This window comes from Leucopleurus acutus (assembly GCF_964270905.1).
Source record: "Leucopleurus acutus genome assembly, chromosome: 1".
Lineage (NCBI taxonomy): Eukaryota > Metazoa > Chordata > Mammalia > Artiodactyla > Delphinidae > Leucopleurus > Leucopleurus acutus.
Window position 1 is genome coordinate 34,026,411 of NC_139142.1, and position 1,153,433 is coordinate 35,179,843.

At 38.2% G+C, this 1,153,433-nt stretch overlaps 9 protein-coding genes and 1 pseudogene across 19 annotated transcripts; 5 read left to right on the forward strand and 5 right to left on the reverse strand.

The window, feature by feature from the left end:
* Positions 1-12,838: 12,838 nt before the first annotated feature.
* Positions 12,839-24,599, forward strand: TMEM229B (transmembrane protein 229B; the record flags this gene model as incomplete). Of its 4 annotated transcripts, none has more annotated exons than XM_082838004.1 (2): positions 12,839-12,965; positions 24,082-24,599. In XM_082838004.1, the coding sequence occupies 2 exons, from the start codon at positions 12,839-12,841 to the stop codon at positions 24,597-24,599; spliced, it is 645 nt and encodes a 214-aa protein (XP_082694130.1). The 4 variants fall into 4 exon arrangements, with proteins under 4 accessions (XP_082694130.1, XP_082694132.1, XP_082694131.1 ...); XM_082838006.1 differs by having other exon boundaries at positions 12,839-12,895; positions 24,078-24,599; XM_082838005.1 differs by lacking the exon at positions 12,839-12,965 and adding an exon at positions 17,099-17,202 and having other exon boundaries at positions 24,078-24,599.
* A 48,839-nt stretch (positions 24,600-73,438) lies between these two features.
* PLEK2 (pleckstrin 2) lies at positions 73,439-96,800 on the forward strand. The gene is made up of 9 exons (XM_082854519.1): positions 73,439-73,537; positions 81,083-81,247; positions 90,349-90,530; positions 91,743-91,834; positions 92,150-92,337; positions 92,561-92,662; positions 94,398-94,481; positions 95,410-95,488; positions 96,233-96,800. The coding sequence occupies exons 1-9, from the start codon at positions 73,496-73,498 to the stop codon at positions 96,358-96,360; spliced, it is 1,062 nt and encodes a 353-aa protein (XP_082710645.1). The 5' UTR covers positions 73,439-73,495; the 3' UTR covers positions 96,361-96,800.
* Positions 96,801-97,308: 508 nt separating this feature from the next.
* EIF2S1 (eukaryotic translation initiation factor 2 subunit alpha) lies at positions 97,309-118,697 on the reverse strand. The gene is made up of 8 exons (XM_082841141.1): positions 118,565-118,697; positions 114,328-114,576; positions 109,267-109,346; positions 107,328-107,479; positions 103,196-103,302; positions 101,743-101,840; positions 100,863-101,006; positions 97,309-100,067 (listed from the first exon to the last, which is right to left on the reverse strand). The coding sequence occupies exons 2-8, from the start codon at positions 114,566-114,568 to the stop codon at positions 99,942-99,944; spliced, it is 948 nt and encodes a 315-aa protein (XP_082697267.1). The 5' UTR covers positions 114,569-114,576; positions 118,565-118,697; the 3' UTR covers positions 97,309-99,941.
* Positions 118,698-118,699: 2 nt separating this feature from the next.
* ATP6V1D (ATPase H+ transporting V1 subunit D) lies at positions 118,700-132,125 on the forward strand. Of its 2 annotated transcripts, none has more exons than XM_082841260.1 (9): positions 118,700-118,813; positions 123,710-123,827; positions 124,609-124,688; positions 126,281-126,348; positions 127,068-127,112; positions 128,209-128,312; positions 128,763-128,829; positions 130,031-130,109; positions 131,226-132,125. In XM_082841260.1, exons 1-9 carry the CDS (start codon positions 118,788-118,790, stop codon positions 131,365-131,367), a joined length of 729 nt encoding a protein of 242 aa, XP_082697386.1. In that variant the 5' UTR covers positions 118,700-118,787; the 3' UTR covers positions 131,368-132,125. The 2 variants fall into 2 exon arrangements, with proteins under 2 accessions (XP_082697386.1, XP_082697385.1); XM_082841259.1 differs by lacking the exon at positions 118,700-118,813 and adding an exon at positions 119,213-119,360.
* A 1,665-nt stretch (positions 132,126-133,790) lies between these two features.
* On the reverse strand, positions 133,791-237,371 carry PALS1 (protein associated with LIN7 1, MAGUK p55 family member). 2 transcript variants are annotated; one of them, XM_082854502.1, is made up of 15 exons: positions 237,270-237,371; positions 207,571-207,651; positions 200,484-200,771; positions 185,505-185,713; positions 170,602-170,679; positions 169,884-170,030; positions 168,529-168,690; positions 166,406-166,483; positions 156,674-156,857; positions 153,722-153,793; positions 153,293-153,364; positions 150,837-151,004; positions 149,586-149,788; positions 147,769-147,879; positions 133,791-136,853 (listed from the first exon to the last, which is right to left on the reverse strand). In XM_082854502.1, the coding sequence occupies exons 3-15, from the start codon at positions 200,746-200,748 to the stop codon at positions 136,677-136,679; spliced, it is 1,926 nt and encodes a 641-aa protein (XP_082710628.1). In that variant the 5' UTR covers positions 200,749-200,771; positions 207,571-207,651; positions 237,270-237,371; the 3' UTR covers positions 133,791-136,676. The 2 variants fall into 2 exon arrangements, with proteins under 2 accessions (XP_082710628.1, XP_082710627.1); XM_082854501.1 differs by having other exon boundaries at positions 200,484-201,005.
* Positions 237,372-267,256: 29,885 nt separating this feature from the next.
* On the reverse strand, positions 267,257-274,930 carry GARIN2 (golgi associated RAB2 interactor family member 2; the record flags this gene model as incomplete). Its single annotated transcript, XM_082849777.1, has 4 exons — positions 267,257-267,532; positions 270,348-270,864; positions 271,570-271,769; positions 274,772-274,930. 4 exons carry the CDS (start codon positions 274,928-274,930, stop codon positions 267,257-267,259), a joined length of 1,152 nt encoding a protein of 383 aa, XP_082705903.1.
* A 17,130-nt stretch (positions 274,931-292,060) lies between these two features.
* GPHN (gephyrin) lies at positions 292,061-910,513 on the reverse strand. Of its 5 annotated transcripts, XM_082854450.1 has the most exons (26): positions 910,101-910,513; positions 796,375-796,453; positions 694,659-694,716; positions 647,228-647,320; positions 607,734-607,828; positions 567,014-567,080; positions 560,876-561,148; positions 559,442-559,549; positions 524,759-524,893; positions 508,635-508,691; positions 506,381-506,452; positions 469,294-469,356; positions 467,514-467,556; positions 413,283-413,420; positions 395,159-395,251; positions 385,965-386,020; positions 379,485-379,604; positions 377,896-377,954; positions 376,675-376,828; positions 359,763-359,884; positions 321,573-321,660; positions 309,800-309,873; positions 305,580-305,644; positions 301,893-301,996; positions 294,160-294,256; positions 292,061-293,048 (listed from the first exon to the last, which is right to left on the reverse strand). In XM_082854450.1, the coding sequence occupies exons 1-26, from the start codon at positions 910,162-910,164 to the stop codon at positions 292,915-292,917; spliced, it is 2,511 nt and encodes an 836-aa protein (XP_082710576.1). In that variant the 5' UTR covers positions 910,165-910,513; the 3' UTR covers positions 292,061-292,914. The 5 variants fall into 5 exon arrangements, with proteins under 5 accessions (XP_082710576.1, XP_082710573.1, XP_082710572.1 ...); XM_082854447.1 differs by lacking the exons at positions 469,294-469,356; positions 506,381-506,452; positions 508,635-508,691 and adding an exon at positions 693,650-693,673 and having other exon boundaries at positions 559,442-559,546; XM_082854446.1 differs by lacking the exons at positions 469,294-469,356; positions 506,381-506,452; positions 508,635-508,691 and adding an exon at positions 693,650-693,673.
* Positions 334,642-334,974, forward strand: LOC309969597 (protein canopy homolog 1-like; the record flags this gene model as incomplete). Its single annotated transcript, XM_082851436.1, is given in 2 exon segments — positions 334,642-334,782; positions 334,786-334,974. Coding segments are annotated over 2 exon segments (276 nt in total). The 5' UTR covers positions 334,642-334,695.
* Positions 434,078-452,266, forward strand: LOC309960230 (mitochondrial assembly of ribosomal large subunit protein 1-like; annotated as a pseudogene). Its single transcript has 3 exons — positions 434,078-434,147; positions 450,057-450,361; positions 452,050-452,266. The product of its transcript is annotated as a mitochondrial assembly of ribosomal large subunit protein 1-like (transcript).
* Positions 910,514-920,681: 10,168 nt separating the features above from the next.
* CCDC196 (coiled-coil domain containing 196) lies at positions 920,682-933,276 on the reverse strand (the record flags this gene model as incomplete). The annotated part of the gene is made up of 11 exons (XM_082849786.1): positions 920,682-920,801; positions 922,554-922,615; positions 923,985-924,035; positions 927,381-927,522; positions 927,892-927,951; positions 928,475-928,558; positions 928,761-928,838; positions 930,482-930,532; positions 931,562-931,658; positions 932,970-933,122; positions 933,227-933,276. The coding sequence occupies 11 exons, from the start codon at positions 933,274-933,276 to the stop codon at positions 920,682-920,684; spliced, it is 948 nt and encodes a 315-aa protein (XP_082705912.1).
* Positions 933,277-1,153,433: the final 220,157 nt, after the last annotated feature.

The window sequence follows — 1,153,433 nt, forward strand, 5'->3', positions numbered from 1 at the left end:
CCTTCTTAAATGGTCCCCAGGGACCTCTTTCTGCTAAACCTCCTCGGTCCCTGTCTGGCTTGCCTCTGCCGTTGACTGTGACCCCTGACACTCTCCTGCCCCCACTTCCCTGGCGGGGCCCCTTCCTGGTGTCCTCCTCCCTCCCTGGCCTTTCCACAGGCCCCTTCACAGTACCTTCTCCTCTGCCGGCCCCAGATGTCACCCCTTGCACCTTCTCCCCAGAGGGTCCTCCCCTCTGCTGCTCCATCCAGCGGGGGTCCCAGACCTGCCTCCAGCCTAGAGTCCTGTGGGCATCTCACACGTAGAGCATCTGAAATGCAGTTCATTGTGGGTCACCTCCGATGCACATCTTTGCCGGCATCCTCTTCTCTCAGGGAATGAGCCCGCTATTGCCCAAGTCAGAAGTATGGATGCCATTCTCTCTCTGTCTCTCCCCCTCTCTCTCCCCCACCCCCTCTCTCTCTCTCCCTCTCCTCCCCCACCCACAATAAATCTCTCCTGTCAGTCCTGCTTTTCTTTTCTTTTCTTTTCTTTTCTTTTTTTTTTTTTTTTGCGGTACACGGGCCTCTCACTGTTGTGGCCTCTCCCGTTGAGGAGCACAGGCTCCGGACGCGCAGGCTCAGCGGCCATGAGCCCAGCCGCTCCGCGGCACGTGGGATCTTTCCGGACCGGGGCACGAACCCGCGTCCCCTGCATCGGCAGGCGGACTCTCAACCACTGCGCCACCAGGGAAGCCCAGTCCTGCTTTCTTAATAGCTCTGGAGTCTTCGCTAATTCGCGGTGGCTGCTTGACCCTTGTTGGCATTTAGGATTGCGACCTCTACTTACTGTTTGGCTGGATTAAGATCTTCAGAGGCTCTCAGCACTGACAGGCTTAGGGTCCCCTAGGTAATTAAAAATAAGTTAATATAATTCTAAATTATAATATAAAATCATGTACTTAGAAACAACATTTATTTGTGCGCTGAAGCCACAGTAGCTTCTTTCTGATTCTCACTCATTTTCTCTTCTTTAGAATAACTTCCTCTGGTGTCCCGTCGTGGCTGGTGCCCTCAGTGTGTGGCTAGTGGGCCAATCCAGGATCACTTAGAAAGTCAGCCACCTGTGGCCCGAGCTTGGCCCTTGGCCTCTTGGGTCTTTGCGTGTACCTGGTGGCATGACATAGATCCTGGGTAATTGTTTAAGGAGCGTGTGAAGGAATGCATGAATAATGAGATAAACTTGAAGTAGGTTCATTTAAGTAAAAGGCACTGTCAGAATGGAGGCTATTATTATTTGTAGGCTTCTGCTATTTGACGCTACAGTAGAATTTCCACTGTCGTGCTTCATCTTTCATACTCCAACCCACTTAGCATTGAGTAGTCTGTACATAAAAGATGCATATAAGGATTTCTGAATTAATAAATAAATGAAGTTGTGCAATGAGATGGTTTGCTCGATTCCCTTTCCTGCAGTGAGGCTGCTTAAAGAGACTCCATCAGCTGCCTCTTGTTTAAAGAGGTGCATTATTTAAAGTAGCTACCCCTCCTCATAGTACCTGGGGAGGGAGGCTGTGCTTGTGTGTGGGGAGGGGAGGGGAGGGCAGGGGGTTTACTTTGGAGTTAGGTGGTGGTGATGGTGGTGGGGTGTGGGAAACAGAGCATCTACCCTAGAAAGCCTGCATGAGATCTCAGAAGGGATGAACGTGGTCTAAAGGCCTAAAGTCAGACAGAATGAATAGGACTAACCACAAATTTGCGGGGGTGGGGGGGGGGGGGTGGAAATGAAATACCATGAAACACCTAGAAGGCTGTGGCTTAAAAAATATAACCTGACTCGTTAGTATGGGCTTGTGGACAAAACAGGTGTCAGAACACCTCCAGAAAATATTAACTACATATAAGAATAGATGCAAAAGGTTAACCAATTCTGTCCTGTGGTACTGATAGAGTGGCCTCTTGGAGGATTGCTGATCTTGGGTAGAGGAAGGAGTAAATAGGTGGGGAAGTAAGAAAAGGGGAGGGCCCCACTGGAGAGGAAATGTGTCTATGAGGGACATTTTGACAGGGCTGGAGTTTTGGGGCTGGTGTAGACATGTGAGGACAAATGTCCTTCCTGGATTCACCCTCCATGTCTGCTCCACCCCACCCCACCCTGTTTAATGGAAGGGACCCCTTGGTTGTTGTTTTTTTCTCCAAACTTTTGTTTTAAGTCCTTATTGAATTTGTTACAATATTACTTCTGTTTTATGTTTTGTTTTTTTGGCCACGAGGCATGTGAGATCTTAGCTCCCCAACCAGGGATCAAACCACACCCACTGCATTGGAAGACAAAAAGTCCCAACCACTGGACCGCCAGGGAAGTCCCTCTCCAAACTTTTTATTTGGAAGTAATTTCAAACTTACAGAAAAGTTGCCAGAATAGTACAGAACACGCATATACTTTTTATCCAGATCCAGTATTTTTTAACATTTTGCCTCATTTGCTTTATCATTTATGTTTTCTCTCTCTCTCTCTTTCTCCCTCTTTTTCCTGAACCTTTATTTTTTTTAAATTTATTTATTTTTGACTGCGTTGGGTGTTCGTTGCTGCGCATGGGCTTTCTCTAGTTGCGGTGAGTGGGGGCTACTCTTTGTTGTGGAACGCAGGCTTCTCATTGCGGTGGCTTCTCTTGTTGTGGAGCATGGGCTCGAGGCATGTGGGCTCAGCAGTTGTGGCACTCAGGCTCAGTAGTTGTGGCTCTCGGACTCTAGAGCGCAGGCTCAGTAGTTGTGGCTCTCGGGCTTAGCTGCTCCATGGCATGTGGGATCTTCCCGGACCAGGGCTCGAACCCATGTCCCCTGCATTGGCAGGTGGATTCTCAACCACTGCACCACCAGGGAGGTCCTTTCCTGAACCTTTTTAGAGTAAGTTGCCTGCATCATGGCCCTTTCTCTCTGGATATTTCAGTGTGGATTCCTAAGAATAAGGATATTGTTTCACAGAACCTTCAGTAAATCGAACTTTGATATGATACTTTTATCTAATCTGCTGGTTGTGTTACAGTTTTGTTGATTGACTTAATAACGTCCTTTACAGCATTTATTTCCTCTCCAGTCCAGGATCCAGCACTGCATTTAGTTGTTATGTCTCTTTAGTCTTTTCATCCAGAACAGTTCCTCAGCCTTTCTTTGTCTTTCATGACATTGACATTTTGAAGAATATAGCCGCCTCCTCCTCCCCCTTTAAAAAAAATAGAATGTTCTTCCTTTTGGATTTCTCTGCTGTTGCCTTGCCTCACATTTAGACTGAGTTATACCCTCCTGGCTAGCATACACATGAGTGATGTTGTATCTTTTTCATTGTATTACATCCAGAGGCACCGGATGTCCATTCGCCCCTTACGTGTGATGTTAAGTTGGATCACTTCGTCAAGGTGTCCGATCTCTTCACTGTGCATTTACTGATTTTTCCTCGCTACTAATAAGCAATCTGTGGGGAGACAACCTAAGACCATATAAATGTCTTACTCCTTATCTACATTTTGCCCCGAGATTTACCAGTCATCCACCCTGGGTTTGCAGGTATTTCTGGATCCCAGGCAAGGCATGGGAGGTCAAGCTATCTGCGACCAGGTGATCCACTTTCGAGGGCATCACCCACGTGGGAGGACCTTGCTGTGCTGTGCCCAGCCCTGCTGAGAAACCACATTTCCACAATAGTTTTCCTCTTTCTACTCCCACCAGGATCGGAAGCTAATTCATCGTTCATTCAACTGACACATCGTTCATTCAACTGACACATAAGAATGTTCTTACGCAAGCTTCTCAGCTTTATTTGGGCACATTGGGGTATGGAACGAAAGCTAGTTCCCTCTCGGTGTCTTTAAGGAGCCTACCATTGAGTTGGGGAGACAAGACTTGGTCACTGAAAGGTAAAGGACATGTAAGTTGTCAGTACTGTGACCCCACAGGACAGCTCAGTGAGAGTTGTCCTATGACCCTGGAGAATTAAGTGCCCTTAGGAGTTTGGGGGAGGAGGGATCAGAGTGGGTTAGGTACGATGAAGGGACATTTCATTAACAAGGGTAATCTTTGGGCCTTAGAGGACAGGCAAATCTGGGTATATAGCGATAGATGAGGGCATTCCAGGAGGGGAACAGTGTGCACAGAGACCCGGAGACAGGAGCATGGATGGAGAAATTGGGGGATGGCAAGTTATGTACCCGTCTGGATGGGGCCAAGGGTTGGTGTAGGGGGCAGGATCTACCCCCTCACTGAGCACCTACCTCGCACCAGGCATTTTAAAAAATAACTTTCCCGATTCTGAAAGTAACACATGTTTGATATAGGAAGTTTAGAAAAATAGTTTTTCTATATAAAGAAACATTTTAATGAAGTCGCTCTATTCCTTCATCCAGAGATAAGTGGTTAACCATGGTGTATTTCCGTCATTTCTGAGATCTTCATCATTCTTCTGGCAACAGCTTCGTTTGGGTTCATAGACTCAGTAGCCCCTCTTATCCCTCAGAGGATATTAATCATACTTTGGAAAACTTTTCGTTCTGGTGACTTTATTGATTTTGTTTTCCAGCTGGAACTTCTCTTCTCTAATTCGGTGCTTCTTTGGTTGCTTTGGTTTTTGTCAAATGTTTGGTAAGTCTTGGTTGTGTTTCTTCTCCCTTTGTATTTTCAGGTTTTTTAGTCGCCTCTGTGTGAAACCTGATTCCGCGCTCTAGAGCCAGCTGCCCCTGGTTGTGGACAGGAGGGTGGGATGTGCCTGCTGGGGATGCAGGAGCCGTCTATGTGTCCCCTTGCCTCCCTACCCTAACGTCCCGGCAGGAGCCTGGGTGGAGAGGTGGGGCAGGAGCCCGCTTGCCTGGCTCCTCCAAATCCTATGACCAACCACTCAGGGCCTCTCCTGGGCCCCTAATCTCTCCAAACTTGGACCCTGCAGAGCCACTCCTCTGACTGCGTGTAGAATCCTCAGCCGCACTGCTGGGGTTCAAATCCTAGCCCTGGCACTTACTAGCACTATGACCTTGGGAAAGCTGTGTAACTCTGGGTCTTATCTGTAAAGCAGGGAAAATAATAGTCTGTATTTCAAAGGATTTTTGTGAAGGTTAGATGAGATAATATGTGCTTAGAACACATATATGTGCTGTATGAGTGTCATTATTATTATTCCATGGTTTTATTTTGGGGGTTGTGGTTTCTGTATCTGTTTATTCTCATTTGCTTCCATCTTCAGGGAGCCCATATAATTCCCTCGCTTTCTGGTGCTGTAATGGATTTATTCTTCTTAGAAAATGTCTTTTCTGTCATTTTCTAGGACTTGGGGGATTTAGGCATTTGCCCCTGGCCTGCCATCTTGATATAGTCATACATTTCCTTCAAGTTCTTTTTCTGTGAGCCTGTATGAGTGTGTTATTGTTATCTGTAATACATACATGAAGGCGTCCGTTGCCATCTGTGTCCACTCACCCAGGAGCCTGGCCCAGGGCAGGACTCGCCACCTGGTCTAGGTTCCCGGATGCTGACGCTGTCCTGTGCAGGCCTGGGAGGTGATGAGTTCTCTTCTCGGCCTTCCTCAGGCTGGTCTGAGGCGTCCCAGTGAATGTAATGGGTCCTGTGCTTCCTTTGTCAAAAGGAATGTTAATTATTTTCAGCAGTCTAATTACATGCCTAATGAGAGCCTGACTGAGATAACATTCCCTTTAATTACTCTTGCCTAAGTGCTGTTTGGAGCCATATTTGAGAGTGTGGCAAGGCTCGGTACTTTCACAGTAGATGAAGCTGTCTGGCGAGAGGCTGAGTGAGGGGCCAGGGTTGCTGGGCTTAAGGCCCACGGTGGAGGGGCCTGCTGCAGTCAGTGCCCAGCCCGGTGTATGCTGGCCTTTCCTCTGGGCCATTACTTAAAGGAAAGCGACAGTCAGATTGGGTCATGTATGGAGCAAACAGCGCTCATCACGGCGCCCCCAGAACAACTCATTTCTCGGTCTTCCCCCCAACCCACCTGCCCTTCAAGCTCCTCTTGGCCAGGCCCCTCGCTCTTGGAGGACCTGCCCCCGTGCCTTTCCATCCATTCAACACTTGGATTTTGAGTCCCTACCGTATGTCAAATTTTATCCAGGACATGAGGATGCAAAGGTAAGGAACTCATGGTCCAGATGGCTTTCTAAAACAAAAAATTTGATCATGCCCTTCTCCTCTTTGGCCAGGAGAAATGCTACATGTCTGACCCCTGCCCCCTTCCAGGGTTTATCTTCTGTACTTCCTTTGGTGGCCTTCCTTTTGTTCTGATGTGGTGTCTTTCAATAACCGGGCCTTCATGGGCAGACCCTTGGAAGGCAGCTCTCCCAAGCCCCTGGGTGGGCTTGAGTAGGCTGGAAGGGACAGCTTACATGAGCTTGTCTGCCCTGAGAAAAAAGGGCAGCTCTAGGTGGCCCACTGCCATAGGTAAATTAAGTGCCCTAATTCCTGTCTGCACATCTGCACCTCCCATGAATGGTGTAGCAGGGGGAAAGTGCTGATGAAACCCTTGGCCCTCCCATTTTCTAGCTGTCGTTTAACCTCTGAGCTTCCCTTGCCTCCTGTCAATCAGAGTTAATGCCTGCTTCATGGGCGGGGACTCATGAGATGACCTGTGTGACACCTGCCTGGCACATAGAGGATACTCAATAAATGGTTTGGAGTTTTTTAAATAGTCCAAGCAGCACCCCCTACACTGAGTTATAGCCAGAGACTCAGGGGCTGGCCTCATTTTACCAATGGCCAGAGCCCTCTCCTGGCCTCTTGGATAAAAGTCACTCTTCAGACAGTAGACAGTGACTTTCTTGGAACAAGGTTTCATCCTCCCCCATCTCACAATGGCAGCCTTGGTTAACTAGGCTTGAGGGAGAGAATGAGGGCAGTGGTGTCTGTTCAGAAAAGAAAGAGGATTTCCAAGAGCAAGGAAGCTCAGCTCAGCTTTAGGTCTGCGTGTTTGGCAGCCTTCTCGTCACCCTTGGTAAGTTCTAGAGCAATGTCCAGTGGAACTTTCTGTGATGATGGAAATGTTCTACATCTGCACTGTCCAGTATGGTAGACACTTGCCACATGTAGCTATTGAGCACTTTAAATGTGGCTAGTGAGACTAAGGAACTGACTTTTTTTATCTTATTCATTTTTAAAGTTAGATTTTAAAGAGTCCCATGTAGCTAGTGGCTCTCAAACTGGGTAGTGCAGTTCTGCAGTTTTCAGAAAAATATCTCTCTGTGCACTTCTTGATCTTGGCTTGGGCCTCATCTCTTAGGCCTCATCTCTCATGTCCTGTTTTCAGAAGTCAAGGTGTGCTAGTTGCTGGCAAGGACCAGGTAAGTCAAGGGGAACTGAAAAGATCAGTGACCAGGAGGGTGATTTGGAGCCCCCAGAGCTATAGCCATCCTGCTGAGATTCACCCACCACGCCAGGCATCCGACTTTCTTATTTGAGATTCTGCCCCTTACTGTCTGCAAAGGGCAGAGCCACTGGTTTTCACAGCAGCAGAGATGGGTAGGTGGTGCTCAGATACGTGACTCTCGTGCCAGCTAGGTGTGTTCCAGATGAGGAGAAATCAGCTGTGCTAGTTAGAATCTTCTTGATTGTAAGTGACAGAAAATCCAACAAACTACCTGGAGTAAAAAGGAATATTTACCTTCTTGTTAAGGTGAAACACCCAGGCTAGAGAGGACCTGGTGAAGTTACTTAAATTCTTTTGATCAGAAACAGATGGAAATTCCAGGCCATGAGTCAAAGGATTTCACCTTCCCTTCATTTGTTAATAAAATTGCCAAGCAACAGCTGATGAGGAATTCACGGTTTCTAGCCCCTGCCTGCAAGAAGAGTCTTCAGTTGACTCGCTACATTTATTTGGCAGTTGGGCACTTCGCCCTGACCTAGTTGGCCCTGTGGGGATCACCAGATGACCCTTGCGATAAGGGGCAGGGAATGTCTGACCCCTAATTACACAAACTTTAGCTTCTCTGGCCTGGCTGTTTCTCAAACTTGTTTAGCTTGTTTCACTTACTGTTCCCCCTGCCTGGAATGCTTTTCCCAAAGCTCTTTGCAAAGCTTCTTTGTGTCTTTCTGATGTAGGCCCTGATGCTAGATCCTTAGAGAAGTTTAAGACTCGCCCTCCTGCATCTAATTTCTTTCTCTCCCCTTCCAGGCCTTTGCCCTCCTTCGTGGCCTGATACCAGACATTACAGTATGTGCTGGCTGGCTTACTTATGGTCTGTCTCCCCACAGAACTGTGAGCACCAAGGGGGCAGGAACCTTGTCTTGTTCACACGGGGTACAGTGCCTGGCCTTCACCAGGTAGTCAATCTTTGCTGGAATACAACCCCTCGTATAAACAAACCAGCCTCCACAGGACTTCTGGGACCGGGTCCCCTGGCTGTTTAGAAATCTCTGGGGGTGGCTTGGCTGTAGCAAGCTGTGAAAAGTAGGGCATTGGGAGTCGCGCTGTTGAGATGCTCCAGATTTGTCCTCCGAAAGACCAACTGGGCTTCTTTCTGCCTCCACCGGGGAGGCAGTGAAGGGGCAGGATCCCCATTGCTCCAAAGGCGTGGTGCGGTGGATTCAGCTGTGGGACATCCGAAGGATGTGGGCCGTCATAGGGAGAAAGCAGCTACATAAATTCCCGGTCACTTTGCGGGTGAGGCTGTGAGTCCGCTGCCTGTTCCTGTCCAGCTGACAGAAGGAGCCTTGCTGGTCTCACGTGATGAGGATTCCAGGGCCCCTCAGCTGCCGCCTGATGGGATCTGCACAGGGGATTATTGATGAAGGGGAGGTGAGGCAGCTCTTTACAGTAACACATGCCTTGCTCTGGGATGGCAGCCAGGCAGCTAATTAGAGAGCCCAGCAGCTGTCCAGCCTTTCAGGCAGTGAGCAGCAGCTACACAGTGCCAGGGGGTGGGATGGGAGGGAAAGGAAAGGAGCACAGGGCCAGAGGCCACCCTCTAAGGCGTAGGGGGTGGGTGGTCGGGGTTGGTTCCAGGGGGGGACATTGGGAGGGGTGTGTCAGGTGGAGTGGGCTGCGTGGGGAGGAGGAAGGAAGAAGAGGAGGTTGTCAGGACAGGGTAGCCTGCAGGTGAGACAGAAGACAGGGTGATGAGATGTCCAGCAGGCAGGGTAACCCAGATTCCAAGCCCAGAGTGAGGGGCATGGAATGGAAGGACATGGCCAAGTGGAGGGGAGGGGGGTCCATCCCCTATCTACACCCTTTCTTCCGCATGCCAGCCAGGCCCCAGGGCCTGGGTCTCCTTGCTCCCAAGGGGGAGCTGACCAGACACAGCCTTTCCCCTGGTGGTGGTGGTGGGGGGGATTGGCATTCCAATTGCATCTGTAGCTGAGCACGGTCACTCCTTGGTTTGGGAAGTTGCCAATCTGCTTGTGTTCAGGGCTGGTCTTACTACAGGACAAGTAAAAGCAGTTGTTCTGGGTCAAAAGGGAGGAACTGGGGAGGATTTGAAAAACCAGAGGGCTCCCCAATGGGTCTCTGGGGCATCTTCTCTTTACTCTATGGGCACCTGGGTGGGGTGATTTGGGGAAGAGGAGAATAAGAGAGAAAAAGGGATAGTGTTTGCCTGCCACTTCCTGGCTTCACTCTTAGGTTCCAGGCCATGGAGAAGGGTGGTGGATGGGGGTAGATTTGATTTTGAGGTTCCGGTCAGAGAAGCAGAGATTCAATCCTGCAAGCCCAGCTTACCTTAAATAGTTATAGGGGAGGAGAGAGAATGATGCAGAGGGAATTTCCTGCCAGCAGCTGCTGGTTAAACCTCTTTGGGAAATGAATCCTACATATATGGAAACTGGACGCTTCTTTGGAGAGTGCCAGCACATTGTAGAAATAACAGAATAGGCACTGTTATTCTCTGACCTGAGCCTGAGCTTGGCTCCTTGCCCATATGAAAGCCTGCGGTGTCTCCCGGGATGCCTTGGACGCTCTGTTCCTGCCCCATCCCTCCTCATGTGACATGTCTTCTGTACTGTCCAGACCCAAGGCACTCACCCCATCTATCCTCACCTCTCAGCCTGGGTGATGGCTCTTGGAGGTGGGAGAAAGGATAGCGAGGACCCTCCTTTCTTCCCTGGTCTCCAGAGACAGCCCTGCCCATTGTAAACCAACATTTATGGTGCTTTGTGGGAGAGAACCCTTCCCTGATGGTGGCCTAAAAATTAGAGAACACCAGACATCATTATGTTTGGTTAATAACACTGGATGTTGCAATCACCCAGTAATTTAGTTGGATCCTTCTCTACCTTGCTTGTCCCTCCATCCAACAGAAGTTTCATGGTCTCAAGGAATTCATCATGTGGAGGGGGAAACAGACACATAGTCATTTTAAGATGGGGCAATATGTTTCAATAGGAGGCTGTTCAGAGTCCTCTGGGAACATCAGTGATGGAATACCTGGGGGGCTGTGGGAGGATGGCATCACAAAGGAATGAAGAGGGGGCAGGGTCTCAAAGGAGGAGTGGGTATGGTGGGCTGCAGAGGAGGGCAGTTAGAGAGGGCTTGAAATTGCACGGTAGTCTCTGCCCCTTCAAGCTTCTGGGGCATCGGGACATGTTGAAGGAGAAGCTGGACGGACTTGGCTGTACGTTTACAAATAAGCTGCTTACAGGATGGACTAAGTAGATTACACCGAATGAAGGATGAATGCATGCAGATGTGTGCCTTGAGAATGAGATTGGGATGGAAAGCACTTTGAAGGTATGCTATACGGCAAGAGGGGCCACTCTGGAGCCCGAGGACCAGGGTTTGAATCAAATGTATGGATTTAGCCTAATCTCTTAATATCCTGAGGCTCAGTGTTTTCATCTTTAAAATGCAGCAGGGCTGGGGACAGGGTGGGGGTGGGGAGGTAGGATAATTCCTGCTTTCCCTGCAGGAGTCTGGGGAGAATTATGAGAGGTCATATACTTGAAAAAGTACAAGTACTACCACACGTTAGTTGTATAAGGGCTCTTCACACATTCCTCTACTCCAAAAACTTCTGGTTCAGGTCATGCTGTCCTCAAGGGAGCCTCATGCCCTCTACACTGTGGGACCCGGTCTAAGGGGCCAGAGGGTGTCAGAGGGGTCTGGGGACAGCTTGTGCACTTGGAGGCAGAGGTGGGACCCCATCACCTCCTCGTCCAGCTCTTCCCCTGGGGGAAGAGCCTGCAGACCGGGAAGCAGGAGGTGTCCAGCGTGAGGCTGGCCCCAGGAGGGAGCCTGTTCTGACTGCCACGCTTCATCTGCCAGGGCGGCAGCCTAACCAGCCTCGGGCCCCCAGGGCTAACCGTGGCGACCAGCAGGCTGTGCTGCCAGGATGTGGGCTTTGGTTTCTGTTTCTGTTTGGTTTTGACTAGTGCTGTTAATGCGGCCTGCTTAGGGCCCAAAGAAGGGGAAGTGCCCGTGGGGGGATCGAACTCCCCAGGCACAGGGTCACGGTGGTGCTGGAGATGGAGGGCGCGCTGGACATGCCCCCGATAGGTATGTTCCAGGGTGATCCCTGCCCATGGCCCGGCAGGCTGGGAGAAGGGAGGGGCGGGGACGGGTGGGGCAGGGTTGGGGGCTCCTGTTTGTGGAGGAGCTGGGGAGGGACAGAGGCCAGGAGAGCACAGCAGCCCGCAGCACTTCACCCACTCTGTCCTTCACTTCTCTCAGTGCAGAGGCCCAGAGGAGAGACCCGGGGGTGCATGCCCTCCCTGCCTGCAAGCACAGGTGCACACAGTGAATTTCAGGTCCCCAAGCCCTGCACTTTCACTTCTCTTGGCTCCCCTGCTGCCTCGCAAGTTGTCACCTTCGGGAGCAAAGGCCCCAGTCACCCCTGCTCAGAGAGCCTGGGGGGTTGGGGGAGGGAGGAGGGTGGCCATGGGCATCAGCGCAGGGTGGTGCCTCTGTGGCCCACCCTGCTTGGTCGTCCACTGGGGGATGGGGGCAATTCCCTCCGCCGGTCACACACTATTCTCAGCTTCTGAGCAGCCGGTCCATCCCTCTGTAGGGCTGGGCTGGATCTGATCTCTGTCCCTGGGCTCGTGCAGAAGGTACAGTTTATCCAAGGGATTTTCAGGGAAGCTTCAGCACCTTCATATTAAAGCAAAAAAAAATGTCGAAGTCTCTATCAGATGGTCAAGTCTTAGGGCTCTGTTAAACATATGTATGTGGCAAGGGGCATTATAAAGTCAGATTTATATCAGCTTATAGTCAATTACCGATGTTAATAGGAAGGGTCTCGACAATAATAATAAAATAATAAAATGAAATAAATGTGAGGGCAGTGGGATTGCGGGTAGAGGGTTTTAGCACACGTTTTGTTGGTGTGCTTGTTTTTGCACGTGTAGTTGTGCTTGGCTCCCCAAATGCTAAAACAAATGCTCTACGTCGTCTGTCTCCCGTGAGGTTCTTGACCGCCCTTGAGAACAGATGTACCCACTACAGGGGGAAGGTGAGAGTGTAATTTGAAGCTAAATTGAGAATGGAGCTGGATTCTAAAATTATATCCCTGCTCAGATTTACAAGTGTGCACACACTTCACTCATGGCACAAGAAGCACCGAGTCCTAGCCCCCGTGTGAACTGCCTGGGATCCATTCCAGGCTCTCATCTCCGGATTAACCAGACCTGGGCAAGCAGGATGGCAGAGAGGAGGTGGCAGGCTCCCGGAGACGCCCCATGGCCTGGGTGTGATGAGTGTCAGGCGCTGAGCCTGGAGCCCGGAGCTGTGGTGTTTGCCTCGAGGCCGCCTCTCTGGCTGGCCTGGTGGCTCGGAGCTGGGGATAGTTTAAGCTAATGCACTCCTCCTCTTTAATTCCAGGGACAAATGGAAGCCACCCATCCGCTAGCCGAGGATCAGCTGAGCCCTGGGGCTGATGCTTGCCCACACTGTTGAGAATGGCACCGAGGCCCAGCCAGGCACCGGGACAAAGGTTAACCCGGGACACTCCTGGACAGTGATCCTGATGTCTGTTCGGAGCCGCGCACTCAAGGGTGTGATAAGTGAGTATGTTACTGGCTCCCAGGGGATCCCTGGCCCTTCCTGCCTCAGCAGCATGGGCACAGGCCTGAAGGTTCCAGTTCTGAGCCTGCTTCCGGTCCAAGGGCCTGTCACAGGGCTATGGTCCTGGAATGGGAGGGGGTTTTCCAGCAGTTTCAGGCCGTGTCACATGCTAGAGCCATTGTATAGCCACATGGCCTCTAAGAACTGGGTCAGGCCCAGATGGGCTGACATGAGTGATGTGAGACACCCAGCACTTAGGAGATGGCATCTTCCCCAATTCTCTCTCTTATCTGTATGCTCATGGGTGCTTTGGGCCCTGGGCTTCACCTCTGTGCAGTGGGAACTGGATCTCACCTAGGCTTCCAGACTCTGCCCAGAAGCCATGAGTGGTTTGTGTGGCCTTGGGTAGAGCATCCAGGGCACTGGATGGTGAAGGCTTTGTGGTGCCTTAGCTGCCGTAAGCGTGGCCACCAGGGGGTCAAGAGGAGCAAGTTCTCTGCTGCTTCTGCCATGTTTCAGCCATATCCCCTCCTCAGTCCAGAGGAGCGGCACGTAGGGCGAGGGGCCCCCTGGCTGGGGAGTCTCACCTGTCCTCACATAGCCTTTCTTTCCAGCCTCGGCCTCTGGCTTTTCCTTGATGATGCTTTAAAAAAATGACAGTTGGCTGCTCTCCCAAGCCCCAGAGGCTGTCCGGCCTAAAGGCTGTTCTGTCTGAAGAGGACAGACAGTCCCACTGTGGGACCGGGGGCCGGTAGGCAGAGAGCTCCCCTGGAAACCAGGGCAGGGAGCGCTGGTGGGTTTGTACTCGGACAAGTTTAGGAGCTGTTGGGCTGGTCCATGGGAGCCCAGAGCCCTTAGCTTCTGCGTAGGAGTTTGCAGAGAGGGAAAGGGTAACCGGGTATTTCTCAGCTTTAGGTAGATCTTGACTCCACTGCTAGTTGAGAGTTTAAAACTCAAGGCTAGAATCTATTTTTCAGTCAACCGAGGCTTGCAAAATCAGTTTGTGATTGGAGGGTCTTTCAGGAAGTGTGTTACCGAGTTGATTTATAGCCGGGGTGGTGTGAGAGAGCCTGGACTGTGGGAGTGGGGTGGGGGGTAGAGAGATGGTCGTGGAGGCCACTGTGGGAACGCGGTGACTCAGACGGAGACCTATGCCCTGCATTACACAGAATTCCCCAGAACAACCTACATCGTCAGCCTTAAAACAGTTGTACCCTTTTGTTCAGTGATACCACTTGTAGAATTGTTCATTAAGAAATCTTTCTTTAGGAAATAGTTCCAGCAAAGAAAAGGGCTGAATTCTCTTGTTACAGGCATAAGAAAGATGTTCTTGTGGTGTCATTGTCAGAGTAGAAATGGGAAACAGTTGTTCTCCCTTTGTTGAACACCTAGGTTAAGTAAATTATAGATTTCCACTTGGTGGAATATTACACAGCCATTATAATAAGGAGAACATAGGATATATGACAACTTGGAAAAATTGATTATGATGTAATGAGTGAAAGTGTCAGGTTACAGGATAAGTACATTATGGTAACTTGTAAAATAAACACATGAGAAAAGATCGCAAAGGGGAAATGATAATGGCTGCTAGTTTGCTGGAATTATGAATGCCTTTTCTTTCTATGATGCATGGATTTGTTTCTTTTAAAACTAAATTAAATCTCAATGAGTACACCACATACCACTAAAAGTGATTTTCTCTAAGATGTGGGATGATGGGGGACTTGCTTTCTATATCATTCCTTTCTGCAGTGTTTAAATTTCAACTGTGAGCAAATGTCACTTTTGTAATCAGGAAAAAGAAAGACATTTTAAAATGCTAGATATAAAAAAATTTTAAAGGCTATATTTCCTAAGAAAGAGGAGAAGAGAAAGGCTGAGCTCTTTAGCTCTTTATACCTGCTCTCATCAGTGTTTAAGGGCCTGCGCCTGTTTGGGCCCATTCATTCATTCATTCATCAATCCATTCATTCACAGGTATCAGTGGGTCTCACTGCCAGGCACTGTTCTAAGCACTAGTTACCCAGCAGTGAACAAGGCAGAGCCCTGCCCTTGTGGAACTTTCACTCTAATTGGGGGAGACAGACAATGAACAAGTAGCGAAATATCGGAAAGTGAAAGCGCTAAGACTAAAATGGGATGATGTGGGTGACGGGGAGGCTGTTTTGGATCAGAGATTCCTCTGAGGGGTGTGGGTTGAGCTGAGATCTGAATGACAACAGAGAGGCAGCCGTGTAAAGTCTGGGAAGGGTCCTGCAGTCCCCACCCGCAGGCTGCCCTTTGCTGCCTGAGCCCCGGTAAGCCTCGGTGCCAGGCTGACTCCGTTCCCCAAGCCCACTTGCCCCCGCTGCACCTGCCAGCTGGGATTTGCTCAGCATCTGAGGCTGTCCGAAATCCTCCCCGGCCGGCTGCCCTGCACGGTTCTGCTACTCCGGCTGCTGTCGCTGCTGCAGGCACAGGGCTTCTCTGGGCAGCCTGCACGCTGGCCGCTGCTCTTGGCTGGCATTTCCGTGGCAGGGCTGGGGCGTCTGAGATTCCCGGCAGCTTTGGGGCAGGCTGGCCATCGGGGAGACTCTGGGTAACGTGTGTCCTGGTGAGAGGTCTTTGAATGGCACGTGCCTTAAGGTCCAAAGGGGTGGCTGCTGCCATGGTCCTGTGAGGGTCAGCCGTGACCCTGGAGGATCTTCGTGTGGACGCTGCCAGAACGTGGCTTCAGAACAGAACTTGGTCTCTCAGAATAGGCTGAGAGCCTTCAGGAGCTCTGACACCAGTTCTGGGCTTCGCTGATGACCTACCGAGAAGCTCACATCCTTCTTGCTTCCTGTTGTCTCTCCATGTACCATCTCAGCCTTCCACAAGCAGAAACTCAGAAAACGGTAGTGCCCTCAAAGGAGCCTGTAGTCAGCCTCAAGAACAGTGCGATGTGCTGACTGGGAGTGAAGGCTCTGGAGCTGGGTTCGAATCCCAGTTCTGCCTCGTGGAGCTGTAAGAACTTAGGCTAATTTTCTAGCCTTTCTCTGCCTCGAATTCCCCATCTGTGAAATGGGCTTCAAGATTATCTGCGTTAGTACATGGCAAGTACTGAGAAGAGTGCCTGATTATTACTGTGACTTGGGAAGTGGCAGGAGGACCAGCCCAGGGAGCTTTCCTGGGGGGACGCCCACAGCAAGAGAGGGTGGAACTCTATGGCATTTGGGCAAGCCAGTGACCACCGGTATCTTCCCCCACTTGCTTCCCTTCTGGCCCTGAAGCAAGCCCATGTTTTCTTCCCCCTCAACCTGATGACCACAGGGGAGGCTCAGGACTGTTTCAGAACTTGCATCTGGCACCCAGAGGTAAGGGTGACCGCCCACCCCTCATTAATTTCACTACCCCACCAGGAGACTGCACTCAGGGTTGCTCAAGCTGTGTCCCCAATGCCTTGTCCTCAGAGACCCCTGGAAGGCCTGTGCATCTCCCCAGAGCAGTGGTATTAATTAACTGTAATGGTTTTGTTGCCTGGGGATGGGGAGTGAAATTTGGGAAGTAAATGAGGTGAAAGAGGAAGGCTTGCCCAGCCTGTCTGCATGGAAGGGGGATCCTGATTTTCTAGCAAGACGCTCCTCTGGACAAAAATTCCCAGAGTTGTCGTGTTGTTCCAGGAAGTTAAGATGCTACAAGATGGGGGGTTTTGGCAAAACCAAGAGCAATCATCCCATCCGGTTTTGCCTCCAGCCTGTCTTGGACTTCGATGGCATTCTCTTCGCTCCTCTCAACTGCTCACTCTGCTCTCTGTCACCCTAAGGAGTAGCCCGGCGGGTTCCAAGAGCAGCAGGTGAGCTACTCCTAGGGAGCAGGGCTCTGAAAGCCAGCCCGCCCCCTCCCACACCTGTCTCCTTGGAGGGGCAGTGCCGTGTCCTGATGACTCGCCTTGGGCTCTGGCCCTCTGCTGGGACTCCGTGTGCCTGGCTCTGTCATCACACATGAGGGCTCTTGTACTTGAGTGTTGTTCCCTAAAACCCCGCTTGAGAAGCCATCCACTGCTCGGCAGATTCTTTTCTGTGCTTTCAGTCTTGCCCACGCTCTCGTCTCTACTCCACCCTGAGTTTTCATTCCTGGGCTGTCCCATCTTTGTGTCATGGTCCTCAGGATGGTTATGTCTGTCACCAGGAGAAAGAAGCAACATCCCGTGAACTGCTGGTTCCTCTTGATGCAGGTAGACCCGGGGCTCCGATCCCAGGGCTGAACAAGGAGGTACTGGAAGGGTCTGGGGCAACGGGCTCAGGTTGGGGGAGGCCAGGCAGGGATGGAGGCTGTTGGGCCTAGCAGAGGGAGGGGAGCCTGTCCTAGCTCAAAGTTCAGGCACAGCTCCGGTGACTATTAGAAGTGGGTTTGGGGAGTGGAGTTCTGAAAATCCACCCAGGCCAATGCCTGCCTTTAATTTTAGCATCTGTCCCATCACAGTGTGAGCTGCCATCCCACCTGACGACACTGTCTCACGTCCCCGCCCCTGTCCTCACCCCCGCCTCCTGGCTCCCGCCAGCTCTTCCCCATTCATCTTCCGTGGACCAGTCCAGGTCTCCTCAGACACGACCTGACCTCACCTAGGTATGCTTCCCCTCCACCTACCCGTGTCCTTCCAGGCACAGAGATTCTAAAACCAGAATCCAGGCCTCGGGCTCGCCCTGTTCTCTCTCCCCACACCCTCTCTTCTGTTCGGCACTTGCCCTCTCTCCCTTTGACAGCCACTCCTTTAATCTTGCTTCTGCTCCATAGGGTTTGGGCGTCCAACTCTTCCAAGTCACCTGCTCCGGGGGTGTGGGCGTGGCTGGAGCCTCTGATCTGTAACCGACTGGGAAACCATTCTTGGCCTCCCCCAAAAGATCAGACCAAGAGGCAAGGAGAGTAGGGTTTTAAAATCAGCATCAAGGAGGGGACTGACCGGAGTGATGACTCCACCAGTTACATGAGGCTGCTGACGTGCACATCTGAAGAAGTCCCTTCTCCGGATCCTGGGGGACAGAGGGGCCAGGGCTACGAGTGCCTGTCAGGTGGACAGACCTGCGTTCAGAGGACCCTGAGTCGGGCAGGAGGCAGAGGGGTCTCCAGGCCACCACTGTCCACCCACCTCGGACTGCGGACCCCTCCTCGCTGCTCTGTTTCCCTGGAGCCCAAGCTCTGTTCTGGGCAGAGCTTAGCAACCTGTTGGGAGTTCAGCATAAAACTAGAGCTTGAGAAACTGCCAGGAATGCTGGCCCTTTCACTCACGCATCTTTTAAGGCCAGGCCCTCAAAGGGCTGGTTCTGAGACCCCTCCCCTTTCATCACACCTCCTAGCCGCACGGAAGCTGGAAGCTCACTTCGATTCTCCTCAGCTGAGTGTTTGTTCCATGGGCTGTATGTGTGATTACTGTTTTCATGGGTAGCTTGGCTGCCGGGTTAGTGCTCTGGGTGGAGGTGAAGACCTGACTTGCTTGGCACAGAAGGCTGCCCGGCTGCTAGTGAGGACAGGGGCAGAAGGACCCTGCCACAGGTGGGAGGGCGACGCTGACCAGGAATCCTGGCTCTGTGCCAGGAATGAAAGCCATCTTTTTTTGAGCATTTGCTGTATCCCTAGTAGTGGATACCTCCTGGCTCATTCATCCTCACTGTAACCCTCAGAGGTGGTTACTCTTATTCTCTACTTATAAGGAATCTGAGACAGAGAGGTCAGGTAATGTGCCCTAGATCCCACAGGTGGGGGGTATTATTGTCCACAACACAAACCCAGGCAGTTAGGATCTGGAGCCCCTGCCCTTAACCCTACACACCATTCACACCTGTGAGTCATGGTTTGTTGTTGGGCATGGCTCAGGAGGGAAGAATGGGTGTTAATTTTACACAATTTCAGGTTTCCTTAAGTTCATTTGTCTGGCAAATTTACTGAGCATCTTCTATATACAAGGTGCTGAGATGATTGATGTATAGTCATTCAACAAATAGTTTTAAGGGACCTCCCTGGTGGTCCAGTGGGTGAGACCCCATGCTTCCACTGCAGGGGGTGCGGGTTTGATCCCTGGCTGGGGAACTAAGATCCCACATGCTGCGTGGCCAAAAAAAGAAAATAAAACAAACAAACAAACAAACAAAAACAAATGTTTTTAAGATACCATTATTTTTATAAGTTATACATACTAGTTAGAAAAAAATTTTAGAGTCTACAGAAAAGTATAAAGATGGAAATAAAAATCACTTATGATGTCACCATCTAGAGATGATTGTGGCTAAATTTTTTGTATATTTACATGTGTGTATGCCTTTGCAAACTCAAAATCACACTCAGCATTCCACTCTGAATCCTGCTTTTTTCTCTTAATGTTGTATTAAACATTCATCAGGTGGCTACTGGTGCTGGCCTCCAGAGGAATCATGGCAGAGCTGAACGCTAACTGTTATCACAGAAGTGAACGGGGTGCAGAGGTGGACAGGGCAGTGGACAGCTCCAGGGTTGCAGGTGTTTAGGAAAGTCTCCACAGAAGAGCTGGATCTTGAAGGATTATGGCTTCGCAGGCCATGGTTGGGGGAAGGGCACCCCAAGTAGCAAAAACAGCAATGGAGAGATCGGGAGGACAGGCTCCGAAGCAGAAGTGGATCACGATGGGCTTTGCCAGTCATGCCAAGGGGTTGAGCCTTACTCTGTAGATGTTAGAGATCCACTAATGGGCTTTAAGTGGGGAGAAACACTGGATGTGCATTTTAGAAAGACTGCTGTTTCTATACACGCTTTCACAGTAGTGATGAGTAAATTGAAAGGAGCAATGCAAGGCTGGGAGACTGGCTAAGTAAGAGACCATTGGAGTCATCCAGGTGAGAGATGATGGGGCTTGAACTAGAGCAGGAATGAGAAACAGGAATGACGAGGAGGAGATGGATTTCAAAGATGTTTAAGAGGTAGAAAGGATAGGCGTTAATGGCTGACTTGGTGGCTTTGCCATGTGACTTGCTTGGGCCAGCAAGATGTTAGTGGGTGTGACTTAACAACTTAACTAGTATTGAAAAGCACCGGTGCAGTGGGGTTGCTCGCTCTTGGGCCTCCGCCCTTGCCATGAGAAGACCTTGCCAGGGCTAGTCCACTAGGCCCAGAAGAAGGACGAGAGGCAAGTGGAGCAGAGCCATCCCAGCCAAGCATAGGACAGAGCCCCCAGATGACTCACAGCCTTGCGACCGAGGCCAGCCAAGATCTGCCAACCCATAGGCACGTGAGTTGTAATAATAAATGAGAGTTTATTTAAGCCATTGAGTTTGGGGATGATTTGTTATGTAGCAATTGCTGAGTGATAGGAATGTCTTCATTCTTTTTTTTTTAATGTATATATTTATTTATTGGCTGCGTCGGGTCTCAGTTGTGACACGCACAGCATCTTTCGTTGCAGTGCACGGGCTCTTCATTGCGCACATGGGCTTAGTTGCCCGACCAGGGATCGAACCAGTGTCCCCTGCACAGTTAGACTGACTCAACCACTGGACCACCAGGGAAGTCCCAAGAATGTCTTCACTCTTGAACTGAATGCTTACTGTGTGCGAGGCACTATTCTAGGCATCTGGGGATGCAGTGCTTAATCAAAGTCCTTACTTTCAGGGAGTTCAGATTAAAGGGGGGAAGTGGCAGAGGAAGCAAGAATGACCTCTCTCTGCTAACTGGGTGCATGGTGGTACCATTAATCAAGATGGGGGTCAGGGCTTCCCTGGTGGTGCAGTGGTTGAGAATCTGCCTGCTAATGCAGGGAACACGGGTTCGAGCCCTGGTCTGGGAGGATCCCACATGCTGCGGAGCAACTAGGCCCGTGAGCCACAACTACTGAGCCTGCGCGTCTGGAGCCTGTGCTCCACAACAAGAGAGGCCGCAATAGTGAGAGGCCCGCGCACCACGATGAAGAGTGGCCCCCAGTTGCCACAACTAGAGAAAGCCCTTGCACAGAAACGAAGACCCAACACAGCAAAAATAAATAAATAAATTAATAAACTCCTACCTCCAACATCTTCTTTAAAAAAGAAAACAAAACACAGCCCAGGCTTTACCTCCTTTGTGAAGGCAACATTAAAAAAAAAAAAAAAAAAAAGATGGGGGTCATACGATCCCTGAGGTGGACCTGGGTGACCTGGCCTGAGGCGGCAACTCCGGTGGGAGGCCCTCCGTACTCGCTTCGCAGCAAGGGAAGGTGACCACCCCTTCTGCTGGACAGAGGACAAGCGGTCCCCTCCCGGCCACAGGTGTGGGACAAGACACGCTGACAGTCGGGCACCAGTAGGGACGGGAAAGCTGCTGGGGCTGGAACTGCCTTCCCCCTTCCCCCTCCCGGGCCCTGAGGGGCTGCTGTTTGGTGCCATGGCCGGAGCAGCGAGGGGAGCTCGAGCCTGAGGCCAGAGGCCTGGGCTCCTATCACTGGCCGGTCCTCCCACACTCTCTGTGTTGAGTTGTGTGCTGGGTGCTCCTTTAATTGCATAATTTAAAAAGAAAAAAGAAGCTAAGAGTGGACCAAAACATTGCACAAAGTGTTCTAATTTCCAAAAGAAAAAGAAAACAAATGATGGGGGTCATAGGAGATATTGGGAGGGAAGATAATGAGTTTGATTTGGGAAAGGAATATGAGGTGCCTATGTGACACTTAGGTGGAGGTGTTCGGGAAGGAGTGGGGTAAATAGGTGTAGAACACAGGAAAGCTGTTTGGCTGGGGACTGAAAGTCATCAACAGTGAAACAAAATCATCTGTACTAAAGAGAGACAGAGTACATGCTGTGGATATTCAGGGGAGGAAGAAAGGATTTGTGGTTGGGAGGATGAAAAAGATTTTGTTCTGAAGGTGACCTGTAAGCTGGGTTTGTACTTGTGGAGGCAAGAGGAGAAAGGCACATAAAACACATTAGATGGGATGGTGGTAAGATGCGGAGAGCTGGACTGTGAGAATTAGGCTGAAAAGGTAGATTGGAGTGAGATCAGGGAGAGTCTTGAATGCCAGGCCAACGACACTGCAGCGTTTCATTAGCAAATGGGGAACCATTGAATGTTTTTGAGCAGGGGAGTGACATTAGGCACGCACGTCTAGGAGATGGCTGAAGTATGATGAGTTTTGAAGTCGAAATCAAAAGATACGGATTCTAGTCTCACGTCTTCCATTCAGTGGCCCTGGGATATGGGGCAAATGACTTCTCTCTGAGCTTCAACTACCTCTCTTAAAAAATGGAAGTCAAACTACCTGCCCTTCACACGAGTCTTAATTTAGTAAGAACCAATGACAAAATATGAATGAAAGTGATTGGAAGACCACCAAGCAATGTGCATGGGTAGGCATTATTGTGACTAGGTCTGCTTTAGCTGAAACGTAAGGCTGGGATTCCCAGACAGGTGGGCAGACTGCAAATGTCATCTTGTTAACCTCTGTCCCTTCTGCCACCTCGGAGAGAGGACTGCCAGAGCTGTCAGCCTGGAGTCCACTGGCAGCTGGGGTTCATGTTCTCCTGCTCTGCCTGCCCGTTCTTGATATAACCCTGAACTCTCCCGCCCCACCCTCCACATAAATGACGTGTCACTTAGAGAACACCTGCTCAGGGGAGGACTGTACCAAGGCCACAGAACAGAGGACGGGGAGACAGCTGCTGCCATCAAGGAGTACACAGGCTGGTTGGATAGGAACTAGGGGTGGCATTGAGTAAAGGGTCAAATGAGTGGTCCACACAGTCGCTGGTGGAGGGCCAGGCCAGTCTTCGGAGAAGCATGATGGGGCCTTGAAGGCCAGTGGGGTTTAAAAGAGAGAATCGGAAGGGAATGAGAAGTAAAGGGGAGGACTCTCTCCTCTGTCAGCCCACTGGTTTCCTCTCAGTATCGAAACTAAACACCAAAACCCCACTTAATGGAGCAGTTAAAAACAAATGCGACCACAATACGCAACCACTTCACACCCATTAGAATGGCCATCATCACGAAACCAGAAAATACGTGCTGGCAAGGATATGGAGAAATTGGAACCCTTGTGCATTGCTGGTGCGAATGTAATATGGTGCAGCTGCTGTAGAAAACAGCAAGGCCACTCCTCAGAGAATAAAAACAGAATTACCATATGATCCAGCAATTCCACTTCTGGGTAAATACCCAAAAGAACTGAAAGCAGGGACTCAAACAGATATTTGTACACCCATGTTCAGAGCAGCATTATTCACAATAGCCAAAAGGTGGAAACACCCATTAATGGATGAATTGACACACAAAATATATCTAGGTAGATCACAACAGAATATTATTTAGCCTTAAAAAGGGAAGAAAATTCTGACACATGCTACAACATGGATGAACCATGCAGACGTTAGGCTCAGGGACATAAGCCGGTCACAGCAGGACAAATACTGCATGACTCCACTTAAACGAGATACCTAGAGTTGTCAAATTCATAGAGACAAAGTAGAATAGTGGTTGCCGCGGGCTGGAGAGGGGATGGGGAGATAGACAGTGTTTCATGAGTTCGGAGTTTCAGTTTGGGATGATGAAGACATTTTGGAGATGGATGGTGGTGTTGGCTGCACAACAATGAGAATGTACTTGATATCACTTCAGTGTATACTTTGAAACAGTTAAAATGGTAACTTTTATGTTATGTATATGTTCACATACACACACATAAAAGACACATGTGACGGGCTGCTTAGAAAGAGCTCACTTGAAGTATGAGTGATGTGGAACTCACCTGAGTTTGAGAAGAAGTGGGGGAAGAGATGGGGACCCCAGTGGATGGGCCTAGTGAAAAATTAGCAAGTAGCCTGGAAATGGGGGTACTCTTCCGCTGACGCAATCATCCTAAGAAGTTATTATAGGGAGGGTAGTAGACACCCCTCTCCAAGGAGCACTTGAGTAGCGTTTCTCAGAGGAAGCCAGTGGGGCTCTTTGTTTTCCTCCTTTTATTTCTCATGCCTCCCTGGCTCAGGTAAGGAATATGAAATAAAGTAATGAACATGGAATAGGGTTAGGAGTATGATGAGTAACTAAAAGAGAAAGGTAGAGGCAGGTTTGAAATCCCCTCCGGCCTGGTCACTCCAGAGACTCGGGGCGGGCAAGTCTGTGGGCCTCCTCCCTCACTTGTGTCTCCTTTGCGTCCCTAACAGCCAGCCCCAGTCAGCGCCATGGCTTCCGCCGAGCCCCTGACGGCGCTGTCCCGCTGGTACCTGTACGCCATCCATGGCTACTTCTGCGAGGTGATGTTCACGGCGGCCTGGGAATTCGTGGTGAACTTTAACTGGAAGTTCCCGGGGGTCACGAGCGTGTGGGCGCTCTTCATCTACGGCACGTCCATCCTCATCGTGGAGCGCATGTACCTGCGCCTGCGCGGCCGCTGCCCGCTGCTGGTGCGCTGCCTCATCTACACGCTCTGGACCTACCTGTGGGAGTTCACCACCGGCTTCATCCTGCGCCAGTTCAACGCCTGCCCCTGGGACTACTCCCAGTTCGACTTTGACTTCATGGGCCTCATCACCCTGGAGTACGCCGTGCCCTGGTTCTGCGGGGCCCTCATCATGGAGCAGTTCATCATCCGCAACACCCTCCGCCTCCGCTTTGACAAGAACGCCGAGCCCGGGGAGCCCAGCGGCCCCCTGGCCCTGGCCAACGGCCACGTCAAGACTGACTGAGCTGGGGGAGGGGGGTGGGCTGGGAGGCTCTCATGGATCCTGTGGACAAGGGTACCAAGCTGGTAGGCTTGCCCCCTCTGTACAGCACAAGCCCTGCCCCGTAGGGCACACGGAACCCCCGTGCCCCACCCCCCGCCACCGTGGGCGGGCGTTGGGGGCGTGGTCAGGCGTTGGGGGCGGGGTGTGGAGGCGGCAGGGGCACTTCGGGTAGGGTCTGTGGAGCTCAGCCCAGCTCAGGGGCGGGAGGCCTGTGGCTACACAGGGACGGGACTACGTGGGTGACTTTGGAAGCAGCAGGCCCTGTCCTGACTAAGGGACACAGAGTGGAGCAGAAGGTGGGAGGCAAAGCCTGAGGAGGCTTTGGGCTGCTGCGGGGGCCACCTGCCTCCCTCTCACCTGGTTTAGTTGGGCTTCAGCTGGTTCCATTAGGCAATATTCAGGTGCTTGCTTGCAACCAATACCTCCCCCAGGGGCCTGCTGAGCTGCAGCCTAAGAAGAGACTGGGCAGCCAGGAGGCTGCTGGGCAGGAGTGCTGGTCTGCAAGGGCTGGGAGGTCTTCCCTTGGCTCCTTTCCCCTCCCCCAGGGTCCCACGCTGATCCCTTGGCCTTCGGGGGCTCCCCCCCTGGTGCTGGATTCCCACCAACCTTGGGCTTTTGGAGGTTTCAATCCCTGTGTGTTCGGCAGCATTTCCCCCTTTTCTCTTATTTTCAAAGCCTTTACCACTAGCAGCCCCTTTATCCATGTAAGCACCCCACCTGCCCCACCCACAACTCCCTAGGCAACACAGCAGCTGCCAGAGATAGAGCCCTGAGCAGACCCCTCCCACCCTCTTGCAGCCTTCCCTCCACTATTGTCGATGGCCCGATTCCTGAGAAGTCCCCCCTTATGCCTCCCCACCTGCCCTGGTCTGGGGGATTGTGGCAGGGCCCCTGGTGCTCACCTCCTTGCAGTGGCTAAAAACGAATGATGCCCCCAACGCAGAGTCAGGCCATCGTGGGCCCCATGGATCCACAGTGGGGACCTAGAGACAAATCAGTGTGAAGGGGGGAAGTTGGGCAGTAAAGGTACCTGACTGGTTTATTTTCAAACCAGCCGGGGCACTCTAGCTTTCTAGGTGGTGGAGGAGCCGGTATGCAGTGGTGGAGAGTCATGGAGACTGAGGGAGGGAGAAAGAGAGAGCCTTTCAGCTTTGGGAGGGTCTTCGAAGCATCCTTAGTGGGAATGGGTCAGTACTGGTTCTGCCATAGCCCCAGCCCTGCAGCAAAACCTCCTCAGGGCTACCCCGTCCGCAGCCCTCCCAGAAAGGCTGACCCACTGAGCTTGCTCCTTAAACAGTATTAACCCTGCTGTGCTCATGGGCATTGTCCTCTCGGTTGCCCCGCCTTCCTCAGTGACAGGTCCATTGCTGGCAGTAGACAGGTGAAATCCTAACTCCAGCCCACTTCCAGCTCTGCCCCCTCCCTGAGTGGAGGGGTGCATCAGAACACAGCCTTTCCCACGGTACATGGTCTCTTCTTGACCACACTATGACTCTTAGGTAGAAATCAGCCTTTCCCTTTTTATAGAACATTAAAAGTGATAATACCACCTGTGGAGAGAATCTCCTCTTCTTGCTGTACTGCTCCACCTAGACTGTGCAGACAGCACCAGCTAGGGCACAGGCCAGGGTGGGGATGCGGGGGGTGGGCAGGGGCGGTGTCCTGGATTGGGAGAAAGGCTGGGAGACTCTGCCTTTGGCAGGGTTGTGTTCTGCAGTGACCCTGTCCAGGACAGTTTGAAGGGCGATCCCCAGCCTCTATGACCTGGGCAGGCTCCTCCAGTCTAGGCACAACCTACATTCTGCAGGGGTTAACCCTACCTTTGGTTTTACTGTGGCCCCAGTTCCAGGGCTTTGGGGCTTCTAGGGGTTCAGCCTTCCAGTGGGGGGTCAATTGCTTTCCATCTACAGGTGGAGGGGATTCCAGAGGAAGAATAGTGTCTGGTTCCCGGTTCTGTCAGTAATTGTTTCCTCGGTCTTTTCCCCTTGATCCACATTATCTCGGTCTCCTGGACCCCACTACCCCTCTAAGCCCCTTAGACCACACTACTCACCTTTGCTCTCCCCTCCACGACAGAATCTGGTGGTCAGCTTGTTGATGTCTCCCAGCCCAAGGCCTCCATGATTCTCTGCCAGAGCAAGCCCTTGGGTGGCCCACTGGGTCTGGCCGCTCCAGAGGTTGCCCCGTCTGTTCCCTGGCACTATCTCTCTGGGCCCTATAAAAACTCCCAAGTGCGAGAGGTCCCCGAGTAAACCTGCCTGCCTGGCAACGTGCAGAGCACTGTACTTCTGCTTCATCCAGGTGCCCTGAGGCTCCTATTCTCCCTCGTAGGGGACAGAGCCCCTAGCAAAGGGAGGTGATGACCTGGAGCTTGACCACAGGATCTGTGTGTCTTCAGGGCCCCAATCCCATAGTGCCCAAGGACTCAAAGTTTGGAGTAATCCCAGCCCTGCAAAGCAGAGAATCTGCTCACTTTTTATGAACCTCTGGTGTCCTGGGCCTCTCTCCACAGGACATGGCAGCATCTCTGAGTCACAGATCGCCATGTGCTGCCCTGCATGGTTGAATCGCTTCTGACATCTGCTAGGCATCCTGTCCCTTGTGCCGTGTCCCCCCCCCCACCCCATGCCAGTGAGTCACAATGGTCTATGCTTATTCACAGCAATAATACCTAGGGAGTGCCCATGAAGTCCTTTTGTCCTGGTCCCTCGCTTTCTGCATGGGTCTCCTGGGGAGGCAGCCACTGAGCGGGTCAGTTAGGAGAACCTGTATTTATAGAGCTCTGGGCTATGCAGACACCACCACAGGGGATGCAGAAAATTGGGAGGCTCAGTCCTGGAGGGCTTACGGCTAAGGCAGGGAAAGCACCTTCCACTCTGAGGCCACCCCAGGCCTGGAGGAGCGGCAGGTCCCTGCTCTACAAAAGGGACTTTGAGGCGGGTGGGACTGTCTCCCAGCTATGACACCTCTTCGGAAGGATACATGCCTGGTTTGTGCACCCACTGCCTGCTCTGTCTCCATCGGTCTCTTTGTCTCTTTCTTTTCACATTCATGCACACAAAATATACCGGTGTTTGTGTTCCAGGACTGGCTCTGACCCATCTCTGTTTCTTCTGTTTTGGAGCCCCTTTCCTAGGAGCTGCTGGAGGCCAGGCCCTTCACACTCTGGCATCACACTGTCCTGAAGTGTGCTGGATGGGGCCATGCTGTGGGCTGGGCAGGTGGCATTCTCCACCAGTCCTTTCCACGATCTCTGTGCTGACCATCTCTGGTAACCTGAATTCTCCAGCCGACCCCCGACTCCCCATCATAATCTGGTCCAGTCCTAACTTTGGGACCAGGCTGCAGGGCAGATGGGGAGGCCCAGGCAGTATCCAGGTTGACTGTGGGTTACTGCATCTTCCCATGATATGGGCTTCTCTTGAAAATGCCAGCCATGACCTGCAATGTCTCATGGGGTGGGAGGGCCCATGGAAGGGGTCTGAGGGTACCCCAAAGAGCTGGAAGGCTAGAACCCCTTACTTGTCATTACCTTGAAAGTCATGCTTTTTAGAGTTCTGCTCTCCCCCTGGCAGTGCTGCTTTCCCCGAGAAGCACATTTGGAGGGAGTCATCCCTTCCTGCTCTGTGTACCTCTGTTCTGTCTAGCATCCCTTGTCCGCCTCTCCCCCCACCATGGTCCTGCCTACTTTCCTACTTCCAGGAAGAGGATGGAGGGTTCAGAATTTGCTCAGCCAGTTTAACCAAAACCAAAATGGCCTGGACCCCCTGGCATAGCCAGACTGTAGAATACCTGCTGGTTTTCCAGATGGAATAGGCATTGTGCTTTCTGAATCATTGAGAAAGCCCTCTGCCTCCCCCACTCACTCGATGGTGTTCATTTCAACTGAAAGCCCTGCCCCTTATGCAAATGAGCAAAGCCCCAACAGTCATTTACATGTTAGTATAAACAAATCTATAAGGCTAGTCCATTAGAGCAGGTGTTTATAAAAAGAAAGAGGCAAGCATAATGGAACAGGGTCTACCTGACGGAGCTTCAGACAAGAGGCGAGAGGTAGGACCCAGAACAAGGAGGCCGAGGGGACTTGAGACCCTTCTTCATTGGCCAGCTCCTTCTGTACTCTACTAAATGGGTACCTTTCTTTCTTGATACTTTCCTTCCTCACCTCCTCTGCCCCACCCTCACCCGATTCAAAGAGACCTTCTGACTCATCACACCACAGGTCAGAAGAACAACTGTGGTCCCTGCCGCTGCTAGTCCTGCGACTGCGGCCAGGCACTGCACTGATTGCTCGCCCTCATTCGCAACTTTTCTCCCATCCGTGGTGAGCACCGTTATTTCCCTATTTTACAGAGGAGGTCTGGTGGCAACCAGTCTACAATCCCGATTTACCATGTCACTCTTGTTAAAACGTAAGCCGAAGACCCTTTGGGGAGAACTTGTGATGAGTCACGTGTCCTTTTGTACTTTGATGAGACTCTGGATGTTGTTAGAGTCCAGTCCCTCCAAATGCTATTCACAACGTGAAATTAATGTTCAGGAGGGGGAGGTTTTTGGGAGGAGAGACGGGGTTATAAAAAAGGAAGTATGGGATGCCATCTTGGCCAAGACTTAAACCAATTGGCACAAGGATCCCTCCTCACGGAGGGAGGGTTGTGAAATTTTGGCCTCTGGCAACCCTGGGTTTGGAGGTGACATCTTCCCTACCTCCCACATGCAGCTTTATTTATTCCCCGGGCCTTTCACCTTTGATCCTATTTCCTTCTCTTGAGATTAAGCCTGGGCCCCTAGCTGTTGGTGCTCTCAGAGGGTTTGAAACTACCAGGTGAAATCGTTCTCCTTTTGAAAACTCAGATGGGCCTGAGAATTGATCTGGTTAGTTCTTCAACTACTTATTGGACACCTACAGTGAGCCAGGGACCAGGCTGGTTACTGGGGTGCTCACAGCTAGTCAGGAGAAAGGCGTGGACTGTTCTTTCATGAAGATAGTTATATCAGTACAGTACAATGTTGATCAGGCCTCCAAAAGAGAAGCCTCAGTCTAACAGAGGAACCTGACTCATCCACAGATATACGTAAGGCTTCCCCAGGGAAGAGACACGTAGTGCAAACCTGAAGGTCAAGTACTGATGCTTTCAGGGGTGGGCTGGCTTCTCACTGTCTGGAAATGTAGACATTGACTGTGCTCTGGGAGATACCTAGATGGGTAGAGTGCAGAACAAAGCCAGCATACAGTGGGTGCTTTAAGGAACTCTTGGTGAATGAAGTCTCACAGTATGTCAGCCCTAGTAAGCCCACCCTAAAAGCCAAGCTGAATGTTCCAGAGCACCACAGTCCCCTTTGGGAAACTGGAGTTAGGAATCCTGTTTGAACAGCAATCCTCCCTGCCATATCTGTGCCCACCACCATAGAACAACTCACCGCCCTCCCTGCTCTTCCCAAACCATTAGTCCCCACACAGCCCTGCCAGCATTCTAGCTTCACCCTCAGAGTCCTTGGACCTTGGCCAAAGACCCAGCTCCATTGATTTGTCCAATGCTTCATTCTGGTGATATGCTTTCTAGGTGTGGGCAAAGGTGTCCTTTCAACGCCAAGCGGTACAAAGAAGAAGGATCCACTGATAGTCTAGCCTGGCTTCTTGCCTCTGTTACAGTCACACCTTCTAAACAGAAAGGAAGTGTTCTGGTTCATAAGGGTCCACTGATGGATGGTGAAGGGTCCTGAGGCTGAATCTTCCTAGTTACAGCATGGGGACGTATTAGTTTCCTGCGGCCACTGTAACAAATTACCACAAGCTAGCTGGCTTAAGACAACAGAAATTTATTCTCTCACAGTGCTGGAAGTCATAAGTCTGAAATCAAGGTGACAGCAGGGCTTTCTTCTGGCGGTTCTAGGGGACAATCATTATTCGCTTCTTCCAGATTCTGGTGGCTGTTGGCATGTCTTGGCTTCCTAGGCCTGTGGTGGCATCACTCCAGTTTTTGCCTTGATGGTCACATGGCCTCTTCCCCTTCTGTCTGTGTCTTCTCTTTTGCCTCTTCTAAGGACATTTATCATTGGATTTAGGGCCCATCTAGATAATCCAGGCTGATCTCATCTCAAGATCCTTGACTTAATCACATCTACAAAGACCCTTTTTCCAAATAAGGTCACATTCACATGTTCCAGGGATTTGGATGTGGCTGTCTCTTTTGGGGAGCCACTCAGGTGTTAAGGAGGGAGATTTCTTCTGAAGCCCTGCATCCTATACCCATTTAGGGATTCCATTAAGAGCGAGAGCTAGAAGTACAGTGTGGGGTAACCTGGGAGAGAACTCAAGGGTTTAGGTCGGGGTTGGAGCTCTCCATCCCAAGACACGTCCTGTAGGTGCAATGGTTTCTCTGTTTAGATGCAGATCTGATTACTTCACTCCCTACTCCAGACTCTTTAGTGATTTCCCACTAACTTTAAGATCAAGTTCACCACCTCGGCAAGGCTTTACACGGCCCTTTGTGGTTTGGCTTCATTTTTCACCTCCCCCTCAGTCCTGCACAATCCAGGGAGAATGACTTGTGGTTTCCCTGGCAGCTCCCTGCTCACTGCCTCTGGGCCTTTCCTCTTCCTGAAACACTCTTACTCCTTCTCTTAGCCCAACTAGAGACGGATGAGCTCAATTATAGCCAGCATCGTTGGTCTCTGTTTACTTCGAGCTGTCTCTGGACCCAGCTCTCGATTTAGTTCAGGCAAACTCAGGATGGAAGCTGTCTCCCTGGAAACTCTCAGCGTGACAGCTTCCAGCAGCAGTAGCTAAGTTCTTCCAGTGCTGTCCATGCAGCAGACCTTCGTTCGTTCATTCATCCTACTAAGTACCAGGTCCTGTGCTGGGCCTGTGCACAGCAGTGAACAAGGCAGACTCATCTTTGCCCTCCCTGCCTGATGGCTTCACCTGAATTGTGGGGTGCAGAGAACGCTGATGGGCTGATTTAGGGAAAAGGAATTAACTAGCCTTAGGGGTCAGGAAATATGTCTGTGTCGGATAGCCAGGAGGGGGTGAAGGGCTGGACTCCAGGTAGAAAAGACAGCACACGCAGAGACTGGGAACTCAGAGCAAGAGCAGGGGCCCCTGTGGTTCTGCAGTAGCTCCCAGGGTGAAGGATGGAGTCCACAGGAAGGCAGGCTAGATCAGGAAATGTCTTGTAAACCAAGTCAGGGAGAGACAGATATAAACAAACAAGAAAACAACAGGCTGTAATACATTAACAGAGTGGTGTGCAAATGAATAGGGAGCACCTTTAGATCGGGTGGCCCTAAAAGGCCTTTGGGAAGAGATGATGTTTAGGTTGAATCCGGATAATGAGGAGGACCAGCCACGCGAAGACGGGGAAAGAGTCTTTCAAGCAGAAGAAACAGCTGGTGCAAAGGCCAAAAAGTGAGAATGAGTTTGGATAGCTTGAGGAACAGATGAAAGGCTGGTGCAGCTGGAGCTTGTTGAGAAAGGGGGTGAGGAGGACAGTGTGGAGGTGAGAGAGGCAGGCAAGCGTCACAGTGTGTGGGGCTCTGGAGGCCTGGGTCGGGGGGGAAGAGAAACGGAGGCGAGAGATCTCAAGGAAGGAGACTCGTGGGGCCTGGCCCAACCCCGGCCAGGGATCCCTTTCTGGGGGTGGGGCCTGGTAGGGGAGACTGCAGGTAGAGCCTGGGGTCCCGCATGCCCTAGCATCATCTGTCCTGCCCTCCTAGACGCGGGGTCATGGATTGGGGTCAGCATAACTGAGACGTGGGTGTGTTTGGTTTCTGCAAATCCTTCTCTCTACCTGTTATATAAGCACTCCTGCCCTGGGGTAGATTATTCCAGGCTGGGTCCTGCAGGGCTTAACAAACTAAACTTTTCTCTCTCTCTCTCTCTCTCTCTCTCTCTCTCTCTCTCTCTCTCTCTCTCTCTCTCTCTCATACACACACACACACACACACACACACACCCCACATACACAACACACACATTCTCCTCATTCTGAGCAGCCTCTGAGGACCCATCCTTTGACTCACTCACCCTGACTCAAGCCTTCTCTCAGGATGCACAGGCCAGGGGTGTCTAATCCACCACACATCCAACCCATCTCACCTCATCTCACCCCACCTCTTACGCTTCAGCCTTTGTGAGATGGGCCTGCAGAGCTGTCCTGAAGCTACCTGTGAGCCAACCCCCATCCCACCCACAGACCTTTGGAGTCTCAGGGCCCTGGCAGATTGGGGCAGCCCAGAGCAGGGCAAGGGTGGGGAACAGCATAAATACTGAATCAGACAGACTTCAGGCCTAACTCTGGCTCTGCCACTTACTCTCTGTATGACTTCTGATAAGACACTGAGCCCCTTTGAGATTTAGCTCAGTGGATTTAGTTCACACTTAGTTTAGTTTGATTCACTGGGAGCATATCCTAGCCTTCCTGGCAAAGCTGAGTGTAAAAGTAACCACGCTGAAGGTTTGGAGCAACCAGAGGGGGCATTACAGTCCAGTTCAGCACAGCAAACATCTTACAGTGGACTATTTGCCACCCCTATTATTAAAAGTCTGTGGGCGTTGCCCTCAGGGAGTTTTAACTGGCCAGCTCTGGCCCATCACCCGTTGTAGGGAGACCAGCCCTCCCAGCTTGCCTGGGACTCAGGGGTTTCCTGTGCCAAAACGGGAAAAGTCTTAGCAAACCAGAGCAAACTGGTGACCCTAGCTGGTGGGCGTTTACAGTATCCTTACCAAATACAATACAATGTATTTCCTGCTTTGCAGAATGACCCCTCTCCCCCTCGACATGATCTTGGCGGGTCCTCCTCTCCCAGGACAAGGAAGGACAAGGAAGGAAAATCAACTCTTTTTTCTTTCATTTGAGTATCAAAACGAAGCCGAAAGGGACTGTCCAATAAATCATTCCTGCCACGTGGATCCCCAGAGGACTTCGGGTTCCTGTTGTTTTCTCTGAGTGTTCTTTGGCCTTTCCTTAGACACCCTGAGGTGCCCCTCACAATTTTCCAATGAATTCCTTCTTAGTTTGTGTTAGTCAGTTGCTTCTGTTGCTTGTAACCTAACCGACCCTTCTCCCACTCTCCGCGCAACAGTGTTTTCACTTCTGTGTGTTGACAATCCAGATCTCTGCTACATATCTGACTTCTTTTAAGCATCCAGCCGTCACTTGTGATCGTATCTTTAGCCCTCGTGCTCCTCCTTCCTAATTCATGAGATGTTGCTCATGCCTTGAGCTAATACCCTCTACCCAGTCTGCACCCCACCTCTAGGAGACCTCACCCATTACAGTCTATGCTTGCCACACCTGCACCTGTGCGGAGCCTTAGGTTGACTGTTGAAAGCTGAGGAAGCTCCAACATGGGAATGCCCCAAACTAGGCCCTTCCTTTATAAACTGTAAAGCACCCAGAAGTGCGAATCATGACCTTTCAAAATTTGTGTATAGGGACTTCCCTGGTGGTCCAGTGGTTAAGACTCCGTGCTCCCAATGCAGGGGGCCTGGGTTTGATCCCTCGTCAGGGAACTAGATCCCGCATGCATGCCACAACTAAAAGATCTCTCATGGTGCAGCTAAGACCTGGCACAGCCAAATAAATAAGTAAAATTTTTTTTTTTTTTTGCCAATAACCACTTGTCATCACAGAAAACCAACAATTTTGGAACGTTTCTTATGGTAAAGGAAAATTGTGTGACATTTTAAGATTGGCAAGTTTTTTTTTTTTGTTTTTTTTTTTGCAGCACGCAGGCCTCTCACTGCTGTGGCCTCTCCTGCTGCGGAGTACAGGCTCCGGACGCGCAGGCCCAGCGGCCACGGCTCACAGGCCCAGCCGCTCTGCGGCATGTGGGATCTTCCCAGATCAGGGCACGAACACGCATCCCCTGCATCGGCAGGCGAACTCTCAGCCACTGCGCCACCAGGGAAGCCAGTAAATATTTTTTTAAAAAATGCATACACATGTAAATGTGTATGTGGTACTATTTAAAAAAAATTTGTGTATATTCCAGGATTCAGACCTGATCCAATTGGGAGTAATCTGATTTTTTTTGTGTGTGTGTGTGTGTGTGCTGCATTTGGTCTTCCTTGCTGTGTGCGGGCTTTCTATAGTTGTGGCAGGCGGGGGCTACTCTTCATTGCGGTGCGTGGGCTTCTCATTGCAGTGGCTTCTCTTGTTGCGGAGCACGGGCTCTAGGCACGTGGGCTTCAGTAGTTGCAGCATGAGGGCTCAGTAGTTGCAGCACACGGGCTCTAGAGCACTGGCCCAGTAGTTGTGGCGCACGAACTCTAGAGCACTGGCTCAGTAGTTGTAGCACATGGGCTCTAGAGCACTGGCTCAGTAGTTGTGGTGCACTGGCTTAGTTGCTCCGTGGCATGTGGGATCTTCCCGGACCAGGGATCGAACCCATGTACCCTTCATTGGCAGGCGGATCCTTAACCACTGTGTCACCAGGGAAGTTCCCAAGTAATCTGATTTAGGAGCTGTCCTTTTCTGCAGTAGGGTCTCCAGGAAAACTATAGAGCTCTGAACAAACATTAGCTCCATTTTCAGATGGGGAAACTGAAGCTCTCTAAATCCTTTAGAAGCAGGCAGTCTGCTAACCACCTCTGGGTGGACAGTGAAGGACAGCTAATGCCCACTGCCTACTGGCTTGCCCACGGGCTGCTCCCTGGGACAACCTGTCCTGCTGAACCAAAGCCAAGGGTCAAAGCAGGAGGCAGAACCTTGTCTAGACCTCTTCAACACCAAAGAACAAGTGTCTTCCTTGAATCACTTTAGAAATGAGAACAAAATGATGTTAGGTGTTATTTTGCTGACTTTCACTCTATCTGTTCCCCCAGGGCCTCAGGCCTGCTGACCAGCAGGACCAGGTGGCACCTTTTGCGGGAATATCTCATCATTTTGACCTGTGTGTAGGCCTTGAACATCCTAAGAAACGACTCACCTTCTCCTTCTGACTGACATATCCGTGCATTCCTTCTAGTTATCCATATATTTTCCTTTCTGTGAGTCTGCTAAAGGCACTCGGGACCCAATTCTAGCTTATATTTCACGTCCTTGAGATGCCAGCTAACCTTGTTGTACACGAGGAGGCAGGATGAGGGTAAGGGAGGGGGAAGTGAAGGCATAGAACCAGGAAATGGAAGGACCAGATTGTTCCACATTTATAACGCTATTTGTAACCAGCCCCTTTCTCAGTCTTTCCAGAATGTGGCCATCTACACTCTGTGTTCCCCTGGCAAATTCCTGATTGTTCAACAGAAGATGCAACATTCCAGGCTTTGGAGTCATTAGACTTGAGTTTGAATCCCAGGTCCCTGACTCACTTGGGCGTGTTATGGAAACTGTCTAAGCTTCAGTCTCCCATCTGGACACAGGGTTAATATTAGTCCACACCTCCCAGAGTTGAGGAGATCAGATGAGACAATGCTTGTCAAGTGCTTGGCATGCAATCAATATCAGGTATTAGGAGAAATATTCTCCTTTGTTAGTCTCATAAGTCAAAATGCAAGCAGATGTCACTCCAGCAAGCATCTCTGGACTCCTGCTGATGTGGTCATGGTGGCCAAAATCATGGGCTTTGAATGCTCCCAATCTGAACTGGGCCACTTATTATCAATAGGAAAGCAAATTAACCTCTGTACACACTAGTTTTCTCATTTGTAAAGTGAGAATGATCAAACCTACTCTATAGGATTATTGTGAAGGTTAAGTTAAATAAAATTATATGTCTAGATGCTTACTACAGGTCCATGATTCCTTACCCCAAACCCATGGGATTTTGCAAGACTTTCTGGATTTCAGAAAATAACATTTATATGATGTATATTTTGTGACTCCTGAACCAGGTATGAGTCAGCACCCCATAGTCAAACACATTATTATTTCTATAGGAAACCTATGAATATCATACTAAGTGGGGTAAATAAATTCTTACCTTGTGAGACAGGCAGGGCAAGTATTAACATTCTCACTTGACAGATTACAAACTAAGGTTCAGGTTAGTGGGCTGTGCAAGAGCACGTGGTCTATAATTGGCAGCACCAGGATCCCTGGGTCATCTGGTCACCTGGCCCAGGGACTCTTCCCATCACACCACACACTGTGAGAGACACCACCCTGCTACAATCATCCCCTTTGCTTAGTGAACTTAAAAAAAAAGCAGCTACTAAATAGTCAAGTTTTCTTCTCGTCTTTCTAAGTGGATGTGTGTATATTTCAACACTCTTCACATATTCCGCTTTTCCCATTTTGGTGCTTGGTACACATTTCTCTGTATGGTATTGTGTTGTAGTGTCATTGTTAAAAACGATACAGTCTTCCAGAATCTTAATATAACTCAGTTAGCTTAGCTATTCCCCTATAACAGGGTATTTGCATGTTTCCAGTTTTGCACTGTTCTAAAATAATGCTCAGTCACTCACTTTAAACTTTGCCTTGGGGATGAGCAAGCACGTTGATCTGAAAACACCTGTGCCTTGAGCCCCTGGCTGGCTGGTAGCCTTTGGGAGATTGTATTTCCAGGCACGTCCACCATATATTTGTTTTCCCCAATCAACTAATCAATTAGGGTTTATTGAACGCCTACATGGGGAACAGGGAGCTCTTTGGTGCTGGGAGGGGGCACAGAAGCATAAGCTGTGTCTCTGACCCTTAAGAGGCTGATGTGTAACCCAGGAGGCCTCTCAACTTCAAACCGAGATGGGTTTGAGTCCAGCCAGTGAGGCCTTCTAAGCAGGCCTGGTAAAGACGGGCACCAGGGTGTGATGTGAGTGATGAAAGCAAGAACTTTAAATAGGTCTCTGATGTATTCCCTTGCCTGTCAAGGGCTTTGGTTCCATTCAGGGGGAAGGTGCTAAAAATGAAACAGTGAATGAGGAAAACAAGGTCAGGTATTCCATGAAACCTTCCCTAATTTATCAGGTTTTACTTTCAGACTCTAATGGTCAGGACAAATCATTAAAAATCAATCGAAAGTACCACCTCCCTGAATCCCCTTGGTGGGGGGTCAGCAAAAGGATTAAGCAAGATCTGGTTGCTGGTTCTATCTAGCTTCTCCTTAAGCAAATTACTTAACCTCTCTCTGCCTCTGTTTGCCCATCCATCAAATGGGAATGACAATAATGTTCTCATGGGACTCAGGATTGTAACGAGGACAACTTGAGATCCTGACAAATGTGTCAAAAAGAACAAAATGTTGCCCAAATGACCTGGGGGAGGCTGGGGACCACATCTTGCTCACTGCTGCATCCCAAGCACCTATACAGTGTGAGTCTGGAACATAGTAGGAGCTCAATAAACATTTGTTGAGTGAATGAGGGAATTGGCAGGTGTAATCATGAGTCCATAAAGGGCAGAGAACCGCACGTCATTCCATCAACTCTGAGCCTGTGGAGGAGACTCACGCCACTCCACCTTCAACCCCACATCCATCCTCCCCAGAGCAGTTCCCATCCTGATTCTGTCACCCTGTATCCACTATAAGGAGTCCCTCATTCAGGGCAGCAAAGATTCAAAGCCTTAAGTTCACCTGTGGTTGGGGAGCAGAGGCCAGCACTGACCTCAGCCCATCTCCTCGGGTTTCAGGCTGTAGCACTCTGTCACAAGGGACTGGCCAGCTTCGCCCTCATTTCCCGCTCCTGTCTGCTGAGGCAAGGGAATGTCGGGCCACAGGAGTCAGCAGCCAACAGTGGCTCTCTGGCCAGCTGAGAAGGACACCACCAGAGAGCAGCCATGCCTGATGCACCACCAGCCAGGGCCTCAGGTGTTCCATCGTCTCCTAGCCCAGCCCGCCTGCTGCTCCTGGGACATTTGGTACCCACAACTCCTGGCTGGCCTGTGCTAAGGAGTTCAAAGAGGCTCGAGTCCGGACAACTGGTTGACCTTCCCAAGGTTTCCTGTATTTCTTGAGTCAATGTCATCTTTCTCATTGTGATATCCTCAAGGACAGGACAAGCTGTGAAGGTCTGCAGCTGTGGGGTTGTGACAACCGGTCACTTTCCGAAGTCTGGTTTCTTTGTGTGTTTGTCTCTTTCTTCTCTGTCTTCTCCATCCAAATGTAGGGTCCAGAGGGCAGGGCGCATGTTTAACCCTTTCACTGCTTTCTCGTCCCAGTGTGAGAACCGTGCCTGACCCAAAGCAGGTGCTGAATTAATATTTGTGAATGAATGAATGAACAAACAAATGAACTCTTTTGCAATGTTTGTTATATGTGATAAGTGATAACTAGTATAAATAAGTAATTACTATAAATTACTTTAGGGCTTCCCTGGTGGCGCAGTGGTTGAGAATCTGCCTGCCAATGCAAGGGACAGGGGTTCGAGCCCTGGTCCAGGAAGGTCCCACATGCCGCGGAGCAACTAAGCCTGTGAGCCACAACTACTGAGCCCACGTGCCACAACTACTGAAGCCTGCATGCAAAAAGAGAAGCCATGACAATGAGAAGCCTGCACACTGCAACGAAGAGTAGCCCCCACTCGCCACAACTAGAGAAAGCCCGCGCACAGCAACCAAGATCCAACACAGCCAAAAATAAAAAAAAAAAAAAAAAATAGGGCTTCCCTGGTGGCGCAGTGGTTGAGAGTCCGCCTGCCGATGCAAGGCACACGGGTTCATGCCCCGGTCCAAGAAGATCCCACATGCCGCGGAGCGGCTGGGCCCGTGAGCCATGGCCGTTGAGCCTGCACGTCCGGAGCCTGTGCTCCACAACCGGAGAGGCCACAACAGTGAGAGGCCCGCGTACCGCAAAAAATAAATAAATAAATAAATTAATTAATTAAATAAAAAATAAATTACTTTAAAGGAAGCAGTAACTTTCAGTCTCTCAAAATTAACATACACATTGTCCTGCCTTATTCATTTTAATTAATTCATTAATTCATTCAGTTATTCATTCAACCTTATATTGGCTTGGCCAAAAAGTTCGTTCGGGTGTTCATACCAGCTTACAAAAACCTGAACGAACTTTTTGGCCAACCCAATATTTGATCTGTAGGAGAGATTGGAATTATCCAGTCACACAATGTGTATTTTGGGGTACAAAATACGGGTACCAACTTCTACAAGCATCTATGATGGGCCAGGGGTGGGGGATTTAACCTAGTCGGGGAGGTCAGGGGAAGATTGCTGGAGGAAGTTGTATATAAGCCAAGAGCTAAAAGAAGAAAGTCATTGACTGGGAGTCAGAGTGGGGACAGAAGGATACTCCAGGAAGAGTGGAGGCCACGTGAAAGGGCTGGGGGTGGGTGGGAGCATGCAAGAAGGAGAAACTGAGGACAGCCAGGGAGTGAGGAGGTCAGGATGAAACTGGGTCACCCCCTTGGCGAGGCCTGAGCAGAGCAGATGGCCAGCAGCATCCAGATGTGCTCAATAGGGGCCCTGGGCCAGGGCAGGCGCCCTTTGTAGGAGACGTCACCTCCTCCAGGACACTGGTCCTGACCTGCCAGCCTAGGTTAGTCCCCTCCTTTGTGTTCCCAAGAGACCAGGGCTTCCTCTCATCATTTAACTTACAAAAGTCTACTTTAATGATGTGTTTTCTAATTTTTGGCCTCTCGATTTGTGAGGTCCTTGAGGGCAGAGACCTTGGCTATTCATCCTGTGCCACCAGTGCCTAGTACAGTGCCAGGGATGGGATAGATGACCCCTTAGCGTTTGATAAATGAATGGATGGAGGGCCCTCAGGTCATGGTGGTGCTGGACAGGTGTTTGGATTTCTATACACTCAGGAAGCCCCAGCTAAGCCCTGTGTTGCTAACAGAAGAGTGTGGATGGGGGTGTCTCTGCTGAGTGCTGGAGGGGAAGGGAGCCAGAAGGCTGGAAAAAAGAAAGGTCAGAAGATAACTGTGCAGTTAGTACCACATGAAGGAAAAAAGGATATACAGTGCCATCCTTAAAAGGAAGGAGGGACGACAGTGTCAAGGAGGATTTTCTTATGAGATGCGAAAAAGGAATTTCGCCAGGTAAAGTTGCATGGGTTTAAAAGGATGAGCAAGGACGTCCGCTGCGTATTTAGCAGACTCTCATGTATTACATGCCAAGCACTGTTCTAAGTTCTTTGCAGGTATTTAACATTTAAATCCTCATAACAATTGCATGAAGCATTTAACTGTGACCAGGTCTATTTTACAGATTCGGTACCTGAAGAGCAGAGATGTTAAATACATCTCTCAGGGCCAAGCAGCCAGGCTCTGAACGCAAGCACTTTGGCCCGGAAGCCAGGCTCTTATCCCCACCCCGTGCTGCCCTCAAGCCAACCCTTGCTCTTTGCTGGTATAACTGAGGAATTGGCTATTTAAAAAAAAATAAATTTATTTATTCTATTATTTTGTTTTATTTATTTATTGTTTCTGGCTGCATTGGGCCTTCCTTGCTGCGCGCGGGCTTTTCTCTGGTTGCGGGCGAGCGGGGGCTACTCTTCGTTGCAGTGTGCGGGCTTCTCATTGTGGTGGCTTCTCTTGTTGCGGAGCACGGGCTCTAGGCCCACGGGCTTCAGTAGTTGTGGCACGTGGGCTCAGTAGTTGTGGCTCGCGGGCTCAGTTGCTCTGCGGCATGCAGGATCTTCCCGGACCAGGGATCAAACCCACGTCCCCTGCACTGGCAGGCGGATTCTCAACAACTGCACCACCAGGGAAGTCCTGGAATCTTTTTAAAGATCCTCCTGAGAGGGAGGTATGAGTCTTCCCCATTTTGCAGATCAGAAAACTGAGGCTCAGAGAGGTTAATTTGCAGAAGACCAGTCAGCTGGTAAGTGGCAGAGCCAGGATCTATGATTACAGCCACTCTTGCTGTCTCCCATGTCCCCCTGATGCTCTCAACTGATCTCTTAACCTGGGTCGTAGGCCACTTCCTCTGCAGCATGGGAGCCCCAGCCAAGGCCTGGCAGATGCAGTGCCCCATGTACGTATCTGACTCAGCAGCACCTTCTCTACTCCGCAGTTTCCCATCCCAGCTCTGAGCCTCTAACCCACCACTACAGAGACAGGAATACCATCTCGACCTGGCACGAAATTAGGAGCAGCTAAATCCATAAGCAACTTTTGGGGGAAAAAGTAAAATCTATTTATACATCCCTGATGGGCAGGAAGGCAACAGCTCAATCTAGGAGAAGGTGGTTAAGGACTCAACTAGTCAGCATCCCGGGGACCTGCGTGGTCCCTGTGCAACATCCCACGCAGGGCTTGGAGCCTCTGGCAGATGCCCCATCTCACTTGGATGCCAGGATGTTTTCCCTGGTGCTGCCCCTCCCTGCTCTCCTGGTCCATCCATCAGGGGCTCCATTGGTGCAATGGCTGACAGGCTCATACACACCTGAAACCAGGGAAAGGGGCAACTGGACCCAACCCAGCCTCCTTGACATAGAGGCCCAGGGCCAAGTTGATAGCTCAGACCTGTCAGGGTCCTCTGACAGCTTCCCTCCAATACAGTCCTCCTGTGCTGAGCTAATTTTGTATTACTTTTGGTCACTTACAGCTAAAGGAGACCTATCTGTCTAATACATTCCTTGTCTTAACATTATAACACTATTAATGCAGACTAAATAATCACACACTAATTTTCTCTCTTTCTCTTTTTCATTTGAGCTGCTATAAATTCGAATCTCCCCCTCTAGACTTTCTTGTCTAGTTCAGGTGTCGGACAGATAGATAGCAAATGGTTTAGACTTTGTGGACCCTAAGATCCCGGAGCAACTCCTCAACTCTGCCATTGTAGTGTGAAAGCATGTGAAAAAATGAATGTGACTGTGTTCCAATATAACCTAATTTTACAAAAACTGCTGCAGGCTGGACTTCACACACAGGCTGTAGTTTGCCAACCCTTGATCTAGTTGGTCTTTTTGGATCCAAGCCTGGTCTTCTCATTTCTCCTTATTAAACATAATCTCATTAGCTTCAACCCATCTTTCAAGTCCAGGGGCATAGTTTTTTTTTTTTGCGGTATGCGGGCCTCTCACTGTTGTGGTGTCTCCCGTTGCGGAGCACAGGCTCCGGACGCGCAGGCTCAGTGGCCATGGCTCACGGGCCCAGCCGTTCCACGGCATGTGGGATCTTCCCGGACCGGGACACGAACCCGCATCCCCTGCATCGGCAGGCGGACTCTCAACCACTGCGCCACCAGGGAAGCCCCGGGGGCATAGTTTTGAATCGTTTCTACCTTCCAGCATAGCAGCTCTCCCTCCCTGCTCTATGTCACGTGCATATTGAATGAGCTTTCGGGGTCTTCATGGTTCATCAGAGCAGCAGGCCCTTGAAAATGCAGTAGGTGGTGCCGTGCTGCCCGTCCTGGGAAAGGACACACGAGGGAGAAGTCAGGACCGCCGAGGGTAGGGTGATTAACCGGACGGCCTTCTAATCACACAGCCTCTGCTGACCAGCACCCAGTCTCTCTCTGTTTCTCTGATTTTCTGGCTCAGGGACGGGCCAGGAGTCATCTGGAGGCTGTTTGTTCTCTGAAAAATTCCTTTACTCAACATTCATTGTTATTCAATGTGATAAACCCCCAGGCCCGCTCTTTTACTGTGTCCTCCAGCAATCTCTGGGGCACCCACCCTCCCTGGAATCCCACTCTTCAGGCTGGATAAACCTAGGCATTCATCAAGCCCAGTATCCCTCATTTTACGGATGAAAAATCTGAAGCCCGAGATGGGAGCAACTTGCCCAAGGCATGCAGGGCATCTGTGGAAGAGCCAGACTGGAACCCTAGGTCCCTCTGCTTCTTTCCATATCCTTCCAGAAGGAACTGCCTCAGGTGAGCTTCCAGGTCATGAAGGCCCAGCAGCCCTCCTCTTGTACCAGTCCAGTGACAGAGAGGACACGGACCCGGGAACTTGTGCATTCCAGTGCTTCTATCTGGGCCTCCCACTTTGCCATTAAATTGAACAGAATATCTAGTTTTTCCCTGAGAAGCCCTGTTTTTTGTGAACGTCTCTCACAAGCTTGGCTCTAAAGCCAAAAGGAATTTGCATTAGCCATAAGCAAACTGTGAACTGCATGAGCGGCTTTGCAAATTGTCTCCTTTAAACAAGATGGATGATGTTTCCTTGTGAATGACCATTTCTATATGCATGGGGTTTTTTTTCTGACGCCACATGGGTTTTTTTCCGTATATTCCACGTATTTCCAACACCAAATACATGTTGTTTTTCCATATCAATTCTCCAATTCCCTATCACCAACTAGGTTTCCAATAATTCAATTCAATTCTGATACTACCTACCTAGAGTTAGTATCAGATCCCACCAGTTAAAGAACTCAGTCCCACAAGATTTCCCCCGCTTTAGATGCTAGCTGCAAGTAGAATCCCTAGATGACCCTCACTTCTACCTGACCAACTACAAATCTGGGGGTTTCCACAAGTCCCCTCAAGTTCTATAATTCACTGGAATGACTCAGAACTCAGGAAAGGGCTCTACTTACAATGACCACTTTATTGTAAAAGATACAACTCAGGAAGAGCTGAATGGAGGAGATACACAGGGCAAAGTATGCAGGGGTGAAGCTTCCATGCCCTCTCAGAGCACACCACCCACCAAGCACCTCGATGTGTTCACCAGCCCGGATGTTCTCCAAATCTTGCTGTTCCAGAGTTTTTATAACTCAATCTCCAGCCCCCCTCCCCTCCTCAGAGGTTGGGAAGTGGGGCTGAAAATTCCCACCCTCTTACCACGTTTGGTCTTTCGGGTGACCAGCTCCCATCCTGAAGCTATCTCTAGGGGTCCCATCCTGAGTCACCTCATTAGCATAAACTCTGATGTGTTCAAAAGGGCCTGCTATGAATAGCAAAAGACACTCCTATCAGGAGTTTCCAAGGAAGCTCTGTGCCAGGAACCTAGGACAAAGACCAATTTTGTTGTTGTTGCTATACTACACTATACTATGGAGTTCCTAAATCAGCTAGGATGTTTATAGCTAGAGCCCTAAAAACACACTCTGGACATGCACTTTATCATGCTCATCATTAAGAGGCCACCCTCCTCCCATGAAAGAAAACGATGCTCCCTTTCTTTGTACCTGTTTCCCTATTTGGGGTAAGGGGATCGACTGGGGCCATGTCATTCTTATGCCCCCAGTTCTGAGTGGACAGGACTTCCTGCCATTCCCAGGACACTGGCCCTCCTCCCCTTTGCCTGTGCCATGTCGTCTGCTTGGAATGAACTTCTCTCCCTTCTTTTCCTGTCAGATTGCAGGTGATCAAAAATGTAGGGCACAGAATGCTTTGTGATGTTGGTAGGTCTTCTATGACAGGGTACTTTTAATGTACGTTTGTTTTTTTGGCTAGAAGAAATCATTTTACACTGTCACAGAACAGAGATGTAATTTGGGGCTCACAACTGACAGCACTCATTTCACGTCACTGCTGTTGGTTCTATCACATTTCCGATCATCACAAATTCTTCCCTGTGGGCAGATGCAAGGGCACACGCCCACACCCCCCTTTTCCCTGAGGCTACATTTGTGGTCAAAATCACAGCCATCCTCCCAAGCCCTGTTCAAGCACTCCCTCCCGTACGAAGCCTTCGTGGTTCATCCAGGCAGAATTAAAACAGGTCTTCCCATAGCACTTTGTACTCTGCTCCATTAGATTGTTAACAGGCTGTTTGCCTGCAAAGGCTGTGAGCATCAGGTCGTTGATCTCTGCCCTGAGCAGTATGTGACACATCATGAAGGCTCACTAAATACTGAGTCCGGGTCTATAGGAGAGAGAGGGTAACCTAATTAGACAAGATCCAGGACAGGACACAGAGGAAAACTGGTGGTGTGGGTAGGGAGGGCGCTCCCTGACAGCTGTCCTCTTCGGAAGGAGAAGCTATTGCTCTTGAATGTCTGGTTCTGGTTTACTCTGCCTTCTGCACTGCTAGATCCACCCCCACTAGACACACACGCTTCTATTAATAGATACAACTCAAGACAGCAGCTTCAGAAATAACCTCTTCTTCAAGGTCAGTGCGAGGCCATAGAAACACCATCCTGGTCAACCCGCTGAACCAATAGGTGGACACTGGTTCTCAGATAAAAAGACCCCCAACCCTCAAGGATGGGGCACTGTGGAGGGGGAGTGGGACCACCTTATGCATTTCATGGGCCTTAGGCACTTGTGCCCTCATAGCCCATTCCTCTAAAAACATATATTTTAGGTTATACTTTATGACTACATTGTCATAAAGACAAATATAATTCAGCCTTGACTCATTTTTTTATATATTCATTTTTATTATATTATATTTTATTATATTCATCTTCTACTTCTGATTTTTAAAAATTAAATTAAAACACTTTCATGGGCCCCTAAAAGTATCGTGGGCCTGTATTAGACTGGGCTCTCCAGAGAAAGAGAACCAGTAGGAGATATATAGATATAGATACATAGATATATAAATATAGAGAGATTTACTGTAAGGAATTGGCATATGTGGCGTCAGAGGCCAAGGAGTCCCACAGGCTGCAGTTGACAATCTGAAGACCCAGGAAAGCCAATGGTGTAAGTTCTTGTCTGAGTCTGAAGGCAGAAGATCAATGTCCCAGCTTGAAGACAGCCAGGCAAAAGCTTGAATGCTTCCTTGCTCTGTCTTTTTTTGTTCTATTTAGGCCTCTGACAGATTGGACGAGGCCTGCCCACACTGGGCAGGGCAACCTGCCCTACGGGTCCAGCAATTCAAATGTCACTCTCATGTGACACAAACACACCCAGGGTAATATTTAACCGGATTTCTAGGTATCTTATGGCCCAGTCAAGCTGACACAGAAAATTAACCAAGCCAGGACCTCAGGCGCCTCGTCTGCTGGGCCTCCTGGAGAAGTTCCCTGAGCGTCAGGGAGTAGGTTAGATGTGGCCCTTTTCTTGGAGTTCCACTTTGTCAATGGGACCCACAGAAGAGATGGCTCTCGCACACAGTGGTTACCTGGGCTCACTGCCAGGGGTCTTGGGCCTGTGGACTGGGACCCAGGCATTTTAATCTCTAGTTGGGAGGAATGGGAAAGAAAGAGGGTCAAGGCCTCGGATGACTGGTTTTCATGTTTCCTTCGTCACAAACCATCTCTATCCTTAGGACACTACAACAGTTAAGATCAATATTCTGCCATCATTCCCTGCCGTCTCTTCCATTGGCCCATTAGCTGGATGGCCTAGAGAAGGCCTAGAGAAGAGTACCCATTTGCTCAGGGTGTCAAGGCAGGTGGTGAAATAGAATCATGGCAACACCAGGGCAAACTGGGAGATCCATGGAGCGTGTCTCCCATGCCCCAGGCCTGACCAAGTAGCAGGGGCAAGGCGAGAGAGACAGAGAGTTCACAGCTAAGATTTTCAGGGCAAATCCTCCCCGCCTGCATATTCAAATCACAGACCGCAGTCTATGCACCTAAGGCCCATTTCATGTTGCTTTACATCCATATCAAGGAGGTTTGATCTTTGAGGAAATAAACACTGACCCAGCTTCAAACAAGTCAGACCTCCTGCTATTTATTTTTAGTTCTCTGGATGTGTGCAGATCATCACCAACGCAGTAAAGAAAATGCAGAAAAGAAAAATGCTTCCCATAATTACCCAGCTAATAAATCCTGGATGAAAGGCTCCTGGGGACAGTGTGTTCTGATGACCTTTGCTGGGGAGGTAGCTCTGTCCCTGAGGAAGAAATGAGATGTGTTGGATGTGGGCTGGATTAGACACTCCTGGCTGGTGCATCCTGAGAGAAGGCTTGAGTCAGGGTGAGTGAGTCAAAAGATGGGTCCTCAGCCGCTGCTCAGAATGAGGAGACTGTGTGTGTATGTACGGTGTGTGCGTGTGTTGGGGGGAAATGAATGTGTTGCGTGTGTGTTTGTGTATGGGGTGTCTGTGTGTGTGTTGGAAAGGGTCTGGTGGAGGATGAGGGAGAGACTGGGGAAGTCTAGTCATGGGTTTTGAACCAGAGATGGGGGTCTATTTCCAGGGGTTTCATGGGCACTCGAAGTTTTTTTCCTGCCAAGAATCTATTTCCACTTTTTTCTAGTTGAAATTCTTCTTGAATTTCCCTTTTGCTTAAGCCAGTGGGTTTTACTCACTGGCAAGTGAAAGATCCCTAAATGAGCAATGGAAGAGTCCAGTAAAAAGAGCACTGGACTGAAAGTCAGGAGACCCAGGTTCCAGCACTGGCCCTGTCACAAACCAGGCTGTGACCTTGGGTAAGTCACTCCTTCCCCTGCTCTCAGTTTCCCATTTGTCCAAAGACCAGTGGTTTTCAGATTTTGGGTTTCATGGACCAGTTTAAATCATCATAAGTAGCCACATCACCAGCAACGATCACCAACATTTTATGGAAGAAAGACTATTTTAACCCAAGGTACAAAGGACAAAGGACAAAATCTCAAAGTTGAAAAATGGGGTAAATTTAGATTTAAGAAAAATCCACTAGTTCATATTTTTTCCCAATATTGCCCTAGACAGGAGAAAAGAGCACCATAGATGTACTGCTCTGGTGCCTGGAGTTTCGTGACTATTAAACTTCACATACTCCCAGGTCCATCTTCAAGCTGTAATGTGGTAGGATGAATCTTTCAGTTCTGCACCTTTGTCCAGAATTATCAGTCTGTGAACGGTCAGTAGCCCAGCCCTTAGCTGCCCTTTCCTCCTTCTGCAGATGAGAGAATGGAAACATCTACGACGGTAAAGAGACATTTCCCCCAAACCATGCCGATGAAAACCTACTGCTCCTACTATTACTACTGCTCCTGCCCCTGCTACTGCTATCGCTACTGCTCTTACTACTGCTACGGCTACTACCATTACTGCTACTGCTGCTATTGCTACTATTTCTACTGCTGCTACTGCTATTACTACTGCTGTTACTACTGCTGCTATTACTACCATTACTGCTATGAATACCATTACTGCTACTGCAGCTACTAAAATACGAACAACAGCCTGTTCCTGACACTGTTATAAGCACTGTACATATTCAGAGTTTAAAAAGCGAACTCAAGTTTCACAACAACCCCATGAGGTAGAAATGATAATTATTTGCATTTTGCAGATAAGGACATTAAGGCACAGACAAAATAATGATGTCACAAAATAATATCCAGTTGACCTTGGACTCTCCTGACTCTGCAGAGGTCAGATTAAATGTATGTGTGTGTCTAAGCCTTGGGACATGTAGACCAAAGCTCATTGTCCCGGATCCTATAATTTCCCACCTGCCAGAGAGAAACTGGTACCTGTCCCTGTCCCTGTCCCTGTCTGGACGGTCTCCTTCAGTCAGGGTCCAACAACAACACAATCACTGCAGCTACCATTTACCTTGATGCTCTGGATGAGGTCCTTGGCCTCCATGATCTCGCTTTATCCTCACAAGACTCCCATAGGAAAGGGGTTTATTGTTTCTCTTTTGAAGGTGACATAACGGCAGCTTACAGAGGCGACCTGCCAAGGTCACACAGCTGGCTGGGATTCGAACTGAGGTCTTCCTGACTCTAAAGCCCCTATTCCTAACCCTGTAAAGAAAGGGGGAGACTATGTCCCATTTTGCAGTTAGAAATATAAACTGCTCAGAGAAGGGAAGTAATGGTCCCAGACCAGGTTGGAGCTGAAACCAGCATCAGGCCTAAATCTCCATGCTTCCTAGGTTCCTGTCCAAGCCCACGAGCACCCCACCTTCTAGACGCTGACCAGGAGAAGGCACTGGACAGGCATTTTTAGAAAAGGAAGGAGACTCGAGGGGAGATTAGGGACAGGACAAAATATCTTGGGGCCAGAGCGTGCTGTCCTTGGAGCTCTTGCCAACATGGCTCAACGTGGCCTTGGCGAGGTATTTGGGAGGGGGTTTCATAGCTGGGCTGGGAAAGAGGGTACCAGGCTGGGTGCAGAAGTTCCCAAATGGCAAACTGGTTCCCTGGTGTCATCTCTCAGCCCCGACTCTTGACCTGCTGGGCTCAACCTAGTTTTCTCAGCCTGGAAAATGGAGTTCACAGGGCTTACTCAAGAGGCTGGGAAGGAACATGAGATAATGACTTCCTCGATTTTGGAGTGAGGACAAGCCTGAAGACCTTGTTCTGCTCCCGTCCCCCACTCCCTGTCCCCCTCTGTCTCACCAGTCCTCCCCACCTTGGTAACCGGCACCATCCGTCATCAGGCTTCTCAAGCTGCAAGTCTGAGATTCAGCCTCGATTCCTCCCTGTCTCTCACTCCAGCCCATCAGCAAACCTCCAGGTCCAACCTCCCAAATATGTCTCCAGCTCCACCCCTTCCCCTCCACTCCACCACCGAGTCCAAGCAGCGTCCTCTCTCACCTGGACACTGCAGGGGTTCCTGAATGCTCTCCTCTCCCCACTCCTCCCCTAAAGCCTATTCCCAGACCTACAGCCACAGTGATGCATGAAAATTTAAACCATATCATGTCACTTGCTTAAAAGCCTTCGATGATCTCCCATTCTACACGGACACAAATCAAAATCCCTAGAATTGGTCTGACTGGTCTGGCCCCCGCCCATCCGACCGTTTTAGGCCACAGGTCTCACCCTCACTCAGTGAACCCCAACCCCGATGAACCTGCAGTTCCTAGAATCCATCTTCCTCCAAAGGGCTTTGGCACCTTCTGGTCCCTCAGCTGAATGCTGTTCCCGGTCAACAGCTTCCTATCACCCAGGCTCAGCTCAGAGAGGTCGTCCCTGACCATCTTTTCTGAAGCAGAATTCTACCTTATATCCTAGCACAGTACCCGTTTATTTCCTTCTGAGCACTCACTACAATATAAACATGTCATTTCATGGCTTTGCTTACTTGGTTATTTTTGGCCTCCTCCATCAGACTGTAATTTCCCTGAAGGCAGGGATCTGTCTGCTTACGGTCGTAGCTCCCTAGCACAGCACTGGCACTCACATACTTTTGGATGAAAGATTAAAAGTCCATTCCAAAAGTCACAGTAGGATCTCAGCCCAGTGTCTCTCCTGCCCCTCCTGCTTCTACTCCTCTGCTCTCTTCCTCAAGGGGGTGGCCCGCTGCACAGGAGGCTGGGAAAGTGAGGAATCTGCTCTCTGGGCTGGTTTCTGACCCCGTGGGAAAAACCTGCAAAAGGGCTGAAAGCGGCAGTGAGGTTATGGGGTGTTGATGGGGGCTGGAAGCAGAGTGATAACTCCCAGTCGCCCACTCTGGTGTCCTGAGGAGATTCTTTCCCCAGCCTGGTCTCCCTCGTGGAAAAGAAGCCCCCTCTGCTGGACCACACAAGGATGCGGAAGACGGGGTACCCCCTAGAGGGAGCAGCTGTGAGATAGCCAGGAGTGGGTGAGATCTGGTATTTCAGGGCCAGGAAACAGATGTGGTAGTTTGAAAGGAAGCATTTGTACTCTCCCTCAGGGCTGCAGAACATCAAGGTTCAAACCTTGGGTAGGTCGCTGGGCAAGGTCTGGCCCCCCCACTAACCCCCCACTGCTCCACGTAGAGAGCGGGTGGGCTCTCCCATCCCACACAGGCACCTGGAGTCCTGGGCATTTGCCCAACCTTCTTAAGGGAGGTTGGCCAACCTTGACAGGACAGTAGTTTCTTGTGACATCCCTAGATCCTGGCAAGAAGCCCCAAGGCTCTGGGCAAGAATGGATCTGTACGTTCCAGGAAAGACGCTTCTGTGGGAAGCAGAGCTATGGCGACATTTCTGTACCTCAGGGATCGGCTCGCAAGGAAGCAAGCCCTCTGGGAGCCACAGAAGCTCAGAACTGCGTTAGCAACACACACTATCAGACCTGTCTCCCCTTCTCATCCTGAAAAGGAAATATGCAGCAGTCTCCGGAAAGCTGCCTGCTAAGCTCTCCCTGCTCCCCAGTTTATTGCAAAAATGTGTGGGCAGTAAACTCTCCTAATGAGAGGACTACATCCCACACAGTGGCGCCAACGCTAGACACGGCCAAGGACGCGGTGGGGTGACACGTAAAGGGATGCGAGGGCTTGGATCGAATCCGAGGCAGAAAGGGCCTGTTACCGCCTAGAGACTGGGGGTCCAATGGAGGGAAAGGGGAGGGGGTGACATCCAGGCAGGTTTGGCTCGAGGCAGGGATCCTGGAGATTATTTGTAAGTGTTCTGTTAACTTTTCAAGTGCCCTTCCTGGGATTTTGACAAATCAGTGAAAACTTGTATGACCATGAGGAATTTTTTAAACAGTCTCTAGAGCAAAATACAACATAACAAGCACAAAGGACTTAAGTGATTCTACCCTGTTGTGGCCACTGCTCTGTGGGCATCTCACATGGGGCATGGGCTGCCCATGGGCTTTGGTGTTCTCTGCAGTCATCACTATTCCTTCTGTCCAGTTCTATGCAGGCACAGGGTCTGTCACCTGAAACGCTGTCTAGTCCTCTAAATGTTCCCATGGTCTGCGGTTTGCTTAGAGGTTAGTGGTTCTTAAACTTCAGTGTTGTTATGGGTCAGCTGACCTGCTTGATAAAATGAATATTCCCAGGCACCCTTCAGAGATTCTCATTGACTATGTCAGAAGTGTGGCCCCAGAATCTGCATTTCTACAAGCATCCCAGGTGATTCTGACGTAGGGGATCCTAAGACCCCAATTTAAGAAGTACTAAGAAATCACTGTGCAACTGATTGCTTTCCAATTTTTTTCTATTTAAATAATACTGCCATGAAGACGTTGTAGAGATGATTTTTTTTTCTTTTACCTTATTTTCTTTAGACATTTTCTTAAAATAAAGATTACGGAATCAAAGGATCGGAATTGTTTTGTAGCGTTTGCCAAAGTAGTCTCAAGGGAATTTGAATAATTGAGCATTAAGTTTTAGCATTTAAATTGATTTTTATAACAGTATAAAAGTGGTCCATATTGCAAGTTCAACATTTATAATAGGGCTGGTCATTTTTCTATATAAAGCTTTGTGTGTGAACTATCGGCTCATTTCCTCTGATTACTTCTCAAAAAAGGAGCAGGATCCTGGCCTTTTATAGTTGTATCAATTCCTTAGCTATTTTGGATAGAAAGCTTTATTTGCCACATATATTTCTCCCCCTTCTGTGGCTTTCATTTTTGGATTGGCTTTATTACATTCTGTGGCACAAAAGGCTTTTAACAACACATTTGGGTCCATCCATCCTGTCTCTGATATCTCTTTCAGCAGTAGTCACAATGTTTTCTCATCACAGTTGAAACGCATTTGCTTTTCCATTTCCTTCTCTGGCTTTTTATGACCCACTTGAAATGTATTGTAGTGCACGGTGGGAAAAAATACGAAGATAAGCTAATTCTGATCCATGCTGATGTCCCACGATTTTTTTGAACATTTATTAATTTATTTCCTTTTTTGGCCGTGCTGTGTGGCATGTGGGATCTTAGTTCCCCGACCAGGGATTGAAACTGTGCCCCCTGCAGTGGAAGCATGGAGTCTTAACCACTGGACCACCAGGGAAGTCCCCATGATGTACCACGATTTAGATGATATTTGTTAAATAGTGACTCTTTCTTATAGCCTTGTGTTGATGCTCATTCATCTTACATCAAGTCCTTAAATAACTTCAGTCTCTTTCTGTAGAGTCTATTCTATTCCCCTGGGCAGATTCTCTTGTCTTTACTCCAAGAAAATACAGTAATGGCTGTCTGGTTATTTTAAGTTCCCCCAAAACATTTTTTGACATTTTGCCCATTCATATTCCAGCTGAGTTTTAGAATTTATTTGTTAAATCTTGTGATCCATCTCATTGTGTTTTTAAGTTATATTCTTTTGTAATCTTAACTTTATTTAGACTTTATAATCAAGAGGAGAGTTCTTCATTCATTCATGTTTTCCTTTACTCTTCCCACTTTAAAATTTTCTTTGAAAAAATATCATTGAGGGGCTTCCCTGGTGGTGCAGTGGTTAAGAATCCACCTGCCAATGCAAGGGACACAAGTTCAAGCCCTGGCCCGGGAAGATCCCACATGCCACAGAGCAACTAAGCCCATGCGCCACAACTACTGAGCCTGCGCTCTAGAGCCCCCGAGTCACAGCTCCTGAGCCCGTGTGCCTAGAGCCTGTGCTCCACAACAAGAGAAGCCACCACAGCGAGAAGCTCATGCACCGCAACGAAGAGTAGCCCCCGCTCGCCACAACTAGAGAAAGCCCACGCGCAGCAACGAAGACCCAATGCAGCCAAAAATAAATTTTAAAAAATAAAAATTTATAAATATACATATATATATATCATTTTTTCCAAGTTAAATGAATTCCCAACTATTCTGAGGGGAGGGAGGATCATTTTTGTGACTAAGCCAGCTCTCCCTCTTCCTTTTGCCTTCCCTCTGCCCCACTCTTAATTTATCCTTATACTCACTAAAATATAAGTGTTTTGACCCAAAATCCATGCCAATAAAATGACACACTCCCCCACCCCCACCCCCACCCCAGGCCCAGCGTATGTTGCTTCTTGGCTGCAGCCAGCAGCAGTATGTGAGCTGCTCTGAGGTCACCTCCACCTGTCTTACTCCCTTTTCCTTCCCCTGCCTGTAAGATGGGCAGAATTGTCCTGGCACCACCTTCCTGGGTTAGGACATAGCTGGTTAGGAAGACTTAGAGTATTCCAGAAGTGTCATCCCTATTTATTGAACAAAACAGGAAGATACAGTGTAGTAAGTTGAATGAGTACCCCCTCAAGTCCATATAGAACCTCAGGATGCGACCTTATTTGGAAAACAGGGTCTTCGCAAATGTAATTAGTTAAAATGAGGTCATACCTGGATTAGAGTTGGCCCTAAATCCAATGACTGTTGTCTTTATAAAAGAGAAAACAGAGACACAGACACTCACACAGACAGACACACAGACGAAGAATGCCATTTGACAACAGAGGCAGAGATTGGGGTGATGATGCATCTATAGTCTAAGGAAGGCCAAGGATTGCTGGTCACCACCAAAAGCTGGCAGAAAGGCCTGGAGCAGATTCTCCCTCAAAGCCTCCAGAAGGAACCAACCCTGCCAATACCTTGATTTCAGACTTCTGACCCCCAGAACTGTGAGAGATAAATTTCTGCTGACTTAAGCCACCCATTTTGTGGTACTGTGTTACGGCAGCCCTGTGAAGCTAGTCTACACAGGATCCCTGGTCTCACCTGAAATCGTCCCCAGTGCTGACTTTTCATTGCAGGATTATCTAAAACACAGAGAAATCTCCTTGTGAGCCTGCCCCAAAGCAGAGAATGAACAGTCCACTCTGGAATGTAAATACTCAAGAAATGATGAGATTTTTCCTGTTTCCTGACCAACCACAAGTCTCTCTTTGTAGAAGGTGAACTATTTATGGCATATTCCAAGTTCTAAGAACCCAGGGCTCTTTTGCAAGGGAGGCAGTGTGATGTAATTCAAAAAGCTCGGAAACTGGGCTCAGACCACCAGGGCCTAAATCTCGACTCTCACTTACCAGAAGTGTCACTCTGAGCTGGTCACTTAATCTCTTTGAGCTGGACTCCCAATCTGTAAAAGGAGACAATAAAAATTTATACCTAACATATTTTAGGGAGTTATTGCTGGGATCTGATGAGACAGTTTATGGGAAATCATTGTTTAAATTGTAAAGCATCAGGCAGATGTTATCAATCACTCGTGTTTGCCTGTGGGGTGGGCAGGACAGAGAGGAGGGGCAGGAGGGACATTTACTTCTCACTGTATCCTTTTTTTGTTGCATGCATATAGTGAAAATAATATGTTAAAAATATTTTAATGTGTAATGAAGGGGAAAATGTAAATAGAATTGTGTGCCCATTTCCATCGTCGCCCAGCGAAGACATCTAGAATGTGGGCACCAATGGCCCTCAGGTAGGAACCTCCGTCTCTCCGGAGCTTCCGGTGCAGGAGCTCCTGGGACACGACCCAGCTCATATCTCCTGAACCATTTTTCCTTGCTTGTGTTAATCCACAGTTTGGAAAATAGAATTGGGTGTCCAGCCCTGCCATGGATTTCACATTGTCTGATTTACCTTTTTGAAATCTAGAGAGAATAGGGACCCCTCTTGCCAAGTGATTGGGGCAACTTATAGAATTGTGTGTAAAGACAAAGGCATATTTGGGAAGGCATTTTCCCAGAGCATTTTGAGGTCTTGTGTTCATCCCAAAGGCACGGCAAGAAGTAAATGCTTTATACCCAGACAAAACTATAATTCTAAAAATACATGCACCCCTACGTTCATAGCAGCACTATTCACAATAGCCAAGAAATGGAAACAACCTAAATGTCCATCGACAGATGACCGGATAAAGAAGATGTGGTATATACACGTACAATGGAGTATTACTCCGCCATTAAAAAGAATAAAATAATGCCATTTGCAGCAACATGGATGGACCTAGAGGTTATCACACTAAGTCAGAATGAGAAAGACAAATGCCACAGGATATCACTTATATGTGGAATCTAAAATATGACACAAATGAACATATCTATGAAACAAAAACAGACTCACAGACATAGAGAACAGACTTGTGGTTGCCAGTGGGGAAGTGGGAGGGGGAGGAAAGGACTGGGAGTTTGGGATTAGCAGATACAAGCTATTATATATAGGATGGATAAACAACAAGGTCCTACTGTATAACACAGGGAACTATATTCAATATCCTGTGATAAACGATAATGGAAAAGAATATGAAGAAGAATATATGTATAACTGAGTCACTTTGCTGTACAGCAGAAATTAACACAACATTGTAAACCAACTATACTTCAATAAAATTAAAAAAAAAAGAGGTGATTTAATCAGAGTCCCCGAGGGATCAGAATGGGAAGCAGAGCCTTGCCTCCACTTAATGAAGCTCTCTGCCCACCCCCCGCCAGGTGATGAGCAGGTCCTCCAAGGTCCTGAGGGCTCATCCGGGTCCTTCCCCCTGATTCTATGTCCCAGGCCTGTGCCTGACACTCGCACCAGCCCGCTCGCTGCCAAGACTCCACTCCTCCAGTTGTCACCACTGGCCTCTTCGAAAGCTCTATCCCCTCGACACCATCAGCACTAGCTGGTCAATGTGACACTCTACTTGGGTCAGCCTTCTGCCAATAAAGGCCCCCTCTTCATCCTGCTTTGGGGGTATAAGGCTTAGAGCAAAGTCCCTTGAGCCCCCAGTACGGAGGCTCCTTCGGCTCTGCCCTCTCCTTCGGAGCACTGACATTTCAGTCCGGCACCAGCTGCGGGGCCAGCGCAGCCTTTCTCCAGAACCAGAGGCATTTGGGCCTTGGTTTTGAGTTGGAGCCACCAGGTGAGGATCCTTCCCCACTTTAGCAGTGCCCTGATGTTATTCCCCACAACCTATCTTTCCCAAGCCCCAACTGTACATAAGTGAGCTCAGATTGTATACAGGATTCAGGTTCTGTCCCAGGAGGCCCTGGGTCCTTGCCATCCAGGGTGTGGGGTTGTCGAGCATAAGAGGGGGCTGGCATGTATGACCGTGGCCTGTCTCCATGGGCCTCAGCTCTAACCAAGACATAGCCAGGCTTGCCCTCCTCTTGTAAGAGTTTAACAAGGATGCTTGTGATTCCCTGATACACTATAATGGTTCAGAGCAACGACTTTGGAGTCAAAGACAAACCTGGGTTCAATCCCAGCTCCACAGTTCACAAGCCATGCAACCTTGAGCAAGTCACTTAATCTCCTGCAATCTCAGTTTCTTCATTTGTAAAATGAAGATCAAATAGAGCCAGGTTACAGGGATGTCAAAAGAAGGAAATGAGATAATGCATGTAAAGGGCTAACTGTTGGGTACCTGGCATGTAGTGAGCACTTAATAAATATTAATTTGTTGTTGTTATTAATGAAATGATTTAGTTTCTAGTGATAGCTTGAGCTTGGTGAACTTGAGCAAGTTATTTCACCTCTGTGGGCTCTTATTTTATATAAAATGAGAGGATGGGTCTTGAGCCTTGTATTCCTTCCTACTCCATGATCTTATGATTCCTTTGACCCTAATGGGGTAATTCCACCTGCCACGGGGACCAATGTTAGGATGATCAGATGAGAGAGGTTGCCAAAAGTCTACCAGGCTTCTTCAAACCAAAGCCTGTCTGTCTCCTGGCCTAGATCCCAGGGCGGCGGCAGGAAGGGCTGTGGGGAGTTTGCCTGTAGGAGTAGCCTGGTAGATAACCAATATTAAAGGAAGGAGTACCAGGCCCTGAAGTCTACCTGAAAAACAGAGTCTGAGGTCCAAAGGAACAGGCATCGCTGAGTAGGGTAAATGTCTGCCCCAGACTGAGTCCTAGTAAGAAAAGTTGTGAGGTGACTCCGGGCTGAAAACGCGGTTTCTTGAGCTCTCTAAAGAGGCATTGTGGGCATTGGTTAAAGACCCGGCTGAAGAGCCAGGCTGCTTGACACTTTCCTAATGACTTACACACACTTAGTCTTCACAACAGCCCAGAATCTTGGTTCTTCCACTTAGCAGCTCTGTGACCTTGGTCAAAGTACTTAACCTCCCTGGGCTTCACATTCCTCATTTGTGTAGCAGGGGTAGTAACAGGAGTTCCCCCCACTGAGTTGTTGTGAAGACTAAGTATATATGAGTCTTTAGGAAGGTGCCAGGCATACAAGTGTTATATAAGTGCTGGCTGCGAATATTTTTATGATATTGCTTTGGGCTTGGTATGCTGAGGACGCCTTTGCACGGGGGAAGGCAGGTGGTCCCTGTAATGTTGCAGTAGAAACAGTCAGGAGCTTCCCCCTGAAGGTCTGGGGCATAGGTGGAGCTCCTATAAGACACTCTCTGGAGAGTCTCAGAAATGTGTGCAAAAGGCTTTTTGGATGGTCCCATAACAGTGGCAGAGTATACCAGAAAAATATAGTGTCTCACAAATTACTATAACCCCCCATACAGGGGACTGAGGAAACTAAGTTTACCCCATCATTATTCGGGATCGAATCCCCTCAAGTTGGATACCCCTGGATGGGCTAAACAGTAAATTGTCATCTGCCATTCAGCGCAAATGAGTTTCTTAGATGAGCCAGTGTTTTAGCAGAACCCAAGGAAATGAGAACTAAAATTGGATGGGGCAGGCGGGTCCTAGCACGGGCTCTGTGTGGGACAGCAGGTGGGTGGGCCCTGGGTAGCAGACAAGAAGCTCTGAGTGTGTTTTGGGCATACGTGGGGATTGCAGAGAGCAAGGAGGCAAGCACCCGACAAAGGTGGCCTGCTTCAACCTCGGGTTGAAGCCCCTGGGTCCACCATTGACAGACTCTCCGTGGGCCACAGCCCACCAGGGCTGCCCCTCATGCCCTCCCCTGGCCGACCGAGGTGGTCCTTCCCCGCGGAAGCCATCTCGACCGTGTGGGACTTGGCTGCCCCCTAACGGCCACTAGGCAGAAGTTCTTCTCTTATACTTGGAGAAAACGCGAAGATTTTACAACAGCATTTGGATAGCGCTTTTCAGTTAAAAGGCACTGTCACAAATATGAGTGTAGCCTTTCTGCTGAGTACGCCCCCTAGCTCCCACAGTCTTCAGCCACTTGGAGCATATTTTCCCCCACCCGTCCCCAGCCACCTCCAACACTCCACCTTTCCGATTCCCTGGACTCATCTAGTTTTTCCTTATGGGTGGAGGAAAGGGTCCTGGAGCCTGGGGAGGACTGGGTGAGTTCTGACTCCTCCAGGGCCTTGGGTCCTTGCTCCAGCCAGAGGACTGGAGAGCACAGCTGGAAAATGGCAGCCCCTCCGCTCAGCTTGCCCACACTCTCCCTTCTTCACACAGTGGTCCTGACCCCCTGGACACACCTCAGGCCTAGAATTGCTCTGAGTTGTCTTTGCTTCTGAGTTGCAAACCCCAGGAGTCTGCAACTTTCAGCTCCTCTTTAAAGCGGACTCCATCCATGCTACCCCCCCCAAACCAGCACATATCCTGTCCTTTCTCTGCTGCCGTTTGAGGGGCTTACCGATTGTCCCCAGAGTGAAGGGGGTAGCAGATAATGAAACCTCCAACAGGGCAAATTACAGAGGTTCCCATACTTTCAAAGGTCTCACAGCCATGATCCCTCGTCTTTGGCTCCTAACTCTGCTGAGATCATTGAAAACCCCAAGGGTGAGGTTCAGATCCTCTTCCCTCCTCAGGAGCTCGGCCAAGATGCTCTCAGATCCAACAGTATTCTCCCTTGTGTGGAGTGCCCTAGAGGCCATTGCTGATTATCTTTCCGCAGGAAAAGGTAATCTGAGAGTCATACTGAATATTTTAAATGTTTGATGTGGTATGTGTTTTGGTTTTGGATGTGTTATTTTGAGAAACCACTTACCGATGTCTTGTTTGGGGCAGCATAAGCCAGCCATTAAAATGGTTTCATTCTGCGTATTAAACTTTGTTTCCCCAGGCAAGGCAAAGCAGTTGAGCCAGTTGGGATGACATCCTTCCCCTCAAAGTGAGACCTGGGAAGAATTAAGGCAATGAGAGGGGAGGATGCAATGGAGGGGAGCTGGGTCTGCTCTGATGGACAAGAGCTGGGCTAGGACCACGGGGGGACCGACTCCCAAGCACATGATGGGATCACAGCAGTGGGCATGGCTTTCCTGATCCAATGGCACCCTGAGAGCCAGCCTGACTCCGTGAGCTTTGCCCCCCATGGAAGCCTCAGCAGTCTGGGGCCCAAGAAATGGGGAGGATGTAGGATGCTGAGAATGGACGTGAGAGGGAAGATGGGGGTGGAGGGGGTTGGTTCTACTTCCTTCTCTCTTTACGACCCCTAATATTTCAGCTTCTCTCCCCTGCCTGGTGTTGAGCATTCAGTTTCATTGGACCATAATAGGTGAGAAGAAAGAGAGGGATTTAAAATCCTTGAATTCCTCCAACTATTGCAGGAGCCATCAGAAACACCCACCAAGGGCTCACTTGCACTTGGATGCTTCCGAGTAGGGTGACAGCCACACACTTGCCCTCTCTGGGGGGAAACAACACCCCCTGAGATGGAAGAAACACTTGGGACCTAAAGGTAGCTGCATCAGCACAAGCTCGTTATCCACACTCTTCCCTTTTTTGCAGCTCCCTCTGACTGTGCCAATATTGCCACAACTCTCTCCAGTCTTGTCTCAGACTTCCCGCTTCCTCTTTCCTGGGCTACCCCACTTTCCCCAGTCTGGCAATGGGCACAGCCCATCTGTCTGGCAATGGGCACAGCCTCTCCCCACTCTGTGGCCCTCCCCACCTCTCAGTCTTGGCCCCCTTAAGGGCTCCCCATTCTGTGAGCACCAAGGGTGCCCGGACTGTGCTAGGGGCTGGTAGAGGAAATTCCTATAGTACAATCTCTCTTACGAAGAAGCTGGTTGGGGAGGAGACTGGGGAGGGGTGGTCATAGGTCAGGAAAGAACTACAGGGACTTCCCTGGTGGCGCAGTGGTTAAGAATCCGCCTGCCAATGCAGGAGACACGGGGAGACCTGGTCCGGGAAGATCCCACGTGCTGCGGAGCAACTAAGCCCGTGTGCCACAACTACTGAGCCCGTGTGCCACAACTACTGAAGTCCGCGCGTGTAGAGTCCATGCTCTGCAACAAAGAGAAGCCACTGCAATGAGAAGCCCGCGCACCGCATCGTAGAGTAGCCTCCGCTCACCGCAACTAGAGAAAGCCCGCACGCAGCAATGAAGACCCAAGGCAGACAAAAATAAATAAAAATTTTAAAAATTAAAAAAAAGAAAGAACTATAAAGCCTTGTCGTAAGTACTATCCTAGAGGTTTATACAGATGGTCGCTTAATTTTTTAAATTCAGTCTTGGAAACAATATGCTCCCAATCCCTTTTTGTCTCTTTCCTTCCAGCTTGGGACACTTTTGAATGAATGTGATGTTTGTTGCTGCAAACACACTGAAGATGATAGGGCAGAAAAATGGGAAAAGCCTGGTTTTTGATGGCAGCATTAAGCCATTGAATCAAGTCTGAAACCATCTATCTCCAGACTTTTTGTTAAGTAAATAAAAACATCCCCCTAGGGTTTAAGCTACTGTTAGTTGACTTTTTGGTTACTTGTAGCCCAAAGCATTATAACCAATACACATTTTCTTCCCTGAATGAGAGAAGAAAATTAAGGGGGATTTGGGGATGGACAAATCACAGTTCTAGTGACCAGTCTGGGCAAACCCAAGTTCTTCGTGGAAAGGGGCAGAAAATCCTGTGGTAGATGGGCCAACGTCACCTTTGTTTAACTTTTTCAGCCAATATTTATAGAGTGGCACCTACGTCCCGGGCATCAGGGTTAAGTTGCTGAGGCTAGAATCAAGAGCAAAACCACACACGGTCCCAGTTCTCATGAGGTTTAGAATCCAATGAGGGAGTAAGACATTAACCAAATAGTAATCCTAACAAGTAAATAATTAGAAGCTGAGCTAAGCTTCTAACATGGAGGAAACGAACAGATGCTGTGAGAACCTACAATACAATACATACAACAAAGCCTGGAAGCTGGAAAGACCTCCCTGAGAAAGCAATCTATCTATCTATAAGCTAGGAGCTGAAGGAGGAAGGGGACGGGTGAACCAGGCCGAAGCTAGTGAGGGCTGGGGATACTGGGAGCAGTGCATGCAAAGGCCCTGGGGCAGGAGGGAACCAGGCTGGTTTAAGAGCTCTGAGAGAAGCAGACTAGAGTTTAAGTGGGTTGAAAAGTTTGCCTTCAGTGTCTCCCCAAATCTGGCCTACCAGTGTTCCCCATGATACCCCCTGCTTCTTTGCTCATCCCACACTGCCCTTCAGGAACCCTGTGTCCTCAAGGCTCTTTGACTAAAGTTTGCACATTCTGGAACTCCACCCAGACCTGCCTTTCCCTCTAACCCCACCCTTCAAATGACCCTCCTCCCTATCAAAACCCCCTTTGCCTCCCCAAAAACCAATCTATCAAAGAATTTCTCCTATATTTTCTTCTTAAAAAAGAGTGAGAGGGCTTCCCTGATGGCGCAGTGGTTGAGAATCTGCCTGCCAATGCAGGGGACACGGGTTCGAGCCCTGGTCTGGGAAGATCCCACATGCCGCGGAGCAACTGGGCCCGTGAGCCACAACTACTGAGCCTGCGCGTCTGGAGCCTGTGCTCCGCAACAAGAGAGGCCGCAATAGTGAGAGGCCCGCGCACCGCGATGAAGAGTGGCCCCTGCTTGCCACAACTAGAGAAAGCCCTTGCACAGAAACGAAGACCCAACACAGCCATAAAAAAAAATAAATAAATTTATATATAAAAAAAAAAAGAGTGAGAGAGCAAGTGAATGAGATATTGAGAGAGAAAACCAGCCTGTCACTGTTGGAATTCAGACAGCAAGCAAATTTTAGGCAGGAGGCAGGCCCTGGACCTGGCACCTCCCACACACCCTCCTCCATAAGCCACCAGTGGGCTCTGCATGGGAGATGCCTGGGGTGCAGTTCGGGCTCTCAGGGTGGGCCGGCTGCTCCCTTCCCTTCCTGGATACACCAGTAACTTCTCCTCCGCCACGGAACTCAGAGGTCTCTGCACCCAGGTTTCTCACTGCAACTGTGCCCGGGGCTTTGGGGGAGGGCTGGGCCACCCTCTGAAGAACTGACTTCAAAAGGCCTAAGGAGCGGCAGTGTGGCCCAGTGGGAGGCGGCTGGCTTTGGAACTAGACAGCTCTGGGGCGTGACCTGGGCCATCACTAAGCTTTCTGAGCCACACTTGCCTCATCTGCAAAAAGGGAGTAAGATTATCTTCTTTACAGAGTTTCTGTGAGGATTAGAAATAAAAATGTATAAAAGAAGGAGAGAGAGGAGATTTTTAAACCTAAGCTAGGGCTCAAGCACAAATCTAGTGTCCAGGAATTAGCATTCAGTCTCAATTTCAAATATTTTGCCCTACGTGTCCACTCCCGTGTATTGGGCCCTGGGTCCTGAGTTTTTCTTTGGAAAGCAAGATGACCCCTGTAAGTCAAGATCTGCATGGTCCAATTTGCTAGCCACTGGTTACGTGTGGCTACCTAATTCTAACTGAAATAAAATGCAAACTTCAGTTCCACACCCTAGCCACATTTTAAGCGCTCAATAGCCATTAGTGGTATTGGACAGGGCAGATATAAAACATTTCCATCAGAAAAGAAAGTTCTATTGGATAACGCTGGCTTGGAGAAAAGGACCATGTGTAAACAGGAGGTCTGCTTATTTTACTTGTCATCCCACTCCTGGACCAAGACACAGACTGGGACCAGCTGGTGGTTAGAGAAGTACTACATGCGTGCGATTGTGTCTTTGTGTGTGTGTGTGTGTGCACGCGCGCACATGCATGTGTGTATGGGTGGTGGACAGGCCAGGTGTCCAGCCCTCAGACTTTTAAGATGAGCTCAGTGACACCACTTGCAGGGCTTGAGCTGGTGGGTAAAGTCGCAGAATGAGAGCCCACCACAGAGGTCTCAAACCTGCCCCATCTGTGAGACAGCAAGGCTGGGGGCAGCGAGGAGGTCCCCACCCTGGAACCCAGTCCTGACTCGGACCCCAGGAGGAAGGACCTCTTGGTGTTAATTCTAAGGCAGAAGGGGAAGAAGGTGTGAGGCTACGATATGCAAATGTGCAGCCCTTGGGGCACAGGGACATGTAACTCGGATAGCTACCTTGATTCAGGGGCTACGACAAGGAGCCGGAGGGTAAAACAAATACACTTCCCAAGAGTCTGCTCCAAAAAGGACACATGAGGAGGGGACTGAGTCATCCCAGGTCCTAGGGCTGGGCTGACCCACCCCAGGTCTGCCCTCCCTGGTTGCCTCTGGGTCTCACACACAAGCACTGCATCCTCTCAAGTTGACCATGGTCTTCAGGGAAATATGGACTGTTCCCCACCAGGCCTACTTCCCAGAGACCCTGACATCATAGGTGACAGGCTTCCTACCCAAGTCCACTTCCAGGAGGCAGCAATGTACTGAGCAGGCCACAACCACAAGGAGAAGCACCTCAAGGCACCCCAGAGCATTTCACGCCTGCAGACCAGGCAGCTCCCTGGGATTGTGCTACAGAGTTACCTGTCCTCCAAAATGCCTCCATCCCCTGCATTCTGTTATTCATTCAGAAGTCACTGGAGGGAGACGCAAGAGGGAGGAGATATGGGGATATATGTATACGTATAGCTGATTCACCTTGTTATACAGCAGAAACCAACACACCATTGTAAAGCAATTATACTCCAATAAAGATGTTTAAAAAAAGAAGTCACTGGAGGGATTTCCCTGGCAGGCCGGTAGTTGGGACTCTGTGCTTCCACTGCATGGGGCACAGGTTCAATCCCTGGTCGGGGAACTAAGATCCCGTGTGCAGAGCAGCGCAGCTAAAAATAGATAAAATAAAATATTACACGTTTAAAAAAAGAAAGAAAGTGATAAAAAAAGAGAAGTCTTTGGAGCACCAGGCCTCTGTGCTGCTCCATTCCTTGGGAGACCACCTCCGTAGAATACAATACACTACCTCACTGCACCTCTGAGGTTACGAGCCCAGAGTTGGAGTCAGACCTGTATCACCTTGGCAAGTTACTTCCGTTTCTCTACCTGTACATGCAGAGAAAAACAGCAGCTACCCCACAGGTCCGTTGGGATTAATGGACCACTTAGCACGGTACCCTAAATATGTCAGCTATTATTATTACTAGTAAGCTGTGGTTACCCACAGCGCTGAGCCACAGCTCTGTCTGGGAGTAGCTGAAGGGGGCTTCAGTAGCTGGGGTGGGTCTGCGACAGGCAGGGTCATATGCTAGAGAGGGAAGTGGGGAGGACCATTCTGGGAGGAGGACAATTGCCTTGCCCAGTCCTTGGGGCTGCCTGCCTGACTGGGCTGACCCCTGAGCCTCCCCCACTTTTCCCTTCCTAAGCCAATCAAGAGACACCACGAGGGGTAAGAGGGAGAGAGGGAGGGAGGGAGGAGGTGGCCATGATCTGTGTCCTGGTTTGGGGTGGACACAAAGCTGAGGGCTGGATAGCTCACCACCGCATCTTCACATCTCTGGCCATAGCGTGTCCCCATCCCTGGAAAAGTGCCATGAGGGATCCAGGACTGTCCTCAATATAAGCTGCCTGGTGGTGGCCTCTAGAAAGAGAAGGCACAACTGCCCTCTTAGCACGGAGTACCCTGTCTTGTCATAGGAAGTGACGAGCAGGTCTGGTTGTCAGAATGACCTCAGAAACTCACTGTCGGTCTTTTTATCCTAATAATGACAACTAAAATTGTAACAGTGGCAGTAATGTTTAAAACCTGCAGTTTTTCTGGTATCAATTTCCTTATTGCTATGTTGATATCTCATTCATCCAGAATTCAGTATCTGGCAACCTCACTCATATGCAAAACAAAGTACAGAAACAGAAATCAGGTGAAGGAGGAAAAGCCTGGAGAAGCTGAAACAGATATCACATGATGACAGCACTAATGCTTCTGGACGCCATTTATCCCTTTTCTTAAGCACCATCTAATAACCCGGGTTAGTTGTCTGAGTCTAATCAGATTGTAGGCAATTTATAGAGTAGCCGCTGGAGATGGGCACCCTGACAGCAAGAGAAGTGGCAGCCGGTAATAAGGGAGGAGAGAGAGAAACTAGGAAAAGCAGACCACAAACCCATAAAGCACAGCAGTCTGGATCTGTTTCAGAGGGCGTGTTTGACAGCATCTCTGCAGTTCCTGCCTAATTCCATGCTCTTACCAACGGGCTCAGAAGATACATCTCTAGAAGTCCAACGGGTGAGTGATGCAATGGTTAGCACTGTGTTCATATAGGGCCAACACTCACCCATCCAGTCTCAAGCTGTCCCCAGCATTTCTGAGAGATGCAATGTTACCTACTTCTTGTTAGCACTCTTTTTTCCCCACTGAGGAGACAATCCAGAAGGAAGAGCCCTAGCCTGGTGTCTGGAGACCCGAGTCACCCGTCCACCCAACCGTTATTCTTTGAGCTCCTGCTATGGGGCTCCATTTCCTCCCCTGTAAAGTGAAGGTTGGTCTACGTAAGCTCTCAGACTGATAGTTCATGTTTTCAGGACGAGGCTGTTTGGGGCTGGGCAATAATGATCACTAACATTATCAAGGGTTGACCAGGCACAGGTGCTTTCTAAGTGCTTTACATAGCTAAGCTTTAATCCTCCAAACAACCCTATGAGGCTCAGGTTAAGTGGCAAAGGGCCCAGCAATTGTTTTAATACCTAGCTGTCAATGTCTTGAAATTCTTAATTTTTGAACCAGGAGCCCACCTTTTCATTTGGTATTGGGCCCTGCAAATTATGTTGCCGGTCTCCCCTCTAGAGTAGCTGAGTAACTGACAGTTGTGGTCCCTGACCGACGACAATAGCTAGCATCATCTGAGAGCTAGTCAGAAATGCAGAGTCCCAGGCCCGGCACAGCCCTCCGGAGTCAGATCTGCGCTTTTATCAAGATCAGATCCAGAGCCTGCAATCTCAATCGCTGTCGTCTGCTATTTCCTTCCATGTCCGCATTTACTGGAAACAGGAAAGACCTCAATTTCTGATCATCAAGTGAGGGGAGATTCACCTTGCTTCTGGGAAGTGGGCTTCTAAGGGCCCCAGATCCTAGAACAGCGTGGGCAGGCCCCCCGCACAGACTGTCAGCAGCGTCAGCTAATTCAGACGTTACACTGACGGACTGGGGTGGGACTAGGACGGCGGCGCCAAGGAGAGGAGGGCACAGAATTTAAGGAGGCACGCGCTCCCAGGTACTGATTCCGCAGTCGCACGGCTCTGATATGCGTGCCTCAGGTGAGAAAAGTGAAAAGTGAAAGTGAGGGGAAAGTGAGAAGTCTCGGTTAGCTGGCGCTTCCCCCACCGGTTCGGTGCCCGTCCGCGCTGTTCCGCAGGCGCGCGTGGGGCGCTTAGAAGAGCCAGGCTCCAGTCCTGGGGATTTCTGGTTAGAGCAGCTCGGTACAGGGTACGCCAAAAAAGAGCCTAATTGATCAGAATCAGAATTCAATCCTTTCACCATCTCTTATCATTTTTAACCCTAGGAAGCTGGCAGCAACCCTGTACCCCTCTGGTACCTTTAAGCTCACAGCTCTGCGTTGGAGATGGTTGGGGCTGCCTTCACCGGCATCAGAGAACCCCTCCCGGGGCGGAGCTGGGTGCGTGGGGCCGGCGGCTTTTGTGCCCGCATGAGTGCAGGCGGGAGGCCAGGCTGGAGGTGGCTCACCTGAATTCAGCTCGAGCCATTCACAGCACCCGGGAGAGGCCAGAGACTCCCTGGGGCAGCGTCTAGTTGGGGCTCTGCATCAGCAAGGGCGCTGACCTGCAGCTGGCACCCATGGCTGCTGGAGTGGAGAGGGTCCTGCTGATGGGAGGGCTGAGAAACTTAGTGATTTTCCAGGGCCGAGGTTCCCAGAGCCGACATAACTTCAGAGCTTTTCCTCACCTGCAGAGATTTCTAAAATTAGGATTCTCCAGTCCACACACATCAGAATCTCCTGGAGATGGCCCCTGCTACTTTTGTATGAAGTAGAAAAAAGGTGCCCACTCTGAGCAGATGTGCCCTGCTGGGATGTGGCTTGGCAAGTGGATGGAGCCTTCAGGTGAAGAAACGCCTTCCCCTTAGGAGTGCAGCCCCGGGGGCTCGGAGATCTTGGACTGAGGGACACACATTGCCCTCGGCCCCATTTGCCCGCTTTATGCAGAACAAAGCCTGCACTGCTGTGAGCCATGGACCTGGGTGGGGTTGGTGAAAGCCTTGCAGGTGTTTCTGATGACTGGCCAATGGAGTCTCTGAGGCCTGGAGAGTGGATGTGATACATCTTGGCCAAACATGGCGCCATGGCCACTCACTTCCTGTGGGGTTCCTCAGACATTCCCAGGCCAAGGTTCCGCCCCTTTCTTTATTACCCACACAGGATAAACAAAAAGAAAGCCTAACCTCCAGGAATAACGTTTAGGGAAGGGAGTGAAGGAGGGAAGAGGAAGGAAGGGGGAAGAGGAGGAGGGGAGGGCCCTTATCTACATTAAACAGGTCCAGCTCTGCCTGTGAGCACAGCTGAGTCATGCTAGGTGTCCTGCTCCACCCCCCACCACCTGGAAGTGAGACAGCTGCCAATGGGCATTTCTCCTTCAGGACTGGGTTCTGGGGGCTACACAGGCTTGCTGGTACTGGTGGCAGGGAGTCTGGGCTCTCCTCCACCAAAGGCTGGCTGAGCACCCTGGAGGGAGTGACACCCCTCTCAAGGTGTTCCAGCCTTTCCAGTGGAAAAGGGAGGTGAGTTCCAGGGTGTTAATGAGAGGGCACTCCACCCCTTCATGTCTGGGAGAGGTTCCGAGTCATGTAGTTCTTTTGGCATTGCCCTGTAGCATCCATCATGGTGAGAGTGGGCAGCTGGGATAGAGAGGTGGGTGTATCAGTTTTCACTAAGTTACACCATGGTAACAAGCAACCCCTCCCTTCAAACCTCAGTAATTACAACAACAAAGGCTTACTTCTCACTCAGTCTGGCTGCAGCTCCCTTCCCAAGTTGTCTTCATTAATGGGTCCAAGCTGTAGGAACAGCCCCTCTCTGGGTCATGCTGGGCTGTGGCACAGGGAAAGAGCAATGGTGGAACCAAGTGATGGTGCTTAAAGCGGCTGCTGGGATACGCAGCTGACGTTTCATTGGGCAAAGCAGGTCACGTGACCCATCCCAAGTCTCTTGCGTGTGACTTGGAGCAGGGACGCATGATTCTATCACAAGGATAGGGCAGTGAATAATCAGGAACAGTAATGCAATCTCCCACAGTGGGACCCTGACTTAGGCCAAGGGGATTCCTTCTAAGGAAGAGAGAACATCCTTTGGCCAAAGGAGACAGTATGAAGTGGTGAAAAGCAAAAGGCTTGGAATCAGACAGGTCTAGATTATAACCTGGACTCAGCCACACACTAGCTGTGTGATCTTGTCCAAGTTATTTACCTTCTCTGAATCTTCTTTTCCATCTACAGAATGGGTATAATACTTAGTTCACAGGGAAATTTTGAGGCTTAAATGAGATAGTAAACATTAAGTCTTTGGCACATAGTAGGAATACAGTAAATAAAAACTCCCTACTCTACTCCCTGCCCATCTTTTGTATCTTATCCATAGCTCTGGAGGTATTTATTACCAAGACTCCATCTACTAACCTCACAGGGTTGGGATCAAGTGGAACAGAGAGAATTTATTGTGTCCTTACTACGTACCAGGCACTGAACCACACAGTTTACCTTCATGATCTCACTTGTTTTGTCTAATAACCCTGTGAGGTAGGTACGATTATTACCCCATTTTATAGATGAGGAAAATAAGGATCAGAGAAGATACGTAACTTGCCAAAGGTCATGCAGTGACAGAAATAGGATTTAAAGCCATGCTTTAGATTCCAGGACCCATGCTCTAGAGCAATGATTTTTGAGAGTGATTTGTTTGGTAGATAAGAAAAGAAACTGAGAGTAAGTTTGGGAACTTATGGCAGGTGGACACTGCCATGACATTCAAGCTAAAGCGAAATAGCCTTATTTCGCTGAACAGAATACAGACTAGTTTAGGTGATGTAGAAGGCTCTGGTAAGTTGCATGTGGTGGAGGCCATTCTAGTCATGCAAGTAGGACCACACAATTGTCTATGACTCAGAGGAAATGAAAATCGCTGGTCGTCACCACAGACAGCGTGAGGGGCAATGATCTGGAACACTGCATTCACTATGTGCTGGTGGGCCTGCCGGGTCAGCTGCGGCAGACCAGGGAAATATTTGTGGTTAATCAAAATGATACCTTGTTTACACTGATGGGTGAGGCCTGGGGGCAGGGCTTGTGTATTTCCCATGGCAACTGGTTTGTGCCTTGTACACAGGATACACTCAATATGAGTCTCCTGCTCCAGCGAGTGAATGAATGAATTGATGGATGAATGAATGAATATGTTTCTCACTGTAAGAGGGCAATTTGATGGCCTTGGGCAAAGCCAAGGTTTGGGCAGAATTTCTCTTCCAACTTTTCCTGTTGCCTGCACTCTTAGCTCCTCCTAGAAATGTGGTACATTTCTAGAAGGCAGTTTGGCAACATGTGTCAAGAATTTTAAAAATTTATATGCTTTAACCTAAAATTAAGCCTTAGATATTTATCTGAAATAATCAGGGATGTAGCAAAATCTTTATGTCTAGAGATATTTATCATAGCATCATTTACACAGTGAAACAGGAAATTCAACCTAAATGGAAATGATCAAATAAATACATTATGAAATAGGCATGATGAAATATTATGCAGCCATTAAAGTTATGTTTTTGAATTGTTTTTAATGATTTGATGAGATGCTTATTAGCTATGACAAATGGAAAAGGAAGGGTTTAAATTTTTAAAATAAAATTTAATAAAAATATATGTGCATGTAAAAATACTCATCATCTGTCTAGGTGATGGGATTTGAGTGGTTTTATCCTTTTGGGTATTTTCTAAACTTTCTATAACGAGCACAGATTATTTTTATGATCAGAAAAAATATAGAAAACATTGTTTAAAGTCTTTTCTGGTTTTGCAGACAGTCACTCCCTCACTGCAGTCCTGCTCTGATGCAGGACACTGCTGGGGGAAGCGCCCCTGCATTTGCCAGGAGCAAGCCTTACGTGGTTAGCTTGTATTCTGGTCCTGGCTTTGCCACTAACTGGCTGTGGGACTGCGGACAAGTCATTTTATTTATCTGGGCTTTGGGGTCCTCATTTATAAAATGAGTTTACTGGATTAGATGATTTAAGAATTAAATTCTGATTCTGTGATTCTAACAAACTCACTGGGTCAAGGTATTCATTGTGAATAAGGCTTCATGATTTATCCTTTTCTAGTGTTAGTAAATGGGATTCTTAGCGATAGCTAAAGAAGTGACTCTCTAATGGTAGAATTTCACATCAGACTGTGAATCACCTACACCCAAATACTGACCTTATAGCTCTCTACAGCTTACACATTCTAGACATCAGCTGGCCCTTTTGAGAGAGTCAGAGTCCCTTCCACATCAGCCTCTGGCCCTGAAAGGGAGACGGGAGGCGTCTCTCTGGAAGAACAAGACAAGTTCCTTGGTCCCGAGTTTCCTTCCCTGCCCTGTTTCCTTCCTCCAGTCTCAAGCTCTTTCCCACTGTCTCTCTGCTTCCTCTATCTCCATCCTCTTCGCTGTGGTTGAGTCTGGTTTATGTTAGTGTAGTTCCCTGGTGGACTGGTGGCTCAGCCACCACAACCAGGGGAAGAGGGAGTGTGACTCATGCCCTGTGTCCGGTGAGTCAGACTCGGGGTGGGCTGGACCAGGGGCTTCCCTAGGACAGGAAGCAGGTTCTTAGTATGCAGAGGCCTTAGCTCCCTCCTAATACGGACGCTGCCAGGATAGAGGACCAATCTTTCTCCCTTTCCCATTTCTGTGAACTCATTCAGGAACCCCTCTTGCCAAAGAAAATGCCACCTCTTCTAAGCCTCAGAAGGTTGTGTCTGGGTAAGGCCAAAACTGCCTCTGTGCCAAATGACTGCCCCCCAGCATCCGAGAAGAAGAAGGAGAATAACAGACCATAGTTAGAGCCAAAGAGGATAAGAATTTCCCATTCCAGTCTCTCATGTCCTGGGTTTGAGCCTAGCAAGTTTTCACAGCTCCGATTATCCTTTCCTCCTCTTCCCAGCTCTTGACATGAGAAACAAGTGCATTCACACTGCCCTGGGGTTAAAATCCAAGTTTGTGTGACCTTGGGCAAGTTATTTAACTGCTTCAAGTTTCAGTTTCCTTGGCTGGAAAGAATGAGATAATAAACTCACCTCATGGCATGTTGTGCATTAAATAGAACCCAGCACCCAATACAGGCCTGGCTTTAGAAGGTGCTGAGTCGACGTTCAGTCTGCAATGGAGTGGAAGCCCCATTGCTTTTGGACTCCTCTGGGATCCAAAAGTCGCTTTTTGCAGAAGGCTGAAATGGGCCATTTCCAGGGCACGGGAGCCCGTTGTGCTTTGGGAGTGGGCTCCAGCCTGGGTCTGAAAGGCAGTCGGGGCACCATCTCCCAATCTAGAGCTTTCTCTTCCCTTTGAGGCATCTGGGGCCTTTCCCCTTCCTGGTGAACAGTCCTAACAGGGCCCTTCACACTGCAGGGCAAACAAGGAATAAACTGACCTTCTCCTAAGGACTACCAGACAGGATCAGTTTTACTGATGCTTCCTTTTGTTTCCGGCTCCAATATGGCTTGTTGTCCATCCATCCAGTCCTCACTTAAATTTGTGACATTCTGTTCATCATGGATTTTTTTTTGCATTAATTTTTACTAAAATTTGAAAAAATATTTAACATATTTTAAAACATTGCATTAAAATATTATTTATCTTGATTACTGAGCTCCTTGGCACTCCCTTAACTTTTGCCCCTAATGATGGAAACTTCAGCTCTAACTTTTTGAGGGGAGAGGTGTATTTTGGGGACAGACTGTGCCTGCTTCCTTAAACCTGTGACCTTGCTAATGGGAACTTTTCTCTGCCCCCACCAGAGGCCAGGATAAAGCTCCCAGCCTGGTTCCAACTCCTCCACTCTCCCACCCCCATTTCCATGGAGCTCAGGAATGACCCCAAATCTTTGAAATCCTTTCGGTTCAGCTTAATTCCGTTAAGTATTAGTCAACAGCAATATACTAAGTGCCAGGCAAGTACCTGGTTAAGGCTGGGAGTGGAGGAAGATGGGCAAAGACGGGAAGAGTCAGAGGCGCAGAGCGCGCTGGGGTAACCTGGATGGAGAGAGCCTGGGCGGGGGAGGCTCCGGGAGGCGACACGGGGGCGGCCCTCCCCTGAGGACTAACCACGAACCTTAGGACACCTTCGGCGGGGAGACCACGTCAGAAATCCCGTCCGGGACTGACTTCCTGCCCGGGAGGCCCCGCGGCCTCGGGCTCTGGGCGCGGGCCAGCGGGGCGGCGCCGGCGCCGGATCGGAGGCGCTTCCTGGGCGCAGCGCGCGCCGAGGTGCGCGCGGAGGAGCGGGAGCGCGGGACGGCGCACCGGGGAGGGCGCGCTGGCGGCGACATGGAGGACGGCGTGCTCAAGGAGGGCTTCCTCGTCAAGAGGGTGAGCGCAACGGAGCCTCTCCGGACACGGCCCGGGGCGGGCCCGCGGCGGGCGCCGGCTCACCTGAGCCGCGGTCGGCCGGCCTGGGGCCACGCTGGGCGGAGTCGCGTGTAGTAGAGAAAGCCGGGTGGACGGTGGTTGGGGGTGAGCTTTAGATAGAAAAGAGGGGCCAGGGCACAGGCGAGGAGGAGAATCCCGCTTGGCTAGGGCGTGTGGGGTGCAGGGGGCGGCTACTCGTAGTGGACAGCTTAATTAAAACAACTTACTAAAATACGAAGCGTATAGGATTTAAATATGATGTATTAAAACAACGAAAGTGTGTTCGGTAGTCCCCAGCGCCCGTCCAGTTAATGCATCATCTCCTATATTCTTCACAATAACCCGTGAGGGAGGAGGAAGCTTATGTTTCTTAAGCCCCTATTGTGCACCAGTCCTGGACGTTGTCTCCTTTAATCCTCCCAACAGTCCGACAGGTTGGTGGTACCACATTACCCACCCACCCCCGTTTCTTCAAGGGGAAAACAAAGCTCCAAGAGGTTAAGTAACTCAGGATCTGGACTAGTGGGTGATGGAACAGGATCAAACCCACTCAGGCTGACTCCAAACCGTTTTCTGCCCACTGCAGGGTGGGTATTATTATTCCTGTATTACAGATGAGGAAACAGGGGTAGAAAGATGAGAGCGCTTGCCCAGAGCCCCAGGGCTAATAACAGCCGGGACTGGAACCTCCATCCTCGTTTCTTCCACATCACCCCATGTGGCCTTTCCCACAGCAAGCAAGAGTCCAGACAAAAGCTCAACATATAGGGAGGGCTTCCCTGGTGGCGCAGTGGTTGAGAGTCCGCCTGCCGATGCAGGGGACACGGGTTCGTGCCCCGGTCGGGGAGGATCCCACATGCCACAGAGCGGCTGGGCCCGTGAGCCGTGGCCGCTGAGCCTGCGCGTCCGGAGCCTGTGCTCCGCAACGGGAGAGGCCACAACAGTGAGAAGTCCGCGTACCGCAAAAAAAAAAAAAAAGTAGAAAATGAATGAAAAAGCAGCTGCAAGAGGAAATTAGATTTTTAAAAGTTCTTTTAACATTGATGTTCACACGAAACATTTATGCTAACCCTAAGAGGAGAGCATAAAATCTGGGGATGAGCCTTTTGGCTCTTCTGAGTTTATAGCTTTGGGAGGGGGATGGATGAAGAGGGATGAAGGGACTTGGCCTACCCTGGCCACCAGATCAACCCTGAGGTCTCAAGTCACTTTCTGTTCAATAGGTAATGCAGCCATGTTATTTTACACACTGTTTGACATAGGAGGGCGGGTGTGTTGTTTGCTCAAAACTGTAAGCAGGAGGTGTAGGAGGCTGTGCCGGATCAAGGGTCAGAGTGGATACAAGCAGGTACAAAATTCCACGCCTGTTCCATGCCACTGCGATTAAAGTGATAGGTTGGTCCCTCACAGTTTGTGGAGGCAGCTGCACCTCAGAGAGACCACCTATGGGGAGCTTTTCCTGCAGCTTATAAGGTGAGAGGGAGAGGGGTTTGGGCAGGGGTTTTGATGGGCATTGTTGATTGCCGGGATAGCCGAGCCCTGGTAGGGGCCTGTTGAGGACAAGCCCTCGCAGAGGGGCCCTTTGGGGCGTCCCCTTGTTCCTGGGGGTTACCTTATATGATTCCCCACCAACATCACCACCACGTAGAGTCAGGGGAGGGCTGGAGGGAAGGAAGGATGTGAGTTCTCTTCCAGATGGGCCACCCAGTCCAGGGTGGCAGCTTAGGGAGTATAGGGTACAGGGAAGTGAGGACAGTCAACCAGGTCTGGCCCCAAGAGCCCACCGAGGGCCTTGGCTGAAATACCTAAAGCACATTCCAGCCAAACCCAAAGACAAGAGTTTGGAGCTGGAGCCTGACCCTGAGGCAAGCGGAAGCCACACCCTTTCCTACAAGGCCGGGATGGGGCCCCTGCCCCTGCTAACTGTCCCTGCCCACTGATCAGTCGGACTTTTCCTCTCCCCCATTTCCCCTCTCCTCCTGGATGGCAACAGCAGCCCCCGTAGCCACTGGAGAAGGTGCAAGGCTACGACGGGGGGATTCCACAGATTCAGGGGGGGTTTACGGTCCAGAAGTGGGGCAGGGCCCAAGCTGGAAACCCAGCGTACAGAACAGTCGTCACCAGTGAGGGCAAAGCAGGAGACGGGCAGGGACATGATGGATTTGGCTCTTAATCCAGCCCAGACAAGAAAGAAGCAAAGCTCCCGACAGAAATGCAGAATGCTCACTTGGCCTGGCTTTAGAAGGAGGGTGAGGGGGAAGGAAGGCGGATCTGCGTGGGTAGGACTGCTTGTGCTGAAGCACTGAATCAGGCATTGCTGCCTGGCTCGTACCTCAGAAACAACACTCAGAAAATGACATGGCAGTGTCGACACGCTTTGGCCTAGAAAGTTCATTTGTAGGACTCTATCCCCAGGAAATGCCATACAAGCTTTAGGAACAAAGTGTTATTTCTGTAGTGAAAAAACTGGAAACTACCTATATGTCCCCCCAAATAAACAAATGATTACAAGTGAATTTTAGTTATGCAGATGTTAAAAATGTTTATAATATTATAAGCCAAAGAGTAAAAATATAAATGGTATGAGTAAGGAAAAAATTTGCTTGGAAGAAAAAAGCAAGAAGGCTAGAAGTAGTTTCGAAAGCTAAAGGTCTCACATCGAGGTGTTCGCAGGGCCATACTCCCTCTGAAACCCGCAGGGGAGAATCCTTCTTTGTCGCTTTTGTTTCTTGTATTCGCAGGCTGTAAAGGAAACACGCAGGTTTTTCCTTCCTGTGTAGGAAAAACCTAGCTCTTCCCCACTGTGTGTTTCTCTATCCTGTGGGGTTCCTTTACTTTTACACAGAACACTTCACTTCTGACTCTTCTAGTCACCAAATGTGTGGAGGTTTTTCCCTACACCAAGCAATTCTCTGCAACACCCAGTGTGTGTCCTATAATTTAACTCAAGGCTGACGCTATCAACTCAGAGACGGCGTTAGATCCCACAGCATGAGAACTCAGTCCTACAAGACTGCTTCCCCAGCCCTCCCCCATGCCCCAACACACACACACACTTCAGACACCAGTCAAAAGCCCAGGTTGTCACCTGTACTCTGACCAACTGCCTATAGATCAGAGGTTCCAGGGAAACACTTAACTTATGTTTACCAGCTTATTAAAGAATGTGATAAAGGAAAGAAATGAGCATCCGGATGGAAGAGATGTGTAGGGCAAGGTTTGTGGGAAGGGGCCCAGAGCTTCTGTGCCCTCTCCGAGTGTACCATTCTCCCAGCACCCCCGTGTGTCCCCCAACCTGGAAACTCTCCAAATCCCATATTTCTGGGACCTTATGGAGGTGTCATCATGTAAGCATGATAGATTGTTAACTCCATTTCCAGCCCTTCTCTTTTCTCAAGAGAATGGGGGGGGGCTGAAAATTCCAAGCTTCTAATCATGGTGTGGTCTTTCCAGTGACCAGCCCTCACCCAGGAGCCCACCCGGAGTTGCCTCATGAGCACAAAAGATACTCCTGTCACCCAGGAAATTACAGGGGGTTCAGGAGCTCTGTACCAAGAACCGGGGGCAGAGAGCAATATATTGCATTTTCTGTTATCTCACACAGGCACTCCTTGCTGTTCCTTGAGTTGTAGATGCATAATCCTATCTCTGCCTCCATCATCACATGACTGTCTTCTCCCTGTGTGTCTTTCAGTGTCCAAATTTTCCTCTTCATATAAGGACACCAATCATATTAGTGTTATTAGGGCCACCCTAGTGTAGTATGACCTCATCTTAACCTGATTACATCTGCAAAGACCCTACTTCCAAATAAGATCACATTCACAGTTCCCTGGGGTTAAGACTTCAATGTATCTTTTGGGGGGACATAATTCAACCCACAACACATACCATCTCTGCTTCTTTGGGGTTGTAGGGTCTTGGGCAAGACCTTTCTGGGTCTCAGTTTCCTCATCATTAAAGTTAGGAAGTATAGTATAGGCTTTTTCAAAGGGTCCTCCAGCTGTAACATTCTGTGCTTTTTTTTTTTCAATTTTTATTTATTTATTTAATTTTTATTTTTGGCTGCGTTGGGTCTTTGTTGCTGTGCACAGGCTTTCTCTAGTTGCAGAGAGAAGCTAGTGGGGGCTACTCTTCATTGCGGTGTGTGGGCTTCTTATTGTGGTGGCTTCTCTTTGTTGCGGAGCTCTAGGCGTATGGGCTACAGTAGTTGTGGCACACGGGCTCAGTAGTTGTGGCACACGGGCTCAGTAGTTGTGGCTTGTGGGCTCTAGAGCACAGGCTCAGTAGTTGTGGCACATGGGCTTAGTTGCTCCGCGGCATGTGGGATCTTCCCGGACCAGGGCTTGAACCCGTGTCTCCTGCATTGGCAGGCGGATTCTTAACCATTGTGCCACCAGAGAAGTCCCATTCTGCGCTTCTTAAGCCCAGTCCTAGGGTCACATCCCAGCTTATGGAATCTCCTCCTTCCCCCTAAGGGGGCTCTAAGCCATTCATGGTCCAACTGGCCTCTGATCCCAGTCAGCCACTTACAGACAAGGAGCCTGGAGAGGGAGGCAGATTCCCAGGTGAAGGGAAGCCTGGGTTCTTTTTCAGCTTATACCACTGTACTTTCGGCCTCTGACACCATTTGCCTGCTGATTTTGGATGAGTCCCTTACGCCCTCTGATTATGGCGAAGCTTACCTGAGAAGCAGGGATAAGGGGGCTTTCCTTCTCATTTTGTGGGTTATTACAGTAACCTCCAGCCGAGCTGGCTGCTCCAGTCTGGCCGACCTTACTCAGCTGTTCTGCTCAGGTGTGGTCGGTTGATCCTTTTAACATGAGAACCTACGCTTGTCATCCTTCTGCTTAAGTCTTCAGGGACTCCCCTCCGGCCACAGTGAAGTCACCAGCTGCTCCGAGTTTTCCACCTACGTAGTAGATTCTATCTCATCAGCCTTTCTTCGATTGCTCTCCTTTGCTGTCAGTCTGGATTCTTAGCTGCTCATAACACGGTCCACTCTAGCAAGTTTCAACGGAAGGGATTTCATAGAGAATAATAAATATCAAGTAACTCAGGAATATTTGGGAGGGCCGGGTGCCACACAGCCAGAGATGAGGCAGCCAGACCAAAATATCCAACAGCACCACCAGACGTTTCTTGTGGAAACGTCACTGCCGCCACTGTTTGCCACTTGTCCCTGGTAACTCTGGGGATTGGGTGTCAGAAGAACCTGTCCTTCCACCACTGTCCTGCCACCTTGGTGGCTGCCAAACATGCATCAATGCCCCGTGCACAGGACTGGCAGCAACCTGGCCACCTCCCTGTTCCTTCCTGCCGTCGATTCTGGGAAATGTAGCATTTTGTCCAGGAATCGTAGCCCTATCTCTATTGGTTTGTTCTGCTCAACAGGTGTCGGTTACACTTTTCTCCCTAACATCTCCAGGCCCCTTTCTCCTTTCCGGTTGTTTTAGTTTATTAGGGCTGCTGTAACAAAATACCACAGACAGGACCACCTAAACAACACATTTATCGTCTTGCAGTTCTGGAGGTCAGAGTCTAAGGTCAAGTTGTTGGCAGGCTTGGTTTCCTCTGAGGCCTCTCTCCTCGGCTGGTACATGGCGCCTCTTGCTGTGTGCTCACATGGCCCTCCTCTGCGTGCACGCCTCCCTGACATCTGCGTGTCCAAATTTCCTCTCCTTGTGAAGACCCCAGTCAGGTTGGATTAAGGCCCAACTAATGGCCTTATTTAACCTAATCACCCCTTTAAAGGCCCTGTCTCCAAATACAGTCACATTCTAAGGTAGTAGGGGGTTAGGGCTTCAACATATGAATGGGGAGGGGGGGATAATTCAGCTCAGAACACCTATGTTTTAAGGTTTAAGACTATTTTGCCCCCTCCCCTTCTCCGCCTCACACCAGCCCCCATGCCGGAGCCACACCTGTGTGCCAGCAACTGCCTTTACTGCTAATGCTGTGCCAGGACCCCCTCAGCAGGGATTGCTGGGCGAGGGGACTTGAGTCTGGGCCACGTGGTCTGGTGTAGACCAGTGCTCACACAGTCGACTCCTTCGACAATTTGCGGTTCCCTAACACAGTCAGTACACGCACGCTGAGCGCGGAACAGAATTGCAGCACCACAGGTATGAGAACTGAAGGGGCCTTTGAAATTAATAAATGCTGGGTCAGGAAACCAGTGAATCGGGGACAGTCTCTGAATCAGATAAAGTGCATCTCTCTTGGTTAGAATCCAGCCCTAATTGGGCTCTGCTCTGGGAAACATGCCAAGAAAGTCACTTTCATGAGCGTGCACAAAATCATTTCATTCTGATTCTTCAGCAGACATTCTCCCATCCACTGTTCTGTTCTAGAAGCGGACTCTCTGCCTTCACCTGACTATCCTGTCCACTGGCTCCATGACCCACCTGAGAGCCCCCCAAACTCCCCTGCCTTTTAGGCCTGTCACAGCAGGCTAGGTAAAAATGTTAGGGTCCTTAACAATTTGTGGCTTCAACTTTACAAATTGCCCACATCCTTCAACGAACAATATTCTTTTTTCGGAATATATCCTAAGGAAAAAAAATTAAGAGATGCAGATCAAAATTTATGTGCAAGGATATTCATTGCAGAGTTGTTTATAATAGTGGAAAAAAAACAACCTCAGTTACAACAGGAGATGGACAAGAAAATGATGCATCCACCTACTGGTCATTAAAAGACATGTTTTAAAGAAATTTAATGGTGTGAGATGATGCTTGGCAAAGTCAGCAAAAGAAAAACTAGAAAATAAAACTCATATATGTAATATCCTGATTTTTAAAAAAACTAGAAAGTAAAAACGAAAAGGGAAAAAGACTGGAAGGAAATACAAAATGTTAACAATGGCTGTCTCCCAGTAGCAGGATCTTTTCTTCTGTTGACTTTGCAGTTTCTTTCGAGGCTTATTATAACCAGAAAAAAAGAACAGATGGGAACTAGAAAGTCAATGCCAAAGGTGTTTGTTACATACTCAAAAGAGATGACAAAGAGATCCAAAGCTCATGCTTTCTTCATGAAAATGAAAATAAAACATGTGATTCTGAACTGGATCCTTTGGCAATTAAGGACATTATTGGGGTAATTGGTGAAACTTGAATGGAGTTTGTGGAACAGATGAAAATAATATATTCATGTAAATTTCCTAATGTTGATTGTATTGGGGTTATGTTGGAAATACCCTTTTTAGTTTTTGGTAGGAGTTACACAATAAAATACTGAGAAGTGATTGGAGCTTCATCATGTTAAAAACTAACTCTTAATTGCTTTTGTAAAAAAATTTATAATTTTCTTCAGCTTTTCTCTGAATTGAAACTATTTCAAAGTAAAAAAATAAAATTAAGCTAAAAAAGAGAGATAATTCTGTCCCCTTATTGGAGAGTTGATCCCATGGCACAGTCTGGTCACCTGTGCCATGGGCCACCTCTCCCTGGACACCACGTCGTCCCCTCGGCCACCTCACCTCAGGGTTCTCCTGTCTGTCCTCAGGGTCACATTGTCCACAACTGGAAGGTGCGATGGTTCACCCTTCAGCAGAACACGTTGCTGTACTACAAGCTCGAGGGGGGTCGGAAAGTGATCCCCCCCAAGGGCCGCATCCTGCTGGATGGCTGCACCATCACCTGCCCCTGCCTGGAGTATGAAAACCGACCAGTAAGTGAAGGCCCCCGCTTCCCAGCTCCTCCCTCTCACTCCCTGGACCCTCCCGTCTCTGGCCTCTTTGGTGAAGGTGGTGTGGGTCATGGGAAGAGCTGAATTACTGAAAAACCTGGACTCAAATCCTGGCTGCATCACGTACCAGGCATGTGACCTTGGGCAAGTAATTGCATCTCTTCGAGCCTTAGTCCCTCATCTATAAAATGGGATAAAATAATGACACCTGACTCTCACGACTGTGATGAGAATCATGAAGGTAACGGTGGGTCAAAACACCTTGTAGGCTAGGAGACACTACACAAATGTGAATAATTACTGCTACTTGGGGTTTAATAGGATGACTTTCATCCCCCGAGGGGCACATGTTCCAAAAGTTCGGGGCAGCTTCAACTCTACCATCAGAAACGAATCTGAATTAATCATTTACTGAGGGCCCATTAAGTACCAAGAAATTTGCTGGGCTTGGAGGTGTCAAGGAAGAAAATGGTAAGATTGCTTCTTTCAGTTAATGATCTTATTATGAAAGCAAGTGATTAACAGAAAAACATTCAGAGTTCCAAATGTTGGTACAAACGTTATTAGCCGCAGAGAACACTGTATTGCTGAAGGGGAGGAAAATGCCATCATAGGCTGTCTGCTCAGGTACAGCTTTGAGGGGGATAGAGGTTTGGGCAAAGATCTGAAAGAGGAAAGAGGCAGAGGTTCCGGGCAGGTAGAAGGTCTTGGGTAAAAGTGGAGGGACAGGTAGGGATAAATTTAGAGATCAGGATGGGCATTGTGGCCAAAGGGTATGTTCAATGAAGGAGTGGTGGGAGATTGGCTGGGGCCAGGTACAGGTAATAGGGAGCCATTGAAGGTCTTGACTGAGAGAAGGGGCTAGTGAAAACTCTCTTAGGAAGACCAAAATGAACACCTAAGCTCAGTTCCTAATAAGATAACTAGTTCCATAAAGAAGGGGTCTTACCATTTTCTTCTTTCTTATCATGTTTTTCTTCTCTGACTCTTCTAGACAAATTGATGAATCTTCTAAGTATAAGAAAATATTAATGACAGTCAATTCTGGGTAATGGGTAATGGGTTTACTGGTGTTTGTTTTGTACTCCTTTATAGTTTAAAATTTTTAAAAAATTTTTCTCAAATAGGAAACAAAAGGAGCTGTTAAAATAATCAGGCATGAAATGAGGCAGAAAGAAGGGATGAACCTGAGGAAACATTATGAAGGAAACATTGACAGGACATCGTTGACTGGATGTTGAGGGCAAGGGAGAGAGAGGCATTGAATATCATTCCAGCCTAAGAGGCTGCAAAAGTGAAATGTCATTCTGTAATTTCCACTGCAAACCTGGAAATGCCACTGATTAAAAGAGACGGCGTAGCTCTCCGTGGGGGTGGGATGGGACTGCTGGGGAGTGCTGAGCCTGGTAAGAGACTTGGGTCTGCATCTTCTTCCTTGTAGCATCATCAGACCAGACACAATGTCTGGGCACATAGCAGATGCTTAGTAAATGTTTGTTGAATAAATGGTTAATAAAAAAGAAAGATTTACAGATAAGTGAGACAGTTCTAAGAAGACAACCTAGTTTTCTAGGTGCATTTAAGACTCTGGGTTTCAATAAATTAAACCTTGGAACTTGCAGGTTAACTTTTGCTTGGGGGTGGTAATTTTTAAAAATTGGAGTATAATTGCTTTACAATGTTGTGTTAGTTTCTGCTGTACGACGAAGTGAATCAGCTATATGTATACATGTATCCCCTCCCTCTTGGACCTCTCTCCCACCCACCCCCCCATCCCACCCATCTAGGTCGTCACAGAACACCAAGCTGAGCTTCCTGTGCTTTATAGCATGTTCCCACTAGCTATCTATTTTACACATGGTGGTGTATATATGTCAGTCCTAATCTCCCAGTTCATCCCACTCTCCCCTTCCCGCCCCGTGTCCACATGTCTGATCTCTATGTCTGTGTCTCTATTCTAGATTCCACGTATATGCATTAATATACAATATTTGTTTTTCTCTTTCTGACTTATTTCACTCTGTATGACAGACTCTAGGGCTATCCACATCTCTACAAATGACCCAATTTCGTTCTTTTTTATGGCTGAGTAATGTTCCATTGTATATATGCGCCCCATCTTCTTTATCCATTCATCTGTTGATGGACATTTAGGTTGCTTGCATGTCCTGGCTATTGTAAATAGTGCTGCAATACACATTGGGGTACATGTGTCTTTTTGAATTATGGTTTTCTCGGGGTATAAGCCCAGCAGTGGGATTGCTGAGTCATATGGTAGTTCTATTTTTAGTTTTTTAAGGAACCCCCATACTGTTCTCCATAGTGGCTGTATCAATTTACATTCCCACCAACAGTGCAAGAGGGTTCCCTTTTCTCCACACCCTCTCCACTATCTACTGTTTGTAGATTTTCTGATGATGGCCATTCTGACTGGTGTGAGGTGATACCTCATGCAGTTTTGATTTGCATTTCTCTAATAATTAGTGATGTTGAGCATTTTTCATGTGCCTCTTGGCCATCTGTATGTCTTCTTTGGAGAAATGTCTATTTAGGTCTTCTGCCCATTTTTGGATTGGGTTGTCTGTTTTTCTGATATTGAGCTGCGTGAGCTGTTTGTATATTTTGGAGATTAATCCTTTGTCAGTTGCTTCATTTGCAAATATTTTCTCCCATTCTGAGGGTTGTCTTTTCATCTTGTTTATGGTTTCCTTTGCTGTGCAAAAGCTTTTAAGTTTAATTAGGTCCCATTTGTTTATTTTTCTTTTAATTTTCATTACTCTAGTAACTGGGTCAAAAAAGATCTTGCTGTGATTTATGTCAAAGAGTGTTTTTCCTATGTTTTCCTCTAAGAGTTTTATAGTGCCCAGCCTTACATTTAGGTCTTTAATCCATTTTGAGTTTATTTTTGTGTATGGTGTTAGGTAGGGTTCTAATTTCATTCTTTTACATATAGCTTTCCAGTTTTCCCAGCAAAGAGACTGTCTTTTCTCTGTTATATATTCTTGCCTCCTTTTCATAGATTAGTTGACCTTAGGTGCGTGGGGTTATCTCTGGGCTTTCTATACTGTACCATTGATCTATATTTCTGTTTTTGTGCCAGTACCACACTGTCTTGATTACTGTAGCTTTGTAGTGTAGTCTGAAGTCGGGGAGCCTGATTCCTCCAGCTCCATTTTTCTTTCTCAAGATTGCTTTGGCTGTTCGAGGTCTTTTGTGTTTCCATGCAAACTGTAAAATTTTTTGTTCTAATTCTGTGAAAAATGTCACTGGTAATTTGATAGGGATTGCATTGAATCTGTAGATTGCTTTGGGTAGTATTGTCATTTTCACAATATTGATTCTTCTAATCCAAGAACACAGTATATCTCTGCATCTGTTTGTGTCATCTTTGATTTATTTCATCAGTGTTTTATAGTTTTCTGAGTACAGGTCTTTTGCGTTGTTAGGTAGGTTTATTCCTAGGTATTTTATTCTTTTTGTTGCGATGGTAAATGGGATTGTTTCCTTAATTTTTCTTTCTGATCTTTCATTGTTAGTGTTTAGGAATGCAAGAGATTTCTGTACATTAATTTTGTATCCTGCAACTCTACCAAATTCACTGCTTAGCTCTAGTGGTTTTCTGGTGGCATCTTTAGGATTTGCTATGTATAATATCATATTATCTGCAAACAGTGACGGTTTTACTTCTTCTATTCCAATTTGTATTCCTTCTATTTCTTTTTCTTCTCTGATTGCCATGGCTAGGACTTCCAAAACTATGTTGAATAAGAGTGGCAAGAGTGGACAGCCTTGTCTTGTTCCTGATCCTAGAGAAAATGCTTTCAGTTTTTCTCCATTGAGAATGATGTCTGCTGTGGGTTTGTCATATATAGCCTTTATTATGTTGAGGTAGGTTCCCTCTATGCCCACTTTCTGGAGAGTTTATCATAAATTGTTGTTGAATTTTGTCAAAAGCTTTTTCTGCATCTATTGAGATGATCCTATGGTTTTTATTCTTTAATTTGTTAATATGGTGTGTCACATTGACTGATTTGCATATATTGAAGAATCCTTGCATCCCTGGGATAAATCCCACTTGATCATGGTGTATGATCCTTTTAATGTGTTGTTGGTTTCTGTTTGCTAGAATTTTGTTGAGGATTTTTGCATCTATATTCATCGGTGATATTGGTCTGTAATTTTCTTTTTTGTGTGTGATATCTTTGTCTCGTTTTGGTATCAGGGTGATGGTGGCCTCGTAGAATGAGTTTGGGAGTGTTCCTCCCTCTGCAATTTTTTGGAAGAGTTTGAGAAGTATAGGTGTTAGCTCTTCTCTAAATGTTTGATAGAATTAGTCTGTGAAGCCATCTGGTCCTGGACTTTCATTTGCTGGGAGATTTTTAAATTACAGTTTCAATTTCATTACTTGTGATTGGTCTGTTTATATTTTCTAATTCTTCCTGGTTCAATCTTGGAAAGTTGTACCTTTCCAAGAATTTCTCCATGTCTTCCAGGTTGTCCATGTTATTGGCATATAGTTGCTTGTAGTAGTCTTTTATAATCCTTTGTATTTCTGTGGTGTCAGTTGTAATTTCTCCTTTTTCATTTCTAATTTTATTGATTTGAAACCTCTCCCTTTTTTTCCTTGGTGAGTCTGGCTAAAGGTTTATCAATTTTGTTTATCTTCTCAAAGAACCAACTTTTTTGATCTTTGCTATAGTTTTCTTCATTTCTATTTCATTTATTTCTGCTCTGATCTTTATGATTTCTTTCCTTCTACTAACTTTGGGTTTTTTTTGTTCTTCTCTCTCTGGTTGCTTTAGGTGTAAGGTTAGATTGTTTAGATTGTTACATTGTTAGATTGTTAAATTGTTAGATTGTTTATTTGAGATTTTTCTTATTTCCTGAGGTGAGATTGAATTGCTATAAACTTCCCTCTTAGAACTGCTTTTGCTGCATCCCGTAGGTTTTGCGTTGTTGTGCTTTCATTGTCATTTGTTTCTATGTATTTTTTAATTTCATCTTTGATTTCTTCAGTGATCTCTTGGTTATTTAGTAGTGTATTGTTTAGCCTCCATGTGTTTGTGTTTTTTACAGCTTTTTTCCTGTAACTGACTTCTAATTTCCTAGCGTTGTGGTCAGAAAAGATGCTTGATACGATTTCAGTTTTCTTAAATTTTCCGAGGCTTGATTTGTGACCCAGGATGTGATCTATCCTGGAGAATGTTCCATGTGTACTTGAGAAGAAAGTGTATTTTGCCGCTTTTGAGTGGAATGTCCTATAAATATCAATTAAATCTATCTGGTCTATTGTGTCATTTAAAGCTTGTGTTTCCTTATTATTTTCTGTTTGGATGATCTGTCCATTGGTGTAAGTGAAGTGTTAAAGTCCCCCACTATTATTGTGTTACTGTCGATTTCCCCTTTTATGGCTGTTAGCATTTGCCCTATGTTTTGAGGTGCTCCTATGTTGGGTGCATAAATATTTACAATTGTGATATCTTCTTCTTGGATTGATCCCTTGTTAATTATGTAGTGTCCTTCCTTATCTCTTGTAACAGTCTTTATTTTAAAGTCTATTTTATCTGATATGAGTATTGCTACTTCAGCTTTCTTTTCATTTCCATTTGCATGGTATATCTTTTTTCATCCCCTCACTTTCAGCCTGTATGTGTCCCTAGGTCTGAAGTGGGTCTCTTGTAGACAGCCTATGTACGGGTCTTGTTTTTGTATCTGTTCAGCCAGTCTGTGTCTTTTGGTTGGAGCATTTAATCCATTTACATTCAAGGTAATTATCCATACGTATGTTCCTATTACCATTTTCTTAATTGCTTTGGGTTTGTTTTTGTGGGTCTTTTTCTTCTCTTGTGTTTCCCTCCTAGAGAAGTTCCTTTGCTGTAAAGCTGGTTTGATGGTGCTGAATTCTCTTAGCTTTTGCTTGTCTGTAAAGCTTTTGATTTTTCTGTCCAATCTGAATAAGATCCTTGCTGGGTAGAGTAATCTTGGTTGTAGGTTTTTCCCTTTTATCACTTTAAATATATCCTGCCACTCCCTTCTGGCCTGCAGAGCTTCTGCTGAAAAATCAGATGACAACCTTATGGGGATTCCCTTGTATGTTATTTGTTGCTTTTCCCTTGCTGCTTTTAATATTTTTTCTTTGAATTTAATTTTTGTTAGTGTGAGTAATATGTGTCTTGGTGTGTTTCTCTCTGGGTTTACCCTGTATGGGACTCTCTGCACTTCCTGGACTGGGGTGGCTATTTCCTTTCCCATGTTAAGGAAGTTTTTGACTGTAATCTCTTCCAATATTGTCTCAGGCCCTTTCTCTTTCTCTTCTTCTGAGACCCTTATAATGTGAATGTTGGTGCGTTTAATGTTGTCCTAGGGTCTCCGAGACTGTCCTCACTTCTTTTCATTCGTTTTTCTGTGTTCTGCTCCTCAGCAGTTATTTCCACCATTTTATCTTCCAGGTCACTTATTCATACTTCTGCTTCAGTTATTCTGCTATTGATTCCTTCTAGTGTATTTTTCATTTCAGTTATTGTGTTGTTCATCACTGTTTGTTTGGTCTTTAGTTCTTCTACGTCCTTGTTAAACATTTCTTGTATTTTCTCAATCTGTGCCTCCATTCTATTTCTGTGATTCTGGATCATCTTTACTATCATTACTCTGAATTCTTTTTCAGGTAGGTTGCCTATTTCCTCTTCATTTATTTGGTCTTGTAGGTTTTTACCTTGCTTCTTCATCTGTAACATATTTTTGTGTTGTCTTATTTTTCTTTGATGGGTGGGGCTGTGTTCCTGTCTTACTGTTTGTTTGGCCTGAGGCGTCCATTACTGGAGTTTGCAGGCAGTTGGATAGCGCTAGGTCTTGGTGCCAAGATGAGGACCTCCAGGAGATCTCACAACGATTAATATTCCCTGGGGTCTGAGGTTCACTGTTAGTCCAGCGGTTTGGGCTTAGTGCTCCCACCACAGGAGCTCAGGTCTGAGCCCCGGCCTGGGAATCAAGCCGCGCAGCACAGCAAAAAAAAAAAAAAAAAAAAAAGCAAAACAGTAACAAAGAATAAAAAATAAAATAAAATTGGAAAAATTAAAAATATATTAGGAAAAATAAAAATATAAATGAAACAACCACAAGGCAAAACAGAACCACGACAGCAAAAAAAAAAAAAAAAAAAAAAAAAGCCGCCTGGAAAAGGCCTTGGTGGCGGGCGGAGCTTAGGTGCAGCACGGCTGGAGGGGATCCCGGAGGGCTGAGGTTTAGGCCCAGGGCCCCAGCAGGCTCTCTGGGGCTCAAGCAGGCAAGGGAGACGCTAGCCTCGTTCCCCTCCGATCCCCCAGTACTCCGAAGGTCTCTCCCCATCCCTGCTAATCCCTGCTCCATGGGCGGGCTCCTCCAATCATGGGAACCCCTCCCTTCCCCCAGCCGCCCCTCAGGGGTGCCAGTCCCATCCCGCCTCCGCTTTTCCTCCCCTCCCCCTTCGCCCCAACATCCTACCCGGTTGCTCGGGGATTCCTCCCGTCCCTTTAGGTTTCCGAGGTCCCTGACCAGTGCCTGGTAGGGGCCCTAGTTGTGAGGAGACGCGAACTCCACCTCTTCCTACTCCGCCATCTTGGCTCCTCCTCCGCTGTAGGTTAACTTGTTGACCTGATACCGCTTCATAGTCTTTAAGGAACAGTGGAGAGCAGAAGTGCTGGTAGAACAGGCTGGCGATAGGAAAACTTTGTTCTGTGTTTCAAAAAAGGAGACAAGTTGCTAGCTGGAGCTGTGAACTTCTTGCTAATTCTACGTAAAATTCTCAGAGAAAATTGGCATCTGCCAGTCCATGACTACTTGAGGGGGAAGAAGCCAACAGGAGTCAGTAGGTTCACTAAGAACAAGTTATAAAGTGTATCGTGTGTGTGTGTGTGTGTGTGTGTGTGTGTGTGTTTTAATTAGGGAAGCTATAAAAAAGTGTGTCTGGGTTTCATGTGGAACTTTATAGTCTCTCCTGAGATCTTTTCGTTAAAATGGCGAACTACAGACTGACAGGGTGCTGGTTGAACTCATCTTTCCACGATGTTGATGAGTGAATCCATGTTAACTTGGAGGAACATGGTACTCTTTGGGACCATGAGCCCGCCTTGTCTTATCCACCATTTTTGCTGTTTAGGTGAAGGACTTGATGAAGTTTGCAAGCAAAGCGAGGTAGGAGCTAATACATTGGAAAACAGAATCAGAATGAGACAGAATCCTTCTGTTTTCCAACAGAAGTGGTGAGCCCAGTCTACTCAGATGACATTTAGTAGGATCAACATGCAAAATCTCAACAATGTTTGAAAAAAAACCCTAAATGCCCATTTAAAAGATGGAGGAGATGTGGCCCACCTGAAAAAGACTCTCAGCTGACTGCACAGAGCATCAAGCCCTGAGGATGCCACTGCTAATGAGACCTCAGGCCCATGCTGTCTTGTACCCCCAGACCTTCCCTGGAGCAGTTTGTTCCATTCCAAGGGTCATATTTTATGAGAATGTTGAACCAACTGCAGAACATTTAGCAGGGCATAAACTGGTTGAGAAAGTTTAAACAGTATCATATGAGGAACGTGTGAAAGACTTGGGATGATTAGACCCAATTAGAGAGAGGATGAAAAGGAACAGAACTAACAGTTCCTTCAAGGTAGGCATTAATAGCCTCATATGACAGATGAAGGAACTGAGAGTCAGTGGGTCCTTTAATGTGCCCAAATGTCCATAGCTAAGTATCCACATCAGTGTGACCTGGAAGCCTGTGCATTTCCCACTTCAGCACAGGGGCTGTCATAGGAGGTGAGCTTAATCTATGTGGTTCTAGAAGGCAGAATCAGGAGCAGAGAGACCGAGTGCCCAGGAAGCAGACCCTATGCTAATGAGTCTGTCCAAAGGGGAAAGGTGATGAGCTCCCCGTCACTGGAGGTATACAAGCAAATCTTTAAAGACCACCAGCTGGGGTGTGGTTGAGCGCTCGGGCACTCGGCAGTCACTGGACCACGTGGCCTCCCAGATTCCCCTCGGTTCTGTCATTTTAGCTGCTCAGCCAGCATTCTCTTGCCTGCTTGGTCTGACTGGCTGTTTTCCCACAGCTCCTCATTAAGCTGAAGACTCAAACATCCACGGAGTACTTCCTGGAGGCCTGTTCTCGAGAGGAGAGGGACGCCTGGGCCTTTGAGATAACAGGAGCTATTCACGCGGGGCAGCCGGGGAAGGTCCAACAGCTTCACATATTGAAGAACTCCTTCAAGCTGCCCCCTCACATCAGCCTGCAGTGAGTGCCTGGGCCCTGCCCTTGCCCTATCTGGCCTGGCTGCAGACTCTTCTGTGTGTGTGCAGCGGGGATGCGGGGTTGGGGTGGGGTTTGGCGGGGGGAGCGGCCTGTGGCTGTTACCCAGGCCTGACTGGTACCACCATTGTGCTTCAGGGCCTTTCGCTGTCGCTGTCCTGCTTACATTGTTTTCTCTGCCTGGGAGTGGCCCTACCTACCTGCCCTGGGAACCTCTTGGGGCCTCTGCTGCTCCTGCCCCCCTCAGTGTCTTGACACCCTCTCTTCAGTTTCACCCAGGGTGCTCAGGGCTATGTGACAGCTCCCCAGGAATCCCTGCTCACCCAAGTCGTTAGTCTTGTTTGCAGCCTGGGGGCAAGAACGATGTGTTCCAGTAGCGGTTGCATTCTCACTCTGTGGGATTCTTCATCCATTCATCCATTCATTCATTTATTCATTCATTCAAGAAACAGTTACTGAGTGCCTACTGCATGCCATACATTGCTCTAGGTGCTCAGGAGATGCAAATGAGAATAAACAAAGTCTCATCTCAGGGGCTTTCCAGCCCAAGTACATAAACAGAGAATGAGAAAAGATCTTCCATTTGTGGCAGGAATCATCCCACAGAACAGAAGGAAAACAGTAGTGGAGGCGATACTATAAAGTAGGGACGGATGAAAGGAGTTCCCATCATGGAATCTCTTACATCAGCCCATCTGCAGGAAATACCCCCTAACCTTCCAGGTAGCAAAACTACCAAAAAGCTTCATACCAGGCTCTGGGATCTTGATTGTGCATCTAGGGCGCGGCTGAACCGTGGTGAGTGCAAGGAGGACCAGTGGCAGATGAGTGTGGGTTCAAGTGATGGGTGACTTTGAGAAGTAGCTGGAGGAGTTTGAACTTTATGCAGTAGATCATAGAGAATCATTACTGAACATTCTTTTGTTTCTAAATTAAAAGCCACAGCTCATTAGTTCTACTACAGAAGTAATACCTGTCTAGTCTAGAAATATTAGAACATTTAGATGACCAAGAAGAAAAAGAAATGTCCCCAAATCCTACCTCTCAAATCCTGATGCATAATGGAATACCCCTTTTTTTGCGATGTGTATCATCCCATGTGCCATGTGCTTTACATCCTTAGCAATGACTTTTGGACCCTCCCTCATACCTGTCAGTGTGACCAGGGTCCCTCTCCTTTGCCTTCCTTCTGTGTAGTCGCATCGTGGACAAGATGCACGACAGCAGCAGCGGAATCCGGCCAAGCCCCAACATGGAGCAGGGAAGCACCTACAAAAAGACCTTCATAGGTGAGCCTCCCCTCTCGGGGGCCGGACCAGGCACCGGAAACCTGGGGCTTGGTGATCCGGGACTCAGTGTGCTTGAGCGGCTTGTGTTGAGGCCAGAGCTGCCTGCCAGCCGAGGGGCTGGCCTGCGATGGCCACATGTGAGTGCGGCCACAGCTCTGAGCAGCAGGTGTGACCTTCGGTCTGCTCTAGGGCAGAGCCCCAAGGCTATGCAAGGCTGCCCAAGAGGTCCAGGTCAATGAGGTCACAGCCAAGCACCCCTGAGGAAGCTGGTCTGGAGCCTGTCGTCTTACGGGTGCTGCCCTTACCCTGATGCAGGCTCCTCCCTGGTGGACTGGCTCATCTCCAACAACTTCGCAGCCAGCCGTCTGGAGGCCGTGACCCTGGCCTCCATGCTCATGGAGGAGAACTTCCTGAGGCCGGTAGGCACCCGAAGCACGGGAGCCATTCGCTCTGGGGATCTGGCTGATCAGTTCCTGGATGACTCCATGGCCCTGTACACTTTTGTAAGTTAGGGAGTAGGTTCCTGTTGCCACTGGGGCAGAGAGAGGAAGAGGCAACAGAGTGGGGGGGCGGGCGGGGATCCACAGTCACGGGTGAGAGGGCAAGCTTCACCCCAGGTGGAGTGGGTTTTCTGTATGGAGGCTTTTCCTTTCCCCCGCAGTAGCCTCCACAGCCTAGAACTAGGACTTTTTGGTAACAGAGTCCTTGCTCTCTCCTTCCCACTAGGCTGAGAGCCCCAAGAGGAAGATAAGTTCCAAGGAAGAAATCAGTCTCAGCACCGTGGAGTTAAGTGGCACAGTGGTAAAGCAAGGCTATCTGGCCAAGCAGGTATGGCCGCCTTGGAGCGGGGAGCAGATGGGCAGTTCACAAGCTCGGGGGAGGCAGGAATCCCCGCAAAGGGCGGGAAGGGCTGAGACTGCCAGGGGCACTAATTATCAGCAGAATCTGCTAAAGTCAGGGTCCAGTGGCAGCCACCGGGAGCAAATCAAGGGGCATGCACATGTCCACTCGCGCATACACGAGCCCCAGACAAGGGGGCGTTCCGGGAAAAGTGCACACAAGTAGTTATCACAGCATTAGAAAACAATGCCTGTGTCACTGCCCAGTTCACTTATTTGTCTGGAAGGGCATTGCCTACTGGTTGGCATTTTGCCTTTGCTGGCTTTCTGCTCCCTGAGGCTTCCTGGGGTCTCTGCCTGCTTTTGTGGGACTCTGCCTGCCCCCTTGAGAAGTATTTTCTCCACCTACTTCAGTAGGTTGAAGGTGAAATTCTGCAGTGTAATCTCTGTGTTTAAAAACTGACCGTGGCCACTGCTCCTACCACGTTGGGAGAGCGGCCACGTTAAGCGGGGACAGCCGGGTCACAGTCACACCTGCGGCATGTCCACCTGTGCCTGCAAACCAAGCTGCCGCATCCTGGCATGTGAGGTGTAAGCCAGTCTCCTACACACCTCTTGTGTCTGTGCACTCCTGACACGCCACGTGAATGTGTGCATCTGTACAACACTGCTCAGCACCGTTCCCATCTTCTTGGAGCACTCGATGTCATTGTCACCTGCTTCTTGCGTATCAGGATCCCCTTCTGCTCTTAGATTGCTTACCGTCCACGTAACTGCCTGTTTATTCCAAGGGCTCTGCTTCTGCTGGGCCTGAAGGGAGTCTGGTGAGGGGAGGTAATGAGGTCCTGGGAGAGGAGGAGGGTGTGGGAGGGACTCGGGGTGCTCCAGACTAGAGGGTTAAGGAAGCTTTGTGACCTAGGGGTGAAGCCACAGTCACACGCACGGCAGTATCTTCCACGCTTAGATTTAAACATATAATTGATTGTTTCTTACTCTTTTTTTTTTTGCAGTAGAGTTGATTTACAAGGTCGTGTTAGTTTTTGGTGTCCAGCAAAGTGATTCAGTTATAAATATATATATACATATTCTTTTTCCTATTCTTTTCCATTATGGTTTATTACAGGATATTGAATATAGTTCCCTGTGCTATACAGTAGGACCTTGTTGTTTATCCGTTTTATATATAATAGTTTGTATCTGCTAATCCCCAACTCCTAATTTATCCCTCCCCCACCCCCTGTCCCCTTTGGTAACCATACGCCTTACTCTTTTTCTGATGCAGAATGCCGAAGTGGTTTTCACTGTATATAAGTGCACATATATTCCTGTAGGTGTAGGTTTGTTTTCAGACTAAGTTGACGCTTAAAATTTGGTGCCCTTGGGTTCAAGTTTGCCTGTGAGTTCTTGGTCCAGTTGAAACCTGTGACCTCCCTGTCCTCCGTGTGCCCTGAGTGGTGTCCAGGCAGTGCTCCCCCTTTCTTTCAGTGCTGACCCTCTTTGGCTGTGTCAGCTCGGCTAAAGGTGACTGCTGTTGGTGAAGTGTCACTGAGCCGTGAAGTCCATGACACGTCACTGCAATCCCCAGGTCTCCAGGCTCTTTTGAGAAAGTCGTTCATTGGAGCAGGCTGGCTGGGAGGTTCGAGGTTCCGCACTGGAGGCACAGAGGTGGGAGGAAGTGACTGAGAGCTGTCACCGATGAGCCTTGCACCCTCTCTTTGCCTCAGGGGCACAAGAGGAAAAACTGGAAGGTGCGGCGCTTTGTTCTGAGGAAGGACCCGGCTTTTCTGCATTACTACGACCCTTCCAAAGTGAGTGCCTTGTCATGCTCCCAGACACATCCCTCCAGAGCAGAGCAGGCAGCTGGCTTCCCCTCCGCCCTTCCTCCCAGCATCCCTACCATAACTCCCACCCACTGTGCCTTTCCTTCCACGGTGCAAGCTACCCCTCACAGTCTGATCACTCCTTTCTTTCATCACATTGTTGCCTGCTCAGTGGATCTACATTGTTTTGAGAGGCAAAGCGTCTTTCAGTTTCTCCAAAGCTGGCTGTGTGCCTAGGGAAGGTGAGGTGGGCTGATAAAGAGACTCCTAACTGGTGCTTTCTAGTCTCTTTTCACCCCTTTCCACCCAAAGAGTCCATGAATTCTGCCCCCTCAACCTCATGTCCCCACCAACGTTTTGAAAGGTTTCTTTTACCATTTAATATTTAAGCCATAATTCTGAGTTTCAGATAATAAGTATTCCTGCATGCTGGGTTTGATCTAATTCCAATCAGAAGAAAAGAAAAATGTCCTTCTGGTCAGCCTGTTCAGCCTTGTCTTGGTAGATGTATTCATTTGTTTTTTGAAATAAGAATGGACATTCCTCCCTTGCTGAGCTTCAGTCAGGAACCCCACCCTAAGCTGAGAAACTGAAGGAGCTTGAAACAGCCCCCCACCCCGGGACCCTGCTAGACCACAGGGAGGGCCGAGGGACAGGGAGGGCCGAGGGACAGGGAGGGCCGAGGGACAGGGAGGGGGTTGGCACTGCTGCAGCTGGCGGTGGAATGAAGAAGCCCGGACTTCCTCGCTGGTGCAGACGACTTGCCATGTGATGTCCAAGTTCAGCCTCAACTGCTGTTACAAATGACTCCACAGACTACTTTAGCAGGCTGACTGCGGGTGGTTATAGATGAGAGGGTGACTCTTCTTTTTTGTGCCTTCACACAGTTCCTAATCAGGTCTCCTTTCCTTTGCAGGAAGAGAACCGGCCAGTGGGTGGGTTTTCTCTTCGTGGTTCACTCGTATCTGCTCTGGAGGATAATGGCGTTCCCACTGGTAAGGGGCAACTTTCGCCCTGGCCTGATCTCGGGGGCCTCCCTCCTGTGCTCTCAGTTAACACTCTGCTGATGAAGGGCTAAGCTGTGAGGGCTGATGGGCTTTCTCAGCGAGACGATGAATGGTGTGAGCTTTGAAGCTGATTAGAGAAAGGGCAAGTGGGGTGTTCTTAGTGTGTTAACAACACAACTAAATGACCCTTGTCTTTCATATTCTTTCCCATCCTTTTCTGTACTGGCCCATAGGCTTCCACCTAAGAACAGTAGCTTACAATAGTGCTTAAGGATTGACAACACACTATTAGCACACTAATTTCACAATAGACAGTTGAGGTAGGAGGATAGTATTATTCTTCACTTATGGATGTAGAGATTGAGGTTCAAAGAAGTTAAACAATTCAAGTCAAATCCCACATCTGTGTCTGGTTTTAACATAAACATACTGGACTCTTTGATGTGAGTTAGACTGTAGACCTGTGGTTTGCATAGGGGGCAGGCCAAGAGGGCTTCCAAGAATGTCCAGACATAGCACTGGCAGGCCTTAAGGCACAGGTGAGGGAGAGGGGATGGACAGGAGGAATACAGGAAAGCACACATCTGGTGGGATTTCCTAACCATACACATTTGTACTAAGAAATACTTCATGGTATGTGTTTTTGTCTGTCTCAGTTGACTTTCAGCTACTCCCAGCTGAAAGCAGACATGGATGTTCACTCGCTGATTTTTTTTTTTTCTTCCTGCCTAGGGGTTAAAGGGAATGTCCAGGGAAATCTCTTCAAAGTGATTACTAAGGATGACACACACTATTATATCCAGGCCAGCAGCAAGGCTGAGCGTTCAGAGTGGATTGAAGCTATCAAAAAGCTAACGTGACAAGGACCTGAGGGAATGGGATCAGGATTCCTCCCTCTTAACAGATGACACAGGATTTCCTGGAAAACGGGAATGTGTTAAGACTTTTAGCTTTTTCTATTTTGTACTGCTTTGGAGTGAGATTGGTGAAGAGTTCCTTAGATTACAGTGGGCAGTGGTGCTATTTCCTTCCCCACCTTCAAAGTTAACATGGAAATGCTAGAATAGCCATTAGGCATCAGCATCTTGACTTTCGCTCATCATCACAACCAGCCATTCCTTGGGTACCAAAGTAGGTTTCCCTTGTCACACTAACTGGCCATGTTGTAATACTAAATAAAACACTATAGTCTCATGGTGGCGCTCTCTGAAATGCTGTCAGCAACTCATTCTTTGGAATGAATAAAAATTGTTATTTGTTCCTGGCTATTAGAATTCCTATACCAAGTTTTAGTTTTCAAAGGTTTTTCATGCTTAAGGCTATACGAATTATTAGGCAAGCTGATTATAAAAACATCTCAAGTGATCTGTCACTAAAACATGCCTCATCTTAAAGTGGGGATGGGGGGCAAAATTTTGAAAATATCGTTTTGCTTTGAAAAATAAGCTTTCGTAAGTATTATACGTTGCAGAAAAGAAATCATGGACTCAGACAGATTAGTCACACATATAAAAAAAGTAAAATTACAGTTTTTCTGTGGATAAAAATGTCATGTAGATAGACAGAGCAGGAGTTTGTTGAAGGACAGGAACAGGAGCTCTCTAAAGGACACAGAAAGATGTCAGTGGGAAAAGAATTAAATCAAGGCATGAAATTTTGGGTTTTAGAATGAAGATTAATGGAGACAAATAGGTACCAAGAAGCTTCACCAGTTAGGAGGTTAATCTGAAGTAGTGAAAAGTCTGCATCATACAGTATCTTTAAAAACATTTTTATTACTTTCAAGTTTAATACAGTAATCTGCCAAGTACAAGTGCTTCGGCTTCCTTTAATGAATAGATACGTAACTTACATTTAAGGGGAGTGGATACTTCCAAAGTGCTTAAGTAAAAATTCATTCTCTTCAATAGTTTGAACTGTCTCCTCTTAATCTTGTCTAGAATAACTGATCTGAGGTTTTACTTTAATTCCTTACATTCTAAGAGACTGCCTTTTAAAGCACCATTTTCCATTTGGCATTTCACCAAGGTCTATGTCCTTGGAATTAGTTTCTTTATTGCTTCTTGTTATCAACAGGTGTTTACCTGAATTAAACTGCATTTGGTTTGATGGCTTCTTGACTCTAAATTAGCACAATTACACCCCACTCTATATGGTATCAGTATCGTGTGTTGAAAAGTAGTTGACTATCACATTGAGGCAAACCAGGGGTCAACTCTCGCCAAGAGTTCTAGCACTTGAATTTTTAAAAATCCGGAACCATTTACACTGTTCTTGATGTAAAAGTAGCTAGGTCAAGTACGGCAGCTGAGTAGTAACTGTACTGCTTAGCACGTCTCTGTAGGTTTCCACTAAGTGTTTGAGCATTATCCATGTAAGTAATGGCTTGTCTTGTTTTACTAGAAAACATGAAAAATGGTCTGCGTTCATATTTTTCCAGGCCATTTAAGATTTTCAACTAATTATGCCTAATGGAGACTCAAACTATTTTCAGTTATGAGTCGATAACCACTTGACCTCAAAGGCAGCATGGGGGATAGATGAAATTGTCCATTTTTAATGAAGAGTCTTTGTGGGGAGAGATCCATTTGGATAAACTGGTCAATTGTCTTTGTCAATCTGTTCAAGTTATTTGGAGCTGGGTGTGATCTTGTTCTCATATTTGAAAGTGATACTTTTAGGTCACCAGGGTAAGTTTAGTTAGTTCTCTCCTTCATGATCAGTGAGGTATTGATCTTTTTTCTCATAAGGGTCATAAATTTGCAAAATTGTTGCGAAACTGAGCAAAAGACCTGCATGGGATAAAATCACTCACCACTGATGCCACTGGTATTTCTCGACAGTTATGGCTTTTGAAGTATTAAAAAAAAATTCAGTAAACAAAGTGAAAATTCAATTCCTCTGCTTACAGCAAACATTTAAGGAGCACCTGTTACAGTTTGATAACATTCTTGATGCTGTGAGCTTTATAGACTTTTTTTTGACTCCTCAGAAAGACTGAAGTGAAAATTATGTGCCAGATTCTCCTCTAAATATTCCCAGTATGCAAGCCAGCAATCATGGCTCCCTCGTGGAAACGGTTATATGAAATTAGACTTCTGGATTTAAAGAGCTAGTAGAGGCTGCTAAATTAAACAAAGGGACAAACCTTCAAAAATGGCTCAAATGGCTCACCGACACACTCTTCTATTTTCCATTCCCTTTAACACTGAGGTTAAGTCTAGTCCTGGACTGACTAAGGTGGGTTAGGTTTAATCTTCTAAGAAGTATTTCTTGGGAATGATTAGTAAAATTAATTTATCTAGTACCTCAAGTACCCTAAGAGATTAAATTTATGAAGCAGACCAAAGTTAACTTAAGACTTTCTACACCCTGGCTACTGTAACTGTAACTGCAAACCATACGTTATCTATGAAATTTATTTACCTTTGTATATATTATTTATTTACCTTTAGAACAATCAGCTCTTAAAGAAAAAAATGATGGAAACACAGAAAAACCATTGTAATTGTGTTCAAACAGATCCCCACTCTATTATGAAGAGAACTGAAGCTTCTACGTGGCACCTAGCAAATATTTTACTGGAAAAAAACCCCAAAAGTTGGGTAATGAGACTCAAATAACTTAATTTAAAAAGCAGCATCTTTTTCTTAAAAAAAACACCCCTAAAACCTTTACCACCCTGAATTACAAACTCAAGGCAAGCAGCTTAGTACACCAACAAGGACCAGTGTGATAAATTCTCCCTCATACCACATGCTGTCATCAGTCTCAAATAGGTAAAAGGCACACAACCAATGTAATTCTTTAGTTGCATTTTAAGGCTTTTTCCCCCTAGGAGTAAACTTTCACTAATTAAAATTATGTTCTCTAAACCCTCCCTTTGAAAGGATCTGCTATATTGATCCTTTAGGTCACCTGCCTTTATATTACTACATTTCAAATAAAATGAAGATAATAGAATTAGGGTCTCAGTAATCATAATGCTTTTAACTGGTGACAATAAGGAAGAAACCTATGGTTAAATATCCCAGAAATTTATTTAATGTTTGCTTGATACATTTTATATAGAAAGGTTAGGACTATTTGCTTTGGGTGCCCCTCGTAAGTCTCATGGAGGCACTGAACTACAAAGGGGTGCCAATCTGGAGACATCAGAAATGGAAATCACACGCCCCATTTTATGACTGTTCTTAAAGATTTGTCTCTAGTGAAATCAGGCCACTCCCTTAAAAAATGCTCAAGGTGTCAGAGCTACTGTGTGAAAACAGCTGACATTTAGGAGGGCATTTCACGTTTTGGTCTGTTGGAACATTTAAATACTTCGAAATAAAAAATATTCAGCTTTGAAGTTTTCAATACTGGAAAACTTTCAAGTCTAGGGTTAACAGCCAGGAAGGCTGCTTTGTGTTCCTTAAACTGGACTCTGTTGCCCACAAAGTTAATCTTCGGCTTTGGCTTCCATTTCTTCTGCATCGTCATCTCCATCCACTTCGGCATTTTCTCTCTCCAGCCTCTCCAGCTGCCTTGCAAGTTCAGTCTCATCTGTATCTGTGACCACTTTGGGCTGTGGAAGCAGAGGCACAATTTCAAAGTGAAGTAGTTAAACAGTACACAAATTCAATTTCAATAGTATTACTGCCTGGTATTTTAACTCTTAAAAAAACACTTTGCTAACAACTCTGCCCTATCTGTTCACTTTTGAGTGCTGAAATATCACCAATAAATTCCATGAGATAAATAATAAAAGACATTTATGAGAGTAAGACAATACAGGAAAAGAAAACATATATATTAAAACCTAATACATTTTCTGTAATTTCTAACAAGCTAGAACGGAAAATATATGAAAATAATTGCAGTGGCTGTATCTTTCAAATACACAAAAAGATGTCCTGTAAAAATGCATCTTCTGGCTTCAAAATAAATTACTTACTATTCTTTTCCACAGAAGAAATTATTTTGAAAATTATATATGAAAATTAGTTTTTGTTCTTGTTGAGATGAGGAAAGTATGAGACTATTCTTGTTTTTAATTCTGAAATCAAATTTTAAGCATTCTACATTAAATTCTGGCAATAACCAATCACTTATTTTCATTGTCTATATTTTTTTCCTTTTGGGGGATCAGTGACCACAGTCCTGAATAACCATCCCATGAGAGTTCTTATTTACTTATAAACACCCTTTTAGGAACTCTCTGAGTCAATGATTATTTTATGCTTAGGGGAGTTGTAATCTTAAACGCATCTCATGTTTTAAAATGACTCCGATTAGACATTTTAGAATGCAAATCACTTAGATCATTTAAATTTCTTAAGAACTTTAAGAACAAGGCAAAAAACCCCAGTATTGACCTCACCTCCATTTGAACATTGAAGACGCCCCTCTTTTCCTCAATCTTTTCTTTTATAACAGCCATAGCTTGGTTGAGGACAGAGAGGCCTTCTGTTCTCTCCAGGGTGGTTGTAGTCATTACATACCGAGGAGGAGCTATTAGATTAATCTAAGGAAGACAAAATTCAATTATGAATGTACCTATACAACACACAACAATGAGGATGTTCGAGAATCGTTTTGCTTATCTGCTGCTTTAACAACAAATCACCCCAAAACTTACTCCCAATTCTGCAGCACAGCAATTTGGAGTAGTTTGTTTAGGTAGCCAAAATTAACTGATACTATGATCTAATCCAGTAGTATAAACAGGCTACTGCAATACCAAATATGAAGGATTATGACTTCTGGGTCTTTGGTGGCTAAACTAACTATAGCTATCATTGGCACAATGGATAATTTGTCTCTAAAATTCCTGTTTGGTTCCAAACTAAACTGATAGAAGAAATTCTTCTATGAGATTCTGAATAACAACCATCCAGTTAATTTTATTGCTAATGAAAGATTCAAGGCAAACATCTTGAAAGCTCTGTGTGAATATGAGAGAATAAGTTGCTCTTTTCAAGATTCTATGAGCATTATGGGCACAGTGACTCTTTACTGTAAAGCAGGCTTAGCACAGCTGGCCCCTTGGCACTAAATACCAACAGGAATCTCCATCCACTGTGACAGTAGCAGTAGCTACAACAAAAAGCCTACACATAATTGTAAACATCTCCTAGAAATATCATATCAAGAACCACTTTTCATAACATTTGTTATGAGACATGATCATTAAAAAAATCTGGTTTGATTTGGTTTAGGTGATTTTGGTTTATCAGGGAGGGAAAAAACTGACTACTCACCTTGATGGGCATGGTTTCTGTAGAACAATTCAAACCTGCTCTCAGGGCTTCTTTTACAGCATCGATGCCTTCATAACCATAACAAGCCACTTCAATATCTAAAATTATAAAAATTCAAAAGCTTATACCAAAAAAATGCAAAAATTTTTTTTAGAGGTTTAAAAGAAATTAGAGACATGACAAATACACTAGTATTCAAATACGTATGAAAGCTTTCATCATCCTTTCAATTATCAATCAATCCCAGCCATTAATTTTCATAATTAAAAATATCTGAATATGTACTGAAATTGTATCTTCTCATTCACATCAAGCCCCTGAATGATGAAACTATAAAAAAACCAGAGAAATTTAACGAACACCTTGAATTCTGGCTATGTCTGGGTTAAAAGTCATGATTTCAACCCCTCTGTGCTTCAGTTCCTTATTTGTAAAATGGAGATGAGGAGTGTGATGAAGACTGAATGAAATAATAACCACAAATTGTTTAGAACAGTTTAAAAACTGCATACCCTCTGACCCAGCAATTCTACTTTTAAGAATCTGCCTTACCGAACACTTGTACAAATGGGTAAGTGTATATGTATAAGGGTGTTAATTTGCAGTGTTTTTTGTAATACAGTTGACCCTTGAACAATACAGACTTGAACTGAATGGTCTGCTTACAAGTAGAATTTTTCAACAGTAAACACTACAACACTACACGAACCATGGTAGTTGAATCTTGGACTCAAAACCACATATACGGAGGACTAAGTTATATGTGGATTTTAGACTGTACAGAGGGTGGGCAACCCTAACTCCCCCACGTCGCTCAAGGGTCAACTGCTATAAAAAGACTGGCACAACCTAAACACTCATCAAGAGGAGACTGGCTTATATCAAGGTTTATCATTCTATGGAATATTACTTAGCTATTCAAAATGAGAAAGATTCCCGTGTTCTACATGAAAGGGCAGCCATGATACACCAAGTGGAAAAAGCTAGTTGAAGAAAATTTTGCATAGTATTCATCCTTATAAAAACATAAAAATTTACATCTGAATATAAACAGCATACATTCCTATACACCATATGTGGATAGGAAAAATCTCTGCTGAAAGAATATATTGCAAACTAACATAACAATGGTTAATCCAGAGGCCTGGGAGGATGTTACTGGACTGCTGGAATTTTAAAGCATGCACTAAAACAAAATAATCGCCACCCCCCATGCCCCAGAAAGCGGGCTAACTTAAGGTTAGCTGAACTCATTTACTTGCGTCAATATATATGTATTTTATAATTCTGTAAAAGCAAAGATAACTTAATTTCTTTAACTTTTCGTGTTATGAAAAACGTTTAGAAAAAGGGAGATGTTGATGTAGCAACATATTCTTTGGTGAGGCTCATTATGTAACAGCTTTTTTGGTACATGCAAAATATTTTAAACATCATTTAAAAAATCATTTACCTGCTCGAATTTTGACAGCCTGTGGAGTCAAACGCCTATTAATATTGTTAATGAGTACTTCCCGTTCATCTTCATTCAAATCTAAGCCATCCAAAATAGATGGGTCTCTGATAATTAAAAAAAAAACAACACACACATACACAAAACAAAATGTCAAGGTTACTTTACTGATAATTAGGACACCAAACATAATACCACAGAATAATGGTTAAGAGCACAGCCTTCAGTGTCAGAATTAGAGTTCAAATCCTAGCTTCACAATTTAATCACTATGTGTTTTTGGGCCTTTCTAGACCTCAATTTCCAAATATGTACAATGTGAATGAAAACAGTGTATCTCACTGGATTGTAGTATTAAATGAGATAATGCAAGTAAAGCGTTTAGGCCTGTATGACAAACAGAAAACATCCAACTGATTATTATTAAAGGAAAAATTTTAGAGATCTGGCTAAAGCAAGCAATTTAAAATGTCGCCTATATAGGCATACTTTGAAGATACTGCGGGTTCACTTCCAGACTGCCACAATAAAGCATGTATAGCAATAAAGTGAGTCACACATCTGGTTTCTCAGTGCATACACAAGTTATGTTTACACTATACTGTAGTCTATTAAGTGTTCAATAGCATTATGTCTAAAAAAAGTATATAACTTAATTTAAAAATACTTTATTGCTAAAAAATGGTAACCATCATCTGAGTGTTCAGAGAGATGTGATCTTTTTGCAATAGTAACATCAAAGATCACAGATCACGGTAACAAAATAATGAAAAATTTTGAAATATTGCAAGAACTACCAAAGTGTAACAGAGACATGAAGCGAGCAAACGCTGTTGGAAAGCTGGCGCCAAAAGACCTGCTTGATGAAGCGTTGCCACAAACCTTCAATTTGTAAAAAAAAACACAGTATATGCGAAGTGCAATAAAATGAGTTATGCTTATACATCTCACATCCCACTATAATTAAGCATTTCCATGTAATTAGCAGTCCCTGATTCAAGGAGCTTAAAAAGAACAAAAACATGGAAAAAATTTTTAAAAAACAAACAGAAGTGCATCCCTGGGGGTGAGGAGAGGAAGATATTAATTAGTGGGGTCAGGAAGGGCTTCATGGGTGAAGTGGCATTTCATCTGACCCTTGTAAGTGCCACAAACAGGGACCACAGTCTTAGTCACTGGCATGTTTGCTGAACGAATGAACAAATGGAAAAAATGAAATGACGACTAAAAGAATGGTAGGATTTTAACGAGCTAAGGTAGAACTTAAAGTTTTAAGAAAGTTATAACTGAAAGACAAACCAACAGAAAATGAGGAAATGAGATAAAAAGATGTTTCACAGAAGAAATACAAATGGTCAATAAACATATGAAATGCTGTTAACTTTACCAACATCCAGCAAAATGCAAATCAAAACAAGACACTACTGTACGTCAATCAGTTTGGCAAAAAAAAAAAAAATCTGAGATATATACCAAATGTTGATGAAGAGGGAATATAAATTGTAGAACCAATTTGGAGAGTACTTTGGCAAAACTAAGTAAATTTAAAGGTGCATATAATCAACCCTATGACCCAACAATTCTATTCCTAGGTATCTTAGAAATTCCCAGACATTGTACAGAGAGACATGTACGACATTTGTCATAGCAGTTTTGAAAAGTAGGGGGATAAAAGGGCGGAGGGGATTATGTAAAAATCTCTTTATAGAGGAATGAAGCATATTCTCACAATGAAATACTACATAGAAATTAATATGCAGTAGGTATACATCTATCAATTTGGAGAAATTCTGGTCAATAATAGCATTATGAGTAAAAATGTACAGAAAAGCTTGTTACAATGATAAATTATTTTTTGTTTAAACAAATTATTTAAACATAAAAAAGATTCTATACATACTTTTCATAACCTACCCACACATGTATATGTATATAAATGATAATGATACATACTAATTTCAGAATAGTGGTTACCACTGATAAGTGACCGGAATTCTGGCTTGGGAGGAATAAAATATCGTTTCCAACAATCTCAGAAATTATATTTAATTATTTAATTAAGAGAAAAAAAATGAAGCACATGTGGCACAGAATTATCATGAGTTAAATCTGGACAGTTGCAACATGTCTGATGAAGCAAGGAAAGAATGTGAACGGTGATGAGTGAATGTTAATTCGTTAAGATGAATGTTAATTTGTTAAGAATGTAACCTGTTATTTGTTAAGAATGCAGAGTGGTAACGGAGACGGGGTGGAGGCAGAAGCTAGAGAGGTAAGCAGGGCTGATAATGACAGCAAACCAAGGTAAGACATGTACTGACTGAGGAGTCCAGGACTGAAGTCAGGGAGGACAGAAATACAAAGCAGTGCTTGATGGTTAATAGCATAAGCTCTGTAGCATAACTACAATGCCTGTGTTTGAGGCTCTACCATTTGGTAGCTGTGTGAACTTGGACAATTTAATCTCATCTCAATTTCCTCATCTAAAAGATAGGAATAATAATGACACTTATACCATAGGTTGTTGTGAGAATATATAAATGTTAGCTGTTATTATTATTCTCACCTTTCCCACAAGGTGATATTTAAAAAAAAAATAAGTCACATGAGGGGAGGGGGTAAACTAGAAGGTATTTGGAGCCTCTGATGAGTAGGCCTGATGGAGGTTCTAACAGTTCTAAGCCCCACTTGGCCATTCTGAGGGCTGAGGAGACCAATAACCCTTGGCAGCACAAGGGCTGGGAAAGTAACAATGCAGTGGTGAGGCTGCTTGTGAGGTATTAACATCTAGGAAGGATTGGGAGGTGCAGAAGTAGAGCAGTAAGTACAGAGAACTTAAGAAATCTGGCTGTTAAAAAGAGAGGACACAGTGCTTGTGACAGGAGAAAGTAGAGGGGAGGTTGAAAAGTTCATTTTTAGTATAAATGGGAGAAATCTGAGCATATTTTTATGCTGATGGAGCAAAACCAATAAAGAAAAAGGCTGAAGACCCAAGAGAGGGAATAGTAGATGGAAAGACATCCCTTAGGAATACCTGGGCACAGGTGGTAAGATTACTTTGAGAGCAGGAAGGATCCAAATTCCAGTATGACAGGAGCACAGGAGGTAGTGACAGGTGGGATGGAGATAAGTTGGCTGAGAAAGTGGAAGTAGAGGTGATCCTGTGCAATGGCTTCTACTTTCTTTTTTAGGTAGTGAGCGCACCAGGTGAGAGTGAGAGGAGAGGGACAGAGTGGGTATCTGAGGAAGAGTGTGGAGAAGTTCTAAAATAGCCAATCTAAGAATGAGAGGAAGTGACCAGGAGCAAAGAGAATGTGGGGCAGCAGTTAAGGCCCAGCTGAGGTTGGAGACCATGAATATGCAGTGGCACCAACCTGCAAGACTGTGGTTTTTCCTAGCAGCACCCAGCAGTCTACAAGTGCAGAGAAGGCAGGAACATCGCTCCAAGGCTGGATGTAACAGAAGGAAAAACAGGGCAAAACTCATGACACTGGCAAGAAAGTTGTTGAAATGATGGACCATGGTGTGTCTATGCTGAATAAGAAAGAGAAGGCAGGAAAGGGTGAAAAAGGGAGAAAAAGAAAAGGATTGGAATCAGAGCCTGATAATAAGAATTAAAACGACACAGAGTAGGACTAACTGTGGGAGCTGGAAGGACAGGAGGCTGTGGTGAAAGAACAGAATGTGTGAATTAAAGGTTTCGGAGACAGAGCAAATCCTGGTGACAGTAAGACCCAGGGTAAGGCTATATGGAAGACTAGCTAATGTGGCATGGGCTGAAGGTCTAAGGAACTGAGGTAAAGAAAACAAGTTTTAAACAAAACATCTATGTTGGCCCTGAAGTCACCTAGGACAATAACAAAACTAGGAGAGGAGAGTATGTAAGACAGTAGTGTGAGATGAAACCATATGGTTTACAAAACTACATAACTATGGTATACCAAATCATATAGGCTCGGCTTTATAGGACTGGCCCATATCATGGGCCTATTATACTAAAATATTTTAATCTAAATTTGGCAAGGACTTAATACATGAATGTTGTGCTATTAAATGTCAGGCTCTCAACTTGTGTGCTAGACCCAGCAGCTGTAGTATCAATGGAGAAGCAGAGCTAAGAAGGTGTTCTTACGAGACTGCGTGCTTAAATGCATCATAGGCACCGTATCCGGGTCTCTTGTACTTGTCATCAAAGACCCAAGCGGTCCTCTGGAACAGGCTTTCCAGCTGCTCGTCCTTGGTATATTCTAAGACCTCAGCAACATGACGAAGAATGCTGTAAACCTAGAAACAAAATGAAGAGCTCAACAATTCAAAGGTAAGAGATCTATATTAAAAAAAAAAAAGGTATTTTTACATTTTAGTAGATAGCATATAAAAACAAATGTTTGGTTAATTTGACTACACTAATTCCTTAACAACAAAAGATCGCCACACACAAATTCTTTCGCCATAGAGAAATATTCGCTTTTCCATAATAACGAACTCAAGTGGGTATAACAATTACAAGTAGTATAGCATTTACAACCTAAGACCCAGATCAAGTCAATTCTGGGACAAACAAACCTCTCTGAATATATTTCCTCAGCTGGAAAGGGAGATACTAGTATCTTTCCTTTTTACTGTAGTGAGGTCTTACGGATCAAAATGTAAGATAGTATTATTACTACTCCATGAGAGCATGGAACCTGGATGGAGATTTTATTATTTCTTTTGCTCTGTTATCATTTAACAGTTATCCTTCAATCCTACCCACCTCCTACCCACTGCTGCCAAACTCTTTTCCTAATCTAAACATAAAAGGGCTTAAAGAAGAAAAAGAGTATAAAGAGGACTTCATGTTAATTACACACAAAATCTGAGTGAGGAAAAGTACTAACATTGGCTATTTCATTCTATCGTCTTATTATCCTAATAAGATCTATTATGCTCATTTTACAATATCCTAGGGGAACAAAACAAAAAGGAAGTTTCCTTGAGCAGTGCTTCTCAGATCTGGACTTGGTGGGACTTGAAAGATTTGGGTAATGGTCTGATGGCTTTTAGATTTATACTCTCTTTTACTGGGGTTAAACAAGATTTAAAAAATCTTTTCTTCATGTAAACACTGTTTTCTTGGCATTTTATCTTGAGGACAGAAACACACATGGCAGAGGAACAAAAGACACAAGAGAAGGGTAGGGAAAACAGAACCAGTGGAAACTGCCAATAAGCACTGAGGATCTAGGGAATAAAGGAAAATCTAAATAGGACCAGAGAACAGAAAAATACAGAAAGATGAGAATGAAGAAACGACTGTCCTTGCTTTATTAGTGCTTACTGAGGAAATTACAGCAAAACTAATGAGAAAAGGAAAAAAACCAAGGCGGGTGAGGGGTGGTGTGGAGAACCACACTAAGTAACAGGCCCTGCCTTGCTTTCCTGGATTCAAAGACATTTTACAAACCTTTGCTCATTATTATTATTATTTTTTTTGTGTGGTACGCGGCCTCTCACTGTTGTGGCCTCTCCCGTTGCGGAGCACAGGCTCTGGACACGCAGGCTCAGTGGCCATGGCTCATGGGCCCAGCTGCTCCGCGGCATGTGGGATCTTCCCGGACCGGGGCACGAACCCGTGTCCCCTGCATCGGCAGGCAGACTCTCAACCACTGTGCCACCAGGGAAGCCCGACCTTTGCTCATTCTTAACAAACAATAGCTGGTTGTCTCTGTGATCCTTATCCCAGAAGAGAGCTGAAAATCAAAAACTACATGCTGCAACAAGCCCAATCAGCTGAAATCACCCATAGTTAATTTAACCTAAAATACCTTAAAAACACTAATGGTCCAGTACTGGTTTGAGAATATTACACATCAAGCAATGCTTTAAGGTAGTAACATCATGAGACAAGAACACTGAAGTCATACTCTTTTGAAATAAAGTCTTCAAATTGTTTTTCTATGTAACACAGAATGAGAAATGGTAATACTGTTACAGAAAATGTAGGTTTTGTTTCTGCCAGGAACACACCATGCAGATTATTTATTAAACACATCAAATAGTGGACTAATTTGATTAAAAAATCAACTTACAGTTTTGGATTTGGTAAATTTATCTTCACATTTGATTGCTTCCTCTGGAGAAACTCTTCTTTTTGACAAATCAATATATCCTATATGAGAAAAATTTGAAAAAATTATCTCTAAGTGCCAAAGAATCACTGTGACAATTTTCACCACCAGATTGTTGGGTTGGCATACCTACACTTATTCCCCACTAAAATCGTATCAACAAAATACTGCATAAAAAGTACAAGGTAAGAGATTTTTGTTTCAGAAATGAATTTTTATCATCGTGTAACTGCATATTCTATTACCTTAGTGGAGGGGATAATTTTCAATTATCCAAATGAGAGCTAAAGCCAAAAGACACTGTATTTGTCTATTTGGCATCCATTCATCACAGGGTCAACTGCATTAACTATATTTTCTGTATTCTTGATGCTCTGACATTTGTGGCCTGGCTGACTGGGGAAGAGACTTCCCTGCCTGGCACTAGACAATTCTTAGAGTTGGCAAAGGCCTCAGTGGGAGCAGCCTTTTACATGCAAATCAACCAATCTAGAGCCCATACCTCCAATCATCTCATCAAAGTTCCACACAGCAGGCCAATATTATCCCATGCCCTAAACCAGCATAGAGCCAGGTACCAGACAACTAGGGACAGCCCCAATGCACCAAGCCCTGCCCAAACTATTCAAATGAGCCAACCCTAAACTGTTTATGCCGACCTGCCTTGCCTTTGTCATGGAAACCTCAATAAAAGCTCTGGCCTAGGCTTTCCCCTTGCTCCTTCTATCTCCTGATCAAAACCGGTGCTTCCTCATGTGGCTTTGCATGGCATGCTGGGTTCCCATCTCTTGGGAAACTTTAATAATAAAAATGTTCTTTCAATGGCATTGGCCTCTCCATGTCACCAGTCACCTCCATAAATAAAAGGCCCATGGGTACACAATGAGACAAGTAGTTACATGTATTTTAAAGAATTATGAGGGAGCTCCCCAATGCTCACTGCAGCACTATTTACAATAGCCAGGATATGGAAGCAACCTAAATGTCCATCAACAGAGGAACAGATTAAGAAGATGTGGTACATACATACAATGGAATATTACTCAGCCATAAAAAAGAACAAAATAACGCCATTTGCAGCAATGTGGATGGATGGAGAGACTGTCATACTGAGTGACGTAAGACAGAGAAAGACAAATATCATGACATCACTTATATGTAGAATCTAAAAAAAGGGTACAAACTAACTTATCTACAAAACAGAAACAGAGTTACAGATGTAGAAACAAACTTATGTTTACCAGGGGATGGTGGGGGGAGGGATAAATTGGAAGATTGGGATTGACATACACACACTACTATATATATAGAATGGATCACTAGTAAGGACCTACTGTATAGCACAGGGAACTCTACTCAATACTCTGTAATGGCCTACATGGGAAAAGAATCTAAAAAAAGAGTGGATATATGTATATAACTGATTCACTTTGCTGTACACTGGAAACTAACACGACATTGTAAATCAACTACACCCCCATTTAAAAAAAAAAGAATAAAGAGGGAGAAAATGGTTTTTTACGTTTACCCACATATTTTCCATTTCAGCCATCACAGTTCTTCAGCCTGAACAACTTCCTTTACCATCTCTTATAATGTAGGTCTTACCTGGTAATAAATTCCCCTAGTTTCTATTTACCTGAAAATGTTTTCATTTGATTTTTGTTGTTGAATATTTTCTTCAAATACAGAATTCTGGTTTGACAGTGTTCTTTCAGTGTTTTACAGATATCATTCAATGCTCTGACCTTCATTATTTCCAATAAGAATGCCACAGTAATTTGTATTACTGTTCCCCTACAAATAACATCATTTTCCTCTGGCTACGTTGAAGATTTTCTCTGTTTTTCAATAGTTTGGTATGCCTAAATGTGGTCTTAGTATTTATCCTGCTTCAGGTTTGCTGAGCTTCTCTAATATATAAACATTTTTCTTCCCCAGCAAATATGGGAAACTTCTGGCCATGGTTTCTTCAAATATATTTTCTGTTCTTTCTTTTTCTCCCCTTCTTTTGGAATAGAGCTTTTGATAGTTGACAGGTTTTTTTTTTTTTCCTCAGTTCTTCAGATTGGTTCTTTTTAAATGAACTACCTTCAAATTTCAAGGAGCCTTCTGTTATCTTTTATCTGCTGTTAGCCCATCCAGTGAATTTTTTAGATATTATATTTTTCATTTCTATAATTTATATTTAGTTCTTTATGAGAGTTTCTAATTTCTCTACTGAGATTTCATTTTGTTCATTCACTATTAAGCATATTTTCCTAATATCTTTGAGCAGTTATAACATTTACTTTAAAATGCTTATCTGCTAATTCCAACATTAGGGTGATCTCCAGGTCAGTCTCCATTGATTACCTTTTTTGTATGGGTCATATTTTCCTGTTTCTTCAACTATTTAGCAATTTGAGTTGTATCCTTGACATTAGGAAATATATGTGGCACATTGTGAATTCCTTTAGGTTCCTCTTAGGGACACTGAATTTTTCTTTTTTTTTTTTTCTGGCTAATCCGCACGGCTTGCATTTCCCCAATCAGGGATTGAACCCACGCCCTCAGCAGTGAAAGTGAGGCATCCCAACCACTGGGCTGCCAGGGAATTCCCAAGGATACTGAATTTTTGTTTTAGCAGTTAGCTTGTTTGAATTCAAAACTATAAGCTCTGTCTCCCCAGATGGAAAGCAAACAAAATTTGTTTAGATTTTTACCCTATTGGGCTGCAGTCTACCCTGTGTATTACTAGTTTCATGGGCTGGCCAGAGATTTCAGCAGAATTTATATATAAACTTGGGGGCTCTCCCTCTGTGTCTCTCCTTTCTCTAATCCCTATCACTACTTTCCAACTGTTGTGGTTGTCCAGAACTCTCATCTCTGGCTCTCAAGCCATTAAGACTGTAGGTTTTCCCCTAGAATTTTCAATGCCCTGCTTGGAAGTTGTCTGTAACATGTATTCAGTCAAAAAACTGTAAAATTTATCCAGTGCAGTTCCTTTCTTCCAAGTGTCAACCTGCCTTCAGTTTCAGCCTGCTTTTGGTTGCTCCCACTCTCCTTGAGTAATTTTTACCACCTGTTCAGATACTTGTTTAGGGTTTATAGCAGTTATGATGAATGGTTTATCCAATAGGACTTAATCTTCTAGTAACAGAAAGGATCCCTTCTATAGATCTTCTGCACTTTGCTTTTTTTCTTATCTTACCCTGGAGATCTTTTCATATCAGAATATTCAGATCCCATTCTGTATAAAATTGCCTTGATTGGTTGTGTCATGATTTATATAACCACAATTTAGATTGTTGTTTCTTGTTTTTAATTAACACTGTAAAAACAATGCTATTATGAAAATAAATTTTTACATGTAAATACTGTACTTATACAAGTTTACCCTTTCACTTTTTCTGATGGCAGTTGAAAATGTATTTGATTCCTTTTTGTGTATGTATTTCATATAATAGGAAAGCAATATAAGATAAGACACCATTCGAGGTCCTACTGGAGCAACAACGAAACACAAGTTTAAGGAATAATCTCAGTCTTCAAGCAGTTTAAAAAATGGAAGCTGGGGAGGGTGGCACAAGTAAGTCATATCAAAGCATTTAGAATAATCAATGTGCTAAGTGGTAGCACCACCTAAGGGGTAATACAAGCTGCCTCGAAAGTTTATTGTCTAAGATTATAATCAGAAAAGAAGTCAGTTATGTATAAAATTATTCATTTGCAGAAGTATCAATTAACTAGGTGGCTGAGGAGATTCAGAAAGCCAAGCTCAGTCAGGGTGACTGATTGGTCTTTTAAGCATGATGGTAACCACTTGCCTGAAACTAAAATCTAACAAACTATAGTAAGATGACTAAAACAAATTATCTTAACTATATTAAGCCAGTTGAAGACAAAACCTACTCAATGGTATTATACAATATATTTAGAAAAATTGTGTTCACAAAGGTGAAGATTTACATGGGGTCCAAAGAAGGGGCACCCAAAGAGTAAATAAATGAATACCTATTCATCTCTGCCAGAAAGATCCCATAGGATCTGGGGGTCACAAACATTCTGATTATCAGAGACATACAATATTGGGTTTTGGGTGTGTGTCTGCAGTATACTGCTTTTTTAAAGACATAAAAAATATTCCTAAAATCCACTTACCTTTGCCCAATTTCCATCACTTATTCAATAACCTGATTACTAATCTAACTCTAAATCAATAAAAAGGCACCTGACAAATATGAATGAACTAGTACTCTGGTTTGCTTATTTGTCTCTCTGAGTTTGGTGAGTTTGGCAATGAGTCAATTATCAAGATCCCGATAACCTCTGGGAATAAAATTCAAGTTACTTGGCTCACAAAAACTAGTCCTGGGATGTACTAATTAAACCACTACTGGGCTTCCCTGGTGGCATGGTGATTAAGAATCTGCCTGCCAATGCAGGGGACACAGGTTCGAGCCATGGTCCGGGAAGATCCCACATGCCGCGGAGCAACTAAGCCCATGCGCCACAACTGAGCCTGCACTCTAGAGCCCACGAGCCACAACTACTGAAGCCTGCATGCCTAGAGCCCATGCTCTGCAACAAGAAAAGCCACCGCAATGAGAAGCCCCTGCACTGCAACGAAGAGTAGCCCCCGCTCGCCGCAACTAGAGAAAGCCCGTGCACAGCAACAAAGACCCAACTTAGCCAAAATAAGTAAATAAATAAATAAAATTAAAAAAAAAAACCACCAAAAAAACCCCAAAACACTACTAACTTAAAAGGTCTTGTTTAGATGGTTAACTAGCACCCTTCTCTAACAACTCTGTATGTAAAAGAGTTTAAAGACAAAAGGAGGTGTTTTTTTTTCTTTTTTTTTTACTTCAGTAGGCAATTTACAAAAAATATATTTTAAAATAAATCATTTTAAATCAAAAATTTCCAGATATAAATTATTTAATATATGAATACTTATATATTAAATATAAACTTATATTTAATAAGTAAATATAATTTTTTTAAATATAAATTATTTTAAATCTTTTTCTCATTTACCTTTTTCTTTGTCCACTCTGATAACAACCACACATTCATTCCTGCCAATTCGGATGAGTTTGTTTATAGAACGGATACGCCTTCTGGACAACTCACTCAGAAGAATCATGCCTTCGATGTTGTTGTATTCCAGCAAGCTGACATAAGCTCCCATTTCAGCAATGGACCTTACATTCACCATCACTACGTCATCCACCTCAGGAAATTTGTGCTGATAAAATCTACAACTTAGACCCGGCATTCTGCAATCTGAACAAAAGAATCAAGTAAGTGTTCAGTTAAGGTCAAAATGTTAAAATGTCAATTTTCCACATCTTGCCACTGGAAGAAGTTATTGGTTTTCTCTCCTCTTTAAACTTCTTAAATGGTACCAGAAAACAGAGGAATGTTCTGGAACCAAGCTTTAATTTTTATTTTGCTCCACATTTTTGTAAGGCTTGCGTGATTCTCTACCATCAGTTTCAGAGGAATCATAAAAAATAACGACCATTTACAAAGTCCTGACACTGAAGGATTAAAGGTATACCTTAAGAGTAAAATATTATTTTAATACTTTAAGAAATAACAAATGATAGGAAGCATCACTACTATTATAAACCTGTCAGAAAAACTAAAGCTATTCTTCCTCCAAGTCAGCTAAGACTGGATATGTTACCGCCTGCTACATGAAGGGAAGACTCTTCCAACAAATTAAATCCTAACCCTAACCATATATCAAATGATATACTCTATTATTTATTATACCCAAAATTATAGTATCACATGTCAAGACAAAAACAAAAAATTTATTAATCACAAAAGACAGTAATCTGAATTTTTCTCCTCTTAAAACAAACTTGAATTTAATTCACAACTACCATAATTTTTAGCTTCCACTTTTCCCATTACTCCCAAATATTCTTCTCTTTTGTTGAATAGTTATACCCAAGCTCGAGAACAGCTTTACAGATTCCCACTACTATAAAGTTCAAGTTTCTCTTAACCTCCACACATTAAATATATTTAAAACTACTCCCTTTGATCCACCCAACCTATTTTCAACACCACTCCTATTATGACCCACAGGCCTAAAATCATACCATATGTAGAAACACATTTTTAAAAGGAAGCTTTCAAATTAATCATAGTTGATAATTCTCATGTTTTTCTGCTAACCTTAACTAACTTACTATTGTCAAAGCTCAGAAGACAGGCAATAATAAGACCTAAGGTCCTATGAAAAATTTGTGAAACTTCACCTACTAACTTATTTTTTTTCATATTAATTGGGAAATAAGACTGTCATTACTTATCTTAAAGACAGAACACCTACACCCAGCTCATAGAACACCAGAGTTCTGCTTCAGAGCAGTTTGAGAACTTGCTACCTGCACCCACATGTTTCTTCCTAATGGCTTACCCACTGATTTATACATTTTTCCACTACCTACAGGGTCCTATATTATCTGGCCACTGCCTATCTCCCTGAGGTATCACTTTCCTCCTAGTCTTCCCCATTTTATAGATGAAAAACATGAAGCATGGGTTAAGCATCTTGTTTTGTCATATACTGCTAACAAGTGACAGTCAAAATCTGAACCTATGAAGTTTGAATCCATAGTTTGTGTCTTATACATCAGGCTATATTTTCTCTCAATATCACTGATAAATACATGACAATCAGTAAAACATCTTAAACAAAAAGCACTATCAATGTACATATTCAGTGCTGGAACATAAACTATAAATTAGTGCAAACTTTTAGTATTAACCTATCCCATATAACAAAAAATAAAGCTGCATATTAATAATAGTGGCAGAGATATATTTCTCTTTGAAGCCTGACAAAACAGGGATTTAGCAAATAAAGGGAAGCAGACATTCAATTACCCACCAAGAAACAGCTGAGCTGGTTGTTTCATTTTTAAACAGGGCTTTTTTTTTTTCTTGGACAACTGTTGTCAAATATCTGCATGTAAAGTACTAAAATTTGAGAGCTGAAAAAGTTTCAAACTGGATATAAAAATAAACGTTATGGAAATGTATGAAACAGTTTTAAGAGATTTAACAGGTGCTAACCACTTTTACTCACCAAGTTTCTTCAAATAGTAAAGCCAATAATTTTGGAGAAGCAAGACTTAATTCAATTGTAAAAGAACATAGGCAATCGTGTAAAAGAATCCTGAAGGGAGATATGGATGCTAATGCTTCAGGAGGTACAAGTCTCTTTGCAATAGACGGTGTAAATAAAGGAATACTGCTAATGGTATGTCATTCCCAGTAAAAGACAAGTAATGGAGTATAAAAAAATCTACTTTGCAAAAGAACCTGCATAATGGTTAACAGATTTTGAACCTATCTCCTTATTTATGGAAATATTATGCTAATAACACTAACTTTGAAAAAAATCAGTCAGGAAAATAGGAGTCACACATCAAGTATCTATCAGCCCTTTTACATAATTTTCAAAGCACTTCGACTTATTTTATTTTGCCCTCAATAGGGTCCTCAAGTCAGGCAAGTAGCATAGCCTGACTTTGGGAATAATTCTAGACATGGGTTCCAGACTTCGCTCTCCTACTTACTAGCTGTGGCTGCTTGGGAAATGCATTCCCATTAACTGTAGTTTCTAGTGTGTGCCATGTACTTCACCGGTTTGTGGCGGGTATCAAATGAAATAATATACATGTGATAAAATTTGGAAAGTGTAATGTGCTATACAAATATAAGCTATTAAAAGGCAAAGGAGGTATCATTTCCATTTTGTAACTTAATTCATTAAACAATTATTATTAAAATAAAGTATTAAATGACTTCCTCAAAGACAAATGCTTACTAAGTACAACAGGAGCTAAATCCAGGTCATCTGACATTGACTCCAGAGTTTAACCCACAAAGCCTCAATATGTCAGAGTACTACAATACAGTATGTGTTCTCCAGTAAAGAACACCCATCTTTCAAAATACATGAACTGAATTCCAAGATAATTTCAAATACCCTGCAATGTCAGTAATTTTGCCTGGTCAAACAGCAGGCAGGACTTCTTAAACCACTGCATGGTCAAGTCGCCATAATGGATACAGAAGTCCACATTCGTTTCCAAAGTAAAGTATGATGTGATAGAGGCAACTCCCGTGATCATTCTGATTCGGCCCTAACACTTAGTTACGTTCTGAATGCTCGTTTTTACTACATAAATGCTACACAAATAAAGCTTTTAAACTAGTTCACTGTCATTGAAATAGGAAGCACCCATCTCTAAAAACATTACTGTGCATCTTTTTGAGATGTTTTGAGAATCGCTAACTGTCATGTGGCATCCAATGAACTGAGAAGAGGCAGTAAAGCTCTACGTAAATAATTCCAAACTGTTGAAAGACACAGAGTTACAAGGTTTTTTCCCCTTGGATAACAGCTTAAATCGGTAGAAAAAACAAGACTTCTTTGCTACACCTTTTCCCCAAGAAACAATGTTTCTTGTTAATGAACGTTAAAGTAGCCTAAGTTTGGGGCGCTGACAAAAGGGACCTGAAATTCCCGTATCTTATGTGTTCTAGTTCTGCTTAACCGTAAGATCACAGCGCGTATTTCTACAAGTCTATTCTCATCGGTGCTGAAACACGGCAAACCGATACGAAGAGTAATAAACTCTTCAGTAGGATCTTTTAGTGCCATCTTAAGGAGCGACTCACTCTCCAGAAACGCACCACTCCAGCAACACAGGGCGAAAGCAGCTTCGATTTTTCTAATATCACTTATCAGATGAACAAACTTGGATCTTTTTTTTAACCCAACTCTTGTCAATATCGTGGCCCAATCAACGGGTTCCTTGAAGTGCCAGATCTGGTTACAATTGAGAGTATTTGCTGGGGCGGGAAAAAAAAAAAAAAAAAAAAAGGATGGAACTCTCAGGCCCGGAGAGGGCAAAGTGTTCGCGTCCCGGGGCGGGGGCGTCACGGCATTCTCCCAAGGCCGCCCCACCTCACGGCGTCCCCACTTGAAGCACACTGAAAGGGCTGTTCAGTCACTCGGCCCGCCTCCCTTCACGAGAGGCCTCCGTTCGCACCACGACACCTCTGCTACACGGGGAGACCGACACGGAGCCGGCGGGCGGTGGCAGCTGTGTGCAGACACTTCCCGCGCAGGGACGGGAGAAGGAGGGGGTGTTAGCCCGGGGCCTACCCTCTATCGATCACCCATGTCACTGGACACAACCAAAGTGAATTCCTGGAGAAACCGATCGGGGCGACTAGTCACCTGAGGTATGTGTGTGAATCCCGCACTGGTGTCCGGCGCCACGCTCTTCAATCGGAGAGACCAGACTTGATGCACCCGTAGCAGCCGCCGACTCTCCTCAGCGTGCGCTTCGCTCGACCCCACCGCGCATGCGGAACCACCTCGCAGCACGCAAGCGCCAACAGGATGGAGGCCCCTCTTCGTCACTGACCATGGAGTCCAGGTCCTCCGAGAACAAAGAAGAATGTGGACCTTAGGAGGACCTGAAAAGTACGTTTTCTCGCTGTCTTTAGCTTTCGCTAAGTAACCTTCAAGGCGCAGGTAAGAGGGAGGACTCTGATTCCTTGTCCCTGAACAATAAATCCTCTCTGAAAGCTTTAGTCAACCATGAGGTGGCGCTGTGACCAAAAATGAAAAGTGGAGGAAGAGAAGGAGTGTACTCTTCCCTGTTCTTTCGCCTCGCCCTGCGCAGCCGCCTGGGAGCTGCAGACTGGGGGCGGCTAGAAGACGAACCGGAAATGAGAGGCGGTTCCGGGGTGCGCGCGCCTCAACATCCGGGCATCGCCTTCTTCCTGTCGCCTTCCCCACACCCCTACCCCCAACCCCTACCGACAGGAAGCGGAAGTTAAGAAGGCGTATCCTGGCTGCCTCTTAGCAACGCCCGGGGGGGTCACGGGACACAACCAGCTGACTCAGGTAGAGCTAGACTCAGTGGGTGGGCTTGTTGCAGCCACGATTGCCCGGCCAGGGACCCGGGCCGAACAGACATCGTCAGAATGGCGGCCAAAGACCGAATTGAAATCTTTCCCTCGAGAATGTAAGTAAAAGAATGGAACGAACAGGTGTTCAGGAAGACCTGCCCGAACCGCTGTCCCTCCATACCCTGGACCAGCAGCCGGGCTCCTTGTTTCCTGGGCCGACCTGAGCTCTCTCCAGTCTCTTCTCGTGAGTCCAGGGCGAGGCCCCTTGAGGGGCCCCTTACACATTCCTCTGAGTGAACCAGACTGGACAGGGCAAGTCCAGCCCGTGAGAACAGGCGCCCGGCCTGCTGGCTTTTGTAGAGATCAGCTGACTTTAGTCATTAATCGAGCCATTCATTCCATATTCCCTTATTGATCCGGACACTAGATTTATATAACTATGAATCGTCGCCACTCTTGCCCTAACAGAGCTCACAGTTTAGTGGAGGGATAGACAAGCGGACGAAGTTTGATAAATGCTTGTGTTTTTTTTTTTTTTTTGCGGTACTAGGGACTCTCACTGTTGTGGCCTCTCCCGTTGCGGAGCACAGGCTCCGGACGTGCAGGCTCAGCGGCCATGGCTCACGGGCCCAGCCGCTCCGCGGCATGTGGGATCTTCCCGGACCGGGGCACGAACCCGCGTCCCCTGCATCGGCAGGCGGACTCTCAACCACTGCGCCACCAGGGAAGCCCTGATAAATTCTTTGAGAAGAGAAGTCTACTGCGGTGGGAAGCAGGCTTCTAAACCAATTTGGGGGTTGAATCGAATCGCCCTAAAGTGGGCGTCAGGTTCGATCTTGGATACCCATACTCATTTTCCAAGATCCCCTGAAATGTCACATGTGGTGGGAAGCTAGACCTGAATTTCCGAGGCACTCCTTTTGTCTGTCACTGTTGCATGTCATTCAGACTTCTGTTAATATCACCCATCACATTGTAAAGTGCATATTTGTTTATGTATATTTACCACTGAACTGTGAGCTCTCTCCAGGATGAGAAGTGTCTTGATTATTAATCCACAGAAGGTCCACAAAAAATGTTACTTAAATGAACGCATGCCGTGGAATCTGTTCAGTTGTGGCCTCCTTTTCTCTTTGGGCCTGAATTCTTTGTCAGGAGAAAAATTTTGAGTTTTCTCAAACGTGCCTAACAACGTGTGGAAGGTGAAGATTGTTCTTATTTGCCCTCTCCCCCTCCCCCTCTTCCTTTTCCTCTTTTTTTCACTGAGGAGCAGAAAATCAGTTTTGGCTTTGACACTTAGATCTTTTGATTGTGGTCCTATCTCTTTGGGGGTGTTCTGCTGTTTTTCTTTATTTTGACTTTTTCTCAGAGAATCTGAGGATGCTTTAAAATAAGAGTTATATTTTAACCCCCAAACCTAGATTTCTGTACCTACCTGGGTGGCTACAGCTTTTAATGAAATGAAGGGGTTTTTGTTTGGTTGGTTTCTACCTTTGCCTATTGACTTTCTAATAGCTGTTAGTCCTAGGTGGGAAGTAAGTCAGTTGTGGAGAAAGGCAGTGCCTGTGAAATAGATAAGGCTCAGGACTACCCTGGGGTAGTGAGGACTGTAGAACTCCCAGCACTTAAAGACTGACTCCATCCAAACCTCTGCCCTAAGAGACAAAGGCTATGTTCCTAGAATGACTCCAGCCCCTAGTAAAATGCCTGCTTGAGAAAACTCATCCAGCCAGAATTTACTCTTTGTTCTATGCAACACCTGAGACTATGCCCCTGACCTCCCTTCCTTAATTGCCTGCTAGCAGACACAGCTGGCCTGATGGCATTTCCAATGCCCAACCTTTTGGAATTTTTCTCTGACTCTCATCCACTCTCACTCTCCTTACTCATTTTAAAATGCCTAATCACCTGTGCACAATCAGAAAAGAGCTCAGCTCTTTCCCCTGCTGTCAGTGGTTACTGAATAATATCTGTTTTCACAGCTTTAATGTCTGGCTGTGTTTATCTTTGATAGTAGTCAGAATGTTGACATTTTGTTTTGTTTTGTTTTTAGTTTGAGACTAAGAGGTGAAAATACACTCTTTGGGCTTAGACAAGAATGATAGGTTTGTGAAGGTGAAAATTGCTATTTGAGAGCACTCAGCTTGCCGATTGAGAGGAAAATCAGGTGCAGGAAGTAACTGCTTCTCTAAATATTTTCCCCAAGGCTTATCAGCAGGTACTTTGTCATGTAGTCAGATGTTTTTGATTCAGCTGGAAGCAAAGTCATCATCCTAGCTGAAGGTCAAACATTTTTTGTAGGGCCAAGCAGCTCTGTAACTTGTAAAAGAACAAGTGTTTAAAGAGCGAGGCTAGGAAACACACTAGTGACTTCTGTTTCAGACACTACTACCTTACAGTGTTATCCTGTGAAATGGGGCTGTCACCCACTTAGGCACCAGAGAGAGCAAAACAAGTTTAGAGTGGAAGCAAAAGAGGCATGACGGATTTGGAGTCAACAGAAGTCAGTCACATCCAGGTTCTCCTACATACTGGCTATAAGCCTTTGGGCAAGTCACTCTTTGAGTCTCAAGAATCAAAATTTGTCTATTTCATGAGAAAAGAAATTAAATATAGGAGGAAATTAAAATTAGCGTGGTGAATTCAGTTTTATGAACCAGTTCACCTTTTTACTGTAAACTTGCTGCCATTTGCAGTACTAGGACTTGACTTAAATTTGGTTCAACTCTTTGAGCCCAAAGTCTGGTGGTTAGTGGCAACAACACGGTATGTTAAATGTACACATTGGGGTGCATAGCTCTTGCTCAGGCTGGAAGCTGAACCAGCTTCACTTGGTTAGACCTCCAGTGAAGCTAGTCAGTGCAAATTCAGCCACTGATAGCTAGTTTTTCAAAGACAGAACTGTTCACCTGAATTATGTCCCCTTAATCTATAGGTGAGGTAGTATGGCACATGGTTGGGGTACAGTGGACCTAGGTTTGAACCTTGGTTAAATCCCTGGAGTCAGAAATCTGTTTCAGGTCTTGCTCTGCATTTTCTTCACCAAGTGACTGTGGGAAAGTCGTTTCACTTTTCTGAGCTTCGTTTTCCTATCTTTCAAGATAATGTCTAAAGCCCCTTCCAGCTATAGAATTATTTGAGTAATCTTTGGCCTATGGTAGAAGATTCAGTATAATCTAAGAATTTAGTCAGAAGTTTAGCAAAAACTATTTTGCAGTTGGTAATAACACCAGTCATATGAAATTATGTCCCCTTAAATCACTTTAGGTATGTTATACAATTGATTATTGAATCTTATTATCCTTTCTCATTATTAAATTTTATCTGGCATATGGTAGCAAGAATGGAAATGTCAATTTCTGCTGTTGCTTTCTTGACTTTGGTTTTGGGGGTTCTGATGAGAAAAGATTGAAATAGGGAGGTAAGGAGATTTAAGTGGCTTGTCACTTCTCAGAAGTGTTTACTTATATGTGTCATTTGTTACCTGGAGTCATTTACAAATTAGTAAAGTGATTGGTAGTAGAGTCTTAATTGATGATATCAAAACACTTCAATGCCACACTTTTAATGGAAAAAGTGATAAATGATTGTGGTATGAAATACAGAAGGTAAAACAGAATATAGTAGTAAAAAGTAAATCCATCTTTTTCACTCAACCTCACTTTCCAAAGGAAACTGTTACCACTTTCTGTGAACCTCTCTAGAACTATTCTCTTTATATAAGCACATTCATCCCTTACTGTGCATAACTGAGACAATGTAATATGAGGAGCACATGCAGATCTACCTTCCTCTTTTTTTTTAATGGCTTCATATCATTCTGTTGTATGATGAACCGTGATTTGTGGAACATTTAACTTGTTCCCACCCTTTTGCTATTATAAATAAGGCTGGACTACTCGTTCTTGACCTTGTACATGTTTTTGTGTACATGTGGGAGTAAATCAGGGGGATAAATCCCTTAAAGTAGAATTGTTGGTCCTGAAGGTAAATGCATTTCAAATTTCGACATAATCATTGGACAGATTTTTTTTTCTTAGTGCATCCCTAATGGAAACATATACTGTTTAAACTCACAAATCAAGTAATTATTTAAACTATGCTGGTATCATAAAATAGTTCTAATAAATATTTATTAAATCACAATAAAATTTATTAAATTATTAACCAATTATTAAGTAATATTTATTATTATAATTTATTTAATTATTAATGTTATTTATTAACTTATTTATCAAATTATTAAGTCCTTATTTATTAAAGGATTGTTTCTGTTTTAAATAAAAAAGCCTTTTTATTTATGGAACACTGAGGGTGGAAATCTACAGTATTGAGAAACCAATTAAGCCTGTCAGTTACAAATGGTATATATTCTTGCTCTCATGACATCAAGGAATTCGCATAATTTTAACACCATATTGGGGAAGTATTTTTATTTTAAATGTCTTTAACTTTATTTACATAGGGCACAGACCATCATGAGGGCTCGGTTAAGAGGAGCACAGACAGGTCGAAACCTCCTAAAGAAAAAATCTGACGCCTTAACTCTTCGATTTCGACAGATCCTTAAGAAGATAATAGAGGTAGAGTGAAGTTTGCTTAGAATTGTATTTATTTTAGAAGTACCTATGGAAAATCCAGCACGACCGTTGGCATTTTAATTAAACATTTTTCTTTCAAAAGTAAAAATGCCCTTGTAAATGTAACAAGTTTCAGAAAGTACATTTAATAAGATTCAAACTCTTTACTCTTGCCCCCAAACCCCACTTGATCTGCTCTGGCCCCTGCCTGCCCCTCTGATCTCATTTGGAGCTTTTTTTCTAACATCCTCCTCTAGGACCTTTGCATTAGCTGTTTCTAATGCCCGAAATGCTCTTTCCCCAGAATTTATTATAACTGTCCTCTGGCCTGTCTGGTAACTTTCTACCCACCTGTCCCAGTTTTTCTTCTCTTTCAAAAAAAATTACTGTGTATTCTCAAACATTAAATATTCCAGATTTTAGAATCACTGTGCCATTAGGATTTTGAGAGCAGTATAGTGAATTTAAAAGATGAATTTGAGCAAAACAGCATGGACTCATTCAGGAATAAGGTCGGCCCTTCAGTAAAGATTCAGTTTTCTATTTCTTAGTGCCTTTGTTCCAGTATTTTAATTATAAAACTCATGGTTTTGCAACATTGTTAGTAACCATAACCAAAACTGTTCAAGCAAAATTGGATCTATTTATTTTATTGTTACCAAATCAATATTTACATGTACACCTGGTGTAAAATACTGATGGTTGTTAAAGGAACATGATTATGATATGGTTTTTCCCTGTAAAAAAACTTGGTTTTATTGGCTGTTGGTTTTTGCTTTTCCAGACTAAAATGTTGATGGGTGAAGTGATGAGAGAAGCTGCCTTTTCACTTGCTGAGGCTAAGTTCACAGCAGGGGACTTCAGGTAAGAACACTTAAGTGGGGTGTTTTGAAAAACAAAGTGCTATCATGTTCATAATTTCATGTAAAAAGCCTCTTTTAATTAAAAAAAATACATAAGCATTAAAGACAAATGATATAGTAATAATAAGAACACTTTTAACCCCATCACCTTAACACTTTTGTGTTTATTACCACCCACGTGTATCTGTTACATAGTTGCAGGCACAGAATACTTAATATTTTACAGTCCATTTTCATTTAGTATTGTATCATAAACATTTTTCCCTATTTTCACATAGCTGCATAATCTTTAGATGTATGATAATGTATTAACGTTTTCCTGTAATGGTGGGCCTTTGGGTTGATTTTCAGATATTTGGATTATTAGAAAAGGTGCCATGAACATCTTTATGTATATATTTTTAAATTTCTGTTGAATTATTTCCTTAGGAAAATTTTTGAGAATGGAATTGGTTGTTTAAAGGGCATGGACTTTATGGCATATGTCAATGTGTGCTTTACAAAGTGTACAAAATGGCTTAGTTATTGCTTTACATATGTTATGTTTGGTTATGTCATTTGATTCTCCAAATAAGCCTGTGAGGTGGACCAGGCGAGCATTGTTGTTCTCAGTTTAAGTTTAGTGCCTTCCTAAAGTCAAATGACTACTCAGGGGCAGAAGTGGAAGTTTTCAGGGTTTTTGATTTTAGTCTTCTTTACCAATAACACAATGCCTCCATTCTTAGTTTGTGTTATCTGGGAACATTACCTGTGGACAGTCTTACAGCTTGAGGGGCATAAGACCTTTTTTTTTTTTTTTTTTTTTTTTTTTGCGGTACGCGGGCCTCTCACTGTTGTGGCCTCTCCCATTGTGGAGTACAGGCTCCGGACAGTAGGCTCAGCAGCCATGGCTCACGGGCCCAGCTGTTCCGCGGTATGTGGGATCTTCCCGGACCGGGGCAGGCGGACTCTCAACCACTGCACCACCAGGGAAACCCGACCTTTTTTTTTTTTTTGGTCATAAGACGTTTTGAAGTAGTAGACTTTTAATTTTTGCCAGTGTTGGTAGGATAACAATTTGCATTGACTTTTCCATGAGAGGGCGGGAATAAATAGTGTGTATGTGGTATGTGAAGGTGTTTTAGGGTGGTTATGAGGAAGACACTTTATTTTGTGATAGTAACAGGTGGGGAGTCAGACAAAGCCAGATGGAAATTAGATAGATTCCAAGGTAAAGGAATTGAACTCCTGCTTAGGCACACCTACAGATTTGAACAGCAAACCCAGAAGGAAGGAACGTTTTCTCCAAATTACATTAGTGGAAAGAAAATCCCTAAAGTCACATCCATGCACCACATGTCTGATTGAAAACTTAAGCAGCCCATGTACATTAAAATCATTCTTTGTATTCTTATGGCTAATGTTTGAATATTGTTCATACTTTGCTCTCTGAGGCCCTCCTCTGGTAGCAGTGATTGTTCTTTTCTGAAAGAAGACAATCATCAAAGCATAATCATGACATCTTACTTTTGTTGAAGTCACCTGATGGGTCCCTGCTGGTTTATTTCTCACTCTAAAAACTCAACTAAATCAAGGCCTTTTCTTTTTCTGCAGCACCACAGTAATCCAAAATGTAAATAAAGCCCAAGTGAAGATTAGAGCAAAGAAAGATAATGTAGCAGGTAACTTTTCAACCCTTTGGAACTCTTGGCAGAGAAAAGATAACATTTTTAAATTAACCCGTTTATACAGCAAGATCTTGATGGCCCAATTAATCTTTTCTCCTTAGACAAAGTTGTTTGGCTTTACATGTTAAAACTTGTTTACTGGTGGTTGCCAGGGGATGGGGGTGGGGAAAGCTATTCAGTGGATGTGAAGTTACAGTTATACAAGATAAATACATTTTAGAGACCTGCTGTACAGTAGTATAGTTACAGTTAATAGGGTGTTGTGCACTGAAAAGCTTAAGAAAGTAGATCTCATGTTGAGTGTTCTTAACACATACACACAGGAAAAGGGACACAAATCTTTTGGAGGTGATGGATATGTTTATTACCTTAATTGTGATGATGGTATCATGGGTATATGCATATTTCTATACTCATCAAAATGTATACATTAAATATGTGCAATTATTTGTATATTATGTATACCTCAAAGATGAAAGAAAAAAAAAAAACAAACATTGTAACAGCCAGATCCCTTACTAAGGATAATTTGACTTTTGAATAGGAATGAACACTTAAGGAAGGTTCCTAAATTCATTCATTGAAACCAGTTACAGTTCCAGGCAATCTCTTGACTTTTGAGTATTTGCTGAAAAAGAAACACAGGAAACAGTGGTTAAGAAACAGTACTTCAAGGACATGTTTGTGAATCCATATGTTTCTGTGTTTAACAGGTGTTACTTTGCCAGTATTTGAACATTACCATGAAGGAACTGACAGTAAGTGTGAAACTTTTTATGTGTGTGTCTCTGGGTTCTTCCAGTTCCTCTTGAAATGAAACTTATTCTGGAAAATGATGATAAATAGACCTGCTTAGAGTTCAGTGGTTCCAGTGTTGGAAACCTTCTTTTTTTTTTTATTTTTTTTTTGGCCTCGCCGGGCAGCATGTGGGATCTTAGTTCCCCGACCAGGGATCAAACCCATGCCCCCTGCATTGGGAGTGTGGAGTCTTAATCACTGGACCGCCAGGGAAGTCCAGAAGCCTTCTTATCAGATATATTTGGGACAATAGTTTATCAGTTAATCAAAAAAGTGTTATTGCAGGGAGTCACAAAACATTATACATTGCTTAAAATATTTTATTTCAACCTAGAAATTTATAGAGTCATTTGCAATTTTAAAAATATAAGGCCATGGCCTTTCTTTGAGTATGAATCCACTGATTAGACTTCCATGTTGTCTGTCTGCATAAACCACACCCACAATGTATTGTTTATAATTTCCAGTTTGGGTCTTTTTAAAGTACAGTAAGATCTTAGGCACTGTGATACAATCTGAATGCTGAATCTTCCTAGACTTTTATAGCCAGCCTGCCCGATTTTTTTATAATTGTCTCACCTTTTCCTAATTTGACAGCATGTTTCAGGTAGTAATGCATCTTTGTTGAGTCTTTCCAAAGTAATCAACTTTCTTTCATAGAAACAACAATATTCTTTCTTTGGCCCTCATATTAAATTGGTTCACATCAAATATTTAGTACTGCTTGAATAAAGAAGTAGAATATTCTGGAGAGTCACCTGTTAACAGAGAGTGTCAACTGTACTGGGGCATCAGGCAGTATAATCTACAAAGGGAAGGGGTGCATTCGTTAATCCAGCAAGGTAACTTCTCCTATAGTTAGATTTAGAAAGTATCCTTGTGCAAAACTACTCAGCAACATGTCCTACAGTTTTGGGGGAGTGAAATGGGCACTTAATGTTTGGGTTAGTGAATTTGTTTTTCCATGTTTGGTATTATTCTGACTTATCTTCTTTTGGGAAGTTTATGGGGAAGATTACACCCTAAATACAAATGTTGTCTGACTGGTTCTTTCAGGTTATGAACTGACTGGTTTAGCCAGAGGAGGTGAACAGTTGGCTAAACTGAAGAGGAATTATGCCAAAGCAGTGGAACTACTGGTGGAACTAGCTTCGCTGCAGGTAAGTTTCTGAAATGGTGGCTTCTGGACCATTGTCCCTACTTTTTACTACTAACAAAATGTTTGTGCAATGGTATAGTTTCACTCTTGGCTAGGTGAGAACAGCAATAGTCAATATAGATTTAAATGCAAATATAATATGGTTTATGCATGAAAGCCTTTTTTCCCCCCCTGCTTTGTGGCCAGTTAATATATATCTAGGTCATTAGTGTATGATTCTCTTCTCATGCCATCTTTATAACTTCAGGTGAGTCTGAAGTAAACAAATTCTAATAGAATGGAAATCATGTTAGCTCTATGGAAATCTCATAAGAATTTTCTGTTCTTTAAGTATGTTGAAGTAGTCTTGGTTTCCAAATGTTTCTACAAGTGCTGAGTGAAGGCAAGTGGTGGACAGGGCATGAGTAGGAAGACTTTGTGCTTACATTATTAATTTATCCTCTTATTTTAGACTTCCTTTGTTACTTTGGATGAAGCTATTAAGATAACCAACAGGCGTGTAAATGCCATTGAACATGGTGAGTGTAAGCTGCTGTGAGGCTCTTTGTCCATCCTCTTGTCCGCACCTCCACATTTGTCACGGACCTACTAGGAATCAGGCACTGATCACCTGCTGAATAAGATGTTGCCCCTGCCCATAGTAGGAAGGACAGTGAGTCAGTAATACAGATAACTGTTAGTAAATCCTTTGATAGAAGTGTGTGTATGATTTAGCGGGTAGTTAGAGGAGAGTGGTGAGTTAAAAAGTACGGAATGTTTTACTCATTTCTGATTATTCATGAATAAAAGGTGAAACTATTTCTCAAGAGCCCTAATGTTTTTGTAAGTTCTTTCCAATGACTGAGTGATAAATGTTTTTGAACACATGAAGTATTAAACTTTAAAGCTCTCTTTCTTAGGCCTTATGTCCTGTTCTCTTGCTGTTCTTCTTGATTTCTAAAAATAAATTTTCCCATTGGATGCATTTATTTTCCATCTCTCATTTCATTATTTTAAAACTATGACTGCTGAATGTTGCCACAGTACTTTTTGCTTAAGAAACTCAGTTTTCATTAAAGCAACACTTATTCAATTTTAAAGTAAGAAAGGAGCAAAATTTGAGCAGCAAGGAAATTATTTTGCTTGGGCTCTATTAGTGTTAAAGAGGAAGTTATCTCATTGTTTAAAAACTTAAAACACATTTCCTGACTGCTTGCTTGTGCCAGCCTCTTGCATGGAATTGCAAGCAAAACAAAATGGATAAGGTAACAGTTTCAGTTCACAAGGAGTTCACATTCTAGAAGCAGAATAGGCAAATTCTGTGTAAAGTAGAACCTTATGATTGACACAAAATTCAACTTACTGTATTCTCTCTGCTCAATGCTCCAGTTTTTAACAATGGATTGCTGTTGTATTTAAAATAACATCTATTTGTAACATATGGTTCAATGTTACATATTCATATAAATTCAGTATATTCAGTGTTGTATATATATCACAGTCCAGTGTTACCTGTCCATAGAAAAGACAGTATGAGGGCATATTCCAAAATATTTATAATTAGTTAACTATAGAGTGGTTGGATTATACTTCATTTTATTTCCCTGTGTTTTTGTTTTTTGCATTAAATGTACATTTATTTTACAGTTAGAAAAAATAAGTTACTGTTATACAAATGAGCACTGGCAATTTGAAAAAAGATTTGAAGTTCTCACTATATATATATTTTTTAAACCCTAGTCATCATTCCCCGGATTGAACGTACCCTTGCTTATATCATCACAGAGCTGGATGAGAGAGAGAGAGAAGAGTTCTATAGGTTTGTTGGAATTTGCAGTTATTGATCATTTTTTGTTTTTCCATATTCCAAAAGCTCGATTTGCTGAGACATGTTGGCTTATGTTCTTTAGAATTAGCACAGCTTGGGACTTCCCTGGCAGTGGTTAAGACTCCACGCTTCCATTGCAGGGGCCATGGGTTTGATCCCTGGTCAGGGAACTAAGATCCCACATGCAGTGCAGCGCAGGCAAAAAAAAAAAAAAAGAATTAGTACAACTTGTATTTTATTCTGATAAGAAACAAGGAATAATATTGCCAAAGGCTGTGGAGATAGATCTGTGCCAAGTTTTGCACACACCTAAAATATGGCATCTCTGAAAACTCAGGCCCTTCAGAGAAACTATAAATAGCCTCGATAATTCTTTAAAATGAAACAATGATTTAGATGGGGTGTCTCCCACATAAAAAGAAACTGGAATTAATCAGTCAATCAACAAATATGTATTGCATGTTGGAAATGTTCCAGGAGAAGGTATAAAGTACTTGGGGACATTACATAATAATATAAATCATACCATTAGAAAGTCAGAGTACTTGGAGAGAAATGATACCTGTACAGGAATTAGCTCTGAACATTTAGAGCTAGTAGGGACAATAAATACTAAATAGGTGGTGTGCAGGGGTCAGTGTGTCAGTTTCAGAGAAGTGGGAGATAGGTGAAGGCAGGCGTATTCAGGAAAGACATAGCTGTCTTGGACCTTGAATAGCTTCTGAGTATGATTTATAATCGTAATTAGCAAAATTTAGTTTGTCCTTCAGTTGATGTGCAGGGTTGTGGTAATCCACATTGAATGATCCAAAATTTTAGTGTCTGAATGCTGAAAACCTGTTCCATTATCAGGGAATGGACATCAAAGTTTATTCACCCTGAGACAGGAGCTTTTGAAATCAGTTATTAGCTTAAAATGTGTGTGTATTCTACCTCAAATCTTTTTTTTTTAAATGGGTTATAAATATGTTACTGAAATTGAAATTAATAAAGGTAGAATTTTGTTCTACTTTGTAGGTGTTTATTATCCTTGTTACAAAACTAGAAGAAATCAATTCTACTTAGTACCAAAACAGCATTCAGAAAATTCCCTCCTTTATTTTATAGGTTAAAGAAAATACAGGAGAAGAAAAAGATTCTCAAGGAAAAGTCTGAGAAGGACTTGGAACAACGGAAGGCAGCTGGAGAGGTGATGGAACCTGCTAATCTTCTGGCTGAAGAGAAGGATGAGGATCTTCTCTTTGAATAATCTTTCCTGCTCTGATTCCTTCAGAAGGCCTAACATGGCATCATTTTAATTCACGGTGTGTAGGTTTGGTATGTGTGGCTATTTAATTTTTGGCCTAAGAATTTCATCAGTTGTAAAATTCCGTGTTGTCTGTTTATGGGATTACCTTTGCAGAATCATAATTCAACAACCATTTATCACCAATGAGATTTGGAGAACCTGCCCAGAAACTTATAGAATTTATTCTGCCAAGTGTCACCCTACTCCACTTACATGTCTGTTGCAAGTGACCTGCTTACCAACATATTAAGAAATTCCCCTTAGGAAACAGCAGTGGTATCAGGCCAACACACGTAGGCCAGCTACTGCTGGAACACCCTTTGTTCCTACCTACTTGCACACCGTTGTCTGAGATTGCTGCAGCCATCCTTGTGTTAGTTACTGTGGGACTTCTCTCGTCAAACATTATGAAAACCTTCACTTATTCTTCCTTGAATGACAGGTCTGTCTTGTCTGTCATGGGAACAGTTCTGCCAATTCAAATGTGACTATGGTAATATACAGTAAAATGATTTAAAAATGAGTTGTTCCTTTTTTAATGAATTTACTGCTAAGTTGTGTTCTTATGCTCAGATCACCACATGGGATTGGCATCCAAAAAGAGCTTTCTCTGCAGACATGTATGAAGTGGGTAGCTTCCCTTTTCCCCCCTTCATAAACTTACTGAGGTGAGTGAGTGATTGTTGAATTTTGGGATACTAATAAATATGATTGCCAATGAGTTAAGAGGGCTTATTATTACTGCTGTTTTTTCTAAGAAAAAATAATTAATTCCCATTTGAGAGTAATAAGGTAACTGTAGTATTTTATAATCAGTAACAACTTGAGGCATTTGAATGACCATATCGGGTGACTGAGGTTTTTAGTAGTTTGATCTGGTGTGAGCCATCCATGATTACTCAGGCTTTCCTGCACTCAGTTATAGGCATTGTTTGACATGATTGGCCATGGAACAGTTTTTAATTAGTGAAATTGTGACACTAGCCTTAACCGTATTGTGTTTAAATCAACTGATATCACAGCATAGACTAATTTTAAAGTAGGTAATTTTAAAGTAATTTTGCATACATTTAACAAAGACCTACTATAAAATAGCTTAGTGGTATTAGACAGTTGTGTTTTATCTATTATTATCTCATCACAACAACCATTAAGAGGTACATATTGTTTTAATCCTGCATTTCACAGAAGAAAATTTTGAGGCACAATGAGCTTGAAGTGGTGAATCCCAGATTTAAATTCAGGCAGTCTACCTAAAGAATTTTTACATCCTTAACTTCTATCCTTTTTGCCTCCCCTATGTTAAAAACTTTGGGTAAAGGTAAAGACATAAGGCCTGTCCTGGAGGAGCTGATTTTTAGGAAATCCTGTTGCTGCTCACAATAAAATCTCAGATTCAATGTAAATTCAGTAGTGATTGGAAAACCAACAACTGAGTTCGTAAGTCTTGAAAATAAATAGGTAACAATGAACTGCTTAATATTTAATCCTCCCAACACTCTAGTGAGTTATAAATACCATCATCTCCATTTTGCAGGTGGAAGGCAGGCCAAATGTATCTTGATTTCAGAGCCTTGGTTCTTAAGTGGTATGTATGTATGTACGGCTCTGTAGGAGGCAAAAATTAGCTGGAAAGTAGATGCAGAGAGCCAGGTTTCGTGGGTTTTCATTTAGATAAATTTATGTTCAACTTAAGGAACTAAGCCAGAGAAGTACCCTAGAGTTTTTCCTGTGGCACCATAAACCTCTGGTACTTACTGGCTTTGGCTACCCTCCCTACATAAGTGTAGAAGATTTTACCGTTTAGCATATTGTTAAAAAGAAAGAGACAAGAGTGGACAGAAAATTTGTTGTGTAGGGTTGGGGTGACTGGAGCTGTATGGGAAGGGAGTAGATCAGGAATAGGAATAGAAAGCTGGACTGGGGTAGCATGTGTGTGTATGTGTAACAAACACTTTCTGGTACATGATTGGCCTCCTTTGGGAGATACAGAGTAGGTATTATAGAAAAAGGGGAGGGATGAAGAATGGAGAATGAAAATATGTTATATATTTGTCAACAAGTCATCCTATCCTCAGTGTTCTCAAATTGGTGGTTGCATGTAGTGGAATTCGCCTGAGTATTACGTACCTTCTTCCCCAGAAAACTAGTTCCAGAGTTCACAGCTTTGAGTTGTCTATCTATCATCTTTAATACAGTTTAAACAAACAATTAAGGAAACACACCCTACATTTGTGCCAGTAGGGGGCACTCCCCCACTGTGAAGAATAAATTAAAACGTATTTGTGTTTCACCCAGAGGTTCCAACGGACTTGATTCTGGCAAAACTTGAAGACAAGGGTGGGTCATTTTAGATGTGTTGAAACCTTGAATGGCAGAGGATATAAACACAGCAAGAGAAAGTATTCAGTGACTTTTTAAATTTGAAATGTAATTTTACTTTTTATTTTTACATTACAATGTGCAGTGTTACATCTCAAAACAACAGAGTGCAGATACAGGCAGGATAAGAGTACAAAGGAGAATTAACAATAGATGTCAGAAAGGTTACCTTTATTAAGGCTAAATCCCTGGTTTAAATTTTCCACACACATTCACAGAATTACATTCAACTTATTCCTTAGGCCATGAGAAAAGGAAAAAAAAAAATCCAGACATTAGATTTTCATAGAAAGCAAATCTGGATTAATCTAAACACTATTCTCCTTTCTGTTTGTTCTGACTTAAGGAAATTTAGTAAAGGAAGATTATTTCCTTACTTGAACTAATGTACATTTCATTAGCGATTGGTATCATTCCTATAAGTGGTTAAGACCTCCCTCCACACTGGGGTCTCCAATCAGAACCACAGAGGGACAGGAAATGGAATTGGCCAGAGCGGTGTAGGGCACAACTAGGTGGAGAGCAAGGCTTTTTTCCATTTTCTTTCAAGGAAGTCAGCAACAACTCAGGTTTCACTTTGTAGGGACTATGTCGAATATCAGCACATCCATATCACCAGGATTGAGGAAAGTTGGGATATAAACATTTCTATCCCTCTACCACTGCTGATGAGGAAGGAGAAAAATATATAGGACTTAACTGATCCCCAAAATACCTCATCAGCTTAGATTTTCAAGAAGTATACTACGGCATAGCATGTGCCTCGGTAGGGGACTTGGACTTGCTTGTTAAAGCCATGCCTGAGTCTGCATAGCACATGGCCCTAGTGTTGGCCCTGTGGTCTACAGGTAACTCAGGGACTAGCGCGGCAGCCGCTTACTGACACCGCCTGAAATCTCATTCTAACTTGACTCAAACTGCAAACGTTTTAGATCGTAGGGTTGAAAATAGTTGTCAGTTATGATAAGCAGCTCACAAAACTCCACTGTCTACCACAGACTACCTTTCATTCCTAAAGAGAAAGTATACTGGAAAACTGAAAAGATTAAGTACTTACAGTGCCTTGTTTTCAGTGCTGAAAATCACTGTGACCTTTGCATTTTCCTGCCATAAACTGGAGTGTTTCAGACCTGAAGAGACAGTATGTATGGCATTCCTTACCTCAACCTAGGAATGTTACTTTCTTCCTAAGGAACATTATCTTGAAAGTATTTCCACACAAGATATATTCCACAGCCAACTTTGAGGCCATGTGAATTTCAACAGAAAAAGGCAGCATATAAACTGTCTAAAATTTGTTCAAATAATATTATGCAAAGGAGAAAAACTCAAGTATGTACATGACACTGAGACAAACTACTCATTAAAAACAGTTGCTTATGTTAAATTAAGTGACAATTCAGTATTATTCCAGTGTTTAGCTTTGGGAACAGGAATTGTAGCTAAAGTCACCATATAAATAAAATCAAGACATTCACATTTGAGGTTGTTTGTCACACATCACACCATCCCTTAAGCCTTGAAAATACTACAAATTAACTTTCCATGCCAATTACAGAAGTTGAATTTTAAAGCTACAAGCTATAGAGACAGTATGAAAGTTTCATTAGCTTAAATGTTTTATGATTTAGCTTGTTGCATTCTGATCATAAGAGGCAGACCTTATCAGGATAAAAACCTATTTCTATATGCTTAACTATTCCCCTGCAATGTTCTTTTCCTAAAATGTTCAAATGACTTTCAGGTCATCTTTTCCTTCTGATCTCAAAGTCAATTGTCATATCATTTCCCTCATATAATTTTATTCCAATGCTGAACAAGTGTAATCAATGACCATTTGTCAATCTATTAAATATTAGTATACAGTACAGCAACTATATTGATCACAAATTCCAGTTTATTACCTACATATATGGCACAGTCATCAAATTATACTGTGCTCATATATAAAAATGAAAAAACTGTCAAATGTGCTATGTCCTTTTATGCATGTAAAAAACTATTTGCATCATGAGGAAGAAACTTAACAGTCAACAGAGCTTATATCAATATCTGCCATTCGTAAAAATGTAACTTATACGTTCTATTGTACTATGCAGATCAGGAAAAGGGAGTAAAAGTTACCCAATCCGTTGCAACGATTAAAGAAAAAAATTCAGAAAATCATTATACCTTTAAAAAGATCAGCATATGTTGTACATGTTTTAGAGCAGAGTCTAAAACAGGTGTGACCGTTGCATAAACCTTTCACATGTGCAGTGAAGTCTGATCCACAAGTTTGGGCTAAAAAATTGGTGCTTCTAACGGAATGTTTTTATGAATTAAAAGACATACAAATGAATTCAAGCCTAACAGAGTAGCTCCAGACCAAAGTGGCACCATTTTTTTTTAAAGTAGTTCTGGTGACTAACCAAATACTGTTGTCTTGCCCAGTGCACAGAAGCAGTTTCCCTTCACCCACAAATTCCCATGAAGTCATTTAAGTTAACTGTTAAATAACATCAATATTTATTACTATGTGAGACATGGACCATTGTGTATACACACAAAAGTTTTTCATGGAAATATGACTAGGCAGAAAAGAGTTGGTTAGATGAAAACAGAATTAAAAGGTTTTTATGTGGATAAAATGGAACTGCTCTGTTGAAAACTTCCATTTAAAATCCCCAAATGAGGCAAGAACCTCTAAAGCCCATGTACAGAGAATAAAGAATGCTGTTAATGAATTGCCTAAGGGGATTTTCTTCTCACTAGTTCAAGATCTAAGAACAGGTCTACAATTTATACTGCCTGCCACCTTCTCAGAGACTTGCTCAGGTATCAGGGCTATCTTCCTATTGGCAGTTTGCCAGATCAAGTCCAATCATGCCACAGAATGGATGTTTCCTTCACCTCAGCCAAGTGGATGGCACCCACTGAGGTTCAGTATCAAGTTTGTTAATCAACCTAAGCAATTCCTGATAGGCTTTATCAAGATCCGAGTTCACAATTGCTGTGTCAAAGTAGTGGCCATTGTTCTGCTCCATCTCTCTAGTCTTCTCAATGATTTCTCTCAACTCTTCAGGCTGCAAAGAGAAGATAAAAATTATGAGGTAGGGGCTTCCCTGGTGGCGCAGTGGTTGAGAGTTCGCCTGCCAATGCAGGGGACAGGGGTTCGTGCCCCGGTCCGGGAAGATCCCATATGCCGCGGAGCGGCTGGGTCCGTGAGCCATGGCCGCTGAGCCTGCGCGTCCGGAGCCTGCGCGTCCGGAGCCTGTGCTCCGTCCGCAACGGGAGAGGCCACAACAGTGAGAGGCCCGCGTACCGCCAAAAAAAAAAAAATTAAGAGGTAGTCCATTCCTTACCAAAATATACAATGAGTCAGAGATGGCTGAAGAACAAGAAATGGCCTTAACACTGCTTTCCTTCTGTCTCTCAAAATACTCAGTCTCCAGTGTTCAACCCTACCCTGTCATGGCCACAGGGATTTCCTTTGCTCTGGTATCTTCAGCACTGACACTGCGAACCATTTGCAACTCAATATAACCTGTTTATACTGCTATTTAGGTTTTTATATATTTCTGTCTTACCCACAAGAAGAGGCTTCAAGAGCACAGAGTGTTACTTTGAATTCCCTACAGACGTTCGTTTTCAAACATTTCAGGGCACCATAACCTCTTCCTAAAAATAACATCTTCTGTAACAGTGAACCTTTCTGGCAGGACCTCAAGTGCCACCTGCTCTTGGCTCTTATAAAGAACCCCTGCCCTCTATATCTGTTGCAGAGTTAAAAAGAGTAAACATCATGAGAAAAGGATCAACAGAATGGGTACCTTTTTCTATGAAAACACTGCTGGAAATCCAAGATTTTAATTAATATATTTTTTGGGGGAAATAGCTTTTAAAATTGCTTCTCTGCTTTCAATACACAAAGGAGGTCTTCAAGATGCAAAAACAAGTATCCTAAGAAGAGTTTGGGAAGCCATATAGAGCAGGCTACTTTAAAATAATGCATAAAGGAAACAGCTGTTTCACAGATAAGCAGATGGCAAGGTTATATGCAAAACTTATCGAGAACCTTCTGATAATCAGGCACATGTATCCAAGAAAGTGAAACTGCCTCCAAATCACCCCTGTTGACGAAGAGAACTAATTAAATGTCCATATGTCTCAGACATAAAGGCCACACATCAATACTATATTGGACCCACAATACCAAACAATTTGTATTGTTCAACTGGTTGTACTTTTTTAACAGAAGGAAAACATTAAAAATATGACAGTGTATATATGTCCATGCCTCTCTCTCACTTTGTCCCAGCTTACCCTTCCCCCTCCCCATATCCTCAAGTCCATTCTCTAGTAGGTCTGTGTCTTTATTCCGTCTTACCCCTAGGTTCTTCATCACCCTTTTTTTCTTAGATTCCATATATATGTGTTAGCATACGGTATTTGTTTTTCTCTTTCTGACTTACTTCACTCTGTATGACAGACTCTAGGTCCATCCAACTCACTAGAGCCGCATAGCACAGGGAGATCAGCTCGGTGGTTTGTGACCACCTAGAGGGGTGGGATAGGGAGGGTGGGAGGGAGGGAGATGCAAGAGGGAAGAGATATGGGAACATATGTATATGTATAACTGATTCACTTTGTTATATAGCAGAAACACACCACTGTAAAGCAATTATACTGCAATAAAGATGTTAAAAAAAAAAAAAACCATAGTAGAAGAAAGTAGTTACAAATACCACCTATGACCATGTGACCAGTTAAAGAAATAAGGACTGTAGTTGTCATAAGTATTTCTTCATTATTTACTTCAGAATACATTTTTATTAAAATATCTTTGTTTTCTTCCCTCTCTTATTTCCTTATCATGTATGTAACATAAGATCATATATCATAGTGTTAAGTAGTATTAATTTTATATCACTGTCTTTAAGTTATGGGATATTAAAGATAAAAACAAACATAAGTCAAGGAAAAAAAATGACAGCTCTGGCTTGTCCTGAATTAGTTTCTTGTGTGGCCCTCTAATTTTCGTTCTGGAATGTTGTGCATCTGGCTCTGGTACACAGAATCCTTTGTTTCCCAGCAGGGACTCTACTACACCACTGTAACTGAACATACTGTGACATTCTGGTTAAAACTTATGTCTACTCAAAGCTGAAGATTATTGAAGGAACATTCTAGAATTCAAGGTAGACTCTAAACCTTGTGTTACTAGATTTGAAATATAAATGTTAAGCCCCACATCTTACATAGATTCACATGAATATCTAATCCACCTAGTTTTTCTTTATCAAATTTAAGTATTCATCTTTTGCCAAAATGACTTATTTACTTGGTAGTTTATGTTTTAATTTTTCAAATTACAATTCATGACGAAATTGAAACAAAATGTTTTTGCTCAAATATCTTTGGCCTGAAAAAATTATCTATAGGCAGAATTGACCATAATAGTTCATACTATTAGTTTACCACTCTCAAGCCCCCATTACAGCAGAACAGATTCACAGTACAATGAAATAACTGATTATTTAAATTTTGCATTTGGTGAGGAACACCATCACTTTCTCAGTTAGCACTATCTCACAGAGTTAAAATTGAGAATTTGTTTTTACTCAACACTTCTACTGTGTGATAAAACACTATTAAATACCAAAGAAGATAAAACATAAAAGGCAATCAGATACACCACCCTTTACCCAACAGCTGCAAAATATACATTCCTACTGGTGTGCAGGAACATGCACCAAGATAGAACAGATACTGGGTCATAAAATAAGACTCACCAAGATTTGAAAGACTGACATCTTACAGAGTATGTTCTCTTACCACAATGGAATTGTAGATCAATAAAATATTTTATAGATCTCCAACAGATGGGAATTAGATGCTTCTAAATAACCCATGGGTTAAAGAAAATGACAGAGGAAACTAGAAAATATTTCTAACAAAATGGTAATGAAAAATATAACCTTAATTTGTAGGATGCAACTAAAGAACTACTTAGAAGGAAATTTATAACTTTATATTAGAAAAGAAGAAAGGTTTAAAAATCATCTAATTTTCTTCAGAAACTAGAGCAAGTGCAAATTAAAGCCAAAGTAAGTATAAGAATAAAAATAAGTCAATTAAATGGAAAATAGTCAAACAATAAAGAAAATTAACAAAAATGTCTCCCAACTTAGTTCTTTTTCTAAAGTGTTTTGGTTATTCTTTAAAATTTCCATACAATTTTAAAATAATCTTTTCAATTTCCAGAGAAAAGCCCACTGGGATTTATTTTGCCCAGATAACAGGTTTCTTGAGATATAATTCATTTACAATTCACCCATTTAATGGTGAACTGGAAGCAATTCAATAGGGGATTCATACAATTTACCCACTTAAAATGTACAATTCAATAGTTTTTAGTATAGTCACAGAGGAGTTGTGCAATCAACACCACAATCAATTTCAAAACATTTTCATCACCCTCCATCCCCCCTCACCCCGCTCCCTCCAAAACCCCATAGTCATTGGCAGCCACTCCCCATTTTATCCCAACCCCCAGCCCTAGGAAACCACTAATCTACTTCAGGTCTGTATAGATTTGCTTATTCTGGACCTTCCAAATAATGGAATCATACAAAATATGGTCTTTTGTGACTGGGTTCTTTTACTTATGTTTTCAAGGTTCATCCATGTTGTACCATGTATCAGTACTTCATTCCTTTTAATGACCATTTTTCGAGAAAAGATAAAGCTACAGTAATCAAGACAATGTGATTCAGCATAAATACAGAATAGAGTCCAGAAATAATCCCTCCCCGCTACATATTTGGTCAAGTCATTTTTGACAAAGATGCCAATGTAATTCAATGGGAAAAAAAGGATAGCCTTTTTCAAGAAATGATACTAAAGCAATTGGATAGCCATGTGTGATTAAAAAAAAAACAAACCCTTACATCACACTAAAATAAAGATTAATTTGAGATAGATTATAGACCTTAAAGGGAAAGCTAATACAAGAAAGCTTTTAGAAGAAAATACAGAATAAATCTTTATAATCTTGGAGTAGGCAAGTTTTTTTAGACAATACACAAAAATCATTAACCATAAGAAAAATGAAAAAAATTATGCAGTTGACCCTTGAACAACACAGGTTTGAACTGTGTATACAGAGATGTTTTTCAATAAATAGAGTTCTACATGATCCATGGTTGGTTGAATCTGAAGACATGAAACTGTGGTATGGAAGGCCAAGTATGGGACTTAAGCATCCTCCATTTTAGTATCGCAGCAGGTGCTGAAACCAATCTCCCATGCATACCAAGGGACAGAGGTACTTCATTAAAAACAATTCTGATCTTCAAAAAATATGTTTTTAAATTACAAAGAGTTTGAAAAAATATTTATATCCAGAATATATAAAGTATTTTTACAATTCAACAAGAAAGCAACTCAATTAAAAAAAATAAAACTTGAGACATTTCACAAAAGAATTTGTCCAAATGACTACATGAAAAGATGCTATCATTAGTCATCAGGAAAATGCAAATGAAAACCACAACGGTAACACTTCACACCTATCAGAATGACTAAAAAGTTGTTACAAAACAACAGCAGCAAAAGTTGGTAAGGATGTAGAGCAAATGGAACCAAAGTGAGAGTGTAGAAAGGAAAACTGTTTATAAAATAGTTTTGTACTTTTTATACACTTAAAACATACACTTATCATTTTGATCCAGCAATTCAAGAAAAATGAAAACATATGTCCACCAAAAAACTATGAATGTTTAGAGCTGCTTTAGTCACCAGCTCAAAATTGGAAACAACCCTAATGTTTTTTAACTGGTGAATGGACAAATTGTGATATATTTAGATCATGGTACACAACTCAGCAATAAGATATGAACTACTGTTAGATGCAACATAGATGAATCTTAAAAACATTATACTTATCAAAAGCTAGATACAGGACTTCCTTGGTGGCGCAGTGGTTAAGAACCCACCTGCCAATGCAGGGGACACGGGTTCGAGCCCTGGTCCAGGAAGATCCCACATGCCACAGAGCAACTAAGCCCGTGTGCCACAACTGCTTAGCCTGCACTCTAGAGCAAGCGAGCCACAGCTACTGAGCCCACGTGCCACAGGTGCTGAAGCTCTAGCGCCTAGAGCCCATGCTCTGCAACAAGAGAAGCCACCGCAATGAGAAGCCCACACACCTCAACGAAGAGTGGCCCCCACTCACTGCAACTAGAGAAAGCCCGCGTGCAGCAATGAAGACCCAACACAGCCAAAAATGAATAATTAATAAATAAATTTATTTTAAAAAAAGCTAGATACAAATTTAAACTTACTTATAAATGGTTATAAACTTAAACTTATAAATGGTTTCCATTTATATGAACTTCCAGAACAGACAAATCTATAGCGACAGAAAGTAGGTAAGTGGTTACCTAGGAAAGAGTGGAGGGGTATTAACTTTAAAGGGGCATGAGAGAACTTTTCTAGAGTGATGCAAATGTTCTAAATGTTGATTGGCATGGTGGTTTCACAGGTACACATTTTGCCAAAACTCACTAAATTATACAATTAAAATGCATGCATGTAAAGTAATCTCAATAAAGTTAATTTTTTAAAATTAGAAAACTATAATTAGAAAATCAAGCACATTGTATACTGCTAAAACATTGTGGTAACTGATTAAGTTCCTGCTTTAAAAGCATGTATATAGTTGACCCTTGAACAACACAGGCTTGAAATGCACAGTTCACTTGTACACAGATTTTTTTCAATAGTTAATACTACAGTACTACACTGTCTGCAGTTGGTTGAATCTGAGGATGTGGAACTGCAGATATGGAGGGCCAACTATAAGTTACACACAGATTTTCAACTGTATGGAGGTTTTGGTGCCCAAACCCCACATTGTTCAAGGGTCAACTGTTAATAGGTATTCTTTCTAGGACTCACTCAATCTGAATTAAAAATAAAGTAGGTAAAAATATTTTAAATATTAAATATTACAATTAAATATTAAAATATCAAAAATAAAATAGGTAAAAAAATTCCATGAGAGCCCTGGCAGAGACCACCAACCAAAAGAAAGTTGCTTAACATGTTTTGGAACGGCATGTGGCCCTTGGCATGCTATCAAATTCTTGCTGGAGAAGAATAACCTAACAAAAAATAAGTGTGCATGTCAGAAAATAGAAAATTAGGTTGAACAAGTAAAATGGAGTCCATTTTGGTCCTTTATGTGCATTCCTCTCCTAGAACCACTACAGTATTTCTGGTCTACCAAAGTAGTTAACTGGGCACCAAGTTTCATAGACTGTCAATCTAGTTTTCCTTATTATATGTGATCCTCCTCAAGAACAGCCAGCGAACATGTCTCATATTTTTTTTTGAATTTTATTTTAGTTTTTTAATACAGCAGGTTCTTATTATCTATTTTATACATATTAGTGTCTATATGTCAATCCCAATCTCCCAGTTCATCCCACAACCACCACCTCCCCCACTTTATGTCTCAGATTTCTTTTGTATCATCTCAAGTGCTTAGGACAGCAGATACTCTGACCCTACTTATTTATGAACTTGCACTTGTGTTGCAAAAATGAAAAAGGAGTGAAACACTACTTTAACCAGCTGGCCTACTTAGCCTAAATAAAGCAACCAGAATTATGCTCAACACAAAGGATGGGAAAGTCCCTGATGTCGAAGACACTGAAAAATACCACCTTCACATACAGACTGAATAACAAATGTAAGTAGACCCAGAGAAGAAAAAGATACCTTGGGGAGGAAAAAAGAGGGCTGGTGGGTGTGGTGAATAGTCAAGAATCAAAGACTTTTGAGGAGATTTTAGGGAGGAATATTATTATGTGTTTTTATGGCTTTTAAGGAGATTTAAAGGCATAGCAAATGAAATGAGATCTAAGTGATTCCTTTGTAAAATAGAAATTTTTAGGAAATTGGCAAAAAACAAGGAAGAGTATTTGTTACTTTGATATAGCATGTCACTTGACAGTTTTCATTTCATACATTTAAATAAAATGTCAATGCTTTCTGATTAATATATCAATATATTATCATTTAATTTTTAGTACTGTTTGGTATAATATGGACTACCTCAACCACATCCAGCATCTAAAATAATTAGCTGCCTGGGGCCTAGAGTCCTGGGCGGCTGCTGAGAGGGCCTTCCTGGCCTGTTGGTGCCTGTGGGATGCTGCAGGCTTCTCCTGGGCGTCCAGTCCTGGTTGGCTGCGTGTAATGGCCTGCAGGGCTCTGAGTGGGCAGTGCCCTACACCAGCGATAGCCTTAAAGGGAGGAGAACTCGTCAGGGATGACACTGTGCGGGTTAATTTGGGAAGTGATGGTTAAAGTTTCTGGCTTTAGACTCCTTATTTATGTTGTTAATTTTGATGGGGGTAGAGATGGAAGCTGGTCCCGTTAACAACGAGTTCTCAGTCTGGAGAGGAAAACAAATCAAGGTGAACTAAAGAAAATGAGTCTTTCCCTAAAAGAAACAGAAGATGGGGAAGATGAGATGTCAGAAGATAATGACAATGGCAGCAGAGATGAGGCTGTCGTCCCTAAGAATGGTAGGAAGGTTGCTACTGCTCCCGGAAATAAAATCGAAAAAAAATGTTTCTGGCTCCCATGTTTGCTGAGAAATTAATATCACCACACAGGAGGGGAGCCACAGGGGCCAATTTGCCAAAAGACAGGAGGAGTGCCAAGCTCAAGGACCATGAGAAGAGACATGAGAACTCGGAGGAGGATGAAGAGCCTACGAAGAAAGCACCTGATAAACAGAGAAGGAAATGACCAAACAGAAGGCTTCCGCTGAAACCAAAAAACAGAAATTAGAAGGAGATTTGGTTAGTGAATTTTAAATCTGCTGATGACCAGGAAAAAGCCCTGGAACTCAGTGAAACAAAGGTCCTTGGATACGAAACTAAATTGAAGAAACCAAAGGGAAAGGAAACAAAGAAAGATCGAAATGCCAAAACACTTTTGATCAAGAACCTGCCTGACAAAGTCACTCAGCATGAATTAATAGAAGTGTTTTAGGATGCTTTTCAAATCAGATTGGTGAGCAAGGATAGGATGAGTGAAAGGATCGCCTATATTGACTTCAAGTCACAGGCCGATGCACAGCGAGCCTTGGAAGAGAAGCAAGGAACAGAGATCGGTGGGCTTGCTGTAGTTCTGGACCTTGTTGGAGAAAAAAGCCAAGGCCAAGATGAAAGAGATGGAAAAAAGAGCACTTGGAGAATGGGAAAACGAAAGAATAAGAAAGCCATGCATTTCAAGAAAAATGTGAGAGAGTGTATTTCTTTGTGGAGGTAAAGAATGTTCCTACATGTTTAATATGCAAACAAAGCCTGTCTGTGTCGAGAGAATGTAACCTAACACACCATTAGGAAAGCCACCATCATAGGAACCACGATGGATTTACAGAAAAGATGTGTGACAGAAAATTCAACAAACTGAAAAAAAGACTGAAATTTCAACATGATTTGCTTTTGAACGTGGATAAAATAAGTGATGCTGCCATGAAATGTAGTTATGTATTAAGTGAGAAAATTGCCTGGTCAGCAAAACCTCTTGCAGATGGCGAGTTTATCAAAGACTGTCTGTTGAGCGCAGCAGAAATCATGTGCCCTGAACAGACATGCATTTGCCAACATAAGACTAACTGGTAATGTTGTTGCCCAGCATGTTAACAATACGACTGAGAACTTGCAGGACAAGTTGCAAGAAAAAGCTGAATCATTTGTGGCTTTTTTCCATTTAGCTCAGGAAGGTGTGGATGGAAATAACACCCCCCCACGTAGCTGTATTTATTCATGGTGTCAATGAAACTTTTGATGTGATCAAAGAACTTCTGGACATGGTTCCCATAACAGGCACAACATCAGGAAATAGTTTTACGTGTTGAGAAAAGTCTTAAAAAAATTTAACGTGGACTGGTCAAAGTTGGTAAGTATTAGCACAGATGGTGACTCTGTGATGGTTAGTGTTAAAGAACTAGTTACAAAACTGAAATCTAAAGTGTCAGGGCTTTGCCAAGACAAGGAACTTAAGTCTCTGCACGGTCTCATTCTCCAGGAGACACTTTGTGCTAAAAGATTAAAAATGGATCACGTCATGGACATAGTTTATACCATAACCTGGATACACTCCCATGGCTCGGACCACAGAAATCGGTGCTGTGTTTAATCAGTTAGACACACAATATGGAAACATGTTCTGCTCTATGGAACTTAAGTGGCTGAATTGTGGTGTAGTCCTAAGGCAGCTTTTTGAACAGTTGGAGGAAACTGACTTTTTCACGTCTTCTAGAGGAAAATCTGAGCCTCAGCTTACGAGCAAAGATTGGCTCAGAGACTTAACCTTTTTGGTTGACATTATTATATCTAAACATGCTGGATATTTCTCTGCAAAGGCGTTCACAAGTGGTGACACAAATGTATGATTCAGTTGGCTCATTCCTAGTGAAATTTTGTCTTTGGTAGACTCATTTGGGAAGGAACAACCTGGCCCACTTTCCTACGATGAAATTAGTTTTTGAAAATGAAAATGACAGCCTGAACTACATTCCCCAAATTAAAGAGTTGAAGACTCAATTCCAAAAAACGTTCTCTGACTTTTCCAACTTTATGAGAATGAACTAATCTTGTTTAGTTCCCCTTTCTCAATTAGTATTAATAATGTGAATAAAGAGCTACAAATGGAAGTTACTGAATTGCAGGTCAACACTATACTGAAAGCCAAATATGATAACGTTGGAATCCCAGAATTCTACAGATATCTTGGGAGGTTACCCTAAATATAAAAACCATTATGCAAAGGTTCTGTCCATGTTTGGAAGTACTTATGTTTGTGAGCAGCTATTTTCTGCTATGAAACTAAAGAAAACTAAGTGTTACTCAAAGTTAAAGGATTCAAAGATGAATTCTCTGCTGCATGTTGCAACACAAGATTCACAACCTCATGCTGTTTGATATCTTGGGGCACAGGAAAGGAATGCCAGATTTTGAATTTCAAATCTGAGGAGTAATATATTATGGAACTTTGAATAATTATTTATATTTCCAAATTATATTTTTTCAATGCCAAATTTAAAGTACAATCTCTGGCATCATATGTTTGTACCTTATAACATATAAAATAAAATTTGACTATATTCTGGCAAAAAAAAAATAATAACTAAAAACATTTTTCCATTTCAGATCATACAAAAAGATCAAAGGCAGAAGACAAACAGAACATAAAACTTCAATGAGAAAAAAGAAGAGAAAAGCAAGAGGACTCAAGTTTGGCTCCTTGCATATGTGGAATATCTGCAGATAAAAGTGGGTAATCCCTAAGAATCTGCTGAGAATATTTGGTGTGGGGGGAGGGTGTTACCTAATCCTTGTTAGAAATAACATAGATCTGTGTGAAGAAGGGTAAGGAAGTTTTAAGAAATGCCAAAGGTGTATGTATTACTGTATGTATATATGGTAGGAATACATAAAAATGTATGTATTCCTACCATACATTTGGAGTGATAATAGAGAATGTATGCAGAACAACAAGAGAAGCCCCCTGCTTTGGAGAGCTGCTGAAGTCCAACCAGAGGCAACTGTGGCAGTTTTGGGAAAGTGATATGGCAGAAAGAATAATCCGTTTGAAAGCCTAAGCTGATGTAGTTTTTTTTTTTTTTTTTTTTTGCGGTACGCGGGCCTCTCACTGTTGTGGCCTCTCCCGTTGCGGAGCACAGGCTCCGGACGCGCAGGCTCAGCGGCCATGGCTCACGGGCCCAGCCGCTCTGCGGCATGTGGGATCTTCCCGGACCGGGGCACGAACCTGTGTCCCCTGCATCGGCAGGCGGACTCTCAACCACTGAGCCAGCAGGGAAGCCTGATGTAGTTTTTAAGCACTGTGACATATTAAGCCATGACTGTTTCATGTTACTTTCAATGGAATAGTATGACAGTATAATAACTTTACCTTTGGATTCTTGCCCTCTTTGGCCAATAATGCCCGAAGTCTTTCTTGTGAAGGAGGTGCAATGAAGATAATATATGGTTTCAAGTCTGAGTTCCGGAGAGTCTTCAATGACTGTAAAGAAAAGATAGATCTTAACCATTCAATATAAGAATATATTGTGTACCTATAACACACACAGAATATTGGCTTACTCTTTATATGTAATGAAATAAAATTAATGAAGAATTACAACTATGTGATGATAAAATACCCTGCTAATAAGATCACACACAGATTAAAATAACCATATTAAAAATCCATTTTGAAGGAATTACAAATGAGCAGTCACCTTACCATGTGCCAGGGTCTAAATGCAAAAAGAATCAGAGAAAAACTTCACATACACATACAAAAGAAAATTCTGGAAAAGCACATCCAAGAAGAAAAAGCATACTGTCTGAATTAAGAGACTGTGGTTTTCACCTTGCCTTTGCATGAATGTGTGTCCCTAAATTGAAGCACTCTACAAAAATGGGGATTATAGGGACATGTCCTTTTCTATCTTAAAAACAGTAATTAAGACAATATGCTTAACTACTCTAAGTTCTTTGGTAAATTTGTTAGCCAAAATAATATAAAGAATTCTGAAGGAATTTAGTAAAAACATCAATCCTTCTCTTAAGTCTGATATTTATAGTTGAAACAGCAGAGACTAATAAGCTCTTTTGTTCACTAAAAAATAAAGAAAACCTAATTACTATTTCAGGAAAGCCATTTTGGAATCAATTCTCTCTCTCTCTCTCTCTCTCTTCTTTTTTTAAATAAATTTATTTATCTTTGGCTGCGTTGGGTCTTTGTTGCTGTGCGCGGGCTTTCTCTAGTTGTGGTGAGCAGGGGGCACTACTCTTCGTTGTGGCGCGCGGGCTTCTCATTGCGGTGGCTTTTCTTGTTGCGGACCACGGGCTCTAGGCACATGGGCTTCAGTAGTTGTGGCACACGGGCTCAGCAGTTGTGGTTCATAGGCTCTAGAGCGCAGGCTCGGTAGTTGTGGTGCACGGGCTTAGTTGCTCCGCGGCATGTGGGATCTTCCCAAACCAGGGCTTGAACCCGTGTCCCCTGCACTGGCAGGCGGATTCTTAACCCCTGCGCCACCAGGGAAGTCCCTCAATTCTCTTTCATATACCATCTCTTTAATGACCACTACCTACCTCTCGTGAGTTGACATACACAGTAGGTTCCACGACATTAAGGAAAGTTTTATGCTAAAGCTGTACAATGTACAAAAAGAAAAAAAATTCACAAACACAATCTTAAAAATCCCAAATTTCTAAAATTATTTTATTTTTAATGGAAATCTAAAAAGCAACTTTTAGTAATTTTTGAAGGTTTTCTTTTGTATGACAGATAATAGAACAGTGGACATTTCGTTAGATACAACCCAGCACTCATAATGATACTTACTAATACTTGAACTACGTCATTTAAAACCATAAAAATGACCTCTAATTATTCTAATTTTTCTCATATAAGAATCAGGAAAGGGAAATTCTTTTATAACCTTTAAAATACTAAAGTACTATACCAGCACTACAGTTACTGTATTTTAAGTTTCAGAAAACATGTACATGTGTATATGTAAGTATGGAATATATGTATTTTCCCCTCAGAGGAAACTGAAAGAGATTTAGCAACCTAAATTCGTAGGGAATCAGTGTGAAAAAACTGTATGAGAACTTAATTAGGTTCTGTGGTTCTTGGACCAAAATACAGTTCCCACTAAAAATTACTCTGTGAAAAATGTCCTCAAGTTCAACACCCTAAACCAAAATAGTTTTTACCTGTGTACGAAGACTTAAAAGACATATTTTGCCCGAGTTGATCACTTGCCGTACAGAATCTATGCTGGTTCCATACAAATTTTTCTCAAATTCACCATGCTCAATGAACTTTCCAGCTGCTACGTCTGCCTCAAATGCCTGCCGTGAAACAAAGTGGTAATCTCTACCGGCTACTTCATGGTCTCGCCGACTCCGAGTTGTATCTAGGCAAACAAAATCAGGTAAAAATAATGGACGTGGATCAGAGTAAGGATGAGGGATAATTCTGTTAGTGAGAAAAAATGTTTATTTTGTAATACAAATTTAAAAATAATGAATTAAGGAAATGTTAGACCCCCATGTGTTTAATTTAACATTGACTGGTTTTATTTCTAGATTGAGAAATGAGCAAAACTGTGTTTTTACTATCTTAATAACCATTACCTTTAATATGTTTTATGCTTACACTCCAAATTACTTCATCTTGCATTTCATTTAAAATACTGTCACTCTGGGGACCTCCCTGGTGGCACAGTGGTTAAGAATCTGCTTGCCAATGCAGGGGACACGGATTTGAGCCCTGGTCTGGGAAGATCCCACATGCCGTGGAGCAACTAAACCCATGCGCCACAACCTACTGAGCCTGCACTCTAGAGCCCACAAGCCACAACTACTGAGCCCGCGTGCCACAACTACTGAAGCCCACGTGCCTAGAGCCCTTGCTCTGCAACAAGAGAAGCCACCGCAATGAGAAGTCCACGCACTGCAACAAAGAGTAGCCCCTACTTGCTGCAACTAGAGAAAGCCCACGCGCAGCAACGAAGACCCCATGCAGCCAAAAATAAATATAAATAAATAAATTTTAAAAGTAAAATAAAATACTATCACTCAGTTTTTCCATAAGATTAGGTACTATACAATCTTTAAACAGAACTTCTGTATTCAGAAATTAGGTCTAAATTAGGTCTAAATTTCTATCTTCTGCATCAGTTAAAAAAAACAGGAGCTGATTCCATACTGAGCACGGCATTGTAAGAGGCCCAAATTGAAATTCATTTAGAAAGTAATTAGTACCATACTCTTAGAGAAAATGTATATTTATCAAGAGTGACTATCTTTAATAGCAAATTCTCAAAAGATTTGGTTAAAACAAAGTTCCTCTTTCTTGGACAACACTCTTTTGATGAAATGGGTGAAAAACTTCCCTACACAGTTAGGTTCTAAGGTAGTAAGCTGAAAAGCACAGGAAAATGGGAATGCATCCAAACTTACGAGGAACTGCAGATGCAAAGCGGTCTTTCTCTTTGTTCATGAGCCTCTGACGCAATTCATTCTGGCCACAGTTCTGTGGACCAATCAAAATGATAGGTCTTTTCCTATTTGCTGGCTGATGATAAAGTGACATTTCCTCATAAGTTAAGATCTCTTCATTGTCATAATCTTTGAAAAAGAAAAAGTTAAGCCCTTCAGACAGAATTATTGCCATGTAATAAATATATACTCATAGATCTTTCAAAAAATTGAAAAAAAGCACAAGTTATTATCATTAAAAATGCTTAACTTTTGGGATCAAGACAGTAATATGGAAAATCATGAGTATTTTCCCATGTCATTATATCCTTGCCAGGATTATGAAAATAAATCAAATAATATATTAATCCTTCTAGAAATGTTTATTGCTTCTCATTTCATACTGTGTTTGAATGTTTAATACAATATAACTATACTGATTCATATCAAATAGCTAGTTTGCAGCCAATACTTTGACAGAGGGTGAGGCACCAAGGCATAAACTAATGAGAATAATATCTGTCATTTTTGTAAAATGGGGATACTAATACTTTAACTAGAGGGTTGGTTTAAGGAGAAGACAATGTATATGCTGCAAACAATACCTGGCATAGACAAACATTTACAAATAGTGCTGCAACTAGTGTTATCAGAGAAAGCTGGAATACTTTTCTGTGATCATATAACTTGAAAACACAGCACATCTATGCTATCCAACTTTCTACACTTATGTTTACTTTATCCTGGAATACTAATACTAACCTGAGATCATGATTCAAGAAGAGGTATAAATTATAACAGGTGGGGTAACATTCCTAAAGCCCATAATCCAGATGAAATCAGAGCTGTCAAGTGGTAAGAACAAAGGCAGACAACTAGTGACCTGCTATCTTCTCAATCATATTACTTCACCTAACTGGGTAAGAGCATCAGATGTGTAGTCAGACCGTCAGCTATAAGTTCCATGGGGGCAGGGGACCATCTTAATCTTGTCAGTGCTTAGCACAGAGCACAGAGCAGGAACTCAAACTCTAGTTGTTTAAACTCCAACTCAACCATGTATTAGCTGTAAGAACTTAAGCAGGCCACTTTCATATCTGAACTTGAATTCATTAATCTGTAATCTCAAGGAATTTATTTTGAGAACTAAATGGATGAAGGTTACTGCCCCTGGAACAGAAGTTATTATAAATGATAGTTATTAATAAAAATGTTAATTATGATAACAGCACTATGAGCAGAAATGTAATTCCTTCCCTTCTCAAAACGCTTTTCCCTCTGAAAAATCTAAGTTCCTTCTTCTAACATGTACAGACTGTGGAAGCATTTTGATTCACAGACGTAGATATATCATAATATAACAGCTATTAGAGCTGAACCAGTTAATTTTAGTGTATTTCAAAAGATAAAGAAACAGATATTAATCACTTATCCAAGTATAGAGGAAAAGATTAAAATTCCAATAAATCTTCTTAGCTACATAATCTATCAATTAGCATTAAGGATGTTTATTTTGGGAAAAAAGATTTATTATAGTAGATGGAATCTCAGGTTTAGTTTTATATCAAATTTTCCAATAATCTATAACATTTTATTTTCACTAGTTCAATTTATGCCACTTAAGAAATTTTCAAGGTATTGAGAGAATAAAAATAAGCCTTATAAATTGTGTAAGAAGTTAAAGACTCCCTTTGCTTTATTATTTGGCTTGTTTCTAATGTGAATTAAAGAAGGGGTAGCAAATTCTAAAGCCCATAAGGACCAACCAAGAAGGTAATGAAAGCACTAAATCAGGCTGGGTTTACAAAAAATTGGATGTGGCGGAGACTGCTGAACTAAGTAGGTACCCAGTATAAAGGCAAAAGCATATCACTCAGGTCCAGCAGACCAGTGTCACGGGGGAATATGAGCCCAGTGTTATTTGAGCTTTTGATTTTAAGAGAAGCTACAACTTAAAATTTTTTTAATCTTAACAATAAATTAAAATAGAACAGAAAACTCTCCTGTGTGCCTGACTCAGTCAGCAGGCTCTATGCAATGGCTTGCCTTGGTGACATGAGTTACTGTAGACAAAATGTTCATTTTTTACTTAAAATACAGCTATATTGTTAGAATTTGTTAGAAACATGTATAAATTTTGCAAATAAAGAGTTTAAGTAGGAAAAAATTTATGAGGAAACTATCAATATAACACTGTACATGCTAAATTGTACTCTAATTTTTATACCAGTTTTTCTCAGAATTTAAAACTGTGCATTCCTCATAGGATTCCAAAAGAAAATAATTTCTGCTAAATGGCTTTATTAAGCACACATGTTACATTAAGAGGCCAAGACCAGAAATAAAATTCCCTGAAAATATCAATTTAATTTCTTTCAAGTGTTAGATATGGACCTCTTTCGGATATAAATACAACTATATCTGAGAGTGGAACTTACCATCATTTTTATTGGCATTATATAAAACCTTTTTCCTCTTCTTTTTATTCTTCTTTGCACACCATAGTTTTCCTGTTGAGAATAAAAAACGTAAGTATAAATGTGGTATTTGTTTCCTTGAATAAAGCTACATATTTCAAATAGAAGAACTCAAATAGTTTTAAATTTAAATTTATAGACACATGTTACATTGTTCATAGAAGAACTATTTTTCAGAGAAGTAGTTATAATTTTCCATTAATCTCACATCACAGATAGATAATCTTTAATACTTAAATCCTCTCCTTCCTTTACAGTCCTAAGGTAATCAGTTTTGCTTCTCACATCACTCTTGCCATGAATACCTCTTTCTTGACAGTTATATGTAAATCTAAACCTGATTCCAGATGAAGACCCAAGAAACCTCAATGTCAAATATAAGTGTCCAACCTGATTTTTCTGGCTCCTTATCTTCTTCTATGGTTTGCTTCATGGCTTCCCTTTGCTGCTGAAAGCTTTTCCCTAATAAGCAGAAAGGAAAAAGAGTAAAATAGTTAAGTCAAAAGGATAGAAGTATTTTTTTTTAAATCAAGGGACACCACCAGAAGTAACTCTTCATTTATATTCCCTTCTAAATCCTCCTGCCACCACATCAGAGTATATCAACTATGATTATACGCTCCAAACAGTTGAAGTATTAAGTCTCCACCTTGCTCTCAATCAATCCTAGAACATGTATTACTGGACTATATATCATCTATTAAAAAAGATAAATAACAAACCAGTGCTAGAAAATTTAATAGTTCAATTTTTACAAAGTTTTCATTTAGCATCTACTATGTGGAAAGCACTGTGCTGGATGTTACAATGGTTCTGATCATTTGAATTATTGCAAATCAAGCAAATTAATTCTAGGAGTTAACTTTCCAAAATAATATGTAAACAGTCACCAGTTTTTGATTCCAAGACACCATTCAACATATTCCCTTGCATTTATCATTTTCAATCCCTCTTTTTCTTTGTATGTATGTATACGCTTTAAAGATTTTTCATTTCTACCTTAAGCTACCCATGATACAAATAAATGAAAAACCTATTACATTTTTCCTCTCAGGATTAAGATTTTAAATATAGGAGGCTTTCAAGGTTTCTGATTTTCATGTTCTTTTCAGACATCCACCTTAGAATCAAATGTATTTTTTTTCTGAAGGATAAAAGTGGCTTTAATTAGAAAATTCTGAATTAGAGTTCTACTTTTATATTTAATTTTTATATTTAATTCTTTCCATTTCAGGCCAGAGATTCTTAAAAATCAATAAGCAAATTCCATCTATGATGTTGGGATAATCTGTTGAACTTAGTGCATTTTATAAGAGCACAAGCAAAAACAGTATTGAGTTTGATATACATAAAAAACATTAAAAGAAATCAAGTTATCTCCAGAAGCTGTACAGATTGTGTTTCTAGATAAAACAAGTAGCTATGACTATAGGGAAATTTTTAAGAGCATTAAATTTTTTAAAAAAGTATTTGACTTCAACAGATTTAGAAAAAAAAGAACAAAATAATTTAAATAATTTACATATTAAAATGTTTAAAAACATTACAGTAATGTACTGCTATGGCACATTTTTATAGTACACACATACGTAGACTGTTTTTGAAATAGAAGCAGACATTAGTGGGAGATGGACATTATAACCTCTTAGAAATCCTCCTGACAGAAAACTGTCAAACTCAAAGTAACATGGGTCCATTTATTTGTCCTATAAAAAGACTTACAAATGGTATCATTAAAACTTCCTTGATTTATCTATCTATTTTCAGAAACTCAATGTAATCAATCAGTCAATAGATATTAGTTCTAAGTATTTATGGGCTAAAGCTGACATGGTGAAAGATATCAAACTGATATCTGGCACAAGCACTACGAACCAAAATGGCTGCCCAGTACCCCAGGATTCTAGAGCAATGTTCCTGTAACTGTTACTGTGAAGAATCAAGGGTACAGTATCATCCTCTGAACTTAATATAAGAAGCCCATTCCTCCTTCCTTGATATATGCATCAGTATACACAGAATCTCTAGCTTTGGGGTTTTAAAGCAGATGATTTGTGGCTGTGACTTTATTATACACATGATGTATTACTTGTAGTCACAGTCATTGTAAGCCAAATTCTATAGCCAGATCTGTTATGCTTAAAATCTTAAGGTTTAATAGGAGGTATAATCCCTAAAAAATGTTATAGGCAAAAGTCAAGGCTTGGAAGAGTTTTTTTTTAAAAAAAACAGCCTTAGAAGGTCTAATTCAGAAGCACCAGTTCTGGCAGAACTATTTTTAAAAACCACCTATTTATTAATTTAGCAGATACTGCCCTAAATTTGAAAGAATAAGTAAGATGTAGTCACTGGCCTAGAAGTTTACAAACTGAGAATATACAGTACAAAGTACTGTAACAGACAATTCCATGTAAGTATTATAAAGTAGGGCACACAAAAAAGGAAAAAAAAACATTGTTTTACATTAATGTATAATTAAAGTATTAACGGATATGCTTTAAAGTCAAATATGGAAGAGAAGCTTATCTCAGTGCCTTATACAGTGCTGATATAACAGTATTTTTTGAGTGAATAAGCCGATGAATTATCACTTTATTCCCATTTCACCATTCTGTAAGTATTCCTTTGCCTTCACTAATATCTTATTATACTTTCCTTGGTTCTGTTTCCCTCATTCCACCATACCCACATCCTGGGAACTGCAGGAACAATTTGTAGGAAAAATTACATCTATACACTTCATTCCATTAAGCATCATCTTCACTCTTCAGAAGAAATATGTTCCCTTAATAATCTTAATGTCCAATGTCAGCTAAAGTTTTATTTTAGTATAGTCTAAATTAGAGAGTCTTCTTCAATGAAAAGTTGGGGGCATCCTATTTCCACCCTAAGATATCTTAGGCGAGATAAATTCAGTAGTCTTACTCTCCTGAGTCCTTATAAAGTGATGCACCTTCACAAATTCCTATTTAGATATCAAGTTTGATGCTCCAGTTGATGATAATCTCCTGTTATAGTATAAGTTTTGTTGCCTTGATGCTTTTGTTGTTCAATACAAGTTTTGTTGCCTTGAAAACAGGGTAGTCTCAATGTACCTACAGTGAATGTAGTACAACATGGGATTGGCTGACGAGATTATATCGTAATTCCATTCTAAAGCCCAACAAATTGGTTAATTTATATTCAAGATACTTATGTTACAGATACAACATAAAAATCAACGACGTGAAAAAGTATTTACATCATTTTTTAAAAGGCATGAAAAAGTGAGTTTTTCTCTTTGAAGATTTGTATTTTAAATGTTTTTTTAAACTTTGTACTTTCTACTATACTGTCTCTTACCTGGAACAAGTCCAGCTAGAGGCTGATTATCTTCATCCCCTTCCCTGTAGGCCTGCCACCAATTTGGATCTTCTTGACTGATTACATGAAGTATATCCCCTTTTTGAAAAGACAGACCTAACTCTCGACATGGAACATAAGGGTCATCTGAGGGGTCATAGTCAAAATGAGCCTTTACATGGATCTAAAAGATAAAAAGGGTAAAAGTAAGAACAACGATAATGAAATGGCAACACAAAATCTTCAGCATAAATATAATTAAAATGTTACATTTTTCATTAGTGCAAAGATATTATGAATTGAAAGAAGGGAGGTTAGTTTAGTAACTGTATTTTGGGAGCAGAATTTTCCCAGACTCATCTGTTTTCTTCAGTTAAGACAGTCCTGTTGATTGCAAACATGTACAAGAATATGCAAAACACTGCACTGTTAGCTGCTAACAAGCTGAGGTGCTAAGGGGCCTCAAAGGTTTGATAGAAGCAGAAGGAATGTAATAGAGACTCCCTCCCCTTCCATTCCTGACCTGTGAAAACAATGACTCTGCAGTAAGGTATGTAATTTCTAAACCACTACTACCAGGAAAGGTAGACTGTAAACCTCACCACATCTGTCATCTAAGCAGGTGAGTGTCAGTTTCCCTGGTACCATCATCCAGGGAAACTGTTCTTGGCCACACTGTCAGTGCGACTGCGCCTTAATCTCCTTCAGAGTTTCTTCTAAAGAGATATGTTTAGGGTTCATAAATAAAGACACCCTAAACTGCTAAAATTATCTAAATCAAGTGTATAATCATTCCTATCGTGTTCTATACATAGGCTTTATTACTAGTGGTATAAGTTAAAATTTTTGTTAACTGTGTTTTTGCGTATCTAAAACCTGTTAACGCTCTTAGCACTAAAGGTAAGAATTCACATGAACCTTACTGAAAGCTAAGTTATTTCCGATGCTATTTTCTTCAATATATTCTATAAGATAAACAAAGTATTCTTACTTCTTAGGAGGTATAAAGGAATTAATATTCTCTTTAACTCCCCTATCTGTACTTTTTATCCAAGCTGGTCAAATGGCATGTGGCATTTTCCAAAATCTGTAAGAAGCCCATTTTCATCTAACAAAATCCTACACCTACTTTCAATGAGTTTTTCTGCCCCACATAGGTTATATTTCAGGTTTGGGCTCAGTGAGCCAGGCACCTGATTGACAGCCTAAGAACTTTATAATTCTGAGTTCTCTTCTATCCAACTGTTGTTTGACTTTCCTTAAGCCTTTTACCCTAACCATGACTGAGGCCACCAATCATAAAGATAATACTGGTCTGCTTCAAAAACGATTTTATGAGAAAACACTATCTTTTTTCAGCTCCTGAAACACTTAAAAAATTGACTATTCTCAATCAATAATGAGAATATATGAAAGCTGATAAAATACTTTTAAAGTGCTATATATATAATACATATCCCTCCATTATAATAACCAAGAATCCTCATGGAAGCAACAGCCTCTTTCAGAGATTTTGTTTGAAGGTATCTTTAGATAAAGAATACTGTATTTTTTAATTTCAGAAAAATATTTTACTGCTATAAATATGAAATGAGGAAATCTAAGTCTCAATATACAAACAGCAACACTGAAGTAAAGCAAGTGATTCAGTTAAAAATATAGAACTTAAATGCTAGTCTGCTTTTTGGGGGGTAGCTTTTCACTGATGTACTACATAAGTTCAAATAGTACACAAAATCCTAAATGGATAGCTCAATTAATTTTCATAAACAAAACAAACCTGTGTAACCAGCACCCAAATCAAGAACCAGAATATCACCAGCACCTCAGAAGCCCCGCCTCACGTTCCTTTCAGTCACTAGCCATGCTATGTCCTCCAAGGATAAACATCATCCTGATTTCTAGAATAGATTAGTTTTGTCCTCCAACGGTAAACATCACCCTGATTTCTACCATAGATTAATTTCCCTGTATTTTACTTCATATAAATGGAATCACATAGTGCACACTCTTGGCTTAAATATGTTTACGATACCTCACTCAATTTAACAGTGTTCTGCTGCATTACAACTGGAGTGTGCCCTAAACAGCCTTATTCTTGATATGAAAAACAGACTTTTTAATAAAATCTTGAAAACTTTGTCAGTTAAAACCAAAAATGAATTTTAGAGAGTTATACAGGGTAGTAGTGAGTCAAAACAGTTGAGAGACTGGGTAAAAAGACTATACATACAATTCTGTAACCCTGGCATGAGGTCTCTAATCTATAGGATGATTAAAAAAAAAAATCTCTGCTTGAGTACCATCCCTGTTAATCAATAATGCTTCTACATCTGTTTAAATTGTTGTTTTTTAGTCAAACAATCTTAGCAATCTGAACATGAAATTATAGGCATCATTTATGGTGGTGGAGAGACCATTTTATTAACAGGCTTTTCAAAGATGCATGAAATCAGACTACTTGTCAGCCTGATTGATAATTTTATCAAATCACTTTCTGAAATCAATACCCAGCATGTTGTTTTCAAACTGTTTTGCTCAGAACACCTGCTAGAATGTTTATTAAAATACTGACTTCTTATGCCACGTCTCAAATTTTCAGACTCTGTATTTTAATTATGTTCCTTGGATAATGTTACATACATGCTGTTTAAGATGTACCCTAAAATCTCAGGGAACTACTACCCTGAGGGAAACTAAATAGACCAGTGAGGACACTGTATCTAAGTCTATGACCTTTGCCAGAGGCCAAACAAAATCACCCAGAGATGGTTTTCTCCCTACTCTGCTTAGGTCTTACCTCTTCACTATTCAGATTTAGTTGGTTTGGAATGAGGCCCCTCTGTGCAGGCTGGGAAGAGGAGTAAAATTGAGAGCAAAGTTTATTTCATATCAGGGAAATTAACCATATGACAGGGTAAAAGTCTGAGTATTGACTTGACATGTACTATGTGACTTCTATCTATATATAGGCATACCTTGTTTTATTGTGTTTCACTTTACTGCATTTTGCAGATACAGTGTGACTCACTTTATTGCAGTGGTCTGGAACCGAACCTGCAATATCTCTGAAGTACGCCTGTATTCCACTGCAATTCTTATCAGCTCTAGAAGTTATCTTCAGCAATCTTTCCTCTTCAGCTCTGTTAGTGGCTTATTTATTTCCTTTCCCATACAAAAGAAAACAGAGTCCTTTTCAAATGAAGGAGAGATGCCGACCCCTATAGGAAAGCTCCAGGGTTTAACAATGCTGTAGTATCACTACAATTTATCTGACCAAAACAATGTCTGATTTCTAATCCAAACAAAATCATCTGTTTAAATTTTAAATTACAGGGCTGTTTAGACACAATTATCTTCCAGTCCAACATTTTTCTCCTTGCCCCTTTTTTTTAAGCACATTTGAAATCCTAATGATGGGAGCACAGTAAAGGAATAATAATTCATTAATTTATTTACATCTTTCCTAAGGGATTCAATGCTCAAAAATAATTTTTCCTTGTAATTTTTATTTCTGTATTTCTTATTATACTAGACTTATCTCTAACTTTTAAAATTACTTATAGAAGAGAAAATAGTGAAAGTGTGTCTTCTTTTGTCTTTGGCCTAAACTTTACCATAAGGCAGATTATAAAACTAAGGGCAGCATCAAGAAAAGCCTTTGAGTGTCAAGCAACAGTTTTCAAATTCCTTCTCCTCATCCTGAGATTCCTCCTCTCCAATGCCCATTCAAGAAGGAATATCTTTATTATTTGTTCTCTTCCATTTTTAACAGGAGAAATTTGGGATATCTGTGGGGCATCCAGTTAATGGTTAGTAGTAGTAGGCAGACAAAAATATGAACCTTAGGGTAACAGCAAACTTAATAGAGCAACTGCCCTAACCTGAAAGGGGATGTCCATCTAATACACTGTACACAGAAATTTTCAATATTTTTTCATCTTCTGATAAAATATTTATAAAATTTTTATTGCATTATAAAATTCCAGATCTTCTTCCAAATGAGAAAAAATTAAGATGAAAATTATATTATACATTTTATACCTCTAAGAGAAAAGTAAGTATACTGGATGGCAGTGGTTCTCAACCTTTCCTTTCAACCCAGTTATCTTCATAGGCTACGAACAATTCTTAACCTATCATTTCTTAAAATCTGTAGAATTTTTTGCAAACACATAAAGTACATATAAACAGACTGTTCCCCTGACCTGATTTCCCCACAATAAATACAACTATGACCCAGATCTCTCCTTAGAATTCCAAAATGATACATTCTATTCTATGCATTCGATATCTCTACCTGAATGCCTCTCAGGTATCTCAAATCTATAAAATAAACCTTTGGATTTTTCTCCCCAAACCAGTTTTTCCTCCACATTTCCTGTTAGTAAGCACCACCACTATCCACCCAGTTGTTCAAGCATCCTTGCTTCTTCCCTATCCTTTACTCTCCACATTCATTACAAGGTCCTGTCATTTCTACTTCAGAACATAGCCTGATTCATATTCTCCACTGCCACTGCTATCATCGAAATTTATAAGTCAACATCATACTTTATAATGGCTTCGGCAACAGTTTCCTGAATCTCCTTGCTTCCATTATTGGCTCTACTAATCCAATTTCCACCCAGCAGCCAGATGTGTTTTGTTTTTAAATACAAATCACACCATGTTACTGTATTTGAAATGCAAACTCCCTGCCACGGCCAAGAAGACTTACTTGACCTGGCCCTATCTACCTCTCAAGCCTCATCTCTTAGAATTCCCTCCTCACCGTTCTACTCCCCTACTTTGCTCCATTCCTACAGGCTTTCCAAACACAAAGTTCTTTAGAAATTATACCTGGAAGCCCTTCCGGTAATTAACAGGCCTGGCTTCATCTCATTCTACAGGTCTCAGCTTCATGTTGTCTCCTCCAGGAGGCCTTTCCTGCCAACCTTATATAATCAATCCCACCTCCTTTTATTCTCAGTGTTCAAATTCTATTGATTTCCATCTTATCACTTACTGCAAACTATAATTAATGTCATGTTCATTATTATAAAGCTAGCACTTATTAGCACAGTGTCCTAGTACACAAAAGCGATCAAGTACATAATCACTGTGAGGAAAAAAACTATTTGGGGCCCATAATATTTCAATTATTAATACCACTGGCCTAGTGGCTAATTCTATGGTTTGTATCCCTGAACTATGATTTTAGTATCCTCCTAAGTCTTTAAATTCCCCTAAAACTACATCTTTCTCCCATACTCCCAGCCCAGACCCCCAAAATCAAGAGACTTCAGTCATGCTCCCAGCATTTTAGAGTTATCAAGTCTCCTACAGACAGAAGAGATCCTACCTCAATTTCAAATACTAAAGTCTCATAATATGCTTTTATTATACTCAAAATCCAGACTCACTACCATATCATATAGCTACTAACAGGTTAATTCATCCATAGTTACAATTTTCTATCATGGTATTGTAATTATTTTCTGTGGACTGATAATGAACAGTAATACAGAAACCTTCTAACATTTAGTAGCTTTGTGGGACAGTACCTGTTATATTACACAGCAGTGAAGAGCAAAAGTTCTGGAATAGGCATGGGTTCTAGTCCTGGCTCAGTCACTCACCAATAGTGGGCTTGGGCAATTAACTTGACCTTTCTAATTCTAGTTGCAATGCTTGTTAAATGGGAGTAATAAAGATAGCTATACTTAAAAGGGATACTATAAGGACTAAATGAGATAACACATGTAAAACAATTAGTATTGTGCCTGGCACAAAGTAAGTAATCATAATAATAGCTAACACTTATTGGACAATCAATAATCTCTGAATTTTCTAGTGCATATTCCATCACTAATAACTAGTGTGATCCCCTACATTTCAATTTACTCCTGTTTATATTTGGGCATCAGACTAGACGAAAAAAGTGCCTTTGGCTCAAATATTCTATTTCCTCCCTTCAATATTATTTCAATTATATTGTGAAATAATCTAAAGTTGTACACAACTCTTCTTTTAGTCAACGCGGGGAGAAGGTAACTGCAGTTTAAACAATGTATATGTTTCCTCAGACAAATGTGCCAGTAACCTAGGAAGCTAAACTACAAAGGTGTCAAGACTTTTGTCCACTGCAACCAATGGAGCAGCCCCTGGCTGCTATGTGTGATACAAAAGAAACTTACCAAATAAGGGAGTACTTCTCCTGACACAGCTTAGTCTTGCCATTTGTAATGTTATAATTCAGCAAGTGATTATGATGGAGTTTCAGATAATACCTATTTTGTTATCTTAAATGCATATTTCTTTCTAGTATCACAAAACATACATCAGAATGATAACCTTTTGTTGCTCTTACTAGATCCCGACCTGTACCATAATTATGCTTAATACGTTGGTTCTAATTAAACTCTAATATGAAAAAAGATATATGCACCCCAGTGTTCATAGCAGCACTACTTACAATAGCCAAGAAATGGAAGTAACCTAAATGTCCATCAACAGATAAGTGGATAAAGATGTGGAACATATACAATGGAATACTACTCAGCCATAAAAAAGAATGAAATAACGCCATTTGCAGCAACATGAATGGACTTAGAGATTATCATACTGAGTGATGTCAGAAAGAGAAAGACAAGTGCCATATGGTGTCACTTACATGTGAAATCTAAAATATGATACAAATGAACTTATTTACAAAACAGAAACAGACCCACAGAGGTAGAAAACAAACTTACGGCTACCAAAACAGAAAGGGGGTGGGAGAGAGATAAATTAGGAGTTTGGGATTAGCAGATACAAACTACTATATATAAAATAGTTAAACAACAAGGTCCTACTGAATAGCACAGGGAACGATAATATCCTGTAATAAACCATAATGAAAAACAATATGAAAAAGAATAGATAGATATCTGAATCACTTTGCTGTACACCAGAAACTAACATAACATTGTAAATCAACCATACTTCAATTTTAAAAAATGGTTATTTCTTAAAATCACTAATCCCATATAAAATTATTCTGCATATGCCAAATAAAATTATGATATCCTATCACTGTTTTCCTTGCGGAAATCTTCCATGCGAGCATTAATAATAGTAGTTCATTTCAAACCTGTTTAAGTTTGATAAAAACTTTACAAGAGATATTGCAATTGAGAGTTCTTCTCAATGAAAGGAGGAAATGAAGGGAAAAAAAATATTGCACACTATTTCTATTTTGAAAACACCTCTACCCATCAAATGCTGTATTCTAAAAGGGATAAGCCTAGCATCTTTTCTTTTCCTTTCTCTCCCTTTCTTGTTAAAGTCATATAAGTAAGCAAATATTCCAACCTTCTTCTGTTGTGTCTCCTCACACTGCATAGCTACTTTTGAAGTTCAGGGCTTGTTCATGGGAGAGATATGTGGGAAAGAATAGTACACTGAGAATAAGGCTGTTGAAACTCAAAGACAAACTATTTCCTCATTCTCTTCCTACAAAGAACTTTAAACAGAAGGAAGGTTGCAAATGCAACACTGACTTCAATATGTTCCAATAAAGGGAAAAGATGGAACGATAGCCAAAATATAAAGCATAACTGTGATGAAATATTAAGAAAAAAATGAAACTGTGTTCCCTTTCAAATTGTTATGCTTGTACAAAAATTAAGAATAGTAACAGATGCAATACATCAGGCTACCATGTTAATCCAGCACACTGAAGTCTACGACTTTTTAACAGCTTTACTGAGATATAATTCATATGCTATACAAGTCACCCATGTGTACACCTGGGTGGTTTTTAGTAAATTTAGAGTCGTGAAACCACAAACAATTTTAGAACATTTTTATCAAAGCCCTACTGATTGGAAATCACTCTTATTCCCTCCTAAATCCCCACCCTTTCACCTAAATAACTACTAATTTACTTTCTGTCTCTATGGACTTACCCATTCTGGACATTTTATATAAATGAACCCAATACACAGCCTTTTGCGAATGGCTTCTTTCACTTAGCATAACTTTTTCAAGGTTCATCCACGTTGTAGCATATATCAGTACTTTATTCCTTTTAACTGCCAAATAATATCCCATTCTTATGGATATATCATATTTTGTTTTCCATTCATCAGCTGGCAAACATCCGAGTTGTTTCTACCTTCTGGCTACTATGAAAAATGCTGTTTTGAACATTCATGTACAAGTTTTTGAAAAGAGGTATGTCTTCAGTTCCCTTAGGGTCTATACCTAGGAGTGGAATTGCTGGATCATATGGTAATGAAGTCTGTTTTTTACTATAGCTAGAGTATTTAACAGTTGTGCATACTTTGTAAAAAGCACTTTTTCCCACTACGCTAAGCATATTTAAGTTAAATAAACCCACCTATACTGACAGAAAAAGACAAAGCTCAATATTATAAGTCATAAAAATTCTGAAAAAGAAGTATTTTCTATTTTTTTACTTTTCAGAGTTCACTAACTTTGAAATATTAATGTCATATTTATTTAAATAAAATCTACTGAATTTACCTGTTTTTACTTGAGTGCAAGAAATATTTAGAGTGACATTTCTGATGCTCAAATGATAAACATCACTGTGCATGCTTTTGTTTGAGGTTTTCAATTCCTTGGTATTAATGAGCTGAAAACTTATATCCACACAAAAACCTCCACAGGGGTGTTTGTTCATAGCTACCAAAACTTGGAGGCAACCAAAATGTCCTTCAGTAGGTGTGTGGGTAAACTGTTGTATATCCAGACAATGGAATATTATTCAGTGCTAAGAAGAAAGGAGCTATCAAGCTATGAAAAGACATGGAGGACTTAAATGCTTACCACTAGAGAAAAAAAGCCAATTTGAAAAGACTACATACTGTAAGATTCCAACTATATGACATTCTGGAAAAGGTAAACCATCGCAGTCAAGACAGTGTGGTTGCCATGGGTTGGGGGGAGGAAGTGATGAATAAGCAGAGCATAGAGGATTTTTAGGGCAGTGAAACTATTCTGTACGTTACGATGGTAGATACATGTAATTATACATTTGTCAAAACTCATAGGATGTACAACACCGAAATTGAATCCTAAAGTAAACTGTGTACTTTGGGTAATAATGAAACCATCAATTCACCAATGTAACAGATACACCACTCTGGTGTAGAATGTTGATAGCAGGGGAGGTTGCACATGTGTGAGAGCGGGAATTATGTGTGAACTCTACTTTCTGCTCAATTTTGCTGTGAACCTAAAACTACTCTTTTTTTTTTTTTCTGGCTGCATTGGGTCTTTGTTGCTGCATGCAGCCTTTCTCTAGTTGTGGCAAGTGGGGGCTACTCTTTGTCGTAGTGCACGGGTTTCTCATTATGGTGGCTTCTCTTCTTGCGGAGCACGGGCTCTAGGCGTGTGGGCTTCAGTAGTTGCAGCACACAGGCTCAGCAGCTGCAGCACATGGGCCCTAGAGCGTGTAAGCTTCAGTAGTTGTGGTGCGCAGGCTCAGTAGTTGTGGCTCGCGGGCTCTAGAGTTCAGGCTCAGTAGTTGTGGCACACGGGCTTAGTTGCTCCGTGGCATGTGGGATCTTCCCAGACCAGGGATTGAACCCGTGTCCCCTGCATTGGCAGGCAGATTCTTAACCACTGTACCACCAGGGAAGTCCCCTAAAAATCCTCTTAAAAAATAAAGTTTGTTAATTAAGAAAAAAGTAAACAGTAGCCATCAGAAAATAAATAATGAACATTAAAAAAATCACTTACTACTGTTTCCTTAGCAGGAGGAGGCTTGATCTGTTGACTGGGAATCAGAACAAATGTCAAAGTACCATGCATATCAGACTGTAACAGAAAAAGTACATTATTTTAAAAAGCTGTATTTATGAAAATCATTCCATGATCTTATGATCAATAGTCCCTAAACTGGACTATTCTGGAACTCCAAGGAGACTTAAAAAAAAAAATTGGAAAAGATGAATCCCATTTTATCAGGACGCACAAATTATGCCTTTCATGGACTCCATTATAGAGCTACCCAGGAATATGACATTCTGCAATTTTGGTCCTCTCGTCCACTGGGAAAAGCCACTTAGTCCATAAGTCTTGGGTTTTTATCTTCCATTAAGTTTAAGTTTGGAAGATTCCACAGTGAAGGACTGGAAGACACTGCAGCACTTCAGGGTCATCTACTCTGACATACATCGATTTTAATACAGTAGAATTTGAAATATTAATTTTACTAGGATTAGAAAAGCGATGCAAGTACACAAATATTCTTACTTCCCAGATGCTTTGTCTCTGTCATTCATTCTATTTTATAACTGTATAGAGTTTTACTGCTAGGTTCTCTATTATCTTCCAGCACAGTCAGCCCTCCGTATTCATGGGTTCCATATCTGTGAATTCAACCAACCGCGGATGGAAAAAAATTCCAGAAAGTTCCAAAATGCAACACTTGATTTTGCCACCTGCAAACAGGTATTTACTTAGCATTTACATTGTATTAGGTATTATAAATAATCTAGAGATTACTTAAAGTATACTGGAGGATGTACGTAGCTTATATGCAAAAACTATGCCATTTTATGTAAGGGACTTCAGCATCCATGGATTTTGGTATCCATGGGGCCCTGGAACCAATCCCCCATGGATACCAAGGGACAACTGTACACCACTGCCCTCCTTGCTCAGCTACCTCCAGCCTAGACAGTAATCACACTTATGGTCCTGAGATAGCAGGGAGCAGTACTCAATCTAGAGACAGCAGCCAGTAAAACAAGGGCTAAGAACAATGACCACTGGCACTTTGTGCTATCAAAGCAATGAACGGGACTGGGTGACAATAAGGATGTGAGAATGTTTTCTAGATTCTTCAGTAGACGTCAGCAGATAGGAGAGATTCTAATGTAACAACTGATATTAAGTAAGTAAGAATATAAATGATTGATGGGTATATATGAAGTGATGATAAATCACCCTCAAAAGTTGGCTCTAAATGGCCTCCTGATTATACCACCACTGTCTAACAGAACTTTCTATGATGACGGAATTCTGATCAGTGGACTGGAATTGCAGAATGCCATATTCCTATATCTACACCTTCATATGATAGCCATTAGTAACATACGCTTCTTGAGCATCTGAAATGCAGCTAGTAAGAATGAGGAACTGAATTTTAAATGTTCCTTAGATAGAAATAACTAGCACATGTAGCTAATGGTTATTATATTCAACAATGTAGATCTATACCACTGCTATTATCTAATATTGCTAAGGAAACAACAATCAATTGTAGGTAATAAAAAACCAAAATGAGGGCTTCCCTGGTGGCGCAGTGGTTGGGAGTCTGCCTGCTGATGCAGGGGACACGGGTTCGTGCCCCGGTCTGGGAAGATCCCACATGCCGCGGAGCGGCTGGGCCCGTGAGCCATGGCCTCTGAGCCTGCACGTCCGGAGCCTGTGCTCCACAACAGGAGAGGGCACAACAGTAAGAGGCCGGCGTACCGCAAAAAGAAAAAAAAAAAAGAACATAAAAATCATGAGGGTGTGAACTTTGTTTGGTTACTATTTCCCTAGCAGCTAGCACACAGTAGGCATTTAATACATGTATTTTTGAATGAGTTATTATTAGTGATTTCAGAGGTGAACAAAATATACCTGGTAGTAATAAAGAAAAAAAAATCAGCAGCACCTCCACCCCCATAAGAATAAAATTCTACTAATAAATATTGTGGAAACAATTATACCATGGGAAAATTATGCTAGAAATTGTATAGAGATCTTAACAGTTATTTTTAAAATGCTTTTTAAATATTTTATTCTGAAGTCCAATAACAAAGGAGGCTTTTGAGAGTCTATCAATTATTCTTCTACACGGGGCAACTTACCAACAAGTCAAAAACCTCATTGACATCTTTCCCCCGAATTTCAATGCCATTGATTTCCAGAACTTCATCCCCTTCGTGTAACAGACCACTTTTTTCTGCAGCACCTCCTTTTACTATCCGACTAATGATGACAGAATCCATTTCATTACGAACTGTAGCACCCTTAAAAAAATTCAATAGCCAATATTTAAATAAAAATGCAATTTTTTGGTTCAACATGTCCTCATTTTTTAATTTTTATTTTTGTATTCAACAATTCTAGCCTTCAGTTATCTTGAGAAAAAATGTATTTACGCAGCTAGAATAATCATGGCAATTAGGTTTGAAAGTTGATCACTTCCCCCACATTTTGTGCTTCAGAAGCATTCCATTCGTTAAAATTCTAAAATCAGACTTTTGAAGCATACAACAGCATAAAAATGCACTTGCTCAGGAACAATGTGAAAGCCTATAATCAAATTTGTTCTCTATATGCTGGATGCTATTCAAATGGTTATACTATATTTAGGTATAATTAGTGAACATGACTTGTAACTAAAAGTCTTTTTAAATTCAAAATATCATTAAGAGATGAATACTAATCTGGTTAATTATCAAAATGTTAAATATGAGAGCTGCATCCAATTCACATTAAAATGTATTAAACATTAATATTTATTACACAAATTGGAAGTACAACTGCAATATATACACTCAAAAACTGGAAATATGAAATACAGAATAAAGCTTGAAAGTAGATAGTTTGTAACACTTTTCTCCTGAACTTTTATTTTAAAATTTTGTCATAACATTCCCAATTTCTTTCTTTCTGGTGGGGAAAACCTAGTTACATAAAATGCCCTTTAATAAAATACAGTCCCTATTTCATATACTACACTGTGCAAGACAATTTGAGGACTTAGGATTCAAAAATATTTCTCTGAAAATAAAGAAAATTAAGTCAATGATAGAAGACTAATAGAAAAATGTTCTACATATAAAAACTACAAAATATTAACATTAAACAATGCATACTTCTAAGTATATGTGAAGTATGTAAGTAATTACATTGAATGAAAAGATCAGACTTTCTACTGTTTTTTTAAAAAGCTGGCAGACTAATGAAGCAGATTACTTGTCCCTTCTTTGTTCAACGATTACTTCACAAGCTATTATTTTCATCAAATTATGGGTGAGAAAAGATGAACAAATTATTTCTCAGATGAATAAGGAGTATGAGGAAGAACATAAAAGAATTCCAAAAAGTTAGCCTCCAAAGAGAAAAACTACCAGAAATGTAAAGGGTCTTCAACTATCTGCCATACAGAAGACCCCTGTGTAGAAAGGATCTTATATCAGAGATGTGGGACACTTACCAATGGAATATCTCGAGCCTTTTCTATACGAACTATTTTTACAGTTTCTCCTCCATATTGGCCAATGCTTTCATAAACTCTCTCATCTGTAATGGGCTCTAGCTGCATTTCCTGCTCAGCAACCTTATCATGGGCCAGTAAAAGTGCCTGTTTCAAAGAAACCCATAGCATTTAAAGTAACAGCATGATTTATTTCTGTAGAGAGATTTTAACCTAATCATGTACATAGTATCCTGATCATTAAACCTTTAAAAGAAGTGCTGTAATTAATTATATATTCAGATCTCTTCCCAAACTTTCCAACTGAAGTACAGATGCAACCCTGTAACTTTTATAGCTAATAATAACTAAAGATTTGTTAGGTATAATAGGGAATACTCTGGGATGAGTTATCAAAGTCTAAAATGCTTATTAAACTTCATAAAAAACAAAATTACCTCAAGGGTCCAACATCACAGATAATTAAAATTTATGGAAAAATATGACCAAAAAAGGGAGGAATTTATAAAGAATAAGAAGTTGTTTCAAAAATAATGTGGTTAACTTTAAGTACAAAAATATATAATCCAACAATAATTATTCTGCAGTGGAAGTTGTAAGCAATCAAAACCGGCTACGTTAATATTTGAGGTCTCTTTTAGCCCAGTCAGAGACTCTGATTCAAAGTGATTTTGGATGCTGGAAAAACCACACATGTGATGCTCTCTCCATTTTCTACCTGAATATGTGGAGCATTCAGCAAAGCAGTTAATTCTTGTCCTTCCTTCTGGTGGATTGGCTTCAAAACACTTTGTACCTAAGAAACAAAGAATATTCTTCCTAGGTTATAAAAATTATCACTAGCATTTATAAAGATTTTTTTTTTAAAAAAGGTACGATTTAAAATTGTAAAAACTGGAAAACGGGTTCAAGATGGTGGAGTAGAAGGATGTGTGCTCGCTCCCTCTTCCGAGAGCACCAGAATCACAGCTAACTGCTGAACGATCATTGACAGGAAGACACTGGAACTCACCAAAAAAGATACACCACATCCAAAGACAAAGGAGAAGCCACAATGAGACAGCAGGAGGGGCGCAATCACAATAAAATCAAATCCCATAATTGCTGGGTGGGTGACTCACAAACTGGAGAACACTTATACCACAGAAGTCCACCCACTGGAGTGAAGGTTCTGAGCCCCACGTCAGGCTTCCCAACCTTGGGGTACAGCAAAGGGAGGAGGAATTCCTAGAGAATCAGACTTTGAAGGCTAGCAGGATTTGATTGCAGGACTTCCACAGGACTGGGGGAAACAGACACTCCACTCTTGGAGGGCACACACGAAGTAGTGTGCCCATTGGGACCCAGGGGAAGGAGCAGTGACACCATAAGAGACTGAACCAGACCTACCTGCTAGTGTTGGAGGGTCTCCTGCAGAGGCAGGGGGTGGCTGTGGCTCACTGTGAGGACAAGGACACTGGCAGCAGAAGGTCTGGGAAGTACTCCTTGGCATGAGCCCTCCCAGAGTCTGCCATTAGCCACACCAAAAAGCCAGGTAGGCTCCAGTGCTGGGTCGCCTCAGGCCAAACAACCAACAGGGAGGGAACCCAGCCCCACCCATCAGCAGACACGCAGATTAAAATTTTACTGAGCTCTGCACACCAGAGCAACACCCAGCTCTACCCACCACTAGTCCCTCCCATCAGAAAACTTGCACAAGCCTCTTAGAGAGCCTCATCCAGCAGAGGGCAGACAGCAGAAGCAAGAAGAACTACAATCCTGCAGCCTGTGGAATAAAGACCACATTCACAGAAAGATAGAGAAGATGAAAAGGCAGAGGGCTATGTACCAGATGAAGGATCAAGAGAAAACCCCAGAAAAATAACTAAATGAAGTGGAGATAGGCAAACTTCTGGAAAAAGAATTCAGAATAATGATAGTGAAGATGATCCAGGACCTCAGAAAAAGAATGGAGGCAAAGATTAAGAAGATGCAAGAAATGTTTAACAAAGACCTAGAAGAATTAAAGAACAAACAAACAGAGATGAACAATACAATAAGTGAAATGAAAAATAAGCTAGAAGGAATCAATAGCAGAATAATGGAGGCAGAAAAACGGACAAATGACCTGGAAGACAGAATGGTGGAATTCGTTGCCACAGAACAGAATAAAGAAAAAAGACTGAAAAGAAATGAAGACAGCCTAAGAGACCTCTGGGACAACATTAAACACACTAACAGTCGCATTATAGGGGTCCCAGAAGGAGAAGAGAGAGAGAAAGGACCCGAAAACATATTGGAAGAGATTATAGTCGAAAACTTCCCTAACATGGGAAAGGAAATAGCCACTTTCCGGAAGTGTAGAGACTCCCAAGCAGGATAAACCCAAAGAGAAACATGCCGAGACACATTGTAATCAAATTGACAAAAATTGAAGACCAAGAAAAATTACTGAAAGCAGCAAGGGAAAAACCACAAGTAACATACAATGGAACTCCCATAAGGTTAACAGCTGATTTCTCAGCAGAAACTCTATAAGCCAGAACAGAGTGGGATGATATATTTAAAGTGATGAAAGGGAAGAACCTACAACGAAGATTACTCTACCCAGCAAGGATCTCATTCAGATTCAACGGAGAAATCAAAAGCTTTACAGACAAGCAAAAGCTAAGAGAATTCAGCACCACCAAACCAGCTCTACAACAAATGCTAAAGGAACTTCTCTAAGCAGGAAACACAAGAGAAGAAAAGGACCTACAGAAACAAACCCATATCAATTAAGAAAATGGTAACAGGAACATACATATTCATAATTACCTTAAACGTGAACAGATTAAATGCTCCAACCAAAAGACACAGGCTCGCTGAATGGATACAAAAACAAGACCCATCTATATGCTGTCTACAAGAGACCCACTTCAGACCTAGGGACACATACGGACTGAAAGTGAGGGGATGGAAAAAGATATTCCATGCAAATGGAAATCAAAAGAAAGCTGGAGTAGCAATACTCGTATCAGATAAAATAGACTTTAAAATAAAGAATGTTACAAGAGACAAGGAAGGACACTACATAATGATCAATGGATCAATCCAAGAAGAAGATATAACAATTATAAATATATATGCACCCAACATAGGGGCACATCAATACATAAGACAACTGCTGACAGCTATAAAAGAGGAAATCGACAATAACACAATAATAGTGGGGAACGTTAACACCTCACTTACACCAATGGATAGATCATCCAAATAGAAAATTAATAAGAAAACACAAGCTTTAAATGACACAACAGACCAGACAGATTTAACTGACATTTGTAGGACATTCCATCCAAAAACAGCAGATTACACTTTCTTCTCAAGTGCACACAGAACATTCTCCAGGATAGATAACATTTTGGGTCACAAATCAAGCCTCAGTAAATTTAAGAAAACTGAAATCATATCAAGCATCTTTTCTGACCACAATGCTATGAGATTGCAAATCAATTACAGGGAAAAAAAACACAAAAAAACACAAACACATGGAGGCTAAACAATATGTTAGTAAATAACCAAGAGATCACTGAAGAAATCAAAGAGGAAATCAAAAATACCTAGAGACAAATGACAAAGAAAACATGATGATCCAAAAGCTATGGGAGGCAGCAAAAGCAGTTCTAAGAGGGAAGTTTATAGCAATACAATCCTACCTCAAGAAGAAGAAAAATCTCAAATAAACAATCTAACCTTACACCTACAGGAACTAGAGAAAAAAGAACAAACAAAACCCAAAGTTAGTAGAAGGAAAGAAGTCATAAAGATCAGAGCAGAAGTAAATGAAATAGAAACAAAGAAAACAATGGCAAAGAACAATAAAACTAAAAGCTGGTTCTCTGAGAAGATAAACAAAATTGATAAACCATTAGCCAGACTCATCAAGAAAAAGAGGGAGAGGACTCAAATCGATAAAATTAGAAATGAAAAAGGAGAAGTTACAACAGACACCACAGAAATACAAAACATCATGAAAGACTACTACAAGTAACTCTATGCCAATAAAATGGACAACCTGGAAAAAATGGAAAAATTCATAGAAAGGTATAACCTTCCAAGACTGAACCAGGAAGCAACAGAAAATATGAACAGACCAATCACAAGTAATGAAATTGAAACCGTGATTACAAATCTTCCAACAAACAAAGGTCCAGGACCAGATGGCTTCGCAGGTGAATTCTATCAAACATTTAGAGAAGAGCTAACTCCCATCCTTCTCAAACTCTTCAAAAAAATGCAGAGGAAGGAACATTTCCAAACTCATTCTATAAGGCCACCATCACCCTGATACCAAAACCAGACAAAGATACTACAAAAAAAGAAAATCACAAACCAATATCACTGATGAATACAGAAGGAAAAATCCTCAACAAAATACTAGCAAACAGAATCCAACAACATATTAAAAGGATCATACACCACGATCAAGTGGGATTTATTGCAGGGATGCAAGGATTCTTCAATATACGCAAATCAATGTGATACACCATATTAACAAACTGAAGAAGAAAAACTATATGATCATCTCAATGGATGCAGAAAAAGCTTTTGACAAAATTCAACAACCATTTATGATACAAACTCTCCAGAAAGTGTCCATAGAGGGAACCTACCTCAACATAATAAAGGCCATATACAACAAACCCACAGCAAACATCATTCTCAATGGTGAAAAACTGAAAGCATTTCCTCTTAGATCAGGAACAAGACAAGGATGTCCACTCTCGCCACTATTATTCAACATAGTTTTGGAAGTCCCAGCCATGGCAATCAGAGAAGAAAAAGAAATAAAAGGAATACAAATTGGAAAAGAAGAAGTAAAACTGTCACTGTTTGCAGATGACATGATACTATACATAGAGAATCCTAAAGATGCCTCCAGAAAACTTCTTGAGCTAATCAATGAATTTGGTAAAGTTGCAGGATACAAAATTAATGCACAGAAATCTCTTGCATTCCTATACACGAATGATGAAAACTCTGAAAGAGAAATTAAGGAAACACTCCCATTTACCACTGCAACAAAAAGAATACAATACCTAGGAATAAACCTACCTAGGGAGACAAAAGACCTGTATGCAGAAAACTATAAGACACTGATGAAAGAAATTAAAGATGATACAAACAGATGGAGAGATATGCCATGTTCTTGGAAGAATCAATATTGTGAAAATGACTATACTACCCAAAGCAATCTATAGATTCAATGCAATCCCTATCAAATTACCAATGGCATTTTTTACAGAACTAGAACCAAAAATCCTAAAATTTGTATGGAGACACAAAAGACCCCGAATAGCCAAAGCTGTTTGAGGGAAAAAAACGGAGCTGGAGGAATCAGACTCCCTGACCTCAGACTATACTACAAAGCTACAGTAATCAAGACAATATGGTACTGGCACAAAAACAGCAATACAGATCAATGGAACAGGATAGGAAGCCCAGAGATAAGCTCACACACCTATGGCCAACTAATCTATGACAAAGGAGGCAAGGACATACAGTGGAGAAAAGACAGTCTCTTCAATAAGTAGTGCTGGGAAAACTGGACAGCTACATGTAAAATAATGAAATTAGAACGCTCTCTAACACCATATACAAAAATAAAGTCAAAATGGATTAGAGACCTAATTGTAAGACTGGACACTATAAAAACTCTTAGAGGAAAACAAAGGAAGAACACTCTTTGACATAAATCACAGCAAGATCTTTTTTGACCCACCTCCTAGAGTAATGGAAATAAAAACAAAAATAAACAAATGGGACCTAATGAAACTTAAAAGCTTTTGCACAGCAAAGGAAACTATAAACAAGACAGAAAGACAACCCTCAGAATGGGAGAAAATATTTGCAAACCAATCAACAGACAAAGGATTAATCTCCAAAATATATAAACAGCTCATGCACCTTGATATTAAAAAATCAAACAACCCAATCCAAAAATGGGCAGAAGACCTAAATAGACATTTCTCCAAAGAAGACATACAGATGGCCAAGAAGCACATGAAAAGTTGCTCAACATCACTAATTATTAGAGAAATGCAAATCAAAACTACAATGAGGTATCACCTCACACCAGTTAGAATGGGCATCATCAGAAAATCTACTAACAACAAATGCTGGAGAGGGTGTGGAGAAAAGGGAACCCTCCTGCACTGTTGGTGGGAATGTAAATTGATATAGCCACTATGGAGAACAGTATGGATGGAGGTTCCTTAAAAACCTAAAAATAGAACTACCATATGACCCAGCAATCCCACTACTGGACATATACCCTGAGAAAACCATAATTCAAAAAGACACGTGCACCCCAATGTTCATTGCAGCAGTATTTACAATAGCCAGGTCATGGAAGCAACCTAAATGCCCATCGACAGACGAATGGATAAAGAAGATGTGGTACATATACAGAATGGAATATTACTCAGCCATAAAAAGGAACAGAATTTGGTCATTTTTAGAGACATGGATGGATCTACAGACTGAAGTAAATCAGAAAGAGAAAAACAAATATTGTATATTAACGCATATATGTGGAACCTAGAAAAATGGTACAGATGAACTGGTTTGCAGGGCAGAAATTGAGACACAGATGTAGAGAACAAACATATGGACACCAAGGGGGGAAAGTGGTGGTGGGGTGTGTGTGTGATGAATTGGGAGATTGGGATTGACATACATACGCTAATATGTATAAAATGGATAGCTAATAAGAACCTGCTGCTTAAAAAAATAAATAAAATAAAAATTCAAAAAAAATTGTAAAAACTACTTGTAAGAAAGAAAAGCACTAAAGATAATTATAACTTTAAAAAAGTATTTTTTTCTCACAGAGTTTTCAATCTTGTTACCTGATTGACAATAGCATTTTTATTTATGCCTATGAATGAGGTATTTCCTTCTTGAAAATTTCTGCAAACATACTATGTAAAAGAGACTAATAATGATTATATAAGGGAAGAACTGTTCTAACAGTTATGTTGCTATTTTATAGTGTTTTAATCATATGTTTATATAACTAGATTTTAAATCAGAGATGACATTTTAAAGAGTTACAGACTAACATATAAATTTATATTGGACTAATGAAACAACCACCATACTACAGTGAATCACATTAAAAAATTTACCCAAGTCAAGCAATTCTTGCACTCCTAGGATAAACTCCACTTGATTATGAAGAATTTTTTTTAGTCTTTGTTTCCTCACCTGTAGATTGGTGCCTACAATGTAAGGTTCTTAAAAGATTGAGATAATCCACATAAACTGCTTAGCACACTACCTAGCACATAGTAAATTATTACCTTAATATATTTCTAGATGTGAGTTACTCACATTTTAAGATTTCTATATTAATGTTCATAAACTGGATTAGAGACTTGGTGAGCATAGTCATATACACTGGTTACAGAACTACTGTTTTTAGTATCTATACTATTCTAGCACAATGAGCTGGGAAATAGTCAACATTTATACAAGAAAACAGTTTATTTAACGTAAGACTCATATGTTCCTTAATGTTTTGATAGAGCTTGTAAAATTATCTGGGCCTGGTAGTTTATTTTAGGGGTGAATTTCCAACTTTCAATTTTATCTATAGTTACTACTTTTTTTGGTTACCTTTTCTTAAGTCACTTTTGGCAATTAATATTTTCTTACAAAAACCACCCACTTGACAGCACTTTCACATTTAGTGACATAAAGTTGCAATTATATTTTTTTACTCTCCTGTGTTTGCATCTATGCTTCTTTTTTCTTTCCTAATGTTATTAGTATTTTTTCTTCATCTAACTGGTCAAAGGTTTCTCTATTTTCTTGTACTTGTCAAAAAACCAGCTTTTGATGTTAAATCTATTGTTCTTTCCATTTAAATAATTTAATTCCTTTTTTCTGCTTTAGTTTATTTCCCTTTTCAATTTCTAATCACTTGAGCTGTATGTTCAGTCGAATTATTTTCCATCTTTTTTTCTACCATAAATATTTAAAGGTACAAATTTGCTCTGTGGACTAGTTTTCCTCAAAGATTATACTATATATGTTTTCATTATTAATACCTCTGATTTTCTTCCTTTCTGTGCTTCCTAACTCGAGTACCAAAAAGAGCACTTTGCAGCAATGCAGATTAACAAAGCCAAAATTATCATCATCAATGAAAACATATAGAAGTAAATTAATATATAGTATAATTTTTTAATAAAACTAACTCACGATTGGGATTTCCCTGGTGGCGCAGTGGTTAAGAATCTGCCTGCCGGTGTGGGGGACACAGGTTCAATCCCTGGCCTAGGAAGATCCCACATGCTGCGAAGCAACTAAGCCTGTGCACCACAACAACTGAGCCTGTACTCTGGAGTCCGCGAGCCAGAACTGCTGAGCCCGGTGCTAAAACTACTGAAACTCACGCGCCTAAAGCCCGTGCTCCACAACAAGAGAAGCCACCTCAGTGAGAAGCCCGTGCACTGCAACAAAGAGTAGCCCCCTCTTGCCGCATCTAGAGAAAGCCTGTGCACAGCAGCAAAGACCCAACGCAGCCAAAATTAAATTAATTAATTTTTTAAAAAGTAACTCATGATTAGAACAGGAATCTAGTAATTCTCTAATACCTCTTATGGTTATTTTAAATAATTTTTAAAGTAATTCCCCTATCAAACCTAAGAGATGATAATTTTGGGATTAACTAATTTGACCACAAGTAGATCACAGCAATGACAGCATCAAAATTAGCCTGTCCTCTGGTTTTGGTACCTAGAAAAACATGTTTCTAAATGTAAAGTTCTATATGTATAAACAGGGGGGCATAGCAATTATTATCTTTTGCAAGAATTCGATTAAAGTCTTACTAATGGTCGAGTGCAGTAATCCAAAACTGTGAATAATTAAATGCTGATTTTTAAAATAGGGTACTTTTCTTTTTTAAATATATCATATCCCAGTTAATTTAAAATGAAATTTATAGTCCCTAAGAAAGTAATCCTGAGAGAGAAAGGAGATTTTGGATTAGAAATGCACTTTGAACAAAATGTACAAAGTCAACTCAATGATTTTATGTATAGATACTTTTTTCCTATCTTTACCTTTTTATTTATTTATTTATTTTGGCTGCACTGCACAGCTTGCAGGATCTTAGTTCCCCGACCAGGGATTGAACTTGGGGCCATGGCAGTGAAAGTGCCAAGTCCTAACCACTGGACTGCAGGGGAATTCCCTCCTATTTTTACTTTTAAATAAGTTCCTAGCACCTCTGAGATAGTCCCTTCTAAAGAAATTTCAACTCCTGTTAAGTGTTTATTTCCTTCCCCTATTAATCCAGTTGTTGCCTATTTTAGTGTCAACATACAACATGAGCTACTTCTACAGAGGCCTAAGGAATTAAAAGGCTATTCTTACATCATACTGGCTCCTTTCCATTAGGCTATAAAAATGCTCTAATCTCTTATCTTTAAAAAAAAAAAGTTCTCTCTTGATCTTGTACTCTTCTCTAGCTAAAATACCTTCTCTATTTTCCTTCAGAGCATTTTAAACTAATTTTTTTTTAATTACAGAAATGGTATATGTTAAATGTGAAAAATCAGAAAACAGATAATCCAAAAGAAGGAAATAAAACTCACCATAATCCCCAAACCTAGGGATAATCATTTGGTATATATCCTCCTATATTCTTATACTTGTTTTTACCAAAATATTCACCAAGAGATATACATCTGACAGGAGGACTTGTAACTAGAGTACATTAAGAACTCTTACAACTCAATAAAATTTACAATATGATTTTTAAAATGGGAAAAAGATCAAAATATTTTCCAAAAGAAGATAGGGAAACAGCTTATGAAAAAATGCTCAACGTATGGAAATGCAAACTAAAACAAGATACTGTTACACATCTGCTAGAATAATAAAATGGAAATAACCTAAATATCCACCAATAGGAAAGTGGTTAAACAAATTGTAGGATATGCATACGATGGAATACTACTCAACAAGAAGTTCAAACTACTAAATACATGCAACACACTGATGAATTTGAAAAACATTATACTAAACAAAACAAGTCAGATATAAAAGACTACATATTATTTTATTCCATTTATATGAAATTTCCAGAAAAGACAAATCTGTAAAAACAGAAAACAGATCACTGGTTGCCTAGGGTCTGGGGAGCGGGAAGTGGTTACTGTCTACAAAAGAAATTAAGGGAGCTTTATGCATTCACAATGTTTCTATAACTTGATTGTGGTGGTAGATTACACAGGTGTATACATGTGCCAAAAATATTGAACTATATAATGAAGCATACCAATTTTAAGTGTATGTAAATTATATCTCAATAAAGTTGGTTATCAAAAACAATACACCCATAACCTCATAACCATGAGAAAATCTTTGTGTATATCCTTTACTTCTTACTTTTACCAGAATGAGATCATGCTAGTCATACGGTTTTATAACAATATAACTATTTCAATTTGATATTAATTATTTTTAAAATTAATTTATTTATTTGTTTATTTTTTACTGCGTTGGGTCTTCATTGCTGCACGCGGGCTTTCTCTAGTTGCAGTGAGCGGGGGCTACTCTTCGTTGCAGTGAGCAGGCTTCTCATTGCGGTGGCCTCTCTTGTTGCAAAGCACAGTCTCCAGGTGCGTGGGCTCCAGCAGTTGTGGCACACAGGCTCCAGAGCGCAGGCTCAGTAGTTGTGGCGCATGGGCTTAGCTGCTCCGTGGCATGTGCGATCTTCCCAGACCAGGGCTCAAACCCGTGTCTCCTGCATTGGCAGGCAGATTCTTAACCACTGCACCATAGGGAAGCCCTAATTTCCTACTGAAATATTTCTTCACTTCATGTTCAATGGCTGTTCAAAATCTTACATCTGGACAATTACACTAGCCTCCATACTCTAAGCCGGACTCCATTCTTGATCTCACACATCTCCCACAATGTTATCAGAATAATACTTTAAACTGGAAGCCTGTTTATATCAAACTCTTGTTTAAAATCCTTCGGTAGCTCTGCAATCACTTATAAATTTCTTGCTTTGAACTCTCCTTTAGTGGCTTTTGTGTATTAAATTTGAGAAACACATCAACATCTAAACAAGAAAATTACCTATATATCCACCACCCAGATATAGCCTTGTTAATAATTTATTATTTCTCTCAATATCTCTTTACCTGCATTTTCAAATAGGATATCTGTGTGTATACACATTTTATCTATACTTTAATAGGCCTCATGTTGACTACCAAAGGAATCAAGGTTTTAGTTTTTCAAAGTAACTAATTAAACTTATTCACATTTTCCCTGTTCCCCTACAACATTATATTTCATGACTTTTTCTTGTTTTACTGCACTAGCTAGTACCTCCAGAAAAATGTTGAATACTAGTGGTGAGAGTCTGTAGATTCCTTTTATTATTCCAGGCTTAAAAAGCAACATGCTGGGGACTTCCCTGGTGGCACAGTGGTTAAAAATCTGCCTGCCAATGCAGGGAACACGTGTTCGAGCCCTGGTCTGGGAAGATCCCACATGCCATGGAGCAACTAAGCCCGTGCACCACAACTACTGAGCCTGCGCTCTAGAGCCTGAGGCCACAACTACTGAGCCTGCGTGCCACAACTACTGAAGCCCACGCGCCTAGAGCCTGTGCTCCACAACAAGAGAAGCCACCGCAATGAGAAGCCCGCGCACCGCAATGAAGAGCAGCCCCTGCTCACTGCCACTAGAGAAAGCCCACGCGCAGCAACAAAGATCCAATGCAGACAAAAATTTAAAAAAAAAAGCAACATGTTGGGTGTTTCATCATTAGGTAAGATGCTCCCTATTAGTTTCTGATATTGTTCTTTATCAAGTTAACAAAATGTACCTGGTTTTCTAAGAATTCTCATTATCAAGGAAAAGGTATTAATTTTTTTTCAGATGTCTTTTCTGCATCAAGTTGATCATATGGTTTTCTCCTTTCATCTATTCATGTAATTTAATTATTTTAAAATGTTTACCAATGTGGATCCATCGTAAGAAAATTTAAACTTATTAATATGGCTTATCTGGCCTTCAGGATCTGGACTCTATCTTGAAAATCATATCCTACTCCTTACTCATTGTGCAATAAACATGCCATGCTTTCTCAGTCACTACTATCTTTGAACCCTTTGCCAGTGGAAAGGCTTTTCTTCTTTCTTGGGCTTTCAGGTAAATTCCCAACTGTCCTTCAAGACTTAGCATATTAAATTTTCTGTTTCTTCCTTCCTCCCAAATCTCCTCCTCTGCCATGTCTGCCTCTCCCCAACCCCTACTGAAGTAGGCACATCTCATTATGCTCTTGGTACCTTTTTCATACTGCCACCATAGTACTTCTCATTAGATTGTGATTGTTAACTCATTTTTCTTCCACAGTGAGAGTCTAACTCAATTTTCACTGGTTGATGTGCATCTGGGCTCCTTCCAGCTTCTAATGATTATCTGGCTGCTATGAACGTTTATGCTTAAGCCTTTGTGTGGATATGTTTTCATCTCTCTCAGGTACATACCCAGACATAAAAATGTTGGGTCACAGATATAGGTACTTTAGCTTTAGCAGACATTTCCAAACATTTTCCAAAGTGGCAGTACCAATTTATACTCCACCAGTAACATTATCAGAGTTTCAGTTCCTCCATAAGTTCATTAAGATTTAACACTGCCAGTCTTTCAAAAATTTTTTTAGTCATTTTGGTGTCTATGCGGTAGTCTCTCATTTTGTTTTAATTCGCATTTCTCTATTAGCTAACGATGCTGGACTTTTCATACTTACTGGCTGTTGGGGTTTCCTCTTTTTGTGAAGTGTCTGTTCAAGTCCTTTGCCCATTAAAAAAAAACTAAGTAGTCTCTTTCTTGTTAATTCGCGACAGTTCTTTTGGATGCAAGTTTTTGTTATATATATACTTATACACGTATATACCTCAATATCTCAAAATCAAATAATCAAATACCATTTTGTAGTTTGTTGGCTTGCATTTTTACTGGATAAGCAAAAGTTCATTTAACGAAACCCAGGTTCTCAACCTTTTCTTGATAAAAGCACTTTAAAAATAATCAAAAAACTTGTTTTACATTTATTAATGAGTATCCTGGATTGTCAAAGATATAATCTGGATCTCAGTATCTGAAGTTTTCAGAAGCTGTATTATCTATTATATGATATTTAATGTTTAACTGATATTTTAAGCTATAAAAACAAAGAACACTTCCTAATGTGTTAAGACATTCTTTCATCAAATTCTTGAGTTTTTTTTACTTACTTGGATTAAATTTCCATTTAAAAATGATATACTAACTGAAACATGAAGTAATTTCTTCCTTTAAATACTGTATATGAAAAAAGCTGGAATGATGAATGCTAAAAAGCAAAAAATTAGGCAATGAGCATATGAATAGCCTAGTTAGTCTCATCCCAGTCATAAAACCTCACCTGACCTCAAAATTCAGAAACATAAAACAGAAGGGTTGAATAAGGTGATTGTTAAGCTTTTCCAGCTGTAAAATAAAAGCAATGAGTCCATTTAACCTTCAGAATTTTGTTATCAGATTTAACACTCTTCTTTGATGAGTTCCAAGTACATCCTTTTCTCACATGTTATGCACTGTCAAGTCAGGGCTGCCACACAGTTGTGCATGCACGACTCCAGGGGAAGTCATTCACTTTGTAGCACAACCGTATGTTGTTGCCCCAACTAGGTTAGTCATTTTGCACTCATTTTAAGACCAGTCTCAGCCCAATGTCACTAATCACCTACTATCCCACCACCACCAAAGCAATACAATTCTCAAGTATTACTGAAGGCTGTGAAAGCAAACTTTGAGAAAATCTCCTTGATATAGAATCAATACTTTTACAATTGTGAACCATGTACATGTTAACTGTGCTAAATCTAATATTGAAAATGAGTTTTTAAAGTCGTTTTTAACCATTTCTTTCTCTCTCAAAGCATTACTCTTTAAGCCACTTCTAGTTCTTTGCCTCTGAACTCCTAAAACCCTTTAAAGCTACGTTGCCTCCTTTTTTTTTCCTTTCCTTCCAGCCTTTCTGTTGTGTCACTTTCTTCCAATGGAGCAATTTAAATCTCTCTTGCTTATATCATTCTCTTTTCTACCTACTGTTCTTAACAAAACAAAGCCCCAGTACCTAGCTGGACAAACCTTCCTCCTAAATGGGAAGAGAAGGATTACAATTATCTATTATGTATTTCTCCCAACCCTACACAATAAAAGTTATACTATATTTGTGAATAAATAAGATCAAAGTACTGTCAGCTATTTCAATCTCTATAAGGAATTTTCAGGAAACCCATTTAAACTATAAGTAAAACTACAGGGATAATTTATTAATGAAAAATTCTGCATATTTAATTTCAATAATAAAAAATGAGCACAAAGAATAGGTCTCAACTAGGTCTTTTAACTAGCAGATGGGAAATTTCCCCTCTAGGAACAGGTCCCTAGGTCACACTCCTATCCTGAGCAACATGAGACTTCTCTCTGCCACTCTTGCACATAGGACCTTCGCTCACTGTAAGCATCTAAATGAAGAAAATACATTCTGTGCTAATTCAAAAAGTGCCTCCTAACCTATTTTACGTGTCTGTAGCTCTGGAAGTCCTACCCTTCCCTCAGCCCATTTTCTGTTTTGTGTCTGGGTTCAGTGAGATAGATTTACCTGATGGGCTTCCAGAATTATTCATTTTAAAATAACTTAAAATCCTGTAACAATGACAGAATGTCCACCCCCCAAAAATAGGAGATGGCTTACTTACATCCTTTTAAAACCTTCAATTTAAAATATGTTTGCAGAGGGACTTCCCTGGTGGTCCAGTGGTTAAGACTCTGTGCTCCCAATGCAGGGGGCCCAGGTTCGATCCCCAGTCAGGGAACTAGATCCTGCATGCCGCAACTAAAGATCCCACACACCACAACTAAAGATGCCGCGTGCTGCAACTAAGACCCGGCGCAGCCAAATAAATACTTTTTAAAATAAATAAAATAAAATGTTTGCAAAACACATTAAACACTAAACATCAACAAGCAGCAGACACTAGAACTTAAATATCAGCATGTTAACATGAGAAACTCTCACTGTACATTAAAATTTAATTATTTTGGACCTTCTATACAGTATCTATAGAGGAAAAACTTCAAAATACCTACAAGTAACAAATCTTAGAAGTTACATATTTATGATACCTGATTATCGAATATAACTTAATCTCATCAGTATTAATTTATCTCAGTTTATAATGTATAATGCTTAAAATAAAACTATACTACATTAAAATTTTTCCCCTTTAGTAATTTAGACAAATATTTTTCTTACTATGCAAATATGTAGTTGTATATACAAACCTAATGCTATTCTCTTCATGAAACAGAGCCCTGACTGTGAACTAAGCATATATTTTTTTCAGGATAAAATACACGTAAGCAAATTTTTCCTAACACAATAAATTATTAACATGTGATCAGCAGTAATTCTAACAAACCTTATATTCATACCAGTATTTTCCAAGAACGCTGCCTTACTATCACTATCAATTACTTTGTATATGTCAATGAGACGTTCAGAATACATACCTCTTGTGCAAGGTCTTGCGCATTGGAGATAAGAGGAAATGGAGGACTGGCCTTGTTCATGTGTACTGTGACAGCGTTGTATATCTTAAATGCATTCTGGAAATCTTTATTTTGTACAAGTTGTAAAAGCAGTGAAATATCCTCCTGGCTCTGAGAATCTACCAAAGTATGTTGGATATGTTTAAGTGAAGAAAACAGGTCTTCCACTTCTAGTAGGAGAAGGAAAAGGTATCCAAAAATTAATTTTCTGTCTTAATTCCACACGTATTTTAAGATAAAATTTCTTGAACCAATAACAATTAAAGTTTTCAAGAAAAACAAAACTTGCAAATATTTTTGAGTGTCAAATCATTGTCATTTTACTGATTTTTAAATAAGACTTTAAAAATTATACAACAGAATAACTTTTTTTCAAGAGTGTTTTAATTATGGAACTAATATATATCACTATAAAAATAAATGAAGGATAGAATACATAAATGAATAAAAAATTTAAAACCACCAATAGTCCCATCACTTAGAAACAACTTAAAAAAAAAATCGTACTGCATTTCCTTTTTTCATTTAACAGGGCATTTTCATTGTTTTCCCACATCACCAAACAGTCTTTAAAAAACTTATAATGGCTACAAATAGAACTACCATATGACCCAGCAATCCCACTACTGGGCATATACCCTGAGAAAACCGAAATTCAAAAAGAGTCATGTACCAAAATGTTCATTGCAGCTCTATTTACAATAGCCCGGAGATGGAAACAACCTAAGTGCCCATCATCGGATGAATGGATAAAGAAGATGTGGCACATATATACAATGGAATATTACTCAGCCATAAAAAGAAACGAAATTGAGCTATTTGTAATGAGGTGGATAGACCTAGAGTCTGTCATACAGAGTGAAGTAAGTCAGAAAGAAAAAGACAAATACCGTATGCTAACACATATATATGGAATTTAAGAAAAAAAAAATGTCATGAAGAACCTAGGGGTAAGGCAGGAATAAACACGCAGACCTACTAGAGAACGGACGTGAGGATATGGGGAGGGGGAAGGGTGAGCTGTGACAGGGTGAGAGTGAGTCATGGACATATACACACTAACAAACGTAGTAAGGTAGATAGCTAGTTGGAAGCAGCCGCATGGCACAGGGATATTGGCTTGGTGCTTTGTGACAGCCTGGAGGGGTGGGATAGGGAGGGTGGGAGGGAGGGAGACGCAAGAGGGAAGAGATATGGGAACATATGTATATGTATAGCTGATTCACTTTGTTATAAAGCAGAAACTAACACACCATTGTAAAGCAATTATACCCCAATAAAGATGTTAAAAAAAAAAAAACTTATAATGGCTCCATGATGTTCTATTATATGTCTAAACTAAAACTTATAATAACCAATACACTAAGTTGAGCATTCAGGGTGCTTCCAATTTTTTGCTAGTATAAGTAATGAGCATTTCTGTACATAATGATCACTGCTATGTACAGTAAAAATGTCTGAGATTCTGGTGTTTCTCAAAATAATTCCAAGAAACAGAATTTTTAAATAAGATTCTGACATTTTAAAAGCCAAAGAGTTTTCTAGGGAGGTTTTACTAACTTATATCCCAGTACCAATATTTTTACCAATATTCAAAATTACCATTTTTAAAAACCTTCCACTTCTTTAACAGGGAGGTTGAAGTTTACTCAGGCACTTCTTTTGTGGTTCAAAGAACTCCTATGAACATGTGAGTCTCCTAAAATTTTACTGAAAATCTGGGGCATGTGTACATATGCACGTTCCCATTAGTGTGCACGTGCAGCACATACATTTTTCTGGAAGAGGGTTATCCCAAAATGGTTAAGAACTACAGTTTATCTCTTCTCTGACCCCCAAGAGGTAGATATGTGCACATGTATACACTTTGTCACATTTGCTCGAAATAGTTTTCTAATTTTTCCATCTGTCTGTTAATTGCATTTGTGGTACCTTTATTGTAGAAGTTTTCGGCTGTTCTGTGTTAAGAATGGTCCACCTTTCCCTGTGTGATTTCTTTCACTGTCTAAGCTTATAAACTCCTTCCCCTAGGTCATTAAATGTTTACCTACATTTAAATTTTCTAATGGCTTCTATTTTGTAGTTAACTTCGATCTATCTGGAATTTTGTTATAGATTTGAGGGGAAATTTTAACTTCATTTCTTTTCTTCCAAATGGTTAACCAATTATTCTAACACCATTTATTGAATAATCCCTCCTTTTCCACTGATTTATGATACCACCAAATTCTTACATATATCAGGGTCTGTTTCTAGTCCACTGGTCTATCAGAACCACAATCTTCTTACAATAGTATTATAGTCTTTGCTCATATTGATATGACAAATACTTGCTCATTACTTTTTCAAAAATGTCTTGACTTCAAATGAGCTACAGAATCATTTTTAAGATACCTCCTCACTCTCTATTTCCTATTCATCCAGAAAGAAAAACCTATTGAGATGCTGACTAAAATTAAAACTGTAAATGATTCTGGGAAAAACTTTCAGTAGATAGTATCTGTGTATATCTGTGTCTTATACAGTCACATTAAAAAAAAAAAGCAGAAAACCTCTTGGTTTAAGTCTTTCTGTTAGTTTTCTTCACACAGGACCTGTAGAAAAGTTACTGATTCTTATTTATCTTATATCCTACCAGTTAACAGTTGTTAAATGTTTTATAGGTTAGAATAGCTCTTCTGTTGATTCTGAAGTTCCCTATCTTTTCCCCCCCAAATCAAAACAGCTTTAGCTCTCCTTATAAAAATTATATATGCTCTTTAGTAATTTAAAATGTACCAAAAAACTGGAAAAAAAATTGAAAGTCAAAACTGTCATTTGAATGACCTAAGAAGTTGTGATCCAGAACTAAATAAAACTTGAGAAATAGCCAGAATTTAACCATAAGTTAATGTTATCTACAAGAGTAGACAGAATATAGATAGGGGAAATTTAAAGATGTTGGTCAAACAGTACAAACTGTCAGTTTTAAGGTGAATAAGTTCTGAGGATCTAATGGACAGCAATGGTGACTAGAGTCAATAATACTGTATTGTATACCTGAAATTTGCTGAGAGTACATCTTAAGCATTCTCACCACACACACAAAAGGTAACTATGTGAGGTGATGGATGTGTTAATCAACTTAATTGTGGTAAACATTTCACAATATCACATTGTACACTTTAGATATATAAAATTTTTTTGCCAACTATACTTCAATAAAGTTGGGGTGGGGGAAGAATATGGAGTGTCAGATTTCATCAAATTCGAAGAAGTTACCACAGAATTACCTAAGTGTATAAAGAATTCCCCGAGTATAAAGAATTCAATAGCCTTAAAGTATCTTTAGAGCAAAACAGGAAAACATTTAAATATCTTAAAAGGAAAAAGAATTACAAAACCAACAAAGTAGTTAAGGTAATTGACTACAATCTTAAGGAGACTATAGACTTTCTGAGTGGATAATGAGACTTCTGTTTAAAATTTCAGTAATCGTTTAAAGCGGCTCAGCCTGGTTGTCAGGGCAATGAGAAAACCAGGAGCTTCAGGATCTCACTGCTGAATAAAATCAATAAGCAACTTTAGACAGCCCAGAAGGTAACAAACTCCCTACTATGTCTCTTCAAGCCCAGGGGGATTTAAAATTTTAGAGACAAAGGAACTTCTACATAATCTCTATGTACCAAAGCCACCCACAGACACTAAAATACTGACATTTAAAAAAAAATTTTTTATCGTAGTCATACCTCTCAGATATAACTACTGGTATTATTTTGTCATACTATATATATATAGCCTTTCAGACTTGTAAAAAATGCTGATCCTAACCATAGAGGTCGCATTGTAAATGTTGTTTTGTAATTTGATATTTTCCAATGTCTTTAGAATTCATTCTTAGGATAAAATTACTTATCAAATAATAAAAACATTTAAAACTTTGATACATATTGCCAAACTGCCCTACAGATTTGTACTAACTCATACTCCTACCACTAAAGAACTTGAGTGCCTGTTTCTACAAACAGCCCAAATTTTTCACTTTTGGTGATCTGGTTAGGAAAACGTATTTCTTTGTCTAGTACTGACATTTAATGTATTTTCACAAGGTTAACATTTCTTCTTTCATCGATTTTCTCCTTATCTTTTGACCATTTTTCTACTAGATTATTTTCCTTAATGACTAGAATTACAGAGATTATATAAATATCCCTGCAGTCTTAAGCAGAATGTACTAAATTTTCTTGCTGTATCAGAACAATGGTTTTTAATCAAGGATATTTATGAGAATCACTAAGGAAATTTACAAAGATATTTATGTCCTGAGTTCTACTTCAAACACAATCAGAATCTCCTGTGTCTTCTTTAATTTTATATATATATATATATATATATATATATTTTTAAAGTTGACTATGTACCCTTCTGGTTAAGAACCAATGACTTACAGGCTTTATTAACAGCAGTTATTGTAATATTTTAAGACATGATATACTTGGGAATAACTAAAGCACTCACACCTATTTTCTTCTATACTAAATAACCTTGATTGCTGTATTGAATTTTTGTGTCTGCTTTATAGTTATTCTAGTTCCTCCTTTGCAACTATTCAGTATTTCCTTTTGTTGCCCTCTCTTACTTCCGTAGTAAACACAGCATAGAATTTTCATTTTTAGAATATTTTACGCACAAATAAAATACTGTAGTCATAAGCCAGCAAGGAAATAGGAAAAGTAAGGTAGGGTAATCTAAACTAGGGATGGCTTAATGAGAGATAAAACTGGAGATCAATGGCCTTATTTCACGATATCAGTTAACAGCTGAGATGCAGCACAGAGAGGCAACAGGAATTTTTTTTTTTTTTTTTTTTTTTTTTTTTTGCGGTACGTGGGCCTCTCACTGTCTTGGCCTCTCCCGCCGCAGAGCACAGGCTCCGGACGCGCAGGCTCAGCGGCCATGGCTCACGGGCCCAGCCGTTCCGCGGCATGTGGGATCCTCCCAGACCGGGGCACAAACCCGCGTCCCCCGCATCGGCAGGCGGACTCCCAACCACTGCGCCACCAGGGAAGCCCAGGCAACAGGAAATTTTGTGGTTAACCCAAAAGGGATGATTGCTTTAAAGTTCTAAGAGGGGTTTCCCAGGTGGCGCAGTGGTTAAGAATCGATCACCTGACAATGCTGGGGGCACAGGTTCGAGTCCTGGTCCGGGAAGATCCCACATGCCGCGGGGCAACTAAGCCCCTGAGCCACAACTACTGAGCCTGCGCTCTAGAGCCCACGAGCCACAACTACTGAGCCCGTGTGCCACAACTACTGAAGCCTGCGCACCTAGAGCCCGTGCTCCGCATCAAGAGAAGCCACCCAATGAGAAGCCTGCGCACCACAAGAAGAGTGGGCCTCGCTCGCCGCAACTAGAAAACGCCCACGTGCAGCAATGAAGACCCAACGCAGCCAAAAAAAAAAAAAGAAAAAAATTCTAAAAAATCAGTAGGCTTCTCGTGTTGATAGGAAGTTAGGTAAGGAATACAGGTTCCAGAGGAAGAGTAAATCTGGTCAATTTTTTCATATTGTGTTCATACTGAGGAATTCTAAAGACATTAAAGACCATCCGGGACAGTTTAAAATCCAGAAAAGAAAAAAAAATCTCAGGGTCAAACTGGAAATGTCTTTCTCTCAGGAGATCAGGGACCAAGATAAGATCTATAGGAAATAGGAAGGCTGAAGGCAGAAGAACAATACAACTGAGTCCCAAAGAGGCTGTTGACTTAGTACCTATCTACTTAAGTAAAGGCTATCAGGAGAACTTAAGGACCATGCCAAGTGCCAGAAATAACAACTTTAACTGGGCTTAAGGTTCAAATTTTGTAGGTTAGCATCAAGACCAATTTAAACTTGTTAATTATCATCCTTTACAAATTCACTAACCTCTATGAAGTCCTATTCACATTTCTGTTTAATTAGTAAAAAGTGTTTTCACTGAAATTATCTTTTTTTAGGAGTTGTCTCCAGACTTATTGCATTAATCAATGTTGCCAGACTAAATTGAGATCATTTGCACTTAAGCTCAGCTTTCACAATGAAATATCACCAACCCGTTATTTGTAGTTGAAAAACTACAAATATGTATTTGGCCTGAATTACACACTAGTCACTGTCAATACTGAATAGAAAGACATAGAACAATATCTGTATTACAGGCATATATACATATATATTATTTTATTTAATCCTCATAAAATCTGAGAAACTTTTCCCAATTTAAAAAAACCCACCAAAACCTGAGACATACATAGTTCAGAGCAAATCTCTACAGATGGAGAAAATGAAGTCATACAGAAAAATGGCACCTGGGTGAAGAATCTTTTTGAACTTCTAAGGCAGTGCTTTTTCTGCCATACCAAGGGCTTAAAAAAGGATAAATTTTTGTTTCTTTTTTAGATTTTAGGGCTTGATTGTGACATGTCATTTATCTGCTTTAGAAAAGCTGTCCTAAAGTGTCTTTCTGCCCAATATAGCAGCATGCAATGTACACTGACTAGTATTTAGAGGAGCTTACACATTCTATTTTACCATGTACCTGTACGAAGAATTTCCTCTAGTTAACTGTGTTTGTACATGTTCACACATATAATACACCCTCCAAATGCTACTTTTATAATACTGTTGCATTTTATTTCTGCTGTTTTAACCAAGTGTCTTATGCTTCAAATATTTTCTCAGAGTATTTTATTTCAACTCTAACATCACAATAGTATGCTAGGCAGTACACTGTAAAAGTTCAGCAAAAGAAACCAAAACTGCAGTTCTTGTGAATGTAGAGGCTATGTATCTTTTTGAGAAATATTGTAAAAACATCTTTGATAGTGTAGCACTAGCCTGGGTAACTAATTAGTTCAGCAAAATTGATAACTTATGATTTAAATGGGAAGTTTTCAGATAAATTCCATATCTGCTTTCATGGACAATTTAGCTGGGAAATTTTCCAGATAGCATTCTTAGGCAGGAAAGCTCCCCAAGTACTCTCATGCTTCAGGTTCAAATATGTTTCAATGACAAATGTTTAATGAACAAACAGAACAGATTAAGTTACTAGACAATCACAGTTTTTAAGACTTCATTAAATATAAATATATAGCTTGACAAGAAGATATGGATTAAACCATATGTAGCTGAAACAAATAAATATGTAAAAGGAAATATGAAACAGTAAATGATATAAACTTATTTATAAAGACATGAATTTCATCAGAGGGTTTATCAATTTAATGGAAATTAAAAATGATGCTGCCTCTGCCCAATAAAGTTTTAAGGTCACAGAGAAAGCAAAAAATATCTATCGCATTAGTCTTAAAATACTGATTATGATAAATTTTATTGGAAAATTCTGAATGGAATTCTGACAAAAGGTCTTTTCTTTGGCATTAAGTATGATGTCATAATGAAAAATAATTGTTGGCAATATCAACTCTGGGATTCTCATTCTGACACACGTTCATTTTAGTTTCATATAAAAATTCTTAATTTCAAAAGGTATTTTGTTGTAGGTTTAAAAAACTTTGTTTCTATATGGTATATCTTTAAAAGCATTTTACAAATACATATTATGCAAAACAGCAAATTTTCTACACATAAGAAATGTTCCATTGTATGATGTAGTAATTAGATTACATGCTACTTAAACGAAAACCACCTAAGTTCTTCGCAATTCCAGAGGAAATTTGAAAAATCTAATCAGATGCAGCTAAATCCATCCTGTCAAATATGTACCCTCTTTTATAATAATGATGAAGATAGACAACAAAGAGAGGACAGACTAGAGAGAGAACAGAGACTCCCCATATACAGATATCAGAGGCTCCCTTCCCCATTCCCATACACAGAGACACAACAGGCACAAGGAAAAAGAACCACATGGACAGAGAAGTAGAGAGATAAATAAAGAACACAGGGCTAGCAAGAAAGAATGACACAGGTGTAGAGCGGGGAGTGAACAAAGAAGGGGTTACGGAGGAAGAGCAGTACCCAGAACAAGGCAGGATGGAGGGAAGACAGAAATGAGGACAGACACTGTGCTGAGGGGAAGGCAAAGGCAGGCATGGCAAATCTGGCTTTGGTGATAAACTCCAGTCTGTAGCAACTTCCCTAGAAGCAAGTTCTTTATATCTAGTTCAAATGCCTTGTCCTGCAGTTTGATCTATTTCCTCTTATTTGATGTTCAGTAGACATTGTTTTAAGTTTCCATTTCCTCTAACGTTTCATACAACAGTTAAATCTTGATTATTTATGTTAAAAGAGAAGACATATTATCTAAAAGCAAGAAAAATCACTTACATTTGGCTTTGGGATACAATTAATCAGATAAATACAAACACACACATAAGCCCACAAATCCACCCCCCAACACTCTCCTCTCCTCTTGGCCCTCTCCTGGCTGCCTAAAATATAAAAGAATGAAGACTCTAAAATGGGCAACAGAAAGCAATCACCAAGAGTTGCTCTATCTGAAAATTCTATCTTCAAACACCCAAGACTCTGGAGAATTGTTTGGCAGTAAGGGTAAACAATAAAATTACTCAAGGAAGCTACGGAATCTCCGTTTCTGGAGATCTTTCAAAGCAATGGAGATAACCATCTACCTTGGATTAGCTTTGTTATTTTCACTTACTGCTATCATTTACCCCACATGAAAACAGTTTCTACATATCTATTCTAGCATTAATATTCTTCCGTTTCATTGTTTAATAATACCAATTCTCTTAACCTATCCTCAGAAATTTCTATATTTCAACCAACTTCATGACTTTTTCCTGAACACTTTTAAAGATTTCTTCTTTTCCCCTAAACTGTACAGTCAAATTGACTATTCAGATGAGGAACTTAATAGTATTGAGTATGAGGAGATTATACCAGTTTCCAGTACATCTATCCACTGACTCGAAATTCGAATGTTCATTTAGGAAATCTTTACTTAAGTAGGGATGGATTGTCTTTCCTTTTTCTTTTTTTCTTTTTAAATTTAAGGACATAAAATTCAGATCTCTGAGCTTTGGTTTTCAGTGGACTAGGTTAAACTGCATTTATTAAAAATAACGAGAAGCTCATGAAACACCCTGAACAGTAATTAATCATTAAAAAATTGCATTACAAATTAAAAAGAAATTCTAGACAAGCATACAAGCAAAGACAGTTGAGAGAGATGGCAGAGCAAAAACCTTAGCCCTAAATATAAGACAATGGAAAAATATCATTGAAATGACTACTATTCAATCAAGTACAGAAGCTTCATGATTTTTCTCTGGACAAAACTGAAATGAGTTTGGTGAGCAAGAAAAAGACCCAAATTTGAAGGCAGAATACCTGGGTCCTAGTTATGACTTGGATCACTTACTAGCTGCAATATATATCACTGGAAAATCCATCTCAAGTCTCTGGGCCTTTCTATAAAATGAGTGGGTTTGACTTGGATATTATTTCTCAAACTTTCGTTAGTGATCCATTAAAAATGTGTATTTTTAAATTTCTCAACCCAGTATATACATCCCTATTTGAGATAAAAATTTATAAATACTTACATGCAATATAATATACCTTAATATCTTCTATTTTTTTCTAGTTCTTAAAAAAATTACTGGTTGGGCTTCCCTGGTGGCGTAGTGATTGAGAGTCCGCCTGACGATGCAGGGGACACGGGTTCGTGCCCTGGTCCGGGAAGATCCCACATGCCGCAGAGCGGCTAGGCCCGTGAGCCATGGCCGCTGAGCCTGCGCGTCCGGAGCCTGTGCTCCGCAACGGGAGAGGCCACAACAGTGAGAGGCCCGCGTACCGCCAAAAAAAAAAAAAAAAAAAAATTACTGGTTGATAGGATGGCTAAAATTAAAAAGACATATTGATATAATAACAAATAGAAGCAAGAATGTAGAGAAACTGTAACCCTCTCATGCTGCTGATGAAAAGGTAAAATAGTGCAGGTACTGGGGAACATATGGCAGTTCCTCAATAAGTTAAAACACAATTACCATTTGATCCAGCAATTCCACTCGTAGGTATATACTCCAAAGAATTGAAAACAGATGTTTAAACAAAAATTATATGTGAATATTTGTAACAGCACTATTCACAATAGCTAAAAGGTAGAAACAACCCAAACATTCCACCAACAGATGAATGGATAAACAAAACATGGTATTTCCATACAGTGGAATATTATTCAGCTATAAAAAGGAATGAAGTAATGGTTCATACTACAACACAGATGAACCCTGAAGACATTATGCTATGTGAAAAGAAACCAGTTACAAAATGCCACATACTGTATGATTCAGTTAGATGAAATGTCCCAAATAAACAAATACACAGAAAGTAGATTAGGGTGGTCAGGAGTTAGGGGGAGGAGAGAATAGAGAGTGAACGCTTATGGGTCCAGAGTTTCTTTCTGAGGTAATGGAAACACTCTACACAATGGTGATGGCTGCACAATCTTGTGAATGTACTAAAAACTCATGAATTGTACACTTTAAAAGAGTGAATTTTATGGTATAGTAAAGCTGTTATTTTAAAAAAATGAAACAAAAAATTACTGGTTAAGATCCACAAACTAATTTCATGGACTAAAAGGTTAGATGATCTCTGGTAGCTTCTGGTCCTTACAAAAGTTAAATTTTAGTCAAACTTACAATGTGCAACATGTTTATATATGTGTTTTCACTTGATCCTCAAGAAAATACAGAAACTGAGGCTCAGGAAACTTAAGTAACTTGTCAAAGGTCAACAGCAAGTGAAGGTAAAAAGTATTTAAACTCTACATTTGACTCCAGGCATCCCTGTACCAATATGTAATGATATCATGCATTTCTGAACACAAACTGATTCAAGTCTTTGCAAAGGGAAAAAGTTAAAACCTATTAATACTTAAGAGGTGGAATGAAGTTTTGATACATTGTGTCAAAGACTAAATGGTATAGCAGTTAATTATTTTTCAGTAGCATTATGCATATTTAATAACCACACATTACATGACTATACACATATTCTAATGAATTTTTTAATCTTTATTTTAGGCTAGTTCTAATTTTAGCAATCTGAACAAATCAAAAAATCATCAAATGTCCCAACATTTTAAACATAATACCAATGGGTCTAATCATTTCATTTCCAGAAAAAAAAAATTTCTCAAAGAATGGCTAATAAAGTTTGGAAATATCTATAGCAGTTGAGCAAAAATTTAATAGCAAGAATAATTAACTTCTCAGAAATGTATGAACTCAAGGTTTATTTGCACTAGAATTTTGTTTGCTGCCTTTAAATAAACTTTATTTTAAAAGCCAATCTTAAAAAAAGTTTATCACAAGCCAGCAAAATTCCAGCATTTCCCACGGTCAATCAAAAGTCAAATAACATCAGAAACAAATGTGGAAGAAATATTTTATTTTATAACATCAAACACAAGAATACTCTTGACTTAAAAGTCTGAATATTCAGAGACACCTGGCAAAAAATATGTAGATACTAATAAAGACTGAAACATGGTATTATTAATATTACGAAAATATTTTATTCATCCTAGTTTTCTTCCCCTTGGTGTGTCTTTTTTATTTTTTCTTAACACTAGTAGCATCTGGTGTAAATCAGAAAGCCCCTAATCACAAATTTCAAGAATCTCCTTATTAGCCACAAAACAGATAGCTCACCATGGTTGTGTGATGGGTGGGTGTGTATGCCTTTCCTAAGGTCTCTTCAAAAGTGTGATAATCATACAGTGACATCCATGATAGATAGCAATGTTTCCTAGTTTATTCCCTTTAAATATTCTGTCTACTATATTTACTTGTCCACAATCCTGGCCCCAAATTACTTATCTTTGACCATAAAAATCAATCAAACAGTGAATTCTATAATCTAAAGACATCTGAAGATGATCCTACTCTACCTCATCCTACCTGCATTCTGCTCTTTTCTCAGAATTTTTCTCACAGGGTAGCTTGCTTTACTTATGAAAGAGAACAAGACAATGATATTGTATTTGTAGCAAAGCAAGTTTGAATAACTCGTGCCAATTTTACGGAAAGCCTCCCTAATATATCAAAATTCTTATAATTTATACTACTAATATTAATCATTCATTTGAAATTTCCACATCACTATTTTCTAATTTTCAATAAGATTCTAACTGCTTTTAAATAAGAAAATTCAGTTTATCCTTTCTGAATATTTTCTATTAATTCCATCCCTGCATTTTTATTATTATACAGTGCCGAATTTATAAATATGTTCATTAAAAACCACCACCCAGATAATTAAAGTATCTAACCTTTCCAATCACATTTTCAATTCTTTAAGGAGAATTTCCTCTACTCACAGATAAATGATGATGTATCATTTGGAAACTGAAGGCTCCCTCTCAAAGAAATAAATCAGTTGCCCCATCCTTCCCTCATTTAACACAAGGTTGCTGTTTCTGGCTGTGAAAAAGGCTGAGAAGTTGTCTCCTGGCATGTGTATATTAATCAAAACACTGGCAGGGAGACTCATACAACTTTAAGGGAGTACTGTTGTAGTCTGATGTGTTAGCAAATTATAAACAGGAAAAAAAATGTCTGATACAAAGCTAATATACTTCATTTTAAAATGAAAACTTAAAACTGAGTATATCCAAAAACTGAAGATTTGACTGACAATAACAACCTTATAACTTACTATAACTTTTCATGTTTCCTACACTTAACACATTTGTGTTGAGTGTATTAAAATTAAATCTATCACTTATTTCTCAAAATATGAAATATTCTCCTAACCAAGAAATGACTTACAGATACCTGGTACTACATTTCAAATTACTTTAAAATAAAATATAATAAGCAGGCTTACGTTCAAAGATTGCACAAAGATAACTTTTAAAACCACACTGGATTGCAAGTTGGAAGAAAATATATTTGTACTTTAATCTATAGTTGTAGAAAAATTAACCAAGCAGCATACAAAAAGAAATAGGAAAAAGCAAAAAATTTAAGAGAAATGGTCTTCAGTTTTCTGTGGTTAGGTAAAAAAATAAATAAAAATTCCCTAAGTGAATCTGGCTTAAGCTGTATTTGTTTCCTCATGGAGATTACACGAATATTGTCTATTAGATGGACTTTTATGCCTCATACAATTAAAGCAAATGGACAAATACATTAATCTTAAAGAAATTTAAACAGAAACCCAGAAGACTCAATCCAGGCTTGGGTTGGATATGTTACAATGTAAGCTTTCTCCAAGTCACAGAGAATATTTACAGAATATTTTAGTATAAAATAATGGAGTGGTAGGAGATGAAGGCCAATAAGAGGCAATTGGGAATGAAACAATTTTACTCTAACAAAACTCTTAGGGAAAAAGAGCATAAAATTCCTTCACATAAATGTATTGTAAAAAATATGTAATCTTTCTGTTTTCACTATAATGCCTTTCATCTGAAGGCATTTAGCAGACTTCACTATGACTGAACACACCTATGATTTCTTAAGTCACAGAGAAGTGTGCACACTGCTTTCTGTCAAGAAATGTGGATCCTTAGTAAATGTATAGCAAAGAAAAGAAGCAGATGTGATAAAGTAGAAACTGTTCTAGACTAGATTTAGTATGTATGGTGTATATACCATATACAGTATATACGGTACCTTTATATATACAGATTTAATATATATGGTATACTATATACAGAGAGAGAGTACATATGGTTCCTTTGAGTAAATCAGAAAAAGGTGTTCCACTCTTGGTAGCCAAAGCTCTGGTCTAGTGAGTGAAGAGCAGGCTGGATATCAGTCTCCACTCAAACCCTCTGTTCTTTTCAGTACATCAACCGCATATCCAGGTTAGGCAAATTCAAACTTGGCCCTACCACTTAGCATGGAGTCTTACACAAGTGATTTAACTGAGGTTCAATTTCTTTTTCTGTAATGGATATTACAGAGCCCTGTTAACAGGACTACTCTGGGTACTAAACAGAAAGCTGTTTGCTACAGCATCTAGTACAGGATTCAATAGACACTTAAATAAATGGCAAAACAACGACGAAAACCCTCTCCTTCCATAGAAAAGTGAAGTGTCTCTCTTTTCACATCTATAAATAATAAACCACTAAGAAATAAAATACTTCCTTTTAGTTAGCCTGGTTTTAAGGGAACACAAGTTAATGTATACCACTGACACTAGTTCAGGAATCTCTCCTGTGTGTGTGTAGGAAGAGAGGGCAGTTAAGTTCAATTATGAAATATTTTAAGTTTGGAAACACACATTTGACATCAATTTCTCTCACAGATTCATAATGCCTATTAGATTATAAAGGCTACAAGAAGTACTGTAATAAGAAGCTGTTTAACTTATTTAACCAAGTGTTCTCAAAATTTATTTGATCACAGAATTCTTTTTTATTTATATCTATTAATATCTCATGTCACTAGTTTTTTTGTTTTCTTCACAAAATGAAATTTGGGAATAGTTAGTATAGGATTATGCCATGGGAATAGCACCAGTTCTCATTAACAGCCATTAATTAAAGAAAATCAAATCAATGTTAAGCTACATATATTAATTTTATTACTATTTTACTAACCTTAAGGAAATCAGAAATTCAAAATCTGAAAACTACTTTTCAGTAATTTTGATATAAAAGTTTGAGTTTGAAATAAAATGTGAATTTCAAGGCTTTAAAAGTTAGGCCTCATACATAAATTTTTAATTCAAAGATTAGATATAAAAATTATGTTGTTGTGACTGAACACTTAGGATATGTGCCTTAGCTCTACATGGCTAACAGTAAACAATGGTCATATGGCCTTTCCAAGAAAGGAACTGATCTTGGTCTGAATTCAAATTGCTATTACTTACATTCTCTTATATCCCTCCTCCTTCCTATACACATTTATGTCACGGCAAGAGAAACAAAAGCAAAACATTTTCTATTATTCTACTGTTTTTACTTACCTAATATTTTCACAGCATAATGAGGACTTTCTAAGATAATTCCTTCCTCTGTATCAAATATAGGGTTATCTATTCCAGTTTTTGGAGGAATTTGGGCTAGTTTCTTAAGTCTCATGGAAGAATTAAGGTCAAGTTCTTGTTTTTTCCCTTCTTCCTCTCGCCTACGCCTCATGTCCTCCTGTTGTTGCCGAATACGTTCCAACTGTGCACTTCGACGTACTGGCATCATCCTGGTGCCCAAATCTCCAGGGCAGTCAACAGCCATCTCTCGGTGCTTCTGATGTTCCTCTGGTGATGCAAGATCAACATTTTTTACTTCGTTGTCTGATTCCTCAGTAACATGCCCATTCATATGGGATGTTGTCATGGTTATCTATAAAAACCCGTACCACTTTTTATAATTCAATTTTTCCTATAAAGCCAATCTCTTGATTCTGTAGTATAAAATCCATGTTACTTCAAAAAAAAAAAAACTTCTCACATCACATAATAATGCTATGAAAATGTATCCATGAAGGAAATCTAAGGGGAAAGATGGGGAAAAAAAGTATAAGAATTACAATATAAAAGTAGATTTTTTTACATAGTCCACTTCCAATCTCTATCTCTACACAATATAGAAAATATCTCATAAGTATATAATATTATCTTGCTATATAGGTTAAATATTTTCCTTTCATTTTATAGATCTGAGGAAAACATGGTGTTTCAAGAAAAAAAAGTACCCTCTCAAGTATACTGTTTAATTTTACAGCTAAGAAAAATGATGTATTAGAAAGTTTAGCACAGCAAGAAAATAAGAAGGTTCTGGGTACTAGTTTAGTAGAGAATGAGATATTTAAGGTGTAAAAGTATTTTAATCATCTTTACAGTTGTCTCAACACAATCCTTTATGCTCAATTAATATACATGAGATTGAAATCCCTTCCTAGTTAACTCCTAAAGAACCTGGCATACAGCAAGCCATGTTGCTGACTCGATATAAAGGCAGCACTATGGGAGACAATTCACTTTTCGGAGTTTATGAGATGAAGAAGATACCCAATGAAAAAGAAATTTTAATTAGCAGCTAAGGCATCTACAGGATAAAACTACCTTAAGTGAGAAAAAGACTATGTCAGTTATCAGTCTTTATAACTGGTGGCAGTAAAAAAAGAATTAGGGTTAATTCTTTCAGAGGATTCATTTAGAGAAAATGGTAGTATCTGTTACCACTCAAAAATGTTTTAAAGTCACACTATACAGCAAACAAGAACATATTGGACTTGGAGACCAGAAGACTGAATTTTAATTCTGGCTCTGCTACTTCCTCTAGCTTTATGATTTAAGACTAGTTTCTCTCTCTGAACCTTAGATTCCTTTGGAAAATTTATTCATAGAATTGTTCTGAGTTTTTTTTTTTTTAAGATTTTTTTGATGTGGACCATTTTTAAAGTCTTTTATTGAATTTGTTACAATATTGCTTGTTTTATGTTTTGTTTTTTTGGCCGCAAGCATGTGGGATCTTAGCTCCCCAACCAGGGATTGAACCCGCACCCCCTGCATTGGAAGGCGAAGTCTTAACGACCAGACCACCAGGGAAGTCCTCTGTTCTGAGTTTTAAATGAGATAAAGTTTTAGAACTAAAAACTATTTATACTTATATTAATTCTTAGTATTAATTTGATTCTCCTATTTTAAAAATCCTTCAACATATTTTAGACAAGAAAAATATTTTACTGGATGACAATGGCTTTTCATCAAGCCATTTCTTGGGCATAAATAGGCAGATTATTTATATATGTGCAAACCCACACATTAAATCTAATTAGTCTTCTTTTGCTCAAGACTTTAAAAATATTTACAATAATAAACCTACTACCTCCTTGAGCTGAGTAGCACTCCAGTTAATGGGTTGGTTAGAGAACATGCCAACTAAGCAAAAGCTGAGTTTTCAGATGATATTCCTAATGCCAGCCAGTCTTCTCTCAAGCAAACATCTTGTCACAGATTGCTTAACACAAACCCACCCAGACTACCAGGAAAACCACTAGACCAATAATCAGGAAAATAGATGCAAGCTACATGAGCCACTAGAATTACATTTTCACAAGAACTCTGGTAGATTTTTCTGTCTTCCGTCCAAATTATAGCTCTATTTTTTTATAATTATGCGATCTACATAGAAATACCTTATTTATCATTAAATTGCCTTCTTTTTCATTAAAACGAGCGCTATTAGAATTATGTTAGATAGGGACTTCCCTGGCGGCCCAGTGGTTAAGAATCCGCCTGCCAACACAGGGGACACGGGTTCGAGCCCTGGTCTGGGAAGATCCCACATGCCTGCGGAGCAACTAAGCCAGTGTGCCACAACTACTGAGTCTGCGCTCTAGAGCCCACGAGCCACAACTACTGAGCCTGCGTGCTGCACCTACTGAAGCTCGTGAGCCTAGAGCCCATGCTCCGCAACAAGAGAAGCCACTCAGTGAGAAGCCCGTGCACTGCAACAAAGAGTAGCCCCTGCTCGCTGCAACCAGAGAAAGCCTGTGTGCAGCAACGAAGACCCAATGCAGCCAAAAATAAAACAAATAAATAAATTTATATATTAAAAAAATTATGTTAGATAATTCTTGTTTTATAATATTGATTATATGCAAATGCAAATTTATCTTATTTAATATTTTCATTACAAGTAAGCAGAAATTTATGTAGGAGTTACTGTAGTGCTATGTTTAATTTTAAAAATTAGGAGTATATTTACTTCCAGAAAATTAAAACTCTCAACTTTCTCTACTTACAATATTTATGGGATATTAAAAATCAAACTTAATCATGAGTATTTTTTATTTATATATATGCTGGTCTACAAAAATTATGATTTGAAATTAAAACTTAGCTTAAAAATTATAAGATTGTGTCCATATTCACTGTACTAAATCATGGAGGTGGAAATTACAATCATGCAAGAGAAACTAGGCCAGGTGATCTCAGTCAGAGTTCTCATGCTTGGACTATAATCATGCTTGTCTATCTGGATCTAGTCTTTTACCCTCAGAAAAATGTCTGCAACCTGATATTAATTCACTTAAATCTCCATTTTGGTCACATCTCCCTTAGCGTGTTCACAGTCCACTGGCCGAGACAGCAAAGAAAATGAATGATTATTCTTCTCAGTTGATTTCTCCTCATTAGATTCTAAATTTGTTAAAAACGGGTCATTCATGTCTTATTTTTATACCTTCCCTGTACTTAACACAATACATGTCATATAGGAAATGCCCATTAAGTATTTGTTCAACTGAACTTAGAAATGTTATAAATTCAGATGATGGGCTCTAAAATTTAGTCTGTGATAGTCAAAGCAAACCCTCAAAACATAAGGACACATTTCTTCCAGCAGCATTTCAAAAAACAACTAAAAATTAGCCAGATAGAACAGTCTGTTCCAGGCAGAGGGAAACACAAGACCAAAAGGAAGGAAGAACGTGAGAATATGGCACTTGCATAAAGTAGAATGGAATGCAAAATGGCTGGATGGGACAATGGGAGCATGTCATACATGAATAATGATAAAACTAGAAAGGCAAGCAGGGGGCCAGTTGGAGAAGATGAAAACTTTGACCTTTATCCTGAAAGTAGTAAGAATCATCATAGGATTTAAAGCAGGGACTAACATGATCACACTCACTTTTAGAGAAATATCACTCTGGTAGAAGACTAGAGGATAGACTGAAGGGTGGCAATGAGACCAGTTTGAGGGCAACTGTAAGAAATGGGGTCCTGGGCTTCCCTGGTGGCGCAGTGGTTGAGAATCCGCCTGCCAATGCAGGGGACACAGGTTCGAACCCTGGTCCAGGAAGATCCCAACAGGCCGCAGAGCAACTAAGCACATGCACCACACAACTGAGCCTGCGCTCTAGAGCCCACGAGCCACAACTACTGAGCCCACGTGCCACAACTACTGAAGCCCATGTGCCTAGAGTCCGTGCTCCACAGCAGGAGAAGCCACCACAGTGAGAAGCCTGTGCACCACAAGGAAGAGTAGGCCCCGCTCGCCGCAACTAGAGAAAACCAGCACACAGCAACAAATATCCAATGCAGCCAAAAGAAAGAAAGAAAGAAAGGGAAAGAAAGAAAGAAATGGGGTCCTGAACTAATTTAAGATAGTGAGAATGAAGAAAAGTTATATTAAAGAAGCATGTAGGTTACAGAATTCCTAAAACTTGGTGTCTATATTTCATATAGCAGGGCAAAAAGGAGAGAAGGAAGTAGTAACACTAGAAGAAGTAGTAGTAGTAGTAGTAGTAACAACAACTACAACATTTACTGAGCACATAATTCTATGCCAGACACTACTGCAAGCACTTCACATAGTATTCACTCATTTAATCCTCACTAAAACTCTAAAAGTAGGTCCAGATATGCCTGTTTTATAAATGAGGAATGGGGATTGAAGTAGGCCTTGAAGACAGGATGAAGGAAAAAGAAAGAGGCCATATGAACTAAAGACAAAAAATTAAAGGTATGGGAAAAGTACAAACAAAGCTAGTTGAACTATAGCAGTCAGTTTGTATAAGAGAATACTGGCTAGAAAATTTGACTGGGTCCAACTTATGAAAGGTCTTAAATATTAAGTCCTTAATCTCAAGGCAGTAAGAAAGCCATCAAAGATTTAGAAAAAAGGGGTGATCTGAACATAAATTTAGTTGAGCACTTACCCCTGGCTAGGTACTGGGGCTACAGAGACAGGATCCCTGCCCATTAGTTTATCTACCAAAATGTCTCACAGAGATCTAGAAATTAATGTGTCCATAATTAAACTCATATTTCCCTTTAATCTCCTCTATTCTCTTTGATCCTTTTCCTCCATTCTCAATTCTAATCAATGCCACTATATCTACCCAGTTACCCAAGACCGCACAATGTTTAAGAGTACAGGCTCCGGAACCAGGCTGCCTAGGATCTAATCCTTGCCTATTTTCCTTTTAACTCTCAGCTCAAATACATCCTCCTCTGGATTTCCATAATTTCCCAAACTGGATATGTGCCTCCTCTGAAATCCCACAATCCCTATCACATCTCTGATCAAACTCGGCTACAGCTATTTGTATCTCTGTCTGTCTGCCGCAGACTAGAAATGCTTGGAGGTCAGGAACCATGCCGACCCATCTCTGGATCCGTGACACTGCCTAGTATAAGACCAAGCAAACTGGAGGCTTCAGAATATGAACCCAGGCAGTGTGACTTCATGGCCACTATCTTTGGGTCACAAGGTGGACAGCAATGTCATTAACTAAGATGGAGAATTCGAGAGAAGGGGAGATAAATTAAAGGGCATTACGGGTTTAGTTTTAGACACAATTTCAAGGTGATTATACGTCATACAGGTAAATGATCTAATCAGCAAGGATCTGTCTTATTGATCTCTATAGCCCTGATAACTAGTTAAGGGATAAACGCCTAATTAACCATATAAGCAAATTACTCCTGTGTTCAGAACATCTGATGGCTTTCATATTGCCTAGAGAACAGAGTCTAAACTCACAAGGTAAATCCAAACTTTCTAACTGTATCTTTTACTACTTTCCTGTACAAGCCTTCTAAGTTAGCTTCCTCATTTGTGCCTGCCTATCCCATATTTTTCTCTTCCTGCCCAAATGTCTTACGAACTAAGAAATAAGAACTGCTTCTCCTTTCATCTTCTGCTTTCAAGATCTACCACAAATCACTATTCCTTCAAGAAATATTTCCAGATCACCCCAGTTAAATAATGATCTCACCATACCAACACTCCTAAAGACTTCATAATGCTCACAAGTTAATTCATGAGGTCCATGACAGATTCTTCCAGAATCAAAGAAACATTATGCTGTGTCCCACAGTTTTAGCATTAAAGATCATTATAATTTTTAAACAGGCAAACCATGAATATTCTAGCTCATTTATGTAGTCATCACATAACAATAAACAATGAAAGAGAACCAGTCCAAAGGAATTATTCTGTCACTCTGAGGGGTGGGGGGGAGAAAAAAAACCCTACAGTCCTTTGTTTGACAATTTGGAGGCTGGTAAATAACTGAACTAGAGAATTACCTCCTTATATGTAAATGACTGACTTATGCAGTCAATGTAGTTACAAGCTGCTGGTCCTAAGAGTATTCCTCTCATCTCAATACTCTAATTATAAATAAATTGTTTTAAAAATGCCTCAGGGCTTCCCTGGCGGCGCAGTGGTTGAGAGTCTGCCTGCCAATGCAGGGGACACGGGTTCGTGCCCTGGCCCGGGAAGATCCCACATGCTGCGGAGCGGCTGGGCCCGTGAGCCATGGCCACTGAGCCTGCGCGTCTGGAGCCTGTGCTCCGCAACGGGAGAGGCCACAACAGGGAGAGGCCCGCGTACCGCAAAATAAATAAATAAATAAAAATGCCTCAAAGGCCCACATTTCAAATCCTAATCAAAGTCCCAGCTTATTATACCCACACCCCCATGGAAAAAAAAAAAAGAAAGAAAAATTTTAAAAACAAAGCAAAACTCTTTACACTCCACAAAAGAAGAATATGAATTTTCAGGCTCGTAGGCCAAAGCTATTTCAATGTTAACTTTGAACTAGTGGAGAGAAAGGGCTCTGCTTATGTGAATTGAATACAGAAGAAGGGGGTAAAAAGAAGCTAAATAAGCTTCAATAAGTACAAATGATTGAGACTGGGGGGCCTGAAATAGGGATATAGGGATATAGGCCCACTGAAAACTCCACACCAAGAAACAAAACCATTTGTGTGAGAGCTGGGAAACATGAACTGTTAGCAGGAAGACCAGTTTCTATATAATCAGTATCCTAGCTTTTAGGCAAAGGGATATGTAAAACATACTTCATATGAAAACACAGTCGGTCTACACTAGCATTTAGAACTCTAGATTTTTTTTTTCAATTCATCCTTCCTCCCCTTCTCCCAGGAGTAATGCCCTTTGACCAGCAGCTGGGAAGTCTCATTTTAAGTGATCAGCATTCCTCTGACATTCTAAGAAGTTGCACTATTTGTTTCCATAGAAACAGCTTTGTCAGCTAACACAAAATTCAGGCCAAGAATAGTGAAAAGAACTTACATTATGCAAATTGGAAAGTCCTTGTCTACTATCCTTAGTTCTTCTCTGATTTTTCACAGAACTCAGACTAACTTTCTTACTCTGTAAAACAGAAAAGAGACAATTAATCAAGTGTAAAAGTCTGTAGTGTCTTTTAGAGGGAGGGAATGGCAGAGAAAAGTTAATTCAATATGATATCCAATTCTGTTTTCAGATGACTAGGGTTTCTCAGTATAAAGCAATAAAAATGTACACACACTCATCTCTAATGAACATCAATTAAAATCAATATAAATTACCTGAAGTCAATGATAAGAAAGAGGTAAACATAACTGGTTTAAAAGCTTTAAAAAAAGCACAAGACCCTTTTGTAGATGATTTTTAATGACTTTTTTTTTATCTCTAGGTTAGGCTCAAACAAAAATGCAGTTTTTGGTTTTTTTTCTTTAACTACAACTTCTGGATCCATTTTAAACCTTATAAATAGTTTCATAAAGTCAAGAAAATGAGAAGTTTAGGATCCAAAAAGATTCAAAAAGGATCTGACAGACAAGAACCACAGTTAATTCAGAGGGGGGAATGTTGATGCTACATTGAAGACCAAGATAGAAGAGGATCCTGTCCTAATGGGAGATTACATTCTGATAGGGTAAAAGATAATAAAAAGCAAATACACAATAAGATGAATTCAGAGAAAGAATTATAAAGAAAGTAAAACAGGGTTATACAATAGACAGTGATGTTTGGAAGGGGCAACATTAGATAAGATGGTCAGGGAAGGCCTATTTTAGGAGATGATAATTAAGCTGAGACTTGAATGATAAAAAAAAAAAAAAAAAAGTCAGTTGTGGGAAGATCCAGAAATAAAGGGTTCCAGATTGAGGGAACAGAAAGTACATTTTTACTTTCTGGATGTCACCAGAATCTCAATTTCAATATATCCCAAACTGACCTGAACTTCTTCCCACTATTGTTAATTATAGCACTATCTAGATCTAAATCTTCCTCAAGCCTTATTATCCAATCAGTTGCAAAGATCTGTTGATACCACAAGGTTTTTAGGATCCACTGAAAAAGTGGCAGAATAGCCACCCCAGAATATGCCACTAAAAGATACTGTTAAGAAAATGAAAAGGCAAGCTATAAAAAGAGAAATATTTGCAAAATACTTATATTCACTATAAATACTCTTATAACTCAGAAAGTCAAATAATACAATTGTTAAAAAGAGGCAAGAAATTTGACCACCAAAGATGTACAAATGGCAAAAAATAAACATTTGGAAAGATATTCAACACCATTAATCATTAGGGAAAATGCTAATTAAAACCACAATGAGATACCGGCATAAGGATAGACAGAAATCTGTGGAATAGAATTAAGAGACCAGAAATAAACTCTAACATTTACAGGCAATTGATTATCAACAAGGGTGCCAAGACAATTAAATGGGAAAAAAACAGTCTCTTAAATGGTGCCAGGACAACTAGATATCCAGATATCCACATGCAAAAAAATTAGGTTGCACTCTTACCTCACACCATATACAAAAATTAACTCAAAATGAATCAAAAACACACATGTAAGAATTCTATAAAACTCTTAGAAGAAAACACAGGCATAAATAAATCTTCATGACCTTTGATTATGCAATGGTTTCTTAAGACAGGACATCAAAAGCACAAGCAACAAAAGGAAAATAGATAAATTAGACATGATCAAAACTTAAAACCTTGTGCTTCAAAGGACACCATCAAGAAAGTGAAGAGGCAATGCACACAATGGGAGAAAATGTTTGCAAATCATTTATCTGATGGGGGACTTATGTGTAGAATATGTAACAAACGCTTACAACTATAATAAAAAGACAAATAGTCTGATTTTAAAGTGGGAAGAGGACCTGAATAGACAGTTCTCCAAAGAAAATATACAAATGGCTTTATTAAATAGGTGCATAAAAAGATATTTAACATTATTAGCCATCAGAGAAAAGCAAATCAAAACCATGAGACACCACAACACCCACTAGGATGGCTAGAATCAAAAAGACAAGTGCTGATAAGGAGATGGAGAAACTGAAACTCTCATACACTTCTGTTGGGAATGTCAAATGGTGCAGCCACACTGTAAAATAGTCTGGCAATTCCTCAAAAGGCTAAACACAGAGTAATTCCACTCCTAGGTATACGACCAAGAGAAATGAAATATATGTCCAAACAAAAACCTTGTACAAAAATGTTTACAGCAGCGTTATTAATATAAAAAGTGGGGGGAAAAAATCCAAATGTCCATCAACCGATAACTAAAATGTTGTATATCCAAAATGAAATATTATTGGGCAATTAAAAGAAAGTACTGCTACATGCTACAACATTGATGAACTTTAAAAACAGAACTGAAAGAAGCCAGTCATAAAGGACCACATACTGTATAATTCCAGTTATGAAATATCCAGAATAGGCAAATCTAGAGAGACAGAAAGTAAATTAGTGATTGCCTTCGGCGGGTGGGGTGGGGGGATTATGGCTAAGGGGGATACACGTTTCTTTTGAGGGGTGATGAAAAGGCTAAAATTGATTGTGGTAATGGTCGCACAGTTCTGAATATACTAAAAGTTACTGAATTGTACACTTGAAATGGATGAATTGTACATGGTATGTGAATTATAACTCAATAAAGCTGTTTAAAAAAACACAATGAAATACCATTACAAACACAGTAAAATGGCTAAAATTTAAAAGACTGACAATACTAAGCTTTGGAGAGGATGTGGAGAAACTGAAACCCTAATACAGGTGAGAACATGAAACGGTAGTCAGTTTGACAGTTTCTTAAAAAGTTAAACATACACTTATGATATAACCCACTGATTCCATATGAGAAATACATATTTTTAGTTGTAAAAAAACACAAAGGTTTATACGGAATATTCATAGAAGCATTATTAATAACGATAACTTAAAATTGGACACTATCCAAATGTCCTTCAGCTGGTGAATGGATAAATTAAAAAAACAGAATACTATTCAGTAATAAAAAAGAATGAACTACTGATATATGCAACAACATGGATGGCCTCAAAAACATAATGCCAGACACAGGAGTACATACTGTATGATTTCCATTTGTAATGAAATTTCTAGGAAAGGCAAAATTAGTGCTGTTAGAGAAAGCGGTTTGGTGGTTTCCTGGAGCTGTGGATGGGAGCAGAAACTAGCTATAAAAGGAGACAAGGGAATTTTTTTATGGGATGGAAGTGTAATGAAACTAGATTTCAGTGATATCTACACGATATAAATTTAATGAAACTCAAACTGTACCTGTAAAACATGTGAATTTTATGGAATGTAAATTATACCTCGATAAAGTTGTTTTCAAAATTCATCAAATTGAACACTTAAAATTATTAAATTTTAATGTAAGTTACACCTATTGAGCTGATTTTAAATTACACATTTAAAATTGCATCTTATTACATGTCAATTATATCTCAACAAAACCAATTTTAAAAGAAGACCAAGTCATTTACTGACATCACATGAAAAAACCCTATTTACTCAATAAATGTTTAACTCAATGCAAAAATTTTAGTTTCCAACAATAAATGCCCCACACATCATCTTCACAGAGAAGAAATTTAGCTATATCTAAAACTAAGTAAATACAAGTCAAAACTCAAATAGAGTTGACCCTTGAACAACACGGGTATAGGGACGCCAACCCTCTGTGCAATGGAAAATGTATAACCTACAGGCAGTTCTCCGTATAGGTGATTCCTCCATATCCGCAATTCTGCATTCATGGATTCAACCAACCATGAATCCTGTAATACTATAGTATTTACTACTGAAAAAAATCCATCTGTATGTGGACCTGCACAGTTCAAACCCATGTTGTTCAAGCGTCAACTGTATTTGGGTTAGTCACGAAAAGTACTAGCTCAGAAATTACTAGTGACAACAATTTAAGCAAAAATATATAAATTCACCAAAGATTTAATTGAAAAACTAGTTTTTTCAATTATTCCTTATGGAGAACTGAACAGAGTATTTTTAAAATAAAAAATAATATATCTGAAGTAAACTGAATTCAACAGGTAAAACTGTAAATTTTTTTAAGGTGCAGAACAGATTTATACAACTGACAAACCAAGCCCCTTAACTTAAGAAAAAGACCAAATGCAAATGTCCTGGGTTTATTTTTTAATGGAACATTCTGACAAGTCCTATAATAATGGCATTTCTAAAATTCTACTTAGTTTATGGTTTAGGTTTCAGATAAACGTACCTTTATTTATCATCCAGATAACTGCATGCCAAAGAAGCCACTGCTATACTCACAGCTTTAAAACTATTTATATATTTAGAATGTAGTATGTCAGATAAATTTGTATAGAATGGAAGCAAAATTCCTTCATTTGAAAAAAATCCTCAAAGTAGAAATCAAATGAGTAAATATTTCAAAGGGAAGTAGGAGTAACATATAACTTAAAGCCACATAAGTCATCTGCTCTCACAGACAAAAAAAAAGAATGGTATGATTCCTGCTCAATGTAACTGGATATCAATAAGGCCATGTCAATAGCTTAGAAGACACATCTTTCTCAGATGAAAACTTTCAGAGACTTAGCAGCTTTGAACATAACTAGCAAAAATTGTATATAAAACATATCTGCAACAGAAAGATTTAATTTTCAAGTTCCTATTCTCACCCTGTAATTTTAGGCCATATGATTGCCTTAAGACAAAAATAAAAATAAGACAACATGGAAAAATTAGCTGGAAAAATAATGCTACATTTATCATTTGTTAAATATCTATATCCTAAAATATTCATTTACCAGTTTATCAAACATTTATTTATAAATATCACCTTGACTCTTCTTAAAACATTTTTGGATTACAGCGGCTCTCCATCAAGGGTGATTCTGCCTTCCGCCTGTCCCCACCAGGAGAATTTTGACAATGTCTAGACATATTTTTTATTGTCAGGACTGGGTTGAGGGGTGCCACTGGCATCTACTTAGCAGAGGCCAGAAATGTTGCTAAACATGCACAGGATAGCGTCCCCACCCCCAAAGAATTATCCAGTCCAAAATATGACAGTAATGCCAAAGTTGAGAGACCCTGACTTAAACCAAGCAATCACTAACCCAAAATTGAGGCATTCACTCATTCAATAATTTTCAATAAGCTTCTAACACTTCCAAGACAAAACTTTAAACAGTCAAGTTCCCTTGCTAATAACCACTTAGATTATTTTCACTGATCGTTAGATTATTTTCACTGATTGTGTTTCAACTCTTTTTCAAGTACAGTACTGTTGGTTTCCAAATAAACTGCGGCTGAGAGATGCTTAAATATCATCTAGTGTTTTTCAAAATGTTCAGGAAAGGATTTATTTCAAGAGTCATCTTGGCAGTGGATGGAAAGAGCAGAAGCTCATTTTTGTCATTCTTTTTAAGGTTCAAGGAATAAAAGTTCTGTTAACTTAAATGTTTAAATAATAAAACCTTTAATCTCATGAATTACTCTTACTTTACAAATCATAAAGTAAGGTCCAGAAAAATTTAAGTCACTTGACAAAGTGGCAGAGATCAATAAATCTAGAAATTCAACAAGGTAACGATCGCCAACAGAATAGCAACAGAGTAAATGGAATAAAAACTAGTGCCAAATAAATTGCCCTGTATTGCATACCAGAACCTGAGTGGGAAAGCAAATACAATTTCAATAACATATTCCAGCATATGATACATTCCCCCCCACCCCACACCGGCATCAAATGATTACCACCTGGCCAGAGACTAAACATGCATATAAAATGATATTTACATTAAGAGCGGCCCAAACAAGACTAAAAAAGTGTGTAGACAAAACATTTAATGGTCAAGCTAGTATTATTTACTGATTCTCTCTGTGTCCTGAACATTGGGCTACCAAACTTTACATAGTTAATCCTCAAACAGTTCTACAAGTTTAAGTACTACTGTTATCCCCAATGACAAAAGGGAAGACAAATTTAAAGAAGTATTATGCCCAAAGAGCACCTCAACATAAATATTCAACAGCTGTAACGTGCACTTTTATGTATATGGTTTCAAGTCCTTCGTATCATATAATCCTTACAACATCCTTATGTGGTATTTTACAGAGGCCAAAAGTAGAACGATTATTTAAATGGTTTTGAGTAGCAGTGATGGTGATAGCGGTTAGTATTAATAGAAGTAGAAGCAGTAGCACTTCTTGCCAGGCAAGGTGCCAAAAATTTCACATATATTATTCACATTCAATCCTTCCAACTCCTCAAAGTTATCCTCAAGTTTACAGATGTGGAAAACTAGTATGAAGAGGTTAAGTTGCTTCCCAAGGTCATAAATCTAAATGACAGAGCCAAGACTCATACCAAGTCTGTATGACTTCAGAATAGAAGCTCTTCACTCCTGCCATTACTTTTATCTAGGCTTATCCAATACAAAGAGGAAAGAAAGAAAACTTCTATTGATTATTCTCAGTTTGAACCTTCCTTCACTTTGTCCATAGAGAGTCTCTCTTTTAACCAATGAACTTCTATGAAAATCACACTTGCAGATACAGATACCTAATAGCCTCCTCTTGCTTTTTTATGCCTAAAACTTAGCTTTGGCCATAATTATTCCCAGGGACCAATGGGACTACTTAAAGAACAATCATTCACCATGTTCCTTTACAAATCTGGATAGTATCCTGTTATAGTAGTACCTTGCAATATTAAGAACTATTGGAGGGGACTTCCCTGGTGGCGCAGTGGCTAAGAATCTGCCTGCCAATGCAGGGGACACGGGTTCGATCCCTGGTCTGGGAAGATCCCACATGCCGCGGAGCAACTAAGCCCGTGTGCCACAACTACTGAGCCTGCACTCTGGAGCCCGCAAGCCACAACTACTGAAGCCCATGCGCCTAGAGCCCGTGCTCCGCAAGGAGAAGCCACAGCAACGAGAAGCCCGTGCAGCACAACGAAGAGTAGCTCCCACTCCCCGCAACTAGAGAGAGCCCATGCACAGCAAGGAAGACCCAACGCAGCCAAAAATAAATATAAATAAAATAAATAAGTTTTAAAAAAAAACTGTTGGAGGAACAAGAAATCATTTTGCTAACCAGATGATAATAAGCTCCCTATATATTATGTAATATTCTGCAGAGAAAAGTATTTTTTTTTTCAATTCAGTGGGAAAATTCTCCATTTGCTTATATCAAACACAAAATAGAAGATATGGTGGTCTTTGGAGATATTCAAGACCACACACTCATAGTAGGAATTGGTTAAAAGCCAAACAGTATCAAAGATATCAAATGGTTGGTTACTTGAACTGCCCCATTATCACCTTCAACAACTTGGTAATGAAAGATTAAATGCATCCAAAAGGTTAAGTAAAGCTTCTGAAAAAGGCACTAAGACAAAAGTTAATTTACAACATTTTCAAACTGACTAGAAACGGATTTTTAAACTTGTGGGATAAAATTACTTGCAATATGGCTTTTCAGTAATATTGCTACCGATCAACAATATATATGGCCTAGTTGGAGAACAAGAACAGTCTCTGATAAGGAACAGAGCCAGTGTAAGAGATAGAAGATAAAGCCAGAACTGACTCTAAATGCAAGCTAAATTGTTTGAATTTTCTCCTGCAAGCAATGGGAGACTATGGGTTTCTGAGTTTTAAAAGAATCAAAAAAAGGTTTTTTAGAAAGTTAAATCTTCTCTACACTGTAACCAGAGTTGACTAGGGGAAATGTAAGTAGAGAAGCCAATAGAGACAATGTTTTAATACTTATGCATGGGAGGATAAAGGAAATAGGAGAAGAAAGGAAAAGGGATAATTTCAAACAATGCTGATAACAAAGGATGATTTGACAGGCTTTGGAGACCAGGAACCAAATACAATTCTAAAATACTGAGCATGACAATTGAACCTGGCAGAAATTATGGGACCTTAAAATAGGAAAATTCAGAGAATAAAGTTTCTCTTCCTGGAAGTGAGAGAAAGAGGAGGGGGAGGATTAGAAACACGACAAATTCCATTTTAGAAGCATTGCATTTAAAGTGGGAATTCTGTCAGGCTGTTAACTGCTAGTCAGGGAACCAAAGGCTAGAAATGAAAATTTGTAAGTGATTTCATATTCACATCTTGCATTTGTAAAGCTTTTCAGTTTCCACAGTAATCCAAGCACATTATCTCATTTGATCTCCACAGGTGCCCTGAAAGGTAAGCAGGTCAGATATCCCCATTTTCCAGAAGATATGCAAGCACTGCAAGTTAAGTCAGAGCTAGAAGTACTAGAATAGGAACTAAAATCCAGATGAGTGAAACTTTATGTGGATCCACAGTGCTAAGTTAGCTATATTTCTGTAAGACAATACCATACTGACTACAGGCTTCCTTTCAAAAATCACATAATTACATCATTCTTTTACCTTTACAATATGATTATAGAAAATTCATCTTTTCTCCTCAACTGAGTGCTTCATAAAATGAAGTTTAATCTGGTAATTAATTTCACTGTTACATATGTTAAGAGACTACAAAGTTACTATAGTGCCAGATTGCAGCAGCATAACATCTATTGCTCAGTTTCTAAATACTCAGTCAAGCAGCAGAAGTAGTCAAGTGGAGAAACAGCAGAAAATGCAAGTGAATTTTCCAACCTATTTGAAAAGTGAAACTAAGCTACCAATATCCCAACTTCTCAGTAACATTTTAAAAATGTTATTCTCTACTCTGGATTGTTCCAATTTCAGTATGTCCTGCCATAGTGAGCCAAATGTCCTGTCTTGACAACTGTTTTGATAATAAAATATTAATGTATAGCTTGAAAAATGAATACCATAAAAATACAATAGACCAGATCCTGTTAGATAAATTAGCTGTCCCCATGGGGTCAAATTTAAGTACTGAAAATTATAATCTTAATACCCCTAAATATGTTAATAACTAATTATACCAACTCCCATCAATTCTCCTTCCATAATATCTCACATATACCTCCTTCAGGTTCTCTCTTCTCATACTACTACCTTAAATCATATACACATTATTTCTTTCATGGGTTTTTCTATGAACTTCTTGATAGTCACCCCCAACTCAATGTCTCTAGCTGACAATCATTTTTCATTTTACGGAGTACTGCCAGATTAACCTTCCTGAAGCACACATACAATCATGACAGTATCCCTTTTCAAAAGTTCCTGTTGCCTTTCCCCTATCTTAAGCTACTGTTTACCAAGGGTTTACTAGGTACCGTTCATCCACTGAGCTAAACACCTCGTATGAAATATCTCATTTAACCCTCACAACCATCTCCTTGCTCAATTTTGTAATTTAGCAAAGATAAGTAACTTGCCCATTGCCAAAAGCTCAATGGCATAGCTGAGCATCAAACTGAAGTCTGTTTGACTCTGGCACTTAACAACTACTCTGTAGAGCACATTTCAAACTTCTTAGCCTGGAATATGGCTCCCCTTGACTTAGTCCAGAATACTTTTCCCACTTTATTTCTCCCTCCTCTGTCTTCCATATCAAACTAAAGGTGACCCTTGAACAACACGGCTTTGAATTGCACAGATCCACTTATATGCAGATTGTTTTCAGTAGTAAATGCTACAGTATAACACGATCTGAGGTTGGTTGAATCCACAGATACGGAGGGCAGGCTATAAATTATACTCAGATTTTTGACTGGGCACAGGGGTTGCCCCTAAGCCCCGAGTTGTTCAAGGGTCAGCTGTACTTGCCATTTCCAGTACAAGTCCTGCAATTTCTTTCCTCTGCAACTTTGACTTATTCTTTCTCATACCTGGGGGAAAAGTCTTTTTCGTTCAATTCTTTATCTGTTAAAATTTTCCTCTTCCATTAAATGTCTTACGAAATCTTCCTTAATTCTGCCGGTTCCCATCCACAACCAACCCTACCCTTCCAGGGTACTTAATCTATGCCTCTACTGTAGCATTTATTTATACATTTCCCTCTCCCCATAAGTTATATTCCACTTTTTAGTTAAGTCACTAATATATCTCCATACTATCTGGTAGATGATTCAATTTACTTTTTTTTTTTTTTTCGCGGTACGCGGGCCTCTCACTGTTGTGGCCTCTCCCGCCACGGAGCACAGGCTCCGGACGCGCAGGCTCAGCGGCCATGGCTCACAGGCCTAGTCGCTCCGCGGCATGTGGGATCTTCCCGGACCGGGGCACGAACCTGTGTCTCCTGCATCGGCAGGCGGACTCTCAACCACTGCGCCACCAGGGAAGCCCTCAATTTACGTTTTAATGTACATACTCAAGCAAATCAGGTGCCCTATTGTTTTATTTTTTTTTAGTGACATCCTTTCTAGAGCCCTCCATTCTCCAGTTCTAAACTGGCTATTTTCTTTCTGCCCAGATCCACTCACCATCGTTCTCCATCAGCTCCACATCCAAAAAGGCTGACCTCTACAGACTGTATTACCCATGTTCTCTTGTCCTCTGGCTTCCCATGGGTTCAGCCAGGGGGGAAATACCCATTGGAAAGGAGGAGAGAGTGGTTAGGTTCTTCATCCCCCTCACTTCCTCCTGTAGTTTGGTAGGCGGTATGTTCTTCTAAGGCCACAGTTCTCATCCAGTGGCCCCTCTCTTACAGCAGTAGCTCTTGTAAATGCCAATAATTACTTCCACCTTTGCCCTTTTAGGCCCAGGCTTAGCTGGCTGCCTGCTATTGCTAACCCTGGGTGCTTCACCATCCTTGTTAGCTCCCTTAACCCAACCCACACCTTTGTGAACGGTCCATTAATTAAACTGTCTTCCATTACTCAGGCTGATTTTGCCATCTGTTTTCTGCATGGAATCTGACAAAAACACGCTCCAGTCTGAATTTATTCCCTAAGTCATCTTCATTTGTTCATCCTTACCCTGATAAATTCTCCTCACCTCTTTCCTCTTTATCTACTCCCTTCTTTTTGAGAGACCTTCAATAGCTTCCTCAGAAAGAGTACACGAGGTAAATTTGTTAAGACTATGATTTACGTGGTACTAGAGCAGATCACATCCTCTTTGAGTTATTCTTTTGCATCCCAGCCCCCTACCTTAATTCCTCACAGCTGCTCATGACTTCTGGCTCTGCCAAGGAAATATTTATAGTGAGAATGGCCCTTTTCTTCCAATTAAAGTAGGAAGAAAAAAAAAGTAGCATAAATACGTAAAAATATTCACTTTGGTATACGGTTTTTGTGTGTCTGTGTGAGTGACCAATCATGTCCAGTGTTGGAAACAATATAGGAAAACAGACATTATGTACTGTTGACTCTTACATATATCAGTACAATGTTATACAGGACAATTTTGCAACTATATACCAAAAATTTTAAATAAACCTTCACTATCAATTCCTTTTCTAGAAATTTATCCTATAAAGTATGTTTGGAAAAACTGGGATATGTTACTCTACTTTTTCAACTGTAAATTTTAAAAACTCTAAATACAGATCAAGTATTTCCAATGAAAGTTTATCATTCTAATTGAGATGTGCCATCAGTATAAAATACACACTATATTTTGAAGACTCAGTGTGGGGGAAAAAATAAATGTAAAACATCTCATTATTTTTTGTATTTAATACATGTAGAGATGGTAATTTTTTTAGACATTGTATTAAATAGAATATACTATTAAGGGAGTCCCCTGGTGGTCTAATGGTTAGGATTTCAGGCTTTCACTGCTATGGCCTGGGCTCAATCCCTGGTCAGGAAACTGAGATCCTGCAAGCCATGCAGCGCAGCTAAAAAAAAAAAAAAAAAAAAGAGAAGAAAAGGAATGTCACCTGTTTCTTTCAAAAATTTTTTAATGTGGTTACTAGAGCATGAAGCCCTATATCAACTAACATGGAACAAAGGCAAGTGAATAAATCAGGTTTCCAAATGATGTTTATATATCATCCTATTTTTATAAATGCACATAAAAATACGTTTATAAAATTACTAACAAAAAATCTGGAAGAATATATGCAATACTGTTTTCACTTACTATCTCTGAAAAGTAAGGATAACAGACCTCTCAGGTCTGTCTTCTGTACAATTTGAATATCTTACAAAATATTGACAAAAAAAGTATTACTTTCATAATTTGGGAAAACACACAGATAATACTTTTTTGAAAGAAAAAAACACAGAAATTTTTAAAATTACAACCACCTTCTTAAAGTACATAAAAATTAGCAGAAGCAACAAAGCCCTTTCAAGAGTTCTAGAACCGGGCTTCCCTGGTGGCGCAGTGGTTGAGAGTCCGCCTGCCGATGCAGGGGACGCGGGTTCGTGCCCCGGTCCGGGAAGATCCCACATGCCGCGGAGCGGCTGGGCCCGTGAGCCATGGCCGCTGAGCCCGCGCGTCCGGAGCCTGTGGTCCGCAACAGGAGAGGCCACAACAGTGAGAGGCCCGCGTACCGTAAAAAAAATAAAATAAAAAAAAAAAAATTGAGAATGAAGAAGACTGATGAGGATAAAACTGTCACCAAGTTTGGAATCCACTATTGCTGACTGATGTCTGCGTATGAGTAATGATCTGATTTTGACCAGACAGTCTTAGAAGGCAGGAAAACATAAAGGGGATATTATGCAACAAGAAATAAGAACAAAAGGTCAATCTTAAAGATTACTGTACAGAAATACTATAGTTATGAAGAGTTACTAAACTACACGTTCGTGCAACAATGTAAGTACCCATTTGGTACAAAAACATGGGATAGTCGTTGGCAAGAAAAAGACTGCTAAGGCAGAGTCTTTATCCTTAAGGAACTGAAATTCTAGTATGGAAAACAGGGAAGTATACAAGCAAACAAACAAAACCCCTATAGAACTGCAACGGTATTTGGTAAGTGCTATACTACAACTGCAGAAAATGCTATAGGAATTACCTATAGAGGAAGAGCATTCTAAGAAAACTTGTATAAATGGGAAAGAATATAAGACCCAAGACAAATATGAAAGGCTTCCATTACACAAAAGGAAAAAAAGTAAACAAAACACTAATGCAAGCACACAGACATGAGTAAAATTAAACAAATGCTTTCTAAACATAAAATTTTAAATCTCCCTAATGAAACTCAAACTCTACAAACTGTTACTTTTTAAGCCTATTTTAAACATGTGTAGTAAAAATGACCTAGTAAAAATTACCCTAGAATAATGCTTGAGAGTCAATAAGAGAAACTGATAAAGCTGAGTAGAACTTGATCTCACTACATACATAAGCTGTTTATAAAGAAAGCAACAAATTGTTTTCCCCCATTCACTTTCACTATTATTTCAGAGATGAAAAAAGCTCTACCTCAACACACAATTATAATTATTCATCACTGACTCAGTCTATGACAACCAATTCACACAATTCCTATAAAACTGCTTAATCAAATTATTGATAATCATACAATCTATTCAAAATATATTTATTAAAATATAATGCAGCTCATTGCTATTCCATGTAAACATCATAAACCAGTTTTGTATTCTTCCTATCTCTTATCTATGGATAAGCATTTATGAAGTGCTTAATATACACCAAGTAGTATGCTAATCATTCTTTTTTTTCTTAATTTTTATTTTATTTTTTTATACAGCAGGTTCTTATTAGTTACCCATCTTATACATATTAGTGTATATATGTCAATCCCAATCTCCCAATTCATCACACACACATCCCACCACCACTTTCCCCCCTTGGTGTCCGTATGTTTGTTCTCTACATCTCTGTCTCTATTTCTGCCCTGCAAAACACTTCATCTGTACCATTTTTCTAGGTTCCTTATATATGTGTTAATATACGATATTTTTCTCTTTCTGACTTACTTCACTCCGTATGACAGTCTCTAGATCCATCCACGTCTCTACAAATGACCCAATTCTGTTCAATTTTATGGCTGAGTAATATTCCATTGTATATATGTACCACATCTTCTTTATCCATTCATCTGTTGATGGGCATTTAGGTTGCTTCCATGACCTGGCTATTGTAAATACTGCTGCAATGAACATTGGGGTGCATGTGTCTTTTTTAATTATGGTTTTCTCAGGGTATATGTCCAGTAGTGGGATTGCTGGATCATATGGTAATTCTATTTTTAGGTTTTTAAGGAACCTCCATACTGTTCTCCATAGTGGCTGTATCAATTTACATTCCCACCAACAGTGCAAGAGGGTTCCCTTTTCTCCACACCCTCTCCAACATTTGTTGTTTGTAGATTTTCTGATGATGCCCATTCTAACCGGTGTGAGCTGATACCTCATTGTAGTTTTGATTTGCATTTCTCTAATAATTAGTGATGTTGAGCAGCTTTTCATGTGCTTCTTGGCCATCTGTATGTCTTCTTTGGAGAAATGTCTAGCTCTTCTGCCCATTTTGGGATTGGGTTGTTTTTTTAATATTGAGCTGCATGAGCTGTTTATATAGTTTGGAGATTAAACCTTTGTCTGTTGATTGGTTTGCAAATATTTTCTCCTATTCTGAGGGTTGTCTTTTCGTTTTGTTTACGGTTTCCTTTGCTGTGCAAAAGCTTTTAAGTTTCATTAGGTCCCATTTGTTTGTTTTTATTTCCATCACTCTAGGAAGTGGATCAAAAAAGATCTTGCTGTGATTTATGTCACAGTGTTCTTCCTATGTTTTCCTCTAAGAGTTTTACAGGGTCCAGTCTTACATTAACATTTCTAATCCATTTTGAGTTTATTTTTGTATATGGTGTTAGGGAGTATTCTAATTTCATTCTTTTACATATAGCTGTCCAGTTTTCCCAGCACCACTTATTGAAGACACTGTCTTTTCTCCGCTGAACATCCTTGCCTCCTTTGTCATAGATTAGTTGACCACAGGTGCATGGGTTTGTCTCTGGGCTTTCTATCCTGTTCCACTGATCTATATTTCTGGTTTTGTGCCAGTACCATACTGTCTTGATTACTGTAGCTTTGTAGTATAGTCTGAAGTCCGGGAGCCTGATTCCTCCAGCTCCATTTTCTTCCCTCAAGACTGCTTTGGCTATTCGGGGTCTTTTGTGTCTCCATACAAATTTTAAGATTTTTTGCTCTAGTTCTGTAAAAACATGCCATTGGGAATTTGATAGGGATTGCACTGAATCTGTAGATTGCTCTGGGTAGTGTAGTCATTTTCACAAAATTGACTCTTCCAATCAAAGAACATGGTTTCTCTCTCCATCTGTTTGTAACATCTTTAATTTCTTTCATCAGTGTCTTATAGTTTTCTGAGTACAGGTCTTTTCTCTTCCTAGGTAGGTTTATTCTTAGGTATTGTATTCTTTCTGTTGCAGTGGTAAATGGGAGTGTTTCCTTAATTTCTCTTTCAGATTTTTCATCATTCGTGTATAGGAATGCAAGAGATTTCTGTGCATTAATTTTGTATCCTGCAACTTTACCAAATTCATTGATTAGCTCTAGTAGTTTTCTAGGAAGCATCTTTAGGATTCTCTATGTATAGTATCATGTCATCTGCAAACAGTGACAGTTTTACTTCTTCTTTTCCAATTTGTATTCCTTTTATTTCATTTTCTTCTCTGATTGCCATGGCTAGGACTTCCAAAACTATGTTGAATAATAGTGGCGAGAGTAGACATCCTTGTCTTGTTCCTGATCTAAGAGGAAATGATTTCAGTTTTTCACCATTGAGAAAGATGTTTCCTGTGGGTTTGTCGTATATGGCCTTTATTCTGTTGAGGTAGGATCCCTCTATGCCAACTTTTTGGAGAGTTTGTATCATAAATGGGTGTTGAATTTTGTCAAAAGTTTTTTCTGCATCCATTGAGATGATCATATAGTTTTTTTTCTTCAATTTGTTAATATGGTGTATCATTGATTGATTTACATATACTGAAGAATCCTTGTGTCCCTGGGATAAATCCCACTTGATCGTGGTGTATGATCCTTTTAATATGTTGTTGGATTCTGTCTGCTAGTATTTCGTTAAGGATTTTTGCATCTGTATTCATCAGTGATATTGGTCTGTAATTTTCTTTTTTTGTAGTATCTTTGTCTGGTTTTGGTATCAGGGTGATGGTGGCCTCATAGAATGAGTTTGGGAGTGTTCCTTCCTCTGCAATTTTTTGGAACAGTTTGAGAAGGATGTGTGTTAGCTCTTCTCTAAATGTTTGATAGAATTCACCTGTGAAGACATCTGGTCCTGGACTTTTGTTTGTTGGGAAGGTTTTTAATCACAGTTTCAATTTCATTACTTGTGATTGGTCTGTTCATATTTTCTATTTCTTCCTGGTTCAGTCTTGGAAGTTTACACCTTTCTAAGAATTTGTCCATTTTTTCCAGATTGTCCATTTTATTGGCATAGAGTTGCTTGTAGTAGTTTCTTAGTATGCTTTGTATTACTGTGGTGTGTGCTGTAACTTCTCCTTCTTCATTTCTAATTTTATTGATTTGAGTCCTCTCCCTCTTTTTCTTGATGAGTCTGGCTAAATATTTATCAATTTTGTTTATCTTCTCAAAGAACCAGCTTTTAGTTTTACTGATCTTTGCTATTATTTGTTTCTATTTCATTTACTTCTGCTCTGATCTTTATGATTTCTTTCCTTCTACTAACTTTGGGTTTTGTTTGTTCTTCTTTTCCTAGTTCCTTTAGGTGTAAGGTTAGATTGTTTATTTGACATTTTTCTTGTTAACTTGAGGTAGGCTTGTATTGCTATAAACTTCCCTCTTAGGACTACTTTTGCTGCATCCCATAGGTTTTGGATTGTTGTGTTTTCATTGTGATTTGTCTCTAAGTATTTTTTTATTTCCTCTTTGATTTCTTCAGTGTTCTCTTATTTAGTAACGTATTGTTTAGCCTCCATGTGTTTGTATTTTCTTTACAGATTTTTTCCTGTAATTGATATCTAGTCTCATAGTGTTGTGGTTGGAAAAGATACTTGATACAATTTCAATTTTCTTAAATTTACCAAGGCTTGATTTGTGACCCAAGATATGATCTACCCTGGAAAATGTTCCATAAGCACTTGAGAAGAAAGTGTAATCTGCTGTTTTGGGATGGAATGTCCTATAAATATCAATGAAATCTATCTGGTCTATTGTATCATTTAAAACTTGTGTTTCCTTATTAATTTTCTGTTTCAATGATCTGTCCATTGGTGTAAGTGAGGTGTTAAACTCCCCCACTATTACTGTGTTACTGTCGATTTCCTCTTTTATAGCTGTTAGCAGTTGCCTTATGTAATGAGGTGCTCCTATGTTGAGTGCACATATATTTATAATTGTTATATCTTCTTCTTGGATTGATCCCTTGATCATTATGTAGTGTCCTTCCTTGTCTCCTGTAACATTCTTTATTTTAAAGTCTGTTTTAACTGATATGAGTATTGCTACTCCAGCTTTCTCTTGATTTCCATTTGCATGGAATATCATTTTCCATCCTCTCACTTTCAGTCTGTATGTGTCCGTAGGTCTGAAGTGGGTCTCTTGTAGACAGCATATAGATGGGTCTTATTTTTGTATCCATTCAACGAGCCTGTCTTTTGGTTGGAGCATTTAATCCATTCATGTTTAAACTAATTATCAATATGTATGTTTCTATTACCATTTTCTTAATTGTTATGGGTTTGTTTTTGTGGGTCTTTTTCTTCTCTTGTGTTTCCTGCTTACAGAAATTCCTTTAGCATTTGTTGTAGAGCTGGTTTGGTGGTGCTGAATTCTCTTAGCTTTTGCTTGTAAAACTTTTGATTTCTCCGTCAAATCTGAATGAGATCCTCGCCGGGTAGAGTAATCTTAGTTGTAGGTTCTTCCCTTTCATCACTTTAAATATATCGTGCCACTCCCTCCTGCTTGTAGTTTCTGGTTAGAAATCAGCTGTTAACCTTATGGGAGTTGCCTTGTATGTTATTTTTCATTTTGCCCTTGTTGATGTCAATAATTTTTCTTTGTCTTTAATTTTTGTCAATTTGATTACTATGTGTCTCGGCATGTTTCTCCTTGGGTTTATCCTCCCTGGACTCTCTGTGCTTCCTGGACTTGGGTGGCTATTTCCTTTCCCATGTTAGGGAAGTTTTTGACTATAATCTCTTCCAATATTTTCTTGGGTCCTTTCTCTCTCTCTTCTCCTTCTGGGACCTCTATAATGCGAATGTTGTTACGTTTAATGTTGCCCCAGAGGTCTCTTAGGCTGTCTTCATTTCTTTTCATTCGTTTTTCTTTATTCTGTTCTGTGGCAGTGAATTGCACCATTCTGTCTTCCAGGTCACTTATCCGTTCTTCTGCCTCCTTTATTCTGCTATTGATTCCTTCTAGTGTATCTTTCACTTCAGTTATTGTATTGTTCATCTCTGTTTGTCTGTTCTTTAATTATTCTAGGTGTTTGTTCTTTAATTATCCTAGGTCTTTGCTAAACATTTCTTGCATCTTCTTGATCTTTGCCTCCATTCTTTTTCCGAGGTCCTGGATCATCTTCACTATCATTATTCTGAATTCTTTTTCTGGAAGGTTGCCTATCTCCACTTCACTTAGTTTTCTGGGGTTTTATCTTGTTCCTTCATCTGGTACATAGCCTTCTGCTTTTCATCTTATCTATCTTTCTGTGAATGTGTTTTTTGTTCCACAGGCTGCAGGACTGTAGCTCTTCTTGCTTCTGCTGTCTGCCCTCTCGCTAATCATTGTTGATACATCATCTCAATTAATCCTCAAAATAAAGACTCTGAAGGGGATCAGAATATTCCACCCCAAAATGTGACACTGGCATAAGGATTATTGTGAGCTAAAGGCAATTAAGAAACAGACACAGGGAGCTTCCCTGGTGGTGCAGTGGTTGAGCATCCGCCTGCCGATGCAGGGGACATGGGTTCGTGCCCCGGTCTGGGAAGATCCCACATGCCGCGGAGCAGCTGGGCCCGTGAGCCGTGGCTGCTGAGCCTGCGCATCCGAAGCCTGTGCTCCGCAACGGGAGAGGCCGCAACAGTGAGAGGCCTGCGTACCATAAAAATAAATAAATAAATAAATAAAGAAACAGACACAGGAAAAAAAACTGTCCTCCCCTATCAGGCTTAAAAAGCACAGCATAAATTTCCCTTTTTAAAGCTAGCATGAATTTCCATTTGTAAAGGTACCATAAAGAGGACCTCAAAAAAAAAAAAAAAAAAAGAGGACCTCAACCCTGGGAGTTGACTCTTATCAAATCAGATGACACCAACTTAAATCTGCATAACAAACCTTACTAAAATAACCTTTATATTCCGTTAGTTCCCCCCACATAATTACCTTCCCACAATTTACAGCCCCTAAAAGCCTCTTTTCCTTTGTCTTGTCTGGATTCCACAATTTATCATTCAGTCTCTCTGCTTCTTTGGTCTTCAATTCTTTTCTTTGAAGGTCTCCATATGCATAAGTAATAAACCATTTCTCCTGTTAATCTGTCTTTTGTCAGTTTAATTTACAGGGCCCCAGACAATGAACCTAGGAGGAAAGAGAAAAAGGTTTTTCCTCCCCTAAAGCCTTCTGAATCAGGCACAAGTACAAGCCCCCCCAAGTACAACATTCCTTATTCTGCAGATAACTAATCAGATTTTCACAGGTAAACTTGCCCAGAGTCACACACAAGTCAAGAAGGGTCAAGAAGGCATTTCAGCACAACTCTGACTCCATAGTCTGAGTACTTCATCGGCGCAAGGTTTGTAACTATAATGTCTATCAGTAAGAGCCCACAAAAAAGCAAGACAAAGCCATGAACAAATTCATCTGTTCATATTTATATCTTTGTAAATAAAGTGAATCAAGAACCCTCCACCCATAATTAAACACACTTACAGCCAAAAGAGGATAAATGGAATTGTTTTGAATCTCAAATTCTCTCAGGTTACAGGAGGTAAGTAGATTAGAACAGTCTCTGGGATGAAACTCACAAGTAAGGCTAAGGTTTAACAAGTAAATGATTAAAAAGTGCAAACTGATAACATGCACCTACCTTGTGCCATATTAAGCAGTGAGATACTAAAATAAAAAGACATACCCCTACCCTTAAGGAGCTTACAATTTACAGGTTCAAAGTTCTTCACTTTAATTCAAGTACAATTTAAACACTAAATTCAAGATGGTTTTCCCAAAAAAAAAGATCTTAATCTTACCAAAAAGACAGTGTTAAACAAGGTAAGTCTTAAGGCAGGCTAAAATACAAAGTAGAAGAATCCAAGGGCTTTGGAGTCAAACTGAATTCAAATACCTGCTATCAGTTGCAACAGGACTTTGGATAAAATAATCTCTCTGAGCCTCTGTTCAGTCACAAAGTTGTTAATGTTTAAAACTATATACAGGGCTTCCCGGGTAGTACAGTGGTTAAGAATCCACCTGCCAATGCAGGGGACACGGATTCAAGCCCTGGTCCAGGAAGATCCCACATGCCGTGGAGCAACTAAGACCATGCACCACAACTACTGAAGCCCGCGCGCCTAGAGCCCTTGCTCCACAACAAGAGAAGCCACTGCCATGAGAAGCCCACACACCTCAACGAAGAGTAGCCCCTGCTCGCCGCAACTAGAGAAAGCCCGCGTGCAGCAATGAAGACCCAATGCAGCCAAAAATAAATAAATAAAATAAATTTATTTAAAAAACAACTATATACAAAGGATATAGCATACTGCATGACACATTAAGAGATGGGGCAAGGGATACAGTTCTGGGTAGGAGTTAGGGGAAAGCAAAAAGTACTGTAATTTAGCCAAATGCACTACTACTCTCACTATAAAATTTAAGTATAAAAGGGTAAGATGTAAAGTATAAAAGGATAAGACATAAAAGGAACACTATCCCTTTAGATGCCTACAAAGAACCATCAAATTTCCTTTCATAAACTCTTAGGTATCTACTGATTACTCTTAAGTGAATCATTATTTTGAAAAACACCTGCAGCTTATTTGTATAGTTCTCAGACAAATCACTTGGATCAGAGGTTTAACTCTGGGGTTCATGATCTAATTTCCATGAATTCCCTGATATGCAAAACAGTGTGTGTGTTTTGGGGGACAGGGCCAAACGACCATAAGACTCACAAAAGATTAACAGACAGTTAAGTTTACATGTCCAGTATTTATAAAGTAGAGTTTTCAATGTGAGGCAATTTGAAGAAACTCAATAGTTTACGCTAAAAGAGTATGGCATTATCTAGTAAGTTGACCATTCCCCTATGCTATCATCCAGCAATTTCACTCCTAATTATATACTTTGAACAGTGATGTCAATAGAACTTTCTGCAATAATGGAAATATTCTATATCTGCATTGTGCAATAATAACATAGCCACTGGCCATATATGGTTATGAAGTACTTGAAATGTGGCTAGTGTAACTGAAGAGCTGAATTTTTAATTTTAGTTAATTTAAATTTAAATAGTCATGATTGGGATTGACATATATACACTAATATGTAGAAAATAGATAACTAATAAGAACCTGCTGTATAAAAAAATAAATGAAATTCAAAGATAAATAAATAAATAGTCATGTGGCTAATGGCTACCATACTAGAGAGCACAGCCCTAGAGAAACACATGTACATATTAACCTTGATAGACTAAACGTGCAAGGACATTCATGGTAACATTACTCATAATAACCAAAAGCTAGAAACAACTCACCAACAGTAATACAGTTAAATAAACTGTGATATATTATTTTTTTAAATAAACTTATAATTCTGTAACATTGTAAGTACAATCCTACAATTTATTTGCATATTATTTGAGCAGTTCTCTGACTCTGCCCGTTTCAAACAACTATTAAATTCTCTTAATCCAACCTAATCTCTAAGGGACTGTCCATACTTATTTCAAAGCCAGACCTCTGAGGGCAGTGACTTTATCTAATACTTCTCTATATCCTGCCCAAAGTCTTCACATTGTAAGTATTCAGTATTTACCTATAATTTTCTGAATAAACTAGTTAGGAAATCTGAGGCAGACAAAAGTGTGCAAAAGTGAACGATGATTACTTGTAGAACACAGGAAAACCAACTCCTTATACATAAATATCATACAGATAATATAACCAATGTAAAGCAGAATTTTTAAAATCTGCTTAAAAACAGCAAACTTTTCTTTCATATTAAGTATAATACAATTATATTCTAAGCTCTAACTCTATTTAAATAATAATATAAAGTTTTCTTAGTAAAATTTTTTAAGACTTTGCAACAGCTTCTGTTTAAGCTTTAGGGGGAAAATGGAGAACGTGGGACAAGAAAACTAGATTTCTGGGAGTCCAGATGCAGGTGATAACAGAGCTAACAAACCAGGCAATGGTGCAATGAAAAGAGTACTAGAAAGATTATGCATCTGGTATGTGAGATCCAACCCTAGTCCTGCCACCAACTACTGGCGCAAAATTATTTCAACATCCACCTATGTGGCATCTCTGCCTCTGATCTGTGAAGGAGCACAAAATTTTTTTTTGGAGGGGAGTTAAAAATCTCGAATCCAGCTTTATCTTGACAGTAATTCAGAAAGAAAGAAAAACAACTTTCTGACGCTTCCCTTATGTCCCAAACATTACACAAAAATGAGTACCTAAATATGGGTACTTTTTAAGTACAACCAAATCCTAGCAGAGCACCTAGTTCAGTTCACTCACAGGAGGCAGTCAATTAACTTAAATGAATGCAGTCTTAAAGGCACTTCTGAAGCACACAAAATACAGAAAACCTACTTCTTAGGTCAAATCAAAGTAATGCAGTTTAAGTGACATTATCAAACATTTTTTGTGACAATGTAAAATCTTCAAAACATGAAATTATATTTCAACACAAATTCTCAATTTTTTTCATGTGAAGTTTCTGATACTATTGTGAAACCAAACAGTTATATGACCAAAAAGCATAATTCAAAAGACAATTTAGCTATAAACACAACTATAATTTCTAATATTTGCAATAACTAATTAGATATACTACACACTGTAAAATAATATAAAATGGTGGGGTGGTGGGAGCAAATATTTATTGAGTATCTACTATGTGTCAGAATATTTTGCTCAGTGCCTTCCATACCCTATTTTTAACCTTTTAAATCATCTTCCGAGGTGGCCACATGTTAAAGATAAGGAAAGTAAGGGCTTGGCTGGGAATTAGAGCATGGAATAACCTCCCAACTCAGCTGACCCTAAGGGTCTTTCTGCTACATTACTATAATTATTTTCATTTCTCCTGCTAACTTTTTGCCCAAAACCAAAGTAGGCAAACTAAGCCCACAGGCCAAATCAAGGCATACCCTGATTTTAATAAAGTTTTACTGGAACACAGTCACATTCGTTTGGCCATCTTTGCACTGTAACAGCAGAGTTGAGGACCTGCAACAGAAATTATATGATCTGCAAAGCTTAAAATATTCACTGTCTTGCCCTTTAAAGAAATCTGTCAACCCCTGCCTTAAAGGATCAATACTGCCAAGAACCTCAGAGGCCTCAAAACTTCGATGTTTAGGGTCTTTGAGACAACTAATAACTTAAGAAGGAACTTTAAAATTATGTGGGAGAAATTGCTTGAATTTTTATAGTGATTAAATCATATGATAAGCCCAAATTTATAAAAATGATAAAATTAAACAGCTTGACTATGAAGTTACTGAAAACTTCTTCTTTTTTTTTTTTTTTTTTAGCCGCGCTGCACAGCATGCGGGATTTCAGTTCCCCGATCAGGGATCGAACCTGTGCCCCCGGCAGTGGAAGTAGAGTCCTAACCACTGGACCACCAGGGAACTCCCCATGAAACCTTATTCTTAATAATTAAACTGTCTTCTGTAGTCTGAACTGATGGAGGAAAAATTTCACAATTCAACATACTAAAGAATATTTAATAAGCATGCATCTTTTTACTATGCACCCACATTTTTCATGAAAGAATATCTTCAGTACAGCAAAACAGAGCCTGGCTTTTTCTTATAAGTACTTTATTTTACATTTCACTTCACACTTTTTAATACGTTCACTTAATTCATCATACTTGGACCAAGCCAAACATTTATGTGATCACTCAAGGGTCTATGATTGATCTTCCGGTGTTGAGGAAGGAGCCTGTTTTTCTCCTGTGGTTGTTTTCATTCCAAGTAAAAAAAATCTCCTAATTAAATCATTTTATCTTCATTCAAAATATACTTACTATCCAAATACATTTAAACAACTTGCCTAAATTAAGCCAGCATGAGGAATGCTTGATTACAGTGTCACAAATAATATTTCCTTTCTCCATTTAGTAATTTTAAAGAAGAGTCCTCCAGTGGTACAGTGTATAAACTCCAGTATAGACAGATCAAGAAAACTTAAGTCCTACCAACATGTAAAATTTACACAACTGTTAATGAATACCTTGATTTATCTGACTTTATAAACACTTTGGTTCACAAAATCTTATGTTCAGTTTCCTTGTTTATTTTTAAGAAAAATGTTAATGTCAAAGAAAAATAATCCAAAATGATTTAGTTTGTAACAACGCTGGAGTTATTCCCAGAAACATGCAAGGCTGCATCAACATTTAAAAATTAATTAGTGTAATTCACCATATTAACAGATTAAAGAAAAAAAATTCAAATGGTCACCTCAATAGATGCAGAAAAGCATCTGACAAAATTCAACATCCATTCATGATTTAAAAAAAAAAAAACCCAAACCCTCAGCAACCTCAGAACAGAAGGAAACTTCCTTAACCTGATTTAGAGAATCTACAAAATGACCTATATCTAACATTATATTTTAAAGGCGAAAGACTGAATGCTTTAAGATTGTGAACAAGGCAAGGATGTTCCCTTTCAACACTCCTAATCAATATCTCACTGGAACTCCTAGACTGCAAAGTCAAGAAAAAGAAAAGACATACATATTAGAAAGAAACATTTCTCTATTCATAGATGACATGACTATCTCCAGAAACATTTCTCTATTCATAGATGACATGACTATATCCTTAGACAAATCCCAAGAAATATACAGGAAAAAGCTCCTAAAAGTTATAAATGAGTTTAGTAAAAATGCAGGATACAAAGTCAACATACAAAAATCAATTATACTAGCAATGATCAATTGGAAACCCAAGTTTTTAAAAATGATCATTTACAATAGGACTAAAAAACTGAAATGCTTAGGTATACATCTAATATTTGCAGGATCTACATGTTGAAAACTACAAAACATTCATGAAAGAAATCAAAGACTTAAACAAATGGAGAGAAATACCATGTTCATAGATTGGAAAACTCTACCTTGTTAAGATGTCAAGTATCAAGTTAATCTATAGATTTAATACAGTCTCAATCAAAATCCTAGCAGAATTTTTTTTGATATATCAACAAGCTGATTCTAAAATGTAAGCAAAAGAACTAAAAGAGCTAAAACAGTTTTGAAGGAAAAACAAGTTGGAGAACTCACATTACCTGATTTCAAGCCTTAATTTTAAAGCTATATTAATCAAGACACTATGATATTGGCAAAAAAAATAGATCAATGGAACACAGGAGTCTAGAAATAGACCCACACAAATGTAGTCAAATGGTTTTTGACCAAGAGACAAAGGCAATTCAATGGAGAATAGTCTTTTCAACAAATGGTCATGGAACAACTGAATAAACGAAACTCAACCTAAACCTTTCTTTATATAAAAATTAACTCAGGACTTCCCTGGTGGCACAGTGGTTAAGAATCCGCGTGCCAATGCAGGGGACATGGGTTTGAGGCCTGGTCCAGGAAGATCCCACATGCCACGGAGCAACAAAGCCTGTGGGCCACAACTACTGAGCCTACGCTCTAGAGTCCAAGAGCCACAAATACTGAGTCCGCGTGCCTAGAACCCGTGCTCCTCAACAAGAGAAGCCACCGCAATGAGAAGCCCACACACCACAACCAAGAGTAGCCCCTGCTCGCCGCAACTAGGGAAAGCCTGCGCACAACAACGAAGACCCAACGCAGCCAAAAATAAAAAGAAAATTCAATTTAAAAATGGGAAAAGATTTGGAATTTGGACACTTCACCAAAGAAGATATACAGATGGCAAATAAGCAAAAAAGAGATGATCATCATCATTATTCATGAGAAAAATGCAAATAAAAACCCCAATGAAATACTGCTATATACCTATTAGAGTGACTAAAATTAAAAAGGTTGATCATACCAAGTGTTGATGAGGATGTAAAGTAACTGGAACACTCATACACTGCCAGTGGGACTACAATTCAGCCTCTTTGGAAAACCAGTTTTACAGTGTATAGTTTCCTATGCTGCTTTAACAAATTACCACACATTTAGTGGCTTAAAACAACGTAAATTTATTATTCTCAGGTTCTGTAGGTTAAATATCTGACACAGGTCTCTCTGGGCTAAAATCAAGTTGCTGGCAGAGCTACAGTCTTTTCTGGGAGTTCTAAAGGTTAATCCATTTCCTGGCCTTTTCCTGCTTTAGAGACCACCACATTCCTTAGCTTGTGCCCCAAATTCTCCAACCTCAAAACTAAGAACTCTGCATTTCTGTCCCTGCTTTCATTGTTAACATCTTTCTGACTCTATCTTCTCTTTCCCCTTTAAGGACCTTCAGGATACACCAGCACAGCATCTGGATAATCCCAGGATAAACTCCCTATTTTAAAGTCAGTTGATTAATTCCATCTGCAACTTTCATTCACCTTTGCCATGTAACCTAATTTATTCACAGGTTCTAGGGATTAGAACATCTTTGTGGGCCATTATTCGGCCCACCACAGTTTTTTTTTTTTAAATAAACATACACTTCCCAGAAATTTCACTTGAAGGTGCTTATCCAAGAGAAATGAAGGCTTATGTTCACGTAAAAACCTGTTGGCAAAGATTTATAGCAGCTTTATTCATAGTCCAAACAAACAAACAAAAAACTCAAATGTCTTTCAACTGGTGGATGGATAAATAAATTGTGATACATCCATACAGTGGAATACTACATTCAGCAATACAACAGAAGGAACTGCTGATACACTCAACAACATGGACGGCCACTCTGATGTATTACGCTAAATGAAAGAAGCCAGACTCAAAAGGCTAAACACTGTATGATTCCATTACCTGATATTCTAGAAAAGACAAACTACAGGGAAAGACAACATCAGATGCCAGGGGTTAAGGGTGGGGGAAGAGCTGACTACAAAAGAGCAGCTCAAGGAAATTGCAGGTGCTGGAACCGTTGTGTATCTTGACTTTGGTAGTTGCACAGCTCTATGCATTTGTCAAGACAACTGTACAACAAAAAGTTAATTTCACTTCACGTAAATTAAAAATAAAGTTAAAACCTCTGTGAAAGAAGGAAAATAATTATATCATTTGTCACCCATCAGATTGGCACAACTTTAAAAATCTGACAATGCCAATCTGACAATTCCAAGTTTGGACAAGGATGACCCATATACTGTTGGCAGGTATGTAAATTGTTACAACTTTAGAGGATAATTTGGCTGCAGCTAGTAAAGTTGAAAATGCACATCAACCTATGGTCCAGCAATTCATTCTAGGGAAAACTTCACAAATGTGCTTAAGGGGATATGCACAGGGATGTTCATTAAACATTGTTTGAAATATTGAAAAACTGAAAACAACCCTTCAGTCAGGGAATGAATTAATTGTGGTTAGTGGTTATTTAAAAACGAAAAGGAAAGAAAATGCAAGATGGAAAAAAAAATCAAAGAAGGGTAACTTATTGGTTTGTTTATTTAACAATAGTATACAGTCAAAAGAACACTGTACTTGGAATCTGAAGGCAAGCATATTAGCACTTAGTTCCAACTCTGCCACTAACTAGTCTGTCTATAAACCTCACCTTCCTTTTCCTGGAAAATGAAGAGGTTAGACTATACAAAGACTAAGATTATTTCCAACTCAACAAGAACACTGATACAAAAAAATGGACCAACTTTCTTGGCATGTCTGTGATGAGCTTTTTAATCATATAATAATAATTTAGAAAGACCATACAAACTCCTAAACTCACCCTACTGACTTGGGTAACCCTAATATCCTTTCACATTTTAACATTCTAAACAAGTTAATATTAATGAGTCCACCTTGTCAAGTTCAGATCAGTCTGGCCAAAAGTCATTGAAGTACATGGTAAGATTTACTTGATTTTGTTTTAACAAAGATAAAATGACAAATTGCTTTCCGTATTTTTTGCCTGTTTCACCTAGAGTTCCTACATTATAATTTAATAGCTTTCACCTGCTACAATAGTATAAACAGCCTTTTAAAACCTATAGGGAAAAAAAAAAAAAAAACTTATAGGGACTTCCTAGTGGCACAGCGGGTTAAGAATCCGCCTGCCAATGCAGGGGACATGGGTTCCAGCCCTGGTCCGGGAAGATCCCACATGAGCAGAGAAACTAAGTAAGCCCGTGCGCCACAACTACTGAGCCTGCGCTCTAGAGCCCGCGTGCCACAACTACTGAGCCCGCAAGCCACAACCACTGAGCCCGCAAGCCACAACCACTGAAGCCTGCACGCCTAGAGCCCGTGCTCCTCAACTTGAGAAGCCACCGCAATGAGAAGTCCGCACACCGCAACGAAGAGTAGCCCCCGCTCGCTGCAACTAGAGAAAGCCTGCTCTCGGCAACGAAGACCCAACGCAGCAATTAAAAAAAAAAAAAAACTGTAATATGCCAAGTCCACAGGAATCTAGTAAAAACTCAGTAGTTCATAATCCAAAAAGCTTATTTAACAATTTCATTATCCCAGTACTAATACTTCAAAGACACCAATAACCAACATGCCATTTGTTCCTATTGCAGAATTTATTACGTTATTAATTTCCGGTATCATCCAAAGGCATAATTAGAATACTATCATTAACATATACACTTTAAAAAAACAGAAATATCAACTCCTTTCACCTTGTCATTAAAATCAAACTTTCAAAATTCTTGTGCTACAGGCTTTCCAAATCTAAATTCTCACAATCCTAAACGAGTATGGAGACAAAACACACACTATGTACTACTAGAAACCTTCTGGCTATCAGATTTTAATTTCAGCGCCAAATGCCAAGAAAAACCTTTCGACCGAAACCTAAATTCGAACACCTTACCGTATGTCAATCAACTAAACAGAGGTGAGTTATTATCATTAGGAAGTTACATAATTTGCACCAAAGATTGTTTAAAAGCAGCTTAAAACAATTTACAGGCTTCAAAGCTCACCTTGCAAACTTAGAGTAAATTATCAGAAACCATGAAGAAGATTAGGCTCTTCTTGAAAATGGTTACGAGGAAGCAAGTTGTTTATTTGTTTAAAGAATGCAGCGAGCAGCCGAATACCAGCAGCTGAGTCGGGCAGAGAAACGCCAACTACATTCCGTCTTCTAAAGAAAAGTGTTCTTCGCCCCGCCGATCTCCCGGACCCTGCCTGGAGGGAATCAGGAGAGTCGCGAACTCGGGAGCGCGGGCGCAGAGAGAAGGCGCCTCCCTGCACCTCGGGCCGGCCGGGCAGGAGCCCCCGCCGAGGTGAGTCGTTCACCAAGCCAGAGGGAGCGGGCACCGCCAGACAGCGTTCCTCCGAGGGACAAAGGTTGGGCTCACGCCCTCCGCTGCCGGCCCGGCGCCGGCTGCCTGCAGCAGCCCGGGGTCCCGCCCGGGCCCGGCGCGTGGGGGAGGGGGTGAGCCCGGCTGCCCCTCCCCCGGCCGCTCGCTGGGACCTGTTGATTAAGACCTCCACACCGAGCCGCTGCCGGTCCGCCTCTTACCTCCGCGCCACGGCGGCCGCCGCTTCTCCCGCCCTGGCCTCTCCCAAACACTGCAGAAACGACAGTTCCCCCGCGGCACTTAAAATACCGGATAAAGAATCCAGAAACTCGCGATTCCCCACCTCACAATCCTTAGTCCCCGCCCCACCGCCAGTCGCCGCCGTCGCCGCAGCCGCCGCCGTCGCCGCAGCCGCCCCCGCCGCCCCCAGCGACTCCACCTCGAGACCGCGCACGCGCTCCCGGCGCTGTTAGGCAGAGAGCCTGGCGCGGTTCGCCCAATCCCGAGCCGGCGCGGAGAAAGGGCCCGCTCATTGGTCCGCTCCGCAGCTCCGGGGGCCGGATCGCACACGCACTCGTGCGCCTCAAGTGGAAAAAGCGAAGTTCTTCGCGCTCAGTCGCTGGGGAACAGCTTTCGGCTTGAGTCTGCGGGCCAGGTTGTGCGAGGACGTGAGGTTTCTTTAAGACGCAATGGGCGGGTTAACGCTCTTGCAGACCTTTCTTCTCTCCCTGAATGTCTGTCAGCTCCTGAAGAAAATCTGATTCCTCTTGAGGCGACTCCTCGTGTCCTGTGAAACACATCACACAATATAACATTTGTGTAAAAAAGAACCACGACATACCTGAACACCTGGATGTGTGTAGTGTCCCACAAAAGAATTCTCTGCTACCACGGAAGACGCCACAAAGCTAGTACGTAGGACCGAGTTCTGAAAACCAGACAGGAAGGTGCCAAGGGCCACAGCTGTTTCACAAAACTCAAGTCCCTGGCTCAACCCACATCCAACGCAAGGAAATCCAGATAAACAGTCTTAAGGATTCCCTAGAAACAGCCATATCCAAAAAGGAAAAAAAAAAAAAAAAAAAGGTTTGCGTGTGTGTGAAGAGAGACCTAGTTCATTTTCTAAGTTCTTAAATGCATAAAATAAGTAATAATTCAAGAAATTTCCTTTGGTTCCTCAATGAATTTTTTTCCCCTTTAGCTCGGGGTTTCTCAACCTCAGCGCTATTGGCATTTGGACCAAATAATTCTTTCTTTGGGGACTGTCCTGTGCAATTTAGGATGTGTAGCAGCACCCCTGCTCTCTTACCCACTAGATACCAACAGCACCACTACCCCCATTTGTGACCCTCAAAAATGCCTCTAAACGTTGCCAAAGATCTTCTGGGGGACAAACTCACTTCCGTTTGAGAACCACTGATCTAGCTGTTCAAAGAAACGGCCTCCTTATAAAGTAGTCTCTCTACCCATCCCTTCCAATTGCCTGGCCTCAAGCAGTTTTGCAAAAGACCCCACCCAAATGAACCCTCCAGCTACCTAGCCTTGCTTCCCCAGCTGCTTGGACTCCTCTGTCACAGAGCCCCATCCTAATAAAATGCTGACAACTCTCTGAGATAGCAGCTACTGACCTCAAAATATGTGGAAATTCCTTTGTGAAATGCTATACAAATGTTAATTATTATTTTTACTTTCTAAAGGTATTTTCATCTTAAAAAAGGGTAGAACCTATGGCAAATAAAAAATTTATTCTCTGGTAAATAGAGCCATTCCCGGAATCCCAAAATCACTCAAATTACTGGTCTCGTGTGCAAAAAATGAAGGATAGCTGGAAGAATGGAAGGTATAGAAACTGGAGGCAAGGTGATTGGATTTGAGTTTCAGCTTTGAAATTAACTAGTTCTGTGATATGGGTGCGTGACAAGTTTCCTGGGCCTAAATTTTCTCATGTGTAAATTAACAAGTTAACTACTTTTTCTTTTTTCTAGTTTTAAGATTCTGGAAGCCTCTGCTTGTGTAATCTAACATGGATAGCATAGGGAGTTAAGAAAATATAATATTCATCCCAAAATAGAATGAAATGGGCAATCTGTGGTTTAAACCCTCCTGTCAGAAGGCACTTTACCCACTGAATCACCCTGGCAAATTTATAACTAAGTACTTTGGATGAATAATGAAAGTCAAACTGTAAAATCAAGTGAACGGTGCAGAGTAACCACAGTAAATACCCTTCCTCCTTCCTCATCTTGGCATCTGTTCAGTCTATCATCTGACAACAGCTTCTATTACATGTTGATGTAATAAAATGTTGTGCTGTTTATTTCATTAAAGGCTTGGGGGAAATATATTAATATTGCATTTCAGATATTTTCAGCAGGTCTGAAATCTCAGTTTTCAAGATTTATTAACGGTTATATGTGGAATTCTTAACTAAGGCTATTATATCCCTTTGGTCTTATCACCTCTGTGTACTAGTGAAATCTGAGTTTTCGTAACTGAATTAATAGCCTAATCACCTTATAATTGTATGAACCAGATGATCAGAAATAATGTAAATTAAAAGAAGAATACTCACTGATTCAGATATGAGAAGTTATGAAACAACAAATTAGTAGGTACATTAATTATTAAACAAATATCTAAAATTTTTATCAATGCAAAAAAAAAACCAGAAAGCAAACCAACAAACCATGAACTTTTCTAATTTAATTGGGTTTAGTTATTATTATTTTGATATTTTATAGTACTTCTTGACCTTTCATAAACCTACCTAAAAATATTATGTCCCTAAGCTAAGAACACTATGCAGTTGTTGCCATGTGGAATGGGAGGTCCCACTGTCTGCAGTTAGCATCAGTATCATTCAGTATAGGTCAGTATCATTCGACTCAATTGACTTTAATAAATATTCACTCATTAATTTAAAAAATGTATACTGAGTACTTCCTATGTGCTTAGAACTGGGCTATAGGGAATCAAAACATGTGAGAGCTCCTGTCCTGGACTATAAAAAGGTGAGGAAAGGGAAAAGTAAGGCAAGTTCATATAGGTAAGATACAAGGGAAAATATGGTAAATGAAAATAAGGTGCTCTATGGACTTAGAGAAAGGTAGTCTTATACTCAGAGAAACTTTACTAACTTCTAATGACAGGGGGGTAGAGAGAGGGACAGAGAGTAAACTACAATGAAAATACCCACAGTAACAGGAAAACCGAGATCTTACACATGGCTTTAGAAAGATAGATATACAATTTTTAATCGATTTGAATGACTGAGTACAGTCCACAGAGACAAACATGGGCTCATATGGGAACAGCAAGTAGTCTACAATAACTTCAGGGTAGGATATTCAATATATAGGATGTTAGTCATTTATCACACTTTTATTTGTACCCTTCTTAGCTGGTCCTTTGCTAGGCTGAAGATGTATATATAAATAAAACATGACCCAGGAAAATTTTTATTTTGGAGAGAGGTAGTAGGCAAATTTGGAGCTTGGAAATGTTTCTAATGAAGGGAAGTCCAAGACTGAATGCCAAGAGAAAGGAAATCAAATTTGTTCTCCTTGAAAAAGGGCTATAAAGTGACCCACATCTTTTCCTCACCAAGCTCCCAATCAAATCTCTATTTTGTTAGTGTGTTAATCTCACCTGTCACTTTGATTTAAATCCATATGTGAATACCTGTCTGAGACTGAGTCTGGAGTGGTACCTGTACTGAACTCCAAAGAGCTGAACTCTAATGCCTCTTCTAGCCTCTCTTGCACTCACTCTGATTGAGATTTAACTCCACCACTGAGTCAAAACAGCCTTTCTCAAGAGCAACTTTCCTAAATGCAAAGGTCAATGCTCAGTCCTCATCTTCCTTGACCTGCCAGCAGCGTTTGACACTGTTGAGCATTTTCTCCATTTTATCCTCTGAGCTCCCGAAGTACCACTCTAGCTTCTTGTCCTACCCACTGCATCTTCCTGTTCAGTCTCCTTTGCTGGTTCTTTTTTATATCCCCCTGAATGCTAAAAGTTGGGGTGTCCCAGGGCTCTCACATGGAATATTTTACTTCTCTGTCTGCCTGGGTTTGAACAAACAGCCCTAACACTTACTAGCTGTTTAATCAGAAGAAAGTTACTTAATTTCTCTAAGACTCAATTTCCTCATCTATAAATTGAGAATAATAAAATTAGCTACCTCCAGTGGTTATAGGGACTAAATGAAATGTATACGTAAAATGCTTAGAACAGTGCCCGACACTGTATGCATTAACTACTTGTCCTTATTCTTTTTTTTTTCATTCAGTCACCAAAATCATTTATTATAATGATATATTTAATCATTTGGCTTAGTTTTGTTAAATTTTTTCTTAATTTAATTTATTTTTTATACAACAAGTTCTTATTAGTTACCTATTTTATACGTATTAGTGTATATATGTCAATCCCAATCTCCCAATTCATCCCACAACCACCAGTATCCCTGTCACATTCCCCCCTTGGTGTCCATATGTTTGTTCTCTATATCTCTGTCTCTATTTCTGCCTTGCAAACTGGTTCATCTGTACCATTTATCTAGGTTCCACATATATGCGTTAATATACGATATTTGTTTTTCTCTTTCTGACTGACTTCACTCTTTAGGACAGTCTCTAGATCCATCCACGTCTCTAAAAATGACCAAATTTCATTCATTTTTATGGCTGAGTAATATTCCATTGTATATATATATATCACAACTGCTTTAACCATTCATCTGTCGATGGGCATTTAGGTTGCATCCATGACCTGGCTATTGTAAATAGTGCTGCAATGAACACTGGGGTGCATGTGTCTTTTTGAATTATGGTTTTCTCTGGATATATGCCCAGTAGTGGGATTTTTGGGTCATACATTAACTCTATTTTTAGTTTTTTAAGCAACCTCCATAGTGGCTGTATTAACTTACATTCCCACCAACAGTGCAAGAGTGTACCTTTTCTCCACACCCTCTCCAACATTTGTTGTTAGTAGATTTTCTGATGATGCCCATTCTAACTGGTGTGAGGTGATACCTCATTGTAGTTTTGATTTGCATTTCTCTAATAATTAGTGATGTTGAGCAGCTTTTCATGTACTTCTTGGCCATCTGTATGTCTTCTTTGGAGAAATGTCTATTTAGGTCTTCTGCCCATTTTTGGATTGGGTTGTTTGTTTTTTTAATACCGAGCTGCATGAGCTGTTTATATATTTTGGAGATTAATCCTTTGTCTGTTGATTGGTTTGCAAATATTTTCTCCCATTCTGAGGGTTGTCTTTTCGTCTTGTTTATGGTATCCTTTGCTGTGCAAAAGCTTTTAAGTTTCATTAGGTCCCATTTGTTTATTTTTGCTTTTATTCCCATTACTCTAGGAGGTGGGTCAAAAAAGATCTTGCTGTGATTTATGTCAAAGAGTGTTCTGCCTATGTTTTCCTCTAAGAGTTTTATACTGTCTGGTCTTACATTTAGGTCTCTAATCCATTTTGAGCTTATTTTTGTGTATGGTGTTAGGGAGTGTTCTAATTTCATTCTTTTACCTGTAGCTGTCCAGTTTTCCCAGCACCACTTATTGAAGACACTGTCTTTTCTCCATTGTATATCCTTGCCTCCTTTGTCATAGATTAGTTGACCATAGGTGTGTGAGTTTATCTCTGGGCTTTCTATCCTGTTCCATTGATCTATATTTCTGTTTTTGCACCAGTACCACATTGTCTTGATTACTGTAGCTTTGTAGTATAGTCTGAAGTCAGAGAGTCTGATTCCTCCAGCTCGATTTTTTTCCCTCAAGACTGCTTTGGCTATTTGGGGTCTTTTGTGTATCCATACAAATTTTAAGATTTTTTTGTTCTAATTTTGTAAAAAATGCCACTGATTATTTGATAGGGATTGCATTGAATCTGTAGATTGCTTTGGGTAGTATAGTCATTTTCACAATATTGATTCTTCCAATCCAAGAACATGGTATATCTCTCCATCTGTTTGTGTCATCTTTGATTTCTTTCATCAGTGTCTTATAGTTTTCTGAGTAGAGGTCTTTTACCTCCTTATGTAGGTTTATTCCTAGGTATTTTATTCTTTTTGTTGAAATGGTGAATGGGATTGTTTCCTTAATTTCTCTTTCTGAAGTTTCGTTGTTAGTGTATAGGAATGCAAGAGATTTCTGTGCATTAATTTTGTATCCTGCAACTTTACCAAATTCATTGATTAGCTCTAGTAGTTTTCTGGTGGCATCTTTAGGATTTGCTATGTATAGTATCACATCATCTGCAAAGACTGACAGTTTTACTTCTTCTTTTCCAATATGTATTCCTTTTATTTCCTTTTCTTCTCTGATTGCTGTGGCTAGGACTTCCAAAACTGTGTTGAATGATAGTGGCAATAGTGGACATCCTTGTTCCTGATCTTAGAGGAAATGTTTTCAGTTTTTCACCATTGAGAATGATGTTTGTTGTGGGTTTGTCATATATGGCCTTTATTATGTTGGGGTAGGTTCCCTCTATGCCCACTTTCTGGAGAGTTTCTATCATACATGGGTGCTGAATTTTGTCAAAAGTTTTTTCTGCATCTATTGAGATGATCATATGGTTTTTATTCTTCAATTCGTTGATGTGGTGTATCACATTGATTGATTTGCATATATTGAAGAATCCTTGCATCCCTGGGATAAATCCCACTTGATCGTGGTGTATGATCCTTTTAATGTGTTGTTGGATTCTGTTTGCTAGTATTTTGTTGAGGATTTTTGCATCTATATTCATCAGTGATATTGGTCTGTAATTTTCTTTTTTTGTAGTACCTTTATTTGGTTTTGGTATCAGGGTGATGGTGGCCTTGTAGAATGAGTTTGGAAGTATTCCTTCCTCTGCTGTATTTTGGAAGAGTTTGAAAAGGATGGGTGTTAGCTCTTCTCTAAATGTTTGATAGAATTCACCTGTGAAGCCATCTGGTCCTGGACTTTTGTTTGTTAGAAGATTTGTAATCACAGTTTCAATTTCATTACTTGTGATTGGTCTGTTCATATTTTCTAATTCTTCTTGGTTCAGTCTTGGAAGGTTATACCTTTCTATGAATTTGTCCATTTCTTTCAGGTTGTCCATTTTATTGGCATAGAGTTGCTTTCAGGTTGTCCATTTTATTGGCATAGAGTTGCTTTCTAAGAATTTGTCCATTTCTTTCAGGTTGTCCATTTTATTGGCATAGAGTAGTAGTCTCTTATGGTCCTTTGTATTACTGTGGTGTATGTTGTAACTTCTCCTTTTTCATTTCTAATTTTATTGATTTGAGTCCTCTCCCTCTTTTTCTTGATGAGTCTGGCCAAAGATTTATCAATTTTGTTTATCTTCTCAAAGAACCACTTTTAGTTTTATTGATCTTTGCTATTGTTTTGTTTCTATTTCATTTATTTCTGCTCTGATCTTTATGATTTCCTTCTACTAACTTAGGATTTTGTTTGTTCTTCTTTCTCTAGTTCCTGCAGGTGTAAGGTTAGATTGTTTTAGATTTTTCTTGTTTCTTGAGGTAGGATTCTATCGCTATAAACTTCCCTCTTAGTATTGCTTCTGCTGCATCCCATAGGTTTTGGATCATCGTGTTTTCATTGTCATTTGTCTCTAGGTATTTTTTTATTTCCTCTTTCATTTCTTCAGTGATCTCTTGGTTACTTAGTAACGTATTGTTTAGCCTCCATGTTTTTGTGTTTTTTACGGGTTTTTTTCCCTGTGATTGATTTCTAATCTCATAGTGTTGTAGTCAGAAAAGATGCTTGATGTGATTTCAATTTTCTTAAAGTTACCAAGGCTTGATTTGATCTATCTAGGAGAATATTCTGTGTGCACTTGAGAAGAAAGTGTAATCTGCTGTTTTTGGATGCAATGTCCTATAAATATCCATGAACTATATCTGGTCTATTGTGTCATTTAAAGCTTGTGTTTCTTTATTAATTTTCTGTCTGGATGATCTGTCCATTGGTGTAAGTAAAGTGTTAAAGTCCCCCACTATTATTGTGTTACTGTTGATTTCCTCTTTTATAGCTGTTAGCAGTTGCCTTATGTATTGAAGTGCTCCTATGTAGTGTGCATTTATATTTGTAATTGTTATATCTTCTTCTTGGATTGATCCCTTGATCATTATGTAGTGTCCTTCCTTGTCTCTTGTAACATTCTTTATTTCAAAGTCTATTTTATCGATATGAGTATTGCTACTCCTCTTTCCTTTGGTTTCCATTTGCATGGAATATCATTTTCCATCCTCTCACTTTCAGTCTGTATGTGTCCATAGGTCTGAAGTGGGTCTCTTGTAGACAGCATATACACGGCTCTTGTTTTTGTATCCATTTAGGGAGCCTGTGTCTTTTGGTTGGAGCATTTAATCCATTCACATTTAAGGTAATTATTGATATATATGTTTCTATTACCATTTTCTTAATTGTTATGGGTTTGTTTTTGTGGGTCTTTTTCTTCTCTTGTGTTTCCTGCTTAGAGAAGTTCCTTTAGCATTTGTTGTTGATCTGGTTTGGTGGTGCTGAATTCTCTTGGCTTTTGCTTGTCTGTAAAGCTTTTGATTTCTCCATTGAATCTGAATGAGATCCTTGCCGGGTATAGTAATCTTGGTTGTAGGTTCTTTCCTTTCATCACTTTAAATATATCGTGCCACTCCCTTTTGGCTTGTAGAGTTTCTGGTTAGAAATCAGCTGTTAACCTTATGGGAGTTCCCTTGTATGTTATTTTTCATTTTTCCCCTGTAGCTTTCAATAATTTTTCTTTGTTTTTAATTTTTGTCAGTTTAATTACTATGTGTCTTGGCATGTTTCTCCTTGGATTTATCCTGCCTGGGACTCTTTGTGCTTCCTGGACTTGGATGGCTATTTCTTTTCCCGTGCTAGGGAAATTTTCAACTATAACCTCTTCCAATATTTTCTCAGGTCCTTTCTCTCTCTCTTCTCACCCCACGCTGAGCCACAGTCACTCCCCACCTCTGCAGGAGACCCTCCAACACTAGCAGGTAGGTCTGGTTCAGTCTGCCATGGGGTCACTGTGCCTTCCCCTGGGTCCTCATGTGCACACTACTTTGTGTGTGCCCTCGAAGAGTGGAGTGTCTGTTTCCCCCATTCCTTTCAAAGTCCTGCAATCAAATTCCACTAGCCTTCTAAGTCTGATTCTCTAGGAATGCCTCCTCCCATTGTCGATCCCCAGGTTGGGAAGCCTGATGTGGGTTCAGAACCTTCACTCCCATGGGTGGACTTCTACGGTATAAGTGTTCTCCAGTTTGTGAGTCACCCACCCAGCAATTATAGGATTTGATTATATTGTGATTGCGCCCCTCCTACTGTCTCATTGTGGCTTCTCCTTTGCCTTTGGATGTGGGGTATCTTTTTTTGGTGAGTCCCAGTGCCTTCCTGTCAATGATTGTTCAGCAGTTATTTGTGATTCGGGTGCTCTCACAAGAGGGAGTGAGCACACATCCTTCTACTCCGCCATCTCTACTCTGCCAGATTTTCCTAAATCTCACAGTGAAGAAAGTCCAGCCCAGCCATGCTGTTGTCCAGACTGCCTTTGGACCCTGTCTGTAACATCAGCCCTTCCCTCAGTCTCCAGCCTGCCCACCTGCCCACCCACCCTGTGTCTCTGGACTCACCAGACCCCCAGGCTCATGAGCCAAGGTTTAAAATAAATCTCTCTCTCTCTCTCTCTCTCTCTCTCATACACACACACACACACACACACACACACCCTCCTGGTTCTGTTTCTCTGAAGCACCGTGTCTAACACAGGACTCTTAGAGGCACTAAGAGAGATCTACAAAGAAAAAAACTACTTGTCCTTATTCATATTATCATGTTCTTTATCACTCATTTCCTACATGATTTTGTCTAGTCTCAGTGGCTTTAAATTCCATCTTTACACCATAAACTCTAAGTTTATCTCTAGCCTGAACTTCTGCCCTAAACTCCAGAATCACCTATTCAACTGTTGGCTCAACATCTCCATTGGAATTTCTAATGAGCATTACAAATTTAACATGTCAAACTTTCATTTTCATCCAGTTTTCTTCATTTCAGTATATGGTAATGCCACTATTCCAGTTGTTCAGGCTTTCTTTACCATTGAACTTCTGATCCAACAGGAAGTCCTTTTATTTCTACCTTCCAAATGTTTCCAGACTCTAACCACTTTTTTTTTAAATTAATTAATTTATTTTGGCTGTGTTGGGCTTCGTTGCTGTGCACAGGCTTTCTCTAATTGCAGTGAGCGGGGGCTACTCTTCATTGCGGTGCATGGGCTTCTCATTGTGGTGGCTTCTCTTGTTGCAGAGCATGGGCTCTAGGCCCATGGGCTTCAGTAGTTGTGGCACGTGGGCTCAGTAGTTGTGGCTCGCAGGCTCTAAAGCGTAGGCTCTAGAGCGCAGACTCAGTAGTGTAGCACACGGGCTTTGTTGCTCCGAGGCATGTGGGATCTTCCCGGACCAGGGCTCGAACACATGTCCCCTGCATTGACAGGCGGATTCTTAACCACTGCACCACCAGGGAAGTCCCCAGACTCTAACCACTTCTCACCAACCCCACTGCTACCACTGTACTCCAAGACATCATCATCTTTTGCCTAGATTACTGAGATATGCTCTTCCCACCCGTATTTTCTCTTCTCGATACTACAGCCACAGTGAACCTGCTAAAATAAAAGTGAGATCAAGTCACTGCTCTGCTTAGTCGCCTATAGCCTGGCATGATCTCCCTGACCTCAACTCTTACTACACTTTTCCTTCTCGTTTCATACCAGCCACCCTGGCATCTTTGCTGCTCCTCACATATTCCAACAGCTTCTGCCTCAGAGCCTTTGCATTTGCTATTTCTTATGCCTGAAACATCCAAGCTCCATATGCTTACTCTCCCTCACTTCCTTTAGGTCTCATTTCAAACGTTATCTTATCAGTGAGACCTGTCTTATTATAGATAAAATCTAGAATATCTCTCATGCCCCAGCACTCCTTATCCCTTCTACCCAACTTTATTTTTCATTGTATTTATTCACCATGTGACATATTGCATATTTGTTATCTGTCTCCCCAAACTAGAATGTAATGGCAAGGACTTTGTCTATTTTACTCACCACTACTTATTTTTAGATTCCCCAGTATCTAAAATAGTTCCTAACCTAGTTAGGAGATAGTTCTAACTAGTACTCAATAAATATTTGATGAATGAACGAGTGAAATAGATCTGAGTATGTGGAATAAGGATGATGATGAAAGGGTCAAAGAAAAACTTCAGCTTTGTCAAATGTTTGGCCTATGACTAGCCTTGGAAATAAATTCTGCCTAAAGATTATTGTTTTTGCTCTTAGGTAGTACTCTGTGTTGAGGGAGGGAGACAGTATAACAAATAAAAAAAGGAAGAGAAAACTATTTGTTCTTCACGACCTCCTTCCTGTGCTTCATGGGTCATTCCATTTGCTATAAAATAAATCCTCATCTATCTGATAAAGTTGAGAATTAGAAAGCAAAAATCTCCTTCAAAAGTAGTAATAGATATAACGAATTCGTTGCACTTAACTTTTACTTCTGAACTTACACAAGTCTCTGACAAGCTTAGATATCTTGTTTCTAACATCCGACAGATTATAAGGGCTTATTACGTGTGTGACCTTTAATGGACGTGTCAGTTCAGAGCGTACATACCCCTGCCATGAGACAGGGTAGGGGAAGGGAGTTTCTGATGGAAATTACAGATCACATAGAGGAGATAGTTCTAACCAGGAATTTGCAAAAACTCAGTGGAAACATATATCTGGGACTTTACAAACTTCTTTCTCATGGACAGGTCCTAACTTTGATGTGTGATAGACTCCAGGAGAAACAGAATACACATTTGCCCTCAACTAAGTTTTAAAAAATGTGTTGGGTTGAATGAGAGATCTGGAGTACCACAGTGGACACTTTAGGGCCACTGAGAAAAAAAAAGGTATCTTTTTCCCCCTTTTTCCGGAGTATTTTTTAAAATAATTTTTCAAACCATATTTGAGAATATAAACTGTTTTAAATCAAGTAAGAGTAAATAGTGTGAAGCTGGTGCCAGGGCCTGACTAACCAAGTACTTAGACTGAAAGCTTTCAGGCCTCATAGCACCTGGATAACACTTGAATCAAATGCTAGAGGGTGGAGTAGCAAACAGGTGTACCCCAAGCCTTGTGATCGCGGTTCAGGGCACAGAAGAGCTGAGAACAGTTTGGCAACAAGAATAAAAATGCACTGACTTTTTTCTTTGAAGTCTAGAATAGGAAATGAATATACCTAGGATCATGGTTAAATGTATGAACTAACTGTTGGGTTTTTTTTTTCTAACTTAAAAAATATATAATTCGTAAACATCCATTACATCAACCACATGTTTAAAGGCTCTTAAAAGTATGCAGAAACTCTGAGAGTTTCCTGTTCCTTCTCATCTGGTAACCTAGAAGTCAAAGACATTATTCAAAATCACAGTTTAACAATTATTCCTTGAAAACTATCCTTTAGCAAATTATGTTTAGCAGTGGAAAGAGCAGACCCCTTGTAAAGCATTAGAAGATTAATAGTTACCTTTGCTTTATGCTATGTTATTTTTTCTCTTACATTTGAATTATTAGCTTTAATGAGAAAATTGAGCTCTTTCAAAGGATGTCCAAAACATGTTAACATATTTCACAAAACATCTAGAAGTTCTCATATAAAATATACCCAGAAAGACAAGCTCTTCTAATAGTAGAATTAAGGCTGAGATTTTGTGATGCAAAATTACATGCAAACATAATCTGTTTCTGAGGGTTAGGAGACCGGGAGCTTAGTTCAGCTGGGTGGCTCTGGCTCAAGGTCTCTCCTAAGGTTACAGTTAAGATGTCAGCTGGGTCTGCAGTCATCTGAAGGCATGACTAGGATGGGAGGAAGTGCTTCCAGGAATTTTCTCCACATAGCTGTTAGCTAGGGGCCTTAGTTTCTTGCCATGTGGACCTTTCCTTAGGATATGACAGCTGACTTCTCCCAGAATAAGCAATCCAAGGGAGAAACAACCAAGATGGAAACTGCAGGGCCTTTTTATGACCTAGCCTCCAAAACCACACTCCATCACTGCCACTTTATCCTCCTGAAGCAAGCCTCTAAATCCAGCCCACACCCAAGGTAAAGGCAACAGATTCCAACTCTTGAAGGGAGGAGTACCAAGCATCTGTGGACATATTTTTAAAACCACCAGGTAATCTAACATTTTATAAGTACTTTAGGCATCAATAAATTACAGGTGAACATGTTTAGGGCTGAGGAATATTTTATCTGTGAGCCTTGAGCTTTTTACTCTCCTCTGAGCAATGACCATGAGGATCAGGTAGATAAAATCAAATAATGTTCAAAGCATTATCACAGTCTATTGTCTGTGTTCACATTCCCTCTAACAATAGCTGTATTACTTGCCTCTCTCCCAAACCCACCCAGGACGTACTCCAGTTCTTGCAGAAGATCCTTATTTCCTTTCTTTTCTTTTCTTTTTTTTTTTTTTTTTTGCGGTATGCGGGCCTCTCACTGCTGTGGCCTCTCCCGTTGCAGAGCACAGGCTCCGGACGCGCAGGCTCAGCGGCCATGGCTCACGGGCCCAGCCGCTCCGTGGCACGTGGGATCCTCCCCGACCGGGGCATGAACCTGTGTCCCCTGCAGCGGCAGGCGGACTCTCAACCACTGTGCCACCAGGGAAGCCCCTTATTTCCTTTCTTGTGAGCATAGGAAATGTCATACTCCCACAGCAGGGCTGCTTTCCACACATAGCAGAACACTTCTGATATGGCACGTTGTCAAAAGGTGTGAACAGTTCAAATAAATTCATACTCTAAAATTCTATAAAGTGCCCTTGTTTTCACACAGACTTAGCTCTAGTGAACTTTGATAGATTCCTGTGGCATGAGTCTCCCTTTCAGAAGTCATGCTGCTTTTCCCCTAGTAAGAAGGCTTTATTTACGTGTTCAGTGAGCCACAGAGACGTTCTGCCCTGCAAAATCTAGATCTGCTTGATATATTTAAAGATACAAGGATCTCTCAAATAACAGACACGTTATGATGGTGAGGTTTTTATATCAGTTCCAAAACCAAAACACCTTATTTGATCCATAATATTGCACCTACAGAACTTCACCAATGCCTCAGAAAATGTGTTCCAAGTTAAAACTTATTACTGTGGGAATTGATTGCTTCCTGTAGTATTCACACTAGTTCTCTAGCCAGAAAATCTGGGACACCCCTACTTTGTCCTGGTCCCATGCAGTGGTGCCAGTAGCAGGGAAGGTAAGAGCTGTCTCTGTGGCTCGGAGTCCTGTAGCAGTAGCAGTGACAAAGGACAAAATGTGCACTTCTGATGGCTCAGCCTGTTTATATCTAAAGGCTCTTCTAACAAATACTATACATTCAAGAACTGACTTTATGTCTAAATCATGGAGATCATCTGCTTCCTAGAAAGATAACACTGCACTCACTTGCATCAGCCATGTAGTAATAATTAGCTTATTGGTCTTTAGTTGAATTTTCCTCAAATATTGACATTTACAGACCATTGACAGTTGATAGCCAGTTATGCTCAAGATTAATATCTGGTATTTATAGGTAACACTTATTTATCCATCCACAGGGAATATCACGCTCATTTTATTGAAAGATTTCCAAAGTATAGTTTAAAATATTTTTGTTTTAAAGTAGAATGAATCATGAACATATTTTTCCTTATAATAGGCATTGTCTTAAGAATTGTGTTCTAAGGCTATGCTGATCATATTGGATAGCACAGATATTGAGCTTCTCATAATCACAGAAATTCTACTGGACAGTGCTGTACTAGGGAATCAATGTGCTATCCCATGAACTATTTTTACAGCAGGACGATATGGAAAATAATATAAAGGAGTACTGGTACGAAATTCTAAAAGCTTAGGTAAATATTATAAACCTGTCTTATGTGTTATATAACAAAGAATAATGAATGTTGCAGAAAGTTGAAACAACCCATTTATGGAATATTTATGAACTTTCTTTGACCAAAAACCTATTTTTAAGAAAAAAATTCAGTACATTATTAAGAGCAAGCAAGTTTGTGTGTATGTATGTGTGTGTGTGTGTGTGTGTGTGTGTGTATGTTTAAACCTAATAAAAATTTGCAACTTCAGGCTGAACTACCTTGAGTTTCTTTTCTTCTATAAATATATGGTACTGGGCTTCCCTGGTGGCGCAGTGGTTGAGAGTCCATCTGCCGATGCAGGGGACACAGGTTCGTGCCCCAGTCCGGGAAGATCCCACATGCCGCGGAGCGGCTGTGCCCGTGAGCCATGGCCGCTGAGCCTGTGTGTCCGGAGCCTGTTGCTCCACAACGGGAGAGGCCACAACAGTGAGAGGCCAGCGTACTGCAAAAAAAAAAAAAAAAATATGGTACTGCCTTAAAAAAATCGTTTTATTGAGGTATAATTTATATTCAATAAAATGCACCCACTTTAAAGTGTTAAGTTAGATAAATGCATACACCAGTGTACTACCACTGTACTACCAATTGGTATACACCAATGTACTACCACTACCAGTCAAGATATAGAAATTTCCTTTACCTCAAAGAGTGTCCTTTATCACTTGCAGTCAATACCTTCCAGCCCACCCTGATCCCATGCAACCACTGATCTAATTTGTCTTTATAAACTGGTTTTACCTTCTCAATGTTCATATAAATGGAATCATATAGTGTGTATTCTTTTTGTATCTGACTTCATTGTTGTTGCATCTCGTTTTGTTGTTGTTATTTAGTATCACTGTATGAATACACAGTACCACAGTTTGTTGAACTGTTTCTCTGTTGGCGGGTATTTGGGTTGTTTTCAGATTTTGGTTATTATAAACAAAACTCCTATGGGAGTTTGTGTATAAGTCTTGTTTTGAACATATGTCTTGTGGTGAACATGTTTTTATTTTTCTTGAGTAAATATCTGGAGTAGGATTGTTTGCTTATATGATACGAATGTCTTGGAAAAGTGTAGAGAGTTTAAAACAACCTGTTTGAAAATGGCATTCATTGATTCCCTAAGTATTGCCTCTTAGGCCAGCTGCTCACTGAAACACAAAGACGGAAAGAACATGGTCCCACCTTCAAGGACCCCAGAGTGTCCAATATTAGAAACAACACAGTGGTGGGCTAATGTCCAAATGAGAAAAAGTAAAACCAAAGAGAATAACATATTTATCCAACAACCCCAAAGAAAAGAAGCTCTACAGATAAAAGTGAGTTTACGAATTGAAAATCTTATAGTTCGTATAGTTCTCTACTTATTTTATAATCAGTACTCACGGGCTTCCCTGGTGGTGCAGTGGTTGAGAGTCCGCCTGCCGATGCAGGGGACACGGGCTCGTGCCCTGGTCCGGGAAGATCCCACATACCGCGGAGCAGCTGGGCCCGTGAGCCATGGCCGCTGAGCCTGCGCGTCCGGAGCCTGCGCTCCGCAATGCGAGAGGCCACAACAGTGAGAGGCCCGCATACCGAAAAAAAAAATCGGTACGCACAATTACAATAATTAAGATTTAAGAAATTAGATTGACATGGATTAAATGCTTAATGATCAGTAGTAGCCTTTATTTCTGCCACATGGAAGACACTGCTTTGTTTTCCCTTCCTTCGATTGTTATTTCCTGAGCTGTGCTTGTTTTTTAGTTTAGTAGTTTGTATTTATCTGGCAAAGAAAAAAAGATGGAGTCAGTTCAATTAATTCAAAAGTCTGAAATACAGAATCTTTTAAAGTTATTACTGTTAAGTATAAAACTTAAAGTAACTAAACATGAGTAAAATAAGTGATTGAAATAAGTAAAATTACATTTATAATACAATACAGCATTTCTTCTTAATATAACAATAAATATCCTTTGGACAGGTAAGATCTCATTTTTTAAATCTAGAAGTTGATGCAATATTAAAGGAACTTCTTAATTTCTTAAAATTTTTGTTCTTAAAAGTTATTTCTACCATGTAATAATCTAATAAATCAAAAAGTCAAGATTAAAATTATGGGCTTTTATTCTTTAAGACTTATAGATATTGTCATTGAATTATTTGCAAGTTCTTGATCTATGCTAAACTGAGTCCTGAAATAAGTCATATATATGTGAGATTTACATACACATAATTTATGCTTATCGTAAATCAGGGGCCAAGTAACTTTCACATTATTTCAGTTGTAATAATACGAAGTCTTTATTAGTAGCAAACTTTTTTCACCATATAAAAAAATCATCTACCTTTTCCCATATATTAGCGATTCACAATTTAAATATTTGGGAACCACTTTTTGAATTTCTGAAGTCAAGATTTAAATACGTTATGTATATCATCATTTTTGCCCTTCTTTGCATTTGTAGATCTCTCTTAATGAGACCACAATATTTGAAATTTCATGTTATAGAATGTATCAATGAAAGGATGAAATCACTGTAGAATATTGGGTTAGCTCTTTAAAGGAACTTCTCTCTCTAAATGCTATAATATATTGAGAAATAGCTGGGCTTGGGACTCTCCCTAGGTGGGTATAGGAATCAGCATATCACCCTGAGTGCCATCCCTTCACTGTCCACCACCATAGAACACTGTTAAGAGCATACTTAATAGTGTATGCTCTTAATAACACTATTAAGAAGTGACAAAAGAACAGCACAGACTAAGGAGAGTATGTGAAGGCCAGGGGATTATGGTGTGTGAACATTTGTTATTTTTTGGCCACATTGTTTTTCTCTGGTGCATTATCTCTGGCCCATGGTGTGCATCTGGGTGGGGCCCTGTTAATAAACTCAGTGCTCAAATGCTAAACTGACTTTGGTGGCAGAGTGACAGAAAGGCGGAAAAGAGGGTAGGCACCTCAATTCCATCATCAGAGCCCTGATAAGATGGGCATGTGCTTCCTGCTGAAGCCACCCCTGTTTCACCAAACTTCCCTTCAATTGTGTGAATTCAGCCTTAAACGCATGTGTGTGCATATGCACACACACACACATGCAGTCTCTCTCTCTCTCTCACATACACACACACACAGCATTAGCTATATTGGGAGAGGCAACTGAGAGAAGTTTCATTCATAAGTAACTCACTGTAAAGCTAGTGTCTCAAAGAAATTTAGAATACTGTATGCCACCACATACAGCTGTGCAAGTTATTCATTGCACAGACTACAACGTGAATGGGACCCCCAACTCTGTGCAGTGTCCAATCTGCACAATTGTACATGGCAGCCCTGCAGGGACTCTGTGAATATTTGTATAATTTTGGTATGAAAGTAAGAGGCTTTGGCTGTGTTGGCTAATCTGAGAAAGCAGGTTGGGAAAGAGTATGATAAGGGAGCAAAGAGGAAGGTAGCAACGAGAAAGGAATCACTGTAAAAGCAGTAGCAAGTAATTCCCTGCCAGTGCCTCACCTGAAGCGCCTTCTTGCCCTGTGCTGATGTTACATTTTGACCCCTGGTGGATTCTAGAGCAGAAGCCACAACAATATCTCAATATTCCATTCCACCTCTATTGTTACTACAGTAGAAGTAATAAGATTCAATGTTAAAAGATTCAGTTTATTGACAGCTTTTTGTGAAAAAGTCATGTCTGTCATTTATATCTATAGACTTATAATTGTAAAAATTACCTTTAGGTTGTCTTACTTGTTTTTTTCCATTGGCCTTTTCTTGTTTTACTTTCCTTTCTTCACATGTATTCCCCTGAGAAAGGGAGGACAGATGAGGCACAAGACTGAGGAAATTAGAAGAGGATTTGACAGGAGAGGAGAGAGCCAGAAAATACTGGGACAAGGTGGAAGAGAGATCACTAGAGAGAGAGAGGAAGTGAGGAGAGAAAAAAGCCAAAAACAGGAGAGAAAAATGTCACAGAAGTAGAGAAAACTTAAATTTGAGTCTTAAATTCAAATGATGTTCCAACCTCCTCATCAAAAATGTCTTTATTCTTTCCGATGGAGCCCATTGTTAAATTTCACAGTTTCTCCCACTCTTTTTCTTTTTAGCCCTGGTTTCATAAACAGAGAATGAACCTGGCTGCTTAGGATTCCAAGGGTTTGATTTGCAGTAGTTAAGAGGAAAGTGGACAAGAAAGATGGGTGGGGGAGGGGAGGACTCCCAGTATTTCTTAAATGAGTTCCCTCTTTCTTTTTTGCCGGGGCGGGGGTGGTGGCGGTGGTGGTTCGCGGGCCTCTCACTGTTCTGGCCTCTCCCGTTGCGGAGCACAGGCTCCGGACGCGCAGGCTCAGCGGCCACGGCTCACGGGCCCAGCCGCTCCGCGGCATGTGGGATTGTCCTGGACCGGGTTTGGGGGCACAAACCCGTGTCCCCTGCACCGGCAGGCGGACTCTCAACCACTGCGCCACCAGGGAAGCCCTCTTTTTCTTATTTCTTGAATCTCTATCCTTTGTCTCATTTCTTTCCATCTTGGAAAAATAACACGGGATTATAGATAAACCTATTGTTTGGACTCACTGTAAAGAAATCAGCAAAGTTAAGGAGAATAAAGCTTAGAAAGGTAAGAAATTGAAAGTCAATAAAGGAGAAAGATGGACCCAGATCCAGAGAAGATGGGTTTAACCTGGGCCCTGCCTTGTAGCCTTTTCATAAAAACAGTACATTTGCAGTGCCACTTTACCCAAAACCTTACTCAAAAAGGAGAAGAAATGTCATTCTTTCAAACTGCTGAGAGGTTGGAGAGATGAATTGGAGACCATGGTCCCCAACTAGCCCTGCCCAGGAGTTGTGTGAATGTGAATCTGATGGGGTTAATAGAAACAGTGATTTGTTTTACTGCCATGGGAGCAGTTATTATTCTGGCTCCTGCCTAGAATAGAAATCAGATTTACAAACTCACTTTCCGTCTACATTCAGTCTAAATTCAATGGGACAAGGGATTAAAATTCTACTAATCTTTGCTTTTCTTGGGGTGAAGAGTGTTGAGTGTGAAAGGGGAAAAAAGAAGTGATTCAGAAGAGTGTGATAAGGGGGAAAGAAATGCTAATCAGAGGGAACATTGAAAAACTGTACAATCCTAAGTAAGGAAAAGTGAGAAGATATAGGAAAGGAAAGCGGGAAGAATGAGAAAGTACATGAAAGAAAACAAACAGGGAAAATAATTAATACTTCGTGAAAACTGCATGCCAAACATGTATATTGTACCATCTTCGTGATTTAACAAGCGCAAGAGGGGAATTTCGCTGCACGTTTGCCGTATCTTTCCTCAGCTCCTGATTTCCAGAGCCCCATTTCAAGCTGCCTGGTAAATTTACATAGATGCGCCACCAGGACCACAAACGGGAGCTAAGAAAATCACAGCAGCAGAAAGGGCCTTGAGACAGCCAGTCGCGCCCTCCTCGTTCCCCCACCCATATGCACACACATTTGATAGCTGAGGAAACTGAGGCCCAGAGAGATTAAATGATGCGTTCATGAAACAGAGGGAGTGCAGTTAGGACTCAAACCTAGGGCTTTTGATTCTCAGTTCAGTGTTTCATAGCTGATTTCTTCACCTTTTCCTTCCAGATTTTCTTCCTTTTCCCAGCTTGCTTCATGGACTCACTACCTCCTAGTCATGTGGCCTCCCAAACTCTGTCCTCCTCAGTCCTTTTTTTCTCGTGTCCACACAGGTAGTTTAGTCATTAAAGCTTGTTGACTGTGTGTTCATGTCCTTGTTCTCATCTCATTGCTTCTTGCCTGGCCAAGACTTTGGTAGCCTTCACCTAGACTATTATAATGACATTCTGCCTCTAGCCTCTTCCAGCTTCTCTTAGAGACTGCAGTCAGAGTATTCATCCTAAAATGTAATACTAATTTTGTCATTTCCTTGGCTTTCAGTGACTCCTCCTTACCTACCAAGTAGTACTTTCCAAACTCCTTAGTGTGGATTAAAACCTCCATGACCTGACTCCTGCCTTGCTTTCCAGCTGCCTCTCTCACTACTCCTAAATTCACCATGCCCAGCCCTGTCTCATTCCTTTGATTTTGCCCACACTGTTCCTTATATCCAGGATGCCCTTGTTTCCCCCTTCCTAACTCAAAGACTGCTTCCTTCGTAGAATCTTTCATGATTTTCTCTCTTGAGCTAAAACTAAGTTCTCCGCTTTTCTCATATAGGGCCTATAACATTCCTCTTTATGTTATTTGTGCACATGTCTTGAGGCCAGGTAATAGGTCCTGTTATTTATTTTTAATCTCTCCCAGAGCCTGTCACAGTGCCTCATATATAATAGATGGGCAATGAACGCTTGTTCAGTTGAACAAAATTGAGTTTGTGCCAGAAGACAGGTAAAAGAATCAGTCACATATAAGATGAAAATAAAAGTATCAATGTCCTACATTAATTTCAAATTTCCATGGCTAAAATAAGGAGTGCTTCAGAATGTACAAAGAATGTACTAATTATATGCTCCTGCACTAATTATGTATTAGTGGTAAGGCTCTTGCTAGATTTATCCTTGTCTTTAGAAAATAAGAGGAAAATGTTTGCCAGTGTAGGATATCTCTGGAATTTTTACAGATTTGATTTCTTTTTGAAATAAAATTTGGGATAGAAATTGATAGATGAAAATTCTATATATTGCGAATAAAATTTTGTATTTTTCTTATAAACTATGATAGCATTTTCCTACATTGTTTTCAGGTTTATTACACATTTATTTTATTTATTTATTTACTTTTGGCTGCGTTGGGTCTCGCAGGCTCTAGAGCACAGGCTCAGTAGTTGTGGCACACGGGCTTAGGTGCTCCACGGCATGTAGGATCTTCCCAGACCAGGGCTTGAACCTGTGTCCCCTGCCTTGGCAGGCGGATTCTTAACCACTGAGCCACTAGGGAAGCCCCTGTTTTCAGGTTTAATACTGTAGATTGGAATATAGGTAAAACCACATTACAGTGAAGTTCACCTGGTTTTTTGGACACTAAATTCCAGTGGGAAGGCCCAAAGACAAATCCCACTTGTATAAATAGCTTTCCTATAATCATTTGCTTTTTAAAAATTTTATTGAGCTAACATTTATTTATAACAATATATGAATTTCATGTGTACAACTTTATATTTCTATTTCTGTATATCTTACAATGTGCTCCCCACCAAAAATTTATTTTCCTTCTGTCACCATACACTTGATCCCCTTTACCCATTTAGCCCTCCCCACCAATCATTTGCTTTTTTTTTTTTTGTTTTGGTAGGACTCTTGCAAAAGTGACTAAAAATGTCTTCAAGTGTTTTTGGTATTTTTTTCCTCTCCATTTACATTTAGTTAAGTGTGCTTCTGTGTTCCTTCCATGATGTTCTTTTATGTGCATGACTGGAGCTGAGGCCCATTCTACCGCCCCCAGAAGTTAGACAGTAACTTAGAAGTGGGTCAGCAGCAAGTAAGGGGAGAAATCTCCACTGGTGCCTACAAGACAGCCTCTACTTCAAATACTTGTTACAGGTTAAAGATCCCGAGACATGGAAATATGTAAGGAAAATGGTAATTAAATGGTATCACCTGACAGCGAAGCAGAAGCCAAAGACGTAAGCAGGAAGAAAAGAGGGGCTAGGTGGTTTTAGATTTACCAAGAAATTGTGCTGTGGATCAATTCCCTTCCAAATCAGTAGGAATAAGAGGCCGTATCATGTTCAGGTTCTGCCCGCAGAGCTACCTCGGGAGTGGTTCACGCCCAGTGAGTTAGACATTCAGGGAACTAGGGAACTCTATCAGCACAGAAAAAAGCAAAGTGATGCCTACCACTTGAAAGATAGCATGAATATAGTCTTTGAGGCAGTTTCTGCAGGATAGGACTCTCACAATGCAGCAAAGGCAGGAAAGGGAATGCATCAAAACATCTAGCTGGATTCCTTTGTTCTTAACTACTCTGTTCTAGGACCCAGAGGTGACTGCTCAATACCAGGGATCACAAAGAAATGTAGTGGAATTTGTTTCATACCTGAAGTGTCTGAATCAGTTCTCCTGCTCCTGTAAAAATAAATAGCACATTTCAAAGTTTTGGCAGTATAACCACAAATACTTAGAAAAGAACTACTAGGTATGAGATAATCATTCTCTAAGTACTTTGTAGGTAGTAATGAAACATATTTAGCAAGCCAAGGGTATTATTCATTATAATACATCTTAGAGTAAAATTACCTAAATTTTCATAACATGTAAGCTATCCACATGTAAAAGCTGTAAAAGTGAGTTGTATGTAATTACATATAACCTATTTTTTTTTTTTTTTTTTTGTGGTACGCGGGCCTCTCACTGCTGTGGCCTCTCCCGTTGCGGAGCACAGGCTCCGGACGCGCAGGCCCAGCCGCTCCGCTGCACGCAGGATCCTCCTGGACCAGGGCACGAACCCGCGTCCCCCACATTGGCAGGCGGACTCTCAACCACTGCGCCACCAGGGAAGCCCTAACCTATTTTTATTGTAACTATCACCTGTCACTCAGTGAGGCTGTGACCATCCCTAACCTGCTACCTCTCGAGCCCCTGAAAATTCATTTGAGGTTGAGACTCCAAGAAGCTAACTGCTGCTGCTCTGGGGCTTCCGTAAACAGAGTCAGCTGTTTGATCACTATTTCTTTCTTTCTCTACAGTAGGGTCAGCAGATAGATCACACAGGAAGCTCTCATAGACACGTGGGGTACATTCTGGAATGGAGGGGTGACTGGGGTTACAGTGCCTACTCTGCTAGCTCTTCATCACAATCTCTATGGCCCTGATGGGAATCTTGTAGGTGAATAACATACCCAAGTATTTGTCCAAGTTAATACACTTCTTATGGTTTAGTGGATAAAATAGGAGACTAGCTGTCAGTTTTTCAGGCTATTTCACTTTTAGAGATGTCTTTGGATAAAGAAGTTTGTTTTCTGCATGCCTGATTTTTAAAATTAATATCAAAAAATACTTATTTTTGTAACCTCATTGACATGCTAAAATATAAACTTGTCAGCTAATTTTCACCAAATCTTTGTTCCTTGGCTACATTTCAGTAACTCTTTTGGAAGTATTGCTGTTTGAGTAAAAGGGTTTGGGAAGAATAATTATCCTTAGATAATATCTTCCCAGATAAATGTGCAAAGACATAATTCTGATCCATTTAAGAGGTCTGGCAAATCCATGCAGTTCAGGTTCTACAATGGATCTTAAGGTTAAATTAGTAATTTTCTGAGAAGTTTGCAAACAACTACTCATGTACCAAGTAGGTCTGGTGATTTAAATAAGGTTGAGTTTAATGATAAAAGTTTTCAAGAGACTGAGAAATATCAAGAAAGTGTACTTAAAAAAAAATAGGTGCAAATTAAAATAAAGCCTGCCATTATCCTCTTTAAAACAAAGGGAAGAGTCACAGTAGCACTATTGCCAAGGTATGCGAAGGAATATAAATGCTTTATAAAGTAAATCCTTCACTTCTAAAGCACCTAAAATGACATTATACAAGTCTCCAGCGTCTTTCACTCATCTAGATTTAAGTTGCTCAATTTACATTTTAAAGACCAATGAATCTGAGGGCAAAATATTCAATGACGTCATTGTTTAATTTTTTTTCCCATTGTTCCAAAGTATACGGTTAGAAAGTGTCACTGAAATCCATGGTCTTGGAGAAGAAAAATGAATATATACTAGAATTTATTTATCACTCTCATGGTGTCCTGACTTAATCCTGCAATTGTCCCAGGATTAAGCATCAGTGAATCCCATTCTGTTCTTTGATCTTATCACATCTTTCATTTATAATGAACATTCTCAAATTAGGCTCTAGCTAGTAATTAAGTTCCTGATGTAAATAGGCAATAAAATATAACGTATGCTTGATTAAATCGGACTTAAGAGGATTAGTTAGAACCAAAATTTGTTTTTTGCTTTGTTTTTATCTATTTCTTTCTTTCTCTACAGTAGGGTCAGCAGATAGATCACACAGGAAGCTGAGAGACTGAAGGGCAGGGCCTGGAAGAGTTTGGGATTTGCCAACCAAGATCCTTTTCAATCTTTAAAATTCTAAGATTTTTGCTATTTATATAGGCATTCATTTTCTCATCATTTCTAATAGTGATCATAATAGTGAGACTAACAAAATTTTGCACCTGCAGATCAGTTTTCAACCTAAAAACTTAAGTTCTCTCTACAATTTTTAATATTTAAAAAAACTGCTAAGAGCTTATCTAATGCTCAGAGGATTTTTAGGGTAGTGAGACTGTTCTTTATGTGGATACATTGTCAGTATGCATGTGTCAAAACCCACAAAACTGTGCAACACAGAGAGTGAACCTTAAACTAGGGACTATAGTTAATAATAATATATCAATATTGTTCATTAATTGTAACAAATGTACCACACCAATGCAGGTGTTAATAATAGGGGAAACTGGGGATGAGAGGAGGGTGAGGAGGTGGCTGTGGGGTGGGTATATGGGGCTGTATGTACTATCTCCTCAATTATTCTGTAAATCTAAAACTGTACTTAAAAAAAGTTTACTAATTATTTTTTTTTAAGTTTTTTTTTTTAAAGGCATTAAAAGTTAATCCAGTGCTTCGGGGCATCTATTATTTGCAAAAGGGCAAGGAAAGAAGTTGAAATGATTTAAACAGTTAACCTTGTTAGATTTTGAACTGTGTGTTTCTGAAGCCTTAGACAAGGACGGGACAGAGTTTGAGACATAATGAATGAAATAAAGCAGAAGGAAGATGTCAGAATGATCAGACCTGATTAATTATTATTTAGGACAAATTGCTAGATTGGATGGATTCAATTTTATCTCATTTGTTTTTTAGAAATCTTATGCTTTTCTATGAAAGTCATACTCATACACAGCAAAAGATATATTTTCTATTGAGTGGCACCTGCTTCTATACCTTTGCCTCTTACATTCTTTGTTTTTCTCTCACTACTTCTGACAGATGATTGATGACTTTTTTTTTTTTTTTGCGGTACGCGGGCCTCTCACTGTTGTGGCCCCTCCCGTTGCAGAGCACAGGCTCCAGACCAGGCTCAGCGGCCATGGCTCACGGGCCCAGCCGCTCCGTGGCATGTGGGATCTTTCCAGACCGGGGCACGAACCCGTGTCCCCTGCATCGGCAGGCAGACTCTCAACCACTGCGCCACCAGGGAAGCACCGATTGGTTACTTTTTAAATCTCCCTTCCTTCTTTCTCCTCTAACACATCAGACTTCCAGTAGTCCTCCTGGGCATTATTTAGTTCCACTGAAAGAACTCAGTGGTTACCATCAAGAAATAATAGATCAGTGTCCTGAGGGAAATTTCTCTATTTCAGCTACTTCTCCACCCTCAATCTGAAGCAGGAAAGTTTCTTCCATCTGGAAAATAAATAAAAGCATTCCAACTGAAAGCAGCAGAATACACATTCTTTTTAAGTGCATATGGAACATTCTCCAGGATAGATCACATGATGGGCCACAAAACAAGCCTCAGTGAACTTAAGAAAATTGAAATCATATCAAGCATCTTTTCCTACTACAATGCTATGAACTTAAGAAACCAACTACAAGAAAAAAACTGCAAAAGCCCACAAATACATGGAGGCTAAACAATATGCTACTAAACAACCAATGGATCACTGAAGAAATCTAACAGGAAATTGAAAAAAAATACCTAGAAAAAAATGAAAATGAAAATACGACAATCCAAAACCTACGGGACGCAGCAAATGCAGTTCTAAGAGGGAAGTTTATATAAATACAATCTTACTTCAGGAAACAAGAAAAATCTCAAACAACCTAACTTTACACCTAAAGCAACTAGAGAAAGAAAAAACACAATCCAAATTTAGTAGAAGGAAAGAAATCATGAAGATCAGAGCAGAAACAAACGAAATAGAGATGAAGAAATCAATAGAAAAGATCAATGAACTAAAATCTGGTTCTTTGAAAGGATAAACAAAATTGATAAACCTTTAGCCAGGCGCATCCAGAAAAAAAGGGAGAGGGCTCAAATCAATAAAATTAGAAATGAAAAAGAAGAAGTTACAGCTGACACCACAGAAATACAAAGGATCATAAGAGACTACTACAAGCAACTATATGCCCCAAAAATGGACAACCTAGAAGAAATGGACAAATTCTTAGAGAGGTACAATCTCCCAAGACTGAACCAGGAAGAAATAGAAAATATGAACAGACCAAACATAAGTACTGAAATTGAATCTGTGATTTAAAAACTCCCAACAAGCAAAAGTCCAGGACCAGATGGCTTCACAGCTGAATTCTATCAAACATTTAGAGAAGAGTTAACACCTATCCTCTGAAGCTATTCCAAAAAATTGCAGAGGAAGGAACACCTGCAAACTCAGTCTATGAGGCCACCATCACCCTGATACCAAAACCAGACAAAGATACCACAAAAATAGAAAATTACAGGCCAATATCACCGATGAACTTAAATGAAAATATCCTCAACAAAATTCCAGCTAATCAAATCCAGCAATACATTAAAAGGATCATACACCATGATCAAGTGGGATTTATCCCAGGGATGCAAGGATTTTTCAATATTTGCAAATCAATCAGTATGACATACCACATCAACAAATTGAAGAATAAAAACCATGATCATCTCAATAGATGCAGAAAAAGCTTTTGACAAAATTCAACACCCATTTATGATAAAAAACTCTCCAGAAAGTGGGCATAGAGGGAACCTACCTCAAGATAATAAAGCCCATGTATGACAAACCCACAGCTAATATCATGTCAATGGTGAAAAACTGAAAGCATTTCCTCTAAGATTAGGAATAAGACAAGAATGTCCACTCTCACCACTTTTATTCAACATAGTTTTGGAAGTCCTAGCTATGGCAATCAGAGAAGAAAAAGACATGAATTGATTTTTTTTTTAATTGGGGTATAGTTGATTTACAATGTTGTGTTAGTTTCTGCTGTACAGTGAAGTGAATCAGCTATATGTATACATATATCCCCTCTTTTTTGGATTTCCTTCCCATTTAGGTCCACCACAGAGCATTGAGTAGAGTTCCTGAGAACAACAGGTTCTCATTAGTTATCTATATGAATTGATTTTTAATATATTTTTAAATCCAAACTTCAAAGCTCTTGGTCGTATAGGAAAAATTTCTGAAGAAGCCTCCCTTGAATTTGACCTGATTGTTCTTCCTATGGCTATGAAGGGGAATCCCCATTTTGGCTCCGGGGCCTCAGGAGAAGCCCTCACAAGCCTTGCTCAGCCCTGCTTTGTACCTAGGACTGGCTTCTCATAAGGCAACAGTTCTCAAACCTGATTGTACATTTGAACCACTGGGAGGCCTATTACAACACAAAATGCTGAGACTATCCCAGAGTTTATGATTCAGCAGGGTGGGGGCGGGCCTGAGAATTTACATCATTAACTGGCCCCCAGGTGATGCTGCTGACCAGCCACACATTAAGAACCACTGGTAGGGCTTCCCTGGTGGCGCAGTGGTTGAGAGTCCGCCTGCCGATGCAGGGGACGCGGGTTCGTGCCCCGGGTCCGGGAAGATCCCGCATGCCGCGGAGCGGCTGGGCCCGTGAGCCATGGCCGCTGAGCCTGCGCGCCCGGAGCCTGTGCTCCGCAACGGGAGAGGCCACAACAGCGAGAGGCCCGTGTACCACCAAAAAAAAAAAAAAAAAAAAAAGAACCAATGTTATAGAAACCCTAGATAAGACACGATGCTTTGCTGAAGCATACAACCAAAAGTATTGAAATTATAATCAAGATCCAACACTTGAATGTATTGGCACTTGGATCTAGAGGCCCTAGAACTGCGAGAAATGTGACTGCCCAGGGGCAAAAGCAAATGTTACCCTGACTTCAAGGCTTAAGAATCCTCTAAGGATCATCCATATTCCTTTCCTTCCCTGGACCCCTTCTTAGCTGGGAAAGAAGGTTAAGAAGAAAGCCAGTTTTGAACACTTAACCCTCAGTCAATTAAGATATTTTGTTCTCTGTTTTTGTTTTTGTTTTGACAGAATAGCCAACTTTCTTTTATCTACGCTATTGGAAATGAAGTAATAGTGACAATAATGATCATTTGCTGACCACCTAACATGTCCCATTTATAATTGTTATGCAGTCAGTCAGCTTGGAACTCTATTCCCTCAGAGCTCCACCCTTCCTTCAGATCTCTGCCATTCCTCAGAGAAGCAGTTCCTGACCACTTACATAAAATATCCCTACTCCCTCCTCAAATCTTTCTGTTACTTTTTGTTTTCTCGCAGCACATTCCAGCGGCATAATATACTTTATTTGATTATTATCTATACCCTCCACTAGAATGAAACACTCCATGACTCGTTTTCACTGCTGTATTTCCAGTCTCTAGCACATAGAAGGTGCTCAGTAAATATTATTGAATGAGTGAGTCAAACTTTTAAAAAGTTTGTTTCCCTGTTTTCCCCTGTTCCTTTTTATATTTAAAAAGAGCTTGGACATAATTCATGACATTCCTCATTTTCATTCTTGCTAATGTAGCATTTAGATCTCTATATTTTTCTCTGGTTTCTTATTAGCTGTTATTCCAGAATGATCATATTAATTTTTATCTTTATAATACCACAGTGTCTCTCACATTCATCTTGCAATTGGGTATTACAATTATAAAAATAGTTTTTCAGATTATTAAGTTATTCATTGGAAATGTAGAAAAGGGAAAGGGGGGGCTTCCCTGGTGGCGCAGTGGTTGAGAGTCTGCCTGCCGATGCAGGGGACACGGGTTCGTGACCCAGTCCGGGAAGATCCCACATGCCGCGGAGCGGCTGGGCCCATGAGCCATGGCCGCTGAGCCTGCGCGCCCAGAGCCTGTGCTCCACAACGGGAGAGGTCACAACAGTGAGAGGCCCGTGTACCGCAAAAAAAAAAAAAGGGTAAGGGATATGTAGAGAAGAAAATACAGAGAAGTGTAAAGATAAAAATACCTGTAAATACTCTAGCCTCTAACTCCAAAATGTGGACATCGTGATTCTGTTGTTTTCTTCAGCACACACCACTGACACCAGGCAGATGGCCCAGAATGCCAACTGAATGGTGTGAGAAGTTGGTGTGAAAATAAAAATTAGACAAGGTTGAACCAAATGTGGATAATTGAGTTGATTATGTTATCATTCAATTACATTGTATGTATGTCTGAGGATCTTCAGCAAACAATGCCCTAGTTGCAGGGACTTGAAAGCATGCACTTATTTACATACTTCACATCTTAGCATCACTTGGCATTTCCCTGCCTCACATACCTGGATTCTTCAGCCTTGAGAGCCGTGCTTTTAGAGTCTGTTGGCCTTATTTCAGAGGGCCTATCGCTCATCTCTTTGGATTTATTTGTCTCACCTTCTTCTGGAGTCAAGGTAGTTTGAAAACATCTTTCACCTTCGAAAGTTAGCATTAGGTTTGAGATGGTGACATGTTTTGAGGATTCTCTAAACTCATTCTTAATTTTTGTATATTGTAGACAACCAGCCTTCAGAATATTTTCCATTTTTTCCTTTGAAAATAACAGGCGGCAGCAAATCAGGGAGCAGAAGAGCATCATACAGAAGCAGATTATTTAAGGAGCAGTAATTATTTCATCTATATTTACTGAGTGGCCTCAAGTGCACAGGCACAATGATGAGGGGGGTGAGGCTTGGTATTGCACAGCCATTGAGAAGAGCCCAGGTGGGCGCTGGAGGCTGGCAGCATGGGGACCTGACACAGCACATGCTAAAACTCATGTGGTCAGGTATACCAATGTCACCTCACACAAGAAAATTAGGACTCAATTGCAGGACTTCCTCTCCCTGAATTGGCAGGAAAGGAAGGTTTTCTAGAAATGCCTTGACACCTGCTCCCCAATCCAAGGTTGCTCTTGATTTAAGAGCATCTAATAGGTGACAGAAGTTGGAGGTTCCTAGTAATACTAAAGAGTTTGTTTTTCAAAAGACTTAGAATCTAAAACTTAGTACCCTAAAATATCTCCCGTTCTAATGTCCTGGTTTCTGTTAATACACCACTTCTGTCGCTCCCCGCCTTCCTTAGAATCTCTCTCAGGCCTCAGAGCAATAGGTCAGCCGGTCTTAAGGACTCTGTCTCTCTTGGACTTCTCTGGTGGTCCAGTGGTAAAGAATCTGCCTTCCAATGCAGGGGACGTGGGTTCGATCCCTGGTCAGGGAACTGAGATTCCCACGTGCCGCAGACTACAGAGACCATGAGCTCTGAAGCCCGCACACCACAACCAGAGAGAAGCCCATGCTCCGCAATGAAAGATCCCGCGTACTGCAACTAAGACCCTATGCAGCCAAAAATTAAAATAAATAAATAATAAATCTTTAAAAAAAGACTCCGTCTCTCTGATGTCCTTCACATCTGCACCTTCTTCCTCCCTTTGTCATTACATAGTCCATCACCTCTATGGCTGTTCCTTGAAAATAATGCAATAATCTTCTCTAAAGCTAAAACATTTTTTTCTGACAATGAAAGTAATGTATATTTATCATAGAATATTTAGAAAATCCTAAGAGATATAAAGTTAGATGGAGAAAATTATTGCTTGCTTGATGCCACAGGCCAGAAATAACTACCATGACACATTACATTGCGATCTTTCTGTCCATTTATTTATTTTGAATGTGTCTGCTTTGTGGTCATATCCCACATTTTTCACTTAATGATTTATTATAAAAATTTCCCCATGTTATTAAAAACTGTGTAAAGCTACTTGAATTTTTCTAATTAAAAATTATTTTTATTGTAGGAAACAGAAAATTCAGAAATATATAAAGAAGAAAACATCAATTGCTTATAAACTTGCAATCTAGAAATAAACTACTATTAAAAATATGACTTTTCCCCCTCCTATTGTCTGTGTGTTTACATGCATTTTTATGTAATAAGGATCATATTCTTTACTTCATTTTTCACTCAGGTTTACATCATAAACATTTTTCCAAGTAAAGAAAAATTCTCCAACAATTTTAACAGCTACAGAGTAGTCATTCGTTTAACAAATATTTCCTGAGTGACTATGATCTTGCCAGTCACTGTGGTTGCTCCTGAATGAGATAAACATGGTACCTGACCTTTGTGGATTTAAATTCATTTAGCCATTTCTCTGTGGTGGATGTTTAGTTTACTTCCGTATTTTCATTATTTCATTTTTATAAACATGGTATAGATGTGGTATGATTAACATCTTTATAGCTAAATCCTCATTCCTATTGATGATTAACTCCTTAAGAAAGATTCTTAAAAGTTGAATCACTTAGTCAAAGGGTGTCAACATTTCTAGGTTCTTGACTCATAATGATTTCAAGAAAGTTTGTTCCAATTCTCACCCTACCATGAATCTTTACAAATTCCAAGGTGACCCCACCTTTACTAACACTGACTATTTTTATTCTTTTAATTAGCAGTTTTATAGATGAAATTTTTTTCAAGTTTGCATTTCTTTGATTACTAGTGAGGTAAAACTTTCCCACTAAATTCATTAGCTAGCGTTTTCTTCTTCTGGAAATGTCCATCTTTGCCCTCTGCCATTTTTCTGTTGTGGGCCCCACGGAGGTTTCTCAGCAGCAGTCTACACACTGATCTCTTTACCTGCCATCCATCCTTCCATCAGACTAATCTTTTAAAAACACAGCTTTCACTCCCTTACACAGAGATTTTGTGGCTAAGGTTTGCCCAAGGACTGAGTCTACACTTCTTATTCTGGCATTCAAGGTTTGCAAGCAACTTTCCATCCTATATCCTAATATTTTCCACATATGTTATGCTCCAGCCAAACTGATTTATTCTCAGATGTGTTTCTGTGTTTTTCCACTTTCTGGCCCTTTCTAAAGATGCTCACTTTGGGTATTTTATTTTCTTATTTCCACCTTCACTTCTTATTGAAATTTCACCCTATCCTTCAGTATACTTCATACTTTTGTGTACATTTAAACCTTAATATAGCCCTTGCATGATATTAATATCCTCATTTGAGAGGTGAGGAAACAGACTCATGCAGGTTCAGTGACTTGGCCAAACTAACATGCAGCAGGGCACGATTCCAACCCAGGGCTTCTGACTCTGATACCAAAGTTCCTTTTATCCCACCATAGCTTTCTACAGGGTTAAGTTGTATGGTATGGATGTGCACTGCCTGTTTCAGGGAACATCTTACAACTCTTTTACACCAGGGTTCAGGTAGCGGAACTCATTGTTAATATTAGGTTACTAAGAGTAAGTTCCATAGCATTTTGATAATCGATGTCAGGTAGCTTTTACCAAAGAAGGTGAAAGAGAGTGATTATTAGAGAATGAAAGTCTTCCATGTCACATACCTCTTCCTCCCGCTTGGCCCTGAGTATGTCATCATTTTCAAAAACCACTGTGACATTGCAGATGTCCGTGACTTCTGTGACTTCTGTGACAATCCTTATATCTGGGGCCTCGGTGACCTCATTTTCTGGAGTATCTGTGACATCGGTGACATCGGTGATGTCCGTGAATTCTGAGAAATCAATGCTTTCTATGCCATTGATGAGGTCTGAACATGTGTACAGGTGTGGGGTCTGTACAGCTGTGAAGGCTGCAATATCCGTGATGTCCACTGCCCCTGTGATGTCTGTGCTGTTTTTGATTTCTGAGAGGCTGAAGACTTCTGACACTTTGGAAGCTTTGGCTTTCTCCTCATTCAAGAGGGAGATGAGTTCCACCCACTGACGGAATAGGGTGTCTTGTTTGCATGCAGGGGCACAGAGCTGTAGGTAGTAGGCTCTGCCACTCACCAGCTTTACTTTGATGCGCATATTCTCAGCATCATGCACAGAAAGAGTCACAAACTGCAGAGGGAGAAACCTGCAGACAAATGCAAACATCATCTGGAGGCCTGATTGGAAACTATCATGAGGACTTTCCTTTTATAGCAGTTTGTGGCGTGAGACTCAGGACAACAGGCGTGTCTCTCTGACAGGCCTGGGGAGGGGCAGGCATGGGATGGGGCAGGACCTTCTTGTGGCCATATGTTCCCAGGTCTGGTTCTTAGCTTTTGAGGGGTCAAAACTTTGATTTTTAGTACATGTAATCAGGCTCCTGAGGGCCAGCTGGCCTGAATCATACTAAGACTCTAATGAACTAAAATATCAACTATTTACTATTTATTTAGGAGAAGTTGTCCCATTTAGTTAATCCCGCAAGGTTGAGACTGAGAGAAGTTAGTGATTTGCTGTGGGTCCTACAGCAAGTTGGTGGCTTGAGACAAGACCAGAGCTAATTCTGATGGAAGTTGGGATAGGGTGGGGGGAATGTTCTAGAGAGGCATTTTATTATGAGCCTTCAGTTCCTGTTACTTAGGTTTAAGTTTTGAAAAGTGAATGGCCTGTTTGACTTCCAGGTTGTCAAACTATCTCCCCAGACTTTAAGGATGTGACTCTCTCATCTGCAGCAGGGAGCACAAGTGAGATGCTCCCTTGGACCACTTGTCATCTGTGTTTCTATTCTCAGCTCCTCAGGGGTAAAGCATGTTTTCTGAGAGGTCTTTAATCTCTTCTCTTTGTAACTCACCTGGTGAGCACCAGATTCTCCGGAGAAGGAGATGTCAGAAGACTTTTAAAAAGGGGTTCTGAATCTTTCTGGGCGGCAGGTGTCAGATGTGCCAACAGCATCACGTTGGGGGTCTTGAGGGTGGGACTGGAAGAGCAGATGCCTACAGTCACCCAGTTGGCTCGGTTATGAAGGTAAATGGATTCACCTCTCCTGTTGACCTGAGGCAGAGAACAGGAAGAGGAGTTTTCTGTTAAAGTGTGTGGCCCTGACAACCTCGTTTACCCAAGCAGTGTAGGAATAAAGGAGAAATGAACCATGATGCCTTTGTTCAAGTGAATTCTTAGAGATATCACAGAGAACAGACAGACACAGTCTCTGACCTGTGGGGTCCACTGGGGAAGGCGAACATTAAACAAGTATGTCACTAAGTGTTGTTGTAAGTGTTACTGAGTATAAGTTCAGGGTGCTGTGCTGTGGAGCACATCACAGAAAACTTGACTTGGGAGGAGGAAGGCAATGGTGTGCTGATAAGTGTGTAACCACTGTCTCTCGGGAGATACTCATAAGTTTATTATCAATTTCACTGGTATAAAAGATGAGTAGCACACAATTTACAGACAATGATATACCATACTCTTTATGTTAAATCCATACAACCAATTGATTCTCCCAGAAGTCAAACTTGTATCCATAACCTCAAGATAATAGTAAAATGTAGTAATATAATAGGAATGATGAGTTTTGAGTATTTGTTGCCTTTGGTTTTTTTTTGGGGGGGGGTACTTTAAAAAAAAACATTTACTTATTTATTTATTTCCGCTGTACCGGGTCTTAGTTGCGGCATGTGGGCTTTTAGTCACAGCATGTGGACTTCTTAGTTGCAGCATGCAGACTCTTAGTTGTGGCATGCATGCGGGATCTAGTTCCTCGACCAGGGTTCAAACCCAGGCCCCCTGCATTGGAAGTGCAGAGTCTTACCCACTGGACCACCAGGGAAATCCCTTGTTGCCTTTGTTTTGAATAGTTTTATTTTTATTTTTTTTTGCGGTACGCAGGCCTCTCACTCTTGTGGCCTCTCCCGTTGCGGAGCGCAGGCTCCGGACGTGCAGGCTCAGCAGCCATGGCTTACGGGCCTAGCCGCTCCGTGGCATGTGGGATCTTCCCGGACTGGGACACGAACCCGCGTCCCCTGCATCAGCAGGCAGACTCTCAACCACGGCGCCACCAGGGAAGCCCCTGAATAGTTTTATTTATAAGTTTATACAGTTTAATTCTTAACGATGGCTGTGTTTAACAACTGACTTGTAAACTTCCTGAACACTTACCAATCGGCCAGCTCCAGCACACCCTCACCATAGGGTCAGAAAATCCTCCCCTGAGGAAGGGACCTCTAGCTGAGACCTGAACAATGTGGGACATAGACTGGCTGAGAATCTCTGCCAGTTGGAAGAGGAGGAGACTGGAAAGAGGGTAGACAGGGATGTGAAGGAAGCCAGAGAGGGGAAACACTTGGTTTCTCAGCTGTACATTAACTGCTTCAAAAAAATAAATGACTTAAAAGCAAATATATTTAGAAAGAGATTGTAGCCTACACTATTGATTACCTACCCAAAGCCATGCTCCTATTCATCGGATTAATGGAATTCTGGTTTTGTTCAGTATCCACCCCTCAGGGATGCTGCCCCAGCTGAGGAGCTAAATCCTGATCCACCTAAACTGGTCATGGTGATCCATTCCATCCCCTGGCCAGTGATTGCTCTCAGCAGGCCCTGGCCAATGAGACACTGCTGGGGGCCTCCTGGAAGCTCTGGGAAAGGGTTCTCAGCCCTCACAGACAGTTCAAGGATGAGACACATCCCTTCCGTTGCTGGCAGCTGTCATGTCCTGTTTGCATGTGATATCACGAAGGGAGTGAATTTGAGGGTGACAACAAAAAGAGACAACCCGGGTCCCTGATGACTCCCAAGAGTGAGTTGGTGTCCTGTGGTTCTTTCACTCTACTTGAGATAATTGTTCTTTTTCGCTCACAGTTGAGTCAGGAACCTTGATAACTTGCTGCCAAAGACATACTGACCACAAGAGGTTGTGTGTGTTAAAGGGAATAACATACCCACTTAAGACATGGGGCCGTGTCTGATTTATAGAATGCCGACTGCCTCTCCCAGTGTTCATTAGAGCTTGAAAATGGTTATTTGAAAAAGGTGCAGAAGTGTGAAAAATAAAATAAAAAGATTATCAGTAGGAAAGAAGCGCACAGAAGGTAAAGAACATCAAATCACGGCATCACATGCTTTCTGGGGCATGACTTAAACATTAGTGTTCTTTGAGGCATCACCTCCCTCCTATGGTGTCTGGAAGTGAGGAGGTCTCCCGTCAGTGCAGAGAATGTGTGTATGTTGTCGTTCCTGTCACTCCTTCGTAGAATCAGCCGAGGAGCTGCTTAAATGGGCATGTTTCACGTTAGACTTGGTTGTGACGTTTTCAGGAAGTTTAAGGGTATGGCCCACACCATTGAACTCATTTCCCTGTTTCTTTGTCTGAGTTTTTTTTTTTTTCCCCTTTGGCCATACCTCACAGCATGCGGAACTTCCCCAACCAGTGATCGAACCTGCACCCCACTGCAGCGGAAGCACAGAGTCTTAACCACTGGACCGTCAGGGAAGCCCCTGTCTGAATAATTTAATGTTGAATGTTTAGCGGAAAGTTAGAACTGCTCTCAAATGCATTGAAGTGTAGTTTCATTCATCATGTAGGTACATTTTTAGGAGAAGGAAACTTTTCTCCCTGGCACAATTTAACAATTATATTTTACCTTCAGAACTAAGAACCAAAATGCATTTTAATCCCTAGTTGTGTCATAGATATTATTCTTTAAAATGTCTCCTAAGTTAAGGAGTTATCTGAGTGCTTTCCTGTGGCAGAATATTCTAAAAATGACTATAATCTCTTTGTGTAGTTTTGGGGAGATGATGATAGAATGAAAATTTCAGTAGACTTGGGACAGAATTTCTAGGTAAGAGTTTGTTGGGAAAATTTGAAATGAATTTTCCTTTTCCATCATAATTATTTTAGGTTGTTTGAAGTTCCCACACTGTTCCTTTAATTGTATCACACATTCCCTTGCCACATTAAAACAATTTTTCCAACCTTTTCTGTTGTCTTTGAGAAAATTAATTACCAAAGTTATTAGAACTTAATTCAGGGCTCAATTATTATTTACCTGGATAAAACTGCTCTCTAATATGGGAGGAGATACAAAAGGGGCATACTCTCCTTCATCCAACATATTTTGAAGCTCTCCTGGATCCTTGGAGCCTGGGACACAGATGTCATCTTGCTCGTCAATACTCGTAGTAGACTTGCTGTCATTCTTCTTCATTGTGCTCATGTATAAACCTCAGAAAGTTGAAGAAATGGAAATACAGTGAACAGAAACAGAGAAAATCTAATATAATAATTAAGTCGCCTCACTTTTCCACTAATTCAACAAATTTTATCAACATCTACGACATTCCAGGGACTGTGATGGGCACTGGAGATCCATGTGAATAAGACCAATAAGATGCCTGCCCTCACACAGGTTACAGTCTCTGGGGAAACAGCGAGTAAGCAAGAAGATGTTGGATGATAAGGGCTACAAAGACTCTGGATCAGATCCATGTGATAAAAAGTGTCTGGGGTGTGGGACTGGCAACAGAAATTAGTTAGGGTGGTTAGGGGAGGCCTCTCAGCACCCCCCCTCCCCAAACCATTATTTTCCACCTTCCTAATTAATGGTACCTCTATCCTTCCCAGCATGCATGGGCCTAAAGTCCTTTTCTGTAAGTAGGGTATACCATACTAACCTGAGACCATCTCTTCCTGACCATTAACCCACTACCAAGGCTTAGTGAACAGTGGGTATCTATCTAGTCACTGACAGCTGTACATCTTCTGCTGTCGCTCTGGCTCTCTCTCCAGAAACTGCTTCAGTAGACACCAATGGCTCTACATCATTGGATTTCACCTTTCATCTACCAGAAATCACAGAGTTCCAAGAAAGGAACAGGTCCTAGAATGCAATTCTGTTCAAACCTTCAAAAGGTCACTCTTCCTTCTTCACAAACTCCATGCCAGTTAGAAGAAAGCAGTAAGTTCTGAATGTTTATTTCCACCTCAGTCCTTTCTCAGAGATCCTTCTTTTCCTTTCCCTGGCCAAGCTAGAGAGTAGCAGTGAACATGCCCCATCTCTGTCCCAGCCAGGGCCTGGGACACAGAGGCCACCGCTGCCTGCTATCCCATGAGCGTGTGACCCTGGGAATTCTCATCAGACCTTCTGCTGGTGACAACACAATGCCCCCCTCCAGCGCATCTTACACATGAACATAGGGAAAGTGAAATAACTCAAGAGAAAGTGAAATAGTCCAGAGGAGCCAAAATGTAAAAAGAATGAGACAAAAGAGATCATTCAGGAAAAAAAGAGAAAGAGATAAAACAACAACAATCAGCTGAAACAGAGAGGATGGAAAATAATAACCAACAAAATACATTTAGTTCTTGCTTTGTGGCAGGCAATAATAGCTTCACATGCACTGTCTCATTTGATTCTAAAAGCACTATGAACTAGCATTTTTAAGATGCTTATTTTATACACCATGAGGCTTGGAGAGGGAAAGTAACTTACCCGAGGTCACACCTTATAAGTCCCCACACCAGGAATCAGAACCTCATAGTCTGACTAGAGGAGCTTATGCCATGGCCTAAGGTTCAGTCCTGCCCTGAGTGCTTGGAAAGATGGATGTGAGAATCGGCAAGGGTGCGAGGGGTCAGGATAGGTCAGGACTTTTGGGAAAAAGGAAAAGGAGGGTGAACCAGAGACAACAGAAGGTGCCTTCCCCTTCTTCCTATTCTCTTCCCTTCCTGAATAATTTAGTCCTAAATCCATTAGCTGGGACAAAGGGAGGCAGGACTCTGTAATGAGGGGAGTGAGGAGCCACAGCTCAGGACACAAGGGAGACAAGAGGGCATCTATTACCAGGAGAAGGGGTGCAGCCCATTGTAAGAAACCAGGGCCGAGCAGCCTGAGGAGGGGGTCCGAGAGGGAGAGAGGACGGTGGCAGAGATGGGTAATATGTTCATGCAGGGGAATTGATCTAATAAAATAGGAGACCGTGAGACTCTATGTAAATTAAAATTTCGATGAGGAACAGAATATTTAGTTCAAAGTACCTCTCACCAACATATTTATCAGTGTCAAGGGGAAAAAATAACTGTACAGTGAAGAAGCCGGGCAGACACCGTCTCAGTGAAGTGATGAGTGAACACTATCAGTAATGGGAAAAACCAAAATGATGTACCACCTTACAGGATGCAACGAGATGCACACATCATTCTGTGATATTCCTCCCAAAGATGCATGACCTGAATCCAATTATTAGGAAACATCAGACAGATCCAAATTGAGGGACATTCTACAGAATAACTGGCCTGTGATCTTAAAAAATGTCAAACTAACGAAAGTCAAAGAAAGAGTATAGAGCTGTTCCAGTCTGAAGGGGGGCTAAAGAGACATGACAGTGATTCTGAACTGGATCCATTGGCCGTGCAGGCCATTACTGGGACAACTGGCAAACGCTGAGTGGGGTCTCGGGATTAGGTGGTGGTAATAGGCAATGCTCCTGTCCTGGTTTTTGTTTGTTTGTTTGTTTTTGTTTTTTTGAGGTACGCAGGCCTCTCACTGTTGTGGCCTCTCCCGTTGCGGAGCACAGGCTCTGGACGCACAGGCTCAGCAGCCATGGCTCACGGGCCTAGTCGCGCCGCGGCATGTGGGATCTTCCCGGACCGGGGCACGAACCCGCGTCCCCTGCATCGGCAGGCGGACTCCCAACCACTGCGCCACCAGAGAAGCCCCTGTCCTGGTTTTGATGGTTGTATTTTGGCTGTGTAGGAGAATGCCCTTGATTGTATTTAGGGATAATAGGGCAACAACTTGGCAAATTACTCTCAAAAGCTTCAGGAAAAAAAAAGTCTTTGTATTGTACTTGCAATATTTCTGTTTGTGATTGTTTAAAAATTTTAATGGGAATAATAATACAAGGAAAGAGGAAGGAAAAGAAGGTATAAACCAGGGGTCCCCAACTCCCGGGCCATGGACTGGTACCAGTCTGTGGCCTGTTAGGAACCAGGCCGCGCAGCAGGAGGTGAGTGGCTGGCGAGCAAGCGAAGCTTCATCTGTATTTGCAGACGTTCCCCATTACTCGCATTACTGCCTGAGCTCCGCCTCCTGTCAGATCAGCGGCAGTGGTGAGTTGTATAATTATTTCATTATATATTACAATGTAAGAATAATAGAAATAAAGTGCACAATAAATGTAATATGCTTGAATCATCCTGAAAACGTCCCCCACCCCCGGTCCATGGAAAAATTGTCTTCCATGAAACCGGTCCCTGGTGCCAAAAAGGTTGGGGACTGCTGGTATAGACGAGAGGATGGAGGAGGGGAGATGGATGAGTTCTGAGTGTTTGGCCATCAGTGCAAAAGGCTGTATTTAGCCACTTCAGGATTCCAAGGAGAGAGCTTTGCAATAGCAATGAGAGAATCCTCACAGTGACAGGATGGTAGGAAAAAGGCACATAATGGCCCATTGCCATCTAGGTTTTCTCTCCTCCATGACATCCAGCAGGACAAGGCATTTATTTTATCATCGCTGAGTGGCTGAGAAACAATGAAGCTGCCTTAGAGAATCAGAGGACACAGCAAGTGCTGAAAACATCAACTGGATTCTTTGGGGCCTAAATATACGGGGATCTCCTAGAATCTGACAAGAAATCACAAGAAAGGTGCATTTTTAGATGAGAGCAAGGTATGACGGAGGAAGGAAAGCAAAGGTCGGCCGCCTTTTGGTTCAGGGTTACCAGCAATATCACAGCAACTATTCACCCTTCACTTCCCAGAACAGCTGTGATTGTTACGCTTTTGTCCCTATCAGCCCAGACTCTCTACTATCAGTTCACGTGTACCTGCTTGAGGTCTAGAAAAGCTGATCCCTGTAAGCAGTGTCTTTGGTACAGCGTCATTCCCAGAAGAGGAAAGGAGAAAGAGAAAGCCTGGAAAGTGGAGTAAGTAGAAAGCGAAGGGAGAGAGAGAGCAAGGGTGAGGGCGCATGTGACAGTGTAGCTCTACGTGGTCCCCCCACACCCCGCCAGCCATACGCACCATCACCTCTTACCTCAACTCAGGATCAAGCCACAGTCCTCTCAGAGACAAAGTTTTTAACTCACTTCATTTTGGGCTTCCTCCTTTTAATGATGAAGTCTTCTGTGAAGGAGACAAGAAATGGAAAATAAAGTGTACAAAGGAAGAAAATACTAATCCTTACTTTCATTTACTACATGAGGACCATGCCTTAAAAGGAGTTCCTCTAGGGACTTCCCTGGCAGTCCAGTGGCTATGACTCCGTGCTTTTGCTGCAGGGGGCACGGGTTCGATCCCTGGTCAGGGAACTGAGCGGCCAAAAAAAAAAAAAAAAAAAATTAAAATAAATAAATAAAGGCTTTTGCTCATGCTGAAATTAAAAAAAGAAAAAAAGAGTTCCTCTAATTACACTAGTAGTCAGAAGGTTGCTGTCTGTATTTGAGCTGAGCTGTTGGCGATGGTGCCAATCACGGTTTTTGGTGAGTGGAATCAGACAGTCATGAGTCTGTAGCCCATAGCTGGCCTGAAACTGTCAAATAAGTGAAATCCTGGGCTCCTATAGTCATGAGGATATTCTATAATGTGACAAAGCTAGTAATATGGACTCAAATAACCGTTGTGCCATGGAGGGTCGTAAGGAGCCTGGGTTATTGTCTTCCTATAAAGAGCCACAGCACTCTATTCAACTCTCTACCATCCCAACTGCTAGTTGTGTACATGTGTACACTTACATATGCTCATACTATTTTGTCACGAGTATGTAGTTCTCACACCGTATTGTGGTTGCAGACACCATAGACACTCCTTTTTCCTCTCCATAAAATTCTGAAATAACCCCTTCAGGAATACCTGGGACCAGGTAAACTACAACTATAATTGCTCTCAGAACTCAAGTGCTGTAAGGCCAGTATGGAAACTGGTGTGGTGGGGATATAAAGAATCTGGAGTCAGACACATCCAGGTTCATATTTGGGCTCTGTCACCTGCTACTTGGTGACCTTGGCATGTTATTTAATATCCCTGAGCTCAATTTCCTCATCTATAAAGTGAGGATAAAACCACCCAACTCGGGACTTCCCTGGTGACACAGGGGTTAAGAATCTGCCTGCCAATGCAGGGGACACGGGTACGATCCCTGGTCCGGGAAGATCCCACATGCCGCGGAGCAACTAAGCCCGTGCGCCACAACTATTGAAGCCCGCGCGCCTACAGCCCTTGCTCCGCAACAAGAGAAGCCACCGCAATGAGAAGCCCGCACACCTCAATGAAGAGTAGCCCCCGCTTGCCGCAACTAGAGACAGCCTGCGCTCAGCAATGAAGACACAACGCAGCCATAAATAAATATTAAAAAATGAAATGAAAAAAAAAAACAACACCCGACTCAACTCAGTGTTGGGACCACTGGATGCACCAATGTATAAAAAACACTGAATAGTACGGCTATTGCACAGCGAGCACCTGTAGCTGCTTGTGCTGGTCCACCACACTTGACCCTGTGTCCAAAAGTATAATCTCCTCAGTGTTTGCCGGGCTGGGTTCCTTCTTGATCACTGTTAGTTTCATATTTCCCAAGTTTCATTCATTCTAAGGAATGAAGGAATTTCCTCAGCTTAAAAACTGTGAAATGGAGTGTGCCTTGTGATCACTCTCCACTGGCGGGGACAATTGCATGGTGGTTGTCATTTGGCTGTACCTGCATGGACTTAGTCATGGTTGTTCACATTAAATTATGTACATTGGTTGTACTGCATGCGTTGCATTTAATTGCCATTTAAAATGTGTTCCCAATGGGTACCTGAAAATCTTTTGTTGACACCTTCTTGTAAGATTGAGAAAGTTTCTGTATAAAACTTGCAGAATGCACATCAGAGGCTTGGAAGAAGGTCCAAGAGACCAGAGTGGAGCACTCCTCTAAGAAATGCACGGAGGATGAGGGCACACAGAGAGAGAGATAAATATTGTGTGGAAGAATCCCAAGTAGTAAGAAAGCATTGAGTCATATAATTAGCTGCGTTTTTTTTCTTTCTCAGTGGTCCATAGTATAATGATGTATCTTATAATTGATGGATCTCAGATTTGATAAAACACAGTAGTCAACTCTTGCTCATCCACAAGTGGATGATAGAGTACACATTTTGGGGGAAAAAAATCACTTAACAAAGTGACAACATCCACATATTGGAGGGTATGTCTACTGTTCACAAACACATGCTACTCTGTATGTGCCCTGTGGCCCTTTCGTAGCACAGTCATTTATGTGGCTTCCAGAATCCCTGGATCTGAGAACAGTTCCTCCAGAGAGAGGATGATCTCCCAGGGGAGCAGGTGTAGCTGTGGATCCAAGGCCACAGAGAGGGAGGAGAGAATGAGGAGAAGGAAGGGCTCCAGGGGATTGGTAGCCAAGACCAGGCCTGGCCCCTCTTGTCCCCTTTGAACCCCGGAACAAAGGTGGGCGTCAGCTAAGGAACAAAGAATGTAACCGTATATTTTATCTTCTCTGGTTTGATGCTTTTTATTGTCTGTTGCTAAATATTTGTTCTGGAAATACTTTGATACTTTTGAATTATGTGTATGGATGGTAAATGTGTGCTGAATTTTAACTAGTTTTGTTGTAACTGTGATTTGAGATTATCTCTCTGTATACCAAAGCCTCCACCCCTAACCTCTTCAGTTATGCTGGTCAATTAATCAAGATAGCACTGCTCTTACGGCATATGAATTGCTCTGTGAAACCAACTGTGTGGCTGTGCACACGTGTTTTGTCAGTGGTCCAAAAGCAGGGTCAGCTGTTAACTATTTACTAGGACCACTCTTAAAAACTGGAGATAGTATTAAAGTTTTGGTATATATATATATATCCGTATATATCTCATATCTTTCCAGTTTTACAAATTGCTTTAGCTATATAATATATACTAATATTTTCCCATGACATTAGATATTTTAAAAAACAGCAGTTACCAATCATGGTGTGGACCTATTTGGAACATCACAGTCTCTTGTAAGATGTGCCAAAACGAACTGCACGCAATGGTTCAACCGATGTTTGGGAAATAGTTTTCTGTTAAAGGGCAGTGGATGATTCAAGGTTCTCCCTCTGATGAGTCTCCTGTGCTCTGCTGTGCTTTCTTGTGGGGAGATCACAGAAGGGCAGCTTGACATTTTGCTTAACTTACTGTGTTTGGGGCCTCCTTTTCTCAGGCTGCAGGTTTGTAGTTCCCATTGTTTCTGGTGTCTGCCCCCAGTAGCTAAGGTTGGTTCAGTCAGTTGTGTAGGCTTCCTGGTGGAGGGGACTAGTGCCTGTCTTCTGTTGGATAAGGCTGGATCTCGTCTTTCTGGTGGGCAGGACCGCATCCAGTGGTGTGTTTTGGGGTGTCTGTGACCTTATTATGATTTTAGGCAGCCTCTCTGCTAATGGGTGGGGTTGTGTTCCTGTCTTGCTAGTTGATTGGCATGGGGTGTCCAGCACTGTAGCTTGCTGGTCGTTGAGTGGAGCTGGGTCCTAGCATTGAGATGGAGATCTCTGGGAGAGCTTTCGCCATTTGATATTATGTGGAGCCGGGAGGTCTCTGGTGGTTCAATGTTCTGAACTTGGCTCTCCCACCTCAGCGGCACAGGCCTGACACCGGGCCAGAGCACCAAGACCCTGTCTGCCACATGGCTTTTGGGAAGTCTGAGGTCTTCTGCCAGCGTTCAGTGGGTGTTCTGTAGGAGTTGTTCCACATGTAGATGTATTTCTGATGCGTTTGTGGGGAGGAAGGTGATCTCCACATCTCACTCCTCCGCCATCTTGAAGGTCCTCCTCAACAGCTTGAGTTTTAATGGAAATTGGGAAGGGGAGAGAGTGAAAGTCTGGGAGCTAGCGTGCAAATGTTTTCATTGGCTTTTCTGACCACTGAAATCAGAGAGGGTGTCTATAAATGCCCTGAAAATAATACCACTTCCATGCAGTCTTTCCCCACACTGACATTTTATGATAAAACATTTTCAAAGCTATAACAAAGCTGAAAAAATTCTATAGTGAACACCCATATACCTACCACATAGTTTCTCTTTTTTTCTTTTGTTGTGTTATTTCCATAATGACGTGAAAGCTCTTGAATGATGGGGTTTACCTGTCACTCATTAGAACTGGTCTCTGTGATACTTGGAGCTTGGAGGTTAGTTCTTTGTAGCACTTAAAAGCATAGCATTTACTTAGTTTTTTTCTAAGATTCTTAACACAGCAGTAAACATATTTTTAGTATTGGTCCATCACAGTCATAGGTTGCAATTCTGGTTGAACCTTAGAGAAGATATAACTGTTGTGGCCTCCCTCTCTTCTGACAATGGGGCCCCAGCTAACCTTTTAGCTTTGAACAGAAAAGCCCTGTGTTCTAGATCTTCTCTCTCATTTGAATAATTTAAAATGACCATATTTCCATAAATTCGTTCAATTCAGTCACTTATGGAAGAAAGTTTGAAAAATCAAAATGTAAAAATCATCAGAAAACTTGTTTTCAAAGAAACTCTCAATGAAACTATTTTTAAGAAAAAGAAATTCAGTAACCAGGTGTTAAGTCTCTGAGATTTCTTGCTTGCTCTGGTTGAAACTAGAAGGAAATGAAACTTTAAGGAAAAGGGGAAGGTGGAAAAGGAATAGACATTTTGCCCTCGAATTATGAGAATTCACTGAACTATCCTTTCCTTCTCTCTCAGGTTCACACCAAAGTTGCAGTAGGCAGTCAGTCACTTACATAGAGGTGAGGATGAAACAGATCTCTGGAGATCTCCTGGATGTCTACTAGAATAGTCTCCAAATAGCACGTTTCCAACTCTTTTGACATTTCTTTGGCAGGTATTTTCAGTCTACTGGACAGGCAACTTACCACTTAGTAGAAGCAGCACAGGAGGCCAGACTTCCCTGGGCATTGTTCTAAGGCTCCTGCATCATAATGTGCTGACGTAGTCTCTGAAGTAAGAGAAGAACGCTGGGAAGCAGCAGCCCTGAAGGTCAGCCCCTAACCCTGGGGTTAGGTGTTGCTAGCATTCCTGTGGAGCTGCACAGCTCAGGAGCAGTAGTTCTGGTTGCCACGTGAAGTTTTCAGAGGCTTCCTTGGAGAGAAAAGCCAATTTAGTCATAGGATCACCATGGAAAAGATATCATACTGAGATAGTTGAAAACACTATCATTTCTCATTCAAGTGACAATTTATCATTCAATCTACCAACATCCCAATTTTCAGAGACTTAAACATATTTAAGCCGCTTTGTGCTTCTATGAAGAAAAACTTCTAAAGAAGGTAGGATTCTTAGAGGGCAGAGGCCTCTTTATCTTCATACCTCCAGCTTCTAGTATATTCTGACACGTGCTGTAGTAGGCACTCAGTAATTGTTGGGTGAATGAATGAATGTAAAGAACTGCATGGTATTCTCTCTCTGAAGTTCTCCTCTCTCTTGAAGATACATGATTAGGTTATTTGTCTTTGCTTTTCTCTGTGGCTTCCCTGTCAGATTGTCCTTCTTCACCTTTGTGTTGTGGTCCAGTGCTGCAGATGCCCACCTGTCTAGCCACTCCCTCCCCTGCTCTTGAGGATGGAAGGGCACCAGGGGATGCTAACTCACCACTTAGGCCTGGGGGGCATGACCTTAGTGAATTAACTTCATTTGGGTCACCATATTCTAGATTCAAACACTTGCTTTGGACTGGGCCCAGAGGATATTCAGTCTCTCAGAATAAATATCATCTGAGTTTTTGAGTGGATGATAGGGTTCCTATTTCCTTAAGAACGGTAACTTCCATGTGGGACCATGTGTTGGGGTCAGGGAGACCACAGCATCCACTCCCATAGGATGTGTATCAGGCAGTTTTCCTAGAAGCAGTGTTGAGGGCTGGATGCATAAATGGAGTGTTTACTGGCATCAAGCTCTGGTGATAACTCTCCACGTATAACTGGCTCAGCCTGCAGGCAAGGGCAGTCTGTACATGTGCAGGATCAAAGGGTTTGTTTTATCTTTGCCTCAGACACTCCCTTTCCTCTCTTTTATCCTGAATGCCCTCTTTCGGATGGACAAATTCTTTCTCTAGTTGTATGAGTACCATTGGCTCTTTCTTCATTCAGCATATTTGTTGTGTGATCACTTGCCATTTTCTGTGCTTCCTGACTCAGGACCAGGGTACATGTCTGCATAAATCTGATTCATCTCTTCCATGTTGGTGTTACTAATTCTGATGTCTTGATGAAACTCTTCGTTTCTCACTTCTATTTTTTTCGAGGCTACTGGTATCTTAAAAAGTGAAGAAATACCAAAAGAGGGAAATAAAAATCATGGTATATTTTAAATATTTACCTTTAAAATATTAATGCTTTTTAATGTGCACAGCGTATTAAACCATACTTATAACTTTACGTGGAGATGATGTCATAGTTCTGAGTCTGAGGCACTTTGTTGAAATGAGGTCCATGACCAATTAACCTTCTGTCCTTGTTCCTCATGAGATGTGCCAACTTGCTCATGCCTGCATGGGGTCCTCTCTACTGCATGTCCTAAGCATGATATGAAGTTTTTATGCTAGGTTCTGTCTCTGGCTCCCTGGTGAGTGCTATACAAGGTCAATTCTGTTGGTCAGTTTAGCAATGAGTACCTACTATTTCCTGGTGCTACAGAGGTGAACAGTCTCTGCCATTAAGTGGAGGAGGGGTGATGTAAGCAGATAATTTCAGTGGGATGCAGAGATAAGTGGAAGCACAGATAAGAGGCACTAAGTCCAGTTTGGGGACTTAGGGAAGGGTTCCTGGAGGAGTTAATGTCCAAGGTTAATCTTGGAAGATTAGCCAGCCTGAGCAAAGGCATTGAGGCATAAAATGACATGCTTTGAAGGGGTAACTGCAAATGGTCTGCTGTTAAGTGAGGGGGGAAAGTGAAGGTGGAGGAGGGAGGGGCTAGATCACAGAGGACTTTAAAGAACCTAACTGGGGGCTTGGACTTAATTTGTTGCAGCAGTTTTCTAATGAGGAGTTTTAGCACAGAGAGATTTATGCTCTGCATTGATCACTTTGGTAGCAGTGTGAAGGACAGACTCAGGGAGGGCAATTCTGGAGGCATACAGATTAAGATGGTAGCAGTGGGACTAGAAAAGAGAGGGTTAATTTAGGAACTATTAGTAGAGTTGACAGAACTTGGTGACTAACTGGATGTGGGAAGTGAGAAGAAAGAGTGACTCAGAGGCTTCTGGTTTGGGAAACTGGGTAAATGGTGGTGCCATTAACCAAGAAACAAAACACAGGCAGAGGAACAGGTGTAGGAGGCAGGAAGGATGAGTTCCTTGTTTGCAGGAGCCCTTGTCTAGCATGGTGCCTTGTATTCAATAGGTGTTTAGTAAATAAGAGGCTTTTTTCTTAACCTTCAGTGGCTTCCCATGCTCTTAGGCTATTTGACATATATCATAGGGATGTGTGTGTGTGTGTGTGTGTGTGTGTGTGTGTGTGTGTGTGTGTTCAGTATACACCCAAGAGCCTATACATGTGTGAGCGTGATCTGGCTGCATCCTGGCTTCAGTTCTCTCCAGCTGTATCTCAGAACCCTCCCCTCTCCCTCATCATGCTTGTCTCCTTTCTGGTGTTGTATTCTTTAAGCCCTTTCCTCTGTCTGAAATGCTCTTCTCTCAGTTCTTAACATGCGGGGCTTATTTTCATTCTTCTGATCTGACTTCAAATGTCACCTGTTTAGAGAACCCTTTCCTCAATCCCCGGACAAGTGATTGTCTCTCAGCTCTAAATCCACCACTGCATTTTACATTGTGGTGCTGGGGCTGGAACTCAGCTAATGACATTTTTTTTTTTTTTTTTTTTTTTGCCAGGCGGCTTCCTGTTAGGTTGAACAATAGGCTGCATTAGACTATAGGGAACTCAGCAAGCAGAGGGAGTGAAGAAGGGACTTGTGTTCGTTCCTGATTGCTTCTTGATTCTCTCTGTCACCCTGGTAATGGCAACTTGTTCTAGCCTTTTTTCCCCCTCACTCTCAGAATTAGCATCTGGGCAGTGCCCTTTCCTTGGAGGGTTGAGTCCTAGCTCCAAGAGGTCTAACCTCTGAGCTTCCAGATTCTGATAATTCTAACCTCTTCCTCCCATCTCCCAGCCCTAGTTTTTTGTGGTATCCGCTTCCTATAGTTATTATCTCTGACATTTCCATGTTTCTTTTGTGCTTTTCCAGATCTCCAACACAGATTTAACTTATTGTTACGCTAAAGTCTCTTAGTGTAATTTCTGCCTTTCTTAATGGCTGGATCTTACACGACTGAATATGATTTAGGGCTCCATCCAGTTACTAACTATAATAGGATTTTCTTCATAGACTTTTCATAATCTGTATTTCAAAAAAAATTTTTTTTTTTGCTTTCTCATAATCTGTCTCCTCTTGGATATGAGTCTTGGTCTCATTCATCACTGTATCCTCAGAGCGTAGCATGGAGCCTTGCATACTGTAGGAACTTAATATATGCTTGTTAAATAAATTATTGAATTATTACAAAAGACTACAGGAGACATATTGCTAACTGACCATACAAAATGGCCAGAATTGAGCAACTTTTTAACCTTTTGGTTCTAGGCCAAGTTATAAATGAACTCTATAATGATGTAACTCTGTTATAGACAGTTGAGCTCAACACTTCTTGTAAGCCTGTTAGAATACAATGTATTATTTAACATAGATCCACCCATCATCATTGGGATAATAAGATACATAATTTATTTGCTTTGAATTCTGTATGTACATAAATCCCTACTTTCTATAATTAGGAATGATAATGACTTACCTATTAGGGTTTCATGAAGATCAAGAGTTGGTTATGGGTTAGATCCACAAAGTTTTTTTGGTTAGCAAATAATTGAAAAAACAAAAGCCATCCAAAGAATCCACTTGCTGTAACATGCAACATCACTTAATAGCATTTACTTGGTATATGTAATCTGCTTATATTCTTTTTTTCATTGTGTGTTACATGATTTGAAACAACCAAAGCACAGAACCAAGAAAGCAGGTTAAAAAGGAACTGCTTACAAGGAATTACCATAGCACAGAGAATTATATTCAATATCTTGTAATAACCTATAATGAAATATAATCTGCAAAAACCCACACCTGATTCACTATGCTGTACACCTGAAACTAATGCAATATTTTAAGTCAACTATACTTCAATAAAATAAAAACTACAATGTCTAAGATGAGAATTGCACTCGATAGGATTAACGGTAGATTAGACATTGCAGAAGAAAAGAGTAGTGAACTTAAAGCATAGCAATAGAGCCCACACAAAATGAAACACACAATGAGAAAAAGAGTCCCCCCCAAATTAAGAGCATCTGTGAACTGTGGGACAATTTCGAGTGCCCTCATGTGCAGATAATTGGAGTATCTGAAAGAGAGAAGAGAGTGGGGCAAACAGAAAAAGTATTTAAAGAAGTAACTGAAAACTTTACAAACTTGATGAAAATGATAAATCCATAGATCCAAGAAGTTCAATAAACCTCAACCTCAATAAACTGCACCAATACACATCATAATCAAACTGATCAAAAACGACAAAGAAAAAAGTCTTAAGAGCAGCCAGAGAAAACATATATGCTATGTACAGAGGAACAAAGATAAGGATGACAGCAGATTTCTCATTGGAAACAATGCAAGCGAGAAGAGGGGCATCTTTAAAGTAACGAAAGGAAAACACTATAAACCTGGAGTTCTATACCCAGCAAAAATCTCTCTCAAAAACAAAAGCAAAACAAATACTTTTTCAGACATGCAAAAGCTGAAAGAATATATCACCAGCAGACCCACACAACAATTTTAAAGGAACTCCTTCAGGCAACAGAAAAATGATACCAGATGGAAATGTGGATCCACACCAAAGAAGGAAGAACCCCAGAAATGGAAACTACATAGATAAATATACACAATTCTTTCTGAAAGTCAAGCTCTGAAGGGAACAAGAAAGACTGGGTAATTGCTATGGGTAGGCAGGGGGCTAAGGGAGGTTTTCATTTTTGTTTTTAGGACATAGGAGAATTTTAAGGATGTATAAAGCTGATGGGAAAGCATGTAAGCAGGGAGACGTGACACTATAGGTTAGATAGAGCAGAGTATAGGGCTTGGGCAGAAAGGTGGGTCCTTGACAGAAGAGGGTCAAGCACTTCTTTGTGACCTAGAGAAGGGGCTGGGTGTCTGGGCAGGGAGCCTGTCAATTTAGTGGGGGTGGCAGTCTTGCTGTAGACTTTGGTGGCTAGGTATGTACAGCTTGTATAATCATAAGAAAAAACAAACAAACATGAAAAAAAGGAACTGCTTAACTTCCACACAGCTATAAGCAAGAATCTAAAAACACCTTATAATCTTTTATTTAAATATCAACTACTAAGACAAAGAATTGTAATACATCATATATACATAATTTTAAAATAATTTTGGTCAAATAATGCAAATAGATTATATGACGTTGACTTTCACTGTGCCAAGTAGAACCATTTTATTGACCCTTAAGTTTTAAATTAAATTTCCCTTGAATCTACTTCAAATGTGTTCATATATATTTTTTTCCTTTTCTAATTCAGAAAGAAAAATGTTCCTTTTCTTCTCCAGCCTAACTGGGCCATCAGTGTCCTTTAATCCAGCCCTTCCTTCCTCTTCTCCTTTCCCCATCTGGAACCTTACTCTCAAATTTTTAATATGCCCACTACTATTGTTTTTCAAACAAATATCTTTTCTTCATCTTGTAATTGGTTCAAGCTACCATCCTGTGTCTATCTTTCTTTCCTCATGCCCAAGTTCCAAATATTTCATAGTCACGGTTTCTATTTTGCTATCTGGCTTTTGCCTTCAACCCATTATTGAAATTGCACTCTTGCAGCTCACAAATGATTGCCTGATCAATACATTCTTTTGAGCCCTCATTCTTCTTGACATTTATTTTTGACAGTTGATTATCTTTCCTTCTTGAAACTCCCCTCCCTTGTTCTGGGACACTGCAGTTCCCTGTTTTTCCTCTTCTACAAACTGCTCTTCCTTTCATTACATCCATGGCTTTTTCCTCCAACACTCCAAAATAAGGTGCTTCCCAAGGCTCTGTCCTCTTTTCTTGGCAAGTCCTTCCTTAATAATCTTTCCTATCTACGCTTATGTTTCAAATACTATCTTCATGTGAAGGATCCCCAAGGTTATATTCAGCCAGTATCTCTTCTGTGAACTCCTAACCTATACTTTCAAATGCCAACAGGACATGGCTACCTTAGGGCCCCTCTGACATCTCAAACACATGACCAAACTTACCAGCTCCTCCACAAAATCCATGTTTCTGACTTTCTTTTTTTTGTTTCTTGTTGAATATGTTCTCAGTCAGCCAAGACTAAAGACTTTGAATCATCTCTTATTCGTCTAACTTCCTTTCCAACACTTGTAATCAGTCATAAAATTCTTTCCATTTTTTAGGTCCAGAGGCACACTCAGATGTCATGACTTTCCTATCACCATTACCCCTCTAACATTATGGTTAAGGCTATCATCACCCCTCACCTGCACAATAATGATCACTTCTTATTTGGTGTCTCTCTTCAGTTTTTCCCCAATCCAGTCTATCCTATTCAATGCTGCCAGAGCATTTTTTTTCCCCAAAAAATGATCCTAATACTTCCCTCATCAAGAATCTCTAATGGTTTAATTGTCTCTAGAATAAATCTAGACTCCTTACCCTGGTATTCAAGAAGTTCATAGTTTGGGCCTCAAACATGTACTTTTTTGGTCTTACAAATATATCAGTTTTCTGTTTCTATGGCTTAGTGTTTGGGAATATGGACTCTGAAGCCAGATTGTTAAGTTTGCATCCTGGCTCCTCCTTTTATTAGCTGTGTCACCCTGGACAAGTTTCTTAACCTCTCTGTGCCTCAGTTTCCTCGTCTATAATAGGAATAATAACACTTACAGGGTTGTTGTGAAAATTAAACATATGAAAAGTGCTTAGAAAAGTGCCTGGTAAGCTCTGTATAATGTTTCATGGAACAAATATTTACTTTTGCCTATCCATATGCACATATGCCAGGAACTCTAAGGATTTGGGGATAATATCAGTAAACAAAACAAACAAAAATCATTGCCCTTGTGGATCTTAAATTCTATAATAAAAATAACAATTATTATTAATTGTACATTCTGTTTCTAGAATACCCTTCTTCCTGCATTATCACCTTTAAAATTCTACCTTGACTTCAAGACCCACTAAAATTTCTTACCCGTTGAAATCTTACCTTGTAGAAGGTTCTCATTGGAACTCCTCCAACTCTTTAAATCTGAATTACAGCATTTATCACATTTTACACATTCTACCATGTTATTATCAAATATCAAACATATCAAATATTATGCTTACTTGCACATGTTTTTTTAATCTTCCTTGATGGACTGTAATGTTAGCAATTATCCCTGTTCATTCTTGTAAATAGTATAGCATGATGTACCTTGTACTCAAGCACACAGTATATGCTTAATAAATATTTCTTGGATGAATGTAGGTAAAGAACTCCTTGCATGAGCTTTCATTTGACCTCTATTAATTAAACTTATCTTCTTTAATTGAACATATAAACTAAATTTAAAATGTAGAACATTTTATTTTCAACTTTGGAAATATCAAGTATAAGTATCAAATATTTATTGTTTACAAATTGGCTTTTTTCATTACCATCATTTGGCACCTTGTCTACTAGTGGGCTAATTTTTGTTGTTTGCTTTACTAAGTACTCTATAGCATATTTAATGTGCCCCGTTACCACTGTTTGGAAAGTGCCCCGAAGTTTTTATTAAAGAAGTCATTGTGGATAGCATATATTTCAACTGTATTTTCTATAGTCAGTACAGATTTTTGCCATTTTTCACTTCCAAACATGATAAAAAAAATGTCCAGGTACTCATCTGCAATTTTATGGTTCATTACTTATTTTCCCCCTCTATTCCAAGGAACTGTAGATGTTTGAAATTTGTTTTTATGACATCTGAAATAAAAATGTAGTTTTTTTCTAAATTATCAACTATCTTTCCTCTAAATTTGCTTGCTATTCTCCAGCTATGACTGGAAAGACCAGACCAACTACAGGTTCTCTCCTACTTTCTAATCTGTATTTGCACAATGCTACAGTAAAATATAGATTATTCTATATTTTTAAAAATCTCCTTTATACCACTTAACCTTGCTAAGCCATCTTAACTATTCCTTTTATCCAGGCAGAACCCCATCAGAATGGCATAACAATCTTCTCTTTTTTTATTAACAAGGCCAACACACACTGGATTTTAAATAATGATCGAGGATTTTTTTTATTCATTAAGTTTCAGTATCATTACAGAAAATGTTATGGTACAGAGTTGTTTAACATTGTTTTTTCTTTGCTCTTGATTTCCACATGAATGCTGGTAACACTAATATCTGTACAAGATCAGTCTTTGATTTTATTTTTTATTCTGTACAATTTTAAATGTATTGGTTAAAAAGGCTGTCAGCACTTAAGGAAGCATTTTTTCCCCCCAGTTTGTTTGTTCAAATAAAAGGTATCCAGTTACTGCCCAAGAGTACTGTGCCATGAGGCTACTGGGATGTGAGGCCCCCCCACCCCCGAACGCTCTGCGGGGATGGTTCTCCTTGAGGCAGGGCAGGGCCACGACCCAGTCACTCTTTGTTTGGCACTGTGCACATAAACACGAGATACATGATAAAGAACAAGCAAAAGCTCTCTGTAAAGCGGTTATGAAGCATACTAAGAAGGGAAATCCAAGTGTTGCCTACGCTAGTATAAATAAGCAGACAGCCTTGATTTAAGAGCATAAGTAGTTGTATTTTAAAGATGAGAAAAACACAAGTTCTGCAGGCACCTACTGCTGTCTACTAAAAGCTATCGCTATCAGACCTAGCATTGAACACACAAAGCAATTTGCAAGAAAGGAAAAATTTGCTTTGATATAATCAGAATAGAGTTGTCTGTTAAGATTTATTTTTAGGTGTTTTTTTCTTTAAAAGGTATTTAAATTCTTTTGAAATATAGTTCAAGATGTTGACCATACAGATCAACTTTTATCCAAATCAGAAAAACTAGCTGTGCCGTTGCATATTACAGGATACAGTCAATGGTATGTAGACATGCATCAAAGCTTTCTCCCGCTGGTGACCATCATAGCCGTCCGATGACCATGACGTCCACCACCTCGCCCTTGTGGAGCTCCACGTACTGCTCTGTCTTTGGAGGAAGCATCAATAATCCATTGGCGCTGCGCATGCTCATCAGACGGCTGCTCATCTGATTACCTAGGAGGAAATACTCTCATTACAGCAGCATCAGCGTCATGGTGTATGCATGCGCAGCCCTTGCAGTCCTTTTCAGAATAAAAACTGATGAACAGAAACACAGGTCTTCAAGAGGAAGAGAGATGATCAGACTTCCCAGTACCTTTTTCAGGTGGCCTTGCTACTGTATCCTACTACCTTCTCACTGAACTTTAAAAATAAACATTACAAATTATTGCTTAAAAGAACAAAACCAAAATTTTACAGCATTGTGGAAAATACCATAGAATTTCTCAATTCAGGCTAAAATGTGACGTGTGTCTGAAAAGACAGGCTTTTAAACTCTATTAAAATAATAATGATAATAACAGCAGTGGCTACCATTTCTTTAGTATTTACTAAGTACCAGACAAGGTGGTAGACCTTTTACTCAACTACCTTATTTAATTCTCAACGACTCAAAAGAGGTTAGATAACTTGCCTAGGGTCCTACTAATTAGTTGGTGGCCAATTTGAATGCAAGTCTGATGGCAAAGCCCATCAGAGACCTACTCACTGTGCTAGCTGATGTTTGCACTTGATAGGACCTTTGTTTAATTTTTTCTGGAATCCCATCAAAAGTCGGGTAAAATATGACTAGAGAAGTTGGGGATAAAAGTTTAAAGTCTACAGCAGGTAACTTCAGAACTCTGAATTATCAACGTTGATTTCTCAGTCCTTAAATCTTACCAATATCTAGTGTATAGTAAAGGCTACAGAGAATCACACTCTAATTGGGCTTTAATCTCACACTGATGGGTGGCATAGCCCAGTCCCCTCCTTTTCCTACCATCAAAGTTATGCTCAGAACTTACTGGTTGAACAAACAGATAAAAATCTTCTGTAATTTTAGATTTGTATTTCAAATGTTTATCTAGAAAATATGGCTCCATGGAATAACAAAATCTTTATTTTTTTTTACTCTTGTCCTGTTATGCTACACTGTTTTAGGAATAAGTTAACATCTAATCTTTCAAAAGGGAAAATGTACAATAATTACAAAAGTAGGTATACTCAAGGAAGGAGGTTATACATAAATTTGTGTTTTAACAGGATGGGTGTATAGAGATACCTGCAGGTGTGAATGACTAACCTGTACTCTGTGCCCAAGGTAGTGGTTCTTGGTGATGCCAAGTCAGTATACACCGATGGTATTCTGGACGAGGATCCAGTTTTACATCACATGATAACTACAGAAAAATGAGGAAAAGAAAACAAACTTGATCACCTGATCATCTCTTAAAACTACAGGGTGGTGGCAGTTGTGCAAGGAGTTCAATGGACATGGAAATATCTTGGCATTCTGCTGTCTCTACCACTGCCACCTTATGTTCTTAATACAGGAAGTCCAGAGGTTGCGTTGCTCTGGTGAAAAGAGAAAAGAAGGCTAAGAAGTTGGTACCCGCAGTAGGAAAAAGGGCAGATGAAAAATATAAAGTCTATTTTTGAATTCTAATTTTACCTCTGACCTATGAATTAAGAAATCAAAGCAGATGTTTTAACATTGAAAATAAAGGAGGTAGACCTACACAAACATACAAGCTCAACATCCATTTATCGGTGTGTCATCCAACTGTCCGTCCATCCATCCATCCATCCAGTAAAGATTTACTGAGGTGCTAATTCAGCTACTCATTCATACACTTATCTTTAATATGAAAGGGATATTTTCTTTTTAAAATTTTTATTGGAGTATAGTTGATTGACAATGTTGTATTGGTTTTAGGTGTACAGTAAAGTGAATCAGGTATACATATACATATATCCACTCTTTTTTAGATTCTTTTCCCATATAGGCCATTACAGAGTACTGAGTAGAGTTCCCTGTGCTATAGAGTAGGTCCTTATTAGTTATCTATTTTACAATAGTGTGTATAGGTCAATCCCAATCTTCCAATTTATCCTTCCTCACCTCCCCCCTTACCCCCAGGTAACCCTAAGTTTGTTTTCTATATCTGTAACTCTATTTCTGTTTTGTAGATAAGTTCATTTGTACCCTTTTTTAAGATTCCACATATAAGTGATATCCTATGATATTTGTCTTTGTCTGACTTACTTCACTCAGTATGACGATCTCTAGGTCCATCCATGTTGCTGCAAATGGCATGATTTCATTCTTTTTTATGGCTGAGTAATATTCCATTGTATATATGTACCACATCTTCTTTATCCATTCTTCTGTTGATGGACATTTAGGTTGCTTCCATGTCCTGGCTATTGTAAATAGTGCTGAAATGAACACTGTGGTGCATGTATCTTTTCAAATTATGGTTTTCTCTGGATATATGCCCAGGAGTGGGATTGCTGGATCATATGATAGCTCTATTTTCAGTTTTTTAGGGAATCTCCACACAGTTCTCCGTAGTAGCTGTACCAGTTTACATTCCCACCAACAGTGTAGGAGGGTTCCCTTTTCTCCACACCCTCTCCAGCAGTTATTGTTGGTAGATTTTTTGATGATGGCCATTCTGACTATCTCATTATAGTTTTGATTTGCGCTTCTCTAATAATGAGTGATATTGAGCATCTTTTCATGTGCCCCCTGGCCATCTATATGTCTTCATTGGAGAAATGTCTATTTAACTCCTCTGCCTATTTTTTGATTGAGTTGTTTGTTTTTTTGATATTGAGTTGCATGAGGTATTTGTATATTTTAGAGATTAATCAAAAGGGATAGTTACTTTCTTTTCTCTTGATTATCAGATTATCCTGTAATCAGGACTGATTATATCAGTCCCAATACTGATAAACAATCTCATTAAAGCAAATAAAAGTAGTCTCATAAAAGTTATACCACTTTGGTTTGGTCACATCACTGGCACTAAAAGAATTCCTCTGAATGAGTCTTTTCTATGGAATGGCATCTTTCATATCTTTGTAACATAGCCAATTTCTGTTCACACACATTATACAGAATGACCAATCAACATTCAACCTGGAGCCACTGTTTTTTTTTTTTTATCTATGTCATTAAATTCATCCTGAAATCTGATCAAGGTGATAATGTGTTGGTAGCAGGTGCCTAAAAGGTATAACTTGAACAAGTTTATACAGTACATAATTATGATCTATAGCCCATCAAAGATTAGTTCAATGAAAACAAGACTCATTCCAATGCATGAGAATTAACATTTTCCATTAGCATAATAATCGTTTAAGTTACTCTATCTTAAAATGGTCTAGAAATCCTTTACTCAACTAAAACAGATATTGCTTAGATTAAATGATATAGTTAAAACTTGACCTGGAAATTTTTATTGAAGTGAGTTTATCTCTAATCCATTCTGGTTACTTTGTTTTAAAATATTCGAATAATCTAATTAGAATATTAAAACATTCTAATTATGCTTTTTATCTGGAATCCAGAATAAAATTCAATTCTAGGGTGTTTCTCCTTGATTAAGTCACACTCTACTCTTTCACATGATATTACTTATGTTTATACCCTATTTCATATCTACTGGGGGGTAACTTGCCATTGTTCCTAAATTATTCTGTGCTTACCTGAGGACAAAAATCTGTCTTTCAACCTGAGTGTGTGGGTGTGTGTGTTCTCCAGCACTAAACCACAAGAGTTATTCATGTGGCTGTGTCATTTGCTAAGTGTTTGAGGTTTTTCCCCAGCAATGGCACTGAATGGCTCATGGAAGTACAGTGGAGCAAATACTGTACTGGGAAGATACTGGCACCTAGGTTCTACTCCCAGTTTTACTGCTAACCGATGTGCTGTATTGGCAACTTATTTTGCTTTCCCATACCTGTTTGTTCATCTACAAAATGGGGTTGTTTGTTTTAAAGGAAGATATTTGTTAATTTAATAAACAAGAATCAATTGCATCAAATTAAAGTGAATGAAATTTTTTCACAGCCTCACAAACAGCTGTTCCTTTTGTAGCAAGAGATGAAGCTAATTAGATTTTTATGGTATTTTACTGAAATGCAGAATACTTTATTCACCAATATATTTAGTTACACTGACACTATAGTTCTGGTATATTACATCAGTTAGCTTAAGAAAGCACCTATTTACTATAAGCTTCAGTGCTTATAAGAATGATGTACCATGAGTAAACATACACACATATCAATATTTTGGTGGAAAAACACTGCAAATGGTGGATGTTTCACTTCTGCCGATTTCTTCTACTCTTTCAAAACTGGGCAGTGAGCTGTGGACTAGGAGTCCTCTGTTTCCTTTGAATATTTTGCTGGCACACAGTAGTCACTCAAGAGATAAAATTGTATTATTTGGTATAGTATTATATGGTATGCTCTACATGTGAATGTCTAAGAGAGAGAATGAGAAAAAAAAAAAAGAAAGGTCAATGAAATGAGCTGATAAGCCACAGACGGGGAGAAAATAATTGTAAAAAACACACCTGATAAAGGTCTGTTATCCAAAATATACAAACAATTCTTAAAACTCAATAATAAGATGATGAACAACCCAGGTAAAAACTGGGCAAAAGAATTGAGCACCTTACCAAAGAAGATATACACATGAGAAGTAAGCATATGAAAAAATGTTCAACATCGTAAGTCATTAGGAAATTGCAAATTAAAACAACGAGATATCACTAGATACTTACTAGAAAGGCCAAAAATCCAAAACACTGGCCACACCAAATCCTACTGAGAATGTGGAAGAACAGGGACTCTTATTCACTACGGTGGGAATGCAAAATGGTAGAGCTACTTTGGAAGACATTTTGGCAGTTTCTTACAAAACGAAATATATTCTTACCATACAGTCCAGCAATCTCAGTCCTTGGTATTTACCCAAGTGAACTGAAAGTTTATGTTCATACAAAAACCTGCACACAAATGTTTATAGCAGATTTATTCATAATTGCCAAAATTTGGAAGCAACCAAGATACCCTTCAGTAGGTGAATGGATAAACGGTGGTATATCCAGAGAATAGAATATTATTCCTTGCTAAAAAGAAATGAACTATCTAGCCGTGAAAAGACACGGAGGAACAAATGCATATTAATAAGTGAAAGAAGACAATCTGAAAAGGTAACATACTGTATGACTCCAACAATATGACATTCTGGAAAAGGCAAAACAGTAGAAAGATCAAGGGTGAGCAGGGAGGGAGGAACGAATAGGCAGAGCACAGAGAATTTTTAGGGTTGTGAAACTGTACGATATACAATGGTAGATACATGTAACTGTACATTTGTCAAGACCCCTAGAATACACAACACTGAAAGTAAACCCTAATGTAAACTATGGACTTTGGGTGATAATGATGTGTCACTGTAGGTTCATTGACTGTAACAAATGTACCACTGTGGTGCAGGACGTCAACAGCTGGGAAGGTTGTGTGTGTAAGGATGGGGTGGGGAGGAGGAGTAATACAGGAACTCTCTGTAGTTTCCAGTTAATTTTGTTATGAACCTAAATGTGCTCTAAAAACAAAACTTGTTACTTAAAAAAAGGGGAGAATATTTTTTTCCTTCCTCTTTGTCCTGTCCATCTTTTAGAGAAGTGACCTCAAAGAATTATCTAATACAGTAAATAATTAATTGCAAACACAGTGTAATAGGGCACAAAGAAGTAAATAATCAACCCTTCTTAGGGACACTGAGAAAGGCTTCACAGAGGGCATGATGCCTGAGTCTTATGACTAAGGAATTTTCCAAGCTGAGAAAAGAGATGGGGGTGATTAGGAGAGAACCTCCTAGGAAGGAGATCTCACGTCCGTTCTGGAGGCAGTAAAAAGCTTGGTATGGTCAGAGTGCAGGATGGGAAGCAGATGAGGCTGGAAGGGAAAACAGGCCTTGGGATGGAGGGCCTCCTGTGCTCACTTGAGCAGTCTGGATTTAACCCTGCGGTCATGGGAAGCATTGAAGAATTTTAATTGGAGATGCTGACATGATTAGAGTTAGAAAAGGGATTTAAAAGGAGGCAGGATTAGAAGAGTAACCATTAAACATTGGAGCCACCATTCAAACCAGCTTATTTGGCTACAAAACACGGGATGTGGATGGTGGAGGGCGCTTTAGGAGAATGGTGAAGATTTGGAAGACTGCAGTAAGGAATGGAAAAAGCTGATCCACAGGATATAAAAGGATCATCAAGGGGAATTTTGGCCCCTGCTGAGGTTTGTAAATTGGAAGGGATAACTTGAACAGCTGTACTCTCTTCTCTAGTTGTACTCAGTGCCCTGGAAATAAAACTGAAGGACAAAAAAGGGAGGACTGATCTAAGTTTGTGGATTCTTAGAGTTACTACAGTTCATGGAAGAAGAGGCAAAAAATATTTGAGGGTGTTAGAAAAACACTGAAGTGATACACCACAGGATTTAGGTTGGATGAGGAAAGGGGTAAAGCCAGAAGGGACTTATGGAAAGGGAAAAGGGAAGGTGTTATAGGAGTGTTTAAATTCTTTTATATCTACGGGTAGGTAACTTGCCATTGTTCCTAAACTGTATACCAGAGTTGGTGATTTTTGAGATGGAGCACTTCATGGTATTAAAAAGGATATGTGTATTGAGTTGCTGAAGCAGAAATAAAGTTATTTAGAATTATGAAAATAAAGCAACTGATGATAAGAGGTGAGGGAGAGAAGACTTTTAGACGATTGCCAAAGACCTGAAAGTCTTGGGAAGGTTTGATGGTGGTAATGAGGGGAAGGTGAAAGCTCCAGGAGACTCAGGGAAGAGGCTGGACTAAGCTGCACAGATTGGAGAAGAGAGTTCGTGAGAAAACAGATGACCAGAGGGGATTCTATTAGAGTGGAGGTCCCACGTGACATGCTCCAGGCCCTGGTTGGTACCTAGGGCCCGGACTCTGCTCAAGTCTGGTCAAAACTTCCAAAGAGTGGTTAAAGGAGCTTTACACTAACTTTTAAAAGTACTAGAGAAGTTATGAGGCACTGATTTCATTAGTCCAACAGAGAGGCGCTCGAGCTCATCTGCCTTATAAATCATCTAAAATTTATCAAGTAACTTTAAAAATTCTTACACCTGGGGCTTCCCTGGTGGCGCAGTGGTTGAGAGTCCGCCTGCCGATGCAGGGGACACGGGTTCGTGCCCCGCTCCGCGAAGATCCCACATGCCGCGGGGCGGCTGGGCCCGTGAGCCATAGCCGCTGGGCCTGCGCGTCCGGAGCCTGTGCTCTGCAACGCGAGAGGCCACAGCAGTGAGGGACCCGCGTACCACAAAAAAAAAAAAAAAAAAAAAAAAAAAATTCTTACACCTGTTGGTGCAGATCAGTTTTAAGTTAATTTTTCCAAAGTTTCTATAACCTAGTTATATTTTTCATCTCTGAATAATAATAAAACTGGTTTATATTTCTTATAAATCATAGACAGTTCTATCATTTTCAATATCTGTTTTTTAATCAATCCATAGGCCATTATATTCTCATATAACAGGTATCCAATTATACCTTTTGATGTTCAATGACTGACCTTTTTTAAAGCTGAATAATGCTCCATTGTACACATACACTTCATTTTCCCTATCCGTTCATCTGTTGTTGGAAATTTGGGTTGTTTTCTTATCTTTGTATAGTGAATTATGCTATAATGAACACCGGGGTGCAAATACCTGTTTGAGATCCTGATTTCAATTCTTTTGGACATATACCCAGAAGTGAGATTGCTGGATCATACAGTAGTTCTACTTTTAATTTCTGAGTAACCTCCATACTGTTTTCCATGAGGCAACATGGATAAACCTAGAGGACACGATGCTAAGTGAAATAAGCCAGCTACAAAAATACTGCATGATTCCACTTATAGGAAGTATCTAAAATAGTCACTCACAGAGGCAGAGAATAGCATGGTGGTTGTCAGGGGCTGAGGGGAGGAGGGAAGGGAAATTGTTGCTCAATGGATATAAAGTTTCTGTTATGCAAGGTGAATACATTTTAAAGAATCTGCTGTATAACATATTACCTATAGTTACCAATGTGGTATTGTGCACTTTAAAACACTTTAAGAGGATAGTTCTCACATTAAATGTTCTTAGCATGAAATAAACAAACAAATCAAAGAACACAAAGAAATGTTTGGAGGTGATGGATATGTTTAGTACCTTCATTGTGATGACGGTATCACAGGTGTTTGTGTATGTCCAAATTCAGCAAAATGTCTACATTAAATATGTGCAATTTGTGTATATCAATTATACCTTAGTAAAGCTTAAAAGAAAGAAAAGTACTGATTTAGTATTATAGTTTAAATTGCCAGGAAAATTGTTCATTAGTTATTACATAGAAACTGTGTTACATAATTAGTTTACTAGTAGTAGTAAAGCAAACTGAAGTTAGTGTTGGTGGAGAAGGGGACTCTAATTTCGGAGTGATTTTTACTGCAGGTATAATTCCTCAGCCTTAGTGGTCCTTTTTCCAAAATATATGGTCTCCCTTTTCTTCTGCTTCACTAGAGTCTCTTTCTTGTCCTTTAATTGTCTTTTTCTGAACTGTTTAAAATTTATCAGCAGGGTCACAGAAAAAGTGATCAGCTAAATTGCTGTTCTCTCTAAGTTTACATAGGGGAAATTCTTGTCCCTCCTTCCATATAGGTTTAGTATTAGTTTAGTATTCTATTGACCATTTTGTCATTACATATCCACTCCTAAATGGACTTCTAGCTGGAGAAAATTATTCACTTTAGGAGTCATGGAATAATGTGGGAAGGGAATAAAAGGGACTCCTTTCCCTCTGTTTTCTATCATGAAGAGGGGACTATAACCACATTTTTCCTCAAAACTAATATAAAATTCTAGACGTTTGTTTTGGGCAGTTAAAAAATCATATCCTAATTTGTTATTTGGCTTCAATTTTGGTTTCCGGTCATTAGAAAACATTACCCTGGCTTTGATGATGGTTGGCCGAGGATCCAAGATGCCTTGCATCTTTCTCAGTGCAGGCACAACAAAGAGATTGCAGGTGACCACGGCTGACACAGGATTCCCTGAAAGTCAACCAAGCAGTTATTTATAGTACACACATAAAAATTTGCCATATAATTATGACTGTCTATACCTTCAGGTATCATAGAGAGTGAAATGACTAACCACTAGCATTCCTCTTCTGAATCACCTTGAATCCAAAAGGATGCCAGAATAGAGCTGTAGTTGACCAAATGCCACAGAGGGTGTAAATATTTGGATCTAGCAGTGAAACGCAGAGACTTCTGATGCACAGAAGCTGTTTGGCACCATTTATATCTGTTTTCCTGAGAGCCGTGCATTGAAAGCCTTTAGTAATGAGTTTGCACTTGCTATTTTTAAAATGTTCTAAAATTACCATAGTAGTACATGCTCAGTGCAAAAGAAAATTAGCAAGTAGGATGAGAATAAAGAAATTTATCCATAATCCCCTCTAACCAAAAATTTCTTTAAACTAAAAAAAAAACAACAATGATTTAAGACGTGAAGGACTTGAAGGCGAATACTCTTAGGAACGGAATTATGTTCCCCTCAAATTCATATGTTGAAGTCTTAAGCCCCAATGTGGCTGTATTTGGAGAAAGGACCTCTAAAGAGGTAACCAAAATTAAATGAGGTTGTAAGGGTGAGGCCCTAATCCAATAGGGCTGGTGTCCTTATAAAAAGAGGAAGAAACACAAGTGTGTATACACAGAAGAAAGGCCACGTGAAGACACTGAGAGAAGGTGGCCATCTGCAAGCAAGGAAGAAAGATCGTAACAGAAACCGACCTTGCTGGCACCTTGATCTTAGACTTTCAGTCTTCAGAACTGTGAGAAAATAAATTTCTGTTGTTTAAGCCACCCAGTCTGTGACATTCTGTTATGGCAGCCTGAGCAGATTAATACAAACACCAAGTTTTTTTGCAGTTATAAGAAAAATTTGAGGAATTCAACTGTACCTCTCCAAGAAGAAATCTGGGTGTGTCACGCACTTCAAAGAGAGGTATGGTGGGCTATGAAAAAAACGACTGAGCTGAGAATAACAGATTTCGCTTCTTGTGTGGTATTGTTAACTAACCAAGCCATGCGACCCAGGCAAGAGTTCCAAACCTTTCTGGGTCTAACGTTACTCATCCACAAAATGAAAGGTTTGGATTATATGATTCTTAATATTCCTTTTGGTTCTAAAATTCAAATTTTACTAATACTTTTATACAGTGGTATGTGAGTATGTATATATATAGAGAGAGAGGGGGTGGGGAATGCTTATTATATTTTAGGTTACCTTGGCCTGGCTTTGTGCTGCTAATTTCATCATCAAAATAAAAGCAATGGTCAGTTTAGCCTATTACTAGCTAAAAGCATACCTTTAATTTTCTTCTACCCACAAAAGCAGTTAAGAATAGATTTTTTTTAAGTTGTTAAAAAAAGTTGTGATGAATGACATTGATTATTTCAATAGAAAAAGTGAATTGTCCCACAGGACAGCAGACTCTTAATGAGAATCAATTGCTTTCCTCTTGCCTCAAAATATGAACAGATGGAACTTTTTCTGGAAAAGCAAAAAAAGGAAAAATAGGGCTTCCCTGGTGGCGCAGTGGTTGGGAGTCCGCCTGCCGATGCAGGGGACAAGGGTTCGTGCCCCGGTCGGGAAGATCCCACATGCCACGGAGAGGCTGGGCCCGTGAGCCATGGCCGCTGAGCCTGCGCGTCCGGAGCCTGTGCTCCTCAACGGGAGAGACCACAACGGTGAGAGGCCCGCGTACCGCAAAATAAATAAATAAATAAGCATCATCACACACACTCAGGCACACACACACGTGCTTGCACACACGCAAACACACACAGAAAAAAAAAAAAGGAAAAATAAAAGAAAAATAAGTAAGAAAGCTATTGCTCAACAATGATTACAGTATTCTTGTAATGCTACTGTTTTATAAAATTACTCTATAAAATACGAATTGCTCTATATAAGAAAAGGGACTGGAAAAATCAACACCAAGAAAATTGCAAATAGTGGTTATTTCAGGGGGAGGGAGATTATGGATAACATTTCTTAATGCTTGTCCGTGTTTTCTAATGTTTTTACAGTGAACACATGTTACTATAGTAATTTTAAAAAGTTAAAAAAAAGAAAAAGTAGATAACACATAACTTTTCAACTGCATTAGAACTTATCAAGATTAGTAATGGCTTTAATTGCAAGGACCTTAAGAAACCAAAAATTCAATTCTGAGTTTTCAAATCCTTATAAAAAGAACCACTTTGCTGGTTCTACAATGTGAATTGTTGCTGCCCTCTTTTGGTACTTTCAGGCTGAGCAGTGAAAATCTCAAAATAAAGCAGCAACTTGAAAATAGGCTATTTAATTATAACTTCTTTGGCAGATCAACAACACTTAGTAATGGCAAAATAGGCTCCCACTATAACACACTTTGTAGGTCAAGTCATATCTTCTGTAGACAACAAAAACAGTCTCTTCTAGTCAAAATGAAGCTAGGAAGATGATTTCATTTCTCTATATAATGGTCTTCAGAGTATCTAGGGATGTATTAAAGGCCCTAAGGAGTTTTGTACCACAGAAATCGTTTGAAGACTAAAACTTTATTTACATGACCTCGCTCTTAACATTTCCTATATGAGAGAAACATACTCTCTTTTATGCTTACAGATAGGGGCTTTAAACATGTTTTTAAAGTTCTAAAATTTTCTGCCTGCCTTCTTTTCTTTCTATCTCTACTTGAGCTTTATTTAATATAAAAAAGCAGGTAAATATCCCAAAGCCACCAGACTTGTACATCTGAAAGGAATAAGTAGGTTATTTTCTAAAGGAATCTATGCCAAAAAATAGAGAATGGGACACTGCTACAGATCAGAGGATAATTTTTAAAATTGAAAAAAATAAGTAGATACACAAAACTTCTAAACTGCTTTAGAATTTATCAAGATTAGTAATGGCTTTAAAACCTGGCTTTAAATGCACAGCCAAAGTCCAAAAATTGTAAACTGAACCACTTTGCTTTTTCTATAATCTGAACACGTGAGTTTCTGCTCACGTGGGAGAGGGTGGGGATAATGATGTGGTCAGACTGATGATGCCTGGGATTTGGCTGAGAAGCATCAGTATTTGCAGCCCCTCCTGTGTTGCTGCTCTCCCCAACCAGTCCAAATCTGGTGAGAACCAAAGGCAGCTTTGTACTTTTTTGTTCTAGTATTTCCATGGGCGATTTAAGGCCCTTTGGCCCCTTGAGCATAATACTCTAGTTGTGAGAGGTAATCATACTGCTAACTTTGACCAATTTCCTGTAAGGAAAAGCAGGTGCCCTAGAAAGACGTAGTGACACTTAACTCCTGATTATCATCTTAGGGTCTGAAATGTGCTTTGAAAGATACTAATTTGACTTTCACACCAACCCTAATTAGCCCCATTTTATAGATGAAGAAACAGCTTCAGAGAGGTTATGTGATTTGTCCAAGGTCATACAGTATGAAAAGCTGGGATTTGAACCCAGGTGTTTCAGATTCCAAATCATGCGCTCTGATAGGGGACTGGTCACCTGGGAAACAAAAAGATTTTGGTCATTTTTCCAGAAAAAGCAAAAGAAACTATTTCAACTATTCTTACCTGGTAGTGCAAAGATTATTTTTCTTACACCATCAATATCCAAAGTTGCAAATGTCGTTGGCAGGCTAGAGGAAAAGTAAAGGTTGTTTGTTAGTGACTGCTAAGCAACCTGAGTAGTAAGTTAAATACTGCAGTTTTCTTGTTACATGGTTCTTCATACAGGTCACCTATCGTGTGAAAGTTCTTTTCTGTTGACTCTCCTTTAAATCTTTATAACCTGAAGTGTTTCGAGAGCATTTAAATTAATTCTTTTTTAGCATCTTCTGTTTTCAAGTAACCAAACTTCCTGGTTTTCTGTAGTTTACATTTTTTTCCTTCTTGTCAGTGCCGTAGAAGCATATGCCAAATCCTGGAGTTTCTCCACCCCTCTAGTTAACAATGTCTATACGTTTTTTTTTCTGCTGGAGAATAACAATCATTCTTTTTATCTGAAGACTACCTGGTAATACATGTCTATCAGATAACTACCTATTGTTCAAGATGAGTATTTCTCAGCCCTTTAAGACTATACTCAGCAATAAACATAAGAGCTTCCCTCCTATGAAGGGAATGTTTTGAAATGTCAAAATAAATAAAATACCATGACTAGAACAAAATTAAAGCAATAGTAATTTAAGAATATTATCAAATTATACTTCCTCAAAAGTCTGACATGAACCCTCATCATGGGGGTATGCAAAGGGGTGTGAGTGTGAAGAGGGCAGGTGGTTATTAATAGTGATTCTTTTCTATTGACTACCCTTAATATAGAATTTCAGCTAAAATTTTTATTATATTAATGAATCTTGAGTGATGCAAAATTCTTAGGGAATGCTGAAGTTTAAAAGTAGCTGAAAAATTACCCTTTTAAGCACCCAAATTGTTTTTCTTTTTACTATTTTTGCTCGTTGGTTGAAAGAAGAAAGGATCACTCACTCATTACCTTTTGCAATAATATGATGAACATTAATATTTTTGATGAATTACAGCCATCATTATGAATTGATTCTACTCTGCTATGATACAGAGATTTTGGGTCACAGGGGTATTAAACCGTAACATAACAGTACACGTGGCGGTGTTTCTATAGTTCTTGTTTCTGTTTTTTTCCCCTAGTTTTTTTTTCTGTAGGTCCCCTTAATGCTAGACTGCCATCATCTTGACCCTTAAAGCTGGCCTTTGGTTTGGGAACCAGAGAGCAGTAGTAATAGTTATATTGTTGGAATGATAATAATAATAGTAATAATAGAAGTTACTATTTTTAAAGAAACATCTAAGCATTATATCCATTATTTCATTTAATTCTTACAATAATCCCATGAGGTGACAATTGTCATCCCATTTTACAGATGAGGAAAATGAGACTCAGAGAGATTCAGCAATTTGGCCAAAATTACTCAGATACTAAGATTTGAACCAAGGTTTTTCTAACTTTATGGCTCATAATTAGATAAGGCTCTCATAGGGTACACTGTGAAGTGTTATTACATGGACTTCGTAACATCTATTCTTGGCTACTCTGAGGCCTTTTTTTGCTTACTTCCTGATTCTTTACTGTGTTTTAGAAAACTGAGATTAGAATGTCATATCCATTTATAGATAGGTTATTTGGCAATGACTGTTACTGTGTGATGAAAATAATTTCCAAGATACATTTTCGACAACAGCCATGCTCACTGTAGATGATCCATAAAAACTGTGATTGGTAGATCTGGTTGATAATATTCCAAATGCTTTTTGAGTATCTCCGTGTCTAAAAGGAAAGAGGTTAATTGCATTCTGAATGTACTGTATGTGGGAAGAGCAAAGCTAAATTGTTCTTGAGCTTTTTATATTTCTTCTTATTCTACTATTAAGTAGCAATTACCTTTAAATTCTTCTTATCTTCAGACAAATATAAAATTCTCGACAATTAAAGGAAGCCCATTTAAACTTCTACACCATTTTTTTTAAATAGCAAACTAACACACATAATAAGATTGAGGAGGGAATGCATAACACCTTCCTTCTACTGTATTTAAAACCAATTTAAATCATCTTTTGAACCTTGCAGACAGCTACTGAGATTTCTCTGAAGGTACTCATTTTAAAAAGATTCCATTACAGTAAAACATTTTGTTATGTGCGCTGCTATCATGAGTGTTTTATTGCTAGACTGTGAAGTTTTTGTTTAGGATCTGGAAAGTCATTTCCTTGAAACTCAACACCTATTGTTCATTTTTCCTCTTGAGATCAGAATGTAACAGCTTTTATACAATAAGGGAAGTCACAGAAGTCCTACAGCTGAACTAAGTGGTAAATAATAGACTAAAAATAAAATGAGTACCAAAATTATACATCATGGGTGCTGAGATTAATTTAAATAATAGATAATTTAAATAATAGATATTATACAAATACTTCTCCTCTAGAGGTGAGGGTAAGTAATGTCAGCTTCTTTCTCACTGCAAAGGAATAATCAATTCAATTTTTGAGATTAGTGAGAAGTACACTGACATACTTTTGGGATGTCCTCTGTATTCTAATCAAATTAGTACTGCCCATGGGGACAGAGTAAAAAAAAGCCTGTGTACTCATAGCATAATAATATTTGCTTAAGACAAGATATTCTTAATAAGAATGATCCCAATCCAACACCTTCAATAGTAAAAGGGCCTTGTCAGTGGCAGCACATCAGAGCAACTACAGAAATATAATGCCAAGAATTCTAAATTCTATTACATTGTGGAGAAGGCTTTAGGGACAATCTTAACTTCATACTTAAATGTAAAGCCTGATCTCTGCCTTAGAACTGACACAAGGTATCCAATAAATCAGGGAGATTAGGAGGGCTGGCTTGACACTTAAAAAAGGTTTCTGGAATTTGCTGCTAGTTCCCATGGCTCACTTGTAACAACTGGTAAGTCCCACCTCTACTTTCTCTTAGGGTTCATATGAGCACCCATCAGAGTATGACCCTGAACTAAAACATCATTACTGTTGTCCCTGACAGCATGGAGGTGTGCTGGAATGCTCACCCACACACTGAGGGCTTTCAACAGTGTTTTTATAATGTTTACATACCACAGGTTTATAGAGGAGCAGGGGTCTCAACAGGCAGGCTGTTGTTTAAAGACATGGCCACACATATTTTATCAACACCAATGTTTGCATTCTTTGAGGATTTACAATGGATTACAGAACCTCCATTAGCCCTTCCTGAGGGAGCTATTAGTTTTCAGGAGATACGCAAGATCTAGGTATGTGGTTACTTTTCTTTCCTCTTGGGAGGTAGTAAGAAGCAGTATGAAACACTATTCATGAAGTATTCTTACAAAAAAAAAAATTGAATCTGAATCTACTCAAACCTTTAGATCTAACTTCCGATGTACAGAATATACTGGAGAGAGACAGGAACAAATTAAATGCCACCACAAGGAAGCAATCAGCCAAATCCATTCACTAGGACAAAACTAGGACAAAAGATTCAGTTGCTTCCACAAGTCAGTGGCATGCCAAAAAAGGGGGGTGGTGGTTGGTAAATGTTCCTGTTTAATAGAAACTTAACCAAATACAGTGAGTAGACCTGACTTGAATCCTAATTCAAACAAAACATATGTAAGAAGGCATACTTTTCCTTGACATTTGGGAGAATTTTCAAATACGATCACGGTATTAGATGATACTGAGGTATTCTTATTTATTCTGTTACCTGAGATAATACCATTGTGATTATGTAAGAAAGTACTGCTGTTGTTATTAATATTTGAGATGTATACTAAAATGACATGTCTAGAACTTGCTTTAAAACGATCCAGCCCTCTGCCCCCCCCAAAAGGTGAAGAAGAGGATTGATAAAACAATTACAGAAAAATAGTTACTGAAGTTGGGCGATGGGTATATGGGGGTTTCATTGTACTCCCTGCATTTGTGTATGTTTGAGAATTTTCATACTGAAATGTTATAAGTGAGAGAAAGAAGCAGAAAAAGAGAAGGAAGGAACTAGACATGGAAATTAAAGGGAGAAAAGGTTTGGAAAGTTGCTTTGCTTTGTTTAAACCAGACCCAGTGATTTATAAAGAAGATGAATTCCCATTTCAGGTAGGATATACACTTGTTCAGAGAACTCTAATACTATAATATTTTTTTATTAGAATAAATAATCCATAATAGAAAATGTAAAAAGAAAGCATTTAAAAACTTTGTTAGTCAAAGCAAGCCAAACCAACCCCATATATTAGATAACAAGATAATTTTCATACCCTGGTTTCATAAAAACCCTGCCAAAATGGATCTGGGCATGAAGATCAATGTCCAGCACCTGCTTGAGATAGTCCTGCAAATATGAAAAATAATCACTTTTACTTTCGAACATTCTAATGTCAGACTTTCAAACTTTAAATGAAACAAAATAAATTTGTAAGATTGAAATGAAAAGAAACACCTTATTTTAGTGAAGTTGATTTAAGACAAATATCCCTTCATTCCTCATTCATTTATTCATTCAGTAAATATTTACTGAGCACCTGTATATGTTGAGTATCAATCCATGTACAGGGAGATACAGCCTGGAGCAAAAGAAACAATGTCCCTTCCCTCATAAAAGGTACATTCTAATAGAAGTAGTTAGATAGTAAACCAAGCAACCACATTAACATATAAATCATTACTCGATAGGTTGTTGTCTCTCTTTTAAGACAGATTTTTACGTCTGAGAAAGGATGTTAATAAATATGACTTAAGTAGCTGTGCCTGGGCAGCGAAGCCACATGTATGCATCACACACTATTCTGTCTAATAACTTAAAATGATGCACATTCCTTGAGGAGGCACTTGGACATTTGCCCACAGATTACCAAATCTAAATAAGTCAACTAAAAATGTAGGGAGGGAGCTCTAAAACAGAAAGTCAAGGGTGTTTAATTGCTCCAACTTTATATTCTGCTATTACCAACACAACCAACCTAAGGTTATGACCAACCCAGAGCCATCTGACAAAACATGATCTTTGGAAAGGAAAGGCAATACTGCCTTGTAGTTGGTTTTGTAAACATAAAGAAAAAAATTGCAGTTTAAAAAGTTTCTCTTAAGTAATACAACCTCTTGGTCTATTACTGAGTTTCCTGCTCACTAATCCAAGATTCTAGTAACCCACTAAAATTTTAAATATTTCACAAGTTATGGGACACTTTTATTTTTTTATTATTTTTTTTGCGGTACGCGGGCCTCTCACTGTTGTGGTCTCTCCCGTTGCGGAGCACAGGCTCCAGACGCGCAGGCTCAGCAGCCATGGCTCACGGGCCCAGCCGTTCCGCGGCACGTGGGATCTTCCCGGACCGGGGCACGAAGCCGTATCCCCTGCATCGGCAGGCGGACTCTCAACCACTGCGCCACCAGGGAAGCCCGGGACACTTTATTTTTAAAAGCTGTTTCCTTCTATCTCCACAGCCTCAGCCAACATCATCTCACCTGAATTACTGAAATAGGTCTCTCTGCCAACACTCCTGCCCTCCTCCAATTTATTCCCGCCACAGTAGTGAGAGAGGCCTCCTGGAAGCAAATCTGATCAAATCAATATATAATACTCAATAACTTCCTGGTTTCCAGAAACAAGCCTCAGCTTTTAAATATCATAGCTAAGATTCTTGTATTTTCTAGTCCCCTTTTGCCAATCATTGCTCTTATCAGGCAATCCTTTTCCCACCAGCCCGATTCCTCTTCCTTAATCTCTCTCTCTCTACATTCCAGCAGGACTATATTGCTGTCAGTTTTTACACTTTCTTGCCTCAAATCTTTGAAAATGTTCTTCCTTCCGTTTAGAAAACTCTTTCTTTCCACCCTCCTCTCTCTCAATCTCTGAGATGACTCTCAATCTCAGTCATCTTCTCAGCCTCCCCTGAATTCCCAGGGCTGGATAGTAGATTGATTAGTGTTTATTTTTAGGTTATATTATTAGATGCAATAATTTAGAATTTACTTGATGAACTGATCCATGTACATATATGAATAGGAAATGTCCCGCCACCTAATATCTAGTAATCCTTTTTATCTTAATTTTCTCTGATATCAAGAGAGTCATACCAGCTCTTTCCTTGTAACATTTTTCTCATCTTTTACTTGCAATGAGCTGTGTCCTTATATTTAAGGTGGGTCTCTGATAAGCATCATGCAATTTGTTGTTTTTTAAAATCCAGAATGACAATTTTTAATTGGAGGACTCAGTCCATTTACACCTAATATAATTATTGCTATATTTGGGGTTTAAAACTATTGCCCTCCTATTCATTACCTATTTGTCACTTTTGTTTTTATTTCTTTTTCTTCTTTCATGTCTTCTTCCAATTCACCAAAATTTTTTGTCATTTAATTTTTTTTCTTCTATTTGTTAGTTACACATTCTCTTATTATTTTAGTGGTTATTTTAGAGATTACAACATGCATTCTTAACTTACTACAATCTATCATAATTTGGTATTTTTATCACTTCCCAATGTAAGAACTTTAAAACATGTTAACTCCATCCATTCCTCTTTCCTTTTTGTGCTATCATATACTCTATATACATTATAAATATGTGTGTGTGTATATATATAACTATTATATATATACATTCTACATATACTATACAAACAATATATACTCTATATATTCAATATATATTTATATACATTTAAACCTCAAGATAACAATTCATTTACATTTACCCACATATTAACCCTTTCCTTTGCTCTTTAGTCCTTTCTACATTTTCATGCTTCCATAATCTTTCCACCTGAAAAACTCCCTTTAGGATAGGTCTGTTCAGTTTTTATCTAGTTCAGTTCCACACTAGCTTTTATTTTCTTTCAGCATTTTACAAATGCCATTCCATTGTTCTCTCTCTTTTATGTTTTAGAAGTTCTGTTTTGAACACATTGATTTTGTTTTTATTTTTTTAATATTTTATTTTATTTTGGCTGTGTCGCGTCTTCATTGTGGCATGTGGGATTCTCTCTAGTTGTGGTGTGCAGGTTTTCTCTCTCTAGTTGTGGTGTGCGGGCTCCAGGGTGCATGGGGTATGTAGTTTGCGGCACATGGACTCTCTTGTTGAGGCGTGCAAGCTCAGTAGTTGTGGTGCGTGGGCTTAGTTGTCCTGCAGCATGTGAGATCTCAGTTCCCCGACCAGGGATTGAACCTGTGTCCCCTGCATTGGAAGGCAGATTCTCTACCACTGGACCACCAGGGAAGTCCCTCCATTGTTTTCTGAGTTCCATAATTTCTGTTTAAATCATTTCTGTTAGTTCTATTTTTGGTCCTTTGAAGGTAACATGTCCTTCTGGTAAGATGTTTCTCTTTGTCCTTGGTTTTCAGTAGTTTTGCTATGACTACCTACGTATGGTTTCTTTGTATTTATCCTGCTTGAGATTAGCAGAACTCCTTGAATATCTGGCTTTATGTCTTTTATTAGTTTTGGAAAACTCTCTGCCAGTATCTCTTAAATATTGCTTTTGTTCATTCTCTCCTTTCCTTTTGGGACTCCAGTTACACATATGTTACACCTTTCACCAAATCCCATATGTCTTTTATGTTCTTTTCCATATTTTTTCCAAATTTTCGTTTAGTTTTTATAAATAGATTCTAATTTTCTAGTGAAATTCTTTGTCATTTCTTTTTCTTAAACACATTAATTACAGTTTTTAAAAGTCCATATGAGGCAATATAAATGTCAGGACCATTTTTAGGGTTGTACTATCTTGTTTTCCCTTCTAAAGTTTTAGTTATTTTGTGCTATTTCTGGTAAAGTCCAAACATTATATATGAAAAAAATTCAGAGGTTTTGAATGATGATCTATTCCTCCAGAAAGAATTTAATTTCTTCTGGCAGCTTAACTAAGATTACCTTGATATAATCAGAGACTGAGATAATTTGAGGCTCAATTGCAGTCTTTGTGAAGACTGCTTTTTTTTCCAGTTTGTCCTTATTCTTAGATCACGGCACTTCAAGGGTTTAAACTGAAAGCCTGAGGTATTTGCCAGGGTCCCTCCTCCATGGCAGGTCTTGAACTCTTAAGACTTTTGAAAACTCTGCTTATTTTCTTAGCCTTTTAGCTATTCTGTTATGCTTAGATTCTTGACCTCTTGACCATTACATCATCCCCTGTCCCTCCTGGCTTAGGAGTTAGTAAATGCCTTGAGGAAATATATGGTGAAGAATTCCAGTTCAGCCTCTCTGTGTTTCACTTTTCTCTGAGATCTTGGTGCCTTGAATCCCATCTGTCTTGGTTGTTCTCTTTGGACACCTTTTTCTTATTCTTTAAAAAAATTTACATAGCTTTTATCTATTTATTTTTAATAAATTTATTTATTTATTTATTTTTGGCTGTGTTGGGTCTTTGTTGCTGTGCACAGGCTTTCTCTAGTTGCAGCGAGTGGGGGCTACTCTTTGTTGCGGTGGGCTGACTTATTGCGATGGCTTCTCTTGTTGCGGAGCATGGGCTCTAGGCACGTGGGCTTCTGTAGTTGTGGCACGGGGGCTCAGTAGTTGTGGTGCACGGTCTTAGTTGCTCCGCGGCATGTGGGATCTTCCTGGACCAGGGCTCGAACCCGTGTCCCCTGCATTGGCAGGCAGATTATTAACCACTGTGCCACCATAGCTTTTATAGTTGTCCTTGGTGGGAGAGTTGGTCCAAATAAGCCACTCCATCATAGTATAAGCAGAAATCTCCAGGCCTTTCTTATGTGTTCTTATAGTACTATGTCCTCCTGACATCATACACTTAAGTAATACTGCAGTTGCCTGATAACAGATATGTATCCTTTATTGTACTATAAAGTTTGTGAGATCAGAAACCCTCTGTATATATATATAATGAGTCCATGGTGATTAGCACATGACTTTCATTCATTCATTTGCTAGTTCAACAAATATTTTTGAGTGCCTACTATGTATGAGGAATTCTATTTGTGCTAGAGATTTAATACTGAACAAGATACATATGGTCCCTGACACAAGGATGTCCTGTTATAGTTTACTGGAGGAGGAGGAGACAGCCTAAAATAAAACAACAAATAAAATAACTATAAAGTGTGGTACATGCTATGAAGGAAAAAAGCAGGTGCTGGGATAGGGAATAACGGTATGAGGTGGAGAATAAGGAAAGGCCACTTTAAAAGAGGTGGTGAGGATGAGAAGGACTCAGCCATGAGAAGTGTGGAGGGATGAGAATTCCAGACAGAGGAAAGTATATATACAAAACCTTCAAGAGCAGTAAAGAGTGTGTCTAGAACTGAAAAGACAATGGAAGGTAGTGAATGAATAGGAAAGAGGCATAAGGGGAGGTTGGAGAGACAGGCAGAGGCCACACATGCAGGGCCTTATGGGTAATGATACAGAATTTGGAAAGCATATATGCTCACTACATACTTGTTAAATGAATGAAAGTATTTTATTTTTCTTGAAAAAAAAGCATTTCTGTTGTAAAAATGCGCCTTTTCATTCTTTCTGAATATGAAGAAATGCTTCATGTTTCTTGTGATGGAAAGCTTGTACCAGACATAGCAATAAAAGCTGAGAATCATCACTGTTCTTAAGTTTTTGTCTACCTATAGAAGCAGGAAGGACCTCTGTCTGATGTTCTGAAAGCTAGATCCAGATAGGAAGAAGAAACACGAATGGATGACGGAGACAGGTCTTTCCCTCAACTCAAGTAAGAACAAACAATGTCAGATAAATTATGAAAGACTTTGAAATGGGCAAAAAAGATTATTGGATATCCAAACAACCTTCTGGGTTATTTGTGCCTTTCATTGTCTTTGTGCTATTTTATAAAAATTAAGCTGTAGAAAACTGATGGTGAACATGATTAGTATCCAAAGAAATGCAAATTAATTCTGTCGGTGGCGGTGTAATTGATTATTCTCCTGTGGATATAGAACAGTTCTGCATCCATTAGCAGACTGATTTCAGCATTTCTGATTACCTATAGGTGTCTCTGTTCTTTGAATTCTTAGAACCAGTTGCAACATCTTACTGGTTCCCTCATTAATTAATGAGTTAAATAAAATCATTGACACATGTTCATTTTATAAAATAAAAAAATATATGAGATTCATGATTTTATCTTTAAAAAACTATACCTTAACAATTCTGAAGGCTCCACTGAGATGCCGTATTGATTTATCTGACAAAACCAAGTAAACTCAATTGCCAGAAAAGTGCATTTTATGGGTGGCTTAAACCTGCATACATCATTCTTTGGTTTCTGGAGTGTATGCCAAGTAGTAATAAAACCTGAAATCTGCTAACTTTGGGTTTCTCTATTTTTGCCTCCTCTATTAATTTTGGTTCTATGCATGGCCAATAAGGTATTCCCCTTTGTAGCATCAATGATTGAGAATTCGGTTTTATGGTCTGACCATTTGGTGATTCCTATAAATGGGTGATTGAAATCTATTCTCTGTTAGGTACGAGAAGATAGAGAATCTGGTTTGTTAGTCTTTCTTGTTTGTTTGTCTGTCATTTTGAGCCTAAACCAATTAAGAATTTTGTGACCTCTAGGAAGGAAAATAGCTCTTTATTTGTAGACTAATTTTGTTTGTTTGTTTGTTTCTGTGTTTACTCTTAATCTGTGGTTGAAGTTGTACAGCTGAAGCTGTATTTTGAAAAAAAAATTTATTTATTTATTTATTTGGCTGCGTCGGGTCTTAGTTGTAGCGCTCGGGATTTTCATTGCGGCAAGTGGGCTCTTCATTGCGGTGTGTGGGTTTCTCTCTAGTTGTGGCATGCAGGCTCTAGAGCATGCAGGCTCAGTGGTTGCAGCATGTGGGCTCTCTTGTTGTGGCACACAGGCTCTCTAGTTGCGGCACACAGGCTTAGTTGCCCTGCGGCATATGGGATCTTAGTTTCCCGACCAGGGATCAAACCTACGTCCCCTGCATTGGAAGGCGGATTCTTAACCACTGGACCACGAGGGAAGTCCCTGAAGCTGTATATTCTTTATGTGGTTGTGTGTCTATGTGTCTGTGATCCAGGGAAGGCATTTATCTTGTTTTGTGAGTGTGAAATGTTTTCCTATTTCTGGAGGGTATTCATAAATTATATGCCTGTGAGACCACCATGCACAGTGGGCCTTCCTCGGAGTATGCTGCAGATTCAGGGTGTCCCCTACCCTGGCTCTCTCCATTTGAATTTGAATGTGATGGAGGTGTTGCAGGGGAAACACAAGAGCCTCTCATCCCCAGCTCTCTGGTTTAGCAGGACACGAAGAGAAGAGCCCTGATCTTAGGCCCACAATAAAGTTTGCTTTGCCAACGGGGAGAAAAACGAACACACCGAAACACTTCTAATGTCTCTTAAATTAAAGATACTCTATTCTGATTCATTTAGAAAGATAAGTACTTACATAAATAGAATATTCCTAAAGTTTCCAGATAATAAGAAAATTTATCTTATACTATTTTAAATATGCTGCACTAAAAAAAATTCTTCTTATAATTTTAAGAATAAAGTTCACATAGCTAAGGTAAATCTCTGGCAAATGAGACTAGCTTAATTATTTTGGTTAATAAGCAAACCCAGCCATGTTCTTTCTCTTATCAGTGTTAAGTAGGAAAATACATTTTATTTTGCTTGGGTTTGTTTTTTCCTAAAATTATATAGGTTACTCATCAAAGAGTCTAACGCTATTCTTATATAATACTTAAGATTGTGAAAAATTTAAAATTTGGTTCAATGAAATAGAATCATTATTCTGACAAACTTTTAATTTCAATAGTAATTATGTTTGTAGAATGTCAGCTTGAAAATAATTTTCAAGGTTTTTAAGTAATTTAAAATCTTGAACAGTTATTAAATTGATTAATTAATGAATAATCATGAGATACCTTGATTTCTAAGTACAATAGGATACTCGATCACTGCTTACTAAGCATGACTTTTAGTTAATACATTATACTTTGCTTCTTATTTTAATATGCCATAGAGAGGATATATCTTTGGGTCGTGTTAATGAGTATGTTTTCATTTTTGCTACATTAAGAAGGTACAAAGGGGATGTGTGTGGCTGTACAAAGTTGTATTCTGTGTTTATGAACTTTGCTAGTCCGCTAAAATGCTTACATATGATTTGTCAATAATTGATGCCCCCTAATTTTTGCTGTGAAATAGAAATTAGTGATTTTCTTAAACATTATAATAAATATGGGTGGTTGCAATTATGTTAGAAGTAATCATGACAGACAAGTAAACTATGCATATTCTTTCACTTTTCAGGAAAAAAAAATATTTTAAAAAAAGTCCAGTACTCAAAATACTTGGTCTCAGGACCCTTTACATGCTCTTAAATTAAAATCCATTAAGGATCCCTAGAGCTTTTGTTATGTGGGTTATGTCTATCGATATTTACTGTATTAGAAGTTAAAACTAAGAATTTAAGAATATTTATTTGTTGGTTCATTTGTAAACAGCAGTGATGAAGCTATTTCATGTTAACATAAGTAACTTATTGTTTATACATTGTTTTATAATTTAAAAAATCTCTTTAATGTTCAGCTTAATAGAAGTCAGGTGGATTCTCTTATTTGCTTCCATATTCAGTCTGATGAGATATTATAGATCATACAGTCACTGGAAAAACTCACTATACAGTCATGAGAGAAGGCAAATAAAAAAGTCAAATAAAGTCTTAGTTTTATTATGAGAATAGATTTAACCTTGCAGACCCACTTAAAGAGTCTCCAGGACCCTCTTTGGTCTGGAGACCACTCTTAGTTCTAAAGTAAAGTGTCAGTTTGTTCCAACATATAAAAAAAGCATAATAAAGGACAAAACTCTGAAAATGACTTTGATTTGCCTTGGTTTAATTACCTGTGTTTGAAATGAAGCTGAGAAATATATTAAAATTTTAGTAAGTTCACTCAGTTTTGATGAGCTTACTTCTATGCTTTACTGATTAATGCTTTCCCTATGATATGTAAGGTTATTCTTTTTGTGTAATATGCCTTTTTGTTTACTTTGTCTTTGATTATTTAAGGAAATAAAAAAGTATAGAACAAAGGTTCCTAATTTATGAATGAGCCAATATTATTTATGATCATGTTACCTTCTATGCTTGTTTTCAAATATTTTATTGTTGCTTTGAAAAATTAGGTAACCAAGTATGTTTCTTAGGTAGCTATGATCCTATCTTAATCAGGTGCCCAATTTTTTTTTTTTTTTTGACAACTCTTTTTTGCCTTCTAAAGATCAGATCTAAATTTAGGAAAAAAAATTTTTTTCAGAATATCTTCAACGCCTAAGACTATGTTTGAAATTTCCTAGAGGGCCCCTAGAAAGTCACGAAGGTTTGTTCTTTCATCTTATAAAAAGAGAAATTAGAAATAGTTAGGTTTGTTTGATATGTTACCGTTACAGGAGTTTCAGAGGAAGGGAGTTACTGTTACATCTGAGAAGAAAGGCTCACTGTGCTCTAGGTTAGGTTTATGCAGGTAAAATGTCATTAATATAATGTTTCAGAAATTGTATGCTTTATGGGAAGTGTCTGGAGATTTGACAATGCCCTTGCTGTTCATAATATGTTTTCACCCTCAGGGGAAACACTGACCAAAACTTTTATGAAATAGTTATCTACTGTATACCAATAGAGAATCTCACTTATCTTCTAATATTATTGGTTACAGTAATAAATTAAGCACAGGTATTAAATATCTACTAGCTAAGGAAAGCCTCTGTTTTACTTTGATGCTGGCCTGAAGGCTCTGCTATATAAGCTACAGTAAATAGTTTGTGTCTGCAACAAAGACAGACTCAGAGCACTAGGGAAAAGGACAATCATAGGTATTTTGAACTATTGATGCTTCAAAGAATAGTCTCTAGGGTACAGGCTGCTGAGGTGATATAGCTTAGATAACTTTTGTACAGTACCAGTGGACTGAGTCAGGAATCCCAGGACTCTTTAGAATGAAAACAGATGGTTTCAAGAAAGCAGACTGCTAACCCAAGATCTAGCAGAACAAGAAAACCATGGGACTAAATGAAATGTTAAGGGAAATAAAAAATATTTTAACAAATTATTTATTTGGAATATTGTTCATTAGTTTTAATATTCTATTGCTATATGGCTGTAGATGTGTAAAACAAACTCAAGGAGACCTATATGGTTAATTAATACTTTTGTTGCTAAATAATCAGGGCAAACCTATGAGACCAGTCCTTTTCTGTGATCAGTAATGATCTTTGTGATTATTTTGATCATATGGTGTGGGGGAGACACTGTTAGGAAAAATTAAGAGACCTTGAAATAGGAAGACACAATTATTTGATGTCCAGTCTAGCGTATCCTTATCGATTATCTACACGTTTCATTGTCTTTGAGCTATTTTACAATTCTGTAGGTGGTGGAAAATTTATAGTAATGCACACAATTCTTTAGTTTTTAGGGCAGAAAGCAGATACTGTTTACCTGAAACTTTTGGTGTTTTATAAAAATGAAAACTCTTTGCAAAGGCTATGTGAAACAGGAGGAGGTGGGGGTGGGGAGAGATTTTGAGGGAAGCAACTATGGAAGAGTCATTTCTCCTTGGCTGAGAAGAGGATAGAGGTCTGTGGGTCCCACAAGCAGCAGGGGCCCCTTTCCTCTGCCCTAAGACTCCCAGTCTCCCCATAATCCCAGTGCTATTAGCATGGCCCAAAAGAACAAAGATCTGAGATCTAATGGCATGACAAGGACACTCTAGATGTGTCCAGCGAAGACTGGTGACCAGATGTGTCTCCCTGATGCTCTGTTGCCTCTTAAGCCCCTCCCAGTTCTTTGGCATAATTTTTGGAGGCAATTAGTCCTATAGTGGCTTAAATAAAATTTCCTGCCAGTTCTGTAGCATAGGTACTCACAGTAGAATTTAAGTTGAATCACATAAATAAATTTCTTGTGTACCTGAGTTTCTGCACTTAAAATTCATGCGTGCTACATAATGCTTCTGGATCTTTCCTTGACTAACTTCCCTGTCTTTTCAGTGACTGGTTTTCAGGCTCTGCCCTTGGGCTGAAGCAGATGTTCTCTCTCTTACACTTTTCTTTCTTTCTGCTACTGAGGTACACTGGAATTCTTTTGGGGACTAGAATTTGCAGGCTGGCAGGAGTTTGCTGCATTGATGCTTTCTCTCTTTCTTCCTGGTTCTTCTTTCATATGATTCCCCCTCAAGGAGTTAGGAAGGACAATTATTAGCTCCTGTGGAATACTCTGGGATGCCCAGTTCCTAAAAATCTCCTTCCTAGTAAATTAAAGGTTCAGTGTAAGTATCTTACCACACAGAGTAAAAAAAGAAAACCAATATGCTTTACTATATTGGCTGTTGACCTGTGAGCAAATCCCTGGGATAAATGACATCTTTGTTAGCACTAATAAAGAAGGTTAAGGTCCAGAAGTGTTCTGTTCTTACCATAATTGAGCCACAATTGCCAAGCCTATGTAAGCTATAAGCTTGTTGCCTCTTCAGAAGTACTGGAAAAGCAAACTTCTGGTCTGCCAAATAGGTACTGTCCCATAATTAAGTTCATTAGCAACCAAGATAAGTTTTATATGAAATACTCCCTGGAAATAAGAAATTTAAAATTTAAGTACTCTTAACTTCAGGGTTTGCCCTTGTGATGCTCAGAGCACATCAGGCAGTTTGATGGTAATGATAACAGACATGTTGCAAATTATTTTGTAGCTTTGCTACAATGCAGACCTCAGCCTAGCCTTTGTGATCTTGGGAGAGGACTGCAGCAATCTGCTCTACCCAGGGCTCAAGACCTCTAGGAGACTTTGAGGGAAGACTGACCCGGCAATCTGTCTGCTATGAAGACAATACCTATCTACAGTTTAACACCTTCACTCCTGGATTTAATTTGAGATGGTAAGCTCTCTGACTTATCTGCACTGCATACCTTTTAGAATGCCCAGAAATTTCTGAAGCCCTGTGGACTTTCAGCTTTGTGGGAGTCTGGTTATGGATACCAGATGACTACCACACCACTGTTAATCAACTGCGTACTTCATGAACCTCATTTTTTCATACCTTTTCCCCCATGGACACACCCCCTGATGTGATGATGACATCAGCACGACTGATACCCTCATTCAAGGCATTGAGTAAGTCATCTGGGCTGGAAAAAAAATAAAGACAAATAAATTAACACACAAGGAAAAGATTTTAAATATAGTGCCAACTAAAAACTAGACCACCTATTCAACGAGTAGGCATTAACATGAGTACAGCACAAAAGTCTGTATGAAGTGGGAATCAAAAAGGTCTCTGCACAGTAAAAGCATAACTCATTGTGGAGAAAGAAACTTGTAAGTGTGGAAATAGTAGTTACTGGTACTTTCACAGGCTTTTTACTCAAAAAGGCAGTATAATGAGGGGAGACAGTGAGGTGTGGATAGGCTGCCTAACCATCCCAGTTTGCCTAGGAATATCCCAGATGTAGTGCTGAAAGTTACATTTCCTAGGAAATTTCAGGCACACCAGGACAGTTGATCGCCCTAGGTGTTGGAGACTTAGGACTCTTTAGAGGGAATATGACTTAATTTAGTTAGGCCTTGAGAAATGGGCTGAATTTTTACAGGTGGGAAGGAATGGGAAAGGGCCTTGTAAGCAAGAGGATCGGACTGTGATGAAGCCTGTGGTGTTCTCGATGAATGGGGAAAATGAACTGCTTGAGTGAGGGACCTGACTTGGAATGGCTGGGATAGGTAGTGTAGGGCATGATTTTGGAGGGCTCTCAAGGTCAAGAATTTGAACTTCATCTAATGGGAAAAGGGTGGGGGGGGTCCCTAAAAATATAAAGAGCCAGTAGGTGTTTATTGGGGAAAAGGTAGAGAAAAAAAGAACAAGGAAGGCAGAGACAGTATGAGATATTTTGAGAGGATAAAGGGACAGGGTGAATGTTAGGGATTGAAACTAGTGAGATTCCTGACAGTCAACTGAAAAGACAAGTGCACCAGGCCCTCTGATTGTACAGATGGAAGGCCTGGGAGGAAGGATGGCGTGAAATCAACAGTCTTATCCTATTGATGTTAGAAGGGTTGCAAAGGCCTAACTTGAGATTAATCAAGTGAGAAAAAAACAAAATGCCAACCATCAGGGTTTCTGGAGGGACAGGAAATCAGGCAATAGCTGAAAGGGACTGTTTAGTCACAATTTTAAATGCATACAAAGCTACTGGGCAATGTGCACTGCACTTGCATTTACCTTCAAATGATGGAGTACAGAAAAGGTGCCTTTTGAGGAATATTTGTTCAGCCTAAACCCTTGTTTTCTAAGAACTTTTTACCCTGTGGAGAAGGGAGGTATTTCCCTTTCTCCTCCATAGACATCTAACATGTACATTTAAAAAGGGAACAATCCTGGCTTCTGATGCTCTAGTTCTTGTTTTTAGTCCTTCCTGAGGCATATTCTTGGTCTTGTGCTCCAGGAGACAACTCTTCCCATAAATCCCCCCCCTTTGCTTAAACTAGAATCAGCAGGTTTTTGTTAACTTGAAATCAAATGATGTCTCAATGGGATAGCATATGTTCTCCCAAATCTCTCATGGTAGTGAAGTTTGTTCATATCCTTTTCCCTTGATGCACTATTTCATGGGAGGATGAGGAGGAGGGAGAGGAGATGAAGGAGGAGGAGGAAGAGAGGAAAAGGAGGAGGAGGAGGAGATTTGTAACTAGCACAAATTTTATCCAGGGGTGACAGAGGTAAGGAGAGGAACTTGAGATCTACCCGAGAGGCTCTTCAGGAGACAAAGTTGGGAGGTGGCACATTACAGAGATTAAGAGTGTGAACTCTGGAGTCAGACTGCCTGAGTTTAAATCCTGGTGCTACTACCTGCTAGATATAGAACCTTGGACAAGTTGCTAAACCTTTCTTTGCCTTAGTTTTCCATCTGTAAGGTAGGGATAGTATAGGGTTGTTATGTGGGTTAAGTAACATAATATATATAAGTTTGTGGGATAGTACCTGGTACAAACTGAGTTTATAAGGAAGGTTGGTTGTTGTTGTTATTACTGTGGTACTGACAAAAGTTATCATACAAACCTAACAACCTGGCAGAGTTCAACTTTAGCATATTTGACTGTTTTTATTTAGGAGAATATCTATGACTAACACAGAAGAAAATCATAGATTGGACCTCAAATACATTCACAGAACTGTATGTGAAAAGTCCAAAGGGCTGAATAAATAAGCTAGGCCTGGTTCCAGCCTGAATAGTTCCATTTACTATTAGGTTCTCTTACTGACTCTAGATAAAATTCTCCTGCTCCTCAAGCACTGGCCTGTCCATGAGTGTACCAGAGGTTGTTTGGCTTTGGTGAGCAAGTTCCCAAGGAGACAACAATAAAAGTTTGAAAAATGGCTCACATGAGGTTCAATCTATAACACAGAGATCCTTTGAAATCATCCAGTTAATTGCTTATGCAGCCAAAAAGATACCCAGGTATTCAATGAAGGTAGGATCTATGTGTAAAACATTAAAAAAACAAACAAACTTAAAAAGAAATCCCTGACATGAATTTTGAACCTAATTTGGTTGGGCAAACATCTTGGAAGAATTATATTAAAAAATGGGTGTATTTTTGAACTATGTATTTTGAACAGATTTTTCATCAATCTTTTTCATTTAGCTTTAGGAAAAAAGATAACAAATTATTCTTTTGTACTGCAATACTATAAGATATGTATGTGATGGATTCCTGATCACTGCATGCCCAGCACTCTGGTCCCCTTGCCTTGCTGAATCATTAAGCTGAGCCAATGGTTGGCCTATGGAGTAAATGGGAAAAACATCACAAACACAGGGTGATGTGGGATGTGATTCAGGTGAAGGGACAATGACTATTATCAACACAACATATAATTCTGTGTTAGTATAAGAGACATTTGCTAATTCTACCAATCTTACAGTATTTAATTTATAGCTTGTCAACTCTACAGGATTATGGCAAAGTCATTGGAAACAAAGCAGCAGTGACATACACATCAACATCTTTGTAGGTGGGTAAAGTTCCTGGGATAGGCTAGCTGATGGCTGCAAATAAACATACTTTTCAGTGATTTTTTTTCCCCCTTATTCCTTGTTTTCATATTATCTGGGAAAGACTTTTTCCTATTTTGTAAAACTGCAGAGTCATCAACTCTTCACATGATATTTTCTAACTTGCAGAAATAAACTAAAAGGAATTTTATATCAAGCAAGTCTTTACTGTAATTTATTATGTTTCAAAGAATACACTCAATGCTGCTTTCTTCTCTGTGGCTGATGGATTCACAAAATCACCAAATCTTAAAATTGGAAAGGTCTTTGGGGGTCATTGTGTTCAGTAGCAGAGCTGGGAGCATTCTTTGGGGCTTGCCCTTCTCTATCTCCCTCTGCCCATCTCTTTAACTCTACTTTCAGTTGCATACTTCTGGTGTGTGGGACCTAGTAAGAGATTATAGCTTACAGGGACAGGGACCAATGTATGGCAACTGTCAGAGGATTTGTAACTTCACTTATACTGCATGATATAACTCCATTTATTATTTCACAATAAATCTCTGAGGTAGATTGAACAGTATGATTATGCCTATTTTACAGAAAAGGAAAGTGATATTCAGAGAGGCAAAGTAGCATATTAAAGGCTAGGCGGAGCAGTAAGTGGCAGAGCTAGGACTAGAACCTCTGTTTCCTTGTCGAGTGCCTAAGCAGAGTGACTGTCTAGTTTTTTCAGGCATATGATATGTCATACAAGGAAAACTCTCATGAGAATGGACCGTTATGCAAAAGCATAAAACAGAGGATGCTAAGGCAGCAGGAGAAGATCTGTCTGGGATGACAAGAAAAGTGCATCTGTGAACATGTTAGTTCTGCGGAATGAAACAAACATAGTTCTGAATCCTATATTCAGATGAAAACTAAATAAGATTTTGATTAAACATAACTTAGGGCTTGCTCACAAGTCATAAATTTGCTCTCTTTTTTTTGTTATTCATATTTTAAATGATGAAATATTTCTCACATAAGATAACAGTATAACACCCATGTATCCATCTCTCAGATTTGACAAATGCTAATATTTTCCCATATTTATTTCATATTCCATCCCCCCAACCTTTTTATTTTTAAGAACTAAAAACTGAGTTTGCTTCTAAGACTAAGAGATTACTCTGAATAATGATAAAAAATAGGTAGCAAGGATTATAATCATGGATATTATAGTAGGATAAAAATAATTATGATTTTCTCAGTTTTGTTAAATAGAGAGCATAGCATATTAATTTTCGCAACGATAGGAGAGTAAAATGAAAACATAATATGACCTTATATGTCTTATATATGACATTACTTCCTATATATAAGATCAGTTGATATTTAAGAAATAAAATTAATGACAATAATTCTCTTGTTTTAAAAGAACAATACACTGTCACACTTATGTGTTAATTTTACAACTCTATGATGTAGGCAGGGCAAGAGAGGTCAATGAAATTCACAGAGGTAGTGACAGGTTCAAGGTCACCTATGTTCACTCTACTATTCTTTTAAACTACAGTAGTATTCACACTGTGAAAGACACTTTGTTATATACATCGTCAGAAAAGTTATTTATCATTTTTATCTAAGTATATAAATATTATTTGTGTATGCCAAATAGTGACGATCAAAAACCAATAACTTGTATTTTTTACATTTGAAATATCTTCTCACCATTGCCACTCGAAGGGATATTCAATTAAGCAGATTAGTAAGTTTTCTAGGTATATACCAGTAGCTTCCCTTTTCTCAAAGAACAGCAGATCTTAAAGGGATATTGTGATATCATTTAATTCTTTCTTCATTAAAAACTGCAGTTTTAATTAGATTTGAAAGGTGATTAACCATTTCTTTAAAGATAAATCTAATACTAGCATTAATCTTGATTTACTAACACTTTCTATCCATTTTCACTTGAAATAAGTACCTACCCATGGTTCTCTGAGAGTACCAATATTAGATGAAAACATTCTATAAGAGCATTGATTTAGTGCTAAATGCTAGAAATATAAGTACTCGGTGACAGAAAACAGAACTGTCAACTGAAGCCTGAGTGTGTCAGGGCCTAGAATCCAGTTTTGTCTCTACCGCTGAGATGACTTTGAAAAATGAACATCATTTCTTGGGGTCTCATTATCCTTATCTGTAAAATGAGAACATTTGGACTAGGTCCTTTCCATGTCTAACATTCACTGATTTAAAGCACTAGAAGCTGATTGGGATGCAGTTTAAGCACAAAGGTATTATTTTTAAGTTGACCCAGAAGTCTACTTAAAAAATACTAAGACTGCCCTATCCCTAACAACTGGGAAAGCCCAAACCTTCATAACTAAATGTCCAGGAAGCACAGCAGCTTCAATAGAAGACTGGCAGCTTGCTATTGCTGCTTTGCCAATTCAGGAGTTGTGACTTCCATGCCTTTTACCACTCTGATGCTCTTTTCCACTATAACTACATTCCTGTCAGGTCTATGGCACCCTAGCAGCTTCTTGAGGGCTGAGGGTGAATACAACTCTCAGTAGGTAAAGGAAAATACCAGCAATTTAAGCTGCCAGCAACTGGAGGGTGGAAGAATAAGAACGATAGTTAGGATGGCTCTTAGTGAAATCAACATGTTGGGGGAAATAGATAATTTTAACAACAACAAAAACAACACACAACTAAAGCACTAATGGAGATTCATTTACAACCTTAAAAGGATGTTCTGGAACAAAAAATATAATTTTCAAAATTTAAAATTTAGTAGATGAAGGTGAATATAGTCTCTGTTGAAACTCAATTAGTGGCATGGAAAACCAAGTAGTAGAAATGTCTCAAAGAAATGTACAAAAATATAACATGACACAAGTCATGCAGGAGATGATAAGAAATTTGGAAGACACAGCAAGACACTGACATATTATTAATAGGAATCCCATACGGGAAAAAAGGAACTGATAGAGGGGGAAAATAGAGGAAAATTTCATTTATTTGTAATGACTTGGGCTTGGAGATTGAAAAGATTTACTAAGTTCCAGGTAAGACTGACAAAAAATTATAAACCTAAAAATGTCCTGGTTAAATTTTATAATTTCAAGGATAAAGAGAATATCTTACAAGCTGTCAGACAGAAAGATTAAATTTACTAACAAAGAAAATAAGAATACTGGTTTTGGACTTCTTACCTACAATACTAAAAACTATAAAACAGTAGATTAATATCAACATACTCTGAGAAAAAGGGCTTGCAACCCCCAAATCCTATATCCAGTCAGACACCACTCACCTGTCAGGACAGAAGAATAATATTTGTGAAAATGTAAAAATTTAGACAATAAATCAACAAGTAATATTCTGGAAAAATGACTCTAAATGAAAAAAACTAACCAGATCGGAGACCTCAAGATAGGGGAAGATGAAGAGTAGAGAAAACACTAGTAAAATACACACACATTTATAAACTATATAACTAAATTTAAATGAATAACAATCAAATAAACTGGGGGATTATAATATATGTACTAAACACGGATTTCCCAGAAGTTGTAGAGACATACTGCAAGAGAAAACTTAGTAATAGTCTAGGTTTAAAAGCATTATCTCAGCAATGCCTAAAAGTTGAGGGAGTGGGAGGAGATGGGAGAAGTAAAAGTGTTCTCAAAGTCTCATTGGTGTAGGATGTGCACGGACGAAACGGGAAGGCCTTGTAGGAGGGATATAGTGAGCACCTTTTAAAAATATAATAGTGGAGAAATGAATATTTGATTATTAGTATCAGAAATTAGAAGGAAAGCATGAGGGGGATGGTAGAGTACAGCACACCTTCCAAAATAATGAGTGAAAGGGAACAAATAGCACCTGGATCAAACCAATAATAGGGAAAAGGACAAAGAAGAAATAACAAAGTTCTATTAATAGTAAAAATAAAGTAAGATGGAAGGAAAAAATATCAAGAGAATAATATACAGAAAACTTCATGGTAAAGCAAAATGAACGTCAAGCTAGGATCAGGGTTACAGTAAGGCAAATGCAAGATTGAGTTTTTTAAAGCTCAATTCCCATTTGGATGTTATTTATGAGGGATACACTTAAAAGAGATGAAAGAATAAAAATAAAAGGTATGCCCAAAAGATACCAGGCTAATATAAATATTCAAAAAAGCAGGAATGGCATTTTAATGTCAAAGTGGAATTTAAAGTCAAAAGAACTAAAAGGGATAAAGAGAGGAAACTAATTGTGATAAAAGGCAAATTTATAAAACTGATACAATAATATATGACTGTCTCACAAGTCATGTTCTCATTTTATCTAGGCTTCTTGACTGACCTACCAAATCCCTGCACATTGTAGGCACTCAATAAATGAATGAACACTGGCCTCAAATTAATCTCTCCACAGTAGCTTTAGGAATAAATAATGTACAATATTTACAACTATAATGATATTATGGGCAAATAATATTATCTGTGGGTGGAAGAGAAGATACTACTAACATTTACGTAATCATAAATAGTACTTTCTTTGAGAGGATGTCATGTAGAAGAGGGAGTCAATTTACTTGGTGTTGCTCCAGGCAGAATTAGAACTAATGGATAAAAGAAACAGGGATAAAGACATTGGCTCAGGGTAATAGAAAAACATCCTTGCCATAACAGCCATCTAACAATAAATGTTCTCCTCATGAGGCAAATAATATCTTTCTCACTAAAAGCATCAAACAAAAACCTGATGGCCAGCTGTTAGAAATTTTCTCTAACACCTCCACTGAGTAAAATATTGGAGAAGCTAACATCAGAAATTCCTTTCAATTCTAAGATATTGTATTCTATGGAAATACCAAAATTTATATAATTAACACGATGACTATTTTCTCTTCATGTATACACTGAACCAGAGATGGAGAAACTAATGCAGGCATTGCAATATAATACTCAGCTTGTAGATCACACGTGTCTCCTTCTCACTTTTTGGACACCAGGAACATTTGACTAGAGTGAAAAAAATAGAAGCATTTTTCCTCCCCCAAGCTATGACATTCACCTTCATCTTGGAAGATGGTCACCAATAATAATAACAACTCTTCCTAGAGTTGTAACTTAATTAGATGTCAAAAAAGCTTAAAGTTAATAGGAAGGTAGATAAAAGAGAAAGAAGTATATCTCAAAATAAATCTATCAGAAAATGAATGTGGCTTTCTCAAGACTTTACATACTAATCAGTTTCTGTGAAGGAGGAATATGTCTAGAGGGTATGATATCTTTTGACTATTATATCTTCTCAGATTTCAGTGGGTATTGGGGGTCCACTTTCAGTTCAGACTCTGCTTTTTAAAATTTCTATCTGGAATAGGGCCAAGATGGCAGAGTAGGAAGACCCTGAGCTCACCTCCTCCCATGGGCACACCAAAATCACAACTATTTACAGACAAACTATCGATGAGAATGACCTGAAGACTAGCAGAAAATCTCATTGGCAAAGGCAAATATACAGTAAATGTAGTAAACCAACCACTCATAAAGCTAGTAGGAAGCTTAAATGAAAAAAGTAGTAAAATCATCTATATTCACAGTAAGTAGTTAAGGATATGCAAACAAAAAGATATAAAATATGATGTCAAAAATATTAAACATGTAGGGGAAAGTAAAAATGCAGGGTTGTTAGAATGCATTTGAACTTAAGAAAGCATCAACTTAAAATAATCATGTATATGTGTATGCAAACCTCATGGTAAGCACAAACCAAAAATCTATAAAAGATACATATACAAAAAGAGAAAGAAATCCAAACATAACGATAAAGATAGTTATCAAATCACAAGGGAAGAGAGCAAAAGAGGAAGAGAGGAACAAAAAAGACCTACAAAAACAAGTAACAAAATGGCAATCAGTACACACCTATCAATAATAACTTTAAATGTAAATGGATTAAATGCCCCAATCAAAAGATAGAGAGTGGCTGAATAAATTAAAAAAAACCAACCATATATATGCTGCCTGCAAGAGACTGACTTCAGATCTAAAGACACACATAGACCAAAAGAGAGGTAATGGAAAAAGATACTCCTTGCAAATAGAAAAGAAAAGAAAGTTGAAGTAGCAATACTAATGCAAGACAAAATGGACTTTAAAACGGAGAATGTTACAAGAGACAAAGAAGGACATTACATAATGATAAAGAGATCAATCCAACAAAAAGATATAACAATGTAAAATATATATGTACCCAACATAGGAGAACCTAAATACATAAAACAAATATTAACAAACATAAAGAAAGAAATTGATAGTAACACAATAGCAGTAGGGGACTTCAACACCCCACTCACATCAATGGACAGATCACCCAGACAGAAAATTAATAAGGAAACATTGGCCTTAAATGACACATTAGACCTGATGAACTTAGTTGATACATACAGACCATTTCATCCAAAGCAGCAGAATACACATACTTTTCAAGTGCATGTGGAACATTCTCTAGGATAGAACACATATTAGGTCACAAAACAAGGCTCATTAAATTTAAGAACACTGAAATCATATCAAACATCTTTTCTGACCACAACACTATGAGATTAGAAATTAACTATAAGGAAAAAAACTGCAAAAAAAAACCCCAAACGTGGAGGCTAAATAATATGCTACTAAATAACCAATGAATCACTGAAGAAACCAAAGAGGAAGTAAAAAAGTACCTAAACACAAATGAAAATGGAAGCACAACAACCAAAAACTATGGGACAGAGTAAAAGCATTTCAAAGAGGGTAGTTTATAGTGATATAAGCCTATCTCAGGAAACAAGAAAAATCTAAAATAAACAACCTAACCTACACCTAAAGGGAAACTAGAAAAAGAACAAACAAAACCCAATGTTAATAGAAGGAAAGAAATATAAAGATCAGAGGAGAAATAAATGAAATAGAGACTAAAAAAGCAATAGAAAAGATCAATGAAACTAACAGCTGGTTCCTTGAAAAGATAAACAAAATTGGTAAACCTTTAGCCAGACTCATCAGGAAAAAAAGAGAGAGGACACAAATAAATAAAATCATAAATGAAAAAGAAGTTACAACTGACACCATAGAAATACAATAGTTCATAAATGATTATTACAAACAATTATATGTCAATAAAATGGACAACCTTGGAGAAATGGATAAATTCCTACAAACGTACAATCTCCTAAGACTGACTCAGGAAGAATTAGAAAATATGAACAGACCAATTACCAGTAATGAGATTGATTCAGTAATTTAAAAAACTCCCACCAAACAAAAGTCCATTAACAGATGGTTTCACAGGTGAATTTTATCAAACTTTTAAAGAACCATTAATGCCTATACTTCTCACATTATTCCAAAAAAACTGAGATGGAAGGAATGCTTCTGAACTCATATATGAGGTCAGCATCATCTGATATCAAAACAAAGATATCACACAAAAAAGAAAACTATAGGCCAAAATCACTGATGAACATAGATGCAGAAATCCTCAATGAAATATTAGCAAACAGAATTCAACAATATGTTAAAAGGGTCATATACCATGATCAAGTAGGATTTATTCCAGGGAGGCAATGATGGTCCAATATCCACAAATCAATTAATGTGATACACCACATTAACAAACTGAAGAATAAAAATCATATGATCATCTCAATAGATGTAGAAAAAGCTTTTGACAAAATTCAACATCCATGTATAATAAAAACTCTCAATAAAGTGGTTACAGAGGCTACATACCTCAACATAATAAAGATCATATATGACAAACCTACAGCCAACATCATACTCAATGGTGAAAAGCTGAAAGCATTTCCTCTAAGATCAGGAACAGGACAAGGATACCCACTTTTATTCAACATAGCATTGAAAGTCCTAGCCACAGGAATCAGACAAAAGAAAGAAATAAAAGGGATCCAAATTGGAAGGAAAAAGTAAAACTGTCATTGTTTGCAGATGACATGATACTATATATAGAAAATCCTAAATACACCAGCAAAAAAACTGTTAGAACTAATAAATGAATTCAGTAAAGTTGCAGGATACAAAATTAATATACATAAATCTGTTGTGTTTCTATACACTAACAACAAACTATCAGAAAGAGAAATCAGGAAAATAATCTCATTTACAATTGTGTCAAAAAGAAAAAAAATACCTAGGAATAAAACTACCTAAGGAGGTAAAAGACCTGTACTTGGAAAACTATAAAAACATCGATGAAAGAAATTAAAGATGACACAAGTAGAAAGATACACTGACTGTGTCCATGAATTGGAAGAATTAAGATTGTTAAAATTACCATACTACCCAAGGCAATCTACAGATTTCATGTAATCCCTATCAAAATACCAATGGCATTTTTTCACAGAACTAGAATAAATAATTTAAAAATTTGTATGGAAACACAAAAGACTTTGAATAGCCAAAACAATCTTGAGAAGAAAAACAAAGTTGGCGGTATCAAGCTCCCTGATTTCAAATTACACTACAAAGCTACAACAATCAAAACAGTATGGCACTGGCACAAAAACAGACCCATTGATCAATGAAACAGGATAGAGAGCCCAGAAATAAACCCAGACTTATGGTCAATTAATATATGACAGAGGCAAGAATACACAATGGAGAAAAGACAGTCTCTTCAAAGAATGTTGTTGGGAAAACTTGACAGTTACTTGCAGAAGACTAAAACTTGCCTAATTTCTTACACCATATACAAAAATAAACTAAAGATGGATTAAAGACCTAAGTGTAAGACCAGAAACCATAAAACTCCTAGAAGAAAACATGGGCGGTATGCTGTTTTACATTGGTTGTAGCAATATTTTTTTTGGATATGTTTCCCCAGGTAAAGGAAATAAAAGCAAAAATTAACAAATGGGACTATATTTGTTAATTAAAAACCTTTTGCACAGAGAAGGAAACTATCAACAGAATGAAAAGGCAAACTATTGAATGGGAGAAAATATTTGCAAATGATATGACCAATAAGGGGTTAATATACAGCATACATAAATAGCTCATACAACTCAATATCAAAAAAACAAACAACCTGATTTTAAAATGGGCAGAATTGGGAGACTGGGGTTCACATATATACAGTATTGATATCATGTATACAATAGGTAACTTAACGACAATACACTGTATAGCACAGGGAACTCAATGCATTGTGGTGACCTAAAAGGGAAGGAAATCCAAAAAGAGAGGGGATATATGTATATGTATAACTGATTCATTTTGCTGTACAGTAGAAATGAACACAATATTATAAAGCAACTATACTCCAATAAAAATTAATTAAAAAAAAAGATGGGCAGAAGACCTGAATAGATATTTTCCCAAATAAGATATTTAGATGGCCAGCAGGCACATGACAAGATGCTCAGCATAATTAATCATCACAGAATTGCAAATCAAAACCATAACGAGATATCAACTCATACCTGTCAGAATGGCTATTATAAAAAAGACAACAAATAACAAGTGTTGGCAAGGATATGGAGAAAAGGGCACCCTTGTGCAGTGTTGGTGGGATGTAAATTGGTGTGGCCACTATGCAGGTTCTTAAAAAATTAAAAATAGAACTACCATATGATCCAGCAATTCCACTTCTGGGTAGTTTTCCAAAGAAAACAAAATCACTAATTTGAAAAGATATATGCGCCGCTACGTTCACTGTAGCATTATTCACAATAGTGAAGATACGTAAGCAATTAAGTGTCCATTGATAGATGAATGGATAAAGAAGAGATGGTGTGTGTATATACTGTATATGGAATACTACTCAGCCATAAAAATGAATGGAATCTTGCCATTTGTGACAACATGGATAGACCTAGAGGGTATTATGCTAAGTGAAATAAGTCAGACAGAGAAAGACAAATACTCTATGATTCACTTACATGTGGAATCTAAAAAACAAGACAAATGTACATACATATCAAAACAGAAACAGAGGCGTGGGGCGGAGGTGGTGGCCAAAGGGTCCTCTGAATCCTCGCTGGATTCCGGAGGGAGAGGGGCACGCGGACACGGGCACCAGCTGTTCCAAAGACAGCGCAGCTGTACCTGCGAGCGGGGTGATTCGATTCCCTTAGCCCAGTCAGAGGCATTCCTCACAGATCTCTTGGATAAAGTGTGTGAGCGAATGAATGACTATAAGCTTGAAGAAGACCCTGTGACTAAGGAGAAGACTTTCAAGAGATTTGCTCCAAGGAAAGGAGACAAAATATACTAAGAATTTTTAAAATTCTATTTTTATTCTGATGCTTACAGACATTTGAAATTCACGTGTGAAACTATAATGGAAGAGTACGAAGATGAAATATTCTCACTTATGGCCCAGGAGGCACACTACCTCGCTGACAAGCTGTGCAGCCAGAAATCAGGTCTGTGTGAAACTTCTACTAATCACACTGAACTCTAGGAATGATGGTGCTGCTAGCTAGAGGAGAGACAAGTCACAGCCCCCAAGGTCAATGTCTGCATTTCTGTCTTCATGTTTCTTCATGAGAAGAAACTTTACGTCTCTTGTTCATAGTGCATTGTCTCATGTTTGATATTTTATTGAAAATCTCTTGTTTGGCATCATGACAAGCCCCAATTCTTTCTATAGGTGAAGCTGAGGAGTGCATGAAACGAATTACCTTTGTAGATTTTGATACAAACAGGCTTGGCAGGAAAGCATTTAACTCAGTAATAGGAAGAAAGTGAAGACATTTCATAAATGAAATAAGGATTTAATAACGTGTACTGTATATTTCATGCACATATTCAAGTATAGTGTTCTGTTTGATAAAAACTTGATTTGATTTCATAAATACTTGATTAGTCATGAAATTAAGAAAACATATTGCTGCAAATTCCAGGTTAATTTTTCTGGGTTGTATGGCTATCACTGAAAGAAGCGAACTCACTTTATATCAGGAATGAAATTTAAATTTCTAGAAACCTTAAGTTTAAAAACTTTTTAATTTCTAAAATTTAATTAAATGCATAAAAAGCAGTGAGCACTTTTACAGGGAACAATAACTATATTGGCCTTTCTGATGCATACATCCTGAATTCAAATGATTTAGAAAGTTGATTTATTATTCATGTATTTATTATCATGTAGTCTTAAAGGATGATACCAATGGCCATGTTTTGTTTTGCTGCAAACTCTCCTGTCGTGCCTTTGTTTCCTTTCACCTAACATTTAGCGTGTAGATTTTACTACTAACCAACCTATCATTCTTTCTATGGATGTTTTTGTAGGTGTGGAGATGGAAGGAGAGGTGGGAACTTATGGAAAATAGCCTTTTGACCACGTTAATAACAGAGTGTAGTAATAAACTAACTCTTGGAGATTTCATTGTCTCTGTTAAGTTTACATTCATTGGAATATAACTTTAATCATTTAAAAGGTCAGGACCTATTTTACACTTGTTTTAACGAAGAAGTTCTCATTGTTGTCTCTGAGAATTTACTAGGTAGGATGCTAGGTAGGATCCACTTTGTCATGTGGATTTCTATTTGCTAAGAATAAGCCAAGACCAACGAATCCACTTCACTGAGGAGTGGAGAGTAGAATAGAGCAAAGTCCCCAAAACAAAAACTATTTGCCGTATGTTACCTGATGGCCTAGAAAACACATTACTTAAGCCACTCAACTGACTCATCAGGAGGAAATAATTCTCACATTTATAAAAATTTGCCAAAATGAAGAGAAAGAGGTTTCCATTCTTCTCCTTTACCCACCTCAACTCTTATTAAAAGTTACATTTTTAAAGTTAATTCCTTTTATTTGGGAAAACTGAGAAGGTTTGTGATTTTTTGATATGTCTGTAGCTGGCTAAGTAGTATAGATCCTACATATTATAACCCAATGAGGCTGCATTGCATGCAACTGATAAAAAATGGAAATAGGATTAAAGAATAATTAGCATCATTTTTCAGTAGGGTAGTAAAATTGTGACTTAAAACATAGTCCCTATAACTTTAGTAAACTTAACTATTTAAGTTTAATTTAGCATTTCAAAAAATGAGTCATAAACATTTTCCTAACTTAGGCTTCCTTGGTAAATGCACTAAACTGTTTCTTCACGGGAACATGTAGAGACACTGGCACGAAGTTCCCTCAAAAACCATAACATTTGTGATTGAAGAAGTGTTGGCTGTGGTCCTTCCATACCCTCAATGGTAAACCTGACACATTCTCACATCTAGACAGTACTAATGCTAATCATAGAATTTAAGAGATTTTGGGCTTTTGTTTCCCACCTAAAGGACCGTGGGGAGGTATGCCTTCCCTCCACTGATGGTTGTTTCTCATGGATATTGAGGCTTCTGCTTTGACTGGAGAGAACCAAATATCTTGCCTCTGATGGGGAATATCTTAAGGTTTTGATAAATAGGGCTTTTCAGTTTTTTCTTACTTCCCAGTAAAAATAATCTTGTCTCTTGCAAGATTTTCAATATCTCATGACTTAGATAATTTTTTTATTTCCAGATCAAACTTGTTAAACACATGTAAATGTTTGTAGTTACTGATTAACACTACATTTGAGAGAGCCACTGCATTTCTTATGGCTGCGATGACTCTTCAGTTTCCCTCTGGGCGTGGTGAGCCTGCGCTGCTTTTGCTAATGAACAATAATGAGAGAGTAGCTAACTGCTGGCTTTGCCGTGCCTCCAAACACATTCCTGCATTTTTATGACTTTTATTGACCAAAAACAAAGCAAAAGCAAAAAGCCAGAAAAAGAAAAAAAGAAGAAAAAGAAACAAAACAACACCTAGGGTGTGACAGAAAAGTTTCTTAGAGTCCATGAAAAACACCTAATTCTGGGTCAGAAGAAAATCTCGGAGAAAAGGTGGGGAGAGGTTTATAATGCTTATTAAAATAATGTGGAGAGAAGACGTGTTTCAGGTGGATGATTTCAAATCGTACTTTTAGGAGATAGTTTCTTTGGGTCTCCATGGAAGACTTCTGTGAGCCTCTTCTCATAAAGAAAAGACCAAACTGGCTGAGATGAACAGCTTATATTTTGTTATGTGGATTACGATTTGCTAAGAAGAAGCCAAGACCAATGAATCCATTTCACTGAGGAGTGGAGAGTGGAATAGAGCAAAGTTCCAAATGGGAGAGATCAATACTTGATTTACTAAAGCAAGCCCTAAAAAAAGAAGTCAATAACTGGTTATATTTTTTTATACCTATTTCTCTGCTTGGTTGATATTTATTAATATATGTAATAGCATTATCTAAATATTTTAAAATATAAAAAAACAAACAAAAAAAACCAAAACAGAAACAGAGTCGTAGATACAGAGAACAAACAGGTGGTTGCTAGAGGGGAGGGGATGGGGGAGATGACTGTAATAGGTGAGGGCAATTAAGAGGTACAAACATAAAATAAATGAGTCAAAGAGATAAAATGTACAGTGTGGGAATACAGTCAATAATAGTATATCCTTGTATGGTAACAGATGGTAACTAATTTTATTATGGTGGTCATCTTGTAATGTATAGAAATATTGAGTCACTATGTTGTATACCAGGAACTAACATAGTGTTGTATGTCAATTACACTTAACAAACAAACAAACAAACAAACCCATAGAAAAAGAGATTGGACTTTTGACTACCAGAGGCAGGTGGTGAGGGGAGGGGGAATTGGATGAAGGTGGTAGAAAGGTACCAACTTCCAGTTACAAGATAAATAAATACTAGGGATGTAATGTACAACATGATTAATATAACTAACACTGCTGTGTATTATACATGGAAGTTGTTAAGAGAGTAAATCCTAAGAGTTCTCATCACAAGGAAAAAATGTTTTTTTCTTTTCTTTTATATCTATATGAGATGATGGATGTTCACTAAATTTACTGTGGTAATCATTTCATGATGTGGTCAGATGATTTTTAAAAGATTTTTATTGGAATATAGTTGATTTACAATGTTGTGTTAGTTTCAGGTGTACAGTAAAGTGAATCAGTTATACATATATCCACTCTTTTTTAGATTCTTTTCCCATATAGGTCATTAGAGAGTATTGAGTAGAGTTCCCTGTGCTATATAGTAGGTCCGTATTAGTTATCTACTTTATATATAGTAGTGTGTATATGTCAATCCCAATCTCCCAATTTATTCCTCCCCCATGTTTCCCACCTTGTAACCATAAGTTTGTTTTCTGTATCTGTGACTCTATTTCTGTTTTGTAAATAAGTTCATGTGTACCATTTTTTTAGATTCCATATATAAGCGATATCATATATGATATTTTTCTTTCTCTGTCTGACTTATTTCACTCAGTATGACAATCTCTAGGTCCATCCACGTTGCTGCAAATGGCATTATTTTGTTCTTTTTATGGCTGAGTAATATTCCATTGTATATATGTACCACATCTTCTTTATCCACTCCTCTGTCGAAGGACATTTAGGTTGCTTCCATGTCTTGGCTATTGTAAATAGTGCTGCAATGAACATTGTGGTGCATGTATCTTTTCAAATTATGATTTTCTCTGGATATATGCCCAGTGCAGAAGACCTAAATAGACATTTCTCCGAAGAAGACATACAGATGGCCAAGAGGCACATGAAAAGATGCTCAACATCACTAAATATTAGAGAAATGCAAATCAAAACTACAATGAGGTATCACCTCACACTGGTCAGAATGGCCATCATCAAAAAATCTATAAAAATAAATGCTGGAGAGGGTGTGGAGAAAAGGGAACCCTCCTACACTGTTGATGGGAATGTAAATTGGTACAATCCTATGGAGAACAGTATGGAGGGTCCTTAGAAAACTAAATATAGAACTACTATAAGTCAAATGATTATACTGTACACCTTAAACTTATATAGTGCTGGATGTCAATTATATCTCAATAAAAGTGGAAAAAATTGTATCTGCCTTAAGTTACTGTAATCCTGATTCTGGGATAAACATTTTTTTGCTTTGTCACATAATCTACTATAGAAGTCAAAACAAAGACAGATCCTTTATCCAAGATTAGATTTTATGGACTTAGAGTATTCAGAATGCAAATGCAGTTTTATTTTAACATATTTAATATAAACACACAGATGGACAACAGCTGCTAATTAGTTTCCTGTTTCATCTGTTACACCAACTGTGAGCTGTATCATTTTAGGATGAGTGAAGATGACAGCAGGAGACTGAGAAAAAAATTCTAGGATTTGGAGATTAAAACAATAATGGCAGTTGATCATACCAAGATAACAAAAAAAAAATAGTTAAGGATAAACTAATCATATACTAATTTCTTCAGAGGTCAAGGATAAATTCCTGAACTATAAATATTTTCTGGGTGTCTACGTCACGTATAGGATCAAACTATATACTACATATAGTCATCATTTAGTCCTCCTTCAGTCTCACTGGGTTTTCAGGTACTATGGAGTCATATAAAACAGAACAAAGTATGGTCACTGCCTTTAAATGTACAAACCAGTGCAGAAAACATGTGACAAAATTTAGAAAACTGAATAAAATGAGCAAATAAATTAACACTGATTGAACTTAAAATACATTAATTAAAGTGAAAATACATATAAAAAGAAATGTTATAAATGTTGAGTGGAATAGAATGATCAGAATTGGTTTGGGATAATTAGGAAAGGCTTTCTGGACATATTACTCTTTATGGGAGTCAGGTCATATGAGAAAAACATTTCGAAAATTACAGTAATACCTAGAGGTAATTCTTGGAAGAAACAGTAACATCAACTGTAATAGCAGCTCTTAAGGATTAAAAAAGGCAAATGTAGTAACCACTAAAAAGTCTGTCATTATGAATGGGAAGAATCTCTTGTCAATAAACATGTTTTTTATGGTAAAAAAAATATTTTTGGTTAACCAATAGAAAATGAGAGATCTCTGTTGATAAATGATCAGAAAATAAATCCATTATGTTGACTTAAAAATTAAAACTTTATTCCATAAGGGAAGCTGGCAGTTTATAAAGAGGATAAGAACCATTTAAATTCAGATCTAAATTCTGATAATATGAAATTTCTAGTTTTATAAATTAAGCACTAGGAAGCTAGGATATGTTTGGTTCACAAATTGGAGGATGTAAGGCACTGGGCTCTGTTAAGTCTATCTTGATAAATTCCTGCTAAATGTGTCAGTTTTATAAGAATCCAATTTGCTATCTCTGTGCCTGTTCCCCTTCTCCGTGCCTGTTCCCCTTCTGTTTTACGCTTCACTGCGAAGAGGCAGCTTCACAAATTGGCAGCAGCAGGAGCAGGCAATTTAAATCCAAAACATCAATTTATGACAGAACCAAGCAAGCCCAGCATGATTTGAGTGGGGCAGGCTTCTGTGATGGCAATTTTCCAGAAGGGGGAATTCTTTTCTTAATTAAGGGAATTTCCCAGCCTTTCAGGCCTTGAAAGGCTAGAAAGTCCAAGTCAGCAGTTTGTTAGCTACCTTACACCAAGCTGTTTCAAAACTTATGTAGAAATATAAACAGCTCAATAAAACTCAGTTTTAGGAATGATATAAATTTAATCAATGCTGAACTTTATTTAAAACGATTTCCTCGAATGGATTTTGTGTATTTGAATCATAATTACTGCTTGGTATATTTAAGAAGTTAATATGTAATGTTTGGATGTTAATATCTATTGAATGATTAAATCCCCCCTTGTTAAATCTACCTTGTTTTCACTCTGTTACTCTACTTCTTTTGGCCTGATAGAATGCATGACATGTTTTATTATAGTAGTTTTTTTTTTTCTTTTAATACCTGCTGTGACCATGTAGTACTTTTTGGAGCATGAAGAGATGTACCCACTGAGAACTGAGTCCCTCACTCTGTTCCCTTTGCTACTGCACATGACAACACCTCTCAGAGATGTAGTTTTAAGCATTGAACTTGATATGTTAATTGGTTTATATTCATGAACTGGACAGATTCTTTAAAATCATCACCATCCTGCTCCTCACAATATAATGAGTCATTTTGTACTTAAATTTTCGGGTGCCAGAATGCATATATGTTACTCTGGAAAAACATTTTACCTTTTGTGAAAGATGGCTTGGAAGAATTAACTGTGTGTGAAGTGAATGAGAGTGACAATAAAAATTATTTTTTTGGAAAACAAAAAAGATGTTAATGTGTAAGATCATGTAAGCCAGTGGGAGCAGCTCCCCAACTTTTAAAGTTAGAAGCTTCCTAAATTCATTTGGAATTCTGTTCCCCCGTCCTGCCCCACATTCTTCAGAAATATAAAATGAATCATCCTAGGTGCAAAGCTTTATATCATGCATTTTTTTCTGAGGTACCTCAGTTACCAATATAATTTTGTTGTCAGTGCCATATTTTCTGGTCTGCTCCTATGGCTAAGGTTTTTGTACTCACTTTGAAGGGACCCTGTAAGATTTTTCTGGACAGTTGCACAGTTGGAAGTTTCTAGGTTCCATGGAAAAGGAGGATGGTATAGGAAAAGATAGCAGAGTTGTCTAATCTAGAAGAGGTACTCCTACTAAGTGCTATAGACATAGGGTTACCAAGACATACCTTGTCCTGGATTTCATGGAGCTTACATGTTGGGAAAGAAAACAACACTGGCTCAATATGAACAAATCCTTTTCCCACCCTGTTTAGGCCACATCAGGACACTGAGGGAAAAGAGAAAAAATGTAAAAACAGAGAAGCACATATGTGCTAAATGACCAATATCTTAACCAAGTCTGGCCACAATTGTCATGGCACATATAATACTCTGTACTTATGTACGTATGCAAACATCCTCATTTGTCTTAGACTTCCTCCACAGTAGGGAAACAGTATTTCATGCTGCCTAGGAGAACAAAAGGAAGCTAACAGGTTACTGAACCAGCCATGGGGAAAAGAAAACTAGGATATCTACTGTTCCATATTCAAAGTAGAAATAGGATGTAGCTTAGAAGTATTATAGTTTACCCCTGTAAACACAAACTAATTTGTGCCAGTTTGAAATCACTAGGTTTGACTAGTTTCATATTCAGACCATATTCAGTGCCCCCCTCTTTCCTTTCCTGTTACTTCCTGGCATTTATTGAGTAGCTACTATGTGCTGGCAACGTTCTAAATGCTAAGGATAAAGCCACGAACAACTTGTTTCACATGCCTACCAGCAAGCAGTTGAGGATAGCAGTTGTTTTATTTATCATTTTACCCCTGGTATCAATATAGCTTTGCATACGGCAGACACTCAACAAATGGTCGTAAAGCTACTAAAATAAAAAATTTAAAAACACTCTCAAATAATTGTGGGTGTATGCCAAGATTTAGTTATAAAGGTCTTCATCAATTACTCACAATTGAGAAAGATTAGGAACAATCTAATGTCTGACAACAAGCGATTGCATAAATCAGTCAAATTATACTTTTTACTAGAGAATAATATGTAGGCATTAAAATGACATAGCGGAGTACTATGTAATGATATGGACAGATGTTTATGGTATACTGAGTATAAAAATGGAGGGAAGGAAAATGGAAGGCAAAAATAAGTATAATTTCTTTGTTTTTTAATACACATTCACATACACATAAACTGTATACATGCACAGAATTAAAGAATAGAAAAAGAGTAATGTTGGGTAACAGGATTATGTGTTAATTTCCTTTGCTTTAAAAAAAATCTATATTTTCTAAATTTTCTTCAATGAATGTTTACTTGTTCTAAGATTAAAAAGTCACATTAGGGACTTCCCTCACAGTCCAGTGGTTAACACTCCACGCTTCCACTCTAGTGGGTGCGGGTTTGATCCCTGGTCAGGGAACTAAGATCCCGCATGCCATGAGGCTAGGTCAAAAAAAAAAAAAAAAAGTTACATTAAAAATGTATAGCTGGGCGGGGGGCGTTCCCAAGATGGCACAGTAGAAGGATCCAGGACTCACCTCCTCTCAGGCACAAAAATTTTAGAATTATTTACAGAACAACTATCAATGAAAAAGACCAGAACCTACCAGAAAAGATACTATAACTAAAGACATAAAGAAGGAAGCACAACAAGATGGGTAGGAGGGGTGAAGTCATAGTATAGTCAAGACCCAAACCCCCAGGTGGGTGACATACAAATGGGAGAATAATTAAAATTGCAGAGGTGCTCCCTAAGAAGCAAGGGGTCTGAGCCCCACATCAAGCTCCCTAGCCTGGGGGTCCTGTACCAGGAAGACGAGCCCCCAAAACATTTGGCTCTGTTGGTCAGTGGGGCTTGCTTTCAGGAGTCCCAGAGGATTGTGGGAAATAGAGACTAAACTCTTAAAGGGCACACAAAATCTCACATGCTCTGGGACCCAGGGAAGAAGCAGTAATTGGAAAGGAGCCTGGGTCAGACCTACCTGCTGATCTTGGAGAGTCTCCTGGAGACGCAGGAGACAACTGGAGATCACCCTGGGGAAACAGACATTGGCGACAGCCATTTTTGAGAGCTTGTTCTGCTACGTGGACACTGGTGCTGGCAAATGCCATTTTGGAATCCTCCCTCTAGCTTATTAGTCTCAATACCCAGCCCCACCTCTGCCCATCAAGCTTGTAGGCACTGATACTGCGATGCCTTGGGTCAAGCAACTAACTGAGCCAGGACACAGCTCCACTCACCAGCATACAGGCTGCCTTAAGATCCCCTGAGCCCACAGCCACCCCTGGACACGGCCCTGCCCAACTGAGGGCACAGAACCTGTCCCCACACACCACTGCATAGGCACTAGACCTGAGACCCCCAAGACTCTGCAGTCAGAGATACTGGGACACAGTTCCACCTAGTAGTGGGCAGGCACCAGCCTCAGAATCCCCTGGGTCCTGATCCCATCTACCAGTGTGCCTGTTTTAGCCTTGGGAGCAGTCTCACGCAATAGCAGGAACCCTGGACGAGAATGCCAGGCCTGGGACAACTGCAGCTCCACAGCCCACTGTGGCAGGACCCAGACCACCCACCAGCAGGCCACTACCTGCCCTGGGACTGGCTGGGCCCCTACACTGCCCAACAGCAAACCAACACAAGCTTTGGGACATCCTGGACTCCATAGCCAGCTGTGTCAGGAATGCCCCAATGACCAGTGGTCTGACACCAGCTCTGGGACCACCGGGCCCTGCAGCCAAACCCTGCCAATGGGCCAGCACTAGCTCCAAGACTTGGCTTCACCCACTGGTAGGTGGGTACCAGCCCCAGGATGTCCTGGACTCCGACTTCACCCACCAGTGAGCCAGCAATAGCCCTGGACACCCTGGGATTCTGCAGCTAGCTGTCTTGTGACCCAGCCCCACCAACCAGTAGCTGGCAGCTCTGTACAAGGCAGCGCCTGGTAACCAACAAAACTGGGGGCCAGTCACACCTATGAGATTGCCCAGAGTAGTCAGCCTGCTGAAACAGAAGGACCTACATAGCCCACATAGGGGACACCCCTATAGCACATAGCTCTGGTGACCAGAGGAGGGTGCACTGCTGGGATACATAGGAAGTCTTCTACAAAAGGCTACTTCTTCAAGATCAGAAAATGTAACCAACCTACCAGATACATAGAAATAAAAAACAGCAAGTTAGGCAAAATGAGGTGATAGAGAAACATGTTCCAAATGAAGGAACAAGATAAAACCCCAGAAGGAGAACTCAGTGACATGGAGATAGGCAATGCACCCCAGAAAGCGTTCAAGGTAATGATCGTAAAGATAATCAAAGAACTAGGGAGAAGAATGGATGAACAGAGTGAGAAGTTAGAATTTTTTGACAATGACTTAGAAAATATAAAGAAGAACCAGAGATGAAGAACATGATAACTGAAATGAAAAATACACTAGAAGGAATCAACAGTAGACTAGGTGATACAGAGGAACAGATCAGTGAGCTGGAAGACAGACCAGTGGAAGTCACTAAAGCTGAAGAAAAAAGAATTTAAAAAATGAGGACAATTTAAGAGACCTCTGGGATAACATCAAATGTATTAACATTTTCATTATAGGGGTCCCAGAGGAGAAGAGGAGAGAGAAAGTGGCAAAGAACATATTTGAAGACGTAACAGCTGAAAATTTCCCTAACCTGGGGAAGGACACAGACAGCCAGGCCCAGGAAGCATGGAGAGTCCCAAACAGGATCAACCCAAAGAGGACCACACCAAGACACACTAGTAATTAAAATAGCAAAATTAAAGATAAAGAGAGAATATTAAAAGCAGCAAGGGAAAAGCAATGAATAACATACACAGGAATTCCCCTAAGGCTATCAGCTGACTTTTCAGCAGAAACTCTGCAGGCCAGAGGGAGTGGCACAATATATTTAAAGTGATGAAAGGGGAAAACCTACAACAAAGAATACTCTACCTGGCAGGACTCTCATTCAAATTTGATGAAGAGATCAAAAGTTTCACAGACAAGGAAAACATAAAGAGTTCAGCACCACCAAAGCAGCTTCACAATGAATGTTAAAGGGAATTCTCTAAGTGAAAAAGAAAAGGCCACAATTAGAAACATGAAAATTTTGAAAGGAAAAAGATCATCATAAAGGCAAATATACAGTAAAAGTCAACCACATACAAAGCAAGTAAGGAGGTTAAAAGACGAAAGTAGCAAAATCATTTATATCCATGATAAGCAGTTAAGGGATTCACAAAACAAACAGACATAAAATATGATGTTAAAAATAGTAATTTTGAGGGAAGGTGAGTAAAAATGCAGGGTTGTTAAAATGTTTTTGAACTTAAGAGATCAGTAACTTAAAATAATCACGTATACATATATATATGTAAATTGCTATATATATAAACCTCATGGTAACCACAAACCAAAAATCTATAATAGATACACACAGAGAAAAAGGAAAGGAATCCAAACATAACAATAAAGATAGCCATCACACCACAAGGGAAGAGAACAAAAGAAGAATGGAACAAAAAAGAACTACAAAAACAACCCCCAAGCAAATAACAAAATGGCAATAAATACATACCTATCCATAATGACTTTACGTGTAAATGGACCAAATGCTCCAATCAAAAGACACGGAATGGCTTAATGAATACAAAAACAAGACTTATATATATGCTGCCTACAAGAGACTTGTTTCAGATCTAAAGACACACACAGACTGAACATGAGGGGATGAAAAAAATGTACTCCATGCAAATGGAAATCAAAAGAAAAGCTGGGGTAGCAATACTTATACCAGACAAACTAGATGTTGAAACGAAGATTGTACAAGAGAAAAAGAAGGATGTTACATAATGATCAAGGGATCAATACAGGAAGATATAGCAATTGTAAATATATATGCACCCAACATAGGAGCACCAAAATACATACAGCAAATATTAACAAAAATAAAGGAAGAAACTTACAGTAACACAGTAACAGTAGGGGACATTAACAAACCACTCACATTAATGGAAATATCATCCAGATAGAAAATCAATAAGAAAACATTGGACTTAAATGATATATTAGATCAAATGGAGTTAATGGATATATATAGAACATTTCATCCAAAAGTAGGAGAATACAAATTCTTTTCAAGTTCACATGGGACATTCTCCAGGACAGATGACATGCTAGGCCACAAAACAAGCCTCGGTAAACTTAAGAAAATTGAAATAATATCAAACATCTTTTCTGACCATAATGCTATGAGACTAGAAATCAAATACAAGAAAAAATAAAACTGCAAAAGACACAAACACATGGAGGCTAAGCAATATGCTATTAAACAACCAATGGATTACTGAAAAAATGAAAGAAATAAAAATACCTGGAGACAAATGAAAACGAAAACACAATGATCCAAAATCTATGGAACTCAGTAAAAGCAATTCTAAGAGGGAAGTTTATAGCAATACAAGCTTACCCCAGGAAACAAGAAAAATCTAAGATAAACAACCTAATCTTACACCTGAAAGAAGTAGAAAAAGAACAAACAAAAACCTAAGTTAGTTGAAGGAAAGAAATCATAAACATCAGAGCAGAAATAAAAGATATAGAGACTGAAAAAACAATAGGAAAGATCAATGAAACTAAGAGCTGGTTCTTTGAAAAGATAAGCAAATTGGGTAAAACTTTAGCCAACTCATCAGGAAAAAAGAGAGAGGACCCAAATCAATAAAATCAGAAATGAAAAAGGCAAACTTATGACCGATACCACAGAAATACAAAGGATCGTAAGAGATTATAAAAACTACTATGTACCAATAAAATGAACAACCTGCAAGAAATGGACAAATTCCTAGAAATGTACAATCTCCCAAGACTGAACCAGGAAGAATTAGAAAACATGAACAGACCAATTGCCAGTAATGAAACTGAATTAGTAACCAAATAACTTCCAACAAACGAAAGTCCAGGACCGGATGGCTTCACAGGTGAATTCTACCAAACATTTAGAGAAAAATTAACATCTATCCTCCTCAAATTATTCCAAAAAATTGCAGAGGAAGGATGCCTCTAAACTCATTCTATGAGGTCAGCATCACCCCGATACCAATACAGACAAAGATATCACACACACAAAAAAATTACAGACCAATATCACTGATGAATGTAGATGCAAAAATCCTGGACAAAATATTAGCAAACCAAATCCAACAATACATTAAAAGGATCACACACCATGATCAAGTGAGATTTATCCCAGGAATGCAAGGCTGGCTTGATATCTGCAAATCAATCAGTGTGATACACCACATTAGCAAATTGAAGAATAAAAACTATATGATCATCTCAACAGATGCAGAAAAAGCTTTTGACAAAATTCAACATTTATGTATGATAAAAACTCTCAATAAAGTGGGTATAGAGGGTACATACCCCAACATAATAAGGCCATATATGATAAGCCCACAGCTAACATTATATTCAATGGTGAAAAGCTGAAAGCATTTCTTCTAAGATCAGGGACAAGACAAAGATGCGCACTCTCACCACTTTTCTTCACCATAGTATTGGAAGTTGTAGACACAGCAATCAGACAAGAAAAATAATAAAAGGAATCCGAATTGGAAGGGAAGAAGTAAAACTGTCACTGTTGCAGATGACATAATACTATACATTAGAACACCCTAAAGACGCCACCGGAAAACTACTAGAGCTCATCACTGAATTCAGTAAAGGTGCAGGATACAAAATTAATATACAGAAATCTGTTGCATTTCTATACACTACCAACAAAAGATCAGAAAAAGAAATTAAGGAAACAACCCCATTTATAATCACAATAAAAGGAATAAAATACCCAGGAATAAACCCACATAAGGAGGTAAAACATCTGTACTTAGAAAACTATAAGACACTGATGAAAGAAACTGAAGACCACACAAACAGATGGAAAGATACACCGTGTTCATGGATTGGAAGAATTAAAACAACCACACAACACAAGGCAATCTACAGACTCAATGTAATCCTTAAAAAATACCAATGGCATTTTTCACAGAACTCGAACAAAAATTTTTAAAATTTGTATGGAAACACAAAAGACCTTGAATAGCCAAAGCAATCTTGAGAAAGAAAAACAGAGCTGGGGGAATCAGACTCCCTGACTTCAGCCTATACTACAAAGCTACAGTAATCAAAACAGTATGGTACTGGCACAAAAACAGAAATATAGATTAATGGAATATAATAGAAAGCCCAGAAATAAACCCATGCCCCTGTGGTAGTCAATTAATCTATGACAAAGAAGGCAAGAATGTACAGTGGAGAAAAAACAGTCTCTTCAATAAGTGGTGCTGGGAAACCTGGACAGCTATATGTAAAAGAATTAAAGTAGAACACTTTCTCATACTATATACAAAAATAAACTAAAAATGGATTAAAGACCTAAATGTCAGACCAGAAACCATAAAACTTCTAGAAGAAAACCTAGAACACTCTTTGACATAAATTGTAGCAATAATTTTTTGGAGCTGTCTCCTAAGGCAAAGGAAACAAAAGCAAAAATAAATAAATGGGACCTAATTAAACTCAAAAGTTTTTGCACAGCAAAGGAAACCATTGGCAAAATGAAAAAAGAACCTACGGAATGAGAAAAAATATTTGCAAATGATATGACCAATAAGGGATCAATATCCAAAATATATAAACAGCTCATACAACTCAATATTAAAAAAAACCCCAAACACCCTGATTAAAAGATGGGCATAAGAACTTAATAGACATTTTTCCAATGAAGATATATGATGGCCAAGAGGCAGAAGAAAAGATGCTCAACATCACTAATCATCAGAGAAATGCAAATTGAAACCACAATGAGATATCATTTTGCACTTGTCACAATGGCTATCATCAAAAAGACCACAGGTAACAAATGTTGGCATGGATGTGGAGAAAAGGGAACCCTTGTACACTGTTGGTGGGAATGTAAATTGGTGCAGCCACTGTGGAAAACAGTACAGAGATGCCTCAAAAAAAATAAAAATAGAGCTACCATATGACCCAGCATTCCACTCCTGGGTATATATCCAAAGAAAATGAAAACATTAATTTGAAAAGATACATGCACTCCAATGTTCATAACAGCATTCTTTACAATGGCCAAGTTTGGAAGCAACCTAAATGTCCATCAACAGGTGAATGGATAAAGAAGATGTAGTGTATATAGACTATGGAATACTACTCAGCCATAAAGAAGAATGGAAGTTTGCCATTTGCAACAATATGGCTGGACCTGGAGGGTATTATGCTTAATAATATAAGTCAGACAGAGAGAGACAAATACTGAATGTTATTGCTTATATGTGGAATCTAAAAAATACAACAAACTAGTGAATATAACAAAACAGAAACAGACTCACAGATACAGAGAACAAACTAGTGTTTACCAGTGTGGAGAGGGAAAGGAGGAGGGACAAGATAGGGGTAGAGGATTAAGAGGTACAAACTACTATGTACAAAATAGACAAGCTACAAGTATGTATTGTATAGCACAGGGAATATAGCCAACATTATATAATAACTATGGAATATAATCTATAAAAATTTTGAATCACTACGTTGTACACCTAAAACTTGTATAATACTGTAAATCAACTATGCTTCAATTAAAAAAAAATAGTAAATAAACAAGAAAATAAATAAAAAAGAAGAAAAAAGAAAACGTATACCTAGAATATCTAGAACAATGGCCTAAGAAGTTCATAATAGAACTGGACCAGGAAGAGAAGGTGATCATGTTACACCCATTTTAAAATGTTTCACCGTCCTACTACTAACTATTGGGTTGGCCAAAGGGTTCGATCGTTTTTTTCTGTATGATGGCTCTAGCAGCACTTAGTTGCCTTTACCTTCATTCAAAACAATTTTGTTTGATTGTATGTGACAGCTGTCATATCAGTGTGCATTTAAAAAAAGACTTATCAAAATTTGTGAATTTTTGTGTAGTCATTTTTTTTTTTTTTTTTTTTTTGCGGTACGCGGGCCTCTCACCGCTGTGGCCTCTCCCGCTGCTGAGCACAGGCTCCGGACGCGCAGGCTCAGCGGCCATGGCTCACGGGCCCAGCCACTCCGTGGCTCGTGGGATCCTCCAAGACTGGGGCACGAACCCGCGTCCCCTGCATCGGCAGGCGGACTCCCAACCACTGCGCCACCAGGGAAGCCCTGTAGCCATTTTAATATTGAAGATGGAGGAGAAAAAGCAACATTTTCGGCATATTATGCTTTATTATTTCACGAAAGGTAAAAACGCAACTGAAACGCAAAAAAAGATTTGTGCAATACTGTGACTGATCCAACATGTCAAAAGTGGTTTGCGAAGGTTCGTGCTGGAGATTTCTCGCTGGACGATGCTTCACGGTTGGGTAGATCAGTTGAAGTTGATAGTGATCAAATCGAGAATGGAGACATGAATTGAGAACAATCAACGTCATACCACATGGGAGATAGCTGACATACTCAAAATATCCAAATCAAGCGCTGAAAATCATTTGCACCAGCTTAGTTATGTTAATCGCTTTGATGTTTGGGTTCCATATAAATTAAGTGAAGAAAACCTTCTTGACCGTACTTCTGCATGCGATTCTCTACTTAAACGTAATGAAAACGGTCTGTTTTTAAAACAAATTGTGACAGGCGATGAAAAGTGGATACTGTACGACAATGTGGAATGGAAGAGACCGTGGGGCAAGCGAAATGAACCACCACCAACCACACCAGAAGCCGGTCTTCACCCAAAGAAGATGATGCTTTATATATGGTGGGACTGGAAGGGAGTCCTCTATTATGAGCTCCTTCTGGAAAACCAAATGATTAATTCCAACAAGTACTGCTCCCAGTTAGACCAACTGGAAGCAGCACTCAACGAAAAGCGTCTGGAATTAGTCAACAGAAAATGCATAATCTTCCATCAGTATAACTCAAGATCGCATGCTTCTTTGATGACCAGGATAAAACTGTTAGAGCTTGGCTGGGAAGTTCTGATTCATCCGCTGTATTCACCAGACATTGCACCTTTGGATTTCCATTTATTCAAAAATTATCTTAATGGAAAAATTTCAATTCCCTGGAAGACTGTAAAAGGCACCTGGAACAGTTCTTTGCTCAAAAGGATAAGTTTTGGGAAGATGGAATTACAAAGTTGCCTGAAAAATGGCAAAGGTAGTCGAACAAAAGGGTGAATATGTTGCTTGATAAAGTTCTTGGTGAAAATGAAAAATGTGTCTTTTATTTTTACTTAAAAACTGAAGGCACTTTTTTGCCAACCCAATACAACTCCTTAAACAGCACTGAAAGACAGTATACAGTCAGTAGTAAGCTGACTGCTTCAGGAGAGTCTTTTTTCGCACAGGTAGTTCCTAACTCACAGATTATGTTCCCAGAGTCTATATGAGAAATTGGCTGTTTGGAACCTGGAACACATTCCTTTAAAAATAATATTACAGATGGTGGGCAAGACTCCAGGGTAGTTAAAAACAAATCTTCATTTAGCTCATAATGTTACTAATATGTTGCTGAATTATGCTTTAGTATTAACCTGAATTTTGGAAACAAGGTGGAAGACTGAAGAAAGAATGTTGAAATGGAACGCATTTGTTTAAGTTATCTTCCTATCTACCTTTCTAGAGTCCTTTCCTGCTGTCAAAGGTACTTCTTGCCATGCCTACAGTATCTTGCTATGCTAAGGTTCTTGATGTGGTCCTGTTCCGGATTTGCCCTATGAGTCAAAGAACTCTAAGTTCTAAGTGATTAGTTCCTGTTTATTTAGGACAGCAGATTTACCCAGATGTTGCATGTCTGATTTGAACTATTAAATATTAATATGTGAACAACTCACTCTCAGGTAGAATACTTTTAAACACAAATGCACCTCTAAATATTAGATTATCAAGAAGTACAGCAAAGTGAACAGAACAAACACATTTAGCCAATGTGGAGGATATTTGGGCTTAATAAAACACCTCTCCTAAACAGACTGGGTCTTGAGAGTCAGGGAATAAGGAGATTAATTGTTCTTTTAAAGTTTCTTGCTGTTCATGGCTTTTCCCCTTTCACTTCTCAAAAAGCTTCCCTTCTCTTAAAAGTACTGACAGAGGAGCTTAGATGGTGAGTAGGGGAAAGGTTAGAATAGGGTAGCCACTTGTGAATCTCAGTCATTTATAAATTGAATTAATGTAGATCTGAATACCAAATTACCATTATTTACATTGCATGCACGCTCTCTTCTCCTCTTTCCCATTCTCCTCTCTCCACTCCTTCCCACCCCCTGGAAGATATTATGAACTTGTTATAACAAATTACCCAGAGGTAATAAATGCTGCAAAAGTGGCTCTAGTAGTTGTGGGAGGAAAGATAAAATAAGAAATTATAAAAGGAAGGGGATTTTCTCTTTATGGAAGGGAGAGGTGTCTATTTTACAGTGAATAAGAAGCTTTATTTAGGGGTCCAGAAAGTAAACTTGAGCTACTGTAATAAATCCTCTTGCCTTTTTCTCCCATTTCTATATCACCTAAAGATCTGGAATTTTGCAACTCAAGTCCTTATAATTCATTCATACCTACAGTCAATATTTAATTCAAAATTTAAACTAAATTTTCCTCTCTGGCTTTTGAAATATTGATAGTTACTATTTACTTAGGGGTTTTATCTATTAAAATGGATATAGAATATTTAGTTTATTAACCTTAATATTAATAAATTGTGGGTGCTAAGCCCAGTTAAGAGGGCAGCATGGTACAGCAAAAGGAGAAAGACCCTGGAGTTTGACAGGCCTAGGTTGGACTCCTCATTCTGTCTTTTACTAGTTGTATGACTCTGAACAGCTTATTTAATTTTTTTTAGCTTCAGTATTATTATCTACAAAATGGGGATAAAAGACACTTATCTGGATTGGTTGTTTCATGAGGCCGAAATAAGATAAGTAAGTGAAAGAATGTCGTATAGTACTATATATATAGTAGGTAGTAAGTAAAGATTAGTATCTCTTTCCAGGAAAAGACTGGCATGTTTGGAGCGAGGAGGCTGGAGAAAATGGATGTGGATTGGGTGGGGAGGAAAGACAGGAGTGAAATAGAATTGAAAACTTTTTTGTAGTTCTTACTAATAACTATCTTACTCATTTCTGTAGTACCAAAGACTGAGACAACATCTGATATAGCATAACACTTCATAAAAGTTTGTTGGATTATTAGAGTATACTTACCCACATATAATAAAACCCCAATTCTGCCACAAGTATATAATTGGCACCGTAGAAAGATCATATTTGTAGCAGAATAGAGGGTGAGTTAGAGGAAAACAAGGCTTGAGGCAGGGAGACCAGTTAAGATGATAGCCTCATGTGCCTAGACAAAAAGTAAACGGAGCCCCAAACTAAGCCAGGATGGTAGAAATGAAGAGATAGGAATGTACAGAAGTACTGATGAGGGAAACTGTATGGGATTTAAATATAGGGCTGAGTGAGAGACAGAAGCTTTCCATTCAGGTTTCTTATGGCTCGGGTGACTGGGTGGCTGGTGGGCACAGTCACTGAGCTAGAAGAACTCAAAGAAATGGAGTAAGATGGAAGTGGGAGGCGCAGTGAGAAAGGAAAGGAAGGAAAATGAATTTATTTTTTTTTATTTTTTATTTTTTTTTCGGTACGCAGGCCTCTCACTGTTGTGGCCTCTCCCGTTGCGGAGCACAGGCTCCGGACGCGCAGGCTCAGCAGCCATGGCTCATGTGCCCAGCCGCTACGCGGCATGTGGGATCTTCTTGGACTGGGGCACGAACCCGTGTCCCCTGTATCGGCAGGCAGACTCTCAACCACTGTGCCACCAGGGAAGCCCAATGAATTTAATTTTACATGTTGAATTTGCTCTGCCTATTGAACTTAAAGAAAATATACCTAGTAAGCAGGTGGATCTAGGCGTGGAGCTCAAGACAGAGATAAGATCTGGGAGTCAATAGCATACAGAATTAGAAGGAAAAAAGGTCAAGGGTGAGCCATGGTGACACTTCCATTTGGGAATGAGCATAGGAAGAGAAGCTGCCAAAACAAGAAAGAATAAACTACAAATGGAGAATGAAGAAGTTGAAATGGTGTATTGCTGGAGAGGAATGTAAAATTGTGGTAGAGAGACCTAATAGCTGGGTTACGCAGGCATTTTATTTGTGTTTACAGACACATACCATTTTGATGAGGCTTTGCAATCCAGATGAAGATGAATCAACACTGACACCCTTCTGTTCTATGTAATAGCCTCAAAATGTCTTTCGATTTAATCTCTTTTTTAAAAATTCTACTTCCAAATTTGAGCATAAGCTCTGGAACTTTCTAAAACATCTTTATTACTAGGCTGTAATTTATAGTGCATTTACAGCACATGTAATTTTGAGGACAAGATCTATATCTATTTCAGTTTTGAATCTTCAAGAGCCTTTGGTTTAAAATTCATAGTAGAATCATGATTAAGTTTACCATATACCCTTGTTACTTCCTGTGATCCATGAACCAGTGGCTTGGTATTCTTGGGAACTTGTTAGAAATGCAAAATCTTGGCCCACTCCAGATTTGCTGAATCACAATCAGCATTTTTAATAAGATCTCCAGGTGATTCAAATAGGTACACAATTAGTACTTCCTGACTAACTGAACAATGAATAAACAAACTGTATTGTTGTTCTTATTTCTAGTAGGTCTCCAACTTTAGCTCATGTGATACAACTTGGGCAAACTATCTTTCCAAAATATGGTTTACTATGTTAATTCTGCTTTTTAAAAAAGCTGCAAATTTAACCAAATTGGGTAGTGCTGCCTGGATTACAAAACCTTTCAAAATCTGGCTTCAAATTTCTACCAAATTTACACATATTATCCTTTTACCTGAACCTCCTACTCTAAACAGTCTGGCCTGACCTGAGTAAACTATTCTTTCTACTTCTCTATTTTTGTTCATTCCGTTTCCTACTTGGTTAACATACTCTCTTTTTCTAAATACACAAATCCTATTTATCCTTCCTGTTCTAGCTAAAATGAAATATCTTCATAATGATATTATCTTGTCTTCATAATGAGAATTGTGGACTGTTACTTTCAAGAAACTTAGATTCCATTTCCACCTCTGCCACTAACTTGTATATTGCTGGGCAAGTTCAATGAACATCTCTGGGTTTAAAAGCTAGTCTTTTTCATACACAAGGCCAATAGGCACATGAAAAGATGCTCAACACTGCTAATCATTGATAAATGCAAATCAAACCCACAATGAGATATCACTTCACACTTGCCACAATGGCTTTTATCAAAAAGACCACAAGTAACAAATGTTGGTGAGAATGTGGAGAAAAGGGAACCCTTCTATGCTGTTGGTGGGAATGTGAATTGGTACAGCCACTGTGGAAAACAGTATGGAGGCTTCTCAAAAAACTAAAAACTGAACTACCATATGACCCAGCCACTCCATTCCTGGGTATATATCCCAAAACACTAATTTGAAAAGATACATGTACCCCAGTGTTCACAGCAGCATTATTTATAACAGCCAAGATATGGAAGTAACCTAAAAGTCCATCAACAGATGAATGAATAAAGAAGATGTGGTATATACAATGGAATACTACTCAGCCATGAAAAAGAAAAAACTTTTGCCATTTGCAACAACATGAATGGACCTGGAGTGTATCATGCTTAGTGAAATAAGTCAGATAGAGAAAGACAAATACTGTATGATATCACTTATATGTGGAATCTAAAAAATAAAACAAACTAGTGAGTATAACAAAACAGAAACAGACCCACATATATCGAAAAAAAACCTAGTGTTTACCGGTGGGGAGAGGGAAGAGAAGAGGGATTAAGGAGTAGAGGATTAAGAGGTACAAACTACTATGTATAAAATAAATAAGCTACAAGGATGTATTGTATAGCACAGGAATACAGCCAATATTTTATAACTTTAAATGATGTATAATCTATAAAAATTCTGAATCACTATGTTGTACACCTGAAACTAATATAACATTGTAAATTATACCTCAATAAAATTTTTTTTACATTGTAAAAAATTTGTCTTTTTAGAGAAAAACGCTAGGAACCACAATGGTATTGTGTTCCACACAATGAGAGAAAATATGTCTAAGGAATGTGTTTTAATATTCACATAATAGTTAAAAATGAATGTTTTAAAAATGTAGTTAATGCTCACGTATTTGAAGCACCCCTCCCATAAGCTCCACTGTACCCTCTTTTTAAATGAAATGTACAAGAAACAAAGGCAAAATTCATCCAGGTCAATCCAAATAAGTTATAGAGTCTTACCCTTCAATTTTAACATTTATTGTTAAAGTCATGGTAGGTGATAAGAATAAGAGCTAAGAAGTAGAATCATACAGAATTTAAACCCAGACTGAAACCTTTTAAAAATAACAAGAATAGCACTCTTACTCCCTACTCTTATCTGGCATAGCTGAGTAAGGGTTCTATGCTTGCTGACATTCTTGAGCTATTTCTCTCCCTGCTTTAAACATAGGGTAGTTTCTCCCGTGACCCTGCTTGTTTCCCTGGAGAGCTTCACATAGAGGCTTCTGTATAACAACATTAGCTTTCACTAGCAAACGGCTATATAGGAAAGAGAAGGATGAAGAGGGAGACAACCTTCACAGAATATCAACAGGCTGCAGATTAAATGTGCGTTGTTTCCTTTGCTAAATTCCCAGCACAGATTTCCATCTGAACAGTTATAAATTCTTTCCTCCCACATTCCACCTCTGCATTTTAAACCATTTACTCTGGGCCTCTTCAATACAGCACTCTAAGGCTGAGAAAGTTTAGATTTGCATCAATTGTATTTAAAAAAAAATTGTTCTCAGTTTTATGTAAGGTATTAAATCCAAGAAAAGAATATACTAAAGATGTACATATTCTCAAAATTGCCTATATCTTGCTTATAAGTTTTGTTGTTCTTTATATGCTGTTGTTTCAAGGGACATTTTGAAGTTACATGTAATAGCAACATTAATTATTAGGAAATGTCTATAACGAATCAACAGCTGGTCCTAGAAAATCAAATATTAGCATATCAACATAGGAACCTTTCAATGGTGTTTTGGCCTTTGTAGTAAGGTAATGGCAGCATATATAGTATATATCAAGTTAGCTTTTTATTTTAATACAAAAGTACATTAGGAGGAGAGAATGAACAGAATTATAGTCAAGACAGCATAAGGTAAAAATGATACACACAAACAAAAAGCACCTTTTACCTTATAATAGTTCTTAGAGCTCATTAATGCACTTGGAGGCAGGGCCAAAGTCAGCGGTGGCTGGGAAACAAATTCTAAATCTGGTGCGTTTGTTCCCTAGAGTTTCAGGTCTGTTCTGTGCTGTTGGAACTCTTGGATTCATCCTACCTCCTCTCAGAAATTACTTTTTGCCTTCTTTAAAGGTGTATCTGCATCAGGATAATTTTTAGATGCTTGGAAGTTTATATATATGAAAGGATGGGTTACCAGTCAGGTCCAAATTCAACCCTTCCTGCTTTTTTTCACTGGGTTCTTTCTATCCCTTCCCAGGGCTACGGAGACTGGGTCAGGGTGATACTAGGTAACCTGCAGCACTGGCTTCACCAGCATGGGTTCTAAGTTGGCTGGTTACTTACCTATGGACTTCTCTAGAACTAAACTTTCAGGTAAATACAAATGGTGAATTAAAAAAATAAAATGATGTTTGAAAATATGTGTCACAGACTCTACTCCAGTGTCCACAGAGAAAGAAAAAAATCAGGAGGAAAGAAGAGAAGTTTAAAAGGTGAGATTAACATTGTAACTACTGCCTTTCAGGTTACTAGCAAGACGCTGTGCTCCAGGTTTGGACTACATTGTGTCCAGTTTGAGCCTAAACTGGGGTTTATAGGAGTCCCAGCATACCTTGTGAAATGGTAGGACAGAGCCTTTTCAAGAGTATATTTGAGCCCTGGGAAAGCACTCATCTTAAGGGAAGGAGGATCCAGGCATAATGAGCTTTGCTCAGTGACAAGGTGGTGATAAGACAGAAAGGGGCAATTATGGGTGACAGATACATCAGCGCATCCATCACTCAGATATGTCTCCTAGCTTTGTCTCCAGCAGGCTGTTGTTTGAGTGTTACTAAGAGCAGGCACACCTCTGGTGAACTGGAAATAGTGCCTGGTGAAAGATGGCTGAACAGCAGTGTTGCATGGAAGTGGGATGCTCAGAAAGAGCAGACTTGTTTTTGATTGCATGTGCAGCTGGAGCTGGAGACGCAGTTGGAAATTTATAGAAATACTTGGAGAATTTAGCAGAGGGCTGAGTTAATTTAGTAAACGGGGTAATATGCTCTCAGAGATGGGCAATTATAGTCAATGTGCCTCCCTTTGTATTTACAAGTGGGTGAAGCCTGGAGAAACTCAGGTTTTATAAGAATACAAAAATCAATATAAAAGTTCTAGAAAATAATTGTACTTAAACTTCAAAGAATCAGTTAGTACTAATTTTGACATTTCCTTCTTACTCTTCTCACCCATGTCTTCCCTATCTTTCTTGACATAAGTAAAAGTATGAATAGGAATAACACCCAAAGCAGAGCAACATATTTCTCCTATTGTAAAAGGCATTCCAGGAAAATGTCTATCGCTAAAGGACATAGACATCTCCATAATTCTTTGACTTCTGAAGAATGAAATAAGTGAAAATTATGGTATTAAATTTCTTTCTCTTTAGCAACAATCCCGCCTAGTTAGTACTCCCAAAATTCATATTTGTACAATAACAACTTCAAAATAAAATCCAATACTTACTTGTCTCCCACAATTCCCAAGTTGATTGTGGGGTAACCATGTTCCTGAATTGTTGCTAAGAGGGTTGAACGATTGCTGTCTCGAATCTTTCCTGGTAAGAGGTCATCTTCAGGATTTAGCAGCTACAAAGCCAAAAAAAAAAAAAAAAACCACTACAAATTATTTTCTTAGGATAATATTGCCTATTGTTAATGGGGAAAAAATAGATCTAGTAAACAGAGTTTAGCACATCTAGCACCTATAACAGTATCTGGCCCATAGAAGATATATGCTCAAAGGATCTTTGATAAATAATGAAAGCATAGGAGGATCAGAAAACAGTCCTCCAGAATTAAAAAACATGCAGAAATTTAAGTGGTGACTAAACAGCAGGCCAAATTCACACCAGCTTTGGCTACAATTTGACAGAATAGTGCTCTGGAGATAGCTGCCTTTCTACTGGTTGGTTGTTTACTGGGTCAAATTAAAAAAAAAAAAACTTTCTTTTTCCTCCCACTATTATTTTCTAATCTGTCCTTCACTGAGAATATTTGAGGAAGAGACTGTGTGACATGATATTCTCAAGTCTGAAGAGAATGATCATTTATCTTTTCTTTCAAGCTTTTGATCTCTTTTGTGAAGTGGGATCAGTAGTAACGAAGAAGTTAAACTTATTTGAAGGAGAGGGAGCCAGATATCTTGCCTCTATTAGCAAACTTAAACAAGTAATACTTAACTGCACACACCCATGATTCCATGACTTTGAATTGAATCACCCTTTAGAGATTTAATATCTACTATTATATGTCAATGAAGAAAATTATAAGAAGCTTATTTTATGTTAGGATGTTCCAATGAAGCAGTGTAGTGTAGTAGCAAGCAAGAGTCTACCTTATTCAGATAAGGTTCAAATTCAAGTTGCCCAAACACATTATGCCATAATTTTCTCATTTATAATATATAGTAATAAAACTACCTTGAAAGGCAGTTGTTAGGACTGAGATAATGAACACTCAGTTAACATAAATATACAATAAAAACAATTCTCTGTCCTTTCTTTATGATACATGATATTGAAAGAGCACCTAACTCCCCCCAATTGTTCTCATATTGTTACTCCTAGGTGCTAGTATGGATGGAATCAGTTTATAACGTGAACACAGATTTACATTTATTAGATTATAAAATACTTAAGGGTAGGAGGTCCCTAACACACACAGACACATACAACATGCAAGTTTAATTTACACAATTTTAAGATATACTTTGATTTCAGAAAATTACAAAATGAAAAAAAAGTACATCTTTGAAGTGAGAAAATCTGGAATATTATCTTAGGAGGTTGAAGGCAAGCCTGCACATTTCAGATGCTTAGGCTGTTAATATGGCCAATAGCCAGGGTTTTGTATCTCAGTTCTGCCAAACAATGACCTAAAGCCCCTTTAGTCTTCCTTCTGACTCATTAGTGATACCATGTGGCTGGACCTTTGGCTTTATGTTGGAAAAGTAGTAGCTTTGCAAACAACTGTCCCCTTAAAATATCTGCAGAAAAACTTTGATCATCTTATTCACTGTCACCTGGGAGACTTCCCTTCAAATACTGCACTAATCTAACTTAATCAGATCCCATGTGACACTGCAACCCACTTTCATCCTTTGTCACTGGCAGAGCTTGGAAAATTGCTATTGCAGTACTAATACAGATTAATTTTCTGATCTTAATTAACACACAGTTATTGAACTTATAATTTTATAAGGCCAAGGCTTGCAGCTTTTAAACTCCATTAATCAGACAAGTTGCTGCAGAAAGAAAACTGAATGGTTATATAATATTGTTTTCACAAAGGGTACTGACCACCAACTGAGTAATAAGATTTCCCCGTTATTAGGGTGGTTTCTTTGCCATTCATGTTCCTCTCTGTTATTTTGCTGCACACAGTTCCAGAAATAATAGAACAATTAGCGATCACTGGAGAACCAGTTGTTTGTCTGTAAAATTGACATAATGAAATAATAGCTAGTTAAGTGAGGGTATGGGATTTCCAGTGCATTTTAAGTATTTTCAAAGAAAACATACAGAATCGAATGGAAGATTATAAGGTTGCATACACTAGAATAAATTCACAATATTCCTCTTTAAAAATGTAATCTTATTTTCCAGCTTCTTATACTTCTAGTCATCTCTGGAATGATGCCTGAAACTTATTGTAGTTAAAATATAAAAGAAAAAATACAACATAAAGTAAAATAAAACATAACCCAAAACAAACAAACAAGAAAACAAAAACATAACCCATTATCTTGATACCTTGTTACTTTCTTATCTACCTCATACTAAATTTCAATTTCCTGTTTCTGTTATTGTCAATGGTGCCACTGTATTTCCAGCTTTCAAACATTTAGCCTTTGATTTTTTTCCTTTTGTAGTCCACTATCTTCCCAAAGGTTTCAATCCTTAATCCTTACTCCATCTTTTTTTTTTTTAATGTTTTGCTGCTTTATACACAGGAATCCATCTCCTCCTTGACACTACATTTTTATTCACTCTCTTATCAACCCTCCCCATCCCCCAATTTCAGGCATTCAATATATCTGAATTTCTGCAAAAGTCTTATAATTGGCTATCTTGCCAAAAGACTCTTTCTTTCTGAGAAATAAAATAGACACATCTACTTGCAAAACTGTACGATTACTTGCATAACAGGTAAACTGTACTAAACTATGATATGTAACAAACTATCTTAAGTCAAATTGTTATAACATAAGCTTGTTCAGACCTGTATGGTCCTATAAGATTATGGACAATTAGAGACCATGGTAACTCCATATGGACTCGTGCTCCAAAGATAAAATGAAATTGTTTCAGCAACTCACCTATTTCACAAAATGTGATCAGTCTGCCTAGACCATACTTACTAACTACCTTAAAACCACCTCATGACCAATCCCAGTCCTCAAAATCCTGTAAGTATCCTTCTGTAACTTCCTCCTCTTGAGACACTACTGAGACTTTCAAGGTGATGCTCTTCCTTGCTCAGAAACTTTAATATATCCAGCTTTGTATGATCAACAGGTTTCCTTGGTGGCCTTTGTATTAGGACAATGATGGTCATGAAGGTCCCTACCAACACTTAGGCAAGACCTCATGCCACCACTATTCTCATATTGGTTACATTGCACTTCACTGAGGTCTTCTGAGCCTCTTTGCTCAGGGGAGTCTTTATGATGGTAAGTCCAGCACTTACATTAAACTCTGATGCTTTTTTGTTGAGCTCCCAAAGTTAGCTGAAATTTATTTTGTTTTTGAAGGGGAGCAGAATATGCCACCTCCAAATGTGCCCATTTGGCACATGCATTACTTTCAGCTGAAGGCAATCAAGACCCAACAGACTCAATAAAAACATTTACTACTCCCTTAACTGCCTAAAAGAATTTAGATAGGGGGCCTGGCCCAGAAAGAGAGCCATTACCAGAGATAACTTTTTATCTGACTTACCTGCATGGTAGGGCAAACATCTGATTACTAAACATCTGCTCTTCTCATCTTCCTGAACTGCCCTTCTCCCCTTTGAAGCCCCAGGCCCTATCCCATTCCCTAGTTCAGACTGACATACAAGCCTCAATTGCCCGACTGCCTTTGGGTCTCATATTTTTATGGGATTCCTGTATGTACAAAATTAAACTTTTCTCCTGTTGATCTGCCTTATGTCAATTTAATTATTAGATTAGCCAAAGAACCTAGAAGGGTAGATGGAAAATTTTTCTGCTCTAAGAGTAAGATTCCCAGGACTTTTTGGTTATCTGACTGAATTTGTAAGGATTTTTGTTTTCCTTAGTGTTGGTTTGCTAAAGTGTTGATTTGCTACTAACCATTTTGTTTGTCAACTGGCTACATTGTTGTGTGTCTGTAAGAACTTTTCTTTGTTTATGTATGAGAAACTGGCTTTCAGAGAGATCTACCTCCCCATTCTGGCCTGCTGACTTTTAGGGTTAGCTCTCAAGGGTTCAACTTTAGTTTTGTTTTGTTTTTTTTTAAATTTTTAAATTTATTTTTTTATACAGCAGGTTCTTATTAGTCATCAATTTTATACACATCAGTGTATACATGTCAATCCCAATCACCCAGTTCATCCCACCCCCACCCCCCACCGCTTTCCCCCCTTGGTGTCCATACGTTTGTTCTCTACATCTATGTCTCAACTTCTGCCCTGCAAACTGGTTCATCTGTACCGTTCTTCCAGGTTCCACACACATGCGTTAATATACGATATTTGTTTTTCTCTTTTTGACTTACTTCACTCTGTATGACAGTCTCTAGATCCATCCACGTCTCAACAAATGACCCAATTTTGTTCTTTTTTATGGCTGAGTAACATTCCATTGTATATATGGACCACATCTTCTTTATCCATTCGTCTGTCGATGGGCATTTAGGTTGCTTCCATGACCTGGCTATTGTAAATACTGCTGCAATGAACATTGGGGTGCATGTGTCTTTTTGAATTATGGTTTTCTCTGGGTACATGCCCAGTAGTGGGATTGCTGGGTCATATGGTAATTCTATTTTTAGTTTTTTAAGGACCCTCCATACTGTTCTCCATAGTGGCTGCATCAATTTACATTCCCACCAACAGTGCAAGAGGGTTCCCTTTTCTCCACACCCTCTCCAGCATTTGTTGTTAGTAGATTTTCTGATGATGCCCAGTCTAACTGGTGTGAGGTGATACCTCATTGTAGTTTTGATTTGCATTTCTCTAATAATTAATGATGTTGAGCAGCTTTTCATGTGCTTCTTGGCCATCTGTATGTCTTCTTTGGAGAAATGTCTATTTAGCTCTTCTGCTCATTTTTGGATTGGATTGTTTGTTTTTTAATATTGAGGTGCATGAGTTCTTTATATATTTTAGAGATTAATCATTTGTCTGTTGATTCATTTGCAAATATTTTCTCCCATTCTGAGGGTTGTCTTTTCGTCTTGTTTATGGTTTCCTTTGTTGTGCAAAAACTTTTAAGTTTCATTAGGTCCCATTTGTTTATTTTTGTTTTTATTTCCATTACTCTAGGAGGTGGATCAAAAAAGATCTTGCTGTGATTTATGTCAAAGAGTGTTCTGCCTATGTTTTCCTCTAAGAGTTTTATAGTGTCCGGTCTTACATTTACGTCTCTAATCCATTTTAAGTTTCTTTTTGTGTATGGTGTTAGGGAGTGTTCTAATTTCATTCTTTTACCTGTAGCTGTCCAGTTTTCCCAGCATCACTTATTGAAGAGACTGTCTTTTCTCCATTGTATATCCTTGCCTCCTTTGTCATAGATTGACCATAGGTGCATGGGTTTATCTCTGGGCTTTCTATCCTGTTCCATTGATCTGTATTTCTGTTTTTGCACCAGTACCATATTGTCTTGATTACTGTAGCTTTGTAGTATAGTCTGAAGTCAGGGAGTCTGATTCCTCCAGCTCCATTCTCAGCCTTAGTTTTAAGGACTTTAGATATATATAAGTGATATTTTCCCTGTTGACTGGCTTTTAGCTAATGAATTCATGGATTCATCTAATAATAAACTTGTACTTCTCCTGGCATAAGTTGGCTTCTGTTTTATCTTTCTTGCATTTATTTTTCTAGAAAGCATAGTTTCATCAAGGAAAATTTGGAATTGCAGTGGTCATTTTGGAGTACTTTTGACATGACAATTATTCACTTTAAAGCACTTTTAGAATAAAGGGTGAATACAATTCAGAATATTCAATGATTATCACTTTTATTGTTATGCACTGCTTCAAAATGAAATTTTAATAAAAATACAAAATATTTACAAGTTTGTTAAACCCTGTATTGAGGAAATTCTCTGTCTTATTTGTCTAAAAGAGAAATCACTTAGTTTATTTTAAGAGACCTCTCTCTTTGTTTCTGTTCTTCAGAGATTTAATCCTACCTTGATGGAATAATCCTATTTAATTCTATCTTGATGGTCTTGATGGAATTGTCAAAGGGCCTAAGACTGGTTGTAATAACTTACTTTCTCTCTTTTTAATGTATTGAAATGGGCTTGTCTGCATCTAAGACTTCTCCTCTTTGCAAAGAGAAGGTATTAGAATTTTATAGGTCAGTAACTATTACCATATCCATTGCAAACAGCTTCCTTATACATCCTTACTTTCTCCTTCTTTTGGAAAATGTAATTAACTAATTATGGACATTAATTAATTATGGACATTAATTAATTATGGCCACACCTTAGAAATACCTAGATAGTCCAGACAAACAGACCTAACACAAAAAAAGGTGAGAAAAGTCAGATTATAAGCTCTAATGGAGAATGGTCTTATTCTAAATGGCTTTTAATTAAACTCTGAAAAAAAAGTTTTAATTGAGAGTTAAATTAATTGCCTTGGTTGCTTGGATGTAAGAAAGAAAAAGGAACATACAGAGCTTTTAAACATAATCTAAGGAGTCCTTAAGAATTTGGTTTATAAATACAGAGGTTTACAAATTGTATTAGAAAAAATTCATATTCTATTTCTATTATCATGATTCTGGACATGTTAGACTGATTTAATAATTTTAGTTTAAAAACTGTCCTATGTCTTTTTCCTAACTTTACTACCGTGTAAGAAAGTTATACTAGTATAACATTCTAGTTATGTAAGCCTTGGGTCTCTCTGCTTTTTTTTTTTTCTATTCTTAAAAACTCTTATTTAAAAAAAATTTTTTTAAATTAATTTTTATTGGAGTATAGTTGATTTACAACCTTGTGTTAGTTTCTGCTGTACAGCAAAGTAAATCAGCTATACATACACATATATAAAAAATCTTAATAGGTTTTTTTTTTTGGCCATGCCACACGACTTGTGGGATCCTAGTTCCCTGACCAGGGTTCAAACCTGGGCCCCTGGAAGTGGAAGTGTGGAGTCCTAACCACTGGATTGCCAGGGAATTCCCTATTTTCTTATTAAAAAAATCCTAATTTGAACCTTCTAAATTGTGTTCATCTAAATATGGGGATGATGATATGGAATGTCTCTGTGAAAAGAGACTGATGAGGTTCAAGACATGCTACCCCAAAATATGGCATTTGGCATAGTGAATATTTTAAGCTGAAGGAATTTGAGAAATAGTACATGCAGGAAGGACTTTCTGACTTTCCCCTGAAAAACGTCAAAAAACCCTTATGTTAGAGGTGCCCTCCCTATGCCCAGAGGAAAGGAGCATCCTTATCTCTGAAGATGAAGGGACAGAGAGAGGAATCTGAAGGAACAGGCCTTGCTAAGGTTCCCCCAGTTTACTACACTTTCCTCATGACTTCTGTCCTTTCATATTTCTCCACAACTTTCCATTTTTCATCAAAACTAATTTAAAAAATGCTCAGGTTTAACTGATTCTTCAGGTCTTCATTTTTTTTAAATGAAGGCTCTCGTGTTACATAAAACTTACATTAAATTAATGCTGTGCTTTTCTCTTATTAATCTGTCTTTTGTTACAGAGGTAATAAAATTCAGAGCTTGAGAAATTAGAAAGGTAGAGGAAAAAATATTTTTCCTCCCTTACAAGATGAATTCTTATAACGCTTCTATTAAATCATGACTTTATAAGAAATTAAATTTTAATTGCCAGATCCTTAGTTAACTCTAAGATCTTAAACTAATGTTAATTTGAATGACTGGTAAATAATCTTGGATATGTGGACACTGTAATGTTTAATATACCAGTGCCTGACGTAGAGAATGGACTTGAGGACATGGGGAGGGGGGGAGGGGTAAGCTAGGAAGAACTGAGGGAGTGGCATGGACATATATACACTATCAAATGTAAAATAGATAGCTAGTGGGAAGCAGCCGCATAGCACAGGGAGATCAGCTCAGTGCTTTGTGTCCACCTAGAGGGGTGGGATAGGGAGGGTGGGAGGGAGTCGTAAGAGGGAGGAGATATGGGGATATATGTATATGTATAGATGATTCACTTTGTTATAAAGCAGAAACTAACACACCAATGTAAAGCAATTATACTCCAATAAAGATGTTAAAAATATATATACCAGTGTTTATATTAAGTACATCATTAACAGGTTAAAGTAACCATCATTAACAGGGTAGAAAGGATATATGAAGACAGAGGAATGCTTGTGCAAGGTAATGATTATGTTTTATTTATTAGGAAAAAACAGAACAATGTTTTTCTTAAAGTAAAAATTACTGATTGTGCCAAAATATAAAGGAAGACAGTAAAAAATAAATTTAGGAGTATCATTCAGTAAAGCATAGAAGGTCTGAAGGGAAATGACTTATTGCTTGGCAGTAATAACTACAAATAATGAATATACAGGAAGAATAATATATATTAAAAACATTGACAAAGTTGGCTACATGACGTGGGTTTATTCATAAGGAAAGACGGCCTATGGATCTTTTATTGTAAATTGTTACTAGAATTTGGGTTTTCTTTTTGTTAAAAATGGCTAAGTTAATTTGTGTCCAGATAACAAAGGTCCCTTTTTATAACCAAAATATTCTGTTAACTCTCTGGTTTATGGCACATTCTTAAATCATTTTAATCAAAAGCTTCTAAAAATAATGGTTACTTATTGTTGATTAAAAATATTGTCTGTAAATATTTATTGTCTTTATTTATGACATATTAATATCTTGTTTCTTCTGACAACTCTTCTTGGTTTTGCCTTTCCCAAATTTGGAATAAATCTGTTGTCTTTTATACTTTTTAAGCAATTTTTGAGTTTACTGGATGGCTACTACATAATACAAAGATTTGCTCCTTTCTTCTTAAAAGAGAACCATGCTAAAATATTTGACATATTTTCACGTACAGGTTTGGAAGTCTAGAATCATGGCTTTGAAGTACCTTGCAAACTTTGGTAATATATTTGTCCTAATGTTTGTCTGTATGGCAGTGGCCGAATATATAAACTCTAGAGCCTTAAATGTTGCTGCATATTTGCTGTAAGCTATATGGTTCAACAAATTATCATGAAATAAAGAGTACACAAAGGCATGGTGCATGTAGAGATCAAAAAAACTACCTCAGAAAACCTAATACACAATCATAGCCCATCAAAAAGTGGTACCAATCTGGATTGATCACATCTCAAAGATAATGAGCTAATTTAGGCTGAAAGTGACCAGAAGTGGGGGCACTGAGAAATGAAATTGAAATCAGAATTTGCAAAAGTGTACTATGACTTTTAATACAGATAAATTGTGCCAAACCATAATACAGAGCACAAACTGTCTTAGCTGAAATTGTTTTTTAACACCAGCTCATTCAGAACCACATGTTCTAAGATCATGAACAAAATGATTTAATAGTAACTCCACATAGATTCATATGTTCCAAAGATAAGGCTACTGACTGTCCAGTTCCAGCAACCTGCCTAGATTACAAATTCTAATGAGTCATACCCAGGGCTCTGGTGGTCTTTGTACGGGGGTTTTGACATTTCTGTTGCTCAGGAGCCCACATCTACTGAAAATGATCTTTCTCAAACACCAATCTTATGACTTTCTCCTCCTCAACTATACTCAGCACTGTCTCCCTGTCTGCCAATCCATGGTCATTTTTTACATTATTAAAAACTATACTGAAGGATCAAGACTCACCTCCTTTAAGAAACCTTATAAAGGAAGAAAATTCTGACGCATGCTACAATATGGTTGAAACTTGAGGATATTTTGCTAAGTGAAACAAGGCAGACACAAAAAGACAAATTCTATATGATGACACTCAGATGAGGTACTGAGAGTAACCAAATTCATATAGATAGAAAGTAGAATGGTGGTTGCCACAGGCTGTGGGAGGGAGGAAATGGGGAGCTGTGTTTAATGAGTATAGAATTTCAGTTTTGCAAGGTAAAAACTGTTCTGGAGATTGGTTGCACAACAATGTGAATGTACTTAAAACTACTGAAGTATACACTTAGAAATAGTTAAGATGATAAATTCTTTGTTATGTGTATTCTACTGTAATTAAAAATGAAAAAAATTAAATGTCACTGATGACCTTGGCAATAACAGTTTCAGGGAATAGTGATGCCTTTAAAAAAGAAGCAAGTCAGGAAGGAAGTATTCCACTCTTCCTGGTAGGAAGGGAAAGATGGTGAGTGAGATTAGGTAATGGTGGAACATCAGGTGGAAATATCCAGAGGAAGTTGTAAATGAAGGCTTGAATTTACAAAAGAGGTTAAGTTTAGGGCTACAGATATGGGAAGTTACCTGCATATATTTGACATGAGAGGAAAACTCTAAGGAAGAATTTAGAGAGAGTGGAAGACACAGCAGAGAACAGCATCCTAGGGGAATATTCCAATTAGGGAATGGGATCAAGATAAGGAACGATGAGGAAAAAAAGTAGTAGTTGGCAGGGCATCAAGAGAGAACAATCATGGAACACCAGGAAAGAGACAGTTTCAAGGTGGTGGGTGAGGAATGCCACTGATGTCAAATGATATAGACAGGTTAAGGAAGATAAATATCAGAGCAGGTTTTAGAGGTTAGGAGGTGAATAGTATACTCAGGAAAGCAGTTTCTGTACTAATGGGGGGCAATAATGAGTTTCGGGAGTTTGAGGAGAAAGTGCAGAGTGAGGAAGGAAAGCCAGCATGTGCAGACCTCTCTTTCAACAAAGCTGGTAGTGGTTAGGAGGTGAATATGCAGTAGCTCAAGGAAGCAAAAAGGTGTTTAAATGTAGGTTCTCTTCTGATAGCGGTAATCTTTGTCTTTTTGGATGTGAAAGGAGGATGAGCCACTAGAGAGAAAATAATCAGAGAACATAGAAGACACAGGAAGTAATTTAGAAATCAAAGTTCTGAGGAAGGTGAGAAAAAGTGGGTCTAAAGGTAGAAGTAGAGGAATTGTTCTTAGAAAGAAGTACCTTTTCCTTTTAGATTGGAAGAAAGGAGGATAGCTAAAGGAATGGGGAAATTTTCGAGGTAATGAGATGGGAAGAAGAGGGAGATCTCATCTAGTTCAGTTTGACAAATATATTTATTTTTTACCTTTACTTTTTTCCCATAAAGGTGGTTAGGTCATCTGTCAAGAGTACAAAGTAGGGCTGCTACTGAGGTTTAAAGAGGGTATAGAGTGTATGAATGAACTATCATACTGGAACTGGAAGAATGTACTAGAAAATCAACAAGACAGTTACATCAGAATTACTGAACAACTTTAAGTGCCAGGTTGCCATTAAATGGCAGTAATTTGTAGTTGTTCAGGTAATCATAGTTCTATGAATTTTTTCAGTAATGTTTTTCTGCTTGGGAGCAAAAATGGAGAAGGTGGAGAATGGAGTCATTCACTTTGGGTATTACCACAGTAAGCAAAGGAATAGGTTAAAGGAGTGAAGCTATCTGAAGTGTTATGAAGGCAACTTTAAAGTGGTGAGTCATAGTCCTTAATCTGGACAATAAGTATAGTGTGGTTAGAAGAAAGTAATGGACTATCTAACCTGATAGGTTTCAGAGATTGCCATTAAAAAGCTGGGGAAATGAAATTTAAGGAAGTGGGAAGCATTGTGGAATAGTGGAAAAAAGTCATTACAGCCAAAAGATTTAGGTGTGAAACCAGGCTTCATCACTTACACAACATATATAATGTTGGGTAAGTTGCTTTGTTTTTGAGCTTCAATTTTCTCTTATGTAAAAAGAAGGATAATTATATTAACCTCATAGTGTTGCTTTAATCATAAAGCACATAGCGGTACTGGTCATAGTAGACACTCAACTTCTTATTCCTTCTCTTATTAGTGGGGACAAAGATTTTAAAGATTCTACTTTTATAATAACAGCTGCTTGTGGCAGCTCCCAAAGAACAGTATATGGAAATTTTAGACAGACTTTATATATCTAAAGTTTAAACTTGTTTGTACAGACATCTGTTATTGAGAGTGGCCAAGAGATTTACAAAAGACAGAATAAAATAAGGAGAGGCATAGTGGAGATAAATACACTTAGTTCTGTGTATGTGTATGTGTGTGTGCGTGAGAGACAGAGAGAGAGAGAGAGAGATAGAGGAAGGGAGAGAGGGAGAGACAGGGAAGGAGGGGGTAGGAAGAATGAGAATGAATAGAAATGAATGAATGAGTTATGGAATATGGCAGAAGGTGACTGAAACTAGAAGAAAACTCACCATCTATGGAAGGAATATTTATTGCTAGTACTTTGGGTAACTAGATAACAAGCATACAATCTTGACTTCCTGAAGCTAATGGCAGCTGGCTGACTGATGTCCAGTTTAAAGACCTAAAATTCACCATCTACAGTTTCAAGGGAAACAAAATATTTTATGGAATGGAGCTCATTTTTATTTTTCACTTTCTCTTATCTTCTACCTTGAATTCACTGGCAAATCCTGTTTGTTGATTTTACCTTCAAAATGTATCCTGGATCTGATTACTTCTCACCATCTCCACTACCATTCTGGTCCAAATCTCTTGCTGGAGTATTGCATATCCTTTCCTTTTTTAAATTTATTTTAATTTTTAATTTTAATTTAATTTTGTGTGTGTGTGTGTGTGTGTGTGTGTGTGTGTCAGGCAATTTTATCAGCATTGGTAATACAGTAGTGAACAAACAATACAAGCTTCAAAGAGGTACAGACAGTAACCACTGCATATCCTTTTAACTGGCCTCCTGGCTTTTCACTTTTTCTCTCCCATATGCCAAGCCATACATATAGAAGCCAGAGTGATCATTTAAAAATTTAAGACATTTTATGTTCCATGCTATGTTTCGCTTCCTCAAAACTGTCCATTTAGAATAAAATGATCTTGTTTCTGTTACCTCTCCAACCTCATCTCCTTTTACTTTTCTCCTTTCCCTCTATACTTCAGCCACATTGGCCTCCTTGCTGTTCCTCAAACTTGATAAGCATGTACTCCAGGGCTTTAGTGTTTGTTGTCCCCTCTGCTTGAAACACAGTTCTGCTCACGAGGCATATACCCTCAATGGCTTCAGATTTCCACTCTAATTTCCCCTTATCAGTGTGGCCTGATTAGCCTTTGTAAAACAGAGGACTCTACCTGTCTACCAGTCAGGTCCGGGACAAGAAAACCAAAACTCCTCTAGGTATTTCAAATGGAGGGGGTAGGAGAAGAGAGGATTTAATGCATGGGATTGGTTACAAATGTGTTGGCAGAGTTGGAGAAACAAAAGAAGAAACGTGTATTACTAAAGATCAGTAACTGCAGTCACCATCGTCCCCAGGGCTGTTGGAGGAAAGTGATGTTACTGAGTTGAGGAGATATACTCCTGCTACCTTCTTTCCACCTTCTAATACCATGTTAATGCATCTCAATGGCAAAACCTAACTGGACCACAGCTGGAAAGAGAGTCTGGGAAACTGCTTTCAGGCTTCCAGCTTTATTGTATAGGGGAGAGAACAAAACAGCTGATGTGGAATAAGTTTCAATAGATAATACCTGGCATATACCTCTCCTGCTAGCATTCTGTATTATCTCACTCGGCTTTTTAAAAATTCATATCATTTACCACTATATGTTTGTTTATTGACTACCTGCCCTCCCACCCCCATCAGAATATAAATTCTGTAAGAGCAGGGGCTTTGTCTGTCCTGCTTGCTGCTGTATCTCCAGGAGTCAGAACACTGCCTGACATCAAAATGGTAGCATACTAAAAGGGGAGGGGTTGTGAGAGAAGACTGCCTCAGTGGAAAGGAGTATTTTATCACTGACATTGTTTAGGATTGCCAGTGCATGGTGATAATAAAGAACAGAATGACTTGTAGTTAGTTTTATTACTGTTTTCGAATTTTCTGCAGACAGTGCATTCTTTTATGTGAGGGTAAAGCCTTAATAAAACCCTTTTGCCATGTCTAAGGACAAATTTGAACTTGGGTTAACTTTCTAGCTCAGTTCCTCTGGAAATCTGATAAAGAAAAATGTCAGCTTGTTAGTAGGCAACACTTCTTCTGGTAAAATGGTCTCTGATTAGTAACTTGCATATGGAATGGAAGAAATTACAGATGACCTATAAATCCCTAGTGGAAAGCCAAGCTTTGGGCTTCCACGAATGTGGTGACACTTGAAGCTGGGCATATCCCTTGTAGGGACTCTGGAAGTTGCCTAAGATTGTTATAAGAAATATTGATTCCTATGTAGGAGATGGTGCTTCTAAGTTGCTGGCTCCCATACTCCCCTAGTAGAATTCTTGTTCCCTTGCACTTAAATGTCACTTGAAGAACAAAGAGAACAGCTGTTGGATGGCTGTATGAACTGCTAAGATGACTGGTCCCACTGAAGAAAGCATGATGCTCCCCTGCTGGATGCTGAGTTTCCTGTTCAATATCTTTCTAAGTAAGCTGGTTCAAGGTACAGTATATTCATATATTGTTAAGTCTGATGTTTAGTTAAGAGAACCTCTGGTGAGCATTCCAGCGTGTAACAGATGCTTAATAAATATATATTGAACAAATACATGAGGTTGGAAATGTACGGCCACAATTAAGTAATTATTGAATGGTATTCTATTACCTAAATTTTAACCTGCATAGTTTGTCGAAATCAACAAATGTCTACAACAGCTGGTCTGTGTTAGTTATTGTTTACAACTCTACCTTCCCAATTCTAAAAGAATTCCTTCATCCTGAATAAGATCATGTAGTCACAAAATACAGAGAAGGCTTTAAATATAGTATACATAGACATCTTGTATGGCATTCTTTGGGTTGGCTAAGGCTACTGTTCTGCTTAGCAATATACCACACTGGATTCAAGAGGTGGCGTATGTGAAGCCATACATATCAGGGGAAATCAGAACTAATACTTAAGGGGAGCTTGTGCTGTGACTGAATAAATTATAGACTTGTCACATTCATAGACAAATGTAATTTCTTTTGGCCTTTCTGAAATAAATGAATACTTTTTTTTCCGTATTATTTTCTGGCTATCTGAGGCTCTCAAGCCTCAGGAAAGATACTATGCATTATTTATTACTTTTATCTCTAGTTTCCAGTATAGTGCCTGGCATAGAGGTATTCAACAAACATTTGTTGAACTAAACTATATGGTGATAGAGAGTCATAATAATAGCTAACTTCGGATGGGAGTAGGGAGGAATGTCAAACTACATGGAGCCAGAGATCATGGAACTTAGAAGCATTATTCCCTTGGAAAACCATGTTAAGTACAGCAGGCCAGAAAACGTAGGAGAATCTGTCAAAGTTTCTCTAAGGACAATCAAATCTATGGGGGCAGGGAACTAGGACTACAAAATCTTCTTTAGATTCTACCATGTATGTACCATCTCTATTCTCACCCTGTCACTTTTCCCTACTACTAGTAAAGAGTTTTAATAAAGGTTATAAAAGATAGCTTAGGGGCTTCCCTGGTGGTGCAGTGGTTGAGAGTCCACCTGCCGATGCAGGGGACACAGGTTCGTGCCCCAGTCCGGGAAGATCCCACATGCCGCGGAGCGGCTGGGCCCGTGAGCCATGGCCACTGAGCCTGCGCGTCCAGAGCCTGTGCTCCGCAACGGGAGAGGCCACAACAGTGAGAGGCCCGCATACCGCAAAAAAAAAAAAAAAAGATAGCTTAAAAAATACTACCAGTGTACTCTGGGGGATAACTGATAATATTAATCCAGGCCTACAAAGTCATTAGGAAGAACACAATACATGTAGCTTAAACAAAGTTGCCTAATAACTAGTTGTCTATTAGTTTGCTCATTGTACTTAGCTTTCCTAAACCCCATGAAGTCACTTAGATGCACAAAGCTTATAAATAAATCTCAAATAAGAATAGATCATTAAGTCAACCAGTTTAACAGAAATTTCTTTCTGATGCTAAACATAGTGTCAGTTCGTCCTAGGGATATTAGAATCATCACTTTGTAGATCAATTAAAAAGAATGTTTATTTTGGGTCAGTCAATAGTTTTTGGGAATGACTAGTACACCTATACTGGGAAGTAAGCAAATCTAGAATTCTGATTTACCTCTCCATTAGCAAAACAAAACATTCTTTTCTTTTGCCCTTTCCAAAAGAACTATAACGGTAATAGACCCTTGAAAACATCCATCTCCAAGACCCTAGGAAATTAAAAATAATGGTAGCAACCTCTTTTTAGAGGTTAAAAGAGAAAAAAAAAAAACAAAATCCTGTTAATCTGTTTAAAAATAGTATAAGATCTAAAGGAATTACTTAAAAAAATCTTAATAGTTTGATTCTGCTTTTAGGCTTTGAATTTCCAGCAGATTCACTTTTCAATATTCCCAGTTTGACCTGACAGCTTCCAACTGAAGTTTTGTATAACTTAAGCAAACAGGGAACAGGAAGTTTTTCAAGAGTTCTCATAAAAAGACTGACTAAATTCCCCTTCCTAAATCAGGGCTGAAATGACATTTTGACACATTCTGAATAGCATGCTACTAGAGATGCTATCTTTAGAGAAAAAAAAAACCCTCTGATTTTCAAATCCTTCCTGGTGATTAAAGATCACATGGAATGTTTAGCAAGAAAAGGGGCTAGCCATGGTGTCCTAGTTCGTTGAATTATTTCCCACACAGAGGTGGCCCATCATCTCAGCAGCAGGGTATGCACAATTGATTGTCCCAACAGACTAAGTACTGGGTTTGCACAGTTGAATACCTACAGCTAGCAGTCAACATTCTTTGTTTATATGTACTGAGTGTGTGGAAGGTCATTGGTTGTAATATTTCATTTTAGTAAATGGAAGGGAACATTTCTTAATATGTAATTTCTAGTTCTTCCTTTTCATTTTCTGTACTTGAACTATCCTGAGGCCAATTTATTATTTCCTTGTTATAGAAATGTGGTAAGATCTATAATCCTTAATGTTCTATTTATAACACAGAACACAGAATGTCAGAAATACTTTCATCTGAAAGCCCCACTACCCACCATCTTGCCCCTGCTGTCACCGCCCCCCCCCGAACCTCCGCTTTTTTTCCTTACCTCATTCCCTGTTGACATGACTGCAACCACTGGAAACTTATTAACTTCAACCTCTGTGACACCTACAGTTGCCAGAAGACCAATCTCTGAGGGGCCCATGTGGGTTCCTTTGGCCAAAACACATTCCCCTCTTTTAATGTCATGGCCAATGGGTCTGAAAGTCAAAGCAGAACCATAAACAGTATGACTAAGAACAGTATTTTCTCAACTCAGGGGAAACTTTAGTGTTAAAGAAGAAGGACACTCAAGGGGGAAAAAGTGAAGAGATGAGGCAGGACCAGAATACTAAAACGAAGAGATTCTAAAAACTCTATGCTTTTTTAATTAAAAAAATTAAATCACATAACAGAAGACAGAAATAGATTTGTATCTATTGCTGTTAAACAGGAATATGTTACTTCATGTTTGAAAGTTATTTTATAAATTGTTTTGTATCACATTACAGTCCAAAACACCAATTGCAATCTTTCTTTGATGTAAGGCAAGCATTTATATGAAAATATCTAATGCCATGTCCATAGCTTGTTAGCTTTGTGGTGAGGAGAATAATGCTAATGAGGTTACAGTCATGGAGATAATTTCCATTTAGACCACTTAGGCTGGTCCAGTTCTGTGGCTGTATAGGTCCATTCACTTTTGGCCTGCTGCCACAGGAACTGGAGAAGTATAGCTTTGTTACAAAATGTTGAGCAAATTAGCATTAATAGAATCAGGGCAAACATATTCAATTGTAAGAAAAATCATTTGACAAATATACACTACTTATGGTAAGACAGTAGTCTCATCTTTGTATATAAACAGTAGTACATTATTCCATTATTATTGGCAGTCAATAGGGGAGGGGCTTTCAGCTAATTATATAAATACTCAATTCTGAAAGTATCTGTGTTAATATCAAATTCTGGATTACCAAGGGGGTAGGGATGGGTAATTCTGGATTATCTAGGAGGAGGATTAACTGTGGATTATGTAGGTTCATGACTTTGCCTCCTTCGCATGTTGCTTCTGAATATTTCATTTGCCTTTACCAACTTTACAAAAAAGTAGGGAGGGCAGACATGGGATACAGAATTCAGAAAATTAATTTTGCTACTTGTTAAAAGCTCTGAAAGCTAATGGTTAACTGATTGAGCTGTGAATTTATAATAGCCATGCTCTCCTGAGTTCATGATCATGGCAGAAACAAAAGTTGGCTATACATTCTATATGTTATGAACTTACCTGATATCTTGGCCTGGCCGAGCTTGCACCAGAATTCGTACTTCAAGCTCCTCAGTGCCCTATAATAAGAGCAAATCATGTAATTTCAAACAGAACAATCTAACTGAATTTTGATCAATAGAATTTAGCTACTCAGATGCTTTCATCATCAGATAGGCCCAGAATATATAAAAATATAGAGGAACAGAAAAGCCTTTGCTAAACCCTTTGAACATGATGAATTTCTACCACAGGTTCCTGAAAAATCAGGTTTGATGCCAAGGAATGAATGAATGAATAAATAAACAAACAAACATTTTCACTGATTCTCATGCTTTTAAAAAATGTACCAATTCAAATACTGACTCTTACTTTGTAAGCAGCATTCTTTAGGAAAAAAAAAAAAAGATGGCTACCCTAATAGATACAGTGAATGTGCATGGAGATAACCTGTCTCTTCTAAATCATGGGTTCAATACTATGCCAAGGTTCCTTGCATATATATCTGCAGGTATTTCTGAAATACTTGCAGAAATTTCAGTGAAGGACTTATAGTTTATCTGGTAGTAGATTTCTATAAATTAATGGTGATCATCATTTTTACATTTATGGACTGTGAATAACATTGTGACACTGGAACTGTGTCTTGTCATCTGGCAGAGTCTGTGGAGGCATGTGTTCTGGATTTCAATGCTCTGCTGGCTTCACTGATGCCAATAAATCTGTTGGACAGTTTTAACAGCAGGGCAATGTGATCTGTGTGCCAAGAGTTGAATTTTATAAGACTTACTTGTGGGAAGGTGATTAAAGAGGAAATCCCCAAATCAAGAAAAGAGGGTGTGTCTCAGCATGGCCAAATTTTACTATATACCCAGCCGAGGAGAATATATATTTGTTATTAATTCTAACTTTAAAAATACAAGATATCTTAAACTTCTCAAAAACAAGTAAGATAGCCAGTCATTAAAGAATCAGTTGAAGTTATTCTTTTATTAGTGACTGATCCTCTGGTTTCAATAACTGCCACTAGTTTCAGTGAGATAAAGGCCTACTTAGAACAGAGTCCTGTATTTTAGGCAATAGAGGGGGAACTGACATAAATTTAATGTTTCCAGACTGTAATTTGGCGGCACAGATTTTCCTGAATTATAGAAAACCAGAGCTGAAAGGATCATTTGGTTTAAATGCTTGGCTTAGTGTAATATTCAAGAACTTGCCCAAGTGTTCTTTGTTAAATTCTTCTCTATTAAAATCTCCTTCACATTTTATCAGAAGCTAGTCTTGATGAACAAGTTTCTCAGCTAGATGATAAGTCAACAGTTAATATCTCTGCTCTTCTATCTTGAGGTAGTTTCTTTCCTTGCTTGCGTATGAAATTTCTTGGCTCAAATGTGGCTCAAATTCTGCTGTAATCACAGTAATGATCATAAAAACATCTACTATAACAAAAGGTTTTCAAGCCTAAGGCAGTTCCTTATTTACTATACACTACAATGTAAGGTTCTAACATAACCAAAAAAATTGGGCTAATCTCATAAACATTGCAGAAAATAGGCATGACTTATAATACCACCATAGGAATGGAGCCATGAGACCTGGTAATGACATACATCATCAGATTCCCTGATCAGTTCAGTATCTTCCACTTGTACTACTGCATCAGCACCACAGGGGATTGGAGCACCTGTTGTAACCCGCATGACTTGTCCTGGCATTACTGTCTGAGTCGGCTGGAAATACAAACATGCAAGAAAGAGTCGATTTACTTTACTGCTGCAAAGGAAAAGTCTGCAGGAGATGTGACAGTTTTTGAAACAAACCATAAAAGGAAAATCTTACAGTCTTATTCATTTTGGGAAAATGTAATAAAAGTCACAAACAAATATACTTACACCAAAGAGGCTTTCATTTGACTTAAGTAATGACTTATTTAGATGTCTTTCTTGGTGCCCTGCTTTCCTTTTGAAGAACTACCACTTATATTTGCCACTACTGTCTCTCACCCATTGTGAATTTTCTTAATATATGTAAAGTGATTTTACAGTCTTTAAAAAAATACCATGTAATATGATTTTATGAATGACAATTATGAAAAACCATCATGTTGATCATTTACTGAAGTTCTGATGTTTGAGAAATGTAGTATTTTATTAACCAACGTTTTAGTTAAATAAAGGCAAGCCAGAAAAATTATTTTAATTATTACTCTTGAAAATCTTTATAAAATATATTAGTTCACCTTGCAACTAATAATAAAAGTCTAACAAATGTAAATAAATCATTTAAAAATGATTCCAGTGTCTGTAATGATTTGGGTTAAATATTATATCCAAGATTTTTATTGTTTGAGCTCTCATATGAATGGTATGGGAGACTGACTACAGGACCTACCTTGCACACTTCCTCCCAGCACAGGAAAAATCATATTTCTGTCAGCTCCATCTAATAGGTTTGATCTGGCCTCAGAAGAGTCACTTGTCATGGGCCATGATTTAGGGCAGATTTGGGAAAAGGAATGCTTTAAATTTCCCCAAAAAGAAAATTCTGAGATAACATTAATTCCCCAATAAAAATGATATCTTTCCAAAGACATCTGCTTCTTAGGTATTTAAAATTTTAGGTTACAACATGTAAATATTCTTAACACTACTGAACTGTACACTTAAAAATGGTTAAGATGGTACTTTTTATGTTATACATTTTTTACCACATTAAAAAATATTAGGGAATGATTAAGGAAAAATACCCTTCCACTAGATGTACAATCAAAGTAAAACTGGAAATTTATTTGTTAGAAAAGCCTTAAAAAGCTTATTTCCATAATGTTATTGCTATAAACAATACCATCAATAGCTAATATTTACTGAATACTCAATCTATGCTAGGCAGTGTTAGGTGCATTATTATATTCCAGAATATAAGCCTTATAAAGACAGAAATTTTCATTTTCTGTTTGCCTCTCTAGATCACATCGTCATTTTCCTGTGCTGTGGCCCATAAGGCCAACCTCTATGGACTGTTTCAACCAGGTTCCCATCACTCTGGCTTCTGGTTAGGTTCAGCCAATGGGAGGGGCCAACAAGAGATCAGAGGGTAGGAGAGAGAGAGAAGTACAATTTTTATTCCCCTTGCCCTTTCCCTGCTGGGCTGCAGTTTGGTGATGGGTATGCCATTTCTACTACTGATGCCACAGCTCCTATTAGGTGGACCTCTTCCATAGCTATCAATCTCCCAGGTCTAGGTACTACTCTCTCCCTTTGCCCCTTCAAATCTAGAGGAGGTAATGAAATCTCACTGTTGCTAGTACCTGAGTGCTTCACATTCCTTTGTTAGTTTCCCTTAATCCTGTCTATATCTTGGGTAGAGTCATTTCATTAATCTTTAATCACCCTCTTTCCAGACATATTTATTGCTCTATCATCCCAAAGCCTAGAAAGTGTCTGGCACAAAGTTGGTAGTCAATAAATATTTCCAGAATGAATGAATAAGTATGCATGGTCTCATTACCACAACAACTACATGAACCATGTAATCCTTCTTGGCTTACAACTCCGGTGTTCTCACTGATTTTCTCCCACAAGTCACTGGAGAAAGGTTCTTGGGATCAAATCTGGCATTGAACTACATACTTTATATCCCCTTATTATGTTATTTGACAAAAAGACATTTCAGGGCTTCCCTGGTGGTGCAGTGGTTGAGAGTCCGCCTGCCGATGCAGGGGGCACGGGTTCGTGCCCCGGTCCGGGAAGGTCCCACATGCCGCAGAGCGGCTGGGCCCATGAGTCATGGCCCCTGAGCCTGCGTGTCCGGAGCCTGTGCTCCGCAATGGGAGAAGCCGCGACAGTGAGAGGCCCGCGTACCGCAAGAAAAACAAAACAAAACACATTTCAGGCTTATTTGGAATTGTTACATTCTAATGTAATTTTCTACCAAGATAATGCATAGAATTAAAAAAAAAGCTTAGGGCTCAATGCATTAATTTTTTTTAATTTTTAGTTTTGGCTGCATTGAGTCTTTGTTGTGGTGCGTGGGCTTCTCATTGCAGTGTCTTCTCTTGTTGTGGAGCACGGGCTCTAGGCACGTAGGCTTCAGTAGTTGCAGCACGTGGGCTCAGTAGTTGTGGCTAGCAGGCTCTAGAGTGCAGGCTCAGTAGTTGTGGGGCGTGGGCTTAGTTGCTCTGCGGCATGTGGGATCTCCCTGGACCAGGGCTCGAACCCATGTCCCCTGCATTGGCAGGTGGATTCTTAAGCACTGCGCTACTGGGCAAGTCCTCAATGCATTAATTTTTTTTCAACCCCAGATACTACTTATTATCTGGTGCATCTCTTAATTCACTAAACATGACCATCTTGCAGTGCAGTGATTTTTGATGAAAAGCATTAATGTTTTGATATATGTGTTTTTTAGTAGAGGTGCTAATGTCAAAACTATCTTCTGAGATTGTGCAATAAAAATATTTAATGTAGGTCTAAAGAAGCCCTTTTATTCCCCTGAAAGTGCCTTTTTGGCTAAGGCAGAAAGTGATTCCCAAAGTGAGTTTCAGGGTAGTTGCTTCTTAATCTGATGTGTGTTAGCCTGGAGCCCTCCCTCAATTTAGTCTGATTCAATGTACCATATTACGTAAATTTACTTTAAGCTTTGCTGTGGCTATACCTGTAATTTTCTCTGCTTCTTGGCTTAAACCAACTTTAAAGAAGTGTTTCTGTGTGGCTGCTAAATAAAAAATTTGGCTTCTCTCCAAAACCAGTAATTCTAAATGGTAGGTGAAGGATTCCCACCAGCTCACTTATATTAAATCTAATGTAAAAGATATTACTGGATATATAAAGACATTTATATATCTCCTTAGAGTAGACATATAAACTGCAATTGAATTGAATCAACTGTTAAAACTCTAGCAATAAATGAAGTACTTCCTTTAGATTGTTAAGACTACCAACTCTTTTATTTTTATTGATATAGGTACCTTATATACTTTATATAAAGTAAAAACTACAAAAATCTTGATTTTTCCTTAATAGAGATATTGAGTAGGATTTTTTGAACTTTGTCCAATGATAGCACTTTATAATTACAAAACTGAAACTGAAAGTGTCCAATGCTAAGCAATAGGACCAAACTATAAGTGATTTAAGGTTAAGTATTTTGGTACACCAATAAACCATGTTGTAAATAACTGTCTCAGTGTATGCAATGGTCCCCTAGTGCTCAAGTGTATTTACTTTCAATAAGTGAGCAAATTGGCTCTTGCAAGATCCCTGAGATTGCTGTAAAGAGTGTATGTATATGATACATCAGTTATAGATAAAGTACATCACAGGTAACTTGAGGAAAAACCCTGTTTTCTTATATAGTTTTAATCTTTTTTCCCATCAAAATTTTATGAGAACTTACAAGAAGTTGGCAATTTTTTAATTTCACAACTCTTCTTGTGCTCCTTTTTATCAGTTGGAAGTCTTAACTAGTAAATAAAGTTTAAGGGTCCATAAGGCTCTTAACAATCTGCTACCTATGCCTAAGTATTCTAGGCTGTAACTATCACAAACTATTTGCAATTTCCTAATACCATGCAATTTTTCAAACACCACTGGGTCTTGACTTATACTGTTCTTTCTGCTTGGAATGTTCCTTTTTCATTTCTGTTTCTATTTTTGTAAAACTCTCTTAGGCCCAGCTCCAATGTCATCTGCCTGGCCCTTCTAGGACAAAATGCTCAACCTCTCTATTGTGCTCCATAGCACATGACTGAGAGCATTAGTTTAACACTTAATATATTGTATTATATTTAGTTGTTTATACTCTGTCTCCTCCACTATATGTAAACTGTTAAGAGTAGTAATCATGTATTAATCTATTTTATATTCCTAGAACCTAGCACAGTGCTTCTTGGTACAAACAGTAGGTATGTTTGATAAATATTGGATAGACTCAGTTGAAGATCAGAGAAGTACTCCTTGAATAATTGATATTTTGGGGCTTTGTTTAAAAAAATGGATGCTTTGTATGTCCATTGCTGATGGATACACATACTAAGAGGTCAAGTAAGTTATGAGGTCATAATGAAAGTTATTTATAAAAAAGCGACCTAGGTCTAGTTGTTCTTTTTGTCAGGAAAACAGTCATGAAGAGCAAAACCAGCCTGTGCACAGCATGGACAAGGATCTAATTACTACAGTGCCAGGCTTAGCTTCAGAGACCTGTACACAGTACTCCTCAATGCCTGGATGTAGAGGTGAGGCAGCTAGGGTTACCACCATTGGCACCATCCTTCTCCTATATACTTCCTCAACCCCTCTCTATTTTTAGCACATATGGGAGTACATGCTAAGGCGTGGGATATAGTTTTTGCTCAAACTGCCCTATTTATTTATTAATTTCCTCCTTTATTTAATTAATTTATTTATTTTTTGCAGTACACGGGCCTCTCACTGTTGTGGCCTCTCCCGTTGCAGAGCACAGGCTCCGGACGCGCAGGCTCAGCGGCCATGGCTCACGGGCCCAGTCGCTCCGCGGCATGTGGGATCTTCCCGGACCGGGTCAAGAACCCGTGTCCCCTGCATCGGCAGGCGGACGCTCAACCACTGCGCCACCAGGGAAGCCCCCCTCCTTTATTTTTATATAATCCTTATGAGTGTTTGGTGGTAGCAGAAGAGAAAAGTGCGTTGGTTTTCCCTTTGCCTCTAGTCAATAAGGAAGGTGCTCTTTTAACCAACTTTCAAAACTCACTGGATTAACATATGCTCTCTATTTCCTATTGAACGTAATGATGCCTACAGACACTTTGTTTGAAACTGTTAGACTCTTCTCTTGTACACCTAAGATTCAACCGAGTTTGCTCCCAAACTTGTTTGTACAAGTTTGTGGCAATAGTTGCTACTGAATTAAGTTATTTAAATAAATATTACATAAACCAATGATATATGAGTGTAAAAGGAGTTATTTTTTTCCTATAAAAATTAAGTTAAACCTTTGGAAAAACTCATTTAAAAAAGGCTGCTAAAAAGAACTGATGTCAAATTAGGTATGGGTGAAGCAACTGTAAAAAAAATTATAAAAATATAATAAAAATCTAGAAGGATTCTATACTTAGATACTTTGCAAAGGTCTTAAATTTTTTTTTACTTTAAAGAAACTAAAACTTGAAATCACATATAATGCCTTTTGGGTATAAGAGAAGTTCAAATAGCAGATACTTATTAAAAGAAAAGCCTTAGGGCTTCCCTGGTGGCGCAGTGGTTGAGAGGCCACCTGCCAATGCAGAGGACGCGGGTTTGTGCCCCGGTCCGGGAAGATCCCACATGCCGTGGCGTGACTAGGCCCGTGAGCCATGGCTGCTGAGCCTGCGCGTCCGGAGCCTGTGCTCTGCAACGGGAGAGGCCAAAACAGTGAGAGGCCCGCGTACTGCAAAAAAAAAAAAAAAAAAAAAAAAAAAAAAAGCCTAGCTCTCCATCAAATTACTGACAAATAAATGTTCATTTATTTAAGTTACATTTATATTTATTTTAAAAGTAAAAGATAATTTCCCACTTGTAACTTATTTCCAATTAAATGACCAATTACTGGTATCCAAAGCATTAATTAAGAGGACTTCTGTTGTACTTCGACCATGGCCCATTAGTGCTTCGTTTCTATTAAGAAATACCTGTTCTCTGGTTAGCTCCCTGATGAGAAAAATTAATCAAAATGATTAGCTAGAAAGATTAAATAATCTGCTTCCTCTAAATTTCCCTGTATGTAACACGAGTCGGGGAAAACTCTGCAAAGACCACTTAGAAATTTTAGCTCTATTCAAACATTAATGTTCATACCAGAAGAAAGATTCATCCAATCACAGGGCTGGAAAATGCTTGTGGGGCATGTCATCTGAGACATACCAGTAACATCATGCTGTATATTAATAGATGCAGATTCTTTCAGTTAAGAAATAATTCATTTGGTTCTTTCTCATGGAAACCATCCTTTCATCTCTTTGATAACCTGTCTAATCCTTCTCTAAGATTTCCATTACAACAATGGCAGAAGTCTAGAATTAGAAGCCCAAAGTCCATGAAACTAAAATCTTTAGGGCCTTTCAGGCTTATGAATCTCACCTGTTCACCAGCTTGGGATTCCCCAATGATGAAACGATCTCCTGGGCCATCGGCAGCTGTGAGATGAACAGAACCAAGAACAATCATCAGAATGGACCTATAGCAAAGAATAAGAACCTAGTGTTGGAATTCTAAAACTTGACTCAAATGATCAGATAAGGCTTCAGGAAAGTGGAATACTTTTCTGATCTCCTAGTTTAGAAAAGGGCTTTGTTATTACTAGTTTGATCTTCGGTATCCACAACTCACAAGAACCAACAGAAGTGGTCCAGATTGTGCCTTTTCTTGGTGTCTCTGGAGATAGTTTTCTTGTTGTTCCATAATTTCCACTCTTGCACTTTTTAATAGGAAGTTCTTTTAGCCTATTGTCCTAAATAAATGGGCATGTATGCGTTATATGTGTGTACACACTCATGGAGACATATGTATGAAGTAGCAAGTGAAGTAGGAAGAACATATATTCTTTTCTTCATTTGACACTTGAAGGAAATGAGTTACAGAATGAAGAAACTCAGGTAGAAAAGGTTCAGTACCTTTAACAAGTTCTGGCTAGTGGTAGAGCTAGGACTAAAACCCCAGTCCCTGAATTTCCAATACAGTATTTTTTTTTTTATGATGGATCAAAATTCTGTTTCTAAATCAAAATACACAGGCAGTGCTGCATCACAATTCCCATTGACTGTTTATTTTTAAATTGGAAGAAACACTTTCAGACTTGAGACGGAAAAAACTTCTCATCCAATTTTTTTCTATATACAGTATAGTAATGGCTGGATGAAAAAATATTCCTGGAGATAAATGTATTCAAAAGGGTTTTCTTCACATACAATTGGATTTCAGACCAATAGTATTGGCAAGGCAATGCATACCTAATGAGTTTCATGATCATGACCATTATCTCCTTGTAATCAGCATACAGCAAGGGTTTGGGGGCACATACACAGCAAAGATAACACTATTTATATGAATATTTTAATCATATTTGCAGTCATGTTGATAAATAATAAAAAGTATTTTCCCTCTTTTAGAGAGGATATATAAAATTTATTGTTTCTTGGACTTCCCTGGTGGCGCAAGTTAAGAATCCACCTGCCAATGTAGGGGATGCAGGTTCGAGCCCTCGTCCAGGAAGAGCCCACATACTGTGGAGCGGCTAAGCCCAGTGCGCCATAACTACTGAGTCTGTGCTCTGGAGCCCGTGAGCCACAACTACTGAAGCCCGTGAGTCACAACTACTGAAGCCCGTGCGCCTAGAGCCTGTGCTCGGCAACAAGAGAAGCCACTGCAATGAGGAGCCTATGCACCGCAAGGAAGAGTAGCCCCCGCTCGTTGCAACTAGAGAAAAGCCCGCGCACAGCAACAAAGACCCAAAGCAGCCAAAAATAAATAAATAAATAAATAAATTTAAAAAAGAAAGAAAGAAAGCCAGATATAAGAGAATCTATGTAGCCTGATTACATTTATTTTTTTAAAAAATTATTGTTTCTTTATGTGACTACAAAGTAGTATTTTTTCTGAAGCCTTATATATACAATACCGTTTATAATAAGTCACTATTTTGCACAGCTGGCTTTGGTTAACCTGATGTGAAGAGGAACAAAAATTAACATTGGGTGTCTTCTACTTACTAGATGTTGTATCTTGTGCTTTTTAGACATTGTCTCAATTAATAAACTCTTGGCTTTCTGGTGTTTTTTTGGAATGCTATTGTATTTTCAGTGTTCACTTGTAAGAAAGAGAATACTGTAGTTTTCCTGCAATGGTATTCTTATGCTGCTTTCATGGGTTCTTTTTTCTTTCCTCTTTTTTTTTTAATGAAACAATTTAGAACAGACATAGAAATCACTGCTTCAACAATTATCAACATTTTACCAATTTTGTTTCATCTGCCCCCACACTTATTTTTGCAGTATTTTAATCATAATTTTCTTACTGTAGAAAATTAAAAAGTCAATTATCTTTCAGTTCTGTACTAACTGCATCTCAAAACTGAATAAACTTAGTTTTGATTATTTCTCTGCTACAGATATTACCAGCTTTCCACCTCCCATAAGCAACCTAGATGTTTTCTCTTTTTACTTCTTGCTCAAGGGAAAATTAGCATGGTTTTAGAGTAAAAGCTGAATCTGAATCCTGGTTCTGCCTATTATTAGCCTCAGGACTTTCAGCAAATTACTAAAACTTTCTCTAACCTTCAGTTTGCTTGTTGATAAAAATGGGAATAACCATACTTTAAAAATAATATCTTTTAAGGCTTTTTATTCCTTTCATTCATTCACTAAATTTCTACTGAGGTCTTCTGTGCTCTTAGTGTTATATTAGATGCTGGGACAGAGTAGAGAGTAAAACTAGATATTGTTTCTATTCTAATGCAGTGTCAGTCTGTTGCAATGTTTTTCAAACTCTAGATCACAAATACAGGTGGGCTGTAAAATCATCTTGTAAAGAAAAAGAACAGAAAATATATCTCATCACACATGGTAAAGGTGAAAATTGTGTCAAGAAACTTATTTTTGTTTATATATATGCATGCATATATATTTATATGCATTGTATATGTTATATATGTATGTGTATATCATTGGTTTGTGATGTCTAATGTATTAATGTGTGTCTTTCTATGGGTGTGGTGAAAACAAAACTCTTAAAGCCACCGATGTGAGGGAGATAGATATTAATCAAATAGTCACATTAACAAACATATAAATTTGTATATAAATACAAATTAAGAAAACCATTCTAAAGGAAAGGAACACGGTTTTATGAGAGCATACACTGAAAGTACCTGAACTACACTGGAGGGTCAGGGAAAGACACCCTGATAAAAGAATTTATGATTTGAATATGAAGGATGAGGAAGAGCTAAGTAGGCAAAAATATGTGGGGATGGGGGAGAGGGAGAGGGAAAAGGAGAAGGAGAGATAGGGTGGGGGGAAGAGGGAGAGATGGGGAGAGAGGGAGAGATGGAGGGAGAGGGAGAGAGACAGAGAGGAAATGAAAATGCTTCATCTATAGATATTCACCTAAAGAAAACAGTATGTGTAAAGGCTTTGGTTCACGTCCTCCCTCTATCCTATAGTCTAGCTACTCTCAGGAGTACCTGAGAATACCAAGATGACTCATATTTCAGCTCCATAACATATGCTACTCTCACTGCTTGGAGTGTCCTTTTCTTCTCCCTGCCTTCTGGTTAAAGACTTCTTAGCTTTTAAGACTCAGCTCAAGTGTCACCTTCTCTAGGAAGTCATATCTGACTTCCTTTCCCTCAAGAGTCACCTACTTCTTCTTTTGTTTCCACAGTGTATTCCTGAAATAACTCTAATTATGGCTTCCTAATGTATTTGTAACCATTTGCTTATTTGTCTCAGGGAAATTCCTAGTACCTGCTGAATAATAGGTATTCAATAAATGTTCAATATATGAAGTATTCGAAAGTTCAAGAAACGAATGAGTGTGGCTCCTAAGAATCTTTGTAGAAAGATGCATGCATGAATGAACAATAAATAATATTTTCCACTGCAAAATGCTGTATTTTGAATGCATTCCATTTTCTGCTGGTTCATGTATATTGTTTTCTTCAAAATACGAGTCAACATTCACCATCTTTAGAATGTTCAGAAAGACTGCTCTGCTTAATTCTATATAACTTAGATTATGTCTAGCATAGTGCCTAGTTCATCACTGATGCTCAGTAAATATTTGATAAAACAAAGAAATCAATTTGGCACTTCCATAATACTTAGGTGGGAAGTTTGTAAACTGTCTTATACACATTAGTATTGTGCTTTGTAAATTTTCTTAAATAATTTTATAAATGTGTGGTAGGTAGGGATCACTTCCTTTATTTCTTTTTTGAAACCCTCTGCTCTTCAGTCTTCCTCTTGTCTCCTGTTCCCCACACATGCAAATATACATACACTCAAAATGCTCATATCAGTGTTCTGCACAAATGCTCCAAACAAATGTCATTATATAATGAGTGGCTAGAGATAATCTGGGGCAAGGTTGATATAGAGTGTCAGGGAGGCCAACAACTGAAAGAGCCTTTAAATGATTCTAAGAAGCAAGATGCTTTGTTGCCAAGGAAGGTACACTGACTGGGGAGAGAATATATCTCACTTTAACTATGTTCTCCACTTTGCTCTGAAAATTTCCACCTGGGAAACATGCTAGATAAGGAAGGCTTAGTCAACCAACATTATAGAAAGTCCCTGGTACCAACGGAGGAGTCATTTTTACCATTTCCCTTATAACAGTGCTTCTCAACCCTTAATGTGCATAGAAATCACCTGGAGATCTTAAAATACAGATTCTGATTCAGTAGGTCTGGGACAGGCCCTGAGGTTCTACGTTTCTAACAAGCTGATGCTTATGCAGCTGGTTCATGGACTACCCCTTCTGAGGAGCAGAGCACTGTAAGATTGAACGGAATACAGACAAATTCAGACTGAGAGAAAACTTAAGAAATAAAAAATCAGTGAACTACAACAGAAGTCCTGATTTTACATCAACACCAAGGCTAACTATTTATTATAAAGACAGAAAAGTAACGATCAATCTACCTAACTTACCGATATTTATTTTAAAATATCTATTAAAGAGACAGGTAAAAGAAAAGTTGCCATTTTCAAGATGAATTCTACCAGCTTGGGTGGGAGGGGGCAGAAGTGGAGGTACAGTGGCAGATGAAGCTAAAGCTTGGAAAGAAATTAAGTAAGTCACAGTACGCCATTAGAAAAGATGGATGGATTCCAAGGATTTCTGTAAAGGCTTAGACTCTTTCCCCCCACTAATTCTGGCATTTCTATTAATAAGTTTTCTTTTCTGTTTTGTAACTGTAGAATTTAATTTGAAGGAAGAGATAAAAGCAATACAAACCAAATCCTAACAGCAAATGCACTGTATAATGCTTAATGCTAGACCCTGAAACTGCTCCCACTTCCACCTTTTTAATGTCCAGAAAACACTTTTAGTCTTTATTTGAAGATTTCTGATTATATCATTTGATATAAAATTGATACCATTAGATAACTATTCATTGTGGCAATGTATAGAAAATCCTCAAGCCATTTGCCCTAGAATTATCCCTCATTTTCATTTTCCAGCCATGTGGGAGCTCTCTTTAAATCTCTTGAAATCCTTTATAGCTATTCACTTATTTTCAATAACAAAAGCCTCATCGTTTCCATGTTAGGACTGAATAAACAGAGGCCATAGATAGCATAACTTTCAGAGGTCCTAGGCACCTCTATTCTTCAATAGAGGAATAAGGCAGAAGGACTAATATTCTGTTTATCTCTAATTATAGAACCAAACTGTCTAAGACTGGATGATAGGCAACAGGGTAATAGTATTGATATTTATGTGTATACTAAAATTAACATTGTAGCATGAGTTTGGAGTGGTGGCAAGGGTAGGTGACAAGACTAACACAACAGGATTAATACTTGCTGCAGTTATACTGAGGGATTAAATCAGGTGAGTTGTTTGGAATTTTAAATCTGCTGCCTGGAAAGCAGGGAGCAAGGAGTAGAACAGATGAATGAGAAGGCATTTTGTATTCTTTACCATTATCTTCCAGGAGAAAAATGCCCATATATTGTTAGTATTGAGAAAAGGTATATTATTTCCTTAAATACATTATTTTAAGCTTTTGGGGATTAACTTAAATTAATTATTCAAAATTATCTCTCTGCTCACATGAGTAATACTCCTATATCATAAGGCTTTCTTTTTCATCCAAAGTGTCCTACAGTGGAAGGCCACTGGCTGTCAAATGAGTTGGAAAACCAGCTATGGCCAAACAGGATTTAAATGGACAAAACAGAAACTCTAAAACATTACTTTTGTGACAGAATAAGAAATAGCTCAAAATCAAAAAGGTTATACCGAATTTTAGTATGCATTTTAATACACTGGAAGGAAGTACAACAAAATGTTAATAGTAGCTAGACAGTGAGATGATGGGTTAAAATGTTCTTTTTGATTTTCTGTATTTTCCATAAGCATGTATTTAATCAGAATGTATAAAAGAAAAAGCTTTAATATTTACTTAACCTAAATGGCAAGGATTTCTCTTAATATAATTTTCCAGAATTGTTTGTTGCACATGGTTCTCAAAATAATTACTGGCTTGTTTATAATTTTCCCTTTTCTTAAATAATCCCAAAACTAATTCTGAAGTGATAAGCCTTTCAAATTGAACATTTTCAAGAGAGTGAATTTGGTATTCTGAGATATTTTTACCTTTATTAACACCTAAGAAGCAATTGTGAGACAATGGGCACCCACATCTCTATAGGAGCGTGTGAATGCATCAAGAAGGTGGTTGGCTTAATCAGCGTGAAGGGAGAAATAACTCCTCAAAAATACGAATAAAACTATTGTATTGTTTCTAACTGGTAAATGCTACTTTCATTTTCTTTTCTCTTCTTTCATCATTCAAATTCATTCCCTCCTGAATGTAGTTTTAGGTTTATTAGTTTACATCATCATCACTTGATTCCTATCTTCTTTATACTGTATTCTTTCTTATTTTTTAAAAGCTGTTCCTATTTCTTTAGCTATTTGTTACTGTCTTGATTTTTCAACCCACATACCTTAAAGCAAGTGATCCTCCAACTGGTTTGGAGTTTTATCCCACATGTTTCTGAAGGATACTGGCTAATGCTTAGTGATCCAGAGCAAGTTAGCAACCTCTTTACACCTAGAGGGTTAGCAATGCTCACAGGTGCCACTGGTTATTACTGGAAGGCCTAAGGCAAAGGCAGAGGAGAAGAAAAACAAGGAGAATAAAGGGAGTGGGGAGAAAGGAGTGGGAGTAAAGGAAGAAGGGGTGGAGAGAAGAAGGTATACAAAGTAGAGAGGTAGAGAGCCACAACAATAGCCTCAAGGATATTCTTTACCAAAACACTGCCTGGGGTTGGTATTATAACACAGAAAAGACTAAGACCATGACTTTTTGTTCACTGATGACTTCTGCTGCCTTAATTATGTTGATCATAATTATCCAGTCATTCCTACTTTGAAATTTAACCATATCCATGATGGTTATCTGTTATGTCTCTGTTATACATTCCACATCTTAGAGAACTAGCAATGTTTCACAGGAAAGAAATAATGTGAATTAGCTGCATGGTGGATTATCTGTTGAACATTTTATACCGTGAGATGTCATTTTAAATGTTTGTGTGTGTGTGTGTGTGCTTGCGTATGTGTGTGAAATAACTAAAAACACCACCACTCTAAAACAAAATAAATGTTATACTAAATGGTAATTTTATATATAAATTTCTTTGATAGAATCTACAGTTGCAGAAAGGCTCTTTCCTGGCTCACATGGGCTAACTAGAAAAGCTAAAAGCAATAGTTTCTTTTTATTGAGCTGCTGCTACCTCATCTAAAAATCACAGAACAACTTTCTGTTTCAGAATAATTCTGCCTAATATAATTTATTTTCTCACTTTCTCTTACTTTACATTACCGAGAATATAAAAAATAGACTTTCTTGTCCTTTTGGTGTTTCATCTGCTGTAGCTGTTTGTTCTACTCTGGAAGTAAGAATTCATCATTTCATAGCAATCCAATATGGCTACCAATTATAAGTTCAAACAGAATTTACATTTTAGAGGGAATAAGAAACAAGAGCCAGTGAGGCTATCAGAAGACTAAAATAAATTTCTTTCTGGATAATATTCATTATAATAAACACTATAGAAGAAATGAATTTGGAAGAGAAAACATAGGAGTCATTGGGGATTTGTTATTTATATTTTCAGAAATACTCTAATTTGTGAGATAGAGCTGAATGAGGTGCATTTAAGACAGTTTCCTGAGAAAGAATACACTAGTAGGAATTAATCTCTCCACCATTTTATGAGAATAACAGTTTAGATAAATGTTATCATTTTTTCAGAGATGGTTTAAGAAAATGTGATAATTATAATAAAAAAATTAAAAATAATAATAGTAATAATAGGTACTATTATTATACATTAAAAAAATGATTGAGTGCTTTTTTGGTGTGTGTGTGTTTGCCATATACTTTAAGGCCTTCTACAGTCTCACTTAATTCTCACAATAACCTGTTGGGATAAATACTGTTATAATTATCACCATTTTATAGATGAGGAAACCAAGGCTCAAAAAGTTTAAGTGATTTGCTCAAACTTACATAGATGGAACTGGTGCTAGAACCCAGATCACTCTTACTTTGTTATCACTCACTTTTTTATCACTCAAAGTCCATAATCTTAACCATTTGTTCTACTGTCTCCAACAGAGAAAGATACTGCTAAGATATGGCAATGGAACACGGAGGAGGTCAATGAATGTATTTAATTACAAGAAAGAAGAAATTATTTTAATAGCTAGATAGAGTAAAAAAAAATCCAAAACCAAAAAATCAAGTAAGGGACTCCATAAATGACCATCAAAAAGGAATTGGCCTTCTTAACAGCTCTGATAAACTGGGAAATGTTTTTAGGCATTTCTTCAATGATACCAGCCTTGAGTTAATAACCAATAATAGTTTCTAAGCAATTCAGCTGCATTTTCATTTTGGGTTCTTTCGTAGATTGGACTTTAGGCAGGCAAATGCTATTTAGTATTTGCTTTTGAGCTTCATGCAATCCCAGGCAACTCTAAAGGCATGAGCTGCTGGTACCATCTGGGGCTTCAGAGCCTTGAAATATGGAATCTTCTAGGGAATTAGAGGTTTCCCTCATGCTTGCTTTCTATGAAGCCCTTATTGATGTTTGAGTTTAAAGCAGGAGAAAAAAAATTCCCCACTTTATCCCTGTGTTGGGAGTTTGCTCTTCTTTCTTGGACCATACAGATGTTTTCAACTAGAAAACATTTGGACTTCCAGACCAAGACTGTCTGCCATCTGGTATGTGTAGAGGCCGAAAGAATAAATCATGATACAGTGTCTTTATCAACCTCTACATATTTATCTGTAAGTAAGAATTTTCAAGTAACTATAGTACTGTCACTGAAAAGTTTTAATCAAGATTGTGCTGGAAAATATATAGGTGTAGGTTAACATTGTTATCTGTGAATAAAATTATTTTGACAGCCAAGGGGAAAATAGATGTAATAGTCATTAGGTACCTGGGCTTAGCCAAAAATCTGAAAAAAAAAAAACCAAATTACAATGTGAGTATGTTGATACTCAAGAAAACCAAAATATTTACCTCGGACAGCATAGCCATCTTTTACTGATGCTGGGAACGGGGGTAGGTTGTCTTTTGCATATACATCTTGAGCAAGGACTCGCCCCATTCCATCTGTAAGAGAAAAGAAGGAAAATATGGATGTTAAGTGCAGTGGGTTAAACAGGTAGTCCTAAACATGATGGACATAGGTACTTGTCTGACAAGGCTTGCATAAGGGCTCAGTCAGATCTCCTGATTTCTATCCCAAGGAATAGGCGACAGAAGGAAGAGATGCATCCTAGTGTCTGAAATGAAAGATTAAGATTCAGTCAATTAATAGCAATGCTTCCAGGGATTATTTGAATATGAGTAGCTACACAGTCATCAAAGATGTGTTCAAGTTGATGTGTCATTAATCCTTTAACAATCCAAAGATGATTTTCTTTAAAAAGTAAATTCTTCAACAGTCATAGACATTGACCCAGTAATTTCACTTCTAGAAATCTATCTTAAGAAAATGGATAAATCTTTCTGTACATGTTTATTTCAGAGTTACTTACATTAGTGAGAAATGGAAAGAAATCAAAAGTTTAACAATACATAAATTTAAACAATGATGTATCCTTATGATAAAATATTATACAGGCTAAAGTAATATTTATGAAAAATATTCACTGACACAGGAAAATTCTTATGATATACATTTTAAAAACATGCAGAACTGTATATACAAAGTATAATCTTAACTATGTTAAGATATACGTATATAGAGCAATAGAAAAAGATGGGAAAGGCATACATGAAAATATAAAGTATTTGTTTACTGCAGTATGTTAGAATTATGTATAATTTTATACCCTTTGCTATAATTTTCTGAAAATTTCCAAGTTTTCTACAATGATCACATGTAATTTTTAGAGCTTTTTTTCCTTTAGAAGAGAAAAGTAAAGAAAAGAAAGGAGCTTCCTTATTATTCTATTTAACTTTAGCCAAAATTCTGGCTTTATTAACCTAAAAAAAATTAGTGACTATAAGAAGAGCACCATTGATCTATTGTGTGAAGTGACTATTCAAACCACTATTCATCCACTCTGGATGACAATCACATTTGGTTACAGCTCAGAAGTTTGATTTAGTGCCAAAAAGAATAAAAGTTTCAAGAGTCATGACCAATTCCTTAAATCCTCTAGTCAGAATCTGTCCTTATTATTATTATTACTATTGTTATTATTCTAAAGAAGTAACAGAATAATTAATAGGAGATAGAGAAGGAAGAAGAGGAGGAGGAAAAAAAAAATCAAGCTTCTCTCCAAAGACTGTAAGTAATATAGAACTTGATTTACATAAGATGTTTGTATAGATTTAGAAAATTCCATTGTTTCCAGAGCTGGATGAGTCTTTTTTTGTTTGTTTCTTTTTTGTTTTTAGCTTTGTCCTTCTTAGCCACCTAGAGCCTCTGGTTTCTAGATTCCAGGACAAAGAAGTAAGGACAGACAGATTATAAATTTTGTACTCTGATCCACAGTGATAGTGATAGTGACTCTTTCTTTTTAAGGAAAGTGACACCTGAATTGGAAGGGAGAACTTCTTAGCAGATTCTAGCTGTAGGTACTCCCAGGAGGTTGAAACTATTCTGTAGCTATGGACCATACTTTGTAAGACCAGGGAAGTGGTAGGACCAGAGGGTCTGGTTTGTATTCACATATACAACATTAACTCCCAAATGAACCTGAAGCTATAAGGCAGTCTCTGGTACTGAGCCTTATGACATCTGTCCAGGGTCACAATAAACTACCTGGGGTAGCTCCTTATCTGAAACTATTCTGGTCTGGTGTGCCGAATGAAAATATAAGTGTTATGCCAGTTCAGATCCTAAGAGAATAATTTTCTGGGATTTGGAATAGCTCAGTAACAGTGGTTAATAATCAAATATAGCACCAGAGCTGAGTTTTTCTGGCAGCTGGTGCGGTTAATCTAGTAAATGTTTATATAGCATTTTATAAGTTACTAAGTAATATCATACACATATATAATCTCATTTAATCCTTAAAAAATCTAGTAAAGCATTATTATATTCATTTTACAGATGAAAAAAGAGAAATTTAAACAGGGTAAGTAACTTATCCAAGGTCATATATTTCACAGGTGGCTAAGGTAGGACTGAAATTTAGATCTTAGAGCATCAATCATTACTACAATGGCAATAGCTACATACTCTCCATGTACAGCTCTTCCTCTGTTTCTCTGACGTTTAAAAAAGCTACAAGGTGATTCCTCAAAAAATTAAACATAGAATTACCATATAATCCAGCAATTCCACTTCTAGGTATATATTCAAAAGAATTAACAGCAGAGACTTGAACAGATATTTGTGCACTATTTTTATAGCAGCATTATTCACAATACAGTAGTCAAAAAGTGGAAGTAACCCAAGTGTCTACTGACAGATGAATCGATAAACAAAATGTAGTATGTACATTTAAGAATATTATTCAGCCTTAAAAAGGAAGGAAATTCTGACATATGCCATAATATGGATGAAACTTGAAGACATTATAAAATAAGTGAAAATAAGTGAAATAAGCCAGTCACAAAAGGAGAAATATTGTATGATTCCACTTATATGAGGTAATCAGAATATTCAAAATCAAAATCATAGTATCAAAAAGTAGAATGGTGGTTGCCATGGGTTGGGGAGAGGGAGGAATAGGAAGTTATTTTTTAATGAGTATGGAGTTTCAGTGTGGGGAGATGAAAAAGTTTTGGAGATGGATGGTAATGATAGCTGCAGAATAATGTAAATGTATTTAATGTCACTGAATTGTACGGTTAAACACAATTAAAATGGTAAATCTTATTTTATGTATGTGTTACCACCATCACAAAAAACTACAAAGAACTGATGGCATCAACAGCTAGCACATGTTATTTTTCCTTCCTAAGTCCTTGCCAGTAGCCCAAGAGAAGTGATACATGCTCATGATGGTTCTTTTTATTCCTGTATTCCAGAAAGAAAGAGGTTGAACACTTAGTATGCTAAGTATGAAAGACTATTGATACTGACAGTTGTAGATATCGTAGTGGCTTAACATAAGTTAACTAAGTTCTCACTGACAGCCAATTTAGAGAAAAGAGTATCAGCTGACTTGATTTCTCCCTTCAATGCCTGAGTTACTCATATATCTTACTGTGCAATTCCACTCTGGAGGGTTCCTAAGGTATAGAGTCTACTCAATCATAATTTGACAAAATTAGATTCTGGAAACTAAAGTAAAAACTCTGTTCCGTAAGTTTCCAATAATAATTGACCCCCTACCCCCATCCTACCATACACATAAACACTAAGAAATAGCCCTCAAATCTGAGGAGGCTCAAATAATAACTCTGGACTGAGAAGATGTACATATGACAAGAATAAGTGAGTTTATTTAATTATTTATTGAAGTATAGTTGCTTTAAATGTTCTATAAGTTACAGGTGTACAATATAGTGGTTTGTAATTTTTAAAGGTTATACTCCCTTTATAGTTATTACAAAATATTGGCTATATTCTCCGTGTTGTATAATATATGATTGTAGCTTATTTTATACCTAATAATTTGTACCTCTTACTCCCCTACCGCTAACTTGCCCCTTCCTTCTTTCCTCCCCACCCTGGTAACCTCTAGCTTGTTCTCTACATCTGTGAGTCTGCTTCTTTTTTATTATATTCACTAATTTGTTGTATTTCTTAGATGCTGCATATAAGTGATATCATACAGTATTTGTCTTTCTCTAACTTACTTCACTTAGCATAATGCCCTCCAAGTCTATTCATGTTGCTGCAAATGGCAAAATTTCATTCTTTTTTTATGGCTGAGTAGTGGTCCAGTGTGTATGTGTGTGTGTGTGTGTGTGTGTGTGTGTGTGTAACATCTTCTTTATCTGTTCACTTCCTGATGGACAGTTAGGCTGCTTCCATATCTTGGCAATCATATATAATGCTGCCATGAACACTGGGGTGCATGTATCTTTTCGAATTAGTGCTTTTGCTTTTTTGGATATATACCCAGGAGTGAAATTGCTGGGTCATATGGTAGTTCTGTTTTTAGTTTTTTGAGAAACTTCCATCCTATTTTCCACAGAGGCTGTACCAATTTACATTCCCACCAACAGTGGATGAGGAGGTTCCCTTTTCTTTACATCCTATAAGCGAGTTATTTAAATGCTACAATCTACCCAAGCTTCATTAGGCTACAAAATAATACACAGATCCTATTTTAAGAATTCTGTAGTGCTAGCATAAGACTTGCCTAGCGTAATTTGAAAATGTTCATACTGAGATTGAACTTTATTTTTGACAAGTGTCCAGTTTCTGACACAAAGAATGATTTGCCACATCTTAAACATGGTGGGCTTTTTCTTATTTCTATGCCATTGCAAATAATGTTGCCTTAGACAGCAATACCTTTTTTCCTTCTTCTTTTCTCCCCCTAGTGAATCTTAGGCAACCTTTAAGTTTCAGCTCAGATGTCATGTCTTTGGCCTTCTGTCTCTAAACAGGAAAAGTTAGTTCATTGACCAATTTATTTATCCATTCATCAAACACTGGGAACCTACTATATGCTAGACACTGGGGACAAAAATACTAGTAAGACCTGGCTGATTTCCTCAAGGAATTCACATGTAACAGTGCATGTGAGAGAGGGGGATATGGAAAAATAAAAATATGATTACAAGATAGTATGATATGGGCAGTGACAGATATATGATCAGGGCAATATCAGAAGCATACAGAAAAAACCACCTAACCAACAATTTGTGGAACATCAAGAAAATCTTCCTAGATGAGGTATCTATGCTGAGTTTCACAGTTTGAAGTAAGAACCAAGTAGGAGAAAGGAGGGGACATTTTAGACAACGGAAGCAGGATCGAGGGAGTTTAAACTTAATCTTATGAAAATGGGAATCCAATGTAGGATTTTTAAGCAGAGTAATGACTTCAAGTTAACCTCCCAGCAGTGTTTAAGTCTCTTCAGAGATAATGGAACGTATTATGAACTTGCCTAGTGACAAGATACAGAATAGTTTGGAGGGATTGTACTTAGTCTTCATATTCTTAAAACATTTGTATCCATCTGTTATGGTACACTTTCCACATTACATTACAGTTGTTTGTGAAACTATCTTGACTTCTCCATCAGGTTGTGAATTCCTTGTTGTCACAGCATATCTCACCCATCATTGTATCCCCAGTACCAAGCACAGTGCTTGATACTTAAAAGGTACCCAGTAAATGTTTGTTGAATGACTGAGTCAATGATTGAGTACGTTAATGATTAGAACTAAGGAGGGAAAGAAATGTCAGGTAAATAGAGAAAAAGGTCATATCAATCAAATACAACTAACTTCATCCAGAGAATACATAAAATGGAGAAGGACATCTTGCTAACTTCTACTCTCATTATTTCCCACTTAGACTCCTCTAAGCAAGTCATTTTTTGTGTGTGTAATGGATGCTCACCTCCATGCTTACAGTCATGACTTTCCTAAACCTGGACTATCATCTTCCTTTTTGTTATCAATAAATGTCTATCACCTATTTCAAGACCCCATTTAAGACAGTAGGTTCTCCTTGATTATTGCCCCTCTGATTACTACTCTTGTATATTCAGTTAGTAATATATCAGCAAGTATTTGCAAAATTGTGTGTAAGAGTTCTCAAGGTGGTGAGTGTGAGAAAAGTGTGTGTTTGGTTTCTTAAGATTCTGAAGAAAGAGAACTGTATTTTTCCTTTATGGTTAATCAAAGCAACAAACACAGGTTATATTTAAAATGACTTCTAGCAGTCTAGGCTTCCAGAAGAGTCTCTGCTATTACTTAAATTCAGTTCTTCCTAAAAGGCAAGGACAAATCCAAGAGAAATGAAAACATATGTCCATGCAAAAACCTGTACACAAATACTAATTGCAGCAGTATTCATTAACAGTCAAAAGATGGAAACAATCCAACAGTCCATCAATTGATGAATGGATAAATAAAGCATGGTATATACATAAAATGAAATATTACTTGGCCATAAAAAGGAGTGAGGTATTAATGGGAACTATAAAACATTGCTGAAAAGAAATTATAAAGAAGATACAAACAAATGGAAAGACATCCTTTGTTCATGGATTGAAAGACATAATATTCTTAGTGCCCATGCCATCTAAAACCACCTATGGATTCAATGTAATCTCAATAAAAATGCAAATGGCATTTTTTGCAGAAATAGAAAAATTCATCCTAAAATTCATATGGAATCTCAAGAGACCCCGAGCAGCCAAAACGATTATAAAGAAAGCAAAGTTGTAAGACTCACACTTCCTGATTTTATAACATATTACAAAGCTACAGTAAGAAAAACAGAGTGGCACCAGCATAAAGACAGACAAATAGACTAATGGTTTGATAGTTAATTTTATGTGTCATCTTCACTGGCCATGAGATACCTAGATTAAACATTATTTCTGGGTGTGTCTGTGAGAGTTTTTCCAGATGAGATTAGTATTTGAATTGGTGGAATCAATAAAGTATATTGCCCTCCCCATTGTGGGTGGCATCATTCTATCCACTGGGCATCTGAATAGAACAAAAAGGTGGAGGAAAAAAATTGTCCCTTTTGCTTTCTGCCTGCCTGTTTGACCTGGGACGTTGGTCTTCTCTTGCCCTTGGATGGGCTTTATATCAACTCCCTTGGTTTGCAGCCTTTTGGACTTGGACTGGAATTATAACACCAGCTTTCCTGGGTTGCCAGCTTGCAGATGGCAAATCATGGGACTTCTCAGCCTCCATAATCATGTGAGTCAATTCCTCATAATAAATCTCTTCCTATATATATTCTGTTGGTTCTGTTTCTCTGGAGAACTCTGTCTAAAACGAACGGAATAGAATAGAGAGCACAGAAATAAACACTCATGTATATGGTCAAATGACCTTTGACAACGATATCAAGACCACTCAACAGGGAAAAGATAACCTTTTCAAAAAATGATGTTGGGAAAACTGGATAGCCACATTTGAAAGAATGAAGCTGGACTCTTTTATCTTCCACCATATACAAAACTTAACTCAAAAAAGATCAAAGACCTAAATGTAAAACCAACAACTATAAAACTCTTAGAAGAAAACACTGAGGAAAGGCTTCATGACATTGGATTTGGCAATGATTTCTTGAATATGACAACAAAAGCACAGGCAACTAAAGCAAAACTAGACACAGGGGACAACATCAAACTTAAAAACTCTTGTGCATCAAAGGATACTATCAACAGAGTGAAAAGGCAAACTTCAAAATGGGAGAAATATCTGCAAATCATATATCTGATAAGGGGTTAATCTCCTGAATACATAAAGAAATCCTACAACTCAAAAACAAACAGATCTAATAACTCAATTAAAAATGGGAAAGGCACCAGGAATAGGAGCCCCCAGAGCACTTGGCTTTGAAGGCCAGTGGGGCTTGATTGCAGGAGCTCCACAGGATTGGGAGAAATAGAGACTTCACTCTTTTTTTTTTTTAATACATCTTTATTGGAGTATAATTGCTTCACAGTGTTGTGTTAGAGAGACTTCACTCTTAAAGGGCACACACAAAATCTCACACACACCAGGACTAAAGGCAAAAGCAATAATTTGATAGGAACCTGAGCCAGACGTACCTGCTGGTCTTGGAAGGTATCCTGGGGAGGCAAGGGGTGACTATAGCCCACCTTGGGGACAGAGACACTGGTGGAGGACATATCGGGGAGGATTCATCTGTGTGAGCTCTCCTGGAGGCTGACATTTTGCCACCAAGACCTGGCCCCACCAACAGCATGTAGGTTCCAGTGCTGGGATGCCTCAGGCCAAACAACAAACTGGATAGGGGCACAGCTGCACCCATCAGCAGACAGGCTGCCTAAAGACTTCCTGAGCCCACAGCCACCTCTAGACACGTCCCTAAGCATGGCTCTGCCCCCCAGAAGACCAAGACCCAGCTCCAGCCATCAGGGGGCAGGCACCAACTCTTCCTGCCAGGAAGCCTGCACAAGCCTCTAGACAATCCTCATCTACCAGGGGACAGACACCAGAGGCAAGAAAACTACAGTCCTGCAGCCTGCATATCGAGTCCACAAACAAAGGCCAGATACAGACCAGCTGGCCCCTGGCCCTTGGGTGACAAGAAGGGAGTGCACTGCTGGGACACATAGGACATCTCCTACCGAGGGCCACTTCTCAAAGGTCAAGAAACGTAACCAATCTACCACATATATAAAAATACGAATAGCAATTTAGACAAAATGAAGCAACAGAGGAAGATGTTTCAGACAAAGGAACAAGATAAAACCCCAGAAGAAGCACTAAGTGATGTGGAGAGAGTCAATCTACCCGAGAAAGTGTTCATGGTAATCATCGTAAAGATGACCAAAGAAGAGTTAACACCCATCCTTCTGAAGCTATTCCAAAAATTGCAGAGGAAGGAACACTTCCGAACTCATTCTATGAGGCCACCATAACCTTGATACCAAAACCACACAAAGATATCACAAAAAAAGAAAATTACAGGCCGATATCACTGATGCACATAGATGCAGAAATCCTCAAGAAAATACTAGCAAACTGACTCCAACAATACATTAAAAGGATCATACACCATGATCAAGTGGGATTTATCCCAGGGATGCAAGGATTTTTCAATATCTGCAAATCAATCAATGTGATACACCACATTAACAAAGTGAAGAATAAAAACCATATGATTATCTCAACAGATGCAGAAAAAAGCTTTTGATAAAATTCACCATCCATTTATGATAAAAACTCCAGAAGTGGGCACAGAGGGAACATACCTCAACATAATAAAGGCCATCTATGAGAAACCCACAGCTAACATCACACTCAGTGGTGAAAAGCTGAAAGCATTTCCTCTAAGATCAGGAACAAGACAAGAATGACCACTCTGGCCACTTTTATTCAACATAGTTTTGGAAGTCCTAGCCACAGCAAACAGAGAAAAAAAAAAGAGATAAAAGGAATCCAAACTGGGAAAGAAGTAAAACTGTCATTGTTTGCAGATGACATGATGCTATACATAGAAAATCCTAAAGATGCTACCAGAAAACTACTAGAGTTCATCAATGAATTCAGTATAGTTGCTAGGTACAAAATTAATATACAGAAATCTGTTGCATATCTAATACACTTAACAATGAAAGATCAGAAAGAGAAATTAAGGAAACCATCACATCAAAAAGAATAAAATACCTAGGAATAACCTACCTAAGGAGGCAAGCGACTGTACTCTGAAAACTATAAGAAGCTGATGAAAGAAACTGAAGATGACACAAACAGATGGAAAGATATATCGTATTCTTGGATTGGAAGAATCAGTATTGTTAAAATTATCATACTACCCAAGGCAATCTATGGATTTAATGCAATCCCTATCAAATTACCAATGGTATTTTTCACATAACTAGAACAAAAAATTGAAAAATTTGTATGGAAACACAAAAGACCCCAAATAGCCAAAACCACCTTCAGAAAGAAGAACGGAGCTGAAGGAATCAAGATCCCTGACATCAGACTATACTACAAAGCTACAGTAATCAAAACAGTATGGTACTGGCACAAAAAAACAGACTTATAGATAAATGGAACAGGATAGAAAGCCCAGAAATAAACACACACACTTATGGTCTATTACTCTACCACGGAGGAGGTAGAATATACAATGGAGAAAAGATGGTCTCTTTAATAAGTGGTGCTGGGAAACCACTTGTAACAGAATGGAATTGGAACATTCTCTAACACTGCATACAAAAATAAACTCAAAATGGATTAAAGACCTAAATGTAAGATCAGGTACTATAAAACTCCTAGAGGAAAACACAGGCAGAACATTCTTTGACACAAATCACAACAATATTTTTTTGGATCCGTCTTCTAGAGTAATGGAAATAAAAAGAAAAATAAACAAATGGGACCTAATTAAACTTAAAAGCTTTTGCACAGCAAAGGAAACCATAAATAAAACAAAAAGACAAGCCATGGACTGGGAGAAAATATTTGCAAATGATGCTACTGACAAGGGATTAATTTCCAAAATATACAAACAGCTCAAACAGCTTAATATAAAAAAAACCAAAACTGAACAACTTGATCAAAAAATAGGAAGAAGACCTAAACAGACATTGCTTTACAAAAGACATACAGATGGTCAATGGGCACATGAAAAGATTCTCAATATCACTAACTATTAGAGAAATGCAAATCAAAACTACAATGACGTATCATTTCATACCAGTCAGAATGGCCATCATTAAAAAGTCTACAAATAATAAATGCTGGAGAGGGTGTGGAGAAAAAGGAACCCAATTACACTGTTGGTTGGAATGTAAATTGGTGCAGTCACTGTGGAGAACAGTATGGAGGTTCCTTAAAAAACTAAAAATAATACCGCAAAAAAAAAAAAAAAAAAACAAAAACTAAAAATAAGAGTTACCATATGATCCTGCAATCCCATTCCCGGGCATATATCCAGAGAAAACTCTGATTCAAAAAGATACATGCACCTCAATATCCATAGAAGCACTATTTATAATAGCCAAGACATGGAAGAAACCTAAATGTCCATCAACAGATGAGTGGATAAAGAAGTGGTGTATATACACAATGGAATATTACTCAGCCTTAAAAAAGAATGAAATGGGGCTTCTCTGGTGGCGCAGTAGTTGAGAGTCCGCCTGCCGATGCAGGGGACACGGGTTCGTGCCCCGGTCCGGGAAGATCCCACATGCCGCGGAGCAGCTGGGCCTGTGAGCCATGGCTGCTGAGCCTGCGCATCCAGAGCCTGTGCTCTGCAACGGGAGAGGCCACAACAGTGAGAGGCCCACGTACCACAAAAAAAAAAAAAAAAAAAAAGAATGAAATGATGCCATTCGCAGTAACATGGATGGACCTAGAGATTATCACATTAAGTGAAGTAAGTCATTCAGAGAAAGACAAATATCATATGATACCACTTATATGTGGACTCTAAAAAAATGATACAAATAAACTTATTTACAAAACTAAAATAGACTCACATAGAAAACAAAGTTATGGTTACCAAAGGGTATAGCAGGTGGGGGGAGAGATAAATTAGGAGTTTGGGATTAACGTATACACACTCCTACACATAAAACAGGTAAACAACAAGGACCTACTATATAGCAAAGGGAACTATACTCAATATCTTTTAATTACCTATAATGGAAAAGAATCTGAAAAAGAATATACACACATATCTGAATATATATATATATACACATATATATATATCTGAATCCCTTCGCTGTGCACTTGAAACTAACAGAACATTACAAATTAACTAAAATTAAAAAATTTTTTAAAATGGGAAAGGACTTGAATAGACATTTCTCTAAAGATGTATGAATAGCTAATAAACTTATGAAAAGATGCTCAACATCACTAATTATCAGGAAAATGCAAATCAAAATCACAATGAGATATCACCCCACATCCATAAATTGGCTACTATCAAAAAATCAGAAAATAAGAAGTGTTGATGAGAATGTAGAAAAATTGGAATCCTTATGTAATGTTGGTAGGATTGTAGAATAGTGCAACCAGCATGGAAAACAGAAGAAGTTTCCTCAGAAAATTAAAAATAGACCTACCATATGATCCATCAATCTCACTTCTGAGTATATATCCCAAAGAATTGAAAGCAGGGTCTTGAAGAGATATTTGTACACCCATGTTCATATAGTATGGCTATTCATAATAGTCAGCAGTTGGAAGCATCCCAAATGTCCATTAACAGATGAATTGATTAACAAATGTGGTGTATATGTGTATATATCTAAATACTGTCACATGGTACAACATGAACAGACCTTGAGGACATTATACTAAGTGATATAAGCTAGCCACAAAAAGACAAATACTGTATGACTACACTTATATAACATATCTAAAATAGTCAAATTATTAGAAATAATAAGTAGAGTGGTGGTTACCAGGGGCTGGAATGAGGAGGAAAAAGGGAGTTGTTGTTTAATGGGTAGAGTTTCAGGTATCCAGTATGAAAAACTTTTGGAGATATGTTTCACAACAATGTGAATGTACTTAATGCCACTGAACTGTAATGGCTAAGATGATAAACTTTATGTTATATGTTTTTTTACTACAGTAATATTTTAAAAAAGAATGAGATACTGATACATGCTACAACATGGATGAACTTTGAAAATATTATTCTAGGTAGAAAAAGCCAGTAATAAAAGACCACATATTATATGATCCCATTATGTGAAATGTCCAGAATAGGTAAATCCATAGAGATAAAAAGTAGGCTAATGGTTGCTTAAGGCTGAATGGTGGGCTGCGGGGACAGGAGGAGGCTGATAGCTAAAGGGGATGGGGATTCTTTTTGAGGTGAATATATTCTAAAACTGACTGTGGTGATGGCTGTACATATCTGTGAATATACTAAAAACTTCTGAACGGTATAATTTATGTGGGTGAATTATACTGTATATGAATTGTATTTCAGTAAACTTATTTTTTAAAGGGCAAGAATAAGAGATTTTTTTAAAAAGAATATTTCTGTCATTTTAACATATAGCTATATATAGAAGAGTCAAGAAAAGTCATATTTGAAGCACACATATACCATCTGGTCTTTATAGCTCTTTAAAATATCTTGGAAAGAAAAATAAAACATTTCATTTGGAAAGAAAGAACAGCTTCATGCTTAAGGTTATCAATATAAATCTAGTAATAGAAAATTGGCCAGATTTTTATTTTGTACTCATGCTAAATACAGGGATTTCTATCTTTAAGGTAAATTAGATCCCTACTGGATTAGTTCTGCTTTTGGAGTTGGTATCAAGTTAACCTACCAGCAGAACTTACGTCTCTTCAAAGAGAAAAACATGCATTACTTCAAGTTTTTTTCTAAAAGCCTGAGTAAGGCAAGGGAAAGGATTTGAAGAGAAAAACGCAATTGCTTAGAAAATGGTAAGGACTCCCAACTGGCAGCAAATACTTGAGAACTGAAGGAATAAACGTCAGGTACACCCCTCTGCTACAGCAACAACTATATCCATATATCTCAGTAGGATTCAAGGATTAGACAATGGATAGCTCCTCCAAGCAGTCAATATTACATTTCATTCAATGATCGACTTTGGAACTTAAAGAGTATATAGTAGTGCTGCAAATTACTTTATCACATGGGGTAGTCTCTCTTGGATACATATAAATACTTAGATAGATGTTAAACCATCTCTTCTCTTTGCCCATAGGTGGAGCCCAAGTATTAGTGTTGAATAAACTTTGGGCACATGGTTTTAGAAAAGGAGCCAGGCAGCAGTAACTTCTCAACTAGATATTATGACTGTTTAGGCACTCATAAAGCCCCCTTGTGTGGGGGAGTTCTTTTTATAGTTACACAATTGAGTAAAATTAACTCACAGAGGAATCAGACCTATAATGCTGGCTGAATTATTCCTATGTCACAACCAGGTTGACTAATCCTCCTCTTTCATACCTCCTTCTATGCATATCATTATATATTTTCATATATATTTTTTTCTTTTAAAATATATTATAAATATATCTTGCTTTAGGTCAGAGACAGGGAGAACTACCTCTGTTGTGGTCAATATTCTAAAAAGGATACTTCACTGCTTTAAACTGTTCAGTAAACTTAAAGCTTCCTTGTCTAGAATTGCTTAAGTCTTTTGTGGAAATACAAAGAACTGAGGTCAGCGATGCTAAAGTCTTTGGTCATGAAATCTTAAAAAAAAGCCTAGCGCTTATAAAATAATGCTCCTAAGAAAGCAGAATCCTTTCTATTCAAAGATTATAGTTTTTCCATTGTTAACTGAACAATGCTGGGGATTACAGGGAATTCTAGAATATTTTAATCTGCCTTTCAGTAGCTAGTACTGTACCAAGTGTGAATTTGTAATGTGTTCATGTCATGCATTTTATAAGCAAAGATGAATCATAAATGGTAGTCTTGCAAATGTTATCTTCTATTGGTATTCCTCTCCCAAGAAACCAAAGTAAGGTATTTATAATCAGTGGAGCACTTGCTCCTTAAAGGCCTTGCTTGCAGATAGGAGCAGAAAATAGTAGATATGCTAAAGGGCAGACCAGAGACAATAGAAAATTCACCTGTAGTCAAAATAGGTTAAAACAAACAAACAATACACTTTACACATCTAGGCACTTACTTCAGAAGAATAATTTTCATACTGATTTGAGACGTACTTTGCTATAATGGAATGAACAGTAGACTAGGAGTCAAGAATCCTAGGTTCTAGCTATTTTTAATCATAACAATTTGTCTAACTCTAAGAACATTATTATACCTATTTGGTCCTAAATTCCTTTGTCTTTAAAGTAAGAGAGACTACCTGATCTCCAAGTTACCTTCTTATTGTAATATCATAAGTATTTAATATATTACGTGGTAACATTCCTTCACAGAGTTACCCTATATGTATGACCTTGAGAGCATCACTACCAGCACTTCTGTATACATGATTTATTCTTAGTTTTCTGGATTATTGTTGAACCTTCACAGACATATAAAAAGTAATTTTAGAGATCCTACAGTAGCAAACTGCCTCATAGATTCAGTGGTTCTGGATCTCTCTTAGGAAACATGGGCTTTCCTCTACAGGCTTCTATAATTGTAGGTGTCAGAGTATTTGCAGAGGCAAAATATTTGGGATTTCAGAGAACTGTGAAGGCCTTTCAGTCCTCCTCACCCCTATGAAATTCAATAGTTAGAGGTGCATCTAGTTGAAATCAAAATGAACTATGAAGGTTTGCTCATTAAAATGCAAACATCCTCAGAAAAGATAACATTTAAAGTATAGTGAGAATGAGTTTCTAATCTTTTTTCTGGGGAGAAATTGCTTATCTTGAGTAAGAGAATTACAGGCCACATTTGACTCAAAACTCAATTTATAGTGATTCACATTTAGATCACTCAGCTTTTTATACCCGTGTTGTTTATTAGGGCACTTATGAGAGAGAGTGATCAAATATGTCAGTCATTGTTATTACAAAACGAATGAACAAAGTGCTATGGGGACATGGAGGAAAGATACTTAACCCAGCTAGGGAAAGGGAGAAGTGGACACCAGAAATGTCTTCATGGAGGAGAGCTTCTTAAGCTTAATCTTAAAAAACATGTACTGGCAAAATGGGGAGATGTTGGTCAAAGGGTACAAACTTTCATTTATAAGATGAATAAATTCTGGGTATCTAAAGTACAGCATGGTGACTGTAGTTAACAATGCTGTATTGTATACTTGAAATTTGCTAAAAGAGTAAATCTTAAGTATTTTCACCATACATACACATACACAGAGTAACTATAAAGTGATAGATGTATTAATTAGCTTGATTATGGTAATTATTTCACAATGTGTATATATATTAAATCATCATGTTGTATACCCTAAATATACACAATTTTAATTTATTAATTATGCCTCAATAAAGTCAGAAAAAAAAGAATACATAGTGGCCAATTATAAAGGGCCTTATATGACATATCAAGGAGTTTGAATTTTATCTGGAGGTTATGAGGAATACTACTGAAGAGTTGTATGCAGGAATGTTAATATCAAATTTTGAACAGATAACTTTGGTATGCAATTGGAAAATGGATGTAAAGATGCTAATTGGGGGAGGGAAGCCTTTACAATAATCCAGAAAGTTAATAATAAAGACCTAAATTAAAATCATAGCAGTGGGGATGGCAAACAAGGGACAGATTCAACAGGACGTAGAGGAAATGAGTATTGTAGAAGTAAAGAAAATAAGTTTAATATTGGTCATGTTAAATTTACTTGCAGCAGGTATACATTTGTTGTAAGAGTTTGGAGCTCAGGCAAGGTCTGGGCAAAGATACAGATTTAGAAATCACTTAATAGTTGGTACTTGAAACAATTGGCATGTATGAGGTTATCTGAAGTGAATGTGTAAGATCTGAAAAGGGTCAGAGACAAACACTCTAAAGAAAGTTCATATTCAAGGAATTGACAAAGGAAGGCAAGCTTACAAAAGAGCCAGTAAAGGAGAAAATGTACCACATTGTTTATCTGTCCCTCTCCTGCACTACACAGTGAGATGCATGGGGTGGGGTTTTATTTTATTCATCTTTGCATTATCTGGACTTAACATAGTACCTGGAATTTAGATTTTTAATAGATAATTGTTAAACAAATTGAATTATGTTTCTATATATGGTGTTGTTTTCTAAACAACTAATTAAAGTGCCTAGGAGGTTTAATTATAATGCTCTTTTGCATTACAAATCGAGTTTGATCCAACTCAAAGGTTGAATGCAAACCTAACTATTATTTTTCATCATCATGCATGGAAACACTTGACAAGAAGTTAACCATCCATGAAGAGTTTGCTTACTTATGAGTGACAACTGATTTGATGAACAAATGAAGGGGAAACAAGCACATGAAAGGAAAAGAGAATCCACCTGACAGTATTATTTTTTTTCTAGAGGAGAAATAGAAATGGCCATTTCCAGTTCTGTTTTTTCCTTAAAAGGACTGGAATTTCTGTCTAAATGTGACTTGGCATCACAGTGAGATTTTTCTAAGGACTGATGTTAAGAGAAACTACCCTGATATTACAAGAGGCCAGGGATGGTTAACTTATTTTTATAACATGTAAATTTTTTCAACTTAATTTTACATACGTATTTTCTGAAGATGTCTTAGTGTTGCTTGACATAAAAATATCTAAATATCTGTACTTAATAATAGAAAGAAACCTATTTCATTAAAATTGATTTCTGAAATTATGTAGTTAATTCCTAACTCCCCACTCTAGTCAGTTTTATTATCTTTATTTCCTTTAATGAGGAATAAAACAAAAACAAAAGAAAAGGTTTAAACCTAATGATAACATATCTAAAAGAATGTAAGTCAAAGATGTAGGATAGGTGTAAGTTATGTAAAAATAATTTTTGTCTAAGTCGGGTCAGGGATCAAAGAGCTAGAATTTGGCATTTAATATTTCACTAATTTTAGGCCTTTTAATTTTCACATAATTTGTTACTTTATCTACTATTGTTTTTTATATTTTAACACTGGAAGAAGAGCACTATTATGTAGTAAAAATAAGAATGTTAAGTCTTGTTTTTTTTTCTTTTTTGGCCGTGCCACGCATCTTGCGGGATATTAGCTCCCGGAGCAGGGATTGAAGCCGGGCCACCGCCATGAAAACGCCAAGCCCTAACCACTGGACTGCAAAGGAATTCCCAAGAATGTTAAGTCTTGAGCCTTAATCCTATTCCTTTTCTGCTGTTCTGAGTTTGAGTTTTCTTGTAGAAAAATTATGGTGTCTGTATAGATGCTCTCTAATGTTCATTGAAATTTGAATATTTTATGATCTGTGAATAAAGTCCTTTATTTGTAAAAGCAATCCTTTTGTATTGTTTTTATCTGTATAACAAAAACAATTAAGAAACTATAATTTATTCAGATTGCACCTGAACTGAATTTTTAGAAAGGGAAGTAGTTGATTAAAAACTGAAAACACTGGGGAAAACTACCCTTCCATTATCTTTCCACAAGCTGGTCTCAATGTACTACTAAACTAAGAGCAGAAAATGAGAAGATATATGAAGCAGAAAAACTGAGATCAGACTGGTTGCTCAGTGATCCACAGATAAATTAACGTAGTATTTACATTATACATTTAAAAACATGATTTCCACAAATGAAAATAATTACGAGACACATTAGTTATCTCCCATTTCTGTCAGAAAGGACATAAGGCAGACTCACAGTCAACTGTTTTTCTCACTCAGGGCTGACAGCCCTTTCTTTAGAGTATTGGTATTTTGATGAACAGGAGAAACACTGTTGACTTTTTCCTTTTTTTTTTTTTTCTTTATGTAAAGGAAGCTTTATGGGTATTTTACTCTGTATACCATTAAGGTTGATCTTAGAGGTGAGTAGAAATAAGAAGCAAAAAGCAAGATGATGATAATTGCAGTAATGATTAATAACATTTCTCTTTCAGGAAAACTGTGTATTAGTGTTAGATGAATCTTATTTGGAAAAAAATGAAAATAAAAGGCAATGGGCAAATATAACAGTACCTCGGTAGTTGATGATTTCTGTCCCAAGCACCGGAGTCATCTCCAGGACTGTGATAAAGGCTTTGTCCATAGATGTTAGAGGAAAAGGAGACATGCGGTGTCTTCTAGCCACCTTGGTGATATCAACAGCACTGTGACCTAAACAGGAAGATAATTAACTAAGAATATGATGCTGAAACACTGATTAAAAAGTGGGAAAGGCTTATAAATATCAACAATTCTCAATTTCATGTGTCCAGAAATGAAGATTACAAGGTGAGAAACTCTTTCCTGCTTCCAAAATATAGCCTGCTTTGGTGGAACATTAAATCAAGTTAGTAATGTTACATCATGTATCAAAAGTTGGTGAAATTTAATGATGATATTGGCTAATCCTTTTTTTTGTTGTTGTTTTTTTGCGGTATGCGGGCCTCTCACTGCTGTGGCCCCTCCCGCCGCGAAGCACAGGCTCCGGACGCGCTGGCCCAGCGGCCATGGCCCACGGGCCCAGCCGCTCCGCAGCATGTGGGATCCTCCCGGACCGGGGCACGAACCCGCGTCCCCTGCATCGGCAGGCGGACCCCCAACCACTGCGCCACCAGAGAAGTCCTGGCTAATCCTTTTTGAGTGCTTAACTATGTGCCATGGCACTATTCTAATTAATCTTCACAACAGCCTAAAGGGAGCCATCATTATTATCCTTTATTACAGATGAGGAAAAAGAGGTTTACATATCTTGGCCTAAATCGCAAAGCTAGAAACTGAAGAGCCAGGATTCAAACCTAGGTAGCCAGGCTTTAGAGTCCATGTCCTTAACTACTATACTGTTTGAACACTTAATGAGCTAGTTAGTGAAGTGAAATATACAAACTTGAATTTATTCAGAATTTCATAGGAAATTTTCTTTCTTCTAAAAGCATAGAAAAATATTATTATTTACTCACTCCCCATGTAACCTTAGCTAGTCCCCTGGCATTAATACCACCCATACACTAAACTCCCTAATTTTATATCTCCAACCTCAACCTCTACCTTCACCTCTATACTTATATGTCATCCAAATAGCTGGGGGATAACAGCATATATCTACAAGCTTATAAATCATCAAATATGCACTTGAATGTGCAACAGGCAATTCAAACTTAACATGCTCAAAATCAAACTCTTGATTCCCCACCCTCCTAACCTACCTGCACGATGTCTTATTCTCTTGCAATTCCCATCTCAGCAAATAGAAACTCTACTCACTCAGTTATTAATCCAAAACCTTGGTGACATCTTTGATTCTTCTAGTTTTGTCAGAACCATATCTAAACTGCCATTAAAATGTCTCTAGAATCTGATCATTACTCACCATCTCTACAATTATTACAATAATTGGAACCATCATTTATTTCCTGGGAAATTGAATAGTGTCCTAACTTGTCTCCTTCCTTCTATCCTTGTCCCATTACAGTTTATTCTCCACACAGTAGTTACAATGCTCCTTTTAAACTGTAAGTTGAATTGTGCTAATCTCTGCTCACAACTCTCCATGATTTTCCATTTCATTCAGAGTAAAATCTTTGCTATGGCCCTCAAAGCCCAACATATTATAGCCTACACTGTTCTCTTCTCCTATCATTTCACCCTTATTCAATGTGCTCTAGCCAAACTGGTTCGTTCCTTGTCTGAGAATGCCAAATACATCTTTCTTTAGGGTCTTCATACTTGCCATTTCCTCTGCTTGGACCATTCTTCCCCAGATATTATGGTTCCATTCATCCCTCATTTCTTTCAGGTCTTTGCTAAAGGATCACCTAATCAGAGGCCTTTGTTAAACATCCTGCATAGAATATTACCTACCATCACTCTCTATTCTCCTTACCCTACTTTACTTTTCTTCATGGGAAAAAAAAAAAATATATATATATATATATATATACACATATATATACACACATATACACATATATATTGATATTTATATACCTATAATATATATTTATACTTATTTGTTTATAACCTTCTTAGTAGAATGTAAGCTCCATGACAGCAGCAACTTTGTCTTTTTTATTCACTGTTGTCATCCCCAAAACCTAGAAGAGTATCTGGCACATATTAGGCAATAAAAAATAAATAGTTGTTGACCTAATAAATGAATCATTTAATGACAAAGGAAATTCTTAGAGCACAATAAACAACTTGGCCCATGCATAAACAACTTGGCCCAAAGGGTAAACATAAAAGGAGTAACTGCAAACACTGCTGCTTGGCTATTGTAACTGATATCCACAATTCCCTTCTTCCATAGCCACCTTTCAGGTAAGACTGGCCATACGATATAGTTCCAGCCAGTGAGATGTAGGAAGAAGTCCCTGGGGCAGGCTTCCTACTACAAATAAAAAGATAAAGAGATAAAGCTTTAAGAGGAGAGCATGGTTAGATACTGGGAGGTGCCATAGCCATTTTTCAACCATGAGGATAGAAACCCACACATAAGTATTGGAAACACGAGAATAAAAAGAGGCAGAGTCTCTGATGACAATACTGAGCTGCTGTACAAGCCCTGGACTGCTTGCCTCCAGACTTTTTATATGTGAGACAAATAAGCTCCTATTTCTTTAATCCACTTTATAATGATTGTATATATTCCCCTGCAGTCTGTAAGTTCCTGGTCACTGCAATTTATTAAATTTAGTCCTCCTACCCAAACCCCAGCAGCTGCTTCAGACATATTCACTGAACTGACTTACAGGAACTGTCCCAAAGAGTTTTCATTCTAAGACAAATGACATTGTCATAAGTAGGCAAAGAAAAAGACATACAATATGCTTATACTTATTTCTCACCCATGGGTAATCACAAAATTACAAAATTTTCAAAGCTTGAAGGACCTTAGAAATTATTTAGTGCTAAATATGAAAAATTTTTTCTACTTTAAGGTGAACACTTAAAGAAGGATTATGTATGATTTATCATTTACCTATAATTGAAACATAAATTTATTCATAACTCACTTTCACTACAGTCCCTGCCACATCATTAAATATCAATAAATACATATTGTCACAACCAGTGTAACTGAAGAGAATGATAGATAGGTGTTTCTATAGACCCTTTTATTCGGGTTTATAGATCTCAGATCTGATCTTTTCTAAGATATTCTTTAGTTTCTTTATGGTGAAAATTGTGTACAATCTTATAGAAGCTGTGCTTTTAAAATGTTTGGTTTCTGAGGAGAAAATTGTACTTTATTAGAAAGCAAGTTTGATTATCAGTGATACACACATCCATTCAACAAATATTTATTGAGTGCATTTTATGAGCCAGGCACAGTTACACCCTTGGTATACAAAGAGTAAGATACACCCTGCCATGAATAATGTTTCAGCTCAGCAGAAAGGAAAGACATGTAAGTGAATTAAAAAATAAGGGCAGGAGGACAGTAAACAAATGGATGGTTCTCTAACTATAGAGATTGATATTTTTTTTAAATTGGAAATTGCATACCAATTTCCCCCAGCCTGGAAAAATCTTTCCTGTCTTTAAGATAATTTTGTACCTTGTTTATATCTTTCTTATGGCACCTACCACTTTCTAATGTTATAGACATTTAAATATTTGCCTTACCTATGCTAGTCTATCATAAACTCCTTGAAGGCAGAACCTGTATCTTATTAATCTGTGTATCCTTTGCTACTTTTAGAGCAATGCTTTCCTTATACTAACAGTAGGTACTGAATAAACGAGGTATGAATGAATAGCAAATCCTTCAAACAAAGCTAAAAGTTGGGAAGGAAGATTCAAAGTTGCACCTCCTGTTCTGCCCTTTGTGTCTCTAGGTCCTTTCATATTTACAAACTCTCTGTCACAAAGTGACAGATAAATAATCCATATTGCTAGATAAATAATCCAAACTTTGATGCTAATGGGTTAATATTGGTCCCTCACTAAACTATTTGCATGTTATCACAGGGGCTTTCTGGATATAAAATAAATTAACTGAAAGAAATGTCTCAAAAGAGGAGTATTTTAATTCTCTGGCACATTAGCAGATACGTGTGTGTGTGTGTGTGTGTGTGTGTGTGTGTGTATGTGTATGTGTGTGTTCTCAACAAGTGTTCACTGAGCACCTTCTATGTGCCAAGTGGCTTCTTCCCACTCAAGACCCACCCACGGTCACATAGTAGAAATAGTCAGCTACTTCACCAATAAAGAAGGGCTACCTTATTTGTGTAAATATGAGAAAAACAGTATTGTTACCTTCTACACACAAGAATAAAATGATATAGATAACAGCTGCTCTTTTTAAAAATTGAAGTATAATTTACAATGTTGTGTTAGTTTCAAGTATACAGCTAAGAATATACATATATATTCTATTTCAGATTCTTTTCCATTATAGGTTATTACAAGATACTGAGTATAGTTCCCTGTGCTCTACAGTAGGTACTTGTTGTTTACCTATTTTATATACACTACTGTGTATATGTTAACCCCAAACTCCCAATTTATTCCCCCCCCCGCCATTATCCCTTTTGCTAACTATAAGTTTGTTTTCTATGTCTGTGAGTCTATTTCTGTTCTGTAAATAAGTTTATTTGTATAATATTTTAAGATTCCACAAATAAGTGATAACATATGATATTTGTTTTTGTCTGGCTTACTTCACTTAGTATAATCATCTCTTGGTCCATCCATGTTGCTGCAAATGGCATTATTTCATTCTTTTTTATGGCTGAATAGTATTCCATTATATATCTATATCTATATCTATATATATCTATATCTATACACACACACACACACACACACACACACACACACCCACCATCTTCTTTATCCATTCATCTGTTGATGAACATTTAGGTTGCTTCCATGTCTTTGCTATTGTAAACAGTGCTGCAAGGAACACTGGAGCACATGTATCTTTTTGAATTAAGAGTTTTCTCTAGATATACGCCCAGAAGTGGGATTGCAGGATTATATGGTAACTCTTATTTTTAGTTTTTTAAGGAACTTCCATACTGTTCTCCACAGTGGCTGCACCAATTTACATTCCTACCAACAGTGTAACTGGGTCCCTTTTTCTCCACACCCTCTCCAGCATTTATTATTTGTAGGCTTTTTAATCATGGCCATTCTGACTGGTGTGAGGCAATACCTCATTGTAGTTTTGATTTGCATTTCTCTAATAATTAATAGCTGCTCCTTTTACGTAAATAGAATTAATATATAACATTAGCATACCTAGTTCTGTTGTATCCCTCACCACATGTAGGATGACTATGTGACCACATAAGATTCCATTTAACAAAAGACTGTAGCTAACGTAAGTTTGAAAACCATTGATCTAGGTGATGCAGTACTCTCACGTTCAGATCAAAAGTGGATAAGCCATGCTTGAGGGACAGCACCAGGGACACACACACAGAGCCACTGGCAGCTGGAGGCACAGGCTGAGGATGCACAGCACTCACATGTATACTCAGGGGCTCTTATGCAGGCCTCCCATGGGCTGGCATGGTGAGGCCCATTTTTAGAAGGCATACATTTCCAAAATAAATCTGGTAAGCAAATAGTTATGTTTCCTTCTTTTGTTTCCATAAAAAAAAATTTCAACTATTTTTTGATGTTGACACCAGTGACTGACAAGAAGCTTTAAAATGAAAGCTTCATGAAACTTAAGAATAGTTGCCTCTGACTTCTCCTATTTTGCAAGTTAAAACCCCAAAGCACTTCTAACAGTCCTGGGCCACTGAAGAACTGACTCAGGAAAAAGCACCATGAAATGTTCTCCCCCACACCCCAGCCCTCTTCTTGATTCTGAGCTCAGCATAGAAATCTGATAGAAGAGAAAAAAACTGGGGAAAAAAAGTATGCACTCTTGTCTCTGAAGGCCAGATGGGTTATAGCCTAGCAGCCAGTTTTCACTGAGTGGTCCATAAATCCATTTACAAAGAAGTAGGAAAGGAAGGAAAGAATAGTTTTTAAAAAGAAAGAAGGTTATAACAAAAGGAAGTTGGGGTTTTGGACAGAGAAAATATCCAAAATTTGGATACAGTTTTTCCTATAAAGCAAAAGCTATTTCCCGGCCACAAACATATCCTGATGACTACCTTACAAATGAATACCAACAGTCACAAAGATAATCTGTGACTGTACTAGCTCCATTCAATTTAGGTAAACTACTGGGTTGGCCAAAAAGTTCCTTTGGTTTTTAAGTAGAAATAAAAGACATACTTTTCATTTTCACCAAGAACTTTATTGAACTACATATTCACTGTTTTGTTCCACAACCTTCTGCCATTATTCAGGCAACTTCATAATTCCTTCGTCCCAAAACTTTTTATCTTTTTGAGCAAAGAACTGTTCCAGGTGCCTTTTACAGTCTTCCAGAGAATTGAAATATTTTTCATTAAAAAATTTTGTAAAGACCGAAATAAATGGAAATCTGAAGGTGCAATGTCTGGTGAATACGGCAGATGAATCAGAACCTCCCAGCCAAGCCGTAACAGTTTTTGCCTGCTCATCAAAGAAACTTGTGGTCTTGCATTATCCTGATGGAAGATTATGCATTTTCTGTTGACTAATTCTGGACGCTTTTCGTCGAGTGCTGCTTTCAGTGGGTCTAACTGGGAGCAGTACTTGTTGGAATTAATCATTAGGTTTTCTGGGAAAAGCTCATAATAGAGGACTCCCACCATATACACAACATCACCTTCTTCGGATGAAGACCGGCCTTTGGTGTGGTTGGTGGTGGTTCATTTAGCTTGCCCCACCATCTCTTCCATTACACATTATTGAACAATATACACTTTTCATAGCCCGTCACAATTTGTTTTAAAAATGAAATGTTTTTGCTATGTTTAAGTAGAGAATTGCGTGAGGAAATACGGTCAAGAAGGTTTTATTTGCTTAATTTACGTGGAACCCAAACACCAAAATGATTAACATAACCAAGCTTGTGCAAATGATTTTCAGTGCTTGATTTGGATATTTTGAGTATGTCGGCTATCTCCCACATGGTATGATGTTGATTGTTCTCAATGAAAGTCTCAATTTGATCGCTATCAAGTTTAAGTGGTCTACCCAACCTTGGAGCATTGTCCAGCGAGAAATCTCCAGCGCAAAACTTCTCAAAGCACTTTTGACATGTTCCATCAGTCACAGCACCTTCTCCATACACTGCACAAATCTGTTTTTGGGTCTCAGTTGCGCTTTTACCTTTCTTGAAATAAAAAAGCCTAATATGCCAAAAATGTTGTTTTCTTCCATCTTCAATATTAAAAATGGCTACACAAAAATTCATTAATTTTGATAAGTCTTTTTTAAAATGCATGCTGATAATGACAGCTGTCACAATACAATCTAACAAAATTGTTTCAAATGAAGTTAAAGACAACTAAGCCCTCCTAGAGCCATCTTACGGAAAAAAACGAACTAACATTTTGGTCAACCCAATATAAAACAAAACAAAACTAACAAACATATGGAAATATGGGTCCTACTGAGATTATTGTGTTCAAAGAAATATTTACTTAAACTTATAGTAGTTTATAAAAATATATCTTTATTGAAGTATAACTGCTTCACAATACTGTGTTAGTTTCTACTGTACAACAAAGCGAATCAGCCATATGCGTACACATGGTCCCGTATCCCCTCCCTCTTGAGCCTCCCTCCCATCCTCCCTATCCCACCCCTCTAGGTCATCGCAAAGCATCGAGCCGATCTCCCTGTGCTACGCTGCTGCTCCCCACCAGCCAACTATTTTACATTTGGTAGTGTATGTATGTCGATGCTACTCTCACTTTGCCTCAGCTTCGCCCTCCCACCCCATGTTCTCAAGTCCATTTTCTATGTCTACCTCTATTGCTGCCCTGAGACTAGGTTTGTTGGTACCATTTTTTTTTTTTTTTAGATTCCATATATATGTGTTAACATACGGTATTTGTTTTTCTCTTTCTGACTTATTAAACTCCGTATGACAGACCCTAGGTCCATCCACCTCACTACAAATAACTCAATTTCGTTTCCTTTTATGGCTGAGTAATATTCCATTGTATATACGCACCACATCTTCTTTATCCATTCATCTGTCAATGGAAATTTAGATTGGTTCCATGTCCTGGCTATTGTAAATAGTGCTGCAGTGAATATTGCGGTACATGTCTCTTCTTGAATTATGGTTTTCTCAGGGTATATGCCCAGTAGTGGGATTGCTGGGTCATACGGTAGTTCTATTTTTAGTTTTTTAAGGAACCTCCATACTGTTTTCCATAGTGGTTGTATCAATTTACATTCTCACCAACAGTGCAGGGGGGTTCCCTTTTCATCACACCCTTTCCAGCATTTACTGTTCCTAGATTTTTTGATAATGGCCATTCTGACTGGCATGAGGTGATACCTCATTGTAGTTTTGATTTGCATTTCTCTAATAATTAGTGATGTTGAGCATCTTTTCATGTGTCTCTTCGCCACCTGTATGTCTTCCTTGGTGAAAAGTCTATTTAGTTCTTCTGCCCATTTTTTTTTTTTTTTTTTTTTGTGGTACGCGGGCCTCTCACTGTTGTGGCCTCTCCCGTTGCGGAGCACAGGCTCCAGATGCGCAGGCTCAGTGGCCACAGCTCAGGGGTCTAGCCGCTCTGCGGCATGTGGGATCTTCCCAGACCGGGGCACGAACCCGTGTCCCCTGCATTGGCAGGTGGACTCTCAACCACTGCGCCACCAGGGAAGCCCTTTCTGCCCATTTTTTAACTGGATTGTTTGTTTTTTTGATATTGAGCTCCATGAGCTGTTTGAATATTTTGGAGATTAATCCTTTGTCTGTTGTTTCATTTGCAAATATTTTCTCCTATTCTGAGGGTTGCCTTTTTCTCTTGTTTATGGTTTCCTTTGCTATGCAAAAGCTTTTAAGTTTAATTAAGTCCCATTTGTTTATTTTTGTGTTTATTTCTGTTACTCTAGGAGGTGGGTCTAAAAAGATCTTGCTGTGGTTTATGTCAAAGAGTGTTTTTCCTACGTTTTCCACTAAGAGTTTTATAGTGTCTGGTCTTACATTTAAGTCTTTAATCCATTTGGAGTTTATTTTTGTGTATGGTGTTAGATAGTGTTCTAATTTCATTCTTTTACATGTAGCTGTCCAATTTTCCCACTTATTGAGGAGGCTGTCTTTTCTCCACTGTATGTTCTTGTCTCTTTTGTCATAAATTAGGTGTCCATATGTGCATGGGTTTCTTTCTGAGCATTCTATTCTGTACCATTGATCTATATTTCTGTTTTTGTGCCAGTACCATAGTGTCTTGATTACTGTAGCTTTGTGGTATAGTTTGAAGTCAGGGAGCCTGATTCCTCCAACTGCATTTTTCTTTCTCAAGATTCCTTTGGCTATTCGGGGTCTTTTCTGTTTCCATACGAATTGTAAAATTTTTTGTTCTAAAACTGTGAAGAATGCCATTGGTAGTTTGATAGGGATTGCATTGAACCTGCAGATTGTTTTCGGTAGTATAGTCATTTTCACAGTATTGATTCTTCCAATCCAAGAACATAGTATATTTCTCCACCTGTTTATGTCATCTTTGATTTCTTTCATCAGTGTTTATAGTTTTGAGTACAAGTCTTTCACCTCCTTAGGCAGGTTTATTCCTAGGTATTTTATTCTTTTTGTTGCAATCGTAAATGGGAGTGTTTCCTTAATTTCTTTCTGATTTTTCGTTGTTGGTGTATAGAAATGCCAGAGATTTCTGTGCATTTTGTATCCTGCAACCTTACCAAATTCACTCATTAGTTCTTGTAGTTTTCTGGTGGCATCTTTTGGAATGTCTATCATTGGCAAACACTGACAATTTTACTTCTTTTTTTCCAATTTGTATTCCTTTTACTGCTTTTTCTTCTCTGACTGCTGTGGCTATGACTTCCAAAACTCTGTTGAATAAAAGTGGTGAGAGTGGACATCCTTGTCTTGTTGCTGATATTAATGGAAATGCTTTCAGTTTTTCACAATTGAGTATGTTGCTTGCTGTGGGTTTGTCACATATGGCCTTTATTATGTTGAGGTAGGTTTCCTCTATGCCCATTTTCTGGAGTGCTTTTATCATAAATGGGTGTTGAATTTTGTCAAATGCTTTTTCTGCATCTATTGAGATGATCGTATGGTTTTTATTCCTTAATTTGTTAATGTGGTGTATCACATTGATTGATTTGTGTATATTGAAGAATACTTGCATCCCTGGGATAAAGCCCACTTGATCATGGTGTATGATTCTTTTAATGTGCTGTTGGATTCTGTTTGCTAGTATTTTGTTCACGATTTTTGCATCTATGTTCATCAGTGATATTGTTCTATAATTTTCTTTTTTTGTGATATCTTTTTCTGGTTTTGGTATCAGGGTGATATGGTGGCTTCATAGAATGAATTTGGGAGTGTTTCTCCCTCTGCAATTTTTTGGAAGACTTTGAGAAGGATTGGTGTTAGCTCTTCTATAAATGTTTGATAGAATTCGCCTGTGAAGCCATCTGGTCCTGGACTTTTGTTTGTTGGATGATTTTTAATTATGGTTTCAATTTCAGTGCTTGTGATAGGTCTGTTTATACTTTCTAATTCTTCCTGGTTTGGTCTTGGAAAATTGTACCTTTCCAAGAATTTGTGCATTTTTTCATGGTTGTCAATTTTATTGGCATATAGTTGTTTGTAGTAGTTTCTTATAATCCTCTGTATTTCTGCAGTGTCAGTTGTGATTGCTCCTTTTTCATTTCTAATTTTATTGATTTGCATCCTCTCCATTTTTTTTTTTAACATCTTTATTGGAGTACAACTGCTTTACAGTGGTGTGCTAGTTTCTCTCCCTTTTTTCTTGATGAATCTGGCTAAGGGTTTATCAATTTTGTTTACCTTCTCAAAGGACCAGCTTTTAGTTTTATTGACCTTGCTATTGTTTTCTTCATTTCTACTTCATTTATTTCTGCTCTGATCTTTATGATTTCTTTCCTTCTACTGACTTTGGGTTTTCTTTGTTCTTTTTTCTCTAGTTGTTTTAAGTGTAGGGTTAGATTGTTTGAGATTTTTCTTGTTTCTTGAGGTGAGATTGTATTGCTATAAACTTCCCCCTTAGAACTGCTTTTGCTGTGTCTCATAGGTTTTGTGTTTCCATTGTCATTTGTTTCTATGCATTTTTAAATTTCTTCTTTGATTTCTTCAGTGATCTCTTGGTTATTTAGTAGTGCACTGTTTAGCCTCCATGTATTTGTGTTTTTTACAGGTTTTTTTTGCTGTAATTGATTTCCAATCTCATAGCACTGTGGTCAGAAAAGATGCTTGATACAATTTCAATTTTCTTAAATTTTCTGAGGCTTGATTTGTGACCCAAGATGTGATCTATCCTGGAGAATGTGCCATGTGCACTTGAGAAGAAAGTGTATTCTGCCACTTTTGGGTGGAATGTTCTATAAATATCAATTAGATCTATTTGGTCTATTGTGTCATTTAAAGCTTGTGTTTCCTCATTTATTTTCTGTTTGGATGATCTGTCCATTGGTGTAGTGGGGTGTTAAAAGTCCCCTACTATAATTGTGTTACTATAAATTTCTCCTTTCATGGTTGTTAGCATTTGCCTTATGTATTGAGGTGCTCCTATGTTGGGTGCATAAACATTTATAATTGCCATATCTTCTTCTTGGATTGATCCTTTGATCATTATGTAGTGTCCTTCCTTATCTCTTGTAACAGTCTTTATTTTAAATTCTATTTTATTTGATACTAGTATTGCTACTCCAGCTTTTTCTTTGTTTTTGTTTGTCTTTTTGCGGTACACGGGCCTCTCACTGTTGTGGCCTCTCCCATTGCGGAGCACAGGCTCTGGATGCACAGGCTCAGAGGCCATGGCTCATGGGCCCAGCCGCTCCGCGGCATGTGGGATCTTCCTGGACCAGGGCACGAACCTGTGTCCCCTGCATCGGCAGGCGGACTCTCAACCACTGTGCCACCAGGGAAGTCCCCAGCTTTTTTTTTTGATTTCCATTTGCAGGGAGTACTTTTTCCATACCCTCACTTCCAGTCTGTATGTCCGTAGGTCTGAAGTGGGTCTCCTGTAGACAGCACATATATGGGTCTTGTTTTTTTGCATTCAGCCAGTCTGTGTCTTTTGGTTGGGGCACTTTATCCATTTACATTCAAGGTTATTATCGATATGTATGTTCCTATTACCATTTTCTTAATTGCTTTGGGTTTGTTTTTGTGGGTCTTTTTCTTCTCTTGTGTTTCCCGCTTAGAGAAGTTTCTTTAGCATTTGTTGTAAAGCTGGTTTGGTAGTGCTGGATTCTCTTAGCTTTTCCTTGTCTGAAAAGCTTTTGACTTCTCCATTGAATCTGAATGAGACCCTTGCTGGGTAAAGTCATCTTGGTTGTAGGTTTTTCTCTTTCATCACTTTAAGCATATCCTGCCACTCCCTTCTGGCCTGCAGAGTTTCCGCTGTAAAATCAGCTGATAACTTTATGGGGATTCCTTTGTATGTTATTTTTTGTTCTTCCCTTGCTGCTTTTAATAATTTTTCTTTGAATTTGTTAGTTTGATTAATATGTGTCTTGGTGTGTTTTTTTCCAGGTTTTATCCTGTATGGGACTCTCTGCGCATCCTGGACTTGGGTGACTACTTCCTTTCCCATGTTAGGAAGTTTTCCACTATAATCTCTGCAAATATTTTCTCAGACGCTTTCTTTTCCTCTTTATCTTCTGGGACCCCTATAATGTGAATGTTGGTGCGTTTAGAGTTGTCCCAGAGGTCTCTGAGATTGTCTTCAATTATTTTCATTCTTTGTTCTTTATTCTGCCCCTTGGCAGTTATTTCCACTATTTTGTCTTCCAGCTCACTTATTCATTCTTCTGCCTTATTGTTATTGATTCCTTCTAGTGCATTTTTCATTTCAGTTATTGTGTTGTTCATCTCTGTTTGTTTGTTCTTTAGTTCTTCTAGATCTTTGTTAAACATTTCTTGTATTTTCTCAATCTGGGCCTCCATTCTACTTCCAAGATTCTGGATCATCTTTACTATCATTACTCTGAATTATTTTTCAGGTAGATTGCCTATTTCCTCTTCATTTATTTGGTCTTGGTGGTTTTTACCTTGCTCCTTCATCTGTGACATATTTTTTGCCGTCTCTCTCTTTTTTTTTTTTTTTTTTAATGAGTGGGATTGTGTTCCTGTCTTTCTGGTTGTTTGGCCTGAGGCTTCCAACTCTGCAGTTTGTAGGCTATTGGGTAGAGCTGGGTCTTGGTGCTGAGATGAGGAACTCCATGAGACCTCACTCCGATGAATATTCCTGGAGGTCTGAGGCTCTCTGTTAGTCCAGTGGTTTGGACTCAGAGCTCCCACTGCAGGAGCTTCTGCCTGACCCCAGGCTCGTGAACCAAGATCCCATAAGCCGCTGGTTCGCTTTGGGGTTCCTCCCATCTCCTTGGGCATCAGAGTCCCCCATCAGCGGTGAGCAGGTGCCCTAGTGGTGGGGGGACGCTCTAGATAATTTTTTGATGTGTTCATGGGGGGAGGTGAGCTCCATGTCCTCCTACTCCACCATCTTGAGCTGATCAAATCTAAACTTATAACAGTTTAGCTGGTGATGTATGGTAATGATAATTTGTAGGTAGACTGGCTACTTTGAGAAAAATGAACTACAAAGTACTTTAGGATATGGGATCTTTATATGGGAGTAGGGATGGTGATGGGGAGTGGAAGTCTAGGCATCTTCCCTACTCATAGATGTCCGACCTAAGCAAAGAGTAACAGGCTGAATTATTATAATATCTAAATTGACAACATTCTTATATGATGGGTTTAATTTTCTGAAGTAGATTTTCAGGATTAAAGCAATTCTAAATTAGCCACAGATTGATGATCTAGAGGTTTCTCTAATAAGCCTAGGTTTCCATTAGTAAAACTTAACTTGTCTCTTTTATATTTTCCCGTGTTTAGGTCCAGACATGGGGTTGATTACATGTGAGTTCAGAATCTTTGCAGGTAAAGTACTCAAAATATTATTGAGATTTCCTATTTTCCATGCAGCATTTATAATCACTAAGAAGACTATATATGATGTTCACTCAAGATTGCCATCATCAAAGACATATTTAAATACTAATGGCAATGTCTATGATGTACAAGGCCTTCAAAGGGACAAAAAAGTACAAATGGATTCCTTTCTACTGAGCAAACCAGGGATCTTTGTTATACAGCAGTAATCTTTTTCTTATGGCATGGCCATCTTAAATGAAGCTGTTCATACCAATGGAATGACTTTTTCCCACTTCAAATGCATCCTTTTTAACCTTCCAATTCTTAATATACAATGTTTCACCTTGGCTTGAAAATCCATTTTTTAAATTAGAAGTAAATGAAGATTGAGAGAATCAAAAAAAAAAAAAAAAAAGAAGTAAATGAAGAAAAGATGCTTTCAGGTGACAGAGTATAATAGAAACAAGATGTTCATGCAGGTTCTTCTTGATTGAATTCAAAACCTCAAGAGAAAAGTTTATTCTTCAAAACAATCGATAAAAGAGTTCTCCAAACTACTTAAAGTGTAAATCATTATTCATTCCTTAGATACAGAAAATCTCACGGGAGAGACCTGGTCTGCCTTATTAATATTACTGCCTCTATTTCCCGTTGTATTTGAAGCTTGAATTTCTTATATTTCTACTTCCTGGATCTTTCTGAACACAAACCATCAAAGACAATGAATAACTTTCCTAGGAAGCTTAAAAAGCAAAGGTGATAGTAATTTATTCAGGTTAAATAGCTAGGGCCTTTGGTAATTCAAAGAATGTGTGGTTCAGATATACAAAGCATTTAGTCTTTCATATAAACCTCAAATTAAGAGAAATCAGGTCCAAATCTCTAGGGAAACTGTGGCAATAGTAGCATTTGTAGGCTCAGGTCTACAGGGCATTTTGTATATCTGAAAATAATTTCTTATATTGTTTTCAATTTAATAGCCTTTTTCTACTTGATTATTCTGTTTTTCTACTTGTTTTTTCAAGATAATGAATAATATATCTGACAAAACCTAAAAACCGTGGCTAAGGGGATTGTGTTATTAGGATACTAACAGATAATACAATCAATTTAATAAAATAAAAATTAAAATCCATGAGCATATACTAATAAAGTAATGATTAAATAAAATTCTTCATTATAGCAGAATATCAACTGATAAATGAAAAGAAGGAATTAGAAAGTCACTACTTGGCAACTATCATAGTAATAATTGGTTCATGCAAAAATCATCAATGGATACTAAAACTAGAAGCTGAAAAACCTCAAGAAAAACAACATATTTATATAGTCTCAACATATATCCCCACAAGATTCTTATTAACCACAATAGTAATTTTACAGTGGAGAAATCTGACAGACACCACTTTAACCAAATGATCAAAGTTAATACCACTAGTAATGGGACAAAATGACATTATGAAATTCCTAATATAATGTACTAAGAAGGACACAAAATCACATATGAGGTATTACTGTCAAAAATCCATAACCTGAACCAAGTCATCAGGAAACATCAGAAAAGTCTAAATTTGAGGGATAGCCTACAAAATAACTCTCCTATACTCTTTGAAAATGTGAAGGTCATGAAAGACAAAGAAAAACTGAAGAATTGTTCCAGATAAAAGAGCCTAAAGACACATGATATCTAAAAGTTATGCATGATTCTGGATTGGATCCCAGATCAGAAGAAGAGAATGTTTTTTCCTTTTGGCTATAAAGAACATTATTAGAAAAATTGGCAAAATGTAATTTGAATAAGATTACATAATAGCATTATGGCAAGGTTCATTTCCTGATTTTGATAATTGTACTGTGGTTAGTTAAGAATATATATATATTTTTCTTTTGTTCCTTTTTTTTTTTTTAAAAAAAGGACGTATACATTTGAAGTATTAAGGGGTAAAAGGCATCATGTCTGCAATTTACTCATAAGCAGTTCAGGAAAAGAAGTATATTAATATGTAGAGAGAAATGATAAAGCAAATGTGGCAAAATGCTAACACTTGGGGGAATTTTGGTGAAAGATATACAGGAACTGTTTGTACCATTCTTGTAGCTTTTCCGAAGTTTTAAATCACTTCAAAATAAAAAAAATTAAAGAAGCTTTTTTCAACAGTCCCTTCTTTATGAAGCAATGCATGACCATTCTATTTTTTTCTGCACTGAGGCACTAGGAAATACTTTATCACAGGATTCTCATTGCATATTGTATTTACTACATATCTTACAGTAATTATACTTTTTTATATACATGTCTGTTTTCTTAACTAGATTAACAGCTCTTTGAGAAAGGAAAACATGTTTTAAGTCAAGGCCCAACAATACTGTGCACACAGCGGTCACAAAGAAAATTTTTGATGAATGAGTTTCTAAATGCTTGATTTTAATCAGTCTAGAATACATAGATTGCCAAAGAAGATGGGCTGTAGAGATATATACATACTCTATTCTATATATATAGATCATATATGGTATTCTAGAGTTTGAAATACAGTTTCAAACCCTATACTGGTCATTAATTTCAATGTTCTTTTTATTAGAACGGCCCCCCTTTTAAAGACAACTGCAGACATTTGTTAACAATGAAGTGAAAACTAGGTATTCCTCTTTTCTCTACCTTTTTATTAAAAAGTAGTGAGTCACTGTAGTAGGGAAAAGAAAAAGGAGAGTAAAAAATATGATAATTATCACTTTTAGCTAAGGTCAACTAATCAGGGAAATGGAAAATTAGCTTTGTTCAATGCATGTACTACTTAGCTTGAAGATTAAATGATAACACTGTAAGCAACACTGTAAATAAATCCTTATAGGTTCTTTTTGAGATCAAGAAGTTTATCTACAGAAAAATTATAAGTCCAAAAGGAGGAAAAAGTAATTCATTTCCCATGGTCAGGTATGAACTGTCTTGGCAGCTGTCTTCCTTTGGCTTTTATTTTAAATTTGTCACATCATGTAAGTTAAATATAGAAAAATAAAAGTAAATAGGTAAAACAACTGACAGAACAGTGTAAAAACAGATGAAGTGAAAAAAATGGTATTAGAAGATATAATGATTAAAGAGAACAGTTAAAGTAACACTAAAAAAGGATAAAATTATTTAAAAAAACTTTAAGTGTAGGAATCAAGTGCCAATATTCCTAACAAAGGAAGCAAAGCCTTTTGAGTTGAGGTGGCTTCAGATGATCAACAGTAGTTTTTTCATGACTGTGTTTATAGGGCTGGATTTCACAACGAGGTATTCTTAAGGATGAGGGCTCTTGAGGAAGCTCTCAAATCGGGATCCCTGGGTTCTTGCCCTTACTAGCAGTGCTAGTGCTTTATATACATTAAGAATTGTGGGTACTGGTTATAGCCATTATGGCAAAAGACCAGCTTTCAGACACAATCTTCCCCTTTTCTGCCCCCATCTTTCTTCAGATCTTTCTCTTTGCTTACACTATTGGTAATTACCTTTTGCTTCGCTGTTATGCTGGTTCAGGAATACAAACCTCAGAGCTTGGTTTATATTTCCTTGGTTCATTCCTGTCCTACTATCTGATTTCTGGTTTGGTGCACTTTGGGTCTCTGAACTCTAGCTGCCTTTGTTAGGCTGCTAGGACCCCCCTTTTAATCTTCAGTAGTCAAAAAAGCTGACTGAGAATTCTCTTATTCCCTAAAGAGGCTGTCAAGATGCAGTTTCAGACATACATATATATCACGGTCTTTAGGCAAGTAGTAGACGGTAATTTGTGGCTGAGAAAGGAAATCTTAGAACAGGTGATCATAGAGAATGAAGCAAATGTGAAGACTGAGTTAGTGTCATTGGTGAAAACAAATCTAGTTTTTAAGGTATTTTGCACAATATGTAGATAAAAACTATGTGGTTTACTCTATATTTATTGGGCACTTGATATGATCTAGGTCTTTCCATAGGCCTAAAAAGTAGGGTTAATTCACTACTAATTCTGCTGATATAAATGCCGTACATTAAAAAAAAAGTATGAATCATAGTATGATTGTAACTGTAGAAATAAAGTACAATCCAAGGTATATACTGGAAGAAAATAATTATATGTGTTAGTAGTTATGTTTAAGTAGTAGGATGAAAGTGATTTTTTTCCCTACTTTTATTATTCAGATTCTTTTTTTAAAAAATTTTATTTATTTATTTATGTTTGGCTGTGTTGGGTCTTCGTTTCTGTGCGTGGGCTTTCTCTAGTTGCAGCGAATGGGGGCCACTCTTCATCGTGGTGCGCAGGCCTCTCAGTGTCGCAGCCTCTCCTGTTGTGGAGCACAAGCTCCAGACGCGCAGGCTCAGTAGTTGTGGCTCACGGGCCTAGTTGCTCCGCTGCATGCGGGATCTTCCCAGACCAGGGCTCGAACCTGTGTTCCCTGCATTGGCAGGCAGACTCTCAACCACTGCGCCACCAGGGAAGCCCTTATTATTCAGATTGTTGACTGATTCTACAATACTCAAAAATATTTAATAAATGCTTTTTAATTTGAAATTATTATTTTCTTAGCCAAACCTAGTCAATATCTTCCAAACTCATGGTCCAAATTCTAGGGTTATAGGGAAATTTTTCAACAGCATCTGATTTAATTGCACTTTTAACTATTAAAAGTTTCCTACTGTTCTAAGGATAAAGTTCAGGCTGCCTAGAGTAATGTGTTATGCCTTGCATGATCTGTTCTTTCTCTTCAATTTCATCTCTCTTTGCTCTTACACATACCCTTCTTCTAGCTATAGCAAACAATAATTTCTAGTACACAGCATGATTTTGTCATACATCTGTATCAACTCTCCTTCTTGCAGTCCAACTAGCAAATACTTGCTTATATTTTAAGACTATGAAGATAAGGTATGGATTATATCAATATATGGTATTCTAATTCTTATGTTGCTCAAGCTAGAAATTGGGGGTCATTCTTGACTTCCTTAACTTCCACATCCAGTTTCTAATCCTGTCATTGTGATTCCTTAATATTTCAAAAATCCTGCTTTATTTTTCTATTACTATTGCTTCAGCTTTCATTCAAGCTCTCATCAGATTCCTGGTTCTGATCTCACCCTGACTCAATTCATTCTCCACATAGTAGCAGACATTATTTCAAAAGCTCAAACTTGATCTTGTCATTTCCATGTTTAAATTCTTTTATTGGTCTTTACAATAAGGTCCAAACCCATTAGGATGTCTGTCTGCAAAAATTATATGGCCAATTGGAGGTCATCATCTGGTAACTTCTTCAGCCTCTTTTTTCCCTCATTCCCTTCTTTCTCCTCCTCAAACCATACCTCCTCCTCTATCTGCATGTCAAACTGCCTGGACCATGGTAACCTCTCCATAAATGTTAAACACTTGCGTTAATATTATTTTTTATAGAGCCATCGACTGAGATAAATAGCCTTAAATTCAGGTAGTGAGAACAGTTTGAATAAGGCCGCTCCATCTGTTCCTTCTCATCACTGTCACTCTTCTCTACCCTGCTCTGTGCCTTCAAGGAGCTAGTGTTTATGAATAGGACCAATGGTCTCCCTGTCCCTGTGGCTTCTGCTTGAGTTCAGCCAATGGGAAGTATTGGCAGGAGAGTGGTGAGCAGGAGAAGAGTACAGAACTAAGGTATTTCTTCCCCTTGGCCTCCTGTTAGTGGGAGCTGAGACCAGAACAGTAACTAAAACCAGACTGTGGAGGCCTCTGAATGCTAGGCTTTGAACTTTATCATGTAAGCCGATGGAAAACCATTTACATAACTTTATCATGTTAGCCAATATTTTAACGTTTTTAAGCATGGGTGTGATGCCCATAAAGATTTCTTGTAGAAAACAAATTCTACCACAGAGAGGTTAAAAGATTAGCTCAAAGTCAAATGTCTTAATAGACAGTAGGTCAAGATGAAAAGACCAAATCTCGAGCTTTTGTCTGGTGTGCTTCCTCCTATCTTACATTAGGGGAACTTTCTTTGTCAACTTCATTTACTAAATATAAATTGAATACTCTCTCTATATAAGGCTGTTTATTAAGCATTAGGGAGTGATGTTAAGGTAAATTAGATGGGATTCCAGTTTCCATAATCTCATGGAACACACAAATCAGGCTGTGTTTTAAGTAAAACAAAACAAAACAAAAAAAACCCTGTAAATATTTATGTTTTAATGTAAAAGCAAAATACTATGTATGATAACACAGAAAAGGGAATAACTAATTCTGATGGAATAATCTGCAAAACTTCATAGAGGTGGTAACAATTGCTTTGATCTTTAAACAGTAAGAAAAAGGAAGGAACATTTGAAACAGAATGAGCAAAAAAAGAGAGAGAATTCTCATTTTAGAGAATGAGAAACTGCATAATGAGGTTAGAGGTTGGATGGAGAGGATGAAATATAAGACATAAACTGGTCAATTCAGTTAGGACAAATTTTGAAGATGCTTATAGTACTGTGGAAAATAGAGAACTATTCAAGACTTTTTATAGTGAAGTGATACATAAAAATGTAATTCTTGACTAATGGTAGATTGTAAGGAAGAGAGACTATAGACAGGGAGAGCAGTTAGTATGCTACTGCAATCCTAAAGCTAAAAGACAATGAAGGCCAGAATACAACAGAAATTGGATAAAGGATATTTAGAAGAGCCATAACAAAGGGTTCTATGAGTGATTGTGCTTTGGGAAGGAGAAGGTAAATATTATAGTGAAATTTCAAGTTTGGTTATTAGGGTGGGTGAGAGTATCATTAACTAAGAGAGCAATATAGAAACAATTTGGATGGAAGGGTACTAAATTTGGTTACTGATGAGGGAAATGTGAGATGTCAGCAGGACATCAAGGGGTGATTCCAGTATGCAACAGCAAGGAGTGTCTGGAGTTTGTGAGAGAAGGTAGGCCTATATTTAAGCATCAGTAGTATACACCTAGTAAATCCAATAATATACATTTCTTTTTTTTTACACTCAACAATTTTTAAGTGTACAGTACAGTCTTGTTAGCTGTATGCACATTGTGTACAACAGGCCTCTAGAACATTTTCATCTTGTGTGACTGGAACTCTGTACTTATGGAACAATGATGCCCCATATTTCTGCCTTCCTCCAGCCCCTGGCAACCACCACTCTACTTTGTTTATATGAGTTGATTACTTTAGATATCTCAGATAAGTCTAATCATGCAGTATTTGCCTTTTTGTGACTGGCTTATTTCATTTAGCATAATGACTCAAGGCTCATTCGTGTGGTAGTATATGACAGAATTCCTTGTCTTTAAATGCTAAATAATATTCCATTGTATGTATATATTCATTCCTCTGTTGATGAACATTTAGGTTGCTTCCACATCCTGTCTATTGTGAATAATGCTGCAATGAACACAGATGTGCAAATATCTCTTTGAGATCTTGTTTTTTAAAAAAATTTTATTTATTTATTTTGGGCTGCACTGGGTCTTCATTGCTGCATGTGGGTTTTCTCTATTTGAGGTGAGCGGGGGCTACTCTTTGTTGAGGTGCGCAGGCTTCTTACTGCTGTGGCTTCTCTTGTTGCAGAGCACGGGCTCCAGGCATGTGGGCTTCAGTAGTTGTGGCATGCGGGCTCAGTAGTTGTGGCTTGCTGGCTCTAGAGCACAGGCTCAGTAGTTGTGGTGCATTGGCTTCATTGCTTCGTGGCATGTGGGCTCTTCCCGGACCAGGGTTTGAACCCATGTCCCCTGATTAGCAGGCAGATTCATAACCACTGTGCCACCAGGGAAGCCCCAAGATCTTGTTTTTAATTCTTTTTGATTATTTATTTGGAAGTGAGACCACTAGATCATATGGTAGCTTTAATGTTAACTTTTTGAGGAACTTCTTTACAGTTTTCCATAGTAGCTGCACCATTTTACAATCTCACCAGCAGTACACAAGGGTTCTGATTTCTCCACATCCTCACCAACACTTGTATTTCTGTTGTTTTGATAGTGGTCATCCTAATAGGTGTGGTTTTGATTTGCATTTTCCTTATAATTAGTGATGTTGAGCATCTTTTCATATGCTTGTATATCTTCCTTGGAGAAAGGTCTCTTCAAGTCCTTTGCCCATTTTTTTTAAAACAATTTTTATTGTTGTTGTTACTGAGTTGCAAGAATTCTTTCTGTATTCTGAAAATTAACTCCTTATCTGATATGTGGTGTGCAAATATTTTGTTCCATACTATAGGTTGCCTTTTCATTCTACTGACTGTGTCCTTTGCTGTGTAGAAGTTTTAAAGTTTGATGTAGTGCCATTTGTCTATTTTTGCTTTTGTTGCCAGTGCTTTTGTGTTATATCCAGGAAATCATTACCCATTCCAGTCTTGAGGCTTTCCCCTTATGTTTTCTTCTAGGAGTCTTATAGTTTCAGGTCTTACCTTCAGGTCTTTGAGACATTTTGTGTTAGTTTTTGTATATGGTATAAGATAAGGGTCAATCTTCATTCTTTTGCATCAAGTTTTCCCAACATCATTTGTTGAAGAGATTGTCCTTTTCCCATTGTGTAGTTTTGGCACCTTTGTCAAAAATCATTTGACCATATATGCAAGGGTTTGGTTTGTTCTTTTTTTCTAGTCCCTTAATTTGTCCAGTTAGGTTACTGACTTGAGACTTTTCTTCTTCTTTAATGTAGGTTTTACTGCTATAAACTTTCCTGTTATTACTGCTTTTCCTGCAACCCATAAGTTTTGGTGTTTTGTTTTCATTTTCATTAGTCTCAAGATATTTTCTAATTTCCTTGTGATTTCTTCTTTGACTCATTGGTTGCTCAAGAGTTTAACTTTCACAAATTTGTGAACTTTCAAACTTTCCTATTCTTAGTTGGAAGATTTTGAGCTTCTTGAATTTCAAATTCCATTTCTTTCCTCAGCTTTGGGAAGTTTTCAGCCATTATTTTGTCATATAAGCTCTACGTCCCTTTCTCTCTCTTCTCTCCTTCTGAGACTCCCATGATACATATATTAATCTGCTTGATGTAGTCCCATAAATCCCTTAGGCTTTCTTCACTGGTCTTCATTTTTTTCCTTTTTGCCCTTCTGACTTGATAATTTCAAATGATCTTTCTTCAACTTCTTTCTTCTGCCTGATTAAGTATGCTACTGAATGCCTCTAGTGAATGTTTCAATCTAGTTATTGTATCCTTCGGTTCCAGCATTTCTATTTGGTTCTTTATTTAATTTCTAAGTCTTTGTTGATACTTTCATTTTGTTCATGAATTCTTTCCCTGATTTTGCACAGTTTTCTATCTGTGTTCTCCTGTAGATCATTTAGCGTCAAGAAAATTACCTTGAATTCCTTGTCAGGAAATTTATAGATCTCTGTGCCTTTGAGGTTGTTTTCTGGAGATTTAGTTTGTTCATTTGATTGGGTCATGTTTCCCTGTTTCGTCACATGCCTTGTGAATTTTTTTTTTTTTTTTTGGCTGAGTTTTATGCATTTGAAAAACTAGCCACATCTCCTAGTCTTTATGGACTGGCTTTGTACAGGTGAAGACTTTCACCAGTCAGCCTGTCTAGAGATTCTGCAGGCCTCTGAAACCTTTTTCTGGGTGATGTGACTTCTCTTGGCTGTGTATGTAACTTTCTAATCAGAGGTTTGCCAGTTTCTTTTCAGAAGTCCATAATCTCTTATTCCTTCTGGTGTCTGCCTGCAGTGTTGCAGGTTCTCTGGTGCTGCATTAGCAAACCAATCTACTCTTTTATTCTTAGGCATTGAAAGTATGCTGGCTCAAATGTCCTGAGTCAGGTAGACAGAAACCTCCCCACCCACAAAAAAAAAAAAAAAAAAAAAAAAAAAAGCCGGACACATGCTCTACTCTTCTCCCTTCTGCCCAATGGAGAAACTGTGAGTTGGGTGCTTTCTCCCCATCAAACTGAGCCATGCTGGCCTCTGCACCATTTCAGGCTCTGTGGTGTCAGTGCAAGCTGCTTCTGCTCTCCCTTGCTTTCAGTGGCCCCCATGTACCCAAACTATGTCGATTCCATTAGCATTGCATCAAGCAAGACAGAAACGAGTTCCTTGGGCAGCCTTGTGAAAAGCTGGAATGTTGGGTGCATATTCTATTCTTTTCTCTCCTTGTCCCTCCAGTGACAGACTACAAGCCAGGTGCTCTCCGCTGATCATGGTGAGCTGTGTTGGCTTGGGGGAGGAGAGATCACAGGTAAAGTGAAAAGACTCTTCTTACCCATTTTAATGCAGCTGTTCTTGGCTTGTTCTTGGCTTTGCCCACACCTGGGTACTGCAACATCTTAAGTGGTTTCTGAAGTTCTCATAAGATATTTTGGTCCATATATTGTTAAGTTGGTGTCTGTAGGGGAAAGAAGGGTAGGACTTCCTATTCTGCAATCTATTAACTTAATGTTTTTAGCTATACCAGATACAATACTGACAATGAGGAGGCTAAAAAGATTGACTAAAAGTAATAAATGAGTCACAATTTTTCATATAAATTAAAAATGTGATAAGCTAGGAAAACAAGACAAGTGAGATCAAATTTAAATTGAAGGTAAATACTCCATATGGAATTATTAAGTTTTACCAATAAAAAAATATTTGAAAACTTGGTAAATAAACTATATGAGGATATATGAAAGAAACAGTTGATTTATTCTGCTAAGCAGTTGTTGTTTGATCCAGTAAGTGCCAATTAAGGGAGTAAGGAATTAGTTTGCAGAAGGAGAGAACTAGGAAATTTCTTCTAAAAATAAGAACTATAAGAAATGAGCATACTTCTTCAAGAACTATTTCATAATTCTCTTTTCTGAGGAATATGAAGAAAAAAGAAAACTTCATGTTTTTTATGGCAAGGTACAAGAAAATTAACTAGAAGATTTATCCATAAAGAATAGATTGAATGGCATAAGACTAAAACCAAGAAGTAATGATACACTCCAGGTAAGAGGCAGTAATAGGTCCTAAATCTGGGTGATAGTAGTGAGAATGAGTGAAGGAATAGGGCCAGAATAAAAACACAAAATAATTTAAGGAGAAGGAGCAGTTAAGAAAAATAGTGTCGGTAACAAAGAGGTTAGCATTTCTGCTAATGTCTACTGTTTTCCTTCTCTGTTCCCATTCTGAATTCTTACTCTGGATGTTCTGCTGTCCCTTGCCTGCTCTGCTTGTCCAAGGTCTTCCTCTAATTTATTTACTCACTTACCCATTCAACCCATTTATTGAGAAACAGTAACTGTGCTAGATCCTGAGAATAGTACTGGTGAACAAGATAGATAAGGTAAGGGACTATAGGGCACAAGAGAAAAACATAGGAGGGGCACTTTGCTCAGATTTGAGAGGTGCCCCTTGAGGAAATATAAAATGAGTAGAAGTTTTCCAGGGAAAGAGAAGGGACAACATTTTGGAAAAGAGGGAACCTTTTGAAAATTGAAAGTGTCGTATGGCTGGAGCACTGAATTCAAGGGAGTGGTAAAGGTAAAACTAGAGGTAAGCAGAAGCTAGACTATAAGCAATTTCAAGGATTTGGGACTTTAAGAACAAGAATAAATTATTAAAGAATGAAAGTCATTAAAAGAGTATGACAGGTTTAGATTTGCATTTTAGAAAGATAATAATAGTTGCAGGAAGAGGAACAAAAGATAAACACTGGAAAGATTTTTGGTTTGTACAACTAGGTAGATAGTGATGTCATTCCTTGAGATGTGAGGAAGAACAGGTTAGGATTATAAATTTAGTTTTGGTCATGCTGAGTATGAGATAACTGTGGAATATCCAAGAAGAGATCTACAATAGATAATTGGAAATAAGTCTGAAGTTTAGGGAAATATATAGGTTTACTGAAGCTTTGTGAGTAGATGACCTTGCACATGCAGAATACAGAGTGTGAATGCAAGGTCTAAGAGAGAACTCTGAATAACACTGATATTTAATGACTGGGTCTAAAGTAGGAGCCTTCAGAGAAGCTGGAAAAAAAGGAAACAGATATTTTAAAAGGAGAGGACAGAGCCGCATAGCACAGGGAGATCAGCTTGCTGCTTTGTGACCACCTAGAGGGGTGGGATAGGGAGGGTAGGAGGGAGATGCAAGAGGGAGGAGATAATGGGGATATATGCATATGTATAGCTGATTCATTTTGTTATAAAGCAGACACTAACACACCATTGTAAAGCAGTTATACTCCAATAAACATGTTAAAAAAATAAATAAAAGGAGAGGACAATGCCAAGGAAGATAATTGTTTCAAGGAGGGGGTGATTAGAAGAGTTGCCCAACCTTGACCTACCTACCTTTAGGCTTTCCCTTTCTCTTATACCCTAATAATAGTACTGTATGCACCCATTTTCATAAAACTCAACACTTAGAGGTCGCAGCCAGATTATCTGATAAATTTACCTGAAATTATGGATTCTAAAGGCTTGATTTGTTACCCCATTCAATTAACAGATTATCACTGAAGTAGTAGTTTTTTTTTTGAAACAATGTCTTCACTCTAAAGAATAATTATTAAAATAATAACAGTAATATCAGCAGTACTACTAGTAATAATAACAATAGTAGCAGCTAACATTTATTGACTACTGTTTACCAAACATTTCACAGTTCAATCCTTATAATAACCTTTAAGGTAGATACTCTTATTATCATTTTACAGATGAAAAAATGAAGGCAAGTTAAGTAGAGAAACCAAGATTCAGGTAGTTGAATACTAGAGTGTGTTTTCCTGTATAAAATGAGCCAGTGAGGACAGGTGTTTGAGATCCACAGATTTTTCATTGTATCTCAAAATATATAAAAAAGGCACCCACTTGCTCTGCTTATGTATGTGCCTGAATTTGAGCAGCACATCAATTTAGAGAGTTCAGGCTTGTTAAATCATAAATCTTGCTTATTGAAAGTGTTTCATTACTTTCTTAAGTTAGAATTAACATTTGGGACTTATAATACTTTAAATACTAAGGGGTTTTAATGGACTAGATCTATCATTACAGGAAATGTTTATCAAACCTGATGGTAATAGGATGATGGACAGGTTTCATACAAATATTTAAGATCACTATCATTAAGGTGATGATGGCATCATTAAAAAGATGATCCATTATGTGTGAATATTATGTATGTAATATCCATACATAAATGCAGTATCACATTTATGTATGGATATTAAAAGTATGTGAACAGAAGGAGATATAAGTAAGGTTATAGATAGAAAATAATTAATTATAAAATAAAACAGAAGTAAATCTAACTCCTGAAACCTTTGCCTGAAGTATTAAGGTCCTGAGAGGAACTCTAAAAAATCATAAAATTCAGTTGATTAGAATAAGACTAGCAAACTTTTTATGCATAAAGTAGAAAAAGCAAAGCCTCACAGAAAGTTAGGAGCTGCAGATAAACTAACATATCTTAAAATTTTCATTTAATAGTTATGGTAAGAATTTTAATGAATGACATTTATCTCATCTGCATCCCACTGAACCCTGTTTCATCATATGAGTGTCTCCAAAAAAACAGTAATGTCTTCAAGTAAATGTGTCTGTAAGATAAAATTACTTTGAAATTAAAAGCCAATTTGAAACCTGGGATGAATGTGCTAGTCTTTGAGAACTGGCAAAACAATTTGGAAGAAAAGAGTTGCTTGAAAAGAAGGACAATGCTGAGTCAGTTTCAAAATAGAGCTATGGGAAATCCTTTACTCCAGTAGTGACTCGACTGAATCATTATTCCAGTTTCTTGCTACTGAAGTAATAAAATGTCTTAATTCATTTAAAGAAGAAAGTCAGAGGAGACCTTCAAGATGGTGGAGGAGTAAGACATGGAGATCACCTTCCTCTCCACAAATATATCAGAAATACATCTACATGTGGAACAACTCCTACAGAACACCTACTGAATGCTGGCAGAAGACCTCAGACTTCCCAAAGGCAAGAAACTCCCCACGTACTTGGGTAGGGCAACAGAAAAAAAAAAACAGAGAAAAAGAATAGGGATGGGACCTGCACCACTGGGAGGGAGCTGTGAAGGAGGAAAAGTTCCCACATACTAGGAAGCCCCTTCACTGGCGGAGATGGGAGGTGGGCGGGGGTGGGGTGGGGAAGCTTCGGAGTCACGGAGGAGAGCGCAGCAACAGGGGTGCAGAGGGCAAAGCGGAGAGATTCCCGCATGGAGGATCGGTGCCGAACAGCACTCACCAGCCTGAGAGGCTTGTCTGCTCACCCGCCAGGGAGGGTGGGGGCTGGGAGCTGAGGCTCAGGCTTCGGAGATCAGATCCCAGGGAGAGGACTGGGGTTGGCTACGTGAACACGGCCCAAAGGGGGCTAGTGTGCCATAGCTAGCCGGGAGGGAATCCAGGAGAAAGCCTGGATCTGCCTAAGAGGCAAGAGACCATTGTTTCGGGGTGTGCGAGGGGAGGTGATTCAGAGCACTGCCTAAACGAGCTCCAGAGACAGCAGCGAGCCGCGGCTATCAGCGCAGACACCAAAAACTGGGCATGAGATGCTAGGGTTGCTACTGCAGCCACCAAGAAGCCTATGTGCAAGCACAGGTCACTATCCACACCTCCCTTCCGGGGAGCCTGTGCAGCCCGCCACTGCCAGGGTCCCGTGATCCAGGGACAACTTCCCCGGGAGAACACACGGCGCGCCTCATGCTGGCCCCTGCCGTCGCAGGCTCGCCCTGCATTCCGTACCCCTCCCTCTCCCCAGCCTGAGCGAGCCAGAGACCCCTAATCAGCTGCTCCTTCAACCCCATCCTGTCTGGCCAGGAATAGATGCCCTCAGGCGACCTACAAGCAGAGGCGGGGCCAATCGAAAGCTGAACCCCAGGAGCTGTGTGAACAAAGAAGAGAAAGGGAAATCTCTCCCAGCGCCCTCAGGAGCAGTGGAGTAAATCTCCACAGTCAAGTTGATGTACCCTGCATTTGCGGAAAACATGAACGGACAAGGAATCATCCCAAAATTGAGGTGGTGGACTTTGGGAGCAACTGAAGACTTGGGGTTTGCTGAATGTGACTGACTGGTTTCTGGTTTTATTTTTATCTTAGTTTAGTATTTAGAGTTTATTATCATTGGTAGATTTGTTTATTGATTTGATTGTTCTTTTTTTTTACATACATATATATTTTTTTCCTTTTTCTCTTTTTGTGAGTGTGTATGCTTCCTTGTGTGATTTTGTCTGTATAGTTTTGCTTTTACCATTTGTCCTAGGGTTCTGTCTGTCCATTATTTTTTTTTTTAATATAATTTTAGCACTTGTTATCATTGGTGGATTTGTTTTTTTGGTTCGGTTGCTTTCTTCTTTCTTTTTTTTATTACTTAATTTTTTTTAATAATTAATTTTTTTTAATTTTAATAACATTATTTCTTTTTATTTTCCTTTTTTCTTTCTTTCTTTCTTTTTTTCTCCCTTTTCTTCTGAGCCGTGTGGCTGACAGGGTCTTGGGGCTCCGGTCAGGTGCCTGTGCCTCTGAGGTGGGAGAGCTGAGTTCAGGACACTGAACCACCAGAGACCTCCCAGCTCCATGTAAGATCAAAAGGCAAAAGCTCTCCCAGAGATCTCCATCTCAATGCTAAGACCCAGCTCCACTCAACAACAAGCAAACTACAGTGCTGGACACCCTATGCCAAACAACTAGCAAGACAGGAACACAACACCACCCATTAGCAGAGAGGCTGCCTAAGATCATAGTAAGGTCACAGACACCCCAAAACACACCACCGGATGTGGTCCTGCCCACCAGAAAGACAAGATCCAGCCTCATGCAACAGAACACAGGCACTAGTCCCCTCCACCAGGAAGCCTACACAACACACTGAACCAACCTTAGCTACTGGGGCAGACACCAAAAACAATGGGAACTATGAACCTCCTGCCTGCAAAAAGAAGACCCCAAACACAGTAAGTCAAGCAAAATGAGAAGACAGAGAAACATAGCAGATACAGGAGCAAGGTAAAAACCCACCAGACCAAACAAACGAAGAGGAAATAGGCAGTCTACCTGAAAAAAAATTCATAGTAATGATAGTAAAGATGATCCAAAATCTTGGAAATCGAATGGAGAAAATACAAGGACCTAGAAGAACTAAAGAACAAACAAACAATGATGAACAACAAAATAACTGAAATTAAAAAATCTCTAGAAGGAATCAGTAGCAGAATAACTGAGGCAGACGAACGGATAAGTGACCTGGAAGATAAAATAGTGGAAAAAACTACTTCAGTGCAGAATAATGAAAAAGAATGAAAAGAACTGAGGACAGTCTTAGAGAACTCTGGGACAACATTAAATGCACCAACATTTGAATTATAGGGGTCCCAGAAGAAGAAGAGAAAAAGAAAGGGACTAAGAAAATATTTGAAGTGATTATAGTTGAAAACTTCTCTAATATGGTAAAGGAAATAGTCAATCAAGTCCAAGAAGCACAGAAAGTCCCACACAAGATAAATCCAAGGAGAAACATGCCAAGACACATATTAATCAAACTATGGAAAATTAAATACAAAGGAAAAATATTAAAAGCAGCAAGGGAAAAACAACAAATAACATACAAGGGAATCCCCATAAGGTTAACAGGTGATCTTTTAGCAGAAACTCTGCAAGCCAGAAGGGAGTGGCAGGGCATATTTAAAGTGATGAAAGGGATAAACCTACAACCAAGATTACTCTACCAGGAAGGATCTCATTCAGATTTGATGGAGAAATTAAAACCTTTACAGACACGCAAAAGCTAAGAGAATTCAGCACCACCAAACCAGCTTTACAAAAAATGCTAAAGGAACTGCTCTAGGCAGGAAACACAAGAGAAGGAAAAGACCTACAGTAACAAAACTAAAACAATTAAGAAAATGGTAATAGGAACATACATTATCGATAATTACCCTAAATGTAAATGGATGAAACGCTCCCACCAAAAGACACAGACTAGCGGAATGGATACAAAAACAAGAGGCATATATATGCTGTCTACAAGAGACCCACTTCAGACCGAGGGACACATACAGACTGAAAGTGAGGGGATGGAAAAAGATATTCCATGCAAAGGGAAATCAAAAGAAAGCTGGAGTAGCAATTCTCATATCAGAGTTAACAGACTTCAAAATAAAGACTGTTAAAAGAGCCAAAGAAGGACACTACATAATGATCAAGGGATTGATCCAAGAAGAAGATATAACAACTGTAAATATGCACCCAACATAGGAGCACCTCAATACGTAAGGCAAATGCCAACAGCCATAAAAGGGGAAATCGACAGTAACACAATCATAGTATGGGACTTTAACACCCCACTATCACCACTGGACAGACCATCCAAAATGAAAATAAATAAGGAAACACAAGCTTTAAATGATACATTAAACAAGATGAACTTAATTGATACTTACAGGACATTCCGATCCAAAAACAACAGAATACACTATCTTCTCAAGTGCTCATGGAACATTCTCCAGGATAGATCATATCTTGGGTCACAAATCAAGCCTTGGTAAATTTAAGAAAATTGAAATTGTATCAAGTATCTTTTCTGACCACAATGCTATGAGACTAGATGTCAATTACAGGAAAAAAGTCTGTAAAAAATACAAACACATGGAGGCTAAACAATACACTACTTAATAACCAAGAGATCACTGAAGAAATCAAACAGGAAAACAAAAAATACCTAGAAACAAATGACAATGAAAACATGATGACCCCAAAACCTATGGGATGTAGCAAAAGCAGTTCTAAGAGGGAAGTTTACAGCAATACAATCCTACTGCAAGAAACAACAAACCTCTCAAATAAATAACCTAACCCTACACCTAAAGCAACTGGAGAAAAAAGAACAAAAAAATCCCAAAGTTAGCAGAAGGAAAGAAATCATAAAGATCAAACCAGAAATAAATGAAAAAGAAATGAAGGAAATGATAGCAAAGATCAATAAAATTAAAAGCTGGTTCTTTGAGAAGATAAACAAAATTGATAAACCGTTAGCCAGACTCATCAAGAAAAAAAGGAGGAAGACTCAAGTCAATAGAATTAGAAATGAAAAAGGAGAAGTAACAACTGACACTGCAGAAATACAAAGGATCATGAAAGATTACTACAAGCAACTATATGCCAATAAAATGGACAATCTAGAAGAGATGGACAAATGCTTACAAAAGCACAACCTTCTGAGACTGAACCAGAAAGAAATAGAAAATATAAACAGACCAATCACAAGCACTGAAATTGAGACTGTGATTAAAAATCTTCCAGCAAACAAAAGCCCAGGACCAGATGGCTTCACAGGCGAATTCTATCAAACATTTAGAGAAGAGTTAACACCTATCCTTCTCAAACTCTTCCAAAATATAGCAGAGGGAGGAACACTCCCAAACTCATTCTATGAGGCCACCATCACCCTGATACCAAAACCAGGCAAAGATGTCACAAAAAAAGAAAACTACTGGCCAGTATCACTGATGAACATAGATGCAAAAATCCTCAACAAAATACTAGCAAACAGAATCCAACAGCACATTAAAAGGATCATACAGCATGATCAAGTGGGATTTATCCCAGGAATGCAAGCATTCTTCAATATACACAAATCAATCAATCTGATACACCGTATTAACAAATTGAAGGAGAAAAACCATATGATCACATATGATCATCTCAATAGATGCAGAAAAATCTTTCAACAAAATTCAACTCCCATTTATGATAAAAACCGTCCAGAAAGTAGGCATAGAGGGAACTTACCTCAACATAATAAAGGCCATGTATGACAAACCCACAGCCAACATCGTTCTCAATGGTGAAAAACTGAAACCATTTCCTCTATGACCAGGAACAAGACAAGGTTGTCCCCTTTCACCAATATTATTCAATATAGTTTTGGAAGTTTTAGCCGCAGTAATCAGAGAAGAAAAAGAAATAAAAGGATTCCAAATCAGAAAAGAAGAAGTAAAGCTGTCACTGTTTGAAGATGACATGATACTATACACAGAGAATTCTAAACATGCTACTAGAAAACTACCAGAGCTAATCAATGAACTTGGTAGAGTAGCAGGATACAAAACTAATGCACAGAAATCTCTTGCATTTCTATACACTAATGATGAAAAATCTGAAAGAGAAATTAAGGAAACACTCACATTTACCATTGCAACAAAAAGAAAAAAATACCTAGGAATAAACCTACCAAAGGAGACAAAAGACCTGTCTCTAAAAAACTATGACACTGATGAAAGAAATTACAGATGATACAAACAGATGGAGAGATATACCATGTTCTTGGATTGGAAGAAACAACACTGTGAAAATGACTATACTACCCAATGTAATCTACAGATTCAACGCAATCCGTATCAAACTACCAATGGCATTTTTCAGAGACTAGAACAAAAAATTTCACAATTTGTACAGAAACACAAAAGACCCCAAATAGCCAAAGCAATCTCGAGAAAGAAAAACAGAGCTGGAGGAATTAGGCTCCCTGACTTCACACTATACTACAAAGCCACAGTAATCAAGACAGTATGGTACTGGCACAAAAACAGAAATACAGATCAATGGAACAGGATGGAAAGCCCAGAGATAAACCCATGCACATATGGTCACCTTATTTTTGATAAAGGAGGTAAGAATATACAATGGAGAAAAGACAGCCTCTTCAGTAAGTGGTGCTGGGAAAACTGGACAGCTACATGTAAAAGAATGAAGTTAGAACACTCCCTAACACCATACACAAAAATAAACTCAAAATGGATTAAAGACCTAAATGTAAGGCCAGACACTATAAAACTCTTAGAGGAAAACATAGGCAGAACACTCTATGACACAAATCACAGCAAGATCCTTTTGACCCACCTCCTAGAGAAATGGAAATAAAATCAAAAATAAACAAATTGGACCTAATGAAGCTTAAAAGCTTTTGCACAGCAAAAGAAACCATAAACAAGACAAAAAGACAACCCTGAGAATGGGAGAAAATATTTGCAAATGAAGCAACTGACAAAGGATTAATCTCCAAAATTTAGAAGCAGCTCATGCAGCTCAATATCAAAAAAACAGACAACCCAATACAAAAATGGGCAGAAGACCTAAACGGACATTTCTCCAAAGAACATATACAGATCGCCAACAAACACATGAGAGGATGCTGAACATCACTGATCATTAGAGAAATGCAAATCAAAACTACAATGAAATATCACCTCACACCAGTCAGAATGGCCATCATCAAAAAATCTAGAAACAATAAATGCTGGAGAGGGTGTGGAGAAAAGGGAACACTCTTGCACTGTTGCTGGGAATGTAAATTGATACGGCCACTATGGAGAACAGTATGGCAGTTCCTTAAAAAACTAAAAATAGAACTACCATATGACCCAGCAGTCCCACTTCTGGGCATATACCCTGAGAAAATCATAATTAAAAAAGAGTCAGGTACCACAAAGTTCATTGCAGCTCTATTTACAATAGCCAGGACATGGAAGCAACCTTAGTGTCCATTGACAGATCAATGGATAAAGCAGATGTGGCACATATATACAATGGAATATTACTCAGCCAGAAAAAGAAACGAAATTGAGTTATTTGTAGTGAGGTGGATGGACATAGAGTCTCTCACACAGAGTGAAGTAGTCAGAAAAACAAATACTGTATGCTAACACATATATATGGAATCTAAAAAAAAAAAAAAAGTGGTCATGAAGAACCTAGGGGCAAGATGGGAATAAAGACGCAGACCTACTAGAGAATGGACTTGAGGGCATGGGGAGGGGGAAGGGTAAGCTGGGAGAAAGTGAGAGAGTGGTAGTGTATGTATGGACATATATACAGTACCAAATGTAAAATAGATAGCTAGCGGGAAGCAGTCGCATAGCACAGGAAGATCAGCTCGGTGCTTTGTGGCCAGCTACAAGGGTAGGATAGGGAGGGTGGGAGGGAGGGAGACACAAGAGGGAAGAGATATGGGGATATATGTATATGCATAACTGATTCACTTTGTTATAAAGCAGAAACTAACACACCATTGTAAAGCAATTATACTCCAATAAAAATGTTAAAAAAAAAAGAAAAAAATGATGTGGGGCTTCCCTGGTGGCACAGTGGTTGAGAGTCCACCTGCCGATGCAGAGGACACGGGTTCGTGCCCTGGTCCGGGAGGATCCCACATGCCGCGGAGCGGCTGGGCCCGTGAGCCATGGCCGCTGAGCCTGTGCGTCCAGAGCCTGTGCTCCACAGCGGGAGAGGCCGCAACAGTGAGAGGCCCACGTACCGCAAAAAAAAAAAAGATGTGGCACATATATACAATGGAATGTTACTCAGCCATAAAAAGAAATGAAACTGAGTTATTTGTAGTGAGGTGGATGGACCTAGAGACTGTCATACGGAGTGAAGTCAGTCAGAAATAGAAAAATAAATACTGTATGCTAACACATATATATGGAATCTAAAAAAAAAAAAAGGTTATGAAGAACCTAGGGACAGGACAGGAATAAAGATGCAGACATAGAGAATGGACTTGAGGACGTGGAGGGGGGAAGGGTAAGCTGGGATGAAGTGAGAGAGTGGCATGGACTTATATACACTACCAAATGTAAAATAGATAGCCTTATATATACTACCAAATGTAAAACAGCTAGCTAGTGGGAAGCACTGCACAGCACAGGGAGATCAGCTGAGTGCTTTGTGACCACCTAGAGGGGTAGGATAGGGAGGGTGTGAGGGGGATGCAAGAGGGAGGAGATATGGGGATATATGTATATGTATAGCTGATTCACTTTGTTATAAAGGAGAAACTAACACACCATTGTAAAGCAATTATACTCCAATAAAGATGTTTTAAAAGAAAAGAAGAAAGTCAGTTCTGTCGTTTAACCCAAATCCCAAAGCCTCTATTTTACTTCTTTTAGTTTGTTCAAATACTCTCCAGAAATTAGCATAGAATTTTACACACAGTTAAATGAAGAAGAATGCCTTTTCACCAAATTAGGTGCAGATAAATTATTTTGCACTCTAGGGATATTTCTGCCTAGATAAATACAGTTGACTACTATGTTAGAATGAGAAGTGAAACCTGACCTTACTATACTATTGTTTTCATAATCATAACTTTATTAATCCAGAAACTTCTTGCCCAGGAAGATAAAACTTCAAATAACTTTATTACTCAATCTAGGAATTTTCTGAAAGAGCTATTAGCTCTTTTGTGTGTGTGTGTGTGTGTGTGTGTGTGTTTCTTCTTTTATGTATGTATGTATGTATGTATGTATGTATGGCTGTGTTGGGTCTTCATTGCTGCATGTGGGCTTTCACTAGTTGTGGTGAGGGGGGGCTACTCTTTGTTGTGGTGCCCAGGCTTCCCATTGCGGTGGCTTCTCTTGTTGCAGAGCATGGGCTCTAGGCACAGGGGCTTCAGTAGTTGTGGCATGCGGGCTCAGTAGTTGTGGCTTGCGGGCTCTAGAGCACAGGCTCAGTAGTTGTGGCACGTGGGCTTAGTTGCTCCGCGGCATGTGGGATCTTCCCAGACCAGGGCTTGAACCCATGTCCCCTGCATTGGCAGACGGATTCTTAACCACTTCACTGCCAGGTAAATCCCGACCCATTAGCTCTTAAATAGACAGTATCAAAGACAGTTTAAACACCAAGACTATTTTAAGCTCTCATCCACAAATCCTTGTGTGCTGGGGGTGGGGTGGGGGTGGGGGCCCTGGGCACTGCTGTGGTACACAACCTCTTTCCAGGGAGTGAAGCATGCTGTGGGCACATGGCCCTGGTCTCCACTGCTGGCCATGAGGTGGCCTACTGCAGAACTAGCAATTGGCCTGGGCTGCCTGGCCCTAACCCCTGCCTGGAAAAGCAGGTGGGAGGAAAAGTGGGGAGGGGTGCCTGGAGTCTGGCACAGCAGATCATATTAATCCCAAATTTGGCATTGATATGCTGGTTTCACTCTGGGGCAAGAAAATGAAAGAGATATTTGTGTGATAAAAGTTCCTCCAGAGATGAAATATACAGATTGTGTATATTGTGTATACAGATTGTGTATATACACATTGTGATTGGGAATGGAATCTCCATCAGATACTTACATGTCATGGCCTACCTAGTTCACTGTGAAATGTACAAATGCCTGAGATGTAAAAGTGAGCCTCACACTAAGATCCAAAGGAAGACAGATTGAAAGATTTAATATTGTTAAGATGGTAATAGTACCCAAAGCAATCTATGGATTCACTGTAATACTCATCAAAGTCCCAAAGACCTTTTTCTTTTCCCCAGAAATGGAAAAGCCAATCCTCAAATTCATATGAAATGGCAAGGGGCCCCAAAGAGACAAAACAATATTGAAAAATAAGAATAAGGCTGAAGGATTCTCACTGCCCGATTTTAAAACTTACTACAAATCTACAGTAATCAAAACAATGTAATATTGGCATAATGATAGACATATAGATTATGGAATAGAGAGTTCAGAAATAAACCAATTCACCTATAGTAAGTTGATTTTTGACTGGGATGCCAAGACCATTCAATGGGGGAAAGAATAGTCTCTTTAACAAATGGCACTGGGACAACTGGCTATCCATATGCAAAAGAATGACTGGATCACTACCTCACACTATATACAAAAATTAACTCAAAATGGATCAATGACCTAAATATATAAGAGCTAAAACCATACAAGTCTTAGAAGAAAACATAGGAGTAAAGTTTCATCACTTTGGACTTGGCAATGAAATCTTAGATAGGATATCAAAAGCACACACAACAAAAGAAAACATATATATATAAAACTTCATCAAAATTAAAAACTTTTGTGCATCAAAGAACATTATCAAAAAAGTGAAGAGATAACCTAGACAGTGGGAGAAAGTATTTGCAAATGATATATCTGATAAGGTCTAGTACCCAGAATATATAAAGAATTCCTACAATCAACAACAAAAAGACAAGCCACCTGAATAAAAACTGGACAAAAGACTTCAAAAGATAGTTCTCCAAAGAAGATACACAAATGGCCAAGAAGTACATGAAAAGATGCTCCACATCATTTCTCATTAGGGAAATGCAAATGAAAACCAAAATGAGATACCACTTCATTTCTACTAGAATGGTTATAATGAAAAAAACAAAAAACATAAAACAAAAAACGAAAAACAAGTTTCAGCAAGGATGTGGAGAAATTGGAATTCTTGTACACTGCTGTTGAGAATGTACAATGGTTCAGCCACTGTGAAAAATAGTTTGGCAGCTCCTCAGAAAGTTAAACATAGAATTAATATATGATCCAGCAATTCTACCTCCTAGGTATATACCCCAAAGAACTGAAAATAGGTACTCAAAACAAATGTAGGTACAGGCATGTTCAAATCAGCACTATTCACAATAGCCAAAAGGTGGAAACACAAATGTTCATAAACTGACCAATGCATAAACAAAATGTGGTATAAATATACAGTGGAATATTATGCAGCCATAACAAGGAATGAAATACTAACACATGCTACAACATGGATGAATCTTGAAAACATTAAGCTAAGTAAAAGAAGCTAGATAAAAATCGTCACATATTACATTCATCTGAAATTGTATGATTCCATTTATAGGAAATATTCAGAATAGGCAAATCCTTAGAGGCAGAAAGCAGATTGGTGGTTGTCAGGGGCTGGGGAATGGAGAGTAACTGCTTAAAGGGTATGGTGTTTCCCTTTGGGGTGATGAAAATGTTTTGGAACTAGACAGAGGTGGTGGTTGCACGACATTATAAATTTACTAAATACCACCGAATTATTGACTTTAAATGATTAATAATTTTACATTATGTGAATTTTACCTCAATTAAAAAAAATTAAAAGGAAAGACACTGATGATTGGTTTTATGTGGACTTTGGCAGCCATGGTAATTCATTTGATGCTCTAGAAACCAGAGAAACTTACCAACTAGAGAAATTATGGATCATGTACTCATATGACATTTAGTTTAGATAGCATCTAACATTACCTAAAGATTTCATTTTTGGAATTGAAGATGACATTTCATCTCTGAGTCCAGTGGAATTTGAGTATGAATGAAGTGAAATGAACTATTTTAGTCATTTCAGATTGGGAATGACTCATTTCTCTGAAAAATGTAACTCCTTATCGCTATATAGTTTGGTTAGGTTGTTATTAACATAAGCCTTATCTGTGTCCTGGGTACTCATGCTGACTGACAACGTGAAGACTAGCTAAATGACTGAATACACCAAAAAAATCCATATGTTCAAGTCACAACTTTAACATGTTGTCTTTATTTTGGGGGATCCCTGCAGGATTTCCTGGAGTTAGCATTGGCCCTTTTGTTCAACTTGAGCTTTGCTCAGGTTGTAATTAATTTTACTTACATGCAAATCTATTCTGTAGAGTAGAAAGGCCAAAATTAAAGTAAAACCAAACAAAGCCACACACCATACACACAAAATCCTTGTCTTGCTGTATCCACCCATCTTAAACTGTTACATCATGATCTTTACCCAATTCTAATCAAACCGTCACAATGAAAAACTCAACTTAAACCTAGCTTCAAAATATCATAAATACCTCAATGTCGAGCGCACACTGAGATGCTACTAATACTCTGTTAGGGTGGTATTCTCCCTGGCTACACTAACCTCATATTTGTGGGGAGTCAACATTCAACAGTCTTAGAGGCCATAAGGAGACCCAGTCAAGACTGACCCCTTCCCGCCAAAGTGCAAGATTCTTGATTTGACAACAGCAAGCTCCTCTGAGACCCCTTGACCCTCCTGCTTTGGGGAATGGGAGTGCCTCTAATCACCACAGTGAGGTAAGTCTCACATTAGACTGAGCACTCATTTATTTTCTTTGAGCCCCCCAACAGCTAAATTTATTTTGTCTTGTAGGAATAAGGAACCCATCTTCTTACTGACATTACTGTTTGTCTCTGTCTATCCTTGTCATTTTCTGTTATACCTCTATAAGGGGAAAATTCATATGGAAAAATATGGGCGTAGGCCCCAATAAGTCTATTTTGCAAACTGGCTCTGGGAATTGAGAGGTTCAGGTTTCTTCTCAAAGTGGTGTCCTTTCATTAAGCTTTGCCCTGGGTTACCCATCAACCTCTGAGAACTTCCCTTGTTCTTATTTTGTTAGTGAGAGTCTGACTGTGGAAGAGAGCTCCCCTTCAAAGCTTTTGATGCTCTGGAACTACAAATACGTCAGTTTGTAGTTGGACAGTCCACTCATTAGGTTGGGGAGTCTGATGTATGAGGTGTCCAAGCAACACCTTGGATGGACTATTCACAGGTTCTCGTTTGCATTAGTCTAAACTTAAATCTATGCCTCTATCCAGGCCAAAATCCTACTTTTTACATGCATTTATGTTATACCCCAAATCTATGTATTTATCTTTAATTTCACCAAGGATAATTTAGAATTATAGTGGTCACTCTGGGGAACTTCTGTTATAAACAAAATTGTTTGAGAGGTGCTGTAGGACAAAAAAGGAACAAAATTCCAAACATCTAATGGGCTGGATATTTTTGATTGGTGTGAGGAAATAACCAAAAGAAATTCAGATTCCAAAATTGCTTAAAGAAATTCCTTGGCCAAGGCAAAATAAAAATGTGAAAAACTTAAAATAATGTTTGTTTAGATCCTCCAAAATCATACCTTGAACCTAGTGGATTTTATCTTATTTCTCTTTCCCCATCCTATACTCCTCCATTTCCCTCTATCCATCTCTCCCTCTGTTCCACTCCCCTTTCCTTGTGGCTGGCCAGAAACTTCCAAAGCTCAGTTACCTCTTAAAGTTTAACTTCCTTCAGAACAGAAAAAAATCCCCTTATGGTTGATTTTAAGCTCCGTTCTTCCTCTGAGCTGAGAGTCATCAATGACTTTCCAAAGCCTAGAAAGGGCAGAGTAAAATTTGCAGAGAAATTTGGAATAATTTTAAGAACATACCCAGGGCTTCCAGTTCTATTACAATTAGTTCTTATGTTTGTGGAAGCTTGAGACGCAAAAAATTCCATGAGAAAGCAGAATTGAAGAACCTGAGGGTAACTCAGAAGAACCTAAACTGCACAGGAAACCAGAGGGGTTTAGAAAAGCTAGAGAAGTTGGTCATAGTCCTTTGGAGGCGATTCCAGAAGTCCTTCCTGAGAAAGTAGACTGGGCTCTGACTTATTCTTACAAGCAAGGAAAGGATAACATTGGAGACCTCAGGGATAGGCTCTTTAACAGTTTTAGACAGCACTCAGGAGTAGATGTTAAAGCAGATGTGACTCCTAACTCTCTTCTAGATTTTTGTAAACAGTCTTAAGCCAAATAGGGGATTTAGTAGGCAAGCGAAAACTAGTATGGGAAATAATGCCACTGCCAGAACTCAAGTACCTTGCTGAATATTTTGAGAGTCTTAGAACAAAAACAAAATAAAACTCAGAATAAATTGATAGCATTAGAGATAAAACAACTAGATGTTTCTACCAGGGTCAGTAAATCCCAAAAGAGGGCATCTCTTGATAAAGATACTTACAGATACTATATAAAGAAGGATATTGGAAAAAGAGCTAACTTGTGTTAGCTAAGAAGCTAAAGGGGAAAAAAAATAAATTAATGAGGGGTATTTTTTGTTTTACCCTTAAATTCCCAGGGAGAAATTTCTCTAAATATTAAAGGAGAACCTTGCCAAAAAAAATTTTTTTTTTTTATTGATATAGAGGCAAACACTATCAATCTTAAACTCGACCACTGTTACACAATCTCCCCCATGGGGTAAAAAAACCTACTCAGTGGGTACCTCTAATAATCCTTTTGTTGGTTCCATGTCATTCATAACTGTTATCCTTGGACATTTAACAAAATAACATTCTTCCTTCTTCTGTGATATCATACCTGCTAACTTGCTAGGCAGGGTGTACTATAATGGAATTGTTAAATATTTTCCTGATGGTTTCTTTCTTGAAATCTCTGAGGACTCCCTTATTTGCAAAGAGAATATAGCTAATTTGGAAATTGATTTACTAGTATCTTTGTGTTTAAATCAACCCTAAATTGAAGATCTGAAGGAGATGCCAGACTTTTTCATTCTGTGAGCAAAAATTCTATGAATATAGGGAGGATTACAGGGGCTGAACCCATTAGTACCCAAATCAAGCCGTTGAAACCTATACCCCAAAGTGTAAAATGCTCTCTTGAACCAGAAGCTAAAGAAGCACTAAAACTAACAGGTAAAAGTAAATAGAGAAAAGATGCAATATATGTTGTACTAGTTTTTGTAACACTTCTATCCCTCAGTCAAAATGCTGCATGGGTGGGGATAGGGATTTGTTCAGCACAACAGGCCCATAATAGAATAGTCATTTCCCACTTCCATGTAGTACCAATCCCCAAACGTATTTTATCTTCAGTACCTCCTGAGGCTGCATATTTGACTGTGGAGATTTATGTTCTGCTTTCTTTAATGACTCTTTAGGTCAAAATAGTCAATATTTGTTTGCCTTCTCCTGAGAAAATACAAAATATACTTTGACTGTTATGTTGCAAAGATTTACTGAAACACTCTCCACGTTGTATTCTAAAGATGGAGTGAGCTCTAAGATTGATTCCATCTATCCGCTTACTTTTTTAACTCACAAAGAGGATAAAGTTTCCAAAGAGAAGTTACAACTTTGTCTAAGTAAATTTCATTACCTAGAACATGATTTCTCTCAAGGAAGTAAATCCCTTACTCCTGACAGAATACGGACTTTAACTAAGAGATAATAAAAAGGATTCTTGAGTCTCACTGACTGTCGTGGGCCATGCGTTCCCAACTTTTCTGCAATTGCCATGCCAATAAAAGACTTAACCAAGTCCTTTGAAAGTGAACCTCTTCCCTAGGCACCAAACATGAACAGGCCTTTTGTGAGTTAAAATTAGCTCTTTACTAACTTCCTACCTAATTTTTATAAAATTTCATCCCTAGGATATGATCCTTTGTCAGAGGCAAATCTTCCCAGATGGCAGAATTCTGTGAGCACACCAGAAGTTTTAGTTAGCTACAGATATTAGAGTTAATATATACATTGACAGTAGATTTGCTTTTGGGTTATTCCATGACTTTGAAATGCTTTGGAAACAAGGAAGGGTCTTGACCTCAGAAGGAATCTCAGTTAAGAATGGTTAGCAATTTAGGGACTTCTGTGGTGGTCCAATGGTTAAGACTCCACACTCCCAATGCTGTGGGCCCAGGTTCGTTCCCTGGTCGGGGAACTAGATCCCGCATGCTGTAACTAAAGATCCCACATGCTGCAATGAAGATCCCACGTGTGGCAACTAAGACCCAGCGCAGCCAAATAAATTAAAAAAAAAAAGTTAGCAATTTATAGAAATTTTAAGTGCTCTAATGCTTCCTGAGGAAGTGGCTATTATAAAAATAGGAGCTCAAACAAAAGGAGATAATATGGAAGCTAGAGGAAATGTCTTGACTAATCATCATGCCAGACAGACAGCCTTCACTAAAATTATAGCCCTTATAATACCCCAAGGGACCAAGTGTTTGCTTCAAAAGCAAATTGAGTTCAAAGCCCCTATTATAGAATGCTAGCACTCAGCTCCAGTCAGAAAAGAGGTACCACGAGAAAGCTGGGTGTAAATTGCACTATTAGCTATTTAGCAGCACTGAAGGACTTCAAACAGAATCTTATAAAAATTTTACATGAAATTACCCACAAATTAAAGAAGAAATTTGCCACTGTACATAATTAATACTGATGGGAAAGCTTTACTCTATCTCATCTGTCACCACTATAATCCTGGTAAGAATATAAAGGTGGGACATAGATAAGAGTCCAAAACTCAGGGCCCCCTCCTGAGGTTTAAACACCTCCAAATGGGTTTCATGAAACTACTCTCTGGGTTTTGAATATGTTCATGGTGATTGTTTACTTATTCTTAGGATGGTTTGAAGCCTTCCCTTGATAAAGAGCTATAACTCTAATAGTAGGAAAATTTTCTTGATTTCATGTTCCCAATCCAGGGAATTCTGACCTTTCTCTCTAGTGATGGAGGCATCCATTTTCCTGGGCCTATTACTAAAGAGTTTTGGAAAGATATTCCACTTACTAATTTCACCCCCAATCTTCAGGAAAGGTAGAGAGAACAAACATAGAGACTCTTGAACTTCCATGACCTAAGGCATTGTCTTTAATGGCAACGAGATCAAATCTTTCTGTGGTTCATCAACTCTCCCACATACATCTAGGAATCTCTCCTTAAATTCCACACTATTGCAAGCAGATATGGCTAAATATTGCAAGGAATTATTCATGCCATACACCAAGTCTTATAAACAGGTACAAGCAGCCTTTCATCAACACCCTTTTAAATAACCTTGTATGACCTAAAACCCAGAGAAGTGGTCTTTTGGAAGAGACATCAGAGAAAGACAGCTCTGGAACCCCGTTGGACCTTATCAAGTACTGTTAGTAATCAGCACAGCTATACAACTCTAAAGGTTTGATCCTTGGATTCATGTCTCCCAAAGAGGCATAATCCATTCCTGAATTTGTAGATTTTAAGCCGAGGAGTTTTTAGAAATCCTCTAGAAACAGACAATTCTCTGAAAGAGACATCCTCCATCCAAGACCTTTGACCATATGAGTGTAGGGAGCTTCTACCCAAGATCCATAGAATAAGAAGGTGGACTGCCACAGTTTTATCTGCATTCTATTGTTCTTTATTTTCATTGTTATTTTCTTCCCTTTCTTCCCCTGGTTTAATGTTTCTTTGTTATCTATATCGCCCTATTCTTAATACTGCACTTCGTTTGCATCCTTAATCATTCATTGGTATGTATCTAATACTTGGCTGTTATTTACTTGTGAACTAGCTAAAGCATACAACCAAACTGGTTTTGCACTACATTATTATTATTATTTTTGGTAGCCACCCAGATTCCTTTGGTTCCACTTCCTCATAATGAATCTGTTGGTTTGCTGGGGAACTATACTCAACTATTAGGTGACTTTTCCAATGACAAACTATATAACAGGCCAAAGAGATGGAAATCTAAAACCCTTTCTTAGGTCATACCTAGAAGACAAGGTTCTTGACTCCACCAAAATAATTCTCTAATTTTTTTGGGTGGGAAGCAAACTTTAAAAGAAATAGAACTTGTAAGGGAACTAAGAAACAACAATATATTATTTGGAGGCTGTCTCACTTTTATACACCTTACAAGTTACTATTTTTCTTTTGTTTCAGATCCTCTAAATGGACTCAACACTTTAAATTTTATTGTATGGTGCAGAATTATTTTTGATGAGTGGCTCCAAATGTTATAACATATTTGATAACCACTTATGGGTATTTTGGTCCCAAATAGGTCATTGGGTGTTCCCCAATTACTGGTATTGGATTTGTGGTACAAAGCCTACAGACTGGATAGGATCTTACTATCTTTGTAAACTGATGCCTGCCTTCAGTAGAGTCCCTAGCATCATCCAAGATCCATTTTTAAGCCATCAGTTTCTTTTTGAAGAAAAACAAGATTGTTAGATAATTTAATTTTTAAAAAAGTAGGAAAAGTGGACCTTGATTTGAGAATAAATATCATGATCAATCCAGAGAAATTCTGGATTTCTTTCTTCCTTTCTCAAGCCTCTTTACTTCAAGCTTTACAAGAGGCGCAGAAAGTAGGGAGTGTGCTACATGCTCTGATTCAGAGACTAGTAGGTGAGTTAGATAATGCCACCAAGACTAAAGAACTCCTCACTTGAAAGTTTCATGAAATTACAGTGGCAGTGGCTCAGCTGCTTTAGATATAATATTGGCCTTTGAAGGAAAAACATGTGCTGCTTTTAGATAAGAATGTTGTTCTTACATGCCTGTATACTTCTCTGGAATCATTTATATTACTAAAAGGGTCCAGTAAGCAAACAAAGAAGTCAGAAAATTGGGTAGTTTGGCTAATAACCCTATATCTTCTTCTAAAAACTCCTCAGATTGGCTTAATTTTGTTTTTGTTTCTCTCCCCAGTTTTATTGAGATATAACTGACATGCAGCATTGTAAGTTTAAGGTGTACAGAATAATTTGACTTTCATATATTGTGAAATGGTTAATAGAATAAGTTTATTTAACATCCATCACCTCATATAGATACAAAAGAAAAAGAAATTTTTTTCTTGTGATGAGAACTCAAGGGACCTATACTCTAACAACTATCAAATATACCATACAATAATGTTAACTATAGTCACCGTGTTGTACATTATATCCTCAGTACTTGTGTGCCTTATATCTGGGAGTTTGTACCTTTTGACCACCTTCATCCAGTTCTCCTAACACACACTCCCTGCTTCTGGTAACCACAAATCTGATCTCCTTTTCTAGGAGTTTTTTTTGATTGTTATGATAAGTGAGATCATATAGGGTTTATCTTTCTTTGATTTATTTCACTTAACATAATGCCCTCAAGGTCCATCCTTGTTGTTGCAAATAGCAAGAATTCTTTCCTTTTTAAGACTGAATAATATTCCAGTGTGTGTGTGTGTGTGTGTGTGTGTGTGTGTGTGTGTGTGTCTATGTGTGTGTGTATACATGACACTACTTTATCCATTCATCCATTGGCGGACATCAGTTCTTTCCATGTCTCAGCTATTGTAAATAATGCTGCTATGAATAAGGGATGTAGATATCCTTTCAACATAGTGTTTTTGTTTCCTTTGGATATATTCACAGAAGTAGCATTGCTGAGTAGTATGGAAGTTCTATTTTTAATTTTTTCAGAAATCTCCATACTGTTTTCCCTGTTGCCTGCATCAAATTACAGTCCCACCAACAATGAATGAGGGTTCCCTTTTCTTCCCATCCTTGCCAGTATTTGTTATCCCTTGTCTTTTCGATGAAAGCCATTTTGACAGGCATGAGGTGATATCTTATTATGATTTTGATTTGTATTTCCCTTATGATTAGTGATGTTGAGTGCCTTTTTCATGTACCTGTTGGTCATTCGTATATCTTCTTTGGAAAAATATCTATTCAGGTCTTTTTATACTGGATTTTTAATTCATTTATTTTTGCTATTGAGTTGTATGAGCTTTTTATATACTTTTAATATACCCTTATCAGGTATTCAGTTTGCAAATATTTTTTTCCCATTCTATAGGTTGTCTTTTCATTTTGTTAATAGTTTCTTTTGCTATGCAGAAGCTTTTTAGTTTGATGTAGTCCCACTTGCTTACTTTTTATTTTGTTGCCTGTCCCGTAGGTGTAATATCCAAAATATCATCGACAAAATCCATGTAAAGCAGCAGTCCCCAATCTTTTTGGCACCAGGGACTGGTTTTGTTGAAGACAATATTTCCATGGACTGGGGTGGCGGGGGAGGATGGTTCAGGCGGTAATGCAAGTGATGGGAAGCATGGTTCAGGTGGTAATGTGAGTGATGGGGAGCGGCAGAAGAAGCTTCGCTCACTCATCCGCTGCTCATGTCCTGCTGTGCGGCCCAGGTCCTAACAGGCTGCAGATTGGCACCGGGCTATGGCCCAGGGGTTGAGGACAACTGATGTAAAGGAACTTTTTTCCTGTGTTTTCTTCTAGGAGTTTTATGGTTTCTGGTCTTACATTTAAGTCTTTTAAGTCATTTCCAGTTAATTTTTGTAAGTGGTGTAAGACAGGTGTCTACTTTCCTTCTTTTATTTTATTTTAAATAGTTATTTATTTGGTTGTGCTGGGTCTTAGTTGTGGCAGGCGGTCTCCTTAGTTGCAGCTCGTTGATTCCTTAGTTGTGGCAGGTGGGCTCCTTAGCTGCGGCTTGAGGTCTCCTTAGTTGCAGCTTGCTGGTTCCTTAGTTGTGGCACGTGGACTCCTTAGTTACAGCAGGCAGCCTCCTTAGTTGTGGCATGCGAACTCTTAGGTGCAGCACGCATGTGGGATCTAGTTCCCTGACCAGGGATCAAACCTGGACACCCTGCATTGGGAGCTCAGAGTCTTAAACACTGTGCCACCAGAGAAGTCCTTAGTTTCCTTCTTTTAAATGTGAATATCCAATTTCCCCAGCACCATTTATGGAATAGTCTTTTCTCCATTGAATATCCTTTGCTTCCCTGTCAAATATCAGTTGGCTGTACATGCATGGATTTATTTCTGGGCTCTTGATTCTGTTCCATTGGTCTATGTGTCTATTTTTATGCCAGAACCATACTATTTGATTATTATAGTTTTATAATATAGCTTAAAATCAGGAAGTGTGATGGCTCCCATTTTGTTCTCGTTTCTCAGGATAGCTTTGGCTATTCTGGGTCTTTCATGATTCCATACAAATTTTAGGATTTTTGTTTTCCACTTCTGCAAAAAATGCCATTGGAATGTTTTTTTTTAACATAAATTTATTTATTTATTTATTTAACTTTTGGCTACACTGAGTCTTTGTTGCCTCACGTGGGCTTTCTCTAGTTGCGGCGAGCAAGGGCTACTCTTGGCTGCAGTGCACAGGCTTCTCATTGCGGTGGCTTCTCTTGTTGTGGAGCATGGACTCTAGGCACATGGGCTTTAGTAGTTGCGGCACGCGTGCTCAGTAGTTGTGGCTCACAGGCTCTAGAATGCAGGCTCAGTAGTTACGGTACACGGGCTTAGTTACTTAGTTGTTCCACAGCATGTGGAAACTTCCTGGACCAGGGCTTGAACCCGTGTCCCCTGCACTGGCAGGTGGATTCTCAACCACTACACCACCAGGGAAGCCCACCATTGGAATCTTGATAGGAATAGTCTACTGTCTACAGATGGCTTTGGGTAGTATGAACATTTTTAACAATATTAATTTTTCCAATCTATGAACAAAGGATACTTGTCCATTTATGTGTGTCTTCTTTGACTTCTTTCATCAATGTCTTGTAGTTTTCAGTGTAGAGATCTTTCACCTCCTTGGTTAAAGTTATTCTTAAGTATTTTATTCTTTTTGAAGCTACTATAAATGGGATCATTTTCTTTATTTCTTTTTCAGATAATTGTTAGTTCAGATAAGCTACTGAATTTTTGTGTGTCAATTCTGTATTCTGCAACTTTACTGAATTCATTGATCAGTTCTGTTTTTTGGTGGAGTCTTTAGGATTTTCTCTCTATATAATCATGTCATCTGCAAATACAGACTACTTTGTTTCTTCTTTTCCAATTCTGATGCTTTTAATTTCTTTTTCTTGCTTGATTGCTCTGTCTAGAACTTCTAGTAATATGTTAAGTAGGGATGATGAAAGTGAGCACCCTTATCTTATACCTGATCTTAGAGGAAAAGCTTTCAACTTTTCACCATTGAGTATGATGTTAGCTGTGAGCTTACCATATACGGCCTTTATTATGCTGAGGTATGTTCCTTCTATACCTATAAATTTGAGTTTTTTTTTTTTATCATGAACAAATGTTGAGTTTTGTCAAATGCTTTTTCTGTGTCTACTGAGATGATCATATGATTTTTTTCTTTCACTCTATTAATGTGATGCATCCCATTTATTTATTTGCATATATTGAGCTGTCCTTGTATCCCAGGGGTAAATCTTACTTGATCACAGGGAATGATCTTTTTAATGTACTGATAAATTCAGTTTGCTAGTATTTTATTGAGAATTTTTGTATCTATCTTCATTAGGGATATTGGCCTGTAGTTTTCTTTTCTTGTGGTATCTTTTTCTGGCTTTGATATCAGGGTAATGCTGGTCTTATGAGTTTGGGAGTGTTTCCTTCTCTTCAATTTTTGGGAAGAGTTTGAGAAAGATCAGTGTTAATTCTTCTTTAAATATTTGGTAAAATTAACCAGTGATGCCATCTGTTCTTGGCTTTTTTTTTTGGTTGGGAGATTTTTGATTATTGATTCAATCTCCTTACTAGTATTTGGTCTCTTCAGATCTTCTATTTCTTCCTGATTCAGTCTTGATAGATTATATGTTTCTAAGAGTTTTTCCATTTCTTCTATGTTGTCCAGTTTGTTGACATATAGTTGTTCTTGGCTTAATTTTGGACACTTTTGGCTCCTGGCTGAAAAAAGGACTACAAACTCTGACCATAATCCTTCTCACATTTGTGTAGCAGGGTTCAGATGTGAGACCTCCACAGTTCTAAATGTTGCTATATAGCTGCTGTCTCATTCAATAGTTCAATAAATGACCATCCAACAACAACAAAACAGGCAAACTGACACTTATGAAGGTTGAAAAAACTTTCCTAGATAGTTGATGTAATACTGTGATTCCTTAAGTAAGGGTGAAGGTCTAGATTGATTGATTGATCACATCCTTAGATGTTAATGGTCTATCTTTCAGCTTAGGCTGATCACAAGGGGAATTCTGATACCTGAAACCATCTGTAAGTGCACAGCTTACTGTCTTCATTAGCATAACATTACTATTCCATTGTCTTTATCAGCATAACTTTACTATTCCAGAAGATTCTTCCTTGGAAGATAAAAGTTATAAATAACTTTATTGCTCATTCCAGAAGCTTCTTAAACAGAAAGCACCAACAAACGGTTTATACACCAAGACTCAGAAGTCCTTGCCTTGCCATGCCCGTGATTTCTAAATGATTATATCATGATCCTTATTTAATTCTAATCAAGCCCACGTTAAAAGAACTGCTTTAAATCAAATTTCAAAACTTCATAAATATCCTGACTTTGCCGTTCCCTTTCTGAGACTCTGAGACTAAGACTTTGTTGAAGTGGCACTCTCTCTCACCAGAGTAAGAATAAACTCAGCCTTTTATCAACAGGTTGTTTTAATATTGGTCAAAAAGTTCATTTGGTTTTTTTCTGTAAGAGGGCTCTAGTAGTGCTTGTCTTTAACTTCATTCGAAGCAATTTTGTTAGATTGTATTGTAACAGCTACAATATCAGTGTGCATTAAAAAAATACCGTATCAAAATTGGTGAATTTTTGTGTAGCCATTTTAATATTGAAGATGGAAGAAAAAAAGCAACATTTTCGGCATGCTTTATTATTTCAAGAAAGGTAAAAACGCAACTGAAACCCAAAAAAAGATTTGTGCAGTGTATGGAGAAGGTGCTGTGACTGATCGAATGTGTCAAAAGTGGTTTGCGAAGTTTTGTGCTGGAGATTTCTCACTGGACGACGCTCCACGGTCGGGTAGGCCAGTTGAAGTTGATAGCAATCAAATGGAGACATTCACTGAGAACAATCATCGTTATACTCCACGTGGGAGATAGCCGACATACTCAAAATATCCAAATCAAGCACTGAAAATCATTTGCACAAGCTTGGTTATGTTAATCGCTTTGATGTTTGGGTTCCACATAAGTTCAGTGAAAAAAACCTTCTTGACCATATTTCCGCATGCGATTCTCTACTTAAACATAACAAAAACGGACTGTTTTTTAAAACAAATTGTGACGGGCTATGAAAAGTGGATATTGTACAATAACGTGTAATGGAAGAGATCATGGGGCAAGCAAAATGAACCACCACCAACCACACCAAAGACCAGTTTTCATCCAAAGAAGGTGATGTTGTGTACACGGTGAAATTGGAAGGGAGTCCTCTATTATGAGCTCCTTCCGGAAAACCAAATGATTAATTCCAACAATTACTGCTCCCAATTAGACCCACTGAAAGCAGCACTCGACGAAAAGCATCCAGAATTAGTCAACAGAAAATGCATAATCTTCCGCCAGGGTAATGCAGGACCACATGTTTCTTTGATGACCAGGCAAAAACTGTTACAGCTTGGCTGGGAAGTTCTGATTCATCTGCCATATTCACCAGATATTGCACCTTCAGATTTCCATTTATTTCGGTCTTTACAATATTCTCTTAATGGAAAAAATTTCAATTCCCTAGAAGACTGTAAAAGGCACCTGGAACACTTCTTTGCTCAAAAAGATAAAAAGTTTTGGGAAGATGGAATTATGAAGTTGCCTGAAAAATGGCAGAAGGTAGTGGAACAAAACGATGAATACATTGTTCAATAAAGTTCTTGGTGAAAATGAAAAATGTGTCTCTTATTTTTACTTTAAAACCGAAGGAACTTTTTGGCCAATTCAATAGTTTTGAGGTGCTAAAGGAAAGTTACCTCTTGCTTGAACAAAGTTACCAAAGTTAACTCTTCCTTGGACAATTCTGAACAAGCTCTATTAAGTTCTAACTTTTTTCCTTTCTCTAGTATCTGCTGATTTTTGCTTTGATACATTTTTACATGTGCTAAAAAAGCAGTTGATCGTAGTTTTCTTTTTATTAGCTACATTTTGGAAATGTTTTCCTTGAGGATAGTTAATTCAGTAAGTAAATGAAAAAATCATTAAAATAGAAGAAACTGTATGGGGTATACAAGGATTAGTCACCTTGCCTTGGAACAACTCAGAGAAGCCATCACAGAGGAGATCACACTTGAACTGAGTATGGAAGGATAAGTAAGAGTTTTCTAGGAAAATAAGGGGAATGGATATTTTATGCTCTGAGGGAAAGGGTCCCAAGGAATAGAGGCAGGACATAGCACTGAGAGAATGGGAGAACTGCTAATAGGGTCTCTATGACTGCAATATAGTATTACATGGCAAAGGAAGGAAAAAAAAAAAAAGAAGTAGACTAAATAAGCAATGAGATTAAGAAGTTCAGAGGTAGAACAGCTCATGAAAAGTCCTGGGTGTGGCTATGGGCATGAGTATGAGTTACTAAAGCAGTATTGAGAGGAACGACCTTAAACTTATAGAACTCACAGAACTAAGAGGCTACTATGTCGGATGGGCTCTCTACATGGATCTAAATAGCTATATGGACCATCTACATGATTATTTTATCCTAAGAAAAGGTGAACAGAAAAACCTGGACCATCATAAGGTCCATCCAAAGTGATTAACAACCAACAAGCCAGTTAGAGCATAAGTGAAATGAAAGCAGTTCTAACAGCACAAAGATCCATGATAGAGGTGAAAAAGGTTTCAAAGAAATCTGTTCTCAGTAAGAAATTTTTTTAATTCCTAATCACCACAATCACTATCAGTGATCCATCATCATCTGAGGATCAACAATAAATGGAAATCATCAAAAATGTTATTTTAAAATTTCATTTATTTCTGTTGTTTTATTTTAGTAAATATTCAATCATCACTTCCTTGACTCTTAGTTTTCTCAACCTTAGGTCTTAAGAAGGGATTATAGGACTTTACATCTCCTATTATTGAAGCACCTGCCTCAGATTCACATGCCTGTCAGATGTTATGAAAACTCACAAAAGTATACAAGTTAAACATGTCTGTTTGCATTTATTTTTATATAACTCTAATATGAAGGTCCTGGACAAAAAACTGAAGTGTGCTTGCCTAATAACTCAAGGTCTTCAAGCTAAGGTAGCAGATTTACAACACAGAAATGGGAAAATCTTACATTAAAAAAAATAAAATGAAACAAAATTTTACCTATTTGAAGTTCTCCAGGTACTTTTTAAATTGTTAAATAATACAGACATTCTACTGTAAATAGAAATCATTCCATTTACTAAAACTCCCAGTGGTATAAGTAAGGACCCATTTCAGTATGGTCCTCCTGCACTTCTTCTCTTGATAATGATCAGGAAGAAGATAGGGTGATACCATTAATATTAAGTGACAGAGAACAATATCTACAAAATTAGTATTTATACAGCACTTTTCTCTTAGAATCCCAAAGCTTTCAAGGCACAACCTTTGATGTCACATCATTTCAAGGATACAGGTAAGGAAAAGCTATTTATATTTCCTTTTTATAAGATAGGAAAATGAATAATACACAAAGTCAGAAAATGAATAATACACAAAGTCAAATGACTTCCATGCAAATGTTATTGGTGATAAAACAGAAAAATAAGGTTTCTTCATCTTTGGTTTAGGGCACTATGTTCTGAAATATGCTGCCTGTGAAGATAACATCTTTTAGGAATTCATATTCACGAAATGATTATGATGTACCTGCTTAGGGGTCCTTTTTTTCTTTTTCAGATTCATTTAGTGGATTTATATTACATTATTTTCAGTTAGTCTGTTTTCAAATAACTTTTTGGCAGTGGGGCAATTAAAGAGGGTTCTCATCTTGGAGTCACAGAGGAGCTCATTACTACCCTAACCAGTAGTGCTGTCAAAGTTCTGATGTCAGGACTTGCAAAAACAATTGTGATAAGGGAAATATTAATATATTGATACTGTTAATTTTAGAAGGCAAAAGCTCTAAAATTCATATTCTTGACATAAACTTTCCCCAGTGCTCTTCTTTATTCTTTCACCAAAATGTCATTTTTAGCTTTCCTTCTTGTTGAACCACAAGTTCTAATCCAGTAGTCCATCTGAAATAATGATATACTCACTGGCTCTGAGAATGTTCTCCTTGCTGCTGCACCTGGACTGGACCTGCAGAGAGAGCATAAACTCAGTAATTTAGGGCTCATAACAGAGATAGCCAGATATGTATATTTAATGGGCAAACTCCTGAGGTCTAGGAGCAAAGGCTTTATGTATCTCACATATAAAAACATGTTAATAAAAATATGTTACACTTATTCCATATATTTTTAATTTTTCCTTTTCTTACTTAAAGAAAGGACTGATTTCTAGAAAAAAAATTGGGGGCACAATATTGTACATGGGACAAGGGTAAAACTAATGGCATTTTTTAATTGATGTGTATTGGGAATTAGTATATGGGAAAAAATTCAAGTTACCACATATTCAGTTGTGAATTCAGATGCTTAATATTAAAGATACTGTGCTTATCTCTTGACTAAAACAATAATGCAATTCAAGTAATAAAGCTGTAATCAAATGTTCACTGGTAGTCATTTTTAGTTACATATGTTAATGAGGGGAAAAGAAATCTTCATATACAATATTTACATGTGAGTCTAATAACCTTTGTTATTTACTGATTATAATAATTGATTATAATATTAGTTATGAAAGATGTTTCAATTGGAAATCAATGAAATTGAAGTCATTTATTTGCCAGTTCTTAAGTGTGTATATAGTTATCAATCAGAAACTCATGTTGATTCAAATATTTCAGGTCAAAGTGGAACATTCTTTTACATGTTGCAAAACTGATGAATTCAAGGGCCATGCTGGATGGCATTGACACTTGTTGATTTCAGAGGCAACTGTATTGAAACTCCACACCTCTTCTTCCCACTCCCCAGCAGCTTGCCCCAAATGGTATACACAGCAAATTAATTTCTATCGCTTAACACAGTCTACTATTGTAATGAAACAAATTATGAAAGTAATGTTGCAACTTAGGGTGGGTAATGGTTGTCCTTCCCTGAAAAAAACAATTGTTAATGTTTAAAGAAACAACAACAATAAAAAAAATCACATACACACAGGACACACCAAAAAAAAAAAAAAAAAAAAAAGAGAGGAAATATAATTCCAGATGTTAAAGTTATTCTCTTTTGGCCCAGATTGTTTAATTAGTTTTAAATATACTAGAATGAAGAAGCTAATCTGTAAGATAATATTCTTATATTCTTTTCTCGAAGTTTTATTGGAGAACAATGCTGGACCAAATGGGAAAGAAATTAATGACTACTTAAAGAAAATAATACAGTAAGGAAGACACGAGAGCAAGGAAAAGAAAAAAAAGAGAGAGAGGTTTGAGGAGGGTAAATCTAGTAGATAGAAAAGAAAGTATGGTCTTATAGAAGGGGACAATATGTAAATGCAGAATGTTCTGCCATTTCTTATTGAAAATTCATACCAAGAGGGTAAGAATGACTAATGAACTTGCTGCAAAATAAACAAGCAAGTTGGCATACCATGGAATGAAAATAAGTGTTAACTATATCACTACAGCCTTAAAGGAGAAAAGAAACAAACACTAATAGACAAATTAATAGACAAGCTTAATAAAGAGATAAACTACATTTTAAAAACGATTCAAAGAACACAGGAGATAGCCAAAAGAGTGAGAGAAAAATCTGGAGAGAGAAGGAAAAGAAAGGGGAAAATGTTGAAGGACAAAAACAGAATTCAAAGAAGTCAAATGGAAGTCAAGAAAGTCTTCAACAAGATGTGGAAACAGAAGGAGCCAAACCCATAGCGCAAAGCAACGTTTGCGAATGGAAAGCAGCTCCTTTGATCAGTAATAGTTACTCTTAAGTCGTATCCTCTATTCCTCCAGAGTTCATCTTTAAGCCCTTCCAATCTAGAGTGGAGCTAGTGTATGGATAGAAACAAGAGATTTACAATGAACAGAGCAGTTCAGATGAGTAGTTCAAATTGTCTCATCAAATGTTTCAACAGACTTATATAATGTCTAAATGGAAATGGAGGTGAAGTACTAGCTGGCTTTACCAAAAAAAGCGAACCAAATCAAAACCACAATAAAAAAAACACTCTCTCCCTTTCTTAGGTGGCCTAAAACTTAACAAAAAATTCACTCATAGCATTAATTTTTTTTAAGTAGTTTTTTTTTTTAATTTACTTTTTAATTTATTTTTGGCTGCGTTGGGTCTTTGTTGCTGTGTGAGGGTTTTTCTCTAGTTGCAGCAAGCAGGGGCTATTGTTCGTTGCGGTGTGTGGGCTTCTCATTGCAGTGGCTTCTCTTGTTGCAGAGCAGGGGCTCTAGGCACGCAGGCTTCAGTAGTTCTGGCACATGGGCTCAGTAGCTGTGGCTCACAGGCTCTAGAGCGCAGACTCAGTAGTTGTGGCACATGGGCTTAGCCACTCTGCGGCATGTGGGATCTTGCCGGACCAGGGCTTGAACCCACATCCCCTGGATTGGCAGGCGGATTCTTAACCACTGAGCCACCAGGGAAGTCCCTCATAGCATGAATTTAATAAAGAAACCCAAGTCTTGCTTTGTGGCACATCAGTTTAGAACGATATATTTCAAACAGTTTTGAAGAGAAATTTGGATGATGAGAAAAATTCAATATTCTGAATCTGGGTTCAAAAATTGCCAACATCAGTATAACCAATGTCTTCTCATTTACATTACATTGGCTATTTGACCCAGATTTGAGGGAAATCACTTTTAAAAATCAATGATTAAATGACCTTCTTTACTGTAGTGATTTTGAGTATACATTAAAAAATTGAGAAAATTAATTTAAAACATTTTAATACTTATGTGTGCAGTGGATGCCCTTTTCTGTACCATGAAACTTGTCATCATTATAATACTGACTTAATTTAATAAAATCCCAATATGAAGACTTTGCCTAGCTCACAATGTAATGGGATTTACTTGAAAGAATAAAGTTGAGAAACAACTATTGTTCTCACAATATGGACTATAAAAAAGGTAACACAGGTCTGTTTCAAGTTTTATGATTTGCTGTTGTTTTTCTTTATCTTACCCAATTTGTCAGGGATTAAAAATGAAAAGTATGGTGTTGGATGATCTGTTACTTTATTCTACTGGATTATGTTATTTTACTAAGATAACATTTATAGTATTGACAATTAATTCCCCTTTCAACTGAAATCAAAGCTAAAATCATGTGTAGAAACAGTATATTAAAGTCAATGGAGGAAATAAAAAACACAAGAGACTTACTGAAAATGAAGGTATTCATTTACTAATCAAGACTGCTTTCAGACATCAAATAATTCATTTAATTCATTTCAACATGTGTTTACATGTATAATTTTTGCTGAAGATCACATTGTCCATTAAGACATCTTAAGCAATGAAACAGAAAACAAAAGGAGGGAGAGCACGTAATAAACGGTAAGGAAAAAAAGTGAAAATGCTTTAAACAAAGCTGAGAAAACTTTAACAAACAACCACAATCTTTAGATACAGTTAGAGAAGTGACTTACCTTATGCTTAGGTCTTAACAAGAATAGCACAGTGTTTAAAGTCAGCTCTTCATTATGGGAGGTACAATTGAAAGCCATAGGTTATAATAACATGAATTGCTACACAGAAATGAAGACTTTTTCAGCCCAACATGAAAAGCTAACTCTTATGGGAAAACATTTCAACTTATGTTTAATGCAACATGAAGAACATTTGAGGGTGTAAACATCAAAACACATGAATCTCACACCAATAAGAGAGAGACAGCCCAATCTCTCAGGAACACAGAAGATTTAATCTGTGACCATAATCTGTGACACATAAGGGAAGGCACATCACTCTAACATTGAAAGATGCATGCATAATGTGTAAGCATCCACTGAAAGTCCCCACACCCAACCCCCATCCCACTTGTACACACAAAAGCCCACTAAGATACAGAGAAAGAATGTAGTGCCAAGCTATTATGAAGAAAGCAGGACACACGGAAGCACAGCAGTGGTCATGTGATTTGAGAGGTGTTCTTCCCTTAAACCATCCCATCACCATGCTTATTTTAAAGAAGCCAGGAAAATACCCCCTTCAATGCTGCAATAGCTACGAGCCCCCAGCTTGAAGCTAGTGTGTGGAATTTTGATCACCGTTCCCTGCGATGTCAGGGGCTCTCCAGTGGAAGCCAGATGTGTAACACCAGTTAGTGGGGTACAAATATGTGAATAACAAACATCTTTTCCCTTCTGCATTTCACAGAAGTGAGGGAGGAGAGAAACAAAATAAAACCCATGTCAAGAATAGGTTCATAACAATATAAAGATGTGTAAATATTAAAATGGAGATTACATTTGATTGCAGGTTAACACAACTCAGATTTCATAAAAACTGCCTCTATTTTGCTGCTCACTGGGTTAATTTGTATTCTTTTTCCTTGTAAAAATTTGGAATAAATCTATACAATATGGCTCATATTTAAAATTTCTGAGCAGTTGGTCAGATGGTGTCAAAGTCAAGAACAAAAGTCATCTTCTTTGATGGACATTATGAATGCCCTCTCTATTTTTAACATGATTTTACTGGTTGGCAGTTACATTTTAAATTAAAAATTAAGCTTCTGTATATATGCTTACTTATATAATCCGAGAAACTCTATGTCAGTGGTTTGCTTTAAATTTTAATCTGTTTAAATTTTAAAAAGCAAATAACAAAAATGACTACCTATTTAGAAATTGTTATTAAGCTCCCTATGTACTTTTCTTTACTGTTGATAAATCTTATTTTAACATGGGCTGTTCCAGTCAATAAGAGGGTTTTATCAGCTTATTAGAAAAAATGTCAACTTTGGATTCCTATTATTGATGACAGTAGTTAACTTTATCTGTTTTATTTTTTGTATGAGATGGGTTTTGATTCACGTGTGGCATGCAATTTAGTTAGCAGATTTTTAATTGTTTAAAGATCATTTACTTATATTACCATTTTCTCTCCCTCATCCTATTCTTAGCAGGCCAGAATATCTTGATCTTTACTTTAGCATGTCTTTATTATTTTAGGCTCTGGACCCTGCTTTAATCTTACTGTCTTCATCGGTAAAATAAAGACTGTTACGGGCTCAAAGGAAATAATGTATGTATCAGTGATTTTAAGCTATAAAGACGGAAACAAATGTCAGTGGTTGTTATGATCAGTGGAGCCACTGACAGCTGTGAAACATTCTGAATTATACACACTCCTCATTATAACTTTCTCATCAGCTCAAAATGGAGGCAAGTTCTTATTTTTGATGGAAAGAAAAAATATCCATGTACAGTTATATGTTTTTCTCAATAGGGATTGACCAAAACTTTTTGGAAATGTCATAGCCATACGGCCACATGTACTGGTAGGAATGAAAGCCATATAATCTAAGTCATGGAGCAAAGTCTGAACTAGCTCCTCTAGCATATTTCTTGTACTCCTGAGCTTTTAGACCTTAGACAAGCTATTTCCTCTTTCTAGAATACTCTGTTGCTTATTTTCTGATCCAAATACTACTTGTCCTTTAAGATACGGCTTAAATTGTATTTGGGGCAAAAAATATTCCCCAAGTTCCTCAACCAGAAATAATCTCTTCTTTCCCTGAACTCTTTTAACAGCCTTACTGAGAAACAATTTACATACTATAAAATTCACATATTTTAAGTGCACATTTGATAGCTTTCAATAGATTTATATGGCTGTCCAACCATCACCACAATCTAGTTTTAGGGTATACCTAAATTCTTAAAGCCTCTTAACTGAACTTCTACTTTAAGAGTTCTCATAGTTACTCACATTTCAATTATTGATGTAGGTTCCCAAATATACTGTTTATTTTTGGAGGGAGAGGACCATGACTTTAATTCTCTTTATATTTCTAACTAAGTCAAATATAGTGCTTTGTATAAACATTTGCCAAATCTCAATGTGTTTATTTTTGTAGTAATTATAGTATTTTTTTAATCTCAGCAGATTCAAATTTATTATTTATAGTATAAGTATGATCATAGCTATTCCTGTACTATCTTAAAATGTTTTTAATTTATTTGGATCAGGTAATATTGAGAGATACAATATGAAAAGTATGTGGATTATAGCAAAGAAATATCTGAATACCCTATAGAATGATTATAAGAATTTGGAAAACAAATTACTATTAATACTGCTTAAGGTTAATCAAATAGTGACATTTGGAGTCCAATAAAGGTTATTCTATACCATAGGTTTTAGGTCAGGTTAAGAAGATTTCTCTGAGAGAACAGAATGTCCTGTATCTCATAGGTCAGGGTCACTTGAATGACAGAGATATTTGATGTATCATGGCCCTTTTGACTTTAATTTCTCTACCTTATTAAACTTATTTAAGAGTAATCTGTCTCTGAAAGAACAAACTTCACTGAATACCATTAACTCATAAAAGTAAAACTTAAGAGAATAGAGAAAAATGACCTCATTGGCATTTACTCAGATTACTTGCCTCTTTAGCCTACCTTGAAAGAGAAGGAAAGAAAGGATTGATTTAAACAACATTAAGCCAACAACTCTACAATCTTAGACTCTTAAATTCTATTTCTTTCTCTTCTCACTTCTTATTGCAAAAATGGAGACTTGGTCTAGAAAAGCTCCGTTCCATAGTTCTATTCATTCATCACTTTATCTGGATAAATTAGGATATAAGTATTTGGCTCATCTGAGCCCAATGACCACTTATTTGTGTTTAATTTGTGTTTATGATATCACAATACATATGTGACTGAAATCAGAGTTTTATTTATAACGTGAAAGGCAGCATGATAAAGGAATGTTCTTTGGAGTCCAGTGGTATGGTTTCTGATACTGGTTTTTCCTTTTCTGATCTTTAGAACCTTAGACGACATTCAACATCCTGGAGTTTTAATTTCCTTATCCATAAAATGAGGAAAATTAAGCAGGATAATATATGTAAAAACTATTGTAAATGAAAAAGAGCAATACAAATCTAAGTCATTATTATTATCCTTACGTACATTTTAAGTCACCTACATTTTATATAGGTAGAATCTGAGGCACAATGAGAATAAAGAATTTGTTCCAGATCATGCCATAAATCAGGGACAAACAGAAGACTATAATTGCCAATTTCTAGACTGAATCTTCAAAAAAGGCTGAGTTAAGGTGTGAGGTTACCACTGCAAGGGTTAATCTAATTCTGTGTTGTATGATTTTAGTCAAGTTATCTCACTTCCATGGGACTTAGTTTCTTTATCTGCAAAATGAGGATGTTTTCGGGGGTTTCAACTGAGGTTGATGGACCCCTTGAGAGAACCTGTGGATAAAAATGAGGGGTCCATTTACTGTGATGGAGAAAAAAATTATCATTTTTATATTCACCAACCTAATTAAATTTTACTATTTTCTTTCATTATGAGCTTAGGTGACAAATTATAGTAATAATAGCAGAATCTATTGCTTCAAATTATTATGGATATTTAAAAATATTGTGTATGTTCACCAGGATTTCAAATTACAGTAGTCTAATGATTTGCTGCTAAATTTTGTTATTTGATGTGTTTTTAAAAAGGCAGTATTATTATATCATAATTTGTAATAGATATTTTGCTAATGATTTCAATTTAGTTATTTTGTAATCTTATGTATTTTATTTTATATATATTTAAAACATTTTTCTGAAAGAGAGTCTGTAGGCTTTGCCAGATTCCCAAATGGGTCTATGGGAGCAAAAAGGTTAAAAAAAACTCTGAACTAGATAACTTTTAAGCTTCCTTTTATCTCTAGGATTTTGTTGCTGTAAGAAATCTTTAACACCTCCGTCTGCTGCCCTTTATCAAACCACATATAAAAGAAGCCCTTCTCTTTTTGAGAAAATTATATATTGGTCACTGAATTAAGCAACTGCCCATTTAATAGACAGACCATCTCAGAAACAAAAAAGATACATGGCTTTTAAAAAGTTATAAAGACCTCAGACTTAAAAAAAAAAATTCTGCTTTACTTGTTCTTTTCCAATTGGTTTAGATAATTAATTAAATGGAATAATCATTTAACTGTCATCACATTTCAAACTCTCTAACCAAAGGTGAACTTACACACACACACACACACACACACACACACACACACACATACGTGTGTGTGGATAAATGTGTATCATTAATTAATATTCTTTGAACTCAGTCATACCTTGACCACAGGTAGAGAGCAACAATGCTATTATCTAAGTATAACATAAATCTTTGCAGGCACACAGACAATATTTATAAGCAACATAATTTTACACATCTTTTCCAGAGGACCATTCTTAAATGTTTTCCCACCACCACTTGAATTACTACTGTCTTAAATTCCACTTAGCTTTCCTAAGTCCTAGGTAAATGTGAAGAATTTCTCTTTTTTCAGTATTAACCTCTTCTAAAAGAAGCTGAACTATGGCAGGTTACACAGCTGGTGAAGTGAATAATTACCATTAAAAATGAAAAGCCTATTTATGCTGCTTTATAGGTAACATGGTGAGTTCCTTATTCTCAAAGAGAATACTATAATATGTAGAACATATCTAAGAATAGAACTGATCACACTATGACTCAAGGGAATATAATTTGAACATCAATCGTGAATATTCTTAATGTATTTCCTATTTAAAGCTTTAATTCTAAATTGAGTCACTCTCAATGACCTCCAAAAAATTTGAAAGTCCTAGGTTGGTCTTCCCTTGGTACCAACAATATTTGTGAGTTGATTTTTGTTCTGAGAATTTTAATGTTGATCATGATAAACATGAGGAAAATACAACTACCTAATTATATATATATGTATATATATAAATTATATATATATAACAAACCTAAATAAAAATTTTTGACTAGTAGGGATTTTCAATTATTGATGACACAATTTCTCAATTTTCAGATGAATAACCGATTATTTTAAAGAGAAATTTATATCCATTCTAGAGATGAGAAAGCAAGGATTGTTACTGGCTTTAGATCACACAGTAAAGTAGTAACGGAACTCAGCCCTCTTGACTTCTAAATCCATTTCTCTGTACACTAGTAGATGATCTTATCTCTCTAACCTACCAATGGCAAGCACTGCATTCCTAATTAGACCTTGAACTTTCATTGACTTTTTGCTCCTGACTATTTCTCTTAGCAATGAAAACCATTAAGAATAGGTATGTGAATGCAGGAATGAAGAAAAAATGATATAATGGCAGGCAGTTTGGGGAGTAGCACTCTGGAGCCAAACTGGATTTCAATCTTGATTCTATCATTATTAGTTGTTGAAACTGGATAAGTCATAATCTCTCTGTGTCTTCTTATGTATAAAATGAGAATAATACCAATAATTAACTTATAGGGTTGTTGTGAAGAAAATGAGATAATATACATAAAGTGTTTGCTTAGATGAATATCTGGCCCAGAGTGAACAGTGTATGAGTATTAACTAATACTGTGTTTGCTGTTGTTATCAATACTATTACCATTCTCTGTTTGGATGATACTCTAGATCTGTAATAAAGAATGTTGTCTAATTTCTTTCATGATTTTGACAGCTCTCATAAATAAGATCAAGTAAGATTAGTTTAGATAAGTATTTGAATAGAAAGTTTAAAAAAAACACAAATATATCTTATGAAATAAAGCCTAATAGATACAGTCAATAATATAAAAACCTGAATTATTGAGCACTTGTAATTATTATCATTTTCTGACATTCTTAGAAGAAAATCACCTTCGTTTTCATTAAATATGAGTTTTGAAATGCTGAGTTTTTAACTAGATTTAATATTCTCCTTGGTTTTCCTTGAGTGGTAGTAGAAATGTGCCTCTTTGGCATAAAGATTATTTTGAGAAAGAGCAGACATAAAAGAGGCTCTGAAAACAGAGTAGAAGTTACCCTTTTGTAAGGGAAATTCACACTTATGAAATAAATTTCCATTTATACTGGGGTCTCAGTCCTCTGGACTTGGAAGAAGAACGATGACTCTTAAATCACAAGATAAATCTTGTCAATGGAGAAGGCACCAATTTAATCTATATAACAAACCTTATTCTTGTTTGCTGTGCTTTTCCTGGGAACCTCTCTGTAACTGGCCTTACTGCCCCCACCTTTCATTTGTCTTTAGTTGAGGATGACATTTAAACTGGTAGTTTAGGCTATCTTAGGGAGTTACTCATCTTTTCCTGGTAGCTCCCAAGTAAACATGAGGTATACATGTTAACAAACTTTTGTTTTCCTCTCGTTAATCTTTTATCATAGGTGTCTCAGCCAAGAACTCAGAAAGGTACATGAAAAATTATTTGCTTCCTCTACACATTCTTAAATGTCATGTCATATCACTTACTCATTAAAACAAAACAAAAAACCTACTATTTCTACTGAGTGTAATATACCATGTAAGAGTATGGCTGCATTGTTCTCCTTTCTAACTCAAAGGCTGTTGTATTGCAGTTGTTAAAAAACAAAATTCAAGTGAGAAAATTTGACGATCTACTTGACTTTTTTCAACATTCCATGAATCAAGCATCATCCCACCTAGTAATTAGTTAGGAGCTCTGAGAAGCTGTACAAAATGGAAGGTTTTTGAAGGCAGAAAGGCAGTAAGACAAGGAAGTCGTAAACAAAAGAAAGAAATATTTTAGGCTAGGCTAACTTCCTTGAGGGTGGTGGAGGGGGGTGGGGGAAGGCAGGTGTCTATCAGGTGGATTGCCTCACCAGTGCTGGCCAGGAAACCCTAGATTGACTAGTTAAAGGTTACATTCCTGGGAGAGGCTGAAACTGCAATTAGGTTAAGTGTTAAGTCTTGGTTTGCTGATGTAGGGTTTAGCACAAGTGACTCCATTTTGGGCCTCTTGTTTCTTTTTAAACACAGCATTGGTTTAAAAAGTTGTGACTTTTATTTCTCTAAATGCTTAATTAGCATTCGTAAGGCACATGGAAGATGTATGAAGGCAAAGACATTTCTAAAACATATTAGTACGTAGCAATGATTTAGAAAATGTTTAGGCAGTTCCCGTGAGGCCTGGAGATATGAGCTAAGTTTTCTGAAGCCTTATATTGCAGCCATGTGTGGTGTATATTATATTGTCAATCAAGTCTCTCATGACCTAACCAAGTAAACAGTTAACAGATATAGTTTGATATTATTGTTAGACTCCTGTTTATATTATACATATCCTTTCCATTTTCTCTGAATTCTCAAGTTTTGGATGTCTAGGCTTAATCAAAGGAAAGGCAGAAAAATCCACTGTCATTAAAACAGAACTTTTGGCTTACAGAGAAGGCATAACTATTAAAAGTTATTATTTTTTTTAAAAGATAAACTCATGACTCTCATACAAATATAAAATGAACATGTGTTAAAGATTTTGTCTAAAGTGTTAATTAATGAGAGAACCATGAAGATGTTTTAATTGGTTCAAAAGAGAATCAAAAAAACACACATATATGGGCCATCAGGAATGTTGAAATGAATTTTCAGATTAACTGAGCAAAAATCAATTGTATTTCCAACTGGACACAATGTGCATTTCTATGGATTAGGATCATTTACATTACTATTCATATACTACAATTTAATCTTGTACAATAGCTCAGATGGTAAAAGAAGGAGATGACTCAGAAGGATGCCCTAGATAAGACAGCCAATAATCATTTTCATTTATTTCAAAGTCTTTCACAATTTTACCTGATAACTTTTTGACCTGGGAGTACCTATTAATAGAATTTATGTCTATTAATTGAGTTCTAGTTTTGTTTAGTTTAGTTTTAGATACTTCTTCCCCTAGTGTATAACTTTGCCTTATAAGATTATATGAAATACCTACTGTAGTCCCTTTTAAATGGACTTCAGTTTTTGTGTTGACTGTAATATTAAAATAAATTTACTACATTGAAAAAATGGAATTTATATGAAATTTGCATTCTTTTTTTTTGTTTTTGTTTTTTTGCATTCTTTTTAAAATCTGACTTGAAAAATATAACTTCCAAGTCTTAATACACACACATTTTTGTAGTTTTCTTTTTCATCCAAGTTCAGTGAAAACTCAGTTTGAATATAAACCTTATCTTGTCAAGATTCAGTCATGAAAAATTCCTAAGGGAAAGAGAACCTTAATATTTATTAAATCAAGGTAGTCAGTGTATGGGTGTTTGTCAGCTATATTCTTTACTATATATTTGAAATATTTCATTAAAAAAAAAAATGAGAACTGTAAAAAAAAAAAAAAAAAAAAAGAAAAAAAAGGGGACTGATTTACCAAAGGACATTGACATGATGCTGTCCATACTCAAATCCTTTGGCTTAGGTTTCTTACATTTAGAATTTGGGATCATCTGGATACCCTCTTGCCCTCTTTATTCTAAAAATATCCAATGCCAATGATTTCAACCCAAATATTTTTCATCATTTTTTTTCTCTTTACTAAGTATACACTGTACTGAGAATGCTGTTAAATTGCAACCACTGTCCTTGATAGTTACACCATTAGCCAGTTTACTCCCTCAACCCTTCTCAGGATTGCTTCAGGTAGCTTTGCTGTGCCTTGCATTGCTCAGTTGTTACATGAGGAATACAATCACAATCAACTCAAAACTCCACAGAAATGCATCCATCAGAGCTTTCCAACTCTTAAATCTCTTATTTACTAGCTGTTCTTAAAATTTTTCCACATAGGGAATTCTTAAATAATAATTCTTCCTTGTATACATGCTCCTTTATTGCTTATTTACTCTACTGTCTCTGTAGAACTCCCTACTTTCTCCTCTCTTTTCTTCAGCTCACCATCCATGTTATTTCTTTCTGTTAAATGTTAATAGCAATTAACATGGGAGAGTTCATGGGTGATTTTTCCTCCCTCTTTGCTTATCTATATTCTTTACTGAAAATGTGAAAAACAAGACAAAAGTCATTGAAAATGAAAAGAAAATAGAAACTGTCATAGAAAATGATAGACATTTGATTTTTTAAAAAATTCTAAAATTCAAACCTTTTAGTATAATATAGATTGACCATTATAATATTTGTTCAAGTCAGTCTCAGTCAATTGCTGATAGGTTTATTTTGAGCCATCAACACATACTTCCTCAGTCCTTCCTCTGCATACATATCTGCAATAAGATACTTAGGATTAGTTTAGAGTCTATAATCATAGAACAGCTGTGAAGCTAACTGGTTTTATAAATTGTAAACCTAGACTCATTAGCATTATGTTTTCACTCATCTAAGCTGAAAAAGGCACATAAATACTTTATAGTCTTTTCACAGGATCACTGTGTTTTAGACTTAGAAATTTTACCTGTAGAGATGTTATATCTAATTCATTTATGCTAGTTTCATCCAGATTACCTCTCCTAGATTGCTGTGAACTAGTTGGCCTAGAATTGAGGCACAGTATATGGTTGGGTCACCATATTTAAACACTAGAGCAGGTATGTTCATCTCATTTTGTCCCTTTATAGCAAAATGAGATACACATATTCATTTTAACAACAATCATTAAGGTTCATACTCTAATTCTCAGTGGCTGAGATGGGTTTTCACTGAAAATGGAAAGGAAAACAAGAAACAGCTAGACAAAGGCAGGTAATTTCTATTATAAAACACACACAAAGAAAGGGGAAAGCAGCACAGAAAAGAGTGAAGTGTAGGGAACTGCGTTAGGAAGGTGGATGAATGTAAATGAGGTAATAAATAAGGGAACGAGGATTTGTATAGATTATTCTCCTCTTCACACTTCTTACGTCAACCTTCAAAACACACGGCAGACCTTAACAACACCAATATCATCCCTGCTCTGAAACTGTCTTTTAAAATCAAAAGTCATAGCTTATAAAATTTAAAAAAGTGTGTGTGTAAGAAAAAAAATAGGTATTTTGAAACACATCATGACTAACCTTTTTTTTTTTTTTTTTTGCTGCATGTGGGCCTCTCACTGTTGTGGCCTCTACCGTTAAGGAGCACAGGCTCCAAACGCGCAGGATCAGAGGCCGTGGCTCACGGGCCTAGCCGCTCCGCGGCATGTGGGATCTTCCTGGACCGGGGCACGAACCCGTGTCCCCTGCATCGGCAGGCGGACTCTCAACCACTGCGCCACCAGGGAAGCCCCATCATGACTAATCTTAAGAGCAGTAGCAAAATTTCTCTTCGTGGATGGGATATTTAAAAGGAAACCAAAGTGATTTCAAACACAACTTAAAACAATGACACAGTATGACTACATCCACCAGGATAAATGACTCAGTAAAGCAAAGCCCAAGTAGGTAACTCTAGCTGGAGAATATTTCAGACCAAAGCCTTGAAACAGAGGTCAGTTATGCTGAAAGACAGATAATTGCAAGTGAAAGGATAGTGATATAGGTGGACTGAAAGAGTGGTACCTAAATGAACGCTTCAGAAATGCTACTATCACTGACCTGTAATAGTGAGAATGGCTACAGAGATCCTTGCTATATGGTGGCAGTTAAGGTTGAACAAATAACCCAATATTATTTTGACTTGTCCTTTGAACTCCTGAACTGTGCTACATGGCTCTAAAACAGATGAACTGGGGAGATTACAGATAAACTTGTTATGTATAAAGGGAAATGAGCTAAAGGAGGCGATTTAGATGATTCTGAACTTCTGGTCATACAACATTTTTTGTTTGTTCAAACTTCATTAACCTACATATCAAGGTTGGAGTAATTGACTGTTGCATGGTTCAATTTCTGTACTTACATTTATTTGAGAACATCCTGATATAAATTAGGTAAAACTTAATAATTCATGCCCAGAAAAATTGTTTAGGAATATAAAGATTAAATGCCCAATTTCAGGACCATTCACTTGCTTCCCATCTTTTCAAGATCAAATTGTAATATGAAAGGAAAAAAGGAAGGTTTATTTCACTTGGAAAAATAGTGTCTAGTTTATTTTCTAGTAAAGAAAAAATGTATACATGAAACAAGACAAATGCTTAACGGAACTAATAAAGGGTGCTGATCACTTGATCATTAAACCAATGCTCCTAATTAAAAGACTGAAGGCAATTATAAGGTTGTTTACAAAAACAGCTTGAAACTGTCATGGTATGAAGGAGTTAAGTCATGTTCAGTATATTTAATGCTGGATGATTAGGCTGTGAAATCTCGTGGCAAGATAATTAAAACCAGTCTCGTTTTCACCCAAACTACTTCAGACTCTTGAGCCAAATACTTGAGATTAAGAATAGACCCAACATTCCCTTATACAACCTCTTTCAGGTCTCAATGGCATCCTTTTATCTCTTTCCTACTCTCTCACTCATGTGCATGCTCTGAAAGGATGCCTACCTCCTCAGATGAGAAGTACCAACGACTAATTTAGCAGCATCTGACTGCAAAAGATCATTTTTTCCTTCAGTTTCCACTTTTATTCCTGGGGAATTCCCTTCTCTGTCAAGCACTGTACAGGAGCTCATCGTTAATTACTGCAGCTTTAATACTAAATTCAAAGGGCTAGATTGCTACAGAAGTTTTCTTTCAGTGCAGATATACACAGCAGCATTCTCAAAGAGCCATGCATTAGTTCATGCCATGCTTCTCAACAAGAACAGTCAGGCATGGCAGCCCAAACAGAATTGGATTTAATTGCTGTGTGCTGGGATAGCAGCAAGTTGCCAGAGAGGGGAAAAAAAAAAACAGCAAGCCTGATTTTTATGACTGTAGGCAATACTGACTGCAGAATGGCAAGGACAAAATTTCAAAAATAGACCCTTCTTTTCTTATCCTAAGGCAGACTCAGAAATAGAACAAGGAAAATTGCTAATATAATTGAAAACTATGGCTATAAAAGTCCATATGAATCTGAATTCCATTCAGGGTTTCATAGAACATGAATCTAAAAATATCTTTAAGGTCTTTCTGAAATCACCTTGCTCTATAAGTTGTTCCTTATGCTCTGCAACTATTTAATATGGGAAAGTTAGAATAAGTGACCAATTTTTAAAATACCGAGGCAGAAAAGGGAATGAAAAACTAGGGCTTGTTTCCTTTTTCCATCTCTCCCTTTCTTCCCTTCCCCTTGCCCCCCACTTCTCTGTTTCTTTTTTTTTTTTTAATTTCTTATAACGTAAAACATTTGAGTACCAACATACCTACTTTTTCTCCCCACTCAATTCCAAGGGATATATGCCATTCTAGTTTTCCTATTCATAATACACATCGAGATGTGTTATATTAAAAATAATGTTATTTTATATAATAACATTACTATGTTTCATAACATAAGTCACATGGAAACTAAGTCAAAAGCACTTTAAAAGGTAGATTCATAAATGTTAATAAGCACATATATTTAAAAAGCTGTATGTGATTACAATTTATCATCCAATGCATTGATACTTATTCATGGATAAAAAAATATACCTCACTGAAAAACCAAACATGAATCTGGGTTCCTGAAATACTTAAGCTGAAGAAAAGTAAGTGAATATGATAAATGTGCATACCTATGAAATACTCTGACATTATATACATTTAATTACACAAGCTGAACTTTTAAAAGCTAATGGAAAGAGTATTACCATACATTATCCATTTTTATTTCTAGCTAAGCCTACTGATGATGATAGGGTGCCTTGTGGAAAAACCCTCAACAGTTCTTTGTAATTCCAAATTATGTAATTCTTGTTAAAAATGAGAATAAAATGAAACTCTATCTTAATGAGAGATGCTGTGAAAAGACAAAAGAATACCACTAAAAAACTCTTGAATAATAGACATAGTACACATAGGATTAACAAGACTGTGAATATTATAGATTAATCTACTTTGGAGAATGATAGCTGCAATTGTAAAATAGGGTGTTACTAGATAACACAGGTAAGTGCCTAAAATACACGCGAAAGACTATCAGTATGATCACAACGGATTCCACAGGATTCAAAACATGCCCTTAAATTCAATTGAGTAGACTTAAAAAAACATATCAAATTCCTTTTCATAAACGACATCTCCTTTGCATATGCTATTCATCCTGACTTATAATGTTTACTGGAGTCCTCTGTCTTCCTATACCACTCCAATGTGTCAGATAGCTTAGCAGAGCACAGGAGAGCATTTAAGGGGTGAAAATTTGCCATAAGCAATGGAAATAAAATGTAATATCATGCTTTGCTTTTATTTCTCTTTTCCAAAGAGGTGCATACTTGGCAAATGAATTAAATAAGACCTACCACCAATTTAGAATAACTGACACCATCTCTGTGTGGCCTAAAGAAATATGGCATTTTTAAAGTTATAAAATAAGATCCCAAGAACTCAAAACTATTCTAGGAAAATCTACCCTATGCAAGTTCCTTTTTGGGACTTACTGATAACTTCGTAAATTTTTGAGTAATTCCCCCATGACTATTTTGTAAACACAGGACCTCAAAATGATAATTTCCCTATGGATTTTTTTTGATGCTAACACTGAAGAGCTTTAATTTTCAAGCCAAAGGCATTTTTTTCTAGTAATATTTTCAAACACCACAGCCTGAATACATAGAATACGATTTAAAAAAAGACAATATTCCAATTTGTAAAATCCTTAAGTGAGGCCCCATATTTAATTTTTGCTATGTTCTCTATATACTTAATATGGTAATATCTACTCTGCAGTGTAGATGTTCAACAGACACTAGATGACTAATTGTGACCTACTGGTAGGGTCTGCAATAATCCTGGAAGCATAAACAATCAAGTAAAAATAACTATCATATCAAATCCAATTTTTACATTAATTCAGGGCATCAAGATGCATTATAGACTTTCAAGCTCTAAGTATGTTTTTTATCTGCATTTGGCACTCTGACTGAACTTTCATGTAGAAAGCAAAATGGATACAGGATACTCAAACTCCAGTTCCTTTAAAATTATACCATTAATATTTTAACAGGATTAAAAATCCTGTTTGCTACATTCATGATATATTAGTTTTCTCATGAACAGACCACGCAGTAGAAATCACCTCTTTTAATTCACAGTTGTATGTTTGTTTTACTTTGCTCAGCTGGCTCAAAGACCTATATCTTGTTTACAAGATACTAAGGACACAGAAGGCATTTAATAAGTCAGAAAAATCAGCATTCACTAGAAAGAGGAATTAGAAAATAATAATACCATACTATAGAAAGCTTATTGAAACTTAACTATATAGGCATAACCCCTTCATATAAACATTCCATTTATAAATTCATTCAACAAACACCGACTGATGGTGCTGTGGAGAAGTCCTTGCCCCAAACTGCCAGTTTCCCTCCCGCTTTACCTTCCACTACAATCAGTATTTTAAAGAAGATGTTCTATCTGAGCTGTTGGAAGAAGAAAACAGAATGTAAGATCCTGTTGCCATTCAGAATTTGCCAGGGTAAAAATACTTTGGAGTAAGTTGGATTCTGTTAGAGGTTAAAAAGCATTTTCCCAAGAAATAATGTTACATATAGTACATAGATTCCTACATTAATCCATATATGTCTATTTGACCCTCAATTCAGTTAAACCGTAGCACCATTTCAGCTTATTAAGGGTTATATAAACTTTTGAGAACTAGCCTAGGAATCTGGTAACCAGTTATAAAGTTGTTTTCTTTGGAAACTGCTTTGCCCCACTTATAAGTTGGTGACTGTCTGTAGAGTATGGCATATAATGGAATTTAAGGATAATATAATGATGGGGTTCAGGATGTGCTACCCAAAAACATGGCATCTTGCATACTGAATAAAACTGAAGAAGTATGAGAAGATGGCGAAAGCAAGAAGGTCTCTTGTCCTTCCTCTGCCCTTCTCCCCTGAAAAAGGTCAAAACACCCTCAAACAAGAGGTGTCCTCCTTATACCCTGAGGAAAGGAGCATCGTTTTCTCCAAGACAAAAGGGCACCAAGAAGAATAAGAATGAACAGGCCTTACTAAGTTTCTTCTAGTTTACTACCCTAAGCTCATACTTTATGCCCCATCATATTTCTCTGTGACTGTCCCCTTTTCATCAAACCTAGCATAACAACACTCAGATTTAACTATTTCTTTGGGTCTTCATTTCCTTATGAAGACTCCCGTGTCATGTAAAACTTATATTAAATAAATTTGTATGCTTCCTCCTGTTAATCTTTGTCAGTTTAATTTTCAGACCCAACCAGGGACCCTAAGGGGGTCAAGAAAAACTTTTTCCTACCCTAAAATAATAATTATAATAAAAAGTGCTATTCTTTTTAGCCATAATCTTCAGTGAGGTGGGGTGTGTGCACATAAATAATCCAGCCACTAAATAGGAAAGTGATTTTGAAGAAATAGATAAGAGAAAAACTGGAGAAGACAGTCAACTCATTGAATGAAAAAAGATATATCTCGTAGATATATGTTCATATATATCATCTTCAATACACTTGACAATGATTAGGAAAAAGAAGCAAGGCAGGAATGGCACAAGTGCTGACATTAACTTGTGTCAAGTTGACAGTGAAGCTAATAATATTTGATATTTTAGTCAGATTGTGGCTAACAACCATATGCAAAACACATTCTACTGTGTGACAAATGTAGCATATAATATGTCTGACAGAGTTAGTTCAAACTAAAAATAACTTTACCTTTAGGCCTTTAATATAACAACCAGTATTGATAATAATAATAATTATTATTTATTGAGTACTTATTCATATCAGGCACTGCACCAAGCAGTCTTTAGCAATTCAGTACTTAAAGTGGTATCATTTCCATTTTATAGAAATATGAAGTGCAGACAAGTTAACTTAATCAAGTTTACAATCAAGTGCTTAATATTACAAAGCTAGTAAGAGGCAGGGCTGGGTTTCAAATCTAGGGCTGGGATTGAAATCTAGCCCAATCTCAGATTTTTAAGCACTGTGAGACAACCAATAAAACATTCATTACCGCCAAAGCATGAACATCTTTGGAATATGTTAAGAGGCTGGTTAAAGTTCTTGATTCTTTCAGAAAATTAAAAAGCTTATTTAAAAAAACTCTCAAATAAAAACACGGCCTTATACTCTCAACTCTTAAATTCACACACTAAGCATGAAGCTATTTAGAGATTTTAGTATCCAAAGAATAAGGCAACAGGGAGAATTCCCAAAGAAGAAATATTAAGTACGGTTTTAAATAACAAATGGCTTCAGGAAGCACTGAACTACTTAAAAAGCAAAGAAAGAATTACTATATCTTTTTCAATTCTGGGAGAGAATTAAGCCCTGATGCATTATACATCCATTGTATATAATGAATTAACTTCTCTTTTATGAATCTAGAATGGCACCATCTTCACAGGAGCTTTAGAAAATAGCCACACAAGTCACTTCTTGTACTGTGGTTTAGATGAGGAACTCTGGCTAAGAGAGGAAGTGCTTTTCAAAGGGGAAAAATAAGGTGACTAGAGAAAACTGATAATTCTATTTGCTGAAGTCCAAGCTATATATTCCATTGTATCCAAATGCATATTTCTGTAAACAAGTAAAAGAAAATTTACATTGCTAGTAGTCAAGAAGATATTTATCAAAATCTTTAAGAATTAGAACAGGATTGGTGGTAAACCAAACCTGTCTGTAAATCTATGGGTATGAACCACATCAGGGTATGGTCATGAACTGCTCAGAATTCATTAAACCTCTGTAATTTACAGGAAGCTGTGCAAGCATGCATTGGTATTACCTCCTATACAGAAGTGACAATTGGGTTAAGAAAGAAAAAGAAAAATGGAGACACAATGCTGGCCTGTGGTGCATAAGGGCACATGAAGGAAAAGAATGATGGGCATGAGCCCAATGGGGAGTAAAAATCACTTTGGTGTCAATTTCCCTCACTATTGGTTACAGAGTACAAAAGCCACTGGAAATTTATATTTTGAGCCTTCTTTTGACTTAAATTGCCTGTCAGTACTCCCTTTGTGTCTTGGTAATAGATGAAGAAGCTTTAATCAGAGGCCTATATACAACTTACTTATCAATCAATAACATTAGATTCTGACTACAATTTTGTTGAAAGCTAACTAAGAAATACTTACTGACTTAACAATAAACCTCAGCTTTCTATTATTATTTTTTTGCTTGTGTACCAATTCTGATTCCCATATGAATTCCCATCTGAATTTGCGAGAGTGTGATTTTTCATAGACTTTTAGTTCCCAGTGTTTTTCAAACAGGATGTCAAGGAGACTGACTGCGCTCACAGAGAACAAAGCTGCATTGCTCTATGTAAACTTCAAGTTTCAATAATAGGGCAAGAAAGTCAATTCTACTGTTTGAGACTCTTCCCTCCTGTTACATCCAAGGTCAACAAGGAATTAAAGTTGTAGAGACTGGGATGACTGTTTGATACTGTTTGAGCCACAATGAAGAAAGACTGGGCCAGCTACCCCTGTTATTTATTTAAAAGTGGAATATTAGAGTAGACTGTAGGAACAGTCAGGCAGTGTAGAATTAAAATGTTTTAGAAGCATTGACCTAGATTAATATATGCTTCAGGGAATTAGAAAAATGCATACAAATCTTAGGGACATTTGATACATATATAATGGGATATTTGAGACTGGGTTGTAACTCATGATTTGGGTAATGTGTGTTTATTAAATGGTTACTGTGTGCTAGATGGGGTAAAGAAGCTAAATCAATGCCTTTACCCAACCAAGTTTCATAGTCTAATAACAAAGTGAATATTATTATAGATATAGCAATTAAGGCATAATTAATGTCATTCATTCAACTTACACTTGCTATCTGCTGTCTGCCCCACACTAATCTGGCCTGTGAATTACAGGTTAAAAAGAAAGCAGCCTCTGGTCTCCAGAAGTTCACAATTCATTACAGAAAGACAAGTAAAACATACAATTACAATACACCATGATAAGTAGTATAATAGAATTTAGTACAAACTGCTATGGGGATATGTAAGAGATGCTCCTAACTCAGATGGTGGGGGGAGGGATGGGGAAAGGTTATCAGGAAAGGTTTCCTGGAGCTGGGATATATGAGCACAGTTTTAAGGGACAATTATAATTTGGGTGAAGAAAAGATGGGAAAGTCAGAGAAAAAGGCTAGCGCAATTCACAGATTTGAGAGATCCTGGCAACTGGGAAATAGCAAAAAGCATGGCTGAAGCTAGTTTTAACCATGATAGGGAGTGGTAAGAGGAGTAGCTGATGATGTAGGTAGGGACCAATTCCTAAGGGTTGTGGAGAGCCACTGAAAATATTTTAAATAGTGGAATGACAATGATTACATTAACATTTTAAAAAGTTCATTCTGGTAAGCATGTGAAGATGGATTAGAGATATTTATGGAATAAATTATGAGGGTAGAGGAACTAGTCTGGATATTAATCTAGTAATCCAGATGAAAAATCCAACTAAATAATTGAACGAGGTTCTGGAGAGAAGGGCATAGATTCTAGAGATATAAAAGAGGCAGAATCTTTAAGACTCAGCTCTGATTGGTTAGAAGGGATATAACTCCCAGGTTTCTAGTCTGCGTGATTGGGTAGTGTCATATACTGAAATAGTGGATGAAGGTACAAATTTGGGCGTTGAGTTATGTACAAGGTGCTTATAACTCTGGAGAGAGATCTGGGCTGTAAATAGGAGTTGATGCCAAGGTAGTTACTATATAGTGATGTAATATTAATATATGTGAAGCTCCTAGAATGATCCCTGACCAAAGTAAGCGCTATACCGTAAGTAGAATAATAATGATGATGGATGGTGATGATTATAATAATAAAAATGGTTGATTATGAGATAACTCAGAAGTATACAGAGCATCATAGAACTTTTTGTGATAATGAAAATGTTTTATGTCTCTACTTTAAAATATGGTAGCCAATAGCCACATGTGCCTACTGAGCACTTCAAATGTGGCTGTTGCAATTGAGAAAATTTTAAATTTTATTTAATTTTAATGAATTTAAATTTAAAAGTCATATGGAGCTGCTGGTTATTGTTTTGGACAGTGTAGTTATATAGTGAGAAATGAAATCAAGAGAATCTGGGAATTAATCAAGTTGATCATCAACATGTAAGGAATAGCAGAAAAACAGTCAAATAGGCAAAAGGAAAAACAATATAGGGTAATACGGTTTAGAAGCACAATTGAAATTCCCTTGATAGGATTATTAGGATGAATGGGAGTTGGTAGAGGAAGCTTTCTGGAGGAGTATGGACTGGAGCTATGAAGTGGAGGAGGGCATTTCAGGGAGACAGGCTAGCACACATAACGGCCAACAAGAAAGAAGGAACATGATATGACAAGAAGGTTCACCCTGACTGGAGTGGTAGGCATATGATAGGGAGTAAGTGGTCAACGGTCCTTGTTTGCCAGGGACTAAGGGGGTTCCTGGGATGCAGAACTTTCAGTTTTAAAACTGGGACAGTCCCAGGACATGGTACTTCAGTGCTAAAGTGAGGGAAGTCCTAGGCAAACTGGGAGGAGTTGGTCACTAGAGAATACTACTAGATAAACAGTGGCTGGCCAAAGTATGAAGGACTTTGAAAGAGAGGCAGAGAGGCATCTACTCTTGATACAACAACTCAGAGGTAGGCTATTACAGCTTTTTCAATCAGGGAACTAAAAGGAATTAAAGTAGTGCTTAGGAAGATTAGTCTGCCATTAGAGGGAAGGACTATACAAAGGGAATCCAATTATTTAGCTACTATTGTAATCTAAGTCTGAGGTGATTAGGGCTTAAAATAGAAACTTATGTTTATTTAATCCTTACTATATCCCAGGTACTCTACTAGATTTTACATAAATTATCAATTCTTCCTGACACTCAGATGCTGAAACTTTTATAAACCTTTGAAAAGTTGATTGATTTATTTGTTTAAACAGTTACTCATCGTTCCCAAATATTTTTTGAGTGACTTCTATATGACACACCAAGTTCATTACTTGTCTTACTAAAGCCAGAATTTGAAAGTAGATCTGGCTACAAAGTTCATTGTATGTATTAGAAGTAAGAATAATTCAAAGGAAGAAATAACAAAAATGACAAAATTTAATGGCACACTGTCAAAGATGAAAAATAAGGAAGGGTAAAAAATAACTAGAAGATTTCTATGATGGGAAACTTTAAGAACATGATCTCAGAAACTTTAAGAACATGATAGAAGGGATTTAGATAGAAGTTGGATATACTAAGCTTGAAATCATAAAAAAAACATTCAAACAACAGCTGGAAATATAAGTATGAATGCAAGTGAGCTATGTCACTTTAGTGTATATTCTAACAAGCTAACATTTATTTGGGCTTTAACTATCGATAACTCTAATTAATCTATTGTATTTGTAAATTCTCTATGGCATAGGAAAAATGATAACATCATGACAATAAGCTAATCTATTTGTATAAAGCTAGATTTCCACATAAGGAGATTTTTACCAATCTACCTACCTACCTTCCTATCTATCTATCTATGTATGTATCTATCTAGATATATGTGTTGCTCCAAGAACAATGATGCTTCAAGGACAAAGGATGACCCTGCCTGAAAACGTTTAAGCGTTACACCCCTTACTGGACTCTTAATCACCCTCCCCACCATGTTGTGATGGTTACGAAATTCCTGAGCCCACCTGGGCAATGGGACCTGTCCCAAATAAGGAAAGGAGTCTGGCCTGTCCCACTCCCACCCTATAGAAGGAAAGTATATGTGCCTCGAACAATCAGTAAATGAAATTTTCACCTCGGACCATTCTTTTGTTTTCTGGCTATAAAACCTGATCAATAGTGCATGTTCGGGCTTGACTCTCCCAAACTACTAGGAAGTCGGCCCCACTGTTCTGGCAGCAACCCTGCCCTCTAATGAATTCTACCTTCTTTACATTCTGCTTTGTGTCTGGAAATTCTTTTCCAACCTGTGTTTGGACCAAGACAATATATCTCTATCTCCTCTCTCTCTCAAAGAGAGATATATATAGTTTATATTTTAGTTTTAAGACACTTACCTCAAAAACTTCCTAAACTTGTTATCTACGCATTAATATTTCTTGATCTTTGGAATTGGCTTCACGTTTAGAATGTGTAAAATATTATGAATGTAATGAGATCAACGGCTCATGTTGTACACTATTGTTCATTCCTTCAAGCCAAGTTAAGAAAAGCTGGGGGGGGATGGTGAGCAGGGGAACTCACCTGCTCATATTAACAGCATTCATATTTCCTCATCTTAAACTTTAGAATTCTCATTTCTTATTTCCATTGATGACCCTCTTTTGTATTTCAAACGACCTGAGTATATGAGGCAATATATGAGGATAAGCAGAAATTCATTAGTGTCAACTACAATAATGTGTTTCAAAAATCTTTTTTATAATGGAAATTTAAGAATGTATGGCCAAGTAGAAAGAAGTACCCATTGTCTTTCGTCAAAAATTATCAACCAATTCGTTTCAATTCTTTTCCAAGAATGTTTTGATTATATGTATCAAATATCCCTGTCAAAGAGAAAGTCATGTGCTTTCCCACTATCTTTATGGCTGGTCACTTATTTGGATGTCAGAGAGAAATATGTACTGAATTTTCTTATTTTGACCCAAACAATTTATATATTCCAATTCTGTTTTTTTCATTTCAAATTTCCTTTTTAATTTTAAGTCATAGCTTTGTGTTGTAACACTACTTGTTCCAAAATTAGATCATGAAGGTACCTTCCTATGACTTCCAAATAATTAATCAAAATGTTCTTCAATGGGCTATATAAAAAGCAAGTAGAATATTCCTAATTATCAATCTTTATCTTGAGTCATATAGTTCTTGTAATGTCAAGGAAGAGAAACTCAAATGTAAAGTGTTACAATAGCCAAGCATACCAGCACTGTTATCTAACCATTCAGCAATTTTCTCTGCCAAGTCGCTCTGAACCTTAGACTACTGAGAATGTGTTTTTAATTAATTTTTAAGGTTCTCCTCTTTTGAGTTAAAAAATGGTTACAATTTTATAAGTAAAATTAAAGAAAAAACACAAAATAGACCATCTGAGATATTTCCATTAGGCATTATATATATATATATATATATATATAATTTTAATATATATACACATATAAATGCACTGGGATAAATCTCCATCTTCTGTGTCAGTCGGACATAGGTCCATTTTCTTAGGAACAGGGAACTCCCTTCACAATGGTAGTGAGGAAATTGGCTGGACCATCCTTCTTGAATATAATTCCATGAAGATGCTATTTAAGGTCGTCTGGATCTTGGTTCCTTCTAGCAATCTACTACTCCAACAGTGTGTAGTTCATCAAATTCAGGTCTTTCTGAAGCCAGGCTAGAAATACAAAGTGAGGTGGACGACTAAGGTAACTGACCAAAAAGGAGGAAAGGACGAGGAGCAAAACAATTTCCCAATTTCATTTTTTCCCATATTCTCTGTGCTTGACAAGGGAAAAAATATTCAGGTCTGAGTTCCTTTCATTCTTAGCCATTGTTGGTGCAAAGTTTTTTCTTTTTTTTTTGCGGTACGCGGGCCTCTCACTGTTGTGGCCTCTCCCGTTGCAGAGCGCAGGCTCCGGACGCGCAGGCTCAGCGGCCATGGCTCACGGGCCCAGCCACTCCGCGGCATGTGGGATCTTCCTGGACCGGGGCACGAACCTGTGTCCCCTGCATCGGCAGGCGGACTCTCAACCACTGCGCCACCAGGGAAGCTCGTCACTCACTTTTTAACTTGAGTTTTAATTTCTAAAAGTCAAATTTCAGGCATCCTTCTTCAGTATGTTTTATAGGCATGTTCAGGAAACAGAGCAGTGATTAACACAGATGAATATAGCCTCTCTCGAGCTATGCCGTTTCAGGGAGATCATACTGAGTTCAAGAGCTTTGTCGAGAAATCTTTCTTCTAAAGCATCATCTCCTTTGGTGTTGCCAATGTGGAATGGAATATTCATCTTGCTTCTATTCTGGGGCTCCACAATTCTAATAGTAGCTTTTCCTTTTTGACCACTTCCCAAAATTATAGTTCTCTTTTTCTGTCTAGCAGCTTTGGATGGTTCCTTCACCGATGGAGAAGTTACCCACTGGTACTCCAAGCCACAAATCCTAAGAGATTCTGCAAAAGCACTTGCACCCAGGTCACCAATGAGCAAATTGCAGTTCAGAGTGATGCGCCTCAAACCAGCCATACAGTCAAGATCAGGTCTCCTGGAACGAAGACTCTCAGCCCAGGTTTCTTCATGCCTTCTGGTAGTCTGATACTTTAAGATCTTGGCCATGTGATCTGCTCCCTGCCATGTCAGATTACACCCCGTGAAGTTTACTGTCTGAAGAGTGATAGAGTTCTTTACACCTTGACAAATAACTGTCTTGCCCAGCCATGGCTGGAAGAAGCTCTGGATACAGATCAAGGGCAGAGGGTGCTCAGGAGCGGCGCCCAGTCCACCCCGCGGAGGCGGTCGGTGTTAAGTCCAGCAGGGCCTCCCGCAGGGAAGCGTGCAAGGTGGGCAGAGGCACCGAGCCCTGCAGCGCGCAGTTCCTCACAGCGCGGGAAGAAGTCGGCCGCGGTGTCGCAGCGCAGCTTCACCGAGTGATCATGGCCCGAGCGTGGCTTCGGGGATGCTGGCTGTGGACACGATGCCCATACCCGCCTGGGGTCCCCGGCTCGCTTCCCAGCCCCTCGGGCCCTCACCGCCCGGTGGCTGCGGCCCCACAGCGTGCGCAGGACCCACATCGCAACCAGACGACGCAGGGCCACGAGCCCCAGCTAGGCCAGCCCCTCCAGGCCGCGCTCCCGCTGCGAATCGCCGGCCATTGGCGCCAGCCTCATCGCCCTCTGCGCTCGGGGCTGCGGTTCCCCAATTCATTTTTAAAGATTCCAAAAAGAGGTATGAGTTAAGAAACTTGGTAGAGTAGTTGCAGTGTTTTCAAAAGATACATTTCTAACAGATCTCTTTACACTATCTCCAAATTTCCAACTATTATATAGAAACAGCATGAAAATAATTCAGATAAGAGTGAAAGGAACGTGGAACATCCCAGACAACTATATTGAAATAAATAAGAAATAAAGATTTTCTAAGTGAGATTTTGTAAAGTAGAAAATCTTATGTGATTATCTCGCAGTATATTCATTTTATGAATATTTTATTACAGTTTCCTCCAGCTTAAACATTTTGTGGCCCTGTTGGTTCTAAAAATTGGTCCCATTTTTCCTTTTGAAACAGGAAATGCTACAGTGCTTAAAGTCAAGTTTTATTCCTTTCCTTCCTTTCTTGAATCTCCTATCTGCAATTCAACTAAAACTTCCATTTGTATAAGCTCAAAATTGTCAGTCAATCAAGGTTTGTTTAGACTAGAATTGGTGTGCTAATAGTGGGTTAAGAGTTCAAATGGCAACTGTTTTGCATGTTACAATTTAAAAATGCCTCCTTTTCTTTAAAAGTTAAAGGTAAAAAGTTCTTTTTTTTTTGGCCACACTGTGTTTGGGATCTTAGTTCCCCAACCAGGGATCGAACTGGTGCCCCCTGCAGTGGAAGTACAGACCTCCAGGGAAGTCCCCTAAACGTCCTTAAGCATTAAGTAAAAATATAATTAAGTTTCAGTCTCTGTCCACTGAACAGGAAAAATGAATTTAGCTTCAAAATCTCAAATTATCTAAATCAATCTTGCTACTGGGAAATCTAAGACATTAAAAACAAGATTTCAAAAGGTTCAATGTTTATTAATTTTGTTGTTGTTGTTTAGATACTGTTACAAATCATAAAAGACATATCTAGTATACACTCCAGCTTTTCAAATAAGTCAGAAAGAACACTATTTCTACCAAGAGATAGTACTATTTCTGGCTTTGGTTTAAGCTAAGGGAATTCTGAAGCAATTTTTTCAAAGGATTTTAAAAAATGAACACTGTTGGAACAAAGTTGAAGATTAGTTAGAGATATGGAAGGTGAGTTCCCCTGTTCCCCCAACCCCCAGCTTTTTTTTAACTTGGCTTGAAGGGATGATTAGTGTACAACCTGAGCCATTGATCTCATTACATTCATAATATTTTATACACTCTAAATGTGAAGCCAATTCCAAAGATCAAGAAATAGCTAGAAGATTATATTTAAGAAAGGCATAGTAGGTGATCAATAAATATTTATTAAATGACTAAATATGAGAATAATAAATTACACAAAGGAATGTCTTTCTAATATTTCCTTGAACTAAAGTTTCATATCTTATAGAAACACCTGTATCCTTTCATAAGATAAAATCCAAAACTATATAATCAACCTGAACCAGGTACTGTGAAAACACAAGACTACCACATGCCATTCAGAGAGCTGACGACTTTTAATAACTCCTGAAAAGTGAAAAGCATGGTTTTTAAGACAAAACAATTTTATGCTACTCACTTGGCAGATTTTACGACTTTGGGCAAGGTATCTAACCTCTTTTTTTTTTTTTTTTTTTTTTTTTTGGCGGTAGGCGGGCCTCTCACTGTTGTGGCCTCTCCCGCTGCGGAGCACAGTCTCCGGACGCGCAGGCTCAGCGGCCATGGCTCACGGGCCCAGCCGCTCCACGGCATGTGCGATCTTCCTGGACCGGGGCACAAACCCGTGTCCCCTGCATCGGCAGGCAGACTCTTAACCACTGCGCCACCAGGGAAGCCCTCTAACCTCTTTGAGCTCCAGTTTCCTCATCTGCAAAATGAGGATGACAATAATATCTTCTCCAAACAGAGCTGTAGTGAAGACTGAGATAAGATAAATAAGATGTCAAACGTAGAGCTTGTCACATAGTAAGAGAATTGTATTTTTTACAAAGGGGCTGTCAACTACATGGAGTAACATATGCTGAGCCAGGTAAGGTTAGAAATGATCTTGTTTTTGTACATCTCATGGATAGATTAATTTTTGAACAAGGCTTATTATTTTGGTCTCATGAACGTCACAGAAGATAGTGACATGAAATTGGTAAAATCAGTGTGCTACATCAGGGAGTGGAGAATTTATTTCTTCAGCAGTGGAGATAAATGAAAATGATGTAAATGTGAGGGAAAGAAGAGAAGCCAAACATGGAAGGTTTGGCTACTTCCATAGTGATGCTATAAAATAAATAAGAAGAGGCTTCCATATGAAAAATAGAAACATGAGAACATTCCTTGAAATTCTAACTGTTAAGGCTTATAGTCTAAATTTTGTGAAACAATCATTTACCAATTTAAAATGAAACAGGAAACAATTATGCAAGGTTATTTCTGTAAAGAGGACATCATGAATGTTAGATTCCCTAAGGAGTTCTTCACTGTATCGGTCATTACAGCTTCATAAATTAAACATAAACACCACCTATGGAGTCCACAGAAATGTGGCACTGAGTATAAAATATAGAAACCCTACCACAGATGACAAAAGGAGAAACACACTTCATGACAAGTAAATAAAGCTCATGTGTCACAATGAAAGAAACACACCCAGGTGAAGCCAGAGTTCATTTAAGAGCTGAGTGCTATGGAGAAAAGGCCACAATCCCGACTCCCCAGAAACCAGTCCCGCATTCCAACCTGAGAGCCCTCCTGCAAACATGCTGTCACAGAGAAAGTAATACCCTGATGGATGCTGTAGGCTGTGATTGGAGATGATGCCAATGGTAAACTTCTTAAACACTCTCATGGGAAATGGAGAATTGCCTGGATGAAGTGGCAGAAAGAAATGGGTTATATATTTTTTACATTGGGAATCATAATCCTGGGGTATTAAGAAAAGACCTGTGGAAAATGCGGTGATGAGATGATACCAATCTTCTCTTTCGAAAGTCTTTGCTAATATCACAAGTTAATTCATTTCCCTTTCATTACTTCGTTTCTCCCTACAAACACACATTTCAAGAAGAAATCAATTCTCCACAAAATCAGTTTTAAGAGGAAAAAAAAATTTTAACAGCTGCAACTTGCAAAGGAAAAAATTAAAGAAGATGGCTTTAATTCTATTGACTCAGTAAGTTCAACTTTGTGAAGCTACAGGTTTAGCAATGCTATTCCTTTCAAGGCTTTTTATAAAATATAAATAAAAAATAAAATATAAAATATTCTGCCTGTGGTTCTACATACATTTACCTGGTATTTTAGACAGTGCCATCTTTCTGTTTTTTGCATGAAATTCAGAGATAATATTTCTGTGATCAGAATTACGCTGACAATACCGGACTGCGCATAGTAGCTAAAGTTGCCTGCACAAAGTAAATATGTGTAGAAATATGTCTGTAAAGTAAAAAATTAAGATCTTAAAATTCACAGGCTATTAAAGTCCTGTTATTTACTAGTCATATTTTGAGGTACATACACTCTTTTCTCTTAGCTATTCAATAGTGCCCCTGCTTTGAATAGTAGACTTAAAGGATATTCAGAGCCTGTTAGTGATATTTCAGGGACCCCTGGTTTACACAACCAGAAAACCCACTTATGCTATGGTTTAACACCATAAGAATAAGAAATTAAACCTCTGAAAAGGCAAATAACATAGGTCAAAGTTGATGTAAAGTATTCTGTTAAAAGAACATGAATCTCATGAGTGGTAAGCTTTTCTAGATTTTAAGAACCTTATACAAGTATCAAGGAGACTATTTTCCTGAGTAACCTAATCAGTTATTTAAAAGGGAGTGAATCTTCTATTTTACATAAAAATAAGGGAATCATATTAAATTTTCATTTAATAATCAATTTGGAGGCTTTCCTCTATCTATGGTTAATGGGACAGGATTGTTACTAATTTAATGTAAATCTTCAGCTACCAGAGACAGACCTATACAGCTCTGCAAACTGGAATCTTTGCCGTTAGCCAACATGAGTTTAACAACAAATTACCCAGTTCAAAGGAATCTTTATGGAATTAAGGTGGTGGCAACAATTAAGTTGGCTGTTTGGGCTTTAACCATTTCAATTTGATACAGTGACTGCCAAAAAAAAGTTACTCAGAAAAAAGTGCTGTATGAAAATATAGAAATTTCCCCATAAAACAGCTTACTTTTCCCCTTTGGTCCCTTCATCTCTTTCAGCCAAGTGCAAAGTGCAAGGCAAAATAAATTAAGGCAAAAGGAAAATAAAATAAGAAAAATGGTGAGGGCGAGCATGTTGTTGACCATGTAAATAAACTATGTGCAAAGTATACCTCAGATACACTATAGGTAGATGAGCACGAGGGAAGCTGAGCCTGGTTTTGCAGTGGGGAAAAGAAAACACTGTTAAAGAGAAAATGATAGCACAGTAAGGGTCTCAGAAGTTTAGAAGGTTCCATCACCAACACATTTGCCAGATAATAAAACAGCCTTATAAAGAGACACTTGAGCTTGAAATCTCAAGGTTCATACTATTTGAGGAGAACTGTGTGATAAAAAAATACCTGGCTTAAAAAAAAAAATCCATGATGGAGATGGCTCTCCAGATCAGAATCTGGTATGATCTTGCTCAGAAGACGCTCATTTAAGGTTAACAGGAAAGTGGAACACTGGTCACTTTTTCCTATGGTACCACACTGATCTCAGTCTTAACACTAGCAAACTACATGTGAGATTATTTATAGAATGACTCTATTGTACATTTTCATATTACTCTTTAAAGAGGGCACCAAAGCCAGATCAGTATTCTGATTCTAATTTCCTGTTCCTACTATTTCATTCTCATTACTGAATCCATTCAGTATTACTGAATCTAGATAAACAAATAAGCCAGTAGCAACACCAAAAAGATATTTAAAAAACTTAACCACAAAACTCTTCTCCAGACCTGTCTTTTATCAGAATGTTTCATTGATTTTTTTGCGATAACTATTTTATACTTAAAACCATGTTTAATCTTCATGACTTTCACTTGATAATTTCCTGGCCTGTTCTTACTTTCTAGGTTGTCACACTGCCACATTCAATTTTGTGGCCTCTTCTTTCATTATGTTGTCAGAATGCCATGTGAGCTAAATATTCAAGTATGCATTTTCTAGTTAGAAATTCTTCAGGAAGTTCCAAAATACAAAGTTAGGGTAGGGAAATAAGGTAAAGAAGAAGATCGCACAGTGGAGAAATCAGAAATGTCCTTATTATCTGATCTGTTCTTTAAGTGTATTTCCAGCACCCAGCAGAGTGGAATATAGTAGGCACTCAATAATGGCTTACTGAATAAGTGAATATACAAAATCTTTTTCTTCTATCCTCAAAAACTGAATTGTGTGAAATAATATTCAGAAGGTTTTACACTTACCATCACAAAGATTTGTGATAAAATGTATTACTGCCACTTAATGAGTTACTATGAGGTAGTTTCTAAAATATGATCAATTCTATACATATTAAGAAATTAAATCTTTCTTTCAACCACATACATATCTGATTTTCTTTAGCGGGACACTAGTTCTAAGAAAGCCTTCCTCTGCATGTTTGTTCTGTTCCTATAACTATACCCATAAAAGTGAAAAACTTTATCTTTCAAAATAGTTTGAGTCTTGTCTTTTTTTCCCCCTCACTTTTCCATTTTTAATTACTAGGGAAATTTACTTGTCAAGGAGATCTTTTACTAGTACCCTATTGTCTTAATGTCAATTCTGAGAAGGCAATTCCACAGTAAGCATTAAACACCTCACAGATGTGTCACTTCCACTCCAAATGATGTCTTAGGCTACTGCAGGCGATTTTATAAGTAATAGATGGTTCAAAGCAGAAGACACATATTATTAATATGAGTAAATGCCAAAATGTCAAACAAGGAAGACTCAGGAGGCTCAATGTTCTACATACAAGAACCAAAAAACACTGAAATTTGCTTAAAGAAAGTAGAGTACATAAACAAATTGATGTTTACTCATTTAAAAGCTACCAAAAGATTATTCATCTAAGGACTAATGTTCCAGTAGTTCTTCCTCACCTCAATCAAAGTAGGCTGATTCAATGTAGACACTTTCAGATTTTTAAGTGCTATATTAAGATATGATGTATTACTTGATCACTTCAGGGTGTCTTTCTTAGTTGTACGAAATTTCCTATAGAAGGTATGATTTTAGGTGAGGTCAAGTAGGAAATTCAGCAGAAATCAAAAGTTGATTGTGGTTTTCAGGGGAAATATCTTTATTAAGATGCAAGGAAGTAATAAACAGAAAAATACAATGTGTACAGCAAAAATACTCTAAAAACACATTTTTATTTTTAAATAAAAATACTCTAAAAACACATTTAAATATTTAAATAAGTTTAAAGAGCAACAGTGGAATTTATCTTTAAATCTCTGTAAGGGGCTCCCCAAAGAAGAGGAATTTATAATCGATACTTTATCCATATGATAGTTCTATATTTGAAGGGTTTAATGTAATTCCATAGTGAGTTTACCTTGTGTGCTTGGCATGCAAAGAGCACAGAATAAACAGTGTAAAAAGGAAGAATAAAAACATAAAGGTAGAAAATTTCAGGGGATCAACTCTTTTAAGCGCATGCTTCCATGCAGAATGATCCGAAACCATCCTCAGAAAAAATAAGCAGCTCTCCTTTTCTTAGTTTGTAAAACGATGATAATTTCACACAATCTCTATTATAATAATTTCTTTGTCAATGTTGCCTTGACACACTAACCAGTTTTAGCAGGTGTCAGCAAACTTTTTTGTAAACAGTCAGATAGTAAGTATTTTAGGCTTTATGTGCCATACGGTCTTTGTTATAACTATTCAACTGCTGTTGTACTGCAAAAGCAACCACAGATTATATGCAAATGAAGGAGTATGGCTGTGTTTCAATAAAACTTTATTTTTGGTACACTGAAATTTGAATTTCATATAATTTTTCACATGTCACAAAATGATATTCTTTTGATTTCCCCCACATCATTTAAAACTGCAAAAATCATTCCTAGCTCACAGGCCCACAAAAGAGAAACAGGATTTAGCTCAAGGGCTGTAGTTTGCTGACCCCTGAGTTATAGCATTAATTTAATTAATAAAAAAGTGCAAAAAACCCAAAGACAATTCATCAACAATATAAGATGAGTTAGTTTAGAACTAAAGCTGGAGTGAAGACACTGATCTTGAAAGACATAAAATCACAACCATCTAATTCATTATTTGTATTACCTCATTTCATACCAGTCTTATTTTGGCACTCAGGAAATTATTAAACATTTAAAAACTACACTTCAAAAGATATTACTTTCTGGCTTGATTCAAACATTTTTCTTAAACTTAATAAAAATATAGTCAAGTGATAACTCCTCCCTTAACTTTTTCCACTTTAGATAATACGATCCCTTTCTTGTGTTAGCATAGCAAGTACTTATAATTATCATATTCCTTCTACTTCATCAACTTTCTTCTTAGTTCACTTATGTGTCAATAATCTGTCTTCATAAGTCACCTTCCCTTTTACTGTTTGCTAAAGCCTTTAAAAAATTAACATATTTGATTACCCCAAACCTACCTGTATATATTTGTAGCTGAATGGAAATGTATCATCATAGTACATAGACTGAGTGAAAATAAAAAATTTGTGGCTTTGAGGTATTTTTATTCATCTCCTTTCTTTTCTTTTTGTCTTTATTTCATGAGTACTTATCTACTTTTTTTCTGAATGTTTTAACATTCAAGCTTCCCAGGGCCCTATTGCTCTTTAATGAATTAACTTCAATTTTATAAATTTACCTTGATGTACATTACTTAAAGGAATTCATTTGCATTATCTTATGTTTTCCAATTATCATCTGTCTGCATTACTTTTTAATTAATTGTTTATTGAAGTATAGTTGATGTACAATACCATGTAAATACAGGTGTACAGTATAGTGAGCCATAATTTTAAAGGTTACACTCCATTTACAGTTATTATAAACTATTGACTATATTCTCTGTGTTGTACAATATGTCCTTGTAGCTTTATATGTAATAGTTTGTACCTTTTAATCCCTAAACCCTAGGTTGCCCCTTCCCCTTCCCTTTCCCCACTTGTAACCATTAGTTTGTTCTCTATATCTGTGAGTTGGCTTCTTTTTTTGTACTCACTAGTTTGTTGTACTTTTCAGATTCCACATATAAGTGATATCATACAGTATTTGTCTTTCTCTGTCTGATTTATATACTTCCTACTAGATTCATGCATTAGATTACACGGAAAATTAATTTTTTCCTTTATGTGGTTTTATTCTTCAATCATTGTTCTCAGCACAGTATCAATCTAAGGATTTGTAGTTACTTTTGCAGTAGTTAAATTAGGCAAACTGTGTTTAGGTACAAGATGAAAATTACTAAAAACTCATTTAGGGTTCAGAATACTTCAGTTTTGTATAAAGTACAGAAAAAGATGATACATTCTTAACTGAGAATTCAAGAATCGAATGCATCCTACTTTTTGCTATAGAAGAGTCCATGTAAAATTAAAAAGTATGTTTTCATATGAGAAATAAATAAAATTTAATACTGTTCTAAAAATTACCTCTTAATAAAAGTCTACTTTATATCACTGATTATAAGTAATAAATAAAAATGCAGGTCCTCTAAAAAATAATACATCATATAGATGATACCAATTGAAACATGAATAATTTAATTAAATTCTTATCCCAAACTTCTGAATGATGTCTCACCTTCTTCAACTATAAGATATTTAAGTGGCAACATGGTTCTGAACCTGTCATCTTATTGAAATATTTAGCGATGTTCAATGAATTAAAAGGCATTCATATACTTGCTCTTCTGTGTGGACACCTACAATAAATTTTCACAAAATGGAATGGTCACTATATGCCAATTTATCTCATTTTAGAAACGAAATCTATTTATATAGCGTATGGTACTTAGAATAACTTTATTCTGCTTTTAAGCAACAATTTTTAATATACAAGGCATATTTTAAGGCATTCTGGGGCAATAAGAATTAAAGGGAAGGAGAGACACTGAACATTCAGCTAAGATTTTTTTTTTTTTTTTTTTTTTTTTGCGGTACGCGGTCCTCTCACTGCTGTGGCCCCTCCCGTTGCGGAGCACAGGCTCTGGATGCGCAGGCCCAGCGGCCATGGCTCACAGGCCTAGCCGCTCCGCAGCATGTGGGATCTTCCCGGACCGCGGCACGAACCCATGTCCCCTGAATCGGCAGGTGGACTCTCAACCACTGCGCCACCAGGGAAGCCCTCAGCTAAGATTTTGATTTGTGTCTTTTCCTAGCTGAACTCTGTAGAGAAAATACTATTATTTGCCTTTTGACAATATATTTTTTGTTCTTCTGTACTTTTCTAGTTAACAGGAATCTTAGAAGGATACACTTTATATTCAATCTTTTTAGAAGAAGGGTAATCAGAACAAAGTGTGACCCAGTGAAATGAAACAAAAGATGAAGACACTGAGACTAGTTATTATGTACTCCACCACGCAGTACAGGTATTGAAAAAAAGAAATTGAAGAGTGGCATGAGAAAACCAATTTCCAAAGCACAGAGATTTCAATTTAACCCTAATCTAACACAAACTCCCTATCATATAGATCTTAGCAAGTTTCAACTTTCTGGTCTTGGTTTCACTGAAAGAAAAATAGTATCATTTTTTATGACTGGTTAGGGAAGAGTGTGGCACTAAAAACACACATTATCAGAATCTTTTTAGGAGTTTCTAGAATGATATCCAGATATATCTAGACTGATTTAATCATAAAATTCATACTAATCTTTTTTAAAACAGTGGGATAGATTCTGGGGATGACTGTGGGTAATTTTTCAAATTCTCTAAGAATATGACTGAAAAGAAGGACTGGCTCAAAAGAAAGAAGTAGAAAAATGAGACGTGTATTAATTTCCTTTTCTGTTTAGCTATCAGAATTTAAAGACTGATATTAATAAAAAACTTTGAACGTTAGTCAACAGAAATTTAATGACGAGATATACAAAATACACACAGTATATAATTAAAAACAAAGTTGAAAAACCAGAGAATTATCATAACACTATTATTTTTTATTCTATCCTTCATAACAAAATTATTATAGCAATATGAATTAAATGTATGACAATAATCTCGGGAGAAGTAAACCAGGGCTAAGTTTCATAGGAACTTTTTTTTAAAGCCTCAGAAATAGGAGGTCAAGGTTAAATAGAGCCAGTAATTATTTACTGTAATATTTTAGCTTTTCTTCTACCATATTTATAACATGTACCATTTTAGAGATTTTAATTCCATTTATCTTGAAAAGATATATTCAGGAGAAGGACCAAGCATTCTGAGTCTGAACTATCAGTCACAAAAAATACAATTGTTAGTATGCCTATATGACGTATGTACAGTATTGAGTGGCTATAAGGTATTGTTCTCCTTCAGTGTTGTCCTGGGTATATTAGCCATTATCTCAAGTATTTGTAAGATGTTACATAATAGTGTTCATAGTGAAGATTCTTACTGCCTAATTTTCTTATTTTTAGACAAAAAATGATATCTTATAGTTATTCCCAAAGAGTCTGAGTTAAGAGACGTCTATTAACTCAGAATAGATGTATCTACTTGCCAGATTACCTATAATGAGACTCTAACACTGAATATCTTCCTTGACAACTGAAACTGAAACATCAAGGCTCTATCACTTGGATCCAGCCCATAATTTATAATCCTGCTGACACATCCAACAAGGGACAGAAGACACAGTAATGGAAAAGCTCCAAATGAAGTCTCATAAGACGATCGTCAGAAAATTATACAATTGTATAAGAAACACAGATTTTGAAAAAAAAAAAAAGGTTTTAATTTGCACTGGAGCCAGAATGCTATTAAATCAAATGCAATGTTAGTGTGGCTTAAAGGTCTTCTATGCCGATTTAATCTTTCTTTCATAAATGTGAGCATGAAGCTGCAGTTAGAAAAAAAAGAAAGAGATAGGGAGAAAAGAGACAGAAAGTAAAAAAGATGGAGATGAGAGGACAAACCAATCAGATTTGGAATTACCAGTCAGCAGAAGTTTAGGTAAAAAAAAAAAAAAATCACCGGGTGAAATCGTACATTTACTCTGAGAGAGTATCCTTTCACATTGCCTTCTAGGTGATCTCTGAGCTCCTCCAGCTTTCGATGGAGCTACATGTAAACATCAGAAAATGAATTGAAAAAGCAACTTGGTCTCTTTTCAGTTTTCCTTTTTCCTTTTAAAAATAAATCATAGCATTATACATTTCTCACTGCCTTTGGCAAACATTTCAAAACATCGAAGATCTTTGTATAGCGCAAGAATACATGCTCAATAAACCATGACTAGGAAGAGAATATTTTATTTTAATTAAAGGCTCTTTTCTCCCCAAAGTGTTAGAGAAAATAAATACCTTAACTATCCTTATAAACCCCTAGAGATTCACTTTAAAATTTTCTATTTTGTAGAAATATGGAATAAAGACATTTAAAAATTATGAAATTTGCCTTTCCCAAACACACTTTTTGATTTAAGGCTGCATCCATATTCAAATAAACTGATTGAACCCTAAAATGTATATTTTGTTCTTATACATATTTATGTGTATACACATAATCATATTGTATATACACTTAAAAACAATAAACATACAATCACAACTTGAAGTTCTACACATCCAAAAGCTGAACTTCGAGATAAACACACGTGTACTCGCACACACAATCCAGTTTATAACAGATGGTGCTGCAGTATGGATGCCATTTTATCTCTATTTCACTATCAGTCATTTCCAAAAAGTTATGTCCATCTGCACCTTTTCACTTGAATCTGAGTAATAATCCATAGTCTCAACAATAATGGATTTATCTTCCCTTAAAAAATTAAAATATGATACCTCACAGGTAGACAGTGAGGAATGCTACTGATATATCATCAAGATACATAAAGTCATATTTTTCTGACTAAATAATTTTAGCTTGCCTCGCTTCTGAAATAGGTATATAATAGACACTTCCCATCCCCTCTGATTATTCTTAGTGAAATAACAACAACAACAAAAATGCTACCCAGTATATAGCAGTGTTAGAGAACAGAGAAGATGGCTTGTTTGGAATAAAGGACACAAACATACAGACACACCCTCATCCATGTGCACTCATGTGTGTGCACACACAGATAAATAAACAACAAAAAAGTAAAATTAAGAAGGCAGAAGAGGCAAGGAGAGGAAAGAGTGCAGAAATCAGTGCTTCATAAATTGTTAAATGGAAATAAATTGGAGGTGTGTAAAATTTTAAAATGACTTAATATTGGCCTCAAAGTAGTTATTGAATTTTGGGACATCCCAGTAGAGTGAATTATGTCATTTTGATTAATTTAGCAGTTACTATTGCTGTAAGGACAAATGGGACTGAGATAGAAGAAGTGGTTAATATTGAGGGAGATTTCTCTGCATATTTTTAAAATTCAGCAAATTTTCTAACTTGCATTTATAGTGGCAGCATTAAAAGTGATTAATTGGCTATGTCTATGTCTCTTAAGGGTGATAATTTATTTACCTTTCATTGTGATTAAATGTTAGAGTATCGAATGCCCAAGATAAATTGACCAAATGGATATTTAACAACTACCAAATGGGACCATTAGATCAGAAATCTTTAAGTGGTGTATTTGTAGGTCACATACACAAATGGGCAAACATTTATATATATATATCAGTTTCTGTTGATTGTTATATAAATTTTTTAACTTTTAACAAATAAAACAAAGGGGATTAAGAGTGCTTACTATTAGCTATATGTGAGCCCCTATACTAGCTAGCATCATATGCAATTCCTTTTCTAATTCTTAAGATTATATATATATATATATACATATATATATAAAATATACATGTTATTAACTCATAATAATTATTTTCTGGAATGAACTACAAATGGTAATGACACTAAAATAACATTTAACAAAAAAAAGTAAAAAGGGCATATAACATTCTGAAAATAAATATTAGTTCTCTGTGTAACAGGAACTTAACACATAGTCAGTGACATCAATCAGAGGAACGGTTTACTCTAGAACCCCAAATTACAGGCACCCGTAATGAGGCAGTGCCCTTTTTATTGTTTGTGGTGCCACTCAAAGCTAGTTATTTGGCAGCTTGCCTTCAGCTGGTTGCTCTATGTGTAGCTGAAACAAAAAAAATATGACCCAACAGCCAATAAAAATATTAAAATAAAACAAAATGGGATGGTGAAAAATGGAAAAAGCCCCCTTCCTCCCACCACCCTCCAAAAAGGAAGAAGTGTAGGCTATAGACGAAATCTTGCCAAAAAATGTTAGAAACATATTTACTTTGAGGGATCCAACTCTACTAGCAACTCCTTTGCTTTCATCCGGCCGTCTAATTTGCTACAATGAGGGAAGATGGGTAAAAAAGACAGAATAAAGAAAAAGTGAACTTAAAAATTTTTCTAAACATTACTAAATAATACATGCAAAAACAACAATTGACTCTTTGAGATACATCTTAGGAGGCCAAGCCAGGGAGTTAACTAACCCAGAGGCTATATGACATGCTCTGCAGATAGGTTGGTCACTAGAATTCAGTCTTTGTTATGACACTATTCCTAAGATGAGGAAATGGGCACTTACTTTTGGTTATCTTGGGGACTTCTCATGAAGCAGTATCTGGAGTAGTGTTACATTTGCATTTGGCTTATGAAAAACAAAGAATTACAAATATACCTATGCAGAAAACTTTGTCTCCTTTAGTGTCTATTCCATTGTAATATCAGAAAACATCAGTGCTATGACTAGAAACATGAGTGTTCCTTAAGTGGAAAGATCAGTCCTGACAAGCATCATTCTTGACAGGTGACAGAATGAAGCTCCTCTGCTTGTTAACCCAAGCATTGAGGTTGTTCAGCTGTCACTGAGATTCCAATTAAACAACTGTGCTGCCCAACCAGAAAATTTTAATGCCAGACCAAAGTTAGATACATTTACTCCCTCAAAGTTTTCAGTTATTTCAGTTATTTTTTCCTTTTGGGTAAGATAGGAAAAAAAGAAATGTAAAGCTGCTATTTTAAAAATTTGTTTCACCTCACTGTGTAAATGAGAAAAGGAAGATTCTAAACGCAATCTAATATACCTATTAGATTAGGTATAAATTAGAAATCCCTTTGCTTTTTAATAGAGCTGTAACAATAATATTTTGGTTAAAGAGGAAGTCAAACTAAAAAAGAGTAGGGGGGAGATTGGAAGGAAGCTTCAGACCAAGTGCTTTTACATTATGGATTCCTACATGTGCAGAATAACGGTCTCCATTCAGAGCAGCATAGCTCAAGTTAGTTGCGATTCTCTTGCTTGTATTAGGAGACAACTGATGAAGTATCATTGTGATGCCAAATTCCCAGTGTTAAAGTCCTCAGGAAAAATAAGAAATCTGACCGTGCTACAAAATTATAGTTTCTGGAGACAGGCTATAGATTGTCTTATCCCTTTTAGGACATCTCTGATAGCATAAGTAGATTGCTTAGGAATAATACTGAGAAAATTGGATTTTCACTTTGAAAAAAAGCATCTTGATCCATAAGAATTCTGTCAACTTTTGGTTTTATTTGATATAAATAGTTTTTACTAATTCTTCAACATTAATTAAATTTTGTACCCTAAAGATAATCACTGATTCTTACCCTTCTTGGTTGAACAGAGTTCTTAAATTTAGAAACAGTGGATACTAATTAGAATGGAAACAGTCTATAAGAAAGGGCCTCTGGATGGACAGTGAGTTCATATTATTTAGTCATTTTCTTATGCTATTTTCTTTGATTTCAGAGAACATCTTTATATCAAAAGCTATTTTCCATTTTAAATTGACACAATATCTTGATTATAAACAACGTAGTTTTCTATAAAAAAATATAAAGTCTAATGTTTCATGCTGCTTTCTGAGAACTTTTAGAAACTGCATTGTTATATAGTAACAAGTGAACACCATTTTCTACATTATCTTTTATTTCTGGAAAGCTTAAAATTACATCAAGTCCAGCAACATGAGGTAGTTTCTTCAAGGTTACACAGGACATTAATGACAAATCTAAGACCACCACCATTCCTGGTTTCTACTTTAAAGCTGTATTCCCTTAATAGGCCTGGAAATAAATGGGTTGGAAAAAACCTGATGCTTATAATAGGATGTATATGTATACATGTCCCTGTGTGTCTGTTTGTCTATCTATCTATCTCATTTATGGAGGAAACTTTATGTTACCACATTAATGTATGAATGAAAGTTTTCCTAAATCATTTCAATTCCAAATGCAAGTGCAAGTACAAAAGCTTAAAGAATGAAATATAAGAAGAGAAAAGACAATCGCCATTGAACTCTGAACATGAAAAACAGACTATATACCAATTTACACAAAGACTTTTAGGAGCAGACAGCTCATCTGTCAATGCTTGACACCAATTTTCTGTATTTAAATCTGATTTTGTGAATCCTTAACTATCGTAACAGGAAGACTTTAGAAAACCAATGTGGTTATCAAAGCCACAAGTGGTTGTAAATCAGGTGTCATGTGATTTTTTGTGGCTCCTGATATAGGTAATTATCCCTAATATTGAAAAACTTCAGAAAGAATATGAAAAAGATTTGTCACATATACTAAAATTTGAGTTGTAGAGAAAAGTCAAATCGATAGATTTTAAGACATAATGCTCTTATTTATGCTAGTCAACCCTTAATCACCAATTATGGAGTAGTATAAATAAAAGAAATTCACAGCTAATCCAGATACCTGATTACTATTTTTCTTTGATTGGAATTTAAAAGAAATCACAAAAGATTAGCATTTGAATAAAATGAACTTTACTCTTCATGATAATTATAAAAGCCTCACATTGTTAGCTAATTTTATACATATTTTTCTATGAGGCTATAAACATTCTGTATCAATAACTAAGAGAGGCTAAACTGCAAATGTTTATACTACATATAAGATCACTGCAATATAAATGAAGTTTGAGAATTGGATGTAAAGAATTGTAGGGATTACAGGTTGGTTGAGATTATTAGTTTATAATAATGATATATGAAAACTAAAATGTTACCTGCAAAACAAAAAATATTATCACTAATGATTTTTGTACCCTGAAGAAATCCTTTTATAAATATTTTTACTGAGATTGTTAAACATAAATCAGAGGATCAAAATCATTTCAATCTTCTATTCAGCCTCTCAGCCTAAATATATTTAACAAGATATCCATTAAAAATTGTCTGAAAAGGGCTTCCCTGGTGGTGCAGTGTTGAGGGTCCGCCTGCTGATGCAGGGGATGCAGGTTCGTGCCCCGGTCTGGGAGGATCCCACATGCCGCGGAGCGGCTGGGCCCGTGAGCCATGGCTGCTGAGCCTGCGCGTCCGGAGCCTATGCTCTGCAACAGGAGAGGCCGCAACAGTGAAAGGCCCGCGTACCGCAAAAAAAAAAAGTAAAAAAAAAAATTGTCTGAAAAGATTGCACTATATCACCTGTTTTGCAACATTCTGGGAATATTTCTTCAGGAATTAATTACTGGGTAATCTATCCTCAGGAATTAATTACCAGGATGTGGTTACTAAAGTAGTGAAATGACTGCTATTTGTATTCACTTTTTTAAATAAGAGCTTGAATTTTAGATATATCATGCAACAAAAGAAATGGCCTGGGTGCTAACACAATACGGACTGTTGATTCCCTTTGATTTAGTGCAGTTCTCCAAAACTGAGCTCACTGTAAAATTATTTCCATTATTAACAAAGTAGAAAATTACTCCATCTCACCCTCATCTCTCTTGCCAATAATAAGTAGTTGTAAGTGTAATATTTTTTAAAGGCAAAAACAAGATTTTGGAGTAGAAATCCAACTTTGTATTGATTTTTGAAATAAAATATGAAACTTCAAGGAATTTTGGGGGTGTAGAAGCCACTTAAGGTAGGCACCCATATCGCTGGATGTATGCATTAACACATCTCTTTAGCTGCAAGATGTCTGGTGAAGAACTGTGAGAAAAGTTTAATATTTTGTGTGTTTGTTTTATTGGTGAGAGAACGCAGGTCTTAGAGAGGTCCATTAGCTTTTTGGAGACATATCAATAAAAAAAGCATAGCTTATATTAGATTCTCTGGCTCTCAGGTCTCTTCATTAAATTTGGGCTCTCATTATAGAATGACTAATGTAGATTTCCCCCTTTTCTCCCCTGATATATTTTGTATTTAGATTAAGATTGTACAGATTAAAAAAAAATTGTTTGTCCTAGGGATTGAATTGTTTTATTTTTAGAATTATCTAACTTACATTCAGAACTACCCTGAGAGACAGACATTTTTAATCCTATTTTATTATGCCAGTTTCTTTTTTAAAGTATGGGTATCAGTGACAGGAAAGAAAACTTTTTTTTTTAGAAATTGTTTCTCTTCCAACCAATATCACTCAGTACATATTGGTACAGCTATAGATTGCTTCTGGTAGTTGTGACTAGAGAAGGAGGTTTTTAAAAAAGTTTTACTTGAGAACTCAAAATTTAAACAAACTCTTGTAAATAAAGAAATTCTTGTGGGGATCCGGTTAATATTTCAATTCACTATATTTCAGCCCTTTCAGTAAAACTGGTGCTTCATTGTAAAACAATTCTGTTTCATTTGTGATTTATTAAGGCAAAGTAAAAAAGAGGAAAGAAAGAAATGAAAGTAAGAGAAGCAATAATTCTATAAGTGTGTCAGGAAAAAATAAACACTCTAATGCATTTCTGGAGAAAGGCAAACCAATAAAAGAATAGAGAAGTTCCAGGAAATATTACAAAGAATAAGGAAGAATTAAGTCAAAAATTAGAATCTTGGTAGCAAGTCACAGCTCTACCAACTGCCCCACCCACTTATGAAAAATTTTTATACTTAGGAGATACTTTATTTTAAAGGCTCCGATTTCTAATGGTTTATTAACATTTCAAATATTTATTTATATTTTATTGTACATTTATAATTTTGATCCCTAAGTTTCTATAATAGCTGTGATTCCAAAATAATACAGTCTATACAAAATTAGACTTTTAAGCAAGTTATTTCCTGCCCACTAGCCAGAGAATAATTCAATCCATGCTCTTTTTCCCCAAGTTTCGTATCTGTCTAAAAAGAAATAATGAAGCTCATCACAGGTATGGTATAAAAAATTTATTAGGCATTTTGAAATAGATAAGTTTTAAATAGTATGTTTTTAAGAATTATTTATTATTTGTGTAGGAGATAGAAAAAAGTTTATTTTCAAACTTCCATTGAAATATAATTTTCTATCCAGCAAGATTTAGAATGGCTTAGCCTGCATATAAAAATGCTCTGGTATAAACAGAGTTACAAACACAAACAAATAGTTGGCTTTATGAAGATTTGCCATAAATCTGAAAAGCAGGCAAAAGATATCCATCCTCGTCATTACCAGAACCTGTCTACATAACAAAACAAACCAACAAAAACTTACACTTTTCTGGTTTAAAAAATAATATAGATTATAAAATAACCTGTAATTTAATCCCTATGCAATTCTGTTTACTACTTTTTTAAACTACATATTTTATTTTGAGCATTTTCCTTTGTCATTAAATATTCTTAAAGATATGATTTTTTAGGTTATATAAATAACTCATATATATACATATTATTATACAAGTTATTTAACCATAGACACTAAGGTTGGTTCTAATTTTTCATGAATATGAATAATGCTGTGATAAATAATCTTGTACATAAGTGTTTCATATCCTCTTTGATAATTTCCATTGAAAAATTTCTGCAAATAATATGATTGGTTAAAACACAAAAAATTTTTTATATATATAGTTTGCTTGCAAGGTTATACAAATTTATATTCCTACTAGTGTGACTAGGAATATTCATGTCACTGCTCACTATAGCATGGATGATTATAATTTTAAAATAGTTACCAATTTGACTACAAAATTTTTAACAGATTTCTGTGAGGGTACATTTTTTTTCCCTATAAGATTAGAAGAGCTCTTTTAGGCTATCAAAGCTTTGATAGAATTGTTGTAATTTTTTTTTTTTCTTTTTCACATCTGCTCCGCTATAAGATCCTTGAGGTCATGGTTAGTAAGTCTTTGCATTGCTATATTCCCAAAACCTAGCACAGTACTTGACATAATATGCACTAAAAATATTCATTGAATGGATTTCTAAATTAATGTGTGTTTTGTCTTTAATGAAAGTAGGATGAAAAGGGAGAGCAGATAATCCTGAAGTTTTGGGCAAGAAAATACATGGCCAATTTTAGAATATGTATCATTTAAAAATATAAAGATCTAGAAAATAATTTAGTTTGGTATATGTTGTCTATTAAAGTCATGAATGAGACATGGCCCTTAACTATATAGATTTGAATAATGGCTATATCTAATCAATTCTGCTGGTGAAATAATGATGGCACAGATTACTTTTGTTGAGCTGCTTTTACACAAAACATACCTCAAATCTTTAAAAAGAAGTTTATAGGAATCAAAGATATTAAATTAACTGAAAGCTAGTATTCTTAATTTCACTATTCCTTGTATTTCTACAGTTCTCACTTCCCTGTCATCCTATAACTTAAACAAAATGCTAGTGAATACCAAGAGAAATCAATATTCCACTTAACAGAGACAAAGCTTGACCTAAATGAGAAAGATCTTAAATGAAGTTAGAACGTTTTCACTTCATAATCTTTAACTTTATGTAGTAGCATGAAATGCAAAAGCTGAAATAAATGTAAATTATTTTACATTAATTGGATATTAACATAATATCAGAGAGAAGGGCTAAAGAGAATGATAATATTTATTCAGTCAGTGTAGAAACTTATTGCAAAGGAACAGAATTATAGGTCTAGAAGGGACTTTAGAGGCTACCTAATTTAGTATCATGATGTTACAGATATAGAAACTGAGGTTTACTGGTTCTAACAAAGGTATAAAGTGGAAGACTAGGGCTGATACTCAATATTTGGTGCCTGATAGTGCAATACTTTTATATACTCAATACTGTTGATTTTTCAAACAACTTTGGATCCATAATTTTTTAAAATATCTGTCAGTAAATCTGTTAAAGGCAAATGCTAAAGACTGCTCCTTCCAGAATATCATTAAATTGAATTCATGAAGATGCAAAAATGATCTCTTCCTGATATCCATATGAATTATGGGAACCATGGGCCTAAAAGTTTGGCATATACTTTCAACAAAGGTAGAATTAATACAAGTTGCTAAGTTTAATTAAGAGAAGATTCTAAAGCACTTCACTTCCAGAAGACTATCACAGCATTATATTTAAAACTAGGAAATAGGTAACACTAAAATATGCAAAATAGGGACTGGTGAAAAAAACTATGCTATACCCACAAATCTGAATACTGAACAATAATTGATAATGTTGAAGAAGATAATTTAAAAACATGTAAATAAAGATGTACATGACATAGAAAGAATGTTACTAAATGAATGAGATAGGTTAAAATATAGTTTCATAACAATAGCTAACGTTTAGTGATCGTTTCTTATATTTCAAACACTGTGGTAAGTGATGTATATGCATTTTAAAATTTAAACTTTACAACAACCCTATGAGGCAAATAGTATTATTATTTTTCATTTTACAGATGATTAAGGTTATACAAGTGAAGTAACGTTCTGAAAGCCACACATTTAGTAAGTGATAAAGCTGAGATTCATTGCCAAGCCTGGAGGCTCTGGAACCAGAGCTCTTAATCACTGCCTTGCTATCATGACATTTATATAAAATATTTGAATGCATAGGAAAAAAACCCAGAATGATATAAGCAAAGTTTTAACAGTTGTTATTTATTAAAGGCAGTCTTACAGGAACTCTTTTTTTTTTTTTGCTTATATTAATTTTCTAAAATGAGCATGTATATTACTTTTTTTAAATTAAAAAAAAAAAAAAGACCATGCCACTTATAGACTGTCTAAACTATAAAACTGTTAACTCTATAGCTAATAATTTCTGGTTAGCTATATCTTCTCAGATATATACAAATTTCATTTGTAACTCAGATTCCAAAGTGGTGACTGTACACTTCACAGTTAAGTTATTCTTAGTTTCAATGATAAATATAATTCTGTGAGCATTAAATAATAAGAAAAGGATGGGGCGAATTCCATTTTCAATTTTCATTGTACATAAAGGTAGAGGGGACACTTAATCAGATGAATGAAAAACAGAAATCAATGTAAAGTCCTGTATATTTAGCAGAATGTCAAAGAACAACCATTTAAAATAATTTGTAAACTCAAAATTCATAGCTAAAATATATTATTACTATTTGATTTTAGTTTTCTTCAAAGTGTCAACAACTAATTTACCATACTGGATAGTGTCTCTCCTGATAGAAATGATATGAAAACAATCCTTTTTTTGAAGTCTCAAAAATCTGTTTGCTATCAAACTAGAATAAATAGCAAAATAAATATGCTGTTATAAATGAGGAGAAACTAGACAATAATGAATGAGAGTGGAAATCAGTTACTCAAAAGTGTATAGGAGCCAGGCATTTAATGCAAATAAGTAAAGTCGGCTGGAGGGTATAAAGAATGCCAGCTGAGTACTGATATATGTCGTGCTGGCCCAGTAATGTCAATCTGATTTTTTTTTTTTTTTGAGGTATGTGGGCCTCTCACTGTTGTGGCCGCTCCTGCTGCGGAGCACAGGCTCCGGACGCGCAGGCTCAGCGGCCATGGCTCATGGGCCCAGCCACTCCGCGGCATGTGGGATCTTCCTGGACCGGGGCATGAATCCGTGTCCCCTGCATCGGCAGGAGGACTCTCAACCACTGAGCCACCAGGGAAGCCCTGTCAATCTGATTTTTTTAGATTAGCTGAAAACTGTATTTTTATTTAAAATCTCACCAAATTTAAATGTTCCAAACTAGTTATAAAAAAAGAAGTCATCCCCAAAGATATCCCTAATAAAATTATCTTCCATCAACTAGGTTATGACTTAAAAGAGGGCTCTCTGTGCACCTATATGTAGAAAGGAGACCCTAGGGAAACATCAGTTACTATACAAACATAGAAGTAGTACCATGTTGGAAATGAGTAAAGTTAGCTGGGAATTACATTTTCTGGTTGTATCTTCAAGACTTTGTGAAGTCTTCTATTATTTTGAATCAGGGAGGAAAAACTCTGTTCCCTGTCCTAGAATGAATCTAGGGTGAATCATTTATATTAAGTATGGTACCAGTGGTCATTTTCCTAAAGAATAAGATCTCTGAAACGAGAATACCACTGTAACATGGTCTAAATGAAAAAGAGAACACACGTAATTTTGACCCAGGATGTTTCCAAGAAACATAAACCACTCTGCTCATTTGATTATACTAACAGTTCTTTAAGTGTGGTCCACAGACCTGTGAGGGTCCCTGAGATCCTTTCAGGGGTCCACAAGGGCAAATTATTTTAATAATACTACTAAGACATTATTTGTCTCTTACACTATGTTGACATTTGCACCGATAGTACAAAAGCAATGGTGGGTTGGTACTATAGTAAAAAATTAAGGCAGTGGATCCAAATAGTGTGAATAGTTATTGTATTATTCACCACTATATGTACTAACAGTTTAACACTTTCCTCAATGAAACAGTAAATAGTAACTCAATTTAATTAAAGCTTGTCCCTTGAGTGTGATAAAATGGAAAGTATGAAATAAAATACTTCTGCTGCATAAGAAAGAATGACAGTTGTCTCAGGTTAAAGTACTTAGGCAATAGTTTGAGTTGCAAGCTGAACTAGCCAGGTTTTGCACAGAACAACATTTTTACTTGAAACAATGTCTGACAAACTATGACTATTCAGACTTAGATGTCTGGTAGGCATTTTCTTGAAAATGAATGAAATGAGACTGTCAATTCATGGAAAACAGACAGGATTTGTTGGGTTGTTTTTTTTTTTTTTTTTTTTTTGCCAAAGAAGAAACTCTACGTTTTAAGCAAAAATTAGAACTGTGGAAAATGTATATCACCATGAGCTTGAGAGCTTCCAATGCTTCCAAGGCATTTTTAATGAGCTTGGTGGTTATATTAATTAAAATGATTTTGGATATAGTCAACACTTGGAAGAACTTATATTTTCCATGTGATCAAAAAATATGTTACAAAATCATACCTGTATATAAGATCCAATAAACGTTCAGGACAGACCAATGGATTTTTTTCCCCCAGAACAAACAACTTTTTATTGAAGTATAGTTGATTTACAATGTTGTATTAGTTTCAGGTGCATAGCAAAGTGATTCAGTGATATATATATATATATATATTCTTTCTCAGATTCTTTTCCATTATAGATTATTATAAGGTATTGAACAGTTCCCTGTGCTATAGAGTAGATCCTTGTTTATTTTATATACAGTAGTGTGTCCAACAGATTTTAATACATAGGAGTATGAAATTGTCCTTGACAGGGATTTAGATTCTACGCTTCAACTAACTTTTTTTTTTTTTTTTTTGGTACGCGGGCCTCTCACTGTTGTGGCCTCTCCCATTGCGGAGCACAGGCTCCGGACGCGCAGGCTCAGCGGCCATGATTCACGGGCCCAGCCGCTCCGCGGCATGTGGGATCTTCCCGGACTGGGGCACGAACCCGTGTCCCCTGCATCGGCAGGTGGACTCTCAACCACTGTGCCACCAGGGAAGCCCTACGCTTCAACTAACTTTTAATAGACTACTAATTGAAAAATTTTGATGTAGTGTCAAAGAATATCCACAATTATAAGAAAATGTTATTAAGATAGTCCTTTCTTTTCTAACTACGGATCTGTGAGGTTGGATTTGTTTCTTCATATGCTTCAACCAAAATAACATATCACAACAGATTGAGTACAGAAGCAGATGTGAGAATCTACCTGCCTTCCATTAAACCAGACATCAAAATGAATGTGAAGAAAAAGTAAAACAGTGCCATCCTTTTTAGTAGATTTTAAAAATTTTGGAAAATATTTATTTATATTAACATAGAAAGGCCTTATTATTCTCATTTTGAAGCAAATAAATAAACATTTAAAAAATTTCTAAGTTTTAATTTTCAGTGCAGTAAACATCACCAACTATAACTCACATAAACAAACTATTTGAGGTCCTTAGTAATTTTTAAGTTTGTAAAGGGGTCCCGAGACCATTAAGTTTGAGAGCTGCTGGATCTGACCAATAACGTTGAGAATATTATTGCTCAATAACCAACGCCCCCATGGGACAGTTAACTTTGAACACAAAAAAACATATATTTTTATGTCCAGAGGATGTATTTTATTAAATTAATTAATGTTATTAATTCAGTTTTTCCCAACCTTTTTGGTGTTTGTTGACTCCACATGTAGAACCCATACATTTCTACAATGTCATTAACTGCTGAACAGTTGTTGATATACCATTGTTGACATGACTTCAGACAAAAGCAAAGGAACCTGATGTTTAGTGTAGTCTTACTGATTTTATTTAGGCTCTCAAAAATAGTGGAAAATCATTTGTAGTCCTCAGTTATTGCCTTGATCTAGGCTAGAATTTTAGAAATTTCATGACATTCTCCAGAGACCTGGGAACCAATGAACTAGCCATAGTACACAATCACTCTGATGTTCACAAAGGAAAGTGGTGATAATATGGAATAGTTTGTAAAAACTAACATCCATGAAAAAAATCTCAGAGAAAATATTACCCTGGATCAAATATTACTGGATCAAATAATGCCATTTTTATATGTAAAGGAAATCACACTGCCTTTCAGACATACACATTAAAAACTTTGAGTTAAGAAAATATTCTTTAACCAGAGTAATATAAATTCTTTTGCTCAAAGGACAATAACGGAAGCCTAGAGAGAAGTCATAATTCTGCATTTTGTTTGAATATAAGATTAGACATTATTACTAATTATTAAACGAACACATACTACCTAAAGATATTTCAATATATACATTTAAATTATTTTATAAACTTCAGTTTAATTAGGGAGAATTTATATTTTCTTCTTAAGAGGAAAAAAAAAGAACTTGCTGGTTAGTCTGGGCACAAAATTCTATTCTAACCTTTGAGGTACAAGGGAATATGTGACAAGAGATTACATTTATTCATTTATTTATTTTAGTCAAACTTCAGATGCTTAGGGAATAAAAGGAAAATTGAATTGGTCTTTGTAAAAAATTCTCTATTTTAATAACATCTATAGGGAATGGTGAATTGATTGGAAGTTTGGAATTTTTTTCTTTTTTGTTCTGGTCATTATGCTCTACAACAAGCCTCTTGATTCTAATAGAGGTGCTGCTGCCTTTCATAATTGAAAATCAGAACTCATTTAAGTTGTGGACCATGCTCACTTTAAAACGCAGTTTGTAACAGAATTATTCTTTTAGCAAACCATTTTTGGGAGACTATCACCATTTTAGAACTTGAGTCCTCTAGATATTGCCCATTCATAGAATCTACACTATTTGACTTTTTTGACTTAGGCACTAATTTACTTAGGGCAATGAAAGACTAAAATCCCAAGTTTGTTTTTAAAATATACTTCACTGTGTTCTCAAGCAAGAGAAGTGAAAATCAATTGTCATTTCAGTCAGATTTCATTAAAAGAAAATATCTGATATGAAAGAGAAACGACTTTCTCCATATAGAGAAAAATATGTCATTTCAGCAAATAAATTTTTGCTGGAGACAATGTCATTCTATGAAGAACTGTTTAGAAAAGATAACACCTTGTTGTCCTTGTTAGATTGTGATGAGTGTACTGAAAAGGAAATCCAAACTTTGTATGTTTTACAGATCGTGTTCTCACTATAGCTGGAGAATCTTAAAGGATCAAAGCACAATCAAAGAACAATTATATTGCAGTGAGCATAAAAAACATGAATTCAAAATAATGTTTAATATTATATTGTTGACCTCACAGGAATAGATGCATACATACAAATGGACAGAAAGTTTTCATCTTAAATGCTCCCCCATGATAAAAAGCTACAGAGGGAAAGGTTGGAACTGTTAGTTTTTAATCATAATTTGGTTATTTAACCCTTCTGTGTTTTCACAAAGACTAGCGTAAGTATTTCTGATGGTTATTCCCAGAGTATTCTGTACTCCTGCTGATAAATCATAGCACTTATTATACTTTATTATAATTTATAGTTGCCTGTTTTATCTGTTTGTAAAGCCAAGAACAATGTTATTTGCTCACCACTGCTTTCCCAGAACCAGGCAAAGACTTATTTAATAGATTAATAACCCTGTTGGGGAGGCAAGGATTACCAGCTTCATCACAGACAAAAAGCTCAGAGAAGTTGAGCAAGTTGCTTAATGCAGTGTAGTAATTAAGTAGAGAAGTCAGCATTTGAATCCAGGTCGTCTATTATCAAGTCAAGTGCTCTTTCTAGTGCTCATCTTTTAAGACTGTATTGTATTTCCGATGTAAAGAAAACATATTCGCACATATATTTCTACACATGACAGACTGCATGCCTAATCTGAAACATGGAAGGGGTATTTCTATGGGGTTTGGCAAACAGTAATATGTACTAAATTATAAATATCCCATCTAAGATGCAGTAACAATAACAATGTCAAACTCAACTTGTGTTCTAATCTTGTGCTAAGATATCATTCCTGGGATGTCTCATACATATATTAGATTGAAAACATTCAAAACCAAAATGTATTAACCACTCTCCTTTGCTTTTTCTCTTTTATTCCTTAGTATAGTTAATAACATCATTTACCCATATCTCAAATTAGAAACCTGACTTTCTTTTTGATTTCTTCTCTGCCCTAAATTTTTATGCTATAAAATTAAAATAAAGAATTAATCTAGAACAGATTAATGTCCTAAAACCTACATCCTTGAAATTTGACTCAGCAGGCAAAGGCAAAAAAAAAAAAAGTCATTATTTAAAATAAAAAAGAATTGATATCTGAAGTTGAATTTTGAAGTCACTGAATTAGGTTATTTATGTACTAATGAAGTTTTAGTCTGAGAGTTCTTGATTGGTGAATACTACCTGTAAGGTGGTCATTTCTGCTGAATATAATTCTCAAAACCTCCACCTGGCAAAAAAGCTTTTGTTTTATTTTATTCATCTTTCATGTCCCTGGTGAAATGTTACTCCTTAGAGCGGCCTTCTCTGATCATCTCATCTAAGTGAGGTTTCCCTCCTTTTATTTTCTATCACTACACTTTTTTACTTCTCCTTAGCGTGAATTTCAATGTATCATTATTAAGTTACTGTAAAAGTATATTTATTATAATTTAAACAGTTATTTTAAATAAATTTATTTTAAAAATACCTATTTACTTCAATATACCATTGACTAAACTGTAAACTCCATGAGGGCAGAGATTATATCTGTCACTGATATAAAAGTACATATAAAAGCATCTAGTTTACATTCAATTAAGCAGTCTTATAATTTGAGACTTTTAATAGGAGGATTAATTTGATTATCTTCACTTCTTTTTAAAATATACAAACTAATTTTTCTATTATATTACTATTCTGATTTAACCATAAAAGTTTAATTTTAAAATTACAACAAAGCAATAATTTTATCTTTGAGATTACATTCTGGTGCTGGTAAAAATTATTTAAAAGAAACAGAATCTTATTCCTAGACAAAAATACAGAAAAAAATTCCTGAAAAAAAAGATATTCAAATATTGTTTTATTTGAATTTACTGTCAATGTGAACAGCTAAGTGTTAACTATGGAAAAAATATCAAGACAAGCCACTTCCTCCCCTAAAATTTTGCAATAAGCAAATTAACTTAATGTAGAAATTTGGAGTGATTTTTAAAACTGTATTTAATATTCTCTTTGCAATTAAGATGTAATTGCAGAGTTTTAAAAAGGCTCAAGAACTACTATGTATAATTAAACTTAGCTTAAAATATTTATGTACACAGTATATCACTAAGAAAAAAATACTGTGTCTTAGATAATTCTGTATTCCCATCATTAAGGTCTTAATATTTGGTGAATGAGTAAATTTTATACTGGACTTAACATCTAGCTTTAATTATTCCCAGACTTTATAAATGAGTACAACTTATACTGTTGGAATTTAATGAAGTCAAATAAATTATTTTGTTTTAAAAATTTATAAGATATGGATGAGATTCTTCTACCCAAATTATGTCTTGAGAACTCCATGTTTTCATTCAGTTGAAGATGTAGCTGACTGGCACCCCATGTATAAATGTATAACATACATTTTATATCTAGAATGTTTTTATAGTTTTTCTTTATTGAAGATTTAGGACGTCAATTTTTTTGAACTATAAAATTAATATCAGCTATTTTTGACACAAGTCTAAAAACAATGATATACAACAGTTAACACTCTGAAGACTTTGCTGAAAAGGTTGTACCATGGAATGTAAAAACAACTGCACTACAAATATCAAGAATTGCTTGAGATTACTTCTAGTTAAATTCAATGATAATATTCATAAAACTCATAGAAAAGCTGGAATTGAGGAAGATAGCTATATAAGTCCTTAAATCTGATGACAGTGAAAAAGCCACAGTTTGGAAAATTACCTAGAGAGCCTGAAATAAATTTACTGTATAGCCTGATATCTAACATCATATCCTAGTAAATAAGAAGGAATGTTACTGTTAAGCTTTTGATGCCAATAGTGGATCCATCCCATAGAAAACTTGAAAGCACAAATGACTAACTTTGCCAGGAAAGAGATATTCCAGGAAAAAGCATCACAGTCGTAATTAGGTTTGCTACTCAATTTTTCACATACATGAAGATGTCAGGTAGCAAATAAATGTCTAATCCTCCCCCCACCCCCTTACATGATTCAGTACTTGGGAAAAATTATAAAAAATAAATACTAAGACACTTCCTCCCTCCCCCAAAGGTTGGCATTAAAACTTTCTTTCTAATCAATTTAGATTTGTTTCCAAATATTAGGCAGCAACATTCCAAGTTGAATATGTTTGAAAAAATTTGGAATGATACTAGAGCAGGGAGCTACCCCTGCCTGGACAAGTTAAAAAAATCCCTTTGGTGATATTATTTTATTTTGTTAATCTTACTGTTTATTGGCCAGAAACACATTCATCCCCTGCATAAATAACTTCACTTCTATACTAATAAGTATGCTAAAAAGTAATAAGTCTACAACAAAGAGACAGGAGCTACACAAAGTAATACCTATCGCTGTGAGGTGGTAGGCATTTTGAATGAAATTTCTATTGCTCTATTGTTGGCCTAATACGACAATCTGTGAAACATTAGGTGGTAACTATGTTATAGCCCATTAATTTTTCATCGTGTTATCTCGCATGCAATTCAATCTTGACAAGCGGAGGGAAATATTGGTTGGTTAGTTTTCCCAGATTCACATAGCAGAGCAGGTGTAAGGTGCCAAGGAACTGTACTTACTTTTGGTGTTGGGCAGGAAGCTGTAGATAGGCGAGATGTAGCCTGAGCACGAGGAGATTCTGAAGGAGTAGTGCTGAGGGAGGCTGTGTCTCGTGGGAGCACCTGAACGCCACGAGAAATGATGGAGTCTGGAATCTGGACAAGAGGAACAAGTATGGTTTAATATGCTGAAAATACCAACAACATGTAAAATCAATACCCACATCAAACATTTTTTGAGGGGGGCATTCTTTGCTGCTGAGCTCTCAGATATTTGGTCTCACTCACTGTTACGTATGAATGCATCCAACAATTTGGGATAGGGTAGAAACCTTCAGATTTAAAATATTTTCCTTGGCCAAATAATATTTCATCAAAGCTTTTTTTATGAGGCAGTACAGAATTGTAGTGAGAAGTAAAGTGTTTGGCATTCATATACTGGCTCTGACACTTAATAGTTATTCAATTCCTAGATATTTTCCATTTCCCTTTCAGATTCATTCTCCACCCTTCTTCACTCTCTCTGCTTGAAGCTAACCTGTATAGATAGAATCAATAAGCTATTTTGTGCTCTCTGGTTTCTAGCTGGGCTCAGCTAATAGGAGCCACTGTCAGGAAACTGAAGAGTTGTAGGAGAGTAAGGTCTGACATTTATTCCCCTGGCTCCTTCTCTACCAGGTCACTGTAGGTTGGCTAAGATCACAGCCCCTATCAGATGACCCTTGCCTTTGGCTCTTTTCTGGATTCCAATAGCAGCTCCCTCCCTTGCCCCATTAGGACTAGGAGTATTAATGATTCCCACTATTACTAGTCCCAGGGTGCTGCATCATGTTTTGTTGCTTTCCCTAAAATCTGCCCAAGCTTTTGTAAATATCATAGTCCTTTATTAAACTCTTTTCAATTATCCATTTAAGTATGCTGTGACTTTGCTGGGATACTGATGGATATATTTTTTTAATTTGCCATTTCCTCTACCTAAAAAATGTAGATAATGATAGCATTTACCTCACCAGATTATTGCTGAGGGTTAAATAAGATAATGTATATAAATTATATAACACTTACAAGTAGTTAATACTTAATAAATGTTGGCGATTGCTAGTTATTATATTATACCTATCAATAGGGTAAAGACTGATGTAACTGAATATTACTACTGTAAAAACATATAAATGTAAGGACAAATAATGTAGATTATTAAAAAATATTAATATTTACGTTGATTATAAAATTTATTATTTGGGGCTATGCATAATTTAGTTCATGTTCTGGGCTAGTACTAGTGAGTGTAGGTCTTCTAATCTCAAAATGAGAACTTGACTACTTTCAAGCAATTATCATTCAATCAACAAATATTACTTACTATGTGAAAAGAAGAAAACAGCAGCCAGATTTTGTGACTAGAAAGGTGCTTTCTATCTAACACACCATCTCTTTCTCACAAAGGACATATTATTTTCATAAATGCTCTTTTATTTAGTTTCCATACCTACATCCTCAATACCAAAGGTACTGCCACCATTTCAGGGCTTAACAATTTATGTGATTTATGAACAATAACCGCATAACTAGGATGAAGAGCAATGGGAATTCTGAGAAGAAAAATAGCTCCATTTGCTAGTATATTTGAATAGTGAATTGCAATAAATATTTTAAAGAAATGGAAGCAGTCTAATTTAGAAGAGCTATATGTTGTCACTTATGTCTAATATAAAAGGCCATGTATTGGAAAGAAAGTCAAATGCCCCTATTATATTTCACATAATACCACGTTTCTCTCTTTCACAGAAATTACCCATACTTATACTACATTTATATGTATGCTAGTTTGATCAATGTCTATCTCCCACACCAGAATGCATTGTCATGATGATGGAACTGTGTTTTTGCTACTACTGTACATCCAGTACCTAATGAAGCATCTGCACAAAGTAGTATACATGTATGATATATATTTCCAGACTTACACACACACACACACACACACACACACACACACACACACTATCTTCATCCCCCCAATAAACAAAAGAGTAGGATATTTGAGGGAGAAGGTAACTTTAAATTGTGAGGTACATACTTTTGGGTTACTAGCCTGGAAATACAGAATTAACTATTGGAAATATGAGACTGGAGCTCAGGAAAAAGTTAGGGATTGGATATATACTTTGGGAATTATCACTGAAGGTGGTAGTTTCAGTCATGCAAATATTTCAGGTCACCCAAGGAGGGCATGTAAAAGAACAAAAGATGACGGTTCAAAATTCTAGGTGATATCCATATTAAGGGGTTAACAGAAGAAAAGGAATTAGGGAAAAAAAAGCCCTGTAAATGGTATGATGATACAACCTTGTTTTCCTTGAATAATCTGGGTTTATATCTATTATCCTGACTTTATTAAATAACACATCTTCTCACTTTCAGAAGTGTTTCAGTTTGGAAGATAAATTATTTGGTCTTCCTATCTTTAAGAAACAGTTAGAGACAAAAGAGGAAAATTAAGACAGAGTGAACCTAAGGGAAGAGAAAAGAGAAGAAAGATGTTACAAAAGATGTTACAAAATATCAACTATTGGGGAGAACAGGAGTAAGATGAGAGTTGAAAAGATGCCATTAGATCTAGCAATTAAAGAAGATACAAGTAAAGTAAAAAGAATAGAAACGAGCTGAGGAAGCAAGTGGGGATGACAAACCAGGGTAATTGGTGGAAAAAAAAGAGAGACATTCACTAATATTCTTTTCTTTGGTGCTTGGAATGAAGATCTATCTAACGAGAAAAATGGGAAGTAAAAGTGGGAAAGATAACTCTAGGAGAGTCATAAAAATCTGGAAAAATGCATTGATGACTGAAGCATGGAGGATAACTAAGGCATTGGCAAAGGAAATATCAACCATCATTGAGAATCCAGTTAATACTGGCAACCATAAATTTCCAATTTCATTATGTAATATAGTGTGGAAATAAAACTTCACCCCTCTCAAAAAAGAAAGTTATGCTACAGACAGAGACTTAGAAATTATTTGCAGAGATAAGATTGTGGAAGCTACAGAAATAGATGAGATCTGAAAGACAAAGACCTTATGGAAAGAATACAGCAAAACAGAAAAAGGAGAAAGAAACAAGACATTAAAGAACAAGATAGAGGTGGTCATTAGTAACCTAAAAGAAAGCTATTATTTGATGAAGATAGATAGCTCAATATAGGTGGTAAAGAAAAAAGCTGGAGGAAAAGGATGCAGTGAATATGGATAACTCTGTTGTACAGTGTTTGTAATGTTTCCTTTTTGGAGATATTATGAACAATTCTTGTTCATGTACCATAATTCCCACATGCATTAATTCTAGGATATATATACTCAGAAACAGAATTGCTGGTTGTAGGGTGTGAATACTTTCTTTTACAAATTCCCAAATTGGTTAAGTCAATTTATATATCTATCAAAAGAAAATGGTGACAATTCCTCTTACTCCACTACTTAGCTCTACCTAGTATTGTCAGTATTATTAATTCTTCTTCAAATGGGTTACAAAAAATGTCTTAATGTGTATGTTTTTTAAAAGTCTTTATTGAATTTGTTACAAGATTGCTTCTGTTTTATGTTTTGATATTTTGGATGCGAGGCATGTGGGATCTTGGCTCCCTGACCAGGGATCAAACCCACGTCTCCTGCATTGGAAGGTGAAGTCTTAACCACTGCACTGCCAGGGAAGTCCACTTAATGTGGTTTTAATTTCTTTTCCCATCATTGTTAATGAGAGTAAATACCTTTTCATGTTTATCAGCTATTTAGATGTTCTCTTTTGTAAAGTCCCTATTCAATTTGCCCTATTTTTCCCTTATTAAGTCATTCACTTTTTATTGAATTGTTACATTTCTGTATCTATTCTGGATAACAAGTCCTTTATCAGTTTTATATGGTGTAAATATCTATTCCTACTATGTAGCTTGCCTTCTTTATCATGTATTGTGATGAACAGAATATTTTAATTTTAATTTAGTTAGCTCTATCAATATTTTCCTTTAAGTGGTTTTTGTGTCTTAAAAGGAATCCTTTCTGAGTGACATCAGTAGAAAGGTAGAGTAGGTAATGTCAATAGTCCACACCTCTACTAAAGAAGTGAATAAACTAACAAAATCTGTCAGAATCAACTTTATCAGAAATCTAGAAACTAATCAAGTTTACAGCAGCCAGGTGAATGCTTAATCAAAACCCCCCACAAAACCCCCCAATTCATCCCCTACTACATAGCTCAGTGATGGCCTTGAAGACACAGCCCACATGTCTGGTAAAGGTTCTGAATACTGAAGGGAAACAAATCTTATTCTCAAGGGTTGTGGTTGTTTCAACATGTCTGGTAGCTCACTGAAGGATACTCTCAAAGGGCTTTCCTTTATTTTCCCTATCTTGGAACACTCCCATGGCTCAGGCAACTAACTGGAGGGGAGGTTATCCAAATATTTAAAGTCAAACATATTAGCCACTGCTGTCTGGGCAGTGGATAACAGGTGGAATGAATAACAGATTAACTTAAAAACCTGGGAGGAAAGGCCATGTAATGAGATGCTTTCAGGCATAAGAGCTTTGAAAAGCTCCCATATATTCCTGAGTTCCAGGAGGTCATGATTATGCCCAAGGCAATGCACATCCTTAGAAGACTTCACCTAATGTTTCACTTCTTGCTGAACTAAAGATTTTGCACAAGTAGGAAGTGAAGATTAGGCAGAGTAGTAAACTTCCTGGCTAAGCGTTGAAGGCATGCTCCAATATATAAAAAGAGCTCATCTGCAAAGAATGGGAGATTTTCCTTTTCTGTATATTTATATTTTCCAGGCATTTAAGGAAATTATGTCAAATCACTAGCTGACTACGAAGCTAATGGAACAGAGACTTCAGTGGCCACACACAACAAAGAAGAACAGACTTGACAAAAGTAGTTCAGATATTTGTAGTGAGGTGGATGGACCTAGAGACTGTCATACAGAGTGAAGTAAGTCAGGAAGAGAAAAACCAATACCTATGCTAACACATATATATGGAATAGAAAAAAAAGAAAATGGTCAGAAGAACCTAGGGGCAAGACGGGAATAAAGATGCAGACCTACTAGAGAATGGACTTGAGGATACGGGGCAAGGGAAAGGTAAGCTGGGACAAAGTGAGAGAGTGGCATGGACATATATACACTACCAAATGTAAAACAGATAGCTAGTGGGAAGCAGATGCACAGCACAGGGAGATCAGCTCTGTCCTTTGTGACCACCTAGAGGGGTGGGATAGGAAGGTTGGGAGGGAGGGAGATGCAAGAGGGAAGAGATATGGGGACATATGTGTATGTATAACAAAGTGTATAACAAAGTGTATATATAACAAAGTGTATATGATTCACTTTGTTATAAAGCAGAAAATGACACACCATTGTAAAGCAATTATACTCCAAGAAAAATGTTAAAAAAAAAAGTAGTTCAGAAAAGTTAATCAACAAACAAACAACAACAATTATAACAAGCAGTAATAACATACCCTGGGGACGGGAGAGAATTTGATTTCCAGAGTTGCTACTAGAAATGTTGAAAGGGCCCAGTTTTCAACAAAAAAATTATATGGTATGCAAAGAAACAAGAAAGTATGACCCATGTATAGGAAAAAAAAAAAAGAAGAAATAGAAACTGTTCTTGAGAAAGTCCTGACACTGGGCTGACCAGAAAAAGCTTTTAAATTAACTAATTGAAATATATTCAAAAAGCTAAAAGCAACCATGGAAAAGCACTAAAGAAAGCATGATAATGATGTATCATTAATAGGGAATATCAATAAAGAGGTAGATATCATAAAAAGAAACCACATAGGAATTCTAAAGTTGAAAAGTATAACTAAAATAAAAAATTCATTACAAGGGTTCAGTACAAGATTTGAGCAAGCAGAAGAAAGAATCAATGAACTGAGGAGCAGAAATAAATAAAGAATAAAGAAAAATGAACAGGGTTTAAGAAACATGTGGGAAAACAATAAATGTACCAAGATATGCATAATGGGAATCCCACGTAGAAGAGAGAAAGAGGCAGAGAAAATATTTGAAGAAATAATGCCTGAAAACTTTCAAATTAGATGAAATACATGAATCTACACATCCAAGGAACTCAACAACTCCAAGATGGATAAACTCAAAGAGATCTACAACTAGATATATAATCAAATTACTGAAAGTAAAAGGAGAGAATCCTGAAAGCAGCAAGAGAAAAGCAACTCAAGGGATCCTCAATAAGAATTGTAGCTGATTTTTCAACAGAAAGCAAAGGGGTTGGTTGGCAGTGGGAAGACATACTCAAAAATGCTGAAAGAAAAATAATCTGTCAATGATAATTTTTCTGTCTGGTAAAATTACACTTCAAGAATGAAGGAGAAATCAATACATTCTCAGATAAACGAAAACTGAGAGAGTTCAGTGCTAGAAGACCTGCCTGACAAGAAATGCTAAAGGGATGCCTTCAGGCTGAAATGAAAGGACACTAGACAGTAATTTGGAATTCATGTAAAGAAACAGACAACACTGGTACTCTACATAGGTAAACATAAAAATCACTATTGGTGTATATTTTGGGTCATGAATCTGTATTTTTCCTATATAATTTAAAAAGAAAACTACATAAAAGACTAATTATAAATCTGTGTTGATGGGCACACAATGTATACATATATAATTTGTTAAAATAACAATATAAGTGAGGGAGAAAGTGAAAAGTTTTTGCATAATATTTAAACTAACTTGGTATTAATTAAGACTAGATTGTGACAAATTAAGATGTTAACTGTAATCTTCACAGCAATCTCTAAGGAAATAATGAAAAAATATTTGGTAAAAGAAATGAGAGGAAAAACAAAATGGTACACTAGAAAATATCTATTAATCAAAAAAGAAGGAAGTAATGGGGGAAATGAGGAACAAGAACAACAACAAAAGACACTGAAAAAAAACAGTGAACTGGAAGAAATCTTAACTTATCTGTAATTACATTAAACATAAGTGGATTAAACTACTCAATTAAAAGGCAAAGACTGGCAGAATACATTAAACCCCCCTCAAAAAACAAAACAAACCCATGATGCAAGTATATACTTTAGATCCAAAGACACATATTGGTTGAAGGTGAAAAACTGGAAAAAATATTCCAGACAAACAGTAATCGAAAGAGAGCTGGATAGGACGAGGGGAAGGTGGTGGAAGAGTAAGACGCGGAGATCACCTTCCTCCCGACAGATACACCAGAAATACATCTACATGTGGAACAACTCCTACAGAACACCTACTGAACGCTGGCAGAAGACCTCGGACCTCCCAAAAGGCAAGAAACTCCCCACGTACCTGGGTAGGGCAAAAGAAAAAAGAATAAACAGAGACAAAAGGATAGGGACAGGACCTGCACCAGTGGAAGGGAGCTGTGAAAGAGGAAAGGTTTCCACACACTAGGAAGCCCCTTCACCGGCGGAGACTGCAGATGGCGGAGGGGGAAAGACTTGGAGCCGAGTAGGAGAGCACAACAACAGGGGTGCGGAGAGCAAAGCGGAGAGATTCCCGCACAGAGGATCGGTGCTGACCAGCACTCACCAGCCCGAGAGGCTTGTCTGCTCACCTGCCAGGGAAGACGGGGCTGGGAGCTGAAGCCTGGGCTTCAGTCGGAGCGCGGGGAGAGGACTGGGGCTGGCGGCCTGAACACAGCCTGCAGGGGTTTAGTGCACCACGGCTAGCCGGGAGGGAGTCCAGGGAAAAGTCTGGACCTGCCAAAGAGGCAAGAGACTTTTTCTTCCCTCTTTGTTTCCCGGTGCGTGAGGAGAGGGGATTAAGAGCGCTGCTTAAAGGAGTTCCAGAGACGGGCGCGAGCCACGGCCAAAAGCATGGACCCCAGAGATGGGCATGAGACGCTAAGGCTGCTGCTGCCCCCAGCAAGAAGCCTGTGTGAGAGCACAGGTCACTATCCACTGTCCTTCCGGGGAGTCTGTGCAGCCCACCACTGCCAGTGTCCCGGGATGCAGAGACAACATCCCCGGCAGAACGCACGGTGCCTCAGGCTGGTGCAACGTCATGCTGCCCTCTGCCGCCACAGGCTCACCGTGCCCCTCCCAACCCCCGGCCTGAGCAAGCCAGAGACCCCGAATCAGCGGCTACTTTAACCCCGTCCTGTCTGAGGGAAAAACAGACGCGCTTTGGCGACCTACACGCAGAGGTGGGGCCAAATCCAAAGCTGAGCCCCTGGGAGCTGTGAGAACAAAGAAGAGAAAGGGAAATCTCTTCTAGCAGCCTCAGAAGCAGCGGATTAAAGCTCCACAATCAACTTGATGTACCCTGCATCTGTGGGATACATGAATAGACAACAAATCATCCCAAATTGAGGAGGTTGACATTGAGAGCAAGATTTATATTTTTTCCCCCTTTTCCTCTTTTTGTGAGTGTGTATGTTTCTGTGTGAGATTTTGTCTGTATAGCTTTGCTTCCACCATTTGTCCTAGGGTTCTACCAGTCCGTTTTTTCTTAATAATTATTTTATTTTAATAAATTTATTTTACTTTATCTTCCTTCCTTTCTTTCTTTCTTTCCTTCCTTTCCTCCTTTAGACAACGAATCATCCCAAATTGACGACGTGGACTTTGAGAGCAAGATTTATGATTTTTTCCTCTTTTCCTCTTTTTGTGAGTGTGTATGTGCGTGCTTCTGTGTGAGATTTTGTCTGTACAGCTTTGCTTCCACCATTTGTCCTAGGGTTCTATCCGTTCGTTTTTTTTTTTCTTAATAATTTTTATTTCAATAACTTTATTATATTTTATGTTACTTTATTTTATTTTACTTTATCTTCTTTCTGTTTTTACCTTCTTTCCTTCCTTCCTTCCTTGCTCCCTCCCTCCTTTCTTTCTTTCTTTCTACTTCTACTAATTCTTTCTTTGTACTTTTTCTAGCTTTTATTCTGAGCCATGTGGATGAAAGGCTCTCGGTGCTGCAGCCAGGAGTCAATGCTGTGCCTCTGAGGTGGGAGAGCCAACTTCAGGACACTGGTCCACAAGAGACCTCCCAGCTCCACAAGAGACCTCCCAGCTCCACATAATATCAAACGGCAAAAATCTCCCAGAGATCTCCATCTCAACACCAGCACCCAACTTCACTCAACGACCAGCAAGCTACAGTGCTGGACATCCTATGCCAAACAACTAGCAAGACAGGAACACAACCCCACCCATTAGCAGAGAAGCTGCCTAAAATCATTATAAGTCCACAGACACACCAAAACACCACCAGACGTGGACCTGCCCGCCAGAAAGACAAGATCCAGCCTCATCCACCAGAACACAGGCACTAGTCCCCTCCATCAGGTAGCCTACACAACCCACTGAATCAACCTTAGCTACTGGGGACAGACACCAAAACAACGGGAACTACGAACTGCAGCCTGCAAAAAGGAGACCTCAAACACAGTAAGATAAGCAAAATGAGTAGATAGAAAAACACACAGCAGATGAAGGAGCAAGATAAAAACCCACCAGGCCTAACAAATGAAGAGGAAATAGGCAGTCTACCTGAAAAAGAATTCAGAATAATGATAGTAAAGATCATCCAAAATCTTGGAAATAGAATAGACAAAATGCAAGAAACATTTAACAAGGAACTAGAACTAAGGAGGAAACAAACAACAATGAACAACACAATAAATGAAATTAAAAATACTCTAGATGGGATCAATAGCAGAATACCTGAGGAAGAAGAAAGGATAAGTGACCTGGAAGACAAAATAGTGGAAATAACTACTGCAGAGCAGAATAAGGAAGAAAGAATGAAAACAACTCAGGACAGTCTCAGAGACCTCTGGGACAACATTAAACTCACCAACATTCAAATTACAGGGATTCCAGAAGAAGAAGAGAAAAAGAAAGGGACTGAGAAAATATTTGAAGAGATTATAGTTGAAAACTTCCCTAATATGGGAAAGGAAATAGTTAATCAAGTCCAGGAAGCACAAAGAGTCCCGTACAGGATAAATCCAAGGAGAAATACGCCAAGACACATATTAATCAAACTGTCAAAAATTAAATACAAAGAAAACATATTAAAAGCAGCAAGGGAAAAACAACAAATAACACACAAGGGAATCCCCATAAGGTTAACAGCTGATCTTTCAGCAGAAACTCTGCAAGCCAGAAGGGACTGGCAGGACATATTTAAAGTGATGAAGGAGAAAAACCCACAACCACGATTACTCTACCCAGCAAGGATCTCATTCAGATTTGATGGAGAAATTAAAACCTTTACAAACAAAAGTTGAGAGTTCAGCACCACCAAACCAGCTTTACAACAACTGCTAAATGAACTTCTCTAGGCAAGAAACACAAGAGAAGGAAAAGACCTACAATAATGAACCCAAAACAATTAAGAAAATGGGAATAGGAACACACATATCGATAATTACCTTAAATATAAATGGACTAAATGCTCCTACCATACTAAAAGACACAGATTGGCTGAATGGATACAAAAACAAGACCCATATATATGCTGTCTACAAGAGACCCACTTCCGACCAAGAAACACATATAGACTGAAAGTAAGGGGATGGAAAAGGATATTCCATGCAAATGGTAACCAAAAGAAATCTGGAGTAGCAATTCTCATATCAGACAAAATAGACTTTAAAATAAAGACTATTAGAAGAGACAAAGAAGGGCACTACATAATGATCAAGGGATCGATCCAAGAAGAAGATATAACAATTGTAAATATTTATGCACCCAACATAGGAGCACCTCAATACATAAGGCAAATACTAACAGCCATAAAAGGTGAAATCGACAGTAACATTCATAGTAGGGGACTTTAACACCCCACTTTCACCAATAGACAGATAATCCAAAATGAAAATAAATAAGGAAACACAAGCTTTAAATGATACATCAAACAAGATGGACTTAATTGATATTTATAGGACATTCCATCCAAAAACAACAAAATATACATTTTTCTCAAGTGCTCATGGAACATTCTCCAGGATAGATCATATCTTGGATCACAAATCAAGCCTTGGTAAATTTAAGAAAATTGAAATTGTATCAAGTATCTTTTCTGACAACAACGTTATGAGACTAGATATCAATTACAGGAAAAGATCTGTAAAACATACAAACTCATGGAGGCTAAACAATACCCTACTTAATAACGAAGTGATCACTGAAGAAATCAAAGAGGAAATCAAAAAATACCTAGAAACAAATGACAGTGGAGACACGACAACCCAAAACCTATGGGATGCAGTAAAAGCAGTTCTAAGAGGGAAGTTTATAGCAATACAATCCTACCTTAAGAAACAGGAAACATCTCGAATAAACAACCTAACTTTGCACCTAAAGCAATTAGAGAAAAAACAAAATACCCCCAAAGTTAGCAGAAGGAAAGAAATCACAAAAATCAGATTAGAAATAAATGAAAAACAAATGAAGGAAACGATAGCAAAGATCAATAAAACTAAAAGCTGCTTCTTTGAGAAGATAAACAAAATTGAAAAACCATAAGCCAGACTCATCAAGAAAAAGAAGGAGAAGACTCAAATCAATAGAATTAGAAATGAAAAAGGAGAAGTAACAACTGGCACTGCAGAAATACAAAAGATCATGAGAGATTACTACAAGCAACTCTATGCCAATAAACTGGACAATCTGGAAGAAATGGACAAATTCTTAGAAATGCACAACCTACCAAGACTGAATCAGGAAGAAATAGAAAATATGAACAGACCAACCACAAGCACTGAAACTGAAACTGTGATTAAAAATCTGCCAACAAACAAAATCCCAGGACCAGATAGCTTCACAGGTGAATTCTATCAAACATTTAGAGAAGAGCTAACACCTATCCTTCTCAAACTCTTCCAGAATATAGCAGAGGGAGGAACACTCCCAAACTCATTCTACGAGGCCACCATCACCTTGATACTAAAACCAGACAAGGATGTTACAAAGAAAGAAAACTACAGGCCAATATCACTGATGAACATAGATGCAAAAATCATCAACCAAATGCTAGCAAACAGAATCCAACAGCACATTAAAAGGATCATACACCATGATCAAGTGGGGTATATTCCAAGAATGCAAGGATTCTTCAATATGTGGAAATCAATCAATGTGATAAACCGTATTAACAAATTGAAGGAGAAAAACCATATGATCATCTCAATAGATGCAGAGAAAGCTTTTGACAAAATTCAACACCCATTTATGATAAAAACCCTGCAGAAAGTAGGCACAGAGGGAACTTCCCTCAACATAATAAAGGCCATATATTACAAACCCACAGCCAACATCATCCTCAATGGTGAAAAACTGAAAGCATTTCCACTAAGATCAGGAAAGCATTTCCACTAAGATCAGGAACAAGAAAAGGTTGCCTACTCTCACCACTCTTATTCAACATACTTTTGGAAGTTTTAGCCACAGCAATCAGAAAAGAAAAAGAAATAAAAGGAATCCAAATCAGAAAAGAAGAAATAAGCTGTCACTGTTTGCAGATGACATAATACTATACATAGAGAATCCTAAAGATGCTACCAGAAAACTACTAGAGCTAATCAATGAATTTGGTAAAGTAGCAGGATATAAAATTAATGCACAGAAATCTCTTGCATTCCTATACACTAATGATGAAAAATCTGAAAGTGAAATCAAGAAAACACTCCCATTTACCATTGCAACAAAAAGAATAAAATATCCAGGAATAAACCTACCTACGGAGACAAAAGGCCTGTATGCAGAAAATTATAAGACACTGATGAAAGAAATTAAAGATGATACAAATAGATGGAGAGATATACCATGTTCTTGGATTGGAATAATCAACATTATGAAAATGACTCCACTGCCCAAAGCAATCTACAGATTCAATGCAATCCCTATCAAACTACGAATGGCATTTTTCACAGAACTAGAACAAAAAATTTCACAATTTGTATGGAAATACAAAAGACCCCGAATAGCCAAAGCAATCTTGAGAACGAAAAACGGAGCTGGAGGAATCAGGCTCCCTGACTTCAGACTATACTACAAAGCTACAGTAATCAAGACAGTATGGAACTGGCACAAAAACAGAAAGATAGATCAATGGAACAGGATAGAAAGCCCAGAGTTAGACCCACGCACATATGGTCACTTTATCTTTGATAAAGGAGGCAGGAATGTACAGTGGAGAAAGGACAGCCTCTTCAATAAGTGGTGCTGGGAAAACTGGACAGGTGCATGTAAAAGTATGAGATTAGATCACTCCCTAACACCATACACAAAAATAAGCTCAAAATGGATTAAAGACCTAAATGTAAGGCCAGAAACTTTCAAACTCTTAGAGGAAAACATAGGCAGAACACTCTATGACCTAAATCACAGCAAGATCCTTTTGGACCCACCTCCTAGAGAAACAGAAATAAAAACAAAAATAAACAAATGGGACCTAATGAAACTTCAAAGCTTTTGCACAGCAAGGGAAACCATAAACAAGACCAAAAGCCATCCCTGAGAATGGGAGAAAATATGTGCAAATGAAGCAACTGACAAAGGATTAATCTCCAAAATTTATAAGCAGCTCATGCAGGTCAATAACAAAAAGAAAAAACAACCCAATCCAAAAATGGGGAGAAGACCTAAATAGACATTTCTCCAAAGAAGATATACAGACTGCCAACAAACACATGAAAGAATGCTCAACATCATCAATCATTAGAGAAATGCAAATGAAAACTACAGTGAGATATCAGCTCACACCAGTCAGAATGGCCATCATCAAAAAATCTAGAAACAATAAATGCTGGAGAGGGTATGGAGAAAAGGGAACACTCTTGCACTGCTCGTTGGAATGTGAATTGGTACAGCCACTATGGAGAACAGTATGGAGGTTCCTTAAAAAACTACAAATAGAACTACCATATGACCCAGCAATCCCACTACTGGGCATATACCCTGAGAAAACCATAATTCAAAAAGACTCATGTACCAAAATGTTCATTGCAGCTCTATTTACAATAGCCAGGAGATGGAAACAACTTAAATGTCCATCATCGGATGAATGGATAAAGATGTGGCACATATATACAATGGAATATTACTCAGCCATAAAAAGAAACGAAATTGAGCTATTTGTAATGAGGTGGATAGACCTAGAGTCTGTCATACAGAGTGATGTACGTCAGAAAGAGAGAAACAAATACCGTATGCTAACACATATATATGGATTTTTTTTTTTTTTTTTTGCGGTACACGGGCCTCTCACTGCTGTGGCCTGTTCTGCTGTGGAGCACAGGCTCTGGACGCGCAGGCCCAGCAGCCATGGTTCACGGACCCAGTCACTCCGCAGCATGTGGGATCCTCCCAGAGCGGGGCATGAACCCGTGTCCCCTGCATCGGCAGGTGGACTCCCAAACACTGCGCCACCAGGGAAGCCTTATATATGGAATTTAAGAAAAAAAAAAATGTCATGAAGAACCTAGGGGTAAGACAGGAATAAAGACACAGACCTACTAGAGAATCCTACTTGAGGATATGCGGAGGGGGAACGGTAATCTGTGACAAAGCAAGAGAGAGACATGGATATATATACACTACCAAACGTAAGGTAGATAGCTAGTGGGAAGCAGCCACATAGCACAGGGAGATCAGCTCGGTGCTTTGTGACCGCCTGGAAGGGTGGGATAGGGAGGATGGGAGGGAGGGAGATGCAAGAGGGAAGAGATATGGGAACATATGTATATGTATAACTGATTCAGTTTGTTATAAAACAGAAAGTAACACACCATTGCAAAGTAATTATACGCCAATAAAAATGTAATAAATAAATAAAAAAAGAACGAGAGCTGGAATAGCTATAATAATATTAGACAAAATGGACTGTAAGGCAAAAACTGTTCAAAGACCTCAGATAATGACAAAAAGGTCAATTCATCAGAAGACAAAACAGTTATAAACACTTATCCAGAGCCCCAAAATATATAAAACAAAACCCAACAGTATTAAAGCGAGAAAAAAAATTTTTAACAATAAAATTGGCAGACTTCAATGCTCTCAACACTTTCAATAATGGCTAGAATAGCCAGTAAGAAGATCAACAAGTAAAACAGAAGATTTGATCAAGAGTATAAACCAATTAGACCTAGTAACCATATAGAAAACAATCTACCTATCAGGTAAGTTGTTCCATGTTCTCAAGTGAACATGGAACATTCTACAGGATAGACCAAATGTCAGGCCACAAAATAAGTCTCACTAAAATACTGAAGTCATACAATGTTACTTCTCCAACCATAATGGAAGAAAAGTAGAAATCAATATAGAAATAAACTGACAAATTTACAAATATGTGGAAATTAGTTAGACACATTCTTAAACAACCAATGAGTCAAGGAAAAAAATCACAATAGAAATTAGAAAATACTTTGATATGAATGAAACTGAAAACACAACATACCAAAACTTATGGGATATAGCAACAGGAATGCTCAGAGGAAAATGTATAAGAAAAGCAAACTAACCTCCCAAAAAAGAGGAGGAAGGAGTAATATAGATTCCAGTGGAGAAAATGAAATAGAGAACAGAAAAACACTGAAAGGATCAACAAAACCCAAACTGGTTCTTTGAAAATATCAACAGCATTGGCCAACTTTTAGCTAGACTGACCAAGAGAAAAAAAGATAAAACTCAAATTACTAAAATCACTAATGAAGTGGGAACATTATTATTGCTCTCACAGAAATAAAAAAGATTGTAAGGGGAATGCTATGAACAATTATATGCCAACAAATGAGGTAACCTAGAGGAAACAGACAAGTTCTTAGAAAAACAAAAACTATCAAAACTGATTCAAGAAGAAATAGAAAATCTGGAATAGACAAATAACAAATAAAAAGACTGAATCAGTAATTAGAAAAAAGCTTCCAACAAGGAAAAGCTCAGAACCAGATGGCTTCATCAAAGAATTCTTTCAAATGTTTAAAGAAGAATTAAATAATTCTAAATAATAAATCCTTCACAAACTCTTCCACAAAATGGAAGAGAAGGCTTCCTAAACTTATTTTACGGGGCCAGTATTACCCTGATACCAAAGACAAATTAAGATGACACAGGAAAAGAATATTACAAACCAATATCCTTTATGAATATAGATGTTTGGCAAACATCCTAAATAAAGTACTATAAAACTTAATCCAACAGCATATTAAAAGGATTATATACTATGAACATGTGGGATTTATTCCATTAATGTAAGGGTGGTTCAACATAATAAATATAATCAAAGTGTAATACAATGCATTAATAGAATGAAGAAAAAACCGACATGATCCCAGAATCCAAATGATGTAGAAAAAGCATCTGACAAAATAGAACACCTTTTCATGAGAAAAACATTCAGAAAACTAGGAATAGAAGACAACTTTAAACCTGATAAAGGGCATCTATGAAAACCCCACAGCTAACATTCTACTTAATGAAAGACTGAAAGCTTACTTTAAGATCAGGATCAAGGATGTCTGCACTCACCACTTCTTTTCAACACTGTACTAGAAGTTCTAGCTAGGAAAATTAGGCAGGTAAAAGAAAGAAAAGGCATCCGAATTGGAAAGGAAGAAGTAAAACAATCTCTATTCACAGATGACACAATTTTGTTTTTCCACAGAAAGAAATATTTGAACTAATAAATTCAGCAAAGTTGCAGGACATATGAGGAACACACCAAAATCAGTTGTATTTGTATACACTAACACTGAAAATTAAAAAAAAGAAAATTAAGAAAGCATTTCCATTTACAAAAGAATCAAAAAGAATAAAGTATTAAGGAACTGGGCTTCCCTGGTGGCACAGTGGTTGAGAATCTGCCTGATAATGCAGGGGACACAGGTTCGAGCCCTGGTCTGGGAGGATCCCATATGCCGCGGAGCGACTAGGCCCGTGAGCCACAACTACTGAGCCTGCACGTCTGGAGTCTGTGCTCCGCAACAGGAGAGGCCACGATAGTGAGAGGCCCACACACCGCGATGAAGAGTGGCCCCCTCTCGCCACAGCTGGAGAAAGCCCTTGCACAGAAAAGAAGACCCAACACAGCAAAAAAAATAAATAAATAAAATAAATAAATTACGAAACTCCTACCGCCAACATCTTCTTAAAAAAATATTAAGGAATAAATTTCCTTAATTATTCCTTAAATATTAAGGAATAAATTTCCTCCATAAAAAGACATAAATAGGGCTTCCCCGGTGGTGCAGTGGTTAAGAATCCGCCTGCCAGTGCAGGGCACATGGTTCGAGCCCTGGTCCGGGAAGATCCCACATGCCACGGAGCAACTAAGCCCATGTGCCAAAACTACTGAGCCTACGTGCTCTAGAGCCTGTGCTCTAGATCCTGCAAGCCACAACTACTGAGCCTACGTGCCACAACTACTGAAGCCCGCTCGTCTAGAGCCTATGCTCCGCAACAAGAGAAGCCACTGCAATGAGAAGCCCGTGCACTGCAACGAAGAGTAGTCCCCGCTCACCACAACTAGAGAAAGCCCACACACAGCAATGAAGACCAAACGTAGACAAAAATAAATAAATAAAATAAATAACTTTATTAAAAAAAGATAAATAAATGGAAAGACATATATTGTTAAGGTAGCAATACTACACAGAGGGAATTACAGATTCAATACAATCTCTATCAAATTCCAACAAACTAATACAGCATTGTAAAGCAACTATACCCCAATAAAAAAATAAATTTAAAAATATCACGGAAACTGGAAAAAAATTCTAATAGAATTTTTTGCAGAAATAGAAAAGCCCATCCTAAAATTCATATGGAATCTCAGTGGACTCCACATAGACAAAACAATCTTGAAAAACAAAGTTGGAAAACTCACACTTGTCTATTTCAAAACTTACTTCAAAGGTGCAGTAATCAAAACAGTATAATACTGCCATAAGGATAGACATATAGATCAATGGGATAGAATTGAAAGTCCAGAAATAAACCCTCTTATTCTTTTATGGTTAAGTGATTTCTGACAAAGGTGCCAAGACAATAGGAAAGAATAATCTTTTCAACAAATTGTGCCAGAACAACTGGATATCCACATTTAAAAAATGAAGTTCTCCGGCTTCCCTGGTGGCGCAGTGGTTGACAGTCTGCCTGCCGATGCAGGAGACACAGGTTCGAGCCCTGGTCCGGGAAGATCCCACATGCCGCGGAGCAACTGGGCCCGTGAGCCACAACTACTGAGCCTACGCGTCTGGAGCCTGTGCTCCGCAGCAAGAGAGGCCGCGACAGTGAGAGCCCCGCGCACCGTGATGAAGAGTGGCCCCCGCTTGCCACAAGTAGAGAAAGCCCGCACACAGAAACAAAGACCCAACACAGCCAAAAAAAAAAAAAAAAAAAAAATGAAGTTCTACCCTTTCCTCACATGATATACAAAAATTATCTCAAAATGGATCAACGACCTAAATGTAAGAGCTAAAAATTATAAAATTCTCAGAAGAAAACAGAGGGATAAATATTCTTTACCTTGGATTTGGTAATTGATACTTAGATATGATACCAAAAGCATAAGGAACAAAAGAAAATTTAGACAAACTGGACTTCATCAAATTTAAAAACTTTTGTACATCACAGGATTATCAAGAAAGGTTGAAAAGACAACCAATAGAATGGGAGAAAATATTTGCAAATCATACATCTGATAATGGTTTAGTATCCAGAATATATAAAGAATACTTACAACAGAACAACAAAAGATGAAACCATTTAAAAAAAAAACAAAACACCTAATTTTAAGAAATGAGGTAAAAGACTTGAATAGACATTTCTCTGAAGATTACAAATGGTCAACAAGCAACATGAAAAGATGTTCATTATCATCAGTCATTAAGGGAAATGCAAATCAAAACCACAATGAGATACTTCACAATCACTCAATGGCTGTAATTATTTTAAAAAAGGAAAATAAATGTTGAGTATGTAGAGAAACTGGAAACCTCATACATTTCTGTTAGGTATGTAAAATGGTGCAGTTCTGTGGAAACAATTTGGCGGTTCCTCACAAAGTTAAACACAGAATTATTATATTACTCAACGGTTCTATCCTAGGTGTATATCCAAGAGAATCAAAAACTGGTGTTCAAACAAACGCTTGTACACAGATGTTGATAGCAGCATTATCTTAATAACGAAAACGTGGAAACAACCTAAATGTCTATCAACTGATCAGTGGCTAAACAAAAGGCATTACATCTATACAACGGAATATTTTACAGCCATAAAATGGAGTACCGATGTCTGCTACAACACAGATGAACCTTGAAAACATGATGTGAAGTGAAAGAAACTAGACAAAAAAAGCCACATATTGTATGATTCCACTCATATGTAATGTCCAGAGTAGGCAAATACATAACCAGTAAGTTGATAGGGGATGGGAGGTGGGGGTATGGGGAATGACTACTTAGTGGGTGTGGTATTTTTTGAGGGGTGACGAAATATTCTGGAATTAGAGGTGATGCTTGCACAATATTGTAAAAGTACTAAAAGTCACTGAACTGTACACCTAAACATGTTGAATTTTATGTGACTTTTACTTCAATTATATATTTAAAAAGAAATCTTTCCCTAATCCAGCACAATGAAAATTTTGTCCTATATAAATCTGTGAAAGCTTTATAGTTTTGTCTTTCATACTTAGGTCTCTAAAAAATTTAGAACTTTTTTTTGGATACCGTATGGGATACGAGAATCAATTTCATTTTTTCATAAGGACTGCCTGTTGTCCCAGCATCATTTATTGAAAAAAGAACTTCACTAATCTGTAGTACAAACTCTGTCATATACCAAGTGTCCATATGTGTTGGCATTTTTTAGGCTTCTATTCTGTTCCATTGATCTAAGTGTTAATTCTTGCACCAATAATGCACTTTATATCATTTTAAGTCTTGGTATTTATAGAGCAGATCTTCTCACTCTGTTCTTTTTCTTATTCATGAGTATCTTGGTTATTTTTGGTCCTTTGCATTTCCATTCTGTATAAATTTTAGAAGCAGCTTGTCAAGTTTCTCTCTCCCTCTCTTAATTAAATACATACACAAACACACACACACCACATACAAACTGTTAGGATTTCATTTACTACGCTTGTACAGAAAAGGATAATAGTTTTAAAGGATACCCCTCTAATTTACTGAAAAGTGTTTACTTCAGGGGTGTGTGTGAAAGCAAATGAGAATGAGATGAGAGGGTGGTTCAAGCGGATGTTAATCTTATCCATGTTTATTTTTATTTTTTAATAAAAAGAATGTACTCATGTATTATTATACAATAAAAAAAATTTTAGTGACGAAAACTATGGGAGGGATTGTTACAGAAATTAAGGAGTGATCAATGTACTCAAGAGCCTGAGAGAAGTCAAAAAAATGAGCATAATGTCTTGTATACAGTTGATAATTAATAATTTATTCTTTGATAATAAAGAAGCAGAAGCAGCCACCAACTCTGAGAATTACAAGCTCTCTTTGAGATAGAAGGAATGGAACAAAGTATTAACTCAGAAAAATAGTTTAATCAGAAAGGATAGTTGTTTAGCCTTGGTGATCTTTATTTTAATATAATAAGCAAGAGGAGAGAATAGGGGAAATGAGGAGATGAAAAAAGGTAAAAGTCTGAAAACTGCAATTCATTAACGTATATAAAGGAGTCAATAAGAGATGAATGAAAGGCTTGCTAAGTAGTGAGGTTCTAGAGCAAGCAAAATTTGTAGTGGGTAAGTCAGCACAAATAAGGAGAAATGCCAAATAACTTCCAAAAGAAATAGCATTCCTACTTTTAGAGCACTAATCTGTATTCCTATTATATTATGCAACTGAGAAGGTAGGGAAGATAATTTATTTCAGTTGATCTCAAACCCTCTGAGGATATGCACTGTAATTTCAACTGTGAATTATTAAACAATAGAATTTTCCTCGTAAGGGAAATTATAACTGGAATACATATTTTCTTAGGAACTGTGCTGATTCTTTCTAGGTATGTAGCTATTCTGTCCGAAAGCTACTCAGACTGATTAGGCAAACACTTCTAAAAGAAGAAATGGAGAATTATCAAAATTAGAATACATAGCCAAAGTATCATTTCCCTTTATAAACTCTGTCTTTTGAAACACCAGTAAGAATACCAATGAAGTAAACATACAACTTTGTATTTTGATGCTAGAGAAATTCTTTAGTAGGCATACATTTCCTCTTTGAAGCACTATTTTTACCACTTAATATTTTTTTGTTTTGAAAAAATATCTAAACTTACAGAAAAGTTGCAAGGCTAATACAACAGAAGATCTGTTATTTGGATTTAATTTTGGGTAGCTAGTGAGCAGATTGATAATAATTGAAGTGAGTCTCCCAAAACAGCCATGCATGAAGGAGTATGGCTTCCATGGCAACAATTTGCCAGTCCCCATTGTAAGGCTTTTGCAATCCTTGTCAGCCTGATGGTTAGCTCTATCAAATGAACCCTTTCCTGGTAACATCTCTATTTAGAGATCTTTAAGGTAGGTTGCACTGTCTTAAAAATCCTACTATACATCCAATTGTGCAACATAGGATCTGAACTAATAATAAAAATAGATTACATATGAATGCCTAAATAGGTTCTTTCAGAAAAAAAAAAAAAAATTATGTGTCTTCCCAGAGCTTCTAATACTGATCAGAACACCAATTAAAGTGTTATGATTAAGTGTTATAAAAATTTTACTAAAGAACAAAAGTATCAAACCAGAGTATCCTGAGTTCACTAAGGTATTTGACAAGTCATATATTTGACGAGTATTTAAAAAGTTCTTGGAACAAGATAGACAAAGTGCGTTTTGATGGGCTAGAAGAGAAACATATATTAGGTAGTTAAGCACTTAACCAGTAGAGTTTCTGGTAGTATGTGAAATAGCCTATACTAAAAAAATGTTCCATCAGTGACTTGAATGACTTGATTAACATATTTGCAGGTGACAGCACTAGAAAAGACAGGTAAAATAACAAATGTCTGATATAGATTTAAAAAAAGGTCTCCTTGGGGTAGACTGATCAGTTAAATGCAACAAAATGAAATTAAACAAGAAAATGTGAAGACCTGGATTTAGATTAAAATCAATGGTAAAAAAATCCACAAGAATTTATGATTTATATTTATAAAGAAAAGCCACACTTTATGATTTTGCCTAGACAGAGAACTTATGAGGCTTGACTATAACAGATCTTTTAAAATAAACATAAAAATTTAAATATTCATATGAGTTTGTTTCTTAACAACAACTGTTTATACTTACTAAAATCATTTGGGATTTTTGTTGTTCTCAATGGTAGTAATCAGAGTTCTTATTATTCCATATAAATTTGCCTTCCAGGAAAATAAAAAGGTATAACCTTGCTGATACCTGCATTCCAGTATCAATTTCTGATGGTGTTATCTGTCTAAAACACTTAGAATAGTGTCTGCTACATAATTATTTAAAGCTATCTATCAATATTATCATTATTACTGAAGCTGCTACTATAGGGAGAGAATATGCTGATTATTTGTCTATCTCATGGAAAAGTCCTTGTACATAATGGGAATTGCTAAATATATTTTGGTTTTTTATATCTGTCTTGTGAACTTAGTTGGATAATGCATTGTAGTTTTTCATAAAACATATTAAACAAATATTCATACAGTGTTACTATGTGCCAAACTGTGTTGGATGTTGGATAAATCATATAAACTAACAGATGTGATCCTTGTCTCATGGACGTTATAGTCTACATATATAGAACTCAAACACATGAATAAGTATATAATTGTAAATTGTGGTAAGTGCTATAAAGGAAAAGAACAAGGTGTTATGAGAGAGAATAGCTCTGAGAAAAATTTAGATTGGAGGAGAAGATTAATGAAGTCTTTCTGTGATAAAGAGACACTGAAACTGGAACAGAAAAAATAAACAGAAGTTAGCCAGGTAAAGAGTGGGGTTAAGAGCTTTTAGGTAGTGGTAACAGCACGTGCTCAGAGCCAAGAAAAAGCTGGATGTAAACTTAGTGAGCAAAGGGGAGAGGGAGAGAGATGGTAAGGGAAGGGCCTAGAACCAGATCATGTAGAATCTAGTAGAACAGAAACTATCTGATGCCAAAGCTCATGTTGTTAAAGCACAATGCATACTATTTCCCAGATTTGAAAAAGGTCTACGTAGTTTAATACAGCTTCCTACTTATTTTATTGATAATAATAGCAATCTTTGTGAAAAACTTATAAGAACATATACTTATTGGCCCAAATAGTGATTACTACAGGTTTACTACACATGCATACAAAATCAGTCCACAGTACTAAAAGGCTAATGCTAGGAAAAAACAACTGGCATCCTAATAACTCAATCCCTACATTAACAACTATAGTAGTGATATAAAAACTTCTGTTTTTTCAATTAAAATTTTGAGAAAGTCAAACATTTATTACTAAAGATAACATAACCTTCTAAAAAATCCTGCTACATGGCATCCATATGAGTAGGAACAAATAAACAAGAATAAAAAAGCACATTAAGCACATGGACATATTGATCAGAAATTTTATTTTATTCTGTAAACATCCATGCATTATTGTATTCCTTTCATATGCCAGGAAAAATTGTGAAAGACTTTGAAATGGACAAAAATATTATTAGGTGTCTTGTGTAGTGGACCATTTTGAATTATCTACACTGTTTAGTCTTTTAGCTATTTTACAAATATAAGTTGTAAAAAACTGAGAGTAATGTAAGTAGTGTTTGTCCAAATGATCCTTTTGTACCATGGAAGTACAATGGACTGCCTTGCAGGTAATCACCAAGTTTGCATTTGTTTGTAAATTCATTTCAGCACTCCCAATGCCTATATATTTGTGTTCTTTGAATTCTCCTGTTAACCAGTTGTAACATCTTTCTGGTTCCCTCATTAATTAACGAATGAAATAAGATCTTTGACATGTATTCATTTGGTATTTGTAACAAAGACATGATTTTAACTTAAAAAATAATTCTTTAACAGTTTTAGAGATCATCCACTGAGATGCCCAATGGATTCACCTAATAGAACCAGTAAACAGCATTGCCAAGGAGTGCACTTTTTTTTTTTAACATCTTTATTGGAGTATAATTGCTTTACAATGGTGTGTTAGTTTCTGCTTTATAACAAAGCAAATCAGCTATACATATACATATAACCCCATATCTCTTCCCTCTTGCATCTCCCTCCCATCCTCCCTATCCCACCCCTCTAGGTGGTCAAAAAGCACCGAGCTGATCTCCTTGTGCTATGTGGCTGCTTCCCACTAGCTATGGATTTTACGTTTCGTAGTGTATATATGTCCATGCCACTCTCTCACTTTGTCCCAGCTTACCCTTCCCCCTCCACGTGTCCTCAAGTCCATTCTATGGTAGGTCTGCATCTTTATTCCCGTCCTGCCCCTATGTTCTTCATAACCATTTTTTTCTTTTTAGATTTCATATATATGTGTTAGTATACAGTATTTTTCTCTTTCTGACTTACTTCACTCTGTATGACAGACTCTAGGTCCATCCACCTCAATACAAATAACAATTTAATTTCTTTTTATGGCTGAGTAATATTCCATTGTATATATGTGTCACATCTTCTTTATTCATCTGTTGATGGACACTTAGGTTGCTTCCATGTCCTGGTTATTGTAAATAGAGCTGCAATGAACATTGTGGTACACGATTCTTTTTGAATCATGGTTTTCTCGGGTAAAGGTCCAGTAGTGGGATTGCTGGGTTGTACGGTGGTTCTATTTGTAGTTTTTTAAGGAACCTCCATACTGTTCTCCATAGTGGCTGTATCAATTTACATTCCCACCAACAGTGCAAGAGGGTTCCCTTTTCTCCACACCCTCTCCAGCATTTATTGTTTCTAGATTTTTTGATGATGGCCAATCTGACTAGTGTGAGGTGATACCTCATTGTAGTTTTGATTTGCATTTCTCTAATGATTAGTGATGTTGAGCATTCTTTCATGTGTTTGTTGGCAATCTGTATAACTTCTTTGGAGAAATGTCTATTTAGGTCTTCTGCCCATTTTTGTATTGGGTTTTCTGTTTTTTTGATATTGAGCTCCATGAGCTGCTTCTAAATTTAGGAGATTAATCCTGTGTCAGTTGCTTCATTTGCAAATATTTTCTCCCATTCTGAGGGCTGTCATTTGGTCTTCTTTAAGGTTTCCTTCACTGTGCAAAAGATTTTAAGTTTCATTAGGTCCCATTTGTTTATTTTTGTTTTGATTTCCATTTCTCTAGAAGGTGGGTCAAAAAGGATCTTGCTGTGATTTATGTCAGAGTGTTCTGCCTATGTTTTCCTCTAAGAGTTTGATAGTGTCTGGCCTACCTTTAGGTCTTTAATCCATTTTGAGTTTATTTTTGTGTATGGTGTTAGGGAGTGTTCTAATTTCATTCTTTTACATGTACCTGTCCAGTTTTCCCAGCACCACTTATTGAAGAGGTTGTCTTTTCTCCATTGTAGATTCTTGCCTCCTTTATCAAAAATAAGGTGACCATATGTGCGTGGGTTTATCTCTGGGCTTTCTATCCTGTTCCATTGATCTATATTTCTGTTTTTGTGCCAGTACCATACTGTGTCTTGATTATTGTAGCTTTGTAGTATAGTAAAGAGTACACTTTTAAGCACTTGCTTAAGCCCACAAGTATCTTTTCTTGGCAATTGGAGGTGAATCCCAAATACCAACAGAACTTTACTTAGATGACTGTTTCTTTAGGTTTAAAAAAACAAACAAAACAAAAAAAACAACAGAAAACAAAACCCCATTTTTTTAAAAAATAAATAAATAAATATATTTATTTAATTTATTTTTGGCTGTGTTGGGTCTTCGTTGCTGCGTGCGGGCTTTCTCTAGTTGCGGTGAGCGGGGGCTATTCTTTGTTGCAGTGTGCGGGCTTCTCATTGTGGTGGCTTCTCTGTTGCAGAGCACGAGCTGTAGGTGCACGGGCTTCAGTAGTTGTGGCACGCGGGCTCAGCAGTGGTGGCTTGGGGCTCTCGAGCACAGACTCTGTAGTTGTGGCCCACAGGCTTAGTTGCTACGTGGCATGTGGGATCTTCCTGGAACAGGGATTGAAGCCGTGTCCACTGCATTGGCAGGTGGATTTTTTTTTTTTAAATATCATCTCTTTTATTTTATTTTATTACCATCATTATTATTATTTATTTATTTTTGGCTGCATTGGGTCTTCGTTGCTGCACCCAGGCTTTCTGTAGTTTTGGCGAGGGGGGCTACTCTTCGTTGCAGTGCACGGGCTTCTCATTGTGGTGGCTTCTCTTGTAGAGCATGGGCTCTAGGTGCATGGGCTTAAGTAGCTGTGACACGTGGCTCAGTAGTTGTGGCTCTCAGGCTCTAGAGTGCAGGCTCAGTGGTTGTGGCGCATGGGCTTAGTTGATCCGTGGCATGTAGGATCTTCCTGGACCAGGGGTTGAACTTGTGTCCCCTGTATTGGCAGGTGGATTCCTAACCACTGCACCATGAGGGAAGCCCCAACCCCATTGTTTTTTGATTTGTGTTTTGTCTTTGTTTCTAGTTTGTGCACTGCCAGGAAATTATTGCTTCCTGGTGGCAGCAATGCTTGAGACTTTGTTTTTATGGTCTGACCATTTGGTGATCTCTGTAAATGTATTATAGATGTCCATTCTTTGTTGGGTGAAAGATGACACAGAATCCTACTTGTAGTCCTACTTGTAGTTTTATTTGTCTATTTCTCCATTTTGAGCTCAAAACAATTAAGAAACTGGTGCCCTCTGGGAAGGAGAACAGGTCTTTGATTTTTTTTTGGGGGGGGTGTATTGGGGATGAGTTTTTGTGTTTCTGTATTTACTCTGGACCTGTGGCTGAAGCTGCAGAATTGAAATTATGAGCCCTCTCTGTGTTTATCTGTAATTCAGAAAGACCTTTACCCTTTACCATTGTGAAATGTTTCCCAGTCTCTGGGAAGTATAAAGCTATATTGTCTCTGAAGTTAAAGGAGTTCTGTTCTGACTGGCTTACAGAGATAAATGCCTAAATAAGTTAATTATTCCTAATATTTCCCAAAATAAACTAAATTTCTAATACTTCAAATATGCTAGACTTAAAAAAGAATCTTCTACTAGAAACTAACTCATAAATATTTTAAGAATCCAAGTTCATAAAATTAGGGTAAATCTTTGGCAAATAAGACTAGCTTAATAATTTTGGTTTAAAAATTGTCTTAAATAATTTTTAATGTTAAATATAATACAAGTACACATTTTGTTTTTCTTGGGTTGCTTTCCCTAAACATATACAGGTTTATTGACTGAAGAAGCTTACATTATTCCTACATAATCCATGTCAGCTTGAACATAATTTCCATGATCTTTAGGTAACTTAAACTTTGGAGTGCATTACATTAAATTAATGGATGATCATTAGAAGCCTAGATAATTTTTAAATAAGATAAAATAGGAAACATCAAGTACTAATCGTAAATAAATTTTTTTTACTGTGGTGAAACATAACATAAAATTTACTACTTTAACCAGTTTTAAGTGTACAACGAAATGGCATTAAGCAAATTCACAATGTAATGCAAACATCACCACTATCCATTTCCAGAACTTTTTCTTCATCCCAAAGAGAAATTCCATACCCTTTAAACAGTAACTTCCCACTCTCCACTTTCATCTATCCTATTTTCTGCCTCTATGAATTTGACTATTCTGAGTACCTCATGTAAGTGAACTCATACAATATTTGTCCTTTTATTTCTGGCTTATTAAATTCAGCATAATGTTTTCAAGGTTCATTCATGTTGTAGCATGCATCAGAACTTCATTTCTTCTTTCGGCTTAATAATATTCAGTTATATCTGTATAACACATTTTGTTTATCCATGTATCTTTGGGCTGTTCCCACCTTTCGGCCATTGTGAATATAGCTGCTATAAACACTGGTGTAGTAGTTGCTTGCTTTCAATTCTTTTGGGTATATAAGTAGAAGTAGAATTGCTGGATCACATGGCTAACTTTTAGAAGAACCACAAAAGTGTTTTTCACCGTGGTGGCACCATTTTATACTCCCTCCAGCAATGCCCAAGGGTTCCAATTTCTCCACATCCTTTGCCAACACTAATTTTCTGGGTTATTTGTTTTTTTTTTTTTTGGGGGGGGGAGGTTTTTTTTTTTTTTTGATAAAACACCAGAATGGATATAAAGTGGTATCTCATTGTGGTTTTGATTTGCAGTTCTCTAATGACTAGTGATGTTGAGTATCTTTTTGTGTGCACATTGCTATTTGTATACCTTCCTTGGAGAAATGTCTATTCAAATCCTTCACCCATGTTTCAATTGGGTTCCCGTTTTTTTCTTTTCTCAGTTGCAGCAGTTCTTTTTATATTCTAGATATTAATCATTTCTCATACATGTGATTTGCAAATATTTTCTTTCATTCTGTCAGTTGTCTTCTTCTTTCTTGACAGTATCCTTTGATGCACAAAAGTTTTTAATTTGATGGCGTCTTATCTATTTTTTCTTTTGTTGCACTGATTACTAATCATAATTTTAAGTTTATATACTTTTGCTTACTTTTATTTGCTATATAGATGCTAGAAATTTGTGTCATATTTATGAACATGTTCCTTTTTGCTACTTTAACAAGTAGTCAAAGGATTGCATGTTGCTGTAGAAAATTATATTATGCATGTTTATGAGCTTTGCTGTCTGCTAATATATGCGTATGTCAGATAGTTCTTAATTATCTACCCCAAGTTTTCTCTGTGAAATAGAAATGACTTTCATTAAAAGTTATACTTAATATGAGTCGCTGAGATATACAACTGAGCATGTGCTTTTATTTTTTTAAGGGGGAAAAAAAAATTGCCCTAAAGCAGCAGTCCTCGAACGTTTTGGTCTCTGGACCCCTTTACACATTTATAATTTATTTAGAACTCATAGAGCTTTTGTACATGTGGGTTATAACTATCAATATTTACTGAATTTGAAATCAAAACAAAAAATTTACGAACTTATTAATTCATTTGAAAAAAGCAATGATTAACATGTTGCATGTTAAATAAACTATACCATTATATTATTATGAAGATAGTTTTCAACTTGTGGGTCATTTGAGAAAGAACTGTAATCCTAAAGCAAGGTATCAGTTTGTTCCAGAATATTTGAAAGAACATAATGAAAGATAAAACTTGGAAAGTGAAGATTATTTCCTTTGATTTATAATGCCCGAGCCTGAAAATAAGTTATAAAATGTGTTAAAATACACATTCACTTAAAACAAGGTTCACTTAATTTTGATGGGCTTCTTTCCTTGGCTTACTGATTAGTGCTTTTACCCACTATCTATCTAATCTGCCTAGATAACAGAGATCCTGTGTCTTACCAGAATAATTTTCTCTGCTATAGGTTAACTTTATTATATGCTTGAGTATTTAAGGGGAAAAAGAACAAAAAGTTCCTCAGTTATGAAAGAGTTACTTCTTAACTGTGTTACCTTTTGTGCTTTTAAAAATGTTTTATTGTCATTTTAATAAAAAAAGGCAACCAAAAAATTATTTCTCAGGCATCCATGATCCTATCTTAAATCAAGTGTCCAAATTTCCTCTGACAACTCTAAATCAAATCAAATTATTAAAAAATTTCAGGGTATCTTTCACTGAAAACTATCTTTGAGATTTCCTGGCAGTCTCCTAGAAATCACAGAAATTTGTTCTTTCAGCATAGATAAGAGTGATGAAAGATATAATTAGATTTGTTTGATGAGTTACAACTATAAATTTCATGAGAAGTCGTCATATCAAAAGAGAAGCCCAGTCTTCTCTAGGTTAAGTTTATATAAGCAAAATGTTGTTAATATAACTATTTCATTAATTGTGTGCTTTGTGTAAAGTCCCTGGAGAATTGTCAATTACCCCCAGTCCCTAATGGTTTTACTCTAAGGGGACATACTGCTTAAAAACTCGTGAAATAGTTATATTCCATCCCTCAATAGAGAATTTTACTCCCTGCCATTCTGCTATTACTGGTTACAGTTAATAACTACAGCTATTAAGTTCCTGTCATCTACAGATGGATTTTGATGCTTACCTAAAAGTTATGCTGTAAGCTACAGACCAGAGCTTGTGCATTTAACAAGGACAGTTTCACAAGCCTCATAGAAAGAACTGTACCAGATACTTCCAACTACTGACACTTCAAAGAATATATTCTTGGGTACAGACTGCTGAAGTGATATTGCTTAGATAACTTTTAGACTGTAATAGTGGACTGGGTTAGTATTTCCAAAACTCTCATTAGTCTAGAAGCTGAAAGCTTCATGAAAGCAAACTGCTAAGATCTAGTAGAATGAGAATTAACTACATAGGACTGAGTAAACAGAAGAATTTTTTCCTGGCTATTTGTTTGGAATATTATTGATGTTTTAAATGTTCTATTTTCAGGGTATGTGAAGAAATTTCTTCTTTCTTCTCAATCTATATATAACCCACACAATTTCGTACATCCTGATTTCTTAAAACTAAAAGTTTTGATTCTCACTGAGTCCCTCAGAATTCAGAAACTCTTACTAGGTCTGCTAACTTTTCTTGACAATATAGTGATTTCCATAGATTTATTAAGAATATCTTCCTTTTTAACAGGATATAATTGGACAAACTGATGGTGGAACCAAGGACTTACCTGTGTCATGTTTGAGAATGGTGCCCATTTAATCAGATATGCCTACCACTTCTGAAGAACAAAGACTGGTTGTACTCACGAAGCTTATACCTATAAAGCCCTCCCAGGAAAAATGACCTGGTACCTGAAGTAGAGGGTCTCAGCCTTGCATGTGGTTAAGGAAGGTCACTTATATATGGTAATGAACTTTTGGTGACCTGGAGAAGAGAGGAATTCACCCAGTAACAGGTACCTGCAGGTGAAATAGGGTGAAGAGATTGTCTGGGGCTTGGTTTCCTAAACTCGGAATGGCAAAAATAGAAACTTTTAAAAGTAAAATCTGAGATTCCCTATGAAAACTTCCAGAGAGAAGTTAATTTTGCAGCCTCAGTATTTGCAAAGCAAACTCAGAGAAGCTACCTGGTTAATTAATACCTTGCTGCACCTAAATAAATAATCAATCCTAAACTAATGAGATCTGCCATTTTTTTGCAACAAAAATCATTATGAGATTATTATGATTGGGGGTGTAGAGAGTTGTCAAGAAAATGGGCAAGAAAGATTATTAAATGTCCTGATTTGTATACTCTTCTGGGTTATCTGCACTTTTTACTTTCACTATTTTACAACTCTGCAAGTTATAGAAAACTAATGCTAATGCAAATTATTGTCTACAGAAATGCAAATAAATTTTGTCTTGAGAAGGAATAATTGATTATTGCCCTGTGTATACTGACCAATTTTGTATCTATTTATAAATTCATCCCAGTCTTTGTGACTGTTGATATATGTATGTGTCCTTTGATTTTTTTTCTTTGAACTGGTTTAACAGCTTACTGTTTTCTCATTAATTAATTAAATAGAATAACTGACACATTTATATTTCTATGAATGTTATGATTCAACCTTTAAAAATATTATCCTTTAACGCATACATACTGTGTTCTCCGAAGTATTTGTTTTCATGGATTTATCTAAATATATTTCTGACTCCAATTGTGCTTACAGCTTAAAGCTTTGCTGCTTGGACCAGCAAACTTCCAGAGTAAATATAGTCTACTGTTCACAGTTCTTAGGTTGTGCAATACATTTTATCATTCAAGTATTCCAAACCAAGATCCAAAAATCCTAATTCTCATTCTTTAGAAGAATTTGTAACTAGTTAGTCATCTCCCATAACATCATTCTTTTTCTTTCTCTCTTGCACTGAGAGTTGCTATAGCAGAGAGGTGAAGAGTGATGATTCTGGAGCCAGACTGCCTGGACTTGAATACCAGTTTAGTCTCTAGCTGGTTATATGTCCTTAACCTCCTTGTGTGTCAATTTTCTCATAAGTAAAATGACAATGTATGTAAAGTGTTGGTATATATAAAATGTTTAGAAGAATGACTGACAATTAATATTATTTTAATATACTAAAATCATCATGGATAGGAAGAAACAATAAAACCATATATATACAAATATGTATATTCTTCAATTTTCTGACCAAAACTTTTTAAGTGCTTCTGGTCTTTTGTAATGGTATCATTTATCTCCAGGCAAATCTGTAAGTGTGGCAGGTTGCTAACTTTTAGCATTTTCTCTCTTAAGTTCCAAATAAATGCCCTAGGAAGATAGACACTTCCTGACTGACCATATCAATCTAACATATTTGTTTTCTCCATATTCTTTCCCAAAAGGAAATCAGCAACTCTTTCTTCCCAGGGCAAGCAGCAGATTTTCTTGCATCCAGTGGAGCTTGGGGACCATCATTATTATGTGGGACTTCTCCAGAAGATTTAATTTCTGTCAGTAAGACAAGATTTCTTATTATGTATCTCCATGGCTATTTTTGTCTTAAATTCCTCCTTGCCTCTCATTATGCTTGGAGTTTTGCAAGCATAATACAAGCATTATGCAAAGTATAGTTGTAGTTTCTTCAGGTTTGGATCCAGTCTCCTTGAAAAGACCTTTACACTTATTTAGTAATCACAGAGGGGCAAGATTTATCTTTCCTTTTTTCCTTCCATGTGTCACACACCCCTACTCTCTGTTCTCTTGAATCAGGTTTCTCACTCAAATATGAAACTTCAGGGATTCCTATTTATGTTTCAGTTATTATAAGGAAGTCTTTTCAGCTCTTTGATGAGACACTACATACTGAGAATTATTAGTCAAGATGCTTTTTGGTTGCAGACAACAGTTTACCCATCTCTATCTCTAATTAGCTTTTTCAAAGTAACGTATTGGCTCAGGTAACTGAAAAGTCAAGAGGCGGGTATAGTTCAACAGGGGCTGGAGTAAGTGGTCGAAAAATGTGACAGGACCGAGTACCTCTCTTTCTCTCCCATTTCTTAGGAATGCTTCTTTCCAGTTGGCTCCATTATTGGCAGGCATTACTTTCATGGTTCCAAGATAGGAATTCTTTGAGTTGTATATTTCCTCATTCATATTCAATAGGAAACAGAGAGTCTATGTTCCTAGTCATTCAAATAAAATCTAAGAGATGAGACCCACTTGCTCCTATTGACCTGAATTATGTGTTCCTTGAACTAAAAACTGTGGTTATGTGAAATAGATATGCTAATTATACTAAGCCACCTACCCTAGAGGATTAGTCAATCTCACCCAAACTATATGACTGGGAAATGCAGTGTAGTGTTAGAAAAAGGGATGGGAAATGGCTGCTGGAGAGGCAACTAACAAATATCCATTATGAGAAGTACTTCTCAAGCCTCTTTGTTTCCTGAAAAAGCAAGTTGATCAGTTTGGCAATAACCAGTATTCAGATCACTAGGACCTAACTATTGAAGAGTTATTCAAATCATTTTCTGTGTAATAATATGAAACTCAGAATATGATAACTTAAAAGCTTGGTTATGAATACAAAACTTCCAAATATTTTAGTTTGAAAACCAGGATAATTATTGTAGTTGCTGTGGCTGCTTTATAATATGAGAATACAAAAGACAGTTTGGTATACTTTGGAATGTTTATAAGTTACAGCAAAGCTATAGCTGGAGAATTCAGTTGTCAACTGGAATTCATTAATAATTTTATTAATCAATATTTACATTTTCTACTTGGCCTTTGACTCAGCTAAGTTTGTTTCCAACCAGGCATGGCTTGTTGAATATAAGCGTTAAAGTCATCATTTGGTAGTTTAGCTCCTAAGGGTCGACTGATACTAGTTTTCCTCCCTGCATCCCCCTGAAATCCTGGGTGTTTTTTCTTCCTAAGGATTAAAAACAAAATTACACTTATTACTTATTTTTCTTTTTCCTTCTCATTTTATATTCATATCAGGGACTGAGGTTTCTTTTGCAGCCATGGTCTAAATTGTCACTGCTTATTCAGCTATACTTAACAGTTTAATCTTTCCTAGCCTGACACTTTTTACAAAGTATCATTCAGCCAATGACTGAAAGAAGTGATAAACACCCTTAAAAGTTTCTATATGAAGATCAGTAATATCAGAATTTGTACAAAGACTCAACTTTCTAAATGGTTGTAATGAGAACATAGTGAAAGAAAAGAAAAAAAGATGCAAAATCATAAGGAAAAAAAGCAAGATTAATACAAATTAAATATTATCTTGACCAATCTGTTTGGATATTAAAACTTAATGTGATCCTCTTAAGGGATTATCTTAATTAAGCTAGGCAATTTATTTTAAGGTATGTGATGAAATTACTAAAGAAAAAGATAACTTCTGAGCAATGAATTTCTTGAAAGACAGGTGATGAAAGTTCATTGCCACATACTACAAAATCTTAATGATGTTAGAGTACTTTAGGTACAGGAGAAACTCTATTAAATTCCTTGATGGAAGATAGTCAGTGGCACTTACACTTTCCCAAAAAAGCACTAGTGAAGGTCTTTCAGAGTAAAACACATCTTCCGTCATATGCTATAGCCTACCTCCAAGGATAGGAGGTAGGCTGTATGCTTGCAAAATCATTAATGCAAAAGCCTCTTGTCTTACCGGTTCCTCTGCACTGCCTGTTGCATCATGGGAATAACTGATGAGACCAGGGATGGGCTGCTCACCGTGTGCCATGATAACAGCAGGACTGGTGTAGAATGGATGCTTCTAATGCACAACACATAACAACTATGAATATAGTGACAGGAAAACATGAAACTATACAAGCAAAATGACTGGAAAGGAAAAAGGGTGAAAACAAATGGAACAATGGAATGTCAAAAATTTTCAAATGAAGAATGACAAAATTAGCTTAGATTTCAAATGGTACAAGCTTTTTTTAAGATTGAAACTGATGGTACTTTTAACTCTTTTAATTAAGAGTAAAAGAAAGAGAACATACGATGATTTAATAATGTATTTCATCAATCATTTCCATAAAAACAGAACAAACCTCACGCACAACAATTACTTACTAGCCTTAAGTAAGGACTTAATGGATCACTGAATGGATCTGGAGACAGAATAATCCCATCTTCAGTGAAAGAACCACCTACTTGTTGTCTGAATGGACACTTCCAAAGGATCTCTATGATCCTTTCCAATATATACATTGTCAAAAAAATCCTCTCATGCTATGCTCATACCCAAAGTATCTGGATGAGCCATAAAGTTTAAAAATCACTTCATATAGTGATTAGATTTTCAATCTTTACACTCTCAATGAACAATCATTACTCCCAGAAGTGATATGCTACTGTCTGAAGATTTTAAACTGTACAAGGTGGGTTATACTAGATATGGATAATAATATAAATCATGTTCTGTGACTTTAAGATGATAACTAAATTTACTGAAGTACTTCATGGTACTATATTTACTCCCAGAATTGTTCAAAGAGAACTTGTAACACTTTGATGCTGTTTTAATAATATTTATTACTTTATTAAATTAAAAACATGAATATCTTACATCCATTTCTTCTCTTTATGACTGGAGTAATTTGTGTCCAATAGTTAAATAAGTGCTACTTAACTGCTGAAAAGTCTTGTCTTTAAAAAAAATATTTATTAATCTTCCTCAGCTAATTTCTTGAACCACCTTAGGTATCTTACCTTCAGTTTGGTGCTCCTCTAAGAATTTGTGAATATTTGATGTTCTGAATACATGAACATTGTATATTTACTATGATCATAAAAATGACATCTTCAAAGAGTTCTTAAATGTCACATTGTTTATCATTGGAGCTATTACTTCAGTAGATAACAGCAGAATTTTTAATGCCTCATAACTCAGAATAAAACTTCAATGCTTTCAAAAACTCTACATAATGGAGGGAATATAGCTGTGGAGTGTCATGAATATCCCCGTTCTTTTTAAAGGATGCCCTGAAGTGGTACTTAACTTATGGAAGAATGGGATGGAAAGAGAGATGAAATCAATACATTTACCTGTGGGTCCTTTAGATCTCTGGGTCTCTCTCAGCAGGCTTACCTTGGCCGCAATGGCTGCTGCAGTTATATGTGATGAAGAACTATCTTCTGTTGAAGCAACACCACTGTCTTTCTTCTCTTCTTCCTCTTCTTCACATTGAACCCCTTTGTCTTCTGTCTGTTTATGGGGGCTAGTTGTGGGAGGAGGGGAAAGAGGTGGTGGTGGGGAAGGTAAATCTTCAAGTTCATCATGCACTTCTTTTACTTTTACAATGGCATCACGTAAAAGGTCAATGGCATGAGGTAGGGCTGGCAGTATGAACTGAAAGCATTCCTGTATGCAAGAGGAAGAAAAAAAATGAAGATAAAGCATTTTTATAGGCATACAAAATGGCAGCAATCAAATGTGTTTGTGATTTTCTCTCCATCTGTCTTAAGAAAGAATCATATTTAATGTATTGTCTTTGCAATGCAAAATATGAAGTAAGAATGGTATATATTACGGTATTCTCCATAAGCTGAAGAACTACACTATATAAGCACACATTACATTTTTTTTTTTTAAGTAAAATTTCTATACAACTTTGGTGTTTAAAGATACATTATGAGAGAGCAGGTAAGAATTTTTACCTTTCTGGTTAGAGAAGGATACTAGAACTAACAAACCAATTGAGTACTGAACTATTTTATTCAGAGAGATAAGTTCTGACTACAATCATAATGTACAGCTAGACAACGTTGTACAATATGTAAAAATAGGTATAAGTTTGTACAGCATAAAAGTCAATATAGTCTCTTGGTTTCTTTTTTTTAGGGGGCAGTGAAGGAAAGTACAGCATTTATTGCAGGGTGCCAAGCAAGGAGAACAGGCAGCTAATGCTCAAAATATATCCATTATTACCTATATTGTATCACCAAAAGAAAATAGGTGAGAATTTTAAAATCAGAACATAAGGCCAGATATGTTTGGGGAATATGTTTGAGCAGAGGTCTTTCTCTTTTACATTTACAGTAACTTACCTTAAATTCTAATATGTAAAGAAATATCTTACAATTTATGGACTACCTGGAAGGTATCTAATCTTTTAACCTACTGGAAAAAATTGTATAGTGAAGAATTTAACTTTAATCAAAGAGAGGTCTGGTCTTTACTCTTAGTTTTTGGGAGGTGATCTCTAGTTCCTTGTTATGTCATGCCTGATAAGAGTGTCTCTGTTTGCCTGGGGGCTTTGGCCACTGCACAGTCTAACAATGTGGTTTACTATGAGGGCTTTGGGAAACACTGTATCAGTTTTGCCTCTGGAAAGAACTGGGAATGGCTGACTAAAGGTCAACCATGTGGGCAATACGTGATCAAATCCTAATAAAAACTCTGAACACCAAAGGCAAAGGAGAATGTACATAGTTACCAATACTCTGTGTATACTGTCTTATATTGTGGCTAAGAGGAGGTGATGCTTCCATGATTCCATGGAAGAGGATGACCAGAAGTTCCCTGTTTGGTACCTCTCTTAGACTCTGCCATATGTGCTTCTTTCCTTGGCTGATTTCAACCTGTATTCTTTCCCTGTAATACAACATACCCATAAGTATAACAGCTTTCAGTGAGTTCTGTGAGTCCTTCTTGTGAATTATTAAAAGTGAGGGTGATTTTAGAAATCCCCTCAATTGCAATTGGTGTCAGAAATTAGGGCAGTCTTACGGAGTGCTCCAACTTTGTAGCTGGCTAACTTCTGCAGTTGGTCAAAACTCCTTACAGTTGGTGTTAAGAAGTGGGATTTGATAGAAAGACCCTGACTCACTGAAACTTGTGATCTGGGAAGAGGAAGGAAGAGAGGGTGGTGGATAACGAATCTTTAGAGCCTAGATGAACACAGGGTCACCCACAGTATGGAACTGCAGCTGTACTGTAGTTAGTTACTGGAGATAAAATTAGCAATGAAGTTTTAAAATGAAAGATCTAACTCCTAAGGAGTTATGTCAAAGCACAAGAAATGCAAAATGATAAAAAACAAAGTAAACACACAATTTCTTGGTTAATGGTATCTGTACTAGCTAAAACAAAAGTAATGGAGAATGTTGGGGTGGATCCTGAGGCTGGGCCAAGTTTGGATTCTGAATGGTCTGACATATAGCTGCTAGCCTCAGAGCTGCTTCCCAAGGAAAAATTTATGTTGAAGCAATAAACAGTAAATAAAGTTGGACTGATTCATAAGAAAATGGGGAAAAAGAAACAAGAGATTCAAGGGACTTGTCCTAGCAGGGTGGAAATATTTAAATGGTTATTAAGAAATGTATGAAAAAAGTGAGCATTGATGGGGACAAAACAGAGGTCTTAAAGAAGCACTGCTGTGGGCTGAATAGACAGACTGGAGACCCTGCTGGTCTCCTAACATTAAGGGGTCCTAAACAAATCTCTATTTACCCTGGTTTGGAGCAATTAAAAAAGCTAGGAAGCAAAGAAACCTTACCTTTAATCACCTTAAGTGATGGACCCATAATCTAATCAATATAAGGTCTGACAAAAGGGTATGGATCCCTTGACCCAACCCAGGCCTTAAACTCCAAGGCCATATGCACACAAATGGCTAAAATCATCAGGAGACAGAGAAGAGACTTTTCTGGAACTCCTTGACATGGGAGCTTCATGTACTGTGATTCTACAACCTGTTGAGATCCTAATGGGGGAGGGGGTACAGTTAGAATGGGAAGATATAGGAATGCAATAGTTGATGGGATTAAGGTGAATGTTTGGATAAGAATCAGAACGTTTGGAAAGTGAACTTCATGTGAAGTGGTGAATCTCCTTTACCTGAATGTATTATGGGCATGGATGTTGTGTCTGACTGGAGAATTCGTCCTCTACCTCATATTGTAAAACAGCAGGCATGTAAATCCACTCTTCCACCAATATAATTGGACATGCTAAATGGGCCCACACAGTTCATTAATTTGCTGTACAAAAGCCCTGTGTGGAGTGCAGACTGGGCTTATAGCAAAAACTTGTGAGTGCCACCCAACAACAACTGCTGGGATTTTGGACCAGAAAATTTCCATTTGAGAGACAATTACTACTTGCTATTTGACTTTAACTGAGACTGCCTTTATAACTAAAGGACACAAAATAATCCTAAAACCTGAAATATCCAAAAGGTCTTGGGTAATTTCAGAGAAAAGCTCTAATGGGGATGGCAATGCCCAGGAGAGTTCCATAATAAAATGGAAATGTTGCATATAGAATCATGCTACCAGGAGAATGCAAGGAGGTACTCACGAGCAGGCAGCCTCTTTTCACCTAGGGCTGACTTCGGAACCACCTGAGGAGCTGCTGGATCCTATGGCCACTTGGGCCACTTGGGCGGTGCCCTATAAACAGCTTTCTATTGATCAACAAAGAGCTGCTTGGTTTATGGATGGCAATTCCAAGGTGAAGGGACAGCATCCTGTTTGGAAGGCCGCCACTCTGATTGAAGAAGGTAAAAACAAATCAGCTCGATGGGCTGAACTACATGTTTGCACCTATGTTTGGGTTTTTACTGAGTCACGGGAAGTGTCCAAATGGCCTGGCCGTATGGTCAGGCAGATGGGCAATGGAAAACTGGTCTATTAAAGGAATACCTGTATGGGACATGGCCCTGTGGAAATCACTCTGGGAACGTAAGGGGTATATTAAAGTAGATTATGTTAATGCCCACAAGAAGAATTCCCTTCCAGAACTGGAAGTTGATTGGTACTGGCGAGCAGATATCCTGGTGTACTTGCTTGAGATGGCCACCTGGGTCCATGAAATGAGTGGACACTGGAGGTCTGTAGCAATGCAGAGATGGGCTGAATCTAGATATATTCCTCTTACACTCTGAGACACAAAATGCCAATAAGAACTGTTTTGTCTGCTAAAAAGAGAGACACAGAGGCAGAGGGCTATGCAGCAAATTCCACAGGGGATAAGTCCTACACATAGCTGTCATGTTGGACTGATGCTTTTAGTCCCTGGAGGCTACAAATGGGTCCTAACAGGTATAGACACTTACTCTGGTATGAGCTTTGCTTATCCCAGAGTAGATGCAAATGTTCAACGTACTATAAAAGGACCAGAAAAGAAGATATTGTATCAATGACCATGGAGGCACATTTCTTCAGACCAAGGAACACTTTCATCCTCAGAGCAAAAATATGATAGAAAATTGAAATGGGCAATTGAAATATTTGTTGTCTAAAATGTGAGGAGATAAAGTCATGAAGCCTTCATTAGTGTGTGATCACACTCAACAATAGGGAGGCTAAGTGAGAGTTCCTTCTAGACAGATTCCTCTACTTTTCTGGGAAGAGGGGATGGCAAAGGATGCTTGTACAACTATACTTTTCTCTTTACGGTTAACCTTTTTCGTTTTTCCCCACGTCACCTCAACTTTCTTCTTTTCTACCTGATGCAATGGTCCTAGGACCAGGGCTGCAACTGTGGGTGCCAGAAGCAGGGATGATTCTTAAACCCAAACCGTAACTATACTTTTAAATCTTTATGTCAGAATTCCTAAGGACCTGATGGTGTAGACTATGTCTTACTCCATCTGGTCAAATTGGGCTTGACAGTAAATGCAGTTATATTGCGTGGTGTTTCAGACTGCCTACTAGCTCGGTACCTATGTAACCTTAACCTTATCTTATATGAATGAAATGGACTGAGTGGGAAGTACTTGCTAAACTAGTATTACTAATGGCAATCTGGGCCAGCCCAGTGGCCAAACCAACGGTCTCATTCAAAGATGTTCAAAGGAAATGTCTGAGTATAAATGGAGAGAAGGAGGAATGGCAGTTAAAGGTAAAGGAATGAGTAAATGCGTTATGCAACAAGGGAAATCCAGTATTACCTTGGTGTCTCAAAAGAAGCTTAGAACAAAGACGATATTGTTTCTTGGCTCAGCTGTAGCAGATGCCAGAAAGGGAAAAGCCATATGTTGCTGAGACTACTCCTGCTTTTGGAACCTGACAAGTCTGTAAACCTGAGGAACATTGCTCTGGGACATGTTTTGATCATATGATATGATGACGACTAGGATAACTGTTAATGTCTGTGTAGGACTCCAGTAATGTGCCAGTATCTTTTGACTCTTATTTTTCAGGTTATATTTACTAATATACTATGATATGTTATAATACAGGCATTGTTAATAAGATAATGCTGATATTGATAGTGATATATACTGGGAATGTGAATTAAAGCCTCCTCAATACGCAATACCAATGGGAAATGATTGGCCTGAGCAAGAGAGCTAATTTCTATGGTAAATAGCTGTGAGAATGTATCATAGGGCACAAATAATAGTAGATCAAGATGGAAAATTAGTAAATGAGTACAAAAATATGAAAATTTGTATAATGGCTTTAGAGGATGAATTACATGTTTCTCTAAATTTATTCCTATCCCACTCTGGCTCCTCCAAATCTTAGGCATATTCACACTGCTACTGATGTTGTGTCTATAATATACATGCTATACTAAATACAGATGGCCAGCCATACAAATATGATTGTTTTGTTGTAAGAAAGCCTTGGCCAGAGGCCAGGGGGTAGCTTGTGTAATACAGAATTAACCTTACCCAAAGAGAGTCTGGCCTTTGCCCTCAGTTACTGGGAAATGAAAGGAGTGTCTTTGTTTGTCTGGAAACTCTGGCCACCAGAGAGTCTAACTGTGATTTATGATGGGGGCTTTGGGAAATGTGGTATCAATTTTGCCTTTGGAAAGTGTTGGAGACTACAGGTATATGGGCAGTATATGATGTGCCTCAATAAAAACTCCAGATGCTAAGGGCTTAGAGCTTCCCTGATAAGCAATAATCCCTGTGCTGTTACACACTGATGCCCGGAGAGCAATGTGTTCATGATTCCACAGGAAGAAGATATTAGAAGCTCTCCATTTGGTACCTCTCCTTTATTCTGTCTTATGTACTCCTTCCCTTGGTTGATTTTAATCTGTATCCTTTCCCTGTAATAAACCATAACCATGAGTATACCACCTTTCAATGAGTTCTCTGAATCCATCTTGTGAATTACTGAAACTGAGGGTGGTTTGGGGAAGGCATTGAACTGCAATTGGTGTCAGAAGTGAGGGTAGTCTTGTGGAGTGCTCCAACTTTTTGTTTGGCTCTCACAGTGGCCAAAATTTCTTACACTAAACCATATAAATCTCAAGATAGCTTACCTGAGATCCTTTCTTGCTACCTGGCAAGTTAATTATCAGAGTTTTCCCTCTGATTCCACATACAGGCCTGGAAGGAAAGAGAAACCTGATGAATACTAAATTAGAATGATAGTTGGTTTAAATACATTCAACAACAAAGATCAATCATTGTACTTTATATGTGAACAACTGTTTTAGGAATAAAGTTGTTATAGCTAAAGATTCACCAATTGTTATACAAATTGGGCACTCACTCTGGCTGAGATTTTTATAATAATGGTTAGTGCAGGGGATTTGAAAAATGCACTGAACATGAAATCAGAATAAATTAGCCACTTTAAAGAAATACTGGCCAAATTATCTTCTTCCTCTAACTTCAACTTTTTCATATCTCTTACAGTTCTAAGAATTCAATGAGATAGCATATTAAAAATGACTAGTAGAGTAATATCTATGTTCAAAAGTCTAACACAGGGGCTTCCCTGGTGGCGCAGTGGTTGGGGGTCCGCCTGCCGATGCAGGGGACGCGGGTTCGTGCCCCGGTCCGCGGAGCGGCTGGGCCCGTGAGCCATGGCCGCTGAGCCTGCGCGTCCGGAGCCTGTGCTCCGCAACGGGAGAGGCCGGCCACAACAGTGAGAGACCCGCGTACCGCAAAAAAAAAAAAAAAACAAAACAAAAAAGTCTAACACATAAGGCACTCATGAGTTGAGTGAGATGTTTAAACTCTTGCTTCTCAGGAAGTCTGTAAGTTTTAAAGTAAGACAGGTCTCTCATAAATCAACAGCATTGGGGAGAGTTTAGAGAGCTCAGCTGTTAACTGATTCATTGATAATGTGTCAATTTAAAGTAGAAAGGTCTTTCAGAGATCATTGTAAATTTTCAGGCCACTTTTAAACCAAGTGGTTAGATAAGAAACATAAATAGTGGAAAAGCATGGGAAACTGGAATAAAGAGTTGAAGGCCTATGGGCTTCCCTGGTGGCGCAGTGGTTGAGAATTTGCCTGCTAATGCAGGGGACACAGGTTCGAGCCCTGGTCTGGGAGGATCCCACATGCTGCAGAGCAACTGGGCCCGTGAGCCACAACTACTGAGCCTGCACGTCTGGAGTCTGTGCTCTGCAACACAAGAGGCCACGATAATGAGAGGCCCACGCACCGCAATGAAGAGTGGCCCCCGCTTGCCACAACTAGAGAAAGTCCTCGCACAGAGACGAAGACCCAACACAGCAAAAATAAGTAAATTAATTAATAAACTCCTACCCCCAACATCTTAAAAAAAAAAAAAAGAGTTGAAGGCCTAGATTTCATGAGAGTTCAAATCATGCTCTTCCAATAATTGGCTGTGTTACTTTGACCTGGTAATGATATCATTTCCATCATTTGAAAACAAAAGGACTAGATTAGATTAGTCTATTTCTAAAATTTCACAACTTAGATTGTAAGCCACATAAGAATCTTTTCCTAAAACTTCTGATTGAGTTTCTTCTTTAATTACTTTAACTCTTTGAAATAACCTAAAATTGTCTTTTATTTTATTGTTTTTTTCTTGTCCTATTCACAAAGTGTTCATAGCTATTTAAAACTTTCCATACGCTTTTCTTTTTAATTGAGATATAGTTGACAAATAACATTGTATTAGTTTTAGGTATACAACATAATTATTTGATATGTGTATACTCTGTGAAATGATTATCACGATAAGTTAATATCCATCACCACACACAGTACAATTTTTTTTCTTGTGATGAGAACTCTTACAATCTACTCTCTTAGAAACTTTCAACTATACGATACAATATTATTAACTATAATCAACATGCTGTACATTACATCCGCAGGATTTATATGTGGAAATTTGTGCCTTTCAACCACCTTCACGCATTTTACCCACGCAGCAACCCCTGCTTCTGGCAACCACCAATCTGTTCTCTGTATCTATGAGTTGATTATTTTTAGATTGCATATGTAAGTGAGATCACATAGTATTTGTCTTTCTCTGACCTATTTTACTTAGCACAATGGACTCAAAGTCCATTCATGTTGTCACAAGTAGCAAGATTTTCTTATTTTTATGACTGAATAATGTTCTGTAGCATATATATACCTCATTTCCTTTATCCATTTACCCATCAATGGATACTTAGTTGGTTTCCATGTCCTGGCTATTGTAAATAATGCTGCAGTAAAGATGGAGGTGCAGATATCTTTTTGAGATAGGGATTCTGTTTGCTTTGGATAAATACCCAAAGGTCGAATTGCTGGATCATATGACAGTTCTATTTTTAATGTATTTAGGAACCTCCATACTTTTTTCCACAGTGGCTGCACTAATGTACACTGCCACCAACAGTGTATGAGGGTTCCCTTTTCTGCATCTCCTCTCCAACACTTGTTATTGTTTTCAATAACAGCCATTCTAATGGGTGTGAGATGATATCTCATTGTGGTTTTGAGTTGCTTTTCCTGAATTAGTGATGTTGAACATCTTCTGATATGCCTGTTGGCCATCTGTATGTCTTCTTTGGAAAAATGTCTATTCAGATCCTCTGCCCATTTTTTAATTAAAAAAATTGTTGTTTATAGTTTTGAATATTAGCCACTTATGGATACATGATTTGCATATATCTTCTGCCAATTGGTAGGGTTTCTTTTCATTTTGTTGATGGTTTCTTTTGCTGTGTAGCATTTTTTAGTTTGATGTAGTCCCATTTGTTTAATTTTGTTTTTGTTTCCTTTGCCTGAGGATCCATATCCAGAAAGAGACTGCTAAGACTGATGTCAAAAGTATACTGCCTACGTTTTCTTCTAGGTGTTTTATGGTTTCTGGTTTTACATTCAAGTCTTTAATCCATTTTGAGTTAATTTTTGTGTACGGTGTAAGATAGGGTCTAGTTTCATTCTTTTGCATGTGCTATCCAGTTTTCCCAACACAATTTATTGAAGAAACTGTCCTTTCTCCATTGTATGTTCTTTGCTCCTTTGTTGTAAATTAATTGTCCATATATGTATGGGTTTATTTCTGGGCTCTCAATTGTGTTCCATTGATTTATGTCTGTTTTTCTGCCAGTACCATGCTGTTTTGATTATTATTGTTTTGTAGTATAATTTGAAATCAGGGAGTGTAATACCTCCACTTTGATCATTTTTCTCAAGATTGCTTTGGCTATCCAGGGTCTTCTGCAGTTCTATATAAATTGTAGGATTTTTGTTCTATTTCTATCAAAAATGTCATTGGTATTTTGATGGGGACTTCACTGAATCCATAGGTTGCTTTAGGTAATGTGGATATTTTAACAATATTAATTTTTGTAACATGAGCATGGACTATCTTTCCATTTCTTTGTGTCTTATTCAATTTCTTTCAACAATGTCTTATAGTTTTCACTTCTTTGGATTAATTTACTACTAGGTATTTTATTTTTTTTGTTTTGATTGTAAAAGGAAATGTTTCCTTAATTTCTCTTTATGCTAGTTCATTCTTAGTGTACAGAAATGCAACAGATTTTTGCATGCTGATTTTGTATCCTACAACTTTACTGCATTCATTTATTATTTCTAATAGTTTTTCTGTAGAATCTTTAGGGTTTTCTATATATAAAATCATGTTATCCACAAACAGTGACAGTTTTACTTCTTCCTTTCTAATCTGGATTTTTCTTACCTAATTGCTCTAGCTAGGACTTCAGTACTATGTTGAGTAAGAGTGGCAAGGTGGCAAGAGTAGGTATCCTTCTCTTGTTCTAAATGTTAGAGAAAAAATTTTCAGTTTTTCACCATTCAGTATGATGTTAGCTGTGGGTTTGTCACATATGGCTTTTATTATGTTGATGTATGCTCCTTCATTTTATTGAGCTTTTTTCTTTTTTAATCATAAATGGGTGTTGACTCTTGTCATATGCTGTTTTTTGGGCATCTGTTGATATATCATGATTTTTGTCCTTCATGTTTGTTAATGTGTTGTATCATGTTGATTGATTTGTGGATACTGAACCATACTTACATCCCTGGAATAAAGCCCATTTGATCATGGTATATGATCCTTTTAATGTATTGCTGTATTCAGTTTGCTAATGTCTTGTTGAGAATTTTTACATCTATGTCTGTCAGACATACTGGCCTGTAATTTTCTTTTCTGTGTGTTGTTCTTGTCTGGTTTTGGTATTAGGGTAATGTTGGCCTCATAAAAAGAGTTATGAAGTGTTCCCTTCTCTTCTAGTTTTTGGAAGTGTTTGAGAAGAATTGGTATTAAGTCTTTAAATGTTTGGTAGAATTCAGCAATTAAGTTGTCTGGTCCTGGATGTGTTCCTTAGGAGGTTTTTGATTACTGTTTCCATCTCCCTACTAGTGACTGATATATTCAGATTTTCTATTTCACATGATTCAGTCTTGGAAGAATGTGTGATTCTAAGAATTGATCCAGTTCTTCTAGGTTGTCCAATTTGTTGATACATAGCTTTTCACAGTATTCTCTTATGATCCTTTGTATTTCTGTGATATTGGCTGTAATTTTTCCTTGTTTCTGATTTTATTTATCTACACCTTCTCTTTTTTCTTAGTGAGTCTAGCTAAAGGTTTGTCAATTTTGTTTATCTCTTTAAAGAAACAGTTTCATTGACTTTTTTTCCATTGCCTTTTTTAGTCTCTATTTCATTTATTTCTGCTCTGATTTTTATTTTCTTCCTTATATTGATTTTAGACTTTGTTCTTTCCCCCCACCCTAGTTTCTTTAGGTGTAATGTTAGACTGTTTATTTGAGATATTTCTTGTTTCTTAAGGTAGGCCTTATTGCTATAAACATTCCTGTAAGTACTGCTTTTGCTACATCCTACAGATTTTGATATGTTGCATTTTCATTTTATTTGTGTTCAGGTATTTTTTGATTTCTCCTTTTGATTTCATTGACCCAATAGTTGTTCAGTAGCATGTTGTTTAGTCTCCACATATTTGTGATTTTTCCAGCTTTCTTCTTGTATTGATAGTTGATCATGCCATGGCGGTGGAAAAGATGCGTGATATGATTTCAATATTTAAATTCATTGTGACTTCTTTTGTGTTCCAACATATGGTATATTCTTGAAAATGTTCCATGTGCATTTAAGAAGAATATGTAGTCTGCTGCATTTGGATGAAATGATCTGTATAAATATCTTAAGTCCACTGTTTCATTTAAGGACTATGTTTCCTTTTTGACTTTATGTTTGAATGATATATACATTTCTCTGAGAATTCTTCAATTTCTTTCATCAATGTTTTATAGTTTTCAGTGTACAAGTCTTTCAATTTCTTAAATTTATTCCTAGGTATTTTATTCTTTTTGATGCAATTGTAAATGGGATTGTTTTCTTAATTTCTCTTCCTGATAATTTATTAGTGCATAGAAATGTAACTGATTTTTATATATTGATTTTGTACTCTGAAACTTTACTAAATTTATTAGTTTTAACTTTTTTTTTTCTTGGTGAAGTCCATAGAGTATACTATATATAATATCATGTCATCTGCAAAGAAAGACATTTTACTTCTTCCTTTCTGATTTGGGTGACTTATTTCTTTTCCTTCTCTAATTGCTCTGGCTAGGACTTCCATTACTATCTTGGATAAAAGTGGCAAGAGTGGCTGTCCGTGTCTTGTTCCTAATCTTAGAGGAAAAGTTTTCAGTTTTTTCACCATTGAGTATGTTAGTTGTGGGCTTGTCACATATGGCCTTTATTACATTGAGGTATGTTCCCTCTATACCCACTTTGCTGAGAATTCTCATCACAAATGGATGTTCAATTTTCTCAAATTTTTTTCTGCATCTATGGAGATGATCGTATGATTTTTACCCATCATTTTGTTACTGTGGTCTATCATACTCACTGATTTGTGGATGTTGGGAATTTTTCCATATCTCTAGGCTGTACAGTTTGTTGGTGTATAATTGTACATAGCAGTCTCTTTGTACACAGTAGATTCTTTGTATTTTTGTGGTATCAGTTGTAACGTCTCCTCTTTAATTTCTAATTTTATTTATCTGAGTCCTCTTTTTTCTTGATGAGTCTAAGCTAAAGGCTTGTCTATCTTGTTTATCTTTTCAAAGAACCAGGTCTTCATTTCATTGATCATTTCTATTGTCTTTTTAGTCTCTATGTCATTTAAGAAAAATAATACATTTATTTATTTTTGGCTGCATTGGGTCTTCGTTGCTGTGCGTGGGCTTTCTGTAGTTGCGGTGAGCGGGGGCTACGCTTCATTGCAGTGTGCAGGCTTCTCACTGCAGTGGCTTCTCTTGTTGCAGAGCATGGGCCCTAGGCACACAGACTCAGTAGTTGCGGTGAGTGGGCTCAGCAATTGTGGCTCACGGGCTCTAGGGTACAGGCTCAGTAGTTGTGGCACACGGGCTTACTTGCTCCATGGGGTGTGGGATCCTCCTGGATCAGGGATCAAACCTGTGTCCCCTGCATTGGCAGGCAGATTCTTAACCACTGGTGCCACCAGGGAAGTCCTTATTATTATTATTTTTTTTACTCTGGTCTTTGTTATTTCCTTCCTTCAACTACAGGCTTAGTTCTGTTTTATTTTTTAAAAATTCTTTGGAGTGTAACGTTAGGCTGTTTCTTTAAGCTCTTTCTTCTTTCTTAATGTAGGAAATGATTGCTCTGAACTTCCCTCTTAGAACTGCTTTTGCTGCATAAGTTTTGGTATGTTGTATTTCCATTTTTATGTGTCTCAAGATATTTTTTGATTTCTCTTTTGATTTCTCCTTTGACCCACTGGTTGTTTAGTAGCATTTTGTTGACTCTCCATATATTTGTGGATTTTCCAATTTTCTTTATGTAATTGACTTCTAGTTTCATACTATTGTAGTCAGAAAAGATGATTGATATGATTTTAATCTTCTTAAATTTCAAGATTTGTATTGTGGCTTAACATGTGATCTATTCTGGAGAATGTTCTATGTGCATTTGAGAAGAATGAGTATTCTCTTGCTTTCCATTTGATCTAAAGTGTCATTTAAGTCCAGTGTTTCCTTACTGATTTTCTGTCTGGATGATCTATCCACTGATGAAAGCGGAGTATTGAAATCTCCAATTATTGTATTTACTGTCTATTTCTCACTTAAGGTATGTTAATACTTGCTTTATATACTTTATATTCATAGGTGCTCCTATGTTGGGTGCATAAATATTTACAAATGTTATATCCTCTGGTTGGATTGATCCCTTTATTATTATACAGTGACCTTCTTTGTCTCTTATATAGTCTTTTGCTTAAGTTTATTTTGTCTCATACAATTATAGCTATCCCAGCTTTCTTTTGTTTTTTATTTGCATGGAATATCTTTTTCCATCCTTTTACTTTCAATGTGTATGTATCCTTATGTGAGAAGTTAGGCAGCATATAGTGGGGTGCTTTTTTTAAAAAAAATTCATTCAGCTACTGTATATTTTGATTGGAAAATTTATTCATTTACATTTAAAGTAATTATTGATAAGTATGCACTTATTGCCATTTTGTTAACTATTTTCTTGCTGTTTCATAATTCCTTTGTTTCTTTCTCTTGCTCCCTTCCTTTGTGATTTTTTTGGTAGTAGTATGCTTAGATTCCTTTTTGTTTATCTTTTGTGTATCTACCATAGGTTTTTGCTATGTGGTTACCATTAAGCTTATGTAAAACATCTTTTATTTATAAGTCTATTTTAAGCTGATAACAACTATTATTTATGTCTGTTTTAAGCTTATGACAACTTAAGTTCAAACACATTCTAAAGCTCTACAGTTTTACTCTTACTGTGTTTAATGCTTTTGATGTTGCAATCTGCATCTTTTTGAGTATTACTAAACAAATTATTGTAGTTATAGTTACTTTTACTACTTTAACCCTTCACACTAGATAAGTCGTCAATCCACCGCCATTACAAGAGTAGATTATTCTAAATTGAACTATGTATTTACCTTTACCAGTGAGGTTTACATTTTCATATGTTTTCCTGTTAGCACTCTTTCATTTCAGCTTAAAGAAGTCCCTTTAACTTTTCTTGTAAGGCCAATCTAGTGGTGCTGAACTCTTTTAGCTTTTCCGTGACTGGAAATTCTTCACCTTTCCTTTAATACTGAAGGACAACTTTCTTGGGTAAAGTATTCTTGATAGACAATTTTTTCACTTCACCACTTTAAATACATCATGTCACTCCCTTCTAGCCTGAAAAGTTTCTGCTAAAGAAGCTACTGAAGGTATTATGGAAGTTTCCTTATATATAAAACATTGTTTTTCTTTCTTGCTTTTAAGATTCTCTCCTTGTCTTTACAATTTTTGACAATGTAATTGCAATATGTCTTTGTGTGGGTGGGTCTCTTTGGATTCATGTTTACTGAAACTCTCTGGGCTTCCTGGATCTGGATGTCTGTTTCCCAGGTTAGGGACCTTTTCAGCCATTAATTATTCCTTTAAATAGGTTTCTGTCCCTTCCTCTTTTCTCTCTGGAATTCACAGAAATGTTAATATTATTCTGCTTGATGTTGTCCTGTAAGTCCTGTAAGCTATCTTCACTCTTTTTCTTTCTGTTCCTCTTTCTGGATGAGTTCCACTGCCCTGTCTTCAAGTTCCTCAATCCCTGCTTCTGCATTATCTAGTGCTGTTGAACCCTTGTACTGAAATTTTCAGTTCAGTTATTGTATTCTTCAGGTTTGTGACTTCAGTTTGGCACTTTCTTATATTCTCTCTTTGTTGAAATTCTTACTTTGTACATGCATTGTTCTCCTGACCTTGGTGAGCACGTTTATGACCATTATTTTGAACTTTTTTTCAGGTAAACCATTTATCTCTGTTTCATTAAGGTCTTTTTTTGAGGTTTTGTCTTTTAGGTACAGATTGATACATGCCTCTGGGATCTTTGTAATTTTATGAAGCAAGTTCATTCTAACTGTGCTTATGTCATTTCTTTTTCTAAGTATAGTGGTCATAAATTTATCCTTACTTAGAATGATGTTGGGTCTATCTACATTTTTAATTTATCAAGTATTACAAAACATGGAATATATTTTCCAAGAATATAACTATTTTCCAAGGATGTTTCCAAGAATGTTCCAAGTTTTATTAACTCCCTCCACCACAAGGTTAGTGACAAATTAAAATTCAGTCAATACTTTTAATTCCAACTTTTTGGTCATCAAGCCCAGTCCTGTTATGTCTCCAATAATACTTCATCTGCTCTAGGCTGATACCCAAATAGCAGTGCTAATAAAGCTATGGGTATAAACTTCTACCAGTACTGTATGTACATAATAATTATAATACCTAGACCACTATTTCTGTATGTGTTATGTGTGATATAATTAAAAGCCTTAGTATATAGCCATGAGAAATTATATCTGTTTTTTCCCCCCTCAATCTCTTTGGCCTTTTATTTTGCCAAAAATATGAGACAAGACTTAACAAAAATTCTTTGTTAGTTCCCTGTTCTCTTTGAGTGTTTAAAAATTAATTTTGAGGGCTTCCCTGGTGGCGCAGTGGTTGAGAGTCCACCTGCCGACGCAGGGGACAGAGGTTCGTGCCCTGGTCCAGGAAGATCCCACATGCCACGGAGCGGCTGGGCCCGTGAGCCATGGCCGCTGAGCCTGCGCATCCGGAGCCTGTGGCCTGTGCTCTGCAACGGGAGAGGCCACAACAGTGAGAGGCCCGCATACCACACACACACAAAAAAATTAATTTTGAGATGTGTTTTTTCATTTCTAGAACGTCCAGAGTTATTGTAAGAAGAAAGTACTTTTCATCTATATAAACCTTTTTGGTTAATGAAGTATTTTTACAAACACTATTTTACTTAATAGTTTTCAAAAACATAAGCACCATATTCTTAGCATATTCCAAAACTTATTAAATGAACTGCAGTAAGTATTATGGGATAAATGCAACCCAATTCCTTAAGGAGTTTACAAATATTAATACAGATTCACAAAAGCATATAAACAACTACAAGATAGTAGGTGATGACATAAGTTATCCTAAAATACAATGAGTTCAAAATAAAGAAATTTCTATGGGAGGGTATGAAGTATGTCTTTATGCAAGAGATAGCTCTTGAGTGATTTTATAAAGGAAAATATTTCAACAGGTAGGAAAGTGGGAGAAGGGCAAGAAAAAGAGGATAGTTTTAAGTGGAGGGGAAAAACAAGATAAAAGCACAGAGCCAAAAAAAATAGCACCAAGTACTTTCTGGGTATATTAAGTCCTTCATCTAGTGAGAGCACATTGTACTCAGAGGAGTAATGTGAGATAAGAAGTACCAGTGGGAAGATGTTGCAGTCTGAAAGATTAATAGTTTGCAATGTGTGGTCTCTGTGCCAGCAATATATGCATCATTTGGTAAATTGTTAGAAATGTAAAACGTTCCACACTGCCCTGCTCCTTTCCTCACTGCGACTGACCTACTGAATCAAAAACTATGGGGTGAGATCTACCACTTAGTATCTTACTAAGCTCTCTAGTTGATTTTGTTCCATGGCAAAGCTTGAGAACTACTGTGATAAACTATGAATTTTGGTACTACTATTTATTATCAGTGTAAACTTGCATTAGTTACTGAGTCTCTTTAATGTAGTTTTCAAAACCTGAGTTGTTGTAGGAATTAATATAATCCTTGACATATAATGTATAGTACAGTGGATACATAATGTACAGTATGGTACTTAATGGATACTTAATAAGTACCTGGCCCTTTTTCTCTTAGAAAGTATATTGTGATTAGACATTGAAAGTCATAAATTCACGATAAAGAGCTAGAATGTATTCCTAAGGTATCAGGGACCACTGATGGATTCTGTTCAATATAATCAAGCACTACTTGAGGAATAACAGTCTAAAATAAATGGGAAGGGCATAATACAAGATACAAAGAAAAGAAAGTCTGATAATAGAAACACTAAATACAAGTTGAATGATTCCTGGTATATGTTCTGTGATGTATCTGTTTCAGTACATCATACAGTACTTTGTTTTTTCTAGAGAAATCCTACTTCCTTTTCTACTGTTTTTTCACTTTTCTTTTTTTGCAGGGAGAAAGGGGGCAACACTTGATTTTTTTTTCTTTTGCTATTAATGATATGGCAATGAGATTGAGAAGACTTGTGAAAAACTTAACATCTAACATTTAACTAGTGCTTGTTATATGTCATGTGTTTTACTGGCATTTTTACATTACACACAAAACACCCCCTCGAGGTATGTATACAATAGTATATTACCTTCTAGTTTTTTAAATGTAAATATAAATTACGGCCAACTTTGACAGATATTACTTGCCTTTTAGCTCTCATTTTTACATATTTCTATATCTGATACAGAAGATAAATTATTTTTGTAAGCACTATAGTTAGAATAGCAATATTTTATTCAATGAAAGTTTGAGATATATTTGCCTGAATTTATACTTACAAAATAAATCTCAGAAATTAAAAAGGAAATTAGAAATAGAATAATAGGATTTTTGTTTATTTCCTTTGAAAGAATGTTCTAGTTTTTGTCTTCTTTAAAGATATCAAATGAGGGCTTCCTGGTGGCGCAGTGGTTGAGAGTCTGCCTGCCGATGCAGGGGACGTGGGTTCGTGCCCCGGTCCAGGAAGATCCCACATGCTGCGGAGCGGCTAGGCCCGTGAGCCATGGCCGCTGGGCCTGCGCATCTGGAGTCTGTGCTCCGCAGCGGGAGAGGCCACAGCGGTGAGAGGTCCACGTACCGCAAAAAAAAAAAAAAAAAAAAAAAAAAAGGATATCAAATGAGAAGATGCATAAACAGCCAGAAATATTCACTATTAAATGGTAATGTAACAGTCGTTTTTTAAAAAATAAAGAATATATTTAAAAATCAGGTGAAATTGGTTAGTGCATAAACTTAAATGATAGACTGAACTGTCATTAATTTCAATATAACTCATCTAATGGAGAGCTATCAGGGGAAAAAAACAAAAAAACAAGTACTAAAGACCATGAACCTATTTGCTAATTAATTGTGGGATAATTTAACATGAATTTCTTATTTAAAAACACCTTCTAAAATATATAAAGTATGGTTATCAGAGTGAATTCATTCATTCAGTAAATATTTACTGAGTACTTAACCTGGGCAATAAGCAAACAGTGTTGCCCTAGGGGAGTTTACAGATTTATAGGAAAATATCAGTAAGTATTAAGATAGTTAACTAAGTTATAGGCACATTAATAGCTATAGGAACAACAAGAAGGGCACTTTAGTCTTAGTTGGGGGAGGGCAAGGGATGGTTAGGGAAGGCTTCTGGAAGGAAGGAAAACCTAAGCTGCTACCTGAAAAACAGGTGTTATCAGTTAGAGTGGGAAGAACATTCTAGGCAGGGGAAATGGCATGAACAAAGGACTCAGAAGCTAGAGACAGAACCTGCTGTGTGTAGTAACAATAATGAGGGTAGGTGGGTGGAATGGAGTGAATGTTTGTATCCTCCCCAAATTCATATATTGAAATCCTAACCCTCAATATGATGGTATTAGGAGTTGGGGGCTTGGGGAGGCAATTAGGTCATGAGGGTAGAGCCCTCATGAATGTGATTTAGTGCCCTTAAAGAAGAGACTCCAAAGAGTGCTATAGAGCACCACACCTGTCACTATGTGAGTTCTTTTCTGTATCCTCAGTAGTGTACAACCTGGAAGAGGGTTCTCATCAGAATCTGACCGTGCTGGGCCCCCTATTCTCAGACTTCTAGCCTCCAGGACTGTGAGAAATAAATTTCTGGTGTTTATAAGCCACCCAGTCTCTGGTTCTTTGTTACAGCAGCCCAAATTAAGACAGTGGGAGATGCTGCTAAATTGACAGCAGAGACAACTTACATAGGTCCTGGAAAATAATCTTAAAGAATTCAATCTTTATCCATAGAAAAATGAGATACCACTGAAATTTTAAGCAGAGAAATAACATACTAATATTTGTGTTTTCAAAAGATGTCTCTGGGCTGCAATGTGGAAAACTGATTGAAGAGGTGCAAAGAAAACAGAATGTTGGAATATGAGAGGTGAGTTAGGATGGTTGCAATGGTGATGAAAATAGACAGGTTATAGTTTTTAAATGACTTACAGAGACTTAGAGTCTTAATTTTTCGTGACTTACAGAAACTATAATGAGACAGTAACCTTTCAATCCTAAAATATATATATTTTTGTAAATTACATAGAGAATAATTCTTTAAAATGGGACATACTTGGATGAAAACTAAGTCCTAGTCTAGATTAATACCAGAAATTTGATATTCTGTGTTAACTTGATCACAATAGGCATGGATATAAAATAATACAAAAAATACCATTTTGTTTCCCTTAAAAAGAAATTTTTATTAAGTATTAAATACATACAGTTTGTAATGTATGTATAAAATGCAGACAATAATGAAAAAAACCTACCTATGTACCTACAGTCTAGGTTAAGAAACAGACTATTATATCTTCAAAGACTCTGGGCGCTTTATCCTGATCTCAAGTCCTATTTTTCCTCAGATAACTATTTTCCTGAATTTAAAAATCATTCCCTTACTTATTTCTGTAACACCTTTATTGAGATGTGATTCACATACTATACAACTCACCCATTAAAGTGAAAAACATTATTTTTAGTGTATTTCAGAGTTGTGCAACCATCACCACAATCAATTTTAGAATATTATATTAACCCCCACCCCACCCCCACAAAAAAAATCCCATACCTAACAGCAGTCCACATTTTCTCCCAACCCTCAGACCTGAGCAACCACTAATCTACTTTCTGTCTCTATAGATCTGTATATTCTGGACATTTCACATAAATGGAATCATATAACATGTGGCCTTTTGAGATTAGCTTCTTTTGTTTTCAAGGTTCATCCATGTTGGAATATATGTCAGTCATAGTTAACTTAAAAAAATACTTTTGCACATAGGTTTATAGAAATATATTGTTCAGTTTAGCATGTTTTTGATATTTATACAAATGGAATCATGTGGCATATATTCTTATATAACTTGGTTTTTCTCACTCAATGATGTATTTGTGAGATTCCTCCATGTTGACATTCATTTTCACTGCTGTACAATATTCTATTGGATAAATAAAATGTGGTATAGTTATGCATTCTTCTGCTGATGGACATTTTTTGCTTCCATTTGTTGCTATTACAAAAAATCCAGCTATTAACTTTCCTTTACATTTCTCTTCGTATATATGTGCAAGTCTTTCCCTAAGGCAGTGTTCTTCAACTTGCAGGTCAAAACCAATTAGTAGAGCAGTACATCAACTTAAATATTTGTCTTAAGTAGCATACGCACACACACACAAATACAAAAAACAGAAAAGAAAATATCAGAATGCCTTCCTTGTAGTTAGGATAACTATTGTTTCCAAAAACTTGTACCTTCTAAACACATGTGTCCATATATATGCATATATACATACCCACATACACAGAGCCATACACATACATTATGTGTGAGGGTACTGGATTACAATGTGAAGTATATTTTTTAGTATGGCTCATGGTCAAAAAAGTGAAAGCTACTGTTCTAGGGAATATCACCAGATGTGGCGTTTACAAGTCATAATAATAAGCAGATGTACAGCATTACTACATAAAAACAAATCATATTCCATAGTGTACCAATTTATACTCCTATCAGCAGCAGTATTGCTGTCTATCCTGACAAAACTTGATACTGACATAGTTTTTTCTTTTTGTCTTCTTTTTAGTTTAGCATTTGTTTTATTTTTAAAGATTTACTTTTAAAAAAAATGAGGTAAAATGGTATATAACATTATATAAATTTCAGGTGTGCAACATTATAATTCAATATTTGTGTAAACTTCAAAATGATTACCACCATAAATCTAGTTATCATCCATCAACATATAATTGACACCCTTCACCCATTTTTTCCCACCCTCAAGTCCCCTTCCCCTCCGGTAATCACCAATCTGTTGTCTTTATCTATGAGTTTGGTTTTGTTTTATTTATTTGCCCGCCCCCATTCATGGGAAATGGAGCCCTCCCCTCTTTTTTTAATTGAAGTATAGTTGACTTACAATGTTGTTAATTTCTCCCGTACAGCAAAGTGATTCAGTTTTATACACACACACACACACACACACACACACACACATGCATTCTTTTTCATATTCTTTTCCACTGTGGTTTATCACAACATATTGAATATAGTTCCCTGTGCTATACAGTAGGACCTTGTTGTTTATCTGTTCTCTATATTATAGTTTGCATCTGCTAATCCCCAACTCCCAACTGATCCCGCCCCCAACCCCCTCCCTCTTGGCAACCACAAGTCTGTTCTCTATGTCCATGAGTCTGTTTCTGTTTCATAGATAAGTTTATTTGTGTCATATTTTAGATTCCACATATAAGTAAAATCATACAGTATTTGTCTTTCTCCATCTGGCTTATTTCACTTAGCATAATACCCTCAAGGTCCATCCATGTTGTCCCAAATGGCATGATTTCCTTCTTTTTTATGGCTGTGTTGTATTCATACATATATACACAAATAAAACATTTTCCTTATCCATTCATTCATTGATGAGCATTTAGGTTGTTTCCATATCTTGGCTATTATAAATAACTGCTTCAGTGAACATAAGGATGCATGTATCTTTTCATACTGTAATTTCATATTCTTCAGATAAACACCCAGAAGTGGATTTTTTTAAACATCGGGATGAACAGATGATAGATAAGTGATAAAGCAACTATAGTAAAGGTTAACCGTAGAATTTAGTTAGAATACATAAAGGTATTCATTGTAAAATTCTTTCAATTTGGTATATGTTTGTTATTTTTCATAATAAAAGCTTGGAGTAAAATTACTTTAACTTAAATTTTCTAAGAGTTTTTTCAAAGCAATGTCATACTGGAAGATTCTTTCATTCTAACCACCATTCATTGATCTCATCCTGTAAACAGCTCTGAAAATACCACCTGCCCTAAGAGGTGTCCACAGAGTTAAGAAAAAGAATTTCATATTTCACCTTGACCAGTTTGGACAAGGATATCCTACCGATTTTCTCTAAATTCCCTGTCTACTATATTTATCCTTATTTCCCACCCTTAGAAAGGTACTGGGACTCTATATAAGTATATCATTGTTTATTTATGTTTTAGCTTATTATTTTTCTCCTGTAATTTATGTACCTCCATCTGTTTGTGCAGGGTGCCTAAGAATTGTAAACTTCTGGAGGGCAGGTATGGACTTTTTCGTATACCATCTAATACAATGTCATGATCATTTATTTATGCACTTAATTCAATTTTTATGAAACAAGTTCAGAAAATTGTGCCATTATAATCTCCACATTATGAAATAAACAAGAAATAAACTTTACAAATGACTCCATTTTGAAAAAAAACATTTTCGGTTTATAGGATAACAACTGGTGTATCTATCTTCATTTTTTTTTTTTTTTTTTTTTTTTGCGGTACGCAGGCCCCTCACTGTTGTGGCCTCTCCCGTTGCGGAGCACAGGCTCCGGACACGCAGGCTCAGCGGCCATGGCTCATGGGCCCAGCCGTTCCGCGGCATGTGGGATCTTCCCGGACCAGGGCACGAACCCGTGTCCCCTGCATCGGCAGGCGGACTCTCAATCACTGCGCCACCAGGGAAGCCCTATCTTCATTTTTTATCTAACAAACTTGATAAACTCTTTCACTGGTTCTAAAAGACTAGTGATTTCTTATAAGTTTCTACACAGATAATCATGAAGCTATGTTTTGGCCTTTTCAATGCTTATACAAGTTCTTTTACTTTGCACAATACTGAATAAAAGTAGTTATAGTAGGACTCTGTCTTATTCCTAACTTTAAAGAGAAGACTATTAGTCTAACATCTAATTATTAACTATATTTGCTTGACTAGATTAAGGGAGTTCTCTGTTCGAATCCCAGATTGCTAAGAGCTGTTATTCATAAGTGGGTGTTGAATTTAATAAATGCTTTTTTATGAACCCATTGAGAAGACCACATGGCTTTTCTTCTTTACTCTGTTAATAGGTGACTCATGTTAATCAGTTATCTAATGTTGAACTATCTTTGTATTCTTGAAATAAATCTATCTTGGTCTTGATGTATCATTTTTTATACATTGCTGGATTTGTTGTGTTAATATTTTATTTTTGAAGTTTTTTATCTACGTTCACCATGACATTAGACTATAGTTTTCCTTTTTCTACTATCTTTTTCTGGATTTGATAACAGGATTATCCTAGTTTCATAACATGAATTAGGAAACGTTTACATTTCTACTATTCTTGAGAACAGTTTATGTAAGATTGGATCTGTTCCTTGAAAGTTGTATAGAATATGCCTATAAAATGAACTAAACTTATTAAAAAAATAAAGTTCATTCTTTAGAAGAGTTTTAGATTTACAGAAAAATTAAAATAGTATAGAGAGTCCATATATACCCTGCACCCAGCTTCCCCTATACATTACTCATATTTCCTAATGTCCTTTTTCTGTTCGAGGTTCCCATCCAGATTATCATATTACATTTAGTTTTCATGTCTCCTCTTGGCTGTGACAATTTCTCAGGCTTTCTTTGGCTATAATGCTTTTGACAGTTTTAGAAGGCACCTGTGCTCACCACTATACCACTAACACTCTCTTGAAGTTTTTGAGTGTTGGTCAGGTATTTTGTAGAGTGCCCCATTACTGAGTTTGCCTGATATGCTTCTTATAATGGGATTTAGGGTGGAAGACCATAGAAGTAAGGTGTTATTTTCATCACATCACAGCAAAGGTCCATGCAATCAACATGATTTATGCATGTTATTAATCTTGGTTACCTAGCTGAGGTAGTTGGGAGATTTCTCCACAGTAAAGTTACTCTTCTCCTCTCCTTTCCATACTGTACACTTTGGAAGGAAGTTATTGTGTACAGTCCATGCCAAGGAGTGGGGAGTTACGTGTCCCCTCCTCAAGGGTAGAATGTCTACATAAATTATTTGGAAATCTTCTGTAAGAGATATCTGTCTCTTTTCCCTCACTATTAATTTATTCAATTATTTATTGATATCAGTAAGGACTCTTGAATATTTATTTTATACTTTAGGTTACAATCAAATACTACTTTATTTTGTTGCTCAAACTGTTCTATCTTTGGCCATTAGAAGCTTTGTCAGTTGGCTCCTATGTTCCTGTGACATTCATCCATAATACGGTTTTTTTATTTTTTATTTTTTGAGCACTTCCTTACTTTCAAGCACTAAAAGATACTCCAGGGTCATTTTGTATATTTCTTGCTCCAGTCCTAGAATCAACCATTTCTCTGAGGTGAAATTCCGTTTATTGGAAAATGGTATTCAAAACCAAGAACTGAGCCATTAGATATGGTTGTTGTTACTGGGGTGTTGTTTCTTTTAGGTCCTCTCTGTTGACAGAGCAAAGGAATATATATGTGCATGCTAACCTGCATATATATACATATCTACAAATATTTCTATATATCTCATTTGTATCTATATTAAACCTAACATGAATCCATACTGATTTCTCCAACTCTGATCCATTACACCACATGGATCATTCTAGCCTCCTCCTCTTGCTTGTAACTATGTGATTTCCTACTGTATCAGTGAGAAATATGGTTCCCACCACTCATTGCCCATTTACATTGTTCAATCCCAGTAAGGGCTCTGACTTACAATGATTTCTGACTTATGATTTTTTGACTTCATGATGGTGTGATAGTGATATACATCCAGTAGAAACCATACTTCAAATTTTGAATTTTGATCTTTTCCGGCAATATATGTGGTATGATATTTCCGGCAATATATGTGGTAAGATATTCTCTCCTAATGCTGGGCAGCAGTAGTGAGGTGCAGCTCCCAGTCAGCCATGCAATCATGAGAGTAAAAAATGATACACTTACAACAATTCTTTACCCATATAACCATTCTGTTTTTCACTTTCAGTATAGTAGTCAATAAATTACTTGAGATAGTCAACACTTTATTATAAAACAAGCTTTGTGTTAGATAATTTTTCCCAACTGTAGGCTAATATAAGTGTTCTGAGCACATTTAAGATAGGCTAGGCTAAGCTATGGTATTTGGTAGGTTAGAGGTATTAAATGCATTTTTGACTTATAATAGAATGGGTTTTTTTGGATGCAACCCCATGTCAAACTGAGGAAGATCTGTACAAATACAGTAAAGTATCAGAATTGTTAATGCACACCAACATGGACTACAACATTATCAACAAAAATGCTTATGTATAGTTCCTTTCACCTTCAGTCTTATAAACACCACTCATATCCTAAGTTATTTAGATCAGTGTCTTTTCCCTCAGTGTCAGTTTCCCTTTAGTGAAACTGTTTCCTGTATTTGTAAGACATTTAGATTCTCTTGTCAGAGTCTGCATTATTTTATGTCTAGATAATGTTTTATAAAAATTTTGCATATAGTAAGCATTCTTTGTAATATAAAGTTCTCTGAGTTTTGACAGATGCATAATGTCATGTTTCCATATTTCACCACTACAGTATCATACAGCATAGTGTTTCAGCCCTAAAAATCTGCTGTGACTCATCCATGCATCTATCCTCCTCTCCCCACAGACCCCTGGCAGTCACTGTCACTGATCATTTTACTGTCTCTATAATTTTACTTTTTTCAAAATGTCATAAAATTGGAATCATACAGGATTCATCCTTTTCTGACTGGCTTCTTTTACTTAGCAATATGCGCTTAAGGATCCTCCATGGTTTTTTTTTTTTTTGTGTGTGTGTGTGTGTGTGTGTGTGTGGCTTGATAGCTCATTTCTTTTTAAACACTGAATAATATTCCATTGTATGGATGCACCACAGTTTGCTTATCTATTTATCTATTAAAGTATATCTTGGTTGATTCCAGCTTTTGGCAATTGTGAATAAAGTTCTTATAAACATTCACATGCAGATTTTTTCATGAATATAAAATTTCAAATCAATTGGGTTAATATCTAGGAGCTCCTTTATTCTTGATGTAAATTCTTTTTCAGTTATTATGATAGAATAACTAGACAGAAGATCAACAAGAATATAGAAGAACTAAAAACATCACCAATCAACAGTATCTAACTGACATTATAGAACATTTCACCTGACAAAATAATCTACAGTCTTCTCCAAAGCCCATGGAACATTCACAAAGAGAGATCATATCCTGGACCATAAAAACAAAGCTCAGCAAGTTTAAAAGAAATGAAATCATACAGAGTGTGTTTTCTAACCATAACAGGATAAAATTAGAAATCAATAATAGAAAGTTAACAGAAAAATTCCCATACACTTCAAACCTAAACCAAGTTTATAAACTTTTGAATAACCAATGGATAAAAAAAGTCTCAAAAGAAATGAAAAAAATATATTGAAGTGGGTGAAAATGAAAGGACAACATATCAAAATCTGTGAGATTCACCTAAAAGAGTGTTTCTAAAAATACATTTAAAAAGAGGTAAAGTCTCAAATCAATAATATAAGCTCCCACCTTAAGAACCTTATAGAGCAAAATATGCTCCCCCCTCCAACCTCATAACCAAGTTAATAAAGGGCGGTTACAGCAATTCCTTTTACCCAGTTCATTATGTCTAGCTATTAAGAAAACAATTACAAGGTATACTAAAAGGCAAAAAACATAATTTGAAGATGAGCAAACATCAGAACCAGACATGGCAGGGGTGCTTAAACTATAACACCAGGAACTTAACACAACTATCTGAGGGCCCAATGGTTAAAGTAGACAGCATGCAAGACCAAATGGGCAATGTAAGCAGAGAGATGGAAATCCTGAGAAGAACCAAGAAGAAATGGTAGACATAAAAAACAATGTAAAGGAAATAAAGAATGCCTTTGATGGGCTCCTTAGTAGACTGGACATAGCTGAGGAAAGACACTCTGAGCTAGAGGATATATCAATAGAAACTCTGAAAACTGAAAAACAAAGAGAAAAACAACGGAAAAAAACAAAACAGAATATGCAATGACTGTGGAACAACTATCGATACAAAAGGTGTAATATATGCATAATGGGAATACTAGCAGGAGAAGAAAGAAAGGAACAGAAGAAATATTTGTAGCAATAATGACTGAGAATTTCCCCAAACTAATGTCAGACACCAAATTACACATCCAGAAAGTTCAGAGAACATCAAGTAGAATAAGTGCCAAGAAAACTACACATAGGAGTATCATTTCAAACTACAGAAAATCAGTGATTAAAAAAAAGATCTTGAAAGAAGCCAAAGGGGAAAAACTCTTACCTAAAGAGAAACAAAGGAAAGGATTACATCTGATTTCTCCTTAGAAACCATGCAAACAAGAAGAAAGTGGAGTGAAATATTTAAAGTGTTGCGAGAAAAGAAAAACCAACTTAGATACTATACCCTGTGAAATTATGCTTCAAAAGTGCAGAACAAACAAAAATTGGGGGTATCTGCTGCCAACAGATCTGCCGTACAAGAAACGTTAAGAGAAGTTCTTTAGAAATGTCCATATCTGTAGAACGGAGTCAGTTTGCTGTACAGCAGAGATTGGCACAGCACTACACTTCAATAAAAAAAATTAAAAAGAAAGTTCTTTAGAAAGAAGGGATCAGAAACTCAGATCTATGTAAAGTAAGGAAGAGCATCAAAGAAGGAGTAAGTTAAGGTAAAATAAAAACTTCTATTTTTCTCATTCTTAATTGATCTAACAGGTAACAGTCTGTTCAAAATTGTAGTAATAATGTATTTAATTATGTATATTTATGTATATATATGTTTATGTATACTTATATATAAGTGAAATGAATGACAGCAATGATATAAGAGATGCAAAGAAGGAATTAGGATAACTTTATTATTATAAGGATAACTTCATTATTATAAGGTGTTCACAGTACCTGTGAAGTAGTATGATGTTACTTGAAAGTGGACCTGGATTAGCTATAAATGTATATTGCAAACTCTTAAGGCAATCACTAAAAAAAAGTAAAAAAAGAAGTTTAACCTATAGGCTAAGAAAAGAGAAAAAAATAGAATCACATAAAAGCCTCAATTACAACCACAAGTGGCAGAAAAAAAGAGTGGAAGATAAAAACAGGAACAAAAAAGGGCAAGAAATAGAAAACAGTAACAAATATGGTAGACATTACTCCAATTATAATCACTTTGAGTACCAATGGTCTAAATGCACGAATTAAAAGACAGAAATTGTCAGAGTGGATTAAAAACATGACCCAATTATATGTGTGCACAAGAAATCCATTTTAAATATAAAAGACACATATAGATTAAAAGTAAATAGATGTATAAAAATATACCATGCTAACATTAATCAAAAAAGCAGGAGTAGCTATATTAATTTCAGGCAAAGCAGACTTCGAAGTCAGGAAAGTTATCAGGAATAAAGGACATTACATAATGATATGGGGATCAATTCTCCAAAAAGATATAATGATCTTTAATGTGTATGCCCCTAACAAAAGTGTCAAACTATGTGAGGCAAAACCACAAAACTGCAAAGAGAAATATATGAGTCCACTAATATAGCTGGAGACTCAACACCCTTCTGTCAGAAATGGACAGATATAACTCAGGGAAAATCAGTAAGGACACAGTTGAACTCAATAACACCATCAATCAACTGGGTATAATTGACACCTACAGAAACTTCACCCAACAACAGCAGAAAACACATTCTTCTCAAGCTCACACAGAACATTCACCATGATAGACCACAATCTGGGCCATAAAATAAACATCTTAACAAATTTAAAAGAATAGAAATTATACAATGTCTACTTTCAGACCACAATGGAATTAAACTAGAAATTAAACTTGTTCAATAACAAGAAGATAACTGAAAAATCCCCAAATTCTTGCAGATTAAATAACACTCCTGGAACTAATAAGTGATTATAGCAAGGCTGCAGGATACAAAGTAAATACACAAAAGCCAATTGCTTTCCTGAATGCCAGCAACAAACAATAGAAACCTGAAATTAAAAACATAATACCATTTACATTAGCACTCCCCATAATGAAATACTTAGGGATATATCTAATAAAATAGGTACAAGTTCTACATGAGGAAAGCTACAAAACCCTGAATGAAATAAATAAATAAACCAAAGAAGAACTATATAAATGGACAGATATTCCATGTTCATGGACAGGAAAACTGAATATTGTCAGGATCTCAGTTCTTCCTGACTTGATCTACAGATTTCATGCAAACCAAATCAAAATTCACGCAAGTCATTCTATGGATATCAGCAAACTGATTCTAAAGTTTATATGGAGGGGACTTCCCTGGTGGCGCAGCGGTTAAGAATCTGCCTGCCAGTGTAGGGAACACAGGTTCAAGTCCTGGTCTGGGAAGATCCCACATGCCACGGAGCAACTAAGCCCGTGTACCACAACTACTGAGCCTGCGCTCTAGAGCCCGTGAGCCACAACTACTGAAGCCCACATGCCTAGAGCCCGTGCTCCACAACAAGAGAAGCCACCACAATGAGAAGCCTGCACACTGCAACAAAGAGTAGCCCCTGCTTGCTGCAACTAGAGAAAGCCTGCATGCAGCAACGAAGACCCAACGCAGCCAAAAATAAATAAATACATAAATTAAGTAATTAATTTAAAAAAATAAAGTTTTTACGGAGAGACAAAAGACTCCAAGCAGCCAACACAATCCTGAAGGAGAACAAAGTTGGAGAACTGATACTAACCGACTTGGAGACTTATTATAAAGCCACAGTAATCAAGACTGTGGTATTGACAAAAGAACAGATAAACAGATGAATGGAACAGAATAGAGAGCCCAGAAAGAAACCAACATAAATATAGTCAACTGATCTTTGACAACAGAGCAAAGGCAACACAATGGAGCAAAAAATTAGGCTTTTCAACATATGGTACTAGAACAACTGGACATCCATCCACACGCAAAATATGAATCTAGACAGAAACTTTACTTCTTTGTAAGAATTAACTCAATATGGGTCACAGCACAAAATGTTAAACACAAACTATAAAACTCCTAGAAGATGACATAGGAGTAGGTGCATTGACTTTTTAGATGTAACACCAAGGGCATAATCCACACAAGAAATAATTTATAAGCTGGACCTCATTAAAACTAAAAACTTCTGCTCTATGAAAGACAATGTTCACAAAATGAGAAGAGAAGCCATAGACTGGGAGAAAATATTAGAAGAAACACAACCATTAGGGGAATATTTATGAAAATAAACAAATAATTCTTAAAATGTAACAATAAGAAAACAACCCAATTAAAAAATGGGTCAAAGACCTTAACAGACACCTCACCAAAGAAGATATATAGATGGCAAGTAAGCACATGAAAGGAAGCTAAACATCACGTTATCTGGGAAATGAAAATTAAAACAATAATGAGATACCACTACACACCTATTAGACAGCCAAAACTCATAACACTGCAACACCAAATGCTGGCAAGAATGTAGTGCAACAGGAATTTTCATTTGTTGCTGGTAGGAATGCAAAATGGTATAGTCACTTTGGGAGACAGTTTGACAGCTCCTTAGAAAATGAAACATATTCTTACCATACAATTTAGTAATTTTGCTCCTTAATATTTACCCAAAGGAGCTGAAAGCTTATGTCCACACAAAAACCTGCACGCAGATGTTTATAGCAACTTTATGCATAACTGTTAAAACTTGGAAGCAACCAAGATGTCCTTCAGTAGGTGAATGGATAAATAAATGGTGGTACATCAAGGCAATGGAATATTTTCAGTGCTAAAAAGAAAAGAGCTATCAAGCAATGAAAAAACATGGAGGAACTTTAAATTCTTACTACTAAGTGAAAAAAAGCCAATCTGGAAAGGCTACATACTACATGATTCCAACTATATGACATTTCAGAAAAGGCAAAACTATGGACATAGTGAAAAGATCAGTGGTTGCCAGGGGTTGACAAGGGGGGAGGGATGAATAGGCAGAGCATAAAGTATTTTTAAGACAGTGAAAATACTCTGTATGATACCATAAAGATGGCTACATGTCATTATACATTTGCCCCAATGCACAGAATGTACACCACAAAGAGTAAACCTTAATGTAAACTGTAGACTTTTGGTGACTATGATTACGTCAATGTAGCTTCATCAATTGTTAACAAAGGTACCACTCTGGAGGGGGATGCTGATAATGAGGAATAATTCTATACATGTTCATGAAAACCTGTACATAAACGTTCATAGCAACTTTCTGCATAACAGCCCTAAATTGGTAAAGACGCAGATGTCTTTCAATGGTGGAACAAACTGGTACAACCATTCCAGGGAACACTATTCAGCAATAAAAAAGAACAAAGTATTGAACCATGTAACAATTGGGTTGAATCTCTAGGGAATTATGCTGAGTGTAAAAAGCCAACCCCAAAAGTTACATACTGTATGATTCTAAGTATATAAATTCTTGAAATGGCAAAATACAGAAAAGGAAAACAGATTAGTGGTTGCCAAAGCTTAGAAAAAGAAGGCTGAGTGGGAGATAGTTGGCTGTGGAAATAAAAGGCAACAGGAGGGATCTTTGTGGGGATAAAATCATTCTGTATCTTGACTACATCAATGTCAATATCCTGATTATAATTTTATGCTATAGTTTTACAAGGTGTTACCACTAGGAGAAACTTGATAAAGGGTACATGGGATTTCCATGTACTGTTTCCTACATTTGCATGTCAGTCTACAATTATCTTTAAAAAGTTTTAATTAATAACCAATTTTTAAAAAATGTACTGAATTTTGTAGATGTAAATATTTTTATATGTAAATATCAGCCAAAGGTATACTAAGAGGTACACATTTATAAAATTTGAATATGAAAAACCAAGTGGTGTTCTACTAAGAAATTATTATCTGGGGAGATGTTTTGATGGTCTGCCTGTATTTTAATGCTTTAGTGAAAAAAAAAAACATATGCTTTCTACTTGTCTTGCCTTTTTGTTTCTTTTTATTTTCTCCCTCCTTTCAGTGCCTTATTTTGATTGTTTTCATTTCATTTCTTCCCTTTGTTTTTGAAAGTTATATCCATTCTTTTAGTGATTACCCTAACAATTTTAGTATGTACATTAACTTTAAAAAATTAATCAGTATCTTTAATCTACTAGAAAAACCACAGGACTTTTAGAATATTTAACTGTAAACATATCAACCCAATTTACATGTTATTCTTTTCTTTTTTTTATGATTTTAATCTTTCATTTATTAATGTGGCATATTACATTTATTGATTTAAATATGTTGAACCATCCTTGCATCCCAGGGATAATTCCCACTTGGTCATGATATATAATTCTTTCAATGTCCTGTTGAGTTTGGCTTGCTATTTAGTTGAGAATTTTTGCATCTATAATCATCAGTGGCATTCTTTTCTTTACTTTGACTCCCTCCCTCCCTCCCTCCTTCCTTCCTTCCTTCCTTCCTTCCTTTCATTTTTGGCTGTGTCGGGTCTCAGTTGTGGCACACAGGATCTTTGTTGAGGCATGCGGGATCTTTTGTCGCAATGTGTGGGCTCTTTGTTGTGGTATGCGGGCTTCTCTCTAGTTGTGGCGTGCGGGTTTTCTCTTCTCTAGTTGTGGCACGCAGGCTCCAGGGTGCATGGGCTCTGTAGTTGGCAGCATGTGGGCTCTAGTTGAGGTGCACGAGCTCAGTAGTTGTTGCACATGGGCTTTGTTGCCCCGGGGCATGTGGGATCCTAGTTCCTCCACCAGGGATCTTACCCATGTTCCCTAAACTGCAAGGTGGATTCTTTACCACTGGACAACCAGGGAAGTCCCAATGTTGTTTTTTTCAAGTATTAGTTCCAGTGTCTTTTTTTCATCCATAAAGCAGACATTAACCATTGTTCCCTTTTCCTTCTTGAATCCTCACTCTTCAGCTGAGATAATTTTTCTTCTGCCAGAATATCCTTCAAATCTTTGAAGTGAAATTCTTTTGGTGATAAAATCTGCCCATTTGCCTTAGTAGAAAAATGAAATTTTTTTTCCTCCCTCATAATTGAATGTCAGCTTTTCTGGTTGTGAAATTCATGGTTAACAGATATTTTCTTTCAGCACATTGAAGATACTATTCCAGTATCTTCTTTTTAATTATTGTTATTGAGAGGTTAGCAATTAGTCAAATTGCTGTCTAAATTTAGGTACTCTGTATTTTCTGTCTCCCCAATTTTATTTTTAAAGATTTATCTTCATAAAACTGAAATTTATGTTTGACAAAATACTATAAATAAAATGTCTGCATGACTAATTAGAAAAAAATTACAAGTGAAGTTTAAAATCTTAACATATTAAAAAAAACTCATAAAATCAATAAGGAAACACACCAAACTAAAAATTGATAAAGGATGTGAATATTCAACTAACAAATGAGGAACTATAAATAGTCAAAAAAACACATGTAAAATGTTTAATATTGCCATTAAGCAATGAAATGTACAGGTAAATAATGACATATCATTTACTGCTTATCACAATGAGAAAGAATCAAATTTATAATGTCAAGATATAGAAAATTCCACTTTTTAAAACTTTATTGAATTTACATACCATAAAATTCATTTTCCTGGAAATTTTTAATATCTATTTTTCTGTGATAGTTTACAGGGTTACTACCATGTGCATAGATAAAGATTCCTTTTTTTTTGCAGTACACGGGCCTCTCACTGTTGTGGCCTCTCCCGTTGCGGAGCACAGGCTCCGGACACGCAGGCTCAGCGGCCATGGCTCACGGGCCCAGCCGCTCCGTGGCACGTGGGATCTTCCCGGACTGGGGCACGAACCCGCGTCCCCTGCATCGGCAGGCGGACTCTCAACCACTGCGCCACCAGGGAAGCCCAAAGATTCCTTTTTATTCATCCTGCTAAATATATGTTTGGATTCCCAAATCTGCAGATTGATGTCTTTCAAGATTTTGAGATTACTTTTGGTATTATATTTCAACCATTTCCTTTCCTTCATTCTCTATTATCTCCTTCTGAACTCTATGTATATTTTATATTTTCTAACTCTATCTTCCATGCTTAACTTTTCATCCATTTTTATGTTTCTGTCAATCTGAGCTGCATTCTGGATAATTTCTTCAAATAGTTTTATTTGGTTCCCCAATTCTCTCTTCAATTCTATATAATCTGCAATCTAATACATCTATTAAGTTTTTAAACACTCATTATTATATTTTACATAACTAAATGCATATTTAGTTCTTTTTCAAACTATTTGTTCCTCATATATAATTTTCAAGCTTCTTTTTTAGTTCTCTAAATATATTACATTTATTTATTTTTATTCTTTTGATAATACCAGGATTTTAAGTCTTTCAGGATCCAACTGTAGTCTCTCATTCCTTAGTATGCCTTGATTCTTATGTTTTTTTGTCAACTTTTATTCTGTATGTGTGACCTGCTAATTTTGTTAGAACTTTATCTGTGAGAAATCTTTGAGATCTAGGTTGAAGTAGAATTCTTCCAGAGAAAATTTACTTCTGTCCATTGCTTAGATAAACATGCCCATTTTAAAATTGGGTTGCTTTTGCTTCTGGGTTGAAGTTCTTCATATATTCTGGATATTAAACATTCACCAGATATATGATTTGCAAATATTTTCTCCCATTTGGTGGTTGCCATTTTACTTTGTTGATAGTGTCCTTTGAGGCACAAAGATTTTAATGTTGATGAAATCCAGTTTATCGAGTTCTCCTTTTGTTGCCTGTACGCTTAGTGTCATATTCAATAAAATGCTACCAAATCTAATGTCATGAAGCTTTTCCCCAAAGTTTTCTTCCATGAATTTTATAATTTTAGCTCTCATATTTAGGTCTTGATCTATTTTGAGTTAATTTTAGCATATGGTATAAGTGTCCAATTTCATTCTTTTGCATGTGGATATCCAATTTTTCCATTACCATTTCTTTCTGAAGACTGTTTTTTCCTCTTGGCACCCTTCTTAAAAATCATTTGACCCTATATGCAAAGGCTTATTTCTGTTTTTTCTGTTTTATTTCATTGGACTAGAAGTCAGACTTAATGCCACTACCACTGTTTTTTGTTTTTTGTTTTTTTCCCACTACTACTATTTAGATTATTGTAGCTTTGTAGTAAGTTTGATATCAGGGAGTGTGGGTCCTCCTATTTTGCTGAGGTTTTTTCAAGATTGTTTTGGCTATTTAGGGTCCCTTTAGAATAGATTTTTTTATTTCTGCAAAACAATATTGCTGTGCTTTGATAGGGATTGAATTAAATCTGCAGACTGCCTTGGGCAATATTAATATCTTAACAATATTAAGTCTTCCAATCCATAAACTTGAGTGTATTTCCATTTATCTATGCCTTCTTTAATTTCTTTCAGCAAAGTTTTATAGTTTTTAGTGTACAAGTGTTTCACTTCCTTGATCAAGTTAATTACACAGTATTTTATTTTTTTGATGCTATTGTAAATGGAATTGTTTTCATAATTTCTTTTGCATTGTTCACTGTTAGTGTATAGAAACACAACTGATTTTTGCATGTTAATTATATATCTTCAACTGTGCTGAATACATTTATTAGTCCTATTAGATATTTTTTGGGGGGGGTGGAATCTTTAGGGTTTTCTACTTATAAGATCATGTCAAACAGAAGCAAATTTCCTTATCCTTTCCCAGTTTGGATATCTTTTATTTCATTTTCTTGCCTAATGCTTTGGTTACAACTTCCAGTGGTATGTTTAATGACAGTGGCAAAAGAAAGCATCCTGGACTTGTTCCTGCTTTAGAGGAAAAGCTTCCTCTTTCAACACTGAGCATGACATTAGCTCTGTGTTTGTTTGTTTATTTATTTATTTAAAGATAGTTTCCTTCTATTCCCAGCTTGTTGAGGGTCATTTACATGAAAACATGCTGAATTCTGTCAAATGATTTTTCTGCATCAATTGAGAAGATTTTTTTTTCCTTTATTCGGCTACTGTAGTTTACCACATTGACTGCTTTTGTATGTTCAGCTACCCTCGCATTCTATGAATAAATCCCTCTTGATCATGGTGTACAATCTTTTTGATATGAATTTGGTTGTATTTTGTTGAAGATTTTTTTGCATCAATGTTCCTAAAGGATATTGGTCTGTAGTTCTCTTTTCTTGCAGCTCTTTGTCTTTGATCTGCAGGCAATGTTGGCTTCACAGAATTAGTTAGGAAGTGTTCCCTTCTCTTCAGTTTTTGGGAAGAGTTTAAGAAGGCCTGGTGTCTGTTTTTCTTTAAATGTTTGGGAGAATTCTCCAGGGAAGTCATCTGGTACAGGCGTTTGATTTGTAGGTAGGTTTTTGATTACTGAATAAATCTTATTAGTTACAGATCTACTTGAATTTTCTACTTTTATGTGATTCATCTGGGTAGGTTTTGTGTTTGTAGGACTTGGTCCATTTTATCTAGGTTAGACATACACATACAATTGTTTATAGTACTCTCTTACAGTCCTTTTTGTTTCTGTAGAATTGGTAGTAATCCCTTCTTTTGTTTCTAAGTTTATTAACTTGAGTCATACCTCTTTTTTTTCTTAGTCAATATAGCTAAAGGTTTTCAATTCTGTTGATCTTTCTGAAGCACCAATGTTTGGTTTAGTTGATTTTCTCTATTGTTTTCCCACTTTCTCTTTTATTTAACACTGCTTTAATCTTTATTATTTTCTTCCTTCTGCTAGTCTTGGCTTTGGTTTATTACTCTTTTTCTAGTTCCTTAAGCTGTAATGTTAGCTGGTTGTTTTTGAGATCTTTCCTTTTTAATGTAGGCATTTACAGCTATAACTTCCCCTCTTAGCACTGTTTTCTCTGATGAATCACTGAAATTTTGGTAGTCTGTGTTTTCATTTAAATTTGTTCATATATTCTAATTCCCCTCATGATTTCTTCTTTGACCAGTTGGTTGTTTAAGAGTGTACTGGTTTAATTTCCACATATTTGTGGATTTTCCTGATGTTATTGTTTTGTTTTGTTTTGGCCACATTGCATGGCATGTGGGATCTTAGTTCCCTGATCAGGGATTGAACCTACAGTGGAAGTGTGGAGTCTTAATCACTGGACTGCCAGGGAAGTCCCTGATGTTACTGATTTCTAACTTCATCATTTTGTGGTCAGAGAATATACTTCAGATGACATTTACCTGTTTAAATCTATTGAGACTTATTTTGCAGCATAACATATGGTTTATTATAGGAAATGTCACATGGGAACTTCAGAAGAATGTATATTCTACTGTTGTTGGGTGGTATGTTCTTTATATGCCTGTTGGAGATAGCTGATTTATTGTGTTTCTCAACTCATATATCCTCACTTATCTTCTGTTTGGCTTTTCTATCCATTACTGAAAGTAGGATATTGAAGTCTCCAACTACTATTGAAGAACCATCTATTTCTTTTCTTTATTTTAATAAATTTATTTATTTATTTTTGGCTGCATTGGGTCTTCGTTGCTGTGTGCGGGCTTTCTCTAGTTGCGGTGAGCAGCAGAAACTCTTCATTGCGGTGCACAGGCTTCTCTTGTTGCGGACCATGGGCTCTAGGTGCGAGGGCTTCAGCAGTTGTGGCTTATGGGCTCTAGAGCGCAGGTTCAGTAGCTGTGGCACACGGGCTTGGCTGCTCTGTGGCATGTGGGATCTTCCCAGACCAGGGCTCCAACCCATGTCCCCTGCATTGGCAGGCAGATTCTTAACAACTGCACCTCCACGGAAGCCTAGAACCATCTATTTCTTCCTTCAATTCCATCATCATCTATTTTAGTTATTTGTCTGTTATTAAGTATATAAATGCTTATCATTGTTATATCTTCCTATTCAATTGAAACTTTTATTACTATATAAATATCTTTGTCTCTTGTAACCTGTTTTGACTTAGGATATTTAACCTTTTAAAATTTAAAGTCTATTTAGTCTGATAGTCGTATAGTCAACCAGCTCTTTTGGTTAATATTTGCATGAATATCTTTTCCATCCTTTAACTTTCAATATATTTGTCTTTGGATCTAAACCAAGAGTCTTGTTCACAGTATGTCATCAGATTATGCTTTTCTAACCATTGTGCCAGTCTGTATTATTTCACGGGAGAGCTTAATCCATTTACATTTAAAGTAATTACTGATAAGGTGGAACTTACTTTTGCCATTTTATTAACTGTTTTCTATATGCCTTATAGCTTTTTTTGTTCCTCATATCCCATATTAGTGTCTCTTTTTGAGTTTAGTTGTTTTTTTTAGTGAAATATCTTAATTCCCTTCTCATTTCTTTTCGTGTATATTTTATAGCTATTTTCTTTGTAGTCACCATAGAAATTGCACTTAACATTCTAAAATTTAACAGTATAATTTGCATGTATACCAGATTAACTTCAATAGCATATAAAAACCCTCCTCCTAAACTGCTCCATCTCATTCCCTTTCAGTTATTGTTGTCACAAATTACATCTTTATACATTGTGTGCTCCAAAACACTGACTAATAATTTTCTTATGCATTTAAATTGCAAAAATTTAAATAAAGAAAATAAAAAGTGGAATTACAAACCAAAATTTCAATAATACTAGTTTTTATACTTGTCCATATTTATACCTTTATTGGAGATCTTTTATTTCCTCTCAAGGCTTTCAGTTATTGTACAGTGTCCTTTTATTTCAACCTGAAGAACTCCTGTTAGCCTATTTTGTAGGTTGAGTGTAATAGTAATGAACTTGCTCAGCTTTTGTTTAACTAGGGATGTCTTAATTTTTCCTTCATTAAAAAAAATTATTTATTTATAGTTTTGGCTGCATTGGGTCTTCATCGCTGCACGTGGGCCTTCTCCAGTTGCAGCGAGCAGCAGCTATTCTTCGTTGCAGTGCATGGGCTTCTCACTGTGGTGGCTTCTCTTGTTGCAGAGCACAGGCTCTAGGTTTGTGGGCTTCAGTAGTTGTGGCATGCAGGCTCAGTAGTTGTGGCTTGTGAGCTATAGAGTGCAGGTTCAGTAGTTGTGGCACACAGACCCAGCTGCTCGTGGGCATGTGGGATCTTCCCAGACCAGGGCTTGAACCTGTGTCCCCTGCATTGGCAGGTGGATTCTTAACTGCAGTGCCATCAGGGAAGCCCTCTCCTTCATTTTTGAGGGACAGGCTTGCCAGTTATAGAATTCTTGGTTAACAGTATTCTCCTTTCATTACTTTGAATGTTTCACTTCCATACCTGCTTCTGGCCTCCAATGTTTCTGATGAGAAATCAACTTATAATCTTTTGAGAATCTCTTGTATATGATGAGTGTCTTTGCTCTTGCTGCTTTCAATATTCTCTGATTTTGGCTTCTGACAGATTGATTATTATATGGGCTTCTTTCAGCTTATCCTATTTGGAGTTTGATTGTTTTTTTTTTTTTTTTTTTGCGGTATGCAGGCCTCTCACTGTTGTGGCCTCTCCTGTTGCGGAGCACAGGCTCTGGACGCACAGGCTCAGCAGTCATGGCCCACAGGCCCAGCCGCTCCGCGGCATGTAGGATCTTCCCAGACAAGGGCACGAACCCGTGTCCCCTGCATCGGCAGGCGGACTCTCAACCACTGCGCCACCAGGGAAGCCCCTGGAGTTTGTTTTTTATCTTGGATTTGCAGATTTATATCTTCCATGAAATTTGGGAAGTTTTCAGCCATTATTTCTTCAAATAATCCTCTGCCGCTTTCTCTCTTTCTTCTCCTTCTGGGATTTTCACAAAGCATGGTCTAATGGTGTTAGACCAAGAACTTAATGGTGTTCCACAGGTCTCTTAGGCTCTGTTCACTTTTATTCAATTTTTTTCCTTTCTGCTCCTCAGACTTGATAATTTCAATAGCCCCATCTTGAAGTTCACTGATTCCTTTTACTGAAACTGGTTCTGAATCCCTTTAGTGACATTTTTATTTCAGTTGTATTTTTCAACTCCAGAATTTCTTTTTGCCTTTTTATTTTTTATCTTGTTACTTATGTTTACATTTTACTCATATCATTTTCCTGATTTTGTTCACATCTTTAGTAATTTGAGCATCTTTAAGACAATTGTTTTAAAAATCTCTGTCTAGTAAGTTTACCATCTGGTCATCCTATTCAGTCTTTTCTGTCAATTTTTTTTTTCTTTTAATGGGCCACACTTCTCTGTTTCTTTCCATATCTTGTGTTGTGTTGTTATTGTTGAAAACTGGGTATCTGAATCTTGTAATGTGGTAATTCTGGAAATCACATTCTCCCCCTCCCTGCAGGGTTTGCTATATTTTTGATTGTTGTAGAGTGTCTCTGTGTTGGGATCAGTCTGAGGTGTAAACCTAAGGCCAACTCAGGTCTTTTCTGAGCCTGCATTCCTCTTTGGGCATGTGCAATGGCTTTTTAAATTCCCTTATGTATGTGGTTGCTCTTGAGTGTCCTAATCCTTAAATGTCTGGCTCCCAAAAAGGGTAAAAGAGAAAATTGTAAGGGAAAAAAAAAGGCACTGTCCCTTTAATTCCCCTTGAAGTCACTTCAGTTGGTGGGGGTTACAACAGCAGCCACCTGCCTTTGTCCATACCCCTATAATCAAACCAGTAATCCACAAATAGAACCTAGATTCCTGATATTTGAACGACAAGGTCCTAATTGCTCACTCTGGCTCCCACAAGCATGTTAGTGTGGCTGCCTGCCATGGGGTTGAGGGACTGGGGAGTGTATAGTTACAATTATTTTGGGCTGAAATTGACTAAAATTAACCATAGTTTACCAACTAAACCTACCCCTGGAAGCTGAAAGCCTTCAAATACACTCTAGATATCCAAAATTGTTATATCAGATTCTGTTAGTCAACTATTGTCTAGGTCAAGAAGTGGATTACTGGTACTTCCTCTCCATCGTCTTCTGCCCAGCTCCCTTCTACAGCCTTTTATAAGCTAAGTATATTTGGTTTTAGGTTAAAAAATAGGAGCACTTCAAGATGGCAATACTGTTATTGTCAATTATTATTTTAAATGATCCATGTTGTTTTAACATGTATTAAATAATACTAGGGATAATTTAATTCACTGATATAAAAATTTAAATCCAGTATTTTTTTCCTTAAAAAACTTTTAAACAATATTAGCATGAAACCATTTTTGGCACTGAATGGAAAAAGTTTACTCCTCCCCAATAACAGTGCATGTGTTTGAGTGTTTATGTTCAGTTACTGACTAGATGAAGCTGAGATCAAATTGGTAATAATGGTAGATAGTAGGGCAAACTGTAAGAAAAAAAGATTAGTCCTACTTCATATATTAAAAACTAACTAGAGACTTCATCTTCTATTTCATAAGACAGATATTATGAAAAATTCTATGTAACAAAAAAATAAGCTGAATATTTAAAACACAATTGAAAGATACGTTATGGAGTATTACGATGGTAAATCTCTTTATAAAATTAAAAACTCCTTATCACTTTTTCTTTTTATGAATTTAGATATTCATATGATAGTTATTCTTAGTGAGTTAATCTATATAGGACCTCATAACATTACCATGAGCTATGTGAAGGCACTAAAAAACTACGTAGAGATCACAAATCAAGTTAATGACTGAACTGAGAATAAAACCAGGATAAATTATGTCTCAATGTGTAACCACAGTGGTTGCTCTATTACTGTCAATGATGCTTAGAAAAAAAAGTATTTGATCTCTTTAAAAAGTGAGTGGGGCATAAATTACAGATTTAGGGAGCTTATATGCTGAATTTCTGTGGGCAGTTCAATTAGCTCCTGGGACTGGAAGTGCTAAACCTAGCTGAGTAAATTTCCCAAGGTCACATAGATAGTAAATGCTAGTAAATGCTAGGATATAAACTCAGGGATCTGATTTTTAAAATAGAGCTCTTTTTCTGTTGGTGTTGACCAACATTGTAGAACCTTAACTATGGCTCTGTCTCCTACTTATTGAGAACAGAAAATCAAAGAATGACTACCTGAGAACTCTGAACATAAACAATAGCAGGCAAACTGGGGACTGAAGTCAGAACTTGAGTCAATAACCCCTAAGGGGGCTAATTCCAGTTACAGAGCTGTACTACTGCGATTGTGATGGTGCAAGCACTAGAACCCGGTGAGAAGACCTATCTCTCTGGCTAAAGTGTAAAAGCTTGGGTGAGAGGAAGCTCTGTTATTTTTTTTTTTTTCCTTTTCTTTTGCCTTTGCCCTGAAGGTGTTCCAATTGTGCGGAATTGCATAATAGCACAGGGGATTAATACTCTACAAGAAATATCATCTATTTCCAGTTCCTTTAGCCAGAAGCTATTTCTTATACAGTATTAACTGGGAAGTGAAGAGTGTAGGGAAATTCTTGGAGAGGAGAGAGTTGGAGAAGGCGGATTCCTTAATTCTGCGAATGAACTGACACAAGTTCCAGGCTCACTCCTGAGCTAAGCACATGTAACAAACTCAAAGAATTATAAGAAAGGCTTTTAAAAACATAAGTAAAATACACTCCACTGCCCACATCTCAGGCTAACTCCTGAATAGTTCATGTGCTGGGCAGACCCAGACAGTATAGCAAAGGCTGAATCACTATCCACATAAGGTGAGACAGAATTTTTAATCTGAATCCAATCAGCTTGATTCCTGAAACAAATTAACTAACTAACTAACTAACTAACTAACTCTCTCCAGAGGATTTTAACAGAGTCCAGAGTCTTAAAAGATAATACTCAAAATGTCCAGGGTACAATCCAAAATTACTCATCACAGAAAAGAATCAGGAAAATCTGAGCACTTCTCACAGAAAAAATCAACAGATGTTAACTCCAAGGTGATTCAGACACTGGAATTTTTAGAAAAATAATATTAAGCAGCTATTATAACCATTCTCCTTTTGAAATAAATGGAAAGATAAAAATTCTTAGCAAAGAAATAGAACCATAAAAAAGCAGCGGAATAGAAATTTTAGAACTGAAAAAATACTGTATCTGTAATTTTAAAATGCACTGGAGGGACCTCCCTGGTGGTCCAGTGGTAAAGAATCTGCCTTCCAATGCAGGGGACGCGGGTTTGATCCCTGGTCGGGGAATTAAGATCCCACATGCCGCTGGGCAACTAAGCCCATGTGCCACAACTATTGAGCTCGCGCGCCTCAGTGAGAGAGCCGGCGTGCCGCAAACTACAGAGCCCACGTGCTCTGGAGCCCACGCCACAACTAGAGAAGAGAAAACCCACACACCACAACTAGAGAGAAGCCCGTGAGCCACCATGAAGAACCCATGTGTAGCAATGAAAGATCCTGTATGCCTCAGTGAAGATCCGGCATGCTGCAACTAAGACCCAACGGAGTCAAATAAATAAATAAGTAAACAAATATTTTTAAAAATTCACTAGATAGGCTCAAAGGCAAAATAAAGATGAAAGAGGAAAAATGTCAGTGAACTTGAAGATAGATTAATAAAAACAATCTGAAGAATAGAGTAAAAATGAATAAAAAAAGTGAACATCAGAAACCTGTGACATGTTATCAAAAGATGTATAATCCATATCACAAAAGTACCAGAAGAAAATGAGAAAGAGATTGGTGCAGAAAAAGAAAAGTCTGAAAAATAGCTAAAGATTTCCCAAATTTGGTTAAAGACATAAGTTTACAGATTCAAGAAGCTCCTTTAACCCAAAAGGATAAACTCAAAGAAAACCACACCCAGATACATAAAAATCAAATTGTTGAAATCAAAAATAAAGAAAAAATATCTTCAAAGCATCCAGAGAAAAAAATCATACATATAAGGGAATATCAATTCAAAAGACTGTGGATTTCTCCACAGGAACCATGGAGCCAGAAGAGAATAGAATAACATTTTTTTAAATGCTGAAAGGAAAGAATTGTCAATCCATAATTCTATATCTAGTGAAAATATCCTTCAGAAATAAAGGTAAGATAAAGACATTTCCAGATGAAGGAAAGCATTAAAAGGTTCTGCCAGCAGACTTGCTCTAAGAACTAGAATTATGAACAAATAACAACACAACAGTGATCAACACTTAAACTTACTATGAATCAACTGTTCTGGGCACTTAAGCGGGCTAGTTTACTTAATGCAAGAAGGCTGGTACTACTAACATCCTCATTATAGAGATGAGAAAAAAACGATGTTATGTAACTAGTAACAGAACAAGAATAGAACCCAAGCAGTCCGAGTTCAGAGATGACACTCTTAACCTTTACTTGATGCAATCTTCCAACTTACTTGTACAAAAAAAAACTGGAAAACTGGAAGATATTAAGTTAACCAAGCAGATGAAAACCATTTAAACAGATGTAGTAATTAAAAAAATTATTTTTATTTAATGCTGCTCTCTAGAGATAAAAATAGGAAGGCAAGGCACCAACTTGATGCATTACTTAACCTTGAAAAAAAATTCTATTACAGCTAGGATGAAACACTGAGTTATCAATAGCAACCATAACAAGAAACATTTTTTTGAGTGCCTACTATGTGTCAGAAATTGTTTTGGGGCTGAGGATATAAAATGAATAAGATAAAGCTGCTGTTCTTAATACAAATTTGGATTTTATACAAATTAGGTAAAACAGACAAGAAAGTAAATAATTACAATATAGCACGTGTTATAATATAAGCATGTACAAAGCCCCAAGTACATACAAGGTAAAAATGCTAAACAAAGGAAGCATCAATCTAATCGTGGCTGTTTAACATTTTTTTTAAATGATTTGAAAAGCACCAAAAAATAAACATTAAGGGAAATAGTCCACAATTCCCTTTTCCATAGCTCATGCCAACTACTATCTCTGTTTCAAATTTGTAAATAAACTCTCAGTTCAATAGGTAATGAACATAAAGAAAAGCCAGAAGAATCTGACTGTGTATACCATGTGTATATAGAATCTGCTTGTGTATACTATGCTGTGTACACTTTAGTTTTCAAAGCCTTCAGCCTAAAGATGATGGACTTATTTCAAAATACTTAAAATCAGCTCTTGCTAACTTATTTCCCATTCACTCAGCAGTCTACTGCTCAGTAATTATGTGGATTCAGAAGGGAGAGGAGAAATTAATCCAGAAAAATCTTTCAATAAGGCAAAAGTGTTATTTCTATATTAGATCAAGAAAGCTATATTCAATTTAAAGAGTTACCTTAGCAGTTGTAAGGAACAAGTTCTCCAGATAAACTGGGGATCCTGAAGGTAAGGACCATTTCTTACTTTTCTTTCCATACTTACATCCCTAATGGTTAATGCAAGGCCTGGCAAATAGAGTATTATTATGTCTGTTGAATTAGATTTTTATTATAAAATAATTAACAAGAGGTAACGTTTAATTCTTTCCTGACTATATTCCTTGAATGCCAAGAAAGAGTTCTTTTATGTTCAAAGACTACTACTTAATTCCATAGAGAAAAGAGACCAAATGTGACCTTTGATCTCCTACAGTCAGGTAATATAAGTAAGGGTTAAAAAAAGAACAGCATAGGGCTTCCCTGGTGCCGCAGTGGTTGACAGTCTGCCTGCCGATACAGGGGACACGGGTTCGTGCCCCGGTCCGGGAAGATACCACATGCCACGGAGCGGCTGGGCCTGTGAGCCATGGCCGCTGAGCCTGCGCGTCCGGACCCTGTGCTCCTTAACGGGAGAGGCCACAACAGTGAGATGCCCGCGTACCGCGCAAAAAAAAAAAAAAAAAAAAAAGAACAGCATAAAAGAATCAATGTGAGTTCATTAAAGGCCAGCATGGACTTTTAAATTCAAAATCTCTATCAAGCTACTTTAGTTCTTTTTTTGCTCTTATTAAAATGAAATGTTATAATATAGTATTTGTAACAGGAAAGAAAATACAGTTAACTAATGACCCATTCACATTTCCCTGTAGCTGTGCTTCAAGTGGCTGACATTTATGGCATACAAACTTAGTCTAAGTAACAGAAAGAGCATTATAACTCATAGTCTATGCATTCAATAGATATATTTACTTTTATATTCATATTGCACACAGGATCAATAAATGGCTATAAATAATGATTGTGAAACCCTGCAATTATAAAGTTGCTGTGTATTTTCTAGATTGCTCTGAAATCAACTGTATTAATCAATGGTCATTAAATCAACAGATTCTCACTAAGTTGATATTTCTGTCTTTAACGTAAGTGATGTATGTTGTTCTCATTAAAGGGGATTTTAATTTAAGAATTGCTAAAATAATAACAAATAAGTAACTAAACCATCAAATTGAGGATGGATGTCACCATCTAGGTCAACAAAGGCATAGTTTTAAATACACTAATTTAATATACTAGTAATATATTATTGATTGAGCTTCTTTTCATGACCACACATCAACATGCCTATTTATAAACTGACTTGTAAAAACTTATTAAAAAAGACTCTACTTCTTAGTTTTACTAAATTAGTATTTAATGACAACTAAGGGAAATTAATTGATGATTATAATCACACAAAAAAAGAATATTTTACATCTTAATAAACTGGATTCTTCTTGGGGTTATAATTGATAACTTTTAGCAGTAATACAATATTTTCTAAAAGTTTCAACACAATATGCAAAAACAAACAAACAAAAAAAGAACTTGAAAGAAACTGTGGCCAATATTTAACTAGACAGGATACTGAGACTCATAACTCTGGGAAATAAGGGGGGCAAAATTAAGTGGTATGACTGGAGTTTCTTAGGTTTATCAGTCTATTGTAGTGATTAGTGGTATGGAATTAATTTTCTTTGCAACATGTTGGTGACTTTCTTACCTAGAGAGCATGCCCAGAGGTGTAACATTAAGTGATCCCATCAGCATTGCCAGGGCCATCCCTGGCGCTTCTCGTTCTATTACTTCTTTTGTGGCCTGTAATTAAAGATTAAATAGCAGACTGAGTGAAATTAACCAAAAATAAGGAAGGCAGAGTAGTAAAATTAACTTAATTATAAATCATGCTATCTATAAACCATACTTAGTAGTTCTCCAAATATTTTTTTAAGGCACCAAGACTCAATTCTTTGGGACCACTGAATAAAAGCTGAGGACCAGAACATCAAGGGAGCTTTTACATTAGCAGACCTTTCTTATCCCTTACAATTCAGAAGTATTTAACAGAAATTTCATCTTGCCTAATAACCTGTATTTTAAAATTAAGCCTCAGATTGCTATAAGAGCTCAATAGATTTTCACAGAATAAAAAATCAGGGTAGTTTTCTTTGTCTATTACTCTTGAAATAATTAGTCCATAAAAACCCAAGATCACCTTGTATCTCTCCTAGCTCTATGATTTTATGATATAATAAATGGAACTCAAGAAATCATCGAGTCAACTTTCCCCATAAATTGGGTAGAAGAAAAACTCTAGATTTACCATTTCCATATCTTCGATATAAATGAACTGATTGTTTTTAAAAAAGAATTAATGAAGTGATAGGCTTTAACTATATAATAGAACTTTTAAGATAGGGCATTCTTAAGACAAGTGTGGTTAAACCTTGAATAAGGTACTGAAGGAGGCAAGAAAATTTCATTTTCTAAAGGTCAATGAAAATAGGCATATATTTATCATAATGTGATGGTAAAGATATGTTTTAGGCTAAAGTTGGGAGTGAAACACATGATTTAATCCATTTCTAATCCTCTTTCTACATATGTAGCAGGTTACAATAACTGGGAGCAACACAGGAAGAAAGCTTGCAAAATAAAGTATTACAGTAAGTAAGAAGCAAGACAAAATAAAAAGTAAGTTATGGAAAAATATAGTGAAAGATTGATAGTTCAATATTTCATTAGAAGTCGAGTGATCGTCCTAAGTAAAAATCACTGTTCTAGGCAAAATTTAGGTTGGTAAATATCTCATCTAGCCTAACAACCTAAACTTTAAAATGAAGCCTCAGATTGTTATAATAGCTCAATAGATTTTCATAGAGTAAGAAATCTGGGCAGAGCAGTTAAAATGCACCAAGTATGTGTTACATGCCAGTTGATGTTATAAATAAACTTTTAAGATGCATATAAATTAGTTAATCCCTTATAATTATATAGAATAAAGGATTACTGGAATTGATGTAATCTACTGGTTCACTGAATCCCAGCATAATGCAATATTGAACAATGTTAGAAATTTTAAAGGAAAATTAACACTACCATAAAGCTTTTCAATAAAACCTGCTTTAAAAATAAGGGGCCAGCAGGAAGGAGAAAAGGACATACTTAAATTTCTAAGTTTGGGAGTTAACTACTTTCATTAAAATATCAATATATAGCTGAAAATTGTTGAGCTAGTGTTATATATAATCTATCCCATGTTTTCCAAATTTAATAAATCCGGTATGATTTTGAGGTCTCCTGAGAAGAAACACTATTTCCATGTTAAAATTGCTTCACTGAAGTTTACAACTTCTTCTTAGGGACCTTAAAATCTTAGAGCCCTAAAAATCAACAAAGGGATGTTACTGAGAACAATCTTAAAACAGCTCTTTGTATAGGGTTAATATTTATTTCATTATCTGTTTGAAAAAGTCACCTAAGCAATGCATGACGTTTAATGAATTTGAGGGTCCACATAAAGATGATATACTCCAAAGTATAGTAGCACACGTTATTTAAGGACAAAGGAAGAAAATATCAACAGAGAAGTGACAGAGGAAGTCTTTCACTTACATACTTCAAAGCACAGCATTTATCCATCCATACAACAAATACTTATTAAGCACCTACTATGTACTAGGTGGTATTCTATGCAATGATGTTGCAGTAGTGAGTAAAACTTGTAAGAGTGTGCAAACTCACTGTTATCTAGTACATGAAAAACTCAATTGACAAATTACATATGAGAATTACCTAAAAGAAATGTAATTCATTCATTTTTCGAGATCCTCTAAAATATACCATCGGATTTAGCCAGACCACAGTGATCTACCTGAAAAGGCTCATCCACTTTTAAAAGAACTGTTTTACTGGACTTTGCTTTTATGGCATGCAGGTGGATACAATTAAATGGCTCAGTGAAACTCGTATTTATTTTAGCGAGTATTTGAGAACATTGCTCACCACACTGTACTGAGGTCCTCTTTAGGAGGACCTGTAGGAGAAATTTCCTCTTACGTATTACAACTAGGAATGGGGTACACTTCTGTGATACCAGTTTGTCTTTAAAATTATGATGACTGTGAATCAAGTTACCGTTGAGAAGAGAGACTAATTTATGAATATTTTTTAGTAGGCTTACTGAATACAACCCAATTTCATCTTATTTTTCCTTGCCCTATTTTCCATATTTATCTTATTAAAAGTTCTGTTATATTTTATGTATTTGGCTAAACCATCTTAAATACTTTTTAGGGTATTAGTAAATATATGGATAATAGATGGATGAATGAATGTATGTATTCTTACACAGGGGTCTTCATCTTTTTCCAAACATAATTTAGGGAGGACAGTTAATTCTTTCTGAAGACTTTCTAGACAATGTTGGGCTATAGACATAAATCTTGTACAGCATAGAACATAAGAGGAAAATATATATTGTGGTGATGCTACTACAAGGCATTGGTGTTGACAGGGGTGAGTGAGGAGGGAGACCCTCTCCAGGACTAGACACAAAGCAACCCTTTTGCTATATATTCCTAAATAATGCACAAATATAGTCTTTCTTACATCTATAACAAATACATCTTTTCCATAAAACATCAGAACCATTCTATTTACTTTTTATTTTCTCTTCTTCTGTTTGGTGTAGCAAAAAGATCACCATCTGTGAAGTCAGACAATACCACCATACAATTAAGGTCTGGAGAGTAAGGACCGGATCTGTTGAAGCACCTACCATAGTGTCCAACATACAGAACGTGCACTCAATAAATATTTGTTGAATAAAGGAGTGAATAAATGAACCCATATAGGCTTGAAACCCGGCTTTGTCACTTAGTAGCTCTTAGTAGAACAAAATATTTAATCTCTCTGAGCTTCAGTGTATTTATGAATAAAATGGAGCTAATAATAAAGCATACCTACATTTTATGAGAATTAAATGATGTAAGTAAATCACCTAGCATAGAGTAGGTGTTCAATACATGTCAATTTTCTCTATGCCTCTGCTTTCCAATTGTTACATCCTTGCAGTTTTGATTATACCAGTTAAAGAAGAGAAATAATACAAAAATCCAGAAACCAAACCTAGAAACAGTGGTTGAGAACCAAAGATGAGGGGAAAGAGAACAGAGAGCAAGAACCTAAATGTAAGAACATTGACAAGTTGGGGGCAGGAAGAATACTGAATAATGGTATCTAAAGGGAAGAAACAGCCAAACGAGATGGAAATTGGAAGATGGACAGGAGGGCAAGAGCTGGGTGAAAACATATGTAAACTGTAAATGGAGAGGCTCAACTAGAAGGCAAAGAGCAAGAGAATAAAAGTTAGTTTAGAATAAAATGAGAAAAAACTATCTGTCGAACTTACTAGAAAATCCAAACAGAAGAGTGGTTTTAACAAACGTAGCTTTATTCCTTCAATCATATACATTAGGATGACAACCACAGATAAATGAAGGTTATCAGTACTTGTTAACAAGTAGATAACAAGCAATCATTATCAATGGACTATTCATAATCAATGGCAAAAAAAGATGCCATTAAAAGTTTGAAATCCTTTTTTCTTAATTAGTTTCATTCCGTTTCCCACATTTTTTAAATAAATTATTAAATTTGATTACCAAATTCTGTTTTTCCTTGAACAATAGTAGAAATTTATATTCTTACTTCAGATATAACCTTTTTTGGACTAGTAGTTTCCAAAATAATGAGGTTTAATTGGATTTAGCTATACTCTTTAAATAAGACATTTTATTTTTAACTTCTAAATACTTTCTAAACTTTGAAGGTTGCAATCTCCTACGCAAAATCACTTATTGTGATTTTTTCTTTTACCCTTGACACTTTGAAGATAACATGAAAGTCAGAAAGATGCTTCAAAGACTACTCAAGTTGCAAAAAAGGGTGTCATAAACAATGATTCTATAGTCCAGGGAAATTGTCAATGAAGTTCAAGTCCATTTTTAACCTTCATAGGAAAAATTACCTTAAAAAACATTATTGCTAAAAGTCAATGATATTTAAGTATGCACAGGACACACAATAGTTAAATGTAAATGTGCAGAAATTTCTTGTATGCATGGTGGTGGTGAAAAATCACTTAGTATAGTGCTTTTACTTATGTTTATAGACATATTTTTATTAACAGGTATAATTTATGCATTAATATTTACATGCTTGTTACTTGACCATGTAGATTTAATACAATTTCCTCCTAACAACTACTACAGTGCCCTCTGCTGATTAAATAATCTTAAATAACAAAGACTATCTTTGAAACAGTATCTAATGGGTACTAATAACCTTGTTAAGCTATCAAGGTGGGATATGATTACAGCAGTGGTTCTCAAACTTTAGTGTGCATCAGGATCTCCTAGAAACCTTGTTAAATGCTGATTGCTGGGCATACCCAGAGATTTTGATCCAGAATGTCTGGCTAGGGTCTCAAATTTTGCATATCTAACAAGTTTCCAGGTTATGCTTGTGATGCTGGTCAGAGGACTACACTTTGAAAAACAGACTGCAGATAGAAGGAATGAGGTAGATTCATGATAATGTACACAACTTGTTCTAATATTCATAATCACCTTATAATCAACTTTGTAAAATAGATTGAAATAAATGTGAGGATCCTTCATCAGAGCAAAATATAGACCTAGTGAGGAGATAAATTAGGTAAAAATAGGCAGTTTAATGCCAGCCAATCAAACTTTCCTGACTCTATCCATTAACGTCAGCCAAATACATTTTCTTGACTCAAACACATAAATTTTATTTTACACTTTAATAAAAGGTTATAATAAACAAACAATTCAGATCTTGTCTCTATATGTATCTTATGGTACAGAGAAGCTATCTTTAATATATTTTTTTCTCAGGACTATACATGATGAATAAAATTTACATAGATGACTAACTCATAGGGATGTTCAAGGAACACCAGCTATAAATTTACTCTTTTCTCTCCTCATTTAAGAAGCAGAGCAGAGTGGAAGTAAGAGTCGCAGTATTATAAGGGCAGTCTTTAATTTATTCCACTTGATTAAAAACATTCATATACAGATTTTGTTAATTTTATATTACTAATTACAAACACCTTTCAACTAATCATGTCATTGTATCGTAACAGTGTGACTAAGTGGTTAAAAACTACTGCTACAAAGAAGAAGCTGCAACTAAGTAATGAAAATAGTTATTCCAGTTTAATTTGAGAGTTATGAATGCACTGGTAATGTATTTCTCTTCCTTGGAGCTTTAGCCTTCTTAAATATTTACATCTTTTTCCACTCTTGGAAGAAGCAGAAAGCTTTTCAAAATGGGGATACTCCATTTTGTTTTTCAGTTAAAGTGGTACAATATTTAAGTAAGATCTGGTTATAATGAAAGATCAAAGGAGACAGTATAATTATAGAGAAAGAAACAAAAAAATAAAAATAAAAATTTAAGTATTCCAGGCAATTTCATCGTCCATTCCATTCAACGAACATGTACTCTGCAGTGAGCATGAGATGTTGAGTGAAGAGTCTACTCTTTCCATTGTTCATCTCAACCCTTATTAAATAACCAAGTTGAGTATATGTATAGCAGTGAGTACTCCAAAGTTTTATAATTTCTTTACCCAGTGAGTACTTTTTCATATTATTTTCCTCATTTATCTAAATATTGGTAGTCAAATTATCAAATAAAAAATCAGGGAACTCAAATGAGTGAATTATTTTTTATAAGAGATTTTCACAAGAATAGCACTTATCTTTATAGTCTACTTATAAATTGTACTATTTTATATCTCATTCCAGGAAAAGGGAGAAAATAGTGGTATTTCTATGGATTATTAGCATTTTTATATATGCATTACACTTTTATTCATTTTTGGCACTATGTGAAAAATAATAAAGTTCTCCTTTATTGTAGATTGTTGGTTACATGTCCTTTAAGCTATAGAGAAGAAAATGTTATTCATTCATGTTCTTCAAAAGTTGACATATAGATATGGAAAAATATCCTGTTTCTCAAATCTGAAGAAAGATGAAGTAGAAAGATGATTCAATTTGAAATTGTACTGAAAGGCTGTTGTCTGCTCAGTTAACTGGTGAATGTATAACCCAGCTTCTTTACTCCAGCTACTTTGGAATTTTGTTTTTTTAATGTAGTTAGTGGTGTATAATATAAGTAGAAACATAAAAGCTACCTAAAAAAATCTATACATTGGATTTCCACTCTAGTGATGGTCACACATAATTACTTGGTTTACTAAAAGCAGTGTAAGTTTTTAATGTTCATATAACAACATAATTTAAGCCATTCTTAAACATCTTAATTGAGAATAAAGGAAATAAGCTCCTACTTTAGACTTATAAATACTATTTGCAAATGACTCACTGCCAATTGATTTTAGAAAATCTAAAACTTTGCTCTTTTGCCTTAAGATACAATAATTCTCACTGGTGGCCTCTTTAGGAAGTATCCACATTAGAAACACGTAATTATCACATCTGCAGTTCTCTTGTGACAAAACTAGATTCTCACCAAAACAGACACATGTGAAAAAGTGAGAGGAAGAAATAGGTGAGGTAAAGGAAACAGAGTGAGTGGAAGAACTGCTAAGAAAAGAGAAAAACCAAAAACAGCTCATTCCTATTTTAAATATTATTATAAGGTGTTGCATTTTGTCTTCTCATACCACCCTCAGTTTTAAAATTACAGGCCAACTGGGAAAGATGGAAATGAGTACAGTACTTCCTAAAAGCAAAGAAATGCAATATTGCTGTTGTCTTGCGATAAGCTTAACTTAGTAGAAGTTTCAATAGTAAAGATGAGAGAAAAATCCATACACATTAAGTATTTGGAGGCTATGACATGCTGTAGCTTGAATTAAATAACTTGTTCTCTTACGGTTTTGCTCATCTAAAGATGGATTTTAAAGCTACTAACCTCTCACTTTATGATCAGGCTTTTTATCCGTCATCTATAACCTAATAGTCCTTCATTATTCACATATTAAATAAATATAAGCTTTTGTTCTTATGTCTCCAGAAATTTATCCATCTCTCAGTTTCCCATTTGTAAAAAGGGGTAATAATATTTGTTATCCATCTTATAAAACTAAATTGTTAACACTATAAAGCAATTTTAGTTAACTAAAAGGATGTCATATTTATAATGCTAGTATGATAACATTATATATAACATAAATTTATAATGTTGTGAAAAAGCTCTTATTTCTCTTATTGCACTGGAGAGCTAAACATGAATACTATTATTTAGCAACATAATTTAATAATAGGAGAAATATTCACATCAGAATGTTTTATTTATGGAGCCTTTCTTACAAAACATCTATAGATATTCTCTGTTTAAACACAACATATTCCTATATTACATAATACAGAGGAGACATATTTTATTATCTTTTTGTAAGTGAAGAAATAGACACACTAATAAATTCTATGAATAATGCAAAGCCACACAGTAAATCAATAAAACTTAGGCCTGTAGACTCCAATTCTGAAATTAATCCATTAAATCTATTATATGTTTTCAGTTTACAAGGTATTACACCCTATTCAGACATAGGAAGGATCTTTGTACTTTGCTTAAATGCGACAGAACATAAAAATGCTCAGTATCATTCCTAACACGTAGTAAGTGCTTAACAAATGTTGAATACTATGATTTGTACTAAAACAAAAGTCTAAAGTCACTTATGTCATACAAGTTGCTGTAATGGACTACAGTCAAAGCAACTGTGAAAACTGAATAGTTCTACCAGAAGCAGTACAGAATAGAAGTTATGGGTACGTTTGTTTTTGAATGTGTGTGAATTACCAGATGTCTGAAGATTGCAATATGCTAGCAATAATCTTGAAAACTTAATGAAGATTTATCAAGAAACAGCAGTTTTGGAGATACCAATGACCAGGAATATAGCCTTGGACATTACCATAATACCTCCAAAGTAAACTGGGAAAAGAAAATGAGAAGATTATAAATATATTTTGAAGAAAAATAACTAACAGCACCTCCTGCATTTATGCTTTCACCTAAGTCCAATAGAAAACAGCTATGTAATTACATACGTAAGCAAAGATGAAAAAATATAAGCAAGTATCCATAACTACTTATGGTAAATAAATTGTTCAAATTGGTAAGCCAAATAAGTTTATATAATTTTTAAAATTTCCATAACAACCATACATTACAAATGAAGGCTGTGAAAACAACATCAGCCTGACAAGTCAGAATGGACTTGGACCCAGGATGTTGTAAAATAGGGGAACGCAAAGAGGCAACGTTTGACTCAAGTTAATGCTCTGCTGCTCATGCTAAACAGAGGGGTCTTATCATAAGAGGGAGACGCAAGCGGGAAGAGATATGGGAATATATGTATATATATAACTGATTCATTTTGTTGTGAAGCTGAAACTAACATACTATTGTAAAGCAATTATACTCCAATAAAGATGTTAAAAAAAAAAAAAAAAAGAAGCCATAAAAAAAAAAAAATAATCACTTAAAATCAACATTATACTTTATAGTAGAAAAATCTACTTTGCAAGAGTCTCTCAAAAAAAAGAATGAAAAATAACTCAGTGAGTTACAATCTGGAAGACATATAAAAGCAAGAACACATTATTTATTAAATAAAATTGATATAAGTCAGATGAAAGAAAATCTTTACCTTTATTATAATGGAAGAAAAATCTCTTAACAAGGACTTAAAATAATGAGAGGCCCAATTTTTAAAAACTATTCTAAAGAGTTGCAGCTATCCTTCGCCAATGAAAAAGGTAAAACTGTAGGAATGCAAAAAAGATAAAAAAACTTCTTAAAAAGTTAAATAACAGCTCTTATATACACTCTAATTTGAAAGATAAAAGAAATATTTTATTCTATAATTATGAGATTCTTCCATGGAATCGTAACTTACATATTTGTGTGTGTGTGTGTATACCCTTGTGTATACACACACCAAATATATTTTTTTGGTATGGAACTTAGAGCTGATATCTTAGAATCAGGATCTATAATTTAAGCTCTGAAGATCACAAACTCTTTTCAAAACATCCAGACTATGATGCTTAGAATAAGGCAGTTCACTATCCAAATAAAGCCTATGTTGCCTTCAAGTCTGAGATTTAGAAGTCAGAATAGAGTCCATCCTTGAACAAAACAATTACACTTCATAAAACTGGGGATAATGTATATGTGTGTGTACACACAAGTACATGTCTTAGAACTGGAGTTGAGTTCTTTAGGTTAGGGCTATAAGCAACTGAATAGTTGACTTTATTACGGCAGCTGGTAGGAATGGGGAAGAAGAAATTGGTTCTATCTACCACCACTAAACAAATCCCATCACCTAGTCAGAATGAGTAGAAATGACCATTTCTACTAACACGCAAACAACATACACAAGAATATACACACACACTCCTGAGGCTGCTCATTTACAACACTGCTTCTTTCAATGCTACCTTGATGTTCATTTTAACCCAATTATATGCTTTACCCCTAACTGTACCCTTAATTGTACCCCTAAGTGTAGCTCAGCATATGGTAGGCCCAAACCAAATACACAAGAATCAACAAACAAAGGATATAAAAAATTCAGGTTTATAAAACAAACCTGAAAGATTTGGTAACCAGATAGGTAATTATGAAAAGAGTTAACTCAGATCTTCTTTTCACATAATAAAAATTAAGTATCCAAGAGTAGAAGGTGCCCAAAGTAGGAACATTAACTGGGGCAGATGGAAGTTGACATTTTGCTCAATCAATACTGTAATAGGAAGGGCAGACGTCTATACCTAACCAAGTTTGTCTCTAGAGAAAGGAAAGAAAACAAAGAAATAGGTGGGGATGTGGAGAGTGGCAACATTAGATTCTGTCGTGTCCTGGTTTCCCAGAGGAGTCTTTGTTTTTTCCTTCTTTTTCTTTTTTGAACACAAGTTTCCCAGAAGTTATCAGACTTTTTAGAATTTTCTGTGAATAATTTTCAGATACCACCACTTCTGCAAATTCTCTATTTTTTAAAAGCTTTTTATGTTACAACATGATGGGTGCACTTAAGGAATATTCTTAATCTTTCTGACCTGTCTCTGATCTCCAGGAGCAATGACAAGAAAACATCAAAGAGAAACAGCAGTTGTTTAAACTTGGAAGGAATCATTAAAAAAGAATGAAATTATAGTATTAATTTCCAGCATCTCAAAATAAATGTGGCCTAAATCAATCAGGGAAAATGTAGATTTACTCTTAAAATTATTTATTAAAATGGAGGGTAGGTCTCAGTTGTTCTTGTGTCATTGGCAGAGGTAGGTTAGGAAGCTAAATAAATAGTAATTAACAGAAATCCAAAACATTAAAGACTATTTAAAGCAGTAAAGACTATTTAAAGCAAGGGACACACTCCTGGGCATATTTAAAGCAATAAAGACTAGTTAAATCAAGGGACACACTGCTGGGCATATATCCAGAAAAGACAAAAACTCTAATTTGAAGAAATACATGCACCCCAATGTTCATGGCAGCACTATTTACAATAGCCAAGACATGGAAGCAACCTAAATGTCCATCTACAGAGGAATGGATAAAGATGTGGTATGTGTGTGTGTGCATAATGAAATATTAATCTGCCATAAAAAAGAATGAAACATGATAGACCTAGAGATTATCATACTAAGTAAATCAGATAAATACAAATATCACGATATCACACACGTTGGAATCTAAAAAAAATGATACAAATGAACTTATTTACAAAACAGAAATAGATTCACAGACATATTGATAGAAAACAAACTTATGGTTACCAAAGGAGAAAGGGCGGGGAACAAATTAGGAATCTGGGATTAACAGATACACACTACTATATATAAAATAAATAAACAACAAGGACCTATTGTATGGCACAGGGAGCTATACTCAGTATCTTGTAATAACCTATAAAGGAAAGGAATCTGAAAAAGAATAGATATATATATCTGTAAGTATAACTGAATCACTTTGCTGTACACCCGAAACATTGTAAATCAACTATACTTCAATAAAAAATACAAAAAAAATAAAGCAAGAGACAAATGATATGATATGACACAATCATTATCATAATTGAAAAGTAACCTCAAAATTACTTACATGCTACTTCATAGAAATATGAGACACTATATTGTTTTCAATCTAATATGATATATTCTGGGCATAAATCTTTACAGATAAAGGGAAACTGCTTTTGGTTAACTATGGATAACTTTGACATGAGTCTCAAAAATCAGTGAGTTTTCAATGCTGGCATATTAAGATCATTCTATGGATTGCTCTCAAGATTTTTCAAAGTTTACCAATTAAATAAAACAGTAAAATTATTATAAGTGAGAAGCAAAATTACAATGTGGGAGAAGCATAGCTTTTAATATATTATTTTTACTATTTAAAATATACTATTTTTATTACATGATGGAAGAGTTTTATTTATTTTTTAGGGATATCAAATAAGACACAGGATATCCATTTAAATTTGAATTTCATATAAATAGTGAATCATTTTTAGCTTAAGTACTCCCTAAATATTGAATGGGCATATGTATGCTAAAAACATACCTATTTATCTGAAATTCAGATTTAACTGGGAGTCCTGTATTTCTTTCCTTCCTTTCTTCCTTTCTTTTTTCCTCCCTCTCTTCCTTCATTTCTTCCTTCCTTCTTCCCTCCCTCCCTCCCTTCCTGTTTTATTAAAGTACAGTTGATGTACAATATTATATAAGTTACAGGTGTATAATAGAGCAATTCACAATTTTTAAAAGTTATACTCCATTTATAGTTATTATAAAAAGTTGGTTATATTCCCTGTATGGTACAATACGTCCTTGTAGCTTATTTTTTATACGTAATAGTTTGTACCTCTTAGTCCCCTACTCCTATTATGCCCCTTCCTCCTCCGCCCTCCCCATTGGTAACCACTAGTTTGTTCTCTATATCTCTGAGTCTGCTTCTTTTTTGTTATATTCACTAGTGTGCTGTATTTTTTACATTCCCCATATAAGTAATAACATGATGGAAGATTTTTAAAAATTGTTCCTCAAAACATCAAAGTGAGAAGGCAGGTAGCAGTAGAAAAATAGAAAGTATTAAATATTATATTAGGAAGAGAAAATAATACAATATTTAGATATTTAATTCAGTTGTGAAATATAACTGTTTCATTTTAATATTAGTAAAGAAAGTCAAACATGATTACTAAGTTTGAAGCATCTAAGATATCTTCATTCAGGAAAACATTTTGTAACTTTTAATACACACCACAAATGTAACAGGTACATGGTATCCTATGTAATAGGTACATGGTATCCTATGATAATATTGTTGTCCTGACCTAATGAATATGGTCTAACTGCTCTCTATCCAAAATTTCAGAACAAGTTTTTGTAGTATATTGTGAACCTCAAAATAAACACTTCACACATGTATGTCACAAAATGAAACCCTGTACAAAATAATTTCCAATATAACTTCTTTAATACTTTTAAGATATTATTCTATTATCTATTTTATTCCAATGTTGTTTAAAAGCCTGCTGTCATTCCTATATAAGTGATCTGTCCTTTCTCTCTGACAACTTTTAAAATCTTCTCAGTTATTTTGGTTCTAAAGTTTTACTTTTATGTGTTTAGGCATCAATTTATTTTATTTATCCTTCTTGAGATACACTATTCCTTTAGGATCAGTGGATTCATGTTTTTCCATCAGTTCTGTAAAATTTACAGCCATCATCCCTTTAATCATTGCCTTTCCTCCATTCTCTTCTTTTGGGGCTTTGATATAATAATATATCTTGGACCTACTCATTTCATTCTCCATAACCTATGTCTCTCTTTTTTCCATTACATCATCACTCTATGTAATTGTTTCCAAATGAGGTAATTTCCTCAGGTACATAATTCAGTATGCTAATTCTCTCTTCTACTGGTCCAATCTGCTGTTTTCTCTGTTCTTATACTTAAAGTTTTTAACTTATGTTTTCTTATTGCTAAGAGTCCCATTTTCTCCCCATTTGCTCATTCATAAATGATGGTCTCTTGTTATGTTTTCACCTTTTAAGTATTGGGTTGGCCAAAAAGTTCCTTCGGCTTTAAAGTAAAACTAAAAAGACACATTTTCATTTTCACCAAGAACTTTATTGAACAATGTTCTCACTGTTTTGTTCCACTACCTTCTGCCATTTTTCAGGCAACTTCATAATTCCATATTCCTCAAACTTTTTATCTTTTTTGAGCAAAGAACTTTTCCAGGCACCTCTTACAGTCTTCCAGGGAATTGAAATTTTTTTTCATTAACAGAATTTTCTAAAGACCGAAATAAATGGAAATCTGAAGGTGCAATGTCTGGTGAATACAGCAGATGAATCAGAACTTCCCAGCCAAGCTGTAACAGTTTTTGCCTGGTCATCAAAGAACATGTGGTCTTGTGTTATCCTGATGGAAGATTATGTGTTTTCTGTTGACTAATTCTGGAAGCTTTTCATCCAGTGCTACTTTCAGTTGGTCTAATTGGGAGCAGTACCTGTTGGAATTAATCATTTGGTTTTCCAGAAGGAGCTCATAATAGAGGACTCCCTTCCAATCCCACCATACACACAACATCACCTTCTTTGGATGAAGATTGGTCTTTGGTGTGGTTGGTAGTGGTTCAATTCGCTTGCCCCATGATCTCTTCTATTCCACATTATTGTGCAGTATTCACCTTTCATCGCCCATCACAATTTGTTTTCAAAACAGAATGTTTTTGTTACGTTTAAGCAGAGAATCGCATGTGGAAATACGGTCAAGAAGGTTTTTTTTTCCCTTAACTTATGTGGAACCCAAACATCAAAGCGATTAACACAACCAAGTTGGTGGAAATGATTTTCAGAGCTTGATCTGGATATTTTGAGTATGTTGGCTATCTCCCAAGTGGGGTATAATGATTGTTCTCAATTAATGTCTCGAATTTGATTGCTATCAACTTCAACTGGTCTACCCGACTGTGGAGCATCGTCCAGTGAGAAATCTCCAGCAGTAAACTTTGCAAACCTCTTCTGACAACTTCAATCAGTCACAGCATCTTCTCCATACACTGCACAGATCTTTTTTTTGCGTTTCAGTTGCGTTTTTACCTTTCTTGAAATAATAAAACATAATATGCCAAAAATGTTGTTTTTCTTCCATCTTCAATATTAAAATGGCTACACAAAAATTTACCAATTTTGATTTTTTTTAATTTTATGCACGCTGATATGACAGCTGTCACAATACAATCTAACAAAACTGTTTCGAATGAATTTAAAGACAACTAAGCACTACTAGAGCCATCTTATGGAAAAAATTGAACTAACCTTTTGGCCAACCCAATATGTCTTTGTTCTTCTGGATATTTCATCATACACTACTTAACCTTGGATTGTCAGGGACAGTTTGATATACTTCTGTTGTGTCTGCATCCTTTGTGGTTTAGTATTTGTCCTAAACAAAATTTTCCAAATATGGATAATAAATGATAATGCTCACCTAATTCTTCTCTGTATTTTGTATTTGACAGTTCTAGCAGTCATCTTTTCAGTCCATCTATTGATTAATGGTTTTGCTGCCTTACTTGTGCTTGGTGAGTTTTGGTAGTACATTCATTACTTGATTTTAATCTGTTGGAGTATGGCTGACCGAAAGTGGGGAAAACTTCCTACAGAGAAAATTTATTTCTGCTTCTACCTTTAATCAGAGGACACCACTGACCAGTTCCACTTCAGCCTCCCACAAGTGTCTCATAGTCTCAGGGATCCCAGGCTGAGCTTTACACATTGCTGCTTGTCTAAGTTTAAGTGTCTTACCAGCAGTGCTGCGATGGTCATCTGTCCTCAGAGCATCTCCTTCTCCCTCTCCCAAGTCCTGGCTTCCTACATTTCTGGCTCTTGCTCCCTGCTCCTTGGTCTCATGGTATTTTGGGGCAAGAGTGAATGTAAAGACTGACAGTATATGTCCTTTAACAGGGTATGCCTCATAGGGTATGTCCTTTTACTGGGTCAAATTTTTCTACAGAGGGAAGGTTTTTCAAAGTTCCAAATCAACAATTATTCCAGGCCATATAATTTTCGTAAAATGCTTTATTCTCCTATAAAATGAATGTCTTTTATATCATCATTACATTGAGGTTTTTGATGCACTGCACACTGCCCTACAAGAAGATGCTAACAATTTATATGCCAAACAACAATGCTCTTTTCATCTAAACCCTGCCAATTCCAGGCAATCTCAGTTTTAAATAGTTATTTAACTGATGTGTACAAAGAAACAGAATATTTTAAAAATTTACATTTCTTACCAGTTATGAGTACATATTTAAAAGCAACGTGCTTCTTTCCCCTTGCAAATGGCCTGTATATATCCTTTGCCTGCTATTCTACTCATTGCCATGTTATTCCTATTTAATATTTAGAAAACTTAATATATTGAAAATATTAAACCTTTGGCAGTTAAATCTATTGCAAATATTAATTTTAAGTTGACATTTGTTACAATTTTTGTCGCTTAGTTGCTTAGTAAAATTTGTTACTTAGTTGACATTTCCATTAAGAGGTTTTAAATGCTTATACAGGGGTTCTATCATTATTTTTATTATATTTTCTGGGTTTCATGTCTCACCTAGAAAGGTTTCTTTTACCTAGAGATAAAAATAACATCTTAATTTTTAAATCATAAGTTTGCAGTTTTTAATATTTAATGTCTGTAGTTTAATTCTGTTTGCATGATCAGTCTTCTCCACCAAAATGGATAGCCAATTTTCTCAACACCTTTTATTGAATGACCGACCCTTCTTTCCTCCAATGTCTTGATGTATCATATATATATAATACTAAATTCCAATTTTATACATAGGTATGTTAATGAAATATCATTTGGTTGCATTTCTTTCTGAGTTTATTTTCCTGTCATTGCTGTGCCTTTATATTTTATTGTTTTACTTGAAAAAAATCACTAGTTATTTTCATACCTTTGCTATTTTAAAATGAAATTTAGAATCAACTTTGTTGATTTAGAATCAATTTCTCCTCCAAAATTCCAGTGGGAATTATATCACATGTATTAATCAAGTTAAGGTAAATTGATAAGTTACACAAAAAATATTTTCACAAAAATATTTGCATCTAAGAATATCGCATGACTTCCTAATCATTCAAGCTATATTTTACGTCCTTTAATAAAGTTTTCTTTTTTCAGGTCTGTCAAATGGCTTAAGTTTATTCTTAGGTATTATGAAGTTTCCTTTTTTCTGCTATTGCAAATGAAATCTTTCCAAACTTTTTTCTAGTGGGTTGTTTCTAATTTAAGTAATATTAGCATATAGATGTTTATAAAATAAAATACTCATATTCAGCTGCCATCCTGAACTCTTCTTGCTTCTAATACCTTTTCAGCTGATTCTTTTGGGTCTTCTAGGTGAACAATCACATCCATAAATAAAGGGCTTACAGCTTTAAAAAAATTCATGTTAGAGTTCTTCATTTTAAAAACATTAATAAGCAGTGTGCTCTGTTATCAAAAGCTAATTGCACTCATTCTCTAGGTCACAAAGAGACAACTGACTTTACTATCTCAGATAGCAGTCAATGCATCTTTGAAGTGATGCTATTAGGGGTGACTACGGGGAACTTTCTGACTCACTGCCTTTATTCTCTTTAGGGATGCATACACAAACAAAATTAAAACACAGTAATCTTCCTACCTAGAGATAACTGGGAACTCTATTAATTCCACTTCAGACAATTTCCTTCTTATTCACAGAGATGCAATATTTTAACCCCTTTCTTCCTTTCCTTTCTCAACTTGTGCTTTTAGTACACACACACACACACAAACACACACACACTTATCTCTTATTTTTTCTTCTTGAACTGCAAACCACCTTATTCATGACTAAATGTACAAATTTAGTAAATAAAAATAAAAATAGCAAAATTCTGAAACAACAAAAAGGAAGACGTAAGTTTTAGATTAAAATTAAAACAAATAAAGGGCCAATGCCATTAACCTTCATCTAAACTGTTAACAATTTTCCTACATATTCTCCATAAAGATTCCCATCAATTTATTCATTTTCAATTAATGACATCTGTTTTTCTACAAGTTTGAACACTATAGATACATCTGAATGTTATTTTGAATTCAATTTTAATTACTAACATTTAATTCTATTATTTTTCTTCATTGCACACATTTTGTATGTCAGGAACACACAAAGTCTTTTGAAAGGTGGCTCAGAAAACTACTCTCTGCAACCTCCATACCTCGTTCGTCAAAAAGTGTTATAAATTCTATCTTGAGAGTAATCTACCCTTTCTACCCGCATCTGCATTTAGGTTCTCAGCATCTTTTATTTGAATATTCCAATAACATCCTAATTGGTGTTGTAGCTAAGTTCACTCCCATTCAACCCATTCTCTATTCTGCTGCCAAAGTAGTCTCTCTAAAATGCAAATCTCATTAAATTCATTGCTGTTTAACATCTTTAAAAATATATATATATCTTCATTTCCTACTAGAAAGAATCCAAATACCTTTTTTTTTTATGACACAGAGAGCCTTCATCATTTGACTCTACCCCTCTCCAGGCTCTTTCTTGCCACTGCCTCCTCAAAACCCATTCTGCAGGCCGACTGACCTACTGGCAGACTTATGATTTCAGCCATTGTGCCTTTATTGTAGAATTAATCAATTCTTTATACAATGGTATATTTATACAATGGCATATTTATACAATGGTAATGAGAATCAACAAACAACTACATGTAACAGTATAAATCAATTTTACAAATATAATGTTGAGCAAAAGAATCCAGACACAAAAGATTACATACTACTATACACTTTCAATTATATAATGGTTAGTACAAACCCAAAAAATCTATGATGCTAAAAGTCAGAACTGTAGTTACTCTCACGGGTTGGGCTGTGAGGAAAAGGGGGCACAAGAGGGTCTTCTGGGACACTGATAATATTCTCGTTTCTTACACATTGTAAATCAACTATATTTCAATTAAAAAAAGAAGAGATTAAGAAACAAAAAAAATTATTCTGGTTTCTTGATCTGGATGCTGGTTACATGGGTATGTTCATTTTCTGAAAATCCATTAAATTGTAACTATACTATTTGTACACTTTATGTAAATTTAAGTAAAAGGTAAAATAAGAACAATAGTTCTAGTATCACTTTTTTGAAAATTTCCCTATGTCCCTCAGATAAACTTTATCTTACATATATACCAATATTATATTGATGATCATGTTACCTTTTATATATCCAATTCTTTCCTGAGTACTAAGATAATAAATATCTCTAAGGAACTTCCCTGAGTACTAAGATCATAACTTTCTATCCATGTATCCCCATGCCCCAGCACAGTGCCTGGCAGTGAGTAATCACTAATATTATGTAAATGAGGGTTTCTCAATTTATGCACATTTAACATTTTGAGCCAGAGAATTCTTTGTTGTGGGAACTGTCCAGTTCATTGGAAGATATTTAGCAGCATTCCTGGCCTCTAATCACCCAATGTCAGTAGCATCCCCCCAGTTGGAACAACCAAAAATGTCACAAAGCATTAAATGTACCCTGGGGACCAAAATGCCCTACTTGACAATCACTTACATAAAAAAATGTTTCTGTCAAAAAATACAAGCCACATGTTTTTCCGCGTGGCTTGCAGTATCTTAGTTCCCCACTAGGGATCGAACCTGGGCCACTGCAGTGAAAGCGGTGGACACCAGGGAATTCCCAAGCCAAGCCAAGCCAAGTGTTAAACAATTCACTTACCAAAAAACTTTGGGCATTACATGGTTTGCTTCTAAGGGGCGACTAAAAAACGTAAGCTGTCTTGAACACTAGAGGGGAAGTTAAGCTCTGTCAGGAAAAGTTTATAAAATGCTTTAAATGTCTAGATAATCAAACGTAATTCATATTAATTGCATGCTAGAATATTGTTTCCTTTGGAATTCTATGCAGAAAAGTAAGTTTGCCAAGCAAAATAATTGTGTAAATAGGACTGTACATTGTGGTGTTTTAAAAAATGACTGTTAATAGTAGCTATATGTATTCAATGTCCTAACTATAAATTATTTTGCAAGGTTTGTATCTATGAATTGACCATTAATTCTAAAATATTAAGGTTCATAATATTCTATCCATAAAACATTTAGTGTGAATATTCCATAAGAAAAGAATAGTTAGAAAATAAAGTACTGTGCATCAGCTATGAGAAGAAAACTTGAACAAGGGCATAACTAGCTTGTTAGAAAATAATGTGTTTGCACTTTATAAACTGCATGTTTTTGATTCAGGATGTGTTTTGAACTTGACCTCTGTTGCAAGATGGTGAGTAGTGAAATAATTGAGTACTATTATGTTAATGGAGTTCGAAAAAAGAGAAAATGAATTGGTTTACATTTATGTGTCAAACTGAGATAGTTAAAGTATAAATCTGACTCTGCCAAAATTATTTCCTGACAAGCAATTAGAATCAGTCTTTAAGAACAGGCTGCTGAGCCAAAACTGAATATAGAACACAGGCAGATAATAAAAGAAACAAAACTGGAAAAATACAAGAAAAATGTTTAATCTCATTATTAGTCTGCAATATGCCAATAAATGCATACAATTTTCACCTATCAAATTAGTAAGATTAAAAATGATAATGGATGTGTACTTTCATAAACTGATAGTATGAATATATAAATTTGTACATATTCTGGAGGGCAAACTGGCAGACTTAGCAATCTTGACTGTTATTCTATTTTAAGGAAATATTTCTAAACTGGTAATCAGAGAAGTATATGACAATTTATATAAAGAGAGTGTTGACGACAGGAAATAATAAAGGACCTAAATGATTAATGACAGGGAAATTAAATTACTCATAGCTTGTTTATACTCTGTAGTGACTGACACATCCCTACTCCCCGTTTTTGTTCTTTTATAAGAACACTTACAAAACAGAGAAAATCTTACTTTATATGAAAAGGAGAGTGATTAAGAACAAGGGCTCTAGAGTCAAGACTACCTTGTTCAAATTCTAATTCTATTATCTTCTACTCTGTGATCTGGATTAACTTATTAATGATTTAATTTTTCTAAATCTAATTTTCCTGTTTGTAAAGTGGTACCTCTTGTGTAGGTTTGTTGTGAGGATTAAATAAGACATTACATAAATGTTTATCACAATGCCTGGCACACAGTAAGTGCACAATAAATTTTCATAGCTATGGTATCACTTGGGATGATGTTATTAAGAAACCCAAGATATAAACCTTAATATATGTTGGGTTTACTACTGGGCAAATTAATCAATTAGTCCTAGCTAATAACTATATGTTGAGATTACTGGTGGTTTGTATTTACTTCATTTTGCTTTTCTGTATTTCCCAAATTATTTTTTGGCAAAAACAGTAAAATCAAAATATATTTAGAAATCTACATTCAGAAAAAAAATTTAAAGCTATTCATAAAAGGCATTTTATTATGCCTTTTGTAAGTCATAAAAACATGTCTTTTCCTTATCCTAAATGACCGTATGTTTTTTAGTTAAAATCTCACCTTTAATACTGTGTCTTAATAAAAAGGTCACCATTTTTATGCTCTTATTAAACACCTATAATACGCAAAATGCTGGGGTCCTAATATTCTCATTCTGATTCTAACAAACCAGGAATTATGGAAATTTGAAGACAGATTTTCTGGTTAATAAAATAGGAGTTTTCTGCAGACGGCCTTAAGTTTTATTTTTAGTTACTAACCATCATGAGAAACAGGACATCTACAAAGGCTTTTGCCTTTTATCCTTCTCTCAAGATTGATCTTAGTTTTGACCAGAGGACAGCCAGTTGGAGGATGAGAGAAGAATTTAACTAGTAAGAGATATTTTCTTTCAGAACATTAGCTCAAGATTTCTATAATGAGATTACCTATGATTGCACAGTAAGTACACATCTACTACTGTAATATGGTTATGAACAAACTGCTTATATGAATAGAAAATAATCTCTATTTCTTCATAAGTACTAAATATTACAAGAAATCTAAAAGCATTCAGAGATAAATACAAAAAGTTTAGAGTGGTTTGTATTTTATAAACATCGAAATATATAACTAGTGAACTTTTCAGGTATTGATTTTGATGTTCACGGAATTAAATACTGGTAAATATACATGAAGAAGTTTGTATTGAACAGTTTCTTTATCCAAGGCAATTGACTTTTCCCTCAATGGTCTCTCTCACTCCACTGGATCTCTTGTGCCACACATGTAATGTGTTAGTTTTTGCCAGCAACACTGAAATATTTGATGTAGGAGACAAAGGGTAGAAAAAGAGACTGGGGTTTCAGAGACTGGTTATTAGTACCTGCTACTGTCATTGCCTATATTCAGAACTGAAGGAGTGAAACTTCCTAACAAAATGCTCATATAAGGAAGCTACATCTTCCTTTGTGAAGTATTGAAAATGATCTACTGTTCTTCAGGAGAGAAAGGAAAAAAAGAAAGAAAAGAAAATGAAAAATTACACGACAACTTGTTTGTTAGGAGTAGCTGCCTACAAAGAATCTCCTGATTGCAAAGAAATTTAGAGGATCTTCTTATTAAATATAAAAAGGACTTGAAGACTAATAAAGGTATGACAGAAATACTGCCTTTCAGGTTAACCTTTACAAAAAAATACATTACAAAACTCTATTTCCAATTGAGCTTCCCTCAAAATAAAAACAGAATTTCAGATGTCACGAGAAAATAAAAAGTATATTTATTACAAATAAAACAAGTTGAATAAAATGATGTTACTGATATTTTCCTTTAGCCCAGGTCTTATACTTTAAAATACATAAATCGGGCTTCCCTGGTGGCACAGTGGTTGAGAGTCCGCCTGCCGATGCAGGGGACGCGGGTTCGTGCCCCGATCCAGGAGGATCCCACAGGCTGCGGAGCGGCTGGGCCCGTGAGCCATGGCCACTGAGCCTGCGCGTCCGGAGCCTGTGCTCCGCAACGGGAGAGGCCACAACAGTGTGAGGCCTGCGTACCGCTAAGAAAAAAAAAAAAAAACCCTAAATCATTTATTTTCATTAAATATGTTCTTCAGAATGAATACAAGTGAAGAAAAATCTTTTAAAATTATTCACCATTGTTAAAAAAAATAAAAGTTAAAATCTGGATGTAATTTCTATTTTAATGCTTTTTTCCTGACATGAGAACTTTGATCTTCCCAGCTGTGCTGTCAAAATAAGTAACTTTAGTAGGATATCAGGGGATGGGAGGAAAAATAGGTTACTAAAACTTATCTTAAGTGCAGCACTTTTAAAGAGATTACTTTAAAGGAATCACTGTGAAGTACTGACCAATAGGAATGAAGCTAATTGCTCTCAAATTTGAAGGCACACATCAAGATAGGGAGGACAAACAAACTCCTAGTTCAAATGATAAATTAATCAAAACCATAATAAAAACCAATAAATGTAACCAGGAATTCAAGTGAGCTTTAGTTGACAGTAAGAATAAATTAAATTACCAAACATTTTCAGTATTAGTATATAGTTGTACCTCAGGGGGTAAAATCCCTCATTGTGCTTGCAATTACATTCAAGAACAACCTCCTGAACATTAATTATCTATTTATCTCTAACCATTCTCTATTCTTCCACTATAAAACCAATAAACTTGGTTTTAGGTAATGCTGTTTATTAACAGCTAACCAGTGAAATCAGTAATCTGTCACTGAATGCCCTAGGTTTTAAAATTAAAGAGATTCTTATTGGCATTTAAACTATTACCAGAATCCTTCAGCTGTGCAAAGGTATTAACATAGAAGACATTCTTTTTCCTGAATCAGTGATGCTTAGAAGAGGTGAAACGATTCCCTCATATACAATCACTCTGACTTTGAACATTTTCCCTGAAGAATTAGAAGAAAATAACAAAATTTTGTGGATGATACTAGAAGTGTATTTTTTTGCTAAATGTCTTTTTCCCTCTTTTGGAATGTAAGTTCCTTGAGAACAAGTCTTTATCTTTGTGTTACAGACACCTAACAGAGTATATGGCACAGAGTAAGCCTTTTTGAATAGATTCTGAGAGAATTATTGGATGTATTGAATTAACTTCTCTCCTATGCATACAGAATAGTACTAGTTTATACACCACCCTTGGGAGAACTGAGAAGATAGTCACTCAAATCATTTTCTGTGTTTGATACTTTAGATGAGGAACCTTGGCTCAGAAAGGCTGGATAAAGTATGTAAAATCACCAAAAAATTGTTGAGTTCTGAAAACATTATCACCTAAAGGATTGAAAATCTTCTTTCCTAAACACATTATTATTGCATATTTAACTACTCTAGTTTCAAACCCCCTGAAGACAAGGAACAATTTTTTCCAATCTTTGTAACTCCTGTAAGGTCTAGGACACTATGGTGCAGAGTTCAATTCAGGTAGAAAGCTGGGTATCCAGAATTGAAGACCACTGAATTGAAATGAACTCCTGTTCCCATTACTGGTTCCTATAAACACAACCTGGTTGCCTCATCTCAGTTCCGTTAACTTCATTTAAACCTTGCCTTTCAAACGCTTACCTCTGCTTCTTTTAAAGTCTGCATTATTCCACTTCGAGTATTTTTTAAATTCAACCTTCTCCAGAATCACTTTTGCTGTCCTTCAAACATCCAATATCTGTGTTATTTCAACTTTATTCTCCCTTTTATTCTTAGAATATAGTGTCTTCTAAATCTCACTTGGCCTTCTGTGGCCTTTCTAAAGGTTTATAATTTCTTCGACTCCTGATACAGTATCTTGGACTTATACATCTTTCGTGTTAATTATGTAGTTTCCCTGATGTCTTTGCTACTAATTTAATTTCTTCTTAGACAAAAGTATTAAAAGCTACTGAATTCACTTCTAGGTAAATACCCAAAAGAATGGTAAGAAAAACAGGTACTTGCATACTAATGTTCATAGCAGCATTAATGTAAGAGCCAAAAGATGGAAACAACTCAAGTACCCATCAACAGATGAATGGATAAACAAATTGTATATACACACAATGAGGGATGAAATTGTGATATATGCTACAACATGAATGAACCTTGAAAATATTGTTAAGTCAGACATAGAAAGACAAAAATTGTATGATTCCACTTATATGAGGTACCTAGAATAGGCAAATTCAGAGACAGAAAGTAAAATAGAGGTTACCAGGGGCTAGGGGAGGGAGGAATGGGGAGTTATTGTTTACTGTACAGAGTTTCTATTTGTGATTGTGAAAAAGTTCCGGACACAGATAGTGGTGATGGCTATACAAAATAGTGAATGTACTGTACTTAATGCCACTGAATTGTACACTTAAAATAGTAAATTTTATGTTATGTGTATTTTATCACAATAAAAAAATTAAAACCTACAGAAGTAATTTTCTTGACTTTCCTAGAGCAGTCTTTTGCTTCATATCAATTTTATCTCTATCACTAAAGGAAAAGGAGAGGGAGAAACAGAAGCAAAACCTATCCGTACCTTTTCCTGTACTCCCTGTTTATCACTCTCTTTTTAGCTTTTCCCTTCTCCTTTTCCCTCTCATTTTTAGTAAAAATAAAATAAAATTTAATATGGATACTCAGCATTTTCCACACTTCAAGCACAATGATGTTGTGGATATATATACACATAGAACACTTCAAGTCTACATACACACACTTTCATGCATGCATACACACCCCACTTTAAATCTCCTCAGACTCTTGAAATTGTGTGAAAATTTCACCAAGATTCTTCTCTACTTTTTGTTTGATCTTGTCTTTTGTTTAAATACAAGTGAATAAGACAATAAGCTTTATAGTCCAGATAATTAAAGCTTTTTAGTCTAGTTGCCAAATACTTAGTAAATAAAGGAAAATTTCAATTTTAAAAGTTTACCCACACAAAAGAAAACACAGTCTAAAATGTGGGAGGGAAAGATAAATACATCAAAAGGATCTCTAAATGATATTACATAAATTATGGAGTAGCAGAGAAATGATATTCTCAAAGGAAAAAATGGAGCAGAGTGGAAAGTTACCTTAATCTTAACTACAAAGAGCTATAAGACAACTAAATTTATTATTTTTAGAGATGATACTTTAAAGTTTCAAAAAATTCTTCTGGTCTTAACTAAAAAGGATAAAATTAATAGGAGTAGTTTATCCTCATGAAGCCCTGGAAAAATCAGGGAAAATAAATTAGGAAACAAATTTATTATATGGAAAATTACTGAAAGATCCCATACACAAGGAACAAAAGTACATAATATATGATATGAAAAGGCAACTGAAGCAAAGATGATAAATGATTTAGAAAAAAATCTATTCCTAAATAGAGGGAAGAATGTGGAGTTGTATAAAAAAGCAGAAAGATGGTAGTAGTGAATTTAAGTCAGTTTAGGAGTAAACTGGACTGGACTTAAATAGTGAGGCATTTTCCTATTGCTAAGATATGTTTGGACAATATGTAGGCAACACTTCTTGGAAATAAAATCTGATCAGGGTTACAAGACAACAGAGGAGCAACGCCAGTGATTTACCAGATGCAGAGAAGTATAAGGGAGGCAATATGGACCAATCAGCAAGTTGCAAGGCTGAGTACACAGGCGATGAATGTGATGTCTCATGTCAACTAATGGGGCAGCCATGTGCAGCAAATAGGTAGAGAAGAACAGTAGTCAAGCAAATTCAGTCAGCAGTCCAACTTAGTGGCACAAGGCAAGTAGAGATAGGTAACAAAAGTGCTAAACAATCTGAACCTACTTATAATATTACTGGTATAGACTGGGTAGGGCAAGATCAGGCAGACAGATAGCATAGCACTTGGAAGGCCACGGTATAGGAGAATGGTAGGAGGGCCGACAGACAATGCTGGGCAGTCTAAAATGCTAAAATAGCAGATGAATATGTAGTACCAGGCCATTTGCTGATGGACAAAGCACCAGTGAGTGAAGAATGCAAATCATTCAGCAGATACGTAATGGGGGGAAAAAGGAGAGACAAAAATCAAAGGCAGTTAAACAGGAAGACAGAACAGCAGAGAAGTGATGACAGATCATCAGAAGCAGTTGGGTAGGGTAGTGAAAAGCTGTCAGCAGGAGAACAAAACAACACTCAGGAAAAGAAGAGATTAAGACTGAAGCAGTCTCCTGAATGGGGTGTCTTCCATCTAGGAAATAGTCATCAATAAACTGCGTATGAGAATCTACAAGAGAAACAGCACACAAATGGAGATAGCATATGGATCTGAACTCTACTGCCCAGGGATACGGAATGACCCTAGAACATAGATACATAACAATCCACAAGGAAATTAAACAAATGGGAAAAATGGGTCCAAGCGTTTTTTTATGATGATAAAAGAAACGAAAACACTAAAAATTATTAATCTGGAAATGACTGGCTGGGATTGAAGTCTTCGCTTACCCCTTTCTGGAGCCCACAAAATGGGAATGTTGGGAATTTCTGCAGCAGAAAAACAGAAGAGAAAAGGGATTTCTGACTCCCAGTTTGAGGAAAGCAGGTCAAATTTAGGGCTGTATAAACTGGTTCAGGGAAACAAGAACCAGCCTGAACCTTCTCCCTTCCTCAGAATCAGGCCATTCCTGAGGTTTGGGAAAGGTTTAGGAAGCCCTCACCCCATCATTCCCCACAACCTCCCCTTTCACACTTACCTCCAGTGCAAACAGTTTCCAGCAAGGAGGTACTTGGGAAAATTCACTCCCATGTTTACACCATGGCAAAATTTCAGGATAGCCAACTAATAGTACTTCCTGTGTAGGCCAGGTTCCTGTTCAGTGGGATCCCTTCCACCCTTCGTGAGTGAGCAGAGGGGACAGGTTACTAGAAACTACATACCTCTTTGAAAGTGGATGGGAAATGAAGCAGGGGTAGTAATACAATAAATAAATAGTAATACTAGTAAATACCTTGATGATCTCATCAGTTGTCATGGATTTTAATTCCATTAAGATACTGATGACTCTAAAAAAAATAGTATCTCTAGCCCAGACTTTTCCTTTGAACTCCAGATGCATATACCTAACTGCCAACTTAACACCTCCATTTGGATATCTAAAGGCAATTCAAATTTCCATGACCAAAGTAAAGCTCCTGATCTTCCTCCTCAAACCTCTTCTTCCCCCAGTCTTCTCCATTTCACTGAATGGCAACTCCATTCTTCCAATTGCCCAAGTCAAAGTCCTGGATCTTATACTCGACTCTTCTCTTTCTCTTACTCCATCTGTTACCTCTACCTTCAATATATAACAATAATGTATTTCTCACTACCTCTATCTCTATCATTGGTCTGAGTCACTATCATTTTTCACCTGGATTATTTCAATAGCCTCCTAAATGCTTTCTCTGTTTAAATATAAGTCAGATCATGTTACACCTCTGCTCAAAACTCTCCATTATACTAAGGGTGACACACAGGTTCTACATGATCCATGGTTTGCTCCTTCTCCTCCTTTAGGTCTTTGCTCAAATGTCGCCTTATCAATGAAGCCTTGCTTGATAGCCTTATTTAAAATTACAACCCTCTTTCCGGCCTGTACTACCTATCCACCTTCCCTGGTTTATTTTTATCCATAGTACTTATCACCATCTCTAATACTATGCATTTTACTAATTTACTTATATTTGTGACACACCACTAAAATGTAAATTCCATAAAGGCAGAATCTTTGGACTTCTTTGTTCATTGCTGTATCCCCAATATCTTGAACAGTGCCTGGTATATACACAGTAGGCACTCAGGGCATATTTGAGTCTATGAAGTGTTAATTTTCACAGGGCAACTCCTTTCTGTCTTAAATTCTCAGAGCATTTTTCTGAAAACCTTACACCCTATGAGCTTTTGATTAACAGAGCAGATGCTAATACACTATAGGTTAGGAATGTCCTAAAGTAGGGGGTGGCAAACCACAGCCAATGGGACAACTCTTGCCTGCTGTCTGTTTTTTTGCATGGCCTGAAATCACGGTAATCTTCGCATTTTTAAATAATTGAAAAAAAACTCAAAGGAAGAGTAATACTTCATGACATGAATATTATGAGAAAGCCAATTTTAGTGTCCATAAATAAAGTTTTATTGGGGCACAGCATGGCCCATTCATTTATATCATCATATGGCAGACTTTGTGCTACAAGGCTGGCAGAGCTGAGTAGTTATGACAGAGACTATATAGCCCACAAAGCCTGAAATATTTATTATCTCTAAATATTTACTACCTCTAAAGAATAAGTTTGCTGATCCCTCTTTTAAGGTATTTTATATTTAAAAGGCAAACAGTAATAACTAAAGTTTGAACAAAGATAAACTAGAGCATTATTATTAATACTGTTGCACAAGATACACCTATGAGGGAAGGTGCATTTATATTAGGATAGGCTTTCAATATTATATAAAAGCAGACCTCTCATTCCTCTAAATATTTAATACTGATGGTGATATTCATTCATCTATCCACCCCACAGAGCAATCTCATCTTAAGGGACAGGATACAGTACAGGCAAGTCTTAAAAAATGCCAAAAAGGGAGTAAACGAGAAAGGGAAGTAAATAGGACCCACAAATAGAACTCATATCAAAGTATCACGTAATTACCCAAAACCTCTAAATTCTGTGTTTAACAATAGTGGGAAATTGGCATGACGTGAATCTCTTTTGAATCTTATCAATGGGGTTATAATGCGGGTCTCCTATATAAAATACAGTCTTGAATCACTGCAAGCATGAGAAACATTATAATAAGACCCCATTTTACTTTACTTACTTACTTATTTACTGCCATGCCACATGGCATGTGGGATCTTAGTTCCCTGACCAGGGATCAAACCCATGCCCCCCTGCACTGGAAGCACGGAGTCAACCACTGGACCGCCAGGGAAATCCCATATTTATACAATATTCAAAACTAATTTTGTCATTGCTTCCAATGCCTACATTTTGTAGAAAAGTATTCTTAAAATTTGCAGAACTCTATTCAAAATCATCTTCTAATCAAAACTGACCTATCTTCTCCTCACATAAAATTTTATGCTGAGGATTATTACATGCAAGGGCCATATATCATATGCTGTAATCAAACTTATGGGAAGGAGTGAAGAAGGTGAGGGGAAAACACTTAAATTATTCAATGACATCCAACAATATAATGCTATCTTCAGTCTTCATAGAGGATTATAATATATTGCCTCTTGTCAATTGGTCCTTTTAGCACAATCAATTGCTTCTTCTGCATTGTGCCTTTGATATTTGATGTCCTTCTCTCTCTCTGTGCAACTGGTAACAGTTCATTTTCAAACTCCATACTTCCAACAGCTTTACTTCTTTCTTCTCAGCATCTTTTGAAGGAACTTGGATTCTTCCTGTAAATTCTCAGTTGTGTCTGTTATTATGATTATCTGAAATGGTTACTCCCTCTGTTGGATATTTGTCTGCCATTCTTTAATAGCAGCCATGGTTTTCCCAAGTTCCAATATGAGGAAATAATACTAGTAAAATTATTAGCATAATTCCAAACAGTTTATTTTGTTATCTGAGTCCATTTTCTTACCCTCTATCAGTTTCCTTTTATGCCTGGCAATACAAATATTCTGCTCTAATTCAGTGATATTATTCTAAGAAGCTCAGAGGACTTGATAGATATAAATCCATTTGTCATCATATTACATTTTGTGTGAAAAGTGATATTAAGTCCATTTTATAGATGGAGATCTAATAAAAGGAAGATGAATTCACATTCTTGGTTTCAGACAATAATGAAGAAAGGAATATTCTGAAATCTTCATTCCTGAAACTATATCTCTAAATAAACATGCTTTTAGCATTTTATATTTGCAAAATATTTAATGATGCTTTATTGTCAATATCTTAGCACATATTTTGCAAAACTATTCTAGTTTGCCAGTCTCTGTTCATTTTATGAGAGTAGGTTGTAAGGGTGAGTTGGAACACTGATTTCAAGATTTTATTACTCTGATAAATTCAAGGTAAAAACAAACATTTAGCATGTCATCTCTGTTTCTTTTTCCTTTTCTGTAACCTATCCTGCTTGATTTTTTCCCTAGAGAAAAATTCTTTCAATATTTACTCAACCATTATCTACTTACTTTTTAAGCTAAAGTTCTATTTAGATTGTAGGTACTAATACGAAATATTTATGTAGCAAATAAATATTGCTTTTACTTACATTAACTCACATAATATAACTACCCTCTGAGGTAGGTACTCTTATTCTCTCCATTTTACACATAAGAAAACTGAGTAAAGTAAGTTGTGTAAGGTCACATGCTAGTAAGAGGTGAATCTAGGATTCGAATCCAAGTAGTCTGTGCTCTTAAGCACTATGTTATGCTGCGTCACAAATGGTTATATGGGCAACACTACTTTTCTAGTAAGAGCTCTAATTAGACATAGAATTTACGATAAGTATATTTGTACTCACTTGTATGTTAACTGATATGATTCATCTCTCTTCCCCATCAGAACTCCCCAAAAGTTGAAAACTTGTTCTGATGCAGAGTAGGCATGCAATAAAGAAACGTACTTAAGGGAAAATGAAGACAGCGTTTTATTTATGGGTTCTTCATATATGAAATTTTTCTTTTTGCCTTATGCTAAAAATTCCAAAATCCCCACTTCAAGGAACAATGTACACTTCCCTCTGCAGTATTGCTATGTGGAACAGGAGGCTTTCAACATGATTTTTAAATGCAATGTCACATATTGCTCTAATTATCTAAATGTTCTAATGTTATACCTGTTACTTTTCAACTGGGATAGTAATACTAAGGAGCTTTTCCTTTTAATGCATAAATAAAACAAAGGGTAAATGTCTTGGGTAAGGTGGCAGGGTTGGACTTTCAAATAACTAGAACTACACAAGCAATAAACTCTCAGATGAAAGAAGCTGTGACTGAGATGTTCACACAAAGGCTGGGAATGATGAAAAGGTCATGCTAGGACTTTGAACACGACAGATTTTGAATTCTCATCAAACGGTGAGTTCTCTATTATTACCTAGTAATTTTATATAAAACATTAAGCCAACTCGAGGTACAGCACTGACAAAAAATCTATGATAAAAAATATCCCTTGTTTTGATGGTAAGATAAGTATTGACTGAAAAGGTTTCCAAACAACAAATCAACAAAATTAGAACCTGGTACTTCACAGCAGTTTAAATTTTATATACAAATAATGGTATGGATAGTCACTAGGTTTGCACATTACATCAGAACTTCAAAAACAAAATAAAACAAAACAAAAACCAGGGCAAAAAAACCAATCTTCAAAAATAATGATGTTAGTCTTACTGGGGAATGTACACTTATTGAATAAGTGCCAATTCTCAAAAGCATTTACTTTTAGAAAGGATTGATGGCACGGTTTTACTGTGTGTATTGCTTGATAGTCATCTTATGAATTCTGGCTTCAGAGGAATCTCTGAATAATGATAGTTGCTGTTTTGCATCTCCACAGATGGTACTACTCTAGCTGTTCTAAGAAAGAGATTAAAATAACATAGTTCTAGTTTATCCATCCTTCTATGTAAAGTGAATCTTCTGCTCTAGCCAGGAAGATTTTCTTAATTTTATCTTTCTCTGTAGCTTGATCATACATTTCCCTTTCTTTCTTACTCCCATCAGTAATGTCTTCTTCTCTCCTAATCTAAATCCTATTTCTCTCCTTCAATTTAGCTTAAATTCTACTTGTATAAAAATTTCATTGATAGCTCAGCTTTATATTAATCTTTCCCTTTAAAGAATTTTTTTGACCTGAATTGTCTGATTTTTTTTTTTTTTTTTTTTTTTTTTTTGCAGTACGCGGGCCTCTCACTGTTGTGGCCTCTCCCGTTGCGGAGCACAGGCTCCGGATGCGCAGGCTCAGCGGCCATGGCTCATGGGCCCAGCCGCTCCGCGGCATGTGGGATCTTCCCGGACCGTGGCATGAACCCATGTCCCCTGCATCGGCAGGCGGACTCTCAACCACTGCGTCACCAGGGAAGCCCATTTGTCTGAACATTTTTGATACTAAGTTTGTATTGTTTTGATTTGTCAGGTGACAATTTTAGGAGTACATGTACTTTAGCTTTCACTCAATAAAGCCCAAGGTGCTTGGTAAATACTTGTTAAATTGAACAAAGACTATAAATGTTGTTTTTAGCAAACTGGTAGGTCATAAATGTGCCCGTGCTCTGAGGCATATACTACTTTACAATGGATAATGCAAAATAAATATAAACCCCAGATAAAAGGGACTATTACTAAAAAGCTATCCTGAATGTCACATATTTGGGCCATTTCAAGCCATATTCCAAAAATTTTAAACTACAGAGGTACAAAGTAAATAGGTTCAGACAGGATATCAGGAGGTACTTAATGCAACTGCACTAATAATCCACATATCATATAGACTATAGAAATTCTTATTCTTGTTCCTTTGCCCATGCCTTGAAGTAGTAGTGGGAAAATGTTGACTAACATTCTTATTTTTTAGACATATCCACCAGGTGTGCTAATAGCTAACAATAGGTATCAGAGTACAATGGTTAGTAGCAGAAACATTTGGGGCTGTCATATCTAATTAGAGGTAATAGGTAATATTATTAATTAAATGAGAAAAAAATGGTAAAGGACATTTACTGAGCATCTACAAACAAGCCAGGTTTTATACTAGATGCTTTTACATGCATTATAGTCACTTCCTAGCTTGGATAACCTTGGGCAAATCAATTAATTGATCTGTCTCAGTTTCTCCACCTTTAAAATAGATACAACAATAGTACCTGCCTCACATGGTTGTTTTGAAGGCTAAATGAATTAACATATGCTTGAAATAGCTCCTGACACATAGTAAGTACTATATATGTTTGTTAATTAGTATTATTGACTACTTTTATTATCTCAATTATCATAAAAAACAACCTTGAGAGGTAGGCATTAGTTAATTGAGTAGATGAGAAAACTGAAGTTTGAACAGGTTAATTTGCTTTAATTTCATAGCTAGTTAGTGGTAGAGTTTTAGATTCAAATTTAGGTCTGTCTGACTCACTAAGTGTTAGTATCAGGATATAGACATATTGCATCCCAACATATTTAGACAAAGGTAAAAAGATGAAAACGTATTTCCCATGTCCAGGACTATTTCATAAAAATTACAAAAAGAGCTCCTTCAAATGGCATAAAATATAACCTTATTTGACCATAAAGGGATAGTATATTTTACTGAATCTAGTTTTAAATATTTCCAGTACAAGAGTTTCTAGTATTCTGCTTTCTTACCAATTTCACACTGTTTAGTTATCCTATTTATATAGAACAATTTAAAAATACTCAAAATTTTATTTCAATATGGTTATTTTTACCTTTACCATGTATAATAGTATTTTACTTTAGTCATAACAATGTTAGAATTACAAAACAAATATTCGTAGAGTTCTACAGTATCAGTATATGATATTTTGCTAGGGAAATTAACAGTGTTTTCTAGAGAATATTGATATGTACTTGAAAGCAACTATATAATTTAAATGACCTACAGTAATGATCAAATTTTCTTTCAAAAACACAAATTATTAAACATGGTGTTCTGCTATGCTTCTGCTATAATGCAGGAGAGTTCTTCTGGTTTTTAAAATGTCCAATGTTAACTTTTAGATGGTGCTGTTAAATGTAAATTCTCACTGATTTTCACAAAGAGTCACAAATTAAGAATCATTAACATATAGTCAGTAACTCAGCTCAATTATGTCTCCTTCCTTTTACTTACACAGTATTCTCATTTTTGAAGCATTATAATGTAAGAAAAATGGTTAATGACCACATAAAATTACAGTTGACTTACAGTACATTCATACCTGAAGTTATGAAATATATAAATTTCAATATACTGATTATGAAATAAATTTTATAAAATAAATAGTTTTTCTTTGATTTGATATTTCTGTAAAAAAATTCCTAATAACCCAAGTGGAAAATATTTGTAGAAAGTTTAGGTAGTAATCTGTTCCAAAGAAATGTAAATATTTTAGGCTATAAACAAAATATGTGATCTGGAATTCATAATCTTTTCCTAGAAATTCATCCTTTGTACCAGATTTTACCTCTTTCAGCATTAGTCATTTTGTCAGATGCCTCTTCACTTCCAAAATGAACCATAAAAACCCTTTTAAATGAACATCCTTTACATCAAATTTATAGTTTCCTGAAATTTTTGTGATTCCTCCTTTAGTTTATTTCATAATGACAACTTTTATCAGGACACTTTTTAGGAGATACTACTACGAACAAATGCTTGAAAATTTTTTTGGAGTGAGACTTTACTTAATGTATAACAAATCCAATAATTTGATCAATTTTGAAGGTTCAAAATTTTATATATTATTTATAATGAAGGATCTTTTGTTTTTATTATTCTATATTGTCTACTGAGACAATGGTGCAATACATTTTACTATGGAAGAAAAGTGTTCTTTCTTTGCTCCTTCTAAAAGTAAAAATTTAAGAAATGAAACCCAACATCATTTCAAATTACTAAAGAACAAAAGGTAAAAGTAAATTTAAAAGTCAGTTAAAAATGTGAGTAAAGATGACTTATGTTCATCTAACAGACAGAGGTTGGCAAACTTTTTCTGCAAAGGATCAGATAGTAAAGATTTTAGGCTTTGCAGGCCTATACGATTTTCATTCAACTATTCAGTTCTGCTGTTGTAGCCATAGGCAATAGGTCAATGAATGAGTGTGGCTATGTTCCAATAAAACTTCATTTATGGACATTGAAATTTACATTTCAAATAGCTCTCGTGTCACAAAGTATTATTTTCCTTTTGACTTCTTTCAGCCATTTAAAAATGAAAAATCCATTCTTAGTTCACAAGTCATACAAAGAAATACGACAGGCTGAATTTGGCCTACAGGCCATAGTTTGCTGACCCCTGCAATAGATTGAGTTTCTTGAGGACAGGGACCATGTCTTATTCATTTTTTAACTCCAGCACCCAACATGGCATCAGATACATATCAAGGATTAAAAATAAAAAGTTTGATAAATGAATAAATAAATGAGACCTAAGATGCATGCTAGGCTTTTATTTAACTCTGTAATTCATAATCAAAATAATATATTACTATACAACCTTTTATTCTGGTGTAGCTTAGTAGTCTAAAAGTGCTGAAAATTATTTTTACCTTACAAATATTAAATAGTTCAGTATTTTCTAATTTACCATAATATATTATCAAACATTTCTTTGTAATTGCAAAGATGTTCTTTTTAAAATAAATGTTTCTTCATCTTTTATTCTCTTCTAGACTTTATGTCTAAAGGGCTTTCACTTTACCTCACTTATACGTCCTTAATTATACTTTTACCTTTTAAGAATAATAAAAGATTCTTTACGTAATAATACCTATTTTGGATATAATTGCTTTTAAGTGATAATGGGACATGAAGAGATAATATACTTGGTATAGCAATGAGTTACGTTCTATAGCATTTTATTACTAGCATTTCACCAATGTCAACGATTATCCAACCTTTATCAGATCCGAGAAAATGCAATCTATTATTAAAAATAAAGCTTTTCAAAAGTTGTAGAGTATGGATTATTATGCTACTATATGTAAGCTTTGATAGTATCTCATGTTGAGAGGCAGGGAACAGACCAGCAGGTAAGTGACTATCAGATAAACCTCATTCTAAGATACAGGGCCTAAAAGTAGAAACAAATTCGTAATTTAGGAAAATCAATTCTGATTGCCTTATTCGTATAAAATATGTAAATAAGATACATTTTACTAAACTTGCTATTTCCATTTTTCTGTTAATAGACCTGGAAGAACTCTAAAGCTATTAAACTTTTCATTTTCTCTAAGGTTCAAACACAGTGCCAATAACTTTAGATTGCTTTATTTCACTCATTCAACTTATCATTTTCCCCCTTCCTTTTTTTTTTTTTTTTGCGGTACGCGGGCCTCTCACTGTTGTGGCCTCTCCCGTTGCGGAGCATAGGCTCCGGATGCGCAGGCTCAGCGGCCATGGCTCACGGGCCCAGCCGCTCCATGGCATGTGGGATCCTCCCGGACCGGGGCACGGACCCGTGTCCCCTGCATCAGCAGGCGGACTCTCAACCACTGCGCCACCAGGGAAGCCCTCCCCCTTCCTTTTTTTAAACAACCCGCACAACTCACAAACATTGTCCATTGTGTTTGTAGATCAAACTTATTACTGACAATTACTGACTATAAAATATTAGCACCTTAAGGGAGAAGTTTTATATTATTTTACCTTTATCACTAATATTTGTGTTTTCTGTCAATAACTTCTGACTTTATTTAAAAATATTTGCAACCTTAAGTTCTATATAGGTACATATGCTCTACAAATAGGTTTCTCTTCTTAGCCACAATTATCTAAGACAATTAACTATATTATTACAGGTCCAAAATTATATTTCTGGATTCCTAGCTGACATCCCAGTGTTAAATTTTAGATATTATAAGAATTGCAACTATTTAAAGATAAGAAGAAATTAGAATTATTTTTGGGTGGTCTTATATTGCTTTTATGTTTATTTTTCAAAGGCTTAACAGCCCTATGGACTTTTGCTGTAGATAATCATACCTTATATGTATGTGTGTGTGTGTGTGTGTGTGTGTGTGTGTGTGTATATATATATATAATTTGAAATAAAGTAAATCTATTAAAGATCAAGATATTCACAATCAAGTAACTTACTTGTTTTCAAAAATAGATATTAGAGAAGACATAATTATATGTATTTACCCTAATACAATTTTAGCCAGGTAGTTGCTATAGGCATATACAAATATAAGAGCACTTCTAAGGTTTTCTGGTAACTGAAGAACTGCATTGAAGAATAAAGAAAGGACTTCTCAATTTTCTGATATAATGAAATACACAAAGTCATGGAAAGACATAGACTCTTGTTAACAGTAGCAAAAAAAATGTTGGGCGATAAACAGATACTAGAATGGTAGAATTTCAAGACCTCTGAATTATATGGAGATGGAAAAGATAAAATATGAAGCTTACTATGTTAAAATTTTAAAAAATTTAACAAGATTGTGACGATTTCATGGATATACTTTAAATCTAGTATACGACTATTTTTGCCCATTTGATAGTTATATATAAAAAATACTACAAATTTGTCTACTTTGGTAGTTATGTAGTAACTAATAAAAAAAAATTAACCCTTATAAGTTAACCCTTACATAGTGCTTACTAAAATGCCAGGAATAGTTCTCATTGAAACCTCACAGCCACCCTAGTAGATAAGCACTTTCATTTCCCTCATTTTATAGGAAATTAAGGCACAGAATGATTTAATAATTAGTCTACACTCACCGTGTTGCAAGTAGCAGAGCCAGAATTTAAAAGTCTGGATTTGCAACCTAGTGTTTTGGTATTAACTTGAAACTCCACGGAATACAAAATATTTAATTTTGTGATGCAAATTATTTTCCCACAATTAAAAATAATTTTGTTAACTGGTTATGAATGAATTCTATGGTAACTTTTTTTTACTTTTCTGATATAAAAGTAATATTATGAAAATATCAAACCAGTACACAAACAACAAGGATATATAAAACCAGGGTCATTTACTTCAAACACTTAACCCAACACTCAAACTCCAAAAATCAATGTCTTCACATATGTGGGAGATTTTCTTACAAACAAAACAAAACATAAACACACCTTTACAGGAGATGGCTCCCCTGCAATTGTACTTTTTAAGTTAGTCTCACAGTTTAAAAGAAATATAAAAATTGGCCAAAGGACCATTTCCCCTTAGGACCCAGAAGCTATATAAGAATTACTTCCTTTTTAAGTAGTTGAAGCTAACAATCTCCCAGAATTCTATTCTAATTGCTTAACAAAATGACTTTATTTATAAGCTTAATTATAATAATATTCCAAAAATTTCTGTGCCATGATTTTTACATAGAAGAATAGAAAACATTTTAAAACTTGTTAAAACAATGTGCATTTTCACATACTAGAGCCAATGGTTCCCAAAGTTTGGAAGCACGGTCTATGGGCCAGCAACATGTGTGTTACCTGGGGCCTTACTAGAAACACAAATTCTTGGGACCCACTGCAGATTGACTGAATCAGAAACACTGTGGGTGAGACACAGCAATCTGTTTTACCTCTAACTGTGGTACAAGCTAAAGTTTGAAAACTGCTATATTAGAGTAAGGACAATAATTAATAGGTACTGAGCAAAAGTATCTTGCTATGAATAAGATAGGAGACACAATGGTGCACTGATTTGGAAATAAAAAACCAGTTAACAGTAGCTTGAAATTCAGCCAAGAAACACTTTTCTGGGAGGTAAAGAACAATGTCACAAGTATTAATATAAGTTTGCATATGACTCTGAAGTGACACATGAAGCTTATGGCTTCTTTAAAAAGAAAGAAGGACTTTCCCCCTGTATCACTGAGCACTGTCTATTCTTCATTCTTTCCCTAATTTTTTTTCCTGTGCAAGGTTGAAGGTAATTCTTGTGGCATGAAGCCTAGAGATTAATTCTGCCTTTTGGCTTATTAAATTCTGCATTTAAATTCACATTTAAAATTATGGAATATATAACTTTCTCATCAAATACTATAAAATTGGTATAAATATGCTATTGCAGTCATCCTACTTGAGACCAATGACAAGGGTATCTCAAGACAAATCAGAAACATTTTGAATTATATTAACAAAGCACATCAGACCAGATGCCATGCTGAGTCAGAGTTCTGCTATTACCTACTTTGGCAATATGCCTGAAATTCAGCCAATACCACAGACCACTGAGCAAATGCAGGATTACCTTCTGGACCAGTTCAATCTTCCTCAGTTTAGATAATTTCTAGTTTAAGTCCAAAGACAAGAAGTCAAGACAGTTTTTTTTTAATATAATGATTCTCCCACAGCAAAATGTTCACATTCTTAGAACCACAGGTCTCTTGTTCTGTCTAGCAAAATTACATAAATCATATAAAAAGAATAAAAAGGATTAAAAATAACATAATAGTCTACTCATTGAATATCAGAAAAGCATATACTATCTCACCTCTGGAGTGACATCTCGTGGCGCAAACCCTGTTCCTCCAGTTGTTAGTATCAAATTAAGTTCCTTTTCATCACACCAATCTATCAGGGTTTCCTGAAAGAAAACAATAATATTTTCACATGCAGAAGGACTTGCCTGCCTACTCTTAAAACATTCACATACTGAAATACTTCGTATACAGTGAAGAAACAGATTCTTTTCAACACTCATTAAGAAAAATGTGAAGCACAATTCATGGAACAGTTTCCACTGTTAATCAAAAGACACTGCAGTTTTGGGTATGCATTTTATTCATTATAGAAAATGAAGATGCAACCATCATATTCTTGAAAGTAAATGTAACACAGGAAATAGCATAAATAGTTTATAATTAATGTTCATTATGTATTTAAATGGCATGTCTGACATCTTGTCAGCCACTCAAAATATATTCAGGTTAAAAAAATTGAGCACTATTTCTAATTATATGATCTCATTATTTAATAAGTATAGCAATCCTGTCAGGTAAATATTCACACTTCAATTTTATATTTAAGGAAACAGACTCATTGTTTTTTTTCATTAATAGACTCAGAGAGATCAAGAAATATACTTGCTCATGGGCTCACGAACGAGAAGGGGAAAAAGCTAGAATTTAAACTTAGAGCTGTTGGACGATGTTCCTCTATATTTTGCCTATGATTGAGTCAATATTTTTTTTTCCTAAGTTTCAAGTGGTTTAGGAAAGTTTTACGTTTTTCAGGATGTTATTTTACATAGTTGCCTTAAAGGAAAGGTGTAGGAATAAATGATTGGTTAAAGTTTCTCTTTTTCCACACCAATATTATGACACTTAGTTGAGATTAGAATTACATACCATAAAATTCTGGAGTTGGTAGAGACCTTAGTAGATTTGTCTATTCATTTTACAGATAAGACAACTGAAGTACAATGTGGTTAAATAATTTACTCAAAGTTACCCAGCTAGTTTGTAAAGAAGTGGGACAAGGATCTCTGCTTACTCTATTGCTAGTTCTATTCATCCATCCTACATTTTGGCTATTTATTAAAAAGCACTACTAAGTGCTCATTTAAATTATAATTAAATATTTGCTTTGGTATTTTATTGTTTCATTACCTTTATACAATTCAGGTCCAAAACTTAATAATACAATTATATCATTTATGTACTGATAATTAGATGTGAAATACCAGTAGCAGGCTGATATCTATAGGTAAAATACAATGTCCTCAGTTCTCTAATTCATCAGTGAGACAAAATGCATGATAATTATTCAGAAGGACAATTCAGGATTTTTAAATGATTTTTTTCCCTTTTCTCACTCATTTTTATTTCATCCTGGTATCACAGGAATGGAGAGCGCAAAACTCCAAATGAAGGAGATTTTTTCCCCTGCTGTGATTAATTAATGGCAACAAACTATTTTTAAAAAGACATAAAATATAGACTACTAGAGCCTAACTGAAGAACTCCCACCACTGATATAGTTATAATTTTGTTCTGAGGAAAGCTCACACACACAAAAAATCAATGGTTAATCTATAAACAATAAATGCTGGAGAGGGTGTGGAGAAAAGGGAACCCTCTTGCACTGTTGATGTGAATGTAAATTGATACAGCCACTATGGAGAAGAGTATGGAGGTTCCTTAAAAAACTAAAAACAGAACTACCATATGACCCAGCAATCCCACTCCTGGGCATATACCCTGAGAAAACCATAATTCAAAAAGAGTCATGTACCACAATGTTCACTGCAACACTATTTACAACAGCCAAGACACAGAAGCAACCTAAGTGTCCATCAACAGATGAATAGATAAAGAAGATGTGGCACATATATACAATGGAATATTACTCAGCCATAAAAAGGAACAAAATTGAATTACTTGTAGTGAGGTGGATGGACCTAGAGTCTGTCAGTGAAGTAAGTGAAGTGAAGTCAGAAAGAGAAAAACATACACCATATGCTAACACATATATATGGAATCTAAAAAAAAAATGATTCTGAAGAACCTAGGGGCAGGATAGGAATAAAGACACAGACAGAGAATGGACTTGAGGACATGGGGAGGGGGAAGGGTAAGCTGGGACGCAGTGAGAGAGTGGCATGGACATATATACACTACCAAATGTAAAACAGATAGCTAGTGAGAAGCAGCCGCATAGCATAGGGAGATTAGCTCCGTGCTTTGTGACCACCTAGAGGGGTAGGATAGGGAGAGTGGGACGGAGACGCAGAGGGAGGGGATATGGGGATATATGTATACGTATAGCTGATTCACTTTGTTATACAGCAGCAACAAACACAACAATGTAAAGCAATTTACTCCAATAAAGATGTTAAAAAAACAAAAACAAACAAAATCAATGATTATTATAATAAAGGTGATTATGTGGTGGTTTCACAAATCAAACTTAAAATTTCCAGTGTTTTGCTCTTCTATTTATTTAGAAATTAGAAAAGCAAAAATACTCATCATTCTAAGTAGTTATTATTTCTGGTCTATAAAAAAATACATAGTTGACTCCATAACTCAGCAATGAGATGAACTGATCTTGTCTTCCCACTAATAGACCTTAGAAACTTTAGATTTCTTTGTAATATTCCATATTACTGAAGTGTTTGTGCCACAGCTTTCTAGTCTTTGACCACACCTCCATTTGTATCAGATCTTGATAAAAAGTGATGTGAAATCCAACTTGTATCAACAAAAAACAGCTCAAGCACTAAAAAAAAAAAAATTATATCAAATACTAATTTTCAGTATTGTCAATACCAAGAGGGCAATTCAAACTTTTCAAATTTCAAGATGCCAACAAAAATAGGCAAAATAGTCCCTTTAGAGTGAAGAATGCTATTGTTTGGCAACAGGCAATAATTCTTATAACATATTTCATCCATTGATTAAATAAACATTTACTGAGGACCTATACCATGTCTTAGGTGTTAAGAGTTAAAAAATAAGTGAAAGACTGACCCTGGTTTTAAAGAGGTCATAGTCCAGTAATGGTTCTCAACTTTGGTTATACACTGGAATTATCTGTGGAGCTTGTAAAAATACTGATGCTTGGGTCTCATTTCTGGGGTACAGCTTGGAAATTGGGATTCTAAAAAGCTTCCCAGGTAATTTTAAAATGCTGCCAACCAGTTGAGAACTACTAGCTTAAAGAGACAATAAGTTCAGTTATCTGAAGGTGAACTTCACAGCTAACCCAACTGGGTGGGCCCACAAAGATGTCATAGCTTAAGATTAGTTGCACCACAGGAATATTACTTAAATTTTTCTATTCCCAGGATGGATAACTGATAACACATACTCTATACATTTTCTTTCATTTAAATAAAATTTGATATCTTGAGCTCAGTTAAGGATACGTTCTAGTATTTGAAAAGTAATATTTTGTGGTCCAAAGTAGCTGTGTGATGTACCACAGTTTTTCAACTGAGCAAAAATCTTAGTTAGGATTTTGGACTTTTAAAAGAAAATAGCAATCTTATCATTCACTCAGCTGTGAATTCACTTATCATTCACTCCAAAACATAAGGATTCTTTCTCAACCATTAATATAAAATACGAGTCTTCCAGACACCTAGTGGTCATATACTTATTTAACACATCAGTTCGTTTATTTAACAATAAAGTGCCTTTTATTCAGGCACTTCATTAGATAACAGGGATCTAAAGACAAATAAGGCCCTGGCCTCAAGGATTTAGTCAAGTATAGGTGCTGTGAGTCTAGTCAAGAACCTTGCTACTAAAAGTATGATCTGAAGACCAGCAACATTTGTTTTACCAGGGAGCTTGTTAGAAATATAGAATCTCAGGTCCCATCCAAGACTTACTGATTCAGGATCTGCAATTTTAGAAAGACTCCTCAAGGTGCTATATATGCACGTTAAACTGGACTAAGCCATGCTTTCTAACCATGTACCACTCAGGATATTGTGAGTCTTACTTTTCTATCATGTTAGATCACCTGAAAGCAATTTATCTCATCATATATGTTTCTGCACCTATAAGATACCTTTCATTTTGAGATATACCTGGCTGCTACCAGGTAGTATGTCATTGAGGATTTCTACATAAACCATCATTATGAAAAATTCCTCTGCATCTGTTGCAAAACTGAGGCTGAAGACATTGTCTATTTTAATGGTTATTTTCCCTTACATAAAAGGTATTTCTTTAAAAATTTACTGCCTTGAGCTTACAGGTTAGCACAGTAGGATCAAGCTGTAACAAAGAATTTCTGCCTCTCCATATCTAACAGAAATCAACAACAACAAAAAAGAGTACAAACTAGAGGAAAAAACTTCCACCAGCAATGATCAAATGGGGAAAAATATACAGCTTTATGTCATAAATCTCAAAAGTTGGGTGGTCAACGACAGAAATAAATGGTCTTTGAGAAGCATACTGCAGCAGGGTTGAGGCTCATAATGCTGTTCTGGCTCCCAAAGAAGTCATAATGGTGAATTATCCGAATCATAAAAATTCTCACTAATACCTTCAAATCTAGAGAGATGTAAACTGAAAGAAACTATCTTTTCATCTTGAAAGCAGCTGCTGTGAGAAACAAATGAAACAAGGGGTTGAATCTCTGTGATCAAGTTGAAGGTTCCAGGAACAAATGCACACTGAATTGGGGAACTAATCTGAAACCCAATGATATCCCCACATAAACGGTGAGTTAAACCCTTATCTAGGTAGAAAAACTCTAGTACTGGACATTTAATAAAATCTCACAGAGAAAAACAGAGCATTCCATAAAAGACGATATGTTGTCTCTATTCCCTCGCTTCCTCTATTTTCCTTTGTGCAAGTCTGTCAAGATCTGATATACTCTGGGCTGACTTCATCTTTCTTCCTATGTCTCTGCAATGGTTTATAAAATAAGCTCAGATTGAAGACTGGATATTGTTCAAGCAGGTTTTCTTTTTTTTTTTTTTTTTGATAACCATACAATAAGCAGAAATTTGAAGGCAAGGAGAGGGTAGTTAGAAGGAAATGTAACAGTGCTAGCTTCCTTATCTTTCAACCAACCCTAAGGTTTAAAAAGTTAAAACTATGACTGTAACCTATTAATGATTTTCCTGATTTTTTTTTAACTTTAGAGAGATCTCTGTTTAGCAAATAATATCTCTTGTAATATGCTCTTTTCATTCATTTTCTTTTCCCTCTGTTTAAATGAAATAAAATGCTATTCTGTATTAACTTTAGAGAATTATCCTAATTTCATATAGCTGTATCTTTTACTCAATTAAACATTCATTCATCCATTCTTCTACCTGTAATATAGACATAGAAAGATGTTAGAATGTTTTACAATTAATCTTAATAATAATTATTTCTGGGTAATTAGATTTGAAGTGCATTTTATTTTTTACTCTTTTTATTTTAGTTTTTTTGTATTTTTGGAATTCTTTATAATTCCCATGTATTATTAAAAACTAAAGGGATTTTAAAAATTTAATTTTCTGTCCTGTTTCAGGAACTAACATAGTGTTGTAAGTCAATTATACTTCAAAAATAAACAAACTTAAAGAAAGGGAGATCAGATTTGTGGTTATCAGAGGCAAGGGGTGGTGGGAGGGGGAATTGGATAAAGGTGGTCAATCTAGTTATAAGATAAATAAGTACTAGGGATATAATGTACAACGTGATAACTATAACTAACACTGCCATACATTATATATGAAAGATGTTAAGAGAGTAGGTCATAAGAGTTTTTATCACAAGGAAAAATTTGTTTCTATTTCTTTCTATTCACTAAACTTATTGTGGTAATCATTTCATGATGTATGTAAGTCAAGTCATTATACTGTACACCTTAAACTTATATAGTGCGGCATGTCAATTGTACCTCAATAAAACTGGAAGAAAAAAATGGATTCTTCTGGTATTAGTTCTTCATTCTGGTAGCTAGTACTTTAATGTCTCATTTCCCCCTCATTATGAGCCAGCTGAGAAACAAATTTTATACTTAGCAACAACTCATGTATTATTGTGGAAGATTAAATATGGTCACATATTCTTTATAAGTCCTCCTATCAAGAGGTGGAATGTATTTCTACAACCTTTGCATCTGGACTGGACTTATGACTTTGGCCAACAGAATGGGGCAGAAGTCATGGTGTGTGAGTTCTGAAGCCTATGTCTCAAAAGGCCTCACAGTTTCTGCCTTCACTCTTTTGGTATACTTCTATTAACATGATAGGAAGCCCAGGCTAAATCATGGAATGGTGAGAGATGATGTGGAGAGAAAGGCCTAGCAAAACAGATAGCAGCAAGGCCCTAGACATCTGACTGAGGCCATGTTAGATTCTCTAGCCATAGCTGAGCTAACGAATTATTTCAGCCACATGAGTGATTCCAGGTAAGACCAGATGATACACCTACCTGAGACCAGCAAATCTACAGATTTGTGAGAAATACTAAGTCATTGTTGTTTTAAGTCACTAAGTTTTGTGGTGGGTTTTGTTTTGTGTTTTTTTGCGGTACCCGGGCCTCTCACTGCTATGGCCTCTCCTGTTGCGGAGCACAGGCTCCGGACGCACAGGCTCAGCGGCCATGGCTCATGGGCCCAGCCGCTCCGCGGCATGTGGGATCTTCCCACACCGGGGCACGAACCTGTGTCCCCTGCATCGGCAGGCGGACTCTCAACCACTGCGCCACCAGGGAAGCCCTTGTGGTGGTTTTTAATGCAACAAATACAGTACAGATAACTATTTTAATAATTAGCATTTTTGCATCCTTCTCTTTCTCTGGCTATTTCCAATTTATATCTTATTAGTCATAAGTTCATACAAACTTTATAATAAATTTCCAAATAGCTTTGAAAGTGAACTTGATGTGAGTTACATTTAAAAAAACTGGCATAAAGTCTCACGAAAGTGATTGTAGCATTTAATTATTCAGTTTAAGAAACATACCAATGCCTAGTATGTGCAGGAAAATGTAGGAATGGGGGGGAAAAAAAAAAACCATGACAAATGTCCTTGATATCAAAGAGCTCAGAGGTATGAACAAATTAATATAGTATGGTACATCAATATATCACGGTTAGTGCTATGAAAGAGGGATGCCCATGTTAAGAAAAGTTTTTTACAGATATTACATATTTATGAATATATAACAGTTTCTCTACCATAACTAGGATGAAAACTATCACTACAGAGGTTTTTAGCAATACTTTTCTCTTGCCCAAGAGTGAAAAACCCAATAAAGAGAAAAATGGGACAGTAAGAGATATGAGGAATTAAGTTTAGACAAGCCATCTTTCTCTACGTCCGCCCGAAGTCACATACTCATCTAGATCTAAATCTAAAATAATACATTTTCTTCTTTTCTCTACATTTATTGACAGAAACATGAATCATTGAATTAAGCAGACCTCACCAAAATAAAATCATTTGAGAAATGTTACATTTTTCTTTGGTCTACTAAAGAGCTGTGAAATAACCACCTGAAAAATTCCTATGTGTACATAATGAAACAGGGTCTTAGGGTCATCTCAGTAAAGTCTCCTCTAATGCCTCCAGGCAATTTGTTCCCGGAGTGTGTTCCTCTGGAAAGCACTTTTCACAGTTTAAAGAAATTTACATGTTTACATGTCTCATCTCTGAGAGTAACCTCCAAAAGGCTGATCATGTATCTCTATCAGTAAACAATTTCTGAATGTTATTTTCACAAACCACTGGAAAAGCATGTAGTATATCATACTTAAATAGAAATTTTAAAAAGATGAGATAAAGATGACATAATATTTTAAATAGCTTTTCATTTTATTTTACTAAATAATGCGCAAAAAGTTCTCAACAATGTTTTTGTGAGAGCAATGTGATTAATACGCGTTATTTTAGAAAATCTTGGTTTGATATTTTGTGATATGGTAATTAAAAAGTAAAAAATAGTTTTAAAAGATAACTAGACTGAAATGGAAGAAGTACTTTACCTATATTTACTACATCATTACACAACATTTATTTTTTCAATCTCATCCACCAAACACGCAAGTGCCTTTTTGAAATGGGGTTAATAAATTTCCATCTTTTATAATATTAATTAGTTGTTTCTACAAAATAATTGGAAGATGTTACTTTGGAAATATTAACAAATAGGTTCAAAATCCACTAAAATTCTTCAAATGGAAAATTTTTAAATCAGTTAGAATTTTGTTTCCTAGATTCTTTTAAACTCTGCAGTTACTAGTTTTTATAAATAACGCAGTATCATTTCCACTAACGAAATAACTTAATGTGAACAATTTTAAATATCCAAGTAACTTAAGCATGTTTTAATATTTTAGGAAAATTTTCTTAAGTTCTTCTTTCACGTCATTTTTTCCAAGTTGTCTCCTGAATTGTTTTAACTTCTCATTTATTAGGCAGATCCTCCCATTCCTTGTCCATTAGTATCACCTTATCTGTATTCATGTATTATCTGGGCTTAAAATCTCTCTCTCTGGTCCTTTTTGGCTTTGTCAATCTACTCCAAGCCACTTTAAAATTAATATTCTAAAATATATTTCCTTAAAACGTTTTAAAAATAACATTTCTTCATTGGAGAAAACAGCAACACATTTTCTAAATATTTGTTAACATAGCTGAAGCTTTCACTAAGCTCTTAAAAAAGTAAATGCAAACAATAGGTATCATCTGTTAGACTAAAGAGCATAGCAAGTGATTAAAATGAGAAGTATAAGGGTTTCTGAGATATTTTGGGGGTTGTAGAGATAAAAAGGAAGCAGGTGGCTTTATCCAAGGAGTACTCATCCATAATTTTTCATACATTTATATTTTCCATTTCCATGTATATGAACATTATATGCGTTCAAAACATCTATTTTTAAAAATATATATATGTGTTGGACTTCCCTGGTGGCACAGTGGTTAAAAATCCGCCTGCCAATGCAGGCATGGGACATGGGTTCGACACCTGGTCCGGGAGGATCCCACATGCCACAGAGCAACTAAGCCCGTGCACCACAACTACTGAGCCTGCGTGCCACAACTACTGAAGTCACGTACCTAGCACCTAGAGCACATACTCAGCAACAAAGAGTAGCCATGGCAATGAGAAGCCTGCACGCTGCGTTGAAGAGTAGCCCCCGATCGCCGCAACTAGAGAAAGCCTGCGTGCAGCAACAAAGACCCAACGGAGACAAAATTAAATAAATAAATTAATTAAAAAAATATATGTATGCATGTTTACATAATCCTTAGAACATCTCTTATGTAGAGAATATTTCAAAACTAAGATTTATTTCATTTCAAATCATCATTCGTTATTCTCTTACACCCACAAAAAATGTCAACCCAGGTGCTATTTCAGGCTAATTGTACCTTCTCCCTTGTAAGAAAGTGAGGGCTGTTCTTTTATTCAAGTTGTCTGATTCTTAACCCCTGGACCAATTTCAGTTTACTTCTATACATTTAGACACCAAACACTATATAGTTTTCCAATACTGTATGTACTACTTATATCTTTATTTTAAAGAATGTGAGTGATTAGAGTTCTAACCATTGTTGATCTTCATTAACATAATGTAAGACCTTGCACTGATTGTGTCAAATGGTTGTGGACAGCAGATAAATATTACTTATGATAATCCTTTTCTTGTGCTACTAAATGTCTTTTATCAATATTATTTTCTCAACCTTAACTAGGTAACAGTATATTAATCCTCTCACTGCTGAAAGAAATAGAAATGAGTAGATACAACTATATCACATGCCTAATTATTCAAGTATAAATAATTTGTGCTTGGGCATCTCCAGTGTATTGTTCTGAAAGAAGGTAACCCGGGTCCACATTCTTCAATTATCACAATAGTGTGGGAACACTGTTACGATGAGGAATTAGTAACTTGAATTGTTTCACAGAATACCAAGGACTTGCTCCTAAAAATGGAATATCACAGATGGAAGTTAAGCACTTGGCAGAATACTTCAGACATAGCAAGGGCTGAATAAATGATTACTTTTGTTACTTTTCAACATTACTTCTGTCAAGAGTTACACTGTCTAAGTATGGAATTTCTCCACAAGTTAATTACCTTAGAAGATATCAGTAGAGTTCAGGGTTCATGGTAATCTTCTTAGCATGAATTATGATAGGTCAAAATCGAAATGACATTTTTTAAAAGATAAACTGCAAAAGAGAATAATCAAATGATTTATAGACCTAAATGGATTTAAGAGATATGTCTTTTGACCTTTTCATCCTATTTTCCCTAAGGCCTTCACTAAGCTTAAGAGCCATATCTTGTGCATATCTGTACTCTTGAGTGATTTTATATAATAGGTTACGTGAATAAATTGTGATGATGCTACCGACATAAAGCTTTTCCTAAGATTGACTAGAACTCTGAAAGGACATTGAAATAAATAATAGGAAATCAAACATATTATCTCAAGATGACTCCAACAGGAAAACTTAGGAATCTACCTAATATAAGAAATGCAATTTCAGGCTTTCTCCAATCAGTCAAGTATTTGCTACCTAGGAAAACAGAATGGTTAAAATATGGAAAACAAACTAATAAAAAAGCTTCCCTCCAAAATTTCCCTTAGGATTCTAAGACTAGTTTCCTCTCTCTAACACAATAAACAAAAATAAACTCAAAATGGATAAAAGACCTAGATGTAAGACTGGACACTATAAAACTCTTGGAGGAAAAGATAGGAAGAACACTCTTTGACATAAATCACAGCAAGATTTTTTTGACCCACCTCCTACAGTAATGAAAATAAAAACAAAAATAAACAAATGACACCTAATGAAACTTAAAAGCTTTTTTTTTTCAACATCTTTATTGGAGCATAATTGATTTACAATGGTGTGTAAGTTTCTGCTTTATAACAAAGTGAGTCAGCTATACACATACATATATCCCCATATCTCCTCCCTCTTGCGTCTCCCTTCCATTTTCCCTATTCCACCCCTCTAAGTGGTCACAGAACACCGAGCTGATCTCCCTGTGCTATGCGGCGGCTTCCCACGAGTTATCTATTTTATATTTGGTAGTGTATATATGTCCATGCCACTCTCTCACTTCATCCCAACTTACTCTTCCCCAACCCCGTGTCCTCAAGTCCATTCTCTACGTCTGCGTATTTATTCCTGTACTGTCCCAGGTTCTTCAGAACCAGATATATATATATATATATTTTTTTCAGATTCCATATATATCTGTTAGCATATGGTATATGTTTTTCTCTTTCTGACTTCACTCTGTATAACATACTCTAAGTCCATCCAGCTCACTACAAATAACTCAATTTCGTTTCTTTTTATGGCTTAGTAATATTCCATTGCATATATGTGCCACATCTTCTTTATCCATTCATCTGTCGAAGGAGACTTAGCTTGCTTCCGTATCCTGGCTATTGTAAACAGAGCTGCAATGAACATTGTGGTACATGACTCTTTTTGATTTATGATTTTCTCAGGGTATATGCCCAGCAGTGGGATTGCTGGGTCGTATGGTAGTTCTACTTTTAGTTTTTAAAGGAACCTCCACAATGTTCTCCACAGTGGCTGTATCAATTTACATTCCCACCAACAGTGCAAGAGGGTTCCCTTTTCTCCACATCCTCTCAAGAAGTTATTGATTGTACATTTTTGATGGTGGCCATTCTGACCTGTATGAGGTGATACCTCACTGTAGTTTTGATTTGCATTTCTCCAATGATTAGAGATGTTGAGAATACTTTCATGTTTGTTGGCAATCTGTATAACTTCTCTGGGTAAATGCCTATTTAGCCTTCTGCCCATTTTTGGATTGGATTTTTTGTTTTTTTGATACTGTGCTGCACGAGCTGCTTGTATATTTTGGAGATTACTGCTTTGTCAGTTGCTTCATTTACAAATATTTTCTCCCATTCTGAGGGTTGTCTTTTCATCTTATTTATGGTTTCCTTTGCTGTGCAAAAGGTTTTAAGTTTCATTACGTCCCATTTGTTTATTTTTGTTTTTATTTCCATTTCTCTAGAAGGTGGGTCAAAAAGGATCTTGCTGTGATTTATGTCATAGACTGTTCTGCCTATGTTTTCCTGTAAGAGTTTGATAGTGTCTGGCCTTACGTTTAGGTCTTTAATCCATTTTGAATTTATTTTTGTGTATGGTGTTAGGGAGTGTTCTAATTTCATTCTTTTACATGTAGCTGCCCAGTTTTCCCAGCACCACTTATTGAAGAGGCTGTCTTTTCTCCACTGTATATTCTTGCCTCCTTTATCAAAAATAAGGTGACCATATGTGCGTGGGTTTATCTCTGGTCTTTCTATCCTGATCCATTGATCTATATTTCTGTTTTGTGCCAGTACCATACTGTCTTGATTACTGTAGCTTTGTAGTAGAGTCTGAAGTCAGGGAGCCTGATTCTTCTAGCTTCATTTTTCTTTCTTAAGATTGCATTGGCTATTTGCGGTCTTTTGTGTTTCCACACAAACTGTGAAATATTTTGTTCTAGTCTGTGAAAAATGCCATTGGTAGATTGATAGGAATTGCACTGAATCTGTAGATTGCTTTGGATAGTATAGTCATTTTCACAGTGTTGATTCTTCCAATCCAAGAAAATGGTATATCTCTCCATCTGTTTGTACCATCCTTAATTTCTTTAATCAGTGTCTTACAGTTTTCTGCATACAGGTCTTTTGTCTCCTGAGGTAGGTTTATTCCTAGGTATTTTATTCTTTTTGTTACAATGATAAATGGGAGTGTTCCCTTAATTTCCCTTTCAGATTTTTCATCACTAGTGTACAGGAATGCAAGAGATTTCTGTGCATTAGTTTTGTATCCTGCTACTTTACCAAATTCATTGATTAGCTCTAGTAGTTTTCTGGTAGCATCTTTAGGATTCTCTATGTATAGTATCATGTCATCTGCAAACAGTGACAGCTTTACTTCTACTTTTCCGATTTGGATTCCTTTTATTTCTTTTTCTTCTCTGATTGCTGTGTCTAAAACTTCCAAAACAATGTTGAATAATAGTGGTGAGAGTGGACAACCTTCTCTTGTTTCTGATCTTAGAGGAAACAGTTTCAGTTTTTCACCATTGAGAACAATGTTGGCTGTGGGTTTGCCACATATGGCCTTTATTATGTTGAGGTAAGTTCCCTCTATGCCTAATTTCTGGAGGGTTTTTATCATAAATTGGTGTTAAATTCTGTCGAAAGCTTTTTCTGCATCTATTGAGATGATTATATGTTTTTTCTCCTTCAATTTGTTAACACAGTGTATCACATCGATTGATTTGCGTATATTGAAGAATCCTTGCATTCCTGGGATAAACCGCACTTGATCATGGTGCATGATCATTTTCATGTGCTGTTGGACTGTTTGTTAGTATTTGTTGAGGATTTTCGCATCTGTGTTCATCAGTGATATTGGCCTGCAGTTTTCTTTTTTTTGTGAAATCTTTGCCTGGTTTTGGTATCAGGGTGATGGTGGCCTCGTAGAATGAGTTTGGGACTGTTCCTCCCTCTGTTATATTTTTGAAGAGTTTGAGAAGGATAGGTGTTAGGTCTTCTCTAAATGTTTGATAGAATCCGCCTGTGAAGCCATCTGGTCCTGGGTTTCTGTTTGTTGGAAGATTTTTAATCACAGTTTCAATTTCAGTGCTTGTGATTGGTCTGTTTATAGTTTCTATTTCTTCCTGGTTCAGTCTCGGAAGGTTGTGCTTTTCTAAGAATTTGTCCATTTCTTCCATGTTGTCCATTTAATTGGCATATAGTTGTTATAGTAATCTCTCATGATCCTTTGTATTTCTGCAGTGTCAGTTGTTACTTCTCCTTTTTCATTTCTAATTGTGTTGAGTCTTCTCCCTTTTTTTCTTGATGAGTCTGGCTAATGGTTTATCATTTTGTTTATCTTCTCAAGGAACCAGCTTTTAGTTTTCTTGATCTTTGCTATTGTTTCCTTCATTTCTGTTTCATTTATTTCTGATCTGATCTTTATGACCGCTTTCCTTCTGCTAACTTTGGGGTTTTTTGGTTCTTCTTTCTCTGATTGTTTTAGGTGTAAGGTTAGATTGTTTATTTAAGATGTTTCTTGGTTCCTAAGGTAGGATTGTATTGCCACAAACTTCCCTCTTAGAATTGCTTTGCTGCATCCCATGGGTTTTGGGTTGTGGTGTTTTCATTGTCATTTGTTTCTAGGTATTTTTTGATTTCCTGTTTGATTTCTTCAGTGATCTCTTGGTTATTTAGTAGTATATTGTTTAGTCTCCATGGTTTGTACTTTTTATAGGTTTTTTCCTGTAATTGATATCTAGACTCAAAGTGCTGTGGTCGGAAAAGATACTTGATACGATTTCAATTTTCTTAAATTTACCTAGGCTTGATTTTTGTCCCAAGGTATTATCTATTTTGGAGAATGTTCCATGAGCACTTGAGAAGAAAGTGTATTCTGTTGTTTTTGGATGGAATATCCTATAAATATCAATTAAGTCCATCTTGTTTAATGTATCATTTAATGCTTGTGTTTCCTTATTTATTTTCATTTTGGATGATCTGTCCATTGGTGAAAGTGGGGTATTAAAGTCCCCTACTATGATTGTGTTACTGTCGATTTTCCCTTTTATGGCTGTTAACAATTTGCCTTATGTATTGAGGTGCTCCTATGTTGGGTGCATAAATATTTACAATTGTTATATCTTCTTCTTGGATTGAACCCTTGATCATTATGTAGTGTCCTTCTTTGTCTCATGTAATCATCTTTATTTTAAACTCTATTTTGTCTGATATGAGAATTGCTACCCCAGCTTTCTTTTGATTTCCATTTTCATGGAATATCTTTTTCCATCCCCTCACTTTCAGTCTGTATATGTCCCTTGGTCTGAAATGGGTCTCTTGTAGACAGCGTATGTATGGGTCTTGTTTTTGTATCCATTCAGCCAGTCTACGTCTTTTGGTTGGAGCATTTAATCCGTTTACATGTAAGGTAGTTATCGATATGTATGTTCCTATTACCATTTTCTTAACTGTTTTGGGTTTGTTATTGTAGGTTTTTTCCTTCTTTTGTGTTTCCAGCCTAGAGAAGTTCCTTTACCATTTGTATTAAAGCTGGTTTGGTGGTGCTGAATTCTCTTAGCTTTTCCTTGTCTGTAAAGGTTTTAATTTCTCCGTCGAATCTGAATGAGATCTTTGCTGGGTAGAGTAATCTTCGTTGTAGGTTTCTCCCTTTCATCACTTTAAATATGTCCTGCCACTCCCTTCTGGCTTGCACAGTTTCTGCAGAAAGATCAACTGTTACCCTTATGGGGATTCCCTTGTATGTTATTTGTTGTTTTTCCCTTGCTGCTTTTAATATTTTTCCTTTGTATTTAATTTTCCATAGTTTGATTAATATGTGTCTTGGTGCTTTTCTCCTTGCATTTATCCTGTATGGGACTCTCTGTGCTTCCTGGACTTGATTATTTCCTTTCTCATATTAGGGAAGTTTTCAACTATAATCTCTTCAAATATTTTCTCAGACGCTTTCTTTTTCTCTTCTTCTTCTGGGACCCCTATAATTCCAATGTTGGTACATTTAATGTTGTGCCAGAGGTCTCTGAGACTATCCTCACTTCTTTTCATTCTTTTTCTTTATTCTGTTCTGTGGTAGTTATTTCCATTATTTTATCTTCCAGGTCACTTATCTGTTTTTCTGTCTCAGTTATTCTGCTACTGATTCCTTCTAGAGAATTTTTAATTTCATTTATTGTGTTAGTCATCATGGTTTGTTTGCTCTTTAGTTCTTCTAGGTCCTTGGTAAATGTTTCTTGTATTTTCTCCATTCTATTTCCAAGAGTTTGGATCATCTTTTCTATTATTACTCTGAATTCTATTTCAGGTAGACTGCCTATTTCCTCTTCATTTGTTTGGTCTGGTGGGTTTTTGCCTTGCTCCTTCATCTGTTTTGTGTTTCTCTGTCTTCTCATTTTGCTTAACTTACTGTGTCTGGGGTCTCCTTTTCTCAGGCTCCTGGTTCGTAGTTCCCGTTGTTTTTGGTGTCTGCCCCCCGTAGCTAAGGTTGGTTCAGTGTGTTGTGGAGACCTCCTGGTGGAGGGGACTGGTGCCTGTGTTCTGGTGGATGAGGCTGGATCTTGTCTTTCTTGTGGGCAGGGCTGCGTCCAGGTGTGTGTCTTGAGGTGTCTGTGACCTTAATATGAGTTTAGGCAGTCTCTCTGCTAATGGGTGGGGGTTGTGTTCCTGTCTTGTTAGTTATTTGGCATAGAGTGTCCAGCACTGTAGCTTGCTAGTCATTAAGTGGAGCTGGGTCTTTGCATTGAGATGGAGATCTCTGGGAGAACTTTCGCCGTTTGATATTATGTGGAGCCGGGAGGTCTCTGGTGGACCAATGTCCTGAACTCGGATCTCCTACCTCAGAGGCACAGGCCTGACACCCGCCCAGAGCGCCAAGACCCTGTCAGTCACACGGCTCAGAAGAAAAGGGAGAAAAATGGAAAGAAAAAAGAAATGAAAATAAAATAAAGTTATTAATATTAAAAAATTATTAAAAATAAAATAATTAAAGTTATTAAAAAATGAAAAAAAAGAATGAAAGAAAGAAGAGAGGAACCAAACCATAAAATAAATCCACCAATGATAACAAGCGCTGAAAACTATAGCAAAAAAACGAACAAACAAAAAAAATGGACAGATAGACCTTAGGACAAATGGTAAAAGCAAAGCTATACAGATAAAATCACACAAAGAAGCATACATATATATACACACTCACAAAAAGAGAAAGAAAAACATATGTATTTTTTTAAAAAAAGGAAGAGAGCAACCATAGGAGTAAACAAATCTACTGATGATAAGAAACTCTAAGTACTAAACTAAGATAAACATAAAACCAGAAACACATTAGACGCAAAAAGCAAACCCCAAGACTACAGCTGTTCCCAAAGTCCACTGCATCAATTTTGGAATGATTCCTCATCTGTTCAGGTATTCCAGAGATGCCAGGTACATCAATTTGATTGTGGAGATTTAATCCACTGCTCCTGAGGCTGCTGAGAGAAATCTCCCTTTCTCTTATTTGTTCGCACAGGCCCTGGGGTTCAGTTTTGGATTTAGCCCCGCCTCTGCATGTAGGTAGCCTGAGCGCGTCTGTTCTTCGCTCAGAGAGGATGGGGTTAAAGTAGCAGCTGATTAGGGGGCTCTGGCTCACTCAGGTCGGGGAGAGGGAGGGGTATGGAATGAGGGGTGAGCCTGCGGCGGCAGACGGCGGTGTGACGTTGCACCAGCCTGAGGCACACCATGCATTCTCCCAGGGAAGTTGTCCCTGGATCCCGGGACCCTGGCAGTGGCGGGCTGCACAGGCTCCCAGGAAGGGAGGTATGGATAGTGACCTGTGCTTGCACACAGGCTTACTGGTGGCGGCAGCAGCAGCCTTAGCATTTCATGCCCGTCTCTGGTGTCCGAGCTGATAGCCAGGGCTCATGCCTGTCTCTGGAGCTCATTTAGGTGGTGCTCTGAATACCCTCTCCTTGCGCTCTCCGAAACAATGGTCTCTTGCCTCTTAGGCAGTTCCAGACTTTTTCCCAGACTCCCTCCCATCTAGCTGTGGTGCACCAGACCCCTTCAGGCTGTGTTCACACAGCCAACCACAGTCCTCTCCCTGGGATCTGACCGCTGAAGCCTGAGCCTCAGCTCCCAGCCCCCACCCACCCCAGCGGGTGAGCAGACAAGCCTCTCAGGCTGGTGGGTGCTTGTCGGCACCAATCCTCTGTGCGGGAATCTCTCTGCTTTCCCCTCTGCACCACTGTTGCTGTGCTCTCCTCCGTGGCTCTAAAGCTTCCCCCCTGCCCATCAGCCGTGTTCACCAGTGAAGGGCTTTCCTAGTGTGTGGAAACTTTTCCTCCTTCACAGCTCCCTCCCAGAGGTGCACGTCCCATCCCTATTCTTTTGTCTCTGTTTTTTCTTTTTTCATTTGCCCTATCCAGGTATGTGGGGAGTTTCTTGCCTTTGCGGAAGTCTGAGGTCTTCTGCCAACGTTCAGTAGGTGTTCTGTAGTTGTTCCACATGTAGATTTATTTCTCATGTATCTGTGGGGAGGAAGGTGATCTCCACGTCTTACTCCTCCACCATTTTGAAGGTCTCCCCCACTTAAAAGCTTTTGCATAGCAAAGGAAACCATAAACAAAATAAAAAGACGGCCCTCAGAATGAGAGACAATATTTGCAAACGAAGCAACTGACAAGGGAATAATCTCTCAAATATACAAACAGCTCATTGACCTCAATATCAGAAAAACAATCAAAAAATGGGCGGGAGACCCAAATAGACATTTCTCTAAGAAGACACACAGATGGCCAAGAGGCACATAAAAAGATACTCAACATCACTAATTATTAGAGAAATGCAAATCAAAACTACAGTGAGGTATCACCTCACACCGGTTAGAACAGGCATCATCAGAAAATCTACAAACAACAAATGCTGGAGAGGGTGTGGAGAAAAGGGAATGCTCTTGCACTGTTGGTGGGAATGTAAACTGATACAGCCACTATGGAGAACAGTATGGAGGTTCCTTAAAAAGCTAAAACTAGGACTACCATATGACCCAGCAATCCCACTACTGGGCATATACCTGAGAAAACCATAATTAAAAAAGACACATGAAGCCCAATGTTCACTACAGCACTATTTACAATAGCAAGGACATGGAAGCAACTTAAATGGCCATCGACAGATGAATGGATAAAGAAAATGTGGTACATATACACAATGGAATATTACTCAGCTATTAAAAGGAACGAAATTGGGTCATTTGTAGAGACGCGGATGGACCTAGAGACTATCATACAGACTGGAGTAAGTCAAAGAGAAAAACAAATATTGTATATTAACACATATATGTTGAATCTAGAAAAATGGTACAGATGAACTTATTTGCAAAACAGAAATAGACACACAGACATAGAGAACAAACGTATGGACACCAAAAGGGGGAAGCAGGGGGGAGGGGGTGTGAGATGAACTGGGAGGTTGTGATTGACATGTATACACTGCTATGTATGGAACAGAGTAACTACTGAGAGCCTGCTGTATAGTGCAAGGAACTCTACTCAATGCTCTTTGGTGACCTAGATGGGAGGGAAATCCAGAAGGGAGGGGATATGTGTATACATATGGCTGATTCACTTCTCTGTACAGCAGAAACTAGCACAACATGATGAAGCAACTATACCTCAACAGAGTAAAAAACAGAACAAGACAAAACAGACATATGACCAATAGTTTGAGAGCAATTCAACATTAGGTATTCAATATATTTCAATCAGAACTAACAGGGCTTTGGAAAGAGGAGAGAGAACCATTTATCACATTAGTATACTAGGTCCCCAAAGTTGTTAAAAACAACTGAGAAACATTCACACATAGAACACACTGCTACAGTATTTACACTTTGCTCAATTTGTGTGTGTGTGTTACTTGTACCATCATTCCTTTTCTACTATAGATACATTTAGATTTCTAGGTCTAGGGTGGTATATTGTGGCCCACTGCTAAAGAACTCCGCAAGGTAAGGACAAATCTGCTCATCCCATGAGATAACTGCAAGAATATTTATCCCATTTTATAGAGATATCACACTAAATTTATGAGATATTTATATGACTAGCCTGATAACAATCAAAGTTCAGTAAGATTCCAGAATACAGAATCAATGTAGCCAATAGAAATATAGAAAAATGCTGCTTCCAAGGTTGAACATTTGGAATAACAATATATGTGTGGATTTGTTTACATACTAAAGATATAACAAGATCTAAGAGAAAAGGGGATGATGGCATCTTCTTCTTCGACCTTTAGCCTTAAGAGTCTTGAATCTCAATGGAAAACAGTCAATATAAACTCTTGCTTCAGGGAAGCTAATTTTTTTAATGATTAAAATCTTTATAGAACAAAAAAGATTGTTCTATTGTTTGTTTATAGAACAAACATATTTGTTTTATTTTTCTAATTTTTTTTTCCTGAAGAGTATACTTTCCATACTTCAATGAGGTAATGGAAAATAATATTAGAATGAACAGCTGGGATGCTAAGAAAGCAAACATAGATGTTTATTAGAATATGGTTTTATTTTTGTTATCACTACTGGTACTCTTTCCATTCATTATCCCCTATTCATATGTTTTACCAATGTATTTTGTTCTTCTATAGTAAGAGATTTGTTTAATTAGTACTGGTAGATGGTAGTAATAAAACTCTGGTCTCTATAGATTCCCAGCTCTTTACCCATTTTTACCATGGTTTCAGAGGGCTCTTTTCTTGTCTTACATTCTTTCTCTCTCTGTGTCTAATTCTTTATATCAACTTTCTCGCTCAAGAACTCCTAAATCTTTTATCCAACTCAGGCTATTTCATTAGAGTAATAAGGCTCTATGTTCTTACCATGGTCCATGATTTACATTTCTTGTAAAATCACATCCAAAAGTATATACCTATGAGGATCTTCTGGAGAGACAAGGGTCAAGGTATCCATAACCTCCAAAAAATTAAATATAACAGCTCTAGCAGGTCACACAATATTCACACACATTCAGGCAGTAATGATATATCACTTAGTAAACAGTGTAAAGGTGAATATGCATCCAGATTACATAATTTAGTATTTCTTGGCTGTCTTCTTATTTCCTAATCCCAGTTCATCCTGATCTGCTTCAAATACACTAAGACCAGGAATGGTAAAACTAATTATACACACTTAAGGTCTATATTAGGGTCTATTATATTTAAGGTCTATTATTACTTACCAATACTTTTACATTTTCTCACTATTTAGCCCATCCCATGGATTAGGCTTACTTAAGAAACTTTATTTGTGTGAGCTCATAATCTTTTTTTTTTAAAGAGCTTTATTGAGATACAGTTCACATATCATAAAGCTGTATATTTAAAGTATACAGTTCATTGGTTGTTAATAAATTCAAAAGGTTGTGCAACCATTACCATAATATAATTTTAGAATTTACCAACACTCCAAAAAGAAACCTGGCAAACATTAGCAGTCACTACTTCTCAGACTGGGAGGGCCCAAGCAACCACAAATTTACTTTCTGTCTCTACGGATTTGCCTATTCTAGACATTCACACAATTGGAGTCATACAACATGTGGTCTTTTGTGACTGGCTTCTTTTACTTACCATAGTGTTTTTAAGACTCACACATGTTGTAGCAAATTACCAACACATAACTCTACTTTTCTTTTCAAAAAGTTTTTTATTGTGATGAAATATTTATATAATAAACCCTGCCATCTTAACCATTTTTAAGTGCACAATTCAGTGACACAGTGGCATTAATTTCATTTACAATGCAGTGCAACTATCATGACTATCTCTTTTCAAAACTTTTTCATCACCCCAAACAAATCAAAATTATTGATTCAGTGTTTGCTTGGCTGCTATAAACCTTTGACTATTTTCTGAAATAGAGCTCTGAAAAAGTTGATGCTAACAGTTGTTGCTTGTTTCTCTTGATTCTTTGTTATTTTAAAGATTTTTTTTGATGTGGACCATTTTTAAAGTCTTTATTGAATTTGTTACAATATTGCTTCTGTTTTATGTTTTGTTTTTTTGGCAGTGAGGCACATGGGATCTTCGCTCCCCGACCAGGCATCGAACCTGCACTCCCTGCATTGGAAGGTGAAGTCTTAACCACTGGACCGCCAGAGAATGCCCTGTTTTTGTTTTTTAAGAGGAATAATTCTATTCTTTTAATTGAAGTATAGATGATTTACAATATTCTGTTAGTTTCAGGTATATAGCAAAGTGACTCAGTTATATACACTTTTTTCAGATTATTTTCCATTATACTTTATTACAAGATATTGAATACAGTTCCCTGTGCAGTAAATCTTTGTTGCTTACCTATTTTATGTTTAGTAGTTTGTATCTATTAATACCATACTCCTAATTTATCCCTCTTCCCCCTCCCTTTCCCCTTTGGTAACCATAAGTTTGTTTTCTATGTCTGTGAATATGTTCCTGTTTTCTATATTTATTCATTTGTATTATTTTTAAAATTCCACATGTAAGTGAAATCATGTAATATTTGTTTATCTCTGTCTTACTTGTCCGAGTATGATATTCTCTAGGTCCATCTATTTTGCTGCAAATGGCAATACTTCATTCATTTTTATAGCTAATTAATATTCCACTGTGTATATATATATACCACATCACCTTAAACCAATTGTCTGTTGATGGACACCTGGGTGGTTTCCATGTCTTGGCTATTGTAAATAATGCTGCTATAAACATTGGAGTGCATACAGATTTTTGAATTAGAGTTTCCAACTTTTCTGGATATATGCCCAGGAGTGGAATTGGTGGATTATATATGGAAGCTCTATTTTTAGTTTTTAAGGAAACTTCATACTTTTTTCCATAGTGGCTGCACCAATTTACTTTCATACCAACAGTGTATGAGGGTTCCCTTGTCTCCACACCCTCTCCAGCATATATTATTTGATGATAGCCATTCTGACTAGAGTGAAGTGGTATCTCATGGTTTTCACTTGCATTTCTCTAATAAGCAATGCTAAGCATCTCTTCATGTGTCTCTTGGCCATGTGTATGTCTTCTTTGGAGAAAGGTCTATTTAGCTCTTCTGTTCATTTTTCGATTAGCTTTTTTATTGTTGTTGCTCTGTACTAGCTTATTTAAGTGATCGTCAATTCTTTTTATAAATTTGCCTTTCCTATTGTGATATTCCCTTTCCTAGAGATTCATGCTTCTCTATTTAGAGAAGACCTTTCAATATTTCTTTTAGGGTACATTTACTATTGCTGTCTTCTTTTAGTTTTCGTTTGTCTGAGAAATTTTTTTTTAAACTTTTTATTTTATATTGGAGTATAGCCAATTAACAATGTTGTAATAGTTTCAGGTGCATAGCAAAGGAACTCAGCAATACATATACATGTATCCATTCTCCCCCCAAACTCCTCTTCCACCCAGGCTGCCACATAACATTAAACGGAGCTCCCTGTGCTACACAGTAAGTCCTTGTTGGTTATCCATTTTAAATGTAACAGTGTGTACATGTCAATCCCAAGCTCCCTAATGATCCCTTCCCCTCATCCTTCCCCCCTCCCATAACCATAAGTTCCTTCTCTAAGTCTGTGAGTCTGTTTCTGTTCTGTAAATAGGTTCATTTGTACCATTTCTTTTTAGATTCCTTATATAAGGGGTATCATAGGATATTTCTCTTTCTCTGTATGACTTACTTCACTCAGTATGACAATCTCTAGGTCCATCCATGTTGCTGCAAATGGCATTATTTCATTCTTTTTAATGGCTGAGTAATATTCCATTGTATATATGTACCACATCTTCTTTATCCATTCCTCTGTCGATATATTTAGGTTGCTTCCATGTCCTGGCTATTGTGAATAGTGCTGCAATGAACATTGGGGTGCATGTATCCTTTCAGATCATGCTTTTCTCTGGATAAATGCCCAGGAGTGGGATTACAAAGTCATATGGTACCTCTATTTTTATTTTTTAAAGGAACCTCCATACTGTTCTCCATAGTAGCTGTACCAATTTACATTCCCAGCAACAGTGTAGGAGGGTTCCCTTCTCTCCACACCTTCTCCAGCATTTATTGTTTGTAGACTTTTTGATGATAGCCATTTTGACTGGTGTGAGGTGATATCTCATTGTAATTTTGATTTGCATTTCTCTATTAATTAGTGATGCTGAACATCTTTTCATGTGCCTCTTGGCCAGCTGTATGTCTTTGGAGAAATGTCTATTTATGTCTTCTGCCCATTTTTTGATTGGGTTGTTTGATGATATTAAGTCTCAAAAGCTGTTTGTAAACTTTGGAGACCAATCTCTTATTGGTCACATCATTTGCAAATATTTTCTCTTAATCTGTCGTTTGTCTTTTCGTTTTGTTTATGGTTTTCTTTGCTGTGCAAAAGCTTTTGAGTTTAATTAGGTCCTACTTGTTTCCTTTTGTTTTTATTTCCGTTATTATGGGAGAAGGATCGAAAAAGATATTCCTGTGATTTATGTCAAAGAGTGCTTTGCCTATGCTTTCCTCTAGGAGTTTTACAGTGTCTGGTCTCACATTTAGGTCTTTAATCCATTTTGAGCTTATTTTTGAGAATGGTGTTAAAGAATGATCTTGTCTGAGAAATTCTTGACCTCTCCTTCTATTATAAATGATAATCTGTTGGGCAGATTATCTTAGGCTGCAGGCTTTTCCCTTTCAGGACTTTGAATATATCATGTCATTCCCTTCTGCCCTGCAAAGTTTCTGCAGAAAAATCAACTGATAGCCTTATGGGAGTTCCTTTGTAATTGACTCTTTGTTTTTTTCTTGCTGCCTTTAGAATCCTCTCTTTAACTTTTGCCATTTTAATTATGATGTCTTGGTGTGGGTTTGTCTGGATTCATCTTGTTTGGTATCCTCTGTGCTTCCTGTACCTGGACATCTGTTTCCTTCTTTAGGTTTGGGAAGTTTTCAGCCATAATTTCTTCAAATACTTTTTTTTTTTTTTTTTGCGGTACGCGGGCCTCTCACTGTTGCGGCCTCTCCCGTTGCGGAGCACAGGCTCCGGACGCGCAGGCTCAGCGGCCATGGCTCACGGGCCCAGTCACTCTGCAGCGTGTGTGATCTTCCCGGACCGGGGCATGAACCCATGTCCCCTGCATCGGCTGGCAGACTCTCAACCACTGCACCACCAGGGAAGCCCTCAAATACATTTTTAATCCCCCCTTCACCTTTTGGAACCCCTATCATGGGTAGGGTGTCACACTTTATATTATCCCATAGATCTCACATGTTAATTTTTTTTTCATGTTTCTAGCTGCTGTTCTGATTGGATGATTTCCATTATTCTATCTTCCAGATCACTTATTTGTTCTTCTGTGTTATTTTTCTGTTATTCAGTGCTTCTAGATTGGTTTTTATTTTGGCAATTGAGTTTTCTAATTTTGATTGGTTCCTCTTTATAGTTTCTAGTTCCTTGTTATAATAACCTGCATTTCTATTGATAATCTTTCTTAATTTCTTTAGTATTTTTATTACCTCCTTTTTGAACTCGGGGTCTTGTAGACTGGTGAGACATTTCATTATTTGTTCTTTCAGGGGATTTCTCTTGTTTTAATTGGGATTAATTCCGCTGCTTTTTCATTTTACTTAACTTTCTCTGTCTCTATGAATTTAGGAAAAACAGTTATCTACTGTGATCTTGAAGGGGTGTTTTTATATGGGAGCGTCCCTGTGTAGACTGTGTGAGTCCAATATTTTTGATGCAAGGGGTGTTTTTGGTATGGATGCCAGCCACGTTTTTCCTCAGAGTGTGCTTGCCATTATTCCCTTGATAGAGGGTGTGATTGGTGTTATGGTTTTCAGAGCCTGCACTGGATGTTAGGTGGGGCCTCCTCTCTGCTCACAGCCCTGTGGAGGGCAGGGTCTGCTTCCCAGTTGGAGTAGAACTCCTGAGGGTTGGGTTTTATAAGGTTCCACTGCCTTTAAGTGCATGATTTGTCCCAAAGGAGGTGAGTGCTGAAGCAAGTGAGGCCCATGTGGTCACAGCAAACCTATCTGCTGCCCGTGCAGGCATCTGTGGTTTTGCCTAGAAGCAGCCCAAGGTTGCATCCCTTTCTCTGTTGTGTTCATCCCAGACCTGGTGCTAGGCTGGTGCTGGGGGCCAGGGTGCTGTCACTGCAGGAACTGAGTTGGTATGCTGTGGCCTGGGACCTGGGTTGCTTCTGTGGCAGGCCTCTCCCAAGACCTGTCACCCCAGATCTGGCTCCAAGTACTGGTGTAGGATGAGCAGAACTGGTGTGCTCCTGCTGGAAAATTAACCACTTGTGTACTCCTCCCCAGAGGCTGTCAACCCGAGACGTGAATTTCTGTGGTGCCACCTGGTGTGTGCACCAACAAACTCTGTGGTTGCTTAACCCGCACCCACCCACCTGAGTGTTAACCATGGCTCTGATTCAGGACCTGTAGTCTGTCCCTGTGCACACACTGACAATAGGCTCTGAGATTTGGTCTGGACTATGCCCCCAAGGCCTCCAGGCTGTCTCCATGCACCTAGACTGAGTCCTCTCCCAGGGCCCTTCCCTCTGAGATTCAGTACCTAGCCTCTGTGCATACTAGTAACCCTGGCTGGTGCAGGTTTTGGGCTAGGAAGCGTAGCAAGATGGCAGCTGTCAGTGTAGATCTCTCTCTATCCTGATTGCTATCAAGCCAGCATGAGCTCACTCCTTGCAAGCAGAGTCCTGGCCCCATCAGCTCCTCTGTGTATCCTGGCAGTCATCCCAGCAGGCAATGGGGCTCCCCAGGGCAAGGGGCTGCCCACGTGGGCCTTCCCTCCATCACAGATCCCTCCCAGTGGCGATGATCCCATCCTGATCCCTTTTTTCCCCCATCCTACCCATTTACATGGCTATCTTTCTTGAAGCTTTCATTGTATAAGAGATCTTCTGCTAGTTTCCAGTTGGTTTTCTATGAGAATTCTTTCACATGTAGGTGTACTTTTGATGTGTCTGTGGGTGGAGGTGGGCTCCACATCCTCCTACTCCACCATCTTGATCCTCTCCAATAAGTTTCTGCTTGTTTTATAGTGTTTCTGTGGAGGGGTGGGAGCTTGACGCTCTAACACTAGCTGTTCTACTATCCACTATTAATTCTAAATAGATATGCTATATTACATAAGAAATTTGCCAAGGTAAAACAGTGTGTTACCTTTAGCATGATCTCTGTCTCATACCCAAAGATGATTTTTCAGAGTAAAAACTGTGAATATTTTCCAGTTTTCCTTTTATTCTACATTTCCACAGTACAGTTCCACTAACAAACAATACCAAAACTTTCCAAACACAAATAACTAGGCATGAATTCTGTTGGTTTGAAAGTGAATCCAACATGCTGTAAAGTTTTATTTAATAACTCTATGCATTTATTACATGGTCTTATTGCCATCATTCTTAAATTAGCTCATGTGAGACCCTGAATTAAAGATAAAAAGATACTCTCAAAACACTTTTTAGCTATTGTATTTTTCAGTTCTAAAATTTTCATTTGGTTCTTTTTAATAGTCTCTATTTTAGGGCTAAGATTTCATGTCTCTTCATTAATTACAAGCATGTTTTCTTTAATCACTGAGCCTAGATATAGTAGCTGCTTTAACAATCTTTGTCTGTTAATGCCAATAGCTGGGTCATCTTGGGGTTAATATCAGTTGATTGCCCTCTTGAAAATGGGTCACATTTTTTTATTTCTTTGTATGTTAAATAATTTTGGATTGCATCCTGTACATGATTGAATGATATGTTGAAGAGATACTAAATTTTGTTATATTATTCTGAAGAACGTGGATTTCTATTTCAAGAAGCAGATGACTTGGGTAGACCTAACTGAAAACTGTCTGTTCTGCAGTGGACGGCAATCCAAAATTTAATTCAATTCCTTTAGCCTTAGCTGTGCTGACAATAGTTTACTAATGGTTCAGATGTCAGCCAGAGATCTAGGGAGCTTTTTTACAGAATTTGAGGCACCTCTCTTTGGCTCTATCTTTTCCAGGATTTCCCCACTCACTTTTCTTTTTATATTCTTTTCCATTATGGTTTATTACATGATATTAAATATAGTTCCCTGTGCTATACAGTAGGACCTTGTGGTTTATTTTATATACAGTAGTTTGTATCTGCTAATCCCAAACTCCGAATTTATCCCTCCCCCACCCTCTTTCCCTTTTAGTAATCATAAGTTTGTTTTCTATATCAGTGAGTCTGTTTCTGTTTTGTAAATAAGTTCATTTGTATCATATTTTAGGTTCCACATATAATTGATGTCATATGGTATTTGTTTTTCTCTTTCTGACTGACGTTACTTAGTATGATAATCTCTAGGTTCATCCATGTAATGCTGCAAATAGCGTTATCTCATTCTTTTTATGGTTGAGTAGTATTCCACTGTGTATATGTACATCATCTTCTTTATCCATTCATCTGTCAAAGGACATTTAGGTTGTTTCCATGTCTTGGCTTGTGAATAGTGCTGCTATGAACATAAGGGTGCACGTATCTCTTTGAAGTGTAGTTTTGTCTGGATATACGCTCAGTAGTGGGATTACTGGATCATACGGCAACTCTATTTTTAGTTTTTGAGGATCCGCCATGCTGTTTTCCACAGTGGCTACACCAATTTACATTCCGACCAACAGTGTAGCTGGGTTCCCTTTTCTCCACACCCTCTCCAGCATTTGTTATTTGTAGATTTTAAGGATGGCCATTCTGACCAGTGTGATGTAGTACCCCCATCACTTTAAAGCAGCTGTGGCTGCCCAAACTCTGTTTTTCCAGCCAGTAAGCCTACAGATTTCAGCTGCCAGCTAGGCCAAACTGGGGCCTATTCTGGGGTTAAGTGTTATAAAAATGGAATACTCAACTAGTGCCTTCTTCCAAATGTCAGAATCTACTTGCTCTTGGTCACTCTCCAGTGCTTTCAGGTAGTTATGGGGGTTTTTTGGTCCAGACTTTATAATTGTTATTTATGAAAACAACAGGGGCTTCTAATAGGGGGCTTCTAATAGGAACTACTATGCTATACTGGAATAGAGCTTCCTCTCAAAGCAGTTTAAATGCTTATTATTTTATTTATCAGTAAAATTTAATGCCACCTCTATGGGTCTGGCATTTAAAGTCATTCTACTCACTGCTGTAGAATAGGCAATATGAAAAAAAAAGAAATGGCTATGTGAGAGAAGTTTGATTACACGTATCATCTGTTATACAATTACAAACTAGGTTCTAGAAATGACCGTTGGTGAAAAAAATAAATGTTTTGTATTTTAACCTGTTCCTATTTTTGTACCACTTTTAATTTTTGGGTGCCAAATGAGAACAGTCTTAGTGATTTTCATGATTCTAAACATACATGCTTACTGAAAAAAAGACAAAAATAATTCAATCAAAATAAAGAAATATAAAGAATTGAAAATCACCAACATTTTACCAGAGATAACCCATTTAAAACTTGCTAATCATCCTTCTATACAAATTTCCATATATAAACACACATACCTGTGCTATTAACTTGATTTTTCAGTTTGACAACATATCATTAGTAAGTTCACGAAAATGATTTTTAAATCTACATAAAATAGTCTATATATTTTAATTTAAAAACCCTATGGATAAATATTTTTGCTGCTTTTAGTTTTTCACATCTATAAACAACACTATTTACCTTTATAAGTTTTCTAACTGTGAGCCATTGGGGTAGAAGAAAAGGTAATAGAAAGGGAACAGGCTTGGAGGCAAGACAGACCTGGGTGCCTGTTTCAGTTCTAGTCGATTTGCTAGCTTTATATCCATAGGCAAGTTAGTGAAATTCTTTGAAAGCTGGACCACTGTTAAGAGGAGTAAGGTAAGCAAGGACATGAAAAACATCTACTATAATTCTGGGTACACAACAGGAACTTAAAAAATAAGTGCCTGTTTGTATGTGCATGGATGCACATACACACACAATATAAAACTATTAAGAAAGCAAAGATACTTGGTCAAAGCACATTTTTTTTAAGTATTTGAAATTTTGGTTTAATTTGCAACCTAAATGCAGAAGAGATTTATTTTGTTTCATTTTCATTTTAATACATCTCTACTGGAGTATAATTGCTTTACAATGTTGTGTTAGTTTCTGCTGTACAACAAAGTGAATCAGCTATATGCATACATATATCCCCATATCCCCTCCCTCTTGAGCCTCCCTCTCACCCTCCCTATTCCAGCCCTCTAGGAGGTCACAAAGCATGGAGGTGATCTCCCTGTGCTATGCAGCAGCTTCCTACTAGCTATCTATTTTACATTTAGTAGTGTATATATGTCAATGCTACTCTCTCACTACACCCCAGCCTCCCCTTCCCCCCCATGTCCTCAAGTCTGTTCTCAACGTCTGCATCTTTATTCCTGCCCTACCACTAGGTTCATCAGTACCATTTTTCCAGGCTCCATATATATGTGTTAGCATACGGTATTTGTTTTTCTCTTTCTGACTTACTTCACTCTGTATGACAGACTCTAGGCCCATCCACCTCATTACAAATAACTCAATTTCATTCCTTTTATGGCTGAGTAATATTGCATTGTATACATGTGCCACATCTTTATCCATTCATCTGTCGATGGACATTTAGGTTGTTTCCATGGATTAAACCACATTATTTATTACTGACTTATGCATATACCAAAATTTTGTGTGAGAATCCATCTTCATATTCAAATTTTATAATGAGTAGGATATAAAAGAATTTTTTAAATTACATCACCTTCTTTCAAACGTCAATGATATGCCTCTGACAAAGTTTTGTATATGATGTGGTTCTCCTTTGAACATTTTATTCCAGGCTGAATATAGCTAGGTAAATAATTGGGCATAGATAACACCTATTATTTAATTAATTTAATGCTATTTAAAAATCTCCTTAACAAAAGTTATCTCAAAACAATTTTATTCACTGATATTTAGCCATATGTGGAATATAAAAGGTCTGATTTTCAGTAACTTTAATAGTAATAACCATCACTATGGTTTAGTTTTCAATAAGAATATCAGTGGCAAAAAATATTTTTAAGATGTTACAATATAATTTATATGTTTATTAGTAAAGAAGAGCAGAGGAAATTCATTTTAGTAAGGTTAAATATAGTATTTGGATGGAATTTTTGCCAAGACCTCTGTGTAAAGATATTAATAATAATTAGTAAGAGGAACAATAAAACTCTGATCTATCTATAGGCAGCGAAAAAATAGAAGAGAGGTAGGCTTAAACTATCTTTTCAAAGAGAGCCAAGAACAACTCATTTTACCAGATCAGATTGTTCTGATATTGAAAGGAAAATTACATTGCACAATGGTAATGCAAGGTCTGTTTTTTTTTCCCCCTTAAGGGACTAAATGATCAGAAATACGGTAGAGAGAAAACTTACAGCAATATAATATTTCTAATATTTTAAATAAATACTTTTTTTCATCATTCCTCTGGGATGCCCTTATCCTGAGGAGAATATAACATAGAAAAAGGTGCTCTCAATTAAGTGAATAGTACCAGAAAAGAAGAGAGATGAAAATCATCAACACTGAACAAACCAGACAAAAACACTAAATTAATTGCATTGGGAAGTGAATAAATTCCCAGTTTTAGATTCTTACCTATATGCCTTAAAGACCCCCAACATTCATTAGTCCTCCCAAATATGATTTTTTCCTTTTAATTCCTGACCTCAGGGACTGGCACTATCTTCCATGACATTGTCTAAGCTAAAAACCTGAATCAGTCTATTTCTACTCCTCACTTCTCAAGTCTACTTGGATCATATCACATAGGTGCCATTTACTGTGTGCTATGTACCAGGCACTGTGCTAAGTACTTTATAAACATTTCATCCTCAAAATAACAACAGCAGGTTTTGTAATCCAACAAAGGCTGGTTTGTTCTATCCATATTTTTAGGAAAACACAGAATGGTTAAGATACAGGCATGGTCACAATCCAATTAAGATACAGAGTCTGTTTTATTAACCACTGTGATGTACCTCCCATATTTTCCATTACTGTTGGAAAGACATGAGCCTTGCCTTTATCATCATTCATCTAGATTGGTATAGAGCATCCTAAGTATTCTGCCCCTATACCTCCTTCCAATCCATTTGCTAAGGATAGCAAATCCTCTGAAATATACCTGAAAAAATGTCTCTTTTCAAAATCTTCAAGTTTCCCTCCCTAAGACATACAAATCATTTACAATGTGACTCCAGCAACTTAACATTCCATTGTCATCTCCTAAAGTTATTCTTAATAATCCCTTGACTTTAGACAAACTTGCATTTCTCAAAAACACTGTTTAGGGCTTCCCTGATGGCACATTGGTTAAGAATCCCCCTGCCAATGCAGGGGATATGGGTTCGATCCCTGGTCTGGGAAGATCCCACATACTGTGGAGCAACTAAGCCCGTGCGCCACAACTACTGAGCCTGCGCTCTACAGCTCGTGAGCCACAACTACTGAAGCCCATGTGCCTAGAGCCTGTGCTCCACAAAGAAGAGAAACCGCCGTGATGAGAAGCCCACGCACCACAATGAAGTGTAGCCCCCACTCGCCACAACTAGAGAAAGCCCACGTGCAGCAACGAAGACCCAACGCTGCCAAAATAAATAAATTTATTTTAAAAACCAACTGTTTATTCATATATAGTGTCTTTGCTCACTTTTTTTTTTTTTGCTTTAGAAGCCCTTCTCATCATATTCTTCATGAAGAATTCCTTTACCCTCTAAGCCAAAATTAGTCACTGTCCCCTCTGTGCTCTAAAAGTTTTAGTATACATATTTAACATAAAAATTACATTTTATAATGAATAAGACTGTCTCTTGCACAAGACATTGAAATCTTCAGGATCATTCATTTAATCAACAAATATTTCTTCACTAATTATAACTGAAAAGGTTGACAAGCTGACTTACATAAAAATTTGGAATTTCTATTTGTCAGAGACACTTTTAAGAGAGTAAAAAGGGAAGCAACAGACTGCGAGAATAAATGTGTAATACACATATCAAAGGACTCATCCAGAACACATAGGTAATGCCTACTATAAAGAAGAAAAAGACAGCTAACCTAACTTTTAAAACACAAAACACACGAACAGTCATTTCACAAAAGAGGATATCCAAATTATATGAAAATATGCTCAATATCATTAGTTATTTATTAGAGAAATACATATATTGGAAACATTTTTGGTCACAATTCTCTGAAATAATTAAATGAAAAAAGACTGACAATACAAAATGTTAGTGAGAATGTGAAGTTAAGTGGAGTTCTCCTAAAATGCTAAAGAGAATATAAATGCATACATGTACTTGGGAAAACTGCAGAATCTAGTGAAATTATTCATTTATATATCTTACGATCCAGTATCTCTAGGTCACATCTAGCTTGTCTATTAGGTGGATATCTAATGAGATTATGTGTATATATGTGCACCAAAAGACATGTTCAAGACTGTTTATTGCAGCATTATTCATAACAGCCCCTAACTGGAAACAACCCAAATATTCTTCATCAAAAGAATGGATAACTAAATTGTACATTTAATAAAACAAAAAGCACAGCAATTATCCATTGCTATAAAGTTTGATACAGGTAAAGATAATTCATGGTGACAGAAATCAGATAGTAATTACCTTTGAGGAAGAGGGAAGGTGTAGTGATTGGAAGGGGGCATAGGGAGATTTCTGGGATGCTGGTGATACTGTATTTCTTTAGCTGTGGGTTACTCAGATGTGTTCTCTTTGTGATAATTTAACAAGCTTTACACTTACGATTTGTGACTTTTATGTACAACTCATATAGAATATTATACTTCATTAAAAAGTTTATTTTAGGAAACAGAACTGAAACAAGAGCTATGAAACTGGATGAGATAACCAAGTGAGTTTAAGTACAGAAGAAACAAATGCTAAATAAATTATTATTGAATAAATAAAAGGGCAAATGAGAGATTTAAGAATAACAATCCAATTAAGAGAAGGGGTATCAAAAAGTAACAAATATTGGGCTTCCCTGGTGGCGCAGTGGTTGAGAATCTGCCTGCTAATGCAGGGGACACGGGTTCAAGCCCTGGTCTGGGAGGATCCCACATGCCGCGGAGCAACTAGGCCCGTGAGCCACAACTACTGAGCCTGCGCGTCTGGAGCCTATGCTCTGCAACAAGAGAGGCCGCGATAGTGAGAGGCCCGCGCACCGCGATTAAGAGTGGCCCCCACTTGCCACAACTAGAGAAAGCCCTCGCACAGAAACGAAGACCCAACGCAGCAAAAATAAATAAATTAATAAACTCCTATTTCCAACATCTTCTAAAATAAAACAAAGTAACAAATATTGAAGTAAACATTTCCTCAATGGGTCTGCTGTATTCACGTAGAAAGATTGGGTGAATGATGTCTTGTGTCTAAGCTACTACTAATTCTCATTACCATAAAAGAATCCAGAATCTGGGCTTGAACCTGGCTCCACCACTACTTGCTGTGTGACCTTGGACAAATCACTTAATGATCTTTGCTTCATTTTCCTCACTTATGAATAGTAACAATAATAGTACCCACCTCATATGTTTGTTATGAGGATTAAAATGAGTTAGTAGTTTTTAAGCAATTACCACAGTGCCTGATACGCTGAACATTAAACAAACAAACAAAACACAATCCTGGCAAAAGGATGTGACTTTGTGATTTCACTTTACTGAAGTTTATTTAAATCAATCAACTGAAAAACTACTAGATATAATAACAATGTTTCCTAGCAATAATCAGTTAAAAATATAATGCCAGAGTTCTGCTTTTGGGCAGAGTGCAGTAGATCATAGCACGTCAATACTTACATACCATAATGAGTAGACAATCAAATAATTACAAAAATCCTACTTTTTAAAAGACACTGAAAAGCTACAGAACCAATAAATTAGACAAAATAAGATTTTAGAAATGGGGAAACTTTTCTAAGTTAAACTGATAATCTGTAGCTTTTCTTACCCACCGCACCCATCTACACTGGGGATATTTGCTGATTTTGGTCACAGGGCTGACCATCAGCTTTTCCAGGCAGAGATCCTCTGCTGGGAGGAAAAGAAACCAGAAAGCTTTTAGACATTTAGAAACTGGAAACTTGAATAGACTTAAACACATGGCTGTTTTTTCCTTTGGAACAATTGTGGATTGCAGTGTTGTACATAAGCCTGCAAAGCTAGACAAAAAGCTTATGAAAGGCAGAGTGAAATCCTTTGCATTCTTCATGGTGCTTAAGAAAGAAAGATCTGCTGGGGAAGGCTGACCAAAGAACAATGGAAGTTTCCACTTCAAGATATCTGCCAGTTTTTGAGGCTTATATTGGTTAGGCTGGAGGCAAGAGAGCTAGGCTGGAACCTAAGACTATCAAAGCTAAATCTCCTATTGTAACAGGAAGGAAGGGATGAAAACCCACTATATTCTCAACTCAGCTCTAACCCAGCAAAATTCTTGACTGAATTGGAGTGATCACTTTCTCCTATTTTCTACCTATCAGTAGAAAGGGAGACAGTATGATGGATGATAAATCAGCTATAACCAGTATGACTGTTTTACACAGGAAATATATTTATAAAAATTACTTGGTACGTAAGAAAATACGGCACAATATTAAAAAGAAAACACAGATGAAAAACCCCACAAGAGATGCATGGGGAGTTTGCAGACAAGAATTTTAAAGTAAACTATGATTAATATATTCAAGAAAATAGAAGAGAGATAAATAAAACAGAAAAAATGATGGAAAATTACACCAGGAAATGGAATCTATAAAAAATTAAATGGACATACTAGGACATAAAACTTACAATATCTGAAATTTAGATCTAAATGAGTAGGTTTATTAGGATTGAAGAATGTAAACACAGGTCAAATGGAAAAATGCAGCAGAACACAGAATATTAAATTCAAAGACAAATAAACAGAAAAGTAAAAACTGATGTAGAGAAAGTAAAAAGAATGAACAAACAGGACAAAACAAATATGTGAGACATTCTCAAAAGGATAGATATATATATATAAACTAAATACTATATATGTTTTAGAGCTATTTCCTTAGTGATTGCTCTAGGGTTTACTATATGTATCTTATCAAAATCTACTTTAGAGTTTATTAACTTAATTTCATGAGATATAGAACCATTACTCCTACATAGTTCTAGTCTCTCATCTTTCCTTTTTGTGCTATTGTTATCCACGTTACATATATATATATATGTTTTTGTACATACAAATACATCATGCATCAAATTCAACAATTTGCTATAATTAAGATTTTATGTAATTTATGTTTATTGAAGAAGCCAAGAAAAGTAAGAGGGCAAGTAAATATTTATAGAGTTTTTGATATTAACTTTCTTATTTACTATTTCTGGTTCTATTTGTTCCTGTGGTTCAAGATTTCACCTGGTGTTATATACTTACTCTAATGCAGCTTTGCTCTCCAACCTACCTTCTTTGTTTTGTTATTTTCAAATATATTACATTTCTATATATTATTGGCTCAGCAAAAAAGTTGTATATGTATTGTCTTATACAATTGCTTTTCAAATCAGTAATGAGAGGAAAGGACAAAGAACATTCATCTATAATGTCTTTTATAACTACATAATTACCTTTACCAGTGCTCTTTCTGTGTGTGCATTTACTTTATGTGGCCACTTGTCTTCGGCCTGAAGAATTTTCGTCAGTATTTATTGCAAGGTGAATCTGTTAGCAATAAATTCTCTCAGTTTTTGTTTACCTGGGAGTGTATTTCATCTTCAATTTTGAAAGATAGTTTTCCTGGATACAAGATCCTTGGTTTGTTGACAGGTTTTTTTTCTTTCAGTACTTTGAATGTGTCATACTACTGGCCTCCATTTTTATTGATGTTAAGTCAGATGTTAATTTTATCAAGTTCACTTCTTTTTGGTGAAAACTTTTTATAACTTTTATAAAACTTTTTATCTTTGTCTTTTGGCACTTTTACTATGATGTGTGGTATGAAACGAAAGTCTGTGTCCCACCAAAATTCCTATGTTGAAACTGTAATCACAATGTGATGGTATTTGGTAGGTGTGGGGTCTTTAGGAGGTAATTAGGTCATGAAGGTGAATTCGTTATGAATGGAATTAATGCCCTTATAACAAAAGGCCAGGGAGCTAGCTAGCTCTCTTTCTCATGTGAGGAATGGGAAGAAAGCTGTCTGCAACCCAGAGAAGGTCCTCATAAGAACCTGACCATACTGACACCATTACCACGGACTTCTAGCCTCCAGAACTGTGAAAAATAACTTTTGTCGTATATGAGCCCTTTGTTATAGCAGCCTGAACTTACTAAAACCAGGTGTGTGGGTATGGATCTATTTTAGTTTATCTTATCTGGAATTGGTGGAGCTTCTTGGATGTGTACATTAATGTTTATAATTAAATTTGGCAAATTTTCAGCCATTATTTTTTGACATATTTTTTGTGCTCTTTTATCTCCTTGTACTCCCATTACCATATGCTGGTGTGCTTAATGGTGTTTCACCTTTGTCTGAGGTTCTGATCATTTGCCTGTCTTTAAGTCTGCTGTCAACTCAGAACAGTTGTTGAGTGAGCCCCACTAGCAAATCTTCCATTTCATTTATTATACTTGCAACTGCAGAATTTTCATTTGGTTCTTTTAAAAAATAATTTATATTTCTATTGATAGTCTCTATTTGATGAGACACTGTCATCATGGCTTCTTTCCTTCTTTCAATATGGCTTCCTAGAAGATTTGTTTCTTTTTCTAAAAACGTATTTAAATAGACTGCTTTGAAATCTGTTAAATTCAATATCTAGGACCTCTCACAGGCAGTTTCTGTTGTCTGCTTTGTTTCTTGTGTATGGTCACACTCTCCTATTCTTTGTGTGTCTTAAAATACTTGTTGAAAATTGGACATGTTATATAATATATTGTAGCAACCTGGGATACTGACACCCTTCCCTCTCTCCAGAGCTTTGTTGTTTATTTATTTGTTTACTGAAATCAGCTAGGCTACTTTAAAAAGACTATTTCCACCCTGTATGAAACTTCTGATATTGCTCCTCAGAGGGTACAGCCAAGGCATACACAAAGTCACCTTGGGAAGACAGTGGTTTTAGTAGGGGTTTCTTCAACTGCCTCTTTTCTTTCCTTGATCTGTTAAGCTTTTTGCCTCTTTGCTGGCACATCCAGCTGTTATGCTCCACTAATGATACTACTGTGATGAACAATGCCTGGGGACATACGTTGCTCCACAGTCTGATCAATTAAATTCAGACAGGGTAGATTTTCATTTCATCTTTGAGGTTTGTTCTGATCCAAGGATTCTTTTTAGCTGACTTTCTCCCAGGTTCAGTCTGATAAACTAATTTAGCTTCTTGCTCTTTTAGAGAGATTATCAGCCTACTCTGAATTGTTTACCACCAAAATATCCATTGTTTTTGAGAGTGACCTTAGGCTTGAACTTCTCCACATTGTTTCAAATAAGGTCTTTCCTTTGGGAATAGCTTAAGAGTAATATATTCTTATGGACTACCCTGGATAAAATCTTTAAGCCACTGTTCCAAGTGCTGTGTAGCCTTTGGTCTGCTTGGGCTGCCTCTCCTAATGTGGATGTTCTGCCCTATGAGCAAGCTGGAGTGAGGATGATGAGGCCTCCAGTATTCTCAGTGTGCTGCATCAGGGCTAGAGCTACCCTCCTATGAATGGGGGCTGGGTAAAGGAAGGGAGCCCCTGACTTTCGACTGCATTCATCAGGAATCTAACCTCTGCAATTCAGAGTTGGAGGCATGAGAAATGATGAAGGCCTGCCCATCTTGGAGAGATACCATAACCCTTAATTGGGAGCTGAGTGGAGAGGAAGACCCATACTCGATGCCACATCTACCCAGAGTGAAATTTCCATCAAGATGAGGAGGGGTTACTCCTACACTGTTGGTGGGAATGCAAATTGATGCAGCCACTATGGAAAACAGTATGGAGGTTCCTCAGAAAACTAAAAATAAAATTACCATATGATCCAGCAATCCTACTCTGGACAAAACTATAATCCAAAAAGATACATGCACCCCTAAGTTCATAGCAGCACTATTCACAATAGCCAAGATGTGGAAACAACCTAAATGTCCATCAACAGATGAATGGATAAAGAAGATGTGGTATATATATACAATGGACTACTACTCAGTCATAAAAAAGAACAAAATAATGCCATTTGAAGCAACATGGATGCAACTAGAGATTACCATACTAAGTGAAGTCAGAAAAAGAAAGACAAATACCATATGATATCACTTATATGTGGAATCTAAAATATGGCACAAATGAACCTATTCTACAAAACAGAAACAGACAGACATAGAGATAAGACTTGTGGCTGCCAAGGGGAAGAGGGGGAGAGAGAGGGATGGACTGGTAATTTGGGGTTGGTAGATACAAATCATTATTACATTTAGAATGGATAAACAACACAGTCCTACTGTATAGCACAGGGAACTATATCCAATCTCCTGGGATAAACCATAATAGAAAAGGATATTTAAAAAAGAATGCATATATGCATAAAACTGAGTCACTTTGCTGTACAGCATAGATTGGCACAACACTGTAAACTATACTTCAGTTAAAAAAAAAGATGAGGAGGGGTTAAAATAAAAATAAAAGAGAGAAAGCATTCCATTTATAGTAGGAAACAAAAAATAGGACATAAACTCTTTGCCTAACCATAGGTCGTGAACATTTGTCCTTTTATTCTTTTAACAGCTTTTGTTTTATATTTAAATCTATAATCCATTTTGAGTTAATTTTTATATAAGAGGTATAAAATGGGTGAGGTTAATTTTTTTGCTTATGGATGCCCAACTATTCCAGCATCATTTGTTGAAAAGGTTATCCACTGAAGTACTTTTGTAGCTTTATTAAACATCAAATGGACATATTTGTGTGAGTCTACTTACTGGTTATACATTCTGTTTCATTGATATTATCTATCTATCTGCCAATACTACACTATCTTGATTACTGTAGCTAACAGTAAACCTTATCATTGGGTAGAGCTAGTCCTTCCCTTTATTCTTTTTCGAAATTGTTTTAGCTATTCTAGAACCTATGCCTTTCCATATAATTTTAAAATAAATTTATGTAATTGTATGTCATAAAAAAAACTTGTTGGGTTTTTTAATAGAAAGTGCATAAACCTATATGTCAATTTGGAGAACAATGACACCCTTACTATGTTTAATCTTTCCATCCATGAACATGGTATGTCTGTCCATTTCTTTAAGTGTCCTTTTATTTCTTCAGCATTTCGTAGTTTTAAACATACAGATATGTGTGTTCTTAAGTGCGACCTATTTAATTTTATTTGAAGTAATTGTAAATGGTATTGTTTTAAATTTCAGCTTCCTACTGTTGTAATTATATAAAAATCAAATTGACCTTTTTGATGTTGATCTTATATCCCCCAAATTAACTGAACTGACTTATTAGCTGCAGTTTTTCTCTAGATACTTTTTTCTACATAGACAATCATGTGATCTGCAAATAGGGAGTTTTATTTCTTACTTTCCAATCTTTGTGCCTTTTAATACGTTTTCTTGCCTTCCTGTGCTACTGAGAACTTCTAGTGCTCGGTTGGAGGAAAGTAGTGAGAGCGGACAACATTGCTTTTTTCCTGATCTTAAGAGGAAGGCACTCATTCTTTCACCATTAAGTATATTGTTAGCTCTAATTTTTTGTAGATGTTCTATATCAAGTTCAGGAGGTTTCCCCCCGCCCCATTCCTATTTTGTTGAGAGGTTTTTCAAGAACGGGTTTTAGGTTTTGTCAAACACCTTTTCTGCATCAATTGATATGACCATATAATTTTTCTTTTTTAGCTTGTAGATATGATAGATTACATTGATTGTTTTTCCAATGTTGAACAAGTTTTTACCTCAAATAAATCCCACTTAGTAGTAGTGTATAATAATTTTTTATACATTGTTGGATTTGATTTGGTAATATTTAGTAGAGGATTTTAAGTTCATAAGAGATCTTGGTCTACAGTTTTCATTTTTGTAGTGTCTTTTTCTGATTTTAGTATCAATGTAATACTAGCCTCATAAAACAAGGTGGAAAATGACTCAGTAAAGCTGAGTAAAATAGATATTAATTCTTCTTTAATGTGTGATAGAATTCTCCCATGAAACCATCCAGGACTGGAGCTTTATTAGGAGCTTTTTCATTACAAATTTAATTTCTTTAATGGTTATACAACTATGCAGATTGCCTATGTCATTGTGGTTAGTTTTGGTAGTATGTGGGTTTTGAGGAAGTGGTCCGTTTCTTCTAAGTTGTCCAATTTATGAGTATAGTTTTTCAAAGCCCTTTCTAATTATCCTTTTAATGACTAGAAGATACGCAGTGATAGTCTTTGTCCTATCCTAATATAGGTGATCGTGTCTTCTTTAGTTTCGTTAGTCTAGTAAGAGGTTTACTAATTTTATTGAGTTTTTAAAAAACCAGCCTTTTATTTGATTTTCCCCTGTCATTTTAATGTTCCCAATTTCACTGATTCCAATTCTTAAGTATCTCCTGTCTTCTTCTTGCTCTGACTATATCTGGCTCTTATTTTTCTAGTTTCTTGAGGAAGAAATATAGATTAGTGACTTGAGAGCTTTCCTCTTCCCTAAAAATTAGTGTTTTCATGGTATATCTTTTTCTATCCTTTTACTTTCAACCTACCTATGTCATTGTTTTTCAAATGAGTTTCTTGAGAATGGCATATGTTGGATCATTTCTAAAAATCCATTACATCAATTTCTGTCTTTTAATTGGTATATTTAGATTATTTATTTAAGGTAATTGTTGATATCTCAGGATTTAAATCTGCCATTTTATTATTTATCTTATGCTTGTATCTTCTGTTTCTCTTTTCATGCCTTATTGTGGATTACTTGAGCACTTTTTAGGATTCCATCTTAACTTACAGTGTTTTTGAGTACACAATTTTAAATACTTTAGTGGTTGCTTGGTGTTTCAATATACAGATGTAACTTAAAACAGTCTACTGGTATTGGCGTTTTATCATTTCAAGTGAAATACCGAAACTCTACTTCCACTTAGGCACCTTTACCCTCCCACATTTTAAATATGATTATGTTCATTATTTACTTTACATACATTGTGCACCACATCATATGGTGTTATAATTTTTGCTTCAACCTTCAAATGTGATTTAAGAAAATCATAAAAAAAGATCAGCTAATCTATTTACCCATTCTGCTGTTGTTCCTCCTTTCTAAATTTTCAAGCCTTTTTCTCTTATCATTTCCTTTCTCTTTAGAGAATTTATTTACCCATTCTTTCAGGATAGGTTTCCTAGTGACAAATTCTTTTATTTTTCTTTTGTCTGAGTATCTGCTTCCCATTCATTCCTGAAGGATAATTTGACTGGATGTAGACTTTGTGACGGGTAGTTCTTTCTTTCAGCACTTGAAAAATGTTGTGCCGCTTCCTTCTGGTGTCACTGCCCACCCTGCCACCACACCCCCCGGCCCACCTTCAGTGTTTTATATTGGATACGGTACTTTTCAGTTCTGTAATTTCCATTTGGTTCCTTTTTGTAATTTCTATTTTCTTCATTTGTTTCAAGAGAATTACTAATAGCTTGTTGAAGCATTTTTATGACTGTTGCTTTAAAATCCTTGTCAGATAATTCCAACATGTGATTATTCTTCATACTGGTGTCTGTTCACTGTTTTCTTCTCATTCAAGTTGTGATTTTCACTGATCTTGGTATGATGAGTGACTTTTGACTGTTCCCAGGACGTTCTGGATATTATGAGACTCTGAATCCTATTTAATCTTTTTAAGATGTCCTCTTGTTGACTTGTAGTATAAGGGCCATGTGTTCAGCTTCTTGCTGGGTCCCACTGACACCACTCTGGCAGAAGTGAAGCACTGATTCCCACTGCCTCATTGAAGACAATAAGGTAGAAGTTTAACTCTTCTCTTAACCTTGCTGAAACCTTTCTGGTGAAAGTGGTGCATCACCTTGCTCCACATTGTTGTTAGTATGAGATATTCAGCTCCCTGCTGGACCCTGTTAACACTGAGAGGGGAAGGGAAGTAGAAGGTTGACTCATACTGAGAGTGCAGTAACATCTCCACTGATGTTGATGTATATGAGGGTGGAGTGTCATCTCCCTTAAAGGCCTTATTAACACAGTAAAGGGGGGGTGAAGTAGAGTGACGACTAGTCCTATCTTGCACTGCCTCTTGGTCTAACTTCTGCTGGGTTGGGGGAGTCTCGGCTCATCACTGGACCCTACTGACACTACCCTGCAGGAGCAATCAGAGCATAACCTGTTTCTACTGGGCTGGTGATAGAATATCAACTCCCTACTTGGTCCCCACTACCATATTCTGGCAGGGAAATCAGAGAACTGTCTACCCTGCTATGTGAGAGATGGAAGAATAGCTCCCTGATCACCCCACCAACACCACTGGCAGAGGGGATTCAGAGATCTGCCACCTGCTTCTGTCAGGTGGCAGGGGTGAGGTGGAAGATCAGCTCCCTTCTTGGCTCTGCTGAAACTCTGGGGAAGTTAAGTAGTTTTCTCATTGGCATTTGGCTGGAGTAGGGAGGGTATGCCAAAAAAGGCTTTCTGTTCTGTTAATCCACCCTTGTCTTGGGTCCCTTGGCAAGAGGGAACAGGCTTTTCTACGTGCTTTTCTTCTCTGCCTGTTGGTGGTTCCAGGTTGGAGGCTGGGTAAAATGGGAGACAAAAAGAAACCCAGGTAACTCAGTGCCATGTCATTCCTCAAGTCCTGAAGTCCTAAGGCAGTCTGATTTCTTCTTCCTACCTTTCAGAGTCTTTCTATGCTTGTTTATTTTTTAATATAAACAAACAAAAGTCCAGGGATTTTTAATTGTGAGAGGAAAGATTTTGGCAGAACAGGGCTACTCCACCTTGGTTAGAACCAAAAGTCTTCTCAGTAGGAACACTTTTGAACTTGACAAACTCAGTGTAATATCTGGAGCAATTAATACATGAGCCAACAGAATAAAAAAGAAAAGCAACATACAACCTTTCCTACTATACAAAGAAAGCACTATAATCATAATAGTATGGTGCTAGCAAAGGAACAGATAAACAGATCAATGAAACAACAGTTCAGGAAAAGAGAGATTTGTGTATGTGTATGTGTGTGTCTAGGCATATGAAAATTTAATACATGGTACATGAGGCAATTCAAACCATAGGGGGAAAAGATGGGTTTTTCAATAAATTGGGCTGGGGAAATAGATACATTTGGAAAATATTATGAAAGTTTAGTCATCTCGTTTGTAAATAAAAACAAATTTACACCAATATAAATTACAAATATATTAAAGAGTTAATACTTAAATATATCTATTTTAAATAAATTCAGCCAAGTGGCAGTATAAATTGGCTTAACTACCTTGGAAAACAGTTTGATTTCATCCAGAAAATATACATTACTAAAACTCAGGAATCCCATTCCTCAGTATATATTTCAGAGAAACTCTTACACAGGATATTTTTATAAGAATTTTATAGCATCATTTTTCATAATAGTTCCAAATGGAAATAAGTTGAATATCCTTCAACAGAAGGATGTCTCAATAATTTGTGGCACAATGCACTATTTTATAGCAAAAAATAAAACAAAAAAGTAAACCAAAAACAACCCCCCCAAAAACCTTAGCTATAGACAACAACCTGATGAATCTCACAGTATTGAAAAAAAGAAGCAAGGCACAATAGATTGAATACAATGCGACTCAATTCATACAAAGTTCAAAGAGAAACAAAAATAAATTGTAATATTTAAGGATGTATACATATATAGTAAAACTAAATAAAAGAAAGGAATTGATAATGATAAAAATTCAGGGTATTGGGTGGAAGAGATGGTTGCGATTGGGCTAGGAATGTATTTGCTCTTTATCCCTTAAGGCTTTGGCCAAGCAGCCATTCAATATGAGGTGATTTACGGTAAATTATAAATGTATGCTTAATTCAAACTGTGTATGAACTAAATAATGATTTCTGGTGCTAGAAACATTGTGAAAGATTACCACATCTGACAAAAACTGAATTATGCTTCATCAACCAATCATATCTTTTTAATAGTAAATGTAAACATGCATATTTATTTATACATAGTATACTACAAAGAGTATATTTCAAATTTAGACTCAATTGTACTATTTAGGTAATTTAAAATTACTCATATACTAGCCAAATAAAATAAACATTACAACCAGATGTTTCAAATTTCCTCCAATCAAAACAAAAAGATATCAGCTGAAAATACTAATGGTGCCAAAAAATGTTGAAATATTTTATGACTGTTTTTCTTCCAACACTTTTGAAAGGAAGAATCAATTTCACATTTTTTAATGCCTCAGGCCTCAAACTCTCTAAAGCTGTTTTAGATACAGTAACTGATGGAAAATAATCACTATTAACATGTCATCCATGAATCATGTTTTTTTTCAAGGAATCTCTTGAGGAGTAACTGTTAAAATTCTATAATTAAAAAGAAAACACGGGCTTCCCTGGTGGCGCAGTGGTTGAGAGTCTGCCTGCTGATGCAGGGGACACGGGTTCGTGCCCCGGTCCAGGAAGATCCCACATGCCGCGGAGCGGCTGGGCCCGTGAGGCATGGCCGCTGAGCCTGCGCGTCCGGAGCCTGTGCTCCGCAAAGGGAGAGGCCACAACAGTGAGAGGCCCGCGTACCGAATAAAAAAAAAAAAAAAAAAAACAATGAAAAACACTACTCCTTTAGAGAAAAGTCACTACTAAAAAATTGAAAACATTTCTGCTAATTAATTAAACTAATAAAAGAGTATATTTATCCTCTGTTTCTAGGATGGGCCTTCCCCAAGGCAACAGTTTGGGGCCACTATTATGATCTCATATAGCTCTTTTAGGCAATTCCACTAACTAGCATGGCCTCAGCTAACTTTTGCATAATGACAAATCTCGGTATCAACTGAAAGACAGAATTATCTTTCTTTTGAGTTACAAGCTGATTTACCCAATGGCTTAGTGGATATATGGTTATCTAAAAGGAACCTCAAATTCAGTAAGTCCAAAACTTACCCTATTTCCTCTCAAACTTATTCCTTGTTTTGTATCTCCTCTTTAGGTTAACAGCAACACAATCTACTCAGATTCCCAAGGCAGAAACCTAGGTCAACCTTTCCATCTTCCCTTAAATATCCAATAAATCACCAAATATTGTTGATTCTATTTTCTTAAATAATATTTCTTGAATCTGAGGCTTTTTTCTTCAGCCTCACTGCCACTGCTTTAGTTCAAGTTTCAATCGTTGCCTATATTCCTGCAATCTGGTCTCCTTCTTTATAGATGGAACCTCTTCTCCACTGAAATAATTTTTCTCACTCATCAAAGAAAAACCTAATAAAATCACCAACCTGATTATGCCACTTTCCTTCTTAAAATCACATAATGGCACTCCATAGTTTTCAGTTTAAAATCCAAATTTCTTAACATGGCATAAAGGCCCAATGAAAATCCTACATCTCAACAATCTTTATTTTACACGTGTGATCTATCTGGTGTCATATTATCTCCTATTTATGCATTCACAAGTGCCCCTGCTCTGTACAGAATTCCAATTTGCTTAGTATACCTCTTGGAAAGATTTTGCTGATTATCTTTTTTGAATGACCAAGTGTCCTTCCTTCCTGTGTATTTCATAGAATACTTTGTTTACCTTTATCACTTAACACATATTGCAACTGTAATATAAGACAGAGCACCTTTAAGCACCACAAAAAGTTAATTTCAACAAGCTCACCTTTATTAATTCCCATTTTATTTTCTGAAAAATGAGAGATATGGATTAGACTTAAGGTTCCTCTCAGCCAAACTACTTTATGAATTTATGTCAAGTTGGAAAGAGTCTCTTGACACTCCTGACTTTTTCCCCCCACTTGCTGCTAGAATACAATCATGGTATTAATTACTGGTGTTGTCCACACAGAACACCTGAGATACTGAAAGTAACAGTATAGAACATAAACATGAATTTAACTTATTTAAAAATAATGTAACCAAGTTTAGGAATTATTTACTAAGATTTGAATTTATTGAACTTGATTTAGAAAAGTTTGATCTAATCAAACTTAACAATTTGTTGAGATCTTTACATGTACTGTTAAGAGGCTCAACTCATCTTGTTTACCCTTGACTATTGCTATCCAATTGTTAAATTTTATTCATGGAAAAGACTAAGTTCAGTTCTCTTTAGACTGTAAACTGCTTTTAGGAAAGGGCCACGTGTTATGCTAGAAGACTAATAGTCCACGGGATTTAGTAAAATGTTAGAGACAGAAAATGTAACAATGCTGTAATATTCAAAGAATAAGGTCAATTTTTCATGTAGTGTGCTGTAAATTTTAAATTGAGATTGACCTACTGTGTTATCAAAGGAACCAGGAAGTATATACTAGAAGACTAATATTATTTATAATTGGTGAAAGATGATAGGGAAAAGAAATTAAAACAAGATTTAAAAAAGTCCATTATGCATACTAATGCTTATAAAGTGCTTTCTTAAGTAAATTTTCAATTAATTTTACAAGAAAGGGTTGCTTTCTTGATTTTCCTAACATGTATTGATGATGGTAGATGAAATCTGATGATGATTATCTGATATGTATATTTTAATTCAAACAGGATAACTGGGAATTAAATGATGCCCTAACACTGCCAAAGATTCAATAGGATAAAGAAAAAACAATTATTTGCCCACCTTCCCACTGAGACACTGATTCTTTGTAGAGGTGAAAAACGCCATACTATACCTTGATTTCTTCTATTTCATCTGGTACTATCTTGTATGCTGATATAGTCCCACCCAACCTGAAATTAGGAGAAAAAAAAATTCTCAAAACCGGCAACAGTGTATTAAAAATATGGACTGTTTCTTCCATTAGCATCAGAGTGCCACCAATAATTGCCCATTACCCACCCCAACAACCATGGAGGAAAAACAACCATTTTGTGCTCAGGTTTTCCATATAGTAGTTTAAAAAGGTAGACAGTAAATGACTACTGAAAGAGGAAACGTAAGTTAGATTTTTAACCATAATTAAACTTCTCTTATCGATGGTTTTAATGATGCTCAAACTGTCACTTTTACTGATAGATTCTGTCACAACTAAGATGTATCAAGAACAATAGCAGACATTTCTATTTTCATGGCATCATGAGACACAGCTAGGTTTAGAATACCTATCAATTTAACATACCATCAGTATTCTATAGTATTGTACTCAGGAAGACTGATTCCAAATTTCATGTTCTTTCCCTTACAACACACTGCTTTCCTCACTAAAGGAATCATTCTAGAGGTAAAGTGCTCTTTTACTCTAATCGCAATTTTTCAAAGGTCCCACAACTAGGAGTGGCAGACTGGGCTTAAGAACTCACTTCCAGAAACCGATAAGCAAATTCTAAAATTCATATGGAAATTCAAGGAACACATAACAGTCAAAAAATCTTGAAAAGAAGAAAGCTGGAGAAGTTACACTTTCTGATTTCAAGTCACTACAGATCTACGATAATCAAGACAATGTGGAGCTGGCGTAAGGATAGACATATAAAGCAATAGGGTACAACTGAAAGTCCGGAAACAAACATCACATTTATGGTCAACTAGTTTTTGTTTTTCTTTTTATTTTATTGTAATAAATATAGTTAACATTTCAACATTTTTAAGTGTACAGCTAAGTGACAATTACATTCATAATGATGTGCAACCATCATTACTATTTATTTCCAAAACTTATCCATAACTTAAACAGAAACTCTGTAATCATTAAGGAATAACTCCTAATTTTCCCCTTCCCCCAGGCCCTGGTAACTCCTAAACAACACTGTCTTTACGAATTTGACTACTCTAGGAAACTCACATAGAGGAATCATACAATATCCGTCCTTTTGTATCTGGCATATTTCACTCAGCATAGTTCTCAAGCTTTATCCACATGGTAGCATGTATCAGAACTTCAATCTATGAATTACTCAATCATATGGTAATTCCATGTTTAGCATTTGAAGGACTGCCAAACACTTTTCCACAGTGGCTGTACGATTTTACACTACCACCAAGAATGCATGATGGTTCCAATTTATCCACATCTTCATCAATACTTGTTATTCTATTTTTTTAATGGCTACCCTAATGGGTGTAAACTGGTAACTCATAGTTTTGAGACTCGCATTTCCCTAATAAGCAGTGATATAGAGCATGGGTCCCCAACCCAGGGAACGGTGGGCAAGCGATGGGCAAGTGACTAAAGCTTCATCTGCCAGTCCCTGTCCCTCGAATTACCACCTAAACCATCCCACCCTGCCCTGTCAGTGGAAAAATTGTTTTACATAAAACCGGTCCCAGGTGACAAAAAGGTTGGGGACCACTGCTACAGAGTATCTTTTCATGTTCTTATTGGCCATTTGTATATCTTCTCTAAAGAAATATCTATTCAAGTGCTCTGGCAATTTTTAAATTGGGTTGTTTGTCTTTTTGCTGTTGAGTTGTAGTTTTTCATATATTCTGGATATTAAACTCTTACCTAAGATATTATTTCCAAATATTTTCTTTCATTCTGTAGGCTGTCTTTTAACGTTCTTGATAATACTTTGATTCACAAAAACTTTTAATTTTGGTGCCGCACAATTATGTATTTTTTTCTTTTCATGCTCACCTTACTGGTGTCATGCATAAGAATCCATTGCCAAGCAGAAACTAACACACCATTGTAAAGCAATTATACTCCAATAAAGATGTAAAAAAAAAAAAAAAAAAGAATCCATTGTCAAATCCAAGGCCTTGAAGATTTATCCTTATGTTTTCTTCGAAGTGTTTTATGGTTTTAGTTCTTCTATTTAGAACACTGATCTGTGTTGAGTTCATGTTTGAATATGGTGTAAGATATGGGTTCAAGTTAATTATTTTCCATGTGGAAATCCAATCATTTAGCAACATTTGTTGACAAGCTTTTTCTTTCCCAAAGCTGTTGTCAAAGCTTTGACTTAGCACCCTTGTCTAAAATGAATTTTCCATAGATACTGGTTTATTTCTGGATCCTTAATTTTATTCAATTGGTCTATAGGTCTATCTTTTTGTGGTTCTCGGCACAGAAGTCTTTTAGCACACTGGTTAAATGTATTCCTAGGCATTTATTTTCAGATGCTATTTTAAATGGCGTAGCTTTTAATTTCCTTTTCAGATTGTTTATTACCAGTGTATAGAAACAAGTAATTTTCATGTGTTGATCTTGTACCCTGTAACTTTGCTGAACTTGTTTATTTTTTTAAATTTATTTATTTAATTTATTTTTGGCTGTGTTCAGTCTTCGCTGCTGTGCACGGGCTTTCTCTAGTTGCGTGGGCTTCTCTTGTTGAAGATCATGGGCTCTAGACGCGCGGGTTAAAGTAGCTGTGGCATGCAGGCTCAGTAGCGGTGGCTCGAGGGCTCTAGAGCACAGGCTCAGTAGTTGTGGTGAATGGCCTTAGTTGCTGCACGGCATGTGGGATCTTCCTGGAGCAGGGGCCGAACCCATGTCCCCTGCATTGGTAGGCGGATTCTTAACCACTGCGCACCAGGGAAGTCCCTGAACTTGTTTATTGACTCTAGTAACTTTCTTGTGGATTATCTATATACAGGATGATATTATCTGTGAATAGAGATAGCTTTACTTCTCACTTAACAGGCTGGATGCCTTTTATTTCTTGTCCTTGTCTAAATACTCTGGCTAGAACTTCCAATGCAACGTTCAATATCAGTGGTGAAAGCAGGTATCTTTGTTTTGTTCCAGATATAAAAAGAAAGCTTTCCATTTTTCACAATTGAATATGGCGTTAGTTGCGGGGTTTTCACAAATGCCTTATATCAGGTTAAGGAAGTTCCCTCTGTTCCTAGTTTTCTGAGTGTTTTTACCATGAAAAGAATGCTGGATTTTTGTTAAATGCTTTCTCTGTGTCAAATGAGATGATCATGTGGTTTTCTGCTTTTCAATCTTTCTGTTAATGTGGTATTATTGCAGTGATTAATTTTCTTATATTGAACTACCCTTGAACACCTGGGGTAATCTCACTTGGTCACTGTGTATAATTCTTTTAATATGTGGTTGCACTCAGTGTCGTGATACTTTCCTATTTTGCATCTATATTCATAAGGGTTATTACTCTATAATTTTTCTTTCTTCTGGATGTCTTTATCTGGCTTTGGTAGCAAGGTAATTCTGGCCTCATTGAATGAGTTAGAAAGTATTTTCTCCTCTTCTGTTTTATGGAAGGGTTTGAAAAGCATAATGTTAATTCTTCAAATGTTTGGAATAATTAACCAGTGAAGTAATCTGGTCCTAGACTTTTCTTTGGTGGGAGATTCTTTTTTTTTGTAATTAATTTTTATTGGAGTATAGTTGTTTTACAATCTTCTGTTTGGTGGGAGGTTTTTCATTGTTGAAAATCTGTTTACTTGTTACAGATCTGTTGAGACTTTCTATTTATTTTTATGTCAGTTTAGGTAATTCACATGCTTCTTGGAATTTGTCTATTTCATCTAGGTTACCAAATTTGTTGGCATACAACTGTTTAGAGGATTTTTTATAATCATTTTTATTTCTGTAAGATCAGTAGTAATATTCACATCTTTATTTCTGATTTGTTTTTGAGCTTTCTCATTTTCTTAATCAATGTAGCTAATGGTTTGTCAATTTTGTTAATTTTTTCAGAGAACAAACTTTTGCTTTTGTTGACTCTGTACTGTTTTTCTATTCTCTATTTAGCTCCACCTTAATCCTTATTATTTTCTTCCTTGATCTTTTCTTTTTACCCTGCCTCCCTCCCTTCCTTACATTAATTGTCTTATGTATCTAAGCTGATTTTTTTTCTTTTTCTGTAGTGAATCATTTTAATTCCCGTGTCATTTCCTGTTTTACATCTTTTAGGTACTTTTTGGTGGTTACCATGGGGAATACATTTAATATTCTAAATTTATAGCAATCTAGTTGATTGTTAACAACTTAAATCATTACATGAAATGTCTGCTCCTATACAGGGCTATCCTCCTACTTTTATGTTGTTGTCATAGCTAAATTTGCTAGTTTTGGAGTTAGTTTTCTCTTTTTCTCTAGTCCTTCAGGGTATAAAGTACTGTATTTATCGAGGATGTTTCTTTCTTTTTGATGTGCACATTTATAGCTATATATTTCCCTCTGAAGAGTGCTTCCACTGCATCCGGTAAGTTTTGGTATGCTGTGTTTTTGTTTACATTTGTCTCAAGGTATTTTCTAATTAACCTTGTGATTTCTTTTTGAACCACTGGTTAAGAGTGAACTGTTTAGTTTCCATATATTGTGAATTTTCTAGATTCCCTACATTTTTGTTTGCTAGCATCTTTCCAGTGTGGCCAGAGAAAATACTTGGAATGATTTCAATCCTTTTAAATTTACTGAGACATTTTTTTGTGTGTCCTAACATTTGGCTTATCCTATAAAATGTTCCAGGTCTTCCTTTGTGTATTATCAGCAATTCTCTTTTGAAACATGACTGTGCTTGTGTCTGTTAATTTACTGTTAGAATTAAATGTGATAATACATTTATTTCCTTAATGCAATTTCATTTAACAGGCTTCTAATTATATGACTTTTCTGAATGAATTAATCTATGTAATAAAAATAAAGGAATCTGTAGATAGTGATTATTTCCATTACTGAAACAGTTCCAGAAAAAAAATATTGGTCCAAATTCATTAGGAATAGAAATATTTAAAGGTAATTCAAAGTTGCTCAGAAATATTTTAATTTTCTCCCAAACTCTAATCTGCTTCTTCTACAGTTCTCCCCAGTTTTTGTTATGGTAAATGTTAATTGATCCAGTAGTCCATGTCGTAAGTGTGGAAATCTTTCAAATGCCTTTACCTTTCTCAGCCCCTACAAGTAATTGCCTTCTTTTTTTTTTTTTTTTTTTGCAGTACGTGGGCCTCTTACTGTTGTGGCCTCTCCCGTTGCGGAGCACAGGCTCCGGACGTGCAGGCTCAGCAGCCATGGCTCATGGGCCCAGCCACTCCGCGGCATGTGGGATCTTCCCGGACCGGGGCACGAACCCGTGTCCCCTGCATCAGCAGGCAGACGCTCAACCACTGCGCCACCAGGGAAGCCCCTCCCTACAAGTAATAACAGTCAAATTTTTATTGGCCTTAATTTATCTGGAAAATAGCCATTCTTCCATTTCCACTTCAGTACTTTAAGATTTTATCATTTCTAACCACAGTTTTAGTAGTATCCTCGCCACAGTTGTAACAAGCTGTATCTTTCGAAAATGTAATTCTTCTCATGTCACATCCTTATTAATGGATAATACCTTAAGAAGTGATGAGAATTCCCTTTATAAACTCGACTCCTCAGTCCATTTCTTGTTTCATTTCCTGTAACCCTTTCACAGTACCTCTTTGTTCTAGCCATGCCCAATTGTCACTAATTTCATAAATGCTTTATGCCTCTCTATTACCTGTATCTTGAATGCTCTTCTACACCCCCAAAACTCCATATCAACCTTCAGGAGTCAAATACCACTTTGAGAACACTTATACAAACTCTGGAAGCAGAAATAAGCACCTCCTCTACTGTGAATAGTGCCTTACTCACACTTGCATTATAGCTTTTATCCTACTATTATAATTAGCTGTTTCGAGAACTACCTTCTCCACTAGATTATGAAGGTACAGATTATATTTTAAATTACTTTCTACACTTGGCAAATAGTGAGTACTTAAAGCTTGATAAAGCAGCACACATTTGATAAATTAATGAGAGAGGTTAGAGGAGCCAGACATGTGAATTTTCACCAAGATCATAAACAAAAATCTTTTTTAAGAGCAGTATCTCCAGACTTTCAGATCAAGATGGATGAGTGGGAGAAAGCATGAACACACCAAAACTACATCTACATTACTATAGGAGGCAGGTCAAAAAGATCTTGCTTTATGTCAGATAGTGTTCTGCCTATGTTTTCTTCTAAGAGTTTTATAGTATCCAGCCTTACATTTAGGTCTTTAATCCATTTTCAGTTTATTTTTGTGTGTGGTGTTAGGGAGTGTTCTAATTTCTTTCTTTTACATGTAGCTATCCAGTTTTCCCAGCACCACTTACTGAAGAGACAGTGTTTTCTCCATTGTATATTCTTGCCTCCTTTGTCATAGATTATGACATGGAACAGGTGTGTGGGTTTATCTCTGGACTTTCTATCCTGTTTCATTCACCTGTATTTGTTTTTGTGCCAGTACCATACAGTTTTGATTACTGTAGCTTTGTAGTATAAGCTGAAGTCAGGGAACCTGATTATTTACATTCCGTTGTGCTTTCTCACGATTGCTTTGGCTATTTGGGGTCTTTCGGGTTTCCATACAAATTGTAAAACTTTTTGTTCTAGTTCTGGGAAAAATACCATTGGTAACTTGATAGGGATTACATTGAATATGTAGATTGCTTTGGGTACTACAGTCATTCTGATACTGTTAATTCTTCCAATCCAAGAACATGGTATCTCTCTCCATCTGTTTGTGTCACCTTTGATTTCTTTCACCAGTATCTTATAGTTATCCAAATACAGGTCTATTGCTTCCTTAGATAGGTTTATTCCTAGGTATTTTATTCTTTGTGATGTGGTGGTAAGTGGGATTGTTTCCTTAATTTACCTTTTACTCTTCTACACTGTTGGTGGAAATGTAAATTGGTACAGCCACTATGGAGAATAGTATGGAGGTTCTTTAATAAACTAAAAATAAAACTACCCTATGATCCAGGAATCCCCCTCCTGGGCATATTCCCAGAGAAAACCATAATTCGAAAAGATACATACACCCCATTGTTCACTGCAGCACTATTTACAACAGCCAGGACATTGAAGCAAGCTAAATGTCCATCAACAGAGGAATGGATAAAGAAGATGTGGTACATATATACAACGGAGTATTACTCAGCCATAAAAAAGAACAAAATATTGCCATTTGCAGCAACATGGCTGGACCTACAGACTATCATACTGAGTGAGGTCACACAGAGAAAGACAAATATGATATCGCTTGTATGTGGAATCTAAATAAAAGGTCAAAATGAACTTATTTACAAAACAGAAATACAGTCACAGATGTAGAAAACAATCTTATGGTTACCAGGGGGAAAAGGAGGGGAGGGATAAATTGGGAGATTGGGATTGACATATACATACTACTATATATAAAAGAGATAACTAATATGGACCTACCGTATAGCACAGGGAACTCTACTCAATACTATTTAATGACCTATATGGGAAAGGAATCTAAAACAGAAAGGATATATGTATAACTGATTGACTTCTCTGTACAGCAGAAAGTAACATTATAAATCAACTATACTCCAATAAAAAAAAATACATCTACATGAGGAACAATTCTCACTAAAAAGTAACTGAAAATTGGCATAAAGACTCCTGTACAACTAAGGTTGTAAGACAGAATCACAGGGAATCAGGCAGCAAGGGAAGTGATCAGGTCAGGACTTGTGCCCCTGGGAGGGGACTCAGAGGAAAAGGGAGATTACAGGGGTGGAGAATTTCCCTGGAGAGTGGTTCCAGCCACATATTAGGTGCCCTAGTACTGGAGTCTGACACAGGGAAGATAAGCCCCCTTGGCTGGTTGAGCTCTGCTGCGATGAACAGGAGGGCTGTTGGCAGCACGGACTTCATTTGTGAGGAGTTAACCAGCACTGGCTTGCTCCCACGGCAGAACAGAGAGGGAGAATTAGGACTGCATGAGTGGCTACCCAGTTTCCCACAACAGCCCCAGCATGCACCCCAGCCCAAGCTGAGCTAATGCTCCAGCCATGCTTATTTCACCTCAGAGCTCCACAATGGAGTGACAGTTGCCACAACTGGGAAGGCTCATCTGTGGGAGGCAGAGGTGACTCAGACCTGGGCAGTGTCTGAGCACAGCACGGTGGCCAATGCTGGTGCTTACCGAGAAAGCTTATCAGAAGCAACCCTGATCTCTGACACTGGCCAGACTTCACAGCCTGCATACTGATACACATCAAGAGGCCAGGTGGGCTCTGCCTGCCCTGCGGCACAGCCCTACAACATTACAGGGTTAGTGGAGACTGCGGAGGAGTGTGTGGCTGCAGGGGGAAATAGAGACACAGATGCAGCGGGGGCTGTCATCGCAGGCAGCAAATTGGAGGTAGCATAAAACTCTGTGGCCAACCTGCAGAAGCCCATGCCCCATCATGAGCCCAGAGCCTGCATGGCCGCTGTTGGTGCAGCACTGCTCTCCTAGGGCAAGGATGCCAGGTACTGAAAGAGGAGAGAGCACATATTTTAAGGAAACAAATCCAGCTCGTAATCAATATTGAGGGCTTCTGCTCCTTAAACTTGGGATCCAACCCCAGCCCCAATAGGGCAGAAAGGGACAATGAGTAGAGGGGAAGCACTGCCTTACAGTTAGCTCTGGCCCTATCCCTTCATCTCCAGCCCTATCCACTACCAACGTGATAGATGCCACAACACCCTGAGGAAAGATGTCACTTCTGTTCATGTCAAATCCAGCTCTCTCACCACAGGCATCAGGCACACACAGACTGTATAGGGACACTTCCATATAGGGACATTCTTTCAAGACCACAATAGGTAACTGTTTTACCTAAATTCATAGTGACAAAAAAAAAATGAAAAAAAGGGCTTCCCTGGTGGCGCAGTGGTTGAGAGTCCGACTGCCGATGCAGGGGACACGGGTTCGTGCCCCGGTCCGGGAAGATCCCACATGCCGCGGAGCGGCTGTGCCTGTGAGCCATGGCTGCTGAGCCTGCAGGTCCGGACCCAGTGCGTCTGGAGCCTGTGCTCTGCAACGGGAGAGGCCACAACAGTGAGAGGCCCGCGTACCGCAAAAAAAAAAAAAATAGGGATTTGTTTCAATTGAAAGAGCAACAGAAAACCTCTGAAAAAATAATGAAACAGAAATAAACAATTTATCAGATAAAGAATTAAAAGGCATCCAAATTCGAAGGGAAGAGGTAAAACTGTCACTATTTGCAGATGACATAATACTTTATACAGAAAACCCTCAAGTCTCCACCAGAAAGCTCTTAGAACTAACAAATGAATTCAGTAAAGCTGTAGAATATAAGATTAACATACAGAAATCTGTTGCTTTTCTATACACTAATAATGAACTATCAGAAAGAGAAAGCAAAAAAAAAAAATTCCCTTTAAAATCACATCAAGAAGAATAAGACACACAGGAATAAACTTAACCAAGGAGGTGAAAGATCTATACTCTAAAAACTATAAGCCACTGATGAAGTAAACTGAAGATGATACCAAAAATATGGAAAGATATCCCATGTTCATGGATTGGAAGAATACTGTTAAAATGTCCATACTACTCAAGGCAATAGATTGATTTAATGCAATCCCTAACCAAATACCCATGACATTTTTCACAGAACAAATCATTCTAAAATTTATATTGAAAAACAAAAGGCCCAGAACTGCCAGAGCAATCTTGAGGAAAAAGAACAAAGCTGGAGGTATGCTCCCTGACTTCACACTATATTAAAAAGTTACAGTAACCAAAACAGCATGGTACTGGCACAAAAAGAGACAGATCAACTGAACAGAATAGAGAGCCCAGAAATAAACTGACAAACTTATGGTCAATTAATTTGTAACAAAGGGGACAAAAATATACAATGGAGGAAAGATAATTCAATAAGTGGTGCTGGAAAAATTAGATAGCTACATGTAAAAGAATGAGATTAGAACATTTCTTAACATCTACAAAAATAAACTCCAAATGGAGTAAAGACCTAAATGTAATACCTAAAACCATACAACTCCCAGAGGAGAATATAGGCAGAACACTCTTTGACCTAAATCACAGCAATATTTCTTTTTAGATATGTCTCCTAAGGGAAAAGAAAAGCAAAAATAAACAAATAAGACCTTAATTTAAATTAATTTAATTTAATTAATTTAAAACCTTTTGCATAGCAAAGGAAACCACCAACAAAATGCAAAGACAACATACTGAATGGGAGACAATACCAATGACATACACAATAAGGGGTTAATATCCAAAAGACATAAAACAGCTCATACAACTAAAAATTTTAAAAAATCCAGTATAAAAAATAAACAGAAGATACAAATTGACATTTTTCTAAAGAAGAAAGATAGCTAACAGACACATGAAAAGATGCTCAAGATCACTAATTATTAGAGAAATGCAAATCAAAACCACAATGAGATAGCAATTCACATCTGTCAGACTGGCTAACATCAAAAAGTATACAAGTAACAAATGTTGGCGAAGATGTGAAGAAAAGGAAACTTTTGCACAGTTTGTGGGAATTAAATAGGTATAGCCATTATGGAAAATAATATAGAAAAAACTAAAAATAGAATAATCATATGATTCAGCAATTCCACTTCTGTGTCTATATATGAAGAAACTGAAAACATTAATTTAAAAAGATACATGCACCACAATATTTATAGCAGCATTACTTACAATAGCCAAGATATGGAAGCAAACTAAGTGCCCATCAACAGATGAATGGATGAAGAATATGTGGTAACTATATATATAATGGAATATTACTCAGGCATAAAAAAATGAAATTCTGCCATTTGCAACAATGAGGATAAATCTAGACAGTATTATACTTAGTGAAATAAGTCAGAAAGAGAAAGACAAATCCTCTATATTATCCATAATGTGGAACCTAAAACATAACTGAAATGAATGTGTATAACAAAACAGAAATAGACTCATAAACAAAGAGAACAAACTAGTAGTTACCAGTGGGGAGAGGGAAAGAGAGAAGGATAAGATAGCCTCAATTACCAGAAGGTAAGAAGCAAAAGCAAGAAGAACTACACTCCTGCAGCCTGTGGAATGAAAACCACATTCACAGAAAGACAGACAAAATGAAAAGGCAGAGGGCAATGTACCAGATGAGGAACAAGATAAAACCCCAGGAAAACAATTAAATGAAGTGGAGATAGGCAACCTTCCAGAAAAAGAATTCAGAATAATGATAGTGAAGATGATCCAGGACCGTGGAAAAAGAATGGAGCCAAAGATCAAGAAGATGCAAGAAATGTTTAGCAAAGATCAAGAAGATGCAAGAAATGTTTAACAAAGACCTAGAAGAAATAAAGAACAAACAAAGAGAGATGAACAATACAATAACTGAAATGAAAAATACACCAGAAGGAATCAGTAGCAGAATAACTGAGGCAGAAGAATGGATAAGTGACCTGGAAGACAGAATGATGGAATTCACTGCCGCAAAAGAGAAAAAAGAAAAAAGAATGAAAAGAAATGAAGCCACCCTAAGAGACCTCTGGAACAATATTAAACACACCAATATTCACATTATAGGCATCCCAGAAGGAGAAGAGAGGGAGAAAGGACTCGAGAAAATATCTGAAGAGATTATAGTTGAAAACTTCCCTCACATGGGAAAGGAAATAGCCACCAGTGTCCAGGAAGTGCAGAGAGTCCCAGGCAGGAAAAACCTAAGGAGAAAAATGCCGAAACACATAGTAATCAAACTGAATAAAATTAAACACAAAGAAAATTATTAAAAGCAACAGGGAAAAACGAAAAATAACATACAAGGGAATGCCCATAAGGTTAACAGATGATTTCTCAGCAGAAACTCTACAAGCCAGAAGAGAGTGGCACGATATATTTATAGTGATGAAAGGAAAGAAGCTACAAACAAGATTATTCTACCCAGCAAGGATCTCCTTCAGATTCGACAGAAAAATTAAAAGCTTTACAGACAAGCAAAAGCTAAGGAAATTCAGCACCACCAAAGCGGCTCTACAACAAATGCTAAAGAAACTTCTCTAAGTGGAAAACACAAGAAAAGGACCTACAGAAACAAACCCAAAACAATTAAGAAAATGGTAATAGGAACATACATATGGATAATTACCTTAAATGTGAATGGATTAAATGCTCCAACCAAAAGACACAGGCTTGCTGAATGGATTAAAAAAATAAGACCCATCAATATGCTATCTACAAGAAATCCACTTCAGACCTAGTGACACGTACAGACTGAAAGTGAGGGAATGGAAAAAGGTATTCCACGCAAATGGAAATCCAAAGAAGGCTGGAGTAGCAATACTCATATCAGATAAAATATACTTTAAAATTAAGAATGTTACAAGACACAAGGAAGGACACTACATAATGATCAAAGAATCAATCCAAGAAGAAGATATAACAATTATAAGTATATATGCATCAAACATACGAGCACCTCAACATAAGGCAAACGGTAACAGCTATAAAAGAGGAAATCAACAGTAACACATTAATAGTGGGGGGACTTTAACACCTAACTTACACCAAAGGACAAATCATCCAGACAAAACATTAATAAGGAAACACAAGCTTTAAATGACAATAGACCAGAGAGATTTCATTGAGATTTATAGGACATTCCATCTGAAAACAGCAGATTACACTTTCTTCTCAAGTGCACACAGAACATTCTCCAGGACAGATCACATCTTCGGTCACAAATCAAGCCTTGGTAAATTTAAGAAAATTGAAATCATATCAAGCATCTTTTCTGACCACAAAGCCATGAGATTATAAATAAATTACAGGAGAAAAAAAACGTAAAAAACACAAACACATGGAGGCTAAACAATACAATACTAAATAATCAAGAGATCACTGAAGAAATCAGAGGAAATCAAAAAATACCTAGAGACAAATGAAAACAAAAACACGATGATCCAAAACCTATGGGATGCAGCAAAAGCAGTTCTAAGACGGAAGTTTATAGCAATACAACCCTACCTCAAGAAACAAGAAAAGTATCAAATAAACAATCTAACCTTACACCTAAAGGAACTAGAAAAAGAAGAACAAACAAAACGCAAAGATAATAAAAGGAATGAAATCATAAAGGTCAGAGCAGAAATAAATGAAATAGAAACAAAGAAGACAATAGCAAAGATCAATAAAACTAAAACCTGGTTCTTTGAGAAGATAAACAAAACTGATAAGCCTTTAGCCAAACTCATCAAGAAAAGGAGGGAGAGGACTCAAATCAATAGAATTAGAAATGAAAAAGAAGAAGTTACAACGGACGCCACAGAAATACAAAGCATCATAAGAGACATAAGAGAGCATCATAAGCAACTCTATGCCAATAAAATGGACAACCTGGAACAAATGGACAAATTCTTGGAAAGGTATAACCTTCCATGACTGAACCAGGAAGAAACAGAAAATAGGAACAGACCAATCACAAGTACTGAGATTGAAACTGTGATTAAAACCCTTCCAACAAACAAAAGTCCAGGACCAGCTGGCTTCACAGGTGAATTCTATCAAACATTTAGAAAAGAGCTAGCACTCATCCTAGCAGAGGAAAGAACACTCCCCAACTCATTCTACGAGGCCACCATCACACTGATACCGAAACCAGACAAAGATAGTACAAAAAAAGAAAATTGCAGACCAATATCACAGATGAATATAAATGCAAATATTCTCAACAAAATACTAGCAAACAGAATCCAATAATCGATTAAAAGGATCACACAACATGATCAAGTGGGGATTTATCCCAGCGATGCAAGGGTTCTTCAATATACACAAATCAATCAATGTGATACACCATATAAACAAACTGAAAAATAAAAACCATATGATCATCTCAATAGATGCAGAAAAGGGTTTTGACAAAATTCAACACCCATTTCTGATACACACTTTCCAAAAAGTGGGCAGAGAGGGAACCTACCTCAACATAATTAAGGCCATATATGACAAACCCACAGCAAACATCATTTTGAATGGTGAAAAACTGAAAGCATTTCCTCTAAGATCAGGAACAAGACAAGGATGTCCGCTCTCGCCACTATTATTCAACATAGTTTTGGAAGTCCTAGGCATGGCAATCAGAGATGAAAAACAAATAAAAGGAATACAAACTGGAAAAGAAGAAGTAAAACTGTCAGTGTTTGCAGATGACATGATACTATACATAGAGAATCCTAAAGATGCCACCAGAAATCTACTAGAGCTAATCAATGAATTTGGTAAAGTTGCAAGATACAAAATTAATGCACAGAAATCACTAACAACGAAAGATCAGAAAGAGAAATTAAGGAAACAATCCCATTTACCACTGCAATAAAAAGAGTAAAATACTTAGGAATAAACCTACCTAAGGAGGTAAAAGACCTGTACTCAGAAAACTATAAGACACTGATGAAAGAAATCAAAGATAACATCAACAGATGGAGGGATATACCATGCTCTTGGATTGGAAGAATCAATAATGTGAAAATGACTATACCACCCAAAGCAATGTACAGATTCAATGCAATCCCTATCAAATTACCAATGCCATTTTTTTACAAAACTATAGAAAAAATCTTAAAATTTGTATGGAGACACAAAAGACCCGGAATAGCCAAAGCAATCCTGAGGGGAAAAAAACGGAGCTGGAGGAATCATACTCCCTGACTTCAGACTATACTACAGAGCTACAGTAATCAAAACAGTATGGTACTGGCCCATAAACAGAAATATAGATCAAAGGAACAGGATAGAAAGCCCAGAGATAAACCCACGCACCTATGGTCAACTAGTCTATGACAAAGGAGGCAAGGATATACAATAGAGTAAAGACAGTTTCTTCAGTAAGTGGTACTGGGAAAACTGGAGAGCTACATGTAAAAGAATGAAATTAGAATACTCCCTAACACCACACACAAAAATAAACTAAAAATGGATTAAAGACCTAAATGTAAGACCAGACACTATAAAACCCTTAGAGGAAAACACAGGAAGAACCTTTTTTGACCCACCTCCTACAGTCATGGAAATAAAAATAAACAAATGGGACATAATGAATCTTAAAAGCTTTTGCACAGCAAAGGAAACTATAAACAAGGCGAAAAGACAACCCTCAGAATGGGAGAAAATATTTACAAACGAATCAACGGACAAAGGATTAATCTCCAAAATATATAAACAGCTCATCCAGCTCAATATTAAAAAAACAAACAACCCTATCAAAAAATGGGCAGAAGACCTAAATAGACATTTCTCCAAACACATACAGATGGCCAAGAGGCACATGAAAAGCTTCTCAGCCTCACTAATTATTAGAAAAATGCAAATCAAAACTACAATGAGGTATTACCTCACACCGGTTAGAATGGGCATCATCAGAAAATTTACAAACAATAAATGCTGTCGAGGGTGTGGAGAAAAGGGAACCCTCTTGCACTGTTGGTGGGAATGTAAATTGATACAGCCACTATGGAGAAGAGTCTGGAGGCTCCTTAAAAATCTAAAAATAGAATTACCATATGACCGAGCAATCCCACTACTGGGCATATACCCAGAGAAACCCATAATTCAAAGACACACACACCCCATTGTTCATTGCAACACTATTTACAATAGCCAGGTCATGGAAGCAACCTAAATGCCCATCGACAGACAAATGGATAAAGAACACATAGTACATATATACAATAGAATATCACTCAGCCATAAACAGGAATGAAATTGGGTCATTTGCAGAGACGTGGATGGACTTAGAGACTGTCATACAGAGTGAAGTAAGTCAGAAAGAGAAAAACAAATATTGTATATTAATGGATATATGTGGAATCTAGAAAAATGGTACAGATAATCCGGATGGCAAGGCAGAAATAGAGACACAGATGTAGAGAACAAACGTATGGACACCAAGGGTGGAAGGGAGGGTGTGGTGGTGGTGGTGGGATGAATTGGGAAATTGAATTTGACATATATACACTAATACGTATAAAACAGGTAACTAATAAGAACTTGCTGTATGAAAAAATAAAAATAAAATAAAATTCAAAATAACAGAGAAGAGAATAATAGATGTGTGGAACACAGTAAAAAAATGGCTATAAAAAAATAAAGAGAGAAGGATAATATAAGGGTATGGGATTAATAGATACAAACTACTATGTATAAAATAAATAAGCAGCAAGGCTATATTTTACAGTAGAGAAAAATATAGCCATTATTTTATAATAACTTTAAATGGAATGTAATCTATAAAAACATTGAACCACTATGCTGTACACATGAAACTAATATTACTTTGTTAATCAATTATATTTCAATAAAAAGCATTTTCTCTACCTTAATAATATACATTTGTGGTATGCACATTATGCACACTTCTTTTATAAAATAATTTTTACACACCTTAGTTTGAGCAGTGTTATATTCCTCAATGCTTTCAACTTGACTGAACAAGCAAGCAGAATATCTTTAGAGATTTTCATAAGAAGCCAAATTATTGATTCATACATTAAACTTCAATGGATTAGTCTTGCTTAGACAGAGTTCAAAAAATATCTCTGCCCTTGGCTTGGTTCCTGCCATTTGTAGAAGTTATCAGATGTCAGTTTAACATTAAGTAACATTAATCTTATTTTTTTCCAGCAAGAGCATGTTGTCTAAATAATGCTGAACTTTTTAATCCCAATAGAAAGGTTCTTCTATTAAATATAAAAGTGAGACTACTAGTCCAACTTAATACACACATATTCAATAAATTCTGTAAGTGATTATTTTTAGAGTTTTCTACGCTTAAGGCTCTGTTGTGGCAAATAAAGTCTCGCTTCCAGCTCTAATTAAAATTCAAATCTAAAACTGCTTCAAGGGAGTTCCCGCGTGGTCCACTTGTTAAGACTTTGCCTTCCAATGCAGGGGTGCAGGTTCAAACCCCTGTTCGGGGAGCTAAGATCCCACATGCCTCGTTGCAAAAAACCGAAACATAAAGAACAGAAGCAATATTTTAACAAATTCAATAAAGTCTTTAAAAATGGCCCACATCAAAAAAATCTTGGAGGAAAAAAAAACTTTCAAGAAATTATATCTCCTGGTAATGTGGTTTATTACTGATTTATTGTAAAATATACAATATTAAGAAAATGAATACTAAAATTATCAAATCAAGAAACTGGGAGTCTCTTTATTCAATTATATTTCTGTTACTGAATTGTTCTATTGATTCATTCAACAATCATTCCTTTCTAAAAAGACTTTCAATGTATTGAAGGTTTATTGAATGCTAGAAAATCAGCGGGTGCTGCAAAGAGACCTCAAAAAATTTGAAAAACCATCCTTCTCTAAAAAGTAAATTATTAATGTCTAGGTCCAATCATAATTGGTCACACATAATACAAGATACTAATGTATACATCAATCTTTCAAAAATGGTTTCTTCGGACAGAAATCTATAAATGAACAGTCCTTGGAAATACAACTTTACAAAAGCAAACCACTTTTGAGATTTCCCTAGATTTTTAAAGAAATACACTTTTATGTCATTTGGAAATGCAGGTACAATTTCTAAGTGTGCTATTTAATAGAGTTTAAAAAAAGCAACAGTTTGGAAAGTGGATCTTAACAGGACAGTGATTAATTTTCTTAAGTCTAATATTTATGGTACTCAACTATGTCCGTGTTATCAGTCTTCAGCATGTGCAATGTACGTGTAAAGAGAAGATGGAGGAAAGAAAAAAATGTCCTTTGATTACAAAGGACATGACATTAATTTTCTTAATGTGGCCAGCTATTAAATCATATCTAGAAAAACCTGAATAAATGTAAACTCCTTGAGAGTACGATCGAGATTTTATTCATTTTTGAATTCCATACAGTGTCTAGGATAACGTCATACAGGTATCAAACAAATCTGTATTGAATGAATAATGAAATTCATGTAGCACTCCGAAAACAGTGTTCTTTGAGGTGTTAATAAATACACTCCCTCCTCATTCCAAAGTTAAATATACAAATACACTTAGGACACCAACATGTTACATGTCTTTTTTGGATATATTCTTCATAGTTCTCCTTAGCATAATAAATAATAAAGGTGCTGGGAAGTTCTAGGATATAGTGCTGAAAGAAAAAAACTGCCAGCAAACAATATTAAATCTGACAAAATTATCCTTGAAAAATGAAAGAGATATAAAGATTCTCAGAGAAACAAAAGCTTTGGAGCCCATCACTACTAGACCTTCATTACAAGAGATTCTAAAGGGAATTTTTCAAGTTGAAACAAAATGAAACTAAAGAGTAACATGAAAGCATATTAAAGTATAAAACTTACTGGGAAAGATAAATATATAGACAAATACAGAATACCATAATAACTCAATGGTGATACGTAAATCACTTCTAATTTTAGTATTAAAGTTAAAAGACAATAGTAAGATTAAATTTTAAAATATTAGAGATGGATACACAAGAAAAAAAGAAAAGTAAAACTGTTGAGTTTTGTGTGCTATTGAAATTAAATTGTTATCAGCTTAAAATAGACTGTGATAAATATAAGATAATTAATGAAAATCTCATGGTAACCACAAAGCAAAAACACATGATATACATGAAAGGACTCAAAGCATACCAGTAACAAAAGACCATCAAATCACAAAGGAAGAAAGCAAGAGAGGAAGAATGGAACAAGAAACTACAAAATATTAGAAAAAATGAACAAAATGGCAATAGTAAGTCCTTAGCTATCAATAGCTGTATTAAATGTAAATGGATTAAACTCCCAAATCAAATGACATATAGTGACTCAATGCGTAAAATTTAAAAAAAGAAAGAAAAGAACAAAGATTGAACTATATGCTGTCCACAAGAGATTCACTATAGAAATAAGTACACACATGCAAGAAGATACTCTATGCAAGTGGTAACCAAAAGAGAGCAGCGGTGGATGTACTTATATCAGACAATATAGAGTTCAAATCAAAAACTGTCACAAGAGAGAAAGAAGGCTATTATATAATGTTAAAGGGTCAAGTCAACAGGAGGCTATAACAATTATAAATATATATGCACTCAGCATCAGAGTACCTAAATAAATAAAATATTGATAGATTTGAAGGGAGAAATAGACTACAATACAACAATAGTAGGAGATTTCAATACCCCACTTTACATAATAGACAGAACATCCAGACAGAAAATCAGCAAGGAAACAGTAGACCTGAAAAACACTACAGTTCAAATGGACCTAACACACATATACAAAACACTGTATCCAATAGCAGCAGACTATACATTCTTCTCAAGTGCACACAGAACATTCTTCAGGATAGATCACATGTTGGGTCACAAAACAAGTCTCAACAAATTTAAGAATACTGAAATTACAGCAAGTATCTTTTCTGACCACAATGGAATGAAACTAGAAATCAATAATATAAGGAAAACTGGAAAATTCACAAATATGTGGAAAAACAACAGACTCTTGAACAGCCACTGGGCCAAAGAACAGATCAAAAGGCAAATTCAAAAATAACTTGAGACAAATGAAAAGAAATAGAAAGCACACCCAAACTTATGGGATACAGAAAAAGCAGTGTCAAAAGGGAGTTTTATAGTGACAAATACTACATTTTAAAGAAAGAAGAAAAATCTATGGGCTTCCCTGGTGGCGCAGTGGTTGAAAGTCCGCCTGCTGATGCAGGAGACACAGGTTCGTGCCCCGGTCCAGGAAGATCCCACATGCCGTGGAGTAGCTGGGCCCATGAGCCATGGCCGCTGAGCCTGCGCGTCTGGAGCCTGTGCTCCGCAATGGGAGAGGCCACAACAGTGAGAAGCCCATGTACCGCAAAAAATAATAATAAAAAATTTTTTAAAAAAAATTTAAAAAAAGAAAATAAAAAAAGAGAAATCTCAAATGAACAATCTAACTTTATACCTCAAGGAATTAGAAGAGCAACAAAGTTAGTCAAAGGAAAGAAACAGCAAATATTAAAGCAGAAATAAACAAAATAGATTATAGAAAACCATTTTAAAAATCAAGGAAAATAAGTTGTTTTTTTTAAAAAACAAATAATTTACAAACTCTTAGCTGGACTACAAAAGAAAGAGGATTCAAATAAAATCAGAAATGAAAAAGGAAACATTACAACTGACACCACAGAAATAAAAAGAATCATGACACTATTATGAACATTTATATGCCAACAAATTGTGTAATGTAGAAGAAATGGATGAATTCCTACAAACATACAATCTACCAAAACTGAATCATGAAGAAATATATAACCTGAACCGGCCTTTAACTAGTAAGTTGACTGAATCAGTAATGAAAGATCTCCCCAGAAAGAAAAGCCCAGGCCAGATGACTTCACTGGTAAATTTTACAAAACATTAAAAAAGTAACATTAATCCTTCTTAAACTCTTCAAAAAACTGAAGTATAGGAAACATTTCCAAATGCATTTTATGATGCCAGCACTACATTGACATCAAAGCAAGAGAAAGACACTATAAGATAAGAAAATATCAAGCCAGCAACCCTGATGAACACACACACAAAAATCCTCAACAAAATACTAGCAAACCACATTCAACAGCACATTGAAAGGTAATACACCATAACCAAGTGACATGTATCCCTGGGATGCAGAAATGCCTCAACATAACTAAGTCAATTAATGTGATAAACCATGTTTACAAAATGAAGGATAAAAATCACACGATCATCTCAATAGATACAGAAAAGGCACTTAAAATTCAACACACATTTATGTTAAAAACCCTCAACAAATTGGGTGTAAAAGAAATGTACCTCAACATAGTAAAGGCCATATGTGAAAAGTACACAATGAAAAAAAAATCAAAATCAACAGAGGAAAACTGAAAGCTTTTCCTCTAAGCTTAGGAATAAGACAAGGATGCCCACTCTTACCACTTCTATTTAACATAGTACTGCAATTCTATAATTCTGTAATTGCCATAGCCAGGGCAACTAGGCAAGAAAAGAAATAAAATGCATCCAAATTGGAAAGGAAGAACTAACACTATATCTCTTCACAGATTACATGATTCTATATATAGAAAACTCTCAAGACACACACAAAAAATGTTATAAGCTAAAAAAGTAATTCAGTAAAGTTGCAGGATACCAAATCAATATACAAAAAAAAAAAAAATCAGTTACATTCTATTCTATAAACTAACAACAAACTATCCAAAAAGTAAATTAAGAAAATGGTCCCCTTTACAATAGTATCAAAAAGAACAAAATACTTAGAAATGAATTTAATTAAGAAAGCAAAAGACTTGTATACCAAAAACTACAAAACATTGCTAAAATATACTTTAAAAGACAGAAATAAATGGAAAGGCATCTGGGTTGATAGAGTGGAAGACATAATACTGTTAAAATGTCTATATTACCCAAAGCAAACTACAGATTCAATGCAATCCCTATCAAAATCCTAAGAGCATTTTTTAAGGAAATAGAAAAAACAAGCCTAAAATTAATATGTAACCATAAAAGACCTCAAATATCCAAAACAATTTTGAGAAATAACAAAACTCTAGGCATCACATTTCCTGATTTCAAAATATATTACAAAGCAAAAGTAATTAAAATAGTATGGTACTGCAGAGACAGAGACATAAACCTATGAAAAAGAATAGAGAGCCCAGAAATAAATCCACTTATATACTGTCAACTGATCTTTGACAAAGGTGTCAAGAATACACAATAGGTATGAGATAGTCTCTTCAACAAATGGTGTTGGGAAAACGGGGTGTTTTCAGAAAATAATTTGAATGGAAAAAAAAGGTGGAAAGAGGAAGCTTTTAGATTTAAAAATACTTAAACATATCAAGTCAAAACAATTTTGTTTGGATACTGATTCTAACAAATCAACAGTAAACATAAAGAAGAATTATAAGACAAATCTGGAAAATTTGAACATATACTGAGTATCTGAGGATATCAAGATAATAATGTTAATTTTTTAGGTATGATAATGGTATTGTGGTTATGTTTAAACACTGAAGTGTTTTCACCTTTGAGAGATACATACTGAAATATTTGTGGATAAAATTATGTGATGACAGAAATTTCCTTGAACATAATCCAGTGGTGTATGGGGAGACATGGGGTAGAAATGAAACACGTGTGGCCATAAATTATTAAATGTTGAAGGTTTGTAATGGGTAAATTAGGATTTATTACACTAGTCTCTCTTTTACACATGTTTGAATCTTTACATAATTTTTAAAAGGAGAGAAAAAGAATGGGAGGAGAGGAGCTGTAGATAAAGTAGAGAAATTTTCTGCACAATAAAGGGAAGACTTATTAAAGAGGAAAAAAGATTCAATAACTGAAAAAAGAAAGGGAATCAAAAGATATCTTTTTAAAGGATAGGAAAATACCAGCATAACTGTATGCTAATGAGAAAAATCAAGTAGAAAGAGAAAAGTAAAGATGCAGGAGAGTTGTAAATTGTGAGAGCTACATATTTGGATGGATAAAAAGGGATTAGATTTAGTACACAAATGAATGGCTTGAACTTTCGTAGAAGCCTACATGGTTTTTCATGTATATGTGTTTTCACGGGTAATGCACAAGAAAACATATTGTCTGGATTCAGATGAAGGAAGGTAGATCAATATGATGAAAACATAGGAAAATTGTATTAGACTGTTTTTCTTTACTCCCTAACATAAGAAACAAGATCATAAGCTAATAGAAAGGACTGGGGAGGAGGTGCTAGAGAACTAAAGATTTAGAGTAAGGTACAACTGCCATCTAACATTATGGGAGAGAGAATGTATTAGGGCAGGGCTTGGCAAAATCAGGCCTGCTTTTTTTAAAAAATAGTTTTATTAGAAAATAGACAACATTCATTTGTTTATGTATTATGTCTACGTCTACTTTTGTGCTAGAACAGGAGAGTGGAATAGTTATGACAGAGACCATATGGTCCATAGTCTTAAAAATCTTACTATCTTTTACAAAAAAGTTTTGCCAACTCCTGTACTAGAGAACTAGGCTGAAATAAACAGACCCATGTGAAGTCAGTGATCATGAATCTAAAGACAGATGAGTCAGTATGGTTACACATTTTTCTCCATTTTATTTAGCTGCAAGAAAGCAGGCCCAAAATAGATGGAAAGTTAGGATTTCATCAGCTTTATGAATTAGCCAAGTGTATTAGTTTCTTGTGGCTACTGTAACAAATCACCACAAACTTGGTAGCTCAAACAACCAAAAATTTATTCTCTCACAGCTTATGAGGCCAAAAGTCTGAAATCAGAATCACTGATACAAGATTATCACTGAAGTCAAGGTGTCAATAGGGCCACACTCTCTCCAATGACTCTACGGGAGAATCTGCTCTCTGCCTCTTGCAACTTCTGGTAGCTGCCACATTCCTTAGTTTTTGGCCACATGACTCCAATCTCAGCCTCCAATTCACATGACCTTCGCCTCTGTGTTTGTGTCTTCTTTTGTCTGTATGAAATCTTCATCTACCTCTCTCTTATAAGGACACTTGTGATTGGATTGAGGGCTCACCCTGATAATACAAAATATTCTCCCCATCTCAAGATCATTAACTTAATCATATCTCCAGATATCTGTTTTCATTATAAGGTAAAAGAGTCCCAGGGATTAGTATCTGTTATCTTTGAGTAAGCATTATTCAGCCAAGCAAGCACAGTGAAACATGAGTAAGACTTGAAAATTAAAGATGTGTTCATAGGAGTAATTATAAAGATTGACCACAGAATGCAAATTAAGTAAGAAGGGAAATGAAAAGGGTAAAGAGCTAATCAAAGGGCAGTGAATTGGAGGTCCAAGTGAGATCAATTGCAGTTGAGTTACTAGACGAGTTAGAGAAAGAAGTGGTGATTGGTGAGAGGGATGACTGAAATAAAAATTACAGAGGGGTTATAGTTATTGGCAATAAAAAATCCTACGGTATGACCATTGGAGCCAGTGGTTTAGGAAGGGTGAAGGATATCATTAGGTGAAGCATATCATTGGATGAAAGGTAGTAAAGGAACTGAGAGGCCTGAAAATCCTTTAATACCTCCCACTTGAACCATTTAGTAATATTTTTAGAATGTCAGTGTTTCATAGAACATTGTATGACTAATGCAGAATTAACGAATATGCACATCTTAGTTACTACTAAAAGTAGAAAGCTGTGATAACTGCAAATAACATACTTTACAGTAGAAGGACTGAAACAGATTTTTGTTCAAAACCTCTATAGAGCAACTGTCAGGCTTTATAGGTTTCAATGTTAAAGTTAATATATAATTAAAGAAAATCCTAAACGGGATCAAAAACTTTAAATTATTTTTTAAAAATATACCAGATACAAGATCATAACTAGCAAATTCAAGAAGTGAAAGAACAGTAAGAAGAATTAAATTTGATTCCCTTCTAACTCAATTTCTTTATATTTCAAAGACGCTTAGCAATTTTTTAAAAGTACTGTTAATAAATACTGTGCATTACCTATATTCTTCACTGTTTTGAGACAGAATAACACCTCTTCAGTCTCATTTCCCAGTATTATTGCTTCTCCAGTCCACCTCAATGCACATACTAAAGTCTAAACAATTCAAAACCACATATAGATGCCCAAAGAGCCAAAGTTTTTCACACATCCATATCTTTGTATACATTGCCTACAGAGTTCTTCTCTAATTGAAGAGCTGTCCTCCTGGTGGCAGATAGCTATATGTTCTTTAAAACCTTACTGAAGGGGCTTCCCTGGTGGTGCAGTGGTTGAGAATCTGCCTGCCAATGTAGGGGACACGGGTTCGAGCCCTGGTCTGGGAGGATCCCACATGCTGCGGAATAACTGGGCCCGTGAGCCACAACTACTGAGCCTGCGCGTCTGAAGCCTGTGCTCCGCAACAAGAGAGACTGCGATAGTGAGAGGCCCGCATACCGCGATGAAGAGTGGCACCCGCTCACCACAACTAGAGAAAGCCCTCACACAGAAACGAAGACCCAACACAGCCAAAAATAAATAAATAAATTTATTTAAAAAAAAAAAAAAACCGAACTGAAGTCAATTTTTCTGGGAAATTACTTTGGATATTACTCTCCCACCCCTCCACTACTCCTTACCCCTTGAGTAGTTAATCATGAACTCATGAACTCTAGTCAATCTACACTGTATATCTATTTCTATTGCTGTGCTTATAAATGTAGACTATAATGCATTGTTCTTCTACACAGTTATGCCTATTACTAAAAGTGGGGTACTGAAGTCTCCAGCTATTACTGTTGAATTGTCTATTTTGTCCCTTCAATTCTGTCAGTTTTTGCTTCATATATTTCCAACTCTGCTGTGAGGTACATGTGTATGTTTATAATTGTTACTTCTTCCTGATGGATTGACACTTTTATCAGTATAAAATGTCCCTTTTTAAAACTTACTGCTTATAAAACTCTCTGCTACAGAACTCTGAAAAGTCAGGAACAGTAGGTCTATTACAGAACTTGGCTTAGTACTTATAATTAATAGATATGACATAACCATAAAAAATCTATTTTAATTTTCAGTGAAGTAGATATGAAATAAATTTATAAAATCTATTTTCATCTTTAATAATTTAGAAAATAAAGTACATTATCTTCTATAGTAATCTATTACAGTGTCTCATATTGTATACTTTTCCCCTCTAGGATATATACTAAAAATCCCTCATTTTGCAATTCATACTGACTTTCTTTTGTTCTGTTTTTGGTATATATATCAAACAAATGTTCAGAATCATATATATATATGAGTCTGATGTATATATATGAACTCATATATATATGAACTCATATATATATATATCACTTCTGTGTACTAGATGGTTAAATCATTTCTCAGATTTCTCTTTAGTAACTTAAAAATTCTCAGCTTATCATAAATCTGACTTTCTAAATCTTTGTATGTTCCTATAGGTCTCTTCTAAATTATGTCCAAAGTTTTGAAATAGATCCATATCTTAAATTAATAATTTTAATCATTGTGTATCCTTATTTATTTTTACTGTTTCTTTTATTATAAACTTATAATACATTATTTAGTATGAGTGTTAGATATTTTCCCTGATATATGCAGTATTCTCTTCTTTAGTAATTACCAGAAATACTACTGACAATTACTTTTATTTAATAACCCTTTCAGCACCTACTTTGTACAAACATTGTTACATACTCCTGGGAAACACAAAAGAAAGTGAAAGAATTTATTATAAATGTATGCTATTGGGGGGGACCTTGAAGATGGCGGAAGAGTAAGACGCGGAGATCACATACCTCCCCACAGATACACCAGAAATACATCTACACGTGGAACAACTCCTACAGAACACCTACTGAAAGCTGGCAGAAGACCTTAGACCTCCCAAAAGGCAAGAAACTCCCCACATACCTGGGTAGGGCAAAAGAAAAAAAGAAAACACAGAGACAAACGAATAGGGACGGCACCTGCACCAGTGGGAGGGAGCTGTGAAGGAGGAAGTTTCCACACACTCGGAAGCCCCTTCGCTGGCGGAGACTGCGGGTGACGGAGGGGGGAGCTTCGGGGCCGTGGAGGAGTGCACAGCAACAGGGGTGCGGAGGGCAAAGCGGGGAGATTCCCGCACAGAGGATCGGTGCCGACCGGCACTCACCAGCCGGAGAGGCTTGTCTGCTCACCTGCCGGGGCGGGCGGGGCTGCGAGTTGAGGCTCGGTTTTCGGTCGGAGCGCAGGGAGAGGACTGGGGTTGTCGGCTTGAACATAGCCTGAAGGGGTTAGTGCACCACGGCTAGCCGGGAGGGAGTCCGGGGAAAATTCTGCACCTGCCGAAGAGGCAAGAGACTTTTCTTCCCTCTTTGTTTCCCGGTGGTGCGTGAGGAGAGGGGTTTAAGAGCGCTGCTTAAAGGAACTCCAGAGACGGGCGCGAGCCGCGGCTAAAAGCGCGAACCCCAGAGACGGGCGCGAGCCGCGGCTAAAAGCACGGACCCCAGGGACGGGCGGGAGACGCTAAGGCTGCTGCTGCCTCCACCAAGGGGCCTGTGTGCGAGCACAGCTCACTATCCACGCCCCTCTTCCGGGGAGCCTGTGTGGCCCGCCACTGCCAGGGTCCCGGGATCCAGGGACAACTTCCCCGGGAAAACGCACGGCGGGCCTCAAGCTGCTGCAACGTCACGCTGGCCTCTGCCGCCGCAGGCCTGCCCCGCACGCAGTGCCCCCCGCCCCCTGCCGCCGGCCTGAGTGAGCCAGAGGCCCCGAATCAGCGGCTCCTTTAACCCCGTCCTGTCTGAGCGAAGAACAGATGCCCTCCAGCGATCTACACGCAGAGGCGGGGCCAAATCCAAAGCTGAGCCCCTGGGAGCTCTGAGAACAAAGAAGAGAAAGGGAAATCTCTCCCAGCAGCCTCAGGAGCAGCGGATTAAATCTCTACAATCAACTTGATGTACCCTGCATCTGTGGAATACCTGAATAGACGACGAATCATCCCAAATTGAGGAGGTGGGCTTCGAGAGCAAGATCTAAGATTTTTTCCCCTTTTCCTCTTTTTGTGAATGTGTATGTCTATGCTTCTGTGTGAGATCTTGTCTGTATAGCTTTGCTTCCACCATTTGTCCTAGGGTTCTATCCGTCCATGGGGTTTTTTTTAAATTTTTTTCTTAATTTTTAATTTTAATAACTTTATTATACTTTTCTTTCTTTCTTTTTCTTTCCTTCCTTCCTTCCTTCCTTCCCTCCTTTAGACAACGAATCATCCCAAATTGAGGAGGTGGTCTCTGAGAGCAAGATTTATGATTTTTTCCCCTTTACCTCTTTTTGTGAGGGTGTATGTGTATGCTTCTGTGTGAGATTTTGTCTGTATAGCTTTGCTTCCACCATTTGTCCTAGGGTTCTATCCGTCCCGTTTTTTTTCTAAATAATTTTTTAATTCAATAACTTTATTATACTTTATTTTACTGTATCTTCTCTCTTTCTTTTTTCCTTCCTTCCCTCCTTCCTTCCGTCCTCCCTCCCTCCCTTTCTTTCCTTCTTTCCTTATTTCCTTCTTTCTTTCTTTCTTTCTCCCTTCCTACCTTCCCTCCTTTCTTTCTTTCTTTCTTTCTTTCTTCATACTTCTACTAATTCTCTCTACTTTTTCTCCCTTTTATTCTGAGCCGTGTGGATGAAAGGCTCTTGGTACTCCAGCCAGGAGTCAGGGCTCTGCCTCTGAGGTGGGAGAGCCAACGTCAGGACACTGGTCAACAAGAGACCTCCCAGCTCCACATAATATCAAACAACGAAAATCTCTCAGAGACCTCCATCTTAACACCAGCACCCAGCTTCACTCAACGACCAGCAAGCTACAGTGCTGGACAACATATGCCAAACAATTAGCAGAACAGGAACACAACCCCACCCATTAGCAGAGAGGCTGCCTAAAATCATAATAAGTCCACAGACACCCCAAGACACACCACCAGACGTGAACCTGCCCACTAGAGAGACAAGATCCAACCTCATCCACCAGAACACAGGCACTAGTCCCCTCCACCAGGAAGCCTACACAACCCACTGAAACAACCTTAGCCACTGGAGACAGACATCAAAAACAGCAGGAACTACGAACCTGCAGCCTGCAAAAAGGAGACCCCAAACACAAAACATAAGCAAAATGAGAAGACAGAAAAACACACAGCAGCTAAAGGAGCAAGATAAAAATGCACCAGACCTAACAAATGAAGAGGAAATAGGCAGTCTACCTGAAAAAGAATTCAGAATAAAGATAGTAAGGATGATCCAAAATCTTGGAAATAGAATGCACAAAATGCAAGAAACAGTTAACAAGGACCTAGAAGAAATAAAGATGAAACAAGCAACGATGAACAACACAATAAATGAAATTAAAAGTACTCTAGATGGGATCAATAGCAGAATAACTGAGGCAGAAGAATGGATACGTGACCTGGAAGATAAAATAGTGGAAAGAACTACTGCAGAGCAGAATAAAGCAAAAGAATGAAAAGAACTGAGGACAGTCTCAGAGACCTCTGGGACAACATTAAACGTACCAACATTCGAATTATACGGGTTCCAGAAGAAGAAGAGAAAAAGAAAGGGACTGAGAAAATATTTGAAGAGATTATAGTTGAAAACTTCCCTAATATGGGAAAGGAAATAGTTAATCAAGTCCAGGAAGCACAGAGAGTCCCATACAGGATAAATTCAAAGAGAAACATGCCAAGACACATGTTAATCAAACTGTCAAAAATTAAATACAAAGAAAACATATTAAAAGCAGCAAGGGAAAAACAACAAATACCACACAAGGGAATCCCCATAAGGTTAGCAGCTGATCTCTCAGCAGAAATTCTGCAAGTCAGAAGGGACTGGCAGGACATATTTAAAGTGATAAAGGAGAAAAACCTGCAACCAAGATTACTCTACCCAGCAAGGATCTCATTCAGATTTGATGGAGAAATTAAAACCTTTACAGACAAGAAAAAGCTGAGAGAGTTCAGCACCACCAAACCAGCTTTACAACAAATGCTAAAGGAACTTCTCTAGACAAGAAACACAAGAGAAGGAAAAGACCTATAATAACGTACCCAAAACAATTTAGAAAATGGCAATAGGAACATACATATCGATAATTACCTTAAATGTAAATGGACTAAATGCTCCCACCAAAAGACACAGATTGGCTGAATGGATACAAAAACAAGACACTTATATATGCTGTCTACAAGAGACCCACTTCAGACCTAGAGACACATACAGTCTGAAAGGGGATGGAAAAAGATATTCCATGCAAATGGAAACCAAAAGAAAGCTGGAGTAGCAATTCTCACATCAGACAAAATAGACTTTAAAATAAAGACTATGACAAGAGACAAAGAAGGACACTACATAATGATCAAGGGATTGATCCAAGAAGAAGATACAACAATTGTAAATATTTATGCACCCAACATAGGAGCACCTCAATACATAAGGCAAATACTAACAGTCATAAAAGGGAAATCGACAGTAACACATTCATAGTAGGGGACTTTAACACCCCACTTTCACCCATGGACAGATCATCCAAATGAAAATAAATGAGGAAACACAAGCTTTAAATGATACATTAAACAAGATGGACTTCACTGATATTTATAGGACATTCCATCCAAAAACAACAGAATACACATTTTTCTCAAGTGCTCATGGAACATTCTCCAGGATAGATCATATCTTGGGTCACAAATCAAGCCTTGGTAAATTTAAGAAAATTGAAATTGTATCAAGTATCTTTTCCGACCACAATGCCATGAGACTAGATAACAATTACAGGGAAAGATCTGTAAAAAATACAAACACATGGAGGCTAAACAATACACTACTTAGTAATGAAGTGATCACTGAAGAAATCAAAGAGGAAATAAAAAAATACCTAGAAACAAATGACAATGGAGACACAATGACCCAAAACCTATGGGATGCACCAAAAGCAGTTCTAAAAGGGAAGTTTATAGCAATACAATTCTACCTCAGGAACCAAGAAACATCTTAAATAAACAATCTAACCTTACACCTAAAACAATTAGAGAAAGAAGAACCAAAAAACCCCAAAGTTAGCAGAAGGAAAGAGGTCATAAATATCAGATCAGAAATAAATGAAAAAGAAATGAAGGAAACAATAGCAAAGATCAATAAAAGTAAAAGCTGGTTCTTTGAGAAGATAAACAAAATAGATAAACCACTAGCCAGACTCATCAAGAATAAAAGGGAGAAGACTCAAATCAATAGGATTAGAAATGAAAAAGGAGAAGTAACAACTGACACTGCAAAAATAAAAAAGATCATGAGAGATTACTACGAGCAACTCTATGCCAATAAACTGGACAATCTGGAAGAAATGGACAAATTCTTAGAAATGCACAACCTGCCAAGACTGAATCAGGAAGAAATAGAAAATATGAACAGACCAATCACAAGCACTGAAATTGAAACTGTGATTTAAAATCTTCCAACAAACAAAAGCCCAGGACCAGATGGCTTCACAGGCGAATTCTATCAAACATTTAGAGAAGAGCTAACACCTATCCTTCTCAAACTCTTCCAAAATATAGCAGAGGGAGGAACACTCCCAAATTCCTTCTACGAGGCCACCATCACCTTGATACCAAAACCAGACAAGGATGTCACAAAGAAAGAAAACTACAGGCCAATATCACTGATGAACATAGATGCAAAAATCCTCAACAAAATACTAGCAAACAGAATTCAACAGCACTTAAAAGGATCATACACCATGATCAAGTGGGGTTTATTCCAGGAATGCAAAGATTCTTCAATATATGCAAATCTATCAATGTGATAAACCATATTAACAAACTGAAGGAGAAAAAACATATGATCATCTCAATAGATGCAGAAAAAGCTTTTGACAAAATTCAACACCCATTTATGATAAAAACCCTGCAGAAAGCAGGCATAGAGGAAACTTCCCTCAACATAATAAAGGCCATATATGACAAGCCCACAGCCAACATCATCCTCGATGATGAAAAACTGAAAGCATTTCCACTAAGACCAGGAACAAGACAAGGTTGCCCACTCTCACCACTCTTATTTAACATACTTTTGGAAGTTTTAGCCACAGCAATCAGAGAAGAAAAGGAAATAAAAGGAATTCAAATCGGAAAAGAAGAAGTAAAGCTGTCACTGTTTGCAGATGACATGATACTATACATAGAGATTCCTAAAGATGCTACCAGAAAACTACTAGAGCTAATCAATGAATTTGGTAAAGTAGCAGGATACAAAATTAATGCACAGAAATCTCTGGCATTCTTATATACTAATGCTGAAAAATCTGAAAGTGAAATCAAGAAAACACTCCCATTTATCATTGCAACAAAAAGAATAAAATATCTAGGAATAAACCTACCTAAGGAGACAAAAGACCTGTATGCAGAAAATTATAAGACACTGATGAAAGAAATTAAAGATGATACAAATAGATGGAGAGATATACCATGTTCTTGGATTGGAAGAATCAACATTGTGAAAATGACTCTACTACCCAAAGCAATCTGCAGATTCAATGCAATCCCTATCAAACTACCACTGGCATTTTTCACAGAACTAGAACAAAAAACTTCACAATTTGTATGGAAACACAAAAGACCCCGAATAGCCAAAGCAATCTTGAGAAAGAAAAACGGAGCTGAAGGAATCAGGCTCCCTGACTTCAGACTATACTACAAAGCTACAGTAATCAAGACAGTATGGTACTGGCACAAAAACAGAAAGATGGATAAATGGAACAGGATAGAAAGCCCAGAGATAAACCCATGCACATATGGACACCTTATCTTTGATAAAGGTGGCAGGAATGTACAGTGGAGAAAGGACAGCCTCTTCAGTAAGTGGTACTGGGAAAACTGGACAGGTACATGTAAAAGTATGAGATTACATCACTCCCTAACACCATACACAAAAATAAACTCAAAATGGATTAAAGACCTAAATGTAAGGCCAGAAACTATAAAACTCTTAGAGGAAAACATAGACAGAACACTCTATGACATAAATCACAGCAAGATCCTTTCTGACCCACCTCCTAGAGAAATGGAAATAAAAACAAAAGTAAACAAATGGGACCTAATGAAACTTCAAAGCTTTTGCACAGCAAAGGAAACCATAAACAAGACCAAAAGACAACACTCAGAATGGGAAAAAATATTTGCAAATGAAGCAACTGACAAAGGATTAATCTCCAAAATTTACAAGCAGCTCATGCAGCTCAATAACAAAAAGCAAAGAACCCAATCCAAAAATAGGCAGAAGACCTAATTAGACATTTCTCCAACGAAGATATACAGACTGCCAACAAACACATGAAAGAATGCTCAACATCATTAATCATTAGAGAAATGCAAATCAAAACTACAATGAGATATCATCTCACACCAGTCAGAATGGCCATTTTCAAAAAAAACTAGAAACAATAAATGCTGGAGAGGGTGTGGAGAAAAGGGAACACTCTTGCACTGCTGGTGGGAATGTGAATTGGTTCAGCCACTATGGAGAACAGTATGGAGGTTCCTTAAAAAACTAAAAATAGAATTACCATATGACCCAGCAATCCCACTACTCGGCATATACCCTGAGAAAACCAAAATTCAAAAAGAGTCATGTACCAAAATGTTCATTGCAGCTCTATTTACAATAGCCAGGAGATGGAAACAACCTAAGTACCCATCATCAGATGAATGGATAAAGAAGATGTGGCACATATATACAATGGAATATTACTCAGCCATAAAAAGAAATGAAATTGAGCTATTTGTAATGAGGTGGGTAGACCTAGAGTCTGTCATACAGAGTGAAGTAAGTCAGAAAGAGAAAGACAAATACCGTATGCTAACACATATATATGGAATTTAAGAAAAAAAAATGTCATGAAGAGTCTAGGGGTAAGACGTGAATAAAGACACAGACCTACTGGAGGACGGACTTGAGGATATGGGTAGGGGGAAGGGTGAGCTGTGACAAAGCGAGAGAGAGTCAGGGACATATATACACTACCAAACGTAAGGTAGATAGCTAGTGGGAAGCAGCTGCATGGCACAGGGATATCGGCTCGGTGCTTTGTGACCGCCTGGAGGGGTGGGATAGGGAGGGTGGGAGGGAGGGAGACGCAAGAGGGAAGAGATATGGGAACATATGTATATGTATAACTGATTCACTTTGTTATAAAGCAGAAACTAACACACCATTGTAAAGCAATTATACCCCAATAAAGATGTTAAAAAAAAGAAAAAAGATAGCTAGCTAGTGGAAGCAGCCATATAGCACAGGGAGATCAGCTCGCTGCTTTGTGACCACCTAGAGGGGTGGGTTAGGGAGGGTGGGAGGGAGGGAGACACAAGAGGGAAGAGATATGGGAACATATGTATATGTGTGACTGATTCACTTTGTTGTAGAGCAGAAGCTAACACACCATTGTGGAGAAATTATACCCCAATAGAGATGTTAAAAAAATAAATAAATAAAATAAAATGCTCCTTCTTACTCAGCCATTTCATTAGATCACTAGTATCAAGGATTTCATTGATTTATACTTGTAGAAAAAAATGAGACCAAGGCTTCATCTTCTTTTAAATATGTTAAAAGTAAATTACAGATTTGTTTTATTCTTATGAACAATTTCCTGCTCTCAGAAAATTTTTAAGTTTAAAAATTTTGAGAAATACCCAAAGCATTATAAATGACTAATATCCTGTACTCACTACTTAAATTATGATATACAGCATTACTAATACAGTTATAGGTCCCTGTTTAAACCTTTCTAATCACATAATCATACTCACTCCCCTAACCCAAAGAAGTACCCACTATCCTATATGTAGTTTAAATCTTTTCTTCATAGTTTTACATCCTAGGGCTTTAAACAGTAATTAGTTTTATTTTATTTATTTAAATGGTATTACAATGTAAGTATCATTTGGCAATTTGTTTTTTTCTCTCTCCATACTGTGTCTTTGAAATTCATCCATGTTAATATGTGGAGCTCTGCTCATTCATTTTCCCCAATGTATATATAGTATTCAATTTCTGAATATACTACCTACCCACTTACCTACTGGTGTTCCTTTATGTTGTTTTCTATTATTCACTTTTACACACAAACATCAAATTCTTTACCTACATATTAACCACTCCTACTTCCTGAAACTTTCTATCCTTGAATTCCATCACATCATGTTTGGTCTCCTCTGCTTGATACTCTTCCTGTACTCATCACTTAAATGATGTTTCCTTATGTCCCTTCTTTTTTTTACCCTGTATACTCTCCTTAGATGTTCTCTCACTCACTCCCATGCCGGCCTAAGTCAAATCTGTATCTCCAACCCTTAATTCTTGTGAGTGGCTACTAAGTTTAGAACATTAGTTGAATATCTAATAAAGGGTTATATATCACATTACAATATGTGATAAAATAATATTATCTATGTTTCCAGATTTTATAGCCACTCTGTATATCTAACCACCAATAAATACCTCCACCTGATAGCCATAATGGAGGATGGAGGACATTCTGAATTGTATTATCATATAATTTATGGCTTAGAGACCAAAACGATTTTTTCCACACAATCCTAGATAAAATTTTACCTCCTCTAGAAACCCCACTTTCACATACTCTTTTTTTAAAGCTTTTCAAAATGTCACAGTAGGTGGTTTTCCGACTTCTGGTCTAAGAACCCCCGTACTCTTAAAACATATTAAGGATCCCAACAGTGAAAAAGGCAAATATGTCTTATTATAAAAATAGCTTTGACCTCAGGGACCTCCAAATGAGTGCCTAACACATTTTGAGGGCCATTGGTCTAGGAAACTATTTTCTAGAGATGTTTCTGGTGCATCAGAGAAGTCATTGGAATTCTGCCTGAACAAATGAAATCAACAAATCATTCCCAAAGATTCCTTAGTAGCTACGGATTGAGGTACCTAGGTTGGCTGACTTACATCTTTCTGAGTTTTTTAAACTCAAATCAGCCTTGGTGCAGGGACATGCCTGAAGGTGATGGAATAAAGATAAATGAGACAGACTAGACCAAAACTATTTAAAAATAAATGAGCTATCTTTTTAAAATATGGTCAAACTTTGATTCCTAAATACTTTTGTTAGAAACTCCCCTCTTTTTTTTTTTTTTTTTTTTGCGGTACGCGGGCCTCTCACTGTTGTGGCCTCTCCCGTTGTGGAGCACAGGCTCCGGACGCGCAGGCTCAGCGGCCATGGCTCACGGGCCCAACCGCTCCACGGCACGTGGGATCCTCCCGGACCGGGGCATGAACCCGTGTCCCCTGCATCGGCAGGCCGACTCTCAACCACTGCGCCACCAGGGAAGCCCTAAATGGGTATTTTTTAAACTCATCATTCTTCTCCACTGTTTTGGTAAATGAGAAGAGTTTCTGTTCCCACTTCATCCAGCAAGAAAAGAGAACTAGAATTTACTGAGTATTTATAATGGGCATTATGTTAGGCATTTTTACATATACTGTCTCAGTACAGTCTCTGTGGTTCAGAAAGGTTAATTTGCTTAAGGATAGACAGGAAGCAAGGAGAAAAGTGTCATTTACCTAGATCTATCTCATTCCAATGCCCAGACTTTTTTTTTTACCAAAGTCATACTTCTCTGCATCAGAAAATATGTTTCTTCGAATTAAGTTTTCATATATAAATGTTATTCTAAAGACTGAGAATGTTCTTCAGACTTTAGTTTATTTAAACAATAGAAAACTTAATTATCATTAAAAATATTAACTGTAATACATTCTTAATTTCAAACAACTCTCATATAGATTAACCACTGGAACACAATTAAGTTTGTATTATTATGCTTCATAAATTAAAAGAGAAAGAAATTTAGGAAGAAGTTAGAAATCTTTTAAGATCTTTAACAATTTGACATAAACCATTAGTAATTAGTATACTGGATACAAGCCTTTATTTATAACTATGCCATTTCCCTTATTTGCAGTTTTAATTTGTTTTGTAGTCTTATTTTTAATAAACACTAGTGAAATTCCATTGCATGTATTTCACATAATATAATTTACAGTAAATATGAAGAACTCACAGATTATATGATAATTTGCCCAGGACTAACATAACTTAACCTCTTGCTGATATGCAAAGAGTGTAATCCATAATTAAATGAGATTGGAGAGTAGTATTTAAATTATCTAAGATAGAAACATTTGTGAGTCTCTAAAGCCTTATTTACAAAGATTCTTTTGATATGCTACTAAAATTCTGTTAATCTATTTGCTAAATAACATGTCAAACACTTTTCTTCATCCATTCGATAAATATTTATTGAGTACTTATTATATGCTAGGCATTACTCCACATGCTAGAGAGAAGGCAATGAAAAAAACAGATTTGGTACTTATAATTATGGATCCTACATTCTATCAGGGGATACAGGCAATAAACAAAGAAAGAAATAAGAATATTTCAATCCAGTAAGTGCTGTGAAGAAAACATAAAAACCAGGATGATGTGCCAGCATGCACAAGATTGGATGGTGCTAGTTAAGCTCTGAGAAAGTACTAACTTTAAGGTCTGATATTAATTATCCTAGTATTTGTATATATTTAAAGTAATAAAGCTATTCTAAAAATAAGCAAAAACTTATAATTCAAAAATTTCTCTTTTAAATGCCAATTTAATCAACATTTTATTTAAATTAGTGAGATTGTGTATTTCTATATCTCTTGGTCTAGGCTAAAAGTAATCTGAATTTATCTCTACTGCCTCCTTTCCTTCTTCTTTGACTTTCTTTTATCTTTCTTTCCTACTCCTATAGTATGCCATGTTCAGATAAAGGTCAATTATGTGGTCACCCTAGGCACTACCTAAGCACCTGCAGAAGGAAATACCAATGACAAGGTGATTCATCTTAGAACTCCTCAAATACTTAGGATTTGTAGGTATAAAGTACTGTAGAAGGTGGAGAATTATAAGCTAGCAGATTGCTTATATAGAAAGACTCTCAGGTCCTCAGTACAGGTAAACAACTACTTATTCTGATGGTGAAGGAATAGCAGAGAGGTATCCAGGTAACAAGCAGAAATCAGATTATTTAATGAGTTTGAAGAAGTGGTAAAGAGTACTGTGAGAAATTTCACAGAGCTCTAGGAGGAAGTGAGAAAATGTAGCTAGAGTTTGAAAAAAAATTTTTAACAAGGAAAAAATGAGATAATTATGCATAATAGGAAAAACAAAAAGTTGTGCATAAATGAAGTACACCACTTGGTTCAGCCACTAATATTTACAAGCCCTAAAAAATGAAAACACTGAATATGGATTCAATAAAAAAAATGTGATATTAACTATAAAGGGACAGTAGGTAGAAGTGAGGGAAAGTTAAGCGAGCTAATAATATTCTTATCTATCATAACGGGAAAGTATAGTAGGTAGAATAACGCCCCTGTGAATACGTTAGCTACGTGGTTTGTGGAATTAAACTTGCAGATGGAATGAAGCTCATCAGCTGACTTTAAAACAGAGAATTTATTCTGGATTATCTTGGTGGTTCCCAGTGTAAAATTACAAGGGTACCTTAAAGGTGGAAGAGAGATGGCAGTGTGAAGACTAGGCTTCCTGATGTTGCTTGCTTCGAAGTTGGAGGGGGTGATGAGCCCTGGAAAGAAGGTGGCCACCAAAAGCTGGAAAAAGCAAGGAAATGAATTCTCCCCTTCAGCCTCCAGAAACGAATGTAGTCCTGCCCACATCTTGATCTCAGCCTGTGAGATCCTGTATAGGATTTCTAAACTATAGAATTGTAAGATAACAACTACTTCTTGTTTTAAGCCATTTATAATAATATTATGGTAGCTACAGAAAACTAATACAGAAGCCAACATATAATCTCTAAAATACAACAGAAGGGCTTCCCTCGTGGTGCAGTGTTTAAGAATCCGCCTGCCAATGCAGAGGACACAGGTTCGAGCCCTGGTCCGGGAAGATCCCACATGCCATGGAGCATCTAAGCCTGTGAGCCACAACTACTGAGCCCACGCACCACAACTACTGAAGCCCACGCACCTAGAGCCTGTGCTCTGCAACAAGAGAAGCCACTACAATGAGAAGCCCGCACACCGCAACAAAGAATAGCCCCTGCTCGCCGCAAGTAGAGAAAGCCCATGCGCAGCAACGAAGACCCAACGCAGCCGAAAATAAATAAATTTATAAAAAACAAAATAAAAAATAAAATACAGCAAAGGGCACAGTATGAAATATGTATGCAAACATCAGAAGAAACAACTACAAGAAAGAAGGTGCTTTTGGAAGCAGCAGGAAAAAAGCAGATAGTTGGTTTTTTTTGTTGTCATGAGCTATTTTAGCATTGCTTGAGTTTTTTTAAAACATGTGAATGCATTACTTCAATGAAAAATAAGAATTAAGTTTAAAAAAAGGAAAAACAACATAAACTAAAGACGTTGTATGGTAGAAAAATCTGATTGCTCTTCAAATGTTTGCCAGGAGTGAGAGTGGAAGATTCAACTAAGCTGAGCTGTAGCTGATCGTTTCACTGTTTTTATTTTTAGCATTAACCAGCAATTATCTTTCAAACTTTTCTGTTCTCCTCACCTCAAACATATCTGTTATTCCTTCTCAAACTCTAACACTATAAAATAAACAATAGGACTACCAGGAAGAAAGTTCTGCTAATCATGACTTTCAGCAGTAAAACAGTTTATTTTCACTTGCAAGTTAATTGCAGAGAGGTTAATAGAACTCACAGTACTGTATTAACCCATATTATTGACTGGAAACTTGTAGTTAGAAGAATGTGTGGCTGGAGAATATCCAACTTCAGGTCCATGAAATGAGCTCTAAACTCTGGTGAAAATTTGAATGAGAAGAATAACAGTACAAAGATAGTCTGATTTTTAGAGAAAGAGCAGAGTAAAAGCAAAATGCTCCTAGTAAAAACTCCTTAGAAAAAGACCATTCCAAGATAAGATGATCTCCCTTCTCTATAGACTTCTAATATTCACTTGTTATCCCAATTCACTTGTCATGTAATCACATATACTGTCTTATTTTTGTTATTGTTTCTGGTTTGTGTGCGCGATATTTTCACAATGAATTTATATTTAGCAGGAACAGTCCTACCTTTTTTAAAAAAGATATTCCATTCAGTATTTAGCACTCTTGTATGCAAACATAAGGCACTTTATATATAACTTGAACAAATAATATGGAGACGTTTTGCACTGAGAAGATGAACACTTAAGGATGGAACTTGTTAATTTTTTTTTTGATTTCTCTCTATTCCTATGTTTTCCCTGCTCCCTGCTAAGTGGTTCATCCAGGCTTCCTGCCAAAGCTAATTTAACATTCTGACAATTTACCTTAGACATTATAAGCTACTGAAGTTATAAATTTGAATAGCACTGAAGCAGCATATCCCTATAGCATTCTTTATAGTTCAGCAACATGTATTTGTAATAGCATGGAAATTCAATAAAACGCTTAAAAAGAAAAACCCCAAAGGTACTTTGAATAAGATTATAATTTTAATTGGCTTATCTACATTTTTATGCTCTGTTGAAAAAAAATCTGCTAAAACCACTGGAGTGGCTGTCAACTGGCAGCAATTTTGCTCCCTGGGGACATCTGGCAATGTCTGGATACATTTTCATTATTTACAGCTTAGATAGTACTACTGACATCTAGTAGGGAGAGACCAGAGATGCTGTTTAACATCATACCATGTGCAGGAGAGCCTCGCACAACAATTATCCAGCCCAAAATGTCAATAGTGCTGAGATTGAGAAACCCTACATTAGAGGAATAGAGAAACCAAATAGAAAATGAGAAAACATTTTCTTATAAGTATCTACAGTAGTACAATATATTTATCATGGATTCTGATACAGATGAAGGTCTATTAGTTATGTCCCAGGCTGTCTTTCCAACATACTAATTTAACAGTAACAATAAATACGTAGTTTCATTTATTTAAATCAAAAAATTTAATTAGCACCTATAATACACAAAGCATCACACTGTGTACTGAAGAGAACACACACAAAAGAAGTTTAGAACATGAAGTAGTTTAACTTATCATCGTTGTCTATCAGGAACTGCCAAAATAGTTAGGGGAATGTGATATAATTAAGTACAACAACATATAATTAAAATGAATGATACAGACAATGAGAACTATCAAACAGTAGAATACAGAATACAGAAAATAATCAGGGTAGGGCTTCCCTGGTGGCACAGTGGTTGACAGTCCACCTGCCGATGCAGGGGACATGGGTTCGTGCCCCGGTCCGGGAAGATCCCACGTGCCGCGGAGCGGCTGGGCCTGTGAGCCATGGTCGCTGAGCCTGCGTGTCCGGAGCCTGTGCTCCGCAACGGGAGAGGCCACAACAGTGAGAGGCCCGCGTACTGAAAAAAAAAAAAAAAATCTGGGTATACTAGAATGGCTACTCAAGACCTGACAGGAAAAAAAAAATTATTTAGGGCCTACAGTCATTTGAATTTAGATAGGTAGAGATAAAGACAAAAAGTACTTCATGTGAGAAGCACAGTATGAATTAAGGTAGAAAGGAGCTTTACAGATCACCTAGAGCAAAAGTTGGATGTTCAAATGAAGTAGTCTATAGGACTGGAAAGACATAAGGGGGCAGGACCAATGAGGTCTTAAGTGTTAGGCTAACAGCCATTATTATGATGGCAATGAGGAGCAACTGACATTTCTTTGATTAGAGAAATAACATATGAAAGCAGATTTAGGAAGTGTATTAGTCAGGGTTCCCCAGAGAAACCAACAGGATATGGATATAGAGATAGAGATTTGTTGTAAGAATGGCCTCACATGGTTACGGAGGCCAAGAAGTCCAACGATCAGTCATCTGCAAGCCTGAAAACCATGAAAGCAGTTGGTATCATTCAGACGGAGTCTGAAGGCCTGAGAACTCAGGGGTCACTGGTGAAAAGTCCCAGAGTCCCAAGGTCCAAGAACCAGGAGCTCTGATGTCCAATGGCAGGAGAAGATGGCTATCCCAGCTCAACAGAGAGAGAATTCACCCTTCTTTGGCCTTATTGTTCCATTCAAGTATTCGGTAAATTGGATGATGCCTGCCCACGTGGGTGAGGGCTGACTCTTCACCCAGTCTACTGAGTCAAATGCTAATCTCTTCCAGAAATACTCTCACAGATACAACCAGAAATAACGTTTTACCAGCGACTTGGGCATTCTGTAAGCCTGTCAAGTTGACAAATAAATTAAGCCATCATGGGAAGATTAGTCTGGAAACAGTACTGGAGCATGAGGAAGAGTGCTTCCAGAAACATCAGAAAAGAGACAACTGTAATAATTCATGTATGTGATAATGAAGGTCTGATTTAGAAGAAAGAATAGACTACAGGCATACCTCAGAAATATTGCGGGTTCAGTACCAGACCATGGCAATAAAGTGAATATCGCAATAAATTTATGGTTTCACACAAATTTATCGTTTCCCAGTGCATATAAAAGTTATGTTTACACTATACTGTAGTCTATTAAAGGTACATTAGCATTATGTCCACAAAAGCAATGTATATACCTTAATTTTTAAATGCTTTATTGCTAATAAAAAAAAAACCATCGTCTTACAATACAGTGTAGCCAAAAATAAAAAGACGCAATATCTCGGAAACACAGTAAAGTGAGGGATGCCTGTAGAAAGAAGCAGGGAACATTAAATTAAGGAAGAACAGTCAGGACTTGGTTTTCTTTTTTTTTTTTAGAGGAAGAGTAAACATTTTGCACTTAAGAGTTTAATGAAAGTTAGAAACACATAGTTCAGATACGTCTGCACAACACCAGACAGAGAATCAAAAAACCCTAGCTTAATAACAGCTTCATCTACTAACAACAAGTTACAAGACTTTAGGTAAACTGGTTAATCTCCCAGATTTTATTATTGGTAAAATAAGCAAAATTGTGAGCAACCTGCTTACCTCACATCTTTGTTGCCAGAAGCAAATTAATTAATATATATACATATACCTTATAAAGTCTAAATGCTATAGAAATTGATTATTACTGTCATTTAAGAAAAGCTGAAACAGTATCTGATCATTTTAATAATTATAATGAATATGGACTTACTAAGATGATGATCTTAAAATGAGTAAAAATTTATCTTATTTTTAATTTACAATGATTAGAACCTAAAACTCTAACTCCAGGCTTTTGTATAAAATTTTATTTTGGTTAGCTATAGGTCATTTTCTCTATTTTGACACTCTGTTATACATATTTCTGAATACAGAAATGACCTTCAATTACATGTATTTTCTTATTATAGATTTATACAAAACAGATGATATGGAAATACTATAGTATAGTGGGAAGAGCACTGACTTTGAAGAGATAATATTAAAAGGAAAAGACAAAATATAAAGTTCTCCAATAATTCTATATGCAATATTATGGTCACATATTTGAAAAATATAAAGGAAATAAAAGATTTCCTGGGAGAATATGAATTCTAAAAATCGATACAGGAGGAAGTTTATAAGTTTTTTAAAATGCCAGCAACAATGAAGAGATGAAAAAAACAGGTAAAATCCAATTCTAAAAAGCCATAATAATCAGAAGCAAGATGGTTTTCACATGTGAGTCTTATAAAACAGTGAATTAATAGATAATTCCTATGCTATACAAACAATTCCAAAGCATTAAAAATGATGGAAAGCTGCCCAACATATTATCTAAAGCTAGCATCAACTCAGTATTAAAACCAGGTTAATGTCTTTTTAAAATGTAGATGTAAAAACCCTAAAATAGACTCTAGTAGTGTATTAAATAAATAACATTATCAAATAACATGTTGAAGTAAGGTATACCTCTAGAGTAGGGTTCAATGTAAATTAAAAAACATAAAACCATCTCAACAGATACTGGAAAAGTACTTGGTAAAATTCTATATACACTCCTGATTTAAATAAGCAAAATCTAAAGCTTCAAGTAAACTAGGCATAGAAAGAAATTTCCTAAGGAGGTATACAAGAAATCAAAAGTAACATTTACTCATACTAAATGGTGAGAAGTCTCATACTAAATGGTGAGAAGTCAGAAACCATCTCACTAAAATAAGTCAGGAAAGCATACTATCTTCAGCTGTAATTAAATTCATATTAAAAGGCTTAGTAGAATAAGTAAGTGTTGGAAGGTTAACAAGCAAAACTCAAAATACCAATAATGACCAATTAGAAAATATAAGAGAGAATAAAAGGACTATGTTCACCACAGGAAATACACAAGCAGATGTGCATGTATGTGTGCACACACACACTATCTATATATAAAACTAATGAGAAATTTGAAGAATCTGCTTTTTAACCAAAGAAAGCTGTATGTATGTAGACATAACACATAACTGTTTTTAAAGGCACTGCTTTCAAATTCAAAGTTCTTCCAGACACCTAAAGGTTGATCCCCAAAGTCAGAGGCTGGGTTGCAAACTTAGCCTAGGATGAATTCAGTCTTCAAAGGTGATTTCTTTGGACATTTGTATGTCTGTTTGTTTATGTGAATGCCTTTAAACATGAATGAACTCTATAGGTTAACAAAGTTCCTAACTCTCCCTATTGTCTTATACAGGAACTTGGAATGTTTATAATACTTCTCTGGAAACTGAAGACATTTGAGTTTGCAGGTCTAGATTTTACTATATGTCAACTTGAGTGTACAATTTCTGAGGACATTAAAACATTATATTTTTATCTTCTGCAGAACCTAATACAATTCCTAGAAAACAAATGCTCAATGAATATTTGTTGGTTTATTGATTTTTGAATGATTTGGGGGAGGTTATAAAGCACATTTGTGCTAGAATAATTGTGGATATAATGTCCAAAATAACTATAGAGTTTACACATTTAAAGTATTAAAACATTTGCTTCTAAATTCTTTTTGATTGCCTTTTATACATGTTTGCTAGAAGATAAACTCTAGGCATTGGTTATAGGCTTACACTCATAATCTAATGATATGGGAAAGGAATAGTGTAGTTCGAATTCACTATGATAAGCATAGTAAACATACATGCTCTTGATTAAAATTAGGCAATTTCCGAAGAATGTCAACACATTATAGCAAATGAACTTGCTACACAATGGGAATGATAAAGCCTTATAGGAAGTTTCTAGTGAGAATATAGAAGTTAAGAAATATCTTTTCCTCCTGGCAGCCTACACAATTCCACTTCCTTTTCCACAAATAGTGTTAGTACAATAAGACATCCATATGCAAACAAAAAAATTTTATTTAAACTTCACACCTTATACAGAAATTATCTAACTGTAAAATTATAAAATTTTGTTAAAAAATACAGGAAAAAAAATCTTTGTGACCTGGAGTTAGGCAAAGAGTTCATCAAAATTGAGAACTTTTGCTCTGTGAAAGACATTTATGAAAAGACAAACTACATATTGGGAAAACATTGGCAACTCACAAATCCAACAAAGGGCTTGTATATATCTTTACAAAGACTATATAATGAACTCTCAAAATTCAACAGGAAGAAAGCAAACAACTCAATTAAAAATAGGTAAAAGATTTGAATAAACACTTGACCAAAGTTGATATACAGATAGCAAATAAGCACAGGAAAAAATGTTCCACATCATTAGCCAATATGATAGTGAAATAAAAACCACTATGAAATACCACTACATACCTCTCAGAATGGCTAAAATAAAAGATACTGACAACAGCAAGTTTAGATGCAGAGCAACTAGAATCCTCATATATTGTTGGTGGGAATGTAAGGTGGTAGAGCAACTTAGGAAAACAATTTGACAATTTCTTAAAAATTAAACATAACTTGTTTATAGAAAAACTTATACTTGAATGTTTACAGCAGTTTTATTCATAATTCTTTCAAAACTAGGGCTATTTCACATAAAAACAGGGGTTTCAGATTTTCATTAAAAACCACAAAACTGGGGCTTCCCTGGTGGCGCAGTGGTTGAGGGTCCGCCTGCCGATGCAGGGGACACGGGTTCGTGCCCTGGTCCGGGAAGATCCCACATGCCGCGGAGCGGCTGGGTCCATGAGCCATGGCCGCTGAGCCTGCGCGTCCGGATCCGCAACGGGAGGGACCGCAGCAGTGAGAGGCCCGCGTACCGCAAAAAAAGAAAAACCCACAAAACCCTAAAAGATCTGGCAGCATGGTTCCCACCTTAGGACAGGACGACACTAGCTGATAATGAATAGCAACTTGTCTATGTACAGGGCATGCCACAGCTCTGCCTCCCCTCACACAGTGAATGCATATGCATTGACATCTGGCCCATTTCACTTTTGTATATTACTTGCCTAGTCTTTTGTGGCAGAACTCAACATCAAAAATTTGTGTTCCTCCCACCACAGTGTCAGATATATTGCTGCAAAGTGGCTGCCTCGTCAGGAACTACATTTTCCAGTTCCTTGGATCCAGATATGACCACATGACAAGTTCTCTATAACTGAATGTGAGCAGAGTGATCTTTTTGAATTCTAGGTTGGAGTTTTTAAAAAGTAGACTTTTCTCTCCTTTACCACCGGAAAGCAACAGTCTCCAAGCTCTTAAGGGATGATGAAGCCACAGATGAAGAAGCGAGACCAGCTCCAGACATAGAGAAATATTCACATTGGACCATTACATGAAAAAGAAATAAAACTTAAATTATATCGTCGAAATTTTGGGTTTATTTGTATAGAATTTAGTGTTACACTAACTCTGCTGTCCAAATAGGGTAGCCATTAGCTACATGTGGTTATTTAAATTTATTAAAATAAAATATTTTGGTTTCTCAGCTATACTCATTCATATCAACTGCTCAACAGTCACATATAATTAGTGGCTACAGTACTGGACAGTACAGGTGGAATATTTCCATCTTCACAGAAAGTTCTATTGCACAGAGCCACTCTAATACATTCCTATAAGCACCTGAGTTTGTGACTCCTGATTTAGGACTTGAAACAAAGAGAAATATAATATTCTTGTCAATTTTAAATGATTATTTAAAACACTATTAACATGTATATGACATTTATAGGTTAAGAAATACTTTCACATGCATTATCTAATTTGGTGTCCTAAAACCAACTTTTTGAAGTTGGTAAGCAAAAATTTCACCTTTCATCCATAGGAGCATTTTCCATCAACAGATCTTTCTGGTTGTGAAGGTAAAATTTAATATAAGAAATACATAATTGACATAAAAATACAAAGAAAAATATTTATTACTGAGACCAACTTAAAATATCTAAAACAAATAAGGGTAGGAAGAGTAATGTCTTTGTTACTATTCTTATTTACTTCTATTTCAGTAAGTATTAATGATTTTCATAATTACTTGTTATACAAAAAACAAAAAGTACTTCAGAGTGGAAATAAAATTCTGGAATTGCCTTTTAGATCAATTTTGGCTTCTTTAGGATGAAGACATATTTGTGATTTTGAAGAAGAAAATGCTTTGTTGAGATTTTTTTCAATGGGTAAATAAATGGGTGTTGACTTCCCAGAAAAAGACCAAACAACTTGATCTCTAGATAATTAAAAGAAAATTTATTAGGTTTTTAAATTCTCAAATAACATAATTCTCTTGCGTTTTGTGGTCAAATTCACTTTGGAGTTCTAATGATTTTCTGAATGTTGGCTTATGTTCACAATCTGACTCAAAAAAAGGTGCAGCCCTTTTCTTCTTGTTCTCTCTTCACTCATTGTCATGATTAATTAAATTGCTGGTCACAGTCATGCAAATAAACATTGTTCAAGCATTTATAATTATAGCACTTGAACACTTAGAATCATCAGGGATGCAGCAACAGAATGAGATAAATCTTTTCTCCTACACAGAATCTTATACGAGGTTAAATGACAAAGACAGTAAGTACCTAAAAGGGGACTTCTACGATTTCTAAGAAAAGGTTTATGTATCACTGACTCATACTGTAATTGACTCAGACAGCTGACATAACCTTCCAAATTAGTGATTTTTTGAAATTTTCAGTACTTGCACTCTTCACGACCTATGAAACCATCATCTTTTCTTCTCATATTCCAGTGGAAAACTTAAAGCTGACCAAGAAATGGTAATTATGAATATAATATAAGAACCTGATGACATTCCCCTTTATTTTTTCTTTTACTAATACTTGAATATGTTTCCTGGGAAAAAAAATTTTCCTTTTCATGTACATTCAATAATCCCATCCTCTAAATGTGGCATATTTGGTTTACCTTCAGTACTTCATGGTTTAAAAAAAAAATTGCACAATATGATTGGGATTCAGTGAAATGAGACAGCAAGAAGCTGGGGACTACCAACAGAGTCACAATATATAGGCTCAGTGAGAAAAAGGTGACAAATAGCCACATGGAACATGATGCATTTAAAAAAAAAATGCTATCCTAGGCCATTAACAGAATGTATAGAGCTAACTTTCCTCTCAAATATTAAACATATCCTCCTTCTACATTTTACTATAGTATCAAATTTTTTGCTAACTCAGTAACATTTCCTTCTAGGTGTTTTTCTACAAATTACACACTTGGAATTGGAGGCAGCCATAATCATCCCTACACAATTCCTGAAGTTGCATCAACTTCCTGACGTCCTAAATGTTAGCAGTACAACTAAGATCTAACAAAGATCTTACCTGACTTTCATTCCAGCCTTTCAACAAGTTCTATAAATTGCTAATTCTAGTAAATCACTTCCTGCTTGAAAAAGCCAGGGTGATTCCTCTTCTCCTGGTTGAATCTTGACCGATTCAACTAACTAATCAAAAGCTAGAAAAGTGACACCAAGCTAAACTTCTCCAAGGTGGTAAACGGAAAGAAATAGGCAATAAAATGGAAAATCACACTGAGTGAAAAAGGGAATATTTAATGTAGAAAATGAAAAATAAATTTCTATAGTTAAAACCATAAGAAATCTCTGAAGTTATGAAGATTCATTCAAAAACACTATTTAAAAAGCATAGGAGGGTCTTCCCTGGTGGCGCAGTGGTTGAGAGTCCGCCTGCCAATGCAGGGGACAAGGGTTCGTGCCCCAGTCCGGGAGGATCCCACATGCCGCGGAGCGGCTGGGCCCGTGAGCCATGGACGCTGAGCCTGCGCGTCCGGAGCCTGTGCTCCACAGCGGGAGAGGCCACAACAGTGAGAGGCCCGTGTAAAGGAAAATAAATAAATAAATAAATATAATAATAATAATAAATAAAAGCATGGGAGGGGGAACATGGCGGAAGAGTAAGACGCGGAGATCACCTTCCTCCACACAGATACATCAGAAATACATCTACACGTGGAACAACTCGTACAAAACACCTACTGAACGCTGGCAGAAGATCTAAAACCTCCCAAAAGGCAAGAAACTCCTCACGTACCTGGGTAGGGCAAAAGAAAAAACAATAAACAGAGACAAAACAAGAGGGGCGGGACCTGCACCAGTGGGAGGGAGCCGTGAAGGAGGAAATGTTTCCACACACTAGAAGCCCCTTCGCGGGCGGAGACTGCGGGTGACGGAGCAGGGGAGCTTCGGAGCCACGGAGGAGAGCGCAGCAACAGGGGTGCAGACGGCAAAGCGGAGAGATTTCCGCACACAGGATCTGTGCCGACCAGCACTCACCAGCCCGAGAGGCTTGTCTGCTCATCCGCCGGGTCTGGCGGGTCTGGGAGCTGAGGATCGGGCTTCAGTCGGAGCGCAGGGACAGGACTGGGGTTGGCGGCGAGAACACAGCCTGAAGGGGTCAGTGCACCACGGCTAGACTAGAGGGAGCCCGGGAAGAAGGCTGGACCTGCCAAAGAGGCAAGAGACTTTCTCTTCCCTCTTTCTTTCCTGGTGTGTGAGGAGAGGGCATTAAGAGCGCTGCTTAAAGGAGCTCCAGAGACGGGCGTGAGCCCCGGCTAACAGCGCGGACCCCAGAGACAGGCATGAGACGCTAAGGCTGCTGCTGCCACCACCAAGAAGCCTGTGTGCGAGCACAGGTCACTATCCACACCTCCCTTCCGGGGAGCCTGTGCAGCCCGCCACTGCCAGGGTCCCGGGATCCAGGGACAACTTCCCCGGGAGAACGCACGGCACGCCTCAGGCTGCTGCAACATCCCACCGGCCTCTGCCGCTGCAGGCTCGCCCCACACTCCGTACTCCTCCCTCCCCCTGGCCTGAGTGAGCCGGAACCACCAAATCAGCGGCTCCTTTAACCCCGTCCTGTCTGAGCGAAGAACAGATGCCCTCCGGCGACCTACACGCAGAGGCGGAGCCAAATCCAAAGCTGAACCCCGGAAGCTGCGCGAACAAAGAAGAGAAAGGGAAATCTCTCCCAGCAGAGTCAGGAGCAGCGGATTAAATCTCTACAATCAACTTGATGTACCCTGCATCTGTGGAATACCTGAATAGACAACGAATCATCCCAAATTGAGGAGGTGGACACAGAGAGCAAGATTTATAATTTTTTCCCCTTTTCCTCTTTTTGTGAGTACGTGTATGCTTCTGTGTGAGATTTTGTCTGTATAGCTTTGCTTTCACCATTTGTCCTAGGGTTCAATCCGTCAGTTTTCTGGGGTTTTTTTACTTAAAAAAATTTTTTTTAATAATTATTTTTATTTTAGTAACTTTAATTTTACCTTATTTTATTTCCTCCCTCCCTCCCTGCCTCCCTCCCCCCCCCCCTTTCTTTCTACTTTTTCTCCCTTTTATTCTCAGCCGTGTGGAAGAAAGGCTCTTGGAGCTGCAGCCAGAAGTCAGTGCTGTGCCTCTAAGGTGGGAGAGCCAACTTCAGGACACTGGTCCACAAGGGACCTCCCAGCTCCACGTAATATCAAGCAGCGAAAATTTCCCAGAGATCTCCATCTCAACACCAACACCCAGCTTCACTCAATGACCAGCAAGCTACAGTGCTGGACACCCTATGACAAACATCTAGCAAGACAGGAACACAACCCCCATTACCAGAGAGGCTGCCTAAAATCATAATAAGTCCACAGACACCCCAAAAGACACCACCAGACGTGGACCTGTCCACCAGAAAGACAAGATCCAGCCTCATCCACCAGAACACAGGCACTAGTCCCCTCCATCAGGAAGCCTGCACAATCCACTGAACCAACTTTAGCCACTGGGGACGGACACCAAAAACAACGGGAACTATGAACCTGTTGCTTGCAAAAGGAGACCCCAAAAACACTAAGATAAGCAAAATAAGGAAACAGAAAAACACACAGCAGATGAAGGAGCAAGATAAAAACCCACCAGACCAAACAAATGAAGAGGAAATAGGCAGACTACGTGAAAAAGAATTCAGAATAATGATAGTAAAGATGATCCAAAATCTTGGAAATAGAATAGACAAAATGCAAGAAACATTTAACAAGGACCTAGAAGAACTAAAGAGGAAACAAGCAACAATGAACAACACAATAAATGAAATTAAAAATATTCTAGAGGGGATCAATACCAGAATAACTGAGGCAGAAGACCGGATACGTGACCTGGAAGATAAAGTAGTGGAAAGAACTACTGCAGAGCAGAATAAAGAAAAAAGAAAGAAAAGAACTGAGGACAGTCTCAGAGACCTCTGGGACAACATTAAATGCACCCACATTCGACTTATAGGGGTCCCAGAAGAAGAACAGAATAGAAAGGGACTGAGAAAATATTTGCAGAGGTTACAGTTGAAAACTTCCCTAATATGGGAAAGGAAATAGTTAATCAAGTCCAGGAGGCACAAAGAGTCCCATACAGGATAAATCCAAGGAGAAACATGCCAAGACACATATAATCAAACTTTCAAAAATTAAATACAAAGTAAACATGTTAAAAGCAGCAAGGGAAAAACAACAAGTAACACACAAGGGAATCTCCATAAGGTTAACAGCTGATCTTTCAGCAGAAACTCTGCAAGCCAGAAGGGACTGGCAGGAATACTTAAAGTGATGAAAGGGAAAAACCTACAACCAAGATTACTCTACCCAGCAAGGATCTCATTCAGATTTGATGGAGAAATTAAAACCTTTACAGACAAGCAAAAGCTGCGAGAGTTCAGCACCACCAAACCACCTTTACAACAAATGCTAAAGGAACTTCTCTAGGCAAGAAACACAAGAGAAGGAAAAGACCTATAATAACAAACCCAAAACAATTAAGAAGATGGGAATAGGAACATACATATTGATAATTACCTTAAATGTAAATGGTTTAAATGCTCCCACCAAAAGACACAGACTGGCTGAATGGATACAAAAACAAGACCCGTATATATGTGGTCTACAAGAGCCCCACTTCAGACCTAGGGACACATAAAGACTGAAAGTGAGGGGATGGAAAAAGATATTCCATGCAAATGGAAACCAAAAGAAAGCTGGAGTAGCAATTCTCACATCAGACAAAATAGACTTTAAAATAAAGACTATGACAAGAGACAAAGAAGGACACCACATAATGATCAAGGGATCGATCCAAGAAGATATAACAATTGTAAATATTTATGTACCCAACATAGGAGCACCTCAATACATAAAGCAAATACTAACAGCCATAAAGGGGAAATTGACAGTAACACAATCATAGTAGGGGATTTTAACACCCCACTTTCAACAATGGACAGATCATCCACAATCAAAATAAATAAGGAAACACAAGCTTTAAATGATACATTAAACAAGATGGACTTAATTGATATTTACAGGACATTCCATCCAAAAACAACAGAATACACATATTTTTCCCAAGTGCTCATGGAACATTCTCCAGGACAGATCATATCTTAGGTCACAAATCTAGCCTTGGTAAATTTCAGAAAATTGAAATCATATCAAGTATCTTTTCCAAACACAATGCTATGAGACTAGATATCAATTACAGCAAAAGATCTGTAAAAAATACAAACACTAACAATACACTACTTAATAACGAAGTGACCGCTGAAGAAATCAAAGAGGAAATCAAAAAATACCTAGAAATAAATGACAATGGAGACACGATGACCCAAAACCTATGGGATGCAGCAAAAGCAGTTCTAAAAGGGAAGTTTATAGCAATACAATCCTACCTTAAGAAACAGGAAACATCTCAAATAAACAATTTAACCTTGCACCTAAAGCAATTAAAGAACAAAAAATACACAAATTTAGCAGAAGGAAAGAAATCATAAAGATCAGATCAGAAAAAAATGAAAAAGAAATGAAGGAAACGATTGCAAAGATCAATAAAAGTAAAAGCTGGTTCTTTGAGAAGATAAACGAAATTGATAAACCACTAGCCAGAATCATCAAGAAAAAAAGGGAGAAGACTCAAATCAATAGAATTAGAAATGAAAAAGGAGAAGTAACAACTGACACTGGAGAAATATAAAAGATCATGAGACATTACTACAAGCAACTCTATGCCAATAAAATGGACAATCTGGAAGAAATGGACACATTCTTAGAAATGCACAACCTGCTGAGACTGAAACAGGAGGAAATAGAAAATATGGACAGACCAATCACAAGCACTGAAATTGAAACTGTGATTTAAAATCTTCCAACAAACAAAAGCCCAGGACCAGATGGCTTCACAGGCGAATTCTATCAAACACATAGAGAAGAGCTAACACCTATCCTTCTCAAACTCTTCCAAAATATAGCAGAGGGAGGAACACTCCCAAACTCATTCTATGAGGCTACCATCACCCTGATACCAAAACCAGACAAGGATGTTACAAAAAAAGGAAACTACAGGCCAATATCACTGATGAACATAGATGCAAAAATCCTCAACAAAATACTAGCAAACAGAATCCAACAGCACATAAAAGGATCATAAACCATGATCAAGTGGGGTTTATTCCAGGACTGCAAGGATTCTTCAATATATGCAAATCAATCTATGTGATACACCATATTAACAAACTGAAGGAGAAAAACCGTATGGTCATCTCAATAGATGCAGAGAAAGCTTTTGACAAAATTCAGCACCCATTTATGAAGAAACTCTCCAGAAACCAAGCACAGAGGGAACTTTCCTCAACATAATAAAGGCCATATATGACAAATCCACAGCCAACATCATCGTCAATGGTGAAAAACCAAAACCATTTCCACTAAGATCAGGAACAAGACAAGGTTGCCCACTCTCACCACTCTTAACATAGTTTTGGAAGTTTTAGCCACAGCAATCAGAGAAGAAAAGGAAATAAAAGGAATTCAAATCAGAAAAGAAGAAGTAAAGCTGTCACTGTTTGCAGATGACATGATACTATACATAGAGATTCCTAAAGATGCTACCAGAAAACTACTAGAGCTAATCAATGAATTTGGTAAAGTAGCAGCATACAAAATTAATGCACTGAAATCTCTGGCATTCCTATACACTGATAAAAAATCTGAAAGTGAAATCAAGAAAACACTCCCATTTACCATTGCAACAAAAAGAATAAAATATCTAGGAATAAACCTACCTAAGGAGACAAAAGACCTGTATGCAGAAAATTATAAGACACTGATGAAAGAAATTAAAGATGATACGAATAGATGGAGATATATACCTTGTTCTTGGATTGGAAGAATCAACACTGTGAAAATGACTCTACTACCCAAAGCAATCTACAGATTCAATGCAATCCCTATCAAACTACCACTGGCATTTTTCACAGAACTAGAACAAAAAACTTCACAATTTGTATGGAAACACAAAAGACCCCGAATAGCCAAAGCAATCTTGAGAACGATAAACAGACCTGGAGGAATCAGGCTCCCTGCTCCCTGACTTCAGACTATACTACAAAGCTACAGTAATCAAGACAGTATGGTACTGGCACAAAAACAGAAAGATGAATCAATGGAACAGGATAGAAAGCCCAGAGATAAACCCACGCACATATGGTCACCTTATTTTTGATAAAGGAGGCAGGAATGTACAGTGGAGAAAGGACAGCCTCTTCAATAAGTGGTGCTGGGAAAACTGGACAGGTACATGTAAAAGTATGAGATTACAACACTCCCTAACACCACAAACAAAAATAAACTCAAAATGGATTAAAGACCTAAATATAAGGCCAGACACTATAAAACTCTTAGAGGAAAACATAGGCAGAACAGTCTATGACATAAATCACAGCAAGATCCTTTTTGACTCACCTCCTAGAAAAATGGAAATAAAAACAAAAATAAACAAGTGGGACCTAATGAAACTTCAAAGCTTTTGCACGGCAAAGGAAACCACAAACAAGACCAAAATACAACCCTCAGAATGGGAAAAAATATTTGCAAATGAAGCAACTGACAAAGGATTAATCTCCAAAATTTACAAGCAACTCATGCAGCTCAATAACAAAAAAGCAAACAACCCAATCCAAAAATGGGCAGAAGACCTAATTAGACATTTCTCCAAAGAAGATATACAGACTGCCAACAAACACATGAAAGAATGCTCAACATCATTAATCAATAGAGAAATGCAAATCAAAACTACAATGAGATATCATCTCATACCAGTCAGAATGGCCATCATGAAAAAAATCTAGAAACAATAAATGCTGGAGAGGGTGTGGAGAAAAGGGAATACTCTTGCACTGTTGGCGGGAATGTGAATTGGTACAGCCACTATGGAGAACAGTATGGAGGTTCCTTAGAAAACTACAAATAGAACTACCATACCACCCAGCAATCCCACTACTGGGCATATACCCTGAGAAAACCAGAATTCAAAAAGAGTCATGTACCAAAATGTTCATTGCAGCTCTATTTACAATAGCCAGGACATGGAAACAACCTAAGTGTCCATCATCGGATGAATGGATAAAGAAGATGTGGCACATATATACAATGGAATATTACTCAGCCATAAAAAGAAATGAAATTGAGCTATTTGTAATGAGGTGGATGGACCTAGAGTCTGTCATATAGAGTGAAGTAAGTCAGAAAGAGAAAGACAAATACCGTATGCTAACACATATATATGGAATTTAAGGGGAAAAAAATGTCATGAAGAACCTAGGGTTAAGACAGGAATAAAGACACAGACCTACTAGAGAAGAGAATGGGCTTGAGGATATGGGGAGGCGGAAGGGTAAGCTGTGACAAAGTGGCATGGACATATATACACTACCAAACATAAAATAGATAGCTAGTGGGATGCAGCCGCCTAGCACAGGGAGATCAACTCGGTGCTTTGTGACCACCTGTGGGGGGGATAGGGAGGTGGGAGGGAGAGAGACGCAAGAGGGAAGAGATATGGGAACATATGTGTATGTATAACTGATTCACTTTGTTATAAAGCAGAAACTAACAAACCATTGTAAAGCAATTACACTCCAATAAAGATGTTAAAAAAAATAAAAAAAATAAAAAGCATGGTATTTAAGTATCTGACCAAAACATTTATGCAAGATAACAGACTTCTATAATGGCAATGGATTTTCCCCCAATTAATCAAAAGTCTCATATTTTTACTATTCTTCATGAAACAAAAACATGTGAATAAACCACTGAATAAATTTACTTTCTACCGTATAGTCTATTCTTTTGCTGTTTTAATGATGAATAATGATAACCACCTGCTACAACTGCAAAAATAAAGCTGCAGCTCTACCATGTCCAGGTTTTTTTACTGGAAAGGAAAAAGTGGGTGTTGTCAACCGAGATCATTCTAGTAATATAAATTTTCTCCTCTAAACTACTTTTGTTATTAGACATCTTTTTAGTTCCTTATATTAGGTTAAAATTCAAAATTTGTCTCCTATTAGATCAGATTTACATAGTTTCACATTTTCCTTCTGTTAAAACTAAAACTCAGCTGAAGAAAAGAATTGTAATGAACTTCTACTTCAAATACTCATATATAATTCATTTCTAATAGCTTAGTTTTAAAGTAATTTTCTGGGATATTGGCAAAGATGGCAGAGTAGAAAGACCCTGAGCTCACCTCCTCTAACAGGCACACCAAAATTAAAACTAAAATCAGCAACCATTAATTTAAAAGACAAGAACCTACTGGAAAAGATTGATAACAAATACATAAAGAAGGAATCACAAGGAGACAGATAGGAGAGGCAGAGTCATGATATAGTCAATTTCCATACCACTGAGTGGGTGACCTACAAACAGAAGAAGTACAATTGCAGAGGTCCTCCCAACGGAGTGAGGGGTACAAGCCCCATGTTGTGCTCCCCACCCCAGGTGTCCTGCACCATAGTCGGCCCCCCAGAGCATTTGGCATTGAAAGCCAGTGGGGATTACTTTCTAAAGTCCCAAAAGCCTGGGGTAGATAGAGACTTCAGTCTTAAAGGGCACACTCAAAGTCTCAAAAGCTCTGGGATCCAGGGCAGAAGCACTAATTCGGAAGGAACCTGGGTCAGACCTACCTGCTGATCATGAAGAGTCTCCCAGGAAAGCAGAAGGCAACTGCAGCCTACCCTGGGGACTTAAGACATTGGCAGCAACCATTATTGGGAGCTTGTTCTACCATGTGGACACTGGTTCTGGCAAGCACCATTTTGGAATCCTCCCTCTAGCAGGATCCAGCCCTGCTCTGGCTCAATAAGCTGTAAGCACCAGTGCTAAAGACACTTCAGGCTAAGCAATTAATGGACAGGGATACAGCCACACCCACCAGCAGGCAGGCTGCCTTAAGACCCACTCAGCTTTCAGCTTCCTCTGGACACAGCCCTGCCCACCAGAGAGCCCAAAACCTGTCCCCACAAACAAGTGTACAGGCACTAGAACCAGGATCGACAGGCCCTCCAGCCAGAGACTCCAGGACCCAGTTCCATCTACCAGTGGGCAGGCACCAGCCCCAGAATCCCCTGGGCCCCAGCCCCGCCCTCCTGCAAGCCTGCTCTAGCCTTGGTACCAGCTTCACCCATCAGGGGGTAGATACCAGCCACAAGAAAACCGTAGCCTTGCAGCCTACAGATGCAGCCCACGCACCAATAGGCCAGACTCTGCCCTGGAACAGACATTACATAATGATCAAGGGATCAATCCAAAAAGAAGATGTAACAATTGTAAATACACACACACCCAACACAGGAGCACCTAAATATATAAAGCAAGTATTAACAAACATAAAAAGAAAAACTGAAAGTAACACAGTAATAGTAGGGGACTTTGACATCCCAGTTAGATCAACGGAGAGATCACCCAGACAGTAAATCAATAAAGAAACACTGGCCTTAAAAGACACATTAGACCAAATGGACTTTATATACACATACACACACACATATACATATATATTTAGAGAGAGAGAGAACATTCCACCCAAAAGCAAGAGAATATACATTCTTTTCAAGTGCACATGGGAACATTCTCCACGATAGATCACATGCTAGGCCACAAAACAAGCCTCGGTAAATTTAAGAAAATTTAAATCCTATCAAGCATCTTTTTCAACAACAGTATAACGAGACTACAAATTAACTACAAAAAAAAAAAGTGCAAAACACTCACATACGTGAAGCTAAAAAATATGCTACTGAACAACCAATGGATTCCTGAAGAAATCAAAGAGGAAATAAAGAAATAGCTGAAGACAAATGAAAATGAAAACACAAAGACCCAAAATCTACATGATGCAGCAAAAGTATTTCTAAGAGAGAAGTTTATAGCAATACAAAGCTTACCTCTGGAAACAAGAAAAATCTCAAATAAAGAACCTAACCTTACACTTAAAGGAACTAGAAAAATGAGAACAAACAAAACCCAAAGTTAGTGGGAGGAAAGAAACCATAAAGATGAGAGCAGAAGTAAATGAAACAGAGACTTAAAAACAGTAGAAAAGGTCAACGAACCTAAGAGCTAGATCTTTGAAAAGAGAAACAAAATTGATAAACCATTAGCCAAACTCATCAAGAAAAAAAAGAGAGGGCCCAAATCAATAAAATCAGAAATGAAAAAGAAGTTGCAACCAACACCACAGAAATACAAAGGATCGTAAGAGACTACGAACAAGTATAATATATGACAATAAAATGGACAACCTAGAAGAAATGGACAAATTCCTAGAAATGTACAATCTCCCAAGACTGAACCAGGGAGAAACGGAAAATATGATCAGAGCACTTACCAGTAATGAAACTGAATCAGTAATTTTAAAACTCCCAACAAACAAAAGTCCAGGACCAGATGGTTTCACAGGTAAATTCTACCAAACATTTAGAGAAGAGTTAATACCTATCCTTCTCAAACTATTCTAAAAAACTGCATAAGAGGGCTTCCCTGGTGGCGCAGTGGTTAAGAATCCGCCTGCCAATGCAGGGGACACAGGTTCGAGCCCTGGTCTGGGAAGATCCCACATGTCGCAGAGCAACTAAGCCCGTGTGCCACAACTAAGTGAGCCTGCGCTCTGGAGCCTGCGAGCCACAGCTACTGAGCCTACGTGCCACAACTAGTAAAAGCCCGTGCACCTAGAGCCCGTGCTCCACAACGAGAAGCCACCACGATGAGAAATAAGCCTGCGCACCACAGCGAAGAGTAGCCCCCGCTCACCGCAACTGGAGAAAGCCCGCGCACAGCAACGAAGACCCAATGCAACCAAAAATAAATTAATTAATTAATTTTAAAAAAGAACCCCATAAAACAAATATAAAAAAAAACTGCCTAAGAAGGAATGCTTCCAAACCCATTTGAGTGTGCCCTTTAAGAGTGAAATCTCTATTAACCCCAGCCTTTTGGGACTTTCGAAAGTAATCCCCACTGGCTTTCTATGAGACTAGTATCACCCTGATACCAAAACCAGAAAAAGATATCACAAAAAAAAGAAAATTACAGGGCAATATCACTGAAGCACACAGATGCAAAAATCCTCAACAAAATACAGGCAAACCAACTCCAATAACACATAAGGATGACACACCATGATTAAGTGGGATTTATCTGAGAGATGCAAGCATGGTTCAATACCCACAAATCAATCAATGTGATACATAGTATTAACAAAGTGAAGGGAAAAAAATCAGATGATCAGCTCAACAGATGAAAGAAAAGCTTTCAACAAAATTCAACATCCATTTATAATAAAAACTCTCGAGAAAGTGGGCATAGAGGGAACATACCTCAAAATAATAAAGGCCATATACTCCATGGTGTAAAACATCATACTCAATGGTGAAAAGCTGAAAGTATTTCCTCTAAGATCAGGAACAAGACTAGGATGACCACTCTCGCCACTTTTATTCAACATAGTATTGAAGTCCTAGCCACAGCAATCAGACAAGAAAAAGATATAAAAGAAATCCAAATTGGAAGGAAGAAGTAAAACCGTCACTGTTTGCAGATGGCATGATACTCTATGATACTCTACAAAGAAAATCTTAAAGACGTCACCAAAAAACCACTAGACCTCATCAATGAATTTGGTGAAGTTGCAGGATATAAAAGTAACAAACAGAAATCTGTTGCATTTCTATAAACTAACAACAAACTGAGAAATTGAGGAAACCATCCCATTTAAAATCACATCAGAAAGAATAAAATGCCTAGGAATAATGCTGCCTAAGAAGGTGAAAGACCTGTACTCAGAAAACTCTAAGAAACTGATGAAAGAAACTGAAGATGACACAAACAGATGGAAAGATATACTCTTTAATACAAAAATGAAAAAGGTAAGCAACGGAAACTCACTTTAGCAATATTCAGGGTTATCTGTGGGATACAAAGAGATGGTTTTTGGTTCCACGAACTTTATAATCTTGATAGAGGAGCAAAACATATGTAATTATGTAAATTACATATATATATATAATGGGCACATATATATGTGTGGCTTATATATTATATATGCAGGTATTATATAAATTATTTGCATGCTATATAATATATAAAATGTTAGGGCTTCCCTGGTGGTGCAGTGGTTGAGAGTCTGCCTGCCGATGCAGGGGACATGGGTTCATACCCCAATCCAGGAAGATCCCACATGCCGTGGAGTGGCTGGGCCCGTGAGCCATGGCCGCTAAGCCTGCGCGTCCGGAGCCTGTGCTCCGCAATGGGAGAGGCCACAACAGTGAGAGGCCCGCGTACCGCAAAAAAAAAAAAAAAAAAAAAAAAGTTAATACATTTTACTTTATATTAATGTATTTTTCTCATATTTTTTCATACATGAGAAAAAAGTCACATATATGAGAAAATATAAGGAAAAACTATTTTAAATATAAAATATGTGAATGAAGGAATTACATTGCATACTACCTGCACACAGCAAAATTTCTTAAAAGGTCTTTTTGTCAATCTCTAAGGGAAGAGAGTCATATCTCATTTAACTGCAATCTCTCTCCTTTCTCTCTAAAACTTACTCAAAACTTATCTCTTACTTTAATGTTCCTTTCCCCTTTCAATTTCTCCTTCTCCAGTCATCTCTTTACTATGTGAAGCAATTTAGTGGCTTCTCTCACTTGCCTTTCTAACTATTATGTAGAAATGGAGTTGGGAGATATGAAGGGTATAGAATGTTACAAATATTTTAATATATTTCTCTACCACATATGACTGGACAAAGTAGGAGATAACCCTGAAAGAGGGAAAAAGAATATGAACAAAAGCCTGGAGGTAGAAACTGTAGAACTGTACATGTAGAAAACAGAAGGCAGCAAAACACTGGAACTGTGCAAAATTTAGTGGAAAATAAATATATGTAAATAAGGAGGGACTAACTTATGAAAGCACTGGGAGCTTATGGAGTTTTGACTAAGATGGAAAAAACTTTTATAAGAATAGCCTGCAAAATGATCTAATTAGTGAAAGATTAAAGACAGAGAAGTCAGAAGGATAGTGAAATATTCCAAATCATATGCGATAAGGGACTGTACAAGGATAGTGGAAGCCAACAGAAATAGGAAAAATAAATTGATATTTAGCCAACAGAAACAGAAAAAAAACTGATATTCTAAAAGTAGAAATGCAAAAATCTTCAACAAAATTCTAGCAAACTGAATTCACCAGCACAATAAAAGGATCATATGTCATGATTTAGTAAGATTTATACCTGGGATGCAAGGATAATTCAACATATCCAAATCAACTAATGTTATACACCACATTTAACAGAATAAAAGGTAAAAATCACTGGTCATCTCAATAGATGCAGAAAAAGTATTTGACAAAATTTAACACTTTTTCGTGATAAAAGCACGCAACAAATTAGGTTTAGAAGGAATATATTGCAACATAATAAAGGGCATACATGAAAAGTCCACAGCTAACACCATACTCAGCAGTGAAAAACTGAAAGCTTTTTCTCTAAGATCAGGAACAAGACAGGACGTCTCATCTCACCACTTCTGTTCAACATAGTAGTGGAAGTCCTAACCAGAGCAATTAGGCAAGAAAAAGAAATAAAAGGAATCCAAACTGGAAAGGAAGTATGACATTGTCTATGTTTGTAAATACATGACATAAACTTATACATGAAAAACTCTAAAGAATACACACACACACCTGGTAGAAATAATTAATGAGTTGAGCCAAGTTTCAGGAAACAAAATCAACAAACAAAAATCAGTTGCATTTCTATATATTAACGATGAACTACCTGAAAAGGAAATTAAGAAAACAATTCCATTTACAATAGTGTCAAAAAGAATAAAATATTTAGAAATAAACTTACCAAAAGGCAACTAACTTGTACAGTAAAAACTACAAAACCTTGCTGAAAGAAATCTTAATATTGTTAAAATGTCCATACTACCCAAAGCAAGGTACAGATTGAATACAATTCATAGCAAAATCCAAATGGCATTTTTTACAGGAATAGAAAAACAATCCCAAAATTCATATAAAACTGCAAAAACCAGAAATAACGAAAGCAATCTCAGGAAAGAAGTATAAAGCTGCCAGTATCACACTTCCTGATTTCAAAGTATATTACAGGACTAAAGTATTAAAACAGTATGACTCTGTCATAAAAACAGACACATAGACCAATGGAACAGAACAGACACTCCATAAATAAATCAACATATATACATTCAACTATTCTTGACAAGAATGCTAAGAATATTAAATGGCAAAGGATAGATTCTTCAACAAATGATGTTGGAAAAACTAGATATCCACATGCAAAACAATGAAACTGGACACCTGTCTTATACCATATACAAAAAAGAAACCCTCAAAATTAACTAAACTTAAATGTAAAATCTGAAACTGCAAAACTCCAAGGAGAAAACATAGGGGGAAAGCTTCCTGGCATTTGTCTTGGCCACTACCTCTTGGATTTGACACCAGAAGCACAGGCAACAAATCCAAAATACAGACAAGTGGGAAGGACTACATTACTAAAAAGACTCTGCACAGCAAAGGAAACAATCTGCAGAGTGAAAAGGTATTCTACAGAAGGAAAGAAAATATCTGCAAACCATCTATCTGATAAGAGGTTAATATTCAAAATATTTAAGAATCTCCAACACAATAGAAAAATAATAATGATGATGATAATGATAAGCTGATTAAAAAATAGGCAAAGGACTTGCCTACGAAGATATACTCATGGCCACCAGGTATATGAAACATCACTCATCATCACTAATGATGTTCAGCATCACTAACCATCAGAGAAACGCAGATCAAACCCACAATGACCTACCATTTCACACCTGTTAGGAGGGCTATTTTCAAAAAACCAAGAGCTAGCAAGTGTTGGCCAGAGTGTGGAGAAAAAGGAACACTTACACTGTGTTGGTGGGAATGTGTAACAGTGCGGCCCCTCTGGAAAACAGTACGGAGGTTCCCTAAAATATTAAAAGTAAAACTATCATATGATCCAGCAATCCCACTTCTGGGTATATATCCTAAAGAACTGAAATCAGGATCTCAAAGAGATATCTGCACCATGTTCACTGCAGCAGTATTCACAATAGCCAAGATATGGAAGCAACCCAAATGTCAATCGACAAATAAATGGATATAGATAACATGGTGCATACATACACTGGAATATTATTCAGCCTTAAAAATGAAAGAATTCCTGACATCTGCAACAATATGAATGAGCCTAGAGGACATTATGCTAAGTGAAATAAGGCAGTCACAAAAGGAAAATACTGCATGATTCCACTTACATAAGGTATCTAACATAGTCAATGCCACAGAAGCAGAAAATAGAATGGTGGTTGCCAAGGCCTGGTGGGGAGAGAGAAATGAGAAATTCTTTCCCAATGGATATAAAGTTTCTTTATACAAGATAAGTTCTAGAGATCTACTATACAACACAGTACCCATAGTTAACTATATGGTATTTATTAAAATATGTTAAGGACAGATTTCATATTAAGTGTTCTTACCAAACAACAACACAAAAGAACACAGAAATTTTTGGAAGTAATGGGTATATTTAGTACCTTCATTATGGTGACAGTCTCATGGGTGTTTGCAAAAGCACAAACTCATCAAGATGCATATATTAAATGTGTGCAATTTTTAGTATATCAAATTATATCTCAATAAAGCTAAAAATTTCTACAACTTCATTTCTGATATAAAATAAAATACAATTAATAATTATTGATAGGCTTCATGAAATTAAAGGAATCAAACATATACTTAACGTGAAGATGAACAAAGCATTCAGTTCACAGGTAGAACTGAATAAAATAATAGCTATTTTTAAAAAGGTAGAGGATATATCTTAAACATTTTAATTATTATCAAGTAGAGGACACTAGATCTAGAAAAACACCATGGCTAATATCAAAATTGCTAATAACCAATTAAAAAGAGAAAGCTCTCAGAAAATTCAATTGAAAATCATAAAAATCATAAATTCATTCTGATTACAGTTTACTCCCAAAATGTAGAAAAATTAACTTGTTTTAAGATATCATTATTTTTCATTTAAGTTACTTTCTGGAATAAATAATACACTTAAATGGTTGAAAAAAAAATCCAATGTTAGGAAAGCATGGTGAAAACTCTTCCTCCCTAGCCTGATACACCAGTTTCCTATGTGTCCCTCTATGCATATAAAAGCAACTGCATAGATAGATAGAGATATATACAGATATTCCCTTTTTTATACATGGATATACACTTCTGCATACTTTTTTAGTCATTAAGACTGACATATTCTTTAAAAAAAGATGATCCTATATAATGAATACCTCCAGTTCTCTAGTTCTTAGTTCTTTAGTTCTTAGAGATTCTACCAGTCCAAATAAAATATACCAGTAAGTTTTATTTTTTCATATCATCATGGGTTTTTCCAGATTCCCCACCCTAATCTCACGTAAACACACTCTCAACAAAATATCTTGATTTACTCAGTTGTCATCTCCCTTCACTCCTTGTATTATTGCTTACTGCAACTGGTTTTAAAGAAATAATAGAAAATTTAATGAGCTGAACTCAAGTATTTGTAGAACAAGCAAGAAAATAACTCAGTTAGGTCCACTATGTGCTCCTCCTTCATTAATTGCCATGGATTTCTATTTCTGCTTCGCAGAATTAACTTAGAAATAAGGCTGCTCTGTTTTCTTTTATGTAATTCAGATTTAAACAAAACCTAAATTTATGAAATATCATGCTCATTATCAAAGATGACTATTATTTTCAGCACATATGAAATAATCCGAAGTACTCATTTATTTATTTGAAATAATAATTATATAGACGTTAATTTTGCAACCATCCCTTACTTAATGAACAACTGGGTATATGACACAAAGTTAATATAAGAATCCAAAAGATACTAAAAACAAATGGTTTGAGTCCAGAATCTGTCACTTATAAATCTACGTGTCCTTGCAGCAAATTATTTGCTCTATCTAAACTGCACATTGCTTGCTTGTAAAACAGAAACTGTACCATCATCTACCTCACAGGATTACTGACAACAAATAAGTGTTAAGGCATTTATAACCTCTAAGTAAGCACTAAATAATTCTTAGCTGTTAAATATTGACATGTAAACATGCAACGAACATTCATACTAAATCTGTAAGTTCTTCATAAGTACTTTTTAAGTAAATATGTAAGTTAAACATTCAAATTCATGAATATTTTTAACAAATACTTTTTTGAGCAAATACTACTATGTATCAATGTAATGGGAATGGGGATAAATAAGAGACTAAGATAGACAATCTTTGCACCCATATAATTTATAATAAAAGGAAGGAAACATTAAGCAGACATTTGCATAAATATTAACTAATCATAATTTTAATAAGTTGGTAGGGAGAAACTCTTGAAGGTCAGGACCTGAGGCAAACTTTGACATGTATTACCCTGTACTTCTTTTGGTCATTCACCAACTGAAATATTTTTTTGGTACCATTTTAGAAGTCTCCCTTTTAAACTATTCTTTTCCTTTTCCTTGTTTTAGAGACTAACAGTACACTGTATTTAAATTAGTACCTTTCCAATCCTGACTCACATTACACTTCAATAAAAAAACAAAACAAAATATATAAATGTAAGTTTTAACATTTTTGCCTCAATCTAAAACATTACTATATTAGATAGGGTAGGTAGGCTTAGATGATATAATGTCTCCCCCAAAATTCAGTGACAAGGCTCTACTATTTTCAACATTTTGCTTCTAAGCTTTTAATAATGGTCATCTCAGTCCTGGTTAGCAAGAGGAAGGAAAAAACAAAATAGAAGAATATGCATAGACGTTTATAAGGGCCAGGCTGGGGAAGTAGCAAATAATGTAAGCTCATATTCCCCTTGGCTGGCAGTCAGCGCATGGCCATGCCTAACTGCAATAGAAGGTTAGGAAGGAAGAAAGAGAGAGTAGATTTTGGTGCACAGGATTTAGTCTTCGTCACAATGGTCTCAAAAAGCTGTACTCTGGAGCATATGCCACCCACTTCAGAGACCATTACTCTACATTAAGTGGGCATGTGAACCACATGAGAGCCTGTTAAAATCCAGATTCCTGAATTCCATCCCTAAAGATTCTGATTCAACAGGTTTTGGATGAGGTCCAGAAATAAGCATTTTAGGCAAGCACTCTAGGTGATTCCGATGTAAGTGGTCCAAGATCATAGTTGGAAAAACACTGCTGTGGACCTCTGGTTCTAAATATGTGATTCATAAACACAAGCTTGCAAAAGGAGGAAGGTACCCTAATCTCTCCTCTAACCAGAGTTTGTTTCAAGTATGAAAAGATAAAAAGAAAACAAGGATATAAATATATCTGTATAACTGAGTCACTGTGCTGTACAGTAGAGACTGGCACAACACTGTAAATCAACTATTATACTTCAATAAAAAAATAAATATTTATAGAAAATAAAATTTTTTAAAAGAAAACAAGGATAGGTATAAGACCAATATATATAGAACAATGCTTCTTTTAGGAGCCTTCAGAAGATCATGTCCAAAATGTGAGTGCCACAAATTTTTCAATATCATTTACTGCTCTTCTGCTATTTTTAAATTTTACAACTTCTAGGAAAAAAAAGAATATTATAAATACAAATCTTACATTGATATCAAATTAATTCTGAGCCAGATCTAAAAAATTAGAAAATCAGCCAAAGGGTATCCCAGCAAAACAAACAAAAATTTTATTTTCAGGACAATTGTTCCATCTTGCCTGGCTTGCTGGAATCTAAGCCAAAGCTATCTACCACAATTAGGAGTAACAGTAACATGGGAAAATAAATAAAAAGGGTCAAAATCATGAAGTCTTAGAGCATGTTCAGTCCAGTCTCAAACTCATTTAGTTGAGGATTTAATCATCAGATTTTCTACATGGATAAAATACAAGAAGGCCAACAACATTTATAATTTTACTGAGCCCTATCAAGCTTTAATTTATTTTGTTCCTACTACAAAAAAGAAAAAAAAAAGTACAGGTTGACATTATAAATCAAATTTACCTCTGCTTAAAAAAAAAAAAAGGGGCTTCCCTGGTGGCGCAGTGGTTGAGAGTCCGCCTGCCGATGCAGGGGACACGGGTTTGTGCCCCGGTCCGGGAAGATCCCACGTGCCGCGAAGCGGCTAGGCCCGTGAGCCATGGCCGCTGAGCCTGCGCGTCCAGAGCCTGTGCTCCGCAACGGGAGAGGCCACAACAGTGAGAGGCCCGCGTACCGCAAAAAAAAAAAAAAAAAAAAAAGGCACTGAGGCCATCCTCCTCACTCCCCCCAAATTAATACATTTTTCTTCTTTTAAACCTATAAGACCATGGCTACTACATTTGTGCCCTTTCTATATTTCCAGATTCAGAAAACAGAGCTATTATAAGTTTGATTTTAGTATCAGAGTAGTGACACTTGCAGAGTCAAAAATCAGAACCCCAGAAAAGGAATGCCTTCTGAAAGAAGTCTATAAGAAATCTATAAAAGTCTAAAGAAATCTATAAAAGAGTGACTGCATTTGTTTGGGTTATTCTGTTTGGGTTTTATGAAGGAAAAATAGCTCAGAAGTAATTTAGTTTAACTCTCCATTTTAAGATAAAAAACATATATAAGTGCCTAGTCCAAGGTCATCCCAGTTAACGTTGCACCAGGCATAGAAGTCACATCTCTTGGCTCCTATTCCAGTATTCTACTTCAACACAATGTTTTTGTACCTTTTGTTACCTAGTTAGGTGAAATGTAAAATAGACATCAAATTTGGGAGATAATGCCAGGCACATTTTTTAACTTGTCTATAAAAAAAGGAATGAACAAAATAATTGGGTTTGTATGTTAATGATTACTAGTGCTCAGCAAACTTCGGCTCCAACGATACTAGTATTCAACTGAATAGAAAGGTATATGGACTCAGGAGACATAAACTAAGGGGGAAAAAAAGAAGAAAAAACTGTAATGTAACAAAAAGCCTCACAGTTGTTTAATACTCAAAATCTTTTCTGATAAAGAAAAGTCATTAGAAAAAGCAGAACTGATTATGTTTCACTGACTATGAAAACTAGGCCTATTTCAACATGAGTGTTGGTTGATTAATCAATAAAATTAGTTAAGGTAGGGAATCATAAAAACAATTCCTTACACATTCCATTTTACCTTAAAACATATACATGAACATCTACTCACCAATCTTCTGATGTGACTTGGCTAAGGTTTTTCTCTGAGTACGGGTCTTCTGATTGGAGTTTTGCATCAGGTTTCTTTCAATAATTAATTATCTATAATTTCTTATGGAACTATCATTAGAATATATTTGTATGATTTTATCTCATATAATATCTAATTTTCAAACAAATTTCTAAGTAACTCAACTTTACAATCTTTCTAAAAATAGTTTTAACACAAATGAATTTTTCACTTTCTTATTTCAACAGTTTTTATTGTTTAATTCAGTGATTATAATAAAAAGTTCTATCAGGATAAACTGGTTTGAGATAAATACAACTGATTCTTGGAAGCATAAACGCCAATTGCTGGGAACAAGTATGCAGCTATGCTAGAGAACAGTCTGTTACTCTAATGGAAAAGGTTTAGTGTATTATGAACATCTGTCAGTGTGTTTCACAGAAGTAATTAAGAAAATAAGTTAAATGGTTAAGGGGAAGTTATTAAATGTGCATGTATTATATCTTGTATTCCTTATTTTTGGCATTTATCTTATTCCACCTGTTTTATTATCATGGCTTTCTACCTTACCACACAAGGTCTTTAAAATCAGGAACTATGTCTTCATTTCTCCAAAGCTTAGAAAGGAGCTTTATGTATGCTTATTGCAAGAATGAAAGAGCTGAGATCTCTTAGTAACTCATCAAGTTGTCTAAATTTCTCAGAAATTTCCTTTACAAAATGGCAGTAAGGATATTCATATCTTGTTATATGAAATATGTGTCCTGGTATAGAGAAATACCTTAAGTCAGAAATATTGGGAAGTGCATTCTGAGTAAAGTAAAGAAATGATACTGGGGAAAATGGCCCTGGGAAAGGAGGTAACTATGGAAGGGCATGATGAATGATCTTAGTCAAAGTCACCAAATTCCAAACTCATAATTTCACTTAATTTTTCAATATTTTAGAATTTTAAAAGTCATCAGTAACATATTATGTTTGACAGGTCTAAGACAATCTTAAAATCTATAGCTAATGATATTTTAGTTCAAGTTTAATATCTGGTCTATCAATTCTACATCAACATACTGATCAAAGAAAATGCCTGATGACTACTTTGATCTCTTAGAGACTGGATATAAAATTACCTAGGGGGGAAAAAAGTATAAAGTACACAATGATATAAGGTATTTATACACTGGTAGAAGACAATTTTAAAAGACTATGGACTACTGTTTTCCAGTCTGGCAGTTAAAAAGCTTGGAAATTTATTTAATGCTGAAATTATAGTTCACTACCTAAGTAAATAATGTGGCATTTAAAGTTTTGAGAGAAAAAAATATTATGGCTTCATTACAAAAATATGAAATATCTTCCTTTTACCTGCTGGGCCAATTGTTTATTTAATTTATAGAATTATTTTAAATGAATTTTTAAAAATCTTCAGCTATTTCATATATCAATGCATTAATGTACATTTAACTTTAACATGGCCCCACACCCTTAAAAGTTGTATCTTAAAGAATAAATTAAAAAATACTTTAAGAAAAAAACAATTTAAGTGTTCTCCTTGCACTTCTGAACATAGTGTTTTTACAGTGTACTATAAATGCCTGTCTCATATCTGTTACCCCCTTACAGAAAATAAACTCTACCTATCTTCTTCATTATCATATTCCAGTCCCAGGCATAGAGTTGCTATTTATTACGTTTTTATTGAATGAATTAATATTTCACTTAGGATCAATTTCTTCTTATGATGTTCTAGTTACACCTTCCACAAATTTTATCTCATGCCAAAGGTACAAATAACAACGACAACAAAAAGAGCCTGATGTTTGTTTTAAATTCGCTTTTCCCACAGTTTGGAAATTATCTACTAAAGTAGATGGTCAATTATATCCTCAATACCCTTTAAAAATTCAATTAGCAGTTCTGGTTCCAGTGAGATGGAATAAAGACCAGACTCCTTTTAGCTCCCAGCAATTCAACTATAAAACCTGGACAGAATGTTTGAAAACTGTGCAAAAACAATGCTAACAGGCAGATCAGGGAAGAACATCAAAATTCAAAATACCACTGAAACAGTGGTAAATTTAACATTTCTTCCCCTCTTATCTCTTGCCTGAACTCAATGAAGCCAGGAACCAGGAACCCAGAAGTGAGTACTGTGTGATGCAGGTGAGATCCAGGAGAAATTCTCTAAACCAGGGGTCCCCAACCCCTGGGCCACGGACTGGTAGTGGTCCAGGACCTGTTCGGAACTGGGCTGCACAGCAGGAGGTGAGCAGCGGGAGCGCAAGCGAAGCTCCATCTGCATTTACAGCCGCTCCCCAACACTCGCATTACCACCTGAGCTCTGCCTCCTGTCAGAGCGGCAGCATTAGATTCTCATAGGATCATGAGGCCTACTGTGAACTGCGCATGCAAGGGATCTAGGTTGCATGCTCCTTATGAGAATCTAATGCCTGATGATCCGAGGTGGAGCTGAGGCGGCGATGCTAGCGCTGGGGAGCGGCTGCAAATACAGATTCTCATTAGCAGAGAGGTTTGACTGTACAGAGACCATAATAAATTAATTGCTTGCAGACTCACATCAAAACCCTATCAGTCAGTGGCAAGTGAAAACAAGCTCAGGGTTCCCACAGATTCTGCATTATGGTGAGTTGTATAATTATTTCATTATATATCACAATGTAATAATAATAGAAATAAAGTGCACAATAAATGTAATGCACTTGAATCATCCCAAAACCACCCCCCGCACCCCCAGTCCATGGAAAAATTGTCTTCCACAAAACTGGTCCCTGGTGCTAAAAAGGTTGGGGACCGTGGCTCTAAACTCTTAAAGCACTGATAAAGAGTTGGAGAAATCCCTATGTTCTTTTCTTTTTTTACTTCTCCTTTTTTCCATACCACAATTGCCTGGGCAGTCCCACAGCAACTGTGATAAGTGAGGCCGGAAATGAGAGCTTACAGGAGCCAAAACTCTGAGGAAGGTGAAGCTAACTCTCAGAGAAGCAGTGACAACCAAAAGGGCAGGGCCAAACCCTGTAGGTTTTTTCTGTATGTCACTGTCTTCCCACCACACAGCCCTGGATGTAGTGCAACTGCTGAAGAGAGCAGTTTCTTCCCCGAGGAACAAAAAGCAGACTGCAAGGAAGCAGAGAATACCTAGGCAACAACTGAGAAGGGAGACCAGGAAAGCAACCCCATAAAGCTGTTGTGAACTGACGGACTCACTCTTGACCTGCCCATTTATGGATGAATCTGAGATCCTAATTAGCATACCAAAGATTTAAAGACATTCAGTAATGAGTAGACCCACAGGCAGGTCCTGAGTGACCACTAAGGGTGCACTGAAGGACAAACCCAAATAGCATGGCAAAGTCTTGTGAAGCAGAGCTCATATTAGAATCACAGCCCACAGAAGTCCACAAAAATATCATTAAGACTCAGGATCTTATAATACAGGATACAAACTCAGAAAAAGACAATCAACTAACTCCAGTGTCAAGATGATGCAAATGTTGGAAGGCAGTTTGGCAGTTTTTTATAAAGTTAAATACACATTTACCATATGACCAAAGAATTTTACTTCTGAGTATTTATCCCAGAAAAATGAAAACCTACGTTCACATAAAAAACTATATATAAATGTTCACAGCAAATTCATTTGTGATAGGCAAAAGCTGGAAACAATCAAGATGTCCTTCAATAGGGGAATGGATAAATAACTGTGGTATATCCACAGTTGTTCAGTAAAAAGGAATAAATTATTGATACACACAACTTGGATGAATCTCAAAGACAATGCACTGAAAGAAGCCAGTCACAAAAGGGTACACACCATCTGATTCAGTTTATTTGACATTCTAGAAAAACAAAAACTATACTAATGGAAAACAGATCAGTGTTTGTCATCAGAGGTAGAATGAGGATGTCATGGTGTGACTATGAAGTGAAAATACAAAGGATTTGGGGGGCATAATGGAACCATTCTGTATCCTGATTGTGGTGGTGGTTAGAAAAGAAAGTCAGTTTTACTATATTATTATTTTAAAAATAAATTTTTAAAAAGAGATAAAAGAATTTTAATTAGGGCATCACAAACACATACATCCATAAGTAAACTGTTTTCAAGGAATATGTCACTTTAAATAATAAATTCAACTATATAATAAAAATTACAGTGGAATATTTCTAAATTATCTACATATATATATATATTTTCATGACTGAAAAGACACTTTCCATAGTTGCTAAAATATGGAATTATTCTGCATCAAATTTCTGACAACTTATATAATAAAATGAAGAGATATCTCTAACAAATGCTATTCATGGGACTTCCCTTGTGGCACAGTGGTTAAGAATCCACCTGCCAATGCAGGGGACACAGCTTCGATCCCTGGTCCAGGGAGATCCCACATGCCACGTAGCAACTAAGCCCGTGTGCCACAACTACTGAGCCTGTGCTCTAGAGCCAGCAAGCCACAACTACTGAAGCCCGCGTGCCCTAGGGCCCGCACACTGCAACTACTGAGCCTGTGTGCTGTAACTACTGGAACACGTGAGCCTACAGCCTGTACTCTGCAGCAATAGAAGCCACTGCAATGAGAAGCCCGCGCACCACAACAAAGAGTAGCCCCGGCTTGCCACAACTAGAGAAAGCCCGTGCACAGCAACAAAGACCCAACGCAGCCAAAAAAATACATTTTAAAAAATAAATTAATTAAAAATAAAGTACAACTGCTATTCATGATTCTTGATGGAATATTGAATTTAAATATATATAAATAACATTTTGGGAAAACTGGAGAAATCTAGACTGGACTGTAAAATAGGTGATATTATTATATCAGTGTTAAACTTCTAGCATATGATAAGGGTTTTGTGAACAATACCCTTATTTTTAGGGACACATGCTGAAGTGTTCAGGGGTGAAATGCCATGATATTTGCACATATTTTCAAAGAGTGGAGGGAAAAAAAGTGAGCCATATATATGTATAGATAAAGCATGTATTAGAAAATACTAACATTCATGAATCTAGGTGTGCAGTGTATAGGTGTTCATCACACTATTTTCTCAACTCTTCTGAAAGCTAAAAGTTTTCAAAATAAAAAGTTGAAAAAAAGAGGCATAACAACAACAAAAAGGTGAAAATAATAAATTCACAAACAAATAACTTTATGTAGTATTTATAACCTCTATTGAGATGTAGAATTTTTTACACTTGAAAGCTTGGTGTCTTCACTCTCTTTTGCCCTAATGGGTCTTCTACCTGAAGTGTAAATAGAATCAATTTGACTTGAGGCTTTATGGGCATCTACCCTGGAGATGAAGCTCCTATACCATAAAAGACCTTATCCACACGTCAAATACTACTTGGGATCATAATCCCTCATAAAGAAGCTTTCTAAGATAAATTATTCATTGCTATATTAAATCTCCAACCAGAAATGGCAACTAAACTACTGCTCAAATAGATGACTGCCTTTCTAGGCAGAATCAATCAACAGAGTCCAATCTAGACAGCCAGTGCTTTTGTTAACTTGTATATAATAGCATCTTAAAATATTTTGTCAACTACAATTCCTAACTTTTTAGTATTCTGAAATTTTAGTCAATTATTCAATATATAAGAACTGAGTACCCACTACATTCTTTCATGGTGTAAAAAAAATTGCAAAATGTATTAGATAATTCATTGTTTATTCTAAGCACTGGATTTACAAGTAGATAGTTGCATGCATAGTATGATTTAACGGCTGCTATGAAGATATCTCACACACACACACACACACACACACACACACACACACACACACACACACCCTACCACTCCCCACCAGAAACAGTATATGACTTCACTCCTTGTTTAAACTGCAGAGAGTCCAGAGGAAGAACTTGTTTCTGACCAGCCACTTAAATCTTCAATAAGCTAAGTGATCAGATCTTTTCCTGAGAAAAGATTTAATAAAAGGAAGAGGGAGATATCATGAAGACAATGAAGATAGGAGAGAAAGGATATAAAAAGGAAAGTAGAGGTAATACAATTAAACTTTGTATACTACAGTAACTCAGAGTAGGCTTTCATTAGTCTCTTACTTTACTCAAAGCAATTTTATAATCAAGCTGTAGACAGAAAGAAGGCTACAGAACATACACAATTGGATCCAGTATCATCAACCAATTACATATAGTTGTGCTAGTTAAAACTGTAAGTTATGCTTTAATTGAGATGGCTGAAAGCTTGGGAACTTTTAGGAGAAAGGATGAGAAGCAGTAAATAACAGGCAGAATTCTGAAGGCAAAAATAAAACTTTTGTTTAAAATAACAATATGGCTAATGTTTATTCTTCACTAATGATGACTTATTCCTATACTGACTTGCCAAACATTAAATTCTAAAGTTTCTCCCTTCTGACAAGATTAAAAAAAAAAAAACCAAAGAAAAAAATGAGCCTTGACCTTGTTAGCTATTTTCAAGTAATTAAAGAGCTTTTATATGGAAGGTTGAGTAAGCTTTTCTGGATGCCTTGTGAAGGGATTTAGAACCAGCAATGAGATAAATCTGGGCTCAATAAAAGAGAGGATACTGAATACATTGGAGCCATGTTTTAAAAAAAGAAAAAGAAATGGCATATGTTACCTTGAAAAGCAATGAATTTTGTCCTTTTAAGTGTTTGGATAGAAAATAGAATACTATCAGTGTTTTATTTTTTTTTTTTTAAAGAAAACTATTAGTGTTTAAATTGAGAGTGGGGCTCACTAGGACTATGAGGGGAAAATAGAGATTAAAAATCAACCAAAAGTATAAACTGGAGCCATTCAAAAACAAACAAACAGGGGCTTCCCTGGTGGCGCAGTGGCTGAGAGTCCGCCTGCCGATGCAGGGGACACGGGTTCGTGCCCCGGTCCGGGAAGATGCCACATGCCGTGGAGTGGCTGGGCCTGTGAGCCATGGCCGCTGAGCCTTCGCGTCCAGAGCCTGTGCTCCGCAACGGGAAAGGCCACAACAGTGAGAGGCCCGTGTACCACAAAAAAAAAAAAAACAAAAAAAAAAAAAAAACAACCAAACAAAAAACAAACAAACTCTCTACATGGCGGTGACATGCTCATGTTCAACAGAGGCAAGCTTTTTTCCTGGTTTGTGTTCACAAGGAGGGAACAGTTGAGAAAATGCACAGGGCCCTTCTAATGTGAAGGCAATTACCAAAATAACTGGTTGCAAGCAACCAAAAAACTAACCCCATCTTCATTAAGCAAAAAAGGGCATAAACAAGAAATAGAAGTTTGAAAATCCAAATTAAGGCCAGAAAATCAGGCTTAGAAGACAAGTGGAAACAAAATCAACTACAAAAGGAGCAGGAAAAATAACTGTATTATATTTTAGTGGAACAAAGAGCATGGCTTAGACTCTAGAACATATTTCTCCAACCTCAGGCCACTATCATGGCTGCTGGATACTGGACCATTGCTTCCACAAATGAATCCTAACAGGGGAAGGATACCAGACAGTAAAAAATTAATAAATTTCTTGCTTTGGGGCATATACAATCCCATCCAAACAGAATAGAATCCACAAATGCAACTGCCTCCAAATCAAACTACAAAACTTGTCTAGTGTTTCTGGTAATTCTCATTCATGGTACATGATTTCCTTGTGGCTTTTCATATTCATAGGAAATAATCTGTGGTATTTCTTTGAATTTTAGGATAAAATATATTCACCAGGGAATCTGCATTTGTTTCTGTGAGGTGCTTAGAAGCACTATCAGTCACGAACTACTTTAAACTAAATTCACAAATTTACGTTTTTTTGTACAGTCCAGGTGATACGAATTTGAATTGAAAATTCATTCTAAGATCATGGTTACTACTTCTCAGGGACTTTTCTTAAACCCCTATTTTGTCCATCTCTAATGCATCTTTCTTTCCATTTTTCGGTCTTCTGGGAATGGGTGTGTGTGTGTGCGTGTGTGCACACACATGTGCATGCATGTGTGTGAGTGATGGGTGAGCAGAGGTAGTACAAGCGTGACTAATCTCTCTCCAAATGTTTAGAGAAATGACATCCAAAAAGGAAATATGAAATATTCAACAAAACATGTATTCATAAAAATGGCTAATTAAAGACATTATTAATTTTCTGGAGTTATAAAGGCAATATTAAAATGATTTCATTAGGAGGGAGTGAGGAGCAAACTTTTCTCCACACATTCCTAACAGAAACTTTCTTAGTTAATTAAGGTAATGATTTTAAACATAAATTCACCTAATAGAATTTTAAACTTAAAGAGTTAAATATATATACAAAATGTCAAGAAAAGACAAAAAAAGAGTTAAATATATTTATTGTGGGAATAAATATATTGAGTAGAGTTTCTATTTAAATTTATTTAGATCACAAATTGTATTTTTAATAAAATAATTTCAGATATCGAGGGTCCTTTCTATAAGAGGATTTAAAATTTTTTTTTAATAAGGGTAATGTAATGTTTTGCAAGTAAGCTCACATGAGCATCAATCTATTTCACTCAAAGCAAGACACATGCTATAAAAAAATCAAGTCAACAATGAAAAGGTTTTCAAGTATTTCCATTTTTCAAATTTTAGTCTAAAATACTACGGGTATTTAGGAGAGCAGATGGCTCAAAAGGATAAATATTTGGAGCTTAACATTTTAAATAAAGACTATACCCTTTATAATAGAATGATTTCTGTGACAACAGACTGTTCTTATGTAACTATTTTGGGATAGGAAGAAAATCTGTTTTAGCTTAACACTTTAATATAAAACAGAAAAGATAGTTTTGAATTAACGGTGCTTCAATTTATAACTTGAATTTTATGTTACTGTTTTGGCGTAATATTCAAGAATGAATATAGAGGGCTTCCCTGGTGGCGCAGTGGTTGAGAGTCCACCTGCCGATGCAGGGGACATGGGTTCGTGCCCAGGTCCAGGAAGATCCCACATGCCGCAGAGCAGCTGGGCCCATGAGCCATGGCCGCTGAGCCTGCGTGTCCGGAACCTGTGCTCCGCAATGGGAGAGGCCACAACAGTGAGAGTCCCGCGTAACGCAAAAAAAAAAAAGAATAGTGTATTTGTATTAATTTAACAGAGAACAGGTAAGACATATTTGATTTGTCTTCCAAAGAAATGTTTACTTTGTGGCACTATTTGATATTTTATGTATTCTAATTTCAGCAATCTTTGGCAGTAGCTGTTATTTGTATGTCTTTCAGTTGAAACAGTATCAGTCTTTATTTCATCTCTTTTGATCCAAGAACCCAGAAGAAACTGATTTAGAGCTGATGACAATAATAGCGATCACGATGCTAAAGACCAGATTTCATCTTGGTATATTATAAATGTCAAGATATAGTAGCAACTTCAATAGTAAGCTGTCAGAAGGACTTTATTGACCTATTCAGTACCACGTATGAATTGCATGACCATCTTGTAACTCTAAGGTGAACATTGAAAATGGAAATATTTTCTTTTAAAAAAACCTGAAGCAAAATTTTATCTATATATAAAAACTGGATTCAATATTCTATATTTACAGAAGAATATAGAAATGGGACAATTAAAACTATCTGTCCTTTCTGCACCTAAAAACATTACTTTCAAGGATCTACTGCCACACTATGAAGTGTGGCTATCTACTGCCACACTATGAAGCACATTATTTTCCAGTAAAGGCAAGGAATATGAGGGGAAAATATTAGAACTAAATAAAGACTCAACTAAATCAAGATATAAGACAATAACTACATACTCCTTAAACTTGACAGTTGTATAACATTTAAGCTTGCCAGGTATGTTAGTCAGCTCATGCTGCCATAACAAACTAACAGATTAGGTGGCTTAACCATCTGAAATTGATTTTTTCACAGTCCCGGAAACTGGAAGTCCAAGACCAGGGTACCAGCCTAGTTAGGTTCTGGTGAGAGCTCTCTTCCTGGCTTGCGTGGCCACCTTCTTGCTGTCCTCATAGTGGCACCCTGATCTTGGACTTCCAGCTTCAATGCTGAAGCATGAACTAAGTTAAACCAATCAGCACATTCTAACCCCTTGCCAGAGTGATCACTTCAGGTATACTACCTAAGCCAGCCAATACAATCAAAGTGAGTCTATGATCATCCACTGGGAATTCAGAGACATAGAAGCTTTCTCTCAATATCAATAACCTAGAATTGCTGTCTACTTTGTCAGCCTGTGAGAGGGCAAAGTTGAGAGAAGTATAAAAAATAAATATTGATAAATAAGCCAATCAACCAACTAATCAATCAAAACCAAAAAACACAGCTGGAGCTCTGATTAAACTATACTTGAACCCTAACTACCTATAAACTTGTTAAATTTTATAAACCAATATATTCCTTTTGTAGTTTAAGCCAAGTTGAGTTGCATTTTCTGTTGTTTCCTAATTGATAAAAACAAAATTTAGTAGATTAACTTTCTCTTAGAATGATAATCCAGAAAAATCTTAAGACTCGAACTGTCCCACAAGAATAAATAAAAACAACCTATATGATAGAAAACAGAAACTTTCTTGTATCATGCCATACCCTATTTTCTGCTTTACCATTTGCCACCAATCTGTCATTTAACTGATTACTCATCGACTAAAAGATACCAGCAAGGGGTGGGAGTACCAAATTTATACTAACTGGCTGTGTTTGGGCTTATGGTATTTGTGTGTGGGTGTGTAATGTCAAATCTTTAATGCCTGTCAGCTCTTTTTTCATAAGCCAGCAGGTGAGCAGAAAGCAATTATTAACCCTTAGTGTAACATTCTAGAATTGTACTGATAATTAATACATTTTCTCTATCTTTGAGAGTCAGAAGGATCCCTGACATCAGGGCTCTACTCAGCAAATAGGCTAGAGAAGACCCAATGCCTCTGAATCTATAGGAAAGTGTTGACAATAAAACTTGTGAAGCTTTATTTTTGTTTTATCTTGGGAGAGACTATATGATACAAAGAAAGCTGAGTCTGAAAGCATAATTCATTGAATTTAATCCATGCATTGTCCAAATAGCTTACAATGGGTTCATACGTATATATACCCCCCTTTTAAATTAATCCTAGGCCAACTATTTTAAATTTGAGCATATTCCTTTCATTCTTTGTAACACCTGCCAAGTTACATTTTCACACAACTGCAAATACTGTGTGCATATAAATTATGCTTTCTAATTTTCTACATATTTTCCTATGATACTGTAGTACTTACAATTATAAATCTAATGGTTATGCAATGATCCGCTAAACAGATAAACAATAATTCAGATAGCAATCTATATTTAGACATTGTCATATTTGATATCAAAATTTTAAAATAAAGGATGAACTAATGTAACATTTTGGATTATTTCCTTAGGAAAAATAATCAAAAATGGATTTATTGAATCAAATCATAAAACATTTTTGTAGCTTTTGATAGAAATGCCAAAATTCTTTCCAAAGTTGTATGATTTACATGGAAACTAGTAATATCCAATGCATCAATTCCTATAATAGCTCAACTGTTACATTTTCTGAAACTCAAGGAAAATTTCTGAAAATACGTTCCATAACGGGTTTACCTGTGATGCTTCTTAAAAAGAGACAAATTTCTGGAATTTACCCCTATTATAGAATCAGAATCTCTCAGCTGTGACCTAGGAATATATAATTTAATAAATTCCTAACCTTTGTACAATAAAATTTGCCCAATAAAGTTTGAGAACTATTCTAGTTAAGTACATATAGTGCTTTCGCAGATTATCTAAATAACTCAAATTATAAAAATAATGACAGCATCTACTGAGTGCTTTCCACTTAGCAGAATCTGTTCTAAGAGCTCTTACTTATATTACCTCATTTAAGCCTCACAATAATCCTACGTGGCACGTAAGATTATTATCCCAGTTTTACGGATATGAAAACTGAGGCCCAGTGGTTAAGAAGCCCTGTTAAGAGGAAAACATACTATTTCAATCCAGGTTGTCACACAAGGATCTGAGCTCTTAACTTTTGTGCTATATTGTCTTGCATGTCAATTATTTTCCCAGATACTACTCCACCATAAATACTACTTACCAGATGTTCTACCTGAGGGTAAGGAAGCAGATCTGATTAAGTGTGCTACAGAAAAGATAAAGCAGTATAAAATAAAAGGAGAGAATTAAGTATAGGGAGTATAAAATATAGGGAGAAATAATATTTGTAAAGCACCTTAAAAAGAAAATTTATACATATAGTGCTATTTTTATATTCATGTATATGTGAAAAAGACATATCACGACCTGGCTAACTAGCAGCTTCTGAAACGTGATGATGCACGAACTAAACTTGGATCCACTTTAACATAGCTCATATAATATGTAAAGTGTTTTGAAAAAGAGACTTCTCAGATTCCAAACCCTGAATATATATTCTGGGATTTATAATCAAAGAGAAGCAAATTATTATATGACTGATGACTGGAATCTATGTACCATATATTTGTATTGTAGAAGTAATTCTAGTATTTCCACAACTTAATATATAAAGTTATTAACTTTTGAAATATGAATAACTTAGAACTTAGGGTGATTTATGGGAATAGTCAAGTATGTACAATTGCATTAATAATCTCCATGCTTTTCTGGATCCAGCCCATTTCATGCACACTACTGTCAGTTAATTATCCTTTTAATGACAATTCCCAACATGCCTTTCCTGCTCACAAGTTTTCTTTCCTTTGCCATTCAAGTCCCTTCCTTCAATAGTTTCCCATTACTTTCTTTTATGTATTTAATGCACTGCACATTCATTATTTGCCAAACAATTCCTATTCTTTTTTTTTTTTTAAATACCCACCCACAACTGTGCTCCTACAATCTACCTTATCTCTGGATATTGATAATTCAAACACTCTTTCCTTTTCCTTAATGAAGCCTTTGGCCAAAAGGAGATAGACGCTCCCTTTCGAATACTCTATACTTCTTTTTTTTTTTTTTTGGACACCTTTACTGGAGTATAATTGCTTTACAATGGTGTGTTAGTTTCTGCTTTATAACAAAATGATTCAGTTATACATATACATATGTTCCCATATCTCTTCCCTCTTATGTCTCCCTCCTTCCCACCCTCCCTATCCCACCCCTCTAGGTGGTCACAAACTACCTACCTGATCTCCCTGAGCTATGCGGCTGCTTCCCTCTAGCTATCTATTTTATGTTTGGAAGTGTATATATGTCCATGCCACTCTCTCACTTTGTCACAGCTTACCCTTCCCCCTCCCCGTATCTGCAAGTCCGTGCTCTAGTAGGTCTGTGTCTTTATTCCCGTCTTACCATTAGGTTCTTCATGACATTTTTTTTTCTTAGATTCCATATGTATGTGTTAGCATACGGTATTTGTTTTTCTTCTTCTGACTTACTTCACTCTGTATGACAGACTCTAGGTCTATCCACTTCACTACAAATAACTCAATTTCATTTCTTTTTATGGCTGAGTAATATTCCATTGTATATACGTGCCACATCTTCTTTATCCATTCATCTGTTGATGGACACTTAGGTTGCTTCCATGTCCTGGCTATTGTAAATAGAGCTGCAATGAACATTTTGGTACATGACTCTTTTTGAATTCTGGTTTTCTCAGGGTATATGCCCAGTAGTGGGATTGCTGGGTCGTATGGTAGTTCTATTTGTAGTTTTTTAAGGAACCTCCATACTGTTCTCCATAGTGGCTGTATCAATTTACATTCCCACCAACAGTGCAAGAGGGTTCCCTTTTCTCCACACCCTCTCCAGCATTTATTGTTTATTGAGTTCATGCAGCTCAACATCAAAAAAACAAACAACCCAATCCAAAAATGGACAGAAGACCTAAACAGACATTTCTCCAAAGAAGATATACAGACTGCCAACAAACACATGAAAGAATGCTCAACATCATTAATCATTAGAGAAATGCAAATCAAAACTACAATGAGATATCATCTCACATCAGTCAGAATGGCCATCATCAAAAAATCTAGAAACAATAAATGCTGGAGAGGGTGTGGAGAAAAGGGAACACTCTTGCACTGCTGGTGGGAATGTGAATTGATACAGCCACTATGGAGAACAGTATGGAGGTTCCTTAAAAAACTAAAAATAGAATTACCATATGACCCAGCAATCCCACTACTGGGCATATACCCTGAGAAAACCAGAATTCAAAGAGTCATGTACCACAATGTTCATTGCAGCTCTATTTACAATAGCCAGGACATGGAAATAACCTAAGTGCCCATCATCAGATGAACAGATAAAGAAGATGTGGCACATATATACAATGGAATATTACTCAGCCATAAAACGAAACGAAATTGAGCTATTTGTAATGAGGTGGATAGACCTAGAGTCTGTCATACAGAGTGAAGTAAGTCAGAAAGAGAAAGACAAATACCGTATGCTAACACACATATATATGGAATTTAAGAAAAAAAAATGTCATGAAGAACCTAGGGTTAAGACGGGAATAAAGACGCAGACCTACTGGAGAACGGACTTGAGGATATGGGGAGGGGGAAGGGTGAGTTGTGACAGGGCAAGAGTCATGGACATATACACACTAACAAACGTAAGGTAGATAGCTAGTGGGAAGCAGCGCATGGCACAGGGATTTTGGCTCGGTGTTTTGTGACAGCCTGGAGGGATGGGATAGGGAGGGTGGGAGGGAGGGAGACGCAAGAGGGAAGACATATGGGAACATATGTATATGTATAACTGATTCACTTTGTTATAAAGCAGAAACTAACACACCATTGTAAAGCAATTATACCCCAATAAAGATGTTAAAAAAAAAGAAAAATTGAAATTCTGCAGATGAAAGGTATAAAACTGACATGGAGGACTTCCCTGGTGGTGCAGTAGTTTAGAATCTGCCTGCCAATGCAGGGGACACGGGTTCGAGCCCTGGTCCGGGAAGATCCCACATGCCGCGGAGCAACTAAGCCCATGCACCACAACTACTGAGCCTGTGCTCTAGAGCCTGCAAGCCACAACTACTGAAGCCTGCACGTCTAGAGCCCGTGCTCCACAAGAGAAGGCACCGCAATGAGAAGCCTGTGCACCACAATGAAGAGTAGCCCCCGACTGCCGCAACTAGAGAAAGCCCGGGTGCAGCAACGAAGACCCAACGCAGCCATAAATAAATAAATTTATTTTTTAAAAAAAGACATGGAAATTCACTAGGGGAACATTAAATATGAATTGGCAATAGAAAGAATTGATGAAATTGGAGATAAAGGAATGGAGATTAGGTAAACCAAAGAACAGAGAGAAAAGAATAAAGAAAGATGAACAGGGGCTCAGAAAAGTCTGGGACACCACCAAAAACATCAATGTATGTGTAATGGGAGTATCAGGAGAAAATAAAGTGAATGAAGCTGAAAAATATTACAAGGAAAAATGGCTGAAAACTTCCAAAATTTGATGAAAAACATTGGTCTACACATCTGAGAGTCTCAACCAACTCCAATTAAGATAAGACATCCACAAATAAATCCACTACAGTAAAAATGTGAGAGACAAAATCATGAAAGTAAAAAGAAAACTGAATTATCACATATTATGGAACTCCAATAAGATAAACATTTGACTTCTCATCAGAAACAGAGACTAGAATGCAGTAGAATGAATGATATAAATATTTAGACCACTGAAAGAAAAAAAATGGGTCAAATAAAAATTTAAGTCCAGGGAAGTAATATTTCAAAAATGAGGACAAAATAAAGATATTCATAGATAAATAAAATAGGCAGAATTTATTGTTAGCTGAACTACCTTACAATAAATACTAAAAAACTTTCAAGACTGAAAGTCAATACCCCAGAGTAATTACAATATACACGGAGACACACAGACACACACAATGAAGAGCGAAGGTAACTGTGTAGGTTAATTATAAAAGACAGTATAATTGTATACTTCTTTTTTTCTTAACTGATTGAAAGAGCAACTGTATAAAATGATGTTTGTATGTATATAGAGAAAGACCTAATTATATTGTTGGGACTATAGCACATAAAAACAAAATATAATTGACAAAATAACACAAGAAGCTTGAGGGACAAAGCTGTGTTGGGTTAGGAAACATACTAGATGATAACGCCACAAGAACAAATGAAAAGAATAAAAAATAGTAAGAATATTAACATAATGAACACTTTTATACACACATACTTTGTTTCCTGAAAAGATATAAAATTATATAACCTAATTATAACAATTTATGTGTTGGGATTGTAACATTTTTGAGAAAATATGTATAATAATTGTTTTTAAAAAGGGAGGAAAATAAATAGAGCTATACAGTATTAATATTTCTATATCTCACACAAATTAAGTTATTATAAATAAGTAGGATCTGTTAAGATATTTGTTGTAAGCCATAGAGTAACCACTAAGAAAATACTTCAAAAATATAGTGAAAAATTGTTAAAGATATTAAAATGTTACTCTGTTGGAAAACTGGATGTCCATATGCAAAAGAATGAGTTGGATTCTTACCTTATGCCTTACATAAAAATTAATTTAATATGGATCTAAGACCTCAATGTAAGACTTAAAACTACAAAACTCTCAGAATCAAACGTAGGCCAAGGGAATTTCCTGGTGGTCCAGTAGTTAAGGCTCTGCACTCCCAATGCAGGGAGCCCAGGTTCGATCCCTGGTCAGGGAACTAGATCCCACATGCCACAACTAAAGATCCCACACACTGCAATGAAGCTCCTGCATGCTGCAGCTAAGACCTGGTGCCACCAAATAAACAAATATTAAAAAAAAAAAAATAGGCCAAAAGCTTCATAACATTGGATCTGTCAGTGATTTCTTGGATAAGACATCAAAGGCACAGGCAAAAAAAGAAAAAGACAAACTGGACTTCATTAAAATTAAGAAATGTTCTTCATCAAACAACAATGTCAACAAAGGTTAAAGGCAACCCACAGAATGGGAGAAAATGTGGGCAATTAATATACGTAATAAGGGATTAATATCCACATTATACAGAGAACTCCAAAAACTCAATAACAAACAAAGAAATAACCCAATTCAATAATGGGCAAAGGACTTGAATAGACACTTCTCAAAGAAGACACACAAATGGCTAATAAGCACATGGAAAGATGTTCAACATCTCTAATTATCAGGGAAATTGAGGTACTACCTCACACCCATTAGGATGGCTACTATAGCTTAAATGTGGAAGTAATCTAAGTATACTTTGACAAATTAACTGATAAACCAAATGGGCTATTTGCATACACTGGAATATAATTCAGCCCTAAAAAGGAAGGAAATTTTGATACGCTGCAACATGGATGAACTCTGAAGACATTATGGACATTATGTTAAGTGAAATAAGCCAGTTACAAAACAATATATACTGTATGATTCTACTTATATGAGGTTTCTGGAGTAGTCAAAATCATAGAGACAGAAGTAGAATACTGGTTGCCAGGAGCAATTCCTGGGAACTGCAGAGAAGCACAGAACTGGAGTTAGTGTTTAATGGGTACAGAGTTTCATTTGGGGAAGATGAAAACGTTCTGGAGATAGATGTTGGTGATAAGTGCACAAAAATACACACATAATACCATCAAATTATACACTTAAAAATTGTTCAGATGGTAAACTTTATTGTGTGTATTTTACCACAATACAAAAATCTGGGGGGAAAGGGGGTGATTCTGGCACTTCCTTAAAATGTTAAAATATGAAGTTACCATATGACCAAGCAATTCTACCGCTTGCTCTATATTAAAGAGAAAAGACAACATACTTCCATACAAAAACCTTTACAACTAATGTTCATAGCAGTATTATTCATAATTCCAAGAAGTGGGAAAATCGCACTGTCCATTAACTGATGAATGGATAAACAAAATGTGGTATATCCATACAATGAAATAATATTTGGCAATAAAAATAATGAAGTATTGACATGTGAAACAACATGGATGGACTTTGAAAATACTATGCTCAGTGAGAGAAGCCAGTCAGAAAAGGAACATATTTATTTATTCATGCAAATTATCCCAAACAGGCAAATATATAGACAACGAGTAAACTAATAGTTGTCTAGGAGCGGGGAGGTTGGGGAGTCGTTTCTGGGGCAATGAAAATATTCTAAAAAACTGATGGTGGTGATGAGAGCACAACTCTGTGAATACAATAAAAACCATTAAGAATTGGAATTGGCCAGCAAGATGGCAGAGTAGAAGGATGTGAGCTCACCTCCTCTTACAAAAACACCAAAATCACAACTAACTGCTGAACAAGCCTGTGCGTCTGGAGCCTGTGCTCCGCAACAGGAGAGGCCACAACAGTGAGAGGCCCGTGTACCGCAAAAAAAAAAAAAAAAAAGAAAAAAGGGAGAGGATTCAAATCAATAAAATTAGAAATGAGAAGGGGGAAGTTCCAACAGACACCACAGAAATACAAAGGATCATTAACAACTATATGCCAATAAAATGGACAACCTGGAAGAAAGGAACAAACTCGTAGAAAGGTACAATCTCCCAAGACTGAACCAAGAAGAAATAGAAAATATCAACAGACCAATCACAAGTACTGAGATTGAAACTGTGAGTAAAAATCTTCCAACAAACAAAAGTCCAGGACGAGATGGCTTCACAGGCGAATTCTATCAAACATTCTGAGACGAGTTAACACCTATCCTTCTGAAACTATTCCAAAAAATTGATGAGGAAGGAATACTCCCAAACTCATCCTATGAGGCCACCATCACCCTGATACCAAAACCAGACAAAGATACTACCAAAAATAATTACAGGCAATATCACTGATGAACATAGACGCAAAAATCCTCAACAAAATACCAGCAATCCAAATCCAACAATACAATAAAAGGATCATACACCATGATCAAGTGACATTTATCCCAGGGATGCAAGGATTCTTCAATATCCACAAATCAGTCAGTATGACACACCACATCAACAAATTGAAGAATAAAAACCATGATCATCTCAATAGATGCAGAAAAAGCTTTTGACAAAATTCAACACCCATTTATGATAAAAACTCTCCAGAAGTGGGCACAGAGGGAATATACTTCAACATAATAAAGGCCATACTTGAAAAACCTACAGCTAACATCATACTCAATGGTGAAAAGCTGAAAGCACTTCCTCTAAGATCAGGAACAAGACAAGGATGTCCACTCTTGCCACTTTTATTCAACATAGTTTTGGAAGTGCTAGTCACAGCAATCAGAGAAGAAAAAGAAATAAAAGAAATCCAAATTGGAAAAGAAGTAGTAAAACTGTCACTGCAAATTACTTAATATTGGGTTGGCCAAAAAGTTCATTCAGGTTTTTCTGTAACATCTTAAGGAAAAATCTGAACAAACTTTTTGGCCAACCCAATATTATTCACAGAAAATCTTAAAGATGCTACCAGAAAACTAGTAGAGGTCATCAATGAATTCAGTACAGTTGCAGGATACAAAATTAATACACAGAAATCTGTTGCATTTCTACACACTAACAACAAAAGATCAGAAAGAGAAATTAAAGAAACAATCACATCAAAAAGAATAATTCCTAGGTTTATTCATACCTAGGAATGAACCTACCTAAGGAGACAAAAGACCTGTACTCCAAAAACTATAAAATGCTGATGAAAGAAATTAAAGATGACACAAAGAGATGAAAAGATATACCGTGTTCTTGGATTGGAAAAATCAATATTGTCAGAATGAGTATAATACCCAAGGCACTCTACAGATTCAATGCAATCCCTATCAAATTACCAATGGCATTTTTCACAGAACCAGAACAAAAAATCTTAAAATTTGTATGGAGACACAAAAGACCCTGAACAGCCAAAGCAATCTTGAGAAAGAAAAACAGAGCTGACTTCGAAGCTACAGTAATCAAAACAGTATGGAACTGGCACAAAAACCAAAATACAGATCAATGGAGCAGGATAGAAAGCCCAGAAAAAACCCATGCACCTATGGTCAATTAATCTACAACAAAAGAGACAAGAATATACAATGGAGGAAAGACAATCTCTTCAATAAATGGTGCTGGGAAAACTGGACAGCTATGTGTAAAAAATGAAATTAGAACATTCTTTAACACCATACACAAAAATAAGCTCAAAATGGATTAAAGACCTAAATGTAAGATCAGATACAATAAAACTCTTAGAAAATTCTCTGACATAAACTGCAGCAATATTTTTTCCAAGCCATATGCTAGAGTAATGGAAATAAAAACAAAAATAAACAAATGGGACCTAATTAAACTTAAAAGCTTTTGCACAGCAAAGGAAACCATAAACAAAATGTAAAGACAACCCACAGAATGGGAGAAAATATTTGCAAACGATGTGACCCACAAGGGATTAATCTCCAAAATTTACAAACAGTTCATCCGGCTCAATATCAAAAAAACAAATAACCCAACCAAGAAATGGGCAGAAGACCTAAATAGACATTTCCCCAAAGAAGACATACAGATGGCCAAGAGGCACATGAAAAGCTGCTCAACATTGCTAATTATTAGAGAAATGCAAATCAAAACTACAATGAGATATCACCTCACACCAGTCACAATGGCCATCATCAAAAAGTCTACAAACAATAAATGCTGGATAGGGTGCAGAGAAAAGGGAACCCTCCTACACTGTTGGTGGGAATGTAAATTGGTACAGTCACCATGGAGAATAGTATGGAGGTTCCTTAAGAAACCAAAAATAGAGCTACCATATGATCTAGCAATCCCACTCCTGGGCATATATCCAGAAAAAAACATGGTTCAAAAGGATACATGCACCTCAGTGTTCACTGCAGCACTGTTTACAGTAGCCAAGACACGGAAGCAACCTAAATGTCCATCGACGGATGGATGGATAAGGAAGATGTGTTACATATATACAATGGAATATTACTCAGCCATTAAAAAGAATGAAATAATGCCAACCTCAACAACATGGATGGATCTGGAGATCACCATACTAAGTGAGGTAAGTCAGACAAATATCATATGATATCGCTTATATGCAGAATCTAAAAAAAAAAAAGATACAAATGAACTTACTTACAAAACAGAAATAGATTCATAGACTTAGAGGACAAACTTATGGTTACCGGGGAGAAGGGTGGAGGGGAGGGACAGATTGGGAGCTTGGGATTGACATGTACACTGCTGTATTCAGAACAGATAACCAACAAGGACCTACTGCATAGCACAGGGAATGCTGCTCAATATTCTGTAATAACCTAAATGGGGAAAGAATTTGAAAAAGAATAGATACATGTAAATGTATAACTGAATAGCTTTGCTGTACACCTGAAACTAACACAACATTGTTCATCAACTATGCTCCAATATAAAATAAAAATTTTAAAACAACCCATTAAAGTGTACACTTTAAATGGATGAACTGTATGGTATATGATTTAGATCTCAATAAAGAATAAAGTTGTCTAGACATTAAAAAGATCCTTAGAAAAGGAGGATAATGCTTCTTCTGTTCAGGCTCCCTACCTGCTCCCCACTCCCTCCAAAAAAAAAAGTTAAAGTAAATTCACAAAGAATTAGAAGTGCAACAAACAATTTCAGCAAGTCTTAATGTCTTCAGTGATAGCCAGATCAAATCTAAAACACTGTCTTCAGTTTTTCCATTACACTTTAAGGGAGGCACTGACAAACTACAGCTTGTTCTGGATGGCTTTCTCAAATCCAATTATCCTGACTAAATCACTGGTCTGAATAAATCAATGAAATAACTAAATTTAAAAGTTATAAATAACATATATAACAAATGATCTAATTCTACCCTTTTGAGAATGTAATATACTTTATTAGGACACACAACTGACCTTTGGATTACATCTTTTTAGCAATATCTGACACCTTCCCAAACCACTGTCCTTTGGAGTCTGACCTTTGGATTACACAACTGACCTTTGGATTACATCTTTTTAGCAATATCTGACACCTTCCCAAACCACTGTCCTTTATAAAGGTATTCTGGAAACAGAAAGAGTAACCTGAAGTCCATTTTATTAAAAACTGTCCCCCAAATTGTGGCAAGGACCATGCCTGCTTTATTTACCATTATTTTCCAGGTCCTACCATATTAAATGACACATAGTATATACTCAACAAATATTCACTAGTTATTTTTTAAGCACTTCTAAATTCTTGACTTAATGATAGAGGAGAAAAGAATGTTTTAAACTAAGTATTAAAAAGTACCCTATTTACATTTCATTTTTTTCTGCTAAAAAATGTCAAGACTTAATATCACTTTGCTTCCAATTTAAGTGAGCTATAAAAATTTGCACTCAATGCCAGGTGGCTAAGTGAAAGTCTGACCAGAATATAAATGTCACTTCACCTCACAAAGTGCAACTCAAATATTTTTCGTCTGACTATGCTCTTAGTTATTTATAAAAGAGGGAAAGATAATACAACTTTACAGAAAAGAAAAATATCTTAACTTACTTTTTAAATTACTGTCTTTTAAGAAACAAGTTAAAGTAAGACTGAATTACTCAAATTATTTTTTTTCCTCAAAAAATTATGCTATGAGAGTTATTTTCAAAGTGAACTGTTCAGAAATAGATTCAATTTTGAAAATGCTTTCAGGGATCTTCCTCGATTTCATCAGGAAAAAATGGAATCCTTTGTTGGCGACATCTTCTCAGTATTCTAAACAGCAACTGCCTATAAATCAAAACCATGAGGATTAGTGACTCCTTTTGCTCATGGAGTTAGGTCTCTCATTTATGTCATACACACTTAGAAAGATACTGAGGCTGCAGAAGGAACCAATGCTGATCAAAGTTTAAATACAGCTATTAGGTCAACAGAGGGTAGACTTTTGTATTGAACACCAATAAAGGGCTGAATGTTAGAACTGCCTGAAGAATGCGGAAAACGCAGGTTTTGCCAATGTATATTCACTATACATTCAGTCTGTTACTCTCTTACTCTTTCCATTACCCATTCTTTCATTTAGTCACTAAATCGCACATTCATTCCTTCACTCAACTATTTAAGGAATATGTCTGGTTGAGTCTATTGTGGTAGGTGGTAGCGATATAAGATTAAACATGAACAGTCTCTGCCCTTAAGTAAGTTATAATCTATTGAGAAATACAGATAGTACATACACAAACAATGATAATATAGTGTAAAAAGCTATGATAGAAGTTTAGGCAACATATAGGAGGAGCACATGGGAGATCATAGAGGACTCCAGGAAGGAAAAAAATCCAAGCTCTATCAGCTCAACCAGCCTTCCTCCCTAAATGGATTACCCTAAATTTAAAATTTAGGCTTCCTTCTTAACGTTCATTTAATCTCTCTCGGAAGGTAAAAAAAGATTAGGGTAGTTAACATTTACCACAGTGACCAGGTAGGAGTGGAAAGAAGGGGCAGCAAGGGCTAGTCTCCTTTAAACTGCTGCCCAATTGTCTAGTATTGTGGACGTTTTCCCAGCTGGGTAAAGGTAATTTAATTCTCCTTACTCTCAAAGAATAGTATTTTAAAACTTTAAACTCTTAAAACATCTAGAAAAGAAATAAATGGGTCTCTTCTCCTAGCTTTTCTTTTGTCATTTTCTTCCTAATGTGGGCTGAGTCACAAGCAGGTGTTTCTTAGGAAACTCATTAGGGAAGCATACTTAGGCAGACTTTTGATTAGCAAGCTTCTTTACCTGCCTGTTTGTCTTCCCAACCAACAACCAACAATCTTTCACTGAAAAATCCAAAAGGAGTTCATATATAGGACTCAACTGTCATTATTTCATTGAGGCTTTTTCTTTGCAGGTGTTAAATCTCACTTTCAATCTCATGTTTAGTCTCTGCAGATACCAACATAAACCATAACCAAAGGAAACAAAAATTCTGTTCCACCTCCTCCTAATAAAAATTGAGAAAAAAATATATATATAAAAGTTCATGGTGAGAGAACAATTAAATGATCAAAAGTCATATACCTACAAGCCATATAGAAAAAAATATTTTCAAACATTTTAATGTCAGTTCCTAGGTGGCCAGTGCTAAGATGTTATTCCATCATATTTTTAATAAACGCAGCAATACAAACTAAAACCAAATGTGAAGTCATTATGCTGTAGATCTTAAACTTACACAGTGCTGTATGTCAATGATATCTCAATAAAACTGGAAAAAAAATTTTTTTAAATGTGAGAACAAAATCAAGAAAGTCAAAACTAAGGCGAGGAGTAGAAAGAACGCAATGCCTGGTTGTCAGGAGGCCCATCACCATGTAGTTTTAGGACCTTAGATAAATCACAACTCAGCTGAGCTTTAGGTTTTACATCTCTAAATTGACAGAACTAAACTAATTGAGTATGATTCCCATGCAGAAAAGGCAATTTCAATGTAGTGGGCAATAGACTGTAAGATGATGGAAGGTACAAATGGAAACTAGCCAACTCCCAGCAAAAAGCAGGATATACAGTCATACAACACAAGGATACAAATTCTGCTAACAACCTGAACTAGTTTGGAGCAATCTTCCTTAGTCAAGCCTCCAGATGAAAATGCAATCCCCAGCCAACACTTAGATTTGCAATCTTGGGAGATCCTGAGCAAAGGAACCAGTTAAACTGTGCCCAAAATCCTGACTGTGAGATAATAAATACGTATTGTTTTAAGAAAGTTTGTGGTAATCTGTTACATGGCAATATAAAACTAATATAAGTAGACAATGCAATCATTCATTGTTTCACTCTGACCATCAGTGTCAGATGTATCAATGTGTTCTTGATAAACGAAATACATGGATATCAAAACTTTGTTTTAATCACTAGTTTTAATCTCGTAGACTCTCATTCATCTTCAGCCAAACTGAGTTTCTAAAAAGTGTAACATACCCCTGGAGTTTCTATTCATTCTCATAATCAATCATTCTCTCCCTCTCTCTGTTATTCCTTCTTTGCTCCCTCCATTCCTCCTTTCCTGCTTTTTTTTTCCTTAACAAAAGCTTCATTTCAAGGATCACCTCTTTTTAAAATACTTTGTCAGTGCTCCCATTAAACTTTTATATGCCTCTATAATAATATTCCTCAGTTAAGGTATTACAATGGAAAGGGGAATGAGAATCTTTGACTCCTTTTCCTTTTTTGACTGATAGCGGTAAAGTTTCTCTTTTTAAGAAAGAAGTATGGAAAGACAGAAATAATCTGTTATTATTCCACCTGCTGTCTAGCCAGTTGTAATTAATGTAATAAATTCATCTGAGTCATTTCACATTTGCGTGTGTGTACTACAGAAACAGTAAATAATATCAGGAAATAGGGAACAACTATTATCAATTAATTGAACTATGCAGTCCTTTAAAATTATTATAGCTATTACTACCAATACCTATCTAATTGAGATGATATGGGAAGGCAAGCAAAATGTTCTGCTTTAAAATAATAACAATTCTTGACAATGTATACATTTGTCCTTAAATTAACAGCTGAGACTGAATACACTACACATCTCTTAGTTTTATCACTCTTTTTCTGGAACTATCTTCTCTCTCATTTAATTAGGATATTCCAGCATTCTGACCACAGGCATCTCTCCCATGACTGGTAAGTAAAGATAGTCTATACCCCTGGCCACAGTGATTGGCGGAGGTTTGGACACATGACCAGATTAACAAAACCAGAATTATTCCATGAGATTTTATGTTTTAGAGATGAAGTGAAGAGAGATCATGAAGCTAGAAGGAAGGGAATTAGAGTAAGTTATCAGCCATCTTGCCCATTTCATGGAGAAAGCCTGACTGCCGTAAGTGAGAATAAAGCCAAGAAAAACCAAAAGAGATGATGACGGAAAGTGAGAGAAACAAAACCAGTTGTACAAACTCTCTAATTCTCTTCTTTGAGGCTCCCACCCTTGATCTGGTTTCTGAAACTCTTTCTTGATTCCTTGAGAAGTACTCCTTAGTTACATATGCCAATCAAATCACAAATTAGCTTCTGAAGCTAGTTTGACTTAGGTTTCTGTACGCTGAAAATGAAAGAATCAACTAATTAAAATACATTATTTATTTCATTAAAAAATTCTAATACTGGATTGGTCATCTATATGCCTCAGGCAGACAACTCAGATATTATCCATCTTCAATCATATGTTCCTTTTTTTTTTTTTTTTTTTTTTGCGGTACGCGGGCCTCTCACCGCTGTGGCCTCTCCCGTTGCGGAGCACAGGCTCCAGACGCGCAAGCTCAGCGGCCATGGCTCACGGCCCAGCCGCTCCGCGGCATGTGGGATCTTCCCGGACCGGGGCACGAACCTGTGTCCCCTGCATCGGCAGGCGGACTCTCAACCACTGCGCCACCAGGGAAGCCCCATATGTTCCTTAATTACAAGAACAATGTCAATTAAACCTAATTGCTGAAGGATGTAAGATGAATATCTACTAGTGTTTTGATTAAATAAATTTTTAAACAAATGAACCCATAAAAACTGCAACATACATTCCCAGGAATGTACGGAATGATGAAAATGAGAGAAAGTCTTCTAAAAGTAAAGTATAATCCAAAGTCTTTGGATTTGCAGTTCTGACATAGAGCACAGTACCATAATACCTTAGCACCAGCCTAGATTAAGCTGTACTGTCCAAATATATACTTTACAGTCTAATAACCATATAATCCAAAAAGGAACCTGATTAAAAATGATAAAAACTTACAGTTAGAGATGTTACTACAGACAAGACAGCTTTGGTATCTGTCTTAGATCTAGCAGAACTATTGGCAGCAGAGCAAAATGAATGATCAATAATGTTTAAAATGCTGTCCTTGGAAAAATCATTTCCACATCAAATGAAATTTATCTTAAGAGAAACAAAGGATAACAGTATAAAAACTCTTATATTTTGTTTAATAATTAAAGGTCTCTTGGGACTTCCCTGGTGGCGCAGTGGTTAATCATCCGCCTGCCAACGCAGGGGACATGGGTTCAAGCCCTGATCCGCGAAGATCCAGCATGCCACAGACAACTAAGCCTGTGCGCCACAACTAATAAGTCCGCGCACCACAACTACTGCATCCTGCGTGCCTAGAGCCAGTGCTCCACAACAAGAGAAGCCACCGCAATGAGAAGCCCATGCACCACAACGAAGAGTAGCTCTCACTCGCCAAAACTAGAGAAAGCCCACATGCAGCAACAAAGACCCAATGCAGCCAAAAATAAAATAATTTTTTAAAAAAACCTAAAGAGAAATATTTTTTAAATATCTTAAAGGTCTCAAAGACACTCTAAAATTGAAATTTAATAAGCAAGCCATAAAAAACATTAAAATTGAAATGTAATCAAAAAGCCGTAAAAAACATTAACTAAAATCATCTACCTGCAGTATGAGAATGTACAGCTCTACGGAAAATAACCACTTCAAAAACCAGTTTATCTTCTGTTGACCGGCATTTTTAAGAAATTCAGTTCACCACGGCAACCTGTCTTAACACCAGCAGATAAGTACAGGCTATATTTAGATATGATTGCTTTCCAGATGGCAATCCTGCCTTTCCTTCATATTTAATGTCATGATCCAAGGGACCAAAATATCATTCAATCAGATTGTAGTGTGAAGACAAGTATACATACTCAGGGGGATGAGGCTGTGTTTCAGGACCATGAAAAGAATAGCTTCCACCAAAGGTGGTAAAATTTGTAAAGAAGCACATAAAGGTAAATAAAATGTTCATGTCTAAGAAATTTACAATCAGATACAACTATTTTGTCCAATTTTATCTTTGTTCTTAAACATTAAATGCCATTATCAAACACTAATGATCTATACTATCAAAATACATTTCAACTAGCAGGTTTTTGTTATTATTTAATTAGTATGCTGCATTTCCAACCAGGCACCTTCTAACTAAAAAAGAAAATTATTTTTTACCCAAAAGCAATCCTTTACAGATTAGGTATAACAAAGAGAAGTATTAATACAAGACAAGTAATACAATACATAACAAGGAAGATTAATTGATTAAAATGATACTGTTATGAAATTACCCTGGATGTATTTGTACTTTATAATCTTTGTAATGACAGTGAAAAGAATTTCTATTTTACTAAGTAACACAGTTTACTTCACAAGGTACCAAAGTATCATAATAATCAGACAGAGTACCTTTTATTTTTCTTTACTCTCTAGATGAGCTGCATCAAAATTATTAAAGATAAAAGAAGTGAAGTTCAATTAAAAATACCAAGAACACATCACCTCACACCCATTAGGATGGCTACTATATTAAAAAACAAAAACCAACAGAAAATGAGTGTTGGTGAGGAAGTGGAGAAATTGGAACACTTATGCACTGTTGGCAGGAATATAAAATGGTGCAATCACTATGGAAAACACTATGGAAGTTCTTCAAAAACTTAAAAACAGAATTACCATATGATACAGCAATTCTGCTTCTGGGTATATATCCAAAAGAATTGAAACCAGGGTCTCAAGGACATATTGGCACACCCATGTTTAGAGCGGCATTATTCACAACAGCCAAAAGGTAGATGCAACTCAGTGCCCATCAATGGATGAATAAGTAATTGTGCTAACTGAAATAAACCAATCACAAAAAGACAAATATTGCATGATTCCACTTATGAGATTCCTAGAGTATTCCAAAACTACTGAAACAGAAAGAATGGTAGTTGCCAGAGGCTGGGAGGAGGGGAATACAGGGAGTTATTGTTTAATCGGTATAAAGTTACAGTTCTCCAAGATGAAAAACTCCAGGGATAGGCTGCAACAGTGTGTATATACTTAACATTACTGAACTGTACACTTATAAATGGTAAAACTGGTTAAAACAGTAAATTTTATGTTACACTTATTTTACCACAATTAAAAAAAAAACACCAAGAATATTGACAAGAAGTATTTCCTCATCCATAATACAATTTATCCAGAATTTATAATTAAGATTTCTTCTATTTTATTGAATCATCCTTTCTTAAAAATCACAAGAGGTCATAATTTGGTAAAATCTTTTTCAAAATCTTAACATTACTGAAGCAATTTAAAATACATTCTGAGTAACAGAAAAACTACAAAGACTGACATAATTGTCATGTTTTGCAAAATTTTCAAGGAATATAAACCTTCCCTATTTGCCCTATAAAGAAAATTACTAATATCCTACATTATGAATTATATTTCTAGTATTCAGAGATGGACAATTCTTCTATGAATTAAACAATTCTTCCTCTGATTTACATATCACACATCTACGATGCACCAAAATTTTTAAGAGCTTTTGCAAATTAAACAAACAAGGCACATCCATCTATACCCCCCCCACACACACACACACAATCAGCATCAACACAATGAGTAGCACAACAGGTATTCAATTTCTGTTAGTCCTTTACATTCTTATGTTACATTTCCTCTTTTGATTCTTAAACAGCTTTTAATAATTTCTATAAATGAATCTGAGTTCAAATAATTATCTCTGCTAAATAGTTTATAAATAAGCAATAACAAATCTAAAGCATAAATATGCTAATATGTTTTATCTTTCATCTTCAGCAAATAGACAATGTAAATTTGAAAGCATTTTTGAGAATTATCACTATAGAGAACACAACTGATATAACTTAAAGTATGCTATATACAGTATCTCCTGTATGCTATATACAGTATCTCTTTTTCATATAATAGTCATCTCTCCAGCACAGATAACAAGAAAAAGCAAAAATTTTTATGATTTAAATAGCACATAACTCTCCACTTAAAAATAACAAAAATTAATTATACCATGTTAATAGTTTCTTGTATGTATGAAAATTACATATCACATTAGATACGTTTCTAACATAACATCAAGTTACATTTGACACTTTTCAATGTGCCATTGAAGACCACAACTAATACAAGAAGTCTCATAAAACAACTCAAATTGACAAATTATACATACAGCAGAGGAAATCATTCTTAAAATGTTTATAATCATAAATAGAAGATAAGTAATTAAAACTGTTAATTGTTTATTTCAAAATTTAACACGCATGCAAATTACTAAGTCAAACAAATCTTTAGGCACATTATTAGCAAAAAGTGAAAGTCAAGTTCCTCTACTTGGTCTTGTACGTAACACCTACAAGACTACGACAGAAACAAATATTCTTAGAGTAACTACCCAAAGAAGAGAGCTTGTCATGTATTCTCCTCACCACAACCTTGCCACAAGTCAGATTCTGCTCTCATTATTACAACAAATCAAAAGTTAGTAACAAGATCAGAAAGTCTTGCTTAGGGATTCACAACTTTATTTTTTTTTTCTCCTCCCATGGCATCCCTCCTTCATCATGTTCACACAATATAGCTCACTCAGTTCACTCAAGCCCAATAATTACTTTTACTACAATGATTTTACTAAAAATCTTGGGTTGTGTACTATACACAGTTTAGATAAACTACAGAGGATCTATCACATTATTCCATTAGCTTGCCATAGATATGAGTATAAAGTAGTCACTTTTGGTTCTGCCCTTTTGCTCTCCTCTGTGGCAGTAAACCTCTCAAACTTCATTCATTCATACATATACACACATACAACTCGTTTTTATTACTATACTTTGTCCACAGATATTCCATACCAGCTCATTTATCTGATTAAGACACTCTACACACCATTCTGAGTGACAATATTGATCAGATTAGCCTGGGTTCTTCTCAACCTACTTTTTCCTTCTCTCTTTATTCTGTCTTCCTTTCTCACAGCATTAGTGATTGAAACACAGTACTTAATTTTTCTTCACACATCAACTCCTTTCAGCATCAGGAGCTCACGTAGGTGAAGCATAATACAAATCTGCCAGGCATATTAACATAGAGCATTCATTCAATACACATATCTTATTCTAATAATATTTTTTATTTGGAACATTTATTAAAATAACATATTATACAATTTTAGCAACCCTTACACTAGTCAGGAGTACTCATCAAATGCCAGTTATTTTTTGAGGGGATTTTTGCAGAAAAGTTATTTCCGAAATATTTTCTACTTAATGTTACAACATAAACAATTCATATAGAACCAAAAAGTAGTGTACATGAACTGATGAACAAACAGTAAAGAATTACATCAAAAATCTGGGAGTCTGCGCCAGACAAGAGGTATGTACTAAGGTATGTACTAAGTCAATGTTGCTATAGAATAGTAACTCAAAATAAAATATTTCCCATCATAACAACTGAAAAAAACACATTCGTTTTCCACATCAGGCATTTCTTTCCCTACAGAATTTCAGCAAGAAATATATCTTTAAAAAATGAATTACAGTCATTAATAGTATATTTTGACAATTCTTATTAAGAAAAAAGTTCCTTCCAAATCCAAGTGTCAAGGGCAAAGACAAATTCTTGCTCACTGAATTCTTACATTCAAGACTAATGCCAAGAGACTAATGCCAAGTTAAGAGAATGATGTTAAATTAAGATATCTAGCTACTTTAAAACAGAGACTTAGAATTATTTTGTCCACTCAATGCAGTAGTGATCTGAGATAAATTTCTCTTAGAAATTTTCTCTAAGATTAAATTCCTATTTTAGTGATAGGTGACATTATGAATATTATTCTACATTCTAGGAAGAAGTACCAAAGTGTTTCAAAACACTACAACTCATTATTATAATCCAATTTTCAAGTATATTCTCCACAGCTTTTATATTATTGAAGTCCATATAAGCACATTTTTTTCCAAAAACACTGCATTAAAAAGATATATAATCCCACTGTACCAAAAATATACCTTACAAATAATACAATGGAATAATTTATTTTATCCAAATGGGTGACATCTTTCAATGATATTGTAAAGCTTCTTCCCATATCCTCATGCACATGTTATTCAATATTCATTTACTAGGAATATTTATATCCACATAGAACAATTCTATTCTTCATTAAATATTTATAGAACTGAAAGGACAACTTATCAATCTTCCTTTCAATAAAAATCATGGAGAAAGAATATCGACAATCCTTTTGAATGAGGAAAAGAGAGACATTAAAAAAAAAATTAGAGAATTGGGATTGGAAACTCATTTCGAAACTCATTACAATAATGAGTTCATTACAATAACTTCAATATTCAATCATTTTCACCATTCTGTCTTGTAACTATATTTTTTAATGACTTGGAAAATCATTATGAAATCAATAACCTTCAGGTTCAACACACTCCTGTGTTTTATTCCTCACACAATTTTAAATGAATTACTAGTAAAATCTGGATGAGTATAGATTACATCTGATGTGGAAGAGTAATTTTTTGTTATAATATATTTTACTGAATGCATTAAGTATCATTAAAGAAAGCATCTGCCCACACTCAATTTTCTTTCCCTGCTGCCCAGGGCTTAACTAGTATTGAATGTTTTTTTAATAAAAGGTGATCTTACTGGAAGGATATTTTCCTACAGAAGATAGTATGCATGATTTGCAGTTAATATAAAACTGAAAAAAATTGATTCATGAAATAGAAATAGAAAGTGACATTATATTCTGATATGAAATATGTTCTCATAAAGAATGGAACTGACTCATGAGCCAGAACATTAAAAATTGAAACCTACAAAACTCTTCAAAAATCTTGTGCTATACATAGTGTTCTAATGTAAAACATCAGAAATACATTCAATACAGTCAAGTATATTGTTATTACAAATAACCGTTTTACATTTGTAATTATACTTACAAATGATTATTATAAATTATTCAAAAAAGCTTAAAATTTATGTAAACAAATTCAATCTTGCCTTCCCAAGCAAAACAACTACTAATCATCTTCCCTGCCTACTATCTACTGCCACATTGGTAAGATATCATCAACCATTAGTAGATACTCTTTGAAAGTCAATCATTAATCACAACTTTATCTCGTCTTCTAAAATCTCCTCAATTTCTAAACAGAAAGTGTTCCATAACTTCACTTCTGTTGAAACTGTTCTATGTGCTTCACTATATGTAACACAAATTGTCAGAAAACAAGAAATTACTCAACCTTAAATCAGTTCTGTTACAACTCTTCTGGAAAAAGTCACACAAATCATAAAGTTTTCATTTACACTTAATACTGAAAACCAAATACTTACAAAGAAGGGTCTTGTACAAGATCTTTGAGATTTATCCCACTGCGATCTTCTGCAAGATTCCTGAAGCAACTATCACTCACTAAACAGGAAAAGGGGAAAGAAAAAGAAAATTAATTTTTGTTTACATTTCATTTAAATTATTACTGTCCAAAAGGAATTTTGAAATTAAAATTGGTTCTCTGGATAGGGTTTTTCTAAACATCAAGAATGATCAATTTCTAGGCCTGGTAGATTGAACAGCAAATATTAACATTCAATAACATCAATAATCTAAGCACACAGACTTTATATAAATACAATATATAAAAGAATAAACATACGAGTCTAAATTTTATTTTACTTTTACAAGACTAATTTACCAGTCCATAGTGGCAAGTCACTGCTTCCACAACAACTAGAAAAAAAAAAAAAAAAAAAGGTAAACTATCCCCCAAAATCATATTTTTAAAGACAATGGAGAACTTTGGATACAAAAAGGATAAACTAGGAGAAAAGTGCTATCTCTTCTTGGGTAAGCTGAGCCTCCTGATTGTTTCATTACTGGGAGGATTTACCATCTAGACGTAAGAACCAGACAGAGGGACACTACCAGGGAAAAGAGAAACCAGCATAGTTTGCGATAGCTCTTGGGCAGGCAATGACAGACTGGAATCCCATGGGACCCACAAGACACAGACAGTTTTCTTCTGGGAGATTTGCTGGGGCCTAGGACTGTACAAGAAGTTCTGGGGGAAGGAGAAGAGAATGGGACACAGGGCAAATAATGTTTTCTGCAGTGCAGAAGTGATTAGGAGTTAAAGTCACACTACAACAGATGGAGTCTACCACTTTCAGTGCAGAATTTCAATAGGTCTCCCCTCAAGATATTTGCTCTCAATCAAAAGCATCCCACCTTGAGAGGGGAGATGAGTAAAAGGGGGCAGAAGCCAAATGGTAGAGTAAAATCTCCAACAATTTCATAGTACATTAGTACAAAGCCACAGCACAGAGGAATAACTGCAACGCAACAGGTCTGGCCCTTAAGACATTTAAAACCAGAGGCACACTGAGTATATCTAAAGCTGTCACTCAAACCACCCAGCTCAATTTGTGGCCGTGTTGAGACGGTTAACACTTAATCATTTCTTTCTAATATAATATTGAAAGAAAATAACATTTACATCAATTTCTATCCTAGTATAGACAGTATTTGGTATACGATAATAATTACAAAGTACAGGAAAGGGGACAAAATGTGACCAATAAACAGTTGAAAGTATATGCCAACCCACAGATAATACAGAATTAGAAGACAAGGACTTTAAGAAAACCATAAGTTAAAGAAGATATACAAAAAATGTTCACAGTAGATGAAAGTTCTCACATTTCAATAGAGAATTAAAATCTGTGAAAAAGAATCTAATAGTAATTTTAGAACTGAGAAATACAGTATCTGAAATTAAGAAATCTGTGGGTGGGTTTTTAGCCAACTCAACACAGCAAAACACAGGATTAGTGAACTTGAAGAGAGCATCCAAACTGAAGTAAAAAGAAGAAGAAAAAAAAAAGAACAGAGCATAAGAGACATGTTGGAATCAAACAGCTAATGTAATTGTAGTTGAGAAGAGAGAGAATGGGGAAGAAGCAATATTTTCAGAAAAAACAGCTGAGAATATTCCAAAACTGATATAATACATTACTCATTGACTCTGGGAATACAGCCAACCCTGTACTGGAAAATGTGAAAGAAAACCACCCTCAGCAAACTGCTGAAAATCAAAGATAAGAAGAAAACCTTAAAAACAGCAAGGGGAAAAAAAGGACACATCACCTCCAAAGGAAAAACAATAAAACTTGCAGCTGAGCGGCCAACATAAACTATGGAATACAGAAGACAATGGAACAATATAGTTAAAATGCTGGGGGAATATCTAGAATCTAAGTCTATACCTTGATAAAATATCCATCCCAAAATTAAAGGTGAAATAAAATTTTACTCATATAAAAGTTTTGTATTTGTAAGCATAAATATTAAGTTATTATTTCCTATTTCAATTTAACAGTTTTATTATGTATCTCTTAGCCATTTTCAATCTTCATAAGGAGCAACAAGAATATAACACTTGCCTTGTCCCTTTCAAAAATCCATTACCTAATATTTTATTCATATTTTATATTCCCTTTTCTTACAGCTCAAAATTATAAGCTCCCTAAATCTGAATCTGCCTCTAATATAAATGAAAAACGTATATAATGATGCATTTAAAGGATCTGAAGTTGAAATCAAGTTTGCAGTTTTATTATTAACTCCAAAAAGGTATCCCCTACTTTTTTTTTTCACAATGAGGTAATTTTGATCAATATATAATTTTCTCTCCATATTTAACAGACACTGATCTCAATCTATTGATTCGAGACAAATTTCCTGCTCTTCATAATTTTAACACAAATGCTCATTACAACATTTCCTAATTAGGGCCAAAAGGAAAAAAATAAAATGTTGCCACACTATAAGAAAAGTTGGTTTCCAGTTGCGTTGAACTAATATTGAAATTATAATATATTATATCATAAAATTTGTTCTCATAAAGTTTCTTGCCCAATTTGGCAAATATGAGAGCTTAGTTAAAACTTCAAGAGCCTGAAAGTTTGGGAGGCTTAATTAAAATAGAATAAACCTTTGCTCCTATAAAGGCTTATTAGTCAGCTAATGAAAATGAATTTTGCTAAAGGAGGCACTTTCTAACGTTCATATCTCATCCAAAGTTTAAGTTTAAAACAGAGCAAGAAATCTAAAGAAATTCAATAGTTTCTTAACAAATATTCTGAAACTCTACCTGCCTAATATATTTATTTTTAATAAAATATATTTAAAATATTTAAATATATTTAAAATATAAAATAAAATATATTTCACCAATGTAACAAATCTTGTTTTTGAATTATAAATAAGAACATGGTAGATTTTAAGAAGCTAGTGAACATACTTTTTTCATGTGTAAATCACACCAAAATCAATCAGTTTGGTCATCATATTTTTTTGTTGTTCTTCCCCCCCCCCCCCAGTATATGCCAACAAAAGGAATTACTGTGCTCTTTGTTCCAATGATTAATATCACAAAATTAAGAGCTGGTTCTTAGGAACATACATATTTTTCAAAAACTGTCCCTTTCTATGATCACAGTGTGAAAGTTAAAGGTTTAGTGGAAAATGTCATTATGCTGTAATTTTAAAATATACCAAAAAATAGGAGCACTTAATTCCTTTTATTTTGAAAATAGATCAGATAGTTCAATTAATACCTGATATAAGAAAAATTAGACTAACTCCATAATTCCTGGTTTCATTTTTTTAAGATAAATCTCTATATTTTTTGTTATTCAGATGAAAATCACATAACACAAAATTAACCATTTTAAAGTGCACAATTCTGTGACATTTAGTTCATTCACAATGTTGTGCACCTCCACGTCTATTTCCAAAACATTTTCATCATCCCAAGAGAAGACCTGGTACCCGTTAAGCAGCAAGTCCCCAATCCTCCCTTCCCTTCCCCCAATCACTGGCAACCACCAGTCTGTTTTTGGTCTCTATGGATTTAATAATTCTGGATATTTCATACAAATGGAAGCATACAATATAGGACATTTTGTGTCTGAATTCTTTCACTGAGCATAATGTTTTCAAGGTTCATCCATGTACAGAGAAAAATCATTCCTCTTTATGGTTGAATAATATTCCATTGTATGTATGTACCACTTTTGTTCATCCACTTACCCTTTGTTGGCCATTTGAGCTGTTTCCACCTTTCAGTTATTGTGAAGAGGCTAAGTAAGCACACACGTACAAATATTTGTTTGAGTACCTGTTTTCAACTCTTTGAGGTATATATCCAGAAATGGAATTGCTGGATCATACGGAAATTCCATGTTTAACTTTTTGCCAATTGCTTTCCAAAGCAGCTGCACTATTTTACATTCCACCAACAATGTACAAGGATTCCATTTCCCCACATCCACAGACGTTATTGTCTGTCTTTTTAAATTTAGTCGTAACAGTGGGGTGTGAAGTATTATCTCATTGTGGTTTTGATTATATTTCCCTAATGATAAATGACGTTGAGCATTCTTTAATATGCTTGTTGGCCATTTGTATATTTTCTTTGGAGAAATGTCTATTTAAGTTCTTTGCACACTTTTTAATTAGGTTGTTGAGTTGTAAGACGTCTTTATATATTCTGGATACTAGACCCAGACGTATGATTTACAAATATCTTCTCCCATTCTGTAGGTTGTCTTTATGCTCTCTAGATGTCTTTTTTTGTTTTAATTTATTTATTTATTTATTTATGGCTGTGTTGGGTCTTCGTTTCTGTGCAAGGGCTTTCTCTAGTTCTGGCAAGCAGGGGCCACTCTTCATCGCGGTGCGCAGGCCTCTCACTGTCACGGCCTCTCTTCTTGTGGAGCACAGGCTCCAGACGCACAGGCTCAGTAGCTGTGGCTCATGGGCCCAGTTGTTCCGCGGCATGTGGGATCTTCCCAGACCAGGGCTCGAACCCGTATCCCCTTCATTGGCAGGCAGATTCTCAACCACTGCACCACCAGGGAAGCCCTCTCTAGATGTCTTTTAATGCACAACAGTTTTTAATTTTGAGGAAGTTCAATTTGTCTATTTTTTCTTTGGTAGTTTGTGCTTTTGGTATCATATTTAAGAAACCACTGCCAAATCCAAGGTCATGAAAAACTTCCCCTATGTTTTCTTGTAAGAATTTCAAAATTTTAACTGTTATATTTAGGTCTTTTATTCATTTTGACTTAATGTTTGTACATAGTGTGAAAGTAAGAGTCTAGCTTCATTCTTTTACGTGTGGGTATCTAGTTGTTCCAGCACCATTTACTAAAGAGGCTGTTCTTTCCCCATTGAATGGCCTTGGCACTCTTCTGAAAAATCAAATACTCACAGACACATGAGCTGATTTCTAGACTCAATTCTATACCATTTACCTATATGTCTACCCTTACGCTAATATCACACTGTTTCTATTACTGTAGCTTTGTAAGAAGCTTTTAAATTGGAAACTGTGAGTCCCCCAACTTTTTCTTTTTCAAGATATTTATGGTTACTCAGCATCCCTTGCAATTCCATATGAATATTAGGACTCTAATCCATTTCTTACACCAAATTTTTTTCCTATTTTAAGTAGATTCATTTTAAGATGCATTTGACTATTACCAATTACCTACCCTCATATGCCACTTTGTTTTTTTCCATGTTTAAGTCCTACCATTTTCTACCTCCTAGAAGAAAAGTTCCCTGAATTCTCCTAAAAAGGATGCAAACTAAGTAAAGAACTATTACTGAGCAAACTGAAGATAAAAACTGTCATGATGGAAATTTAGTAATGTTCTTAATATATCCAAGCTAAAATTACAAGCCAAAATAATGCTAATATGTAAAACCTATACTATGATAACCATTTCACAACTACCAATGATGCCTGAATCTTAAGTAATTTTAAGTAATTTCAAGCTGTTGTGCACTTTGCTGTCAAAAGGTAACACATTCCCACGCTGAGAAAATTTAAAACAATAAGCGAAATCTCCTTTCCCAATAAATTTGCAACAGATATGTTTCCTGAGTTCAAACTACAGTTTGAGCAGGATTTTTTGGATCTGATCCAAGTGGAAAGAAATTTTTTCATATTTTAAAATCCACTTAATAACTATGCAACTAAGGAGCCTCCACCTTGTCTTCAATTGGACATTGATTATTCTGCAATGTAATGTACATGCTAAAAGGCAAGAAAACTTAATAGAATTCTAAAACCACATTCCAAATAATTAATGTGCTCCATTAAAATTATCTGTTCATGGACTGATATCAGTATTCACCAGTAACTATCTTTTCAATGAGTGGAAAGACATACGCAAAAATAAAACACTCCATACAAATCAGCATTAATAAATGAACATTTACAATTTATTTTGATGACAAGAAATACTAACTGTAAACTCTAATCATTCCTCACCCAATTCCATTCTTTAAATTGGTAAATGTGTATGACAAATACGGCACTTAATTATTATAATTATATTTGGATTTCATAAATTTTAGAAATTGTAAAAATATGTTTTCTTTCTTGTGATAGTAGTATATACATAATATCTTCAATTTTGCCTCTTGGCCCACAAAACCCAGAATATTTACTATCTACCCCTTATGGAAAAAGTTTACTGATCTCTGGTTTATAGGAACACAGCAGGATTACCATGCACCATACAGAGCTAGTTGATGTTAATCCCTAGCACATGCATTAGTATAGCATATTTCCATGACTATGCACAGAACAGCATAAATTACAGAACCGATTTATACTCTCCTCTATTTTTTATATCTCTGGCTAAATCCCATATCAAAACTCAAGTTATTGGGAAAACTTCCAAATATATTCATCCATCCTCATATATGTTCACCGACCAATCCTAGACAATGAGAGATCACTGAAGACTCAGTGGGGGGCCAGAAGTACCATTCTCACCCAGCAGTGCCGTGGAGAGCCTAACTCAAGTATCAAAGGAGGCCAAACGGACAACTTGACTTCTACCCCAGCCTGGCAGTAAAGAGGAAATGACTACCTCCCTTTACCTGTCTGAGCAACGTGTGAGTAAGCCAGCAAAAACAGAAGATTTAAATAAGATCCCAGTTCATAATGTAATACCCAAAATGCCCAGGTTTCAACAAAAATATCAACTGTCATTATGGATTAATGGAACAGAATAGAGAGCCCCCAGAAAACCCCTTACACCTACGGTCAATTAATCTTTGACAAAAGAGTCAAGAATATACAATGGAGAAAAGACAGTCTCTCCAGCAACTGATGCTGGAAAAGCTGGACAGCCTCATGTAGATCAATGAAGTTAGAACACTCCCTCACACTATACACAAAAATAAGCTCAAAATAGCTTAAAGACTTAAATATAAGACATGACACCATAAAACTCCTAGAAGAGAACATAGGCAAAACATTCTCTGACATAAATTGTACCAATGTTTTCTTAGGTCAGTCTCCCAAGGCAACAGAAATAAAAGCAAAAAGAAACAAATGGGACCTAATCAAACTTATACATTTTTGCAAAGCAAAGGAAACCATAAACAAAATGAAAAGACAACCTAGGAAATGGAAGAAAATATTTGCAAATAATGCGACCAACAAGGGCTTAATTTTCAAAACATACAAACAGCTCATGCAATTCAATATCTAAAAAACAAACAACCCAATTAAAAAACGGGCAGAAGGGCTTCCCTGGTGGCGCAGTGGTTGAGAATCTGCCTGCTAATGCAGGGGACACGGGTTCGAGCCCTGGTCTGGGAGGATCCCACATGCCACGGAGCAACTAGGCCCGTGAGCCACAAGTACTGAGCCTGCGCATCTGGAGCCTGTGCTCCCCAACAAGAGAGGCTGCGATAGTGAGAGGCCCACACACCGCGATGAAGAGTAGCCCCCACTTGCCACAACTAGAGAAAGCCCTCGCACAGAAATGAAGACCCAACACAGAAAAAATAAATAAATTAATTTTAAAAACCCTGAAATTTGGAGTTTAATACTGAATTCTGCTTTCTAAAAAAAAAAAAAAAAAAAAAAGGGCAGAAGACCTAAACAGCCATACAGCCATTTCTACAAAAAAGACATACAGATGGCCAACAAGCACATGAAAAGATGCTCAACACTGCTAATTATTAGAGAGATTCAAATCAAAACTACACCTCACACTGGTCAGAATGGCCATCATTAAAAAGTCTACATATAACAAATGCTGGAGATGGTGTAAAGAAAAGGGAACCCTCCTACACTGTTGGTGAGAATGCAAATTGGTGCAGCTACTATGGAGAATAGTATGAAGGTTCCTTAAAAAAACTAAAAACAGAGTTGCCATATGATCCAGGAATCCCACTCATGAACATATATCCAGATAAAACTCTAATCTGAAAAGATACGTGCACCCAAATATTCATACCTGCACTATTTACAATAGGCAACCTAAATGTCCATCGACAGATGAATGGATATGAAGATGTCATATATACATATATATATACAGTGGAATACTACTCAGCCATAAAAAAAGAATGAAATAATGCCATTTGCAGCAACATGGATGGACCTAGGGATTATCATACTAAGTGAGGTGAATCAGACAGAGAAAGACAAATACCATACGATATCACTTATATGTGGAATCTAAAATATTATACAATGAACTTACTTACAAAACAGAAACACTCACATAGAAAACAAACTTATGGTTACCAAAGGGGTTTGGGGAGGGATAAATTAGGAGTTTGGGATTAGCAGATACAAACTACTATAAATAAAATATATAAATGACAAGGTTCTACTGTATTGACAGGGAACTATAGTCAATATCCTGTAATAAATCATAATGGAAAAGAATATGAAAAAATATATATATACAAAACTGAATTACTCTGCTGTAAACCAGAAACTAACACAACATAGTAAATCAACTATACTTCAATTAAGGAAAAAAAAGAAAAAAGTCAATTGTCATAAAAAGAACCAGGAAGATCTCAAACTGAATGAAAAAAGACAACTGATAGGTACCAATACAGAAATGATAAAGACGTTTAATCACAGAAAAATAGACCCCCAAAAATTAAAAATAAACAAAGCCTCAAGGACCTATGGGACCATAACAAAAGTCCTAACTTTCCTATCATTTGAGTCTTAAAGGAGAGGAGAAAAAGTGCAGGGCTGAAAAAGTATTTGAAGAAATAATGCCTTGAAAACTTCCCAAATTTGGCAAAAGACACAAACATACAGATGCAAGAAGCTGAGCAAACCTCAAACAAGAGAAAGGTAATGAAATCTGTACCAAGACAAATCGTGGCCAAATTTCTGAAAACTAGAGACAAAGAAAAAATCTTGAAAACAGTGAGAGAGAAACTACACCTTATCAATAGCAGAAAAAACAACTCAAATGACAGGAGATCAGAAACCAGAGAAGAAAGAAGTGCTCAAATAAAAGAACTGTGAACCTACATACTATATATAGTGAAAATATCCTTCAGAGGTGGAAAAGAAATTAGGACATTTTTCAAATGAAGTTAAAACTAAGAAAATTTGTCACCAGGACACATACCCTAAAGAGCTGGGTCTGAGAAAAGATCAATTAAGTTGACAAACCTCTAACAAGACTGACAAAGAAAAAAAAAATAGAAGACACAAATTACCTATATCAGGAATAAAACAGGAGGTATATGACTACAGACTCCATAGAAATCAAAATAATAATAAAGGAATATTACAAACAATTATAAAGGAGTTAAATTTAGCAACATAAAGAAAACAGACCAATTTCTCAAAAAACACAGATTACCACAATTCACCCAATATGATATAAATAATTTGAATAATCCTACAACTATAAATGAAATTGAATTTGAAATTTAAAAACTCCCCAAAAAGGAAATCTCCAGGCTGAGATGACTTCAGTGGAAAATCCTACCAAATATCTACAGAACAATTAATACCAATTCTATACCATCTCTTTCAGAAAACAAGTGGAGGGAAAACTTCCAAATTGATTTTATGAATCTACTATTACCCTGATGCAGAAACCAAAGACAGTACCAAAAAACAAAAACAAAATCCCACAAATATTTCCCATCTGAATATAGACTCCAAAGATCCTTAGCCAAAAGTCAGCAAAGAGAATTCAGCAATATATAAAAAGAATTACATACCAACACCAAATGGGGTTTATTCTAGGGATGCAAGGCTGTTTCAAAATTTGAAAAACAATTAATGTAATCCAACATAGTAAAAGGTTAAAGTACAATCACATGATCATTCAACTGAGGCAGAAAAAGTATTTCACAACATTCAGCATCCCTCCATAATAATAAAAAAAAAATCTCAAAAAAAATAAGAATAAAAGGGAAATTCATCAACTTGATAAACAGCATTTATAAAAATCTTCAGCTAAAACCATTCTCAATGGTAAAAAGACTGAATGCTTTCCCCTAAAGGTCAGGAACAAAATGAAGATGTCTCCTCTCATCACTCTTACTGAATGAAGTAATGGAAGATTTAACCAGTGCAACAGGCAATAAAAGGAAACAAAAGGCATACAGATTAGAAAGACAGAAGTAAGCTATCCCTCATTACATATAACATCGTCGTCAACAGACAAAATCTACCAAAAACTCCTTGAACTAATAAGTGAGTTCATCAAGATGTTACGATGTAAGATCAACATATAAAAATCAACTGTATTTCTATGCATTAGCCATGAAAACATTATCTTAAAGTTAAAATATAATACCATTTACAATTGTTCAAAAGAAAATGAAATACTCATAAGTACATCTAACAAATCTTGTACAGCACTTGTATACTGAAAATTATAAAATGCTGGTGAAGGAAATCAAAGAACTAATAAGAGAGACATATGGTGTTCATGGATTGGAAGACTCAACACAGTACACAGTAACAATACATATTCTCCCCAAATTGACATCCAGTTTAGCATGCTTCCTATCAAAATCTCAGTGAATTTTTTGTATACCTACACAATATCACTCTAAAATTCATATAGAAAGACAAAGGAACTAGAATAATTAAAACAATTTTGAAAAAGAACTAAGAGTGAGGAACCACTCTTCTAGATTTCAAGACATATAGATACAGTAATCATGAATGTGTGGTATTAGCAGAAGGATGAACACACATATCAATAAATCAGAACACAGAACCCAGAACAGACCCAGACAAATATGCCCAACTCATTTTTGACAAAAGTACAAAAGTAATTAAATGAAGGAAAGACAATCTTGTCAACAAATGGTGCTGGAAAAAGTGGACATCCAGAGGCAAAAAAGTTTAACCTCCACCTGTGTCACACCTTAAAGAAAAATTAACTCAAACTAGATCATAGAGTTAAATGTGAAATGTAAAATTATATTAAATTCTTAGAAAAAAACAGAAGAAAGTCTTATGGGCTAGGCAAGAATTCTTAGATTTAAAACAAGAAGTACCATCCATAAAAAGAAATATATATAAACTGTATTTCATCAAAAACTGCTGCTGTGTGAAAAATCCTGTTAGAAAAGTGAAAGAAACTACCAAAAATTATCTCTTTTTAGAACAACCAAATATGTCTGCATGTAATTTAAAATAGTTAAACCTTCTTCCTTTTAAGAAAAACCTCTGATGCTCACCTCCTTACAAAAGCATAATAGTAAAAGTGATAGAAAAACATTTATATATCTTTTATAAGTCCATAATTGAATACCTTATCTATTATGCTTTATAAATTGCTTATGTTGAATATTACTCACACTTTTTTTTAAGAGAGAAGTTTGACTCTCCTGGAAAACTGATATGATTCTTCTTTTCAGATAATGATATCCACAGGACATTTTTTTTTTGTTCCTATTTTGTCTTGGTTTCCAGGATACTTAGAGTCAAATCTAGTACTCGATTGCAGTAAAGTGTACTGGATGTGTTTAACAATTACTATTCGTGTGTGTGTGTGTGTGTGTGTGTGTGTGTGTGTGTGTGTGTGCCTCTGTGTGTCTCTGTGTGTGTGTATCTGCTTCTACCTTGTGGAAGTTATTAGATCATAATTTGTAATAAATAAATAAAAAGTCCTGTCCATTCTCAGTTCACATGGAATTAGAAATCAGTCCTGAGACTTCTGTTGAAGACAAAAATATTCTGATTTGTAAGACCTATTAAGCAATCAGGAGTTTTCTCTATAAGGAACTGGAGGCTCAGCAGCAATTCTAGCTCCTTCTCTTCTAGAAGACAAATATCAGATAACTAGCTATGGAATACAATGAGTAGTCACCAGATCTCCTGGGAAGATGCCCAACAAATTGTACATTGTATTATGAAAAAATTTTAAGAGTAATGTTTGCTGCAATCAATTTAATTAACCATAGTAAAGGACAATGCTTCTCAAACCATAACGTGCATCAGAAACATCCAGGGAATTTTTGTTTTTTGTTTTTTTAAGTACCAGAACCTCCTTCTGTCTCAGCAATTGTGAGTTAAGATTTTGGGGTATAGTCAGGTTTTAAAATCAATGGTACAACAGAAAGAACAGTAAGAGTAAAGTCTGAACAGCGACCTCAAGTCTGGTTCTATCAATTACTAGCTATATGAGCATAAGTATATATCCTTCAGACTCTTCACCTATATACACAACAGGAATAAGAATATCTGTACTACCTAATGTTCAGAATTGCTGAAAAGAGCAAATGGGTAATATGTTAAAGCACACTGAGACCTGTAAGATACCATATAAATAAGATGTATGGTTAACATTACTAAGGCAAAGAGATCAACAGGACTGATAAATGTACAATGGGTTTATAATTAAATTCAAGGTTCCTTGACTGACATTATGGAATATTTTCAAGAGTAAATGTTATTTTATAAATTTCTGAATATGTGTCTTTTATTAAAAATATCTCTTCTAACATGGCAATAACCATCAGTAAGGATTCCTTTAAGGTAAAGGACTTTGAATCATGCAAATCTCAGATCGTCTTCATTGGAGCTCTGTTTCCCTCATTCATTTTGTAGTCAGTATGCAGAGTTAAACCCACTGCAGCAAAGTCTCCAAGTGTCCATAGTTAAAAATCCTTCTCTCCACATCATTCACAATCATTTCCAACTATTTGCAATCATAAAACTTATCCCCGGAACACCAATAACATTCGGGTTATTTGGCTGCAAAATCAGCTGATTTACATACACACCACCACATGATTCTTAACCTTCTGATACCACATTATCAATAACTCCATTGTGGTAAAACTGAAAACACACAGGTAATAGCAAATTCCCCTGGATTTGCAAGTTGATTGCCATTGCAAGTTGATCTTTAAATCAAGGTAGCAACTTGTTTAAGATGATATTTGAATATATATTTTAAAATCTTCCTTTATTTCCCATTTAACACACATAAATACTACATAAAATATTTTGAGTTGTTATACATCCAAAAGTAAAAGACGTGCTGATATTTGGTTTCTTGTAAAAATTAAAAGATCTTTAATACAAGGGAAGGAGCAAATCTAACTGTAAGAAACACATACACATTTCTTGTACAGTTTTTAATCTCTTTCTTAAAAATTTAAATTGTATTTAAAGTATACTAGGAGGCTTTGGAGGGTTGGCATAATCTGATTTACGTTTTTCTTAAAACTTTATACAATTCACTTTTAAAATTTTAATTATGGTAAAATACACAACGTAAAATTCACATCTTAACCATTTTTAAGTATATATTCACACTGCTGTGCAACCAATCTCAGGAACTTTTCATTTTGCAAACTGAACCTCTGTACCCATTAAGCAACAATTCCTCATTTTCTCCTACCCTTAGCCTCTGGCAACCATAGTTCTGCTTTCTGTTTGTATGCCTTTAACTACTCTAGGAATCTCATGTAAGTGGAATCATACAGTATTTTCTTTTTGTGACTGGCTTGTTTCACTTAGCCTAATATCTCAAGGTCATCCATGTTGTAGCTTGAGTTAGAATATCCTTCCTTTTTAAGGCTGAACAATATTCCATTCTACGTATATACTACATTTTGTTTATCCATTCAACTGCCAATGGACTTTTGGGTTGCTTCCACGTTTTGGCCAATGTGAATAATGCTGCTTTGAACATAGTTGTACAAATATTTCTTCAAGATCTTACTTCCAGTTCTTTTGCATATACACTCAGAAGTGGAAATGCTGTATCATATGATCATTCTATTTTTAACTTTTTGAGGAACTGCCATATTGTTTTCCATAGCAGCTGCACCATTTTACTTTCACACCAGCAGCACATAGGGGTACCAGTTTCTCCAAACCCTCACCAATACTTGTTATTTTCTGGATTTTTTGACAGTAGCCATCTTAACGGGTGTGAGGTGATATATCATTGTGGTTTTATTTTGCATTATCCTAATGATTAGTGATGTTGAACATCTTTTCATATGCTTGTTGGTCATCTGTACATCTTCTTTAGAGAAATGTCCATTTAAGTTTTTTGCCCATTTTTAATCCAATCATCTGATTTTCATTGTTGAGTTGTTTTTCATCTTTTGCAACTAAATTATAACTCTTAATAGTGTGATTTTAATCATATGTAAGTTTTTTTAAATTGTATTGAAAGTAACCAATAACAGTAGAAAAAAACCCACTGTGTTTCAAAACACAGTTATGTTGCATTATTTATAAGGTGACTTTGTATATACATTTTAACCTTTTTAAGCATTATGCCCCTCATCTATACAATAGGGACAATTATATGCCCTTATCCGATCTCATAGGGGTAGCCTGAATATCAAACGAGATAATTGTAAAACTATAAAATAAAGTTATATAAATAAATGCTGCATCCAAATCAGTTTAAACAGCTTTGAAAATTTTAAAATAAAGATGTACCAACCTGGAAAGAGACTGAGGATTGGGATGTATGATAAGTAAATCAGAAAAACCTGGATAAATGGAGCCAGATAAATATCTTTCAGATTAGTGTCATTCTTATCATTCATACCAATTCTTTTCTATTTTTCATTTGCTTCATAGATTTTTAAGTACCATGTTCTCCATTTAATGCTTGCTTCCAGAATACTCTTATGAAGTTCCTAAATATTCAGGAATTTCCAAGGAGCAATTTAAGAATCCCATATCAACTTCATCACATGGCGCTATAGAACAACCTGCCACTCTTCCATAGGATAGAGCATGAATTACTTTCTTCTTTCAACAAAGAAAAGAAAAACACAGCAAAACTTCTAAGCATGAAATAAGTAAACATTTGCATGCCTTACTGCAAATTTTAAATTAGTATTTTAAATATGCAATTATAAATTTTTATGTAAGAATTAATCACTTCTATTTAAATATAATAATTAACCTCTTCAAAACTTTGTAAAAACCTCAGACTAGTTTACTTAGCAACTGAATTTTAAAATCTCCTTATCCTTCTTTTACTTGCATAGTGGTTTAAGAACACAGACTCCAAAGTTAGATGACCTGGATTTGATCTTAGCATCCATTTAATCAATGTGTGACCTTCAGCAAGTTAACCTCTCTGTTCCTTGACTTTTTCATGTTTAAAATGAGGCTAACAATAATAGCACCTCTCTCAGAGTTGTTGCAAGCAGTAAATAAGTCAATACAGATGAAGTGATTAGAATACTGCCAGACACATTATAAATGTTACTGCTATTATTTCTATTATTGTAATCATTACTATTATCTCTGCTTTGGCTTTGTGATACATTCCCTTAAAAGGATAAAAGCAAAACTGAAACATTTTTGATGGCACATTTCACAGTTAAAGGTTTATCTAATTAACAAGGCAATCAGAAAAGATATTAATGTGGGCAGAGAATAAAATTCATCTTAGAAAGCATCATGAATATCTAAAAAAGTATACTGAACCACTAGATTACACTGTAATTTATATAGACAAATTTAAGAAAGATGGTATCTGAAGTACACAGATTTTTTGAGAACCTTACTATATACTTGTAATTACTTCTTCCCAAACTCACAATTTAACCCAAGGCTTACTGGAAATTTTACAGAAGTAATCATAAATCTAAGTAACAGAGAAATCCAAATTTCAATAAAGTCAGGCAGCTCTAAAGGTAAACTCCAATGAAGGCCAAAAACCTGGTTAATTAAAAGTAGTAATTTAAAATCTCACTAGAATTAAGCCATCACTTACAAATAAATCTCAGTTGGTTACCTTTGACTATGCATATACCTTCCTACCTACCTGCCTGGCACAGGTACAAGACTCAAGTAAAGGTGTAAATAATCAGTGCCATTAAACTGATGAAAGTGAAACAGAATCACTTATCATATAGAAAAGGAAATAAAAGAATTAAAAGGCCAATTCCTCTAATATAACCACAGTAGAGGATAATAAAATCATATATTAATATAACCATAAGATAACCATAGATGTTGTTGGAAGCAGGGTGTAAATCTTTACTTTTTTAAAAAACAAAACTTCCAGTCACTACTCCACCCATAACAGTAGGAATTACTATCTAACTTCTGAAACTATACGTTAGTTTTTCCTGTTTCTGAACTTTATATAAATGAAATCACACTACAGGCAGTCTTCTTCTATCTAGTACCTTTTGGTAAACATTATGCTTATGAGATTCATCTATGTTTTTAAATTTAATTGTGCACTGTTCATTCTCATTGTATAGTATTTCACAGCATGAAAATGCAATGATTTATTTATCTGTTCTAACATAGGCAGACGTCTGGATTGTTTTCAATCTAGGCTATTACAAATAGCACTGCTATAAACATTTTGCACATGTCTTTTGGTGAACATAAGCAAATATTCCTGTCAGATATATACCTATGAGTGAAATTCCTGGATCACAGAAAATATGTATGTTCAGGTTTAGTAAACACTGTTCAGCTTCCCAAAATGGTAGTACCAATTTGTGTATAGGATAATTGTATAACTTCTTAACACTTGGAAATGTCATCTTTTTATCCAGCCACTGTGGTGGAAGTATAGAGATATATATTTTGTGGTGATTTTAATTTGCACTTCTCTAATGATTATCAGTGTTGAGCACCTTTTCATGTTCATATTGATCACATACTGTTTGTGAAGTATCTTACAAGTCTTCTGATCATTTTTTAAATTGGGTTGTTAGAAATGAATCTTTTGCTGTATATATGTATTGCAAATAACTTTTTTCATCCTATGGCTTGCATTTTAGTATTTTATAGTATCTTTCCTAAAGTTCTTAATGTGATCCAATTTTACAGTCTTTCCTTAAGTTGTAATGTGATCCAGTTTATCAAATTTTTCTGTTTACTGTTTAAGAAACCCTTGCCTAACCCAAGATCATGAAGATATTTTCCCATGTTTTCATTTAAAAGCATTATTTTTTTTATCTTTCTCAGTTGGACCTATAATATATCTGAAATGAATTTTTACGTATGATGTGAAGTGGGGGTCAATGGTCATCTTTTCCATAAGGATATCCAATGGGGGAAAAATTCTCTTCTGTACAGTACTGCAATGTTATCTTTGTTGTAAATCAGATGATAGTGTATGTATAAATCCTTTCCTGGATTTAATAGTTTTCTGTTGCTACTGTAACAAATTAACACAACTAACTTAATTTAGTAGCTTAAACCAACACAAATTTACCATCTCACAGTAAGTCAGAAGTCTGGGTTGGCTTGGCTGGTTTTTCTGCTTCAGGTTTCACAAAACCAAAATCAAGGTGTCTGTCAGCTTGGCTTTTATTAGGAGGCTCTGGGAAGAATCCACTTCCAAACTCATTCAAGTTCACAGAATCCAAGTCCTTTGGTTTCAGGACTCATGTCTCTGTTTCCTTGCTGGCTGTCAGCTGGGGACTGCTCTTAGCAACCAAAGGCCTCTTTCTAGCCCTTGTACATGGGCACCTGAATATCAGAGCCAACAATAATAGTGCATAGAATCCTCCCAATACTTGAAATCTCTCCAACTCTCACCTCTGCTGCATTTATCTGCTGCTTCCAGCCAGAGAAAGTTTTCTGCTTTTAGGGGCTCATGTGATTAGATTGGGCACACCCAGATAACCCAGGGTCATCTATCTATCTAAACATCCCTAATTGTATTTGCAAAGTTCCTTTTGCTATATAATGTGACATATTACAGGTTCCAAGGATTAGGGCTGGACATCTTCGGAGGACATTATTCTCTCGACTATAATGAACACTCTATTCTGTTCCATTAGTTTACCCTTGCACCAATATCACTGTCTTAATAACTCTAGTGTTACAGAAAATCAATATCTGGTATCCTAAAGTCTTCCAATTACTTTGTTATTCCTTAAGATTCCCTTGGCTATACTTGGCCCTTTGAATTTCCAAAGAAATTTTAGACTAGATCATCAATTTTAAAAAACAAACAAAAAATCTATGTGTCTTATAATAAGAATTGCACTAATCTTTACAGCTATTAATCTATATGACCTATGTGGTCAATTTTAGCTACCATTTCATATGAACTTCAAAAGAATGTGTATTCTATCATTTTCCAGTGACATGTTGTAGAGTTATTAACGAGGTCATTGATTACTCTTCTATCTCTTTATTTTTTGATCATCTACTTCTATCAGCTATTAATAGAGCTATCATAAATTCTCCCACTATGATTGAGGATTTGTCCAGTTCTCCTTTTGTTTCTACCAATTTTTGCATTATATATTTTAAAACTATCTTACCATGTCCATGTAGATTTAGGATTGTGATAACTTCCTAAAACACTGACCCTTTTATCATTATATTCATACATCTTTTATATCTAGTCTTGATTTTAAAGTTTACTTTGACATTAGTGTAGCCACACCAGATTTCCTTTAAGAGTACATGGCAGATCTTTATCTATCCTTTTACTTCAACCTCCCCTGGTCTTTATGTTTAAGATGTGGTTCTTGAAAGTAGCATGTAATTGGGTTTTGTTTTCTTTTATACAGTCTGACAAGTTTAGTGTTTCAATTGGAATTTTAGTCTGTTTATATTTAATATAATTGCCAGTATGATTAGGACAGAACAGGTAGACTGAGACTTAACACAGATGCAACTAAGACTTAAAATATGCCCCCAATATAAACTCAGCTGTTCATATTACAGTAATGTAATGTAATATAATGTCTATATTTTATCCTGTTTTTCTAGGTAAGAATGCTAATTTGCTGCCAGCTACTCCACTGCACTCAAAAAGTTTCGAAACTCAGCTTCTACATCATCAAATACTTACTTGAAAGCCTATATTAAATCCAAAATGATGTTCAAAGTCAAACTTAGTCTCTGAATAATTTTTGCCCCATAAGCAAGTTCTAGCAGCACCTTGACATTTTAACAGTTTAATAAGGTAGCGGTACACTTTTAAAATTCCAAAGGGTAAAAAATATTTTAGGTAAGTCATACTATTTTATATTAATTTTTAATGTGACCTAGAAAAACAACTATTGTAGATGCCTTCTAAAACCACTTCTTGTGCCAAAAAAGATTATCTCACACACACACATCAACTCAGGAATAAACAAAATAATATGATCCATTCCACCTAGGCATTTCCTCTTCTTTAAAACCAATGCCATACCCCAGTCCATATCATCCCTAATCCCTCATTAAATCACTACATTTAATCTTTTCTTCTAAGAGGCCATAACTTAACCTCCAATAGACTCAGAGTTACCCTTCTAAACACAAATATGATGAGCACTGCTTACTTTTATATATAAAATCTCCAAGTGACAAACATTGATTTTAGATAAAATACAATCCCTTGAGATGTCATATGAAGTCTAGTTTTTCACAGGGGATTAATGAATTTGGGATCCAAAAGGTTTTATGTATAATGTTTGATATCCACATGGATAATAACCAAATAGGTTGGTATGAACTATCATATAACTCAGGAAAGAACCCATGTGAATATCATATAATTATCAAAGTTCTAATGAGATATATTGCTAAAGATAATATTAGATATACTAGGAAATTAACTGTAATATGCTGGCATTCTATAGAAAGTCATGTTTTTTCTGCCTCTGACTTTCCTCTTGTAGTATCAAACAACTTGGTAATGTGCTCTCTGATTTCTACCCTATCATGTTACCTGGTACTGTATTAAAAAGTTGTCACAAATTACCAGCAATAGCTACAATGCATTTTTAAGTAACAAAATGTGTTTTTCTTTTGCTTTTGAATCTTCATGATAAAAATTTCCATTTAATAATATCAGTGCAGTTCCTTGATTCTGAAGATAAAAACACAAGAAAAAATATTCTTTTTTAAATGATATTCATTTTCTCTATCTGATTTAAAATATTTATTGTTCCGTATTTATTTACCTGATTCTGCCTAGCTACAATGTTTGGATCACAGAGGAGATCATAATAAAAGAAATTTGACTGCATAATCTATTCCTTTGAGAGAAGGATAGCATAAGTAACAATAACAGCAATGACACAAATAAAAACTAACATTTATTGAGTGTTCCCTATTTGTGTCACAAAGTGCTTTCTATGCTTTATATTATTTAAAAGCTATTCCCTAGAGACTTCTTCTTCTGCATAAGTTACAGTCACAAGAGAACATCATTCTCACCCTAAATATAAGAACATGTTGAATAAACCAAAAAATCATTATTTAAAAAAAAATCATAGAGCTGGGAGATTTCTTCTACCAAAGAAACCTAAATGAAATAAATTCCAGAAAATGGAAGAAGAGCTGCTTTCATCCTTGGTAGAACAGCTGTAACAGGAGGAAGTCACCATAAATGGGGACAAGAAGAAACCAGAAAAATTTTATCAAATATTTAAAGACAAGTGTGGGCTAGCATGATGGCTAGAATCTCTAGAACCCCAGCCACAAATAAAGTCTGTACCTGCCATCCAACTCTCCCCATTTTGGCTAAGCTGACACCTTGAGGATATACCAACCATTATAGCCTAGTAACTATTACAGGAAAGAAAGAAGCATTATGCTCAGGAATAGTTAAGGCAAAATCTTGAATTTTCAAAATAGGTCTACATTATCTTCTGCCCTTTTAGCCCTGATCATTATTAGCAAGGAAGCAGTCAAGAGATGATCATTTTCTGAGGATGGCCACATTTAGTGTCAAATTGCCTTACCAAGGTACGTGCACCAGGAGGTGGTGAAAGAGAGTCAGTCAAAAATGTTTTTAAGCTGTTGTTGGAGAAGGGCAACTCAGTACTCAACAATACCAGATGCCTGTGGATGGTACGAAACACAGAACTTCCATCAAACAATTTGACTACTGCCCCACCAAGTTTGGCCTTTGTGACAAAAAGAACACCAATGTCAGAATGTAAATAGTTCAGAAGGCCAAAAACATGACACATTCGTTTCAAGGGTCACAACGGTATAGCCAGTCAGTTGATCTGACTGGACGACAAAACCATTCCTAAAAAACTTATGTGAAGGACCACCACTAGACCCAAGATGGAGTCAAAGGTCCTTCACCATGAGAAAAACAGGCCAACTTCTGCCAGGGGTGACAAGTTTGGCAGGCAGTGATGGCCTGTACATCATAAGCATATAGTACTGTATCTTTGGCCCAGTCTACGGTGGTGGATACATTAGCCACACCCAGTACAATGATGGATCCAGGTGGCCATGGTGGTGACCTGAGCAGTGTAGGCTTGATCAGCAATTTGATTCTAGTCACTCTCATGAAAAAACAGGCCCTTACTCTAAGCATCAATATGAGTGACCAAGACCTTCCAAATGGCAGCTGTGATTTGTTTCCACAGCTGTGGTCTCATTGAGGATGTGCCTTTAATCTGATATTCTGTAATCCTACCCAAGTGAGGCCACTGTCAATAGCCCACCACTCAGGAAAAATATAACATACTTGATCCTTTGGAGTACTGGCTAAAGCAGGGATTGGCTAATTTTTTATTTTTGTAAAGGGTGAATAGTAAATATTTTAGGTTTTATAAGCCACATACAATCTCTGGTGTGTATTCATTTTATTCCCACTGCTTTAAAAAGTGTAAAAAACATTCCCAGGCTCAAAGCAGCATAAACACAGGCTGCAGCCAGATTTGGCACATGGGCTGAAGTTTGCCAACTCCTGGTCTAAGGCAAAGAAAACAACTTTCAATTTAGCCTATTGTGCTAATCATAATCAGCCCTTACCACAATTGGTCTTTCAGAGTTGTCCTTGGAGCTGGAGAGTGGCTGCCACCCAGTGGACACCATCAGTTTTTCACTTAGCTGAATCATCAGTGAAACAGGCCCAAACATTTAAGGTAAACTCTGTATATGTAATCAGTCTAAGGGCTTTACCCAGAAGGTCAATTTAACATTATTTCCCAGCTGCAAACTTTGTTCAAATCTACCAGTTGAATTCAGGTACTTTTTCCCCTACCAAAATATGACCAAGGTGTCTAATAAGCACACATCAGGGGCTACAGTAATAGCCACAAATGATTACAAATGACACTCCCAGGTGTAACTGCAGGGAAGAGCAGGTAGCAAGAGAGAAAAAGGATGCTGGGGACACCAAGAGCTGTAGGTAGGCTTTTTCTCTCCTTTAGCTTCTCTCTCCACAGTTGGGTTCAAGCCCTGGGGTTGTTTCCTCCCTCATGTAACTTCCAATATATGGAAAGCACCCCAGCTCAGGGGACCTACATATCACTGCAGCTCTTTCCTTCAGTCTTTGGCACTTTTGGTAACACCTGTGGCCATCTTTTCCTCCTCACGTGGGACCAGGAAGGATGGTGAATTCAGCACCTGTATTCAACAGAGCCATAAAAATTTGAGTCCCTCCTCTCCTTCAGAGTTCCCAAGAGCACTTAGTTTTTCCTTTGAAGCATCTGAGGTCAAGGTACACAGGGAAGGTGGGATAAGAGGATGCAGACTGAGAAAGTGGCACAAAACAATAAACATGGCTTTGCATTTACTTTCAGTTTTGAGCAGCCAGTCCCATCGTTCAACCAAACCAACTTCTAATATTGTTCCTTCACCCAAAGGTCTATATCCTCACTGTTGACACAATTTATTTCATTTTGGGGGAACTGTTGATTCAGCAGCCAAGCAATATTGCCTCTGACTAGGGCCACAGGGCTTGCTACCACATTCTCAGGATAACCTTCCTTTTCCTCCCACACAGAAGAGAGTGAACAACCAAAGTACCATTTGGGCAGCTTGTTTGAATCCTGGAACTCACTGCTTAACCTCTAAACATCATCAATCGGTAGGACAATGGGGGAATTCCCTCCCCACCCAGCCTTCATGCTCAACACTTAGGTAAAGCATTGGTTATCAGGTCCCAGGGAATCTTCTCACATTTCTTAACCTAGCCAATGGGGGAATTTGTCCTCCCTCCCTAAAGCCACATGTCTATCAGCATCCGAATCCCTCATCAAAGCTACACAAAAACTACTAGAACTAATAAGTTTAGCAAGGTTACAGAATACAACGTCAATGTACCCAAAAAAACTGTTTCTATATACTATCAATGAACAAAGGGAAATTTTTTTTAAGTACCAACTACAAAAACATCCAAACTATGGAAATGTTAGGAATAAACGTCACAATAAATGTGAAAGACTTATACACTGAAACTACAAAACATTACCGAGAAAAATTAAAGATCTAAATAAATAAGACATATACCTTGTTTGTGGGTAAAAGACTCAATATTGTTAAAATGCCAATTGTTTCAAAATTGACCTATGTAGATTCCAGTCAAAAATCCAAGCAGCAGCTCAATATCAAAAAAACAAACAACCCAATCCACAAATGGGCAGAAGACCCAAATAGACAATTCTCCAAAGAAGATTTACAGATTGCCAACAAACACATGAAAACATGTTCAACATCTAGAGAAATGCAAATCAAAACTACAATAAGGTATCACCTCACACCACTATGAATGGCCATCATCAAAAAATCTACAATCAATAAATGCTGGAGAGGGTGTGGAGAAAAGGGAACCCTCTTGCACTGTTGGCAGGAATGTAAATTGATACAGCCACTATGGAGAACAGTATGGAGGTTCCTTAAAAAACTAAAAATAGAACTACCATATGACCCAGCAATCCCACTACTGGGCATATACCCTGAGAAAACCATAATTCAAAAAGATTCATGTATCACAATGTTCATTGCAGCTCTGTTTACAATAGCCAGGATATGGAAGCAACCTAAATTTCCATCAACAGATGAATGGATAAAAAAGGTGTGACACATATATACAATGGAATATTAGTCAGTCATAAAGAGAAAGGAAATTGAGTTATTTGTAGTGAGGTGGATAGACCTAGAGACTGTCATACAGAGTGAAGTAAGTCATGAAGAGAAAAATAAATACTGTATGCTAACACATATATATGGAATCTAAAAAAAAAAAAGAGTTTCTGAAGAACCTAGGGGCAGGACAAGAATAAAGATGCAGATGTAGAGAATGGACTTGAGAAGGGTAAGCTGGGATGAAGTGAGAGTGTGGCATGGACTTATATATACTACCAAATGTAAAATAGATAGCTAGTAGGAAGGAGCTGCATAGCACAGGGAGATCAGCTCGGTGCTTTTTAACCACCTAGAGGGGTGGGATAGGGATGGTGGGAGGGAGACGCAAGAGGGAGGAGTTATGGGAATATATATATATGTATAGCTGATTCATTTTGTTATAAAGCAGAAACTGACACACCATTGTAAAGCAGTTATACTCCAATAAAGATATTACCAAAAAAAATCCAAGCAGATTTTGTTGTAGAATTTGATAAACTGCTTTTGAAATTCATATGGAAATGCAAAAGATCTAGAATAGCCACAAAAAAATTTGGAAAAAGAACAAATTTGGAGGCTAACATTATCTGATTTCAAGAACTATCATAAAGATGCAGCTGTCAAACTAGGATGGTATTGGTGTAAAAACAGATAAATAGATCAAAGGAAGAGAAAAAAAGTCCAGAAACAGACCCTGACATAGGTGGAAATTTGTTTCTAGAAAAAGGTGAAAATGAAATTTAGTAGAGAAATGTCAGTCTTTTCATCAAATGATGCTGGGAAAATTGGACAAGCATACAGAAAAAAAAAAAAAAAAAAGAATTTCAATCCAAACCTCACATCATGTATAAAAATCATTTCATAATGGATCACAGACCTAAAGCTTTATTGTATAAATTCTACAAATAAACCTAAGATAATATTTGTGACTCTGATTTAGCAAAAGATTTCTTAGAATACCAAAACACAATCCATTAGAGAACAAACTGACAAATTGAATGTTATCATAATGTAACTATTTATTCTGAAATAATCACAGACTCACAGGAAGTTGCAAAAATACTAGAGTCCTGTGTTCCCTTAACCTAGTTTCCCCCAATGGTGATATGTTATATAGTACAACATCGAAGTTAGAAAAATTAACATTTGTACGTCACTGCTACCTAGTCTACAAACCTTATTATTTTCAACATGTATTCATTAGTGTATATAGTTACACGCAGTTTTATACCATTTATGGACTTGTTTAATTACTACCACAATCAAGATACAGAACAGTACCATAAACTACAAAATAACTTCTCATATTATCTCTTTGTATTAACACCTACATCCCACACCATGCTTGTCCCTGCTCCTGTGGCAACCACTAGTTTGTTCTTCATCTCAATTGATATTTTTTCTGGAGAATGTTATATAAATAGAATCATATAGGTTATAACCTCTTGACATTGACTTTCTTTACTAAGCCTAAAGTCCTTCAGGCCCATCCAGGTTGTTTCATGTTTCAATGGTTCATTCCTTTTTATTGCTGAGTACTATTCCATTCTTTGAAAGTACCAAAGTTTGTTCAAGAATTTAACCAATGAAGGACAGTCTCAATAAATTTCAAAGGACTGAAATTATACAAAGTATGTTCTCTGACCTCAAGAGCATTATATTTTAAAAAATCAATGATGATAATGTAACTAGAAAATTCCCCAAATAATGGAAAATTTAAGAATGTATTTCTAAATAATAATGCCATAGAAGAAATCACAAGAGAAAATATTTCAAATGATAAACATATCAAAAATTTCAGGAGATATCTAAAACAATTTATAGGAAAATTTATAGTTTTAAAGGCCTATGTTATAAAAGAAGAAAGTTTAAAATCGAAGATCTAAGTTTCTACCTTAAGAAGCTAGGGGATGGAGTGAGGAAGAGCAAACTAATCCCTAAGTAAATAGAAGAAAGGAAATAATAAAAGAACAGAAATCACTGAAATAGAAAATAGACAAACAATAGAGAAAAATTATATCAACAATTGGGGTCTTTGAAAGCATTAATAAAATTTATAACCTGTGCCAAGACTGAGAAAAAAACAACACACACATAATCAATATTAAGATTACAAGATTTGGGACTTCCCTGGTGGTGCAGTGGTTAAGAATCCACCTGCCAACGCAGGGGACATGGGTTCAGGCCCCAGTCCAGGAAGATCCCACATGCCACGGAGCCACTAAGCCCTGTGCCATCACTACTGAGCCTGCGCTCTAGAGCCTGCGAGGCACAACTACTGAGCCCATGTGCCACAACAACTGAAGCCTGTGTGCCTAGAGCCCATGGTCCACAACAAGAGAAGCCACCGCAATGAGAAGCCCGTACACCACAACAAAGAGTAGGCCCCGCTCCCCACAACTAGAGAAAGCCCACGCACAGCAATGTAGACCCAATACAGCCATAAATAAATAAATACATACATACATTTTATTTTTTTAAAAAATTAAAAGATTTGACATACATCATGAAAGATTATACAGACATTAAAAGATTAAGGGGATATTATGAACTATTGCTTGCTAATATACTTGAAAACTTAGATTAAATGGATCAATTCCATGAAAAACTACATCTTACCAAAACTGACACAAGAAGAAATAGAAAATTGGAATGGTACTCTCCCTAATTAAGAAATTTCCAGGGCTTCCCTGGTGGCGCAGTGGTTGAGAGTCCGCCTGCCAATGCAGGGGACACGGGTTCATGCCCCGGTCCGGGAAGATCCCACATGCCGCGGAGCAGCTAGGCCCGTGAGCCATGCACGTCCGGAGCCTGTGCTCCGCAATGGGAGAGGCCACAACAGTGAGAGGTCCATGTACCGCAAAAAAAAAAAAAGAGAAATTTCCACATACCCCATCCCATCTAAAACAACCATATACAAAACCTGCAAACCCAGATTCCAGCCACTGATGACTTTATTGGTAAATTCTATTAAATATTTAACTTCCCAATTTATTTTATAAGGCCAGCATAATCCTGACAACAAAATGACCAAGGACATCACAAGAAAACAAAAAACAGACACAGACCAGTACCCATCATGAGTATAGATGCAAACATCCCTTTTAAAAATAGAAAATAAATCCAGAAATATATAAAAAGGATGATACATCATGACCAACTGGGTTTATACCACAAACACAAAACTGGATTAACATTTTAAAACCTCTACACAGATCAATGAATATATAACCTCAATAGATACTGACCGAAAAAGCATTTGAAAAAATTCAACACAAATTCATGACTGAAAAAAGAAACTCTCATTAAACTAAGGATAAAAGTAAGCTTCCTCAGTCTAGTATAGGGCATCTAATAAAATCCAATAAATAAACCACATGCTTAAAATTCTCATAATATTAAAGTACTGAAGGCTTTCCCTCTAATAATTGGCAACAAAGCAAGGATATTCACTCTGACCACTTCTATTCAATATTGTACTGAAGATCCTAGACACTCTCGTAACACAGAAAAAGACAAACAAGAGTAATAAAGTTCTGAAAGAAAGAAATACCATTAGTATTATAAAAACTCTTCCAGAAAAGAAGTGAGCCCTTCCAATATAACCCTGATATCAAAATCAGACAAAAAAATAAGACAGGGCTTCCCTGGTGGCGCAGTGGTTGAGAGTCCACCTGCCGATGCAGGGGACGCGGGTTCATGCCCCTGGGAAGATCCCACATGCCACGGAGCGGCTAGGCCCGTGAGCCATGGCTGCTGAGCCTGTGCTCCGCAACGGGAGAGGCCACAACAGTGAGAGGCCCGCGTACCGAAAAAAAAATATATATATATATATATAAAAGACCTTTCTCATAATCATATTATAAAAATCCTAAATATTAGTATATTAAATCCAGTAATTACAAAATACACCTCAGCCAAGTTTACTGGAATTCAAGGTTGGTTTAATATTTTTAAAAAATCAATGTTACTTACTATACCAATATTTCTCTTTTAAGGGAGAAAAACATATGACCATCTCGCACTTGAAAAAAAATGTTTAAATAAAATTCAACATCCATTCATGTTAATAACTCTGAGCCAACTATCAATAGTTGTCTGATATCTACAACTAGTTATATCCTTGTCTGATATGTACAAAAAGCAAAACATTACACTTAATGATGAAATGTTAAAAACTTCCCCTTTCAAATTGGGAATGAGACAAAAATATTCATTATTATCACTTCTATTCAAAAATGAACTGGTGGTGCTAAACAGTACAATATGGCAAAAATATGCAAAGAATGTACAGTGAAACTATTAGAATTACTAAGCACATTTAGCAAGGTTGAAGGATGTAGGGTCAATATAAAAAATTAATTATAACAAAGATAAAGATTTTTTAAATGACACCACTTATGAAGGCATCGAAAATGTCACATAACTAGGTACCATATAATGAAAGGTATGCAAAATGTCCTCACCGAAAATTATGCAATTTAATTCAAAAAAATTAAAATATCTAAGTAAGTGAAGGGATACATCAAATTCATGAATTGGAACACTCAACATTTAAAGATGTACCTTCATTCATTTACATCTTAATTGAGGATAGTAAACAGTAATTTAATGATATATAGTAGGTTTCAAAGTGGGAATCAGGTGACAGCAATATGCTGTATAGTGATTAAGAGAATAGGCTTTGGAGTCAGTTAAGTCCGGGTTTAAAAATCTTGTTCTAGTACTTCCCACTCATTGGCTCTGGGACAAGTTACTTAACCTCAAAGAAGCTTGATGTCCAAAATTATTTGTTGGGAGAGACAATTAATTAACTATGAAAAGTTCATTTAATACTATACTATTTTTATTGCCCATGGTCTCAAAACTTGTAAGTGGAAGAGGTGAGCTTTGAATCTAGGCAATCTGGATCCAAAGTTTTTGCACTTAACAACAAGGCTATATAGTACCTCTGAAAAATACTAGTTTGGCTAATACAAAGGTGAATTATATACTGCCATCAAAAAGTTTCCAGCTGGGAGAGGAAGGAAAGATAAGATATGAAAAAATAACTACAGCAAGTAAGAACCAAATGAACACAACAGTGGTTAAAATTAAGGACTGATAATACCAAATATTAGTGAGTATATGAAACAACTGAACTCTTATGCATTGTTGGTGGAAATTTTAAATGGTACAATTACTTTGGAAAAAGGTTTGGCAGTATCTTATAAAGTTGAAGACACTATTTGACCCAGTAATCCTAGTTATAAATATTTACCCAAGACCAATGAAAACATACATAGTCGATTTTCATTATTCAAAGAATCCGTATTTGTGAATTCACCTACTCACTAAAACTCATTTGTAACCCAATAAACAACATTTATAGCACTCTCATAACAATTTGTGGACATGTGCAGAATGGAGAAAAATTTGAATTGCCTGACACAAACACTGTCAGCTCAAGTGGAACAAGGCAACACTCTGCCTTGTTTTAACTCTCATAGTGTAAACGAGCATCCTTTTTGTGGTCTCTTTAGTGCCATGTTTTTCAAGTTATTTTGCTTTTTGTTGGTGATGCTGCAGTTCAGAATGTCCCCCTATCATAGTGCTGAAGTGTTCTCTAGTATTCCTAAGTGCAAGAAGGCTATGATGTGCCTTAAGGTGCAAGTACGAGTATTATATAAGCTTCATTCAGGCATAAGTTATAGTGCTGCTGGACGTTAGTTCAGTGTTTCTTTGTTTTTATTGGGGTATAGTTGTTTTACAATGTTGTGTTAGTTTCTACTGTAGAATTCAGTGCTAATGAATCAACAGAATATGTTAAATAACATGTCTTTAAACAGAAACATACATAAAAGGTTATATATTCATCAGTTGACAAAAATGTTGTGATCAGAAGCTCACAGGAACCTAACCCTGTACTTCCCCTAGAAGAAATGGTTTAGTATTAGCTAGTTCAATGTTCACAGTGACTTTATAAAACATAACTACCACAAATAAGGAGAATCAACTATATCCATAAAAAGACATATGCAAATATCCATCGCAGCTGTACTCACAACAGCCAAAAACTGAACCTAACCCAAATGTCCATTAACCAAACAGATAAATAAATCATGGGATAGTCATACAAAGGAATAGTACTCAGCAATAAAATGGAATAAAAAGGAATAAATATCAGAAAAGTTATGCTGAACAAAAGAAGCCTTACACAAAGAGTATAATTCCATTTACGTGGAAAGAATAAGAAACGTACAACAAATATATGGTGAAAAAATTAAAGTGCTTGCTTCAGTGTGTGAGGACTGACTGAAAAGTGGCAGGCGAAACTTCCTGGAAAGATGGAAACATTCTGTATTATGAAAGGGGAAGAGTTTCATGTATGCACATAATTGTCAACACTATACAGCTAACATTTGTGAATTTTAATATATATAAATTATCTCAAATAATTAACAATAACTGAGTGGAAGGTGGAAAGTGGAGGAACATATAAATGAAACAAGAAAGTCATAATGCTAACTGCTCTATCTGGGTGATGAGTACACAGGGGTATATCATACTGTTTTTTGTATATTCCCTAAATTTTCCAAAATGAAAAGTTTAAAAAATAATAGGAGAAGGAGCAAGTATGTAGACAAATTACAGGAGAGAAAATGAGATTTATAAAAGTGAAACAGTTAAAGTGATTACTTGATTTGAAGGCCTTCATGGAAAAGTCATTAGAACTGGGCATATTTGGTATATCTTTCTGGACAGGCAAAGGCAGGCAAATGCATGAAGTGGACACTGAAAACAGTGTAAACAAAATCATAAAAGTACTATTAGTGTTGGGCTATTTAGGGAACAGTTTGGCTTAAGTATAAGGTCAAAAGAAAACAATAATGAGAGACACCTGAAAAAGTAGATAGATGATGAAATCATCAAAACTGCCTAAAATGTTGGGCCACAGAAAACACACTGGGCAACAGGAAATCATTTTGCACATTCAAGTTTGGAAACAACATGATTAGAGCTAAACTTTGGAAACTTTAATCTAGCAGTAATATGAAGAACAGTATGGATGCATTACTATGTCCCTATGAGAGACAATAATGCTCTAACAGGGCAATGACTGGAAGAACAGGGAACCAAGGACACAGGCATTTGAATTGGTAATTGATGGCTAAGATTTTCAAAAGAACAAATATCAAGTTATACATCTTTAAAGCGGTTTAAGCACTGAGATTCTTCTCTTTAGCACAATATAATATTGAGAACACTAACCAAATGAAAACAGAATATGTTGAAGTCTGATGCCAATTTCCTCAAGATTTACAACGGGAAGTGTTAATTTACAACTAGCAGTATCAATCCAATTAATGTTGGAATTTCAGTTTAGTATGTTGTTTTTAAAAATAGCCTTGTTATGGAACTACTATAAAAGTACAAGCAGGGATTCCAGATTGGCAACAAAGTACTCCAAATAGCAATGAGTATACTCTCTATGCTTTGTTGCCTTTACAGAAATGGTGTCAAAACAAAAAGAATATATTGGTGATAAAGGCATCTTATCCAATAAAGTTCTTTATCACAGCCCTCTTCACCACCACCAATGGCTTTAGCATAAAAATAATGCTTTACATTCAAATGAATAAACCTTAGTCAACAGAAATAACCACTGCTCTCATGTAACTTCTAAGGGAAAAAAAAAGGAAACATAACCAAATTACTAGTAAAAAATCACCCTGCATATCCCTGAACTCTATTAGTTCCCTATCTGGAAAATTTCTGTTCAAGGTTAAATTCATAACCATTAAATCTGTTTTTATTATTTGAAGGGCTTTATAAGGACAAATAACTATTGTCCATCCTACTGACAACAAAAAATATTAGCTTACAATTAACGAATAGTTTTAAATTAGACATAAGCACTTCTGAGTACAAATGTAGCCACAGAATTGGAATAATTTTCTGAAGCAAACAGTAAAATCTGTTTTTCTGAAATATTTTTTAAAAAGACATGTAAAATTATATTTTAATTATACTCCAATTATAGCCAGAAACAAAACTTCATTTAATGGATATCCTATAACCTAGTGTCTACAAAGTAACTGTTTTAATATTCTTAATATTAAATCTTTAACATTAAGTTGCGCTTGTGGGTGTATATTTACACCTGAATACACACACACAAATATATGCATAGATATTATATTCAGTAAATTTTTAAACTTGCGCTAATGGAGATAATCTACAAGACTAACTAACCATAAGCTTCAGAAATGAGAGTAGAAGGAAGAAAACAGTATTAGGTGACATACATTCCTGTTGTATATGTTTGCAAATATAGATGCTAGAGCCAGAGTTCCTATGTTCTAATAGTGATTCTACCATTTATATTTTGCATAAACTCTGGCAAAATCTCTAAAAATCAGAATTCGTCTATAAAATAGGAAGAAATACTACCTTAGCTTCATGTGATATTGTGAGAATTAAATGAGATAATCCAATTAAAGTGCTTAGTCTCACATATTGACTAATATGGAAACAAAGTGTTCATACCTTAAGTTTTTGACAACTAATGCATTCACAGGATATCACAGAGGTATATTTTATCACAGTGGACAACGTACAGTTGACTGTACATAAAGGACAGTGGAATATTCTCAGGGAATATTAACATTAATGATAAGATGTGTTATCAACTTGTCAGACATGAAGAAATACAAGCTTCCTTCTTTACATTTAAAAGTTTCAGATTTAAGAAAATATAAGATTCCTTCATACTCTACAACTGATGGGTAAAAATAGAAAAATGAAAATAAAGAATATTTTACCTTAGACAAAAGTGACCTAATTTATATCAAATATTTGTTGACTACATACTACCAAGATAGATATTTAAAGACATAATTGGAAAATATTTAAGATAAAATAGAAGCATAGCTGCAAGACATAATACATGATTTAAAACCCCATTCCATTCATCCTAAAAAATAGTAATAGTGTATAAAAATTATGCATAATAATGCTCAGCATAGCACTGCTCATACTACTGAAAACTGGATATAATTAATGTCCAACTGCTAAAGATTATATTATGACATTCGTATTCAATAGAAAGTTATATAACCATTTAAATGATTCTGTGCTGAATTTTTAATAGCATGGGAAATGTTCATAAAGCTGAAAAAACCAAGGAACAAAACAGTTCTTAGAGTTTGATTCAAAGTTTGCAAAATACACAGAGAAAATAAAATTGGAAGGAAAAACATCAAAATGTTATGACTATTTCTGGATAGAGGGGTTACAGGAATTTTTAATTTTCTTCTTTGTGTATCTTGCATTTCTCAAATTTTATTATTTTATAAATTAAAAGTCAGAATTTTTAGAAATCCTATTCTTTTAGTTTTTACCGACATAAATTTCCTACAAGGATTTCATAGCCTATGAGATTCACAACAGAATCCCATGTTTTCAAAACAATTTTTTCAATTTTCTTTGGTGAAATACCTGCTCAATGATCCCCATTTCAGCCTCATGAGCCTGTTGTAACAGAAACAAACTGAACACTGGATCAAAAACCAATTTCTTGGGGGACAAAAAAAATTTGACCAAGAACAAAGACTAAGTAGTCTATAACTCTTATTTCAAAATGTTCAATTTTATTGGCTAAGGCCAATTGGCTAAGGCCTTTGTGATCCTTAAACTTCATTTTCCAACTATCCTCCCTAAAATATGTGAGCCCAAGAAGCTTGCAAGTCATATTAAAATGTTCTATTTTCTTTATTTTGGTAGTAATTTGTCTTTCTGACCTTAAATTTTACCTATTAGTTAAGTAAATTAAATAGTTTTATCAGCATTAAGTGCTTATTACTATAGGCATTAAGATGGAATTGGAGTAACTTCTAAACTTCCTTCACTAACTTAAGATTTTATGAAGATTTAAGTAACAAGTAAACATTTCTAATTATATGTGCCACTTCTAATTATATTAGTCACAAAGGGTTTGGAAGTATTCATTAACATTAATATTAACATTTCCTGTGAGCTTTCTATGTGATAAGAACTTTGCTAGGCATTAGGAATGTAGAAGATGAAAAGCCACAATTCTTGCCTCAACTAGTTCATACTCCAGCAGACTTCTACATATACCACCTACTATGAATCAACTGAATTATAAGAACCCAGTTCTAAGAAGGTAATCACAATTTTGCCTATTAAAACATTTGGTTTAAAAGAGATCCTAAAAAATTCTCCTCTTAATTTTCTGGATTTTACGATGTATTTAAAAGGTATGGTCTAGGGCTTCCCTGGTGGCGTGGTGGTTGAGAGTCTGCCTGCCGCTGCAGGGGACACAGGTTCGTGCCCCGGTCCGGGAAGATCCCACATGCCACGGAGCCATGGCCGCTTAGCCTGCGCGTCCGGAGCCTGTGCTCCACAACGGGAGAGGCCACAACAGTGAAAGGCCCATGTAACGCAAAAAAAAAAAATAAAAAATAAAAGGTATGGTCTAATAAGATGTAGCTGAAGAAGACAATGAGTCTAGTATTTAAAAGGTAATATATGAGGGGGAAAAACCTCTGTACTTTAGCAATTTTTAATAATTACTTTAATTTTTTTGTTTGTTTTACTCTGCCACAAAACACTCACTCTTTGCAGTCCTACTTGGAAATGCCGATTGGTTTCAGCCAATGTTTCTCCGTCTAGCTAATGTTTCTCCATCTTCCATTAATAAGAAACTCATGCATTTACGTTAAAACTGCCATGGGGGCTTCCCTGGCAGCGCAGTGGTTGAGAGTCCGCCTGCCGATGCATGGGACACGGGTTCGTGCCCCGGTCCGGGAGGATCCCACATGCCTCGGAGCGGCTGGGCCCGTGAGCCACGGCCGCTGAGCCTGCGCGTCCGGAGCCTATGCTCCGCAACGGGAGAGGCCACAACAGTGAGAGGCCTGCGTACCGCCAAAAAGAAACAAAAAACAAAAAAAAACACTGCCATGTTCCTCTTCCAATTAAGGGCATTACTGTCATATTTTCTGACATTACAAGAACAGAAGAAAAAGAGATAGTAATTGAAAAAGGGTCACAGTGATAACATGAATCCTGAAAATTAAGAACCTGACCCTCCACTATCACTTCCCTATTCCAGCAATACTAGAACCAGCCATTATGTAACAAATGAGCACATTCTGAATTTAAGTAATCTCTTCCATCCTCACAAGCCCATTTAGTGCAATTTTATTGATTTTTCAAGGCTTAGTTTAGATACTATCAGCTACATAAAACCCTTCCAAGATCTCTGAAATAATCTTTCCTCTGAATACTTATTATATTTTGGTGGTATTACCCTTAGGCTACTTAACAAAAATTACTTTGAATTTAGTTATTTTAGCAAAACACCCTATTAACCCTTTTAGACAGAAAGGGCCCCTAAGGACAGGTACTATGTCATGGTATCAGTCCTATTGTTTTAGTAGTGTCCTAAGTTCATCACTCGCTGATTGTGTAACACTAAAAAAGCTACTTAACCTCTTTGTTGCAGAGCACATCACCTACCATAGTGAAATCTACCTCACAGGACTGCTGTGATGAATAAATGAATGAATACATATTAAATGCATAGAAGCACAGTCACTCCTCATTATTCATAGACTCAGTATTTGTGAATTCGCCTACTCACTAAAATTTATTTGTAAGCCCAACATCAATACTTGCTGTACTTCTGCGATTCTGCAGAAATATGCAGAACCGAGAAAAACTTGAGTCGACTCACATGACCTCAGCTGAGTTCGAACAAGGTGATACTCTTGTTTCAGTTCACATACTGTAAACAAGTATCCTTTACACAGTCTATTTAGTGCCATATTTTTGTGCTTTCTGTTGGTGATTCATTATTCAGAATGGCCCCCTTGCATAGTGCTGAAGTGCTGTTTAGTGTTCTGAAGTGCAAGAAGGTTGTGATACACTTTAAGGAGAAAAATATGTGTGTTAGATAAGCTTCATTCAGGCACAGGTCATAATACTGTTGGACATGAATTCAACATGAATGAATCAATTACATATTAAATAACGTGTCTTTAAACAGAAACACACATAAACGGAGGTTATATGTATTGATCAGTTGACCAAAATGTTGTGATGAGAGACTTTCAGGAACCTATCCCTGTAATTCCTCCAGGAGCAATGGTTCAGTATCTACTAAGTCAGTATATGTGGCATCTTTATAAAAGTACAAAATACTGCAAGTTAATGAGAATCTTAGAACACTGACAAATACATAGTGAGAAATCAGTATCTATTAATTACCATTAATACTTTATTGTTATTTAGCACATAGTAGGTACTCAAACCTCTGTTGAATTACTGCCTGAATAAAATCAAAGTAAGCACCAGATAGAAAAAAATTTCCAAATTATTTTTATAAAACAAGTATGACATTGATGCCAAAACTTGACAAAAACTACAGAAAGAATATTACAGATCAATCACACATATGAAAAACAATGTACAAGTCTTAAGATATTAGGGAAAAAAATCCAAAACACTAGAAAAAATCATAAAGAAGTGAGGTATACTCCAGAGATTCAAGTGTACTTCAATATTCAAAAATCCATTCATAAAATCTATCATATTAACAAAAACAAGCAGAAATTTTAAATATTCATCCTTATAACTGCTGAAAACTCAAGTAACAAAATTCAACACGATTCATGTACAAAAAATAAAAAAAGTTTAAAATAGAAATTAAGAGATATTTTCTTAACCTGAATATGTGTGTGTGTGTGTGTGTGTGTGTGTGTGTGTGTGTGTGTGTCTAAAGATCCAGCATCTTATTTAACGGAAAGTGCTAGACACTTTTTTCACTCAAATAAGGAACAAGGATGTCCATTATCACCTCTATTATTTAACATTTATTGGTAGTGTTAAACAATACAATTAGAGAAAACATCAGAGGCAAAAAAAGGAAAAAAACACATAAAGCAATCTCTATTTAGAGCAATCTATACTTATGGTATAATTTATTACATCGTAAAAATGCAAAAATAATCAACAGAAATCTATAACAAATCACAAGAGAATTAGTAAATAAGATGTAAAATTAACAAATAGGAAGTATATAATTTCATATATACCTTCTCCCAAAAAACTACTTAGATAAAAAAAATGAAGAGAAGACTCTGCCTATAATGAAAATAATAAAATAAAATACAAAGGCATATATACAGCAGAGAAATAAGTGAACTCAGAGTAAGGAAGAAAAAGTTTAAAAACTTCCACCCAATGAAAGATTTAAAAATAACTATTACAGAAAAGCAATGAACACCCTTAGCAGATTAAACTCCTTAAAACTACTTTCCACTAAAAAGAGTTTCTTTAAGTAAGGAAAGAAAATGCACAAAATGAGCTGAGGAAATGTTATACATGAAAGTAAGGCAACTATCAAAGATTCATACCTCAAAAGCTTCTTAAGCTCAACATATACAAAACTATACTAATGGCCTTCCCTATTAGAGTGTTTAGCTAAAGATCACATAAACTACAGGGTTGGATAAAATGACCACTGAGTTTCTTTCCATTTCTTTATTTTGCTTTTGGCTTTTAGGTGTGGAAATCAGGAAGAAGGAGCACTGTATCCTTTGGCTAAGAACATTCATCCAAAGTAAGACTGTTGGGTTCACTAGACATATAACCATGAGCAAGTTAATTAATGTCTTTGGCAGAGTCTCAGTATTCTTACATGTAAGAAAGGGCAGTTGTTAGGATTCAATGAGACAATACAAGCAAATTACTTACCACAGTACTTAGCACAATAAGGAGAGACTACAAAGAATAAAAAAGCAATAACACTTAAAAAGAATATGGCTAAGAGTTTTCCACAACAGATCAAGGACTTGAACCTGCAGATACAGGAAGAACAAATAATGACAAATATAAATCCATACTATACATAATCCAGATATATTACACAGAAACTGTAATACAAAAAAAAAAGAGATCTTTAAAACAGCCCAAGTAAAAGGACAGTTCACTAACAAAGGAATAACAATTAGATTGATGAAAGACTTCTTAATAGCTCAAATGAAGCTAGAAGATAAATGTAATAATAACTTCAAAATGTTAAGAGAAAATAACTACCAACCTAAACTGGTAATGGTATACCTTGGTGAGAGGGGAAAAATCTTTCCCCAAGAGCAAGACCAAAACAAAGACATTTTCAGATATATAATAAATGAGCTTGTCAAGCTTTCAAAAAAGAATTTCTCTTTATGGCTGAGTAATATTCCATTGTATACATGTGCCACATCTTCTTTATCCATTCATCCGATGATGGGCACTTAGGTTTTTTCCATCTCCAGGCTATTGTAAATAGAGCTGCAATGAACATTTTGGTACATGACTCTTTTTGAATTTTGGTTTTCTCAGGGTATATGCCCAGTAGTGGGATTGCTGGGTCATACGGTAGTTCTATTTGTAGTTTTTTAAGGAACCTCCATACTGTTCTCCATAGTGGCTGAACCAATTCACATTCCCACCAGCAGTGCAAGAGTGTTCCCTTTTCTCCACACCCTCTCCAGCATTTATTGTTTCTAGATTTTTTGATGATGGCCATTCTGACTGGTGTGAGATGATATCTCATTGTAGTTTTGATTTGCATTTCTCTAATGATTAATGATGTTGAGCATTCTTTCATGTGTTTGTTGGCAGTCTGTTGTAATGAGGTGGATAGACCTAGAGTCTGTCATACAGAGTGAAGTAAGTCAGAAAGAAAAAGACAAATACCGTATGCTAACACATATATATGGAATTTCAGGAAAAAAAAATGTCATGAAGAACCTAGGGGTAAGACAGGAATAAAGACGTAGACCTACTGGAGAACGGACTTGAGGATATGGGTAGGGGGAAGGGTGAGCTGTGACAGGGCGAGAGAGAGTCATGGACATATATACACTAACAAACGTAGTAAGGTAGATAGCTAGTGGGAAGCAGCCGCATGGCACAGGGATATTGGCTCGGTGCTTTGTGACAGCCTGGAGGAGTGGGATAGGGAGGGTGGGAGGGAGGGAGACGCAAGAGGGAAGACATATGAGAACATATGTATATGTATAACTGATTCACTTTGTTATAAAGCAGAAACTAACACACCATTGTAAAGCAATTATACCCCAATAAAGATGTTAAAAAAAAAAAGAATTTCTCAATAAAGCATGCCAAAGAAGAGGAAATGTGTCCTTAAAAGAAAGCTATAAGAAGTGAATAAAAATGATGATCAAAAAACTTATGGGCTTCTGTGGTGGCACAGTGGTTGGGAATCCGCCTGTCAGTGCAACGGACATGGGTTCAAGCCCTAGTCCGGAAGGATCACATGTGTTGCGGAGCAACTGGGCCTGTGCGCCACAACTACTGAAGCCCATGCGCCTGGAGCCTGTGCTCCGCAACAAGAGAAGCCACAGCTATAAGCCCGCGCACCACAGTGAAGAGTGGCTCCCACTCGCTGCAACTAGAGAAAAGCCCGCATGCAGCAACGAAAACCCAATGCAGACAAAAATAAATAAAATTAAATGAATAAATTTATTTAAAAAACTTGTTTAATGTAAAGGCAAACCTAAACAAACACAGAATAAAACAACAGTATATATAAAAGAATTTTAAAACTGGTCAAAAATGAATGAATACGTGTCTAAGACAGTGCTTGCTAACAAATGTTCAAAAAAGATTTTTTAAAGAAAGAATGAAATACTACAGAAAACTGAAAAGGATAAAGAAATGTAGCCAAAATCAGATCTAATATAATAGGCCACTGTAATAAAGAAAAAAACAACATGATCATCACAATTGATGCACAAAAAGCATCTGACAAAATCCAACACCCTTTCATGACAAACACACTCAACAAACCAGGTATAGCAAGGAACTTACACAACATGAAAACAGCATTTACGAGAAACACAGTTAACATCATTCTCAATGATAAAAGAGTTAAAGCTTTCCCTGTAAAATCAGGAACAAGAAAAAGAAAGCCTACTTTCATGACTTATACTGAACATTGTCCTAGAAGTTTTAGCAAGAGCAGCTAGGCAAGAAAAATAAAAGGCATCCCAGTTGAAAGGGAAGAACTAAAATACTATCTATATTTGTGGAAACATGATCATGTACACAGAAAACACATAGGAATTCACTATAAAATTATTAGAATAAATTCAGCAAGATTGCAGGATACAAAATCAATATACCAAAATATACAGTATTTCTATACACTAGCAATGAATAATCCAAAAGTGAAATTTAGTAGACAATTCTATTAACAATAGCATCAAAAAGAAAAAAAACCCTAATCAAATCTTAGGGTTTTGGGTTTTTTTTAAGTACAAGACTTGGGCACTGAAAACTACAAAACGTTTTTTAAAGAAATTAAATAAGATTTAACTACATGGAAAGCCATTGCACAATCATGAACTGACTCACTACTGTTAAGACAGTAATATAATCCAAATGCTCTACAGATTCCGTACAATCCCTATCAAAATCATAATGGCCTTTTCTGAAAAATGTAAAAGTTTATCCTAAAATTCCTAGAAATTGCAAGTAACTCTGAATAGTCAAAACAATCTTGAAACAGATGAACAAAGTTGGAGGATTCACACTACCTCATTTCAAAACTTACTGCAAAGCTACAGGAATCAAAATCGTATGTTATTGGCATAAGGATAAATATAAGGATCAATGGAACAGAATTCTGAGTTCAGAAATAAAACTATACATCTATGGTCAAGTGGTTTTTGACAATAGTGCCAAATCATTCAATGGGGAAAGAATACTGTCTTCAAACAATGGTGCTATTACAACTGGATATCCCCATGCAAAATAATGAAGTTGGACCCCTACCTCACATTATATTCAAAAATTAACTCTAAAGGGATCATAGACCAAACTGTAAGAGATAAAGCTTTAAAACTGTTAAAAGGAAACACAGGAGTAAATCTTCATGAACTTGTATCAGGCAACAGTTACTTAAATAGGACACCACAAGCACAAGCTATAAAAGAAGAAAATAGACAAATTGGACATCGTCAAAATTTTAACATGTTATGCTTCAAAGGATATCATCAAGAAAATGAAAAGACAACCTACAGAATGAAAGAAAAATTTTACAAATCATATATATGAGGGATATGAACTCTTACAATTCAGCAGCAACAACAAAAAAGCAACTTAAAAATGGGCAGAGGATTAACTAAAAATACATCATAGATCTAAATATATAACATGAAACTATAAATATAAAACTCCTAGAAGATACATAGGAGAAGAACTCTTAAAATTCAAAAATAAAAAAAAAAAATCCAACTAAAATATGGGCTAAAGATCTTAATGGACACCTAACCAAAGAAAATATACAAGTGGCAAATAAGCATGTGAAAAGATGCTCAACATCTTATGTCATTAGGGAGATGCAAAATGAAATGACAGAGAGACACCACTACACTCCTATTAGAATGGCCAAAATCTCAAACAGTGACCCTACCAAATGCTGGCAAGTATGTGGACCAAAAGGAACTTTCATTCATTACTTGTGGGAATGGAAAATGGTACAGCCACTTTGGAAGGCGGTTTGGCAGTTTCCTACAAAAGTAAACATACTCTTACCATACAATCCAGTAATTGCACTCCCTGGTATTTACCCAAACAAGCTGAAAATGTATACCTACACAAAAACCTGCACACAAATGATTATAGCACCTTCTTCATAACTGCCAAAACTGGGATGCAACCAAGATGTCCTTCAATAAGTGAATGGACAAACTGTGGTACATCCAGACAACGGAATATTACTTAGTGCTAAAAATAAATGAGCCACCAAGCCATGAAAAAACATGGAGGAAATTTAAATGCATATTACTAAGTGAAAGGAGACAATCTGAAATGGCTAAACACTGTATGATTCCACTACATGACATTCTGGAAAAGGCAAAACTGTACTGACAGTAAAAGGATCAATGGTTGCCAGAGACTATGGGAGAGAGGAACAAGTAGGCAGAGTGTAGAGGGTGAAACTACTCGGTAGGATTTTATAATGGTAAATACATGTGTTAGACATTTGTCAAAACCCATACAAAATATGACACCAAGAGTAAACCCTGGAAGATGGCGGAAGAGTAAGACGCGGAGATCACCTTCCTCTCCACAGATACACCAGAAATACATCTACGCGTGGAACAACTCCTACGGAGCACCTACTGAACACTGGCAGAAGACCTCAGACCTCCCAAAAGGCAAGGAACCCCCCACGTACCTGGTTAGGGCAAAAGAAAAAACTAAACAGAGACAAAAGAATAGGGACGGGTCCTGCACCAGCGGGAGAGAGCTGTGAAGGAGGAAAAGTGTCCACACACTAGGAGCCCCTTCGCGGGTGGAGACTTCGGGAGGCGGAGTGGGGGAGCTTGGGAGCCGCGGAGGAGAGCACAGCAACAGGGGTGCGGAGGGCAAAGCGGAGAGATTCCAGCGCAGAGGATCGGGCCGACCGGCACTCACCAGCCGAGAGGCTTGTCTGCTCGCCCGCCGGGGCGGGCGGGACTGGGAGCTGAGGCTCCGGCTTTTGTCGGAGCGCCGGGAGAGGACTGAGGTTGGCGGCGTGAACACAGCCTGCAGGGCGTTGGTGCGCCGCGGCTGGCTGGGAGAGAGTCTGGGGAGGGGTCTGGACCTGCCGAAGAGGCAAGAGACTTTTACGTCCCTCTTTGTTTCCTGGTGCACGAGGAGGGGGGATTGGGAACGCTGCTTGGGAGAGCTCCGGAGACGGGCGCGAGCCGCGGCTAAGAGTGCAGAGCCCAGAGACGGACATGGGACGCTAAGGCCGCTGCTGCCGCCGCCAGGAGGCCTGTGTGCGAGCGCAGGTCACTAGCCACACGCCCTTCCGGGGAGCCTGTGCAGCCCGCCGCTGCCGGGGTCCCGGGATCCGGGGACGGCTCCCCCGGGAGAGCGCACGGCGCGCCTCAGGCTGCAGCGTCACGCCGGCCTCTGCCGCTGCAGGCCCGCCCCGCACTCCGTGACCCTCCCTAGCCCCCGGCCTGGGTGAGCCAGAGCCTCCGAATCAGCGGCTCCTTTAACCCCGTCCTGTCTGAGCAAAGAACAGACGCCCTCCGGCGACCTACACGCACAGGCGGGGCCAAATCCAAAGCTGAGCCCCTGGGAACTGTGAGAACAAAGAAGAGAAAGGGAAAGCTCTTCCAGCAGCCTCAGAAGCAGCGGATTAAAGCCCCACAATCAACTTGATATACCCTGCATCTGTGGAATACCTGAATAGACAACGAATCATCCCAAATTAAGGAGCCCTGTGGATGAAAGGCTCTTGGTGCTGCAGCCAGGACTCAGTGCTGTGCCTCTGAGGTGGGAGAGCCAACTTCAGGACACTGGTCCACAAGAGGCCTCCCAGCTGCACATAATATCAAACAGCAAAAATCTCCGAGAGATCTCCATCTCAACGCCAGCACCCAGCTTCACTCAACGACCAGCAAGCTACAGTGCTGGACATCCTATGCCAAACAACTAGCAAGACAGGAACACAACCCCACCCATTAGCAGAGAGGCTGCCCAAAATCATAATAAGTCTACAGACACCCCAAAACACACCACCAGACGTGGACCTGCCCACCAGAAAGACAAGATCCAGCCTCATACACCAGAACACAGGCACTAGTACCCTCCACCAGGAAGCCTACACAACCCACTGAACCAACCTTAGCCACTGGGGACAGACTCAAAAAACAACAGGAACTACGAACCTTCAGCCTGCAAAAAAAAAAAAAAAAGGAGACCCCAAACACAGTAAGATAAGCAAAATGAAAAGACAGAAAAACACACAGCAGATGAAGGAGCAAGATAAAAACCCACCAGACCTAACAAATGAAGAGGAAATAGGCAGTCTACCTGAAAAAGAATTCAGAATAATGATAGTAAGGTTGATCCGAAATCTTGGAGATAGAATGGACAATAGAATGGACAAATTGCAAGAATCAGTTAACAAGGACCTAGAAGAACTAAAGATGAAGCAAGCAACAATGAACAACACAATAAATGAAATTAAAAGTACTCTAGATGGGATCAATAGCAGAATAACTGAGGCAGAAAAACGGATAAGTGACCTGGAAGATAAAATAGTGGAAATAACTACTGCAGAGCAGAATAAAGAAAAAAGAATGAAAAGAACTGAGGACAGTCTCAGAGACCTCTGGGACAACATTAAACGCACCAACATTCGAATTATAGGGGTTCCAGAAGAAGAAGAGAAAAAGAAAGGGACTGAGAAAATATTTGAAGAGATTATAGTTGAAAACTTCCCTAATATGGGAAAGGAAATAGTTAATCAAGTCCAGGAAGCACAGAGAGTCCCATACAGGATAAATCCAAGGAGAAATACGCCAAGACACATATTAATCAAACTGTCAAAAATTAAATACAAAGAAAACATATTAAAAGCAGCAAGGGAAAAACAACAAATAACACACAAGGGAATCCCCATAAGGTTAACAGCTGATCTTTCAGCAGAAACTCTGCAAGCCAGAAGGGAGTGGCAGGACATATTGAAAGTGTTGAAGGAGAAAAACCTGCAACCAAGATTACTCTACCCAGCAAGGATCTCATTCAGATTTGATGGAGAAATTAAAACCTTTACAGACAAGCAAAAGCTGAGAGAGTTCAGCACCACCAAACCAGCTCTACAACAACTGCTAAAGGAACTTCTCTAGGCAAGAAACACAAAAGAAGGAAAGGACCTACAATAACAAACCCAAAACAATGAAGAAAATGGGAATAAGAACACACATATCGATAATTACCTTAAATGTCAATGGACTAAATGCTCCCACCAAAAGACACAGATTGGCTGAATGGATACAAAAACAAGACCCATATATTTGCTGTCTACAAGAGACCCACTTCAGACCTAGAGACACATACAGACTGAAAGTAAGGGGATGGAAAAAGGTATTTCATGCAAGTGGAAACCAAAAGAAAGCTGGAGTAGCAATTCTCATATCAGACAAAATAGACTTTAAAACAAAGACTATTAGAAGAGACAAAGAAGGACACTACATAATGATCAAGGGATCAATCCAAGAGGAAGATATAACAATTGTAAATATTTATGCACCCAACATAGGTGCACCTCAATACATAAGGCAAATACTGACAACCATAAAAGGGGAAATCGACAGTAACACATTCATAGTAGGGGACTTTAACACCCCACTTTCACCAATGGACAGATCATCCAAAATGAAAATAAATAAGGAAACACAAGCTTTAAATGATACATTAAACGAGATGGAGTTAATTGATATTTATAGGACATTCCATCCAAAAACAACAGAATACACATTTTTCTCAAGTGCTCATGGAACATTCTCCAGGATAGATCATATCTTGGGTCACAAATCAAGCCTTGGTAAATTTAAGAAAATTGAAATTGTATCAAGTATCTTTTCTGACCACAACACCATGAGACTAGATATCAATTACAGGAAAAGATCTGTAAAAAATACAAACACATGGAGGCTAAACAATACACTACTTAATAATGAAGATATCACTGAAGAAATCAAAGAGGAAATCAAAAAATACCTAGAAACAAATGACAATGGAGACACAACGACCCAAAACCTGTGGGATGCAGCAAAAGCAGTTCTAAGGGGGAAGTTTATAGCAATACAAGCCCACCTTAAGAAGCAGGAAGCATCTCGAATAAACAACCTAACCTTGCACCTCAAGCAATTAGAGAAAGAAGAACAAAAAAACCCCAAAGCTAGCAGAAGGAAAGAAATCATAAAAATCAGATCAGAAATAAATGAAAAAGAAATGAAGGAAACAATAGCAAAGATCAATAAAAGTAAAAGCTGGTTCTTTGAGAAGATAAACAAAATAGATAAACCACTAGCCAGACTCATCAAGAAAAAAAGGGAGAAGACCCAAATCAATAGAATTAGAAATGAAAAAGGAGAGGTAACAACTGACACTGCAGAAATAAAAGAGATCATGAGAGATTACTACAAGCAACTCTATGCCAATAAAATGGACAATCTGGAAGAAATGGACAAATTCTTAGAAAGGCACAACCTGCCAAGACTGAATCAGGAAGAAATAGAAAATATGAACAGACCAATCACAAGCACTGAAATTGAAACTGTGATTAAAAATCTTCCAACAAACAAAAGCCCAGGACCAGATGGCTTCACAGGCGAATTCTATCAAACATTTAGAGAAGAGCTAACACCTATCCTTCTCAAACTCTTCCAAAATATAGCAGAGGGAGGAACACTCCCAAACTCCTTCTACGAGGCCACCATCACCTTGATACCAAAACCAGACAAGGATGTCACAAAGAAAGAAAACTACAGGCCAATATCACTGATGAACATAGATGCAAAAATCCTCAACAAAATACTAGCAAACAGAATCCAACAGCACATTAAAAAGATCATACACCATGATCAAGTGGGGTTTATTCCAGGAATGCAAGGATTCTTCAATATACGCAAATCTATCAATGTGATAAACCATATTAACAAACTGAAGGAGAAAAACCATATGATCATCTCAATAGATGCAGAGAAAGCTTTTGACAAAATTCAACACCCATTTATGATAAAAACCCTGCAGAAAGTAAGCATAGAGGGAACTTTCCTCAACATAATAAAGGCCATATATGACAAGCCCACAGCAAACATCATCCTCAATGGTGAAAAACTGAAAGCATTTCCACTAAGATCAGGAACAAGACAAGGTTGCCCACTCTCACCACTCTTATTCAACATAGTTTTGGAAGTTTTAGCCACAGCAATCAGAGAAGAAAAGGAAATAAAAGGAATCCAAATCGGAAAAGAAGAAGTAAAGCTGTCACTGTTTGCAGATGACATGATCCTATACATAGAGAACCCTAAAGATGCTACCAGAAAACTACTAGAGCTAATCAATGAATTTGGTAAAGTGGCAGGATACAAAATTAATGCACAGAAATCTCTGGCATTCCTATATACTAATGATGAAAAATCTGAAAGTGAAATCAAGAAAACACTCCCATTTACCATTGCAACAAAAAGAATAAAATATCTAGGAATAAACCTACCTAAGGAGACAAAAGATCTGTATGCAGAAAATTATAAGACACTGATGAAAGAAATTAAAGATGATACAAATAGATGGAGAGATATACCATGTTCTTGGATTGGAAGAATCAACATTGTGAAAATGACTCTACTACCGAAAGCAATCTATAGATTCAATGCAATCCCTATCAAACTACCACTGGCATTTTTCACAGAACTAGAACAAAAAATTTTGCAATTTGTATGGAAACACAAAAGACCCCGAATAGCCAAAGCAATCTTGAGAACGAAAGAAGGAACTGGAGGAATCAGGCTCCCAGACTTCAGACTATACTACAAAGCTACAGTTATCAAGACGGTATGGTACTGGCACAAAAACAGAAAGATAGATCAATGGAACAGGATAGAAAGCCCAGAGATAAACCCACGCACATATGGTCACCTTATCTTTGACAAAGGAGGCAGAAATGTACAGTGGAGAAAGGACAGCCTATTCAATAAGTGGTGCTGGGAAAACTGGACAGCTACATGTAAAAGTATGAAATTAGATCACTCCCTAACACCGTACACAAAAATAAGCTCAAAATGGATTAAAGACCTAAATGTAAGGCCAGAAACTATCAAACTCTTAGAGGAAAACATAGGCAGAACACTCTATGACATAAATCACAGCAAGGTCCTTTTTGACCCACCTCCTAGAGAAATGGAAATAAAAACAAGAGTAAACAAATGGGACCTAATGAAACTTAAAAGCTTTTGCGCAGCAAAGGAAACCATAAAGAAGACCAAAAGACAACCCTCAGAATGGGAGAAAATATTTGCAAATGAAGCAACTGACAAAGGATTGATCTCCAAAATTTATAAGCAGCTCATGCAGCTTAATAACAAAAAAACAAACAACCCAATCCAAAAATGGGCAGAAGACCTAAATAGACATTTCTCCAAAGAAGATATACAGAGTGCCAACAAACACATGAAAGAATGCTCAACATCACTAATCATGAGAGAAATGCAAATCAAAACTACAATGAGATATCATCTCACACCAGTCAGAATGGCCATCATCAAAAAATCTAGAAACAATAAATGCTGGAGAGGGTGTGGAGAAAAGGGAACCCTCTTACACTGTTGGTGGGAATGTAAATTGATACAGCCACTGTGGAGAACAGTATGGAGGTTCCTTAAAAAGCTACAAATAGAACTACCATATGACCCAGCAATCCCACTACTGGGCATATACCCTGAGAAAACCATAATTCAAAAAGAGTCATGTACCAAAATGTTCATTGCAGCTCTATTTACAATACCCCAGAGATGGAAACAACCTAAGTGTCCATCATCGGATGAATGGATAAAGAAGATGTGGCACATATATACAATGGAATATTACTCAGCCATAAAAAGAGACGAAATTGAGCTATTTGTAATGAGGTGGATAGACCTAGAGTCTGTCATACAGAGTGAAGTCAGAAAGAGAGAGACAAATACCGTATGCTAACACATATATATGGAATTTAAAAAAAAAAAAATGTCATGAAAAACCTAGGGGTGAAACAGGAATAAAGACACAGACTTACTAGAGAATGGACTTGAGGCTATGGGGAGGGGGAAGGGTAAACGGTGACAAACCGATAAAGAGACATGGACATATATACACTACCAAACATAAGGTAGATAGCTAGTGGGAAGCAGCCGCATAGCACAGGGAGATCAGCTCGGTGCTTTGTGACCGCCTGGAGGGGTGGGATAGGGAGGGTGGGAGGGAGGGAGACGCAAGCGGGAAGAGATATGGGAATATATGTATATATATAACTGATTCATTTTGTTGTGAAGCTGAAACTAACATACCATTGTAAAGCAATTATAATCCAATAAAGATGTTAAAAAAAAAAAGAAATAAAAGAAAAGAAGTTGGAACAAAATAAAATAAAAAAAAAAAAAAAAAGAGTAAACCCTAATGACACCAAGAGTATCACCCTATGACTTCGGGTGATAATGATGTGTAAATGTAGATTCATCAATTGTAACAAATGTACCGCTCTGGTGTGGGACTTTAAGATAGTGGGGGAGGCTATTTATATGCAGGGGCAGGAGTAATATGAGAAATCTCTGTACCTTCTCCTCAATTTTGCTGTGAACCTAAAACTGCTCTAAAAAAATAGTCTATTTTTAAAAAGTAGGCAGAGGACCTGAATAGATAGTTCTCAAAAAAAGATATTGAAATGGCCAATAAGTACATGACAAGATGCTCAACACTGTTAGTCCTCAGGCAATACAAATCAAAATGACAATGAGATATCAGAGAATGAATAAAGTAAAAAAGACAGATATAGCAAGTCTTGACAAGAATGTAGAGAAACTGGAACCCTCAAACATTTACTGGTGGGAATGTCAAATGATGCAGCCACTTCAGAATGTTTGGCAGCTCCTTAAAAAATAAAACATAAAGTTGCAGTATGACATAGCTATTCCACTACTAGGTATTTACTCATGAGAAATGAAAACACGTCCATAGAAAAACTTGTATATCAATGCTCATACCAGCATAATTCATAATACTCAGAGTGGAAACAACCCAAATGTCCAACAACTGATCCATGGATTAGCAAAACGTGGTACATTCATAAAATGGGATGTTATTTGGCACTTAAATGAAGTATTGATATATGCTACAATGTAGATAAATCCTAAAAGCATATGCTAAGGGAAAAAGGCCAGACAAAAAAAAAAACACATACTGTATGATTCCATTTATATTCAATGTGCAGAATAGTCAAATTTATATGGAAAGTAGATTAGTGGTTGCCAGGAAGTGATGTGAGGGGGAAATAGGGAGTGATGGCTAATAAGTACAAGATTTCCTTACGGGGTGATGAAAATGTTCTGGAAGTAGAGAGTGGTAGTAGTTGTACAAGTTTGTCAATATACTGAATACTACTCAATTGTACTTATTCAAAGAGAGAACCCACTAACCACAAAATCAACAAACATACTAAAAAGACAGCTTGTTACCATGTCATCAAATTACTTTTATCCTAATCCTAGTTATCAAAAAAATTGTTGTTGCTTCCCAGAAACAGTATCTCATTCAGTGAATGTGCTAACAAAAGGTTTTGTTCTTTAATTATAACATTACCAATATCTTTTATTAGGTCCACTTTGCAGGGTTTTTTGCTAATCCAGTATCATACACACTTCAGTTCCATAATAATAAATTGCAACAGAAATACATAGATGGCTAAAGGGATACAGAATATAAAATGTAAAAATGAATTAACACCTAAATATTTATCTGGTTTCAGAATAATTTGCTTTAATGGTACTCTCCAATATAATGTGGTTTAAAATGGTGCTACATGAAAATTAGGTTTGTTTTTGATTACTGTGTTTTTACTATCTAAAAAAAAATTTTAGTACTTTCTATTTCTGAAAAAAATCCAAGCAAATTTAAGAAAGTAGAATAAATAAATCTAATGGCCAATACTGCTAAACATATATCCATCACAAAAAAAAACTCTCAAATCCTCATTTACAGTACTACTACCTTTTTAAATTATTATTTTAAAAAAGCATTAGGATTTCAGTTTGGGGCACAATGTCATGGACTCATCTCTCCACGCTTCTCCATGCTAAGAACAACTAAAAAAACTGGAAATAGTATACTAGACAGCCATAGGAGAAATCTGAAAGATGGAAAAAAGAAGGCAACTGGCTAGGGACCCCAGAACTTGAAGAATAACACAGCAGCGCAGCATTGCTCAATCTATCACCTAACTAAAAAAGGCACCCCAGCCTTGATGTTACCCGACCCAACACTCAGGGGTAAAAAGCAGCCCAGGCAGGTTGAGAAACACCTTTGGTTCCAACAAAAGCACCAACTGGAATGGAGTGGGAGTCCGGTCAGCAGCAGGCAGCCAAGGAAAGAGTTTTCCGTGTCCAAAGGCCTGACATCTACCTCTGACCTAGCAGATCCAGACCAGAGATATTCATTCCACAACTGAGGATGGCACCATTAGGGACCAAACAGGATGCATAGAAGGAGACCAGAATAGCATTATAACAGCTCTGAGCACTAAACTGTCATTGGAACCACAGCTCCCAAAAGTAGGCTGAGACTATGCATTAAACTGACAGTGTGTATGCTTACCAAATTAGAGGATTAAAATAGAATCAATAACAACATCCAACATTTGTAGGACACAACCAAAAAATACTCCTCAAACCAAGGTCAAGGAAAATCAAGACTTCAATGAGAATAAAAATCAACAAACACCATCAAGAATCAGATGCCAGAATTATCTGACAAGGATTTTAAAGTAGCCATCATAAAGATGCTTCAAGGGACTTCCCTCACAGTCCAGTGGTTAAGACTTCACCTTCCAATGCAGGGGGTGTGGGTTCAATCCCTGGTTGGGGAGCTAAGATCCCACATGCCTCGTGGCCAAAAAACTAAAGCATAAAACAGAAGTAGGGGCTTCCCTGGTGGCACAGTGGTTGAGAGTCCGCCTGCCGATACAGGGGACACGGGTTCGTGCCCCGGTCCGGGAAGATCCCACATGCCATGAAGCAGCTGGGCCCATGAGCCATGGCCACTGAACCTGTGCGTCTGGAGCCTGTGTTCCGCAACGGGAGAGGCCACACAGTAAGAGGCCCGCATACCACACACACACACACAAAAAAAACAGCAGCATTGTAACAAATTCAATAAAGATTTTAAAAATGGCCCACATCAAAAAAAATAAATAAATTTTAAAAATTGCTTCAAAAACAATTACAAACGCTCTTTGAAATTCTACCAAAACAGCAAAAATAGACTTAAAAAAACACATACACAGAAACTGAGGAACCTGTGGGATAATATCAAAAGACCTAAATTCATATCACTGGAGCAAAAGAGAAAGAGGAACAGGCTGAGGAGAATTTACAGAAATACTGCGAGAAAATTTCCCATTTGACAAAAGACATAAGCCTATAGGCAAAAAACCCAAAAGATTCCATGTCAAGCCACATCAGGATAACCCTCCAAAATCCATTCCAAGCCATATCATAATTAAACTTCCAGAAATAAAAGCCAAAGGAAAAGAATCTTGAAATCAGAAAGACAAATAATAAACACTGGAGAGGATGTGGAGAACCCTCCTACACTGTTGGTGGAAATGTAAACTAATGCAGCCACTATGGAGAACAGTATGAAGGTTCTTCAAAAAACTAAAAATAGAGCTGCAGTATGATCTAGGAATCCCACTCCTGGGCACAAATCTGGAAAAGATACACACTGTAATTCAAAAAGAAATGTGCACCACAATGTTCACAGCAGCACTATTTACAATAACTGAGACATGGAAGCAAGCTAAATGTTCATCAAGAGATGAGTGCATAAAGAAGATGTGGTGTATATATACAATGGAATATTACTCAGCCACAAAAAAGAATGAAATAATGTCATTTGCAGCAACATGGATGGACCCAGAGATTATCATAATAAGCGAAGTGAGACAGAAACAAAATCATATGACATCACTTATATGTGGAATCTTAAAAAAATGATACAAATGAACTTTTAAACAAAACAGAAATAAACTCACAGTCATAGAAAGAAAACTGAAGGGGATGGCGGGGGGAGAGGGAGTAAATTAGGAGTTTGGGATTAACATATACACACTACTATATTGAAAACAGATAAACAAGGACCTACTGTATAGCACAAGGAACTATATTCAGTACCCTGTAGTAAACCATAAGGGAAAAGAATCTAAAGTGTATATATATATATATATATATATATATATATATATATACACTCAGTTATACATATATATGTATAACTGAATCACTTTCCTGTACACCTGAAATGTTATAAGTCAGATATAATTCGACAAGCCTCTTAGATAGCCTCATCGAGCAGAGGGCAGACAGCAGAAGCAAAAAGAACTACAATCCTGCAGCTTGTGGAATGAAAACCACATGCACAGAAAGACAGACAAAATGAAAAGACAGAGGGCTATGTACTAGATTAAGGGACAAGATAAAACCACAGAAAAACAATTAAATGAAGTGGAGATAGGCAACCTTCCATTAAAAGAATTCAGAATAATTATAGTGAAGACAATCCAGAACCTCAGAATAAGAATGGAGGCAAAGATTCAGAAGATGCAAGAAATGTTTAACAAATACCGAGAAGAATTAAAGAACAAACAAAGATGAACAATACAATAAATGAAATGAAAAATACACTAGAAGGAATCAATAGCAGAATAACTAAGGAAGAAGAAGGGATAAGTGACCTGGAAGACAGAATGGTAGAATTCACTGCCATGGAACAGAATAAAGAAAAAAAACGAAAAGAAATTAAGACAGTCTAAGAGACCTCCGGGACATTAAACACACCAACATTCACATTATAGAAGTCCCAGAAGGAGAAGAGAGAAAGGACCCAAGAAAATATTTAAAGAGATTATACTCGAAAACTTCCCTAACATGGGAAAGGAACAAGCCACCCAAGTCCAGGAAGCACAGAAAGTCCCAGGCAGGATAAACCCAAGGAGAAAAACAACGAGACACATAGTAATCAAAATGACTAAAATTAAAGACAAAGAAAAATTATTAAAAGCAGCAAGGGAAAAACAACAAATAACATACAAGGGAACTCCCATAAGGTTAACAGCTGATTTCTCAGCAGAAACTCTACAAGCCAGAAGGGAGTGGCATAATATATTTAAAGTGATGAAAGGGAAGAAACTACAACCAAGATTACTCAACCCAGCAAGGATCCCATTCAGATTCGACAGAGAAATCAAAAGCTTTACAGAGAAGCAAAAGCTAAGAGAATTCAGCACCACCAAACCAGGTGTACAACAATGCTAAAGGAACTTCTCTGAGTGGGAAACATAAGAGAAAAAAAGGACCTACAAAAACAAACGCAAAACAATTAAGAAAATGGTAATAGGAACATACATATCAATAATTACCTTAAATGTGAATGGATTAAATGCTCCAACCAAAAGACACAGGTTCGCTGAATGGATACAAAAACAAGACCCACCTATATGCTGTCTACAGCTGACCCATTTAGACCTAGGGACACATACAGACTGAAAGTGAGGGGATGGAAAAAGATATTCTATGCAAATGGGAATCAAAACAAAGCTGGAGTAGCAATATTCCTATCAGATAAAATAGACTTTAAAATAAAGATGTTACAAGAGACAAGGAAGGACACTACATAATGATCAAGGGATCAATCCAAGACGAAGATATAACAATTATAAATATATATGCACCCAACATAGGAGCACCTCAATACATAAGGTAACTGCTAACAGCTATAAAAGAGGAAATCGACAGTAACACAATAATTGTGGGGGCCTTTAACACCTCCCTTACACAAATGGACAGATCACCCAGACAGAGTATTAACAAGGAAACACAAGCTTTAAATGACACAACAGACCAGATAGATTTCATTTATATTTATAGGACATTCCATCTGAAAATAGCAGATTACACTTTCTTCTCAAGTGCACACAGAACATTCTCCAAGTTAGATCACATCTTGGGTCACACATCAAGCCTCAGTAAATTTAAGAAAACCCAAATTGTATAAAGCATCCTTTCCTACCACAACCCTACGAGATTAGAAATAAATTACAGGGAAAAAAACATAAAAAACACAAACATGTAGAGGCTAAACAATACGTTACTAAATAACCAAGAAATCACTGAAGAAATCAAAGAGGAAATCAAAAAATACCTAGAGACAAATGAGAATGAAAACACAACAATTCAAAGCCTATGGGATGCAGCAAAGGAGTTCTAAGAGGGAAGTTTGCAGCAATACAATCCTACCTCGAGAAACAAGAAAAATATCAAATAAACAATCTAACCTTACACCTAAAGGAACTAGAGAAAGAAGAACAAACAAAACCCAAAGTTAGTAGAAGGAAAGAAATCATAAAGATCAGAGCAAAAATAAATGAAATAGAAACAAGGAAGACAATAGCAAAGATCAATAAAACTAAAAGTTGGTTTATGAGAAGATAAACAAAACTGATAAACCCTCAGCCAGACTCATCAAGAAAAAGAGGGAGAGGGCTCAAATTGATAAAATTAGAAATGAAAAAGGAGAAGTTACAATGGACACCGGAAAAATACAAAGCATCATAAGAGACTACTACAAGCAACTCTATGCCAATAAAATGGACAACCTGGAAGAAATGGTCAAATTTTTAGAAAGGTATAACCTTCCAAGACTGAGCCAGGAAGAAATAGAAAATATGAACAGACCAATCACAAGTAATGAAATTGAAACTGTGATTAAAAATCTTCTAACAAACAAAAGTCCAGAATTAGATGGCTTCACAGGTGAATTCTATCAAACATTTAGAGAAGAGCTAACACCTACGCTTCTCAAACTCTTCCAAAAACTTGCAGAGGAAGGAACACTCCCAAACTCATTCTACGAGGCCACCATCACTCTGATACCAAAACCAGACAAAGACACTACAAAAAGACAATTACAGACCAATATAACTGATGAATATAGATGCAAAAGTCCTCAACAAAATACTAGCAAACAGAATCCAATAGCACATTAAAAGGATCATACACGGGCTTCTCTGGTGGCGCAGTGGTTGAGAGTCCGCCTGCCAATGCAGGGGACGCGGGTTTGTGCCCCGGTCCGGGGGAGATCCCACGTGCCGCGGAGCGGCTGGGCCCGTGGGCCATGGCCGCTGGGCTTGCGCATCCGGAGCCTGTGCTCCGCGGCGGGAGAGGCCGCAGCAGTGAGAGGCCCACGTACCGCAAAAAAAAAAAAAGGATCATACACCATGATCAAATGGGATTTATCCCAGGTATGCAAAGATTCTTCAATATATGCAAATCAATCAATGTGATAAACCATATCAACAAACTGAAGAAGAAAACCCATATGATCATCTCAATAGATGCAAAAAAAGCTTTTGACAAAATTCAACACCCATTTATGATACAAACTCTCCAGAAAACAGCCATAGAGGGAATCTACCTCAACATAATAAAGGCCATATATGAAAAACCTACAGCAAACATCATTCTCAATGGTGAAAAACAAAGTATTTCCTCTAAATTCAGGAACGAGACAAGGATGTCCACTCTCTCCACTATTATTCAACAGTTTTGGAAGTCCTAGGCATGGCAATTAGAGATGACAAAGAAATAAAAGGAATACAAATTGGAAAAGAAGAAGTAAAACTGTCACTGTTTGCAGATGACATGATACTATACATAGAGAATCCTAAAGATGCTACCAGAAAACTACTACAGCTAATCAGTGAATTTGGCAAAGTAGCAGGATACAAAATTAATGCACAGAAATCTCTTGCATTCCTATACACTAATGATGAAAAATCTGAAAGAGCAATTAAGGAAACACTCCCATTTACCACTGCAACAAAAAGAATAAAATATCTAGGAATAAACCTACTTAGGGAGACAAAAGACCTGTATGCAGAAAACTGTAAGACACTGATGACATAAATTAAAGATAATACAAACAGATAGAGAGACATACCATGTTCCTGGACTGGAAGAATCAATACTGTGAAAATGACTATACTACGCAAAGCAATCTACAGATTCAGTGCAATCCCTATCAAATTACTAATGGCAATTTTTACAGAACTAGAACGAAAAATCTTAAAATTTGTATGGAAACTCAAAAGACCCCGAATAGCCAAAGCAATCTTGAAGGGAAAAAAAAGGGGCTGGAGGAATAAGACTCTCTAACTTCAGACTATAATACAAAGCTACAGTAATCAAGACAATATGGTACTAGCACAAAAACAGAAATATAGATCAAAGGAACAGGATAGAAAGCCCAGAGACAAACCCATGCACCGATGGTCAACTAATCTATGATAAAGGAGGCAAGGATGTTCAGTGGACAAAAGACAAGTCTCTTCAATAAGTGGTGCTGGGGAAACTGGACAGCTACATGTAAAAGAATGAAATTAGAACACTCCCTAATATCACACACAAAAATAAACTCAAAATGGATTAAAGACCTAAATGTAAGGCCAGACACCATAAAACTCTTAAAGGAAAACATAGGAAGAACACTCTGTGCCATAAATCACAGCAAGATCTTTTTTGACCCACCTTCTAGAGTCATGGAAATAAAAATAAACAAATGGGACCTAATGAATCTTAAAAGCTTTTGCACAGCAAAGGAAATTACAGACGAAAAGACAACCCTCATAATGGGAGAAAATATTTGCAAACAAAACAACGGACAAAGGATTAACCTCCAAAATATATAAACAGCTCATGCAGCTCAATATTAAAAAAACAAACAATCCAATCAAAAAGTGGGCAGAAGACCTAAATAGACATTTCTCCAAAAAACACATACAGATGGCCAAGAGGCACATGAAAAGCTGCTCAATATCACTATTAGAGAAATGCAAATCAAAATGATAATGAGATATCACCTCACACCAATTAGAATGGGCACCATCAGAAAATCTACAAACAACAAACGTTGGAGAGGGTGTGGAGAAAAGGGAACCTTCCTGCACTGTTGGTGGGAATGTAAATTGATACAGCCACTACGGAACAGTATGGTAGTTCCTTAAAAAACTAAAAATGGAATTACCATATGACCCAGCAATCCCGCTACTGGGCATATACCCAAAGAAAACCATAATTCAAAAAGACACATGCACCTCAATGTTCAGTGCAGCACTATTTAATACGCAGGTCATGGAAGCAAACCAAATGCTCATGGAACGATGAATGGATAAAGATGTGGTACATATATACAATGGTATATTACTCAGCCATATAAAGGAACGAAATTGGGTCATGGATGGACCTAGAGACTGTCATACAGAGTGAAGTAAGTCAGAAAGAGAAAAACAAATATCATATATTAACGCATATATGTGGAATACAGAAAAATGGTATAGATGAACCGGTTTGCAAGGGAAAAATATAGACACAGATGTAGAGAACAAATATATGGACACCAAGGGGGGAAAGCAGGGGGCGGGGGTGGTGGGATGAATTGGGAGATTGGGCTTGACATATATACACTAATATGCATAAAATAGATAACTAATAAGAACCTGTTGTATTAAAAAAAATAAAAGTATGGTTGGCACAAAAAAAGAAATATAGATCAAGAGTATAGGATAGAAAGCCCAGAGATAAACCCATGCACCTATAGTTACTTAATCTGTGACAAAGAAGAATATACAGTGGAGAAAAGACAGCCTCTTCAATTAGTGGTGCTGGGAAAACAAAACAAAGCAAAAACAAATATACTTCAATTTTTAAAAAATTTTTTAGAAAAAGAAAGAAAGAAATCAGAAAGAAACAGTGTATAGAGGAGCACCAATTCCAGTGACAGTGGATTTCTAACCTGACATCATGGAAGCCTGAAGGAAGTGGCATAACATTTTTCAAATGCTGAATGAAAAGACGTATCAACCACAAATTCTATATTCAGCAAAAATATCCTTCAGAAATGAGTGGGAAACACAGTCTCAGACAAACTCGTCGTTAGCACACATACCTTTAAAGAATGATTGAAGTAAGTTCTCTAAACAGAAAAGAAGTCTTGGAAGTACAGAAAGGAAAGAAGTCCAGTGGAATAGGTAATGACAGTAATAAATATAACAGACTATCCTTCTCCTCATGAATTTATAAAATCATATTTGATGGCAAATGCAAAATTTATAACACAATCTGATGTGCTCAGTACAAGTAAAGGAAATAGTTATAACAATTATATTTTAAATATAAGGGCAAGTGGTCTAAATGAAATTAAGTTTTCTACACTTCACTTGAAATGGTAAAATGGTTACACCTACCAGTAGACTATGATAAATTATGTACGTTTATTATACTACCTATAACAACCACTAAGAAAACTATACAAAGGGTATAGTAGTTTTGGTTTTGGAAGAATTGTATGGATAACTATATACATTATAATCAAGGTAAAATTCTAAAAAATGTTCAAGTAATCTATATGGGAGCCAGGAAAACAGAAATAGAACAATGAGAAACAAGGGATCAAAGAGAAAACAAATAATAAAATGGCAGACTTGATCCCTCACATGTAAATAATTACTTTAAATGTAAACAGTTCAAACACACACACACACACACACACACAAAGGCAGAAATTGCCAAAGTGAATTTAAAAAACACAACTAAACTATACACTCTCTACAAGAAACTTACTTCAAACATAAGTAGATTAAAAGACAAGGATGTAAAAGAAGATGTCATGCAAACATTAATTTTAAAAAAAGCAAAGATGGATACATTATCACCAGATAAACTTCAGAGCAATAAAAATTACTAGGGACAAAGCAGAATCTTACCTTATGATAATAGGATCAACCCATCAAAAAGACATAGGAATCCTAAATATGTATGAATCAAATGACAGAGCTTCCCAATACATAAAACAAAAACTGAGGGCTTCCCTGGTGGCACAGTGGTTGAGAATCTGCCTGCTAATGCAGGGGACACGGGTTCGAGCCCTGGTCTGGGAGGATCCCACATGCCGTGGAGCAACTAGGCCCGTGAGCCACAACTACTGAGCCTGTGCGTCTGGAGCCTGTGCTCCGCAACAAGAGAGGCCGCGATAGTGAGAGGCCCATGAACCGCGATTAAGAGTGGCCCCTGCTTGCCACAACTAGAGAAAGCCCTCACACAGAAACGAAGACCCAACACAGAAAAAAATTAATTAATAAACTCCTACCCCCAACATCTTCTTAAAAAAAAAATTTATATTAAAAAAACAAAAAACAAAAACTGAGAACTAAAAGGAGAGATAGACATAGCCACATTTTAGTTGGGGACTTCAACATCTCACTTGCAGCATATGAAAGAACTACTAGTCAGAAAAATCAGCAAAAATATGAAGGAACTGAGCTGTACTACATGACCAAGCAATAGAATCTAAATGACATTTATAGACCACTCCATCTAGTAACAACAGAATAAACACTTTTTTCGAGTTCCTATGGAACAATCACCAAGATAGACCATATCCTAGATTATAAACCTCACAAACTAAAATGATTAATATCATACAGAGTATGCTGACTATAACTGAATCAAACTAGAAATCAATAATGTAATGACAACAAGAAAATCTCCAAACTCTTGGAAATTAAAGAACATACTCCTAAATAATCTAGGGGTGAAAGAACTCTCAAAAGAATTTAAAAATACATAGAACTAAATAAAAATGAAAATACAACTTATCAAGTTATGGGTGCAGCTAGAGCCGTACCAAGAGGAAAATTCATAACACTAAATGTTTATATCAGATAAAAGGATAGGCCTCAAATCAGTAATCCAAGCTCCAACTACTTCAAGAAACTAAAAAAAGAAAGAAAAAAAAGGTAAAATGTACCCATAGCAAGCAAAAGGAAGAAAATTATAAAACCAAAAATTAATAAAATTAAAATCTGAAAAACAATAAAGGAAATCGATGAAACAAAGAGCTGGTTCTTTGAAAAGGTTAATAAAATTTTAAAACTTGTAGCAAAACTGACAAAGAAAGAAATAGGGATGATACAAATCATTAAAATCAGGAATAAAGCAGAACAGTAGTAAAGATCACATAGCCATTAAAAGGTAATAAAGGAATACTACAGATAACTTTACACTCACAAATCCAACAAACTATAAGAAATGAACCAATTCCTCCTAAACCACAAACTACTAAATACAACCATGATGAAATAGCCCTGAATATCTGATTAGGTCTACATATCTGATTAGCTTCTTATTAAAGAAACTGAATTCATAACTTCAAAAGTTTAAAAAAAAAAGAAAACAAATCTCCAGGCCCAGATGTTTTCACTGGAGGTTTCTACCACATATTTAAAGAACATTTTTACAAAATCCCTTCTGACACAGAGAAGAGAAGGGAACACTTCCCAGCTTATTTTATGAAGCTAATATTACCCTGAACCCAGAAACAGACAAAAATAGTACAAATAAAATTACACAGCAATCTCTCTCATGAACTTAGATGCAAAAACTCTTCAGTAAAATGTTAACAAATTGAATAACAGTATATAAAAAGAATTACACACCAAGACCAAATGGGATATACTCCAGATATGCAAGACTGTTCAATACTCAAAAAAAAAAAAAAATCAACGTAATGTGCCATATCAGTAGAAGAAAATTGATATGATCATATCAACTAACACAGAAAAAAACCCCACAGAAATCATCTCAGTGTTCTATGAGAACATTTGAAAAATGACAATTTTGCTAATATGATGGTTGCATTTACCATGTGCCCAAGAATTTTTACTATAAACTTTTAATTTTTACACATATAAAAGATTTTACAATCATAAAAATTTGATAACTTCTATGACCCAAACACTGGAAAAATATTATACTTAAATGAGTAGTTTTAGTTTTTGAGTTTTTCATTCATTTACATTTCTTTCCTGTCACTCATAAATAACACTATGATCTAAAGATTGCTAAAATTAATATTTTTGTGCCTGGTATAAGAAAGATAAAACGCACATCAGAGCCAGATTAAGAAACTTATACAGCTTGACATAAATTTTTCAATAATAGAGCAACTTCTTTATGTAGTCCTACACTGACACTGCTTGCTGGCTATGAAATTTACCACCAAAGGTAAACAAACTGAATCACCTAGTAGGTATTACACTAGGAGATAATACTCTTAGTTTTTGGAAGTCCATATTTGCTTTCTTTGCCTGTTGAAAAATAAAAGTATGTAAGAAAGTATGTCTCAACACATACATTATAATTGGTCACTTTAACTTTAAAAGCAGGCATTTCACCTCTGACACTAAATCATAATAAAGTTCATTTACGGTATTTTTATACCAGAATTACATTAGGTCATCCACCACAGTCAGCCCCTTTCTCTAGCAAAATTATTTACCACATGTAGATTTCTGTTCCCAGCGTGGTCTTGATTTTCTAATGTCAACTCAGAGCCAGCTAGAAAGACTCTGTCATACGATTTGTGATCATTTCCACTCTCAATTTTTTTTAACCCAGAAACACATTAAACAAATAACATCCACAGCATCTGTTTTATCATATTTGGGGAAAAATAAAATCTAGTGTGTTTGGATAAAATATAACCCACAGTGATTTCCATTCACTGATCCAAGTGTATAGAGATTTCGTCTACCTCACATCATACACAAAAATTAATTTGAGATAAACAGGCCTAAAACTATAATGGTTTTAGAGTAAAACATATATTCTGTCTTGCGGGCAGAGAAATGTTTCTCACAGTTGACAAATCCACGATTAAGGCACTGGCAGATTTCAGTGTCTGGCGAAGACCTGTTTCTTAGTTCACAGACTGCCATTTTCTTGCTGTGTCTTCACATGGTGGAAGAGATAAGGGAGCTCTCTGGAATCTTTTATAAGGGCACTAATCCCATTCATGAGGGTTCCACCCTTATGACCTAACCACTTCCCAAAGGCCCCACCTTGAAATATCATCACATTAGGGATTAGGTTTCAATTTATGAATTTTGGGTAGGACACAGTCTACAGCAATATGGATTTTGATTACACAGATATACACATGTCAAAACTTAGGGAAGGGGCTTCCCTGGTGGCACAGTGGATGAGAGTCCGCCTGCCAATGCAGGGGACACGGGTTTGTGCCCCGGTCCGGAAAGATCCCACATGCCGTGGAGCAGCTAGGCCCGTGAGCCATGGCCGCTGAGTCTGCACGTCCAGAGCCTGTGCTCCGCAACGGGAGAGGCCACAACAGTGAGAGGCCCGCGTACCGCAAAAAAAGAAGAAAAAAAACTTAGGGAAAATAGACTTGAGATTTATTTCACTGTATGTAAATTTTACGTAAAAAGAAAAAAGAAACCTGTAAATTAATGCTGAATCTAGTTAATAACATTCATGCTGAAGTATTTAGGAAGAACCATACTGATGTCTGCAATTTACTTTGGTTTTTTTGTCTTTTTTTTTTTTTTTTTTGGCTGCATTGGATCTTCATTGCTGTGCGCAGACTTTCTCTAGTTGTGGCAAGTGGGGGCCATTCTTCGTTGCAGTGTGCAGGCTTCTCATTGTGGTGGCTTCTCTTGTTGTGGAGCACGGGCTCTAGGCACGCGGGTTTCAGTACTTGTGCCACGTGGGCTCTAGAGCACAGGTTCAGTAGTTGTGGCACACAGGCTTAGTTGCTCCACAGCATGTGGGATCTTCCCGGACCAGGGCTCGAACCCGTGTCCCCTGCACTGGCAGGCAGATTCTTAACCACTGTCCCACCAGGGAAGCCCTGCAATTTACTTTGAATGCACCAAAAATAAAATGGACTAACAGACGGAATGTGGGATAGACAGATGGCTAGATATACATGATGAAACAAGAAAAATAAAATATTAGTAGCAGAATCTAGATGGTGCTATACAGATATTCAATGTAAAACTCTTTCACCTTTGCTGTATGTTAGAACATTTTTAGAATAAAACATTAGGGGGAAGTTGAGAGATTTCCATTTATTTATTTTACTAATATTTATCAAATGAAGCTGGCTCTTTCTTTTTATAGAAGAGAACATGACTACAATTAAGCAACTAGGCCATAAATCTAAGATATGATTAGAATCTAAATTCCCCAAAGTACTGCTATTTCACCCAAAATCTCACACTGAATTATTCATGAAAGGAGTTTGTCAACATATTCTTTGCTAATAGTATATAACAACATCAACCAATTGCTTAGCATCTTTTTTCAGTCTTAGGTCATAAGACACATTGTGGTGATTTAATAACGTCCACTTGGATAAGCCAAAATTATGTTCCCCAGAATCCTCTTCTCTTTCCTCTAATTAAAATGTGAAATAACAGTACTTTCTATTTCTTTTAACAGTGCCTTTATTAGAGAATAATGTTTTCAAAATACTAACTAGGCTGCCATTATCAAGTTTTGAATGTACAGTTACAAATATTTTCTTCTCAAACATCACTCACTGCATTTACTGACTTGCAGTTACCTAACTTCCTCTAAGTCAGCTACGGTCACTTAAGCTCCTTATTCGCAGAGAGAGTACATCTTACACTTTATAGATCCCACAGTGACTCTCAAAAAACACCTACTGAAAAAAGACACGAAATAAAATTAATCACTAAACATAGTATACAGCAACAAAATGTATTCAATAATTATTTACTGAGTAGGGTATACATCAATGAACAAAAGCAACAAAACTGATACCAATAAAACCTATTACCCAGATCAGTAATTTAACTCGGAGATTTTATATTCAAGTTCTGAGGTGATGAGTTTATTATTCCCATAATCACATAGAGGAAATGATCCACATAACTTAAACTAGGTTGTATGAATAGCCCTAGGGCATCGAAGTGACCATTTACATTTAGTCCGTCATTCAACAAATATTTTCTGTGAACCTACAATGTATTGTCAAGAGCCAAACAAATCCCTAGGGATTTAAACAGGAATCAAAGCAATCCTCCTAGATTGATCAGCTCTGCATCCCACCCTCTCTCATTTTCTTGCTCTATATCTGGACAAAACAGGCCTCTGGAAGATTCCAGATGAAGGCAATTCAGTATTAAATAGCCTTACCTATTTATCCATTAGGGCTTAGCATTAGTCACCCTTCCAGACCAAGTAATGACATAGAGCCACTGCTGCCAAAGCTGCACCACCATCCCAAGTCCCCTAGACTGCTAAACAAATCTAAAGATAAGATACCACCTCTAGGCTCTAATGCTGCTCTGGAGTCTCAGCTTTCTCTAACCTAGTATGCACAAGATTCCAGGGTTGGATTCTGCTTTAGTGCCTGCTTCTGTTTTCTTACCAGTTCTTTATCTGGGGGTCTAAATTCATATCCCAGGACTCTGCTAAATGGCAAAATTTGGCTCCAAGGTAATAATTACATCCCTTCATGATGTTTACCTATATTGAATTTCCTGAAATGCCCTGCCTGATTGGCGCTAGCTCCATTTAAAAATGTAGTGCTCACAACACTTTTAAAGACAACCTAGCCTGCCACACCTTTTGGTTACTCTCTTACCTATGGGATTTATTTTCCAAAGTCCACATCTACAGGCAAAACTATGCTACAAAGTTTCAGAGAGGCTAAATCTCTGTTAACTCTCACATTCCTTAACTATCAACAGCCCTGTGTTGCCAAGAGAAATGTTGTCATTGCCCCAAAATGTGATGTCCTCTGCCTTATTCTACAAAATATTTAGGAGTCTATAAACACTCTTAAGCCTCTAAAACTCAAAATATCTCCAGTTCAGAAAACAAACCAACAAACAAAAGCTGACTGACTACCTCCCAGGGCTGTGCCTGATTAAAGATCTTCCAGATGAAGAAGAAATTCCTTCAAGGAGCTCAGCCTAGTGGGGTCAAAAGGTTTACATTAAGTTAACAGTACATATAGTTTAGGAACCCATATAACCTAGACTGGGAAAAAAGTAGACAATAAAAAAATACTATCTGCTTACTATGTGTCAGAGACACAGTCGATACAATTCCTTAGTTATTTTTATTCCCTCATAAAACAGCCTAGCTATCTTCTAAAGTCAGTTGCAGAATTAAGAAAATACCCAAGATACAAGGATTTATGTCTCTTTTATGCCCACCTATTTGATTAAATGGAAATATCTCTTCAATGAGTGCTATTAAATACCTGAATGGATTTCAGTGAAACAGTGGAATCTCTTTCTCCAGAGACTTTTAAAAGTAGGCTAAAGATAACTCAAATGTCAAAAATACTTTAAGGTTCTTTAAGGCAAGAAGATGAATTAACTAAATTCCCAGTAATATAAAATTTAAAGGTAGGGGAATGAAGGAAGACTTTTTATAAAAAAAATGACATGAGATGATATGAGTTCAGTTGGTGTTAAAATTATTATCACTCCTAATGAAGAAAGAAAAATCTTTAGGATTGATAAACTGATGGTATTAAAAAATAGAAAATCCTAAAATAAATAGAAAGTAGAAACATGAATTTTCTTTTTGCTTTTTCTTTCATTTTTCTCTTATATTGTTTCTTGTTTTCCTGAAAGTCTTGAAAGAATTTCTCAAATCTAGCACTATATTTTAGTTTCATGTTTTCAGTATTTCCTTACTTTAAATCTCAGATTATTTATGTATAGTAAAATGACTAAAATGAAACTAAGGATAAAAAATGTAAGTTATTATCTGTTAGTTCACACACAAAAGCAAGGGTTTGGAGTCAAAATTTTCTGTTCAAGTATTTCTTGTGTTTTGTAGTTTTATGCGTGATATCTTTTGCTACTGTTCTTGGTTTTTAAAAATTAGGGTAATAATAACTGGTTACAACAATAAAAATCATTAACATTTTACAACTGTCATCTTTTTATATTCAATCATAACAGTCACATAAGGCTCAACAAGTCTGTTGCCAAATTATATAAAAGTAAATCAAGGTTCAAAACAGTTATTCATCTATCCAAAGATGGTAATTTTAAAAGGGAAGAAGTTAGAGTGGATAATTTCTAAAGCCCTTTTCAGTCCTAACATTTTATGACTATAGCGTGTGTTTCAAGCCCTTGCTTTGCTTTTGTCACTCAGTACTAAAAATGGCATACCAGAGGATATGCTATTTTTCTTACATTGGAAATGCTTACTTTGTGGCATTTAACTTAAATTTAGAGTGAACTTTTGGCAACTACTAGAACAGATCAAAAACTACTACTACCAAAAAAGGGTAAAAAAAACAAAACCAAAAACAAACCAAAAAATCCTTTGATTCTTATTTCCAATGGTCATATATTTCAAAGAAACAAAGCCTAATCCTCTACAATTAAACACCAATGAATTATAGGTAAGAATATGGCAGTATTGCAATAGTAAAGCAAACTTTACCTTATACTTTGAAACATAAAATACTCTCTTGTTTTAACTGTAAAACTGTTAACATATTAGTCATAAGATTGTTTAACAGCTCATCTCAGTGTTCAGTGCCTTCATAGTTTGGGACAAAATCTTATGTTAATCAGCAGTTATATGATTTTAACTAAAAATTTGAGAAAAACATCTCCCCATTCCTAATCATTTTTCTTTTACCAAATGAACAAAAGAAAACAAATTGTTAGGTCCTCTTATTCATATCTCAAAATTTTAGATAAAAGTATTCTCTATTTTTAAAGTATTTTAGCTCTCTAGTTTTATATTAAGAAGTAATACTTGAGGTCTAAGATTCCTGGTACCATCATGTAACAATTTGACCCTGTGGAAACAAATGGGACTAGCAAATAATAACCCTCATTCCTAGGCAAGGTATAAAATGTCCCTGCACCCTTTCCTACAAGATGGATTACATTTTTTTCCCTAAGATAAAATGAGTAACTTCTGCAAATTCTGTGTTGAAAGATCTCTTATTTCTCTTTTTCATGTTTGATATGTTTGTCCCCATATATAGATTATAGGACAAATCCATCTCCTAGTTTTCTAAACAAGGCAAAGAGAAGTTGTCACTGGACCCCACAATTTCTTCCATAGAGAAAGGTCAGAACACTTCCTTTTGCTGGAGCAGTCATTTGCTAGTATCTACAGATGCCTGGACACAGATTAGAGGCAGAACTCTCCTGTTGGTCAACCTACAATCTTTAAGCTAACAAAGCTAGTTCTCAGTACAAGGACTTTTTGGACAATTGCCACCTTCAGGTGGGTACAGAAAAGTAGAGGTATTGTTTACATTCCTTTGGATAGGAAATAAAGGGTGGGAGAAATCCTTTTCATAGGTTTCTGTTTCCTAGTGTACTGAAATTTAAATCTCATTGTGATCAAAAGAATCAAAGTACATCCAGTCCAGAGAAAAGCAGTTCCAGCATCCCTAAAATTGTCAGTCTCTAGAACAAATATGTTTCAACATTAGCCCACAGAATAAAGCAAGGTAAGAAGGCAAAAAATAATTTAGTGCAAATACAACTTGGAATAAAATTGCTAATTAACCTAGGTGGGAAACTTTAACCACACTCATCAGGATTATCTCCCCTAAGTGTTAGAGCAGGCAGTTAGCCAGATGTGAGCAGAGAAGCTAGTTCTCAGTGAGCATGTCACAGGTCATGTGACAGGAAACCATACATCTTGTGATAACAGGGGTCCTAGAGGCAAAGAAAGAAAGGCAGGAACCTCCAGAATCTGAAAGTAACCTTTTGCTCATTATTCCCTCATTTCCACAGAATTAGCCTTGCAACCAGAGCAGTACCCATCATGCACCTGATGCCATGACAGATCCAAGAAGACCAAATAAGGACAAAAACTTCCCCTCCCTTCAGGAAGGTGGAGCTGGGATGAAAACCAGGAAATTACCCCCAAAACTCCTCCCTCCTCAATGAATATTCCACCCAATCATTTTCACATCCCATATAACCATCTTGCTAAAAGGAACTCTGGGGCTCACCTGAGCCTGCCGGCTTTCCCTTCGGAGAGTTGTACTGTCGCTCAATAAATCCTCACTTTGTTTACTTGGCCTCCATGTCTCATCTCTGAATTCTTTCTGTGACGAAACAAGAACCTACCCTGCACTAACATAAGGAGGAAAATCCTTAATATATAGGGAGAAGTACATCAAAACCATAATAGCCTGGTGGAAACTCACTGTAGCTAGGAGAGGGAAGCATAGGGGGAAGGGATGCTCTACTCTTGAAGGAGCAGGAATACATGCTAGTTCCAGCCTTACAACTAGAAGAGGGAAAGGAACACTTGTAAAGGCCTTAATCCCTATATCCAGGTACACAATGCCTGCCTACTGGGACTTAACAATAACATTAGTTGATAGCACGAGAGTGAATTATATACACTTACATATATATATATATATATATATATATGTACACATACCTTTAAATACATACATAACAAATACATACATACACATAAAATATTATTCCTATCTCACACTAGCCTAGAACCCCTAACTCCTTCCTTAGGTCATACATCGTGGTCAGCAAAGGGATTATTAAGAAGATTCTCTCTGGTTTAGAACTTGTACCCTCTCAATTTCTAAGTCCTAAAACCATATTTATATATAGAAAAAAATAAAAGGTAAATTTAAATGTAATTCAAAACTATCTTGGCCTGGGGGGAGGGGCTGAAGAATCTTAAAATGTCACCAAATTTTAGAAGTGATCGGGATTTCAGAGATAAACTAGGAGTTCAACTCCACTATTTAAAAAGTGAGTATCATATGACATTGTTTATATGTGGAATCTAAAAGAAAAAAAAAAAAGACAGAAATGAACATATTTCCAAATCAGAAAGAGACTCACAGACACAGAAAAAAAACTTATGGTTACCAAAGGGGAAAGGAGGGTGGGAGGAGGAATAAATTAGGAGGCAGTGATTAACATATACACACTACTATGTATAAAATAGATAACCAACAAAGGACCTACTCTATAGCACAGGGAACTTTACTCAATATTATGTAATAACCTATAAGGGAAAAGAATCTGAAAAAAAAAAATATATATATATATATTCAGTTATATATATATAACTGAATTGCTGGCTATACACCTGAAACTTACACAATACTGTATATCAACTATACTTCAATAAATTTTTTTTTTTTAATAAAATAAAAAGTGAAGAAACTAAAGCCCACAGGGATTTTCCCAATGTCATACAACTAAGTAATGACAGAGCCAGGGCTGAAACTAAAGTTATTCAGTTCTTAGCTGATGAATAGAATAATTGTACTTGCTATCTCATTAAAAAAAATTTTTTCCAGAAGTTTAGATTCAAAAACAAAAAATTACTATTATTTAAATTCTCTTCCCTGACAATAAATTAACATTAGCTTCCCATACCCTACAAAGCAGAAATTCCCTGCCTAACTTTGAATGTTGTAAAGTTAAACCTATGTGTCCCTTTAAACATACCAATAGTCATAATCATCATAATTACAACATTGATTTTGAGCCAAACTAGAATTTAAGAAAAAGAAATCTGACGAGCAGTATTCAAGCTAGATAACCTTAACAAATATATTTAATTTGTATATTTATATTTATACATAAAGTACATCAGGCAAGGCCTAAGAGCAAGTTTTTCAAATTTGTAAACTACACCATGCAACCAATTCATTTAAGATTATTTGGGTTGGACTGTGTAATTCGTTCAAGATTATCCAGTTTATAAATAGAGAAAAAAATTTTTTTCACCTAGCTAATATTACTTAATTTTGAAATGTCAAACACCCAGCATTAAATCTCATATTAGTTGCTTCTGTCTGAGAAGTGACTTTCAATAAGTTAAACTAACACAATAAGAAAACAGTATGCCAAAAAATACATGCATCTTATACCAGTTTAGCAGATTTCTTTCATCAAGACACCAAATTCATTGTCTAGGAAACCTGTCAAGTCCAGGTAAAACAGACCTATGATGCTCAAAGTACCACTGTGCTCTGAAAGATGTCCATTGTTACCAAAGAGGAGTCTCAGCCCACAGTTCAGTGATTTGCTCAAACTAGTTATATCTCAGTAGGAAAGAGAAATGTAATCAAAAAAGTACATAACACTTAGCTACAGAACATCAGCAAAAGGAATGGATGATACATTTACAATAAAAAGAACCAAATGCTTTATACTATGACTGCTATGATAAATCTCATTTTTATGAATGGATATGGTTGTTGGCATATAATATACCCTCTCCTTGTGATAATTTAATACCTTTCCAAATTAAACAAAATCTGACATACACACTTACCCTTCTCCTCTTCCTCCCCACTTTATAGATGACTCACCCAACACAAAAATTAGCCAGAAACAGCAAATTTTACTTCTTACACATACTTTGTTATAAAATTTGAGGAAAAGATTTAATGATATACATGCCAAGGAATAATGCTAATACTTTTAACTGGTGAAAAAAAAATTCCTGGCTTACAATCATTAGCACTTGTAAAGGAGTAATTATTATCAATCAAGATTTAATTGTAGCATACTAAAAATATAACAAAGTACTATTTATTTTTTTGTATCCTTACTTGTACGAAGAAGCATCTAAATATGTGTATTAAAAAATGTGTGATGAGAGCATAAATTAAACATAAACTCTTAAAAACAGAAAAACAAGGGTGAGACCAAAGTAGAGCCAGGAATAAAGCTAAAAATGTACCATAAATGTAAACCCATTGCTGTATGTTTTAATAGATGTATATATTAGAAGACATGTTTAAATATATCCAGGTACTGGTATATGTATAAAATGTTTTTTAAAAAGTTATACTAGAAATTTACAGTGACTACCTTTAAAGAAAAGGACAGGGGATTGAGGTTGAAAATTTTTTCATTTTAAACATTTCTGTGCTACACTGAATGTATGTATATATTAAATACAAATAAATCAGAAAGTACTAAGCAGACCATGAAAAAAGCATTAGATAGCCACAACAACAAAATTAAGGCTCAAGGGTCTGGAAAATACAGAGGATTACAGAGTACTGAATACATAGTGGGAGAATGTGATGTTTTTGTAGGAAATGGACAGTAAGGGAAGCAGAAAGGATAAAATGTTATTTACTACATCAAAATGTTAGATGTGCGATCAAAGCAAGTCACCCTAAGAAAAAGACTACTAAGTACTTCTAAATTCCTCTTAGCCTTTTGTTTCAACCAGTAGCTAGCTTTAAGACTTAAGAAAGCCACATACACTGAGACTGAAGCTTCACTTAAATAAAAGGGAATGACTACATTAGTGGTACCCAAGACCAATTTTTTTTTTTAAGTTTAAGTCATTCTCAGTAAACTCAGAAAAGTAAATGACAATGTATTGAGTTTTTCTATAAAGCTAACTTTATTAAATTTAGAGGACTTTTTTATTCAGTGACTTCGTCCTTTTTTATACGTTCAAACATTCTTTATGACGGTGATAGCTGATAACAGTTGGGTTTTTATTATGCTCTTAGAAAAATAAAAAGTTGGCACTTCTTTGTCCATCCTCCAAACTTTTTAATACATTTTACTAGTCCATGAAATCCAAAATTTTAGAAACCACTAAAGTAAATGCTAAAGACAGGTATGTTCTGAGTCCAATGAAAGGTTTAAATCTCCCTGTATTTTAATAAGGAACCACATTTATACAGTGATAGCTATCTATTTCCCCAGAGGTACAAAGATGAATAGCAACTTGAGAAGTTGTCAGGAAATTGTTAAGAATATATGTTCATGCCTTCTGAATGCTTCAAATGGAACATGTACTTAATTTATTCATCAAGTACTTACTGTGTACCTACGCTGACAGTAATGTAAAACATTAATATAATAAAAACTTGCTGTGGTCTCCTTAAACTCTGAATAGAAGAACCAAGGATTTGTCAGTGGGCAAGAAAAGCCAGACTAGAAATTACTAGCATTTGCGATTAGAAAGAGACATACAAGTGTCCAATGAAAAAAATGCAAGCAGTCAAGCAAAATTACCAAGATGAGTTGGCCAAAGAGGTGGTGATGAATCAGACATGATACGTATTACTGGAACCAAAGTACTAAAAAAGGGTTTGGTCATAAGACATAAAGAAAAATATTAGAACTGGGATGTAAAATAAGAATATAACTAGAACTGGGGTGTAAAATAAGAATATTCTAAAAATATTAGAACTGGGATGTAAAGTAAGTTACTGACTTAGGATTGTTTACATTTCCTTTATCTAGAAAGAAGTTGATGCTATATTAAGGTCTGACCTAACTTTCAAATGAGCATTTAACAGGCTCAGATGAAAACTTTAGAGAGCTAAAAGGAAAAGGGGTGAAGTCATTTAAATGAAACCTAGTATTCAGAAATAATAAAGAAAGAATTCTTCATTCCTGCTTTTGGGACAGAAGTGAAACCATCAACAAAGAATTAGGTTAAGTATATAATAAACCCACTAAGTACCAAACCTTGTATATTAGTATGAGGCTTAAATTACATCTTAATTTAATGTGCTCAAAATTAGCCATCCTAGATGTTACACCCTATATTATTCTTTAAAATTATGTTTCTAGCATTCAAAAAACCAAGTTCATTAAGTCTTATAACTAAAATTTGTTAGTCTTAGAGAGGTCTAGAGGATTACATTTTGTTTAATAAGAAGCTCTTCATAGATTACAATTAAATCCTTTAAGAAAAAAAATTATATGTGCCTCCCCACTAAAATCTGTAAACATCCTAATCCCCGGAATCTGGGAATATGTTATTTTACATAGCAAAAGGGATTCTGCAAATGTAATGAAAATTATGGACCATGAGATGGGGAGATTATCCTGGTTTATCTGAGTTGACCTAATCTAATCACCTGAGTCCTTAAAAGAGGGTACCCTTCTCAATTGTTTTCAAAGAAAGAAAACAGGATGGATGGTAGTATGAGAAGGACACAATCCATCATTGTTGGCTTTAAGGATGGAAGGAGGCCATGAGCCAAGGAATGCAGGCAGCCTCTAGAAGCTAGAAAAGGCAAGGAATCAGATTTTCCCCTATAGCCTCCAGAATGGAATGCAGCCCTGTTGACACCTTGGCTTTAGCCCAGTGAGATCCGTGTTTTGACCTATAACACTATAAGCTAACAAATTTGTATTGCTCAAGCCATCTGTGTGATAATTTGTTACAGCAGCAACTGAAAATATATATTCTATAACTTCAGTTTTATAAATTATTTTAACTTAGCCTATTTTTAGAAATAATACACATACAGACATATATAAAGCAAAATACTAGACTAAAAATAAGATAACCTGAATTCTAGCCACAGTCTGACAGCTAAGTATCTGTGTGACCTTGGGTAAACCATTTCTTCACCACTGGGACACCAATTTCCTCATCAGTAATATGAAACCCATAAGCAATTGTTATGAAATAAATCAAAACAGCAATTATAGTCAATCCTAGACTCCGGAATCCTGAGGATTAAACAGAATATAGAAACAGTTATTAATTTAAGATTATGTTAATGAGAATAGCATTACATAATTAATTCCATTTATAACTGAATTCTATACTAAATGATATAAGCAATTATAAGAATGACTTAAAATGAAGGACCAAATTTCAGGGCTGAGCAAACAAAGATTTTTTTGAAAGGAAGCCACATAAAAAATATATGGGGGGCTTCCCTGGTGGCACAGTGGTTGAGAGTCTGCCTGCCGATGCAGGGGACATGGGTTTGTGCCCCATTATGGGAAGATCCCACATGCCGCGGAGCGGCTGGGCCCGTGAGCCATGGCCGCTGAGCCTGCACACCCAGAGCCTGTGCTCCGCAACGAGAGAGGCCACAACAGTGAGAGGCCCGCGTACCGCAAAAAAAAAAAAAATATATATATATATATGGGTCTGATGAGTATCATTATCTAAGACAGACAGTAAAATCAGATTATTTTTTTCACTCTCACACCTCATTATTCAAATTTTCATTATTCTGAGAATTTCACAGAAAAATTGTTTCTGATCTTCAAGACTGTATGTTGTCTTCTTCATGTATTCTCCTCACTGTATTTCAGTACTTTTTGTACAAGAGATCAATTACAACACAGTATTTATGTCATTTCTTAAAATAAATTCTAAGTGGGAGTACATGTTACCATGATGCTATAGTTCCTCAGGAATCAATAAACATTCAGTTTTATATAGTGAAACTTCCTAGCACACAGTAGTAAAGATTACCATAATTCTTCAACTGGAAACCTATCCCACGTTAGTTTGAGAGATTTCATTTAGTGGGGGTGGGGGGGAGTCATTTTTTTCAGGTGAAGGTTTTTAGTAATTTTTCAAATAAATTACTAAACTGCTTCTAAAATAATGATTATTATTAAATGTCTCCAGTGGATAGTAATTAGTATGCAGCCAGGTCAAAGAAATATTCTCAAACCAAAATGAGAATCAAGGGCAAGAGAGGATTATCGTAATTTGGAATTCCACAACTATAAGATACATTAATAACTCACATAACTGGAAAATAACTCAGTTTTAAGGGATTTATTCCACACATAATTCTGAAGTAGAATACACTTTTAAAAGTCAAGATGATTTTTGATGACAGCCTTGTTTAAACACACTTAAATCACAGAATCCAGTGGATTCAGAAGGGAACATACAGATAATCTGACAGTGAGACCTTACTTTTCTTGTAATTTAATACTTTGATTTTATTTGCGAGAAAACACGTAGGCTTTGAAAACTTCAAAACTATGCCTTCAAAAACTATGTAGCATGTTCCATTTTATAATTTAATGTAAAAAATGTATCTTCTTTTCCTTAGAATATTTCCCTTAGAAATCATCATAATTCTGCCAATACAACTTTCCTAAAGATGACATAATTTACATAAGCAGTCATTCTATTTACAGGTGTCAAGTATCTCATTGTTCACTTAAATCAGTGATGACTTGTCTTTTATTTTAAAGTGGTAATTACAAGTTGCTTTTGCATTAAACCATCGTTTTGCCATTATATTCTCAACAAAGCTTGGGAAAACATTGTAATATCTTAGTATTCGTTAAACATTATCAGTTTGTTGTTTTAATTAAGACATGTAACAAATGCTTGAAGTAGAAGCCTTTGTATATTCTAGCATCCAAAGATACTATGACAGTTGCCATGAAGGAACACCAATTTAAAATGGTAATGAAATAAAACATGTCAAGGTAGTCTGACATATGTAATATGACATATATGTAATCTGACATATCTGACATAACAGTACAACAGTACTTCTGTTATTCTTTAATGAAGTCAATGTTAAATGTTCAATATATTTAATATAAAACTATATAAACAGACTTTTAAAACTATTTTTTAAATGCAGAAATTTAAATTTTTGGAACCAAAAGTTAGTCTTACACTAATCTCTGAAAATCTTATATTGATCCGAATAAAAACTAGTTTCATTCCATTTTTTTGATCAGGATATATATCTGCAAACGAATATTTAGTGGGATTATTTAGATATTCCCAATTATGTCCTTCCATTTCCATTCCCATAGTTTTTTTGCAATCCCTTCATATGAAAAATTCTGCCTTTGAAAATATTCTGTCTTAAACTTTCTATCAAAATGGTATAGTGAGTGGGACTTCCCTGGCGGTTCTGTGATTAAGACTCTGCCCTTCCAATGCAGGGGGTGAGGGTTCGATCCCTGGTTGGGGAACTAAGACCCACATGCCATGCAGCACAGCCAAAAAAAAGAATGGTGTAGTGAGTTTATACAGACTCATCGCATCAGCTCCAAACACACGGTAGTGACAGAAAAGAGAAAAGAAAACTGGGAAGGGGGGAAAAAAAGATATTTAGTGAGGCTTAAAAAAAAAACTCAATTGAAAAATGGGCAAAAGACTTAAAAAACTTAAACAGATATTTCACCAAATAGTATACAGGGATGGCAAATAAGTACATTTTTAAAGATGTTCAACATCATTAGCCAATAGAGAAATGCAAATCACAATGAGATACCAGTACATTCCTAAAAGAATGACTAAAATAAAAAATACTGACACAAACAATACTAGTGAGGATGCAGAGCAACTGGAACTCTCATACATTGTTGGGGGACAAAAATGGTACAGCCACACGGAAAACAGTTTGGCAGTTTTTTAAAAAGTTAAATATACACTTACCATAGGTCCCATCAATCCCACTCCCAGGTATTTACCCTAGAGAAATGAAAACGTATGTTCACTTACCCTAGAGAAATGAAAACGTATGTTCACAAAAACCTGTACATAAATTTTTAGAGCTGATCTGTTAAAAAAACAAACAAACAAAAAACCCAAATGTCCTTCAACTGGTGAATGGATAAACAAACCATGGTACATTTGTACAATGAAATACAACTCAACAATAAAAAGAAATGAACTACTGATAAATGCAACAACTTGGATGAATCTCAGAAGCCATTATGCAGACTGAAAGAAACTAGTCTAGAAAAGGTTAAATACTGTACAATTCCATTGAAATAACATTCTTGAAAAGATAAAACTACAGTGACAAAGAACAGATCAGTAGTTGCCAGAACTTATAGTCAGGGAGAAGGTGACCAAAATGACATAGCACAAGGGAGGTTTTTGGTAGGATGAGATTGTTCTGTATCCTGACAGCGGTCATGGCTATGTGAATTCATATATGTATTAAAATTTATAGAAGTGTACCAAAAAAGTCAATTTTACTCAACATTCATTTAAAAATATATTTATATAAATAGTACATAAAATACTTGTTTTATATAGTTATATACTTATATTTTATATTTATGTATACATACTTGTGTGTGTGTGTATGTACATATATACACACACAAACATACAGCTGACCCTTGAACAACGTAGGGTTAGGGGTTCCAACCCTCCGCACAATCGAAAGTCCATGTATAACATATAGTTGGCCCTCTGTATCCTCAGTTCCTCCGTATTCACAATTCCGCATCCACGGATCCAACCAACCTCAGATAATGTACTACTATAGTATTTACTATTGGAAAAACTCTGCATATTAAGTGGACTCGCACAGTTCAAACACATATTGTTCAAGGGCCTACTGTTTATATATTCACTCCACTCCCATCCTGTGGTCTGGAAATAAAATAAAAATGTAAAGTGAGCTGAGTGAAAGCTACAGACCTATTGAGCTCCTCTGTACAGAAGAAAGCAGTGGCAGATAATCAGTCAGTTCCTGTAGGGTAACGGGAACCAAAGTTCTCTAGCTCTAGCAAAGACCACAGCTAAACTCACTGCTTGAACTTATACCTCAAACTTCTCCCACACCACCACAACCCTAGCTTCTGAAAAGAAGGCTGGGGGAAAACAAATAAAACTATTATTAAACCACTACTGGGACTGAGACTTTAAAGGAATTGCAGAGTAGGAGGCTAAAAACCTGTAAAGATATTCCCTCCAGTTGTTGACATACTCCTAAACTTTACATGCACAGAGCAAAACTCCAAGAATGCCAGCAGAAAATGGCAGAGGTTTCAGTAGTCACACATGTTGGTAAGACTGTAATTTAAGTTAAAAAGACCTTGGGACTTCCCTGGTGGTCCAGTGGGTAAGGCTCTGTGCTCCCAATGCAGGGGGCCAGGGTTCGATCCCTCATCGGGGAACTAGATCTCGCATGCAGGCCGCATTAACCACATGCCGCAACTAAGAAGTCCGCATGCTGCAACTAAGATCCTGCATGCCACAACTAAAACATGACGCAGCCTGAATAAATGAATGAATAAATAAATATATATATAATAAATACACACACACACACACACACACACAGACACACACACACACACACACACACACACACACATACATATAAAGTTAAAAGGACCTTGATAAAGTACCCTAGGCTTTAAGTTGAGACTTCAGAATGGCCTGGACTACGTGGAACAAGAGCAAAAGTGAAATAGATCAGCCCTAACAAAAACTAACACTAATCCTCAATAAGATTACAAAAGATGAGTCACAGAACAGGCATATACGTATTTGACATTGCAATGTCATTCCTGTTTTAAGTATAAAACTTCAAAAACTTAAGTCCTTATTGTATATAATTTAAAATACTGATTCAAGTGAAGCCAGTTTATGTGTCATATCTAAGTATTCACATAGCTATTGCTCTGATCTCTCTACTAACAAGCTACTTTACTTTCTATCCTTTCTCTTTTCTGCTTCCTATGACTTCAGCCAGTACAAGATTCAACTTAATATAAACTAACTCAACCTCATGAAATCTCATTATTTCAGCTGCCCTGCTAAATCATTCATTTTCTTAATTCCCATCAGATTAGATAAAATCATCTTCAGACACAAGAAGATAAACAGATTGCAGGCCAGTTTATTTACTGAGCATCTCTTGAAACAGGTGCCCCCTCTTAAGTCCAAATGGCTATGGCTGGAAAGAATGGTATCAAGAGATACAAAATGCACACCTGCCTCAGCATGCCACTTTGGCAAGGGCTGTAATAGTACAGAAGCTGTTTGCCTTACAAAGATACGGGTTTCAGAAAGGCACTTAACAACATCTCTTTAGAGTCTTGGCTTAAAGGCCACCAAAGTCTCAAACATATTTCTGCTCTGCAACCTCCTTTTAAATCATTCAACATGTATTGGCCATCACCTACATGAGTAATATTACACGATGTGGCAAATAATTGTATAAAAGAGGGCCTCCATACTTAAGAAGCACACAACCTATTTAAATAACATTAATATACATGAAACATTTAAATAACAAATAATACAAGATAGAAGGTGATTAAATGCCAAAATGAATGGAAACCATTCAAACTGAGGGTAAAAAAGGTCATATGATAATTTTAGGTACACATCACATAAAAATGCTATAGCAATTACCTGTCTATTAACAAACAAGTTAATGTTCATGAAGCAGACTAAGGAGAAATCCCAAATACTAAGAAAAACCCCAAATTTTGAGGATAACAGTTCTATTTCAGAGGATTTTGTATAGGCTTATGCCTCAACTTTATAATGTATTTGGTAGTACCGTCAGTACAAAAATGAAATTCATCTCTGTATGCACTCTTTAAAAAGAATTCTTTTAAAAATTGTATGCATTCGGGCTTCCCTGGTGGCTCAATGGTTGAGAGTCCGCCTGCTGTGCAGGGGACACGGGTTCGTGCCCCGGTCTGGGAAGTTCCCACATGCCGCAGAGCGGCTAGGCCCGTGAGCCATGGCCGCTGAGCCTGCGCATCCGGAGCCTGTGCTCCACAATGGGAGAGGCCACAACAGTGAGAGGCCCGTGTACCGCAGAAAAAAAAAAAAAATTGTATGCATTCATTTATTCATGCAATAAATACTTATTAAGCATCTACCATATGCCAGACACTATAATAGATGCTAGGGAGATAAGAGTGATAAACAATATACACATCTGCAAAACAGTCACTTCATTCTTACTGATAAACATCTATGAATCCCATATCAATATAGGAAAGATGAATATTATTACTTGGTAATATTATAGAACTTAATACAACTTAGGTAAATGTGTGTACATAAATAAATGTGCATAAATATATTTGATATAATGTACCATACTTGTAATATACCATTCTATGTAACCTACCATATGTTCATGATCTGCTACAGAGATTTTGTTTTGTGACATAATAAAAAAAACATTAGGTGCTTATGCTACTACCATCTTTTGGTTTTTGTTTTGTTTTTAAACTAGTGTTTTTAAACTTGTTTATCCTTCAAATTCTGAAACCACCTTTGTTCCAATATTTTAAATCTATACATTAATATTATTTGCCACAAACTGGCTGAAAACTATTGAAACCTTTATATTGTACCATGTATGTATTATACTATGTATTTTTGCTTAACAATCTGCATTAGAAGTATCTTTCACATATCTGTTCAACTCGGTGTGAATGAAATCCTTACATACCCACTTTCAAAGAATGAAAATGAGGTTATTAGGATCACTTCTAAAGTCTGTTCAGGTACTAAAAGTCTATGATTCCCTAACTGTACAACTGACAGTATAAGAGCAAAACTCAAGTAAAATCCAATCATTTACTGGGACCTGCACCTAATTTAAAACGTCTTTAAAGCCATAGCCCCATTTGTTGCACTGGCCATTCTACCCAACATAACCTTAATCTCATTTCTGTCCCCATCCCTGCCCCTGATTACACACACCAATCCTTGCATAAATTGTAAATCCATGTGGTTTTTAAACAATAAAACCCAGGAAGTTCAGGAAAGTAAAATATCCCAAAATGTAAACTTTTAGATAATTAGACAAATATTTTTAATTTGTACTAAATTATATCTAGTACCATTTTATAATCAAGATGAAATTAAATAAAAGGGCTTTTGATGAAATTAAACAAAAGGAAGATCAAGAAGCCAGGAAACTATCCATATAAAAACCAATAACAGATTAACTGAGAAATTAACTAAATGGAAAACATAAAGAAATTAACTAAATGGAAAACACAAAGAATTTCCAAGTGGAAATTCTAGAACTTAAAAGTACTGGAATTGAAATTAAAAGTTTACTACTGGAGGGGCTTAACAGTATACTGGAGATGGTATAAGAAAGTGAAGTTGAAGACCAATTATTAAAATTACTGAACCTTGCTGAGAGAAAAAAAAACTCAAGAAAAATGAATTAAGCTTCAGGGACCTGCAGACATTATCAAATGATCTAAAATATGTATAACTGTGGTCCCACTGGGGAAGACAGTGAGACTGGGGCAAAAGAAATATCTGAAAAATAAATGGCTGAAAACTTCCCAAGTATGATGAAACACAGCAATTTCAAGAAGTTTAGCCAATCCCAACCAGGATAAATATAAAGAGAACCACATCTAGGCATATCATAGTCAAATTGATAAAAACCAAAGATAAAGAAAAAAATCTTGAGTGCAGCCAGAAAATGGAGAAAAAAAGCGGGGAGGGAAGACACATCACGCACAAGCGAAACAAGGATAAGAATGACTACCAACTTCTCATCAGAGGTCGGAAGACAACAGAATGACATCTTTAAAGTACTGTGGGTGTGGGGAAGTAGCAACCTAAAATTTTATATTCAGTAAAAATATCCCTCAGACATGAGGGTGAAAAAAGACACTTCCAGCTAAACAAAAGCTGAGAGAAGGAATACTTGCCATGTGATCTTCACTATAAGAAATGCTAAAGGATGTCCTTCAGGTCAAAAAGAAAGGATACAAAATGGATACTTAGATCTAAAGGAAAGAACAAAGAGTACGAGAAATGGTAAATAATTGGGTAAATATAAAGATTATGTTTTCTTTCTTCTTATATCACTTAAAAGTCAAATAACTGTTAAATGCAAAATATAGCAACACTGTAAGGTGGGGTTCATAACATACACAGAAGTAAAACATATGATGAAAAATCACACAAAAAGGGGCAAGAAAATGGAATTATAGTCAGCCCTCTGTATCCATGGGTTTCGAATCTGTGGATTCAAACAACTTGCAGATCAAAAATATTAAAGAAAAATTTCAGAAAGTTCCAAAAATCAATACTTGAATTTCTCATGTGCTGGTAACTATTTACATAGCATTTACATTATATTTCCAACTACTTACACGGCATTCACACTGTATTAGCTTATTATAAATAATCTAGAGATGATTTAAAGTGTATATGGGGGCTTCCCTGGTGGCGCAGTTGAGAGTCCTCCTGCCAATGCAGGGGACACGGGTTCGTGCCCCGGTCTGGGAAGATCCCACATGCCACGGAGCGCCTGGGCCCGTGAGCCATGGCCGCTGAGCCTGCGCGTCCGGAGCCAGTGCTCCGCAACAGGAGAGGCCACAACAGTGAGAGGCCCGCGTACCGCAAAAAATAAAATAAAAAAATAAAACCCGGCTTTTTTCTAATCTATGTTAACATAACTCAAGGACTTCACAAAATGCTACCAATATAGACTAGATGATTTATTAATATTAGCATGCTTGGAAATACCTTATTTTAGCATTATTTTGTATAAATAAAATTTCAGTGATATTTCTTCTGTATTAATTCAAATTGATAACACTTGTTTTAGAAAAGACAGGTGAGTAACTTTACCAGGTTCACTGGAAAAGCAGGTATTTCAATGCCATCTTCTGTTTAATTTCAGTTATACCAACACATTCAAAATTGATCACTTAATCATTTTCAAAAATACTAATTTCATTCAAAGAGCTAATTACGGTATCTTTAACATTATTTCATTTATCTCAATGAAATAAAGTTGTAATATAATGCAGCGGGGTTAAGAAAATGGACAACCCAAACTACCCAAGTTGAAATTCTAGCTCCACCAGTAAACTATGTGACTTAGATATACCACTTCATATCTTTGTACCTCAGTTTTCCTCACATGAAAAAATGGAATAATAGGCCTTATTATTTTAGGTTATGATTACTTTTAACCTAGTTAATATATGTAAAATGCTCAGTACAAAGCCTGATATATACTAATCATAATGATATGTGTTAACTATGATTATTAGAGTATTTCTCCTGTTACATAGAAAAAGCCCTGGATTGGGGCTTAAATTCTAATTTCACCACTTGTTGCAGATTTTAGCAATCTGCTTGACTTCTCTGAGACTCCTCCATTTCCTTACCTATAAAATGAGAGACTCTAAGGTAGGTCTCTTCCAGTTTGAGAATTTCCGCTTTTGGAGAAAATTCACATTCTCTCTTCTCATTAAATTAGGAGCTTATATCATCTCTTTCCCCTGCTCATTCTGAAATTATTTCTTTCTCCCTTAACTTCTCATTTATTTTCATTCATTTTAATATTTACTAATTTTCTTCAGATTCACCAGCCCCATTTTTTTTTTCTTATTCACCTCTGGTGACATTTTCCTAGGAGCTTGATACAACTGTATTCTTACTTGCCTCTACTCAGTCTTACCATTTTCTATAATCTCAGTACAGTCATGGTCTGCCACCTTGTGATAGAATAATAACACCAAAAACACAACATTTTTATAGCACTTTTACATTCATCCTCTCATTTAAATCTCATAACCATCACCCTGTAAAAGGTTATCATGCTCAGAGAAAGAATGTGATCTGACCCATAACCTGCAGAGCTAGGACATAAACTTAGGATAAATGCCTCAGAATGTTAATTTTGTGTTATTCCTTATTGTTTCCTTGTCTTACTAGAATGAGCAGGAAATTAGCTATCAAGAGGACCTAATTTTGAGCACCAACTCCGATACTTACTATTTGACCTTGTACAGGATATATCACAACTCTGAACCTGTTTCCCCATGTATAACACTGGGATAACAAATGTTTTGTAAGAAAAAAAAAAAAAAACTGACTTATAAAATCTAAGGGGCTGTACTTTTTTCAAACACCTTGTTCGTGCCAAAACCTGTCTATCTCTGATTCACTGCATAACTAAATTTTCTCTCCCTGGCCCATGTAGCATAGGACTATATCAGCTTTTTCCTCACTGTTCTGAATCAACTCCCTAGTTCTCAGATACTTCTGCTTCACTTGATCCATAAAAGAAACCGTCTGTGCTTGGAAAGATCAATTCCACTGAACAGAGGAAATACAGTCATTCAAAAATTGTTGAGCATCAACTACATTCCGTGAACTATGAACCAGAAAATAATATTGGAGAGAAAGAAAATACTGAAAAGAAAATAATATTGGAGAGAAAGAAAAAAGGAGGTGTACTTAAATGAGAGAGACAGAGATCATTAAAAGAAGTCTGATAAATTTTTTATCCATGCACAAGAAGATTAGAGACCTCTTTCTCCTCCTCTTTCTTTCTACTCCTTTAATTCTAACTCCTTCCCTCCTCTGTTGGATAGAGGAAGCGAGCAAAAAGAAGAATTAGGAAAAGCTGGGTTCAAGTGCAAAGGCTACACCAGGGAGAATGGGATAAAATATGGTATCTAGAAGTCTACAGCACTCCTAATACCTCCAGATAACCTACATAAAGCATCAGTAACTAAGAAACAGAGGATGAAAGAGAACAAAATTAATAAGTATGTACAACTTGCCAGTTATTGTATGAGGTTCACACAAGTACATTATCACATTTAATATCTACACAATCTTGAGATGCAGGCAATTCTTTCACTTAACAAATATTTACTGGGCACTATATGCTAGGCACTGTTTGGAGTACTCAGAATACAACAGTAAACAGAACTAATAAATGAATATCTCTGCCCTAGTGAAGCTTATTCTGACAGAAGAGATAGACAATTCAAGAGATGCTCTGTCTTGAATTCAACATGTAAATTAAGAAATGTGTTTAATGGCAAAAAATGCTACAGAAAAAAACAGAGCAGGTAAGGGGGATTAGACGTATATAGGGGAGGACTGTATGTGAAAAAGAGATGAGGATGCCATTTTAATTACAGTGGTTTGAGATGGTGACATTTAAAGAAGTTGGTTGTGTGGTTCCTGGGAGCCACTGGAGAGTTCTAAACTTTTAGAGTTTTTCTAAAGGGAAAATCCCTTTTTGAAGGGATCACTCAGCTACTATGTTGAGAAAAGACTGTTAGATGGCATGTAAGAGGGCAACTGGGCTTCCCTGGTGGCGCAATGGTTGAGAGTCCGCCTGCTGATGCAGGGGACTCGGGTTCGTGCCCCGGTCCAGGAAGATCCCACATGCCGGGGAGCGGCTGGGCCCGTGAGCCATGGCCGCTGAGCCTGCGCGTCCGGAGCCTGTGCTCCGCAACGGGAGAAGCCACAACAGTGAGAAGCCCGCGTACTGCAAAAAAACAACAACAAAAAAAGAGGGCAACTGAGAGACAAATTACAAGGTTACTGCAGTAATCCAGGTGAGAGATAATAGTGGTTTGGACCAGGGTGAAACCAGCTTAGGTAGTGAGAAACTGACACATTTTAAATATATTTTCATAATTTGAAAGTAGGGCTTGACAAGATTTTGATTACAAATTGGTTATGGGAGTAAGAAAGAAGAATCAAGAGCAGCTCCAACTGGAAGCACGTAGTAAACATTTACTGAACTAAAAAATATTGTGGGAAGAGCAAGTTTTGAGCAGGGAATGAGTAATTTGGTTTGAGACATATTAATTATAAGATGTTAATCAGAAATCCAAATGGCAGTGTCAAGTAGAGGATCTGTACAGTATCTATGAGTCTGGAATTCAAGAGAGGGATCTTAAATGGGGATATACGGTTGACCCTTGACCAACACAGGGCTTAGGGACACATGACTCTCCACACAGTGGAAAATCCAAGTATAACTTATAGTTTACCCTCCTTAGCCAAGGTTTCTCTGTATCCTTGGTTCTGAATCTGCAGATTTAACCAACCATGGATCATGTAGTACTTGTAGTATTTACTAGTGAAAAAAATCCAAGTATAAGTGAACCCACACAGTTCAAACCCATGTTGTTCAAGGATCAGCTGTAAATACAAATTTAGGAATTTTCAGGATATAGGAATTTTCAGGGTATAGTTGGTGTTTAGAGCCATGGTCATCAAGGGAGTGAGTATAGACATAGAAGAGAACCCAAAACAAATACTCCAATATTTAAGAGACTGAGAAGAGGAGGAAAACAAGTGACATAGGAAGAAAGATTTTTGAAAACTATAATGTCCTGGAAGCCAAGTGAAGAAGGTATATGTAAAAAGGAATGGTCAGTTGTGTCAAATGCTGCTGCTAAATTAAGGGAGATGAGTATGGAGAAATTAATTTGAGATTTAACAATATGAAGGTCATTGGTAACATTGTCAAAAGTAGTTTCAATGCAGTGGTAATGGCAAAAGCTTGACTGTACTGGATTTAAGAGGAAATAAAAAGAAGGGAATTGGATACAACACAGACAACTCTTTCAAGGAGTCTGCTGTAAATGGGGAGCAAATAAAGTGTTACCTGGTAAGTAGGGGAAAAAAAAAGATATTTTAAAGATAGAAAGAGCAGTAGGTTTTTTTGTCTTCTTATGGCAGTGATACAGTACTGAGAAAATTTTATGACATGGTGAGAGTGGAGAATTGATGTCCTTAATTAGGCATAAAAAAATAGAATCTAAAACACAATGGAGGGAATTGGCTTTAGAACGGTAGAGAGTAATAGGTGAGAATACAGACTATAGGGATTAGAGATGTTGGTAGTAGGTAGATGTGGTAAAAGGAGTCCATGCAATCAGTTCTCTTCTGATTGCTTCATTTTTTTTCAGTGAGGAAGGAAGCAAAATCATCAGCTGAGGACAAGACGGGGGATGAGATATTGTTGGAAGGTATCATGACAAAAAACATGAAATCAGTCATTTAAGAGAATAGAAAAATAAATGATCTAGGAAAATATGGTACTATTTATTAAGGATTCACTTGACATTTGTGATGAATTTAAAGTAAAACTAGTCAGCATGATTTTGCATTTTCCTCTAGACACATACAGCTCCACAGACACAGATTGGATTTAAATGAATATTAGATTTAATCTGGGTTATGGTTTTTCCAAGTGAGTGTAACCACATTAGAATGAGACAAGAAAGTTAAGGGTATATGCCAGGGAGTTGAGGATGCATGCTGCAGATAATGAAGGACCATGAAATTAAAGTTGGATAAAAGAGGAAGTGGTGACTCAAGGGACAGAGGAACAAATTAAAAGATGGTAGAAGCAATAAATCAATTATTTCTATTTTATAAATAAGACTTAAGTTGCCCAAATCACACTTTTTTTTTTTGCGGTATGCGGGCCTCTCACTGTTGTGGCCTCTCCCGTTGCAAAGCACAGGCTCCAGACGCGCAGGCTCAGCGGCCATGGCTCACGGGCCCAGCCGCTCCGCGGCATGTAGGATCTTCCCGGACCGGGGCAGGAACCCGGGTCCCCTGCATCGGCAGGCGGACTCTTAACCACTGCGCCACCAGGGAAGCCCTACACATCTTTTCAGTTACATAACTGGAACAGAATATGAACTCAGATGTGCTTCATTCAAGTCACTCTTTCCATGGTACCAACGGTGCCAAGCTGTCTTGTAAATTTGATTTTCACTGGCCTGCCACCCTCTGCCAGGTTGGACCTAAGGCAAATTACAAGTTAAACAATTTTTTCCCAGGCCTCTTCACCTCCCTCTTCTTCCATGTCTCAAACGCTAAGAGCCCTTCAGTGTCCAAACTCACAAATGAGTCTTGCCCTCCCCCCGATTTATACAAAATTACTTTCATTTTTCCCTACCAATGGACCCCCTTCATGAAAATCTGAATCGCTAAGAATCGCTCTGAATGTAAAAATACTGAAGTTTGTTCAGGTTTTTCTATTAACATCTTACAGGAAAAAAACCTGAACAAACTTTTTGGCCAACCCAATATCTCAAATATAAATGACTAAATAAACCCTCTTCATGGTTATTCTCATTCTAACAGGAAGTCTGGTTAACCCACTTTAAACTTCATCGTGAACCATATTAGGTAAAATAACTGAGCTGCACGAGAACTTTTTATTGACTTTTCTTATTGCCAGCACTCTCTCCCTTAAATATATCCTTTATAAAATCCCACAATACAGAATTTTATCTTCTCTCAGAGAATGAGAAAGTGATAACACTACAAGCCATGAATCAGACCCAAACTTGTGTTAAAGTTGGGATTGACATATATACACTAATATGTATAAAACAGATAACCAATGAGAACCCTCTGTACAGCACAGGGAACTCCACTGTACAGTAGAAACTAACACAATATTGTAAAACAACTATAGCCCAAGAAAAATTTTTTTAAATAAAAAGATATTTTATATTTAGAAATGTAAATTGAATATTACAGTAAGTCTGAAACTACCTGCAAGAACTAAATGTAGCCAGTTAGAGATCTCTTCTGTTATTATGAGTAAATGGCTGAAAAGACAAAGGTCTTATTTATAATTTATGTCGACTATTATTTTTAAAGAAACCATCAAGTTAGGACAATAAGAAGGCTTTAATCCTGAATATATACCAAACTATCACCACTGACGATCTTGGAGGGCAGAAGGTAGAATTCTACTATAAATACTATACATCTCTGCATTTATATTCAGTTAGCATGGCTACTAAGTTTTATTACAATTTGCAATTATTCATTCTACCTTTCTTCAAAAGGAGAAGAAACCTCTACCTCTACTTGTTCCTATGTAACATAGTACTTTTATAGAAGTAAACATCTATGCCCCACTGACTTTGGCTTTGGCCAATGACGTATAAACAAACATCCAAGCAGAAGATTTAAGAGCCAGAACGTATTTCTGCCAAATCTTTCTTTTTTCCCCTGTTGGGAGAACACAGTGGCCCAAATAGGAGTTGTTCTCCAGCCTGGATCTCAGAATTAGAAGACACACAGAGCAAGACCAGAGCCACTGCCAACCTTCAGGTAACATGTATCAAGAGCAAAAAATAAACCTTTGTAAGCTAGTGAAATATGGGGGTAATTTGTCATGCAGTATAACTCAGCAAAAGTTAATTCAGCACGTATTAGTTTTATAATCAGAAAAAAATAGATTTCACTGCTTCCATCTTTAAGGACAATAGGTGTATAATACTTCAACAACAACTAGGGGGAAAAAATGAAGGAAATGTGATATTTTTAAGACATCAAAGAACTTAAGAAGTAACAAGAAGTAGATAAACTGAATTTCCACCTAAAGAGCCCTCTTTAGGTGAGGTGATAATCACCTGCTATTTCTTTCCTAGGAGCATTTAAAGATTCCGGGCATAGACTGAGAATTGAGACTGGCCCAGGCAGGAGGACTGGTGAAAACAGTAAGCAGCACAGCTTTTAAGTGTGATGGACTGAAAACTAGAAAGCTCCAAATACCAGGCTAAAAAGGACATTTGCTGAGTTCTACAGTGATGCAAGAGGTTGGGGTAATGAGCTAGAATTGCAGAGTGAGATTTCCCTTAGTTTCATGGTACTTAAGAGAAAACTTGCTAGAAGAGGGAGAATCACACTAGCAAAACATGACACGTCTCCAACATTGCCTGTATTTGAAGCAGTGTGAAGCAAGAGATGAAAGGGCCAATCTCAAGACCTCCAAAGAACAGAACTGAACCTCCTGTAGTCTTTCAGGACTGTGGAGAAGAAACCTGACAGTCTCTCAATCAAAAATCTAGTAGGGCAAGGTTGACAAGTAAGAGACGATTCAATCTTACTAAAATATTACTGTAACTGCACTCCAGACTGACCCTGATTAAATCCAGCTTAATTCTTAATTAAACTGAGGTGTCAGCACCTCACCCAATTGGCCTAACAGTTGAAAAAGGGAAGAAAGATACCCTCTGGAGGAAGATACCCTCTTCAGCCTCTATATAGTTAAGTTACAATATACAGTGTTCAGTATATAATAAAAAATTTGAATTTCTATTAATATAACCACTCTTTTCATCAATATTTGCATGGTATATTTTTTTCCTTCTGTCACAACGTATGTAAAGAGACAAGAAAATATGACCTATAATCAAGACAAAAACTAGAAAATAGAAGCAGAGTCAGAGATGATGCAGATAGTGCAAAGACTTTAAAACAGCAATTATCAGTATTTTCATGAAAGAAAAAAATAGAAAAAGTTTATGAAAGGATAGAGATAGTCAACAAAAATGGGAATCTATTTAAAAAGACGATTTTAAAAATGGGACTCTATTGTTTTTTAATTCCTAAAACTGAAAAAATAAGCTATTTGAAGTAATTTCAGTATTAGGCTGAACACATCAAGAGAGAACAGTAAGTTTAAAAAACAAGTCAGGGCTTCCCTGGTGGCACAGTGGTTAAGAATACGCCTGCCAAGGCAGGGGACATGGGTTTGAGCCCTGGTCGGGGAAGATCCCACATGCCACGGACCAACTAGGCCCGTGTGCCACAACTACTGAAGCCCGTGCACCTGGAGCCCATGTTCCGCAACAAGAGAAGCCACCACAATGAGAAACCCGTGCACTGCAAGGAAGAGCAGCCCCCGCTCGCCGCAACTAGAGAAAGCCCGCATGCAACAAGGAAGACCCAAACAGCTAAAAATAAATAATAAATTAATTAATTAAAAAAAAAAGTCAATAGAAAATACCCAACTAACCCACACAGAGAAGAGAGTAAAGAGGACAAGCACAAGAGACATATGAGATACAGCCAAAACATCTAACAAGGTTGAGGAGAGAGGAGAAAGATTAGAGTAGAAGTAACAAAGATATAAAAGCCAAAGTTTTTCCAAAATTAGTGAAAAATATCAACCCAGCAAACCCCAAACAGGATAAATGCAAATAAAATCATGCTTAGATACCACACAAACTTTTAGAAACTAAAAGCAAAAGGAAATTCTTAAAAGCAGCAAAGAAACACACATTACCTTTAAAAGAGCAACAATAAGACTGATGGCTGACTTTTCAAAGGAAATTATGGCAACCAGAAAAGGAATGACATACTTGTACTGTAGAAAGAATAAAAGACACCAACCTAGAATTCTGTAACAGAAAAGTTTTCTTTTAAAAAGGTGAAAGGTGAAGTAAAGATGTTTGCAGACAAACAATAGCTAAGAAAATCTCCCTCCAAGAGATCAGCAATATAAGAAATATTAAAGGAATTACCTCAAACTAAAGGAAAATTATCCCAGATGATAGCAGAGAACTGCAAAAATGAATGAAGAGCACTAGAAAGAGTATATATATGGATAAATAGAAAAAGATATTGTTGAAAAAGTATTAATTTAAGATACACCAATAAATCAAAGATGTTTATGAAAATCTCTAGGATACTAAAACAGTATAATTACATACGAATGTATAACTGAAAAGTTAATCAGTAAAAATGAAATTTATAAAAGTTGACAACTCAAAAAATGCAGGAAGGGAAGAAAGAAAACAAACACAAGGAACAGATGGGATAGATAAAAAAGAGTTGGTGAGATGACAGAATTCTACCCAACTATGTTAGTAATCACATTAAATGTAAATAAACATTCCAATTAGAACACAAAGATTGAGACCTCCCTGGTGGCGCAGTGGTTAGGAATTCGCCTGCCAATGCAGGGGACACAAGTTCAATCCCTGGTCCAGGAAGATCCCACATGCTGTGGAGCAACTAGGCCTGTGTGCCACAACTACTGAGCCTGCACTCTGGAGCCCATGAGCCACAACTACTGAGCCCGCATGCCACAACTACTGAAGCCCGGGCACCTGGAGCCCGGCTCCACAACAAGACAAGTTACCGCAGTGAGAAGCCCACGCGCCGCAACAAAGAGTAGCCCCTGCTCACTGAAACTAGAGAAAGCCCACGTGTAGCAACGAAGACCCAACGTAGCCAAAAAGATAATAAATTAATTAAATTAAGAACTTAAAAAAAAAATCCACAAAGATTGTCAAACTGGATCAAATAAACATGACTCAATAATATGCTACTTCCAAAGGATATACCTTAAACAAGAGAATACAGATAGCTTGAAATAAAAAGGAAGAAATAAACTGTAGAAATACTGATGAAAAGAAAGAGCAATCATATTAATAGAAGTTCTAAAGTAGACTTCAAGACAAGGAATACTACTAGAGATAGAGAAAGACATTTTATGATGACATAATGGTTCAATTGTAAATTATAACAATCCTAAATTTTTATATACCTAACAAGAGCTCCAGAATACATAAAGTAAAAGTTGAAAGAACTGAAAGGAAAAATCTATGGTCATAGTTGGTAATTTTAAGATTCTTCTGTCATAACTGGCAAAAACAGAAACAAAATCATTAAAAGATTTGATCAACATGATTAAACAATTTGACCTTGTTGACACATAACACTAACATCAACAAATTGCAGAACATTCTTTTATAGCAGATGAAATGTACCAATCTAACACAAACTCCTTCAAAGAATAAAAAAGAGAGACAGAGACTAGTTTTTATGAGGCCAGAAAACTTGATACCAACACCTGACAAAACTTTTTGCAAGAAAGGAAAATTACAGGCTAGTGAATAGACATAAAAATTCCATACAAAATACTGACAAATTAAATCCAGTGATACAATACATTGTGACCAAGTGGAACTTATCCTAGTAGTGCAAAGTTAGTTTAACATTGAAATCAGTGTAATTCACCATATTACAGAATTAAGGGCACAATTCATATGATTTATCTCAGTAAGAGCAGAAAAACCATTTCATAAAATTTAACCATTAATAATTTATATTTAAATTAAATATAAATAAAATTTAGCCATTAATAATATAGAAAACTAGGAATAGATGGAAAACTTCTTTAATCTGACAAAGGGTACCTACAAAAACCTATAGCTAACGAAATAATTAATGTTGAAATAGTGAACATTTTCCCCCCCTACGTTCAGGAATAAAACTATCACTACTTCTACTAAACATTGTTCTGAAAGTCTTGATCATTGCAATAAGGAAAAACAAAGAAAAAAGTATAAAGACTAGAAAGGAGTAAGTAATATCATTATTATCCTCAGATGATATGGTTGTAAACAGGAAATACAAAAGAATCTACAAACTACTAAATATTAAAAATAAGCTAATTTATTTGCCATTTGCAGCAACATGGATGGACTTGGAAGGCATTATGCTAAGTGAAATAAGTCAGACAGAGAAAGACAAATACTGTATGATATCACTTATGGAATAGGGAAGAACAAATCTGACTCCATATTGGATCTCTTTCTTTTACTTTAACCTTTGTGTTCTATTGCTTTTGCTACAAGTTAATAAATAAAAGAATGTTGCCTATAGCCTGAAATATACAGGATAGACCATTCTCAAGGCTCTGACCTTCAAAACTTTTCTATTCATATAGAGATTAAAAAGTTGCAGAACAGAGAATAACATTTGTCTTGATGGAGGTTTATAGGGACACTGCGACCAGACCTAGCAGACAGCTACAAGAACAAAGGATTACAGCACCAAGAAATTTGCACAACCAACCACACTCCCTCCTCTTTCACTATAAAAGAAGCCTAAATTCTAACTCAGGCAAGATGGTTCTTCCGGACACTAGTCCACCATCTTCTCAGTCTGCTGGCTTTCCAAATAAAGTCTCTATTCCTTGCCCCAACAACTTGTCTCTTGAATTACTGGCATGTTATGTGGCAAGCAGTATGAGCTTGGACTCGGTAACACTTATATGTGGAATCTAAAACACAACAAACTCAGTGGGAATATAAATTGATACAGCCACTATGGAGAACCATATGGAGGTTCCTTAAAAAGCTAAAAATAGAACTATCATATGACCCAGCTATCCCACTCCTGGGCATATACCCGGAGAAAACCGTAATTCAAAAAGATACATGCACCCCAATGTTCACTGCAGCGCTATTTACAATAGCCAGGACATGGAAGCAACCTAAAAGTCCATCAACAGAGGAATGGATAAAGAAGATGTGGTACATATATACAATGGAATATTACTCAGCCATAAAAAGGAACGAAATTGTGTCATTTGCAGAGATGTGGTGGACCTACAGACTGTCATACAAAGTGAAGTAAGTGAGAAAGAGAAAAATAAATATCATATAATATCACTTATATGTGGAATCTAGAAAAATGATACAGATGAACTTATTTGCAAAGCAGAAATAGAGACAAAGACACAGAAAAGTAGAGAACAAACATATGGATACCAAGGGGTGAAGGTGGGGGGGGGATGAACTGGGAGATTGGGATTGACATGTATACACTACTATGTAGTAAACAGATAACTAATGAGAACCTACTGTATAGCACAGGCAACTCTACTCAGTGCTCTGTGGTGACCTAGACAGGAAGGAATCCAAAAAAGAGGAGATATATGTATATATATAGCTGATTCACTTTGCTGTCCAGCAGAAACTAACACAATGGTGTAAAGCAACCATACTCCAATAAAAACTAATTTAAAAAAAAAATACAACAAACTAGTGAATAAAACAAAAAAGAAGCAGACTCACAGATATAGAGAACAAACGAGTGGTTACCAGAGGGGAGAGAAGGGGGGAAGGGCAATAAAGGAGTAGGGGGAAAAGGGGTTTATTATGGGATTATATGAAATCATGTTTGTAAAACTTCTGAAAACTGTAAAGCACTATAGAATTCAAAGAATCTTTAATTCAATTTAAAAAATTAAAACAATTTTTCAAATAAATAAAATAGAAAGCAATAAAAAAAGCTAATTTAGCAAGGTTGCTGTTCATTAGACCAAAATACAAAAATCAATGGTATTTCTATGAATTAATATGAAACTGGAAAATGAAATTTAAATAAACAATACCATTTACAACAACATTTTTAAAACATTACATGCCTAGCCATAAACTTAACAAAAGTTATGTAAGACATCTAGATTGAACACCATAAAATACTGCTAAGAGAACTTAAAGACCCAAGGAAATAGACAGATAATCCATAGTCATAGAATGGAAGACTCTATATTGTAACATGCCAATTCTCTCCAAACTGATCTACAGCTTGGATGCAATCCCAGTCATAATACCAACAGATTTTTTAAACTGTAATCTGATTCTAAATGCATATGACAATACAAATGATGGATACAGCCCTCCCCCCCCAAAAAAAACAAAAAAAAGAGCTGAAGAAGAAAAACTTTGGAGAACTTATACTACCAGATATCTAGACTTAGTATAAAGCTATAGTAATTAAGACAAGGTAATGTTGGTGCAAAGATAGACAAACAGACCAGTGGAACAGAAATACTGTAGAAACAAATCTGCCTGATTTATATCAAAGGTACCCTACAATCCAGTGGGAAAAGGACAGCTCTTTCAAAAAATGATGCCAGATCAACTGGCTACCCATATGTTCAAAAGAAATTCTTGATCTCTACTTCGTCGTGCATACAAATTAATTTGAAATGTATCACAGAACCTTAAGTAAAAGGGAAAAAGCAATAAAGCTTCAAGAAAATTTTGGATAATATTTTAATGATCCTGTAACAGGCAAAGACTGTTTAAACAAGACACAAGAAATCCACTAATCATAAAAAGAAAATTTAATAAATTGAACTTCATTACTGTTAAGAATTTTTATTTATTAAAAGACACTATTAAGAGAGTGAAAAGCCTAGCCACAGACTGGGAGAAGGTATTTGCCATACATATACACAGAGTTCCCATATTCAGAATTATAAAGAATTCCCACAAATCCATAAGACAAAGACAGTCCTATTAAAAATATATATTTTTTAAATTAATACATTAAAAGGTGTTCAACATCATTACTTATCTGGGAAATATAAATTAGAAGCCACTACACGCTCACCAGAATGGTCAAAATTAAAAAGACTGACAATAGCAAATTTTGACAAGAATGTAGAGCAACTGAAACTTGCCTCCATTGTTGGTGGGGACAGAAAATAGTACAACCTTTTGGGGAAACAATAACTCAGAAACTCTACACCTAGAATGGAGACAATATATTTATCAAAAGACCCATATGAGAATATCCATGACAGCTTTATTAAAAATAGTCAAAAACTAGAAACAAGTCAAATGTCCACCAACAGAAAAATAATAAATTTGTTCTGTGGAATACCACATATTAATAAAAAGAACGAATAACTGCTACACACAACAATGTGGATAATATCACAAACATAATAATGAGTGACAGAAGTCATTAATTTATATAAAATTCAAGAACAGGCAAAGTTAATCCTTTATGATAAAAATCAGAATAGTGATTACTTGGAGGTGGCAGGGGAATTAGATATTGACGAGTAAAAGGCATGAAGGAAAATTCTGGAGTGCTGGAAATGTTCATGGGTGGTATTTACAAGGATCTATACATATGAAAAATTCACCATACTGTATAATTAACGTTTGTGTGTTTTACTGCATACATGTTATATCTTAAATTTTAAAACTCCTACAGTAGATAATTTGAATGGGATATTTGGGACAACTCTTACTACAAAGGATACACCATATAATTTTTTTAATACCCAAGACTAGAAGTAAAGTAGCCTGGATTTAGCTCCAACTCTATCATTTAGATGTGTAAACTTAAATAAGTCATTTAACTCGGTCTTAGTTTCTTTATGTACTAGAGTGGGTTAGTACAGATAATACTTAACGTTCTTTCTATATCCAAAATCTGAGTCTTTGAGATATACTCTTTTATTTACAAAATCAAATTTCCAACTACCACATAGTCACCTAAGGCCTGAATGTAGCAAAACCAAATTAGCTCTTGTAATTTTAACCGAAAACGGTTAAAAGAAGTACATGCTGCTGTTTATCCTGAATCCTCTATACCTATATTTAAGCTCATCTACTTTAGCCAAGACATTCTGGTGCCACCCCTTCAACAGCGAAAGAAACCTGTCAGCCAGATTACCTTTCCTTGTTTTTCTAAGGATGGGTTATTCATTCTTCCACGCCCGCTCAAACCATCTCCTTTAAAATACCATCCCTCCTACAGCCACTCAGTCAAAATTAATTGTTCCTTCCTCTGTGCACCCACAGTATGTTGCTTGTATCTATTACAGCTCTTATTTCATTCTGTATTATAGTTCCTGCATTCTTGTATGCAAGTGGACCCTTTCCAGAGAAAGGATATACTCACTCAGCCAACCAGATCACCCAAATCAACCTTAGGAATCAATGAATAACAGCATAGTAGGATCACCTTCATATCTGAGTCTATGTTAATGGTGGCAAAGTGAAATAACAGATACTAAATGCTGCTATACCCTACTCAAAGCAAGAAGAAATTACAATGAATATTCAAATACTGAACTAATTCCAGTCCTTACTTTAGCCTACTCTCCAGCAGAACAATGAAACAGCCAAAGGCAGACAGCTGAAGAAAAAAAGTAAACTAGGCCTGAAATGGGGAAACAAATTATTTATTAAAATAATTACCAAATTAGTTTATGTCAGGAAATAGGTGGTTAGGGAGAAAGCAAGCGAACTACTTGGGAGTTAAATATTCAGCATCCCTTTTCTGTTAACTGCTCCTGTTCCTGTCTCAATGGTACAACATAACCTCTATCCTCGTATCACAAATGACTGGTCCAGGACAAAGTTCTTCCTCAAGTATTTTAGAAACAAAACTGCGAAAATAAAGTCAGTCCTTTTCTGAATGGCTGAAATGGGAAGATCTAAACAATACAGGAGCAGTCAATGGTAATGTTTTTCACACTGCGAAAAAGGCAGATCTGTGGTAAGAGAAAATAGAGCTTACTTTACAGAGTGAAGCAAGATGAGAAACAGTCCTTAGGACCTTCAAACCTTGGGTCCAATATTCCTAGGGCCTCATCCCATATTTAGGTTCTATGAGATAGACACCCCATTATTCTTACAATAAATGTCCCCTTTACTAAGGCTAGCCCAATTTGAATGGTCACTTGCAACCAAAACAATCCTGTGATAGACTGACACTTTGATGATCCCAAATTAATCATGCTCCCTAGTATTCCTAGTCTCTTCCCACGATGACTCTGGGCTAAGCCTCTGAGCATTTTGACCAATAGAATAATGTCAGAAGTGAGGCTATGCCAGTTTCAGGCCTACCCCTTAATCATCCTGGCAGATCTGTTTCCTCCCTGTCACAATGATTGCTCTTGGAATACTTCTTGGAACCCGGCCATCACACCATGAGGCTAATGAATCAGCCATGTGGAGAAACCCACATGCAGGAGAACCAAGGCCCTGTTGTCCAATCAAGCCTCCAGATGTCTGCAGCTATACCAGAACCCCAACCAATGCCACATAAAGGAGAATGACTGAGTTAATTCATAGAAATGTGAGAAACATTAAATTGTAGTTTTAAGCCACTAAGTTTTGTGGTGGTTTACAATGCAAATTTTAATATAAAAGTTTAATTCACATGTAGGTAACTTAAAATTATACTTTCCTAACACAGACTATGTCTCTGAGCATGGATTGAGAAACTATGGCCCTTGGGTCAACTCTGGCCAACCATCTGTTTTTGTAAATAAAGTTTTGTTGGAACACAGTCATGCTCATTTATTTACATATTGTCTATGGCTGCTTTTATGCTATAAGGGCAGAGCTGAGTGGCTAAATATAAAGCCTAAAATATTTACTATCTGGTCCTTTACATAAAAAGTTTAGTAAACCCTGTCATGCAGGACTTGGCAAGTGCTTTAATATATAAATAACTAAACCTGTAAACCTACTTTACAACCAACTCCTCGTACCTAAAGGATGACACTATAAACATTCAGTAGTATTAGCTTAACAAAACACAAAGCATATCACATGGCACATACCTGCCAAAGGCTGAATATTTGTGTCAGGCACCACCAAATTCACATGCTGAAACTTATTCCCCTAGTATGTGGGGCCTTTGGGAGGTGATTAGGTCATGAGGACAAAGCCCTAATGAATGGGGTCAGTACCCTTATAAAAGAGACCCAGAGAGTTCCCTCCCATTTTCTTCCATGTGAGGAGACAGAGAGAAAAATGGCTGTCTATGAACCAGGAAGTAGGCCCTCACTGGACACTGAATTTGTTGGTAACTTGATCTTGAACTTCCCAGACTCCAAAACTGTAAGAAGTGAATTTCCGTTGTTTATAAGCCACCTAGTCTATGGTACTTTGTCACAGCAACCCAAGTAGACTGAGACAGTTACTGAATTGTGTTGCATTGTCTGTTAACAAGTCAGGCTATAGTCAGACTAACAGATTAATCAACAGGAAATGACAGGCCAGGAAAACAATAGTAATAAAATCAGATCCATACCTATTTAGTTGTTTAAAAGTTCCTACTTATGGGGTTGGGGGGGGGGGTCTCTATTTCAAGTTTCTCATGTTATTAGATATGACCCACTTCTGAATTGCATTAAGAATCAGAAAGTAATGAATGTTTCATTATGATGCATAAGTGACAATTTTTTTAAATTAATAATGCTTCATAGACCCATCTGCAGAAGAAAACCGGAAAATTCCAAGTCCAATACTGACCTAAGTCAATTATTCTCAAACCTTCCTGCCCAAAATCATCTTTGGCAATGCTTTAAATTCTATAGATTTTCTTCTGGTACCTGATTTTATAAAGTATCTCTCTCCTTTTATATATAATATTCATTTGTCTTATGCCCCAAGTCAACCCAAACACAAGGTCTAAGCCTTGGCTCACTGTCCCTGGGATTTACTATTTTCCTCATATGTCAATTAAAACTCTCTTTTCTACAAATCAACAATTATCGATGTAAATAGTTTCATTTTGCTATCACTTTACCACCCTGTATTACTGCACCATTTGTATAACACTTAAAACTTTTCCACTTTCTTAACTATAGTAAAGTATTCCATAACTATAATACCTACATATCTGTATGTAGAGGCAGTTTTCTCCACAGATCTTAACAAGCCCTAGAGAATATCAGAAGCAGTTTCCCATATATACTTTACTTTAAACCTACGCCTCAAAAATCTCAAATTCTTGTCCTTAGTTACTACACTACAAACAGCATCTTCTGACTCTAACAACACCAGAATTAAGCTAGAAAATAAGAATTTAGATCAAGCAAAACCCCAGTACAGTATTGTTCCTTAATGATGCTCCTAAAATAAGATACAATAAAAGAGAAAAACAGCATGGAAATAAACCATGATTGGGTCAGATATCTAAAAGTTATATTGGTTGCTTTCTGTTATCATCTTTGTAAAGGTAATTAGATTCAAATTATTACAATATATAACAAACACTTAATGAATATTTATTATGTGGGCACATTCACTCAACATTTACATTTATTATTTCACTTATCAAAACAACCCTCTAAGGCAGGCAATGGATTTTTCCCCATTTCGTGGATGAGAAAATTGAAGCTTGGAGAAGTTAAGTAACTCTAAAACCTACACTTAACTCAGGTATAAACCCAGGTGGTCTAATCCACAGCCTACCTGCTATTCTGAATATCTGTGTGAACCTAAAACATAATATTGTTCATGAAGGTATATGTCTTATTTTTACAATAGCTTCATTTTAAATATTTAATAGCAAAACAATCATAGTATTTGGGGAGAATACTAATTTTTGCTTTCCAGGTCTCTGGTATATCACTACAATTTAAATTTAAAAAGAAAAAGGTAATACCTTGAAACCTCTAAATCTCTATTATTCTTCTAAGCTTGATTGTGTGAATCAGTTATTACACTTACATGTGTGTAATTCTTATTCTAAATCTTAAACATTTTGCAATTTGAACTCTGCAGCATGTGATAGTGAATGAAATAAAACTGCACAAATTTTGCAATGGAAGTTACAGACATTATTTCCATTTACACTTGGTATGAATGTCAGTGTTTTCTAGCAGTTTTTCCTGTTTGAAGCAAGGAAGACATTTCAAATCAATAATTTTGCTGTCAGTAACAGGTTGTAGAACGTGAATACAAGCAATGAGAGAATGGTAAACATGAGGTATGTATGTTTCTGAGATTGGGATTATTAAGTTTTTAGAGCTGAAGGAGATTTTAGAAAGCATCTCTTCATCTTTACATTTTACAAATAACGATACCAAATGCTCACTGGAAAAATCCAAAATAGAACTTATTCCAGGGTTCTTTCCCCATATAGTAGTAACAGAATCAAGACTGGTCTTTGCTATCATAGATTTTCTGAATAAGATAATATAGTCAGCCAATCTTTTAATGTGGAAAGAAAAAGAAAAAAAAGTCAGAGGTGATAACTGGGAAAACAAAACAAAACAAAAAAATATATATATATTTACATTTTAAAGTATATATACATATATATATTTTAAAGGCAAATCCAGAAAAAAAGAATTAATTTTCATAGTAGAGATTACTGTAGGAAACCACTATTTCTACAGCAAAAAGCTAAAAGAGGCTTCCCTGGTGGCGTAGTGGTTGAGAATCTGCCTGCCAATGCAGGGGACACGGGTTCGAGCCCTGGTCTGAGAAGATCCCACATGCCGCGGAGCAACTAGGCCCGTGAGCCACAACTACTGAGCCTGCGCGTCTGGAGCTTGTGCTCCGCAACAAGAGAGGCTGCGATAGTGAGAGGCCCGCACACCGCGATGAAGAGGGGCCCCCGCTCGCCGCAACTACAGAAAGCCCTCGCACAGAAACGAAGACCCGACACAGCCAAAAATAAAATAAATTAATTTACAAAAAAAAAGCTAAAAGAATATAAAGGTGTTATATAGACTTCCAAAATATCATTTGCAGGGGAAAGACCACTATTTCCCAAAGAAGTGTTGAACACAATTCTAGTATGTCTTGAAAAACTGTTCCATTCTCAAAAAGTTTTGGAAACACTAAACTAAATAAAGTTCAACAGGCTCCACAACTGTAACACTATTCACATTTTTAATATGTTAATATGCTCTAGTATACTGTTAATCTCCATAAGGAGAGATACATTATATACCACTTTCCAAATTTATTTGACCACATAAAAATCTCTTAACATCATACCTATTATAAAATTTCCCTGAGAAGTGCTAAACTTAGGAACAAAACTTAGGAAATACTGGGAGCGATCGTTTGTAGGAAAAAAAAGACTAAAGACTCATAGCTAGGGACTTCCCTGGTGGCGCAGTGGTTAGGAATCTGCCTGCCAATGCGGGAGACACAGGTTCGAGTCCTGGTCTGGGAGGATCCCACGTCCCGTGGAGCAACTAAGCCCGTGCACCACAACTACTGACCCTGAGCTCTAGAGCCCATGAGCCACAGCTACTGGGCCCCTGCACTAGGACTACTAAAGCCTGCACGCCTAGAGCCTGTGCTCTGCAGCAAGAGAGGCCACTGCAATGAGAAGCCTGCCCATCAAAGCAAAGAGCGGCCCCCACTCGCCGCAACTAGAAAGGACCCGCGCACAGCAACGAGGACACAGGGCAGCCAAAAATAAAAAATTAATTCATTAATTAACTTATTAAAAAAAGACTCATAGCTGATCAAAAATTTAAATAAAGCAACATAAAAGAACTACTGTAAAAACTAGTAAAATCTTACTCTATTACATGCATACTACTGTTCTAAAATGTCCTTAAATAACCACACTTATGCAGTATATGAAAAAGTGGAAGTCAGTCATTGTGAGTGCTCCTGATAAACTAACCACTGTTGATATTAGGGGGTCCTGAGTTTAACCCACTAGTTCTCACACATTAACTTGTTCCAGTTCCAATTAGAACTATCTGCCAGAGGACCACTTTCATGGAAGAAGCAGGAGAAAGGAAATAGGGCACATAAACTATACTCTTAGGGGGGAAATTAAGAAAGCAAAAAAGGCATAATAAAGACTTAAGAAAACCTCTAAATTCTGCCCTTCTAGTGGCAGAAACCCCTCTTCTTGTGAAGGCTTCCCTATCCCCTTCTGCGTGTGATTCTGGTGACGCTGCCTATTTAGTGTCCCAATCCCAAAACGGACATGAAATACAGACCTGGCCAATCATAGTCCTCACTTTCCTAGTCACAATGATTGGCCCAAAGATGGACCTGTGAGCCAAGCCAGGTGAAGAAGCAACCTGGAATTTTATATACAAATGCCATGAAAAAGAAAATCTCTCCTCTGGATTCACTAGTTGGGTACGGAAAACCTGACTGCCTATTACTATAATCTCCTAACCTGCACCCTCCCTGCCCCAATTCTGGCTACATGAAGGAAGTCAGCATGCAACAAACTGAAAAATCAAAGCACTAAAACGGAGAATAAGTGTCCATCATTACAGTAATCCCCTGGACACACTGCTTGAGTATCTAAAGTCAGTTCCTCCTCTATACTCTATGTAAATTAATAAATTCCCCTTTTCACTTAAGGTAATTGTGAGCTGGGTATCTGTCGTCTGCAATCTAATCCACGTATATAACTCAAGAAACAGTTGTATCTCAAAAGAACTCGTAAAGATTAAAAAGATAATACCAAATGAAAGTGAGAATACTAATTACAATTAGTACAAACTTGTCTTCCAAAAAGGGTGTAATTTCTATCAAAAATTTTAAACGCAGATACTGTTGACCCCAAAATTCTATTTATAGTAATTTAACTTATATTTTTTTAAAAACTCACAAATATGCAATAATAAATGTACAATGTTATTATCTGCAACATTTGTCACATGAAAAATAAGAAACCGCTATGGACATCAATTGAGGACGGACTAAATATAGCATAACTTATGATGCAATACAATAGAGCCATTACAAAGAAAGATGTGTATCTATATGAATTAATTATTAAATGCCAAGGAGTATAATGTAGTGGTTAAGAGCTTACACTCTAGTAACAGACTACATGGGTTCAACTTACAGTTTGGCCTTTTATCAGCTTGGCTTCTTACTGCAGTAATTTGAGCAAATTACTTAATCTCTCTCTGCTACAATTTCTTCAAATGTAAAATGGTGATACTATTATGAGGATTAAATAAATTAATAGGTTCTATGGCAGGCTCTAGAAAATTATTTCACACTTGGTAAGCTCATGATAAACTCTGTATTATCATTTTCACTAATATGAAAAGTTGCCCAAGGTATGATGTTAAAAGAAGAATATGTATGAGCAAAGATCACAAACTCAAATACCTATGAGGTGAGGCAGATAACAAATAGGTTAAGTGGGAATCGTGGCAAACTGGAGAATACATGCCCTATCTCAAACCACTCTAATCAACTACTGTCCTGTGGGAAAGAGGTTGCAGTGTTGCTGAATCTTAAAAAGCTAAAAGTACGGGTTAATATAAAATGTCATTTTTTAATGTTAGAAACATACTTTTTTGTAAAGACACAGTATGGGCCTAATGAACATGTGTACTGGTCAGTTATGGCCTGTAGTCTGCCACTGACTGCCACAAAAAGGCAGCTCCAGTAGATTAGAAACTAGAAGCGGGGAAGGGAACACGTGTGTAAAGTCACAACTGAAAAGAAAACACTATAGAGAACTATACTACCACACTCCACAATAAAAGATATTCAGAACAGAATATAGAAATGTAATTGCTCAGAGTGCAGTCAGACCTGTGATCGAATTCTGGCAAGGCCACTGGTGTAATCTTGAGCAAGCTACCTACTTCTCAGGCGGTGTAAACGGAATAATATATTACCTTATAAAGGTTGTAAGGATAAAATAACATGGGCAAAGTGCTAAGCACAAATAGAACATATTTATGCCATATATATGTATGTATACATATAAACTCGACAGATGTTAGCTATAATTACTTAAACCTGAATAAAATAATTAAATTATGTTTAATATTTTCTATCTTAGAAAGCAGGAAATGTGTAATGGTTTAAAAATCTGTGTCAAAAATGGCTTAACGTGAAAACGGTTTTGGTGCTTATACTTATCTACAACAAAAATAAAATATAGAAGCACTTTATTCCTTGAAATGCAACATAAACGAAGCATGATTTGTCAACATCTAACTTGACTAAACAGTGTGTTCATGTTAGTGCTAAAATACAAGCTCCAAGAGGATAAGGACTGTGTCTGTTTTATTCACTATTGTATCCCTCACTTTAGCACAGAGCCTGGCACACAGTAGGTGTTGATTATTGAAAACATTATTTCCTTTCTCCCTCACATTAACTATGTAAGGTAAGCATAATTTCCTCCATTCAACGCTAAGGAAACTGAGGTAAAATGTGGTTAAGTGTCTTGAAAGTAGTAGAAGATGTAGAACTTTTGACTCATATTTTATGCTACTTTGACCTTCAGAATTAACCTTCAAAATAACCTTCAGCATTTTCAGAATATTTTACCTATAATTTCAATTTTTCATTTTTTAAGATGACAGTTTAAAAAATTACTCTAAAATAATCCTCATACAAATTATGCCCATCAACTAAGAATACATATACAAATTAATTAGAAAATAGATAAGAAAATACATAAAGAAATACATAAGGGAAATATAAAAAATATATATAAAATATTAAATTTGATAGTATAAAATATCTCAAATAGACATCATTGATATCAACCTATTACCAGTAATAAATATACAGAAAAATACTAAACCCCACTCCATCTACCCTGAACTGTCTTTTTAGTAATAATTGCGAAGTTCTAGTTTATCTAAATGTTTCTCAGTAGCTGCTTCCTAAACTACTAAATGTCACACCATACAATTTTTTTTAAACATCTTCTATGCAAATACTTCATTAATAGGTACTATGACAGAAAGGCACAGAAGAAGTGAAGAACACCTGTTTCAAGAACTTTATCTACTTTAAAGAAGATGCTTATATATGAAGCTATTAGCAAAATATGCCAAAACAGCATACGAAGAGGAAACGAAGATTATTGAGTATACAGTTAACCCTTGAACCAGAGGAGTTTGAACTGTACGGGTCCACTTTCACCCAGGATTTTTTGCAGTAAGTACTATAGTACTACACAATCCAAGGTTGGTTGAATCAACATATAAGGAACCTTGGATAGGGGAGAATCACAGCTATGGAGGACCAATTACAAAGTTAAACTCGGGTTTTGGACTGTGGGGGGTGGGGGACGGGGGGTTGGCAACCCTACACCCCCCACCACCCCACTGTTCAAGAGTCAACTGTATAATCCAAGTTAGACATACATGGTAGGCATTTTCACATACATTATTTCAGTTATTTTTTTAAATTTATTTATTTATTTGGTTGCACCGGGTCTTAGTTGCAGCAGGTGGGCTCCTTAGTTGTGGCAGGTGGGCTCCTTAGTTGCGGCTTGCCAGCTCCTCAGTTGCAGCTCGCCAGCTCCTTAATTGTGGCGCCTGGGCTCCTTAGTTGTGGCATGCGAACTTTTAGCTGTGGCATGCATGTGAGATCTAGTTCCCTATCAGGGATCGAACCTGGGCTCTCTGCATTGGGAGCACAGAGTCTTAACCACTGCACCACCAGGGAAGTCCCGTTTTTTTTGTTGTTGTTGGTTTTTTTGTTTGTTTTTTGTTTTAATATTTATTTATTTGGCTGCGTCAGGTCTCAGTTGCGGCGCGTGGGCTCTCTAGTTGTGGTGTGCCGGCTCTAGAGCTGCAGGGCATGTGGGATCTTAGTTGCCCGACTAGGGATCGAACCTGTGTTCCCTGCACTGGAAGGCGGATTCTTAACCACTGGAAGTCCCCTCAGTTCTTAACAACTCTGTGAAGTAAGCTTTGCCATCTTCATTTTGGAGAAGGAAATTGAAATTCATAGAGGTTAAATGACTTTCGAAAATAAAGGGCATATCAGGATCTGAGATCTGAAATACAAGTCTAACTCCAAAGTCTTTTTTTTTTTCTTTAAACTACATCTTGCAGTCTCCCACATGTACATGATTACAGGATGTAGCAACATTTATAAACACTAAAGGAAAAGAAAGACATCATTGTAGAGAATAATTCCCAGGAAAGATTTTGTTGTGGAAATGAAGTGTGAGCTGAGTCTGAAATTAAGTATAAAACTGAAACTACTGTTAATTTTGTGATTAATACCACAAAAATTTCTAAATGAAAAAAAAATCTAAATATTTTCCCTTCGGTTTATACTGACTAGACCTAATCGCTGAAATTTTTCATCCTTTCTTCCATTTCTTATCCTCTTTTTTTTTTTGCGGTTCGCGGGCCTCTCACTGTTGTGGCCTCTCCCATTGCGGAGCACAGGCTCCGGACGCGCAGGCTCAGCGGCCATGGCTCACGGGCCCAGCCGCTCCGCGGCATGTGGGATCTTCCCGGACCGGGGCACGAACCCGTGTCCCCTGCATCGGCAGGCGGACTCTCAACCACTGTGCCACCAAAGAAGCCCTCCTCTTGCATTTTTAATGTATAATCTACCCCTCCCCATAATCATTCCCATTATAAAGCCAAAAAAAAAAAAAAACACCTAAGCCTGATATCCTATATTTCTCTTTCTGGCTGGTCAAGATACTAAAGGATAGAAACCTATATTGCCATATGAGCCTCCTTCATGCTAGTGGTGAGAAAAGCTGAGAGAAAGAGTTAAATAATACTGCTCAAAGTTACAGGACGTTACTGGCCAAACTAGCATTAGATAGAGTCTTCTAGAGTTCTTTCTGTGGCCCTGTGCTCCTTAATTTTTTCTCACCAAAGTACCAATAACAGAAGAACAATGAGGTCTGTAGTTATACAATGGGTTCACTTGAAATTTCTTTGAAGTTTGATTTTGTCTAAAAGCTCCTTTACAATTCTATATTCATGCCTAATTTACTCATGCTTACTGTAATATTAAAGTGGTTTAAATTATATACTCTAAGTAAAATTGATACTTCAAGAATTATTATGTTTGTTCCCATAGCTTAGATTCTAAGGCTTAGAATCCTTAGAGTATCCCTTAAACACAATGTCATGTAACCCAACTTGAGAAGCAGGGCACAAATTGCGTAAAGTTCCTTCCACCTGCTCCTTTATTTGTCAAATCAGGACATTTTTGAAAGCATAGTAAATTTAATTCCATTCTTTCAAAATGTATACGTACTGGCAAAACTATTGTAAAAGTTGTTGGAGTTGTTTATTTTAATTACAATACATTCAAGAAGTTCTACTTACTTAGTTTAAATCAATTAAGTACAAACTCACTTATGAACTCACTAAACAACCTGGATGGAATTTCTACATCACAATACCTCATTAGACATCTGCTTTTCGGGGAGGTCGCTCAAAAATTAAGTAAGGTTTCATGCTATTCATATTAAATACAGATCCAATTACTTTTTATTTTTAACATCTTTATTAGAGTATAATTGCTTTACAATCATTTGTTACGTTTCTGCTTTATAACAAAGTGAATCAGCTATACATATCCATATATCCCCATATCTCCTCCCTCTTGCATCTCCCTCCCACCCTCCCTATCCCACCCCTCCAGGTGGTCACAAAGCACTGAGAGATCCAACTACTTTTAAACAGGTTAAATAATCTTTTCTTCTTCCTTGGTATTCATCTTCTCTGCCCAGAGGTGAAGGAAGAAACCCCTTGTGGTTTAATTTTTTTTTTTTAGGATTTTTTTTTAACATCTCACATTCCAAATATGCTTAGTTCTTCAATCCTATTTACAGGTGCAAAGTACAGACTTTATCTATTTTACTCACTGTATCAAAAAAGCACCCTATTCATCTTAACCAGGAATCTCTCACCAGTAAGAGAAAAACAGATTCATTCATCATTTCCTCCCCAATAACATACTGCTGATTCTCCACGACATACCTTAAAGTCAAACAGTCATATGTACCTTGAATATAGTTAAAACTCTTAACTATGTTTACATACTACTAGTTTATAAAGTCTTTGGTCAGTGGTGATAGTATTAAATGTATTCAATAGAAGTTAATGTAATGATTTCTTACTTTAATCACTAATACACTGCTTCCAACCAAAAATTCATGAAAGAACGACCTAGTTTGAGAAATAGGCTTCTTTTTAATAACAGTCATATAGATCAATATTGGTATGTTTGCCAGTACACACAATTCCATTTCACAGGATATAGGTTTTGTTTGCAATAGTGATTTGCCTTACTTAATGACAACATCTATTCTCAAAAGACATATCTATATATCTTTATCAATAAATGGGCTTTTCAGAAAATAATATTGACACACATAATGCACAAGGATAAGCATGAGGAATGAAATAAACGACTGAACAATTCCAGAGTCAAATGATTATTACCTCCTTAGCTTAGAACTTGTTTTTTTAATATTTTGAATGGCTTTATTTATAAATGACTGAAATACTCCCTACATGTAACTAATATTTTTCCTTTCTAGTTTACAATTAGTCTTTTATCCAATCTTTATTATCTAGTTTTATATATGTCTAATAACTCTTCCTGATTACAAATCTACAATTTAGTGCAATAAAATGTAAATTACTAGAGCAAAAACATGATTTTAAAATGCCCTTTCCTAAAAATTTGTATCTTTTTCTCTTCCATGCCACTGTTAGTGAATATTTAGGTAATGGATTATCATCTTTAGCTAAGTGCTTTGGTATACCAAACATTAGCAGTGGTTAGCTAATATGATATTTAATAACCAACGAAACATAATCTATCCCACTCTGTATCACAAACATATATGTATTGATTATTTTCCTGATGTTTCCATGGAACTTATAGTGGTAGAAGTAGTGTGCTCCCTTGATAAACAGCTTCTTTAGAAATAGACAAAAACAGGTGAAAAATGACACATTTGATACAGTGAGCCTTCTGTGTACTTGTTAAGACTTTAAGTATAATTACTACTGAAGTTGTAAAAAAATAATAAAAATTCCTACATCTGCCCCACATCTTCTTTCTAGTTTCAAAGCAACAGATATTTGTTTATTTGCCTCATGTTATTCATCACATTGTCTTTAGTCTGTTAAAAATAGTAATAGGGCTTCCCTGGTGGCGCAGTGGTTGAGAGTCCGCCTGCCGATGCACGGGACACGGGTTCGTGCTCCAGTCCGGGAAGATCCCACATGCCGCGGAGCGGCAGGGCCCATAAGCCATGGCCGCTGAGCCTGCGCGTCCGGAGCCTGTGCTCCCCAACAGTGAGAGGCCCGCGTACCACAAAAAAAAAAAAAAAATAGTAATAGAAGTAAAGAACATTAGATACAGATGCATTAAAAACTAGAGCTTAAGGCTTTCCCTGGTGGCGCAGTGGTTGAGAATCTGCCTGCTAATGCAGGGAACACGGGTTCGAGCCCTGGTATGGGAGGATCCCACATGCCGCGGAGCAACTAGGCCCATGAGCCACAACTACTGAGCCTGCGCGTCTGGAGCCTGTTCTCCGCAACAAGAGACGCCGCGATAGTGAGAGGCCCGCGCACCGCGATGAAGAGTGGCCCCCACTTGCCACAACTAGAGAAAGCCCTCGCACAGAAACGAAGACGCAACACAGCAAAAGTAAATAAATTAATTAATAAACTCCTACCCCTCAACATCTTCTTAAAAAAAAAAAAACCCTAGAGCTTAGATCACTAAAGACCATATAACTTTCATTTCTAACAAATCAACATAAAACAGTTACTAACAAAGGTATTGTTTTTAGAGATCGACGATAATCTTCAACATAAAATGTTTCCATGAAAATCTATGTAAATGTTTCCATTTTCCTGAACAAAACGATAATATAACTATAATATCCATATTACATTAAGTATCATACTCTGATTTCCAAGTTCTGAATGATTCAAGATAGTAATACAAAAAAGAAATGCCTTTGCTAAATATTTTCCTACCATATTCTTTCAAAATTCTAACAGTTAATTCATTTTTTACGGTTTCAATAGACTGCGTACCACATTTGCCAAATTCATAGCTGAGATAAAGATTACAAAAACACCTAGAAGATGAAAAGTTTCAAAGTGGTATAAAATCTATCTTTCAAGACATAATCAAAGATGTCACAAAGAAATCAAAGATTTTAGAAATGACAACACAATTTACCAAAATACTAACATATTGTAAAATGTGTGCATTTCCTCTAAAATATGTAAAACCTCTAAAACCTCTAAGTTTTCCTCTAAAACCTCTGTAAAACAGACTTAGATAAAATACTTAAAATCACTATTATGAAACATGGAGAGGATATTTTATAAAACAAGCCTTCCACTTTTAAGAAAGCCACAAATTATAACTCACAAAATCAAGGTTTTAGGTGTGGCCTCAAATTCAATTTTCTTAAGTATGAAATCATAGTACTTAAGTTCAGTAAAGAATAATTTTACATAGTACAACTGCAGTACTTGAAAGTTCTACAAGACAAAATTGTGCAACATGGCCTTATTTCTGTAGGTCTTCTTTGTGTGTACAAAATCACATGGAATGTTAAGACCATAAATATTAAGTTGTTTGTAGTAAAATCCACTATTCAGACTGGGGACTGGTGCTCTTTCCTATGATTCTTCTCCACATTTCCAGGCTCTATCATAGCAGACAATACTTATATCACTAACTTTAAGTAGAAACCTCTCAGTTATTTCTGACTTCAAATATCCATTTTATCACCAAATTCTATTGTCCTCTGTTACCACTTCTCTGTTGCAACTTCCTTTTCATTCCTTCACCTAATCCTTATTCCTGACCCTAGACTTCTCCCCCTAAACTACTGTACCTCATTCTCATGAGATAGTTTCCCTAGATTGTCTTTAATTCCACTGCCAAAGTTATCTTCTCTCATTGACATTCTGCTCGTGCCACCTACCTATCCTACCTGGGCATTCCAGGGCCTTTGCATTACATTTTTTTTTTCTGCAAGAGCCTCACTCTCAGCAACATATTCATTTATAAGGTTGCCACTGACTTTCAACTCCCCTTTAAAATGTCAGTTTCTTCTTAGCCCTGCTAAATGTACCAAATTATCCCTTCAGGTAATCACATTTGCTCCTAATCCATCTGAGTATGGAATACCTTTTATATTTAGCTCTCAATCACACAAGTAATTTATTTAGACAATTTTAGCACAGTGATGACATACACTGTTTCTTTAGTTGTTTGCATACCAATGTCATCCCTATTGGACTGCAGAGACACAGATAAGGGCTGCATCTTTCAAAGCATTCTGTACAACAGCTATCTACAATGTCACTTAACCCAGGTGGGATGATTCACTAAATAAAACTATTATAGAAAGCTTAAGTAAAAAAATTTTTTTAATCTCTATGGTTTAACTTTAAAACATCTATGACCTTTCATTTCCATGGACAGTTGACATACTTTGGTTTCTATTAAGCTTCATTCTCACTACTCTAATAATTTTCAAAGCACAGCTAGAATTTAAAGTGCAAGTTGAGGGTTGATATAGGGCATATACTTTTACACCCCGCAATTAGATTCTTTGAAAATCAGCAATGTCAACTCCAAGATTTCTGAGTTACAACTGAATCTTCACACAAGGCAAGAACTTCAGCACCAAAAGAAAAGAACAGCGCATCTTGTAATGGGGGGGCGGGGGAGGGTCCCTTCCCTGCAACTGGTTTAGACTAGTTTCTCTATCGCAGGGGCTTTCAATTAGGAAAATTCAATAAATCACCATTAACATCTGGAAACAATATCAGAGAAAGGCGACCCAGCTACTTAAAAGACAGGAAGGGGTACCATGGAAATCTTTTTCATAAAACTCAGCAGCCAAATTAAGCTTTGCATTTTTTATTTTACCAAGAGAGATTTTTTTCTACCTAATAATAAAAGCAAGTCTCATTCAATTCAGTTCCTTCTGGAGCACCGTCTCAACCTGTCAGAATTTGACAAGGGAAAAAAATTTAAAAGTGTGTGTGTGTGTGTGTGTGTGTGTGTGTGTGTGTGTGTGTTGTGGGGGCGGGAGGTGGGAGGAGAACACCAGGATTCCCGTCTACCTCGCTTCGTTTTCCGAAATCAGCAAGTCCTGGATTTCCTTCACTCCGAACTAAGCCCTCAGGTTCCAAATATAGTTCTTTAACCCCCACCTCGCCACTCAATTACACAGAAACCTTACCAACTACAGAACCACAGCAGAAACCCCTACAAATCGGCTTGCTATTCATCTCGGAAGTCATGCCCTGCAGCAACTGCCTGTCGCCGAACTGAGGGATGTTACCCAAATACAGCGCAACGGAATCAGACATGCAGAGCACACACGGCTTCCGCGAGGGAGGGAAACGCGACCCGGGAAAAGTGCGCTCCTCAGAAGCCTCGGGACCATCCGGGCGGGGGGCGGGGGGTGGTCCCCGAAGGGAGGGGAACAGAGGAGCCAGAGTGGGGGACTCCTTCCCTCTCAAGTAAAAAGGGCTGGATCCCTGGCCGCAGATAACAGTCTGTCCCTCTAAGAAAACGAAGAGGCGGGCAGAGGGCCCTTTGCTTGGGAAGGAGGAATGCAAACACTTTCCGAGGTCCGGGTGCAAGCCGATCCCCCACCTCCCGGGGGAGACGAGGGGTGTCCCGTGAGTGGCTGAGGGGATTCCCGGCTCGCGAGGGGCAGCTGGAGGCGGAGCAGAGTTTCGCCTAACGAACATCCGTGTCGGCTCCGGCCGGTGCCCCGCGAAAGCACGCCTAGAGCAGAGCGGGGCCGCCCGGGTGGGGGGAAGGGAGAGGAGGAAGGGGGTGGAAATGGGATTCCCCCCTCTCTGGGACCAGCAGTAGCGGAGGAAGCGCGCGGGCCAGCCGAGAGCGGCGTGCTCCAGCCTGCGGAGCCGGGATCCCGCCGCCTGCGCTGGCAGCAAGGAGCCCCGCAGCGGCCGCCGCACCGGCCCCTCTGTCCCCAGGGCCCCAGGACTTCGGCTGCGAAGGCAGTGGGACCCGACATCCCACGGGGTCGGCCCCAGCTCCCGGGGGACCCCGCGAGAACACCCCAACCTCCAGCAGTTCTCAACGGTTGTAAAACGTCCGCCCCCCCCCCCAGTCCCCTTCCTCAGCCTTCCCTCCTCCCGAGGCCACAGAGAAGGGTCACCACAGGCGAGAAGCCTGAGGCAAGCCGGGGACAGCAGCCGCGGCGGACCTGGACCTCCTCCCCCGGTTACCTGTGAGGACTCCGACTCGGATTTGATGGTCGTGGTTAGTTAAGATCATTCCCTCGGTCGCCATGTTTCCCAGCGCAGTCACCGCACTGACGGGAGCCGGGAAAAGCCAGAGCCCGGAGCGCGCGGGCCGGGAGCGCGCTCGCCTCGGAAAGCGCGAGAGCGCCTGGGAAGCGCGAGGCAAGCGCGAGGCAAGCGCGAGGCGAGCGCTCGGCGGCCTGTGCGAGTGAGAGGCCGGGCCCCGAGGGCGCGAGTCCGAGGGGGGAAGTAGGCGGAGTCAGGGCGCGCGACCCCGAGTCCGGGTCCGAGACAGCGAGCTGCGGGTGGGTTAAGCGGTGGCTGCTGAGGGAGAGCGCGCGGAGGCGTAGGAACGAGGCGAGAGAGACTCCTGTCGCTTTGCGGAGCGCGAGACCCAGGGCCGCTGGACGGCAGGAGACTGAGGGGAAAGGAGAGCACAAGCTCGGGAGGTCGCGGGGGCGGACTCGGGGACAGGGGCGGAGCTACACCGCGAATCGTGGAACTCGTGGCGAGTGAGGGGAGGAGTAAGAGCTCGGTTCCGAGTGCTGGGAGCGGGAAGGAGCCGGCGCAGCCCGAGCAGAACCGGCGAACGCTCCTGGGCGCGCGAGTAGCGCGGGATTGGTTGGGAGAACGCGGGTGCGCGCGAGACGTGAACGCTGCCTCAGCCGAGCTCCAGACAGAAGCAATCTCCTGCCGAGCCCGGCGTGTGTCAGCTACTCCGGGCGGCTGTTGGGGCGGCAAAGCAGCTCTCCCGAGGGGAAGAGGAAAGGCTCCAGGGACCCTGGAGGTGCCTTAGAAAGCTGCGTGGGTGGCAGAACCGCAGCTGCTGTGACAGCCCGCGGTTGGCGAGGAAGGAGGTATCCTATCCTGCCTTATCTTCCCGCTTGCCGCCCTACCGTAGGATTTCCCAAGTCCAAGGTCCAAGTCTGTACCTTCAGGAGGATCCTCACTAGCGAAGCTTAGGAGCCTGCGGCAGAGCATCTTGAGGAGAGATAGCTGGCTTCTCTTTCTCCCGCTGTCGCATGGTTTTGTGGCATCAGGCTTCTTCGCTAAAGGCTCTGCTTTTAGGTGAAAAGCACCAATCTTAGAGAATGAGATTAGAGAATGTACCTCCCCCCTGAGCCACAATCACAAACCTGGTAATAGAACCCCAGTGGTGGCAATTTTCATTTCAGTATTTGTGGGATATGAGGTTACCATGAAAATAGCTTTTGTTGCCACTTACCTTCATGTGTCTTTCATAAAGTGTGATATGAATCACCTGTGGCTATTTCACATGGGTTTCTTAGTTCCTTTCTAGCCCTTTCAACTAATGAATAAAAAACATTATATACACACACATGTATATGTATTTTTTTTCTCAGCTTTGGTAAAACCGGGAAGCGTAAAAATGAAAAGCAAAATGTCAAAAAAATGTATAATCATTTGTATACAATTAAAATCTCAGTTTGATGGTTGTGTTTTATTGTGCCAACTAGAACGTGGACTTACTCTCTAACTGAAGATTCACATTGTTATGTATTTCATTTTAAATAATGGGAGTACAAAGGAGATGATGGGTGGAATTGAGGTGGGAGAAAATTAATTAGTAAAATTTCTTTTGAGTATGTGTATTGCTAGTATTTTTGACAGTGGATTTAAAATTGAAGCCAGATCATGAACCCACCTCCTATAATAATCTATCACCATAGAGCCTGGGAGCCAATGGATTCTTAACTAGTTTCAAATGAGAGATATATATGTGAAAGTATGTTTTCTTTATTTCAAACTAAAGTTGAGAAAATGGTTGGTTACATTGCCTTTCTATCTTTATTCCCTCTAGCGCCCCCAAATTTGAAATGATTTTTAAATGTCTTGAATTTTCAGAGAGAGAAATTCTAATTCTGCCCACTATAGGTTCTGTAAACGTAAATGAATTGGGGTCTTTTTCTTTATCGTTTATATAAGCTGGTAGATAAGCACCCTTTCAATTTAGAATATTCCGTTATTATTCATGGAAAGAAACTGGCACTTTTGTTTCACAAATAACAGAAAACAAGGGACTTTCTGTATCTATAAAAGCAGCAGTGGTGAAATTCATTAAAATTTTCATTCGGGACTTCCCTGATGGCGCAGTGGTTAAGAATCTGCCTGCCAATTCAGGGGACACGGGTTCGAGCCCAGGTCCGGTAAGATCCCACATGCTCGCAGAGCAACTAAGGCCGTGCGCCACAACTACTGAGCCTGCGCTCTAGAGCCCGCGAGCCACAGCTACTGAAGCCCGCATGCTGCAACTACTGAAGCCTGTGCTCCGCAACGAGAAGTCACCGCAGTGAGAAGCCCACGCACCGCAACGAAGAGTAGCCCCCACTCACCGCAACTAGAGAAAGCCCGCGCGCAGCAACGAAGACCCAATGCAGCCAAAAATAAATAAATAAATAATAAATTTATAAAAAAAATTTTAATTGGGAAGGGTGAAGATGAATTAAGCCTTTTAAAGTATATGGAGGTTAGTTTGTTAAACCTGCTAAAATTGCTGAAAAGAAGTAATGTTAATAGAATTAAACTGGACAATTATAATAGATGCTTGTCTTTCAACAATTTTCCTCAAGTATATTCATCTTAGCTTAATTTAGGAAGCTCTAAGAAAATTTACACAGGAAAAGCCTAGTGACCTTGCTGTCTAGTGGGACTTTTTGTTTTACTGCTGGTTATTGAATGAATATTGCAATATCCACATGCTTTTTAACTCCTGTTACCATGTGACATTTCTTCAGAATTCATCTGGGAATCAAGTGTTACAACAAAGAAAACTTTCTGGAAAGTAGGAAGAGAGTAGCATTTCCAAAGATTGATAAATGTCTCAGGAACATATATGGGGGGGGGGAGAAAGTGGAAAAGTTCAGAGTTTGTATATAAAGCATTAGAAGTGCCCAGGGATTTATTCTCTCCATTCCTGAGATATTAATAATGAAAATTGAGTTTACACTGAGAACACAAAAGATGGGTAAACACTTGGCTGTCATAATGACTTTCATTATAAAGATGAAAGTTTATCAGTAGAAGTGAATTACTGAATGAAGGACAGTTGAGTTTTTCTGGTACTGGTATATTTACATTTAGTCCTCCTAGTACTTTAGTTTTCCTGTGGTTAATCACACTTTCAATATAAATAAGGCAAAAGTTTACTGGCTTTTCTGGGGTTAGACGCTCCTCATTAGCACTAGATGTAAGCAAGAACAAATTTGGTAATGCATTATTCTTCCACTAAGGCTTACTCTACTCTTGCCTCTTTCCCGATTGGCTAATAGCCACAACTGAGTGGATTACAAATGGGTGCAAGAAACATTTTGAATATACTTAATGCCACTGAATAGTACACTTTAAAATGATTAAAATGGTAAATTTTGTTTGGTGTAGTTAGCACAATTTTTTAAAAACTGGATGTAAGGTGAAGCTCTGGTTGATTTTAACATAGTATTTTCCCCAAAGGAAGGGTGATAGAGTTAAGATGAACTTTTGACTGACTGAATCAGGCAAGGTATTAGTTCCTAGGGCTGCCATAACTAAGTACAACAAACTCAGTGACTTAAAACAACAGAAATTTATTCTCTCATGGTTCTGGAGGCCAGAAATCTAAAATCAATGTGTCAGCAAAGCCATGCTCACTCTAAAGTCTCTTGAGAAGAATTCTTCCCTTGCCTCTTTCTAGCTTCCAGTGGTTGCCTGCCATCCTTGGTGTTCCTTGACTTACAGTTGCATCACTCAGTCTTTGCCTTTGTCTTCACATGGCCTTCTTCCCTGTGTGTATTTTTACTTGCCCTTCTTATAATGATACCAGTCATTGGATTTAGGGCCCATATTAATCCACTATGACCTCATCTTAACTAATCACATCTCCAAAGACCCTATTTCCAAATTCCAAGGTTCTATGTGGATGTGAAATTTGAGGGGACACTATTCAACCCAGTACAGGTGGTAATAGATTACATTACTGTGTAAACATATAAATTACAAACTCAGCCTATTAGAAAAGAATGTTCAGAAGTTTCTCTAAAAGCTAGATTTAGGGACTTCCCTGGTGGCGCAGTGGTTAAGAATCTACCTGCCAATGCTGGGGACACTGGTTCGATTCCTGGTCTGGGAAGATCCCACGTGCCGCGGAGCAACTAAGCCCCTGTGCCATGACTACTAAGCCTGCGCTCTAGAGCCTGCGAGCCATAACTACTGAAGTCCACAGGCCTAGAGCCCATGCTCCACAACAAGAGAAGCCACCGCAACGAGAAGCCTGCACACCACAACAAAGAGCAGCCCCTGCTCAATGTAACTAGAGAAAGCCTGTGCACAGCAACGAAGACCCAATGCAGCCAAAAATAAATAAATAATTTTTCAAAAGAAATAAAAAGCTGAGATTTAGAAATTAGACACATTTTTAGAGAAAATACAGCTCTATAGAATAGAGAATACTGGGGAAATTTTAAATTTTTGACCTAAATAGCCTAATGCTTTCCCCCCAGAAGTAGTTTTCAAAATTAGAAATTTCCAAAGTCTAATAAGATAAATTTAGTCAGTCCTACTAATGAAATTGACATTTTGGTTTTAGTTCTGATGCCCTTGTTATCTTTTAGTAAAGTGGAGCTGAGCCACATCAATTTCTCATGGAGTTTGATGACACTTATTTGGGAACAACTAGGACAATGTTTTCCGATGTCTGCCATGTTTATTAAAATTAATTGAACTTTTCCTTCCTTGGGCTTTTGATATTATATTCTGCTGCCCAGATTGCTGCTTGAATAATTTTATGCCACAGTCCTTTGTATTCTTCCTCACACTTACTCTCTTCCTCTGAGGTCCCCAACTGGAAATCCAGATGAATGAGGCTGTTTTTGGTTGCAAGTGACTGACGCTAGTTTAAGCCTAAAGGAATTCATTGGCTCACGCAGCTAGGAAGTTCAGACATGTATTGGCTTCTGTAAGCTATAATTTAGATGAGTAGTTTTCGAGTCCATCTAGGGATACCGGGAGACTCCAAGATCTTTTCAGAGGGTCTACAAAGTCAAAAGTATTTTCATAGTAATACTAAGCCATTATGTGCCTTTTTCCTCTCATTTTCTCATTAGATACAGTAGAATTTTCCAGAGGCTACGTGATGTGTAGTGATGTCATCACTCTGATAGCTAATGGAATGTGTGTTTGTATATTCTCATATTTTAAAAATTTTAATATAGTAAATACCAATAGGTATAAACTACTTAAACAAAAGCTCTTTGGAGTCCTCAATAATTTTTAAGAGTGTAAAGGTGTCCTGAGACCAAAATCTTGAAAACCACAAATTTAGGTCATGTCTCCATCCCAAAGCACTAAGGCAAAGGCAATAGCATTTTCTAATTGGTTGGCCTCAGTCATGTGTTCACCCAGAGGATCCGGATCAGATGAACCCCTACCAAATAGACAAAGATCAAGGGAGGATGCATCTGGGTACCATATGTAAGGCTAGTGCCTTGATAGATTAGTAGTTAGTCAGAAAGGGTTTAAACTGAAATGTCAACTGAGACTTAAAATTGTTTCTGGTGATAAAAAGTTGAAAAGCTGGATACTTCCATTAAGGCATCTGAAGTAGCATAACAGTTGGGAAAATAAATGCATAACACCCCCCCACACAGACACACACACAAAATCTCCTATCTCTCTCTACCATTACTATAGATTTTAATCTTTTCTGAGGGCTTTAATTTATACATTTGATACGACCCACATTGTTTTATGTTAATATTCAGAAGCTAGAGAAGCTCTTCCCTGTGTGTCCTGACAATTTACAAATGTACAAGGTCACCACTTATTTATATGGCTGCTTACCTGATTAAAAGAAGGAAACCAGAAACAAAAGAGTTTTGTTTCTAAAGAAAGCACTGGTTTTTCTCCCTCCTTAATTCAAAGAAAGTGTAGACGAAAGAGGAGGAGGACAGTATTTGCTAGAAGAGGAAGGAATTATTGGATAAGGGAAAGGAGAATGAGATTTGTTAAATGGAAAAGTAACATTAAGTGTCCAGAAACTATTTAATTTCTTAAAAGGGCTCTGTTTACAAGGTCTTCAGTTTTTAGGATACAGTATACACAAGTAAAGAAAAAATAGTCCCTGGGACTTCCTTGGCGGCACAGTGGTTAAGACTCCGTGCTCCCAGTGCAGGGGGGCCAGCTTCGATCCCTTGTCTGGGAGTTAGCTCCTACATGCATGCCGCAACTAAGAGTTCACATGCCACAACTAAGGAGCCCACGTGCCACAGCTAAGGAACCCGTGAGCCGCAACTAAGAAGCCCTCCTGCCGCAACTAAGACCCAGTGCAACCAACCAAATAAATAAATAAATAAATATTTTTAATAAAGCAAAGAAAAAATAGTCCAAAACTTAACCACTGACATGGATTAAGTTTAAGTGAGCTTTTTAAAAAAAATCAAAAATTATTACTATTAATTGGTTTCCGTATAATCAAAGCCCAACTACCCTAGAAAAATAGTTTTGTCTCTATAAAAGCAACAAAAAATTATTTTGTTAACCTAAGTAACCTCATTTTCTCCCAGGTTGACTAATAATTGGAGGAAGTATCGTCGATAGGAATGTTTATACAGTAGTTTAGCTTAAAATGAAACTGCAGTAGAAGTTTGAAATGTTAAAAAGCATAAATGAATTGGTGAAGGAAGCAGAGATGATGGATTTTTCAGTTGTGCTGAAAAATCTCATTTTACCATGTAATAATTACATTTCATATTTATCTGTGTATCACCTGCTGTGGGATTGATTGGGTGCAGAGCGTGAATCCCTTCCCAACACAGAACCTTGTTTCCTTCCCATTTCCTAATATTTGATGACTAAATACAGAACATATAAGGCAATAGGGACTTTGAATTGCTAGCAGTGCAGGCTACTCCCAAGGTACCAGAGGGGCTGTTAGAAATTTGCCTTGCCATGTAACAGCTTGCAGAAGCCTCTGCCTATAAAAGGAGACACCAGCTAACCTGGCCAGAGTTCACGTAAACAATATTAAAGCTGGATTTTTCTGCCTGGATCTAAAAGAGTAAAGCGAAATGTTGCATTCTGTCCCTTGTTCCCTTTGATGACTGCAATTCTAGATTAAAGATGAAAATAGCAGACTGTTGTTGTTGGCCATATTTCATTTAGGAAAGAAGTATGACAAACATTACAAATCACTTTGTGGTCATTGCAAAACAGCAACTTTTGGGGGTGAAATGTTAGCAAATATTCTTTGAATAGCTAGAATGTCAAGGTAAAATAAATGAGATAAGCCACAAAAATAGTACTACCCAAGATTATGGTTATTAAATGTTTTACTGATGGGATAGAGTTTTCCTCAGTTGAATTTAAAATTGAAAAGTATCTCCCAAGTACAGTCAAGAGTATCAGTGATTTTATTCTGAGAGAAATATAACTGGAATATTATGAGTATAAATAAAATTGTAATGTTTCAGTGCCATAAATATTTTCTGATTACTAATTCAATTTTGCTAATAATTTGATTCTGAGATGGGAATGTCCTAAATATAGACATTTTCCAACCATATTGGAAGGAACAGCCCTCCTTGTAATTTAAACTAATATTGGATTTATCAATGATTCTCTTGGGAGTTTGGGTATCTTGAATGAGTCTCTGATCTGTTGGGTAAGTTGACCGAATAAATTTGTACCCACAAAGCTGAGAACCATATTCTGGACTTATCAAAATGCAGACAACCAGGCATAGCCAGCCAATCTAACAGATAACTTTGCACTGCCATATAGGTGAAAGTCGGAATCCAATGTGAAGTCTTAAAGACAGTAGAAAAAAAGGCTATAATATTTCAGTTTTGTGCTTTGAAGAAATTGAAAGATTTGGAACATTTGAGGGAAAGGTGATAAGCCTAATAATAATGAACATACAATTTCAGTACTTTAAAGATGGCAAATGATTCACTTTTTAAGAAGTTATACATCTCTGCTAGCAAGTGAATTGTTTATTTCATGCTTTGGTTAACAAAAAAAAAATGGGAAAAAAGGTCAGATACTCACCTAAACCCATTTCAATGGTAAAAACAAACAAACAAAAACCATGATTTTAAAACATTTGAATGGTGTTCTTTTAATCCAATTTTTAAAAGGGGAATCAAAGGCCTTGTTGTTAAATGATGTATTCCAGATAGTCAGTGGTACAACCAGATTTTTTTTTCCTGATTTTTGTTCTCATTGCTCCGTCTAATCCAATTGACTTGGAAAATCTTTCAGGACTGCTAAAGCACAGAGGGCCTAGATGAGAACAGATGTGACTTTCTTGAAACAGAATGTGGACTATACACTCAGCTAACTCAGTTGGTAGAACATGAAACTAATTGTCTCAGGACTGCAGAGCCTGTTATTTTTGTGGTCAAGAGAGGAAAGATATGAGTTAAATTGGAATATGAATTGGCAGTAATAATACCAGGCTCTGGTAATTGGCTTAACTGTTACCGTGGGGCAGTAACATGTGGGACTTTGGACACCCTTTCAACATATCTGAACTTCAGTGTCCTCTTCTGTAAAGTGATGGAAATTTATACTTGTTTAAAGTCCCATCTAATGCCCAAATTCTATGATTTCATGTAAAGTTTTCCAGTCTGAAAGTACATTTTAAAAAATCCGCCTTTAAAGCAACCTTTAAAAATGTAAATTGACCTTGGGAGACGGAAGATTTTTACTTAGTTGGCTTACTTTACTCATTACACCATACAAGGGATTCCTACAGGTAATGAAGTATTTTGTAACAAATCAACTTCCCTCATATTGACATGAGATAGGAAATTAATGACAACTTAATTAAAGAAAAGATCTGAAGATCTCAGGGACTACAGTATGATCCAGTGGTATCATACTGACGCAAGACAGGGTGTCAATAGACCTGGGACTTTGGAATTAACTTTCTGTGGCCTTATGCCATACCTGAGGCTCTATCAACTCCCAGGTACTGTGTTAGGTGATCAAAATGAAAAGATGAAGAAGACACAGTCCTGGGTCTCAAAGAGCTCACAGTTTGGTAAGGGAGATCAATAGCTGGGTAAATAAACAATTGCAAGATAGTTCGCTAAGAGCTATGGTAGACGTAAGGTAGCCTGAACAATGATTCTGAAACCTGGCTTCACATAAGAATTTCCTGGGGAACTGTTTAAAAAATACAGGTGTTTTTACCCTCTCTCTCAGAGATCATAATTTTTTAAAAACATTTTATTTATTTTTGGCTGCTTTGGGTCTCCATTGCTGCAAGCGGGTTTTCTATCGTTGCGGTGAGCTGGGACTACTCTTCGCTGCGGTGCGCGGGTGGGCTTCTCATTGCGGTGGCTTCTCTTGTTGCAGAGCACAGGCTCTAGGCATGTGGACTTCAGTAGTTGCAGCACGCGGGCTTCAGTAGTTGTGGCTTGCAGGCCCTAGAGTGCAGGCTCAGTAGTTGTGGTGCATGGGCTTAGTTGCTCCATGGCATGTGGGATCTTCGCGGACAAGGGATCGAACCTGTGTCCCCTGCATTGGCAGGTGGATTCTTAACCACTGTGCCATCAGAGAAGTCCCTCAGGGATCATAATTTACATGATCTGGAGAGAGGCTTAGTGAATTGGTGTTTTTAAAAGCTCCCAAGGATATTCTGATACACAACTAGGATTGAGAATTACTGGGATAGTAGAAGGGCACCAAACTTGGCCCTTAGGTCAAATAAGCAACAGTCAAGCAGACAAGAGGAGAAGAATCTTTCAGACAGAGGAACAGCTTTGTGCAAAGGCATGGATATAACAGAACTCATGGTGAATCAGGGGAACTGCAACTAGTTCTGTGCAGCTCACTGTAGATGTATGAGGGAAGGGGGTTACAGTGAAAGATGAGATTGGGGATGTAGGCAGGAGGCAGATCTTTATGTGTTTTGTGAAGGAGTTTGGACTTTATACTGAAGTCAAGGGGAAATCAGTGGGGACGTGACATGATCTCATTTCTCCTTTCGAAAAGATAGTTTCAGTGGTGCTGTGGAAGATGGATTAGAGGGGCTGGAATCAGGGAAACTAGTTAAAAGAGGGTGTGGTAATCCAGGCAGGAAAGAGAGCCTGAACTAAAACAGTGGCACTGGGAAGGCAGAAGATATTCAAGGAATAGATAACTAGGAGGCAGTATCAACAGTGCAGATGGGTGTGGTGGGTGAAAGAGTAGAGGAGTCTATGGAGTATTATTTCCTTATTTTGTAACTACTTTTGCTCATTTGCTAGTGGAGGATCTGCCCAGAACTAAACACTTCAGAGGTGGAGAGAACAGATTTTTATGGACTTGTTAACAACATACAGTGTGGTTTGAATCTAGTCATTTCAAAAATCAAAAGCTATCAAAATAATCAGAGGCTGTTTACAATCCCTAAATGACTAAATTCCTGACATGCTTAAGGCCAAGCATCTAACTAGCATTTCCACCCATTGTGGAGGGGAGAGAGAGTGGAAATAGCACTAAAATGAAGGTTTGAGAGATTTTAATTAACACAAATGGCTGTACCTAGTCTTTAAATCTGTCCAAAGCAAAGGGAGTGAAAGCTTTCTAATCCTTCAGCGCTTCATCTGGCCTTGACCTCAGAAAAAAGAGCCTCCCTCTTCCTTCATCAAACTGACTTCCTTTAGCTCCTTGTTGTTCTGTGTAGGTCTTTGCGCCCAGAATTCTCTAAGACAGGAGAAAACAGAAAAAATGACAGCTAAAGCACCAAGTGTCCTGGCACTCATTTTGCAAATCCTCTAAAAATATTAAATTAGAATACTAAAAATATTAACAAATGCATTCCAAAATTCCACACCCACTATCTATTCAAGCCTTTGAAATGATTTCGAAAAACCAAAGTAATTTTCACATTAGATTCACTTCTGCCAGTAGTTGCTCTGCTCATAGTTGCAGTGTCCATGGTACCTGATGGGGAAAATTAGGAAAATGAGAGCTTTCTGTGAGTAGAAAACCTAGTTTTATTTTGAGTTGCAAGGCTATTAGCATTCATCGTAGTACCATATCATTGTAGGACTGACTCTGGTATTAGCATTGATGTGGATTTTCTAATTGTTGTTTTAGAAAATAACTTCATCAAACAATGTTTTTAAAGTTGAAGTGGCAAACCTTCTTTTTTTGGCGGGGGGGGTACGCGGGCCTCTCACTGTTGTGGCCTCTCCCGTTGCGGAGCACAGGCTCCGGACGCGCAGGCTCAGCGGCCATGGCTCACGGGCCCAGCCACTCCGTGGCATGTGGGATCTTCCCGGGCCGGGGCACGAACCCATGTCCCCTGCATCGGCAGGCGGACTCTCAACCACTACGCCACCAGGGAAGCCCTGGCAAACCTTTTTTTTCTGTTGAGAGCTCATATCCCACAGGACAAAAAAATTGTTTGAAGATTACATCAAGTAAAAACAATTTTATTTGAGAGCCTACAAAGTGTGCTTCCAATACAACTTTTAAATGAAGAAATGAGATGATAAATCACGCACATATCTGCACACCCTCTGGTAACCCAGACACACATTCCACAAAAATGGCTAACTGTGGACAGCGGAGAACAAACAAAAGATGAAGGTGGGGGTGGGGATGAGAAAGAGGAGGCAGAGAGAGAGGCACAGACTGAGAGAGAAAGGGAGAGAATAAAAAGGGAAAGAGGGAGAATTGTAGGGTGTTAAATAGGCTTTGTGGTGAGTCAGTCCTAGGTGAGGGCTGCCAGACTAAAATATAGGACACCCGGTTAAATTTGAATTTCAATAAACACCAAATAATTTTTAGTATATGTATGTCCCATGCAATAGTTGGGACATATTTAAACTCAACATTTATTGTTTATCTGCAATTCAAACTTAACTGGGGATCTTCTTTCTATTAGCTAAGTATGACAACCTAATCCTAGACAACCTTCTGCTCTCCTGATTGTGTGATGCAAAAAAGTTTAGAATATATTGTCACTCACTGAAATAATCATAATATCAATACAGGTACAGTTTACTTCTTTTTCAAGCTTCAAAATTTATATTTAGGAAAGAAGACTTTTGTTCTCCCCTGGACTTCTGTGGAGTTTTATAGGAAGTGAAAGAATGAGCTAGTTTAGAAATTAACTTCGGACTTCCCTGGTGGCATAGTGGTTAAGAATCCACCTGCCAATGCAGGGGACACGGGTTCGATCCCTGGTCCGGGAAGATCCCACATGCCGTGGAGCAACTATGCCCGTGTGCCACAACCACTGAGCCCGCGTGCCACAACTACTGAAGCCTGCACACTTAGAGCCTGTGCTCCACAACAAAAGAAGCCACCACAATGAGAAGCCCGTGCACCACAATGAAGTGTAGCCCCCACTCCCTGCAACTGGAGAAAGTCTGCGCGCAGCAATGAAGACCCAATGCAACTGAAAATAAAGAAATAAAAATAAAAAAAGTTAACTTCATGACCTACTAATACCATGAACCGAAGACTGACATTCAAAAGGTTCAAGTTGCTGCAAGGCTTGAAAAAGCCTGTATTTGAGGGCAATGTTATTTATCAAGGACTCACATTGGAGCCAGCTGTGGGTTTCCGCCCCTGTCTTTCAGAATTTTAGCTTAACACTACTATTTTCCTTTCAGCAGCACCTGCTGGAGTGTATTCAGCCATCAGGAGGAGTAATACTAAAGTGAAGTAAAGGTTGAAGCTGGGGAGAATGACTTGCTTTCAGAACAGAGGGAGTTATAGAATAAATAAGGTCTCAAGAGTATTCATTTCCCACTGCACTGGGCTTTCATCTGAATTTATAAGTGTAGCAAAATATTCACATGCAACCTTCAGCTTCTTAAAAGAGCTCAAGGAAATGCTAAGAGTTGGGGTGGGCGTTTGGGGGTGGGATAGGGGAGGAGAGAAGAGCAAGGCTGTCAGAATCAAGTGTCTTATCACCAGTTCTATTATTATGGAAGATAAACCTCTTCTTTAAATACCCGCAGATGTGATGGGAAACAGCTGAATTTAAAGATCGCTTCGTGCCTGTGCGCTCTAAGAGAGGTGACTGCCAAAGGCCAAGAACTGCTCTCTTGACTTTACAGAATTCTGGGTAGGGCTGCCGTACACTCTGGGTCAAACTGTAATTTTATACTGGTCTGGAAGTAAATCCCTTCAAATGTGACACGTCTCTGGAAAGACTTCACCGTGGATGTAAAATATTTTTCTCTTCTGTAAGACTAGGTGATGAAGTATGCTAAACCGATGAGACTGACCTGGCTAATGATACATACAACCTGGGCCTCAAGGGAATTTGCACGTAGAGATTGCTTGAAGTGTTACAAAGTCAGTATTAACACAGGATTTTATATATATATATATATATATATATATGTTTTGGGGGTTTTTTTTTGGCGGTACGCGGGCCTCTCACTATTGTGGCTTCTCCCGTTGCAGGGCACAGGCTCCGGACGCGCAGGCTCAGCGGCCCTGGCTCACGGGCCCAGCCGCTCCGCGGCACGTGGGATCTTCCCGGACCGGGGCACGAACCCGTGTCCCCTGCATCGGCAGGCGGACTCTCAACCACTGCGCCACCAGGGAAGCCCCAGGATTATATTTTGCCAACCAAACAGATCACACCACTGCAATGCAGCCAACCAGCACACAGGACAAACGATGTGGGAGGAGGAATTCTTGGCGAGAAGGAATTCTTGGCGAGGAGCAGTGCGATAACCCTCCCTCTACTTGGAAATGCCTATAGCAGAAGGGCCTGTACCCTGATTGGCTGGAAGGTGTGTCCAAAATTACATTCAATCCTTTAAGACAGATCTGTGAAATTCAATTCTTTTGAAACTAGAGGAAAAGGAACATTATCCAGGAACACTACTAAGTGCTTAAACTTCAAAAGGTCCCCACCTTGCGCAATTGCCTGATTTTTTAATTCCTTGTCCTGATCGCCTGATTTATCTGTGGTAGAAAAAAAACAAACAGTATTAGGGATTGTGGAGGGCGGGACAGTGGCTGTTTTTGGAATGGAGGACACTGTAGTTCACGGAGTGGAATAATAGGTACAGATTTTGCAGCAGAATGCTGAATTTAATACGGGATAATCAAGGCTGCCAGTAATACACCTCAGTGTCACAAAGCATGGCAGAAAACACCAAGAGATCTTTTATTTTTTTCATTTGATACATAAATGTAGCACATTTTGTCCTAAGGGCAATAGAAGACTGATGGCTCCCTGCAGGTTCCTGAATTACCACTGTTTATGGACTAAAGGCCTGGATGTGATTGGTGCCACCTACTGGGATAAATGAAGAATTACAAATCTGTCAACCCCTTTTGGAAGTAGTATTTCTTTTGTTACTGAACAAATTAATGTTGGGGGTATGATTCTTTATTGGGAGGATTATACATTAAACAAGTGATAAGCTTGAATTCAAATCATAGCCTTTAGTTGTGGAAGAGTCATAAGAAATCACATACTGGAACACTGTCACTTTATAGCATATTTTAGGAGGTGAACTTTGGATATGCAGTCAGAAGCCTGGCTTCTCTGAACTAGTTTCTTGTTCTATAATACCTACCCCACAGAGTCATTGTGAGGGTTACACAAAATCATGTTTTCAACATGCTCTATAATATGTTATGGTTGCTTTAGATAAAGAAAAACACTGAAACAAAATGACTGGTCCAGGACATCTAAATGGTTAGCCTCAGAGTAAGGCCTGCAACTCATATATCTGACTCTAAATCCAGTGCTTTTCCCAGTAAATTGCTATTTCCCAAAATTTGATGGTGAGATGATTTTAGGAGGCAACTGCAATAAATTTAGGAGGTGCTGGAACACAGCATTAAATACTATAAATCACAGTGAGAAAATTATTCCTTTTTTGATTCTTTCAAACTTGACACCTTGATGGCATCAAGGAGAAGAGTTTCAGTTTGGTGCTGGTTTTCTTTAAAACTCTCTACATCTTGCTGATCTCACTTCCTAATAAAGATAAAACAGGTCTTAGGGTTCAGCACTGTGTTAGAATACTAAAATTTTGTTCTCAGTATACTTATTATGTTTACTTTCTATTATATAAAACTACATCTGTTTTTCGTTTACAACACATATTACTGTTGGTAATAATATCTTAATATAACTACTTTAAAAATCCCTCTACGAAGAAAACTAATATTTCTTTTGTTTTCTTTTCAATAATTAAACACTAGGTTATAAATAGGTCAATAAAACCAAAATCTAAGACTTAAATTTCATATCCACTTGGGCTCAGACAAACTCAGAGATTTTGTATATATGTGTATTAGAAAATGAAACTGGTCTACAATCAGTGCTCAATGCATGTGCAGTCAATAACACACAAGCAATGGGTCACGCATGCCTGTGGCTACGTGCACTTGTGGTAACTGAACAGTTTAGAGTCCTATCGCATAATACTCCAGAAGCATTAGAGGAGAGAAGAGAAAAGAGGATGTTGATCTGTGGGCTGTTCTAGTTCAGAGTTCAGAGATTCAGTGTTCCGCAAGCAAGGGAAAAAATATCTTCCGCGGTGATCGCGCTGAAGGGAATCTTTCACTATTTATTTTCTTGGCTTGATTTGAATCCAGAGTGAAAAGATTTTTGGCTCCTTACTCTATGGATCCCTTGAGATGACTTTCAACTAATTTTAAATGAAATAAGACGTGGATCTCTCACCCTCATAACCCTCCCCTCCTCTATCTTTTTAATTTGCATCTTAATGACTTTATACTGCTTCTGGTTGTATTCCAGGTTCTTATTGGAGAAGAAAACCTCAAGATTTCTGCTTTCCAATCTTATCAGAACAACAGTTAAAAGAGAGACATGAATGGAACACTGGCTGAAGGATAGGTAGTTCCTCCAATCATCCAGATTTTCTAAATTTTAAATATGGATCAAGTCAGACCAACAGAGTGCTATGGACCTGGACCAAATCATCTTGAGCTGATCCATCCCTTTTAAAAAAAGTTCACATCAGGGGCTTCCCTGGTGGTGCAGTGGTTGAGAGTCCGCCTGCTGATGCAGAGGACACGGGTTCATGCCCTGGTCCGGGAAGATCCCACATGCCGCAGAGCGGCTGGGCCCGTGAGCCTGCGTGTCCGGAGCCTGTGCTCCGCAATGGGAGAGGCCACAACAGTGAGAGGCCCGCGTACCGCCAAAAAAAAAAAAAAAAGTTCACATCAATAATTTCTTATCAGATTGTGCCAAGGAACAGATAAGAAACAGCCTAGGAAATTTAGATTCTGAATTTATTTTAGAAATATTTTTGAGGACATTAGCTACTATGACACACATAGAGTGTCTTGTTCCCCTGATGAGGACCTGGAAGAGAAATTTCTCTCTCATTTCAGTACCAGTAAAAGCTGTGTTTCTTCTGAGAACTTGGTTTATTTTTATTTTGTGGACACCATAAATTCATGTTTCTTTTTCGGGGAAATTCATAACCAAGACTGAAGCCTACCTGTACCAACTGTATGGTAATTTCACTACACATTTTTATGTATTTACCTGGCTTCAACTTATTTTCCCTTTGCCTTGATTTAGTCATCTGTTTATTTGATCTTCATGCTGTGTGTGATTTTATAAGTTATTCAAGACCTTATGGAATACGATTGAGAAGAAATTAGAGACATACATATTAATACTGATAAAACATTGGCATCCCTTAGCCATGATCTCTTATTGCATGTCTCTTTTTTAAATTACAGAGTTCAGATTCATAGATCCATGAAAATTTAAGAGCCCTTTCTTCCTGTCCCTAAGAAAACCATTCCTTTATTTTTTTGTGATAAGCTATATGATTTCCTCTAATGATGCCATAAATTCTTTGGGGTGGGGAAATGGTGAAACTCCCAGAGGAATATCTGGATTGGTGAAACTCACAACCATTGTTGGATGTCTCTTTGGCCTTCTATTCTGAAGTAGCAGAGTCTATTCCAATAAGATTTGTGAGATCAAACTACTCTAATTCCTAAGAAAGGGGACGAGGTGAGGAGAAAACTAATATTTTATCAGGTGTCAACTATGTATCAACTACATATGCTAAGCACACAATATATTACTCAGTCTTTACAAAGGAAAATTTTATTTCCTCTAGAGGAATCCTTACCTTGATATAAGAGTTTCAGTGTAATAATAATGATGATGATAGTGAAAACATTTTTTATAACACCGCTAACTAACTTACTGTGTGCCAGGTATTGTGTTATCACTTTACAGGTAATGGGATCTCCAATGTAAAACCAAACAAACCTCAAATTGTGTACCTATGATACTCTACCTACCTCGGGACCCAGGAAGATTAAAAAATGCTTGCTTTGGCTCAAAATTCTGCTGTATGTACAGTGATAACTTAAGATCATTGTGCTTCTGGTAGTTCTTCAAGGCTTCAATTCTCAGCTCGATCACTTCGCCATTAAAGTCATTCTATAAGAGAACATTTTTCAAAACTACTCATATAGTATTGACTTCTCTAAATCCACTATTACCTGAATCCTTTTAACTCAGAAGTTTAAAAATGAACCTATCATGCTCAGTCTTTAAAAGTGGGCAGAAATTATGTGTGATTTTTCCCCCCATTTCAAATAGGACAAAATCAAGATCATAGGGAAAAAGTGCTATACTCAAGGTGAAGCTGGAGATAGGTCTCTTCAGCCATCTTCCCACAAAACATTTCTTTTAGCATGACAATTGGTAATCCAGATGAGAGGATCAGGTTTACCATTAGGAAACTAAAAGCCTCTATATTGCATGAATGAAATTGTACCCTGTGTCCAGCCTTGGAAGACTTAGTACCTGAATGAAGTTAGCTTGTTCCTGATACCTGACCCATTCCATTTTCCTCTGTTGCTTTTCCTGGTGGAAGAAAGAGCCTCTGGTGACAAAGTAAATTGAGATCAGAAATCAGTTTTCTCAATATGCTGCAAAGACTTTATAGCAAAATTATGGTGTCATAGATTCACTAATATATTGGTTTCAACTGCAGTCCTCTTAATTGGCATCACCTGTACATCCCACTCTCCAAAAGCTAAAAGCTAAAAGAACAGGATGTTTTCTATCAATGAGTTGGCTGCAGGAAGATTAGATACAAGCATAATATCTCTAAATAAATGTTCAAAAACAAATTAACAAGTGTTTTGACATCACATAACTATTTCAAAGTTGTCATTATTGGTACAGATTTTCCCACTTTGCTCTAGCTATCATGATTTACCAGAAACTTGCCGTGTCACTGACTCAGATGTAATACCCCAAAGGAACCAGATCTCCTATAAAATTTTGTATCAGTTCAGGAGCACACTTAGGCAGATTATTGCTACATTAAAGATTTCTAATCTATCAGCTCTAAAAGCCACTACTTTCAGAAAGATCATACTACCTTCCTTATTTCCTTCACTTTCTCTGCATACAATGTCTCCAGTTCATTCTTGGTCTTCCTAGATGATGAGGGGGTTTGGGGAGCCTGGGAAGAAAGAAGAGAGCTAAAGGAAAAGGAGGTCCCAGGAAAGAAATGCAATGTCTTAGCAGACAGTAAATCCAATATACCCTTAAGGCCCAGATCCTTCCTATCTGTCTACCCTAATCAGTCCTGATTCTCAACGGGCTGTTGCCATCTGTGTGGCATCAACAACTTTGAAATTCTGAGCACCATGCAGTCCACTTGCCTTTCTGTCCTGTAAGTCTGCTTTGTTCTTTATCTGCAGTGCTTTTTGTTGATCACTGAGTTCTTCTGTGCTGAATGTCTGTAGAGAGACATTTTGGCAAAGCTTTAAATTACTGGGACTTCATGAGGGAAGTGGAAAGCCAATGTCAAGGCTTTTGGTTCCTGCCAGTCAGAAAACTCTCAGGGCCTGATATGAAAAGTGTACTACCAAAGGAGGTTCAGAATGGAATGAGCCCTTCCATCTGGTCTTTTGAGTGAAACTTATAATAATAAAAACTATTAACTGAACCTTTATTATATGTCAATCACTACTGTAAGCTACTTACTACATTACTTATTTACTCTACTACATTACAAATGTTCTCATTTAATCCTCACAGGACTATTTTTATTTCCATTTTATAGATAAGAAAACTGAGTCTTAGAGAGGTTAAGTCATTTGTTTAGGGTGACTCAGTTAGGAAAGTACAGAGCTGGAATCTGAACCAGATCTCTTGGACTCTGAAGTCTGTCTTCTTAACCACTAGGCATACGATCTTGTCTCTCCATTTCTCATTGTCTAAAAGTATGGGGAGGGAAAGTCAATCACAAGCTCAGCTATATGGACATCCCTTATACAAAGTCTTTTGGGAGCTCTGGAGAAACTGGATTTTGATAGAGGAATGATGCTGGCATATTTCCTATCACTAAGACTCAAGAACTCAGAAACTAAAACTTCTCACAACTCATAGAATTGATTTGTAGCTGCCACTAAGAACTAGGAGCAGATCTCAGTACAAGATGCAGTGCTTGATAGTATCCTAATTATCTGTGGAAAGGTGAGATGGAAAAAGCAGTCAGCGATCACACTCACACCTGTTTATATCACAAGACAATCTGCTATTCAGGTCTCATAATTTGTGAAAAAACACTTGGATCCCAAAGCCTTAGTCCACAAAGGAATTTCTACCCCTGCTTGGTTTCCCAGAAAAATATTTTTATATTAAACAATGCTGTGATTATTGCAAAGTCAAAGGGGAATTAGAATCAGGTATTCGTTCATTCAACTTACATTTATTGATTGTCTACTATGGGTCAAGCATTGTGCTACATGCTAGGGATTCCAAGATGAACAAAGCAATCAAGATACTGGAGAAGCATGTATTCCAGAACAGGGCAGGGAGATAAGAAACAAATAAAATAATAATAACACAATAAAATTTAAAAAATAGTGATCTTATATTATAAAAAGTGCTATGGAAGACATGAACAGAATTGTATAATAGGAAGGGTGTGTGTGGGGGGTGATGTCCTTTTTCAGGTGGAGTGAATAAGGAGGGCTTCCCTGAGGAGGTGACATTTAAGCGGAGACCTGAAGGATGAGAATGAGCCAACTATAAGAAAATAGCATTACAAAGCCCAGGGATAAAGCAAAAGCAAAAGTCTTTAGAAAGGAAAGGTCTTGGCATGTGGAGACCAGTGTGGGAGGGGAGGACTTCTATGAGAGGAGACTAGAAAGGTAGGCAAGAGCCAGACTATACCTGGAATGGCTGTAAAGGGTTTTCCTAAGGAGAGTGACATTACTTGATTGTTTTAAATAAGATCAGAGAATGAATTGGAATGAGGCATGGGTGGAAACAGAGACATGAAAAAATGAGGATGTAGACCAGAAAAAAGGGAAGCTTCTTTGCATTCTGGTTTGTAAGACAGATACTTTCAAGAGATCCTTAGAGGCACACATACCTTGTTCCATAGCATCTCCATTTCCTTCCGAAGCATCTTGTTTTTCCTTTCCTGGTGGAGAGGAAAAAGCAAATAGAAATATGTGTTTGTCTAGTCATTAAAGTTGGAAGAAATTACTAATAGGGGGACTAAGGGGTAGGGGCATAGTAAACCACAGAGGAAGGCAATAAATGGGCCTAGCCCCAAACCCAGGAACATGAGAGATAAGATTGATAATGATGATAAAAAATAATAACAATTTGGAATAGTAACTTTAATTATGGTAATTGTGGTATATCAATACAGTAATGAGTTTCTCACACTTGAAACACGTAAGATGTTCTGATCATATGGCAGTTTCTTTGGGGCTTAGACCACTAATTTTTAAGATCCTTTATGTTGTTAATTTTTTAAAATAAATTTATTTATATTTTTATTTATTTAGTTTTGGCTGTGTTGGTTCTTTGTTGCTGCACAAAAGCTTTCTCTAGTTGCTGAGAGCAGGGGCTACGCTTCATTGTGGTGCGCGGGCTTCTCATTGTGGTGGCTTCTCTTTGTTGCGGAGCACAGGCTCTGGGTGCACGGGCTTCAGTAGTTGTGGCTCGGGGGCTCTAGAGCACAGGTTCAGTAGCTGTGGCGCATGGGCTTAGTTGCTTCGCGGCATGTGGGATCTTCCCAGACCAGGGCTTGAACCCGTGTCCTCTGCACTGGCAGGCGGATTCTTAACCACTGTGCCACCAGGGAAGTCCTATATTGTTAATTTTTTTAAATCTTGAAAGAATCTCTCAGACCAAACTCTTTCCTTTCTTTTACTTTGGTTATTTTCTATTTCTTCTGAAATGTGAGGGGTTAATATGCTTGTATGCATTAACCTTTAGATGAAAAGTTTTTCAAAAGTCAAAAAAATAGAATTTTTGCTAGCTAGTTCTTATTCTTCCCAACATTTCACCTGACTCCCTTTGGTTCACCCAGGACTTTTCTAGATCAAGGACCTATGAGGGTTGGAGCACCAATGCTAGAGATGAGCACTCTGTCTGACAGCAATGGAATTGAGAGCCCTGTTCAGAAGGCCATTCCCTGGAGTGCCCACCAACCTCTTACCAGATTCTGCTTCGTCTCTTCTGCTTCCTTAATGAGCTCAATGACTGAGGATTCACCATTCCCCTTCCCTGCCATGATCTGCCTCATGATCTGCAGACTAGAAAGAAGACAGAGATATCACAAAACATAATACTTCCTAAAAAGAAATATTAATATTCCATGACCAGTCAGAAACTACTCTACCATGAGAGGGAGATAGGGGCTGAAATCACAAGATTTATGGAAGTCCTTCTAGACATAGAAGGTCTTGAAAAGACAATTTCATTCCTAATTGACGTTTGCCTTAGGTATGTGCTCTATAATGAATTCTGTGCTCTGTAAGGCTCAGAACTTAGGTGTCCAACAGCTAGTGAGACTCCTCTCCACCCCTTCAGAAGAAAGTTTTGTTATATGACTTTTGGGGTAGAAGGGGACTTTTTTTGCCTCTGTGAAGAAGGAGGTTGAAGAACCTCTTGTCTTAAGGATAAATCTCAGAATTATTCCCTACCCCCATCTCTGTTCATCTCCCCTACTTTACTTCTCCACATAAAAACATTTGAGTTAGTTGGAGAACCCACTTATATCCTTATGGTAGCCTCTAGAGAATCAGGCCATCAAGAAGTTTCTGATAAAATCCGAATATCCAATCTATGACTGTAAGAGAGGATATTCTTTAAAGGTATTAATTAACTTATGCTTATGTTCTTTGTGCTTTTCCCTCTCTAATTATAAGCAAAGAAGCAAGCCTTTGTGTTCTCTTGCCCTGAGAGGGCTGAGTTTCTCGGTTGTAAACAGCTGGTGCTTTGACTACAACTTTCTGCCTGACGTTTGTTCTCACAACTTTCTGCCTGGCTTTTGCTCTCCAAAAGTCTGAGCTCCCTGAAATGTTTATGGTAGGGTAGAGAATGAAGGTAGACACATTAAGGTGAGATTCTCTGAAACTAGAAAGGAAAAAGAGAGTTGGTGGATCCCAAGAACAGTGAGTGCCCTAGCAAAGAGTTAAGACCTCAACTGCCTAGTACATTTAGTAAGGCCAGACCATAATCCAGAGGACTTTGATGCTCAGAAATGATTACCATTTCACTGTGTGGCAATGGAAGAACAGAATCATTTATCCTAAAGTGATTCCACAAACACGAATGAGGAGCTATCTGTGTGACCATGATGGATTGAGGATAGTAAAGTCTCTTAACAGTTTCTTGGGAAGAAAAGTAATAACTGTAGCCCTGTGAGATGAGCTGAGTTATATTTAATTCTACTAAAAGAAGAAGGATTCCTTGCCACCCTGATTTTGTGGTTACATTCTTTTAATTTACTATAGCTGAAGGTCTAAACCTTTTAAAAAATGTAAATAATCATTGCTAAATCCTATGGATTAAAGTTCTCTTGCCTTTCCCCTTCTAGGAAATCCTGAGAAGGGAACACTTACCTTCTTTGTCTTTCCTCCAAGTTAGACATCAACTTCTGGAATAACAGCTTGTTCTTATCTTCTAGAGGTTTTAGCATCTCTAGCAGTTCCTGCTTCCTTAGTTTTAAGTCCTCACTCAACTCCTTCAAGTAGTTGTCATCTATTTTTGGACTTCTATGGGAAGAGACACTATATTTGCCTTCAGCCCGGGCTAATAACAGAGACCCTCTTTTCGTTCCTAGATAGTTACCACTTGGCATCTTCCGTCAAAGACTCACCTTGTTTTGGAAGATAAGTAAGATCCCGGAGAGTTTGAAGCACTTGACATCTTGAAGGAAAACTTCTACTCTAAGAATAAGAAAGGTCTTCTTGAAAATATGTGCCTTCTTGTTCCATTCATTTAAGTCAGCATTTTTGTGCTGCTGTTCTTGAAACTCCTGTTTCATTGGACAGATTTTTAGCTACAGGTTGAGGTCACAATGGCGCTAAGACCACAGATTTAACAGGTCTTTTAAATAACTCCAACATCAGAGACAGCTTGTTGACTGAAAATACTAACTACATCTGAGCAGTTCTTGCCTTAGCTTTAACCAAAGCCAAAAGTTTTATTCTGAAGTTTTTGACTGAGGAGGGTAGAATCATAACACATCTATATTATGGAATTCCTATTGTGTTAGAAAATGATGGCTTGTCAAAAATAACTCATCAACACCATCTTCCATGGCAATTGACCTCCATGGAATGCCTACTATCTGTAGGGCACAGCACTGGATTCTGTGAATAAGGAAAAGGTAAAGACAAAGCATCTGCCTCTGGGAGACTTAGGAGGAGGAGGGGATACTTCTAGGATACAATTTAAAAAAAATAGAGGCCAGGGCTTCCCTGGTGGCGCAGTGGTTGAGAGTCCGCCTGCCGATGCAGGGGACACGGGTTTGTGCCCCGGTCCGGGAAGATCCCACATGCCGCGGAGCGGCTGGGCCGGTGGGCCGTGGCCGCTGAGCCTGCGCATCTGGAGCCTGTGCTCGGCAACAGGAGAGGCTACAACAGTGAGAGGCCCGCGTACAACAAAAAAAGAAAAAAAAATAGAGGCCAAACTGACAAATACAGGTATGGGTATAATATTGAGTAATATAATACACGAACCAATTGTCATTACTTTCCTATCTTTTAAAAAAATTTTTATTTATTTATTTATTTTTGGCTGTGTTGGGTCTTCGTTGCTGCTTGTGGGCTTTCTCCATTTGCGACAAGTGGGGGCTACTCTTCGTTGCGGTACGCGGGCTCCTTATTGCGGTGGCTTCTCTTATTGTGGAGCATGGGCTGTAGCATGTGGGCTTAAGTAGTTGTGGCACGCAGGCTTAGTAGTTATGGCCCACGGGCTTAGTTGCTCCACAGCATGTGGGATCTTCCCAGACCAGCGCTCAAACTTGTGTCCCCTGCGTTGGCAGGTGGATTCTTAACCACTGTGCCACCAGGGAAGCCCCTACTTTGCTATCTTTAAAATGTGATATATCACAATGGCAAGGTAGAATTATATCAGACATGAAACAAGAAGATATAATTTGTAAAAGATCATACCATCAGTATGTCATTTCATAGCCAAGTTCCTTCCTGAGAGGCTGTAATTCTAGACTTACCTCCAGATCCTGATTTTGCCTCCATTTTCCTCTCCTTATTAGAATCACGTTTCTCCTAGACCCTAAAATCTCCCATCTTCAACTATTCACTTAGTGATCAGAAGATAACTGTAAGAGTTATACATTTGTTTCTTTATGTTCTTTTTTTTTTTTTTTTGGCCACGCTGCATGGATTGTGGGATCTTAGTTCCCTGACCAGGGATCAAACTTGGGCCCATGCAGTGAAAGCATGATGGAGTCCTAACCACTGGACTGCTAGGGGATTCCCTTTTATGCTCTTTACACACAGTTTTAGGACAATATTTTTTTTAAAAAAATATTTATTTATTTGGCTGCACTGGGTCCTAGTTTCAGGATCTTCGTTGCAGCGCGCAGGATCTTTAGTTGTGACATGCAGGATCTTTTAGTTGCTGCATGCAGGATCTTTAGTTGTGACATGCGGGATCTTTTAGTTGCTGCATGCAGGATCTTTTAGTTGCGGCATGTGGCATCTAGTTCCCCGACTAGGGATCGAACCCAGGCCCCCTGCATTGGGAGCATGGAGTCTTAGCCACTGGACCACCAGGGAAGTCCCTAGGGCATTTTAAATGATGTTCTCAAATGTGAATTGTCATGTTAATTTCAAGTATTAACTGAGACTTTTCAGGGATTTTCTAGGGGCATTCTCCAAAATGACTTAAACCTTTTGTCTTTTGGGAAAACTTAAAGGCAGAGTATTGTAGTGAAAATAACATAAGATTTAGTTTGTTGGGATCTTTGTTTGAATCTCAGCTTTGCTGTGAGAAGTGGGCTGACTGTGAGCAAACTATATTCTCTAAGTCCCAGTTTCCACTTTTATAAAAACGAGAACGGTAAATTAAAAGGTGTGTTGTAAGGATGAAATACAATATGTGGAGTTCTTGGCTCATGTCAGGTATTTACATTTTAGTGAATTTTTGGATGGTTTGGGTTTAGGTATTGTTTAATGTCCTAAGTAAGAGGTCAAATACAAAAAAGCTGATTTATATTATCCGAATGAAGCTTAAGCTTCAGAGCCCTTCATTTTCACAGACCTCTTCCAAAGGGCCCTGGACCTCATTTGGTATTCATAATTTTGTATTCTTTTTTGGAAAGAGAGAACTCCCCAAATTATATACACTTTAAGGGTATATAAAGTATCTTCTACAGCAAAACTTCTCTTTAGGCAGTCTCTACAAATACTTTTTCTAAAGCATATATATGTCACTTGTAATTTTTGTATGATAGCTAGTGTAATATGACATTACATTAGAATAGCCATATCAGGTGAAACATAATGTAATTCACATTGGTTGCCCTAGGATTTTCCATGAAAAGTTTGGATTGAAAGAGTGTGAGTGAACTCCACACAGTTAAGAGAAGGAACAAGGTGGACTAATTATTAGTTGTGGCTTTTTAGACTGCAGACGTGGCAGGTGGTAGCAAATAGAGGACAAAAATGGCATTGATCACTGAAGCATGACCTCTTTAAATTTCTTGTTGTGACATTTGGTTGGCAGAATTATGTTAGAATTTTAAAACTTTAAATGCACATGCAGAATCCCAACTCACCTTCCCTTCTTCTGTCCTTGGTTGGGAATGATTGAAAGTAGAACACTTGCTATTCTGATGCGCTCTTTTCTATAGCCAATCAGCACCTTTAATTTCCTAACATTCTGATGCCTCTTTCTTCAACTTGGAATATGACTTCTAAGAAGAATATTTGCCTTGTAATAATGTACACAGACTTTAAGAGCTTAAAACCCCCCCAAAAAACCCCAAACCCCCCCGTTTTGAAAGGGTATAATTGACATACTACATTATCTCTGGGACAGAGGTAGAGAGGGTGAAGATATAGATGAACATTAGAAGTGGAAAGGAAGGAAGTTGAACACTAATTTTTCCTGAAGTGGACGTTTAGGTCATCTGTTGATTGAGGAAGCATGGTAGGAAACTTTGGAAGAGTAATAACTTGAGGTTTGGAATAGCACTTGAGCAGTGGAAAAGGAAGCCAACCATGCAAGAGTGAAAGGATTGCCAAGTAGTGCTAAGGGTCAAGGTAATCTGGGAATTGCTGATTTGCCATGGCATGAATCAGCAGTCATGCAATTTCTCCAGCAGTACTTGGCAAACTAGAAGCAGTAGTAGAGAGAGCAGATGGTTGTTCGATTCTCAGCTGCGACTTGGCAGAATGGATGTGCAGAAGTTCAAGGGAGTAAGGATACTGAGAGCACTGGTGAGAGTATCTATCAAAAGGCTGATCATCTCATTCAGGTGATGCAGGGAAAAAAATGAAGAAGGGGGTAGCTAAGAGGGGAAATTGAGAAGGGATTGAATTTAAGGAGTTTGGGATGGAAGAACAGGAGGTTATGGTTAGCAAACATACTTCTTATGAAATAACTTGTAGAACTTCATCACTGATTAGATAAATTTTAGGCAATTCATAATTTTTTTTTCTGCAGTAAGCTTTGTTTCTTCCTGTCACTGCATAATATTCACCGAAATTCATGTGATACCTCAAAATAGACCTTATAACAAGCTATTCACAATGACCTCATCCAACGTTATAGCATTTGATTTTAGTATCTGTTAAGAGAAAGTGTCATTGTTCTATAATTAGAGAACTCAGAGCAATAGCACTTTTGTTAGTTTTACCAGTAGAAAATCAGATTAGTTTAATTAAGCCAGGTCTCCAAGAGTAGAGACAATTATTTTCATATTAAAGCAAAAAAAAAAAAAGTTTTCCTATCCTCCTCACACTCATCCTTGGTTGTAGCAATAAAATTACAGAATTCCTCAGCGAAGAAACTTGAGGACCTTCTGGTCCTTTCTGACCCAGAGCCAGTTCAGCCCCTGAGGAGATTTTAAGAATTCCATTAACTAAAATAAGGAGAGATGTGCTGGCAAAATCATAATAGCAAAAATTGTAGGCTCTTGAAGATCTCCCACATCTCCCTGTGTTGTCTGTTATGACCATTTTGTGGTCTGCTTCACTTTAATCTGTGCTATAGCTGTCCCAGGATACAGTGCACCTACATTTGGAGTGAATCTGGGTAGTTTAGAAGATGGAGATTAAATTTTGGAACACTTAAACTCTCTGTTATTGTTGAGGACTTTTTGAAAGTATTCTCTCAATGTGTCCAGATACTTAGTACAATGGTCTTCAAACTGAGGTATTTGAACTTTCACAAAGACTTTTTAAGAAACGTGGAAACAAGGGTAGTTTTCAGGGGATCTTGCTGGATCCTCGGTTTCCACAAGTACTCTTTTACTGAAGTGGATCTGCCTGAAAATGCCCCTTGGTGGCTTTTCCTATCTCCCCTTTCCTAATCACACTTTTATATGGGTTTTGGCTTATAATTCAGAAGGATTTCAAAGATCTGAGTGACACTGCTATAACAAAACACCTCCCACTCCTATTTACTTTGTGTAAACAATTTTTCTAAGTGAGTATTTTATGTAAAGCAAAAACTATGAATAAAATTGATGCTGAAGTCTGTCTTATTCTAGCCATAAATAATATTCACCTATTAATAGAAGAATTAAATAAGGGGGAAAACAGTCTACCCATCAAATTAATACAAACATTTCTAAAATAATTCATTATAATTAAAAATTATTATGAAAATGTCTATTTTTTGTCAATGTGTACTACTTACTAATAATTATAATGCTAATGCAATTCTGAAGAAATTTTAACATTTAGAAACTTAAAGTCACATGAAATAAAAAATAAAATTTCAATGTACATGCATATTTTGCAGAGAAGAACGATAGGGTGATAAAAAAAGACTTCAAGCATAAAATACATTGCATTTGAATAAAATTCTGTGGGGGAAATGGGATGGAAATTTGAGTTCAAGGAGAAAAAGGAGAAAATGTAAACAAAATTGTTTTTTTTAAGAATTTATTTATTTATTGGCTGTTTTCGGGTCTTCATTGCTGCATGTGGGCTTTTCTCTAGTTGCGGCGAGCAGGGGCTACTTTTTGTTGCAGTGCGCAGGCTTCTCATTGCGGTGGCTTCTCTTGTTGCGGAGCATGGGCTCTAGGCACAGGGGCTTCAGTAGTTGTGGCTCGCGAGCTCAGTAGTTGTGGCGCACGGGCTTAGTTGCACTGCGGCAGGTGGTGACTTCCCAGACCAGGGCTCGAACCCATGTCCCCTGCATTGGCAGGTGGATTCTTAACCACTGTGCCACCAGGGAAGACCCAAAAATGTAAAAATTTTGACTGCTAAAGAAGAGCTTGTTCATGTATTTAGATTTTATTGCATATGGGTTTTTAAGATTAATTGTATACATTTTAAAGTGACATAAGATTTATTTGAAAACATCAATATTACATCAGAAATTGTATTTTTTTAACCACTTAAACTTACAATAAAAAAGTTTAGATGTCAATCTAAAAACATGTGAAATGATACCTAGCTCCTAGTGTTTCAAAATTCTTTTAGAATAGACAAGCAAAAAATAGTAAGTCTAAAGACCACTGCTCCAGGGCAGTGGTTCTTGACTCTACTGTATTTAGGAATCCCCTGGGAAACTTGTAAAAGCTGCAGATTTCCAGGCTCATCCCCCAGAGATCCCTACTCTGTAGATCTGGAGAAAGTACAGTTTTAACAAGCAGTCTCTGGTGATTTTGATATGTCATCTGTGGATTGGCCTTTGAGCAATACCACTTCAAGTTTTCTTCTCAGATCACAATGCATCAGCAGAAAGCTACTTGCTTGAATCGACTTTTTCTGGGCCATCTGTAGAGCTGCCTGCTTCCTCTGAGTTATATTTTGTGTCACACCTTCACCTTTCACTTGGGAGGCCTTGAGAAAATTTTATGAAGACTTTCTGCATTTGTAAAGAAGATTATCCAAAACATCATTCTCTCACCTATTCTCTCCGGCCACCACTGCTGCCCACAGGTGACCACACATCACAAATTTCACTCAGAATTTGGTACTAAAGAAAGTGTTGCCTCTTCAGAGAACTATTGGTATGTAGTTTTCCTTAGGGATAAGTCAGTAAACTGGTTTTGCTTTTCTTTTCTTCTGGTTTACTAGGAATTTCAGAGAAACTTTGTTACTTTGGACATTTGGGTCCTAACCCCTGCTTATGATCTTCTAACGTAATTAATATTTTTCTTGGTCCTGATTTTTTAAATGACTTTTCCCCTTTTTTATTATTTTAATAAATCACCTCAGATCCTTTCTACAGAAGTAAATCTGTAAGCAAATAAATCAGTAAACAAATAGCAAAAACCTATTCTTTTGTATATACTTTAAATATATATGGATACAACACATTGGAACCAAAATATTTTCTAGTTTTATTCATCTATGTGTGTGTGTGAGTGTGTGTGTGTGTTTATACATCTGTAAAGGAAGTTTGCTTTGCTTACGGAAGTAGAAAATGGATTGATGAAATTTACTGTTACATTTTGGGTGTACTCAGTGGTAAGGCAAGTGCTCCACAACAAGAGAAGCCACTGCAATGAGAAGCACGTGCACCGCAACGAAGAGTAGCCCCCGCTCGCCGCAACTAGAGCAAGCCCGAGCGCGGCAATGAAGACCCAACGCAGCCAAAAATAAATAAATAAAATAAATAAATTTATATTAAAAAAATAAAAAAGCAGTTCAGTAACCCAACTATTTCAAAATCTGATTTCCTCTCATTTGTCACTTATTAATGGGCCTATTTTCTCTCCAGTGTTTCTTATCCCCCTGATATATTTGAGGAAACTCTTTTTAAATCCTTAGGGCTATTATGACATCACTAGTTCTTTTTACTGTTTTTTTTTTTTTTTTAATCAGGCTCAGAATTTAATCACTCTATATATTCCTTGCCTTCCCCCTCCACCCCGCTTTTCTATTTCAGGTACTGTTTTTTCTCTTCTAAATCTAGTATTCTGAAAAATCCCCAGTGAGTCGAAGCTGGATGTATTTTTGTTTTGAGAAATTTATCAGTTGGATTATAATTTATTATTGCTTATCTCTAAGTTATTTAAGGATAGTCTGGTCTTTTTTTAGCTAACAATTTCCTATATCTTCCATCATTAGGGTACACAAAGATATAGCTTGTTTTGTGGGTATTTAATATTTTCTCCTAATTTTGACTTGCTATTGGTTTCTTAATTCATAAAAATAGGCTTATTTGGAACGTGTTTTTAACAAACCTTGCCTTCTAAACATGTCTCTTGTCTGTGTCCAATTCTAAGGGCCACTCTAATGTTCTTTTGCTTTTCAATATTCACTTGGTGCTATTGAATAGCAGACTCAATAAAAGAAAAAAAATTCTTTGCTATTAGAAGGATATTGGAGAGAACATTAGGTTCAGAGTCAGGAATCCACTGTTAAGTTTTCTGTTTCACACTTTTTTTTCCCCAGGCTTTACCTATCCCTCTTTCCCCATCGAAAATCAATCATCTTCCCCTCTTTTCTTATCTAATATTAAAAAAATGCATAAAAATTTTGCAAAGCACTATGAATGCCTGTGAAAAGGGCATTATGTAAACATCCAGTATTATTATGCTGGAATTTTGCCATTAGGTTGTTTGCAAAAGAATAAGGTTTAGAATAATATTATGTCCTTTCAATCTCCAGTCCAAGGAGCTTCAGTTACCAAAATACCAGGAAAATGGTTCTTATATGGTAGGCCCATAGAAAAGCTCCAAGACACTAGATTTAGTCCTTTTTTAAAAAAATTGGTGATTACTTTCCTTATTATTATGTTTATCCTCTTGGGAGAGTCATGACAATGGAAGGAAGGAATTGAGGGCAGGATGTGCTGCTTTTGCTTATTTTGCTTAGAGGAGCAGGAAGGTAACAAAGGAGTGGGTCCTGGCTGTAGTCCAAATAGTTCAGTTTATGCATGAGAGGGAGGGAAAAGTGATGTTCCATAATGCAAATGAAATTTGTATAAATATTGACATGGTATATATAGGATATAAGGGTAAGTACTGCCTCCAGAGCCACTAGAAGGTACTAGTGGCTGTACTAGACATTCCTAGATGTAAAGGAGTTAGCATCCTACACTGGGCAATTTAAGGGCACAGAAAAGGTCAGTCAGCCTCAAAATACCTCTTGCTTCCTGGATGCCACATTCTGAAATCTCCACCATGACACCTACTCCACTGGGTTGCATTTGCTGTCAACTATTCTATTCAGAGCCCCTGCATAAGACTAGGCAGTCTAACTTAATGCAACTAGCAACTAACTTGCTGTAAATATGCAAAGGATTGATTTTCAAATCTTCATGGAAAAGATGATTTTATGATGAGAGGTCTTGAAGGATGAGTAGGGCGTTGACAAACTCAAGTACCTGTGCAGTTAACATAAGTATATGAAATAGACTAGGTACAACATAATAGGTGCTGAGCTGTTTATGTTGCTGGGTAAGAATAATATGTGCTTCATTACCTATTATAGGCCCAATGAAATAGCCAACAAAACATATCCAGGGCCCTACAGAAATCCTAGGCCACCAACTTGAGACCCCTGATTTTATATAGATGGAGGAAGGATAGTGAGGTATGACAGATTGAAGGGCAATATGAAAAAGAAGTCACTGAGACTTGCATGTTTTCTAAGAGCTCTACTGGCATTGGTTAATTTATCACAGGGATTGGTGTTTTGACATAGGGCCCAGTGGTAAGGCCAGGTAAGAATCACGGGATTGGAGACGGAGGAAACGTAGCTAATATTCAATTTATTAATCACTGGTCTATTGCACACAATTAGCACACAACACAGGTTAGTCAAAGTAGTGAAAAGAGAAAATGACCCATTCCAAGGAGAAGCCTCTGGCAGCCTCCATCTGCATTAGTTCTCAGCAGCATGGAGTCAGGTCCTCCAGCAAAGAGTCACTGGGCTCAGAGGTCTCATTTTAAGGAGTCTGCTAGTAGGGTGTAACTGTTATGCCCCCGGGAGTCTTGTTTCTATCATTTCCTCCTTCTGTTCTAGTGATATGTTTCCTTGGAGTTAACAAACAAATTCCTTATCTAAAGTAGCACTCTTTATTTATCAGACCGAGAGATACTTGCAGTCCTATACCAGACGTTTCAAAACAACTAATACAGAAGTTCGCTTTGGCCACTGTGACTCTATCTTGAATTACTTAATATAGCTTAAATCCTATGAGTTTCACACCAGATGAGTAGGAATCATAACACAAAAGAAATAACATCATAATAATTGGAAATATTTCATAAGCAAGGATATAAGAAATGGCTTCTATTCTTTTGATGAGATAAAACAGTAGAGCAAGATCTGGTAGCCTAGAGTGTGCAAAGGGCATCTTAATGGTTCAAAGGTTCAGAAATATTTCCCATAAACATTTCACTATTTATGCCAACGCATTCTTCTTTTTTTTTTTAATCTTAGAAAAAAATTTTTAACATCTTTATTGGAGTATAATTGCTTTACAGTTGTGTGTTAGTTTCTGCTGTATAACAAAGTGAATCAGCTTTATTTACATATATCCCCATATCCCCTCCCTCTTGTGTCTCCCTCCCACCCCTCTAGGTGGTCACAAAGCACCGAGCTGATCTCACTGTGCTGTGCCGCTGCTTCCCACTACCTATCTATTTTACATTTGGTAGTGTATATATGTCCATGAACGCATTCTTCTTTAAAATGCAGGTGTCAATCAGAAAAGTTTAAATCAGGTTACCTTGTATAACCTAGTTTAGATGAACTCCAAAGAGAGAATAGAAGATTATAAAGGGGGATGGAGGGGGAAGGTTTAGAGCTTGAGGCTCCATTCCGGTAGAAGTCAGAATTGCAGGTGGGTGTGAATGCTCTGGCAGGCTGAAGGCAGCTGAGGAATCCTGCAGGTATGGGGGTGAGTACCACAGGAGAGGGAGGAGGAAAGCTTTGCCTACTGTGCAATGTTGCCGAGGACAGCTAATTGCTTGTGCCCAGGAAATTGCCTCTGGAAGCCTTGGGCAATATGCCGTAGGTTTTCCCTGATGCCTAGTTTATCAGATTAAGTAGAAATTTGGTAGGGAGGAGAGGAGGGGAATGATGAGCTGAAAGAATTCCTGTGCTGAAAGAAACCTTAAAGGTCACCAACTTTTTCAACCAATTAACTGTAATGACAAAAGAGGGAATTTGAACATCCAGGAATTATACCTTAGCCCTAATCAACCCACCACAAGTGAAAATGTCTTTGGGTACTAAAAGGGAAAGTGCAAGGGGGCTTCACTTTATAATTTTTTTTCGGATTGACTCTGGTATGAAGAATATATAAGTAAGGGAAAGGACCTTACACTTGTTGAGTCTCTATTGTGTGCCCAAGTTTTGTACTGGACACATTATATTTATCTCACTTACTTTTCACAGCAATAGTGGAAGGAGTTGTCACCATCGTATAATATAGGATTAACAAATTCTGAGATTAACAAATTTGCCCATGGTTGCTCAGCTATTAAGAGGTTGAGTGAGAATTTGAATTCAGGTGTGTCTGACTAGGCCATACTGCCTCTTTTTCACAGACGTTGAAAGATAAATGCTAGATGCTTTAAATAAGGAGCTGATTAGGGATATAAACGAGGAGCTGATTCTCTCCTTGTCTCTCCGAGTTTAAAATCTAAAGAAGGAACACTTTAATTAATTAACTGATCATCTTAGCTTTCTATAATGTCCCAACCTGGTAAATAATTAGGGGAGATCACTTATAGCCACATAAGTTGGAAGGTATTCTCAGTGTTCATAAAACCTTTTGAAATATAAGGTGAGGTACCACACATGACCAAAGCCTTTTGCATTAATCCTTTATAGCTTCTCATGGCAGATAAAAGAGTGTTCCCAAACTGTCCTAATATATTAATAGGTTCAGCAAAAACAAAAACAACCCCCAAAACCTGGTGGGAGCAATATTTGCTTCAAAAGTGTGTTTCAAAAAAAAAAATATATATATATATATATATATGTGAGAAAAATACTAAGCGTATTTCTGTTGCCCTTAGTATGCAAAAGTCTGTCCTCAAGATATGGTGGGCAATTCTAAGAGCAAAGGAAGTTGCATATGTCACCTGAAGCATAAGTGACTGGTGTTCAATTTGTTAATTAATGCAGAGTCAAATTTGACCATTTTACCAACTTAATCTAAACAGCAACGTATGTCGAATTTCCCATGATCTTCAGCCTGTATTACACACATTTGTGTTATGGATAAAATTTTAATGATGTCTAACAGCAGAGACCACTTTTTTACTGTCTACTTTAATCCAGATGCTTATTATATTTTATGAGCTGTTGATTTTTCATCACCATATTATAATCAAACATGTTTGGGAAACACTGACCTAGAACTTGCTGCCAAGTCGCTACCATGCTCTGACTGCCAGTTTCCCAAAGGGTACACTCTCTTTTTGATTTAGTTTCCTACTTTTTGAACTTTTGGTACTTCATTAGACAGATCCACAATGTCCAATGCACATACATCTATAGTATTAAATGCACATAGTTTGAACACTTTCCTTACACACTTGATAACAAAAAGCATATTGCCAGAATGGTTAAAACAGTAAATTTAATATGTATTTTACTACAATTAAAAAAATTCAACAGGGGTGACAGTGGTACATGAGTAAGAATATGAACTCATTGCAAAAAATATTTTTGATGTCATATATAAAACAATAAAAATATTTTATTAGTGTGAGAAAAACATATAAATAGTAGCTAAATGATCCCTAGAAACAAGAAATATACTTGTGAGAATATTTACATAAAATTAAGTAAAAAAGTTGGACAACAGTTTCCATGAGGGAATTGTTCACTGGTGTGTTCTCAGCATTTGGTACAGTGCCTGCCACATATATAAGTTCAACAAATATCTGTTGAATGGATAAAAAGTTATTTTAGCTCTGAGGCCCTTTCCCTGGTTTCCCATTTAACCTGTTTACTTCCTAGAGCAAGTTACATAATTTATACTTAATATAAATTCCCATTTAACCTGTTTACTTCCTAGAGCAAGTTACATAATTTATACTTAATGTTTCCCTGTTCCTGTTTCCTGTTAGAACATACTGATTATAAAATTTTTGTTAAATCTCAGATTAAAAACAAACAAACTCTGTTGTATATAACAAATATATATGTGTAAAAATAATTGTTTAAAAATATTTTTAGGGGGCTTTATTTTAAAAATCATTTATATACATTTAATTATATTGAGATGAACCATATGAAATTGTCAGTTTTTGGTAGGTCAAAAACTGCCAATTTCATTTGTTTGATCTTAGTTTACAAATTACCAGCTAATTTATACCTATAGTTCCAAGTGATGGAAACATTGAAGCTTGGAGAAAATGTACTTTAATGTTCATTAAAAGGGTTCTTCTTTGCTTACAAATGCCAGGGACTGAAAGTGATCTCAAAAATTAGAACAAATATTATAGCATCTTCATTAAAATATGTGAAGCAGACATTTTACTATGAACTTTTATGGCTAATCATAAATCTCTTACCAGAGACTGTGGAATGACCATCTGAATGTATTATAAAAAGATTTAATGACCTTAAATATTGATTACTTTAACACATAGAAGTCCCTTCCATTTCTGAAGTTAAAACAAGCACTCTCAATTATTATGGTTAAAAAGGATTGCATGTATTTCATAACTAAGAATATAGTAATAAATTGAATCTATAATTTGTTTTAAAAAATATTGCCATTAGTGATACAAAGCAGGGAGATTAATTTTGATCATTCACTACTTGAACAATTTCAAATCCCTGAATAATCATAAAATCATTTGAAAGGCCTAGGTCAGGGGTAGGACAATGGCCCTAGAATCACAGCAGTGACCATGGGCAAAGTCCTACACAGGAAATACAGTAACTTTTGCTTCTGTTGTCATCCACGACTCCTTTAGCTACTTGTGGACATTGACACGAGAAACCCCAGCAGAAAATCCTTCAACACGAAGAGGTATACAGGGAAGAATTAGAAGGTGCAGACTGCGGCTCCTACCTTCCAGTTGTAACCAGTGTGTCCCCTTTCTTCTCCCAGTCTCTGCTTTGCAAGAGAAGGTTTAGGTTGAGCTTACACAAGAATGGCTGGTTTTCTAGACTAGCTAGTAGAGCATTGCAATGTTAATGGGAGGGGTGAGTGGATGATGTGCTACATTTTGGTGAAAACCTTTGAGACATCTTCTGTGCTTATATTAACTTATACATTAAAAAAATAGTACCATAGAGCATATGCTGCATTGTAGCATGCTTTTTAAAAATGAAAAAAATATATGTTATGAACTTCACTCCCCGTCACTCATTATTTTTGTATATTCTTTTTAGAATTGCTTAAGATTCTATTGTGTGTGTTGTGCTCCACAATTTATCCAAACAATCCTCTGTTGTTGTTATTAACTTTTTCTGAATTCATTTCTTCACTATTAATGACAACATTACAGCTAAATCTGAGCATAACTTCTTAATTCTTTTTTAGAATAAATTTGGCAAATTCTAGAAGTGTAATTTCATGGTTGACAATGGGGATTTTGAATGATTTCCTGAAGAAAACATTTAGCTCCCAAGAGCAGAGATAAGGAAGAGATACAGACAGTAGAGTGGACCCTTTCATACTGGGGGTAGCTTCTGAAGAGGGTCTAACATTTGCCACCTCATATTTAGACAATAGTTTCAGACTAAGGCCAGAAAGACAGACAGACTGAGGAAGTCTGAAAATGGTTAACATTTTTTGAGTATTTATTATGTGCCAGGCAGTGTTCTAAGCATTTTCTGTGTATAATCTCACTTTATTCCTACCATAACTCTAAGAGATATTTAAAATAGAAGAAAGAGAAGTTAAAAACTTTCCCAGTGTCCCACATTGAGGACACGGAAGGGCACAGAGCCATCTGTGCTTTTAACCACTGTGCATTCTTGCCTCCCAAAAGTCCCCAAAGAAAAGAGTCTACAGTGCACACTACATCTTTCTAAAATCTCCTACTTTTCTCTTTTTCAAAAGTTTGAAATTTTTTACCAGTGCCACAGTCTCTCTTGGTAGTAAATACAGTGACTATAAACTGAAGTATTTTGCTCTTTGTCACTAATCATGGATGCCATTTAAAAAACTGATCTATGTTAATTATAAGGTATGGCATCAACTGTTGCTACAGTTTAATTACTAAATTCTGATAGTCGGTATAAATAAACAATTATTTTTGTGTGATTGTACTTGATCAGGACATTGCTGAATTCTTATTGGGTATATTCTCATTGGATATATTATGTTCCAGTTAGCTCAGTTCCTTTTAAGTGCTAATGGGTAGTACAGCATATTGGTTAAAGAATGGATTCTGGAGCCAGACTTCTCAGGTTCTAACTCTACCTCTGCCATTATTTACTAGCTGTGTGACCTGGGAAAACTTCCCTAGCTTTCTGTGCCTTAGTTTCTTCATCTGAATCTCCAAATCTACATCTCCAGATTTGACTACTCAGAACTCTATAGTTGCATGTGAAATTGCCTAGCAGTATCTCTACTTGACTATCTAAAAAGCATCTCAAACTTAACATCACCAACAGAACCTGCTTCAGTCACACTCTGCCCTGGCCTGTAAGTGGCAACACCACTTACTGTTTGCTCAAACCCCAAATCTAGGAGTTTTCCTTGATTTTTCTTTTCCCCTCATTCCCATACCTAATCTATCAGTTAATCCCATCCCCTTTACCTCCCAAACATCTTTCAAATATGCCTGCTTCTTCCATTTCCACCAACTCTACCATATCCAAGCCACTGTCCTCTGATGTCTGGGCTCCTGCAATGGTTTCTTTACTGGTCTCCATTCTTCCACCTTACTTCTCCTTCCTATTGTCAAAACGATTTTTTAAAAAGCATAAATCATATTAGTCACTCCCTTACTCCGAATTTCCCAATAAATTTATTAACATATTTAAGATAAAAGTCAAATTCCTTAATCTGGCTTTCAAAGTCTTACAAAATGGGTGCTGTAGGGGGTTAAATAGTGTCCTCCCCAAAATTCATGTCTACTTGGAACCTCAGAATGTGACCTTACTTGGAAACAGGGCTTTGCAGATGTAATTAAGTTAAAATGAAGTCATACTGGAGTAGGGTGGGCCCTAAATCCAATGACTGGTGTCCTTATAAGAAGACGAGAGGACACAGAGACAGAGGAGATATAGAGAAGAAGCCTACGTGGAGACGAAGGCAGAGATTGGAGTGATACAGCTGTTTAGACAAGGAGCACCAGCGCTTGCTGAGAGCTGGTGGAAGCTGGGAAGGGGCAAGGAAAGATTCTCCCCTAGAGCCTAGATCCTTTAGAGGATGTAGGTCCTGCTGACACCCTAATTTCAGCTTTTGGCCTCCAGAACTGTGAGAGAATATAATTTATGCTGTTTAAGCCACCAAGTTTGTGGTATTTTGTTACAGCAGCCTTAGGAAACAAATACAGGTGTATTTATAACTCACTAGCTTCAACTCTATTGCCCTCCTCTTATTCTCTGCCCTCCAGTCCAGCCACACTGGTCTCCCTTCTGTCCTTGGTGTTGGAACACCAAACTGGTTCTCACCTCAGGGCTGTCACCAGCTGTTCCCTCTCCTTGTGATGCTCATCCTCTGATATTTTCATGGATCCTTCTTGTCATTCAGATGGCAGCTTAAATGTCACTCTGTCAGATTCCTTCCTCAACCACCCATTCTAAAGTAGCCTCCCAAACATTCTCTATCACGTCACCCTACTGCTTTGCACTTAGTATAATTTGATGTTTCTTATTCGGTTAAGTATTTATGGAGTCTGTTTCTACCCCCTCACTACACCCCCACCCTCACTCGTGCATGAACTAAACCACACTAATATTATAGCCACTGGCCACTTATGGCTATTTAAATATAAATTTAATTTAAATTAAATAAAATACAAAATACAGTTTTCAAACTGTGTTAGTCACATTTCAAGTTCTCAGTAGCCACATGTAGCTAGTGGCTACCATATTGGACAGCAGAGATATAGAACATTTCCATCATTGCAGAAAGTTCTATTATATAACACTGCTCTAGAATATAAGTCCCAGAAAAAGAGGAATCTTGTATCCCCAGTCCTTTTTTTTTAAACAAGTTTTCCTTTTTCTTAAATTAAAAAAAAGAGGTATAGTTGATTTACAATATTATATTAGTTTCAAGTGTACTACATAGTGATTCTAGATTTTTATAGATTATACTCAATTTTAAGTTATTATAAAATATTGGCTATTTTCCCTGATTGTACAATATATCCTTGTAGCTTATTTATTTTATACACAGTAGTTTGTGCTTCTTAACCCCTATGCTTATCTTGCCTCTCCCTTCTTCCCCCTCCCCACTGGGAACCACTAGTTTGTTCTCTATATCCGTGAGTCTGCTTTTGTTTTATTATACTCATTTGTTTCATTTTTTAGATTCCATATATAAGTAACCACATACAGTATTTGTCTTTCTCTGTCCCACTTATTTCACTAAGCATAATACCCTCCAGGTCCATTTATGTTATTGTAAATGGCAAAATTTCATCCTTTTTATTACTGAGTAGTATTCCATTGTATATATATATATATATATATATATATATATATATATATATATATACCACATCTTCTTTATCCATTCATCTGTTGATGGACGCTTAGGTTGCTTACATATCTTTGATATTGTAAATAATGCTGCGGTTATTTACAACATTGGTATGTATATAGCTTTTTAAATTAGTGTTTTTGTTTTCTTTGAATATATATCCAGGAGTGGAATTGCTGGATCATATGGTAATTCTACTTTTATTTTTTTGAGGAACCTCCATACTGTTTTCTATAGTGGCTGTACAAATTTACATGCCCATCAACAAGAGTTTTCTTTTTGACACATCCTTGCCAATATTTGTTATTTGCGGTCTTTTTGCTGATAGCCATTCTGACAGGTGTGAGGTGATATCTCATTGTGGTTTTGATTTACAGTGTTGAGCATCTTTTCATGTGCCTGTTGGCCATATGTATATCTTCTTTGGAAAAATGTCTATTCAGGTCTTCTGCCCATTTATTTTTTTCTGCCCATTTTATAATCAAGTTGTATGGCTTTTTGATATTGAGTTGTATGAGCTGTTTATATATTTTGGATTTTAACCCCTTATCTGTCATAACATCTACAAATATTTTCTCCCATTCAGCGGGTTATCTTTTCATTTTGTTGATGCTTTCCTTTGCTGTGCAAAAGCTTTTAAGTTTAATTAGGTTCCATTTGTTTATTTTTATTTTTATTACCTTTGCCTTAGGCTGAGACAGATCAAAAAATGCTGCTATGGTTTAGGTCAAAGAGTGTTCTGCCTGTGCTTTCTTCTAGGAGTTTTGTGGTGCCATGTCTTTTTTTTTTTTTTGGTACGCGGGCCTCTCACTGTTGTGGCCTCTCCCGTTACGGAGCATAGGCTCCAGACGCGCAGGCTCAGCGGCCATGACTCACGGGCCCAGCCACTCCATGGCATGCAGGATCTTCCCGGACCGGGGCACAAACCCGTGTCCCCTGCATCGGCAGGCGGACTCTCAACCACTGCACCACCAGGGAAGCCCTGTGGTGCCCTGTCTTATACTTAGGTCTTTAACCCATTCTGAGTCTATTTTTGTTTATGGTGTGAGAAAATGTTCTGAGTTCATTCTTTTACATGTAGCTATCCAGTTTTCCCAGCACTACTTATTGAAGAGACTGTCTTTTCCCATTTTATATTCTTGCCTCCTCTGTTGTAGATTAATTGACTATAGTTGCGTAGGTTTATTTCTGGGCTCTCTCTTCTGTTCCATTGATTTATATGTCTATTTTTGTGCCAGTACCATATTGTTTTGATTACTGTAGCTTTGTATTATAGCCTGAAGTCAGAGTGTGATACCTCCAGCTCTGTTCTTCTTTCTCAAGATTGCTTTGGTGTAACCCCAGTATGTTGAAGTTGTGTGCATAATAGATGTCAAATATTTTTTGAATAAAGAATGAACGCACTTTCAAGAAAAACATTGCTGACCCTTGATGTCAATGCGCTTTATAAAAGTAAATGACAATATCACTGTTAATGGAGAGCAATATGGCTTTCTGGAGAAAAATAACTTCCATTCTCTTAAACTTTTCCAAGTCTAGAGCAGGATTTCTATAATATAACCACAACTGCCATGGATTATTCTTTTGTTTGTTTGTTTACCCAGTAAAGTAAAAAATAGATCTGGCTGTAAAGATTTCAAAACTTTTTCTTGAGTGGTGGCTTCTTTGGGTTATAAAAATTTTTAGTAGAGATTTTTTGAAAAGTGGAAGGAGGGCAGATGGAGGTTTGAGTTGGATATTGTCTTCTGTGCAGTATAGTGTCTGCTCTAGATGTCTCAAAAGACAGTGTTCAATCTCACATCTTTAGTAATAATTTCTCTGAGCTTTGATTAATGTGGGTATGAAATGTGTCTAATGTAGCAGTATGTGTCTGAAACATTCTAAGAAGAGTCAAAAAGTATTTTTAATTTTAAAAATGAATTTTAAATAGGTTAAAATGGAATATTATTTAATATAACAGGTATGATACCAGATTACTGCATTAGAAGAAAAAGTGTAAAAATATATCTTTGTCATACTTGTAGGAAAAATAGACCCAGTATGTTTTGAAGCCATTGAATCCTTGACTATCAGAGTCCTATTATTCTGTTTTCAAATCATCACAATGAGGTTAAGATGAAAACTTGTACATGTATGATACTATGTCTGACTAAAAAAAAATCATTGTTGGTTTTTCTACTCCATCCTATTCCTCTATTTTAATACTTAGATAACTGTCAAAGTTCTTACAAGGAAGCTCATTGATTAGCTAATGGAAAATTATTATTGATTAGCAATGGAGAATGATTACTTCAGCAATACCTGTGACTGAAATCTAGGGACTGACAAGAAATCTGAAGACCAGTTCAGAGTGGGTGAACTTGACTAATATTTATTAAAACTTACCCATTTCCTATTACAAAATTGATCACAGAGTGGGCTTATGACACTATGGAAGTGTAGTAGTCAGAACTTGGTCTGAAACAGTGTACAGATGCTCCATGCACTGTTAACTAATTAGAATATAGTATTTCCAAATCATAAAATTTATGGCTTTAGTATCATTGCTGATGTTTTTACATGCAATTGAAATGGAGGAAAATACAGGGAACTAGATAGGAGTTCTTTGCTGTAAAATAGAATAAGAGAAGTGTGTGTTTGTGTGTGTGTGTGTGTGTGTGTGTGTGTGTGTGTGTGTGTAAAAGAGAGGGGGTGGGGAGCGGGAGGGAAGAGAACAAAAAACTAGAAATGATGGGAGTGTGTCTGATTTCAGAAATAAAAAGCTGAATATTAAAAGGGTTCAGAAAGTTCCGTCCAGGCTCTAGACTAGATGATCTTCTCTTCTAACTCTCCAGCACAAAGCAATATCTCAGCATTTCTGTGTTGTGTTCAATGGCCAGGAGTGCATGCCTGAGTGATAAAGCTATTCTGGTAGAGATGAGAATACATTATTCCCACTGGGGTTCTGTGAGAGGCAAGAAAGGAGCATGAGGGCTGCAGCACAATGATTCTTGAAACCTTGATGAATAGGGCCGTGGTTAAAATGACCCAGTTTCAGATCCACTGATGTATGAAAGAGGGAAGTCCTTTGGCCATTGACAAAAACAATGAAGAAACAATAGTGTGCTGTCTGGGTGTCCCCCTGTACAGTCTACATTTTCCAGAAAGTCAGTCTCCTCTATTAGAGTCAGCATTCCTTCAGGGAAGTCCCCATATTTTCTTTTGCTTTGTACGTTTTCTGCCATGCATGGAGAAGAGGAGAAGACAGTGAGTAGAGAAGAGCCAGGGAGGAAGGGATAGGAAAAATAAGGGACAAAATATGGTAGTTAGGAATATTTTTGAGGATTCCAGATAGGCCTGAAAAGCAAGATTCCTATGGTCCTGCTTACAAAAGGGTATCAGGTTAAAATATATTTAGATAGATGTATAGATAGATAGATAGGTACACAGTCATGAAGCATAACTTGTAAAAATGTACTCGCCATAAAAATCAAATGTCAGCCTCTCCTGTGTGCTACCAAAGAACTCTCCTTCTTTCCCCTTTGAATAGTAGTTCTGGATTAAAAAAGCACTGGTTTCTGGCAAAGGAGGGGTGTTGTGGATTGGAGATACATAGAGAGAGGGGAAACAGAAGAGGAAAGACAGAAGGTGAATGCTTCTGCTGGGGGTGTTGCCCAGAAGTTTCCTAAGATGCTCTAGGCAATTGCAGAACTGAGCTTGTGTCTTGAACTGGCCCCATGGCTCCTCTTCTAGACTTGAAAAGAACACCCACTTTATCTCCACTTTTCTTCTTCTTCACTGCTCCTCCCTTCTTCTTCTTTCCAAGCTCTCTCCAGTCACCGTGCAGAGAGCAGTTGCTGTGGCAACTTTCATTTTGATTCTTTGACCTCCAACTTCTCATTCCACAAAAAGCTTTGAGGACCCCACAGGAGTCATGGTCCCATTTCACCTCGGCCAGGCACTCATTGTGCCTGGATATTGAAGGAAGAAAAGGATTAATGGCATTATTTTGCTGACTTTTGGTTCAGGGTTGAGCTAAAACAAAGATAGATAGGAAGATAGATAGTGAAGAAATATAAGTTGGGCAAATAAACAATTGTCCTCTTTTTGAGAAAATCTTTGCATGACAATTCTCAAATTGAAAAAGTAGGATTAACACTTTATATTGCATGAGCTGTTACTGCCAGTTCAGTAAATCAAATAGCAGATCTAAAATCTCTCAGTGATATGTTATTCTGCAAAAGATAAGAACAAAATCTGTGATTTGGGTGTTGCAGAAATCAGAAATATGGGATCAGAAAAAGCCGATCTCCTGATGGTCTAGTTGCTGAACCCTAAAATCTAGTCAATATGACATTACCAGATCAATCTCCCTTAAGCCTCTTTTATCACATGAGTTCCCTACTCTAGAAATTTCACCCTATCCCAATTTCAAATATTTTCTTTCTTTCTACACACTTTCTCCTAAATTGACATTCCTGCAAATTTTAAATTAGGCATTCAAAGTCCATTTCTAGTTTCCCATCATCTGTCTATATGACCTCTGTTTCAGTAAAAGCATATGCCCATAAATCCACCACAATCAGCTTCTGCTCCTTGCCTCTTTGGGGTTTGATCCCTTTACTCTGGAATATGTTGCTTTCTGTCCAACTTCATTTGCTCCAAAGAGTTCTACATCTTGGTCTAGTTCAAATCCTCTAACTTCAGTGGAGCTATCGCTGAATGTAGCATAACTGGTATCTCTCTCCTCCAACTTTATACAGATCTTAATAGACTACACAGTCTAGTATTTGCTTATATACACTTGCTCACCCTTAAATAATATAACATGTGAAAACGCCTTGCAGTCTAAAGAGCATAACAGTGTCTGGCAATATAATAGTCACCCAATAAACATTCATTCATTTATTTCCTTCTTCATTATTGTTGCATATTAATTGCTTTCTTCCTAACAAGGCTGGCAACTAATTAAGAAAGTAATCATTTTATTTCCTCTTTCCCCACAGGGCCTGGCATTCTTGAAGAGCACTCAGTAGATAATCAATAGATACTTACTGACTGAATGATTGATTGACCAATGCACTTTGCATTTGGATTCCGAGTACAGAAGCCCTTGAGGATGTGCTGGTTTTCCTCCATGTGATCTAAAATTGACCTCTACTGTACGGTGGAAAATTCACTGCCTTTTTTTTTTTCTTTCTTACAGATGAGAAAGTTGAAATACAGAGAGAATTTAAATACTCCCAAAGTCAAATAGGATGTTAGTGACAGCTACAAGCTAGAATTAGAGGCCAGGCATTCTGACTGCCAGTCAGTTGAACTTGGAGTCATTGAACTATGCTTTTTTCTGGCATGAGTAGCTTTTATCCACCTGTTAATCTCTGATGTATAAGCTTTAGCACATTGCAATATGACTCTGCTTCTCTTTCTTTTTTGTTTTATTTGTTTATTTTTGAGTAACTCATAGGTAAAAATGTATCTAATTATCTGTCATTTTGGTTGCTTAAATTTTTTTAATTGAGGTATAATTGATATATAACATTATATTAGTTTCAGGTGTTCAACATAACAATTTGGTATTTGCATATATTGTGAAATGATCACCATAATAATCCAGTTAACATTTGTCACTATACATAGATAGAATTTATTTTTTCTTGTGAGTAGGACTTTTAAGCTCTACCATGGTGGTTGCTTTTGGTTCTTTGTTAGCCTTTTAAGATCAGGAACTGTGCCTTATATGCCCTTACTTACATTTTTGGTGTCTAGCACAGTACCTGATATTTAATAGATGCTTAATAAAATTTGTTGAATGGATGGTATTATCAGAAAAATGATCTTTTTAGAGGACTGAACAATTAACATACCTAACTAACCCCTGTTTATAGCATTGAGGGGAGTTAAACTTATAGTCTTATTTCATTCATAGCAATCTATTCTTAGTATTGAATTATATTTCCTGTGCCTAGTTATTGTCCTTTAGGGATTACACACAAAACTGAACTACCATAGCATTGTCCTTGGTTTGATTCCTAAACTATAGGCTAACCTGGGCTTTAATTTCCAATCCGCAAATAAGAGTATAACACTTACATATTTAAGAAAAGAAAATAACTTCTCCCAACTGAAATAAGAGGTAATTTAAGGAGGCAGAATTACTGGCCCCAAGTTAGCAGAAGCATTTTATCACTGACTCATCTGAGTCGTATGGATTTCATAACTGATGATTAGCTTCTCTTAATCAGTTGAACATCCATTTAAGGGACAAATTGATTAGCTCCTTGTATAATTAACAGAACACTAAGTACCATCACTTTGAATTGAAAAAATTGTTTTGATTAACAGCAAATATGAACAGTTTAACATTAAGACATTAAATGGTGCTATCTCAAATCATTATTAATCTGTTTTTTAAAAAACGTTGAGGAGGTGTTTGCATCTATCTCTGTGACCAGTGTTTGCAATTCCCAAACCATTTTCATTTTTCTGGCTGGCATTAAATTTAATATACCTTTTCCACAGAGGATAAGATTATAATATACTAATATATAAATAATAACCAACACTAGTATGTGATCAACTCTTAGTTTGTACTCTCTACTTAGTGAAATGGTAAACAACACAGTTCTGAGTCATAGAACAAGGAAAATAATTAAATATTAAACTTTTGTAAATCATTTCAAAAAGAATTGTTGAGGAATTGGAGAAAGATTGGCATGGATGTCAAAATGGGGAGAGTGGTTATTAAAGATGTCAGGATCTATAAAGGACATGATTCATGAGCCAGAAGAAATCACAGAGTTGAACAATGTGGAAATATCCAAGAGTAGAAGTGAACAAGACATTAGACAATTAAAAATGTGAAAGGCTCTGCCTGCTGAAGTGAGGTCCAAGAAGATATTCCAATGGGGAAGAACAACTGGGAAATGGATGGATCTTACAATCCACAGGAGGCCAGCAAATTGTTTAAAGATGTGCTATGTCAGTAGTCATAAAAAATTGCACTAAATTACACAAACACATAATTAAAGCTAAACATTCAGAATGTTAAGGCTGTGTCATCCTGAGACAGGTGGTAGTTGATTCTAATTACACCTTAGGCACTGAAGACCTAATTAGTCTTTTCAAGAAGGTGTGCAGGTGTCAGTCAATTCTAGAGTTAGTGCTGAGCAGGACAGTTTAATGGAGACACTGGAATACTTGAAATTGGTGAGGCCTGAAGCAAGTTTCAAACACTATTTGCAGAAGTTTAGGAACTTAGTGAACAAGCAGGAAATTCGGTTTAGGCCTGTTTCTGAAAGTCTACATGCGCTATGTTTGTCTTTTTAACTCATCTCAAATTACAGTCCCAGTAAAGGTTGGTTTTAAAGAGGACCATTTTGTAGGCTCCAATTAATAGGACACTGAACAACTAATCTAAAACGGTCATGTTACCTTAATATTATTACATTCTATTGATTCACTAAGGGATGTTTGGCTGTGGCAATGTAAATATTACCTGAATAGTAATTGCTGAGAAACAGTAAAATAACAGAAGTTCCACTAGACCAGCTTCTCAAATAGTAAGTGCCTGGCTAGCAAGGTGAAAATACAGATTCCCAGGATCATCCTCAGTGATTCTGATTCAGTTGGTTTGGGGTGGGACCTGGGAATCTGCACTTTTAACAAATACAGGTAGGAGATCCATGCACCATCCTTTGAGAATCACACACAAGCCAAGAGTTCCTTGAGGGTAAGGACCATTATTTATTTTTTATAAAAGTTTCAGGACTTAATATAATGATGCTTGACAATAGTTAAATGATTTGTTGAGTCAATTAATAAATAGTGGGTGATTATTTCTCACTCTGGTTTACTCTCACTTAATATCAAAGTATTTTCAGATTCCACAATGTTTGTCCAGATGTTCTAGTCTTAAATTCTTCATCCTTAACAGCAGAATCATGCCTCATATTTGGGGTTTCTGTATATTCATTCATTCAACAGTCAAAAAATATTCATTGAGCTCATACTTTATACAAGGGACTGTTCTAAACACTTGGGGTGGGTCAATGAGACAGACAACAAATATCACTCCCTCATTAAGCTCACATTCTAGAAATTTGCATGTATCCTACTTCTAACTCCAAAGTTTTAAAATTATTTTCTGGGACTATAATTATGTGTTATAAATTCTTCACACTAAAGAGTTTCTTATAGAGTCATGAATTAAGTAAAACATTCATTTTGGCAACTTTCAAAGCTCACTGAGGAGAAGCGAGATTGGCTTAAAGCACCAGGGAGTTTTATTTTTGCACATAAATATTTATGTGTGTAAAGGGGTGTGTGGTTAATTATAAGTGACGGGAAGAGAATGACAGATGCTTAGATCCTCTGTCCCCACGGAGAGACAGACCTTGCTTGTTGGAGTGTAGTGGCACATCGTGTGGTCTGTGTACTGAATCACTGATTTAAATATTGCAGCAGCTGGAGTGCAAAGTATATCAGCAAATACTACAGGAGAAGGAGCGTGTGTGTCTTGAATACAAAGTAAGAACGAAATAGGTTTGCACAGTCACATAGAGTAAGGATGTGGATGGCCCTTTTCTTTTTATATTTCAGTTTCAAAGGAGAGCTGGAGAAGGGCAAATCGACAGTCCAGGGACACAGGCAGATAAATAAGTAGAGGGCCTGGTGTTGTTTCCTAAATCCTAAATTTCTATTCCCTGAAGAGAGAGAGAAAGTCTCACCCTACCAGGGAAAATCTATTCAGAGAATTCATCTCCATAATGAAAGTACTAAACCAAACAAGTATTGTCCCTACCTCAGTGCTCATGGGGAAAATGAGAAGAAGAAACTAGTTTTCTCCAGCAACTTTCATTTTATTGCCTCTATTTTTGGTCTAATATAAAGTTCAAAACCCTTTTCTCAATTTTCTTTTAATAAATAATATCAATAAGGGCTTGCACAAACCACACCTGACCTCATTTACTATTCCCCAATTTACAGATTAGGAATTTGAGGTGAAGAGAGTTCAAATGATGTTACACAAAGATATACAATCATTTAGTAAGTAGCAGAATGAAAACTAATTCCAGGTTCTCTGATTAAAAAATCTGTTTCCACCATCATACTGCCTCTTCTTACTCTTATTCCTTTTTTGTAGTTGTTGTTGTCTCTTTTCCCTTATAACTCCCCAAGTTATAAATGACAGGAAAACTGGGGGAGTGAGTTATTTTGGGTGGGAGGTGAAGAAAATGGTTAACACTGATGGGTAGAACTTTCCTACTTACAGATAAGGTATTGAAAAGGAGTAGGAAAAAATAAAGAGCAACTTTAGAAGGAGTATGAATTCAAACAGTAAATGAACAGATACATTTCATACTTAAACAATAAAATAGCTAAAAATGTTAACTCTTTTTTCTCAATTTTCTAAATCTCTATCAACTGCACTAAAGATTTCCCATCATCTGGTAAACTTCTTGGGGAGATCACCTAACCAAAAGCATCCTCCAAAAGTTCCATGATATCACAAGAAGAGATGCCTCATTCTCAACCTGAAAATGTCAATGATGGTCACTGGAAATTATGGGCCAGGTCATATAACACGTTCATTCTTTGTGAGTCTGAGTCACAGCTCACCATCCATATTGATGCCAGCTGATTTGGTAGTGTTCATGTGGAAACAGCAGGGAACAGTGAGCTAGGTTCCATTCTGCCTCATGCCTCATCAACCAGATGGTTGGCTGTATCAAAGCCAATAATGCTGATGTCAGAGGCGAGAGAACACAGCTGGATTTTCAGGTTCAAGGGGAAAGAGGGAATCTGTAATGCTAAAAGTTTGGAAGGAAAATGCCTTTGGACTAGTAGATAGAGACAACTAGAACTGATGGAGAGTTTCTAATGTTAAGTCCTACAGCTACATTTCTACGTAATTTCTTCTGTGGGCATGGTAGGATCTGAACCCTTTTTATCTCACACCTGCTAACAGGATTATTGGTGCCAGTTATCTAGTTATCGTGCACCAGATCCAGAGGAAGTTTTAGCACTGACATACTAGACTCCTACCAACTCCTGTATCATATTATCCCGGGGATTTCTGATGACTAGCTTGAAACCAAAAAGTACAAGGGAAAATACCTTACAGCACCAGCTCCTAGGAACTTGTGATGAAGATTTTATTTTCATGAGCATATCACCGTAAGTTCGCACTTTGACTAAGATGTAAGAAAGGTAATTCATGATTTGTTTACTGGCTTGGTCACGTTAGGGCTAGCAGGAAATCTAATTGCAGGCACATGGGGCAGGGGAGGGTGGGATAGGGCTGTTCTCCTACAAGGATTTCCTACACAATGTAGGAAACTTGGAGAAAGGCCCTCAGTCTTTATTCTATCATAGTTGCTGCTAAGATGTTCATTGCCCAAGCCTATCTGGTCCTTTTGAATATGAACACTCCCTTGTACCAAACTTGGTCATGGCTCCAAAGACCATGATACCTGGTATCCATGTGTTGCCACAGCAGAGGTCTGGCCACTGCATGGGAGTAAAGGCCAAGTCTTCCATCTACACCTGAAACACACAATACCTCTCTCCCCCCTCCAAGAACCTCCTACTCTGAAGGAATCCTTCTCTTTCTCCAGAAGTCAGGCCATTATTCCCTGTTTTCCAAGTATCAGCTTCTTCTCAGAGATCTGGGTGTGAGAGGGGTGTTGCTTTCAAGGTCTCTTCCGAATCACAAAAAAGCTACTAAAATAATTCTCACAAAGCAAGGGAGGCTGGTCACAGGGGCATGATTATTTTTGGAAGGAAGGTAGGATGATGAAAATTTCCCTTTCATTCTTTGTATTCTCCTATTACAGCAGGAACAAGGTAAAATTAATATTTCAGTGAATCATCCTGCCACAAAAAAGGTGACTTGTAGGTTACTGAGGTTCAGTGAAGACTTGTGGGGTATGCACAGCCTATTGATGATTGAATCGAGTTTGGGAATGTAGGACCAGAGAATGACTGAGCAATGATTTGCAGATAAGTGCTTGATCCTGGGAGATTCAGGCAATAGTTCATTAGGACAGTAATTGTGGCATTTGATGTCAGGAGAGTAACACAACCAGGGAAGGAGAGCTATTTAATCCTAAATGTGCAGGAAAAATACATAGTATTTCTGTTGTCGGGAGTACCCACATATGTGTGCATAAAATGCTTAAGCAGTAAACCCTCTGTGATGCTGCAAAAAAAAAAAAAGTTTCTCCCACAGTTGCTACAGCAAAAGGGGTGCTGTGGATTTCAACTCCCAGGAATTAATGTATGTAAATGACTTCTGGGTAAGCAGGAATGATTTTTTTTCAAAAAGCACTCAGCTCAGAAGTTGCTCTTTTCTTGTCAATATTCTGGGTGATTTATACAACTGTTCCCACTGAAGAGTGCAGAGAGAAGGAATTTTGCAGCAGAACGTGATTGTGGAATTGGAGGCAAGAGATGTCCCCTGAAGTTGTAATGATTGCACAGAAGCAGAGTGAAAAGATCAGTTGAGCCAAGACAAACACATTTATTTTAGCTATAACTATATACTGATGAGATAGAGTTAACAATTGGTACCACAACTACCTGATCCTTATTACTGTCTATCATTTGTAAATAATAACTACTACATGCTTGTTGTATTATATTAAAATAAAATAAAAAATAACTAACATGCATTAAACAGTTATAATTTTGCTAAGAGTTTATAGTAGATAGCAAAAGTGGCCACAAATTTGCCCCTTTTCTGTATTCACACCTCTGACGGTGCCTTCATTCACTGACTCTGGGCTACACCATATGACTTGTATTGGTAAATGGGAAAATAGAAAATTTGACAGAGGCAGAGACTTGAGAAGTACTTGAGCAATGGAGCTTGCACTGCTGTTGCTCTTGGAACCCTGAACAGTTATATGAACAAGCTCAGTCTACCATGTGGGAGGATGAGGGACATGTGGTGCATTTACCCCCATCATCAGAGCCAACAAGGAGCTGAACCCCAGAAGCAGAGTCAACTAGTTCATTGGCAACTGACTGTAGATGAATGAGTAAGCCACATTGAGACAGCAACGTTCAGAAGTGCAATCAAAACTGTGACCTACCCAATAGAAATAAAAGCAAAAAAAACAACAAATGGGACCTAATCAAACTTACAAGCTTTTGTACAGCAAAGGAAACCATAAACAAAGCAAAAAGACAACCTACAGACTGGGAGAAAATATTTGCAAATGATGCGACCATAAGGGGCTTAATCTCCAAAATATACAAACAGTTCATACAACTCAATAAAAACAACAAAAAAACCCAGTTGAAAAATGGGCAGAATACCTAAATAGACATTTCTCCAAAGAAGTTGTATAGATGGCCAACAGGCACATGAAAAGATGCTCAACATTGCTAATTATTAGAGAAATGCAAGTCAAAACTACAATGAGGTACAACCTCACACCAATCATAATGGCCATCATTAAAAAGTCTACAAATAACAAATGTGGAGATGGTGTGGAGAAAAGGAAACCCTCCTACACTGTTGGTGGGAATGTAAATTTGTACCGCCACTATGGGAAACAGCATGGAGGTTCCTCAAAAAACTAAAATTAGAGTTGCCAATATGATTCAGCAGTCCCATTCCTGGGCATATATCCAGACAAAACTATAATTCAGGGGCTTCCCTGGTGGTGCAGTGGTTAAGAATCTGCCTGCCAATGCAGGGGACACAGGTTTGAGCCCTGGTCCGGGAAAATCCCACATGCTGCAGAACAACTAAGCCCGTGCACCACAGCTACTGAGCCTGCGCTCTACAGCCTGCGTGCCACAACTACTGGGCCTGCGAGCCACAACTACTGAAGCCTGCGTGCCTAGAGCCCGAGCTCCGCAACAAGAGAAGCCCGCACACCACAATGAAGAGTAGCCCCTGCTCGCCACAACTAGAGAAAGGCCGCACACAGCAGTGAAGACCCAATGCAGCCAAAAAAAACCCCCCAAAACCCAAGAAAACTATAATTCAAAAAGATACATGTACCCTTATGTTCATAGCAGCACTATTCACAATAGCCAAGACATGGAAACAACTTAAATGTCCATTGACAGATGAATGGATAAAGAAGATGTGAGATATGTATATATATATATGAATACTACTCAGCCATAATAAAGAATGAAATAATGCCATTTGCAGCAACATGGATGGACTTAGATTATCATACTAAGTGAAGGAAATCATAAAGAGAAAGACAAATACTGTATGATATCACTTATATGTGGAATCTTTAAAAAATGATACAAATGAACTTATATACAAAAGAGTAAAAGACTCACAGACAGAGAACAGACTTGTGGTTGCCAAAGGGGAGGGGGGGTGGGGGAAGGCTGGATTGGGAGTCTGGGATTAGCAGATGTAAACTATTATATATAGAATGGATAAACAAGGCCCTACTGTATAGCACAGGGAATTATATTCAATATTCTGTGATAAACCATAATGGAAAAGAATATATATATATAGATATATATCTGAATCACTTTGCTATACAGCAGAAACTAATACATTGTAAATCAGTTATACTTCAATAAAATAAATTTTTAAAAAAATTGTGACCTATCAAACTGTGAGCTAAGTAGGTTATTCTTTTAAGTCACTAAGTTTTAGAGTATTCTGTTATACAAGTTTGTTACTCAGCAATAGATTATGGCTAGAGTATCTTAAGCACATATGGCTCACTTAAGGTTCACCACAACCCTATAAAATAGGTAGCCTTATCACTTTCATTTTACAGGTGGGAAAGCAGAGGGAAAGAGGGAATGAGAACATGGATCAGTCTCATTCAGCTTATAAATGACAGCACTAAGATTGAGAAAATCTGATTCCAGAGTCCATGCACTAAACTGTTATGCATGATTAAACTTTAACTTATGTCCTAGCTAATTGTTTATTAAACCAACAAAACAAAATACCTATCTTCAGAAAGAAGTTCAATTATTTTCAATTAATACTTTTAATGTGAGACCTCTAAAATGTCTCACATTTAAAAGAACCCCTCAGGAAACCTTTAGCCATGACTGAGTGAAAAAGACCATATTCATTCACCTTCCTTAAACAGCTATAAAACTGGACAAAATGAATCAATGGGTTTCAGACATGGGACAACAGGTGGCACAGGGCAGTGATCCCTGAAGCCAGGGAAACAAATGAGCTGAGTCCTACAAATATAACAGATTATTACCTGGAGAGAGTTTCCAGACTGCAGCACAGGAAGGGGAAGCCAAACAGGGAGTAGTAGTCCTGCTGAGATGAGAAGACAGAGTTTGAAGTTTAGGCAGACCAAGGTGGCCAGAATATTCAGGGAAAAATGTGGGAGAGGTGAGAAATTCACAGAAAGAAATCTTTACATATCTGTAGAAGGAGTTCCTTGAGTCTTTGGCTGAGTAATTATCTACTGCATCTGAGAAAATTACCTGAGGTCATGGAAAGAACCCTGGAAAAGAGTAGGTAGATTTCATAGGTCTCAGAATAGCTGGTGTTCTCACTAGCCAGAGTGGTAAGAATTTCTAATACAAAGGGCCTACATCCAAGAGAAAAATTGCCAGACATCCAAAGAAGCAGTAAATAGTATCCATAACTAGGAGAAAAATCAATAGAAGCATATGCAGAAATGATAGAAATGATGGAATTATGTGACAAAGACATTAAAAATGCCCATCTCCATATGTTTGAGTAGGGAAAGCATGAAAATGATGAGAAAAGAAAGATTAATTACATCTCAGTTGAACTTCTAGAAATGAAAAATACAATATCAGAAATAAAAAACATATTGAATGGAATTGATAATTAGAACTCTGCAGCAAAAAAGATCAGTGAATTTGAAGATATCACAGTATAAACCATCCAAAATTAAGCATACAGAGAAAAAAAAATCAGTAACAAGAAATCAGCGATTTCAGGAAAACTATCAAATGTTCTAACATGTGCATGTACATGTAATTGGAGAAAACAAGAAGGGATGGCAGAAAAATATTTGAATAATAGTAAATAATAGTAAAAATTTTCCAAATTTAATGAACCCCCAAATCCCACAGATCTAAGAAGTTCAATGTACCTCAAGTAGTAGAAACAGAAGAAAACCACAAGACATCATAATCAAATTGTTGAAATTCAGTGAAGACAAAATCTTAAAGCAACTAGAGATAAAAGCCATTAACAAAGAGGGAGAGAGAAATGATAACAAATTTGTTAAAAACCATGCAAGTCAAAAAACAATGGAATATCTTTATAGTACAGAAGGAAAGTAATCTAACCTAAGATTTTATACCCAGCAAAATATATTTTTCAAAAAATAAAGGCAAAAAAACCCATTTTCATAAAAACAAAAACAGAACACATTCATCACCAGCAGTCTACACTGCAAGAAATGTAAAAGGAATTTCTTCAGACAGAAGGAAAATGGAAATTTGGATCTACACAAAGAAGTAAAAAGACTAGAAACAGCAAATATATGAGTAAATATAGAAAAGCTTTTTTCTCATTAAAAACTCTATGAGGGGCTTCCCTGGGGTGCAGTGGTTGAGAATCTGCCTGCTAATGCAGGGGACATGGGTTCGAGCCCTGGTCTGGGAAGATCCCACATGCTGCAGAGCAACTGGGCCCATGAGCCACAATTACTGAGCCTGAGCATCTGGAGCCTGTGCTCCGCAACAGGAGAGGCCACGATAGTGAGAGGCCCACACACCGTGATGAAGAGTGGCCCCCGCTTGCCACAACTAGAGAAAGCCCTTGCACAGAAACAAAGACCCAACACAGCCATAAATAAATAAAAATTAAAAGAGTTCCGAGTTCAAAAAAAAAAAAAACTCTATGAGATGATTATTTAAAATAATAACAATGTATTTTGGGATTAATAATTTTGTAGAAATAAAATACAGAACCACATTAGCACAATGGATGAAAGGGGAGATATGGAAGTATATTGTGGTAAGATTCTTATAATATACTTGAAGAGGTATAATATTATTTGAAAGTATTATAGAGTGTGGTAAATTACAGTATATGTTTTAAATTTGAGAATAAAAAGTTCCTACAAACTTATAAAAAGTCTTTGATCATTATGAAAAGTACAAATAACCCAATCAAAAAATGGGCAGAAAACCTAAATAGACATTTCCCCAAAGAAGACATAAAGAAGGCCAGGAGGCACATGAAAAGATACTCAACATCACTAACTATTAGAGAAGTGCAAGTCAAAACTACAATGAGATATCACCTCACACCAGTCAGTGGCCATCACCAAAATGTCTATAAACAATAAATGCTGGAGAGGGTGTGGAGAAAAGGGAACCTTTCTACACTGTTGGTGGGAATGTAAATTGGTACAGCCACTGTGGAGAATACTATGGAAGTTCCTTAAAAAACTAAAAATATAGTTACCATATGATCCAGCAATCCTACTCCTGGGTATATAGCTGGAGAAAACCATAATTTGAAAAGATACATGCATCCCAATATTCATTGCAGCACTATTTACAACACCCAGGACATCGAATCAACCTAAATGTCCATCAACAGAAGAATGGATGAAGAAGATGTGGTACATATATACAGTGGAATATTACTCAGCCAGAAAAAAGAACAAAATAATGCCATTTGCAGAAAATGGATGGACCTAGAGATTGTCATACTGAGTGAAGTAAGTCAGACAGAGAAGGACAAATACCATATGATATCACTTATATGTGGAATCTAAACAAATGAACTTATTTACAAAATGGAAATAAGAGTCACAGATATAGAAAACAATCTTATGGTTACCAGGGGGGAGAAGTGGGGGAGGGATAAATTGGGAGTGACATATACACACTACTGTATATAAAATAGATAACTAATAAGGACCTACTGTATAGCACAGGGAACCCTACTCAATACTCTGTAATGACCTATATGGGAAAAAAATCTAAAAAAGAATGGATATATGTATATGTATAACTGATTCACTCTGCTGTACTGCAGAAAGTAACACAACATTGTAAATCAACTATACTCCAATAAAAATTAAAAAATAAATAAATACAATTGATCCTCATTATTCTTGGATTCTGTATTTGCAAATTTGCTTACTCACTAAAATTTGCCTACTTGTAACCGCCAAATCAATACTTAATAGTGCTTCTGTGATCATTTGTAGACATGCACAGAGCAGTGAAAAATTCAAGTCACCCAACACTCACATTCCCAGATGAAGTTGAATAAGGTGATGTTTTGTTTTCTTGTTTCAGTTCTCATATTATAAACAAGTTTCCTTTTTGGGGCTCCAATGTCACATTTTTCATATTTTTTGCTTTTTGTTGATGAGTTTGCTGTTTAAAATGACACCAAGAATAGTGTTAAAGTGCTGTATAGTGTTCCTAAGTGCAAGAAAGCTGTGATATACCTTACTTGGTTTGGATAAGCTTAATTCAGGCATGAGTTATAGTGCTGTTGGATGTGAGTTCAACACTAAGGAGACAATATATATTAAGTTGTCTTTAAACAGAAATAGACATAAAACAAAATTATCTACTGATCATTTGATGAAAATGTTGTGAACAGAGATGCACAGCAACCTAATTCTGTATTTTCCCCAGGAGCAAAGGTTCAGTATGCATTACTTCAGTGTTTGTGATGACTTCATAGAGCATAGCTACTGCAAAAATGAGAATCAACAGTACTCAAACTGAAAAATTGAAAATTTAAAGTAAAAAAATACCATTTACAATAGCATCAAAAACTATGTAATACTTAAGGTTAAATTTAATAAAACATGTGCCAGAACTGTATATTGAAAAATATACACTATTTAATTATGAGAAATTAAAGACCTAAATAAACAGAGAAGTATACCATGTTCATGAATTGAGTGACTCAATATTGTGGATATAAAAATCCTAGCAAGGTTTGGTTTTTTTGGTAGAAATTGACATGCTGATTCTAAAATTTATATAGAAACACAAAAGACCTAGTATAGACAAACAATTTTGGAAATAAAGAACAAAGTTGTAGGACTTACAGTATCTGATTTTAATATTTACTGTAAAGCTAAAATGATCAAAATAGTGTGATTTTGTCATAAAGATAGAAAAATAGATCAACAGAACAGAATAGAAGGTCTAAAATATATCTTAATATATTTGATCAACTGATTCTTGACAAAAGTGCCAAAGTAATTCAATTAGAAAATATAATCTTTACAGCAAATGTCTTAGAAAAATTGAATATCTATATGCAAAAAGAATCCCCCAGGTGTGATTTAGAAGAGACTCACTGTATGAATGAACAATTGAAAACAAGATTCAGGGGTTATGGGGCTTCAGAGGGTGATGCCTGGACAAGGTCTATTCTTGGTATATTACATCTCTGAGGAACCTCGAGTTCTGGGGATGACTTCTATTTCTGAAGATTGTTGTTCTTAAGTACATAATTTCATACTTATTTTGAGTTGAAAAGCTGCCTGTCCTCCAGTGTTTTAAACAGCTAGCCTCACCCACAATGCCTAAGTACGTATTTTTAATAAGGAATGTAGAAGAAATCTGACTCTGTTTCAAAATGTTTAAGCTTTGAGTAGAGACTTGTATATAGAAAGGGGAGATATTTCGAAGGCACAAGAGAAAGGTGTATTTCGTATATCATCAGGGATAATTCTGGGTTTAGCACACCAAACTTGTTTAATAGTCTATTAATGCATTAGCCATAGACTTCAATACTTTGCCTAATTTTTCCTAATTCACTTTTTTCAGTCTTTAGAGATGAGTTTTTTGGGGGTATTTCTGTGGTAAAATATATGTAATATAAAATCTACCATTTTAAAATGAGCAATTCAATGGCATTAATTACATTCACAGTAGTGTGCAACCATCACCATTGTTTATTTCCAAAACTTTATCACCCCAATCAGAAACTCTCTAAACATTAAGCAATAAATCCTCATTCCCTCTCCCTGCAACTCCTAGTGGCTATCAGTCTACTTTCTGTCTCTATGAATTTGCCTTCTCTAGATATTTTATACAAGTGAAATCATGCAATATTTATCCTTTTGTCTCTGGCTTATTTCACTTAGCATAATGTCGTCATGGTTTATCTATGGTGTAGCACGTATCAGAACTTCATTCCTTTTTATGGCTAAATAATATTCCATTGTATGTACATACCATGTACTGTTTATTCATTTATCTGTTAATTGTGAATAATGCTATAATGAATACTGGTGTACAAATATCTTTTTGAGTCCCTACTTTCAATTCCTTTGGCTATATACTTAGAAGTGGAATTGCTGGATCATATGGTGACAGGATGATTTTGTAAAAGCATAAATAAGGCATAACTGTTATAAAAGAACGAACATATGGAGATAAGCTTGAAGAAAACAACAACAAAAACAAAGTCTGCCTATTAGTAGTAAATTGTTTCTCCAAACTTGTTCTGTGCTTCTTACCTAGCAGAGTATAATGTTTAAATATGAAGTACACGTGGTATCTGAAAGTAGTTTTTGTAATGACTTTTCCTTGTATTTTATACACTAGCTACTTGCTCAAAAGTGATATGGCTCTCTTTCCAAGCAGGAAAAGAGTAGAAGGAAATCATGACTGAAGGAGCACAGGAGGAGGATGAACAGCTCCTCCCAGTTTTCTCAGAACTTTGCTGTAGACAGTAAATCACCATACGTCATAGTCTGCCAATAACCTGTACTCTTCTACACAAAGACATTTTTGTTGCTGTTGATGTTAATGGTGGTAATTAGAAAACTGTGCTGGGTCTAGGTTTTTTTTGTTTGTAAAAATTGTTATGTTTTCTATAAATACTATATACACTTTGGGTAAAATATTATGTAGAAGTTCTTTGGAAAGAACTTAGCAAAATGTCTGGTGATAATGGTGTTAGTGTCTTAGAAGGGTGTTTGTGTGAAGGCTCCAGGTAATGCCTGTCTCATTTTTTACCAATAATTTCAAGTTTTTAAAAAAATGTTTTTTCCTAATAATTAGACATACTTACTGATTTAATTTTGGTTCCTTTCTCTTTCCCGTCTTTACTTTGTTGAGTCAAGTGGCTAAAACCTGGGTTTCAGGGACAATTGCAAGGCAGGAACATACTTCACAAGAATCTAATCAGTTGAGTGGGAAAGTTGCCTTAGGCGAGGCACTGTGCTGAGCTCTGTAGGAAAAGAGCTGGTGACGGGTGACTCTCAGGATTTCCAGATATGATCCTGGATTATAGTGTTTACAGGCCGCTGTAAAGGAATGACACAATCTGTGTATATTATATAACACAGCCAGCATGGTCTGGGTCAAGTACCCTGCAATCAAATGCATGAATATTTCTGCAGTGAAATGTGTAAGGACTATGAATAGCTTCCCAGCCATTCAGGTCAAGTTTGTCGACAGATGAATTATGAAAATCTTTCAGTTTTAAGAGCACTTTGTGTTTTGTAATTGTAGATAAAAGACTACGCAGTCAGTTATCCAATGAGACAGAAGTCTAAGCTTTCAGAGTTTCCCCCAAAGGGCCACACCAGTGGATACATAGTGGTTCTTTGCTTAGTCTGAATGACTTGGCACCACAGAGACATGTGGTTGATTCATGAAAGTAGTTCTTCCTGAATATTTCACTTAAAAATAATTTTCCTGCTTGACTTATTCTTCAGCTCTATCAGTCTCATTATTATAAACAGTTTCTAATAGAAAATAGCTAGCCTTTATTAAGTGGCTGATATTTGCCAGGAATATTATCTCATTTTTAAAATAGAAGTATAGATGTTTTACAATGTTGTGTTAGTCATCAGTTTTAATCCTTACAACAGTCAAGGTACACAATATCATTGCCATTAACAGATATGAAACTGAGTTTCTGATAAGCTAAATACCTTGCCCAAGACTACACACAAGAGACATTAACTGGGATTTAAATATGGGCTTGTTTTTCCTTTATGGTGTAGCCTTGAGGCTCCCCTTTAAGAAAAGTGCTCGACAGAAGTCTAAACACAAAAAATTTATCTACATTATAAAATAATACTTATTTTATAGACAAATATTCTTAAATTGCAAGATTTCTTTAAATTACAGTTTCCTTGGCACATTTTGTTTATTGATCATTAGTTACTTGATACAGAGTCTAGGGAGCCATGGCCAAATGCTGATCAATAAGAAATGAGGATACAGAATTTCTGGAATAATAAATCACAGGAAAATACAACTTAGTATGTTCCATTTTCCATAAATACATGTATCCTAGAAGTGGATTGATTTGGGCTGGAAATGTATTCTTGCCTAGGTAGTTAGAAGACGTATTTTAGAAGGCTACATTGAAAAGAACCCTGTCAGATGTCATTAGGAGAGTCACTGAACTGAGCTGAAAACTGGAGACAAGATTCTTATTTATGAAATGGAAAGACCAGATAGATAGGTTATACTAAATTCTACAAGTAAAGAAATGCTGCTAAAATCTGACCGAAAATGTTGTCATAGTTATTTTTACTCTACCAGAGTCTTCAAACTTAAAGATCCCCTGCCCCACTTCCCTTTAATTACTTCTATTTCAGATATATGCATGGAATACCCAAGTACTACTCAAGAGGTACATTGATTAGAACCACAGAAGGAGATTTAACATCACAGAATAATAAAGCATTAGTGGATAAGATGTGATAGGGCATATTTTGAGTAAACAAAAATTAGCTTTCTTGTGAAGGGCTCTTCAGTATGAGAATGTGACAAAGAAAGATAAAAATGATGTGAAGGGAAATTGAAAAATAAGCTTCTGCTTTAATAAAACCCTATGATTAGGTAACAAGATATATGCACGATTAAATAAGGCCCAACCACCAAGACATTAATTAGGCTGATTCAGGGAAGCAATTCTTCCTAAATACTCCATTTAAAATAATTTTCCAGCTTTACTTTTTCAGCTTCATCAATCTCTTATTTTGTATTATGTCATTGCTTTTCAAATCTAAGCATTTGGCTTTATCAACATATTCATCATAAGCATGCTTTCTCTCTCTCTCTCTCTTTTTTTTTTAACAGATTTCTCTACATTTCAATTGCTCTTTACCTACAAGGTACTTAAGTTTCTTCCTTTAATAGAAGTAACAATAACAAAAATAATAGCATCTGCTATTTGTGGACTTCTTTTTCTCTAGAATGTTAAGGGCTCTACATGATTTATTCTCATTTAATCCCACAACAAGGAGGAAACACGTTTAGAGAGATTATGTGATTTTTTTCAAGGTCATACAGATCTAAATGGTGGGGTCAGAATTTGAATGGAAGGATCTGCTTGACTTCAGAGTCATTGCCCTTAACCATCGCATATCACCAGCCTCCCCTCCAGGTGTGGCATCCTTGTGGGTGGTAGGGTAGTAGTCCTGAGACCACCCATCGTGGGGAGGAAGAGAGGGAGATCTCTCCAAGAGGCTTCAGGCTCTTTCATCTGATAACTGGGCAGTAACTTCTTGGTCCCTCAATCTGCTTATACTCTATTCTTTAATTCCTGATTATTCTTAGAAGCTCTTTGGGGGAATAGATAGACAGCTATTATTTTAAATCTCAAGGTTAGGTCAAGAAAGAGAACTAGTCAAAGATTAAATGACTTGCCAGGGGAATGGAATGGGAGGGTGAGTTCCTCTGGGCCAGGCTCTGTGGGAGAGAGTAAAACAAGTCAGATGGGATAATTTGCCCCACCCTGGTGTTCCTAGTCTAATGGGGCTCAGAGCTCCGAGCTCTTGATCTACCCCAGCTCCTACAGTGGTTTGTTTCTCCACCACTAATCTTTGCCCCGGCAGAACTGTGTAATCCTGATTTATCTTAGTGTACCTTGGGACTGCCTCTGGAAGGCTAGTGCATATACTTACAGTAAATTGAAGTCCATGTTTCTATAATGGATGGAAAGAAAAGCAACAAAACAAACAAGTCATTATGTTAAATCTGATTTGAATTCTCCTTAAAAAAATAAAGCAACTGGCATGATATTTTGGCAGCTTTTTGACAGAGCCCACATTTGATTTGACGAGATGTGTGCTCCTATTTGAGTTATGTGCAAAAGAGGGCAGGCAGATGGAAGGCTTTTACAAAAGGAAAAAAAATCCTGCTTAGTGTAAGCCTGGAATTCCTAATTTGCTTTTAATTTTTTTTTAAAAAAAGCAATAAATAGGTCTTAACAGATGGGTTAACACTTGAGTTAGAAGCATCCTTTGAAAAATTACAAGCAATGAATGCCTTTTACAGATGTAGAGAGTTCAAATACATGAAAATCACAGCAAACCACACAGGGTGAGGCTCGAGAAACTTTCTGAAAAAGGAGGTTTAGAGAAATAAACATATACTCAGCTATAGAACAGTTTGCTGCAGCCCTCCAGCATAGCTTTTCAAACTGTGAGTCATGACCCATTAATAGGTTATGAAATCAGTTTAATGGGTTGTGACCAGAAGTTGAAACAAAAGGTGGTGGTGGGAACAGGAACAGGAAATATTCAGAGTGCACCATGTGTATTAAGAATACATGCTGTTCCATGATGGTTCGTTCCATTACACACTGTTTACTGGGTTATGATGTATTTCTTACTAGAGGTCATGATTAAAATTTTTTCAAATATGCTGATCTAGCAGATGACTAGTGCAACTATATCACAATATGACTCCATTCATGAATAACCAAGCTTTATTATGTATTATATAGCATAAACACTTCTGAGTATGCCAAGTATAGTCAAGGAAATCCTAGTTGGCTTGAGCAGAGTTGGCCAGGAGTGGCCTGTGAAAATGTCCTACCTGCCAGGTATCCCCAGCAAGGATGCCTGGGGTAGACCCAGAAACCTTGTACCTGTTGCCATAAGGTGAACACCCAGAGAGCAGGTGATCAATTGCCTTTCTTTTGTGGACCCAACTCAAAGAGAGCTGCTTTCAGATCCAAGAGGATGATGTGATTAGGTATGTGATAAGAAACAAGAGATCTGGAAGCTAAGCACAAAGAGGTGACACCTTGCTTCCCTATAAGTAATTCTTAATGAAAAAGAATGGTAATCTAGCATTTAGTGAGCACTTACTATATGCCACGACTGTTTTAAGTATTTTCCATGAATTATCTAGCAATAATCCTAGGAGAAAAGGCACTATCATTACCATTTTGTACATGAGGGAAGGCTATGCTCAGGGATGAAGGATAATTGGTCCAAAGTTAGTTATTTGTGATGGAACCAGAACTTGAGTTTAGATTTGCAGCCAAAGCCTGAGTCCTCCCTAATCCTCCATACTGCCTTGGTTGCATCGATTTATTGCCTCCATTGCCTAGGCTTAATGGTGTTCTCTTTCACCACAGCAGACAGCAAGGACTTAGCTCTGTGAATTAACTTAGCTCTGTGAATTATCCTTACTTGAGTCCCTTTTTTCTTCTACTCTCCACATCTAGTCCATTAGCTCTGTGCTCAAAAAAGGGATATACCACATCCATCCACTTCTTTCCATTTTCACTGCTTTCACCCTAATCCAAGCCACACCATCTCTCGTTTCAGGCTATAGAATACCCTGACTCATCTCCCATCTGTCATTCATGCTGCCCTACAATCCATTTTCCATATGGCAACTAGAGGAATCTTTTAAAAACAAATCAGATAACAACACTCTTTCACCTGAAATTCTCTGCTGGTTTTCTTTTTAATTTGGAAAAAAATGTAGATGAGGATGTGTTCACCTGACCCACTCACCTCATGACGATAAATACCCTCTCAGAGCCCCCGTACCAGTTGCCTCAGATTTACTTTCTTTGCAGCACTGTCTGGAGATCTTATTTGTTTACTTGTTTAGTATCTGTTTCCCCATCTAGGAGACAAAGCACTGGGCCCTTGTCTGTATTGTCCTTGGCTGTATCTTCAGCATTTAGAACAGGACCAGCCTGGCAAATAGCAGGCACTCAAGAAGTATCTCTGAATGTACAAATGAATGAGTAAATTTGTGTCATGATTTTCCAGAGGCCCACTGTCTGAGTGTAAAGCTAGAATGTTCTCTTGGCCCTGACAGTTAGATGTGGCATTTCAAAGCCAAAGCTTCCGAGTGTGCTCTCTCAGTTACTGCCATATTTGGTTCTCCTTCCTTACAAGACTCATTGCCACCACGCTGACAGACTTGAGAGTCAGGAAAGTGGTATCAGAAAACCAGAGTTCTGTGACCTCTTTGAATCTCGATTCTTTCATCTGTAAAATAAAGATAAGTCTACCTAGTAGAGATCTTTTGAGGATTAAAGAAAGTAGGTATGAAAAACAAATGATTGTGATTACCTGTCTTTTAAGGGACTTTGGAGAAATGAGAAGTGGATGTGAAAGCACTTTGTTAATTCCAAACTCAGGAAATTGCCCTCCATCTGGGTGTCATCCTCAAGGCCTCATTTCGCTTTATCCCCACATCCAATAATTTACCAGGTTCTATCAACACCTCTTCCTCTCTGTAAAATGGGAACATACTTCCTTAACCTGTTTATCATTTGCGGTCTCATGCAGGGCCCAAGAATTTGATGAGATGAATTGACATGCCTGGAGCTCAGAGATATTTTTAAAGTATTAGTTTTTCTTTTCCTGAGAAAAGTTCATTTGTACCTTTACTCAAGATACCCTGCTTTTCAGTGCCACACAAGGTTCTCTTATGCTATGAAGGTCAGGGTGTTTTCTCGGGCTCGTCAACCCTCAATTGTTTAGATTTAGAGGGAAGGAATAAATCCTCCTACAGCTTCTCTTCTTTCGTTCCTCATATGATTTAAATAGCTGCTGAAACCTGAGAAAATTCCACCTGGGTACCTCAGCAGTTAACTTTACATCTAACTTCTAACAAGCTGAAGTGATCACATACTTTTACCAAACCAGTTTTACCTGCCTGGAGTCCTCCTTCATGGTCTTATTCAGGAAGACACTTACACTTTCACTGCTTGCCTTGTGCTTTTGCTGGTAATAAACCACCTTAGTTTATTATGATTTTTTTAATAAACTATTTCCCCATTCTTTCTTCCCTGCCCATCTAATTTTTACCAGCTGGCCTACTGTAATGGCCACTAAGTGGTTCCCTTGCCTTTAATCTCACACCCCTCCAATCTAACTTGCTGTTTTTATTATTATCTCATCCCCTTAGGCCCATCTCCTGACTTTCACAATCAGGTAACCTAGGAAACAAATTAAAGACAGAACAGTAGAGCTGGTGAGACAAGGCTCCTACCTTTCTTATCCATCTCATACGAGCTACTTTAAGTGTGCTAACTGTGGACCAAATGAGAGAGTATTTCCCCAGCAGACCAATTCCAAGTCTGACTATGCGCTTGTGGTTAAACTGGGCAACTCACATCATATTTCCGGGTCTGATTGTGCTCATCTGAAATGATGAAAATAGTAATGGTTAAAACTTCTTTTGTATTTACTATGTGCCAGGCACTACTTTAAGCACTCTACATGGATCTATTTATTCTTCCGATAACCCTTTCTGGTAAATACTACTACTATTATCTGCATTTTACAGATTAGAAAAATGAGGCACAGAGAGGTTAAGGAACTGAGGCAAAGGCACACAGCTAGGAATTGTTGGGACTCTGATTCAAATCCAAAGTCTGCACGTGGATGCTGTTAAAAGGAAGAGTTGAATTAGATGAGCTTCTGGGGGTCTCTCTAGCTCTAAAAATACCTTAAGTCCACATGCCAGGGAAGGCTGCTGTTTCCCCCAACAAACACAAAGGGCAGGCACAGAGCTGTGTTAAGGTGTGACACTGCAGCCAGTATAGTTCATCCTCAGGCAGGGAACACTGTCTAAATATAGAGCTCCCTTAACATTGGAAGGTCTGACTAAACTGGGTTAGTTGCCAGTTGAGGTGCTAGAGGCAGAGCAATATGAAAGGTGTGCCGGCACCGCATAACAATGTAGGGCAAAATTCCTCCCTGAGCTCTGCCCTGCTTGCATCATTGCTTTCATGGCACGTCCTTTTGTGGGATTATATAACGCTGATTAAGGTAGATTACTTTAGGAATCAATCTGCCTCTCAGAGAAACAAGGGCATTTTGCCAAACCCTTCTCCACCAGGGTGACAGTTTCACGCCTTTAGGTTTTGTGTTTGTCAGTTGCAAGAGAAACTGTCTTGTGTCTGAGCCATGCATACCTGGACTGTCTTTGGACATGCATACTTTCCAACGATGTTAACTTCCTGCCTGGCATGCTCTTTGAAAGATGTTTCTAAGCCCTTTAAATACTGTTGTGGGTTGAATTGTGTCCCCCCAAAAGATGTTCAAGTCTTAACCCTTGGTACCTGCCAAAGTGGCCTAATTTGGATACAGGGTCTTTGCAGATGTAATCAAGTTATGATGAGGTCATTGTAGGATAGAGTGGGCCCTAATCCAATGACCTGTGTCTTTATAAGAAGAGGGAATTTAAACATTCAGACACATAGGGAGAATGCCACGTGATGATGAAGGCAGAGATTGAAGTGATGTTTCTACAAGCCAAGGAACGCTAAGGATTGTGGGAAAACCCCAGAAACTAGCAGAAGGCAAGAGTCTTACCTAGGGCCTTCAGAGGGAGCATGGCCCTGCTAACACCTTGATTTCAGACTTCTAACCTCCAGAACTGTGATAGAATACGTTTCTGTTGTTTTAAGTCACCTAATTTGTGATACTTATGGCAGCCTGTTGGGCTGCACCCTGCAGGCCTGCAAGCCTTGCAGTTGCCCAGCCTCAAGATGGAAGAAAGAGCCAGGAGTCAGTGACAGAGACATCTGTGACTTATTGGACCGGGGGAATCTTACATACCTGAAGCAAGGTCCTGGAGTGACATCCCACTGTGTGCAGGAGATGGCAAGCAGGACACAGCAACTGTCTTTGCTACTCGAACGAGGGAGAACGAGGCTACCTTTTATAGGGGGGAATCGATGTTATATGGGCTTATTAGTTACCAGGGGCTAATTAAGGTCTATAATTAAGAGGATTGGATAGTCATGTGAGTAAAGCAGGGACTGGTTGTGCAGGGGAGGTACAGAGAGCAAGAGAACAGTCATCTTGAATGGCCTAACCACATACAGCCCTAGGAAAATAATACAGACACTTCTCTAGATCTTTTGCTGAAGACATTTGAAGGACTTCATAAACACAATTCCATTAATCCATACAACATAATTTGAACTGCATGGAAGGAAGAGTTCCATGGAAATAGAGCTAGGACACAGGCCTGAAGACCAGAGATGTAGCTCTAACTCTGCTACTTACTAGCTCTGTGATTTAGTGGCAAATCACTTAACCTTTATGAGTTTTTAAAACTTAGTTAAAAATGGGACTATTGTAAAAGTACCGCCCAGTTTGCTTCATAAAGTTGTGATGAGGATCAATAATGATTTACATGGCCCTAAAGTGTTTGCAAAGCACATCCAGGTGAAAACATTACCTTCTTTGTTTTTCCCAATCACCCTACAAGGTGGATAGTTTTCTTGATGTAATGTTGCTGATCAATGCAGAATTTAGAGAAGCTGTTTACTTGTCAAAGGCAACGCAGCTGGTAAATCCTAGGGACAGGACTTTGGTCTCCACTCCATATGCTCCACTGTCTTGTGTTTGGGAAAACACTTGGTCCATAGTAAATGCTCAACGTGTCTCTGTTGAATGAATAAAGGAATGGATGAGACTTTGTTATCTGACACTTAAACATGAGAATCTTTTAAAACATTTCAGCTGAGAGAAGGCTAATATATTTGTGAAAATGAATAAAGGAAACCTCATTTAAATTGCAGTCAGGAAGCCCTGAAGGGGGAGCTCTCACACACGTATCACTCACCACAATTTATAGACGCCAGCAGGAAGAACGATTTCCTTCCCACCCATCAACTACAAGCTGCCCACCACCTGCAGCCAATGAAACACCATCACAGCCCTCCTCAATTTCCTCCTTTCCTTCACCTCTCCTCTGTTCTCCAGACTTGCCTACGGTTTGCCATAGTTTGCTTGTCCTGAGTTGCAATTCTCTACTATTCTCAAATAAATTCATTTTGCTGGTAAAATAACTTTTCTTAAGGTCTTATATTAAAGTATAGAGTATACAAAACTCATTCATGTACACAAAATTATTTGTGGAATGTTTACTAAGTGCTAGGCATGGGTCTAGGTACTAAACATACAGCAGTGACAAAATAGACCAAGTCCCTGTTTGGGTAGAGCTTACACTCTAGTCGGGGAGATAGACATTAAACAGACTCCTATCTTGACATGACATTTTTAGAGAGAAAATTAAGCAGAATAGTGGAGATAGGGCTTATGGGGTTGGGGAGAGGGGAGGAAGGATGTTATTTTACATAAAGTAGTCAGGAAGGGCTCTCTGATAAGGTGACTTTGGAGCAGATCTGTGAAGGAAGTGATGGGTATCTAGGTAAGGCTATGTCAGGCCAAGGAAATAGCAAATAAAAAACGATTTCAAGGAGTTTTCTTGGGATCTTCAAAAAAACAGCAAGGAATCCAGTTAGAAGAAGAGTGGATTGGAGGTCAGAATGTTATGGGAGGCCGGATTACGTGACTGTCCTAGATCAATGGCAAGAGGTAGTGGTCAGATTCTGAATACATTTTGAGGGTAGACATGACAGGATTTTATGATTGATTGGACGTGGGGTGTGGAAGAAAGTGATGTATCAAGGATGACTCCAAGGTTTTGAGTTGAGTGACTGGAAAAATGGATTTAAAAGTTATTAAGATGGTGAATTCTATGAGAGAAGTAGTTTTGGGGTAAGAGTGGGGAGACCAATTTAATTTTGGACATTTTAACTTGAGATTCATTGTAGACTTTCAAGTAGAGTGTACACAAAAGGATATATGAGTCTGAAGCTCAGGGAAAAGGTCCTCCTTAGAGACAAAACCTTGGGAATTGAGAGCATATAGAAAGTATTTAAATCTATGAGGTTGGATGAGATCACCTAAGGGGTTGCATATAGACAAAGAATATGTTCAGAGCTTGTGTCCTGGGACATTCCTTCTTACAGGGGTCGGGAATATGAGAAATAATAGGCAGAAGAGATTGAGAAGGAACAGCCAGCGAGGAAGGAGGAAAACAAAAAGGGAGAGATGTAGAAGCTGAGGGAAGATGATGTTTCAAGAATGTTTGGAAACTTATCACACAGAAGAGAGAGGGACAGTTGCTAATGCAATGAACTCAACACACATAATGCTGACCACCTGAGTTAGGTGAGACTAAGTTGTTTCCACCTATTATGACAACTTGGAAGTGATTAATAGGCAACCTTGACAAAAGCAGTTTAGGTGTAGGTGGGACCAAATCCTGCTTGCAGTGGATTCAGAAGAAAATAGTAGGAGAGGAAGTAGAGACAGAATATAGAGGCCCTTTAGAGGAATTTTGCTGCATAAGGGGCAGAAAAATAGTGTGGTAGCTGGAGAGTAATTTGCTGTCAAGGGAGTGGGAGGTTGGTTTGTCTGTTTGCTTATTAAGAGGGGAAATACTTGTGCAAGTTAATGGTAACAACCCTTAGAAAGGAGAACATTGAATGTACAAGGGAAAGAAAGGAGAATTGCTGCAGTGATGTCCTTGAGTCAGTGGGGGAGGTGAGATCCACTGAACAAGGGAAAGGTTAGCTTTGGAAAGGAGCACGGAGCAGAGTCATTGTCACGGGGGGAAGGCATAATATATGGGTACAGACACGGGTAGGTTGCTTGTCACACAAGTGAGAGCCTGTGAAAGTATTCTCTGAATGCCTCTATTATCCCAGCAAGGCAGGAGGAAAGACAATCAGCTAAGAGCAAGGAGGGGCAGGAGCTGGAATTATGAAGAGATGCAACACTCAGAAGTGTGGGAGAGTGAAAGGACTGAGGAAACATAGTGGTAGGATCTCCAGGCAGCATTGTAAATATAAAAAGGTAAGGGGTTATTTTTTGAATATAAGCCAAAGGATGGGAATTTTATACATTTGTTGACAAGCCCATCCGTGGAAGCCAAGCTGCAGGCCTTGGTATACACAGAAGAATTCTGACCTCTAGGAATCTAAAATCATGTAAGCAATAAATAATGAACACATGAAAGATTCAAATAATAGTTGAAGACAACAGAAGAGCTGTATGTGACAGGGAAGCATATTAAATTGCCAGACATGTGTAAGGAGTTCAGAGGAAGGAGAGAGGTGATCTAGAAGGAATATGATGGTTGAGCCTGATACAATAGATACATTCGTAGAGGGGCAAGCAAACATAAAGGAAATGACAGGAACAAAGACTAAAGCCTGGATGGAAAAAGGCGGAGAAATATCATCACCAAGTAGAGTTGCCAGGTAAAATACAGGACACACAGTTAAATTCAAGTTTTAGTTAACCAACAAATAACAGTTTAGGTATAAATACAACCCATGCATATTTATCTGAAATCAAAGTTAACTAGGTATCCTGTAGTTTGCTAAATCTGACAACCCTATCACCAAAGTTAATGGAAATCAGAAGAATGTTAGTTGAACCAAGGGAGGAGAGAAGTACAAGAATGCAAAAGGTGCTCAGTGGTGGCAGATACTTCCACAGAGCCACGGAAATGAGGTTTTGTCATTAGGACACCACTGGTGGCATTTGACACAGCAGTGAAGGCAGAGGACCAATGCAACAGATAATGCGCCACTCAGTAGAGAGGTTTGATGATAAGAAAGGAGAGAAATATAGTCTACGGCCAAATGTCAAGATGGACCCCAGGCCCTGGGCTCACAGCCACTGGGGTGATATATGCATCTAGTTAATGTGTGAAAAACCAAGATCCTGTCTTTAGAAAATTCTTTAAAGGCCAGAGATTAATAGTGAGGCCACAGCTTATCTGGCTTGGTACTCTAGGACTCAGACACCCCATTGTGGAGCACAGGCTCCGGATGCGCAGGCTCAGTAGCCATGGCTCATGGGCCCAGCCGCTCCGCGGCATGTGGCATCTTCCCAGACCGGGGCACGAACCCATGTCCCCTGCATCGGCAGGCAGACTCTCAACCACTGCGCCAGCAGGGAAGCCCTCAGGCATCCTTTCTTTGGGGAGCAAGACAAGGGAAGGAGACACATTTTTGCAAATGAAATAAAAAGAGAAAAAACAAAAGGACGGGAATCCTGCTGTTGGCAAAATGTTCATTTTAATTATATAGTAGACCAAATTCAGATACGCTCAGATGGAAGTTGGATTGTGAACTTTAGATTATAAATCACTTAATAGAACACACTCTTGGCCCAGGAGGCTTGCCCTATACTGGATTTTATTTCATTGCAACTGGGTAGAAGAAAGCATCAAAGAAACTCTGAAAGCCAAGCACTGATGTGAAAAAGGCAGTGGCAGAATTGTCCCGGCCTGGCCACCAGAGGTTGGGCCTTGGTCACTGAGGACTGCAAGTCTAAGGGTTGTGAACTATCAGAGTTAGAAGTGTTAGAATGACAGTGACATATGCTTCTCCAGTCACGTTTTATCCTTAGGCATCTCAAGGTTCTATGGTATCATTACAGAATATTTATTACTGAAATGCCTGCCCTCAGGAAGAAAAGGGGACAGCTTTTGGAAGGAGGTTTTAAAACTGAGGGTTAACAGAGTGATCTTTGACAATAACTGCTAATGGATTAGGGTCAGGGACAGCTCAGTGCTCACAGACCTTAAAAATATTGTCATCTATATTTCTCCCTGAATGAAGTGTTCATCTTGCCAGTTCCTATAGTTAATGAGATTGTTAACTCTGTCTATTTATAGCAGCAAACCTTCACTGGCATGTAGCAAATGCTGATTATTAATCAGGGGCCTCTACTGACTCAGGATGGAATGAAATGTAATTATTCAAATTAGATTTAGGCCAAGGTCCAATGACCTCACAGGCAACATCCTGATTTTGCAAGCCTAGTTTCTGTAAGCTGCATCTCTGGAAGATGTTGAGATTCCAATCTTCAGGAACCTTGGGGTGAATAGTGATGCTGAGTTTAGGCATCTCCTGGCACCCTTAAAAGAATTGAATTTTCTGCTATAAATGCACCTATGCACCTGCCAGCTCATGACTCAAAATCAGCTTTACTGAGTAAATCATTATATAAAGTAGTTATGGATGTAGAATTTTAATAGCAAATCAATGAAAGTTAATTTTCATGGATGCTATTAGGAAGGGTGTTCAACAAGCCTGTCTCCTATATCATGTTACTTTATACTTTGGGAGAAAAGCTAAGCTCTTATATAGGTGATTAAAAAAAAGAAAAAAAGACAGGCATGGGAATGGCCCAACCCTCTCTACTATACTTAAGTGAGTGTCCTCCCTGACATTTACCATTTAGTCCTTCAGTGGGAAATAAGGATACCCTCAGGGTAGGTAGGGTAGAGGGAGAAAACTTGAGAGGGGTTCTCTGAGAAGTTTGCAGCCACCTTGAAGGTGAACTTCCTTCAAGCCCTGATTGAGGAGTCAGGTGAGACCAGTATTTGCTGTGTCTTTCATGCCCCCTGGCCCTTGGGTTAGACATATGTTTCTCTAAGCTCCTGCTATGTTTGGGCCTCCGAGCCTTTTCAAAAAAAATTTACTTATTTTATTTTTATTTATTTTTGGCTGCTTTGGGTCTTTGTTGCTGCATGCGGGCTTTTTGTAGTTGCAGCGAGCGGGGGCTACTCTTCATTGCGGTGCATGGGCTTCTCATTGCGGTGGCTTCTCTTGTTGCGGAGCACGGGCTCTAGGTGGGCGGGCTTCAGTGGTTGTGGCTCACGGGCTCTAGAGTACAGGCTCAGAAGCTGTGGTGTGAAAGTGTGCTGACCAAGTGAAAGTGAGCTTTCCTTTTTTCAAGTAGAATCGGGTATTTTGTACTTGATGGTATTTCTATTTTCATATGGGTGTCTGAGAAACCTGGAAAGTGCTTTTAACATCTCGGTGGGGTGAGAAGGGGAATGAATGCTTTAACTGTATTGTTATTTACTTGGTACTGGTCTTGGACAGGGACTGTGTGGTTCCAAGTAACAGAAATCCTCTCAAACAAGCTTGAGCAAAAGTGGGGAACCTATTAAGTAGATACAGGGGTATCTCTCAAGGGCAGGATGTTCAGATGGGTCTCACAAGGATCCACACTAGGACTCAGAGAGCTTTGCACTCCAGGGGCTGCCAGTCACCTTGTTCCTCCTACTCTTGCAATGTCTGCTCCTCCTCTGCTTCCCTTGCAGACCAGCTTTCTCTGCTGAGCTTGCGTTTGGCTCATTATGGATGCCCATGAATGGTACCCTCAGTCTCTATGTTACAGGAAGTTTCCTGTCCACAGCCCATTCCTATCTGACTTAATCTCAATGCTTATTTTTAATATAGTATTTTTAAGAAATTGAGATACACTTCACATAATGTAAGATTCACCATTTAAAGTGTTCACTTCTGTGGTCTTTAGTATATTCTTTAGGTTGTCCAGCCGTCACCACTACCTAACTCCTGAACATTTCCTTCACCCCAAAAGAAACCCTGTATCTCTTAGCATCTAGTCCCAACTATCCCCTCTCCCCCATTCTCTGGCAACCACTAATTTACTTTCTGTCTCTTTGGCTTTGCCTATTCTGGACATTTCATGTAAATGAAACCATATAACATATGACTTTTGTGTCTGGCTTCTTTCACTTAGCATAATGTTTTTAAGGTTCATCCATGTTGTAGCATGTAAGAATACTTCATTACTTTTTATGGCTAAATAATATTCTAGTATACAGAAATGCCACATTTTGTTTATCTATCCATTAGCTGATGGGCATTTGAGTTGTTTCCACTTTTTAGCTATTATCAATAATGCTGCTATGAACATTTGTGTACAAGTTTTTACAGGAACATATTTTCAATTCTCTACCTAGGAGGAGAATGGCTAGGTCGTATGATAATTCCATGTTAACTTTTTGAGGAACTGCCATACTGTTTTCCACAGTGGGTGCGTCATTTTGCGTTCCCACCAGCAATGTATGATGAGGCCCATTGTCTTTTTTGTTGTTGTTTTTTTGTTTCTTGCGGTACGCGGGCCTCTCACTGCTGTGGCCCACTCCCGCCGCGGAGCACAGGCTCCGGACGCGCAGGCCCGGCGGCCATGGCTCGCGGGCCCAGCCACTCCGCGGCACGTGGGATCCTCCCGGACCGGGGCACGAACCCGTGTCCCCTGCATCGTCAGGCGGACTCCCAACCGCTGCGCCACCAGGGAAGCCCCCCCATCATTGTCTTTTAATTCCAAATTTCTAGGAGATAGAATCCAGTTACTCCATTTCAGTCTCAGGATGGGTTCCCTTTAGGTCAGATACCTACTCTGCTCAACATGGCTCAGGATGGGGATGGGCAGTGGTGTGTGGGAGTAGAATGGTCACAGTCATGCAGAGGCCCACCATGGAGCAGTTCTCAGAAAAGAAGGAGTGGTCTGGGTATTTCTGGAATTTCTCCCTTCCTATCTAGCCCTTACCTCACCCTCAGCATACCACCTTTATGATCGATAGTCCTGAGTCATGGAAGTGGTCTGTTGATGACAATTTGTTATTTTTAAATTAAACTGAGCCTCAAACTTTTCTTTATTACAAGGCACAAAAATCTCTAGTGGCTAGTAAAAAGTAGCATGTTCACTCTGAATAGACATTTGTAATATCAAACCTGTGCTGCAAATGAAAACTCCAACTCCACGTAGAGCTTTAACTGACATGTGTAAGATCATAAAGTGAGTTAGTGATTATCTGGAATTCGCGTTTGGAACCTCAGTGCTACTGACTGAATTCTCAGGCCACTTGTGCATTGATACTATAATTATTGTCTTTTCTTATTATTTTGGGACCCAAATTCCCATTCTTTATTCATGCCTTTGGGGAATTTGTAGACAAAACCTTACTTACACTTTCCAAAATGAGTTGCTTTATAAAAATCCCGGAACGCAGTCAAGCCCATCTGCTTCATCTCCTATATTAACTTATTTGTTGCCGTAAAGCTCCAGACAGTCCTTAGAGAGATGCAGTTACAGGAAAGAAAACTGATTATGAGGGAAAGATTTTAGGGTCGTTGAGATTTATTCCCCCGATATGCAAAGTCTGTGTAATGTGTGCGGTAGCCTGAGATCACCTTGGCGTGAAGCATGGCTCGCGTTTGAGCAGCTCATCATGCAGCCTGCACATGAGGGGAATAGTAAGCAAAGGATTCCCATCACAGAAGATTTAACAATCAGGAGCTTAAGATCCTGCGATGGAAATGAGGCCGCTTGTGCAGCATTTTAACTGAGCATTACTCTGGAGCTTGTCTCCGAGGATTAAGTATTAAGGCTCCCAAAAATTATTGATTTGGATCCAAACGGGAAGAAGGATTTAACATTTGCCTTGTTTTCTGTGAATGTCAAGATATATGTACACCAGCAAACTTGAACCTGATTTAGACTTGTGTGTGTGTGTGCGTGTGTGTGTGTGTGTGTGTGTGTGAGAGAGAGAGAGAGAGAGAGAGAGAGAGAGAGAGGGAGAGAGCGGGAGAGAGAGAGAGAGAGATTAAGTGGTTGCAGAAATCTGAGAGTGGAAGTTAAATAATGATAGATAGATAATGATTGATTTACTCCACATTATTTATAATAATTTATGATTATTCTTTGTTTTACTTGTGGGGTTAAGGGGACAGGGGCCTTCATTTCTATCTCCTAGATAAGGCTCTATCTGAGAGGTGGCATTAGGTGGCTGAGTCCCCATGGAGTGGCAATTCAAATGTTACGTGAGCCTGCTTCCCAGGTCACAGATTGTGGGCAGTGTTGCTCCCCCACCACTCCTGTCTCCTCGAGAGCCTCCAGACACAGCAGGTGACACTGATGGATGGTCCCCACCTAGCTCTTTACTGAAGCCCCACACTGTACACAGAATAGGCGAGATAGCTGATGCCTCAGTAAGGGTGGACAGCTAACAGGTCAATAGAAACTCAACCCAAAATTGCTGTCACAGCAGCTTGTTATAGCTTTTGGCTTTGATGTACAGCTACAGCGCTTTGTAATTCAGCAAATGTAGTGTTTCAGGACTGTTCCATTAGGTGTAGCTGTAACCAGAAGTCAGGTGATCTGGAGCCCAGTTCCAGCTGGAGCTTATGACCTTGGGATGATTTCTCAATGCTTCTGAGGCTGTTTCTTTACCTGCCAGAGCAGTGGAGTGGGGGTTAGACTTTCCTAACCAGAATTGACTAGGATAATGCATGTGGAAGTACTTTGAGAATGAAAGGAAAAAGTATTATTCAAACAACAAAGCTAGGCAGGTCGGGATCCCCTTGGGGATATTTCCCCTTCTAGGTTGGGAAAAGTGGGAGAAGAGAACTAATGTTCTTCTGAAACAGGTATCACATATTTTGTCTCATTTAGCCCCATCAAGGTGGGTGTTAGTCCCATTTTGCAGATGAGTTGACTAAGGCTCAGAGAAGATAAGTACCTGCCTCACTGTTAAGCCCCGCACTTACTTCTGTCTTAACAACCCACCCCTTTCCCCCTGCTTCTGTCTCTTAACTGTTACATGATCATGCGGGGAAATTAATCCCTTTGAGCCTGGGTCCCTCATCTGTAAAAACAGAACTAATACCACTTGTCTTGCAGGCTCACGTGAGGATTAAAGGAATTAGTCCACAAAGAGTCCCTGGTCAGTTGTGGGAACAGACAAGGTGCCTGGTCTCTCCTCACCTCCGGCCGCCTGCCTCATCCATGCTGCCCCCTCTACACTGCTCCCAAAGTTCAACCTGTGCTTGGGGCCTCCCTCCTGCCTTCAGCAGGAAGGATGAGAAAATGTCTCTCTACATTATCTTTCCATTTTTACTGACATTAGAAAAATTTTGAGAAACACCCTTAGATATTTTCTAAGCTAGGCACCTAAGCAAGTTCTCTGGGGGAAAATTTTTTCAGCAGAGGGAAGCAGTGTGTCTTGAGCTGTTGTTCAGTAAAATCTCAGGGCAGAGACTTTTGACATCATCGATCATTTTATTTGTATTTCTTTAATGGCCGAAAGCCATGGCACTGTTTTTCTCTCCTAGTGCTCGTTATTAATCCCATTTAATATTTATCATTAAGTGAATATTGATATAGTTTGTGAAATAACATTATTTCACTTAAGATAGTGATTTGAATCCACACATTTAACTCTTCTTCTTTTCACCCCATTTCCATTTGAAACGGCTCAAGAAATATTAGCAAACATCTGCAGCAGAGCTAGAAAACAGAAAACGATGCAACGGGAGGCCGGAAACTTTAGAGACATTTCTATAAGATGTAGTGCATATAAAACTTGATTTAGGGTCTTACTATTTAGTAATGAAAAATTCTTACTTTATGAATTATTTTTAAAAGCTTTGTTGTGGGTTGTGTCCCCCAGAATAATATGTTCAAGTCTTAACTCCAAGCTCCTGTGATGTGACCTTATTTGAAAATAGGATCTTTACAGATGTAATCAAACCCAGATGGGGTCGTGCTGGATTAGGGTGGGCTCTAATCCAATGATTGGTGCACTTATAAGAAGAGAGATATTTGGAACATATACACAGGAATGAAGGTCATGTAACAAGCGAGGCAGAGACTGGAGTGGTGCAGTTGTAAGCCAAGGAACGCCAACCACCAGACGCTAGAGAGAGGCGAGCAAGGATTCTTCCCTAGAGCCTTGTGAGGGAGCATGGCCCTGCCAAAACCTTAATTTTGGACTTCCAGCCTCCAGAACTGGAAGAGAATAGATTTCTATCATTTTAAGTCACCCAGGTTGTGGCAATTTGTTATAACAGCCTTAGGAAACTAATGCAAGCTTGACTGAAGACTTTAAAAAATGGATTTAGAGGAGTACTGACTCCAATGTATATGAAGAAAAGACACCTGAACAATAAGTGGGTAGATTCCCTTAGCAGAGCCTCCGATAATCTCCAGGCTCAGACAACAGGGGCTCAAGTAAATGTGGGACACATCTGAACCCTACAAATTACCTTGGGAAGGTGGACTTTGACTCCATCCTTGCCATGAACTGCCATATCAAGTAAAATGGAGGCATCATCACAGCAGTTTGGTACTAAGGAAAGCTGTGCCATTCAGAGAAGGGGCTGGCTTGGGGGACCACAAGAAACATAGAAAAGCATCCCCTAAGTTCAATGGGCTAAGCAGGCAAACTTCCTTGCACACGCTTTTTCCTAACTTCTGGGTACAAACTAGACTGCCAATCTTATAAAAATAAAGTCATGAAAATATGAAAATTTCCTTCTTCTTTGTCTGAAATGAAACAGTTTGAATAGAGACCTGCACAGTTTCTGATAAGCCACTTTTCAAATCCCCAAACAGGAAAAATGTAGACATGCATTTGTTAACAAATTTTTGTTGAGCACTTACTATGTGCCAGGCATTATGCTAGAATGAGTGCTTCATTCAGAGGTTTTGTATCATATACAAAGATCTGAAGGCAAAACAAAAGAAAACATGGGTAGAAGAAGAGAGGCCAGTCAGAGCAATCCAAGGAAACAGCCCCTCTGAAATGAACTTATTCCAAGAAATCAGAAGAAGAAAAAACTTAGGTGAATCACCAGCTCCTTTTAATATTTCAATACGAGATTAGAGAGGACACTGTATTTATGAAAATGGAACAATCTAAGGGTAGGAAATATTGCCATAAAATCAGCAATATAATCTTTAAAATTCTCAATAAAGGCAGCATAGAGAAAATTGAACCCTGTAGTAAATTGAATTGATGAATTAGATGATTAAGTTGAGAAAGTCTCCTAGATTGCAGAGGAAAAAATACAAACTTAACCATAATGCATATATAAAGGAAACATATACAGGGAATAAATCCAACAGATCCAATTTAGGTGTAATAAAAATACCAAAAGGAGAGAGCAGCTACAGAAATGGTAACAATAAAGAAATAATAGAAAAAAACTAAACTTATAAAACATTTGCGTCTTCAGACTGAAAGGACCTACTAGGAATCAGGTAAACTTAACGTATAGACTCCTACACTAAGATAGAGCCCAATGCAGGTGACTTCCTGCACTCAAGGAAAAACAACAAAGCAAAACAGATTATCTGGAAAAGGGAAAAAAGAGCATCTGCATACTACTTTTCCACCATACTAATTGTTGGACAACAGGGAAAAACATACATAGAATTTTGAAGGAAACATTATTGCCCAAGAATTTATTTGGTTTATGTGAGAGGGCATAGAGAAATCTATTCTCACACATTCAAGAACTAATAAAATATTCCTTTTCCTGAGAAAAATTCCTTGAAGAAGTCCTATAGCAATTCAAGAAAGGAATCAAAATAAATAATTCAAACTGGAGGAAGCCAGAACATCACAAAAGTTATTGTAAAAGATGAAACCAATAAAATTTAGTATTAGTGTATAAATGATTGCTGTTAGCATTATAAAATATAGCAAAAATATGAAAATGATAATAATATGATCTAAAAAGGTAGATTATTCAGATAAAAACCTGAGAGTGTGGAGGAAAGAGGGAGAAATAGAGGCTCTGTGAGTATATATGTTTTGTCTGATCTGTTCACTATTTTATCCCCAGGCTTAGAATAGTGCCTGGCATATTGCAGGTGCTTAATGAATGAATAAAAAGTCTGCCAAATCTCTATAACCAATTATAATTTAAAACTCCCATGAAACAATAATAAAAAGACTGATAGAAAGATTAAGGAAAGATTCAATTTACAGCAATTTGAAGAAAATAAAAGCCGAATGCCCCCTCCCTCCCCCCCAAAAGATACTCAATCTAACTAGTAATCAGAAAAATGCAAATTTTATTTAACAAAGACATATTAATTCTTATCCATCGATGTGATTGCCAAAGATTAATATGTCTGACAATACCACATGTTGGTGACCATATGGGGAAACAAACTCTCTTAATCTTTTGGTGGACTTTAAATTAGTACTAATACTTTGGAGAATTTGGTAATGTGAAGCAAAACTGAAGGTGTGTGTATTCAGCTACTTGATTTCTAAGTATACACTTTAAAGAAACTCTTGTAAATGTGCTTCCCCATGAACTCCTCCAATGATGTCTCTGTTTGTAATAGTGAGGAAGTGGAAACAATCTAAATGTCCATCACAAGGGGAATAGATAAATGAACTTGATTAATTCACACAATTGAATAATATACATTCGTTAAAATTAGTGAACTACATTTGCGTTTTAACTAACTATCAAAAACATAAAGTTAGTTAAAAAGAAAAAAAGAGCAAATTCCAGAATGGTATGAATACCATGCTAGGATTCATGCACATTTAAGAAGCACTCAAAGCCATACCCACTTTGCTACGAAAATTGCCTACAAAGACAGTGATTAACAGTAAGAAACAAGAACTAAGTGGAAACATACCAAACTCATGATAGTGATTACCCCTGGGGAAGAAGGGTAGGAGAGTTTTGAGACTGTGGTTTGAAATAAAAGACTTCAACTTCATAATATTTTGCTTCCTTTATTCAAAAAAATCTGAAGCAAAGTGACAGAATGTTAACATTTGTTAATTCTGAACAGTGGATACATGGGTGTTTGTTATATTATTCTTGTACTTTTATTTTTAGAAACTTTCATACTCCCCCAAAAGTGTAATAAATATCTAAACTTATGTCCTTACAACAATAATTTTTTTAGGAGATTGATGAGTTCTTAGGGAGGTCGTGGGTGCATGTAACTCTGACACGATATTAAAAAAAACAAAACTTCCTGTGTTTGCTGTGTATACACATTGTTTTTTTGGAAGGGCACAACCCTATCCCTTCCAAAGGCATTTGGAAATGTATGGGGGGAGATTTTTTTTTAACATCTTTATTGGAGTATAATTGCTTTACAGTGTTTTGTCAGTTTCTGCTGTATAACAAAGTGAATCAGCTATATGCATACGTATATCCCCATATGGGGGGAGAGTTTGATTTGCATAATACTTAAATGGTGTTACTGGCATTTAATACCTGGGGCCAGGGATGCAATTTGTAGGACTGCCCCTATAGAAAAAGAATTGACCAGCCCCCAGTGTCAATTATGTCCTTTTGGGAAATATTGAGTTAGAAATTGCATTCTGTTGAGGATAACAGAAAATCCTACTATTAGTAGTTTAAACAAATAATCATTTTCTTTTCCTTATGTAACAGGAAGTCTGGAGGTTGCTGGTATAGGTTCAAGAGTGGCTCAAGCGTTTCAGGTCAGGGCTCAGTTCACTGCGTTTCTAGTTGTCTTTTCCTCATAGTCTCACAATGGCTGCTGAAGCTCTAGCCATCAAATCCAGTGTCCAGACAGGAAGAAGAAGGCCTACGGAAAGAAAGGATGATATCTTTATTTGGAAAGTGAGATTTTTCCAAAAATTCCTAATAGACTTCTATATATGTCTCATTGTATCACATGGCCTTGCTTGCTGAAAGAGAGTTTAGTTTCTGGTTTTGCAGCTTTTGTACTAGAGAAGCCAAGGAAAAGGGGGTTTGGGATTGATGTTAAGTAAGTCAACCCACAGTATTTTCTGTAAAAATGAATAGGTTAAATCTTCGTATTAAAGGTTCACTCAGGAAAACAAAAGCCACTGAATATTTACCACAAAGGGAGTTTAATGTAGGAAGTCAGTTACACAGGGGATCGAAGAGTACAGAAGCTAAACGGGGGACAGTGAGGCAGCCCAGAGATTAGCAACCTCAGGAAATTATTGTCCATTCAATGTTAGACAAGGGAGAAGGCAGAACAGGCTCATTCAGGAGGAGTTGGAGCCAGAGCGGAGCTGCAGCTATTGAAGAAACAACACATAAGAGGTGGGGGAAGAGGAATACCCCTGCTTATTTTTTTCTCTCACAGATTTCTTCTATTGGCCAAACCCGGTGGGAAGCCAGCTGAGAGTCTGTAGGGACCCCACTATGATGCAGAGCTAAGTAAGAGAAGCACAAGGAATAAATTGGAGGGAAAACAGATCCAGGACCAAGTACACTTGGTCAAAATACAAGACACACCTCTATTTAAAGTAGAGAATAGTATAGACAATAAAAGTAAATCAGGGGTGACAATATTAATATCAGATGATGCAGAATTCAAGGCCTGGGCCATTAAATGAGACGAAGAAGCATTTTTCTATTTCTTTCTTCCTTTTTCCATCGCTAATAGGTGCAATCCATAACAAAGATGAAGGAATCGTTGAAACTTTAAGTGCTAAATTGTGTACATCAAATATATATATATCAAAGCCTCTTAGAAATATGAGAAATCCACAAGAACCATAATCATAGAGGGGGACTTTAATCCCTGTGCTAGATCAAGCAGACAAAATTAAATAAGGACATTCAACAAGAGCTCATAGTAAGTCATACGGCAGCAGCCAAACCTGAAATCAGAGGTAGTCACAGCTTTAAGTGCTTTTATTAATACACAAGAAAAATGAAGATAAATGGATTCAATTATGGCTCCAACTCAAGAAGACAAAAAACAAATATAACTTTAGGAAAGCAAGAGAAAGGAATCAATAAAAACAAAAACAGAAATCAATACATTTGAAAGAAATGTGAAATTGATAAATTTACCAAGAGCCTATTTCAAAAAGATCAATAAAAGAGACGAACTCTTGGAAAACCTTATCACAAAAAAGTGAGAAAGGACCCAAATACACAGCATTAAGAATAAGAAAGGTTATATAACCACAGATATGGAGATTAAATACCTTGTAAGAGCAATATTGTATATGACTTAATCCTCAGACATTTAAAAATCTCAATGGTAATGATGATTTTATAGGGAAATAAAAATATTACAGAATTAAAAGAGGCCTTATTATGGCTCATGAAGCCCTGAAGTTATACTCTGTCATGGAAATTGGAGTATGACATCTATTAGGATGGAATGCAAACTGAGTTTACTGAACTGTTTTCCCTATTAGACTACAAGCTTCCTGAGGTCAAGGACTACACTTTATTTCATTTTGCATCTCCAGTATGTAGCTAAAGTATACACTGCAGATGTTCAGGGGATGTTTGTTGAAAACATTTCTTCTTTCCTCCCTCCCTTCCTTTCTTTCTCCCTTTGCCCTTCCTTCCCTCCCTCCTCCCTTTTCCTTCGTCAACACATCATGGAATAATCAGGAACCATTTAGTTTAGAATAAAGAGCGCTCTATTTATGTCTCTCTTTAGGTCCTAGCAATGGTCTGTTCTCTATAGATCCCATCACTCTATGAGGCAGGCCCCAGTGTGGGGTCCACAGAGGGTTCCTCTGCAAGCCGCACTGCTTATCAGGAGCTGCCCAGAGCTGGTGACTCAGAATGGCCCAGCAGGCCCTGGCTGTTGCTAGGAAACCACAGTTCCCTGGTGGGACCCAGCACAACACTTGCAAGTTGTCCCTGATAACTTAGAGGAAGCCAAGAGCTGTCAGAAAAAGTAGGGGGAGAAACAAAAAGCTAAAATGAAGGAAGTAGTTTTCCCTGCCCAGCACTAAATGACATGTATCTATGGGGACTAGAGACGAAAATAGTTGGAAGAGAAGTTAGCATCATTAAAACCACTTTTGCTCTTGTTTCTTTTGATGTTGTAAAAATGTGCTGTGAGAACATGGCCCAGAAGATACATCTGTTCTGTAGACAGTCTTGGCATTTTCTGGAACTTTGGCCACGGGAGAGGCTGGGGAAGTGACAGAAGGGTCTTCTGCAGGATCCCTGACACTCTGATTTGGACCTCTCCAGCTGCCTGGTCAGCCATCTTTTGCAGGTGAGTGCCTCCTGTGGCCAGCAGTCAGCACACTTTCACCCAACTGCAAATCAGTGTTACCCAGGCACACTGGGAACAGCAGAAGGACAACAAGGAACTCTACAGCTGTGGTTCTCCAATTTGACTGGATGTCAGAATTCCCTGGAGGGCTTCTTAAACACAGATTGCTGGGCCCTCTTCCCAGAGTTTCTGATTCAGGAGGCCTTGGTGGGGGCTGAGAATGTGTATTTCTGCTAAGTTCCTAGGTGGTACTGATGCTGCTCCTCCAGGGATCACACTTTGGGGACCTTGGCCCCAGACTATTAAATCTTGCAAGGAATTAACAAGTCAGTGAACTGATGGAGAAACAGAGGTTCAAGGAAGTGCAGTGGACTGCCCAAGGCCACTTAGCTACTGATGGTGGCCTCAGACCAGGTTTCCTGGATTGAACACTAGTGCTTCCTCCACTGCAAAATGCTCTCCAATCAGTGTCTCTTTAAAAATTCTCCAAGACTCCAGATGGCCGCCAATAGGGGTGGTCCTATGAAGTGAATGCCAGGTTGCTAAATCTAACCCTGATAGCAACAGCTTTGAACGTGAAGCCAGAGACAGTTTGCAAAAGCCTTTATGTTCTTCGTAGCGTTGTCTCTCATCTTTCTAAATGCTGTAGATAGAAGAGGAAGCACGTTGAGGAGGAGCAGACACAGCTAAGCAGGGCTCCAATACGTTTCCAAAGAGGCATGCCTCCAGTGCCACGCTGCCAAACCAGGGCTGCTGGTGGGAAGCCTCATCGGCTTTGGACTCAAATCACAAGGCAGGTCCCCCTTTTGCCTACAGCCCCCCTGCTCCTCTTCGGCCTCTGTGTGTGCCGAGATAGGTCCAGAGATACATTTAAAACTTAAAATAAAATACACGTTCTTTTCACTTTTGCTTGAGTATGGGCTTCATCAGCCATCAAGGCTAATTGTAAGCTCCTGGATACAAAAAGAATGAAAATCAGGCAAACAACATATATTAACAAGGTCTGGCTAAAGCAAAACTAGGGCGAGTATGGACTTTGCCGTTGGTCCTCCTGGTCTCCTCTTTGACCCTCTCGTGACCCTCCAAGGCCCTCCACTCTTCCCTCCCCCTCCTGATTTCTATTCCTGTATGACTTTGCTCTTCTTTTCCTTCAGCTAACCTCTACTCAGGTGTGAGATAGAAGAGATTTAAGGGCTCACAGATCTTCTAATTTTAATAAAGGACTTTTAAAGACTAAAAACCCTCCAAAAGTTGAATAAATGAAGCTCTAATGATGAAATTTGGGGGGTATGGGAGAATGGGGGGAGAATCCCTAAGAAACAGGGCCTTAATCAGAATTTTTTATATTGTACCTCATAGGTGGTACATAAGACTAATTTGTCTTATGCTAAGGCTGAGACTTACATTGTGCATTAATAATACTGACAGAGGGTCATACTTTAGGAACCCTCACTTGTATTTGCCGTACTTCCATTCTCATAAAAAATTTGTGCCCAGATGACATTCAGTTGGAACTGGTGGACAAATTCTTGCTTCTATAGCATAATGGTGCTAAGAAAAAAAATAACTAGGGGGTTTCCCTGGTGGCGCAGTGGTTGAGAATCCGCCTGCCGATGCAGGGGACACGGGTTCGTGCCCCGGTCCGGGAAGATTCCACATGCCGCGGAGCGGCTGGGCCCGTGAGCCATGGCCGCTGAGCCTGCGCGTCCGGAGCCTGTGGTTCGCAACGGGAGAGGCCACAGCAGTGAGAGGCCCGCGTACCGCAAAAATAAAATAAAATAAAATAACTAGGGTGCTCCTCCTTCCTGCCAGGGCCTTAGCTTTGTTCATATTGTCTCTTCTTGATGGGGTGAACTGTATGTTTGTGAGTGCTACCAAGTGAATGAAGAAATACCTGACATTGTACTTGCGTGTGGCGCTTTATAGCTTTCAGTGTGCTTCATATACATTATCCCCTTTGAGCTCATTTCTTGAATTTTTGGAAGTTATAATTTCCATTTTACCTCTGAGGGTACAGAGGTTCATATACATCAGTTAGATAGTAGCAGAGCTAGAACTTGAATCTAAACCTTTTTTTTTTTTTTGCGGTACGCGGGCCTCTCACTGTTGTGGCCTCTGCCGTTGCGGAGCGCAGGCTCCAGACGCGCAGGCTCAGCGGCCATGGCTCACGGGCCCAGCCGCTCCGCGGCATGTGGGATCTTCCCGGACCGGGGCACGAACCCGCGTCCCCTGCATCGGCAGGCGGACTCTCAACCACTGCGCCACCAGGGAAGCCCAAAACCTTTTGATTTCTGATTCCAAATAGACTATATTTCATCCAAACACAATAAATCAAGGATGTATCATAGAGGAGGCTGACTGGGTGGGTAGAGAGGCTCTTGGAGGACTAACTAGAGCTGGGAAGTCTCTGGTGAGCCTATGAACATATTGAAAAGGGAAACATTATGGAGCTGGCCCTCCTTCTGGTGATTCCAGTGAATGTCATGATTTGTGTGTCCTAAGTCCAGGGTAGTGGGGTAGGCAACAACATGATGTGGCCTGTGACTCTCAGGAAGTTAGGAGAGCAAGAAAATGTGGGTTGGGCTGGCAGAGAGGAAAGATGGAGCTTAAATGGAGCAGAGGGTTCTTCCTGTTACCTCTGCGATTCCACTCATGCAGTGAAGGTAAGTCCTGAGAAGGTGGGGAGGCTCCTTCAAAATCATATTTCACCTGGGAATGCAAAAATGGGCAAGTAGAAGGGCTTGTGCTGACTGAGGTCCCTCAGGAATTATCTGTGTGTTGTCTGCTCACTCAATGCTCTGTATAAGTGTTACACTGTATTGTATTTCATTAATATTGTTTTGTCAGAGAGTACTTGTCCTACATTTCAGATGTTTCCAGGAATGCTGGGAGAAGGAATAATGTTAACCAGCAATATTCCATGCATTTAATTACTCCTGGGAAATTACGATAGCCATAGCATTGACTAAGGAGTTAAGAGAAGGAAGGCATTTCAGGTGTGTGGATTAGCAGGCACAAAGATACTAAGACGGGAATGAGCTTAATCTGTGGCGAAGAATAAAATCCCCTGCCTTGTCAAAGTGGAGAATCTGGGAATAATAGAAAGTAAGATTGAACAGGTAACCTGAGACTGGATTATAGGGTCTGGAGTGTCACATTGAAGAGGGCTGCCTTGATTGTGGGCAGCACTGAAGGTTTTTAAGCAAGCAATCATTTTAGGAAAGTTATTCCAGCAATGCACAGGATGGTTTGGAGTGGGAAGAACCTGGGGGCAGGGAGCAAAGACATAAGGCTACTGGAGTAATTTTTATAGGAGGTAATAAAAGGCTGACCTTGTATGGAAATGGAGAGGAAGGACAGATATGAAAGACATTAAGATGAGTCTTTTTTAGTTGTCAAGGAGAAAGTCAATTGTTGAACACATTGTCCCCGCTGGGATCTTGTGGGCAAGAAGCAGGTTTTCCTGCTATTCTCAACCTACACTCTTGCTGCTTATTTTCTCAATGTGGTCTCCTGTTGTCTTAATGGAGCAGTGGAGCTCTGCTCATTAAAACTGTGCAGCACATTACAAGTTTCACTCATTTTAGGTAACTGATTTTATAGCATTTCAAACCTGCCAAGTTGATAAATTAGGCACTGTACTATTTTACAAAATCTGGAGTCTCAGGTTTAGGGAATTTTGAAAATTAGCAAATCCTATGGCAAATGGCAGCACCTGCTGGCAAATATGATATTACAGGCTAACTCTAGTAGGCAGTGGAATGGCCCAGAAAAAGATGAGCAAAGAGAACAAAGCTGCAGGAGCTGGAAAGGTTGAGGAGGGGAATCCATAGGCTAGGGAGAAATTAACATATTCCAGGGAAAGATAGGAAAAGAAATCAGTGGTGGTGAGAAAACCCCAAAGTTGGAGAAGTCAATTCAGAGAATTTTTAAAGAACTAATATGTGTCTATCACTATGCTAGGTGCTTGGACAATATAAATGTGGTATCAGACAAGGTTCTTGACCTCATAGGTGGTTATATATTGCAAATAATAAATTCTAAATGCTGCAAAAACTTCTTTTAAGATAATATTGCAATAGATTGACTACCCTCCCCAAATCTTCTTCAATAATGATTTTTTATTTAATGCGTTTAAAAATTATTTTCTTGGGAATTATTTTCCCTGTAAAAATACTTTTTAACATTATATTGGAAACTGGTGTGTGTATGGGGGAGGTGGGGAATGGTTTCACTTTACATGCCTTGTTACTAGAATTCATACATTCTAGAAAGTCAGATTTTTCAGACTGTGATTTGCATTCGTGGTTCAAAGGAGATGATAAAAGTATTTATAAGGTCTGGTCCTAGATTTTCAGGGAGACTGGCATGTAAAAGACTTCATAATTTATTTGCTTATATCCAGCTTTTTTTTTTCCCCGGGAAGAATTTAAGACTAATCTGAGGCAGATAAGATCAGCAACTGTAAAGAACTAATTATGTGCAAACCTCTGTACTAGTTATGGGAAGGGGTAAGATGAGGCATGAGACATAGTGACTGCTATGTGGAAAGGTAGGAGCAGGGATAAAAAGTTAATGAATAATAAAAGATTAACTATTAGAACATAGTTTTGGAGTTTGACTGCCTGGGTCAAAATCCTGGCTCTGGAGTTGTTTAGCTGGGCAACCTTGGGCAGGTTGTGAGAGCTTTCAGTGTCTGATCTGTAAAAGGGAGAAATAATAGTACCTGCCTCCTAGGTTTGTTGTGAGTTTTAAATAGGTTAATATATGTAAAGCACTATATAGAGACAGGCATTAGTAAGCACTATACGTGTTCACTACTATTATAATGGAAAGTGGTAAACGAGTGGCGAGTGGTTTAGTCAGCAATCTCTGCAGGAGTTAGCTGTAAATCCTTCTGGGAAACAGTGTTATAAATAAAGAAGTCGTGTTGAGAAGAAAAGAGCACAGATGGGTGAACTGGGGAGGCTTACTGGTGGTGACTCTTGTAAGCTCAGTCTCTGAAAAGAAGTAGGATTTTTATGAGAGAAGAGGCAGGCAGAATGGCCTGAATAATAGGGGATGGAAATGATGGGATGGGGCCTGTTACGGGGGCGGGAAGAGAGGCTGGTCTGTCTGGGGCCGTGTGAGCTTAGAGAAGTAGTTGAAGCCCTATGCTGGGATGCTCATGGGGGCCTTGACTACCATGCTGAGGAGTCAGAACTTGACTGAAGACTTGGGAGCCACGGAGGGGGTTTGAATGGGGGAGTGTGGCACATTAGGAAACTTAATCTGTGAAGGATGCTGCAAGGCCAGGAGACTGATTATGCGTTTCAGGGGAGGAAAATAATTTTCCCTCTACCCTTCTGAGTTCTTAGCTGAGATCTCTTTAGGAAAAGACAGATTAACAAGAGAAAACAAATGGAAATTTATTAACATGTAGCCCTCATGTATACATGGGAGATACCTGGGGAAAAATGAGTAACTCTCCGAGGTGGCTTAGAATTCAGGGTTAAATACCATCCTAACAGAGAAAGAGGAGAGTACATAGGCCCCTTAAGGGGAGAGTAAATGGTTTTTAGGAAAGATGAATGGACTTTAGAAGAACAGAGGGGAGGTGTGATAGTTTGTGACAAAGTGTGTCTGGGTGTGGTGTCGACTTCTAGGCTCCTCTCCTGTGATAAGAGTCAATCTCGCCTGGTTGATGAAACTTCTGGGGAAGGGGATTTATGACAAGTGAGATCCTTTTGGAGGATCTGACTTTGGGCAGATAAGGGAGTTCAGAGGAAGCCTCTCCCTGCATTTGCTGTTTTTCAAATGCCTACAGTTCAAAATAATTAATTTACCAAAGTAGCCTATTTTGGGGTGGCATGTTCTGCTACCCTCAGGGTCAAGTCAGTGTAGAATCAGAACTGCAATGATGAGAATCTGGACAAGGGGAAGGCAGATGGAAGGATGTTGAAGTGGACCTAAGGAAGACTTGATGACATTGAGTGCTGGGGCCAAGGCAGAGGGTGGGGGAGAGCCCGCTGTTGAGGCTGGAGACATTGGGATAGTTGAGGTACCAAGTGAGCTTAGGAGGAGGCTGGGGATACTGCAGATGATATTCTAGACCTATTGAGTTTGCGGTGATAGGAATAAATGAACACTCCTAAGGTCTGAGGCAGTTTCCATTACAGGGCTCAGATAAATGGCCCTGGCAATTCTAGGGTAGAGGGTCTCCTTGAACACGAAGTACATCTCTAGACAGATATCCAAATGATTTCCTCAACTTTTCATTTTTATATATGTAATGTCATTACAAGACTAGTGATTTCACTGCTTTTAGGCTGAATCAGGGCAGCATTTGTCTGCGCTCCTCAAGAAGCACTTGAGCAATATAAAGTTTTCATCATTATCAGCATTAAGTGTGGCCCATCCATCCTGGCTAATTCACATTCAGCCTTTTGTGCTGACTTTCTGCCCGAGGACCCCAATGCCTCTCCTTCCAGTTTAGCATTAGTACTAATGATGGGTGCTAGAGCAGAAAGTCAGATCAGCGGGCAGAGTCAGATCTGCTCCTTACAGAGTTTCCAGTTTCCCCAAATGCAAATGTCTTCGGGGCAGGGGGCTGGGGGGCGATTTTTGTCCTTCAGGTGAAGTCGAGTAAGTGATGAGAACTCCTTTTCTCGAGTGAAAGGCTGATGCCATTAGAAATGGTTCGTTCTTTGCAACCTCATTTAGCAGCACACTAAGCAGTGGTTCATTAAGCTGTAAGCAGCTGTGTAGTGGCACCAGGGGCTTCTTAGGGCACTGGGCTGAGATGGTGGCTTCACTGTTTAACTTCTGCATCTGGGACCATTTAGAGCTCTGTAGAAGGAACAGTGAGTGCGGTGAAATTGAACATGGCCAGATTTGCCCTAACAGTGAATTAAGGCTATAGGCTCTGAGATCCAGAAATAGTAACAGCATCATACATAAAACAAGATGGGGTAAATTTTGCAAAGGAGCATTTGTTTTCCCATTTCAAGTGATCAGGTGTAATAGGGATAGGAAGTAAAGTAGAAATAAAAATTGTAATCTATACCTCGGCCCAGATGCCAAATTGTGGTGAGGTGCATTTCAGTATGTCTTGGGCTTTTACCTAAACATTTTCTTTCTATGTGGCATTGTGGATGGGTTCAAAGTTAAAGGTATGGGATTTCTCTGGTGTGTAATCTGTTCACTTAGTTCTCCTTCCACTTGTAAGTCAGCAATGCCCCCAGTGGTAGTGAGCACAGGTAGCTCAATATGCTTTGAGTCATACTTTCCATTTTTATCACTTTTGCTTGTTTTATAGTCTAATTTTAGGCCTGACTTATTTTTTCCTCTCTTACTGCTATATTAATAAAATTCACAGTGCCTTGAATGTAGCAAAGAGTCAACTGTTCATTGAATGACTTGTTTCATAATTGTAGTAGACAGTAAAGTGCTCAGAATGTTGCCAGCTTTGGCAATTCTATTGTGCAAGCAGTGTAGGCATAAGAGTAAGGCACACTCGGGTTCTCTAAGTCACCAGAGGCAAGTTGCTTAAACTATCTGTATCCCAGTTTCCTCATCTGCTAAAGGGGGAGTGTATGATCTTCACAGAATCATTGTGAAGAATGAACAGAAAACATATAAAAAGTACCTAGCAGAATACATAGCATATTAATACGCCTTTAGAAAGTATTTGCCAAGGAAATAAATAACTCTAAGGCAAGATTTCAGAAGACATAGACAGTCTTCCAAATACAGCAAAGTTTCAGAAGTGTCATGCTGATGACATACCTAGTGTGGCGCTAGCTATGTATTATAATCCTTTCTTTCAGTACACATTTTTTTAACTGCCAGATTTATGGTGAAAGGGAACTTGGATATCTAAAATGTTGTGAAACTTTTCTAAAGGTGAATTGAAAGGGATTTTCTCTCTGCTTTTAATAATGTAAACCAAGAGCAAAAATGGACTCTATAAGGCACATTCCAGCTTGCCATGAGAACTTAAGATTGCTTAAAATGATGAATAAACAAAAAAGAAACAGTGTGAAGTGAGCTCTGTGAAAACTTCAGTGTCTCAAAAGAGTATTTGGAGAGAATATTGTGATATCATGACCTGAAGATTGGACCACTGCCCCGCTGGGAGCCACCAGCGGTATTCATGTTCTCACGGACTTCCTGTACCGTTTGTGGACACCTCTAACTATCATGAAGAAAGATAGTGTAATGGACCTATTTTCGCTTTAGGGCTTAATTAACTTTTCTTCACAATGCAGTGAAGTAAAATTATTTCTGGGAAAGAAGTGGAAATTTATTGAGAGTACTGTTAGATAATTTGGACTTTTATATCCATTAGCCATAACTCAAGAATTCAGAGAAGAGAGACAGGCTTAGAGTTAATGAACAAACCACTCAAGAAATGAGGTAAAGTGGAAAGCCACAGATTCATTTTTTACAAATGTTCTCTAAACTTAATGTTGGCTGTGGAAGTTGATCACATGGTCCTCTGGGAGACTGACTAGTTGCGTTCAGAGCCACTAGGTACATCCAAATTGCTCTAACTTAACCCCCTTCCCATTTTTTTTAAAGCCTTGGCTTACTTCTCAGTCACATTTGAGGATTCTTTTTGGACCCTAAGTCTTAATTTAATTAGTATGGCCTCTCAAAGGGAGAAATTTACCACTTCATAACATTAACCATATACACCAAAGCTGCCTTGCGAGGTAACTGTCTTAAGCTTTTAGGAGGAACTACCCTTATTTTAGCAGTAACCTGAGGTGTCTGTTTTGTAGCTGCAATTCAGAACTCCTGGAGAGGCTTATAAGGCTGTATCCAACTTACTTATAACCTTACTCAAATATGACAGTGGTGAACTCCTGAAGATGGCAGCAGCACTTTAAATTTCACCAGCCCAGGAAGGGCCTATGGTTAACACAACCAGAAATCAAATGACGCTGACAATCCTTACTGTTTTCCCGGCGCCCCCAACAATTCCAGCCACTATTTCAGATTTCCACTTTACCTCTTTGAGCCCTACACAGAGTAGAGTATAGAAAGAAGGAAGTGAAGCCCCCAAAATGTCTGTCTAATCCTCTTTATCAAAGAAGAAAGGAATTTTTAAACCTTTCAATACCACCAGCCCCTCCATTTCCCTCCTAAATGTGGATTTTCTCTCTACCTGAGGGTGAAACTGAAGGAATAGAAAAGGAGATTGTAGATTATACACTGATTTTTATTTTATTTTTTTTAAAATTTGTTTTTATTTGTTTATTTGGCTGCGTTGGGTCTTCGTTTCTGTGCGAGGGCTTTCTCTGGTTGCGGCGAGCAGGGGCCACTCTTCATGGCGGTGCGCGGGCCTCTCACTGCCGCGGCCTCTCCTGTTGTGGAGCACAGGCTCCAGATGCGCAGGCTCAGTAGTTGTAAACACTGATTTTTAAAACATTACCCTTCACTAGCTAGTTATACTGTTAAGCAAAGAATGAGCAAATTATCCCTTCTGTTCTCTATTGCCAGAAATGCCCTTTAAAGAAAATTAATGTTTCTTCTGTAATTGCTGAGAACTATAAATTACAATGCCTGTACATAAGAGATCTCCATAAATATAAATCTGAGTCTTTCACATTTGATCTGAAAAGCCATATTATTTATATAATTTTCTGAAGATCTAAAACAAATTTTCTATGCTGATTATTACATTTATGTTTATAATTATTTTAACTTAGATTTTTAAATTGCAGAGACAATACAAGCTTATATAAAAAGTCAAACAATTCAGAAATATATATGGAGAAATTTAATAATCTGCTCTGCCCGTCCTACTTCCTGAGGTAACTGTCAAATATGCTCAGAAAAATGGGATCGTACTGTACACATTATTGAAACTTTCTCTGGATCAATAGATATAGATCGAAGCCTTTTAAAATAGCTGCATAATGTTTCATAGTATGGATGTAACACAATTTATTCAGCCATAGCTCCTGTGATGGACATTTGTACTCTTTCCAGTTTTGTCATCACCACAAACACTGGTGCAATTTCATGTACAACCTTATGGACTTATGCTTTTGTTTCTGTAGGCCACAGTCCTCAAAGTAGAATGTTACTTAGAGGGTTTTGTGTACTATAAATTTTAGTGAATACTGCCAGATTGCCTTTTAAACAGGGTGTAACAGTATTTGAATGTTCATTTGCTTGCATCCTTACCAGAACTTGATGTTACCAGTATTTAAAAATTTTTTGCCAATCTGTTGGATAGAAGATGGTATCTTATTTGAATTTACATTTCCTTGGCAAGACTGCATAGTATAGTGTGTAAAAGCATGGACCCACAGCCCACCCGGCTGGCTGTACTGCTTACTAGCTGTGTGACCCTGGCAAGTTACACAGCTTCTCTGTGACTCAGTTTCATTGTTCCCATTGAAAATGGGAAAAATCATAGTATCTGCAAAATAATATTATTATTAGGATTAATTATGTTAATGTTTGTAAAGATTTAGAATGGTGCCTAAACACTGCTTAGAACAGTGCCTGACATAATATGCACTATATGAGTTAAATAAATGCATTCCAGTGATGCTGAACATCCTTTTTTTTTTTTTTTTTTTTTTTTTTGGGGTACGCGGGCCTCTCACTGCTGTGGCCTCTCCCGTTGCGGAGCACAGGCTCCGGACGCGCAGGCTCAGCTGCCATGGCTCACGGGCCCAGCCGCTCCGCAGCACGTGGGATCTTCCCGGACCGGGGCACGAACCCGCGTCCCCTGCATCGGCAGGCGGACTCTCAACCACTGCGCCACCAGGGAAGCCCTGAACATCCTTTTATGTATTTATTAACCATTTGCATTTCTTCTGCTAAATATGAATGCCCAAGTGTTTAATGCTTAGTGTAAAAAAGTGGATGGATTTTTTTTTTTCACTTTTGAAATCAGATCACTCCCAAGGAAAAGCACAGTAATCCCCGACCCCACTACTCCACTGGTTGAAAATGCCAGACATGGAGAAGAATTTTGCTGAAATGTTTGAATGAGAAGAAAAATAGAAAGGTTTAAAAAAACAGACAAAGAATTTTCCAAATAAAATAACATTCCAGGATTAATTCCTGCTAATACAGATGGGACCTCAGTTTACTTGGATAGAGATGTAAATCCATTAGGGAGGGAGGGAGGGAGGGAGGGAGGGAGAGAGAGAGAGAGAGAAAGAGAGAGAAAGGCAGCTGGATAATTGCCAAGGGTATAATTTACAAATGAGAAATCATCATTTGATATCTTGGATTTCAGAATAGCTCATCCTTTCGTGTTGAGATCACTAACCACATACCTCTCTTCTCAATTGGTTATTTTTCACTTGGATTTGTCCTCTACAGGGAATCTTGTATTATTTATCAGTCATATAAATCTAAAAACACCCAGCATCAGGCTTGCTTAGATGCCAGAGACAACTATTTCTTGTGTTTTTCCTCTCAACTTCTATCAGCAACATGCTCTTTTTATGTTTTCTCTACATCTTCAGAGCAACAGAAGGATGCTCTTTCATCAGGGATTGGTTTTAGTCTGTTTCAGTTAAATTCAAATTTGAGCAGTTTTATTCCATTTCAGATTTATGAGGGGGGTGGGTGAAGGGAGGGAGGAAAGGGGATGGGAAGAAGCAGTAAGAAGGGTGGTGGGAAGGGGAGATTTTTCTGAACCACGTTCCTTGGCAGTTGTGCAGTCTTCTTAGGCAATATCAAACTGACTCTTATTGAACCTTAGAAATAACGGCAGGCAAAGAGAATGTTGATGGAAATGCATTCCCTTCATAATATCAATTTCAAATATTTTGATATCCTACCACCATCTACCATCTGTCAGGCTCATTCCCTCCAGTAGTTGGACTCCAATAGCTCTTCTGCCTCACCTCCAATCCTTTGACTCTATCCCCTTTGCACTGATCATTATCTCCCCTCAAGTCTTTACTGCCCCCCCAAATTTCTTTGCATGTATCTTCAATTCCCTTGCCCCCTTATTTCTCCATTGCTCTATTCTGAATTAATTACCACAGCCTCACGTGGATCGTGTAGCCAACCAATCTTGCAGCATTTCCCTAGTCAATTCCTTCCATCCCTGCTAGAACATCATCTCATACCTTCTCTCCTCCAGCCTTCAACGTCCCTCCCTACTCCTCATTCTCAGCTCATGACCTAATTTCTTATTTCACTGAGAGGATACAAGCACTCAGAAGAGAAATTCCACATGCTCTCACCACCCAAACTCATAACCTAGCTGCATCTGTACCCACAAACCTGCTCTTGCTGTTGCTGCAGTGGGTGAGCTATTCCTGCACCTATATAGGGCAGTCCTTCCACTTGCGGGCTAGATTCTGCACATCCCCCAACCTTGCTTACTCAAGGACATTTCTGCAATTTTACACTCTCTCCTGCATGATCCTCCTCCTTAGTCGATCATCGCCATGCATGCTGCAATAACTCACCCTTTAAAAAATTTCAGTATTGGTGTTAACTATAAGCTAGATAAACAAATTTCTGTACAGTCATTTTAATAAGGGAAAATATTATGTACAAAACATGAAGCTGGCTCCTCTCCCTGAGTGAAGTGTAAAACATTTTTTCAAAGCTCAAAGTTAGTGATACAATAAGTAGACAATCTATAAAATATGCTAAAGCAAACCTTAATTGTTATATTTAAAGCTGGGTAGTCTCCAATATTAAGCAGAAACAGGCATTATTACCAGGTTTCTGTGGAAGAATTAAATAAAATCAACAATGATGGGCCATAAACTTCTAGTAAACTTAGGAAATCATATAACTTTGATACAGATGATGTTAGAATAAGTTTAGAAGTGGTATAGCTTAGACTCTCCCACTCCCAAGAAAGTACCAGAAAGATAATATGCACATTCTTAAATGTGAAGAAATGTGAACACATTTGTTTCTCTAAATTCTTTAATTGTATTGCTCAGCACTGTTAAGATTCATCACCTGTGAGGATACAGAGGGAAGGTGTATGGTGCCAGATTGCTCTGTCAGCCAAGTCACTGGACTCATTGGTGCCTCTCATCTATGGTCCCATGAGCCATGGAGACACCTGGCTGCCTTGTAAATGGCTGCTAGCCCCTCATCTGACTGTCTCCTATTGGATCTCGAATCTCCCCCAGCTGCACCCTTCATCTGGGTCACATCCTCTGTTCCAGCACCTGAATACTGCAAGGACATGCCTGAGATCTTGTGTTGCCTCTTCAAAGCCCTAAGCATCTGAGCAGTAGAAATATAAGTATTTTCAGTTCCATAATGCCTGTTTCTATTGAGAAACAAGATCTCGATTGCTGAAAAGATGACAAACCATTGTTTCAGATCTCTCTGATTTTCCAGCAGTCAGAGGTAGTAGCACGCTAGATACTCAGCCACACAGCATCCATCCAAACCTGAAACTCCCAGGGTTAGGGATTTATATGCAGAAGCACTTCTCACCCCAGTGACAGTGGTACTTTCTGGGGATTAAGTTAAACTTGCTGTTACACTGTGCACATTTTAGACACTCCTGGTCTGGGACGCACTGTGGTTCTTCCACTCCAACCTGGCTGCCAAAGCTCTGAGTTTGTGTACAGGAGAGTACCAGCTTCTATGTGTCAAGTGCATGGCCACTCTGGGGTCAGGATGCCAATTCAGTCCCCTGTCCTGGCTGCTGGCCACTATTTCATCTTATAAAAACACTTCCTTTGACCGCAAATCACACTCCAGCTACTGCACACTTATATATTCCCCATTATAGTAAAACTCAAAAAGTATTGCCTACGTTCTTGTTCTCTTTTCCCATTTTTTTCCTTCAATCCACTCCAGTCAGACTTTCCTCCCCCTGTACTATTAGTTGCAAGTGACACAGTTGATCACTCCTTCCTTCTTAGATCTCTTTCTTTACTGGGTTTCCTTCTAGACTCTTCGCTGGCTCCTCCCCCTTCTCACCTGTTTACTTTGCAATGCCTCAGTGCTCACTCCTTGGGCCATTCTCTTTCCTCTGTCCACATTAACTCAGGTGTGATCTCAGCCAACCTTACCCACAGGGCTGACAAAAAATACTGGATTCCCAGTTAAATTTGAATTTCAGATAGACCACCAATAATTTTTTAGTCCTGTGCTTTTATTTTCTAAATCTGGCAACCTTGCCCATCCAGTCTTTTCCCTGATGACTCCTAAATTTCTATCTCCAGCCTAAATCGCTCTCCTGAATATTTTACAGATGGGAGAAAAACCTTGCATATTTTATAGCCTCAGCATCTCCACTTGGATTTCTAACAGGAGCTCAAACTTGCCATGTCCAAAACAAATGTTGATTCTCTTACCTCTCACCGCTTTTATTCCTCCTGTAGGCTTCCCCCGTCTTGAGCAATGGCATCACCATTCTCCCAGTTGACCCCTCTTTCTCACCTGCTGCACACCTAGTCCATTAGCAGCCCCCAGAGATGGAATCGTCACAATAAAATCAGAATTCTCACTTCCACCACCTCCACTGCTACCATGCTAATCCCAGCCATCATCATCTCTCATTTGGACTGTTGCAGCAGTCTCCAAATTGTTCTCTCTGCTTCTACCTGTGCTCCTCTCTTCCCCACTCCCTGCATATATTCCACAGAGGAATCTTTTTTTTTTTTGCGGCACGCGGGCCTCCCACTGCTGCGGCCTCTCCTGTCGCGCAGCACGGGCTCTGGGCACGCAGGCTCAGCGGCCATGGCTCACAGGCCCAGCTGCTCCGCGGCACGTGGGATCTTCCCGGACTGGGGCACAAACCCGCGTCCCCTGCATCGGCAGGCGGACTCCCAACCACTGCGCCACCAGGGAAGCCCCACCACAGAGAAATCTTTTAAAAATATAAATAAGACCATGTCACTCCTCTGCACTAAAACCTATAAATCTTCTCTTATCACTCTGAATAGAATGCAAAATCCTTACCATGAGTTTCAAGACTGCACACCCCCTGTCCCTCTGCCATCTCCCTGACCTCATGGGTCATCCCTGTCCCCTTGCTCTCACTGCTCCAGGCACAGTGACCTCTTGACTCTTCCTAGAACATTCCAAACACCCTCTAGCTTCCAGGATTTCATACTGTTCCTTCTCTTTGGGATATGCTGTCCCCACATATTTGAGTGACTTGCTGCCCTGCTCTCTTTAAGCCTCAGCTGCAGTCTTGCCTAATGAGAAAGGCATAATAACCACCCTGCATAACACCCCCTCCCTCCATCATACTCTGCTCCCGAAGCTTGCTTCATTTTTCTTCCTAGTACTTAGCATCCTCCCCCCCCCCCACCCCGCATGTTTATTTCTTGTCTATTTCCACCAGCTCCCACAACTAGAATGTGAACTTGATGAGAGCAGGACCTTGGTTTTGTCACTGCTGGATATCTGGGGCCAAGAATAGTGCCTGTGGTCATAATTGCCATCAATATTTGTTGAACAAATGACTGAGCCAATTAAGAAATGGAAGAGAAGAGATTTATTATGGAGGTTGTGATTAAAGAAATTACTATCTTTCTTTTTGTTCTGTATCTTAATTCAGTTTATAACCTAGCAGTCTCTCTTTTTGTTGGCCTACCTTTTCAGTTCTGTAAAATGTTTGTGTGGGGATAGCTGTTCTCCTCCCCCAATAATCAGTAAAAAACCTTCCATTATTTACAAGGATTCAAGAAGAAGGGAGGAATGCATCTTTCACTAAACTAATTTAGAGGATCAAGGAGGGGGAAACATCAAACCAAAGGTAAGTAAAAATGTTAGTTGAGTATTTGTCCTTGTAGCAAAGGTGGAACTACTCCTGGAACCTGGTTATCAGCTTCTGCTCAGCCCAATCAGACAAGAGGTAAGGCTTGGAAACTGTTTTTAGAATCACCTGAGTTGACTGTGAGTCAGGAAAAATGTCTTTCCTATAAAAATTATGGACAGAGCATGCAAAAGTGACACTATCTGAAGTAAAATTGAGAATTTTCATAAAAAGATTGAAATAACAAATTCAAAGATACTTTTATTTTGGCTGCCATTTTTCTTATCTGCATCTGTTAGATTAGAGTTTTATACATGTTTTCCATATTTTCTGTTCAAGAGTGAACTGTTTTATGGATTTCTCAATCTTTGGTGGCTTTTGAGACTTTGGAAGCCTGAGATCCAGAATATATTTGTCTTAGTCTGTTTGGGCTGCTATAACAAAAATAGACTAAATGGTTTAAAAACAACAGACATTTATTTCTGACACTTCTGGAAGCTGGGAAGTCCAAGATCAAGGCACCAATAGATTTGATGTCTGGTGAGGGGCTGGCTTCTTGGTGCTATGTCCTCACATGGCAGAAGGGGCTGAGACACTCTCTGGGGCCTCTTTTATAAGGGCACCAATCCCATTCGTGAGGGCTCCACACTCATGGCTTAATCATCTCCCAAAGGTCCCACCTACAAACACCTTTACACTGGTGATTAGATTTCAACCTATGAATTTGGGGGGGATACAGACATTCAGCCTATAGCAATTCTTACATTATTTTTTAAAGACATAATTGCCATAAAGTCACAAAATTAAAAGAAAATTATAATGGAGTACCTTGTGGATCCTGGAGGATCCTAAGATCTTATTTTCAAAAATACTTATTGACTATTTCCTTCTCATGGTAGAACATAATATATTCTTTATTATAGGATAGGTTGCTTTACAGCCTGTTATTCAATTTTTTAGAAGTGGAAAATGACCAGCACTTTGCATGTTGGTATCTGCTCTCCAATCTTTGCTGTTAGAAAAACAAATTCATTCCAAAGTCAGTTTTCAAACTGGACCTGCCATGTTTACCATTCCTGGTCACTATCTTCCTTCTGGCTCCTTCTCAGGAAACAGCACAAGTAGCAAATGTGATACGAACACCCTCAGAAACTGGCTGGTCAGAAATGTAAGGTGAAATGAAAATCTAGCTCGTCCCAGCTCATTTCTCCACTGGCCTCTGGTTCTCCTTCCTCCTACATGGTTTTAAATTTCTACCTGCAGGAAATGTTGGGGAGAAGTGGGCCAATTTAGGGCTTTTCAGAGAAGGTAAAAAGCCTTAATAGGGATAGTTGAGATCCAGCCTCTAAGTAAGCAACAGGGGTTTGGCTAGAGGAGAACTGAATGGATGTTTCTGCCAAGGAGAAGGAGAGGGGTAGAATGTTTATGCAGATCATATGATGAATGATGCTGAAAGGAAAGTGCTTCTTGGCAATGACCTGTTGCAGTTCTAAGGTATTTACCCTCTGGAGTATTCAGACCGGAGACAGACAAGAAACCTTGCTTTAGTTCTCTTACTAATATTAGCAATCTTATTCCTTCATTGCCCAACAAAATTTTACTTGAATCTGTACCCATTCTAGAGACACTTGTGAGTAGTGGTGGCCAGAGGGATAGGTTAGGAGGTATATGAGTGACAGCTGGATGAATAGAGTCCGGGGGTGCTTGCACCAGAGAGCTTGGTGGCTGTGGTCCCATCTGTAGCATGTAAGGAGGGCCAGGGAGTGCCAGGGGCCAAAAGCTGTTCAGAGAGCTGCCTGCCTGTCCAGAGAGAGGCAGTGTATTTTTCAGAAATAGGACATCAGCAAGGTTGTTCAACATTTGCCCTTAACGATGAAAAATATCTTGGACTTGTAGAATGCTTACTGTATTCTAGGTTCTACTCCACACACTTTACATGTATTCACTCATTCAATCCTTATGACAGCCTACGGGGGAAGCAATTTTCTCATGCCCAATTTACAGTGGAGGAAGCTGAGACACAGAGAGGTTCAGTAACTTGCCCAAGGTCAAGTAGCAAGAAACTGGCAAAGCTGAGATTTGGACCCAGGCAGTCTGACTCCAGAGTCTGTGGCCCTTTCACCACATGACACAGCCTTACTATCCATGTCTCAGCAGTGGCTGGATGATCAGACAGTTATCCAGTTATTCAGGGTCAATGACCTGAGATAGATAATTAGGATTGGGGGTAGAGTGGGGGTGGTGTGTAGGTGGGGAAGCAGCAGCATAAGTTAAGAAAATAAATACTTGGAGGTAATGATGGGAAGGGATGTTGTACCAGAAAAGAGGGCATTTGAATGGGATGGTGGTGCTTTTCTGCATGATGTTTATAGGCTATCTGTACAGATATTCATGGGAATAGCACAAAGAAAGAAACCGGAGTTAGCTTTTTGCAGCTTATTGTCTAATTTTCTTTAGGCCCAAAGTATACAAGTTAGTGCTTGTTTTCATGGTTGCTGCAGAATTTCAGATAGGAAAGCTTTAATGGGTTACAATCTGAGTTCAAAATGTTCACATTTTGTACCTGGCTAAAATCACTGCAAGTTATTGGATGTTCTGATTCTGAAAAAGAGCCAGTTGTTTTCAGTGTCCTTTGCTTCCAAAAAAAAACAAGTTAGTCCCAGGTTATTTCCAGCTACATTTTATGACATTGTGAGTCTTTCTGCCATTTGGGAAGTTCCAAGATCAAAGACTAGATAAATGATTGAGATCCTGTCACTCCAGCAAAATATCTGTTATATGGTCAACTTATCTGCAATCAGAAGCTTAGACTTCCATACCAGGCCACATGCCCTGTTGTACCACCAGAACTTTTCAAAACCAGTTTAAGATTAGTCAAGGCTGATTGTCTACGTCATTGAAACTAAGGACCAGAAATGACACTTGGTACTTCTCTGTGGAAATGACAACTGTCTCCTCCTCCACATCATTCCCTTCACCATCATCAACACCAACAAACATTTGTATTGTGCTTTACAGTTGACAAATCATGGCATGTGATGCTGAGTTTGCTTTTCTTTTTCTTTACTGTTTCTGCTTTCCATTGAAAGCTAATACTAAATCATTGAATGTCGAAATTGTTCTTTTGTCTTTTAAAATTGTGACAGGGACATACAAAGTTACCAACTCTTACTTATCTAAACTAATTGAACAGTGGTTAAAATATGTCAACAATAATTAGGTCAGTTGATTTGGACAATTAAGATACAAATATGGCTTTTGAGTAGTAAAATAAAACCAGGCTTTGTGAGACTGATGGAAGGATAATTCCAAGTATGTAGGCTTTTTATATTAATGCTATTTCATAACAGAAATTCATCTTAGAAGTGCCTAGAGCTGATTGTAATAGTGAATAAAGACAAAGATACTAGGGATTGGTAATAAACTGCTATGGATTTGGCCTGAAAATTTTTCTAAAAGAAACAACATAGATGATTACCAACCGGGTTTGGGAGTATGACGGTCATCTACCTTATTTTTAGTTCTTGTTTCAAAGATATGTACTCAAATATTGCTTCTTGATTTGAGATTCTGCTCAAACCTTGGCCTCCATGTGACTCTTTTGCAAACTGGCATTCTCTGACCTGACCTCTAAAAGAAGGTTACTGCTCAGGGCCGGCTGATAGGAATGCTTATAAATAACAACCCAAAGTGCAGTGCTATGCTGCACTAATGCTAAACACCGACGGTAACGATACAGAGTGGGAGGAAACGTTTGCTGTTTCCTTTGCCGAACTAGGCTGTGTACAGTTTGACCTCCAGGAAAGTCACTTTGTTTGTGGGTGTGTGAGCAAGTGAGCAAGACATTTGAACTATCAGAGAATATAGATTTAATCATTTTCAGGTTGCATTTTAACTTTTACATCAACAACTTTAAGAGTTTTTAGATATCAAGTCAGTAACATTTACATTTGTCAAATGAAGGCATTTTTGTGCACCAACTTTAAAATTTAAGAAAGGAATTTCTTTTTTTTTGTTTGTTTTTTTGTTTTTTTGTTTTTTGCGTTACGCGGGCCTCTCACTGTTGTGGCCTCTCCCGTTGTAGAGCACAGGCTCCGGACGCGCAGGCTCAGCAGCCATGGCTCACGGGCCCAGCCGCTCCACCGGGATGTGGGATCTTCCCGGACTGGGGCACGAACCCGTGTCCCCTGCCTCAGCAGGCGGACTCTCAACCACTGCGCCACCAGGGAAGCCCAAGAAAGGAATTTCTTTATCGGCTCCTTCAGGTCTTAGTTGCGGCACACGGGATCTTTGTTGAGGCATGAGGGATCTTTTCGTTTCGGCCGTGGTCTACATAGGTTTCTCTCTAATTGTGGCACATGGAGTTTTCTCCCTCTAGTTGTGGTGCCTGGGGCTCCAGGGCGCCTGGGCTCTCTTGTTGAGGGGCACGGGCTCAATAGTTGTGGTGTGTGGGCTTAGTTGCCCCGTGGCATGTAGGATCTTAGTTCCCTGACCAGGGATCAAACCCACGTCCCCTGCATTGGAAGGCGGCTTCTTTACCACTGGACCACCAGAGAAGTCCCTCTGCACCAGCTTTTTTCTCCTTTATCTGAGCTTGGATATATACATAGATGGGAGCACAGAGTTTTTCTTGTTGTTAACAAACTTTAAAGGCAACTTCAGTTAAATAGGCTGTAGCTGAGCACTCCCAGCCCCGTCAGCCTCTCTCTGCTTGAGCGCAGGCAAGAGTAGTTCACTCTCAGTGGGAAACAGAAAGGACATGTACTATTTTCCTAAGAAACATAAGTAAAAGCTGTGTGTCTGACAGGCAGTGACATCCTCCACCCCACTCCCAGTGGCTGCTCTGTAGCAAGTCTGTTGAGAGCATTTCCCATAGTTGTCACTGAAGTGTGGGGATTTATTTCCCAGAAGGACTACTCCCTGGAACAGTCTTCCTGTTGAGACTGCCCTCCCAGTAAGACCTCATCCTGATTTTGCATTTAGCTGTTACTTCCTGGAAGAGGGTCAGAGACCATAAGGAAGAGAAGTCTACTTGTAGCCATACCCCACATATTGTAGGAAATGTGGATCCAGTTTCCTCTTGAAAAGACCTCATTTGAGAGAACTCAGTTCTCACTTGAAAACTTAATTGGACTGGATGATTTTTGTTCCCTTCAAATTCTGCAACATTTGGTTTTCTTCTATGAAAACTACAGGAAGCTATACTGTAGAGAAGCATCCCATTTCTCAAATGCTTTTAAAGTTAAGACAAGATTTGTCTGGCAAAGACATCACAGTGTTTGGCAATGTCCAAAACTGACTCCTATTTTTCTGTCCTTATTGGAAGATACATCTGGGCTCATAACCTTTAATCCATAACCTTGAATCATCAACTATTGTCTCACCAAGATCTTTTAGGGAGAAACATTTCATCCATTGTTGTTTTTCACGTGGTCTTGGGCTTAGAGATCATGTGGAGAAAGTCATGAACTTTAATTGCAGTATCGAGTCTATTATGAATCTGTACCCAACCCAATACTTCATAGCATGCATTCTGCTTCTCAAGAAAATGTGGTGGGGGGAATCCCCTGGTGGTCCAGCTGTTAAGACTCCACCCTCCCAATGCAGGGGGCCCGGGTTCGATCCCTAGTCAGGGAACTAGATCCCGCATGCTGCAACTAAAAGCCTGCATGCCGCGACTAAAAGATCCCGCATGCGGCAATGAAGATCCCACGTGCCGCAACTAAGACCCGGCACAGCTGAATAAAAAAATAAAAAAATATTAAAAAAAAGAAAAGAAAATGTGGTGGGAAGTTTGTCTGCCAGTCATGGCTTTGTCCTTCATCACAGATAGATGTAGCCTCTGGCATTTCCTTTCTGCCTATCTGTCTACCATCTGTGACCATGGCAAACCCCCTCAGTTTTCATCTAGCATTCAAAAGTAGCTAAAACAAAGTGCAACTTCTCTTCTTCCAATTCTTGGAGTACCTTCTAGAGGCAAGGGGCTGTTTTGGATGCAGAGCTCACCACTCTCCTGCAGCTTGGTGGAGAAAGCAAGAGAACATGTGTAAATACTACGCACGTACTTGCTCCTGAGGGCCTTTGTTTCCTTTCTCTCATTTATATCTCAGTGGGAATGTGAGCCCACAGGACAGAGATCGGATCTAACTGTACACTGTGTGATATCACTGCTGGCATTCAGTGTGTTACCTTTTACAAATAGTAAGAGCTATAAACCTATTTTTGGTGCTAGCGAGAGCCTTCCCAGGAAAGGCAAGAAGGAGGTAGAGATTTTCTTAAGAATTTCAAAAGGCCATAAAGCTCTCAGAGACCTTGACTTTCCTGGTATTTATCTTTTTCTCCCCTCCGCATTTTGAGTATCATTGATTTACACCAATAAGCAGGAGTGAAGACTGTCTCCGCCTGTGCAGATTCTCCTGGGTCTGGAGAGAGGACATGGTTTCTAATACAGACTGCATGGAATTCCAGCTTTGATGAATAGTTCTTTGATGAGTCCTTTGATGTTGCTCAATTTTTAGGGATCTGTTTCCAGACACCTGACAATAAGCACACTCAGCAGAAACAGCCTTCAGACTTCATTTCCCTCCCACCCAGGGAAGCCATCCACCATGCCCTTTCATCTCCTCCACGAAAGCCAAATTGTGTCTCTGACTTGAACTTGCTGAATTCATATTAGAGCTCTCAACTTCCTCACTCGTTGCCTTTTTTCTCAAATGCAGCAGCTGTTGCTGGACTTTTGATGAAATTGATGAAAGGAGACTCAAATTCAATAACTCCTTAGAGGGCTGTGGTGCCTGGGGAGGTGTAGCAGGGGAGGACTACAGGCAAGGTTTCCAACAAAGCCTGGCTCTTATTTCCACCCACTTCTGCATTTTTCCTAGGTTAACAAATCCCAATGCTGAGCACAACTGAAACACAGAGGGTGATGTGCACAACTAGGACACAGGACTGCCAGGCTGTGGATGGTGTGACTAGGATTAATAGCAGGAAAAGAGAAGCAACTAACTCCGGGTAGTCAGGAAATATATGCTTATCCCAAGGTTCAGAAATTGAGTATATGTACGTGAAGAGCCTTTCTGGGTTAAATTAAAAAGGAAAAGGAGCAGACTTAGGTATTTTAGCATATAGTTATAAACCTCTTACTCAAAATGGTCTTTTTTAAATATCTTACTCATGCTGCTAAGTCATAGGACTTCATGCTGATGGGAGAGTTTAATTAAAAGGATATTTCCTGGAAAAAGAACATACCAGATCATTGTCAAATAGGTTTTTAAAACAATACATTGGGGACATTTTTGATGTTGGTGTTAGAAGAAAGGTAATATTTTAGCAGCCCAGAGCATTGGATGACTATCTAAATGATACAGAGAATTCATCCAAAGGTATGATGAGAAAGGAGAGATCAGTGGAAAGGGTTGGTCAGGGAAGGCTTTGCGTGAGAGGTAATGATAATAGCCATCAGGTGCTACGGTGGGCATTTCTTTCTTTATAAACTATTTCACGGACTTCTGGAAAGAGAGGATTTTACAGATTGTGAAACAGAGCCTTAGTGAGGTAATTTGTCTAAAGCTTTCCAGTTCATCAGTGGTAGAGCTAGGGCTTGAACTGGGGCAATTGGATCCTTTCCTCTATGCCACACTGTCTTCACGTGGGCTGGACATGATTTAGTTACAAGGTAGAGCAGCTTAGAATGAAGGTTAGACCTTGAGGATCGGAGTGGCCAAGGAGAGAGAAAGATGAGTGAACACAGTTCATTGTCTTGCCCTTCACCCTGCAGTGATGGAGAACCAAGGGGAGAACAGCCTGACGATGAGTGTCCAGCCTAGATTCATCAACCTAAGTCCTCTGACACCAAATAAAATGCTCTTTCCACTACGTTTTAGCAATAAAATATTTTATTCCAGAGTTGGAATAAAAGATAATGTCTTAAAGTGCAAAAGCGTAACATGTTCTAAATGAGTTTGCAAATATAAAAAAACATGGGGGACAAGAGTTTGAAAGTCAAGGACACTAATCTAAGTTCTTGAAGAATGATAGGGAGAAACTGAAGACAATAGCATCTATTCCCTGGTTTTACCCCAGGGTGGTGGTGGTGGTGGTGTGTGTGTCTGTGTCTGTTAGTGTGTATTGGGGCACAACTGGGGGCTCCCAGAGATAATTCCTGCCCTGTTTGACTCGAGTCTACCTGCTCTCCAGGGGCAGAACTAATTGTTTCAGCTTTCTCTATCTTGTCATTGGCAAGACTTAGTATTATTTTCCATTACCCAACTCCTAAACACCTCACATCTCTCTCTCTCTCTCTCTGTCTCTCTCTCTCCGTCTCTCTCTGTCTCTGTCTCTCTCTGTCTCTCTGTCTCTGTCTCTCTGTCTCTCTGTCTCTCTCTCTCTCTCTCTCTCTCTCTCTCTCTCTCGGCTAACCCAGGTTCTATATGAATGCAACTGTAGCAAGACATATTTAAGATGATTCTGGCTGGGGTGAAATTTGGTCACACTGTCCAGGCTTTCTGTCCACCAGTTCTGCTCTGAATATCTGATTCCTGAGTTCCTCCTATTCCCCAGCACTTACTTGCATGCGTGGATTTTCTTTCAGCTTGGCATAGCCTCTGGTTCCCAGGAACTTTCCAGGTATAGTTCCTGGAAGGGCACACAATCTGCCCTCTTTGTTCTGTTGTAGAACTGCTGGTCTGGGACCCTGCAGTGGATGTCCACTGTTTCTGCCTGCCCTTCCTTCCCTCCTGGTGGTAAAACTACCCTTCCCACACTGCAAGCAGCTCTTGGTGAGACTTTCGCCTGGAGCATGTCCTTTCTTAGTGTGTGCACGTGTGCTTGTCAGAATCTAATGATTCTGCAGATGTTTGGATGAAAATAATTATGACAGGGAAAGGTGTTTCACTTTCCCAAGTACAAGAAATGTGAGAAATTCTGGAATTCTGTCATGGTCCAGAGAAGACAGAATGGAGTGAAGCCATCTATGCCTATAGCAACAGAAAGAGATGATATCTTGGGAGCAATGGGAAAGATGCCCTAAGGAATGTTTACGTTAAAATTGTTTATATAACCTAGAAGCTGATGAATACTTTAAATACATTATTACTGTAATCTTTTAAGACCTAACACACACACACACACACACACACACACACACACACACACACACACACACACACACACACACACACACCACATGAAAAGCCAGCCCAATCAGATATTTTCTTCAGGAATTTAAATCTTAAACAGATTGACCCAAGGATGGATTGTTTTTGGAAGAGTGACCTGAAGTGACTGTCCAATGGTCCTACTATTGAGATTGTCTAAGCTGCACTTATTTTGGACTGCTCTAAAATCTAAGGTTTAGCTTTCCTTTAATTTTTGTGAACTGCCCCATGTACTTCCTAAGGTTTCTTTTTAATTTGTTGTTCAAATTAGCTAGAGTCAGTTCCTGTTGTTTGCACCCAAAAAACCTTACTCAATACAGATCCTTACTTATTTGAAATCACAACTGCCAAGGGCAGGCTGGCAGTCAGTAAGATGATAAAGCCCTTTCTGCTTGGATCCTAAGATTGCTCACAGAGTGTAGGGATGAAACTGTTCTCTCTGTGCTCACTTGAACCTGATCTGGCAGCATTTCCTATGCTCTGCCATGCTGGTTACTTTGACCCGGCTTGGTCTTCTTTGGACATTTCCATTCCCAGGAAGCTGCTTCTGTTCTACCACCTGTTTTAGTACTAAAAAGTTTATGCTTTTTGTCTCTGGTAGTTTCTCTAAAAGTCTTCTAGTTTCTCTATAAACTCCATGGCAGGGCTTCCCTGGAGGTGCAGTGGTTAAGAATCCACCTGCCAATGCAGGGAACGCAGGTTCAAGCCCTGGTCCGGGAAGATCCCACATGCCGTGGAGCAACTAAGCCCATGTGCCACAACTACTGAGCCTGCGTGCCACAACTTCTGAAGCCTGTGCACCTAGAGCCCATGCTCTGCAACAAAGAGAAGCCACCGCAATGAGATGCCTGTGCACTGCAATGAAGGGTAGCCCCTGCTCGCCGCAGCTAGAGAAAGCCCGCACGCAGCAACAAAGACCCAAAGCAGCCAAAAATAAGTAAATTAAAATAAATAAATTTAAAAAACCAAAAAAACTCCGTGGCATGCCCAAGTGGGATTTCTATTCTTCCTTCCTGGAGATTCACTGTTCAGGAACTCCTTTCTCCTGGGTCCATAGCCTATTGGCAGTAGAGTAGTAACAAAGGAGTGACTCTGGGATTGAGACAGACATGGGTTAGCATCTCACTCTTACTACTTATGGGTGACTTTACCTAATCTCTCTGAGCCCATTTTTACAGAAATAAATGCTGTTCATGGTTGCAGAACTTCAGACTGCTCTTAGTGACTCAGTACTGGTGTGTATTGAAGACAACAGTTTCTGGGCAAAAGAGTGTGGATAACTCAGTGCAAAACCACTAGTCTCTTGGGAGAAATAACTCTGCATGGACTCTAGAGATGATAAATTTACTAGTGTCATCTTTAATATGGAATGTTACAAATAAAAGACACCCAGAGAAGTTCAGTCAATTGATCAAGGACATTCAGCTAATTAGTTACAAAACCATATCTGAGATCCACCCCTCCTAATTCTCTTTGAAAAACACTATTGATGCCAGAAGTTGCCCTGAATGCTTTGTCTGCATACTTTTGGGGTGTTTTTTTTTGTTTGTTTTGCGGTACACAGGCCTCTCATCGCTGTGGCCTCTCCCGCCGCAGAGCACAGGCTCCGGACGCGCAGGCTCAGCGGCCATGGCTCACGGGCCCAGCCACTCCGCGGCATGTGGGATCCTCCCGGACCAGGGCACGAACCCGTGTCCCCTGCATCGGCAGGCGGACTCCCAACCACTGCGCCACCAGGGAAGCCCATGCATAGTTTTTTGATATATTAACTCTAGTGCTGAGTTCTGTCACTGGAGAGATTCTTCTACCTGTGATGGGCGTGACGGTAGCGGCCTGCATCTAGATAGGGAGTGAGCTTTTCCTAACATAAGATATAGGATGGGTCCCTTTTGGTTTAGTTTATTGAATCAGGAAAGCACAAACTCTCTGCAGCTCAGAATCTGAGCATTCTCCAGTGACTTTTCAAGGTAGCCCTGGTATTAGGCCTTCCATATCCAGCCAGCAGGGATAGCTCATAGGACTGGCCTGTGTCTAAGCAGGGAATGGACACCAGTAAGGGTGATCTGGTCACCATGGCCCTGAAAACTGGATTTAGCAGTGAGGTAGACATAGCCCCAGTGAGCCAGTCTTCTTATCACTTACCAGTCCAGGCAGGCTTCCCTGGGCAGAGGGAGGACTGCTGAGTTACATCAGACGTAAATGAATCAATACAAACCAATTCCTTCACAAAAAAAAACCTAATTAGTCACACTGCTCCCCATATCAACTGTGTGTCTCTCTCTGAGCAGCTGACACATTCCAATTCCTGCAGACAACTGCATTCTAACGCTCCTTAATGAAAAATACATATCTATTTTGTTATTGCCAAGTTTAAGTCTTGCCAAGTTTGTTTTCTAAAACATAACCAATAATGGAAACTTAACTGTGGTCTTAGAAGGCTTTTCACAGTTTAGAGAAGATTCAGGCTTTATGTTAGGAAGTAGAATGTGTTCATAGACGATGATGATCTAATCAGAGCTTGGTCCATACTTGGCTGCCTTTGCAAGAGGGAGATGCAGAGCTGGGGGATGAAAGCGAGAGGTGTGACCCCATGGCACCTGCTGGAAGGTGTTGCAACCCAACTGTAGCCTCTGGGAAGAACATGCACTTCCCACAGGCCTTTCCTACTAATAGATGCTTTGTATCACTGCAGGAACCCCCAAGAAGTCAAAGGCCACCTGCTAAGGGAAACTCAATTTTTCATTCATTCATCAGTCATCACTCTTCTCAATGACCCTGGCAACCAGAGACAACTGTCTTCTAGAGCCAATGGAGAACATTCTTTACTACACCAGCAACTTCAGATGCCGTGAGTGTGAATTAACTATCGAAGGTGGTACCATAGATGGTTGAGCATGTGGGCTTCCAGTCAAATTCCTGGGTTCAAATCCTGACTCTGCCACCTACTGGCTGTTTGACTTTGGACAAGCTGACTTTATTTCTCCAAGGTCACATTTCTTCACCTGCAAAAATTGGGCTGATACTGTATTTTCTTAGATCTAGGATGTTAACATTACTTTTTATACAACCAATGAAGAAAAATGCCTGCCAATCAAACTATGACACAACATTGATTGTAAAATTCACCTATTTTAGAGATGTGAAAATGTTTTTTAATAAAAGGATATTACAGTTGAGGAAGTAGGCTAGCACCTACCTCATGGTATTCATGTGAGGAATAAGATAATTCATAGAAATTCTTAGCACTCTGTCAGTCACAGAATAAGCCCCAATAAGTGATTACTACTAGTTTACTACCAGAAGGTGGTAGTTTGGGTAATTTCAGCAAATCATTTAACTCTCTGTGCTTTATTCTCTTCATCTTTAAAATGAATGGGTAGCCATATGGTCCTGCCACCCAGAATTGGGAAGAAAAACTAATTAAAAAATCATTTTTAGGTCCTTAGCAGTTCTAACTGTGAAACACTATCAACTCCTTCTGCTGCTCATCTTCTGTGCTTAAAAACTAATAAGGAAATATACTCTGTATATTTTTATGTATGTATTAATTTAGCTGGAATTCCAAGGCCAATTTAAACTTTCAACTTGGAGTATTTATATTTCTATTGTAATTGTTGAAAGAGAACTTTTAAGTTTTTATTTATCTTCCTCAATATAACTCTGATTTTTCATGAGTGGTTTTGTTTTTAACTGAGAAGGGAAAGTTACCCTAATATAGTATCTCAATTGTTGGCCATCCTAAAGAAATAATATCTGATTGCAAAGTTTTGCATATCTGTGAACTCCCACAAATTTTAGAAGACTGGTATTAATAAAAATTAATCTCAGTTATACTAGTTGGGTAAGAAAGGAAAATACATTCCTGAGTATTTCAAGTTATAACTAAGTACAAGGGAGATTCAAATACTAGTCCCATAGGGCCTTACTCTTAGATCCCACTTTGAGTAGCAAGGAGCTAGACCAATAAAGGCAGCTGTTGTGTAAGAGAAGTTCAATTTAACTGAACTCTCGGTTATTAAACCTTTAGTATGATGCAGGCATGGTGTTAGGTGATAGAGATGCAGAGGAATTTAAAACAAAGTTCTTGCCCTCCTAGAATTTACAGTCTGATAAGAAATGCTAACACAGTGTGATAAATACTACAAAAGTGACATGGGAATATCAAGGAAGCAGAGACTGGATCTGCCTGGGTAAGCAAAAGAAGGCTTTAAGGATTGTATAGGAGTTTACAAAATGGAGAGTTTGGGAAAGAATATTGCCTACAAAGAGAATAGTGTTTGCAAAAGCATGGGTATAAAGAAACATGGGTTTCATGTAGCTTAGCATGACTACTGTGCAATGTACTCTGTGTGTGTGTGTGTGTGTGTGTGTGTGTGTGTGTGTGTTTATGTGTATGGGGTGGGGTCCCTTGTGGTAATGAGAGACTTGCAAACAAAGTTGAGATAAGATTGTGAAGGACCTTAAGTTGCTACATTAAGGAGTTTGGACATTATCCCAAAGGCAAAAGATTTAGATTCGAGAAGTGTTTGGTGGTAGATTCAATGGAACATAATGACAAATTGGCTATAGGCTGCTGAGCATTACAGAGGAACTAGGAATGATTTCAGGTGTCTAACATGGGCTCCTACGTGACTGGAGCGGGCAGCATTCACTGATAAGGAACATAGGAAGGGCAGCTACAATGAGAAAAGCACATAATTGAGACTCAGAAGACCTGGAATTTGGTCTGAGTTTTTGAAAAACTACCTTGAAAATAATTAGATCAGGTTATTGTTATATAAATACTAAACCCCTTTGGGCCTCATTTTCCTCATGTTTACGGAAGTAAGATGGAGAAGAAACATACCAAGATGACTTAGGAGTCAGGGTGCATGAATTCACTTCCTAATTCTGACAATTACTAGCTGCGCAATTTTTGGCCAGCTACTTAACCTAAGTCTCTTCATTTGGAAAATGAGGATAATAAACACCAGAAGGTTGTTATAAGTTACGTATCTGGCACATAGTAAGCCCTCGATAAATGTTTGTTCTTACTATTTTTATTATTATCTCTATTATAAAAGGATATATTTGTCCTTTAATTTGAGACAGCACAGCATAGGGGTGGAGAGAATGAACTTGGCACCAGAGTGTTTGAAATTTAGGCTGCATTTGCCATTCGCTGCTGTGTGAACTTGGGCAAGTTAGTAAACTTTCTGAGCCTCACTTCACTTATCTATAAAATAAGGATAATGAGGGGATCTACCTCATAGGATTGTTGTGAGGATTAGATGAAATGATATATGTGAAGTGCTCTGATGAGTGCCTGGCACAAAGTGCTTATGTGTTTGTTGTTACTATTGTTGTAATTATTATTGTACTAATTTTAATTTTGAGATTGTAAATTGTTTGGGAGTAAGTGTATTCCGTAGAAAATTAGTTACTTTTCCATGTCAGTGATTTTGTTCAGCCAACAGAGCAGGCTCTGAAGAGATAGTCCCGTATTTAGTCAGGTGACACGTGGCGTGGCCTGCAGGCCGCTGAAGCTGAGGATGGTGGAGGGCCTCTGAAACAGCTCCTCTGAATTAAATGTGATGACTTTCTCCTCCAGATTCTGTGTGGGAGGCTTATATATTTGGTTTGGTAATGAGTTTGCTTTCTGAGCCAAAGAAGAAGAGAGAATAAAAGGAGAAAGAAGGCGTGAGAGGCAATCATAGAAACCTGGAGGCTCATACCCTCCAAAATGGAAAAGGAGCCTGCATTTCTGCAGAAACAAGAGAGAAACAAGCAACAATCTCGAAGCTCATTATGATTTAACTTTGAGATAGCACCAAATGACAGCGATGTGACTACTGAAGCCTGTTTGAACTATAAGCAGGACAAAGGGGGAAATGGAGTGTATTAGCAGGAGCGTAAAAGATAACCTCCTCGCTTACAGGCTGGGCACACATTCGTGCGCGGATGTGATGTTAAGGGCTATTAAATCTCTCTAAAGTGGCCATTTCCCTTTCTGTGGAAAATGACTGAAAGATCTTTTTGTGTATTTACTTGAACAAAATTCTTAGAATCTTTTAAGACACTTGCCCTCTGTTGTGAGAAGAATGCAAACTCGTGACTGACAGGGTCAACAAGCAGAAAGCAGTGATGAATCCTGAGGGCACGTTGCCTTGCATCGCTCAAAAGAGTAAAGTATGAATTCATTTAATTTTTTTTCCTGTAAAGAAGCATTTCTCTTTGTGTTCGAGTTTTGTAGAAGACTGAAAAATAGAAGAATCTGAGTGCCCTATTTTCCCACTGATTGACAGTGTCAGTTACTCTGCTTCTCCACTTGTCTGTTATTACCATGATTATCACTAAGATCATCTTTCTTTGACTTTTCCCATCTGAGAAGAGCAAATTATCCTCAGCATCATACTGTGAGACAGAAGTCTGAATGGAGGTGTAGTGGTTGGGAGTCTACCTGCCAATGCAGGGGACACGGGATTGAGCCCTGGTCTGGGAAGTTCCATATGCCGCGGAGTGGCTAAGCCCATGCGCCACAACTACTGAGCCTGCACTCTAGAGCCCGTGAGCCATATCTACTGAGCCCACGTGCCGCAACTACTGAAGCCCATGTGCCTAGAGCCCGTGCTCCGCAACGAGAGAAGCCACCGTAATGAGAAGCCTGCGCACTGCAACAAGGAGTAGCCCCTGCTTGCCGCAGTTAGAGAAAGCCCACACGCAGCAAAGAAGACCCAATACAGCCAAAAAATAAGTAAAATAAAATAAATAAGTTAAAAAAAAAAAGAAGTCTGAATGGAATAGCTAGACATTAGTGTTTGTCTACATTAATGGCATAAATTGGGAACTTTGTAATTTGATCTTGGGTATTAGAAGAAGTCAATGTCCATAACTGTCTAAGGTAAACTTTTATTTTTTGCCAGTGTTTTGGCCATTTAATTTCTATTTCATTTTACATAAAACAAGGACTTAAAAATAAGTATCACATCTAAGCAATATGGAATCAAAATTAAGCTCGACTTCTGTATTGTAGAGGTGCAGTTTATGTAGAAAGCAAACACCTTTCAAGCATTAACAGGACATTTGAAGGAATTATCTGTAAATACATAGTTTTTCGGCTGTAAACAGTAAAGTATAGAGGAGGGCCAAAGGAAATTTATGGGAAAATTCAGGTTCAGATATTGCTTGCTTTACCATTCTTCTTTTTTAAAAAAATTAGATACAATTGACATATAACATTACATTAGTTTCAGCTGTACAACCTAATGATTCGATTATTTGTATATACTGTGAAAGGATCACTACAGTGAGTCTAGTTAACATCCATCACCACACATAGTTACAGCACTTTTTTTCTTGTGATGAAAACTTTTAAGATTTACTCGCTTAGCAATTTCAAATATATAATACAGTATTATTTACTATAACCCCCATGCTGTACATTACATCCCCATGACATTGATTTTATAGCTGGAAGTTTGTACTTTTTAACCCCCTTCACTCATTTTGCATCCCCAAGCCCCCACCTCTGGTAACCACCAATCTCTTCTCTGTATCCATGTGCTTGATTTCTTGTTTGCTTGTTTTGTTTTTAGATTCCACTTATAAGTGAGATCATGTGGTGTCTTTCTCTGTCTGACTTTTTTCACTGAGCATAAGGCTCTCAAGGTCCATTCATGTTGTTGCAAATGGCAAGCTTTCCTTCTATTTATGGCTGAGTAATATTCCATTGTATATATATACTACATCTTCTTTATCTGATCATCTATTGATGAACACTTAGGTTGTTTCCATAACTTGGCTGTTTTAAATAATGTTGTAATGAACATGAGGGTGCATATATATTTTCCAGTTAGTGTTTTCATTTTTTTTTCAGATAAATACCCAGAAATGGAATTGCTGAATCATATGGTAGTTATATTTTTAATTTTTTGAGTAACCTCTGTATGTTTTCCACAGTAGCTGTACCAATTTACATTCCCAGCAACGGTGTACAAGTGTTCCCTCTTCTCCACATCCTCGCCAACACTTTAACTTAAATACTTTAATATACATCATCCAAAGAGGAGTTTTGCAGAATTTCAATACATCTGAAGAATTTTTAAAAAATGTAAGTCAACTGAATTGACTCATTAAAATGCACTTCAAAATGATATCAAGGGGCAACTGCACAACTGCAAAGCAGAGATGCAGGTCTGTAGATGTCATTAATTCAGTCACATTTGTTGAATTCAAATGAGGATATATAGTCCCCTGTACAGAAAAATGCAAAAGAAAGAAGATACTCATTTTTTTTTTTTGCTTGAGGTGCTTACTCTGGCTTTTGGCATCACAACTTTATATGTACAATAAAATAGAAGGTGTTATGAGTCAGGTGACCAGGGTCAGTGCCCCTTGCTGCCTCTTTATGACCTTGGGCAAGTCTCTTAAAGCCCTGCAGGCTGAAGTTTCCTCATGTGAAAAATGAACAGTTTAGAAAATATATTTTCTAATATCTTTTTCAGCTTTAAAAGTGTATGGTTTCAAGTGAATGAAAATTAACATGGTGTGAACAAACTGCTTCGTTCACTTATTCACTGAGAGCATCCTAGGAGCTAAGTACTCTAATGGGGCTGTGGATATAAAAGACAGGAACATTTGGTCCTGCTTTCAAGAGGCTCACAAAGCAAGAGCAAGACTGACCAGCTAGCAATTAAAATGAACTGTACTCAGTGTGCCCCAAATCACTGGGAGTTCAGAGGAGGGCAGGTTTATCTCTAGGGTTAGGTGGGGCAGCCATCCAGGCTGTGGCGGTAAGATGTGTGATAGACCCCAAAACATAAGTGGAAGTTTGGCAGGTAGAAAAGAAGGGAGGATGCCTCTGGCAAACAGAATAGCATTGACAAGACATACACCCTGGAACTTCCCTGGTGGCACAGTGGTTAAGAACCCACCTGCCAATGCAGGGGACACGGGTTCGAGACCTGGTCCGGGAAGATCCCACATGCTGCAGAGCAACTAAGCCCGCTAGCCACGACTACTGAGCTGATGCGCCACAACTACTGAAGTCCACGTGCCTAAAGTCCGTGCTCTCAACAAGAGAAGCCACCGCGATGAGAAGCCCATGCACCACAACGACGCTCCCTGCAACTAGAGAAAAGCCTGCGCATAGCAACAAAGACCCAACGCAGCCAAAAAAAAAAAAACAAACCAAAAAAACATACACTCTGTGCTTGAAGGGTTAGCGAAAAGTAATAGAGACAGAAGAATTGTTTGAGACTTGATTGTGAAGAGCTTTAAAAGTCATGCTAAGAACTTTTGACTTTATCCCAAAGGCATTGGGGAACCATGAAATTAGGAGACATGATCAAATTTCTTTCAGAAAGTTCACTCAGGTGGCACTTGTGGAGTCTGGATAGAGGGAAGATGGAAGGGAAGCTCTTTGGAGACTATTTGGATGGTCCATGGGAACAATGATGAGAGGCTTACCTGGGGCTATGACAGTGGGAACAGGGAGGAAGGGACACATTTGAGAGATGGCTCAGAAATAGAATCAACAGCATCTATTTATTCATTCACTCTACAGATTTATTCAGTCTGTGCTATGTGTCAGCCAGTATGAACCGTGAAGAGAATAGAAGTACTTGATGCTGACAGGGGAGTGGTCAGATTAGAGCAGAGGGAGGTGGTACTAGTTTGGATGGGCTTCCTGGAGGAATGCAGTCTGACCTAACTTTCCAAAAAAGGAAAAGACACATGAATTCATAGAAAGAGGCAGGGGAACATTTTATTGCCCGATTAAGGGCTTGTAAGAATGAAGAGATGACCAGCAGGTATGCTTGACTAGCAAAGAGAGTCTTTTTTAACCTGGAAAAAATGGAGAGATGGGGGGCATTTGGGAGAGAAGACTGAGAGCAGAAACATCGAAATTTGATGTAGTGACCACGGGGTACCCCTGTAGGTTTTTTAGAACCCATAGGGAACTACTGTGGGTTTTTAGGAGGAGAGGAGCTGTGTGGTAGAGTAGAAAAAATGATGGAATTAATGCTTGTAGATCTGGATTATGCTACTAACTAGCTGGGTCATCATTCAAATCATTTAATGTCTCCAAAGCTCATGTTTGTATAGTTAGGATGGGAGCAAAAAGGCATTTAGATGGAAATCCAGCTAAGAGGCAACTACAGTAGTCAATTCAAAAATGCATGTGAAGTACAGACCATGGACCAGACACTATATAGACACTGGGGAACAGGAAGAATAAGAAATGGCAGGGAAATGGACTTTCCAGCCTGCTGGGCACCTGGAAGTAAGAATATTGTCCAAGAAAAGCTTGGATACTTGCCTTTATTTTCTTCCCTCCCATCTCACCCCATTTCTACCTCTGGATATGGCCTTGCTGATGCTGGGTTTGACTCAAGAAACAAAGGGATGATGGTATCTGGAAATATTTCCTATCAAAGGTATGAATTATTTGCATACATTCGTGAATAGTGATGCAAGTCCCAGGTATAAAAGGATTAGACTTGGGCTGCATCATGACCCCCAGCCCCTCAGGTGCTTTGGGCACCAAGGGAAGCTGCTATAAACAGCTTCATCTGCTTCTGCTCTGGGTGGCTGCCCGACTGCTTCTGGCGTTCTTGGCCAAAGAAATCAGGCACGTAACCTTACAGATTAAGCAAAAGTGGTTTCTCCCTGCCAGTTTAAACCTACCTGTATGCTTCATCAGTCTTTGGCTTTCAATGGGATTACAGTCTAATAGGAAGATAGACATATAAACAAATACATTACAGTGCGACAAGTGGTTCTTTTTTCTATAGACTGGCAGTGTGGTGCTGGGGAACTGAAATGGAACAACTTTCTCTGCTGAATTTGGCTTTGCCAACAGACGAACTTCTTTCTGTTTCCTCGTAAAACATCGTGCTGAGTCCTGACAAGTGGAGGTGCCCTGGTTGCCTAGGAGGGAATATTCTCCCAGGGGCTGGGCAGGGACTTGAGACAAGGGAAATGTGGTTCTTCTTGTCCCCTGAAAAAGTAACGCTGGATTTTCCGGCCTAGAGGTACATTGCCTAATCTGCCTCGGTGCTTCTCATCTTTCTGTGTCCTGGCCCTTCTTGGGCTGCTTGTCTGAGGGAAGATGATTGATGAAAATAACCTTTCTTTGTCTTCTGTAGACGCTCACCCAAAAATCAGGCACCAAACTGGAGAGTCTCTGCCATTATTTAGAAATGAAAATTAAGGCAAGTCATTTATCCTTTTGGGTGTAATTTGTTCATCAGTTACAAAGAGACTGTCCTTCCTCCTCAAAAGGCTAATATAAGGATGAATACAATTTGGGAAGATATCTTTGCAACATAGAGGATCACTAAATACAATGCACCATTTAATTATCGATCCTCTCCATGGCTTTTTCTAGCCTCCAGCATCTACTAGCCATTTTTAGTTTCATCCGCTGCCTTAAAGCATTCTCCTTAAATTCTTTCAATTTCAGTCAAGCTCCTGATGGGCAAGCATAGTTCACATTCTTGCTGAGGGACACCTGAAGTCAGCTTTCACCCCCTAACCAGGTATCCAAAGCCAGATTTATATTTCTTTTAAAACAAGGGGAATGAAATCCTCAATAGAAAGGTTGTCTGGCAACCGGATAAAAGAAGAAATTTCTTTCAGGCTTTCCAAGAAGACAGAATGGGAGTCTTGAAATATAAATTACTTTTTATTGGTGTCTTGAAAAGGTATTATTCTCAACCATCTGCCTCTTTTACCCCCGTGACTGAATATGGCCTATGCAAGCAATTAAACTATTCTGTGTCTTTAAATTGAATGAAAGTAGAGATATTTTAGGAGATGGAAGAAACCGTAGAGATTTCCTGGTTTATCCACTTATTTCTTGAAGTAGGGAAGTGGAATTTAGAACAGGTCAAAGATTTCCCCTTGATCTCTAGCTTTTCAGTGCTGAGCCAAGATCAAACCCAGGGTTTCTAACTCCCAGTTCAGGGTCCTCACCCCTGGGCTAAAGATAAGATACGAGCATGAATAACTACAATGGAGGCAGAGAATGGTATTCTAAGTCTCACACTAGGCCTCAATGTCCAGCCTGATGGTAAGTGTGGTAGAAGCAGTCAAAGGTCCTAAGGCCAAGGGGACATCATTTCTGCCCACACAGTCAAAGGGCATTTGGGTTGGAGAGCATAAATGACCCTTCAGATGTTTACCTTGGAGGTATTAAATTCCAACTGTGCCTATTTCACAGAGGAAGGACAACTGGTTGGTGTCCTTTCTCCTAGCTCAGAATTGCTCCGGTTATTCTGATCTTTCTGCTCCGGTTTAGGCCCTCCCTCATGGTCTGCCCCAGTGGAAAGCTTGGTGGCTTTCCTGTGATGTCAGGTTATAGAGAATAAGAGTACCTAGGAGTGGGGAGAACATACTTCTGGTCAAATTCCATGACAGTGAACTCCCCATGCCTGGGCCAACGCCCTTGGTGTTAATACAAGTCAACCCCACTTGAGTTACATAGGCCAATACCTGGGGCTTAGAAATATTTGTTTCACATGATCTCACTGTGATGGAACATTCCTCCCTCCCTGTATCTTTCTCATAGCAATGAATTTCTGATAGTCCAGAGGGAGTAGAGTCTACCTGGGGTCATGGCCTGCCCCTGCCTCTACCACTGTCTCTCTGTTCCAGGCCTGGGTGACACAGCACAGGGCTCTCGGTCCTTTGCAGTACACGATGCACCATGTAGTAACTTATCTTGCTGCTTCCTAGGGCCTCTCTGGTGAACTTGGTGGCCAGTGGGGACTTCCCTGGAGCCCTGAGGGTTGTGTCTCTGCAGTGGATTTTCAGGGAGTTATTTATAGTTATACAACTGCCAGGTGGAGGATGGGCAGTGACTCCCCGGCTGGGGGAATTGAAGTGTTAAGAAGTTCTATGTATGAGGGATTCTGGGCACACAGAACCATAGAGTCCTAAAGCTGGAAGGGGGTTAGGATTACCTGTGTCACAGGAGATGGCTTTGCTGTGAGACACTTCAGGGTCTGGCTGCAGCACAGGGTCAATGGGGAAGTTCGCAGAGGAAAACACATTTGTTCATGGAGACCTAGCAATTACGAACTGGGCAAGAAGGCAGGGGAAGAGAAGGAGTTCCCTGCAGCCCTGAGATGAAGTGGCTTGGCTAAGGACACATGGGTAGTTCTCTTTCCTGTGCCACCCATCAGGTGGACCTGCTTTCTAGTGGAGCTGATTTGAGGAGGTGAGGAGAACCAATCTTCATTAAATGAGTCGGAGTGAAGCCAGATGTTTGCAGCTGGAGTTGGGCTATGTGACTCCTGCCACCTGGTGCTGCTAATTTGTTCCTGGGTTGACCATCTGATCTTCTGCCCACAAAATGAAGCAGTGAAACACTCCTTTTGCCAACATAGTAAGTGAACGTGTTCTCCTCCCACTGTTCCATCATGAAAGTAGCGTATCTGGTGTCTGTAGGTGTTTGAAGGAGCCAACTATTCATGTCATCTGCTGCCTGGATCCTGGACCAGTTAAAGACTAGGCACAAGGGTCCAAAAGGGCTCAAAGCACCTGCCTTATTCCAATCCAAGGAGAACAGTCTTTCCCATCTGAACTGAACTTATGACCCCATCACAAGCAGGGTGGCTAGATTCCACAGGAGTAAAATGTAGACTTTTAAGGTATGGAAAAGTCTGGAGTGTGGAGACTACCTGAGGCCTGTGGCAGGCTGGATCCAAAAGAGAGCCAATGACAGCTACTCACATGCTTAGGACACCTCCCTCTATTGGAAGATGGGACTTAAAGGGAATGGAGAAGCTGGGGGCGAGAGGGCATAAACTCTTATTCTAAGATCTCGTTCAGGACTAGGAGGAGAAGATGGCTCCTCTACATCCATTTTTTTTCTTTCTCAGTGAAACCTACATCTCTCTGTATCTTCAGTCACTGTTATCACCGGCTGTCCTGGAGCTTATCTTTAGCTTAGGTTGTGTTTCCCCAGACCACATGGTACTGAACACAGAGTAGGTTTCTCAGCAAATCCATGTTAAGACCTGGGTTTACATCTTGGTGAAATAGGAACAATCCAATTCAGCAGGTGATTGTCCTAGGTTGCGTCTTCCCTGAGACAAGGATTTGGGTGCCTGGAGTTTATTTGGAAATTGATTCCAGGAAACACCAGTAGAGGAAGGGGAAAGTGAGACAGGGAAGGGAGGCAGCTGGTAAAGGGGTGTTATCAAGTGCCCACTTGGCAACTAGAATTTATGCCCCTGGTGAACTCTACAGCCAGTGTACAAAAGATGCCTGGAGTTCTCCCAGTTGGAGTGAGGGAGCTGGGCATTTATTTACCTCATTCCATTGGTCATCCTTTGAGACCGCTTTTCTAGCACTGCATGTAGCATGCACGTGATACACAATTTGTGCTTTTTGGAGAAAACCCATCTAGCAGATAGGCGTGAGCCTCTCACCAACTCTCGGTGGTTTGTCTCTGTGTTTTTTGTTGCCTTTGTCACAAGAGGCTGTCTAAGCTCCACTCTTGGCTGGAATGTACTACGGCAGCCTCCAACAGCTCAATCACTTGTTGTGCTGACAGCGCTCCCTCCAAGAACTGTCAACCTCTGACACATACGAGGAAATGACAGCCTTGTACAAAGCTCCATAACCAGCTCCCTAACTGGATGAGGTCTCATAGAAACTGTCAAGACAATGGCAGGTACTACAGTCCTTCAGAAGCTCCACAAAAATGACTGCTGCTGCCGAATTGCTGCCTTCATTTCAGACATTGACTAGTTGAGAGTGAATTGGCTTCTGACAAGTTTCTTCCTCTTTGAGTTTGGGATGGATCCTGCCTGCTTTCTACCTGACCATTCAAAGTGTTGGCATGGGCATCTGGACTGCCCCTTGGAGCTGGTGCCTGGAACTCACCTGCTAGGATGAACAGGAAAGTGAATCATGAGAAGAGTCCTAGGAAGGCTGCATGTCAAATGGATGCTTCACTCGAGCTTCCTGGTTTCTATCCTGCTCCCTGCTCTTAGGCATCTCTGTTGTGCATAGACAACCTGGGCGGCCCCCTTTGCTGGTCTTAGGTATCTCCTCTGGCATCTCTTCAGTGCAAGACTCAGCACATGGTAACTTATAGTGCTGCCTCCTAGGGCTGATTCTCTGGTGAACTCGGTGGCCAGTGGGGTCTTCCTTGAGGAGCTTCCTTGGGAACCTTGAGGGTCATACCCCTGTAGAGGTGAGGCAGTGGATTTTCAGAGGACTATTGCAAATTCTGCTAAACTTAGAGACAACCTAGTGTGAGATGTATTCCAGGCTACAGGTCAAGCATTTTCAAGACCAGACCCTTACATTAGTTTTCCTGTATTTAAATGCAAGTGAAATAGTTTTGGAGATTCAAATTTCAGTCTACATAATTCAGGTGTGCAAAATTAGAACTTTTTTTCTCTTTAACTGACCTTAATACTTGTTGTGGGTTGAATTTTGCCCTTCCAAAAGATATGTTGGAGTTCTGATCCCCCAGTACCTCAGAATATGACCTTATTTGAAGACAGGGTCTTTACAGAGGGAATCAAGTTGAAATGAGGTCATTAGGATGAGTCCTAATCCAATATGACCCATGTCCTTACCTCAAGGGGAAAATTGGACACTGACATGCACTCAGGGAAAACACCACATGCCAAAGAAGGCAGAGATCAAAGTGGTGCTTCTAAAGCTAAGGAACGCTAAAGATTGCCAGGGAACCAGCAGAAGCCAAGGCAGAGGCATGGAACAGTCTGTCTCTTGGCCCTCAGAAGGAAGCACCCATGTTGATACCTTGATCCTGGACTTCTTGCCTCCAGAATTAAGAGAATCGTGAGAGAGTACATTTCTGCTGTTTAAGCCGTCCAGTTTGTTGTGCTTTGTTATGGAAGACCTAGCAAACAAATACAACACTCAAATCTTTTTCAATGATGGTGATAAACTTGATCTTGCCAATTCAAAGCAAATTTGGGAGTCTTCAGGTGAATTCAGTCTCTTTTGAATAAATACTCAAGCAATTCCTATTTTCCTCTTCTTCTCTTCCCTCCTTCCTTTCTCACCAGGCTGCGGCCCTACACGGAGGTATCTGTCCTCTGGATTCTGCTGCCATGTCTCTTTTCTTCTTTATTACATTGGTTCTAAATGCTCCGTGTCTGATACTGATGTATCCACTCTGCATGCCGCCCCTGTATCAGGTCACTGGATCCAACCAGTTTATTCAACTTCAACACCCTCATCTTAACTGTGAGGTTTAGTCAGGGCCACCAGCTCATTCTCAGCCTCATCTGCACCTGTCTTGAGCAAAGTAGGGACAGGATGGGCTCAGCCAGGGGCAGGGGAACCTTTCAGATGTTGTCCTGAACCTGTCTCTGGGGCCATAGGCTACCAGGACAGGAAATGGTGGTCCCAGGACATACCTCTGCCATCCCAGACCTATCCTACCACCACTTTGCCTCTCCTCTGGCTACCCATGTGTCAAGGGACCTTCTGTGAGGCTGAGATGTGTGATCTCTGTGGTATCATTGCAGTAATAACTGGAAACGTTCTGAAATCCCATCAGTGGGAGAAGGATTAAATAAGTGAAGAGTATTCATATTGTGGAATACTGTGCAGCTGTTAAAAAGTGTGAGGGATCTCTCTTTATCTGGACATGGAAAGATCTCCAAGACATATTATGTTCTAGAACAATACTATGGTATGGCTCCATTTTTGTGAAAACAAATCTATATACATGAGTATGGATGCAAAGGCATAGAAAATCCTGGATGGGCACATATCTAAGTGTTAAGAGCATTACCCAGAGGAGACATATGAATTGGGAGAGGGGAGCAGGTATGTGAAAGAGGATTTTCACTTTTTCCTCAGAGTCTTTTTTTTTTTCCTCAGAGTCTTTTTGTATGATATGAAATATTAACAAAACTGTAGTAATGAATTATGAAATTTTGACAAGTAAAAAAATTAGCCAGACCCCTCCAAAATACCATAAACCGTACTGAGAATGGCCTGCCTGTCCTTTTCTTGATAATTAAACTGTTCACTCTTTCTTCAGTCTGAAAAGGCTCAGGCATACTTGTTGGCTTAACTGAACCTCCCTTTCACTCAGATGTTGTTAGCACAAAACTTTAATGAATAAATGAAGGACCAGAGAATACAGCTCCAAATTGCCCTCTAGACCACAGCCTGTGTTGTCACAGAGGCCTTTGGCAATCCAAAAGGAATAAAGTTGAATCAAGTAACAAGGGGAAATCAATATCTTATTCACGTTAAACCTGCCCTTATGCTCTCCATTATGTGACTTGCCACACTGAGAATCGATCTGTTTCTCTTCATGTGGAACACAGGGGCTCTAAAATTTTCATTTATATATATTAATTTTTAAGAAGAGAACTTCACTTCATGGCACTATTTCCTTTCCCTGTAAAACTGGTGGGTTAATAGCAGAATTAAAAACAGAACTCCTCATGTTTGACTCAGCTCCAGTCCTGCATACTAAGTAAACGTTCTCAGAGGAATGGTTCTTGGGTCAGGACAAGGATAATAATGGTCATTAATAACCATCACTCATTACATGGTTCATCTTCCCCTGAGCTCTTCTAACCTACTGTTTATAAATGCTCTTTAATGTGCCAAGTGCCCTGGTCCCACCGAGGCAGACACACACTTGGAGGGAGGGTAATTGCTGCTGTCGTGATGAACCCTGGCCTGTGCACGCAGCGTTCCCAGATCACTTCTCCTGCCTCTGGGGCAGAGGGTTAATGGTCACTGTCCAAGACCACTTGGGACAGGGAGTGGTGGAATCTAATTACTGGCTCTTGTGGGTGGACCCATGTGTGTCTTGATGAACAGGATGAGCTAAAGTAATCTCCAAATCTGCATGCTAACTTCCTTCTGGAAGTTGTTGTTATTTTGAAGGCCCTAAGGAAATTATATCTTTATTGTGAATCTAAACGATCCTCTATTAACTCTCGCTGTTGCCTTACCTGATTCTTATTGCTCTGGAACCTTGATCCAGCAGCAACTAAATTACCTCCTCATTTTGTCCAAGAGAACCTAGATTATTTCTGTCTGTGGAACCACTGTCCCCAGCGTGGATCCCTGTCCTCATTTGTACCCTGCCTCCCTTCCTCACCAGCCCCCTCCCCAACTGGTAGATCCTATATGGGAACAAGTACATAATTCTCTCTTTCCAAACAAATTGGATGAGATTTTGTTTTCTGCTTTTTGAGGATGTGACTGGACACTTTAACTAAAGGTTCTTTCACCTTTATTTTCTCCTTTTTGAGTAGGCGACTGAGTCGTCAGAAGTCAGAAAGAATAAGCAGGGTTCATGGTGAAACTTATAATTATGGTTGGAACTTGAAACAGTATTTGCAAGCTATTGTTAATATTTTTTTTCTGGTTTGTATGTGTGTGTTGCAGTAATATATATTTCCATTTATTTTGCCAGTGGGTAAATTCTTTATTCCCTTGAACCACTGGAAAACATTTCTCTGTTAACACACAGGTGACTATTCTGCACACATACACATCCCCTTGCCATGAATCTTTTTTTTTTTCACATCTTTATTGGAATATAATTGCTTTACAATGTTGTGTTAGTTGCTGCTGGATAACAAAGTGAATCAGCTATATGTATACATATATCCCCATATCTCCTCCCTCTTGCATTTCCCTCCCACCCTCCCTATCCCACCCCTCTAGGTGGGCACAAAGCACCTAGCTGATCTCCCTGTGCTATGCGGCTGCTTCCCACTAGCTAGCTATTTTACATTTAGTAGTGTATATATGTCCATGCCACTCCCTCACTTCTTCCCAGCTTACCCTTCCCCCTCCCTGTGTCCTCAAGTCCATTCTCTACATCTGCATCTTTATTCCTGTCCTGTCCCTACGTTTTTCAGAACCATTTTTTTTTTTTTTTAGATTCCATATATATGTGTTAGCATACGGTATTTGTATTTTTCTTCCTGACTTACTTCACTCTGTATGACAGTCTCTAGGTCCATTCATCTGTTGATGGATACTTAGGTTGCTTCCATGTCCTGGCTATTGTAAATAGAGTTGTAATGAACATTGTGGTACATGACTCTTTTTGAAATATGCTTTTCTCCGGGTATATGCCCAGTAGTGGGATTGCTGGGTCATATGGTAGTTCTATTTTTAGTTCTTTAAGGAACCTCCATACTGTTCTCCATAGTGGCTGTATCAATTTACATTCCCACCAAGAGTGCAAGAGGGTTCCCTTTTCTCCACACCCTCTCCAGCATTTATTGTTTGTAGATTTTTGATGATGGCCATTCTGCCCGGTGTGAGGTGATACTTCATTGTAGTTTTGATTTGCATTTCTCTAATGATTAGTGATGTTGAGCATCCTTTCATGTGTTTGTTGGCAATCTGTATATCTTCTTTAGAGAAATGTCTATTTAGGTCTTCTGCCCATTTTTGGATTGGGTTGTTTGTTTTTCTGATATTGAGCTGCATGAGCTGTTTGTATGTTTTGGAGATTAATCCTTTGTCAGTTGCTTCGTTTGTAAATATTTTCTCCCATTCTGAGGGTTGTCTTTTCATCTTGCTTATTGTTCCCTTTGCTGTGCAAAAGCTTTTAAGTTTCATTAGGTCCCATTTGTTTATTTTTGTTTTTATTTCCATTTCTCTAGGAGTTGGGTCAAAAAGGATCTTGTTGTGATTTATGTCATAGAGTGTTCTGCCTATGTTTTCCTCTAAGAGTTTTATAGTGTCTGGCCTTACATTCAGGTCTTTAATCCATTTGTAGCTTATTTTTGTGTATAATTAGGGAGTACTCTAATTTCATTCTTTCACATGTAGCTGTCCAGTTTTCCTAGCACCACTTACTGAAGAGACTGTCTTTTTCCATTGTGTATTCTTGCCTCCTTTATCAAAGATAAGGTGACCATATGTACGTGGGTTTATCTCTGGGCTTTCTATCCTGTTCCATTGATCTATATTTCTGTTTTTGTGCCAGTACCATACTGTCTTGATTACTGTAGCTTTGTAGTAGTAGTCAGGGAGCCTGATTCCTCCAGCTCCATTTTTCTTTCTCAAGATTGCTTTGGCTGTTCGGGGTCTTTTGTGTTTCCATACAAATTGTGAAGTTTTTTGTTCTAGTTCTGTGAAAAATGCCATGGTAGTTTGATAGGGATTGCACTGAATCTGTAGATTGCTTTGGGTAGTATAGTCATTTTCACAATGTTGATTCTTCCATCTAAGAACATGGTATATCTCTCCATCTGTTTGTATCATCTTTAATTTCTTTCATCAGTGTCTTATAGTTTTCTGCATACAGGTCTTTTGTCTCCTTTATTCTTTTTCTTGCAATGATAAATGGGAGTGTTTCCTTAATTTCTCTTTTAGATTTTTCATCATTAATGTATAGGAATGCAAGAGATTTCTGTGCATTAATTTTGTATCCTGCTACTTTGCCAAATTCACTGATTAGCTCTAGTAGTTTTCTGGTAGCATCTTTAGGATTCTCTATGTATAGTATCCTGTCATCTGCAAACAGTGACAGTTTTACTTCTTCTTTTCTGATTTGGATTCCTTTTATTTCTTTTTCTTCTCTGGTTGCTGTGGCTAAAACTTCCAAAACTATGTTGAATAATAGTGGTGAGAGTGGACAACCTTGTCTTTTTCCTGATCTTAGTGTAAATGGTTTCAATTTTTCACCATTGAGAATGATGTTGGCTGTGGGTTTGTCATATATGGCCTTTATTATGTTGAGGTAAATTCCCTCTATGCCTACTTTCTTGAGGGTTTTATCATAAATGGGTGTTGAATTTTGTTGAAATCTTTTTCTGCATCTATTGAGATGATCATACGGTTTTTCTTCTTCAATTTGTTGATATGGTGTATCACATTGATTGATTTGCATATATTGAAGAATCCTTGCCTTCCTGGGATAAACCCTACTTGATCCTGGTGTATGATCCTTTTAATGTGCTGTTGGATTCTGTTTGCTAGTATTTTGTTGAGGATTTTTGCATCTATGTTCATCAGTGATATTGGCCTGTAGTTTTCCTTTTTGTGACATCTTTGTCTGATTTTGGTATCAGGGTGATGGTGGCCTCGTAGAATGAGTTTGGGAGTGTTCCTCCTTCTGCTATATTTTGGAAGAGTTTGAGAAGGATAGGTGTTAGCTCGTCTCTAAATGTTTGATAGAATTCACCTGTGAACCCATCTGGTCCTGGGCCTTTGTTTGTTGGAAGATTTTTAATCATAGTTTCAATTTCATTACTTGTGATTGGTCTGTTTATATTTTCTATTTCTCCCTGGTTCAGTCTTGGAAGGTTGTGCTTTTCTAAGAGTTTGTCCATTTCTTCCAGGTTGTCCATTTTATTGGCATAGAGTTGCTTGTAGTTATCTCTCATGATCCTTTGTATTTCTGCAGTGTCAGTTACTTCTCCTTTTTTCATGTCTAATTCTATTGATTTGAGTCTTCTCCCTTTTTTTCCTGATGAGTCTGGCTAATGGTTTATCAATTTTGTTTATCTTCTCAAAGAACCAGCTTTTAGTTTTATTGATCTTTGTTATCATTTCCTTCATTTCTTGTTAATTTATTTCTGATCTGATCTTTATTATTTCTTTCATTTTGGCAACTTTGGGTTTTTTATGTTCTTCTTTCTCTAATTGCTCTAGGTGTAAGGTTAGGTTGTTTATTTGAGATGTTTCTTGTTTCTTGAGGTAGGCTTGTATTGCTATAAACTTCCCTCCTAGAACTGCTTTTGCTGCCTCCCATAGCTTTTGGGTCATTGTGTCTCTGTTGTCATTTGTTTCTAGGTATTTTTTGATTTCTTCTTTGATTTCTTCAATGATCTCTTGGTTATTTAGTAGTGTATTTTTAGCCTCCATGTGTTTGTATTTTTTACAGATTTTTTCCTGTAATTGATATCTAGTCTCATAGCGTTATGGTCAGAAAAGATACTTGATACGATTTCAATTTTCTTAAATTTACCAAGGCTAGATTTGTGACCCAAGATATGATCTATCCTGGAGATTGTTCCATGAACACCTGAGAAGAAAGTGTATTCTTTTGGTTTTGGATGGAATGTCCTATAAATATCAATTAAGTTCATCTTGTTTAATGTATCATTTAAAGCTTGTGTTTCCTTATTTATTTTCATTTTGGATGATCTGTCCATTGGTGAAAGTGGGGTGTTAAAGTCTCCTACTGTTATTGTGTTATTGTTGATTTCCCCTTTTATGGCTGTTAACATTTGCCTTATGTATGGAGGTGCTCCTATGTTGGGTGCATAAATATTTACAATTGTTATATCTTCTTCTTGGATCATTATGTAGTATCTTTCTTTGTCTCTTGTAAGAGTCTTTATTTTAAAGTCTATTTTGTCTGACATGTGAATTGCTACTCCAGCTTTCTTCGGATTTCCATTTGCATGGAACATCTTTTTCCATCCCCTCACTTTCAGTCTGTATGTGGCCCTAGGTCTGAAGTGGGTTTCTTGTAGACAGCATATATACGGGTCTTGTTTTTGTATCCATTCAGCCAGTCTATATCTTTTGGTTGGAGAATTTAATCCATTTACGTTAAGGTAGTTATCGATATGTATGTTCCTATTACCATTTTCTTAATTGTTTTGGGTTTGTTATTGTACGTCTTTTCCTTCTCTTGTGTTTCCTGCCTAGAGGAGTTCCTTTAGCATTTGTTGTAAAGCTGGTTTGGTGGTGCTGAATTCTTTTAGTTTTTGCTTGTCTGTAAATGTTTTAATTTCTCCGTGGAATCTGAATGAGATCCTTGCTGGGTAGATTAATCTTGGTTATAGGTTTTTCCCTTTCATCACTTTAAATATGTCCTGCCACTTCCTTTTGACTTTCAGCGTTTCTGCTGAATGATCAGCTATTAACCTTATGGGGATTCCCGTTTATGTTATTTGTTGATTTTCTGTTGCTGCTTTTAATATTTCTTCTTTGTATTTAATTTTTGATAGTTTCATTAATATGTGTCTTGGCATGTTTCTCCTTGGATTTATCCTGTATGGGACTCTCTGTGCTTCCTGGACTTGATTTACTATTTCCTTTCCCATATTAAGGAAGTTTTCAACTATAATCTCTTCAAATATTTTCTCCGTCCCCTTCTTTTTCTCTTTTTCTGGGACGCCTATAATTTGAATGTTGGTGTGTTTAATGTTGTCCCAGAGGTCTCTGAGACTGTCCTCAGTTCTTTTCATTCTTTTTTATTTATTCTGCTCTGCAGTAGTTACTTCCACTATTTTATCTTCCAGGTTACTTATCTGTTCTTCTGCCTCAGTTATCCTGCTATTGATTCCTTCTAGAGAATTTTTAATATCCTTTATTGTGTTGTTCATCATTGTTTGTTTGCTCTTTAGTTCTTCTAGGTCCTTGTTAAACATTTCTTGTATCTTCTCCATTCTATTTCCAAGATTTTGGATCATCTTTACTCTCATTACTCTGAATTCTTTTTCAGGTAGACTGCCTATTTCCTCTTCATTTGTTTGGTCTGGTGGGTTTTTACCTTGCTCCTTCATCTGCTGTTTATTTCTCTGTCTTCTCATTTTGCTTAACTTACTGTGTTTGGGGTCTCTTTTTCACAGGCTGCACGTTCGTGGTTCCCTTTGTTTTTGGTGTCTGCCCCCAGTGGGTAAGGTTGGTTCAGTGGGTTGTGTAGGCTTCCTGATGGAGGGGACTGGTGCCAGTGTTCTGGTGGATTAGGCTGGATCTTGTCTCTCTGGTGGGCAGGACTGCGTCCGGTGGTGTGTTTTGGCGTGCCTGTGACCTTATTATGATTTTAGGCAGCCTCTCTCCTAATGCGTGGGCTTGTGTTCCTGTCTTGCTAGTTGTTTGGGATGGGGTGTCCAGCACTGTAGCTTGCTGGTCGTTGAGTGAAGCTGGGTCTTAGTGTTGAGATGGAGATCTCTGGGAGAGCTTTTGATGTTTGATATTACGTGGCGCCAGCATGAATCTTTTGGGTAGACATTTTTGTTTTTCTATGAAGGCAGGAGCTAAAGCATAAAATTATGTCACCTGAGAAGTGATTAGGGAATTTTTCTTCTTCTTCTTCTTCTTTTTAATAGCGGAATTTTTCTTCTTAAACCAAATGAATGCCCAGCCAGATCAGCTTCCTAAAGTGAAGTGAGAACTGCTCAAGCTGTGCCTGGGAATATTAATAAAAGGAAGAGATGCCTCTGCCCACAGCTTGTCATTTCAGTGTCCCCCAGCCCTGCAGGCAGCAAAGACTGGAAGCATTGGAGATCCTTAAACCTCCGATTTAGGAGGTTGAAGCCTGCCATCTAGTGGCTACTCAGTAGAATTAACCAACATTTTGTTAAGTTTAAGCATGGCAACGGTTGGAATATACCGAGGTGTTACTAGCATGTACTCACAAGTGCCATCTGAATTTGGGCTGTGGTTGTTCTGTAATAATACCAAGAACTCTAAAGCTTGAAAACGACTACCAGCACATCTTTGTCTTTAGGAAGCAGACGAGAATGTGGATGCTGGAGAGGGTGGTATACTGTGCTGTCAGTTTCCTCCCCTAGAATCTGTAACGCTGAAAAGTGGGACCATCTGGAATGCCAGTGACTGCAGCCACCTCCAGTTCTAGACAAATGGGTAATTTCTTAAAGCGCCCTTCTTATGAGCAGACAAACTTCAGGCTTGTTAGCTAAAGTGTCATTTGTGGGTGAACCTGGAAAGATCATAGCAGGTGATGCAGTAGAGCACCCAATTCACGAGGTTGATCTGTGTATTGGGTGCTCAACACATGAAAAGTCATGATGCCTGCTGGTGGCTGGGGTATTTCCCTTCAACCTGGACAATGGGGATGAAAAAATAAATGAGAGCATCTTTAATCGTTCCCTGTGGCTTATGATTTTAAGGGTTAGAGAACACCTGAAAGGGTTTGCTTTAAAAAAAAAAACCTATTGGGTGGATTTCAGTGATTTTTATCACAACCTGCTCCTGCTTTCTGCAGGTTGTAGGAGTTGGAAAATGATAGGGGAAGATTGTTGCTATGATATATGCAATCTATCTGAAGGTCAGAACATGGGAAAAAAACGGGGAAATTGGGCTTACTGAGATCCCAAGTTCACATAAGAAGTAAGAGCAAGGTTGAGGAGATGAGTAATTTATGCATGAGCTGCATAATTCTTTTCAGTTTTCCCATCTGTGAGCTGGAAATGAAGGAATGATCAAATTTGCCAACTGATTGTCTTCCCATGATGTTAAGGTGGTGGGACAACCTCTAAGGGTGTTAAGAATAGCACTTAAATATATACTCTATTTAAAGCGGTTCGCTGACAGATGACATATCAGGGCCTTTCCTTTTTTTTTTTTTTTTTAAATAGTGCCACCTGATTCAAGTTGGGAACAGAAAACCACCTTGAAGTAAATGTTCCTTGTTCTACAAAAGATGCTTGAGTAGGTTCCCTTGGTTATATAAATGTCAGACAAGTTGGCCTCCGGTCCCAGGAGAAGAGAGTAACAAGACATCCAGTGCTTTGAATGGTTTAGAAAAGTTTGCCTCACATCTGGTGTGAGGAATGGTTGGCGCAGAACAGCAGCAGGAGGGCTGTGTGCTACGTGCAGTTGTGTGGTCAAGTCAGATGAAAATTAATTAAATACTCTTTGGATTTAGTTGCCCACTCCCTGTTTTCAAAACGCTCATCTTACCTTGGCTTTTGTGCCCAGACTCTCCTGCTGCTTTCACCTGCTTCACTGGCTGCTTTTTCCTTCCCTCCTTTGTAAGATCATGTTCCTCCACCATCTGCTGGTGTTCCTCAAGGACTTGGTCCCGCTAAAGCATTTTCAAAACGGTAAAATCAAGTCTCACATAAATGGGAACGGAACACGTCAAAGATTTTATGTAGCCCATTAATGAATGAAGAAACCAGGAAGGTGTTAAAATCAGGTTCAGGGAGAATTTGAAAAACAGACATATATGTTCAGGAATGCTGAAATGAATTTGCTAATAGATGCAAAATGGTTAATATAGAACAGTAAAACGTAATTCTTGGGGGCATCTTTTCTACAGGGTAAAAATCAATTGTATCTCTATTGGGACAACATTTATTCACCATGCTATGAACAACAATCATTTGCATTGCTATCAGTTTTCTACAAATTAACCTCTATCCCTAGAAAGTTGTAAAATAGCCTGGCCAATAGGAAGACAATGAAAGGTGCACAGCTCTACAGAATCAGATAATCCCCAGAGGGTCCACTGGACAATGCCCAGAGCTCAGTAGTCTCTATGGCCCATTTTTGAGGTTTTGATGATTTTCCCTAACACTCCTGAGCTATCTAATCATTCTGTGTTCTTTCTGGGCAACCTCACCTAAGCCCTAGCTTCAGTCGCCTCCAACAACAGCTGACTTTCAAGTTTATATCTTTGGTCTAGTGCCCTCAGGTCCAAACCCGTGCATCCGTTACCTGACAACTCCCCTTAGATGTTTTTGAGAAGGTAACTTCCCAAAGTCATTTAGCTTGTTAGAAGAAGAGCTGAGGTTTGAACTTGGGACTATTCGATTTCAGAACTGGAGCTAGAAGCCTACAACATTAACAGGCGGTAGTTTTGAAGTGTCCAAAGGTAAGGGGCTGGAACCTAGGCAGTTGACCCCTTCTCCTTCTGTCCTATAGTGGTGGTGCTTCAGGGTGGGTGGGGGCCCCTCCCAGGGCCTGAGAGTGGGCTCTTGTCTAACACTCAGAAATGAATGGTCCAAGGAGACACAAGTACTGACAGAGCAAAAGACCTTATTGTAAAAGTGTGCTGGAGGGGAGAGCAGAGGCGTGAGGGAACCCCGGAGAATTGCTCAGCCTCCTGGCTTGCAGTCGCGGGTTTTATGGTGGTGGGGTTAGCCTTCCGGGTTGTCTCTGGTCCATCATCTTGCTCGTGCCTATATTTGGTCTCGCCAGGGCCCTTCTTGGTGGCACACGCAACTCTCAGTCAAGATGGTTTCCAGCGCGAGTGTTTCTGGGAGGTTGGCAGGACATATCAGGGGCTGGCATCTCCTTCTTCCTTTTGGCCCCTCCCAAATTTTTCTGGTTGGTTTTGGCGGCAGCTGTCAGTCCCTTGTTCCTTATTGGGACCTCCTATTATGAGGTAACTCACTCAAGCGGCTATTCTTGTGCCTGGCCAAGGCGGGCAGTTTCGGTCAACAGTTTCCTACCAGTGAGGGGTGTCCTCTGAGGAGGAGAAAGCTGGAGACATGGACCTCGCTGATTCTCTGGCTGAACTTCAGATAAGAGACCCTGCTGCTGGCTGTCCCTGGTGAGTGTTGCCACTCCCTGATGAAGAGGCAGGAGTAGGCGATACCTTTTTTCTATGGTTCAGTTTTCAGACGCTGGTGTTCTGGTGTGGCGCCCTTGATCTAGCTACCTGTTACTTTTTCTTGCGTGAGAAAGAGGCCTCCAGCCTGGGCGGAGGGTAGGAATAAAGTGTGTGTGTGTGCACGTGCGCGTGTGTGGTGGTGGGGTTCCCAGGTATTCTGAGGGTGTTTCGCATCTTCTACCCTCACCCCGCTGACCTTGGTTTCTGCTGCCCTCTCCCTTTAACTCTTCCCTCCTTCAGTGTGCACACTTCCCTTCAGGAAGAATGAAGTCTCAAGCCCCATTGAGCCCTAACTGGTCTCACAAGGTTAATAGCAAATTTTGACCCAGGTAGGTGCTCATTTCTTCCTGTGTGGTATTTTTCTTCTCTTTCTGCCTTCCCAGCCCCAAACCCAGAGACTGTTCAATCAGTGGCTGATCAGATGAAAACAACTGACACAGAGGTGAGCATAGCCAGTAGCCATGGCCCTCGTTCAATACCTGTGGAAAAAGTGAATTTCTGCCTGGTAGAAACTATGTGGGAGCTATTCTTAAGCCTGCTTTCAGACACATCTAACTACTTTCTGGCTCTTCATCCTTTTCTCTGCCAGGGAGTCGTCATGTACACAGTCCCTGCCTTACTGGCAAAGGCCATCTCAGTGGGGATTTTATTTACTTTATCAGGAGGGCGAGAGGAGGATGGGTCAGGTTGCCTGGCCTTGGTGTTGACACAGAAACCAGGGAAAATGCATTGTGCTGAACTTGGTGTTCCCTAAATTGTAAACATTCTTAACACAGCATTCTGGAAAATAAGTTCTAGTGAAAAGAGAACTGTAAACTGGGGAACTGAGGGACTGAACTGGAAGGGGCACTCATTTTCCCCAGTTGCTCAGGTTACGGACAAACCATGTCACAGGTCACAGGAACGGGCTCTGCCACAGGCTCATCAAGGTGTGGTCGGTAGCATCGTGAACCGACCACAAGTGCCAGCACAGGTCCACTGAGGGCAGTGGGGCAGGGGTGGGAGGGCCAGCCTTGTCCAGGTAACTCCTCTTCCCAGACCTTGGGCTGTGCCCCCTCCCACTTTGCTGGGTGACTCTTAGCTGGGGCTGGCTCTCAGGCCCAGGGCTGTGCCCCCTCCCACTTTGCTGGGTGACTCTTAGCTGGGGCTGGCTCTCAGGCCCCAAGTATACTTTCAGCCTGCTCTTTCTGAGAACATTTCTAGTCTTATGAGATAAAGGCTTACCTGCAGCCAGAGAATCCTACACACACCTCCTTTGAACTCCTGCCACTCTGAAAAGCCAAAAACATCTGCCCACAACACATCGTTTTGGAAGTCTCTTTTCCCTTTCTTTTCCATGAGAACTGTCTGAAACCACTTTCTACCTTAGACGAAACTGCTATCTGGTGCAGTACTTCAAGTGCGAATGCCTTAGAAGCCACCTTTAATTCTTTTGAGTTGAAGAAAAGAATACTCTTTTTTTAGGGTCTTTCTCTAGGAATGAGGTGATTTCCTCCCCTACCAACTCTTTCCCTACCTTTTCAGCAGGCTCACCTTCTTTTGGTTATACTTGGTGAAAAGGAGGCTTTTAAAAAATATTATTAAATGGAGGTATAATTCATACATAATTCATGCTTTTCAAGTTGTACCATTTAGTGGTTTTCAGTATATTTCAAAGTTGCGCACCCATCACTGCAATCTAATTCCAGAACATTTTCATCATCTAAAAAGAAACTTCATACCCATCAGAGGCCTCTCTTCATTATTCCCTCCCCCCAGCTCCTGGCAGCCACATTCTACTTTCTGTTTCTACGGGTTTGCCTATTCGGGACATTTCATATAAACGGAATCACACGATATGTGGCCTTTTGTGTCTGGCTTCTTTAATATTTTTAAGGTTCATCCATATTGTAACACGTATCAGTATTTTATTCTTTCTCATTGATGAATAATATTCCATTGTTTGGATATACCACATTTTGCTTATCCACTCGTCAGCTGATGGGCATTTGAATTGTTTCTGCTTTTTGGCCAAAAGCAATAAGGCTGTGAACATTCGTGTACACATTTTTGTGTGGCGGTATGTTTTCAGTTCTCTCGGATATCTATCCAGGAGTGAATTTCCAAGATCACATTGTATTTTGTGTTTAACTTTTTGAGGAACTGTCGTACTGTTTTCCAAAGGGGCTGCATAATTTTATATTCCCACCAGCAATATGAGAGTTTCAACTTCTCTACATCCTCCCTAGCACTTGTTCATCTTTTTGATTATAGCTATCCTAGTAGATGAGAATTATATCATCATGGTTTTGATTTTCATTCCCCTAATGACTGATGATATTGGGCATCCTTTCATGTGCGTGTTGGTTATTTGTATGTCTTATTTGGAGAAATAGCAAAATGATTTGACCATCTTTCAATGGGTTGGATTTTTGTTGCTGAGTTATGAGTTCTTTATTCTCTATACAAGTCCCTTGTCAGATACCTGATTTGCAAAATTTTTCTCCCATTCTGTGGGCTTGTCTTTCACTTTCTTGTTACTGTCATTTGAAACATGAAAGTTTTAAATTTTCATGAAATCCAGTTTATCTATTTTTCCTTTTGTTGCTTGTTCTTTTGGTGTCATGTCTAAGAAACCATTGCCTTACCCCAAATCACGAATATTTATGTGTATGTTTTCTTCAAAGAGCTTTATAGTTTTGGCTATTAAATTTAGGTCTTTATAACATTTTGATTTAACTTTTGTGTATGGTGTGAGATAGGATCCAAATTCATTCTGTTGCATGTCCTAGTACCATTTGTTGAAAAGATTATTCTTCTCTACTGAATTCTCTCCCCTTATTGAAAATCAATTGACTGTAGGCATATGAGATTATTTCTGGTCTCTTAACTCTATTCTCTTGCTCTATATGTCTATCCTTATGTCAGTAGCATACTGTCTCGATTACTGAAGCTTTGTAGTAAGTTTTGAAATCAGGAATTACTAGTCCCCTCCAACTTTGTTGTTTTTTAAAATCGTTTTGGCTATTGTGGGTCCCTGTCATTTCTATGTGAATTTTCAGATCAGCTTGTCAATTTCTGTGAACAAGGCAGGAATTTCTATAGAGATTGCATGGAATCTGTAGATCGATTTGGGAGAAATTGTCATCTTAATAATAATGTCTTCCCATCCATGCACATAGGATGTCTTTCCATTTAAGTCTTCTTTAATTTTTTTCAGTGATGATGTGTTTATATACAATGTAATGTGTATATAGGTCTTGCACTTTTTTGTTAAATTTATTCCCAAGTATTTTATTTCTTTTGATGTTATCGTAAATGGAACTGTTTCCTTAATTTCATTTTTGGATTGTTCATTGCTAGTGCATAGAAATGCAATTGATTTTTATATATTAATCTTATATTTTGCAACCTTGTAGAATTTTTTTTATTAGTTCTGATAGTTTTATTGTGGATTCCTTAGGATTTTCTATGTTCCAGAGCATGTTGTCTGTGACTAGGGATAGATTTACTTCTTCCTTTCCAATCTTGATTCTGCCTTTTATTAGGAGGCTGTTTTTATAAACAGTCTTGCTCCTACTATCCTCCCCTCCCCCGTCACTGCTCCTGTCTCCTCTGGAGCTGTTGACCTCTCTCAGGATCACATAGCACAGCAAACAACTTTAAACTTGGTATCAGACATCACTGTCCTAAAGACCATTGACCATCTCCCTATGGGGGATTTCTCCCTGGCCAGTTTTCTCTTCTGATGGCCCCAATGCCTGGGCATCTTCTTGAGCCTCTTTCTGTCTTCAGGTTGCCTTCATACCTCTTCCATTTTCAGTCAAGTGCCTTATCTTCTCTCTCTGGGGTGCCCTCAAAATTTTCTTCACCTTACCACGCAGAGCAGTTCAACTCTCATTGTCTCACACACTCCTATCCATTTACACTCAGGTGTCTACAGTAACAGCAAACATTTTTTTAAATGAACCAAAACCAGACCCCAAATAAAAACACCCCATTAAGATGCATCAGAGTATTTTTCTAAACTAAAGAATTGTCTCTCTGCAGAGGAATTTTGCTTCTCCCATAGAAATCAGAAGTAGCTACCATCAGTTTTGCTAATGGATAATAGTCCCCCCCGCCCCACTACAGAGAAGTTAAAACCAGCTTTTTCTTTTTTGAGAGGCTCTAGTTTGATAAAAGAACCATTTTCTGGGAAATCAGAATATCCTCAGATCGCCAGGTCTTACACTGGGAGTCTGAAGGTGTCAGTGCTCAAGCGAAGCAGGATGATGCTGGCAAGTGATGTGAATCTGCAGGGTGTAGAACAAAGAAAGTGCCTGCCACCCAGTTCTACAAGGATCAAGTCATTAGCCACTGTAGTCGCTGACCTTCAGCACACCCTGAAAGGGATTCAGGACAAAAACAGGATGAAGCATTCCATGTTTTGGGTATATGAGCTCCTAGCTAGTTAAAATGCATATCTAAGGAAGAATTTCAATGACCCCAGATTCTTGCATCTTCCCATATAGAGATAAGCACTAAAATCATGAACTTGAAATATCTGGGTTTTTTTTTGTGATTAACAGTAATCTTTCACCAGGATGTATCCTTGAATACATATAATTCCCAGCCAGAAAAACTCATATACATCCTGGCTCCTCCCCTAACCCTTTGGAGCAGGTCCTCAGAGCTATCTGAGAGGCTATCTTCTGGGCTATAGTCCTCAGTAAGGTCCTCAAATAAAAGTGAAAGCCACAGCTCTCACGTTGTGCATTTTTTGTTTCAGTCAACAACGGCATAACTCAGATCCTCTGCATGTTATGTGATGGGGAATTCAGGGGTGTCCCATGTAGGGTGTCTCCTCTCAGGTCCAGGGCAGAGGAAACAAAAGTTAATACTGACGAAGTAGTTAGGAGTTTGGACTCCGGAGCCAAACTGCTTGGGTTCAAATCCCAGCTCTGCTACTTAATAAATGCGTGACCTTGGGCAAATTACTAAACCTTTGCTATAATTCCACCTCACATGAAGTTCTCTTATTCATACCTAAATTTTTTTTTCTGTAAAATGAAGATAATAATAGCATCTTCCTCACAGGATTGTTATGAGGATTAAATGAGTTAATATATGTTAAGCTCTCAACACAGTTCTTGGCGTGTAACTAAGAAAGTGTTAAAACAAACAACAGTTGCAAGAACAATAATACCCTGATGTGTATGAGGTCTTCTTTTCCAGATTGTGAGTTTCTAGGTAGGGAGAGACTGTGTCTTATGGAACTGTGCATCTAGCATCAGTGCCTGGCACATAACAAAGACCTTCATCAAATGTCTATTCTTGATGGAATGAATGAAATTTTTAGATCCACTCAGAGAGCGATTCCTTAGGCTACAGATCAAAAGTAGACATTATCAAGGGCCTTTGTGAGCATCCTTGGGGGAAGTGTTCTCAAAGCTGCCAGGGAGTGTGTGGATGAAATGTTACAGAGATTTAAATTTCAGAAGTTAAAGAAGATGCTGTAATTTAAAAAGAATTGTCCAGAGAGAAGAAAAGAAAAACATTAAGCAATGTAAGAATAAAGGTCTTTATTTCAGGGGAAGGAGAGTCTGTAATAGTAAGATGAAAAAATCCCACTAGAATAGGGATTGGCAAACTTTTTCTGTAAAGGGCCAGATAGCAAATATTTTAGGCTTTGTGGGCCATGCAGTCTCTGTTGTCACTACTCACCTCTGCTGTTGTAGAGTGAAGCAGGTAGAGACAACATGTAGACCAGTGGGCCTGGCTGTATTCCTATAAAGCTTTATTTACAAAAATAAGAGGTGGGCTGGATTGGTCTTTGGGCTGTAGTTTGTTGACCTCTGCGCTAGAACAATGTTGGGAATGAATAAAGGAGTATCAGTGGGACTGTGACAGCTGGAGAAGTAGCTTGCACAGAATCCTTTTTGAGAGAAGAGGATGGCCACCGCAGTATCCTGGGGAATCCTTCTGCCATATGTGTAGCTACAGGGAGCACTTAATACGACCACTTCAGTCTTAAATGTGGTAAATATGGAGAAGAGTAGACAAAAAACATGCAATACCATAACTTTTTTTTTGAAGTGAAAGGACAATTCAATTGGATTGAAACCCATTTATATTAAAAATAGAGAGAACAGATAATCCAAAAGAGAGACTCCATAACTTATTTCTATTTATCTCCAGAATGGATTTTATATCTATGTTAAGGAAGAGACTTATGACCTGGGAATTCATGGAATTTTAAGAACAATAATGAAGCCAAACTTGAAAATGTCTCCAGACTGCCACTTCACATGCCCCTCCGCCCCCAGCATCCCTCCGCCCTGGCTTCCTTCTCCATGCTGTAGGGATGCTTTAACCCCTCCTCAGGCAGGATGGGACTCATCCAAGATGAGAGTGGTCCATTGGACAGCCGAGAAGTACAGCCTCTCCTGGACCACATGTCCATTCAAGAACTCATAATCTATAAACCAATCTGGAAACCATTTTCTTATTCCTGAAGAAGGTTTTCTTTCTATGTGACTCCCCCCTGGCAAAGAATGGAGGAAGAGGGAATGGACTGTTTTACAGAGGCAAACTATTACTTCCTCACAATTCCGTTCTATAGAATGTCCCTACGGCACCTTGAATAAAGAAGCTGAGGATTAAAAAAAAAAAAAAAAAAGAAGCTGAGGATATTTGGTTTTAGCTCTAATAATCAGTTTGGCATACTAATTTCCTAACCATTGGAGCCTCCATGTGGTTGCTAAGTTTGCTGCATCACAGAAGAAATATACCTTCAGCCTGTTGTATAATTATCTCAGGAATTATAAAGGCAATAAATGCATGATTCCTTTTTTAAACTAATGCATTAGAGCAGAGATGCATAATTGGTACTTTAATGATCTAGTGGCAGCAAATTAGATAATAATGTGATTACAAAATGACAGTTACTTTTGGCAATTAATTGGCATCACCTTTTTCACTACATTGCTCGGGACTCTTCATTCCAATGAGAAATAGGATTGTTCTAAGCCTGAATGGGAGCTATGGGGAAGAGTTAAGTTAATTACTTAACAAAACAAGTGGTTGATCTTTATATTCTTGATCAATGGGTCTTTGGGGTTTAATAACAACAACAACACACTATACCTTTCCCCTGAATAATACCCAAATGATGTATAAACTTTTGGTAATGTAATTACTGCCCATAAATCACTTCATTTCTGAAATATGGTGGCTTCTGATGGGATGAGATTGCTTTTTTCACAATCCCATTAGTTTAAGAAGGAAAAGAAAAAAGATCTTGCCTCTAATAGGGAGGCAGGTAAAAATGGAAGCTGATTTCATTACATGTTACATGCAAACTGGCTGAGAAGGAAACAAAAACGTCTCATATCTTTCCGAGAAAAAAAAAGACATAATGTTGCAAAATGCTTTTACATACACAATTAAATTTAATCCTCATAGCTGTGTTTTGGTAGTAGTGGATTTATAAGAATTGTTCTAGAAAAAGTCCCCAAATGTAAATGAAGTGGTTTATATCAACCGGGTGAAATTTCTGTAGCCTTTCTATATTTGATGGGGCTTTTGACCTGTGTTTAATAGGTTAAAAAATTTTAATATGCAATATACAAAAAAATATTCTTACAGTGTTTTGATTAAATAGTTATAATTATTGACAGTTAAACTTATTTTGAAATTGGTAATTTCAACATTACACTATCTGTTGCTAACTCGAAGCTATATATTCTGTCTCTATTGAATTTCACTACATGCCTCCTGTTCTCTCCCAAAACTGAATAATGAGATTAAGCATCTCTCAATAATGAGAGCAAGACACTGTATTGACGGATTTCTAACTGCTCAGCTCTATCTTTGATGTGGTTTTTTTTTTTTGTATACGACTCAGAGTCTCTAAAAAGTTCTTTCTGCATTTTAATATCTAGCACCCGACACTGTATTATAAGGCAACTGAGAACACTGGCAGAGTGAGAGCTGAAATTGAGGCCACCCCACAGGACCTTCAGATCTTTATTTGAAAAGGCCATTTTGCAGGGCTAGAGAGATGGTGCAAACCTGGGGACACTCATATGTGGAATTCCAGTTCCAAGTACCCAGAGTCAATGCATAAAATCAGTCCTTTGTGTTTTCAAGTTCTTGGATGCAGGGTGAATATTTACGACTCCGGAGACATACACAGCACTCATTCATTCATGTTTTTGTATATCCAACAATTATTTATTAAATACCTATTATGTTCCAGGCAGTGTGTTAGCTACTGGGCATACAGAAGTGAACAAAGCAACTACGGTCTTGACTTTCATAGGGAACACAGCAGAAAGGAGAAGACAATCCCATTATTGTTCTGATTCTAAGTAAACTTTAATCCAGATGGAACTGGTTGGTTTCTCTCTTTCTTCTCTTTCTTTCATGTCTTCCCTTCCCCTCCATTTTATTTCCATCTCAGCCTCCTTCTCCCTTTCTTTCTGTCTCTTACCCATGGGGTTCTGAAAGTTATTCTCAATGTAATACAGATTTGATGTCATTTGGTTTCTTAGATAATGTTAATTTGGGGATGTGAGATAACAAAGTCCTGGGGACCAGCTATATTTTATATCTAATTCACATTCCTTTTTTGAGGGGTTTTAGGTTTTCTGGCAGTATTGAACATCCCCAGGAGGAATGTTAGTATTTAAGAATACCTTTGCTAGTTCCTAGTCTCCTTTCCTTCATTTATTTTTAACAAAGGAGGAATAGAAAGAAAGGCCAATATCTATTCCACTGAATAACTACCATTTTTTGAACGCCTACTGTGTGCCATGTACTTTCTGTATGAGACAGCATTGTTATCCTTTTTCTATAGATGAAGAAATTGAAGCTGAGTAAGGTTTGGTAACTTGCCTAGGGACATACAATTTGCATGTGAAGGAGCTGGGGTTTGAACTCATCACCATGAGAATATAAAGCCCTTGTTACCCTCACCAGTTGCTGTGGCTTCTAGAGCCCTTAAATGACCTTAAATCTGCAGCTTGATAATTTGGACTCTTCTTGTTTCCTTCGAATAAGGATACAAATGGTAGATGCCTTTCCTTTTCCCCTGTCTATGAGACTGAGTTAACTACCTTTTTGGAACATATGATCAACCTGGTGATTTTGATTTTGGCCTTAATCCTAGAAAGAACTGGTTCCAATCATGGTACAAAGTCTGGCCATGTCTTTCAACCTATTAAGAAAAATGAAAATTTTATTTCCTCTCTTTCTGGGATACTGAGGGAGTTGACCCCATCATTAAAGTGTGTTAGGAACACAGGGTCTCTATAGATTCTATTTTCACGTAACATTAGCTGCCACCTTTTGCAGGTAGAAAAAAATGAGGTACTAAGGCATAACCAAATTAATTTTACATCACTCTGGAGTTAGTGATTAGTTGTGCGATTATAAAGATTGTATTCCTGGGGTTATCATATAAAGATGAAAATATTTTTAACAGAATGATGGTGTTGGTTGCACTGATGTCTTTTGAAGTTTTACCATCATATAGCATTTCTTAGAAGGTAGTCATAGGGCATTTGTAAATAAATATCACTGGCTGCACATATTTTATTTTAGGATCATTGTTTGCTTACCATGAAAATGAAGGTTTTGAAGTCTGCTCAGCTAGAAAACTGTATTTGTAGCTGAATAAAAGCTTTTAACTCTTGATATCTTGCCTTTGGTTGCTTTTATGCCTGTTTGCAATAACTTCCCATAAGATCCATGCAAAGCAAGCCCTAGTGCCAGTAGATAAGGTGTTTTAGAAGTTAGAATTAATTGCAGAGGTCTAAGTGAGACACTGTTCATTTACTTCAAGGTTTGTCTGGAAGCTCAAGGTTATATGCCTGAAACTGCTTACAGTCAGTTATTAACAATGGTCGCTCAAACTATGCATGCTGGAAGCAATTTCCTGAAAAAGCTGCACACACTTTTAATATACTTGGAATATAAGAAGAATTCATTCATTCACTTATTCATTCATTCATTTTCAACAATGATTCAATGAATGCTTATTATGCACTAGGCACTAGGATAGAGATGAAACAGAAGAGAACAAAACAGTCATGATTCTTGCCTTTGTGGTTTATAATATAGTGAAGAAGATAGAAATTTAAGAAGTAAAAGAATAATATAGACTTGCGAATTATGATAAGAATTCTGAAGGGAAAGTATAGGGTTCTAAGAAAGGAAACCATAGGGTGGTCAGGTTGCCCAGTGAGAAGTGAGGAAGCAAACACTGCAAGTCGGGGGAGCAATGCTGAAGTGGAGACTAGTTTGGCAAATGCAAAGAACTGAAAGAGGCCAGCGTGACACAGTGGGTGAGGGGGACAGTGATGCTAGGATGAGGCATGGAGGCATGTAGACCTTGGTAAGGATTTTGGATTTTTTTCCCAACAACCTTAGGGAGTTGTTAAACAGGCAGTGATGTAATCTGATTGGTGCTTTGAGAATATCACTCTGTTTGCTGTGTGGATTTGGAAAATGGTTTGGAGGGGGCAAGAATAAAAACAGGGAGACCAGTTGTAAGTCTATGGTCGTAATCCCGGTGAGAGATGGTAGTAGCCCAGAGTGGTAATGAAGGAGATGGAAAACAGTGGTAATGAAAGAGATGGAAAACTCTGGAAATATTTGGAAGTAGAATCAATAGACTGATAAGGGATTGGGTATGAGGCTGGTAGGAGACAGAGAGACTGAACCCTAAATAATAACTTTCAGATATTTGGCTTTAGCAATTGGATGGATGGAGATGTCATTTTACTGAGATGGAGAGAATTTGAAGAAGAGTGGCTCTGGAGCAGATGATTAAGGACCTAAGTGTTATTTTAGGTTTTTGTAGACACTCTTTATCAGATGAAGGATGTTAATTTCTTTTTCTAGTTTGCTACCAGTTTTTTTTTTTTTTAATCATGTGTATTGAATTTTATGAACTGCTTTTTTCTGCATCTACCGGATGGTCACAGGATTCATCTCCTTTATTTTATTAATGGAGCAGATTGCATTGAATGATTTTTGAATGCTAAACCAACTTTGCAGTTCTTGCATTTCCAGCTTGGTTGTGATGTATTGATATAATATTTTTCACACATTGCCATATTTGATTTTCTAGACTTTGTCTAGATTGTTTTTGAAAAATCAATGTCATAAGTGAGCTGGGCCTCTAATGTTCCTTTCTTGAAATGGCCTTGGCCAGTTGTTGTATCAAGATTATTCTGGCCTTAAAAAAATGAACTAAATTTATGGGTAAGGCTGGCTAAAGATTGACTCTTAGAGGAAAACATAGGCAGAACACTCTGACATAAATTGCAGCAAGATCTTTTCCCACCCACGTCCCAGAGTAATGAGAATAAAAACAAAAATAAATAAATGGGACATAATGAAGCTTAAAAGCTTTTGCAAAGCAAAGGAAACCATAAACAAGAAGAAAAGACAACCCTCAGAATGGGAGAAAATGTTTGCAAACAAAGCAACTGACAAAGGATTAATCTCCAAAATATACAAACAGCTCATGCAGCTCAATATCAAAAAACAAACAACCCAATCACAAAATGGGTAGAAGACCTAAATAGACATTTCTCCAAAGAAGACATACAGATGGCCAACAAACACATGAAAAGATGCTCAACATCACTAATCATTAGAGAAATGCAAATCAAAACTACAAAGAGGTATCACCTCACATGGGTCAGAATAGCCATCATAAAAAAAATCTACAGGGGCTTCCCTGGTGGCGCAGTGGTTGAGAGTCCGCCTGCCGATGCAGGGGACACGGGTTTGTGCCCCGGTCCGGGAGGATCCCACATGCCGCGGGGCGGCTGGGCCTGTGGGCCATGGCCACTGAGCCTGCGCGTCCGGAGCCCGTGCTCCGCAACGGGAGAGGTCACAACAGGGAGAGGACCGCGTACCGAAAAAAAAAAAAAAAAATCTACAAACAGTAAATGCTGGAGAGGGTGTAGAGAAAAGGGAACCCTCATGCATTGTTCGTGGGAGTGTAAATTGATACAGCCACTATGGAGATTCCTTAAAAACTAAAAATAGAACTACCATATGACCCAGCAAACCCACTCCTAGGCATATACCCAGAGAAAATCATAATTCAAAAAGACACGTGCACCCCAATGTTCATTGCAGCATTATATGCAATAGCCAGGACACAGAAGCAACCTAAATGTCCATCAACAGAGGAATGGATAAAGAAGATGTGGTACATATATACAATGGAATATTACTCAGCCGTAAAAAGGAATGAAATTGGGTCATTTGTAGAGACATGGATGAACCTAGAGACTGTCATACAGAGTGAAGTAAGTCAGAAAGAGAAAAACAAATATTGTATATTAATGCATATATGTGGAATATGAAAAAATTTGATATAGACGATCTTTTTACAAAGTAGAAATAGCGACACAGATGTAGAGAACAAATGTGTGGATACCAAGGGGGAAAGGGGGAGGGTGGGAAGAATTAGGAGATATGGATTGACATATATACACTATTGATACTATGTATGAAATAGATAACTAACGAGAACCTACTGCATAGCCCAGGGAACTCTACTCAGTGCTCTGTGGTGACCTAAATGAGAAGGAAATCCAAAAAAGAGGGGATATATGTATACGTATAGCTGATTTACTTTGCTGTACAGTATAAACTAACACAATATTGTAAAGCAACTATACTCTAATAAAATTTTTAAAAAATGAACTGAAGGGTGATCTTTCCTATTCTCTTTTCTGGAAAAATAGGTGGAAAAATTGGCATTGTTTCTTCTTGACATATTTTGTAGAATTCACAGCAAAGCCATCTAGGCCTATAGGTTTCCCTGGGCAGGTTTTTAAGCAGTGAATTACTTTTTAAATTACTTTTAGTTTTGCTAAGTTGTGTGTGTGTTTTACGGAATATACCATCTAATTCATCTAAATTTTCAAATATTGGCATGTAGTTAAAAAAATATCTTATTATTATTCTTTCATTGTTTGTAGGATATGCAGTGGTATCCCCTTTTCATTCCTGACATGAATTATTTGTGCCTTTTTTTGAAGGAGTATTACCTTATTAGTTTTTTCAGCAAAACTACTGTTTTCTTGGATCACCTCCTCTACTATTCTATTTTCTTTTTCATTAACGTATGTTCTTATCTTTATCATTTTCTTCTTTCTCATTTCTTTGGGCTGAATTTTCTGCTCTTTTTCTAGCTTTTTGACGTGGATACTTAGTGCACTGATGTTCAGGCTTTCTTCTTTTCTGTTGTATGTCTGTAGGGTATAAATTTTCATGTAAGTGTGATTTGAATATGTATTTTAAAAAAATCTTTGGGTTAATATTTGTTATATAATTTCCTTTGTGATTTCTTCTTTGGCCCATAGGCATTTAGAAATTTACTTCTTAATTTCCAAATTGAGGGATTTCCTACTTGTTCGGCTTAATTCCACTGAAACCAAACATATTCTGATATGATTTTGATTTTGAAATATATTGAGACTTGCTTTATGGCTCTGAATATGGCAATTTTGGCAAATGTTCTGTGTGTCCTTGAACAGAATGTATATTCTGTAGTCATTAGGTACACTGTTCTATAAATATGTCCACCAGGAAAAGTTTGATTGTATTGTTTAGATCTTTGGTGTTCCTACTGAATTTGACTGCTTGCTCTACCTATGAGATAGGTGTGTTAAACTCTTCCAGTGCAATTGTGGATTTGCAGACTTCTCTTTCTGTATTGTTTTATATGTTTTGAAGCTATGTTCCAAGGAACAAGCAAATGTAGGACTGTTGTATCTCCCTGGTGTATTAACCTCTTTATTATTATGCAATGTTCTTCTTTAGCTCTAATAATGTTTCTTGTTCTAAAGTCTTAGTTATCCAATAGCAGTATAGCTATTGTAGTTTCTTTTGATTAGTATTTTCATGGTATACCATTTTTATCCTCATGCTTTTGACCTGTCTATATTATATTTAAATGTGTGTCCTTAAGCAGTGTGTGTGTGTGTGTGTATATGTATATATATATATTTAAATACATCCTGATAATCTTCCTCTTTTAATTGAAATATTTAGTTCATTTACATTGAAAGTAATCACTGACATATTTGGGCCTAAATCTACCATCTTAGTATTTGCTTTTTATTTGTTTCACCTATTTTATATATATTTTTAATCTCTCCTTTGTATTTAGATTATTTTCTATTATCCCAAGTTAAACATTAATTTACTACTCTATTGGTTATCCTAGAGATTATATTATATATATCCTTGACTTATCAAAGCCTAATATAATGAATACTTTTTCCTAATACCAAATACAGTTGACCCTTGAACAACACAGGGGTTAGCAGCAAACAATTCAAGTGTAACTTATAGTCAGCCCTCCATATGTGTAGTTCCACATCTGTGGATTCAACCAACTGCTGATCATGTAGTACTGTTGTACGTATTTACTGAAAAAAATCTGCATATTAGTGGGCCCTCGCAGTTCAAACCCACATTGTCCAATGCTCAACTGTAATGCAACGATCTTAGACTAGTTCTACTCAAAGTGTGGTTCTTAAATCAGCAGTGGTCTGTGATCTGCGATGGTTGATTTTGTATGTCAACCTGGAGAGGTCTCTGCACCTAGATATTTGGTCAAACGCCAGTCTAGCTGTCACTGTAAAGGTATTTTTTAGATAAATTTATATTTCAATCAGTAGACTATAAGTATAGCAGATTATCTTCCACAGTGTGGGTGGGCCTTGTCCAATCAGTTGAAGGTGCTAAGAGAAAAGACTGAGGTTCCCCGAGAAAGCAGGAATTCTGCCTCCAGACTGCCTTCTGACTCACGCTGCAGCATCAACTCTTCCCTGCGTCTCCTGCCTGCTGGCCTGCCCTGCAGATTTCAGACTTGCCAGCCCCCATACTTGCATGTCCCAATTCCTTAAAATTTCTCTCTCTCTTTCTCTCTGTCTGTCCATCTTATTGGTTCTGTTTCTCTGGAGAACTCCTGAATAATGCAGGGTCCAAAATCAAGCCCCAAAGCTTGGGAACTTTAAGAGTGTTCCCTTCCTTGGCAGGCCCCAAACTGTCATTTTCGTCCCCTTGCCTTATCAGTTTGTTGAATACTTTGCTCAGTTTCTCTGCCTCTCAGCCATCTCTATGTAATTGGAAGATCTCCCCAGGGAAAAAGTAGTCCCCAAAGCTAGGCTCATTTCTCTGGGTTTCTTTCTTTTTTTGGATCTTGGCCTCATGGTTATTCACTGCTGTGTTATTGATAGTTCTCTGAGGCCCTCAAACATATATAGAACTATTTTCCCTGGCTTTTGTAGCTGTTCTCAGTGAAAGAGTTGGTCTGATTTATGTAGTCCCCCATTACCAGAAGTGATTCTCCTGGAATAGGTGGCTGTCTGTCCTTCTTGATCAAAATCCGTGAGGGAAGTCTCAGATATTTCTTTTGGGTCAAGACTTCAGTTTTGCTTTTGTTAAATTTGAGGAGCTTTTGAGACATCTCAGGTGAGATAACGGAAAAGTGGTTGGATAAACAAATCTAGACCTCAGGAAGAAGAATCTCCATGGAGAAATATTTTTGGCACACCAGTATACAGATAACACTTAGAAAGATAAAATGAATGAGATCACCTAGGAGAAAGTCTAGATAGAGAAAAGAATAGGGGCTGGGAATGCGCTTTTAGGAACTCCAGCATTTGAAAGTTAGTTGGAGGAAGAGGTATGAGTGAAATACTGCGAAAAAGTTGTCAAAGGGGTAGAAAAAGTTGTCAAAGGGGTAGAAAAAATACATGTCATAGATGCAGAGAAAAAAGAGAATTTAAAGAAGTAGAGTGTGACCAAATATGATTCATCTGATGAAAAGTCTGACAAAATAAGACCTAAAAAGTTTCTGTGCATTTGAGCCTCACAGATATACCAGAGACACTTGATGGATGGCCGTACTTGGGAAGAAGAGTGGGCGGACAGCCTCAAAAAGAGCGATGCAGGGCTGTGGGAAGCCTGCCCGGCAGCCATCACCCTGGTGGCTTTCAGTCTCTAATCTGATCATGAGCTTTGTGCTATCTTAGCTTGAAAGACTTATTTGAAACCTGTGCTCTGTCCTTTTGGCAAATAACTTGGGTAAAACCTGTCAAGAGCAAAAGAGGATGGCGGTATTCATGCCTCCTCCTAATACTCACCAGCTCTTTGGGGAGCAAACCTGTAGTTCTTGTTCTCAGCCAGAGCACAGCTGCACCTCCTGAGGCGAGCTTGCCTTGCTCATCCTGCAGAACTCCCTCTGACGCTGGATGTCTCCCCAGAGCCAGGAGACAAGAAAATGCTTATTTCTCATCCTAGAGATGTGTGCTTTTTCACAGCAAGCCGGTACTATTTGAGCTCTCAGGGTAATTTTCTTTAGTTATTGGTCCAGAGGAAAATTTAGGCTAAAGGAGAACTTGTTATTTCTATTTGCCAATATTTCAGAAAAATGAGTTATATACAGCATAAACCTCATTATGGCCTCCTTATAGTCCTAGGAAACATTAAAGATTGGTTGCTTCCCTTGGAAGCACGTGACAATGTGTTTGTATACTTATGCTGAGTTTGATTACCAGATACACTGATGGTTTCTAGACCATAGTGTAAAGGACAACTGTTTAGCAAGGAAAATATTGACCCCCAAACCCATTACCCTTGTGGGATAAGTGTGGAGTAAAATACAAGCCCTCACTCTGAGTGTATTGACTTGGAACCATGGGCAAAGTGAATTTAGTTATTTCTTTATCTGATTCACACCTGATGAGGCAAGCAGAGCCTATGAGTCCGGCATGAAATTACACAAAACTGCTTCACTAAAAGAGAGAGTACTTCAGAGAGAAGCCATCCTGCTGCTTTGGGGAAAAGCAGGACACAGTTGGACACAGTTTAAGGCTCCGTTAAATGTGGTCTTTAATCAATGCAATCCTGGTCAAACTGTCTACCGCTACTCATTTGTTGGGTCTTGATGGCTGTTAAAGAGGGTTTACTCATATATGATAATATCTCAATGAATGAAATTAAATGATTTGCTGAGTGATTGGTAAGATGACACAACCTGAAGTCTTTTAATTCTGCGTAACTGAGTCACTTAGTCTTTCTGATTATGATCCCTAAATGTAATGTGAGAATAACAGAATACTTGTCCCGCCTACATCACAAGGTTGTGAAGATCAAACAGGATAATGTATGGAAAGCTCTAGATAAAGACAGAACTTTGTTTGCTGTAATATAATCACCTCCATTTCAAAAATCGTAAACGTGGCTTTACCTCCTTTCAATCACTGAGCGTTAGGAAGGCTCTTTGTGGTATCACAACACTGCCCCAGTGTATCAGCATCCAGCACGCGTAAGCACCTAGGACTACCACGAACCCTTAGGAGACTTAACAAAAAAGCCTACTATAAACACTGAAGAAAATTGCCAAGAGCTTAAGCCAAAAAAGTCATAGATAATGTCCTGTAATTGACCATTTTACCAGCCCAGAAGGAAAAGTGTATTTTCGTTGGCTGGTGATAGCTATAATAGACAATTCTGGCAGCACCAAAGCCATAAAGCATAGAAGAGTGAGAGTAGGAAAAGGCTGGTGTAGAAGGGTTCTCCAGAGAAACAAAACCAATAGGATATATACACGTATTCTAACAGAAAATTAGATAGATTTATTTATTTATTATAGGAATTGGCTTACATGATTATGGAGGCCAAGAGGCCATCTGTAAGCTGGAGAACCAAGAAAGCTTGTGGTGTAATTCAATTTGAATCCAAAAAGCTGAGAACCAAGGAAGCCAATGGTGTAAGCCCTGGGTGGAATCCAAAGGCCCAAGAACCATGAACACCAACGTCCAAGGGAAGGGGAAGATGGATGTCTCAGTTCAACCAGAGAGCAAATTTATTCCTCCTCTGTCTTTTGGTTCTGTTCAGGGACCCAGTGGGATGATGCCCACCTGCACTGGTGAGAGCAATCCACTTTACTCAGTTTACCTATTCAAATGCTAATCTCTTCTGGAAACACCCTCACAGATACACCCAGAAACAATGGGCTATCCAGGCATCCTGTAGCCCAGTCAAGTTGACACATTAAATTAACCATCACAATTGGAGAAGAGGTGAGAGAAAAAAAAGAAAGAAAAAAGAGCAGATAGTTTGGGAGAGAATAGCATAAAGAAGCAGCAATGGTTGAAAGTGATAATAAGGGCAATAATAAGAAGCTCTGGATCAGTGGAGAAAGAAATTTTAAAGTTTTTCAATTCAGTCCAGGGACGGCAAGTACATAGGTCATTTGGGGCGGACTTCCCATCTTGTGTCCACAGCAGACATTGTTGATCAATCATTGTATTCTTTCTATTCAGTCAAGGCACCTGAGTGGCAAGGCAGAGTGATCCCAAAGCTGAAGCACTTACTCTGTGGGAATATGAAGAGTCTCACCTAGAGCCTATTGGAACAGTGTGTGAAAGGGATGGATATAACTCATCAAATTATTTGGAAGTCATGTAATGAGATGAGCAGATCCAGAGGGTCAGGCTCAGAGATGTAGGAATACGGTCCTCGTAGAGTGCTCAAGATCGTGCTTTAGGTAGCTGCCACAACTCAGCTAGAATAGGCACAAGAGATACAATCTATTTGCCAACCAGAATTTTATTCAACCTCCTCATTTGACAATCAGGAAATTGATGAAATAACTTGTTCAAGTTCATCCAAAGAGTCAACCAGGACTAAAATCCAAATTTATCTCTCCCTAGTTGGAAACTCAAGACCCATCTCAGTTTGGAGCTTTTTAGCTGAAGACTGATTCCTGGAATGGTTGGGCAAAGTAGAGAAAGGAACAACTTTAGATTTTAGAGTTTAAGCCAATGGATCTTGAGCCAGGGCTTTGAAGTTTAGTGTATTAATATGCTTGGCCTGCTGTAACAAAATACCAAGAACAGTTTGGCTGAATTGATTGTCTCACAGTTCTGGAGGTTAGAAGTTTGAACTTAAGGTGTCAGCAGGGTTGCTTTCTTCTGAGGGCCCTGTTCCATTCCTCTTCCCTCGCTTCTGGTGGTTTGCTGGCAATTTTTGTTGTTTCTTGGCTTGTAGACACATCATCCTGATCTCTGCCTTCATGTTCACATGGCATTCTTTCTGTGTGCATGTGTGTATCCCTGTGTCCAAATTTCCCCTTTTTATAAGGACACAGTTATATCGGATTAGGGACTACCCTAATGACTTCATTTTAACTTCATCATTTGCAAAAACTCTATTTCCAAATACGGTCACATTCTGAAGTACTAGGGGTTAGGACTTCAGCATATGAATTTGGGGGACACAATTTAACTCATAATGTGAGGTTCAGTTTTCCCTAAGTGTCAGGTCTCTGGCTATAGGAGCCAGCTTGATTTTAGTGTAAAAACTTTCTTAATGAAGTCATGTTTAACATTAGGGTTGATTGTTCAAGAGGTTGCCAATAATAGACCATGCAGATGAATTCATAAACCATTATCAGTTCTAGGTTTATTGTATAATAAGGATGTTCAAGGTCATGTTACTGTGGTTAAGAAGGAGAGGGAGTGGCTAGGTGGAGGTGATACCCTGCAGCAGAGAATGAAACTTCAGAGTGAGGTGATGCTATTCTGCTGCTAGTTAGGGGGACGGACCAAGGACCACTGCAGCTTGGGGAGCTGGAAGATACCTTTGGACAAGGTTCCTCTGTACATAAAGATCTAAAGATATAGATATGAATCAGAAGATGTCAGGAAACCACCATGTTCTCTGCCACTGGACAGAATACAGAGGCACGTGAGGTGGACAAAGCTCTCTGCTGCCTGAGAGCCCTGTTCCCCAAGAAAAGTAGTGAAATTTGTGTTTGGTGCCCATTCTATGCTTCCCATCTTTTCTTCCCAGTTACTCTAGTCTATGGGGGCACCTCCTTTCCAACTCCCTCAAACATGCAGAAGCATGTTCTGTCCCTCTTCCTCCTGTACAAAACTGTTCTTAAGGGGAGATCTAAAACATATTAATTCACATTTAGATGTGATTGACTGATAAGTGTTTAAAGTGGGCTCTGTCTTGAACGATTTGTAAGTGACTGTCAAGAACTTAAATTAGAGGAATGAAGTTCTAAGACTAGAAATACAGGATCATTCAGCTCTAAATGGAACCTCTTTTACTAGCTAATCAGCTCCTAAATTAAAATGCCAGTGTTAATTTATCCTCTAGAATTGTCAGTGATCTAGGAATTTGCTGATTACATTAGCAATTTTTCTTTAATTCTAGGAAGATGCAAAATAGGAAGTTATGAAGATATGAACCTACACTTGTTGGCCATATTTAAATCATCTACATTTTGCTGACAATCTCACCTGACTTATCCAGAATTTGATAGCACAGGACTTTCTCTTCAGTTTTATCACAGCCCCCTCTCTTTTCAGCTGGCTTGAAAGTGTAAACTCCAATCGTGTTTGTTCCTTGGCAATCAGACAGGAACTGCTCTTTCCACCATGGTTTCCTTGATGGTGCCAAATAGTGCAGAATCACTTTAAAAGAAGGGCTTCCCCTACTTCTTTCAAGAGTGAATTTCACCAGCCTTCTCTTTCCCTTGTCCCTGCTCAATCTCCCTCAGTTTTTTGTCCAACTCAGTCAAGAGAAAGGGTATAGATATCTTCATACATGTTAGGTGTGGGTGTAGGTATAGACATAGGTGAGGGGCCTGGCAGAATCTGTGGGAGGTGAGGATGGCCTGGAATGAACACTTCTTGGATCCTGACTTAACTCCCTGCTGTCCCTCAGTGGCTCTGGAGCATGGCTTGGTCAGCCACTGAAGGTGGTCGTCGGCCACCATGGGGTCTCTCTGGCAGAGTCAACACCCTCACCCCTCAGGAGAGTTCACAATACCCTTCCAAGGGACAGGCAGGATTCCTCTCGGAGGGTTGACACAAAACCAGAAAATCCCTGCTCTTGCTCTCTCTCCTACTTCAGCAATCGACCTGACAACTTTAGAGGACATATTAGCAAGTGGTGTATACAGGCAACGGAACCAGCAGATAATCAGTACTTTGGTAAGACATACATTCCAGAAGACCAAGCTGATGTGACTGGAGATTTCTTAGATAAATAGAACATTTCCAAACACTCATTACATTATATTGTTATCACAAAAGCTAAGTTACTCTGATTTTAAGCATTATTTTCTATGAAAAGAATGGCTGGGGAAGCTAAAAGTTCTGGGGAGACCAACCTCATAGTTACATTTGAATAGCTTTTCTGGATGGAGCAAATGCATTTAAGTTAATTGCTGGCTCCCTGAGTTCCTTTGGCCTTGGGATCCAGTGGGTGCCATTATGTGCTCTGAGGCTTCACTTTGGCAGAGAATGGAAGGGTGAAGATTCAAGTCTAATTTTTTTTAGCAGACACTCCCAAGGCACGATATTCCTGTTTGGTTGGATGAAGTCTTTGAGGGGAAGGTGGAATTGATCTATGGCTTGCTTGACTGCCTGTCACCCACACTTTCTATCCTTTAGTTTCTAATTATTTACATTTATTTGATGTATATAAAATATTCAAACACTCAAAAAACAAGAAACACCCCCCAAAAAACTAAAACTTCAAACACTACCAAAAGCTCCCTAAAAAGTAGAGTCTGTTTCCACCCTTGACACAGTTTCCTAGTTCTGTTCCCTATAGGCAGCTACCATTAGCAGTTTCTTATGTGTCTTTCCAAAGATCTACTAAGTAAATATTAATATATGTATATTGCTCTCTCTCTTTCACCTATATAATCATACTATATATGTGGAACTACACCTTGCTTTTTTCATTAAACAATATATCTTGGCCATTGTTCTTTCTTTCTATCTATCTATCTATTGAATGGGCCAAAAGTTTCATTTGGTTTTTTCTGTAAGGTGGCTCTAGTAGCACTTAGTTGTCTAACTTCATTCAAAACAATTTTGTTAGATTGTATGTGACAGCTGTCATATCAGCTTGCATTAAAAAAAAGACTTATCAAAATTGGTGAATTTTTGTATAGCCATTTTAATATTGAAGAACATTTTCGGCATATTATGCTTTATTATTTCAAGAAAGGTAAAAACGCAACTGAAATGCACATAAAGATTTGTGCAGTGTATGGAGAAGGTGCTGTGACTGATCGAATGTGTCAAAAGTGGTTTGTGACGGGTAGACCGTGGTTCCACAGTCGGGTAGACCAGTTGAAGTTGATAGCGATCAAATCGAAACAATAATTGAGAACAATCAACGTTATACTACGGGGGAGATACCCGACATACTCAAAATATCCAAATCAAGTGCTGAAAATCATTTGCACCAGCTTGGCTGTGTGAGTTACTTTGATGTTTGCGTTCCACGTAAGTTAAGCGAAAAAAACCTTCTTGACCATATTTCTGCATGTGATTCTCTGCTGAAATGTAATGAAAATGTTCGTTTTTAAAACAAATTGTGACTGGCAATGAAAAGTGGATACTGTACAACAATGTGGACTGGAAGAGATTGTGGGGCAAGTGAAATCAACCACCACCAACCACACCAAAGGCCAGTCTTGATCCAAAGAAGGTGATGTTGTGTATATGATGGGATTGGAAGGGAGTCCTCTATTATGAGCTCCTTCTAGAAAACCAAACGATTAATTCCAGCAAGTACTGCTCCCAATTAGACCAACTGAAAGCTGCACTCGATGAAAAGTGTCCGGAATTAGTCAACAGAAAACGCATAATCTTCCATCAGGATGACACAAGATCGCATGTTTCTTTGATGACCAGGCAAAAACTGTTACAGCTTTGCTGGGAAGTTCTGATTCATCCACTGTATTCACCAGACATTGCACCTTTGGATTGCCATTTATTTCAGTCTTTACAAAATTCTCTTAAGGCAAAACATTTCAATTCCCTGGAAGACTGTAAAAGGCACCTGGAACAGTTCTTTGCTCAAAAAGATAAAATGTTTTGGGAAGATGGAATTAAGAAGCTACCTGAAAAATGGCAGAAGGTAGTGGAACAAAAGGGTGAATACATTGTTCAAAATAAAATTCTTGGTGAAAATGAAAAATGTGTCTTTTATTTTTACTTAAAAAACTGAAGGAACTTTTTGGTCCACCCAATATCTATCTATCTATCTATCTATCTATCTATCTATCTATCTATCTATCTATCTATCTATCTGTCATTGGCCAAATTCTTTGTAATGGATGCATAATATTCCATTTTATGAATGTACCATAATTTAGTCAGTTCCCTATTGATGCTTGAGATGTTTTGTCTTTGGTTGAAATGATTTCTAAGGTGGTTTTTTGGGCTGGGGTACATGTGCAGAGACTCTAGGCTTTTGTTTATTTTGATATTTTGTTTTGATATTTCCTAGATTGTTTGGACAATTGAAGTGCATTTGCGGAGGTTGGGTGGGAAAAGGAGAGAGGAGTTACATCAGAGGAAGAGGTCCAGTGGGGGACTGGGTGAACTCTTGCTACATGGAATGTGATTTCATTTTCTCCTCCACCTCCCCCAGGAAATCCTCAGTAAAACTGCCATTACTGGCCAATGTTTTTGGCAGTCATTCATTCGTTCAGCAAATATTACTGCATTCCTTCCACGTGTTAGGCACTGCTTTAGGTGCTTTCTCCCCAGCAGAGCAGTGAACAAAACAAAGTCCCTGCTGTCATGCTATTTATATCCAGTGGAGAAAAATAAAATCGGAATCAAATAAATATATAACTTCTCTAAAGGCAAATAAAGCAGGGCAGGGGCTAGAGAGCAACAGAGGATGTTGGAATTGACTTCCTCAGAGGTGATGCTGTGTGGGTTCAGAGTGGGTGCTGAGGTCTCTGGGCAGTACTACCACATCTAGGTTCCCTGGAGTGCCCAGTGACCTCCAATTTCCCACAGGAGCCTGACTCCAGCTGGATGTTGCCAACAGATGCTCCCTCTGTAGCCAGGAATGTAGCACCATCTCCTTTCAATGTCTGTGATGGAATTTGTGAGGGAGAGAGAGAGGAAAAGGGAGAGGGAGCTAAAATAAGGGGATGGTAGCCTAGGAAAACATGTGGCTATTCTACCATAGATTTAATTCAACGTCACTGAATTACCAAAGGGCTTCTCATCATTCACTGTTTAGCAGGGGGCAGGGAAAATTTTTCATTATTCAACATGAGATGAAGTAAAAACACCACACTTTGTAAAACATGCAAGGTTACCTACTATGGTAACTGCTTGCAGAGTTTTATTGTGTCTGCAGCAAGGCTAATTAATTTGCTCTGAGCTTCATTGGAATTCCTGTTGGAGATGATTGTCTTGGTAACTGAAAGCACCATAGAGAGTGAGAACATCAGAAATACCATTTGGGGCTGCTGGCACAATCTGAGTCTTTCTTAGGGCTTTCTCAGACACCAGTAAGGACTGTCGTGTGTCCCTGTCTTGTCCCTCTCAGACTGGTAGTGGGGGCAGGGTTTTTCAGAAATTGCATAGCCCATAGTGTTATATGTGTTTAGAATCCAGGCTCTGAAGGCAGACCAGTCTGGGATTTCACATTTACTGGCAGCCACTTACTGTGCAACCTCAGCATTCAACAACACTGTGTCCTTATTCGTAAAGTTAGAATAATTTTAGTATCTACCTCAGAGAGATGCTATCAAGGTTATAATAGATGTGTTTGTAAAGCACCTGGTCTATTGTAAACTCTCACTAAATAGAGCTATTTTCTACTTCTTCTCATTCTCCACTTCTCCTTCTTCATCACCACCACCATCATCATCACTATGACCATGATCATCTTTTTTTCTTTTCTGCCTGTGTGTCTAATTCATGTGGTGGAATTTGAGGTATTGTGTCCAAACTGGACAAACTATAAAGCGCAGTATTAGCACAACTGAATCCATCTTCTAAAGGCCTCAAGGAAATAAGGAATTTAGTGACCTGAACCCTGGTTGGTCCAGGCTTCGCTGCTGCTACGTGATTTGGACCAATCCTTTCATCTCTCTCTGATATCCACCCTCCTCTTTGGTAGGACAGAGAGATAGAAATTAATGATCTCTTAGGTCCAGTCCCACTCCAGGGTGAGTGGTGTCTAATGGACCTAAGTAAGTTAGGGTGTATTTGGCAGCAAGTAGCAAAGTAACCAATTAACAGTGACTTAGACAAATGGCATAGACTTAAAAAAAAACTTCTAAGCAAATTTTAGCAAACCATATTCAGCTACGTGGAAAAAAGATTCTATATATATATATATATATATTTTAAATTAATTAATTAATTTATTTATTTTTGGCTGCATGGGATCTCAGCTGCTGCACGGGCTCTCTCCCACTGCAACAAGCGGGGGCCACCCCCCTGCCTGCTGCAGCACGTGAGCTTCTCATTGGGGCGGCTTCGCTTGTTGTGGAGCACAGTCTCCAGGTGTGCGGGCTCAGTAGTTGTGGCTCACGGGCCTAGTTGTTCCGCGGCATGTGGGATCCTCCCAGACCAGGGCTCGAACCTGTGTCCTCTGCATTGACAGGCGGACCCCCAACCACTGCGCCACCAGGGAAGTTCAAAGATTTTATATTACAACCAAGCTGGAGTAGTTTTCTCTTTGCATCCTCTGAATACAGCTCATTCAATAATTCACATAACACATGTATATTTTTCTCCTCAACAACGTTGGAGAGCATTGGTGGTATATACCTTTGTACCTCCCAGAGTTCCTAACTTAGTGTTTTTTTCTAAATAAGTATCTGTCAAATTAAATGAAAAAATCAGAATGAATGCAAAATCCTGGGTAATACCCAGTATCTTACTGCTAGAATCTTACTGCCAGGCACAACTTGGGTCCATCAACTACTTGTAAATTAGTAGATTGTTGAGACTTCTTTTTTTAGTCTAATGGTTTGCATATATAACTTCTTGAGAGCTCTTAATACATCACAAGAATACTCTTAAGCAGCAATTAACCTTGTGAACAAAAGAGAAGTCACAAACATTATTTATTACTTTGCCAGTCTTAATAAAGACCTAATGCGCTAACAGCTTCTCGTGGAGACAACTGCCATCAGTTAAGTAAAAACATTAAGTTGTAATCGCAAGTATCAATAGAGGCAGAAGCTACTAGTGTTCTGATTGCTGACGGGCATTAACTGGTTTATGGGTATCCGTTCCAATAGCTCTCTGCTGTATTGTGTTATTTTACCACTGTCTATTAAACTCATTCACATCTACACACATTTATTGAAAGTTACAGCTGAGAGGCACTTGAAGGACGTCTCACCCAGCATTTTGCAAACTGTGGCCCAAAGATCTCTGAGGGGTTTCTGGAAATCTCTTAAGGGACTTTCTGGGTAGCGGAAGGTCAGGCAGTGTACAGTTCTATGGGTGAAGCAGGGCATTTTGACATGCTTATCATGATGCAAAATTCATCTTGGCTCAATCATTTTGCTACAGAAATTGTGGCATGGCATGGCTGCACAAAATGATCCTGTAAAATCATAAAACCCCGGGTCCTTATCCTCAATAAAGTGTGCCTGGCTAGCCTTGATGCTTACTCTACCCCAAACCCAACCCCTGTTGTGGTGATTTTCATTTTCTATTTTACTCACTTATCTATTGTTTGAATTTTTATTCATATTTATTACTTTTACTCAGAAAAATATTTTAAAGGTATTTCTTAAAAGTCTGATTAAACAGGGATATGTTCTTAGGAGCCTCAGGCTTATCTCCCCAAACCAGAGTTACATAGGAATATTACGAAATGAAAACATATATTATCACAAGTTCTGAGAGGACTGCTAGAAATATAATTGGCAATTTCCTGTGCAGTCTGGAGCTGAGAATAAGGGGCTAAATATCAGTATGCACAGTGTCTTTAACTCTGATGGTTGAATGAGAGAATTTGAGACATGGACCAGCCAAGGTATAAGTAAATTCTTTTTTTTTTTTTCTTTTGCGGTACGCGGGCCTCTCACTGTTGTGGCCTCTCCCGTTGCGGAGCACAGGCTCCGGACGCGCAGGCTCAGCGGCCAAGGCTCACGGGCCCAGCTGCTCCGCGGCATGTGGGATCTTCCCGGACCGGGGCACGAACCCGTGTCCCCTGCATCGGCAGGCGGACTCTCAACCACTGCGCCACCAGGGAAGCCCCTAAGTAAATTCTTAAACAATTCCTCGGTCTCACCCTGTCTCTGAACCTCATCCACCTTCACCGCATCTTTCATCTTGACCTCACCCCTACTTCTTCATCCTAGAATGGTATTGGCAGTGTGCTAAAGGTAAGGTATAGGGTGGGCCTACTGATGCTTCACATTACCTGGTACAGTAGTTTCCTGGGCTGCTGTAACAAATGCCGTACTCTTGATGGCTTAAAACAATGGAAGTTTATTCTCTCACGATTCTGGAGGCAATAATTCCAAACTCAAGACGTCAGCAGGGCTGTGCTTCCTCGGAAGCCTCCAGGAGAGAATCTTTCCTTGTCTCTTCCAGCTTCTGGTGGATCCAGGTGTTCCTTGGCATGTGGCTACGTAAGTCCAGTCTCTGCCTCTGTCTTCACATGGCCTTTTCCTCTGTGCCTGTGTCTTCTCTTCCGTCTCTTATAAAGACACTTCCATTGGATTTAGGGCCCACACGGATAATCCAGAATCATCTCCTCATCTCACAGTCCTTAAATTCATATGTAAAGACCCTTTTTCCAAATAAGGTAACATTCAAGCTTTTATCATATAAGGTAATATTCACAAGTTCTGGGGATTAGGATGTGGATATACCTTTTGGGGGCCACCATTCAACCCCCTACATTTGGTAATTTAAAAAGAAAATTGGTAATTTTTTTAAGTTGAAAGTTTAATTGATTGTATTTTCTCCTGAGTCAAAATGTTCCTTGGTCAAAACATCTGCCAATACCAAAATGTCACTTTTCTGACTCTGGAGTTCACCCTACTTCAGCCAGAGCCACTTATGTCTAATACTTTCGGCTGTTCTAAGTGAGCTTTGACCAGAATAAAACTTACACAACTAAACGTCATTGGAAACTCCTACTTCTTGTCTAATAACTTCATTTTTCTGTGAGGAAATGGAGACCCAGAAGTTAAGAGAACACTGCCTTTGAGTCCTAAGAGCTGCAAACTTCATCCCGTCTTCACCAATCACCGGGTCTGTGACTGTGGTTATATCACCTCATTTCATTACTCTTGTTTCTTCATTGAAAAAAAAATGATAATAATACTTCTACGTCTAACTTGTTAGAATCGTTATGAGTATAACAATGCTTTGAAAATAGGTATAAAGTTCTCTTTGTGATATTATGATGGTTTTTCAACATATATTTGAAATGTGTTTATGCGTCTCCGTTAAAAGAGAACAGGAAAAACAGATAATTATGAACTCTGAGCTAGAAGGGATCTACTCCTCCATTACAGCCTGCAGCTACTTAGGGAACTATTGAGAACACACACAAAAATTATAACTTAAACTTTCAGAAAGGGAAGTAAGGAGGCAGCTATGAATAATAGGACCAGTTTAAAGCAGAGTTGGCAGATTCACAAGCTTAAAGAGGCCAGGCAGGTAATATAAATAAAGAAAGCAGGGTAAGATTAAGAAAAATAGTAACAGACATGTAATGGAAAATTGTAAAGGATATAATGGTTGGGGGCAATGATACGGAGCAGTGGGGATTGTAGTGAATTGGAGACCAGGGAGCAGTATTTAGTTCAGTCTAAGGAAATTGCTAGTCTTCATCTGCAGGCATGAGATGCAAGCCCAGCAAGCTAGATCTTCCAAGGAAGAAATCTGGATTTTTATATGAGATAGTCTTTTTTTTTTTTTTTTTTTTTTTTGCGGTACGCGGGCCTCTCACTGTTGTGGCCTCTCCCGTTGCGGAGCACAGGCTCCGGACACAACAGGCTCAGCGGCCATGGATCACAGGCCTAGCCGCCCCGCGGCATGTGGGATCTTCCTGGACCAGGGCACGAACCCGCGTCCCCTGCATCGGCAGGTGGACTCTCAACCACTGCACCACCAGGGAAGCCCATGAGATAGTCTTATATCAATAGTTGGTTAGGCTATCCTATGCTGTGATAACAAACAGTCCCCAAGTCCTAGTGGCTTAACAAACATTTTTCCTCCTTCATGTGAAGTTCTCTGGGAGTCTGGGCAAGTCTCCAAGACATCTTCCCTCCATGCATCAACCCATCAAGCCATCTGTACCGGCTCAACACTAGGTTTCCATATAACCAGGGGCCAAGTGTTATGGGTTGAATTGCATCTGCCCAGAAAGGTATGTTGGAGGCTTAATTCCCGGTACCTGAGAATGCGACCTTATTTAGAGATAGGGTCTTTACAGAGGTAATCACTTTAAAATGAGGTCGTTAGGTGGGCCCTATATCAGTATGACTGGTATCTTTCTAAAAAGGGGAAATTTTGGACACTGGGACATGCACACAGGGAGAATGCCATGTGAAGATTTGAGGTTATGCTGCCACAAGCCGAGGAACTACCAGAAAGGACGGGAGAGGCCTGGAACAGATCGTTCCCTGCACCTTCAGAGGGAGCGTGGCCTTGCCAACACCTTGATCTCAAGCTTCTAGTCTCCAGAACTGTGAATAATTTCTGTTGTTTAAGCTGCTCGGTTTGTCACAGCAGCCCTGGGAAAACAATATACCGAGAAACAGAAAGAGTGGAGAACACACACAGGAACTTTTCCCTGACTTTGCCTCAAAGACACACGTCATTTCTGCTCACAGGCCGTTGGTCAGAAGCAGTCATGTGGCCCCACCTACTACTAAGGGACTGGGAAGTATGTTCAGAAAAGCCTAAGTGGAGGTTGGTGAGCATTAGTAATATCTACCCTCTACTCCTGATTTTTAGTGTTAGCAACTATACAGTTTGGAAGAAAAAAAGAAAGAAAGAAAAGGAAATGAGACTGAACAAAGCTTCGTTCTTTTTTTTTTTTTTTTTTTTTCTCTTCTTGGCTGTGCCAGGTGGCTTATGGGATCTTAGTTCCCCAACAAGGATCGAACCCAGGCCCCCTGGCAGTAGAACTGTGGAGTCCTAACCACTGGACTGCCAGGGAATTCCCTGAACAAGCCTTCATTGAACGAGCCAAACAAACCCTCTCTTGGTGTGGGTCTCACCAGGCAGTTCCAGACTGGGACATGTCCTGAGGACAAGCCCATGGGCAGTGCTGCTCTGTTCATAGGGTAAGATTTGTGCTTCTGAGGGAACGTGGTTTTTGGTCATGGGCAGGGATAAGCACAGTGGGTGCATGAAGCCTTTGGTATCAAGTGGAGGTCTGAGCTTGGAGAAAGGATTCCAGAACCTGAGAATTAGGGCAACATGGCGGTCTTGGGAAGGGGAGGGTGCACAGACCACCACTCTCTAACAGTTTTTAGCTGGGAGCTGATTTTTTTTGTTTTTCAATTCTATGCTCTCCTATCCTCTTTTTCTTCCCTTCTGAACACAGAGTCCATGCTCCCCAGGAACCAGATCAGTCCCACCAATGCAACAGCGTTATATAGGTGAAAGGTTTTTGGAGATAACTCTGGGAATCTGCTCACCATTCATAGCATTATTTCTGTAAACATACAGTCTAAATTTCAAACAACCAGCTTAGGAAATAATTTTTACAAAACAGCTCATTGGTGAATTTGGGACCATGTGTGTGTGCAAGTACATATTTACAACCTTGATTTATATTCAACTTAGCAACAGCATTTTAAAATTATTTGTGTGCAATATACTTTACTCATGTGCATGTAATGTAAAAATTGATATATCTAGATGCTTTCAACCGAATTTCTCTCAGAATATGTATCATATTAACTTGGCTTATGGATCGTGCTCAAAATTATTCTAAAGAACATGCTTGGTTGGTTTCACTGAGCCAAAATTTTTTGAATATTCTAAAAAGCAAGAGAAAGAAGTGAGACAAATTGTACTGTTCATGTACTGTGGCACAAGCTAGAGAAATATAATTGGGCTTCAGGCCAAATTCTGAAGGCAATTGGAGCTGCCTGTGTCAATGGGGCATAATTTTTCCTCAGCTCCTGTTGACAGAAAGAAAAATTGGTAGTGATTCACTTCCCAATGCTGGGGATTCAGAGAGAATATCTGGTCTCCAGATCACAGCAGATGGGTGTGTATAGAAGCCACCGATTTGTCATTTGCAGGGAGCAGGGAACCCTCCAGTTTGAAAGAGTCCTTGTGAATCTGTTGCCTTGGGCCATCTGTTCTATGGCTGAAGGCAGTACCATACACCAAGTAGAGGTTTGTGGAATGAATAATGAATCTTTCCAAGAGACCTTCCTTGCAAGTGTGCCCACCTTTTCTTTTCATCTGACCACTATATGGTCCACTCTTTGGTGATCATGGGAAGGTACGAGGTCTGCATTGAAAAGGCTAAGGTTCCTCTCCTATTCAGCAAATATTTATGAAACCTAAGTAGTGTTAGGGACTGTGCTAAGTCCCAGATGTCTAGCTAACCATAGCGCAACCTGGAAAAATGGGTTTTTCCTGAGAAAGAGGGAGATGTCTGAGCAGACGGTGGGGAGGAGAGGTTTGAGCCTGGGCATACTGATCCTCTGTTCTGATTTCAGGGACGTAATCTGTCCATGTGAATGATTCTTATGCCTGATGCCATTCCGTCCTCCTGGACCCTGGATTGCATCCCCTTGCTTCCCTGGGGTTTTATACTATCGGTTTCTTTCACTTGGTTGTATTTTCAATCTACTTGTTTACTGGCACATCCCCTCAGCATATAAATGTGCTTAAGTCTTTTACCTAAACAAAACCAAGTCCTTCATTTGCTCTTAAGTTTCCCTTTAGTTTCCATTCTTTCCTTGTCATTTCCTTCACACAGCAAATTGAAAGGATTGGTTTACTGAGCACGCCCCCTTCCTCACCCGCCTTGGTCAAACCCTCCCAGGGTGGCTTCTGCCTCACATTCTATGCTAGAACTGTTCCGATGGGGGTCATTTGTGATCTCTTCGAGCTTAGTCCATTTTAAGGTCCACACTGTTAATGTTTTGGTGGCATTTTTGACCCTGCTGACCAGGCCTTTCCCAAAACCCTTTCCTCCCCTGGCTTTCATGACCTCAGATGCTCTTGATTTCTCAATTACCTTCCTGGTTCTTCTTCTCAGGCACCTTCACAAGCAAATCTTATTCCACCTACTCTTTAAACGTTTTTTTTTTTTTCTTTTGTTCTGTTTTCTGAGGTTTGGCTCTTGGCCATCTCTTCTTTTTACTCTACTTATTTTCCTTGGGTGATTTCATCCACTCTTATGTCCTTAATCAGCCCCTATCTATGCTGACAATTCCCAAATCTGTATTTCCAGCCTAGATTTCTTTCTGGAGGCAGACCACATACTTACTACATGTTTAATTTCTCCACTCGTACGTCCCCCAGGAACCTCAAAACCAACAGTTAAAACATGAACTCTTCATCTGTCCCCTACCTACTGTTTTCCCTTGTCAACCTTAAACAGAGTGAAGAGCAATTTTATTTAAGCAAAAAAAAAAAAAAAAAAAAAAAAGATGAGTTTATTTGGGAATAGCAGAGGAATTGCAATTTGGTACAAACTATGTGAACCATAGGCAAGCCTGGAGAACAAACAAGGAGAGCGTTCTCTCACAGAGGAAAGGAGGAAGTTGGCGGGGTTGTTTTTAACAGAAGTTCGTTGGAGGAAAATGAGAGTTCCAAGTGGTGGCAGCTTCTCATTGCCTGCAGGAGACGGCAGCTTACTGTTGCGGCTGAGAGAGGAAAGCTTCCTTCTTCCTACGGCACTAAAGCAGGCTGCGCGGGGCACGTGCATGAGAGCCTGCACTTCACGGCTTCCCGATTCCAATTTTGAGTTAGGTTTCCTTAATACATTTTCACACCCTCCATCTCAGTACCTGGTATGATTAGTCCCTACTCAGTTGCCTAAGTCATACCACAGTGTATGAGTATCATGTCTCATCAGTCCTACCAACTCTTTATTTTTCAGATACTTCCCTTTTCCTTCATCCCTACTCCCATTAACTCAATGCAGTGCTTTGCTTGAGCTGCTGCTGCTGCTTTCACCTCTCTAGCTTGCCTGCAACCAAGCTTGCCCACTGTTATGGACTGAATTATAGCCCCCCCGCCCCAATACATATGCTGAAGCCCTAACACCCCCCAAATGTGCCTATATCTGGAGATAGGGCCTTTAAGGAGGTATTTAAGGTTAAACGAGGTCATAAGGGAGGGATCCTAATCTAATATACCTTGTGTCCTCATAAGAAGAGGAAAGGACACTAGGGATATACAGACCACAGAGAAAATACCATGTGAGGGCACAGCAAGTAAGTGGCCATCTGCACGACAAGGAGAGAGACCTCAGGAGAAACCAAACCTGCCACCACCTTGATCTTGGGTTCCAGCCCACGGAACTGTGAGAAAATAAATTTCTGTTGTTTAAGCCACCTAGTCTGTGGTATTTTGTTATGGTAGCCTGAGCAGACTAATGTAACCACTTAAATAGATTCTTTCGAAAACAGACTTGATCATGTCACTGTCCTGTTTGAACTCTTCTTTGTGTAGAAGACCCCTCTGCATCTGCCCCTTCCCCTCCTCAGTGCTCTGGACTTGCTAAATGATGGAATCTACCAAGCTTTCTCTGTACCTTTGCCATATTCTTTCCTTGGCTGGGTTGTTCTCCCTTGTCCAGTCCATCTCCTTCCCTGATAACTTCCATTTGCTTTTTGTGACCTGACTCTTGCCTCCCTGGTCTGTGGGGTGCTATCACAGAGCTTCCATAGACCTCAGCTGCCTTCCCTCCAGACTGTGAACCCTTGAAGGCAGGACTGAGGTCTTCTTCATTTTTCTATTGGCACCATCTGCATTATGCTTGGAATATAGTAGGTATTCAAAAATGATCTTGGATGAATGAACAAAGAGTAAATCTATTTATTCTTAGGAATACAAAAGAAAATTTGACAAATCACCATGTTATCCCGGTGAAAAAAGCCAGTCAGGGTGTAACCTCCTCTTGGGTCTGCTTTATATTATGATCTATTGAACCTATACATGCCTGTGGTCCGAAGAACCAAAACCATATTGTCATTATTGTCATCACTGTAATAACAATAGCAATTTTCATTTATTGAGCCAATATTGTATGCTGTGGGTTATATATAAAGCATCTCATTTAATCCTCACAACCACTCTATGAAGTAAATATTTATTATTATTGCCACTTTACAAGTGAAGAAACCGAGGCTTAGAGAAGTTATATAACTTATCCCAGCTTACAGGTGATAAAGCTGGAATTCAAACTCAGCTAATATTCTGTTAGTTCCCCTACATTTCCTAGTTCTCTTGCTGTTATTTCTAGTCTGGATAGGACTATATGACTATTTCTGAGTCATGAGCAGAAGTGACTTGTATCAATTCTGGGCTCAAGCATGATTCTCTAGCATCTCTTTCCCTCCTGAAGTGAACCTTGAAGCCCCGTCTTGAGATAGCAGAGTGTCCATCAGCCTTGACCCCCCAATGTCACAGGGAAGAAGAACCTCCAGCTGGCCTGGGTTGGATATGCAGTGTGAGTGAGCAATAAACTCCAAGTATTTAAGCAACCAAAATGTTGAGACTGTTGTCACTACAACATGCCCAATTCTGTCCTGCCTATTAAACATCTTTGTCTCCCTCTGCACAGGGCAGCCCTGGGGTCCGCAGCAGCAGCCCCATGTCCTGTATAAAGAGAATATTGAAGACCTTAAATATCCAAGTTAAAGAGATAAAAAGGGTGAAAGTGTAATCAATAAAAATACGTAAAAATATAGGCAGTAATTATGTGAATGCATTGTGGAGGTGGTTAGCCATGGAATGATATTAATTAGGATAAATTGCTGATATTAATCAGGGATGAGGGATATAAACCTTGAACTGTCACTTCAAAGTTGGAGGAGTTTATTGTAGGGTTTTCCAATCTCATGATCATTAATATTTTGGGCCAAATAATTCTTTGTTGTGCGGGCTGTCTCGTGCATTGTGAGATGTTTAAGATGTTAGCAGCATTCCCGGTTTCGATTTACTAGATGCCAGTAGCATCACCACCCAACTCCAGCGTGACAAACAACAATGTCCCCAGACATTGTCATAAATTCCCTGGGGGCCAAAATCACCCCCCCCCCCCCCCCCCCCAGTTAAGAACCACTGGTTTATTAAATACAGCTGGGGATAATCTTCTCTCATATATTTCTACTAGGATGTAAACAAGTGTAGTTTGGGGAAAATGGTACTTGTTTACACAGCAGATTTAAGGAGCACCAGGAATGTGGTGCACACAAATGTTTCTCCTCTCTGAAAGATAAACTCCCTGGAGTCTGGGGATTCCTTGTTGTGGGTTAAAGCAGAGAGGCCCTGCTTTCCCTTTTAATGTCCACTATCCTTGGGAAGGATTACACAGTAGATGCCAGCCTGGAATTTATACATCAACAAAGGGAGGATCTGAGAATAAATCTGAGCTAAGAGGGAGAAAAAAAAAAACAAGACACTTGGCACTGAAAAAGCAGCAAGGCCAAGGAGGGAGAGCTGATAGCAGAAAGGGACAGGGGCTCTAGCCCAGGATGCGAGCCTGTGTGTTTTCATGGGGGAGGAAGGAGGCTAAGAGAATTTTGAAATGCTTGAGGAAAGTGTGCAGTCAGTTGCAAGCTTGGGGGAACTCTGAGGACACTGGGCTCTGGGGTGAGGGGATAAAGAAAAACCAAAGGAGAGGAAATCCTCAGGGCTCTGGCATGTGTACAAGGGCCTGCTGATCTGGCTGTGGCCCCTTCTGTGGTCTTATCTCACTGCACTCCCTCTCATGCTTGGGGTCAGCCATCATGGCCTTCTTCCAGTTCTTGAAATGCTCTGTGTTTAAACCTTCCTGCTTTCCACATGCTGATCCGCCTGCCTGGAGCCACGTTCCCTGACCCACCTGTTCTTATCTACCTGGCTTCTCTGAGTTAACTGTTCCTCATGTTTCAATCTATTACTTCCTCTGGGATGAGTCATAGCATCCTGCTCTTCATAGCACATTTCTTAATGTATAACTGGATATTGATTTGTGGGATTACTTTATTACTGATATCTCCCTCCCAAACTTAAAGCTCTAATGATGGTAGAAAGTGTGTAAGTTTGGCTCATCATGGTCTCCACAGAACCTAACTTCAGGCCTGGAATGTAGTATGTGCTCAATAAATAATTTTTGAATGAATTTCTAAGGGTCAGGATTTTCCTACTTCATAAGTGTGCCTCGTTGAGTAGGGGCAGGATCCAGAGTGGTAGAAAAAATGGTAGGAAGGATAAAGAAAAAAAATCACAACAAAAGACACAAACTCATCACACCAATAGTCTTACCTTTGTCATTCAAAAATCTTTGTTCTCCTTTTTCAAGTTCTTGGCCACTAAAAAATGGCATTCCTGGCCTATATAATCCAATTTACCCTATAAAGATGCGAATAGTTAGGTCATGGGACTGTCTTGGTCAGACCCTGGGTATGTGGGCTCAATGAATCTGACTCTATGTTGGGCAGGAAGCAGTTTCTGCTTCCAGGTTTATCTTACAGAACTGAAACAATGGTATAGAAGCAATTCCTGCCCCTCTTAGACTGCTCAGAGGGTGCTGGGTATCCTTGAACATTTCACATTGTAATGATCTCCAAGAGTGGCTGAACAGGGGTTTGAGTCACTGCATTTGGACAGACTGTGTTTAGAGTTAGTTGGTAACACTGAAGTTCCATCTGGCAATCCCTTTCTCTACTTTACATGATCTGGGCCATGAAAGTCAGCTCCGAATTTAGTTCCTTCTAGATGTGTTCTTGTTTAGGGGGTTAGCAAATAATAGAAGATAAATGCAAAGAGGATCTTCTGTGAGTTGTTTTGAGTCAAGTCAGCTTTTGTAAGGATCAAGGTTGAGACTTAATATTTTTTTAAGTGCTGACTGTATGCCTAGCATAGTGCTAGGAACTGAGGTGACAGTGTTGCACTGGACTGACATGGAGTTTGCAGACTAGATTTCTAAAATAGTGAGATAGACCTGTCTGTCTATCTGCCTATCTATATTTTATCTATCTATCTATCTATCTGTCTTCCTACTTAACTTATGCTAACAAGGAGTATACTCGGAAATAAAATAATCAAGGGAAACTCTGATTTAGTGACAGTTTAAGCAAAAGTACTGAACTTCTAACAATAAAAACTCATTAAAAGGAAAGAAAATTTTGCCTGAATACAAGCAGGAGAAAAAAACTTTAAAACATTTTCATTATTTTACCTATTCAAGATGGAGATTATCTTTCTTGACAAGGATTAACAATATAAAATGTCCTTTTTTTTTTTTTTTTTTTGCGGTATGCGGGCCTCTCACTGTTGTGGCCTCTTCCATTGCAGAGCACAGGCTCCGGACGCGCAGGCTCAGTGGCCATGGCTCATGGGCCCAGCTACTCCGTGGCACGCGGGATCCTCCCAGACCGGGGCACGAACCCGCGTCCGCCGCATCAGCAGGCGGACTCCCAACCACTGCGCCACCAGGGAAGCCCTAAAATGTCCTCCTTTTAATAGTTGCTTCTATATAAACACACACACACACACACACACAGATGTGTATATATATTTATACATGATATTCAGGGATTGGGATAAATTTTGTTCTTTTGTACCTGGTATGAGCTTGTTTTATAAGCTCAAAAAGGTACATGAAGTCTAGTGATAGACCGGAACATTTGAATTGGAACAATCTTGGAAACTCTCAGTCATAGAGTAGCCATGCATATCTCTTAGCTCTTACTGTTTGTTCTCTGACTTCCTCCTGTCCATGACTGAAAGCTGTTCTCTCATTAGATATATGTATATGTAAACCGTGGTTCCATTGCCTATGTAAGATGCTTACTCTGCACGGTCTCATAATGATCTCTTACCTCCACCTCCTCCATATCTCCCTCCCCATCCTTTGGACATACTTGGGCTTGGGATACTAAAGATCAGCTGTAAGGCTTCTCCCAGCATGACTCATGTGATAGTCCTGGTCCTCCAGAAAGCAGATGTCAAGACAGGATTTTATTAAGGGAAATGCCTGAGAAAATGGGAGGGAGCTGAGAGAGACTGGAAGAGGCATCAGAGCAAATCTGACCTTGAGTGAAGGACAGAGGAAAGAAATGTTGCATGGGAGCACCCTAGATGCTGAGCAGGCTATGGAAAGTTGTAAGGAAAGTTTGGCAAGGCTCTGGGGGAGTCCTTGAGCCAAAGTCAGCCATTAAAGGAGTCCCATTTCTCCCAGGAAAGAGCCTGCCTTAGACTCCTTGCTGTGCTTAGTCATTGCCTGGGAGCAGCTTTTGGGAAGAGCGGCCTAGGTGCCACAGCAGTGATGAATTTCAATGGGTGTCAGAGCCAGCAGCAGCTTGGGGCCCTTGAGCAGTTACACTTCCTGCAGATGGAAGTTTGTGAGGCCCATTGTCATGACCATCACAGCTTGTGATTCATTCCGAAGTTGGTTTGGAAAACCTGCCTCCTCTAGGCAACAGATGGGAAGGTTTTCAAGATTCCAAGGAAACGTTTGGCAGCACAGACCCTAGTCTTAATTACTGTAATTTCTATCTAGAATACTGGCTGTCTTCTATATGGATGGAGTCATAGAAGAAATGATATTTGGGGAATGGGGTGAATTTTTTTCTTCTGTATCTGATGTCATCAAGTTTTACAAACTCAAAAAGATGCATGAGGTCTGATGATAGACCCGAATAGTTGAACTGGAGCATACTAGAAAATCAAGGCCATAGAGTCATTAGGTGTATCTCTTAGCCCTTCCTGTTTCTTCTCTTGTTTCATCCTCTCTCATGACTAAAGCTTTTTTCTCATTAGATTGAAAGAACTTCCTGACAGGGATTGGCCCCTTCAAACTTCACTCCACCCTCTTTCTAGTTTGATATGTTAGGAAGCTATAAAAAACTATATGTCGCATAGAGAACAGACTTACGGTTGCCAAGGGGGAGGAGGGGCAGGGGAGGGTTGGACTGGGAGTTTGGGACTATCAGATGCAAACTATCATATATAGAATGGATAAACAACAAGATCCTACTGTATGGCACAGGGAACTATATTCAATATCCTGTAATAAACCATAATGGACAAGAATAAGAAAAAGAATATATATATATATTTATTCGGTATATATGTATATATCCCTGTGTAGTCACCAGATTTGTAGGTATGAAGGGTAGTTGTAGCCAGGGCCAAAGCAGCAGCTTCCTGATCTGTGGCTTGTCATGGTGAGGTGACCTTGAAATCTGTAGGTCTAGTGGCAGCTCTCTGACTGATTGATGCTCCTCCAGTTCTGCCAATGTCTGTGTAAGCCCCTGTTACCCAATATTAAGCTCTCTGCTTGAATGATCTGGACTATTTTTCTGTTATCTACACTCAACCCTGATGATATGGTAACTAAACTCCCCCCAGAGAAGATTGTTATTCATGAACTCATTTGTTCATTCATTAATTCAACAAATACTTATCCATTTAGTTATTGACTATTGGACTTGTGCCAGGCACTGCAAGGCACAGAGGATTCTCTGGAGAAGACATGGGTTTTTGCTGACAGGCAACATGATCTGGTTGGGCCCCTTCAGGGAGGTGGAGTGGTGGTTTCAAGGGTAAAGGGCAGTGTTTAAAAAGTTCATCTTTAGAAAAAGAAAGAAATCCCATCTTACTTTCTTAATTTTTTTAAAGGCAATTTTATCTGTTGAAAAGACCTATGTTTTCTTTTGAACTGGAAGGGAGGAACAAGTAAAATTATGGAATTATTTTTTTCCTTTTTCTTAGCCTTTATTACTATGAAGAAGACCCAATTAAAACATGCCATTTCTGGTATATCAAAATGTATGCTATGCAGACATACAATAGAAATGGTTACAAAAATGAGAAAACTACTAACTGCCTGCCCTCATGGAGCTTACAGTCTAAATCCTCAAATTAATTAGCAGAACAGAGTACTGGTAAGTCTTTACATATTACAGAGCAATGACCACTGAATGCATAAGATTTACATTAAATTTTTTATGACAAGCGTTAACAAGTATTATTGATTACAAATCTATTTTAAAGGTGTAAAAAACATCAGTAATATGACAGAGGTGGATCATTGTTATAAAACAGAATTCTAAATGAAACAACTACTAACAATTAGAAATAAAACTGGCTCTAAAGGAATGATCATTATAAAAAAATACTAAGGATTTTCATGTATTTTTGCATTCTCTGTGGCATACTGACTCTCAAGAAGGTACCAGGGACCTATTCCTTCCTTTGATTTTTAAAGTAGTAAATAGAAAGCCTTGAAACAATGACACATCCTCTAAAATTTATGGAACTATTTTATTGTTTATCCTCATTTTCCTTGATTGTCAGATTCCATCTTAATACTGTTTGTCTCCCAAGACTCTAATGGATGGTTGCCTTCCAAAATTTCTAAATCTCCTTCCTGAAATTTAAGTGGTAAAGATGCAGATGACTGTTTTATATTTTGTAGCAAACACCTTAACCTTTTCGAAGATTCTAATAATCACAAATGAACTGTATCACTCAAGGTCTCATTTTCTCTCTGTTTAATAAAAATTTAAATGGGTGGAATTTGGTGGTTTCTTCCAAATAAATTACCTTTTCTTTGCCCTTGGAATAGAAGGGCCCTTTCCCATCCTGTATGGCATGGCTGCTGAAAAGTTAATGGGATCTGAGACTGAATTAGTCAGTAAGTTGTCTAGTTCAAGGGAAATAAAAGTCCCATTGTACTTAGTGAAAGGGAGCTTGGGGTTAAACTTGGGAGTCACACTTTTTGAAAACTACCTACAAACTGGAATTTATAGAGGAAAACAATTGGGGTGGTGAGATGGCTGCAACCTATGTTGTATAAGGAGTGGTGAAGAAACTAGGTTGGGAAAAAAAGGGTGTGGAGTGGGAAACAGAAGAGAGGTGAATAAAGCCAGTACTATACTCACTACAGTGTGGAATTAATCTCTTATTTCAGATCTCAGGACATTGAGATGTAACAGTAATACGAAAAGTTCTTTTTCAAATATTTAGTATTTATGCTTAGTGCTTCATTTGTTTGTTTGAATCATAACAACCTCAGAGGTAGGCATTATTATTCTCATTTAACAGATGAGAAAACTGGGGTTCAGAGAAGTTAAGAATCTAGCCCAAAGTCAGGGAGTTAATAAAAGCCAAAGCAGAATTAAAACTCAGGTCCCTCTGACTGTAAGGACAATGCCCTAAAAGGCAGTGCATGTATGCGTCAAAAAGGAGAGGTGGTAAGCAAAACAACTGCTTGGATGGGGAGAAAAAAAATGTCCTTTGTTTCATGCGTGGCTGTGTCTCTGTACCTTCCCACCTGATAGAGTGAGAAACTGCATTACCTCTAATTTCCATGCATTAGCAAGCTGAATGCATCCCACTCATCTCAATTTAAAGAGCAAATGGCATGGCATGGGTTCAACGGGCATTTTCTCCCTTGTGTTCCAATCTATGGCTGATGTGACAAGGACAGAATTGTCAGAACAGCTACTAATTAAATAGTCCAGAGCTTCATTAGGAAGATGTGCTGAATGCAGGACTCACCAGGCAAGTGTTGACATCATCGTTGACACTAATTTGTCCCTTGGCTGGCAGCCTCGGCACAGAAGAGGGGCTGGACTCTGAGGGGAGGGCAGGGCTCCCAGGCTTGCTGAAACTGCTTTCAAGGAAGATTCAGAGATGGTCACTATTGGTCAGGAGTAGAATTCCCACGGGCACCTGGGTTAAGCTTATCACTTTGGCTTTCTCTTCTTCAGAGAGTCAGTGGCCTTCTACACCCAGAGCACGTCTGTCATGGTTGACATGCACACGCACGCACACACACTCACACTCATGTGTGCATGCCCTTAGAGATCGTGCAAGAACATAATAGAGTCGTGGGTGTCTCTGTTACAAAAACAGAACTAACCTATTAATCTGCCTCCTTTGGAGATATGATCAGTATTCAGGAGACAAGGCCACCCTAAGAGGCTTTCTGTATGCAAATAAAAATGAATTCTTGCCCCTGTATCTTAATAGCCAGAACAGGTGAAAAGACGTGTGTACCCACTTGTTCAGTCCCAGCTTCCGTGACGCAAGTTCTCATGGTATTGTGGGGCCTTCCTGACTCAGGGACTCAGGGATTCAGGGGCTGACATTTTATTTCATGTCCAGGGACATGTAGGCCACTCTGAGACTAGAAACTACTACCACAAACAACAGATCTTCCAAACAGATCAAGAAATCTTTTAAATATCAGAATTCTGGGTTTATCACTGATTTGTGTTTATACTTTGCTCTCTGAGATCCTGCATGAGAAAAGCAATACTTTGATCTCACAAAGGACAGTTACTATTTTCTCCATTTTGTAATGATGAAGCTGAGGTTTAGAGAATATGAAGGACTTATGCAAGGTCCTAAAATTGGTAAGAGGCAGAACAATGACATGTTTCCATTCTTTGGGCCCTACCTTTAATACTTACTCTGCTCTGTGACGTCCCCATAACAATTCTTCTCTTTCCCACTTGTTCTCCTGAGATTTCACCATGGTACTCTGTACACACTTTTTTTTTTTTAGAATATTCTAATTTCATTTTTTAAAAAAATATTTATTTGTTTATTTGGTTGCACCGGGTCTTAGTTGCAGCCGGTGGGCTCCTTAGTTGCGGCATGCAAACTCTTAGTTGCAGCATGCAAACTCTTAGTTGCGGCGTGCATGTGGGATCTAGTTCCCCAACCAGGGATTGAACCTGGGCTCCATGCATTGAGAACGTGGGGTCTTAACCACTGTGCCACCAGGGAAGTCCCCACTGTACACACTTTCACCATTTCTTTCCTTGTCACCAAGTAACTTTGGTCAAGTTCCCCTATGTGCTTTATATGTTTGTTATCATACAAATACCCTATATAAACACAAGGTAATTAAAAACAATTGAACAGTGGTTAACCTTATCCCCAGATATCATGCCATCCAACTTCCGCTTGAGAGACTTCAAAGAACCTTGTGTTTGCTCTACTTTCCAGTGAATCAATGAAGGAAGACATTGTTGCTGTCATTTCAACCATCAACCGACAAAGGTTCCAGAATGGATTAGACTTCAGGATTGATGTGTGTCCTATGGAAAGAGGGATGCATATGGATTTCTATAATCTTACATTTGTAAGTTTATAGAGAGACTGTAGCAATTCCTTTACAAATTGGTTTTGACCAATTTTTCATCTATAACCTAGTTACTGAGTAATACATTTTTGAAAGTATTTATTTCTTTTTTAATCATGCTGTATATTTTACACTCATACCTGCCTCCCAAGCCCAGTGGAATTCCATCAAAGGATAGGAAGGGTTTGTTTATTTATTTATTTATTTATTTTTGTTGGCACTTGAAGCAATACTTTAAAAGTTTGGAATCATAAGCACTAGTAAAGAAATTTTTTTTATTGTATGAAGCTTTTTGTTCTGTGGACTTACTAAGTTGTTACATTTCTGAAGAGGACCTTGCCACTCTCCCCAAATCTAGTCTGGGTTATTTGAATTCTGGAGTGCCATGTATTCTGGTTTCCAGGCAGCATAACTCCATTTCCATGAATACTATTTTCTGGAATGACTGTCTTGTCTTTTAGTCACAGGGGCAGCTGGCCTTGTCATGGTTCCTCCTGAAACTCCACAATCTGTTGAGCTGGGACTCTTCCTCCCAGCTGGTTGGCTCAGGGTGTGGTCTCATCCCTGGGGACCTGCCTCAGGACACACTTCCTCTGCTTTGGACTTGACTGTCTGAGTAAATGAGCACCAGCTAGGTGAGATTTCTCTATCTTCTGAGAGAAGCGTCATCAAGTGGATCTGCTTTGAGAAGGAAAAGGACTCACCCTGTGAGCTCGTTGACGGTTAACACCTTGCCAGCCAGGGACCAGGGCCCTCTGAACTGCAGCCTTCTCCTTGTTTTATTCTCAAGGAAACACCATCTTCATGTCTCAGGTTAAAGCGACTGTGGCTTCTTTAAATGGAATGTTTGGTCTTCCTATTTGGGATGTGCGGCTGGTTTGACATTCAGGAGAGCCATGTGGGATGGGCACATCTTTCCCTAGCCTTCCTACAGCCCACTGTCCAGCACATAGGCCTGCAGAAATAGCTCTGATCTTCTGCTTTCAATGTGGATGCAGAAGGGCAGTTATAAATGGGAATTTCTAGCTCAGAGAAAGGAAAGGAAAATACATTCTGTTTTTAAAGAAAATGTAGCATACCTTATTGTTTAAATAGCAATTAAATTACTTCAGATTTTTTTGGCTCAAACATAGTTATTTTTATTCATTTATTTGACAGATATTTAATATGCTCCTCTATTTCTTTAATAATAATAACAAAAATTTTTAAAGCCCTTACTTTGGTCTAGGACTGTGCTAAGTATCTTACAAACAGTATCTTAGTTGGGCCTCTCAAAAACTCTATGAAAAAGGTATTATTATCAATCCTATTTAATAAGTTAGGAAAGAGAATCTTAAGAGGTTAAAAAATATTAAGGGGAAAGAGCTAGTCAGTGTTTCGGAGGATATGAAGGAGAGACAATTTTTGTCTTAGAGTCTAGAATGTTTGAATGAGAAGGAAACTTAGAGGTTTCCCATACAACCATGTCATTTTATAGAAAAGCCTTGAGAGCTTCAATCACTTGCCCAAGAACCCACAGTAATTACAGGCAAAGGAGGGCTGGGCCAAGAGCTCCCAATTCTCATCCCAGTGTACTTTTCATTCTATACTGCCTTCCTCCAGGAGTTTAGAATATTATAGAGACAACACCCTTATCCACCAACCCCCAGCATTGTAACAGTGAATGTAGGCATGTACTTAATGTAGACATGAGGGATGCTACTGAAAAGTTTCACAGGTGCTGAGAGAAGGAGGGGATTTTGGGGGGTTGCTGGTGTTCCAGGAAGGCCTGGTAAAGAAGGGGACACTTTAGCTCAACCCAAAGTGGGTGGAAGATCTGAATATTCAGAGAGAGAAGAGAATAGGCATCCTAAGGACTGGTTTGAACAAAAACTTCGAGTTTCAGGCAGGGATAAAGAAGAGACCTTCCTTGTTGGCAGAGGGTTCATATAAGGGAGTAATGGAGACAAAGGAGACATTATGCTGAGCTTCGCATGCCAGGTACACCAGGGGCAGGATGGAGGCAGAGGGTGCTGGTTCTGGAAATAATCTAGTATAAAATGATGAGGTTCTGGGTAAAAGTGGTGGCCATGAGAGGGTGGAGAAAGCACATTTTCATGTGTCGACAAGATTTAGGGTATTTCAGGGAGAAAATGTGGTAAATAGGAAGATGCTAGTGGGAGGAGATTGAGGTGGGAGTGAGGCACTGTCTTTGACAAGCAGGAATGACGCGCTTCAACTTGGGGCTTGGAGCCAGGTGCAAGGCCACAGGGCTGAGTGCAGCTGGTTTACACCCTATTGATTTTCCTGAGCAGACCATTTTCACCTCATTGATTTTCTTGGTTGATTGGCTCGTGTTTTCTTGTTGGTTAGAGGTCACTTTGCTCCCTTTTGGATTCATTTTTGGCTTCTTGCTACTTCCTCTTGTTAGTGTGTGCTGCTCCAATCATGACTGCCAGCTACTGACCAAATATGACATTTCCAGCTCTGATAGCTTTTCTGTTTGGAGAAAACTTGCAAACGAGAAGTTGAATTTACAGAGGAGTTTGGGCTTAGCTCAGCCATCCTGAGAGAGTTGTTGCCATGGGTAGCACAGAAAGACTGGAATCGCAAGAAGGTGACACTGTCCATGTGTTAAATGCTCGAGTGAACCATTAGGGGTGGGTGGGAAAGTGACTAGAGTTGCTGGCTCACACTTCTTTCTCGCTCCCACAATGACAGCTGAGCCAAGTGTATTTAAGACAGCTATGAAATGACCCTGGACAAAGTTACTTCATTATACTGGGCTCAGTTTTCATCCTCTATGAAGGGAAAAGTTGGTATTGACATGGGATTCCCACATCTGGCTCCTCCCGCTTGTTAAAATCCTATACCCCACCCCAACTGGTTCAGGTTCAGTAGGTCCAGGGTGGAGCCTAGGAGTCTGTATGTTTAACAGTCTCTTTAGAAGATTCTAACAAACTGGTCTGAGGGCTGGTGTTTGGAGAACTCTGATCTGCCTGCCCTCCAGGATCCTTCTAGTTTTACTCATTTGCCTTTTTCTTTGGGTTCAGGTGGTCTTTAGGATGTACTGTCTCCCCTTTTAGTGAGGACCTCCCAGTTCCCCACCCTTCTGGTAAACAAAGCATCTCCCTACTTATATAAAATCTGCTTTTTTATCTTAATAGGAACGTATAATAATACACTGTACCACCCATCCCAGCACTATATGTATTTTAAGTCATATTTCTGTTGTGGAATGACAGTGTTTGGTTCCAATTAAAGGAATTCAAGCACCAACAATCATGTAGGGAAAACAGCTTTGGGGGAATATGGGATGCGACAGGGTCTTCCTGTGAGAGAGTCTGTTTAAGGGCAGCCCGATATTTTGGCTCCATTTTATTCTCCCTGACCTTCCCAGAGAGGAGATGGGAAACCACAGCAGATTTAATTTCTTCCTACCTATAAATTTTATGCCTCTTGCCAGGTTCCAAATTTAAATAAATAGTCTTTAAACAGCACAAGTGTTTTAGCCTTATGGAGAGCTTCCCAGGAGAATTTCTTCCCTAGGAATAATAATTACGGATGGTAATGGTGATAACTATCTCTACTGAGCGCTTACTACGGTCTATACACCCTGTACCAAGTGCTTTCATACATCATTTTCATTTAATTCTCACAAAACCAATCTGAGATAGATCCAGTTGCTATCTCCACTTGACAGATGAGCAAATGAAGTTTAGAGAGGTTAAATAATATACCCATAACCACACAGCTGGTGAGCAGGGGAACACAGATTGACCTTTGCTCTCTAGGTCCTTAAGGCCTGAGGGCTGAATCGTCATACTGTATTGCTTGCACTGTGTGGTCTGACAAAAGAAAGGAAAAAGCAGGGCATGATCAGCAGGAGACCCTGGATTTGGATCCCCAGATATCAATCTGTTTTTCACTGCCTTTCTCTGCCCAGTTATCCCTTGGTATCTGTGGGGGATTGGTACCAGGACCCCCATGGATACGGAAATCCTCAGATGCTCAAACGTAAAATGGCATAGATTTACATATAACCTACATACATCCTCCTGTATACTTTAAGTCATCTCTGGATTACTTATAATACCTAATACAATGTAAATGCTATGTAAATAGTTGTAAATACAATGTAAATGCTATGTAAATAGTTGCCAGTGTGTAACAAATTTAAGTTTTGCTTTTTGGAACTCTGGAATTTTTTTTAAAAATACTTTTGATCTGCAGTTCGTTGAATGTGTGGATACAAAGGTCTGACTCTATATACATCTCAAGTCACAGCAAATCATAGGCATTTTCTGCTAGATGGGGAGGAATGTGATAACCAAAAATAGCTTTCCTACTATGTGTGTTAATTTCACAGTAAATTATAAAGCTTTTGCCTGTCTTTATCTGCATGTGCAACACATGCTTTGAGACCAGTGTAGTCCTAGAAGACCATTTAGCTCCCTTCCCAACCTGGTGAAACCAAAGTTTCTAGTTAAACCGTCTGTCCCTCTTTTATGAAATTTAGTTTAATTTTGTTCTAGTTAGAGAACATACTTTGTGTGACTTCTATTTCTTTAAATTTGTTAAGGTTTGTTTCCTAGTCCAGAACATGGTCTGTCATACTGACTGGTCTATGTTCATTTGAAAGCAATGTGTTTTCTGCTTTTGTTGGGTGAAGAATCCTGTAAATGCCAATTAGCCTAAGTTGGTGGATAGTGCTGTTCCTTACTGATTTTCTGTCTTTCTGTTCTATCGTTGCTGATGGAGGAGTGTTGAAGCCTTCAATTATAATTGTGGATTGGTCTATTTCTCCGTTCAGTTCGACTATTTTTTGTGTTATCATTGGTCTTGCTTTATTTATACAACTGAACAATCTCTACATTTTAATTGATGAGTTTAGACCATTTATAATTAGTATGGCTATTGATATGGTTGCTTAAAATCGACCATCTAGATAGTTGTTTTCTATTTTTCCATCTATTTAAAAACTTTTTCCTCTTTCTTTCCCTTGTTGAATTAGTTAAACATATGATTCCATTTTATTACTGCTATTTGTTTATTATTTTTACCCTTTTTAATTTTTTAGTGATTGCCAATCAGTTTGCAATGTACAACTTTATACATCTGTAATTAATTACAGTCTATCTTCAAATAATATTATACCTCCTTGTGTGTAATGTCAGGACCTTACAACAGTATACTGCCAATTTTTTCCTTTCATCCTTTGTGCTATTGTTGTTATATAGTTTACTTTTACATATGATATAAATACACAATACGTTGCTACTATTTTTATTTAAACAATCACCTATTTTTGGAGCCATTAAAAATAAGAAGAAAAAGAATTTTATTTTTACTTTCATTTATTCCATTTTAAGGGCTTGTCATTTCTTTGTGTGAAAACTTGATACCAAGTTTTCTGCTTGGTATCATATTGCTTTTGCCTGATATTTTTCCTTTAATATTTCTCATAGTGCAGGTCTGCCGGCAATGGATTCTCTCTGTTTTTCATTTGTTTGTTTGTTTTTGAGAAAGTATTTCTTCATTTCTGAAAATTATTTTTGCTGGTTATAGAACTGGTTAATAGTCTTTTTCTTTTAGCACTTTAAACCCGTCACTCCATTGTCTTCTAGCTTGCTTGGTTTCTGACAAGAAGTCTTCTGTCATTCTCATCTTTGTTCCTATGTATATAATGTATCTTTTCCCCAGCTCTATTAAATGTTTTTTTAAACATTTGTCTTCTGTTTTCAGCAGTTTTGATAGGATATGCCTAGTTTTTTTGGCTTTATCTCTTGACAGTATTGTTTTCTTCTTCTTCTTAATATGCCTTATAATTTAAAAAAAATCTAGACATCTTATATAGCATAGTGGAGACTGTAAATAGTTTTTGTACGTAGAAATGAGTACACCTTTCCTTCTGCTAGGCTTTTGGTGACCCGAGCTTGGGGTTTGTTGTTGCCATGATTAGCCACAGCCCATTGCAGACTTAAAATTCCTCTGGCATTACCTTGTGGTGAGGGTAGGGGCTGGCTTGCAGAGGGTTTTTCTTAATGTCTTCTCCATCCTCAGGTTTCCATCTTCTCGTTGAGATTTCCTCAGGGAGAGTTTCTCTCCACACTTTTGTAAGTCTCTCAGCAATATTCGATTATTATTTGTTACTTGCTGCTTGTTAGCCTGGTCATAGGAAGTGTTGGGCAGTGGAAAGGCATTCTCTGTCATTCTCATTAGAAGGTGTCAGACAGGGGCTATGTCCCTGGGTCTCAGTGCTTCTGCCCCCTCCAAGAGGTAGTTCTGGTACAGCAGGTATTACTGCCTCATCCCCAGGAGTAGAGGGCTCTTTTTTGTTTTCTTCCCTTGGCTGCAGTAGGTTATCTTCTGTGCCCTAAGAGTGATAGTGTGTGTTGTTCTTCTTCCGACAGTTTAAAGCTTTTGTTCTGTTGGGGATATAGTGCAACAGGATCTGGGTGGGGTTTCTCGTGTTTCCTGCAGCAACAGCTGTTTCCTTTCCACAAGCCTGTGGGACAAGGGACACTTTCTCAGAACTCTTGCCAGACTTTTCTGTGAGTGCCCAGTGAGATCCATGAAGAAGAAATTACAAGTGGCTATTGATCCCCCCTCAGGGAAGTCCCCCAGGGGTTCTAAACATTCTACTTGTCCTTTACCAATTTGCTGACAATTTTAGCTAAATTCTTCAACGCCTAACAACATCCATTCCAAGTAAGCAAGAGCACACGTTTCATTTCTCCTTGCGGGTGCCTGTCTTTCCTCAGATTTTGTGTTAATTAGTTGTCCTGCCACCTCAACTCTTTGGTGGTTTCAAGAAAAGTTTTGGATGTACTGTTTTCTTTGTAAAATAGCTTTTTTTGTAAGTGTAGGACTGATGCTCTTTCTGACTGTCTCCATCTCACGTGCACTTGTAAGCCTCCTGCTTTCGCACATGTTGTTTGCTCTACCTGAGATTCCCTCCCCTTTCCTCCACTTGGCAGCTTCCTACTTGTCTCAGTGACCCCATGTTCTCATCTGCTCAGAAGACAAGGGCATATTTACACAGATATTAAACCATTAAATTACTTTGTGGATTCATAGACAAATATCAGGGTTTACAGTCTGAAGATGTAGTATTTGAGCCTCATCTTGATCCTCAGTAAATCCCTTGTTGAATTTGAGCCTCATTTTTCTTACTGTAAAGTAAGAATGCTAGTATCTGCCCAGCCTCCTTTGCCAGGTGAAATAATGTGTGTGACAGTATCTGACACACTTTTAAAGCTCAGTTTCAGCCCATCAGCCCAGCAACAGGCCTGTCCCGAAGAAGATCCCACTCTTCCCAAAACTCAAGAGGTTTGCCGCCCAAGGGGGGCCAGCTTGGTCTGTGTCAGAGTGGAATTTCTAGGGGGACAAGCCCTGTCCTCAGTCAGCAGCCGTGAAGTAGAAAAAGTTGAAGCAAAAGGCTGGCTTGGACCCGGAAACCCTATATTTTCTTTTTATTTACAAAATTTACTAAGGAAAAGAAATTGATTTCCATCTTTACCGATGTGTTAAAATTGCCACAACACCTCATATTACCAAATAGAATTACTGTATAAATTGGAACATAATTGGTACTTCAGGAATTAACAAATCTACCTTCGCAGGAGCATATCACTCACAGTACATTGATTATAAAAATTAGTTAATTCAAGACAAATGTTGCATTCTCTAATTCCTGGCACAAATCCCTCCAAATCCTCCATGCGTTACTGCTATTGAACTAAGAGATAGATATCCATTAGGTCACTTGATTCTCTGCAGACCTGATTTAGATGGTACTTATGCTACTGCATCCACCAAGAAGAGATAGATCTCATTTATTAAATCTGCCAGGCGGGAACCTAAATGATGAGGTTTAGTAATATTGCACTAATCTGTTGCTTTTATTTACTGCTCCCTGTCTTACTGGTGTAAATCTTCTCACAGAGAATGTCTCCTAATTCATTTCATTTGACTCTGCTGGTGAGGAGCAGGGGTGGCTCATTGTCAGGTTCATCATGAGAGCTAGCATTTTTGAGAGCTTCTGTACAGTGGACAATGTTGGTGCTCCACCAAGATCCCCTTGAATAACTTTGCAGTGGTGGTGGTGGTGGTGGTGATGGTGATTGTTTGTGTGTGTGTGTGTGTATGTGTGTGTGTTGGAGGGGGTGCAGCACACTGAACCAGACGCTGTTAAAGTATGTTATATGTATATTTCATTTAATCTTCACAACTCCATGAGGTAGGTACTATTATTTTTTCTGTTTATAGATGAGGAAGCTGAGGAAACTTGCCCAAGGAACTTGCCAGAGGTCATGGTTCTAGGATGTGGTGTTGCCTGGGTGTGGCTCCAGGGCCACTGCTCTTCTGCTCATTTTCTTCTATGCATTTCAGTGGCTGGGAAGATAATGACCATGTAAGATGGCAGGTGACTAGTAGGTGGCCAGCCCTGGTGTATGTGGTCCTCTCACTCTCCTTTGCAATTGTTTCTGAGTGCTGTCTGACTTGCAGAATTACCTTCTCTGCACCCCTCTCTAAAATATCGTGACAGTCCTTTGTTGCTACTTATCTGAAGATCCTGCTCAAGTTACAGTTTAGATCCTCCAGGATGTGATTGCTACTATTTTATACGTTAACACAGGCTTCCTTTTATTTCACACAGAGTTACTTTGCTTGAGCTTTTGCTGTCGGTCAGGATATACCAATATCTTCCAGAAAAGAGGAAAATTGAAAGACAACTGAGAGCTACAAGTCCAAGCTTTTCCTCTGAGTTCCGTGTTCAGGGAAAATATCATGAAGTATCTCTTTAGCAAGCTGAGAGTGTGACTTCCTGAATAGGTAAAAAGAGATGCTGCTGGGTATAAAGAAAGAAGGGAAAAATGAATTTGATAATGGCAGGAAAAGACGGCAGTTGGGCACAAAAAAATGAAAGCCAGATACTCAATTTCCCAGGAGAGCCTAAACCTGGAGCTAATCATGTGAACTACTTCTGACTTACAGTGTGATTTTAGGAGAGATGGCAAGACCTGATCCCAGCTCAAGACCTCTCTCACCTCTTGGCTTATACCAGAAATTCCACCTTCATTGCTCATTTCCTTGGTTTGATTTTGTTATGAAGGCCATGTCAGCCAGAAAGAAAAGAAGGAGGAGTTGAGGAATGAAAAGATAAGGTTAAGAGCAATGAGAAGAGCATATGCTGAGACGATTTTGCCTAGAGTTGGCCCAACTTCTGGTCTGTCTGAAGGTCTCATTTAGTAGCGCTTCTCACTTGAGCGATCATCTCTCCTTCCCTCCCTCCCTTCCTTCTTTTCTTTTTACTGTTCTGTGTCTTTAAAGACAAGTATAGATTTGTGTAACCACCACTAGCACCATCATCCCCCCAAATCCCTTTCTGTTGTCCTGTTATAGTCACACTCTCTTCCCACACCTGTCCCTGGGAACCATTGATCTGTTCTCCATCACTATTATGTGTTTTATCAAGAATGACATATAAATGGAGCCATACAGTATGTAACCTTTTAAGACTGGCTTCTTTCACTCAACATAATGCCTCTGAGATCCATCCATGTTGTTGTGTGTCATACCATCTGCTTTTGATCTCTCATTCATTGGATCTGCCCTCACTCAACAACACGATGCTTGCAATGTAGAGACTGGGACATAATACTGTCTGTTTTCAATTCTTATTAAAAGCCTGCATTTTGGTCAGGCTCTTTATTTGCAAGGAATAAAGACCTACTCAACCTTACTGGAGAAATTGAGAGTTTATTATAAGAATCCAGGGCTCCCCCAGGCATCACCATAGCTAGGTCTGGAAATGGGAGGTGGTTTGGATCCAAGGCGGCTTTGGGGGAGAGTATATCATCACAGTCTCTCTCAAGAGCTGCATGGTCTCTGATTTGCCCTGTTTCTATCTCTGTGTGTAGATGTGCTCTGTTCTTACTCTTTACCAGCTGTCTTTCCTAATATCATATGGCATCTTCTTCCCTCTTCCTCAACCTCAGTACTTGGCCATCGCAGCTTTTCCCACCTCTGATCTCAGAACAATTCCTGATGCCAACTGGGGCTTTGGATTCAAATTCCTGGGGAATAATCTGCTTAGCTCTGTTCATCTTTCAAGTCAGGCCTCAGGAATCTGGCCATCTGATGAAATACCTGCCCTTCTCTAACCACCTGTGTCCAGTGCAGGTGGGGTCATGGTGGCTTTACCATGGAGTAGATTCCTTAGGGGAGGGAGACTTGGAGAGTGGGGCAGGCCATGATTGACCACTCTAGTATTTTCCACAAAGAAAGTACTCTTTATAGAGGACTGTTGAAAGGCCCATTCATTTTTTCAGGTATTCTATTCTTCATTCTTTGATCAAGCCAGACCATAGGAAAGATGTGGTCAGGCCATCCTGCTTGGCCTCCAGCAGACTGCTTTCACTGAGCTGTGTTTTGTAACCCTGCTGGTTCACCAAGAAAAACGACAAGTGCCCTATTGAAATTGTGACTGCACTTCATGTTGTTGAGAGCATTGTCCATGCAGTGTCTCTAATATGAAGCTGCATGGGAGAAATTTATCTTAGGGAAAAATTTAAGGACATGCTTTACTTCCTCTGAGGAGATGGCACAGTTCCTTCCTCTTGAATGAAGAAAGCTGGGAAACTCATCAAACTCCCTCTGTGTTGATACCCAGGAAACTCAATTCTCAGTAAACCCAGGTTCAGCTATTGCAGCTACCCAGCTCCTTTGGTGAACTTCTTGTCTTACACAGGAAGTTGATTGTCAACGTTGATTTTATCTGATCTAAGTACCTCTTTAGTGCTTTGGTTCTCTCATCTGCAAGTGCTTAACTTATTTGACTATGGCCAGGGCAGGAATGATGCTAAACATCCCCACCCAGTATAAAGCATAGAAGGATAAATCCTGGTAACTCACTTTTCATGCTAAAGATAAGATTTTACCTGTGGAAACTTGTTGCAGGCACTTTTGGATGTGGGAATAAATGAAGGAAAGGTTTGTGTTCTGAAAAAATGTGGGGCTGACCCTGATGGACCATTGGCTTTCCTTGGAGGGATAGAAGCTGAGAGGGGGTTGTTACTGAGCAGCTCTGGAGTCACTGCTACTGACCTAATGTCCCTGGAGGGGCTCACCCATGCTCCTCTAACAGGAAACTGCTCCTTGTACTATGGGGCAGTTGGGAGACATTAGGTTTAACAGTGCCTTTGTAATCTTCATTATAATCTATCATGGGGCCCAGAGAGACTGCTCCTGAGCTGCAAGGATGCAGAACAGGTCAATAGCAGGTCAACTGTTTTATAAAGCCACAGGGGCTGCTTAACACAGTAGCACTTGAAAAGGCATCATTGCCAGGCAGATCCGAAGTGGACACCGTGACTCTATGCACAGAACTCAACGCAGGGAGCCAGTTAGAACCGGGGGCTGCCCTGTCTCACCTCCACCTGCAGCCCCTTGAAGGAAACACTGGTATTTTTGCCATTGAGAGGCCAAAAGAGAGTATTTATGCAGAACCCATGAGATCACACATTTCACCTTCCCTATTAATAGACTGGGCCTGCTGGGAATGAGGGTTTCTCATTATTAATAATTTCCTGGACATTATTCCAAGCCAATCTGTCCTGAGACCAGGTTGAAAGGAAGAATTAGGATGCCACATCTCAAGTTTCCAGCCAGATGATTTAGGATAAAAGGTCTCAGTCAAATGTTTTTACCGACCTTCATCACAGACTCCGTTTTCTAGCCACTGACCTGGACTTCAAACTTTGAATCACACAGGAAGTCAGAGGTTTTGTACCCAAGAGGATCCAGGAAAGGGTAACAATTGGAAATCTCTTGTGGGAGGCTCCAGGGTCATGGAAATATCCAGTCCCATGGAACTACTTGCCTCACCTGCTTAAACTTGAACTAGAGGGGTCAGTCTTTTGGGGGAAGAGAGTGGTTTTGAGCAACAGACTGGAAGACCAAGTCCTCAATTTCCTCCCCAAACTTCCATTCCCTCTATGAATTTAAACAATTTTCTCTTAGGCTGCCAGCCTTGGGAAAGCAGAAACAATCCCCACTTCTCTCAACTTAGGCCCCTTATGAGAGACCCTTATTTGAAGGGTTGGAACCCATTTATGTTAATCACCCTCCTACAAGGAGAAGATGGAAGAGACAGAAATATATTAATTATAGCCCCTCTCCCTCCTAGACCACAACACTATTGTTCAGAATCTCTAGGGTCTTCAGTCTCCTTCCAACTAGACTTTCTTTGTCATTTGTGCTTCCCCCTTCAGGAAACCACATGTCATGAGCTTTGCAGAACATGCAATGCCATTTAACACCTCATTGCTTTCTCTTCCTTCAGAACTTCCCTTTCTGGCAGCGGCCAGAAACCTCCCCAAAGCAAATGAGAAAGTGAAGGAGGGGATGAGAACTCCTGGTTGGGGGAAAAGATAACAAAAAAGGAAGAGAAAGTCAAACCAGAGCCAAATGAATCACAAAAACAAACAAACAAAATAACAACACCCCTCCCCCCCCAAGCAAGTGTATACGTATTTTTGGAATACAGTAAAACTCTGCTGTAATGTGTCATATGACTCTATAATTTAAACCTGAGTTTCAATCATTTTTGACTGTGTCTTATAGTAAGAAATAAATTTTATATTATGACTCAGTGCACACACCCAGTTTTACAAAACAGTGTTCACCCTTACTTCATGGGATGCATGCTGACATTTTTTCCTATCTTACCCTTCCTTATTCTATTCAAACCTTTTCTGTTCTGTCACTTAAAAAAAAAGGTAATGGTGGCTACCCACTAAATTAATTTCATGATCCACTAATTATAACTGGCAATTTAAAAAATACTGTTTTGTTAAACTTGATGGAGGACAGATGTCTGGATTCATGGACTTTCAGAACCGTAGATCATCCATTTCTAGTGTAACCTCATTTTCCAAGTGAAGACACTGAGGCCCTAAAGAAGTTGTAATTCATCCTTGATCATATAGCTGATGGCAGAAACAGTTTTTTTTTTTCCACAAATTCACTTGGTGATGCAAGAGAGAATGTGGTGTGGAACAAAGAGCCTGGGGTTGGAATCTGTAGACACATTCTGTTTAGAACTCTGTGACTTAGAGCAAATCATTTAAATAATTTGATCCCAGTTTCCTATAAAATGTGTTGTTGGGGGAACCAATTAGGTAAGGTATAGGAGAGGCTTTGTTAAGTGGTGTAGTCCAAAGTAAAGAACAGTTCTCCCTTCCTTTCTGCAATAGCCTGTGATGCAGGGGCAGGCGTTATCTGTATCTCTAGACCCCTGGCATTGGGAAAGGAGGAAAAATCTGTGCAGCAGTTGGTCTCCTCTTCATCATAGATTCCCAATGTCCCTACTTAACTCTCTTCTCTTTTTTGAATGATTTTTTTCTTCTTGATTTTATCTTATCATTTCACATTTCATAATAAAGATCTTTGTCATTGTTTTTTGATTTTTGAGTCTTCTTGAATTAATCAATGCCATCGAATGGTCAGAGGTAAACAGTCCATATAAAGATGACAAACATACTCAAAAGTGTCTGCACAGGTCTGTAGCAATCAATAGACCTGTGTCTCTCTCAGTGTGGGAAATAGAAAGGGGCAGACTAGCCATCTGGAAATTCATCTAAGATGTTCCACCTGTGTCGTAAGAGAATGATGGCATTCCACAAACAGGGTCAGTAGGAATGAGAAAGCCATGTGGATCCTACTGGTTCCAGGGGAGAACCATGTTGGCCCTGATACATGAAATTTTTTCTGACCTGAATGTAAGCAAGTGTGAAGGGTCTCACATGAGGAGAGGCCACTCTTTCATGTGGTGGCTTCAGATGGCATCTGGAGGACAGAGTCTTATTTACAGGTGGCTTTGTCCAGAGAGAGTTTCAGTTGGCATCACTCACCTGTGAGGGGCTCTGCTTGGACATTCAGGTTCCTCAGGGATGAGGCATCTCAGGAAATCAAGAAGGAGGAGGCATGTTGTGTGCTCTCCTAGCAGCTCCTTATACTTGGTTTACCTTGGCTAAAAGCTTCCAGGAGAGTTGAGCTCGATCTGGCCTCTTGGTCACCCTGGGGCCATTTTTCTGCTCCAGATTGGAAAGAGTTCAAGGGACTGGAGTTCACTTCCCTCAGGACCTTGATATGTCTTAGAACCACAGGAAAAGTTTGCCTGGAAAAAATTTAAATAAATCCATCTGCTTATCCCTCCTGTTTTATATTTGAAAGATACAGCAAGGGTAAAGCTCATTTTGCTTTTTCTCCTACCAACATAAATTCTGCTCAAATATCTGGTTAGGTTTCTTTAGTAATTTATGCATTCTCAGCTCAATGGTTTTCTGCAGAAACAGCCTTTTATGAGAAACTAGAATTTTCCCGGGGAGAAAATTGCCTTCTCTGTCACTGTAGTCTATATTTAGTGCATAACCACCTGTGTGACATGACCTACGTTTCCACATCTGAAATGAAGAAGCTGTACCTAGAGACGATATCTTTTCGTGGTGGTAAAGAGCACAGATTTGGAAAGCAGACTGCCTGGGTTTGATCCCTACTTTCCACTTATTAGTGGTGTGACCTTGAGAAAATTACTTAACCCATCTGTGTTTCAATTTTTTCACCTATAAATTAGTGATGATAATAATAATATCTATGTCATGAAGATGATATGAGTTAACACAGTGCCCACTTATAGTAACTGCTATATGAGATTTAGCATTTTTCTCACTCAGATGATCCATAAGTTCCCCTGTCATTTTAAGAGGGGGTGGTTAGATTAAAATAATACCATTTTACATTGGAATAGCTATTTATTGTTTATAAGACTTGCCTTCATATATTACACTCTGGATGAGGAAATTGAGGCTGAAAAGTTAAGGAATTTGTTTAAGGACATATTTTTTAAGCAGAGCAACTTAGTCTTGGGCTGAGCCTTCTAACTTCCAGTTTCTGGCATCTTCTTCGCATCATTATATCATTCAGCTGTGTATTGAAATTCCCCTCTTTAATGGTTCTCCTCTTGTTACCCCTCATTATATTAGGACAGTGCCACCATTCTCCAAAGTACTGGACGCCACGAGAGACCCAAAAGCATCCATGGCTTTTCCTGCCCCTTTATATTTTAATTAAGATAACAGTAGCTGCTGTAACAGATAAACTAAACACAATAGCAATTCACGTCTCACTCACGTAAAGTACAATATCAGTGTTCTCAGTTAGTAGGCAGCCTTCAGTGTGGTCACTCAAGGACACAGGCGTCTTCCAAATTGTCTCCAGTCTCCTCCAGGACCTTGGAATTCTCTCCTCCTGGGTGACAGATGAGACAAAAAATCATGGGGATTTTTCACCCACTTTTTTTTTCTAACATCTTTATTGGAGTATAATTGCCTTACAATGGTGTGTTAGTTTCTGATTTATAACAAAGTGAATCAGCTATACATATACATATATAACCATATCTCTTCCCTCTTGCGTCTCCCTCCCACCCTCCCTATCCCACCCCTCTAGGTGGTCACAAAGCACCGAGCTGATCTCCCTGTGCTATGCAGCTGCTTCCCACTAGCTATCTATTTTACATTTGGTAGTGTATATACATCCATGCCACTCTCTCACTTAGTCCCAGCTTACACTTCCCCCTCCCCGTGTCCTCAAGTCCATTCTCTACATCTGCGTCTTTATTCCTGTCCTGGCTCTAGGTTCTTCAGAATCTTTTTTTTTTTTTAGATTCCATATATATGTGTAAGCATATGGTATTTGTTTTTCTCTTTCTGACTTACTTCACTCTGGATAACAGACTCTAGGTCCATCCACCTCACTACAAATAACTCAATTTCATTTCTCTTTATGGCTGAGTAATATTCCATTGTATATATGTGCCACATCTTCTTTATCCATTCATCTGTCGATGGACACTTAGGTTGATTCCATGTCCTGGCTATTGTAAATAGAGCTGCAATGAACATTGTGGTACATGACTCTTTTTGAATTATGGTTTTCTCAGGGTATATGCCCAGTAGTGGGATTGCTGGGTCATATGGTAGTTCTATTTTTAGTTTTTTAAGGAACCTCCATACTCTTCTCCCTAGTGGCTGTATCAATTTACATTCCCACCAAGAGTGCAAGAGGGTTCCTTTTTCTCCACACCCTCTCCAGCATTTATTGTTTGTAGATTTTTTGATGATGGTCATTCTGACTGGTGTGAGGTGATACCTCACTGTAGTTTTGATTTTCATTTCTCTAATGATTAGTGATGTTGAGCATCTTTTCATGTGTTTGTTGGCAATCTGTATATCTTCTTTGGAAAAATGTCTATTTGGGTCTTCTGCCCATTTTTAGATTGGGTTGCTTGTTCTTTGATATTGAGCTGCAAGAGCTGCTTGTAAATTTTGGAGATTACTCCTTTGTCAGTTGCTTCATTTGCAAATATTTTCTCCCATTCTGAGGGTTGTCTGTTCATCTTGTTTATGTTTTCCTTTGCTGTGCAAAAGCTTTTAAGTTTAATTAAGTCCCATTTGTTTATTTTTGTTTTTATTCCCATTTCTCTAGGAGGTGGGTCAAAAAGGATCTTGCTGTGATTTATGTCACAGAGTGTTCTGCCTATGTTGTCCTCTAAGAGATTTATAGTGTCTGGCCTTACATTTAGGTCTTTAGTCCACTTTGAGTTTATTTTTGTGTATGGTGTTAGGGAGTGTTCTAATTTCATTCTTTTACATATAGCTGTCCAGCTTTGCCAGCACCATTTTTTGAAGAGGCTGTCTTTTCTCCATCATATATTCTTGCCTCCTTTATCAAAAATACGGTAACCCTAGGTGCACGGGTTTATCTCTGGGCTTTCTATCCTGTTCCATTGAACTATATTTCTGTTTTTGTGCCAATACCATACTGTCTTGATTACTGTAGCTTTGTAGTATAGTCTAAAGTCAGGGAGCCTGATTCCTCCAGCTGCATTTTTCTTTCTCAAGATTGCATTGGCTATACGGGGTCTTTTGCATTTCCATACAAATTGTGAAACTTTTTGTTCTAGTCCTGTGAAAAATGCAATGGTAGTTTGATAGGGATTGCATTGAATCTGTAGATTGTTTTGGGTAGTATAGTCATTTTCATAATGTTGATTCTTCCAATATAAGAACATGGTATATCTCTCCATCTGTTTGTATCATCTTTCATTTCTTTCATCAGTGTCTTATAGTTTTCTGCATACAGGTCTTTTGTCTCCTTAGGTAGGTTTATTCCTAGGTATTTTATTCTTTTGGTTTCAGTGGTAAATGGGAGTGTTTCCTTAATTTATCTGCCAGATTTTTCATCATTAGTGTATAGGAATGCAAGAGATTTCTGTGCATTAATTTTGTATCCTGCTACTTTACCAAATTCATTGATTAGCTCTAGTAGTGTTCTGGTAGCATCTTTAGGTTTCTCTATGTATAGTATTATGTCATCTGCAAACAGTGACAGTTTTACTTCTTCTTTTCTGATTTGGATTCCTTTTATTTCTTTTTCTTCTCTGATTGCCGTGGCTAGGACTTCCAAAACTCTGTTGAATAATAGTGGTGTGAGTGGACAACCTTGTCTTGTTCCTGATCTTAGAGGAAATGTTTTCAGTTTTTCACCATTGTCTCAATGATGTTGACTGTGGGTTTGTCATATATAGCCTTTATTATGTTGAGCTATGTTCCCTCTATGCCTGCTTTCTGGAGGGTTTTTATCATAAATTGGAGTTGAATTTTGTCAAAATCTTTTTCTGCATCTATTGAGATGATCATTTGGTTTTTCTCCTTCGACTTGTTAATATGGTGTATCACATTGATTGATTTGCGTATATTGAAGAATCCTTGCATTCCTGGGATAAACCCCACTTGATCATGGTGTATGATCCTTTTAATGTGCTGTTGGATTCTGTTTGCTAGTATTTTGTTGAGGACTTTTGCATCTGTGTTCATCAGTTATATTGGCCTGTAGTTTTCTTTCCTTGTGACATCTTTGTGGTTTTAGTATCAGGGTGATGGTGGCCTTGTAGAATGAGTTTGGGAGTGTTCTTCCCTCTGCTATAATTTGGAAGAGTTTGAGAAGGATAGTTGTTAGCACTTCTCTAAATGTTTGATAGAATTCGCCTGTGAAGCCATCTGGTCCTATGTTTTTGTTTGTTGGAAGATTTTTAATCACAGTCTCAATTTCAGTGCTTGTGATTGGTCTGTTTATATTTTCTGTTTCTTCCTGGTTCAGTCTCGGAAGGTTGTGCTTTTCTAATAATTTGTCCATTTCTTCCAGGTTGTCCATTTTATTGTCATATAGTTGCTTGTAGTAATCCCTTAGGATTCTTTGTATTTCTGCAGAGTCAGTTATTACTTCTTCTTTTTCATTTCTAATTCTATTGATTTGAGTCTTCTCCGTTTTTTTCTTGATGAGTATAGCTAATGGTTTATCAATTTTGTTTATCTTCTCAAAGGACCAGCTTTTAGTTTTATTGATCTATGCTATCCTTTCCTTCATTTCTTTTTCATTTTTTTGTGTTCTGATCTTTTTTATTTCTTTCCTTCTGCTAACTTGTGGAGTTTTTTAATTTTTCTTTCTCTAATTGCTTTAGGTGTAAGGTTACGTTGTTTATATGAGATGTTTCTTGTTTCTTGAGGTAGGCTTGTATTACTATAAACTTCCCTCTTAGGACTGCTTTTGCTGCATCCATAGGTTTTGGATCATTGTGTTTTCATTGTCATTTGTTTCTAGGTATTTTTTGATTTCCTCTTTGATTTCTTCAGTGATATCTTTGTTATTAAGTAGTGTATTGTTTAGCCTCCGTGTGTTTGCATTTTTTACAGATTTTTTCCTGTAATTGATATCTAGTCTCATAGCGTTGTAGTCGGAAAAGATACTTGACATTATTTCAATTTTCTTAAATTTACCAAGGCTTGATTTGTGACCCAAGATATGATCTATCCTGGAGAATGTTCCATGAGCACTTGAGAAAAATGTGTATTCTGTTGTTTTTGGATGGAATGTCCTATAAATATCAATTAAGTCCATTTTGTTTAACGTATCATTTGAAGCTTGTGTTTCCTTATTTATTTTCATTTTGGATGATCTGTCCATTGGTGACAGTGGGATGTTAAAGTCCCCTACTATGATTGTGTTACTGTTGATTTCCCTTTTTATGGCTGTTAACATTTGCCATATGTATTGAGGTGCTCCTATGTTGGGTGCATAAATATTTACAATTGTTATATCTTCTTCTTGGATTGATCCCTTGATAATTATGTAGTGTCCTTCTTTGTCTCTTGTAATCCTCTTTATTTTAAAGTCTATTTTTTCTTATATGAGAATTGCTACTCCAGCTTTCTTTTGATTTCCATTTTCATAGACTATCTTTTCCCTCCCCTCACTTTCATTCTGTATGTGTCCCTCAGTGTGAAGTGGGTCTCTTGTAGACAGCATATATATGGCTCTTGTTTTTGTATCCATTCAGCCAGCCTATGTTTTTTTGGTTCGAGCATGTAATCCGTTTACATTTAAGGTAGTTATTGATATATATGTTCCTATTACCATTTTCTTAATTGTTTTGGGTTTGTTATTGTAGGTCTTTTCCTTCTCTTGTGTTTCTTGCCTAGAGAAGATCCTTTAGCATTTGTTGTAAAGCTGGTTTGGTGGTGCTGAATTCTCTTAACTTTTCCTTGTCTGTAAAGTTTTTAATTTCTCCATCGAATCTGAATGAGATCCTTGCAGGGTAGAGTAATCTTGGCTGTAGGTTTTTCCCTTTCATCACTTTAAATATGTCCTGCCACTCCCTTCTGGCTTGCACAGTTTCTGCAGAAAGATCAACTGTTAACCTTATGGGGATTCCTTTGTATGTTATTTGTTGTTCTTCCCTTGCTGCTTTTAATATTTTTTCTTTGTATTTAATTTTTGACAGTTTCATTAATATGTGTCTTGGCATGTTTCTCCTTGGATTTATCCTGTATGGGATTCTCTGTGCTTCCTGAACTTGACTGGCTATTTCCTTTCCCATATTAGGGAAGTTTTCAACTATAATCTCTTCAGATATTTTCTCCATCCCTTTCTTTTTCTCTTCTTCTTCTGGAACCCCTATAATTGGAATGTTGGTGTGTTTAATGTTGTCCCAGAGGTCTCTGAGACTGCCCTCAATTCTTTTCATTCTTTTTTATTTATTCTGCTCTGTGGTAGTTATTTCCACTATTTTATCTTCCAGGTCACTTATTCGTTCTTCTGCCTCAGTTATTCTCCTATTGATTCCTTCTAGAGAATTTTTAATTTCATTTATTGTGTTGTTCATCATTGTTTGTTTGCTCTTTAGTTCTTCTAGGTCCTTGTTAAACGTTTCTTGTATTTTCTCCATTCTATTTCCAAGATTTTGGATCATCTTTACTATCATTACTCTGAATTCTTTTTCAGGTAGACTGCCTATTTCCTCTTCATTTGTTAGGTCTGGTGGGTTTTTACCTTGCTCCTTCATCTGCTGTGTGTTTCTCTGTCTTCTCATTTCACTTAACTTACTGTGTCTGGGGTCTCCTTTTAGCAGGCTGCAGGTTCGTAGTTCCCATTGTTTCTGGTGCCTGCCCCCAGTGGTAAGGTTGGTTCAGTGGGTTGTGTAGGCTTCCTGGTGGAGGGGACTGGTGCCAGTGTTCTGGTGGATTAGGCTGGATCTTGTCTTTCTGGTGGGCATGACCATGTCCGGGGGTGTGTTTTGGGGTGTCTGTGACCTTATTATGATTTTAGGAAGCCTCTCTGCTAATGGGTGGGCTTGTGTTCCTGTCTTGTTAGTTGTTTGGCATGGGGTGTCCAGTACTGCCGCTTGCTGGTCATTGAGTGGAGCTGGGTCTTAGCATTGAGATGGAGATCTCTGGGAGAACTTTCGCCGTTTGATATTATGTGAAGCCAGGACGTCTCTGGTGGACCAGTGTCCTGAACTTGGCTCTCCCTCCTCAGAGGCACAGGCCTGTCACGCGGCCGGAGCTCCAAGACCCTGTCAGACACATGGCTACTGCTGTAAGGGCATTTCTGAAACCAGCCTGGCTCCTGGGAGATGTGGGGCGGTGGCTGGAGAGGGGACCCAGAGGGCTGAACAGACCTGTGGTGCTGGGCAAGGGCGGGCACCCATGGAGGGGGTTGGGGAGAGAAGCGGGAGGGTGGCCACTCCAGGGGCAGGTGCGAGGGTGCCAGGACCATCCCAGGCCAGGGAGCCCCCTCTCCCCCTCCAGCGCCCCCTCTCACCCACTTTTTAACAACTTTGATCTGGAAGTGACACACATTACTTCCTTTCACATTTCAGTGGCAAAAGCTGGTTGTGTGGCCCCACCTAGGTGCAAGGGGGGTGGGGAGCTCCACCTAGGTGCAAGGGGAATGGGGAAATGTAGTCCCTGGAGGGGCAGTCACTTCTTGATGATATTCTAAGGAAGCATGAATTTTTGGTCATCAGCTAGTTATCCTGGGCCTGCTCATTCACCCCATGGATTCAATCACTTGTCAACCATGCCTTTTCTCTCCCCAGTTTTCTCTCATAGTGGTCCTTTACTTCCATTCCTGTTGCCACCCACCTAATTCAGGCCCTTCTAATCTCACACTAAGATATCATCATCACTCTTTAAGTGATGCTCTTACTTCTATTCTCCACGCTTTCCCAAGTGTCCCTCGTGCCACAGCCAGATTAATCATCCTGAACTACTCTTTCAAAATGTCTTTTTCATTAGCTCCACTCAGCGACTCAACAAACAGTGTTGGGGCTCCTATCCACACAGTGATAGGTACTGAAAGGGCAGAAAAAATGGTCCCTGAATTTAAGCTGCTTATAATGAACTATGGCCCAGGACAGGAGTAAGTGCTAGGATAGAAGTATGAATAAATTGCTATATGTGTATGGAGGAGGGAGATATCAATTTCTCAGAAAGGAAAAGCAATTCTAGTTAAGAATTATTAAGGAAACTGAAGCACAAGACTCGGGAGGAGGTAATAAGAGTGTAGTTTCTGAAACTGAGCTCAACTCACTGAGCCTGGGTGAATTTCATTTCAGGGAGCTGAGAGAGATGTGTTCCAGGAAACTGTCATTGCTCTCACCCTCTTTTAAAGAAATTAATGATTTTGGTGGAAGACTTGATGCTCAAGTTTATGGTTGATGTGAATTTCAGAGCTAAGCTAGTATCTTTGAAGTAGTGAATTCTTCTTGAAATTCTATGGGTAATTTTCTAAACTTGAGGTTAGAATGAAAAAAGACAAATGAGATGTTGTCTTATGTATGATCATTTTCTTCTGTGTATGTATATCCCTTTGGAAAAGTAGAAGCCAAGGAATTTCTAATTATATTTTGTCTCAGAAGTGATCACAAAGTTAACTTTGTACCAGTGAGCACGACTCAGCCAGAAGGCTCTTCTTGTTCATTAAATAAAAAAAAAAAGAAGTAGTCAGATAGAAGTTAGACCCTGCATCCTCTGCCTGAGTTTCAGGAGGAAATAACTCAGTTATACTGAGTTATAACTCAGTGAGTTGTCTCCTGCATACCTCCTTAGCTGGTGCTCCCTACTTCTGAAGTAACAGCTTTGGGGAGAAGGATCACTAAGAAGCTAGCTGTGCTCTAATGAACAGAAGTCTGGAAATTCAGCGTAAACATCTGAGACCTGGGAACTAACTGGAAGAGCTGTGGTTGGTAGCATCAAGGGATGTCTGAAGGCCCAACTCTGTTTCCCTGGATATCCCAGGATGAAAATCAAGGGGCCTGCTAAGCTGAACCATGGTTTAAAATCATGACACCACAAGCCAACACCATTCCAAGGAGAAAGACCCTGGATCATCTTCTACTCTTGGGCCAGGGGTGAAGGAATACGGGGTGGGTCCATGCTCCTAATAAGTGGACTTCTTTCCTTTTGTCAAAGCCTAGAGCTAAAGAATGATTAGTTCAGTTGAATCATGCAAGGGGCTGTCTTCTGAGTCAGCAAGGACCCGTATCTAGAAATGTTGAAACAGAAACCCCCTGAGCCCTTGCTAGTGATGTTATAGAGGGAGTTCCTCAGGAAGTTCCTCCTGTTGTAGAAGGCAGGAGTCAAGAAGGCTTTGGGAGGAGGGGCCTTTGAACATCCCTTTGAGTACCAAAACTATTCAGACTCCCCAGCTTGCCACTGTCTGGTTAAGAGCTTGGACTTAAGGATCAGAAAATCTAGGTTTCAGTCCCAGCCCTGCCACTGACTGTTGAAACACTGAACAAGTTAGTTCACCTTTCTGTGCCTCAGTTTCCTCATCTGTAAAATGGGGATATAATATTAGTATGTCCTCAATATCAGTGGTAATATTAGTAGTTGCCTTCAAAAGACAACTAAAAAATATCTGTTGCTCAAGCACAGCTAAGTTTATTAGACTTAACTGCAGTTAAGGAAAGATCATCACTTGGCAAAGAATATAGTGTCTCAGAAGGGGGAAGTCAAGAGAGGGTTTTTATAGGGCTTTAGGTCCTGGGCTGCATGACTTTAAGGCAGGTCTTAAAAGGCAGGAGATGTTGGGACTGGGCAGTTTATGACAGTAGCTTTGGATTGGTGGGTGCCAGGAGGCAAGAGTCTTGACATGAGCTATTTTATGTGCTTCACAGTCTTATCTTCCAGGAGTAAGTATTTCAGGAACAAATAGCTAAACTATTTTTGCCTGTTCCTATTATTGTTTCCAGGGATGGGAAAGTGTGTTGGTTTCGGTTAATAGTTACTCCATAAGGTTATTATGAAGATCAGATAAAATAATGGACGAAAGTACATAAAGCACAGGGCAGGCGTTCAGCAAATGTGAGTCAGTGTTAACTATTGTCCATTCCTTTACATTTCCTATGTTACTTGTGGCCAAAAGAAATCCCACATTTATATGTCAATAGCTTTGTAAATATCATTGCCTCATCCTGCAGTTTCCTCTTTCAATTTATGCTGTTTTAGAGAAATTCAAAACTTTAAAACTGCTCATTGTCCTGCCTTCCTAGACCTCTTCTAGTAGGGAGAAATTTGTCTTCTGAACTGCATGTCTTAGTTTGTGATACTCATTACGTTCTACTCTCTACCTGCGATAGTTACGTGCATCTAGATACTATTTCTCCTGTTAGACTCTAAGATTATGTTTTTCCCCAGACGTAGCCCTCCTGAGTGCTCAGCCCAGAGCTTTGTCCATGAGCGGTTCTCCAAATGCTTGACAATTTAATAAACATAATTAATTATAGACCAAATGTAAAATTGAAGACCTTAGGCAAAAACTTCAGCTCAAGGCAAAGCCTGAATCTTTATGCATGTTTTGCTCACAGTAGGTGAATCCAAAGCATTGCGGTATCTGTTAATGTGACTGGATGATGGCAGGCACTTATGTCCAGGTGATAATATGGAAGAGGCTGTGCGTGGAAATAGCACATAGGCAGTGGAAAGTGGTGGTGAGAGACTCCAAAGTAGTTAAGGTCAGAGACATTGGCCAAAAAGACCATTTCAAACATGAATCATTGTCTCTAAGTCATGGCTAAAGATCTAACAGGAAAGACCAACTAGCAAATTCATAAAATGATACTGTTTCCCTTAGGTCATGGTCATTGCTTGTTAGGTTACCACATTTACCAACATTTCCCCTTCTGGGAGCCATCTGACAGGCCCCACATTATTTTTGAAGTTAACCTTGGAAATAGAGACCTAATTTTTTAAGTTAGAGGCTGATTATGTTAATTTAATATGTATTAAAGCTCCATACGTAATTTATTTAACATTTTAATGAAAAGAGTAGCACATTGTTTTATAATAATAGCTACCACTTTATAAATGTGGTGCTTTATTATACATTAACTCATGTAATTCTCACATTGACCCTATGAGGTAAGTATTTTTTGCCCCCATTTTCCCTGCAGGGAAACTGAGGTTCAGAGGGGTTGAGCAAATTGCCCAACATCTCTTAGCTACCAAACGGTGGAGCCAAAATGCAAACTTAGGGCAGCTTCACTCTAAAGTCATTTTTTTAACCGTAAGAGTAATTAAATATACATATATATTAGATAAGTTTCTCATCTAAAAGCAAGAGTTTTTACTACATGAAACTGATTGTGAGGGATCAGGGGAGACATCATAGAAGAGTTAGCATATGAGTATTATATATAAAGTTATATAAGTTTTTCTGAGACATATATATAGGTTTAATTATACATACATGTATGCATATAAATAAACTCAACTAATTATAAATATGAATAAAAATACATATTTCTATCAAGTTTGCTCAATTAGTCCTTAGCTAGGTCAGTTTTACATACTTTTACATACACATTCTGGTTATAAGAGATACATATTTATTAATAAATTAATATAAATATATATTAATAAATATAAGGGGAAAGACTGATGAGCCAGCACTGCTGCTGCCACACAGGATGTGTTGCTCAGGGTTCTGTCCTGCTGTTGGGTCTTCAGTAGATCAACTGAATCAGAGTACATTCCTCTTGATAGCTCCCTGAAAGTTCAGGCAGCAAGCAGAGCTGTTCCTACTATTGCAGGGTAAATCTTTTGCTACTGTTCTTGTTTTCCCAGGTTGTTCATCTCATAGACTTTTAGAACAGGAGGAGAGCTTAGAGATCACCTGGTTTCCAATGTCATTTTACTGATATGGAAATCGATAGGCCTAGTGGATCCAAAGGTGTGGTCCCAGGACCAGAAGCATCAGCCTCCCCTGGTAACCTGTTAGAAATGCAAATTTGCAGGCTCCATATACCCAGGAAACCTGAAACTCTGGGCATGGGGCCCAGCAATCTGCATGTTAACTCTGGGGTGAGGTCCAGCATTTTAACCAGCCCTCCAGAGGATTCTGAATAATTATGCTATAGTTTAAGAAACACTGGCTTGGGCTTCCCTGGTGGCGCCGTGGTTGAGAGTCCGCCTGCCGATGCAGGGGACACGGGCTCGGGCCCCGCTCCGGGAACATCCCGCATGCCGCGGAGCGGCTGGGCCCGTGAGCCATGGCTGCTGAGCCTGCGCGTCCAGAGCCTGTGCTCCACAACGGGAGAGGCCACAACAGTGAGAGGCCCGTGTAACGCAAAAAAAAAAAAAAAAAAAAAAAAAAAGAAACACTGGCTTGAGCCATTTGTCCAAAGTCATGCAGCTGCCAGCAGGACACAAACCCAGGTTTCCTGGCACCCAAGTTAGAGTTCCTTCTGCTCCATTGTTTTGCCTCTGCCCCTTCCTGAGCTTACACTCACTGCATTTTTTTCTCTTCGGCATTTTTTTCTCGTTGGCATTCTTCTGGAAGCTCGTATTTATTCATTTAGTTTTAATGAGGTCCAGTGTAGCTACCTTTTCCCCACTCTCAGTTTGATAAGAGATTTAAGTTCAGGAGCTATTACCTAATTATAATAATTTTATGTCTAGGGACTTTGACAACAATTTCTTCAAAATGAAGTTTTAATTTGACCACGAATCCTTACCCTGCACGGAGGTACCGCTAGTTCTCCTGGTTCATAGATTTTTCTTTGCTCTTCAAGCAAAGTTCAGCAGCTGAGCAGATGCATTTTCTTTCACTCTTCTGAGTAGGCAGGAAAGGCTCATGCCCTTTCATGAGCAATTTTCTTTTTCTAGTGACAGTTTTTATTCTATTCTGACAAAACCACACTTCAGGATTATATCTCTTTCAATTTCACCCTCAAAGCATCAGCTTCAGTGTCGCGCATTGACTTTCCCACGTTGAAAGAATGAGGCTGTCTGAAGCTTCTGAGGCCCTCCTTTTGCCTCAGCGGATCCCAGGCAGGACAGACACCCTGTCTGACCCTCCTCGCTCTTCTTCAGGGATATCCTCCATGTGGCTGGGCTTCCAAGGGGCGTCCACTTTGTTTACTCTCTATTCCCTCTGCCTGCATTTCCTCTGGGCTTCCATCCTCAGGCTAAAAGCCCTGGATGTTGTGGTCACAGGCCCTGGCTGGAAGCTGTGTGTCTCATGGCTTTTTCCTTCCCTGAAAGAAGTTTGCATGAAGGCTGAAAGGCGCTTTTGAACTTGACTAGCCTCCTTGGTGCAAGGCTTAACCTGGGGCCAGGAAACTCTGAGGGCCTTGGAATGATGCTTTGTTTCTTCTCTCCTTCCCAGCAGAGCTCTTTCAAATCTAGATCTTCTCAAGGTGGTTAAGCCAGGCCACACCCAATCTGAAGAGCTCTTGGGAGGCTAGGGGAGGATTCCAGGCTGAACTCTGTGGTATGTGTGGAATGAGGTATACTCTGGGGCGACTTTGAACCAACACTCAAACCCATCTTGAATGGGCCCAGAGGGCCTGGACTTGACCTGGCTGCCCAAGGGCCGCCCCCACCCCCCCAGGTGAGGCTGGCCCTGGGAATCGACCAGAACCTGGTGAGCTACAGGATGAGAGAGGTGAAGATTTTAGGCAATTTCTCCTAGGTGTTTGGATCCATGATGTTTGTCTACTAGAGGTTAGGTTTTCAATGCTGAAGCTGTAAATATTAATATTTATTTGGTGCCTCTGGTCTTGAGTTTAAATGATTACATCTTGGTGATTCTGTTTACAGAAGTTGCTGTGGAGTCCCTCTTGATATATAAAGAATGACAAAGATTAATAACTACTATGGAGTCCATGCTGTGGGTTCCAGTAATAGGTACTTTATAGACTGCCACTAATTCTTCTATCCAACGTGCCAAGTGGATACTATTAGCCTCATCCAGGTGGGGAGACAGATACTGAGGTTAACCAATTTGCTTAAAGTAAAACATTTACTAAGTAAGGAAATTTAGTGACAGTTGTCTTTTTTCCTGTGAGAGTTTGGTGTAGTGGTTAAGTGAATTGACTCTGAAATCAAACTGCCAAGTTCAAATTCTAGCTCTGCCCCTTAACATTGTAAGACCTGACCATACTCAGTATCCCAGTACCTCAGTTTTCCCATCTGTAAAATGGGCATAATAATGGCGTCTACTTCATAAGGTTGATACAAAGATTTAAAGAATTAGTGTACATTAAGATCTTAACAAGTGCCTGGCATAAAATGCTCACCATATGTATGTTGGTTATTAAGAAAAGGCCAACTTGAAAAAAAAGCACTGTTTCAAATTATTTGCCAGATGAACTATTTCTTTAAAGTATGTTTTCCACATGTCTAATACTCATTTTCTGGCTCTCTTCAGGACTTGGTAATAAAACAATTCAGTGCTTAGTGAGAAAGTCCAAGAGGGGATATGTAATCTTTACTTGGAACAAATAAACAATTTATCACTCCTCTCACCCCCCTTCTCCTCTCCCACCACTTCCAGAGTGCTCTCTGGGCGCCCTGATCTTTCTAACTCCTGTGGCTGCAAATCACACAGCAGCCGGTGCTGAATCCCATTTGCAGTACAGAGACTGCCAGGAAGGAATGGGCTTAATTAGTAAGAGATGTTCAAGGTAAAGTCTTCACAAAAGAGCTAACTGTGCTGTGTTAAAGGGAAGAAATATGATGAAAGCCACTATTACAGGAGCTTGGATGATGTATATATTTTCTTAGCCTTTGCCTGCAAAGTCACATCTGCTTAGATGTTCCAGCTCCAATTTCAGGGGTAGTTCAAAGCTGAGGTTTCTGACTAGGAAACCACAGAACAGTGCAAAACCCTTTGGGCTTATGCCGTCAGATTTGTAACAACTCTGGCCGATTAACATGCCTACTGGGGGTAAATGTAAGTGAAGAAAACAGGGACCCATATCCCAGAGCTTAACGTGAGAAAAAGACGTGGAAGTAGCCAATCTCAAATACAAGGAGAGATTTCTAAGCTTAAGCCTGAAGATAGAGCACTATGGGGGCATATTAATGAATCTGGATGCTGAGATAGCAACAGCTAAACAGAGGCAGTGTCAGCTCAAGAGAGCTGGAACTTGACCAGGTTACCAGGTATAAGGGAAGGATATCATGAACAATGGAATCAGAAGTCTCGGTTCTGATGTTGGCATTATTTTGCCAGTTTCATGACATTGGTGAGTCTCTACAGCTGTGGGCTGTAGGTTTTTAAGGTCTTATGTATTATTCTCAGTAACCTCCACATAAGCGTTAAGTTGCAACCAAGGATTTTAAGGAAGAGATAGAGAATCTTCTCTAACAGATTGTTAAAGGCTCCAGAGAGACTGGTTGGAGATACTTATAGGACTTAAATGGAATCTTTGCTTCCTCTTAATTCACATATCTTACCCAGCAGTCGGTGGGCTTCTTAGAATTTGTGGCTATTCCAGAAACAATTTTCAAACCATAATTAGGTGGTTATTAACTATTTCCTGGCTTTACTTATGGTCATTAGTATCGTTTACATCTTGTTTCTAGAACTGATTGTCTCTTTGGGAATTTAGGGAAACTTCTTTAACCAAACTAAATGTGTAGACTCTATCCTGAGCCTTCTAATGTTGTTAGGGTTCTTGAGGCTGAATGATACTTAAAATAATACGTAAACTGAGCAAACTTGCTCATTCATTCATTCAACAAATATTTAATGAGGCTTGACTATGTTCTAGGCATTACAGTAGGTGCTAGGGAGATGGCAGTGACTAAGGAAACCCTGCTATGACACAGTCAAAAATCTGCATGTATGACAACTAGTTTCATGAGTATTTACAATAGAAAATTATAGATTTCAAGATACAGGAAATGTAGGAAGAATGGCAGAGGCTGTTAGACTCACTCATCTGTCTGCTTTTCTACATTTCTCAGCCCCTTGCATTTGGTAGGGTTGTGATTAATTTTGACCAAAGGCATGTGAGTGGAAGCAATGTGTCACCTTCATCTAGGACGTACTTTCTCCATACTCACTCTTACCTAGACTTGATGACTTTGGAGACACATGACAGCGAGCATAGTTACAAATGGAGGAGGGCAGTCCAGGCTGCTTCAGACTATGATGTGAATGAGAAAAAAACTTTTAATGTCGATGTCATAAAAGGCAAAGACAGACAGGGATAACGTTCCAGATTAAAGGAGACAACTGAATGCTATATCTGCCCCTAGAATGGATTATGTACAGAAAGGGGAAAAGTGCTTCTAAGGACATAATTGGATCAGCTGACAAAATTGGAATGCGAATATTAGGTTAGATTTTTTAAAATATTGTATTAGATTTTTTAAAGTATTGTATTGTCAACCTGTGAAGATGCCAGTTGTGCTATGGTTATGTAAGAGACCTCTCTATTCTTAAGAAATACACACTGAAGAATTCAGGGGCGAAGGGCCATAATCTATATAACTTACCCTCAAATACAAAAGCAAATGGGGGTAAAATATTAACAATAGGCAAATCTGGGTAAAGGGTGTATGGATGTTCCTTGTACTGTTTTTAGGTTTGCAACTTTTTGTAAGTTTGAAATTATTTCCAAATTAAATTTAAAAAATTAAAATGTTATTAAGTCACGAAGGCATTGGGGTTTATTGTTGCCACAGCACAGTTCGTACTTTCTTGACTAGTACAGATGCAATTGGGAATACATTCCATGGCTACAAGCTAGCTCAGTGGATGAGGGAAGAGTTCTAGAGGAAGATGATCTGAAAAATAAGTAGGAATTAGCCAAGTGAAGAGGGAGGAGTATTCCAAGCAGAGGAACTATGTCTGTGAAAGCCCAGTAGTGAGAGTACAGTGCATTCATGGAGTAGAAAGAATTCAACATGGCTAGGACATAGAGTTTGAGGAGGGAAGAGGTGAGAGATGACTCTGGACATGTAGAGAGACCAGGTCCTAAAGGGCCATATGAGCGCTGTTAAGGCATTTGGACTTGGTACTAAGGGCAAAAGAAAACCTTGAAGGGTTTTAAGCAAGAGAACGCCATGATACAATTTACAGTTTAAAATGGATTGGAAAGGAAGAAGGCTATTTCAGCAAAGGCCAGTGGGACAGTAGTAGTGGCCACAGGTATGGAGATGTGTGGGAGATTTGAGATTTGAGAGCTAGTTAGAAGAGGAAGTCCATTGTCCTGGGTGATTGATGGGTGAGAAATGGAAGGAGTGAATAATAACTCCTCAGTTCTGGCTGGGGGAATCTAGTAGATGGGGCTACCATTTCCCCAAGTAAGAAACCAGGAAGAGGGTCAGGTTTGTTGAGGGAAAATAATGATATCAGTTTGGATGTTTCATCTGGGACATCCATTAGAGCAGTCGTCAGAAGGCAGTTGGATAAAGGGGCAGGGAGCTCGTAAAAGAGGTCAAGGCTACAGGTAGAGATGTGGGAGCTCTCAGCACATTTATGGGAGTGGTGAGGGCACCAGGAAGAGGGTAGAGTAGAGAAGAGGGCCCAAGGCAGAAACCACAGGGACTATAGGAGTATGGATGGTAGAGAACTTGACAATAAGCCTGGGCTCCAGCAGTGCCAGTGTAGATAGGCTATTGCTACTCTTGTGATTCAGTTTTCCCCTTTGAAAATTAGTCCTATCTCATTGGAATCGTAAAGCTCTGCTAATTGATACTTAGACAAGGTCTTAGATTAGATTTAGAAGCTTCAAAATACACTTACAAGAGACTTCTGTTATGTTTACTGATTAAAGTATTTTCTATGGTTAGTGAGTGATTTGTTGACATCTCATTTTATAGATGGGGTCATGGAGTTCAAGAGGTTTTAAATGCATTTACTTCCTATTTCTCAGGGATTTGGCTAACAAGCTAGGAATGGTATGCCAAGATTTTGGCTCTTAGACTTAATATAATTCCAAATTAATTATTCAGAGGTCAAGACATGTTACATATGCCTTCTTATATTCTTTTCTGGGTTTTAATCCTCAATTTATTCTATGATTCAATTAGCCGGCGCTCTCTTTTTCACTGTTGTGTTTTTTGGAAGGCTATATAGAAACACAACTTTTCAGTCAACCAGCAGATCACCATCCTTCAACTCCTGACTCCTACTCATGCTCCACTCCAGGTTCAGGTGTGCTCCTGGAAGCATTGCTCACTCTTCCTCCCTAGGCTGGGCTAGGTGCCCGTGGGCAAACTTCCAACATTCTGCTGACAAGGTCTGTTTCCTGTGGCTCTCTCCCACTAGCTTGTGAGCACCTTGAGGGCCAGGACTGAGTCTGATTTGTTCGTCTTTGACCCTTCAGCACTATTAGCGGGTCTCAAAGAAGATGCTTATATTTAGGATTTGCTCGATTTAGCAGAACTGATTGAAAACAGACTTTCATACTGAAGAGGCTGAAGGCTCAGATGGCTAAAATAACCATTTCCAAAGTGGAGTGCATACATCTCAGAAGTTGCACAAGATGATTCCATGGAGAAAAAAAGAAATATTAGAATTGCTATTTAAGGATATAACTGTTCTTTATCCCTTCACTTAAATTACTGTGTTTGAGTATGTTTTATAATAGATACAATTATTAGCACACGTACATGTATAAACATGTATTTATGTGTGTGTGTAATTGTATTTGCATTTATATATGTTGAAGCGTCATGCTCAAAATTTTTCTTTGGAATGTAGATTTAGGTTGTGGGTGTGATTCTTTTGTGGGTCTGTCACTGGCTATTTCGAGGCTGCAGAATGATCTGGCAATCCCACTTCTGGGCATATATCCTAAGGAAATGAAATCGCTATCTTGAAGTGATACCTGCACCCCCATGTCGATTTCAGCATTATTTGCAATAGTCAAGACATGGAAACAACTTAAGTGTCCGTCGATGGAAGAATGAATAAAGAAAATGTGGCATATATAATTTTTTCAATGAAATATTATTCAGCCATAAAAAAGAAGAAAATTCTGCCATTGTTAACAACATAGATGAAACTCGAGGGCATTAAGCAAAGTAAAATAAGTCAGACAAAGAAAGACAAATACTGTATGATCTCACTTATATATGGAATCTAAAAAAATTTATAGGTTATAGGAGGGTCGGGGATGAGTGAAGATGGTTAAAATGTATAACCTTCCAGTTATAAAGTGAATATGTCCTAGGGATCTAAGCTGAAACATGGTGATAATGGTTAACAATACTATATTGCATACTTGAAAATTTTTAAGAGAGTAGATCTTAGTTCTCTCCACATCCAAAAAACAAAAAGTGGGGTGATGAGGTTGACTAACCTTACTGTGGTAATCATTTCACAGTATATACATGTATCAAATCATCATGTTGGACCCCTTAAATTTATACAATGTTATATGTCAATTATATTTCAATGAAGCTGGGGGAGAAAAATCTGTGGAGTTATCCCCTTATTACTGCTTAGCCTCCTTTCATGCAATTGTCAGCTTTCAGAGTTACTCACTGAGCCCAGACCCCTCTTCTCTGTTGGTTTCTTTTTTCTGCACCCTTTTTTCACCACCCTGTACAGTATTTGGCTTTTGTCACAGAGTAATCTGGCCTTGCTAGGAATTTATTGGCCGTATCTTATAGGACATCTTTTATAAAACTAGCACACAGCAGACACCTAATTAATGATGATGATGATAATAATATACTGATGATTGAACTAGACACTTTCTGTTAGTATTGTATCCTGTAGGGGTTGCTGTCTTCCTTTGTTTGGATCAATGTCTTTGGATTAGTACTTGAAAGATGATTGTGGATGTCATGGAAACGAATATCCAGGTAAGCTAGCAGACCTGATGGGCTTGTATTGGTAGGACGGCTGGAAATTAATACTGCATGAGAAGGTAGGAGGGAGGGAAAGATAGAGGAAGCAAAGGAGGTAGAAATGAGAGATTTGAAGGAATGAGTCTCTTGGAATAATGGCTACTGTTTTTCATTTTATAGGTCATTTAATCCTCAAAATAACCCAAGTATTGTCTTTATTTTTGCAGATGAGATAAGTGGTGCCCAAAGAGGTTAAATGACTTGCCTAAGATCACATACTTAGTAAGTGATAGAGCTAGGATTCAAACCTAGGTTTGAGTGACTGAAAGCCCCCAGGACATAGCAATTCTGAGTAGCTGGCTTGAACACATAGCCAGGAAGCCCTGGAGAGATACCTGTAGGCCCTTCTGCCCACCTGAAATGAGAAAAACTAGAACATGGTACCCCATGTGACCACCTTGTGACCACTGAAGAGTTAAAGGCTGAGTTGGACCTTTAAGGATTTGCCTGGAGCAGGCAGAGTCTTCTGTAATCACTTCATAGCTGTTCCTGGGGTGGCGGCAGCCTGGGCACCCCTCTTTTCTGTCTCCTTTCAGAATGTTCTTTCTTGCTTGGAAATATTTAGTGTGGCTCTATTTGAATTGTTGAAGTAACGGCATCTGGTATTTTGTGTGCATTTTCTCTGAAAGTAAGAAAATTGTTGTTGTTCTCCCTGCAGCAAAATCTCTGTCTCTCTCCCTGCCCACCCTCCCCCCTTTTTAATTTTAAAGCATTTCTTTGGCATATTCTGCTCTCTTCAGACTGTGTCTGCCTTGATGAAATGCAGGCTTCGAGACTGTCTGCTCTGGTTCCAGTAGGATTTTGAGGACTTTTAAATTTGTGAGCCAGTCCCTTCAAGCAATGGGCTACCCTTTCAATAATTAAAGGAAAAACCCCAAAGCTACTAACAACCTGCCCTTCCTTTCCTTTTTTTCCACACTGGTTCCAGTATTTTTGGTTAATACTACTGCTGGATAAATTAGAAAACAAAATCTCTGTGGGTGACCAGGCAAAACTTATTAATCATATAACCCTAGCAGACGGCATCGCCCTAATACAAATATTTGTGCTTCTGTCACTGGCACTCATCTTGATCACTGCCAAATAGTGACAGATTTTAAAGACAATCACATTAAGTATTAATCAAGCTTGAAAGATGCAGCCACTCAGAGGCATACTAAACAAGTAGGCATTTCCTGCCTGCTTTCTGCACGAACAGCATCCTGTGCCAGGGTATTATTGAAAATGTCCTTTTCCTTCATAAAGCATTCCTTTCAGCTGCCTAAAAATCTACAATGGCCATTGGCTGGCTGGGTGACCTTAAGCCAGTGACACAGCTCCTACTAGTACAAGCCTACTACAGCTCCTATCTAAGCCTGGGTTCCAGGCTTCCCTGACAAGCTCACCCTCCTTATTCTAGCTTCTCTCTTGCTGCTGGGGTGTGGGCAAGTGCTAGATGTTTGGTTCGGCAATTAGTGAGAACTCTTGGAGGTTAGAAAGGGAACCGGTTCAGGGAGAAGGCTGCCTGGAGTCAGGGGTGCTCAGGCTGGGCCTGGAAGGAAGGGAGAGAATACTGCAGGAAAAGGACTGGGGTAACGGTGGGAACATGGCACTGGCCATGTTTGCCTGACTTGGAGAATAGCAGGAAATAACATTTGCTAAGTCGGGTGGGGTTAGCAAAGACAAGAAATTAAGAAAGAAATTCACACTGTTTCATTGAAAACTTCTATTTGCCTGAGGAGGCTCCTCAAAGTCAGAAAACATCAGGGAGGGCAAGAACTGCCAGTCTACACACTCTGGGAAGCTGGTCCCAGAGAGAAAGGAATTAGGTGGAGACTTAAGACGACTCAGGTGGGCACCCCAGAAAGATGGGTCCAGCGATGCTTGGAGGATGTAGAGAGGAGGAATCAGAGCTCCAGTCCTACCACAGATCCTCCTTGTGTTGCTCAGTCTTTACCCACAGCAAGGGGACCCCAGAGGCTCCAGAGCTGCTCAGAGCTCCTGGGTATTAACGCTGAAGAATGAATAGACAGAGTTACCAAAAAGAGAAGTGGACTGGCATCTCAGTCAGGGCCTCGTGGGACCCTGCCCAACTCGGGGTCAGCTTTTAAGCTTTGTGGTTTCAGAAATATGAGATTGTCTCTTCTGAGAAAGTTAGACTCAGGGAACTGACTCACATTCAGCAAACTCATGTGAACTTGATGTATAAGTGGAAAATCTCAGATATTTATAATGAGAACATAAAATTTTGGGGGTGGAGCAGGGGTGAGTGTGTTTGTGTGTGTGTGTGTGTGTGTGTGTGTGTGTGTAAATATTGAATTGGCTGGTTTGTGCCCTCTCTCTTTGTAGGCAAATCCATAAGTTATCATTTTAAAAGTTGTTTGTTAAATAAAAGCCCATAAATAGGCTATATCATCCTCCAGGCAGTGCTGAAAATGTGACAGCAAATTCTTGTTGTTTGGCCTCTGTTTGTCTAGGCTCTTTATTTTATTTTTTGTCTAGACTCTTTAAAAACCACTTCCTGTCATTCTGTTTACACCCAACTTTCTGTACAATTAATTAGGTTCCAAGTTGTTTCTTGGGGATTAAAACTCCTCCAGTTAGGGTTCTCTTAGGGTGGAGGTGGAGAGTTAGGCCCTGCAGGTGGGATACTAGGTAGATAGAATCAGAAGATAATTATCTCTTGGTAATGCTTTGCCAAGCTACCAACCCACTTAAGCTCGCAACTTTACTTTCTTCCCTTATTATTGGGAAAAACCATGGGAACATAGAGTTTTAGGAGCTGGAAGAGGCCTTAGAAATAACCTATCCCAGCTTTTTGGCTTGGGATAATAATCTACTCTTTTGGCCACTTGAATTGACTTCACTCATAAATCTTCATCTTTCCCTTATTCTTTCATCTGAGGAGTAGATGTTCTCCTACCAAGACTAGCTACTCTCCCTCCTGTATGCTTGATCACATTTCCTTTATTATGACCATATAATTTATTATCCAAACTGGGACACTATTGTGAGTAAAAGGGGGCATTATTAATAATGAAGCCAGGACAATAGGAGAAGTTGGACATATGGTCGCCACCATTTCTACTGCCTTCAGACCTTGATTCTTCAATAGCCCTTATTTGTCTCTTTTTCAAACTCTCCTTTTCATCTGTTTAGAAATAAAATCCCTCATCAACATTCATTGTGAACCTTCTTTGTGATAACCTTTAGGGGCTTGGGTTGTGCTTTTCCCCTTAGGAAGACTTACCTCCTGCCTTGGGAAAGAGGGAGGAAGGGCAGGGAATGAAGGGCAGGAGCTCGTTCCCCTGGTGCTCCCCCAAAGGCAGATATTTCTCTGGTAGGAATTCTGAGTAAGAGGGTCAAGGTAAGAATGCTGAGAGAGAAATCATTTTGCTATAAGCAATCTTTGCTGCTGCTTCTGCTGCTTCACCGGGCACCCACTCTTGCTTCTTCACCTGCTCAGGATCCCTCTGACTCTCTTCATCCCCCCTCTCCCCCTTCACTTGGGGACTTGCCCCTCACGGCCGCTCCTCCTTCTTGAAATGCTTGTCTTTGCCTCCAGTGTCAGTCCGCTGCCCCGAAGGGTACCTATGTGGTGCACTGCTCACCGTTCCCTCTGCACACAGCAGAGCCTAGCATACAGTAACGGCAAGAAAAATACCTGTTAATTGGAATAAAAATGTGCGGCTATAGTGCAGCTTCAGGGTTCTGTTTCTTCAGCTCCGTTTCTTCTTTATTCTTCTCCAGAAAGACTGAGTATTTTTGGCATCGTCACATCTCCACCGGAAGAAGGAAAACTGATGTGTTTAGAGAGTCATTCGTTCACACAGTAGGAGACAAATTTTCATTGACCCACTAAATCCTTCAACTTAGTGTCTCATGAGAGATAGAGGGCAAAGATCCTGGGGTATTGGGGCATCCTGATTTCAGAGGATGATGAAATCCAAAGTTACGTCTAAGCTTCTCTCATCTTGCAGTCTTGGCTCCTCCTGTACCTTAAAGGTTAAATGCCCCACACAAAGCTGCTGACAGTATAGTGAGATGTCCTCTGGAGGCTGCCTGATGACCCCTTTGTACATGTTGGTTAAAGCTGGTTCAGCTTCAGAGGTGTGGTTAGAGACATCTTTACTGAGGATTTGTGAAATTTGTCCCAGGAGTCAACTCTGGGGATTTGTCTATTAACAAGGCTGGAACCATTTCCTGACCCCTTTTCATCTTCTTGCCAGAAATCTCCAAATATTCAAGAAGAATTGAGTTCATTTCCCTTGAATTGATTCCTGTTCATTATTTTAACGTCAACCTCATCTTGATTTCTCACTCACAGTCTAACTAGCAATGAGGAAGAAAATATTGATCATTTCCCAAGAAGCTGCTTTAAGAATCTCTCCAGGGCATTGAATATGCAGCTTTTGGGCAGGGTTAGTAGTTCAGAAAATCCTTCAGGCTTCTAGATATTTAGTTGCATAGAATTTTCCATTTGTGACCTAAAATAGATGATGCACCTTTTGCCCACTGGCAGATTCAGGTCCAGCCCCTACTGTGTGCCAGGCTCCGTCTACTCTTGACACCTTTTTACCCTCTTGACACCTTTTTACCCTAACTCTTCACTTCTCTCCCGGGTTTGGTGCACTTTTGCTCCCATCAGCTTGCTCCTGCTTTTCTTCTCTTAAGACTGCTCCCAGCCACTAGAGTCCTCTGTCTCCACACAGAGTTGTCAGGGCTTGGAGTTCAGGTCCCTGGGTCAACCCTTAGCCAATGACTGACAGGTGTGGAGTATGAAAGACCAGCTCCCTTGCTTGGGTTGAAACAAACTCAGGCATAATTTATGCTCCCAAGTTGCTCTGTGGGATCAGGCAGAAGTACCTCTCCATAAGGCTTTGCCTGAAATTGCACCCTGGCTTAGTTTCTTTCTCTTCCCGTCCTGCTTTCCCACTGCCTTACCTGCTTCTCCTGGGAGCATTTCATACTGAATCACTTGCCCACGAATCTTCATCTCAGGTTCTCCTTCTGGGAAATCTGATCTAGGACAATATAATCTCATTGAATTCTCACAGCCATTCTGTGAGAATTAAAGTTTTAAAAATTTACTTTCAATATTCTCATTTATAGATGAAGAAACTGAGACCCCTAGAATTTAAGTCCAGAACCATACAACTAATAAGTAAGGTGCAGAGTTGGGATTTAAATCCAGAGCTTCTGACTTCAAATTTTGGCTCTGCTTAAATTATTGAGAAGAATTTTGGTTTGAGGGAGGACAGGTTTACATGAAAAAACAAACTCTTTTCTGCCTAAAAGGCAGCGGCATTCAGCTGAATGAAATTAAGTTTTAATTTTGTATTTTCTAGCCAGATAAGTTTAATTTTGCAAGCTTCATGTGGCCAGGAGCTGTGTTTGTATAGCTTGCTCTCACTGGCTGTCAACAACATGTAAAAATTCTATCTGTACACAGCTTACTGCTCCTTCCACATGCCCCAAGACCTTGGCAAGCCTCCTTGGTGCCAGCCAGCAGCCCCTAGTAGTGTAAAAAGCAATGGCAGCTATGCTTCCCATTGCAAAGTCCCTCATTAAAATCTGTGCTTGGCGGAGCAGCTGGTCCCAGATCACAGATTCCAGCTCGCGGTGGGGAGCATCTAGGATGGAGACAATGAATGCACACAGCTTGTTAATGACGCCGTCAGAAGATGGGGTTCCTTTCCAGGTATTTCTAGAGAAATCTGGGCCATTTATTACACACACAGACATTTATTCACTCACACCTGAGCTCTCATATTCTTTCTCTGTGGAAGTGTTATTAATAAGCAAAACTTTTCACAGTTTTTTCTACTTGGTCACTATAAAGAGAGAGGTGCTGGAGTATGAGCTATCTTTGAACAAACCCAGTTTGGGTGATAGGAGTGATTCCAAGAAGTAAAGACCATCCCCTGTCCTTAAAAGAATCCTTGTGATTTAATTATCATCAGGGGGAATAATGGTGATGACGATGGAAATACTCATTCATAGACTGCTGTTTTATACTTGACGAAGTATTTTCACCTGTATTAACTCATTCGTCCCTTGGTCCTTTCCTTGGAGTGGAAACTCAGCAGTTTTGCTCCATATTGATTTATCATCAATAAACAGAGACGCTGGCTCTGCTACCACTGATGCAATCAAAGGTTCCAGGGCTGTCACCTGTGAATGACCCAAGCCTCAGATTACATGGAAAAAAATCTGTCTGTATCTATATCTACCTTTAGACATATGAGGTTGGAGTCAGTAAAGCCTAAAACAGCTTGTATGGCTATCAATTCTCTTAAGGTCTGTTTGAATGAAGTTATAGTAGAATAGTATTTTCAGCTTCAGAAATGTACACTCATACCCAGAACCTCAAAAATCAGGGATAAAAGATTTTTGCTTAATAGACCCTTGGTATTGTAAGATAATGATTTTTTTAAAAAATTTGTTGTGGCCTAACTAAATTGTAATATAATAATGATAATGGTCAAGACTTACTGAGTTCCTGCTATGTGCTGGGAAGTTTGCTAAGTACTGTGGAGTCCAAGAGGTGTAGGCCCTCAAGCAGTTTGGGAAAACCCACTTAGGCTGAGTGGAAGATGTCTGGTATGGAGAAAAAGCTTAGTAGATGGTCTGGTACAGTCAGAGATGACTTAGAGAGGAGACAGGATGATTTATAAACCTTAAGTGAAGGATAAAATTTAGATAAGTGGAGGGGCTTGGGAAGAGTGCTGCAGGCAGGGGTAGTAGAAGAAACTAGTCTTTAGACCTGGGGATGTATGAGTCATATTTAGAAGACAATGAACAGAAGAGTATGACTGGAGTGAAATGCTAATGTAAGAGAGGGCAGCAGAAGCAGAAGCCTAGGAATCCAGGTAAAGCTTACCTGGCAAACCAAGACGTTAGATCACTGGTGATGGCCACCATATACTATATGATAACTAAATATGGTAAATACAATAGTAATGATTATTGGTGCCAAAATTAAACGTCTCATATTTACCTAGTCCTGTAGTAGATACTTGATGTGATTTCTCATTTAATCACTCTTTAAATCGCTAAGTATTTATTGTCCACTAGAATTCTTACAGCAGTCCAGTAAGGTACTTGTTATTACTTCCATTTTAAAGATGAGAAAACTGAGGCCTAATAGGACAGAGGAACTTATGCAAAATCACATGGCTAATGAGTAGTGGAACGAAGATTTGGCCCCAGGTCTCCTGACAAAGCCCGTGTTTTGTTGTATGATGCTACACTGCAGTTTTCTGAGTGTTTTTAGAGGGGGAACAACGGAAGTTGTTTGGGGAGGTGAGGATGTCAGAGCAGAAAGTGTCTGTAAGTATTATAATAGGTAACTATTATAATAGGCCAAACAGTGAAGTGGTGACTGCAGTGTGAGGAGAAAAATGAGAAAGGTGTTTGTTGTGAAAGTTGAGGTGAATGGAAGGGAAAAGATGAATTCCAAAGACACAGTGAAGGAATGAGAATGTTCAGGACTTTGTGTTTGAGGGAGGGCTCAGAGACATGTCCAGAGTTTCTAGTCTGGGATTGGAATGCGGGATAGAACGACGATAATCAAGACTCCATGACTTCTTAAATGTACTAGAATATGTGCATCTGAAAAATAGGGTCCTTTAAAGTACTTACCTTGGGAGATTTTGGTCTTGTTCTGACACAGCTGTCATTGCTAAAAACTGTTGGGAACTCTTCCTTCAGGACCGCCTTCAGCCACAAGGGAAGGTCTCCTAACTTTAGCCAAGATGTCCTTTCTCTGCCTGACCACCCACCTGATTTTCCAAACTTGGTTCCAAATCACTTACTTGATTAAAAAAAAGTAACTGTAAGGGATTATATTAGTCGGGGCTCTCCAGAGAAACAGAACCAATGGAATACATATATTCTAGGAATATATCCCAGGAAGGCCAGTAGTGTAATTTAGCCTGAGTCTGAAGGCCTGTGAACCAGAGGAGCTGATGGTGTAAATCCCAGTTCAAGGGCGGGAGATGATGGATGTCAGGCAGAAAGGGATCGGTTCTCCATTCCTCTGCCTTTTGTTCTAGTTAGTCCCCAGGGTGGATTGGGTGATGTCCATCCACACTGGGGAGGGCAATCTGCTTTACAGAGTCCACCAATTCAAATGCTGGTCTCATCTGGAAACATCTTCATAAACACACCATGAAATTTATACAAATATCTGGCACTCCGTGACCCAGTCAAGCTGACACATAAAATCAGTCACCACAGGAATGAAGTTCTGCCACTTTTTAGGGTGTTCTCAGACTCTTCTTACTCCTCGCGAGACAGTTTGCACAACCCAGACACCAGGCAATCCTGGGTCTGAACCTGGTCTCAGCCAGTTCCCCAGCCCAGTAATTTAACTCCACTGCATTTCTGGTCCTTCAGCTAGAAATAGGATATTACAATTCCTTCCCCAGGGTGCTATAGTTTTAATTAGGATGCTTTCAGCAGCAAATAACAGAAAGGTCAACCCAAATGGACGTAAACAATGTGGAAATGTATTTGCTCACATAAGGAGAAGTCCAGAGGTAAAGAGGGCTCCAGGCAGAATGCAACTGGGGCCCAAGTTATGTTTCCTCCAGTTCTGTTGTCTGTGTCCTCTTCTGATTTTCGGCTTTGTAGTCAGGCTGGCTCCCTTTGCATTTGCAAGAGGGTCAGCAGCAGCAATTGGGGTAACATGCTTTCTCCCTCATGTCTGGTGAAGGAGAGAGCAAAACCTCTGCCCCAAGAGTTGAATGCATGCACTTTCCCTCCATCTATTTGGACCCTCTTAGAACACATGCCCACCCCTGGACCAATAGCCAGCAGTGAAATGCCATGGATGGACTGGCTGAGCATGGGGTGGACTGGGTATCAGGAAGGATTTAATTGTATAACCCCTGGGCATTTTCCAGCCCAAGCTAGCCCTCAGTAAAAGTTAGTTATTTTTCCAAATGAAGAAGAGAGTATTATTTGGGTCAATTACACATACACACCTGACTGTATGTGGAATGTCCTCTCTCTTTAATGTTTATCTTCGGTCCTTCATTTGGTCCCGGGGCACAATCTTACTTCCCATCAGAATGGTAACAAGGCAGTGTACAAGCTGGGATGGTAGCCCTTGTTTAGTGCATGAAAGGCAGCTCCGCTGTTATGTACAAAGGCATAAATTAGGACATTTGACCAGGAAAGGAATGCTGAGTGGGGGCTGGGAAAGAGGAGGAACTGGGAATCGGGAGCAGACACTTCAAAGACACTCGACTTTACTTTTGCTCTATTCTGTCTCTGGTGCTGTCTCTGCCTTCACAAGGACTCGTTGAGGCAAGAAATGCAGGGAGGGGCTGTCACAGCAATTAGAGGGACGTTTTAAACAATTCATCCATCCAGGCATACTTAGAACCCCATCTCATCTTTATGTATTTGGCAACTAGCTGGGTAAGACCAGAACTGAGGCTTTCACACCTATTTAGCATCTGGTTAAGCATCACTTGGCGCCTGCCAAATGGGTCTCTAGTATTTAGGGGGAATTTGCACTGATTACTGTACTAGTTAAGCAGAAGTCATTGCTACTCACAATCATTAGGCTAAATAGGCTTCTGGGAAAAAGTCTTGATAAGCAGCTGCCCAACTGAAATGGATTCGAAAGCTCCCCCTGCACACAAGTTTGGGCACTGACAGTTGCTCACGTGTCATCAGCCAGTACGAGCTGGATTATTTTGAGCGGGTTCTTGATGATGACTGAACCCAGGGATAGTTGGTGGTCTCAAAGTTAGGTGACGTAGGTTGTAGAGTCTTAAAAGGTGAGATGCTCATACTTAATTGAGGTAAATTATACGAAGTACCAAGCTTGAGGGGCGGGTCTTGCGTTGAGTAGACATTTCACATGTGCTTTGGCTTGTAACGCTCTTTCATTTCCTTTGCATAAATGCTTTTGGGGTAAGCAGTTCCCTGCCCCAGTGACTTCCTGTATTGTCCTGCACGTCACTTAGAACATTTTATAGACTCATTTTGTGACTAGGATATAGTAGGTTGTCTGAATTATGATTCTTAGGATTTATATGAACTGGGTGTTTGCTGGACAATTTTTTTTTTTGAGAGGAGGGTGTGTGTGTGTGTGTGTGTGTGTGTATGTGTTGGGAGGGCATATAGCAATGGCCTTGATATGTAACACACTGGAAATGCTTGTGAGTGTCTGAGGACCTTTCCTGTGGGCAACAGATTCTCATAAGAGACCAAGAACTCCTCAGATAGCATTAGACACTATGGCTGAAGACAAGCTTTGGTTTTTTGTTTTTTTTTGCGGTACGCAGGCCTCTCACTGTTGTGGCCTCTCCCATTGCGGAGCACAGGCTCCGGACGCGCAGGCTCAGCGGCCGTGGCTCAGGGGCCCAGCCGCTCTGCCGCATGTGGGATCTTCCCGGACTGGGGCACGAACCCGTGTCCCCTGCATTGGCAGGCGGACTCTCAACCACTGCGCCACCAGGGAAGCCCAAGACAAGCACTTTTGAATCAAGGCACAAACTGTGTCTGAAGACTTGTCCTTCCAACTTTTTTTTCTTTCTTTCTTTGTTTTTAATGACAAAGCTACTCCTTTTTATAGAATGTTGTTTTGAAAGTCAGGGAATATTGAACTGAGTGGGCATTGTGAAAAATATAATATGGAGAAGAACCTAACATATATATATTTGGGGACAAAATTTACTACTTTGAGATAGGCTTGGAGACATTGTATTGTCTACATCTGAGTTGTTAATGTGCATATGAGGTCAGTGAATTTTCCTAATATTGTGTATGACTATTTGTCTTCATCAGATTTTCCTGGAACTCTAAGGGAAGTTGTTTCTTTGGAGGGAAGGAGTTAGCTCCATATCGTTAAACATTGTAATGATGTTTTGGGGCAATTGCATCTCACTTTCTAGAAGGTCAGAGAAAGGAATTCAATTTGACACCAGTGGAAAATTTCAAACATGGGTGGAATCTCATCTAGCAAACACCACTGTAATGAAAGTCTCTACATCCCAGTGATTCCCAATGGCCTATTTATATCGGTAGTATTCAGTGAGGGGAGACTTTGTCCTAAATAAAAATGTGGACAATCTTTTGGAGTTTGTTCTAATGGGAAACTATTGCCAAAAACCTTGAGGGAGTAGAGCAGTGAAGGAACACTGACTTAGAGAGGAGCTTCTGGAGGAAACTCTCAAAGATTATTTGAGACTTTGGTGGGGAGGGGAAACCAGGTGGAGAGGTGACCATGAGGACATGAGTCCTTTCAAAAACACATAGAAATCTTGGAGTTTAATGGAATGAGGGAGTGATGCTCAATCCATTTTATTTTTCAAATTGCAGAAAAGGAAATTATCCAGGAAAGCTGGATAATTTGGAATACAAGGTAGCAGACATTTGCGTGACATTTAAATGACATTATGCTGGGATCTCCCATCCATTTAGTGCAGATCCCATCCATGTGGTACCTGCCAGGTGTGTATTAAATAACTGTTGTGCGTATAAAATGAGAATGGACACAAAGGTCCAGGGATGGGGCCCCTTTGATGGGAATCTTGCCACAAAGCATGCAGACTGTCTACACTTGGCCTGAATTGTGGGATGGTGAGAGGCCCAGGGGTTACATGTGCTCAGCTGCTTTGCTATTTATGTTTTCCCCCTATAAATCCTATTTTATATCTGAACCACATGGTCCCTTTGCTCCATGGGAATTAGGGTCTTTTTCAAAATGAGGTTCAGCCTTTCCAGGCTCCTGGAATGGCAGAGGGACAATCTCCCTGCCATGAGGGATTAGCAAAAAAGAAATCTTTTTCCTGGAGCAGGTAGACCATGGCCTGTCAGCAGCAGAAAAGGAAAGAAACAAGAAAATCTTTCTTGATGCTGATGAGAAGCCGATTTCCAGCCCTTTCCTTTGAAAAGGATGCTGTCGATTGATGCTTTTCTCCCATCTTCCAGAAGCTTCCTAAGGCTGCTGTGGTGTTTGGGACTGACTGGGTTTCTGCTTGTTGTCAGGGAAAACAAGGATGGTGTCACTGAGGAAAGAAAGGTTCTTGCTGGCTCCCAAGTGAGGACAGAATGAGAGACACCCCTGATGGGGAAGCATGAACCAGTGGAGTGGTTTATTGGTCAGTATGGGAAGACTTGCCCAAGCTGTGGGCATAGAGGCTGGAGTGGGCACAGCTCATTACTAGAGGTGTTGTCCATCCTTCAGCAGCCTCCAGTTTCACTATTTCTTCCAGAAAGTGCCCCAGAGAGCTGGCATGAGGCCCCTGGTCAGATGCCCTTGCTGTGCCCTGCTGGGTGAAGCACCCGAGTCTGGGCAGGGGACACTGCCTTAGCTATTGTCCCTGAAGGCTGGCTAAAGTAACTACAGGAAGGATTGATTTCCTTTACTGCTGAAAGGCAGCCTTCCTGCAGATGGAAGGTAGCAGCTCTTGATCCAAGACATTGATTTGCTACAGTCAGTCTGCTCAAGTTGTAGAAAAACTCTGCACCATTGGCTAGCTACGGAAGCAGAGAGGAGGCTCAGCCAGGCAGACTCAAGCTGGGATGGGGTCAGATGTGGGCGGAGCCTGCAGGTCTTCAGTAGCTCAAGTAAAGGGCTCTTTCTTACTGGACCTTGTTCCAGTCCACACAGCTCTGGGGTTCCAACCTCAGCATGGGAGTCAGACAGCCCTGGCTTCCAATTCCCCTTCCCTCAGGTACTAGCTGTGTGGACTTGGTTGGGTCCTTAACCTCGCCTCATTCATTTTTATATTTACAAAAGTTTTTATTGAGCTCTTACTGCACGTGCCAGACACTGTGCTGGGCCCCAGGGGTGAGTGGTGAGCATGACAGTTCGCCCCCAGCTATAAAACCCAGCCAACACTAGTACCACTGTCTGGGGTTGCTGCCCAGGGAATGTCAGGCTCAATTCCTGGGGAATCTGCATCTTCACACACCTGTGAGGCAGGTTTGGTTCCTGTTCTGGATATGTGAGAACAGCCAAAGGTACAGATGGGAGGGAGGCGGTCTGGCTTTCCTCACTAGCAGTTTAATTGGGAAAGAAACTTGGACTCAAGGTGGCCCTTCATGTTCTGTGAAAAACACTATTTTGTCTTTCCTCAAAAGGAGTCTGGAAGCAGCCAGAAACTCTGCTAGGAGAACAGAGGGGCAGCTGTCACCTGAGAGAGGCCTTAGCACAAATCACATGGATGCCAGGAAAGGAGGGCAGGTTTAACTAGAACATTAGGACACTCCTGGTTTTTAGCCATTGACAACCTACCAGGGAACTGGGTTATGTTTCCTTTTCCTTTTCCTCCAAATCAGACACTTTCGAGCTGAAAACCCCAGGCCCTGATACTACCCTCTTCAAACAGAAATAAAGGACAACTGTGAACCTCCGAAGGTGGTCTTTAAATCTCTCTGTTTGTACCTGCCTTTCCAGGGCAGCCGCTGGCTGAGCTTGTCAGCACTCCAGGCACATCCTCTCCTGGGCTGCCCGATGCTGTGACCGTTTGCTGCTAACTGTTGGGCATATTCCCAAATCATAGTTCCTTCCAGTTAAACATGGCAGTTTAACTCATGCAATCAGCTCTTCTTCCTCCTGAAACCTCACTAAAGTGACTGCCAAAGTAAAAATAAAATGTGATGAAGCCACAGGATAGAGGAAATGAGGGACACTAGGGAAGATGTCAACACATTCTCGGAGGATGGAAAATAAATGAAAGAGTGGCAACTGATTTACCTACCAGAGAGGGGGAAGCTACAGCCTCAGTGCCCACAGAGAAGGGCACTGAGGAGAAGCAAGCTGATGGCCCCAGAAGTGCAGCAGGGGGCCTGGGACATGGGCTGAGCCAGGCCATGGGTTGAAAATCTCTCTGGGTTCAGTTAGAGCCCCGGGTCCCTCCTGACACCTGCAGAGAGGGGACAACCACACTTCTCCCCTCTAACACTCCCAACTTCTCTCTTTAGAAATTGAATCTGGAGAGGCTCGGGCTATGAGGACATCATGAACCACAGATGGTGGAGGTAACACACAGGTAAAATATGGGGATCAATTATATGTCTTCCCTCCAGCTACCCTGCCCTGCCCTGCAGATACTGGCAGCCAGGGCCTAAACCCCTGCAGGAGAGGTGGCTTCTTCTCTGGGGAAATGGACCAGGAAATGTTTAGAGATCCTGAGGTTTGAGGACCCCCACTTAAACCTTGCAAGTAGGTAAGCCTGTCCTGGGCGTTCAGAATGTCTCATCACTTCTATTTTTATTTATTTTAAATTATTTATTTATTTTTAAAAAATTGCCAGGAAGTTAACTTGTCTGAATTTGAACTGCACACTGCCCTGTAGTAGGCAGCAGCTGACATTTTTGTTCCAGACTTTAGCCTTAGCTGAGCTGCTTGAAGTCTGCTTGATACACTGTGGTTCAGGGGGCAACCAGAGATGGGGTGAGAGTTTCTACACAGAATTTGGGGTTTCCTTTTTCTGACTCTCTCCTTTTTGGATTGGCCCTCACTTTGTTGTTGCCCAGGAGTTTGATTATTCAAGCCAGCAAGTCTTGTGGGTTTCTTGTAGTATTTTGACCATCATGTAGTACAGACTGGGACTTGTTCTCAGGCTAGAAACTGTACAGAATGAGAAATGACCCAGTGCCTCCTAATGTCAACTCTTCTCCAGTATCTGGTTACTTTTGGTCACTCGGTAGTGCCTTCAGGTGATTGTTTGTTGTATTTTGTTCAGGGTTTACAGTGGTCTTCTGGAGGAGGGTTGGTCTGATAAGAGCTGATAGGAAGTACATTTTGGTAGTTATGGCTATTTGGTAATTTTTATTCTGCCATCACTTTTCTCCACCTTACTTTTAAATATGAGTTAACAGCTAAGGATCAGCAGAAGTCTGAAGAAAGCATCCAGCATAAAAGATGGAGAAACAAAATGAAACCAAAAAAATGGAAGAAAGGTTGGGAAGGGGTTGCTCAGAGGAAACAGAGATACCACCCAGAGCAGAACAAAATGTAAAAATAAATCCTCCAGCACAGGGATATTGGCTTGGTGCTTTGTGACAGCCTGGACGGGTGGGATAGGGAGGGTGGGAGGGAGGGAGACGCAAGAGGGAAGAGATATGGGAACATATGTGTATGTATAACTGATTCACTTTGTTATAAAGCAGAAACTAACACACCATTGTAAAGCAATTATATCCCAATAAAGATGTTAAAAAATAAATAAATAAATAAATAAATAAATCCTCCACAATAATATTTGTAGAAAGACAAAAATATTTCACCTGCAAAACAGAAGTGGGCTACTGTTTTAAAAAAGAATCCAAAAACAAGAAAGATGTAAGAAATTAAAAAATAGAATTACAAAAAATATTCAATAGTGGGAAAAATCTCCTATAAAGTAAAACAAAAAGACAGACAATAAGAAAAGACAAGGAGGGCTTCCCTGGTGGCGCAGTGGTTGAGAGTCCGCCTGCCGATGCAGGGGACACAGGTTCGTGCCCCGGTCCAGGAAGATCCCACATGCCGCGGAGTGGCTGGGCCCGTGAGCCATGGCCACTGAGCCTGCGCGTCCGGAGCCTGCGCATCCGGAGCCTGTGCTCTGCAACGGAAGAGGCCACAACAGTGAGAGGCCTGCATACTGCAAAAAACAAACAAACAAACAAACAAAAGAAAAGACAAGGATATTAGAGAATTAATCTAAGAAAGCCAATGTCTGACTAATAGAAGATCTAGAAAGGGAGAAAAGAGAAAATGGAGGGAAGGATTTTATCAAAGAAATAACACAAGAAAATCTCCCTGAACTGAGGGTCATGAGTATCTAGAGTCTAGATCAGGGGCTGGCAAACAGCCTGTGAGTCAAATTCATGCTGTTACCTTTTTGTAAATAGAGTTTTACTGGAACACAGCCACGCTCATTTATTTACATATTTGTCCACAGCTGCTTTGCTACAATGATACAGTTGAGAAGTTGTGACAAAAACTGTATGGCTCACAAAGCCTAAAATATTTGCCATCTCATATTTTACAGAAAAAGTTCGCTGATTCCTGGTCTGGATGAAAAGATCCTTGCATTGGCCAACACAATGAATATAAAAAGACCTAGATCAAGGACATTACTGTGAATTTTCAGAACACCAGGGATAAAGAGAAAATCCTAAGAGACTCCAGAGAGAAAAGGAGGTCACGTACAAAGGATCAGAAATCAGAATGGGATTGAATTTCTCAAAAGCAACAGTGAAGGTTACAAGGAGGTGGAGTGATGCCTTCAAGATACTGCAAGAGAAACACCTTTCAATCTGGAATTCAGTCAAATGTAAGGATAGGGTAAGGTGTTTTCAGACAGCCATGACTCAAAAATTGTACTTTTTGTCTTCTGTGGAGCTTATGCTTCAGCACAGTAAGGGAGTAAACCAAGGAAGAGAAAGCTACGGAGGCCTCCCTTATGGGACATACTGGCATGACAGCTGTATTCCAGCCCCCTGCTCCCCGCTCCACAGCAGCCAGCCTAGGCAGGAGCAGGGAGGCTGGGGGCTTGGGGGGCAGTGGTGGCGGGAGAGTCTCCAGGGAAAGTACAGGGAACCAATGGCTTATCTATGTAGGGGGAGAAAACTTCCTTCTGCCCTCTAGGTTCTGTGGCTGGCCTAAGAATGAAACTGACATAAGACAGTTTAACAGGAGAAAAACATACAAATTTATTTAATATTTTTATTTGTACATGGTAGTCTTGAAAAGGAAAATGAAGACCCAAAGAAGCCAATAGGCCATAAACCTTATATACTTTTTTATACAAAGAAGGATAAATTGTGGGGATGTGACAAGACAGAGGGGCTTGGGCTTGGGACGGTCTATTGTGGGACAGTGACTGGGGTATATGGGTGAGGGGGAGGAACTAATGAAAGATAAGGATTATTTTACTAGTTTTGTTTGCATGGGTCCATTCTGGTGGTGAGATTGTTCTTTTCTTCCTGCTATAGGAAGGGCACCTTTCTCATGGGAACTTTTACGACCTGCTTTTATGTAGAAAGGGGGAGCTGAGAGAACCCTTTCCTGCCTCTGTTATTTCTCAAGTATCTTCAGCTCAAAATAATCAATATACCAAAGCAGCAGATCCTGGAGTGGCACGTTCTGAATCACTCCATCTGTGTGTTGGACCAAATGGAGGAGAGCATTGAGAGAGTTTTCACAGACTGTTTGGGAACACTTGGCACTAGTTATTCAATAAACTAAGCATATCACAAAAAAATGCAATTATTTCAGGAAAAACAAAAAAAAATGTATGAGAAACAAAATGTAATTACAGTACTGACTCAGCAGTTAATAATATTAACATAATCTGCCAGGTGGCCCCAGAGTTTCCCCTCCTGTCAAGCAGCCCGGAACACCTCCTTCTCCTGGTCCCTCCAGCCCTGGGGGAGGCAGGAGCTGGAGTTACTGATCTCTGTTTGCTCTTTCAGCAATTCTAACACTTTCTAACTAATATCCTATATTAAATTTCCCTCTATTAAATTATCTGGCATAGGTTTATGGAGTCTGACTGGTACAGAAGTCAATTAATAATGTCTAAAATTGATAAAGCAAGAAATAGCAGTGTAAGCATCATGTTAAAAGATATGGAAGTAAAAACCAGAAAAAAAAAAGGAAGCAAAAGAGTTGAAATGTTTACCAGTGAACTTGGGTGAGGGGAATGCGTAAGGGTAAGTGGGGTATATTAGGGGAGATGAAGAAGTGAGGATGATTATTTTTAGAAATAGGTTAATGTCCTTTTTGGTTCTGAAAGACAAGGTTTTGGTGTAGTTTGAAAGAGGGAGATTCTGACAAAAGGGGTTTACCTGCTATGCCGAAGCAGAATTATTGAGCCCCTCCATCCACTCTGCCATCCTCAGGCTGTCAGTGTAGGAGATAAAAACGGCAGTTTTGGGCTTCCCTGGTGGCGCAGCGGTTGAGAGTCCGCCTGCCGATGCAGGGGACACGGGCTCGTGCCCTGGTCCGGGAGGATCCCACGTGCTGCGGAGCAGCTGGGCCCGTGAGCCATGGCCGCTGAGCCTGCGCGCCCGGAGCCTGTGCCCCGCAATGGGAGAGGCCACAACAGTGAGAGGCCCGCGTACCGCAAAAAAAAAAAAAAACAACGGCAGTTTCTCCAAGGAGAGAGGAGATGGGCGAACCAGCCCCAAGCACCTGATGATCCACCAGCGTGTAACCGTAGAACCAGGTCAAACAGGCCCTATACTGTTTCTAACAAGATACTGAGTTGTTTTTTAGAGACAGAACAGTCACACAGGCGAAGCGTGCACGGAGGAGAAAATTTTGACCTCAAATAACAACCGGAACCAAAGTTTCTCACCCTGCCTCCCACACGGAACTAAAGGACCAGGACACGACCGGAACCTGAAAGCCAAATCCTTTCAGAAGCACAGGGTCCGACGTGCCGGAAGATCTTTTGCCGGAGAACCCTTTACCGTATCTTACCATAAATGGCCACGTTCCAAAGTCCTCCAATGGAAATCCAGTTCTTCTGCACACCAGCCCTCCTCCTCTAAGTCATAGATGTTTGAGCGAACCCCAGATCAGGGAGACAAATTTGAGTCCTGTCTCCTGTCTCCTTGCCAGTAGACCTGGAGATAAAGCTCCTTCTTTTCCCAAAAGCCGGCGCCATAGTATTGGCTTCTGTGCCCCTGGGGCAGTGAGCCCTTGTAAGGAGAGCGACGGAGAGAGCTGGTTTAAAATGGGTCTCCTGTGGCAGAAATGGTCAGAGGCTCGAGGAACGGTAATGTTCATCCGACTTCCAAGGGGCGTGTTTTTCTGAACTGTGCAGTGATCCTCATGTGCTGTTGAGAAAAGGTGAGCTTCACACACCAGCCTTGTATTAGAGATGTTACGGGGATGGAAAGAGAAAGCGGCCAGGGTTCATGCGCCCACACCTGATGAACAAGACTCGAGAGAGGAGCGGATGTGCCTGGAGTGGAGCTCCGAGGGAGCTCACGACAACCACCTTGAAAACCGAAGCACCCACCTCCCCTTGAAGCTCAGAAGTACTGAGGAGGGAGCTGGACCTCCTGCTGGACTCAACAAGTATCTATTGATGCCTTCTATGTGCCAGGCCCTGTCTGGAGACACAGGGTAAATAAGACAAAGTCCGTGCCCTCATTTTATTTCTCACAAACTGATTCCAGTGCCTTTGGTCTTACAGTTCCTCTCTTTAAAAGGTTGTCTTTCATCTAATTAACCTCACTGGCTAACTCCAGGTCACAAACCCTCAAAGGTAAGGTCATATAAGCCAGATAGACTTCTATCAGTAATGACCATTTATTGGTGCTATGTGCCAAGCATCCTGTCAAGCTCCCCATGTTATCTAATTTAATGTAATAACCTGGGTCTATCTGACTCCACAGCCCTGTCCTGGACCATTTACCATCACTCGCAGATACTAGCATCTTTTTTTTTGAATTTTATTTTATTTTTTTTTATACAACAGGTTCTTATTAGTTATCCATTTTATACATATTAGTGATACTAGCATCTTAAAAGCATAATTTACTTTCCAAAAAAAATACTTCAGGTCCAGCCAGTAGAGGATTACTTCAGAATCCACATCTCTAAAGGAAGGACAGTTTTTAAGCATTCTTTCTCCCAGGGGAGTTTTTTGGTTATCCTTTAGATCAAATATGGCTTAAATAGCATTACTGTTAAAATATTCTCTTTCAAATGTTAAGATATTCCCTTTCAAACTCTGGTCCCTTGTTTACCCAGGTCTCTAGAAAGTGCTTTTTGGGCTGGCGTTAACCTTTTTTTTTTTTTTTTTTTTTTGCGGTACGCGGGCCTCTCACTGTTGTGGCCTCTCCCCCTGCAGAGCACAGGCTCCGGACGCGCAGGCCCAGCGGCCATGGCTCACGGGCCCAGCCGCTCCGCGGCATGTGGGATCTTCCCGGACTGGGGCACGAACCCGCGTCCCCTGCATCGGCAGGCGGACTCTCAACCACTGCGCCACCAGGGAAGCCCTGGCGTTAACCTTTAACATGTTAATACACAAGAGAGTACATCTTCAAACACAGACAATGGAATTCAATTCTTCACAGAGCCTCCTGGAGGTCAGATGAGGGTGGGGGTTAGGTTGAATATGACAAGGTCTCATAGTCTCATGCAAAATGTCCCCATGTTTATTAGGATAGAACTTAGCCCATCTCCTGGAACTGTTGCAGAGATATCCCTGGGAGAAAAAAAAAAAAGCTAATATCTTATTCCAATTACCAGTATGCTCTTTAATTCAAATAAAATGCCCCCAGTGTGCTGGATGCTTTATGAGATCCATCACAGAGATTTGCTCCAGCCCTCAAGGGATTTCCAGCAAGAAAAGATAAGACACATTTGGGGGTCATAGAGGGTCAGACAAATAATACAGAGGAGAAGGAGAAGGGCACTTGAACTTGTTTCCCTATGTCAGAGACCAAAGAGATTGAACCCTGATTAACATTTCTTCTCTTTTACAGAGTCTCTTGCTGTGGGTAGAGAAAGAGAGTGGATTGAGCAGGAGTGATGCTTCCTTCTCTTAGTGTGCACATGCTCATCTCAAAATCAAACCCTCAACTGTCAGCACTTACAAGGGAAGTAAAACCCACACAGCCTCTTCCAGACTTTCTTATAGCCAATTTCCTCTTCTGCCAAAATATCTCAGGAATTTGTAAGCGAAGTCAGCTCTTTTTGAGACTGTCCCTGCTCGTTCTCTGCTGTGGAGGATGTTGACTAGGAAGATGGCCATGTGTGGTAAGTCTGGATGACACTGGTTTGATCAGTGTGCTAGAATGAGTTGTTTTTCCTTCTCTGCTTTTCTGTATTGGAGGTGGTGGCTTCAGCTCTCATCTGGGTACCAATTTACTTGGATATGTAGTCATGCTAGGTATATGTGTCAGTTAAGATTACTTTAGTAAGACTGCAAGTAATAGAGGACCCTTGTTAAAGAATATATCTTTTTTAAAAAGGTAAAGTTATGATATCCATACAAATATAGAATGAACACATGCCAATGATTTTATTTAACTCATTAATTAAAGAGGCAACCAGTAAGATATTACAACCAATTCAAAGGGTAATCCAGAGAACAGAGACATATATAAGCAATCAGGAATACTAAACTGCATTGGCTTAGTAGAGCAGAACTGTGGGAGATCAGCTGCACCTCTGCCAGACAAAATTCATTTGCATGTTTATGGACAAGAATCATTTGCCTTGCTGTCAGTTCCATATAATTTACAGAGTTGTAAAATATTTCAACAACATTGAAAACTGCAGAGACCCCATAGAATCAGACAACCTGGAAGAGTGCATTAGTCAATGCCTAACTTTCCTTTGAAGACAAGTGGTCCATTTTAAAGTCTTTCAGACTTTTTCCTTTACCCAACAGTGGCTTAAATCAACAAGGCTTTTATTTTTCTCATGTCCCAAGAAACCTGGAGATAAGCAGCCCTAGGCTAGAGCAGTGCTTTTTTTTTTTTTTGAGGTACGCGGGCCTCCCACTGCTGTGGCCTCTCCCGTTGCGGGTCACAGGCTCCGGACGCGCAGGCTCATCGGCCATGGCTCACGGGCCCAGCCGCTCCGCGGCATGTGGGATCTTCCCGGACCGGGGCACGAACCTGTGTCCCCTGCATCGGCAGGCGGACTCTCAACCACTGCGCCACCAGGGAAGCCCTAGAGCAGTGCTTTTTAAGGGCAATACACCTGTCTCCTTCTATCTCCTGCTTTCCATTCTTAGTTTCATCCATGTGGTTTCAAGATGGATTCTATGCCTCCAGGAAGCTCTTTCTGAATTCCAGGTAGGAAGAAGGGGGAAGAGCCCTAATCCTTCTTCTTTTGAGACAGACTTTCTCTTCATATTTGGAAAGGGAACGCCTCCTCAGGGATCATATGGCTACCCCTAGCTGTAAGGGAGACTGGGGAGGTAAGTGCTCTGGCTTTTGCATTCTATAGCTGAGGAAAACAAGGGAAAAGAGGTACCCAGTGGTTTGGGGCCAGTCAGTCTATATCTGCCGTACTATACCTAATCCTTTATCCATAGTTTCACATGGGGATCCTAAAAAGAGTGTCTTCACTTAATACTATACATAAACTTTTACTTAAGACTTTAAAGGCATTTAGTTAGTTATATGCAGCTAAGTACAAATGTAATAGTAAGACTAGAAAACATTGAGCTTAAATATAAAAACTCAACCTGCTACTGGGAGGATTATGAATCAAAGTTCCAAGTTCAAAAAATTCCTCAGGCATGCAGAGTTGTTCAGAAAGAAAGGCCCAAGAAGTTGAGCTGATACATGGAAGGAATTTTTTTCCTTCATTCTTATTTTCTTTAGGAGTGAACATTGAATTTGAAAATCTGACAGAGGCTTTTGTGATGTAGGTGGCATTCGTAGCAATGGAATATTTGAAGTGTTGTGTTTGATCCAGGAGGGTTATTCTTTTACACTTTTTCTCTTAGATTTTCTATTCTTTTCAAGAGGGAAACAGGCTCAGACATGTGAGCCTCTGCCAGCTATGATTGGGTCAGGTGTTCAGAGAGTTAGATCCTCCTTGGGAACTGGTTTCAGTAGCATTAGCCTAATGTCCCCAAAATGTCCCAAATGACATTTGACATTTAGATGGGATTTTAACTATGTTTTACTGAGTGTTATTATTTCGATATCTAACCCCGCGTCTTGCAGCGTCCATTCCCACCTCACTTGGGGAAGTAATAAGAATTGTCAAACCATGGAAGTCTAGATGTGCAGCTCCTTCCTGTCTTTAAGGCTGGACCACTATCCCTGGCTGGTGTGACCTATAGGAGAAGAAAAATTCTTTTTCTCTCTATCCACCTGTCTCAGTTCATTCAGACTGCTATAACAGAATACCATAGACTGGGTGGATTATAAACAACAGAAATTTTTCACAGTTCTAGAAGCTGGGAAGTCCAAGATTGGGGCACCAGAAGATTCAGTGTCTGGTGATGGTCATCTTTTTGCTGTGTCCTCACTTGGCAGAAGAGGTGGGGGAAGCTTTCTAGGGTCTCTTTTATCAGGGCATTAACCCCATTCATGAGGGCTCTATTCTCATGTTCTAATCACCTCCCCAAGGCCCCACCTCCTAATACCATCATAATGGGGGCTAGATTTCAACATATGAATTTTGTGGGGACACAAACATTGTCTATAGCACCATGTTAGGGTCATTGACTGGGGCCTTATAAATTAGACTGACAAAAGACTGATTAACAAGAGAAAACAAACAGTAGTTTACTAGCATCTGAATTGATTGAATACAAGTGAACACTTAACAATGAGTAAACTCAAAGGGGTCGTTAGAACTTGGGCTTATATAGTATCTTAACAAAAGAACAGTAAATTTTTAGTAAAGTGACAAGGCAAAGGAAAAGGACTTTGAGTTTGTAGAGTGGCAAATTGTGGGAAGGCAAATATGTGGAGAAACTAATGGAAGGTAAGGGCTAGTATTAGCATGGTTTGTGTGTAGATTCCTCTGGTGATTGTGTGTAGATTGTGTGTATATTGTCTCTGGTGATTAACTTTTGTCCCTCCTGGCTGGGACGGGGTGGTGGGGGGAGTGTCTTGCTTTTAGACAAATAGGGGGAGGACAGAGAGCTTTTCTTGTATCTGCTTCTTCTCAACTGCCTTCACTCAAGATGATCCTTATGCCGAAGTGGCATATTTAGGGGTGGCATATTCTGCTATACTTCAGACCCATTGTGTTAGAGACCAATGGTCCTTTCTATGGAAGAGCCGTCATCTTTGTCCTTGATGCTCTTTCTGCTATGTGAGCCTCACCAGCTCCCACTTTTACTTTTCAGCTTTCTCATTTCTTCCTCTTTTGATATGGCTGTTTTCCTCGTCTCCTTTTTCCTGTGCCTTTTCTTGTCTTACTATCAATTTCTCAGTTTTATTTTGTTTTGTTTTTTTAGCCCCTCTCCCTTTTCTGGTCCTTCCTCTTGCTCTCAGTGAGAGAGCCTCTTCATTTCCTCACAGAATGCGATCAGGAGGACAGTCTCCTCAGGAAACAGACTCCCCATTTCTGGGAGTTCCAACTTTTTAGATTCAAAACCAGGTCGCTTTTTTCTTTTCTTTTTTTTTTTTAAGAAGATGTTGGGGGTAGGAGTTTAGTAATTTTATTTATTTATTTTTGCTGTGTTGGGTCTTCGTTTCTGTGCGAGGGCTTTCTCTAGTTGTGGCAAGTGGGGACCACTCTTCATCACGGTGCGCGGGCCTCTGACTATCGCGGCCTCTCTTGTTACGGAGCACAGGCTCCAGACGCGCAGGCTCAGTAGTTGTGGCTCACGGGCCTAGTTGCTCCGTGGCATATGGGATCCCCCCAGACCAGGGCTCGAACCCGTGTCCCCTGCATTAGCAGGCAGATTCTCAACCACTGCGCCACCAGGGAAGCCCCAGGGAGCTTTTTTCTTTACTTCAAAATATCTATAGCCACAGCAGGTGGCAGAGGCCTGCAGGGATCCAGACGCTGCAGTTCAAAGGCTGTCTGCTGATTAGCACCCTGAAGAGACCAGGGAAAATAAACCTCAGGGCTTTTAACCTTTCTTTTAGGAGCCAAAAATACAGATTTCCATTTCCATTTGGACAAAGAATGTGGGGCTAGAGAACTGTGGCTCTCTGGAAAATGTCAGCACCAGTGTAGCGATGGGAAAATAGGAGCTGCAGGAAGTCGCTGGGCAGCTCTCAGCGCCACAGAGCTGGGGCGGACAGTGATGGCCAAGGGTTGCCTCCGAGGTGCCCAGGAGCAAACTGGGAGTAAAGGCGTGTTTGGGGAAAATAGGAAATCCTGACCATTCTCTATCTGAATGGGGGTAATGGAAAGAGCCCTGAACCCAAACTAAGGAGATTTGGTTCTAGTCTTGGCTTTGCCTCTGATAAGACATATGATCTTATTTTCTATGATCTTTCTGGGCCTTACTTTTTAAAAACTATTAAATCTGCAGTCTCCCAGATCGTTTCCAGATCCCCAAACATGATTCTATAATATCCTACGGGTTTCTGTTCTCAGTGAACTATAACAACAGAACGCCACTGAGGAGCAAGGATATGCATTTTAAGACTGGTGCTCAAAAGTTTTGTTTAACAGGACAGGCACTGAAAATGCAGTGCAAGCATCACATTAAGGAGTAGCAGTGCTTGTAGCTGGCCTCGAAAAAGTCCTTTATTGTTAAGCCAGACTAGAATATCCCATATTGTTTCTCATGTGTGCTTGGAGAGATAGAGTCAAAGAGTTTAAATGACTTCAGAAAAGAAACTTCAAAAGACATAAGACAGTATAAGGGGCTTCATCTCCTACCTTTTTTTCCCCACCCCACCCCCAGATTTAAAAGCAGAAGCTCATCTCTCAGATAGCAAACTCGTGGCTGAAACAAAAATCATGAACCATCAAGAGTAGACACTTCACATTTGTCGGTCAGTTTAGGGAAAGGTCAGGGGACAAAAAGAGAGAGACCCTGACATTATGATTGTGGATTGTTAAAGCAGAGAATAGATGAAAATATGGCTTTAAACCACAAGATAAGCAACAAGTTACTCTCTTTAATCCAAACATGCTACAGTTCCTGCTAACACTAGCAATAATAATTATAATTACTAGCCAAGATTTATTGAGAGCTGGTGGCCAGATAGAACATTTAAGCGCTTTCCTCATTTGATCTTCACAGTTGCCCTCTCAGGTAGGTAATATTATTATAAATGCGGAAACCAAGGCTCAGAGAAGTCATTTGCTCCATTGAGTAAGTCAAGGCATCAGTATTTGCATTCAGATCTGTAGGTGGCATTTGTAGCAATGGAATATTGGAAGCGTGTGTCTGATACAGCAGGGTTATTCTCCTCAACTGCTCTCAGCTGCTTTGCTCGGGTGTCTGATTCTTGTCAGTTGCTTTGGCTTCACTCAGCACAACTGCTGCCATTGCTGTTTTAACTGATAGTGCAGCATTTCACAAACGTTTCTTCTAGAACCCTGGGGTTCCAAGGAAATGCACTGGGGTTCTGTGAGGGGCACTTTGCCGCTGGAGGTAGCTTCTAGGTGCCTTTGTGAAGTCACTGGTTTCTCCCAACCCCCATTTTAAGTTTGTGAATAGTTTATTTTTTTCCCTCTGAGTTCAAATATTTTTTTCTTTCCCTCTCCAAATTACATTCCCATCTTTCTAATGCAGTTAGTGTCTGTTCCAGAAAGCTAAATCTGGAAGTGTTTCTGGCTAAAGCAGAAAATTTATTATATTTGTTTAATTGTAACCCAGATAGAAAACAACATGAGGATGAGATTTTTGATACAATTCCCCTCCAGCCTACATCTCTAATCCCATTATCCTAGTTTTCTGCTTAACACTGTGTGGTTGTGCAGAGCTCCCTTAGGCGGGGCAGGACAGGGTAGGATGAAGGTCTAGGATGATTGTCTGGGCAGGATGTGGGTATTCCTGGGTTGTTGTTTATGGCTCCATCAAAATATTCTCCCCAGTTCCTAGAAATTGAGGGTTTCAACAGTGTCTCTGTGGTTTTCTCCATTTTGAGTGGAAATTTTTTTAGCAACAAAGGAGGAAGAAACATGCTCCTCTCACATGTATTCCCTGAGTTACGTTTTGGATTTGAGTGTGCAAGTAGATGTGGTATGTACTAGCCAGACTCTCAAGGGCAAACGTTTCAAACTCAAGTGTTCATAAGAAACAATTAGGTGACATAGCCCAGCAGAAGTACCCTGGGTCAGGGAAGCTATAGGGATGGGTGAGAACTGTGGAGGGCACACAGCCCTTCTTAGGGGCAGCCCCTACTCCGCCCCAGGTGATAATTGTCTCCTGAAATTACAGGTTCAACATAATCATATCCTTCTGTTTTTAAAGAGGAATCAGAAATACAAAAGTTTACATGAAACCTCTCAATTTTTTTATGTTGGCAGTTAATTTTACAAATTAAAAAAACACTATGTAGAGGAAAATCACTGCAAAGGATAAACAAAACACAGATTTGGCCCTGTAAGCTGCCATTTTGCAGTCTCTACTCTAGAATTTTATTGAGTGAAGGTAGAACCAGGATTTGGGTAAGGAGAAGAGAAAAGCATGAGACCTTTTAAAGCTTTAGTGGCACTGGGCGACTTTCTGCAGCACCAGTCTTCTTCCAAGTTCAGAGCTACAAGGGTGGATTGAATGTCTGTAGTTCTTGAGCAGAGGCTGGCGGGCCATGCCCTGGGATGTTGTAGATAGGCTTCCACTTGAATGCGCTGACCTTTGGCTTTCTTTCAGCTTCAAAGGTCCATGATTTTATGTAACCGAGAATTAGGTGCTATGAGAGTTAAATAGAGGGACAGGTGACTTCTGTTGTCAAAATCAAGGATCATCGTTGTTGGCGCAATTACTCCTTAAAATATCTTTAAAAAGAAGTTAAGGGAGGATTGCTGCAGACTCACCAGCCTGGAGCTCAGGTTTCTCAGAAGGAGCTAATCAGAGAAAAAGAAATACAACCCAGTTGACCTAAAGATATGGCATTTAAACTGGAACTTAAGGAATAGGAAGGATTTGGACAGAAAAAAGCATGGATAGGAAAAACAGTAATCTTGGAGGAAGCAGCAGAGATGGAATATGCATACTAAGTCCATGCAGCCTCCCGTAGTTAGATTTGATGACTTCTTTTCTTTTCTTTATGTAACATGCTAGTATAGCTTCTAAGGGCTTTAGCAATAATAACCCCTTTAATTCTTGTGACATTGCTGTGAGGTAGTTACAACCAATAATAATTAGTATCCTCATTTTACAGGTGAGGAAACTGAGTTATCTTATTTTAACATTTGTTACGTTCAGATAATGGCAGGATGCAAGACCGTGATCTGTGAATAGATGGAAGGCAGAACGTTTTATTACTCACAGCTCCCAAAGAGAAAAGGCTGCCACACAGAGCCACAAGAGCAACAAGGGGTCACTCCAGGGGAAAGAGTGACACCTGGAATTGTAGGAGATGGCTAATGTGTATGACAAGCAGGTGGGGTTAGCTAGGTTTCCCAGGCTTCTTGTGGATTAGATATTTTTTCATGATTCTGCAAGTGCAAGGAAGAAGGCGCCGTCCTTTGAAGTTTGGTGTCAGGCCTCTGGCAGTTGTGGTATGTATGTTATAGCCCAGGAATGTTAGAGCCCCATAAGGGAAACAGTTGGAGTGTGGGTTTAGCAGAATGCTGCAAAAGGGGATTGAGAGCTTTTTTAGCCATCATCTCAAAACTGGGTCAAGACAGCACTTGTGAAATATTATATTATCCTGAGGCACAGAAACCCCACTGACTTTCCAAGGTCACCACTAGTAAGTAGCAGACGCAAGATTTAGCACCAGGCAGTGTGGTTCCAGGGTCCATGTGAGAAAAGGCTAGAAAAGTCAGTGCAGGATCTGCCCAAGGAGGCACTTGAAAACCAAACAAAGGTGCTTGGGCTTTCTTTGGTCAGATGACCACAACATCAGTGATAGAGGGACACAGTGAGAGGACAAGGACAAGCTTATAGAAGAATATACAGTGTGAGAAAGGGACCTTGGCTGTCATCCTTGCCAAACTGTTTGTCATCTTTTATCTCCAAACAAGTCTTTTTAACCTCTTTCTTTGGGTGGTCCCTTCTTCCACTAAGATGTGTGTGGTCTGTAGTGGTCCTTTAGGGAGAGGCTGTGGCAATGTGGATGCGATTTTTGTAGGCGAGGAGTAAAGGATCTTTACTAATTTGTCAGTATCCAATATTTAAAATTCCTATTGAGAACATCTTGAGCACATATCTGGGCAAAGACCAATTATTGGAGGGTTGAACCTCTCCTGTTTTCTTTTGCAGTCTTTCTCCCTCACTCTTTTTGAGCTCAAATTGTATCCATCCACTGGAAGACTACAAATGCAAACCTCTTTAATTCCCTCTGTCTATGCTAAACTCCCATATTCATGTTGAACAAATAAAGCATTGGGTGTTAAGGAATCGTCTGTCTGTTTAGTCTTTGTCTTTAAAAAACTAGCTAAGAACTGTGAGGGAGGGAGCCGTGGAGCTGAGAGAATTCCTAGAGCAGCTCTGCTTGGGGAAGCAGTTTTACGCCTTCTGTTTCCTCATCACCCTGGTGTGCTGGTTAAGCATTTGAAAGCAGAGCACTCCTTGGGCCCTGAAGGACTGATTTCTGGCTCATTGCTCTTTCAGGTGTCTTTAAAAAGAAAGGGGAGGTGGGGGATGGACTGTGGAAGATTCACCTGCTTAGTGCTCAGGTTTCTGAGGGGAAGCTAACCAGGGCTAAGGGAGCACAACCCAATTGACTTACGATCCCTGAGAGCACTTGTGGTATTTGTTGTGATCGCTCTCCATGATGTGAATTATACATGAAATCTGTTTCCATCAGGCGGGTGGCAGCTTAGATGAGCACAAAGTCTGAAGCCTCTCAAAGACAACTTGGGGTCCTTGCTTTCCCTCCAGCCATAGCTGATCGGGGCCAGCCCCACCTGAAGCCTGGATGGGGTGATAATTTCTCCAGAAGTTCACAAACATTTTCTTTCTACAATAATAATAACCCCCAAGATTTGCTTAAGGCTTTTTAGTTCACCAAGCCTTTTGCATACTTAGTGTCATTGGAAGCTCTAACGACTTTCTAGGAAGACCCCACTCCCCACATTGAGGCTGCTCCCTCCTGCCTGTTATTCTACTTGGACCTGCCTCTAGACTTCAGCTGGCCTATTCCTACATTCCCGGTGCCCAGCAAACACAATCTCAAGCATTTGTTTGGACTATTGTGAATTGAATCCAGCCTCATAGTTCTCTCCCAGTTGTCTGCCTAGTTTAATTCATTAGAGGTAAGGCAGCCATGAGTGAAACCACGCTGATTTGTTGCTTCTGTCATGGCTTCTGACCTTCTTGCATTTTATTATTA

Coding starts and splice junctions, on each gene's coding strand:
- GPHN (XM_082854450.1), bottom strand. CDS start 910,164: ATGGCGACCGAGGGAATGATCTTAACTAACCACGACCATCAAATCCGA. Junction 506,453..508,634: donor GTAGAGTTGGATCCCTCAAA/GTAAATATGTTT, acceptor GTTTACATGTAG/CTCCATCGAAAGCTGGAGGA. Junction 301,997..305,579: donor AATAATCTTTGCACTACCAG/GTAAGAATAGTT, acceptor GTTGACTTTCAG/GGAATCCTGTGTCAGCCGTG.
- PALS1 (XM_082854501.1), bottom strand. CDS start 200,850: ATGACAACATCCCATATGAATGGGCATGTTACTGAGGAATCAGACAAC. Junction 153,365..153,721: donor TAAGGAGCCAGAAAAATCAG/GTTGGACACTTA, acceptor TATTCTCAACAG/GAAAACTATGGTGTGCAAAG. Junction 136,854..147,768: donor AAGAGGGCAAGAATCCAAAG/GTAAAGTTATTA, acceptor TTCTCTTTGCAG/CCTGAAGAGTTGAGAGAAAT.
- PLEK2 (XM_082854519.1), top strand. CDS start 73,496: ATGGAGGACGGCGTGCTCAAGGAGGGCTTCCTCGTCAAGAGG. Junction 73,538..81,082: donor AGGGCTTCCTCGTCAAGAGG/GTGAGCGCAACG, acceptor GTCTGTCCTCAG/GGTCACATTGTCCACAACTG. Junction 90,531..91,742: donor CCCCCTCACATCAGCCTGCA/GTGAGTGCCTGG, acceptor CCTTCTGTGTAG/TCGCATCGTGGACAAGATGC.
- EIF2S1 (XM_082841141.1), bottom strand. CDS start 114,568: ATGCCGGGTCTAAGTTGTAGATTTTATCAGCACAAATTTCCTGAGGTG. Junction 101,841..103,195: donor GGCTGTCAAAATTCGAGCAG/GTAAATGATTTT, acceptor TTATAATTTTAG/ATATTGAAGTGGCTTGTTAT. Junction 100,068..100,862: donor TCTTCAATGTTCAAATGGAG/GTGAGGTCAATA, acceptor CTGCTTCCACAG/CCCAAAGTGGTCACAGATAC.
- ATP6V1D (XM_082841259.1), top strand. CDS start 119,320: ATGGCGGCCAAAGACCGAATTGAAATCTTTCCCTCGAGAAT. Junction 124,689..126,280: donor TTCACAGCAGGGGACTTCAG/GTAAGAACACTT, acceptor CTTTTTCTGCAG/CACCACAGTAATCCAAAATG. Junction 127,113..128,208: donor TTACCATGAAGGAACTGACA/GTAAGTGTGAAA, acceptor TGGTTCTTTCAG/GTTATGAACTGACTGGTTTA.